This window comes from Schistocerca gregaria, chromosome 2 (assembly GCF_023897955.1).
Source record: "Schistocerca gregaria isolate iqSchGreg1 chromosome 2, iqSchGreg1.2, whole genome shotgun sequence".
Lineage (NCBI taxonomy): Eukaryota > Metazoa > Arthropoda > Insecta > Orthoptera > Acrididae > Schistocerca > Schistocerca gregaria.
In genome coordinates, this window is record NC_064921.1 from 434387911 (window position 1) to 435541343 (window position 1153433).

Genomic DNA, 1153433 nt, shown 5'->3' on the forward strand with positions numbered 1-1153433 from the left:
CTACGTTTGCATATATTCTCCGCAAGCCACCGTACGGTGCAAACCGAAAGGTACCATGTTCCACAGCTACTCATTCCCTTTGCTGTTCCACTCGCAAATGCAGCGAGGGAAAAACGACCGTCTATATGCTCCCATTTTGAACCCTGATTCCTATTCTCTTGCCTCGCGGTCGTTGCGCGAAATGTATGAGGGCATGCTGAAAAGTAATGCCTCAGAATGTTTATGTAATATCTCTTAAACCTTTTTTAATAAAACAAGCGTTATTAACATTCCGTATGTTTATTCTTCGTGTGTACATTCCTATTCCACAACATAGTGACCCTAGCGAAAAACACACCCAACGAGAGACCAATTTGTTGATACTGTCGCTGTAGAATATTTGACTTTTTTGACGTAGCTACAACCCCGCATCTGCTTGCACCGCTTCTTCTCTGTCAAAGCCAAGACCTCGAAGACGTTCTTTGAGTTTCGGAAACAGATGAAAATCCGGATTGCACGGAGGGTGATCGATGATAATGAACTGAAGACGTTGGCTTGTTACAGATGTCACAGCGCTCCTGTGTGGTCTAGCGTTCTACATCTACATCTACATGACTACTCTGCAATTCACATTTAAGTGCTTGGCAGAGGGTTCATCGAACCACAATCATACTATCTCTCTACTATTCCACTCCCGAACAGCGAGCGGGAAAAACGAACACCTAAACCTTTCTGTTCGAGCTCTGATTTCTCTTATTTTATTTTGATGATCATTCCTACCTATGTAGGTTGGGCTCAACAAAATATTTTCGCATTCGGAAGAGAAAGTTGGTGACTGAAATTTCGTAAAAAGGTCTCGCCGCGACGAAAAACGTCTATGCTGTAATGACTTTCATCCCAACTCGTGTATCATATCTGCCACACTCTCTCCCCTATAACGTGATAATACAAAACGAGCTGCCCTTTTTTGCACCCTTTCGATGTCCTCCGTCAATCCCACCTGGTAAGGATCCCACACCGCGCAGCAATATTCTAACAGAGGACGAACGAGTGTAGTGTAAGCTGTCTCTTTAGTGGACTTGTTGCATCTTCTAAGTGTCCTGCCAATGAAACGCAACCTTTGGCTCGCCTTCCCGACAATATTATCTATGTGGTCCTTCCAACTGAAGTTGTTCGTAATTTTAACACCCAGGTACTTAGTTGAATTGACAGCCTTGAGAATTGTACTATTTATCGAGTAATCGAAATCCAACGGATTTCTTTTGGCACTCATGTGGATCATCTCACACTTTTCGTTATTTAGCGTCAACTGCCACCTGATACACCATACAGCAATCTTTTCTAAATCGCTTTGCAACTGATACTTGCTGAAGGAGAGCTTCGAATTCGTGCTTTGAGAAACTCGATTGTACCACGCTGTTTCTCACGCACCGGCATAGTTACGTTACAAACCGCCATGCAAATGGTACATTTCGGAGCCCTCTAGCAAAGGGGTGTAAATTGCGTCAGCGAAACAGGAAAGTCGCCCTAGTAATATGCATGACATGTAATACATCAACCGATACTGAGAACAAAATAAAAAATTCTGAGGCATTACTTTTCAGTACACCTTTAAATATTGGTGGTAGTAGATTCGTTCCGCAATCTGTCGCAAATGCTCGTTCTCTACATTTTATAATATAGCAAGTATCAGTGCTGACCGAGAAGTGAGCAACTATCACACGATCGGTAAGAAAAGTACCATAAAATTCTGTGTATGTAAACGTACGATAAACAATATTTTAAATTTGAAACTCTTGCCACACGATGCTGTTCTCTCAGTGGACCGCACCGTTCGTAAGACGCCGCTCGTGCTAACTTTTAAACCCCACAGTCTCGTTCTTGTAATCGGCCAATCCGTCATGCGTGCTGGTCTCTCACCTTGCAACTGCGAAACTGGACAGCCATAGACGTGTAATGAAATTAATTTATGGAAATACAAGGATTTGTATGTCTGTACAGTTGTGACACGGAATCTTTTTATCGTACTTCTGATCACTAAAAATTGGTAAAACATAGAAATATTCATGCAGATTGCAGTTACTGTAGATATTTGGTAACTGTAATTCTGTTATAAAACATGTTTAATGCGATATCATATCCATTGCCACAAATAAGGAGCATATTTGAACATGAACGTCTCGATAGTGGGGTGTCACGAAATCGTTTTACTATCATGTGCAATTCTACTATAGGTTGTGATCGGTACAAATCGCAATGCGGTAGTTCATGCAACACGTGATGCAGACGCTGCTTCCCTCGTCCTTCGCCGCTACGCAGCGGCCATCGCGCTCATTCTCGTCACAGCCACCCACAATAAAGTTCGTTATATCGTGATTGTACTGTACTGTCTGGTTGCAAAAATTTGATCCGTGTCTCATGTCAGCAGGTTGCCATAAAATTTTCCTACAGAATGCATAGAGTTGTGGTCTGATCCACTTAAAAGAAACCAGGAAACAACCAAGTGAAGTTTTCGGATACCGAAGTTTTATCTACAACGTTAAATTACTATCCACGCCTATACAGAGAACCTATTGAAATTTATAAACATCACGATAATTTTAATAGGGAAGAGGAGGCTAAGAAACTCAGCGATATATGGACAGTGGCTCTACAAAATTGCTAACAATTTTTATCTTGACAAGGTGGTAATCGATAGTCAACCTTATCTTTGCTATGGATTATCACTGCTCATCACGTGTCACCTGAACCACGCCCCCCTTTCTCACAATATATAAGTCGCTCTCAGACACCCGACCAGTCAGTCGGCAAGACTCAGCGGAGCAGCGCCTCTGAGGAAGTCCAGCGCAGTCCTGGACGAAACGTAAGGAGCAGAAAAGTTCTTGGACCACGAACTCACATCCAGGAAAGTATATCAACAGCCATGCTAAAGATGAATTTCCTCCGTGAAGAGCACAGACAGTTTCCTTTCTCATCATTATCCAGATTGGAGATGCGCTCTGTCTGTAATGCTCTTGTCGTTGGAGAGTCGTTAAAGTCGAAGCATCCTCTAATTTCATAATTCAGAACTACACAGATGCACACACGACAGTATACAGCGGAGAGGCGAGCGGGGCATTGTATTTTAGTACATCTCACGAACAGCCACGTAAATGCCTGAACTTGAAAGGTTAAGCCGTCATCTGAATGTGAGTCCATGATTGTCCCAACCACAGCGCCACCTCGCTCGGTGCCTGACATGATGGTGGTAGCGATGATGACGGTCAGGAGGAGGAGGGTGAGAGTGATGGCCATCAGCCCCTCAGCGCCTGACTGTGGGTCACAGCATTCGTGCTTCAACAATTCATTAGGCAGGAAGAAGTTGAATCTAAAGTTCCTATATCAGGAGACAGCATCCTATAACGTGGCCTCAGAGTATATTTAGTATTTACGCAATCGTGGGATTTGTTGAAATTATATCTTTGATTTCGGAAATACACCTGTTTAAGACGATTTGGTACTAGTTTAGTTATGAACTGTTTATTTAATTTCTGATAGCTGTGTTGAACTGTAACTTACCAGTGCGGCCAGCGGCTCGATATCTTCCTGTCTTGAAGGGAGTGAACAACTGTGAACTTCACAGCCTGGAAGAAGCCGAGCACTGCTTGCAGGCTTAATGCCTGCGACGTGCGAGTAGTAGTGGCCTGCTGGGCCGTACTTGATGCGGAGCGTGTCCGCCACGCACGACTAAACGTCTCCTGTAGGCGTCGAGTTTATTAGCTTCCTGTTAGAGTCTGCCGTACAGGTTATAATCAGACTTCATTAGAAAGTCTGCTCAACTCACTTTAGACTAAATGGCTGCAGCAAGTGCTCTATAAGCTTGATAAGCGCAATGACTGCTTGCTGTGCATTCGAAACTCCGATTTAGCGTTGTAGATGAAGAAATAATTGACCATTTTCTCCGCAGCATGAAAAAAGAGGAATCATACGTCAACCACATATTTCGTCATTCTAGCTACATTATTGGAACGTTAAAAATGAGTCGTCGTCGTCTCCCCCCCCCCCCCCTTTTTCCACTCAAGCAATAATCTTCCGAAACGAGTAGTATTCAATTATTGCAAAGACTGTAGACTGTGAGAATAATTACAAAGCCGTATACCCATGAACAGATCGACTTCGACAATATTAGTATGTTACATATACTATGTGATCAAAAGTATCCGAACACCCCCTCCCCCCCCCCCCAAAAAAAACAAACGTTTCTCGTGTTAGGTGCATTGTCCTGCCACCTACCGCCAGCTACTCCATATCAGCCTCAGTAGTCATTAGACATCGTGAGAGAGCAGAATGGGGCGCTCCGCGGAACTCACCGACTTCGAACGTGGTCAGGTGATTGGGTGTCACTTGCGCTATACGCCTGTACGCGAGATTCTCACACTCGTAAACATCCCTAGGACCATAGTTTCCGATATGATAGTGGAGTGGACACGTGAAGGGACACGTACAGCACAAAAGAGTGCTTACCGACCTCTAATTTTAAACTGCATCAGGATCCAGTGCAACTACGATGACAGGTAGGCGGGAGGTGAGGAAACTTGGGTTTAATGATCGAGCGGCTGCTCATAAGCCACACATCACTCTAGTAAATGTGAAACGACGCCTCGCTTGGTGTATGGAGCGTAAACATTGGACGTTTGAAGAGTGGAAAAACGTGTGTCGAGTGACGAATAACGGTACATAATGCAGCGATCCCATGGCATGGTGTGGGTATGGCGAATGCCCGATGAACGTCACCTGCCAGCGTGTGTAGTGCCAACAGTAAAATTCGGAGGCGGTGGTGTTCATGGTGTGGTCGTGTTTTTCATGGAGGGGGCTTGCACCCATTGTTGTTTTGCGTGGCACAGGCCGACATTGATGTTTTAAGCGCCTTTTTGCTTCCCACTGTTAAAGAGCAATTCGTGAATGGCGATTGCATCTTCCAACCCGATCGAGCACCTGTTCATAATGCACGGCCTGTGGCGGCGTGGTTACACGACAGTAACATACCTGTAATGGACTGGCCTGCGCAGAGTCCTGGCCTGAATCCTATAGAACACCTTTGGTATGTTTTGGAACGTCGACTTCGTGCCAGGCCCCACCGACCGACATCGATACCTCTCCTCAGAACTCCGTGAAGAATGGGCTGCCATTCCCCAAGAATCCTTCCAGTACCTGATTGAACATATGCCTGCGAGAGTGGAAGCTGTCATCAAAGCTAAGGGTAGGCCAACACCATATGGAATTCCAGCATTACCGGTGGACGGCGCCACCAACTTGTAAGACATTTTCAGCCAGGTGTCCGGATACTTTTGATCACAGAATGTATTTTCTACTGTCTTCTTTTCTACTGTCTTCGGTTTAGTTCTGCTATCGTGCGTGGAGGAAATAACGGATGATGTTCCTAGTAATTCATACCACTCTAGAAGCTACCTCGAATTTCATAAAACCTGTTCAGTCTGTGGTAGTCTGAGATTAAGTAATGTTCATTTGACAAATACTTTACTACTCATGAATATACATATGTAAATTCCCAGATCCACAGCTTTCGTGGAGGCCATTAACTTTAGGCTTTGCCGTGACTTTTATAAATATCGAATGAAAAGTTTCCTGTTTATTTATTTCCACAACGCGTTTCGAAAGTGTAAACCTCCGTCGTCAGGTCGATATATGTGGCATGTATGTGTCGTGTTACGACTTCAGAATAACCTGTGGCACTGTCTCCAGAGCTCACAGGCTCTTTTCTCAGTTAAGTGATTCTTATCTGTAGATCAGAAGAGTAATATTAAAAAAGGAAGAGCACGATATTGTCGTTATACATCACATATAAACCACCACATTTTAAAAATATCGGGTGAAGAAGAATATGTGATGTATTACAACAGAGAACAGAGCCTGTGAGCTCTGGAAACAGTGCCACAGGTTACCCCGAAGTCGTGACACAAGATATGCAGGCCATATTAATTCACACAAATCCACCTGGCGATGGAGGTTTCAACCTGCGGAACGTGTTGTTGCGGAAATAAAAAAAAAAAGGCTCTGAACACTATGGGACTTAACATCTGAGGTCAGCAGTCCCCTAGACTTAGAACTACTTAATCCAACCTAACCTAAGGACATCACACACATCCATGCTTGACTAACCTAAGGACATCACACACATCCATGCCTGAGGCAGGATTCTAACCAGCGACCGTAGTAGCAGGGCAATTCCGAACTGAAGCACCTAGAACCGCTCGGCCACAATGGCCGTCTTCCGGAAGTGAATGAATAGTGACTGGTAGCAGTAGACTTGTTTCATTCATTATTATTATTATTATTATTATTATTTTACTTCGCTTGTTTATTTGGAGGGTAAGGTCCACAGTTTCTTTTGATGGTCTAAGGCTATTTCGAAGATATGTTACCAATAAGTAAATACAAAAAAAAAAAAATCCGCTTGAAAAAGAAAAAAAGAAAAAGAACGAGTTTAAGCACTACTTAAAAACTTTTAAGGTGAGTGAATCTGTGAGTCTGTTGTTGCTACCACGAAATTATTTCAAATGATTCCACTAACACAACACAGGGAGTATCGACGTCCCCACAACGCTGACTATGACACCCTGCCCCCTTCAGCTACGGCAGCTTCTTTTGACATTGTTAACTCGTCGCCTCACAGATACAGCGTTACCAACCTGTTCGATGAGTCTCATAATTCGATTTAAATTTCACATATCGTTATTTTAGACTGAAGCCTCATATTTTGTGTTGACGAGCGGGTGGTAAACTGGGAGTCCCTCAGAGTACCAGTTCTCTATGCACGCAGAAATACGTTTATGATTTGTAGATTGGACTGGGTTCAAATGAGGTCAGATATTTAACTCAAAATTACCGTAATAAAAATAGAAATAATGTACGTGGAGGTATGTGCCGTGTTTGCAACTAAATGTTCCGCTTCTTTTATTTATGAAGCATCATCAGTGGCCTGTATTACTGTATAATAAATTCATTGTGTGGTTTTCTCATGTTATAGTCTCATTTATCAGGCTAGAAACACGCCGGAAATCGGCTATCTGGAGTATGGGCATCGAGTAAACACATCTCCAGGACCCACATGGGCTAGAAACATTGGAAATTCTAAAATGATAATTTAACCTCACGAAATTCGTGCTGCAACAGTTGTTTCAAACTTGAAAAACAAGAGATAACTTGAGAAAACGTAACGTAGTAACACAGTTGTAAGCACTAGATAATGCAATTTTATGTATCCAATACAAAAAAAAACGTATTACAGACCACTAAAGATGCTTCTTAAATAAAAGAAGCGAAGGCATGTGGCAAAAAACTGCCGTTCATTTAGTTTCAAAGACGAAACACACTTCCATGAATGTTGAAGCAACTAAATAACCACGAAAAACGGAAAAAATTGACAATGAAAGAATGTTATTGATATACGTGTCAAAAAAATGGCTTAGATTTCGGGAGAATGGAATCAGATTTTGTTATGGAAATACATTCATGTTTCAATTATTTCATAGTAATTCAAATATCGTCTTTCATGAAAAATTACATGGCCGAATAGAATTATTTTGACTCCCTGTTTCGACTGGGATAGCTCAGTTGCTGCCAAGAGTTTAAAAAAAAGTCAAAAACAAATGGAGTGGTACTTTCCTACTTTCCTCAGACTTGAAAGAATTAGGTTGTGGAAGATATTTCTCGTAAAACATGTTGCCTCACTCCCATCAAAAGGTGGCTCTGAGATTTCAATACATTGTAGGTTAGACATAATTTTGAAAGACTAAAGTAAAAGCGAACACTTGAATCACATGATGACAACTCTAGGTGTAAATATGAATAAAATTACATGTATGAAAAGGGCAGTTTTGTGTTACAGTCGATAGTAAATGATATGTCGCATCAGATCTAACGTTTAATATATGAAAATTTGGCTTAAAGGATGAAAGAGTTTTCAGAAAATAGCAATCGATGACAACCTAAGTGCTTGCTACTTTATTAAATTTATTTATTTGGCTTTTATGTATTGAACCATACTGCGCAACTCATTACAAATATAAGATCACATATAGAGAGGAATACAGCTTGAACAACTGTTTGAAATTATTTTGCAATTTTCACAAAAGATCAGTACTTATAGCTAAGTAATACTGACATATCAACTATAGGCAAAATCAGATATGTAAAAAAGAACACTCAATAGAGTTTGGTAAGCATACACCTGCCGTATAAAATAAAAAAGACTGTATACTTGAGGATCTTCATGATACAATAAAACAGGATCCCTCGTTGGAAGAGATACCTTCAGTTCTGTAGCAAACGGTTTTTCTGTGCTTTTAAGGGACTAACAGTCGCAGTCCTTTTTGACTATCCGATATAAGTGTGGAGGAGCTGAGCTGTGGTCGGTTCGCGATTTAGAGTTGTTGTTGTTGTTGTTGTCATCAGTCCTGAGACTGGTTTGATGCAGCTCTCCATGCTACTCTATCCTGTGCAAGCTGCTTCATCTCCCAGTACCTACTGCAACCTACATCCTTCTGAATCTGCTTAGTGTACTCATCTCTCGGTCTCCCTCTACGATTTTTACCCTCCACGCTGCCCTCCAATGCTAAATTTGTGATCCCTTGATGCCTCAAAACATGTCCTACCAACCGATCCCTTCTTCTAGTCAAGTTGTGCCACAAACTTCTCTTCTCCCCAATCCTATTCAATACCTCCTCATTAGTTACGTGATCTATCCACCTTATCTTCAGTATTCTTCTGTAGCACCACATTTCGAAAGCTTCTATTCTCTTCTTGTCCAAACTAGTTATCGTCCATGTTTCACTTCCATACATAGCTACACTCCAAACAAATACTTTCAGAAACGACTTCCTGATACATAAATCTATATTCGATGTTAACAAATTTCTCTTCTTCAGAAACGCTTTCCTTGCCATTGCCAGTCTACATTTTATATCCTCTCTACTTCGACCATCATCAGTTATTTTACTTCCTAAATAGCAAAACTCCTTTACTACTTTAAGTGTCTCATTTCCTAATCTAATTCCCTCAGCATCACCCGATTTAATTTGACTACATTCCATTATCCTCGTTTTGCTTTTGTTAATGTTCATCTTATATCCTCCTTTCAAGACACTGTCCATTCCGTTCAACTGCTCTTCCAAGTCCTTTGCCGTCTCTGACAGAATTACAATGTCATCGGCGAACCTCAAAGTTTTTACTTCGTCTCCATGAATTTTAATACCTGCTCCAAATTTTTCTTTTGTTTCCTTTACTGCTTGCTCAATATACAGATTGAATAACATCGGGGAGAGGCTACAACCATGTCTCACTCCTTTCCCAACCACTGCTTCCCTTTCATGCCCCTCGACTCTTATTACTGCCATCTGGTTTCTGTACAAATTATAAATAGCCTTTCGCTCCCTGTATTTTACACCTGCCACCTTTAGAATTTGAAAAAGAGTATTCCAGTCAACATTGTCAAAAGCTTTCTCTAAGTCTACAAATGCTAGAAACGTAGGTTTGCCTTTTCTTAATCTTTCTTCTAAGATAAGTCGTAAGGTCAGTAATGCCTCACGTGTTCCAACATTTCGACGGAATCCAAACTGATCCTCCCCGAGGTCTGCATCTACCAGTTTTTCCATTCGTCTATAAAGAATTCGCGTTAGTATTTTGCAGCCGTGGCTTATTAAACTGATAGTTCGGTAATTTTCACATCTGTCAGCACCTGCTTTCTTTGGGATTGGAATTATTATATTCTTCTTGAAGTCTGAGGGTATTTCGCCTGTCTCATACATCTTGCTCACCAGCTGGTAGAGTTTTGTCATGACTGGCTCTCCCAAGGCCGTCAGTAGTTCTAATGGAATGTTGTCTACTCCGGGGGCCTTGTTTCGACTCAGGTCTTTCAGTGCTCTGTCAAACTCTTCACGCAGTATCGTATCTCCCATTTCGTCTTCATCTACATCCTCTTCTATTTCCATAATATTGTCCTCAAGTACATCGCCCTTGTATAAACCTTCTATATACTCCTTCCACCTTTCTGCCTTCCCTTCTTTGCTTAGAACTGGGCTGCCATCTGAGCTCTTGATATTCATACACGTGGTTCTCTTCTCTCCAAAGGTCTCTTTAATTTTCCTGTAGGCAGTATATATCTTACCCCTAGTGAGATAAGCTTCTACATCCTTACATTTGTCCTCTAGCCATCCCTGTTTAGCCACTTTGCACTTCCTGTCGATCGCATTTTTGAGACGTTTGTATTCCTTTTTGCCTGCTTCATTTACTGCATTTTTATATTTTCTCCTTTCATCAATTAAATTCAATATTTCTTCTGTTACCCAAGGATTTCTAGCAGCCCTCGTCTTTGTACCTACTTTATCCTCTGCTGCCTTCACTACTACATCCCTCAGAGCTACCCATTCTTCTTCTACTGTACTTCTTTCCCCTATTCCAGTCAATTGTTCCCTTATGCTCTCTCTGAAACTCTGTACAACCTCTGGTTCTTTCAGTTTATCCAGGTCCCATCTCCTTAATTTCCCACATTTTTGCAGTTTCTTCAGTTTTAATCTACAGGTCATAACCAATAGATTGTGGTCAGAGTCCACATCTGCCCCTGGAAATGTCTTACAACTTAAAACCTGGTTCCTAAATCTCTGTCTTACCATTATATAATCTATCTGATACCTTTTAGTATCTCCAGGGTTCTTCCACGTATACAACCTTCTTTCATGATTCTTAAACCAAGTGTTAGCTATGATTAAGTTGTGCTCCGTGCAAAATTCTACTAGGCGGCTTCCTCTTTCATTTCTTAGCCCCAATCCATATTCACCTACTATGTTTCCTTCTCTCCCTTTTCCTACACTCGAATTCCAGTCACCCATTACTAAATTTTCGTCTCCCTTCACTATCTGAATAATTTCTTTTATTTCATCGTACATTTCTTCAATTTCTTCATCATCTGCAGAGCTAGTTGGCATATAAACTTGTACTACTGTAGTAGGTGTGGGCTTCGTATCTATCTTGGCCACAATAATGCGTTCACTATGCTGTTTGTAGTAGCTTACCCGCATTCCTATTTTCCTATTCATTATTAAACCTACTCCTGCATTACCCCTATTTGATTTTGTGTTTATAACCCTGTAGTCACCTGACCAGAAGTCTTGTTCCTCCTGCCACCGAACTTCACTAATTCCCACTATATCTAACTTCAACCTATTCATTTCCCTTTTTAAATTTTCTAACCTACCTGCTCGATTAAGGGATCTGACATTCCACGCTCCGATCCGTAGAACGCCAGTTTTCTTTCTCCTGATAACGACATCCTCCTGAGTAGTCCCCGCCCGGAGATCCGAATGGGGGACTATTTTACCTCCGGAATATTTTACCCAAGAGGATGCCATCATCATTTAATCATACAGTAAAGCTGCATGTCCTCGGGAAAAATTACGGCTGTAGTTTCCCCTTGCTTTCAGCCGTTCGCAGTACCAGCACAGCAAGGCCGTTTTGGTTAATGTTGCAAGGCCAGATCAGTCAATCATCCAGACTGTTGCCCCTGCAACTACTGAAAAGGCTGCTGCCCCTCTTCAGGAACCACACGTTTGTCTGGCCTGTCAACAGATACCCCTCCGTTGTGGTTGCACCTACGGTACGGCCACTTGTATCGCTGAGGCACGCAAGCCTCCCCACCAACGGCAAGGTCCATGGTTCATGGGGGGGGGGGGGATTTAGAGTTATGAATACGAAAACTGGCTGAGGAAGAATTGGTAGAGGATTAATGCCTTTCAGTCTACCATAAAGGACAATACTACACTGCGATCTAAGTAGAAATTGGACGCTCTCCCTGCTATCGAATCAGGTAATTAAGTGATTACGAATGCGTGCCAGCCAAGGCGATTGAACGTATAGCAAAAATGAACGCATTATTGTGGCCAAGATAGACACTAAGCCCACACCTACTCCAGTAGTACAAGTTTATATGCCAACTAGCTCTGCAGATGACGAAGAAATTGATGAACTGTATGATGAGATAAAAGAAATTATTCAGGTAGTGAAGGGAGACGAAAATTTAATAGTCATGGGTGACTGGAATTCGAGAGTAGGAAAAGAGAGAGAAGGAAACATAGCAGGTGAACAAAACTTAATCATAGCTAATACTTGGTTCAAGAATCATGAAAGAAGGTTGTATACATGGAAGAACCCTGGAGATACTAAAAGGTATCAGATAGATTATATAATGGTAAGACAGAGATTGAGGAACCAGATTTTAAATTGTAAGACATTTCCAGGAGCAGATGTGGACTCTGACCGCAATCTATTGGTTATGAACTGTAAATTACAACGGAAGAAACTTCAAAAAGGTGGGAATTTAAGGAGATGGGACCTGGATAAACTGAAAGAACCAAAGGTGGTACAGTGTTTCAGGAAGAACATAAGGGAAGAATTGACAGGAATGGGGGAAAGAAATACAGTAGAAGAAGAATGGGTAGCTTTGAGGGATGAAATAGTGAAGGCAGCAGAGGATCATATAGGTAAAAAGACGAGGGCTAGTAGAAACCCTTGGGTAACGGAAGAAATATTGAATTTAATTGATGAAAGGAGAAAATATAAAAATGCAGTAAATGAAGCAGGCAAAAAGAAATACAAACGTCTCAAAAATGAGATCGACAGGACGTGCAAAATGGCTAAGCAGGGATGACTAGAGGACAAATGTAAGGGTGTAGAGGCTTATCTCACTAGGCGTGAGATAGATACTGTCTACAGGAAAATTAAAGAGACCTTTGGAGAAAAGAGAACTACTTCCATGAATATCAAGAGCTCAGATGGAAAACCAGTTCCAAGCAAAGAAGGGAAGCAGAAAGGTGGAAGGAGTATATAGAGGGTCTATACAAGGGCGATGTACTTGAGGCCAATATTATGGAAATGGAAGAGGATGTAGATGATGAAATGGGAGATATGATACTGCGTGAAGACTCTGACAGAGCACTGAAAGACCTAAGCCGAAACAAGGTCCCCGGAGTAGACAACATTCCATTAGAACTACTGACAGCCTTGGGAGAGCCAGTCGTGACAAAACTCTACCATCTGGTGAGCAAGATGCATGAGACAGGAGAAATACCCTCAGACTTCAAGAAGAATATAATAATTCCAACTCCAAAGAAAGCAGGTGTTGACTAATGTGAAAATTACCGAACTATCAGTTTAATAAGTCACAGCTGAAAATACTAACGCGAATTCTTTACAAACGAATGGAAAAACTGATAGAATCCGACCTCACGGAAGATCTGTTTGGATTCCGTGGAAATGTTGGAACACGTGAGGCAGTACTGACCTACGACTTATCTTAGAAGCTAGATTAAGGAAGGGCAAACCTACGTTTCTAGCATTTGTAGACTTAGAAAAAGCTTTTGACAGTGTTGACTCAAATACACTCTTTCAAATTCTGAAGGTGGCAGGGGTAAAATACAGGGAGCGAAAGGCTATTTACAATTTGTACAGAAACCAGATGGCAGTTATAAGAGTCGAGAGATATTAAAGGGAAGCAGTGGTTGAGAAGGGAGTGAGACAGGGTTGTAGCCTCTCCCCGACGTTATTCAATCTATATATTGAGCAAGCAGTGAAGGAAACAAAAGAAAAGTTCGGAGTAGGTATTAAAATCCATGGAGAAGAAATAAAAACTTATTCTGTCAGAGACAGCAAGGGACTTGGAGAAGCAGTTGAACGGAATGGACAGTGTCTTGAAAGGAGAGTATAAGATGAACATCAACAAAACCAAAACGAGGATAATGGAATGTAGTCGAATTAAGTCGGGTGATGCTGAGGGAATTAGATTAGGAAATGAGACACTTAAAGTAGTAAAGGAGTTCTGCTATTTGGGGAGCAAAATAACTGATGATGTTCGAAGTAGAGAGGATATAAAATGGAAGAATAATTTGTTAACATCGAGTATTGATTTAAATGTCGGGAAGTCGTTCCTGAAAGTATTTGTATGGAGTGTAGCCATGTATGGAAGTGAAACGTGGACGGTAAATAGTTTAGACAAGAAGAGAATAGAAGCTTTCGAAATGTGGTGCTACAGAAGAATGCTGAAGATTAGATGGGTAGATCACATAACTAAAGATGAAGTATTGACTAGGATTGGGGAGAAGAGAAGTTTGTGGCACAACTTGACCAGAAGAAGGGATCGGTTGGTAGGACATGTTCTGAGACATCGAGGGATCACAAATTTAGCATTGGAGAGCAGCGTGGAGGGTAAAAATCGTAGAGGGAGACCAAGAGATGAATACACTAAGTAGATTCAGAAGGATGTAGGCTGCAATAGGTACTGGGAGATGAAGAAGCTTGCACTGGATTGAGTTGCATGGAGAGCTGCATCAAACCAGTCTCAGGACTGAAGACCACAACAACAACAACAATAGGAGAAGTGAGTGTTTTGCCCTATTGAATAAGCAAAGGTCCCTGATGCGGTAGGAACAGCAACACAGTGGGCAGGATTTTGTTCTGGAGGTAGGGGAGACCGGGGCACATCTACACAGAGACTTTTCTCGGGAACCGTTCTTGCCAGAGTGCTACCGACAATGGAGGATAAGTACAGTCATTAACTGAGGGCCCCCACAAACTTCACATCAGTTGAATAAACGTTTTATTGCGAAGAACATACTCGCGTTTTCGTGCAAGGTGAGTCAGTTTTGTTATTCAAACATCGAAGCTCCTGGGGATCATACCTTTTAAAATTGAGAATACGTACATTAATACATATTCGTTTACAGAAGAGAATTCTACTTTACAAGGTACAGGGCGACAATTATTGAATAATATGAAATAAAATCGTCATAACTTCTGAAAGGTTTGCGTTAGGGCGTTCAAACTGCATGGTAGACCGCCGTGCATGATGGGAATTAGTACGGTTTGGTTTGGCGACGAAGTTAAGAATCCGCGTCTCGCAATCGAGAAGTCTCTTCACCCTCAATTACCGAAAAGTACGTGAAGGGTTTGGAAGACGATTTCATCCCCATTATCCAAAGTGACCCTGAATTCGAAAAATTGTGATTCATGCAAGACGGAGCTCGACCCCATCGAAACAGGAGATAGTTTGAGATCCTGGAGGAGCACTTTGGGGACTTCTTGTGGGGTATATTAAAGACAAGGTGCACAGCAATAACCCCAAAGCCATTGCTGAGCTAAAAACAACCATTCACGAGGTCCATCGTCAGCATCAATGTTCCGACGTTTAAGCGGGCCACGCAGAATTTCGCTATTCGTCAGCGCCCCATCCTCGCCAATGATGGCAGGAATATTGAATATGTCATAACCTAAATCCGAATATCTGTAGTGACGTGTACACGTTGAATAAAGTGTGTGCACATCGTTGTTTGTAACTAATTTAGGTTTTTTCCATATAGTTCAATAATTGTCCTGTACATTTGTCTAATTTGGAAGCCTGAATGTTACTACTGTAGTTTCGAAACTAATTCATACCTGGCGATGGAGCTCGTTTGTGCAGTTGTCTCCTCCTTAACCGCTGGAGTCATTTATCCCAAACTTGATAGAACTATCCTTCATTGTCTAGCAACAATCGCTGTTGGGGTACGACCTGCCTAACATAGGTTAAGCGGTGACGTCATAAACAATTGTATGCGTGAAAAACTGCCGCACCTTTCATAGAGTTTAAAAGTATTACAGCTGTACTATTAACTGTATTCGTAATAAATTTCCCAGGCGGCATCCACAAATACCGCCAAACGGACCTACAAAATTATATCATGGTACTAGAGAAAGTTCTGGAGATATAACGTCATAAGCTCCGAGGTGATTAAAATATTGCCACATTGTGCACGACGTTTAAATTTATTACTTGTTTACAAACTAATGCTATTCGCAGCACATTTTGCAGATAGTATCCACATATTCCGTTAAATGTACCTACAAAATGTATATCATTGTATAATACGTAGATGAGGAGATATGATGCCATAAACGCTGAGATCCGTGAAGAGCAGCCGCATCATGAACGACATTTGAATTGATTACTTCTTTGCTACTAACTTTATTGGTAACATATTTCGCAGACAGTATCCACATATGCCGCTGAATGTAAAATTGTATAGCACACAGTTCAAGAGGTATGAAGTCGTAAACACTGAGATGCGTAAAAAAAAAAAATGCTGCACCATGCGTGAAATTTTAATATATTTATTCTTTACTGCTCGTACCTTCGTTAACAGCCTGCAATGGTGCACCATGTCAAATGCTTTCCGGAAATCTACAAATATGGAATCTGCCTGTTGCCGATCATCCGTGGTTAGCAGTATATCAAGTGAGAAAAAGGCAAACTGAGTTTCACATGCGTGATTCTTTCTAAAACAATGCTGATTTGTGGGCATAGGGTCCTCAGTCTCAAGAAAATTTGTTGTATTGGAACTGAGAATATGCTCAAGGATTCTGCAGCAAATCGAAGTTAGTCATATTGAGCTGAGCATTTTATAAAATTATTTAAATTGCTATATTGGTCTGTAATTTTCGGCCCCGTTCGTTTACCCTTCTTATACACAGTAGTCCCCTGGGCTTTATTGCAGTCGCTGGGACTTTGTTCTGGGCGAGAAATTCACGATAAATGCAAGCTAGGTAAGTGGCAAATGCCGTTGAGTATTCTTCGTAAAACCGAATCGGGATTCCTTTTGATCTGGTGACTTATTTGCTTTCAAATCTTTCAGTTGTTTATCTACGCCAGGGGAGCTTGTTACTACTCCGGCCGACGGTCAGATAACGGTATGTTTACACGATTCTCCTGCACGGACGATTTCTTGAATGCGGAATTTAAAACTTAGGCTTTCGTTTGGTATTATCAACTGCCACACCAGACTTGTGAACAAAGATAGTGAATGGGAGCGTTGGACCTCCTTAGCGATTTTACATAGGACCAGAATTTTCTCGGATTCTTCGTGCTAGATCTTTTGCTTATGTATTACGGTGGTAGTTGTTGTATGCCACATAGATCTTTTCACAGACGCACGAATCTCTACTGAACTTTGCTTGTCGTCATTTGTGTGTTCTCTTTTAAACCGAGTGCAACAGCCTCTGCTTCCTTAGCATCTTCCGAATTTCGTTATTAAAGCACAGTGGGCCGTTTCTGTACTTTATTCACTTACAAGGCACATAACACCCCAGGCTACGATTTAAAATCTCCCTGACGTCAGTTCACTCTCTAACAACTGCTTATCTGCTGATTCTAGCAGAAGCATTCTCCTAGCCTTCTCGACTGATTTATTAACTTTCGTAACCATAGTTGCTATAATGACACCATGATAGCTAATTCTCGTTTTTATACAGACATTGTCGATAAGATCTGGTCTATTTGTAGCTACAAGGTCTAAGATATTTCCATTACGCGAGGGCTGCCAAACCAGCTGCTCAACACAGTTTTCAGAAAAATCTTCAAAAGTATTTCAAACGACTGTCTGTCTGTACCCCCCGCAACGAATCCATAGACATGACAGTCTATATTTGTATGTCGTCTCCAACTAATATTGCATGATCTGGGTATTTACGCGCTACTGATTGTGGACTTTTTGAATGATTCTGGACATACTGCAGAATCGGATGGCGGTAAAATCATTCAACAATTAATCTGGTTCAGCTACAGCTGTTACACGCGACCACTTTCGCACTCCACTTCGACCTCAATAAAGACGATATTTTTCTCAACCGCACTGAACACCCCACCTACTATGAGTCTCAACTTTACCTACGATAATGATGTTCCCCTTCTTCAGTCGTGGGTACTGCCGAGGCTTTCCGGTATTGGAATAGCGCACCAGCTTTTCTACATAATGGGGGAATCCTGCCTGTACCTCAGGCGTGGGCGATGTGTTGAGCTGACCATCTATCATTAAAGGCTTGTCTTCGAATTAGCAGTACTTAGAAAGCGGTACAAGAGACTTATGCTGTAATCAAAAGCAATAAGTGGCGTTCATTGACATCCATTGCTTTTATGTTGAATGTGTGAATTAAAGTCACAAGTTGATATCTATGTAAACTTTATCCGCAAACGACATGCACTATAAGGTTGCAGTAATTGTAAGAAATGTAATGTTTCGTATTCAGTTGCCCACGTTATTCGCTTCATGTGTTATAAGAAATGTAAGATTAATTTCATTGTCATTTCTCATCAATGTAACTATCTTAGAAAATAAAATTGCCACGAAAGGCGTTAATTAGCTACCGTGAGACGATACATCCCTATCACTTCTGTTTTAATTCAGTTAGTACAAAACTTACAATATTGGAATATTCATCTCATTCGGTTTGCATCGATTTACATTTTTTTTTTTTTTTCCTAAGCGTGCGTCAGACGATGCGCGCTGGCGAGACGATTGAGTTGATTCTTGAGGCGCTGAAGAAGATGCGGTGAGCGGTGGCATCATATTGTTGGGCAGGCAGCGGCTGTCAGTTGAGATTTAAAAAACGGCCAGCCTAAAACGGCTAAAGCGCGCCGTGGACGTGCAGTGAGCAGTGAGACCGGCATGTGGCAGCTACAGCAGCAGCGGGACGACCGCGAAGGGGACGCAGATCTGCACGAGCGCCTGCTGCAGCTCATGGCCACTTCGGGATACCCTATCGTACAGGTGATGCACGCTCTGCGATACGCTGCCCTTAAATCGAAGTTAAGAGCAGTGCGTTCCGGTTCATTTGGCGCACTGCGTTCGCGCTAGGGCGTATTCGGCAAATAGTCAGAGACTCGTCCTTCAGCCGTAGAAACTTCACATTCGGTCTGAGTTTGCGTATGAGTCGCGGCACTGGGAAAAATAATTAGTCGCATTTCTTTCACTGCTGTTTCATAAGATGATCATCTCGCTCGTTCAACCTTGGCAACAATTTTTTTAAATAAAACGTGTTTTGCCTAATCGCTGTACGCAACATCAGTGGTCCACACTAGAAACATTTAGTTTCTTGCTGTAATTATTTTATTTTATTTTGAGTCAATTTCGATAACTAGCGTTTCGTAACGTCGCTAAAGTACGTAGTTTACTCGCTTATTTCTGTATCTCCTATCTGCCAAACATGTCCATTGGCTATTTTGTTTGGCATGCTGGAACCAAAGCTGTGACTATTCTGGAACAAGAATAAGAAGGTTCTTTCTATGTACGGATGAACTCCAATGCGTTACAACACTCTTTTAAGTTCCGTGAAGTGTGGTGAAATGTGTAAACCGTAAAACGTAGTTCTGTGGTTTTGGGTCCGTAATTGAGGTCTAGCAGATACGAAAAATAAACTCATCGTATAATGTTTTCCTTTCAACGATCCAATTAAATTTATTTTTTCTGCCAAGTAATACTAAATAGTTAATTAGACAACTCGAAACAAAGTAATTATAGCAATAAAATAATTGTACTAATATTTCTGTAGCAAATAACAGATGACAGAGCATGTTTTTTTTAGAAACTGATAAGAATGGCCGGAAGCATTAATAATAGAGAAAGGTTTTTTGTTGTTGCTCTTTCTGTAATATTGTTCTTATTTTTCGTTTTCTCCCCTCGAAAACGTTTGCCATCACGATTAAAGGTAGCCACTTCATGGAGAGGTCATTGATTCTGAGAATAGTTCTCCACCGACTTTTCCAGTTTTGAAATTCTCTTTCATCATATACATTTCACTTGAAAGGCATGCATGCTGCACGTAAAACAACTGGAGAGAAATAATTATGTACAACAGTGATATCGTTCGTTAGAATATTTTCACAAAATGCTTAAAATATGTATTAGTAGCTGAGAATTACACGACAGATTATAAATTCTAATTGAATTGACCATAGATTGAGAAATAAATTTGTCTCCAATTGCCTATATGTTAATGAGTGATACACACGGTTCTTAGTTATCGCTGAACTTAAAAAGGAAAAACATAGTAATGAATTCTGTTCTCACTCCCTGGAAGAACAATATCACTAGTATTAAAATTATTGCCTTTAAAACTAAAATACATAATGCGCATGTATATCGTAAGTTACAGTAATATAGGTTTTGTTCTCGCACACTTTCTCTACAAACTAACTTATTCGTTCGTCCTCTTTCATGTATTTAATACAGGGCGTAAAGCTGGCGTTACGTATCTATGTAATTGCTATAGCTCCACTGTCAAAGATGAAATAAAAAGTCATTTTTATACTGAAACGTAACTGCAAGCGACTACTAATGATACGATGCATCCACCCTCGTACACTATAGAAAACAACTAGGTACACTTTGCAATTTGTTTTCCGCATAGCATTCGATTGCAGTATCTGTTTTTCTAAAGTGCGTTTAATTGAATGTGTTGGTCTTTGGCGACTGTAGCTAGTCGTATGATATCGAAAACCGAATACTGCGTAGCAAAGCATACGAGAGCAAAACTGAAACTTCTAAGAATATCAAACAAGGACTTGTTTTTTTTTTTTTTAAATAAATGATCTTGTTGTTTTTCAAAATATTTCCCTTTAACATCAATACCTTTTTGCATTATATTTAACTACTTCTTCACTCTTCCTGAGGCACTTGAGAAACCAGGTTTTTATTATGTCCTATTGCTTCATGTGATGAAAAAGTGATTCCACGTATTTTATCTTTAATTTTTGGAAATAGAAAGAAATCACAAGGTGCTGGGACTGGACTGCTGGAAGGACCATGGTTTTAACTTTTAGGGCAACCCAATTCTCAATTGGTAGTTTTACTTAACGCAAGACTGTATCATTGTTCGCAAAATTATTTTCCTATTTCAACGTTTTTCGTGGCCTTTTTAAAATTTTGCGGTAAACGGATATTTGTGTACCAATCGGCAGTAACGACACGTCTACTCTCTAATGCTGTATTAGCAATATTTTATACATATATTTAGTAAAAAAACGCAACCACATTCTCACTAGCACTGCGAATTCGCCGGTCTTTTGTAGTCATGGTTTCTGATCTTTATTTTCAGGACCATAACAATAAATTCTAGATTCATCACCAGTAATGATATTCCAAACTAAATCTGATGTAACGCCCTGGAATTTTTTCAGTGTTTTTCCGCGTTAATCAGACGTTGTTATTCTTGATTGGGATTCAGCTTATGTGGAATCCATCGACAACAATCTGTTAACGTAAGATATAAACAGAAGTAAACTGCTTCTAAAGAATTTCTCTACGAATTCAGCGTTCCTTCTAGATATTTTGGATTATAGAATTCCGTATTTCTTGTGTTGGATAAATCTTTTTCTATAGAAAAAAGTATACCAAAACACGTGAAGTGTGGTCTATTTTGAGGCCTTGTCTTATACTCGTAAGAGCTGAGAGATGAAGAATTTCATGTGTTCATCCACTTTAATCAAAGATAATTACGGTTCTGGTTATTGTTGCAGCAAATTTACAATAAGATGTTACTTTTTCGTTATTGTACTCGTTATCTAATACTGTCTGAGATTAAGTCTCTTTGTTTCGTTTTAACCATGACATCACTGTCGTGGCCGGGTAACGCCTTTTATCATATTCTATACCTGTCGTCATGTACTAGCGTTTCAGTTGTATTCTTCGCAAATTGCAATGCTGCTAACGTTTTTGATCTGCCGTGTTCATGAATTCAGATAAGACAGAATACTATGCTGAAATATCTAGAGGTATAGCCGACACGTAGCACTTCTTGTTGAAGCACTATTATTATTATTACTATATGTATGTTAAGGGAAGCGTTCCTATTTTACACCCGGCTTAGACTGTTATAAGCATAGTTGAATTTCAGAATGTTTTGATCCCCATTCATGGTGTTCTTCCGTTAGAAAAAGGCTTGTAGCATCGATTTCAGGTCGCGTCTTGTCATGCTGGGGAATTTTTTCCGTGCATTCTTCAGCATGATGAAGAAAGTATCTGAAACAACAAGTACCTGCAAACAGCAGTGTCAAAGAGCCATGAAACTAACTGTATGTTGTCTTATACTGGAAAGTAAAAGAAACAAAGCAGTTGAAACAAATCATATAGGTAGTGTGTTTCAATTCTAGGATATAGTTCGTCTGCAAATAAAATAGCCGGAGATTTAGTAGCGGCCAAGCTGTGAGAAGTGCGCATGCATGAGCTTCAGTTATTCATTGTAGAAGAAATGAAGATATTCTCCAGAAAAATGAGTTTTATGATATCAGTTTCATTACTTTTAATATTCTTCGCTATAAGTAAAATGGAAAAGTGTAGACGACGAGTAATCTGGCGATAAAACTTGTATTTCTGATATGGAAGCACATTATAACAAAGAGAAAATAAATTAAAAGTTGTTGCCACTTTTGTTGATTATGAGAACTATATATTCATCCATTAACGTATCATTTTAATGTTGTTATTAACGTCCGTCTCATCACACTTCACATCGATTTTAAAGTATCAGGCTGGAGTTATTGTTATTTTGTTAATAATTAACCAAGGTTTTTTCACATACATCTTTCTTTTCTTGCAATCTATTTACAGTACTGCCAAACCAGTACATAAAAAAGGGCGTTGTACTATTCATAACTGGTGCAAACTTACGTAGTTATTGACGCTGGAGAGAATATCTCCCATACTCACTTGTTCGAATTTTTTGGGCAAGTGTGTTTCAATTGGGCGTGGCAATACCGTAAGTGAGAGAAATTATATGATTGTGTCTCCATTTACAAACTGTCGTAGGATTTCCAGAAGCCACTAGGGTGGTTTCACACCCTGCTTGAAGCTATTCATAGTCAAAAATAATAGTTACGCGCTCTGAATCGGTACTACGATATAGTAGTAACTTCTGAAATCATTGGCACAGAAACTAAATGTTTAATGCCGTCAATTTGAAAATCATCTCAGATAGAAAATTTTTACTACCGCCTCCAAACAGAAATTATTCTATGTCCTGAGTTTTACAGCGGTACTTTTAAGTGTTTTATGCAACAACCAGAACTTTCACCAGAAACCTAACATCCGAAAGGTAAGTTGCCATTATTTGCATAAAACAGTTTTCGTTTAGGAATGTACGGATGACACAAATATTGCTCAGTATTTGTCTCTCCTCTTCCCTTCCGGGTGTAAGTCACAACTACGGACAACTGTGTGTCTGGGAGCCGCAGGGCTTCCGTTCCGCACAAAATTCTCTCCTACGGCAGTGACTAAAGCACAACTGTTCTAGTAATTAACTTTCCGTACGACAGAGAAAATACATATTGAAAGTTGATTCGCATATCAGTTTAAGCAGAGTTGATATCAGGTTGAAGGGGTCCTATAATGACTGTGAATTATTACAATTTGAATTTAAGAATTTATAGCTCACGCCATCAACAAGGAGCAGAATAAAATAAACACCATTTTTTTCAACGAGAGTAAATTTAGTGACTATGCCCCAGGGCCAGTGTTCAGTTTGATCTGCCACGGCAACCGAAATTAATCGAAGCGAGAGAAGTCTTTTGCGATTAGAAGAATTTTAGTAATGAGTTTTACCTGGAAGTAGGAAAAAGATCCAAAGCCTTATAAAGAATCTACGACAGTTTATTTGAAATTAAAAGAAAATGCGAAATGTGCCGTTTTCACGAAGACTGGTCCAATTACACTGCGATCGTTCCCCAAAACTTAAATAGAAGTCGCGTTGCAAGTAGTAGGGCCTAAATGCTTTCTCTGAAAAAAATTAAAAAAAAACGAACGAAGGGAGAGGAAGATTAGTGTTTAACACCCTGTCGAGGTTCATGATAAACCTCAGTGTATTTCTAGGGCTCTTGGTTTCTTTAAAAACAACAAGTGGCTAATTTTAAAAAAGAAATGCAAATAAAAACATAGTTCCTTCAGTATTCTGGAAGGAGAAGTCAATGTTTGAAGATAATTCTTTTGGTGGCACATCATGTTCATAAATTCTTCTTCTTTCTCCTTCATCTCGTGATAAGCATACTGTGGTGTCTATTTATTATTTATGGCGTTTATTTTCTTCTTCTTTTTCTGTCTTTTTTCTTTCTCCGTTCCCTTGAATGAGGTGTAGAACTTTGACTATTGTCTTTTGTACACAAGTCAGTCACCAGTTTTGTTCTGGAGTACCGTACTCAATTTTTTATACTTTGTGCTTGAATTTCTGTCCTGATTTCTACATTTTTTCCCGTAACTTATCGTGTAACCTGCCATTTATTCAGATCTCTAGTTTTTGCTATCTGTTATCCTTGTTTCTCTCGTTTTAGTATCATTACACTCGATTGTTTGGTACACGTTCCTCATACTCCCCCCCCCCCCCCCCCCCCCCCCCACACACACCTCTATCTTCTTATTTTATACTGCTTAAGTCCTGTGAGATATGAGACTAGTTTAATTCAAGTTTTTTTTCGTTCCTGTGATGAATTCTTCTTGAAATGATAATACCTATCCTAGAAAGTTGAATGAATTTACCCTTTCCATTTGTCGATTTATGTTTACCTTTCTTCACACATAACAAAACATTATTGTTTCCTGAATGTCACGGTAGTACGAGAATAAAGATTGTGGTCTGCTGATATCAAGTGGAGTGGCAACTGTTACCTGTTCGTCATAAACGAATGTAGTAAAAATACAATACATTTATATCACATAAGTTGCACCGAAACGGCCGACACATTACATGCCCACATAACGCCTTTAAAAAAGAGAAAGAGAAGAGAAGAGTTAGAAGAAACCTCTAGTGGGACTGGTCATAAGCATATACTTTTTTATTTTCATATAAATTAAGAAAGATGGAAACAAGGAGATATGTTGAACAGTTTGTAACAATTACTGGATAGGGAACAGGAAATTGGTTAGCATGGATGTACAAATTTTTTTGTAAGCGTACGTTAGACGACGCGCGCTGGCGAGGCGACAGACTTGATTCTTGAGGCGCTAAAGAAGATGCAGCGAGCTGTGGCATTATATTGTTGGGCAGGCAGCGGCCGCCAGTTGAGATTTAAAAAGCGGCCAGCCTAAAACGGCCAAAGCGCGCCGTAGCCGTGCAGTGGGCAGCGAGACGGCGGCATGTGGCAGCCACGGCAACAGCGGGACGAAGGCGAGGGCGGCGCGGATCCGCACGAGCGCCTTGTGGCGCTCATTGCCGCCTCGGGGTACCCCATCGTACAGGTGACGCACGCTTTTTTGGTTTAATCTTTTTGAAAAAAGTAAAGATCGGAGAGTGTCTACTCCCACACTAGCATGGTAACCGTCCAAAAAATTTCTGCTGTTACCTCTGCGAAACAGTATTTCAATCGACGAGTCACAGTTTATGGGTATGTGATGTTGTCCGTACACCTGGGTGAGATCTCCCACTAATACGGGCCCACAGGGAGACACTAGACGGAAACATTTGAAGAAATAGCGGATTTAAGGGCAGAGGGATAAAAGTGTCATGGGAAAAAAACCTCTGCAGCAGTCACGACGGGTAGCAAGGGCATTTGGCGGCCTTGCTTGCCATCTGCGACAGATCATTCAAGGGTGGGGTTATATCAGTGACTGGTATCATGCAGCTGCTCGATACCATTGTCATTACTCAGGGTCGGCATAAATATTTCAGTTGCGTTGCATAGCCTTTATATTGCCGACATTCTCATTCTGGTTTAATCACTGTACTTGTAGTCGCGAGCAACGCTTTCCAGTTCATTTGACGCAGAGCGGTCGCGTTCTGAAATGTTCCGGTAGTAGTCAAAGGCTCATCCACCGGTAGTAACTGCTTCAAATTAGGCCTATTTGAGCCTTTGACTCGCAATTCTGTGACAGGGACCCGGAGTCCCGCTTATCGCGAGCGGTCGCCTTACTTTTCTTTCTTTTTTTTCGATATAGTTCGTTGCGTTTGGTCTGGGCGGGCGTTACAAGACATCAGTTGATCGTTGATTTCTTGACTTTTTTTTACAGAGAGCACGCAGCCCTCCGACCGAACACGCTGAGCTACCGTGCCGGCTGACCGGCTGACTATTTGGCTATCCTACCACGACTCGCGGCCACACGACACATCGAAGTTTGTGTGTCTGGCTGTGAGTCGTGGTCGGATAGCCAATTGTAAGGCAATCACTCGCGATAAGTGGGACTCTGGATTGGAGTCCGGTCCGGCACAAATTTTCACTGTCGTCAGTCCATTATACCGCTGATAGTAGTCCATATTCGCAACTGCGAGTAAATTTCATGTATTTAATGACAGCTGTAGTCACTGTAGTACCTGTTCCTTCGCACATGAATGCACTTGTTCATGGCGGTGCTCATCGTGTGAAATGTACAGGTTTCTTGCTTCACTCACTTCCATTACAATTTATGGCAATTTGGCAATAAAATAACAAAACTGGAAGTAGTAATTAATAAATACAAGTCCCCAATTTGTGTGCTTTACACTCTGCAAATGATATTTCTCTGTCACAAAACGACATCAGGAGCTATTAATCCAATAGCTATTTCAGTTTTGATACAAAACAAATGTCTGAAAATTTGACAGTTAAAAAAAAATCGTGTTGAAACGAATGAAAAAGTTGCTTTGCTAGATTTTTCGTGAGTGCCGTCTTCATAAATAAAAATCCACTTCAGGGGTAATAGATTTTTCCCACTCTGTGATAGAACAATTTAATATCAATGGTGAAAAGCACACGGATCGCAATGGTTCCACTACTATTTGTTTAATGGGAATCGCTTTGCAGCTTCTTATGCCTTTTCATAATAACAACTTACGTTAACTATAGGACTAGCCACGTTACAACTAAACTTTGACACTTGTAGATAAAAGCTTTCTATGTGAAATTTTCCGCTTACTGTTGTGGGCCGAAATATATTACACTTGTACAGCTGTGTCTTCTTGAGGACTAGTCTTTTTTGCGTGAAGAAGGTCTCGTAAACAGCCAACCAGTAGATATAAATCATTCCGAACATCACAAACTCAGTATGTTTATGGTACATTATTAAAAAAGACTGGCGTATATGTAGTTGTCAGCTATCTATCAGAGGCTCATGTCGGTAATTTGCAGTATTTAATGGTGCGACTGCTACGGTCGCAGGTTCGAATCCTGCCTCGGGAATGGATGTGTGTGATGTCCTTAGGTTAGTTAGGTTTAAGTAGTTCTAAGTTCTAGGGGACTGATGACCACAGCTGTTAAGTCCCATAGTGCTCAGAGCCATTTGAACCATTTTGCAGTATTTAATGGATCTGTGTGTATAAGTCGTGTGTGACATCCGGAGTTTCTTAATCTCCATTTGGCTAATTTTTTATACTTTTTAGTGTATTTAAACGTTGGTCATCTTGTGGTAATTTTTGTAACTGAGTTGCCGAATTGAACAGAAATAGACTCAACGAACATTAAGCTTCCTCACAGTGTGAGGGCCATATCAAACAGTCGATGGCAAGACGGGAAAGAAGTCAAGGAAAACTTCGTAACATTAGGCGGAGTTTACAATTAGAGATCATTCATCTGTTATCTTGCGATTTTAACTATTGCTGACAACTTGCGCCACTTATTGCTGTTTTACACATCAGTCCATTATTGCTATTAATCGAACTGGCAGAACAGGGATTTTTTAATTTGCTGGTAGCAATTAATGTTTTCATTAATCGATTCCTTTCCTTCTTGTGAACCGTCTACAGCGTGCCATATAAAGACATGCAACTAACTGTTTAGTCCTTTTCAAAAAATTCCTTTATGGCGTAGACGGAATTATTAAGGAAAAACAACTTTACATTTGAAAACCCGTCTGTTTCATTTCTGTTAGCAGAGTGTCAAAGATTTTATATAGCTGTGTATTCCAGTTATCCCCCCTAAAATTCACTAGCGGGAAGTGCAGCTCAATTTTCCTTCTAATATTGTGTTTACGAATGTATCTAGTACTCTAAAACTGCAATGGGTTGTCTCAAACAATTTTCATCAGAGAATAAATGTACTGGGATGCTGTGGGTAATATTCCCAGTTGCTTAAGCAAATGCCTGCGAGATGTGTGCATATATGTATGTAAACCACACATTTAATCCAATTACTTTCTATTGTGCAATGAATATTTTTTGCCTAAGTGAGGAGGTACCCTACATTATCATGCTGCAGGACGTCGGTGAAAGCAAATATGCACAGTAATTTTAACATACTCGTTTCTGTGTTCTCCATCTTTTCCATTATACTTACGCCGAAAGATAAGTAGCCGAACGGTAACGCTTCAGCAGGCCTATGACATAACTTTTCCAGTTTTTCCGCCAATATATACACCCGAGAGCTTACAACTTCCTACTATGTTAAAGATTTCTTGTTGATTTTATACACTAATGGGAAGTTGGGTATTTTTGAAGTTACAGAACTGGAAGGCCAACATTTTTTTAATATATAATAAATCCATTTGTGCAAAACCTGTTACTAACTTCAACAAAAAATATAATTTGCTATTTTCACTGAAGATGGTTGTTGACTTGAGAATAATGCTAGTATCACACGCAAACAATACCATTTATGTCTCCTAAATCAAATAAAATGGTAGACGATTAACGCAGAGCAAGAACATTACTGTAATGAGCTCATGATCAAACTCTGCTGACACCTGAGTTATCGGAGTTAATGTGCAACTCTATAATCGTTTCATTCGTGTGCTATCAGGTACTAACTTAATGGTGCAAAGATTGTTTCATTCGTTCGTGTTCTTATTAGTTTGTATTTTTCGCAAATGTTCGTGTATTTAACAAAAATGTGGAACACGTACTTTTCAAATTCTTCAAGGAGTGGCGCTGGCTCAGAATAGAATGTTCTAAATACTCTTGACGTCAAGAGAAGTTCGATACTGCCAATTTTTTTTCGTTATATGCATTAGAGGCAGAGAACTACTTACCACTTAGTTAAAGACTTTACAATGATCTATCATCAAAATCATTATTTGAAAAAATTCAATTCATTCCTGAAACGGATAGAAGATGTCTTACGGAGTCAGTTACGGGCAAAAGCTCAAAATTCAAATGGCTCTAAGCACTATGGACTTAACATCTGAGGCCGTCAGTCCCCTAGACTTATAACTACTTAAACCTAACTAACCTAAGGACATCACAAACATCCATGCCCGAGGCAGGGTCCGAACCTGCGACCGTAGCAGCAGCGCTGTTCCGGACTGAAGTTCCTAGAACCGCGAGGCCACATGTCACCGGCTGGTAAAAGCTCAAACGATAATAATGTTAGAAAATCTGGAACAGGGTCCCTTCACAATTCATGACCTCATAATAGATTGACCTAACGACCTTAGAGCTATTTAATAACGATTCAGTGCCGTACTATACCCGGTAACCCGTAGTTTGGTACCTGACAAAACACGAATCCACAACAAATAACATAGCATTATAATGGCGTCCAGGACTTCATGATGCCTATGCAATTCTCCTTGGTTTCCTTTCTGTGACTCCATGCTTTTGAATTTATCTGTCGTGAGGTGGCATTTGGGTTTCATATTTTATTCATAAGCACTGAGGCCAATGATTATTAAACTTTATGCACGCTAATAGTTCGTTAAATCGATATGTCAGATCCTGCGATTAAAGTTAACACAACGGTCTTTTACACAATAGTCCATGTCTGCAACGTTTCTGCTGTGGCAACAGATGCGCGGTTACCTTTTTTTACGAATCCTAGAAAACGGCCAGTTTTTGGTCACCAATTGGATGTATCCGAGACAGAAAGACCCATTAAATTCTGTGCTAAATTAAAAAAGAAAAGAAATTCCTTGTAAACCCAAGGGATGTACAGCAGCTACCGACAAGGACGCACTCATTCTTATCATAAAGAAGATCATGATAACTCATTTGTTTTGCAGTTACTTCTGCGCTCCTCTCTCACTCTCACTAGTTGTAATTAAACCTGGTGCAATTTTACGACAATTATTTCTTTTAGAAACAGTTGAAATTATCTTCTTCTGCCTAAGATTTTCACATATTCTTCCTACATCGAGGACAGACTCAGTGGTTCACGGCCTTGTAGTAAAAGATCAGAAAGTGCTCTTCTTCTTCTTCTCTTTTTTTTTTTTTCCTTAATAGCTCCGCGTTCGTATAATGTACCTCGTTCAGTGCTTTTCCAGTCAGAACATTAGAACAAACATATCCGATTCTGGAAGGCGTGAAAAATATTATTTGCGATGACTTTGTTATTGACTCAGGGCAAAGACAGACATTTCAAACAACGCCGCAGCCAGTGAGTCATGGTATCACCCGGCACCGAGTCTTTCTGTACTTTCCATGAAGTCGTCACCTGCTAGCGATCGCACGGTACCCAAGGCCATTGAGTCAGTGCCATTACATCGGCTTGGACTGTGTGTCTTATTTGTCATGATCCGTCCATCACGAGACAGACTAACAGTAGTGTTATGAAGGGTTACTGTTATAATTTTTTTGAACGCCGCAGTATTGTTACTGCTTCCTACCAGCGCATACTGTAAGTGTTTGACGCGATCGCAAGTTGGATAAGCAGCAGTTGAAATGAAAACGCGCATAAGGAAAAAAGTAAGTAAATTATTTGTTATTTCAGAAGTAATCGACGTAACTGTTAATACATGTATCCCACTTTGAGACAAGACGGTCAGTGCCGTCATGGAAAAAGTTTGCTGTCGTATACAGTACCATGGTTCCACCCATGCGTGCATCTCTTCTTCCAAAGCTAATGGAGAGCAATGAATGTCTGTCTTCAGGGCTCGAAAACATGGAAATCGCTTGGGGATATATAAGATGTGTAAGGGCTTCCCAGGGAAACTTATGCACTGTACCCAAAACAACCTTGGCAACATGTAGATCCGCCCGTACTCATCTTCCATACTGTCCTGATTTCTCTCCAAGCGATTTCCATATTTTTAAAGCATTGAAGAAAGACTTTCGTGGCCATTGATTTGCATCGACGAACAGATGCACGCCTCGGTATATTCATGGTTCCGTAGGCAACCGCAAACATTTTTCAATGAGGGCATAGACCGTTTTGTCACACAGTGGGATAAATGTTTCAACAAATATGGCTAACGTTTTTTCCATGAGGGCATTGACCATTTTGTCATACAGTGGGATAAATGTATTAATAAATATGGCGATTACTTTCGAAGTAATAAATAGTTTATTTACTTATTTTCCATCTGTCTCTTTTTCATTTGACTGTCTCGTATACAGGGTGATCAGAAGCAGTGTGAAGAGCTTGTAAGGATGTTACAGAGTAGGGTGTACTGAAAAACAATTGTTAAGAAAAAAATTCCATACGTTGTGCCGTTTCCGAGTTAATTACATTGAAGTCAGTCAATCAAGCTGTTGCGCCGCGACTCCAACAGCTCCCAGATACCATTAGTGTCAGTTGTTCTCATATCACAGATGATAGCGTACGAGATTGCTCAGTCTTTGACTCGGTTTTGATGCTTACTACCGCCCTATGACCAATTTTTGTATCGGTCTCTTGTTTGGTTTTAGGAAACTAAACGAAGGACATGTCTGTGGCGCGCCGCTTGAATTTGCGCGCGCAACGGCCTGACTGGCTCAGTTTATTGCTAATTAACTCGGAAACGGCGCAGCGTATCGAATTTTTTTATGTTAGCGCTTATTTCTCAGCACACCTTACCATACAACACCCTTACGAGCTTTTCAGTCTGTCTCTGACCACCCTGTATATGCTAATGTAACTAATCTACCCGACTTTGTGACTTGAACAAGGATACGTCTCTTCTTTCATGTGTGGCTTTGGTGGCTAGTACTGTCCTTAAGTTTAAATTATGTATCTGGAAGCATGACAGATGCTAGTAGATGTGTTCCGACGCCACAGCCATTAAAGATCCATGGCCTTAATTTTCATTAGGCACAGAACATTTTATTAAAAAGATACAGGTCCAGAATGACCATGAATATTAAAAGTGGTGCACACTCTTAGAATGAAGAATATCGTAAATCACAAGCATTGCATTACGAAACATGCGGCTGACATTGGACGGAAATCGTTTGTCGCTGCTGTCGTCTCCAGTCTGGAGCCTGGTTTGCTGCAGCTCTCCACGCTATCATACCTCTTCATCACTGCATAACTACAGCAGCCCACTCGTACATTCACATGAAAGTGCTTATTGTGTTCAAGCCTTTGTCTCCTTCAGCAGTATTCCCCTACCCGTACTTTCCTCCACTACTAGTCTGACGATCCTTAATGCCTCAGGATGTGTTTAGTCAGCCGCTCCCCTCTTTTACTCGTATTATCCACTTTTGCCTCAGTACCTCATCATTAGTTATCGAATGTACACTTGTTTAGTTAGCATTCTTCAGTAGTACCACTGAAGCTTATATTCCATCTTATTCCTTTTTTTCAGAACTGCTTTTTTTGCTGTTGGTAGTCTACATTTTTTATCCGCCATGCTTTGGTCATCAATTATTTTCCTGTCCAAATAGCAAAACTTTTAATGTTCTATTTCCAACTCTAACTCTCTCAGCACTGCCTGATGTAATTCTACTACAGTCCAATACCCTTGTTTTATTTTTGTTGATGGTCATCTTATAACCTCGTTTGAAGACACACCTCGTCCTACTGCTGCTTCAGGCGCTTTGTAGTCTGTGATGGAAATTCCATGTCATCGGCAAACCTAGAAGACTTTATTTCTTCTTCGTGAACTTTCTCTTTCAAACTGTCTTGCTAGCTTCCTTCACTTATTGCGCAGTGTGCGTATTGAGTAACAATGCCTCTCGCCTCTTAATTACTGCTTCCCTTTCTCCACGACGTGGGCGTTGTTATATGAGTGTTGCCAATCAGTGTTCGTGACAGTCGGTTGCCGGATGCCACTCCCAACGGAATCTGTGTAGGCCATCCGTCTCCGCCTAGAGTAAATCTCCTGTTCAAGAGCGAGAGTGTTTTCTAAATGTCTGCGTAGCGTGTATCTGAGGCGGGCGTAGATCCCAGAACGGTATTTATGTAGGTGGATGTGGGAAACCGACTAAAAACCACATCCAGGCGGGCCGGCTCACTATCCTCGCTTGTCGTTCATCCGCGAGCGGACTCGATCCGGGACAGTCTCTCCTCTCCGAATCCCGGAAGAGGCGCATTAACGCGCTTGGCAATCCGGGCGAGCCAGAGTTTTGATGAGTGTGTTCTGTCAGAAACTTTCTGCCAATCTCCATGTGCTATAATTGTAGGTTTGCCTTTTTTCCGTCTATCTTGTAAGATGAGTCGTAGGGTCAGTACTGCTTCGCGTGTTCGTACATTCCTCCAGAATTCAAACTGATCTTCCCCGATGACAGCGTCTACCAATTTTATATTCTTATGTAAATAATTCAGGTCGCTATTTTGTGACCGTGACTGATGGCTCGGTGTTATTCATGCCGTCAGCAACTGCTTTCTTTGGAATAGGACTGTTAAAGTGACTGTTCCGGTGGTTTACAGTAAAATATTTTATACATTGTAAATGAAAAACACACATTTGTGTAAGAGTCTACAATATTCATTATTTAACTATTCGGTGTTCAGCTGTTAGGCCATCATCAGGTTAGTTTTATTAAACTGTGTAACAGCGTAATATCTGATCAGACACCAACATTCTCATCAACATGAATCCTATAGCTTCCAGCCTCTGTGATCTACTTAAACTCCATAAATACTACATCCCAGTCAGTCCTGTACTAATTTCACTCTTGTCCTCGTGTTACAAATTAGCCAGAGACTTATATCAGTGGATCAAAATTAAAACCAATAAAAGCTGCGCCTTGTGGCTTAATGTCACTGGTAAAAGGAAATTTCGGTTAGTTTTCCTGACCAGTAGAATACGTGGACAGCCTGTGCCTATTTTTGGCTGTAGAGCTTTATTGTAATTAAGGATTTTATGCATCTGACTTAAGAAAACTGTCTCTGTAAAAGCTCATAGATTTATAGTTCTAACTCTCATTACAGTCTATTCAAAGAAAAGACAACCAACTTTCACCACGTGAAGTGGATGTTTTACTCGTGACTAATAGTAACGCACGACGTTTCCCTTATTCAGAAAAGTATTGGACATGAGTGCTAGCGGTTCCGTAAGTGCGTTGGTCGAAACTAAAGTGAGTCAGTTAACTTAGCCCTAGCAAAGGAGAACGTGAGATTCGTCGTACTACCATTTGAAAACGGACCTTGTTGATTTCTTTGATTACCACGAAAAACATATACTGGGGTCTTGAAGGCAATTTGGTATCATATAAACACGTAATTATCTCGGTACTCAAGTCTGTTTTGAAACAATTTAACACGTTTGAGGGGAGTAACAATTGTCTTAGTAGCGTGGCGTCTCCGCAATGGCGAAGGAAACGTAACAGGAAAGGGATCATGGAATCCGATCATTTGTGACTAAATAGTAACGCTATTAATCAACAAGAGAAAGAAGTTACCATTATGGAATCATCATTAATAAAGAATAAACAGAGGAAAACAGCGGTCAAGACTAGTTAAATGGCAAAGTGACCTCCCAATCGTAAATTATGGAAGTCTCAATAAAATCCATCACATGGTTCTTCGTTTGAGAAATAAAGATTACACCACTGCAAGTGCAAGCAATAGGTACGAGATTAATTTAACATAAGGCAACCACTCGCCACGTGGCCGCGTGCTGTAACACAAAGAAGCACGGGCCTATGTCACAAAAACTATCTTTCATATAATATTAATTTCACACGCATATTAGATAAAATTCATAGAAAAATGACGCTGCAGGCGATATAGTAACCTTAAGAGCGCATAGTTTTTCTCAGACGTGAACAACGACTGGTTTCGCTCATTCGAATTACTTACCGGGCAAATGTCTAGGCAAGTCAAGAACAACTTTAAAATCCCTGAATTTACGATGAAGAGTTGCAAAGAAAACAAAAAATACTAATGCTTGCTCACTAACGAACTCCATAATACTCTAAATGCATCACAACTAAACGAATTTGGTGTTCAACGAGAACACGCATGCTTACCACTCTAAGGTGTGCAGCATCTCACTTCAACAGTCTGGTGAAGTTTGCACCCGACTATCTAGAAATATACATTTTTTCAGAGTTCTTGGTAGATTGCTATAGTTTTAGAATCCTCTGTACAAAATTTGAATAGTTTCTCTGTCTCCATCCATGCGGGGACTCATTTCACTTACGCAATAAAAAGAAACACCAGCAGTCGTTTTGATGTTATTTTATTATATTGCAACCAGTTTCGGTGACTCAGTAGATCTTCAGGCCTTAACTGACGCTGGGGGATTAACTCCAATCGTATCACGATCCATAAGCGGCCAACATCTCTGAACTGGCTTCCGCAGAATACTGTAAAAGCGATATTGTGTCTGCAATCATCAACTAGTTGGTGTTTACACGTTAAGTGTAATTTCAGGGTATCCCCACATTTAGTATTAAATGAGCCAAATCAGTTCAATTTTTCATCCTTTTAGACAATATTATAACCTCTACTTAGGAGGAGAACTTTGCTGCCTTAATTCGTAAATAGATAATGATATAAATACCCGTTCGTTTACAAAAAAAACTCTACTCCAATGTAAAAAAAGGCGCCACGGCGCGAAGGGATTATCACAATAGGACAGAAATAGGTAGATTTGATTTATATTTACAGACAAACAAACGATTACAATTCCAGAAAAATTTGGTGGTTTATTCAAGAGTAATAGCTTCACAAATTGACAAATCAATAACGGATTGGTCCACCTCTTAACGTTACGCTAACAGTCCCCGATACGCCTTCGATCTGGAATCTCATTGACTGGAGTAGAATTGTCTTCAGTGATGAGTCCCGATTCGAAATGAGCCTCGACGACCATCGAAGGCATGTCTGGAGATGCGACGGACAGCGGTCGGATCAACTTGATTCTCGCCCACCATACGGACCGAAAACCAGGGTCTGGAGTGCGATTTCTTTTCATAGAAGGGCCGCTTTGGTTGTCATCCGCGGCACCCTTATAGCACAGCTGTACATCGAAGATATTCTAACCCTGTTTTGTTGCCCTTCATAGTATGCCATCCTGGGGTAACATTTCAACAAGATAATTTTGATTAAAACAAGAGTTGAGATTGCAATAACATTTGTTTATTATGACCGGTTTCGGCTATCCTCAGGTTTTTTGGGCCCCCTATGGCTAGTGGTGGCGGCCCCTCGGTCCTTCACGTGATACCACGATCGTACGCTGGCATTAAATGAAGAACATAGGAGCCCCCACCACTAGCCACAGGGGGCCCAAAGAAACCTGAGGTTAGCCGAAACCGGTCATAATAAACAAATGTTATTGCAATCTCAACTCTTGTTTTAATCAAAGTTAGCACCAGATCGCTGCGCCTCATAGACAATATTGTGTAATCCACAGAATTTCGGGCGTGCAGCCGCGTGAATTCAGCTTCCTCTTCTAATATTTTGGATGAATACCGTCAGCCATCTTCAGAGTGAGCCGAAATGACTAACGCTCCAGCACTTGCTCCGTCCTTTTACACCCGAGGACCACAGCGTATGCGGCCAAAAGATACACAAGGCGCCAGAGACGTTGATGGGCGGAAAAGAAGTGTAACATATGCAAGGAAATTAAATCTATGGCTGCGCAGTCGTTGCACGCCCGAAATTTTATGTAACTGTCTTAACGCCGTGAAAACATGAAGATGCTCAATGTTGTCCAAATTTATCAAAAGATAACGCGTTCGCACACGGCAAGAGTTTCAACTGCTTCTCTTCGTGGTTGTCAAACCCCATCTCGGCCAGCAAGGTCGCCGAACCTCTCCCCTATTGAGAACGTTTGGATCATTATGGTCAACGCCCTCTAACCAGCTCGGGATTTTGACTATTTAACGCATCAATTGGACCGCATGTGGCACGATATCCCTCAGGAGCACATCCAACGACTCTGCCAATCAGTGCCAAGCCGAGTATCTACTTGCATAAGGGCCAGAATTGTACCAACGCGTTATTGACTGGTTCAGTTTCTGAAACTCTTTCTCTTGAATAAAACATCCAGTGTCATCAATTTGTTTGTCTGTACATATAAATCGTCCTAATGAGTGTGGCAGGATACAGATGTAACTGAGCAAAATTGTCCACAAAGATTTTAAGTCAAGAATTGATAGATTAAGAAATTGACATGTATTTATCTCTACTTGGTCGCCGTGTTTGAACTAGTTGTGTACTACAAAATATGCTTATAACCCCGAAATCTATGTCGTACATTAATGATAAAGTTTCGCGAAATAAGGCAAAAAAATGTTTCGTTTCACTGACATGAAATTAAAACATTTGGCTATTTGCCCAAACGTGAATAATCAGACACAGTTCCCTTACTCAGCACTTCAAACTGCAGACACTGCCAAATAATACCATGCAGACAGCTTGATGAATTACCCGTTCTACTTATATGCCCCATATTTTACTTTATTTCAGTTACTGGTGTTCCACCTGCCCTACTGTATACTACGCATAATTTCAGTTGTTTCAGTTACCATTTAAGTTTCATCATGCGTTTAACTAGTAACATGATACTTTCTTTTCTCAGAAAAGTTCTTGTAATGAATGATGTTCTTCATTGGCTCAGTGTGACAATCAATTTATCAGAGCTAAATAGCTTTTACTTAACATTTTTATAATTCTCGATTTAGACTTCAGTTCAACAACTTCCGGGCTGAGAGGCCGTGGTCAATGTATAAAATTTCCACCCAATTTTCCTCTCCATCTGCGAGAGACATCTTCTGAGGTCGTTCGGCTACTGGAGTAGCAAACTAGTAGACGTTGTGTTTCATAACACTCCATTTGCAACAGCACTGTTTTTGAATGTGAGACTTGTCATCGATGTTAATGAAGTTAAAATTCGAATTTACGACTGTTATTTAGTGCTTACGAGAACCTTACGTCACAAATACGTATTGCTTATTATTTCTCCTCTGCTTTTTGTTTAACTAGAGAGAGCATACCTACTGACAGCTGTTGTCTGACTGCATTTGAAAATTAAGAAAAAAGTAAGTATATGAAGAAAAGACCTTGTTAAAAGGTTTACGACAACTGTTGTTTTTCGTCGTTCTTCGACCTATTACACGAAGAATTAGTGAAGGAAGAGAATGGAAATTTGATAAATGGAAGAAAAGAATAGGGGAATAGACACCAGTTCTGGCAGGCGACATGGCCCTCATGCCTGAAAGTAAGACTTAGACGATTTCTGTAATGGAAAGAACAAGCGGCTAAGCACGTAATTTGAGTTGAGGATAAACATAGCGAAAACGAAAGAGATATAGCGCAGCAGAAGACGAATATCAGCATTAAAAGAGGAAAATAGTTGATTAACTCTGCTAGAGAAATGTGATGAGTGGACTAATAAATGAGAGGTACTAAGTGTCTGCAAAACGGTCACTGGAAGAAGGAATAGTTTCTTTGGGTACGTGTTAAAACAATACAGAATAGACAGACAACTACTGAAAGGAGAAATACAGCAGCAAACCTGTAAAGATAGTCAAAGAACATAATATTCAAAACAGATCATCGATGCTTTCAGTTGCAGTTGATATGAACTGTCAAAAGATTAATGTATGGTAGGAAGAGATAATTTCTAAACCAATGGATGACTCATGACTAAAAAAAGCCAACTGCAACATGCCATCGTTGGTAGATCACATAAAGTTCGTGTGTAGGTTTATATTACTCTCGTTAGCAATTTACAAGCGTAAGATGTGAAACTTTTCTTTTATACTCCTCACAGTTATGCCTCCCGTGTTCTCTGTGGTCTCCATCGGCTGTTACTCGTATTCGAGTGTTCATATTTTCCATGTCTCTCAAATTGTCTTCTGTACATGTTTCATATGGTTACAAAGGTCGACTTAGATATGTAACCTGTAGTCACATAAGGCGCGCTCTCGATTTAGTGTCAGTTTATTTTCTACAAACTATGAACTTATGTCATGAACTGCACTATTTGAAACAGAGCCATTGTTGCGCACAACATCCTTTACTACCTAACTAATGTCATCAGCAAACAGAAATATGTTAGAATTACCCGTAATACTAGAGTGCGTATCATTTATATAAATAAGGAACAAGAGTGGCCCCAGAACTGATCCCTGCCCCCCCCCCCCCCCCCATTTGATGGCTCAAATGGCTGTGAGCACTATGGGACTTAACTACTGTGGTCATCAGTCCCCTAGAACTTAGAACTACTTAAACCTAACTAACCTAAGGACATCACACACATCCATGCCGGAGGCAGGATTCGAACCTGCGACCGTAGCAGTCGCGCGCCTGGAACCGCTAGACCACCGCGGCCGCCCCCCCCCCCCCCCCCCCATTTGACTGTGCCCCAGTCAGATCCCACAACACAGCCATTCTCAACACTGAATTGTGACTTTTTGCTGTCTGTTGCTGAAATAAGAGGTGAACCAGTTGTGAGCTACTCCCCGTATTTCATAACAGTCTAACTCCTGGAGCAATAATTTCTGATCAACACAATCAAACGCCTTAAATAAATAAAAAAAAGATGCCAAGCGTTCGAAACGTTTTGTTTGATCCACCCACTGCTTCACAGAGAAAAGAGAGTACAGCATTTTCAGTTGTTATACCACTACTAAAGCCAAACTGTATATTTGATTGCAAATTATGTGATATAAAATGATCAATTATCCTCACATACACAGTCTTTTCAATAACTCTTAGCAAACATAGAGACAGGTCTAAAATTGTCTACATTACCTCTTTTTCCCTTTTTATAAAGCGGCTTTGCTACTGAGAACTTGAATGGTTCAGGAATTTGACCATTCTTAAAAGAGAAATTACAAATATTGCTAAGTACAGGGCTTGCATGTGCAGCACAGTACTTTAATATTCTGCTAGGCACTCCAGCGCATCCATGAGAATCCGTGGTCTTTACTGATTTAATTATTGACTCAGTATCAATCTCGGAAAGGTATTGTCCAAGAGAATGATATAATGTTCTGTAGAAACTAAGTTTTTTATTTTTGCGTACAGCAGTGCCCAGAAAATGATTGTTGAATACTGTACATATAGCTAACTTACCAGTAACACAGATATTTTTACTATGAACTGACTTTCTATCGTCGGCCTTGTGCTGCTGATAATATATATTCTTTGCCTTCCTAATGAGATTTTTAAGCACTTTACAATACTGTTTGTAATGGGCTACTGTAGCTTGGTTGTGACCACTTTTAGCATTTTGATATAATTCCCACTTTGTTCTACATGATATCCTTATCCCACTAGTCAACCACCCAGGCTGCCTTTTATTGCTAGTGCCCTGTTTAGAAAGTTGTAATGGAAAGCAACTTTCAAAGTGCATGAGAAATGTGTTAAGGAAAGCGTTTGCCATCTATGTTATCGGCACTATGATCATCCTGTCACTCTTGTTCCTTAACGAGGTTTAAAAAATTCTCTTTTGCCGTTCGATTAGCTTTTCTACATACACTCCTGGAAATGGAAAAAAGAACACATTGACACCGTTGTGTCAGACCCACCATACTTGCTCCGGACACTGCGAGAGGGCTGTACAAGCAATGATCACACGCACGGCACAGCGGACACACCAGGAACCGCGGTGTTGGCCGTCGAATGGCGCTAGCTGCCCAGCGTTTGTGCACCGCCGCCGTCAGTGTCAGCCAGTTTGCCGTGGCATACGGAGCTCCATCGCAGTCTTTAACACTGGTAGCATGCCGCGACAGCGTGGACGTGAACCGTATGTGCAGTTGACGGACTTTGAGCGAGGGCGTATAGTGGGCATGCGGGAGGCCTGGTGAACGTACCGCCGAATTGCTCAACACGTGGGGCGTGAGGTCTCCACAGTACATCGATGTTGTCGCCAGTGGTCGGCGGAAGGTGCACGTGCCCGTCGACCTGGGACCGGACCGCAGCGACGCACTGATGCACGGCAAGACCGTAGGATCCTACGCAGTGCCGTAGGGGACCGCACCGCCACTTCCCAGCAAATTAGGGACACTGTTGCTCCTGGGGTATCGGCGAGGACCATTCGCAACCGTCTCCATGAAGCTGGGCTACGGTCCCGCACACCGTTAGGCCGTCTTCCGCTCACGCCCCAACATCGTGCAGCCCACTTCCAGTGGTGTCGCGACAGGCGTGAATGGAGGGACGAATGGAGACGTGTCGTCTTCAGCGATGAGAGTCGCTTCTGCCTTGGTGCCAATGATGGTCGTATGCGTGTTTGGCGCCGTGCAGGTGAGCGCCACAATCAGGACTGCATACGACCGAGGCACACAGGGCCAACACCCGGCATCATGGTGTGGGGAGCGATCTCCTACACTGGCCGTACACCTCTGGTGATCGTCGAGGGGACACTGAATAGTGCACGGTACATCCAAACCGTCATCGAACCCATCGTTCTACCATTCCTAGACCGGCAAGGGAACTTGCTGTTCCAACAGGACAATGCACGTCCGCATGTATCCCGTGCCATCCAACGTGCTCTAGAAGGTGTAAGTCAACTACCCTAGCCAGCAAGATCTCCGGATCTGTCCCCCATTGAGCATGTTTGGGACTGGATGAAGCGTCGTCTCACGCGGTCTGCACGTCCAGCACGAACGCTGGTCCAACTGAGGCGCCAGGTGGAAATGGCATGGCAAGCCGTTCCACAGGACTACATCCAGCATCTCTACGATCGTCTCCATGGGAGAATAGCAGCCTGCATTGCTGCGAAAGGTGGATATACACTGTACTAGTGCCGACATTGTGCATGCTCTGTTGCCTGTGTCTACGTGCCTGTGGTTCTGTCAGTGTGATCGTGTGATGTATCTGACCCCAGGAATGTGTCAATAAAGTTTCCCCTTCCTGGGACAATGAATTCACGGTGTTCTTATTTCAATTTCCAGGAGTGTAGTTTGTAATTATTTATAACATTTGCTGGAGTACTAAAGCCCTTTACTGTTAAAATTTGTGCGTCGTGTCTGAAAGGACATTTACCCCTTTACTAACAGAATGCTCATATAGTAATGAAGAATGAATAAAAATATTGTCTATGGCTGTGCTACTGATCCCCTGCACTCTGGGTGGAAAAAACACAAGCTGTATCAGATCATATGAGTTTAGGAGGTCTTCCAAGATCCTTTTTCCTGCACGATCACATACAAAATTAATATTGAAGTCACCACATACAGCTAATTTTTGGCACTTCCTATAAAGTGAACTAAGAACCCTCTCTTGATTGAGCAGAAATGATCTGAAGTCAGATTTAGGGGACCTATAAACAACAACAATCAGAAATTTAGTTTCACAAATTCAGCTGCCCTTGCGCAGCATTCAAATGCCCGTTCAGTGGAGTGCAATGATACGTCTATGTACTCAAATGGAATACTGTTTTTTTTCACGTACATGACTACTCCCCCCAATCTGCAAAGAACTCCTTGAAAAACAGCCAGCTAATTTGTATCCTGATAAATTATTTAGGTGGTGCTCCGATATACCAATAATGTCAGAGTCAACATCTGTAAGCAATTCACTAACTTTATCTTTGATGCCTCTTATATACTGATGAAATATGCTAATTCCTTCTCTACTTGGATACCTGATCTCTGAAGCTGATTCCTTTGTTGGAGGGACTTCCTTTAAGCAGGTATACGTATCAGCTTACTTCACTCTAAAAATGGTGCAGCTCTAACACCAACTACTACAGGAATTTGTCCATGAGTGTTCCCACCACGACCTACTACACTGTCACCTATGAGCTTTGCCAGCATCCCCTTCCCATACGTATTGAGGTGCAGGCCATGCCAAATGAAACCCTATCTATTGACAGACTCAGCTGGCAACACTGCAATGTGAACCATGCCCTCCGCCATCAGTGCCTTCTCCAGCCCCATTAGCTATCTTCACCAGGTCATCACATACATCATATTCCCGTCCCTATCAAGACAGTTCCATGCTCCACCCACAATCTTTATCTGATCCTCTTTCATGTAATTCCTACATAACTCCCCTATGCTGTCAGTCACCTGAGCCAACCCTGCTCTAGCGTCACAGTGCTGGTGTCTTGGTACTCACTCCCCAAAACTGCTGACCCTCGCCTCTGCCGTGCGTACTGCCTCGCAGCAGAACCTCCTCCTTTCCGTTAGAATTTGCAGCTGACTTAGGCTTCATAACTGCTGAGGACTGCTGTGTGTTTCCTACAACTGCAGTGACAAGAGGCTTCTCTCCACTCAACTCTGACAGTTCGTCAAACCTATTGCTTATACGCAAAGCGCTACTGCGTGAATATCTCCTCCCCCTAGCTGCTTTCTTACGAACTGCCAGTTCCCATTTCCCAGCACCCTTCACCCTCCTCAACCTGTCTAGTTCCTCCTTCGCGTCTTGTAACTGTATCTGAAACGCACAGATCTTACGCAGCTGCTCCTCTGTCAGCTTGTTTCTTCTACAAATTCTGCATTTCCAGAAGAGGATCTCGCTAGAACTTTCACTGGCTTCATCACTGCATTCCACCCCCCCCCCCCCCCCCCCCACGAAAATACTCACCTACGACGAAGCACACACTTCTCACTCATGGTAAAGTTATAATAGTTACTGAGAAACTAAACGTCTAGGTTAACTAAGTTCAGTTACAACTTTAGAATTATTTAAAGAACTAACAACAGTGGTCTCGAAACTCTCTCTTTACTAAGAAAGCAACTAATTTTATTAACACCAGTAAACCACAACTAATACCAGTACCACCAAAACTCCACACAATTTCTAAGCTATAACAAAAAATTCAAGCGGGCACTGGAACACTCAACGAAATTAATACAGTTAATGAAAATTTTACTGATACATTTCACTAGAAATAATAAGGTACGTCAGCCGAAAACTACCGCACGAAATTTACTAAACGACTTCGACGCACAAACAACTCTAGAACACACAGTGGCCGAAAGTTTATTAAACCGTTCTTTCGCCAGAAACAGCAGGAGGCACCGTTGAAAACTACTGAATTTAGTAACTGAAAAATAGTGCACAAACAACTTTGTCAGAACTTAACTTGGGAACCGCTACAACAGCAGCCGCATGTCGCGAAATGAAAACACACTGCTGAAGCCTGAAACTTGGGTGATGACGTAAGCACACCACTCGAATCAACAGCACTGAAAGAAAGAGTGATATGAATGAAAATCCACTGGTAAGTTACTTTTACAGCAAATATTAACACAAATAAATTTTAAAATAAGTATCTGAAGTCGAAAACTTTATAAAGTATTGGCGAGCAATTCGAACAGCAGTCAAGCAGACGTGACGTCACACCAAAGATCTCTTAATGCTTTATACGTACCAACAATACGGGCTTCCTACGTCATTGTAGCTGCGCTCGCATAGTAACACATATTTTCTCGCGCTCTTAGCAAGTCCTGAAACGAACCTATTTCTAACAGTCGCGAGAAAATATTGCGAATGTTGTTTTGAAAAGCGTTACTTTGAGAGTAAATTTCCTTTTACGCAAGATGAATTATGTTACATGTGAGAATGTGCGATGACTTTCTTAAGCCACAGAGCGTTTGACTCTCATTTAAAATTTAACGCTTGGGAGACTAGCCGCTTAGTAGAATTTCGAGCGTAGAAGATCAGTCATTTATGTCATTATTTAAAATGTTATTGGCACATTTGCGTGATGTATGTTAAAGTGTAACACACGCAAAAAGACCAATATTACATGTGAAATCTTAGCTTTTCTTGTAGGTGCACTGTGTATATTAATTTAAACGATTAACTTTTTCCGTTTGTGTGTTCGCACCTTTTAACAGTGGTGTTACTGTTGGATGCCTACATCACGTGTCCTATGCTGTGAATATGTGGTGTCATCGGCTGGCGAGATTACGTGACAGCCATGATTGGCTTACAGAACGCATGCAATCTCGATTTCAATGCTTCGGAAACTAACGTGTTCTGTTTGGTGTAATTCGAATCTATAATAACGTAATACGAAGATACGCAGCGTATCATAATACGAAAACATGTTTCTGGATATCAAAGATCTTACCAAAACGCGTTCTTATTTTCTCTGAAGTGTCGCGACGTTTTACGTCGGTGTATAAAACTTTAATCTTTCAAAGAACTGGTAAGTTTACGGTTCCGAGAGAAAGCACACTGTCGCTTAACCGGGGAAAGAATATATTTATGAACTGGAAAATCCCGGAAAAGTAAATTTTTTTCTTGGCCGCGTATACACCCTGTTAATTCCTCATAACTGCGGAATTAACATCTCATTTTTGCCGGGAGTGTAGTGTTCATTTCAAGTTATTAAATCAGTGCCCTTGTTCGAAGTGGTCACCATTAATGTCCACGCAGACAGGCGATAATGCAGAACTGCTGCACGAACTAACCAAACTGCAAAGTGTCGAGTTGCGTATCTGCACAGGAATGTTTGACGCATTTTTGAAGTTAATCCAGTGTGCGGCGTAGTTTTTGATAAACGACGTCCTTTAGTGTTCCCAATGAGTAAAAGTATAGAGGCTTTTTTTTATTTTTTTAGTGCCATCGAAGAAGAATGGCCCATTGAAATTCTGATGGGAAAACCTACAATCACACATTCACTAGCGGTAAATTCACACCTTTGTCCATGGACGTGGGAATTTGCGGCGACCAAGTAAGACGCCATTGTGGCGATTTGTTATAGCATTGAGTTTTAAATTGTGTGGTATGAGATCACGCAATCATCTCTCCAAACTTTTCATTATTGTGCACGATTCCATTAACCACTCGCAGTACTTGATACTACGATCTGGGTCATCCTCGGTCATTACGTGTAGCAATCTTAGGATTAACACTTAAACTTCTCTGTCTTCAAAATTCGCTGAAGACTTGAGTGACTAACCTTGGTTTCATAGCCGCACTCTTTTAAGACTTCTGTTTGGTTACGATTTAACATTGATCTTCAAACAAGCAAGTGTTTCTCATTTTTTAGTGTAAACGAGGTATTCCGTCAGAGTAGCAGTATTCTCAGAGCGTTGCGTCAGAGGAAAAGTTTCGGAGCACCTGCCCTAGTGCAGAGAGTGGTGGCTTATCGGTGCTGAGCGGCCCCTGGAACCGTTCGCAGGAGAACGGGCAGCGGCGGTACGGGCCGCCGCCAGGCTGGAGGGGCCCGGCGCCGGGCACGGAGTGCGAGGTGTTCGTGGGGCGGCTGCCGCGCAGCTGCTACGAGGACGTGCTGGTGCCGCTGCTCAGCGCCGCGGGCCGCCTCTACCAGCTGCGCCTCATGATGGACTTCAGCGGCCGCAACCGCGGCTACGCCTTCGCCATGTACACCAGTCCCGAGGTACGTGCTCCCTGCTCGCGCCACCGCTGCTTCTCTTGCTGGATATAGCGGCAGCGGAGGTACGGGCCAACTGTTTTGCCGCTGCTGGAAAGGACCGGATTATTAACTGACTTACTGCGGCAACGGAGACAGAGTACTCCAAATTATATTTGTAAATTGACTGTCTATAACATCTTGTGAGCACCGCTACTGTGTACCACCAGACAATGACGCGTCAAAATAGTGGGACAACAATGGCTTTGTAACATATAATTCTTGGCCGCGCCTTGGGCTCGTTCTTGCAGCTATTGTGGACGACGCCAAAGCTGTCTTCCGGTATGAGCTTTGTCCATCTGGGACGTGACGCCGGCCGGAGTGGCCGAGCGGTTCTAGGCGCTACAGTCTCGAACCGCGCGACCGCGACCGCTACGGGCGCAAGTTCGAATCCTGCCTCGGGCATGGATGTGTGTGATGTCTTTAGGTTAGTTAGAACTACTTGTTCTAAGTTCTAGGGGACTGATGACCTCAGAAGTTAAGTCGCATAGTGCTCAGAGCCATTTTTTTGGGACGTGACGGGTCACACTTTCCTTAATCTTAGTGGTTTGTGATGGAAGCCTCATACGCTGGCGTAAGAGCGACAGACGTCCTCGTGAAACTACGTATTTACCAGTAAGTGCTGGAAATAAACCTGTGAGAACTCCCAGAATAACAATTATAAGACCGGATCCAATTCTATTAACATTCCTCCCGGTAGCATATTGCCGTTTTGAGTACGGATTTCTTCTCCTGTGAGAGTTCACTCGTGCTGTTTTTGTGTCATATGACTATCACTACATGGCACAGTTTACCTTCTTTGCGTACTTCATGTGGACGGGGACTTGTTCTCTTACAGATGACGACACCCATAAAGCACGAAATGCTTACAGTCCGATTAAAATTACTTGACAGTTGACGTCTATTACTTGCTCCTACAGTGTTTCCACGTAGGCTACCGCTTGGTTAAAGGCGACATGCAAACACGACGGCTCCGTTGCCAAAGCGCTGAAGTGCTGCTTTTTTAACTCGGAGCAATATTGGAAACGGTTACCGTCAGGTTTGGTGGGAATGCGAGATTCTATGTTTACAGCCGACTTTTACCAATGACTGAACTGCGACAAATGACGCCTTTAGTAGCGCTGAATTTACACTAGTGTCCTAACCAAACCACAACCTCTTGAATTGCAATGTATTCGAGAAAACGGCACTCAGGAACATGGGACAAAGCTATCTACCATATTCGATTTGTTCACGGCAATTGAAGCCGACATCTACAAGCAAACTCAAGACAGAAAAATTGTTTCAGCTTTTAAAGCGATTTGTAACTTATCGTTTTCATCGTTTATCCGCCACTCGGTTACAGTTAAAGGCGACACAGGACAGATTTCAAACGGAACAAGAATGCTAGGAAAAAATAAGATCAAATAAAAAAGTCAAAATGATGTTGAAAATGATGAGATTAAAAATAAAAATTGCATTCAAACCAATTAATTGAAAGTAAAAATAGTCGTTTTGATTTATTTTAAAAGAAACTGTCATTTGACTAGATTCGAACCCAGGACCTTCAGGGCGGCAGATTATAACTTGACCACTGCGCTAAATATGGACAATATAACCTCAGGTGTCAAGTAATTTTAATCAGACTATAGTAAAGTTATTTTCTCTGGTTCATACAATGTTAATGGAAGAAATCGATCTTCAAACTGGGTTTAATAAACCACTCTGACCATATGCTAATTTCAAGCACGAATAACAAATGTATTTTTGTGTGGCGCAAATTCTAATAACATCAAATTGACAACATTATTTAAGAAATTTACAGTATAAATTTTTGTGGAAGTTGCAGTAATTAGTCATTTGCTCTATTGCTCCATATTTTGTAAGTCCCTGATGGTATGTGCGTCAGTACGTGCTTAATTGCTTACAAATTATATTTCAGGCGTCAAAGACAGTTTCCACGTGACGTACTCTTATGACAGTCATAACATGATAATATCTGAATAATGCAAGTCGCTTTTAGATACAATGCCATTAAAAGAAAGTTCTCCACTTACTTTAGTGAGTGCTCATTGGTGCAAAGATGAAATCGAAATTTTGTAAACATGACTTCTAGTACAGTCACGCTTGTATTCCTGCAATTCTAAACAATTTATGGGTTTCTCAATATCCTGGGACGTATGTGGCTCCAACCCCTGGGTAAATACTGACCTGTGGCCTCACCAAATGTTACAATTCAGCGTTTCTGCTGGTCGCAAATGGCTGTGTTGCTAATAGGCGAATTGTGAATGCCATTGCCATTGGTTGGCAATCGGCGAAAATGCAGTAGGGCCATAAAACAAGAATTCTAAGAGGCAGTTAAAAAGTTTGAGGGCGTAGCTGCAGTGCTCCGCGCTTAGTGACTGCACGGTTTGAGCGCCGTGTCACAGACTGCGCGTTCCCTCACGCCGGAGGTTCGAGTCTTCCCTCGGGCATGTGTGTGTGTGTGTGTGTGTGTGTGTGTGTGTGTGTGTGTGTGTGTTGTTCTTCACATAAGTTGGTTTAAGTAGTGTGTAACCTCAGGAGTTTAGTCCCTTAGGAACTCACACACGTTTGAATATTTTTGACGTATTGCAACTCCGGTGCGGCTATATAAGCACCGTCGTGTAGGTAAGGGATTAACGTGCCATTCGTGTCTTTCCGACGTGCGTGCGGTAAGTGCGAGACCTTGAACCATGGTGATGCTATTACCAAATGCTTCTAAAATCGACCGACGTGCTAGTATTCTTTTCTTGCGTGCCGAAGGACAAATACCGGTAGACAAGGATCGGAGACTGAAGAAAGTATGGGGGGCAGCATGTCTGTCGAAAACCCTCGATGTGGAATGGCGCAGCAAGGAATGCTGCTACTTTACGATGACGCACTTTCTCACATCTCAAATGTCCTAGTACTGAAATCACTCCAACTTGAGTGGGAGAAACTACGGCATCTGCTTATAGTCTGCCTTGTGCTATTATCACGCATTCTATCCCTTAAAAAAACCCGTGATGGGTCGACGATTCCAGTCGGACAAGGATGTGTAGGAGACATTTTCAGACTTCTTCGTGCTGCAGGACACGGTATGTTACCAAACGTATATCAGGAACCAGTGCGTCTGTAGGATGAATGCCTCAATGGCTCTGAGCACTATGGGACTTAACATCTGAGGTCATCAGTCCCCTAGACGTGGAACTACTTAAACCTAACTAACCTAAGGACATCACACACATCCATGCCCGAGGCAGGATTCGAACCTGCGACCGTAGCGGTCGCGCGGTTCCAGACTGAAGCGCCTAGAACGCTCGGCCACCAACGTCCGACGAATGCCTCAATGCTCACGGCGATTTTCTGTGATTAGCATTCCGATTCTGGACTGTACGGCGTTCAAACGGAATCTTTTTGATCGCCACTTATAGATGCATAGTGCCAAACACCGTTTAAAGTTTTGTTTGAGTGTCTCCTACTCATAGTGTAGTGACAAAACATCTGTTTTACTCCTCACAGCTGTTGTAATTGTGTAACTTTTAAGTTATTCTGTTCTGTGGCTCGTTTTGTTATATTTTCAAAATATGTTTTGTGCTCCTATTCGTTTCTTAAATTCTTGGTTACTTTAGTATTCTTGCTGTTCTTTTTATTTCCAGTTTTTATAACTACTAATATGTTATTTATTACGATCATTATGTCTGCCTCCTGCGCTTACACAACATCAGCAAAAACATCAACAACGAATGGAGACCAGCTAACTGTTATCAGACTGGGTGCACATGAGCGACACGTGCTAGTTGTCCAGTTCCAGTCTCACGCAATAAATCTACGCTGTTTTAGTTTCGCAACATCTTCATTAATGCCGGCCGCGGTGGCCGAGCGGTTCTAGCAGTCCGGAACCATGCAGTTGCTACTGTCGCAGGTTCGATGCTGCCTCGGGCATGGATGTCTGTCATGTCCTTAGGTTAGTTATGTTTACTTAGTTCTAAGTCTAGGGGTCTGATGACCTCAGATGTTAAGTCCCATAGTGCTTAGAGCCCCCATCTTCATTACTGCTAAAGTTGTTGGAAAAATTATCAGTGTGTTAACCGGATGGTCACTCGTTCTCTGCAATACTGACACAAACGGAGGACTGTTTTACGTTGAGGGCGGTACACGCAGACTGCAGCAATTGGCTGTCCACTGCAGGAGGCGGAGCGCGCAACGCGGCTGCTACACGGGCGGGAGGTGCGGCCCGGCCGGCGCGTCGCCGTGCTGCCCGCCGCCGACAACAGCCGCCTGGTGGTGACGTCGCAGCCAGCGCCGGGCACCACCAGCGTGCCGCAGCTCTCGCGCGATCTCCTCGCAGAGGTCAGTGCAGTACCTCTGCATTAGCATCTTGCTTGTGCCAACAGTTTGAATTTTCTCATTTTGAGAGAACTGAAGGATCTGTTTAATGGTTTAAAACCATTCCACAGCCAATATGGCAGAAATTATTTCTTTAAGATAACCGCTTTCAACAGACTATGCTGTCATCTTCAGGCCTTAAGTCTTTTCGTTGTAAAACATGTTCGTTTTACACTGACGTCAGGCACAAGATGTATAGTGGATAAAAATCCACTTCGGGCGGTGCGCTTGTGCACCTATCGCGTTTGCGGCCACAAGCACACCGCCGAGGGCGGGAGGGAGGCACCGCGAAATAATGTGCTATTTCCATCCACTTAACATCTTGTGAATGAGGTCAGCGGAAAATCAACATATATTGCAACAAAAAAGATTTTAAGACCTGAAGATGACAGCATACTCTGTTGAAACCAGCTGTCTTAAAGAAATATTTTGTGCGATCTTGGCTGTTGGATGGTTTTTAAGAACAGTTCATGTACAGCTGAAAATACAGACGGATTACAATTAGTAGTATAGAACTTTTTTTCTGTCTCGACTTCAAAGTGACCGGTTTCACTACCTCTTGTGCAGAGAACAAATCTAAAATAATATAGTTTAGTCTGTCAGCTTATGTTACAAATAAATCTAGTAACACTCGTATGTTGTGAACATCTGTGCAATTGGATATCTGACGATGGAAATAAACCCGAAACGCATCAGTTGAGCAGTTTGAATAATTAAGCCATTTTCATTCACTATATGACATTTTTGAAGCAGCCTCTTCAGCTCCGATATGGTACGACGTTATACTGTTGTTGTGTAAGTTTTTTTACACAACAGTAAAGAGAGGTGGGCTACAGAGTGATCCGATAACTGTCGTCGTAGGAAAGCTGGACAGGACCTAAAACGATTAGCGAACAAGTTAACACAGTAAACTGAATGTTTTCTTAACTTCTATTTCTCCAAGTGTGTGAACACACATTACAAATAATGCAGCAAGAAATGGGGTCCAGCTCTCCATGTCAACAACGGCAATACTCTCTGAATTAAGCACGAATAACGACGTCGTAGCGAAGCGGCTCCAAGTGCAAGTGGGGCTGGCTGCTACCGCCAGCCATCCTGTATCGCGGCGGCAGAGGGCGCCCGTAGTCTGCATCCGCTGGAGGCGTGGCTCAACGGGCGTGGGCCAGTTCCACTGCCAATCTGAAGATTCCGGTAGGGAGGTATCGATACAAGATACTACAAATGTCAGATATAAAATGCTTGGCTACAAATAGCATATCAATGTGATTCAGCCATAAGCAACAGAAAAATTACCTGACCGATTTTATAATGCTTTATTTTCACCAAAACTGAATATAAATACATGCCAGTCATTTTTTAGAGATATCACAGTTTCTTCTTTAACTCCTCTACGTACAAGTGCTTCAGGCTACATACACCACCAGTGGGTTTTTTTCATTGGCTTAAATGTAAAAGATAACTCAGTATACACAAGTTTTGCTTGCAAGGAACAGAACAATCATTTTAGTTACAGTAGAGAACTGAGCATTGTAATTAACGTACAGAACACACCCACAAGTCGTGTGTTATCTGATTTATTACGGCTTTTTACGCTTGTCAAATACGAGCGTCCTCAGACATTCACTTCCATACTGGCAATACGTTATAAGAAATCTGAGAAACCTCATGTCTGACAACTGAAACTGGTCACAATAAATAAGATAATACGCATCATGTGGCCATGTTGTCTATATTAATGCTAAAGATCATATCACAGAAAAACAATATTTACAGGTCAGGTTGTAGTCATTAGTTTCACCAATACTCTCTAAATACCCTAACTCATCATCATCATTTAAGACTGATTATGCCTTTCAGCGTTCAGTCTGGAGCATAGCCCCCCTTATAAAATTCCTGCATGATCCCCTATTCAGTGCTAACATTGGTGCCTCTTCTGATGTTAAACCTATTACTCCAAAATCATTCTTAACCGAATCCAGGTACCTTCTCCTTGGTCTGCCCCGACTCCTCCTACCCTCTGCTGCTGAACCCATGAGTCTCTTGGGTAACCTTGCTTCTCCCATGCGTGTAACATGACCCCACCATCTAAGCCTGTTCGCCCTGACTGCTACATCTATAAAGTTCATTCCCAGATTTTCTTTGATTTCCTCATTGTGGACACCCTGCTGCCATTGTTCCCATCTACTAGTACCTGCAATCATCCTAGCTACCTTCATATCCGTAACCTTAACCTTGTTGATAAGGTAACCTGAATTCACCCAGCTTTCGCTCCCATACAACAAAGTTGGTCGAAAGATTGAACGGTGCACAGATAACTTAGTCTTGGCACTGACTTCCTTCTTGCAGAAGAGAGTAGATCGTAGCTGAGCACTCACTGCATTGGCTTTGCTACACCTTGCTTCCAGTTCTTTCACTATGTTTCCATCCTGTGAGAATATGCATCCTAAGTACTTGAAACCGTCCACCTGTTCTAACTTTGTTCCTCCTATTTGACACTCAATCCGTTTATATCTCTTTCCCACTGACATTACTTTCGTTTTGGAAATGCTAATCTTCATACCATAGTCCTTACATTTCTGATCTAGCTCTGAAATATTACTTTGCAAACTTTCAATCGAACCTGCCATCACAACTAAATCATCTGCATATACAAGACTGCTTATTTTGCGTTCACATATCTTAATCTCACCCAGCCAGTCTATTGTTTTCAACATATGATCCATAAATAATGCGAACAACAGTGGAGACAGGTTGCAGACTTGTCTTACCCCTGAAACTACTCTGAACCATGAACTCAATTTACCGTCAAATCTAACTACTGCCTGACTATCCATGTAAAGACCTTTAATTGCTTGCAAAAGTTTGCCTCCTATTCCATAATCTCGTAGAACTTTAGAGATCGGCCTCCCGGCTCGTGATCTGCAGCTGGCGTTGCGCCATAAGGTGCTTGGGATGTGGCATGACGAGTGGCGTAGCCTGACTTCTCCGAATAAACTGCGGACTGTTAAGGAGACGACCGATGTGTGGCGGTCCTCCCTGCGGGCTTCTCGCAGGGACTCTGTCATCCTGTGTCGGCTCCGCACCTGACGCACGGACATCTTTTGCGTCAGGAGGATCCCCCCCTGTGTCAGTGTGGGTCCCGGTTGACGGTCGCCCACATTTTGTTGGAGTGTCCCCGACTGCGCACCCTCCGGCAGTCTTTTAATCTCCCGGGCACGTTGCCTTTGGTTTTAAGCGACGATGTCTCCATGGCTGACGACGTTTTAAATTTTATCCGTGGTAGTCCTTTTTATGGTTCCATTTAGGGGAGTCCTGCCCCTTTCTCTTTCTGTGTCTCTCGTCCTCGAGTCTCTCATTGGTTGCAGATTTTAGTGTGTATTCGGATGGTTGACTCTTTCCCTTTTTTTGTTCTCATGGTCAGTCAACCAGTCTCCGGCCCTCTTCTTTTCTTCCGTTTCTTTCTGTCCGGTGTTCGTCTGTACTCTTCTTGTCTCTAGTGTTCTCTGCCACATTGGTGTTCTTTCAGTGACTGGGAGGAGGGGCGTCTCCTCCCCCCTTGGGGTTTTACCTGCTCCGTAAATTTTCGTCTCGCCTGTTTTTGGAATGGGGGACTGATGACCTTAGCTGTTTAGTCCCCCTTAAACATCCCAACAACCACCACCATCTCGTAGAAGAGACAATAACTTCCTCCTAGGAACCCGGTCATATGCCTTTTCTAGATCTATAAAGCATAAATACAGTTCCCTGTTCCACTCATAACACTTCTCCATTATTTGCCGTAAGCTAAAGATCTGGTCCTGACAACCTCCAAGAGGCTTAAACCCACACTGATTTTCATCCAATTGGTCCTCAACGAATACTCGCACTTTCCTTTCAACAATGCCTGAGAAGATTTTACCCACAACGCTGATTAAAGAGATACCTCTGTAGTTGCTACAATCTTTTCTGTTTCCATGTTTAAAGATTGATGTGATTACTGCTTTTGTCCAGGCTGATGGAACTTGTCCCGACTCCCATGTCATTTCAGTTATCCTGTGTAGCCATTTGAGATCTGACATTCCACTGTATTTGATGAGTTCCGACTTAATTTCATCCACTCCAGCTGCTTTATTGCACTGTAATCTATTGACCATTTTCTCCACTTCCTATTTCCATCATCATTCCTATCCCATTCTACCTCGAAATCTGAAATATTACTGATCGTATTTTCACCTACATTGAGCAACTCTTCAAAATATTCCCTCCATCTGCCCAAGGCATCCACAGGATTCACCAGCAGTTTTCTTGACCTGTCCAAAATACTTGTCATTTCCTTCTTACATCCCTTTCGAATACTGCTAATTACACCCCATAATGGTTTTCCTGCAGCTTGACCCATAGTCTCCAACCTGTTTCCGAAGTCTACCCTCACTGACAAAAAAAAAAAAAAAAAAAAAAAAAAAAAATGAATGGCCCAAATGAGCAGGAGGAAGTCAAATGAAACTTCGCAGATTGAGAGCGTGTGTGACATTATTGCAGTGATTAAAAAGTCGAGTCAAATTAACGAAGAAAATGGCAGTAAGAACCCCTGGCCCGGATACATGCACTGATTCCGTTGGACACTTTGCCATTAAGTCAGTGTAACTGGTCATTGATAACCGGGATACTGGGATTTTGAAGGAGTTGATGTTCGGGCTCGTCCCACTCATGTTCAAACGGGGACATGTCGGGGGATCTTGCTGGCCAAGGAAGTTCTTCAACGGCACGAAGACAGTTCAGAAAGACACATGCCGTGTGTGAGTTAGCTTTGTCCCGTTGAAAATGGCACCAACATACTGTGATGCCCCAGTCGCCGTCATACTCACTGACAGTGGTCATCTTGTGTAGGGCAGAACCGGGATCAATCGTTGAAACACAAGGCGACGCCCTTCATCAGCAGTCCCTACTTGCTGGTCACAGCACCACTTCAAGCGCAGCGGTTTCTGTTGTGGTGTTAAGGGCAGTCTACACGTGGGACGGTGATTTCCTAGTCCAGCTGGTGCTAGTCTCCGACCAATGACGCGGGGTTACTCAAAATGTTGCTTGGAGTCCATTATTTGTTCTCAGATGGCACTCGTATATGCGAAGAGGCTAAAACGTGCTGGGTGATAAGACGTAGTCGCCCGAAACCTTGATGTGCATGCTTGCTGTCATGTTTTCATGCCACCCAACATAAGGCCATTGTCACATCCTAAAGCCCCACAAACCAGAATATTGCACGATCCGATGAGCCAGTCAAATGGAGACTCATAATGAGGATCCTTTGAAACTCTGTCCAGTGTCTCATGTGAGTACGCGGCTTCTCCGTGTCCATCACAGTGATCACTCAACATCTGGTATACTCTAGCAAGACTGGTAACAACATTAAACACGGGCAACAATAACGTACTCTTGTCGAACATGTCTTGTAAGTGCTTCACCGTTTTTGGCCAGGCAGTGTATTTGCAGTTAACAGTTAAGTATGTGGCTTTCGAAAGCAGCGAATAATGGCTGAACATCTTTTACGGAAATGATCTCTACTCCTGAACGGCATTAACCTAACAATTCTGTGGTTAAATTATCACAGTTTCACGTACGTTAATGAACAGATATAGTAAACACATATAAATCAATGAGTAAATTCACGTTTCGCCGCTAAATTTCAACTGGAGTTATGTATCAGTGGTTCAGTTGTTATTCATTGTACTTCATATCATAAAAGACTGTTAGAAAAATGGTTGCATTCTGAACTAAAGAATCAAAGGACTGGGGTTCGATTCCATGTCAGTCCTAATTTTTTTTTTCACTTTTCATTTCCTTCGCATCTGGCAGTGGCAATATTTGTAGATGGGCAAAATACCAAGCTACATCGTAGTTCGGAGTCCGCGTTAAACTGAAGGTGCCGGTATATGAAGGGCTTATTTCAATAGTGGTACAACTCCAGAACTTCCACTTTTCTGTCTATAATGCTTCTGAAAGTAATGATCCAAAGAAACATTAAGAAATGTTCATCTCTACGAAGAAGCCATATGCTTGAATATATCTGGTATATCAACTGCAGATTTTTCAGCGCTCATTCAATTTTAGGACGGTACCCCAAAGTGAAAAAAATGGACTTGTACCACTACTGAAATAAGCCCTTCCTACCTGAATGAGTAAGCCTGTTCAAACATCTGAAGAAGGAAGGGTACACCACCTCCAAAAGGACCCACCCCAGTAAACCGCTGTGGTGGTCAAACCAACCTTTGGCTTGATAACAACTCTATGTAAGCAGACGGTGCAAGTTTATATCTCTGCAACTGTCTGAGTGTTTATACATATACCCGTTTCACAAACTCTAACTTCCACTACGTTGTATCACACGTTAATGCTAGTATTTCAAAACAAACATATACAGATACTACATTCTTACGAAACAATGGTAACAGGGACAATATTTTAAAAATAATTTAGTTTCGTGACTGAAACACAGTTCCTCGGGCATTGATGTGTGTGATGTCCTTAGGTTACTTAGGTTTAAGTAGTTCTGAGTTCTAGGGGACTGATGACCATAGATGTTAAGTTCCATAGTACTCAGAGCCATTTGAACCATTTTGCTACAAACGCGAAATTTAACCGACAGGAAGAGGCTGCTTCGGTATGTAAATGACTAGCTTTTTAGAACATTCACACAAAGATGGCGCCGGTGGCGATACCTACAACGTGCTGACATGAGGAAAGGTTCCAGCCGATTCTCATACAGAAACAGCAGTTGACCGGCGTTGCCTGGTGAAACGTTGTTGTGATGCCTCGTGTAAGGAGGAGAAATGCGTACCATCACGTCTCCGACTTTGATAAAGGTCGCATTGTAGCCTATCGCGATTGCGGTTTATCGTATCGCCACATTGCTGCTCGCGTTGGTCGAGATCCAATGACTGTTAGCAGAATATGGAATCGGTGGGTTCACGAGGGTAACACGGAGCGCCGTGCTGGATCCCAACGGCCTCGTATCACTAATAGTCGAGATGACAGGCATCTTATCCGCATGGCTGTAACGGATCGTGCAGCCACGTCTCGATCCCTGAGTCAACAGATGGGGACGTTTGCAAGACAACAACCATCAGCACGAACAGTTCGACGACGTTTGCAGCAGCATGGACTATCAGCTCGGAGACCATGGCTGCGGTTCTCCTTGATGCTGCATGATAGACAGGAGCGCCTGCGGTGGTGTACTCGACGACGAACCTGGGTGCACGAATGGCAACACGTTATTTTTTCGGGTGAATCCAGGTTCTGTTTACAGCATCATGATGGTCACATCCGTGTTTGGCGACATCCCGGTGAACGCACGTTGGAAGCGTGTATTCGTCATCGCCATATTGGCGTATCACCCGGCGTGATGGTATGTGGTGCCATTGGTTACACGTCTCGGTCACCTCTTGTTCCCATTGACGGCACTTTGAACAGTAGACGTTACATTTCAGATGTGTTACGACCTGTGGCTCTACCCTTCATTCCATACTTGCGAAACCCTACATTTTAGCAGGATAGTGCACGACCGCATGTTGCAGGTCCTGTACGGGCCTGTGTGCATACAGAAAATGTTTGACTGGTGCCCTGACCAGCACATTCTCCAGATCTCTCTACAATTGAAAACGTCTGGTCAATGGTGGCCGAGCAACTGGCTCGTCACAGTACGCTATATCACTACTCTTGATGAAGTGTGGTATCGTGTTGAAGCTGAATGGGCAGCTGTACCTGTACACGCCATCCAAACTCTGTTTGACTCAATGCCCAGGCGTATGAAGGCCATTATTACGGCCAGAGGTGGTTGTTCTGGGTACTGATTTCTCAGGATCTATGCACCCAAATAGCGTGAAAATGTAATCGCACGTCAGTTCGAGTATAATATATTTGTCCAATGAATACCCGTTTATCATCTGCATTTCTTCGTGGTGTAGCAATTTTAATGGCCAGTCGTGTAGAATACCACCTCACAAAAAGATACGTAACGATCTGACCGATACCGTTTGGCGAAAGAATGAAAAGATTCGATCCCCAACTAAACGGAATCCAACAGTGAGGCGATATGTACGGCAGATGGCAGGGTCTGAACAGTGTTCCTGGTGGCAGGAGCTGCAGCAGATGACGGACGGCGTGGTGGGCGTGGAGCCGCGCGGCGCGTCGCTGGTGGTGCAGTACGACAGCCACCGGAGAGCGGCGCTGGCGCGGCGCCGGCTCGCCGCCTGCGTGGGGCTGCGCGTCGACTGGCTGCCCGCGGGGCCCGCCGCCGCCGCCGCCGCCGGACACAGCCACGACGCCTCGCCGCCGGGGGACGCACAGTGAGTAGCGCTGCCTCCTTCTTCTTTCCTCTCTTTCTGCCTTGTACTCTCCCCCTACGGGGTCTGCATTGTTGTATGGGCCGAGGCAGTGTTAAAGTGCGCTTCATATATGACGGCGGCCGAGTTTAGGTTCGTTCTGCGCATCTGACGTCACAAAATACGTCAGTCAATGAACAGAGAACGAGGTTGCCAGAGATCGACTGCAGTGCAGAGCACGGACGAGTGTCTTAAGCCGGCCGCGGTGGTCTAGCGGTTCTAGGCGCTCAGTCCGGAACCGCGCTACTGCTACGGTCGCAGGTTCGAATTCTGCCTCGTGCATGTGATGTCCTTAGGTTAGTTAGGTTTAAGTAGTTCTAAGTTCTAGGGGACTGATGACCTCAGCAGTTAAGTCCCATAGTGCTCAGAGCCAGCCAGTGTCTTCAGTTTTAGAAACGTTCTTTCGTAAATAAAGTAACTGAACAAAAGCTATGTCTTGATAGCACACTTTCTTTTATAGAAAGATTGGAAAAAGCATTCTTTATACGAATTGCTTCATATTCTATTAATTAATTAAACCAGACAAGCAGTAAACCTCCTAATTCACGCGATAGCAAGGAAAGGTGTTTCTATCATTCTCACTAACCGCTTTTTCGCAATAAAGAACAGCGGTAATTGTTTATTTCCTATTGTACTTCGACGAAACGTGAGTAATTCATAATCATATCAACAGTGTTTGGTATTTTGCGTGCTATTTTAAATTCCTCTGGGAGACATATTGAACGACGATCTCGGTCAGAAGGGTTGCGTATCCTCTGTAATAAAAAAAAACTCAGTTAGTCGATCATCAACTAACTTAATCGGGTGTCTTACGAGTTCCGCCCCAAGCAGATACAACGAAGAAGAGCGAACAAAATGAGATTTAAAAAAAAGGCTGCGTTAGCGTAATGGTTAAAGTGTATGGCTGCTAAGGAAAAGGTTCTGGGTTCAAACCTTGATCGGTGCTTAATATTTTCTTTATTTGAAAACAATATCGAAACGCCTTACTTCAAGAATTTTATTCGTTTGAATGTAATTTTTTGAAATTTCTAGTGGCAACTAAAATCGACCATACAGAAAGTATACGCTATGGACTTTTACCTCTGCAAACTCTTCAAAATTTCGTGCAATGGCTTACTACATCTAATGCTGTACAATAACTGCGTTGAACATCGAAACAAAATTAAGTCGTTTATGGGGCGAAGGTGGGTATCAGTCAAGAAGGTGTGTAAAAATCAAATTTTTGGGCCAAATAATTTTTGTGAAATCGAATGATGAAGTGTGTCAAAGCATGTGTCTGCACACGCGAGCAGTGCAGTGATGACAAAATCGCGCACATCGCGGAATGCGGGGAGCACGTCTCTGTAGCAACGAAAGGGTTAACGCGGCAGTGGTGGCGTTACTTCATAAAGAAAATAAAAAAAAAAAAAACTGCTGTCGCCTCTGCTTTTTATCTTGTATGCTAGTATCTAAAAAGAATTGCACTGAAAAAGCAACAAAAGCAGCGATTTATTTTCGCTGGCTTTTTAACCGCTTGTAACTTTCGGAGAAACCCCATGAATGGCAAATCTTGAGTAAATAAATAAATACCGTGTGTCCAGGGGCTCCCATCGGGTAGACCATTCGCCTGGTGCAAGTCTTTCGAGTTGATGCCACTTCCGCGACTTGCTTGTCGATGGGGATGAAATGATGATGATTAGGACAACACAACACCCAGTCCCTGAGCGGAGAGCCGGCCGCGGTGACCGAGCGGTTCTAGGCGCTTCAGTCCGGAACCGCCCGACTGCTACGGTCGCAGGTGTGAATCCTGCCTCGGGCATGGATTGTGTGGTGTCCTTAGGTTAGTTAGGTTTCAGTAGTTCTAAGTTCTAGGGGACTGATGACCTCAGATGTTAAGTGCCATAGCGCTCAGAGCCATTTGAACCCTGAGCGGAGAAAATCTCCGACCCAGCCGGGAATCGAACCCGGGCCGTTAGGTATGACGTTCCTTCGCGCTGACAACTCAGCTACCAGGAGCGAACAAATTTTGAGTAAAAGTACATCTTTCTTATTGCTGTGTTAAAATTTGCTTCTTTTATCAAAACATAACAGAGTTTACCCAATGTCACCTCAACAACATCTTGTGCAGATGCAGTTGCGAGAGAATTCTGAAACAGTGATTTATTAAGTTTATTATGTGAAGGATTGAGGAAAAATAAGGTCAATAGCTAATGAAGAAGCACATCCTCAGTACAAAAATATATGTATAATGTTTTCCCTTGTGTTGTTCCAAAACCCCCACCATTTCTCGTTTCACCAGCTATGGAATGGTCTTAAAAATTAAAAATTCGTAGTTTGCTGAATAACACGGCAGATAATAAAGTGTAACAGAAATATGAAGAATGCTGTGGATATTTCCTTCTCGTTTATCGCTGGCGCGCGCCATTGCAAATGAGTGTGCTACATCAGATCAGTTGTCTCGAGATTGGTGACAGAGGCCTCCATCCAAGTCTAATGAAAAATTCAGTATCTTAGCTAAATTACATACACAGCAATATATTATACAATATGCACCAAATGCAAAATCATAGCGACCTCTATTTCTCATTGCAATCTTTTTTAAATTTCGAGCAGTGTCTTACTTAAATGGAAAATTCACAATAACTTTTAACCATTAACGAAATAAAGGGCATGTCGTCATAAATATGACGTAAAAGCTGTACGTGAACCAAAAATGAATTTTTTTACCGAATAGTTCCTGTAAAATCCTTTCAGAAAGATTTCAGGGCGTCCGCCTCAATTCTGTCATCGCTTGCTCGACACTACACTGAGCGCGCTGCTGTGTTGAGAGAGGAGGCATTGTCTTCAGGAGTGCCTTCTATTGGTTGCTGCAGATTGCAGCGAGCCCTCGCTAATGTCTGTGGTAGCAATTCGCGTTGCCGATTTTGTTATGACATCGCATCTCTTTACGACAGCCATCTTCAAACAATTACAAAAAACATTAAAGGCCGCCCAGGAAAACAGTTATTTTCCTTTAAACATGTAGAATGCGAACATTAAATTAAATACAATTCCTTTGTGGAACCCAACGACTCGTACCAGCTAAAAAATAATGCCCAATCCGGCCTGCTAGATGGCAGTAGACGTTCCCAAACTGGTTAATTGCAATACATAGTGAATCACACTCTTCAGTAGTGTAAAACACTTGTAAAAAGACAAAAAAATGGCTCTGAGCACTATGGGACTTAACATCTATGGTCATCAGTCCCCTAGAACTTAGAACTACTTAAACCTAAGTAACCTAAGGACAGCACACAACACCCAGCCATCACGAGGCAGAGAAAATCCCTGACCCCGCCGGGAATCGAACCTGGAAACCCGGGCGTGGGAAGCGAGAACGCTACCGCACGACCACGAGATGCGGGCTGTAAAAAGACACTTACAACAGATGTCTTATAATGAAATAGGCCACTATGTGCTTTACATTCCAAAGGAACGAGAAACTTCGTTGCGTAATGTGATCTGAAAACTAAGTAACGGGACTAAAGCAAATCTTAAAATCTGGGGCTCCATTGACTAAAATACAACTCTTAACTATGAATTAAATAACAAGTTTTACCAATGCTTAAAAGAAATATCAGACATTAAAAGATTAAAATAACTTTACTAGAACCTGATTTCAAAAGGACCTTGTTTGCCATGAATTGCAGTGTAGCTAAAATCGCTCTCTCTCTCTCTCTCTCTCTCTCTCTCTCTCTCTCTCTCTCTCTATCAGAGTCATACACTGAAGCGCCAAAGTAACTGGTATAGACATGCGTATTCAAATAGACATATGTAAACAGGCAGAATATGGCACTGCGGTCGGCTGCGCCTATATAAGAAAACAAGTGTCTGGCGCAGATCGCTTACTGCTGCTACAGTGGCAGGTTATCAAGGTTTAAGTGAGTTTGAACGTGGTGTTATAGTGGCGCACGAGCGATGGGACAGCATCTCTGAGCTAGCGATGAAATGGTGGTTTTTTTTGTACGTTCGGTTCAAGAGTGTACCGTGAATATCAGGAATACGGTAAAATATCAAATCTTCGACATCGCTGCGGGCGTAGAAAAATCCTACAAGAATGGGACCAACGACGACTGAAGAGAATCGTTCAACGTGACAGAAATGCAACCCTTGCGCAAATTTCAGCAGATTTCAGTGATGGGCAATCAGCAAGTGTCAGCGTGCGAACCATTCAACGAAACAGTATAGAGATCGACTTTCGGAGCCGAAGACTCACTCGTGTACCTTTGATGACTGCACGACAGAAAGCTTTACGCCTCGCTTGGGTCCGTCAATACCGACATTGGACTGTTGATGACTTGGAACATGTTGCCTGGTCTGACGATTCTCGTGTCAAATTGTATACAGCTGATGGACTCGTACGGGTATGGAGAGAACCTCATCAATCCATGAACATATTCAGGAGTCCACTACACGCAACAAGCGGCTACACGGGTAGCAGGGGTTGTGTGGCGTGGGCTGGGCGGTTTTTTAGGTTAGATGGCCTCGGGCAAGTACAGAAAGGGCAACAGCCTCAAAGGGTGCGGGGCAAAGTCAGGACATGCTGGGACCAAGCAGCAATCGGTATTGTAATTGTAAACTGTCGAAGCTGCCTTGATAAAGTAACGGAACTTCAAGCGCTGATAGCACCGAAGCTGAAATCGTTATAGGTACAGAAAGCTACCGAAATTTTGACAAAGGTACAGACGGTGTTTAGAAAGGATAGATTGCATGCAACCAGTGGTGGAGTGTTCGTCGCTGTTAGCAGTAGTTTATCCTGTAGTGAAGTAGAAGTGGATAGTTCCTGTGAATTATTATGGGTGGAGGTTACACGCAACAACCGAGCTAGGTTAATAATTGGCTCCTTTTACCGACCTCCCGACTCAGCAGCATTAGTGACAGAACAACTGAGAGAAAATTTGGAATACATTTCACATAAATTTTCTCAGCATGTTATAGTCTTAGGTGGAGATTTCAATTTACCAGATATAGACTGGGACACTCAGATGTTTAGGACGGGTGGTAGGGACAGAGCATCGAGTGACATTATACTGAGTGCACTATCCGAAAATTACCTTGAGCAATTAGAGAACCGACTCATGGAGATAACATCTTGGACCTACTGATAACAAACAAACCCGAACTTTCCGACTCTGTATGTGCAGAACAGGGAATCAGTGATCATAAGGCCGTTGCAGCACCCTGAATATGGAAGTTAATAAAAATATAAAAAAAGGGATGAAGGTTTATCTGTTTAGCAAGAGTAATAGAAGGCAGATTTCAGACTACCTAACAGATCAAAACGAAAATTTCTGTTCCGACAGTGACAATGTTGAGTGTTTATGGAAAAAGTTCAAGGCAATCGTAAAATGCGTTTTAGGCAGGTACGTGCCGAGTAAAACTGTGAAGGACGGGAAAAACCGACCGTGGTACAACAACAAAGTTAGGGCTATGCTTGAAGCGTTCAGTGAATTCGAAAGTAAAATTCTATGTACCGACTTGACAGAAAATCCGAGGAAGTTCTGGTCTTACGTTAAATCAGTAAGTGGCTCGAAACAGCATATCCAGACACTCCGGGATGATGATGATATTGAAACAGAGGATGACAAGCGTAAAGCTGAAATACTAAACACCTTTTTCCAAAGCCGTTTCACAGAGGAAGACCGCACTGCAGTTCCTTCTCTAAATCCTCGCCCAACGAAAAAATGGCTGACATCGAAATAAGTGTCCAAGGAATAGAAAAGCAACTGGAATCACTCAACAGAGGAAAGTCCACTGAACCGGACGTGATACCAATTCGATTCTACATAGAGTACGCGAAAGAACTTGCCCCCCTCTAACAGCCGTGTACCGCAAGTCTCTAGAGGAACGGAAGGTTCCAAATGATTGGAAAAGAGCACAGGTAGTCCCAGTCTTCAAGAAGGGTCGTCGAGCAGATGCGCAAAACTATAGACCTATATCTCTGACATCGATCTGTTGTAGAATTTTAGATCATGTTTTTTGCTCGAGTATCATGTCGTTTTTGGAAACCCAGAATCTACTCTGTAGGAATCAACATGGATTCCGTAAACAGCGATCGTGTGAGACCCAACTCGCTTTATTTGTTCATGAGATCCAGAAAATATTAGATACAGGCTCCCAGGTAGATGCTATTTTTCTTGACTTCGGAAGGCGTTCGATGCAGTTCCGCACTGTCGCCTGATAAACAAAGTATGAGCCTACGGAATATCAGACCAGCTGTGTGGCTCGATTGAAGAGTTTTTAGCAAACAGAACACAGCATGTTGTTATCAATGGAGAGACGTCTACAGACGTTAAAGTAACTTCTGGCGTGCCACATGGGAGTGTTATGATACAATTGCTTTTCACAATATATATAAATGACCTAGTAGATAGTGTCGGAAGTTCCGTGCGGCTTTTCGCGGATGATGCTTTATTATAGTTGCAGCATTAGAAAACTGCGGCGAATAGCAGGAAGATCTGCAGCGGATAGGCACTTGGTGCAGGGAGTGGCAACTGACCATTAACATAGACAAATGTAATGTATTGCGAATACATAGAAAGAAGGATCCTTTATTGTATGATTATATGATAGCGGAACAAATACTGGTAGCAGTTACTTCTGTAAAATATCTGGGAGTATGCGTGCGGAACGATTTGAAGTGGAATGATCATATAAAATTAATTGTTGGTAAGGCGGGTACGAGGTTGAGATTCATTGGGAGAGTTCTTAGAAAATGTAGTCCATCAACAAAGGAGGTGGCTTACAAAACACTCGTTCGACCTATACTTGAGTATTGCTCATCAGTGTGGGATCCGTACCAGATCAGGAGATAGAGAAGATCCAAAGAAGAGCGGCGCGTTTCGTCACAGGGTTATTTGGTAACCGTGATAGCGTTACGGAGATGTTTAACAAATTCAAGTGGCAGGCTCTGCAAAAGAGGCGCTCTGCATCGCGGTGTAACTTGTTCGCCAGGTTTCGAGAGGGTGCGTTTCTGGATGAGGTATCGAATATACGAGTATTGCTTCCCCCTACTTATACCTCCCGAGGAGATCACGAATGTAAAATTAGAGAGATTAGAGCGCGCACGGAGGCTTTCAGACAGTCGTTCTTCCCGCGAACCATACGCGACTGGAACAGGAAAGGAAGGTAATTACAGTGGCACGTAAAGTGCCCAACGCCACACACCGTTGGGTGGCTTGCGGAGTATAAATGTAGATGTGGATGTAGAACCCTGCTTGTTAGCAGGGGATTGTTCAAAGTGCTGGAGGCTCTGTAATGGTGTGGGGCGTGTGCAGTTGTATGGAACCCCTGATACTTCTAGATACGACTCTGAAAGTGACACGTACGTCAGCATCGTGTCTGATCGCTTGCATCCATTCGTGCCCTTTATGCATTCCGACGGATTTGGGCAGTTCCAGCAAGACAACCGAGCGAGGTGGCGCAGTGGTTAGCACACTGGACTCGCATTCCGGAGGACGATGGTTCAATCCCGTCTCCGGCCATCCTGATTTAGGTTTTCGTGATTTCCCTAAATCGTTTCAGGCAAATGCCGGGATGGTTCCTTTGAAAGGGCACGACCGATTTCCTTCCAAATCCTTCCCTAACCCGAGCTTGCACTCCGTCTCTAATGACCTCGTTGTCGACGGGACGTTAAACACTAACCACCACCACCAGCAGCAAGACAATGCCGACACCCCACACGCCCAGAATTGCTACAGAGTGATTCCAGGAACGCTGTTCTGAGTTTAAACACTTCTGTTGGCCCCAAACTCCTCAGAAACGAGCATTATTGAGCATACCTGGAATGTTTTGCAACGTGCTGTTCAGAAGAGATCTCCACCCCTCGTACTCTTACGGATTTATGGAAAACCCTGCAGGATTAATGGTGTCAGTTCCCTTCAGCAATGCTTCAGACATTAGTCGAGTCTATGCCTCGTGTTACGGCACTTCTGTGTGGTTCGGGGGCCCTACACGATATTAGACAGGTGTACCAGTTTCTTTGGCTCTTCAGTGTATATGTTTATTTTTTTACAATGTCTGGACCAATAAACATCAACATTAGTACACAAAACAATGTCTAGACCATTAAACATCAACATTAGTACACAAAACTTAACAGCGCGATGCCAAAATCGTGGAATCGTCTAAGCTTAGAGTGTATATTCAAAGCACAGACTTGAACAGCGTGTTATCAAACACCGTGAAACCGTTAAACAAGATTAATCTATTAATGTACACCATTAATAGCAAAGCTGATTAGTGTTTGCGTATCAACTGTAATGCTCACCACTTATTCGTTTGCTATGTTCTTCCCTTGCCACGATAAAAATTCGTAAGCAGTTCGGTGACATTCGGCCAAATTACCAGATGAAACGAGCTGTACACATTGCGCCTGTTGACGTTTAACAAAGGGGAGCCCATTCAAGAGCGCGCACACTTGTAATCTCGACTGTGAATTAGCCAGGCGGCAAGCGTAACACATTCCTGTCAGTGCCCAGTTGTAACTCCAGGTATAACTCCAACTCCACTTCACACGCACATGGCGTGAACGTCTACTATAAATGCTGCTGCCGAACTTCCGTCCAAGGTAACACTGTGCCAGTCCCGCGTCGTCAACTCCCCTACGGTTCCACAAGACTCAGTCGCTCTCACATTCGCCAGAGGCGACACCAAGTGCCGATGGGCGTACAGTGCTTTAAAGCCCCATCGGATTCCATGCCCGTATCCTGGAAGCGGCACGTTAATGCGCTGCGCTATCCCGTCGATTTACCGTCGGTATAACTACATTTACTGCTCTATTCTGCATACGGAAGGTACTTCGTTTGTCACCGTCACCTGTCCGTAAGCCTCCCTGTGAGTTCACCTCTTTTATTTTCACTGTCATCGTCTTTTGGTGAGAGATGCGCAGGGTAAGCCAAAAGTTCGTCGACTTCTAGAAACGTTCGCTCGAGGAATCTCAACAGTAAACCACATTGTAATGCACAACGCCATGAACCCGTATAAAACCGGAAACGGCTTTTTGTATTTGAGTATCTTCATGGTACGATAAAAGAGGAGCAAAAGGGGAAATTTTACAAGGTTTTGCACTATACGGTTTTGCTGTGCTTTGAAGAACGTGCAGGAAACCGGTGTCCGCGTGTGGCTGTGCCTTCCATTAGAACTGCCGTCTCCGCTTGTAGTGGTCCACATTAGTCAGCCGAGGTCTTCCAACAATGCGAGGAAACCTGTCGAGCAACATGCGCTCCTTGCGCCCGTTATTTCAGCGTTGCTTTTGCGGAAAAAGTGATGTTCAAAACTACATGGAGGAGTTAATCTGATACAGGGTTACATTTATTAAATAACTAACTCTAGTAACGGATAACGCATACTTTTATTTAAATAAATGTGTTGCTACAGTATCGGGAAAAAACTATCCAGAGCGCAGGGCAGTTCGCTATCCTGCTAATATTTCGTCTTGTTTTTGTCCAAATTTTTAAGTAATCCTCGTAAGAATGAAAGTTTTATAAGTTACTTTCTTTGTCGGTGGACTGACGTCTTGTGAATTCTTCCCTTTAATATGGTATATGTCTCGTATCCCCCTCTCCTACATTTACCTTTATGCGATCGTTCCACATGCAATCGCTACGTTCAAATTTTCCGAGATATTTAACTGATGCAACAGTCTCCACTGAAAGTGAAATCGCCGGCCGGAGTGGCCGTGCACGTTCTAGGCGCTTCAGTCTGGAGCCGAGCGACCGCTACGATCGTAGGTTCGAATCCTGCCTCGGGCATGGGTGTGTGTGATATCCTTAGGTTAGTTAGGTTTAATTAGTTCTAAGTTCTAGGCGACTGACGATCTCAGAAGTTAAGTCGCATAGTGCACAGAGCCATTTGAACCATTTGAAAGTGAAATCAGATAGTAACTGATGTTTCCGCCTATTTATGAGTAATACTTTACTTTTATGTATGTCGAGGGTCAACTGGCGATTTCTGCAACTAGCATCGATCCTTTGCGAGTCTTCCTGCTTTCTTTACAATTTCCTAGCGATGCCATTTCACTGTATACAAAAAAATGGCACTGAGCACTGTGGGACTTAACTTCTCAGGTCATCAGTCCCCTAGAACTTAGAACTAGTTAAACATAACTAACCTAAGGACATCACACACATCCATGCCCGAGGCAGGATTCGAACCTGTGACCATAGCGGTCACGCGGTTCCAGACTGTAGCGCCTAGAACCGCTCGGCCACTCTGGCCGGCTCACTGTATACAACAGCATCGTTCGCGAAGAGCGTCATTGAGCTTCGACATTTATCACTGCTTCATTTAATCAGAGTATCTGATTCATGTTCACCAACCCAGATAACTTTTTGTCCAGAAGTAAAATAAATGTATCAAGAAAATGTTGTTTAATCCTCAGGGGGATAATAAGCCACATGGTTGACATTCTTGTAACTTTTTTCGTTGCGTTAAATCGCTCCCTATATATTTTCTTCGGTAATCGACTTCCTCTCTTCAGAACTGTTCAAAAACAAGTACTGTGTACCATTCACATAATCATGACGTTTATAAAAATGTAACTCAAAATTGAGTTTGGCTCATTATCGCAGGCCAAGTAACTTTTATTGAATATTGCACTATACTTTAAGGGACACAGATACTTGACAATATATAACAAAGTAGTCACCAAGTGCCTGTAAACAGCAATCAAATCATTGTACTAATGATTCGCCGGCCGAGGTGGTCTAGCGGTTCAGGCGCTCAGTCCGGAATCGCGGGACTGCTACGGTCGCAGGTTCGAATCCTGCCTCGGGCATGGATGTGTGTGATGTCCTTAGGTTAGTTAGGTTTAAGTAGTTCTAAGTTCTAGGGGACTGATGACCACAGATGTTAAGACCCATAGTGCTCAGAACCATTTGAACTAATGATTCAGTTCCTCGACAATAGATATCCTCTCGCTGTTCACGAAGCCATTCGAGAACCGCTCTATGAACGTCCTGATGGCAAGAAAATCTCTTTGGCCCCAGATGTTATTTCAACTTGGAGAAAAAAATGGAAATCACGTGGTCCAAGATCAGCATCACGTACGTCTTTGCGACCTTGTTTAATTGTTGGCATAATTTTACTACGACTGGATGCAATATTGCATTTGGTCCAAATACCTCCAGAATTTCACGGTGAATCTGTGTGCAATTTAGACGTTTTACCCAAAAGAATCGTAGTGTCCTGCGTACTTCAAAGTTGGAGTGCATTTCCATTGGTTGCGCCATTTCAGTTGCATAGTGTGATGCACCCTGCTGACCGTACCCCAACAGAACAATATCCACAGGAAAAACAGGTCATGTAGTCTCATTTGACAATGCACCACTCCTTTTGCACAATGTCTTAGCCTGGGACGAGATGTTCGACTAAACCTTTTGAAGTCCCTACCTACCTGAATCCCGCTCCGTTCAGCATCGTGTGCCACCATCCGTGATTTGCGCAGCACTAGCTGACTAGCTTGAACATTTTGCTAGCACGGTCCGTTACCTTTTTGTATCAGCACTATGACTCATTTTTACCTTTCGTCGTCAGTAATTTCAATCACGTTATCGCCTTCAGTGGCAGCACAGCGAGGTAACAACGTGCGCTGTTCTGTATTTACGCCGTCGGCGCGCGGACCGTGCATTCGATCGTTGAGCGTGCCGAGTTTCCGACGCCATAGCGTGGAACAGCACGTTGGGAAGTCTTTCAGAACGTGCAGAGCAATATCTAGTATTTCAGATATTCTGAACGTGAGGTTGAACGTTGACCAGCGAGAAGGCACCGAGCGAGGTGGCGCTGTGGTTAGCACACTGGACTCGCATTCGGAAGGATGACGGTTCAATCCCGCGTGCGGCCATCCTGATTTAGGCTTTCCGTGATTTCCCTACATCACTTCAGGCAAATGCCGGGATGGTTCCTTTGAAAGCGCACGGCCGAGTTCCTTCCCCGTCCTTCCCTAATCCGAGCTTGTGCTCCGTCTTTAATGACCTCGTTGTCGACGGGACGTTAAACACTAATCTCCTCCTCCTCCTCCTCCGAGTGAGAAGGCAGAACCCAACCTATGTCACATGCATGCCATCTCCCTTCGGTGGAGAGTTGTGCGGCGCCCCATATTGGCTTCCAGTTGAAACCCATATTTACATATGCCGTTCCTGAGTGCCAGAAGACTGAGGAGCTATCGAAAACCCTTCGTTAATTGTATGATTCGTTGTAATAAAATGACGAGAAACGTCATATTCGTGGGAAAAGAGATACTATAACGTGTGTATTATGAGAGTATACCATTTGAAATCAATGGCATTTAGAGGATCCATTAAAGACGCATTGTTATTGGTACAATTTGTTATAATTAAATTTCAGTTAGTAATACAGCTCCAATTAATACTTTCAGGACATGGTAACAAGCCATATACGCTCTTACAACGGTGGCGGTGGTCATGGTGGCGTAAGTGGTAGTGTCACAATCTTGCAGCGAAATTTTGAAGTGTTGGTGGTTCACGTCCCCCCGCACCCCAAAATTATTTTTTATAAACTTCGCTTTTTTAGTAGCTTCTGATACCTTCTTATAAGTTTAAAATAAATATGTACTGTAGTATTCGATGATATGTAAATATAAGGACACTGTTTTGGAAGGGTGAGTTTGTTCGATTGGTTTAATCTACAGGACAGCTTGCAGTACATGTAGTAAGATACTTTGCCCTTTTTTAATTTTAAGTTTTGTGATTCACATGTGGAGATTTTACTTCTGAGTAGGAACAGTGATCAAGTAAGAATTACCTTAGGGTTTTATTAAAAAGTGAGAATGATGAAATCATTTTTATCTTACGTGGAGAACTATTGTAAATTTGTATTGCACTATTTGTAATGGAATTCTTATAAGTCGGTGTCCTTACTGACTGGACATGTTACATTCCTTTTTGCCTTACAATATTTTCAGGGATACTGAAGTGTGTATTTATGTGTACTACAAGCAGAACAACCTGACTAGCATATGGGCGAGGGAGAAAAGTACGTCTTAATAGAGATAATATGGAAGTTTTACGCCCGTCCATTTCGCAAACAGGGTGATTTACAAGTCAGGTGCAATCGACAACTGCCGATGGAGCGCAGTGCGATCGCATATACGAGGTTGGGGCCTACGTACCGTAAGCATAAGCAGCATCGTTTCTGAGCGTTCAGCACGCCGAACTCGGCACGCTCAACGTTGGAGTTCGATAGCACGGTCCGCGCGCCGACGGCTTTAGTCACGTGACTGGGTTACTTCCAATTTTGATTGCACAAGGAACTGTTGCGCACAGTGACCGTACACTATAAGATAGAAAAGGCACACAGCAATCAGTCTGAATACCGTTAGTTTTTATTACTCAGTTTCCTTCTGCGTCTGAATATACACCAGTAAGATCTTGTGGTGACATGTAATGGCGCGAGTTCGTTGTTTTGTAACTCAAATCCGCTGAAGACGGTTGTTTGTAGTCGAAATCTAGATAGACAAGAGTAATAAAAACTAATAGCAGGGTCTCCAAACTTTTTAGGTCGCGGGCCACATTGACTGCCCCACGAAGTCATAAGGGCCAAGATCTACCTAGTGGGATTAAAGCACCCTAGCACTCCATGATCACCGTAATGTAAGGCTAAAGGAAAGATGAAAGCGCGAAAATCTAAGGATGTGGGAATAGCTAGTACTGAAACGAACTATGATTTTCATTTAATTACATAATTTTGATTGGTGGACGTACCTGACCGAAATTCTGGTGTATTTTATTCTGGCAAATTTCACCGACAAAAAAGTATGTCAGTGCACATTCTTCACGAAAGCGTCCTGCAAAGTTAACGGAATCTCAAAATCATTGTTAGCAACGCTATTGCAAGACGTAACAGAGGTAGAGTATGTCAATGCATTGTTATTTCAAGCGGCGGAACAATAAGTATAGTTACGTAGTCTTGTAGCGAGCAGCAGAGCCAATGTAGCGGTGTATTGGTCGCTATAGGCCTCGAAACTTAGTTGTTGGCAGTGTAGGTACCACCTCAAATATTGGGCGGGCCGGATACCACGGATGTCCGGCCAGCTAACGCGGGCCGGTTTGCTGGCCCTCGCCGACCGGTTCCGGCCCGCGTGCCGTAGTTTGGAGACCCCTGACTAATAGGATTGCGACTGATTGCTGTGTGCCTCTGCTTGCGAGTTACTTATGGGTACGATCTGGTCTGCGGTTCGCTTTGTCGAATATTAAAGATCGCTGACAGTGGTGTGTGCGTTGCGGTTGCAGGCCGGAGGCGCCCAAGGGAGGCCGGCGCACGCTGAGAGCGGTGACGGGCGCCGGCGCCGGCGGCAGGCTCCCCAAAGCGCAGCCGCCACTGCCCTCGGCAACTTCTGCAGGCCGCCGCGCCGCTCCACCGCCTCCGCTGCAGGTACATACTCAGTGTATAACGCTCCAGGCTGCGGCACTAGCTTCGCTTTGCTTAAATTCCTTTGTTTCTTGTACTAGGAACGTTCAGTAAGTAATGAAACACTTTTTTCTGAAAGCAGGATTGGTTTTTTTAGAATTCCGGTACACCGTGTTTTTCCCGGCTCTTTTGCAACAGAACCCCATTTTTCAACATAATCTCCGTCCAATGCGATGGCTTTGCACCACCTTACTGGGAGGGCTTATATGCCCGTATGTTACCACTCTACTGGTCGACGACGGATCCGACGTCTTGCTGCGTAAGTAACCTCGGCATCCTCCATTTATTGCTTCCCACACTCGGAAGGTGCAAAATCCGGTCTGCAGAGTGGATGAGGAAGAATGTTTTGTGAGCTCCTCTGGATTGCGCAGATGTGTGTGACGCCAAGTCACAGTCAGCCTTGTAACGCGCAAGCTATTCCACACGTATGATGCTTCGTTGCTTTTTGCGTGGTCTTCGGTTAGGTGACGAGGAACTCGGCAGGCACACACCTCTGAGTACCCCAGCTGGTGCCCGAGTGTGTCAGCACTACCAGCAGAGACGTCCAATTGAGCAGCGAAGTATTTGTGATCCGTCGAAGATTTCGAATAAGAGTGTCCGCCGGCCGGTGTGGCCGAGCGGTTCTAGGCGCTTCAGTCTGGAACCGCGCGACCGCTACGGTCGCAGGCATGGATGTGTGTGATGTCCTTAGGTTAGTTAGGTTTAAGTAGTTCTAAGTTATAGGGGACTGATGACCTCAGATGTTAAGTCCCATGGTGCTCAGAGCCTTTTGAACAATTTGAGAGTGTCCGCACGTTCCATCCTAGCAGGGGTCACAGCAGTGTGCGGCCGGCCGACACGCGGGTGGTCGGACAGGTTTGCGCGGCCTCGATGCGATGATGACAAACGCCTGGCCCAACGACTCACCATGCGATTGTTCAGTGCCAGGTCTCTGTAGACATTGCGCAAGCTCCTCTGAAACTCAGTGACGGCTCTCTGCCATTCTGAAGGCTACGTATAGCGCAGCCACGTATCGGAATTTCATGTAACTAAAGAGGCTGAAGCGGGAATATTGCATGGTGTCCCACAACACATTCCGCATTTTTCCAACTGAAACTGAAGGAGGAAAAAAGTTTTGCATTATTTATTGAAGTCCCCCGTAGCTAGTATCGAAAAGATAAGTGCTCTGCTGAGACTTAAACTGAAATACCATGCCTCTGGCGTTTATCATGGAATGAAGCTCATGTTTGCAGCGTGCGTATATAAAAAATAAATAAATAAAATAAACTTGATGAGAAAAATGTGTTTGTAATTGTTAGTAGTTTCGGTTTTAACGAATACATCGTGACAAATGAAAGTTTCTTCTGCACGAGCATTCGAGCCCTGATCTCTTACTTATCGTCAGCAATTACCTTACTTGCCCAGTGAAGTAGTAGATATGTCTAGTGAAAGGTGGAGGTAAAAGAATTTTTCTTTTTTAACTCGTTCGTATGGTTGGAAATGTTGTGGTTGGCAGGAGAGCCAATCGTGTTAGTAAAGGAGGTTGAAATGCACGCGTTTTAGTTCACGCAGGCTGGCGTGAGGTCTGGAACATGACAAGGGAATTAGCTGGTGGAATACTTAACTTTAATCCATTAACGGAGAGCGTCGCTCTTTATGGTACATGATTCACAATATCAATAGTACGGATACTGGCGCCTTGCTAGGTCGTAGCAAATAACGTAGCTGAAGGCTATGCTAACTATCGTCTCGGCAAATGAGAGCGTAGGAGTCAGTGAACCGTCGCCAGCAAAGTCGGCTGTACAACTGGGACGAGTGCTAGGAAGTCTCTCTAGACCTGCCGTGTGGCGGCGCTCGGTCTGCAATCATTGATAGTGGCGACACGCGGGTCCGACGTATACTACCGGATCGTGGCCGATTTAAAGGCTACCACCTAGCAAGCGTGGTGTCTGGCGGTGACACCACAGGAAAGATTGGAAAACTAAGTTTTGACAAAAAAATGTATAATGGTTAAACTTGCTATAGTCAGAAACTTCGAAAATTTCAGGCTTCTCTCATTTTTTTAAAAAAAAATCAGTTCTAGCCCTTTGATATCCGCTTTACTTTTCAAGCACCACGAAATTCTTTACAAATTTGATTACTAAAGGCTTTTTTTGTACTCTGTGCAAAAAAAAATTAAATTTTCAGCAAAATGGCAAAATACCTAGATTTTGAGCGATTTTATTTCAGTTTCTGTTCATATAGTAGAAATATGTTTGTTTTGTGTAATATATTGGAATTGGACTTCTCACTTTGCGCTTGTCGAAGTTAAGATCCTGGGCATATCAGCCCTGACTCACGCACTTTTTACTCATTATGTTATGCACTGAGATGATGAAAGTCGTGTGATAGTGAAGTGCACATATACAGATTGCGGTAGTATCGCGTACACAAGGTATAAAAAGTCAGTTCATTGATGGAACTGTCAATTGTACTCAGGAGATCCATTTGAAAATGTTTCCTACGTGAGTATGGGCGGACGATTGGAATTAGCAGACTTTGAATGCGGATTGGCAGTTGGAGCTAGACGCATGGGACATTCCATTTCGGAAAGCGTTAGGGAAGTAAACATTCCTAGACCACAGTGTCAAGAGTGTGCCGAAAATACCAAATTTCAGGCGTTACCTGTCACCACGAACAACGCAGTGGCTGACGCCCCTCACTTAACCACCGACAGCAGCGGCTTTTCGGTAGGGTTGTCAGGGCTAACAGACAAGCAACACAGCGTGGTATAACCCCTGAAATCAATGTGGGACGTGGTCGTTAGGGCAGTGCGGCGAAATTTGGCGTTAATGGACTATGGTAGCGGACGGCAGACGCGAGTGCCTTTGCTAACAGCACGACATCGCCTAGAACGCTTCTCCTGGGCTCGTGCCCATGTCGGTTGGACGCTACACGACTGGAAAACCGTGGCCTCTTCAGATGACTCCCGATTTCAGTTGGTAAGAGCTGATGGGCTGATGGCAGGGTTGAAGTGTGGTGCAGACCCCACGAAGCCAAGTTGTCAACAAGGCACTGTGCAAGCTAGTGGTGGCTCTATAATGGTGTGGGCTGTGTTTACATGAAATCGACTGGATCCTTTGCTCCGACAGAACCGATCCTTGACTGAAAATGGTCATGTTTGGCTACTTTGAGAACATTTGCAGTTATTCGTGGACTTCATGTTCTCAAACAGCGATGGAATTTTTATTGGTGCCAATGAGCCATGTCACCTGGCCGCAATTGTTCGCCGTTGGTTTGAAGAACATTATTATGAGCTGAAATAGTCAGACCAAAATAGGTAGCTAATTATACTTATGTAAAGAAACCATGTAATACAAATGAAACATAGGTGTCTTTATTATAATTGAAAAGGCATTAACCTATACTAACAGTTATTAATATCACTTCTGGATGTGTAACACTTATGACAGTGTATGTCACCCACTGGTGCACTTGAGGTTTCTCGGTATCAGCAGAAATTCCTTGAGGAGAATAAGAATAAGTAAATCAAGCAAGTGTCCTAGATGGACGTGCTCTTCCAACAATAAGTCAGCCTCAAAGGTTCGTTGATTTCGATGCCTATTTCCTCAATAACTTCCGTAAAATCTAATTCTTGTTCACTTTCTTCCTATAAAAATCTGGCACGTTTTCACAGTTGACTACACTGCAGATGTTTCAAATGAAAGAAATTTTAAACCTACTTTTCTGCAGAGCACTTCCCGTCCCATGTCAAGTTAGCACGAAACGAGGTAAAGAACTGACTGAGGGGTCGGATCTCGCCTCATTACAACAGGCCTCGTACCGTGGTTGCTTTGTCCAGCCTCGTTCTTCAGGACGTTTCCAATTTCCCATAAAACTTTGGTAACTCCGTAACAAAGGATGTTGCGCGGCATCTTTTGTGGGTGGCGATCTTGCAAAATTGTTTGCTTTTGTGGAAAACTTGGCGAATATCTGGTACCACAAATCGTCTGTAGTCTTGAAACGACTTACATCTCAACTATACAATGCGATAATACACTGTCCTCCAGCTATTATTATTTCTTCACGGATAGCGTCTGGTTTCTTGAACGTGCCAAGTGCTGAGATTGTATGTTCATTATATTAATTATATTTCCTTGACCAATTGACCAAAAAAAAAGCGGTTGTCGTACCACATCCACTAACTGAGTGAGTGCACAGAATGATACAGTCGAACTTGTAGCATGCAGTGCAAAACCACTTGTATTCCGCTCTTCCTCCTCCTGGCTTAAAAAAAAATGAGGGTTCATTGCCTTGTCCTGAAATATTCATGAGCACATGAAGGTCAATATCTTCTCCCACTGTGACTAATCTTTCAAAATCGTCGGTTCTTGTAATGGCAGATGTTACAATCATACCGTCAAGCATCTTCTTGTGTCTGGTCCTCTTCCATACTACACTTGCGAAATTCTTTTTCGAGAAGTGTGATCAAGCGATTCTTGTTTCGTTCATCGTACAAAACCTTGTCCAGAGACACTTGGTTTAGCCTCTTTGATTCATCTATAACTTCAACCGAAGAACGTTTTCCAGATCCACGAGTTCTCTCAGCACTCTTTGTTTCACATTTCTCTCCCTCGCATGGGTACCCATCAAATACAGCAGCAAATTTCATCACTCATCACGTTTTTGTTCCTACAAATGAAATACAAATTCATATTAGATGCACTCATTTTCAGCATCACAATATCACGAAAACATTCTGCATGGATACTGACCTTGTTCTGTGGTAATAGCTGTGAGCGCGTTGTGGGAAGTCACCAAAGAAAATATCGCTCCGCCGCCTTGGAATACAAGCTGTGTAATCCACTTTAGTAACAATTTCTACACACTTTTTCTCATAACTGATCATTAACGTCTTCCAACAATAAAACATGTACGGCATACAAGCTTCACATAATCTGACCTGACACTGTTAGTAGCTAGTAAATGTAATGTAAGCACATTGTGTATGTGCTAGCCATACTGTAAAGTGAGATGTTCAGTTGCAGTGTATAACATAATATATTTCCGCTATGTAAATAGAAACTTGGTATTTTCCCATTTAGCAAAAAGTTTTAAAAAATAGTTATTTTTTGACGAACTTTGTACAATAAAAAGTGGTATAATCAGATTTGTAGAGAATTTTGTGCTCTTTTAAAAGGGAAATAGACGCCACAGCCCTAAGAGCACAAGAAACTGAGATTGTTTGAAAAACTAAAGACAGAATGAAATTTTCAAACGTTTTTCACTACAGAAATTTCTGTTGTCATAAATTTTGTTGGCAAAACTTGGTTTCCGATATTTCACAACCGTATGAACGATTTAAAAAGCTTAAATATTCTGCCGCATCTTTATCATTGTGCTTTTTGGTCACGTCGTCACACCTAACTCAGATTTTCACTGACACCGATGTTTCCTCCTGTTATTACCGAACGCCACGATCAAGGGTTCTCCCATAAGCTTTGTGGTAATAATACCACTACCTTAGGTTCATACATCAATTGTTTGGAAGTAATGGTACCGAAACAACAGTGCAAATTAAAGGTTAAGTCAGAATTGGAGGCATCTTCACATAGTTTGATGGTAAATGTGACTCGAAGTATCAGATTCAGGATCGGATCCATGTCTAACACGAATTTTCATTCGTCCCCGATATTCATTACCCTGCAGGTTCTGCACTTCTAAGAGGAAGATTATTTCATGTTGTTATACTTATTGATTTGATACCATTAATTTCATTTCAGCTAATTCAGTTCAGTTAGTACATGCTTTCTTTTTATACACTCCTGGAAATTGAAATAAGAACACTTTGAATTCATTGTCCCAGGAAGGGGAAACTTTATTGACACATTCCTGGGGTCAGATACATCACATGATCACACTGACAGAACCACAGGCACATAGACACAGGCAACAGAGCATGCACAATGTCGGCACTAGTACAGTGTATATCCACCTTTCGCAGCAATGCAGGCTGCTATTCTCCCATGGAGACGATCGTAGAGATGCTGGATGTAGTCCTGTGGAACGGCTTGCCATGCCATTTCCACCTGGCGCCTCAGTTGGACCAGCGTTCGTGCTGGACGTGCAGACCGCGTGAGACGACGCTTCATCCAGTCCCAAACATGCTCAATGGGGGACAGATCCGGAGATCTTGCTGGCCAGGGTAGTTGACTTACACCTTCTAGAGCACGTTGGGTGGCACGGGATACATGCGGACGTGCATTGTCCTGTTGGAACAGAAAGTTCCCTTGCCGGTCTAGGAATGGTAGAACGATGGGTTCGATGACGGTTTGGATGTACCGTGCACTATTCAGTGTCCCCTCGACGATCACCAGAGGTGTACGGCCAGTGTAGGAGATCGCTCCCCACACCATGATGCCGGGTGTTGGCCCTGTGTGCCTCGGTCGTATGCAGTCCTGATTGTGGCGCTCACCTGCACGGCGCCAAACACGCATACGACCATCATTGGCACCAAGGCAGAAGCGGCTCTCATCGCTGAAGACGACACATCTCCATTCGTCCCTCCATTCACGCCTGTCACGACACCACTGGTGGCGGGCTGCACGATGTTGGGGCGTGAGCGGAAGACGGCCTAACGGTGTGCGGGACCGTAGCCCAGCTTCATGTAGACGGTTGCGAATGGTCCTCGCCGATACCCCAGGAGCAACAGTGTCCCTAATTTGCTGGGAAGTGGCGGTGCGGTCCCCTACGGCACTGCGTAGGATCCTACGGTCTTGGTGTGCATCCGTGCGTCGCTGCGGTCCGGTCCCAGGTCGACGGGTACGTGCACCTTCCGCCGACCACTGGCGACAACATCGATGTACTGTGGAGACCTCACGCCCCACGTGTTGAGCAATTCGGCGGTACGTCCACCCGGCCTCCCGCATGCCCACTATACGCCCTCGCTCAAAGTCCGTCAAATGCACATACGGTTCACGTCCACGCTGTCGCGACATGCTACCAGTGTTAAAGACTGCGATGGAGCTCCGTATGCCACGGCAAACTGTCTGACACTTGACGGCGGCGGTGCACAAATGCTGCGCAGCTAGCGCCATTCGACGGCCAACACCGCGGTTCCTGGTGTGTCCGCTGTGCCGTGCGTGTGATCATTGCTTGTAGAGCCCTCTCGCAGTGTCCGGAGCAAATATGGTGGGTCTGACACACCGGTGTCAATGTGTTCTTTTTTCCATTTCCAGGAGTGTATTATGTTCACCGACACGAGAGGTTTAATTATAGTGTTAGCAAATGGCGTTTCCACAAGAAAACATTCCTTACCACTGTTAAATATCTACTTAGAAAGGATACTTACTTTAATACTTACTTTACGTTTCCCCAACACCCACGACTTATACAAACTGTCAGCAAACGTCTGCGACAAATCAGAGTAATAACACGAGACCTAATGCACTGTGATTTTGGCTTGTAGAATAGTTGGAATGTATCCCAGTCACAAGTCTCAATCAAATCCCGAGCAGCTTCCGGCTGTGTTACATTCTGCTCGTGTATATGTCGGTATGAAATTTGGCATGTCTCTCATGCTTACCCAGATCTTCGCGAATAATCGTGTTAACACAGCCCCTGTTTATCCGCCAATTCCCGGATATCAGTTTTAGAGATAGTCGCTGATCTTGTGCTAGCATCTGTCTCACTAGCTTAATGGTGTGTAGTATAACGCGTGATCACGGTCGAATTTTAACACTTTCTTTCCTGTCCCGTGAGAACGTGAACCGGTTGCTAACACATTTTCTGCTCACGGCTTTAGTGCCATACCAGTGAATCCCCAAACACTCATTCTTTAAAAAGTCGAACTCCCATGTATGAATTGTTACCTCTCCCGAGCTGTGTGTAGTACAATGATATAATTTTGCAGGTAGATTCAGTGGTATATACAGTTACTATCTGCAAAACGCATTGCAACTCGAGTTAGTACTGAAAAAATAATCAATTATAATGTCATACCCGATGCTGCACTTCAGGTGCATGAAGAGCGAAAATGTAGTAAGTGATAAACTTTCTTCCTTTCATCATTTTGTGTGGAATGACGGCGAGGAAAGGGTTCTTAAAGGTTTGAAATTATGGGTAAAAATTGTTGAAAGTTGCTAAGAGCTCTCATTCTCAAATACGCGATAAATATTGCCTGGTTAACGTGCACACTGTGAGTTACGCTGCCTCAAAAGGTGCACAGAGTTTCTAACTGTAGTACTTGTTTTACTGTATTCTTGCTCCAACTAAAGGTTATAATTTCTAGTGAGCAGATTATTACAGCGTATTAAATTGTTATATTCTGTCAGTAAGTATATCAAAAATTGAAATTCAAACATGCAAACGAGCTTGAATTGTGTTGTACGGGAGTCGGATGTCAGTTTGTGGGATGGGGTTCCATGCCTGTTCCACTCGGTCGGTCAATGCAGGAACAGTTAATGATGTTTGTGGATGACGTTGGAGTTGTCGTTCCGTAATATCCAATATGTGCTCGATTGGAGACAGATCTGGTGATCGATGAAGCCAAGGCAACATATCGGTACCTTGTAGAGCATGGTTGGTTGTAACAGCGGTTATTGGGTGAGCGTAATCCTGTTGAAAAACTTCACCTGGAATGTTGTTCATGAATGGCAGCACAACAAATAGAAATCGTACCGCAGACCATAAATCCAGGTGTAGGTCCCGTGTGTCCAGCACGCAGACAGGGTGGTCGCAGGCCCTCAACTGGTCTCCTTCGTACCAACACACAGCCACCGCTGACACAGAGGCAGGGCCAGCTTTCTCAGAAGGCATAACAACCCTCTGCCCTGCTCTTCAATGAGCTCTCGCTTGACACCACTGATGTCGCAAATGGCGGTGCTGTTTCTGTGCAATGCGCGCTACAGGCATCTGGCTGGGAGCTGTCCTCGAACTTACCGATTTGTACAGTTCGTTGCGTCGTTGTGGTGTCACCCGCTCCTCACATTACTACTGTAGAGCCAGTACGATGCGTCACAGCGATATGCCCAATACAATGGTCTTCCCCCACGGTAGTGCCACGTGGTCGTACGGAGCCCGATCTTCTTGCGGCTGCACATTCTCGTTACCACCGTTGCCAGCAGTCAAGTAAAATGGCTACTTTCCTGCTAAGTCTTTCTGCAATATCACAGATGGATCAGGCACCTTCTCGTAGCCATATTACACAACCTTGTTCAAACTCAGTGAGGTGGGCGCCGAGCGGTCTAAGGCTCTGCAGTCGTAGACTGTGCGGCTGGTCCCGCCGGAGGTTCGAGTCCTCCCTCGGGCATGGGTGTGTGTGTTTGTCCTTAGGATAATTTAGGTTAAGTAGTGTGTAAGCTTAGGGACTGATAACCTTAGCAGTTAAGTCCCATAAGATTTCACACGCATTTTTTCACTGAGGTGTTGACAATACATCTTTGTTGACGTAAAGGCATTCTTGACTAACGTCAACTCATCATGTGTGAAGTCTCAGAGGTAACTAGCGCTCATGACCGTCACACTCGTTGTTTAAAGCAAACGTGATTTGCATCCTCATTGTGGCACTACTGGGGCCACTCTTCTGCGACTGAGCCTACCAGCTATGCCGCACAACCCCTCCTGCGAATGCGATTTTTTCCATCAGTGTATGGAACACGTTGTCATAATAACGTCGTGAGTAAACTAATAGATATGTAACCTTAGATGAAATCCAGTTTGTAAATTAGTTATGTGAGAAACTCGTAGCAGTTTTCAAGTGGTGACTAAGCCATTGTCTGGGGTGTTTTTCAGAAGTGACTGTGTTCCTTCGCTCATCAAATCACGTCATGATTTTCTTACCTTCTCTGCCATTTTCGTGCCATCACTACCGCCTTTCCTCTCAAGTTATGAACCTCCACACGGAAACTGTCAAACTACTACTGTCGTTCCAGCGCGGTCCTCCTCTGCAAACACGCTTGCCGCTGCCCTCTGTGTCCAAGTGCTCATCTTACGTGTCCTCTTTATATAACTCTCATGTTCGCCAATATCAAGCAAGCTCTGCGTCCTTGTTGCCTTTCGAATTTCACTTCACCCACCTGTCCTTCCCCCAAGACTTATTTCGCTTCCAAACAACACTACTCCGGCTTCGAGCATTCATACAACATTTTTGGAGCTTATTATGCAGTTTGGGATGAGCACCTTCATTTACACCGATGGACGAAGGATGTCCATGGTACAGGATGCGCCTCTGACGTCGGCAAAGACGTTTACAGATATCGCCTTTTAGCACAGTTCTCAAATTCTCTTTTATGAGGCCACCATGTACTTACGGTGACAAGGCTTCTCTAAATCTGTTGTACGCTCTTATTCCCTCACTCGTCGTCAGAGCTTCTGTGCACCGTGTATGTAGCACCGTTTACCACAACAGATCTAAAAGTGATTTCACTCGTCCACTGACGCTGGCTCCAGCGTGTCATTCGTTTGGGTTCTTCGACATGTCGACGTCTCGGAGAATGAGGCACCCCTACTACCCTATATAGAGGGTTTATACAAGGGCGATGTACTTGAGGACAATATTATGGAAATGGAAGAGGATGTAGATGAAGATGAAATGGGAGATACGATACTGCGTGAAGAGTTTGACAGAGCACTGAAAGACCTCAGTCGAAACAAGGACCCCGGAGTAGACAACATTCCATTGGAAATACTGACGGACTTGGGAGAGCCAGTCCTGACAAAACTCTACCATCTGGTGAGCAAGATGTATGAAACAGGCGAAATACCCTCAGACTTCAAGAAGGATATAATAATTCCAATCCCAAAGAAAGCAGGTGTTGACAGATGTGAAAATTACCGAACTATCAGTTTAATAAGTCACAGCTGCAAAATTCTTTACAGACGAATGGAAAAACTAGTAGAATCCGACCTCACGGAAGATCAGTTTGGATTCCGTGGAAATGTTGGAACACGTGAGGCAATACTGACCTACGACTTACCTTAGAAGCTAGATTAAGGAAGGGCAAACCTACGTTTCTAGCATTTGTAGACTTAGAGAAAGCTTTTGACAGTGTTGACTCAAATACACTCTTTCAAATTCTGAAGGTGGCAGGGGTAAAATACAGGGAGCGAAAGGCTATTTACAATTTGTACAGAAACCAGATGGCAGTTATAAGAGTCGAGAGATATTAAAGGGAAGCAGTGGTTGAGAAGGGAGTGAGACGCGGTTGTAGCCTCTCCCCGACGTTATTCAATCTGTATATTGAGCAAGCAGTGAAGGAAACAAAAGAAAAGTTCGGAGTAAGTATTAAAATCCATGGAGATTTTGTAGGTGTAACTTGCTCAGTGGCGGCGTAAATTCTTGCTCTAAGTTCAGGTACAGAAGCCGGCACAGGAGTTACAAACATGATATCCTTGATGAATCCCCATTTTAAAAAACCGAGTGCTGTCAGGTCTAGGGACGTGGGGGCCATGTAATTGGCGCATCACGTCATATCCATTGATCTGAAAAGTGGTCACAGAGAAAAACAGGGATGTTAGCCAGATAGTGGGGTGGTCTTCCATCTTGTATGAAGTAAAAAGTTTCGTTCTTGGTCATTCTCATCGAACTGTGGTATCAAAAATTGTTTTAACATATCCAGGTATACTATCCCGTTGATGGTTCTCTCTTGGGGAAATAGGGGTCGTACTCTTTGTTCTTGCTCAATGCACAAAAAATGTTCCGTTTAGGGCTATCACGAAATTTTGCTATGTTTGATGTCGATTTTCAATGCCCCAAATCCTTCTGTTATTTGTGTTATAACCTTGCCAGTTAAGTGAAAAGTCGAGTCGCCAGATGAGATGATTTTGTCCGAGAAATCTTCAACTTCATGTAATCGATTTAACATATCCGCACAGAAGTTCTTGCGACCAATTTTATCAGTGTTATATTGCTTGCACGATCGGCGGTCTGTACGGTTTCAAATGCAAACGGTTTCTCAACACACGCCAAACAGTCGTATGTGCGATTTGCAATTCGCGACATGCACGCTGGGTCGATTTCGTAGGGCTGTTGACAGAACGTTATGCCACTCGCGCGACGACGTCGTCAGATGTGCTTGGACGCCCTCATGACTTCCCACATCGTACGGAGTACACTGTCTGCCCCGATAGCTGAGTGGCCAGCGTGACGGATTGGCGTCCTACGGGCCCGGCTTCGATTCCCGGCTGGGTCGGGGATTTTCTCCGGTCAGGGACTGGGTGTTGTGCTGTCTTCGTCATTATTTCATCCTCATCTGGCCCGCAGGTCGCCCAATGTGGCGTCGAATGTAACAAGACCTGCACCAAGGCGGCCGGACCTGTCCCGTAAGGGGCCTCCCGGCTAATGACGCCAAACGCTCATTTCAATTTTACCGAGCACCCTGTTTCTACGAAACATTTATGCCACTCATAAATTGTAGGCCTACTAGGAGGGTCTCTAGCGTTCTTTGTACGGAAATTAAGCTGAACTGTTGTCTCCGACTTTGATGCTTCAAACCAAAACACACAGCTAGCACATTAGGGTCCAGTGAAGACAGTCATCTTTAATGCAACTGCCATTAGCGCTCCTTACCACGTGAGACAAAATTTGATGTATTTCCCTACAAATTGACACTACAATTACCTCTGTTGGTACTACGAATTAATTTGTATGATTTTTCAAAGTTTTAAAATCCTTTTTGAAACACCCTGTATTTTGAACCAACACACGACAGTCACTGGCACCGAGGTAGATCCAGCTTTCATTAAAAAGTACAACAGATCTCCACCCTGCCCTCCAGTGAGCTTGACATCACTAAAGTCGAAAATGGCGGTGGTTTAGTGTCATGCGGGGCCAAGGAGATATACGGACCCTGCAACGAACTTGTGGCGTCACACTGGTTGGCTTGTCCACCAGATTTCTTGAACATTCGGCTCCGTGCAGGGCTCACGGGACATCAATATTTAAGTGAAAGGGTACCCACTAAATGTCTTAATTTTGTCGTGTGTTATCAAAACGTGCATGCATTTAAACACGTAGTTGAGAATTGTTAAACTCTTCTGAAATAGTTGCTCGCTGCTCGTCAGAGACGGTTGCTAGCTCTCGTAAGACCTGTTGTGTCACGTGCTGTGACGTACGCGCCACAGACTGTTATTCTCGCAGGCCACGCGTGTCTCTGTAATGCACGTTGCAGGGCGTCTGGCTCGGAGCTGTCCTTGAAGTATCCGAGTTGTGTTACTGTTACTGTGTTACTGTTACTGTGGCGCCAACAATTGCACAAATTGCTGCTGCAGATTCAGTACGATGCGTCAGAGGCACACGCCGAGAACGATGGTCTTCCCCCTCAGTACTACCACGTGGCCTTCCAGAGCCCGGCCTTGTTGTGAACGAAGATTTTCGTAACAACGTTGCCAGCACTCATGTCCAGTGGCTGAATTCCTGCCAAGACCTTCTGCAATGTCGCGGAAGGAGCATTCAGCTTTTAGTAGCTCTATTTACACGACCCCGTTCACACTCAGTGAGGTGTTGTAAGACATCTTTGTCGACTTAAGGAATTCTTTACAAACCTTTATCTCACGAGGTGTGGTCTCTTAGTGCGCGCCAGAATTTTCTAAGTCGCTCTCTCATGTCAGTTATGGTCGAAGAGTTTTATACATTACCTGCCCTCTTTTAATCACCAGCCCTACAAATTGCGTTATCGCCTTATTTGAGTATTGCTGACATGTGTTGTTGAAATGTGATGGGGTCTCCTAGACTGCACCTAGTGAACTACGCGCCTGTTTTCGTCAGCTCAGTACAAAATGTGTTTGCAAGAATGTGACAATTTCGATAAAATTTTTAGTCAGTGGTTGGAGAATGATGTCAGTGACATAGAACAAGAAGTAGACAAAGAATGTAACGATTTTTCGATAGCCAGTGATCAGAATTGTGCTAGCGAACAAGAGGACCATTCAGAGAAATAACTTGAGGACAGTGGTGATGAGCACTTTTCTGTTTCTCCAAAAAGATTCCTTAAAGTGTTGATTAAGATTAAATGCGTTCTGAGTGGTGGTAAAGAAAAATGTAGATCTGAGCACTGAATGTTAATTTTGCAGCCTTTCTTTTCCTGGCTATTGAGTTCATTTTTCTTACGCAAGTTTCAACACGGTAAATTAGTTTTATGTGAAAATTTGCTTTCTACAGAGATACTATAATTTTTCAATACATAAAATTCAGTCCTCTAACAGTTTGTATATGTGTACTTTTGAAAAATCTTCACAGAAGTATGTGATTTTTGTGTGATACTAAAATGAAATACTGTTGGCTTTATTTAGTGCAATAAAATCGACAAGGAGTATTTTAACAACACTTATATAGTTGCAACCATAAATGTTATACAACATAGACTAAATTTTCAAATGATTTACAGCTTGAAATTTGGTTTAAAGATAGGGGGTTCAGAGACCACATCTTGTAGTATACTTTACAGAAAAGTCACCACGTGAATGAAGGGCCAACATAAACTCACCACGTTCTATCTCAAAGATCAGTAACGCTCACGACGGCTACAGGACGGCTACAGTCGTTATTTAAAGCAAAAGTGATTTGCATTCTCATACTGGTGCTGCGAGAGCCACTCTTATGCTATTGGAGCGAAATCTGAATAGATGTCATCTTTCATATGTAGAAACACGCCTGTCATCTTTCGTTCATGTCAGACAACTCCTTTTTGATGTTGAGATTCTTTTCCGTCAGTGTATATTCGCTAATGAAATTCGTTGATTGGAGAAAAACAGTGGTGTCCATACCTACAACACTACAGGAAAAAATGAGCCTTATTATCCATTGTTAAAGCTATCAGTGGCTTAGAAAGGAGTTCAATATGCAGCAACAAAACTTTTTTGTGATTTACCAAATAACATAAAATCTCTGACAAGTAGCAAAGCAAGTTTTAAATCCAATTTAAAATCATTTCTCTTGAACAACTCCTTATATTCCATTGACGAATTTCTATTTAGAAACTGCTATGGAGTAAAAAATAATAGTGTAGTTGCAGAAGTATGACTAAAATAATAATATGTTCGTTCATGTTGACCATTAAACTGATTCGTTGCGAATCATTTCGATAAAAGAATCGTTCAGATGATCAATGGAACATGTAGCGAAGTTGCGACCTTACCCCACTTTTTTTTCAAGCAACGAACCATTGGCGGTGCGCTACTTTCTAATAGTGTCAATTTCTTAACCGCTGTCCCTTTAATGTGTGTTCGCCATCTGAGTTATCCGAAGTTTTAGCAGATACAGCGTGCAGTGAAATGTGCACTGCCCTTTACTCGCCGTATCAACATGACAAAGGAGATTTTTTTTCGTGGACGTAAGATCTCCTACAACTCTCATCGAACGGCCCCTTAAGGTAGGGAGGTTGTTGTAATGGTTCATTTTATCCTTCAGCATTTTAACTATCGTCCCAGGCTCACTATCACTATTCATTGTAGTTTTACCCACTAATCAAGTCATATAGGCTCCTATGTGTCGACTAAATTCAAAAACCACGAAGTGCTTACTCTAGAAAACGGTCCGTTTCAGGTCAAAATGTGGGTGCTTATGACCTCAGCTGTTTTGTGTCCCAAAGCCTCAACAAACAAGCAAACCGCCCTTCCTTTACAACTTCCCTTCCGTTATACTGGTTGCTGTCAAATGCCGTTCTTCCTCGTGTTGTTTGTTTTTTTCCACTGGAGTACTCTGCAGCGAAAGGGCGTTTGAAAAATCAAACTCGTCAAAGCATTGTGTACCGTCCCGGAAAGGCACAAGGCTGTCTTTCTAGTGATACCGCGTTATCAGAAGAGCGCAGCGGCGTAGCAATAGACGAGAAATCACACGCTGCCGCAACACAGTAACGGCTGTTTAACGCGATCTTGTTGCATAACAATAAAACAACATGCCTGAAAGCAGACTGCTCTGTAAAATATCCCACATACACTGTTCCCCTTCAGGGAAAGATAAGTACACCAGATGCTTTTGAACAGAGAGTTGGTATCCCTTTGAGAATTTAGTTAAAGTAACCACAGATCTTACTCTTTTGCTCATATTATTCTTGCGTTTCAGCAGTACAAGTACAATTTTTTTACTTCACATTATAATTACCGACGCGCTGCATTCAGGGATGATTCGCTGTCGAATAAGTCAATTGGAAAAAATAATGTCCGTATAAGACAAAGGGGCGAACAGCTGCTGGTGATGTAAAGAAAACTTATATCGAGAAACTGTCTAGTATTCTCTCCAGTCCCACAATTTTGTTCGTAACTGCAGAATACGAAAAACAATATAAATATAGCTTTTTGTGAACATTCTAGGTTGTATGGTCGTGGTACATGGATCTTTTTGGTACCATACGTTTCGACCAGAGCTGGGTTGGACATCTTCAGAGTGCTCATGGTACCACGAGTCTTACAAGACCAACATAAATACTTTGAAAAAGGGACGTGGTAGAAGTTTATGCGTGATAAGCAGAGATAATCCTTGTTAGAGATGCGCTTTTACTGTCGAACTAGAATCAAAGATAAAAACTTACGATTGTGAAAAATTGCCTGTCCATATATAACTGAGTTTGATGGCTTCTTCTTTTCTGTTAAAATTACTCCCGTCTCTTTATATTTCGATGACTGCTCTGTACTGCTGTAAATAATCATTCACCACTGGAGATGAATTTTTGGTTTCTGTTATTGGCAAGAATCTTTGGCACGTGCTGAGAAATCAAGGCATAAGGGAAGATAAATTATAGGAAAAAGCAGCAGTCACAATAGGTAATACGAAACACTATACAAGTATTTTGAAACACATGACGTGTTTTCAATTATTGCAACCTGCAGAGCACCACTTGTTCGAGACGTTATGTCGTATGTCTTAGTCATTCTTGTACTATGTTTACAAAACTAGCTGGATAATTTTTAGACTTCCATCGTTCGCTGCTCAGCGAACTTCTTGCTAGTAAAGACACAACAGGAAGAAGTCTCATATACCTAAGAGTGAAAAGCGAGCAATATGATGGCCGCTGCGTAACCTACAGTCCTTTCTACGGTGACGGGTATCACGCTTCACCGTTGCAAAATTAGCTGATGGTGTACACGTGTGTGAACAGCACCTCTTACGCTGCATTCATCTACTGTTGCAGCGAGCTTCAGCGCACTAAGCATTGCCACTGATAACGTCCGTAGCCTCATGAGGTTGGCTGCAGGCGATGCACTTGTTTACAGAAATTTGTTACAGAATGCATAGAGACATACAGATGATCAGTGCCTTGTGCAACGACGCAAATATAGGCAATGTACTCTGGACATAATTGAATGTGAGGTAATATGCGTAAATGGACGAAAAGGTTGCTACGATTCGACTACGCGATCGGAGACCAGTGACTGGAATTGGTCGTACGTAGCCACCAGGTATTTGATAATATCTGTCTGAAACGATGTAAGATGGTACAACCACATACGATGCGAGGGCGTGCTGAAAAAAAAAATGCCTCTGAATATTTTACGTGAAAACTCGTAACGCTTTTTAAATAAAACAATCGTATTAACATTCTATACCATTACTCGTGATACACTATGCGATCAAAAGTATCCGGACACCTGGCTGAAAATGACTTACAAGTACTTGACGCCCTAAATCGGTAATGATGTAATTCAGTATGGTGTTGGCACACCCTTGGCGTTGATGACAGCTTCCATTCTCGCAAGCATACGTTCAGTCAGATGCTGGAAGGTTTCTTGTGGAATGGCAGCCCTTTCTTCACGGAGTGCTGCACTGAGGAGAGGAACTGATGTCGGTCGGTGAGGCCAGGCACGAAGCTGGCGTTCCAAAACATCCCAAAGGTGTTCTATAGGATCCAGGTCAGGACTCTGTGCAGGCCAGTCCATTACAGGGATGTAATTGTCGTGTAACCACTCCGCCACAGTCCATCCAATATGCACAGGTGCTTGATCCTGTTGAAAGATGCAATCGCCATCCCCGAATTGCCCTTCAACAGTGGGAAGCAAGAAGGTGCTTAAAACATCAATGTAGGCCTGTGTTGTGGTAGTGCCACGCAAAACAACAAAGGATGCAAGCCCCCTCCATGAAAAACACGACCACACCATAACACCGCTGCCTCCGAATTTTACTGTTGGCACTACACACGCTGGCAGATACCGTCAACCGGGCATTCGCCATACCGACACCCTGCCATCGGATCGCCACATTATGTACCGTGATTCGTCACTCCACACAACGTTTTTCCACTGTTCAATCGTCCAATGTTTACACTCCTTACTCCAAGCGAGGCGTCGTTTGGCATTTACCGGAGTGATGTATGACTTATGAGCAGCCGCTCGACCATGAAATCCAAGTTTTCTCACCTCCCGCCTAACTGTCATAGTACTTGCAGTGGATCGTGATGCTGTTTGGAATTCCTGTGTGATGGTCTGGATAGATATCTGCCTTTTACACATTACTACCCTTTTCAACTGTCGGTGGTCTCTGTCAGTCAACAGACGTGGCCGACCTTTACAATTTTGCGCTGTACGTGTCCCCTCACGTTTCCACTTCACTATCATGGAAACAGTGGACCTAAGTTTGCTTAGGAGTGTGGAAATCTCGCGTACAGACGTAAGACACAAGTGACACACGCCTGACCACGTTCGAAGTCCGTGAGTTTCGCGGAACGTCCCATTCTGCTCTCTTACGATGTCTAATGACTACTGAGGTCGCTGATATGGCAGTAGGTGGCAGCACAATGCATCTACTGTCAAAAACGTATGTTTTTGGGGTGTCCGGATACTTTTGATAACATAGTGTATTTATATATTTATTTCTCAACATGGTGACCCTGGCGAAGAACAAATTTCTCCCAGCGAGTGACCAGTTTGTTGATACGGGTACCATCACTGTAGAACGTCTGTCACCTCTGCTTGCACCGCCTCATCGCTGTCAAAGTGAAGTTCTCGAAGGCGTTCTCTAAGTTTTTTATTTTTTTTATTTTATTTTATTTATCTTTGCGCTCGTTTGTGGTCCGGCATTGTCATGCTGAAAGTCAGTGCGCTATATATGTGGACGAACCCTTCGCGTTCGAAACTCGATTACAGCACTATGTCTCTCACGCACTGACGTAACCCACCACCAAGTTACACGCTACAATTCGGAGTCCTCTAGAGGCAAGGGCAGAGGTCAGACTCGGCTTTGGTCAGAAGAATTTGAAGGAAGGATGATTGTCACACGAAAGAAATTGGATACAAAATCGTCGTTCTACCAATTCCAGACCATTCTTCGTCAATCTGTGATTCTTGCAAAGCTGGATAAACGGAAGAAACAGAATATATCCAGAGGTGTTCGAATCGTCACGCATTTGATTTGTCAGAGTAAGATTGTCTCAGAAATACTCAAACTGCCATTACAGTATATACGCCTTTGCATGTCTTCGAATCAGTTCTACATCTACATCCATACTCCGCAAGCCATCTGACGGTGTGTAGCGGGGGGTTCTGGAAACATGTTTCCAATATGTTGTCGGTATCTCGGAAGCACTCGGCAGCTTCTCGATGTGTTGGAAACCGCTATCCACGCACTTCTGTTCTACATAAATGAACAAAAAATGTCTTAGCGATAAAGTGAATATGGTCTGTGAGTTTTTCTCCGTCAAATAATCAACTGTTTGATGTCCTGTAGGACAGCTGGCATTGTCATGATGAAAACTGATGCACCGTTTTCTGTTTTTTGCATGCTGATTTTATTGATGACTAGTGTCAAACAAAATATTGTATATGATCTTCATTAACTGTTCTTTTATCCTGTCATGCAGTGATCGCGAGGTGTCCAGTGTAACCAAAGAACAACATTTCCCTGGAATTGCTTCACCAATGAACCACTTTTGTTACTTTCGGCTCATTTTGTAACACCGAAACAGCTAATTGCTTGATTGGTGCCTGATTTCAGGCTCGTACGAATCATCGTTAACACTCCATCTTTCATAGTTGAAAGTTGGTGACCCATCACATCACACGATCCTTGTAACAATCTGTCTCCTGCATATCGGAGTACCTCGCCGAATGTTCGGTCTGTCTTTTCCTTTGTCTACTCCGTCCATCGTCTCGGCGATCTTCCCTGCAATATTTTTGCCTTGGATGATCATAATTCCAAGTAATCCTCCTGTCTTCGAACTATGCACGATTTGTTAGAAACAAATACTGGACAACCTCTTCTCTTGAAGGATTGATTTGTTGGGTCATTTGTCTGTCCATGATATACGCAGCAACCTTCCACATGTCCACATCTCAAAAGCATCGATTCTTTTGCGATCCCCTTTAGTTATTGTCAAAGTTTCACCCCCATAAAGAACAACTGGAAACAGTACCGATTTCAGCACCCCCAGTTTAGTAAGTCCGGTTATGGCTCGGTCTTTCCATAGCAAAGTCAGCTTCGATGCAGCATCCCTGCACAGAACAATTCTACCGTATGGTCTGTGTAGAACCACTCTCCTTATGAACCACTGAGTCCAGGTGAACAAAGTCATCAACTTCATCTTCTGATAGTACATCAGTTGTTGGTAGTGACGACTCACCTCTGTCAATTATCAAGGTCTAAGGCATTTTCTTATTCACGCACAGCACACGTTTCTATCTTAACTTTTATCTGGTAGTTTCTTGATCATGAGCACTCATTTCTACTAACTAGCACATCCCACAGATCTTTCCATCAAACGCAGTCGAAAGCCTTGCTGTAGTCCAAGAATAGTTTATCAGAAACGTCCATTTCTGTAAGCACATTCCACAATTCTTTCCCTCTAACACACTCGAAATGCTTGCTGAAGGCCAAGAAATAAAGAATTAAAGGGGTATTGAGTTGTCTGCATTTCTCGATTAGTTGTCTGACATTGGAAATCTGCTCTCGTGTTCCTTTATTATGCACAAATCCTTGGTGGTTATTCTTCATCTAAGTGTGCTATGAAGTGTTCATGGATGACATTTAGCAAAATTTTACTGGCATGTGAAATCAATGAATTAGTTCCGTAGTTCACATAATGCTATGCGTTCTATTTCTTGTGAAAAGAAATCATTACCGACATGGTCTTGTCTTCTGCCCATGATACGTTATGTATCTACCTCTATACTCGTATTACTAAAAGGGCTAAAACGGTGCGAGGTCTCAGTTGCATGATGTCTTCCCAAGTATTCCAGAGGCAACAACGAGTTGCTTTTCAATATTTCACATAATTATTGAACGAATTTATAATGCTGTCATAATCTAATTATTGAGACATATAACCCTATATTAAAGATTTAAAACAAAGTATTGAAGTTGGAAACTGTGCACATGTCTTGAGACAGCGTAACTCAAGGCTCGCAAATTACCCAGACTATATTCGTCCAGTGATTGAGGGTGAGAGCGCTTAGCGGCTTCGACACACTTTTCAAATAATTACAAACCGTTTCAAAACTTTTTTCTCGCTGGCAGCCTCCACAAAATAATGAAAGGAAACAAATTTTATAGCTTACTACAGTTTCGCTACTTATGGAGTAAAATTTCAGTCTCGATCATGACGTTTTAATTTATTACATCTTTACTGCCAACTCCATTCGCAACATATTTGCAGACAGTATCAACATATACCACTGACGTTACGTGCAAAATTATTTCATTGTGCCATGTAGAGTTCAGGTAACGTCATACACGTTACGTCATAAACATTGAGGTGCATAAAAAAATTAGCGTTTCTTAACACGGAGTGCGATTCTGTAAACAAACGGTGGTGGCGGTGGCGTATTTTGCATTTCCTCGCTCAAATTTCTTAAGCATTTCCATATTCTAGTCGATGCAAACCTGTTTATGAACTACAGTCAAATTGTGCGGAATCCCTGGGGAACAAATTTTATAAAACATGTAAGAGTCACTCTAATATAAAATTACACTTTTTTTCCCAGTTTCACTCACAGTCACATGCGCAATCAAACTATCTCACATTCTTTAATGTAGCGTTAGTATGCTCAGATGTTATAAAACTTTCTATTACGTCACAAATAATACAAGAGGAAAGCTAGACGAATTACAAAGTGATATGTGCCAGGTTGACCACTTACAAAGAAACAAAGACAAAACCAGCCATCCTGATTTAAAAAAAAATAAAAAAAGTGGTTCAAATGGCTCAGAGCGCTATGGGACTTAACTTCTGAGGTCATCAGGCCCCTAGAACTTCCAACTACTTAAACCTAACTAACCTAAGGACATCACACATATCCATGCCCAAGGCAGGATTCGAACCTGCGACCGTAGTGGTCGCGCGGTTCCAGACTGTAGCACCGAAAACCGCTCGGCCACCCCGGCCAGCCATCCTGATAACACATTAAAAGCTTCTTCTTAAAATTTTAGAGAACAAGTCGGACGTTTTACAGCACCCTAAAAGTCGTACCACAATGGTGTTACTGTCAGTTAAACAGAGGGCAAATCTGTCGGTACATTAGCTGCTGCCCACTTGTCTGATTATAAAACACAGTCAACTAAAATGTGGTGCACTGTGAACCGTACGCCACAAGTACCACACATTGGAGGGTTCTCTCGCTCGAGCAAGAAACCTTGCGTTATACGCCGTGTCTTGGGCGAAGACTTTACTAGCTGCGGCCTATTATTTGTCGCTTCCAGCCAGTTTTCTTCCCATGTACCTCAACAGCATGTAGGGTGATGGTGCGCTGGCCGATCTCATAATCGCGACACGCCTCCTTGGCTACTATGTCCTCCATTTTGTTTTGTTAATATCCCTGTGTTCAGCATAAATCAGTTCCACATTAACGAATTAACATATCTACAAAGTTTCACTGCCATACGATGATTTCATCCCTCACTGAACTTCCACGAGCAGCTGCAGAAAGCCACCTTCTCCCCAGCCTTTGAAAGTGGAGAAGGGCGTCGTGGATACTGTGTACTTCTTTATCTGCTGGATATAAGTGTTGTAAAGAGTTAAGGTCACTCAGTTGAGAGTTGGAACCGAGGAGGAATTTAGTAGGCGCAGAATCCCTCATCTGCTCTAGTGTTCCCAGAATCGCGTACAATCCTGCATGGAACACATTGAATTCTCGAGGTAACCGGGTCTTGAGGACACGATCGGGAAAAACAGAACAACGAAAGGAGTACCCCTGTTTAGAACCATCCGTGAATACGGCTAAATACCAGATCGTTGTAATTAAAGTGGAGCCACTCACAGAGATCTACCGTAAAGTAGGCTGTAATTATTGTTTGGCAGGTAAACTTGGTAGATACTCTAACGCGTTAATGCGGAACTGATTTATTCTGGAAAAAAATTAGTTGCCAATTTGGCTGCCAAGTGCAAATTTAGCGCTATGAATGCAAGAAAGATGTATAGAAATATTTCCATGTACAGGGCGAACATTATCAAGCCGACAAACTGGCGGGGACAGATTTCTTGACTGGAAGTGGAGAAAAGAAGATACCGTGAACATGTGTCCGGATATGGACGGCGTGCATGCAACGACAAAAATGGTCTCGGAACACATTACGGTGCTGCATCGCATTCACGTCACAGCAGATCTTCTAAGTGGCCTCCATGGGATTACGTGTGATGGGTACAGTAGCGGTTGTCGTGCAGGATACACATAATCGTACTTTGGCATGCATCATGTTGGCGGGCCCTTGGCTGGTGTTCGTAACAGGATTCTTCTCGATACCCTGTAGAACCTTGTCCTTCAATTTTTGTGTACGCACGCAGTCCGCCGCCTCCCTGCGCGTTCGTCTGTCTCAAAGGGCCCAAGGTCACACACACACACGCTCACAAAGGGCTTGAAATGTTGTGTGACGTGGTTGGTGTCTGTGAGGGTACTTGTTTTGATATAGCCATGCTGCCTCTCGACCGTTTCCATCTGCCTGACCGTACACGCACACCATTTCGCCTGTTTCCCGACATGAATTCCGGTCGATACTGCTGCTTACACTATGTTGCGTCTATCACACAGCCTGCAACACACTAGCAAAACGCAGCACGCATTAGAGGAAGTCATACGCATACGCAATCGCCATCTACCGTAGCAATGATGCTTTTCTGGACACATGTTCATAGGACCTTTTTCCGTCCATTTCCACTCAGGAATCAGTTCCAGCAGTTTGTCGGTGTTATTATTTTCACCCTGTCCCTGTATAATGAATTAAGGACGGGACGTGGGCAAAAAAACGTCAAACAAGTGAGAACTGCGTCGTGGGGCCATAATCACGTCGGGCCAAATCCAGAATAACTTGCGGACCCCGTGAAGGTACGGGATAAGGCCGTGAAAAATAAGACAGTTTATTCACAGTTACGCAGCGTGGTTTCTTATGAAATGGATATCTCTGGGACTTGCAAAGAACTACGATTTAATGAAGTGATTTAACATTAACAAATATTATCGAATTATAGAGATAATTTTAACTATAAAATAACACAAAACGGTACTTTTAATAATCTATATGAATATCACTCTTCAAAGGTGTAGAAGGAATTGTCCGTCAAGAGCTTTTCCACCACGTTTCACATAGTACGATATTTAGTAGTCTCTGGCAAGTTGTTGACTGTATGTTCAGTACTTAACCATCTATTGGATTCCTTTCTGTACTAATGTTATGCCTCTAGGTCTTCGTAGAGATTGTTTTTGGCCTTAGTATTATATTTATGCATATGCATTTTTTGAGAAAGGATAAAAATTGATAACGACGAAGGAAGTTAATGAACACAAGTATTGTAAAGCAGATGTCAAAATAACAGGAGCATATAATAACAGGAAGCAACAAATAATCTTTATATGCCAGAAAAAGGCATTGGCGCAAACAGGCATCGGATCTTGCGCTAGACGACTCTTCAGCCAGGAAGATCCCCACAGGTTGTAAAGAAATATTTGTATTGAGGAGAAATCAACCACTCTAATATTCATAATTTTTTTCTGTTTCGTTTTGTTCTTTGTGATACCTTCATTGCCGATTGATCCATAGTATTTAATTTGTAGTTTTGGATATTACATAGATTACAAGTTCCGATTTCATAATTCGTTGCCTTGAGTTTTATAGCAACTTATCACTTGACATTTGAACCGGGACCCCCTCCGTGAATTATGTAACTTAGTATTGATACCAAATGTTGTAAGCTTCTGTTAAGTCTAGAGGTGGGAACAGACCTTCAGTTGCTTAGTAACTTTGACAGAAATTGCGGATTAAGAACTGTGCATCTTCTCGCGCTCGGTTTTGAAATTTCGTAATTGTCGTCTGCTGTGGGTGTCGTCTTGGCAACACGGTCGCTCAGCAACATTGGTTACGGCGCGCGTCGTTAGTCAGTTGTTAATGCCCGCACGTGTTTGAGCTTAGTGCGCGAAAGTTATTCGTCTTGATTCTGTGAGTTAAGTTTTGTCACCGAAATGGATGAAGGGTACAAGGAAAACAGCGAGTTCTGCAACTATCGGTCTCCGCTGTCTACTCGGTATGCCTCGAAAGAAATGCAGTATAACTTCAGTGACATGAAGAAATTTTCTACCTGGAGGAAACTGTGGATATACCTCGCCAAGGCGGAGAAGGTATGTAACACTGCATTTGGTACATTCACTGTGAGTTCTTATTTGCCGTTCAGCATTGCCAGACATTGGATATGCACCGGTAATTTTAGGTTAGGTGTTACCGATGTGAATAATGGATTTTGCGCAGTGCGTGTGAGTTGGATAAGCTTTTGTTTCTGAGAACTTAACATTTATATGTATCTCTGCAAGGCTCAGATACAGGGAGTATTTACTAGTAGGCTACTGCTACTGCTATTGGTACATGTCATAATTCTAGTGTTTCACTTAGCTCCATCATTTGTCATGTATTTATTGTTGAAACTGAAAAAAACACTGGTATCATAAAATTTGTGTTGTAGTTTCTTACAGTTACTCGCTAGTTGCTACATAATATCAGTCTGTCAAGAACAAGGAATAAGTTGCGGAAATGATTCATTTTATTTTAAACGTTTGAAGCAGTAGCGAGTTTTGTACACATACACATACACATTTGTATACAGTTCACTCACTTCCCTTCTTCATTTGCATGGTATATTTTAGCAGCTTGCTGCACATTTGGATTCATAAAAACAATGAGAGAGAAAAATAGCGGCAGAAATATTTCTAATGTCAAAGCACATAATGTACTGTATATTCATTTGCCTATGTATATTCTGTGATACAAGAGTATATTGTTTGGAAGGAATGGTTGCCACTTTATAAATTTGCTTCTTCTTGTAGATGAAGAGAACAATAAGCTTAAGTACATACTCTTTCTTATTAAGTATAGTTTTCTTTCACATATATGAAGAGTCAGCATAGGACCTATTTAGTTCTCTGAATCTCTCTCCACAGGAATGCTCTGGGGCCAAGTATATAATGCACCTGGTTTCTCCTGCCTGTAATTTCTCTAACTTCAGTGTGTTTAGAGGGCCTGTGTATCCCATTATTATTTATTTGTACTTTATTGATCTCCTGTCTTCAGTTTTGTGGAAGGTACAATTTGATATAGGACTGTGATCTACATTCCATAGCATATGTGGTGGAAGATACATGCTGTAGCTAATGGAATTGTTTTTCAGCTTTTGTATTGGTTACTGTTGTTAGTACAGGTCTGTGTGTATCTGGACATCTCTAATTTTGCACACATTCAAATGTGAGTTCATTGAGTTTGGAGAGTGCGAAGCTCTATGCAATGCATATGATCTTTCTTGAACTTTAAAGCTAAGTGATTTCTTCTGGATTTCTGTGACGCCCTTGCATTGACTTGCAGAACAAGGTGGCACTGTTGTTAAGCCACTGTACTTGAATTTGGGAGGAATAAGTTTTTAGTATTCATATGGCCATCATGGGTTAGATTTTCTGTGGATTCCTTGTACTGGTGTATGGAAAGGACTTTGAAAAAACTCTTCCCCATCTTTACCCTATCCAGTCTTGTGGCCTTGAAGAAAAATGTACGGAGTTCTTTTACTCGAAAAATATGTAGTCCCTTGCATACCTTATTATTTGCATCTTCTTCCAAACATATTTGTTGTGGAATTATATGGTCTGTTAATGGAAATGCATTATTTTGTTGCCCCTCTCAAATGTCTAGTTACAAGAGTACTAGTAATTTTCTGGCACTTGTCACATTGTTTAATTATGTTTGAGTGGCACTAAGATGCAGTATGGAATGGGATGACCACGTGTATGCAGTTGCAAGGAAAGTAAATGCAAGCATTAATTAAACTGCATTAATACAGTTTGTCAGCAATGGATGCAATATACGTGTGTGACAAATTCTACAGTATTTGTTTGCCATTTGAAGACCTGATCTAGTAGGCATGTCACTAGACATCAAATAAATTCAAACACATCCTTCTAAGCTTTAGTTGGTTGCTTTAGGCCCTCCAAAAGAGTATTGAAAGTACTCAGCAAACATAAATGAGAATCTTTAGCATAAAGAATAAATAAACATATTGTCATGAAAATTTAGAGAACTAGGATTCAAGGAATACTGTGTGACAGTTGTACTGCATCTATCATTCGTCTTATTTACATGTCATGAGAGTAAGGTAAGAGATATATGGAGGCATACCAAGAAATGTAAATAGCAAAGTTCATCCTCCTCTCATAAATGAATGAAATTTGACAGAAGATCTCCGGTATTGATACGAAGTACCCTACGGTAAATAATTTTGAACAGTTTTGCTTATTGACAAAGCTGTGTAATGTGCTTGGAAGCTCAGTTGCTATGTATTCCTAAATTTTAATTTCATTGGACTCCATATAATCCTGTTGTGGTTACCAATTGTTGAATACAAACAGTGGAGGAAAGGATTAGTTGCAAAATCTGTCATTTTATTACAGCAGATCTAGATTTCAACTATTAGGCCTACTTGCTCATCTTCAGTGCATATAGCAGGTGATGTTAGTCCAAAGTGTTACATTGTAAACAATATTGTTTATGTTTACTACTTGATAGTTTGTACAAATGTCACCTGTTGTTATATACACTGAAGGTGACTATGTAATAGCTGAAATCCAGATCTGCTATAATAAAACAATGGATTTCACGACTGATTGCTGTCCTTTTCTCCACTGTCTATTCCTAAATTTGGCTGTATTCATTCTGTGTATTCTGTAGATCTTACCACGAAGTAGAATGTTCAGGTACTTGAAATAAGTCATGTTGTGCACTAGCAATAGATAGAAGCTTTATGAGGTTTGATCCCAATGAGAAGCAGGTTTGTCCAGTGACTCTACTTTACTTTATTTCATGTAGTAATGTTGCTGCTTGAAGTAGAAGGAACTGTTTGAAACTAATTGTCAACACTGTACTTTCAGAATATTGAGATTCAAACTGCACAAGAAGTTGTTGCTTCACCAGCTGTATTGAATAGTTGCTGCTTATTTCCTAGAGCTAACCAGAATTTACAAGACTACATTGATAGTTATCAAGGAATAACATTTATCTAGATAATGTAAGAATAAGGGCCTACTTACAGAGTAGGTAACATGTATCGTGACTCCTTGACTGTAGATAACCAGATAATTTCCAGGAATGCCTAATGAGGTGTGTTTTTAATTTTATTTTAAATTTATATGGCTGATTACAGATTGTTCCTAGTAGGATTCCTTCTGACAATTAGATTGCTATCACCTCAGATAGCGTTTGAGAAGTCCTGCATCATACCATAATCCAGATTTCATATTAAGTTACATTTATCATCATATCTAGTTGAGTGATAGCCAGCAACTTGAAATGCAAAGAAAAAATTGGTTTAATTTATAATTAATCCTTCATTGGGTTTCAAAATTTATGTATTATTCGGTTTCTAGGAACTCTGATGAAATTAAAGTGTGTGATAGGACTGTCCCTGTGTACATATAGTGAAATGTTGGTGTTGAAGATTAATGAAAGGGAGAAAACTTTGTCTGGTCAACTTATTGTAGGCAACGCTCTAACATTATCAGCTTGACCTTTTATGTCATTCATCTTCAGTCTGTATTGAAGTATCATCAGTTTAATCGCACCCTCTTACAAGTTTTTTAGATGTTATCTCCCTAAATTTCAATTTCCAATTTTCTGCTTTCTGCCATCATGAAAATGTATGCACACAGAAGTTGGCTTCTCTTCACAAAATTTTCTTTACTGCTAGGTCTACTGCCCAGACACTTTTGTTCAGCTTTTGGATACTGTGAGAAAAGTGCCCAAAATTAACTCATTACTTACTGTATTTTTATTGCTGCCCATGTACAATTACAGGTGATGTAACAAAGTGTTTACTTTTGTAGAGAGTTCACTATTGTTACAAAATTTCTGTAACTGTCAAAGACTGAGGAATTCGTAAATTTGACAGAGTTCAGAGCCTGTAGAAACAACCAGGAGATGGTCACACTAACAGCATTAAAACATTATTAAAACAGAGGTTGACATACAAGTAGGATCTCCATAAGAATAGGATGTTTTTGTTGGGGATGTTCTTATTATTGATACATATGAATGTGTTAAAAACTTGAAAATACCTGACTACAGTGTGAGTGTGTGAATTTCATGGGGGCATAAATGTCTTTAGGGAGCACGCAACATACAGAAACTGACAACCAATCCTGCCCTTTTCCAACTTAACAAAACCTCAAGATACACTGCAGATTAATCTGGCAGAAGTACAGACACCCATGACATCCACTAGATCTATGTAGGTTCAGTACAGAACATGATCAAAGCTATTGTTACTCAGTGGGTTGTAATCTCCACTAGACAGTGTATTTGCTTAGCAAAAACATGAGCCAAATGACTACCCACAAGAAGTAAATGGCATACTTTTAACGAAATACACAAATGACATCCACAGCTGAAATGTACAAATAAAAATATTGGTGATACCATTTATGTAGTATTGTACACTTCAAAGAATATACCCATGGCTTGCATTGTTCAGTAGATTTTATATGTGTTGCAAGAACTCTTAATGTGCCTTCAACTTTGAGATACGTCCTCCATTCTTTTCAATCGCATACTATGCTCAGTATTCTTACATACCTACTGAGCCAAGTCCTCATATTACACAGGGGAGGAGTGGGATTCAAATTCCTGTCCAGCCATCCAGGTTAAGGTCTCCCTAGATTATTTTAGGTGAATGCTACAATTGTTTCTTTTAATTGTTCTATAGCTAAATCCTCATTGCATTCTCCTCAAATAGTCCTGCTGTTTATGAGATGTAAAAAGTTACTTCTTTCATATTACAGTGTGTAGTGTTTGTCTTCAACTGCTACTTACTGTTAGTACTATCTGATGCACTGTATATAAGACACAGAAGGACATGAAATATAATTATTTTCTTCCTGAAGGTTCTATGAAGTTCTGTGTATTCCTGAAAACTTCGTAAGCTGGGTCTTTTTTTTTTATTATTAGAGTGAACTTTAATTCAGATATAATGGGCATTGTTAGCAAACAGTGTAACAACCCAAAATTATGTTTTTTAAAAAGTACTTGTGGTGCATGTAACAATACCAAATAATCAATGACATTGTATTTAAATTATCAGTTTGTTGTTCATGAATTCTCCCTACCCAGTAGTACCATTTCAATATCAGATTAATGTTTAGCTCCTATTTCAGTTGACCTGTAATGTTGTCTTTAATCCATTGTAGCTTTTCATTCCCATGTAGTGGGGAGGCTGGACATATATGGTAATTCTAATCAATGAACCAATATCATAAAATTATCATCATTCATTGTAGGTTCCAGCTTTTTAAATAATTAATAGAATGATTCCTAAGGAACTGATGATGTACAAAAGTTTCTACTGACTTGTTTCTGAACTGTTGGTATATGTAAAACGTTATTAGCTCTTCCTCATAAAATTGCCATACCTTATTATGATTTAGAATAAATGTGGTATGCACATTTTCTTGTGTCCATGTCACTGGCACTAAATGTAACACCTACAAGCAGAACTAATGAGAGTTGACATTGATGGACAAATTACAAAGCCCCGAGGGAAACGGTGTGTCACTGTTCTTTATTTTCAACCATAATTTGCTGCATTGGAGAAGATAATAACTCTCCATTTTTGTGTTACATAAATATGCAGTAACCCACTGTAAATGTGCTGCCCCTAATGCAATTCTTACCAAGTTTTTTAATTACAAGGTGTGATTTATTAAGTTAAAGACTCTGGAGTGTCACAGAAGATTCCTACCATTTTATTATTCTTGTTTAATCAGCTGCTAGTCTTCTCAACAAAGTTATTTGTACACATATAGCATATTCTTCTTGTTGGAAACCAAACTAGTTGTTCACAATAAACTCCTGTTTTTCAGTAACATTTCTTACATATTTTTGACAAGGTAGAAAGCTAAATATAGGCTGTTAATTACCTGTATCTTCCTTTGACCCTTTATTGAAGAATGATACTATTTTTGCTGTTTTAGTCTCTCTCTCTCTCTCTCTCTCTCTCTCTCTCTCTCTCTCTCTCTCTCTCTCTCTCTCTCTCCCCACCCCCCCCCCTCTTCCTCCCCCTCCCCCTTTCATAATTCAAACCTGGATTGTTTTATGTAATTTTGCATGCTAAATAATATTTTTCACCACCAATTGTGTCTTTCACATTGTTCGTTTGTGTCTTGGTTGTGTTTATTTCTGACGTCCCTTAGTATCGTTGGTTTTTATTTGCTTGATCTTAAGTTAGCTACTTGAATGGTACAGTATCTAGATTCTGCTGCTTATTAGTTATTAGTTTTCCATGGTTTTACCAGAAGAAACAATAACATTGACAAAGTTCGGTATTTTTATAGACTACGTACATTCTTTTGTATTTCTTTCTTACTTTAATCAGGACCTCCCTATTCTCATGCTATTCCTTTTCCCCTCCATTGTGGAACATTTCTGGAATAGTTTTGGGAATGTGTTCTTAATTTTCCGTAGCCTGACATCAGAATGTGTCTTAATTTTCAGTAGGCTGACATCAGAACAATCCCTCCACTGCTTTTTCTTTTTTTCTTCGTTCTATATCTCCTATTCTTCCTCCACTGCTGCATTTGAGGTTCCTCTTTGTTCCTGTGCGCTCCTGAAGGCTGGCCCACATGTTTGCGGCATAAAAGGTGACTGGATAATGCGTAATTTCTAGCCCTTTGCTGACAAGTGGGGTTCTCACGTATTCCCTGGTACAGGTCAGGCCCTGGGAGGGGTGATTGCCTGAGCTGTTACATTCCCAAATTGTCAGTTGGTCCATCTGTTAGGAGTTTGGGCGGAGTGATCAGAGGTGTGAAAAGTCACCTAAGGTGGGTGATGAACCCACCTCTGAGGGAGATGCTGCCAATCATGGGGGATTTTCTCACCAGGAGCCAATCACCACCTACTTAGTCTACATCTGCTAATTGCAAGCAGAACAAGGCTAAAGACTCCAGTACTCTTCAAACTGCATCTCGATTCCTCGTGGTATCATGTACTGAAGGAGGTCAGTCCTTTGCTATGTTTAATCCATTTATTATTCATAAAGATCTTCATGCAATTGCTGGCCCTATGAAATGCTGCTCTTGTTTATGCAATGGCACTTTGCTTTTGGACACTATTGTGATTCTCAGGTGCAACAATTGCTTGCAACTTCACTCTTCCACAGCTATCTTGTTCATGTCAAGGCCCATCAAATGCTGAATTCTTCGCTTGGTGCTATTTTCACTAGGCTGTTCAATGGTCTGACAGAGGGAGAAATCCAAACTTGCCTCTCTGAACAGGGCGGTACTGCAGTCCATCGGGTGACGAAAAAAATTGATGCATTCTTCGTGCTTATGCGCACTCTTTTTCTCGTTTTCGATAAAGTAGTGCTTCTGTCAAAGATCAGAGCCATCCTTGAAGTCACCATGGTCAAACCATACGTTCTAAATGCAATGTGCTGCTACCTATGTCAACATTACAGCAACTCTCAAAACCCAGCCAAATGGATTACTTGTGATAGGGATGCTCATGAGGGCGATTGCTCACCTCCACCCGTCCATTGTATCAGTTGGAATGTGACCATGCAGCCTCATCCCGAGAATGTCCCATGTATCTTGATGAGCAGGCCATCCAGGAGATATGGGGGAAGGAAAGCAAAGGTGGTGAAGGGTTCACTCCCATCGGGAAAGTGGCAGGTAGCATGAAGTAAGTTGCTGGAGCAATAGCCAAAAGTGAGCTCCAGGAGGTAAGGACACTACTCCAGTTTCTATCTATCAGTGTAAGTTTATCGACCTTAGCGTGGAACTTAGCAATAGTACCTTTCTGTACACTGATGGCTCTTGAACTGACCGTAGTGTTGGGTTTGCCTTCATCATTGGCACTGACCATTTTGGTATCGCCTTCCGGAACACTGCTCAGTTTTTACAGCAGGGCTCTGCACCCTGTATCAGGCGACACAGTACATCCAGCGATACAGGCTTTTCAATTGTGTCATCTGCTCAGATTCTGTTAGTGCCCTTCAGAGCCTCTGTGTGTTGTACACAGTCCATCCCTTAGTGCAATGGGTCCAAGAAAGCTTCCATGTGTTCACTCGTGAGGGAGCCACTGTGATGTTTATGTGAGTCCTTGATCACATCTGTCTGATTGGAAACAAGGCTGCAGTAGTCCTACTTCGACCTTCTAGTTCTTCCATTTCTTCTGATGATTTCCGAGTTGCCATCTGTCAGCAGATGATGTCACTTCGGCATCATTTTAACTAGGTTGCGTATTGGGCACTATCTTCTTAGCCCATTTTATAGCCATTTGCATTTTCCTGTATGTTTGCAGTGTTCGTTTAGTGTCAGTAGAAGCATTACCTATTAGAAAGGATGGTATGCAGAATTGAGATGTTTAGTTACTATATATACATTTTATATTTATTGAACTTTGTTTGTAGATTGAAGAAATACTGTTACTAGTGAACAAACTATTTTTCATAACTGGACAAACAGGGAAATAGATCTGTTAGGAGTCAATCTATCATGATACTTGGAAACCACTCTAATATTCAGTACCTTGCACCACAAATCACAGTAAGAGATGTCTTCCGTGTGAAGCATAGGAGAACTTCAGGGAAATTCATTATTCTGTCATTCAACAACTGATTATTAAGCACAGTTCATTAACAATTTGAACATCAAGAAATAATGTGACCTTTCTCAGTGAGTATTCCTTAACCACACTGCGCACAGAAGTTTCATTCTGGGTCATTGGTAGTATCCATATGTTGTATACTTTCTTTGGGGCCATCATGAACTGTTTGTGTTAACACTAAGAAGGTGAGTGCAGTTTACGTATGTCACGTGCATCACGTTCACATTGTAAACCTGAGACATTTCCACAATGTAGAAAACACACGGGGAGAGGCCTCAGTGACCGTATAGACCAGTCCCTTAAAAATGAAGCATACTTAATTGCTTAATAAGAGGTTATAATCATAGATTAATACAGAGGACTAGATTACAAATCCAGTGGTGCTAATCTCAGGCCAATTGCGTGATTAATCAACAAGTTGGAAAACCTAATTAGCACATTTGTATTACCAGTTTTCCTTAGTGTTTTTGACCTACTGATGTGTTGCCTAAGTACAGGACTATCAGGTGATAGCGCAGATTAAGATTATCAGCTGGTAGTTAATTTAAGAAAACCACAAAATGGTGTAAGTCAGCAAAAGACAGGACTGTTACACTATAATACTGGCCCCAGACATGGCAATGTGGAAAGAGACTTTTTTCTCACAGAAGTGCTCTTTTGTTGCCATCACATGGTGACCAATCTAATTGCCAGTGTGTCTCTCATCCTCCCCCCTCCCCCTCAAAAAGAGCCGCAGTAGCAACCAATGCTGCACCACCTCCCTGCTAAGGTTGGCTACAGGAACTACTATTCCTCAGAATAGGGACCCTGTTGTGTTTTCTTGGAGGCCAAAAAACCACAGGGTGATGCTCCCCAGCTCTCATTTGATTGCAGATCTTGTACGGTGCTCATTCGTGTGCAGATTCACAGAGGTATTGCTGAATAGATGGTGTGGAAGTTACTGTCATGTTACTTAACATGATTTGGTTTCTATTAGTTTAGAACCAGTTGTGTCTAAAGTCTCGCCAATAGCATTTCTGTCAAGCTGCATGAGTACACACTTACCTACTTTGTCCAGAATAATTTTGCGAGAGCACAGCATGCATCACGAGCTGCCTGCTCAATGTAATTAGTGATGCTGATTGGCTAAGAATTGTTATGCTTTATACCCTTTGGGTTTGCATCTCATATTCCTCACACCAAGCATGGACTCACTTGTGTGTTACTTCTGATAGTTTGTCACATCTACCTACATAAGGCTCTATATGGACTAGACTACTAATTATTTCATGTTCAGTTGTTTTTTTATGATAGTTGTATTTCTTGACAGACAGTCTTGCCAATGAGCAGTGTGCCCCTACCCCCACCCTGCCATACTCACTGCATTCATTTACTGCCTGTCTGTAGCCTCCCCCTTTCTCTCAATTATTCCTCCCCGTGGTCCAGAGACAGACGGTTTGCAAACAAGACTTACTTTCACTGCTACTTAGGAAGCAGTAGTGGACTGGACAGTTCATTCGCTCATTAACCCATTTAAAAATAATTCAAGGTGACGAAGTCGTAGCCCAGGACCTAAATGACAGGTGATCAATCTCTGTGTGAAAGCAGCTCCACCTCCTGCAGTACCCTGCATGATATTGTACCATTTAAGGCTAAATATATTAAAAGTTGCAGGTTGCCTAAAAATTATTCTATGAGAGAATAGGAAGTGTGTTAGAAACAACAACCTATTTTTGGAATGTGTCGTAAATCCACATCAGTTACACAGACTAGGTCCTAATTCATCTTTGTCTTTGTGGTTCTTGGCACAAAATGTACATTGATGGCAGTAGAATCGTTCTGTGGTCAGCTTCAAATGCTGGTTCTCAGAGTTTTCTCCATAATTTTTCATGAAAAGAACATTATCTTCCCTCCAGGGATTCCCATTTGAGTTCACATAGCAGTCTCCATAATACTGCTGCAACAAATCTCAGCATACCTCTGAATTACTTCAGTATCTTCCTTTAATTTGACTCAGTAGGGATCACAGACATTTGCGCAGTACTCAAAAATGGGTTACACAAATGTTCTGTATGCAGTCTGTTTTTAGCTATACTTTCCTAAAATTCCTTCAGAATACCAAAGACTACCATTTACCTGTGCTACTACTTGTCTTACATGCTCATTCCATTTCATATTGCTTTGCAATGTTACATCTAGATATTTCCTGAATGTGTCAAACAGAACACCACCAGTCTGTATTTAAATATTAGAGGGTTATTTCTTGTTCTCATCTGCATTTAATTGCACTTCTACATTTATAGCAAGTTGCCATTAATCACATCAAATAGAAATTCTGTATAACCGTATTATGGAAAAGGATGGTTGCTACTCACCATATAGCGAAGATGCTGAGTCGTAGGTTGGCACAACAAAAAGACTGTCAGAAAGTGAACTTCCAGCTAACAAGGTGTGTGCATGCGCGCGCGCGCACACACACACACACACACACACACACACACACACACACACACACACACGTGTGTGTGTGTGTGTGTGTGTGTGTGTGTGTGTGTGTGTGTGTGTGTGTGTGTGTGTGTGTGTGTGAGTGCGCGTGCGCGCATGCACACACCTTGTTAGCTGCAAGTTCACTTTCTGACAGTCTTTTTGTTAGGCCTATCTGCGACTCAACATCTTTGCTGTATGGTGAGTAGCAACAATTTTTTTTTAATATTGTTAAACTCCATCCTGGATTTTCCATTGCAGAAATTCTATCAAAATAATTTTGTATCCTGCTACAGTCATGTAATGATGACACTTGAAGCACGAGTCTTAAGTAGCACTTTGTGGATGAGAATGAGTCGTTTTAGTCCCTAATTTCTCAGCTCGCTGCAATCTGTTTTTTGTGTTGATTATAGCTGCTATAAAGAATTGAGTAAAATTCTTCGTAGGTGCATGATCTTTCCTGTTTATGTGGTATTGAAATAAACTGCAGATTAATCCAAGCTGCTTTGTTTCATTCTTATATCTCTTGTAAACCATAACTAGAGCTGTGCTTGGTGTTCGTCTTCATTGATTGCACAAAATAAACTGAAATCAAAAAGATATCGTTCTGTAAGTGACCTACATTTTTTTACCTGCTGATGATAATTTGTAGGTTAGCATCAATACTGGAGCATTAGGAATTATTGTACACTTTCTCTATCAGTCCATCATCATAAGTTACATGCTAGTTTGCCACAAAGAACCAGTGGTAATAGTATGTAACAGTATTTTACATGTCAACGAAGTTCTGAAAGGTTCAAGCAGTTGTGTTTAGAGATGAATGTCATTTATAGGCAAGATCAGATTGAATTAGTTTCAGTTTTCGTTGCATGGGCCCAAAAAAATGAGATGATCCTTGTGGATGTGGAACATGTTAGAAAGTATAATATAAAAACATAAAACATTTGAATATAATACTTACTAACCTGATAGTTTATCAGGAGATTGTGGAAACAGGTGAATGCAATGCGGTAAACTGGAACTGCTAATATTTACAGAATTAACATGCTGTCAGAATCAAACACTGTTATGGACTATTAATAAATTTATCATTAAAAAATTTTAATCTTGACTGTTGTGACCAAGTGCTGTCAGAACTGAAACCTAACAGATATTTTTACTTAAGCTGGCTTAACAGTCTGTTACGATATTCATCTATGGAGTAGAAGGAGTTGCCTGTCAAAAAATCTTTCAAACTCTGTTGAAACTGTGCTTTATCTGAAACCAAGTTTTTGATGGTTGTTGGCAATTTATTGAAAATGTGTGTTCCTCAATATTAGACCCCTTTTTGGACCAAGATAAGTTATTTTAGGCCTGTATGTAGATTGTTCTTATTCCTAATACTGACACTATGTATTGAGCTATTGGTTGGAAATAGTTGTATTACTTGCAACAAATTTCATTAAGGAATAAATATACTGAGAAGCAGTGGTTACAGCACAAAGTTCCTTGAACAGGTTTCTACATGATGTTCTTGAATTTACACCACAAATGATTTTTATCACATGCTTTTTCACCCTAAAAACTTTTGCTCAGTTTGGTGAGTTGCCTCAGAATATAATCCCATATGGCATAATAGATGAAAGTATGCAAGTTTTCTTTATGTTTATATCTCCTGCATCTGACATAATTCTCACGGCAAATACAGACTTGTTTAGCCGCTTAAGCAAATTCTGTAGTATGCTCTTCCCAATTGACTATATTATCAGGTTGTATCCTAGAAATTTAGCACTGTGGACCTATTCGATCTGGGTGTCTTCGTATGCTATACTAATGCTGGAAGAAAATCTCTTACAGGTTCTGAACTGCATATAGTGGGTCTTCTCAAAGTATAATGACAGTGAATTAGCTTTAAACCACTTATTAATGTCTGTGAAAATTTGATTAGCAGCTGTTTCTAAATCTGTACTTGACTTGCTACTTATTGCAATGTTTGTATCATCTGCAAACTAAACAAACTTAGCATCTGGCAATGTAAAATGATACATCATTAATGTACACAAGAAAGGGCAGTGGACCCAAAATGAAACCTTGAGGAACACCACATGTCATTAATTCCCAGTCAGATGAAGACTGAATGCTTACTGCACAGGTATTTCGCAATAACTGATCAATAGTTTGATTCTACCTCTTTATCCCCCTTCTTGCAAAGAGGCTTAACTTCAACATACTTTAGTCAGTCTGGAAATGTTCTGTTCATAAGAGATTGATTACACAAATAACTTACGATAGAGCTCAGCTCACATGAGCACTCATTGATTAACTTCGTTGATATGTTATCATACCCACTGGAATGCTTAGATTTTAAGGATTTTGTGATGGATGCTACTTCTTTGGGAGACATGTCATATCCATTTTACTGAGGTTATTTTTAAAGACGGGTCTCAGATACTCCGTTGCACTGTTCACTGAAGGTGATAATCCCAAGCTGTCAGTAACAGAAATGAAGTACTTGTTTAAGAGGTTTGCAACATTACATTTACTTTTTATTACCAAAGTCTCATTTATTTTTAGACCTATCTGTTCCTCTTCCTTTCTGGCCCCACATGTCTGTGTTTTCACTATATCCCATACAGTTTTTATTTTGTTGCTTGATGTCATAATCTTTTCTTATAATAAAGCTGATTCATTTTATGGGTTACTTGCTTCAATATTTTACTGTATTATTTGTAATCCGTTACAATTATAACATCAGAGCTGTTCCTAGATAGTAGACAATGTCTCCCTTTTGTCCCACATGATACCTTTATTCCTTGTGTAATCCACAGTTTATTTTTTGACTAGTGTGTGGTTCTAGTTACCTATAGGGGAAAACAATTTTCAAAAGTGGAGGTAACTTTATTAATGAATGCTTTGTATTTTCCATTTGAGTCAGAAGTATTGTAAACGGCTATCAAGTTCATGCCTTTAAGCAGTTTCCTGAATTTCTCAATTGTTGACTTATTTATTACCCTCCTGTACTCAGATTTAATAGATTTTTTATCCTGACAAGTTTCAACATTTAACACAAGATGCTGCTTGTCATGATCAGATAGCTTGTTCACTAATGCTTTTGCGATGTGTCTTTTTTCCCTCGATTTGTGTACAAAGATATTATCAATGCCAGTCTCTGAGCATTTACATATCCTAGTAGCAAAGTTCACAGTAGGAACTAAGTTGAATGATAGTGCTACTGACTGCAATAATTGTTCACTGACATAGCTTTTCAATAATTTCACATTAAAATCACCAGCAACCACTGTTTTCTTGTTTTTTACCATGAGATAGGACAGCAGAGTGTCCAGATTTTTTATGAAGAGGTTAAAATTTCCTGAAGGTGATCTGTGTATACCTACTATTATAAAGGACTTCTTATGAAATACTATTTCTGGTGCACAAGCTTCCAAGTGCTGCTCCGAGCAAAATTTATTAATATCAACATTCTTCGAATCAAAACAGTTTCTGATAAATATGACAGCTTCTCCTTTCTCCACATTTTCTCTACAGAAATAAGAAGCTAACTTGAATCTTGTAACATTTAACATAAGTTTACCAGAGGTCACATGATGTTCAGAGAGGCAGATTATATCAACTGGTTTGCTCAACTCAATTCTTCAACACAAATAAGCAACTCATCAAGCTTACCCCACAGTTCTCAGAAATTCGGATGCAATAACGATAACTGATTTTGTGCACTGGTTGAATTACAACATGATGAACCTAATTTTCCTGCCAATTTTTGAGTATCTCAACTTTCAATCAGAGGCCGTCTGCATGAATTGTGTACATTAAAATTTGCTTTCTGGCTGCCTGTTTTATCAATGTGAATGTCATTTTCAGCCTGTCTCTGAATATCTTTTGTTTCTGACCTCCCTCCTTTAAAAAAACTGTTGATCTGTCACTTGTAACCACTGATACTTTACCACTTGCGACAGTGCCCCCCCCCCCCCCCCCCCCTTAAATTATTTGCTATTAGACCAGACAGTTTTCTCTTCACTTTCCTGTTGAGGTGAAGGTCATGCCTAGTATAGTTCCAGAGTCAACAGGAACCACACTGATATGAGTCAACAGGAACCACACTGATATGAGTCAACAGGAACCACACTGATATGAGACCCCATATCTGATCCAAGCAGCCGTTCCACTTCTAAATTAACTTTCCTAACAGAAGAGTTTAAATGAGGCCGTTCATGGCGCCTCAGAACAGACGCAAGCCCAACACCAGTATGTCTCATTGCTGAAGCTGTTGTTACCAGGTCACTTTCAATTGAATAATCAGGATTCCTATCTATGCACTTGCTTACCCCACTCACTGTTACCATGGTGTCTTCCTTTGTGAACCTACAATCTCTATCACATGACCCAGACTTACAATAGGTTTTAAAAAGTGTGATCTGGTAACCTGGCTCTAGTTCATCTTGTAATAGTTGGCCAACACCTCTATCATGTGAACTAACTAACAACAAAACTTTCTTCTACAGCTTTTTCTGACTTTGTACTTTTCAAACACTTTTTGAAGGTTTGTTGTGTCCTCTCTACTCATACATCTATTTGTGGCTCATCAGTTTCCAGCTGTGACAACAGATCAAACCCTTTTTCCACATTCACAACCACACTGTCTGGGAAAGTCCTATTCCTACTTCTTCTATAACCTGTTGTCACTTCGCACCTCTCTTTTCCCCTCTCCCCCCTTAACTTTTCCAGATCTTGTTTCATTGTATCTAGTTTCGCCTGAAGGGCAATAATCTTCTCCTCGTGTTCCTCTATCTTCCTATCCCTACAGCAAATCCTACACAACCAATGAGCCTTATTTATTTCCCCAATTCCCACACCGCTACAGTCACCCACATTAAAGAAACTGCAACAATCCTCACACCACACCCCAGAACTAACAATCCTACGGCAAGTCATACACTTCTCACTCATGGCAAACAGATTTTAGCTTTAGTCTTAGTTAAAACATGAATAACTTTGTACATTACTGAATTAATATATTAAATTTCTTAGAAAGTTTAGGCCTAAAGTTAGGATACTAATTCAAAACAAAAACTATATAACCTGTATTCCTTATGTGACGAAACAAAATGTAAACAAAGAACTGAGCCTATGCTATATATACTTTCCACTTATTTCGGAACTTTTCACTTCGGTTACTTACTAGAGAATCAAATGGATAGCATATGAGAGTACTTTAACAACACAAACTTTACTTTATTGAAATAATCACATAACTTACAGTATATCACAGCATAAACAAATTGTAGTCCAAATTCGCACCTATGAAATGTTTTCTTATTTTAGAAAATGTGCAAAAAAATGTGAAACCTTCAATTGCTAGTTTACAATATGTATTAATTTACTTAATTATGATGTAATATTACCTCAATTAATTGTTATTATTCAATTAAACACTTATCTTAATGAGAGCTGTGAATGAATGTGCATGACTCACCATATCTCATCTTCAGATCATTTCGTTTGCTTAACAGGGTAACTAGTCATAACAGAACTTTTAGTTTCACTGTTGTGACCAGTTTTGATAGAGGTGATAGCCTGTATAAACTAAAGTTGCCTACCATTGAGAACCTTACAACTTTTGTCACTGTATGTCAGCTACACAACAGTGCATATAAATTAGAAGTAGTAGTCATTTTTCCACAAATATAGCTTACTAAGGAACTACTTGCATCACTAATAATACAAGCAGGTCTTTTGTAACCACAGTACTCAGAAAAATCAAGATTTTTTTTTCCAGCTTATATCGTGCACTGCACACATGAAAAACAAAGTAGTTATATACTTAGGAAATTGAGTGCAGGGGAACAGATGTGGGGCTCGTGCATCATTACTTGTGGCAAGGTCATAGTGGAGTTGGTATCCATTGCCTTCCTCCTACCTGTTACAGAGTGTCAAGTGTGTAAAAATATCATGTGGTGTTGGATTTTGTGTTGTTACGGGTGAAGAGAGGAGGGATGGTGAAACCTGGTGTGACAGTTGGACTACCCAAATGCTGAGCATGCTGCACAGTGTGATTTTTTTTTTTTTTCTCCATACTCGCAAGCCACCTGATGGTGTGTGGCGGAGGGTACCCTGAGTACCTCTATCGGTTCTCCCTTCTATTCCAGTCTCGTATTGTACGTGGAAAGAAGGATTGTCGGTATGCTTCTGTGTGGGCTCTAATCTCTCTGATTTTATCCTCATGGTCTCTTCGCGAGATATACGTAGGAGGGAGCAATATACTGCTTGACTCTTCGGTGAAGGTATGTTCTCGAAACTTTAACAAAAGCCCGTACCGAGCTACTGAGCGTCTCTCCTGCAGAGTCTTCCACTGGAGTTTATCTATCATCTCCGTAACGCTTTCGCAATTACTAAATGATCCTGTAACGAAGCGTGCTGCTCTCCGTTGGATCTTTTCTATCTCTTCTATCAACCCTACCTGGTGCGGATCCCACACTGCTGAGCAGTATTCAAGCATTGGGCGAACAAGCGTACTGTAACCTACTTCCTTTGTTGTCGGATTGCATTTCCTTCTTCCAATGAATCTCAGTCTGGCATCTGCTTTACCGACGATCAACTTTATATGATCATTCCATTTTGAATCACTCCTAATGAGTACTCCCAGATAATTTATGGAATTAACTGCTTCCAGTTGCTGACCTGCTATTTTGTAGCTAAATGAAAAGGGACCTATCTTTCTATGTATTCGCATCACATTACACTTGTCTACATTGAGATTCAATTGCCATTCCGTGCACCATGCGTCAATTCGCTGCAGATCCTCCTGCATTTCAGTACAATTTTCCATTGTTGCAACCTCTTGATACACCACAGCATCATCTGCAAAAAGCCTCAGTGAGCTTCCGATGTCATCCACCAGGTCATTTATGTATATTGTGAATAGCAACGGTCCTATGACACTACCCTGCGGCACACCTGAAATCACTCTTACTTCGGAAGACTTCTCTCCATTGAGAATGACATGCTGCGTTCTGTTATCTAGGAACTCCTGCTTGACTTAAATGTCTACTTCGCAGCCTGTGCCATCTCAGTTCTCCCCATCAGTAGATTTTTCTGAATTGCATAGGTGGGAGCTCTCCTCTGTTCTCACAATCCCTCTGGCATCAACTTTCACTAGTCCCTTCTTCCATCTGACTAACCTCTCCTAGCTTCCAGTCTAGCCCCGTACATGCCTTTTATTCTGCCAGTGTGCCTGTATAGCCCTTGCCAGCATCCACTAGCAGTACTAGCATCTTTCCCCACCTGTACCTCACAGAATCCCACCCCACTATAACTCTTCCGTACACCCACTACCCACTCCAGCTAGGTTGTTGTCACTTCAGTTGCAGTCAGGCCTTAGTGCGCAGAGATGATGGTCTGCAACACAGCATCTCTTCTATGTGGTAAGTAGCTATCAATCCTTATATATAAAACTTTTTTCAGTGAAACTTAGATGTTGTGCTAAAGTTGAACTGTTACGGTTTATGGAATGTCGTCAAGAATACTGCTTAGCATACCCCGCGCAGTTTGATTAAAAGACCTTTTCTATAAGAAAAACTGCCACTGGGCTTGGGATTTAGGTGTGTGTGTGTGTGTGTGTGTGTGTGTGTGTGTGTGTGTGTGTGTGTGTGTGTGTGTGTGTAGATGAAATAAGAGTAATAGCTAAAAGAAATGCTGAAACAATGACAACAGCAGATTAATGAGGTTTCAGTTGTGTGCAGGTATCCAGAGTTTGGATTCTTGTCATTAATTGCTGGAGGTAAATGCTGGGATGGTTTCTTAAACAAGATTGTTGTTGATTTCTTTCCTTCATCATTATCAAAATGAACATCTCAATCTCTAAATATTCTGTTGGAGTCTGTTGTTTTAAATAATAGAGAACTTGAAATGAACACAGTGTTCAAGATTAGCTTCGTCATACCATCAGGAAAAGTATTGACTGAGCTGTGGAAGAACTGAGATGGGGGCAGTTGTAGAGTTATACCCATAAAAATTCTATGAGGTTGTGTATCATGGAGATAGTAAATCATGATATAATCTTCTGGCAAGTTAATAACATTGCTCTTTACATGACAAGTCTAAATACACACTGAAACCAAGCATTGTATGTCAAACCTTTAGAATTGCGCGCACACTTGTTTGTTTGTGTGTGTGTGTGTGTGTGTGTGTGTGTGTGAGAGAGAGAGAGAGAGAGAGAGAGAGAGAGAGAGAGAATATTTATTGCTATCATGCATGTGCAGAATTCATTTGAGTTGAGGTTATTGTCCGACTTTGTCGAAACCTAATTCTCAAAATTTTAATAGGTAGATGTTCATTCTGCACATTATTGGCCATACTATGTTCTCTTCAGGTATGAAGTACTTTTTCTCATTACTTAAAAATGATAAATTCTTGAGTGTAAGTTCTGTGATATACTTGACAGTACTTTAATCACATTTTGTGAGTTGACCATTTCATGTCAAATCAATTTTAAATATCTAACCTACTGTTACTACATGCCTAAGCAGCATGATTGACTTTACTGCCCTTTCTGACTTCAACTAGTGATACCATTCGATTAGTACTTTTTTTTTTTTTTTTTTTTCACTACATTTTTAAGAGTTCTTTGTGTTGTTGCTGTATACCTGTATTTTTGTCATTCATATACATTTATATGGCTACTCTGCAATTCACAATTAAGTGCCTATTGTTGCTATTCATTTGTTCATTTTTATTGGACCCTGCTATCATGAAACATGTTCAAAATGTGGGCTACTCCATGGTGACAATACTAGCTGGCTTAAACAGTTGTGCAGAATGTTGAATGGTAGCTTTCTTACCATGTTTATTAATCTACATCAGTGATATTTAACAAATTAAATTACATTTCTTTGGAATGGTATTGTGTCAATACTGAAGAAAAATGTCATCTCAATTCCATTTTATTAATATTCATGTGTGTTTATTATATACTAAAATTGTATTTTTGCTATTGTCATGGTTAGTTTTATGCACGAAATACAGGTAAATCTCATTATACATGGTAGTTATGTATGCAAAATTGTTGTACATACAAAATTTGCGAAAATTGTGATTTCTTTTATATGTAAAATATTTGCTTAGGTTCTCTGTTACTCAGGTATTAGTTTAAAATGGCCAAGTTTCTTACATCATTGTCAATGTATTTCAGTGGAAATTCTATACACTTACAATTTAACACTGAGAGACACAATAATGCACTAAAAATATTTTCCTCAAGTCTCTCTGTATCATAAATAGCCTCAGGATAATCTACTTAAGAAGAATCTGATGATGCTATTGTCAGTTCACTTTCCATGACAAATATCCTCACATGGAAATGCTTTGCAGCTGAAGTGCTCGCTAGGTACCTGTCATTTATTAGAAGTTCCCACTGCTCTGCAAAGAAATGTTTAATTGTCAACAATTTTGAAAGATTTTTTATAACAGTAGGTCTTCGGATTTCTATTCATTTCATTAACAAAATAGTCACTGAAAATAGCAGAAGTCATCCAACCATTTTTTATCATATGCAGTGAAGTCCCAGCCTGTTCTCACCACAAAGCTTTAATTCACTAAGATCTTCAGAGTGATAGATGGTTTTAATTTGCAATCACTGCAGCATTTACTCTGCAAAGAAGGGTGCATTATTCCTTGCCAGCCTTAAATCTTGATGCTGTTCCTTCTTCAACAAAAATGGGTGTGTGTTAGGCATCCATTTCTAAAATAAGCCTTCTTTGCAGTATAGTCTTTTTCTGCCACAGTTAATTTATACCTCTTTTGAAAATTCATCTGTTCCAACTTCATTTACTGCAGCTGCCTCTCCTGTCGTTATAATATTGTGAAAGCCAAAACAGTGCTTGATGGGATCAGACCAACCTGACATTGCTGAGAAAGGTGTTGGATCATACTCTTCTTTTGTTTAATCTGCATACAAGATTTTGGCTTTAGCTTAAACAACAGCTCCAGAGGGAGGCACAGGCTGTTGGTTGTGGTATTCAGTCTAACGGCTTAGCATTTTTTCCATTGTTTCCATTGGCTCTGAGCAAGGTTTTTTTCAACCTAGTCACACTTAACTCAGTTGAAGATTGATTCCTCATCATCGTGCCTAGTTCTCACAATAGGTCCCAAAGTACACTGAATGTCAACAAAACGCCCATCTTTCTTACAATGATCCAGAACTTCTAACTTTGTTTCTAATGAATACTGTCTTGGTACATACTCCTTTCCCTCAACAATCACACATTCGTTCCTTGTACACAACATTTGAAATACAGACCCTCTCCAGTCCAAATTCACAGCTCTGCTGATCTGAACTGATGATTCATGTATCGACAACCACAACAGAAAATTTGTTGAGCTGTAGTAATACATTACTGCTTCTGCTTACCCATTGACAGGTGCTAGCACTGGACTTAAAAATAAAATCGTGTATATGAGAAAATGTGGATAGCAAATCTACATATTGTCACGTAGAGGAAGGTGTAACTAGATGAATGACAAACATTAACTTCACTTAACGAAGGTTTATTCAGCACTTGCACATACAAGAGTGCAGAGCGAACTGCGTCTGGCCAGAACACATTTGATATATATACAGCTACAGAACATTCCAGTACAATGCTTCTTGCCATTTGTGGATACTTCTAGAATGTACTCAGACCGAATACAGAAATCAAAATTTTTCAGTTGAGGTGAGTTTCGAACTCACAACCCTCCGTGCAGCGACTGCGCTACTCAGCTTTTTCTGCAACAATATAATGGGATCTACCTGTATGTCTTTTGTGCTAGATGTTTACCTAGAAACATTTTAACAGCATGCAACTGTTGGAAACTCAGCTGTCTTCCATCCTGGTGTTGCTGAAGTGACGCAGCTGCCATTTCAGCCAACCATGATTGCTGCGAGGCCTGTACGGGGCCAAGGAACCAGTTTGTCAGCACATGCTTTGGAACCTTGGCATCACACTGGCAATGGTGGAAGCAGTTCCTTCAGTTCAGACACATCGGATCACAAGTCTTCTTCTTCTTCTTCTTTAGTGGCGTTTACACCCTTAACAAACATTCCAATGCCTTGTTTTGTTTTGATGCTTCCTCAGCAGTCACAGTAATACTTTGCATACCCATTCTGCGTAAAGCATTGTAGGCCTATTGAAACAATGTTTCTCTGTCACTGTTATCCATTCTGTTTCTTCTATTACTAAATTTACCTCATTTCAGCTGTCTAGTCAAATAACTATCGGCCCTGATTCTCATTCAGGTAGCTGTTTATGTGAACAGTCTTGTTTGCATGTTTTTTTTTTTGTGTGTATTGTGTTCAATGAATGTCCATTTGTTCTGTGTGTGTACTGTAATTAGAAGGTAGTTGATTTTTGTTTTGTACTCACTACGGAACTACAAGTTGTACATGTACAGGTTTTAATGTTTCACTATGGAATCAATGAAGAATGTTGCACAATAATTTTTTTGCAAAAATGTGACAAATGATTACAAGAATTTGACTTCTTATAGTATGATACGAATTCAAAAATTGTGAAAATATTGAAGTAAAACATTAATCAGACCTCTCAACATCATGAGTATAGTTTTTCACAGTATTTTTCTGCTGGGAAATTCTCTTCACATAGTCCGGATGATGAAAGAATGTGTGTGTGTGTGTGTGTGTGTGTGTGTGTGTGTGTGTGTAGGTAAAGTATGTGCAAATGGTTGTATGTACCTTTTGTCAGGTAGCAAAGCTCAGCAGTGTATAATAGCACTGTATGCTTTTAATGAGATATATGTGATCTGCAAGAGATCATTACATTATTAGTTCTTCAGTATACATGTAACTGAAACTCTGCAGGACCTGGAATCAAAATAGTTTAATTGATTGCAGTATTTTGTTCAGTAATCACATCTGCTTGAAGCGTTATGCATTTCCTTGTAGTAAGATGCAAAGTAGTGCAATCTCTGACAAAACAAATGTACAGTTTTATTAGTTTTCCTGTAGTTATGGGTACTTTGTAGGCATAAATGTTGGGCATTGTTTTATCCTCCATGACTTTGTTTGCTCTATAAATGTCAGTCAGTGGTTGAATCAGTTAGTGTGCTCATGTAGAGGGTGACGGCAGTCATGTGAGTTCACCATTAGAAAATAATATTAACCTTGGAAAGTTTTAGCGTTTTATTATCATTTGTTGGTAGTTGGGTTTTTATTGTTGTGAGGCATGAATAACTAAAAATTAGTGCATCATAAGAATAAGAGAAGTCTTACATATTAACACTGAAGAAGATGGTTAAGGCTCTGTCAAAAGTTCTGATCATCTTAATGACCTGATAATTGAATGATGATAAACAGCAGAAGACGGTGATAAATGAGTGATACGTGCTGAAAAACATTGTGAGAAGTTTCTTGACCCTTCTTTTTATCATTTTAAAATCCATTATCACCACTCTTGTACCGAAAATAATCATATAAGAAGATCCTGAACTTTAGTTTCCTGTTGATTACAAACTAGTGAACTGAATTAATCATTGCATACACTATCATGCATTCCAGTAGTACCAGTTATTTCTTATACTAAGTATATATGCCCAATGACAGACAAAGAATTGTTGTGAAAGAATTGTTATTCAGTCACATTAATCTGTTTATTATTATGTTCAGTAAGATTTAATTTGTAGTTTAAGAAATCCTTGTAATTTCTCTTTGTTAGTAAATAATTTAGAGAAGTGCTTTAGCTCATATTTATTGTGCATGGTATCTTAAGTAACAACTTAAAAAAGGAAAGTAGTTATTTATGATTAAATATTTGTACTTTTGAGTAAAACATATGTTTCTGGATTTTTTGTAGTGGGGTGTCTCCATTTTTACACTTTTCAGAATTGGTAAAGACATACATTTAGAGAGCTTATTTCACAATGCTTCTCTGTGATAAACCTACTAAGAATTTTCACACAATCATAAATTATTTTCCTTGTTAGTGAAGAATGAATTATCATGTTCTGAGGAATTGTAATGATCCCAGACAATTTTTGATTCCATACCATTGTGAATTAAGATGGCTCTCATGCAGTGCAGAAAAGTGAAATATAGAGTTTAGTGTTTGTAACATATAGGGCTTCATTTTAATGGCATTTGATCTGAGTTTAAGTGTGGCAACTAAACAGATTTTTAAAAAATAAGCTGTTCTTTTGATATTGTAGTCGTTATTTGATTAAAACTTAACATGTTTTATATTTTATTCCTTTGTAGCATTCTAATCACTATTATTCTGAATAAAAGTTTCTTTAACATGTAATATCTGATGCTATAAATCTTCTTTTCTGAGACTTAAATAAAGAATGAAGATTGAACATGGTTATCAAAAAGTAATTGTTGTTGCTCATCAAGAATGTATCTTCAGTCATTTTGAGTGTAGTGTGAGTTGGTGCATTTATCATCATCTTGTGTTATAATGACTGATTTAGATATACACTTCGGTTCTCATGAAAAAAGTGTTCCATTGGCTAAAACATGTCTTCATTCTATAATGCAATTTTAAAATAAAGAATTCTTGATTTATTATTTAAGTGTGAACACAGTATTGTTGCTGATTTCTGTAGTGTGTGTCTCAACCACAAATGTTGTTAAGTGGAATGTATTTTACATTGGAAAGAAAGATAAATTTATTCTGAATAAATCTGCATTGTCATATTATTTTATTTTATTAAAAAACATTATAAGATGTGATGAAACAAGAATAAAATTGTTGAGATATCACAACTAAAAAAAGTTGTATGAAAATATTGTCACACACACAATAATCAGTGTACATTCTTATGAAATAACTAGATTGTTAGTACTGCGGGTAAGGTGCAATGTCCTTATAGACAATAATAGCATCAGCAAGGAAAACAAAGGAGTTAATCACTGCAGTAGCACCACATGCCATTGTTACTTGCAGGTGATCATCAACCCTATTTTCAGCTATCAGAATTCCACCAGATGCCCAGTTCAGGACCACTCCCACCAGAGAGAATGATACATCCTGCAACAAATTTCACTAGTTACGCGTATGCTATCATAGTATAGTTGTGTCGTATTGTGCTATTCATGCTGTTCATAAAAAAAAAATGAAATTATATGTGTACACTCAATTACATTTTAATGAAGACGTAAACACGAAGAAGGAAATTGAGTATAATGAGAAGTAGCCAACTCTGACTTTAAATAACGTGTACAAGAATGTGAAAAGCAGATTGTACAATGGACACCTATATTTTGTATCATATGCAGTTACTATGTCACAAACACAGGCTACACAAAGGTTCTTTTAACAACTGAGATTCCTGTCACAAATATTAAGTCGTCATCAACATACTGATTTCCTTCTGTGACATCATGAGAACTGCAGCATGTTGCTTCCAGACATTCATGAATCTGTCAGTAAACTGGAATGCAACTCGGAGAGCACAACATAGTAATTTTGGTTTAAGGTCATGTGAACCTATACAGATCCATCACTTTGCAGGGTTGAGTGGGATACTCAGTCATTTGGGGTAAAGACAAGTTGGACAAGTTGTTTCTTTCTGTTGGAAAAACTGCTTGTTTGAATTTTGTGGGCCCAAATGCTGTCTAAAGTGATACTGTCGAGAACTAGCCTTGCTGATGTGTTATTAGGTGAAAGTGGATATACGTGGTTTCTTTAAAACCTGGATATGAGATACCGCTGTGCTCGAATGACTTTTTGTCATTGTTAAGCCCATTTTAAATTGTCTCATATACTGTCTTAACACAGGAGGACCAAATTGTGTTCTTGTAGTGTGTCATGTTATGTAGCAGATGCACTTGACAAGAAGTATTACGGGCTTTATCAGTTCTGTACGCCCTGTATGAGAATAAAATCTTCAGAAGTATACGTATGAGTGCCAAATATCACAGTCAAAATGGGAATGGTTCCACCTCTTACTGTCAAGATTCCCTCATTACTTCTGTCCTAAGGCATCTCTTGGTTTACGTTGACTAATAATTTGTCCACTTAATATGAGTCAGTTTAAAATTTGTTTTAGTTTCCCTGACAAATAACTGGGAATCCAGAATCCTCATGGTTGTCTAATTATTTCATTTCTGTCATGTGCACTGCAACAGTGGCTAGTATATCTATAGTAATATACACAATTTTTTGCACTAAGGCATAACAAAGAAAGGAATACTATCAGTTGAGAAATGAATTATTGCCTGTTATAAAAACTTAAGAAAACATATGCCCCAAGGAAAAGGGGGTGAGTTGATTGTTTCCATTCTGCAGAGTCTTCAGTGCAATAAACTATTGTGCTGGTAAAACATTTGGTGGGGTGTAGAACAGACAGTGGACATTAATTAGGAGACGTGGCAACCAATGAGTGAGACTTGCGTGACGATACTGCTGCACAGTGTGCAGTCTTACTGCATGTGGTGAAGTGACTGCTGCGGTATGGGTTGATACATCAGTAGGAGGATGAGTAGATGCACGCAATCTTTTAAAATTAATTGAATGGAAATTCAAGAACTGGAGATGATTATAAATTTTGTTTGATATCGAGTACTTTAGTCCAGTCATTGATCTTTTGAGGATGGAAATGTAATGATAAATGCTTGCTTAAAAGTAAATGCAGAGGCTAGCCAAGCCTGCAGGTGACGTCATTGTATTTGATCGCAAACAGCACTAGCAATGCCCTCAAGATGTTGCAAGTGTCAGTTGTGGTCAGAAGAGTGTTCTCTGTGGCTGTGAGTGAATTTCACAATGCGCCCACAGCCACAGAGTAACTGAATTTTTTGTCAGGGAAACCGCAACAAGTTATAAACTGACTCATATTAAGTGGACAAATTATTAGTCAAATGTCAACCAAGAGATACCTTACTCACTCCTGGTCAAACGTAATGAGGGAATCTTGGCAGTAAGAGCAGGAACCATTCCCATTTTGACTGTGGTACTTAGCACTCATACGTATACTTCTGAAGATTTTATTGTCATACAGGGTGTACAGAACTGATAAAGTCCATAATGTGGGCAAATTGTTGGTGCTCATATGGTGGGTGCTTCTGTAACAATGTAGCCAAAGTGTTTGGTGTTTCGTTAGGTACTGTATATCAGAGAGTTATACCACAGACAGGGAAAGTGGAGAAACATCATTTACTAATTCACAATGCTGACAAAATTGTGTGCTGAGTGGCCATGATGGCTGTTGTTGGAGGGAATCAAGACGACAAATAAGAGAATGATAGCTGCAAAAGTCACTGCATAACTGACTGCTGCACTCACGAACCCTGTCAGCACCAAACCGACATAAAGGGAGCTTCATTAACTGGGAATTGCAGGGCGAACTGGAATTCCAAAACCACATATCAGTGATGGAAATGGCCGTAACAAAAAACCATGTAGCCAATGCCATAAAACCTGTATTATGGAACTATGGAAGAAAGTTTTTTGCAGAGCTGAGTCTTGTTTCATGCTGTCCACAACTGCAGGCTGAGTTTGTCGGGCATATACAATCCCAAGCCTACAATGCAGATTGCTTGCTGCCAAGAGTGAAACATAATGATGATTTTGGTAATGATATAGACAGCCATATCGTGGCATTCCAAGGTCCCCATGGTGACTACAAGGTAGCATTACTGCCAAGTACAGTGTGACGGTTTTGGCTGATCATGATTATCCAGTGGTACAACATTTGTTCCCCAATGCTGATGCTGTGTCCCAAACCAAAAGCCCTGTTTACATGCCTCATATTGTCCAGGACTGGTTTTGTGATCATGAGGATGAATTGTTACATCTCCCCTGACAACCACAATCACCAGATCACACATCTTTCTCTCCAAAGTAGGCCACAAAGGCTTGATAGTATTGGGATTGTTATCCACCTCCATCATCATCGCCTGAGCTTGCCACTATTTTTCAAGAAAAATGGTATAAGATTCCCTGAAAACCACAAGACACCTGTATTTGTCCATTCTGAGAACTTGAAGCTGCTTAGAATATCAATGGTTTTTCTACACTGTATTAAGCATTGTAATGCATTGTGTTTGTGGTGTTTCCATATTTTTGTTCACCCCATGTATACACTGTTATGTGTGAAAGCACTGCAAAGATGTGTAAATGGGTAAGATTTCAGATGGATCAGTAGGTACAGAAGGTTGAATTCTCAGTTCATCCTTGGATTTTTTTGGAGTTACTTATTATTTCTTTCATCTCTGCCAACAATTTGTATAAGGGAAAAATGGCCGTTCGCAATGTGGTTTGAAGTTAATGTGAAACTGTTGGTCCTGCTATAACTGACTAATATGCCCATTCAGAAGTCAAAGCAAGACAAGGAAGGAAGATCAGGGTTTAATGTCATGTCGACAATGAGGTGATTCACAGAAAGATAAGGGCACGCCACTTCCAACAGGGCCATTCCTAACAATTCACCATGGTGTTACACTTTATCCTCTTGTTGATGAGAATTTTAGTCATAAAATAGAAAATTTCTGCATCTGGCAATAAAGGTGAAAAATTATTTTCTATTTTCCCCTTTTTGGTCAATTAATTTTGTCTGAAGTATTTCAAATGATTGAATTCCATCCATGATGTAAGATTCAGGAAGATCTGTAAAGCACCCATCGACAATTGCCTTAACCACTTCATTGTGATGGAAACTTTTTCCTTGCACAAACTTCTTTATATGTTAGAGTAATTCACACGTAAGATCCCATAGCTTTCCTGTTGCATGCACCCAGACTTGCACAGTATAGTTTGTAGCAGGGCATGGTGGACTTTCAGTTTCATCCACAGTACCAAATCAGCACAAAATAATTTCATTGGATTCTTTGTAAAACAGTCCAAATTTTTGCTAGTAAATTTGTATTTGTATTTTCCTTTGGGACACCCTTAGCGAATGCAGCATCTGTATCAAGTGAAGACTTTTTTATAGTCAGTGGTGTGTTTCTTGTTATTCTGCTAAGCTGGTATTTCCATTTTGTGCACAATATGTGGAAGAACGACCCAGTCATCTTATTCAAGTGTTGTTGTTGTTGTTGTTGTTGTTGTTGTTGTTGTGGTTGTCTTCAGTCCTGAGACTGGTTTGATGCAGCTCTCCATGCTACTCTATCCTGTGCAAGCTTCTTCATCTCCCAGTAACTACTGCAACCTACATCCTTCTGAATCTGCTTAGTGTATTGATCTCTTGGTCTCCCTCTACGATTTTTACCCACCATGCTGCCCTGCAATAGTAAATTGATGCCTCAGAACATGTCCTACCAACCGATTCCTTCTTCCAGTCAAGTTGTGCCACAAACTCCTCTTCTCCCCAGTCCTATTCAATACCTCCTCATTAGTTATGTGATCTACCCATCTAATCTACAGCATTCTTCTGTAGCACCACATTTCATATCTTCTACTCTCTTCTTGTCCAAACGGTTTATTGTCCATGTTTCACTTCCATACATGGCTGCACGCCACACAAATGACTTCCTGACACTTAAATCTATACTCGATATTAACAAATTTCTCTTCTTCAGAAACGCTTTCCTTGCCATTGCCAGTCTACATTTTATATCCTCTCTACTTCGACCATCATCAGTTATTTTGCTCCCCAAATAGCAAAACTCCTTTACTACTTTAAGTGTCTCATTTCCTAATCTAATACCATCAGCATCAACCGACTTAATTCGACTTCATTCCATTATCCTCATTTTGCTTTTGTTGATCATTTTATATCCTCCTTTCAAGACACTATCCATTCCTTTGAACTGCTCTTCCAAGTCCTTTGCTGTCTCTGACAGAATTACAATGTCATCAGCAAACCTCAAAGTTTTTATTTCTTCTCCATGGATTTTAATACCTATTCCGAATTTTTCTTTTGTTTCCTTCACTGCTTGCTCAATATATATACTGAATAACATTGGGGAGAGGCTACAACCCTGTCTCACTCCCTTCCCAACCGCTGCTTCCCTTTCGTGTCCCTCAACCCTTATAACTGCCATCTGCTTTCTGTACAAATCGTAAATAGCCTTTCGCTCCCTGTATTTTACCCCAGCCACCTTCAGAATTTGAAAGAGAGTATTCTAGTCAACATTGTCAAAAGCTTTCTCTAAGTCTATAAATGCTAGAAACATAGGTTTGCCTTTCCTTAATATAGCTTCTAACATAAGTCGTAGGGTGAGTATTGCCTCACATGTTCCAATATTTCTACGGAATCCGAACTGATCTTCCCCGAGGTCGGCTTCTACTAGTTTCTCCATTTGTCTGTAAAGAATTCGTGCTAGTACTTTGCAGCCGTGTCTTATTAAACTGATAGTTCGGTAATTTTCACATCTGTCAACACCTGCTTTCTTTGGGATTGGAATTATTATATTCTTCTTGAAGTCTGAGGGTATTTCGCCTGTCTCATATATCTTGCTCACCAGATGGTAGAGTTTTGTCAGGACTGGCTCTCCCAAGGCTGTCAGTAGTTCTAATGGAATATTGTCTACTACTGGGGCCTTGTTTCGACTCAGGTCTTTTAGTGCTCTGTCAAATTCTTCACGCAGTATCATATCTCCCATTTCATCCTCATCTACATCCTCTTCCATTTCCATATTATTGTCCTCAAGTGCATTGCCCTTGTATAGACCCTCTATATACTCCTCCCACCTTTCTGCTTTCCCTTCTTTGCTTAGAACTGGATTTCCATCTGAGCTCTTGATGTTCATACAAGTGGTTCTCTTACCTCCAAAGGTCTCTTTAATTTTCCTGTAGGCTGTATCTATCTGACCCCTAGTGAGATAAGCCTCTACATCATTACATTTGTCCTCAGCCATGCCTGCTTAGCCATTTTTCATTTAGGTGCTAAGAGTATTTTTTATTATTTGTACTTCCTAATCATTATGTTGGGTGGCTATGGGAGGACCTGTAAAGTCTTGTTCCTGGTTACGAAATGGCACCTTGTTGTTAGAAACAGATAGTGCCCTCCAGGCACAAAAATTGCTTCAAACTACAGTTACGCATCTTCCCTGGTCAGGTGGAAGTGCACCGTACTTAAAACTCGTCACGCGGTATGGTTTATACAAGATCACTTGACGGATTTCCAATGAAGACATTCAAAATTAGCTGTCTGATCAGGGAGTAACAGCTGTACATCGAGTAATAAAAAGGTTTGAAAAGGAATTGGTACTGACTCACAGTCTCTTCTTGATGTTTGACAGAATGCAACTTCCATCAAACATTAAAGCGGCATATGAGATCATTTCAGTTCGCCCTTACATCCCCAACCCAACGCATTACTATCGGTGTCAGAGGTTTAATCGTACCAGCCAGTCGTGTTCCAGTATGCCAAATGCGCTAACTGTGGCAGGGATGCCTATGAGGATGATGGTCCACCACCATCCTCTCGTTGCATCAAGTATAAGGGCAACCATGCTGCTTCCTTTAGCAGTTGACCAGTTTTTAAAGATGAAAAAGTTATTCAGGAAATCCAAGTGAAAGAAAAGGTGTCTTCACCCACTCACGAAGGAGAACTTCCCTGAAGTTTGGAAAGTGACATAGAGGGACTGATAGAAAATCATTGCTATAAAAACGGAGCATGAGTTGTGCCTGGATACCTCAGGCGATATGGGTATTACTTCTTAAACTCGAGTTTCCAGGTTAGAGTCTGGGTCCAGCACATAGTATTAATTTCCTTCTGGGAGAAAGATTGTGACAACATGGCTACTTTGAAAAGCCTCATGGAGGAAAATGTAACACACATCAAATGAATATTTGATTATGTTACTGTGCTACATGTGCCAACATATTCTGAGTAATTTTGGCCCTGCTGTAAAATATCCTTTCCAGTTTAGTCAGGAAATACCAGCAGTGCATCAAATACTTACACATATTTTTGGCATTAATGCTCGCCGTACAACGCCAACGATGGAGACTGCACAGATGATGATGTAGCCACCAAAAGTGGTGAAGAACAGAGCAGGTTCTGCCGGCTGCTGTGGCGACAGCACCATTCCCACAAAGCAGCCCAATGACAGCATCTGCGGCATTGCGAACCACACAACTAATGTGTTACAGACCCGTTACAAATCTCATTTTACTGAGTGTATTAATTATGAATATTAAGTGAGATAGTTATAAGGTTACATCTTCCTTCAGTAACTTTCGTAAATTGTGCGCAGCTGTTATCTGTGCAAGATAACGGGTCAATGTTAGAAGCACCTGTGAAAAGCTAATAATCATTCGTACTAATGTTGTTATTATTTATCTTCCGCAAGTGTCGATTCATTCAAATTGGAAAAAAGTTACGTAAACAGGAACTGAATAATGTAAACCACTTGTGTTATTTTTAGTGGCAACTTTCTCCAGTTCCACGTTCATGTTAAGCACTTTGTGACTTAGAGAACAAAGCACCCGAGGGGCTATGGTTCAATCTTAAATTGCTCCTTGGAATTTATCGGTTACTTACCACTTCTTTCACTTCTGGTGACGATTTGTTAAAGTAAAAAATTTCAAATTATATCATTGTTTGGGATTCACGTTGACATGGAACACCCACCCCCTTCCTCTGAACAACTGACAGGGTAAGTCAATTCAGTCAGAGGAAGTGAAGAGCATACCACCTCCAGTAGGACCATTCATACCAAAGTACTATGGGTGTTCAGATCAACCTATAGGTTGAGGTCTGAGGACAGCTTTAGTTTGTAACGAAGCAACCATTGTGTTATTGGAGCCGACATGATCGTAGTTACGGTAACACACAGAACCAGTTAATGATACTTGCCACACACTGTTATTCTAATTATCAGATGGTTCGATGTCAACATGTGAAGTAGCTACTCAGATGTTGTAATAAATCTATGTTGTGTTTTTTTTTTTTTTTTTTTTTTTTTTTAAGTCTATACAACTGAGCACATGGTACTGGACAAAGTGTGTTCGCAAAATTGAAAGGAGCCCCAATGTTCTCCAAGGAAGCATAATGGGGCTGTCAATGTTGTTGTTATACACTAACAGAAAGAAATGTGATACTAAGGGGGACTTGTGCAACATAAACAAAAGTTGATAGGCATGTTTCTTCATCTGAAAGATGATGTCTATTCAAATTTCGCGTAAGAGTGGCGCTTGTAGCGCCAACATGATGATGCAAATCAGGTTTGCTTTAAATACATGGTGTAACAGTTGTGAGTGTTAGTTACGTATGAGATCGGACGTAGAGAATTGAGGTTCGTCAAGAATGCCTTTAAGGCGACGAAGATGTTATCAGCATGTCACTCAGTTTCAAGGGCTACGAGAAGCTGAAGGTTCCTCCTGTGATATTGCACAATGGCTTGGCAGGAATGTAGCCACAGTACACGATTGTTGGCAGCGGTGGTCACGAGAATGTGCGGTTGCAAGATGACTGGGCTCTGGTTGGCCACGTGGCACTAGTGAGAGGGAAGATCATAGTGTTTGGCATGTGGATGTGGCACATCGTACTACATCTGCTGCAGCAATGTGAGCAGCAGTTGGCACCTGTCTGCATGCTAGACACACTGGACCTACACCTGGAGCTACGGTGTGGGGTGCAATTTCTTATGGCAGCAGGAGCACTTCCGTGGCTATTCCACATACCCCGACTGAAAACTTGTATGTCAGTCTGGTGATTTGGCCTGGTGTGCTGTCATTCATGAAGAGCATTCCAGGGGTCTTTTCTAACAGGATATAACTTGACCACGTACTGCTTTTGTAACCCAATATGCTCTACAGGTTCCCAATATGTTGCCTGGCCTGCTCGATCAGGACATCATCGGACGACAATTGCCTTATCATCCACAACCAGCATTAACTGTCATATATTGACCAACTAAGTGCAACAAGCTTGGAACTCAATCCCACAAACTGACACCCTGCACCTGTATGACACAATGCATGCACTTTCGCATGGTTGCTTTCAATATTTTCGTGGTTACACCAGTTATTAATGTTTCAGCATTTCACATTTGCATTGGCTTACCTTGCACTTAAGTTAACGTGTCATCTTTCAATGTTAATCACTTAAATATGTTACCTAGACAAATGTATTCCGATTGCTTGTAAATTGACATGTGATAGTGGTTCCAAATAAAGTGGTCTTCCGCGCAAATACCGCAACATTGAATATAGACCCTGATAGTGGGGTGTGTATTAATAGCCCAAAAGTGCAGGTGCATGTTGCCAGTGGTGTAAGCTCGTAATAAAATCATTATTCTCACCCAATTCAGAAAGTGATTCAGCTAAGGAACATGGTATGAAGTCGATAGTTCCAACCCTCTCATGCCACTGCTAGATATTCCCACATTAACAAACAGTATTTGTATCACATTCTATCTTGATACCATGTATTCTATGTAATAGAGGTTAAGCGTTATATCCATGGGGCTATAGGTGAGGGAGTAGAGTTGATTGAGAATGACTACATACAGTAGATGGTATGCTATGTAAGGAATCATTTAAAAAATGCAATGCTAGATTGAAGTCTTAAGAAATGTACAAAATACTATAACGAATACATTGGCTTTCCAGAGCTACAGTGTTACGCTTTTTGGTATAAATTCTAACCACACTCTTGCATTGAATCCTATAGAGATCTGTTTTAATGATTACAGCCACTGGTGAAACATATTTCTGGCACTCTCACATCTCATAACGAGTCACCATAATTAAACCTGTGTGCTGAGAACACCATACAGCAAAACTCCAATGTGGTTTTAGACAGTCCTTCTGCATCTTGTAATTATTCTTCAGTCATGCCTCACCCTTCTTGCAGCTTTGTCTGTGTGATTGCTCCAGTTTTTCGGAACTGAGCCACTATATCTATCACCCTCTACATCCCATGGAAAAACAGGACAAGCTGACTTAATGCAACAGGGACGTCTTTTGACCTCTCTGTGGAAATGGGAACATGTTTTGGCTCTGCCAACCAATTTCAGTATGTAGAGCCAGTGGCAAAAAGAGCTTTCTACTGCAATACTAGGTAGTACAAAACACAATATGAGCAGCTATTCTGCTGTTTAATGGGAAAATTAGCAAGCCTTCACATCATACGGGTACTGGAAAGAGGAAGAGGATTTTGCTACTGCATTGTGGTGCATTTCCAAACTACATACAGGTACAGTTTATAAATAAATAGTATATGCTTTGCAGTGTAATTGACATTGATTTGAATTTCGTCATGAGATCCTTCCTCTCCAGCACAGACTGAGTCCTTTTCCTGCGAGTTTCCAGATGGGGAATGAGAGAGGGATCTGTGGCATTTCCCAGAGGGGTGGAATTTAATTAATTAGATACCAAAAGTGTGCTTGTATTGGCGAGGGACTTTCCCAGCGGGCTGGAGGAGGGTGAGGTGGGTTTCTCAGGACAGGATTATCCCTAGGGAATCATAAATAAATTAATAGATCAGTAGGTTAAAGGGGTCATAAATCAATCAAGTTTGCCCCTGAATGTACGCTTGCCCCTGAATGTATGCAAGCGACACTAACAAAATGTGCTGACACCCGTGATGCCCTACTACTTACATGACTTTTAAAATGGTTTAAATGGTTCTGAGTACTATGGGACTTAACTTCTGAGGTCATCAGTCCCCTAGAACTTAGAACTACTTAAACCTAACTATCCTAAGGACATCACACACACATCTATGCCCGAGGCAGGATTCGAACTTGCGACTGTAGCGGTCGTGCGGTTCCAGACTGTAGCGCCTAGAACCGCTCGGCCACCTGTGGCCGGCTTACGTGACTTTTGTTATAAAAGTAATTTATAATAAATCATTCCAAGAATGATTTGTTTTTATAAATATCCGATATGTGTGAATGACGTCTTGTGAGAGGCCTGTATCAAACACTAACGAAAATCTATAGGAGTTGCTACCGACCTCGCTATTGTGCGTGACGTCCGTGGCCTAAGATAAATACATGCCTAAGTGCACGCTGTGTGACGTCAGCAATGGAGCATTCGTGGGCAACGATTAATACTTATCAAAGCCCATTGGTTAAATCTTTGACAGTGTAGTAGGGAAGCTTTTAGCCAGAATCTTTGATAAAAGCGAAAGCCAGGGCCTAACCCAATTTGCCGTCGTACACATGTAACTTTGCTTCCTTTAGTTCATTTAAGCTATAAAATGATGAAGTATATTTGGTGCATGGCTACCACCAGGGTGATGATTGGAAAGTATGAAGAATGCGAAATTCGCCATAACACAAAGCACACTAACTGCAGAAACCATAATAAGCGGTTGGAATAGCTGTTGGCGACACTGTGGATGATAAGCTTACATTAACAAAAAAGTAAGAAACGATGTGGAAGGAAATGGAGTGTTTTCAGAGCGTACATAAGCTAAATAAATGTTTTTATTTGTACTCTAAATAATCTATCGTAACCTTAATAAATTCCTCTTTAGCTGATTTACATATTGATTCACATGTTTCTGGAATAATACGTAAAATGGTAACTGTGGGATTCGACTGCTACGAGCATATTGCAAACAGAAATAACATTCATTATCTAAATAATGAAATACAGCACCAGACGTACTTTTTCACAATGGTTTGCGACAATTTATTCTCATGATCTCAAATACAAGTACTGACATACATATTGTTTTTGATGGTTCTAAAAATCTGACAAAATAAATCTTTCCGACTGCAGTGAACCATAAAAAGGGAACTGTAGGGCAAGAGAGGCAAAACAACACGCAATAAAACACCTCATAAAATATCATGTGAAATAACCACGTAAATATATCCTCTCTATAATGAAAATAAATTCTCGAAACGAGTTCATTGAGCATGAAAAAAGACCTTACTAGTGTAATGTTTCATTATTTAAATCGTGAATATCAGTTGCAGGCTTTCAAAAAACATCGATTACGATTAACTGAAAGTAAGAAATGGCATGTCGGGAATGAGTACCATGTATGTGGATATGAGAGGCCACCTTCGTGAGGGCAAACTGAAGTGTCTCTTCGCCCATAATAACTAAATTTAGTTGTTTTTGCCCTCGCACTGTAGTCACAAAGCAAATTCTGGTGAACACTTCGAGGTTCTCTTCTCGCTATCCACGGTTTCACACGCCATCATTTCCATCCCTTTTCGTTTTCAAGCAATACTGCCGCTACCAATATATGCTGTTGTATAGGCGATTAATTGTTGGGTGTCCATTCCCAAAGAATTACGACGAAATATATGATCTTGTAATAACTCCATTGAAGTAGTCTGGTCGAAGAGGTTTAACGAAAGCTTTGAGAAAGATCACTATCAAAGGTCGTTTACAGTGTAATACGGCCCTCAGGCTTTTGTACGTCGGTCGACAGTAACACAAAATTGCTGACGCCAAACTGGCGTGTGCTTAGGCCTGTACCTTAGACCTCAGTGACGTCAAATTGACTTCGTACCCCGTGGCAAGGCCCCCCACCTCCACTGCTCGCAGAGAAAAAAAAATAGTGTAGTGAGGTGATTTTCTTTCAAGAAAACGATATAAAACCCGGTATTAGGATGGGTATTAACGGGATCGGACCTGGAACTTTATCATGGCTTCATGCAATTCGCCATTCGTCTTCCAAAATTAAAAATACTCTGTAGCCTTATGTGTAGTTCCCGCCCGCCCCTTTCCCCTCCCCTCCTTTACAAACTTACATATGGGCGCCGATGTTTGTACATATTCTGAATTTTTAAACCCTTCAATTGTATAGACTCAAAGGTCGCAATGTGACAAATTAAACACCTATTTTACTTCTAATTTGAACGTTAAACCTTGTAGAATGTATCGAAAAATTATCATTAAATCGAGCGTTAGCGTTTAAATATAAAAGTGTTACATCCTCGTGGGTTGTATTGACTCGAAGACAACAGCGGGGTCAAATGATAATGCCAGAAATGGACTAGAACCAACTAAGAATCTAACCCGTAGTGACCGCGAAGACAGACATTACAGCGCGCAGTCGTTTTTTACACGCTCATCTATGAACTTTCACCTACCCTTGATGAATTTCCGTTGGCGATTTTTTTGGCTGCTCTGCATCCAAGTTAATTCATTAATTTACGAAACACGAACAACACCCCTACTTATAAAACCATGTCACAGAGTAGAGCAAAACTCAGCTGAAATTCTTGTACCAAAATTTAGTAAGCATGCACGAAGTCTGCCGCATTGAAACCAAGTAAACAGATGTGACGAAGCCATAGGCGAACGTACCTACAAGTAAACGGTTGTTAGGTCTACTGTAAAAGGGATATATAATGAGCAATAGTAAGAGAAAAGGCCACACAGGAAAGTAACTGAGCGATTCTCATGAAGCGACTGATAGCATTACACGAGAAAAATGAGTTTTCCGATTTTCTTGCTGTAAACAGTAAAAGCTCGTTGTTGTTGTTGTTGTTGTTGTTGTTGTGGTCTTCAGTCCTGAGACTGGTTTGATGCAGCTCTCCATGCTACTCTATCCTGTGCAAGCTTCTTCATCTCCCAGTACCTACTGCAACCTACATCCTTCTGAATCTGCTTAGTGTAGTCATATCTTGGTCTCCCTCTACGATTTTTACCCTCCACGCTGCCCTCCAATACGAAATTGGTGATCCTTTGATGCCTCAGAACATGTCCTACCAATCGATCCCTTCTTCTGGTCAAGTTGTGCCACAAACTTCTCCCCAATCCGATTCAATACTTCCTCATTAGTTATGTGATCTACTCATCTAATCTTCAGCATTCTTCTGTAGCACCACATTTCGAAAGTTTCAAATCTGTAGATAATGTTGTATGTTAATGAAACAAAGCTACGTCAACTCCTGTGGTTGGTTTTTCGGAAGAGGTTCTCCCTTTCCTTTAAAAAAATTAAAAATACTTGTTTCCCATTCGCGCGGTGTGTTCACTGCTAAATGTATCACCCCTCATTCGATCCCGAGAAAAAGACTTGGCATGTAAAATTGATTTGTTTCGCCTCTTACATTTTATACCACTGCCTGTTGATGAACTGTTCAGTTTTTCGTTGTGGGTCATAGTTACTGTGACACTTAATTTCCAAGTAATGTGTTTCACAAAATTTGGAAGGTTTGCTGTGAAAAATGTGTTCGCTGCCTCATTGACATTCGATTCATTTTTAGTTCACGTTGCTGTATACTGAATGTAGCTAACATGTAATTGTTTCTAAAGTTGGAAGAAAAACCAATCTCAATCAGTATGGAGAAAATAGAAGTTGAAATATTTTATCTGAGTGTTCCACGCACAAGTAGACTGCGGCTCACAAGGAGAGTGCGCTTACTCATCATCACCGATTTCGTCGGGGTTTGTGATGTATGCAGGGCTTGGTCAGAAATAAACGGGACACAAGTGGGAACGGCAGGTGGCCAAGGGTTTAAAAGGAAATAGTGTTCTTGGCGCGGCTCAGGTGAGGGATGCATGGGATAGTGGAAGGAGTGTGGGACGGTAAGCTGAGTGTTGATGGTTCGAGTCCGTCTGTGGAAACTATTGTACCTTTTCTATTCACAATTTTTACGTTACTTACACTGCAAAATAAACAGAAACAATGTTTAATATATTGTATTTATCAATACTTTCATAAAAAGCATGAAAGAGAAAGGCCAAAAAGATTGAATTACATATAATTTTCCAGGAAGCAAGTTTAAGCTGGACACTAGAACTTCGTATATAAAATTAGAAGCTTTCGTTATTTTATAGCTGATGATTTACACTTGCTCGGGCCATACTCATTGTGAAAACACTAGTGAACAGCTCGTGGAAGTAAACGCACGTTTCTCAAACTAGTGAGAGATCTATTGTAGTACGTATTACTGGAACAACATGATGAAAAAGAAGACTCTACACCAACAGTTAGTAGCTGAACACATATTTAGAACAATGTTGGAGACAAAAATTTTCTTACGACAGCTATCAATCGTCATTTATTAAAGGAATATGATTCATATTACGCAGTATGTTAGTGAATTCAAAACGTGTGTAAATTAAATGTAAATCAATCTATTGGCTTCGTTTAAACTAATGCCTATGCGTTACTTTCCGGTTGAAAACACAAATGAAAATTCCAGCACTGATGCATACCCTGAAATTCTTGCAGAATGTTCAATAACAGCTATTTCTGTTGGAAGTGAAGCTAGTTCATAGTCCCAGAAAAGAAAAGAAAAATTAAGGTATAAAATAAAATTACTGCAAGGAAAGAACCGATATTTACAAAACTAAGTAGCTTCATTGTCGTCTGAAGCTAAAAGCAGTGGCAGCTCACAGAGTGTACAAGTGAACAGTTGTTAATTTAGGTCATGTGCTAAGTTTTTAATAGGAGTTTATCACACTATGTTTCGTTAGCGTTTCCTTTCGAAAGAGTTTTTATTTAGTCGGTTAGATTAGTTCTGTTTCGTAATAATGTCCATTTTGTGCCTTAGTAGTCAGAAGCAGCTGTCGTTTCATGTTTACTATGTTTCAATATGGCGACGAGCGCAACGCTTCTTACAAATCGAAGGAGCCGTCCTCAGCTCTGTGTCCATGTAATCGAAAGTTTTTTTCACGCCCCTCTCTGCCACGTGACTAGCAGTAGTATACCAATCTCATAAGCACAAAATTACATTTACATCAACACCGAGATTCTTTAACTTCTCATAAACAAGTTGGCAAACCAAAGTAGAATGTAGCGAAGAGTAGCACAGAACAGCGATATGGTGGAACTTATGTGGGGGCTGGATTTGTAAGTTTGTTGCTCACCAGTTGGCAGGTCTTCAGGCCAAGTTTAATGTTGCGTGAGGCCAGCTCACGGCAAACGCTGGTGTGCTGCATCATGGTGTGCCGGGCCAGACTGCGGGAGGCCCGGATACTGGCCGTCGGCGGGCGGGAAGTGGCGGTTGGCCGATACCTGGAAGGGAAGTGAGCTCGCGCCCGATTTCCGGTTGCGTCCGCATTTAGAAGATCAACATACGGTGGGTCCTCCTTTATGAAAATGCGACGAAAATAATTTCTCTTTAGACACTAAACTGTTAAAAATAACATGGAGTTTTCCCAGTGAGATGGCGCTAGTATCGTAAGCTAAAGGTCGGATATTCAGTACTTACAGGAACTCCGTCCGAACAGCCCTTGGAAGGCCAAACGGTACCGACCGGCCGCCGTGTCATCCCCAACCTCAGGTATCACTCCATGCGGATATGGAGGGGCGAGAGGTCAGCACACCGCTCTCCCGGCCGTATGTCAGTTTACGAGACCGGAGCAACTTCTTCTCAATCAAGCAGCTCCTCAGTTTGCCTCACAAGGGCTGAGAACACCCCGCTTGCCAACAGCGCTCGGCAGACTGGATGGTCACCCATCTAAGTGCTAGCCCAGCTCAACAGCCCTTAAGTTCGGTGATCTGACGGGAACCGGTGTTACCACTGCGGCAAGGCCACTGGCCACACTTACAGGGAGGTACTTTTTAAAATCCGTACAAAACGATTGTGGTCTTCATTTATTCGTTAAATTCGGTTTTAAATGTAATCATTTTTTAAATTTATGATCCTTGAAGATCTCATTTCAATCAAATTATTAACTTTATTATTTTGCACAAATTTAATGAAGTGATGTAGCAGTCAGGGCGAACAGGCTCAGATGGTGGGGTCATGTTACATGCATGGGAGAAGCAAGGTTACCCAAGAGACTCATGGGTTCAGCAGTAGAGGGTAGGAGGAGTCGGGGCAGACCAAGGAGAAGGTACCTGGATTCGGTTAAGAATGATTTTGAAGTAACAGGTTTAACATCAGAAGAGGCATCAATGTTAGCACTGAATAGGGTTTTATGGAGGAATTTTATAGGGGGGGGGGGGGGGGGCGTTTATGCTCCAGACTGAACGCCTCAGTCTTAGATGATGATTAATGAAGTGAATTATGTAAAAATGTGATTGCAGTAAGGTAGCGTTTATAGTTTCTAGTGATGCGAAAAGGATGTGCTTTAAATGTTTGCATGACAATAATCAAACAAGAAAATTAACATAGCGGTTTGGCACTAATGCAGGGCAAATATACAGTCTCTAAAACTTTTAGTGAGCCTGGCCGTCCTAGTTCCGTTCGGTAAATGTCGGAAGAATTCTATAGACTGCTGTCACTTCTCACTGTTACCAGTCCTTATGTTGTTGAATTGTACACATGTTCGAATTTATTTCATATTAATCATTAGAAATAAGTACCACATGTGAAAGTGAGCCTGTTGATAATGGAGTCCCACGAAAGTTTTATGTGGCATTTCCATCACCGCAGATGATCATCACAAAATACGTTGCCTGCCTCACCCATTACCCCACAGAAGTGTATGCACATCTCCTCTCCCTACATACCCCTCCAGGCAAGGCTTCGTAAAACTTTTACAGACTGTAAATAGAATTATTCGCCCGCGAAGTATAATCGATATGTCATGGTATTCGTAATACTAAAAATACCGCATTTATAATGACGCAAGCGAAGATTTCAAAAGAAAAATGAATAAAAAGAAGAAAAAGGCAAAATAAAATAAATTACTTGGCCAAGGATTCGAAATTTAAAAAAATGAAATCCAAATTACACGGATAAAAATAAAGATGACAGAAATTTCGATTAAGATAATTAAAAATACAAGCACGCAACTGGAACAGTACCCATAACCTGCTGTTTGCGATCCTAGAGCTTTCGTCACTTTTTAATGTGAAACTTTTTGGTGCATGTGTAATATTTCATGGTCATGACTTTTGCCCCACACGCGTTACAGACGAGGTGACATAGCTATGTACTCCTATACTGTCACGGACTGTCATGTAGATGACAATTCAATATATAATTTAGTGCCTTGGGGAGTACAGCAAATAAGCTGTGTCGATGTAAGGGAATGAATTAGGAGAAAATTTTCCCGCGTGTTTAGTATTTTACTATATGCTGGCTAAACCTTAGCCAATAACATCAAAATGTCATACTCAAATGTAGATCGCAAAAATATGGCTGTAAAATACCGCCGTAGCACATGTTCATCTCATACGGTTACCGTTAGTTTAAATACATAGCTATTTGGCTTTTAGAGAGGATTGTGAACTTTGTTGTATCCAGAATGAGATTTTCACTCTGCATCGGAGTGTTCGCTGATATGAATCTTTCTGGCAGATTAAAACTGTGTGCCGGACCGAGACTCGAACTCGGGACCTTTGCCTTTCGCGGGCAAGTGCTCAACTATCTGAGCTACCGAAGCACGACTCACGCCCGGTACTCACAGCTTTACTTCTGCCAGTTTCAACTTTGTTGTAGCTATCCTCAAAAGTCATAGTTTTGACTTAAGTCCCTTTGACACTGCACCAAAGATATGTGCTTGTACGTTACATCAACGCCACGCATATGAGCATTGTATTCTGCAATGAGATGTGGCATTATAATTGATAATTCTTTTTTCTTTGCCTCCTGGGTATCTGTTAGCACAGCTCAAAGGAGTAATGGTACTGTAATTTGTGGAGACACATTGCTTCCTAATATGATGTGTCAACACTGCTGAAAAAGTTGTCAAAGAAAAGCTCGTGCTTCGGATACTGTGATTGTGAAATCATGCAGATTAGTTCATTTATTACCGATGCACGTAAAGGCTCGTATTTGTTGTCTGTCTCTTATCACAGTAAACTATTAAGAAAACCATTGGAACGCGTAAGAAATCAAATTTTATATCCAAATCTGCTTTCCCCTCAGAAACTTTATTACTGAATGCATAATAACGGACCATCAGTTCACCAATTGAGAGTTCTGAATGGAATACACCAAATTCCTTCAGTGTTTCAAAATACAACCTCAATTTGTGTTATTCTGTTAACACAATTTGTGAACTGTGGCTGTAATACTATAAGACTTATCGGCTGATGGTTGTAACTGGTTTCGTTATTTTCTAGCTGGCTCCTCATTTTGTGTCCATTATTAGTTTGCTGCACTAGGATAGACAACGTTTTGGTCGCTATTTGGTAAAGTTCGTGAGGGACTTAGTTCTTATGACCTGTATAGCAGCATTTATGAAAACGTTTTCAAGTTATTAATATGTGAAATGTGGTGAACATTTTCGTGCTGTGTGAAGAAATCGCTCGTGTTTATGTTGTGAATTTTAGAATTACGTACGCACAGAAGCGCAGTAGGAGCAGAAACCTGTTGTACGTGGCAGTGTCACTGCACGCGCTATCTGCAGGCAAGTTTCCTGTGTTTTTTGGGCGGCCTAGTGGATTGGAATCCGATGGCCAGCAGATACTGCTTGAAGGCAGACGCGGTCACACGAATGACGGCACACAATAAGACTACGCGGAAAGAAAGGGTGAAATCTGTTTTGTAAATTTTTTGGGAGAGAAATTTTATAGTTCAAAACTTTATAGTTTCAGTGTTCGTTAAAATATGCTTTTACATTTTCACCGTGCACTTGATGACCAATATTTTCTACTCTTTGAAAGTGTTATTTTTAAAAATTGAATACTATGTATCGATTGGTCTGAATGTCTGTTTTTCAGTTTCTTAGTATAATCCTCAATTCACATGAAGGAAGTATGAATCTAATGTGGTATTGGAATCATATTTCACTCTATAACCTCAGTGCAATTCCACCGACAAAATTATTTTCATGTCTGAGTCCAGTCATCTGTCATACTGGTGTTCATGACTAATTGTGTTTTAATTATAATATGGCTTATCAATTTTCTGTATTTGTTTTGAGTGAACGTGAGTGAATTATAATACTTAATAAATCATTGTGATACTTTAGTGTCTCAACTTTTTTATCGTTATTCATCACCTTGTAGACTAGATAACTCCCAATAATCGTTCTGTCAGTTGTTACAACACATACAATAAAATATAGTTCATGGAACAAAAGTTCATTTATTAAGCATGAATCACGGTTTTTATGTACTGCAGTGTACATCTTTTACTTTTGCTTATACAAAACACACAATACGAAATGAGCTTGATAAAGCAGCAAATTCACTGCCGGAAAGGGGTGTTTGTAAAGTATTGTTAGGCCTCTGCATTACAGAGCATGTTCAGTGTCTCACGATATGGGTATCAATCCTGAAACATTGGACATGTGCTTTCATATTAGACTTGTATCTCTACACGTTTATTGTTATAAAACAGGAACTGCTGTTTCAGACAGTGATACGATATAGTTTAATGAAATTACTCGTGACTAAGCTGTGTAACAGCTTACCTCCCATGAGGATGGGAACAAGCAAGTTCTGATTCGTCTACCTTTTGTCCAGCTGGAACACTGAAAAATTATATGATCCATAGTCTATTGTGTCACGATGTGTAATAAGCCTTGGATGATGACCTGCCTCCAACTTCAAAATAATTCGAGATAGAAATGGCTGCCCACTCACGTATCATTGAGCCATGAACATTAACAAAGTTAAGAGGAATGGGTTTCGCACGTGAATATTTACATATTTATGTCCATCCAGAGCTTCAGAGGCTCAACTTTTGTTATACGTTTGAAGAGGCCCATGTCTTCACCACCTTACAGGCGCTCTAACTGGGAATGTAATACCAATTGATTCAAAATGCTTTGAATGATGAATGAGATACTGGATAAAAATGAAAAGGGTGTAGGTTTTGTTTTTGAACCCCACATTTTTAGCCTGTAGATCCAGAATCGTTGTTGTGACATAATGATGCAGGGAAGAAACTACTTCATTTAAATCTTTCTTCCCAATGGTTTCAGGATAAACATGAAATACTGCATTACTGTCTGAGAGCGGATCTATGTGAAATAGATATAGAGAAAGCTGGCGCTAATAATAGACAATATTAGCGGTGATGTTTGAGCATGAAAAATGGAAATCCACACACGTCGATTCAGTGTTTCACGCTGGAAGAATACATAAGCTTTTCGGAAGTGTAGTTCATAACACAGGGTGCCTGTGAAGTAAAGTATCCATTTTCATTTTCCAGATGTGCTGCAACAAAGTAAACATTATATTTAGAGAGAGTAGCTAATACTGTTCAACATGTCCACCTTCATTTACAACACACTGTTCCCATCGCCTTGTGGTTGCGCGGAACGCGCGCTGCAACATTTGAGGGGTTATTAGCAAGCATGCCTCCCGTATTGCCCGTTTCAGTTCATTCAGATGTGGATCCCTTGTAGCATAAACTCGGCTCTTGATGAAATCCCACCCAAGAAAGTCGAGGGGAGTGAGGTCGGAGGAGCGAGCAGACCACATGTGACCTGCAGCTCTTCATATCCACCTGTGAGGAAAGGTCCCGTTCAGGTAGTCGCGGACAATGTTTGCATAGTGGGGTGGCGCCCCATCTCGTTGATACATAACAGGAGCAAGGATACCATCTTGCTGCAACTGTGGCTCCAAGAACAACTGCAGCATGTCCAGGTAGGTTGCTACGGTAGTTGTCTTTTCAGCAAATATAAACGGCCATAGATCCTATCTTTCATGAGACCAAGCCACACATTGACCTTGGGAGAGTCCCTTTGCCACTCAGTGCATTCATGGGGTTGCTCCTCTTCCCAGGTCCGGCAATTGTGTTTGGTGACGACGCCGCAGACATGAAATGTCGACTCGTCGCTGAACATAACTTGATTCATCAGGTCCTCCTCGGCTACAGCCTCCAACACATCATGACAGATGGCTGCTCGTGCTGCATTGTCTTCGTCATCTAACTGGTGAAGCACCTGGGTATGATATGTCTTCATTTTAAGGTTGTAGTGAAGGACTTTCCACACTGTGGATTTCGGCATGGATAGTTCACTACTCAGCCAGCGGGTAGATGCTGTTGGACTTCTTTCGATAGGCTCCCTCACACGCTATACAGATTGTGGGCTGACCGGTGGTCGCCCAGCACGTCTCTCATCAGGTACTGTACGCCGGAATTTGTTACCGACTTCCGAATGGCAAGTCCTGCAGGGGCATCCTTCCGATACTTTCTCTCAAACAGCTTCTGGACCTCAGCACACGTAAACGAAGTTCCAGAATTGTGATTCTTCCGCAGTTGTTAGCATTGTGATGTCCCTTCACGGTACCTGTAACAGAAATAATCCACACATACGTTTTCCGCAAGATGGATACTTACTTTATCGGCACCCTATATAATATTCTCTCTCTCGGTATTACGATGGTTATTCGGAAAGTAAGGAACGATCTGTCGCGAAATGGAAACCACAGTGAAAATCCGATGAAGTTTTGCACAGGTGTGTTGGGCATTGTCTCCAGTATACCCGTCGATCGCGTTACGCCGTTCTTTTTAGTTGTGAGCACACAGGGAGCACATAAAGATATCTAGAACAATATTGTCTCCGCCAAGTAAGAGGGCCTGGTGAGAAATTTCGCCTGAAGCTACGCAGCCAACACTATATAACTGTTGTGCGTTTTCTTCTTCAAGACAATTCTGGCCGCATTCTGCAGGGGTAATGAAGATGCTCCTGCATCGTTTGCAATTGGAAATGTTTGATTACCCACAATACAGTCCCTAATTGTCTCCCTCTGAGTTTAACCTCTGCTCACATGAACCGCTGGATTTGAAGACAAAATTTTGGCCCAGACAACGAGCTGTAGGCCAGCGTAGAAAATTGGCGGAAAGCATTGGTTGCTGCCTTCTATAACGGGGGTATTGGAAAGCTGGTGCAACGCTACGACAAACGTGTTAAGTCGGAACGGCGACTATGGAGATAAGTAGCTGGAAGTTGTATCTAACTGTTGCAAATAAAACAGTTTTGATTTTTACTGTGGTTTCGCAACCTATCGTTCCTTACTTTCCGAATAGCCCCCGTATTTTGAACGTCTAATCTTCGGTGTTCATCTGTTGCATGTACGAGTTGCGCCTCTAAAACTTTGAAATGTCCAGAAAACTACTCTGCGAGTACTGCATGTATCACTTCGAGGGAAACCGGGCAAGATACTAATTTGTTTTAATTATTTTACTACAGATTTCGTATGAAGCTGAATAGGTAGAATGTGTCTCTTGAAACACATCTTATTGATGGTTAGTTCTTCAGGCAGATACTCTTTCTGTGTTTTACTTATGCTATATTGGCTGGAACTACCTTTAAGTCACATTACGTGAATGAACATATTTTGCCCTGTTTCTACTGAAGGTTTATGAGCTTGGTTTCCGTGCTTCACTCGTTAGTCAACTGGAGACAGGCTTTCATTTTATAAAGAATTCCAAATAGTTTCTAATCTTTTCTTTGAAATCCCATGCTGTGATATAAAGGCCTTTTGATAAACAGTTAATTCTGTTATAGTATTATCTCTCATTATTCTTACCTTGCATGGAAAATTATAATCACACAAAGCACCTGCTGTCTCGTACTTTCGAGGCTTTACATGTGACAAATTTACTCATTCCAGTCCTTTATTAGACTGAAGTTAGATTGTAGTTCAGGGTTTTATGCATGTGACATTGTTCTTAGTTTTTTAGGTACTTCAGATTGTCTGCCATAACTTTAATTTTTTTTCTAGACTTAACACTGCTGCTTGATTCTGGATATTCCATTTCTCAAAAAACAGACCGCAGTTGGATGTCACACGAAATTCAATTCCACAATAACACAAAGTAAAGAATCGAATCTCGAGTCTGCTCTGAGTTAGCAGAAATCGCGAACTTCTACAATACAAGGAAACCAATAATGACATGACATTTAACAATATAAACAATAAAACTCTCATAAAACCAGACCAAAAATCAATACAGATCAGCAATCCACACCTGCAGGACTTCACTGTATCCGTTCGTGTTTAGGATGGACTTGACCCGTATTCTTGGTGTATACCATGTTTTTATCTGAATGTAACTCTGAGAATAAACGCATTACTTTCAGCTAAGGAGACCCATCTGAATGATGAACTACATAATGATGCCAATAAATCATTTTTGTCAAAATTGTCCTCAACCCCTTTTGGTCTTCAATTTTTCTGTTGAGCGGGACGGTTAGAAGAGCAGTCGGAATCATTATTTAAATAAAATGTTTGGAAACCGCACATTGAATCCTTTCCAGCAATGGCAACTGACAGAGTCACTGGGGATCACAGTAATGTTAGAACACAGAATGCAAATGTCGCAAGTCCTCTTCAGACGTAAACTTCGCTGTGGCTTCATGGGGCTCACCAACACTCCTTCTCGTTGCTTGCCTGTAAATCATGATAACGTCTGCTATTATTGTAATATGCTGTAAAATTCTTGCTTCCCAATTGTTGAAGAGCAATTCGGAGGTGGCGATTGCATCTTCCAACACGATCGAGCACTTGCTCATAATGCGCGGCTTATGGCGGGGTAATTATACGACAATAACATCCCTGTAATGGACTGGTCAGCACAGACTCCTGATCTGAATCCGATAGAACACCTTTGGGATGTTTTTGAACGCCGACTTCGTGCCAGGCCTCACCGATCGACATCTATACCTTCCCTCAGTGCAGCACTCCGTGAAGAATGGGCTACCACTCCCCAAGAAACCTTCCAGCACCTGACTGACCGTATGCCTGCGAGAGTGGAAGCTCTCGTCAAGGCTAAGGGTGGGTCAACGCCATATTGAATTGCAGCATTACCGAAGGAGGGCGCCACGAACTTGTAAGTCATTTTCAGTCATGTGTCCGGATACTTTTTATCACATAGTGTATGCTTCTAGGTCCTTACATTTGTCCTCAGCCATTCCCATTAAATTCAATATCTCTTCTGTTACCCAAGAATTTTTACTAGTCCCCGTCTTTTTACCTACTTGATCCTCTGCTGCCTTCAATGTTTCGTCTCTCAAAACCATCCGTTCTTCGTGTGCTGTATTCCCTTCCCCTTTTATTGTCAATCGTTTCTGCAGTTTTAATCTAGAGTTCATAACCAATAAATTGTGGTCAGATTCCACATCTGCCCATGGAAATCTCTTTAAAATTTAAAACCTGTTTCCTAAATCTCTGTCTTGTCATTATATAATCTATTTGAAACATTCCAGTGTCTCCAGGCCTCTTTCACGTATACAACCTTCTTTCATGATTCTTAAACCAAATGCTAGTTATGGTTAAATTATGCTCTGTGGAAAATTTTACCAGGCGGCTTCCTTTTTCACTCCTTACCACCAGTCCATATTCACCTACTACTTTTCCTTCTCTTCCGCTTCCTACTATCGAATTCCAATCCTCCATGGCTATTGACACAATTACTAACTACAATAATGCGTTCACTATGCTGTTCTGAGTAGTTTATCTGCGTTCCTCTTTTTTTATTCATTACTAAACCTACTCCTGCATCACCCCTATTTGATTTTGTATTTATAATCCGGTATTCACCTGACCAGAAGTCCTGTTCCTCTTGCTCCGAACTTCACTAGTTCCCACTATATCCAACTTTAACCTATCCATTTCCCTTATTAAATTTTCTAAGCGCTCTGACATTTCACGCTCGCATCTGTAGAATTCCAGTTCCATTTGTCCTGATAACGAAGTCCTTCTGAGTAGTCCCCACCCGGAGATCCGAATTGGGATCTATTTTACCTCCATAATATTTTACCCAAGAGGACGCTATCATTTAACCATACAGTAATGGTGGATGCCCGCGGGGATAATTACTGTTGTAGTTTCCCCTAACTTTCAGTCGTTCGCAGTACCAGCACAACAATACGGTTTTGGTTGATGTTACAAGGCGAATTTAATAAATCATCCAGACTGTAGCTCCTGCAACTACAAAAAGGCTCCAGTCCCTCTTCAGGAACCACACGTTTGTCTTGTTCTCTCAACAGATACCCCTCCATTGTCGTTCCACCTACAGCTTTACACGGAGTGCCTTCACTAAATTCAGAGAAAAGTAATCTTATAAAAGAATGAGGTACAGCGAAAAACATTTCTATAAACCATGGGTACACAGCCAACAGTATGTGATAAATCATATCAACAAATACACAGAAACAACAGAACAAGAATACAAATTGTAGTATAGGAAACGGGGAGAAAATATGTGATAGCATCGCATTTCTAGTTCGTATTTCATAAGAAAATTGGTAACTTGATTATAAAAATATCACAAGCGTATTGTCCACCAATTATAGGATGCGATATAATTATTAATTTTATTACTCCACAACGTAAAATCAACCAAAAAATGAGCAACAGTGGCGTATATAAAACATCGTAATTAAGAGGGTCATTCAATAATTAGAGATAAGTTGATCTGGAGAAAAAAGGGTTTACTTTTATAAAACGATACGTTTTCTCCTTTTTAAAATAATCCCCTTGAACATTTCTGAACTTGTTCCAAAGGGCTACAAGCTTTTGTATTCTGGCTGAAAAGAACACTTTATCGCAATGTTTGAACCAATTTCCTACAAACTTTTTCACGTCCTCGTTGCCCCACGTAATGACTCCTTCAGTGCACTAAACAAATGGAAATCAGTAGGTGCTAAATCGGGACTGTAAGGGGGATGAGGCAGTACTTCTCAGCCCATTTTTGTCGATGGTTTCACGAGTTAATTGAGCAATATGAGGACGTGTGCTGTCTAGCTGGAGAATCACACCTCTCCTCTGAGATCCACGACGTCTCTCTCTCATGGCTGGCTTCACCTTGTTTAAAAGCAAAGCCGAGTAGTATTGGTTGTTCATTGTACGCTGCTCTAATCACAAAAAAGTGGACCTTCAACATCCCAAAACACCGTTAAAATGACTTTCCCTGCTGATGCTTGGGTTTGAATTCACATGAGCTGGTGTGCTTCCACTCCATGCTTTGTTTTTCAGATTCTGAGTCATAAGAGTGAACCCAAGTTTCATCACAAGTTAAAATTTTGTTGAGGAAATGCTTACCTTCTCTTGAATAACGTTTCTGTAGCTCTGTGCACATTCTCAACCTTGTTCCCTTGTGTAGCCGCGTCAATTCCTTTGGCTTGCACATGTTTTGCGGTACTTCAACTTCTTACAGTTAGTGTTATGAACTGTACCGGTACGAACTTGAACCTTACCAACTACAACGTCCACTCCTACACGGCGGTCGGCACGAATAGTGTCATCAGTTCGTCTTTCGACTGAGGTAGTTGAAACTGCAACTAGTCAGCTGGCACGGTGTTTGTCAATCACGGAGAGGCGAGCATTTTTGAACTACTCTACCCACTCGTAAAAATTTGAAGGATTCATACAACCTTCACCAAAAACTTTAGACATTCTACAGTATATGTTCACAGGTTTCTCGCTTTCAGCAAGTAAACAACGAGTAACAGAACGTTGTTCAACTAATGTGGACGTTTCGAGTGGACTCGCCATCTTGAAATGTATTTTTAAGGCTATAAACAAAACAATGTTGATACACCAGGTGATCAGGGCTCATCCCAGTGATGAGAAAGTAAAGCCGTGAAAGTACCAAATTTGCCCTATTAACAGGTTTTTTTTCCAGACCAGTTTGTGTCCCTACTTATTGAATGACACTTGTAGCTTGTCTAGGGAGAAACTTAAAAACCCGATGCCAACAGCGTATGACTGTCTTCAGCTTGAATGACTTCAAAACATCAGACATTGCACATCACTTGCTCGACAATGGTCAAATTAACTAAGTTTGTGACCGTGGACCAGTTTTTCTTTCATTTGGGGTCAGACTGACTCAACCATACCAAGTATTCTACTGACGAAGTATTTTCTGGTGTAGTAGACTGAATGAAGTTTCTTTTTCGTAATATAATGTCAGTAAGCGATCTTAACCACGATGAATGGGTGCGGTCAGTCCTTGATGAAGTAGCGATTGAATTGAACCGCAACAATTACCGACATCTTGATGCCCACTATAAAAGTAAACATGAAACCGATTCAGAATTAGGAGAGGGAGAGGAAAATGAAAATGAGGTTTGAACTGTAGAGGTTTTAGAGGCAACTAGATTAAAATCGAGAAAACAAAATGGTTGCTGTATTAATTGTAGGTCACCAATACCAAGTAACTGTGCATAAAGTGTTTGTTGAGGGCTGTGCGTGAAACTCGTATGATTTGGTTTGAAGTACTGGTTGAAGTACTGTTGCAGTCCGTTAATAATTTTTGAATGTCAACAACTTTGAAATGGTAAAACACACCAATCCTGTGTACACTGTACTTTTGTTACTTGATAATATTTATTTAACAAGAAAATAATTACAACCATTATATTTTTACGTTGTAAACATGTTCACCTTAAAATATTCATTAGAGTCGGTTTTATTTTCATTCCCCTAATTCTGAAATGAAAAACTGTCTAATTACCCCACGACATTAGCAGTGCTAGAAAAATTTCACCGTATTAGTTACGGGTTAAACAACATTGAATGTTCTCCCGCTTTCTGGTACGTTAGTAAGTTTCTTGTCTAAGCCTCATTTTCTTTAGTTTTTTGTGATTCGCAATTTTCAGTGTTCAGCACCTAAACTTTTTGGGCAGACACGTGCATTTCTATGAGCTCGCCAGACCATGAGATGTGATGTAAGACTCAAATTTCATCAGCTGATTGACTCACAGGGACCGAAATGCACTGTCCAACGTTTTTTTAAACTACAAAAATTTTGACAGGAGGGGTCGGTTTGATGCTCCTCACGTATTCGGTAAAACCACGTTCGCAGCTCTGATTTAAGAATAAAATTAGAGTACGTAGTAACTGTGTTGCTTCTGCATAGTTAATTTGCGTTGTGTATGCTTCGGGTGTTGATGGGCAGGAATAAGCGACACCTTAACTCGCTGTCTGTCGCGCTGGTGTCCAAAACAGTCCATCCACAGCGGGCCTGAAGCCTACGATGCGACGGCCCTCCTCACACAGTTGCCCTTTTCCTCCAGCAGTGCCTTGTTTTGCTCCTGCTGGACCGACTCTGCGGCTGCTTTTTCTTCCTCACAGGTAGTCTCTCCCGGGGGCGGCTCGAGCATCCATTCGGGGATGGGGTGGTTGAGGAAGAAGACTGTCTGGTCGAAGAGGAAGATGAACGCGGCGATGAAGCCGAGGCCAGCTCGGTCTAGGTCCTCCTTGCACTCCACCACTTGCACCCAGCCGCTCACCGTGTACAGCACCATGCCCGTGCGCGTCCACACCAGGTCCTGCGAGCGACACACACTATTAGCAGTCTACTACTCGTGTACACACACACACACACACACACACACACACACACACACACACACACACTTTCTCCTTCTTGATTGACCTTCGGCTCTGTCGTCATTGTAAACTGCTCGGAAACCATTTAGGCGGGTGAGTAGTTACAACTGAAAAAATATACTTTATGAAACTGAAACAGTAAGTTAATTACCCGACAAAGCGAACTGAAGACCTGGCTGGGTGGTAGCACCCGACAAACTGGAAGGTGAGACAGCTGTGGCATACATTACGGTAGCACTGTCACAACGGGACCAAGTCTTCACGCGCCACTGAATGAAATGCCCATTTAGAACAAGAACAAGAACAAGAACAGGACGCACAATAGAGCTTGCCCATGACCGCTTATTGCGCTCAACCGGCAATTATGGAACCATTGCTTTTCACAATATATATAAATGACCTAGCAGATAGTGTCGGAAGTTCCATGCGGCTTTTCGCGGATGGTGCTTTATTATACGGAGAAGTTGCAGCATTAGAGAATTGCAGCGAAATGCAGGAAGATCTGCAGCGGATAGACACTTGGTGCAGGGAGTGGCAACTGAACCTTAACATAGACAAATGTAATGTATTGCGAATACAGAGAAAGAAGGATCCTTTATTGTATGATTATATGATAGCGGAACAAACACTGGTAGCAGTTACTTCTGTAAAATATCTGGGAGTGTGCGTACAGAACGATCTGAAGTGGAATTATCATATAAAATTAATTGTTGGTAAGGCGGGTACCAGGTTGAGATTCGTTGGGAGAGTCCTTAGAAAATGTAGTCCATCAACAAAGGAGGTGGCTTACAAAACACTCGTTCGATCTATACTTGAGTATTGCTCATCAGTGTGGGATCCATATATGGTCGGGTTGATGGAGGAGATAGAGAAGATCCAAAGAAGAGCGGCGCGTTTCGTCACAGGGTTATTTGGTAAGCGTGATAGCGTTACGGAGATGTTTAGCAAACTCAAGTGGCAGACTCTGCAAGAGAGGCGCTCTGCATCGCGGTGTAGCTTGCTGTCCAGGTTTCTAGGGGGTGCGTTTCTGGATCAGGTATCGAATATATTGCTTCCCCCTACTTATACCTCCCGAGGAGATCACGAATGTAAAATTAGAGAGATTCGAGCGCGCACGGAGGCTTTCCATCAGTCGTTCTCCCCGCGAACCATACGCGACTGCAACAGGAAAGGGAGGTAATGACAGTGGCACGTAAAGTGCCCTCCGCCACACACCGTTGGGTGGCTTGCGGAGTATAAATGCAGATGTATGCGTAAAACTGACTTTCTTCTGATGTAGCTGCTTTCCTCAGCTGTGTCTCATGATTCATGGTCTGCTGGCGCAGTCGCAGACAACAATGCCGATTCTCTGTTCGAATCGATGCCGGCTGCTTTTATAATTCAGGCTAACTATAACTGATTCAGTCGTTTTCAGATATCTGTATTTCTTGAGGCATTATATCTACAAATATGACTCCTGCATAATAGAACTGCAAACTCAGCAAGTTTGCGTTTTGCAGTCTGCAGTTGTTCAAGGAGTGCCTCTCGTTGTGTAGCAGCGGTCTTGTCATTAGTCATCACAGCAACGCTGATGCGGTCTCTGAGCTGTTCCAGTATTCTTGGCAGTGGGGGTACATAAAGACGGTCCTTAATGTATCCCCACTGGAGAAAGTCACAAATTGGAACGGAAGAAACTGACCGATTAAAACCGATATCGGTATTTTCGTTCTCAATGACCGGTATTGTTTGGTCTAGGTTTTTAACATGAGTTTTTTTATTTTTATTAATAACCGGTTAAAAAACCGAAATAGCTTTTAGTCATAGCAACAGTGCTAAACATTATGTAAACCTTTTGAAAAACGAGTAATTTTTGTTCTTAAAATTTCCATTGTTTTGTAATTTTTCGTTACTAATGAAAGTGGCTGAAGCGATCAGTACTGTTTTAATAAAAATGTCGACAGAAACGAGCAAGAAGCACAGTGCATAAAGATTGGTACAGCATTGCTGATACAGTAATGTACCTACTGTCATACGGTGTGTCGTGAGACGGCACGTGTGCGAGACTTGCCCCATCTGGTCTATAATACAGCGTTATTCTAAGTGATGGACCCATTTTCAAAAGTTCGTATGTATTGATGTACAAGCTTTATACCAATGAAAAGAGGAAGATTCAAAGTTTTTGGCGGGCGGGCGGTGATGGTTTCAGAAGCGGCTGGCAGAGTTCACGCGGCAATAGGGCCGTCATTCCGTATCACTGTGGGTTGAGTGAGAGAGATGGCGACTGTGGAACACAAGGCTCTCTGCGTTATTGAGCTCGCGAAAAGTGAGTCGCAAATTGCAGTGCAGCGAACATTTCGTACCAAATTCGGTATTCAACCACAAACTCGCCAAAGCATTAGCAGTTGGTTTAAGCTATCTAAACAGACTGGGAATGCGTGCAAAGCAAGCAAACAGGCCAACCGTGTGTGTCAGAGAATGATGTCCTACGGATTCAAATTGATACCAAACATTATGAAAAAACTTTGAAACTTCCTCTTTTTATTGGTATAAAGTTTGTTCACTTTGGATTTGTACTTTAATAAAGACGAGGTTTTGAAAACGGGTCCATCACTTAGAATAATCCTTTATATGATAGTTTCACGCTCTCGTCGTTGGACATCAGTTGTATTACAGAATGACGCCGCCCGTAGTCTGGAAGTATTTTACGAAACGTGGTATCAATGAAGTGTAATGCTCCATTTGCAATAAATGGTTAAAAACTAGAAAAGGCACAATAAATTTGCGACATCATTTAAAACTTAAAAAATAATTCATAATTGACAATAAAAGTACAAAGTAGCTCATCTGCTGCCTGTGTCTACATAATGTCTGTATCTGCTTGTCAGCCGTGCGGTTCTAGGCACTTCAGTCCGGAATCGCGTGACTGCTACGGTCGCAGGTTCGAATCCTGCCTCGGTCATGGATGTGTGTGATGTCCTTAGGTTAGTTAGGTTTAAGTAGTTCTAAGTTATAGGGGACTGATGACCTGAGCAGTTAAGTCCCATAGTGCTCAGAGCCATTTGAATCATTTTATCTGCTTGTCGCCTGGAAAATGGACAAATTAACACGAAAAAATGGGATTCTTCAACTTCAGTTTTTAGTTATTTGTAATGTGCAAACAGTGATATGATCTTTAGCAGAGTTTCAAATAGTTCGGATAAATAGGAGAATACTGGTGATTTTTTTGTAGTAGTCAAGCGTTTACCACTTTTCGAGAAAAGCAGCGAACGGCGGACGAACTTAGTTTTCTCTTATTTGCCTATAAGGAAAGCGTTTCTGAAGAAGAGAGAGTTGTTAACATTGAATATAGATTTATGTATCAGGAAGTCGTTTCTGATAGTATTTGTTTGGAGTGTAGCCATGTATGGAAGTGAAACATGGACAATAAATACTTTAGACAAGAAGAGAATAGAAGCTTTCGAAATGTGGTGCTACAGAAGAATGCTGAAGATAAGGTGGATAGATCACGTAACTAATGAGGAGGTATTGAATAGGATTCGGGAGAAGAGAAGTTTGTGGCACAACTTGACTAGAAGAAGGGATCAGTTGGTAGGACAAGTTTTGAGGCATCAAGGAATCACAAATTTGGCATTGGAGGGCAGCGTGGAAGGTAAAAATCGTAGAGGGAGACCAAGAGATGAATACACTAAGCAGATTCAGAAGGATGTAGGTTGCAGTAGGTACTGGGAGATGAAGAAGCTTGCACAGGATAGAGTAGCATGGAGAGCTGCATCAAACCAGTCTCAGGACTGAAGACAACAACAACAACATGTAATGTTGTAATTATATGTATTTTGAAAATGAGAAAGCCAAAATTTTTGATCATTGTACGATTTCTAAGTTTATTACAACAAATAATGGTAATAAAAACGGAAAATCAGTTATTTCTGAAACCGATTACCTTGAGCGGTTTTAACACACCGGTTGAACTGATGTGAAAAAAATGTAAATAACCGCCATCCCTAGCCACAAAGCGTTAGGTCAGGTGGCCAGTGGAGACATTTCATCTTCACCACTGTGCCCAATCCAGTGATGCGGAAGTTCGTCGTTTAGATAGCGACGAACATCAATGCTCCAATGAGGGGTTGCCCCCACTTGTTTGGAGATAAAATCCTCGGGATAAGCTGTCAGTTGTGGAAACAACAGCAACTACAACAAATGGTTCAAATGGCTCTGAGCACTATGCGACTTGACTTCTGAGGTCATCAGTCGCCTAGAACTTAGAACTACTTAAACCTAACTAACCTAAGGACATCACACACATCCATGCCCGAGGCAGGATTCGAACCTGCGTCCGTAGCGGTCGTTCGGTTCTAGACTGTAGCGCCCAGAACCGCACGGTCACTCAGGCAACTACAACATATCAAGTTAACAGATGCTCTCCCAGTCTTCTCACAGAAGAAAAACGACCCATACAGCTCCTTCTTTCACGATGCACATGGAACATTAACTTTCGGCAAATCTCCTTCATCCGCCAAGAATTCATGAGGATGTTCAGTGATTCACACTATCACATTGTAGCGATTAACCTTTCCAGATAAATGGAAGGTTGCTTCGTCGCTTCTTAATGTAATACTGGCCGTGTTCGCCGTATGCTACCTATAATCAGCACTACAGTGACTGAGTACCTTCGCCAAACCTAAACTAACGTGAAAATCAACACTAAATGTTGTACGCGCACCTCGAAGCTCGCGCTAGAGGGTAACCTACGGTTCACAAGACTCCGTGCTAACGTGACGTCATTTTGACGTTACGGTACGGAGATCGCAGTAACTGCTATCGACATTCGTTAGTGTTCGATACTTGATGCTTAGGAGATACCATATTGGATTCCGAAGTTGGTTTTCGTATCGTACCTTGCGCATCATGAGAGTATGCCGTTTCAAGACAACGGCACGTTGGAGATTTATAAAAACACGTCGTTTTTGGTGCGATTTGTTATAATTAAACGTCACATAATGACATACCGGCGGTTAAAACTTACATGAGATTAATTTACATTACATAAGTCGGCCTTCGAAAATGCTGCGTGGTGTAGTGGTAATAAGCATGGAGTTATAAAGTAGCGAACTGACAGGTTCGCATCTTGCCATGGGTAAATATTAGTATTATTGTTATTGTCTTCGCGTTTCTAAAACGTAAACCACCATGACGGCCAAGGCTTACCGTACATTGGTGGTAGACTGCATACACTCTTTCATTACGGTCAAGTTTCCCGACGGCAGAGGCATTTTTCAACAAGATGATGCGTCATGTCACAAGGCCAGGGGTTTGATTAGGGGGGGGGGGGGGGGATCTGCATCCTATAGAACATATCTGGAATGTGATCGAACATGGCGTCAGATCTCATCGCCCCTCGTCCCCGACTTTACGGGAGTTAGGTGACTTGTGTGTGTGCAGATGTGGTGCCTGCTCCCTCCAGTGATTTACCAAGGTCTCATTGCTTCCATGCCACGAAGTGTCGCCGTGTTATCCGTGCCAAAGGTGGACATACCGGCTATTAGGTAGGTGGTCATGATGTTCTGGCTGATCAGTGTAAGCACGTTCTGTAAATTTCGACGTTACTTACAAATGAGTGCTATTGTCAATAGTTTATAAATTAAGCATGAAATCGCAAATATGAATGAATATTCAAAAGACGTTGATCATCTGGTAAAGAAAAACTACCACACATAATAAAAAGCATAGCAAAAGTTTTGAAAGTTAACTTAACCTCAGCCATCTACAAGCACGAGTATAAAGGAAAATTTACGAGCTAGTTCTTTCAGGAAACTTTTTTTCCAAAGAAAGATCTTCAATTACAGCACATGTTTTATCACGAGTATTACGTTTTTTGTCATTTAATTACAACAAATTATACGATACCGACGCGTTTTCGAGAGACAGGTATTTACTCATAGGACATTAGATAAATTAACTGCTGCTTCAATTCGTCTGGTCCAATTGAAGCAGCCCAACCTTTCAAATTAAAGATTAACTCCTGAAACTAGGTTTCAGACTTAACGTTATTCATACACCTTAATGAACACTGTTCAAAGTATACATTATTACTGGCTGGCTTCAGATTATTGTTTGTCAGTAAACTAGCAAGGTGTCCCACTTTTGGGGGTGGAAAAATAGTTAGTTCAATGTTTTCAGCAAGTATCGGACTTAGTTCTTGCAGACACTTTTATCCCTCCCTTATCTGCTGCCAGTCCATATGATTGCAAAACTTTACAGATTTTATAAACAACGTAACTTCGAAACTAACGTACCCTGCAGTAAAGAAAAAGCATAACCGCCGGTTCTCTGTATTTGAAGTGAATGTTGTTGTTTCGAAAGTCATGTTCGCCCCACGTGTTGTGAACGAACGATCATGAAAGTCGATAGATAGCTCTTTTTCGTCTTCAATACAGCGTGTGACGTCAAAATGACGTCAACGTTTGCACAAAGTCTTGTGAACTATAGGTTACCACACGCTGCAGTCAATCACGGCGGAAAGACGGCATTGGCTGGAGCGTCACGGGGTACACTGCTCCTTCCAACTGCTACTACGCACGTTCTTAATTATTCGTACATGGGGGAGGGTCAGATACAAATAATGTAAAATGGTGTTCACTTCTGGAAAAGAAATGTTATACACAACTGTGACACGAAAATGATGAGCACTGTCCACAATCTGGACGATTACAGCACGTGCATACTTTTAAGTTTTTGGGAGATATAGAGCAACATTTTCTAGTTTCCAGCGTATTTCTACCCGATACTGTTTGTTCCTCTTTTTTTTATGAAGAATCTTCCTGATTGATGATCTCATTTTCTGGCGAATATGAATATTATGTAATCTCCTCTCTATCTCATCAGTAACTAGTTGTTTCGCAAGCTTTTTCGTTAACTGAGGCCTAGCTTCTTGAGATTTTTCAGGTGCAGCCTGAGAAGAATAAATGCATTGACTGCACTGATGTCCAGAATGCGAAATATGATGCCATGGGCCATCTTCTTGTCCTACGACTAGTACTGTGTATCACACATTTTTCACCGCCAACGTCAGCTCCAGATTTTGTACGCTTGTAGAAACTAACAATTTCTGGAGTTTTCACTTCTTTATCTTGACCTTGAGAAGCATGTATAGATTATATAAGTTGTAGAGCTCTGCCCCTCTTTTGTACATCTGATAGCATGTTATATCCTTTGAGGAACCGTTCTGATCTATATTAATGACATAGGAGACAAAATCAGTAGCCGTCTTAGATTGTTTGCAGATGATGCTGTCATTTACCGTCTTGTAAAGTCATCAGATGACTGAAACGATGAAGTTACTCACATGAGTACTAAAATAAATCCGCTAAATTTCGGTTACGCGATAAGTCACACAAATCTGAAGGCTGTAAATTCAACTAAATACTTAGTGATTACAGTTACAACTACCCTGTCACGTAGATAATGTTGTGGGTAGAGACAACCAGAGACTACGATTCATTGGCAGAACACTTAGAAGTGCAACATGTCTACTAAAGATACTGCTTACACCACTCTTGTCCGCCCTATTTTGGAATATTGTTGTTCGGTGTGGGATCCGCATCAGGTAGGACTGATGGATGACATCGAAACAAAGAAGGGCGGCTCGTTTTATATTGTCTTGAAATAGGGGAGATAGTGCCACAGACATGATACGTGAATTGTAGTGGCAATCATTAAAACGAAGGCGTTTTTCGTTGCGAGAGGATCTTCTCATGACATTTCAATCACCAGTTTTCTCCTCCGATTTGCGAAAACATTCTGTTGGCACCCAACTACATAGGGAGAAATGATAATCACGATAAAATAAGAGAAATCAGGGCTCGCACAGAAAAATTTATGTGCTCATTTTTCCCGCGTGCCGTTCGAGAGTGGAACGGTAGAGAGACAGCTTGAAGGTGGTTCATTGAACCCTCTGCGAGGCACTTTATTGTGTGAATAGCAGAGTAATCACTTAAATGTAGATGTAGCAGTCAAAATGGCGTCTGTAATGGAGCTGCGTTCCGATCAGACTGCTGTCATTGAGTTTCTTTTCGCGGAAAACCAGAGCATTGCATTCATAGGCGCTTGCAGAATGTGGACGTAGACCTGGCTGTAAACAAAAGCACTTAACTCGTTGGGTGACGCGTCGTCTGTCATCATCGCAACGAGGTCAAATGGGGGGGGGGGGGGGGGGCGGATGGTCTAGCGGTTCCAGGCGCGCAGTCCGGAACCGCGCGACTACTACGGTCGCAAATTCGAATCCTGCCTCGGTCATGGATGTGTGAGATGTCCTTAGGTTAGTTAGGTTTAAGTAGTTCTAAGTCTAGGGGACTGATGACCTCTGAAGTTAAGTCCCATAGTGCCCAGAGCCATTTCTCTCTCTCTCGAGTTTTTATTGACAATAATTCATAAATTAAGCCTGAAATACGCAAATATGAATGAATATTCAAAAGACGTTGATCATCTGGTAAAAAAAGAAACTACCACAGATAATAAAAAGCATAGCAAAATTTTTGAAGGTTAACTTAACCTCAGCGACAGTGTGAAATCGCTGAGCATTATTAGTGTGGTGTGGTGTCAACTTGACTCCAGTCTGTAGTGAAGGGTTAATTCCATCGCTTCCAAAGGTGCTACTCTTAGTATCGTCACTTGAAATGACTAGCCCAGTCTTGCGTCCACTCCCTGTGTGCTACAGCCCATTGTGTACGTTTCTTGCTCCGCATTTTGTTCACATAAGGGTTCTCTCTTGGAGTCCTTTCTCGCAAAACACTTTCACAAAGTTCTTGTCTGGCCATTCGGTAAGAAACTTCAAATGCAGAAATTTCCAAGATGACATTTACATACGCCGACATTCTTGCAGAGGTAGACGGGAGATTCTGTGACAGTCTTGATCAGTCAGTATTTGTTTTCTGTCACTCCTTGGAAGTTGTGGTTGACCCAGTTTCTTCAGACCGCCTGCAGGCAGACTTTCCTAACACGCAAATCTGTAGCTTCTGCAACCAACGTTTTTGCTATTTGTGCGTAAATATAACCTCCATCATGGAACTTTATACTCCTAGTCCTCTCGCGCGATGACCAGTCAGAAACTTTCGATACAGAAGACGTTGTTTTCAATACTGTCTTCCGGCTCAACTCAGCTCGCCTTAAGTCAGTCTCACGTAAACAACAGCAACTGTGTGTTGCTGACTACTGCAGTTACAACATTGCTCGGAATGTTTTTTTCTCTGTGCTTAAAGCAGTAATAATAGTCTACGCATTTATTATTTGGTTTGTCCGAACAAACAAATGAGAAAGTGCACAGCCGGCCGCGGTGGTCTAGTGGTTCTAGGCGCTCAGTCTGGAACCGCGCGACTGCTACGGTCGCAGGTTCGAATCCTGCCTCGGGCATGGATGTGTGTGTAGTCCTTAGGTTAGTTAGGTTTAATTAGTTCTAAGTTCTAGGCGACTGATGACCTCAGAAGTTAAGTCGCATAGTGCTCAGAGCCATTTGAACCATTTAGAAAGTGCACTATCTTGTAAAATATTGAACTTATCAGTTAAGTCTATTTATTTTTAATAAAAGTATAATTTAAGTTAATTGATTGATTTAGCATAACACAACCGACATACATCTCGTGGTGTTAACAAGAATGAACTTTTCAATAAAGGATCTAGAATAAACGTCACAACTGTAGTTCAAATTTTCCGCTATGTGTATTCGCTGGTTCTTTTTACATCTTTCCTACACGTTCGTAACATGGATGTCGGTAATGAGAACAAACGATTGATACGAACAAGGAGGACTGTATGTTGTAAATAATGTTTTGCTCTTTTTGTTTCATAACGTATGTTGTCCAATACTTATCTGTAAGGCTATTCGCAAATTACCATTAATTATACCTTACTAGTGACCTACTCTTTGTAACACACAACTTGAACAGATGTTATATACTCATTTGTTTCTTGTCATGTTGCGAGGTTTTTATTGCCTGCCTGGAAAATGTTTTGTCCCGTTATTCTCATGTTCTGTTAGTTATACGGAATGTTATATAGTCGGGTCTAAGGACATCGAGTTGGATCGCCACAAAATAAAAAAATGAGAAAAAGGAAGATTATCATACGAGTGTTAAAGCTATCACGGTTGTCACAGTGTGAGTTGGCACTTACGATGTCATCTGGCACAAATTCTAGGAAGAAAGCGCAGATGAGCCTGGCGGCCTGGATGATAGTGAAGCTGCCGTACGTGACGACCTCTGTGACGCCGAAGTACTGGTACTTGCGTTGGAAGCCCGCCTCCATGCAGAGCAGAACGATGCCGAAAACCTGGAACAGTCATTGGCCGTCAGCTGTCACTCTAGAAGGAGCAGGAGCGCTCATTAACGCTGCACATGTTCACAGGCTCGCTCTCCGGATCATGTCCATGACATCATAAGTGTAAGAAGTTACAGGAACGTCGATTTTCTCGATAAAATGTCTGATATACCTTCCAGACCCTCGATCAGTCATTTTTTTTTTTTTTTTAATGATCTGTAATCTTGCCGTTCTGTGTCGCCGCTTGCAAATTAACTAACATGCTATACAACATTACGTCCCTGTTATGAAAGGGTAATTTTATGAAGAACTAACTATACGGTTAGAGAATAAAAGAAAAGTGGATAAGAGTACGAATTTAATTTCAGTAGAATTGGCAGTACTTGTGTTGCTTAAGAAAGAAACCACCTGCTGCTTTTGACCAAACGCGCACAATGCCGAATGTCGCGAATTCGCTTCATACCAATGCTGTGGTAATAAATGGAAGATTACCTGGTTTTCAGTGCCAGTGCTGGTAGATGCTGTCTCTACACGAAGCTACCAACGCTTCTGACGTGTGCTGCATTCTCCTCAGTGTTTCGGGTTCCTTTAAAACGTCACGATTTTAATTTTTGCCCTTCATCTAGAAATTTACTTTGGTGTTACAGGGCTAACAGAATACGCACCAATCATGGCTGAAGCATGACTCTTCTCATAGCTGGGGCAAGGCTCCAACTCCAAATTGCGATTGTGGCGCAGCCACGCAAACAATTCGTCACATAGTTACAGAATATCCCAAAAGGGCATATCGTGGTGCTTTCGATGATTTCCTGATGGAAACGAATAACGCAGCTGATTGTATTAAAAATTTAGAGGTCTGTTTGTAAATTACATGTATTATTGTTTCTATTGTATTTAATGTTCTATTTAAAAACCGTACCATAAATAAATACAGTAGAATTGAACATCTACGGCCCACTTCTCACTTTGGCTTTTATCTCAAATGAGACAACGAAATACGGTCGTGGTATGGCTCAACACACAGACACCAGTCTTTGTAGACGGTATTGGAATGCTGGAACACAGCTAAAAGTTTCGCAACCGACGTGCTGATGATTATACAGGCCGGTCCATTGATCGTGACCGGGCCAAATATCTCACGAAATAAGCATCAAACGAAAAAATTACAAAGAACGAAACTCGTCTAGCTTGAAGGGGGAAACCAGATGGCGCTGCCATAGGTCAAACGGATATTAAATGTGGTTTTTTTTTAAACAGGAACACCCATTTTTATTACATATTCGTGTAGAACGTAAAGAAATACGAATGTTTTTGTTGGACCACTTTTTTCGCTTTGTGATAGATGGCGCTGTAATGGTCACCAACATATGGCTCACAATTTTACACGAACAGTTGATAACAGGTAGGTTTTTTAAATTAAAATACAGAACGTAGGTACGTTTGAACGTTTTTTTTTCGGTTGTACCAATGTCATACATGTACCTTTGTGAACTTATCATTTCTGAGAACGCATGCTGTTACAGCGTGATTACCTGTGAATACCACATTAATGCAATAAATGCTCAAAATGATGCCCGTCAACCTCAATGCATTTGGCAATACGTGTAACGACATATCTCTCAACAGCGAGTATTTCGCCTTCGATAATTATCGTACATGCATTGACAATGCGCTGACACATGTTGTCAGGCGTTGTCGGTGGATCACGATGGTAAATATCCTTCAAATTTCCCCACAGAAAGAAATGCGGGGACGTCAGATCCGGTGAACGTGCTTCGACGACCAATCCACCTGTCATGAAATATGCTATTCAATACCGCTTCAACCGCACGCGAGCTGTGTGCCGGACATCCATCTTGTTGGAAGTACATCGCCATTCTGTCATGCAGTGAAACATCTTGTAGTAACATCGGTAGAACATTATGCAGGAAATCAGCATACATTGCACCATTTAGATTGCCATCGATAAAATGGGGGTCAATTACCCTTCCCCCCCCCCCCATAATGCCGCACCATACATTAACCCGCCAAGGTCGCTAATGTTCCACTTGTCGCAGCCATCGTGGATTTTCCGTTGCCCAGTAGTGCATATTGTGCCGGTTTACGTTTATCGCTGTTGGTGAATGACGCTTCGTCGCTAAATAGAACGGGTGTAAAAAATCTGTCATCGTCCCGTAATTTCTCTTCTGCCCAGTGGCAGAACTGTACGAGACGTTCGAAGTCGTCGCCATGCGGTTCCTGGTGCATAGAAATTTGGTACGGGTGCAGTCGATGTTGATGTAGAATTCTCAACACCGATGTTTTTGAGAGTCCCGATTCTCGCGCAATTTGTCTGCTACTGATGTGCGGATTAGCCGCGACAGCAGCTAAAACACCTACTTGGGCATCATGATTTGTTGCAGGTCGTGGTTGACGTTTCACATATCGCTGAACACTTCCTGTTTCCTTAAATAACGTATCTATCCGGCGAACGGTCCGCACACTTCGATGATGTCGTCCAGGATACCGAGCAGCATACATAGCACACACCCATTGGGCACTTTGATCACAATAGTTATACATCAACACGATATCGACCTTTTCCGCAGTGATACCACGTACTTCTACGTTTGTTTCTATTACAGCGCCGTCTATCACAAAGCGAAAAAAGTGGTGTAACTAAAAGATTCATATTTCTTTACGTACTACACGAATATGTAATAAAAAAAATGGGGATTCCTATTTTTAAAAAAACGCAGTTGATATCCGTTTGACCTATGGCAGTTCCATCTAGCGGGCCAACCATAGCGCGATCTGGTTTCCCCCTTCGTTCTTTGTAGTTTTTTTTCGTTTGATGCTTATTTCGTGAGATATTTGGCCCTGTCACTATCAATGGACCATCCTGTATAAAGAAAGCAGTACATATATACATACATACACGTTACGAATACAACCCAGAGAAACACCTGTATTTTTGATGGCGGATAAACGGGGAATGATTCTGCGTCAATTACACCACACTGAAAAGCAATTCCATTTATTTTAAATCATTTCGTTTATATTGTGCCTTAATATTGCGATATTTACTAATATATTCAACCAGACTGTATGACAGTCTACGCTTTTGTAGAACGCTCGGGATGCAATAAATATTGCAACTGGGAAAACTGTCAGTCTCTGTGTAGCGTGATCAATTGGTTGAACTCCGCTTCGCTGAATATTTTGTTGACGATGCATTGCTGCGATTTAATCACTTTTTTCCATGCGTCAAGGATTTTTGGAATAAGTTTGATTGCCCCGCCAGACTACGTGAACGGAAAAGCTGTGCCAGTGCATAAATTTCTCAGTGTTAAGGTAGCAACTACCACTCGAACCGTGCACGTCTGTGCTGGGGCGTGAGTGGAAGAGAGGCCAGCGATGTGCATGCCCATATCCCACTCCTGATAACCGATTCGCAAAAGTTCATCGTGTGGGCTCTGTACTGCGGTAGGTGAACCACCTACCATTGGTGCCCTCACTATACGACGATCCTGCAGGGCGTCCTTGCTGCATGGACGTCTAGAACTTCGTCTTCGGGTGTGAGAATACTCCCGTGACCACTGATATCAGCATCGTTGCACGACTAACGCAGCGCGTCCAACTTGTGTGGCAGTTCTCCGAAAGGGCAATTCCGCCAGTCTGAAGGCCATGATTTGACCCCATTCAAACTCGCCCATTCCGTTGTAGAAAGTACGAGTGCATCTCAGTGGCATGGTTACCTGCTTGTTTTGTATGTTTGCACCACACCGAGCCTTCTGGCTATGAGCATTCCCTATTATGCAGACACAGATGGCGCTCTGGTAGCTATGCCACTACGCTGCTCTCTCTTGGCAGACGTTCCATTTGATAATGGTACAACTGCTATCCCCCTTGTGGCATACGCCGTCATCGGAACGAAATCCACGTCGTCTTTCGAGGTGTACATTTTTTTTTTTCGACAGTGTATTTATTACTGTTTCCGAGGTGGCATCATCATGGGTAAAATAGTATTCCCGAGGTAACATAGTCGCCGATTCGGATCTCTGGGCAGAGACTAGTGAGGAGGGTGTCATGATGATGATGAACAAAACTGGCGTTGCCCAGGTCGGAGCGTGGAGTGTTATATACCTTAAAAGGACAGATAGATTAGAAAATTTAAAAAGATAAATGGAAAGGTTGAAGTTGGATACTGTAGTAATTAGTTCGGCAACAGGAGGAACAGGACTGCTGGTCAGTTAAATACTAGATTATAAATACAAAATCAGACGCACCTTTAATACTCAATAAGAAAATAGGAATGCGGGTAAGCTATTATGAACAGCGTAGTGAACGCAATATCGTAGCCAAAAATAGATACTAAGCCCACAACCGCTACAATAATACAATTTTATATGCCAACTAACTCCGCAAATGAAGAAGAGATCGAGGAAATGTGCGATAAGTTAACATAAATTATTCGTATACTTAAGACAGACAAAAATTTAATTGTGGTGTGGGACTGGAATTCGATGATACTGAAACGAAGAGAAGAAAAAATACTAAATGATTATAGACTCGTAAAGGAATGGAAGAGGAACCGTCCTGTTAGAATTTTGCACAGAGCATAATTGAATAATCAGTAACTCTTGGTTTAAGGATCAGGAAAGGCGGTTGTATACTTGAAAAAGACCTGGATACAGTGTTAAGTTCGAGATTGATTACATAATGATAAGACAGAGCTTTCGGAATCAGATTATAGTTCGTAAGACATGTCCAATGTCGGTTGTGGACTCTGATCACAATTTATTGGTTGTGAACTGTGGATTATAACTGACGAAATTGCAGAAAGCTAGGAAAGTAAGGATATGGGACCAGAATTAGTTGAAAGAACAGGAAATTAATGAGAGTTTCAGAGGGAGCCTTAGCAACAACTGGTTAGGACGCGGGAAAGGAATATAACAGAAGACGAATGGGTAGGTTTAAGAGATTAAATAGTGAAAGCAGAAGAGCATCAAATACGCAAAGAAATCCTTGGATAGTAGAAATAGTTGGATATTTCAGAAGATATAGAATGTAATTAATAAAAGGAGAAAATACAAAAATGCAGTAAATGAAGCAGGCGAAAGGGAATACAAACGTCTCAAAAATGAGATCGATAGGAAGTGCAAAATGGCTAAACAGGAAGAGTAAAAGGACAAATGTAAGGATGTAGAAATATATATCACTAGGGGAAAGATAGAGGTCGACTACAGGAAAATTAGAGACCTTTGGAGAAAAGAGAACCACATGTATGAATATCAAGAGCTCAGCTGTAAAACCAGTTCTAAGTAAAGAAGGGAAAACAAAGGTGGAAGGAGTATGTTGAGTGTCTATGCAACGGAAATGAATTTGAAGGCAGTGTAATAGTATGAGTAGAGCACGTCGATGAAGATGAGGTGGGAGATAAGATACTCTGAGAAAGATTTGGTAGAGCACTGAAAGACCTAACTGGAAACAAGACATCTGGAGTAGACGACATTCCCTCAGAACTACTGATAGTCTTGGGACAACCAGCCACAACAAAATTATTTCATCTGGTGTGCACGATATATGAGCTAGGCGAAAAACCTTAAGACTTCAAGAAGAATATAAAAATTACAATTTCTAAGAAAGCAAGTGCTGACAGGTATAGTTGTTACCGAATTGTTGGTTTAATGAGTTATGGTTGCAAAATAATAAAACTGACTATTTTTTTAAAGAAGAGTGGAAATCAGGTAGAAGCCAACCTCGAGGAAGTCAGTATTGGTTTCGAAGAACTGTAGCAACACGTGAGGCAATACTGACACTACGACTTACCTTAGAAGATAGGCTAATTAAAGGTAAACCAGCATTTGTAGACTTACAGAAAGCTTTTGACAAAGTTGACTGGAATAATCTTTGTGAAATTCTGAGGCTACCAGGTGTAAAATACAGAGAGCGAGAGACCATGTACAACTTGTATAGAAACTTGATGGCAGTGGTAAGAGTCAATGGGCATGAAAGGCAAGCAATGGTTGAGTAGGGAGTGAGGCATGGTTATAGCGTACCCCGATGTTATTCAATCAGCACACTGAACAAGCAGGAAAGGGAACCAACGAAAATTTGGTATGGGAGTTAAATATAAGGGAGAAAAAATTAAAACTTTGAGGTTTGCCGATGACATTGTAATTCCGTCAGGGACAGCAAAGGACTTATAAGACCAGTTGAATGGAATGGACAACGTCTTAAAAGGAAGATATTAGATGAACACTAACAAAAGCAAAACAAAGATACTGGAATGAAGTCGAATTGAGTCACATGATACTGAGGGAATTAGATGAGGACACGAGACAAAGTAGTAGATTTGCTTTGCTGATTGGGTAGCCAAATAACTGATGATGGTCGAATTAGAGAGGATATAAAATGTAGAGAGGCAATGGCAAGAAAAGCATTTCTGAGAAGAGAAATTTGTTAACATGGAATATAGACTTACGTGTTAGGAAGCCATTTCTGAAGGTATTTGCCTGGAGTGTAGCCATGTATGGAAGTGAAACATAGGCGATGAACAGTTCAGACAAGAAGAGAATAGAAGGTCTTGAAATGTGGTGCTAGAGAATAATGATCGAGATTGGATGGGTAGATTATGTAATTAATTAGGAGGTACTGAATAGAATCGGGGAGAAGAGAAATTTGTGGCACAACTTGACTAGAAGAAGGGATCGATTGGTAGGACATATTCTGAGGCATCAAGGGATCACCAATTTAGTATTAAGGGAAATGTGAGGGTTAAAAATAGTGGAGGGAGACCAAGAGATGAATACAGTAAGCAGATTCAGAAGAATGTAGGCTGCAGTAGTTATTCAGAGATGAAGAGGCTTGTACAGGATAAAGTAGCTTGGAGAGCTGCATCAAATCATGCCTCCGACTGAAAACAGCTGCATCTATACTCCACAGACTGCCTTCTTGTTTCTGATTCGAAATGGTGAAATCTATTTTCACGATTGGGCCAAGAAATGTATTTGTACTAAGGTGATACTGTACCAATAATTGTAAACATTGAGCGATTCAATTTTTTGCGGGCATTAATGAGACCTCTAGAAATCTTCAGACGCTTCCTTCTGCGACACCTAGTTCAATTTTTTTCCATCTCACATATTCCACCAAAATGACATTGTGATCTTATTGACATTCCAGGCTTAAACTCTCAGCCTACTGTCAAGTGCGTGCTTTATTCTTGGCAGAGAATAAATATATTTATTTATTTATTTATTTACACCTTAAGTTCCTTAGGACCAAATTGAGGAGCAAATCTATAAGGTCATGGAACATGTCAGTACATGATATTAAAACATAAAAGTAATAACAGAAATGTTTATGAACCCGAAAATAGTGAGGCCATAAGATTAAGTACACGCAGTCAACAATACAACAAGGATCAGCTTTCTTTTTCAAAGAACTCCTCAACAGAATATAAGGAGTGATCCATTAGGGAACTTTTCATTTTCGATTTGAAAGCGCTTGAACTACTGCTAAGATTTTTGAGTTCTAGTGGTAACTTACTGAAAATGGATGCAGCAATGTACTGCACACCTTTTTGCACAAGTGTTCAGGAATTCCGATCCAAATGCAGATTTTATTTCTGCCGATTATTAACTGAGTGAAAGCTGCTGATTCTTGGGAATAAACTAATATTGTTAACAAGAAATCACAGTAAGGAATAAGAGGTTCGTGAACTTACACCACTTATTGCCCGAACAGCCCGTTTCTGAGCCAAAAAGAGTTACCCCAAAATATAATACCATACGAAATAAGCGAATTAAATTAAGCAAAGTAGGCTAATTTTCGTGTCGAATGAACACTAACTTTAGATACCGTTCGAATCGTAAAAATGGTAGCATTAAATCTTTGAACAAGATCCTGAACGTGGGCTTTCCACTACTGTTTACTATACTATTTGACCCCCCAGAAATCTGAACTGTGCAGTTTCATTAACCATATACCCATTCAGTGAAATTAAAACGTCAGTTTTTGTTGAATTGTGTATTAGAAACTGTAAAAACTGAGTCTTACTGTGGTTTAGCGTTAGTTCATTTTTTTAGAAGCCATGAACTTAGGTCATGAACTGCACTATTTGAAAGCGAGCCAATGTTGCACACAAAATCCTTTACTATCAAGCTAGTGTCATCAGCAAACAGAAATATTTTAGTTACCCATAATACTAGAGGGCATATCATTTATATACATGATAACAGAAGTGACCCCAACACTGATCCCTGGCGTACCCCCCCTCCCCTCCCCCCACTTGACCGTACTCCACTCAGACCCCACATCACAGCCATACTCAACACTGTGAATAATAACCTCTTGTTGTCTGTTGCTAAAGTAAGAGGTGAACCAATTGTGAGCTATTCCCTGTATACTGTAATGGTCCAACTACTGGAGCAATATTTTGGGATCAACACAATCAAACGCCTTAGTTAAATAAAAAAAAATATGCCTAGTGTTTGAAACTTTTTGTTTAACCCATCCAGTATCTCACAGAGAAAAGAGAATAAAGCATTTTCAGTTGTTAAACGATTCCTAAAGCCGAACTGTTCATTTGATAGCAAATCGTGTGATATAAAATGATCAATTATCCTTACACACACACAGCCTTTTCAATAACTTTAGCAAACACTGATGTCACAGAAATAGGTCTACATTATCCCTTTCTTCCTTTTTATAAAGCGGTTTTACTATTGAGTACTTTAATCGTTCAGGAAACTGACCATTCCTAAAGGAAAACTTAAAAATATGGCTAAATACAGGGCTGACAAGTGCAGCACAGTACTTTAATATTCTGCTAGGCACTTCATCGTATCCATTAGAGTCCTTAGTCTGCAGTGATTTAATTATTGACTAAATTTCCCTCTTGTCTGTGTCACAGAAGAATATTTCTGACATCAATCTCGGAAATGCATTTGCCATAATAGCTCTTTATAGCAGGGTGTTTTCCCTGATAGACTGAAATATGCCATTGTAAAACCATTGCATAAAAAGGGGGATACGTCGGATGTCAACAACTACCGCCCAATCTCTCTTCTGACAGCTCTATCAAAAGTTTTTGAGAAAGTAATGTATTCAAGAGTAGCCTCCCATATTTGTAAAAATAAAGTACTAACAAAATGTCAGTTTGGTTTTCAGAAAGGCTTTTCAACAGAAAATGCTATATATGCTTTCACTGATCAAATATTAAATGCTCTGAATAACCGGACATCACCCATTGGTATTTTTTGTGATCTCTCAAAGGCCTTTGATTGTGTAAATCATGGAATTCTTTTAGATAAGCTAAATCATTATGGTTTGAGTGGGGCAGTGCACAAATGGTTTAATTCCTACTTAACTGGAAGAATGCAGAAAGTTGAAATAAGTGGTTCGTGTAATGTTAAAACAACAGCTGATTCCTCAAACTGGGGTGCTATCAAGCACGGGGTCCCAGAGGGTTCGGTCTTAGGTCCTTTACTGTTCTTGATATACATTAATGACTTGCAATTCCACATTGATGAAGATGCAAAGTTAGTTCTTTTTGCTGATGATACAAGTATAGTAATAACATCCAAAAACCAAGAACTAAGTGATGTAATGGTAAATGATGTTTTTCACAAAATTATTAAGTGGTTCTCAGCAAACGGACTCTCTTTAAATTTTGATAAAACACAGTATATACAGTTCCGTACAGTAAATGGCACAACTCCAGTAATAAATATAGAATTTGAACAGAAGTCTGTAGCTAAGGTAGAATTTTCAAAATTTTTAGGTGTGTCCATTGATGAGAGGTTAAACTGGAAGCAACACATTGATGGTCTGCTGAAACGTCTGAGTTCAGCTACGTATGCTATTAGGGTTATTGCAAATTTTGGTGATAAGAATCTCAGTAAATTAGCTTACTATGCCTACTTTCATTCACTGCTTTCGTATGGCATCATATTCTGGGGTAATTCATCGTTGAGTAGAAAAGTATTCATTGCACAAAAACGTGTAATCAGAATAATTGCTGGAGCCCACCCACGGTCATCCTGCAGACATCTATTTAAGGATCTAGGGATCCTCACAGTAACCTCACAGTATATATATTCCCTTATGAAATTTGTTGATAATAATCCAACCCAATTCAAAAGTAATAGCAGTGTACATACCTATAACACCAGGAGAAAGGATGATCTTCACTATGCAGGGTTAAATCTGACTTTGGCACAGAAAGGGGTAAATTATGCTGCCACAAAAGTCTTTGGGCACCTACCAAACAGCTTCAAAAGCCTGACAGATAGCCAACTAACATTTAAAAATAAATTAAAAGAATTTCTAGATGACAACTCCTTCTAATCATTGGCTGAATTTTTAGATATAAACTAAGTATATAAAAAAAAACTTAATCGTTAGTGTCATGCAATATTTTGTGTAATGTAATTTCTTGTACAGACATCTTTTATTAACCTGACACGTTCCACATCATTACGAAGTGTCGTATTCATGATCTATGGAACAAGTATTAATCTAATCTAATCTAATCCAAGAGAGTTATATGATTCCCTGTAGAAACTAAATTTTTATTTAATTCACCATCAATGCTCAGAAAATGATTGTTAAATACTGGAAATATATCTGATTTATGAGTAACAGAAATATTTTTACTACGAACTGACTTTATATCGTCGATATTGTAGTGCTGAGCAGACACTTCCTTCACAACTGACCATATGGTTTTATTTTTATCCTGTGAAGTAGCTATCCTATTTGTGTACCACATCCTCTTTACCTTCCTAATAACACTCTCAAGCACCTTATACTACTGTTTGTAATGGGCTACTGCAGCTTGATTGTGACTACTTCAAAAATTTTGATATAATTCCAGTTTTGTTCTACAAGATATCTTTATCCCACTAGTCATCCACCCAGGCTGGCTATTACTGCTAGTACCCCATTCAGAACGTTCTAATGGAAAGCAACTCTCAAAGAGCATGAGAAGTGTGTTAAGGAAAGCATTATATTCGTCATCTATGTTATAGGCACCATAAACATTCTGCCACTCTTGTTCCTTGATGAGGTTTAAAAAACACTCTGTTGCTGTTGGATTAACTTTCCTACATAGTTTGTACTTATATGTGACATTTGAGTACAAGAGCCTTTTAGTGTTAAAATTTGTGCATTATGGTCTGAAAGGCCATCCACCCTTGTACTAACAGAATGCCCATCTAGTAATTAAGAATGATTAAAAACATTTTGTATGGCTGTGCTACTGTTCCCCCGCAACCTAGTTGGAGAAGACGCAGTCAGCATCAGATCATATGCCCATCTAGTAATTAAGAATGAATAAAAACATTTTGAATGGCTGTGCTACTGTTCCCCTGCAACCTAGTTGGAGAAAACGCAGTCAGCCTCAGATCATATGAATCTAAATCTACCAACATCCTTTTTCTTGCACCAGCATACACAAAATTAATACTGAAGTCACCACATATAACTACTTTCTGGTACTTCCTATAAAGTGAATCAAGAACCCTCTCCAGCTTGAGTGGGTGGTGGAGGTTTCAGCTTGTGAAAGGAATGAATGATCCTCATCTTCACACATCCACCCACTATGCAGACACTTTGCACTTTTTACAGTGCCTCCATAAAAGTAAAGGTGAGACACACGTCTAACGCATATGCTTAAATATGTCATGAAAATGAATTTTCCGAGTCGTAGGTAGTTCCTACAATGCTTTATTATTCACATCGCAACACATAAACTTACTAATTGACAGCGCAGCACAACAGTAACTATGTAATGGCTACTAAACTGCTGTTATTATTATTATTATTATTGTTATTGTTATTATTATTAGTAGTAGTAGTAGTGGTGGTGGTGGTGGTGGTGGTGGTGGTGGTGGTGGTGGTGTTGCAGCAGCAATGGCCTGAAAAAAAACCACTGGCAGGCTGTCTTACAATTTCTGCCAGATCAGAAGTAAGGAGTCCAGCAGTCAAGTGATTTACAAACAGTTAAGTATAGTGCACACAATTTAACTTGGTTAATTTTAAATGAGTACAGTGTGTGGCCGAAGCAAGTGTCTCTAGGGAGAGGAATTTTGCGGAGGAAGCACGTTTTGCAACAAGTGTCTTCCCTAGTGTGGGTAGTCAGCTTTCATTTCTTAAAGGAGTTGCAGGTAGCACTCGTGATGCACTAAGAAATTAATCATCATGCTATAAAAAAGTTTGTTAGAAACAAGCAGTACCATATGTCTCACAGACTCATTAGTTCATGGTTTAACAAAACATCCACAAAAACAAAGTATCATTTATGTTTCGCGGTTTAAAAAATAAATATGTTTAAAGAAAATTCTTTCTCATTATAAAATTTACTTGGGGGTGATGTTGATGTGGTGGGCGCCGAGGGGAGTGGGGCGGGGCGAGAATAAGTGGGTACTGGCTAATTACTGATCACACTCGGGGGTAATGGTTTCAGAACGACTGTAAACCACTGCTTTAGGGCATGTAGTAGTTCCGCAGCGTAAAAACGAGTAAAATTGCTTGCGCTTTCTTTATCCACGTTGCAAGATTCGAGTAATATTGCGACAGAAGTGAAATGAACGGCCATCTTTAAATTATTGGGAAGAATTTTTCATGAATGTAGTAGCAGTGCAATCGAAACTGAGGCTTAAATGTCAGCGCGCGTTGATAATAAATCACCTGGACACATGTCAAAAATTAGACATTCTCAGTCTTTTGTACAAACAGTAACGTATATAAATTTCAAACACTGCTCTACGGGAAGACAGATTCTCAAACTTTAACAGCATTTAAACAGAAACATCTTCGGATCTATGAGAGACCGCGAAACTCGTGAGTAGGAAACAGGCACACTTTGAAACAGATCGTACAGTACTGACACTGTGAATAAAATGAAAGTGAAAGCTCAGCTGCCCAGGTCTCACAATGTGGATGCAAGAAGGCATAATGTAAAAGAGTAGTCTGTGATAGCGTTAGGCGAGAAATGCCGTGCATAATGTGAGTAGACAATTACACTGAAGAGATTGGACTGAGGAAAACTGAAGGATAGTAGCGTCAACCGACCGACATACGTAGAAGTTCACAGCAAGCATGTGTCTAGGCCGAAGCGACCAACGAAGGACGATGGCTTAAGTAGGATAAGCCACTGATTTGGGGAGAGGGTAGGTGAGAGGTGGTCTCAGTTGGCACGTACCAGTTCGATGGCGCAGAGCCCCAGCCTAAACTTGACGAGTTTCTTCATGGCGGCGATGGCTGCTGCTACGTTACAATGCACACTGGCTGTAGGCGGCAAAGTGAACTGTTACCGAGCAGTGCTACACTAGGATGTGTGCGGTCGCCAAACCGCCAGTAACATCCTACTTCCTTAACCTCTCGCAAATCGCCCACATCGCCACTGGCACTTCTCTGACGCTGTGAAACTCTGATAACAGAGCAAAATACTTGGGCAACTACGCCCGAGCGCGGTAATACGTCTAGCAGCACCGGCGTCTACATGTGACACTGATATTAAACTGTTGCGTCCAAACAGCAGCGTAGAGCGTGTGTCGCATCTAGTGTCTTTATGCTTCCATCTCTGATGCCTTTCTTGTCCTTGTGTCGTGACCTCCTCCTTTCCTTCGTTACATCATTTTTGCCTCTGTCATGTTGGGAAATTGGCTTCAATAACTGTTTGCTCCTTGCGGCGATACTTTTCAGTGTAGTGTATTCTTTCTTCAGTCTTCTCAACACTCCTGTGCTAGTTACTGCCGTGTCCCCTCTGTCTTCACCATTCCTTGCAGTTGCATCTTTAAAGCCATTTTTTCTGTAGTTCTAACGCCCAATTTACTGAACCTTAGGTGTCTACTTTGCATGTGACTGCTGAGGTAACGCTGATATTCAGGGAAATTCTCTTATATATAGTCATTGTTCGGTTCTTTACAATTCATTATTTCGCCTGGTTTATGTCTATTTACCCTGCTGTAACACAGTCCGTAGTGAAAGTATAGTGCGTAGGTGGATGATCCTTGGTATACGCAAATCAACCTCCAATGGTCTCTAATTACTGATTGCAGTTCTTGTCACTTCAAGATTCTGGATGGACATTAAGTTAAAATATTCCTGAAAGTTCATCAAACGAACACCGGAAATTCTTCGCCATAAGGAAGTTCAGTATGCTGCTGGCAGAACCAATCGAGTTCCGTGGGAAGTGAATAAATGCTCTGTAAAAAAAAAAACTGCTAATACGAGGGATGCCCAGAAAGTAATGAATCGCATTTGTTTTCTCAGCGGAAAACAATGCTACGAATGCGAAACGTTACGTGATTACTTGAAGTCTCCCGAGTGAGCGCGGCATGTTCCCTTCACTTTCGACAGATAGCGTAGCTGCGGGACAATTTCAAAATGGCGTCTGTAAGTGATATAAGTTACAAGCAACGTGCCGTCATTGAGTATCTCACTGCAGAGAAAGAAACTGTAGGGAACGTTCGCAAACACTTGTGCATGGTTTATGGAACGCCTGCTGTCGACGGAAGTCCAATTAGTCGCTGGGCACTGAGCGTCAGGTCATCAGAAGGCGATTCGGCGGAGTTCCACGATTTGCAGCGGTCGGGGAGACCATCCATGGCTGTCACACCTGACATGTTGCATGGAGCTGCTGATGTCATTCGCGATGATAGGAAATATTCAAATGTTTGTGAAATCTTATGTCAATCAGCAAAGGAAGTGTGGATGCAATTACCCGCACACTTGGATATCCAAAAGTGTGTGCAAGATGAGTCCCGCGGTGTCTTATAGTGGATCGCAAATCGCACAGAAAAAACATCTGTCTCGATTTTGATGCAACGTTTTGAAACTGAAGGGAAGGCCTTCTTGTCCCAGATTGTAACAGTTGATGAAACCTGGATCCACCATCTTGAAGTCGAAACAAAACGACAGTTGATGAAACGGCGCCATTCCTTCTCCTCACAGAAGAAAAATTCAAAGCAACTGCTTCCGCCAGTAAGGTCATGAACATCGTGTTCTGGGACTGAAGTTGTGATTCTCATTGATTCGATGCCAAGAGGCGGTACCAAAACTCAAAACGCGCTTCCGGCGATTTCGGCGCCACAGCAACCCAGGTGAACACGATAACGCTCGGCTCCACACAAGTCTGAGGACTGCTGAACACATCGCAGAACAGGGTTGGACACTGTTAACTCCATCCACCCTACAGCCCTGGCCTAGCCCTCTCGGACTTCCACTTGTTCAGCCCATTGAAGGATGCCACTCGTGGAAGACATTTTGAGGACGATGAAGAGGTGATTAACACAGTGAAGCACTTGCTCCGCCACCAGGACACGGATTGGTACCGACAGGGCATACACGCCCTTGTTTCGCGCTGGAGGAAGGCATAGAACGGGATGGAGATCACGTGGAAAAATAGTGTGTGTAGATAAAACACCATTCTTTCGTGTGTGTATTTCTCATTATTTCAATAAAGAGTTGTCGAAAAAAAATATGCGTCGCATTACTTCTGGGCAATCCTCGTAATATGGCGTTTTTTCTTTCGTCATTTTTACGATACTAATTATTTTTTAAAATTTTATTATGTTGTCTGTGTTATTAGTTATGATTGAAAAAGTGAAGTAAGCGCTGAATTATACAAGATTTTCTCGTCTTTCAAAATTTTGCTTATCTTCCGAATAAACAAAGTGTTCCATCAAAGTACGAGGATTCTCAAAGTGTTCTGTCAGAGGAAAAGTTGTGGTCTACGGGGTACATTATTGTCCAGAATTGTCTTTGGCATAATGGCCGTAACTAAATGACGTCTTAGTAAGTTCAGCGCCGCCAATGCATGCCATGAAACAACCACTGCAGACGTGTATATAACCTCTACCGGAGTGACCGAGTGATGTGTCGCAATGGACTCGAATTTGGGAGGATGGCGGTTCAAATTGCAGTCTGGTCATCCAGATTGATTTTTTCCTTGATTTCCCTAAATGAGCCTACACAAATGCGGAGACGGTTCCTTTGAAAAGAGACAGCCGATTTCCTTCCCCGTCCTTCCATAATCGGAGCTTGAGCGCAGCCTCTAGTGACCTCTCTATTGTTGAGACATTAAATTCTAACCTTGTTTCCTTCCTACCACCGGAGCGCACACGGACTTGATCACAACAGGGTTTCCATGCATCTTAGCCGAATGTAAAAATCAACTAACAATTAACTGTTTCCTAATTTACTCGAAAAAGTCAATGTTAAATTATAGTGTCACGTTACTAAAAGCATTGGTAGCATGTTTGGCTCATTTGGAAACCAGTGCTTAGCTTGCTTACCACTGCTTCAGTCCTTGTTGCCATGTGCTGCATAGCTAGTTTCTACAGGAAGGGAGCAAGTAACGGACAAGAATATGTGCTTCCGCACATCGGTGACTCGGCACATGTCTTATGTTTCCGCTGTGGACACCCATCTCATTTCTCTTGCCAGTGCAGACCATTGTAAACCTGGTTTTTCACGGATCTTCTTTCATCACCGTATTGGTAAGACTGTCATTTTGCATCGATTGCTTCACTGGAAAAAATCAAGATTAAAAAGTAGAGGTCTGGCACCGTAGTCCACGCTGGAAATTTCCACTCACAAGGACAAGGGCAAGTCATAGTAGAAACCATAAATTACACACAGAGCTTAGTAGAGAGTAACAGCAATAGACTTGGATCATAATTAGATCAAAATGCCCAGCCTTTTCAGGTACTTTGAACATCGTGGACATTAACCTGCAGTTACTTGTGTAATTTTGTTAACCGACGTTCATTTCCATCCTGAGGTCGGTTCATTAAAATCGAAGAATTCTTGCTCTGGGCGAACAGTTTACTACAGGTGCGTTCCTGTGCTCCACTTGTCAATGTCATGTACTATGACCTATTCAAGATAAATGGGACTGATGCAGAGAATTTGTGTACTTACCAAATATGTTCAGTTGGTGGTTGTGGTGATGGCCTTCAGACTAGGGTTCATTTGAGTCCATATAAGTTAGTATTCGTTCCTTAAATTACTCAACATTTGTGGGTATTGTGGCGACTCTTTCCATCGCCTCCACCTGCAGCAGCAGACGACAAGCTGCGCAGACTGGAAATCAGCCCCCAGCACCCTCGCTGGTCACTTCCACCGGAGGGAGAGCTTAGCTACGCTTTCCAGATGCCACGCACGCCACACCGTCGCTCGGCCAGTCTCTTGTTCCGCTCCGACGAGGTAACATGTCATGGCTGTGTTTTCGGTAGCTCGCCCACGCAACGCCTCGTGGCTCACTTCGTCGTCTGCCATACTTCGCTGGCGTGTGAGCGAACAGCAGTATCTTCAGCCCGCTGTAAGTGTCAGTCTTGCGTCACAATTCGTTTAACAAGAGGAGTGCTACCGCTTTTTTTCCGCACCAACTTCCCCTAGGTGCTTCTAGTGACTACGGCTGTACAAAACCTGATGCCGAACGCTTGTTTCGTTCTTCCAGTATCAGCACTTGGAATACGGCGGGGGCAGAGTGGTTTAAGTAGTGCAGTGAAGTGCAATTTGCGCCAGCAGTACCAGGCGGGTTTATTACCATTCTATCCCCGTCCGTTTTGGCACCTTCTTTGCTACAAGTGCGCCACTGAAGCAGGTTTTCCCGCATCGCCAGACTTGACCGAACAAGGGCTGTAAGGCATTCATTGTCCATCCTGTTTAGAGAGACTCCACCCCGAGCGAGGGTGCTCCTTGATTAAGAGGTATTAACTCGTCGCATTTTACTGTAGTCGTTATCTCTTAGAAATAATGTCTCAGAACCAACTCGTAGGGCTCTTCCCATCAACATTTACGCGAAATATTTTCCCGCCGTCAGAAAGCTGGAATGGTCATCAACATGGCCAAATGCGTTTCTGGGGCGAGCTAGTTCGAACTCTTGGACACTTAGTCCCTGATGCCAGCTCCTACCCCATCCCTGAGACAATACAGGCAGTAGCGAACATTCTACGTCCTTCAAAGGTCTTCTCTGTTTCATTGGCTTGGTCATCTTTTTCCGTCGCCATTTTAAGGTCACCGCTGCCAACCGAGAGCAAAAGCAAAAAGCTGTTCTTTTCGAGTCAGGCCATGATCGAGAGCTTCGAAAAAACAAAACAGGACCTCGCCTTATTGGCCCACCACCGCCCTAGCGCCCCCTCGCTATAGTGACGGTCGTGAGCCAGACGGCTATCAGGGCCATGCTACAACAATAGGGTGATAACGGCTGGCATTCGCTCTCCTTCTTTTCGTCCAAGTTCTCTGTTGCACAACGCCCCTGGAGTGCATATGATTGCAAGTTGCTTGCAGTCCACGAAGTCACCTGCTGTTCCGATCTTCAGTCTAGGGATGCGTTTTTACGATCCTCACAGACCACCGCCTCCTCACTTGTGGTTTTTTCAGGAAATACATAGGCCAGATCTCATCTCGAAAGTTTAGCCTGCAGGAATATATTGAACAATTCATGTTGCTAGCATCGATAACATTGTGGCAGATTGCCTTATCTGCTCCTGTGCCATCACTCAAGCCTTAGGACTACAGGGTCCTAGCCACTGCTCAAGAGGGGTCCAGGACCTACCCACGCCTTTCAGAATGCGATCTCTGGCCTCAACCTCCAGCTGAAATCCATACTTGGCTCCAGCCATAAGATCTGGTGTGACACCACTGCGCCCGGATCCTTCACAACTTGACAGTCCCAAAGGTAGCCTCTGCCCCTTCCTCTCTCCCATCTTTCGAAAACCGGCATTTGACCGCGCCCACGTCCTCACACACCCAGGCATCCACGCTTTCGCCACCCTCATGAAACAATGCTTTGTGTGGCCGGGCATCCAAGGTGACTGCAGCAAACGGGCCCAGTCCTGCGTTCTGTGCCAGTGGGCCTAGGTCAGATGGCATGTTCAAAGCTCTGCAATCACCTTTGCCCCCACACAACACCAGTTCACTCATGTTCACCTCCACAATGTCAGCCCATTACCCTCCTCCAATGGATGTCGATATCTGTTGACAGTTATTGACAGATTTACTCGCTGCCGAGAAGCCACCCCTGTCCCTGACATTAGACCCAAAACTGTGGCTACAGTCTTTGTTCGGACCTTGGTGTCCCACTTTGGGTGCCCACTCAACATCACTACAGATCGTGGGCACCAGTTCACCTAGGCCCTCTTCCGATCTCTGACAGCCATGTGCAGCTAAAAATTTGCAGCATACCACCAGGTACCACCCTGCAGCTAGTGCCTTGGTGGTGCGGTTCCTCTGCACACTTTAGATCGTCGACATATGTTACTCTTATGAATGATCTGCTGACCTATCGCTAGTACTTTTAAGCCAGTGGATTGTACACAAAACCGATCTGGAAACTCCTGATGCCAAGCTGGTATATGTACAGCCACTCGCCATTCCTAGCGATTTTTTGGGAGCGACCTTGCTGCCTTCTGACAACACCATTCTAGGTTTCAAGCAGTAGCTCCAGGCCTTCATGATTGAGCTGCGACCAACACATCCGCAACATAATGGTGAGCATCGTACTTCGTTCACCATGACCTCACAGTATGCACACGTCATGCTTTGAGTGGATGCATACCGTAGGGTGCTGTTCTGCCCCCAGTATTCGGGCCCATATGTGGTGTTGTGACACGAGGACAAGAAGTTCTCCATTTGTCTCAACGACGTCACAACAGCTGTCTCCACAGAAAGGCTCAAATTGGCCTACGTTTTACAGCCCCCTCCAGCTAATGAGCACAGCGCAGTCAAAGTGAAGCTGCCCCCACGTGCCACCAGTAGTAGCACCACTAGCGCTGCGCCCGATACGATGCAGGCCAACACCGTCCCCTCCACTGTCCCTGACGTGCCATCGGCCGACATGGCATCCGACACACCACCAAACGACGCTGCTTCTAATCCACCATCAACCGACTACAAGACTGCCCTGCCCCCCCCTCCCCCCTCCCTTCTCAGTGCCTGCGACCCTTACGTCGCCACCGCACTACGCTTTTTGCAGCCTCTGTCTGATGCATACTGATCCGCGCCCCCACAGACGCCCGGCACTCCCTAGAAAGTGTCGTCACCGCTGCCGCTAGCACCATTGGAGAAACGGCAATGTTTCACACGCTCCCAACGCTGCGCACAGGAGCTGTCCACGCGCCTCCTTTCAACAGAAACTACAGCACGAGCACAGCAGCGACAACACTTGCTCGGCACCCAGCAAGTATCCTCAGTCAGCTTCAGAGATCCCTGTGCTTAGTGGCGCCAGCATTTTCCTCTCGAAACGGGGCAGCAATGTGGCGACTCCTTTTATCACCTCCACCGGTAGCAACAGACGACGGCTGTGCAGAACGGAAACCAGCCCCCCCCACACACACACACACATGCTGATCATTTCCGCCAGAGGGTGAATTTAGACGGCCACGCTTTCTGGACGCTACACACGCCATGCCGTCATTCAGTCAGTCTCTTCTCTTGTCCCACTCCAATGAGGCAACACCTTTTAGCCATACTTTCGGCAGCTCACCTGTACGACGCCACGTACACTATGTGACCAAAAGTATCCGGACACCCCCAAAAACTTAGGTTTTTCATATTAGCTTTCATTGTGCTGCCATCCACTGCCAGGTACTCCATACCAGCGACCTCAGTAGTCATTAGACGTTGTGAAAGAGCAGGATGGGACGCTCTGAGGAACTCAGGGACTTCAAACGTGTTCAGGTGATTGGCTGTCACTTGTGTCATACGTCTGTACGCGAGATTTCCACACTCCTAAACATCCATAGGTCCATTGTTTCTGATGTGGCAGTGCAGTGGAAACGTGCAGGGATACGTACAGCACAAAAGTGTACAGGCCGACCTCGTCTGTTGACTGACAGACTGCCGACAGTTGAAGAGGGTGGTAATGTGCAATAGGCAGACATCTATCCAGACCATCACACAGGAATTCCAAACTGCTTCAGGATCCACTGCAAGTACTATGACAAGCGGAAGGTGAGAATACTTGGATTTCATGGTCGAGCGGCTGCTCGTAAGCCACACATCACACCAGTAAATGCCAAACGACGCCTCGCTTTGTGTAAGGAGCTTAAACATTGGACGATTGAACAGTGGAAAAACGTTGTATGGACTGACGAATTACAGTACACATTGTGGCGATCCGATCGTGGGTGTGGGTATGGCGAACGGCGAGTGAAAGTCATCTGTCACTGGGTGTAGGTCCAACAGTGAAATTCGGAGGCGGTGGTCTTATGGTGTGGTCGTGTTTTTCATGGAGTGGTCTTGCACCCCTTGTTCTTCTGCGTGGCACTATCACAGCACAGACCTACAATGATGTTTTAAGCACCTTCTTGTTTCTCACTGTTTAAGAGCAATTCGGGGATGGCGATTGCATCTTTCAACACGATCGAGCACCTGTTCATTATGCACTGCCTGTAGCCGAGTGGTTACACGTCAATATCATCCCTATAATGGACTGGTCTGCACAGAGTCCTGACCTGAATCGTATAGAACACGTTCGGGGTGTTTTGGAACGCCGCATTCCTGCCAGGCCTCACCGACCAATGTCGATCCCCGTCCTCAGTGCAGCAGTTCGTGAAGAATGGGCTGCCCTTCCCCAAGAAACCTTCCAGCACCTGATTGAACGTATGCCTCCGAGACTGGAAGCTGTCATCAAGGTTAAAGGTGGGCCAACATCATTTTGGATTCCAGCCTTACCTATGGAGGGCTCACGAACTCGTAGGTCATTTTCAACCAGGTGTCCGGATACTTTTGACCACATAGTCTGGCGCTCTTCGCTGAGGTTTGCGCTAACAGCATAATTCTTACCCCGCGTTCAGTGTTAGTGTTGTGTCGTGGTTCGTTTAATAAGAGGAGTGCTACCGGTTTTTTCCGCGCTGCCTTCCCGAGCTGCGTCTCTGCTTCTAGTGACTACGGGTGTACAAAGCCTGAAGCCGGACGCCTGGTTCGTTCTTCTCGTATCAGCACGTGGATTACAGCGTGCAGCGTGGTGTAAATAGTGAAATGGAGTGCAGTTCACGCCAGGAGTACCATGCAGGTTTTATTACCATTCTATCCCTGTCCGTTTTGGCTCACACTTTGTCGCCAAGCGCGCCACTGAAGCGGGTTTTCCCGCTCCGCCAGAGGAAGCCGGACGAAGACTGTAAGCCACTCAATCCGCCCTGTCCAGAGACTACATCCCGAGCGAGAGTTCTCCTTGATTAAGATATATAAACTCATTGAGTTTTACTGTGGCCGGTAACTGTTAGGAATAATATCTCAGAAGCAACTCGCGCGGCTCTTCTATCACGCCACGTTATTTTGTTGTCATCTTTCTTAATTAGCGCCTCTGTTAGGCATTCATGCCCCTTAGGAGTACAGAAGAGAATCTGAATCGTTTCTGCAATTTTTTTGCACTTGAGGGCAATTTTTGTCTAGCAGTGGAGCGGAAACACTTCTTTAATGTGTTACCTATTCACAGTAATACTCCAATGCGTACGATCAATGATTTATAATATATTTAGGTGGTTGAAATTGAAATTACTATTCCTTCATTTAACTTTTCCTTCATTTAACTTTTCCTTCATTTAACTTTTCCTTCATTTAACTTTTCCTTCATTTAACTTTTCCTTCATTTAACTTTTCCTTCATTTAACTTTTCCTTCATTTAACTTTTCCTTCATTTAACTTTTCCTATAAAACAAGTATTTAGAACACAGCTATTCAGGCTCTCTAACCTCATCCTCATGTTTTACCCTCCGGGAGAGAACTACGAAGCACTACTGTAGTGTTTTATCCATGAAACAGAATGCTTTAGCCTGAGCAGTAATTATTGGCGTCAGTTCAGTTGGCACACACTACCAGTGGACCTGCCGGTATTGTGGAAAGGGGCGAATTTGGCGGTGCCGATGTTCTTCTCCGGGGCTGCATCAAGTTAGGACCATACAGATCACAGGCTCGTACTAGAACAGCTGCGGTGTATGAGCTTGACATCCTACACGGCTAGAATGGTGAGTCCGTTCCGATTGAACAAGCACAGAGAGCACTAAGGTGGGGTGCTGCCTTAATTTGCTGTTTGATAGCTACAGACGATAACGTACTTCTTCTAACCATGATGCGTACGCGTGAAACTGGTGCAGTATTTACATCTACGTCTACATCTGTACTCTGCAAAAATGGTTCAAATGGCTCTGAGCACTATGGGACTTAACATCTGAGGTCATCAGTCCACTAGAACTTAGAACTAGTTAAACCTAACTAGTCTAAGGACATCACACACATCCATAGCCGAGGCAGGATTCGAACCTGCGACCGTAGCGGTCGCGCGGTTCCAGACTGAAGCGCCTAGAACCGCTCGGTCACCACTGCCGGCTTATGTACCACCTGAAGCATTTATTCCATCAAATGTATTCGACACCTCAAAACACCACCTCCAAATCCTTTGACATTTATTCTGTAATAATGTTGTTAGGACGTATATTCTTTGTACTTTGTGATGTTTTCTCTTCTGCTATACGATCCGTGCTCCTAGTCGTTTCCGACGCCATATTTGTTTACAAAATATGACACTATAGATGTGATGAGTTCCGACAGTGAAAGGAACCTGTGACCACTGTGCGTACTTAGTTTACTTATTTTATGGTTACCGTTAGATAAACGTTCAATTTTTTTCAAAATAAACCCAAAACCATACTCTGAAATAGTGTTTTGTTTCTCCACTAGACAGTGCCACAAGTTCCTCCAAAAACTCGTAACACAACACACAAATTTCATACTAACAAATGTAAATCCACCTGATCATGGAGGTTTAAACCTTTGAAACGCGTCGTAGAGATAAATAAACAGTGACTGGTAACAGTAAACTTGTTGTTTCATTTAATTTGGAATTTAATCCACTACATTGATGCAAAGGCTGCTGATTAGAAACTTTCCGTCACAACCTCTCCCGCCCTTGGCAGCGTAATCTTGTCAGTGAAAATTTGCCGTCGCGAGGATTCGAAGCGGCTTACCTCTCGAGTAGAGCACCACTACACAGGCGTGCGTCAGCGACCTCGGCTACGGAAGCGGACACTGATTAGCCATGACTTGCAATTTGATGTTCCGTGCTATGTTTCCTTCGAGCCCACCTCACAAAATGATCTTGCCTTATTTACTTAGGCATTTATCTTCCTCTTCGACACGCTTTCTTCACTGTGCTTAGCGGAAAGGGGATAGTGTTTCTGTACTCCGTAGGCGAACACTTCCTTTAATGGCATGCATTATAGTGTTGTGATTTGTGCTTGCACTGTCGCACTGAAAGGCATAGTCGTAAATTCGGGAGCCGTTTCCACGCGTAGATAAATCATTGGACGCGCATCCGTGATGAAACACTATTGCACAAAGCCGACAGTTTCTCCAGTGCGCCCAGGGTGAATGAAGACAACTTGTCATGGGGAACGCGTCTTCAGACACACTAGCTCTGCTCTCCTGGGTCAATGTTGCATGTCACTGAGGACGTAGTGGGAGACATTCTTGGAAGCAGTTTCAGGAAGAAGATTCCTGTTAACGTATTCTCGACTACGATCGGGATAGCTCTTTGCACCGCATAAGGTGTCACGAATTTGACACTATCAATGTCGCACTCCACAGCGATATCGTGGTAGCAGCATCTGACGCGTTCTCTTTGTGCTGGAAAGGCAGTTTTATCAAGCGTCACACTTCCCCATCCGGTGAACTCATGTGTCGATAAGACAAATGATGATACAGCACTGTTCTTGCTGCAGGGACGTAGGGTCTGGAGGTATGTAGATTCTGAAGTGGGAGCCTAGTAGCTGCACCAACATTCGAATCCAAACGTTCAGTATATCGCCACTGCAACACACAGTTCTGAGCTCGATATCTTCTCCTTCTTTTCGTCATGGATTAGGGTTGGAGCCGTGTCTGTCTTCACATTTTATCTTTATTTCACTTTCTGGTCTTTCTACACTATCTGACACTTTAGCGGACGTTTATACGGGGCGTGCCCACCCCTCGCCTTTATGACGGCTTCAACTCTGCTGGGGACGCTTCCACTGAGGTGTCTCAATGTCTGCGAAGCAACGGCAGCCGATTCTTCCCAAAGAGCCGAAACCAGACAAAATAGTAAAGTTGACTTTTAGCTCATCCCAGAGGTATTCCGTTGACCTAATGTTTGCGACTCTGGGTAGCCAAGTCAGTCCATTTCAGGAAAGTAAATGCCCACAAACCATTGCCTCCAAGATGCTACTTTATGACATGGTGCTTTGTGATGCTCATACGAACAGGGATGGTCATAGAACTATTCCTCTAGTGTGCGCAGGACCCAGTGTTGTAAAATATGTTCGTATCCTTCTGCATTTAGCGTTTCCGTAACCGCAATAACAGGGCCACCCGCTAACCACGAAAAACACCCCCACACCGTAACACAAGGACTTCAAAGACCAGCTGAATGGAATGGACACTGCCTTGAAAATAGAATATAAGATGACCATCAACAAAAGCAAAACGAGGATAATGGAATGCAGTCGAACTAAATCGGGCGATGCTGAGGGAATTAGATTAGGAAATGAGACATTTAAAGTGATAGATGAGTTTTGCTATTTGTGCAGCAGAGTAACTGATGATGGCTGACGTAGAGACGATATAAAATGTAAACTGGCAATGGCAAGAAAAGCATTACTGAAGAAGATAAACTTATTAATATAGAGTATAGATTTAAGTTTTTAAAAGTCTTTTCTGATAGTATTTTTTACGGAGTGTAACCGTGTATCGAAGTGAAAAATGGGCCATAAACAGCTTAGATAAGAAGAGAATAGAAGTTTTTGGAACGTGGTGCTATAGAAGAATGATGAAGATTAGATGGCTAGATCACGTTTAGGACACATCCTGAGACAACAACTGGTCACCAGTCTAGTGCCGAAGGCAGGGGAGATAAAAATCGTAGAGGGAGATCAAGAGATAAATGCAGTAAGCAGATTCAGAAGGATGTAGGCTGCAGTAGTTACTCGGAGATGAAGAGGCTTGCACAGGATAGAGTAACTTGGAGTGCTGCATCAAACCGTTCTTCGGACTGAAGACCACAACAATCGTAACACAACCTTCTTCATACTTCGCTGTCGGCAGTACACATGGTGGCAGGTAACGTTCTTAATGCATTTGCCAAACCCAAAATCTTCCTTTGGATTGCCATAGGATATAGGATGGTTCGTCCGCTGCCCATCGCTCTTTACACCACCTCAAGCGTCGCTTATCATTGATGATAAAAATGTTTGGCTTTTGAGCATCTCTTCGACCATTCTGTACCAATCTTTTTAACGCACTACGCAGTGTTATTTTGCTAGCTGGGCTGGTGATAGTACTTTGAAACACTGCAACTGATTTCTTCCGCTGATTTCACGCATTTTTTTACAACCACCCTCCGCAATGTTTGACAGTTCCTGTCCGACACTACATGAGTTCTGCCAGTCTTGGTGTAGCTGAGTTCGTTCCTTCGCGTTTACACTTCAGTGTCGCATCACCAACAGCCGACTTGGACTGCTTCAGAAGGAATGAAATGTCCGTGATGTTGTTTTTACTTAGTTGATATTTAATGACTAGTCCACGTTCGAAGTTACTGATCCCTCCTCACCGACCCATTCTGCTGTTACTGGTTCTCTACTGCCAACACAGTACTCACCGCCTCCTTTTATTCTGACGGGTCCACTTCTTGTGACATCTAGTAGTCCGCACTACATAGGGGTTTTGATCAGATAGTGTAGCTTTCTTCTTCCAATTGATTTATAATTTAACGTCTGTTTCGGGAACCTTTTATGGGTCTACGTTCAATTTTTTCCACTTTGAATATTTGACGCACAGAAGCGTTTCTTATGTGATTTGCTTTAGAGAAACGTCTTTTTCTTCTCGAGAATTTCGTTTCGGGGCTCTTTTTGTTTGATCTGTACGCAGGCTACTATGCTAGATTCCTGGGAGAGCTGTAATTGCATGAATTCTCTTCTTGTGCCCTACCTGGTCATACAGTTTAACTTAACAATGGATATAAAAAATAGTTACTCATATTTTTCCCAACTTTGCTAGTTTCGAGTCATTATATTATTTGAAGAAAAGAAGAAGAAAGAAGACTGGAGATACTGACAGGTTTCAGATAGATTATGTAATGGTAAGACAGAGATTTGGGAACCAGGTTTTAAATTGGCTAATGTGGACTCTGACCACAATCTATTGGTTATTAACTATAGATTAAAACTGAAGAAACTGCAAAAAAATGGGAATTTAAGGAGATATGGGACCTGGATAATCTGACAGAACCAGAAGTTGTAGAGAGTTTCAGGGAGAGCACTAGGAAACTATTGACAAGAATGGGGGAAAAAAATACAGTAGAAGAAGAATGGATAGCTTTGAGAGATGAAATAGTGAAGGCAGCAGAGGATCAAGTAGGTAAAAAGACGAGGGCTAATAGAAATCCTGTGGTAACAGTAGAGATATTGAATTTGTTTGACGAAAGGAGAACATACAAAAATGCAGAAGCACGCAAAAAGGAATACAAACGTCTAAAAAATGAGATCGACAGGAAGTGCAAAATGGCTAAGCAGGAATGGCTAGAGGACAAATGTAAGAATGTAGAGGCTTATCACACACACAATGGCTTAATTTGTGGAAATCTTGAAAAAATCTTCTAATGGAAGACCGTGGCCCGCAGCAGACACTTCGACCTCTCGTGAAACTAGATTTCCAGTACACACTTCATTAACCGATGTTGTGGAAAGCCGTGCTGAAAGAGCTAGCTGTTTAGTTTAAATCGTGGACAGCTTGTTTAATTGTTTCTGCGACTTAAGGCAGAAGCTATTCCGCTCACCACTTGACCCTGAATGTTCTTTGAAAGCCGAAAGCAATACATTCATACCCTCCCAACTGTCGATTAGAGCGTGTAGCAGTGTTCCTAACAGACATTTTTACGAACTTTGGAGGACGGCTTCTTGTGTTAGAAGATCCATTTTACTTTGTGAAATGATTAAAACATCTTAGTAATGAAGTCTAGTTACATCGTGTATCAATTACATTCTCAAAGCATCTGCATAAGTTCTGAGTAATTGTCTGCACTACGAGGCATGGAGTACCATGTGTTTCCGCGACTGTGTGAACGGAACTCTCAAAATCGTAACTTATTCGCTTTAATATGTCCTTGGTGACTCGAGAAAAATTGTTGCACCAAACTACTGGAGATGCCTCTTTGCGAAATTTCTTTATGCTAACTGCTTAACACCGGGTGCAAAAATGGTAGGAGCTACCTCAGGTCTTAACCACACTGCAATTTCTGAACGTCTACACGTATATAGAAACGAATTGTCAGTTATCCACTGACACACTAAACAGTTTCGTATAAAAAAAAAAAAAAACAGTACGTCAAGAACTGATAGTGGGGTTTGAAAGAAAAATAATTACTAATCACAAAAAGCATGTTAAAAACAAGGTTTCGAATTTGATGTGACATTATAAAAAAATGAAGAGACATAGGAAGGCCAAAAAGGAAATGAAAATCTATTTTATAGTGAAGGAACAAACTCAAAGGCTAATCCCTGCAGAGTAGAAGAAAGGAATAAGTTGGTCATACTACACTCGTTAGCCATAAACACGAGAATTCCTGCTATATTTAGCACTAAACGGGACAAAAAAGAATTTCTGTCCCTCGGTGAATAGTCTATGAGTAATATTGGACTAACAGAAAATTGGAGCAGCACTCACAGCTACAAAAATATAAAAAGCTCGTCCAGAAAAAATCCGTATTGTTGATTACAGCGATGTTGCCCTGCATGGCATATTACTATTCTAGTAAGATTTTTACTTCCGTTTTTACAGTTTTTAGTAGTTGGCTGTTCGTAGGAATATCTACAGATACATATAATAAATAAAAATTATCAAATCAGAAAATAAAACTGCAGGTACGCCCATTTTAACAATAATCAGTGCAAACTATTTGCCAGTAAATAAATTATAAGGGTGTTGATTACGAACTGAGGTTTTATTAAAATAGTATACTCCAGATACCGAAATGTCACAAAAATAACTTAGCATTCAGCTTGCCATCACTGTCGAAACTGAGCTACAAAAGCCAAATGTGATTGTTGTTAGAAAACAAACTAGATTCGGCGAAGATGGGTAGTAAGAACAACGTAGAACTAGATTTAAATGGGAGATGCTTTGTGTAGTCATTTGATCATGTAAAAAAAATACTATCAGGCGTAGAATTCTCCAAGTAACAGTGTGTCGCCGACTCCTGTGCATTTCGTCCGCTCTGGTGATAATTGTTTTTGTGTTATGGTGCAAGGTGGGGGTGGGCCTATATGAAATAATTGATGGAACACCGAAGAGTGTTTAAAAACCATCCACTTGGAATTTTTATTTCTGAAAGCTTACTTTGGCGCCGCTGCACTACGCAATGTCGACGCTTAATTTGTCTACAATTAAAGATAATATTTAAAAAATCTACGCTAGTCTATTTCAGCTGTACTACTTAATTCGATACGATAAAAAACCAAGGGCTTGTGTACTTGTTGGGATATACGTTGCTGGCTTCGCATTTTAGAATGACGTAAAACTTATCACGGCTAATTTAATGACATCAGCTGCCACCCGAAAACTCAGTAGCTCGCGAGCTCGTTTAGTGTGTTGTACCAAACAGGTGACTTTGATTCCGTCCTGACAAAATGAGTGCGTCAAGTATCAGCGGCAGTAACTACATATACACACATAGAAACAGCGCGAAACTCTTGTTCATTAGTTCAACAATTATACATACAATGTCAGATTTCTCAGTCGTACCAAGTTTTGTCATAAAATAATATTAATGTTTGAGAGTGACTATTTATGTTTCGTTGTGTAGACTTGTGTTGAACCTTTGCTGCTAGTCCCACCAGATGGCAGCAGCCACCTTCTGTACCTCGCGTAATCTCCAACCGCGGCCAGCAGATGTCTCCTCTTACGCTACGCTCACACCGATATTCTCGCATTAACACAAAGACCTCATACATTTTTTAAACACTTAACCTTTAGAACAGACAGAGTTAACACGCCATTGTGATCGACTTTTTGTGTGCTGTAAATGGTTGCACAAAATAACTACTTAGACCCTACTATCAAAACCGTGTCGCCAAAACTTCACGCGTACCTCCGGAAGAGAAGTTGATGACCCATCAACTTCTCTGTATTTTTCTTTTTTCTTCTCTAGTGTTGATTTGATGTGGCGAACTTCAGTTTTTGTGGCACACACACACACACACACACACACACACACACACACTTTCTGTAGCTTGACAAATCCTACGAACGTGTCTTTACTGCTCTTAAGTCTTCCTTGCATTATCAAGCTCAGTGTCATAACTGCCTCTCTGATGGATGTACCTATGAAATGTTAACCCTTCTGCGCGATAGCAGTCGCACACGGCCGTTCATGCTAGCTTTGGGATTCATTGAATGATATTTTTCCAAAAGTCTGCTGGCACTTCTTCAGATGAATAGATTCTAAAAACCAACTTGAATAGTCGTTTGGTTGCCACAACCCCCGATGATTTTACGAATTTCGAAGGGAAGTTTTCTGTGCCTTCCGCCTTGTTGGCCGCAATTCTTCTTTGCCTTGCTTAACTCTAACACTGGATCCTTCACGTCTTCCATATCGACTCCCATTTTTTCTTCTATGTTTTTGTCGGACAGTTGCCCTTTCTCTTAGATGTCTTCAGTCCTCTCTTTCTACCTGTCCCCTCTCTTTTCAGCATAAACAGCGGCATTCCTCTTGCACTCATAATATATGTGTATATGCCCATATGTCTTTATTAGCAAATCAACTAACCTGCACGACAGTGCTAGAAACGTTAACGATTTCCATTAGAGTTCGCATCCTGCCTTTATTTCTTGTCTAATGAAAATTGTTACTGGGTACTGACTCAAAACGTGGGCCACAGCAACAAATTATAAAGATACCCCTTTTTTTGTTTTACCAGTTAAGGGACTGCTGTTATGTATGAAGTTTTGTGGTAATCTTTTCCTCGGCTTCAGATAACCACAATACTTTTTCTGGCCTACTGGAATCTCCAATTTCTTAATGTTCTGCTAGAAGTCGCTTTTGTGTTTGTGTTATAGTTGTATGAATGTCTGCGTTGGTTCATGCTGGTTGGCATATAATTTCTGTCGTCGTAGACCACTTTTTCTAAAGCTTCGATCATAGTTACCGTGCAATCTTCGCTTCTTATTGAGGTGGATGTGGGAGGTTATCCATGTCTATATTATGTCGATTCACATTTAGAATTTTACTAGAAGTTATACACACTGAATCTATGTATAAATGCGCTTAATTGTGAGGTCGTCGATAGTAGTGTAAACACTTGCTAAAAGTCCTGGTCGCGTACGATGCTCACAATTCCGCTTTCGGAACAATAGAAATTAATATAGAGTGTGACAATGAAAACTTAGGTGAGATGTTCAGTTGTCAGCTACAAACCTGTGTCCTTAACTGTCTCCAATGGTACCACTACCTGAGGATACATTGAATGAAGCGCATTTAATTTGTCTTACAGTCGCTGAAAATTGTACGAGATTTCACCTTCTGTCTGTTCAGTTTATTGTATACTGTAAAGCAAATAACCTGTTCATAAGCTGTGTCATAAAAACCTGCACTTTTTTGTTTTAGGTATGTGATTCACGTCTGTTCACTTGTTCGGAATTGCAGCATATGCGTAAGTAGTTCACATTTTAGATTTTTCTTGTTCAAGATATTAAAAGAAATATACTACGTCGTGTAATTGTCTTTCATACGATCTCAAACAAAGTACAGAGTTAAAATTCTGTCGAGTTATGTTAAAATATCAGTAACATAATGAGCAGCTGTTTAAACCGTAACAATGCTGAGTATGTACTCCAAATAATCATAATTATCATCATCATCATCATCATCATCATCATCAATAGAGTTAGTAACCACGTCAGGCAGGGATATTGTCTTGCCTTTATTTGTCATAGAATATGCACCAAGTGCTGATGACTGCGTGTGCGATAGACTTTCGTCTCTTACAGAATCGTGTACTTTTTTCATTTCCGTTCACGACCCTTGGAATGGGCTTTCATGTGTGCGCTGTCGTAGTCAAGTTAGATTGCAGCTCGTCTTGTTTGCAAATGTTCCCACTTTCGGCTTTTACGCGTCATTTGGATTATTTACGTCTATGACTTTTTATTACCTTAATTTGTTAGAACGTAGAGTTTATTCATTTACAGAAACTGATATACCAGTAGCGTGTTTCGAAAGGCCCTTGTGTTTCATAAGCAACGTTTGAAGGAGTAATTCATGAAGTGTCAGATATCGTCTCTAACTTAACCATGTCGCTGTGACAGAACAGCAGCATCAGTTGGAAAGAAAATAGCTATTTCATGGCATTTCCTGCGTTCGTGAATTTATTACAGCTGTGCTGAGGAGTCTGGGCGATTTGCGTTGCGTATTTATGTCATAAATAAGTCACCAGCGAGAAAGTATTGTAACACATCTCTTCCAAACCGGGAAGGTCCTCTTGTCGGAAAAGTAAGTATACGATCAATATTTCAATTGAGAGAGTAGTTTTACGGGCGTTACTTGCAGTGCGAGATACCGTCGAAGAGCGAGAGCTAGCTTGCTGATAGTTTTAGGGGCATGTAGGGGATTTCCATCGAATCCGGCGGTTGTGTGATACTTGGGAGGATTTCGATGAACAGTGAAAATTATGCTAAAATTTTGGGGGTTCATGGTCGGCCTTTTATTGAGAGTGTTTCTTGTGGTGTCTCAAAAACTATTATGATTACCAATTTGCAAAATAAGGCAAAGAGAATTTCTACCAGGTGGCAACACCATGCGGAGAGTAGATTTTACCAGTAGATGAGCGAAATCATTGTGCAGCCACAGCTCGCAAGTGGTCAGCAGTTTTTAGAGTTATCCTGAACTCGCAAACTCATGGATGTGGTCTTCGACCTTAGTGGAATGAAGAAGCATCAGCAAAAGTTTCGCGTTATCTCGATGTGGTGTGCAGGTGTGTTGTTATTGTGGCTGTACCTGTACAATCGTAAGGCTACCCGTGACGTTTACTAGCATACGCACAGTCACCATGGGCCCTGCCAACGTGCAGAATGCCACACGCGAATGGATTGCAGCATTGCAGTTTAATGTACAGCACCAGTAGTGACGCATTAGACACGTCTGCGGAATAGTAGAGTGAACATCAGTCATGCCACTGAGTGATCGGGTCCACATCACCACCTTGGGCACAGAAGGCCTGTCAACAAGGAAAGTCAACAAGGAGAGTTGCTCGGCGTGTGCACCACGGTCAACGTGATGCGGTGCGGACATGGAATCAGCTCCAAATGATTGGTAGTGTTGAGGACTTACACCGTACGTGGTGTACGCATATGATATTTGAACAGGATATCTACGACTTTTTAGTCAATGGGACCGTCGGCTAAGTGTTCCAGAACTGAATTCTGCGTTCTAAGAGGCTACAGGAAGTCATGTATTGCGGCAAACAGTTAAGAGACGATTCATGATGAAATGTTCATTGCCGAGGACCATGGAGAGCACCACGCCGGACATCACTCGAGCGAGATACCTTGTGGGATGGACGCTCCAGGGCTGGGGTGATGTTTTCGGACGGAACTCGGATCTGTTTATACCCTGACAGTGGCAGAAAGCGTCTACGGAGACAACGTGGCAATACTGAACACCTCCAACAGTGTGTCGTACATGTGCAGCAAGGTGGTGATAGAGTGATTTTTTGCAGTGGCATTACATGGGGCCACCGTACACCTCTCGTGGTTGTTGAGGGCAGTCGCACTGAATCTACTGTACAGCAACGAAATTCTACAACCAATAATGGGTCTGTACCACTATCATTTTGGTAATGATTTCATCTTCATATCTGGATAATTCGCGTGCTCATCCTGCTGTTTTCATGCTGCGTTCCCTCAACATGCTAGGATCATCAGAACAGAGTGGCCTTCCTTTTCGCCCGACATGAACGCAATCGAACATGTGTGGGATCGATTGAAACGATCTCTTTTTGGACGTCGACAACGATTCGTACACCGCGCGATTTACATTTTAAGTGCGGGACAATTTGGACCAGTGGGAATCATGATTTCATTGGTGCTATGTCACGACGGATTCGAGGCTGCATCCGGGCAAGGGGACATTCCACCACTCATTGACGTTGCTCAGGAGCGCTGTGAGAAACCCCCCGTTGGAACCAGACGATTTTATCGTTACACAAATGTTTGTTCGTTTGGTTTGGTGAACCTTGGCACATAACAAATGAATATATGCGGATAGTTTGATAAGTCTGGTAAAAAAGCAATAAAACTCTTTGTTTCGCAAACAACTTACCTTACTTATCGACGTAGAATTGTTTGAGGTATATACAAATGGTGCAGAGATCCTCCAGCTATTTCATCGCATCAGAAAAATAGGTTCTCTCTGACTCTGCAAAATACTCATTGACTGCAACTATCACTTACTAACCGGCCGCGGTGGTCTCGCGGTTCTAGGCGCGCAGTCCGGAACCGTGCGACTGCTACAGTAGCAGGTTCGAATCCTGCCTCGGGCATGGATGTGTGTGATGTCCTTAGGTTAGTTAGGTTTAAGTAATTCTAAGTTCTAGGGGCTGATGACCACAGCAGTTGAGTCCCATCGTACTCAGAGCCATCACTTGCTCATTTGCTGAAAATTTCTTCTGAGCAAGCCACAATTTCAAGTTAAGGAACAGGGAGGAAGCGCTTGGTGCTATATCTGGTAAATAAAGTGGATGAGGAACCATTTCAAAGCGCAATTCATGCACTTTCGTCATTGTTATCACTGATGCGTGGGATGTGGCATTGTCCTGGTGAAAGAACACTTTTTGTGTGCCAACTTTGGTCTTTCTTCAGCAACCGCGTTTCAAGCTATCCAAAAGTAGGATCCAGTTATGATGCTGCCTTTCTGCAAGTAATCTATGAGAATTATTCTTTCGTAGTTTGGAAAAACAGTAGCCATCAACTTAGCAATTGATAAAATGGTGTTGCTTTCCTCAGTGCGCTTTCTGCAGCCTTTGTCCATTATTTTGACTGCCGTTTTGATTATGTTGTGTAACGATGGATCCAGGTTTCATCAAAAGTCACAGATCTTCGGAAAAAGTCGTGCGGATTGCGATTAAACATCACCAGACGGTGTGCCGGGTGTTTTTTGGTCGCCTGTGAGCAATCTCAGCACCCACATCGCCCACAGCTTCTTCAAAGCCAATTCTCCATGCAGGATATTGTGCACATGCTCAGTTGAGATGCCTACCGTCTCAGCAATCGGATGAATATTAGTTCGGAGGTCTTGCTTTACCATATCATGGATTCTGTCAACGGTTTCTTTGTGATGACCGTAATTGCACGGTCGGAGAGCTCTTCGACTCCCGTGCTTGTCCGCCCACGTTTAAATTCATTAATCCAAAAGTGACTTGTCTTCACTGATTGTGCAGAGCCCGCGTGAATTTCATCCAGTTCTGCTTTGATTTGAGCGGCAGTCCAAACCTACAAATGAAAATGTTTAATAACAGCTCGGAACTTGCTTTTTGCCATTTTCAGTGACATCTATACAAGGACCAATTCAGATGGCTGTCAACTATGAAGTGTACACTGTACATTGTTGAACTTCTTTATACGATCGTTGGAACAATCAAGCATTACCAACCATGAAGGCTCAACAAAAATGTCCCGTTCTTTCCTGGAAATTTACCAGACTCATCAAACGACTCTCGTACACGCATCACTCGGAGGCAATTTTGTGTTTTCTGTGCCACGAATTTCGAAATAATGGGGTGATTCAAAGCTTTTGTTACACACTCCATGTTTAGGCAGGCAGGACCTGTTCAAGGAATGCTACCTGCAGTTACCGCCCTTGGAAGCCGTACGCCGTCCTCCCGGCTCCGGCAAAAGCACACGTGATTTCATGTCTGCAGCTTTTGTGGAGCGGTAGTATTAAAGAAGAAAGTTGAGAGTATAGTGATTTAGCTGAAGCGAGTGTTACTGTTTGACAGCAGTCTTTTATTGTGTCCAGGTACTAGTAGCCCCTCACTTCTACTATGGGGATGTTGCTTATCACCTGTAGTTGACACACCACCTCACCTACAGTGATAAGCCCGGTCGTACTAAAAGTTCGCGTTATCTATATTCTGAAGGAAAAAGTGGTGCACTGATGGCAGAACAAGAGAATACGACTGACAAATTACGAACTACTATACCGTGAAAGGGAGCAATTTTTTGACTAAGGTATTACTTTGCGACAACAGCACATCCTAGCTTTTTATTTTCAGATGTTGTACCTCTTGTTATCATGCAACGGGTAGCTCTGTGGCAGTGTGCTGTTGCATGGTATTGCCGTTAGTGATGGAAATAAACAGTTACGTGAGTTAGTCACAAAGCTGTATTGCTTTTAGGTGGAAAAACGTGTTTGTGGATTTCTTGAAAACTTTCTTGTACTGCCTATAACATTGAAGAGCTGACTAACCTAAGGTGCATCGATATGAGTAAGTTACATGTGCTGACCATTCTGTAAAAGAGTTAAATATTAGTAAAATTTTCTTCAGCCGTTGGAATGTGAAAAAAGTTATGTCTGTAGATTGTAAACGTAACTTTGTGACGACGCATACCTGCAGAAACAAATGCAACATTTGAAACTGTAGAAAAAACAAGTCTTATTAATGAAATTAGAGACATTTACGAATGGTTTACTGAAAAAGTCTATGTTTTTATTTCCCACTACAGCTCTGTTCGTAAATAAAGCATACATTTGCTCAAGATATTATATGAAATGTATCATGGTTTTGTTTTATCTCACACCACTAAGCTTCAAAGTAACTGTCTGACAATTTGTTCTAATTATCTTTCTTAGAAGATGATGTGTTAAATATAAGTGACGTGACATCCCTTGTTTCTCAAACATTTGAGCTGAACAGATGCGTAAATATTGTGTAACAGTTTTGTTAAACTATCTTCCTTAACTCAGGTCAGTTATTTTTTCAATCTTATCTTGTTTCAATGAGTGCGGGCCTACAATCAATTGCATTGTAATAAAAATTAGAAAAATAAATCTCACCAAGTTGACAAACTTTGTGACAAATGTTTTTCTGTATGTGGGTAAAACAGAACTTACGAAACTGAGCAAATTCCTAACCAAGTTATCACTGTGTGTCGTAAAGAAACACTAGGTCAGCTCAGCTGTGTGACAGGTTAATTTAACTTTATTTTACCTGCCTTAGGCTTCTTGCGAACGCGTTGCCCTAAGCTGTTGGAGAAATTAATTAATATTAAAATTCCATTTTCCGAGTAACTCTCTGCACAGAAAACCTTATTACTATCAAAGTTAAAGGATAATATCTAAAATTAAATGCATGTGGTAATTAAACGTCAGTGCAGTTTTACAAGGGTACGTTACAAAAACGGTTCAAAGTGTCACAAAGTTGTCAACTTTTACAGTAAGTGAAATGGAGTCAGGCTCTGACACACCATCTTGCAGCCTCACATGTAACGTAACACGTTTCTCACTATGCTGCGTACAATGTCGCTTATCACATGGATATCTGTTACGCCATGATAATGAACCGCAGCGCAGAACGACAAGAGTGTGACGCATAGTATAGTGTATCGAAACATTCTGCGGTGCAACTGTAGAATTAAGGCAGCCCTGAGTTTGGTTGGTACTCAAAAAATTCGGTTGTGGGGCACGATTGAACGAGTGTTAAGGGAGCATAATATTCTGCATAATGGCAATACTCCTCTGCGTTAACGGGAGGAAACATTGATGGGCCATCCAACGTGCCATACCTAAATCAGCCAGAATTAATTGAGGTTTTTTTCCCTCTCTAGTCTGTTCATTATGTGTACCTAAACATCCATACGACGATTATATGTATAGTTTATTTGAGAGACTCAGCAGGCAGATTTTTAAAATGGTTGTCTTTCCAGTTTCTAAAAATAAATCATTGTATATTACACTTAACAAGGAAGTGTGATTCTGCCTTGAAGAACCACAATTTTTCTTGTTTTACTGCCCACACGTGTTTTGGAGAAGCTGCTTCATCTTCAGCGGGTTTTTGTCCGAAACATGTATGAGAAGTAAAACAAGAAAAATTATTGTTGCTCAAGGAAGAACCACATTTGCTTATTACGTATTAGGTAGCAAACGCGGCGAAGGAAAGTGCTTTGACCACTGCATATTATCTTTCGTAGACAACTAAAAATTGAAGTATTGGAGGTCCGATTCATATTATTACTGCGCTGATGGTTTAATATATTAAACAATTTTAGATACCATGTGAATGTTGCCAGTGTCCAAACATTTAAAGTTTATTCTTTGTACATTTTAATGTAAATAACAGAACAATTTGTAAACTGTGTATTTGTTTTCGTATGTTGTAAATCAAAACATGTGGTGTACATTGAAAATTCGTTTAGTAGCCGAACGAAAGTGGTTTACAATGTAGTGCAACCTTCGTGATTGTGAAAATACAAACATCCTTGAGAATGTACTTCATTGCAAGAAATCGACAGATGGACATTGCACGGCAACCTACACGAAAATAATGTCTAATTTTTTTTGATGAAAGCATGAAAGTGTGATGCTGAAATGTGAAAAACTCGAAACCGATAACGGTACTTTTTAAATAAAGTAACATAAAACCAATTTGTGGCTGGTTGCTATACAACATCAACAATTTATTTCATACAACAACCACGGTCTCCAACCATGTTTTTATTTGACAAAATCGCATAAAATAACAGCATGTTCTTCTTTATGTGTGGGTTTTGAATGTAAGAGTACAAAATCGAAAAGTTTCTTGAGAATCAGCTTGTGCACTAGTCATAAAATTTTGTATGGAGTATTGGAGAGTAAATCAGGGGACAGTAATTTTGCGGTACATTGCAAGAGATTATCATTTCTTTATTGTATATTTGCAACAACATAGATGGAGGTTTGTAACATAGTCACTAGTTAAGAAGGGGTGAGGAGGAGAGGGGTTTGGGGGGGGGGGGGGGGGGAGAGGAAGCTCGCGCGCTCAGTGTGGGCTATACTCGTTGACATCGCGGAACCAAGCGAGCGCGTCTGCGGCGAAGAAGAAGCCGTTGACGATGGCAAGGGCGCCGCAGGTGTTGGACAGGCTCTCGGGCTTGTAGTAGTCAGGCTTGAAGGTGGTGCCGTGGACGCGCAGGCTGCCCGAAACCACGAACAGCACGCCGCCCACGGCCGTTAGCAGCAGGTCCTGAGGCACACAGCAGCCGCTCACAACCGCACTAGCGCAGTAGTCAACACTGGCACAGTGCTGACCAAAAAAAATGCACTATCAAACAAGTCACGGTAAAACAGGTGAAGCGCCAGCGGATCTCAAAACGACAAAAAATTGAAAAAAAACAGTAATTCGTAAAGTTTGCCAGAAGCGAGACGAGGATTCCACAGACGGACTAAGAAGGATTTTCGTTGATTAAAAAAGCAAAAAAAAAAAGTTTTCCGCATATCCGCAAGAGGTGGCGATTCATAAACCCATCGTTTGTACAGTGAGGTTATAATTTTTGTACACATGTTGTTTACACTTCCATCGACCGAAACATGCCCGTTATCCATTAACATGACATTTAACAGCGAATCCGCATTATTTTCTGTTCGTGCCGCTCATCTGCATCTAATATGATTGTTGAGAGTGATGATACGCTATTGCAGGCTTGCCAGGTCTATCATGGATCTTGACATCCATAGTGACGATGCCACAACGTGGGTGCACGCTCTCGTAAGTTGGCACTACGAGAGAAGACTAACTGCGCTGACCAGAGCGCCCTCTGGCCGACGCTGTGGAGCTTAGGGAATGCCGTCTCTATTTCGCCACATTTTCATCAAGAGCAGACGGCCTGGAAATATCGCTTCTACTACCGAGTGGGCTAGCTTGCTGTTGAGACTTGGTATTAGTTACGTTCAGTTAAAAGTTTGGACAGCAACGAGTATGTGTTAGTTTTGAGATTATACAGAACAGTCATCCTAACAGCACGCTCTCCTCACTTCTAACGGTCCCACTTCAGCATAGCAGAAGCACGTGGCCAGTCCTACCGTTGCTGATGTTCAGGAACAAAAATCCCGTTTATATTTGATCCCCCCTCATAACTGAATCACCAAAGCCAATCCGTGACTCACAGCGAAAATATCCATGTTAATCAACTGCCCATAGTTTGCCTGAAATGTCTCGTAACGTATCAAACAAGCAATTTGGTTTCATCTGAACTGTAAATACGGTTCTGAAAATGTCACTCAGGAGAATTCCGCACTGCAGCTAACGATGGATTCATATACATCTACATGGCTACTTGAAAATCACTCTTAAGTGGCTGACGGAGGATTCATCGAACCACCTTCACAATAATTCTCTCTTATTCTACTCTCGAAAAGAGCCCGGAAAAGAAGAAACCCCTATATCTTACCGTGCGAGCTTTGATTTCCCATATTTTATTATGATAATCGTTTCTTCCTATATAGCTCGGCGTCAACAAAATATTTTCACATTCGGAGGAGAAAGTTGGTGATAGAGATTTCATGAGAAGATCCCACCGCAACGAAAAACGCCTTTACTTAAATGAGTTCCATCCCAAATCCTGTATCATGTTCGTGATACTTTCTCCCTTATTTCTCGGTAGTACAAAAGATACTGTTCTTCTTTGAATTTTCTCGATGTTCTCTGTTAATCGTATCTGGTAAGGATCCAACACGGCGCAGCAACACTCCAAAAGAGGATGGACAAGCATAGTGTAGGCAATTTCTTTAGTAATTATTCTGCGAATAAAATGCAGTCTTTGGTTTGCCTTCCCCACAACATTTTCAGTGCGTCCTTTCCAGTTTGAGATGTTCGTAATTGTAGTTCCTGTATATTCAGTTGAATTTACGGCCTTTAGATTTGGCTGATTTATCATATAACCGAAGTTTAACAGATTCCTTGCAGCATCATATGGATGACGTCACAGTTTTCCATTACGTACGGTCAGTTGAAAATTTTTACACCATCTTATCTAAATCGTTTTGCAGTTGGTTTTGATCTTCTGACAATTTTACTAGACGATAAACGATAGCATCACGTGCAAACAACCTAAGACGGCTGCTCAGATTGTCTCGTAAATCATGTACATAGATACGGAACAGCAGAGGGCCTATAATACGCATCGTTACGGAGAGACGTAATTCGAAATCGTTCTAATTCCCATTCAAAAAGACTGCTAAATACGAGGTGCATTCAAGTTCTAAGGCCTCCGATTTTTTTTCTAATTAACTACTCATCCGAAATCGATGAAACTGGCGTTACTTCTCGACATAATCGCCCTGCAGGCGTACACATTTTTCACAACGCTTACGCCATGATTCCATGGCAGCGGCGAAGGCTTCTTTAGGAGTCTGTTTTGACCACTGGAAAATCGCTGAGGCAATAGCAGCACGGCTGGTGAATGTGCGGCCACTGAGAGTGTATTTCATTGTTGGAAAAGCCAAAAGTCACTAGGAGCCAGGTCAGGTGAGTAGGGAGCATGAGGAATCACTTCAAAGTTTTTATCACGAAGGAACTGTTGCGTAACGTTAGCTCGATGTGCGGGTGCGTTGTCTTGGTGAAACAGCACACGCGCAGCCCTTCCCGGACGTTTTTGTTGCAGTGCAGGAAGGAATTTGTTCTTCAAAACATTTTCGTAGGATGCACCTGTTACCGTAGTGCCCTTCGGAACGCAATGGGTAAGGATTACGCCCTCGCTGTTCCAGAACATGGATACCATCATTTTTTCAGCACTGGCGGTTACCCGAAATTTTTTTGGTGGCGGTGAATCTCCGTGCTTCCACTGAGCTGACTGGCGCTTTGTTTCTGGATTGAAAAATGGCATCCACGTCTCATTCATTGTCACAACTGACGAAAAGAAAGTCCCATTCATGCTGTCGTTGCGCGTCAACATTGCTTGGCAACATGCCACACGGGCAGCCATGTGGTCGTCCGTCAGCATTCGTAGCACCCACCTGGATGACACTTTTCGCATTTTCAGGTCGTCATGCAGGATTGTGTGCACAGAACCCACAGAAATGCCAACTCTGGAGGCGATCTGTTCAACAGTCATTCGGCGATCCCCCAAAACAATTCTCTCCACTTTCTCGATCATGTCGTCAGACCGACTTGTGCGAGCCCGAGGTTGTTTCGGTTTGTTGCCACACGATGTTCTGCCTTCATTAAACTGTCGCACCAACGAACACACTTTCGACACATCCATAACTCCATCACCACATGTCTCCTTCAACTGTCGATGTATTTCAATTGGTTTCACACCACGCAAATTCAGAAAACGAATGATTGCACGCTGTTCAAGTAAAGAAAACGTCGCCATTTTAAGTATTTAAAACAGTTCTCATTCTCGCCTCTGGCGGTAAAATTCCATCTGCCGTACGGTGCTTCCATCTCTGGGACGTATTGACAATGAACGCGGCCTCATTTCAAAACAATGCGCATGTTTCTATCTCTTTCCAGTCCGGAGAAAAAAAATTGGAGGCCTTAGAACTTGAATGCACCTCGTAGGTCACGGAGCAGCGATTGCTCGCTGCGACAGCTCTTCTCCACACCCCAGCAAATTCTCTTTCAAACTTATACTGCTTCACTTCTTCATGGATAGAGCGACAAAACTTGATGGGGGTACATTGACCAACCTCCAGACTGCTTGGCGTAGCAGCAGCACTAGGACACAGAGCGACCAACCATGTGGCGTCACGCTTGGAGACGCGCGGCCGCTTCTGGTGGCACGGAGTCGCGCCGACTTGACGCCACCGGAAAAGGCTTCGAAAATAATGTTCAGCCACCTGACGAGGATGCTACCGCAAAGCTAAACCGAGAGCCTCCACCTGAGTTTGACGAGTTGCGTACAATTGTTATTACGATCACATTCATTCCAAGTGAACAAGCATCCATGCTTGGGACAAGTGGTAAAACGCCCATGTTGTTCTGGCTGTCAGTTGTAATTGGCCCTAGAGCTTTAAGGAGGGAAAATACTACACTGCCATTAAAGCACCGCAAATCTGACTATTCCAACTTTTATACGAAAGAACTCACAAGCCGGCCGCGGTGGCCGAGCGGTTCTAGGCCCTTCAGTCCGGAACCGCGCGACTGCTGCGGTCGCAGGTTCGAATCCTGCCTCGGGCATGGATGTGTGTGATGTCTTTGGGTTCGTTCGGTTTAACTAGGGGACTGATGACTTCAGATGTTAAGTCCCATAGTGCTCAGAGCCATTTGAATTTGGAACTCACAATTTATAAGTCATGAACTAGTTATTATTATTATATTATTATTATCTCCAGTGGTATGTTAGGTACAAAATAAGTACATAATATCCATGCGTTTACTTTATTGCTTAGAATGTTATCGGTAAAGAAGTCATTATTTATGTCATGCACTATTTACAAATAATTATAACTCCAAAAGTACTTTGTGCACAAAGTGACAGAGTCTTTTCTGCTTTAGACACTATCTGATCGCGACCTAGCTCGGTCATCCCGGTCACCCAAGTTTGCTTTTTCAGATTCCTCGTTTTCGTCATTGCTGCTTCAGGGTCTGGCTCTGCGTCACTGTCGTCTGTACACTCAACATTACCTTCTTCTTCACTAAATTATCCATTGTCTGTAGTTATATCAGCTTCTTCAAGCAAATCATGCATTATGTTAGTGTCTAAATCAAAACCAGCACCATTCGTATTGTGCTGATTTCAGTAGCAAAACACGAGATTAACACTGCAGAGGGACGATGTGATACAAACTAACTCGCTTCTATGTGACTGATTGATATTTCACCAAAAATGTCACACAAAGATAAAATCTAAGGGATAAAAGGAACATGCCGACTATTAGAAAACAGGCACACCATTAGTAGACATTCGTAGTATTTATGACGAGAACACAGCTGCCAGCAAACCACTGTAACCTGGCAATAAATAGTTCAGTCACTGTTAACAACAATGTTTGCCATGAAGATACTCAAGAACACGTGGCGCTCATGTGTACAGATACCAACTACTATCGTAAATTTTACTAGGATTTAGTAATCCAATGTTAATGTGAGAATAAAGACACAGAAATTCAGGTTCCCAGCGCCATTTTCGTCCCTGGCATGGAAAATATGAGGATGAAAAATACTAGCTAATGCAGGCGGACGAAAAGATACTCTTCCGAAATTGAGAAGGCAAACCCACCAAAATTATATGGGTGACGGATTGACTGATGCCTTTAAGTACTTCAGATTCATTGCTTAAATATTCTCTTCAATCAATATGAAATGAAAGTTTTTGGTATGTTTCAGAATATGCATCACAAGCTGGGACGAAAGGTGTACGCTTGTGTAAAGCAATTTTGTACATGAATTATTAGGATGAACAACCTTTTCAAGTTGTTGAAAAAGAAGGCTTTTTAGGTTTGCTGAAAGTCATTGTACGTTCGTCCAAAGTGCCGTCAAGACATTCTTGCAAGAGGATGCTGGAAAACAAGTTTGAAGTTAATTGGAACTATTTCTAAAATAAAATTCAGGACGTGGACAATTTAACACTCTTCACAGATATTTTGATAGACACAACAGAACGTAGAAATGTTCTGGGCATTGGTGTTGTTGTTGTGGTCTTAAGTCCTGAGACTGGTTTGATGCAGCTCTCCATGCTACTCTATCCTGTGCAAGCTCCTTCATCTCCCAGTACTTACTGCAACCTACATCCTTCTGCATCTGCTTAGTGTATTCATCTCTTGGTCTCCCTCTACGATTTTTACCCTCCACCCTGCTCTCCAGTACTAAATTAGTGATCCCTTGATGCCTCAGAACATGTCCTACCAACCGATCCCTTCTTTTAGTCAAGTTGTACCACAAACTCCTCTTCTCCCCAATTCTGTTCAATACCTCCTCATTAGTTATGTGATCTACCCATCTAATCTTCAGCATTCTTCTGTTGCGCCGCATTTCGAAAGCTTCTACTCTCTTCTTGTCTAAACTATTTATCGTCCATGTTTCACTTCCATACATGGCACACTCCATACAAATACTTTCAGAAAGGCCTTCCAGACACTTAAATCTATACTTGATGTTAACAAACTTCTCTTCTTCAGAAACGCTTTTCTTGCCATTGCCAGTCTACATTTTATATCCTCTCTACTTCGACCATCATTAGTTATTTTGCTCCCCAAATAGCAAAACTCCTTTACTACTTTAAGTGTCTCATTTCCTAATCTAATTCCCTCAGCATCACCCGACTTAATTCGACTACATTCCATTATTCTCGTTTTGCTTTTGTTGATGTTCATCTTATATCCTCCTTTCAAGACACTGTTTATTCCATTCAACTGATCTTCCAAGTCCTTTGCTGTCTCTGACAGAATTACAATGTCATCGGCGAACCTCAAAATTTTTATTTCTTCTCCATGGATTTTAATACCTTCTCCGATTTTTTCTCTTGTTTCCTTTACAGCTTACTCAATGTATAGATTGAATAACATCGGGGAGAGGCTACAACCCTGTCTCACTCTCTTCCCAACCAGTGCTTCCCTTTCATACCCCTCTACTCTTATTACTGCCATCTGGTTTCTGTACAAATTGTAAATAGCCTTTCGCTCCCAGTATTTTACCCCTGCCACCTTCAGAATTTGAAAGAGAGTATTCCAGTCAAATTTGGCAAAAGGTTTCTCTAAGTCTACAAATGCTAGAAATGTAGGTTTGCCTTTCCTCAACCTTTCTTCTAAGATTAGTCGTGGGATCTGTATTGCCTCACGTGTTCCAACATTTCTCCGGAATCCCAAATGATCTTCCCCGAGGTCGACTTCTGGGCATTACCGTTCATTATTTTGAAAGCAATAAAAGGGAAACGACTACTCTTGATATCTAAGAATTAACAGAGTGACAGATTATGTTTTGAATATGTGATTACAGATTTGTAATGAAGGGGGTGGGGCTTCAGTAGCAGGAAATATGGGTAGTGGTTAGTGATTCAGGAGCAGTTATGGTTAAACGAGTAGAATCAGCGTTTGAAAGAAGTCGAATATCATGTTTTGCGGGTAGGAAAAGCTTGACCAACTGTCTGTATTGATTATTGCTGTAAAAATGATTGTAGTGTGATGTGATGAAAGAGTAGTGAGCTGTGAAGAGACTCAGACTTCACACTAACTCAACTACTATCGATTAGATCAGGCGTGGCCAACATTTGAGCTCCAGGACCGCGTTCCCACTCCTCCAGAGCAGTCGGGTCTTGCTGAGCGGTCCGGCTGCCCTCACCACTGTGTTGTTCTGGGCAGCTGTGAGTGGGACAGCCGTGTGTTGAAGCCTACACACGTGGGCTGCTTAAGACGACGTGTCTGCAACACAATGCAGCTACTTCTAACAGACGAATATTGCATCGTAATAAGCAAGCATTTGCCAGCTGTTTCTATCTTCAACTTTTTTGTTTCTGCCAAAGCTATTACTTTCATTATTCGATAAATAAATGTATTAATAGCGCTAATGTGGTGAGCAGAACTACAGAAATTTAACGGGGCGTTGTGATGTTTTCTAAATTACTACACATTTTGATTTTAGAATATGTGATAATTGTGGAACTATGGTTCTTGATGCAGTCGAACACATTGAGTTACGCGGATTGCAAATGTTCACCCCGAATGATAGAAGCGGGGCTTCGTCAGTTTCATAAGAGAAGAAAAAACGTTCACACTCATAGTTGAACCAAACACTGATATAACTGTAGTGGCTTCTCTGTGCAATCGAGGATGTTGCTCTTGGGGTAACATTTTATAAGAGTCCTGTAAATTCCCGGCTTGGACAAAGTGGTTGTTAAGCTGGGCACTCCACCGCACATCTATCACACCGTGTCAGAAATAACGTGGAGGCCGAGCGGATGCTACGGTCACAGGTCCGAATCCAGCCTCAGGCACGGATGTGTGTGATGTCCTTAGGTTAGTTAGGTTTAAGAAGTTCTAGGGAACAGATGACTTCAGAAGTAAAGTCCCATAGTGCTTAGAGCCATTTGAACCATTTGAAAAAGCTAGGTACATCAGTATCGAAAAGCGAAAGTGGTCTGACAAATAAATCGAAATCCACCTTCAATCGTGCAATGTCTTGCAGTTTCTTTGAGAACTTGTCATGAGATGTTCCAATTACTGAAACTTGTTCAGTCATATCTGGTCCACAAATGACTGCCTTGAGTTATGGAAAATGATTCATGTTTGAATTTCAAGATGAGTTTTCCACAGGATTAATTTTTGTTTGTGGCATCAGTCTTGTCCGGCACATCTGTTATCAAATGATTCTACCTTTGCATTAAGACACTTAACGAATTCAAATAATTTGTTATGTCAGAAATAAAAGATTTTATCCCCTCTCTCCTTACGCTTAATTCAGTTTTATTCCCTTCAGTTCAGCCAGCGTTCAATCTTCGTCAGGGTAAAAATCTGCATTGTATCGTCTTTGTGGCTGATGTGTAATGACGTTCCAGTAGATGTTTTTCCAGCTCATAACAGTGGGATGGCATATCAAGCCCTTTGCTTACCCTCTAAACAATACGAAAAGTAAGGTAATTCCCATTCGGCACTGAACGAGTGGCTTCTCTACTTTTTTTGGACAGGTGCGTGGACGCCATAGTTCTAATGCAGAACATAAATCTAATTTAACGTGTGTAGTGTGTGTGTGTGTGTGTGTGTGTGTGTGTGTGTGTGTGTGTGTGTGTATGTGTTGAACCGGGAACCTAAAAACGACGGAGAGGCTTCGTCCCCGCCATAGCCGTCAGTGGTTCACAACCCAACAATAGGCTACAGCAGTCCACTCTCCCCACCGCCGCCCCACACCGAATTCCATTGATCTCAAAACCTTTACCAGCAACTTTTTTTTTTTTGGGGGGGGGGGGGAGGGGGAGAGGTGGAAGTCAGTAGACGCCAAATCTGGCGAGTGATGTCAATTTTCCAGCATCTCGTATTTCACATGACACTGTTTTCCAACTACTGACTCGCTTTTGATGTGCAGCTGTGTTGTCATGATGAAATAAGAGCCTTTTCCTTTTGCAATTCTCGCCTCTTATCACTATTTTTTCATCCAGTTGCTCCAAATAATTAGCGCAGTAAGTTACTGTTGTACCCTTTGCTACGTGATCTGCGTATTATAAGTATCCTTTGTGCATCCCGGAAGATGAAATCGACTGATGGTGAGGACTATCGGTTTCAACATACTGCAATATTGTTTCTTGCGTTTAGCGTTTGTTAGCTCCACTACTCATACACAGCAGTTCCACCCTAGGAAAATTGCGCATACGTTGTCTCCGTTATTCTGCTGCCGATCACTTAACTGTTAAAAATACAGGAGCAGTCTCACTGCAGGCGAATCTCAACACTGAGAAACATTGCGTTGGGTCTAAACTGGCCAAATAAAATCATTTTTAAGACGGTAAGATATTGTAGTTCGATTTGCGTGTGACGTACACAAAACGATATATCTAAAAGTCGCGCAACGAGAAGTACTCCGCAAATCAAGTTGAAATTTGACTTGCGTTATTGTGCTGCATGTAACAACATAACAGAAACGAAATTCCATTAATATCAAAACTACTGTTGCACCAGGTTGACAAAATTTCACCTTGTCCGAGTATTATCGCAGTAACTTTTAAGCTAGTGAAATATTAATGCATCTAATTCTTAAATCAATATTTCTTCCTCGTTTAAGCAAAATCGCCGTAGCCACGAGAAAGTCTTATTCAGTTCCGCAGGACATACTGATAAGTGATCACAGCTTTCTCGTTATCAGACAGTTCATGATAACGGCAAATGAAAAACTTCGCGGTTACAAGGCCATTTCCGTTGTGATACTGGCTACCACAGTTGGTGGCTGTTTCTGTTGCTTGATAGCGAGTGATAAACCACTGTGAGACCAGAAAGAGATCCTCACAATTCTTACACATCGACGCTTTTCTATGCTGTCCCAATATAGGAGAGGTCGCTCTGTAACATCGGCCGACAACTTGGTCGCAGTGCGTTCGTTCATCTTCGTCAGTTTTTAAGGGGGAATTAGAGGTTACGAATCTGTCTCGAAAAGAACTTGGCGAGTACTGTATACTCATTCCTCAATTATTAGAATAACCAGACAAACAAACAAGAGGTGATTCGTTGTGACACGGGAAAGCAAGATTACAAACTTTCTGCTGTTTCAGATAAACTCGCCAAAACAGACATACGTAATTTAACTTTCATTGGCTGTAATTTAGGATATGTGCGAGAAACAAATATAAATTTTAGAATAAAATTTTCTGAATACACAAAGCACTGAAAAGGGGAAAAACAAAAACACACACCGTCACAGTAGTAGAATCTCTACCTAATGATCTAAAAACGCAACTAAGCAGTAATAACAACTCGTAGACAGTTAATGCCCACTTGCCATAACCGAAATAAGATCCTCTGTGAGATTATAATCTAGGCCTAAAATTTCCGATACTAGCTTTGCCTGCATGGCATGCCTCGTTTTAAGTACAGACATGTGGCTGAAATGGATAAACAGCCACAGAACGTGCACTATGTAATATAAGGTAACGTTAAATAAATTATTAAATTTTTAAGTTGTTCCAAACGTGTGGTTTCCAATAAAGCAGCGATTTCAGAGCATAGGTTCCGAGATAAGTCGCTGTTAATTCCATCTCCCATCCTCAGGATCCCACAAACTCATCATTTCTTGTAACAAATTTAAAATATCTGATAGTCCATGTTTTGCGTGTGGGAACGTCAGCCGATTTGATCGGAGACAACATATTTGAATTTCACCGACCGTCGTTCCAAGTGTGTGTGATCGGGCGATGACAAGGGCTGCAGTGTGACCAGACACGTACCGCTGTACACGTCTTTATTTTCAAACACATTACACGGCACTGTCGCTGTCATCCTTTCAAAGATGTACTCTGGCTGCGCTCCTTTCAAAGATGTAGTCTAGCTGAAACACCTGCGGGAGACTATACTGGATTTCGTCAAGCTTGTATTTGAAGTGTTTCATATTATAACCATATTATAACTTACGTTTTACAAATGAATGCTGTTTCAAAACACTAGCATATTGAGGATCTCTCGTATAAGGTACAATTTATTGATATGAAATGTTTTATAATGAGTTATTGGCGTTCGAAGTTTTCAAGAGACGATTGGCACAGAACTAAATAGTAAGTTGGATATCATCACTCTGGTGTAGTGTGTAAACTCTCCGGTTTGGGGGAAAGAGGTGGTATTGGAAAAGGAAAGCTAAGATTTGCGCCCTGCCATCGGTAAAGATTTTATCAATCAGATTCACGTTTCTGAGAGCTTTGGGGGGACTTGTTACTCTCAAATATTTACAAATTAAGTATAAGAGACGGAAATGTGAGTGAATATTCAAAAAACGTTCATCATCCGTTAAAAAGAAACTACTATTTAAAAAAAAGCACATAGACAAGACTGACACAAGGGAGAAAGAATTAAAAGGTGACTTAGTCTCACGATAAGCCACCGATAAGTATAAAAGAAAATTTCCGAGATAACTATTTTAGGAAACTTATTGTCAAACAAAAACATCAAATAAAGCATGTATGCAGACGAAATATATTCTGGTGTTGGCACTGGCATATTTCTGGTGGTGTTTTCCCTCGTTGATTTCAGTTACTTTAAACAACAAAGCAAGAAGTTCACTTTTATGGCAGTGAACTATAATTTTTCGCACAAATTAGAACATACGTCACACATCCAGCACATTTATTTTTAACAGCGGGGCAGCTTCTCCTTATGTGCTTTCCGTAACACATGCCGCTGTGTAAATAACGAGTATGAAGTGGACAGGTTTTCACTTCCGAAGAAGAAAAGACATATTTGCAGTGAATAAATCAACCGAATATATTACGAGTTGCTACTTTAATTCGTCTGCTAGAATGGCTGCCGGAGTCACGACGCTAGATTGTGACGATACCTTGACAGCAGAAACATCTATCGGTGCCTTCGAGAAAACCAAAGTATATCTTTGACAGGAACAGAGCTACAGTACCACTCGTAACGTATATATAAATGAAGGCACGTACTGGTGTACTAATTTAGAAGACTGGCCGTCTTCGGCCGATGTCGATCGGCGGCGGAATCTGTCGATGTACGTGCCACTGTGACCGCAGACTAAGGTGACTGAAGCTGTCCGACGGAAAGGGTCCTGAACGTACGGTAAAATGCTAGTAACTTAGCTTACTTATCAGTTTCAGTAAACCTTGCCTCGTGTATACTGAACAATTTTTGAAATATCAAGACGCCCCCGTTGCGTTGACATCCCCGCATGAGGACTCACCATCTTGGGAGGTATGCGCTCGCCGGTCATGTAGCCGATGAGGAAGCCGCTCATGATGATGACGTAGCCGCTGTAGGTGGTGATCTCCAGTATGTACACGTCCAGCACCGTGTGTAGCTGAGTTTCGGTGAATGTGCCAATGCACGCGCACGCCAGCGCCTGCAACATGCAGCACACGAAACCTGTACATCGATAATAGAAACAAATATAGCGGTACCTTCCGAGAGTGTCAGAAAATCCTCGTGAAACAGTATGCGGGTATCATCTTCAGAACAGCGAGGGATGCCTATCTTTCAGCTTTGCAGTTGAGTATAGCAACTACACTACATCTTACTCAACCAGATGTTACGTCAGCATGAACTATAAACAGTGACAGATTATAATGGTTTGTAGTAAAGCGAAAGGCAGTACACTGGGCGGTTATAATTAAAGTGCAGCTACTCACAGAGCTCCACTGTGGGCTATAATTACCGTATGGCAGCGAATTTCGTCAGATATTCCAATGCATTAATGTGGAACCGATTTACGCTGGAAGAAAGCGAGTTCCAGTTTTTGGCCACCAGGTGCATATCTGACGTCGTGAATGCAAGAAAGGCGTACAGAAATGTTCCCATATATAATTTTTGAGGGAATTTCTCTTGGAGTACAACGGTCTGGCAAAAAAATACTTTAGAAATGAACACAAACAGTGTCGACCGCAAAAAAAACTTTATTTCATGGTTACCGGTTTCGATGAGTTTTTTACCATCTTTAGATTATCATATGTGAGACCTGAAGATGATCAGAAACTGACCGAAACCGGTTACCAAAAAATATAGGTTTTTTGTGGCCGAGACTGTTAGTCTTCATTTTTAAATTTTCCATATGTAATGGCTTAGAAACTGGGCTTTGGCAGAAAAGATCAGGCAAGTGAGAAAGGCATAATGTTGATTTTATTATTTATCTCCGCTTACACATTTAGTTCAATATGAACACCGAAGAAGCCGACGAGATGCTGTACAGCCCAAGATTTGCACCCGATGGCCCAAATTAGAACAAACTTTTTCCGCGTAAATAGGTTCTACATTAATGCATCAGCATATCTATCAAGTGTCGCTGCCATATGATAATTACAGCACATTGGACCTCCGTCAGTAGCTTCCGTACAATTTAATTACAACCACCCGGTACTTACTGCTGCAGGAAAATTCACACATTTAGAGATAGCTTTCGTGCAAACCCTCTCTCAGAATGCAGTCATTTATAAAATGTAAGTTAATTATTCGTCGATCTGTTCTGCGACTGTCTTCAATCATTTGTGTACAAACATTCCTGTGTCTCAGAATGCTCTAAGATCATTGTAATATTTTTTTTAAAGAATCATACATTTTCAAGAAATTAGACAATCAAACATCTAGGGAATTAGTAAAGATAACCTGACATACCTTGGCGCGAATGTCGAGTTCGGCGCGGATGGGATCACAGTATTACTACAGGAGGGATTAGGCCTTTAATCTTCACAGCCATGCGAATACACGTAGTGCAGTGTCTCTCTGCAACGTGATTTACTCCACTTTTAAAAATCGTAAACTATTCCAAAAAAAAAAAATAATAATAATTTCGTCCACTTGCGAACTCCGTTCCAGTCTTCCTACCAAGGGAAAACTATTAATAGTAGCGGATTGTAACCCGGATGTTAAAAACTGACCTCTTGGTATTGGAGGCGTACATCACATTCTAATAAACCTGAGTGATGTGATTGTTACCAATGCCGTATTGCCACATAGTAAAGACATTTCCCGAAGGTTAACAGCCAAGAACTCCAGGGAGCATTGTTGCCCCTCACACTCACATAACGCAGTCTTGCAAATACATTTAGATCATCTATGACGGTCCTGTGTTTCACAGGTATGTGTGATGTGTTTGCCAACAACAACCGACATTTCAGGACGACGTTTCGAAAGACGTGCGCCAAGAAAAAGGCAGAGCTGAAACAGGAAGGAAGGCGCGGTTTCCTGCCATATGCCCTCCCCCCCCCCCCCTCTCCTGCTCCCTCCCATGAATAGAAGCAAGTTCTTTATTTTGCACCACTGGGCTGGACATTTCTAGCTCTGCAAAGGAATATGTAGTCCTCTTGTCCAACACGCCAGATCACATCACAACCAGAATTATTTATGTTGATTTTTGCTGTTCAGCAGAAGTAATGATAATGTGAAAGATTATTTTCTATTGTTCAGATAGTTGAAATTGTAGTATGAATAACTAATAATGAAACATACATAAATACTCGGACATGTGTATTTTATATACCCCAGGTTTGAGAAATTAGACAGTTGGAGATTTCTCATTATTTATAGAGAGCAACTTGTTGCCATTATTGGTGCTAAAGAACACGGTGATGTCATATTTTTGTGAACAAATTAGCTATACTATATGAAATGTAACCTAGAAATGGTATTGTAGCATATTTTTTAACAGCAAGGTCGTTTTAATTGACTGTAGAGGAATTTTCTGGTTTTATTTTTGTAAAATATTTACATGAGTCTTGCTTGATTTCCGTTTTTGATCGCTACACGCATAAAATTACTAACTTCTGTAGCAATGTTGGAACGAATAAGGGTCACCTCAATAATATGGTCGATCATAGCGTGAAAAAACGCCAATTTGTGCTTAAAGGGGTAACAATAATAGCCATGTATGAAATTCTCTGTTGTGTTCGGTTACCTGTAAAAGTCAAGGTTAATTTTATCATGTACTAAACGTAGTCTCAGGTCCAGAAATTCATTATGTTATTTTCTGTTTCATATATAAATTTAATTTTAGCAGTTTCACGTACTCCACACCTGTCGTTAATACAATAATGGTGTTATCGACATATCATCTGTAGAAATAAATGTTATTTGCTAAAGTGGTGTTGGAATTTAAAAAATGCTTTTCAGAGACGTTAATGGAAATGTCAGCTAGAAATCCAGCAGGGCAGTTCCCCATAGAAAGGCTGTCCACTTGTTGATATAGCTGCCCGTTGAAACTGAAGTAGTTGTACTTTCAACGATTCTCAAAAAAATCATATAAATTCTTTAATTTGATTTGAATTTAGTTTCTTTTACTTAGTGAAATTGTCTTCAGTAATAATATAGTTTCATCTATACGGATGTTAGTGCAGAGATTTTAATATGAAAAGGTGCGAATATATGGCTTGTAGCAAAAGGGAAATTTTTTAGGTTAATAATCCCTTTTCTTCACAGAGAATGATGATGTGTATGTATAGTATTTCTCGAAAAGAACCAGTAATTTCTTGGACATGAAGTATCCAGGGCTAACAATTCCGTTAACGACTAGACAAACAGGCCAGTTTTTTATGAATCTTAACTTGTGACCATAAGGGTTGTGTTTTAGGACTGATGCTTAGTAATTAGCAGGGTCTTTGGGAGAGCTGAGGGAATTACTGGAATCAAAGGCCTCTTTAGTAATGGTACGAATGTTATCAGTTGCTTAAGATTACAGCTATGAATAAAATATCTTATTTATATTCTACATCTTTATTCTTGATGTCTACATATTTATTTCTCAACATAGTCATTCTGGTTATGAACACATTTCTTCCGACGAAACAGCAGGTTATTGATACCGTCAGTGTAGGAAGTTTGACTTTGTTGACGGAGCCACAACCCCACCTCTGCTTGCACTTATTTGTCACTATCAAAGTGAAGCCCTTGTAGATGAAAATCGGATAGGGCCAAGTCGAGGCTGTAAGGAGGATGATGAATGACTGAACCCAAGGTGTAGTATTGTTGCAGACGTCGCAGCGCTTGGATGTGGTCTGACACTGCCTTGCTGAAGGAGTGGGTACTCCATGTGTGGACGAACTCTTTGATTTCGAAACTCGATTACAGCACGCTGTTTCTCACGCACCTACATAGTTACATTACACACCGCCATGTTACACGCTACAACTCACAGCCCTCTAGCGGCAGAGGGCTCTAAACATGTAGACATGAAAAATAAAGATGTGGAATGTTAATATTGTTTGTTTACACTTAAAAAGCTATAAGAGTTTTCACATAAAAATTCGGGAACATTAGTTTTCAGCACACCCGTGTAAATTTTCCATTTTTTTCTACTATAACAGTACTAAAATTATTACGCCAAATACTGTTAAACTACCAGGTTCGTAATTTTCCCCTACGATGAGTTAGGCTTCACTATCATGTATGCTTTTTTGTTGCAGACACGAGCCAGGCATTTCTAACGTACAGCTACGTTCCATTATCAGTTACAATCTTCGGTCCTCACCCTACAACTTCTGCTGTTTGAACAAGAAATACCGCACTTTTCATTATAATCGCGTCTGCTGTGTAGCACATATCACCACAAATAGATGCGCTTGTAATGCAACGTGCTTGTATAGCTGAACGCGCAATATGTTTGCATGTGACACAGTGAGGTGAGCCGGTCCCGGTTCGAATCAGCGCGGCGGTTTAGTGACCGTTGGTCCTGCGCACCGGTTTCAGCCTCACAGTGTTTTTAGGCGGTTTTCCACGTTCGTCGAAGAAAATGCTGGGATAGTTTTCGGTCCCCCCCTCTGTTACAATACAATGACGCACAGAAAAAAAATTACATGTTCCAAAGACATATGCGATTCCAGTTCATTAGGTTAACTGATGACATGAATGATTTTTTTTTCAATGTCAATTAACTTCAGCAACAGCCGTATATTTTAAGATATTTTATTTTATTCTGAAAGCAACCAGTTACGGCCATTCATTTTGCCATCTTCAGGCCCCAAACACTTTTATCCAAATAAACGAACATACACTTTTATCAAAATAAACGAACCTATCATATGGGCCATAAAACACTGGATATCGTGAGTTCCAGTCGTTAGACACATGCTTCATACGAAGACGTGACAGCTCCATTTTCAAGGTGTGGCGCCAACGACGTCACACCAGGAAACTTAGCTGACGACACAATGGTCATTTCCCGCTCGCAAGGGGAAGGCTTCAGGCACAGTCAACCGATTCAGTTCGTATTTGGCAGGTCGCCTGTGTACAACGGAAAATGAGCGACCAAGATATTTTGACCCAACACCTCACCCTTTTCGACAAAACTGCCTCTAAAGTTAATGACGCGTAATCTACACCAAACTGACAGGATTGATGGATAATTGAAAACAGAGCATTTTTCAAAAACATGAATGTATCCGCAAATCGAAGAAGGAAAGACAGTCGACTGCCGCTTATGTACCCTTAAGGCAAGAATTTTTCAACGATAGCGCCATTGGTGTACCGATCAACGTATGTGGCTGCGGAGCGGAGACTATGTTCGAATTTCAATTGCATTCTACAGGTTTTTTATTTATATTTTTTCTGTTTCGGGATTGCTAGGCGTTGGAGAGTTGGTAAGGTGAGTAAATCAATACGGAGCAATAAAAAGGCTGGCAAATAAATTTCCCAGGCGACTTGGACTATGGAAAAATTAAAAAATTTATTCCTTGCCGCTTTACAATGACTCTTTCATCACTCTGTTACATGTCCTCAGTTTCCTTCAAACAACTAGACAGATCGTATTTGTAATGTAAATACTCGAAGCAAATTTACTCGTGGCACCAAGAACATCAAATAACGGACACAATCTTCGCGTAACTACGTTGTTCCTTCCCAAGGTTCGGAGGAAAACAAACTTGTCTTACAGTTTAAAATATTTCTTTTCGGGAATTAATTTTGATACATACCACGCATACGATAACATTGTCTAAAAAATCGGTGTTGAAAGTTGTCAATGAAATATGCTGTGAATCGTTATTGCTTCTGCTGGGTGGCCAGAAGCTTACTGTATTTTGAAACCTCGAAGTGAAGTTTTTAACTTGGTCATAAAAATGAAAAGTGTGACTAATACTGGTTCCATTCCATCATTGGCTGTGTGGTGTAGCAACTGGCTGTAATATGGCTAGCATACAGGTATGCAGTTTGACAGTATTATTCCTACCGTACAGGTAGCTTGACACTCGCCTTTTATAAACATGCTATCATATGATGGCGTTCGTATGTTCACCTCAGGACTCCAATATCAGACAAAACTTGTTACCAGAAACATTTGGTTTTAAAATGTTCTCAAGATACGTTTCATAAATTCAAGTAAAGTCAATTCTCCAATTTCCCGGATTTGGAGCAATTGAAGTTAGCATTTTTTAACGAGTCGTTTGAACGGTTGACGTCTTCTATATGGCGAGGACCAAATTAATCATTAGTTCCTTTATAGGCACGGAAGACTTTAGCAGTAGCTTTCCAGAAACTATGGCGGAATATTGCACCGTCTACAACTGCGACAAGGATTCGTGTTCTCCCTTTTGCCATAACGTGCGTCGAATACTTGTTTTCGCAGCAGTCGTACTCTAAATTGTTTTCATACGACGAGGCTTAATATTTTAATTCATTGCTAATCCTAGTCACTTGTGAAATTTACTTGCCTGTGCTGTTATTATTGCTTGTGGCTTTACCTACGTTAACCCTCTATTCCTACCAGTTTCGACGCGGAAAAAATACAAGGAAAAAAACTGCAGAATGCATCTGGTAATCAGACACAGGTTCAAAAAAAATTTTTTTCATCGGCTTGTTGGAAAATGTGCGTTTGCAGACCCATATATGTCGATGAGAAATGCACAGTTTTCAATAATCTACCAATACCATCAACTCTCAGTCGACTGTGCATCCTAAACTTTAGGGGTAGTTTTCTCAGAAAGGGGGAGGCGTTGAGCCAAAATAACGCAGTCTGTAATGTTAGGTTGTACACTTAGTAAATATGAGCCGAATCGATTGGCCTATTACCGTTGTCAGAGATAGTAAACAGCTTCATGTGCGAGGCTTCCAATGGACGGGACATGTTAACACGGAATGGTGTACGTGAATAGTAGTCTCTTTATAGCAATGCAGTGGGTAGATGTAAAGGAGTTGTTAGAATTTGGTTGTTTTTAGTTAATTAAGTATAGGCATTGAGGACCAGATGACGAGTTACATCTGGAATTACAGATTGTAATTGCTACATAATACGGCTCGTAGAGGACTAGAGCTGTGGGTTCTTAAACCGTTGGCACACGGGACGAGTTAACTGACGTCGACGTAGCGCTCTACGATTTTTATGACGTCATGACGTTGAGGGGCCGTCTCGTCACGTGAAGCGTGAAATACACTCCTGGAAATGGAAAAAAGAACACATTGACACCGGTGTGTCAGACCCACCATACTTGCTCCGGACACTGCGAGAGGGCTGTACAAGCAATGATCACACGCAGGGCACAGCGGACACACCAGGAACCGCGGTGTTGGCCGTCGAATGGCGCTAGCTGCGCAGCATTTGTGCACCGCCGCCGTCAGTGTCAGCCAGTTTGCCGTGGCATACGGAGCTCCATCGCAGTCTTTAACACTGGTAGCATGCCGCGACAGCGTGGACGTGAACCGTATGTGCAGTTGACGGACTTTGAGCGAGGGCGTATAGTGGGCATGCGGGAGGCCGGGTGGACGTACCGCCGAATTGCTCAACACGTGGGGCGTGAGGTCTCCACAGTACATCGATGTTGTCGCCAGTGGTCGGCGGAAGGTGCACGTACCCGTCGACCTGGGACCGACCGCAGCGACGCACGGATGCACGCCAGTACCGTAGGATCCTACGCAGTGCCGTAGGGGACCGCACCGCCACTTCCCAGCAAATTAGGGACACTGTTGCTCCTGGGGTATCGGCGAGGACCATTCGCAACCGTCTCCATGAAGCTGGGCTACGGTCCCGCACACCGTTAAGCCGTCTTCCGCTCACGCCCCAACATCGTGCAGCCCACTTCCAGTGGTGTCGCGACAGGCGTGAATGGAGGGACGAATGGAGACGTGTCGTCTTCAGCGATGAGAGTCGCTTCTGCCTTGGTGCCAATGATGGTCGTATGCGTGTTTGGCGCCGTGCAGGTGAGCGCCACAATCAGGACTGCATACGACCGAGGCACACAGGACCAACACCCGGCATCATGGTGTGGGGAGCGATCTCCTACACTGACCGTACACCTCTGGTGATCGTCGAGGGGACACTGAATAGTGCTCGGTACATCCAAACCGTCATCGAACCCATCGTTCTACCATTCCTAGACCGGCAAGGGAACTTGCTGTTCGAACAGGACAATGCACGTCCGCATGTACCCGTGCCACCCAGCGTGCTCTAGAAGGTGTAAGTCAACTACCCTGGCCAGCAAGATCTCCGGATCTGTCCCCCATTGAGCATGTTTGCGACTGGATGAAGCGTCGTCTCACGCGGTCTGCACGTCCAGCACGAACGCTGGTCCAACTGAGGCGCCAGGTGGAAATGGCATGGCAAGCCGTTATATACACTGTACTAGTGCCGACATTGTGCCTGCTCTGTTGCCTGTGTCTATGTGCCTGTGGTTCTGTCAGTGTGATCATGTGATGTATCTGACCCCAGGAATGTGTCAATAAAGTTTCCCCTTCCTGGGACAATGAATTCACGGTGTTCTTATTTCAATTTCCAGGAGTGTAGGTTCTGCGATATTTCGGCGGCGTGTCGCGTGAAGTATAATAAACAGGAAGGGAGAACGCTCCCTACGTCACAAGCAGGAAGCTTGTGATGCGCAGAAAGCGAGACACCATATTGTCCTTGTCTCGTTCAATAGAAGCCCATCTTTGGTACGTTTTATGTGATACATTACACCCCATGAAGGCGGCCGTTGAGGCCGAGAGGTTCTAGGTGCTTCAGTCCGGAACCGCGCTGCTGCTCCGGTCGCAGATTCGAATCCTGCCTCGAGCATGTATGTGTGTGATACCCTTAGGTCAGTTAGGTTTAAGTAGTTCTAAGTTCTAGGAGACTGATGACCTCAGATGGTAAGTCCCATAGTGCTCAGAGCCATTTCAAACATTTGAGCACCCCCTGAATGTACGCTATTTCTAAGCACCAGGATACTGAATGTCTGAAAAAAGTCGTTATTGGTAAGATTTGTTGTAATAAAAGTATTTAGTTTTTTTTAGTTCTGCTCATTACATTCCTGCTCCATAAGACTGAGTTAAGCATCCCAATGACCCTCCGTCCTCTAGTAATTGTTTTATTGATTTCTGACTGATTTTCCCTCGATTTCTAAAATGGATCCCAAATAACAGAAAGTGTGTATCTTTTTGATTTTCCTTCCTTGAATGTATAGCTCATCTGAATCATTAGTCAAGTATTCTCTTTTTTGGTAATTACAAGTATTCTCTTTTTTGGTAATTAATCTTCAAACCCCAAGTTTTATATGCTACTGCTAGCTGATCGCACATACAGTTAGCATCTTCCCCATCTTGTGCTACGACTACTTGATCATCAGCAAATAATAAATGGTGTAGGTAAACTCCATCTCTTATTTCTAATGCCATAGTATTACATTTCCAAGACCATGTTCTAAGGCTAATATGTATATAGATATTAAATGATGGTGGTGACATGGGACAGCCCTAGAACTAGAACTAAAGAAATAAAAAATTAATATACAAATCCATATTAGAGAGAGTGGTTCTGTATGGAACGGAGACCTGGACAATTAACATGAAGCACATTAAAAAATTACAAGCTCTAGACATGGACTTCTGGAGAAGATCGGCAAGAATCTCCAGGAAAGAAAAGATAAGGAACACCGAAATAATAAGGAGAATGGAAATAAAAGAAAGAATGTATGACGTAATGGATAGGAAGAAATTACAGCAGAATACCAAAATTGATACTGGAGTGGGAACCGGAGGGGAGAAGACCTATGACCATCTGGCTCCAAAATGTACAGCACACAATGATGAGAATGGGCGTAGAGGAAGAGGACACACAAGATCGAAACACATGGAGGAATATTTTGAAAATATAGTTTAAGAACGTTTATTTTTTGTAACTTAATTTCCAAGTAAATTATGTTGGAGATAAGGCTCTGTAATGAGGAAAAGCTCAAAATAATAATACTATAATAGAAGTATTGAGTAAATGTTGCGCTGTAAGTCGCTTGTTATCAGACTAAGCCGTTTTAAGGCGACGGCACGTTAAAGATTCATGAGAAATGTGTCGTTCTTGTTAGGATTTGTTATATTTAAATGTAAATTAATAACATATCGGCGATTAAAGCTTGTAGGAGACTATATGATAAAACCCAAAGCGTCTTGTAATGTAGCTACAACCATGGATAGTGTTTAGACACGCCATCTTACATTTCAGAGATTAGGTCCGTATAAGGTTGGAGTCCTGTTGTATGTAATTTTTTTCTTCATCTTCATGTTTTCCAAAAAGTTGTGGAACTTTCTTCCGAAATTCATAGGAATAGCATCTGCAATTTTTAATGTTATATAAATATATGTGCGTTCTCTGTCAGGAGGGGGTTTGTTCGATTTGTTGAGCTTTTACAAGCTGATGTCCTCACTGAAGCGGACACAAGGGAGGAAATGTACTTTTTAATAGAGCCAAATTCGGAATTTTACGCGCGTCCATTTTCTTGGCCGGCCGGTGTGGCCGAGTGGTTGTAGGCGCTTCGGTCTGGAACCGCGCGACCTCTACGGTTGCAGGTTCGAATCCTGCCTCGGGCATGTATGTTTGTGATGTCCTTAGGTTAGTTAGGTTTAAGTAGTTCTAAGTTGTAAGGGACTGATGACCTCAGAAGTTAAGTCACATAGTGCCCAGAGCCATGTGAACCATTTTCTTGAGCAAACTATATTGTTAGCGAGCCAAATAAGGCTGACAACTCCGCTGCAGAGCGCTGAGCGCACAAAATCACGTGAACCAGCTTGTGCCGTGTGCCGACGGCGCCGCGTCTCGGGACGTTAGACATCTCGTCTGCGCGCAGGTAAACGTTACAGCTGCCTCGTCCCGTGTGCCGACGATTTTAAGACAGATTATTTTCGCTGTAACCTGTATATTCAACACTGTGTTATTATTTTATGAACGCGTCGTTTTCAGTGCTTGCGACAATCAGAGATTGTGTTATACAATCTGCATTAGCTAACAAGATTGCGGGTTTAATTTCTAACAGCGAGTAATAAATTCCCATTCTGATTCAGTTATTGCGCTAAATTTCTTCAGGAAAATTCTGGCATGGTTCCTTGAACTTTGCAACGGTGAATTCCTTCCCCCAAACTTACCCGACTGACCTCGTAGCCCTGTTAATGACGACACCGGGATGTCGCGCTCTACATTGCCCTCGTTTCTACCTAGAAACGTTTTAGGTGACAATCTGTTCCTATCGAGCACCATCCACATTTAAATTTAACGCTTTCAGACTATGCCAGAAGAAGGATGTTTGCTTTTTTTTCGGTTGCCCCTGACGGCAGCAGTTGTCGTTGATAGAATGGCCCGGATGTTGGTTTCCTGTTGTCACCTCGCGTGGCTGCGATGTTGCGCCAAATCAAATGTGATGTCGAAACGTATCTTCCTTTTGCTGTCACTGTCTTCGCAGAAAAGAACGCGCTCTAGAACGGGAACCGCAGTGATTCATTACAAGGCATTATACCGTGCGCGTCATACAGAACCACGTAGTGGGTGGGAACGGGAAGACCATAGTTCCTTTTCCGAAGACACTGTGAGAATCAACAAATCTGATGACGTACAAGTACTATCAGCGTGACATGTAAACTGTTTGCAGAAAAATTGTTCCTACTCACAATACGCATTAAGCAGCCAGATACAAATAGCCGCGTGCAGCTCTCGAAACAGGCTAATTTCATTACGAGAGATACGACTGCATATAGAAAATTAAGGTAATACATAATTGCATTCCAGCTCGAGGTATGACGTGACATAATGAAATGAAAATAATCCTTTCTCCGGTGTTCCTTTCATGTAGTTGATTAACAATCTATTTCCTTTCAGAGACTTGAATGTTGCTGGTATGCTTATAGTAATTAGTTGTTTATTGTGCAGTAGGAGTTCTAAAGGATTTTAATGATAGGCTGATTGCTTCGATTGGAAAATAGATCTTAGAAAGTATAAGATTTTTCTGTTTAATATGAAATTATACCGTCAGGTAGGTTTGTTTGTTGGTTGGTTTGGGGGAAGGGTCCAAACAGCAATGTCGTCGGTCCCATCAAATTAGGGAAGGATGAGGAAGGAAGTCGGCCGTGCCCTGTCAAAGGGCCATAAATTAGCCATCATCCGTCGTCTCGCTACCTGCACGCTACTTGTCCAGAGTAAGCATCCGTCCTCTCCCTCCCCGAAACAAACACACACACACACACACACACACACCCACACACACACACACACACAAGCGCGCATCCATTGCTGTTCTTCAGTACATCGTATAATTCTGAACTACCTCACCTTTATTGACATGGAGTATGAAGTCAGCTCCTTAGTTAAAGTGCAAGCCGTTCCACGTAACGTCGATACTAGCCACACTTTGATTATACCTACGTTTCACAAAAGCGAAACAATGTTTCAGCCAACTCACAGCATCTCAAGCGGTGAATATTTCGCTGTAAAATAATGCTCTCCAGTTTTCACCTGCTGAGATATGAAGACCATAATAAAGTGCATTTAACACCCCTGGGAAGGGCGCTAAAATTACACTCCTGGAAATTGAAATAAGAACACCGTGAATCCATTGTCCCAGGAAGGGGAAACTTTATTGACACATTCCTGGGGTCAGATACATCACATGATCACACTGACAGAACCACAGGCACATAGACACAGGCAACAGAGCATGCACAATGTCGGCACTAGTACAGTGTATATCCACCTTTCGCAGCAATGCAGGCTGCTATTCTCCCATGGAGACGATCGTAGAGATGCTGGATGTAGTCCTGTGGAACGGCTTGCCATGCCATTTCCACCTGGCGCCTCAGTTGGACCAGCGTTCGTGCTGAACGTGCAGACCGCGTGAGACGACGCTTCATCCAGTCCCAAACATGCTCAATGGGGGACAGATCCGGAGATCTTGCTGGCCAGGGTAGTTGACTTACACCTTCTAGAGCACGTTGGGTGGCACGGGATACATGCGGACGTGCATTGTCCTGTTGGAACATCAAGTTCCCTTGCCGGTCTAGGAATGGTAGAACGATGGGTTCGATGACGTTTTGGATGTACCGTGCACTATTCAGTGTCCCCTCGACGATCACCAGAGGTGTCCGGCCAGTGCAGGAGATCGCTCCCCACACCATGATGCCGGGTGTTGGCCCTGTGTGCCTCGGTCGTATGCAGTCCTGATTGTGGCGCTCAAATGCACGGCGCCAAACACGCATACGACCATCATTGGCACCAAGGCAGAAGCGACTCTCATCGCTGAAGACGACACGTCTCCATTCGTCCCTCCATTCACGCCTGTCGCGACACCACTGGAAGTGGGCTGCACGATGTTGGGGCGTGAGCGGAAGACGGCTTAAGGGTGTGCGGGACCGTAGCCCAGCTTCATGGAGACGGTTGCGAATGGTCCTCGCCCATACCCCAGGAGCAACAGTGTCCCTAATTTGCTGGGAAGTGGCGGTGCGGTCCCCTACGGCACTGCGTAGGATCCTACGGTCTTGGCGTGCATCCGTGCGTCGCTGCGGTCCGGTCCCAGGTCGACGGGCACGTGCACCTTCCGCCGACCACTGGCGACAACATCGATGTACTGTGGAGACCTCACGCCCCACGTGTTGAGCAATTCGGCGGTACGTCCACCCGGCCTCCCGCATGCTCACTATACGCCCTCGCTCAAAGCCCGTCAACTGCACATACGGTTCACGTCCACGCTGTCGCGGCATGCTACCAGTGTTAAAGACTGCGATGGAGCTCCGTATGCCACGGCAAACTGGCTGCCACTGACGGCGGCGGTGCACAAATGCTGCGCAGCTAGCGCCATTCGACGGCCAACACCGCGGTTCCTGGTGTGTCCGCTGTACCGTGCGTGTGATCATTGCTTGTACAGCCCTCTCGCAGTGTCCGGAGCAAGTATGGTGGGTCTGACACACCGGTGTCAATGTGTTCTTTTTTCCATTTCCAGGAGTGTATTTATACAGGGTGTAACGGGTATAAGTGCACATATTTCTACTAGCGACTGAGGACAGTGTGCTGAACAACATGACAACTAGAGCTATTAAAAGTCCTTTACATTTAGGTTGGGTAGTACGTCCAAGTACATGTGGCAAGAGCAAGTCGATAATGCTTATTTTCCCTTGGGCTCCAGGTAAGGTGTGCAGTGTGGATGGGTGGGCGCGAAACGGTTAGTCTATACGGACAGGCGTAGTCCACTTAGTGGTGTAGTTACGACCGTGCAGAGAACATCAGGCCGTAAAGCTTGTGACGTGTTTGCGGGAAAACTGCTCGATACATAGAAGAAACAAGCAACACCCTGATGTGTGTGCATATTAAGGTGTACCACACATAAAATTATCTGCCTCAGTGCCTGCAGTGAAACGTGGGCGAGAAGTGTGGTGAATTATAAAATCAAAGTAGCCCGCTCAGTGCGATTTTCGCCCATTTTTCAATTTTTACGTCACAGTTAAAGCGAAACTGCTCTCTCCTCTTTTGGTTGACTCCCCTCTTCTCATCGTCACAGCTATTTTTCTGCCCGAAGGTTATCAGTGTCATTAAAATTACAAACTTGGTTCAGCATCTTTCCAGAAATTAAGCTTGTCGTCTATTCCCTGACTAATTAGTCAGCGTGTCATGCTAGCTATTGTCTTACAATAGCATTCTTCCAAAACAAAGTTGGTTGTCAACCGTCAGTTGCATACCACACACAACAAACATATTTATACATTTTATTATTGGCAGAAAAGTAGTTTACACCACACAATGGCGAAGGCTGATGTTCGAAGCAAAAAAAATCTTTGATCATTTAACCAGTAATCCGAATGGTTTTAACAGGTTAATAAAAATAATTTTAAAAAACAAATTAAACTAGTATGCACCTAATAACTAATTTGATTGTGGACAAACTGATACTATTGCTCTTAAAGCGCAACACGCAGCGCCCTTCCACATGAGGTATCGAGATGCGCCGAACCAGGACCGAATCCTGGCGGTTTATTAACCACCGCTGCTAATGCACTGACGAGGCTAAATCTGGTTTTCAGGTGGTTTCTCCCGGCCTTTTAAGCAAATTCTGGGCTCTTCCTCAACATCCTTCTCAAAAAATAGTATACACGGATCAATGCACACGACTTCCTTCCCGTAGGTAGCTGACGGCTGCAGCGATAGAACTAGCAACCGGCCGCAAAATGTAGATGCAACTGAACATCGAAGTCTTGAATACTGCGGACCTCGTACGAGAAGGGAGGAGGAGGCAGAAGAAGAAGAAGAAGAAGAAGAAGTAGCAGCATCCTATACTATATTTGGGAGAGCCCGAACTTCACCGAATATACACACATCAAAAAACGTTTTGCATCATTCCGGTTCCCAGAACTCCTCAAGATAGACGTTGACCGTGGATACTGTATCATGGACACAGTTGTTTTGGCTGTTCAGAGATGTCACTAAACCCGCCCAAAGATCTAAACAACCATGCACGGGCAGCGCCTATTAGACGGAGGGGGTCCGACAGCCGATCAGTTCCAGACATTCCACCAGGAAGAACGTACACGGCTCGTGTTGTCTCTAATTCAGCCATGCCTAGACGGTCAATAAAGCGGCTCGATCGCGTCCGCATTGTTACTTTGTGCCAGGAAGGGCTCTCAACAAGGGAAGTGTCCAGGCATCTCGAAGTGAACCAAAGCGATGTTGTTCGGACATGGAGGAGATAGAGAGAGACAGTTACTGTCGATGACATGCCTCGCTCAGGCCGCCCTTGGGCTACTATGGATTATGGCTCCGAGGAACACTGACAGCAACGACACCATGTTGAATAATGCTTTTCGTACAGCCACAGGACGTCGTCTTACGACTCAAACAGTGAGCAATAGGCTGCATGATGCGCAACTTCACTCCCTATGTCCACGGCGAGGTCCATCTTTGCAACCACGACACCGTGCAGCGCAGTACAGATCGGCCCAACAGTATGTCGAATGGACCGCTTAGGATTGGCATCACGTTCTCTTCAGCGACGTGTGTCGCATATGCCTTCAACCACACAATCGTCGGAGACGTGTTTCGAGGCAACCCGGTCAGGCTGAACGCATTAGACAGACTGTCCAGCGATTGCAGCAAGGTGGAGGTTCCCTGCTGTTTTGGGGTGGCATTATGTGGGGCCGACGTAAGTCGCTCGTGGTCATGGAAGCCGCCGTAACGGCTGTATGATACGTGAATGCATCCTCCGACCGATAGTGCAACTATATCGGCAGCATAGTGGCGAGGCATTCGTCTTCATGGACGACAATTCGCGCCCCCGTCGTGCACATATTTGAATGACTTCCTTGAGGGTTATGACATCGCTCGACTAGAGTGACCAGCATGTTCTACAGACATGAACCCTATCGAACATGCATGGAACAAATTTAAAAGGGTTGTTTACGGACAACGTGACCCACGAACCACTCTGAAGGATCTACACCGATTCGCTGTTGAGGAGTGGGACAATCTGGATTAACACCGCCTTGATAAACTTGTGGATAGTATGACACGACGAATACAGGCATGCATCAATGCAAGAGGACGTGCTGCTGGGTATTAGAGGTACCGGTGTGTACAGCAATCTGGACCCACCACCTCTGAAGGTCTCGCTGTCTGGTGGTACAGTATGCAATGTGTGGTTTTCATGAGCAATAAAAAGGGCGGAAATGATGTTTATGTTGATCTCTATTCCACTTTTCTGTACAGGTTCCGGAACTCTCGGAACCGAGGTGATGCAAAACTTTTTTTGATGTGTCTACTTCCACACATTGTTCAGGGGTAGTTTCACAGTATTTTGTTATAAGGGCCCGTAATCGGCTGTGGCTGGTTCCAGAACAATTGTATTTCGTTTGATTTTTTACTCACATTTTTCGTTGTATTTGTATTGGATCGTAAGTATCTGCAGAACAGAGTAAATACCGATAGCATGCGTTGTGTGTCTTGTTGGGATACTATCTGATTCCATTCACTCACGGTACTTACTAGTGACAGCAATGAGACCTACTCTACCCTTTCCCGTCAAGGTCGCATTCACTACTACTTGTTACTGACTCGCATTTGTTTTCCGTGGAGCATCCAGAATGAATTTTCACTCTACAGCCTGGAAACTTCGTGGCCAATTGAAACTGTATGCCGGATAGGGAGGGAAGAACCGACCGGTTAAAACCGATACCAGTGTTTTAGTTTTGAATAGCCGGTATTTTTCGATATTTGGTCTCGGTTATAACACTTTTTTTAATTTTTCTAATAACCGGGTAAAAACCTAAATATCAATCAGCCATAGAAGTGCTATAATATTTGGTTTTTGAGTAAACCTTCTTTTAAAATAAACGAGTTATTTTTAATCATAAAATTTCCTCTGCTTTAAAATATTGCGTTTTTATAGAAAATAGGAAAAGTGATAAGTGTTATTTTAATAGCAATGCCGACAGAGACGTACAACAGACACATGATATAAGAATTGGTAGAGCATTGCTGAGACAGTAATGTACCTATTACTGCGTGGCGTGGCATGGCCTGCTACTGGATGGTATGCGTATACAAGTAGTTTGCGGGACTTTCCCTGTCTGGTCTATGTGATACCTCCAAGCTATCGTCGTCGGGTATTAGTTGTAACACAAAACAGCACCAGCTCTATACTCTATTGATCATAAGAATAAACTTCATGTAAACATTACACTATGTATTCTTCCGCGTTTGCTTGAATCTCATTGGATTTTGTTTCACGTGGGGTGAAAGCCAAGCCGTGTCCAGCACAGTCTAGTACGATCATAAGGATACGTTTTATGCTGTGTTACACGCACGTACACTGAGCTATAATGCGGGATAAAAAGTTTTAGCAGCGCGTTAAACTTGGACAGTACTGGCCAACTATCCTGCAATGATGTGAGCAGATGCAATTCAGGCGTAATAAGAGAAGAGCAGAGAAGCAATATAGCTTCGAAATGTCATTTAATTTTTAAAGAGAATGAAATAATATTCGGCAAAACTCCAGTACTACCGCACGCTTCTTAGCTGACCAGACGGAAAGCATAACATGTTATCTTTCTCACCTTACATAGTACTCTAATTACAAACAAGAGTGATGCAAATTGCTAACTTAAACGCAGAATAATTTATCTGAGAGAGCTATGTGTGATGCAAAAGCGTACTGCAGGGGTTTCGCCGTATTGTTGAATACTGAAGCCTGCGAAGGTATGAAATTACAGTCAGTCGTCTGGTAATCTCTTAGCCTCTTCCCTATCCGAAAACGAGAAATACATTTCAGTTTTGGAACTGCCGTATACTACGTTGATAAAGAATCGATCAACAACAGAATCCACGAAGCCACCCAGGCACCGCATTTTCTCCTCTTTTGTTATGACTAGCCGTTCTATACCCCGCCAGCGTCCTGCAGTGACATGTGAAAAATCTGCGTCTTGTTATTTCTCGGGCCAGATTCCTTAACTTGGCTGCAAATCAGTTCTGTTGAGTTCATATTGTAATGTTACAGTAGCAAAAGTAAAAATGCAGCATTGGTGTGGTTTGCTCGATGCTGTGAAAAAGAATGTTTTTCATGTTTCTGCGACGCTTATCACTCTGGTTCATGTGACACTACGTCTGCAGTACACAATAATGGACCTAGTCCAAATAAAGAGTATTTGGTTTTTTATTTTTGTCCAAAAAATTGAACTGTTATGTTTTCTTAATTTAAGCAATCTTTGTTAACAATCTTTCATAAGATGTCGATAATTAAGGATTTATATTTGAAATTAAAACATTAATTTCGCGTGCAATAAGTAATTAGAAACTAGAGGGCGTGCATTAATTATAAAAAATAATGATGAATCTTACAATTACGAGAAGTAGGTATTACAAATGGAAAGAAACAAAAGACCAAGGTGAGACTCGATCCAGCGATTTATGAACTGCATCCGATTATGAATCTACTACGCTGCCAATTCCGGTATATATCCAACGTGCATTTGTGTCTCAACTGTACTAACTAAAGTGCGTAAAAAAACTTCAGAGACTTTTTTTCCCGTAAATTTATGAAAAACATAAAGAACAACCTATTTCTCAGCATCTTTTAACCGTGTTCCACACGCGTGTGTCACTACGAAGCAGGAAGCAGCCTTAGCCGTTTTCATACTGCGTATTATCAGCGCGATAATCAGAGCACAACGGTACAGAGACAGTGACTGCACACGATTTTTTAAATAACAACTCAGTAGCTAAAGCGTGATTAAGAGAAACTTTGATGGATGTTAATATATTAGAATATCTCAAAGTTTCATTTAACACAACTAATTTATAGGTATCTAATACGTAAGTAGGACCTACTCCCAAGAGCGTAGCAACACCAGTATGCGTGTTCTACGGCTTCTGACCAACCATCGGGTTTGTTTTGGTTTACGTCAGGTTTATTCTTCTGATGAACAGAGTATAGTCTGGAAATATCAAGGAAATACAGCGCTCGATTTCCTTTAAGGGGGGTAGGACGTCAAACGGGCAGTTTTGGAGCAGGAGAGGCATCACAGGACAATTAAATTTTCCACTGTCTACACCTTTACACATAAATTCATAAAACTCCGTCAGCGTGACCAGGAAGGATTCAGGATTCACACTTATAGCAGTGGAAGTTCAAAAACATAACAAAATAAATGTTTTGTACATGTGAAATTTCATCATTGTTTACTTACTATTGGCTGCATTAATTGCTAAATTTTGTATTTATTTAACTTATGAAAAAATGAATGAGCTGTTATATTTTAAACTTCAAGTTTATAAAAATCTCAAATTTTATAGATAATTATCTTAATTTTTACCACAGATTTTAATAGATATGCGGAGCCAATAGTAAGTGAAAAAAGTGATATTTCACGTGTGAAAAAATTAATTTTGTTGTGTTTTTGAACTTCCACTGCTATGTTTTTGAATCCTGAAGCCTTCCTGGTCATGCTGACAAAGTTTTATGAATTTATTTATAAAGGTATAGACAGTGGAAATTGAAATGTCCTGTGGTGCCTCTCCTGCTCCAAGTGGGCCCGTTTGACGTTCTACCCCCACCCCTCTTTAAGAGATTAAGAACAGGAGGAGCCTTGCAGAACTAGCACTCCTGAAAGAAAGTTTCCGCAATATCCTTTCTTTCAGGAGTGCTACTTCTGCAAGGTTCGCAGGAGAGCTTCTGTTAAGTTTGGAAGGTAGGAGACGAGGTAATGGCAGAAGTAAAGCTGTGAGGACGGGGCGTGAGTCGTGCTTGCTAGCTCTCAATTGGCTGAGCACTTTCCCGCGAAAGTCAAAGGTCCCGAGTTCGAGTCTCGGTCCAGCACACAGTTCTAATCTGCCAGGAAATTTTACATCAGCGCACACTCCGCTGCAGAGTGAAAATCTCGTTCTAAAAATTTGTTGTTTTAGCGATAAACGCCATCCCTAGTGTCGGACTGGGAGTCGATCCTTGGACCTTTGCCTTTCACGAGCGTATGCTTTGCCGTCTGAGCTCTCCAAGCAAGATGGCGGCTCGCCCTAACAGTTTTACTTCAACCAGTACCACATATCCTAGCCATATTCACGTAAGGACTATAATGTAAATGACCAGCATGTAGCCGTATCTAAATTAACTTACTGACACGTACTACTCAATAGCATCTGGTTCGTGTAGCAAGTAGCTACAACAGCAACAACAACTAAAGTAACCACTGTGTCAAGTGGACACGCCAGATCGGGCAGCCAGCGACGTGTACTTACTAGCTCGAAGAGCTTGAGGCCGATCCTCAGCTTGGAGACCAGACCCATGGCGAGATGTGAGTTGTGTGTGAGTTGCGTACGGCAGCTGTGCGAGTGTGCGAGTGGCAGCGCCTGTACCCAAGCTGTAGCTGAGACTGACTGGTGACTGGTCGCCGTACGCGTGCAGGCGGCGATAGCCGGACCGCTTCCGCCATGTCGCCAGCCCAGCGTCAACCAGGATGCGGCGTAGCCGGCACCGCGCCATTCGTCCAATCGCGATTCCTGTCCAGCTCCAGGTACCACCTGAGGAGGTCGCGCACTCTCGAAACACTGGACTCGTATTCGGGAGGACATCTATTCAAAAACACGCTCGGCCATGCAAATTTAGATTTCTCGTGGTTTCCGTAAATCCTTATCGCATATCCCATTCACCTACCTCTTCCTTATTTTTCTATTCCGAAGATGCCCTCTGGCAGCGTAGCTTGCCGATCCACGTAGCTGACAGTGCTGCTGGGAAAGTTGCTTCTGCTGTACGATTGTGCCTTCTTCGGATTCCTTTTGGCTGTGCTTCGGAGCTTCCGTTACGTCGCTGGAAGTTTCGCTTGTTGCGATTGCCAGAAGTGCCGCACTTTTATTCGCACTGATAAACCAAACATAATGACCGCCTGCTTAATGCCTGTTTGGCGAACGCTGACGCATCCTATCATACGTCACTGGTCCACTAAATCATCCAATTCATGCGACATTGCAGCCCCCGTGTTGTTAAGAAGTACGATCAGTGTTCTTTGCCTGTCCAAAGGAACATTTCATCGTACTTCTTAACAACGCGGGCACTGCAATATCGTATTTATCCGACGGTACCAGGCAGATGGTTCAAATGGCTCTAAGCACTATGGGAACATCTGAGTTCATCAGTCCTCTAAACTTAGAACTACTTAAACCTAACCAACCTATGGACATCACACACATCCATGCCCGAGGCAGGATTCGAACCTGCGACCGTAACAGCACCGCGGTTCAGGCCTGAAGCGCCTAGAACCGCTCGGCCACATCGGACGGCTACCAGGCCGAGACTTAAAATTAAAATGCCTTCCCCCTGTACGGAATCACAAAATGTATGCGAGGGCAGGTTCCCACGCATGAACAAGGACATAGAAAGTTTGGTTGTGGCTATGAGTCGCGTACGGATAGCCAAAGCGCGTAAGGCGACCGCTCGCCGTAAAGCGAGAAATACAGGTTCGAGCCCCTTTCCGGCACCAATTTTGACTGCGCTCATTCAGTTATACAGCACATGGATTTCATGTCATCCAATTCAGTCCCAAAGAAAATGTCTAGGAGTATTTGAAACAACAGGTGAAACGCAGCACTTAACAACTCCGCAACTTGGTGGGTCTGTGGCATCTAATAATCAATCAGCGGCTTCAGCTGGATATGGTATACCTGCAGAAACTTGTTGAGTCCTTTCTTCATCCAGCTGAGGCTAGAGGCGGAGTTACAAAATGTTAGCGCGACTTCCATAGAGAGGAATTAATTTTTTTCCATTTGCGCACTACGAAATGCCTTAATTACTCCGCCGTACGCAGTTTCGGCTGAGGCCTTCATCGTAGCTGAGAGCATACTCTTTCGGACGCAACCTGCTAAATTATCTATACGTATTGACAAAACGACTCAAATGCATGATGAAGTGATGAACGTATTATTGAGAAAGTTAATTTTCCTTCTGGTCTCCATACCACCCCCCCCCCCCCCCTCCGCATCTCACCGTGACGTCATGTTTCTCAGTACCTTCACAGAAAAAAAGCGCTGCTCCATCCACCTCTTCACAAACAAGTGATTAAGTGCAAACTGCATCCTTTAAAATCTCAGATGTCAGAAGCACAGAAGCAGTCTTCTTGCGGTGTATGTGGAACGCGTACATCTTTGTGTCACACAGTGAGTGAGTGTGTTTTACATTAATTAGAAATTGAATCACATACGCGTATCTAATAGCGTGTAGCTTCCCCTTTCAGCCCTGTTGCCTGTAGCAACTCCTAGTTGTATGGACTTTATCAGACAACGAAAGCGTTGCAGAGTCATCTTTATCGATCAGAGTTAAAACGCCAGCCTCAACTCACGGGCATTTATGAGAACTTTGTGCAACAACTAACATGTAACTCACGTCAGTGGTGCCCCAAATTCTCTCAACTTCTTAATATTTGGGTGACTTCTCTCAGGTAGCTGGAGGACAATAGAATACTGGGGTCCAAGGAGACGTCGTCTGGCCATTCAGATACAGTTCGAAAGCTGTCTGGCGGAGCTTTGCCATGTTGGAGGTACATGTCGCCAGGGGATGGTGTCTGAGGAGAGGCGCATTGTTCCTGTTCCGTTCGACCTTATGTTGGGCTGTATTTTATATTACGTAGATGCACGGGAATACCTTCATTACCTGAATGAACTGAATACTCCGTTGGCAAGAGAAATGCATCACTTCATATTCTTTCCATATGACTGCAGTTGCTGCTACAAGGATCAGACCTTTTTTGATCAGTCTTTTCGTAGAGGCATATACATTCTAAGTTGATTAATGCGCATTGAGGCTAGAATTTTTAGGATAATTAATTCCTATAGAATTAGTTCATGCTTAACGGGTTCACTTAATTCAATTACCTGAACGCTAGGCAAGTTGTTATAAGCCAATTAAAAGGCGCTATGGTGTGCATAGAACCCGGAACAGGATGCTAGCAGGAAAGTAAATGGAATTGTATTTGACAGCGAATCATTTACGCTCACAAGCACTATTGCAAATAAAAGTAAACAGCACGGCAAAATCTTCTACACTGAGGGAGTCGCTGAGAGGAAATACACTACTGGCCATTAAAATTGTTCCACCACGAAGATGACATGCTACAGACGCAAAAAATAACCGACAGGAAGAAGATGCTGTGATATGCAAATGATTAGCTGTTCAGAGCATTCACAGAAGTTAGGCCCTGGTGGCGAGACCTACAACGTGCTGACACGAGGAAAGTTTCCAAACGATTTCTCATATACAAATAGCAGTTGACCGGCGTTGCCTGTTGTAATGTTGTTGTGATGCCTCGTTAAGGAGGAGAAATGCGTACCATCACGTTAACGACTTTGATAAAGGTCGGGTTGTAGCCTATCGCGATTGCCGTCTATCGTATCGCGACATTGCTGTTGGCGTTGGTCGAGATCCAATGACTGTTGGCAGAATATGGAATTGGTGGGTTCAGAGGGTGATACGGAACGCCGTGCTGGATCCAGACGGCCTCGTATCACTAGCAATCTAGATGACAGGAATCTTATACGCATGTCTGTAACGGATCGTGCAGCCACGTCTCGATCCCTGAGTCAACAGATGGGAACGTTTGCAAGACAACAACCATCTGCACGAACAGTTCGACGACGTTTGCAGCAGCATGGACTATCAGCTCGGAATCATGGCTGCGGTTACTCTTGACGCTACATCACAGACAGGAGCGCCTGCGATGGTGTACTCAACGACGAACCTGGGTGCACGAATGGCAAAACGTCATTTTCCGGATGAATCCAGGTTCTGTTTACAGCATCATGATGGTCGCATCTGTGTTTGGCGACATCGTGGTGAACGCATATTGGAAGCGTGTATCCGTCATAACCATACTAGGGTATCACCCGGCGTGATGGTATGGGGTGCCATTGGTTACACGTCTCGGTCACCTCTTGTTCTCATTGACGGCACTTTGAACAGTGGACATTACATTTCAGATGTGTTACGACCCGTGGCTCTACCCTTCATTCGATCCCTGCGAAACCGTGCATTTCAGCAGGACAATGCACGGCCGCATGTTGCAGGTCCTGTACGGGCCTTTCTGGATACAGAAAATGTCCAATTGCTGCCCTGGCCAGCACATTCTCCAAATCTCTCACCAGTTGAAAACTTTTGGTCAGTGGTGGCCGAGCAACTGGCTCGTCACAGTACTCCAGTCACTTCCCTTGGCGTACTGTGGTATCGTGTTGAAACTGCATGGGCAGCTGTTTCGGTACACGCCATGCAAGCTCTGTTTGACTCAATGCCCAGGCGTATCAAGGCCGTTATTACGGCCAGAGGTGGTTGTTCTGGGTACTGATGTCTCAGGATCTATGCATCCAAATTGCGTGAAAATGTAATCACATGTCAGTTCTAGTTTAATATATTTGCCCAATGAATACCCATTAATCATCTGCATTTCTTCTTGGTGTAGCAATTTTAATGGCCAGTAGTGTATATATTGACCGATTCCTCGGATAGTTCTCCTAGAGCAGTTGGTCCGAACCTGGGGTTGTATGAAGTTTATCTTTTTTGCACCAGGTTCACCTTTGCGAAGGCAAAGTCTGGAGTCAGACTGTAGCCTGTATGGCAGACATTTTGTTAAAAATCAATAGGTTACATTTATTACTTCAGGGACCAAACAGAAACCTGTGTAATGTGCAGACAGTATCGAACCCTTTATTAAGAATCGTAGAGTCCGCGATATCTGTTTAAATTCCAGTCAGATTGTGCTTCAGTACCCTTCACGATTTCCTAGCAGAAATTCATCTCACTTCGGACGAAAATGTCACGAACATAATTAAGGGACGTTTGGAGGCATTGGAAAAGTTTTCAAAGACTGTTTCACTGTTCTGTCTGGTAAGAACAATTGGATTCGCAATCGCTTGGAAAAGACAATTATATTGGAATCCACATGAAGTGTAAATTTTACGAGCAGCTACTCGAAACTTCCAGTGACTTTAAATTACAGAAAATAAATCTTTGTCACCGGTAACTTTCTGGTTAAGCTTAAAGACAGAGTTTCCGATGGTGTCAAATAAAGCGGTAAAAATTTATTATCTGTCTTGTCCATGTATTTGTGCGAAAAGACTTTTCATTCTTACACGCATATGCAAAATAACAAACTTCTCGCCGAAAGTAATCAGACACTGTCGTCAACTTCCGAGGTTTCTGACTTCAAAGTTATGTGCCATGCTAAGCAAGCGGGTTCACTTCACTGAATTCCAAAGAAGGCTTGAGTCAGTTAATTCCACAATCAAAACCTGTAGGTTAACAGAAAAGTGTAAAATAATTCAATATTGCATACCACAGCCATCCAAAGTGAAAAAGCCTTCATCAGCCCTTTTAATATGGTACGTTTGAAACGCAAAACATTACAAAAGCTTTACGGCTGTTAAATCATTTGCTTGGAATTCAGTTACTTCTTTGGTACAGTAAGTACCTTTTTCTTTTGTAAGGCGAGAGTTCAACATATCAGATTTTTATGAAATGAAGTCAACATGTCGAAAAAGTTTAGAAAGCACTATTCTCTGATGTATGCAAAAATATCTACATGACACCACACTCGTACGACACGGCAACAATTTTGTCTGTTGGGTACAAATATATTTGTTGAAATTAAAAGCAAAATAATGAAGGAACACAAACTGCGGACAAGAAGTCATCTCGTAACGCTGTAACGACCTCTTGCATCTGTTTATACCTCCAACAAGCAGTTGTGGTGCTAGAGCTTTATGATAACGAAAAGAGGATATTGTGCAAATGTATTTGAACCTTACAATGGTATTGCAATGGTCGTCGGGACACACTGAGATGAGAGTGTAGAAATGACTTAAAATTTATTTAATATTATTACTTTTTATTTACAACACTATTACATGCAATCTGTTGCGGCAGAAGTAGTTGGTACATCATATTTTTTGTATGATTTCACCTTTTTCAACAAGTATTTATTTGCTTTTTACATATTTATGAAATTCCTTGCAATCAGCTCACAATTAAACTGGCACTGTAACGTTGATTCACAGTCCCTGGCAGCAATCAATTTCTTTCATCAAAACACTGTGCCAATGTCAGCGAAAGTACTGTTTCCACCGTGGCGTTGGGTGCGGGAATTTCAATAAATACTCACATAATTTTAGCAGTTGGCTTTTGCGTTCAACATTTTCGGCTTCCTTAAGAAAGTAAATCCACCTTTCTTCCAAGGAGTGTTTAGACTTCCATTCTTCCGAGTCACGCTTATTTTCTTAAAAGTTCTTCAGATACATACATTCCTGAAAACAATTGCCGCCTGCAATCTTCACACAATTTTTAGTTGTGTATATAATAGTATTTTCAATCATCACCGAATCTGTGGTTTCAGATAGCGTCATCCAGTCATATACTCCATATTAAAAGAAATAGCCGATTTCTCTAAGTAATCAAATACTATGGTATAGAACGCCGTTCTCTCTTCCTCAAATTTCTAAATCAAATTAATTATTTCTGGCTTAGTGTTTTCATTCTTTAATTTGTTCAGATTCATCCTTGGATTGCATGCAAATAACATTGGCCGTCTTCCTTTGCTTCAGACGTCTTTGAGTGTCGATTACTATATTTATTATTTCAAGTCGCGAAACTTTATTCTTCTCCATGCATGGTATATTTTTTTCAACAGAGATTGACTGAAGAAACATGAAGTAAATTTCAGTGATTAGACTATTGAAAATATCTTACATTGTTTTAGGTGACCTTTCTTCGACGTCAAAAAATTGTCTTAATGGAATCCAAAGCTTAAGATGTGTCTCAACAGAGGGCATTAATGACAGCCATCTTGTTTTTGAGTGAGGTAGAAGAGTGTGATGATTGACGTCAACGTTTAAGCAGAACTCTTTCAGCTTCTCTGCCCTTACCCTGTATTGAAAAATAATTAAATTTTTTTCGTCACGAGTATTTCAATGCCGACAGTTAAGACTCGACCAGCGCTTGATAAAGTATAATGGAGAATATGAGTAGGGCATCCAATTCCTTTTACATTTTTTCCTAGTTCTTCTATGATTTGGTGAAACACATTCCGTTGGCCGCGTCGATGAAGGCCTCCGAAGTTGGTATTAGTATTGTCTCCACAAAACGCAATTAATTTATCTAATGGAATTTGTAGATGTCTTAAAGTGTCCAGACAAAATTTTGTAGTTGTCTCCTACGTTTCGTTATTCAGCGAATCAAACTTCAACAGCTTCTGTTGGATTCTGTCAGTTTCATTAAAGTAATGAAAAGCTAAAGGAAACATCTTTTCAGTCTTTGTAGTTCGTAGCGTCGTTGCCTATGCCTTTGAAAACAGAGTGTGGTGCGAGAATATTTTAAAAATCGCTGTAGCTTTGGTCCTCGCTGTGGACTAATTTACGGCGACTTTGGAGACAGGAAACATTGCAGTATTCAGGTTAACGGTACAGCCGAGAGAACTGAAGGACTGATAATGCTTGACAACTTAACAAGGTTGGTTGGTTGTTTTGGGGGCAGGGAACCAAACAACGAGGTCATTGGTCCCATCGGATTCACTTAATATGTCGTTGTTAGTTCTACAACATCAAAAAGTAATTTTTCCTGGGTATCTTCTTTAATTATGAATGTAGAAATAGGCTTTGATGTCTATGCTACCGCCAATCATTTTGTTTGATTATTCGCAGAAATGTGATGCCTCACATCTACCTTACTTCCGTGAGTTACTGAGATAAAACATTTACAAATCTCTTACAGCACTTCCTCATCCGTACGTCCTTTCTTGACAAAAGACCACTCTTAAGTGTAATCATCCGAAAAGTGACACTCCTTTTTCCATCGTTAGGCATTTTCATAAGCTGTGATAAATTAATTAGGCGGTCAACGATCGACAATAACACTTCAGTCAGCGACGTACTGGTCATTACATACTTCAGGCCCTATATAACCGCAGTAAACACTTCAAACATTACTAACTAGCAATTGTTGTTCGTATTACGTTTACAAGGAATCGTATTACTAGATCGCTATTCAAATGGAAACTGCCATATTCTTCCACGTGAGGCTGCTTCAATAGTTCCAGCTCCATTCTACTGGAGACGTCTAGTATTTTCTCGAGTGATGTCGCTGGATCTACAAGGTGCTTGCACATCGATACAGGATACGCAACACGCAACGCCATCTGTGAGACGACCTTGTCAACGTAAGCTTGTTGATATAAATAAAAACAACTGAGACCGCGTTTACTTGTTGCGTTAACAGAGGGTGTTACGTCAGTACTTGAACCAAGTTCGTAACAGTGTTTTGCAAAATCGTGACAAAATTGGGCCTTGTTGGTATGCCGGGACAAGAAGATCCATATAACGGTGACGGTTCCAATAGATCGGAACGGATGGCAATCCTGCTGCCGCCTTTTCAGAAGTGACTGTCGCTCATCTGGTTTTCATTCGACATTGAGTACGTCAGGGCGTTTATTTCTCATACCTGCATAACATCGCATTTACCTTGACGTGGAGCGCATCTGAAACAAGTTGCGGCATAAACAAACTGTCTCACTGTTATCGAGAATTGCTTTAGATGCCGTATCTGTGGTTTAGGACTAATGAAGGCAAATGCACTGCCTTTATTTCCGTTTTTCTGTTAAGAGATTTCGAGCGCTTATTTCCAGCAGTGTTGTTTCCCTCAAATACTTGACAATATTGAGGCACGCCGTCTCCTTTAAGTACAATCTGTTATTCAGTTCTGGGTGTTTAAAATATTTAACCAAAATATAAATTTTATTTGCTTATAGAAGCGCCGTTTTACATATATGGAAGTTCTTACCGTCACGCCCACCGCATTCTCAACACGGTGTTCCTGTAGCTGGTACGCCAGTGGCACAACTGCGGCACTGGACTGCCGTCAACTTCCATAGCGCCCGTGGCCTGTTGAAATGATTCGAGAAACTGGATTAATTTGTCAGCTACCGCGTAATACCAGTTACGAAAGAAGTGTACTTTTGGCGAATTCACGTGAAACTACTGCAATTTGTTTCAGCATACACACAAAAGGTAGGGTTAAAGTCGGCGTTTAACGTCCCGTCGACATAGAGATCATTAGAGACGGAGCACAAGCTCGAATTGTGTCAAGGATAGGGAAGGAAATCGGCCGTACCCTGTCGAAGGAACCATCCCGACATTTGCCTGGAGCGATTTAGGGAAATGACGGAAATCCTAAATTGGATGGCCAGACGTGGGGTTGAACCGTCGTCCTCCCGAATGCGAGTCCAGTGTGCTAACCACTGCACCACCTCTCTCGGTAACATGACCCACAAAGTATTCCACCGAGTCTCGACGTGCTGCTTTACAGTAAACTACAACCTTGAGTTTTTCGCATGATTACTCCCTTTTAGATAACTTACGGCATTTTGGGTGTGGCGTAGAACAGTGCTGAAGGAGTGGTTGTTGTACGGCAGGCGACAATGGCTCTCTGCTGCTTTTTCCACATTTGCTCCCTGATCGTTAACGAACGTAACCCTCAGCTCAGGTCAATTTCAGTTTCGTCCCGTATATTTCTAGCACTTTTCTCCACATCAGATGGGAACTCTACAAAAAACTGTTTTTGTGTTGCAACTCTCGCGAGATTTGAATGCGTAGTAAGAATCAAATATTGCTTTTAGAGTACGTGTGTGTCCACATGTCAGATGCACATGCGCACGCACGCACCATCCTCCATATCGTGTAACATTTGGGGGTCACATCCACACGGTATTCAACTGCTTTTTCTTTTTAATTGTGAGAAATTGTTGACAGGTAGGGAAGCACGTTTCTTGCACTTGCAGTGGATACTGTACTCCAATTTCTGGCAGTGTCTGTGCAAGATGTACAAAGCCTTCTCCTGCTACTTCGCTGGGCGGCCGCAGATCTCTTCCGCGCATTGTTACGCTCTTCTCCGGGACAGTGGATTTTCCTGGCGCCGGAAGGGAGCCACTACTATTAATCTGACTATTAGGAGAAGCCTTGCTGGTATTCTGGTGTCGCAACAGGGTGCTGGTACTGTCGTCACGGAAAACTGATAACCTTCGACTCCCACTACACACTGCAAAACCTACAGATTATCTAGAGTCTGTGTAAAATTATGCCATGCCATGCTATCTCCTGAATGCGTCAGGCGAGTGTAGTTTCCCTCCTCCAGTATCAGGGAAATTTCTTGTTATATCCCCCCTAGTCGTCCAATATGGGGTGTCTAGGAAACCTGCTTTCTCAGATCGCTAGACAACATTCATACAAACAAAAGTGGTTCAAAGGGCTCTGAGCACTATGGGACTTAACGTCTGAGGTCATCAGTCCCCTAGAACTTAGAAGTACTTAAACCTAACTAACCTAAGGACATCACACACATCCATGCCTGAGGCAGGATTCGAACCAGCGACCGTAGCGGTCGCGCGATTCCAGACTGTAGCGCCTAGAACCGCTCGGACACTCCAGCCGGGTTCATGCAATCGCATTAATGAATTTTATTACAAAATGAAACGATTACAATACTTAACTCTGATTTACACAGATGTGTCGCAAACAAAGAGCGACCTACAAAATAAACAAGCTTCTTCAGTGTATACGGTTCCTAACAAGCTGCTATACAAGTGAAGTAATAGATTTGACTCTTCTATTCAGTTCCGTAGTCTTAACCGGCCGATGTGGCCGCGCGGTTCTAGGCGCTTCAGTCCGGAACCGCGCTGCTGCTACGGTCGCAGGTTCGAATCCTGCCTCGGGCATGGATGTGTGTGATGTCCTTAGGTTGGTTAGTTTTAAGTAGTTCTAAGTCTAGGGGACTGATGACCTCACATGCTAAGTCCCATAGTGCTTAGAGCAATTTGTACCATTTTTTTCGCTAGTCTTGAATGTTCTCTTCGACGCGGCCCGACCAATCCGGCGCGGCGCATGTCCTGTTCACATAGAGGCCGCTGCTGTCGCGTTGTCGTCCTAGAGAGGGGTCGGTCAGCGTGCAGTTGGCCGACATTTTGTCACTCCCTCTCTGCTCAGTAGTTCTCTACCGACGTGCCGGCGCTTGACTTAGCGCCGTAACATTAATTTTTTTTCTGTTCTACACATTTTCCGATGCTTGGACGTTGGAATGGTCTTTGCTGTTCGGTATGTACTTCTGACGTAATAATATAAATAGGGCAACGGAAAAGGGGCTGGTCATAGCGTCTTGCGCTAAACTGTGTGCCTAGCGCTTCTTTAGCCGGTCGAACACTAGGGGATATTAAGGACGGGCCACGGATATTTTCGACTGATTCTTGAACACTTGCAATCTTCGTCTGTGCGTTAGTGGGGACACGACCTTGACGCCGTCGACTGCAGTTCACGGAACAGTCGATCGGGCCTCATTAGCTGAGCGCACACGTGCGGGTCTCTGCAGCAACGGGCCACGTTAAGGAAGGCCACGAGTTTTTCAGCGGCTTTCGCGTGACAGCAAGTTCTAGTTTCTTGCAGTGTGGCGAAGGAGTGGACCACTGACCACATCGAAAAACTTATAAAACTATACTACAAAAGATCTTATTTGTAAATACTTACCTTGTAACTAAAACTGCCTTTTCCTGCTGCTAGTTACTTTATTTGTAAATACTTACCTTGCAACTAAAACTGCCTTTTCCTGCTGCTAGTTACTTTATTTATCCCATACGCGTTTCGCCTTCTCCTGTTCTGAGGCATCGTCAGTGGGATCTAAAACGATACAGGTTTGTTAGTTTTAGATTACTAAACTGTTCACTCCGCAATTTTTTCGTAAAAAAAGTAATTACTTGCGATTTGTTGATCTGCGTTTCCTCACATCTGCTCCGGAGGTAGCACTACCGCTTTCATCACTGCCGTATAATCACATCTTTGTGCTCTCGCTTTCCGCACACTGTTCACCATGTTTGTCACTCTTTTTTGTGGTGGACTCTTGTTCTTCTGTCATTCGACACAACTATTTCATAGTAAACTGTTTTGCACAACGTAAATATTGCGACTCCATTACGTGTTTTATCTTCTTTGGTATGTTTACCTATTTGTTGCCAAACTTACGAATTATATGTTCAAGACTAACTTCTATTCGTGTTGTTCATACCGTGTGCGTATATGAGTGAGAGAGAGGGGGGAACCTTACTTGTGTACGAAGAGATTGTGGAAACATTTTTAAACGATACTCCAGTTGTGGACCGAAGAGCAATAAAAACGTAGATACAGAATTTGAGATAAAGTTTCATAAGAGAGGGTCAGAAATTTGGAGGCTTTAGAAAGAAGCGGAAAAATGAAACGAGGAATTGTTTAAAACAGTAAGAAGTTGCTTGTACAATGTTCATTATTGTATTGCGTATTACCGTGTTACACCCATTATTTTCCATTGCGAGTTATTTTTCTTTACAAAGGATCAAACCTTCACGATTCTCAGTTCCCGAAGGAGTGCAGAGAGTTCAGAGATCAATTCCGCTAGTGTGCAGCTTGCCCCCGCTGTCTGTTCCCCCACGGCGCATCGCGCACTCTGCCCCCGGTACGGCTGAGCTCGGCTGCCCGCTGTGCGAGCAACAAGCAGAACGGATCTGTCGGTCGCGTCGCGGAAGGGCTCGGGCGGTTAAATGTGGCGCGACGCACGGCTTTGCTGAAGAGTCTACAAAGACGTGTCCCAGTTGATCGCAAAAAGCCAACCATGAACGATTCCACGTGGAAAGTATAACTGTAGTCAATTTACTTTTTGCTGCTGTTTTAGCGCAGTGAATGACTCATATGGTGGAACCCAAAGAAAACTGGAAGAAAATATTATGGTGGATTGGGGAGTCGATTCTAGAAGGGGTAGGAGATCAGTACCATTCGTTAACATGGTTCATACTCCTAGAAAACTTGGCTCACGTTATAACGTCACGCCCGCTACGAATGCGTCTTAACACTAGATATACAGCACGTACAAGATTAAAAGTTTTGGCCTATAGAGAGGCAAGGATTACGAAAAAGTTGAGACGACGTGGTGAGCAGAGGGGCAGACAGTGGAAAGCTCTGGTACAGAAGTATATCAAAACTACAGAGTTATACCGTCGGCAGGGACGTCAGAATCATGTTTCACTTGATGTGACAGACCACATATTTATTTTGAATATTTTGATGTTTTGCATTATGACTTGCAGAATGCAGTTTCAAGGAAACTAGGTATTGATGATGATCCCAAACGCGCCACTCTTATAATTAAATGTCATTTAATGACGCATCAACTACCCATCATAAAATACAACCATAACCCATACGAAAGACGAAAATTACATGTTTCCGGCGTAGCGTAATGGATAAAGATGTGAATTAGAGAGTAGAAGCAAGTAGGTTCACGTCCCACTAGATGCTAATTTTCTTTATCTTACCATTTTTAACACTTTCTGGGACTCCCTTATATATATATATATATATATATATATATATATATATATATATATATATATATATATATATATATATACTCCTGGAAATTGAAATAAGAGCACCGTGAATTCATTGTCCCAGGAAGGGGAAACTTTATTGACACATTCCTGGGGTCAGATACATCACATGATCACACTGACAGAACCACAGGCACATAGACACAGGCAACAGAGCAGGCACAATGTCGGCACTAGTACAGTGTATATCCACCTTTCGCAGCAATGCAGGCTGCTGTTCTCCCATGGAGACGGTCGTAGAGATGCTGGATGTAGTCCTGTGGAACGGCTTGCCATGCCATTTCCACCTGGCGCCTCAGTTGGACCAGCGTTCGTGCTGGACGTGCAGACCGCGTGAGACGACGCTTCATCCAGTCGCAGACATGCTCAATGGGGGACAGATTCGGAGATCTTGCTGGCCAGGGTAGTTGACTTACACCTTCTAGAGCACGTTGGGTGGCACAGGATACATGCGGACGTGCATTGTCCTGTTGGAACAGCAAGTTCCCTTGCCGGTCTAGGAATGGTAGAACGATGGGTTCGATGACGGTTTGGGTGTACCATGCACTATTCAGTGTCCCCTCGACGATCACCAGAGGTGTACGGCCAGTGTAGGAGATCGCTCCCCACACCATGATGCCGGGTGTTGGCCCTGTGTGCCTCGGTCGTATGCAGTCCTGATTGTGGCGCTCACCTGCGCGGCGCCAAACACGCATACGACCATCATTGGCACCAAGGCAGAAGCGACTCTCCTCGCTGAAGACGACACGTCTCCATTCGTCCCTCCATTCACGCCTGTCGCGACACCACTGGAGGCGGGCTGCACGATGTTGGGGCGTGAACGGAAGACGGCCTAACGGTGTGCGGGACCGTAGCCCAGCTTCATGGAGACGGTTGCGAATGGTCCTCGCCGATACCCCAGGAGCAACAGTGTCCCTAATTTGCTGGGAAGTGCCGGTGCGGTCCCCTACGGCACTGCGTAGGATCCTACGGTCTTGGCGTGCATCCGTGCGTCGCTGCGGTCCGGTCCCAGGTCGACGGGCACGTGCACCTTCCGCCGACCACTGGCGACAACATCGATGTACTGTGGAGACCTCACGCCCCACGTGTTGAGCAATTCGGCGGTACGTCCACCCGGCCTCCCGCATGCCCACTATACGCCCTCGCTCAAAGTCCGTCAGCTGCACATACGGTTCACGTCCACGCTGTCGCGGCATGCTACCAGTGCTAAAGACTGCGATGGAGCTCCGTATGCCACGGCAAACTGGCTGACACTGACGGCGGGGTGCACAAATGCTGCGCAGCTAGCGCCATTCGACGGCCAACACCGCGGTTCCTGGTGTGTCCGCTGTGCCGTGCGTGTGATCATTGTTTGTACAGCCCTCTCGCAGTGTCCGGAGCAAGTATGGTGGGTCTGACGCACGGGGTCAATGTGTTCTTTTTTCCATTTCCAGGAGTGTATGTGTGTGTGTGTGTGTGTGTGTGTGTGTGTGTGTGATAAGAAAACTAAGGATGAAATAAATTTGAAGTGCGATCAAAAAGTAACTTTTTTTTATTTCGCGGGGTTTGTTCAACCGATTTTCAAATATTTTATATGTTGTTGGTATACATTTTTCCCGACTATGTTCCATTTTCAGCTGTTTAGACTAGTTTATTGTTGACAGTCGAAAAGGTTATATGTGTTTTCGCGTGCTCGGCGAGTTTTTACTTTCGAAAAAGACGAGTCACAGGATTTGCATTAAATTTTACTTGAAAAATGGAATAAAGTGCAGCACAGCATTAAAAATGTTGACTCTGGTTTTTGATGAACTACTATGCACAGGAGTGTACGAGTGGTATAAACGTTTGAAGACGGCGACCGTCCTAGGCACCCTGACGGGATATTCTTTGGTTCAGGCTGAGCCATCTTCGGAGCATGAAATGTGAAACAGAAAAGTTTGTTCGGAATTTCGACCAGAAATGACGACACTTAGCCTTCGCTCAGGAATTTCTGAATGACGTCTACAGGTGACGAAACACGGATATACGGTTGTGACGAAACCGAGGCCTAACCGTCCTAATGGAAACTGCCTGAAGAGCCAAAACCGGGAAAAATTCGACAAGTTCGATCACATTTGAGGGTTGTTCTTACTGTTTTCTTCGGTTACAGTGAGATAGTGCATAACGAGTTCCTCCCTAATGGCCGTACGGTCAATAAGGAACACCACCTCTAAGCTATGCGCCGTGAAACAATGCGAGGAAAACGACCAGAATTGTGACAAAACCACCTCAAGCTCGTGATTTCTTGCAAAAAAATAAAACCGTTACGTTGCCTCGGCCATCATATCCGCCAGACTTGGTCCTCTCCGACTTCTTTTGTTCCCGAGGCTGAAGAGAACGATGAAAGTACGTCGTTTCGCTACTATCTATGAGATAAGAACAGAACCGCTTAAGCACCTGAACGCCATAACGAAAAGTGAGTTCCTGAAAAAGTTCCATGATTGAAAAAAGCTCTGGCACAAGTGTATTATGTATCGGTATTACCTTGAAGGGGACAAAGTTGATGTTGATGAATAACTAAAGGTTCTTTAATAAAAACAATTTCCATTACTTCTTGATCACACCTCGTATTTGGTTGTATATTTCAGATATGTGGTGATTTCAGAGTGTGTGGTTAGGCAGGAACCTAAGAATTGTTGGCTGTGAAAGAAGCAGCAATGAAATTCATTATTTTCCTTGTCACAAATATTTGGCTGTTTATTTCCTAGCGTACGCGAAGATCATAAAGGGACAGATACGTCATATGTTAACAACGAATGGCACTCGCGGCTAGCCTAATCCCCACAAGCAATTTGCCATCGAAAATTTCCATTCATACAATGTAGGCTTTCACGGCCGGTGTTGTCTTCAGTTGAAACTTCCGGGCTGAGAGGCCGTGGTCGATGTATAAAATTTCCGGCTGCTGGAGCCTCAGTGGCAGTAGCCGGATGACCTTAGAAGATGTCTCCCGCAGATGGAGACGAAACGTTAGGTGGAAATTTTATACATCGACCACGGCCTCTCAGCCCAGGAGTTTCAACTCAAGAAAATTTCCAAGTTTATTGGTCGTGTTCATCTGTTCTTGGAAGAGTTCCTGCTTTGACTGCCAGGTTGCCTTCGACTCGCTGTTCTCTAATGCCATCTTTGGTATATTACACACACACACACACACACACACACACACACACACACACACACAGATGTGTCCTATCGACCGATCCCGTATGATATTCAAGTTGTGTCATTTCTTTTCCCCAATTCAAATCAGTACATCCTCATTTCCATGTTGATTTTTGCGAAGAAGAAAACGGCAGTCAGCCACTACTGTCGATTCTATTTATTTATAAAAAGCGCCGTTACTGGTTACGAACCAACAGGTTCATTTTCATACGCTGTATGCGTCTTGATACACAGTGGTTTTATTATTAAATCAGTTTACTGTTCTTTATTCCCTCTTGTGATGAAAGTTCCTTGGGGTACAATATTGTTTGCTTGTGTTGACGAAATACTGAGGAGTACATGAAGCACTTGTTTGATATTTATACGTCACCATCCGCCATCCATGAACCGTGAACCTAGCCGATGGTGGGATTGCTTGTGTGACTCGGCGACACAGATAGCCGTACCGCAAGTGCAACCACAATGTGTTGTGAGGCCAGACAAACGTGCGCTTCCTGAAGAGGGGCTGCAGCCTTTTCAGAAGTGGCAGAGGCAACAGTCTGGGTGATTTACTAATCTGGCCTTCTGACATCAACGAAAACGTCCTTACTGCGCTGGTACTGCGAACAGCTGAGAACAAAGGGAAACTACCGCTGCAATTTACCCGAGCACATGTAGCTGTGCTGTATAGTTGAATGATGGTGGCATCCTCTTGGTCAAAATATTGCTGTTCAGATCTCCGCACGGGGACTGCTCAGGAGGATGTCGTCATCAGGAGAAACAAAACTGCCGTTCTAAGGATCGGTGCGTGGGTTGTCAGATCCCCTAATCGCGCAGGAAGGTCAGAAAATTATTAGAAAGAGAAATAGATAAGTTGAAGTTAGATACAGTGGGAATTAGCGAAGTTCAGTGGCGGCAGGAACGTCGGCCGGTGTGGCAGAGATGTTCTACTAGGCGCTTCGGTCTGGAACTGCGTGACCGCTACGGTTGCAGGTTCGAATCCTGCCTCGGGCATGGGTGTGTGTGATGTCCTTAGGTTAGTTAGGTTTCAGTAGTTCTAAGTTGTAGGGGACTGATGACCTCAGATGTTAAGTCCCACAGTGCTCAGAGCCATTTGAACCATTTTGGGCTGCAGGAACAAGACTTACGGTCAGGTGAGGGCTAGAGGACAAATGTAAGAATTTAGAAGCATATTTCATTAGGGGAAAGATACATATCCCCTATAGGTAAATTAAAGAGATCAGACGGAAAACCAGTCCCAAGTAAAGAAGGGAAAGCTGAAAGGAGTATACAGAGGTGTATACAAGGGAGATGAAGTTGAAGAAAAAAAAAAAAGGTTCAAATGGCTCTGAGCACTATGGGAATTAACATCTGTGGTCATCAGTCCGCTAGAACTTAGAACTACTTAAACCTAACTAACCTAAGGACATCACACACATTCATGCCCGAGGCAGGATTCGAGCCTGCGACCGCAGCAGCAGCGGACTGAAGCGCCTAGAACCGCTAGACCACCGCGGCCGGCAAGTTGGAGACAGTATCGCGGAGGACGTAAATGATTATGATATGGGAGATACTATACTGGAGAAGAATTTAACTGAGCACTGATAGACCTAAGTCGAAACAGTCAACTGGGTTTTGGAAACATCGTTGTTGTGTAACACAACTGCCTCTTCATTCGCATGAAGTGTTGAGTGCTATTGACAAGGAATCTGAGATCGATTCCGTATTTCTGGATTTTGGGAAGGCTTTGGACACAGAACCACACAAGCGGCTTGTAATGAAATTGCGTGCTCGTGGAATATCGTCTCAGTTACGTGATTGGATTTGCGATTTCCTGTCAGAGAGGTCACAGTTCGTAGTAATTGACCGAAAGTCATAGAGTAAAACGGAAGTGATTTCTGGCGTTCCCCAAGGTAGTGTTATAGGCCCTTCGCTCTTCCTTGCCTATATAAATGATGTGGGAGACAATCTGAGCAGCCGTCTTAGGTTATTTGCAGATGATGCTGTCATTTATCGACTAATAAAGTCATCAGAAGATAAAAAGAATTCCAATACGATTTAGAAAAGATAACTGAATGTTGCGAAAAGTGGCAGTTGACCCTATACAACGAAAAGGGTGAGGTCATCCACATGAGTGCTAAAAGGAACTCGTTAAACTTCGGTTACACGATAAATCAGCCTAATCTAAAGACCATAAATTCAACTAAATACGTAGGAATTTGCAGTTACGAACAACTTAAATTGGAAGGAAGACATAGAAAAAGGCGTGGGGAAGGCTAACCAAAGACTGCGTTTCATTGGCAGGACACTTAGAAAAGACAACAGATCTACTAAGGGAGCTGCCTACGCTACGCTTGTCCGTCCTCTTTTAGAATACTGGTGCGCAGTGTGGGATCCTTACCAGATAGGACTGACGGAGCACATCGAAAAAGTTCAAAGAAGGGCAGCAGGTTTTGTATTATCGCAAAATATGGGAAAGAGTGTCATTGAAATGATACAGGATTTGGGCTGGAGATCATTAAATGAAAGGCGTTTTACGTTGTGACGGAATCTTCTGACCAAAATCCAATCACCAACTTTCTCCTCCGAATGCGAAAACATTTAGTTGACACCGACCTACATAGGGAGAAACCATCACCATGATAAAATAAGGGAAATCAAAGCTCGTACGGATAGATATAAGTGTTCGTTCTTTCCGCGCTCTCTACGAGATTGTAATAATAGAGAATTGTGAAGGTGGTTCGATGAACCGTCTGCCAGGCACTTAAATGTGATTTGCAGAGTGTCCGTGTAGATGTAGATGGAATGGCCCATGGGTCTTGCTCATACGACCATTCCGTGTTCGAAGTCTTTTAATTCGCGTCGTGCGGCCACAATCACGTGGGAACATTTTCACATGAATCACCTGAGTACAAATGACAGCTCCGCCAATGCACTGTCCTTTTATGCCTTGTTTACCTGATACTACCGCCATCTGTGTATGTACATACCACTTTGCATGACTTTTGTCAACTCATTGTATCTTTACGCCTTGCATGTGCCAATCATATGAATGAAGAGGCTTTGCCATGTTACATCAGTGGCTTGAATTCCAAGGTAAGTGAACTAATAAGCTGATGTAGCAGGATTCAGGGAGTGGCAGTACCCTAACGTGTTTGGAGAGCCTTTTGTAGTAGTACGTGCAAAAATCCTGGAAAAGTTAGTTATGGGTTGTTTTAGAAACTTCGGACGTAACTGGCGTAATCACCTTGACCTACGCCCGGAACATGCACTTCATTACTTTGCCAGCGGACCTGCGCGAGTAACCGGTCGAACAACTTGCCTGACACGAGACACGGTCGCTCCCCGCCAAACCGGCCGTCGTGACTCATCGACAGGCCGGGCACAAGGCGTCCAACAGACGAAAACGGTCGTTGGTTCTTCTTGGGGAACCTCCTGCTGGGTAGCCACTGACTGGTCTCATGTACAAAATAACTGACAGCTCTCCGGCTGTACAGAAGAGTCGCCTGTGCAAGTGACCAGGGCCTGATTCAGTGTGTGTGTGTGTGGGGGGGGGGGGGGGGGGGGGGTTATAGGCTAGAGGAAAAAATGTTGTCTCCCTCAGTTTCAAGATACTTAATATAAAAATGCTAAACCAAATTGAAAACTTAATCCATCAACCATACTACCAAAGTTCACCAGTGTTCACTAATTGATTCTAATTTTTTTGTAACTCTGCTCGAGAAAGGTTTCGTAATTGTTAATTTGTCCGTTTTAAGGGCTTCCAAGCAGAAACATTACATGGAACACAAGCGACAGATCAGCTATTTTCTCTTTTTATTGTAAACTATGAATGAACTGTTAAATTACAAGTTTTCTCCATGTTTGATGTCGCAAGTTCTTTGTGGTTCTCCCGTTCTTAATCTCTTAAAGGAACTGGAGCATAGTATTTCACTGGTACCGCACTTACTTCCAGACTAGGAATGTTGCCATTCTGTCTAAACAACTAATGTCCAACGACGAGAGCGTGAAAGTATCAGAGACACCAGATGGGCCAAGTCTCACACGCTCCGTATACACGCCTACCATCGTCCAATAGGCTGCGCTGTACCAATTCTTATGCCATGTATTTGTCGCTCGTATCTGTTGGCATTACTATTAAAAGAGCACTAACCGCTTTTCCCATTTTCTTAAATCACGCAGTACTTCAAAGTAATGGAAATTTAACGATTAAAAATTACTCATATTTTTTAAAAGGTTTATTTAAAAACAAAAAATTTTAGCCCTGCTGCTGTGGCTAATTGACATTTTGGTTTTCTACCCAGCTATTAGTAAAAAAAAAGCACTTGTTGTAACCGAGATAAAACTAATATCGAAAAATACCGGTTATTCAGAACTAATATATCGGTATCGGTTTTAACCAGCCGGTTTTCCCCATCCGCGCTGTTAGACGCGGTGGCCTCCTGGTGGACGGAGGGGGGCTTCCATTCTAATCAAAATGTTAAATGACTGTTAAAAAATTCGCAGTCCTACGACAGTGGAACTAACATCACTGGTAATAATAGGGATTTAAGTGCAAAGATTAAAGACTAACCTCGAGGCCCGGAACAGTGCATAAGAATCCTTAGTCAGCTGATTTGTTCAAGTTTTGCAAGAGCTAAATGGCTTTTTTTGTAGCTTCTACCCGTCGATGGCACATTCTTGTGAAGAATAATTGACGACTCAAGACATGGTCCGATACCAGATGTTCGTGACGTGAGGAAGCAGTATCAGCTGTTCAAGATAATTTCGGTGGCGTTTACGTGTCACTTGAAGGCCTGCAACAAAGAAGTAAAACGGCAGAGGCAGGAAATGAGGCAGAATCGCTTCGTAACAAGTTAAAAAAAATTGAGAAAGCTATATTACTTGTTTTATGGAGTGGCCTGTTTTCTGATATGGACAGAACTAACAAATATTTGCAACAGCCTGGACTGGACTGAATTAACGGGTGTCAAGAGTGGCAATCATTGACTCTGTTTTTGAGCAACGTTGGAGAAAATTTTGAAGGATTTGAAATCTCAGCTAGGAGTTTTAAGTGAGCATGCGTATCAAGAATCGAGCGACGTGTGGAAACGCAAAACAAGAAAAAAATTCCCTGACGGAGAAAAATTAGGAGCTGGGTGAGCGTCATAAATTTCGTGTGATAGGTATTATTGTTGTTGACGAACTAAAAGCACAACCAAAAAAGCGAGAAAAACGTATTGCGGAGAAGTCGATCTTTTCCGACTTTTAACTAACAGATTAAACAGGAAACTACAGAAATCTTCATGGAAACGTGAATCATTTGTGAAAAATACCAAGGTGATACCGATGCAGAAAGTTTGCGTTCTGAAGTTATTCAATTTAGTGAATATTCGAAGTGTTCTCTTAACGAAAAGGTTGCCAACATTTCACCAGTCAAATTATGTGAATTAATGTTTCAAAATGACATTGGTGATGTTTTTCCACATGTAATGATTGCTTCCCAGATTTTCCGCTCGATACCAATCGCGAATTGTAGAGCTGAGAAAGGGTCCTCCCAACTAACCCATATCGAGAACGAATTACGTGATACACTGCGGAACGGATTTACCCTCTCGCTACCAGCTGAACATGAAGTGCTCAGTTCTCTTGACATTCCGGACGTAATAGAGAACTTTGTTATCACCAAAGGTAGGAAAAGAAATTTGTTAGGTACTAGTTTTTCTTATTTATTACATTTGTATAATAGGGTAACTTTGTGTGTGTTTCTGTGTATTTATAAAGTTCCATTGTATTTATCATCTAATGCACGGCCTAGTTGATGTCGTAGAAATATTTGTTCTCCCATAACTTTCGTACTGCAATTTGACAGAAATGTATTGGGCCTACATGAAGTCAGCAGAGCCCACACATTTTCTCCGTCCTCGGGCCTCCACACGAGTTAAACCGGCCCTGTGTACGACTGACCATTTCTCTCTTTATGTGGCGCCTGGTCGCCATTCCATTTAATTTATATGTTGGAAACCAGTTGAATAAATACTGGCCACTGGTTGAGGTCGTTAACTCTAGAGTGGGGGGACAACATCATACTTGCTGAGTAAGGCCGTGTCCTACGTGAGTGACAGAAGCGAGCGACAGCTTCAGGCGACAAGACACAACCGCAGGTGTAGTTAACGGAAGTGTTCTGCGTGACCGACATCTGTGTCGCTGCCTGTCCCCCGCTGCAACTGGCGACGTTTGAATTCAAACGTGTTCGAATCTTGTCGCAGCAGCACGTGTGACACAGAGTGATAACCGCGTGTCTTCTTGGCAAAGCAGTGGAGCGGACGCGACGGCAGCTATGAATTACTTAACATCCAATTTTAAGAAAACTATTCGGTGAAAAAATTTGATTCTTTCGATACCTATACCTTGATATCTTAAAACGATAAAGTCCTGCTTTTATTTTCGTTATTCGTCATAGTTAGTGTGCTGCACGAAATTTTTAATAATTTGCAGAGGTAAAATCACACTGTGTACACTTTTCGTAAAGTTCATTCAAGGCCATACATTATTGGGTATTAAATGTAACTAATATATCTAAATTGTATTTAAAGTTGTGGCCGGAATGACATATCTTTTCATTCTTGAGATATTGGTTGTTATATCCGCGTCGTATCTCGTAAAAGGTTCAAGATATCGAAATGACGAATTTTGGTAATGACAGCACGCAGGAAGGATTACACTACTGGCCATTATAATTCCTACACCAAGAAGAAATGCAGATGGTAACGGGTATTCTACATCTACATCTACATCTACATGACTACTCTGCAATTCACATTTAAGTGCTTGGCAGAGGGTTCATCGAACCACAATCATACTATCTCTCTACTATTCCACTCCCGAACAGCGAGCGGGAAAAACGAACACCTAAACCTTTCTGTTCGAGCTCTGATTTCTCTTATTTTATTTTGATGATCATTCCTACCTATGTAGGTTGGGCTCAACAAAATATTTTCGCATTCGGAAGAGAAAGTTGGTGACTGAAATTTCGTAAAAAGGTCTCGCCGCGACGAAAAACGTCTATGCTGTAATGACTTCCATCCCAACTCGTGTATCATATCTGCCACACTCTCTCCCCTATAACGTGATAATACAAAACGAGCTGCCCTTTTTTGCACTCTTTCGATGTCCTCCGTCAATCCCACCTGGTAAGGATCCCACACCGCGCAGCAATATTCTAACAGAGGACGAACGAGTGTAGTGTAAGCTGTCTCTTTAGTGGACTTGTTGCATCTTCTAAGTGTCCTGCCAATGAAACGCAACGTAATTTTAACACCCAGGTACTTAGTTGAATTGACAGCCTTGAGAATTGTACTATTTATCGAGTAATCGAATTCCAACGGATTTCTTTTGGAACTCATGTGGATCATCTCACACTTTTCGTTATTTAGCGTCAACTGCCACCTGACACAGCATACAGCAATCTTTTCTAAATCGCTTTGCAACTGATACTGGTCTTCGGATGACCTTACTAGACGGTAAATTACAGCATCATCTGCGAACAATCTAAGAGAACTGCTCAGATTGTCACCCAGGTCATTTATATAGATCAGGAACAGTAGAGGTCCCAGGACACTTCCCTGGGGAACACCGGATATCACTTCAGTTTTACTCGATGATTTGCCGTCTATTACTACGAACTGCGACCTTCCTGACAGGAAATCACGAATCCAGTCGCACAACTGAGACGATACCCCATAGCTCCGCAGCTTCATTAGAAGTCGCTTGTGAGGAACGGTGTCAAAAGCTTTCCGGAAATCTAGAAATACGGAATCAACTTGAGATCCCCTGTCGATAGCGGCCATTACTTCGTGCGAATAAAGAGCTAGCTGCGTTGCACAAGAGCGATGTTTTCTGAAGCCATGCTGATTACGTGTCAATAGATCGTTCCCTTCGAGGTGATTCATAATGTTTGAATACAGTATATGCTCCAAAACCCTACTGCAAACCGACGTCAATGATATAGGTCTGTAGTTAAATGGATTACTCCTACTACCCTTCTTGAACACTGGTGCGACCTGCGCAATTTTCCAATTTGTAGGTACAGATCTATCGGTGAGCGAGCGGTTGTATATGAGTGCTAAGTAGGGAGCTATAGTATCAGCGTAATCTGAAAGGAACCTAATCGGTATACAATCTGGACCTGAATACTTGCCCGTATCTAGCAATTTGAATTGCTTCGCAACCCCTAAGGTATCTACTTCTAAGAAACTCATGCTAGCAGATGTTCGTGTTTCAAATTCTGGAATATTCCATTCGTCTTCCCTGGTGAAGGAATTTCGGAAAACTGCGTTCAATAACTCTGCTTTAGCGGCACAGTCGTCGATAACAGTACCATCGGCACTGCGCAGCGAAGGTATTGACTGCATCTTGCCGCTTGTGTACTTTATTTACATACGACCAGAATTTCTTCGGATTTTCTACCAAATTTCGAGACAATGTTTCGTTGTGGAACCTATTAAAGGCATCTCGCATCGAAGTACGTGCCAAATTTCGCGCGTCTGTAGATTTTAGCACATCTTCGGGATTTCGCGTTCTTCTGAACTTCGCATGCTTTTTCCGTTGCCTCTGCAACAGCGTTCGGACCTTTTTTTGTGTACCACGGGGGATCCGTTCCATCTCTTACCAATTTATGAGGTATGAATATCTCAATTGCTGCTGCTACTATATCTTTGAATTTGAGCCACATCTCGTCTACATTCGCATAGTCAGTTCGGAAGGAATGGAAGTTGTCTTTTAGGAAGGCTTCTAGTGGCACTTTATCTGCTTTTTTAAATAAAATTATTTTGCGTTTGTTTCTGATGGATTTGGAAGAAATGGTATTGAGCCTAGCTACAATGACCTTGTGATCACTAATCCCTGTATCAGTCATGATGCTCTCTATCAGCTCTGGATTGTTTGTGGCTAAGAGGTCAAGTGTGTTTTCGCAACCATTTACAATTCGCGTGGGTTCGTGGACTAACTGCTCGAAATAATTTTCGGAGAAAGCATTTAGGACAATCTCGGAAGACGTTTTCTGCCTACCACCGGTTTTGAACAAGTATTTTTGCCAACATACCGAGGGTAGGTTGAAGTCCCCACCAACTATAACCGTATGAGTGGGGTATTTATTTGTTACGAGACTCAAACTTTCTCTGAACTGTTCCGCAACTGTATCATCGGAGTCTGGGGGTCGGTAGAAGGAGCCAATTATTAACTTAATTCGGCTGTTAAGTATAACCTCCACCCATACCAATTCGCACGGAGTATTTACTTCGACTTCACTACAAGATAAACCACTACTGACAGACACAAACACTCCACCACCAATTCTGCCTAATCTATCTTTCCTGAACACCGCCTGAGACTTCGTAAAAATTTCTGCAGAACTTATTTCAGGCTTTAGCCAGCTTTCTGTACCTATAACGATATCAGCTTCTGTGCCTTCTATTAGCGTTGAAGCTCAGGGACTTTTCCAGCGCAACTACAACAATTTACAACTATAATTCCGACTGTTCCTTGATCCAAGCACGTCCTGTAATTGCCAAGCACCCTTTGACATTGCAGCCCATCCCGCACTTTCCCGAGGCCTTCTAACCTAAAAAACCGCCCAGTCCACGCCACACAGCCTCCGCTACCCGTGTAGCCGCCAGCTGAGTGTAGTGAACTCCTGACTTATTCAGCGGAACCCGAAACCCCACCACCCTATGGCGCAAGTCAAGGAATCTGCAGCCAATACGGTCGCAAAACCGTCTGAGCCTCTGATTCAGACCCTCCACCCGGCTCTGCACCAAAGGTCCGCAGTCGGTTCTGTCAACGATGCTGCAGATGGTGAGCTCTGCCTTCATCTCGTAAGCAAGACCGGCAGCCTTCACCAAATCAGATAGCCGCTGGAATCCAGAGAGAATTTCCTCAGATCCAAAGCGACACACGTCATTAATGCCGACATGTGCCACCACCTGCAGCTGGCTGCACCCTGTGCTCTTCATGGCATCCGGAAGGACCCTTTCCACATCAGGAATGACTCCTCCCGGAATGCACACGGAGTGCACACTGGATTTCTTCCCCTCCTTAGCCGCCGTATCCCTAAGGGGCCCCATTACGCGCCTAACATTGGAGCTCCCAACTATATTAAACTAGAACTGGCATATGATTACATTTTCACGCAATTTGGGTGCATACACCCTGAGAAATCAGTATCCAGAACAACCACCTCTGGCCGTAATAATGGCCTTCATACACCTCGGCATTGAGTCAAACAGACCTTGGATGGCGTGTACAGGTACAGCTGTCCATGCAGCTTCAACACGATACCACAGTTCATCAAGAGTAGTGACTGGCGTATTGTGACGAGCCAGTTGCTCGGTCACCATTGACCAGACGTTTTCAATTGGTGAGAGATCTGGAGAATGTGCTGGCCAGGGCAGCAGTCGAACATTTTCTGTATCAAGAAAGGCCCGTACAGGACCTGCAACATGCGGTCAGGCATTATCCTGCTGAAATGTAGGGTTTCGCAGGGATCGAATGAAGGGTAGAGCCAAGAGTCGTCACACATCTGAAATGTTACGTCCACTGTTCAAAGTGCCGTCAATGCGAACAAGAGGTGACCGAGACGTGTAACCAATGGCACCGCATACCATCAAGCTGGGTGACACGCCAGTATGGCGATGAAGAATACACGCTTCCAATGGGCATTCACCGCGATGTCGCCAAACACGGAAGCGACCATCATGATGCTGTAAACAGAACCTGGATTCATCCGAAAAATGACGTTTTGCCATTCGTGCACCCAGGTTCGTCGTTGAGTACACCATCGCAGGCGCTCCTGTCTGTGATGCAGCGTCAAGGGTAACCGCAGCCATGATTCCAAGCTGATAGTCCATGCTGCTGCAAACGTCGTCGAACTGTTCGTGCAGATGGTTGTTGTCTTGCAAACGTTCCCATCTGTTGACTCAGGGATCGAGACGTAGCTGCACGATCCGTTACAGCCATGCGGATAAGATGTCTGTCTTCTCGACTGCTAGTGATAGGAGGCCGTTTTGATCCAGCACGGCGTTCCGTACTACCCTCCTGAACGCACCAATTCCATATTCTGCTAACAGTCATTGGATCTCTACCAGCCGGCCAGAGTGGCCGGGCGGTTCTAGGCGCTACAGTCTGGAACCGAGCGACCGCTACGGTCGCAGGTTCGAATCCTGCTTCGGGCATGGATGTGTGTGATGTCCTTAGATTAGTTAGGTTTAATTAGTTCTAAGTTCTAGGCGACTGGTGACCTCATAAATTAAATCCCACAGAGCTCAGAGCCATTTTGATCTCGACCAATGCCAACAGCAATGTCGCGATACGATAAACCGCAATCGCGAAAGGCTACAATCCGACCTTTATCAAAGTCGGAAACGTGATGATACGCATTTCTCCTCCTTACACGAGGCATCACAACAACGTTTCACCAGGCAACGCCGCTCAGCTGCTGTTCGTGTATGAGAAATCGGTTGGAAACTTTCCTCGTGCCAGCATGTTGTAGGTTTCGCTACCCGTGCCAACCTTGAGTGAATGCTCTGAGAAGCTAATCATTTGCATATCACAGCATCTTCTTCCTGTCGGTTAAATTTCGTGTCTGTAGCACGTCATCTTCGTGGTGTAGCAATTTTAATGGCCAGTAGTGGTTTTTATTATATGATTAACACTCGGTACGTTTTTGTAAACGGGTGAGCAGAGCGAAACCAAGACTCCCTATAACTTACGCGATGAGGTTTTGTCCAAATTTTCATAGCCAAACAAAGGGAGAGGAACAGGTAAACGGGGTATCAAAGTGACCTTCATGAGGTCTGGTTCGGCATGATAATATTTAACTGCTTGAAAGTAATCAGGGTAATTAAAGAAAACTTAATTAATAAGCTGAGGAAAAATTGTAATATTTCACGAAAAGTGAAGTGTCAAAAATTTAATCTGTTCAAGACCTAGTTGTTTTGCACAAAAAAAGATACATTGGTGCGGTATTGAAATGTCAAAAAGCCTTCCTTCGAATCAAGTGCGTTAGGAGGGCAAACGAGGAGTCAGTAAGATCATGCTTTCTGAATAAAACTTGAAATTAAAAAATGAAAGAAATCAGTTAAATATTTTATGAAATAAGTTGTGTAAAAGAAATAAGTAGATCAGAGACACGTTCTGTGTGCCTCTGAATGATGCTCGAAATCATGAACAGGAAATGAGGTGCATCAAACGTTTCCCTAATATTTTTTATTTCATACGTTTAGACAAAGCATTACACAAAACTTTAGAGTTTCTTTTCAAAAATTTTGTAAGCCTTACCTTTACAGACTATTTAGAATAATTGAAACGCTTGGCCTTAACACAGACTGCTGATGAATTACATTCGCAACATCAAATATATGTAAAATTTCGTGGTTCATTGTAATTTATTAGGAATTAAATGTGTGTGATATACTGGGATAGATGTGAAGATTAGGTTCTTTGGAAAGACCTTAAAAATATACTTAGCGATGCAGTGTAAACATTATACAGAAGACTTAGTATATAGAATTGTAACTGAGTCAGTAAAAATATAAGAACGATCCAGATTCGAACTTAGGACCTTCTCCTCACAGGTAATCACGGACTGTGTACACTACCCCTGCCACACACCTAGCTCTTGTTCAGTACGATCAATATGTGTACTTATTTCCAGAATGAGATTTTCACTCTACAGCGGAGTGTGCGCTGATAATGAAACTTCCTGGCAGATTAAATTTGTGTGCCGGACCGAGACTCGAACTCGGGACCTTTGCCTTTCGCGAGCAAGTGCTCTACCATCTGAGCTACCGAAGCACGACTCACGCCCCGTCCTCACAGTATTATTCTGCCAGTATCTCGTCTCCGGCCGGTCGGAGTGGCCGAGCGGTTCTAGGCGCTACAGTCTCACAGGCTCGAATCCTACCTCGGGCATGGATGTGTGTGATGTCCTTAGGTTAGTAAAGTTTAAGTAGTTCTAGGGGACTGATGACCTCAGATGTTAAGTCCCATAGTGCTCAGAGCCATTTGAACCAATCTCGTCTCCGACCTTCCAAACTTTACAGAAGCTGTCCTGTGAACCTTACAGAACTAGCACTCCTGAAAGAAAGGATATTGCGGAAACATGGCTTAGCCGCAGCCTGGGGGATGTTTCCAGAATGAGTTTTCACTCTGCAAGGTTCGCAGGAGAGCTTCTGTGAAGTTTGGAAGCTGGGAGACGAGATTCTGGCAGAAGTAATGCTCCGAGGACGGGGAGTGAGTCGTGCTTGTGTAGCTCAGGTGGTAGAGCACTTGCCCACGAAAGGCAAAGGTCCCGTGTTCAAGTCTCGGTCCGGCACACAGTTTAATGTTTGTATTTAGCGTAGTTAGTCATGTAGTAGTCATTCCTCCGCATTTATTGGCCATTAAAAGTTCTTGATCACGGAAAAAAAATTCGTATTTCATTCATTGATGAGATAGTCAAATGCTCCTCTGCTCATTCACGTGTATTCGAAGAATTTGTCTAGTGATCTTCTTAGTCGATGATTTTTATGAAATTCTCCATGGAGATTCCTCCCTTTGTAAATTTCATGTTCAGCATTCCTTTTAGCTTTATTTTCTTAAGTAAACGTAATTCTACAGGTTAGGAATGCCGTTTTATAGAAACAGCTGGTTGGCTCTAAGCAGCCATCTTGTAGCGCGACATGGTCGCTCGCACGCAGGAGACCCAAGATTTTCGCCCGATGGTGCTGCTTGTCGCCGGAGTGTCGCGCATCCACAAGTCGCTCGCTTCTGTCGCTCACGTAAGACACGGCCTAAGGCGATTAGGTATATTGGATGTACTTAATGTTTTACTTTTTTTGTTCACATTTTCACTGCTGTGCTGCCATTTGTCACTTAATCTGTTACGCCACACGCACAATGACCGATTGACTGATATTATTCAAGCTGGTCAAGAGTGAGTTCTTCGCGTCGATTCTGCCTTATGGACATTGGCTGGCTCGCGAACACGATAAAGTCATCGCAGCGTTTGAAATTATTCTGCGTCCGTTATCTGTGACTTTTGCTCTCAGACGCTGTTACTTGTTCACCGACATGTCTCGCAGTCGTGTGCATCGTGTCTCGTTGGCGTCCAACTGTTTACAAGACTTTTATTGATGTGGAGACTGATTATAATATGAATATATAGATGTTCTGCATGGCCTGGTTGTTGTTCTTGGTGGCGGCGTTGATTTTGTAGTGACTGATGTTGATATTCAAGCTCATCCACCGAACTGGAAAAAGGTATCATTTGTTTGATTACCGCAAAGCCAGTAAATATCGTGTCCTACTCTTGTTTGTGTACGGTAAAGAAAGGAAGTTTAATGTTTAGCGTCTCAACATAAGAAAATACTTAAGACTGACCATTAACTTATTTTGACTTGGAAGAGGGGGACAGGCAGTTGATATTCGCCTAAAGTGATGTAGAGAAACCACGCAAAACTTAATCTGAGTCACTGGACTGCTATTTGTACATCGCTCCTTGCGAACATGAGTGCAGTGTCTTAACCACTGTTCGTCACTGCCCAATTTTATATCTGCGATGTTTGTGTCCACACCGTAGAAAATAGGATGGACTTCAGAACCTACTAAATTACTTGACTTACCATTGCCAAGTATAAGGCCGCTCACACACTGACGATTTCATCGCACAATTTGCCCGCGTGGCAGAGAAGCGTTCTTCATTTAACAGGCAGTTGTCATAAGACATTTCGACTAACCGAAAAGCCATTAGCAGACAGACAATGTGTGGTACTCGTTAACGGGGCACTACCCATCCCCTTCTCCCCCCCCCCCACCCCACCCCATCCCCCGCCGCGCCCCGCCCAAGCATGTGTGGCGAAGGGAGGAATAGTCTCTTCACTTCTGTATTCACTATGTAGCACAGACGTCCCCGAGGCAACCCAATGCAAAGAAAACGTACAACTGTACACATACGATACCGCCTACTGGTGCTCGGGAGTAACTACTACTACCAAATCGAGACACAGAATGGATGGAGAAGTGGAGAATCGAACCAAATACTGACAAAACACTCAGACACAAAAAGTAAAAACAAAAACAAAACCTGGCTGACATCAGATTATGCCTGTAGGATAAACAACTCATCCTGTCTGAAGAAATTAAATACCTCGGTGTTCATATTGATAAGTACCTAAATTTCAATTCCCGTGTAACCCAATTAATAGACAAAACCAGAAAAAGAAAAAAAAAAAAACATTATCAGGTGAGTCCAGGAAAAGTTCCGTCGATGTAATAACAAGACAGGAAATACACACATAGATAATATTCATCTACCCTATAGTGGAATAAGCCCCTGCCCTCCTCGCAGGAACGCACAAGCCGAATATAGGAACACTGACTATATAGGACTGAACGACGACGGATGAGAAGTATACTAAAACTATACTACTGAGGCAGCCAACATAACACCAGTACAGACTAGGCTCGTCAAACTAAGAGCAAACTACAGCAGACAAATAGTAATAGACAGAGCAGACATGGCACACCTATTATCAACACAACCCCAATACAACAGAATACGAAGAACTTATCAACAAAGAACACAACAAAGGTGACGTACTCACAATGATATGTAACACCTACCCCTCCAAGTCCTATCGATAAAAACCTTCACCCAAATACCTGACAATAACAAAGACACAAACAATAAAGCCTAAACAAACAAAAAGAGAAAAAGAAGTACCGCCAAACCACCATACTACAAGAAAATGTATTATATTGTATATTACAGACGTAACAACGTAATAATGTAGAATTAACAAAAATGTATTATTTATCGTAGACATAACAACACATCAACGTAAAAATCAGAGAAATGTAAAATAGACATAATAGTAGATGTAAGTTAGTTCTGTAAACATATAGGTCAAGAAACAAAACAAATTCTAATTAGCTGCAGTTAACAAAAGTAGGAAAACTGTAAACAAAAGAAAAAGACAAGACAGATTGTAGTTAAGTGTCATTAGAAGTGAGCTAGAAGTAAGTTGGAATAAGAACCTGATCAAATTAAGGAAATAAATAAAAGAAAATGTAAGCACTGGCCCAACAGAGCCCAAATCTCTCAGCGGTCCGCCCAATCCCTTCAAGGCTGAGAGTGAAAATGGTAAAAAAAGATAAGCCTTACGCACTGGCGATTTGACGGCTCAACCCGCGACGTTTGAGCCTTTCACACGTGGCTGCAGAGGGCGGGAGTAAACACTTGCTGCCTCGCCTCGTTGTGCTATATTTGTCGTTCGTTAGCCGTGCCCTCTTCACGGATTTTCTTTTCTGCCGCAAAAATGACTTCAGACCTGGAACTTTTTATCACCGAATTACAATGTCGTCTTATAATTTGGGATTTAGGGAAGAAGTACCACAGCAATAAGATGGAAAAACGCAACGCTTGGAAAGAAATATGTAAAAGGTTTGTTCCTGGCTTCGAAAATAAAACTGTATTGGAGAAAAACGAATGTAGTATGTGTTATTTTGTTTTTTACTAATTAGAATACGTTTCACATCTTGTTAATTTTGCCAAGGAACAGGATGTTCATTGTTAACAGAAAAAAATGGTTCAAATGGCTCTGAGCACTATGGGACTAAACTGCTGTGGTCATCAGCCCCCTAGAACTTAGAACTACTTAAACCTAACTAACCTAAGGACATCACACACATCCATGCCCGAGGCAGGATTCGAACATGCGACCGTAGCAGTCGCACGGTTCCGGACTGAGCGCCTAGAACCGCGAGACCACCGCGGCCGGCTGTTAACAGAATAATCTGCGATCTTGTCTCGTACATTCGCAGCATAGCGGGCGGCTTCTTACAGGCGTGGCGCTCTTTACGTCTTCTAAACCAGTTATTTTAAAGTTTCATCCAGCTTGAGTCCATCTCATTTGCGAACATAGCTGTTCAGAAGCCAAGGTGCTCGAATTATTACTGTACGCAAGATCTCTTTCACATATAAAGGGGCTGAAGTATCGGCCATTTGTTGGATTACCCCAAACGTACCCTCTCTTTAGCGCGGGGCCCTAGATAACATGTAATTATAAACTTTCCTATTCTCTGTCAAATATTTTTCACTGTACGGACGTTGCATGTTGGCTAAAAGAGCAAATGCTTCATCTCCGACAAAGCAAAATGGCTTACCTGAATTAGACAAAGGTCGAGGCTTTGGCAGATTTAAATTATTATTTTTCATTCTTTTGTGAAAGTCACAATTTTGATAAATTTATGAGTCTCCCCTTTTGCCATATGAATCTACATCTACATCTACGTTTATACTCCGCAAGCCACCCAACAGTGTGTGGCGGAGGGCACTTTACGTGCCACTGAATTACCTCCCTTTTCTGTTCCAGTCGCCTATGGTTCTCGGGAAGAACGACTGTCTGAAAGCCTCCGTGCGCGCTCGAATCTCTACAATTTTACATCTTGATCTCCTCGGGAGGTATAAGTAGGGGGAAGCAATATATTCGATATCTCATCCAGAAACGCACTCTCTCGAAACCTGGCGAGCAAGCTACACCGCGATGCAGAGCGCCTCTCTTGCAGAGCCTGCCACTTGAGTTTGCTAAACATATCCGTAACGCTATCACGGTTACCAAATAACCCTGTGACGAAACGCGCCGCTCTTCTTTGGATCTTCTCTATCTCCTCCGTCAACCCGATCTGGTACGGATCCCACACTCATGAGCAATACTCAAGTATAGGTCGAACGAGTGTTTTGTACGCCACCTCCTATGTTGATGGACTACATTTTCTAAGGACTCTCCCAATGAATCTCAAACTGGTACCCGCCTTACCAACAATTAATTATATATGATCACTCCACTTCAAATCGTTCCGCACGCATACTCCCAGATATTTTACAGAAGTAACTGCTACCAGTGTTTGTTCCGCTATCATATAATCATACAATAAAGGATCCTTCTTTCTATGTATTCGCAATACATTACATTTGTCTATGTTAAGGGTCAGTTGCCACTCCCTGCACCAAGTGCCTATCCGCTGCAGATCTTCCTGCATTTCGCTACAATTTTCTAATGCTGCAAGTTCTCTGTATACTACAGCATCATCCGCTAAAAGCCGCATGGAACTTCCGACACTATCTACTAGGTCATTTATATATATTGTGAAAAGCAGTGGACCCATAACACTCCCCTGTGGCACACCAGAGGTTACTTTAACGTCTGTAGACGTCTCTTCATTGAGAAGAACATGCTGTGTTCTGTTTGATAAAAACTCTTCAATCCAGCCACGCAGCTGGTCTGATACTCCGTAGGCTCTTACTTTGTTTATCAGGAGACGGTGCGGAATTGTCTCTAACGCCTTCCGAAAGTCAAGGAAAATAGCATCTACCTGGGAGCCTGTATCTAATATTTTCTGGGTCTCATGAACAAATAAAGCGAGTTGGGTCTGGTTCAAATGGCTCTGAGCACTATGGGACTCAACTGCTGTGGTTATTAGTCCCCTAGAACTTATAACTACTTAAACCTAACTAACCTAAGGACATCACACACATCCATGCCCAAGGCAGGATTTGAACCTGCGACCGTAGCAGTCGCACGGTTCCGGACTGCGCGCCTAGAACCGCGAGACCACCGCGGCCTGCCGCGAGTTGGGTCTCACACGATCGCTGCTTCCGGAATCCATGTTGATTCCTACAGAGTGGATTCTGGGTTTCCAAAAACGGCATGATACTCGAGCAGAAAACATGATCTAAAATTCTACAACAGATCGACGTCAGAGATATAGGTCTATAGTTTTGCGCATCTGCTCGACGACCCTTCTTGAAGACTGGGACTACCTGTGCTCTTTTCCAATCATTTGGAACCTTCCGTTCCTCTGGAGACTTGCGGTACACGGCTGTTAGAAAGGGGGCAAGTTCCTTCACGTACTCTGTGTAGAATCGAATTGGTATCTACGTCTCTGAATGGAAAGTAATAGCGTCACAAGCTACTAGATACACCATTGAAAAAAATGTTTGTACCTGTGTTATAAAGACTCACTGTGTACAGTTTTAACACCTCTTAAATGCCTCCCGTTAATTGCACCAAGGCAGTTCATAAAATCAACGTGCTTCTTAAACTTTCCTGCTATGTTACTCCAGCCTTTTAGCTATGCAGGTGACATGCATATGGTTTGTAGCTCTTTCCACATTTCCTAAGAAGTGCCTCACACGATCGTGGATATCGTGGAAGTACCACATTTGATGGAATATTGCAGCTCTGTAAATTTACAGCCTATAGCTGGGTACCTGAAATGCAAGACTTTTGTGTTATTATAGTCACACAGTTACACAACAAGTGGAAGAATACTCGTTACTGTTACACAACAGAACTCAACAAAAGGAAAGCCTCAAAAACTGGTTTTGCTGCAGAATCAAACAAAAATAAAGTGTATTTTGATATGCTGATTTTCCTATCAGCTGTAATTGCCATTAAACCAGGAGAATCGGAAGAAGGTGTTACTCATACTGGTGCAGCGAATGATCCGATGTCCAGGATGGAGTTGCCTCCAAACCTCGTAAGAGACAAAGGATGAAACAAGAGGAGACACTATTTCAGGTACTTGCAGCAAAGATGAAGAAAATAAATTCATGAAAGACTGAAGCAGATGACACTGATAAGCATTTTCTGCCACTATTATTAGATAATTCGAAATCTGTGCCACAGCGTTTGAAGAGGGGCGCTAAATTGGAAATAATTTCAGTTTTGAGGTAGTGCAGCAAGTCTTACAGTTCACGAGAAAACTGTGATTTTTCAGATCACTTTATACATACCAGTACCTGTATATACTGTATGCAGTCTATGTCCAAGCTCGTCAAATCGCGATGCCACACTTCCACCTAGATCATCTGTTCATTAGTGATCAATGATTTATTCTCTGGATAGCGTAAATATTAAAAAGTGGGTTTATTGTATTTCATTATTATATATTGCAACAAATTACTTTAAAGCTACCTTAAAAAATAAGTGTATATGTAAAATAAGCATTTCATTTACCTTAAAGTAATCATTCGTCTTTCTTCTAGAGATAAACTGTACCTTATTTGCTTACATTCCTTTGTTAGATCAGCCCTCAGCACACCACAGGACTCCTCAAAAGGTCACAGGCGTTCTGAACTCATTACAGAATTTTGCAAGTGTGGTCTCTCATTTCCTTATAAATTGAAAAAGAAATGTTCGTGTTTCCGTAGAGTAGTTAACATATGACCAGTATAGTACTTTCCTCGACGTCGGTGGCGGCTATATATCGTCACAGAGCTTCTGCCGCACGGTTCAGTCGCGATCTTCAGACACGCGATAGGCGCACATTGCAGTGATTGAACCGCGCAGCTGACTCGCCACAGTGTGAGAGCAGCCTCACCTCAGCAGAGGCGCAGGGTAGGCACCTGGCACTTTCCGAGCAGCACAGTGTTCCTATGCTCCAGTCGCACTTGTCGTAGGCGGCCAGCAGTTTCGTCAGACTGCGCTTTGCACGTACTGAGCCTACAGCAGCGAGGTGCGCGTCTGCGGCCACTGTTTACGTAAGGTGATCAGATACAAAATAAAGTCCAGGAACACTTTCAATTATTTATTGTACAAGAACTAAACATCGTACAGATGTCATAAATATTGCATTTTGAAGAGAAACTCTGAAAGTTTTTTTTGCAAAAAATCGATATGCGAACTATGAGTGACCCGGCAGACGTAAATACGGTAATTGAATTCTTGCCATACCCGTCCCAGAATGGCATCGTCGACTGTGGCAGCCGCTTCCCGTATTCTCTCCCTGAGCTCTGCTACATCACTTGGTAGAGGCAGTACATGCACCAGATCTTTAATGTGTCCCTCACAGAAAAGAGTCACACGGAGTGAGATCTTGGTGATCGGGGAGGCCATTTCATGAAACAGCTGTCCCCTACTGTAGCGCGGCCGATCCATCGAAGCGGCAGCTCCGTATTTTCAAGATGAAAATGGGGTGAAGCCCCATCCTGCTGAAAGATGAACGGAGAGTCCGATTCCATTTTGGCACGTTCAGACTCACTTAAATCTCGATAACCTGCCACAATGCAGCACTAAGCGATCTAAAAACTGAACCAGACACTTGTCTTGTATAGGCGTTGGCTGCATGTTTATATATCTCTGTATTTGAATTCGCATGGCTATACCAGTTTCTTTGGCGCGTCAGTGTTTTTTCACATTCAGAGGAGAAAGCTGGCGATTGAAATTTCATGAGAAGATCCCGCCAGAACGAAAAACGCCTTTGTTCTGATGATTGCCATCCCAAATCATGTATCCTCGCACCCCTATTCCGTGTTAATACAAAATGAGCTGCCTTTTTGGAAATTTCCTATGTCCTCTGTCAAGCCTACCTGTCCGGTAAGGAACGCATGCCGCACAGCTATAGTCTAGCAGACGACGAACATGTGTAGTGCTGGCAGTCTCTTTAGCAGACCTGTTGCATTTTCCAGGTGTTGTGCCAATAAATCGCCATTCTGGTTTACCTTCCCGCGCAACCTCTTGTATGTCATCGTTCCAGTTTAAATTGCTCGTTATTGTAATTCCTAGGTACTGACTTGAACGACGTCCTTTAATGTTGTGGGATTTATCGTGCGCCCAGAATTAACTCTTTTTTTTTTTTCGTACTCACGTGGTGACCTCAAAGTTTCCTTATTCAGAGACAGTTGCCACTTTATCGCACCATACAGATACCCTGTGTAAATAATTTCGCAATTCGTTTTGCTCTTTTACTAGACGATAAATGACAGAAACATCTGCGAACAAACTAACGGGCTGCTGAGATTGAGGGCCTATAACACTACTTGAGGAATGTCAGGTATCACTTATGCTCAACTCGAAGATTTTCCGTCGATTATTATATACTATGACTTTTCTGACAGCAAATAACGAATCCAGTTGCAGGACTGAGACAATACTTCCGAGAGACAGCAATTTGATTAAACGTCTCTTTTGATGAACCGTGTCAAAAGCCTTCTGTAAAACGAGAAATATGGATTTAATTTGAGAGCCCTCGTCGATAGCACTCGTTACCTCCTGTGAATAAAGAGCTACTTATGTTTGACAAGAACTATATTTTCTGAAGCCGTGCTGACTGTGTCTATAGACCATTACCTTCAATGTACTTCATAGCCCTCGCACAAAATTCTTTTGCAAATCGATGTCATTGGCACGGATCTGTAATTCAGCGGTTTACTCCTATTGCCCTTCTCGACTATTTGCGTGACCTGTGCAACTTTCCAGTCTTTTGGTACGGATCTTCCATCGAACGAGCGGTTGTATACGATTGCCAAGTATGGGGCTATTCTATCAGTGTTCTGTGAAAGAAGCTATAGGGGTATGCGTTGTGTACCGTAAGACTTGGTTCTGTTAAGTGCTTTAAGCTGCTTCGCTACAACGAGGATATCTAATTCTAAGTTAGTCATGTTCGCAGGTGGTGTTGATTCGAATTCTCGAATAATATAAGTATTAGTTATTGTAACCTCAGTGCGCCCATGGATACCAAAACCAGGTGGCATTTTTGATACAAAAAATGACAGACAGCAACGAATACGATGGTAGATGATTATAGTACAATGATCATTACAAATGATGACATGAGAACGCAATCGCGAGAGCAGAATGTAATGAAATACTGGAGGAACCGGAGAAGACGTTACCGCAGAAGAATGAAAAAGGCAGACGTCAGCAACACAGCATAAATAGTTTTCTAGAGAGAGCTAATAATAAAGACATTTTACGTGCAAATGCAATTCACCAACAAAAAACGCTTTGCATCCGTTCTTTATGTATCTTTCAATCAAGATAGTTCCAGAAACAGAAGAGAAAACATTATGTGAATTAATCATACCACATCAGTCATAATTATGATCATCATAATCATCATCATCTGACGAATCGCGTGTTCAGGGATCATTCTATTCTGCGTATCCATCTACATCTATCACATCTGCATATACTCGGAATGTTATTGTAGTGATATGAATTTGGACAACCTGCACAACATCTGTGGTTAGTCAGCTGTATACGATTGCTGTGAATCCTTGAATAATACTGACTAAATTTGATTTGATCACATACCTTAAATGTGTTTTGCTAAATTTCTTTAGTAATTTTGGGTCTCGCAAGTTTCTTTCCCATTTCAGTCTTCCTGTATCAGTGTGTGAATCTCTTCGAACTGTCATCTCTTTACTCGGAATCTTTGCTTTACTGATTGATAAGGAGCTTCCATAGACAATACAGTTCGGCATGTGTCATTTGCTTTTGCTGGTTACTGCTCGTGTAGGCACTGTACAATCAGACTCAGAATCGAGCTCTTAACTGCACCGAGAAGTTTACAGTGGAGACTGAGGCACGTGCTATGCGCAGTGTGCGGAACTGCACATGTCTTGCTGTTCTACTGTGCCTCTGCTCTCTCTCTGCCGTGTGCGGCGAGTCTTACAGTGAGACGACCTACACAGGCACCACGAGTAAATGCGAACAGTGAATCGGACGAACCCAAACGTTTGGACCAGCTGCTTAATGAAGTGTTGGTCTACATGTGGAACGCAGTACAGCAACCGTTCTGCGTGCCACGGATTCGACAAGTACCTCCCGAGCGAGGTGGCGCACCGGCTAGCAGCTTGAGGTCGCATTCGGGAGGACAACGGTTGAGATCCTCATTCTGCCATCTAGAGTTAGATTTTCCGTGCTTTTCCCAATTCATTCCAGCTAAATGCTGGGGTGGTTCCTTTGAAAAAGGCACGGCCACATTTCCTTTCCCATCATTTGATAATTAGAACTTCTGTTGCATCTCTAATGACGGCGTTGTCGACGGGACTTAAAACTCTCATCTTCCTTTCTGCCTTTTCGGCAAGTGATTGATAGGTTTTCGGAGGTGTGGGTCAGGAGATGTCTTCGCCCATGTCGCGCAGTTCCCGTAAATAGCTGGCCAGTGACATGTGGGTACAGAGCTGGCGTGCAGTAGTTTCAGATGTGTTCCGTCGAGTCCACATCAGGCGAATTTAGGGGGCGAAGACATCAACGTGAGTCCACTATCACGTCTCTGAAACCACGATTATGGCCATTTGACACGGACAGTTATCTTGCTGGAAGGCAGGAATGAATATGGGTAGTATCTCACAATTGATTGCCCTCTTATTTTAACAACAGACAACAAAAGGTCATTATTTACAGTGCTGGAAATGGCTGTGATGTGGGGTCTGAGTGGGGCACAGTCAAAAGTGGGGTTGCCCCAGGGGTCAGTGCTGGGGCCACTCTTGTTCCTTATTTATTTAAATGATATGTCCTCCAGTATTATAGGTGACTCTAAAGTATTTCTGTTGGCTGATGACACTGACTGGGTAATAAAGGATATTTTATGCAACATTGGCTCGGTTTCGAATACTGCAGTTCGTGATATAAGTTCATGGCTTTTAGAAAATAAACTAACGCTAAATCACAGCAAGACTGTTTTTACAGTTTCTCACAAACAGTTCAACAAAACCCTACGTTTTAATTTCACAGGATGGAAATATAAGTAGTGAAACGGAACAGTTCAAATTTCTAGTCGTTCAGATAGATAGTAAACTGTCGTGGAAAGCCGACATTGAGGATCATGTTCAAAGACTTAATGCTGCCATTTTTACTATACGAACGGTATCTGAAGAAAGTGATCGGTCGACACGAAAATTAGTCAACTTTGCGTATTTTCATTCGCTTATGTCGAATGGTATTATATTTTGGCGTAACTCTTCCCATTTTAAAAGGATATTTTTGGCTCAAAAACTGGCAGTTCGGTCAGTAAGTGGTGTAACCTTGCGGACCTCTTGTCGACCCCTGTTCGCTAGTCTGGTTATTCTGACTTTGACCTCTCAATATGTATATTGCTTACTATCGTTTTTTTGCTAATAATGTCAGCTTATTCCCCACAATTAGCAGCTTTCACTCAGTTAATTCTAGACATAAATCCAATCTGTATTTGGATCGCACTTCCTTGACTCTTGTGCAAAATGGTGTGCAGTATACTGCTGCATCCATTTTCAGAAAGCTGCCACAAGAATTAAAAAATCTTAGTAGTAATCCACGAGCTTTCTAATATAAATTGAAGAGTTTCCTCCTGGGTCACTCCTTCTGTTCTGTCGAGGAGTTCCTTGAAAAATTAAGCTGATTCCTGTGTTATATTGTTGATTGCATTAACATATACTTATGGCTTGCCTTTTTCTGTGTTCATAAACATTTTATTTTATATGTTATTACTATTATGTTGTAATTTCATGTACTGACCTGTTCCATGACCTTCGAGATGTGCTCCTCAATTTGGTCCTACGGCACTAAACGTGTAAAATAAATAAATAAATAAAAAATCAAGCGTGAACAGATGTAGGTGGACCACAACAACGTTCACGTAGTCTATGGCCTTCCGTTGTTATCAGAGGTCCCGTAGAAGCCCAAGAAAATGTCCTCCATAGCATAATACTGCCCCCACCGGCCTGCTCGCGTGACACGGTGCGTATTTCAACAGTCGCTCGCCTGGACGGCGGCGTACACCTTATCCGGACGCGACAGGCAATCTGGTGTGACAATAACCGTGATTCATCGGACCAGGTGACACTTTTACATTGGTCCACGGTCCAGCGTCGATGATCCCGTGGCCTCTGTCGCTGTCCCAACGTGAGAATATACAGCCGAGTCCCGTGTTTAACAACGTGCGCTGAACGGTGTGTCCCGCAACACTGAAGCCTGTACCAGCACTGTACTCTGTCGCCATATTTGCCACAGATCGCGCCTATCCTGCTGTACAGAGCGGACAAGGCTCTCCACGTTCTCTCACCTTGTCGCCTACACTCGGCTTCACTGTCGTACAACTTACCACAGATGCTCACGACAGAACACGCAAACAGCGGACTAGGTTCATAGTTTCGAAGATGTATGTTCTCAGACGACATGCGCAACAGTCTGTTTCGTTGGTGCATTTCGCCGTTCGCGGTCCATAAAGTTGCTATAATATCGCCCATTCTTCTTTGCTCTGCGCAGATATTTCATTTGTCGCGCCACATACCCACAGCGCGTGCTGGCGACATTCAGTGTCGCTGCGGTTCGTCACTGTGTGTTGTTTCGCAGTTCAAAACAGAACGCGCAAATGACGTCAGGAAGAATTTAATAGAAATTCGTGCACCTGTAAAAAGATCGATGCGCAAAACGTATCATAACTGCCACCTTCATACCTTAGTAAAAGATCTGGCTGAGAACCCGAGAAAATTCTTGTCTTATGTAAAATTCCTAAACGGGTCTAAGGCGTCAGTCCACTCCCTACTTGACCAGTCTCATGTGCAGTTGAACACAACAAAACGAAAACCAAAGTTTTAAATTCTGCGTATAGGAAATCGTTCACACAGGAAAATCGTACAACCCTACCGTCGTTTGACCAGCATATAGACTCCCGTGTGGATGACAAATAGGCATCGCTGGTTTAGAGAAACAACCGAAAGAGTTGAAAGCAGATAATTCACCAGGTCCTGACGGAATCCCAGTTCGGTTTTACAAAGACTACTCTACAGCATTAGTTTCTTACTTAGCTTGCATTTATCCAGTTCCAAGCGACTGGAACAAAGGTAAGTGACTTCTGTATATAAGAAGGGTAAAAGTACGGACCCGCAAAACTGCAGACCAATATCTCTGACATCGCTTTGCTGCGGAATTCTCGAACATATCCTCAGTTCGAATATAATAAATTTCCACCGAGAGGGAAAAGATTGCCGCGCGGATTGGCTTCGCTGTTTGAGGCGCCGTGTCACGGACTGCGCGGCCCTTCCCTCGGGTATGGGTCCGTGTACTGTCCTTAGCGTAAGTTGGGTTAAGTTAGTTTAAGTAATGGTAAGTGTAGGGATCGATGAGCTCAACAGCTTGGTCCCTTAGGAATTCACACACGTTTGAACATTTGGAAAAGCTTCTGTCCACAGATCAGCAGGTTTTTACAAATCATCGCTGGTGCGAAACTCAGCTTGCTTTTTTCTCTCATGAGACCCTGCGAAGGGCAACAGGTGGATTCCATATTACAAAATCTCCGTAAACCATTGGGCACGGTGCCACACTGCTGACTTTAACGAAGGTACTAGCATACGGAATAGGTTTCCAGGTATGTGAGTTGCTCAGAGACAAGGGTACCGTCAGCGAAGTGTGATAGGACTGCTGTACTCAAATGATCTAGCAGAGAGGGGAAGCACGAGTCGGCAGCTGTGCACTGATGATGTTGAGGTGAATGTAGTGTACGGTAACGTGTTGAAGCTGAGTGACTAAAAGAATACGAGATGAATTGGACAAAATTTATAGCTTGTGTCACGAATCCCAGCTAGCTCTAAATATAGAAAAATAGAAGTAAATGCAGGTGAGCAGGAATAACAAACCCATAATGTTCGAATACACTGTTAGTTGTGTACTACTTGACTCAGTCACGTGTATTAAACATCTAGGTGTAACGTTGCAAAGCTATAAGAAATGGAATGAGCACGTAAGGACTGTACTACAGGAAACGAATGGTCAGTTTCGATTAATTGGTAGATTTTTAGGAAGGTATGGTTCATTTGTAAAGTAGACCGTGTATAGGGCACTAGTACGGCTTATTGTTGAGTACCGGCCCAGCTTTTGGCATCCGCACCGTATCGAATAAAAGGAAGACCCCGAAGCAATTCAGAGGCGTGCTTCTAGGTCTGTTCCTGGCAGGCTCGAGCAGTACGCAGTTATTACAGAGATGCCTCGGGAACTCCAATTGGCCGGCCGCGGTGGTCTAGCGGCTCTAGGCGCTCAGTCCGGAACCGCGCGACTGCTACGGTCGCAGGTTCGAATCCTGCCTCGGGCATGGATGTGTGTGATGTCCTTAGGTTAGTTAGGTTTAAGTAGTTCTAAGTTTTAGGGGACTGGTGTCCACAGATGTTAAGTTCCATAGTGCTCAGAGCCATTTGAACCATTTTTTTAAACTCAAATTGGAAATACTGGAGTTAAGGCGACGTTCTTTTCGAGGAGCACTATTGAAAAAATTTAGAGCGGAATTTGAGGCAGACTGCAGAACAATTTTCTGCCGCCATCGTACGTTTAACGTAGGGACCATGAAGAAAAGATTGAGAGACATTAGGGCATATAGATAGTAGTTTTTGCGTCACTATATTTGCTAGTGGTAGTGGTACAAGGTGGCATCAGCGACGCTCCATACGGTGGCTTGCGAAGTCTGTATGTAGATGTACATGAACGTAGCAGTCTTAAGCAATGGACTAGTATTACAGATATTAGGGATTCAATTCACCGTTCTGCCATCCGGATTGTAATTAGCATCTTGATTCCCCCTATCATTTCAAGATAAGACCAGGAGTTTTTTTTATCTTACGTAGAGCCAATCACTCGTGTCATCGGTCTTACCCGTAATCAGCTGAATATAGCTATGATGAACGCTGTTCGCGGAAGAGCTTGCTTGCGATTGCCGCTGTTGAGCTGGCGTATCCGGCTGAAGGAAAGATCTGCGCCTGTTTAGAATACATGACACTCTTGGAAACTGCAATAACTGAAGCCATTGGTCTATGTTTATGACGCTTAAGAGCTTCCTTTTTTTTATCGCAGTGCGTCAGAGACCCTTCTTCAGTATGCTGTCTACCTGTAAGGGATCACTGCAGCTTTACACAATGAAAAGACGGAGGCTGAGAATTATTTTGCCTTTCGCAGAAAAAGCACTGAAGATCTACATAGCGAAAAATACAGAAGTAAGGTAATTTGTGTCCCCCTACATGGTGAAAGATTAGTAGGTGGCATGCATAGAATAGTTGGTAGTGCAAACATACTCGTATGCAAGCTATGTTAATGGAAATAGTAACACTGTTGCAAAAAAGACTCAGCCTTTATAACAACACTACCAGAACCTGTCTTGAAGCTGAACTTCCGTTATTGAGACTCAGTAATTGTGATAACATTGCAGAACGATGACAGAAAGAGAATTGCAATAGCTAAACGTTTGAATGTAAAGATGTCAATCACATGAATCAATAAGTAAGGAATGGAAGAAACAGTCTTTCATTTGGAGAGTGCCATTTTACGAGTCACGAACCTTCAGACTGGTTTGATGCCGCCAGCCATGAATTCCTCTCCTGTGCCAACTTCGTCATTTCAGAACAGCAATTACAGCCTACTTCCTCAGTTATTTGCTGGATGTATTCCAACCTCCGTCTTCCTCCACAGTTTTTACTCCGAACAGCCCCGTAGAAGTTATTCCCTGATGTTTTAACAAATGTCCTATCATTCTGTACCTTCTTCTTGTCAATATTTTCCATATAACCATTTCCTCACCGATTCTGCAGAGTGCCTCAGATCTTTCTATTCTCTATTTCCTCACTCCATGTTTCACTACCATATAATGCTGTGCACCATACATCTCAGAAATTTCTTCCTCAAATTCAGTCCTGTGTTTGGTGCTAGTAGACTTTTGTTGGCCAGGAATGCCCTCCTTTCCAGCGCTAGTGTGCTTTTTATGTTGTCCTTATTCCGTGCGTCATCGGTTATTTTGCTGCCTGGATAGCAGAATTCCTTGACTTTGTCTACTACGTGATCCTCAATTTTGCTGTTAAGTTTGTCGCTGTTCTCATTTCTGCTACTTCTCATTACTTTCGTCTCTCTGCGATTTACTCTCAATCCAAATTCTCTACTCATTAGATTGTTCATTTCATTCAATAGATCCTGTGATTCTTCGTCACTTTCACTGAGGATAAGCAGTGTCATCAACGAATATTACAATTGGTATTCTTTTACTGAGAATTTTATTCCCGCTCTTGAACATTTCTTTTATCTCCGTCGTTGCTTCTTCGATGTATAAATTGAACAGTAGGAGAGAAATACCGCGTCCTTGTCTTACACCGTTCTCGGTCCGAGCACTTCGTTCTTCTAAAAGGAAATCTACTACAACACACGGAAGTTTGCATTGAAAACTTATGTACAACACGAACAATTACGGCAGTGGGCAATGGGCGAGATCAAAGACGAAATTAAGATACGTACCGCAAGGGCTCAAATAATGTTATCAGCTGACCCTGGTATTTATATGCGCCTACAGAACATCTCAACTGCGAAAGAAGCTTGGGATAAATTAAAACAAATTTATGAAGACTCAGGACTTTATCGAAGAATAGCTTTCTTGAGAACACTTAACTATAGTAGTGAAGAAACGTTTGTCTGTGAAAGAGTATGAATGGAGAAAAATTACAACGTCAACCAAATCAAATGGTCTTAACTTTGAAGTTCAAGACAAAATGGTAGGATGTTTACCGCTAGTTAGGCTGCCTAACTCGTACAAATCAATGACAGTGGGTTTAGAGAATTCCAGTAGCCGATAACGGGTGATGCCATTAAAAACAAATTACTTCAGGAAGTGAAGGATGACAAGTGCGGCAATTCAGATTTTAATGACGCAGCTCTTCAAGCAAATAAAAAGGACAACCGCAACCCACATTACAGTCCGAGATGTTGCAATTGCAACAAATATGGGCACACAGCGAAGAACTGTTGCAATGAAAACAAGGCAAGCGTAAAATCTGCGGTGAAAGCTACTGATGCTTAGAAATTCTTAACAATGTCAGCGTCTGCTAAAGCTATACAAAGAAACTGGTACGTGGATTCTGCTGAATTAGCACATGTGTCAAAACACCCATGTGAATTTGACTTTTAACAGCGTCAGCGCCCAATTCAGAAGTGGTCGTGGTTAACGACGAAAATTTACCCGTTAAAGGAACAGGATGCACGCATATTGAAGCACAAGCGTGCAGAGAGACGACAAACATAGGGGGACAGATGTGCTCTATGTTCCTCAACTGAGTTCAAATTTTCTTTCCGACAGCAAAATAACAAAGCAGTACCGCCCGATCATTTTTGATGATACAACCTGTCGAATTCGTGTTACGTAGAAGAAATTGAGATCACAACCTCGTTAATCAGCGGAATGTATAAGACTATATCAACCAAGTGATCACAATGTTGAAGCAAAGTGCGCTTCCTTGTCTAGTGATGCAGGTCTATGGCACAGAGGATTAGGACATCTACACTCAGACGCGATGGAAGAATTACGAAAAGGTTTGCTTAATGGCATCGCATAGAAAGGAGCCATCGACACTCCGTATACTATGTGCCTAGAAGGTTGGCAAACTAGAGTTTCCTTCCCTAGAGCTAAAAGGATTTTGGAGTTGGCTCATTCAGATTTGTTTGATCCAATGCAAACTACGTCAAATGGGGGAGCTAAATGTTTTCTAACTCTGATTGATGATTTTTCGAGAAAGAGTTTTTGCACACTGTCCGTAATAAACGCCACGTATCTGATATTACTCACAATTTTAAGAAATTTGTAGAAAATCAGAGGTGCAATACTATGTATATTACGAACTGATTACGGAAAGGAATATGTAAACGAAAGACTGACGAAATTCTTAAGGGATGTGGGATTTAGACATCAAACAACAATTCCTCATAATCCAGAAAAAAATTTGTGTAGCAGAAAGAATCAACAGAACTATGGTGGAGAAGGCAAGATGTATGCTATTTGACGCGGAATTATGTACGAAATTTTGGGGAGAAGCAGTCTCCACCGCGGTTTATCTTATTAACAGATAATCAACAAAAGCTTCGAACAATATAACGACAGAGGAAGCTTTCTCACGGAAGAAACCTGACCTCCGACATCTGAAATTAATCGGGGATAATGCTTATGTCCACATACCGAAAACCAACAGGTACAAATGGGAAAAGAAATGTGTTCAGTGCATACTTACCGGATACAGCGAAGACAGTAAAGCATACCGCTTTTTCAGTCCTGTTCCTCAAAGAATTATAGAAGCAAGAGGTGTAGTTTTTAATGAACAAACAGATTAGAAGAGTAGTGACAAGACAAAAATATCTGATCATGATCATTTGAGGAACCAAACAAGATATTTATTCCCTTCACAAATGAGGCGCAAGACTATTGAAGGGACGCCACAGGAGAAAATGTCGTTTCAGGAGACCCACGCTCAGTCGAAATAAAGGAAGACTCTGAACCACCTCAACAGATACTCGGAAGATCTTCCCGAACAGACTGAAGAAGATGCGTGAATATACGTCCTATCATACTAAAGACGCACAAGGATCAGAACCATCAACTCTGTAACAAGCACTGCAATCTGGGGAATCGCAGGAATTGATTGAAGCAATTCAGGAAGAATTGAAGTCACAAGCAGAAAATCAAATTCGGGAATCGGCAATTCTGCCTCAAGGCAAAAAAGCTATCGATGTCAAGTGGGTCTTTAAGATAAAGAGATACTTACAAATAATCCTTCGCAAAGCTCATCCGGTAGTTCGGGGCTGTGCACAAATCAGAGGTTTGTTCTATGAAGGAATTTACGTGCCAGTGATACGACACAGTTCACAAAGATATTTTTTTATTTTTTATTCCAGCTGCGAAATAGGACTTGGACATTGCTCATTCTGATACAGTGACTTTTTCTTTTTGTAGGCCACTTAAAAGAAGGGATTTGTGTCAAAATGTCAAAATTCCCACAGTTAAGTACATGAAAAATACAATTAATGACGAAGGCATCAACAGGCCTTGAGAAATCAGTCTAAGGACTTAAACAGGGAAGTCGCTGTTGGAACATTTAACTTTAAAGCTCTACTAAGCCTGAGTGTCAGTAGATCCACAGCTGACACTTGTGTTTACGACAAAAATGAAGGAAGATATATAATCATTGTAGCATTTTCTGTAGATGACATGCTAATTTTTTACAACAATCTGCAAGAAAAAGATGGCATTAAAGGAACACTTAAAGCTGAAAAAACCTCCGAGATGTATCTCATTGTCTACGAATCCGAGTAACAAGATATCGCAAGCATGATCTTTAATAGTTGGACCAGACCTATTATATAAATCGGTTTTTACGAAAATATGACATGGAAGATTGCCATCCGCCATCCACACCACTGAATGACAGTCAAGTATTAGCTCGTGAAATGAGCCCAGAGAGAGAGAGAGAGAGAGAGAGAGAGAGAGAGAGAGAGAGAGAGAGAGAGAGAGAAAAGCCATGAAAAATGTCCCTTGCAGTGAAAGAACTTTCAGCATTGCAGTGAAGCTATAGGTAGCCTAACGCATTCTGAACTAGGTACTAGAACAGATGTATTTATTATGCAACTGGAGTGGTGAGTCGGTTTAATACTAACCCAGGAGTACCCCACTGGCAATCAGTAAAAAGAATCCTACAATTTCAAACAATAATTTTCTAAAGGTGAGGACCATGGCGTCATAGGATTCAGAATGTGCTGGCAGGGATGGGGACACTGCAGATAAAAAAATCGACCACCGCTTTCTTGTTTGTCACGATGTGGAGCAGTTTCATGGAACAGCAAAAAACAACTAACACTAGCTCTCTCGACGAAGAAAGCAGAGTACAGGGTATTAGCTTCTGTATGTCAGGAATCACTTTGGCTGCAACGGCTGCAAAGAGAAATATCCCCTTACCCAAAAGAAGGCCCGATTAAATTGTTTTGTGGCAACAAAGGTGTAGTTGATCTGTCAAAGCCAAGAGAATACAAAGACCGCACTAAACACATTGACACCAGACATCATATCATGAGGGAAAATAAATGATTCTGGAGAAATCACAGTGGACCAGATTTCAACGAGAGAAATGCCCGCAGACACTACGACGAAGCCACTGCCAAGAACTAGACATCATCAACTAATCTAAGGATTTGGACTTCGAAGCTGAAGTACTAAGAGGCATCGCTTCTAATGGGGGTGTTGGAAATTTCACTTACAATCAGTGCGTCTGCTAGAACATTCATCTTTGGCGGCGTCGCTATGGACGCTTTTGTGTATGTGCTGTTTTGCGTTTTTTTTCAATTTGAATCTAACCGTGTTGCTTTCGTTCAGTGAACTAATAAAAGTTCATATTTAGTTTCAGACCGAACGGCATTTTCATTTCAAGCTGAAATGACAACATTCAAGATGATTCAATTGGAAGAACGCGGCCACTCAGCAACAGGGATATTCGAGGCCGTGACTAAAGTCAAGCTTCAGTTTTGACCTAACAGACAGCTCTATATATGAGCATAGTACATTTGATTTTGTATACTCCTAAATTACTATATCATTGGTTCTTGTTTCCTCTGCTGGGTTTATGCCGTAATCTGTGTGCAGTCAGCTCTTCATTCTGACATGCTGTGCGGGTAAACTAGAAAAAAATTGTCAATTCTTTGACACTCGTTCTTTGTATGCTACAGAGACATTTCTTTCTACCTATTTCTACGAGTACCTTTCTAATTACTATCTTAGTTATTTAGTTTTTGAAACATACGCGTGACATCTGGTGCCCTCAATCCATTTGCTGTTCCAGCTTGTTTAATAACTCCAAATTCTCTTTACAGTTCGTGTTCCTGAGTGACAGTCGTAGCGCTCTGTTGCACAACGCATAAAAGTTTGCTTTCTTATGAGGGACTGGGTGGCACGAGGTCTCCTCTATAATATTGTCAGATTGTGAGCAAGTGTCTTTTCTGAAGATGCTGTAGGTATGCTTCTCTCTTCTCCCCCCCCCCCCCCCCCCCTGTTTTTGTTGTCAAATCTAAAAAGCTATTTCATTTTTCCTCCATTTAAAACAGAAAACACCTAATCATCAACATACCACTTGTAATAAGTCATTTCCCCCGAATTTTCTTTGTTCGCTGTCTTCTTTCTTCTCAATACATTTTGTTGTTGTTGTAATTTCACAGCTATAAACAACCTTCCTTCGTATTTTGCTTTTTTCTGGGTTTTGTTCTTTTCTAAGTTCTAAAAAGCAAAGCCTCAAAGCCTTCGCGTTCTGATAAACTTTCTTGTTCTATTATTGACGCTTTCAGGGTTGCCCTCACGCAGCTGAAGATTTTTCTGCAGCCATTTATTTTTGCTGCGGGTAATTCTGTAAGTGGCAGCACTGTGAGAGTCACCAGCAGTCACTTCCCTTCACCACTATGGCAGCTGGTCGAACTGATGATTGGAAAAAAAAATGTTTGACTTTTAAAATGATAAGGAGCAGTAGTCAGTCGTTGTTTCCGTTCTAGCTTTATTCAAGTAGATCCAGATTTAGGCTAGTAACCAGCAATTATCAGTGCTAAAAATACAAGAAATACGTAGACGGAGCATAGTGTAAAAAAATTACAATTCATACTACATATGTTATTTAATAAGTTATGTACTCTTTGCATTTTTTTAGCACTGATAATGGCTAGTTACTAGCAGAAATTTGGATCCGACATAATGAGGCTGGAACGGAAACGACGACTGATTGTCGCTCGCTATCATTTTGAAAATCATAACACAGTCGTTGAGCACATTTCACTTTCCTGATGGAAGGTTATTTGATGTTGTTGGAGAAATCATTGATCTTATTAGTCATGGCTTTTACACCACTCAAAGCATGGTGCTCCCTGTATACATTACTAACAGCAGCATATTGCGTGGTATCTTAACACGCCGTGGAAGCCGACCTTTGGTGTCTCTAGAATGAAGTACGATGGGTTTTCAGTGTGATAGTTCCATATAGACTCTCTAGTGCAGCTTTTAACGTCTTACACGATGGCAGTACATCAAGCAGTCTAATGCAGAAATTGTGTATCAATATTAACTTTCATTCATAATATTGAGTGAATATAGCAAAGATATAAAGTAAATATTAGTGCAGAGTTTATAGAATGGTACAGACAGTACGACGCCCTAGCCATACCGAAAACAAAGTATGTTTACAACGCTGATCATAGAAACGCGAAAGGAGGACTTACACTGTATTTGTTAGCTGGTCGTAATTCATCGATCAAGTACTGTAACCTAGGCTGGGTGGTGGTGATGTAAATTGAAGTGTCTTCCAGAGTTCACAGATTATATAGTCTACGTTTACTTAAGAGTTCCACTGTGGCCTTCAGATCAGAGAACTGTGCACGTGGTCTTCTGAGATATGGGTTGTGTTAGTGAACGAAAAGTGAGTAAAGGGGAAAATAATTGAACACAATCAAAGCTGCAGAAAACAAGTTTCAGGCTCTGCATGCCATAAAGTAACAAAAAAACTTTTTTGAGTGGATTAATATATATCCTGTTTTCATTAATCAAATAAAAAGGACTACCACCTTGCTACAGTGTTCATGAATTTAGTTAATCCATGTTCCTACCAAATTCATTGAAAGTAGTGCGTCAAACATTAATAATGACATTTTTATTTTTGTAAATGACATTGATAACAGGTACAAATAAGTTAATTATTTACTACAATCAGTCAGCAAAGTACAGGAACACATTAAGTACTCACTGATCAAAATCACAGAAAAGGGATTTCATCACAGGACGGTTTCGACAATTCCTTAACCTGAGGGATCATATGCCTTGTACAGTGTTGCCAAACACAAGCATATTTGTGTTTCTCAAATACTAAAAGCTGCTTACACAGTCTACACGTCATCAAATACGTAGAAATCACTGCACTGCTATCATCTTCACATCCTCAGCAAGGCGGGAACAACTTCACCTACACACTCTTCTGCAATAAAATGCTACGCCTGCCGAAAACGGCTTTTGGTATCTTGATGTTCCTGCTCAGCTTTGGAGAGGATTTTTTTTTCTGAATTTAAGTTAAGCTAAATACTGTGTTACACACTGTAATGTGTCTCATTTCCAGAATAACTGCCTGATACAGCGAGATGCTGCACGTACTGGGCTGGTGTTCTTTCTCATACTGATCCTTTTTCTGATTTCCAGTTCACAAGCACGTGTCACTGCGTCGTGTAAAGACGTCCTTCGAGGCGTCGTATACAGCTCAGTTTCTTTTTTATCGTCCTGTATAGGTAACTTAGGTTCCACTTAGTCCTCAACACATTCACCACCGGTCAGTATTGGTTCTCGGTCACGTCTTACCACTTGAGAAGTCCATTGCGTTTGCCACTGACCGTGCTTTCGAGTGTTACGCGCGTCACATCGGAAGGCGGCCCTGTTTTGAATTGTCCTCACAGCTTTACTTCCGCCAGTACCTCGTCTCCTACTTTCCAAACTTCATAGAAGCTCTCCTCCGAACCTCGCAGAACTAGCACTCCTGAAAGAATAAGGGGCGTGGGTCGTGCTTTGATAGCTCAGTTGGTAGAGTACTTGCCAGCGAAAGGCAAAGGTCCCGAGTTCGAGTCTCGGTCCGGCACACAGTGTTAATCTGCCAGGACGTTTTACCTCCATATGGCTCGCCCTGAACAACGACGGCGATAATGCGTTCCATAGTGTACTGGTGATATAGTTTTATCTCTGGTGTCCCCAACAACAGTTGCTCAAGCTTAGTTGGCTACATGGAAGGCTTTTGTCCTCCCTTTGGCTCGTGAGCTAATGACACTCTCCCCACCTTCTGCGCTGCCTGCGCCTTCCGACGTGATGTGGGCTATGAAGTCATTGTGAATGTGTTCCTGTGTAAACATCCGCAATAGCAGTGTTCTCTCTGTTGTGATTGACTCAGCGATGAGAATTTAGGGCACTAAGACATCTCAAATTTAAGCGTTTTCGACACAGATTGTGAGGAAATGTCACTGGACGCAAAATCAGTGCTTTCGTAACACAGACAGGTACATGTCACGTAACTCTGTACACAGCAGTCTCTCGTTTGGCAGTAGAACGCTGCGCAGCGTAAGCTCCGGAGATCCGGCAGCCGTAGCGTTGCGCGCAGCGTAATTGTTGAGGAGGAGAAGAAGCAGCGGAGGCTGTGACGTCGGCCTGCGGTCATCGCGTCGCGGGTGGGCAGCCGGGGCGGCTGGCGACGGCGACCGCGTAGGGGGGCGGCGGCGCGTCGTCGGCGGCTTCGGCGTCGGCGTCGTCGGCGGAGGCGGCGGAGCGCACGGAGCAGTACGGCGGGCCGGCGGCCGGCGGGTCGCGGTCGAGCGCGCGCGCGCCGCCGTAGGAGGCGGCCACGTCGGCCATGAGCAGCAGCGCCGCCAGCAGCGCCAGCACGGCCGCCGCCAGCTCGCGGTCCTCCCAGCGGCCGCCGCGCCACGCGCCGTCCACGCCCAGCGCGCCCGACACCGAGAACAGCGCCACGCCGGCCATCACGTGCAGCCGCTCCTGCGACAACAACGCAACAGCTCGAAAAAAGTATAAGAAACAAAACAGATTACACAATCGTGTGCAGTAGCTGAGATGCTCATGCATAAGTGACGTAAGAACGTCACTGAGTAAATTTCATCAGACATGCTCTAGTACCCTTTAAAATTCTGAGATTCTATGTTGCTTCACATTTGCTAAGGCAGGACTTCCCAACCTTTTCAGCTGGCGGACCCCTTCTTCAGTCGAAAATCCATGACGGACCCCTAGTCAGTCAAGAGCACAGTAACTTCAAATTTCAGAGCGAAACCCGTCTGAACTGAAACCTTCTTAATGCAGGTGCCATGTTTCCAATGACGATCTCTCCCTCCCCTCCTCCCCCCCCCCCAAAGTATCAATAGTCTTTGGTTTAGAGATGAATGAAAACCACTTGAAATTAATGATCCAATTTGAATTCCCATTGTATCCAGACACTTACTAGTGGATTTACTCCCTTTGTTCAACCTCTCGTTCGCATTGACGGCACTTTGAACGATGGACGTTACATTTCAGATGTGTTACGACCCGTGGCTCTACCCTCCGTTCGATCCCTGCGAAACCCTACATTTCAGCAGGATAATGCACGACCGCATGTTGCAGGTCCTGTACGGGCTTTTCTGGATACAGAAAATGTTCGACTGCTGTCCTGGCCAGCACATTCTCCGGATCTCTCACCAACTGAAAACGTCTGGTCAATGGTGGCCGAGCAACTGGCTCGTCCCAATACGCCAGTCACTACTCTTGATGAACTGTGGTATCGTGTTGAAGCTGCATGGACAGCTGTACCTGTACACCCCATCCAAGCTCTGTTTGACTCAATGCTCAGGCTTATCAAGGCCGTTATGAAGGCCAGAGGTGGTTGTTCTGGGTATTCATTTCTCAGGATCTATGCACCCAAACTGTGTGAAAATGTAATCACATGTCAATTCTAGTATAATATATTTGTCCAATGAATACCCGTTTATCGTCTGTATTTCATCTTGGTGTAGCAATTTTAATGGCCAGTAGTGTATTTGTAACGAAAAATGGTGCGTTCTGTGGTGGACTGAGATACCACACAAGAAGAGTTTGCGACAGTTGGTACCAGAAGTACCATGGACGTCCTTTTGCAGCAGCAGCAGGAACATCGACGCGCGCAAACTAATCACGCTGTCCTCTGGAGCGGCAGCGCCATCAGGAACAAAGAGGAACGGTTGAGTAACCGTGCACGAGCAAAAGGTTTGAATAGCAAGTTGTAACTCAGTCTGAGTCTTGTTAGTGAGTGGCTGCAGAACGTTCTTCGAGTGAGACAGAAACAATCGCCGGTAGATAGACAGTGATTAGACTTAAGTAGAAACAGAACAGTGAGTAGAATGATCGTGTATGGACAGAGACCGCCTGCCTAAGTGTTTAACTGATTATTGTTAGTTTGGAACTGTTCTTCCATGAAGACAGAAGATTAGTTTTCTTTCGACTTTAGTTCAGAGGATATCATCTAGTTTGTGTTCATGGGACTGCAGTCAACGCAGGACAGATAGGCTAAACCTGCATTCCGCAGTTACTGTAACGAGCGTTGGCAAAGATGAGTAATATATTTTACTATCCACTATTCTCTGTTACTTGCATTGTGTTTGTGTGTCCTAGAAGCCACGCATCCGTCCTACCAGAACAGCTGTATTAATCATTTTCAGCAGCAGCAGCGAGATTTTTATCGAAGTGGACGCCCACAGTCCACAACACACTCGTGTTCGACTGAGGTCAAACTTCCAACGTAAACGTCGATATCGGATTACCAATAAGGTATATTCCCCTCTTGAACACTAACACACATGTTGTTCCTTTATTCATGCTGGTGGGTACCAAACTGTTGAGGAGTCCTTTGTGGTTATTGTATCCGTCCCCGAACCGTGCAGGACCTGAAAACACCGCAAATGTCGTAAGGCAGAAGTTAGCTCTGTGAGGTGGTGTACAGTGTGTAAAAAAACCTATTGCCACACTTGGGCCCGGGAACGTTTTATTTCCATTTCAGGACTCGTTTTCTACGACTCATCATAGTACGTTAATCTTGGGAAATACACAGGGACATAATGTTTAGTACCAGCAACCGATATGAAACTATTTTTGACATGAAGTGTTCAAAGAGCCCATTGTTAACACAGACAGGGGTTGTATTCAAACGGGGATGTTCCGATGCATCGCTGAGTATTTTGCTTGTTTTTGCTGCTTTACCAATGTGGGCATGTACCGGGGCTTGCGGGACGAAATTTTCAAACTATAGAGGGGTTGTCGGTGCATTCTGTTCCAATAGCTTTCCCATAGTTAAAGTACTTTGAAGAGTGTTGGTAATGCTTTCCAGCGTGAACATTGCTTCCGAACGCATACCTATGTAACATATTTTCGTCTTTTGTAGGCGCCAAATTTTATGTACGTTAGGGGATGCCTTATTGTTATACCTAGTATACTTAGTCATTCATCATGCGTCGCGAGTACACAGCCAGTTGCATTTGCTTTCCTCCAAAATGTGACGTGCCACGCTGCAGCTCTACTGGACAGACACATAGTCAAGGCACAAAAGATGTGGCTTCTTGTAAGCGCTTCACACTATAAGGACCTCAGCTCCAACAACTAAAACCGAATAAAAATTATTTCATAGACCGGTGACGTTGTGTTCTATCACCCTTCAAGGTCCTTTATTTATAATATTTTCCACTTGTGTACAGCAGTGATCATCAGATCCACAATAGCCATCCGTGAGGTATTACATGGAAAAGTCTAAACATTTCTTTTTTTTTTTTTTTTTTCTTCAACATAGCACACACAGTCCCTCCAAAAAGTTCAGGTAGTAATTTTATTCCTGGCATATGAACATCTTAACTACGTTGGCAACTTGAACTAACTACTGTAAACAATAGATGTGCATACGATGAGTCAGTTGTGGACAGGCAGTGTTATGTAATGGACGTGTGTGGCCTTAGTGCGTCAACGGTGTTGTGACACGAGTCACAGTGGAGCAATATATTTACATCACATATTCAGGACATTCTCCGGAGTGTTTTGAAGAAGAGAAAAGTGAATGCAAAGTATATACCGTACAATATGACCCAGGACAAAAAAGGAGTCGTGCTAATCGATTAAAATGCAAAACGCAGGCAATTCTGTTCTGGAAAAAATCATCACGGGCGACGAGATTCGGAGTTATCAATATGAAGCTAACACAAATCGACGAAGTGCAGAAAACCATAAGAAGGGTCAACGAATTGGACATAACCGATATTTAAGCTAATTTGACGCGCTAGTTGAACAACATCCCAAAAAAGGCTTTTCTGACGGTTTCACTTGGTTTTATGAACATGTTGTGGGAGATACGAAGCACTCCTGAATTATTGAAATCACGGGCTGTACGTTTCTCTGTTTTGTGTTAATCCAGTCTCCATACTTCTTGGACTTACGTGATACGTTAAGATGCGCAGCGCTTACAGAATAATAGTTCCCAACACAGAAGTTTCTGGGTTGTACGTTCTCCCATTATTCGTCAACGCAGTCCAGTATGGAGTTTCACTGAAGTTATTTAAACACATCGGGATGGAACGTATTTATACTTCCGTGGATCTGGTGCATAATTTTCTGTCCATCCGCATTGCGGCAGTCGAATATTACGCAGATAGTTGCTACGACTGCCATATTCCGCTATGTTTTTATCACTTCAATGAAACTCACTACATATATTGGTACATCGATTATGAATAAAGGACAACTTAAAACACAGCTCTTCTGTTTTTGGAAAAATGACTGTGTACTGTTTGTGTTAACATAGTTTCAAGCAAATATTTAGCTTCTTGCCAAATAGTACCCTCTGCTGCTCCTAACGAGTATAAACAAATTAAAAGACAATCTGAGCAGCTACTGAGATTGTTTGCTGCTGTCGCTTATCGCCTGTTAAAATTCCCGGAAAATCAAAACCAACTGAAAAATAATTTAGACATTGTATATGTAGGGCGCCAAAAGTGACAGGTAACTCTAAACAATAAAAATGTTGCCATTCGAGAGTGGAACGGTAGAGAAATAGTCTGAAGGCGGTTATGAAGACTTTGCCAAGCACTGAAGAGTGAATTACAGAGTAGTCATGTACTGCTAATTCAGCCTGTAGAGTCTAGATTCGATAACGTTCAAATGTCGATTTGCAGTTCCACACGCAAATGACCTTGATGAGTGGGAGAAAACACACACACACACACACACACACACACACACACACACACACACACACACACACACACACACCTATCTATCTCCATATTTTCAAACCATTTTATTCGGTTGTATCCTTTCTAGCCGTGGTGCTTGGCTTGTTAGTCATATTGTGCCCGTTGCGGAGAAAGGTAACGACGAAGGCAACAACTAGTGTAAAAATAACGTGGTGCTCATTACTGCGGAACTGTGTGGAAACTGGAGGCTCTACAGCTCCGTGGAAATGTTTAAGAATTGAGGTGTGCGTAGGATTTGTCCCGAGTCGGCAGTGCGATAAGGAAGCGGAAGTGGTGACTCGTGGCAGGCAGTGTGTGTACTCACAATCTTGGGCGGCATGAAATCGCGGTTGAGGTAGGAGATAAGGCGCGTCACGGCCGTGAAGGAGTACCAGCTGAACGCCGTCATCTGCACGACGCTCGTGCGCATGCGCCAGCACTCGTCCAGCATCGGCAGCAGCACCACTGCGCACGCGCACGATAGCACCTGCAACAGAAGTCAGCAACTAATCAACCTCTATCACCTGGAAGATTTCCCGGCTTCGTATTTCATGACCAGTCTAAATCCAGTATCTAGATTTCTGAGTCTGCTAGGAAGTGATAAGAAGCGAGACTATTTTCAACGAAAGGTTCTTCGTAGGTATCGTTCATTGCTAAGGTGCGTGAGAAGCAGTCACGTATCGTAAACAGGACTTGTTATTCGCAGACGTAGGTCACTATTCTCTTTGAAAAAAATACTCATGTTACCTAGTATATACGAGGGCATGCAGAAAAGTAATGCCTCCGATTTTTTTATTTGAAAACTATTACGCTTTTCAAATCAAACAAATGTTATTAACATTCTACACCTTCATTCATCGTGTTTACATACTTCTTCCTCAACTTAGACACCCTGGCGACGAACGCATGTCACCCAACGAGAGACCAGTTTGTTGATATGATCACTATTGAAAGTTTGACTTTGTTGAAGGAGCGACAACTTTACCTCTGCTTGCACCACTTTATCGCTCTCAAAGTGAAGTCCTCGAAGGTGTCCTTTAAGTTTTGGAAACAGATGAAAATCGGATGGGGCCACCTTGGAGCTGTATGTAGAACGATTGATGATAGTGAACGTAAGACGTCGAACTGTTTCAGATATCGCCGCGCTCGTGTGTTGTGCCTGGCATCGTCATGATGAAGGAGAGGTTGCTCCCTGTGTGTACGAAGCCTTCGAATACAAAACTCGATTACAGCACGCTGTTTCTCACACATCGACGTAGTTACGTTACACACCACCATATTACGCGCTACAATTCAGAGCTCTCTAGCGGCAGAGGGCTGCAGATATATACACACAAAAAATAAAGGTTTAGAATGTTAATAACATTCGTTTCATTTAAAAAATCTTTCAAGAGATTAACTTAAATTCGGAAACATTCCTTGTCAGCACGCCCTCGCATTAAGCCAAAACAACGGCTATTTTATATAACTCTGAAAGCAGCGACTTCCCATTCGAATATATTTTCTTATATTTCGCTGACAAACCCATTGTGTAGTATTACTGAGCGTAGTGATTGTTTGATATTAATAAAGTATACAGATGGTTTCTACTATTTGCTTGTCTTCTGTTAATGTACTCGTTGGGTATTTGCACACTCTTGAAGATAGTCCGCCGGCCGCGGTGGTCTCGCGGTTCTAGGCGCGCAGTCCGGAACCGTGCGACTGCTACGGTCGCAGGTTCGAATCCTGCCTAGGGCATGGATGTGTGTGATGTCCTTACGTTAGTTAGGTTTAAGTAGTTCTAAGTTCTAGGGGACTAATGACCACAGCAGTTGAGTCCCATAGTGCTCAGAGCCATTTGAACCATTTTTGAACCTCCATCTTCAACTGTCGGCAGCCTCTGTCAGTCAACAGACAAGGTCAGCCTGAAAGCGTTTGTGCTGCACGAGTCCCTTCACGTTCCCACTGTATTATCACATCGGAAACAGTGAACCTAGGGATGTTTAAGAGTGTCAATCTCACGCACAGACATATGACGCAAGTGACACCCAATCACCTGACCACGTTCGAAGTCCGTGAGTTCCGCAGTGCGCCCCATTCTGCTCTCTCACGATATGTAATGACTGCAGATGTCGCTGATATGGAATACCTGTCAGCGGGTGGAAGTACAATGCACCTAGTATGAAAGACGTATGTTTTCCGGATACTTTTGTTCACATAGGTTCAAAATGGCTCGGAGCACTATGGGACATCTGAGGTCATCAGTCCCCTAGAACTTAAAACTACTTAAACCTAACTAACCTAAGGACATCACACACATCCATGCCCGATGCAGGATTCGAACCTGCGACCGTAGCGATCGTTCTGTTCCACGCTAAAGTGCCTAGAACCGCTCGGCCACTCCGGCCGGCTGATCACATAGTGTAGGTAGATGTGATGTACATATACAAACAAACAAATTATAACATTTTTAAAAAAGGCTGATTTGTTATAGGAAGTAGCCAAGCCAACCTGTGCTTCAGCAAGATAATGCCCGCCTGAACACGGCGAAAGTTACTACTGCTTGCCTTCTTACTTGGGAAACCCTGCCTTAGCCAGCAAGTTTGCTGGATCTCTCCCCAGAGTACTCCAACCAACCAGCTCGGGACGGTGTGATGCGCCAGTTGGACAGAACGTGGCACGATATGCCTCAGGCAGACACCAGCTACTTTTATCAGTCAGTGCCAAGCCAAGTAACTGCTTGCCTAAGGGCCAGGCGTGGTCCAACGCGTCACTGTCTTGCTTATTGCGAAGCTCTTTCTCTTGAATAAATCACTCAATTTTTCTGACACTGTAAGCGTTTGTTTAACTGTACATGTACGTCACATCTACCGATTTTCTTCCCATTCGGATAATTTCTTAACTGTGCGTAGTTTTTCTTTGTCTTACAATGTATACCCGCCTATACTACAGCACTTTTTGGAATGGATACGGCAGTGTGTACATGCAATTCTAGAATACGCTTCCACAAGGCACCTGACAGCTCTCGTATTACCTGTCTAAAAGCAATTTTTTGGCCGAAGACAAGTTGTTAATATCGGAGTCCAGAATACTAAATGAGTGTTTTTTTTTGCCATTTAGACAGAAAACAAACAAAAAAAAATATTTTAGACTTAGCATAGTATGTCCAAACGTGAAAAGTGGTTGACAAAGGTTATAATGGTCTTTCGTTTTCAAACGTTGGATCGTTGGTGTCAGATTGAGGGCAAAACTTACAACATTCCCGAAACCGAAGCTTGACGCTCCACAGGAGTACATGGGTATTTTGGTGGAATGCACTTTCAATGTCTGTGTGCTCTTCTTGAATTACATCTCTATCATCCATGGCTGTTACTGTCCCCTGTCCTTGCTCAGTCGAAATAATACTTCACTACAAGTGATGTCTACGTTGGCAGCACGTTTAACTCTACTTCTCAAGTAAAAGCTTTTAAAACACTGAAAATATTATTTATTGATGTACCCTGAAATAGCTTCAGTCTTTTAACATATAATAGAATGAATTGTTCAAGGGAACTTCTCTTTGCCGGCCTTTTACTTTTAATTTAAATCAAGGTTGCTACGAAATACGTTCCCTAAATAACGGTATGCGTTTTTGAAAAATTTTAGGTCTTTTTGCTGCAGTACTTATGTGGCAGAGGGCCGACATTTGCAGATATACACCTAATTAAGTCTCCCTAGCAAAAGTTACTGACACTGCAGCTCAGTTTTACTTGTTTCATTATGGTGTTTGCAATAAACATACTGAAAATCAAGCACCTAAGAAATCATTTATATGACATGGGATTAATACAATTTAGTGATTAATACAATTTTGAAGCTCTTCCCGTGTGTTACATAAATCTGAAAGTACGTAACAGGTCTCAGGTTTTCTGTGTAAACTTCGTTTAGTATTTGTTTTTCATAACTAATATACTGTTTTTAGTTTACAAACAGCTACCGTAATATTCGAAGACTTTGTGCGTAAGCGCACATTCAGGTATTTTTTTTTTTTTTTTTTTTTTTTTTTTTTTTTTTTTTTTTTTTTTTTTTTTTTTTTTTTGAAATGCCTGTGCATGTATTTCCTTCGACGTATATCACCAGCCAAGTATCGAAAGACAGAGACGTATATACAAGGTGTTATAAAAGGGTTCCATATTTTGAGACGTGATAGTGTGGACCAAAACAAGAAAAAGGTCGAGTAAGCATGGGTTCTAAAATGCCTTCCTTAAGAGCTATGAACACTTTCTTTATCTTCGCTACTGTGAAATACATTCGTTATACTGCAAACTCCTTGCTATGGAACGACCTGCAGAATGTTGTAAACGAATGAGGTCACGTGCCTGTTATTGTCCATGGATAGAGCACGCTGTAAACAGTTATTAGTTTTGGTACTGTAAACCGTGTTCGCAGTTCTGAGTAAGTGCAGGGTATACATTAGCGATAATAGAACCAGTTTGTGTTTTGCTAAGTTTGTGAAATGCTTTTACAGGCAGTTTTATATTTACACTTACCAAAACTTGTCGTAGCACATATTGGTTCCATTAGGACTAATGTATGCGCTGCACTTATTTAAAAACTGTGAATACGATTGACAATAACAGCAGTAACAGGTTTTCACTGCATGCTGTATCCATGGACAGTAATAGAGGAATGTGTTATTCATTTACTGCGTCCTGTAAGTCGTTCGTAACGCAAAGAAGCTTGCAGTTGAAGAGATGTGTTCACAGTAGCGAAGATGAAGCAATGCTTAAAGGTCTCAAGGTATGCATCTTAGAGCCTAAGTTTACTGAACATTTTCGCCTTGTTTTGTTTGGTCCATACTTACCTTTCAAAATATGAAATACTTTTTTGAACACCTGTTGAACACTACTTACAATTTGTAAACACGAAAATTGCGGTGGCTAACCATTGTAGTAGAGATTTGGCTTGCGGAATTGCATTGCTGAGATGCGCAGTGCCAAGTTCTGTGCACCTGAGTCCCGGCAAACTAAATGTGAGCTGCTTCCTTCGTTTGCACACCTGGAGAATGGGAATCACGACGATGGATAAGCAGGAGAAGAAAGGGCTGCGCGCAGTGCCCGAGGTCTTTTCGCGTCGCTTAGGCCGACGCTCTGGGCTCGGCTTATATTCATCGTTCAGCCATCCCGATTTAGATTGTCCAGAATTAGCGGCGGCAAATGCTGCGAACGTTCTTCAAACTCTGCTCCGTTTTCCCTTGCAGTTTCTTTGTGCGAGAAAGCACTTAAAGGAGGAAGGAAGAGTTTGCGGTGTACGTCGTGCCCATCATCGTGTCGCTCCAAGTACACTTTACATTTCGATCAAGTCTCTGACTGTACACTGTATACTCACGAACAACTACACTTTCAAATGTACTAGACTTTCATTTTTTTCCGAGTCATTCGTCCCAGAATTAAATTATAAACAGCTTCCATCCTCCGGCTCTGAGCAATACTCCCGGGAGGTTTCCCTTGGTTGTAAGACAAGCGCCGTAACTGGAAATTCCATCCAAAATATTTCCTATTCAGATTCCTTCTGCTCCACTACGAGTCAGGTTGGTATTTGGCTGACCCACTCTACCTTTAGGGATAGAGGATGAAAAGTAATGAAAGGATCTTGTGTACATATGAGCCGAGTTGCCTTCGTGCCATGTTGCTCCAAAGCAGATTCTTCTGTGTGAAATACTTGTCATACCGTCCAGATTTAGCCTTAAAGTAACACTGGTAAACAGAGCGAGGTGGCGCAGTGGTTAGCACACAGGCTCTCATTCGGGAGGACGACGGTTCGAACCCGCGTCCGGCCATTCTGATTTAAGTAAGTTCTTTGAATCGCTTCAGGCAAATGCTGGGGTGGTTCCTTTGAATCGGCACAGCCGAGTTCCTTCTCCTCATTCCCTAATCCGATGGGACCGATGACAACGCTGTTTGGTCCTCTCCCCCCAACCAACCAACTAACATTGGTAAATAATTATATACGGCTGGTAAAAAAACTGGATTTCTCAAGTACATAATCGTTTTTCTTGTGATTGACTGGTATGGCCGGCCGCGATGGCCGAGCAGTTCTAGGCGCATCAGCCCGAAACCGCGCGACTGCTGCAGTCGCAGGTTCGAATCCTGCCTCGGGCATGGATGTGTGTGCTGTCCTTAGGTTAATTATGTTTAAGTAGTTCTAAGTTCTAGAGTACTGATGACCTCAGATGTTAAGTCCCATAGTGCTCAGAGCCATTTGAACCATTGATTGGTATGAATATTTACAACTCCATATCTCAAGGTAGAGTTAAAAACACGTAGTAGGTTTGGCGGTTTTATTCACTGCTGTTGTCTGTCGCAGTAGCTGATGTTCAGCGCGGCTGACTGACATGCGGAGGAACCGGGTTCGTTTCCAAGCACTGCCAGGGATTTTTATTTTTTGGTGGAAGGAGTGGTACAGGATACACACAGCCTCGTGAGACCAATTGAGGAGCTGTTCTACCGATTAGTAGCGGTTCGAAGGTCAAGAAGGGCGACAACGACTGAGAGGGCGATGTGCTGACCCATGTGCCTCCATACCGCATACAAATGACGGCATGTGCATAAGATGGCATGAAGGTCATTCGGGCCCGACTGGCTCGTCTAGGGCCAGAACGCGGAACTTTATATTATCTTACCTGTTGATTGTTGTTCCCCAGAGACTACATACTGACATGTGTTTAGTGTTACGTTGGGAAAAAAAGTCACTCAAATGGTTAATTACATCGTTAGCCTGAATCATTTCATACTGAGGCCAGGATGGTTTCGCTGGGCGAGGTGGGTCATTAGTTAAGACGTTGGAGTCGTATCCGGGGTGAACGAGGTTGAAATCCCCACCTGAGCATTGTTATTTCCTTCATAATACGAGCTCGTGGGCAGTCTCTAATGAGCAACGACCTCGACATAGACGGTATGATAAACGCCAAAGTCCTTCTGTTACATCCGGAACAACATTTATTAAAAATACCCATTTTCTGATATAAGCGTAACAGGTAAAAATAGCCGCACCTGACTGAAATACTATCGGTTCGCACTACGTGCAAGGTTTTTGCACTTGTTCGGTTTCAGCCACGTCAGACACAGAGAAAACGTAGTTTTATCTCAACAGGATTTGATAACATATAACTGCGGCTTAAAATAAAATTCCTGGAATTCGTCGATTGGCGCAGAAGTACCACACCGAAGGTGCAGGATAAGGTAGACAACAATCTGCTGTGCGCTAATGGACGCACAGATAAACTATCCGACAGGCAGGCATTATTCAGAGCGATAATGATGATCTCTGTTGTCATAATACTTTTGAAACCACCAAATCATAATAATAATAATAATAATAATAATAATAATAATAATAAAAGGTCTCCAATTGTTACTAACTACTGTAAATAGACGCATTTTTCCGTCGATCAAGAAGGTACTGTTATCTAATGTTACAAGGGAATTAGACGATAGCTGATCTGATGTAAGTGGGCACTTTCAGCAAAATTCAACGAATAAGTAGATTATAAATCATGCGGCAGAGAAATATTCGCTGTCGTAGATTCAACGGGTAACGACAATCCTCCAGTCCAGACACAAAAAAATCAACAAGGATCCCCTCAAGTGAGCGTACAGCGCCTCCTAAAACGGGTAACGCCCGACCGTGTGGAGAGAGTGACTGGCCGGAAGCCCAGTCATAGCCACGCGGCAAGACACGAGCGACTCAGCGAGTTCCCCAGCATGACCAGGTACGGCTGCGGTGGGCCGTGCGTCATCAGTGCGAAGAAAAAGCGTATTAGCTGTTCCTAACGTTCGACGTTTATATGCTGGTTGTCACATCCTAAACAATAGGTGTACTCGACCGGAAAGCAGTTGATACGAACATCTACAACCTGTTACCACGCTTATACGACTGTCACTCCTCTTCCCGGGCGCTATATTAGCAGCTTAGTACAAATATTGGGAAATAAATATCAGCTGGACCGTAATACGACTATTCTTGCGAGAAACGCAGTATTCTTTATTTTTTTAATCCTGCATCAGGTATCATCAGTTTGTGATGAACTCAAGCATTTTAATTAAAATAAGTCGTTTCAGATGTGACAGGAACCCAACTTTGAAAAAAGGCAACACCGTGCATAAAGTTAAGAAACTGGACTTCCGTTCGGGAGAACGGAAGTTCCAGTTAGGGTTGCCAGGTCCAAAAATAGAGAAGCCGCGCTCGACGCTGTATTTAGCAGGACGTTTTCTCCTAAAAACCGGACTATATATTTTGAATAGCAATTGTCAGTTAGGTATTTTCAGTCTTTTATTAATCCTCCTAATATTCATTCATCGTGCTTACGTCATTAGCTGGTCTTCATTGCTGAAAACCCTAACAAAAGCCGGACAGGTTTGCCTTTTATATATTTCATCGGACACGACTGTATAAAGCCGGACATGTCCTGCTAAAGCAAAACAAATGTGTGTGAAATCTTATGAGACTCAACTGCTAAGGTCATCAGTCCCTAAGCTTACACATTACTTAACCTAAATTATCCTAAGGACAAACAAACACCCATTCCTGAGGGAGGACTCGAACCTCCGCCGGGACCAGCCGCACAGTCCATGACTTCAGCGCCTGAGACCGCTCGGCTATTCACGCGCGGCTGTCCTGCTAAGTCGGACGCCTGGCAATCCTAACACAATCAATTTACTGTCGCATGCAGAGCCCCGGGAATGCCCACTTACCGGCTCTTGCTATTATTGACTGTACGAAAGATACCCGTTTCGATTTTAGCCTTCTCGCTTTTACTGTTACGAAACTGTCGGCTACAACAGAAAACGTTCTCGATGGACGTCTACTTCCCGGTGCACTATTCTTGGAATGAGAGACTGATGTCCTCGTTGTTTGATCCTTTCCCACATTCAACCAACCAACCAACGAACCAACCTTCCTTCTCTCATTCTCCATCAAGCCGAGCTTGCGTCCCGTCTCTAATGACATCGTCGATGAGGAGCAGAAAAATAACCTTCCTTCCTTCCTTCCTTCCTTCGGCAAATCTCCCGTGGTGGTCCTTCAGCAATCACTGCTCACGCTATTGCGTCGAACTGGGGAGAAAAGAGCTTTATGGCAATACGTGACTAAATGAAGGGACGGGTTGTATGGACACATCTTCAGACATGAATGAATGGTTAATGTACTAATGGAGGGAAGAGTGACTGTGTATGTGGCGGAGGGGGGTAGGTAAAAACTATACAGGGAGGCTAAGATTTGCCAAGCAGGTTCAAGTGGATATAGGTTGCGGTAGTTACGCAGAGATGAAAGGAGATGTAAGTGCAGGATACGATAGTAAGAAGAGCTGCACCAAACCACTCTTCAGACAGAAAACCAACAGTTATTTATGTATTGTCATGTCTGTCTGTTGTATAAATTTCCATTTAGTCATGTGCAACTTCGATAAGCTTAGTTTAAATAGTTGTCATAAGCTGTCAATGTTTGCTGTTGTTGCCATACGATAAATAAAATAAATAAGTGTTACTCACTGAGGCGTAGTTATACTTTACACATTCATCTCTTGCTCTTCTTCTACGATTATTACCACCCCCACCCCACGCCCCAAACACACGTCTCTCTCTCTCTCTCTCTCTCTCTCTCTCTCTCTCTCTCTCTCTCTCTCTCTCTCCCCCTCCCTCCCTCCCTCTCTCTCCCTCCCCCTCCCCCTCCCCTCCGGTGCCACATTGGTGATCCCTTAGTGCTTCAGAATGTGTCCTACCAACGGATCCCTTCTTCGAGTCAGGCAGTGCCACAAATTTCTTTTTTCCCCGTTTCTATTCAGTTCCTCCTCATTAGTCACTTTACCTACCCACCTGACCTTCAACAATCTTCTGTAGCACAACATTTCATAACGTTCTATTCTCTTCTTATCTAAGCTGTTTACCGACGACGTTTCACTTCCACACATAGCTAAACTCCATACAAATACTTTAAGAAAAGGTTTCCTTCCACTGAAATCTATACTCGATGTTAACAAATTTTTGTTCTTCAGAAAAGCTTTTCTTGCCGTTGCCAATCTACATTTTATATCATCTCTACCTCGTGCATCATCAGTTATTTTGCTGCTCAGATAGCAAAACTCATCTACAACTCTGTCTCATTTCGTGATCTAATGGTATTTGCATCACCTGATTCCATTCTACTACAGGCTTTTGTTGTGTTCATCTTACAGCCTCCTTTGAAGCCACTGTCCACTTCGTTCAAATGTTCTTCCAAGTCCTTTGCCGTCTCTGACAAAATTACAATGTCATCGGCGAACCTCAAGGTTTTCATTTCTTTTCTCTCAACCTTAACTCCTACTCAAAATTTTTCTTTGGTTTTCTTTACTGCTTGTTCGATGTGCATATAGAATAACATCGAGTATAGGCTACAACCATGTCTCACTCTCTTCTCAACCACTGCTTCCCTTTCGCGCCCCCCTCGACTCTTATAACTGCCATATGATTTCTGTACAAGTTGTAAATAGTCTTTCGCTCCCTGTATTTTACTCCTGCTACCCTCATATTTCAAAGATATCATTCCAGCCAACATTGTCAAAAGCTTTCTCTACGTTTACAAATGCTATAGCCGAATGTTTGACTTTCCTTCACCTATCTTTTAAGGTAACTCGTAGTGTTAGTATTGCCTCGCGTGTTCCTACATTTCTCCGCAATCCAAACTGAGCTTCCCCGAGGTCGGCTTCTACCAGTTTTCCATCCTTCTGTACAGAATTCGGTGTAGTATTTTGCAACAAAGGCTTGCTAAACTGATAGGTAAGTAAGTATTAGCCGCTATATGGAATCCGAGAATGGGTAACGCAAGAATTAGGAATAAAAAAATGTGAAAAATCTTTCTAAAGACGTAAGCAAATTCCCACCATGGCTTTACAGTTTACTCAAGGCTGGTTTTAAAAAGATTTCAATGTGACTGACTTCATTCAACATGCTTCCTATGTACATTTTATTGTATTTCAAATGAAAGCAGCAATCTTCGGTAATGTACCTTGATTACGAAAGACAGGAAAGTTTTCTTATCCGTTCAGACGTGTTTATAGGATTTGCTGTTTGATTTCCACGCTGTCCCGAATGCTCAATCACACGAGAAACAACTGTGATTCAATTCCTTCGTATTCCTCCAGTTCCGTCAATACATTTATTTCCGTTGAACACAAGTGTATGACACTACAGTAAGTCTCTTCAACATTTGCAGATAAGGGAAAGTATTGTTGTGCTTAATGGCCGAAACCACGATCACGTGCTAAACGATGTGTAAGCCGAGGAAGCCTGCAGCGACAAGTAAGGACATACGCTGCCACACCTCGCTTTTGATTGTGCAGCAGATGGTCCTGTGATAGAGTGAGGTTAAATGGGTGCAAGTGAAGAAGGGCAATCTGTTATGGTTTGTAGAGAAACAGGCGGGCCCTATCACACCTTGTAGAGCACTGGTGGTCAAACTTTTTTGCTAAAGAAACCAGTACTGACACTGCCGGGGCGGCAGCTCGGGCAGTATATGTTCCGGTCCTGTTATTCAACTGGTAGCCTATGTAAATTAGTATGTTATGAACCCCCGATACTCTAGCCGCAGTAAGGGCGCGATAGTTGGTCGCCAGCCCCCAAGTACTGATCGTTAGAAGTCGGCACCATTTGGAACACATTTCGTCTACTGTTCCAGGTTCCTGCCACCCTCAGCGACCCAGAAGTAGTGACACTGTAATTGCTAACGAAGTGGTGTTGTGGTGTCTGTGTGAGCGGATGATTAATTGATTCATAGCAATAATTGTACTTATATTTAAATGCATTATGCAATGTGAGACACGATTACAAATGTTTACTAGATGTTTTGAATTCTGTTTTTCTTCTACTAATTTTACTGTACCACAACAGCCTTAATTTAATTTCATGTTCCTTTTCATAAATCCGTACCGCATTCGAAGATGAGCGTCTCTGTAATGCGTCTACTCGCATCCATGTTATATTTGTGTCAAAATTTATAGTCCTACCAAAGAAGCTCACTGGTACAGATCGTGCACGCCCATGAGTTGTCAGTACCGGAAAACGAACAGTAAAACATCCCCCTCCTGCAGTGGTGGCGCTACTTAACCTCTCTGCCGTTAATATAAGCGACCAACTTAGCTCACAGCCGAATTCACCAACATCAATTGACATTGAGCACATGATAAAATATTACTATCTCTGTAAGTATTTTTGTTTGTTACTGAGTAGGTAAACAACCCCCTTAAGAAATCTTCAACGTTAGTTGATGTTTTTAGATTCAGTTATTAGTTGCTAGATGCATATCAACAACAAAATATGTCTCAGAAGAACGGGACGCACGAATCCGTTAATAGGATCTTGTTACTTCGCCCAGACGAAGTATTTCTGGTGCACTTCAATAAAGGTGATAGTCTCATGTTCCGTCACTTCAAACTCCATCGAAACTACGAAGTGCGTATGAAACACTGGTCTCAAATTGTCGCATTACGGCCGAATAATGTTTATATCTTGAAAATAGGGCAGTTACAGGATTATCTGGTGGTAAACCTGCCGTCGAGAGAAGTATTCTGACAACTGACCGAAAGCAGTGGTCACCCCCAATTGCTACAGCAATGTTGCATTGCCAGGGAAATGTAAACAAAATCACGTTGCCGTATTGGTCATGACAAACGCATGAAGCAGACGTCCTAAGCTCTCTCAAGCCGTCACTGAGCTTCTCTGCATGACAGTTAATCTGCCAACGAGACATATATGGTACACAGTATATACATTCGGTACGCTGTCAAGCCTGCTCTTCAAAGCGCTATCTGGCCTGTAGAGTGGTACGCTTATCTATGTGTAAAGCTAGAGGCAGCCGCTTAGCGCTCTCTCTCTCTCTCTCTCTCTCTCTCTCTCTGTGTGTGAGTGTGTGTGTGTGTGTGTGTGTGTGTGTGTGTGTGTGTGTGTGTGTGTGTGTAGGAGAGCGATCTTTTTAAGATCGATTTATCATAAAGTTATAACAAAGGTCATTCTATTTCCATACAGCTCCCAGCAGTGGAGTTTTTAGCTATGCGTATCTACGCTGCTACTGAATGTTTACTAATGTCAAATAGGTTGCGTCTATGTCTTATGTTCTGGAATTCAGCAAACGGTTTTCTTAATTCATCAAGAATTTATGAATGCATTCGACCCCCCCTCCCCCCCTCCCCCTCCGTCGGAGGTTCGAGTGCTCTCTCGGGTAAGCTTAAGCTTAGGAACTGATGACTTCAGCACTTTGGTCCTAAAAGACCTTACTACAAATTTCCAAATTTTTCCAAGGGATGATTTGGCCTTGAGGAGTTCTGGATCTTGAATATCACACGCTATCTCCTGAATATTGTTAATCAGCAGTGCCTTTGGTCGCAACTCAATAACCACGAAACAAATTTTGCTGCCACCTCTTTAAACATGAGGCAAATGAAATGGCAGCAACCACTTTGATAATGGTTCGGCGATTACCAATGATCCTATTTACATTTTTGATGATGTCGTAGGTTAGTGGTAAGATTATTGATCTTTCGACGCCCTCACGGCCATCTTGGACGTTTATGTCGCTTGCACATGTTTTGTTTTTGTACATACAGGATGATTCACGAAGATATGCAAACATTTTAATATGTTATTCTACAACTAAAACTAAAGAAAAAACTTTACATAAATATACATCCGCAAATGTTTAGTTAGGGAGTTACGGCTAATAAAAGATTTTGCCTAAAATTTAGCAACTTCGCTAATATGAAGCCATCGCAGAACTGTACGACGTCAGAGTAAAGCATGATTTCAATTTATTTTTTTGTTATTGGTGTGGTGAGTCTAATAAAACATGTCCCAGGCGTGTATCTGCAGTAGTTTTCTAGAACATCCAGAGAAGCAAAGAAATAATTTCGTAACTTTTTAATTTATTAACTACTTAGCCCAATTTGTTTTTTTTTAAATTCCAGACAATTGCACGAAGTTTTCAACAGAAGTTGTAGAGAATTTAATTTTGGAAAAATGATGGTAATAACGTTAAACTGAAAGTGTATGAATGCGTCACATATTATGCTTTTATTAAAACCATAGCACACGTGAAAACTAAAGCAGACAGACGTCTGGGACATATTTTATTAGATTCACCAGACCAACAATATCAAATTAAATGGAAATCGAGCTTTACTTTAACCTCATACAGTTTTGCGATGACTTCATATTAACGAAGTTGCTAAGTTTCATTCAAATTCTTATTAGCCGTAACTCCGTAACCAAACTTATGCGGGCCTATGTTTATATGAACTTTTTTTAGTTTTACTTGCAGTATGACATATTAAAATATTTGCATATCTTCGTGAATCACGCTATAGAGGATATACCAAAAGCAGCGTTCAGCCTTCCCAACAGACTGTTGCAATTCATTCCCTTGTTAAACCAAATTTAATTCAAATCTTCGTACCAGACGTTAAAAAGTCGGATCACACTAAAAGAAAGTGTATTCTTCTACACAGTTAACAATACAGTAAGCATCTAGTACTGCTCGCAATTTCAAAATAAACCAACGGAAAAAAATGCAAGCCCTTCAAGGAGTGTGTTCAGTGACACTAGTGCAGAATACGTGCACTCTGAGGGGTTGCAGTACTAGTCATTCATTTCTCACTGTCAACGGCGAACCGATGGCGCTCAGGAGCCTGTCTCTGCACCCTCTGTTTTGGCTCTACAGGCAGTACCTGTACAGATTTTAGAGGTGAACAGTGTTGCAACATTCATTTTAAGGTACAACCATGTCCCTCTGACGGGTACATACTCCTGTTGAACAGCTTCAGCCGTTTGAACAAGGTCACTTTGTGGGCCTGTGGGAAGCTGGATGGATGTATTGACGTATTGCTGCAGATTTTGGGCACAGTGTGTCGGTGGAGTGTTGCTGCTTTCAACAGTGATCTGTGTAACACACACTCCAGCTGCAGACCAGGTTCTGGACGTAGTACAGACGCGCACCAAGATCGACGTATTGTGCCAGCAACGGTGGCCAACCGATCATCATGCAGGGGCGAAATCAAGGCACATGTTCCAGCTGCTGTGTCGTCTGTGGGCCATTGGTAACCGTCTGCATGCAGCATGCTTAAGATCACGTGTGGCTCTGGCGAGGCCGCCCTGACACCACGACACCGCCAAGCCTGGGTACTCTGGTGTGAAAGAGTTGACTGGAGAGGTGGAATGGCGATCTGTTGTCTTCAGTGACGAGAGTATCTTCTGTAGTATGCGAGTGAAGGTGTATGGCTTAGGTCTGGTGAGCCGCCTATTCCAGAGTGCAGTCGCCCACGTCATCCAAGCCCTATCCCAGGCTTCATCGTGTGGAGCGCCATCAGTTACAACTCGCAGTCACATTCGGTGTTCCTGCAGGATCAAGTAATCAGTGCCCACTACACTGCACAGGCTGTTACGCCGTTTCTTCGACAGGAAGGTGATGTGCTTTTTCAGCAAGACAATCCACGTCCACATATGGCTGCATCGACGCAACGTGTTCCTCGCGTTGTAAAACAACTGGCCATGGCCAGCAAGATCACCAGATCTCCCACCAATTGAACACGTGTGTGGCGTTAAGAAGCGGGAACTTAGTTGTTCTCCAAGGCGTGCAAGAACCGTTGCCGAATTGCAACGAAAGGAGCAATTTTGTTGGGAGAATCTGTCACAGAATGTCATTCGGCTCCTTTACGATCGTTTGCCATCCGAATACACACGTGCATTGCCACCAGAGGGCGGTTCCGTATGTACTAATGCCACTGTTCGTGCAACCATTACTGTGACATGTTCACTTGTTACTACCTGTCACTTGTCAATAAAAGGACCATGTCCTTAAGGGCGTTGCTTTTTCTCCTGGCAGTGTATGCCAGGGCCAGGTACCCTGCTACCACAATTACGACAGCACTCGTGTACAGCACACGAAGTTGAACAGTTGTGCATATCCTATTGGTCAAACCTTGTGTATACTGAGCCCTGTGCGATAGAAGCGCAGGATGCTCAGACGTCATAAGACACATCCGTGGTAACAGAAGTAACTCATCCGTTGTACATCGACAGTTACATTGCAAAAAGATGTGAGTTTCAGTGGACAATCGATCGTCATATAGTTAGGATTTATAGAGTTTTTCCCTTGAATTGTGGACTAATAAGTTTCTGTGGAGGATTTGATATTTAAAAAGTGAAGGAGAACAAAGTGTTCCAAGATATCTGGTGTGTGTTATTGCATATCATCCGACTTTTCCTCCAAATATTGTGTTTGCCGACACTGATAACGCGAAATATGAAGCGTAGAATTACTGCGTAGATAGAAAGTTACATAACGAGGTATCTTTATGGCCAGCTGCTAATCTTCTTTACGCGTTGTTTTAGGGATAACCTGCAGCCGAGGAGCGAAACGCAGGGCTATCCTTAGCCAGCAACTTTTGCTAACTCTTGTACTCCACCCATTCATGGAATTCGAGAGTGTTACCTTTCTACAGTGTTTTAGAAGTGAAACAATCAGAGTCAGCTTTACTCAGTAACTCTTCCAAAAGTCTCGGCAGTTACTTTGACCGAAAATTGACTCGCGCATTTTGTTTTCAGCAATTTTTCCACTCGCAACATCAGGGGGTGGGAGGGGGTATTTTGTGCGCACGTTGTGAAAATATCGTACTCGATGCATGAAAATTAGAGAGACTACAAAATGAACGTAGTTGTATCCTTCTACAATAAAATGTTTTTGTGCTTAGTCTAACAGAACCAGAAAAGTCAAACTAGGAAATGAGAAGAGATTTCGGCATAAACGGTAATTATTGATTATAGCCAGTCACCTAGTAGCTGTAGTCAACTAGAAATTTTCATCACGGAAGTAAATACATGTTAGTAACAACATGGCAGTATAAAATCTAGTTTATTCAAAATAGCAAAATACCATGAGAATAGAAAATAATGCTTCATACATTTCAGAATGTCGATTATCTACCTCATCCCCCCAATTATTTCTTTTTCTTTTGAAGGCAAGACCTGTAGATTTTCTTCAAACATTGTGCACAAACATGCTCTTCCCCTCCGACACATTTATTAACTGTCTTCCTGCGCTGGAGGCAAAGATGACTTTTCTCCAGCGTATCATACATTGGAATGGTTGAGGCACAAATCTAGATCTTTATTATTTTACGTTTCCAAGATTTGACATCGTTATTCACTGCAGGGTTTGCTAGCCTTGCTCTCATGTGTGGTTCCACGAGCTGAGTCCCGAGGGTTTCGATAAAATTGAACCTTCGTGCTATAGGGTTCGCAACAAAAATTTTGTGAACAGTGTAGCTGTTTGCCATAACAATGTTTAGTATTCCGCTAAATACACAAAGAGACCGTCTCTCATCCTTCCGTTGTGTTGAGTAGACAGCGCATTTGTGATCCAATGTGTCAACGCATACGTTGGTAGCATTGTAAAAAAGGTTAATTCCAGATTTACCATTTTCATCCGTTCCTTCCCAGTGTTTCACAGAGAGTACAATATTCATAACCTCGTGCTTTTCACCCATGAAGAGAATAAGGTACTTTTATCAGCTATGGAGAATCCACAGAGTGAATCATTGAGGCGTTTTCGGTGGTGGGGAACTAAGGGTACAATCCCTTTGCCGGCCGCGGTGGTCTCGCGGTTCTAGGCGCTCAGTCCGGAACCGCGCGACTGCTACGGTCGTACGTTCGAATCCTGCCTCGGGCATGGATATGTGTGATGTCCTTAGGTTAGTTAGCTTTAAGTAGTTCTAAGCTCTAGGGGACTGATGACCACAGCTGTTAAGTCCCATAGTTCTCAGAGCCATTTGAACCATTTTTACAATCCTTTTAATTTCTCCACATGGTGCCTACATAGGTCAAGCCTCTTTTACCAAGGTCATTCACAGCCTCCGTTGAGCTAAAGCAGTTGTCAGCTGTCACATTTCGGTTGCTGCCCTGAAATGGGGCTGTTACCGTGAGCAATGCTTGAGTTGGGACCCGTAATTTTTTCAGCTTTTGTAACAGTTTTGCATCCGATCCTTTTCCATTGTACGTATAGGAACTGAACATGTAGCTGGTATGAGCATCAGCTAAGTTCATCAACTTTATGCCGTACTTTCCTGGCTTGTTTGGCTTACGTACACGGAATCTGCATAACCTCTTGAAGGAAGTAGAATTTCATCCACATCGTCTGGCAGTGTGCCAGAAACTTCGAGTAAGATTCCGAAATTGGAGCAACAGGGTTGCTTTTACGTGTCTACTTTCTTGTAGCAGCGTCATCAAACCCAAGTGCTTCTTTCATGGCCACAACGCGGCGAAAACACATGGCATCTCGAAAAATAGGATGCCCTTTACAACCGTGGGAAAAGAGAGACTGACTGTTTTCATGGTTGGATTTGTTTATTGAGGTCACTACCAATAGCCGAATGAACGCGTCCAATTCATCATTTGTTATATCCTAGTGGTTCCTTATGATGGACAAACTGACGCGTGACTTCCATTATCTCACCATCAGTGAAGTTTCCACGCATCCGACGCAGAAGTTTCATCGCCCAAGCTTTGCGCTGCATACCTACTGAGACCTGGTAAGTTACATCTCAAAATATTGTGAGCAGGAGGTTTCCCTCTCCTTTCTGGATCTGTGGCTTTCCATTCTATTCCAATTTTAGCTACACAGATTTTGTGGCGAAACACATTACCATAAGTAGCTGATTCATTATCCGATTCCTTTTCGTTTGTGATATAATCGGGATCCTCATCTGCCTGTCTATGTCCGAATCTAAAAATGCCGTTGCAGCAGGAGGCCATTGACTTTCGTTGTCCTTTTTATAAAACATACTTGTATCATTTTCTGTCACCCAGGGGTGTACTGGGCATTGCCAAAATGCGTTCGCCAGTCACGCAGGGGTGTACTGAGCATTGTCAAAATGAGTTGGCCAGAATCTGGTTCATTAACTACCGTGTTTTCCGCGTTGGACAGGTTTTAGATGTACTGTGTTGATCCACCTGCACAAAATACAATAACTCAAGGTGACAACATGTGTAAATTTATTTGGTGACACGTAGGTCAGATTAACCGAGATGACAAGTGGGTAGCAATGTCCCATAGCATTACTTTGAAATAGCTGAGGAAACATCCACTACACCAGCCTCTCAACAACTAACTGAAACGTTTTTGCATTGGCGCTCCGGGCCCTCGTGACCTCCAGTGTTGACAACAACCCCTGTAACTTCCTACGTGGCCCACAAAGGGATGCGTGTCATGGAAACGGTTAATGATTTCTTAATTCACATTCCGTAACTGTTTTAATTTTTCCAGCCACGCTTAACCCAAACATTTAAGTCTTAACAGTGAATGTAACTTTTCGCAACAAATGTCGTGTCTTAAGATTCAGGACCCGTCTTACACATCTAAGTAACTTTAAAAGTATGTTGTGAATGAAAATCAAAGACAGGTAACGAAATATGTATTTTGTTTAAATATTTTGTGGAGGTCATAAAGTACCGGTTTACTCGGTGTAAACATCACGAAAAATGCTTTTGTGTTGCTAAGGTTTTGCAAGATGTTTTCCGGTTCTGTACCCTACTTATACATCAGTGCGAAGTATCTTGTTAATAAAAGTTAAAGACATTTAACGTAGGTTTTTTTTGTTGTGACCACAATTAACCCCCCACCCCTCCCTCTTGGTATTAAGAGTTATGAAAAATGCATTAATATTGCTAGGGTCAAGTCACTGTGATGGCAGCAGCTCAGTTCTCACGAACGTAAAAGAACGCCCGTCCTTTATCACTGACGCATGTAGTGGTACGTGTCTGTTCGACCTGCCATACATAAAAAACGTTTCGAAGTACCAGAGTGCTTGTTTTTGTTGGAGAGTTGCCATGTGGATATTTCTCTAATTACAATTTCAGTTACGCTGTTCATTCTCTAGAAGGCAGCAGAAACCGGTGAAGTAAAGTATGTACTGACAACGTAATTTGGTACATTAGTTACAAATGTATATTAAATCACTATAAATGCAGTGAATGGTTTATTAAGAACAGCTAGCCTCGTCTTTGTGTTAAAGCCTCTCACTGCGTCGTAGCTTCTGTTCACCAGTTCATGAATTGATGTAACGCTACAAGTGTAATAATTAAAACAGTTCAGTTCCGAAACTTTATCGTTAATACGTCTTTCGGACGCAGATGCCTGGTAAAAAGCGTTGACCACTGGAAGGGGAAATACTGATAATGTATGCGTCGTGGGAGGCCGTAATCTGTGTTAGTAAACAAAGGAATGCCTGTTTACTCCTGCCGAAAGGTGAATCTCCACTGTTTACTGCGCAGTGAAGGCGTCAAGCTGAGCGGTAAACATGATAACAAGACGAACTGTTGACTCGAAACTAATTCGCAAACCGTTAACTACCTTCTTTATTGGTTTGCCAGAGGCCCTCGTGTCACCTCCAGATGATGTCTACGGAATGGATTAAAGCGTTGTTTCCTTTCATCTGAAATTTTACGAAATATTTCTTTTACGTGATTTAACGTCCAGAAGTACAGCGACCAATGTTTTATACTCTGTTACCAATTTTATTAAAGTAAAAAAAGAGGTACTATAAGATAGCTAAATCGTTGGATCAGTTCACGCAGAAAGCTCTTGGTCACAACCAAAACTTCGTTTGAGCTAATAAGAGCAATGGTTAAAGACTGAGGACTTCCGTTCAGGAGGAGAAACGATCGAATCCCCGTGAGGGCAATCGGGTTTAAGATTTCTGTGGTTCTTCTAATTATCTCTGGCAAATGCCAGAATGGTTCGTAATATAAGCCCACAGACAATTCCTGCTCCTAGTTCTCTCTTACCAAGATTGTTCCCGTCTCCGATGACTTTCATGTAGGACCTTACTGTACCGCTTTTGTTTCAAAATCCTTTTCAGTTGTGATTCAGTTATATTCAGTGTAATTACGCAGCAGGGCTTATGCAGCAACTACTTCTACACGTGATGCTTCCTTACATTTTCCCATCTCAAATTTCAGTTTACTTTTCCGGAACTTGTTCCGCGGGTATCACTAGATCGGAGACGAAGAACCCTCGCCTCCCCAGTCAGCTTCAGTCAAGTGCAGCGTATAATAGATGAGGGTCTTATCCCTGGGTGTTTGACAGTTCCTCGAGAGGAACGCGTACTTTGTGGCGCATCACCAACGGCAAAAGATAGGGAACGGATGTGTTCACCGTTCAGATGACTAAGATTAGTAAGTATTTCCAAGATAGTTGTGGGTACAGTACCGAAGCACAAGTAGATACAGACATGTGTCAGACTTTCAGCAGGCATACAAGTTGTCATATGAAGCCTTAAACGTATGAATCTGGTGTCTATGTAAAACAAGAGCGAAGTTTCAAGTCTTCCGTCTGCTTTATATAAGCATTTCAAACTCATCATTACAGATGCTGAGTGTGCCGACATATTTCTTTACGCCTTTTCCAGTGGAATTGCTTTAGCTGCTTGTGAAGTATGCCGTTGATTGTTTCCTTAACAGCATGATACAAAATTCCACAAAGCTCACTCATTTTCAAGACAATTCCTGAAACTACTGCGCTTTCCAATACCCATAACTTCACGAGGAAGTTACTGAACTCGGATTTGGAGAAACTGAATTCAAATCCCCCTTCAAGCATACAATTTCGGTTTTCGTAAATAGCTTAGGGGTCTTTCCTTTGAAAAGGCTACGGTCGATTTCCTCCTGTCTGTCCCTATCAGCCCGTACTCCGTCTTTAACGACCTTTACGTCAACGGGATTTTGAACACCAATATTCCTTCCTTCATTAATGTGCAATTGAAAAATTATGAGCCCAGTACAAGCAAAACGTCACGTTATCGTCTGACAGCCGCATGAAAAATTTCAACACGGACATAATCTACGACATAGCTTGCAAATGTCTCGTCTACATGGCTTGTATCCTTTTCATCACCAGCCGGGCATGCACCGAATTCGAATTGCTTATCGCGGAATAATTTCATTCACATTCCTTTAGTTATTTATTTTTACGACGCAGTCACGTGAGCATTTCACGATGCCGTAATTGCTTTCGACCAACCAGTGGTCAATTTCAGACTAACGGCACATACTGTAAGCTATTTCCGCCGCTTTGTCAATAGTATACAATAAAATTACGAGAAAATTATGAGAAAGGACAAGTTTACCACCGTCAAACGTAATAGTATTGTTGACAATACAATGGAAACTGCTTACAGCAAGCGCCTTTTGTCTGAAGATTATCACAGGTCAGTCGAAATCGGTTACGGCGTAGTGAAATGCTCATGTGATCTTGTTGTAAAAAGTACATAAAATAAAAGCACATAATTATTTAATCTCCAGGGGCAGTACGTAATTTTTCCAAAATTTTATTCGTATTAATCACCGATGGAGCTACGCTATATGGTATCAACAACATCCGTAACTTATCGCGTAACGGAACTCCATTTCCGTGGAGACACATTTCCAGCATAACTTCATTCAAACGTGTGCTGTGGCGTGGAACCATCAACAGTTGGTAACTGCACATAATGTTGTTGACAGAGATTCCTTTTGTTTACAAGATAACATTTTCCTTCTCTCTTCAAAACGACGGAGGCCCCCTGCACATTCTACGCCTCAGATAAAGCCAAGACATCGCCTCTACCGAGCAATGTGGCGCAGTGGACTCGCATTCGGGAGGGCGACGATTCAATCCCGCGTCCGGCCATCATGATTTAGATTTTCCGTGATATCCCTAAAATCGATCCAGCCAAATGCTGGGATGACTCTTTTGTAAGGGCACGGCCGACTTCCTTCCTCGTCCTTCCCTAATTGGATAAGACCAATGACCTCGCTATTTGGTCTCTTTCCCCAAAACAACCCAACACAACATCGCGTCCGACGAATCGATCGCTCTGGTAGAGTTCATTGACAAAGACCTTACTCAGCTGTAATTTTGTCTGTCCTGTTGGATGACAAGTCGGTAGAGAAAAATCAAACGTAAATAGAGTCAAATACTCGGTTTACAAACTATGCTGCCTCGTTTAAGTAGCCGGCTGGTGTGACCGAGCGGTTCTTAGTAGGCGCTTTAGTCTGGAACCGCGCGACCGCTGCGGTCGCAGGTTCGAATCCTACCTCGGGCATGGATGTTTGCGATGTCCTTAGGTTAGTTAGGTTTAAGTAATTCTAAGTACTAGTGGACTGATGACCTCAGAAGTTAAGTCCCATAGTGCTCAGAGCCAATTGAACCACCGTTTGAGTAAATGCTGGAATCCTCTACAGAACTACTCGTTATGTCGTTAAGTAATCAAGAAAGTTGAAAAAATTGTGTTACAGACACTGCCGGTATAGTTGAAAATTTAAGGTGCTGTAGAATATTAGTAAGTAAATTATTGATGTGGAAAGCCACTAAATATCTCTCTGCTTTTTATAATTTAATAAAATTGCATACATATATACAATGAGATGAGGTGACAAACGTTGTGAGATCTCCACCCCCCCCCCCCCCCAAAAAAAAGAAGAAAGAAAACATGTCGGACCTCCTTTTGCTCGGCATATTGTAGCAACTAGATGTGGCATGGACTCAACAAGTCGTTGGAACTACTCTGCAAAATTATTGAGCCATGCTGCCTCCATAGCCGTCCATAATTGTGAAAGTGCTGCGCATGCAGTCTTTTTTGCACAAAATGACGTCTCGATTATGGCCCACAAATGTTCGATGGGATTCATGCCGGGCGATCTGGGTAGTCAAATTATTCTCTCTAATCGTCCAGAATGTTCATCAAAGCGATCGCAAACAATTGTGACATGGCGCATTGTCATCCATGAAAAAATCCATCGTTGTTTCGCTGCAAGTGGTCTCCAAGTAGCCGAACACAACCATTTCCAGTCAATGATCGGTTCATCGGACGAGAGGCCCCAGTCCATTCCATGTAAACACAGCCCACATCACTTGCACAGTGCCTTGTTAACAGTTTGGGTACATGGCTTCGTGGAGCCTGTGCCACACTTGAACCCTGTCATCAGCTTTTACCAACTGAAAACGGGACTCATCTCACGAGGCCACGGTTTTTCAATCGCCTTGGGTCCGATTGATATGGTCACGAGCCCAGGAGAGGCGCTGCAGGCGATGTCGCCTAATTTCGCTCCACGGCGGTTATTTCACACATTGTATCTTGTCTATTAGCACTGACAACTTTGCGCAAACACTGTTGCTCTTGGTCGTTAAGTGAAAGCCGCCGGGCAAATGCGTTGCCCATGGTGAGAGGTAATGATTGAAACCTGGTATTCTTGGCACTCTCTTTTTCGCTGTCGATCTCGGCATACTGAATTCCCAAACGATTTCCGACACTGAATGTCCCGTGCCTCCAGCTCCAAGAACAATTCCGCGTTCAAAATCTATTAATTCCCGACGCGCGACCATAATCAACGTCGGAATCCTTTTCACATGGTTCACCTGTGTAGAAATGATAGCTCGGCCAATGCACAGCCCTTTTATACCTTGTTTACGCGATACCAATGCATATCGTTCTCCCATGACTTTTGTCACCTCAGTGTAACTGCCATACTTCTAACCCCCACTTTCACTGAAAAGAGGGCATTGTTAATGCGAACATTTTGATTTGAAGCAGTCTGTAGTTTGACTTTGGGGATGCTTTTCCCATTCGTCCTGAAACCTCTTGATTATATACGAGACAACAACGGAGCATTACTCTTGCACTTACTATTAGCGCTCTTTCTAACTGGGTAGAGATTCTGTTGACAGTCGAAGTACAGAGCTAAGGGAAATAGCAAAGAATGAGAATATTAAACCTGCACACGGACTTTGTCCGTAGAAAATACAAAGTAAATAAATAACCAAAGGAACAGTGCTTGAAGGTAGGAAGTAGCAAAATACATTAAATTTAGGTGTGAACGTAAATTATTGAAGCGGACACACAATCAGAACCAATGTCAAAAAGAGAGTTATTAGGAAGGAACGATAGTATTTCGGATAATGTTTGGAGAGGGTTTTGCAGAGAAGCAGAGGTCTACTACATCGGAATATGCCCACAGGATGTTTCCAAATCACTCATCAGATTACATTTAACAGGTAAACAGTTGCAATGAGAGCACCGCTGACAGCAAACTAAACGGTATGTTCACTGGCGCTAGCCACTCCCGACCATTTGCCACCGCTCATTCACCTTCATACACTGTGCAATACTGTCTTAACTGCCTATTTTGAAACATATGTACAAATGTCGGTCTAAAATTAATGCACAAGTAGTTCAATAATGTTGAGAGGTGCTAAATGAAACTTAGTAAGTAGAAACATTTATCTTCTATTGCACAAGTGGTACATAACTTTCGTTTCCTATTATTTCAGGTAAGCTAACACGGACGATCAACGTTTTGCCGTTCTACGCCAACGATTACTGGTTATATTCCTGCACAGAAGTGAAAATATCTCAGGAACATCCATTCATAGTAAGCTGTTATCGGATCAACTCAGTAAATTAGAGAAATGTGCTTCAGAGACTTCATCATAGTGAAACCAACCATATTCAGTTATGCCAAAAACCATCACGAATTTGAACGATGTTACTCTTCGACTCGGGCAATGATGCACGATGTGTTAAGATCAAAGAAATCACACAGACAATGAGCGCTGGACCACCGTAAGGCAATACCGCACGCTGCACACACGTCGGTTAAGGAGGCTGGCCAATTGGGATGAACCGATATCCCACAAATGTGGCATCATCGTCTTGATTCTATCTCTTGAATGCGTGCTATAGAGCATTAATTTTTGCCTAACTTTAGTAAACAGTAAAGACGTTTCTATGTCAAGCAGGGTTCCACAGACAATCCCGTAAGATGGTACTCAAAAAACAAAAGAATAGATTAGTCACAGCAGTACGATGTAGGTTTTCTGCACTGCTGCCGTCACATTTTTGTATGCGACCAGTGGCTAGAAAGTGGGTTTTTTTTATACTTTGCCCACATTTCACTGTATGCATACGGCATTATTTTCTGTGTTGCGTTATTCTTTCTTGATTTACAGAAGAGTTAAAGGTTTGAAACGAAAAACTGAAAGCAGAATAAAACAGCAATGCTCAACAGTTGATATTTACGATGTTAAGAATCATAAAGGTATGACAAAAAGATTTAATTCAACAGATATGAAACATGTTTTTCTTTTTGTGATACTGCAGGTGTGTGTGTGGTATTAGATGTTTCAGATTTACAGAAGTATATGATAAATGAGAGTAGTCGTGATGAGTAGAAGCAAACTTCCTCACTTTTGTAGTCAAAAATGGGAGATATTAATTTTTTCTGATGTTCTATTCCTTGCGTTATCTGTGAAAGCTTTGCTTCAGTACAGCTATGTGAATTACTGCGGTTTCGCTATGTAATCAGTCACGCGTGGTTGCTGATGGCCTCGTTTTTCTGTAGAAAATACAGCGATCAGTCATTTAGGAATAGCAAGGCGATTCACATTGGGAACAAACAAACTCCTTGTCCCCTTCGAAGGCCCAAGGGATGTCGACCGACCGTCGTGACATCCTCTCCCTTGAGGTGTCCCGCAGACGCGGTATGAGGGGAGGCAGGGCTGTGGCTGTCGTCAACACGCCACTGTCCCGACCATTTTGCGGACTTTCCAGCCGTGGAGCCGCTGGTTCTCATTCTAGTAGCTCCAGGGTTGGCATCACGAGTGCATTCCGTACCAGTCCTCCCAGCGAGGACAAATCCTTGGCGGTACCGGGAATTGAAGGCCGGTACCCCGCATGGTTGTCATCCAAACTGGCCACTCAGCTACGAAGGCGGACACTGAGAATGTTAGGTCCGCCTTTTATGAACGTCAAGAGCCGAGGTAGAACGCTGTGATGTGGTGGAGCTCGGTCACGGAGATTAGCGATTCGAATTGTCGCGATAAAAGGAATTTAACCGCAACAGTTCATTGGCAGATGGAGGCGACGTAGCGGTGCTCGGTTCCTGATCATCTGGTGTTCTATGGTGGTAAGTGGTCTGACTGACTAAAGGCGTAAGAAGCTAGTGGTGATCAGTCCATTGACTGGGTGCAAGAGGCTCGGCAGTTTTCTCTACGCTTTTCCAGCTGTACTGGGCTTCACTGCCTGTTAATCTTTGGTCCAATATCGGGAGAAACAACAAGGTAAAGACTAACCACAGCCGTATGTACGCTTCAGCTGCGCATCGGCTGCATTTTCTACATAATGGAAATGGCAATACTAGAGCACATGCACTACGACATTAGTAATAAACCAATCCTTGATCCGTGTTGCCCTATTAGTTGGCGATTTACCTTGGAGTAGTAGTAGTAGTAGTAGTAGTAGTAGTAGTAGTTGTTGTTGTTGTTGTCTTCAGTCCTAAGACTGGTTTGATGAAGCTCTCCATGCTGCTCTATCCTGTGCAAGCTTCTTCATCTCCCAGTACCTACTGCAGCCTACATCCTTCTGAATCTGCTTAGTGTATTCATCTCTTGGTCTCCCTCTACGATTTTTACCCTCCACGTTGCCCTCCAATACTAAATTGGCGATCCCTTGATGCCTCAGATCATGTCCTACCAATCGGCCCCTTCTTCTAGTCAAGATGAGCCACAAACTTCTCTTCTCCCCAATTCTATTCAATACCTCCTAATTAGTTACGTGATCTACCCATCTAACTTCAGCATTCTTCTGTAGCACCACATTTCGAAAGCTTCTAGCCTCTTCTTGTCTAAACTATTTATCGTCCACGTTTCACTTCCATACATGGTTACACTCCATACAAATACTTTCAGAAACGACTTCCTGACATTTAAATCTATACTCTATGTTAATTTTTTCTTTTTCAGAAACGCTTTCCTTGCCATTGCCATCATCAGTTATTTTGCTCCCCAAATAGCAAAACTCCTTTACTACGTTAAGTGTATCATTTCCTAATCTAATTCCTCTTAGCATCACCCGACTTAATTCGACTACATTCCATTATCCTCGTTTTGCTTTTGTTGATGTTCATCTTATACCCTCCTTTCAAGACACTACCGTAGAGTAAGCGCCCAAAAGAAACAAAGATAATCTCTACCACAAATTTAAAAAAAAATAACGTAAGAAATGTCTAATAATTAATGGGAGTCTAGTGACTGTACCATCACTTCTAATAGTGAAAGACTTGTGGAGAAGACCAGTGGGCAGTTTTTAAAGAGACTACATAATGCACGGTCTAGCCCAAGACCTGGTGCCGGACAACTGCACCACAAGGAAGCGCTGCTTCTCTTGGTGCAATTAAGAGGAGAATTTAATCGAAGAACGGAAGCCGTAAGCACAGGAAAAGTGGTCAGCATACCGCCAAGCCTGCAACGCCATTTCCGCCAGCAATTACAATTGACGGTAATGACATGAAATCATCGTATGGCATTATTGGTCGGTTGACCCTCGTCTGAGGTAATCCGACCGCCTTGTGCAAGTCTGGCCAACGCCTACGTTCCATGCCGTCGTGCAACACACGGTCACAGATGACAGGTGGCAACACTAGCGGTGGAGAGTATGTAAAGCTTGTCAGGAGAGGGGTGGGCGCAGAGGGGGGGGTGGGGGGGGGAGGAGATTGTTCGGATTATGTAATGCGGAAACGGAGCGATATATCTGACGTCCAAAAGGGTATGATCATTGGCTTTGAGGTCAAGGGTGGAAGCATACCTGAAACCTCTAGGCACGTAAACTGATCGCGTCCAACTGTGGCTGAGTATAGCTACATGGAAAAAATGGCCAGGAAACAACCCGGGGACCCTGCGATCCAGAGGTCGCTACACTAACCCCTAGACCACGAGCTGCGGACCTTGCAAGTTATAGTGTACCTATTTACATTACCTGTCTCAAAGTGCATGTAGAAGTTTTCCTAAAAGTGCATCAATGGGTGATTCCCTGGGTGAGAGACCCTGTAAAAGCAGGTGGAGAAACATCCCCCATACAAAAATCCCAGCACGACAACTAGCCCAGAGACGCGGAACGCACATAAGACAGTATGCGAGAAAAATAAGGTAATTGAGAATACTGGAAAGTCATCTCACGAATATACTCTGTAATTTCTTGCGTCTGTTTTACAGTAAAAACATTAACATCTGGAAGCTACAGAATGAATGAGTGGTGAATCTGTGAGAAATGTACTGTCGAGGACAATCGTGTTTTTTGTGGACCAGGACAGAAAGATTGCGTGCAGTCATACCTTCTGGGAGACAGTATTAGCGAACATCTTACAGCTCGCACTGGGCGAATTACCACCAGAGAGTAATGTTATTCTTATACACTGATCAGCCAGAGCATTGTGACCTTAGACTTACTATCGATGTAATCCCTTTGGGGCGATAGCAGCGTCATGTGACAAAAAATGACTGCTAGTCATCCACACGCACGGTTCATGTATTGTCTGTGAACGTGCTGTCCGCGTGTAGAATGGGAAAGGCGCGCGATGTATCTCAGTCTGACGGGGAGCAGATTGCGATGGACAGGAGGATCGGGACGAGAGTTACGGAGACTGCACGACTTATCGTGTGTTCGAGGACTGCTGTGGTGAGTTTCTTCAACACGTGGCGACCCAAAGTGAAACCACGTCCAGATGTTAGGGTTTGTGAGGCCATCCCTCATGACAGGTGTGGGCAGTCTGGTAAAACAGGACATGCGGCGAACTGTGGCGGAACTAACTTCAGACTTTAGAAATGGGCAGGGTACAGGTTTGTCTGAACACACAGTGTACCGAACACTCCTAACGATGGACCTCCGCAACCGACGACCCATGCATGTGCCAAAATTAACACCACGACATGGGCAACTACGACAGAAATGGGCGCATGACCATCGGCACGGGGCGTTGGCGCAGTGGCAGAGCGTTGTTTGGTCTGATTAATCTCGATACTTTCTCCATCACGCCGATGGGAGGGCGCAAAACCGTTGTCTTCCAGGGGAACAGCTGCTTGACACCAGTACTGCAGGACGGAGACAAGCCTGTGGGGGCTCCATTATGCTCTGGGCAACATTCACGTGGCTATCCATGGGTCCAATGGAGCTCGGTGCAAGGCAACATGACGGCCAAGGGGTATCGTACACTGGTTGCAGACCACATACACTGCTTCATGACGATCATTTTTCACGAAGGCAGCGGCATTTTTCAAAAAGATAATGCGCCATGTCACAAGGCCATGAATGTGATGTAGCTGGTAAGGAACTCAATGGCGAGATCCAATTGATGTACCGGCTCCTCAGTTCGCCATATCTGGATCCGATGGAACACATCTGGGATGTGATCGAATATGGCGTCAGAGCCCATCGCTCCCCTCCCCAGAATTTACGGGAATTACGTGACTTGAGTGTACAGAAATGGTGCCAACTTCCAGCGACCTACCAAGGCCTTATTGCTTCCACGCCACGACGCGTTGCCGCTGTTATCCGTGCCAAAGGTGGGCATAAAGGCTGTTACGTAGATGGTCATAATGTTCTGACTGATCAGTGTACATCTGTCTGTGGTCTACTTCTTGAAACAATATTTCCAGAATGTCATTTACAAATTGATGTTGACTTGAGCCGGCCGGTGTGACCGAGCCGTTCTAGGCGCTTCATTCTGGAACCGCGCAACCACTACGGTCACAGGTTCGAATCCTGCCTCGGGCATGGATGTGTGTGATGTCCTTAGGTTAGGTACGTTTAAGTAGTTCTAAGTTCTATGGGACTGATGACCACCGATGCTACGTCCCATAGTGCTCAGAGCCATTTGAACCAATTTTTTGTTGTTGTTGACTTGACTAATGCACACATTATTACAGCGTGCGACGGACTGCTCGTTAAACCACTGCGCTTGGGCCTTACATTTCCACTGTCAGACCTTCAGCCTTCGTTAATAATCTGGGGCTCAACCTCGGTAGAAAGCTAACTTGTTCGACCTAAATAAACAAAGCACTCAAAGCCTGATAGTGCCATAAATACAATGTACATTCACCGCATTTTTCACCATCAGCCTACTAGCTTACGTAACTCCAGCTTTGACCTTAAGTACAGCTGGGTGTCCATTAAGGCAGTGAAGCTGCATTTGGTAGGAGAGGAGTTCAAATCAGGTTGCGTCAAAAACTGATTTACGTTTCTCTTAATTGCTTGAAGTGAATGATGGGATGGGTTCTTGAAAGAGCAGTGCTGATTTGCTTCCGTTGTTGGCTAATCCGAGCTAGTGCTCCACCTGTAACGAGGTCGCCGACGACGGAACTATATAGACTCGCTCTTTCTTTGTAAAATTTTTAGCAAGCTATTTTTGTGATTCCCTAGGACTGATAGTAATAACTGAAACACAGTAAGAAAAATAAGAACAAGTGCTAAGACTTCAGAGCACAGATTTTCATGTATATAGGTACGAAACGAAACTGTCATGCGGCAAACAAATTACATAAAATTTAGCAAAGGTACAGCTCATATTTTAAAGTACGGGATATCTTGATAACCCGATATAAACTGGACGTGAGTATATTCCATTGGAGGTGAATTTCCGAGTACTGGATCTTGCTATGCAAGTCTTCGACGTCGTATTTGTTTTTCTGGATGTTCCCCACAAAATCTTGTGGTGTGGTTTAGCTTTTTCTGTCCTTGAGCCCCTAACAACATACGTTAATTTAACGCAAAAACTTTTGAGTACGTAAAGTGCAACTGGTTGACTGATTCTTCTATTACTCAGATTAACAGGCCATATCCATGTCGGTGCCTTTGAGTAGCTCATTTGCATTCTTTACATCGTAAAAGCGCTTTGCACTTTAAAAAAAATTACAAGTAGTACCCAAAGCCGATCAAGTTAATAGTTTAATGTATATTTGTCAGACAGAGATAAGTGTCCTTCCCAAGAAGAGTCTGAGTTGAAGGCAAAGTTTCGCGGAACACAGTTATTGGGTTCGTGCTGAAATTTTGAGCTGTTATAAATCTGAGATACCCGCGATATGAAAATAAATCAATAACACATTTTCTCTTATTATGCCACGACTGTCTCGATGTTTGGGTATTTCCCTAGACCACGTCCAAACAAATCTGCTTCTTTAAAGTGCAACATGTAATGAAGCCGCGTTTGAGAAAACGTCCTCCATGTATAAGAAGTTACACTGGAAGATTTGTGAATACGGAACAAAGTGCGCCAGTTAGGCTGAGTGTGGGGAGGTGGGTGTGGAATCCCGTCTCGCGCAGCTCTTGTGCACTGGCGTTGCAGCACGACGTGAGGCAGTATTGTCGGTACTTTTGCGGAGCTTTACGGTCGCAGAGCGTCATTGTTGTCGGCGATAAATCTCAGAATTTATGGTTACGTTCCTGGGAAGCAATCCTTTGTACATGTCGCCTCCTTTATGACACAAGACCGTAACATCTAAAAACTATTGTTGGAGCTTCGTCAATCCTTTCTTTTCTTGAGATGTACCACTTTTCATCTCCGACGAAAACTCCGAACGAATACATGCGATGGATGTTACTCACGAGGTAGCGGATGACACGCAAGCAGATGCACGCTACTGATCATGTCTTCATTATTTATACATGTAATACTTGCTATACATAACTAGGATGTTAATCGCGCGGGAAGAATAACAGTTAAAACGCCTGTGTTAGGAAGATTTGCTTTTTAAATGTCTGTGTTCGCGCTGTAATTAATCTAATCTCGTCCTTCTGATCCCAGCAGGAACGACCACAGAAGATTGTAATATATGCCTAGATTTATTTAAAGCTACTTCTTGAAACTTTACAAGTAGGCTTTTTAGTGATGGTTTGCATCTGTCTTCAAGTGTGTGCCAGTTCAGTCTTTTCAGCATGTACGCGCCATTCTCTAGTGGATTAAACAAATCTGTGACCAGTCATGCCAGCCAGGGGAGTCATTTACTATGTGGCTATTAATTTTAGGATGGCACTCCTCTCGCAGAAGTTAAGAAGGTGAACAAAGGCGTATGCAGAAGATTTAGTTGAAGTCATGGACATAATTGATGAAATTACTCCGTCATTATTTAGTTCTAACTCAGATGACAATTTACCAGCGGAGTCTGCAAGTGAAAGAAATTCATGAACATGATCTTCCACCATTGGTGAAGACAGGAAGAAAAGTTCTATATAGACATTCAGCTAATGAGGCAGGCTACACAGGTGTAAAAACCAGTCAACAATGCACCTCCAGCCCTGTTATTGCAATAACTGACACAGATGTTTGATACTGCAGTGAAATACGTGTAACACCAGGAATCTCCGAAGATGAAAACCCTACAAAAAATGTTAATGATATTGTTTGGGGGTGGGGCTTTCAGTTGTGGGAAAAGACATGGAACATTATACTTTATACACACCAATTTTTGTGTAAAAACTTTTGTTATACTAAATCTCCAAGACTAGACATCCTTCCATTGCTTCAGATATTTTGTACTAACGATTTTTTAAAGTATGAGACGCAGCAATCTAACTTACACGTCAAACACGTCCTAGAAAATCATTCAGTCAGTGTCAATTCACCACTGAGAAAATGGACTGTTTTCACCAAAATTGAAGTTGGACGATATTTAGGAGGTGTGTATGTCACTGAATGTGAAGCCAAAGATTCCAAATTATTGGTCGAAAAATTTCCTACATCAAAACCCAATGTCACGAAATCATTTTGAATTGCTGTTATGTGAGTAGCATTTTCTCGATGACATAAAGTGCCCTCGAGGAGACAGTTTGTTACAACTTCAACCACTTATTGAGAAATTACTGAAAAATTTCAAAGTGCTGTGGTGCCAGGCAAAGAAGTTTGCATTGATGAAATATTTGTGCCGTTTCGAGGAGGAATAAGTTGTATTCAGTACGTAAAGAAGAAGCGCCATAATTTCGGAATAAAGTTATTAATTTCGAAATAAAGTTATTTAAACTCTGTCGCAAGGCTGTCTACACCTAGAATCAGAAAGAGTGCTGTTGTTATGAGCTTTATGAATAATTTACTGAAGGAAAGATTTCATGCACAGAATTTTTACACAAGTGTCCATCTAGCTCACCAACTTCTTGAACGATCAAAATATTTAGTTGGCATTCTTAGATCAAATAGAAAACTCAACCATCAAATGTTGTACAGGTGAATCTGAGGAAGCACGAACACGTAGCAAAAGAAAGTAGCATAGATGTAGCAGGGACATGGAAAGATAAGCGGGATGTGTTATGTCAAGTCTGTTCATGGCGCAGGAGAATAAGAGATCCAAATCAAAAGATACATAAAGAAAAAAAACAGCAATGATAATTGACTATGATCAGTCAAAGTCGTTTATAGATCTCTCTGACCAGATAAAGTCTACTCTGACTAAGTCGGGTTGCGAAATGGTACAGGAAACTACCAGTTGAATTGATGACAGGGTCAGCGCCGACAAACGCTGACGTCGTTTACCGATACACCAACAATAAGAACGTCTCAGTGACTGGATTCAAAGTGGAGACGACTTTGAAACTGCTGCGCACAGAAGATGCAGATGAGCTTGAGACATCTTTCATTAAAGCCATCGCATTGCCTTCAGATTTCGCACTTGAGAACGTGGGGACAGGCAGACGGTGTATATTGTGCTGTGTGCAGACGGTGTATATTGTGCTGTGTGAATGAGAGCCAAATATCAAGAAATGCAAACAAACTACACGGAAATGTATGAATTGTGACTCATTTTTTTGTGCAGAATGTATTTTCGTAAACCAAAGTGCAAATAAGTGCTACAGGTACAAAAGGGCCACTACACAAATATTATCAACTTAATTGTGGTCACAATTCCGGTTGGAGAATGTAAATAAAAACCGTGTGTAACTTATATTCTACGGTGTAAGATGTATGTAAAAGTAAATAATGAACAAATTATACAAAGAAAGTCCAAGATGACAAAGTCCATAAATTGTATGTAACTCACAGTTACAGGTGCCTATAACATTTCTTCATCTCTTGAAAACTGTAGGCCACGAACATGATTTGTGAGTTACCACGGAATTTTAAACGAAAATATGCCATTGAGTTGCATTTACTTCATGAGGCAGTCAGTGTGTAAAGCACCTTGTTATATTTAATGCACCGCAACGTTCGGCGTCAGAGGCGGAATGTTTGGGGAGCACCTGTCTGTGGCGAGTGACTGCCACGCCTGGGTGGTCTCAAGCTGGTTTCCACCAATGCGCTGTCACGCGTTTTTGAAGTTACGTGTATACAATTTGTCTAAGTAAGAGGTTAAGATAACTGACGCTCTGGTACGTACAGTTTTCATTTTCTCATCCCGTTTTAGTACTGCTGACTAATGACACTTCTTGGTATACCCTTCAGGGTCTACAGTTTTTAGTTGGTTTGGTTTTACCTCTTTTACCTATCTGACGTATGCTACTGTCACGCAGATTTTCAACCACAACAAAGTCACAGACCCTGAAGCTGAAAACTCTCCTTTTCTCGTTCCACATAGTTTACGTGAATTTGCATGGGAACGAGGGACTGATGACTCTTTAAAGTCATAAAAATCTTCTTCATATCTGGACCCAAAAATAAAAAATCACCATCCTAATTTTCACAAATCTAGAGTGAAACGGTGAAGTTAAATTTTATGCAGAAAAAGGGGCCGTTTTTCTGTGGATCTTCCATTCTTACTCAGTAAAAACATTACGTGATTTTCGAGAGTAACAACAGCTGCACATGATAGGAATATTATGTATAAAATTAGCATCCCTGTGCATATATAAGGGGGGGAGGGGGAGGGAGAGGGAGGGAGGGAGAGAGAGAGAGAGAGAGAGAGAGAGAGAGAGAGAGAGAGAGAGAGAGAGAGAGAGAGGAGAGAGAGAGGGGGGGGAGGGGGTGAAACTCTGCATCGATCGGTCAAGGACAAGAGAAGAAGGATATTAGTTAACCATTGTAAAATTTGAGATTGCAGTAGAGTATAAAAGTGGACAGTTCGTACTAAATTTGGTATGTAACTGACCATTAGGGAACTAATAAAAATAATCAACTAACACATAACATATAAATTATGACTTCTTCAGAATAAATTTTGGCGTAGTAAATTTGCCATGGTTTAGTAGCAGCACAAGATTCAAGGTTTTCCCCTATTTAGTGCTAGAGTGTTAACGAACCATTTCGATATTTGCTTACAATGGCATAGGATCGGAATTCCCAAAGGTTTCCTGCAACGGAACACTTTGAGAATCCTGGTGCTTTGATGGAACAATTTGTTTATTTTGAAGGTTAAAAGATTTTTAAAAAATTAGAAAAATTGGTTTTCTGTGATTATCTCTATTGTAAATCATAACTAGTAACGTAGAAAGCATAATAAAATTTTCACACAATAACTATTATCGTCAGAATGTCGGAAACACGCTATTTCATTAGCAGTTCTTGATGGAGCAGTTATTCACTTCTTGCGGAACACAGTCTGGGAAACCCTGATTTAGGAACACCATGGAAAAGGTCGATCAGAATGACTGTACGGAGCCATGCAACCCTTGAATACGCCCCCCTGTACAAGTGTTTCCGTGTTTCGTTGGTAAAAGGCCACAGTACGGATCCAAAGATCTTGAGTTTGATCTGCGGTCAGTTCTGGGATTTTTATCTCACTCTTCTTTCACGTCAGGCAATGTAAGTTAACGTGAAAAATGACGAGCTGCACCGTCGTTCGGTGCCCATGGTGAACTGTAAGTCGTCTGATAACTAACTGGCTGGGTAAGGTCTGAGGAAGGTGTCCGGATATAAACTGCATTACGGCCGTTCCAAGTGAAGTACTGAGGTGTTACAAAGAACTTTGAGGTGGATGAGAGCTATAACACGCAAGCACGCACGCTCAATCTCTCTCTCTCTCTCTCTCTCTCTCTCTCTCTCTCTCTCTCTCTCTCACCCACCCAATGCGCTGTGTCGAACACTCTCTTAAAAAGGCAAGAGAAAAAAAATACTATACGTAAAGACCACTGTCACCATTTAGTTACAGTCCACAACACATCACTGACCCAATGTCTTTGTTGGGCGTCGAAAAAAGAGTAGTGTGGAACACTGGACGGCAGAGCAGTGGCCGCACGCGCTGTCAGGACAAGCTCACCAGCTCGACGGCGATCATGACGATCCTGACGGACTGCAGGTGTCTGGTGGTGGTGGCGGGCCGCATCTCTACAGCAGCGACGCCAGTGGAGGGGAGCGATGCGTAGACGGCGCGTCCTGTCGGGCGACTGGCTGTTGAGGCACGGCCGCGGCCAGAGCCAGGAGCTGTGGCGGCGGCGGCGGCGGGCGGCGCGCGCATCGCTGCGAGGTGTTCCGCGAACTGGGTCAGCGCTCGCCGGCTCCTCCCGTCTGCGAGGCCGCGGGCCGCGCCAGCGCCAGCGCAGATTTTCCCGCGGATTGGTGTGCACACGGCGGGCGCTGAGTCACCTTGACCCGGCCCGCGCGCGCGCTCACGCAACGTCCGCGAAGAGCGACACCCGCGCACGTATGCCGTCTGCCTGTCGGAAGCAAATGCGAACCATGCGGCTCTGAACGCTAACGCAGCCGTACCCTACCACTACTACTGTAGAGCGGCGCCTCGTCAACGCTGCCGGCGTGTTCACAACTTGTGCTGATTTCCACTGAAGCGCCAAAGAAACTGGTATAGGCAAACATATTCAAACACAGAGACATGTAAACAGGCAGAATACGGCGCTGGGGTCGGCAACGTCTGTATAAGACAAGTGTCTGTCGTAGTTGCTAGATCGCTTACTCCTGCTACAATGACAGGTTATCAAGATTTAAGGTGGGAAACCACATTACGAGGCTGTTTGACACTGACTTTTTGGGATATGTTTTGGGGGGAAGAGTTAATTACAATTTAATCAAATTTGGACAGCGTTTCATTCATACATCGAACAGCTTTTGTGATTTTTTTAAAAACAATTTCAGCCAAAAATAACAAAGTTAACCTTTGGCGTCTGCTAAATGTTGAGAGTATAGTTCTCCAACTGCGTGCAGTGTAGCCATTCCGATTTTAATCTGAAATCAAAAAGATTTTCATTTTACATTAATAACTTATTTTCTAAGAATATGAACCTCGATGCAGGTGAAAATAATGAAAATTAAAAATATTGCTGGCTTTAAAACAATATACACTACTGACCATTAAAATTGCTACCCCAAGAAGAAATGCAGACGATAAACGGGTATTCATTGGATAAATATATTATACTAGAACTGACATTTGATTACATTTTCACGCAATTTCGGGGCATAGATCCTGAGAACTCAGTAGCCAGAGCAACCACCTCTGTTAACGGCCATGATACGCCTGGCAATTGAGTCAAACAGAGCTTGGATGGCGTGTACAGGTACAACTGCCCATGCAGCTTCAACGCGATACCACAGTTCATCAAGAGTAGTGACTGGCGTATTGTGAAGAGCCAGTTGCTCGGTCAACATTGACCAGACGTTTTCAATTGGTGAGAGATCTGGAGAATGTGCTGGCCAGGGCAGCAGTCGAACATCATCTGTATCAAGAAAGGTCCGTACAGGACAGGCAACATGCGGTCGTGCATTATCCTGCTGAAATGTAGGGTTTCGCAGGGATCGAATCAAGGGTAGAGCCACGGGTCGTAACACATCTGAAATGTAACGTCCACTGTTCAAAGTGCCGTCAATGCGAACAAGAGGTGACCAAGACGTGTAACCAATGGCACTCCATACCATCACGCCAGGTGATACGCCAGTATGGTGATGAAGAAAACACGCTTCCAATGTGCGTTCACCGCGATGCCGCCAAACACGGATGCGACGATCATGATACTGTAAACAGAACCTGGATTCATCCGACAAAATGACCTTAGCGGCCGTGCGGTTCCAGACTGTAGCGCCTAGAACCGCTCGGCCACTCCGGCCGGTGGCACGCATTTCTCAAGTTATTGTGATATAATTAAAAATGTTTGCCGTGCAAGATGTACAATTCATATTATTGTTCATGGCTCGATATTAATGTTTATCTGAGACGTGACGATTTTCGATCTCGTGTGTCATGTTGGGACGGTTACTGGAAGACAACGTGGACTGGATTGACTCTGATTGCAAGTTTCAAGTGAAAGAAAAATGTGTGGTTAACTGTGTGAATATCAGGAGCATAGTTACTTTCTAGTTTCGGATGTCGCACTTAGACCTTTCTAAACGTAAACGCCGATATTCGGTTACGCTGACGCTCGTGTAATGAATGAAGGAACTGCTTGTACCAGCTGGAAGGACTGTGGTGTTTGTCGACTTGTGCAGCACTTTTTGAATAGTGAACTTTATGTGTGTTGTGTCATGCACTTATCTGATTTGGATAATATTACTTCGACAATAACCTTAGTACGTCACAACGGATTGCGCGATCGTAAGGCAAGTAACTGACTACATCAGCTGTGGAGTGATGGTATTTGTGAACAGTGCAGTCCAACACTGTATGTGTGTTTAACAGAATGTACTGAATTCTACATTAAGTTGGTATTGTTTGTGTAAGTGCCTCCGCCCCCCTTTTAGATAGTAATTATTATAGGATACGTCGAAGCAGCCAGTGCAAAGAGAGAAGAGCAACGGCTGCGCGAAAATCAGGTAGGCGGGGTTGAGGCACGCGGTCGTTAAATATCCAACTGTGCAGATCAAATATACCGCATTTTCGCCGGACGCGTTACGTTATCTTGCGGACCACAATTCTCGTCCGCAGGTGACGTAACCCGCAGTTGAGGCAGCAGAGCTATAACTTACAGGGTCCGTACAAAAACACGAAAACACCGCGAGAAGCGCATCCGTGAACAAAAATACAAATGGTAGCCAAGCATGCAGGTTGCGCTGCTGTATTTGACGTGAGCGGCACCTGTGGACTGCCCTCAACACGTTGCTATTGTCACTCGTGGTCAGAACAGTGTTCTGTGTAGTTTTGAGGGCGTATGTCGGAGCTAAGTGAATTCGAACGTAAGCAAATTGTTGGTGCTTTCATAAATCACGTAGCCAATGTGTCTCGTGTTTCAAAAGGTACTTATCGTGGGTTTATACTGCCTACAGGGAAAACTGAAAAACATCACCCGCTAAATCACAGTGCGGACGAAGGCGTGTGTTGAGCGACCGTGACTGTCATTGACGATGATCGTCATGAAAAATAAAAGGACAGCTGCAGAAGACACTGCAGGACTGAATGTTACACTCGCGAACCTTGTCTGCTCCAAAACAACACGAAGGGAGTTCTACAACCAGTGAACTGCAGAAACAGCCATTCATCAGGGCTGCAAATACCCGCCGGCCGGTGTGGCCTAGCGGTTCTAGGCGCTACAGTCTGGAACCGCGCCACCGCTACGGTCGCAGTTTCGAATCCTGCCTCGGGCATGGATGTGTGTGATGTTCTTAGGTTAGCTAGGTTTAAGTAGTTCTAAGTTCTAGGGGACTGAAGACCTCTGCTGTTAAGTCCCATAGTGCTCAGAGGCATTTGAACTTTTTTTTTTTTTTTTTTGCAAGTACCCGTGGCAGGAAAAAGTGGTGCCGAAGCTGTAAAACCTGGGCAGTGAAGCAACGGAAGTGTCATTAGGTCGAATGAGTCTTGTTTCACACTCTGTTCGACTTGCGGCCCAATTTACTTCCTAAGAATGGAACATGGCGTTGGTTGGTTGGTTGGTTGATGATTTGGGTAGCCGTATCGTGGTATTCCATGGACTCCAGGGTTACTTCGCAAGGTCGCAACTACCAAGAATTATGTGATCATTTTCGTTCATCAGGCCCAATCGTCGGGACAATTTTTATTTTCCAGTGGTTATATGTTCGAATACGACAGGGTGCGTGTTCACATAGCTCGCATCTACAAGGACTGGTTTTGTCAGCAGGAAGGTGAATTTTCACGTCTCCCCTAACCGCTGCACACACACCAGATCTCAGTATTATTGAACTTTTGTGGTATATTTTGGGGAAAAGGGTGCATGATACTTATCCACCTACATCATCGTTTCCAGAACTTGCCACTATTTCGCAGCAACAGCGGTATAACATTATCTTGAAAACCTTACAGCCCCTGTATTTATCTATTCCGAGACGGCTGGAAGCAGTTTTCAATGCCAGCGGTTTCCATACACCGTACTTGGCATAATATCGTGTTGTGTTTTTGGTCTTTCATTTTTGTCCAATTCATGTATAACAACTGTGCACATGACAGAAGGTGCGTCCAAACTCTTGCTCTGATTGGTTAATGCTGTGCTAGCGGTGCTGTACAGAACTCGCTGTTAGTCACTTTTTTTATTTTGATCCACGTACAAAGAAGCAATTATGTTTAGTATACAAAAATGGACCAAGCACAAATTCTCACCACCTTTGTTCAGGTGGAGACCCACATCTACTATGTATTTTTTTTAAAATCCCCTTTCAGAACCACTAAGAGCTCGTAATAAATAAACTAATTACCAGTTTCAGTTATCTGATTATCCTGAGGTGTCATAATTATTTACAACGATGTGTGTGGCGAAGTTTTACTTTGGTGTCACAGACGTCACTAATAAAATTCTTCATAACACAGTCAACAAGAAAATGCATAGATGTCGTTTATTAATCTTCGTACACTGTCATAACGATGTTCTATCCTTCAGTGTGAAGTGCAACATTGCATTCTGCGCAAGTGTTTGGGACCCGGATCAAATAAGACTAACGCAGTACACTGAACGTTTGCGGAGAAGGGCATCACGAGTGGTCTTAGTTTTCTTTGGCCCATGGGGAAACGCCACAGAGATGCTGAAGAAAATTATTTGGCAGACGCTTGAAGATAGACGCAAACTATGCGCAGAAGGCCTACTTGCAAAGCTTCAAGAACCAGTTTTAAGTGATGAAACTAGGAATATACACATCCCCTATCGATCGTTCGTGTAGATGTCATGAGGTCAATGTTAGAGGCAATTAAGCAATTATTTTTCCCGCGGCCCATACATGAGTGAAATGACAAGAAGCCCTAAAAAATAACTGGTACAATTGGAAGTGCCGTCTGACATGCATTTCACAGTCGTTTGCAGATTGTGAGTATAGACTTAGATCACCAAAGTGTGCAGAGTGCACTCCCCACAGGGGGTCGCAACCTGATTATGGCAGTGTACGAAGATTGATAAGTTATGTCAGTGCGTTTCACTGTCGACTGTCTATACAGCATTTCATTGTTAAAGGTAGTGATCTTTTTTGTCGCACTCGACGTCACAAGAATGTTGAAAATTAGATGCACTGGTAAGGTAAGGAATGAGGAGGTACTCCGCAGAATCGGCGAGGAAAGGAATATGTAGCGAACACTGAAAAGAAGAAGGATCAGGATGGTAGGACGTCTGATAAGGCATCAGGGAACAACTTCCATGGTACTAGATGGAGCTGCACAAGAGAAAAATTGCGGAGGAAGATGGAGATTGGAATACATCCAGCAAATAACTGAGGACGTAGGTCGCAAGTGATATGGAGACATTGGCACAGGAGAGGAATTCGTAGCGGGCCGCATCAAACCAGTCAGAAGACTGACGACTCGAGAGAAAAATATGCAATGAGGGGACCACAACCTAACCAAAAGACCCTCATAACGTAAAATCACCTTCTCTGTTGGCACTGTAAGTAGGCTGTTAAGGTTTTTTTGTTGGTAACGCCACGTAGCGCTCTGTAGGAAAATCACTGGCTGTGCTGTGTGCAGTCTGTGGCTGGTTTTTATTGTTGTCTGCCATTGTTGGGCAGCGGCAGCTGGATGTGAACAGCGCGCAGCGTTGCGCAGTTGGAGGTGAGCCGCCAGCAGTGGTGGATGTGGGGAGAGAGATGGCGGAGTTTTGAAATTTGTAAGACTGGATGTCATGAACTGCTATATACATTATGACTTTGTTCCACTAGTAAGGTAAATACATTGATTGTTCTCTATTAAAATCTTTCATTTGCTAACTATGCCTATCAGTACTTAGTGCCTTCCGTAGTTCGAATCTTTTATTTAGCTGGCAGTAGTGGAACTCGCTGTATTGCAGTAGTTGGAGTAACCAAGATTTTTGTGAGGTAAGTGATTTGTGAAACGTATAGGTTAATGTTAGTCAGGGCCATTCTTTTGTAGGGATTTTTGAAAGTCAGAATTAGTTGCGCTAAAAATATTGTGTGTCAGTTGAAGCACAGTCTTGTATAATTTTTCTAAGGGGACGTTTCAGCACTGTACTTGATGACAGGCAGGTATCATTCTCCATGAATTCGCCAAAACCAAACCATTCCGTCGGATCGTTACCGGCCATAGCGTATTTGTAGGAATGTGCGTTTGGAGCACAACATAGTACGGGAGTGAAACATGGACTGTGGGAAACCCGGAACAGAAGAGAATTGAAGCATTTGAGATGTGGTGCTACAGAATAATGGTGACAGTTAAGCGTGCCGATAAAGATATGCAATGAGGAGGTTCTCTGCAGAATCTGCGAGGAAAGGAATATATGGAATACACTGGCAAGAAGAAGGGACAGGATTGTAGGACACGCGCTAAGACATCACGGAATAACTTCCATGGTACTAGAGGGAACTGTAGAAGGTAAAAGCTATAGAGGAAGACAGAGACTGGAATAAAAAAATGGCTCTGAGCACTATGGGACTTAACTTCTGAGGTCATCTGTCCCCTAGAACTTAGAACTACTTAAACTTAACTAACCTAAGGACATCACACAACACCCAGCCACCACGAGGAAGAGAAAATCCCTGACCCCGCCGGGAATCGAACTCGGGCGTGGGAAGCGAGAACGCTACCGCACGACCACGAGATGCGGGCGAGACTGGAATACACCCAGCATATAATTGAGAACGTAGGTCGGAAGTGCTAATCTGAGATGAAGCGGTTGGCACAGCAGATGAATTTGTGGCAGACCACATCCAACCAGTCAGTTAATTTGCATGATCGTAAAGGTTGCTTCCCTTCTCTGTAGGTCGCCAGAGATAGGAGTATAGAACCTAGGGTTTTGCCGAACAGCACAACCGACACCGCATACGGCATAATAGCACTTTGCCCGCAAGTAGCAGACATAAATACCTGATGCATCAAATACTGACCTTTGTAAATTTATACATATGTAAAATAACTTTATATATGACTTCTAAAGTAATTTTGTCGATTGTTTCCGTGTTACTTCCGTAATTGTATTAATTTCGTAAGAAAAGAAGCCATCAGTCACAAATTGTGACGTCTTTCAGTACATAATGAGTGTCGAGGCTTAGGGGCTCATATTCAGGTGCTAAACGAAATTTACTTAAATCTTTCCAGCAGCAGTTACATAATTTTTAGGCAAAATATAAGTAGATATATGGATGTAGGTCTACATGTAAGTATTTTCACTTTCATAGAAAATTTCGCAAACAAATTTCAGACAAGTTAAAGAAAATCTAAATGTAAAGATGTTACAATTCCACATGTATAGACGTTGCTGTTTAGAAGATGATAAAAGCTGTTGCATTATTATATATACACAGATGTCATTCGCGAAAAAGTTTTTCTTCTGCAAATACCAGATGCGGCTGAGTGTTGTAAAATGCTTAAAATTATTAAATTCTGGCTTCTTCAGCAAAAAGTAAACGTTTCACGTTGCTGAAAAAGCTGTGGCCTGATGGGGTGGCTGGATGCCCTTCCTGGTGCCATTCCGTTACCCCTCGAACGGAATATGTGTACCCCAATTACTTGCGTGTAGTGTCACTCGTATGAAAGTGACCGAAAGGTTTCTAAATGTTTGTGAATCGTGTAACTGAGGCAGAACTTAGGTAACAGCCCGGTATTCACGTAGTGGGATGTGGGAAACCACCTAAAAAGCAGATCCAGGATGGCCGCCACACCGACCCCCGTCGTTGTTTGCCGGGCGGATTGGATCCGAGGCCGGCACGTGTCCTCGTCCCGGAAGCGGCGCTCTAAGTCACACGGGCGGGTCCAGAAACTTCTTCGCTGTGTAAGATCATTTCTATTTGTTCTAGAAGATCAAGTTTTCTACCGTTACTTTGTATATGGAGTCCAGTTAGGCGGTAGTGCTTGACATTTACTGTATGTCTATTCTAGTTCATATGGTTAGCTACTGAATATCTGTCGTAGTAGTTGATTCTGAAGGCATCAGTGTGTTCTTTGTAGCGTGTATGAACAGTTCGTGCTGCTTTGGTTACATAAAATGCACGGCAACTGTTAAACAGCAACATTTACACGACCACCACCATAGAAAAAGTTTCATACTAAATTAAGGCGAAACGGAAATGGCAAAACATAAATTGCATCTTTATTCGCTTATTAACTTCAGAATGAATAATACGGTAGCCTGTAACTATTCGCGCTGCACTATACTGTATGCCATAGACGTCCCTTTGTAACCTGTTATAGAATACGGACAGTTGAGTAGTATTTGGGTATAAGCTTACAAATGCTCTGTAGTTACAGTCTTTCGCTGAAAAAATGCATTTATGGATTAATTTAAAATATTTTCTGTTGGTTGTGGTGTGCAGCTGTGATACTTTGGGAATAACTTCATGTAACACCGTAAGCTGGTGTTAAAAGTATTCTTCAGTCGAAGACAATTTTCTAGCACCTGTAGTACAAATGCCATTGATGTAAATTGGCACTGCACACATAATGCCGGATACGACCGAGCCCATACGGGGAGTACGATGTGACACTCCCCGTAAACTTCCCAACAGCACTGCACACTACAGCCGTGCAGCAATGTGACTGCCAAAGCTCATGTTGTTGTTGTTGTTGTTGTTGTTGTTGTTGTTGTTGTGGTCTTCAGTCTTGAGACTGGTTTGATGCAGCTCTCCATGCTACTCTATCCTGTGCTAGCTTCTTCATCTCCCAGTACCTACTGCAACCTACATCCTTCTGAATCTGCCTAGTGTATTCATCTCTTGGTCTCCCTCAACGATTTTTACCCTCCACGCTGCCCTCCAATACTAAATTGGTGATCCCTTGATGCCTCAGAACATGTCCTACCAACCGATCCCTACTTCTGGTCAAGTTGTGCCGCAAACTTCTCTTCTCCCCAATCCTATTCAATACCTCCTCATTAGTTATGTGATCTACCCATATAATCTTCAGCATTCTTCCGTAGCACCATAAGCAACTTAAAATCCCAAAGATACATCAACGTCGACCATGCAGCAGTAGCCGCATGGCTGAACTTGTTGTATCTGTTTATCCGCTCGACCATGTTTGGTATGTATGGAGCGGCAGTCTGAACGTACAAGCCTCTAAAAACCGAGCGAGGTGGCGCTGTTGTTAGCACACTGGAATCGCATTTGCAAGGCAGACGGTTCAATCCCGCATCCGGCCATCCTGATTTAGGTTTTCCGTGATTTCCCTAAATCGCCGGCAAATGCCGGGATGGTTCCTTTGAAAGGGCACGGCCGACTTCCTTCCCCATCTCTCCCTAACCCGAGAGAACGATGACCTCGTTGTGTGGTCTGTTCAATCAAATCAATCGTAAGTCTCTAAAACGCGGGAATCGTTCATTTATGTTATCATTTGCCTATGCTGTACCATAAGCATTTGTATTCCCTTATAGGTAATGTGAAATGGTTAATTATTCCACATTTCATATTTGTATGTACAATGTTGTGGCTGCTTGTTTTTGTTTCCTGTCTATCTTCCAGATCTGTTTCTGACCTTGTGTTCCTTTTGCAACTCTTGGCGTTAACGGAAGCTATAAGTATTTCTTGTATTTCTGCTACAATATTGAATAACACTTTTCAGCTACATTCTCCGTGTTCATGAGGTTAGTACTAAAGATGCCGTAAAATGGTCTTCGACCGGAAGCGGTGGCATATTAAGGAACGAATGTAACAAGAGCTTTCGATGTTACAGAATACAATTTTTAAAGTATGTTTTTATAAAAATCAGGAGCTCTGCATTCAGGCTGACTGGGTCGCAATGGTAGAAGTCAATCATGAGGCAAGGAATCACTTTATTGCTCATGTGCTACGTTTCGGAATTTACCCATCATCAGGTATCCAGGAGAGATTTCTGCACATAGTTATAACGCTTCCAGTTGTATGTGAAACGAGCTAGACTAATTTGCGAATGTTTGTTTCACATCCAACGCTACACCTACGTGCAGCAATCGCTCCTGGATATCTGATGATGAATACATTCCAAAACGCATCACATGAACAATAAAGGCATTCCTTTCCCGATGCCTGACTTTTACCATTAGACCCAGTCGGCCTGAATGCAGAACTATTGATCATCATTATAATGGGCACCTGCCTCCTGCTTCACTTCGTGTCACATCTATATTTATTTTAGCAGTAAACTGAAGCTTGCCCGTTAGTTTATTTAGAAATGACCCTATGTGTTGGTTCCATTTCTAATCCCCACATTTTGTTTTGCCTTGGCATCCGTACGATAGAAGGTTTTGCAGTTGTGCTTCGTTAATCGTGAGAGACTAGTACTTAAGAGTTAGGCTAGGTTTTAGTTTATGGACTCTGAAGTAGACGTCACGGGTGTCAGAGGTGACGAGGCAGCCTGTGTGGCGGTATCTCGCACGCGGTGGCCCTGTGGGCGGCGGAGGCGCTGGCGTGTAGCGTGCCGTCCTTACGGCTCGGCAGGGCTGCGCTGCGAGGCTCCAGAAGCGGACCAAGGCCAACCAGGTCGGCGGCCGCGAGCGCCACAGCCTTGTGCAGCCGCGCGCTCACGACCGCCACGGGTTCGACTCCCGCTGCGGTCACTTCCAGCTAGTCTTCCTTACATGACACTACGGGGCTGCTTCCTACAGTCGGGCCAATAGTTAATCCTCCTCCGATATTGGTCCTACTGTGTTGTTTCTCCATTCCAACTGGAAGTCAACATTTGTTCTTTCTTTCTCGCTTGTACCAAGCGAGGTGGACTCACATTCGGGAGGACGACGGTTCAAATTTGCGGTCGGCCATCCAGATTGAGTTTTCCGTGGTTTCCCTTTGGTACATACCGTGCTTGTGCTCGCCTCTGATGACCTGTGTGTCGACGGGACGTAAACCCTAATCTTCCTCCCTTCTCCCTTACTTCTCTTTGAGCGTGGGATGCGTAGCGGCTTGCAGAGCACTCCCGTTTCGCAAATCTTCTTTCAGCCATCCTGACGGATTCTTCCTGGTTCCTGTGTGTCGCAGGAGACGAATGCTGGAGTGACCCGTTAAGCAGGTGACGGCGAAATCCAACCAAATCCTTCTCCCACTAATTTGGTGCGCCGAGTCTCATCGTCCCGATGTCTAACCTGCCACACTCCTCGGACACCGTCCTTACTGAGATCGTTTGTCTGCACACTCTGAGCAACTTTGGGCGTCAAGGGAGTCACCATTGTCTGAAAGTTTAATACAGTACTTAAGCACGCAAATGTTGCTTCCATTAGATACTTTCGTTCTGCTGCGGTTCAGTCTCTGTAAGGGTTTTCAGCGATGACTAGTGAAGTTAACTCTAATTTTGACAATATCTTTCCAGAACGAGCTCTTTTTATTAGGCACGGATGTTTATCATGCGACAAATGCACTAGAACGAAACAATTGTTTTTACACTATCATTTGACACTAGTGCTTCTAAATAAAATAGCTCGACCATCTTCCGTAACGCCTGAGACGACATTCTTACGTTCTATTCTTGTCAGCATGTTGCTGTGTGCTACTCTTGCGACAGGGCGATAAACTTCGATTTATAACGGAAATGTCCGAATAAGCCAATAACTTCCGGCGTTCGTTACATTTCAGTCCGAAACCACAACGGTTAATGGATTTGCAACTTATTTTCCATTCTGTGTGGTATTAAATGGTTTTATCAGAGTTTAAATAATTTTTGCAGTTGACTCACACTATTTATTGCAGTGCCTGTGTTTGTAAATGTATTCAGGGATGCATGCATGTCTGAAGGAACAGGCAGCTGGCTGACAATCTTTAGTCCAGTAATGGAAAAAGCATTTCGAGCGGACACATTTTAATACACAGCTGAATAATGTTCGCGAAGGATATTGGATTTTAGATCTTTCATCATCGTTTTGTAACTCCACAGGAGAGGTTGAAAACATGTTCCCGTAAAGGAAGCCGCTTACAGAATTTGTGTAAAAGTGTTCTAAAGCTCACGTTTGCAAGATGAAATACGTTATCAACCCTTCGGAAACTAATAGCTTTACGCAGAGCACACTTTCTAAAATACATAAAAGATAGTGATGGAGTTATACAGCGTTTAGCGGTGTGCACTATCAGGACTCTACACTGAGGTGACGGAAGCCTTAAGATATCTCCTAGTATCGCGTCCGACCGTAGTGCACCAACTCGACGTACCATGGACTCAACAAGTCGTTGGAAGTCCCTCGTAGAAATACTGAGCCACGCAGTCTCTATAACCGTCCGTAACTGCGAAAGTGTTGCCGGTGCAGGATTTTGTTTACGAACTGACCTCTCGATTATGTCTCACAAATGTTCGATGGGATCCATGTCAGACGATCTGGGTGGCCAGATCATTCGGTCGAATTGTCCAGAATGTTTTTCAAACCAATTGCGAACACAATTGTGACCTGGTGACATGACGCATTGTTATTCATAAAAATTACGCCGTTGTTTTGGAACATGAATCCCATGAGTGGCTGAAAATGGTATCCAAGTAGTCGAACGTGACCATTTCCAGTCAATCATTGTTCATGTGGGACCGGTAAACAGCCCACACCAGTATGGAGCCACCACCTCCTCGCACACTGCCTTGTTGACAACTTTCGTCCACGGCTTTGTGGGGTCTGCGCCACACTCGAACCCAATCATCAGTTCTTCTTACCAACTGAAATCGGTTCTCATCTGACAAGGCCACCGTTTTCCAGTCGTGTAGCGTCCAACGGATATGGTCACGAGTTCAGGAGAGGCGCTGCAGGCGATGTCGTGCTGTTAGCAAAGGCAGTCGCATCGGTCGTCTGCTGCCGTAGCAGATTGACCCCAAATTTCGCCGCGCTGCCCTAACGCATACGTACCTCTTATGTCCCACATTGATTTCTGCGGTTACTTCACACTGTGTTCGTAGTCTGTTAATGCTGTCAACTCAACGGAAATGCCGCTGCCATCTATCGTTAAATGAAGGCCGTCGGTCACTGCGTTGTCCGTGGTGAGAGACAATGCCTGAATTTGGTATTCTTGGCACACTTTTGACACTGTGGATCTCGAAGTATTGAATTCCGTAAGGATTGACGAAATCTAACATCCCATGCGTCTAGCTCCAACAACCATTCCGCGTTCACAATCTGTTAATTCTCGTCGTGCGGCCATAATCACGTGGGAAACCTTTCACTTGAATTACCTGAGTGCAAATGACAGCTCCGCCATTGCACTGTCTTTTTATACCCTGCGTGAGCGATACTACCGCTATCAATATATATGTGCATACCGCTATCCCATCACCCTTTTTAACGTCAGTATGATGTCACCTTTACCAACAAATATTAAAACTCTTTTAGCAACAAAAGACATAGAAGTATAGCACCTCCTATACTATTTTATAACAGAGCGTCAAATAAGAATGCAAATAAAATTATTTACGGTCAGTATAAATGGTTGTGATAGATAATTGTTTTTTATGGTTCTAGGGGGGGGGGGCTGTATGCGTGATACCCAAAAGCCATTAATAACTTTTTTAAAAAAAAACTCGCCTGCCGAATCCTAGGTGCTAATCTAAGGCCAGCAACTGCCAGCTGTTTGTATACAGTACGTCGTTGACGTGAACGACTAGCGAAGGGACTGGCAGCTGATACTCGAAAGTAAATACAAGCAACGTATTGCGCATAAGGGGGCACAGAGAGAGAGAGAGAGAGAGAGAGAGAGAGAGAGACCTGTTGCTGTCCCGTTACACTACTGGGCGATAGATCACTGGAAACACTAACAACAGTAAAATGCCAAGGAGTAACCATCCGGGACGACGTAGAATGGAACGACCGCAAAGAGATTGTTGTAGGAAAAGCAGATTCTCGGTTAAGGTTCATTGGAGGAATACTAAAGAAATTTGATTCATCCACGAAAGAAATGGCTTTTGGAACGTTCTTTCGGCCGATTATTGAGTAGTGCTTGCAGTCTGTCGCTTCCCGGGTTAGATGAACACTATGCCGTCCAGCGACACCACAGTGGGGTCGTGCGTGAAATAGCGGTCAATGGCCAGCGACACCACAGTGGTGTCGTCTCCATAGTATCGCGCAGTAGCCGGCGACAACACGTTAGTATCTTTTGCATTCTGTTGGCGTTCTGTTTAGGTACAATACGTTACACACGTCAACACGTGTTTTGTTTTTATAAGTACTTGTGCCCTTTCATCATGGCGGACGAAAGAGACAATACGATTATTTACGATGAATGCGCGGACGTCTTGTCTGACGTTCCGGACGACTTGGCCGATTGGGAAGAAGACATTCGATATCAAAGATATGAAAGTGAAGCAAAATCGTAGGCAGATAGTCAAATTCCAAGAAGAATTCGGCGAACACTACGGTTGCCAACTGATTCGGCTGAATCAGACGAAGAAGACAGCGCATAGTGGTCAGACTTTGATTTACCGAGGACCAATAATAAATCTGAAGGATCCCCAGGTCCAAACATATTTCCCTAAGATACACAGAGCGTCGAGGATATCGTACAATTGTGTATTGGGAACGATCTATTTGAATATATTAGCAACTAAACCAAAAAGTACTACAGTCAAAATTGCAACAGAAGAAAACTGGATTAAAAAAAATGCCAAGTTTGTCGACATTACGGGACCCGAACTTAGAAAATGGTTTGGGCTTGCTATCCTTATGAGAGTTATAAGAAAAGCAAGAATCAACGAATCCGTTGATAGACACACATATATTTCGCAAAATGATGTCCCCCAACCGATTCAGACAAATATTATCATTTTTACATTTTTCCGACAGCAACAATAAACTGGACAATGCCGACCGGCTTGTCAAAGTGCAATTCGTAATTGATTATTTTTCAAAAAGTTTAAAGAAACGTTTAATCTAAGTCAAAACATGTCGATTGATAAAGGAATGATACCATGGCCTGGACGGTTAAATTTTAAAGTTTACAATACGTCGAAAATTACGAAATACGGCATACTCATTCGGATGCTGTGAGATTCGAGTACGGCATACATTTCCTCATTCAAGATATATTCCGGCGCCGGACAGCCTTTAGCAAAAACAGTTATGGAACTACTGACACCTTCTGATGGAAAGTGGCATAACCTCTGCATGGATAATTATTATAACAGTGTAGAACTTGTAGAGAAGTTACTTGAAAAGAAAATTCGAGTTTGTGGAACGATACGGCAAAAAAAGAGGATTTCCGGAAAATTAAAGCGCGCAAAAGTCAGTGTGTTTGAAGCTTGTCATCAACGGAAAGGTGACAAGCGGCCGTCGACAAGCCAAGTAATCCGAATTAGCGCTGCCGGCGCCAAGCGAATAAATTTGTTCGAGACGTGCGGACGGCAAAGTGTTAATGTAAGTTTCCGCAAGGAGCGAATCGTTGCGTTACGAGTTCATTTAAGAAGAGCGGGAGCTTTTAATAAGAGCTCATCAAATTACAGTGACAGATGCCACAGAGGAGGCGTTGTGCATCACGGAGAGGTTTGGTGCTGAAATTCCATGAGAGTGCGTGTCAAATAGAATCGGCCATGGACGTCTAGCGAAATGACATTGAAGAGAAAATTAGAGAAGTTAAAGAGCAGTCAGAGGCTTACCAACAGTCATTCTTCACTCGCACCATTCGCGAATGCAACAGGAAAGGGGAAGTGGTGGGGAGAGGGATTAGTAGTGGTACCAGAATTAATCGCTCAACACATCGTACGGTGGATTGCAGAGTACACAAAGTGATTTAAAATTCGTGACCCATAAACAAATGGAGTGAATCAGAACTCCATCGAAAAACTTTCGGAAGTCGTAGTATGGACCAAAACAATAATAAAAACAAAAAAGTCTAGTGGGCTCTAAAATGCCTACCTGAAGAGCTATGAGCACACGTTCATTCTCGTCACTGTGAAACATCTCGTCTACTGAACAAATGCTCGTACCTCTTGTTGTCACTTTATAGACCTTTGTTTAATGGACATTTTTGTCTTGTTTTGGTCCATACTACCACCTCTGAAAGATTGTCGGTGGAGTTCTGGCCCACCCTGTTTGTATGACCTTTGAGTCACCTTGCATATGTAGATTCAGATGTAGACGGGTCTTCTCCTCATTTGTAACTGTAACTTCTCTCAAATGTAGAGTGAATGTACAAACAGCTTTCAGTATAAACTTAACTGTTACTTCATTTACGTTATTTTCGCCGCAATGCCATTATTTTCGAAGGGGGTCCATATCATCGAGGCCGAAAACTGCAGTCATTTTGCTGTCTTCAAAGCGGTGCAGATAGCTGCTACCGAAAACTGCAGTCATTTCACTTTTGCTCCGTTCGCCGAAGTGTGATAAAAACGGCGCGATAGTAGCAGACCAACCAAGTGCGTTGGCCAGCGCTTTGTGCCGTACTACTGTGATAGTTCGTCATTGAAGAACTGGTCCCGTTTAAGGCTCGACCGCCTTGTGTTGCCAGCATTTCCTTGTACAACGAGCCAGACGTCCAGAGAATGGTAAATGCAGACGCCCTTCCGCAACTACGTGCGTGAGTTGAACCTGCGAGACGATAAATCACTGTAACACGTTTTTCCTTCTTGTGTGAATACTTCGCTGCCAGTTTCGTCATTTACTACGCTCTCGTTGCTTCCCCATGTTACTGATGGCAAAAATAGAAACGGTTTCTTACACGCGTTCATTGTTATTTCTTGTTCGATTCTTGAGTTTTGAGTCGGTGCCCCTTTGCTAAGATTCACTGCTGATGAGATGATGCACCAGAATCTCAGTAAATTTGCTTACTATGCCTACTTTCATTCACTGCTTTCGTATGGCATCATATTCTGGGGGTAATTCATCGTTGAGTAGAAAAGTATTCATTGCACAAAAACGTGTAATCAGAATAATTGCTGGAGCCGACCCACGGTCATCCTGCAGACATCTATTTAAGGATCTAGGGATCCTCACAGTAACCTCACAGTATATATATGCCCTTATGAAATTTGTTGATAATAATCCAACCCAATTCAAAAGTAATAGCAGTGTGCATACCTATAACACCAGGAGAAAGGATGATCTTCACGATGCAGGGTTAAATCTGACTTTGGCACAGAAAGGGGTAAATTATGCTGCCACAAAAGTCTTTGGGCACCTACCAAACAGCATCAAAAGCCTGACCGATAGCCAACTAACATTTAAAAATAAATTAAAAGAATTTCTAGATGACAACTCCTTCTACTCATTGGCTGAATTTTTAGATATAAACTAAGTAAAACTAAGTAAAAACTAAGTAAAAAAAAAACTTAATCATTAGTGTCATGCAATATTTTGTGTAATGTAATTTCTTGTACATACATCTTTTATTAACCTGACACGTTCCACATCATTACGAAGTGTCGTATTCATGATCTATGAAACAAGTATTAATCTAATCTAATCTAATCTAGTCTGTCTTGAACTATGAACAACTGTTAAGTTGCTAGGAATGTTAATTAATTCCATCGTCTTTAGTTTTACCGAATATCCTAATGGGATTCTTTATACAAATATGGGACCGTCTGAGACACTTATATGTTGTTATCGACCGAATAAGTACATGCATATTTCGCATGGTGCTGATTAACAAACAAAAAATTTCAAATTATATATGCAAATACAGTGAGACGTTACGAACTATTGCGAAAATGACATTAAAGAACTCAAGGAATGTGTCGTTACGACATTTTACAACATAAATTTGAAGTATCTCAGATTACCATCCATATTTTTTACTGTTCCATTCATCAATCGGTAAAAAACGAAACCCTTACAAAGGGTCACTGTGTTGTCCGTTCATCCGTCTGTCTATCCAGCTGTGAGAAACTCATTTTCTCATGAACGGTAAACGATATTTTCCAAAGAGCTATGAAGTGATTCTCTGAAGATACTCTCCCTAAATTTTGAATAAGCACATTACATTCAGTTCTGTACAACAAATAGTCATACCAACACCTGATGTAGCACATGATCATGGGTCAGTAAATAGGGCGAATTCTCCAAATTTTTGGGTTTACATGCTGATGAAAATTTTAACAGGAGGGAGCGTATTACTGAGCTTCTCAAACAATTAAGTTCAGCTACTTTTGCTCTACGCATTAGTGCTAGTCTTGGAAACAAACGAATCAGTCTTCTGACATATTTTCCATATTCCCAGAAGGAACTGTCGTACGAAATAATTTTCTGAGGTAACTCATCACTTAGAAGGAAAGTATTTATTGCACAAAAGCGAGCAGTAAAAATAATGTGCGTTATTCACACACGGACGTCACGCATGTACCTCTTCAAGGAGCTGGGAATTTGAACTGCGCCGTTACACTACTTATAATCGCTAACGAAATTCGTCATTAATAATCCATAACAATTTGAGAAGAAGAGTGATATCCACACGTACAACACTAAGAGGGAAAAAATGACCGTTAACATCTATCAAAGTGTCAGTGGCTCAGAAAGGAGTTCAATATGCAGCAACAAAAATCTTTGATCATTTGCCCAATAACATAAAATGTCTGACAAATAGCGAAGCCAGTTTTAAATCTAATTTAAAATCATTTCTCCAGGACAACTCCTTCTATTCCACTGAAGAATTTTCACTTAAAAACTGGCAGCCAGTTTATATACAGGGTGTTACAAAAAGGTACGGCCAAACTTCCACTAAGCATTCCTCACACACAAAGAAAGAAAATATGTTATGTGGACACGTATCCGAAAACGGTTACTTTCCATGTTAGAGCTCATTTTATTACTTCTCTGCTACGGTCGCAGGTTCGAATCCTGACTCGGGCATGGATGTGTGTGATGTCCTTAGGTTAGTTAGGTTTAAGTAGTTCTAAGTTCTAGGGGACTGATGACCGCAGCAGTTGAGTCCCATAGTGCTCAGAGCCATTATTACTTATCTTCAAATCACATTAATCACGGAATGGAAACACACAGCAACAGAACGTACCAGCGTGCCTTCAAACACTTTCTTACAGGAAATGTTCAAAATGTCCTCCGTTGGCGAGGATACATGCATCCACCCTCCGTCGCATGGAATCCCTGATGCGCTGGTGCAGCCCTGGAGAATGGCGTATTGTATCACAGCCGTCCAAATATGAGCACGAAGAGTCTCTACATTTGGTACCGGGGTTGCGTAGACAAGAGCTTTCAAATGCCCCCATAAATGAAAGTCAAGAGGGTTGAGGTCAGGAGAGCGTGGAGCCCATGGAATTGGTCCGCCTCTACCAATCCATCACTCACCGAATCTGTTGTTGAGAAGCATACGAACACTTCGACTGAAATATGCAGGAGCTCCATCGTGCATGAACCACATGTTATGTCGTACTTCTAAAGGCACATGTTCTTGCAGCACAGGTAGAGTATCCCGTATGAAATCATGATAACGTGCTCCATTGAGCGTAGGTGGAAGAACATGGGGCCCAATCAAGACATCACCAACAATGCCTGCCCAAACGTTCACAGAAAATCTGTGTTGTTGACGTGATTGCACAATTGCGTGCGGATTCTTGTCAGCCCACTCATGTTGATTGTGAAAATTTACAATTTGATCATGTTGGAATGAAGCCTCATTCGTAAAGAGAACATTTGCACTGAAATGAGGATTGACACATTGTTGGATGAACCATTCGCAGAAGTGTACGCGTGGAGGCCAATCACCTGCTGATAGTGCCTGCACACGCTGTACATTGTACGGAAACAACTGGTTCTACATTTTACGGAAACACCTGGTTCTCCCGTAGCACTCTCCATACAGTGACGTGGTCAACGTTACCTTGTACAGCAGCAACTTCTCTGACGCTGACATTAGGGTTATCGTCAACTGCACGAAGAATTGCCTCGTCCATTGCAGGTGTCCTCGTCGTTCTTGGTCTTCCCCAGTCGCAAGTCATAGGCTGGAATGTTCCGTGCTCCCTAAGACGCCGATCAATTGCTTCGAACGTCTTCCTATCGGGACACCTTCGTTCTGGAAATCTGTCTCGATACAAACGTACCGCGCCACGGCTATTGCTCCGTGCTAATCCATACATCAAATGGGCATCTGCCAACTCCGCATTTGTAAACATTGCACTGACTGCAAAACCACGTTCATGATGAACACTAACCTGTTGATGCTACGTACTGATGTGCTTGATGCTAGTACGGTAGAGCAATGAGTCGCATGTCAACACAAGCACCGAAGTCAACATTATCTTCCTTCAATTGGGCCAACTGGCGGTGAATCGAGGAAGTACAGTACATACTGACGAAACTAAAATGAGCTCTAACATGAAAATTAAGCGTTTCCGGACACATGTCCACATAACATCTTTTCTTTATTTGTGTGTGAGGAATGTTTCCTGAAAGTTTGGCTTTACATTTTTGTAATACCCTGTATATATATTCATACCCGTGCAACTATGCTTTATATAGAAAGTTTAGTTGCATGGGTAGGACTAAAAATAATGTCGTCAGTAATGTTAACAGCAATTATGTATACACATCCTATAAACTGACACTTTCTACATGATTTTGTTAAAACAATCGTTCAAATGATTTGTGGAACATGTAACTAACTGGTATACGTATCAAGTTGAAATTTATGTCATATACCAAGGTCAACAGTTCCTTCGCGTCGTCGTATTTTGAGCCTTTAAATCAGTGCAACCAAAAGATACCGCCATTTGATTGACATTTTTGAGACTCGCAAACTCACTCATCAAAACTTATAGGGTACTTCTGGTTGATCCAGAAGCATGAAATTTGGCAAGAAGCAAGATTTCACAGTACAACTAAAGAAAAAAATAGGAGAAATGTTAATTTGTAATTATATCATACGAAAAAACTTCTTTTGTCATTTCTTATCCAAGTGTCTGCATATCTCACCATCTTTTAAGCACCTCTTTTGCTCGGGAACGGGTATATGTATCAAGTTCGAAATTTATGTCACATACTGGGTCTATAGATCCTTGGCGGTCTCATAAATATAAGCTTCTAAATCAATGCAATGTAAAGATACGGCCTTTTATGTCACATATTTTGAAACTCTCCCGTTCTCATCAAAACGTGTAGAACGAAGTCTTTCGCGAGGGCACTGTAAAATAGAACTTACTCGGACTTCCTGCCACGTCAGTTGAAGATGAAACCTCGAGCGTTAGACAGTTACATCCATCATCTTCGTCAGGAGCAACGGACTGTGGAAACTGCTGCTGTGGTGTCAACATCTGCGCTGGTAGTGCATCCGCTCCCACCGAAGAGTAATCATTGCGACGAATATCTGTGGCTCTTCTTTGGATCGAGAGTTCGCTTCCATGCACCGTAAGACTACAGTAATGGAAATAAGTATTCATACATCAGAGCGTGGAAAAGTAAACTGGCTTTATTGACAATACGAAACCAAAAACACTAATTAGATATGCACTATACACGTTGGCCAGTCGCCAGTGCAGCTGTGCTGGTATATAGAACGAGAATGAACAAGCCTTTACAAAACAAAATAGTCTGCCAAGTTCTCTACTGCGCTGGGAATTAAGTATTCATACACCAACAGAAAATGACACTTCTAACAAAGCCAAAACAAGTTTAATATTTCGTATGCATATCCTTCCAATGTATTACTTCTCGCAACCTCCGTGGCATGGAATGGACCAATTTTCCTGTAGTTTCCGACGTGATGCCTTCCCATTCTCGAAGGAAGGCTTCTTTCAAAGAGGCCGTACTACGGATGTCGTGTTTTCTCACTCGTGTTTGAGCTCACTCCACAAGTGTTCGATGGGATTCAGGTCCGGACTCTGAGCTGGTGTTTTAAGAGTGTGTGGAGTGTTGTACAGTAACCACAGCCGGAAAAATAGCGCCATATGTTTGGGATCATTGTCCTGCTGGAAGTAATAATTTCTAGGATGACCCAAGGCGTCAACACTCTGTTGTAAGTTCTGTTTGAGAATGTTCATATACACAAATCTGTCCATGGTACCTTCCACAAACACTAATTTTCCGACACCGGAGGCTGACATACAGCCCCATACCATCACTCCACCACCACCGTGCTTCACCGTGGGTTGAATGTTGTTTCGGTCGAGGTCTGTATTCGGTCTTCTCCAGACCAAGATCCTACCATAATTGTGCACGATATTAAATTTGCTTTCATCACTAATCAATACAGTATCCCAGAAGTTTGCTGTCTTGGATACATGCTGTTTCGCGAATTTCATCCACCACTTCCTGTTCTTTTTGCTGATGTAGGGCTTTCGTCTCGGGACCCTGGCTCTGTAACCCGAGCGATTGAGAATGGTACGAACTGCCCTTGGAGTGACGTCCTTTCGTAAGTGGTCATGTACATATGCGGATAGTGCCGACGCTGTCGTTTTCGGGTTTTTATTGATGGTTCTTAGTAGCATTCTGGCTTCTATTGTTATAAGGTTCTGTGGACGACCGAGTCGTTCACTGTTTATTACTACATGTCTGTCCTTATATCGCTTAATGATAGATTGCACAGTCGCTCGGCTTCGTCCTGTGATGTTCACAATTTCGGCATACGACTTGTGTTGGAGATACTGGGCGACAACGATGTTTCGTTCCTCTATGGTCGTTTCCTTCCCCTTGCGGCCCATTCTGCTGTTCCACGGTACCCACGTCGGACGTGCAGCTGCTTCACGGCCGCCACGCGACTACACAAGTGTGGCATGCAGTCCGGGGCTGCGACAGCCGATTGTTTGGTTGAAAGTAGTCCTCTGTACGAATACATTTTGTCCTGTCCTAGACCGTGCGGAGTGTAACATATTTTCCCAGAATAGATTTATGGGAAGCTTCATTACCAAGAACATGGTTATCCGACGCTACATCATCGTACTTATTCGTATCGGCGCTGTGGTTGATTTACTATCCCAACACACCATCGTAGCTTGTCACCACCCACTGTATGAATACTTATTTCCATGACTGTATATCCGCTGTCACGGTTGAAGATTTTCCCACAGTTCTGATTTCTAGAGCCTCTTTTATTACGCAGTCCCAGTACGTGGGAGCCTGGGAAAAAACTTTAGTTTCATCGAATAGTATTTTATATTTGTAAATCTGTGTCCTGCATTGAAGATTTCTCCAGCTGACAATTTTTAAGATGCCATTCTGCACAGCAGCCGGTCTATAGGATACTTGCTGTTGGCCGACAACCACGAAGTTTGACAAGAAGCGAGGTGTAACAGACAAGTATTATATATCAAGAAAAAATATTTGTCATTTGTTATCCGTCTTCAGACTTAATTTAAAACTAAAACTTTCTCAAAATTCTTGGAATTTCCGAGACCGATGTCTTGCCAGGCAAAAATCGTAGAGATTCTAGATTCCTGGAATTGATGAACTGTATATACATACACACGCACTATCTGTATAATCAAGTTTCTACGGAAGCGTGACAGCCCGAGTCCTACTCGCACCTCGCCAGTTTTTCACGTTTCTGTTGGAAGTCGCAGGCCGGTATGGCCGAGCGGTTCTAGGCGCTTCTGTCTGGAACCGCGCGACCGCTACGATCGCATGTGGGAATCCTGCCTCGGGCATGGATGTGCGTGGTGTCCTTAGGTTAGTCAGGTTTAAGTAGTTCTAAGTTCGAGGGGACTGATGACCTCAGCTGTTAAGTTCCATAGTGCTCAGAGCCATTTGAGCCATTTTTTGTTGGAAGTCTATTGACTCTCTCTCTTGAAACGCAGGGCTTAAACATTGGAATACCTCAGGAGCGAGCTCTAGTTCTTCCGTAACGTCTGTCACTGGAGTTCGATGAGAACCTCTTTAGAGATGAAGATATTGTTCTCAGCCTGTTACGTTTTGAAACCGTCACCCGGACTTGCTGCTGTGACAGAAAATCCGTGTCAAAACGCGTTATCCGCGGAATCAGACTTGCGCGTGCTGATTACGTGTTTCCCTACATGACGAGGCCGCCATTCCACTATCGCTTCGTAGTGCTTGGCTTCCAGTAACGTGCTAGTCACAGCCTGCTTCCGTTCCCCGTCCGTAATGGGGACATCGCTGACCGCACTCTTCCTGAGCCGCGCCGCTGCCCACCTGGTGCGACGTACATAGCCCAGTAGCCTCTGCTGCGTCACCCTTGAGTCCGGCCTGTAGACACTTGTTCTCTGTATCTGACCGCATTCTAGACGTATTACTCGTCATCAACAAAATGTGACGCGAATGTTTTCTGATTCGTGAATCAGCTGCTTTACTCTCAGCTAATATCACAGGTCTTCCCACTATTATTAGTCCCAGTGCAGAATTATTGCTTTTGCATGAAAGTTCAAAGGTACTTAATAAACCTCTGAAGCGTAGAAATTGTTAGTGCCAAGTGCTTAGAGTCATGATACGTTCGAGGCACATTCAAACCACTACTTCGCGAAGGAAATGTTCAAATGAATGAGAAGAAAGTAATACTTTCCATTCTGCGATGAACCTACGCTTCGATATCTGCTAATCCAGTACAGGGATTAGACCAAAGTATGGAAACACTGCGAGAAATGCATGCACGAACATAAATACAGAAGCTCAGCAAGCCTGCGAGTTGCTCTGCTGTATTTGACAAAGAACGGCACGTGTGCAGTGACCTCAGTATCTGGGGCAAGGTATAGTTGCACGTATGGCGACGAGGTCCACGAGAAAGACACGCCGTGGCGCTGACGTCGCATCACGTGACACCACAGGTCTTGCGAGTGCCACTAGCCGCCTCCGGCGAGGAGCGAGTAACTATTTCAGACGAGTTCAGTGATTCTTAGCTGCGTGTTTAAATGCATACAAACTCTCGATAGTACATGACAAAAGAGTGATGACCTACAGTGAGTACCTTTTCACCCCGTGGGCTCTGCCCGGAGCTGAGCGTTCGGGAAGTATGGCGGGCAAGGCGACTTAAGTCCGATCCGCGAACGGTGGCGTTTAGCGCAAATCGAAACAAGGACAGGGATTGCATTGCTGCCGTTTCCAAGTGACAGTTGCGGTACGTGCTTTGCGCTTGATCAAAGCATGTATCTTGTAAATTATGTCTCGGGCTCGCTTGTGTAGAATTTGTCGCGTACCACCACCATCAACCCTGACATCTCACAACAAGTACAATAAAAATTCACCAAATAACTCTCTGCGATCACATATAATGCTCACCTTTCATAGAACACTCGCAGCAGTGCCCTCAGAGCACTACTGGCCGCTCACAGGCTGTCGAAGAACGCGTGACGTAGGTGCGCAGAGCAAGTCTGAGCTCGACCGCCACCGTTCGTGACTCCAATTTTAATGTGACGTCACAAGTTCGTTGCAAACCCTGTATTTCTTGTAAGCCCCGTGTAGTTGGTGCTTACGTAACCAAACGGGGCAAAGTGTTTAGTGTTTAAAGACGCACTGTATCGAAGCTTTGTACCGCACACAAGAAAGCTGAAAAATGTCATCCGCTACCTCACAGTGCGGACGAAAGTGGGTGTCGCGTGATCGTGACCGACGATAAATGAAGAGGATTGTGACGAAAAATTAAGAGGACAGCAGCTGCAAAAGTCATTGCAGAAGTGAGTGACGCATTAAGCCTGTCAGTGCCAGAACAACACGAAGGGGAGCTCCATAAGCAGGGAATTGTTGGGCTAACTGGAACTCCAAAACCACTCACCAGTGATTCAAATACCCGTAACTGTAAAATGTGATGCCGAAGCCATAAAACCTGGACTGTGGAGGAATGGAAGAGTGTCATTTGGTCGAATGAGTCTTGTTTCACACTGTTTCCAGCTTCTGGCCGAGTTTACGTCCCAACATTGCAACACTGCGGAGGTTCGGTGATGATTTGGGCAGCCATATCTTGGTATTCCATGGGCACCATAGGTACTCTGCGAGATCGTATTACTGGCTATGATAAATGTTTCTCCCCAACGGTGATGCTGTGTTTCAAGACGTCACAGCCCCTGTTCAGACGGCTTGCATCGTCCAGGACTGGCTTTGTGACCACCAGGATGAACTGTTGCTTCTTTCCTGGCCACTAAAGTCAACAGATCTGAATGTTATTGAACCTTTGCGGTCTGCTTTGGGGAGAAACGCTCGTGATCGCTATCCACCTCTACCATCCTTACCTTAACTTACTTTCCCTATTTACCGTTTCCTAAACGATTCGAAGCTGTTTTGAATGCCAACGATTTTCCTACGACGTTTTTGGTGTTCCCATATTTTTACCCACCCCCTGCATGTCGTGTGTGACGTAACCTTTTTTTTTTTTACAATGAAACTTTCTATTAATATCAATTTCAGTTGTAAGTAGGCTGTTTAGGTTTTTATATTGGTAACGCCATGTAGCGCTCTGTATGAAAATCACTGGCTGTGCTGTGTGCAGTCTGTGGCTGGGTGGCATTGTTGTAATGTTCGCTATTGTAGTGTTGGGCTGCTGGCTGTTAACAGCACGTAGCGTTCCGCAGTTGGAGGTTTCCCGCAAGCAGTGGTGGATGTGGGGAAGTGAGATAGCGGATTTTTGAGAGCGGATGATCTGGCCGTGTGTCCATCAGAAACAGTACATTTGTAAGAATGGATGTCATGAACTGCTATACATGGTTGGTTGGTTGTTTGGGGGAAGAGGCCAAACTGCGAGGTCATCGGTCTCGTCGGATTAGGGAAGGATGGGGAAGGAAGTCAGCCGCGCCCTTTCAAAGGAACCATCCCGGCAATTGCCTGGAGCGATTTAGGGAAATCACGGAAAACCTAAATCAGGATGGCCGGACGCGGGATTGAACCGTCGTTCTGCCGAATGCGAGTCCAGTGTGCTAACCACTGCGCCACCTCGCTCGGTCTCTGCTATAATATACACTCCTGGAAATTGAAATAAGAACACCGTGAATTCATTGTCCCAGGAAGGGGAAACTTTATTGACACATTCCTGGGGTCAGATACGTCACATGATCACACTGACAGAACCACAGGCACATAGACACAGGCAACAGAGCATGCACAATGTCGGCACTAGTACAGTGTATATCCACCTTTCGCAGCAATGCAGGCTGCTATTATCCCATGGAGACGATTAGAGATGCTGGATGTAGTCCTGTGGAACGGCTTGCCATGCCATTTCCACCTGGCGCCTCAGTTGGACCAGCGTTCGTGCTGGACGTGCAGACCGCGTGAGACGACGCTTCATCCAGTCCCAAACATGCTCAATGGGGGACAGATCCGGAGATCTTGCTGGCCAGGGTAGTTGACTTACAGCTTCTAGACCACGTTGGGTGGCACGGGATACATGCGGACGTGCATTGTCCTGTTGGAACAGCAAGTTCCCTTGCCGGTCTAGGAATGGTAGAACGATGGTTTCGATGACGGTTTGGATGTACCGTGCACTATTCAGTGTCCCCTCAACGATCACCAGAGGTGTACGACCAGTGTAGGAGATCGCTCCCCACACCATGATGCCGGGTGTTGGCCCTGTGTGCCTCGGTCGTATGCAGTCCTGATTGTGGCGCTCACCTGCACGGCGCCAAACACGCATACGACCATCATTGGCACCAAGGCAGAAGCGACTCTCATCGCTGAAGACGACACGTCTCCATTCGTCCCTCCATTCACGCCTGTAGCGACACCACTGGAGGCGGGCTGCACGATGTTGGGGCGTGAGCGGAAGACGGCCTAACGGTGTGCAGGACCGTAGCCCAGCTTCATGGAGACGGTTGCGAATGGTCCTTGCCGATACCCCAGGACCAACAGTGTCCCTAATATGCTGGGAAGTGGCGGTGCGGTCCCCTACGGCACTGCGTAGGATCCTACGGTCTTGGCGTGCATCCGTGCGTCGTTGCGGTCCGGTCCCAGGTCGACGGATACGTGCACCTTCCGCCGACCACTGGCGACAACATCGATGTACTGTGGAGACCTCACGCCCCACGTGTTAAGCAATTCGGCGGTACGTCCACCCGGCCTCCCGCATGCCCACTATACGCCCTCGCTCAAAGTCGGTCAACTGCACATACGGTTCACGTCCACGCTGTCGCGGCATGCTACCAGTGTTAAAGACTGCGATGGAGCTCCGTATGCCACGGCAAACTGGCTGACACTGACGGCGGCGGTGCACAAATGCTGCGCAGCTAGCGCCATTCGACGGCCAACACGGCGGTTCCTGGTGTGTCCGCTGTGCCGTGCGTGTGATCATTGCTTGTACAGCCCTCTCGCAGTGTCCGGAGCAAGTATGGTGGGTCCGACACACCGGTGTCAATGTGTTCTTTTTTCCATTTCCAGGAGTGTATTATGACTTTTGAACACTATTAAGGTAACTACATTGTTTGTTCTCTACAAAATCTTTCATTTGCTAACTAAGCCTATCAGTAGTTAGTGCCTTCAGTAGTTTGTATATTTTATTTAGCTGGCAGTAGTGGCGCTCGCTGTATTGCAGTAGTTCGAGTAACGAAGATTTTTGTGAGGTAAGTGATTTGTGAAAGGTATAGGGTTAATGTTAGTCAGGGCCATTCTTTTGTAGGAATTATTGAAAGTCATATTGCGTTGCGCTAAAAAATATTGTTTGTTAGTTTAGTGTTGATCAGAATAGGTAAAGAGCGAAATGTCTGAGTACGTTCAGTTTTGCAAAGGTGTTTGAAAATCAAATAATGTGAGAGATTTATCAGCACAGTAATTCACTAATTTTTCTAAGGGGACGTTTCATACAGTGAACATTAAAACACGCCAACAGCTCGTTACAAAACGTTTTAATCCCTCATCTTAGCTAAGATCATAACCGTAGCTGTTACAGAGGTTGGACTAAAAATAGCCCAGCATAGGAAAAATGGAAAATGGGTGCAACGGCACTCTGCTGTTACTGAAACGTAAAAAAGAATTTCTGAGTAAGCGTAGCCACGAGAAAGACAGGCCGTGAAGCTTACGTCACAGCGCGTGCCACTACAGGTCTTTACGAGTGCCAGCAGCCGTCCGCGAAGCGGAGCAGGTAACTATTTCAACTAATTTAGAAATTCTTGACAGCGCGTTTAAATGCTTCTAAGTTCTCGTGTTGTTGTTCTTGTGGTCTTCAGTCCAGAGACTGGTTTGATGCAGGGCTCCATGCTACTCCATCCTGTGCAAGACTCATTTCCCAGTACCTACTGCAACCTACATCCTTCTGAATCTGTTTAGTGTATTCATCTCTTGGTCTCCCTCTACGATTTTTACCCTCCACGCTGCCCTCCAATACTAAATTGGTGATCCCTTGATGCCTCAGAATATGTCCTATCAAACGATCCTTTCTTCTAGTCAAGTTGTGCCACAAATTTCTCTTCTCCCCAATTCTATTCAATACCTCCTCATTAGTTACGTGACCTACCCATCTGATCTTCAGCATTCTTCTGTAGCATCACACTTCGAAAGCTTCTATTCTCTTCTTGTCTGCACTACTTATCGTCCATGTTTCACTTCCATACATGGCTACACTCCATACAAATACTTTCAGAAATGTCTTCCTGACACTTAAATCTATACTCGATGTTAACAAATTTCTCTTCTTCAGAAACGCTTTCCTTGCCATCGCCAGTCTACATTTTATATCCTCTCTACTTCGACCATCATCAGTTATTTTGCTCCCCAAATAGCAAAACTCCTTTACAACTTTGAGTGTCTCATTTCCCAATCTAATACCCTCAACATCACCCGACTTAATTCTACTAGATTGCATTATCCTCGTTTTGCTTTTGTTGATGTTCATCTTATGTCCTCCTTTCAAGACACTATCCATTCCGTTCAACCGGTCTTCCAAGTCCTTTGCTGTCTCTGACAGAATTACAATGTCATCGGCGAACCTCAAAGTTGTTATTTCTTCTCCATGGACTTTAATACCTACACCAAATTTTTCTTTTGTTTCCTTCACTGCTTGAGCATATATACAGATTGAATAACATCGGGGAGAGACTACAGCCCTGTCTCACTCCCTTCCCAACCACTGCTTCCCTTTCATGTCCCTCGGCTCTTATAACTACCATCTGGTTACTGTACAAATTGTAAATAGCCTTTCGCTCCCTGTATTTTACCCCTTGCACCTTCAGAATTTGAAAGAGAGTACTCCAGGCAACATTGTCAAAAGCTTTCTCTAAGTCTACAAATGCTAGAAACGTAGGTTTGCCTTTCCTTAATCTATCTTCTAAGATTAGTCTTAGGGTCAGTATTGCCTCACGTGTTCCAACATTTCGACGGAATCCAAACTGATCTTCCCCGAGGTCCGCATCTACCAGTTTTTCCATTCGTCTGTAAAGAATTCGCGTTAGTATTTTGCAGCTGTGGCTTATTAAACTGATAGTTCGGTAATTTTCACATCTGTCAGCACCTGCTTTCTTTGGGATTGGAATTATGATATTCTTCTTGAAGTCTGAGGGTATTTCGCCTGTCTCATACATCTTGCTCGCCTGATGGTAGAGTTTTGTCAGGACAGGCTCTCCCAAGGCTGTCAGTAGTTCCAATGGAATGTCGTCTACTCCCCGGGCCTTGTGTCGACTCGGGTCTTCCAGTGCTCTGTCAAACTCTTCACGCCAGTAGAAGGTGCCGATCGGCCAGCCGATGCCAGTCGGCCCCACCTCGCCACGCTCGCGGTCTGCCCTTAACCGCGTTGTGTTGTGGCTCGCAAGTGCCTAATGAAGATTTTTTTCGGGATTATCGACACTGGCAGAATATTTCTTTTTCATAAACGCTCAATGGACAAAGGAACACGATTACGTGCAAACCGACGCAGTTACAAAAGTGCTGTTGTATAATGTAAAATTATACTGGCGAGAGTTTCGCGACGTGATTTCCAAGAAAAATAACTTTCTTCATAAAGTGGGTTCAAACCAGAAATACTGATATTTAAGTACAGATTATTAATTTCTTTATAAGTCTAATTGAAATCACCAAAGTTGTTGTCTAGCTTTCAATATTCCCTTTCAGAAGAGTAGATAATTCTTATTGTGATTAATGAAGGACTCTTACTTGAGTTTGATACAAGATTATTTTGCGAAGAAGACAGCAATTAAGAAGGGAGAGCAACTAGTCACTGTAGAAGTTTCCAAACTATAAAGCTGTTTGCAGTTGTTATAAGCACTCTTAAGGTTGAGCACGCAAAAATCCGACAGTAACGGATTATTAATAAACAACTAAAAATACCCAACTGATTCTATTTTAGGGCAAAAATTCGTCTAAATATAGCGCTGAGTCCGGCTTTTCTATGTCGTAGCCCTGTCAATCCTAGCACCAGATGCAGACAGTAGTTTCATTTACGTAGACGTCCGATAGTTTTATTTTAAACACAGCTCCTGTCAGTACGTCTGTATCCAGAACAGGCATCCACAACCATGCGAAGCTGCCAGAAAACGACTGATTTCATAAATAAAATTTACTGCATCTCTACATAAATTCACGGACCTACTGCGACGAAGCATCTCCTTACGTCCATTTGTAACCTACTGGTATCGATTGTATCGGCCTGTTATGAAATTGGTACCGTGACTCAGTTCTTTACATCCGAGCTTCGGGGTTCTCAAAAATGTGAGAATAGTTTCTACGAATCTTGTGCGTGGTCTTCTTTTCTGACTTTCTACGCATTCCCGTAATTCGCTCAACATGCAGAAGTCTTACGTTTTCTGTGCCTAGTATGTTTATAGTCTTATCAGCCACGACATGTTTGTGAGTTGTTTCACCAGTGGTGATGTTCTCATTCTTAGAACTCAGAACAAACACTTTTGTCTCTGATGCGCACAAACAGTACTTGGCCTATTCAAGACTGAAGTTTGAGTGGGACAGATAAGCATGAAGAGAACTGCAGTCTAAGGCTCTTACGGGACGATAATTACAACATACGCTGAAATATATGTAAATACACATTTGGTGACTAACGAAAGTGTTCCGCGATAAAAAGCAACCCTTGGAAACGGAATCAGTGGTTTCATGAAGTGAAACTGCGCTGGTATCGTGGAAATGGCAGTTTCAAGCTATATCGGGTCACGGTAGAATCAATGGTTTCATGAAGTGAAATAGCGGTGGTATCGTGTAAATGCCAGTTTCAAGCTATATCGGGTCACGGTAGAAAAGAGCTACATTCAGCTATCCGTAAATCGAGTAATAAACAACTAAAATGATCCGTGTCTCTCGGCACTGCAGAAAAATCATGCCACCACTTAAATATTTGTGAACCAGTTCGAGCTATTGCAACATAAGAAACCAATGATCGGTTCATCGAACTGACGTAGCAGTCATAGTGATGTGGGGTGACGCATACGGCAAACGGGAACGTCGCAGATCAGTCGCATAATGAACACCTGGTCCTAAAAGCAACACCAGACGTAGAGAAGACTGGCCTATTCATCGGCGTTCGGCAGCAGACAAAGACAACATACCGAGAGAAAGCGTGCAGGTGTTACAGCTCTCGTACATGTTTCTGAATGACAGTAAGGAAGGTCAGGGTTCAACGACTCGCCGAACAGTGCGATCATACTGACGGGACACTAGCTCAGGCAGAGTAGGATGGAGAAAGACATCGGCCGTGAACTAGTTGAAGAAGTCATTTAGTCATTATCGCTGATTAATTTATGACGATTAGTGTTTTAGGATAATGGGTGTTAAATTATCAGCACTTAAGAGGGGAGGCCACGGTATTGATATCACAGATTTACCTCAAACCGTTTACACCTTCAGCAGGGCACCAAAACAACGTAATAGGCCAGTAGTGATGTACACTACTCTAACAATTCTGAGAAAATCATAAGTTTAACGCGTTTATTACGTAACTGACGTATCGGTGCGTAGGTGCTTGGATGTTAATGGTGGTCAAGTGGTCAGCGTTCTAACTACGGAAGACGATCGTATAAGAGGCAATGGCCCGACTCCCCCGAAAACTTAATTTTTAATCTATTTTTCATCCCTGGTCATATTTAATTTATATTACATCTGGTAGGAAATATAATTTAGAAAATCACATGTACACTACTGGCCATTAAAATTGGTGCACCAAGAAGAAAGGCAGGTGATAAACGGGTATTCATTGGACAAATATATTATACTAGAAATTACATGTGATTACATTTTCACATAATTTGGGTGCATAGATCCTGAGAAATCAGTACCCAGAACAACCACTTATAGCCGTAATAACGGCCTTGATACGCCTGGGCATTGAGTCAAACAGAGTATGGATGGCGTGTACAGGTACAGCTGCCCATACAGCTTCAACATGATACCACAGTTCATCAAGAGTAGTGACTGGCATGTTTTGACGAGCCAGTTGCTCGGCCACCACTGACCAGACGTTTTCAATTGGTGAGAGATCTGGAGAATGTGCTGGCCAGGGCAGCAGTCGAACATTTACTGTATCCAGAAAGGCCCGTACAGGATCTGCAACATGCGGTCGTGCATTATCCTGCTGAAATGTAGGGTTCCACAGGGATCGAATGAAGGGTAGAGCCACGGGTCGTAACACATCTGAAATGTAACGTCCACTGTTCAAAACGCCGTCAATGCGAACAAGAGGTGACCGATTCTTGTAACCAATGGCACCCCATACCCTCAGGCCGGGTGATACGCCAGTATGGCGATGACGAATACACGCTTCCAATGTGCGTTCACCGCAATGTCGCCAAACACGGATGCGACCATCATAATACTGTAAACAGAACCTGGATTCATCCAAAAAAATGACGTTTTTTCATTCGTGCACCTAGGTTTGTCGTTGAGTACACCATCGCAGGCGCTCCTGTCTGTGATGCAGCGTCAAGGGTAGCCGCAGCCATGGCCTCCAAGCTGATAGTCCATGCTGCTGCAAACGCCGTCGACCTGTTCGTGCAGATGGTTGTTGTCTTGCAAACGTCCCCATCTCGATCTCTGAGACGTGCCTGCACTATCCGTTACATCCATGCGGAAAAGATGCCTATCATCTCGACTGCTAGTGATACGAGGCCTTCGGGATTCAGCACGGCGTTCCGTATTACCCTCTTGAACCCACCGATTCCATATTCTGCTAACAGTCATTGGATCTCGAGCAACGCGAGCAGCTGTGTCGCGATACGATAAACCGCAATCGCGATAGGCTACAATCCGACCTTTATCATTGTCGGAAACCTGATGGTACGCATTTCTCCTCCTTACACGAGGCATCACAATAAGGTTCACCAGGCAACGCCGGTCAACTGCTGTTTGCGTATCAGAAATCGGTTGGAAACTTTCCTCGTGTCAGCACGTTGTAGGTGTCACCACCGACGCCAACCTTCTGTGAATGCTCTGAAAAGCTAATGATTTGCATATCACAGCATCTTCTTCCTGTCGGTTAAATTTCGCGTCTGTAGCACGTCACTTCGTGGTAAAGCAATTTTAATGGCCAGTAGTGTATTTGCATGAAGTGGATTTCATGTTATTTGGTTACTTACTATTTTTAATTAAATTTAGTTATTGGAACAAACATATTTATTGCTATCGACAATAAAATAAAAAAAACCGTTTGGAGTCTTCCTGAAAATGTATGCCTGTCGTGATTTACGAAATACGTAGCACATGCAATCTGGTAAGGTACGCAGAAATACTTTGCATCTCGACGCTTGGAGCTGTAGACATAGAGGCAGACCCCATTTGGCAGTTAACCTGCATAGCCGTGAGACGTTGATCATGTAGTAAGAACTAATAGTGTAGGGGCTATTTTTTTTTAATATCACAGAATTTACCCTTGTAGTACAAAAATGAAGGTTCGATGGGCAGTCTTACGAAGCTCCAACGCGAACCACTTGACCACCGTGAACTCTTAACTTCTGGTTTCTACGCACTCACAAATATAAATCATCACCATTCGAAGATCAGGGAAATAAGAGCTCGTACTGAGGCGTTCAGACAGTCGATTTTCCCTCGCGCGATCCGCGAGTGGAGCGGAGGGTAGGGTGGGAGGGGGGGGGGAGGAGAATATGACTTTGTCGCGAATTGTGCCCTCCGCCACACACACAGCGCTTGGTGGCTATCGGAGTATATATGTAGCTGTAGATATAGAAATACATCAATTACGTAATAGCCGCGTAAAACTTCCCTTGCGATTTTCTCGGAATTGCCAGAGTAGTGTACTTTACTACTTGCACATTATGTGGTTTCAATGGCCTACTAAAGGTGTACTAAGTTTGAAGTAAATCCGTGATCCGAACGTTGCGGCCTCCCCTTGTTCGTCAATTAGTTTAAGAAAAACAAGAAAATTGTATATGAGAACGACTTTTGAGTAAGTGTTCACTGTCTTCAACAACTCGTTCGAGGCCTCTGAATGTGGCCGGTCTACGCATAGGACGTTCTCGCACTTTTTTCGCATTTGTACCCAAGTGGGCTGCTTCCGGCTTTTCTCTCTGCAGTTGTGTAACTTGGAGAGAGTGAGTAAGTCAGACTGTACAATTATGGCCTTTAAATCAGTTGTGCAACGTTTGCCAGGAGCCACGAAAGCATTAGCGTGGAGTGGAACGATTCAGAGATTACACCGTGACCTTTAAGGATGTAATGGAACATCCATGAAACTTCACAGCACGGAATGCATTACATTATTGTACATCTTCGCCAACATACTGTTAGGTAGTTGCCTGAGAATGAAGGTCTTTTTCTTTCTTTCATTGTGGCACTTCCGTGGATTATATAACCCGGATCGATCCTGTTGTCGTTTCGCCACGACTGAGGAAATTTCTTCCTTCTCATCATCAGCCAATGATAGCGAGATAAAGGATGAATAATTCGTAAATGTAGAAGTATTTTCTTATCCTCTCTTGGCTGTTCTCCCTTGGCCGACCGGTTTTCGGCGCTTCAATCCGGAACCGTGCTGCTGCTATGGTCTCAGGTTCGAATCCTGTCTCGGGCATGGGTGTGTGTGATATCCTTAAGTTGCTTAGTTTTAAATAGTTCCAAGTTTAGGGGACTGATGACCTCAGACGTCAAGTCCCATAGTGCTAGGAGCCGTTTGAACCATTTTCGGCTGTTATCCGACTGAGTTTTCCGTTACGTCATTTGTAGTGGACACACACAGTTGATGCACACTGGATGAAGAGGGTTGCAACAGGTGCTCACGTTCTGTGCGGCTATTTCAAGCAAAGAGAGTGCTCCCGGCTGCGGAGCCGACAACGAGCGCAGAGCCTTTGTGGAAAGTGAGGAGCAGCAAATTGCACGTGCTGTTCCGTTGCTTTGTTCTGCGTCAGGGTAGCGGGCTCGTAGTGGAGCAGTAACTGTTTCTGGGAGGACGCGCCGCGTTGCACGCACAAGTGGAGACAGTGGGAGACAGCGGGGCTGCAAACGCCACGGTCGCCGATGGCTAAAAAGCCAGGGAGAAAAGAAGATTCCTAGCAGTGACCCTTTGTCTTTCTGAATTGCAGGCAGGTCACCATTGCAGGTACCGGAACACCTAAACGGTTGTGGCGTAATAAACGTACCTGAAATACAGCTGTGGTGGTTTTAATTGGCGTTTACATTATTCAGCTATGGAGCACGAAGTGATGCAGATTTTTATTCTCTGAAAGAATTACAATGCCATCGGCAAGCCGTTAAAGTTCGTATTTCGTCTCCTTGCACTATTTAATTGATTTAGGAGACAATGCGAACAGTCCTATTAGATTAGTTACAGATGTTGCTGTCGTTTACCTCTAGTAATGTCATCAGTAAATCAATACGAATTACAATACCTTTTAGGTAAGAGATCTGTGTGGTGCGAAAAGCGGCAATTGATTCTGGGCAATAAAAAAAGGCGAGGTCTTCCTCATGAGTATTAAAAAGAAACATTTAAATTTGTTACACGATAAATCACACAAATTTAAATGTCTCGAATCAACTTAAATTGGAAGCGACACATAGAACATGTTGTGGAATAGGTGAACCAAAGACTGAGTTTTATTGGCAGTACCCTTAGAAGATGCAACAAATCTTTTAAGGAGACTGCCTAAACTACGCTTGACCGTCCTCTTTAATTGTGCTGCGCGGTATGACACCGTTAACGCATAAGGTTGACGGAGAACAAAGTTCGAAAGGAGGGCACCTAATTTCGTATTATCGCGAAATAGTGAAGAGAGTGTTACGGATATGATACCTGGGATGGCGGTTATCGCTGAAAAAACTGATTTTCGGTTACACGGGGTAAACTGAGTGCCACAATTGCTCAAAATAACCGGGTTTCGGTTTATTGTTATGTTTCAGTAATAAACATAGACTTCAAACACATTGAAAAATTCTTTTGGATGTGATGGAGAAAGAGGTCACGATCGATGTGGGCTGAGGCTGCAGCAGAAATCAGTTGCCATTGTCTCCAGCAAAAATAGTGAAAGTGAAGGAGACGGGCGCCGCGGCAGCGAGAACGAAAGGCCCCGAAAGTTGATGGTTTCCCTTCATCGTCACTTTTGAATGTTATCAGTTTTTCATCCTGAAGTAACCAAAAAGATTAGAGAGTTCAGTTATTATCCCACGTTTATAGCACATTCTACTCGTCTTTTGGATTTGCAGCTCTTGTATTTTTCCGTGTTTGCAGTTAAAATTATTGGATGTAGGGTCCGCCTTTTATGCAAAATACTGTTTTTTCTTGTTACCAAAACATGTTTCGGCACTTCTGTGCCATCATCGGTGGGTTTTGTTTCTTAAAAAAACTGTAAAAATTAAATACATTTTAGGTTGTAGCTGATCTAACTAAATGAGGCCTAAAGACAGTTTCTGTTCATTTTTGTCCTTATGTCGATTTTGCATTATACGGTTTTGTCGGACCGTCTGTATGATGTCCTGCACTGGCAGCTTGTCCTCCGCAAACCAGATGTGATCTATGTCTCCCAGTTGACACTTCCCTTGATTTTTAAAAGCTTGATTTTGGCGTGACAAAATGTTTTGCGTGTATGTTTATAATTACTGACGTGTCGTGACAGAGCCCCCCTTCGTTCGCGTTTTGAGATGACTGAACATACACATATTGAATGTACTTAGCATATTTTTCGCTTAACAAACGCCTTTTCACTTCGCAAAATGCGATGTAAACGATGTTGATGTGTGTTGTAATTACGTCCGCGTTCATTTGTTCCCGGCGCTGACGGAGTTAGGACACAACATCGTTGACACTGCGTTTTGCGAAGTGAAAAGGCGTTTGTTAAACCAAACTTACACGAAGTACATTCAATATGTGTGTGTCAGTCCTCTCAGAACTCGAAAGGAGGAGGATCTGTCACGACAAAACGTGAGTATTTACAAATATACACGCAAAACAGTTTGCCACACCAAAATCACGTTTTTAAAAATCAAGGTAGATGTTAACTGGCTGATAAAGTTCACATTTACGTCGTTTGGTTTGCAAATGACAAGCTGTAAGTGCAGGGCACGCTGCAGATGGTCCTGCAAAACCGTATAACGTAAAATCAAGGTAAGAACTCAAACCAACAAACAAAAACTGTCTTTAGGCCTCATTTGTTAGCTCAGTTACAACATAAAATACGTTCACTTTTTTCACGTTTTCAATATACAACCCACTGGTAATGGCACAGAGGTGCCGAAACATGTAAGTAGCCTGTTTGTATGTTGGCAACGCTATAGATTCTGTTAATATAGCTGACAGCGTTCTGCGCCCTCGGCAAGAGATTCTATGGTTGGACGGACTAGAAATCAGCGAGTGCATAGGGAAGTGCATGGACACGATATTCTTGTAGCACATGCATTGTAAAGTGAGATCAAATGATGTTTTGCTAAGAAAATACGCAAGCAAATATACGATGATGGATGTTTGGTTGGTAATGTTTGTGCAGTGGAATTGTTGACAACTATAAAATTTTTGGAAGTGGATGTCTCATGAAAAAGGTAAAATTTTCTAAATGCATTGTTTGCTCTTTAACAAAATCTTTCTTTCGTTAACCATATGCCTCCTAGTAGTTAGAATCTTTTCATTTAGCTGGTTGTAGTTGCTACTTGCCGTAATTGCTGCAGTTCGTGTTATGAAGATTTTCTGTGAGGTAAGTGACTTATGAAAAAGAATGGGGTTTGCACTGTTGGGATTATTGATTGAAATGAGTTTCGGCAATTAACAGAGTTGGGTGTAGTTTCATATTTCTTTAATATAATATATTTTTTTGATTTGTATTTATGTTAGGATTTCTTGGCCATTCTTTTGTGTTGATTATTGGAAGTCATGTTGTCAATGTATACCAGTCAGATTGCGTTGGGTTTCTATGTTGTGGGTAATAAATGAATAGGTTAAGTTTGAGTTGTCTTCGTCAGCGAAAAGTCTGTAGGCCAGTGTTCAATAAAAATAATTTAAGAGTTAGTTTCATTGTCTGGGCAACAAGAAAAAAGTTTTGCACAAAAGGCGGGACCTATATCCAACAATTTTAGAACACGTCTTTGAAATTATGGGTATATCAACCAAATTTGTCTTCTCCTCCAAGGAAATTGGGGATGTTTTCTCCTGATAATTATGATACCTCCAGATTTTGTGCCTCCTCCCGCTTTTAATCTTTTAAAGTAAATGAAACATTGTATTTCACTGCTGCCGCACTTCGCAAAATACTTCCGAACTAGGGATGGTGTAATTCTGCAACACTACTGATTCCCGATGACGATAGGGAAAAACTACCGTGTAGACCGGGTGGGGGGAGAGCGGCAAATCCTGCAGACTGCACGTACACACATGCCGTAGAGCAGGCGACGCCACACGGCAGCGGTTACATTATTTTCTCTGCTATCTGAAGCAATTCTTATGTCATGTATTTGTTGCTAGTGTCAAACTGCAGGCGTTTTTTATGAAAATAATAGTGATCGCTTTTCCCAGTTTCTATAATAATCCAATATTTCAAAACAATGGAAATTTTACGGATAAATATTACTAATTTTTTTAAAAAAGTGTTGTTTAGTAACCAAACATTTTGGCAGTTCTGCGATGTCAGATTGGTATTTCGGTTCTGTTTCCGGTAATTAGTAAAAATAAAAGAAACTTGTTACAACCGAGAGCTGATACCGAAAAATATCGGTTGTTCAGAACGAAAATACCGGCATCGCTTATAAACGTTCTGTTTTCCCCCTTCCTATATGATACCCGAGTTGGACGGCAGTGATAAAAAGAAAGACACTTTCCATTGCGACGGGACCTGTCCATGAAATTTCAGTCGCCTACTTTCTCCGCCGAATGCGAAAACAATTTGTTGATCTCACGTAATAAAATAAGGAAAATCAGAGCTCGTTTTTCCCACGAGCTACTCGAAAGTGGATCGGTCGAGAAATAGCCTAAAATGTACTGTGAATCCTTTGCCAAGCACTTAATTACGAATTGCAGATTATTGACGTAGATGTAGATGATGTAGATATTTTCCCTTTCCAAATTCCTACAGTATAATACCTATTGTGGGAAATCGTAATGACATGCAGCACGCTAGTATGTCAAATTAGGAAGTGCTGTCCAAGTGTTTGGAGTCCTTATCAACTAGGCTTTGCAACAGACGTCGAAGGAATTCAGAGGTCCATATCTAGGGTCCTGACTGGTCGGAAAAATGTAATAGAAACCCTTGTGGAACTTACATAGTACTGCTCAGGAAAAAATGGCCCGGTTCTAACGAAGAGCTGTCGGCTAAATTTCTTGAACCTGTATTCGAAGAGGACTGCGACCGTATTGCTGCCACTACGGTATGTCTGGCATAAAGACCATGAGAACAAAATAACAGACACTAACGCGCGTACACAGGCTCAGTACGCGAATGGAACAGGAAAGAGAATCCGGTGATATTGGTATGACTTACCCTCCGCCATGCATTGTTGAGTGGATTACAGTGTGTATATGTAGAGGCATAAATGTATAGGACAGGGAGAAAGGCTGTGCGTGATGCTCTCAGCAAGACCAGGGAGAAGATCGACTAATGGTGTGCCGCGTGGACGGCCGATGTGGTTGTCAGTTGGCGATCGTGCTTTGTGAGGTACCTTGCGTCCTTGGAGCCAGTAGTGGGCTCTTCTGCGGAGAGAGTGTTCCGTTAATGATGGACCCAGGGGAGGACGACTCGTGGGCGAGAAAACCTCTAGCAGGGCCGGCGGAGGGAGCCCTGGGCGGAAAAGTACCCCAAGGACAGTCGGCTGCCGCCCCAGGACTCCCCTCCACGTCAGCGCCCCCATCACCTCTTGCCGCCGGCTTCAGACCCTTTTACGACTACTCCTGGTAAGTTAAGTTTACAGCAGCGTCCCTGGCGTTTCATTCTTGTACTGGTTGTCGCTAGTCACGAGTGACCATTTTCATTTACACATCAGCGACAATATAGCGTGCGAGCTTTCTGCTGTCCAGTTTGACACCTGAACGGCGAAAGTGAGTTTGCGAGAGGCCGTGCTCTCTACAGAAGTTGGGAATATAGTTACTGAGTGTAGGGACAAGCAATGACAATGATCAAAGTGAGATTCATAATAGATGCTCTTGCCATATTTCGTATGGTAAACTGAAAACCAAGCCGCGTGGGATTAGCCGAGCGGTCTAGGGCGCTGCAGTCACGGACTGTACGGCTGGTCCCGGCGGAGGTTCGAGTCCTCCATCGGGCATGGGTGTGTGTGTTTGTCCTTAGGATAATTTAGGTTAAGTAGTGTGTAAGCTTAGAGACTGATGACCTTGGAAGTTAAGTCACATAGGATTTCACACACACTGAAAACAAAAAACAAAAAATAAAAAATAATAGGGGAAGTGTCTTCCAAACATTTCACAACATCCTCACTTATTTGCTCGTGAGAATATATACGTAGAGATGCATCAAAAACTGCGTAGAAGGCAGTAAGTAATGTCTCTTTACTTTATTCTCTGTACCTTCTTTTCTAAGTGCTAGTCCGCCTGCTTAGCTGAGTCGTAACGTGTTTGCCTACCATGCGGAGGGTCCGGGTTCGATTCCCGGTGGGCTGCGTGTTGTGTTGTCCTCATCATCATTCATCATCACCGACACACAAGTCGTCCAGTGTGGAGTCGCCTGAAAAAAGACTTGCCACTCGGCGGCCGAACTTACCCTGATGGGGCCTCCCGGCCAAACAATACCACACGATCGTGTCATTGTTTCTAAGCGCTACAAAAACATAGCTATTATTTTTCTTGTTAAATAGTTGGGACTTCCTTACTGTTGACAGTTTTCATTAACAATCGTCTGTTTTTCTCTCCTATTTACGCATCGTGTAGTGTTTTTCTGTGTCTCGAGCATATCTACAGAAACAATTGATAATCAGAGAGAACATGGCCGAAGCAACTGAAAACATCTGAAAAGCAGTGCTTCGAAAATGAAATGGACAGCAAATATATGAAACGAGGAGTTGCTTAAAAACAACGGACGAGAGGGAAAAATCTATGGAGAACATTTACTTTAAGGGGAGACGGGATTGCTTGTCGGCTATATTGTCAGGCCCGCAGCTGTAGTGAAATTAGTACTTGGAAGTAGGTTTGGGAAAAACCGACTCGTTAAAACCCATACCGGAATTTCAGTTCTGAATAATCGATTTTTTCTGTATTTATTTGGTCTTGATTATAACAAGTTTTTTTTATTTTTTAATTAAAACCGAGTATCAACCAGCCATAGCAGAAATGCTAAATTTTTCGTTTTTAAATAAAACTTAAAATAACCAGTAATTTTATACGTAAAATTTACATTGTTATGAAACATTGCGTTTTTACACAATATGGGAAAAGCGATTGGTCCTGTTTTAATAACAATGCCGAGAGATACACATAACAATCATATGGCATAAAAACTGGTACAGCATTGTTGAGACTATAATGTCCCTGTCGCCATGAGCCGTGGCTAAAGGTACGCGTGTGCGTGCAGTGTGCAAGACTTGCCCCCACCTGGTCTACATGGTAGTTCCTCACTGTCGTCGCTGGATATCCGTTGTATTGCAGAATGGCACCAACCCTAGTCTGAAAACATGCTTATGAAGTGATGTAACAGCGAAGTACAATGCTTCATCTGCTTTAAAAGTTTAAAAACGTGTCGTGCCACTCGTATGAAATAATAAAAGCGGAAGGAAATTGTGGTAACATGAATAAATGAAAAACTTAAAAATTCATTCTTAGTTTACAATAAAAATAGATAGTACGTGATCTGCTGCCTGTGTCTACATGATATGCCTTTATCTGCTTGTTGCCATTAACACGAAAAATTCAGTTCTTTTAACCTCAGTGTGAATCCTTTAGCACTGACTATTCGTAACGCCCAAATAGTGGTTTGATACAGGATTACTACATGATCTTTGAGGAGAGTTTCAAAAAAATTAGATATTTTAGGAGAATACTGGTGATATTTTGTAGTATGCAGTTACTTATCTCATTTCGAGGAAAGCAGCGAAAGGTGGACGGACTGCGTTCTCTTTTATTTGCTTAATTTAATATTTTGATTCTATGTATCTTGAAACTGATTTTTCCATCTTTCTACGTTTATTACATGAAATAATAGGAATAAAAAACGGAAAATCACTTATTTTAGAAACCGATTATTTTAACCGGCTTTTAATAGTCATGTTAAAGTGGCCTGGAAAGCACTGACACAACATAAAGTAGGTTGTTTCAGCGACATCCACCGTCCCTATTTGGAAGTAGCAGTCGATGAGGGAATGGAATAAGAATTTGAAGTCGAGATTTTCAGAGATTTTGCCGTAATGCTGTAACATACTGAGCTGAAAGGACTGTTACAGAACAACAAAAGGTGACGGCCGCATCAAACATTTTTAAGTCTGAAGATGGTCTTGCGGAATATAAGAAAATACCTAATATTTTATTAACGACTCGAGCTCTTGAAACAATATTTACCGCAAATGATAGTAAGCGAAAGAACAAAATATTTTCGTCTATGGTTATGAATACCTGCAATTTTTTAATATATGTCGATTAAAAAAAAAACTATATTTTTCAAGAAATGTGAAACGCAGTTAACAGATTACAGTGTCAAATCAGTAATTAATGTTTACAAACGTACTTTCACCAAAAGTAGTAAAGCACTGTGCTCAGCGAGAATGCTAAACTGACGGCACAGCACCGTTACAAATGCTTGGCAATGGAGTCTGGCACAGGAGTAGGAGGGACCACTAGATAACACCACAGGCGCTCCGCAACATGCAGCCCTACATTCCTCCCGTGTGCACTCGTCACGGGAGCATTACCAAGTACAAAATGAATTTTTGCATTTCTCGTGCAATATATGACAAGTTAGCGCGTAACGGTGATTGAGGTGGACAGTGATCACGCATTTACTCTCCAAAACAGACCACAAAGGCTCAATAAGATTGAGATATGTTGACTGGCGGCCGAGGGAAGACGCAACAGTGCGTCCTCGTGCTCACAGAATCGGTGTTGGACAACACTAGGTGTGTGAGAAGGGGCTCTGTCGTCTCGGAACGCAGCATCACCATTGGGGAGAGACCTGTCAAGTCAAAATGGTCACACAATCCTTGGCAGTAATGCGACCTTGCAGAGTCTCGGAGCGGACTTCAGTGCGAGATGCCTATCTATAAAAGTTTCCACAACAAAACTTTGTCTCGAAACCTGACAGAAAATCTGAAGAGATTCTGGTAGTGTGTGAAGTATGTTAGCGGCAAGAAACAATCAATGCCTTCTCTGCACGTTAGCAATGGAGATACTATCGAAGACAGGGCTGCCAAAGCAGATTTACTAAACACAGCCTTCCGAAATGCCTTCACAAAAGAAGACGAAGTAGATATTCCAGAATTCGAATCGAGAACAGCTGTCAACATGAGTAACGTAGAAGTAAATATCCTCGGAATAGTGAAGCAACTCAAATCACTTAATAAAGGCAAGTCTTCTGGCCCAGAGTTTATACCAATTAGGTTCCTTTCGGAGTACGCTGATGCATTAGCTCCATACTTAACAATCATATACAACCGTTCGCTCGACGAAAGATCCGTATCCAAAGACGGGAAAGTTGCACAGGTCACACCAATATTCAAGGAAGGTAATAGGAGTAACCCACTAAATTACAGGCCCATATCGTTAACGTCGATATGCAGCAGGATTTTAAAACATATATTGTGTTCGAACGTTGTGAATTACCTCGAAGGAAGCGGTCTATTGACACACACTCAACATGGGTTTAGAAAACATCGTTTCTGTGAAACACAACTCGCTCTTTATTGACATGAAGTGCTCAGTGCTATTGACAAGGGATTTTCAGATCGATTCCGTATTCCTGGATTTCCGGAAGGCTTTACACACTGTACCACACAAGCGGCTCGTAGTAAAATTGCGTGCTTATGGAATATCGTCTCAGTTATGTGACTGGATTTGCGATTTTCAGTCAGAGAGGTCACAGTTCGTAGTAATTCACGGAAAGTCATCGAGTAAAACAGAAGGTACTGTTATAGGTCCTTTGCTGTTCCTTCTCTATATAAACGATTTTGGAGACAATCTGAGCAGCTTTAGTATGTGTGCCGTCGTGTTTGTGCCTCAGTGTTTTTCGCCACCCACGCTCCATCGTTCACGTGTCGTCTCCGTCATCAGTGTCCGTGTGCAAAGCCGACAGTTTATCTAGGTGTCTTCGCATGTGAACGGCTGCGTATTATTTGTTTCTGTGTCTACTGTTTTTTGCCCTCCACTTTGTTCTGTATATTCTGTTTCTCCATTGTATTTTCTCTGTAAAACTTGTGGCTGAAGAGCAGCGTAGTGTGCTGCTGCCAGCCCACCTTATTGTAAGGTGTCAAATAACAATAAAGGAAAAACAATCTGAGCAGTCGTCTTCGGTTGTTTGCAGATGACACTGCCGTTTATCGACTAATAAAGTTATCAGAAGATCAAAACAAACTGCAAAACGATGTAGAAGAAATATCTGACTGGTGCGGAAACTAGCAGTTCACACTAAATAACGAATAGTGTGAGGCCATCCACATGAGTGCTAAAAGGAATTCTTTAAACTTCGGTTACACGCTAAATCCGTCTAATCTAAAAGCCGTAAATTCAACTACATACCTAGGTATTACAATTACGAACAACTTAAACTGGAAGGGACACACAGAAAATGTTGTGGGGAAGGCTAACCAAAGACTGCGTTTTATTGGCAGGGCATTTAGAAAATGTAACAAACCTACTATGGAGACTGCCTACACTACGCTTGTCCGCCCTCTTTTAGAATACTACTGCGCGGTGTGGCATCCTTAACAGATAAGACTGACGGAGTACACCGAAAAAGTTCAAAGAAAGGCGGCGCGTTTCGTATTATCGCGAAATATGGGAGAGTGTGTCACAGAAATTATACAGGATTTGTGCTGGATATCATTAAAAGAAAGGCGTTTTTCGTTGTGACGGAATCTAAATTCCAATCACCAACTTTCTCCTCCGAATGCGAAAATATTTTGTTGACACCGACCTACATAGGGCGGAACCATCACCACGATAAAATAAGGAAATCAGAGCTCGTACGGAAAGATACAGGTGTTCATTCTTTCCGCGCGCTATACGAGATTGGAATAATAGAGAATTGTGAAGGTGGTTCAATGACCCCTCTGCCAGGCACTTAAATGTGATTTGCAGAGTATCCATTTAGATGTACACTCCTGGAAATGGAAAAAAGAACACATTGACACCGGTGTGTCAGACCCACCATATTTGCTCCGGACACTGCGAGAGGGCTGTACAAGCAATGATCACACGCACGGCACAGCGGACACACCAGGAACCGCGGTGTTGGCCGTCGAATGGCGCTAGCTGCGCAGCATTTGTGCACCGCCGCCGTCAGTGTCAGCCAGTTTGCCGTGGCATACGGAGCTCCATCGCAGTCTTTAACACTGGTAGCATGCCGCGATAGCGTGGACGTGAACCGTATGTGCAGTTGACGGACTTTGAGCGAGGGCGTATAGTGGGCATGCGGGAGGCCGGGTGGACGTACCGCCGAATTGCTCAACACGTGGGGCGTGAGGTCTCCACAGTACATCGATGTTGTCGCCAGTGGTCGGCGGAAGGTGCACGTGCCCGTCGACCTGGAACCGGACCGCAGCGACACACGGATGCACGCCAAGACCGTAGGATCCTACGCAGTGCCGTACGGGACCGCACCGCCACTTCCCAGCAAATTAGGGACACTGTTGCTCCTGTGGTATCGGCGAGGACCATTCGCAACCGTCTCCATGAAGCTGGGCTACGGTCCCGCACCCCGTTAGGCCGTCTTCCGCTCACGTCCCAACATCGTGCAGCCCGCCCCCAGTGGTGTCGCGACAGGCGTGAATGGAGGGACGAATGGAGACGTGTCGTCTTCAGCGATGAGAGTCGCTTCTGCCTTGGTGCCAATGATGGTCGTATGCGTGTTTGGCGCCGTGCATTTGAGCGCCACAATCAGGACTGCATACGACCGAGGCACACAGGGCCAACACCCGGCATCATGGTGTGGGGAGCGATCTCCTACACTGGCCGTACACCTCTGGTGATCGTCGAGGGGACACTGAATAGTGCACGGTACATCCAAACCGTCATCGAACCCATCGTTCTACCATTCCTAGACCGGCAAGGGAACTTGCTGTTCCAACAGGACAATGCACGTCCGCATGTATCCCGTGCCACCCAACGTGCTCTAGAAGGTGTAAGTCAACTACCCTGGCCAGCAAGATCTCCGGATCTGTCCCCCATTGAGCATGTTTGGGACTGGATGAAGCGTCGTCTCACGCGGTCTGCACGTCCAGCACGAACGCTGGTCCAACTGAGGCGCCAGGTGGAAATGGCATGGCAAGCCGTTCCACAGGACTACATCCAGCATCTCTACGATCGTCTCCATGGGAGAATAGCAGCCTGCATTGCTGCGAAAGGTGGATATACACTGTACTAGTGCCGACATTGTGCTCTGTTGCCTGTGTCTATGTGCCTGTGGTTCTGTCAGTGTGATCATGTGATGTATCTGACCCCAGGAATGTGTCAATAAAGTTTCCCCTTCCTGGGACAATGAATTCACGGTGTTCTTATTTCAATTTCCAGGAGTGTAGTTTCCATGGGGCCCATGAAATATCACGAAACTGCTGTCCCTTGGGACGTAAACTCAGGCATAAGTTGGAAACAGTGTATAATAAGATTCTTCCGACAAACGACATTCTTCGATTGCTCCATGGCTACAGCACCACGTGTTCCTGTCACGGTCATTCACGTCACTGGTCTTGAGGAAGAGTGGGCTACGATGCAGACAGACACCTCGCCAGAAGTTTTCACAGCAGAGTTCAACCCTTCATAATGATGAAGGATAAACACACCCCATATTAATGTCCACCAACAGGTGTTCGGATACTTTTGATCTGATAGTGTATACTACTCGCTTTCACGTTTTTATTCACTTATCACGGCTTTGTGTTTGGCGTTCTGCTGGAACAGTAACAGTGACGGGAATTTAAGTAAGTTCGGGTGGGCATCATAAGTACTTAAAAGCATCTGCTTGATTTGTCGGTAGTACGATGAATGTCGTGGTAACGAGAGTATACAGCGACTCTGTGCCCTGCCTTTTTTTTTTTTTTTTTTTTTTTTTTTTTTTTTTACAAACGACATTCTTCGATTGCTCCATGGCTACAGCACCACGTGTTCCTGTCACGGTCATTCACGTCACTGGTCTTGAGGAAGAGTGGGCTACGATGCAGACAGACACCTCGCCAGAAGTTTTCACAGCAGAGTTCAACCCTTCATAATGATGAAGGATAAACACACCCCATATTAATGTCCACCAACAGGTGTTCGGATACTTTTGATCTGATAGTGTATACTACTCGCTTTCACGTTTTTATTCACTTATCACGGCTTTGTGTTTGGCGTTCTGCTGGAACAGTAACAGTGACGGGAATTTAAGTAAGTTCGGGTGGGCATCATAAGTACTTAAAAGCATCTGCTTGATTTGTCGGTAGTACGATGAATGTCGTGATAACGAGAGTATACAGCGACTCTGTGCCCTGCCTTTTTTTTTTTTTTTTTTTTTTTTTTTTTTAGTGCCTGGTGGACCTTCCTGCCATTCCGCCTAAGGTTAATTTCCCACAACCTATTCGTGTGCGCCGGAATAATTCGTTTTCTGAATCAAATACCCATCCAGTACACAGAGCAGAGCGCTGAGGCAAACCGAGGACGTGCGGCCGGGAGAGCGATGTGCTGACCACATGTCCCTCGATATCCGCATCCAGTGACGCCTGTAGTCAGAGGATGACACGGCGGCCGGTCAGAACCGTTGGGCCTTAATGGCCCTTTCGGGCGGAGTTTAGTATGAATCAAATAACAGAACACACAACAGGGCGGGAAACAACTTGCATGAACATTACTATTGCTTCTCCAGGTTTATGGTCATATACGTCACTAACAGCACAAAGTCGCGTTAACTAACAGATCGTTACGCTCTACCAAAACTACGGTTCAGTAGGTCTGATAGTAGGGAAAGAAACATTAATGAATGTGTAGGGGAGAAAATGGGAGACGACGACTTTCCTTTGTTGTTTGTTTGTTTGGTTGGTTGGTTGTTTTGCACATCATTAGAACCTCATATCATTCGATGTTAGTTCATTGCGTATTTTATATCCTAACAGAATATAAACTGCGTTTTATAAGAAATAAAAATTACTTGATCGTGTAACTTTTGCGATTTTATGTAACCAAAGGAATTACTTTTAATGCAAGTACAATTTAGATGTATAAACATAAATATGTACAACTGTTGTTTCGTAGTCAGTAGAACGTTCTTCACCATGACCAAAGGCAAGAGTATGCTATTCTTATTATTTAAGTTCGATGAAGGATTGAAACGATGTTTGATATTTTTTGTTTGTTTTTAAATGTTCTTGTTGGGGACATTGCGCCTTCTAGCGTCGTATGATAAATCTTGGTTGTTTTCCTTATTTTTACTACAACATCCCTCTGTTTCACTTTGCAAATCAATAATTTTCAAACAAAACCTGAATTAAACATTGACATTTTCACTTTAGCTATAAACACTGTTTATTCTTAAGTTACAGACAGAAGGATAACTATGTAGAACAAAAATGTTACGTACGTTACCTGTCCCTTTATATATCCTCATTCAGTTTCTAGATGCTCCACCTCTTCCGGTTTCCTGATCGCGTGTGGAAAGAAAGCGATTGCTGTGAGCTAACGCCCGATAGGTATGCAACATACCCAACGTACAGGTAACGCGGGTACGGCCATAACCGATCAAAGCTACTAGAAAAACCACCGTAGTCCTCGGTTGCTTACGGTAGCTTACGGAAGCCTACGGTAGTTTCACAACTCCAGTCACAGAAGATAAGCGAGCAGAGGCGGTTTCCCTGCGACGCCGCCTGGGGTGAGCAGCGAGCAGGCGTGCGCCGGCCTCTGCTCCGGCTATCAGGAGGCGCCCAGAGATAAGAAAGCACCAGCCGCGCGGGCCTTCCCTCTTTCCTGTGTACGGCTAGCACGACAGCAGCCGCGCTATCGCCAAACTACGGTCTCCTCCGCGATTCTTCCTCGTACATATTACGTAGTTTTATCAAACGGGGAATGTGTGATTAGCTATGAACGTTCTCTCTGAAGAATTACGACCGTGGAAATCCCGATTGGCAGCAGAAACAGCTTTTAGTCTTGGGGCTTCACTTTCCTCCAACTATTTCCTGGTCCTCGTCTTATGTTCCTACCAATATAGAAGCGATTTGAAATATACTATATCGCGTCTGTTGGATGGGGACGTTAAGCTCAGCAATAACCTTGGTCGATAAGTAGCAAGGTATGTGGCAGCACATGGTTTCCTCCTCTCCCTTCCCTCACCATCATCATCATCATCATTAAAACAAAGCAAATACGACACTACACTTACTCTCATTGAAGCTTTGGAGGTACACATCTGACATCTCAGACATGTTAGCAGCTGAAACACAGCCCAGTGGAAAGATTTCATCCGGAAAGAAGCCACTACCAGTATTAAAAGTGCATTGGAGAGATTGACAGTAGGTGTACCTGAAGGATTCCGTGTGTTTAAATCACAAATGTTCCGCTTACTTGCACAGTACTTTTTATTTTCATGCAGACGACCTCCAGATTCACTGAGGTCCTAATACCTGGAAACTCAATTGAATAAACTATCTGTGGTTTCAAAGGTACATACATCATGTGTCATCGTCAGAGGCGTGTTTTATATTAAAGTCAGTCAAAAGAGATAATGAGTGGTCTGAAAAGGAACATGACTGTCGGGAATTGTAAGTTTAGTTGGAGTGATGGCATGTGACCACTTTAATGTCACTGTGAGTGGAAGCATTGTGGAAAACGCTAAACGCAATTATCGTTCTTACAGGCCTAATAAATTAACTGATAGGGACTGCTGAACTATAAAAGGTACCATACGAGCCATCATCAAATGGCATTGTCGACTGTTGCGCATATTTCATCTGCAGCTACGTTAAACAGTACAGTGATAGTCATCTTTGCCGAATGTCGATTGATGCTGTGCAAACAAACGTCGTTTTTTGCTGTGAAGCAGAGGAAAATTTCATGAAGTGGTAAAGCCATTATATTTGATCTGGTACTCACATATCATGGTTATGGCATACGTCAAGTCAAAGACTTTCGCTCGTTTCTGACTTTGTTGGGCAGTAGATAAATCCAGAGTAACTGGCGCTATGGTGCGACACTATTCTCCCTGTTTTGGGCTCGGTCCACTGGTTTCGAACGATGCAAACCAAACACATATTTAAGAAATCGTTTGTCATTGCTATGCTTTCAACATTGTATCAGCAGTTTGCAGTTGGTTTTTGTCCACGTCAGTATTAATATGTTCTTGTCTACAAAGGCCGAGCGATCTGAGGCAGTGATACACTTTGCACCCTCATCCAGGAGAATAGCGGTTCAAATCCCCGTCCGCCATCCAAATTTATTATTTTTCTAAATAGCTTAAAGCAAATGCTAGGGTAGTTCGTTAAAAAGGCACACGGTTGGTCTTCTTCCCCAACGTATTCAGAATGAGAACTTGTGCTCCATCTTTAACGGTCTGGGTATCAACGGGACGCTCAACCCTGAGTGTGCCAATCTCATCCAGAGGTCACAGATACGTTACTTCAACTAAAAGTCTTCAGGAACGGAAGAGTACGATTGTCAGTTTAATTTCAAGAGAATGGGGCGAGCTGCTTATGTGAGCGACGTTGACAATGGGGTAAATGTCACGCAAAGGCTCACACACGTCGCGTATTCAAGTGTTACAGTTATTATCTACCCAAAAGTGGAACCGACACATTGTAGCCGAAAACGCATAAAACGAACGTGTTGCAAAAGCTCAATGTACTTTGGATATCGTTTACAAAAGAGATGAGGCAACAGAAAAGCATACTCTATGCCCCTGTAGACGCAAGCCTTTTAGCGGAGGCATGGACGTCTTGACTGGGGCAACCAACAGTAGAGTCGAGTTATCCAGTAAGATGTTCACAATGTGTATTACATCGCAACTAAGTTGCCTCTGAATGCGCTGTTCACTTGTCCCCCACATACACTTTGTGGTCACGTGCCAATACCGAAGAGATGGCACAAAAGTTAAGACTGGATATGCATTCGGTATGAGGGGGATTGATGGCTGTACGGCTGTTTTGATTTAGGTCTACCGTTGCTTCCCTGAATCACTTTCACCAAACGCCACGACAGATGCTTCCAAAAGCTCTTTATCTGTAAAAACAAATCATTGTGGTACGCGGAAGCCATTGCGTAGAGGAGATATGTCACATTGTGCACAACTTGTGCACGGAGTAGTATGATGGTCGTACCGTTTCCCGAATGATATTGACGGCCATATGTATTGTTTTTCGTTTTCGTGCTACGAGAAATTAATCCTTTGTTTCTGTTTACATCTTTTGCTAACTGAAGTTAAGGAAACATAAACCAAAAACTATAATAGTGCCAAAACGATACTGTCCAAGTGTGATTAATGGCTGTATGTCCATGACCAAATATTGAAAAGAAAGATAGTGATCGATGTATTTTAAAGCCCTGCTTTTGTTCAAGGTAAATTGGTACAATGAGCTTCTTCAGTTATATTTTGGATTAACAGTGGTACACGTGTCTACTAGTTAGGTGCTCTCGTCAATGTTTTAGACAGTTTCAGCGGGACGTCGGTGTTGGTTACAGTGTGTACAAAGGGAATCTTCACTCCACCGATAAAATTTCGAGGTTTTTTTCAGGGATATTTTCAAAGTATTTGGCTTTTTCACTGTATTTGGCTTTTTCACTGTTGTTAAGTCATTACAGAAACGAAGGAATTGTGCTAACAAATGGAACTGAACATAAACGAGCCACCAAATACCAAATACTCAGAAAATATCACTGAGTAACTTCCGAAATTTTGTCCGTGGAGTCCGGATTATGATGCTCCGCACTGTCTTCCGGGACACATACAGTATGCACAATGGCGGCCTCATCACCAAATAGTCGCAACAACGTGTCAGCGTCTAGTAAATACTGAAAAATAAATAAGAAAACCTAACACTTTTCAGTCGATCGGTAGCCAGATGCTAGGTCTCCTGACCCATATACACTACATGCCAAAATACAGCTTTGCATAAGCTTTTATTGTTACGCAGTATTGCGCCGTTAACTTACGATGCAGCTCGTTGACAGTTCTAGGCGAGGCTGCTGACTGGTCGTTACGTGCGAAGCCTCACGTAAGACAGCCAAGCGCGACGATATGATGCGACGCTCGGCGCGAAGCGAAACCTACGTGCTGCAGCACCGGGCCAGTTCCGTGTACCGGGCAGGCAGCCACAGCTGGAAGACGGCGCTACGTCACTGGAGGCAGGGCGACCAGCGCGCAACAGGCGGCGGCTTAGGGTGGGGGGAAAGCAACAGCTGCGGCCCTAACCCGGGCCCAGGTAGCCGTGTTGTCTAAGGCTAGCGTGGGCGCCTGTGGAACGCGGCCGCCAGCTGCCTCATTCCCAGCACCTGACGGCTCAGCTGTGCTTCTGTTTTGTTTGGGTCGAGCGTTGCAGGAAGCGCCGTAACGGGCGAAATGGGAACACAGCGGTGTCGCACAGCACGTGTCTGCCACAGCGTTGTTAGCCCAGTGCCCTTGCTGCCATCCAAGTGTCAAACCTGCCTATTATTGTAAAGCGATGTGTCATAACACACTGTCTAAAAAAAAAAGTGTTATCAGGTAAAGAGAAAAACCGGAAAGATGAAAGAGCAATCACGGTAAAGGTTTGAGGTGCCTTGTCACGATTCACGGGGCTCTCCCCGTCGGAGGTTCGAGTCCTTCCTCGGGCATTGGTGTGTCTGTTGTTCTTAGCGTAAATTAGTTCAAGTTAGACTAAGTAGTGTGTAAGCTTAGGGACCGATGACGTCAGCAACTTGTCGTATCGAACTTACCACAAATTTCCAAAGATTTCAAAGGTTAAATAAAAGCTTTGGATTGGTCCTGTGATGTCCCAGTCGTGTTTACAATTCCTTGTGAGCAGGGTGTAGTCTCTTGGTAAAGGTTGCAACATGATTCCACAAAGGCGCCGTTGGATTTTCTATCGTTGTTCTTGTTGTCTTCAGTATAAAGACTGGTTTGTTACATGTATGCACGCTAGGCTGTTCTGTGAAAGCCTCTATTAATATTTGCGTAACTACTGCAACCTACATCCATTTGAACTTGCTTGCTGCATTCAAGCCTCTTGTCGTTATCAAAATGGCAGTTCCTTGATGCCGTAGAATTTTTCTTATCAACTGCTTCCTTCCTTTTGTCAAGTTGTCCCATAAATGTTTTTTCTCCCCAATTAGATTCAGTGCCTCCTCATTAGTTATTCATCTACACATCTCATTTTTACCATTCTTCTGCAGCATCACATTTCAGAAGCTTCGAGTTTGTAACGCAACCTCCGTCTACTATCTTACAGTGTTTATTACTTTTCCGTATTTATCACTCAGCATAAATAAGCACGAATATGTTCACATGCCAAAATGGTCGGAAAATTTTTTAAAGGTGGTGAGGAAGGAATAATGAGACAGCTGGTATCCCGCTTTTCAGATTCTTTTAAATAAATGGGAACATAGAAGCATTTCTTGTACTCCAATAGGAGCACATTTCTCTGCTGCAGTAGGCCATGTTACTCATATGAAAATAAATGTATTGTTCAGCATAATTTAGGAAGTTTATTTACGTAAAACTGAAATAACGCAAAAGTAATTTTACACCTCAGACCGGAAATTACGTACAGAAAACTGTACATGTGCTACAGTGCAATATGGGGTTCCCAGATGTTAACGGAGACGCTTTACAACATATTCCTCCTTGCTATGCCACTTTATAAATTACGTTTTTGCCTTACATAGGATTTTACGTGAGCATTTTATGTGTACAAGTCGGGTAATTTTGAACCTCTATATCTCGCAAACGGATAAACATACGGAGAAAATGTTCAAGTTTGTTCGAGATCGGGATCTTAAGAGTATGTCGTAAAAGTTGCAGCCATTTGGTGTGCACAGCGTCTTGGAATCATCGGCTGGGTTTTGGTTCGCTGGAACGTTGAAAATATAGTACAAAATCGTTTTGTGTTTTTTTTTTCAAGGAAACACTCATTGAAATAGGGTTCCTCCCGTAAGTCCCATCAAGCCCAGCGTAGACCACATCAAATGGACAAAGAACCAACGGATTTCCTCCATTTCCCTAAACAGGAAGAACTGGGTGTACAAATGGTCCCTAGCCCAAGGGATATCCAAAACACTTGACGCAAACTTTTACCACCACTAGAACCCGAGTAATGGGCATCAGAGAATTACGTTTATATGCGCGGCGATTTGGAACATAGAGTGATGGGGAAAAAAATTACAACACCAAAAATGGATTGTGATAAACGAAAGTTGGTAGGCGTGTTTCTATAAATGAATGTTGATGTCTTTTCTAATTTCGCGCCAGCCGCGTAAGAGTGGCGGTGGTAGCACTATGGGGATGCAAATCAGGTACGCTGTAACTGTAGTGAGCCATAGTTGCCCTTGAGATTGGACGTCGTGAGCTGATGTTGGGCAAGAACGCGCTTAAGGCGACAAAGACGCCATTATCACCACCTCTGAGGTTGTACGAAACCGTGTAATAGAGCTACGAGAAGCTGGATGTTCCTTCTGCAATTCTGCAGAACGACTTGGCAGGAATGTAGCATCTGTGCACGATTGCTGGCAGCGGTAGTCACGAGAATGTACGGTCGCAAGAAGACCGGGCTCCCGACGATCACGTAGCACTGCCGAGAGGGAAGACCGTTGTTTTCTGCGTACGGCTCTTTCGCATCGTACTGCATCTGCAGCAGAAACAATAGTTTGTACCACATTGATGCAAGGAATTGTCACATTTCGTTAACTTCAAGGATAGGTCCGAGTCGGACGCCCTGTGGCGTGCGTTGCACTGAACCCAAATCACCGCCAGTTGCGACGTCATTGGTGTCAAGCGAGAGGAGGGCAAGGTGGAGGTCTGTTGTGTTTTCCGATGAAAGCTGGTTCTTGCTCGGTGCCTGTGATGGCCGTGTGTTGGTTACGAGGAGGCCAGTTCAGGGCCTGTAAACAACCTGTCTGCGTGCTAGACAAACTGGTGTTATGGTCGTGGGTACGATTCCTTATGACAGTATGGGCACTCTCGCTGTTATCCCGCTCACCCTGCTGCAAATTTGTAAGTCGTTGTGGTGTTTCGACTTGTGCTGCCACTCATGAACAGTATTCCAGGGGGTGTTTCCCAACAGGATAAAGCTAGCCCACTTACCGCTGTTGTAATCCAACGTGTTCTACAGAGTGTTGACATGTTGCCTTGGCAAGGTCGCTCGCCAGATTTGAACCAAAAGCAGCACCTATGAGCACCCCCGGACAACTCGAGCGTCGTCCACAAACAGCATTAACCGTTCCTGTATTGCCCGGCCAAATGCAACAGACGTGGAACTCCGTCCTACTAACTGAATCCTGTACAACATAATGCAAGCAAGTTTGCATGCTTGGATTGAACATTATGGTGGTTACATCGGTTATTAATGTACCTACATTTCACATTTGCAATGGCTTATCTCTCGCTTACATTAAACTGTAAAGTTGCAATGCTATCACTTAAATGTGTTTCCTAGATAAACGTATTCCGGAAATTTCATTAACCATATTAATTATTTTTTGTTACCATTTCTTCCGTCAGTGTATTAGGCCCGCATGCGATAACATGCATACCGATATTTTCGCTACTCTTGCGAGGCGTTGGAAGTGTTGGCGGTAGGTGTGTGCAACATTGACCAGTAGTAACAACTCTACAATAGGGCCAATACCTAGCCTTAACAGCACGACGAATTCCAATAATGTCAGTAAGATAAGCTGCCTGAAGAGTTTGTTTCTCGACAAATGTTGTTGTGAATCTAAAAAGTACATTTATAATTTATGTCTGCTTCTGACTTCAGCTCCTGCCTTAACAAGAAATGGGCTGCAAGCTTTAGATTTTGTGATATTGTTTTTCCATTCTAGTGTGGAATAAACTTCAAATCTTATACGTTCGGTAAAAAAAATAGAAATTGCAACTGCTGTCTGTCTGTCATATGTCACGAGTATTCAGAGTCTCAGCAGAAACTACTGATATTTTAAAGAACTTATACTAAATTAAACGCCTTCCGAACAGGCGAAGAAGGCCCAACGATACCGGCCGGCCCTTGTGTGATCCTCAGCCCATAGGCGTCACTGGATGCTGGTATGGAGGGGGCATGTGGTCAGCACACCGCTCTCCCGGCCGTATGTCAGTTTCCGAGACCGGAGCCGCTACTTCTCAATCAAGTGTGCCTTACAGGAGCTGAGTGCACCCCGCTTGCCAACAGCGCCCGACAGACCGGATGGTCACCCATCCAAGTGCTAGCCCAGTCCGATAGCGCTCAACGATGGTGATCTGACGGGAACCGGTGTTCACTACTGCGGCAAGGTCGTTGGCTTAAAGAACATATAGTAAAACTTATTTCTACATTAAATAAAATGTACTCATATACCCATGAGGAAGTGCAAATCTTACACGAAGAATTACAGAAGCTGATAAATAACAGCAATTCCACAACAAGATGATGATAATGACTGATTTTCATGTGAAAATAGGATGAAAAGTAAACACTGACTTTCGCTAGGAATCTCCGGTTACAATACCACAAAAGATCATTCGTCGATACTAGTTGCCCAGAACACCATACGTCCTGAGCACATTCTACGCGAGAAAAAGAAAACAAGTAGAAAATAGACACGACAAGAACAAAAACGAACTTAGTACTTTTAATGAAACAATAAGCAATTGTACAGGTTGTGGCGGCTCATGAAGTCATAAGATGTAGAATACAGGTACAAAGCTTGAAAGAATCGATCTTATCAGGCAGGAAATCAACAAAGTGTATTATAACAATTTATTTAAGAGAGAGTGTAATAAATTAAATTAACCATAAGATTCAGCGTCTTAAAATACACTCCTGGAAATTGAAATTAGAACACCGTGAATTCATTGTCCCAGGAAGGGGAAACTTTATTGACACATTCCTGGGGTCAGATACATCACATGATCACACTGGCAGAACCACAGGTACATAGACACAAGCAACAGAGCATGCACAATGTCGGCACTAGTACAGTGTATATCCACCTTTCGCAACAATGCGGGCTGCTATTCTCCCATGGAGACGATCGTAGAGATGCTGGATGTAGTCCTGTGGAACGGCTTGCCATGCCATTTCCACCTGGCGCCTCAGTTGGACCAGCGTTCGTGCTGGACGTGCAGACCGCGTGAGACGACCCTTCATCCAGTCCCAAACATGCTCAATGGGGGACAGATCCGGAGATCTTGCTGGCAAGGGTATTTGACTTACACCTTCTAGAGCACGTTGGGTGGCACGGTATACATGCGGACGTGCATTGTCCTGTTGGAACAGCAAGTTCCCTTGCCGGTCTAGGAATGGTAGAACGATGGGTTCGATGACGGTTTGGATGTACCGTGCACTATTCAGTGTCCCCTCGACGATCACCAGAGGTGTACGGCCAGTGTAGGAGATCGCTCCCCACACCATGATGCCGGGTGTTGGCCCTGTGTGCCTCGGTCGTATGCAGTCCTGATTGTGGCGCTCACCTGCACGGCGCCAAACACACATACGACCATCATTGGCACCAAGGCAGAAGCGACTCTCATCGCTGAAGACGACACGTCTCCATTCGTCCCTCCATTCACGCCTGTCGCGACACCACTGGAGGCGGGCTGCACGATGTTGGGGCGTGAGCGGAAGACGGCCTAACGGTGTGCGGGACCGTAGCCCAGCTTCATGGAGACGGTTGCGAATGGTCCTCGCCGATACCCCAGGAGCAACAGTGTCCTAATTTGCTGGGAAGTGGCGGTGCGGTCCCCTAGGGCACTGCGTAGGATCCTACGGTCTTGGCGTGCATCCGTGCGTCGCTGCGGTCCGGTCCCAGGTCGACGGGCACGTGCACCTTCCGCCGACCACTGGCGACAACATCGATGTACTGTGGAGACCTCACGCCCCACGTGTTGAGCAATTCGGCGGTACGTCCACCCGGCCTCCCGCATGCCCACTATACGCCCTCGCTCAAAGTCCGTCAACTGCACATACGGTTCACGTCCACGCTGTCGCGGCATGCTACCAGTGTTAAAGACTGCGATGGAGCTCCGTATGCCACGGCAAACTGGCTGACACTGACGGCGGCGGTGGACAAATGCTGCGCAGCTAGCCCCATTCGACGGCCAACACCGCGGTTCCTGGTGTGTCCGCTGTGCCGTGCGTGTGATCATTGCTTTACAGCCCTCTCGCAGTGTCCGGAGCAAGTATGGTGGGTCTGACACACCGGTGTCAACGTGTTCTTTTTTCCATTTCCAGGAGTGTAGATTATGCGGGCACAGATGAAAGGGACTGTCATTTGATAAAAGTATTGACGGTAAAGGAGGAAGATGTTAAAGATAGAAAATAAATCAGTAGTAAAGATAATCTAACGCTGGAACCAGGGGCGATTCTAGAAGTCGGTCAAAGGGGGAGGGGGTATGGAATATGGCTTAACAAAAGGTGATGGTGTCCTCTACCGACAAACTGGTAAAATTTAGTGTTGCTTGAAGTAGTTTTTGGTAATTGTTTTGGCATTCAAGGTAAAAAATGTGTATTAATAAATAATAAGACGCCTATTCCCAGTTAAATGATGTTTATTGGTTTAGGTAGTAAGCTATTTGCCGCTCTTATTCTTTTGTTAAAATGTGTTTGGGATACGTTGCTACCTATGTTGCTACATAATTATATATAAAAAAAGATTGAATCTGTTGGACTAATATATTCGCTTATTTCTGAAATCATTTTATCCAGTGTAATATGATGCTCCATGGGGGGGCTATAGCCCCCCCCCCTTTGCCACCACGCCTGATTGGAGCTATTAACGTGAAGGTGATCGATTCGAACAAACGTTTAAGTGAACGTTTAGAAAATACTGACTTAATATTGTTGGGAAATTTGATCGACAGGACGGCCGAAGATGAAACAAATGAAGATAATAAGAATTTGGAGGAAAATGAAACAAAATTGCGTGCAATAGACACAATTTTTTCATCAGACTGTTGACACATTAAATATACGGAGGAAATCATACAAGCATTTGACAACGTTCAAATGGTTAAAATGGCTCTGAGCACTACGGGAGTTAACATCTATGGTCATCAGTCCCCTAGAACATAGAACTATTTAAACCTAACTAACCTAAGGACATCACACAACACCCAGCCATCACGAGGCAGAGAAAATCCCTGACCCCGCCGGGAATCGAACCCGGGAACCCGGGCGTGGGAAGCGAGAACGCTACCGCACTTTGACAACGTCTTTAAATGTCTATGTAGTTCAAAAAGCTAGATAGTTAGCTAAAATAACTGTCAGAAATAATGCCAGGTGAGGTGCATGAAGCAATTCTAGTTGGGAAGGGAGGAAAGGCACCTGGAGCAAAAAAATCAAAAGAATCTTGCAAAATTATTAATAGAATGTCTGTGCACAAAGACTCTTCCCCAAGAATAGAGCAATTTTGTAACTAATGTATTTCACAAGAAAGACAGGTAAGACGTTAAAAACCTTTAAAATCTGTTAGCCCCATAATAATGGTACTAATATTGGCACCAACAGCGTAGAAAAAAGTAGATTTCAAATGGGCAAACTAACAAGCCAGTAGATCACTTGCAAGTTGTGAACAAAATAATAAAACGTAACAATGCATGTGAATTATCGTTTTGTCTGGGAACAATGTTTTGAGAAAGCTTTTAACGTGGTTTCAACGGCATCTTTGCAGCGGTACTCAAACAAGGATTGCTTCAACCTATGTGATCGTACTGAAGAATGTATACGTTGTTGTTACAGCTTGATGCGTTATTCCCCTATCTCTCTGTATAAGTTAATTATAGCTTTCTTTGAGCGTAAGGTTATCAAGAGCGGAGATCAGTTTAATTTAATGGAAACTGACAGTACTGGAATTTTTTAGCAAAAAGTCAACCATCGCCAGAGACAGTAACATCAGTTAGATGGCGGGAATATGGCCTTAATATCGCACCGCTCAGTAAAATTACAGATATATTACTAACAAATACTTGAGGTAGTTTTCGTCAATCATCAGTCAGTATTATTTAGTGAGGCATGTATCTGACGGGATCGAATCCCACCAGCATCGTTCATCAGAGACGAATGATGAATTTATTCGCAATAATTTCTTCCACGTATTAAGCTCAAGACACATTAAAATGTTCGGCATCTAATCTCAGAACCGCGATTTGCAATGAGCAGTGACAAATTAAGGACTGAACAGAATGCGCGTTCCGCCATTACTTCTTTTCACAATGATCTTCCGACTTCCCTGTCTCAGCCAAAGCGATCAGAAACAGTTTATTTCTTCATGAGACCTAGAAAATATTATATACAGGCTCCCAGGTAGATGCCATTTTACTTGACTTCCGCCGGCCGCGGTGGTCTCGCGGTTCTAGGCGCGCAGTCCGGAACCGTGTGACTGCTACGGTCGCAGGTTCGAATCCTGCCTCGGGCATGGATGTGTGTGATGTCCTTAGGTTAGTTAGGTTTAAGTAGTTCTAAGTTCTAGGGGACTAATGACCACAGCAGTTGAGTCACATAGTGCTCAGAGCTATTTGAACCAACTTGACTTCCGGAAGGTGTTCGATACAGTTCCGCACTGTCGCCTGATAAACAAAGTAAGAGCCTACGGAATTTCAGACGAGCTGTGTGGCTGGATTGAAGAGTTTTTAGCAAACAGAACACAGCATGTTCTTCTCAATGGAGAGACGTCTACAGATGTTAAAGTAACCTCTGGCGTGCCAAAGGGGAGTGTTATGGGACCATTGCTTTTCACAATATATATAAATGATCTAGTGGATAGTGTCGGAAGTTCCATGCGGCTTTTCGCGGTGATGCTGTAGTATACAGAGAAGTTGCAGCATTAGAAAATTGCAGCAAAATGCAGGAAGATCTGCAGGGGATAGGCAGTTGGTGCAGGGAGTGGCAACTTACCCTTAACATAGACAAATGTAATGTATTGCCAATACACAGAAAGAAGGATCCTTTATTGTATGGTTATATGATAGCGGAACAGACACTGGTAGCAGTTACATCTGTAAAATATCTGGGAGTGTGAATGCGGAACAATTTGAAGTGGAATGATCATATAAAATTAATTGTTGGTAAGGCGGGTGCCAGGTTGAGATTCATTGGGAGAGTTCTTAGAGAAAGTAGTCCATCAACAAAGGAGGTGGCTTACAAAACACTCATTCGACCTATACTTGAGTATTGCTCATCAATGTGGGATCCGTACCAGGTCGGGTTGACAAAGGAGATAGAGAAGATCCAAAGAAGAACGGCGCGTTTCGTCACAGGCTTATTTGGTAAGCGTGATAGCGTTACGGAGATATTTAGAAAACTCAAGTGGACTCTGCAAGAGAGGCGCTTTGCATCGCGGTGTAGCTTGCTGTCCAGGTTTCGAGAGGGTGCGTTTCTGGATGAGGTATCGAACATATTACTTCCCCTTACTTATACCTCCCGAGGAGATCACGAATGTAAAATTAGAGAGATTCTAGCGCGCACGGAGGCTTTCTGGCAGTCGTTCTTCCCCTGAACCATAAGAGACTGGAACAGGAAAGGGAGGTAATGACAGTGGCACGTAAAGTTCCCTCCGCCACACACCGTTGGGTGGCTTGCGGAGTATAAATGTAGGTGGACCTTGCCATTGGTGGGGTGGCTTGCGTGCCTCAGCGATACAGATAGCCGTACCGTAGATACAACCACAACGGAGGGGTATCTGCTGAGAGGCCAGACAAACGTGTGGTTCCTGAAGAGGGGCAGCAACCTTTTCAGTAGTTGCAAGGGCAACAGTCGGGATGATTGACTGATCTGGCCTTGTAACAATAACCAAAACGGCCTTGCTGTGCTGGTACTGCGAACGGCTGAAAGCAAGGGGAAACTACGGCCGTAATTTTTCCCAAGGGCATGCAGCTTTACTGTATGATTAAATGATGATGGCATCCTCTTGGGTAAAATATTCCGGAGGTAAAATAGTCCCCCCATTCGGATCTCCGGGCGGGGACTACTCAAGAGGATGTCGTTATCAGGAGAAAGAAAACTGGCATTCTATGGATCGGAGCGTGGAATGTCAGATCCCTTAATCGGGCAAGTAGGTTAGAAAATTTAAAAAGGGAAATGGATAGGTTAAAGTTAGATATAGTGGGAATTAGTGAAATCCGGTGGCAGGAGGAACAAGACCTCTGGTCAGGTGACTACAGGGTTATAAACACAAAATCAAATAGGGGTAATGCAGGTGTAGGTTTAATAATGAATAGGAAAATAGGAATGCGGGTAAGCTACTACAAACAGCATAGTGAACGCATTACTGTGGCCAAGATAGATACGAAGCCCACACCTACTACAGTAGTACAAGTTTATATGCCAACTAGCTCTGCAGATGACGAAGAAATTGAAGAAATGTATGATGAAATAAAAGAAATTATTCAGATAGTGAAGGAAGATGAAAATTTAATAGTCATGGGTGACTGGAATTCGAGTGTAGGAAAAGGGAGAGAAGGAAACGTAGTAGATGGATATGGATTGGGGATAAGAAATGAAAGAGGAAGCCGCCTTGTAGAATTTTGCACAGAGCACAACTTAGTCATAGCTAACACTTGGTTTAAGAATCATGAAAGAAGGTTGTATACATGGAAGAACCCTGGAGATACTAAAAGGTATCAGATAGATTATATAATGGTAAGACAGTTAGGAACCAGGTTTTAAATTGTAAGACATTTCCAGGGGCAGATGTGGACTCTGACCACAATCTATTGGTTATGACCTGTAGATTAAAACTGAAGAAACTCCAAAAAGGTGGGAATTTAAGGAGATGGAACCTGGATAAACTGAAAGAACCAGAGGTTGTACATAGTTTCAGGGAGAGCATAAGGGAACTATTGTTAGGAACGGGGGAAATAAATACAGTAGAAGAAGAATGGGTAGTTTTGAGGGACGAGGTAGTGAAGGCAGCAGAGGATCAAGTAGGTAAAAAGACGAGGGCTGCTAGAAATCCTTGGGTAACAGAAGAAATATTGAATTTAATTGATGAAAGGAGAAAATATAAAAATGCAATAAATGAAGCAGGCAAAAAGGAATACTAACGTCTCAAAAATGAAATCGACTGGAAGTGCAAAATGGCTAAGGAGGGATGGCTAGAGGACAAATGTAAGGCTGTAGAGGCTTATCTCTCTAGGGGTAAGATAGATACTGCCTACAGGAAAATTAAAGAGACCTTTGGAGAAAAGAGAGACACTTGTATGAATATCAAGAGCTCAGATGGAAACCCAGTTGTAAGCAAAGAAGGGAAAGCAGAAAGGTGGAAGGAGTATATAGAGGGTCTATACAAGGGCGATGTACTTGTGGACAATATTATGGAAATGGAAGAGAATGTAGATGAAGATGAAATGGGAGATATGATACTGCGTGAAGAGTTTGACAGAAGACTGAAAGAACTGAGTCGAAACGAGGCCCCCGGAGTAGACAACATTCCATTGGAAATACTGACGGCTTTGGGAGAGCCAGTCCTGACAAAACTCTACCACCTGGTGAACAAGATGTATGAAACAGGCGAAATACCCTCAGACTTCGAGAAGAAAATAATAATTCCAATCCCAAAGAAACCAGGTGTAGACAGATGTGAAAATTATCGAACAATCTTTTTAATAAGCCATAGCTGCAAAATACTAACACGGATTCTTTACAGACGAATGGAAAAACTAGTAGAAGCCGATCTCGGGGAAGATCAGTTTGGATTCCATAGAAATACTGGAACACGTGAGGCAATACTGACCTTACGACTTATCTTAGAAGAAAGATTAAGGAAAGGCAAACCTATGTTTCTAGCATTTGTAGACTTAGAGAAAGCTTTTGACAATGTTGACTGGAATACTCTCTTTCAAATTCTAAAGGTGGCGGGGGTAAAATACAGGGAGCGAAAGGCTATTTACAATTTGTACAGAAACCAGATGACAATTATAAGAGTCGAGGGGCACGGAAGGGAAGCAGTAGTTGGGAAGGGAGTAAGACAGGGTTGTAACCTCTCCCCGATGTTATTCAATCTGTATATTGAGGAAGCAGTAAAGGAAACAAAAGAAAAATTCGGAGTAGTTATTAAAATCCATGGAGAAGAAATAAAAACTTTGAGGTTCGCCGATGACATTGTAATTCTGTCAGAGACAGCAAGGGACTTGAAAGAGCAGTTGAATGGAATGGACAGTGTCTTGAGAGGAGGATATAAGATGAACATCAATAAAAGCAAAACGAGGATAATGGAATGTAGTCGAATTGCCATTTGAGGAGCAAAATAACTGATGATGGTCGAAGTAGAGAGGATATAAAATGCATACTGGCAATGGCAAGGAAAGCGTTTCTGAAGAAGAGAAATTTGTTAACATCGAGTATAGATTTAAGTGTGAGGAAGTCTTTTCTGAAAGTATTTGTATGGAGTGTAGCCATGTATGGAAGTGAAACATGGACGATAAATAGTTTGGACAAAAAGAGAATAGAAGCTTTTGAAATGTGGTGCTACAGAAGAATGCTGAAGATTAGATGGGTAGGTCACATAACTAATGAGGAAGTATTGAATAGGATTGGGGAGGAGAGAAGATTGTGGCAAAACTTGACAAGAAGAAGGGATCGGTTGGTAGGACATGTTCTGAGGTATCAAGGGATCACCAATTTAAGGGCAGCGTGGAGGGTAAAAGTCGTAGAGGGAGACCAAGAGATGAATACACTAAACAGATTGAGAAGGATGTAGGTTGCAGTAGGTACTGGGAGATGAAGCAACTTGCACAGGATAGAGTAGCATGGAGAGCTGCATCAAACGAGTCTCAGGACTGAAGACCACAACAACAACAGATGTAATTAATGCACAAAAATGTAAATATGCAAACTATAAGAACTTATGATAAGAATAATTACAAGAGCATTTTTAGAGTTGTTTCCTATTTAATTCTAAGAACAAAACTAGCAAACATCTATACACTTATAATATGCAACTGCTCACTAAGGTAGACCGAGTAAGACGACATATGAAAAAATATACAGAGATATGCTCTTACAAAAGACTAGAGAAAACCAGCCTGATATATGTGCTTTGTTTCAGCCACATGCTGATTTTATATCGCTGATTTCCTAGGATATACTACTGCTATTATATTTACATTGGGTGGTTCTTGACTTAAAAAGATTTACGTAAAACTTTCATGTATTCAAAGAAAACACGTTCGTGAAACAGGTCCATACGGGAAGTTAAACTAAAGATAAACCTATTACAGAAGCTAATACTTCAAGCTTCCATTTTATTTCATCAAAACAGTGAGAAATTCTCCAGGCAAGGAGAATCCATGTAACAAAAAAAAATTCTCAGCCTTTTCAAGGAGTACGCGTTATTGTGATGTACCTGAACAACCACCTTTTCGATGAGGACCTTGTATCTTTCTTTTAGTGCAGATAAGATTAAACAATGAATGAAGGAACTGAACAGAGCGAGTTTGAAAGTAGATTCGAATATCAGTTGCAATAAGACTAACATTACTCGTATGTTCAATGAATACATCAAAAATAAAACTGTACAATGTAATCGTAGAACTTGTTGACGAGTATTTGGTTTTAGGGCGTTTGAAGACAACGATTGGATAGATAGGAAAATAAATATGCATAAAAAAGTGGGTGGGACGATATTATAACTAAGCTATCGATGAATCTAAAAAGTTCTGGCTTGTACCAGTGACTGTGGGCCATCAAAAAGTAGGTGATCCACAGTGAGCAGTAAACAGATAACAATTGGGAAATAATAGGAGAGATAGAAAGCAAAGTAAAAGACATAATGACTGAAATGAAAAATAATGGATGTGAAAAGGGGGGAGGAGACTAGGTGAATGTGCGATAGACAGACTAGGAAGTTCTCTGGTGGAATCTACATCTACATCGATACTCCGCAAGCCACCGTACGATTCGTGGCGGAAGGTACCCTGTTCCACTACTTGTCATTTTCTTTGCTATTCCACTCGCAAAAAGAGCGGGACCAAAACGACCGTCTGTCTGACTTCGTATGAGCCGTAATTTCTCGTATCTGGTCTTTGTGGTCCTTACGGGCAGTCTATGTTGGCGGCAGTAGAATCTTTTCTAAATTTTCTCAGTAGTGTTCCTTGAACAGAACGTCGCCTTCCCTCCAGGGATTCCCATTTGAGTTCCCAAAGCATCGCCGGCCGGTGTAGCTGAGCGGTTCCAGGCGCTTCAGTCTGGAACAGCGCGACCGCTACGGTCGCAGGTTCGAATCCTGCCTCGGGCGTGGATGTGTGTGATGTCCTTAGGTTAGTTAGGTTTAAGTAGTTCTAAGTTCTAGGGGACTGATGACCTAAGAAGTTAGTTCCCATAGTGCTCAGAATCATTTGAACCCAAAGCATCTCCGTAATATTTACGTTTTGTTCGAACCTACCGGTAACAAATCTAGAAGTCCTCCTTTGAACTGCTTCGATGTCTTCCTTCAATGCGACCTGGTACGGATCCCAAACACTCGAGCAATAATCAAGAATAAATCGCACCAGCGTCCAAAAAAATGTGTGTGAAATCTTATGGGACTTAACTGCTAAATTCATCAGTCCCTAAGCTTACACACTACTTAACCTAAATCATCCTAAGGACAAACACACACACACCCATGCCCAAGGGAGGACTCGAACCACCAGCGTCCAATATGCGATGTTCTTTACAGGGCATCTAATCTTCCCTAAAATTCTCCCAATAAACCGGACCACTCGCCTTCCTATAGCACAGTTCTCACATGCTCGTTCCACCTCGTATCGCTTTGCAATGCTACATCCAGATATTTAAACGACTTGATTGTGTCAAGTAGGACATTAGTAATACTTTAACCGAACATTACAGGTTTGACCTTCCTATTCATCCGCATTTACTTACATTTTTCCACATTTAGGGATAGCTGGCGTTCATCACACCAACTGGAAATCTCGTCTATGTCGTTTTGTATTTTCCTGCAATCACTCATCGTCGACACATTACCGTATATCACGGCATCATTAGCCAACAACCGCAGTTTGCTGCCCACCTTGTCACCCAAATCAATTTTGTATACAGAGAACAATAGCATTCCTATCACACTTCCCTGGGGCACTCTTTTCGATACCGTTGTCTCTGATGAACAGTCGCTGTCGAGGACAACATTCTGACTTCTATTATTCAATAAGTCTTCGAACAATTCACAAATCTGAGAACTTATTCCATGTGTTAGTACCCTTGTTAACAATCTGTAATGGGGCACCGTGTCAAATGCTTTCTGGAAATCTAGAAATATACGAGGGTCACTCGAAAAGAAATGCACACTATTTTTTTAAAATCCTTCTTTTATTCTACATGTTTGAAAGTGTTATAGTGTGTAGATATATCCTTTAGGAACAGTATTTTCATTTCTCCACATAATTTCATCCCTCTCAACTGCCTTACGCCATCTTGGAACCAGCGCCTGTATACCCGCACGGTAAAATTCTGGACCAACCTGTTGGAGCCACTGTTTGGCAGCGTGCACAAGGGAGTCATCATCTTCAAACCTTCTTCCACGAAGAGAGTCTTTCGTTTGACGAAGAGATGATAATCACATGGAGCCTGGTCAGGACTGTAAGGCGGGTGTTCCAGTGTTATCCATGCGAGTTTTGTGATCGCGTCCATCGTTGATCGCGTCCATGGTTTTTTGACTGACTTGTGGCCGTGCATTGTCGTGCAACAGCAAAACATTGTGCTTTTGCCGATGTGGTCGAACACGACTCAGGACTTAACATCTGAGGTCATCAGTCAGTTTCTTCAGTGTCGTCACATATACATCAGAATTTATGGTGGTTCCACTTGGGATGATGTCCACAAGCAAGAGTCCTTCGGACTCGAAAAACACCGTAGCCATAACTTTTCCAGCAGAAGGTGGTGTTTTGATTTTTTTTTTTTTTTTTTGTGGGTTTGCATGATGTCACTCTATTGATTGCTTCTTCGTCTCTGGTGAAAAATGATGGAGCCATGTTTCGTCACCTGTCACAATACTTCCAAGAAATTCATCTCCACCATTCTCGTACTGTTCCAAAAGTTCGCTGCATACCGTTTTTCTTGTTTCATTGTGAGCCACTGTCAACATCCTGGGAACCCACCTGGCACAAACCTTTTTTAACGCCAACACTTTCAGTATTCTGCAAATACTTCCTTCCCCTATCCCAACGTAATGTGACAGTTCGTTCAGTGTGATGCGTCTGTCAGTAGTCACCAGTTCGTTAACTCTCTGCACATTGTCTGGAGTGTGTGCAGTACGAGGCCTGCCGCTGCGAGGACAATCCTCAATACTGCCGTGCCCACTTTCACGACGTAACCTGCTTGTCCACCGACTAACTGTACTGCGATCGACAGCAGCATCTCCATACACCTTTTTCAACCTCTTGTGGATGTTTCCCACTGTCTCGTTTTCACAGCCCAGGAATTCTATAGTAGCACGCTGCTTCTGATGAACGTAAAGTGTAGCAGCCATCTTGAAGGCATGTTGTGGCGGCGCCACTCACGGGAACAAGTTAAACTAAGTTTGAAAACAAGCCGGAAGGATGTATCTACACACTGTAAAACTTTCACACATGCAGAATGAAACTGCATTTTTACAAAAATAGTGTGCATTTCTTTTGGAGTGACCCTCGTAGAATTTGCTTATTACCCTACATCCATAGTTCTCAGTATATCATGTGAGAAAAGGGGAAGCCGAGTTTCGCACGAGCGATGCTTACTAAAACCATGCTGATTCGTGCACATAAGCTCCTCAGTCTCAAGAAAGTTTATTATTTTTGAACTGAGAATATGTTCAAGGATTCTGCAGCAGACAGAAGTTAGGGACATTGAGCTGTATTTCTGCGGGTCCGCTCTTTTACCTTTCTTGTATACTGTAGTTACCTGCGCTTCTTTCCAGTCACTTAGGACTTCGCGCTGGGCGAGAGATTCACGATAAATACAAGCTAGGTAAGGAGCCAATGCTGTAGAGTACTCTTTGTAAAATCGAACTGGGATTCCATCCGGACCTGGTGATTTATTTGCTTTCATATCTTTCAGTTATTTCTCTACGCCAGGTACAGTTATTACTATGTCGTCCACACGGTAGTCTGTCCGATGGCCAAATGACGGTATGTTTGTACGATTCTCCTGTGTGAGCGAATTCTTGAACGTTAAGGTTAAAACTTCAGCTTTCGTTTTGCCATCTTAAACTGACTGAAGATAACGACCTCATGGAAAGGGAAAATTAAATCAGAAAATCCACAGGAGCTACATGAATGCGTGGAGCTGAGGATCGAAATGCATGGAAAGGTCTAGACAAGGCCTTGATCCATCAGTGTATGTTAGATGGATGATGATTATGATGGCTCGAGTACCCAAGTATTTTGGCTTTTAATGGTTACTGTTCACTTTGAGAGATTACTTTTAGCCTGTTTATTGTTATTCTTCTAATCAACTAGCTAATAAGATAACAAGTCGAATGCTTACCAGAGTTCTTATTGCCTAACTAGGCGCGGATCATCACTGGAAGATTTAATGAGCAATGTGATATGTGAATATCATTCCTAACTTTGGGTCCGGAACCACAATAATGTATTTTCTTTATACGCACTGAAAGAGACAGAATGGAATCTTTTTTTAATGTTGGTTCGTGGATTACCGAAAACCGTCATATGTTGTATAGGTTTCCACGATATATGTCTGAAGTTTGTTGTTGTTGTTGAGAATATTATTGACAAATCTTTTCTTTCACATTTACGAGACTGAGCACCTGTCGTTTTGGGCTAAATTCATCAAAGACTATCGTTGTTACAGATATTGGTATAAATGGCATATGGAAACTCTAAAACACAACGTCAGCACATCTGAACGGTATTCTACTAATGTAAGAGTCAATTGCTAGAAACGCGATGCAATCTCTCCCTGTCACAACGTTTTCAGTGAGATACATTAGCATCAGTAAATTTTAATTCATCATGCTCCAGAGACAAGGTAACACCTTTGATCACAGTATATGTAATGGCTACATCTTTCAACGTCTTAAGTGTATCTGATTGCAAATGTTCTTAAATAAAACGGCGGTGTAATTTGGGTTTCTAGGCAAGATAGGTGGCTTTACTGGTTTACCTAAACTTCGGGACTGATGCTAACAGCTGGAAAGAGATTCCTGTATGTGTTCTACCGACTGTTGCCATTTTCCTTATTGACGTTTTGCCAAGTCGAGCTATCTCTTCGTTGCGTAGGTATGAGTAAGTGGCACGTTTTTCCTTAAGGATACCATTCAGCTTCAGCATGGAAATAAATGACAAGGAAGACGTGCACTAAATTTTTGCCTGTGCGACAAATAGGAAAATATGAAGTTTCAAGAAAAATTTATAGACATAGACATCAGCTTGCCAAGCTTCTTCTCTGCGATTAAGAGAGAACTTCAACCGTGAGCAACCGGTACTGAACCATGTGAGCTGCCCTTATTCTGTGATTCGAGTTGCACCTGTCTTGCTCTGATGTTGAGAAATGTATCCCGTTTTTGTCGTGAGAATGAAAGTACATAGGTAACAGCGAAGTATAAAACATAAGAGAGCTGATGGAGAGCGAAGTCTGGATATTTCCAAACTTCATTGAAGCCATTCCGATGCTTATTTGGCACTGGAGATGGATGATGTAACAAATGTATCTTGCAAAAAAATACCCTTCAGTATTGCTCAAATAAATATCAGACTGTTTGACGTACTTTGTTAATTAAGAAGCACGGCAGTCGACGCTCTCAGGTTCAGCATCCTTGAACTTCATAATTGACGCGAATATGAAGGTAAGCCATGCATGCAGATACTGCACTCGTGTCTTACATTTCCTGAAGAGCGGTTTAGAACGGGGAGTGAAAATCGGCTTAGCATGAATCTGTATCGAGGAGATGCATTTTCTGTAAATGTATTTTTTTTGTATTGTTTGAAATAATTGCCGCTCGAGTGCGCTTACCTAGTGACCTTCATACCATCGACTCTTATCTACTCAGATTATTCATATTTGTTCTTAGGTATCGCTAACAATTGCGTTCAAAATAATGTTACGTATGCGAAGTTTGCTGGCAGAAACATTAAGACACGTTAAATGTACGAATCATGCGGCCGTGGCAGAGTCATGTTGTAACATGAATAGGAATTATGCGTTCTTCGATTCTGCTTCTTCATAATCTCTATCGGATTACTGTGTGATGTTTTTGTACAAGCCTTGTTCGCCCAATTTCATTTAATTAGTTTTTTCCTGTATTCGTTCGTAACGCTGAAATACCTCACCCTTGATTCTTGCATTGTTTTTACTTCTTTACCTAACTGTAGACATTTTTTATCCTTGACTTCTACTTTTTTAGTGGGCAAGTTTTTGTGGGTACAACGTATTTCGTAGTAGGGTTTGCCTCTTACTCTTGTGCATTTCATTCATCGGATGCATTAGGCTGAATCAGGGCTACACTTGATTAGCGCTACTACAGGGAATTAGTGTATACTCTCATGTGCATGGTTACAAGGTATGGGGTCATGTTTCGTTACTCGGTCCCATACCTTTCTTGGACACACGAAGAAACTAATCCGCCACGAAAACATTTATTTGTATGCACTGCACAGTTGTCACTGTACCCTTTCATGAGAAAGTGTTGGTTTGCTGCAACATACAGTTATAATGTATACCTTTTTGCTTTGATTTGCGGCGTACGGCATATTATCTATGAGTGTCTTTTGCTTGTCTACCTGGATTCAGTTGTGTTCTGTTGTGCATTGTGAGCCGCTGGTCTGTGTAGTTCGGATTTTAATTTATTTACAGCCACACATGTGGGAAAACCTCAGCTAACCCTCCCCCATTCCAAATAAATCGTCAGGTGTCTTAACTACTTCGTTAAGTTAAATAGCAGTTTCTTACTTTGCTTGTCGAGAGAGATGGCTCCCGCCGTACCGTCTGATTCATAACTTAGCCCTTGGCACTAATTCCCAATTATTAAACGACGCATTATAGTTCGTGACAGAATATGGTAAACACGTTGGGTAAAGTGTTTGGCCGACAACAGTGATCGAAGCTGTTCATTAAGAAGCCAATAGATAACTCTCGTGTATACATTGGGATTGAAGGCGACATTAGCACTTACGGTGATGCAACTGTTTTCGCGTGTGTCGTATCCTGCGCTCTCGTCACTACCACAGGTAACGGGAGACAGCGAACGAGCGACTGCCACCTAAATGAAGTATCCAGTTGCATCAGCCTGATCTAGTTTTGCGGAAAGGCACTGGGTGTATCTTTCCTGCACGCATGGAGAAAGAATTCATGTACTTATATACTGATGTTATTCTTCTATTTGCCACTCGGGACGAAAAAATGAAATGTAAGAGCTTGCGTATGTAATAAGGCTTCGTTCTTATCAAAATCGTACTAACTCCAAAGATCTCACGACTGTTTCAGTCGATGACCATTTTCAAAATGACAGGATCGCGGCGCTGAAACTCCTACCTAAGTTGCTTTCGGGCTGGATTTGACTTAATTATTAAATCAAAATTTCATTTGATTCAATGTAATTACATTCATTGCTATCGTTTTATGCATTTATTCCTGGGACGTCACTTTTCTCCATTATAGGCCGGCAATTCACGGAGCTCTCATATCATGCCCGCTCAGGAATTTGTTCTCACGAGCTTCACTAAGATCTCTGTCTCATGTTGAATATACTCGTTGTCCCTTAGCGTCGTTCTCCACATGCAAATAAAACAATAAATTCGTGCAGTAGTTAAGCTCTCCTATGTAGTAACTCGAATTGTAGTTTCTCGTTCGCAAGTGTCATTCGTCGATAAGAAAAATGCGTAGGGATATACAATACTTTTCCCGTGTAGTATGCAACACCACGCCTGTTAGGTTACACACAGACAAAATAATATATCCACTGCTGATTCTCTAAAGTTACTCAGTAGAATGCTGTCAGTATATTTTTTTCCAAACTGAAGCATCCTACGCCTATATACATCACTCTTATCCTTGTGATGCTATCATACACCGCTGTTGTGTCTGAATTCATTCGAATTCTGCTTTGGGTTGAGACACTGAGTATCACAGTAGCACAAGCAATAACAAAGAGTTACTTGCATGAGAATCGCGTGTGCGCCATCGTTTGCACATAGACTGCATTCTCTCGGAAAGTTTACGGTAAGTTTGCCTTCCCTTCACCCTCTCTACAACCTAATAGACGTGGTATCTCCACTTCATACCGATTCGTAATGAAAACCTAGACCTTTCATGGTTTCCCAGCGAAACTTAAGTAGCGTAATCGAAAATAACAGACACGCCAGCCCCGGGAAAGTGTTGGAGACCTTTTTCTTTGATTGCAAGGGTCCGTCGCTCATTGACTTTCTGGAACACGGCGCCACAATTAACGCACAGCGGTACGTGGACACTTCGCAAAAATTGAAGCGCGCGCCATCAAGTTCAAACGCCCATAATGTTGACGGATGCCATAGTTCTGTTGCCAGATAGTGCGCTCTCACATGTTGCCAAGGTTGTTTCTACTGCACTGCAGAAGTTTCACTGGGAAGCCCTTACACATCCTCCACACAGTCCACATCTCTTCCCATGAGACTTTCGTACGTTTGGAGCCATGTAGGAAGACATTAGTTGTCGTCGATTTGTTTCGAACGTAGAGGCGCACTTCTCGGCACAATCAACATTCCGTAAGCAACCGCAAACATTGACCATCTAGTCTCACATTTAGATAAATGTATTAACAGTTATGGCGATTGTTTTTGAAGTAATACCTTTTTCCCATCTGCAACTGATATTATAGGTCAATTCGCCGGATAACAGCCAGAGTTGCGTGTTTAAATTTTATTTACTTGATGGCTAGTTACGGGTCAGCAGGACCCACTTTCAAATCATCCTACAGGACAGAAAACCAAAATTACAGTCATGTACAATACAGCTGTTACCAAATTATTAAGCGCACTTCGAACATACGGAACGTGTCGTTTCAAGATGTACGTACCAGCAAAATGGTTTTCCCAAAACATAAGAACTGTACCAAGATAACAAGCATATACGTATAAAAAAGTGCAAATGAACAGTTACAGAACATACAGATGCCTCTGTCTCCTTCTCCCGCTGCCGTAAGGAAACCCCGGGAAGAGAGCGCCTGTAATATTTCTGGCTTGGCAGCCACCATATTCTCGGTACAAGCTCTTCTTAGAGCAGTTGAGTAGGCAGAAGTGGCAAGATGACTAATGTGGTGCAAGGTACCAATGACAGGTGGTGTGTTCGGTCGGGTATCATGAGAAAAACCGCCTAAATTGTGATACTGCAATTGTGTGTACGGCAATTTGGACCACGACCTCTGAAGGTCTCGTTGTATGATGGTACAACATGCAATGTTTGGTTTTCATGAGCAGTGAAAAGGGCGGAAATGATGTTAATGTTGATCTCTATTCCAATTTTCTGTACAGGTTCCGAAACTCTCGGAACCGAGGTGATGCAAAACTTTTTTTATGTGTGACTGTGGCATGGTGATCTTGCGATCCAAGATGGTGCACACGCTGTAAGTGGTACGGATGAAGTTACTACCCGAGTAGGCTGTATCATGCAAGTATGATGTTTATGCATTCAGCTCCTATAATCCTTGCACACCTGTTTCAGGATCATCTCCTCCTCGTCACAACACACCCGTATAGATCCAACACGCGAACTCTGCGATGTCTACCACAATCCCTTATCACTGTTGCGAAAGACTTCGTGTGTGTAAGCATATGGAAAAAAACTGCTGTGTTAGGGATGTTCGGTGTACGTGACATATGCTTGTCGAATCCGCATTTAGTTGAACCATAGTAGAATAATATGTCTGCCATTTTCCGCAGCAAACAATACGACTCCATTTCACACCAAACGGAATCAGCTAGTTCTGATAACGACACAACCTCAAAACGATGAATTCGGATGGTTGATTTAGGAGATATTATTAAGTTGTACATCTGACAGAAGCTTCACGAAGCACAGAGAGAACCACAAGACTGAGAAACGAGCAATGAACGTCTAAAGCAAGATGGCGTACACCACTGGATTCTGATCTTTCTCGACAAAAATAAAATAGTTCATAGCTCAACAAGTGTTAGTTTCTGGCGATAATTTATAGGATTTTTTTTTCTGTTTATGACTAAAACTCTCTCCTGTAAGAATATGGAGCACCTTTTTCCTACCCCAGTATAATGTTAACCAGATAAAATTCATTTGGTTGTACTATATGTTTATTTCCGAATGTTGTGGTTGGAGAGTTACTAATGTGGTATGTTCATTGTTTACTGAGGGATGAGGACTTCTCCCGAAGCCACATCGCCGGTGAACAACGCCGTGGTGCAGCCGTGGTAAATCACTACTGGTGAGTAGTGATTTACCACCGGAAGGAGGCTCTTGCTCATTGGTCTGAAGATGACCACAGCTGTGGTAGAAACCGATCTCCAGAATAAATAATTTGTGATCAAGACTGTTTTTGATAGTAAATATTAGTAATAACTCTGATCACTGGTTGCTTCCACAATGTATTCAAAAGTAATTGAGATGACTGTGTTTCAAACATTCGCCGAGACTGAGAATGTCTGAAAAATTCCAGAATGGAGTAATTTTTATAGACATTACAGCAACAAAGCTTGTTAAACACTGAAAAGTAATCCTGAGGCTACTCGAAAATTTCGTACCGAAGGCAACAATGGGAGATAGCAGCAGGGTAAGGCATACGACACAAACAACCAAGATTTTTCTTCTCAGCTTCAGTCCCCGAGGCAGATTTGTATATGCTTACAGGATTACTTAAAGAAACACACATGCGCCGTGCTACGCTGAAAGCATAGTCGAACCCACTACCCACTCTGCTGTTGGTGTTTCGCAAGATGGCCACTGCGGTTCGCTTCTCATTTGTTCCATTATTGTCTAGAGTGACAGACACGGTTCGTGTCTTGGTTTGACAAACAGGAAAATTAAGATAAGCATAGTCATTGTTCTATCCTGGAATCAACTCGTACGCTCTCTTTACACCACCATATACTGCTATTTTATTTTTTTAGGGATGCTTGTTAATTCAGCAGTGTGTGCTCCAAGCCTTCTTTGGAGTGAAAACGTTGACTGCGAAAGACATACTGTAGGTCCGGGTGCGACGGTCCGTTTAAGTGTGTTTGTAGAAAGCTCACCTTCAGTTAATGCCAACTGCTGATTCAGCGTGCAGTGTTCCGCCATGTCTCCGTCTTTACGTAAGTTTATCACTCATGGAAATATTTACTCATTGAGTTCTCAGAGATTTTGTGGATACGTGAGTGGAACTGGTGGCTTCGTGCAATGAACTTCTGCGAGAAGAAATCTGCAATTCGTTATGAATGTCCAGGGAGAACAGAGATCTTTCCTTATGCTGACTCAAAGAACGTCTTATTGCTGCGCTCTCCTTTCCTGTGATGTTTTTGATGTTTGTAACAAAAGAACACTTATCAGCGTTCAGTAAAACGTTCACGACTTTTATCGAGACATTGTCTTCAGTGTACAAGGTAAATAATGGACGCAGGCATGGGGCAATTAAACCACGTAAGGACCTTAGAAGCAAGACTATCGGTTCCAAGTACTACCGAAGCGAAATGTGGAAACATTTACAGCCCTACTACCGAGAATGACAGTAAAAACTCATCCAACTAGGTCAGTGTTTTTGATGTGGAATTGTTAATGAGTAAAAAGATTAGTTGGTAATAATTCTCAGCACTGGGGGAATAATTTAGGTGACTGAAATGAACTTCGATAATTTTCAGATAATACGGTCGCCAATTCAGCTGCAAAACCATTTGATTGTGGCAGTGGCGCACGGTATTTACAACTGTGTGTCAAACTCGATTATTTAATTTTGTATCGCGCCTACTGATGCAAATGTCGTTGACATTACGAATTTAGACTGCCCGCTCTTAACAGGACTCAGGCAGACGTTTGCGCTGCCTGATACCCTCCCTGCCCTTTTATGTGATGACGTTGGTATGGCGGACCTCGTGTTGAGTTTTATTCGGGCAGGGGTTTTTTATCGTATGATTTGAGTGTTTGTCCTTTTATTTCCTGTATTGACTTGGGCCTTTGGCCTGTGGTTTTAAACTGTGGGTTTTAATGTCATTTGGTGGTTGGCTTTTCCTTATTTTCATGGTCGGCCAACCACCTTCACACTCGGTGTGATTTTAGTTCCGTTTGTCTGGTGTTTGTCTGTCTTTCTTGTATTGTGTCGTCCCTTGTCTCAGTTCTCCGTTTTTAACGACTGACAGTTTTTATTTCGTGTGATTTTATCGTGGAACAAGGGGCCGATGACCTTAGCAGTCTGGTCCCTTCAATCCCACACCCAACCAACCAACCAACCAACGAATTTAGAATGCCTGACTCACTCTGATCAATAATTTTGACGGAATATTCTTTGTGTTATTTATTTTATTATACTATTATTGGCATTTGGTTCCATAATCATACAGCCGAACATACTTTTCAAATACCAGTAACAACTGTCAATTTTGGCTGTTATGTATGTACACATTTAAATCCATTTATAGCCTAGATGTTTAATTTTTATAGAACTGGTATGTATACGCAACGATTCTCTATGAACAAAAATTAAATTAAAGTCGATTGCGACAGTTGGTGTATTATTTGTAACTTAAAAAATGGTTCAAATGCACTTCACTTTGTGTCCGATTTGTTGTCTCATGTGTATGGTAATTGGGGTCCGTTCTCCAGGGAATGCGTCGTAACCGCAGGGTCTAGGTTTTGACGTGGCTGATTGATTATACAAGGTGATTTTTTTCCACTGTGTTCAAACTCTTGGAGTTGGTCGGTTACAGGATACGGAACGAAAAAGGTCTAATGAGCTTATGTCCGGAAATGCATGGTTCCCATGCTAGAGACCATTTACTCAATCATACTTTGTTACAGAGTCTGGGTCTTATACGTGCACTACCATGCAGCCACAGTTACAGTCTGCACTGTTTCCTCCCAGACTCAAGAGGGTGGTACTGTTCCTCATACGTCATACTGTAGCGCCCTCTCGTGCCATAGTAATTGGCAATGTTCTGTTCGATTCACTTTTCTTGCTGACTGAGCATGTACTGATGTGCTACAGCGTTGTGCACTATGGTTCTGCTGTATTCGAATGTGAGAGCTTGCCGACATCGTGTTTACTTACGGAAAGGCAAATGGCGGCGGGCGCGCGTAGTTCAATGTTTTCAACAGTGTTTCGCCGTTTGTCTGAGACAGCGTCGTTTCAGGAAGCAGAACATCATGAAGGACATACCCGAAATGTTCGGACGCAAGACTTACAGGAAGAAGTTATTGACACTGTGGAAAGAGACCGCCATGTCAGTACCAGGCAGGTGGCCTGCCAGTACAGGGAAAAACAGGCGACCGTTTGCAACATTCTCCATGACAACTGTTACAACCCTTGTCTGTGCAGGGCTTACTAGCGACAGACTTTTCGCATCGGGAGCGGTTTTGTCACTGGTTTCTTCACCAGGCAGCCACTATTCCCGAATTTGTGTCGTCTGTCCTATTCACAGATGAGGCTGCCTTTGCGCGTATTGATATCTTCATCTTTTATAATAACAGTCACCTGTGGGATAGTATGCAGAACACCTCATGGCATGGTAAGATGACAGCAAATCAGCAGCATCGGTGCAGCCGGAATGTGTGGGCCGGGGTAATTGATGACTGTATTTTGGGACCAGTCTCCCTTCTACGTCGCCTAACGGGCCGGAACTATCGGCTTTTCTTGCGGCTGACTTTGCCACCGTTGCGGTAACAGGTGCCATTGATGATTCGGAGTGTTATGTGGCTGCAACATAATGGTGGTCCAGCCCACTTCGCCGTTAACCTCCCCTTCCCTGGTCGGTGGATCGGACGAGGAGGGTCCAGTTACATGGCCTGCTCGTCCACCGGATCTCAACCCGTGCGAATTCTGGTTATGGGGCCGTCTCAAACGTATCCGGTATGCAAAGCCCATTCCAGATAGGGAACACTGGAGCAGCGTATTTGACACTGTTCGGATGCAGCCTGGCCGATGTGAACGTGTGAGACAGAATATGCTACGGCGCGTACACAGATGCGTCGAACTGTTAACTGTGGTTGCGTGTTACAGCGCGTATTAGATCGCAGTCTCTGTAACATTGTATGGTTGATTACATGGTTCCTAGCATGGAAACCATGCATTTCCAGACATAAGTTCATTAGACCTTTTTTGTTCCGTATTCTCTCATCGAACAATCCTTAGAGTTTGTACAAGATGGAAAAAGTCATTCTATATAGTCACTCGTAATTCCTTGGAGTACTCTTGATAACTGTAACACTGAAATGTCCTTGAACATGACAAGACATACACTCAGAGCAGACTAACATTTAACGTCTCGAATTTATTTCTAGTTGAATTAAACAAAAGAGAAAAATAAAACTTCGAAACCACTGTAAATCTCTGTGAAATATAAACTGTTGAAATAACGGTGAAATACTGCACAGCTGGCGACGAACACAAAATTTGGAAGCAAAATAAAATTTCTTTTAGTATTTAACTTAGTTTAGTGCTTGTTTCATATTCAGTTAAATTACTGGCTTCAAATGAAAGATTACTAGCTTGAAGGCTTAATTTAGATTTACTCGCGAATCTTTCAAAGGAACAGAGTTTGGTGTAATTGTATTAAATTGCGTTACAAATTTATGATAATCGGTCATGTAAATAAGAATGTTGGAATCAGGAACCTATCCCAAGTAATAATGATCTAGATCAATAATGTTGTCAGGGGCGATCAGTTAGTTACGCAACACCGTTTCTGTCTGAAAGTAGTTTGGTTTTATCGAAGATTATAAATAAAACTATGTTATTCCCTACTCTGTTTCCGTTAATTGAGACGGCCTTAAGCCACCTTACTGGGAGGGCCTGTACCCCCGCATGGTACCACTCCACTGGTCGACGTTGTAGCCAACGTCCTGCTGCATAAGTAACATCCTCATCATCCATGTACTACTTGCCGTGGAGTGTGTCCTTCATTGGACCAAACAGATGGAAGTCCAAATGTGCGAGATCTGGGCTGTAGGGTGAATTAGAAAGAACAGTCCAATGAAGTTTTTGTTAGCACTACCAACAGAGACGTCCAGTTGATTAGCGAGGCGCTTGATTGTGACCCATCCCCTCGAATGAGAGTGTCCGCACGTTCCGACATTGTAGGAGTGACAGCTGTGTGCGGCCGCCCAGCACGCAGGAGATCGGACAGGTTTGCGCGACCTTGTTGCGATGATGAAGGACTCCTCGCCAAAAGACTCACCGTGCTTTTGTTCAGTGCCAGGTCTCCATAGAAGTTCAGCGAGAGCCTATGAATATTTGCGACGCTCTGATTTCTACCAAAAGAAATTCAGTAACAGCTCTCTGCTTGGAACGGACGTCCGTTGCAGACGCCATTTTGGAAGATACGTATAGCGCCGCCATCTGTCCGTACTACATGAAACTACATTCCACCATATTACACAGAATGGGCATTTTTTCAACCGAAATTAGCCGAAAAAAATCTGTGTTGCATTACATATTGAACGCCCCTCATACATTGATACCAAGATGTGTATTATAGGAAAAATACTGTTTTCAAAAGAGTCGCAGGGATTTACAATTTAAATCGTTGATCATTCAAAGCGGCAATCTTACAGTCTCGTGGTGCTGGCGTCGTCGAATGTCGTAATCTTGTGGTGAGGTTAGTCGGCAGCGACAGTAGCGCAGAACTGCTTCATAGCGACGGCTGCGACAGTCCATTTATGTCGTGCATTGACATAAACCATTGTTAGGTTTTCTTCCCTGCCCATTGCTAGCCGCCAGTGGCACGTTTGCAAGAAACTAGGCATGTTGTTAAGTCGCACGTTACAACAGGACGTGAGCGCAGTCGGCCCTTTACGAGCTGCTCCTGCCAACGACGCGCACAGCGTCCGAACGCTTCTTCACTCACCAGCATGCAGTCGCGCACGCCAAGTTTAAAATCATTGTTACGAAGACGTACCAGTCCTAAACTTCACAACTCCCTCTCCGCTATAGTGTCCCACTGATTACAGCTTATGCGTTATATGCATTGAATTTTTTAATTAAAGTGCGCTTATCCTACAAGTCACAGGAAACGAGAAAATGACCACGATATTTTATATTTGGGACAAAAAAATATAACTAACGCTGTGTTGGAGGGCGTTACAGCCGCTGTGCTATTTAGCCTTACAGGACTGCCTCAAATCCTTGGGATAAAAATTACACTCAAGATATAGGGTCCTAAAACTCAGTATTTTTAAATAGTGAAATGTTTTGAGTAGTGAAAGACCAAATTGTCGGGAAGTTACACACATCAAAAAAGGTTTTGCATCACCTCGGTTCCTGTACAGATAATTGGAATAGAGATCAACATAAAAATCATATCCGCCCTTTTTATTGCTCATGAAAACCACATATGCGTGCTGTACCACTTTACAGCGAGACCTTCAGAGGTCGTGGTCCAGATTGCTGTACACATCGGTACCTCTAATACCCAGTAGCACGTCCTCTTGCATTGATGCATGCCTGTATTCGTCGTGGCATACTATCCAAAAGTTCATCAAGGCATTTTTGGTCCAGATTGTCCCACTCCTCAACGGCGATTCGGCATAGATCCCTCTGAGTGGTTGGTGGGTTACGCCGTCCATAAGAAGCACATTTCAATCCATCCCAGGCATTTTCGATAGGGTTCATGTCTGGAGAACATGCTGGTCACTCTCGTCGAGTGATGTCGTTATCCTGAAGGAAGTCATTCACAAGATGTGCACGATGGGGGCGCGAATTTTCGCCCATGCAGACGAATGCCTCGCCAATATGTTGCCGATATGAATACTCTATCGGTCGGAGGATGGCATTTATGTATCGTACAGCCGTTATGGCGCCTTCCATGACCACCAGCCGCGTACGCGCGTACATCAGCCCCACATAATGCCACCACAAAACAGCAGGGAACCTCCAGCTAACACTCGCTGGACAGTGTGTGTAAGGCCTTCATCCCGAGCGGGTTGCCTCCAAACAAGTCTCCGACGATTGTCTGGTTGAAGGCGTATGCGACACTCGTCGGTGAAGACAACGTGATGCCAATCCTGAGCGGAGCATTCAGCATGTTGCTGGGCCCAGCTGTACCGCGCTGCATGGTGTCCTGGTTGCAAAGATGGACCTCGCCATGGACGTCGGGAGTGAAGTTGCGCATTATGCAGGTTATTGCGCACAGTTTGAGTCGTAACACGACGTCCTGCGACTGCACGAAAAGCATTATTCAACATGATGGCGTTGCTGAAAGGGTTTCTCCTAACCATAATCCGTATATAGCGGTCATCCACTGCACAGTAGCCCTTAGGCGGCCTGAACGAGGCATGTAATCGACAGCTCCTGTCTCTCTGTATCTCCTCCATGTCCGAACAACATCGCTGTGGTTCACTCCGAGACGCCTGGACACTTCCTTTATTGAGAGCCCTTCCTGGCACAAAGTAACAATGCGGACGCGATCGAACCCCCGTATTGACCGTCTAGGCATGGTTGAACTACAGACAACACGACCCGTGTACCTCCTTCATGGTTGAATGAATGGGACTGATCGGCTGTCGGACGCCCTCCGTCTAATAGGCGCTACTGATGCATTGTTGTTTACATCTTTGGATGGGTTTAGTGACATATCTGAACAGTGAAAGGGACATTGTCTGTGATACAATATCCACAGTCAATGTTTGTCTTCAGGAGTTCTGGGCACCGAAGTAATGCAAAAGGGAACCGAAGTGATGCAAAACTTTTTTTTGATGTGTGTATATTTCAGGCGATACAAGGTCTTGAATGAGCTGCGAGTGTGATGGAAATATTTGTAAACTGCTTATGTTTGATAATTAATGTCGTCCTCTCGGCTACGTATTAGTAAAACTATCTTATACATCACTAAAAAAAAATAGTCTGTGGTGTTTCCACGTTGGCTCGTTATAGGATTTTCCAGACGCTCATTTAATTCTTGATACAAGCCACAGAGATCTTAGCAAGGTTCTCGGCGATGAAATTGAGGAGGTGGTGATAAGGAGAAGACTGATCAATAAGCAGCGCTCAACTTACCTGTGAAATGCGCATTTCGAAAATTACGGTGTGAACTACTGGCGGAGTAGCAATACGTTCCCATCATAGATAATACGTGCATCGATTAAGAATTCACATTGTGGTGAAATTTTTTGCGCCGATGCACTGAGTTTGCCGATTGTGAAATTGAACCGTTCTTTCCATAAGGTGTAAAACTTTCTCTGTCGATCAATATTAAATACTAATTTCCGCTCCCTTTGTCCCTTACCTCAAAGTAGTGAGTTTATGGTCATCTGACATCTGCGATGAGTAACTCCTAATATCCTGTCGGGCCTCCTTTTACCGGGCGTTGCGCAGCAGCTCGAAATAGAATGGAGTCCCCTGAGAAAAACTGAGCCAAGCTGCCTCAGTAGCGGCACAAAGTTGCGAAAGTGTTGCCGGTGCATGATTTTGCGCACGAACTGACTTCTCGGTTATGTCCCATAAATTTCCGGTGGCATTCATGTCGGGCAATCTGTGTGCCCAACCACTCGTTCGAATTGTGCAGAATTCCATCGTTGTTTGGGAACATGGCGTCCATGAATGGCTGCTAGTGGTCTCCAAACGGCCGAACATAACAGTTCCGTCAATCATCAGCACAGTTGGACGAGAAGACGCAGTCCATTCCATTTAAATATAGCCCCCGTAATTATGGTGCCATTACCAACTTGAACAATGCCTTGTTTACAACTGAGGCCCATGGCTTCGTGGGGTCTGCCCCACACTCAATCCCTACTATCAGGTTTTGCCAACTGAAATCTGGACTCATCTGACCAGGGCACAGTTTTACAGTAGTCCAGTATTCCGCCTCACCCACTCACGTCGTACCTCCCACGTTGATTTCAAAGGCAGTTTCATGCCGTGTTGCTTGTCTGTTAGCACAGACAACTCTACGCAAACGTCGCTGCTCTCGGTCGTTAAGCGAAGCCCGTCGGTCACTGCGTTGTCCGTGGCGAGAGGTAATGCCTGAAGTTTGGTATTCTCGGCACACTGTTAACACTGTGGATCTCGGAATATCGAATTTCCTAACGATTTCCGAATGTGCCACACGTCTAGCTCCAACTACCATTCCGCGTTCGTGCGGCCGTAAATACGTCGGAAACCTTTCCACATAGTTGGTTGGTTTGGGGTATAAAGGAACCAAACTACAGGATCACCAGTCCCTTTTCCACATGAATCACTGAGCACAACTAACAGCTCCGCCAATGCACCGCTATTTCATACCTTGTATGCGCGATACTACCGCTATCTGTATACGTGCATATTGCTATCTCGTGACTTTTGTCGCCTCGTTGTATGTTGTTTTCACCCTAAAGGTTTGGGACAAATTGCATATTACCTTGTGTCGCTATTTTTGTTTAGCAGTGACCCACATCCATTTGTCATAAGATTATGTTCTTATGACAAACAGATGTGGTGGGTTTGTTGTCTTTTAACGAAGCTTTTATTTTTACAGGTATGTTCCAGGTTGCTGCTTTTCTGGACTCGATTTCAGTATGTTGGTAAGTGTGGTAGTATTTGTAGTAATACTTTGAAAAACTGTGCGTAGCTGATTGCAGTCTTCAGTATCTGTAGATCGTTCTGCAATAATATAATTAGTGTAGTTGAACAGGGTAGTGCTTCTGTATATAGATTACAGTGCAATACAATATCTCACCCCAAAGTAGTAAAAACAAATTGAGCAGTTTGTTTTCGCCAACATACCAGTAGCAAATTTGGAACAGGAAGCGTAAGTTTAAGCCACGTAATATGCGCATATCATGCAGCAACAGTAATAGAACGTTGTAACCAACTCGCAGATGCTGGCAGGAAAACTGAGCTACCAAGCAGCCGTGAAGTGCTGCCACGTGCGTCCAGCAGTGTCAAAAAAACGATAAAAGTATCGGACAAACACAGCCACAACATTGACACAAGATATGCATTTTGTGGATCCGCACCAACTCTGATAAGAGCGGTTGTACGTACTACTATCACATCACAGAGAGATCATAAGTGCTACTGGCATAATGGCACCAAGCAGCAGCATCTGTCACTAATCCTCACACCCGGAAGGGGCTGGCTGGCGGATCGCTGGGGGCAAGTACAGTGCAACCTTGCATAGCGACCGTAATTTGGTACAGAATCTTACACGTAATGCGGAACACTCGTTAAGCGGAACAGTTTATCCTATATAAATTAATGCAAAATACAATAATGGGGTTCATGTAGAAAAAGTACTAAAAGTTTTATCTCATTCGTGCCATTTATTCAAATAAAATTATACATACAGTGTTATGTAGTTTATTATTCACGGTACATAACTAATTCTTTTTTACTAGAAAGCTATCTATAGTTATTTATTTCTGCTGACGCTTCAACACTTGGCGAAAATACGACACACCATTATTGTCAAATAAATTTGTACCGCACGTAGCCTTGCATAATTGGGGTGATGATTTTCAATGTACGTTGCAACCATTCCCATGCTTTCAGCACTTCTCCTATTGCGCCAGAAGATTCTTGCTTTGCTGTTGCTACCTCCTCCTCCTTTGAACAACTCCATTCCACAACTTCCTGCTGTGAAACACACTGCAACTCCTTGAGCTCTTCAGTGGTGATTTCTTGGCTGCTGTCTTCCACAAGCTTACCGATATTATTGGTATCCACTTCTAGTCCCATTCTCTTGGCCAAAGACACAGTCTCGCTGACTTCAGGTTCCACAAGTACTGACTCAAATGCCTCTAGAGTCACATTCGACAACGCATTGCGGCCATAACTTCTTCCAAGCAGAGGTGAGAGTTCTCTTGGTAACGCTTCCCACGCCTTCTCGATCATCTTGACGCAGGCAACGATGTTGAAGTGGTATTTCCAAAACTCTTGGAGAGTGAGACTGGTACCTTCAGTCAAATCGAAGCAATGCTCCAAGAATGGTTTAGTGTAGAGCTTCTTAAAGCTAGAAATAATGTACTGTCCATAGGCTGAAGTGGTGTCGGGAGGCAGCAAATTGCATCTTGATGAATTCAGATTCTTCAAGGGAGTATGTGATAGTTAAGTATGGAGCCATTGCATCAGCATACTCTGACAGGAATGTAACTGGTGCACATCTGGACCGGAAGATTTGCTTTTATTAAGAGATTAAAGTTGCCTCACTACTCTGAGGATATCTGGTACTGAGGTGCTCATGTTGGCAGCTGTTTTTGATTCTAATTCTGGAATATTTACTTCGTCTTGGAGGCTGTGTTTAGTAACTTTTCTTTAGCAGCGCTGTCTTCGATAGTGTTTCCATTGCTATCGCGCAGAGAAGGCATTTATTGTCTTGCCGCTAGCATACTTTGCTTACGATCATAATATCTTTGGATTTTCTGCTAGGTTCCGAGACAAAGTTTTGCTGTGGAAACTGTTATAAGCATCTCGCATTGAAGTCCGCGCTAAATTTCGGGATTCTGTAAAATGTAGCCAGTCGTCAGGATTTGGGTTCGTTTTAATTTGGCATGATTTTTTCTTTGTTGAAGGAAAGTTGCTACTCACCATATAGCGGAGTTGCTGAGTCACAGAGAGGCACAACTGGTTTCAGTTGACAGTGACTGCAGTCGTGTGTGTGTGTGTGTGTGTGTGTGTGTGTGTGTGTGTGTTGACAAAGGCCATAATGGCCGAAAGTTATAATTGTAAGAATCTTTTTGTTGTGCCTATCTGCAGCGTATATTGTGTGAGGTGTGCATGTCATTTTGATTTTTGTGAGTTTTCGATGTGCACGTCAGAGAGAAAGCACGTTATGTTGCTGTTAAACAATCTTTGGTCTTGTTGTGGTACAGTCTTCCGCTCTGCGTTGTCTGATTCATTCTTTGTTGAAGTGGAAGTGGTGCCTTGACTTCTGATTATGTCTGTTAGATGAAAACAGATTTATTTTAAAGGACAGCGTGGATTAATGTGGTATATGTACTGCAAGGCGAGAAGAATGTAAGTAAAATAGAAGTAGTTTAAGGTAAGACTGCAGCACTGCGCAGCTAGTTTGTCGGAGTGATTATTGTCAGCTAGTTAACTTCGTTCACTTGCTCAGAGCTGAGAGAAAGACCACCCCAGTGGCCCCACCTTCCCGAGTCATGCATTAACATATCAATTGATTAAGCGTTTTGGTTTTTATAGAATTTTTCTGTTAAGTCTGTACCCTTTTAAAATAATTGTTCACTTTGTTACGCATAGTAATGTTCAGACCAATGTTATGTTCGAAGATCACGTGAACGTTTACTCTTAGTGAATACATACTTCATTCTAAAATTGTTGTTGTGGAATATCATGTCATAGGAATAGATACACTCCCCATGCCACTGTTTTAATACACTGCACCATGTGGTATGCAACAGTTTGAACAGTATTAGGAAATTTTACGAGGGCTGCTATATATATTTCTGGCCTAATAATGAAAATACGAATATTTATCAACGAAAATGGTTTATTGTTTTTCAAAATATTCTCCATCAAGATTTATACACTTTTGCATGCGCTCAAACCAATTTTCGAAGCACTTTTTCCACTCCGATTGAGACACCTCCAAAACATGGTTTTTGAATGCTGCAACAGCATCTTCTGGCGACGAAAATCGTTGACCACGCATTTTTTTCTTGATGTGTGGGAATAAAAAGAAGTCATTGGGTGCCAAGTCAGGGCTGTACGGCGGATGACCCATCACTTCGACGTTTTGGCCGGTCAAAAAGGCGCTGGTTTGAGCCGATGTGTGACAGCTCGCATTGTCATGGTGCACAATGATTCGTCTTCTCTTGTTCATTTTTCGAATTTCTCCGAAGACTTCAGGCAAACAAATGGTGGTGTACCACTCAGAATTGACCGTCCTACGTTGCTCAAGCGGAACAGTCGCCACATGACCAGTTTTGCCGAAGAAACAGGCGACCATTTGCTTCGAAGTGCTTCTTCCACGAACAACTTTCGTTGGATTTGGCTCGTCTTGGAAGACCCACACGGTCGATTGCTGTTTTGTTTCGGGCTCATACGCATAGATCCATGATTCGTCACCTGTGACGATCTTATTAACGTCTTTTGAAGCACCGCGATCGTATTTTTTCAGCATTTCTTTACACCAATCCACACGAGCGTTCTTTTGAGCGATTGTCAAATTGTGCGGGATCCAACGAGAACAAACCTTTTTTACGGCCAGGTGTTCATGCAATATCGAATGTATGCTGGTGGGAGAAATGCCTAGGCATGCCTCTATCTCACGGTATGTCACATGACGGTCTTGCATTATCAGTTCACGTACGGCATCGATGTTTTCTGGCACAACGGCTGTTTTTGGACGACCTTCACGGAATTCGTCTTTGAGCGAGCGTCGGCCACGATTGAATTCGTTGTACCAGTTTTTCACAGTGCTATAGGATGGTGCTTCGTCGCCATACAAAGATTTAAGTTCATCGATGCACTCTTGTCGTGATAATCCACGTCGAAAGTTGTGAAAAATGATCGCACGAAAATGTTCACGAGTTAATTCCATTTTTGTGCCAAATTGATTTCTTCAAGTCCCTGTAAAAGAAAAAAAAATTGTCGTAAGTCAAAAAGTTCTCAGTACATTTATGCTAAAAAATGTCAAACTTTCCAATGGAAATGTCAGATTGCACCTGGCAACACTTAGTGTTGCCTAGGCCAGAAATATATATAGCAGCCCTCGTATTTGAAAGAAGAAACCTAACTTAGCCGCTGCGTGCTTGCTGTTTGCTGATGTGCTTTCGAGGAATCTGCAACAATGTTGTCAAGACGCTAGGTTTATGTAAATTTTGACTAGGACCAGATAATTTTTTTACTTCAGTTCCGCATTACATGTAAAGACAAGTTATATTCAGATTAGTAACAGTTCGATTAAGATTAGATTATGTTTAGTTAAAGGTTAGCAACGAGTGTAAGTTGGATAACAGTTTGTGGGTACATAGTTACTTTTTGTAGAGTGGGACGTAAATTTGGGCTAATTTTTATACAGAAACACATAGTGTGGAACTTACAATTGTGAAGTTGGAATGAGGGGAGATTGTGTTTGAGGAAGGCATCAAGCGAATTTGTATCTGCTTTTTTTAAATAGATGTATTTTTTTGTTTATTTTGGTTGGTTTGGTAGTTACAGTGTTGTCACTGTGACAACCCTGTATTCACTAATCCCTGAATCAGTTTTGATTCTCATCATTGACTCAGGATTCAGCAGCTTGTGGCGCAGTTGGTCGTCAGCCTCTCCCGTTGCTAAATCGTTGGCTACACATTGCTCTTCCCTTTGTTGTTTACTTCCTGTCACATTTTTTTCCAGCAATATCCAACTCCTGGTCGCCATAGTTGTAATCTACAATGAAGCAGTATTCATAGTCATGTTGCGTTGACACACTGAACTTTATGAAAAAAAGTTCAGGTCAGTGGAATTAACGCCAAAGAAGAAATCTGCTGCACTTGCTTAAGCGGGAGTTGTACTGGAAGGTTGTAAACAGTGTAAAAATGAAATGAAATGATCGTGTGGCATTGTTGGCCGGGAGGCCCCATGCGGGGAAGTTCGGCCTCCGTATTGCAAGTCCTTTTTAGCTGACGCCACTTCGGCGACTTGCGAGTCAATGATGATGATGAACTCACAACACCTAGTCATCAGGAGGCAGAGAAAATCCCTGACCCCGCCGGGAATCGGACCCGGGACCTCGTGCGCGGGAAGCGAGAACGCTACCGCAAGACGACAGTGTACAATTTCGAAGTTACTCAAAAATTATACAGAGAAAGGGAATGGTGGTCGTGAGAAAAGATTATGTCAAAAAAGGGCGTCTACTGTAAGACGAGGTGGGGTGTTGGAGAGAGTTTATCTATGGAGCGTCGCCTGTCATCAGACGAACCAAAGCGGGACTGGGAAGAAAATTCTGACGCCTCAGTAACCATAAGAAATGTTAGAAACAGACTTCTGGAAGCTGGACTCGCTGCCCGGCGACCTAGATAAAAGCCTTTACTGACAATAACGATGCGACAGCGGTGGCTAAAATTGGCAAAAGCACATGTGACATGGACGCCGGCGATGTGGAACAGGGTAATCTTTTCAGATAAGCCAAAATGTAATCTACAAGGCTCCGATGGTAACGTGTTCGCGCGTCGTAGAGTAGATGAAGAATTTTGTCTCGGTATATAACACAAACAGTCAAACATGCATCAGGACAGACGGTATGTGGATGTATTTCTACCCACAGAGTAAGTCGTTTGGACTTCACATCAACTCTCTCGAAAGGAAGCTTATAACCACAATACGAGACTAGTTTGGAGATATTTCTAGTTGTACTTCCCAGGATGATTCTGCTCCTTGCCACAGAGCTTGGAGAAAATGGAGTTCAAACATTAGAATGGCCGGGAAATAACACCGATCTCAGCCCTACTGAGGGCTGTTGGAAGGTTGTGGGAAATGTAAAATAAATAAATAAATGATCGACAAGAACTGTTGGAGAGCCTCGTGTGCTTGTGGTTTCATGAACTGAGCGAGTAATACATTAAAAGGTTAATCCTCTCAATGTATACCCGATGCAAAGCGGTGGTTAAGGCATCTAGAGGACCGACCAAATATTAATTGGCAACAGTGGATTCAGATGAGTTACCTGCGTGTTTACAAACACTAAAAATTATCAATTTTATGTCGCAAAATTAACATTGAGAGTTTCTTCTGTGAGGAACCCTGATAGCCCAGAAGAAGAAGGATACTCTGCAGCAGTATAAGAAAAAGCAGATCATATAACATATAAACAAATCACAACTCATTTTTACATAAATAAATCAAGAGTATAAAATTGATAAGCATTACAGTGTATATTTGCTTTGTATAGAAATAGAGGGTAATCAAGCCAGTTTACCGTAAGATATTCAACGATCATAACAAAAGTATTCAATTATAGGAGGGGAGGTAATAAATAATTCCACTGATGTAGTGTGGCATTCTAGTCTTTCCAAAGTGCGTGCGGTAAATGCAGCAGTGTGAACTATAGCGACTGTATTACGAAATGTGTGTAAACAGGGCCTACGTCCTGTTATTTTCTTGTCTGCTGAAGGACAAGGGCTGGAGAATGAAGAATGTGTGTGGGGCGGCATATCTGTCGAAAACCACCATTGTGGATGGTGCACCAAGTTCCGTGCTGGTCGTGGTTTGACACTAATGTCGGTCGATGTGGAAGGACAAGTGGGAGACACTCCAGCACTCGCCCTATAGTCCTAATCTCTCCCCATGCGATTATCGCATTTTCGTTTCCTTAAAAAGATTTTGAAGGGTCGATGATTCCAGTCGGACGGGGACGTGCAGCAAGCAGTTACGGATTTCTTCCCGCAGCAGGCCACGGTGTTTTACCGAATGGGTATCTTGAACCAGGTGCGTTAGTGGAATGATTAACTCAGTGCTCAGGGTGATTTTGCCTGTTTGGCATACCGGTTTTGGACTGTACGGTCTTTGAATAATAAAAAAATCAAATGTGTGTGAAATCTTATGGGACTTAACTGCTAAGGTCATCAGTCCCTAAGCTTGGACACTACTTAACCTAAAGTATCCTACGGACAAACTCACACACCCATGCCCGAGGGAGCACTCGAACCTCCGCCGGGACCAGCCGCACGGTCTTTGAATAGAAACTTTTTGATCGCCCCTTCTACAGTGAAATAATTTTTCATGCTCGTGCGGGTGTGTGTATTGTGGGGGAGGGGGGTATCCTTAACTGATTTGCTAAGAAAACATCTTCGCTAATTTTGGATACTGGCGATCTAAGCATATTGGACAAAAAGTTCTTCAGTTATGCCATACCCAGCTCGAGCCATTTATTAACGATTCGATGCGTAGAACTGCCGTCCTGCTGGGATGTAGATTTCTGCGTTTGATCTGCTGTCTCAAATAGCCCCAGACTGTTTCTGTGGGGTTAAGACTGTGTGGTTAAGCGGCGAAAGGGTATTTTGATTATTCATATCCTTGTAGACTTGTGTTCACGGCTGTTGTCTTCTTTGAAGACGGAAGTGTTCACAGCACATACTCTGTGAAAATGTAGAAGGAAGCGCTAGACATGGCCACCGATAATGTTGAAATACACATCCTTGTTAATGTTCACGGTAACGCCAAAGAGTGGGCGCAAGTCACGGTACGAAAAACACCCCGAAAACATCACAGAACCACCTCCGGTCGGAGAATTCTGTTCTCCACACATTCCGGGCTTAACTCCTCATTGCTGGTCAGTGCAATAAATGCCTTATGTCATTTGGAAGAAGGAAAAACTACGACTCGTCGTGCCACATTAAACGCTACGAGGCCGCTGCTGCCCAGTTTTTGTATAGCTCGGCCCACTGAAGACGTGCCGCTGTGAGCAAGACCATTTAGTAGAGTATCAGACTCCAGATACCCATTACACGCAGTTCCCTTCGGAAGAATGCTTCGAAACTGGTTCAGATGGACCTACATTCATTAATAGGAGCAATTCCTGTCGGGTGTGTAACCTATTGTCATTGGCAACGTGCTGTACTCGTCTCCAGTCTTGGTCGGGATCGTTTTTACGATCACTGTTTTTACATGGTTGCCAGTGGTATATTATTACCTGTATAGGCGCTGAACAATCCGTGTTGATACGCCAACTAATCGCGAAAATTGCTACACGAAGTGGTCAAGGAGATGTCCGACACAATAGTTTATTTCTGCCATTGCATCACGTCTCCACGTCGCCCCATCGTACTGCACTGATTCCGTACAACGGACAGACATACACATCACAACATTGCCGTGACATGCACCAGCTGTGGAGGGTCATATGGCCGGCCGCCTGGTGGCACTTCCACAGCAGTGGTCGTCAAAATGTTTGGCTGAAGAGCCAATACTGAGATTGTAGAATGACACTACGGGCCGCGTATGTATCGATCTTGTTACTAATTGATAACTTACATAAATTAGTATTTTATGAGCCCTCGATGGACCAGCTGCAGTTAAGGGTGCGGTCAGTTGGCCGCCAGCCCCTTAGTGCTGATCGTTAAAAATTGGCACCATTCCGAACACTTACAGTCGTCTGTTACCTGCTACGTGCCTGTATTAGTGCCACCATCGAGAAACCCGAAAGTTGTGACACTGACGAAGTGTTGTGCTGTCTGTGTGAGCGTACGATTAATTGATCAAGAACGCTAACTGTTCTATGTTTAAATGCCATATGCAATATGAAACACGACCGCAAATGTTTGCTAAACATTTTAAATGGCATTTTTCGTGAACTCAGTGCATTGTGTTGTAACAGCCCTAATTTAATTTCATTTGCCGTGCTACAAATATGAACCGCATTTGAAGGTGATCGTCTCTGTAATGTGTATTCATGAATCTATGTTGCTTCCATGTCAAAATTTATATCGTAGCAGCTGCGTGATACGTTCGTGCACGCCCATTAGTTGTATGTTCTGGAAGAGGAAACAACAAAACATTTCCTCTCTCTCACCCTCTATCTCTGTAAGAGCTGTGGTTCTCATCCCGCTACTCCGAGCTAAGCAGCCAACTTTACTCAGTTCACGGCCGAATGAAGCAAAGTTAATTAAAATTGTGCACATCTTGAAACATTACTGCTTCTGTAAGTATATTTGTCTGTTCTCTGTTACTGAGCATGAAAACTACGCTCTTAAGTACTTCTCAACGTTAGTTGACGTTTTTCGATTCGGCTGTTATTTGCTAGATGCATGCTGTTATAAAATACGGCTGAGAGTCGCGGGCCGCACGAATAACTCGATTCCGACCGTAGTTTGATGACAACAATCTACATCTCTCAAAGCGACAATGTTGATGCTGCGTAAGTGTGTAAGGAAACCAAACAGCGGAGGTCATCAGTCTGCTATTCACCAACCCCCCAGTCTCCAACTATGTTTGGTTTTCGCATTGAAGTTAACATCTACTGTTTTGTTCATTTTAAATCGGTCGCAAGAATTCTAAATATTTTGCGCAAACTACCTTCCTCTCGGTGATGAATAAAGTCTATCTACATGGCGATGTGTGCAAACGTGAGAACAGTGCTCTAAATGTTTTTATATCGTGTATGTGAGGCGGATGTTGGAAACCACCTCAAAAGTACAACTGAGCTGGCTCTCACACCAACCCCTCATATTTGACCCCCAGGGCGGATTCGATCCGGGGCTGGCATACGTCCCTGTCGGTCCCGTTAACCCGCGCGGCTACCCGTGCGGGGCTCAAATAAAGGAGTGTGCACTTGTAACCTCTTCAGTTCTCATGTACCGTACACGTTAAAACCAGTTGTTATTTTTCCTAAACTCAGCTACTAAGCTAAACTCACCGTGCCTGATTGTAGCGTATACTTCGTGCTATGTACCTTATGTGCATCACTTGTCTGCTTGAAGAAAGTTGTTTATCGCAGTGTCAGTATGTTTTCAAGAAATAAAGCAAATTTCTGATTCTTTTTTTTTCATTTAGGACTAGAATGTGTTTATAACGTGGTGTTACATGCTAATATACTCTACTTTATCGAAAATGTGATTGTTTATTTCATCACAACAATACAGCCGTATATTTCTTTTGATGTAGCACGTAGTCTGATTTCAGCAACGACCTATTCTTTCGCATTTCAGTGGTACTGTTTTCATAATCTTCTGGCATTTCGCGTTGAGTTTTCTAACTAATGCACAAAGGTTAGTTATTTTCTAACATAGTTTCGACTTTGAAAATGTCTTAAAATTTTCGAGAATAACACTTTTTTTTTATTTAGTATCTTAGTCTTATTTTTGGCGCAGAATGATACATTGACCACCAATATAAACTTTTCATTCATAAAATCTAAGGCCAGGACTGAGGAGGTTAAGGAGATGAGTAACATTTTATTGGCTAAGCTCATTTTCGTTCCATCTGTCTTCGTCAGTTGACTCACAGTGTGACATTTAATGTTCATCAGTGGTCTGCACCCATCATTCTGAGGAACATCCAGAAATAGTGTTAAAATTAATTGTTCTTATTTTGACAATTGAAATGAAAATAGTAAATTAAACTGTCAGTTTTGCGCCATCAGTATAGGTGAAACAGTTGTATTAAATTTTGCGTGTCATGCAAGCAGCTTAGGCAGTCTCCAACTATTTTTGGTTCTCGCATTGAAGTTAACATCCACTGTTTCGTTCATTTTAAATCGACCGCGAGGATTCTAAATATTTTGCGCAAACTACCTTCCTCTCGGTGATGAATCCGATTATTGCAATATATTTTGTCATTATGGAGACTATTCCGCATTAAATTTGTTAACATAACAAACTAGCTTAATTTTAAAGTTAAACTATGAAAACTGACCGTATCACTTTTTTTCTTTGATAGGTCTTAACTTGTAGGGGTAAATTTATGATTGTCATCAACTAGTTACGAATTGAATTCTTGAGTGTAAAACTCAGTAGGTTTATTTGAGGGCAAATTACGAGCCAGTCTGTCGTTTTTTCTACGTTAATGGAGTTCCTCAAGATCTGATCCCAGTACCATCGTTATTAGGGACATTATTTAGGGGTCGGGAAGGGGGAGGCACGTGCTCCCGTGTAGTCGTTTTTAACGGTGTGTGGACATTTGCCACGCCGGACATTTGCCACCCCTCTCTCTGTCTTCGTGTTTCACTGTTCAGACATGGGCGCCTATGACCCTAGTTGTTTTTGCGTCCTAAAGAAAAGGAAACAAAACGTGCTCCCGTGCCCTCCACTGAATCCGCCCTTGAATATTTGTTTATGACTTATCAGTTGTGATTGGAATACTGCTACGGAATCTGAATAGTTCGAAAACTTTGTAATCTTACCGATTCACAGACTAAAACTATGAAAGTACTGTCATTGAAAATATTATCCTTACAGATCGAGCAGTTGAAGGTATCTGTTGTACCTCTATACCAATGGTCCCAATTAATTTAATCATTCATTTTAAGCGATTTCCATTCCCAGTCAAGGTTTCGTTCACAATAACAATAATCAAGGCTCGTGGTCAGAGAGGGGATAAGAGATGATGGATAGAGAGGGGACAGGAAATGAACATAGAAGGGGGAAGGAGTCAGATAAAGGAGGGAGAAAGAGGTGGACAGAGAGAGAGGGGAGGAGTCGATGCAGAGAGAGAGAGAGAGAGAGAGAGAGAGAGAGAGAGAGAGAGAGAGAGTGCGTGCGAAAGGGAGGGGGGAGGAGGAGGCGGAGGAGGAGGAGGAGGAGATGGGCGGAGAGAGTTGGAGGAGATGGACAGAGAGAGGGGGGAAGGCGTTTAGGATGTATATGCGATTCCTATACAAATTTAACAGTTGTGGAGCATTGCGTGCATTGCCGGGTTCGCTAGGATGCGTATAGAAACAGATTAGCTGCTAGCTTCTCCTCGAGAAAGATGTCCGCAGCGACATCAGGTGTCAGAACGAAGAACTGCTGACCGTAAGAGATGTAGGCGGGGGCCATGAGATGGCTCTAGCGTCAGCGCCGTAGCATTGTGTTATCGTAACTGCCATGTAGTTAGCGGTTGTCAGTTGGAAATCGTATTGATATATTTTTACTGTTTTTCTAAAACAGTAAAAATATATCAATACGTAGCAATATATCAATACGTAGCAAATATATCAAGACGTAGCAAAGTAAGATGCGAAAGCTTTAATCAAATCTTACCGAGAATTGGCATGAAGCAGTTCCGTCTCTGCTAATTACCCAAAGAAAAATGCTATTGGAGGGAAGCTTAATCGTCTAGTAGTTAACTTACGTGATTACGAGGGAAGTCTGAGTTTGCGTCATGCAAGAAACGCGTAATTCTTTGCAGTGATGTGTAGGCTAAAGTATGATCGGGGGATCCTGCGTTACCAAATATCTTCGTAGTACACAACGACATCATTGCGACATAGCGACAATAATACAAAAAAGAATTTTTTTAAAAAAAGACAGGAATTGAACCACAGTCGTCTTAGATTATCAAAAATTCGGTAATCGTAAATTTGATTTAGTGCGCGTGCAAGTTTTTCAACGTATCATTGGATTAGATTCTTTTACGTTCTACGAAATAATCCATTCTATTGATTGAATCCCTGATCTCAGATCAACGCGAAAGTTCCAGGGAATAGTGTCTACACAATTCCAGACATGAAAATGCCTGTCCATATCCCCTTTTTTTTTTTTAAAAAAAATTACTAATTGCGACGCATGTTTTGAGAAAAAGTTTTGTTCACATTTTTGTGAAGGATACTAGTTTATTTGATGATATACACATTGCATGAACAATCTAGCGCACATTTGCAGATTGTGTGATCTTCAGTTACGAAGAGCTTTTTATTAAAATGCTGTGTGACGAGCTGGCGTATCCTACTGGAACATCCTTCAAGGTCTTTAGGCTACTTCTGTGGCGACGTTTGAGCTTACGAAGTCACAAATAAATTGTGTCAAAACCAATACAGAGAGCACATTAATGTAATGAGTCGGAATCTATGCAGCTGTCGAATTCGTCAAATGAAAATTTTCAATAACCGGCCGAAACTCTTTTTTTTTCTCCACCTTCAGTTCCACGTGTCACCGTAACATTATCAAGTGGCTGCCAGTTAAGAAAGGCGCATCGTAATCATTTGAACATATGGAGGCAAGCTTTAGCAGAGTAGTGATTTACAGCACTAACATGGTTTGACGACCTTTTATGACCTTGCATATAAGTTTATGTGGTTTTTACGGACAGCGAGTAGCCGAAAATGTCTTAAGCAATGCTGCAGTTTTCTTACGTGAGGGCCTCTCTTTCGTAACGCTGCTGAAGATCAAATCCTGGAAACGCGTTAGTCAAAATGAGAGCAGCATTTAATTGTGAAGTGGAGCATCTATGTTATGTATATTATCAATGATTATGTATACTGCCCAGCTCACTGTGAAACGCATGGTGGAGAGTAATTCTGATTTTGCCATACGTCATATTAAATGGTCTTCGTGTTGCATTTACAGATGAAATACGCAAGTAATTACAGCAGAGTTCCTTGCTAGCTGTAGTTTAAGTATAGTTCCTGCGGGATCATTGGTGTGTAGTCGCGTGATACGTGCGGATTTGTACTATCGAAATAATAGTAGCAGATTTTCCTGAAGTATCAGCATGAATGTCTATCGAAACAGGGTCCAGTGGACATACTTTCCAAATCAAATGATTCCTTCTTCGTACGCGTTTGATATCCATGTGAGCCAAATATAAAAGAGAGGACTTTTTGGATTAATACTTCTTTGATGGTCTCATTGATCTCTTATAGCTAGTCCATTCTTAGACGATGTCAAGTAGCCCTATACCCTACAAGTCGTCCACTTAGGTTGTCACTAGTCAAGCTTTTAGCGAAATCCATTGCTTTACATGTATCTACATTTAAAATAAGTTTCTTGGTGCTACACTAGGCTTTCTGCATATATGTGCAGTTTTCTTCTGATTTGTTTCCTGTTCACTTTGACCTAAAGCCATATTTTTCTATGTTATATCTTCGTAGTCAACCTGATGACAGTGGGTTTTATATTACAGTTTTCATCTTACCACGAATCTAAATAGGTGTGTCGACATTGTTTTATTCCCAGTTGTATTGAAGTCATTACATTACAATACTGACATTGATTATTAATCCGTGTAAGGCTACCGTAAATCTTGGAGTATGTTTTTAGCCCAGCAGTCCGAGTAAAAGAACTTAAATGGGCCTATAAAGGACCTCACGAAATTCGCTATTTGCAGTGAATAGTTCGCTTGCTTCTTCATGCATGAGCGTTTACGAGTGACATGGAGTTTCAATTATCGCCTGGAAAGACAAAATTACCTAATTAATTTTTAGGTTGCTTAGTGGTACATGTCTGTTGTCCTGATAAACTTTCATACCCCGCGCGCCACATTGCTGTAGCACGCCGCGAGAGGGCCCAAAACAAAATGGCGCTAAAGTGCAATATCGAGCCGTAATTCGTTTTCTGCATTTGAAAGGAAGAACGCGGCAGCAAATATGCTGAGTTGGCGGAAGTGTATCACAACAAGCACTGTCAAGTGAGGACAACGGTGACTCATTATTCACTTTCGTTTATTAGTATGGTTTTTAGAAATTAATTCCACGATCACCTCTTCGGATATTTTGCATCATCACTTAACAGTTCGCCAGTGGAACCAAGCTACTTTCGCACTTTAATGTCAAACGATATCCTCTGCTGTAAATCAGTTAGACTTCTTACATAAATTATACTATACTCCTGGATAATGCTAACCACATCGTATCAGTATCATTATCCAGAGCCAAAAGCCGCATATCATTAACGGTCTTTTTTCTATTGGCTCTATAGGTAACAGTGATTCAGTATTTTTTTTTTCAGCATTTGCTCACGTAGACTGTCCATTTTGACCAACGTAGTCACAGTTGTCGCGCTGTGCAGTTTTCGCTTGTTACTGATAAGATTACAACCATAGGTAATAATAAGATCCGGTGGCATATATGATTACGTGGATAGTGATCCAGATCCTTGTATCTGTGTCTAGAGACAAAAACAGGTATTTCTAAGCAGCTAATAAATTGATTAGAGATTCAAAAGGTTGCTGTTATAGTATTTTCGACTACTCCTTTTGCATTAAAGAATCAAAAGCCTGCTTACGCCATTAGAGACGCAAAATTGGTATATTTACATTCATACCTCGTGGGACTGATGATTAGTCCGTAGACTGAGAGAATGACATCAGCATATACTAATGACTTAGTGACGCGAATGACTCTTAGGAGTGTATTAGACGCCAGAGTGAACATTCACACGTCTCCGTTTTCATTTTTACAGTATCCATAGTTATAGTCGTGTAACTGAACGAAGGGATCAACAAGGAACTTCAACGGATGTCATGCGACGTCCGTTACGACCAATTACAACGAACGATAACGGAAAAAAAAGCGCAACGGACATGGTAACTTGCTGGGAAGCGGATAATCTGTAGAGCACTTGCTGGCGAAAGGCAAAGGTCCCGAGTTCGAGTCTCGGTCCAGCACACAGTTTTAATCTGCCAGGAAGTTTCATAACAGCGCACACTCTTCCGCAGAGCGAAAATTTCATTCGTGTGTTAGCCTATTATAATTTCTTTGAACTGCCTTAGCGGATATGACGTAATAATGATGTCACGAGTTTTAGGATTTTACTTGATAATGGCGTAAAAGCCGAAACCGAGATAGAACAGAAGGTAAATACAGTAACACACGGTCAGATGGCGGTTTACTCCTTTTTTTTAATTGAGTAACTAGATATCTCTTGCAATAAGCGGTAATCTAAGAAAGCTTCATAAAATATAATAAAATTGAGTATTACGGACTACATTAAGTAAGAAACGGTGTTAAACTAAAGGTTACACGATGAGAACCGTTACTACTGACAAGGGAACCTCCCCCTCGCACCCCCCTCATAGTTCCACACAACTTTTTCCTGTTTTCTCGATTGATCAGTGTTCAGTTTTTCAAGGCGTATCCACTGTGCCACCTTATAACTAAATCTGAGGGGAGTGCGATGGGGAGGTTCCCTTGTCAGAGAAAGTAGATGCTTGTCGAGAGTGGTGTTAGTATTAGAGATAAAAACAAACTCCACACCATATAAAAGCTCTGCTTTACACCGCCACAAAAGTTGTTTGCACTGCCTGGTCCCGCCACACGCGGCTCCGGCATGTAAACGCCTGGAGGCGACACTCTGTTCGGTGGTCATCACATCAACCTGCACGCCCACGCCAGTTGTGAGCCTGCACGTAGACTGAGAATGGTCTTCTTACTGATAAACAGAGTGAACGGAGTCAAAGGACGTAAAAATCCGCGCGCGCGGTATAGAAGACGGCTCATACGAAGGACGTTTGAAAAGTCCGTGCAAAGTCCGAGAGATGGCAAAACTGGCGCGTATCGAGGTCATGTTTAGTTAGTAGCATCTTTGGAAAGAACGCACACCAAGTGTCAGCCATATTGGTCTATTTGTATTTGGCATTCATGTGGGTTAAGGAAGTCGAGTGTGCCGGCCGGTGTGGCCGTGCGGTTCTAGGCGCTACAGTCCGGAACCGGGCTACCGCTACGGTCGAGGTTTCGAATCCTGCCTCGGGCATGGATGTGTGTGATGTCCTTAGGTTAGTTAGGTTTAATTAATTCTAAGTTCTAGGCGACTGATGACCTCAGAAGATAAGTCGCATAGTGCTCAGAGCCATTTTGAAGTCGAGTGATTGTCAAAAAATGGACGACAATTAATTCCGTGTGGTGATTAAACATTACTTTATGAAAGGCAAAATCGCCTCAGGAGATGAAAGAGGTGCTTGATAAACATTACGGTGACTCTGCACCTTCGATTGGAACAGTTTATAAGTGGTTTAAAAAATTTCGGAGTGGTCATACGGGCACAAGTGATGCTGAACGTTCTGGACGCCCTGTGGAGGTTACGACTCCAGAAATCATTGATAAAATCTATGGTATGGTGATGGATGACAGAAGAGTTAAGGTGTGTGAGATTGCTAGTGCTGTGGGCATCTCGAATGAACGGGTACATAACATTTTGCATAAACATTTGGACATGAGAAAGCCATCCGCAAGATGGGTTCCGCGATTGCTCACGCTTTACCAAAAACGGAATCGTGTGAAGTGTTGCAAGGATTGTTTGCATGCGGATTCAGGAAGAAACGTCACTGTGGATGAAACATGGATACATTACTATACTCCTGAGACCAAACAACAATCTAAACAATGGGTTACCAAGGGAGAATCTGCACCAAAACAGGCGGAGACCATTCCTTCGGCCAGAAAAGTTATGGCGACTGTGTTTTGGGATTCGCAAGGGATAATCCTCATCGACTATCTGGAAAAGGGTAAAACTATTACAGGTGCATATTAATCATCGTTATTGGACCGTTTGAAAACCGAGCTGCAAGAAAAACGCTGGCGATTGGGCCGCAAAAAAGTTCTTTTCCATCACGACAATGCACCAGCACACACCTCAGGAGTTGTCGTCGCAAAATTAATGGAAATAGAATTCCAACTCGTTTTACTTCCCCCCTATTCTCGAGACTTGGCTTCCTCGGGCTACTGTTTGTTCCCCAATTTGAAGAAATGGCTGGCAGGACAAAGATTTTATTCAAACGAGAAGGTGATTGCATCAACTAATAGCAGTTTTGCAGACTTGGACAATTCCTACTATTCGCAAGGAATCAACAAAGTAGAACAGCGTTGGACGAAGTGTATAAGTCTAACAGGAGCCTATGTCGAAAAATAAGAAAGGTTTACCTCAAACAGTAAGTAGTTTTTATTCTTGCACGGACTTTTCAAACGCCCCTCGTATTGAATCAGCAGGCTTACAACGCGCCCTGAGAGTGTATAACCCCCGATCGAACGCGCTGGTCCTCTAAAACAGCTCATCACGTGGCCTCGGTGAAAAAAAGTCTCAAGTTTGAAATCAAGTTCAGAAAAGACCAGGAAAACATAATGTACATAACTCTGTGGAATCATCATGTCTAGATAGTTTGGTATATATTCACCGCTGTATCGTCACCGTTCTGTGGCGTCGAAACAATAGCCAAAAGAAATTTGCAACACAGTTGCACTGGGCACGATTCCAAAGTGTTATCAATTCGTAGACCCATTCAGCCAGAGCGTTTAGATTCCATTTAAGGCTGACACTCCCAGTTTCTTTCAGTTCCCTACACGTAGTAATGGTACTGGAACGGAGAGCGTGTTTGCCAAACTTCTTGTCGTGAAAGTTCTTATCAAGTATCTTCTGGTCTTGGATAACACTAATCCTGCGTATCAAGCTGCGTGCGTGGCTCAGCTAAATATGGGAATAGTTCGTCGAATTGAATCAACTGACTACGTCGTATTACTTCAGGAGTAATCAATGTTGCAATGCGCTGTCAAACAACAGCTGTTGAAGGCACTCTGGAGTTCAAAGTCTCATCGATGCAGAGGTCATTAAAAAACGGTAACTGCCTCAAGCTGATAAGGATCAGTCAAGAAATAGATTATGACTTTGTTGAAGGATCTATCGTGCCTTTTTTACGACGGAATTTAGGGAAACCATGGAGCCCAGAATTTTGATGGCCACTCCAAGGTTTGAACGTTCGTTTTTCGCGAACATGGTTTCAGTGTCTTTACCACTGACCCATCAATGCGGTTTTCTCTTTCGAATTATGTTGTAGCGACACCACAGCAGCCGTACCCAATGCCATCGTAGAACTCTCCCAAGTAGTTCCTTGCATAATGCACTTCTCATATTTGGCGTCAAACAATACATATAATATAATAACTATTATCTTTCATTTGAAAACTGATATGATAGAATAGCAACGTCACCCACCGAATTTGTTTCTTCAAACGCTGAGTCTAAACGTTCTCCATGCTAGAGGAAAATGTCTAGTAGCAGGAAGCAGGTGGTCCGGGTGTCATGTAAGACAACAGTTTTTAACAATTTTTCCCCGTCCTTCGGTTTTAGTTTTTAAGAATTTCGTCTACAGCATTTTTAATCTTTTTCTCTTGCACGGATGTTATGGGTAGCTGCAAAGATAATGTGTCCAATGTGAAGATGATGCTGTACCTTGAAATACTGTTTTCATGTAACATAGCGAGGAGAGAGAGCAATCCTGATTACTGTAAATTACCCCGCATAAATGATGGTTTCCTATACAAAACAATGTCTCCTCTACCCTTTTGCAGCCGGCCGAGTGGCCGTGCGGTTCTAGGCGCTACAGTCTGGAACCGAGCGTCCGCTACGGTCGCAGGTTCGAATCCTGCCTCGGCCATGGATGTGTGTGGTGTCCTTAGGTTAGTTAGGTTTAATTAGTTCTAAGTTCTAGGCGACTGATGACCTCAGAAGTTAAGTCGCATAGTGCTCAGAGCCATTTGAACCTACTCTTTTGTAAGAGTGTGCGCTGTATGCCTGTTGACACCTCATGGCAGTGTGATGTTGAATCTCTTATTCCTTCTGTGCTGTTTCCTACTTCTCCAGATTTCATTGTTTTCTCTGTAGGGTAGACTTAGGACAGTATGCGTTGATTTCTTAATACTGTCTCTCGTATCCCCGCCAGACGCTACAATTGATACCGGTAACGTCTGCGAGCTACAGCAGTCTAGATGTTACATCGACTCGACTGTTCGCCTGGTTTTTCTTTCTGTTCATATCAGTGATATGTGTGCGGCATGCGAATTCTTGAGAATGGTGCTCCGTACGGTGCTTTGGCCACTGACGCAGTCCGCCTAAGAGTCCGGTGTTTACGTTTGGTATGTTCTTAACTCCTACTGCCCATTTTCTCCAAAAATATCGATATTTGTAGACGTTAAAATTATTCTCGATATGGCAATACCTAGTGCCGTTATTTTATTTCATATTTTTTCGTAGTTTTCTGTAAATATTTGAAATTGTACTAGAACATACCTTTGCTTTAACCGGGTGAAGGAGTTTCACTACCTCTTCAGCTTGAAGTCCATTGTTTCTCTTTGACTGTGTGAAGCAAGTATAGGCGGCACAAACAGTGCACTGGGGAGCGGCGGTGTGAATGGAATAGCAAGATTTCCGATGTGAAGAAATCGCAAATCAGGTGCGTTAAAAAAAAAAAAAAACGCAAGTCCTGTGCTGTTTTTTGACGTGGGCAATCTTGAAGCTGAAAATCTTGAACAAAAATCTAAATGGTAAGATTCGTCTTTGCGGTGGGCGGAGACATGCGAAGGGAAATGTTGACGTAATTGGCGCTTGGCAACGTTTAACTTCACCACGCTATTTTGACACTACACTGCTAGGTGGCTGACGTTTGCAGAAATAAATTAAAAAAAAAACAAAGAAAACGAGAAATCGACATGAAGCATTCCGGACAAATCCGTTTTCTGACGAAGCCGGACGACAAACCATCGGACACCTTTTATTGTCCCACTTCCAAGCATTTACCATTGTTAGCAAAGTGGTTATCGCTAAGCGTGACCGTGCATTGTTTTTCTTTAATTTTTGTTCTAAGGGGGGATAGGCAGGCTGGTATCTTATTCATATAAAGAACATCTAATAATAAATCAATACTTAACATACACAGCTTTAAGACCGGCAGTATATTTACAATGCGCAGCGGATATATTTATAGGTCGGTATATCGATATTATGTACGGCGGTGTATCGATGCTCTTTTAGATATACCGAGAGCCGATAACGATATTTTTTAAATATCGATGTATCGGATTCCCGATATTTTAAAAACATCAACAGTCCTAGGCGTGAGCAGATGAATTTGTAGGAGTTATGGTCGTCTGCGGTTAAAATAGATAAAGTAGCGTTGAACAGTAACAGTCGTTGTGAGAAAGGATAACGGAGTTGTCTTACCACGCAGACTTGACAAAGAAACGTGCCTATCTGGAAAGGACTGCTTTATAGAATTTTTTGCTAGATAAGTCTGTTCGGAAACCAGAAAATACATCTGTTGCACGAGCAGTGGTATTCAGTAAACTGATATACTGACAGTAACAGTAAAGGTAACTTGCTATTAAGCATTGAAAATAATCGTGCATTTTTCAGAAATTTTTACTTGCTGTCAACGATTTTTTTTGGAGATTCTCCATTCCTTAGTCTGAACTGTCCATTAAACAACTCTATATCTTTGTTTTAAGATGATATTCCTAACAGTTTCAAGGTTTATGCAGTAATTTCACAGAAAATTACCTTATCCCATTCTGCTCTGTGGGTGGGGTAAAACGGGAAATGTGCACGCATTTCTTTGAAAAACTATAAAAAAATAGTATTTCACTGAAAAAATACAGCAACCAGCCACTTTTTAATGCGTTTTTTATTTTTATTTACGCGTAAATAAAAAACGCATTAAAAAGTGGCTGGTTGCTGTATTTTTTCAGTGAAATACTATTATCCACGGCCACGGAGCTCAACAGTCCAAATAAAATGGACAAATTGTTATAAAAAAATACATACAGTTCTAAGTAATTTTCAAGTAAATTACATTACTTTATACTACAAGGTGGTTTCTTGTGTTCCCTTATTTTACAAAAATTGTTAAACATTAAGTATCCTATCCCGCCCCGGGTTCTTCTATTCGTGCTTTAATAGTGTAGGAAAGGGGAGGGAGTCGAAGTAAGAAACTTGCACAAACCTGTAGTGTACATTTTGAAGCAGTAACATAGAGGAACAGAGAATAGCAACTAAAGCTGTCGTTGACTTTAGAAATAATAAATACTGTCTTTTGAGCTCGACAATTATGAGGAAAGACTAATTATCAGTCAAAAGAAATGTGCCCCCTGAAAGCGGCCAGAGTAAACTGGCGCCGATCACAAGAATTCAGCCTCAATTTAACCAGTGTAGGCATTACCTGTGCTTTGAAAATCTTAAAACAGATTGCATTTGGTGAACTCCAGTAGATTTCTCGCAGAAGCTGGACGTATGGATAACATGTTTGTTTCAGAGAAAACTTATCTCTTGTGTGCTTTAGACTCAGGATACAAAATAAATTCCGCAGCCGTGTTCTGAGTTGTCCACACTGTTGTTTCACACATGGTAGGCTGCCTGTCGAGGTCAATCAATGTAGTACACTTACAATATCGCCCTCGGACGGCGGCGACAGCCAGTTTCAATGTGTTGTTATGGACCAGTTTCCGTAAACAACACCAGTTAAATGTTTTATCAAACGTAAGCCCTTTTTCCTTGAGAGTGTCACTGCTAAGTGCTAGGAGCAAACTCGTAACAGAATTTGAAGTGCACAGAGGATGCCGCACCGGAGGGTGCAGCGCATCCGCCCGCTAAGGCTGAGCGCTCCATCCATCAGCAAGCTAGTTATTAATTTTTACTCAAAGCTGCTGTATTGCTAGTTTATAAAAAGGTAAATTCAGGCAACAGATGCGTCTTATATGAGAGACAGGATTCTAAATTACGCTTGTGATTCACCTGTTTGATAGGACTCTCCTATCGGGTGAATTGAAATTAATGACATTGCATAATAAATTAAGATTCTACACTGAGTGGCCTTGTGTAAAAAAAAAACATAATAAATATACCAATACAGTGTTAAATGCTACGGCTGAATTATAGTAAAATAGTAAATCAACTAGTGTCGTCAAGGTAGTGTTCACACCCCAGCGACGGATAGGCTACAGTAAAATAACCATGAAAGTTAGTCTCGTAAATGAAGATGTTGGGTGGGTGCCTTTGCTGTCAGACATGGTCCCTCAGTCCTTGAGGATCTCTTCCTACAACGCAGCAAGTACCCTCCGTAGCTAGGTGCCCCGTTGAGACAGGAAGGGGAAAAAGAGACTTACCCTCGGGCCTCGAGACCTAATACCGATGGGCTCGGAAAAAAAGCAAGACTTGGCAAAGGGAAGCCGATAGGAAAGATTCTCCAACATTTCAAGGTAGCTGAAGATGACAGTTTATAAAACCAGTTGTTGTGTATGGCTTCTGAACGTGCACTATAGCAGAGCAGGTTAGACATGCGTTGGACGAATGGTTCAAATGGCTCTGAGCACTATGGGACTTAACATCTGAGTCCCCTAGAACATAGAACTACTTAAACCTAACTAACCGAAGGAGATCACACACATCCATGCCCGAGGCAGGATTCAAGCCTGCGACCGTAGCAGTCGCGCGTTTCCGGGTACTTCGGACGCTTGCGAACGCATAGTACTGGGCAAGATATTTGGGGCACTCTGTGAAAATGGTGCTCGGAGAATTGTATGAACTCTATAAAAATCAGCCAATCGCCATGGGTGCAAAGGCAGAAAGATTACAGTGGTTGGGGCATGTGCAGAGATTGGAAGAACAGCGAGTGCCAAGGAGGGTACTAATTGCGAAGCAGTGGGGAGTCAGAAATTGCGATGCTGGATGATGCTTAGGAGTACAGAACTGGAAAAGGGTGGCGAAGTCAAGAGAGGATTCGAGGAGACAGGTAGTTGACAAGGCCCGAGCTCTTCCTGGGCTGTAGTGCCGGAAAAGAAGAAGAAGAAATCAATAAAGATCTATACATAATTTATATCAATAAGTAATCATCTTACTTTCAGCAGTGCTAACGTGTTTTATCTCACAAGGGAACCTCCCCATCGCACCTCCCTCAGATTTAGTTATAAGTTGGCGCAGTGGATAGGCCTTGAAAAACTGAACAAAGATCAATCGAGAAAACAGGAAGAAGTTGTGTGGAACTATGAAAAAATAAGCAAAATATACAGACTGTGTAGTCCATGTGCAACATATGCAACATCAAGGAGAGCGTATAAAGCAGTATCGCCGTGGTTAGCGTGAGCAGCTACGGAGCGAGAGGTCCTTGGTTCAAGTCTTCCCTCGAGTGAAAAGTTTACTTTCTTTATTTTCGCAAAGTTATGATCTGTCCGTTCGTTTGTTGACGTCACTGTTCACCGTAATAAGTTTAGTGTCTGTGTTTTACGACCGCACCGCAAAACCGTGCGATTAGTAGACGAAAGGACGCGCCTCTCCGATGGGAACCGAAAACATTTGATCACAAGGTCATAGGTCAACCGATTCCTCCACATAAAAACACGTCTGATATATTCTGTACGACACTGGTGACGGCATGTGCGTCACATGACAGGAATTTGTCGACCCACCTAACTTGGACACTTGGCGAATGGGTAAAAAGATCCTTCTACCTTGCCCGATTTAGGTTTTCTTGTGGATGTGATAATCACTCCCAAAAAACTGGTGAAAACGTAATAGTTTGTCACATAAACTGAAAATAAAAAATCAAACTTTTCACTCGAGGGAAGACTTGAACCAAGGACTTCTTGTTCCGCAGCTGCTCACGCTAACCACGGGACCACGACGCTCTGGTGCTTATATTATCCTTGATGTGGCCTATCTTGCGCATGGACTACTCAGTGTGTATATTTTGCTCATTTTTTCATAGTTCCACACAACTTCTTCCTGTTTTCTCGATTGATGTGTATTCAGTTTTTCAAGGCCTATCCACTGTGCTAACTACACTCCTGGAAATTGAAATAAGAACACTGTGAATTCATTGTCCCAGGAAGGGGAAACTTTATTGACACATTCCTGGGGTCAGATACATCACATGATCACACTGACAGAACCACAGGCACATAGACACAGGCAACAGAGCATGCACAATGTCGGCACTAGTACAGTGTATATCCACCTTTCGCAGCAATGCAGGCTGCTATTCTCCCATGGAGACGATCGTAGAGATGCTGGATGTAGTCCTGTGGAACGGCTTGCCATGCCATTTCCACCTGGCGCCTCAGTTGGACCAGCGTTCGTGCTGGACGTGCAGACCGCGTGAGACGACGCTTCATCCAGTCCCAAACATGCTCAATGGGGGCAGATCCGGAGATCTTGCTGGCCAGGGTAGTTGACTTACACCTTCTAGAGCACGTTGGGTGGCACGGGATACATGCGGACATGCATTGTCCTGTTGGAACAGCAAGTTCCCTTGCCGGTCTAGGAATGGTAGAACGATGGCTTCGATGACGGTTTGGATGTACAGTGCAGTATTCAGTGTCCCCTCGACGATCACCAGAGGTGTACGGCCAGTGTAGGAGATCGCTCCCCACACCATGATGCCGGGTGTTGGCCCTGTGTGCCTCGGTCGTACGCAGTCCTGATTGTGGCGCTCACCTGCACGGCGCCAAACACGCATACGACCACCATTGGCACCAAGGCAGAAGCGACTCTCATCGCTGAAGACGACACGTCTCCATTCGTCCCTCCATTCACGCCTGTCGCGACACCACTGGAGGCGGGCTGCACGATGTTGGGGCGTGAGTGGAAGACTGCCTAACGGTGTGCGGGACAGTAGCCCAGCTTCATGGAGACGGTTGCGAATGGTCCTCGCCGATACCCCAGGAGCAACAGTGTCCTAATTTGCTGGGAAGTGGCGGTGCGGTCCCCTACGGCACTGCGTAGGATCCTACGGTCTTGGCGTGCATCCGTGCGTCGCTGCGGTCCGGTCCCAGGTCGACGGGCACGTGCACCTTCCGCCGACCACTGGCGACAACATCGATGTACTGTGGAGACCTCACGCCCCACGTGTTGAGCAATTCGGCGCTACGTCCACCCGGCCTCCCGCATGCCCACTATACGCCCTCGCTCAAAGTCCGTCAACTGCAGATACGGTTCACGTCCACGCTGTCGCGGCATGCTACCAGTGTTAAAGACTGCGATGGAGCTCCGTATGCCACGGCAAACTGGCTGACACTGACGGCGGCGGTGCACAAATGCTGCGCAGCTAGCGCCATTCGACGGCCAACACCGCGGTTCCTGGTGTGTCCGCTGTGCCGCGCGTGTGATCATTGCTTGTACAGCCCTCTCGCAGTGTCCGGAGCAAGTATGGTGGGTCTGACACACCGGTGTCAATGTGTTCTTTTTTCCATTTCCAGGAGTGTATTAACTAAATCTGGGGGGGTGCGCTGGGGAGGTTTCCTTGTCAGTAGTTTATAATTTTAAAAACGTAAGTACAAGGGTTGGAACTTAAATAGTGGCAACTACTTATTCACAATCGATACAAATGAGATACATGTTTGCACCTGTTACTGTTCATCAAAGTAGTCACCAGCGTTGTGTAGAACAAGTTGCCAGCGATGTTGAAGGCGTAGTATACCGTTAGCAGAGTCTGTTCTCCTGATGGTGCAAATGGAACGGTCTAGAGTTATGGCGACTCTCGTGTACCTCTGTGATGGTGTTACCCTAACGCATTACATTCCTCCACGGTAGACCGTCAATGCAAAGTATTACTGGTCGTTTTTGGAGCATCATTTGCGACCAGCTTTGCGAAAGAAGCGGCGACAGTTTCTGCGCAACCCAACCATCATTATGCACAATGAGCGGGCGCATCAGCGCAAGCTGTGGCTGCTCTGTTCTGTCGATGGGACTGGGAAGTACTGTACCATCCACCATACTCCCCGGACTTAATTCCTTATGACTTTGATTTGATTCGGAAGATGAAGGAACCACTTCGTGGCATTCGCTTCAGAACTATTCCATTGATTCGACAGGCAGTAGACCGATCCATTCGCACCATCAACAGAGCAGGCTCTGCTAACGATATACTACGCCTTCCACATCGCTGGAAACGGGTTCTACACAACGCTGGTGACTACTTTGAAGGACAGTAACAGGTGCAACATGTAATTCTTTTGTATCGGTTGTGAATAAATAGTTGCCACTATGTAAGTTCCAACCCTCGTATTTGTTTTCCTTCTTACCTTCTTCCAAAAAGCTTCCTCTCTTCGTCCTTACGGAAACAGTAATTTGTTGTTGTGGAATATTAGGTGCTGCAGGTGAGAAAGCAAAAATTGTTCATACTTCTAAGTTATGGACTTTTTTACAAAATTTGTGTAGTCGCGGGTGTTCACATGAAACTCGAGAAAATGAAATACGAAACTTTACAAGTGAAAAGAAAAATGTGTAAAAATACTCACGAAATTGATGGAATCAACCTTGATAAATATTGTACGGTGGTAAATGTGTGACTGTTGTACTGTACGATGCTAAAATTACCGTCTGTGTTGTACAAAATTCTGAAGTTGTGTTTCGAAGTTAGTATATTCTTGAATATTTTTAGGGAGATGCGTAGGAACATTAACAGAATAGATGAGCCATCTCATTTAAATACCACTGCGGCTGCTTGTCGCGTAACCATAGTTCACAGTTACGTGTACCGAGGCTGGAAGGCGCTGCCGTATTCTCAACGAGTGGAAGCGCGTGCGCGTTGAATACAAGAAACAAGAGTTAGATGTCTGCAATAGTGCTAAATACGCGACGTGTGTTCTGTAGTGTGTCCCTGAGTAAAACCACAAGCTGTAACTAACTGCGCCATACGGAGTGTTTCTCCTAAGAGTCGTGAGGCGCATTTTCTCTGGTGTTTCGTCAGGTATTTACAATTTCGGTTTTGCATCATGTAGCTGGAGTCAGCCCACGTGTTACATGCGATGCCCAGTGTTGATGGAAAGCGACAGTTTCCTTCCCATTACAGACAAAATTATCGTTAAAGTGACTTTTACGTGTCCGTTCGATAGAGCGGTCACATATTAGTCTAGTGCGATATTTGTTTTATCGACATGTATTGACAGGGACAATAAAAGACGAAGAAAAAGCACAAATCCAGCAGCGACTCGATAGCACCGCATGCTTGGCGGTAGCTGTCGGCATTGGCCAGGGCAGTGCTGTCGCTGCCGGAGTACTGGTCTTTCTTCGTATTTTACTGTCCCTGTCAATACATGTCGATAAAACAAATACCGCACTAGACTAATATGTGACCGCTCTGTCGAACGGACACGTAAAATTCCGCTATGAAAATTATTTTGCTTCTAACGGGAAACAGACACTAGATTGTTGTATAAAAACACGGGAGATCTGCCGGATGTCAGTAACGTCCTGCCACGATATTTCGGCGCAGAGTCTTCTGGCCATCTTCAAGGGAGTATCACTGTAGTAGAACTGGCGCGTACCCGTTGAGCTCTGCTATTTAAAGCCGTACCGAGGTGACATTGCGCATGCGCTGCTCAGCGTGCGCGTTCAAAACAACTTCGTGGGCTGCGCCTCGCGCCCTCCACGGTGAAAGCTTGGCGTATCGATATCAGGTCGATTTTCATCTTTATGCAGATAACTACGTCGACTACGAAGTTTCTCTACAACAGGATTCCAAGCAGAGTTTAGCTGATAACCGCTATCTCGATTGATGAGAGTCTCGTTGTCAGACAATCTTATTTCCACAGATTTATTGATGATCGAGCTCCAAAAGTTTGATGTTTGGGCCAGAACTTTTGTGTCGTTGTAATTCATGGAATGATCTGAGGAAATACAATTTTCGGCGATTGCGGACTTGGTGGATTGGAGAAGGCGAATATGCCGTTGGTGTTCCACAGTGCATTCCTGCACTGCTCGTGTTGTTTCCCCTACGTATGATTTGCCGCATTCACACGGAATTTTGTAAACACCTGATCTACGCAGGCCCAGGTCGTCCTTAACGGATCCCACCAGCGATGAAATTTTGGAAGGAGGGTGAAAGATTCTCTTGATACTTTCTCAATATTCTGCCTATCTGTGAAGAAATATTCCCAATAAATGGTAGATAAGCAGTCGACCTGAAGGCCTCTTCCTCTTGCTTGTTCCGTCGTTTGTAGGTCTGCATCACTCTGTTCACTTGCCTAGTTGATAAGCCATTCTTCAGAAATACTTTTTGCAGGTTTCCACTTCACCCGGTGTACAGAAAGCCCACTCATACAGACCTGTACCTACAAGCTACTAGTTGTCACCATCCAGCACAAACAATGTGCGTTCTCAAAACGTTGATCCACCGTGCCCATACCATCTCTGACGCAGACAGTCTTCAAGCGGGACTGAAATTATAGAGTAACATATACTTAATTTCATGTGTTGAAAACCGCACCAATGACGAACAGGAGGCAGAAATAGAATCACTGTAGGGAGCTCTGTGTTTTGTTCCTAGAAGGTGCGACAAAATTCTGGAAGTTTTAGGCGGGGTGGCAAACAAGTAGTGAATAGACACACCTCTGTTTTGCATAAATGACTACAGACTGAGTTGGAATTCTGAAATATTCGCGTGATCTAAAACTGTTGGTACAGGATTCTGAGCTTAACAACTGAGCACCGTTTTCACAATACTCAACAACTGCAGAGTTTGCAAAAAGAGTTACACTGGTACTCATGTACTTATAAATGAGACACTTGCATCGCAGTACACAGATTTTTATGAAAACTTACTATTTGCATGTTCAGTCCTGCACACAAAACTGTGAAATTTTTCTAGACTCTACATCTACAAAAGATGTGAATATGTACTGCTTGTTAGTTTTCGATAAAGCAGCCACCTACTTACCAGTTAGCGGCCACAGGTTCTGCCCCTCTGATAGGGTATTTGATAGCATTAAAAAGAAATTGAGAAAGCGTCAAACCATAATCTTACCACCATTCTATCATGAGGTTCTCAGTCACCACGTTACCTATATGGTTCTTGGCATGGACTGGCACGTGTACGTTTTTCAGACTATTGCTGAAAGAGCAATAAAAGAGAAGCTACCATTCAAAATGTATCAAATCTTTAAAAAAAAGGTAGTGCCATCTGCAAAGTCGAAACAGCATACTTATCTGCTGGGGATACTGGCAAAACGATCAGGCTTGGAACTGTGGCGGAACTAACATCAGACTTCAGTGCTGTTCAGAGTACAAGTGTACCTGAAGACACAACAGTGCACCGAAAACTCCTAACCATGGGGATTCTCTGTTGACGACACATGCATGTCACAGTGTTAACACTACGACAGCGGCAATTACGACTGAAGAGAGAACGTGACTATCGGCACTGAATGTTGGCCCAGTGACAGAGCGTTGCATGGGTGTGATGAATCGCGATACCTTCTTCAACATGCCGACGGGAGGGCGCGAATCGGTCGTATTGACAGGAGCAGCTGGCTGACACCTGTACTGCGGGACGGAGACAAGCTGGTGGTTCCAGTGAAGCTCGTGCAGGGCACCATGACGTCCGAGGGGTATCGTACACTGGTTATAGACCGCACACACCCCTTCATGACGAAGACGTTTGCCGACGGCTTTGACATTTTGCAATAAGATAATGCGCCATGTCGCTGGGCCAAGAGTGTGAAGGAGTGGTTTGAGGAACACAATGGCGAGTTTCAGTTGATGTGCTGGTCCCCCAAATCGCTAGGTCTGAACCCGATCGAACATACCTGGGATGTGACTGAACGTGGCGTCAGGTCTCGTCCCCTTCCAGGAATTTGCGGGAATTCGACGGCTTGTGTGTACAGATGAGGTGCCAGCTCCCTCCAGCGATCTAGTAGGGCATCATTGCTTCCTTGTCACGACGCATCGCCGTTGTTATCCGTGCCATAGGTGGACATGCCGGCTATTAGCTGGGTGGTCATAATGTTCTGGCCGGTAGTGCATATTTGCAATTGAAAGGTGATGGAAATGTTTTTCTAATATCGTATTATGTATCTAGAGTTTATTTGTGAAATAAAATTTTGTAAGGCATCAGCTGTACGCTGCATACTGCTAAAGTAATTCAGCAAAAGATTCCTGAAAATCTGGTTTTTTGTAGATGCTGATATTTGTGAAACCGATCCTCAATTTAGGACACGAATAAATAAACAAATCTAAAAAAAAAGTGGTGACTAAGATATTTCATTTCCATATTCTGTTTGGCAAGTGGTGTCATTTGTCGTTAGAACATGAAATAGTGTCTGACCAACAGTTGTGAGACACACAAAGAATGAGGTGCTACGTTTCTAGGCGCTGAAGAACAGTGAGTGACGCTCTGTTTGAAATAAGCCGCCATCTCGGAGAATCCGCGAGGAGTTTCTGGCTGGCCGGAAGTGCACAGCAGACAGTGGCACCGGCTCAGTCGTCCTCGTCGTCGTAGTCGTTGAGGCTGCAGAAGCCGATGACGAAGTCGAGCAGGAAGAAGAAGGCGCTGAAGATGGCGAGGGAGCCGCAGGCGAGTCCGCACTGGCGGCCGTTGTAGAAGGCGGCGGGCCACACCCCTCGCAGCCGCGTCGAGTTGATGAGCGCGCTGCCCGCGGCCAGCTGCAGCACGGCGCCCATCCCGCAGAACAGCATATCCTACGGCACGCCCACTCTGTAAGGGGCCCGCGCTTCGGTCCAGCAACAAGCAACAAGGCGGGTGCGTCATCCACTGTGCACGAGAGGTGCGGGCACCTGCAATTTGCTCTCTCCTTCTTCCCTCACACTGTTAGTTGACTACAGTGATAATTGGCAATTTTGGGGTAAACACCACATTTAGACCTTGTTTCTGCGGAGGACGACGGTTCAAATCCCCGTACCATCGTTTCCCTAAGGGGGTAGGGGGTTGGACGTCAAACGGGCCGACTTGGAGCAGGAGAGGCACCACAGGACATTTTAATTTCCACTGTCCATACTTTTACAAATAAATTATGAAACTTTGTCAGTATAACTAGGAAGGATTCAGGATTCACACTCATAGCAGTGGAAGTTAAAAAACATTACAAAATAAATGTTTATACGTATGAAATTTCATCATTTTTTTCACTTACTATTGGCTGCATTTGTTGCTGTAGATACACTTTTCTTCATAAGTAAGAGAGATTCTTCGATGAATTTTACACAGCATACAAACCATACTTCCACGTGTTTGAAACAACGCCATATTGGCCTTCAAGAGACACCTAAGCTACAGCGCTTGCGTGCCGTGATTCTGAATATCTTCTCTCGCTATTAACCAGCTTACTCGGCCAGACTTTAAAATTTGTATTTCGTTAACACTGGCGATTTAAGCTTTTGTGAAGTTGGTAAAATTGTGCTGTCACGGATCGATACCACACTCCTGCGTCTTACAACTGGCAACGGAAACGAACGTTTCCGATAGACGACGACAGCGGGCGCGTGGGGACCCGCCGCATCCAGTGATGCGCGCCCGCTGAGCCACACCTTCACCAGCTCCACCTACAAGTGCGCCTTCTGTCCGCCGCCATGTACTTACATGACGGCCAGCCAGTGTTTTGCAGTCTTCAGTCTTGGTTAGCCTTCGACAGTTGGCTTGCGTACTAGTAGTACCGGAGCCTAATGCTGCACGATACATTTACTTTTCTTCCTGTAATAGCTGTATTGCATTACTGTTCGTTCTTCTGTAAAATTTCTTCGAAACCTTCGGAGGAAGCTGTAAGTTAAGTTATACTGTTGTATACACAGCTGGCCGTAGTGGCCATGCGGTTCTAGGCGCTCAGTCCGGAACCGCGTGACTGCTACGGTCGCAGGTTCGAATCCTTCCTCGGACATGGATGTGTGTGATGTCCTTAGGTTAGTTAGGTTTAAGTAGCTCTAAGTACAGGGAACTAATGACCACAGATGTTAAGTCCCATAGTGCTCAGAGCCATTTGAACCTGTTGTTTACAAAACAGTACACAGCAAGAAGGAAACAGACTTACGTAATCGTTATGCATAAATTACCTCTACAATTGGATCTAAACGCTGACAAGCTAAGTAGGCTCATAGCAAGAAGGCACTGTTAATTTTACGCCGCTAATGTTCACAAAATTTTGTGGTAAAGTTTACAGAAACGTCAATTTCATAATTTGTAACTGCAACAATAAGCTGTGTTTAAAATTCAAGTACTATTTTAGTTGGTCGGGACTGACTAAGCGTGTGGCTTAAGAACGCCGATAGGATACTGAAAATAAAGTGCGGCTCGCATGCGCTGTATCGTTGGGGGCGTTTGCAGGCCAGTTTGAGGTTATTTCCCTGGCTGACAGACCATATGTGTTCTGTATCAAATTGTTCGTCTTGACTTACCCCACGCTACGTAGTACATTGTAAACAGTTATAGGTGATGCCTTGTAGGATTTCAATATGGTTATTGCGTCTGCACGCAGCACAGACCACATCAATGCCCAGGCATTAACTGCACGAACAGTACGTTGTTTCTGCACGGCTGTCTTAAACAAGGTCCTATTAGAATCATTTGCTGTTGCGGTCTGTCCTGTAATGTGATAATGTGAACTAATGCAGAACAGTGTTCGTATTCTTATGCATGCACATTTTTTCGAATGGTTCAAATGGCTCTGAGCACTATGGGACTTATCATCTGAGGTCATCAGTCCCCCAGAAATTAGAACTACTTAAACCTAACTAACCTAAGGACATCACACACATCCATGCCTGAGACAGGATTCGAACCTGCTACCGTAGTGGTCGCGCGGTTCCTGACTGAAGCGCCTAGAACCGCTCGACCTCTCCGGCCGGCCATTTTTTTCCGCTTCGTGTTTCTGCACCTACACCGCTAGACTTTTTTCCCTTTTTAAGAAGAATTTTAAGACTATTTTGTTGAGATTGAAGACTGGAACTCATGCCGCAGTGGCCCAGAAGTTGCGCCGTGTCATTGCTTCTTCTGTATTACTGCTTATGGGTGTGTTTGATTGCCATCATACTACAGAATGAAATTTTCACTGTGCAGCAGTGTGTGCGCTGATATGAATCTTCCAAGCAGATTAAAACTGTATGGCGGACCGAGAGTCAAACTCGCGACCTTTGCCTTTAGAAAGCAAGTGCTCTAGCGACTGAGCTACCCAAGCACGACATAGCCTCACAACTTTACTTCCGCCAGTACCTCATCTGCTACCTTCCACACTTTACGAAAGCTCTGCTGTGAAACTTGCTAGACTAGCACTCCTGGAAGAAAGGATACTGCCAGACATGGCTTAGTCACAAGCAAAGGGATAAGATTTTCACTCTGCAGCGGATTGGCGAGTTCACTTCAGTCAGGAGTTAAGTATAGATTTAGATTTCTTAAACAAGATTTCTTTTTCTTTGGATTCAAACACTTTGCGCTTTACTACCAAAGAGGTTAAGAAAAATCTTCAGGTGGCAGACTGTTCGACGGAACGTGGAGTTACTGTAAGAATTCAGTGGAGTATTACAGCCAAAAGCAGTCAAATGCGCATGTAAGGTATAGTAAACAACACCTAGTGACATGACGCAGCTTCCCCCCTGCTGCGACATGGCTTCCTCGTCTTCAGTTTCAACAAAATAGTTCTTAACACTCTTCTTAAAACAAAAGAAAGTAATTGGGGGTATGCGTTAAGAAACGCGAAATTCGAAAAACTGCGGACCACCCTGATGAACATAGCATGAAAGGACTGAAGAGATTAAAATGTAACGGCGTCACATAGCCTGATAGTCTGGAATAGCACGATAGACAACGCTGGCCTTACCGCCCCATGTGATGGACGGATCTTCATAAGAAATTACAGAGATATTTGGAATTTAGACCAGCATTGGACCAGCAAGGTCTAGCGATTACGAACTTTAAGCTGCCTCTTTCCTTCTCCATGAAAGCCAAATAGGGCGCGTTGAAGAAGAACGTTTGCCACGTCGTCGGTATTCGTATTGGCTTACTCAGGCTCGAGTGCCACTACACAAGTTTACATTAGCGACCTCAACAATGGAGACAGGGGTTCAGTGGTTCATACTCTGACAGCTGGCTTTCGTTGCTGATGACGCGAACGAGTGTTAGTCGCGGGTTCTCGACACGAATGTTGCTAGTTCGCATCCTGATCACGGAATACATTTTAAGTACCATTGCTCGGCCAGCAAAGTATGGAGAAGTGATAATGTCCAGTCCTTGACCAGCAGATTATCTTCCACTGCCTGTGGTTACGTTGCATGCATCTGCAGTGTCTTATGGAGTAAAAACATGTTCAGTACATGGCCAGGAATGTAGGGGAAGTGCTGACTTACATTTCTTCATCAGACTGTGTGCAAGCCTCTTGATTTAAATCCCAGGCATAATATGTAGTGTCTGATGGAGTGAGGGCATGTGACCTGCCCGTCAGTCAGATGACTAAGCTTGGCCCCGGTCAGAGTCAGAGAGTAAATTCAGAATAGAAATTACATTAAAAACTAGTATAGAAATTTGAAGAGACCTCCCTAATGAATTTTGTTTCATATTTTTGGCGGTTCCGACTAGCCTTTTAAGACAAGTACCCATTCCACTCGCTTAGTTTCTGTTTTCTTGGAGAAGTCTTGGAAAAATTTATGATGTATGTCATTCGTTCCCTGTAAACAGCAACGTACATGTCTCAAGCCAAACCTTGTGCTGCTCCGCCACAGAAAATACCTCTTCACTACGAATTACGCGAACAGATTCCTAATGCCAGAGAAGGAAAGCAGTGTGTCAGCAGACAGCTTCCTAGTCATAAGCCACCTAACGATACCTCGCTCGGCTCATAGAATGCAATAAGTGTCGTCATTTCTGAGTAGTGGCACCTACAGCAGTTGTCCATCACTCCCAGCCCCCTGTCCCCCCTCCGACACGTGACCATGTGCCACAACTGGGAGAGAACGTCTGCAGCTACATCATTAAACTTACAGCCCTTTTTGACCTCTGCCAGTTCGGTGCCCCGCAATTCCAACGTTCGCCGCTACTCAAAAAAACACCTCTTTCCCTAGTTTTTATAGAGGAGAAGGGAGTTCTAGATGGTCTGGACTTTTTTAGCCTCTCGGCACTTGCTACGGCTGGACTGAAGTGTACTCAGATTATCGAAGACACTACTGTGCAATAACACAAATACAAGGGACAATCAAAACGTTTGCGTTCGAAGGCCACACAAACTCCTTGACTAAAGTTTGGTGTGTACATACCGCATCGGGGTCGCGCTTGGTTGCATATAAGTTGCCTCAGCATCCTCAGACGGAAACTTTTTCATCGCTTCTTAAATAATAATGTACTGCACAAGAACTTATCACATAACAAGTATACACATGTGACGTACTTTGTTTAGAAAATGAGAGGAAGTTCCTGCGTTAGTCCAGTTTATTCCAAAAAGAGCTAATAAAATGGACCACATCATTCTTTCACATTAACAGCTAGGCTCTTGTGGTTATAGTGGCATTTTATTCTATGACAGTACTATGTTTACGTTCAACATAATTATGAAACGGTACGTAACGCCTGAAAACTTTCCGCAGGGAGGTATAACGAGGCTCCAAAGACTTCTGCTCTTCCTCCTCTTCCTTACGTTGATCAGTAATTAAACTTACACAGTTTCAGTTCTGCTTCTGTCTGGCCCACCATCAGTTTAATCTGACATAATTTCTGATTTCTCCTAGTTGGTAACTGAGTATTCCTTGAAATAGTCTTTATTTTGATGCCCTTTATACTTGGTTTCTGTACTCTACAGTAATTTCTTATAAGCTCTGGATGTTCGATACTTTACAACAAATCCTACTCCCACGTTTAGACAAAAATGCTTATATAACGACTATTAATTAGTACTAATACGATACTACAGTGTACATTTGCTAGGACGTCGTGTTTTGTTACTTTCTGCATCAGCCTCGTAATAATAAAGGAAGTGATTGGGCCTTGGTGTTAAAGGGATCAAGTAGCTGCACATGAAATTCCAGATTGTTTCGTATCGCCTCAACCGGTTATTGTTGAATGATCTGGATGAAGTCGGGAAAAACAAAAACATATACGGATAATTTATCGCTGAAGCAGAGTGGCATGGCTTGTGCTATGAGACTCGTTTACACGCTGCATGTATCTCGTCAACCAATCATGTTTTTGAAGCATGTAGCTAAAACTTTTAATCAGAAAATGGATGACAATTGATGCCTATCAAGAATACGTATGAGTAGTTTCTTCATTCCGTAAAGATGTAGAAACTGTATTAAGCCTCTGGCGTCATATAGTGCATGTACACTGTAACAAAAAATTACTACTGCTTACTTGCCGTTATCAGGTAAACGACTTTCAAATCCTATAACATGAGATTTTGAATGCAAAAGAACTGACTTCTCGAAGCTGTGGGGCCAAATCAGTTGTGTTACAGTGAGAACGACGGAAAACGAGTTCTCTTTTCCCTTACAATGGCTTCGAGCTGGAACAAAAACATAGGCAGCGGGGTGTTTGGAAATGTCTTTGTTATGGCAGTATTATGAAAAAAATGTTAATTTAAAAGTGAATACACTAAAAGAAGAGCTATCAATTTAGTAGAAGTGTGTAGCATATCGGAAGTACACAATGGAAAAGTAAAGAATACATAAGTCTGAAGTTGAGGTTCAAGCTGATGGTTTTCTGTAACAGACGTGCTTTAATGAAGAATAGCGGAGTTTCTTTACCATGGAAGGAAGGAATCTAAAACCTTTCATTTTCTGGCTTGTGAGTGGGCAGCGTAGGAACACTGTGGTCAACAGAATCACTGAAAGAGTACGCAACTGCTAAACCACATGTTTGTCAAAGTGAATAATCGTGTGGCAGTGAAATGGTAATTTGTTGTGCTTTGTAGCGAATACAAGTGGCGATTTCAAGAAGCATTCGATGTCAGCCACTTGTACATTTTGGCGTGTACCACCATGAAGAGGACCGCAGGAAGTCGATTGAAACGACGACAATTTAGCTGTTTAAATAGTTACGATGACGTGGCCCAAAACCCGAAATTATTTTATCCAAAATGACACCGGCCGTGGAAGCCTTTGAACTTCTATCAGTTGCACATTTGCTTGTACTTCGATGAAAGTAAGGGTAGCAACATGCTCACCGATTAACGTATTCATGTTTTACCTCACCCACACAAAATTGCCTTCCTTCAGCTACATCGGGCCTAATTTCAGTTACTTAATGTAGAACAAACAAGCAATTTCTAGCGCATGGTATCATTGTGGAACACCTGTTATATTACTACACTTTCTGTACATCTATAAAAACTTCCTTGTAACTATCAGATATTTTCTTTCCTATGTGTCGTCTGCAACGTGTTGTGTTAGGTTGCAGCGTTAGTGGCTTCCCTGATTCGGCATCATCCTATCTTATATAACTACAGTTACATTTTTCTGGTGTGGAAGATCTACCTTACTGTGAGACTTCTACAATTTTAAATAAACTAAAATCATTATTAGAAAATCGTAACTTAAGTTTCTACTAACGATATATGAAGCGGTATGGCTTAATTTTATAATTTACTGGCTTGAGTACCTGGCATTGCCTAAGTGTGTATTTATCACATTCTTCCATTCATCTATTAGACCATCTCTCTCTCTCTCTCTCTCTCTCTCTCTCTCTCTCTCTCTCTCTCTCTGACTTTCACTCCCACTCTCACTCACCATCACCTTCTCTCTATTCATCTTGTCTGTCATCCTCTCTTTGTCCATCTCCTTCTCTCTGCCCATCTCCTCCTCTCCCGCTATCTCTTCAATCTGCTCCTACCCCTCTGTCCATTTGCTCCTTCCCGTGTTCATCTCCTCCGGCCCCCTCTAATTCCACTTCCTTATCTCCTCTCTTTGTCAGTCTCCCACTCCTTCTCTCCCTCTGTCTATCTCCTCCTCCCCCTCTCTCTGTCTACCTTGTTCTCCTCCTCTGCCTGTTCATCTTCACTCCTTTCCTCTCTGTTCCTATCTCCTCTTCTACCGTCTTTCAGTCCATGTCCTCGTCTTTCCTTTTTCTGTTCATTTCCTCCTGTGCCTCTGTCTGTTGATCACCTTCTCTCCTTGTCCCTGTTCATCTCCTCTTCTTTCCTTTCTCCAGCCAACTCCTCTCTCTCTCTCTCTCTCTCTCTCTCTCTCTCTCTCTCTCCCTCCCCCCTCCCCCTCCCTCCCTCCACATCCATTTCTCGCTTACCTTATTCTGCCCATTTCCCCTTCCCCTATTTCTGTCCATCTCCTTCTCATCCTATCTGTGCCTATTGCCTCCTTCCCCCACACTGTCTGTCCATCTCCTCCTCCCCTTGTCGTTCCACTGTAACACGTTCCAATCAACAGGAGGCTGTTGGCTCTTACCCCTACAGTGTTTCTTTCCAGAATGTAATTAATATGTGCACCAAATTTGACTGAAATCGTGTGCTTTTTAGCCATGGCTTTGGCCACATAAGTACATTGTTCCTAACTTAACTAATCACAAACAGCAAACTCATAATGCGATAGTCGGTACATATTTATCGATGTTTAACGAAACCTTACCGATGGCCACAAGTGTTACTAACAACATGAGTGATAAAATGTAGGACAAAGTAGAAGTAACAAACAGGGTGGTAGGTACAGTCAGGAGTCGACTTGGCCCATCAGAATAAGTACTTATTACAATATTTCCAGTTACCGCAGGATTTGACTGTGCATACCCATCAGTTAAAAGATTACTTGTAAGTGAAGCGTTTCTGCAAGTGACTTACATCAACACTACATTTACGCTGGTGTTTTAGCAAGAGTGGACAGCATTCTGAAAGTAAGTATACTTCAGATCTCCAGCGCGCGCAGTCAGTTGAGTTATACCCACGTTCACTACATTTACTTCATGAGAGACAAATGGTGCCTCAGTTGTCCAGGTGTTGTCACTTAGAATACGGAGAAAAATTAGCTTTACATTCTTATCAAGTTTGCATGAGTAATGGTTTTCTCAACTGGGAAAGTTAACAGTGTTGATATTGAAGTGTGGAATTCTTTGGCTAAAAAATGATGTCTACCAAAGCACAGTCGCCGCGGAAGATGTTGGAGGCGCTGGTATTTAAAGCGATAGTATGACTGAGGGCGAACAGCTGCAGCAGACACCGCTACACCTCCGATTACAAAGCAAGGCATTCGCATGTTTGCATCAGGGGACGTAGCAAGGTGAACTGCTACCACTGTCATCTCCCATGTTATTAAAATATCTCAAACAGGGGTGTGGACTACTTGTGCAATATTTTACTTCATAATTTTACTGTAACCCAATCATTTTTCGAACATAAAATATAATTTGGGTGCAGAAATTAATGCTCGCCTTCAAAGTTTACACTGCACGTTTTGATGCGGAATGAAAAAAATTTAGGAATGTATGTAAATAAACCACCGACGTGTTGCCTCGTTTCTGGAGTAGGAATACACTTCATGGGGAGGTGATGTAGATGTGTGACCTGAGAAACTAAAATTATTGGTGCAAATCTTTTAGGCAACTACATTAAGGTTTTTCACCTGAGAAAATTGTGTGTTTACTCCTTAGGTACCAGAAAGTTTACGCCCGAATGAGGAGCAAGGAGGTGATGGTAGGGAATTGACGGACGATAACTTATTTGGATTTAATCAAATGACGTGCTTTTTGTAGAGATGGTTTGAACGGCCTACAAACTACACTGAAGTGACAAAAGTCATGGGACACCTCCTAATATCGTACCGGACCTCCTTTTTCGCGGCGTAGTGCGGCAGATCGATGTGGCATGGACCGAACAAGTGTTTTGAGGCCCCCTGCAGACACATTCAGTCACGCTGCCTCTATAGCCGACAGTAATTGTAAAAATGTTGCCGGTGCAGATGTTGAGCACGAACTGACCTCTCCATTATGTCCCATAAGTGTTCCATGGGATGTATGTCGGGTGATCTGGGTGGCCAAATCATTCGCTCGAATTGTCGAGAACGTTTTTGAAACCTATCGCGAACAATTGTAGCTTGGTGACATGGTGCATTGTAGTGGATAAAAATTCCATCGTTTTTGGAATATCAAGTCCATGAAAGGCTACAAATTGTCTCCAGGTAGTCGAACATAACGGGAGGACTCAGTCCATTTCACGTAAACACAGCCCACGACATTATGGAGCAACCACCAGTTTTCACAGTGCCTTGTTGACAACTTGGGTCCACGACTTCGTGGGGTGAGCGCCACACTCGAACTTTGCCATCAAGCTCTTACCAGCTGAAATCGTGACTCACCTGACCAGGCCACAGTTTTCCAGTCGCCTAGGGTCCACCGATATGGTGCAGGAAAGGCAGGCGATGTCGTGCTGTTAACAAAGGCACTCGCGTCGGTCGTCTGCTGCCATAGTGCATTAACTGTAAATTTCGCTGCTCTGGCCTAACGGATACGTTCGCCGTACGCCCCACATTGATTTCTGCGGTTAATTCCCGCAGTGTTGTTTGTTAGCACTGACAACTATGCGCAAACGCCGCTGTTCTCGGTCGTTGAATGAAGGCCATCGGCCACTGCGCTGCCCGTCTGTACAGGTACTGCCTGAAATTTGGTGTTCTCGGCACTCTCTTCACACTCTGTATTTCAGAATACTGAATTCCCTAACGATTTTCGGAATGGAATTTTTCATGCGTATAGCTCCAACGACCATTCCGCGTTCAGAGTATGTTAATTCCCATCGTGCGGCGCCAACCACATCGAAAACTTTTTCACACCAATCACCTGAATACAAATGACAAGTCCGCCACTGCACTGCCGTTTTATACCTTGTCTACGCGATACTACCGCCATCTTTATATGTACATATAACTATCCCATGTCTTTTTCACCTCAGTGTATTTGACAATCGTGACTGGATCGTGAGTTTCACGAGATCTTACCTTAGGAATGTCCCTTCTGTGGAATATTTTCAGCAAAAAATAGGGATTTACTTGTACAGTTTTACACATCGAGGTTTATTTTATAGTACAACAAAATTTAATTTATTTTAAAAATGAAGTATAATACTGTTGTTAGTAGCTGATAAGGAATGACAATACACTAGTAACTATTTGGTAGGAAATGACGTGTACAAGCGAACACATAATTTTAGTGACCAGTAACATGAAACTTTTACTGAATCAAAACGTCGTATAACAACGATTTTTATTTTCACATTAATACTGAGCAGTATTCAGTGAGGTAGCTTCAGCACCTTGAAATTTCTTCTGTTGCTGGCACAATATATTCTACACGAGATCGGAAATCGAAGCAAGATCTGTCGAAGTAAATACGACGTCGCGAAAGTGCCACGATGAGAACTCGGCTTTGTCGCGAACAATAAATTTCCTCGCATTCGATTTCCGGTCCAGTTCACAACTGTGATACAGAGTACTTGTACGCCTGGTCTTCAAGGAACACGCAAATGTCTGATGCAGTCATTTCCACGGGAAAGAAGAGACAAAGAGACAAGAAGCCGCCTGGCTTCGTAAGACAGAGTAGTGAAGCAAGTGCCGGAGTGCGGCGGAGGCGGACCGGCCTAGCCGCGCTGCGAGGCGACGCGGTACTCCTCGTCCTCGAAGACGGCGAGCACGGCGTCCAGCAGGAAGAAGCCGGCGTTGATGATGGCGAGCGAGCCGCACGCGTAGCTGACGTCGCGCCCGTTGGAGTAGTGCGCCGGCCACGAGGAGCGGCGGCGCGCGTGGTGGATGCAGCAGCTGCCCGCCGCCACTTGCAGCACCACCGCCGTCAGCAGGAACACCAGCTCCTGCGGCCGCCACACCACAGCACACCGTAATACAATACACAAGGCGGCCACCACATGGCAAAAGCATCACCTGCTCTCCGTTCAGCATATTCTTCCCGAGGGGTGTATACTTGTGACGGTTTTACGTCTCGTACCTACTTACAACTAAGTACTGATGAAGCTATCCGACAATACGATGTGACACAGCGTCGGGGAGGTCAGGTTTTCATTTGAAAGAAATTTTCGTCGATTTGCTTGCGCATCATTTAGTGCTACATCTCTTGTGAGGAGGTGTAGGATGGGGGATGAGAAAAGAGAGAGGGTAAAGGGTGAAGCATTAGAATGGAATGTGATGAACACCAGGAGCTACAGAGAAAGATGACCAGAGAGAAAAGCTGATTTAGAAAGAGATTGGGAACAATGTTTAGAAGCAAAAGGAAGTCAAGAAAGAGAAAGACAAAGTGAGGGAAATTAAGAATGATGGGTAGGGAGGTTGTGGGAGAGGGAGAGAGGGACACGGACAGGGAAGTTTGAGGAGAGTAAGAGAGAACAGGGTAGGAGAAGTTGAGGGAGAGGAAGTGACAGGGATAGGAAGGTTGAGGGAGAGGGAGAGAGAGATGGAGAGGTTAAGGGAGAGGAAGAGGGGAGGACTGGGAGGTTGTCAGAGAAGAAGATAAAGTGATGAAGAGGTTGAGGTAGAGTGGGGTGAGGGTTTAAGAGGGAGGAATGGAGCTGGAGGCTGAAGCAAAAGGGAAAGCAAGGTTGAGGAAGAGAATAGTAAGTATTCTTATTGGAGGTGGTATACCCTCTTCTTCCTCTGAAATTTGAACTGATTAACCTGGCTAATTCTAGGGGGACCTACGGTTTCATGTGTATTCTGGATTGCAGTTTGGCAGTTTTCACTTATTTAGATCATTCCTAGGTGTGAAGCATACATTAAGTGACAATATAAATCGTAGAACGAGGGAAAATTGTTTCCCAAACATTTCAATCTGTAGTTCGTCCCTAGTCACTTAATCATGCTGGTAAATATGTGTTGAGCTAAATGGGCATAGAAAAAGTGAACTGTCGGGAAACATGTCCTCTAGTTCTACCTGGACAAAATATATTTTACTTCGTGACAAACGAATCAATACAGGTCACGCTCCTCGATATCACGCCCCATGCAATAGGAAACAGTTCTGCTGATTTCAGTGTCGAATGTCAAAAGGCCTTGAAAGATTGTATCGTGGTAACTAGCACTTGAAAACAAATGTCTGAGAAGTGCGTTTAGGATATATTAACGTATTGTTACTGACCAAACCATTCAATATGCTTCTCTTTTACTTCACCTACAACTAATGCATCTATGGTAGAAGTTAGTGACAATGTGCTTGATGCTTCTTTGGAACCCACTAGCTGTGCAATCAGTGTTGTCACAATTTTGTTCCGACTGAGAATGTGCAGTTTTGTGACCAATACCTTACATGCTGGGCACTGTTAATTGCTGTGTTATTACGTTTTAAGGGCTCTATTTTCGTTTGTCTTATCCGCGTCACACTCCGTACTAGTCGGCTGGGTCGTAAATGCTGGAATTGTAATCCAGAGATGCCAGATTCAAGCCCCGATCCAGCTATTCCGATTTCAGTTCGTGGGTAATTTATTGAGATCATAGGTGGCAGTTTTGTTAGCGCTGTCAGAAGCGATCTTGTTTCCACCTTCGTCAAAACTGAGCCAGTGTTGGCAAGAAGAAAAGCTGCAAAGAAAAAGCTACCAAGGAGCGTCGTGCTGCTGTGACTGCTGGAATACAGTCAGCAGTCAAACGATCCTCGCCTTTATTCATTAATGTTATTCTTTAGCTTTGATGGTACAGTTTTGGTAGGAAGATCCCAACAAATTGTGCTATTGACCAAGAAAAAGTCTTGTTACTCAAGTAATGGATTCTCTGCAGAACAGTACAGTGCCATAAACGAGCATTTTGCGTAACCACAACGACCTGCACGGAAAACTTTCGTACTGCGGCACAGAATTACATAAACAAGCGCCTGTTCCCGATATAAAAACTGCAATGGACGTCTCATTTCTTTTGTATTCTATTCTGGCGTTCACGTAAGGGTTACCGGCTGCCCCTTATGTGAGATGTTTTCATCCGAGGACGTCTTTGGCATACGAAAAAGCCAAGAATAGGGCTTTATCTACCAGTGCTACGGACATGACTTACGCCATCTTTAGCAACATGTGAGTGCACTGCCTCGTTGTGGATCACGCAACCAGAATATACCGCAGGAAGTGTGAAATTTAAGCTTGTAAACCTTTCCCCAGGTAGCGAATAGTGTTGGTAACATCCCCAGTTTTTAACAGCTGTGGTCGCCGACGGTAACCAATGAGAACTAGTATCATCGTCCCTGGCGTGTTAGTCTTTGTGTCCAAAACACGTTCTGGAACGTGATGCTGTCTGCATACAACATGGCGCCAACCACGCTCCACTCTCTACAGGATGCCGAAAAACATGTTTTACAAACTATGATACAGTTCACGAACACAAACGACTTATATAAAATGCGTCGATCGGGAACGCTTAGTTATTTCTGTGGGCGTCATACATGTTGGAAATTAGTACCATCGAAAGCACCTGGTTCCTCAACAAAGATCTATTTTTTCTGGGTTCAGGTGTAGAACTAGGAGTATTCCAAACGTGTGGAGACAGCTAAAGATGCCGTAGATAGCACATCATATGTTTCCAGTATCATCAGCTAAATAGCAGGAGTAGTCAATGTGAAACTTCCTTCCCAACAGGTACCCTTTCCGTTTGGGAAGTCGTGCTATTACTGTTGTAACAGCGTGTCAGCTTTGAAAAGTGTTAAAAATTTAACAGGTATTGTTACTGTTAACTTTTGCTACCACCTTGACATTTCGGTCACTACATAAAAAAGTTGCAGTATACAACTCTTACCATTTTTTGTGAAAGTGGTTTGTTTACATGTGCTCCACAGTGTTTTTTAAAAGTAGTTTCTGCAGACCATATGCATTCATATGCTGGTTACAGCTTTAAGAATGGACGGTCCGTCGTCATTTTCCAACATAGGATTTTCAGGATTTTACTGGGCTGATTCAGGGTATGCGAGTAAAGCGCGAAATAATTGTATCACGGAAGATTTATGCTATGAAGAATTGCGGTCACAGCTGACATCAGTCCCTTCCTCAGTATATCGGTAGACGCGCATGTAGCGGTCTTTCTTAGGTGCATTGTTAAAAAAAAAGTAAGTGCTTCATTGCTACACAACAACCGTATGCTGCAGATACCACATGGTACTAGTAGATATCAGGTCCTCCCTGCCGTCACCATTCGCAAGGTATGCGTCTGTTCGAAAAATAAACTCATAGTGTCCTATAGCAACGAACCTCCGCGATGTGTAGACTTCCATCGAATCTGTGTGCTGAACGATATCCCACACCATATTCAGCACCTCCCATGCTTCAATATCATGACGTTTAGAAATTTCTATAGGTCGTGATACTCGGAAAGTTGATGCTAATTTTGCTTTAATAATTTGAGTTTACCAGCATGGAACTTCTTTATTTTACATAAATAATTTCCCGCGCTATTCTGATACTGTATTATTATTATTATTATTATTATTGGTAATGAGCAGTATAGTACTCATAACAGCGCGGCAGCACTGTTCGTAACGTAATATTCTTAATTAGTAGAATCACACAAGCCTGCAATCAAGTGTTGCAGTTTATTACTCGATTGTTCGATGTTTATCTGCAGACATGTTCTTCAAACCACTGAAAAGTGCACGGCGGAGGGGTACATTGTATGAATGTTAGCTAAAGTTTGTCTTATTCCATTATCGTAAGAAGGTAGAAAAACATGGCTGCATGTATGTTTCAGTACGAGTTCTAATCTTTCTCACGTTATCTTCGTAATCCCTTCGCGACATGTATGATTGAGGCTGTAGGCATGTAGTATAAGGAGTGTTCAAATGATAAGATAAGAAACTTCGTAACAACGAGACCGGTTGAAATTTGCATATGCCGCTTTGGGATAACGAATTGATGCAGCTAGGGACGCGAATGTAGTGTCGGTCACCTTCCCCTAAAAAAAAATTCGAAGCTGTGCCCTCAGCAGGCAAGGTGATGTTCAGCGTATTTTTCGGCGTACGATGTCCGATAACCATCGAATTCTTCGAGCGTGAAAACCAATAACATTGACGTGTACTGTGAGACACTCCGAAGCCCGAGCTGGTCCACCGAGACCAAACAGTCTGGGCTGCTCACGGTGGGACTGATTCTGCTCCACGGTAACTTGCGTGCGCTCTTGGCTGTAGTCAGACGAGGTGTAATGGCCGCGTCCAGAAGGGACCAGCTAGAGCGTCCGCCCTGCAACGCGGACACGTCGCTCTGCGACTTCCATGTTTTTCAAAAAAAAAAAGTCTCAAAGGGAAGCGCGTCCACTCGGATGACGAACTGAAGGACGTAGTGGAGGACTGGCTCCTGTCACAGCTTCAGCAATTCTGGCAACAAGGAATCCTTCGGCTCGTGGAACAGTTGGATAAACGTGCTCAGGTCTCTGGTGATTGCGTTTGAATAAAGACTTTTTGAATAAATACCTACACTTTCGTGCCTTTTCTTTTGAACACCTCTCCTATTTTCTCTCGGACACGGATTCTATAAATTTACCCAACAGCGTTTCAGGAGTCCAACGTAGTCTTTCTTTGAAGGATCCTAGTTAGAGTCCCTTGAACGTGTCTGTTGCTGCTATGTCGCCCGAACAAGACACAAGGGCAAAAGCGCCACTGGCGCAAACAGTTGAGCTGCTGGCACTGTTATGGAGACTCGCCACTTACGCAGGATCCACCAGCCTCACGGGCAGCGCTGACGATGAAGATATCGACTTCGCCTCGGCCAATTGCCACCTGTGTACACTCCGCGAATGACCAGACGACAACGGATAGAAGCCTACTCGGAAGACAGAAGAGCAGCTCTCGCCCACTTCGTTGTACAGCATCGTCCAGGGCTGACTTAGAGAGGGAACGTCGTTTAGTGAACTCTCAGAAGTGAACAGACAGCTACTGTAAAATGTATTTGGTAGCTACTGTGAAGTTTACCTACGATTATTTGCACTTAACCGTTGAGAGCCTTTTTGTGTTATATTGCAAGCAGTGCTGTAGTCTTCATTATTCGACAAGTCACAAAGATAAGTAAACCTGTTAAACTCATTTTTGTGACTTTGTTACTATTTAGTTGGAGTGTCGTAGAACCTTCGTTATCCTATCCTGTTACCTGGCACTGAGGAATAGCTGTGTAATAGTGGCAGGGAGAAATTGTCTTGCCGGTGTACCGCACCAGAAACCGTTTCACGAACTCACAGAGTCGACCTACCGTAAAAACAGCGGCAACTCGGCCTCCACAGCAGTAGCGAAGAGGCCATTACAAAACTGGTGACGAGAGTTTACAAAAGTTACACTTCTGCATAAGATGTACCAGCCTGTTAAGAGCATGGCTTAGAATTCCGTCAACATAATCGTTAGTGCTACCTACTTTGGACCCGAATAAACTGAGACAGTACTTCTACAATGCGGAACCCGTTTGCAGCAGTGTACGTGGCATCCACTGTTGTTTGCAAACATTACCTGGACAGTTCAGGAAGTCGCCGTGACGTTCATTGGAGAATTATCAGCTGCTTCTGCAAGGAAGTTAAGAAATTTTTGGTTTCAGATGCTGTATTTAAATACTGGAGAGCCCACAACATTCTGTAGCTGAATTTGTGTGCATGCTCTTTGCCGTGTCGTGACCGCCAACATTGATAGACACAAAGAACATCATTTTACTTTGCAGTAATTGTTGCTGCATTATTCATTTGAACAGATGTATAAAGTTTCGCACCAGTCAGATGCGATTTTTATTCACCGTGGTAAAACATGTGCAAAGTAATAAAGGTTTTCAACAACATGCAGTTTAATAAATGTTTTGTTAGTCATGCTTTCATGCAATAGCTTGTGCATTACAGTTGTGAACAATTCCTTGAGTGTCTCAAATTAATTTCTTACAGTTTCGGTGTTACATGCGTATATGATGCGCAGAGTATAATGCTTTTGCTGGAAGCGTAATACAAAGCAAGCGGTCATTCAGGCGTCCTCTTGCTGACTGGGTAAACTCCCCATCGCAACCGCTCAGATTTAGTGGTAAGAGGGCCCAGTGGACAGCACGTTAAAAATGAACACAGATGAAGCACGAAAACAGGAAGAAGGGGTACTGAACTGTGGAAGAAAAAAGCGAAATAGAAGCAGTGAACGGTACAATCACAAGAAGTGCAACATAGGGCATGTACAAGAGCCACATCGTCGTGGTTCAGTGGTTGCGGTGTTGGACACAAAGCAGGAGAGCTGCGTTCAAAGCTCCCTTGTACCAATGTTTTTTTTTTTTTTTTCTCGCTGTATTCAGTTTTGTGCCTGTGTCATGGTGTAACTTACGTTTACAACAGCGAGGTGTAATGGAGCCGGCTGGAGTGGCCGTGCGGTTCTAGGCGCTACAGTTTGGAACCGGGCTACTGCTACGGTCGCAGGTTCGATCCTGCCTCGGGCAGGGATGTGTGTGATGTCCTTAGGTTAGTTAGGTTTAATTAGTTCTAAGTTCTAGGGGATTTATGATCACAGAAGTTAAGTAACACAGTGCTCGGAGCCGTTTGAACCTTTTTTTTTTTTGTAATCAAGGGACCTGTAATGAAATTTGATTCCTCACAACAACTCTATTAGCAGCCGGAAGTAAGTGGCTTTTGAATGAGAACGGCAAACATTTGATGACTTGGCGACAATTCAACCGAGTCCCCCACCGGAAAACACGTCAATTGTGTCAGCCGCGGCATTAGTTCAAAAATGTTCAAATGGCTCTGAGCACTATGGGATTTAACATTTCAGGTCATCAGTCCCCTAGAACTTAGAACTACTTAAATCTAACTAGCCTAAGGACATCACACACATCCATGCCCGAGGCAGAATTCGAACCTGCGATCTTAGAACCGCGTGGTTCCGGACTGAAGCGCCTAGAACCGCTCGCCACAGCGGCTGGCCATATGATAGGAATCTCTTATGGAAACACGTAACTTGTACGCCTGGTAAGTGAATGGGATATGCCTTCTTGCCCTATTCGTGTGACTGTGAATGTGATCACTTTCGAAGAAATAGTGAAAACGTAGTAGTTTGTCACATACGCTACAAAAAATGAATGCAACAGTCTCACAATCACATGGTTTTCCATGTGCTCCATCAAAATATATGCTTAACGTTTTTAACTTTGCGTTGCGTTTTGGAAGTTTTGACTCTTGAATTCCTTTATTGTAACATAGTTCACACCCATTTATTTGTTGTTTTCATTGCTGTGGGACATCTACGTGGTATCTCGCCTTTTCTCACTATTCATGAAGTTTCCTTGCAGTGGTAATGAATTCGTACCACGTGACTCACATTCTATAATCAGTGATAGTATGTCAACTGCCAAGACTCCCGGAAGACAACAAGCATTTCAGTGAGCGGATAGACAGTTCATAATTTTGTGAAAAATAAAACAAAGGTCACGAGGGAGTGTTGAACACGGCTCGTCCGCTTTGCCGTCCAACACCGTGACCACTTATCCTCTACGCTGTGGCTCTGCCGCTTCACTCAACCTTACATTTGTTAATCTTCCTATTTTCTACTTTGCTTTTTTTAACAGTCCAGTACAACATCTTCCTGTTTTAATGGTTGATATGTGTTCTGTTTTTGATGGAGTTTCCACTGGGCCACCCTACCATTAAATCTGAGGGGTATATGAGGGGAAGATTCCTTTGTGAGCATCGTTGTCAGGAATTCGACGGGCAATACTTAAAAATGGAGCTGTACGTGTTTGAATTTGGATGAAAGAGGTAATGTGTCATTACTGGACTTCAGACGTTGAACGGCGACCGTCAGGTACATGCATCTCAAAGGAAAAAGCTTAATTAAGGACTATTGTGGAATGCAAGGTAAGAGGCAACACGTGGTTCAGAAGTAAGTGGTACTTACTTCTTTATTTGCTATACACGTATTTAGAAGAAAAAATTGTCGTGTCTTCGTCGTTTACTGAGAACTCGGCGGGTGTCGAATAACGTGGGCAATGGTACGATCTGAGAAGGCAGTTAGCTCAGACGGATATATGAAGTGACAAGAGAATCAGCTAAGAACTACTTCTGGAAAACTCTGAGGACTGAGGTTCGGCGTAACTGGGCGAGTGTCGTTAATTGACCGAACGATAGTTTAGTTGTGACTTCTGAAATTTTCCCGGCGTATTTGTTCTTCTAATAATTTCCGGGTATGCAGCCGGATCCCGTCGACATTCTGCCACGATATTTCGGCCCAGAGACGTCCGGCCATCATCAGGTGAGTACACAACTACTGAAGAGCCCAGGTGCAGTCGCGGTATTTATACCGATTCTCGCGCACGTGTTGACATGCGCGGCATAGCCGAGTTGTACGTGCTGCCCTCGGTAGTGAAAGTAAAAGATCATCTAGTCATTGAGTATCGAATGACGCTGTCTATTCCGCTGTGAATGTATAATTTTAATGACAGGATTCCAAGTTTTATCCAGTTGAAAGCCGTTGTCACGATTTATAAGATTATCGGCAAGACGTATTTCCACTGATTCCTTGATTACGGAATCCCAAAATCCGGAAACCGGAGCTAAAATTTTTGTTCCATTGTATTCCATTGAATGTCCCAATGAAATACAGTGCTCTGCTACTGCCGATTTTGACGGTTGCCGCAGACGGGTGTATCTTTCATGTTCTGTACATCGTTCATGGACAGTTCTTGTCGTCTGGCCAATATATGCAGAGCCACATTCACAGGGAATTTTGTAGACGCCTGCTTTCTTCAGTTGTAAATCGTCTTTAACGGATCCAACCAGGGCCCGGTTCTTTGCTGGTGGACGGAAGATAACCTTGATTTTATTCTTCTTTAGTAATCGGCCTATTTTCGACGACACATTCCCGGCGTATGGAAGAAACGCAGTTGATTTAAAGTCGTCATCAGCGTCCCCAGTGCGCTGCTTCTTGTTATGACAGTTGCGCATGGCCTTTCTTATTTGGCGTGAAGTGTAGCCATTCTCTTTAAAAACCTTCTCCAAGTTTTCTAATTCTGCGTGGAGGTTTTCATCGTCCGATATTATATGCGCTCGATGTATTAAGGTACTGAGAACACCGGCTGTTTGTGCTGGGTGGTGGCAGCTTGACGCCTGGAGATACAGATCTGTGTGAGTCGGTTTCCTGTACACAGAACGTCCTAATGACCCATCATTTTTACGGCATACTAGCACGTCTAGAAATGGTAAAGTGCCATCTTTTTCAATCTCCATCGTGAATTTGATGTTCTCATGTAAAGAGTTTAAATGATGAAGGAATTTCTCCAGTTCCTGTCTGCCATGAGGCCATACAACAAAAGTATCATCTACGTACCGCCAGAAGACCGTAGGCTTTAAGACAGCAGACTCAAGTGCTTTCTCCTCAAAGTCCTCCATAAAGAGATTAGCTACCACAGGGGACAAAGGGCTCCCCATGGCGACGCCGTCTGTTTGTTCAAAGAATTCGTCATTGAATAGAAAGTACGTTGAGGAGAGTATATGTTCAAACAAGGCCGTCATTTCTGCACTGAATAAGTTACCAATAAGATGTAACGATTCCATTAAAGGCACTTTGGTAAATAGTGAGACCACATCAAAGCTGACTAATAAATCCGAGCTGTTAAGCTTAACTTCCTTCAAGCGACTGACAAAATCCTCGGAATTACGTATATGGTGGCAACACTTACCCACATACGGCTTTAGTAGTGAGGCCAGATATTTTGCTGTAGAATAGGTGGCAGCACCAATATTACTCACTATTAATCGTAGTGGGGCACCATCCTTGTGTATCTTGGGAAGACCGTAGAGTCTTGGTGGTACTGCATTGTGTGGTCTCAATCTCTTGATAATTTGTTCAGGTAGAGAACAGTCGTTCAGAAGGGTAGCAGTTTTCCTTGATATTCGGCTTGTTGGGTCCTTTTCAATTCTGCGGTACGTGGAATCATTTAGCTGACAATATATCTTCTCGTTGTAGGCTTCCCTTGTCAGAAGAACTGTGGCGTTACCCTTGTCCGCAGGCAGTACGACTGTGCTAGTATCTTCTCTGAGGCTGCGGAGAGCAGCTCTTTCAGCTGGCGAGATGTTACTCCGTTGTGGCGCACATTTCAACAATGTTCGGCAAGATTCACGTCGAATTTCGTCTGCATTATCCGCAGGGAGACGTCTAATAGCTTCCTCAATGGAACTGATGAAATCCGTTAAAGGCAGTGAAACAGGAGTAGGGGCGAAGTTTAAACCTTTCGCAAGCACTGATATCGTCGCATCGTCAAACGATTTCTCCGTTAGGTTCACCACGGATCGTCCAGAGATAGCTTCTTGCGGCTTTCGTGTTACGAGTTAGCCAACTCGCCCCTACTCCTGTTTCACTGCCTTTAACGGATTTCATCAGTTCGACGTGAATCTTGCCGAACATTGTTGAAATGTGCGCCACAACGGAGTAACATCTCGCCAGCTGAAAGAGCTGCTCTCCGCAGCCTCAGAGAAGATACTAGCACAGTCGTACTGCCTGCGGACAAGGGTAACGCCACAGTTCTTCTGACAAGGGAAGCCTACAACGAGAAGATATATTGTCAGCTAAATGATTCCACGTACCGCAGAATTGAAAAGGACCCAACAAGCCGAATATCAAGGAAAACTGCTACCCTTCTGAACGACTGTTCTCTACCTGAACAAATTATCAAGAGATTGAGACCACACAATGCAGTACCACCAAGACTCTACGGTCTTCCCAAGATACACAAGGATGGTGCCCCACTACGATTAATAGTGAGTAATATTGGTGCTGCCACCTATTCTACAGCAAAATATCTGGCCTCACTACTAAAGCCGTATGTGGGTAAGTGTTGCCACCATATACGTAATTCCGAGGATTTTGTCAGTCGCTTGAAGGAAGTTAAGCTTAACAGCTCGGATTTATTAGTCAGCTTTGATGTGGTCTCACTATTTACCAAAGTGCCTTTAATGGAATCGTTACATCTTATTGGTAACTTATTCAGTGCAGAAATGACGGCCTTGTTTGAACATATACTCTCCTCAACGTACTTTCTATTCAATGACGAATTCTTTGAACAAACAGACGGCGTCGCCATGGGGAGCCCTTTGTCCCCTGTGGTAGCTAATCTCTTTATGGAGGACTTTGAGGAGAAAGCACTTGAGTCTGCTGTCTTAAAGCCTACGGTCTTCTGGCGGTACGTAGATGATACTTTTGTTGTATGGCCTCATGGCAGACAGGAACTGGAGAAATTCCTTCATCATTTAAACTCTTTACATGAGAACATCAAATTCACGATGGAGATTGAAAAAGATGGCACTTTACCATTTCTAGACGTGCTAGTATGCCGTAAAAATGATGGGTCATTAGGACGTTCTGTGTACAGGAAACCGACTCACACAGATCTGTATCTCCAGGCGTCAAGCTGCCACCACCCAGCACAAACAGCCGGTGTTCTCAGTACCTTAATACATCGAGCGAATATAATATCGGACGATGAAAACCTCCACGCAGAATTAGAAAACTTGGAGAAGGTTTTTAAAGAGAATGGCTACACTTCACGCCAAATAAGAAAGGCCATGCGCAACTGTCATAACAAGAAGCAGCGCACTGAGGACGCTGATGACGACTTTAAATCAACTGCGTTTCTTCCATACGCCGGGAATGTGTCGTCGAAAATAGGCCGATTACTAAAGAAGAATAAAATCAAGGTTATCTTCCGTCCACCAGCAAAGAACCGGGCCCTGGTTGGATCCGTTAAAGACGATTTACAACTGAAGAAAGCAGGCGTCTACAAAATTCCCTGTGAATGTGGCTCTGCATATATTGGCCAGACGACAAGAACTGTCCATGAACGATGTACAGAACATGAAAGATACACCCGTCTGCGGCAACCGTCAAAATCGGCAGTAGCAGAGCACTGTATTTCATTGGGACATTCAATGGAATACAATGGAACAAAAATTTTAGCTCCGGTTTCCGGATTTTGGGATTCCGTAATCAAGGAATCAGTGGAAATACGTCTTGCCGATAATCTTATAAATCGTGACAACGGCTTTCAACTGGATAAAACTTGGAATCCTGTTATTAAAATTATACATTCACAGCGGAATAGACAGCGTCATTCGATACTCAATGACTAGATGATCTTTTACTTTCACTACCGAGGGCAGCACGTACAACTCGGCTATGCCGCGCATGTCAACACGTGCGCGAGAATCGGTATAAATACCGCGACTGCACCTGGGCTCTTCAGTAGTTGTGTACTCACCTGATGATGGCCGGACGTCTCTGGGCCGAAATATCGTGGCAGAATGTCGACGGGATCCGGCTGCATACCCGGAAATTATTAGAAGATAGTTTAGTTATTTATAGAATGACATAAAATGTGTTACTAATGCTGCAGCGGTTCATTGGAATCAGGCGTCTTCACTCACCTCAGTTATTATTCACGCACGCATATTTCAGTCACGTATAATTATCCTATGAAGCATAATGTACTCATCCTTTAAATAATCGTATCTTCAACATCAGTTTTGCTTAGGTATTTTGAAAGAATGGCGTTTAGGGCGAATGAATTGTTTGTCAAGTGTAAGATGTGTGTGTAACACAGATGTGAACAGCAGGGAAACATGGAACGCGAGAGAAACTTCACAACCGAGCAGAGATCTGGGTATTTCGTCGGAGTCTTTCGCGGCTTGTCTGAATAAACTCTTCTCGGTTTTCAAGTCGCGTCAATTCGAAAATACACCGCAACACTTCGCCGATCACATGAGCGGTGCCCATGGCAACATTAAATGTACCATCGAGATGGAGAAGGATGGCGAGCTACCGTTCTTGGACGCTTTAGTTGAGCACGCATATTGACCGATACTTTAACGCTGATAGGTTTCACCACCTGTCCACAAGACAGCGGTCCTGAATACGTTAATACACAGAGCAGACGTTATTTCTGACGACTCCAACCTACAGTCTGATTGCCGCTGTCGAGACAGGTGCTCAGAGAGAATGGCTATAGCAAGTTAGGACTTGTACTGCAGAGACATAGACTGAAATCAGTGTTTAGGCCTGCCCTCAAGATACGAGATACGCTGCGTCCTGTTAAAGACGACGCAGTTCTTCGTGTGCCCTGTGTGTATGGTGTCCCTTGCGAGTGCGGCATCATCTATAGATGTCAGACAATTCGCACAATTGCAGAGCGTTGTGCGGAGCACAAGGGACACATTAAACAAAGGATCGTTGACAAGTCGGCCATAGTTGAGCATTGCCTGGAAACAGGACACAAAGTACAGTTTCAAAACACGAGAGTCTTGCCTCATGCATTAATAGATTGGGATTCCTTTATAAAGGAGTCGGCTGTGGTTAGAATGAGCTACAGCAATTTTAACAGAGGCCAGGGGTACACACTGAGTAGGTCGTGGGGGCTACCTTTTGATGTCGAAAGGAAGCAACGACAGATGCTTAAGCCTCTTAGTTAGGCGGGAGCGGCAGTTTCATACGTGGCGCCGGCAACTCGCGTCACCTGACGTCACCCGGTCCTGCGGTGGAGCGGAGCTGCCCAGCTCACCTTCTGCGCACGCGTCGTTTCGACCCTCTCTGATTGATAAAAGCGGCCTTAATCGTGGCTATTTGAGCGGAAAATCGTGTCATCCCCTGCATACGACCACCAGTATCAGTACCTATGTAGTTGTGGTACCTGTAGCCTGCTACCTTGAACTTACACCATCGGAGGGTGGTTTGGGACTTCAAGCCCCACAGCCACACCTTCAACGTGCACTCCAGTGATGTCATTGGAATGACATCATGGTAGGATAGAACGAATCTACCGACATCCATCGGTGACGCTGTACTTCAACATTTACTCCTGACAACGAAGACGGAGATAGCCGTCGAAAGCTCGAATTTTATTGGAATTGGCGCGACTTGAAAACCGAGAAATTTTTATTCATATCTGTTTCTTGCTAGCTATCCAACATGCATGACGCAGTTCTTTTCGTAAATTATAGTACCGTTGATTATTAGTGGGACTTATAATTTACTTGTGACACCGCCTGGAATGTGTACAACTATAAAAATAGCACAGCTAACGTGTGTGTATTGTTTGTTCTCTCCGACTGATAAATATGTGCTATTTACGCTTAGTTTTTACGCCACTACAGGTAGAGCAGTTTCAGATACACTGTTTTTAATCTATAACATTCACGTCTAACTCAAAGCTCTCTATACGGGAAAGTAATGGCAATTATATTTTACCATAATATAAATTTCCTTTGGTTCAAATGGCTCTGAGCACTATGGGACTCAACTGCTGTGGTCATTAGTCCCCTAGAACTTAGAACTACTTAAACCTAACTAACCTAAGGACATCACACACATCCATGCCCGAGGCAGGATTCGAACCTGCGACCGTAGCAGTCGCACGGTTCCGGACTGCGCGCCTAGAACCGCGAGACCACCGCAGCCGGATTTTTCCTTTGGTTACATTACTCTCAAATGTAATGTAAGAGAAAAATGAGGATGATGGCGCCACATACGTATTCCGTACTCTCGTGGCGGGACTGGATGCAGAGGGTGTCCAGCGAAGGAGTTCTTCATTTCAAGGTAAAATATGTCGAAAACTAGGATGGATACACGAGTACAAAGGACGGTATGTTTGTCATGAAAGTTGTAAGAATTTTATACAGAAGTTTCGAAATAATTCGAAAAGCGGTTAACAGACGCGCTGTAATCGCAATACGTGGTACCTATAAACAGTGCGCTACAGCTTAGAGCGATCAGCTCCACCGTTGAAACGTGAAAGGAGGTCACCGAACCGAAGGAAGAGGTTGAAATCATGTATTTCACTGAACAACATGTTTTTCTGGTACTGGAACACTCACAGTCCTACGGCAACAAGGCGCGGATCTAAAACACGATTTATTGTTCCAAAAGGACCCGATGCGAAAATCATTTACGAGCTCTACGCCAAATTCCAACGGACAGGCAGCGTGGCTGATGATCTAGCGGTGAATGTGAGCTCCAGGAAAACTATAATTAACCCTGAAAATGTCGCCACGTTTTATAGGAATTTTAAAGCGAAATTCAAGGTAATAAGTCCAAGGAATTACAGCATAGACTGGTTTGAAGCGTTACAGCACGCAAAATATACTGAGAAAGAGCCTACACTTCAAAATCCAGAGCTGTGCAAGTGTGGGCAGACTTTGGGGACCAGATTCTCACCGTGAAGGATTTGATGTTGGTTGCATTTGGTTCACGGATGAAGCACACCTCCATCTGAATGGAGTCGTTAATAAACAAAACTGGCGATTCTGGCGTTCCGGTAAAATCCCCATTTGTGTGAAGCACACTCACTGTGTTCTCCTTAAATTACTGTTTGGGCTGCGGTATGCAATAGAGGTATTATTGGCCCTTTGACATGCGAGAAATGATCACCAGTAATTATTACGTTGCAATTTTGGAACAGCTTATCGCTACAGAGTGAGCATTGGATGATAGACCAGGCACCGACTGGTTCGTGCAAGATGGGTCAACACCACACCGAACAGGTGTTTCGCTTTCTTGATGAATACTTCGGGAACAGAGTCACTGTATTGAATTGTAGCAAATTTAATGGCGCAGGGATGGATTGGCCTCCATATTCGCCCGATCTAATTTGTTTTTACCAACTTTGGTGGGGCACATGGAAAGATCCTGCCTACGGGAACCATGTCACCACCCTGGACGAGCTTTAATCGGCGGTCTGTGTAGCATCTGAACCCATTTACATTGAGACGCTAATGGCAAATTTCATTGTTCATTAGCGCCATGAGGTACTGTGAGTGGTGGACATTAAGAAAAGACTGTGATGTGACTGCAGCGGCATCTCTTAGCAGCTTTTCGAACAATTTCGAAACTTCTGTGTGGTATATGTATAAAATTCTCACAGATTTCACAATAAACACACCTTTTGTTGCACTCGTCTGTAGGTCATACGTTTCGAGACACTTAGTCTTGAAATCAGGGACTCCTTCATTCGACGGACATACCGTGTGAGATGGTGAGGGTTCAGAGGAGTTCTGCTGTTCGCGTCTAAGCTTCCACTGTAACTGCCATTGTAACTATGTCAGACACATCAATAAGAGAAACGATATAGTTCTTCTCATTGCCGCTCCCGAGCACGTATCGTTGACTAAATAAATTCAAATTTACAATGCCTCCTCTCTCTTGATGCTGCAGGTAAGGCGAATACTAGGCTGCACCCATTAAGCCGAACTATACAATGGAAGCACTGAAAATAAATTAGTGTGCTGTTATTCTTCGATTAGATACGTGATGCGTGGTTCAGTGAAACGGAAAGGCTCGCAGCTTGAAATTACCATGAGTCATAGTCCATTATTCACCTGTTATGACAAACCAAACTCAAGTTGTCCCCCTTTGTAGGACATTATTATAAGTATAAAAATCAACAGAGGGTTGTAGCGCACTCCTCTAATCAGTGCAGTGTTAGTTTGCTAGTAAGGTAACCGTAAAGAAATATCTTACTGTGTGGTGCGTGTGAAATGTCACATACGAATTTGCAGTGAGTGTCGAGACTGTCCCTACCCTCAGGCTATCGAATCGTGCGATAATAATGAGAGAAATGTAATTCCTTGTTAGTCGGGAGAAAACATTCCCTAAGAACAGTTGCCGGTAATTGCGGTTAATGATTACCGAAAAATGAAGGATTAATTACTTAAAAATTATTTCAAGTGCTCCATGCATTTGTTAGACCACCAGCAAAAATGTTACCAGCTGGACCTTCATTGGTGTTAAAGTACACGAAATATTTCATGCAGACATGCCAGCTAAGAGTATCTAGTAACAAAAGCCTTATCCAGTACCTTAAGTTAACCCCTTCCCTACCCCTCCCCCTTCCCCCCCCCCCCTCCCCGCCTCTCAAAGAATACAGCAGAGTGAGCGCTGCAGGGAGGTACGGCATTGCTCAGACACTTGGCGTCGGGTGGCAGCACTCACCACTTTCTTTGGTATGGGGTCCCTGGTGGCGAGGCCGACGATGGCACCGATGACGATGATGATGTAGCCGCCGTACGTGATGTATTGCAGCACCGACTCTGAGAAGTTGCCCGGGATCGTGTAGACCACCAGCGCGATGCAGACGCAGCACAGCATCTAGAACAGCGGAGCAGGGCTAACTTTGAGGCGTAGGAGGATTTCTGTGACGTGTGAAAAAATCAGGAAAAAGGAGGATGTATTTTGGATCAGCTGCTGTTCTCACGTAAAGTGACTTTCAGTACCACTACTGTTATCCAGTATGTTCGTGATAAAACGCATCTTTCTACATAGTTGCCGCGGGGGAGGGGGGACGGTGGGGGGTCGAAAAGCAAGCTAATTGTTGTCGTGGAACTGGTATTTTGTCATAAATACATTGACGGAAAATAAAATCGGAACACTAAGAAATAATTAATGTAGATTAATGAAATTAGGGGAACATATTTGTCTTGGTAACATTTTTAAGTGATTAACATTGCAAGATCAAAGGTTAATAGTGTAAGCGCAAGATAAGCCATTGCATATGTGAAATGGTGACAAATTAATAACCGGTGTAACCGCCAGAGTGCTGAACGCTAGCAGGCAAAAGTGCATGCACTGTGTTGAACAGGTGCCTGATGTCACTTTGTGGGATGGAACACCATGCCTGTTGCACTTGGTCAGTTAATGCTGGTTGTGGATGACGCTGCAGTTGTCTTCCTATGATGTGCCATATGTGCTTGATTCGAGACAGATCTGGTGATGGAGCGGGCCAAGGCAACATGCCGACGCTCTGTAGAGCATGTTGGGCTACAACAGCGGGATGTGAGCGTTCGTTATCCTGTTGGAAAACACCCCCTGGAATGCTGTTCGTGAATGGAAGCACAATAGGTCGAATAACCAGACTGACGTACAAATTTGCGATTAGGGTGCGTGGGATAACCATGAGAGTGCGCCTGCTGTCACACAAAATCGCACCCCAGACCATAACTCCAGGTATAGGTCCAGTGCGTCCGGCACGCAGACAGCTTTTTTGCAAGCTGTCAGCTGGTCTCTTTCTAACCAACACACTGATTTCCGCAGGAGTTTATGTCTGGGAGTGTTTCGGCTAAAGCTCCAGCAAAGTCTCCGTTGTAAAACTTAGTAGCAGAAAAGGCGCGAAACGGATTCCGTTGCCAGGAAAAACCATAACCATCCGAAAATAGTTCGAACGCCAGTAAACATTAATCGAGTGTAGGAAACCTTGGAATAGAGTGCGACGAAATGTCTACGCCGTTCACCTATGCAAATAAGAATTAAAGAGATCGTCCCTTCGACAACGCGATAATTGGAGCACAGGCTCGGATTACGAAAGGATGGGGAAGGAAATCCGCCGTTTATTTTCGGAGGAAACATCCCGGCATTTGCCTCGAGGGATTTAGGGAAGTCTCGGCAAACCGAAAACTGGATGAACGCGAGCCCAGTTTGCTAACAACGTCATCTGGCTAGGTTTAGCGAGGAGGAAGGACATAATTACACTAGGTGTTAGTACTCCACCGTTGGTTGTAGCTGTCTGAGTTGCGTATTTCGAGTACTCAGTAGGAAAATTTGTGCAGTTTCTACATGGGTTAACCTCATTCAGAGAACTGTAAGATTAACTTTTTTCGTCTGCGTTCGTGTAAAAACCCACAATAAATTACGAAGATCCTTTTCATGAATCGGTAGTTATTTGTCTGCGTTGTTTTACGAGTCTGCACTAAAATATACCAGACTTTTGATTGCACATTCTACACTTGTACGAAATGGATAAATGTTGAAAAACAGCGGTAGAAATTTTCGATTTTGATGAAATGGCTCTGAGCGCTATGGGACTTAACATCTATGGTCATCAGTCCCCTAGAACTTAGAACTACTTAAACCTAACTAACCTAAGGACATCACACAACTCCCAGTCATCACGAGGCAGAGAAAATCCCTGACCCCGCCTGGAATCGAACCCGGGAACCCGGGCGCGGGAAGCGAGAACGCTACCGCACGACCACGAGCTGCGGACATTTTGATGAAAACCGAAGGGCAGTTGCAACAGTAATCCTCTTAGTCAAACCGTAATTACAACTTCATTTAGTTTTTTGGCGCAAGTGTGAAAGTGACTGCTAGACATCGTACAAACATTTACAATAGTTTGGTTGCACATTCACTTAACCGAATTGTTAACGCGCCTCCATAGCCGAAGTCGCACATTCACTTAACCGAATTGTTAACGCGCCTCCATAGCCGAAGTCGCGAACGCATGCCTGCGTGGAGGCACTAGACTCTGAGGTAAGCCGATTCGAATGCTCGTGGTGTAAGAAATTTTCGTCGTCAGTGTTTGGCCAGCAAGAGGAAGGAGAGAAGGCAGTATAAAATTTCATCACCGGTCTTTGCACCTTTTCCATGGATTAAATTCCAAATCTCCCCATACTGACTTATGACTGAGGACACGTGACCTTTTGATGGTGATCCGTTCGTAGCATGGGGACGTGAAAACTCTGCGGTTCCTCTGAGTCCTGTCCGAGAGGAGTAGGATACGTGCCGGCACCGGAGCTCACCCTCTCCTTTCTCTCATCTTAATCATGCAACACTGACATAGCACTAAACTATATAAGCATCCATTACACTTAACTAAAGTCTGAAATACACATGCCACACAACTTCCACATATCCGCAACGAAAAGGGCTGATACGCGCGGCGGAAGAATACTCTTTCCAACAGGCGCTGAACCCACCACGTGGGATATCCCACGCAACAGTGCCACACAACATTTAGCTTTTTCTCGAATTGTTTCATTCTTAAACTTACTTGAAGCAAGTGTATGATTAAAAACAAATAAATATGGCTGTTGATGAACGAGAATGGCATACTCAGTATATTTCTTGGGAAAATGGAAGTGCCCAAGGACGTTGTTGTTAGCTGTCAGGGGTGTACTCGTTATATATTCGTTTGAGTGAATTCTTTTACCGTAGCAGTACGACGTGCTGTTTATATCTGCAAAAAGGAGGTGGAAGAACATCTGTCAACAGGTCGCCTGTGCTGGAAAACGACTCGGGAGATAACAGTATCAACAGCCTTTTTTTTTACCGTTTTGGGCAAGGGCGATATTCCGGTATGGACTCTGTCAAAACACATTGTGTTTCTCGACAGCTGTCACCGGAAATGGTAGCAAAAACGGCGACTGGGCTGGGTTTGTGTTATTAAAGAGGCGGCGACTAGAAGTCACATATGGCGAGCGTAACGCACGTAATCCTTGTGACGCACTCGCGTGGTTGTCCGAATGAGTAGGCGCGCTTTTAGTTTCTATAAACTTACACACTGTTTACCAGACTGTCTGTTTTGTCCCGAGTTTTGTTGTATCCACATTTCTACTTAGCATTTGAGCCATGCTGGCTTCACAGACGCCACGACTGCTTCTGCAAGATGCCCGTGCTAAAAGCGACGTTGTTTCTGGGAGTCAGTACGATAACTTGTCATTTTACTTTGTCACGATGAATGTATCTCGAGGAGCAGCCAAACGACAGTCAGAGATTCTCTAGATGCCGTCAATATGAGACTAGGTGATGATTAGTATAAGTTTTCGAGTACATTAATGTAAAGGCTGTGACGTAACAACACCGACAAACTTGCAGACGTTCTAGAGGGCAGAAACCAATCGACGTAGAGCGGCAAAAATTTGGGGGCACACCCTTTCGGCAGCAAACTTATATTTGTACACCGACGGACCGCAAGAGCAACTTTTCGCCGTGGGCCTGACAGTGCTGGGAATATTAGATGACGTCGGTTGCGTCCACCATTTTCACAACAACAATGTAGAGAACGCTAAACGCGCTGGAGGCAGGGGAGGAAACGGACCAAGTCGTGTTGTCTGCTGGAGGGGTTTTCTAATGGTGACAGACCTCAGTCCCTCTAACTCCAAGGGCTTTATGTGTGGTCGATAGTACGCCTCAAGAGACTTCTGCAGGCGTCATTAGTTCCTGGGCGGTTCTTGAGAAAAATCGAAAAATGGTTTTTGCGTACAAAAAGCCACTCACGAATTCCAAGATGCTTCTGTACAGCAAATAGCTGAAATTTTTACTGTATATTTATAAGATTCCGACTTCGAACAGCCTTGAAAATTTTCTTGATACCTTTCCTCGTTTACGAAATGCAGAGATTCAAAGGTACCCTACTTGTTCACTTAATCTGGTGAAAGGCGAAATCTACATAATACACACATAAAAAAAAGTGTTGCTTCACCCAGGTTCCCAGAATTCCAGAAGGTAGACGTTGACTGTGGATATTGTATCACAGACACAGTCCTTGTGACTGTTCAGAGTTGTCACTAAACCCGCCCAAAGATGTAAACAATGTCTGTTAGACGGAGGTGGTCCGGCAGCCGATCAGTTCCAGTCACTCCACCAGGAAGGAGGTACACGGCTCGTTCTATCTGTAGTTCAACCATGCGTAGACGGCCAACACCGCGGTTCGACCACGTCCGCGTTGTTACTTTGTGCGAGTAAGGGCTCTCAACAAGGAAGTGTCCAGACGTCTCGGAGTGAACCAAAGCGATGTTGTTCGGACAGGGAGGAGATACAGAGAGATAGGAACTGTCGGTGACATGCCTCACCAAGGCTGCCTAAGGGCTACTACTGCAGTGGATGACCGCTACCTACGGATTATGTCTCAGAGGAACCCTGACAGCAACACCACCATGTTGAATAATGCTTTTCGTGCAGCCACAGGACGTCGTGTTACTACTCAAACTGTGCGCAAGCGCAACTTCACTTCCGACGTCCATGGCAAGGTCTATCTTTGCAACCACGACACCATGCAGCGCAGTACAGCTGGGCCCAATAACATGTCGAATGGATCGCTCAGGATTGGCATCACGGTCTCTTCACCGATGAGTGTCGCATATGCCTTCAACCAGACGATCTTCGGAGACATGTTTGGAGGCAACCCAGTCAGTCTGAACGTCTTAGACACATTGTCGAGCGAGTGCAGCAAGGCGGAGGTTCCCTGCTGTTTCGGGGTGGCATTATGTGGGGCCGACTTACGCCGCTGGTGGTCATGTAAGACGCGGTAACGGTTGTCCGACCGATAGTGCAACCACATCGGCAGCATAGTGGCGAGGCATTCGTCTTCATAGACGACAGTTCCCACCCCCATCGTGCACATATTGTGAATGACTTCCTTCAGGATAACGACATCGCTCGGCTAGAGTAGTCAGCATGTTCTCCAGACATGAACCCTATCGAACATGCCTGGGATAGACTGAAAAGGGCTATTTATGGACGACGTGAGTCAACAACCCTCTGAGGGATCTACGCTGAATCGCCACTGACGAGTGGAACAATCTGGACCAACAGTTCCTCGATGGACTTATGGATAGTGTCACGACAAATACAGGCATGCATCAATGCAAGAGGACGTACTACTGGGTATTAGAGGTACCGGTGTGTACAGCAATATGGACCACGACCTCTGAAGGTCTCGCTGTATGGTGGTACAACATGCAATGTGTGGTTTTCATGAGAAATAAAAAGGGCGAACATCATGTTTGTGTTGATCTCTATTCCAATTTTCTGTACAGGTTCCGGAACTCTTGGAACCGAGGTGATGCATAACTTTTTTTTTGATGCGTGTATATAACTGGAGCAAACTGCTCAAATTTTAACTGTATATTCTCTAGGCTTTTATCTAGAAGTTCCATCTTCACGTTTCCAAAAATATTTATTCGTTATCGAGAAACACCCATAGTTTTTGGGTACCAAAACCGAACCACTGTTTCAATGACTGCCATGCACAACAAATGGCTGTAATTTTTTCAAGATATTCCTAAGATCTAGATGTTGGACAATCTTGAACATTTTCTTGATGTCTTTTTCTGTTTTCGGAATACCGTGTTTCAAATTTAACCTACTTGTACACTTAAAATATGCACGTAGTAACTGGTGTGAGGCGAAAACAAAGTTTATAAAGTGACGTAGCACCGAAAAATATGCTGCAAATTGTTTCCGTTATAAGAAGGTTTCTGGAAACCCCATTTTGTAGCACTGAAGCATATATTAAATTTTTGTGCACGTCAAATCCGGTCTGCAGTGTAAAACTAGTTTTGCAATGTTTCAGTTGCAGATAAATAAACTATCAAACTTTTAGTGACCCATAAAGTTATTTTCCTACGAGTGAAATGCCTTGCTGTAGCAGGGAGACGAAGGGAATCAGCAGGAAATTACACGTATCTGAGTACAAAAGGAAAGGATTGCACCAGCTTTAAAAGATTACGAAATCTGAGGTACCAGATGTCTCATTGTATCTTCCTCAAAACCTTTAAAATTTTTCTCAAAAATTTTGATTGCGAACATATTCGTGCTTTTCTATGCTGAGAGAGAAAAAGATAAAGGCAGTGGGAAAGAGACGGAGAAGTAATAAATACTGGAAGGTAGTAGACAGTATTTGTGGTAGAGAGAGAGAGAGAGAGAGAGAGAGAGAGGGGGGGGGGGGGGGGGGGAAGGGACAAAGTGACAGTGGAACATAGTTCAAAATGACAGAATAGTGACTGAAAGACTGAATGAGGTAGTGCTAGTAGGAGAGGAATAAAGAGAAGAAGAATGGAATTGGGTGAATACCAGTCATAATGACAGACAATCTATGAAATTGACAACGATAAAGAGAGATGTAATGACAGTGAGAAGAATCAACAGCAGTGTGAAGGAATGAGTGAGATATTAGCAATAAGAGAGAGCAAGCGTGAGACAGGGACAGTAACAGTGATAGCGAGAGGAGACACTAGAAGTGTCACAGAACGAAGGAGAGTGTGGCTGTGAGATAAGAGACAGTGACAGTTATAGAGACACAAAGATGTGATGACAATGAATGAGTGAGTGAGAATGGGCAACTGGGAGTACTTTAGACACATTTTCAAACCTATTGTAACTTTTTTGTCGTTTGCATGTTTAACGTCAAAATTTAACACATTAATTAGTTTGCAAGTTTATCTCGGTTATTATTTCTCCTGTAGATACTCATAAGTTTTTGAAAGAAATAACAAATTTTAAGGGGACTGATGACCTCAGAAGTTAAGTCCCATAGTGCTCAGAGCCATTTGAACCGTTTTGAACAAATTTTAATTAACTTTCATTAAGCACCGTAAAAATATAGTTTTTCTTATTTCATATCGAGTACCGTGCGCCCAACGGTGGTTGCCTCCAAATAGACTGGATGGCATCGTAGACATTGGTATGAAACGTTACTACACACGTCGGTTTACATAATTAGGATGTAGTAGGACGTGTATCTCCGAGAAAGCGTAATTGAATATAGAAAACGGTGTGTGATATGTCAAAGCTATCTTCAAATGTTATGTTCAAAAACTGTCTGTAGTATTTCGTGTTTTTCATGGTCAGAAGTATAAATGTGTTTTGGTACTGATTTGTTATACTTTTTTCCATAATTTGCCATCATAATGAAATCGGACTGAAATTAAAAAATAACTCTGAAAATCATTCATGTGAAAACTTGACTAGTTAGGTTCGTGAGACACATGTGTACTACTTCACTGGTTTTGAAAATCGACCAGTTTAAAAGTTTATTGGAGCTGAAAGTGTGTTATTTATCAGAAAACGAGACAGTGTCTGACGTTTTACTTTCCAAATCTAAGTAAAAGAAATTCTCGCCATGAAAGGGTTAAAATAATAACCTTCTACGGTGTTCCTTTTCAGATCAACTCAAAGCTGGAATACGGGTGGGAGAGGGAGGGGTGGGGGGAGACAGAGCCGCGCTGTTCGTTTCCCTCGTGGTGGTCGTAAGCGCAGGCCAGGCTATAAACGGCCCGCGAGGACATCATGATGTCGGCTTCTGAGTGAAGTCCGTTGTGACGGCGTTTGGGCGTTGGATGTGACATCAGTTATATTGCGGAATCAGGAAATGGCACGCGTTACGACAGCGCCTACACACCGCCGCCGCTCTGGAATTCTCGGTTGGCTAGTGCGCCTTAAGGAGGGCACTCACCAACAACAGCTGGGACCAAGCAGCGACGGTCTCTCTGTTCTTCTAAGCATGTGCCTAAGCAGATGCAGACGCCTAAGCCAAACTTTGAGGACAAGTGAATGGAAAGATATTTTTACTTCTAAAATCGCTCTAGCAAGGCATTCTAATACTTCTAGTGTAAACGGGGCCGTAGTAAGGAAAAAAGACAGGAGTGTCCCTTCGACGACGAGGTCATTGGAGACGGATTAGGAGGTCAGAACGGGCAAGGATATAAAAAGAGATCGGTTTTATCCTTTCCACAAGAACATCCTGGCATTGGTCAAAAATGACTACGGTAAACGTAACCCGAAATGGCAGATAGCGGTTTGAACGCTGCTGTTTCCGATTGCGATCTCAGTGCCTTAATCCAATAACCTGCAACCATGTGTGAGACTCGTGGTCCGTTATTCGGCCCAAACGTGATTATCACGAGCGCGGCCTGTGGTAAGTTGGTCGGGCGAAATGTAAACGTCGCGGGAGTGGGTCGTGGTACATCGGTCGCGACTTGGGATGCGTCCACCACGCACACCGCAGACTAGGCTCGTGATATATTCTTCTCTCTTTGTATCACACTCAGTTACACGTCATTCTTGGCCACGTTCGCACGTCGAAATGTATGTTCTTATATATTAGGGGCGTTTCCCCACAAAATGTTTCAAAACGCAAATGAAGTGGTTACATTGAGCGCTATGTTGATATTTCTGCTGCCGACAGTGACAATAATGACATCATACGTCCTGCACGACAAAAATGCAAGCGATTAGTTATTGACAATGATGCAGCTGACGGAGATCAGCTACGTAGAGCCTGGATGTGGAAAGAAATAAGTAGTAGTCAAAAGATTTGGAACTGTGCAGTGATTACTGACGTGAAAGGGGCAACCGTGCGTCAAGCAGGAGTAAATAAAAGACAACTAGATATATTTAACATAGGATTTGATAACATGTTCGGGGAGAATATTGTAAACGAGACTAACCGGTACGCAGAACAAATACGAACCAATGCAAACAGAATATGAAGAATCGACAATAGGTTTCCTGTGGATTGTAATGAAATTAAAAGATACTTAGCATTATCGATAATAATGCCGCAGGTGAAAAAACCAAAATTCAACTAAATTGGTCGAAGGGAGTTATTAAAGAAACGCCCATATTTAGCAAAACAATGGCGCTAAAAATATATCTACAAATTACAAGATATTTGCACTTAGACGTCATTGGCACCCTGCCAATCTGGTTGCCAATACAGACAAACTGAGCAAAATAAGACCTGTGACCAGGTTCTATATTTGAATTAGAAAGTCAAAGAAATGTATACAATGAAACTGGACATTACTATCGATGAATAGCTCATGAAATAGAAGGAATGCATATCTTACAAACAGTTCAATCCACCAAAAAAAGGCACGATTCGGTATTACATACATTTTACAAATTGTGAGAGTCAGATTCAGGTCATTGCTGTGTCGTCACAACATATACAGCCATGATAAGATAAAGTGTGGTGACACCAAAAGACTATCACACTCGGTGTTGTGCTCAGGACAAACATTATACCTAGGTAATTAGCAATCTAGGCCAAAATTATCTATGACACTTTCACACAATTGTAAAACAAATGCTATTCGATTAGAAACAATACACCAAAAGAGTTCTGTAAAATAAAGTTACGGAAGAGGGAGTACAGAATGAGGAGCTGCAATCGAATACTCGCTTATAATGGAAAAATAGCGTGATGCTCATAGAAATGGTTACACAAGGATCTAATCGTACTTCTAAAACAAGTTGTGTCATTGGGTCCAATAAGAGAATGACTGTTATTGATCGACAAGACCAAGTACCAGTATGCTTCCCAAACATGAGAAAATATATGAAAGGATGTCGAAAAATTTTATCTGTTCGATGTCGATCTTCTCAATTTGTACACATATTGCAGTAAAATAAAAAAAAAAAACGGGAAAAACAGAGTTACATTGATTATAGGATTGAAATAGTCGTAACATTACTGAAGAATACAACAAAACCAGATTATATATAAAGGACGGGGACGAGTATCGTGCGGAGATTTATCAGAGAGACTACATGCGGAGCATTGGCTCTGTTTTCCTGTGCATATTGACCCAAGAGCATCAGAATCAAGATCATGAAAACTGTAAAGTTTGCACCAGAAATAAAAAAAAATATTGAAACAATGTGAGAGTGCAAAGTTCCATTAGATTTACCCACATGTTTCGAACGATACCACTCCCTTGAAGATCGCTGATTTGTGTTTTACTTTTTGTAAAAGTGTTAATTACTTGAACTACGAATGTATTCAGAAACTTAAGATAAATGGTATTGGTTTATATTGTACTGTACTGATTGATATTAAATTCTTTGTTGTATCTCTTGCACAGTTATTATTTGAGGCTGTAATCACTTATCAAATATGAAACTTCCTGGCAGATTAAAACTGTGTGCCGGACCGAGACTCGAACTCGGGACCTTTGCCTTTCGCGGGCAAGCGCTCTACCGACTGAGCTACCCAAACACGACTCACGCCCCGTCCTCACTGCTTTACTTCTGCCAGTACCTCGTCTCCTACCTTCCAAACTTTACAGAAGCTCTCCTGCGAACCATGCAGAACTAGCACTCCTGAAAGAAAGGATATTGCGGAGACATGGCTTAGCCACAGCCTGGGGGTTGTTTCTAGAATGAGATTTACACTCTACTGCGGAGTGTACGCTGATATGAAACTTCCTGGCAGATTAAAACTGTGTGCCGGACCGAGACTCGAACTCGGGACCTTTGCCTTTCGCGGGCAAGCGCTCTACCGACTGAGCTACCCAAACACGACTCACGCCCCGTCCTCACTGCTTTACTTCTGCCAGTACCTCGTCTCCTACCTTCCAAACTTTACAGAAGCTCTCCTGCGAACCATGCAGAACTAGCACTCCTGAAAGAAAGGATATTGCGGAGACATGGCTTAGCCACAGCCTGGGGGTTGTTTCTAGAATGAGATTTACACTCTACTGCGGAGTGTACGCTGATATGAAACTTCCTGGCAGATTAAAACTGTGTGCCGGACCGAGACTCGAACTCGGGACAATTAAACCAGTTGGATATTACACATGTACTTATTCCGTAAGTCGTGCTCGATTGGTGCAACATCGGACCGATTTGCTGTACCGTGGGATGGCTCGGAGGTTGGGCAGTCGTGTGAAAATTTTTTGTCAAGGCCGTTGGAACTTAAATCGTAGATTATGGGGTTAACCACTGTGCCACGAAGGTCTGTTTGGTAAGAGAGGAAATAGTAGCACGAACTCATAGGGCGGATGAACACGACTCCTGTTGGATTCGCTGTGGTCCTGTCTGCGTCCGATCAAAGACCAGCTCACTCGGGCTCTTACAAGCTGTACGATTTTACGTGAAATGTTGTAAACATTGGAACCTGACATAGTTCACGTCCACAAAGCTCGACACCATTGTCTCCAACACGCACAGTCTTAAGCGAGAGAAATGGAAGGTAAAATTTTGTAAATAGCAGTAAACGTGAACAGGATGAACCTCATTGATTCTATTTTTCAGCAGCAAAACTATTAAAGATGAAAGAACTAAATTCAAATAACACTCAGTAAAATACAAGAATAAGGGAAGCATCTCACCAGCTTCGGATCATTTACCTTGGAATGAGTAATATTTTTTAGAATTGCCTGCTCACAATACAGTATCGCGTAGAGCGACATTTCTGTATGACAGAGTGTCTTTTTGTACTTACAAGTGCGCATGTTGACGCTGCCCGACATCCTAAGCTATCCTCTTGCCACTGACGGATCGTCACCAAGTATTTCATATGCAGACTTACTGGGGTGATGTTTATCCAGCAACATTATGGAATAGTCTGATATTCTGGAACTGTACACCACCTACTGGACACCACTGCCAACGAAGTATTGTTTACCATAACGTGTTCTATCACGGCTACGCAGTAGGGTATTTAGAAGACGAGATTTTAAATATGTTCCGTATTAGTTTCCTTTACACGCTGTACGATATTTATCTGCAAATTTCGTGCCCCTGTAGGTGTTCCTTACGAATGAGGCAATACGAAATGTTGCCATCTGTCTGAACATGATTTGTTCGGCGCTTATTTACCGTAGATCATAGTGTTCTGATCTTGTAGAAGAACTCAAATAATATACGAAGCGAAAGTTTGGGGGACTAATAAATACAAGGAACAAAATCTCTCGTATTTGGCATGAGTAGCTGCATTCGCAACTGTTCCGTTGCTTTTGAAAATACGACTTGTTGGCATATTTAAAACCAGTTGGAGTCTTGGAATTAATGGAATTACACGGGGCATATACACTGAGAGCGAAACAAACCGGTACACCTGTTTAATATCGTGTAGGGCTCCCGCGAGCACGACGTGGCATGGACTCCACTAATGTCTGAAGTAGTGATGGAGAGAACTGGCTCCCTGAATCCTCAGGGCTGTCCATAAATCCGTAAGAGTACGAGGGCGTGGAGATCTCTTCTGAACAGAGTGTTGCAAGGCATCCCAAATAAGCTCAATAATGTTCATGTCTGGGGAGTTTGGTGGCCAGCGGAAGTGTTTAAACTCAGAAGAGTATTTCTGAAGCCACACTGTAGCAGTTCTGGACGTGTAGGGTGTCGCATTGTCCTGTTGCAATTGCCCAAGTCCGTCGGAATGTACAAAGCACTTGAATGGATTCAGGTGATCAGACAGGATGCTGAAGTGGGTGTCACCTGCCAGAGCCATATCTAGACCTATCAGGGATCCCACACCATACACAGCATCCACCACATTGAAGAGTCCCCTGCTGACATGCAGGCTCCATGGATTCATGAGATTGTCTCCATACCCATAAACGTCTATCCGCTCGATACAATTTGAAACGAGACTCGTCCGGCCAGGCAGCATGTTTCGAGTCATGAACAGTCCAGTGTCGGTATTGACGGGTCCAGGCTAGGCGTAAAGTTTTTTATCGTGCAGTCATCAAGGGTACACGAGTGGGCCTTCGGTTCCGAAAGCCCATATCGATGATGTTTCTTTGAATGGTTCGCACGCTGACACTTGTTGAAGGCCCAGCATTGAAATGTACAGCAATTTGCAGAAGAGTTGAACTTTTGTCACGTTGAACGATTCTCTTCAGTCGTCGTTGGACCCGTTCTCGCAGGATCATTTTCCGGCCGCAGCTATGTCGGAGATTTGATGTTTTACCGGATTCCTGATCTTCACTCGTGAAATGGTCGTACGGGAAAATACCCAGTTCATCGCTACCTCAGAGATGCTGTGTCCCATCGCTCGCGCCCCAACTGCACCACGTTCAAACTCATTTAAATGTTGATAACCTGCAATTGTAGCAGCAGTAACCGATCTAACATCTGCGCGAGACACTTGTCTTACATACGCAATGCCGACCACAACGCCGTATTCTGCCTGTTTTCATATATCGGTATTTGAATACGCATGCCTATACCAGTTTCTTTGGCGCGAATATGACACCTAGCGGAATGCTGGAAATTACGCGGTACAAGACAGGAGCAAATGAAATAATCACATTATCGGTGAGAAATGCAGGCATACATCGGCTCTGGGAAGAAGGAAAGGGGAGGGGATAGATTCGAAAGGGGATTGGAATTTGAAGACGATTCGTGAGATATCAGGGACCGTCTAAAAGCTTTGTCGTTGCTGGAGAAGCACTGCAAATAGCTGCTGAGTCGACCGGAACATGTGCCATTAGATGCGAGCACGCGAGGAATAGAAATATGAGTGCGTCATCGGTGGAGTGGCGTTGGCTGGCGCGGTGTTATACAGGTGATTCAACATGGCGGGAACCGTGCTGGGGCGGGCACTGCTCCACCGCCGACGCTTTGTGCAACCTGTTTTGTCCCTTCGCTAATTGCTCTAACTGAAAACAAGGCCCTGCTCACTTAGCTCGTTGTTCCACAACAGCCTCACATGCTCCGCTTTCTTGACGTTTTCAGGTGACTCTCTCCTGCAGCCTCTGACGCGGTAAACTAATAACGATTCGGTACGGTGCTTACGTCATCAGCAATTGTAGTCATGCTGGTGACATTTTATTGTACAGAAAGATGGTGCACGGGAGACGAATGTTAATACGCGTTACAAGCTTCCTCTTACTGCAACCTCAGCCTTGCAAGCATGGTGTGCCAAGAGGAATGGTCAGTTTTCAGAGGTGTCACAGACATGATGCTTCGAAGCAAAAAAGTCCAGTAAGCATGGACTATAAAATGCATACCTTAAGAGATATGAGCTCATTGTTCAATGGAGGAGATGTGTTTCACAGTAGCGAAGATGAGCAAGTGCTCACAGTGCTGAAGGTATGCCTTTTAGTACCCGTGTTTACTGGACGTTTTCCTGTTTCCACACCGCTACCTCTCAAAATGTGGAAAGCAAAGAACTTCCAGCAGAAGAGTTCTAATCTGCAGTATCGAAGACGAAAAGATTGCTGACAGATGTTAAGGTATGCACTGTAGAATCCACATTGACCAGACTACTTTGCTTTGAATCTTCGTTCCTGTCATGTCCCTGAGTATTGACCATTCCTCATGCGATTACCTGTATATTAATGCTAACTGAGTAAGTCGAGTACTGGAACTATATGATCCGGCTATATTTACCTGCTAAGCAAAAGAAACGTACTTAGTATGACTGCTATGTATTTTCAATTGATCTTCTTCTCTAAATACCGACTATCGTTGTTTAAGAGCAGTTATACGATATTATCACCTTACATCGTTATTGACCACATGCTGTGCTGGCTTTTGTTCGACTTACTATGCTCTGCAGATTTCTAAATGTCACCTTTATGTCGAGTCCTGTGCTGATTCAAGTTTAACTCTCATGTCAGATTGATGTGGCTGCGAATCCACTCATATTAGAAAAATTGATGTACGTATGTGCCAGACTTGGCACTCACATCTCCTAACGGCAGGTAACAATCGCTGTAAGCGTAAAAGCCACCTACCTATCGTAGTTCAGGAGATATAACGTTATAAATAAATGAGATGACCGAAAAAATGAATCATGCATGAAGTTCTAATACCAGAATGAGATTTTCACTCTGCAGCGGAGTGTGCGCTGATATGATATGTTTCCTTTCTTTCAGGAGTCCTAGTTGTGCTAGGTTCGCAGGAGACCTTCTGTAAAGTTTGGAAGGTAGGAGACGAGATACTGGCAGAAGTACAGCTGTGAGATCCGGGCGTGAGTCGTGCTTGGGTAGCTCAGTCGGTAGAGCACTTTCCCGCGAAAGGCAAAGGTCCCCTAGTTCGAGTCTCGGTCGAGCACACAGTTTTAATCTGTCAGGAAGTTTCAATTTCAAATACATTTATTCTTTGCAACTAAGACACTCCTACAATAGAGTCAACTTCAGGAAATCCATAATGCCTTGCAGGGCTTTTTGACAGCTTTCAACCGCGAAGCGTAAACGGATGTAGGCTGAAACAATACCCCTCTATAGAGCTTTGATGAGGCGCTGCCGTAGAGACGTTTACAAAATCAAATGGTTAAAATGGCTCTCAGTACTATGGGACTTAACATCTGAGGTCATCAGTCCCCTAGAACTTAGAACTACTTAAACATAACTAACCTAAAGACTTCACACACTTCCATGCCAGAGGCAGGATTCGAACCAGCGACCGTAGCAGCCGCGTGGTTTCGAATTGAAGCGCCTAGAACCGCTCGATCACAGCGGCCGGCCGAAGAGGTGCGTCGTGATGGGAACCAACGCTGAGGCAGTTCGGCACTGAGGCAATCACGAATGTCTGACAGTAAATGTGGTCGAGCGCCATCTTGTTGCAAAACGAAATTTCTACTGTCTGCTGTAATTTTGGCATAAAAGATTGCTAAAATATGTCCAGCTACACGAAATCAGTCGCAGATTTATGGGTAAAGAAAATTGGTCCGTACTTTTGAAGAGCATTGGCGCAGAAGATGTTAACTTTAGCTGAACCACGAATGCGTTTGACAATCTGGTGTGCGTGTTCTATGTCCCAAAGACGCAGATTATGACAATTCATCTTTCCGGACACGTGATACATGGCTTCACAACTAAAAACCAGCTTTTGTGAAGAGCCGTCTTCTCGCAGTAACTGCCGCGGGTCATTGCAAAAACTCATGATAGTGTCCCAAGTAGTCAGCACATCTAACAACGTCAGCCGGTATGGTTTACATGCAGACGTCTGTGTACAATGCACCTACGTTTGACTGCGGTATCTAGAGTTTCTGTTCGCAAGTGTGTAACGTAGCAAGTTATTACGAAATAACATTCGATGCAGTAAGGCACGTAGCCGTGTAGCAGGGTGGTTTCAGGATGGCTTCGTTTTTTCTTCGCTCTGACTCACAGCGCAGCTGACGCTACCAGCCGTGAGAACGGTCTTAAGTAACATTGTCGGTATGCAAATTCATACCCCCTACGAATCTAAATAAACCATAGTAAACATCATCCGATCTTGTTCAAACTTGGTACACAATCTTTTGTTATTAAGGAAAGGAACCTGTCAGAATCTCAGATTTTATCTATCATAGTTACAGAGATAGGGAAAATCACTTAAATATCCTAAAAGCGATTCTTATGTTTCAAAACTCAGTTAGGAACAATAACCAAATGTCTTTTATTATCATCTGAAGTCATAACAAATCTCACAGTATCTAAAATATCTAAATTGGAATTTTCTTTTCAAAACTTTAATCACTCTACGTTACGTAGTATAAAAATCATTATTTGTTTATAATTTTTTGTTGTGTGAGTACGTGGAAATGAATCAGAGAATGTATGTGGGAAATACGTTAAAACTTGATGTCATTTTGTGTAAAACCTTATAAAATTGAACCGTGGGAAAATTGTGTTGCAACCGTGATGCTGTTGACGTATGTCGATGTGTGCTTGCTTTTGTAAGAGAGTAGCCAGAATAAAAGTCTGAAGCGGAAAAGGTTTCTATATTAATTTAAAGAATATTTTGCATTTCGTTCTATTTTATTAAACAGTATATTAGAAATTGAAATTTTAATGACGTAAATGACTATTTGATTAGTGATTGGCTAAGGAAAGTTTTGTCGCGAGAATGATCTTGGAGAATCATTATGCTAGTCATTCAGATCAATCAATAGCCAATCAGAATTAGGCAGTTCCCGCACGCAGAGAGGTGGATGGGCAGAGAGGAGAGGAGTATCGATGAGAGTTGCTCGCTAGCCTGCTTCGGGGTGACACCATGCTAGGTATCTCCGTGAAAATAATATGTAAAATGAACTAGTGAGTTAACTGCGTTTAAAACGTGTCTTGACTAAGGCGGCGTAATTTACGAAAATTTTGAGGAAAGTTTGATGTTTCTGAAAAAAATAGTTGAAGTTTTATAAGCGTGTGATCTTTTGGTCGTAGAGACAATTTCGCGTGGCATATTCCGTGTTCATTATGGAATACTTTGGTGAGCACTTCTGATATAGAAGGCCACTGAAACCACCGGATGATCAACTCGCTAATAGTGATGGGTCAGTGACTATTAGGTTAGGTTAGGGTAGGTTGTTGGGGGAGGAGACCAGACAGCGAGGACCATCGGTCTCATCGGATTAGGGAATTAGGGAAGGACGGGGAAGGAAGTCGGCCGTGCCCTGTCAAAGGAACCATCCCGGCATTTGCCTGGAGCGATTTAGGGAAATCACGGAGCACACAAATCAGGATGGCCGGACGCGGGACTGGACCGTCGTCCTCCCGAATCCGAGTCCAGTGTGCTATCCACTGCGCCACCTCGCTCGGTTTCGGCTAATTAAATGACACAAAATGCAAGCATCGCTCCATTATATACCATGATCTAACACTTGTGTGCGATGCCACGGCGCATAGTACGAATTGAAACTGGAGACATGCTCTGACCACTGGTATGTGTGTCTACTTGTTTTATGTCGTCCTGTTTTAGTGCAGTTGTCTTCTGAAACCGCAGAGGTATTTGAGAATAACCTTGCATTATTATTATTATTATTATTATTATTATTACTATTATTGTAGCACTAATTCTGCCGTTCAGTGAGTCTTAGATAAATAAAGATTTTCGTGAATTGTGGCATAAAACAATCTTTAGAAGAACTGCATTAAGTATCCCAAAATAATTTACAGTAATTTGCCGAGCCGCGGCACGTAAGTGCTTTTGTTCGATTCCCCTTCATGTCCAGGCGTCCGTAGAGCGTGTGGCTTGAGTGTTCTGTCACGGTCAGACCCGACCCAGTTTCTCGGGTGGTCCATTCAGTCGCTAGCGTGAGCAGCGTTTTACGGCGTGTTAGGCCGCTGCTGCAAAATAACACCCACTTCCTGTACGCCACCACCGTGGCCCACAGCCCGGGCCAGACGCGTACATTGTTTTTCTTTCTGCGTACTTGTGTCCGTATGTCGAAAAATTAAGACGAGGACACGGATGATGAACCGAACATTTAAGAAAGTGGAGGCTACAACTAGGGGCCGGGACGTTAAAAAAGAGGACTCCTTAACCGTGCAAGTTCATTTAGCGCGAACACTATTTGAGCTGACATTAGGGAGAACCGTTTTCCTTTTCTTTAGGGGAGCTGTTGAAGACAAACAGCTTCTGAATCCCTCGCTTGCCGACTAAACTCCTCCGCAGCCTGACATCCTAAGAAACGTCGGCACCAGACCTAGATGGAGTCATGTCGAATCCGGATGAAGGAAGAAATTTTCTCTACCAGCATTTTGGTGTGCAAGAGTTAAAGAGCTGCTATTGTACTGTTCCTGATTTTCAGATTGTGCAGAATCGTCCAAATTAAAACCCAAACCTTTCCCCAAAGTAATGTCGAGTGAGAGTATTTGACACTGCTGTCCATTTACCGGGACTGAGCAACGCGGCAGGACAGTAAAGATACTGAGTTCGAATTCGGCAGTGTGGGCATTCTAATCCTCGTTCAGCCGTCCACATTTCGGACTTAACCAACTGACTGAAGCCAATCACTGTATATTTTCAGACCAGAACAGATTTCGTGTCTGATCCTTACGCATTGCGTATTTTCGCTTCAACTGTCTTAGTTGTCGACGGAACGTTAGGCACCAATCTTTCCGCTTTCCGTTAGTTCGAAATGTAGATTTAACTCAGGTGTCCCTTCCCAGAAATTAGGCAGGAGGGGTCGTGCGCAGTGACTGGGCTCCACCCTCTCGTCGTCGTTTCAGTTCCACCATTATCCATAACAAGAAAACCGTATGAGGTGGTTAATATGTTTGACTCGAATTCGGCGGGACCTGGGTTAAAAATCCCAGTCCAGACCCCCTGATTTAGGCTTTTCGTGATATTTACTTAAAGAAAATACTGAGTCTGTTGTTTTTAAAAGGCCACTACTGACTTCCTTTCCCAGCCTTGCCCTTTCAGTGCTTGTCCTCCAATGACATAATCGTCGACGGGACCGTAAAACCTAGACTTTCATAACAACGAAAACAAAGCAAGGACTGTAATTCCCGAGAAGCCACCATGTGGTGCAAACGAGATAGGCACATGTTTAGCACACTACACCGAGGGAAGTGTGGTCGTGATGGTATAGTGGGTAGGAGCAGTAGAACCCGGCTCTGGAAGCGCAAGTTAAGTTTCGAATACGAGCGTGGATTTTTTCCTCTTTTAAACCGTTCCAGACGGACCTAGGTTCACTCTGTGTATTAAATGACACTGGTGTTGTTTCCCCGGTGTAAAAGGCGGCTGGGGGTACGAGACCACCACCCTCGCTCTCCTAGTCCTACGGCAGAGAAAGGCTGCACTCTACCTGCCAGATGACATTCTAAGCTATAGTGACTAAGTAAAAGAGAACTCCCCATTTGTTGCTATTGTAGAAAATAAATAAGGCGAGAAACAAGGTAGTGAAATCTTGGTACTTTTCGAGTCCTCGTGCTTCTAAGATACATAAATTTCTACTAAGAAATGGATATTTCCATCGTTGTTTCTGAACAAAGTTTTGTCGGTTATTTTCCGAACGCGTTTAACTAAAAAGGAACAGCAGCAAAATGAGCTGCAGTTTCTATGTGGTCTGGAACAAGTTTCAGTTGGGTCTGAGATGTGTATAACCGGATGAGTTCATTCTAGGTTAGAAATCAGAGCCGTTCGACTTAGAAGCTGAATACAACGGTTATGGTTGGAGCTACGTCGCCTGTAGCCTGCCGTGCATCACGAACTGCGGAGTGAGCTGGAGTCGCGGTGATCAAGAAATTCCAGAAGAACGCACAGCAGCTGTTGCTCCGGCGGCAGTCTGACTCATACTCGTAAAACTGTGAAAACAAACGCTCTTGCTCTCGAGCTCATGTCCCGCCGCGAGGCCAGTAGAGGAGATGTACACGTTCACTCCTCAAGGCAGTGTTGTGATGGACTCTGAAGCCTAAGTTGTTAGCCTAAGTTAGGCTCTTGCCAACATAGGGGTACTCATACATGTGAGCAGTTGCGAAATAGAAAACTGTTTCAAGAGATACCTGAGAAGTGCGCGAAGATGTGTCACAAAGCTTACATGACCGCTTTTTAACTAACGGGAAAACAGTATGGCCAACGGCAAACAGCAAGTCAAGGGACAAGTATTGCGTTCAGGAGGACCAAGGTTCAAATCTACTAGTGGCTGACCATCAGTTCAATGAATAGCAGGATGATTCATTTTATGAGGCCAAGGGGAGTTTCTTTCCGCACCCTTGTGCAAGTGAACTAGTACAATCATCTCAAATGCAACACGTGTTAACACTAATACTGCGTTGATACGGCGAGTAGTTGTTTACCAGTGGCCAAATTTTTTGAAGGCGAAGATCAAAGAAACTTAAATGCACTGTAGCTTTACACGAGTTGTTAAATACCTCACATTGGGTGTCGCGGCAAGCTTGTCGTCATTAGAATAAAATATAAGTATAGAGACGACAAGCGTTCGACCGCTTTAATTTTATAAAGGGGCATTTATTCACTAAGAGACATAGTGAATTTTGGCCGGCTAAAAGTAATAAAGACAAAATAACTCTACTCCAATGACAAAATTAAATTTAACGAAAAATTTGTTTCAACAGTAATCTTTAAGCACGGAAATTTGAGAGGTGATACTTTTCTTCCAGGAGAAGGCATGAAAAGAGAAAAATCGTAGAGAGACAAGTAGATACCACATCCTGAGACACAAAAAAATCTTAATCATCTACCAAATGCTACAAAATATGTTTCTGAGACGGATTCAGGGGTTCAAATTCGTGGCAAATAAAATCCCTCTCGGTGTTGTAGCCACTTCAGCATTTTTCGTAAGCTATAAATTTTGCTGGGTATAACTTGCAAAACGCGGTTAGAAACGAGTGCGGCAATAAGGAAGAAAATAAATTCCATCATTTTTTCCCAGTGACGTACAGTGCAAATACCCAAAATATCGTTCCTAGACATAATGGAAGCCCTAGAGATTGTTGATGTGACACTCAGTGACAACTGATGGAGGAAATTATTATAAATGCTGCTGACTTCAGCAGTAAAAATGGGTTATAGAAATATCGGCAATATTTGGAACATTCGCTGTAATTTTGAATATGTTTTGTAACTAAAATACATATTTAGAAACACAAGACTGAGTCAGTGCACTACAGCGGCCAGACCAGGATGTCCATATACCAGCGAGTACTTTACACTGTACAGTATATAGTCGTAGTGTATCCAGAACTTGAAACATCAGAAAGAAGCGCTGCAAGAGACGTAATGGGTGCAATAGAGACGGAAGACGGCGGGGGAAGTATAAGTAATCAGAAAATTTAGTTAAGCATACAGAAAAATAGGACATAATGAAGATGGACAATTTTTCGCTATCGTTGTAGACTGTGCGAGGAGACAGCAACGAAACAAGTAGTTGACTGTATTTATAAAAAATGAAATAGTATCTTGGTTAAGAGCAGAAAGAAAGAAGTAACCGAATTGAAAAGATATTCTAAAATCGAAATTGAGAAATAATGTTTCAAGAATCAAGTATTAGATGACAACAAAAAATGGTTCAAATGGCTCTGAGCACTATGGGACTCAACTGCTGTGGTCATCAGTCCCCTAGAACTTAGAACTACTTAAACCTAACTAACCTAAGGACATCACACACATCCATGCCCGAGGCAGGATTCGAACCTGCGACCGTAGCAGTCGCACGGCTCCGGACTGCGCGCCTAGAACCGCGAGACCACCGCGGCCGGCAGATGACAACAGAAAGAAAACGGTAAAGCTAGAAGAAGGTGAAATAATAGTGGGAAAGCAGAAAACAGGAAGATGGGGTAATGAAATTAGGTTATGATTGTTGTCGGTTAGTGCGAAACGAATAAATAAATACACATCCTATACCTAGCAAGAGGCTGTCAGGACATGGGAATGAGGACGTGTGACACTTCCTCGGTGACGGCTCGCTCTTTGCACAGTGGTTAACAGATCCAGTGCGCCACACACGGATGCAGCAACGCCCTTCTCAGCAGGCGGCGATGGATTCGGGGAGAATGAACTCGTCGCGTACTCACCAGCTGCATCACCTTGATGGAGACGCGGAAGGCGGTGTTGAGAGACATGGTCGCCGCGGTGCCGTCGCCACAGAGCCCAGAGCCGAACTGCGGCAGGGGCGTGCGTCGGCGGCCATAAAAGAGCGCTCGGCGGCGCGTCCTTGCCGCCGCCGGCGCGTCCCGCCAGGGGGGCGTCGCTTACTCACCGCGGCCGCCAGAGGCGCGGCGTGCTTTTCCAGCGCTTTTTGGCAGAAATCCGCTAAACGCCACCCAAAGACCCCTCATAGCTACTCGCCACAATTGGACGACTGTCAGGAGCAGCGAACTTTCCGTAAACGCAGTCACTGTTTGGGGTCGCCGTCGCACTCCCGCACCGTACTCGACACTTGGCGGGCTCAATTTGTCTTTTATCGTCACATGCTAGGGTAGAATCCAAGTCCACCGACAAATTTTCCTGCGCTTTGAAACTTCTAGGCAGATTGATAGTGTGTGCCTGGCCGGGGACTCGAACCTGGGGTCTTTACTTTTCGCAGGCTGACGTAGGCAAGCACCACTCACTACGCTATTGTTGTGGTCTTTAGTACGAAGAGCACTTTGATACACCTCTCCACCCCTGTATAACCTGTGCAAGCCTCTTCATCTTCGAATAACTTGGTCTTTCTCTAGATTTTTTATCCCATCTTTTCCCCCTCTTATAATGCATGTCGGTAACAGTTATGTTCTTATGAGCCAAAAGTTACGTCCTCGCTGATAATGATAAATACATCGAAGACGAATGAATGAATGCAGAATGTGTGTGAAATCTTATAGGACTTAACTGCTTAGGTCGTCAGTCCCTAAGCTTACACACTACTTAACCGAAATTATCCTAAGGACAAACACACACACCCATGCCCAAGGGAGGGCTCGAACCTCCGCCGGGACCAGCCGCCCAGTATACGACTGCAGCGCCTAAGACCGCTCGGCTAATCCCGCGTGGCATCGAAGACGAGAAAAGGGATTTGTTGCCTTAGGAATTTGGCCAGGTAAGAGAAGGATTAACTGATACAAGTACAGTCGGTTGGGGTGGCCGAGCGGTTCTAGGCGCTACAGTGTGGAACCGCGCGACCGCTACAGTCGCAGGTTCGAATCCTGCCTCGGGCATGGCTGTATGTGATGTCCTTAGGTTAGTTAGGTTTAAGTAGTTCTAAGTTCTAGGGGACTAATGACCTCAGATGTTGAGTCCCATAGTGCTCAGAGTCATTTGAATTTTCGTTTCCCTTTCCAAATTTCACTTTGGTTTCCTTAGCATCTTGCTCAATACACAGACTGACTGCGGATGGGCAATAACCCGGTCTTACTACCTTCTCAAATACTGCTTCCCTTTCATGTTATCCACTGTTAGAATTGCTGGACTCGCATTCAAGAGGACGACGGTTCAAACCCGTGTCCGGTCATCCTGTTTTAGGTTTTCCGTGATTTCCCTAAATCGCTTCAGGTAAATGCCGCGATGGTTCCTCTGACAGGGCACGGCCGACTTCCTTCCCCATCCTTCCTCAATCCGAGTTTTTGCTCCGTCTCTAATGACCTCGATGTCGACGGAACGTTACACACAAATCTCCTCCTACCCCTCCACTGTTAGAATTGCTGACTGATTTCTGTAAATGTTGTAAATAAAGTTTTGCTCCGTATATTTTATTCCAGAATTTCAAAGTGTGTGTCAACATCGTCAAATATCTTTCTCTAAATCCCTACTTGCTATAAACATAGGTTTGGGTTTCTTCGACATTACTTCGAAGGTAAGACGCGTGTCATCGAGGGACTTCCACTGAAATACATATTATGGTATGTAAATTCATCTTCAGAAGTATCCATTTGCTTTTGTCTATCACCCCTTTTTAAATTTCTTTTATTAAGACATCAGTAGTTCTACTAGTGCAGTGCTGCTCAGCGTTTCCTTAGATCTTGCACCGAAATTTTTGCTTTTACGTATCTTGTAAACTTACCAGTTTCGACAACCTGTATTATGTATGAAGACCACATAGGAAAAAACAATAGTGCGTTTTGTCATTCATTGTTTGTCTGATTGTATACCTTTCGCTACGTGTATTTCAGTGCTCAAATGCATTATTGATCAAAGATGTTACAAAAATATTGACTGTGTTAATATAATTGAACAGGAGAGAAAGGAGGGGGTCCAGCTCTCTCTAGGGGGAGAACAGGCACGTCCGTAAACTACGCTCTGCATAGTACTAACAGTTTTTTTTTTAAATTTTAGTTGGCCGACGTGCTCTTATTTGTTATACAGACACCTGTTTTGTTTTTTCCTCTTGCGTCGTATCCTTAACCAGACGTTCAGTTTCATTTGTTTATTATTTTGCGAACCGTCCTGATCCGTGCAGACGACCATGAATAACTTCCCAAATGCCAACAAAACAGGAAAGAAGGTTTGCAGATGAAGAGGACAAAACACACCAAGAATAATAATTTCGGATCTGCGCTGTAACTTTAGAAAGTAATGCGGAAAGCAGAATGAAAGCCTAACAGTTTAAGCGCCATTACCGTATCAGTAATTTATTCTCTTCACTACCACATAGTGCTTCCTGTATTAAGAGGTAGAAAATACAGGGTATATCAAGAAGAATCATCAGATTTTACATGTCTGTATATCTGAAACTAATGAACATATACAGTGAATTTTGTTTTTGATGAACAAGAAACACAAAAAGTTTTTTTTCATACGTTTTCATAGGCGTTTAGTATGCCCCCTTTCAGATGCACGGCATATGTCAATGCGGTATTCAGATTGTTCCCACACTGCAGCGAGCATGTCTTGAGTTACAGCTTCCACAGCTGCTGTTACGCGATGCCTCAGTTCACTCATTGTTGTTGGCAACGGAGGCACATAAACAAGAGTCTTTTTTTTTTATTATTAAGCCCCACGAGAAAGAATCACATACAGATAGGTGCAGCGACCTTGGAGGCCAGTAATGTAAAGGTGAATCAGTGCGACCGATCCATCGTTCAGTAATCCTTGGATTTAAAAATTTCCTCACTTCCAGATGCCAGTGTGGCGCTGCCCCATCCTTTTGGTAAATGAAATCGTTCGAATCAGTCTCCAAATGTGGGAAAAGAAATTTCTCAAGCATATCGAGATACGTGCTTCCTGTAACAATGTTCTCGCAAAGGAAGATTGACCGTACACCTTTCCCCGTGAAACTGCACAAAACACATTAAATTTTGGAGAGTCCCTCTAATGTTGTACAACTTCATGTGGTTGTCCCGTACTTCATATTATCATATTATGACGGTTCACCTTCCCATTTAAATGGAATGTTGCCTCGCCACTAAACACTAAACGTGGAAGAAAACTGTCATCCTGTCTCGCCAAGAACGAAATTACAGAACTCCGCACGTTGTTGTTTGTCACCTTCACGAAGAGCTTGCAGTAGCTGAATTTCTTGTGTAAACGTGGACGCAACAAAGGCTATACGGACATCGGGGGCATGCTGAGCTGTCGAGCTGCACGACGAACGGATTTTTGCGGAGTCCTTGTGAAACTATGGCGGATGCGTTCGACGTCTGTGTCAGACTCTCGGGGACGGCCCGGCGATTTGCCTTTACGCAGACAATACGCTTGTCGGAATTGATCGACATCGTCTAATGCTCTGTGCTGTAGGAGGATCGACAACATACGTAGTACGAAAGCCACGCCGAGCAGTTATTTCTGACCCGCACTGCGCTTTCTGTTGTCCCGACATCATTTTGTACTAGAACTGAAGTGGTCGCACATTGCTGCTACCGAGCAGGAACCATGTAAAACTCGAGAGTTTGCTCTTTCCAACAGTACGTTGTTCACGCACGTATCTCAAATAACATAATAGTTACGATTTTTTAAAAATAGGATGATTCTTTTCAATACACCATGTATAATGTTGAGTGAATTTCCAATAAGCAAGGAAGTGAATTCTATGCATATTTTTGCAAATATATAAAAACCTAGAACGAACTGAGTGTGTTTTTGTACATATGATTTGGTATTACCTCGTTCTCCCGTGAGCAGAATAATGTTACAATGTGTTTTATATTTATTATAAAAAGTGCTCGTATAACTAATAGAAGGTGTCCTATTACCTCCCCCCCCCCTCCAGATATATACTACTAAGAATTAAATATAGTTCGAGGGTCTGAATTTGAATAATGTTTGAAGTATTACTGTTTCATTTTTCCACATTGCTCTCTGAACAATTTACTCGCGTGGACTTACCTCCAGTTTCCCCTGTAGTCTTCAGAATCTGATGCACGTTTTTTGTTCTCCGCTCCTCATTACAATATGAGTATGGCTGAACGTCCGCTGCATGTGGATAAATCTCCGTCAGTATATGAATTTCATTAGTTGCAATGAAATGAAATGAATTGATTGGTGGGGGTGGAATCAATGACTATGCAATGACATAAAATGACAGCAGGGAAAACCATTAGGGTATGCTGAACGTGCAGTGTAATGAATATATTATGAAAAGTGAAATTTTGTGCGAACTTGGAACTCGAACCCGGATTTGCTGCTTATCTTAATCACTCGCCTTAATCAATATATAATCTGCGTACGCCTCCAGGTCTGGCTCAAACTTTCGTTTCACTGACGGTTTCAATTCCACCTATAATTTCCAGACAGCACTAGCAGCTTCATCCGTTACATTTCAGTACATTTAATTAATCTCATATATATGATGCAGTGTAAGTCGCTGAATCCAGGTTCAAGTCCCGGTGCAAATTCAGTTGTCACTACATATTCGCCACCGTAAACTGTGTGATGTATGGTGCATGATGTAACAATACTATTTCCTTCTCCTGTTCCATTCGCGAGCGTTGCAGGGAAATAACGGTCGTTGGCACTTCTCTTAGTGAGCCGTATATTCTCTAATTTTGCTATCACGGTTATAATGTGAATTGTGTGGGGATAGTAGACTGTTTCTTGACACTCCTTGGAACATATGCTTTCAGAATTCGAAATATAAGCTTTTTTGTAACAGGTAACACCTTGTTATTAGGTCGCATTTTTCGCGCCTTTTTATGACACACTCACGCTATCAGCAAGAACCAACCGCGTGTTGCGCAGCTCCTTTTGAATCTTCTCCCTCCCTCCCTCCCTCTCCCCCTCCCCCTCCCCCTCCCTCCTTCCCTCTGTGTGTGTAATCCATTTGGTCTGATACTAACGAACAATACTGTAGAGGGTCTTTTTCCTGTACGCATTACACTTATTTAGTATACCTCCACAGAAACCAAGTCTGACATCTACTTTCCTCACAAACGAGCCGTAACTTCAAGAATGCCTTGGGGAAGTTTGTTGGGATTGTTGCTATTTTTGTTGCATATTAATGCCCGGACACACAATACAGGGTGTTTCAAAATGAATATACGGGCCTTAAGGCTTCGTAGCATTTATTACATTCAACTTACAATCATAAATAATACATCAAATCAAAGAGTACCTCAAACAGTTTTGTTTGTGTGCACCTGTGCGCAAAGGGGAGAGTATGGAACGACCAAGAGTGACTGAATAATGTGTTGAACGAATGAGAGTCTTTCATGCGCAGCCCCAAGAAATAAATTCAGTAGACTAGTCTTTAACAGTTCCAGAACAAACACCACGCATATCCAGCAGCTGTGAAACACTATACGTAAATTGAAGGGGAATCACTGCTATCAACTGCAGCGGGACATTAAGCGGTATCAGCGGCGACGAGCCAAAATTTGTGCCGGACCAGGATTCGAGCCCGGGATCTCCTGCTTACTAGGCACTTTTTTTAAAAAAATCTCATTTTGTTCGCTTTTGTTCGTTGCATCTGCTCGGGGCGGACGTCGTAAGACATCCATTGAAGTTCGTTGTTGATCGATGAGCTCAGTTTTTTTTGTATTTCAGAGGGCACGTAACCCTCTGACCGAACACGCTGAGCTACCGTGCCGGCATACGTCCGTTGACCACTGCGCCACGCGGGACACAGCGTTATCGCAACTGCACAGACTGTTCTCGGTACGCCTCACGGCCGATCCACACTGTCATCGAGCGCCATCTATCCGCAGTCCTTGTCCATTACAGTCCTGTTTGCTACTTACAGACTGCCACAGCCGGTCGGACGCTTTTGTGCATTCGCAGCCGGCCGCGGTGGTCTAGCGGTTCTAGGCGCTCAGTCCGGAACCGCGCGGCTGCTACGGTCGCAGTTTCGAATCCTGCCTCGGGCATGGATGCGTGTGGTGTCCTTAGGTTCGTTAGGTTTAAGTAGTTCTAAGTTCTAGGGGACTGATGACCACAGATGTTAAGACCCATAGTGCTCAGAGCCATTTGAACCTTTTTTTTTTTTTTTTTTTTTGCATTCGCACGTCCTTATCGTGTACAGTTGTTACAAGCTTTAAAATCTACAAATTACGGGTTACGTGCCGAAGTTGCAAACGAAATGTTGCAGCATGACGATGAAGATTTTCTGGGCCTCGTCGTCTTCAGTGATGAATCGACATTTCAACTAAGTGGGAAGGCGATCACACATGATGTGCTCATATGGGTGCCAGGAAATCGCTGCGAGATGGTTCAGGTGCAACGAGGCTCGACAAAACTGAATGTCTTTTTTCTTGTGCCATACCCCGGCGGAAAATATGTGGGCTTTTGTTTGTCGCTGAAGCAACTGTAACTAGTGTTTCTTACCGTGATGCGCTACACGATGGGCCCTTTCTAAGTTGGTGAAACCTGAACCGCAGAACAGGACTGTATATGGCAGCAAGATGATGCGCCCCCTCACTGGCACGACTCAGTACGCGATTGCGAAAACGACGTTGTACCCGACAGCTGGACTGGTTGTTTTGCGTGACCTCCATGTTCACACACGATCTGAAGCCATACAATTTTTATCTTCGGGAGTATACAAGGGGTAATGATTTATATGTGCCCCCGCTACCGGCTGGTCTACTCAGTTTTAGAAGCAGCATTGTTGCAACGATTACTCCTGACAAACTGACCAAAGTTTTGAAGAAATCGATGCCTGACGGTGATGATGACATTGGACACTTCTTCGAAAAACTGTTTGAGTTGCTCTTTCATTTGATGGAGTATTTGTAATAGTAATTTGAATCTGGTAATTGCCAAAAAGCCATAAAACCAGTATATTCAATTTTAAACAATCTGTATATGACGTCCGCAGTTCGTGGTCTTGGGGTAGCGTTCTCGCTTCTCGCGCACGGGGTCCTGGGTTCGATTCTCGGCGGGGTGTTGTTGTGTCGTCTTCATCATTATTTATTACCATTACGGTCGGAGGAAGGCAATGGCGTTGCCTAGTACAGCGGTGCGGGTCTCCGATCGTTCCCTACGCTACTCCGAGTATGGTTCAAGTGGCTCTGAGCACTATGGTACTTAACTTCTAAAGTCATCAGTCCCCTAGAACTTAGAATTACTTAAACCTAACTAACCTAAGGACATCACACACATCCATGCCCGAGGCAGGATTCGAACCTGCGGCCGTAGCGCTCGCGCGGTTCCAGACTGTAGCGCCTAGAACTGCTCGGTCAGCACGGCCGGCTAGGTGCTTGAAGACAGACGCAAACTATTCCTTGAAAACGTACTCATAGAGTTTCAGGAGCTAGCTTTAAGAGAGGGAGCTAGGAATATACTACAGCTCCCTACTTTTCGCTCTCGTAAGCGTCGCAAAGACACAGATAGCAAAGAGGCATTTTTGCGAAAATTCTTCCCGCGCTCCATATGCAAATAGAATGGGGAAAAAATCCTTATAAGTGGTGTAATGGAAAGTACTGTCTGCCAGACACTTCACAGTGGTATGAAGGCTGTAGATGTAGATGTAGCTTTGTACCATCGTTAGACACTATATAATTGCGAATGGATTACAGCGGCAATCACTTGCAGTAATAACATCTCGTTCGTGTCACTTTTCCGAACATCTTCGAGTAAGCGGTCTATATGTTTCATCGACAATATATAGGAGTAGAAATAGATTTTCTGCATATTCTATTTTTGTTTTTATGCGTGTCGCTGTACAGTCAGTCAATTTTCCTACTTAGATGATTGTAAGGGACTTCGCTGGGTGTCTGCGATCGTAGAATTGAATCTTACCTTCGGTGTGATTATCTTGTTTTGATGGTATATGCACGTGATTTTAATTTCGTTTTCCGACCTGACCTTCGAAACAGATTTGGATCTCAATGTTGATCAGAAACAATCAGTATGTGTCTTTAAAAAGATGACTGTCGGTGATCAGCTGTTGGGAGATCCATGTGTAGGATGGCGAAAGTAGCTGCATCGCAGTAGAATAGCCTCTGTGTTAATTTTTTTTTCGAAACTGAGAATCCAACACAAACATAACCTTACGAAATTCACAAATGGTGCTGTCTGCGTCGCTACCGAACAGAAATGCGTAGAACTGCTTCTTAATTTTTCCCTTTTAGGAAGTGTACATTTATTGTTTTCGCGTAATCGGTGGTAATGGTTTCTTCTTTGCAGTTTTCTTTGGAGTACTTTATTTCTTGTTCAATGTTTTTTTTTCATCATCATCATCATTTAAGACTGATTATGCCTTTCAGCTTTCAGTCTGGAGCATATACCACTTATAAAATTCCTCCATGATCCCCTATTCCGTGCTAACATAGGTGCCTCTTCTGATGTTAAGCCTATTACTTCAAAACCATTCTTAACCGAGTCCAGGTACCTTCTCCTTGGTCTGCCCCGACTCCTCCTACCCTGTACTGCTGAACCCATGAGTCTCTTGGGTAATCTTGCTTCTCCCACGCATGTAACATGACCCCACCATCTAAGCCTATTCGCTCTGACTGCTATATCTATAGAGTTCATTCTCAGTTTTCCTTTGATTTCCTCATTGTAGACACCCTCCTGCCATTGTTCCCATCTACTAGTACCTGCAATCATCCTAGCTACTTTCATATCCGTAACTTCAACCTTGTTGATAAGGTACCCTGAATCCACCCAGCTTTCGCTCCCATACAACAAAGTTGATCGAAAGGTTGAACGGTGCACAGATAACTTAGTCTTGGTACTGACTTCCTTCTTGCAGAAGCGAGTAGATCGTAGCTTAGCACTCACTACATTAGCTTTGCTACACCTCGTTTCCAGTTCTTTCGCTATGTTTCCATCCTGTGAGAATATGCATCCTAAGTACTTGGAACTTTCCACCTGTTCTAACTTTGTTCCCCCTATTTGGCACTCAATCCCTTTATATCTCTTTCCCACTGACATTACTTTCGTTTTGGAGATGCTAATCTTCATACCATAGTCCTTACAATGTTTTTTTAAAAATATTTTTTTTTACAGTTTAGCGAGTCTTATCAAAACATGAATTAACTGCTGGTGCAAATGAAATCATACGTCGATGCACTGTTGCTGCCAATGGCGCCACTCGTGTAAAGTACCTATTTGGAAGACAGTCGTACTGTGAAGCGGAAAATTGTTCGTGGAAATGTTAGTTTTCATCTTTTTTCCTTGTAGGCTTGAATTCTTTGCGGTACCAACACAAACTGAGAAGAGAGCGCCGTTGTCAGTTCGTGTTGTAATTATGACGTCACATGCTTTTTTCGTCCGATTACAACGGCTACGAGAAGCTGGTACGTTCGCAATTACTATGAGGGTTGACGGCGGTGCTCCACGGACGCACCTCATTCTCGTCTTTGAAGAGGGTGACCTTCGTCACGACGATTGTTCCAAACACTGCCCATGCCAAGGGATATTGTAGAGAACACAGGTCAGAGCTCTTTGTTTCCTCTGTGTGCTTATCCTGAAGCGCGAGATTTAAAAGTGATCCCATCTTCAGACTAGTTTTACATCCAAACGGTACGTATTCGCAGATGCGTTCCTCATCAATACTTTATCACCTAAGTCCCTTCTACACGACCAAGAACCATGTAACAGAAATTGTGAAACATCGGGTATAAGAGGAGCAGAAACGATTAGGCAATCATAGAATTTTGGACAACATGGTTGTGGAGATGAAGCAGCGATTCGTATTAATCAATTATTCAAAATCAGTCTTAATCGCATTTATTATTATTGTTATACCGCCAACCGGTTTCAACCCGACGTAGGGGTTATCTTCTGGGCGTTTAAACCATTGGCCGACTGATGGTGGTGTCACTCATGTCTACATAGTATCCTGCCGTTATGTAGACAGGAGTGACACCGCCAGCAGTCGATCAACGGTGTAAACGGCCAGAAGATGACCCCTACGTCGGGCTGAAACCGGTTGGTTGTATAATAATAATAATAATAATAATAATAATTGCGATTAAGACTGTTTTTGAATAATAGGTTTGGCATTTGTTCTGGTGGCGAGCAAGTGGCATAAGCGGCTCTGACAAAGAGCAGATATTCATTGCCAGACGCTCGGGACAGAGAAAGTCGGGAATGGCGAAGCTGGTTGGCTTTTCGCGTCGTCGTGAGAATCTATGGAAAGTTGTTGGAGGCTGGTGAAACTACGAGTAGATGACAAAGTGTTCGATATCCACGACTCTTCACAAAACGTGGTCGGAGGCCTGCTCGTTGTCAGTAGCAGGATAGCCCGCGGTCTGTGGCAGATGTCACGACAGAGAACAATGCTGGTTCAGGCTCAGGTGTTCTGCACCTCAAAGTTGAAGTTCCCATTGTTAAAGACGGTGCTCCGCAGTGGGCGACCCCTACGTGTTCCCGTGTTGACCCAGCGATAACGGCAATTACCATTGCTGTGTGCACTGAATCATCGAGACTGGACCGTGGATCAGTGGACACGTGCGCCCTGGTCGGATGAATCACGTTTCTTGTTGACACGTGTTCAGTAGCTGTGCCCGGATATGCCGCCATCCATCTGAACAGCTGCTCGAACATGGAACACGCCACGGAAGCAAGCCGGAGGTGACGGTATTATACTTGAGATTTCATCTTGGTTTCCGTGAGAAATGAGCCGTTAATCGAAGGTACCACGACAGCTGTGGACTACGTGAATGTTATTGCGGGCCACGGTCGCGTCCCTTCATCCTTAATGTCTTTCCTCAACGGCGATGGCATCTTTCAGCAGGACAATTATCCATGTCACAAGACTGGAATCGTACTATAGTGCTTTGAGAAGTACGATGCTGACGTCTTGACGTCTTTCCCGTCAAATTCAACTCACCACAAAACACGCTACGTGACCTTTACTTCACGGTAATTCCATTACCTGTGCGTAGACATCTGGTGCCACGCATGTCCTGAACTCTACCAAGGAATTCATACCACGCAGAATAGGTGGTGTATTACTATCCGAGTTGGACCAACACGCTGTTAAGAGGTGGTCACAATGTTTTGCCTGATTAGTCTACATAATTATGCTGTCGAATATAGGTGTTGTGCTAAATGCATATGTTTCTATCCTGCTTCCTGTGTCATTCCTCAAGTCACTCCCTTTGAAATTATCTGACATTCGATTATGTTAGACATTTGATTCTCCATCATCAGTCTCTTTCCCGTAGTCACACATGTAATTACTGTTTTTCTTTTTAAATTTTATTTCATTTTTTTATGAATAACTCATGATCATATCGTACCTGCATGGGAAGCATGGACTACAGTCATAGGTATAGGTTATGAGAAAAGGCAAAGGTCCCGAGTTCGAGTCTCGGTGCAGCACGTAGTCTTCATCTGCCAGGAAGTTTCAGGTTCGTTCTGATTCGCTGTTTATTCATAATAATGACAAGGTGGTGTTAAACTTTAACCTTCCATACTTTATAAGAAGGAATAGTTTGATGATGCTCTTTTCCTTCTTTCGTCACACATTTTCGAAAGTGACGAACTAACTGCTGATGCTCAAATTAGCGTGTGTGACGATGCCACTTAACGAGAAGAGAGGCCCGTTTGCGTCAGCAAAGTTAATTACATTACCAGAGGAAACGGGCATGGAAGATGTAGGCGAGTCGTCCTTTAGTCAGATCTGCGTCCACTCGCGTTATTAATGCAAACTTCACACTTCTGCCAGAGCCAGCTATATAGATTCACAGCATTTTGTGATCGTCCTACAGCATTCATATTAGTGCACGTCACCATCGTCCTAAAATCTCTTCACGTCTTTTTAATGTGAGGTGTGAGACACTATCGCTTCACACCTCGAGAAATAGTGCAATGTTATCTGACAGTATAGTATCCAATTAAAGTGTGTCCTACAGTGGCGTCGAAAAAACTATGTAGAAGCTTTCGCGACTTCGGCAAAGCATGTTGTCCAGCTCCGTTTAACAATGTTCTACGTATGCGGTCTAGGCACGACAGATGCTAAACTATTTTGCGTTTCCTACAGGTGTTCGCTATTTACGCCACTCACCCAGTGCAATGCTTTTAAAGTCGCCGTTGGTTGGTTTGTTTGGTGGGAGGGGACCAAACAGCGAGGTCATCAGCTCCATGTGATCACGGAAGAATGGGGAATGAAGTCGGCCGTGTCCTTTAAAAGGAACCATCCCGGCAATTGCCTGAAGCAAAGCGTGAAGCGTTACGCAGATGTTTAGCAAACTCAAGTGACAGACTCTGCAAGAGAGGCGCTCTGCATCGCGGTGTACCTTGCTGTCCAGGTTTCGAGAGGATTCGTTTCTGGATGAGGTATCGAATATATTGCTTCACCCTACTTACACCTCCAGAGGAAATCACGAATGTAAAATTAGAGAGATTCGAGCGCGCACGGAGGGTTTCCGGCAGTCGTTCTTCCCGCGAACCATACGCGATTGGAACAGGAAAAGCAGGTAATGACAGTGGCCACCATTGGGCGGCTTGCGGAGTATAAATGTAAATGTAGATGTAGAAGCTATTTAGGGAAATCACAGGAAACGTAAATCAGGATGGCCGGACGCGGTTTTGATACTCCCGAATGAGAGTCCAGTGTGTTGAACACTGCGCCACCTCGCTCGGTTTGAAGTCGTGCGCATAGCTAAAACGCTACGGAGCGAGATGGTGCGGCGGCAATACACTGGATTCGTATTACAGAAGACTGTGGTTCAAAATCTCCGTCCGGCCATTGCCCTAAATCGGGTAAGGTGACTGCCAAATTGGATCTTTCGAAAGACATGGCTGATTTGCTCGCCCAATCCGAATTTATGCTGTCTCTATTGTCTTCGGCGTCGATGGGACGTTAACCACTGATCTTTCTTCTTTTCTGAACATCACCTCCGCGTTATAAAATAATAAACTGGCTAGCGGTCGCTTTCGTGGGCCCCTCTCGTCGCTGCGTGAGTCGTCGCACGTTTTCGTATGTGTTAGTTCGCCGATTTTGTCGGACAGTATGCATTTCGAAGTACAGTGATGGTCTCCGATACGATTGCAGTTAAGGAAACATAAACGAACAAGTGAAACTTGACATGTGAGACTAAGGAGGATATTATTTTACTACAATCAGAGAATGTACCGTTGACCATCTCCGAAAGATTAAAACACGGGTGTTTAATTTTCCACAGTATCCATGACGATTGAAAGACTACGTAACTAGTTCGCGATAAAGACCATTGTTCCTTGAGGTTAAGGAAATGCCTGCAAGTAACTGGAGTGTATGCTGTTTTCAAACTTCCTGATAGATTAAAACTGCGTTCTGGACTCGAATCGAACGCAGGCGGAAATGGTCTTACCGTCTGAGCTGTGCAGCTATGACTCGTGGTCCCTATTTTAACGGATCAAATTCTGCCAGTATCTCAGTGCTACTTTCGAAACTTCACATAGGCTGCCCTAACGGTCGAGCACAAATTGAAGAAATGGATTCGCCAAGAAATGACGTGGGCCGGCTAGGTCAGAATAACACAGTGACTGACAGCTTGTTATTTACAGAATAGCTACCATAGAAACAACCAATCACAGCACAAGTTGGGTCACACCTTCTGCCCTGTGCACCGTTCTCGTGTCTTTCTTCTGCCTCAGCTGCAGGTTACCAGACAGCATTGGACGACAGTTGCCCTCCGTGACATAATTGTTCTGACTTGTATGCTTTGTTTCTCTTTGCAGTACGGTTATTTGATAGAATGTGTGAAACTGCTTATGAAAGTGATACGACAACAAGCGACCCGTCCCAGCTTTGCACGCGTAGCACCAACTACACTGACTGTAAAAAAATTGCAGTGTTTCTACATCAGAAAGATGACGTCTATTCCCATTTTCTCGCCAGTCCCTTAAGAGTTGCCCCAGTAGCGCCACTATGAGGATGCAAATCAGGTTTGTTTTAAACACACGCTGTAATGATCGTCAATGTTAGTTACCTGTGAGATAGGACATAGTGAGTTGGTGTTAGTCACGGAGGCATTTAAGGCGGCAGACACGCCATTATCGACACACCACTGAGTTTGAACGTTAACGATGATATTTTGTTTATGGGGGCTCCAACTGCTTGGTTATCAGCGCCCGTACCAAGTCCCTATCTTTTCACTCTCCAATCGCACCACTTTCCCTAATGATGATGAAATGATGAGGACAACACAAACACCCAGTCCCCGGGCGGAGAAAATCTCCGACCCTGCCGGGAATCGAACCTACGACCCCGTGATCCAGAGGCAGCAACGACAACCACTGTACCACGAGATGTACATGACTGCTGGCAGCGCTGGTGACGAAAATGTACGGTCGCAAGAATACCGTGTCTGGATGGTTACATGGCACTACCGAAAGGGAAGACCATCGTGTTCGACTTGGGGATCTGGAGCATCGTACAGTATCTCCAGCAGCAACTTGAGCAGCGGTTGGCACCACGGTGACACAACGAACTGTTGCAAATACGTTACTGTAGTACAGCTCCGATCCAGGTGTCCTATAGCTTCCACTTACATCACACCACCGCCATTTGCAACTTCGGTGGTGTCAGGCGAGAAATCATTGGAGGGCGGGATGGAGGTCTGTTGGTGCCAGTGATGGCCGTATGTTTGTTAGGAGGAGGCAGGTTGAGATGTGCAACCAACATGTAGGCATGCTAAACGCACTAGACCTACACATGCAGTTATGGTGTGGGGTCGGTGTCGTACGACAATACGAGCACGGTGTCGTGGTTATTCCATGCACCCTGACTGCAAATTTACATCAGTCTCGTTTCGACATGTTGTGCTGTCTTTCCTGAACAGCATTCCAGGGGGTATTTTCCAAGAGGATAACGCTTACCGACATGCCGCTGTTGGAACGCAACAGGCCTTAAAGAGTGTCGACATGTTGCCTTGGCTTGCTCGATCACCACATCTGTCTCCAATCGAGCACATATGTGACATCATCAGACGACAACTCAAGCGTCATGCACAACCAGCATTAACTGTCCCTGTATTGACCGACCAAGTGCAGCAGGCATGGAATTCCATCCCACAAACGAACATCCGGCACCTGTACAACAGAATGCATGAACGTTTTCACCTTTGCATTCAAGGTTCTGCCGATTTTTCTGCTTATTAATGTACCAGCATTTCGCAATTCCAGTTGCTTATCTCACTCTTACAGTAACCTGTGATCTTGCAGTGTTAATCATTTAAAAATTTCCTAGATAAATGTATTCGCGAAATTTCGTCACTCTACATTAATTTTTTTTTTTGGTGTTGCGTTTTTTTTTTCACAGTGTATTTGCGGCCGGACGACGTGTCTGGCATAGCTGTAGTTTTGTTTACGCACTGCTATGTAGGGCTGTGATTAAAATTCAGAGAACAGTTTATGTAACTGAAATTAACTCCAAACTTTAGTATAAGTTAAAAGATTTATGTAGTGCACGCCAAGAAAGTTGTCAGGTGGCACAAATTAATCAGAAAAAAATCTTCAGCTTTCAGCGAATATTCACGAAATATTTACAAATTATATAAATAAACTCCTCTCGTGAATGAGTCCGTTAATGTCTTTTTGTATTAGTGAAAACCGTAACACAATCGCTAGTATAGTTCCTGAGATTAGCCTTCACATACAGACAGAGAAAAGCAAAGGGGACTTTATAATACGTACAGGTTAGGATCTTACAAAGCGAACTCTACATTGTACGTTAACGGGGAAGGTATGAACGTACTCTGTGCTTATGTGCGCAGCCGCTGCTGCTGTTGTTGGAAGTATATAGTGATTGCATGTGACGGCGAACCGCCAACGTGCCTTCTTTTGCATACTCATCTACCAATCACTTGGTTATTCTGATCAAGGTACAGGTAATAACATTAAGGCTTATCCATCCCAAAATAATTAAAATAATTCTGCAGTACGTTTTCCGTAACGTCTACTCTGTTATGTTGCCCATTTATTCTATTTTCGATCTTCCTAGGCAAGTTACATTGCTAAGTATCGACCTTTATCTACTGTACTGAAACTCTGTCTCCCTCCGAAAACGCCTCGGAAGGCCCAACGGTACCGAGCGACCGTCATGTCATTCTCAGTCATTGGATGCGGATATGCAGGGGCATCGCCCCTTGACAACAGCACTTGACAGACCAGGACGGTCACCCATCCAAGTGCTAGCCAAGCCCGACAGCGTTCAACTTACGGGATCTGACGGGAACCGTTGGCTATTGTACCTAGATCTTTTCCACTACAGACTATCTATTGTTGCCAGGCTGCAATTTACTCTCTACTACAAACACGGGAGCTACTTGCCTCGCCTGTTTGTACCAGCCTCTACATGCTGTGATATGTTATCTCGGCTTTTCTTCATTTTGATACCAGTGTCTACGATAACTAATGATTATTATTTTAAGAATACTTAGGTGCTATTCACAAGCGGAAAAACAAGTCTGCGTTCCCTCCTAGTAAACTGTTGTGTGACGGGCTACCCAGGAACTGAATGACTCCGTTTGCTAAACCGAGAACTTTTCAACCTCGCGTTTTCTGTTTTATTTCAGTATATAGATGCCCCGTTTCGGATTTCATAGGACTTTTGGACGTGAACAATTCTAATGCTCTCATGTACGAAAGCGCTATGTTTGAACATTTGTAGATATAAAAAGTACACATGCTCAGTAAGGCAGTGTAGATATCGCCGTTAACTTACGTGATTTGGTCATTATACTTGCAAAGCTGCAGCCGATTTTTGTTATTAAGCAGTATCCATTATACGAGAATGTGGTAATATACGGTAGTATGTCGGTAACTCTTACAACTTTTGGAAGACTTTGCACATATTCTGAGTACGTTGAGTTGTAACGAATAGAAGCAGTAATACACAATAATTTGTTGATAATACTTTTTACTCACATTACGTCCATGTAAATCAAGTACATTTACCGTTTCACATGGTAAGCAGGGATGGCTAGAGGACAAATGTAAGGATGTAGAGGCGCATATCACTAGGGGTAAGACAGATTCTGACTACAGGAAGATTAAAGAGACCTTTGGAGGAAAGAGAACCACTTCCATGAATATCAAGATTTCAGATGGAAACCCAGTTATAAGCAAAGAAGGGAAAGCAGAAAGATGGAAGGAGTAGGCCCATATAGAGGGGTCTATACAAAGCCGATGTACTTGAGGACAATATAATGGATATGGAAGAGAAGGTAGATGAAGATGAAATAGGAGATAATGATACTGCCTGCAGAATTTGACAGAGCACTGAAAGACGTAAGTCGAAACAAGGCCCCGGGAGTGGACAACATTCCATTAGAACTACTAATAGCCTTGGGAGAGGCATCCCTGACAAAACTCTACCATCTTGAGCAAGCAGTAAAGGGAACAAAAGAAAAATTCGGAGTAGGAATTAAAATCCATGGAGAAGAAATAAAAACTTTGAGGTTCGCAAGAAGAGCAGCTGAACGAAATGAAGGAGGATATAAGATGAACATTGACAGAAGCAGGACGAGCATAATGGAATGGAGTCGAATTAAATCGGGTGATGCTGCGGGAATTAGATTAGGAAGTGAGACGCTTAAAGTAGTAAATGAATTTTGCTATTTGGGGAGCAAAATTACTGATGATGGTCGAAGTAGAGAGGATATAAAATAAAGACTGGCAATGGTAAGGAAAGTGTTTCTGAAGAAGAGGAATTTGTTAACATGGAGTGTATTGATTTAAGTGTCAGGAAGCCGTCTCTGAAAGTATTTGTATGGAGCGTAGTCATGTATGGAAGCGAAACGTGGACGATAAGTAGTTTAGACAAGAAGAGAATAGAAGCTTTCGAAATGTGGTGCTGCAGAAGACTGCTGAAGATTAGATGGGTAGATCACGTAACTAATGAGGAGGTACTGAATAGAATTGGGGAGAAGAGGAGTTTGTGGCACAACTTGACCAGAAGAAGGGATCGGTTGGTAGGACATATTTTGAGGCATCAAGGAATCACCAATTTAGTATTGGAGGGCAGCGTGGAGGGTAAAAATCGTAGAGGGAGACCGAGAGGTGAATAAACTAAACAGATTCAGAAGGCTGTAGGTTGCACTAGGTGCTGGGAGATGAAGAAGCTTGGCAGGCTAGAGTAGCATGGAGAGCTGCATCAAACCAGTCTCTGGACTGAAGACAACAACATGGTAAGCTTATGTAGTTTATTGTGCGAACTCCTTTTCGCTAGCAGTACTTCGTGATCTTCTTGAGGTAATCCAGTATACATTACTTTTACTGGCTACGGGTGTGTTTACAATTCGTAATACAGCATGCAGCGTTTACAGTCTGACCAATCGCATTGCGTGCGTTGAACACTGGTGCGTTTAGGAACAATTTAAGATTCACTATGTCTAGGACGTCTTCGGTTCTTGTTGTGTTATTGTAGACTGGGTTGTTTCAGCCCTCTAGGTTAGTCTATCGTGTGTACGTCCTTTCTTCACTGCATAACTACTGCAACCAGCATGTGTCTGACCCTGTTTGCTGTCTAAGTTTGGTGCCCTATCATCTTAGTCATTCTTTAAACGCTGTTGTGCGTCGGAGCTGGTATGTTATCCTGATCGTCATCTTTCTATTAATCAAGCTGTGCCACACTATGTGGATCTCGCTATTTTATATTCCATCCTCTAGATGAAGAACAATGAGGAATATAAAATGCTGTATTCAATACTGCGGATTTTATTGGGCTGAGTAGATGAACAGCTCGCCTTGTTATTCTTCGAAGCAATACATGCGACGCAGCTGATTTCATTCTCAGGCACAAACATTGTGCGGTCAGGGTGCGAGGTTATACTGTGCAAATACCAACAATGAAAGAAAATACGTAGTGCTGACTTCTTGTTCTCGCGGCAATTGGGCAGGCAGTCAGAACAGTGAAAGACGCTGCTGTTTTATCGGGCTGTGTGTTCCCCTCAATTGATTTAAACTTGACCTTATTTGGTGGGTATCCGTGTTACGGCGCGGATTCGGCCGGATTCGCCTCTTGGGCAGAACGACATATCACGACGAATGACAGTTACGGTGCTTGAGGAATGCGACACAGTTGTAAGCAGGGGCAAGGCTTGGGCATTTGGCGCTGTTCTCTAGTATCACGGGATGTTGAGCGGAGCAGGAAATTCGAGATGATTTAGTAAAGGGTCATACCAACGGTAACCCTCCTTCATATACCTTAAGTGCCCTTTATGAAGTCTGCGGTTACAAAAGTGTGATACAAAAAGGCTCAAGATACAAGGAGAATTTCATCGCTCGACGGCTGTTGTAACTGAGGCCAGGTGACAGAGATCCGAAAGCGGATTAGTTGCTCTCCTAGTTACCAGCAGTGGACCGGTCTTTGTGGTGCAACTATAGCCCGAAATTCGGTTCTAAACAGGCAGGCAGGGTCACAACAGTGTTGAAAATATTTTTTTTGATAAATGTAAGAATTAGTTAACGAAAAAGAAAAATTAAGAACTATTTAGACGAGTCTTCCACCACCCAGTTTAATATTTTTCTTCTGTTGTGAATGAAATTGGTACACTGAAGCTCAAATCTCAGTGTAAATACACTAGCTGGAAAGTGCAATTTGCTGTGCAGTGAGTGACTTTTTTATTTCAAAATCTCAGTACAAATTATAGCAACAGGTGGACATTGTAAAAAAAAACCATGCCCAATGTTTGTTACCCCTTTTGTATTTCATTAGCAACTTAGTTATGAGTATTCCATCGTGTTGGAGAGACCTTTTGTGTTGTACTTTATATGAACAACATTTAATTGTTCTTAAATTAAAGAATAGACATGTACGTTTAGTCTATGGTTAACCGTTCACGCTTCTCAATACATTTTGCAGGTGAAGAGGGGAAACTTTTGAACGGTCAACGAATATACTCAGCCTGAATCGTGTCATGCATTGCTTCGAGCTTTCAGACAAGTGAGACAGTGGACTTTTTGGGGCTGTAACGATATTTCGGACAGACATCTCGTATTAAGGCTGTTGTTCTTGTTTATTCTACTGTCAGTTGTCAAGACGATTCCTTTTTATCTGTGGCGGCACCTCCTACCTCTATTGGGTGAGATGGTCCAGTTACTGAGTGATACATGTTGCTGGGATGCCAGGTTTCTCCGTATCTAGCGTTGTTTCAGGGAACCTTGGAAACAAAATACGAGCTGGCATAATAACAGCACTGATACAGGATAATATTGAAGGCTACTTAGCAAAAAGAGCAACTTACAAGTTTCTCAATGGGGAAACACCGTCGGTCGCGAAGTTAGAGTGCGGCTTACCCCAGTGCTGTGTGACAGTAGCCGGTAGACAACATACGTAGCACTGTGTCCGCGGATTGCGCATTTATGCACGGGGAAAGAGCGTCATCACAAACGGATTGCGAAATGCAGGTATGAAGATGATCAGTGTGTGGTGGAAAAGCTGTCCGCTGGCCTTCGGCGAAACAGAACATAATTTAATGCGCGAACACACCGGATCATGTTTAACTACAACATCGCAAATCGATTAATGCATGCAGTTACAATCCTAAAATATGTAGGAATATCCAGCCCAGCAGATTAAAAGTGGAGCTCTCTCACATATCGTTAATGTTGAGGGAAGGCAGATCACAAATTGTGATTTATTAAAAGAATCCAAAGGAAATGTATTTCGACCTTGAAGGTTGAAAAAACGATTTTTTTTTAATTCAGAAAGAAAGAACGACAAAATTACTGATGTCAAAACATGCAGCTATGGGATAGAAAAGCAGGCGAAATTGCTCAACAGAAGGAAGGCCACTGGACATCATGGGATGCTAGTTCGAGTGTACATAGAGTATGGGAAACAGCTTTCTCGCCTTCTAGCAGCTCTGCACAGTGCAGAGGAGAGCACAGGTCATCCCGTTTTCAATAGCAGTCGTCGAAAAGACGCATAAAACTATAGGGCTATATCTGAGACTTCCGTCAGTTGTAGAATTTTTGAACATGTTTTATGGTCCCATATTACATATTTCTGGAGACCGGAAATCTCCTGAGTAGGATGGGTTCCGGAAACAGCGATCGTGTGGAAATTAGCTTGCTCTGTTCGTCCACGAGATAAAGAATGCAACTTGTACAAGCACTCATGTAAATCCCGCATTCCTCGACTTCCGTAAGTCATTCGATGCAATTCTGCACTGACACACAAGGAAGGTACGAGCGCAAGTATTATAATACCAACTGTGTGATGGATTGTAGAGTTTCTAGCAGCCGGCCGCAGTGGTCGTGCGGTTCTAGGCGCTTCGGTTCTTAACCACGCGGCTGCTACGGTCGCAGGTTCGAATCCTGCGTGGGGCACGGATGTGTGTGATATTCTTAGGTTAGTTAGGTTTAAATATTTCTAAGTCTAGGGAACTGATGACCTCAGATGTTAAATCCCGTAGTGCTTAGAGCCATTTGAACCACTTTAAGTTTCTAGCAAACCGAACACAGCATGTGATTGCCAGTGGACGTAAAAGTGACATCGGGCGTATCCCGAGGGAGTGTACTTTCCGCAATATATAAAAATGAGATTGTAGGCAGCGTCGGAAGTTGAACGAGGATTTTAACGGATGATGCTGTTGTATACGAAGGAGCCCAAATGCTAGAAGACTGTAGAGAATTCTCAGGAAGAGGTGCAGAGGATCGACGCTTGGTGCTGGGAGTGGCAATTGACCCTCCACAAAAGCAAGGGTAACATAATGCATGTAGACAGACAGAAAGACACTTTATTGTGCGATTAGACGATTGCAGAACAGTTACTGAAAGCAGTTAGTTCCATAGAATATCTAGGAGCAAGCGTACGAAGGTATTTGAAGGGGAACGGCCACATAAAATTAATCGTTGGGAAGGAAGGTCCAGGACTGAGATTCATTGGAAGAATCCTCAGGAAATGTTGTCGACCAACAAAGGAGGTAGCATACAAAACAGTCGTTTGGCCAATACTTGAATATTGCTCGTCAGTATGGTATCCGTTCCAGGTAGGATTGATATAGGAAAAAGAGAAGATCCAAAGAAAGCAACTCGCTTGGTTACAGATTTATTTAGTAAGCAGCACAAAAGTGTCACAGAGATGCTCAGCCATCTCCAATGGCAGACGCTGCAAGAGAGGAATCATGTATTGTGGTGTGGCTTACTGTTAAAATTCCGAGAGCTTACGTTTCTAGAAGAGTGAACCAACGTACACTACTAGCCATTAAAATTGATACACCACGAAGATGACATGCTACAGACGCGAAATTTAACCGACAGGAAGAAGATTCTGTGATATGCAAATGATTAGCTTTTCAGAGCATTCACACAAGGTTGGCGCCAGTGGCGACACCTACAACGTGCTGACATGAGAAAAGTTTCCAACCGATTTCTCATACACAACCAAAGTTGACCGGCGTTGCATCGTGAAACGTTGTTGTGATGCCTCGGGTGAGGAGGAGAAATGCGTACCATCACGTTTCCGACTTTGATAAAGGTCGGATTGTAGCCTATCGCGATTGCGGTTTATCGTATCGCGACACTGCTGCTCGCGTTGGTCGAGATCCAATGACTGTTAGAAGAATATGGAATCGGTGGGTTCAGGAGGGTAATACGGAACGCCGTGCTGGATCCCAACGGCCTCGTATCACTAGCAGTCGAGATGACAGGCATCTTATCCGCATGGCTGTAACGGATCGTGCAGCCACGGCTCGATCCCAGAGTCAACAGATGGGGACATTTGCAAGACAACAACCATCTGCACGAACAGTTCGACGACGTTTGCAGCAGCATGGACTATCAGCTCGGAGACCGTGGCTGCGGTTGCCTTTGACGCTGCATCACAGACAGGAGCGCCTGCGATGGTGTGCTCAACGAAGAACCTGGGTGCACGAATGGCAAAACGTCATTTTTTCGGATGAATCCAGGTTCTGTTTACAGCATCATGATGGTCGCATCCGTGTTTGGCGACATCGCGGAGAACGCACATTGGAGACGTGTATTCGTCATCGCCATACTGGCGTATCACCTGTCGTGATGGTATGGGGTGCCATTGGTTACACGTCTCGGTCACCTCTTGTTCGCATTGACGGCACTTTGAACAGTGGATGTTACATATGTGTTTTGACCCGTGGCTCCACCCTTCGTACGGGCCTTAATGGATACAGAAAATGTTCGGCTGTTGCCCTGGCCAGCACATTCTCCAGATCTCTCACCAACTGAAAACGTCTGGTCAATGGTGGCCGAGCAACTGGCTCGTCACGGTACGCCAGTCACTACTCTTGATGAACTGTGGTATCGCGTTGAAGCTGCATGGGCAGCTGTACCTGTACACGCCATCCAAGCTCTGTTTGACTCAATGCTCAGGCGTATCAAGGCCGTTATTAAGGCCAGAGGTGGTTGTTCTGGGTATTGATTTCTCAGGATCTGTGCACCCAAATTGCGTGAAAATGTAATCAGATGTCAGTTCTAGTATAATATATATGTCCAATAAATACCCGTTTTCATCTGCATTTCTTCTTGGTGTAGCAATTTTAATGGCCAGTAGTGTATTTCTGCCTCTAGGGAAAACGCAATGTAGATAAAATCAGAGAGAGGTTAGAGTTCACTCGGAGTCTTACCGGCAGGCGTCCTGCCCGCGAACCGTTCGCGACTGGAAAAGGTACGAGGGGAACTGACAGTGGTACACAAAGTACTCTGCGCCACACACTGCAAGGTGGCTTGCTGAGTCTAGATGGAGATGTAGATGATAACGTCACTTTCTCCGTTCAGCCGTGAGCTACGCGACCTGACGCTGTAGTGACGTTGCGCCTGGTGTGTACACACCTTCATTTGACGGTGACGTTCCTTTCCCTTGCGTCTAGTGTAAATCGACCTTAACGTGACGCCGCTAGTGCGCGCGGACCGCTGCCGTGAGGTGTGGCGTGAGATTTGCTCTGTCCGCACGGGACGGAAAGGGCCGGGACGTCATCTCCTCGGTTGGGGCGGTGAGCGCAGAGCAGTAAAGCAGGCGGCTGAAAACAGCGGCGTGGGAGCTCACAAGCGCGCCGGCCACTCGACGCGACGCGACAGGCCTCGCCTAGCCGCGGGATGGGATGGGGCAGCGGCAGCGTGTTTGCTGACTGTGTGGCGCCGCCGCCCTCGTCGTTAGCTGCCCGCTAACTGCTCTCTCTCTCTCTCTCTAGGACAATAATGTCTGGCTGGTCTGCTCTCCTCACGCATACCAAACCCCCTCACTGTTGGACACGAAAACAACACCACGAAGGCGGCTCGCACCCACCCAGATCGCCGAGTTCCTTAACGCGCCGCTTCTGGGAGTCAAGGAGGAGACCCTGTCCCAGATGGTGTATACAGACACCATTCCCGGTGAAGTCGTGGCGTCACGTAGGGCATCCGGCCGTCCACGAGCGCTATCATTGGCAAAACCCTTACAACAATGTCGACACCATAGAATACGAGAAAAGGTAAGGAAGAAGGAAAAGAAGAAGAGAAGACGGCTCGTAAGAAACGTCAAATAGACATGATGTGTACTGCGTGATTCGATAAGCCATTGAATAGCATTTCAGCGCATTCTGTATACAACGAAAGATTATGCAGCGGGTTTGTAATTTAGAAAACGCATGTGAAAACTTCGTTCTTTATGAGAAGATCGTGTCTGTGTGGTGTGTAACAACGAGAAAGGTCGATTAACCTGTGTCGAAATTCAATAGTGGTGGCCTACTGACACTGCTGTTTATCTTTGTCCGCTGTTGCTGGCCCCATTGATCATGACTGTCATATGGAACTGACTGGTTCAGGAGGGCTATGCTGAAGGATATCCAGAGTCTTAGAAACCCCATGCGACTAGCGCCCTATAGGACAGAGACATTGCTCAGTTGTGCAGGATGGTACAGCCACATCACGTACAGGAGTCGGGAAATAGTTTTGTTCGATGGAAGAAAAGTATCCAGGCAGAAAATGCGACGAAATTTGGAGCACCACAAACTGTCGGACCAGTGTTACGACTTCGCTTGATGTGGAAACAGAGTGAGCCACACAGACAGCGGTCAGCGGAATGACGTCACTGGACTCAGGAATGGAAGATGAGTTTCATTTCTACATACAGCATTGTGATGGAAGTATCTGTGTGTGGAGGCTCTGAAGAGAACGAGCAGTGCCAGTTTACATGTGTCATTGTCATCTGAGCACCTGGTGTGATGGTGTGGGGAGCCTTTCGGTGCACAACGCAATCACATCTGGTTCTTGCGGTCTGGAATGTGGACAGCAGGCGTCACATTTTCGTCATGTTAACACCAGTGGCTGCTGTACCCTATTTTCTATAACTATATAACGGAAAACCACATAATGCTAGTGCTGACCTGTCCTACCTAAATACAGAGGGTGTTCGACTGTTGTCCTGGCCAGCATGTTCTCCAGATCTTTCACCCATTGGAAACATCTAATCATGGGTCCCACACTAATACTCGCCAGCCCCTACTATTGATGAAGTATGGCAAAGAGTTGAACCAGCATGGAAAGACCTGCCGGTACCTATCATCGAAGTTCATTTCGCCTCCATACCTACAGCTTTATCCATTCAGTTATCTTCAGTCGCAACTGTTGTATGCCCATCATGACTTTCCCTGCCAATCGCCTACAGTGCCAGCCAAGCAGACAGTAGTTCACTGTCTTACAAATTATTTCTGACACTCGAGGCGTGAGTGTTCAGGGAAGCAATTAATCGATTCTCATTGTAACTGAGCTGTAGTTTTATCTTTATCAAAGTCTCTTCTAATACTGATCGACTCGCTATACAGAGTGACTCAGCTGCCCCCGCCGACACAGATTTTTGTAACCTGCTCTGTGTCTGTATCAGTAACGGTATCCATATAGGCGACAGCCGCCTAATCGATGTAACTTTTCTCTCAGAGCTTTGGTCAGCTGTTAGCAAACGCAATCATACTGTAAAAAATAAAAGTGGGGATTGGCCAAGAGCTACACGGATCTTTTGGACCAAGATATGACTTATTTCTTTCATACTTATCCAAATGTCTCCAGTCTTGTTTTATGTAATTAACGGTGTAGTCATACACTTTTTGGATGTCTGTGTCAGTTAATTCCGTTAATAGTGCCTAATTTTCGTAAATGTTTCAGAAACTTTGTGTGTTACGTAGTTGTGTGTTTATAGTGTTTATCACCATCGGAAACAACGAAATGAACAGGAGATATCAAAACAGGAAGTGTGGAAGTAAGGACTTTTCTGTATATAACCCAGTGAAAATATTAATATAGAGCGTGGCTCAGTTGCTCCTAGCCACGTTTTTTATGCAACCCAGATACATATGAGGGGGCGAGCGTCACGCGCGCCAGCTCCCACTTGCGGGGCCGCCCGCATTGCCAATTTGGAAATTTGTGGTAAGATCGTATGGGACCAAACTGCTGAGGTCATCGCTCCCTAAGCTTACACACTACTTAAACTAACTTGCGCTAAGGACAATACACACACTCATGCCCGAAGGAGCACTCGAACTTCCGATGGGGGGGGGGGGGGGGGGGGGGGGGAGCCGCGCGAACCGTGACAAGACGCCGTAGGCCCGTTGCACACTTACGCGGATAGACCGCGCCCCGCGCGCGGTCGAATAGGGCACCACACGGTTACGTTGACGGTCCGCAAGCGGCGGAGCCGTCCGCGCAGCCCTTGCGCGCCTTGGACCGTCCGCGTCAGTTGAATGCGCAGAAACAAGTTGGTGCGTGCACAGCCCTGCGGGTACCGCGCGCACAGTACAAGCAGAGTACCTCATTTCAGCCGTAGCACTCGACTAGTGTGGTAAATACGGGTGTGATTTAAGAAGTTTCCAGAAAGTCTTGTGAAATCGATACAGACATGTTAATTGCCGAAGTTGAAGGAAGGCCTCACATATGGGATCCATCGCATGGGGACTACAAGAACCGTGAAATGCGATTGAACGCGTGGCTACACGTCTCTGCAAATATAATACTTGGCTTTGAAGGTCTGAACGAGGCAGACCAGAAAAAGTGTGTTAAGTAGACGCATATTTTCCTTGTGTTCTTATTGTAGTTCTATACAAAGTACAATGATTTACAATTATAGACATTCACAGGTTCAGTTTATGCACAATACAAACATTGATTATGTAGAAAAAATGTACACAAGCGCAAATGTCTGTCATTGAGATAAGTGGCCTGTGTTCAGTGAATTTTTGATTCCTGCCAGGACACAGCTCCTCTACCGACAAAATATTCCGCAAATTTATCTCTTACAGTATTACCCGATTTACTGACAGGTGTAGTTTCTGCCACATCTTCGAAGCCGGTAACAGACAGGGTATCTTCAAAGTTGTATCCGACTCTTACTCGAACAAAATTATGCAAAATGCAGTACGTTTTGACAATAGACACTGCTAGATCAAGATTGACATTCAGGGGGCGGTGAAAAACCCTCCACTTGCGGCTTAATATTCCAAAAGTACATTCAATAAACCTTCGGGCTCGGGTAAGTCGGTAATTGAAAATCTTCTTTTTGTGAGTCATGTTTTTTCGCGCATACGGCCTTAACACATGTCGTGTTAATGCGAAGCCTTCGTCTGCCACAAGAACATATGGCACTGGAGAGTCGTGTGTACCTGCCAGTGGCTTTGGTGGTGGTAACGCTAATTTTCCTTTTTCCATTTTCCTCCAAAAGACGCTGTTTTTAAAAATATTTGAATCACATTTCCTTCCGTATCCTCCTAAATCAATGAACGTGAAACAATAGTTAGTGTCACAGATGGCCATAAGAATAATGGATAAATAATTCTTGTAATTGAAGAAAAGTGATCCACTTTTGATAGGTTTTACTAGACGAATATGTTTTCCATCCAGGGCTCCGATGCAATGAGGAAAATTAGCGACATTTTGGAAACCATGGCTAATTTCGTTCCATTTCTCTGTTGAGGGCTCAGGCATGCATTCTTCTCTTAACGTAGTCCAAATAGTGGCGCTCGCCTGCCTTGTAATCCGTCGAATTGTTGATGCACTCATTAAATAAGAGTAATGCAGATCTGTAAATGTGTTTCCGCTTCCAAGATACCTGTAACGTGTAAAGCATATATTTGATACTTATGTACATTCACAGAGGAAAGTAGAATTAATTCTAGGTATTACGTCGGCTACGCTGACATAAAACCTTAGATGTATTCCTTCTTAAAATAATATATGTACGCGTCCTCAGTAATAAAAGACTTATCGGCCTTGTTATTTCAGTTGACAAGGTCCAGACGAGACGGAAAACTGCACGGGATGCCTATTTTAAAAGCCTCACTAGAATAAAGCAAACTAGGTCCGGATCAGCAGCAACTAAGAGACCAAAAATCATCTACCATGAGCAGTTACACTTTCTTCACCGTCTCCGAGTTGCACCAACAGAGAGTAACTTTGACTCAGTATCAGTCGTGCAAGATAATCTGTATAACAACAATGCACTCGCAGGAAACAGTCGAGACGAACCCTCTAAAGAACAAACCGATGATATCCGACTGAATGTCAACACCGAAAAACAATCCTTCAAGAGGAAGAGGCCTATCAAGAACACAACATTTGAAGATAATTTACGTACATTATTAAAAGATGGTTAGGAAAAAGAGGAAGACGACGACCGAGCATTCTTTGTTTCGCTGTTGCCCTCTGCGAAGACATTAAATGTTGACCAGAAGCTATTATTTCGTACTCAGGTACTTCACTGCTTATGTCGATTAAGCACACAAATCAGGCTAAATTAAACATACACCCCCCAGCTCCCATCAGCTCTTTCCACTATCCACCGATCTCTTTTACCTACGCCCCACCTTCAATATCCCAACAGCATCCTAACCAATCAATGCAGTACCGCGAGGATCCGTCCGTACAGACACAAGTTGCGACTCTCCATCCCTCTCCAGCCCAATCAACGTCATCATCATCTTGGGAGATGTTATAAAAATAATTGGAATTCAGTAGTAATACAATACAAATGTAAAATTGTCTATTGCCAAACGAATGTAATACATAGCTGTAGCAAAGCTTTGAATGATTAAATATATTATTAAAGTAATCGTCATCCGTATACATATTCATATTCTTAACTCAAGGTTACTGCTACTCGTTTTGTCGGAGTAATAGGTATCCTTCTGAGACTTTCAAGTGTCAGGTTGTCTTGTATTTTGCCGACAAGCTCGTCAAAGCAACGAATAGACATACGAAAATATGTATTAAATTTGTCTTCGTCTTTGCGCAATTGTGAATGCAATGTGACGAACGCTCCTTTCGTACATCTTTGTTCCACCATAGGATGCACCCAAAACCGTCTCTCGCGCGTGGAATTTCTCTTTTTGTGTATCATATAGGCTGAAATGACTTTTATTTGCAGCGAGCTCACCTCTATACATCCGGTCAAACAGAACGACGTGTTACACCACAGATGGGATCCAGCACAGTGCAGGTAAGACCGCGTTCACTCGACTGCACACAACCGCGCGTTCCGCTCGACTGTGTGGACCATGACACGGATCCGCCAACCGCGCACGGAACGCGGAGCGCGGACCATCCGCGTAAGTGTGCAGCGGGCCTTAGACCGCATTGCCACCCGGGCCGCCAGGCACATAGAATTCATTTAGGGAAAAGAACCGCAAGTCTAAATAAAAATTTCTTAAAATGTGCTTGTGACTTGATTATTTTTTATTACGGTAAAAGTAAAGGTAGCTCAAGATGTGTTCAGCGTCTCCTCCTTGAGGTTTGTCTGTATCCTTCCCTGATGCAACCCCACGTGACAAAATAATGTTGCTGCCCAGTTCGCTCTTTGGGTGTGAGCCACATTGTCAAAATGTCGCGGAATAATTGCTAAAGTATACAAATACATCTTCGACCTGTTGTAAAAATTTTGCTTATGAAGCTACGAGTACTTGAGCACACTAAGGCAGCGAATCATACACCAATCTTTTCGTAGGGTTATATATTGGAGAGTTGTTACTTCCACACTTTCCATTTTGATATCTCGTGTTAATTTCAATGTTTCCGATGTTGAAATTCACTTTATAAGGCAACGTTTCTGAACCATTTATGGGAGATTAAGTGCTATAAATGGAGTATGACTACACTGCTAGTTACTCAAAGAAAAACTGAAGACACTTAGATAAGGAGGGCAGAAGTACGGGATATTGTGGTCCATAAATACCTTGTAACTCATGACCAATCCTCGCTCGTATTTTTTATAGTACGATGCCGTTTGCTAAAACAGTCGCTCAAAACTCTGAGGGAGATCGATTACGTGCCCGTCGCCTGTCTGGATACCGTTGTTTATACATACTTTGTGCGGGTTACATAAACCGACATCGCTAGGGGCGACTGAGTTACCCGTTATGTTCTCTGGTGTCAGCGAAGAAAGAAATGGCATCCGATGCTATGAGAGGCGTTTCCAGACGTTACTGGTTCCCTTTTGTCAGCTGAATGTGCTTTAGGGGGCAAACACAGTACAAGCTTGATGTTGAGGTTGAAGCCTAATACACGTGTTAGGGTTGGGGTCGTTCTATTGGCTTTCTGATGTCAGGTATTTTGCCAGTATCATTAACTGGAGAGCAATGCTGCGAGAGGCCCTGGGAGGAACTAAACCTTGCAGAACTGTGTTACTTACCGTCATCTTCTCGCCTTCATTACCTCGAAAACGTTAACATTGACTCATGATTTCATACAATCTATAGTTGTTACTTCTTCTCCAAGCATTCGTATTTCCTCATCAAAATTTTTCGCACAAACGTAACGATACATCGTCCTCTGTCTTTTTGGTAGTCAAGGTATCACCACCATGTAGTGTCACTGGAATTGTTATCGCGCATTTATTTTAATTTTGATATAGTGCGTGTGGTTATAACCTCATTAGGCCTATATTGAAGGACGTTCTGGACGATGTATCGTTGTCTGATTTCCAGTTTTAAATCCTTTTGTTCATTGAAGGGGGTGCCCATATACCTAAAGTTCTGTATTCCTCAAGTGCCTACATATAACTTGCAATGGGGCACTCATCTGGATACCGCCACCGTTTCTGTTTTCTCAGTACTTGTTATCAAGCGTAATTTGCAATTTTTGGACTTCACTGTCTCTGCCACCTCACCTTCCGAATCTGTTTACGGCTTTGATGTAATTTTTATCACTGACGTGTGAATTTTCCCATTTAGGTCCTTACTTCTTCCCATTTCTGTTCACGAGTCGGGCACTATCTTAGTACCGTTGAACTAGCATTGTCTTAAACTTCTACGAAGGAAATATTGCCGTATGGAATAAGTATTGTTACTTCGAAGTATGGGTTGAAGTTTCGTCGTGAACTGGCGTATTGAAGCTGAGCTGTGTACTGCAGAAAGCAAGACAGGTCTTCTGTATTGGTAGTTCAGTATTTGGCTATTGCACGGTTGTTTTTGTTAATGTACGTTATTTGAAGATTACATTGATTACAAGAAGGGGTTCTTTGACATTTAGTTTGGACATAGATTGTGTGACTCTAGTGCATTTGAGTTTCATAGTTTACTTGTTGAGAAGGTTATAATTTCTGTAGATGATATTATTAGCGCGCGCCTTTCACATTTCGCTACTATTGCTTATTTGAAACATAAAATTCTCGAATTTGCAGTAGTCGTCTAATTGAAGACACAGGAAAGACTACAAAATTTACACATCATAACGGAAATATAAGTGAGTTTCAGATAACTCATCGTGACCTTATGTTGCGCACCATGAAAGTATTCGAGATCCCCTTTGAAATTTGACGTAAGTCAGTATTTGAGTGAATAGGGACGAGTAATTTCTATTTAGGCTGATTTCCCTTGCCTGTTCTCTATGGAATTAGTCAAGTTAAGATTGATTTATTGAAACACGTTCCGTCATTCATAAATGTATCGGGTTACCGTGCGTTAGTTATCTACGACGGACTCTCGAGGATGCGTGCAACAACTCCACTTACACCCAAAGCTCCACCTGTCAGACAGTCCGACCAGTACCAATCGCTGTACGTCGACAGAATATCAACCAAAACTCTGATATAGTTTGTGGTATGTACTGTCCTCTAGGAGAGCGTGCATAAACAAAACACGGCGGACGGAGTACAGGAAAAGCATAACTGCGATCGTATTTCGTGTAGAGCTCACGTGGGGAAGTCGTTAGATTGTTAGTTTGTTGTACCAAGGGACTCGGGTTCGAGCCATAGTCATGCCGGTTTCTGTACTGTAGTACGGTTGAAACTGTTATATGAGAAAGCTTGTTCCTGGCAAGTAAGAGGACGGTTCGGGTTTATAGCATTGTTCTATTGGCAGTCCGCTTTGTCTATTTATGTTTATATTCCGAAAAAAACACTCGGGTCAGAAGAATAAAGAAACAACTACATCACTCATGCGGAAGAATTAATAGTAATATAGAGGTTGGATGCACAAATATAGGATTCATCAAATGTGCTTGGTTTACGACAGTGATTTGCTTCACACACTTCCTTGTACGCAACTACTTTGGAACCTTCGTTCCTGAAGGAATGACACTGTGCGTTTATGGTGTTGTTTGTATTGACTCCTGAACATTATGTGCTTCCTATTACTCTTATTATGTTTATTATTATTGTTACTATTGCTATTAATATTTCGCCACAGGTGATGCAATTGTTTCTTTACTGTTCCGCACCGATTGTTTATGATTATTCTGTGAAAATATGAATGTGCTCTATAGGTTTATTACTTTCAAATTATCGGAGCGAAAGTGGACTGGCTGTAGAACATTGCTATAAACCCGTTTTAGATGTCAGGAACATGTTGTCCCATATAGCAGTTCCTCACGTACTAAAGTATAAAAAGTGACATGAGCAGGGCTCGAACTCTGGGCCGTTTGTACAACAAAATAATGCTCTATCGACTTCCCCACCGGAGCTTTACACGACAGACGCTCACAGGTACGCTTTTTCCGTGCTGCGTAGGTGTTACTTTAGGCACGTTCTCCAGGACGACGGCGCGTAAGCACAAATTATATTGGAGATTTGGTGAATTCTCCGTCGATATGCAACGTTTGGCACAGATGTGACTGGCTGACACCTGGAGGTTTGTGTGCGAGCGTATGAGATGGCGGCGCGTGGCCCAGCTTCCGCCCAGGGACGCGGTCGACCGCCCGGCGCTGTCATCATGCCGCTGACGTACGCGGGCGCGGCCGGCGAGGCAACGCAGCCACGCCTGTGACGACAGACAATATGCCGGAAACGGAAGGCGACAACGTCTCACAGAGTGTAAACATAGAAATGAGCACTGAGTCAGGACATGAAGGGAAAAAAAAGAAAAATAAAAGAAAGTTCAAATATGTGTGAAATCTTATGGGACTTAACTGCTAAGGCCATCAGTCCCTAAGCTTACACACTACTTAACCTAAATTATCCTAAGGACAAACACACACACCCACGCCCGAGGGAGGACTCGAACCTCCGCCGGGACATGGACATACCGATTATAGCCGACGGAAAGTGGAACCCACAGAAACCACATAAAACTGCGTTGTTCTCGTACCAAAATCCTTACCAGATGACATTAATAACGTGGATATGTGAAGTAATGCAGTTTTAGATAATGTAGAAACAACATTTCAGAATAAGAAAAGAACAATGGCTCATACAGCAGTCGAAACTGATGCTTCAAAAACAAGTGACATACCACGTCAAATCAAGTTGAAGGACAGAAAACAAACTCTCGACTTATCAGGGGAAAAAAAAAACATCTTCGATAATTCCAAAACCAGCGAGGACGAGGAAGACAACGGAAGCCACCCTTCTCCCAGCCCAGGAAAAAGAGCAAACATGGGAGAAGGCCCGGCAACCAACGATATCACTCCAAATAGGACATCTGAAGGAAGAAATAAGGATAAAATGATAGGTACAGTGCGATGGATCACTGATATGGAAGCCGAGAAGGAATATCGGGCATCGACAACTAACGGATCACTTCAAATGTTGTTTGATGCAGGAAGTGCTGAAAGCTTCATGCAATAAATTCTTGGTCATTGCAGTAAACAGTGGAAATCAGTGGTATTGCTGTATTACTGGACGAAATGATCCCAGTTTTTTTTTTTAGGTGCTATGATTTAATGAAATTTTAAATATGGCTGTCGGTAACATTGACAGCTATGTAATCAACAAAATAGGACTGAAATTATTGCGGAATACAAAAATAATTAATATTATAATGGATTTTAATTTTATGAAGATCATAAGAAAAAAATTGCCAATACGTTAAAAATAATATTGATAGGCAATGAATAGGTTAATAATGTAATAAAACTGAAACACGACATGAAATCTGCCACTGAAAATATTGAACGAAGCTGAATATTAAGTACTAACTACTTTATTGTTTGTCATCTGTATAAATAATGTCACCAAAATTCATGAACTGTTTAAATTACTTTAAGTAGGTGAATTGACACTTACGTAATTCATGTCTGTTCAACAGCATATATAAAGGCTATCAAAGGCAGAATTTATTTCTGTATATTTTCTTTATTTTTTTGTCCCAGAGTCATAATGGTATAATTAAAAATCCAGTATGTTATTCTTTACTGTCTGAGTGCCTGGGTTTGTGTTCCAATCCTGTTAGTCCATTTCCTCCTGCCTCCTCTGTCCATCTTCTCATCCCACCTCTCTTTGTCCATCTCTTCCTCCTTACACTCTCCGTCCATCTTCTCCTCCACTCTTCTCGTACTCTTTCGCTTTTCTGTCCATTTACTCTTCCTCCTCCCTTTGTGCATCTCCTCCTGGGTCCGCCCCCTTTTCGATACTGCTGAGAAATTCGTTGCGAATTAAGTTAGCAATAAAGACGTAAAAATTAAAAGGTCATGCATGCTGCGGTATTTTTTAACACATCTCAGTGTTCATGACGTCATACCTCTTGAACTATGTGTCTTACAGCTATAATCTCCAGGTGTATGTGGGTACTGTAGGCAAAATATGTTGTGAACAGAGTTACTAGCAGAGAAGCAATAAATTTAAACGTTATGCATGTTGCGACAGTTTTTTGCACATCTCATTGTTTATCACGTCGTTCCTCTTTAACTATGATAGGCAAGTGGTCCTTACCCTCACAGAAATTGTTGCCTGACCGTCTGGGATATGTATTCCAAGTTTGGTTGAAATTTCTCCGGCGGTTTAGGATCACACACCCATTCACACACACATACAAACATGCATTTCATAATATCTATGGATTTTATTGTCTTTTTAAAGAACACAATCTAATTATTTTATAGAGAATAATTTAATCATGTCATTTATTTAATTAAAGAAACAATTGTTTTGTTTATCAAGAAGCATTTACATTGTTATGAAGAAGCAAAAATTCATTTTTATTGTATTCCACAGGTGCGTAAGTTCGTAGCGTTTTTCCATAAATTTAATAAACACAACAAATACACATAACAGATACTTTAATTATAAATAATACATAATTTTTCACTATTTACAACTGTCTGCGAACGCTGGGTTAACTTTTTGATTCCGTCAATATGGAAATCACGTAGTTTTGAGGTGAAGAAGTTGTCAAGCCACGTTCGCTGCGCATTTTCACGCGGAAAGGAAGTTACTCGAAGGTCGTCCTATAGAGTGGTAGAGGTGAAAATCTGAGAGCTCAAGACCAGATGAACAAGGTGGTTGTGGACGACTTGCCAGTCCAACTCCTGTATATGTGTTTTTTTATCAGTCTAGCACAATGCAGGCGGGCGTTGTGAAGTAGCGTCACCTCACGCAGTCTTCTTGGTCGTTATTCTTGGACTGCGCCTGCAAGACATATCAGTTATTGACAATAAATGACAGGAGAAGTGATGGTTACACCTCGGGGAAGCAAAACAAAGTACACCAAACCGTCGCTGTTCCGCCAGATGCGTAACATTTAAAAAAAAAAAAAAAGGTTCAAATGGCTCTGAGCACTATGGGACTCAACTGCTGTGATCATCAGTCCCCTAGAACTTAGAACTACTTAAACCGAACTAACCTAAGGACATCACACACATCCATGCCCGAGGCAGGATTTGAACCTGCGACCGTAGCAGCCGCACGGTTCTGGACTGCGCGCCTAGAACCGCGAAACCACCGCGTAACATTATATTTTGTGAATGTGCACATGTTTTTGTACGGAGAATTGCTGCCTTTTTTGGGCTCAGCCATTCCTTTCTTTTCCTCATGTTAGCTTAAAGACATTATTCCCCGCTACCAGTGACGATACGGGATTGGAATGTGTTAACGAGCCAATTGATGACGAGCAAGCAAAGATGCACAAACGGAAACAAGCTGATTTTTGTGATTTTGGCTTAGAGCATGCATTATTAGGACACCCGATTTTTGAATTTTCACCATTGCACGCAAATGCCGCACGATGGTGGAATGATCACAGTTCATCTTATTTGCCAGTTCTCGAGTACACGGGTGTGGATTATTGTGGATTAATGCATTTAAATGATTTCCATCAAACTCAAAAAGTTTTCATGAACGTGGAGGGTTGCCAATGTCAGAACGATTCTCCTTAAAACAAATAAACGATTTTCTTACAGCGTTCTGTCCAGTGGATTTTTCCCCGTTTATGCCGCAAATGTTTCTGGTTGCCTCCGCTGCTGTCACGCCTCTATTGAACTCAAACAGAAGAATATGTCGGAAATTTTCCAGTTCTTCTTGTTGGCATTCAAATTTGTAGCGTCCACAGCTTCACTCGCTGTCTCCAGACATCAAAATAACAACATAGAAACTCAAACTGCAACAGTGAACCACAAATAAAAAATGACAATCGACAAGTAAACCCATGAACACCAGCATGGAAAACGAAAACGATGTGAACTTAATCATCAACCCTATAATCTCCTTGCTTGATAACCAAGAAGAAACCAATCTATGTTCTTCTGGAAGAGAAAATTTTGTTTAATGGTGCGTGAAGCCATGCCGAGGCGGCAAACAAAGCCATGCCGAGGCGGCAAACATTAGTGAGGGTAAGGAAGGGCCGAAGTGCACGAAGGAGGCTCAATAAAAAAAAAGGGAAAAAGGGGGGTTTGGGGTGGGTTCTAACATGGAAAAGTGTCAGTCGAGAAATGAACAGAAATAGAGAAAGCTGCCAACCTCAGTAGTATTCCCGGTGAACAACTCAGATTTTTATGTGACTATAAGATCTGGAACGTGCTCCAGTCGAATCGAAAGGTTTTTCTTATTTTATCTGAAGACAGGTATCGAGGGGGGGGGGGGGCAAAGGAAATATTCCTTTTATTTATTGACCGAGTTTCTTATCATGGGAATATTAGGGTCGTATGACCATATCCTAGATCTCTTTCGTATTTTATCATTATACTCTGACGCACTAATTCCAGCAGGTCTTACATTTGTAATGTCACAGTTAGAAATAGTGTTGACGGAAATAATAAAAATACTATAAATGTAACAGGAAAACAACTTTTATTTGTTTTTGAAGAGTAGTATAATGGAAGCAATGTACAAGCGGGTAGATTTAAGACTGTGGCTGGAATGGCTCTGAGAAAAGAGAGAGAGAGAGAGAGAGGGGGGGGGGGGGAGACAGGGGGGTGGAAGGGAGAAATAAAGATAGGTAACAAGCAATGAAGAGTTATATATAAATAATTTTGTGTGAATGATTGATGATTGACGAACGAAAAGGCGAAGGGGCATAACTGGAAGAAGTAGTTACAGTTTTCTTCTCCCTGGAGAGAGAAATGGCCACACTTGTTAATTGTTAGGGAAGAATTATTAGGCTAACATAGGGATGTGCTTCCTTACGTGAAGAGAACAGAAAACATACTAGTGCGTGCTGCAATGTCGAAATTTACTGTCGCAGGTGCGTTTAGCCCTTCATGCGAAAGACATCGTTAGTAGGTATTACCAGATATTACCCAGCATTCTGATCTATTCTGCAGTTTGTGGTTTCATTCTTATTAATTATAATTTAAAACTGCACTTGCACTTAATTTTAAATGCCGTGTCAATTTCCGTGTTTTCTGTCTGTGCGGTAGAGGTTGGAAGACGTACCTGCATTTCGGTTGCAAGTCTTTTCGGCATATTCGTTTCGAAACTGTTCGTTTGTATATTGTCCTGTTCATTTCTGTATGCACCCTGTGATCTAAGCACTTAACTCATGATCTGGCTACCAGCCAGTACTCTTAACACGATAAGTGCTACAATTTTGAATGCTGTTTGTTTGCCAGGCTTCCGTAGTCTTCTTTGTGTGTGGAAGTGTTGCCTAATCTTTGTCATCAGTAGTTCCTGCAAAGCAGTCTTCGGGAAAAACAAATAGGATCATGAAAACGGTAGTTTCAACGGGAATATGGTGAAAGTGTTCGCAACTTAAGTGAAAGTGCGATTTTTGACCTGTGACCACATGCAGGAAAAACGCAGAAATCGTCTCAACAAGTAAAATTAACTGTTAGTACCATTTTAATTGTGTATAAAAAGCGGGTTGTGATCTGTTTTAAATCTATAACTAAGGTGAGTGAAACAAGAACTGCTGGGTATTTCGGGAAACTCATTGAAGATGCCTTTACATGAAAGGCGTAATACTTTTGAAGTTCTAATTTTAATATTACACGCCATGTTAGGCGTTTTCTTTATTTAAATGAACGTTTATATAATTGTTGCGGGTAGTGGGTAGGTCAGCAAAAATTACCGCGTGCATTCGCCTCAGGGTCGGCTACGCAGGAACAGGGTTGTACGAAATACTGACAGGTTACCTTCAAGGCTTTAGCGGTGTTCTACATGTACATCTACATGGATACTCTGCAAATCACATTTAAGTGCCTGGCAGAGAGTTCATCGAATCACCTTCACAATTCTCTATTATTCCAATCGCCTATAGCGCGCGTAAAGACTGAATACCTATATATTTCCTTACGAGCTCTGATTTCCCTTATGTTATCGTGGTGATCGTTCCTCCCTATATAGGTCGGTGTCAACAAAATATTTTCGCATTCGGAGGAGGAAGTTGGTGATTGGAATTTCGTGAGAAGATTCCATCGCAACGAAAAACGCCTTTCTTTTAATGATGTCCAGCCCAAATCCTGTATCATTTCAGTGACAGTCTCTCCCATATTTTGTGATATTACAAAACCTGCTGCCTTTCTTTGAACTTTTTCGATGTACTCCGTCAATCCTGTCTGGTAAGGATCCCACACCACGCAGCAATAATCTAAAAGAGGACGGACAAGCGTAGTGTAGGCGGTCTTCTTAGGAGAGTGTTGAGTGAGTGATCCGTAATTTCACCTTCATATATGAGAACGCCAGCCTGTACACAACCACCCGTGTGATTGAGAAATCAGAGGTGAGGAACGTGCGTAATCGCAGGACCCGACTCTCATAGAGAGAGATGGCCGCCCTGCGGAGACGTGTCGCGAATTGTGCACTAGGACATTGAACTGGTGCAAGTTGTACTGAGGAAGGAACGGGTTAACGTAAATAAATGAATTATTTGTAGTCTCGTGTATAGTATTCCAAAGAGCCGGAGACCGAAAACAGCCATCCCAGTCCGGCATCTTCGATACTGATCAGTTCGCGTAATAGACCCACTGTTAGCTATTTAACCATTAATGTCAGGAAGCAAGCATCCCCCTAGCCATACCACCAGTTTGAACTTGTGAGAACGTCAAGTGATACAAACCGTCCGGTGCTTGGCTTAGAATCATTTTACAATGGCCTTTTCCTGCAGGCAGATATTTGTCAGCAGATGGGAAACACTGAAGCGCAATAACCTTATAGAGTATTATACATAATTTTTAATCTTTTTCCAGCGTAGACGGATGAATAGACTCGCTAAAATCTGTACGTGATGTTACTGATGAACGAAATATAGCGGGCTGGCCGGTGTGGCTTAGCTGTTCTAGGCGCTTCAGTCTGGAACCGCGCGACCGCTACGGTCGCAGGTTCGCATCCTGCGACGGGCATGGATGTGTGTGATGCCCTTAGTTAGGTTTAAGTAGTTCTAAGATCTAGGGGACTGATGACCTCAGACGTTAAGTCCCATAGTGCTCAGAGACATTTTTTGAATATAGCGGGCAGAAGAACTGTACGCTCAGTGGTACCTAGTGAATTCTCCTTCGGCAAAATTCGGTTGACGCTTCGTCGCTTAAAACTGTGCTGTGCTAGCTATAGGAAGATTCTTCTATTTGTTCTGGACCATTTGATTATTAAGGCAGTTGTTTCGTATTAATTATTAGGCACACCCAACGAATATAGATACTCGAGCAGGATACTGACAATGTGGGAATGAAATTTCGCTCTTACAGCGAAATGCAAGTGGAGATGGCTTGCTGTCCATATACAATGGGCAGCTGTTACCGTGCGAGCGAATGTGACGAGCACTTGCACTTTGCATAAATTGTTACGCTCGTCCGTGTTCCAGTGGCTAGCGTTGCTAACTTCTGGGTCAGAGATTTTTCCATTTGAAGAAGAACACTATTAAGTTCCAAGAAGTACTTGCTCCTGTAATCTTTGACGGCCCAGCTGGCTACAAACACTGGTTGAAATTAAGTATAAACTTCCTATGAATTTACATTTTTGCAGTGCCATACATGAATTGCAAGCCTTCTTGTTTATAAACCATCTATTTTTCAGCATAAGGGTGTTACAAAGAAGATTTATCAAAAATTGTGATACTCTGCTGTATTGTGAAAGTGACGTATACTTTGATACTGTACTTGCCTTGAACCATATTTGAAGGTTACAACGACGAAAAAATGTTCACTTCCTTGGCTCTGCGCACTATGCGACTTAACACCTGAGGTCATCAGTCCTTAGTTTTTGTACGGTGGAAACGTCTCAAAAGGGGGTCCACTCGGCATTACGATGTCAAATGAGAAACTGCTTGATAAATGAAGCAACGAAACTCACATAGGAGCCGGTGGAATGACGTTAAATCGAAGGCTTTATACTTGACTGGGGGCCATATGTTTTTTTATGATAGTTAATGTGAGAAGGAGAGCAAAAGCCAGATTTGGCACTTAGCCTGCTCCTCTCGAATAGAATAGAAATTTGTTAACATCGAATATAGATTTATGTATCAGGAAGTCGTTTCTGAAAGTATTTGTTTGGAGTGTAGCCATGTATGGAAGTGAAACATGGACGATAACTAGTTTGGACAAGAAGAGAATAGAAGCTTTCGAAATGTGGTGCTACAGAAGAATACTGAAGATAAGGTGGATAGAGCACGTAACTAATGAGGAGGTATTGAATAGGATTGGGGAGAAGAGAAGTTTGTGGCACAACTTGACTAGAAGAAGGGATCGGTTGGTAGGACATGTTTTGAGGCATCAAGGGATCACAAATTTAGCATTGGAGGGCAGCGTGGAGGGTAAAAATCGTAGAGGGAGACCGAGAGATGAGTACACTAAGCAGATTCAGAAGGATGTAGGTTGCAGTAGGTACTGGGAGATGAAGCAGCTTGCACAGGATAGAGTAGCATGGAGAGCTGCATCAAACCAGTCTCAGGACTGAAGACAACAACAACACTCGAATAGTATAACTGGACCAGTACCAGAATCGTCAGCTGCCCCAACTCCAGGAGGCACTGCTGCGACGTGGAATACTGTCGTGCAAGGCCAGTTAATCGTAAACCACACACAACTACCTCTCCTCCCTCCCCCTAAAAGACAAAGTCTTATGTTGGTTTCTTTTTACAACTAGGATTCGAACAGGCTACCTCCAGGTCAGACGACACTTCGTTGCCTCACTTAACAGAGCGTCGCTGGTGAAGCAGGTTACTGTTTTTTCATGGGCTTCGAACCGTGTGAACCGAAACCAGGCCGGTGAACAGTACTGAATTCTTCAGCACTCACTTAGCAGAGTCCTGTGAAATGTGGAGACGGCCGCTTAAACGAGAAAAATGTCGCAGCGCCATACTTGACTGGACAACAGTGGTCTTTCGTGCATACGCTGCAAGACATCAACAACCGCTCTCTACTCCAACTGAAAATGTAGCCACATTACTTTTATGTATGGGAATCGACGTTGAAAGGCTACATTTCGTCGTCAAAATGCGTGACAGTCGCGAAGAAATTAACAGTGCGATCGTTGTGTCACAAATCCGTGACATGTCGTAGTCATTCCACATACTCCGTAACTTCGGCACGGTACGATGCGCCATGGTCACGCACCTTAGTGTAAGAGTTTAAACAGTAGAATCTATTTTCTCGTTGCGCTTGCTCTTAATCGGTTCGTTAAACGTAACACTACTAGCATAGCTGTCAGCTGCGCGAGGTGACGTGCTGTTACGTACATCCGGTTTTATTCTAATTTTACGTTAATTCCGAAACAGACATCCTGGACATCTACGCTGGTCAACATATTCAAGTGTCACCAAAGTTACAAAAGAAAGCATAGCATAACATACTAATCAGCATTGTAAGGAAACGCCATTCCTCTTGTGTAACACGTTGTTTGTACAGTGCAATTTGTAGTGCCGAAACATTACGGAGCGAAGGGATCTCGCAATGTGTCATATGTGTTACTTGTTGGGAACTTTCGTGTGTCGATCCATCAACATATATACTCCACAAATACAGTGGGAAACGGAGAGTGCTTCGTACCAGTACCATAGATTTTCTGCCCTATTCCATTCACATATTGAGGGAGGGAAACACAACTGTCTATATACCTGAGCACGCGCGCTTATCTCTCTTATCTTATTCTTATAATCCCTGCGGAAGATACATGCCGATGCCAGTAAATCTGTCGTGCAATACCAGATCACAAAATTTATCCAGCGATTCGTGAGAAAAATGTAGTCAGGAGGTTTGAAATATTTCTTTCGAAGATAATCTGTCAGACTAGTTGTTTGAGGTAGTTTTCACTGTTTCTCATTACCATCGATAACGCATAATTATCAACTTCAGTTTTAATTTTGTTGAATTTTCTTCGGTTTGTCCACAATTCTTTGCCTTCTATGCATATAGAAACTTACAAGCAACGCATGTATGTAGTACTAAGAGAGATAAACACATAGATAGGTAGATACAGAGAGAGAGAGAGAGAGAGAGAGAGAGAGAGAGAGAGAGAGAGAGATCCCGTGATTTAGAAGGATTCTGGCATACAGATTTTTTGTTCAGTATTATGCACCGTAATATTTATATTGAAATAAAAACGACTTATCATGAGAATTAAAAATTATTGTAGAGTTAATAAAAAATTACTGTCTTTATAATGCATTTACAGTCATCATATGTACAACTAAAATACAGCAATGCAGAAATAACTTGTTGTATATATTTGTTTACAGAAAACTATCCTGCATTTGTTCTGTCAGATCGTAATGAATCATGTTAGTGCCGTGGCCGGCCGAGGTGACCGAGCGGTTCTAGGCGCTACATTCTGGAACCGCGCGACCTCTACGCTCGCAGGCTCGAATCCTGTCTCGGGCATGGATGTGTGTGATGTCCTTAGGTTAGTTAGGTTTAAGTAGTTCTAAGTTAGGGGACTGATGACAGCCTTTACATATTGTTGTGCAGCGCAAGTCAGCCTTCACACATTTGCATTCTCTCCCGTAACTTTGTGTGTAGCTGCATGAACTCATAAGTCATGTCTTGCATGGAGCTGGTGGTTGTTTCATATGAATTGGAGAGAGTGATGAGTCGGATTCTCTCCAGCCCCATTTCTGGACTCCACGCTGTTCGCCAACTGTAGCTGAACTTGTAGACATACTCGGGAGGAGTGGAGGCATACTGCGTAAAAAGTGGGTGGCAAACAAGAGTATTACAAAAATTTTTTCCTAACCCAGAAATATATTGAAATTTTAAAAGCTGTTATCATTTAAAGCGTCATCACCAGGCCTATTTCCTATTTTTGAAAGTAGAGAGAGAGAGAGAGAGAGAGAGAGAGAGAGAGAGAGAGAGAGAGAGAGAGAGAGAGGACATATGAATTTTTCTCCTGCTTTTTCAATGGCCTCGGGAGACGAAGCTGACGTGTTGAATATTCGTGGAATTTTATGAAGTGGCGGGGATCGGTCGAATAAATGGAAAGCCTGTAACAGGCTTTACCAAACAGGGCTGAAGTGCTGTCGCAACCACTCATTGGCTGAAGATATTGGTTGACTCCTTGCTGTCGTGGATGAGTGAGGAGCCACGTATATCTTTAGAGCTGCAACACCTCGTTCTGACACTGCCTTTTTCTTCCTTCATCATGATAATGCCTTTGCCGTCTGGAGCAAGAGCTAGAACTAGCACGAGAAGATCAACATCCTGACCGATAATAATAAGTACTTGCTGACACTTATCAAAGTTTCCAACCCCTCTGTAACTTTTGATGTATCTCCTTCCGAAACAGATTTGCCGCAAATTAAACAGGTCGAAGCGGTCTAACCATTGGTCTTCTCACAGCCCACAGAAAGGAAAACAGAGTAAGAAGAAACACTGCGTAGCACAACAAACTGAACTGTCCCGCATACCTTTAATATCTTCGCAACATGAAGTCCATTAAACTGGGATGTGTGTGTCAGCGAAAGTGGTAGGGGAATGGTGAGTGTACGGGAAGAGAAACTTCCCGGTTTTATTGTTAGGCATCTAATTCCAATTTCAAAAATTTTGAACACACAAAAAATTCCATCATGTTGAAAATATACAAAATATTTCCATATACTTAATTACCCTTTTCAGTTACATAACTGACTAAGCAACAAAAATGTGCGACAATAATGCGCAACAGAATCCTGTTCCAATTCTTATATCAGTAAAACTATTCGTCCGATCGTTTTTGTGCAGAATTCTTAGAGGAATATGTTTTTTAATTACAGTGCTATTCTAAAACTGAACAATTTTGAGCATAACTTCAAGAAATGGAAGAAATTGAAATTTGGTGGAAAGGGAGGAGGAGGGAACTTTTCTGTTTCTTACTACTGCGCCCAGTATGAGTATATTCACTACTGCACCCCGTACGAGTATTTTTCCGAAGTTTCAAAACATTATAAATTATTTACCCCCTTTACAGTTTTTGACTAATTTCCGTGGGACAATTATGGTTTCCCAAGTCGATACTGGGAACGTTAGTCATAACCTGTTGCACGTTTGGAGTATTTCCGTGTTATCGAGTGATCTTTGAGTGATTCGACGACCGATGTGTGTGGAGCTGGTAGCCAATGAGAACATCTGATTATTGATATAATTTTGGATCTCGCTCACCCTAATGTTAAAACCTGTGCTATAAACACTGTTCCTCCTGGGAAGTCTGATGTTGTCCAGCGTCGCCGTCAACTTTGTGGAGATGTTATCTGTGTATATGAACTATGGTTTGTATCGCGTTCGTCCCAAGACACCGATGTACTTCAGACGTTAGCCGGTGGCAAACAGTGGACGAGACGACAATAAATTGAAGAATTTTTATTTTTAGACGAATCGTGATTCTGGGTCGGACCACTCGTTTGAACATTTTCGTTTGCAGGGGGCACAAGGAAACGATTCTGTATTTTTAAACCTGATCATATTGTGGTTTCGGACTGATTGCATGAACAGAATCAGCACTGGATGATGTCGGGAGTCCCTGTCGGATGTAACGGCTCTCTGAAACGTAAAGCGGCAGTGCAGAAGTTATCCTCATGCTTATCTTTCCTCTGTGAGAATTCTTTATTTTTAAGCTCTACAATATGTATCAACGCAAAGATCGTTGCGGAATTGTGAATTGCCGTGGCCAATTTCCGCTGAGTGTGAATCCAAATTGCTTGCACTCACTTTGCAGCCGAGAGCAGAGATTTCATCACTAAGTGCGATTTTTGACTCGTATGCTGATAACTGATTTAATTTAGAGTGACATAAGGAGTTCGGTATATTGTCTGCATTAGACGTTTTACCCAAAAAAGTGTCAGTGGCGAAAAAAATATAAATGAAAATAAAGCAAGTCATATCCGCTGTATGTAGGAATCTCCCGTACTTTGATAACTTTTCCTTAATATTTGGCCCCCCAGAGGCTCTCACCTATTCTGTGAGAACGTGCTTGGCCATCACGGGGCCCAACCTTTGCAACATTACTTTCCTCTCTGTGCTCTGAGCCCATTCCTCTACTGTTCTTGTTCTCTGTCTTTCCATTAGACGGACTTCTTGGCGCCGAACGCGATTTTGGACATTCCATTTTTTTCTCTTCTGACATTTTACACACCTAGATTTGTCAGAAATGCGCATCGTGAAGGGAAGGTCGCCCAATGCAATGTATATCCCATCTTTGCGCATTTCTCTCTTTGCATCCGTGTATCTGGCAAGCCCAAAATCCAGCACGGTAGCCATTCCGTTGTGAGCTGGGGCGGGGTCGCAATATTCCTGCTTGATCTGGAAACTCGGCACATGCGCCAAGGAGTATATACCCATCGTGGTGAAGTAGCTGTTGCTGTGGCTGGGTGGCGGCCGTGGGGAGAGTCCCTATTCAGAGTCGGTGGCACCATGGCAGATGACTCGCTTGTGAAACAGATTAATCTTTTGTCGACTGGTGGCCACACGGCCTCGACAATTTCTTTTGAAGCAGAAGGTTGTTACAGTGCAGAGACATATGACCCCAAAATGTTCCCTTCTGTGTCTTCGCCATGGGAGAAACGTAAGGCTAAGGGACAAGGGGAGGTGTATTCCACCCAGTACTTCGTTTGTTCTCGGACCGATGGGGATTCCTTTTTGGCCACAAAGCCATTATTCTTTGTTGAACACCTTGAGAACAGGTAGGGAGAATGGCAGCAATCTCGAAAATGAAGAGTGATTCGATTGTGATTCAAACTGCATCCCCTACCCCGTCACGAGTGCCGCTGGGTTACATTTTTGTAACTATACCCCTTGTAAAGTCTCAGTATGTTACAGGGAATCATCTTCCACTGCAACCTTCTTTTATGTACTGTTTAACGAGTTACATGCCATTGTGGAGCAGTGGGGTGTGCATTTGTCCATTGTGTCCAGTGGGGACTAAAGGACTGTTGGGTTTCTGCTGGAGCCTTCATCTTGGACTCTGAAGACTTACTGTTGCTTGAAAAGGTCAAGGCGATGGTATATCGATGTTATGTGGAGCCATATGTACCCTTTCACATGTTGTGCTTCAAATGCATGGGATTTGGGCACATTTCTTTGTGTTGTAAAGATAGCTCCAACTGTAGGAGTTATGGATGTCAGCTCCACGCAAATGTTTCTTAAGCCCCTCCCCTTGTCTGTGTCAGCTTTGGAGAGCACTATTCCTCCTGTTCCCAAGACTGCACCATCTTCCAACGGAAAAAGAAAAACCAGCCAAGTGACTTATCTAGAGGCCAAGAAGAGGTATTATGATTTGCGCCTACAGTTATGGCGACAATGTATGGTATGGCTATGACAGTGTCATACTGCCTATCTGCAATCCCCTTACCATTTGTGCTTTGTAAGTCTGACCCTTGGGGCTGCTCAACTACACCTGCTCCCTTGTTGGTCGGAGGTCCTCCTCCTATTGCATGCACCACACCCTACCTGTTGGGGATGTCGATCCTCAACCGTCATCTGGAGAAGCATCTCTGTCCTCCATCGTATCTCACCAGGAAGGGGTCCCTTAGGATGCTCCCATGTCTTTGCTGTCCCACAACTGAATGCCAGCGTGTGGGTGAAGGATGCTGGTTGTAGGACTTCACATTCCTCCTCTGTCCCTGAAACTAAGGCAGACAAGTCCTTGCAGACATAGAATTCATCTAAGGGAAGAAAGACAAGGAACAGTCCTCCAAGAAGACAGCGATGTTACGGCCTCTATGCTACTGGACCTGGAATGTTCCACCTCTGTATCTGGGGCAGATTTTCTGGTGCCCCCTGTGGCTCCAGACAATACCCATCCCCACCTCTTCTGCACAACCTGATTTAGAAAATATGTGTACTGGTGCAATATTCTTGCAGAAAGTGGCAGCAGGTGATCCTGGGGCACGACCTGATTCCTTGGTCCCTTAACACTTGCACAGGATACCAATATTGTGATTCTCCTGTGGAACTGTAGCGTTTTTCCCTGAGCTGTGATGTTTCTTATGCATTTCCTCTACTTTCTGCATTGTTCTCCAGAAAGCTTGCTTCATAGAAATGGGTATCCCAACTCTTTGTGGCTGTTGGGTCCATTTTAAGAATAATGTTGACGGAGAAAGAGTGCCAGAGAGTGTGTGCATGTATGCTCTGAACTCGGTCTACAGTGAACACGGCCTCACATGATACATTTTAGGAGACTGTGATTGTAAATGTGAGGATATCTCCATATTTTATCGTTGGTAATGTGTGTCTTCTTTCCTATGGTAGTCACAGAATGCGTTGTTTGCACTGTGTTCTCTGCTCCCCCCACCCTTCCTGATTCTGAGTGACTTCAGTGACCATAACCATTGCAGTAGGGAATGATGATCACTGGCCACAGGAAAGTTATTGTAAAATTTGTTTGCATAGTTTGATCTCTTTCTATTAATGGTGCATCCCCCCCGCCCCTCACACACACACTTCAGCATGGCATTGGCTCTTATTCGGTTGTTGGTCTTTCCATTCGCAGCCCTGCTCTTCTCTCCACCGTTCACTGGAGAGTCCATGATGACCTGTGTGATAGTGATTACTTCACAATCATCCTGTCGCTCTCTCAGCATCACTCACCTGGACATCCACCTAGATGGGCTCTCAACAGTGCTGTCTGGGACACCTTCACCTCTGCCATCATCTTTAGCATGTTGCAGGTATCGATGTGGCTGTCCAAAGCACAGTTGCAGCCTTTCTATCAGCAGCCAACTTCGTGATCCCCTATTCCTCAGGATCCTACTGTCAGTAGTCAGTACCGTGGTGGATCTCTGAAACTGCAGTGGCCATCAGGGATTGCAGATGAGCTCTCAAATACCATAAGCGATATCCATTGATGGAGCACCTCATTTTGTTTAAGTGGCTCTGTGCTCTGGTCTACCACCTAAAAAACAATACAAACAAGAATACTGGGAACTGTGTGGTATTACCATTGGACTTCACACCCTTCCTTCTCAGGGATGGGCAAAGATCTGCTACCACTATGGACACTAGTCCCCCACAAGTGTACCTGGTACCTAGCTGAATGATGTTGTCTCTACTGGTCCAGACACTTTCACTGAACATTTTGGTCTGCATTATCCCTGAGCCTGTGCATCTGAGAATTATCAGTCTTCATTTCGTATCCTCAAACAACAGGTGGAGCAAATTCACTTGTCTTTCATTACATGTCACCTGGAGCTGTACAATTCTCCCTGCAGTGAGTGGGAACTCCTCAGTGCTCTAGCCCTCTGCCCTGACATGGCTCCATGGTCAGACAGCATCCATAGCCGAATGCTCAAACACCTGGTGGTGGTGGATTGCCAAAATCAAGTCCGAGTCATTTTCAACTCTGCTTGGAGTGAGGTTGATTTCCCATCTCAATGACGAGAAAATGTGATCGTCCCAGTACTGAAACTGGGTAAACACACACTTGAAACGGACAGCTATTGCCCAGTAGTCTAACTAACGTTCTCTGCAAGTTGCTCAAACATGTGGTGGGCCAGCAGTTGTGTGGGTACCTTTAGTCACAGGGCTCTTTTAACCAAGTGATGTGGCACATTGGTTAGCACATTTTGGAGAATGACAGTTCAAACATCCAGATTAAGGTTTCAATTATTTCTCTAAATCGCTTAAGGCGTGTAATGGGATAGTTCCTTTGAAAGGGCTCGACCAATTTCCTTCACACAATCCGAGCTTGTACTCCGTCTCTACTGACCTCGAGGTCGACAGGACGCTATATAGTCTTCCTTGCTTTCAGTCAGGCCCTTCTGGCTCTGTCCAAGAGCGGTTTTCGCCAAGGCTGTTCCATCCCTGATAATTTGGTCTGCCTGGAATCTGCTATCTGGATGGCTTTTGCGCGCCAACAACACATTATTGGTGACTTCTGCGTCTGGTCCTGGCGGAGGCGAGTCCTCCCTTGGGCATGGGTGTGTGTGTTTGTCATTAGGATAATTTAGGTTAAGTAGTGTGTAAGCTTAGGGACTGGTGACCTTTGCAGTTAAGTCTCATAAGATTTCACACATTTGAACATTTGATGACTTCTGTGGCTTTAAATGGTCTTATGACACTACATGTCGTCAACACATCTTCGTTGCCTTAGATGAAGGGAGTTTCTGGGGCCCGTCCTGATTTTTGTCTGGAACTGCTTATCACACCGTACTTCAAGGGTTCAAGTTGGTCCTTCCTGCAGTACCCTCATATGCACGAAAATGTGGTCCCATTGGGTTTTGTATTGAGTGTGCCCCTTTTTCGAGTGGTTATCAGTGGTCTAGCTACAACTGTGGCGTTTACAATGTTACTTTCCTTCTGTGTTGACGATTTTTGCTTTTAATACTGCTGCTCAACTGTGGGTGTCGCTGAATGTCGACTGCAACGTGACTTATGAAAGGTACAGTCCTGGGCTCTCACCCATGGCTTTGGATTTTGGATGCCAAGAGGCGTGTCATGCACTCCTGTCGTCGTTGTACTGCCCACATACAACCAGAACTCTACCTTGAGGATCAGTTGCTGCATATGGTGGAATCTTATCTTTTTTTGGTACTGCTCTTTGATGTCCAGTTGATGTGTTTTCCTCATCTTCACCAGCTTAAGCCAAAAGTGCTGGTCACTTCTTAATACTCATCGCTGCCTCCGTAACTTCACCGAGGGTACAGATCGCTCGGTGATTCTGTGGCTTTACAAAGCTCTGATCCTGTCCCATTTTGATTATGTGAGGTGGTATATGGCTCGGCATTGCCTTCAGCATTGCTGATGCTAAACGTGACACGCTATTGAGGGGCCCAACTTGCGATGGGTGCCTTTTGGTCTATCCCTATGACAATACAACGTGTGGAGTCTGGGGTACACACCGCAGATCTGGCACCAACAATTACTGCTCAGTTCTGCAATATGCATTTCCTGCTTTCCTGAGCATGCGAACTACCATGTCGTCGTCCCCCCCCCCCCCATCCCCTCCCCCCCCCCCCCCTGGTGGAGAGTTCCACTACCTGTCAGCGTTAATTGTGGTCCCAGCGATTCAGCTCCGACGACGAGATGAAGGATGAGGTTCATAACTTTCTGAGCAGCATGGCGGCAGGCCGGTATGACATGGGCATACCAAAAGTGCCACAGCAGAAATGGTGATTATGTCGAAAAATAGCTAAATGTTCAAGCTGTAAACAGAAGTAAACCATTGTGAAAATAAGAAGGTCTTTGTAATTATAAAAAAGTAGGAGACCTTACTTTTGGGAATACCCTCATAATCACGTGAATAATAAACATCTAATAGCAGAAAAACGGTAGCTATGACGATGAATGTGTGGAGGTAGCAACTCTTCTAAAGTAGCAGCATTTTTGCTAATCTAAACTTAGGTGGCATAACCACGAATAGTGACAACTTACGGTTAATACAGTATGCAGATTATACCAAATTATTCATTTGTTTGCGTCGCTGGTATTTTAGTTACTGGAAAAAGAGAGAGCCATTCTATTTTTTAGGTCTTCCGCAACAATTTATAGTATTGCCAAGTATCTCAGAAGTTAAGTCGTATAGTGCTCAGAGCCATTTGAACCATTTGAAGTGTCTCGGGAAGAATTGGACTGCAGCTATGACATGCAGCAAATTAGCGACGTATGAAACATTGAAGTTATTTCGGGGCTGAAATTTTTCCGTTTTTACTTTCTGGTTTATTATGTTTAGTATTCGTTCATCTGTAGGGGAGCAGAAATACGAGGGTGTGCTGAAAAGTAATGCCTCCGAATTTTCTAAGTGAAAACCTTTGAAACTTTTTAAATAAAACAAACGTTATTAACATTCCACATCTTTATTCTTCTTGTCTACGTGTTTATTTCTCAACGTGTTCATCCTTCCGGCAAACACTTCTCTCCCAAGTGGAGAACAGGTTTTTGATGCCGTCACTGTAGAGTGTCTGACTTCGTTGATGAGGCCACAACCCCGTCTCTGCGTGCACCACTTCATTACTATCAAACTGAAGTCCTCGAGGGTGTTGGGGCCAAGTTGGTATTGTATGAAGGATGACCGACGAGAATGAACCCTAGGCGTCAGATTGTTACATCTGTCGCAGCGCTCGTGTGGGGTCTGACATTGACATGCCGAAGAGAGGGTGCTCCGCGTGTGGATCACTTCGAATTCGAAACTCTGTTACAACACTCTGTTTCTCACGCACCGACAAAGTTGCGTTACGCACCGCCATGTTACACGCTAGAATCCGGAGCTATGTAGCGGCAGGAAACTGCTAATATCTAGATACGGGGAATAAAGATATAGATTTTTAATATACGAGGGTGAGTCAAATGAAAACCTTAAATTTTTTAAAAATTATTTATTGTGCAGAAGTGGTACAAAGCTGTATCACTTTTCAACATAATCTCCCCCACGCTCAATCCAAGTTGGTTGGTTGGTTGGTTTGGGGAAGGAGACAAGACAGTGAGGTCATCGGTCTCATCGGATTGGGGAAGGACGGGGAAGGAAGACGGCCGTGCCCTTTTAAAGGAACCATCCCGGCATTTGCCTGTAGCGATTTAGGGAAATCACGGAAAACCTAAATCAGGAGGGCCGGACGCGGGATTGAACCGTCGTCCTCCCAAATGCGAGTCCAGTCTCAATCCAAGTCCTCCAGCGCTTACAAAGTGCATAAATTCCTTTAGAAAAAATTCTTTTGGTAGTCCGCGCAACCACTCATGCACCGCGTGGCGTACCTCTTCATCAGAACGGAACTTTTTTCTTCTTATTGCGTCTTTGAGTGGTTCAAACATATGGAAATCACTTGGGGCAAGGTCTGGTGAGTATGGTGGATGAGGAAGACACTCAAGATGCAGGTTTTTGATTGTTGCAACTGTTGTACGGTCAGTGTGAGGGCTTGCATAGTCATGTTGCAAAAGGACACCTGCTGACAGCAATACACGTCGCTTTTGATTTCATTGCAGGCCGCAGATGATTTTTTAGATCTGTGTACGATGCACTGTTGAAAGTGGTCCCGCTAGGCATGTAATGCTCCAAAATGACGCCTTTTTCGTCCCAGAAGAGACTCAGCATAATCTTCCCTGCTGAAGGTTCTGTTCGAAACTTCTTTGATTTTGGTGCTGAGGAATGGCGCCATTCCTTGCTCGCTCTCTTCGTTTCCGGTTGGTGGAAGTGATCCCAGGTTTCGCCCCAGTAACGATTCTTGCAAGGAAGTCCACACCTTATCGTTCAAAGCGCCGAAGAAGTTCTTCACAAGCAGGAACACGTCGACTCTCATTTCAGGAGTCAGCTGCCGTGGCACCCATCTTGCAGACACTTTGTGAAACTGGAGCACACCATGCACAATGTGGTGTGCTGACCCATGACTAATCTGTAAACATGCTGCAATGTCATTCAATGTAACTCGGCGGTTTTCCTTCACTATGGCTTCACCTGCTGCAGTGTTCCGTGGAGTCACAACTCGTTGGGCCTGACTTGGACGAGGAGCATCTTCCACTGAAGTCACACCATTTCACCTCCAATCATAGACTTGCTGCTGCGACAAACATGCATCGCTGTACTTAACTTTCATTCGTCGATGAATATCAATAGGTTCCACACCTCCACTACGCAAAAACCGAATAACATAACGCTGTTTTTCCCTGGTGCAAGTCGCAAGTGGGGCGGCCGTATTTATACTGATACTGCGATAGTACGTGTGCATCTGCTCTATGCTGCCACCTACAGGCCATTCTGCGCGCTGTTTGTAGCACGCTTACCAACTTACAGTATAACGACGCGAAATTTCGATTTGTTATTACAAATTTAAGGTTTTCATTTGACTCACCCTCATAAATTTTATTTAAAAAAATTTAAGAGTTTCAAATAGAAAATTCGGAAGCATTACTTTTAAGCAAGTCCAAGTATTAAACACATACTCATTCTCCTTGTCGTAGTGCAGTTTCGCAGTATGTCTACTTTAAAATAAGCATGGTGGCTTGTATAATTCGGAGGTAATGACTCAGAATTTCATGTATAAATTTTAATTACAGCTGAACAACGCTCGAAATGTGTTTGTACAGTCAACGGACTGACTAGCTCCACACTCCCACTGTACGGAATTTATCTATCACGTGTCTCATAAATATATGGCCATACAGTCACAAAAATTGCACCTGCAGTACTACCACTTTATTACGTTGTATCTTGACGCTTTTCAATACATAAAGCGTTTCTTACTAGTGTGATAATTATAATTAGACTGCTATGGTGCGTATCTATCGGAAGTAACTGCACCTCCTTTTGACATATTTCAATTTGCATCCATAGCAGCAACAGCATTCGTGGTTGTTGTTGCTTATATGTAAATGTGTAGGTTCAGAGCAGATAAGTTCAGTATTAAATGTCAGTCTTACAGTTAACGCTAAGTGTAAACAAACTGCGTTATGCTCAAGTCATCTGACAGTTACGGTTTGATGTTGGTGACTCGCGCAGTACGCTATGCTTACTCCATAGGCATTCCTGCTTTGTGTTGGGTGCAATAACTGGAGCTAAAGATGAATTTTAGCTAGTGTAACGTAATACTTATGGCTGAATGAAGTGTTAACTTACCTGTGAAAAGGTGTTCCATGTAAAGTGACACTTTGATTAATTCTTTACTGTTCTCCATTTCTGCGTTTCAGGGAATAATGACGTATCTTAGTATTTCGTAAAAGTTTACCTTTTGGAATTAGAACTCAAAGAATTGTGTTTGTTACTCGTTAGCATGATATGCTGTTGCCATCTGATATCACCTTCTACGTACTCTGTGCAAACTTACACACGTTTCTTTCTTCATTAGACGTTCCACATTTATTTAATGTTGGTCTGGCCACAAGTTACTTACACCGAATGCCAATGGAATTGAAATAAAAAGAGTAAATCTTTCCAGAACGACTATCAAGTGGGATAGCCCGGTAAACTGTATTAGTCAGAGGTACTGATGAGCTCAACGAAATCGAAACTGGCTTTACAAGAAGGGCGTTGAGGAACGTTGGGTTAAATGTTATTTTAATCCGAAGTTATTGCTTGGACCTAGTCAAAGACTATACAATTACTCACCACATTCATGTACGTATCTGATAAACTTAGAGGGGAAAGATGCATTTGGCCGCCTACAGCACTCGCTTTATCCACATCTCCAACCATGAGTGGAAAGGGAACGAGGCAGATACGAGAGGTAACAGGTCTCCTCTACCCAAACCGTATTGTAGTCTCCTGATTAAGAACGTATATGTAATCAGAATGCTGGTTTCTTGATTCTATGACATGAAAAGATAAACCTATTTTAAGACCAGGAGGAGCTACCACGTTATTGTCTCAAAGCTGAAAGCCTATATTTATTAGTAACAGTGCACCTACGAGTGAATATAATGTTGCTGTGATCTGTAAGAATGCGGCGTACATGTTACTTTTTGTGAGAGAGGAACAGATGGTAATGAAAATGTATGCGTTTTCAGAAAACCTCCACCAGTGACGTTTTTCGGAATAAAAAAAGCGTAAGTGCATGCTACAGATAAACATCGAAAATTTCGGGATATAAACACTGTGAATTATTAAATCTTAACATTATTCAGAAGGACTGTTGTTGGGTTTCAAGGTTGGTCATCTCCTGAATTTCCCTGTACCTGTGCCTAGTGCGTTCTCGGCCGTGTATTCTACTATCAGAACATTTCAGCAAAATTAGCTGTTAGATTCGCGCTTTTCTTAATATTTCTGTCAAGTAGTGGGCGGTAGTTTGGGTTCTCCGCCCCGATAAAATACAGTACAACTACAATGTTACGTTCACAGACAGACATCCGTACGACTCTACAAGAAAGTACGTCATACTGTTTGCTATGCCCGTGGTGAGTGCTGGTCATAAAAGTTCTATAAAGTGTAAAGTCGTTTATTCTATCTATAATTTTTCAATATAAGTGGATAGATCTTCTGTAAACTGAAATCACCACTAAAATGAAGCTACAATCGAGGTCAGTGAATTACTGCTGCTTAATTTATATTTTTTAATTGAATTTACAGAACCAACAATAACGTTCAGATAACAATGCAAATTTCTTAGTCAAATATTATCAGTTCATTAACACATTCGAAACAGATCACTTTTGACTTATAATGAAATGTGTGTAAAAAGGCCTGCGAGAAGAGAAAAAAAACAGTTTTTTAAAGTTATTATGACGGGAGTGTTGAGTAGCACGGTAGACCGTCGAATTCGACACGTAAAGACTTCCGGAATTTAGTACGAGAATTTTTTTTTACTCTTCTGCTAAATGATAATCATATTTGATGGGCTATTGTTGCGCTTTTTTGTAAAACGAGTGGCGTTATTTTATGTTATGCTTGAAAGACCGACGAGAAGTAAAAAAACTATTTTTCTTGCCAGAACAGTGATTCGCAGCCTGTGTTTTGAAACAGCACCCTCACGTAAATGGAACCGTTCAGAGAAGACGGAAGGTGGTCTAACATCAACGCGCATATGAAATTTGTCGTTGGACTGAAACGCGCTTTAGTCAGCATTGTTTGAGCCTAGAAACTCATTCGTGAAACTGCTTTCCTGCGAGTGTGTCCGTCTACAACGAGAAGGATGCGCCTACGCCATCATGTTTGGAGCTGTCTCTGCGTTAATTTTTTATCAACAATGATAGCTGTGTTAGCTACGCAAATCATGTAAGTTGTCAATTATCTTCTGCTTCCACTTCTTTTCTTTTTATCTTTAACTATAAGTAGTGTTTTGATTTTAATTTCTGCATTTAGGAATTCACCAAGCGATGCTACATGTTAACCATGTGTGATTCCAATTTTTTTGTCGAGAAAGACCTGTTTCATTCGAGGAAGTGTTCCTGCAATAGCTCTGTAAACCGACGCAGGGTAATAAAACACATTTTCGCTTGGTAATCTTTGACTGTTGTATACTTTGAGCTTAACACTAGATGTTCCAGTTGAGTTGGCAGTTTGCCACGATAACCGCACGGGCGCCGAGGCCGGAATGGCGCGCATCTGGCCGTTCACTTGAGAGCGACCAGCCGCTGCTCAGTAGTAGTAGTCGTCCTCGTCGTCATCCAGGTCGAAGAAGGGGATGATGAAGTCGATCAGGAAGAAGGCGGAGTTGATGATGGCGAGCGACCCGCAGGCGAGCCCGCAGGCGCGGCCGTTGTAGTACAGCGGCGGCCAGCTGTGGATCCTGCGCACCTTGTCGATCAGGTTGCTGCCCGCGGCCATCTGCAGCGTGGCGCCAGTCAGCGAGTAGACCATGTCCTGCAGGCAGCAGAGGGCAAGTCAGCACGTGACAGTGTCCAGCCAGCTGTCGGAAACGCTATAATGACACCAACCGTCATAAGCAGCAAGTCCCATAGTTTTGAATACACAACTGGTCAAAAGTGTGCGGACAATCATTCGTGGACATTAATATGGGGTGTCTCTATCCTTCGCCTACACAGGGTGATTCAGCTGCCCCTAGCAATGGGTTTTATGCAGTTCGCAACGCCTTCAAAAAGTACGCGAGAAGCTCATATTCTCTCGCTAGCTACGTGGAAGCTGTTAGCCTTACAGAAACAATGAACACCATCTTTTTATATGGAATTTAATGTAGTTAAATTTTGAGCTGTGATACGTTTTCTCTGGCGGCTACAGTTTTCAAATTATTGAAAAAAATTGTTCAAATGGCTCTAAGCAGTATGGGACTTAACATCTGAGGTCATCAGTTCCCTAGACTTAAAGCTACTTCAACCTAACTAACCTAAGGACATCACAGACATCCATGCCCGAGGCAGGATTCGAACCTGCGACCGCAGAAGCAGCGCTGTTCCGGACTGAAGCACTTAGAGCCGCTCGGCCACAGCGACCGGCGAGTTATTGGAGAAAAACTCTTTTGGAGGTCACTTTTGTAAGTTTTCTTGAATAACTCGAAAACTGTAGCCTCAGGTGGAAACGTGTCACTGTACAGTATTTAACTACATTAAATTACAAAACGACCCTCTTCAATTTTTATGTAGGACTAATATTCTGCACTTCACGAGCTAGAGAATATGAATGTCTCGCGTGTGGTTTCTGGAGGGGCAGCTAAATCACCCTGTGTAAAGGCTTAAAACTATGCTGGGGATTCTGTCAGTGATGTGTCTGAACGTATGGAAGGGAACAGCTGCCCAGTCTCCTTAAGTCATGGAAGGTAGTGATGTTGGAGACTGAGGTTTGGAGCGAAGTCGACTCATCCCAAAGCTGTTCCATTGGGTTCATGTCAGGACGCTGGGTAGGGCAGTCCGTTTCAGGTATGTTATTATTAACCATAAACCATTGCCACATATATGATGATGTTCACAGGGCACATTACAGTGCTGATACACTCAATCATTGTCTCCTAGTTCTTCGCTACTGTATTCAGTACACAATGCAGTAAACTGTGTTCGTGTACTTCAGCATTTGGCGCAATAATGGGATCTGTCCCTAACCACGAAAAACACCGCCGAACCGTAACAGTACCTCCTTTGCACTTCACTGTTGGCATCACACATGATAGCAGCCACGTTCGCCAGGCATTCGTTTCTCCAGACTCTTCTGTCGGATTGCCACAGGATATAGCGTGATTCATCAGCCCAAAGTACTCGTGTCCAGGCATTCACTACCAAGAGACGTCTCTCTTTACACCACCTCATGCTTCATTTAGCACTGACCACAGAAATGTTTGGCTTATGAGGAGCTGCTCGACCACGGTTCTTTTTAACTTCCTACGCAATCATCTTTCTAGCTGGACTGTTGGCAACGCTTTGGAACTCATGACTGATTCCTTCCTCTTGTCTTATGCGATTTTTTACCATCGCCCTCCGCAATGCTTTACGGTCCCTGTCCTTCAGCACATGAGGTCTGCCTGGTCTTGTTTAACTGTGGCTGTTCCTTCCCCTTTTCGCTTCACGCTCACATCACCCACTGTTGACTTGGGCAGCTCTGGAAGGTTTAAAGGTGCATGATGGGTTTGTTACTGTCGTGATCAATCCACGTTCGAAAGTCTCCTGACCGATCCTTTCTGTTCGTACTGAGTGTGTACTGACAATACATTACTTCCCGCCTCCTTTTATACTGGCGAGTGCGCCTAGAGTTGAAATCTACTGGCCAATTCCGCATTATCTAGGGGTGCCGGGATAATGTTGGACTGGTATTGTTGGTCAGATAGTGTAAGTCGCTTCTGAGATCGGAGGAATAAGGCTTGCAATATCAGTATGATCGATAAAACACTATTCTGTTGAAACGAACATTGAGGTCGAGGGCAGTTTCACTGACTTACTTAATAATCATTGTTATTACGAGGGTAGCCCTGGAAGCAACAGCCAATTGTCCGTTTTCGCTGTGCAGGTTGATATAAGGCTTCGGTAGAAGGCTAAATAGTTCCCTCGGCATCGGATCTTAAGAGTGCCAATTAAAAATGTCCATTTTTGAATTCTTGGAAGTCAGCCACCTACAGTGTATGGTGCAGCAGCTATGAACGGAAGGGTTATGAGCAAGTTTCAACAATGGATTCATTCATCACAGAAGATTGAAAAATCACGTGTAGAACTGAACACTGCAAGAAAGACGCATAAACCTAGACGAGATACACATTTTTCTAACCAAAATGTTTCTAGTTCTTCTTGTTGGTGAAACTGTTTCCGAATATTTTGGCTATATCAAAACTGGTGGTCTATGGGATCCCAGCAACTGAGTGATCAACATGTGAAACAGATATTGACTACAGCACTGGTATTTTTTACGCTCTATCACTAGATGAAAAAATGAAACAATCGTGTGGCATTATTGGCGGAATTTCTCGGTCGCCTGGTGCAGGACATTCCATTTGACGGCCTTCAGCGACATGTGCGTTGAGGTTGAATGTAGTATCTCCGAATGAAGACGATCTCCGACCCGAACAGGAACTCAGCTAGTGAAAACACTTTCCTCGATCATATTGTTGCTAGTGTTGAGCAGTAGGTGTCTCGTTTCACCCCGAGTCTAACCGCCAATCACTCAGATTTCGTGCACTCTCACCACCTAGAAAACCACTAAAATGCGAACAATCACGCTTAACACGAACAGTCGTGCCAACGTTCTTTTTGTTTTTATTTATTATCTTTTTATAGTAAGGGTTTTCTCGGGGTGGATTTCTTGCCAAAGGGCATTACTCTCAGCGCAGATCGACACTGTGACTCCCTTAGAAAACTACAACGATCGTAGGCGTGGCGTGCCTTCCCGAAGTACTGTGCACAATGCCCGTCCTTACATCACTGCTCGGTGAATGCGAAAAGAAAACTGTTGACCACTAACCCTACGGCTAGAACACTGCTTCTACAATTTTTTTCCTTCTTACGAAGATCCATGAGTGAGAGACGTTTTGGAAACGATGCGAGGTGAAGAACGCAGTGACCATCTTGCTTAATGGATAGCCGCCGACAGCTGACTATGACACTAGAATTGTAAAGCTCTTGGACATACGCGACAAATGTTTAAGTAACGGAGATGGTTACGCAGAGAAATAAATTGAGGTTCAATTTTGTATCCGATATGTTTTATATCAATAAAATAATGTATCTCTTGAATTTACTAAGAGCAAACAGTTGGTACTTCCTGTTGTATTACCGTAACTTCGTACAGAAATGGTAGTCGATGAAAAGAGCAATAATAATGGTAATTTTAACCACGAAGAAGTACAGAGGAAACTTCCAAGAATGATTTTCTGAACCTTTTCAGATCAGGACAGAAATATTACTAGGAATATATTCTCAACACTCATCTATAGTTGCATGGCGAATGATATTCAGGAGTGGCGTACGATATTGAAGATGGCTCTGGTCAGTCTGTTGAAGATTGGGCCGTAGAAGAACAAATGTAAATAGGGTGCCTAAGGGATGATATATCCTTGATGATGGGGAATCTGTAATTGCTTCAGAGGAACGTAATGTGTTCATGGAAGTGACGAAATAAACAAGCGTGTAAACACTCTTTGAAAACACAAAAGTAACTTCAACAGTCAATGGCAACACAACCTATACAAGAATCAAACTCGGAATAATAAACGGCGTGGCTAAAATTGAATGCCCTAGCGAATGGAACAAGTCACATATTCGCTCCAAACGGAAAAAGACAGTTTTCCAGTATGTTAATGTCAAGAGAGATAAATGATAAGATCCACGACACTTTCCAAGATGTCTCTCTTCTTTCAATGAAGCAGAAATTGTTCCGAATAAATGATTGCATTTAGCAACATTATTACCCCGTATTGTCACGCTTCTAAACATCTAACATTGGTTTTGATCACTAGGATGAAATAACACAACCTATTAAAATTTGTAAGGGGAAAAAATCTAGGCTCCAGCTACCTCCCTCCAGTGTGGCTCAAGGACTTTGGACAGAAATGGTATAAACTCCTGTTGACCACTATTTAAAAGTTTTGTACGTACATCTTAGGGGGATAACGCTGTTGTGAAAGGCCAAGACAGCCATACAACAAATATTTCAGGGAATGACATAGTTTTATCCTAGTCCTTTTCTGCAGGCCACGTAAGTGTGTATAATCGTTAATACGCCCATTTTAAACGATATTTTTCTTTGGCTGTTATTTAGACATCAGAAATAAAATTCTCTTTTCTTATTAGATGTTATAACTACGAATACTTTCCGGACTCTGCTTCAAATGCTTCAGATTAATCTACTGTTAGTAACTGTATTCTGATGACCGATGGGACCGTTTCTCCTTGTCCCTGTCTTAGAAAATTAGTTTGTATGGACGAGGCTGTAGTTGTATCCACGAAAGGTGATTGCAAACGTCGTAGTGTGAGGTAGGGAGCGTACTGTAGGTATTATCAGTGCAAACGGTTTTGATACAGGGAATGGTGAACTCGCCGTATAAACTAAGCAGCGCGGTCCATAGTAATAGTTTGAGAATTTTTTACCCCAAAATTTAAACACCAATAGATTTTGAAAATCGAAGTTACAACAAGCTAGACGGCAACTAATAAGGCTGGTTAGAGCATTGGTACATTCCACGTATTTTCCTTAAAGTTTTGGGGATGTCCATTGCTTAGTTCTTCATCTCACTACCTGTTTTTACTTCTTCAGGCGAAAGCTGAAGAAAAACTTTCTCTCGTCGTTGGGCAACATCTGCGACGTAAAATCGCATATTCTACAATATCTTGAGAACAATGAGAACGGCATTTCTCGAAAAAGTGATGGATGGCTTCCCAAAGCGACTGCAACAGAGTAACCGATACAATGAGTTCATTTGCAAGATCTTTTTTTTTTTTTCAACGACATAACCGACGCCGTGATTTGTAAAGGAATATGTCGGTTATATTCAAAGAAGTTACGTGCTCTAAAATTTATTTTGTTTAGAATAATTAATACGATCAACGAGAACTCTTCACACTGTTCTTAAGACTTTAAATAAAATACAAGTTAGTGTATGAGGTGACGTGCTGGTGCGTGCGCGGGCACTCACGATTTTGCGCGGTATGCGCTCGTTGGTGGAGAGTCCGATGAGGGTGACGGTGACGATGATGATGTAGCCGCCGTACGTGATGTGCTGCAGCACGCCCGTCGACATGTTCCCCGGCAGCGTGTGCACCGCCAGCGCCTGGCACACCATGCTCAGCACCTGCACACAAACACGAGAGTTGTCCAATACAAACCTGTCATTGAAGTCCAGCACCAGGCTCGGACTTTTTTTTTTTAGCTTTACCTCCAACGGTGTTCTGCTTTTGCATGGTATTACGTAACAGGCCATACAAGGACAATAAATATGGGCCCGAATACATATACTCTGTGAGGGCCTAACGTGACATCCGTCCATGGCATTGCATCCCTCTGCCTTTCGGCTTAAGAAATCACTCACTCTTTAAACTACAACTGTTGCCCATGACGTACGGCCCAGACAAAAAGGGAAGACTCGCCCCCTTTCTCTGCTTCTAATCGTCGTGCACTACTTCCAGGATCTTCCACTGATTGCAGCTCACGCACCTTCATCTCAGACGTGCGAAGTTACGTCAGTGCCGGCCGGGGCGGCCGAGCGGTTCTAGGCGCTACAGTCTGGAACCGGGCGACAGCTACGGTCGCAGGTTCGAATCCTGCCTCGGGCATGGGTGTGTGTGATGTCCTTAGGTTAGTTAGGTTTAAGTAGTTCTAAGTTCTAGGGGACTGATAACCTCAGAAGTTAAGTCCCATAGTGCTCAGAGCCATTTGAACCGTTTGAAGTAATGTCAGTAGTTGTGTTTATCTTCAGTAAACGTATTTCCACTGTAATGTTTCCGCGAGTTTCCGTGGGCCGTATGGAGGAGGCTTTCCTGAAGACCCAACAGCTGCTTCCCCTGGCCTGGTATAGGTTTATAGATGACATCTTTGTGGTCTGGACTCATGGTGAAGAAACTTTAATTTCCTCCATAACCTCAGCTCCTTTTCGAATCTGAATTTCACCTGGTCCTTCTCCAAAACCCAAGCCACCTTCCTGGATGTTGACCTTCATCTTGTTGAAGCTCACATCCACACCTCTGTCCATATCAAACCCACAAACAAACAACAGTACCTTCACTTTGATAGCTGCCATCCATTCCACATCAAACGCTCCCTTCCCTACAGTCTAGGTATTCGTGGCAAACGTATCTGCTCCAGTGACGAATCCCTCAACAATTACACCAATAACCTGACCAGTGCTTTCCTCTCCCGCAACTATCCTGCAGACCTTGTCCACAAACAAATCTCCCGAGCAATACATTCCTCCCCGTCCAACAACAATGTTCTTACCCTCAGACCACATAGAAGCATCCCCCTTGTCACCCAATATTATCCTCGCCTCGAATACATCAATAAATTACTCCGCCAGGGATATGACTTTCTCAAGTCAACGCCTGAAATGAGATCATCCCTTGACAAAATTCTCCCCACACCACCCAGAGTTGCCTTTCATCGCCCCCCTAACCTCCGTAACATCCTTGTTAAACCCTACAATATTCCCAGACTACCTTCTCTACCCAGCGGTTCCTACCCCTGTAACCGAACCCGCTGCAAAACCTGCCCCCTGCATCCCCCCCACAACCACCTACTCCAGCCCCGCTACTGGTAAAACATACACAATTCAAGGCAGGGCCACGTGTGAAACTACACATGTCATTTATCAGCTGACATGCCTGCACTGCACAGCCTTTTACATTGGTATGGCAACAACTAAACTGGCTGAGCGCATGAACGGACACAGACGAACTGTCCGCCTAGGAGATGTCCAATACCCAGTAGCGGAGCATGCCCTCCAGCATAATTCTAGGGACCTAGGAACCTGCTACACCGTATGTGCCATTTGGCTTCTCCCACCCAACACCAGTCCCTCTGAACTGCGGAGATGGGAACTTGAACTCCAGCATATTCTTTCATCCCGCCATCCCCCTGGACTGAACCTACGTTAAACAACCCCACTCCCATTTACTCTTCAGTCTTCTCCTTTTTCCCTTTCCTCTGTAGCCATTCATGCATCTTTTCATCCTACATCTTTATACTATATACCTCTTTACTTCTGTATGCATCCTCTTTGGTTTGAAGCTGGCACAGCACTTGCAGTAGAATATCTTTGGCTTCCCTCTGACAACCATGTCTCCATCCTTGCTACCCTCCCTATTTTGCTTTCCCTGTTGCTTCATAACCTGGGTTGTGAGTAACTAAATCCACTCTCCCTTCTTTCCTTTCTTTCCGCTCTCTCCTCCCTGATGAAGGAACATTTATTCCGAAAGCTAGGAACGTAAATTTTCGGTTGTTGTTTGTGTATCTATCGGCTGTACTGAGCTGAGGTAAGTACTGGCCATCCCCTCTATCTCTTTGTTAGTATTTGTTTCACATCGTTATAAGAGATTTTCCATTAATTATTTGGATGTTGTAGATAGACGGTCCAAGATCTCTGTATTACTCTTGCTGAAGTTATTGCACATGATAGGGAGTGTTGTTATTGTACGCCTCACATTGGATGGCGGCCCAGTTCTGAACTATTCTGCGCATCCGGCACTACTGGCTTCAGACAGCCAGCGACATTCAGTCTTCCTCGGAACACCTTGACGTCAGTAACGCTGGACAGCGATAAATGCTTTCCCACAGACTGCCATGTGCCCGTACAAGAAAGGCGAAGAATTCTTTGTTGTTGCAGAAACACTTTGTAAAGCTTGAAGCTTGGCGACATGGGAAATGTTTGCTACCTCTGTGCCACAATAAAGTAAGCAAACCTCAGCCACACAATACTTCCCCCGCCTCCTCCCTCCCTGCATCCCCCCCCCCCTCTCTCTCGCTCTGCACATCTGCACCGAGGCGCCATACGCGCACTATAGAAAGTGTAAACGTAATTACGATTGCGGAGGAGTGAGGGAAAGCATGGAATGAAATTAAAGTCTCTTTGGACATTGACGCAAACGTCAGCAACTTCTCCAAGTGGATAGAACTTTCTTTGTGGCTTTGGTTTAGGCGACCAATCTTGGGGATGTAGCTAATATCTTCAAACTAAGCATCGATAGCGCGAATGGCTAGACCTTTCTTTATCCCATGTTAAATAAGTATGAAGGATCATTCTTCGTGGATTCTTTGTTATTGATTAGACAACTTATAAGAGTAGTTCTAAGGCGATCGCGGGAAAACAGGCAGCTAAATAGAAGAGGCGCTCGAAGAACTGGATTTCCTGCCATAAAACGATGTAGGACGTAAGTCACGACCAGTTTAATTGGAGGTAGCATGACTGATTTTGTGTGAGGAGAGAGTAAGACACACACACACACACACACACACACACACACAGAGAGAGAGAGAGAGAGAGAGAGAGAGAGAGAGAGAGAGAGAGAGAGAGAACACCTTTCACCACGGCAAATTATGTTGTTTTAGATCCTCATGAATGTTATACAATTCACTCATAAGTGTTTGGCAGAGGGTTCATAGGAATACTTTTAGACTACCGTTCTACTCTCGATGAGCACGTTGGGAAAATGAACATGTAATTTATTCCGTGCGAGATCTGATTCATTTTATCATGATGAACATTTATTCCTATGTTGATGGAAGCACCGATATTTGATCGGGCTAGCAAAATCGATTGAGGTATAACATGCCGGTGTGGTCGAGCGGTTCTAGGCGCTTCTGTCTGGAAGCGCGCGACCGCTACGGTCGCAGGTTCGAATCCTGCCTCGTGCATTGATGTGTGTGATGTCCTTACGTTAGTTAGGTTTAAGTAGTTCTAAGTTCTAGGGAACTGATGATCGCAGCTGTTAAGTCCCATAGTGCTCAGAGCCACTTGAACCATTTTTTTGAGCGATTGTATTTTGCCACGGGCCCCAACCATTTTCGATGTTCGAAAGAAGGTGACGGGACGTGGTTTCGCCACCACCGTCTGAGCGAAAAGGGTAGTGTCACACGAGCAGCTCAGCTGCTCATAAGTGTGTATCGCACGAGGTTTTCTTCTAAACCAAACGTTTTGCACATACTTTTCTCATAAAATTATCCTCATGCGTTACGTTTCTCCTTCCAAGAGTGAAAATCTAGTTTACAGGGGGAAAATTTTGACTCTTTTTTTGGGAAATGCAAGAAGAAACATAATGAAGAAGGGCTATTGCGCTTTGAGTGGGGCGATTGGGCGTCTTCTGAAAGTAACAATGGTGAATTACAGCGAGGTAATACCAGCGGAAAAATGCTCCTAGCATGAATATGTTCCTTTGTAATACGATAATATGCTCGCATTTTTCAACATGCACCTTACCTCAAATTCCCAGAAGCTCCCGTAACTGTAACTCACTCTCACCATCTAGTCCATCGCTCATACCTGTCCACTTGCAATTGCTCTTTCTCACTCACTCATTTCGCGAAACTCACTCTTATCACCTCAGAGTGGCTCTCTATCATTGTCTACCGTGTCACAGCCACAGTTCACTTCGTTTTATCCCAGTACTACAGTGTCATCTGACTGTGACTGTCTCCCTCTTGCTCTCTCTTATAGCTAATGTCTCATCCATTCATTCCTTCCTCTCTTCTCACCGTCGCCAACTCACTCTTCCTCGTTGACATTGTCTTACACTCTGCTAAAAGAACTAAGCAGTTTGCCCAAATTTGCCAAGCAGGAGGAAGTGTGTAATTCCATAATTTGACCCTGTACTGTAGGATAGTGACACTAAAAGGATACTTCTGTTGGGTATACAGATGGTCCCTAGCTAAGGGGCTATCCAGACCCTGCTTTTTTGTCACCTGTAGAAACCGAGGTACGAGTATTAACACCTGAAAACTCTGTTTTTATGCACGGGGTTTTGTAATGTATTAAGTGCGCATGGTGTCGCATGCCTACTGATTAATACTCTTGGGGGAAGTTTTAGTCGTTACCTCGTTACTGTAGACAACGGCGCCTCACAGGGGAGTCGGGGAGGGGATGTCGCGGCCACGCCACCGTTGCCGGGCGTTGTCTGTGGCCCGCTGCCGCCGCCCTTGTTTGTGTGCCGGTAATGAGCTGAGCTGTCGCTAAACAGAGGCAAGGCCTCTACCACGCGCTGATTAGACCCTGCCTCCGACACAATCGCACCGGCGCGACTCCCTGAATGCCGTACACTTCCAGTTTTACTCAGTTTTTCCGAAAGCTGTGCGATCGGTTTGTGGCTCTAACTTCCTGTCTGACAGTCTAGTGTATCTGCAAAGAATTTTATTTCGAAGTAGTCACAACTCTTCAGACAGTTACGTGTGTTAAAGTCAGGACTTGCATCATCGAACTAAGTTTTGAGAATGCGTTAGTGAAAATTTGCAAGAGAGATTCGATACGGTATTCTGCTGTCGTTTAGGGTACTTACAAACACGTGAAAGACCAGTTCACTGTTGAGATACGTGTGAAACGAGACCAACGCTGTAGACATCGAAAATAACTGTCTTGTCGTTTCAGCTTTAACGTGCTGATGTATTTGCGGAAGACTGCGTTGGGCAAATTCCTTTGTGAGGAAATGTTGGACTACCGCAGTATAGATTCACTTGCGGACAACAAATATAGGAGTCTGTGGCTTGTTGAAAAGTATGCGAAAGAGTGCGTTATTACATGTTTTCCTGTGCAACTTCTCTTGCTTATAATCACTGGAATTTTGAACTCACTGTAGATCCTTCATGTAAGAGCACCGGTCTCTGTGGGAAGAGCGAGGTAGCAGTGTGGCGGTGCTACGGCTGGGGCGCTGAACCCTCTAATGTTCTTCCCATCCTTTCTGGGGTAAAGAATTTAATTGCTATCATTTTGACATTTTTACACACAATTCCCGCAGAGTCTGCGTTTTTTACCCAATCTAGCCGAGAAGATGCTTGTCACACGGAAGAGAGAGTTTTTAAAGACCTACTCTCGCACGTACTATACACACTGTGGTAGAAACGGTTTCGCTACGAAGTAAAACGCTTCAAATGAGAATTTCCACGCCGTTGGTAAACCATGTGATGTAAATATATACGTAAGTGTAACTTGTTCTGTTGGCGACGACCTACGGAGCTCTAAAAATAGCACAGTGTACAATTTTTCATTCGGTTATTAAATTAAGAAAGGTTCGATGTTGATCACGGAATCGACGAAGGTTTAAAATGTAATTTGGTGGACATTCGCTATAATAAATCTCCGTTTAACTTTCGCTAAAGATGTTACTGATAGACATTCGGGATGAATACCGACAAACTACTGCTTTTCTGCCTCTTACGAAGAGCAAGTCCAGTTGACAAGAAGTCACTTCATATGTTTTTCACGACAAGGAATTGTGAAGGAAGCTGCAGTCTATAACGGAAATACTGTGAAAAGGATTATTTAAATACTCCAAACACGAAATCAGGTCTTACTTGCCGATCCACAAAGAGTTACTTTGAAAATGTTCAAATGTGTGTGGAATCTTATGGGACTTAACTGCTAAGGCCATCAGTCCCTAAGCTTACACACTACTTAACCTAAATTATCCTAAGTACAAACACACACACACCCATGCCCGAGGGAGGACTCGAACCTCCGCCGGGACCAGCCACGCTGTCCATGACTGCAGAGTTAGTTTCTGCCGTAGACCTGAATAACATTTATGGTAAGCTTCTAAAGCGGTATTGAGCATTTGAGCTTGCGCTTATGTGCAGCAAAATGTTGAGATAATTGCTTGCAGTGATTTGCGAGTTTTGCTTCGGCGTCTAATTTTGACACATTTGCCGAGCTGAACTGCAGGTAGTGTGCATAGTCTCAGTAGCCACGAAATGTACGTTTCGCTGAGTTTTTAAGTGTTGTCGTCACAAGAAGCTGCTCACATCGCGTGCTGTGAGCGCACGGTACTCGACGTGAGCGGCCGCTTGTAGGCAGAGCAGCGCAGCGTGGTGCCGCGGGCGAGCACTCACCAGCTGCAGCACCTTGAGGCCGATGCGCACGGACGTGGTGAACGACATGGCCGGCAGGCGTGCGGCGACTGCTGCCGCCAGATGCGGGACCGCTGCTCCGTCACCGGAGCTGCCGGCAGGTGGCAGGGGCCACACGTGGCGGTCAGCCACTACTGTGCAAACACCGCCACACTGCCTGCACCACTGGCCACACTCGCGGAACAGTCGCCTTCCGATCCATAGTGCCCGGACACATGTTAGTGCACACTAGGCCAACGAACGACAAGACACTGGATTCTGTTGCAGTGGCGTTCGGCTTCACATACTCACCAAACGAGCGATTCAAAGCCAACGGATTCGGCCATATGGAAACGCAGTCGGCTCTGATAACTTGCCGACGTTGCCCCCGTTTTGTTATTGTTATAAAGTAACGGTTTAATTACAATTTCACGAGCCCACATTATGAGAGGAGAAGTGAATTTAGCAGCCGTCGCATGTGCAGCGTTTGTTTTACAGCAAGAATCTGAACATCGGAAAAGAACAAGAAGAAACGATGTTGGTGATGGACATCACTTCTAAAACGTAGAGGTGTGGAACAACAAAATTAGTGTCGCCTTCAAGCTGAACTGGAATACGAGCTACTTCATTACTTTTTCCCGATTGAAAGGTTCGGATTTTGAGCTGTTACTGAATTGTGTAGGTCCTAAAATTTCCGAAGATGACACCCCTTTTTCGCAGAGCTGTACCTGCAGCAGGAAGATTACTGCTCACTCCAACTTTTGTTCGTTTTTCTTTGTCGTTAATGGCGAAAAATTTAAATAAAGACTCAATTTTCTTTTTCACACCCTACACATTTCTTTCAAATGGCTCATTTATTTCTCTCAAAGCCTCTAATCTTTTCAATTTGTATTTATAATTGCAGTTCTTAGGGGCCCATTAACATAACCATTCACAATAACACTCCGTCAGCTTTTCTCTCTCCATATTCCAGTCCATACGCAGTAAATCATACCGTTAAGGAGGGCGAGCAAACAAGCAAGGGAAACACCTACTTTCAACTCAAATTCTTCAGGATAACTACAAGTCGAACTAAACACATTTTATTGGCCGGTCTCGCTCCTTAATTTAACAGTTAACCGCTGTACGTTAAAATATAAATTCCAGATTATTTGATGGTTCTCTTGTTAAATTAAGGAGCGAAACTGGTCAATCAGATATACTAACTGCGCCTTGTGGTGGTTCTAAACAAGTTAAATGCGAACTCGTTTTACAGACACAGTAAATCGCGACCGAGCGAGCGAACATTCGACCTGGTGTCCACACTAGCAGAGGGGTCCCAAGGCCAAGCAGCCGGTAACACTTCGATGTTACCAAAAATAGCTCTGAGTACTATGGGACTCAACATCTGAGGTCATCAGTCCCCTAGACTCAGAACTACTTAAACCTAACTAACCTAAGGACGTCAGACATATCCATGCCCGAGGTAGGATTCAAACCTGCAACCGTAGCAGCCGAGTGGTTTCGGACTGAAGCGCCTAGAACCACTGTCACAGCGGCCGGCCCGATGTTACCGCCAGCAGACCAAACCACAACCAAGACCAACCGCTTTGTTTGCTGCGATTTCGTCCCGTACACACCAAGCAAATATCAGCCAACGAAGCGCTTGCCTGTCGTTCGTTGGCGTAGTGTGTACGCGTTATGTCCCCTTGACTTTTATGAAGGTGTGAACTCTCCTCGAAAGACTTTCAATCAGGTGTGTGAATATCTGTGCGGGAATGGCAGCCCATTGTTCTACAAGAGCCGAAACCAGATGAGGCTGTGATGTTGGACACTTACTGCTATCTGGTGCGGAGTCGACGTTCTAACTCAACCTCAAAGTACTCCACTGCGTTCAGGTTGGGACTCTGAGCAGGCACTCTCTGTTGCAGGAATATCATTGTTCACAAACCATTGACTCGCAGATGCTGCTTTATCATGCTGATTCAAAGAAATATCGTCTGCGAACTGTTCCTCTGTTGTGCACAGTACACAATGTTGTAAAATGTGCTGATATCCTTTCACATTTGCCGTTTTCTTAAGCGTAATGACGGGAATACATCCTAACCACGAAACACATCGTCATACCGCAACACCACTTCCTCTGTACCTCACTGTTGGCGGTATACGAGTACATAATGGCAAGCAAGGTTCTCCACGCATTTGCCAAACCGAAACTATTCCATCGGATTGGCACAGGATAGAGCATGAGTCATCACTCAAATCACTCGTTTCCAGTCATCTACTGTCCAGTGGCGTCGCTGTTTACACCACCTGCGGAATCGCGTAGCAATGACTACAGAGATGTGTGGTTTATGAGAAGCTACTCGACCATTTTTACCCATTCTTTTCAATCCCTTATACATAGTCATTATGCTAGCTGGACAGAGCGTAGCGCGTTGGAATTAACGATGGATTCCTTCCGCTGATTTCATGCGATTTTTTTACAGGCGCCCTCCGGTATTTTAGATGATACCTGTCCATCAGTACATGAGGTCTACCTGATCTTGGTTAACTTGTGGTTGTTTTTCGTCTTTCCAAAAATTGTTCAAATGGCTCTGAGCACTGTGGGACTTAACATCTGAGGTCTTCAGATCCCTAGACGTAGAACTACTTAAACCTGACTAACCTAAGCACATCACATACATCCATGCCCGAGGCAGGATTCGAATCCGCGACCGTAGCAGCAGCGCGGATCCGGACGGGAGCGCCTAGAACCGCTCGGCCACAGCGGCCGGCTCACCTTTCCACTTCACAGTCATGTCACCCACTGTTGACTCGGGGAACTTTCGCAGGGTTGAAATGTCCCTGATGAGCTTGTTACCCTGGGGGTATCCAGTGACAGGTCCAAGTTCGAAAGCTCTCCTGACCGACCCATTGGGCTGTCACTGCTTCTCTACTGACAACCCAATACTTCTCGCTTTCTGTTATACTGGCAGATCCGCCTCTCGTGACATTTGGTGCTCAATTTCACATAGCGGTGTCCGGATACTTTTGATCAGAGGGACACTGGTGTCTGGAGCGAAATCGACGTTCTGACTGATTCCCAAGGTGTTCCACTGCATTGAGGTCTATCGGAATTCCTTGCTCTTCTTCATTTCATGCATTAGACTTTCAAGTGTGCTTCGTCGTCAAAAAATCCTACCATCTTTTCTTAGATCTTTCGAGGCTTCGTCTCCCATATTATTTGTAATCTGAAGCTTATTTTTGGAAGTTGTTTTATCATTCATTCTTTATGCGTGTTCATAACAGTTGTTATGGGACTTGTTCATTTTCTCCTGGAATGTCTCAGCGCCTAGTTTTTGTCTTCCTATTTCTTTCGTAATACGTAGGCACTTCAGAAAGTAAGCAACTCATGTCATCCAACGCTAAGACCATTGCACGAGAGCAGGCCGCCATGGCCGAGTGATTCTAGGCGCCTCAGTCTGGAACCGCGCTGCTACTACGGCCATATGTTCGAATCCTGCCTCGGGCATGGATGTGTGCGATGTCCTTAGGTTAGTTAGGTGTAAGTAGTTCTAAGTCTAGGGGTCTGATGACCTCAGATGTTAAGTCCCACAGTGCTTAGAGCGATTTGAACCATTGCACCAGAAAAGCGGCGCATTGTCAGGAAAGATCACATCTTCCGGGTTTCCTACAGACACATGACTTCTGCGGCACGGATAATATAGGATAACAGTGCGGTAGTGAATATCCGCGTGAACTGGAAACGCATTCCAAAGTTATACTATGCTAGATAGTACGATTCTGGTATTCAAAATGTCTACATTGTACACAGATTCACAGTGAAATTCTGATGGTAAACGATGCAAATACGAAATCGCGTCCAGACGTGGCGAATAAAGCGCTCACAATTTGACTAAGGCCGTACGGACGTGGGGTGATGTTGATGGGGAAGGAAGGCCATCGATATCGACCAGAGACGACAATGTCTAGGCAGTCTTTTAGAAAAGCTAAAATGACATTCGTGTGCGTGCGTGCGTGCGTGCTTGTGTGTGTGTGTGTGTGTGTGTGTGTGTGTGCGTGTGTGTGTGTGTGTGTGTGTGTCTGTGTGTGTGTGTGTGTGTGCGTGCGCGGAGCGGGTGGGCGGAGTTACGAGGAGAGATTTTCTTATGATGAGGATGTTCACACAGCTGTTCTCGAATGGCTCCTTGACCAAGGAGCGGATTTCTGTCGACAAAACTTGGACGACAGGTAGAATGTTCCAACCATTGTTTACAAAAGCATGGTGACTATGCTGAAGAATAGTGTAATCGACCTTTGTTTGTATACTGCGGCATTCAATAAAAGTTATTTGGCCTGCCACCATAATGTGTAACCAACTTTCTGAAGTCGCCTCTTATATTGTGTTCTAGCGTAACCTCTTGTTCTTCTTAGAAATTTTATTTCCGCACAATGTATTAGACTTACTGCTCCCTTTTTTCCCCAACGCAGCTTTCGCCCCCATATAAAAGTAGTGAAAGGGTCACAACTTCATGCAACGTTATTTTTGTATCTTGCTGCATTTTGTCCTTCAACGCGTTATAAATGATGCCACTACGACCACTGCCCATCTCGGAACCGAATGGAGGCGCTTCGGGCACGTGACACGGTAAGGAAAGTGCATAAGCGAAGCAGAAACAAAAGGGGAAGCATTGTACCGTTGCTACGGACCGCAAATTGGGTAATCCGCTGACGTAGACGAGTTTGACAAGTGGCAAATTTTTATGGCCAGCATCTATGGAAAGTGGTTGAACGCCGGTGAAACGTTGGACAGGCGAAAGCGTGTTTGACGTTCTCGCCTCATCACAAAACGTGGAGGTCGGAGGCTTGACCGCTCTGTACAGCAGGATAGACGGCGATCTGTGCAATGCTGGTGAAGCCACAGGTGTTCCAGAGCACACTGATCACTGCACATTGTTGAAGAAGAACCCCGCAGCAGACGGTCCCTTGGCGTTCCCGTGTTAACCGAAAGATATCGTCAGTTACGGCTGGTGTGGGCACAGGGTCATCTAATTTGCATTGCGGATAGGATTGCCATACGTCGCGGATTTCGCGGACAGTCCGCGATTTTATGCTCGAAGACGGGTGTCGTGGACAAAGAGCAAAATGTGCGCGAAAAAAGTGGCTAGTAAGTAAAAAAAAAAACAAAAAAAAACGCAAATTTTGCCACTGGCCACCGGTCAAGTGTTTCATAACTCCTGCAAACTTGACGATAGCCGTTGAAATCTGTGCTGATATTTCGTGACACTTCAGAATCGCTCGGCTGTTTCCAGAACAGACTGTGGAAGCAGTGCAATAATCGATTCTTTCGATTGTTTCAGTTTTCAGTTGTTGGTTTACAACGTCTCTGCTGTCGGTATCTGATATTCTTTGGTCGTGTAAAGTTAACATTCAGCTGTGCGAAGTGTACTTCTGTGTTGTTATTGCACAAAATTTGAAATTTAAGATGTCCAAACGAAAAGTATATTTTCTAGAAGAATATATTTATGCGTTTCCAAGTATTAAATGTCGAAGAAACGAACATGAGGCTATTTGCAAAGTGTGTGGGTAAGTACAATGCATTGTAGGTACGTAACAGTAAACAATGCCAATCATTTGTAGAAATCATACAAATGAGTATTATAATTGATCAGATTACACAACTGTATGTGTTTAGAAACCAAGTCTTCCGCAATTTTATTTTCTGGCGATAGTGTCCAGTTATTGAAAAAAATATTTTCACCGTGCAATCAGATTTAGTTTTCAGGGTGACCATAGAATGAAACAGCAGCCAAAAACGTGTATTTTGAGGCGTAAAAATTTAGTCGTTGTGACACTTCGAAACGTAGCGCAATAGATTGTGCACATTTACGCAATACCGGAGATAAACTAAAATGTTAATTCTCGTGCTTTTGGTTAAATGGCAAGTAATCCTAAATTATTTCATTACAGTTGCTACATTTCAATCGCCAATGGAGGGAAACGAGCTCTCAGTGACCGTATTAACAAGCAAGAAACACATAAGAGCTGTGAGTTCTGCTTCAACTTTCAAACAGTTGACTAGTTTTTTTAGCGCTAATCAGACAGAATATAAAAAGGTTGCTGCAGCAGAGGCAACATTCGCGTTTCGCACTGTGAAACGCCACCATTCATATAATTCGTCTTGTACATAAAAAATCAAGTTATTTAATGTCGATTGCAATTAATTTTCTTCATCGTTGACCACTCCTTTAAAGACACCATGAATGCTTGGATTACTTTTCCTTGTTAATTACAACTTCTTTCCTGACAAAATTACTGTTTGAATTATAGTAATTATGAAGATTTGGCTGACGTGCAGAAAGGCGAAAGGACATTGTGTGATTCCAGGTTTCAACCACATCTTCATAATTACTACTGTAAAGTAATGATGAAGATTCAACTGAAATGCAAATCAATGGTCACCTGCACAACATATCGGTTCGTGTTTCAACCACATCTTTATAATCACCGAATTTTGCCCTTGATTTTCGTCCTTGGATTATGGCAACCCTAATTGCGGATCAGCTGAAACCGGTCCCGTGGTCGAATGAGTCGTATTTCTTCATATGCCAGGTCGATGATCTAGTCGGGATACGGTGTCTTCCAGATGAACGGCTGCTCGAAACATGCTCCGCGTCACGGACACAGGCCGGTGGAGCAGTATGATGCTACGTGGGACATTCCCCTGGGCTTCAGTGATTCATGTGGTAGTAGTCGAAGGCACCATGACAGGTGTCCCCAATGGCGATGGCATCTCCCGGCAGAGTAATTGTCAGTGTCACAAAGAACAGTTACATGGTGCGGTGAGGAGCTTGATGGTCAATTCTCGATGTGCTGCCCACCACATTCGCCGGATCTGAACCCGACATAACAGATCTAGGACGCATTGGAGCATCAGGTCCTCGCCCACAATCTACCGGCCCCTAATTTCGTGACCTGCACGTAGACTTTTTTTTTGTCAAATGCCTCCAGAAACGCGTGAAGGACCTGTCGAACGCATGCTACACAGAATCGCTGCTGTACAACGTTCGAAAGGTGGACCAACAGGCTAGTAAGCACGTGGCCATTTATGTTTTGGCTCCTCAGTGGATGTTCAACTCTGACCAGCTTTGTTTTAAGATATTATTATCATGTCCAATGTAACAATCTAAATATCTGAATGATGGTACCTGCTCTAATATTATGTCATCCAAAACAATTTTTACTTGCGCCTGGATATCTGTCTTGGTTACTTAAATGATTGATTGGACGCTGTAGACCGTCTTCTGATTCTTGAAGTAGTAAGGCATAGTCTACAGGTGGTAAAATATTTTTAACATTCTGTTTTGATACTTCGATGTAATTTATTATACTAATTGAGGTACGTAGGCGATTCCGTTAATTATTACCTTTCTCGAGTGGTGCCGTTGCGTTGTAACATTGATTGACGTTCTTTGACTCAGTTCACCTTCAGCAGAGGGGAAAGGAAAGAAGCCGCCGACGAGGTCATATGAGACGGAGCACAAGTTCGACTTTGGGAAGCAAATCACTCGCCACCTTTTTAAAGGAATCATCCCGACGATTGCCTTTCGCTGTGTAGGTAACCATGCAAATACCAGTTCTAGATGACCAGACGGGGAATTAAACTTCGGTCTTCCCGAAAGTGAGACCAATGACATGACCCCTATGCTACTTGGATGTATTCGTAGAAAAACACTCCGAATAATGCAGAATGTGTTTCTTAGTTTGCTCTTCGCTGTCGTCTCACTTGATGCACGTAGGATAGATGTATCTCCATCTCACTAAATTGTCTTTGAACATATCCTGTCTTGCCTACAGCCTGTTCAAAAATTTCTATACGGCTTAGTAAGGCAACGAGGCGAGAACTGCGTGGGATGTTGGGGAAGGTTTTTTTTCTCACGATTCACCTCTTTCCGTTTCAAATGACCTGGTTATTTTCCGTGATGTTTACATGAAGTGTTTACTGTATAGGAGTCTCTGGCTTGCGTGTTTTGCAACAGAACGTTGGAGTGGATCGATGTTCGTGTACAGATCGTCCGTTGTTGAGTCCTCCACTGCGATCTAGCTACTTTCCTCCAAAAGGTGGTTTGTGCGGAGCCCCAGTATTGCAATTTATGCAGTGCTTCTTAAAAGAAAGCTGAATGGCAAATATTACTCCCATATATCCTGCTATGCCACAGGTCTGTACTTGGGTATTAGGTAGCTTCTGCTGTTCCCATGTACCTCGTAGGAGAACCTCTTGATAAAATGTACAGAAGTAATTGGAGGAAACACCAGTGGCAGTGAACCTATGAATCAGGCCTGGGGTTGTGTTGAGACAGCCAAATGGCGATCAAGAGGCGACGCAGGTTCGAGTCCCATTGTGATACAAATCTTTATTTTTTGTGACAAATTCATAACATTTTAGGTTCCATACCTCTGAACGGTTTTCACTGATATAATTTCACGTAATGCTATCTTCACAGAGTCTAGCCCTACTGACTCCATTTTATTTAGCGAATTTAAGTCAAAGACGTGCGACGGGTTTCATGTCGGATCTTTGAGCGGATAATTCTGTGACCCGAATTTAAGAGAAATGTAACATGTATCCCCCACATTAGTTGACAGGTTAGTCTGATGATAGCTCGTTATATGAGTTTTAAAATTCGGCGGCGTATATCCTTAACTTCTTATGCATGTTACAGAGATGTTGAACTAATTAGATATCACGCTATTCTTTCTGTCATTTCGTGTTGAGAGGAAATTTCTCTGCCGTACTGACTCGTTTTGTCTGCATTCTCTGATGTCACATAGGATGTGGGGCATTCTGAGTCTTATTTATTATCTGCGATGAATTATCCTGAAATATTGAGACTAATTTTTTCCATAGATGTTCATTATTCTGCTTGTACAGAGTGGACAAAATAAGACCGGCCTGGAAAACATTTCATGTACCCTAGGATAGACCGCGTACATCTTCCCCTCTCACGGCTGATGTAAGCTGGGTTGTCTCAAAGCGCATTAAATATTTTCATGCTCAGTTTTATTTTGTCCACTCTATGTGTAAAATATTATCTTTTTCAAAGCAGGCCATACGTCTACTCTTTGCTTTTCGCTGAAAATGCTTTTACGGGCCCGCATGTGATTCAGTGCCCATTGTGATTCACCCAGTTTCCTCATCAAGTTTGTTAAACTTTGTTTGTTAAAACTTAGTTCCAGAACTCCTTCCTAATCGAGCAATGCTCAAAGTTTTCAAATCCCATTACACTTTGCCCTATCTTTGGTTAAGGAGACAGAAAAAAGGTTTACAGGGCATGAGAAAAGGTCTGTTAAAGCGTATATCATCCTAAAGATCCCATAACCAGAGCAAAATTTGCAGAGTATTCTGCTTTTTGTGTGCTGTTCTCTGTCGACAATTTCTTTTGTTTTACTTTTATTTATTTACTTTTTTTGATTCATCAGTCTTCTGTCAGGTTATATGCAGCCCATCATGAGTTCCTCTCCCGTGCCAACCTCCTCACCTCAGAGTAGCACTTGCAACATTAATCTTCAATTATTTTCTGGGTGTATACCAGCCCCCGTCTTCCTGTACAGTTTTTAATCTCTACAGCACCTTCTAGTATCATTGAAGTTGTTCCTTGATGCCTAACACATATTCTACTTGTACCCTCTATAGCACCCTCTAATACTACGTAAGTTATTCCCTTTGTCTTAACATATATTCTATCATTCTGTCTCTCCTTCTTGTCAGTATTTTCCATTATGTCTCTTTCTTCATGGATTCTTAGGAGGACCACCTCATTCCTTACCTTATCATGTTATTTCAGTTTCTCGTGCTGTCAGTTTGTGTGTGATAGCGAGAGACTGCGCGTCAAGAATATATCATATTTTCTCTTGTTGTAAATATGCTGTGAATCTGCCTTGCAAATTTTACTTGCGTCAGTCTGATTTCAAGCAGGCAGAAATGCGAATTGAAGTTTTCGTTGTTCTTATTGAACAGTTGATATAGTTCATGTTCATTATGAGAAAGAAACAATGAATGCTTTAGAAAGAGGTGAAAACGCCCAAGAATGATGCTCCTTTGTTCACTTAGTTTCAGTTACCATTGTATGGTTTATTTTGCATTTATCTTTAGTCATGTAGACAGTAATTTCCAAGTATCCTGGAAGTACCCAAATTGATATGAGAGGAAGCGGAAGACATTATTCTAGATGACTGATGGCGGATTAGAAACGTTTTGTCTTATAGCTTCAGGATTTTCCTTTATGGGCTAGAGAAGAACTATTTTCTTATTTCTTCCTGGATAGCCTACGTTGTCAAAGCCGACTGTCACTAACATTGCTACTGTGTTGTTGTTCTGATAATACAGTGAGCTGTTTTCTATTACGCATCGAAGCCTTCGTATTTTGAAAATTGTAGCCTATTTGTTGCTTTTTCGATTTTAATTGCTGAAGTTTTGGAAGAAGTGAAACACTCATTTTTTAGTTACACACTAATGATTAAAACATCCTCGGTTTCTAAGAGCAACACATAATGTGCGAGATTATTCAGCATATTGAAAAAGATAGGGTTCACCGTCCTGTATTTCCTTACGTAGCTATTCAGCATGTGGTTGAACTATACTGACAAACCTGCAGAGGGGATTTAGGATTGTTTGTTAAATAATTTGATGTCAGGTGTCCTCGGTCTGCAAATGCACGTTGTCAAATGTTAATATTTCCCGATCGCTGATAATCCGTAAGCGTTCGGAGTTTTAATATTAAGGGGTTCCGTCAAATTCCGCAGGCGATGTTGAGGCCCATCTTGAAGTGCATGGCATTATGAAGTCCATGAAACATTTAAAAAAATTGGTGTAAGTAAATGGCTAAAAATAACGTAAGAAATGATGAATTATGTGAAAGATAAACTCTCACTTTTTTTGCTCCGGCAAATCTGGGAAATCGCGAACGGGGGCGGCATCGACAGTAGTTGCTGAAAATGAGGGCGAACCAGGCAGAGACAGTGTTTTGTGTGTTGGAATTTGTACATTCCGATCGGTCGTGAGTGTGCAAAGAGCTTCCCGAAACACGTTTAACAGTACCAGTTAATAACAGTATAGTCAATTGGGAAAAGAAATTCGAGGGAATGCGATGCCAACTGTCCGGGCCTACCAAGTGTGCCAGAACAAACAGTGGACCCCGTGAGGACACAAGATGTTGCCAAGTCCCGCATCGTCTACCTGTCGACCTTAGTGCGGAAGTGAACATCCCTGTGCCAGAAGTGTGGGGAAACCTTCGTAAGCCACTAAAAGGGAAGCCGTACAAATTGCAACAAACATTGCGCCTTCTGCAGTTCTGCGTTGACGTACAGAACCATCGGGAAAATGACGACTTGTAAGCAAAGTAATCTTCAGTGATGAAGCAATTTTTCATCCGTCGGGAAAAGTCAGCCGACAAAAGACAGCCATATCGAGGACAGAGATTCCATGTGCAACTGTCGAACACGTCCGTTATTCTGAGACAGTTAACGTGTTCTGTTCCATGTCCAACAAGACCGTCTGTGGAACCATCTTCTTCGCTGAAGGAAGTGTCAATGATATCACCTATCTCTACATACTGCAGTTGTGCCTCATGCCACAATTTGAAATTGATAGCAGGGATTTCATCTTTCAACAATATGGCGCCATTCCACAACAGTACACGAGATTACCTGAATGAAATGTCGCCGGATAGCCCGTGTTGCTTGGCCCGGCCAGCCATTCGAATGGCCTCCACGGACGCCGTACTGTATCATTTGTTACATTCTTCTTGGCCATTTATTTACACCGATTTCTGGAAGTATTTAATGAACTCTGTATTCCCTATACATTTTCGAGTACGGTAGTTAGTCATGATAGACGTTCTCTGTGACCAGCTCTGTCTTCAGATATGTCGCCGTTAGGCGACGCTCACTTGAACGTTTCTGCTAGGAATGTTGCAACAGCGCAACAAACTGCTGGAATGGTAAAGCATCTAATGCGTTACTGTTTAGTTCGTCGTTGTATCATGAACAACTTCTTTACAATACTACTTACGTGCCGTTTCGAAAAAGATATCCAGTAATACTGTAATGGGAATGTATGGTATTGTGTGGCTACTATTCGTGTAACACGTTTTGTAAATTTTAGTTCTCTCTTTCTGTACACATGGGATAACGCCCGCATCTCGTGGTCGCGCGGTAGCGTTCTCGCTTCCCGCGCCCGTGTTCCCGTGTTCGATTCCCGGCGGGGTCAGGGATTTTCTCTGCCTCGTGATGGCTGGGTGATGTGTGTTGTCCTTAGGTTAGTTAGGTTTAAGTAGTTCTAAGTTCTAGGAGACTGATGACCATAGATTTTAAGTCCCATAAGTGCTCAGAGCCATTTGAACCATTTGAACCATGGGATAACTGTTTTCACGGCGGAGTGAATTGTAGATTATTTGCAATGTCAAAACCTGTCTTCAGAACCACTGTCTACAATTTGAACATCAGGCTATTTCGTTATGAGCTGTTGGAGACGATTAGTTCCTTATATGAAAGCATTTAGCATACTCACCTAAGAAATCTCCCATACTTCATTGGCGAGGCTCGTATTTGCTCTATAAACGACAAAAAAAGTCGTTCACACCATATGTTTGCGTTTAACCTGATGTTCCTATCAAGTGACCCTTTCAAGTAATACAGTGGTCCATCTGTGTATGTTGTAACAATATAATCAAATAAATTTCCTTAACTTGAGGGTGATCGAAATGACACGTTGCTTGTTGCAAGCGGAATGCGAGGGTTCCATTACTAGTGAAAAAGTGTTCTGCCGACGTAAAATGGATGGTCGCTAATGAATATTGGTTCTATGAAATCTTAGTGATAACATTCATCTACTTTGTGTGTTTACCAATAACGGTTTCCACTGTGAGTTTTACGGCACTGCACTAATCAGTAAGTAGCATGCACTTATTTGGTTTATGAATACGCATAGATTTATGAAGTAACTGGTGTTCTGGGCGATGTTGGAGTACGTGCCGGCAACATGGTCATTCTCGTTTACAGTCAACATTTTTGCGACATAGTTTCGCCCCTGCCGTCGGCGTAGCTGTTACGAGGCCAAGATTTTGAAATGATCATAAAGCTGTCGTTCGGTACGCTGGACGGACGTAAGAACAGAGAAAGTGATGACCCCAAGGCATGTGCGCCGTGTGACCGTCGACAAACGTGGCATATCATCCTCAGACCGCTGGTCGCTACTACTGGTCGTGAAGTCGTACCGTCAGTTGTTTTTCGAAGGCACAGTAGACGTCCAGCGTTGGTGTTCAGCGAAGAGGTACGAAATATATAACGCGGGGCTTCGTAGCGAGTCTAATTACACCGCCCGGCCCGGATGGCCGAGCTGTTCTAGGCGCTTCAGTCTGGAACCGCGCGACCGCTACGGTCGCAGGTTCGGATCCTGCCTCGGGCATGGATGTGAGTGATGTCCTTAGGTTAGTTAGGTTTAAGTAGTTCTAAGTTCTAGGGGACTGATGACCTCAGCAGTTAAGTCCCATAGTGCTCAGAGCCATTTGAGCCATTTTCTAATTACACTGTACATTTGCCATTAGTAAATGGTCAGAAATGTCTTTGCTTAGCAGAGTCATTTGGGACATGTGTGGTAATCATACTGTCAACTATCAAGGAATTTATGTAGGTCCATCATTTTCTTGGGAAAGGCGTGCACTAGAAGTGCTTATGAAAGCAAAATTCCACTGACGTACTTGGCTAGCGTCCACACAACAAATAGTCTTACAGCAGATGTGGAGTGTTCTTATTACACTCGTGATACATACTGCAGATGAAACTGCACTGCGCAGTTCGTGTGGACGTTACCCAAATGCGAGTATGTCAGTGGAATTTTGCTTTGACAAGCACTTCCCATGCAGATCTAGTTTGAAAAAGAAGTGCTACGTTCGAAACTACTCATCAGTTAATTTATACGCGCATCAGTGACAGAAATTTAAATAAAAAATTATGAAATAATTGTCTAGATTCTTCTCTTTATGCGTTAGGATCCGTCTTGTCCATACACCGCAGTTTTTCTTATTGACTGGAACGTATGCACGTAGTTTTATCTGCCTAGCAACATGTATGAATAAAATTTTGTGTGTAAATGTACTCCAGGTAGGATAATAGTGTATGATATAAAATATAAAGTAGCATTTTTTAAGGAAAACATTGTGTAGACAACGGATGAAGAAGTCAATCGCCACTGTAGTCTATGGATTACTATTACTTGTTAGCATGAAAACTGAAAAAAAAAAAAGAAAAAGCTCTGGCCGTAAAGTGATAAAACATACTGCGCTTGTAAGCAATAAAAAATAAATTCTGCTTGTAAACAGTCAAAATGTTATTTTGAGAAGGCAGGTAAGCACTAATTACGCAACCATACTCCTAGTTCGAATAGCGGGAAAAAAAAAAAAAAAAAATCAGGCCGCTGGACGCGCTGATTCAGGCAGCGGACGGATACAACTAGTATCTGTAGCGAACGGGACGCAGCCTTTGGCTATGGTTCGATGCTTACTACAGTCACTTGTCCAATTTTTGCATCGCTCTCTTGTTCGGTTTTGGGAAACCAAACGAAGCACATGCTTGGCGATACCATATTTTGTCGGGATGCTTGAATTTTGGCGCGCAACGACCTGATTGGCTAACTTATCGTATAGAATTTTTTTGGTAACAATTATTTTTCAGCATAACCTACCGTGTAACACCCTTACAAGCTTTTCAGACTGTTTCTGACCGCCCTGTAGGTAGTTCTTCTGTAGATTTTAACCAGTGATTGGCAAGTACCAAAATACGTCACATAAATGGCCGTATCCTTTGACTGCATTGACGTAGAAGCTTAAATTTTGTACACTGCCAATGGACCGAAGACCTAGTTCTTGACATAAATTTCAAGTTGTACCTCTACCCGTATCTGAGAAAAAGGGGTCTTAAGAGACGGGCAACAGAGTGATTCCGTAAGGAGCCCTAAAAATATTTATAGTTTAAATGGTATTTTATCTATGTGAACTCCGCCGCCGTTAATGAGGTTGCTGAGTAACACGATCTGATGGCTGCGTTATTCGCCAACGTAGCTTACTCAGTTCTGTTCTTTACGTATGTTCAGAAATACTCCCTTGTGCAAGGGATGCAATAGAAATTGCCTTTAAATGCCCTGTTACAGTTGTGGGATATCTTCAAAACAGAAATGATGATCAACCTTCCTATAATTCACAGTTCACCCTGTGATGCAGGGTATTCATGAGTTAAAATTTCTCTAAAGGCTAGGCCTTGTCGCTCTAAAAAATTGTCTATGCTAAAAGCTGTCGCTTTCGTGATTTTCCATAATACCAAATGTAGGGCGTTTCAGAGCTTGTTCGACGAAAGGTCAGTCACAAAGGAAGGTCTACATTTGTTGAACGAACACATTATTTTAATTACTTCTTCTGTGCAACAGCTGAAAACGCGTATTTATTTTATCATTCCCCTAACTGAACTAGCTTACGTAATGGTTACGTTTTTACAGACACCATGGATGCAGAAATGTTTTAAGCATGTTATTTGTGAGTTATATACATATTAAAGCTTGTAAATTTCTGAGAGTGGATAATAAAAAATACACACAACCATAGCTTTCATTAAAGGCGTGTCTGGCTAGACTTTCAACAGGCTTTGAAACTTTATGGCCTGAGCGTCATTACGTGCTTCATAGCTTCGCAACAGCGATCCTTCATCTGTCAAGCATGGCAGAATGCCGTGAAAGCTGTAATTAATTCGGCCAATGACTGTATTCTCATACAGTTGGAATAATGTTTTATCTGAGGTTTTCCCGGCGTACAGAAATCTTGAAAGTTTTCAAGTTGGAACAATGTGGAATAATGTTCGCAACCTCTTGACATGCCTTCAATGAAAGAAAATCGTTAGACGTCGGACGGGTGAAAGTGTGGAACACGCAACAAGCGTCGCTGGACCTATCCATTGTCAGTGAACTGAAACGATTTGTGGCCCTTACATGATCCAGATTCTCATACCTAAACGACTGATGTGTTATAGCGAAGACTTAGAAACAGGATAATTGCATCTGATGGCCTCGAAGCACTGCGTACCGTGACCAATTTTTCTCGCATGTGTCCACAACTCAAGAACGTCAGGTCGCAAAATACCAGGTGGTTACAACTAAAGTGCGGCTGTTCACGGAGGCTCTAATTTTTGCATGGCAGCGAAACTTGGTGCGTCCACTGATGAGCCAAAACATTATGATCACCTGGGTAAGAGCTTGTTTGTCAAATGGTTCAACTGCCTCTAAGCACTATGGGACTTTACATCTGATGTCATCAGTCCCCTAGATTTAGAACTACTTAAACCTAACTAACCTAAGGAGATCACACTCATCCGTGCCCGGGGCAGGATTCGAACCTGCGACTGTAGCAGCAGCGCGGTTCCGGACTGAAGCGGCTAGAACCGCTCAGCCAAATCGGCCGGAGCTTGTTTGTCCTTCCTTGGAACGAAACACATCACTGATTCTGCGTATCAGGGATCGGACTGTTTTTGGTATATTTATGGAAGTATGTGGCATTAGATGTCTACTCACAGGTCATGTAATTCGCGTAAATGTCGGGCCGCTGATTTGGGAAGGCGGTTTTGGCGTCCGATAGAGTCTCAGATGGCTTCCATAGGATTTACATCAGGCGAATTTAGTCGCCGAGTCACCAACGGTTCACTATAATGCTTCTTATACCACTGTAACAAGGTTCGGTCTCCGAGACAATTATACTGCTGAAAGACGACATCGCTGCCGGGGAAGACATCAAGCTTGGACGGATGCAGGTGGTTCGTAGGCTCGGCGTGACTCCGTTTACTACATACAAGCGCTGGAGAATGCCTCCCTGTCTCCCATAGCATAATACTGCTTCCGGCAGGCCGCGTCCGTAGCGCGCTGCCCGTTTCGAGTCGCCATTCACCCCGATGACGGCGTTTGTAGACACGACCAGCGACCAAGCGCAGAAAAAATATGTTTCACCCGAAGAGCCGACACGTTTCTATTGATTGACGATCGAAACCTGATGATCCTATGCCCGCTGCAATTGTAACTGACGATGTCGTTGGGTCAACATGTGAACACGTAGGGGTGGTCTGCTGCGGAGCTGCATGTTCTACAATGTACGGTGAACGGCGTGCTGCGAAACATTTGTGCGTACACCAGCATTGCGCTCTTTCGGCCGAGATGCCACGGATCACGGTCTATCGTACTTTACAGAGCAGACAAGCTTCCGAACCACACGTTCTGTGAAGAGTTGTGGATGTGCAATCGTTTACCGCCTATTGGTCAGTTGTCAACTACTTCTTTTCGTAGACGCTCAAGACAACTGCACGTCAACATTCAACCAACTGCGCCGTTTTTGAGATAATCGTTTACAAACTCTGTGTGATAATTTGTCGAAGTCGCTTATCTCAATGGATTTTCTCATTTGCGGCCATATCTTCGCTAGATTCATCCTCCATATCTGCTCCGTTTACATACTTTTGTTACCGCGTCACGCGCCTGCAACGCGGTGGACAGTGATCATAATGTTTTGGCTTATCAGTGTAGATGACGCACTAATGCGGAACCGATTTACGCTGGAAAAAATAGTTCCAGTTGTGGCCACCTGGTGCAAATTTGGCACTGCACTGTTTGTGTGACAGTATGACATCGTATGCTGTCATCTGACAAGCCACAACGTGCGTGAGCAGTGTGGCTTTCGAGAAGCTGTTAGTGAAACTGTTTTATGTGAACGGCACTGAATCGCTGGAACTGCTGTGAACAAATGTTAGTCAATGTCGTTTTACGGATACAGGATCTCGTCGACGTCTCATATTGAACAAATTGTTTGAGAGGGGTTTAATAATAAAATCGACATTTTACCTTTCTCATTTATTTGACCTTTCTTTCCCACGTCTTGTTCCTAATCGGTTACGTACGGCGACATTTCTATACATCTTTCTGACATTGACAGCCCGAGATTTCTACCTGGTGGGCAAAATTGGAACTAATTTTTTCCATCACAAATCGGTTTCGCATTAACACATTAGAATATCTACCAATTTTCGCAGCAATACGATAGTTATAGCCCACTCGGTGTATGTTCCTTAATAAGAAGTACGTGTAGTTCTTTGTGTATGACAAGTCATCTCTCAAATTTGTCTGTGAACTCATTATTTCGTCTGTGTCCCAGAAATGCAGCCTTCGAAATGTCCTGAATAAAATAGTTGAATTATTTGATCTCTGAATCATCTTTGTTTTTCATTGACGTTGTGACTTGCGATTTTTCTTTTCTCCTTCTTCCCTTCCATGCAGGTGATTTTGAAAAATTGTTTCCATTCAGAAATTTCGTAGTCGTTAACTGTTTTGTTTGCAGTTTTTAAAAAAAATAGTGGATTGATGTCTGCACGGAAGTCACAGCACAAATGCAGATATCTAGGGGTCGATTGTTGATCCTGGAATTTTTCTTGGTGTTCACCTGACGTTCTCGTCTGCGAGTGCTTTGTGTTCGTGAAGAGATCTAGAAATCCCGCGTTTCATATACCACATTAAACTGTGCCACCCGTAAGAACCGGTAATGTTGTATCGATCTCACGTCAAATGTAAACAAGTTGTAATAGGTAAATAGAAGTGATTAATATTTCTGGACAACACCATACGTCATGACACGATGTGAATGTGTCGATAAATTATTTACATTCTTGTGTGTGGTTTTAAGTGTATGTCTTATCTGCCTCAGACTGCCGCAAAAAAATGGCTGTGAGCACTAAGGGACTTAACATCAATGGTCATAAGTCCCCTAGAACTTAGAACTACTTAAACCTAACTAACCTAAGGACATCACACAACACCCAGCCATCACGAGGCAGAGAAAATCCCTGACCCCGCCGGTCAGACTGCCGCATTTAAGAATATTGCAATTGTTTTGAACTTATTTGTTACACTGATACAGCTACCAGTAGTGGGCTAATGAAGGAAATGGGATGCAGAAAAGGATTTCAGCCAACATAATGCAGTCCTACGAGAAGCAACTGCAGAGTTTCGGAAAGTGTCTGTTTGGAAAAATCTATGCATGAACAATGGCGTTACGTAGAGTTGTAAGACTACCATTGGCTGCTGTAAACTACCATAAGTAAGCTTAGAGTACGATAGCTTTCCTAGTATCTTTGGCCAGTTAAGATTGTGAACTCGCATTCGGGACGACGACGGTTCAACCCCACGTCCGGCCATCCTGATTTAGGTTTTCCGTGATTTCCCTAAGATCTCCCTGTTTGGTCCCTTCCCCTAAACCAACCAACCAATTAGTTAAGATTGTTCCCACGTTACCTGTAAGTTGGATGTGTTGCATACCTGTCGGACGTTACCTCATAACGGTAGCTTTCATTACGCATGCGTTCAGTGTCTTATTAGATTTCCCTAAAAACCGGAAGAGTTGAACCGTCTAGAAACAGAGTGAGGATATAGAAGGGGCGGGGTAACGTAAGTAACATTCTTGTTCGAAATTATTATCCTCTTATCTGTTACTTGAGAATAAACAAACTGAAATTATCAATGTTTAATTCAGGTTTTCTTCGAGAATTGTTGATTTGTAATGTGAAACAAAGGTATGTTCTAGCAGAAATAAAGAAAATAATGTAGATTCGACATATAGCTCTAGAAAATGCAATTTCCTCAACAAAAAGGTAAAATAATCAAAAGAAAACAAACCAGGACAAAGATATATCAAACATTGCCTCAATACTTCATGGAATTTATATAAAACATGTTTCTAGTGTTCGTAAACAACTTCCTCATTTATTAATACTAACAGCAACTCTTGAAAAAAAAATGGTTCAAGTGACTCTGAGCACTATGGGACTTAACTTCTCAGGTCATCAGTCCCCTAGAACTTAGAACTACTTAAACGTAACTAACCTAAGGACATCACACACATCCATGCCCGACGCAGGATTCGAACCTGAGACCGTAGCGGTCGCGCGGTTCCAGACTGTAGCGCCTAGAACCGCTCGGCGGCAACTCTTGATTCTGATCATGATGACGGACGTTCTATTGAGTATAAAATAACAACGATAATTCTGTGTATTTTGTATGTTTGCGTATGTGAACTGTACGTGTATCAGAAAATAACTGCTTTGTTGCACGAAAGCACAGAAGTTAGCAATCAACTAATTTTTATTACCTTATATTCTGTAGGGATATCAAATACGCAATGGGCTAACATTGAATGATGCGTAGTTCTAATTAGGGTACAGCGGGGCCACTCTGCTCGCGAGGCTAACCCGGCTGAAATATGAAATGTGGCAACAAAAAAATGGTTCAAATGGCTCTGAGCACTATGGGACTTAACATCTGAGGGCATCAGTCTCTTAGAAATTAGAACTACTTAAACCTAACTAACCTAAGGACATCACACACATCCATGCCCGAGGCAGGATTTGAACCTGCGACCGTAGCGGTCGCGCGGTTCCAAACTGAAGCGCCTGGAACCGCTCGGTGTCAACGGCCGGCACATGTGGCAACAGTACGTTAGTTCCTCACAGGGGAAGTTTGTGCTAATATCTCCGTGTCGCCGCATGTGATTATTAAATTATTGACAGGACAGAAGAACAACTTCTTGAAGTAAACTAATTGTGATGGGTTTTTGCCACAATTAAAGGATACAACCTAACAAATTAAGGCGTACCGCCGACAGTAACGTGAAAATTTAAACTCTTATTGTTAACTTGTATAAAAACACAGGTTATGTAGTGTGTATGTGTTGGGGGGGGGGGGGGGTGTCGTGTCAGCAAATATTGGCGGCTTTTTCCACAAAGGTCTGATTTGTTGCGTCTTTCGAAATGTCTGTTCATGGGGCTATTTTGTATTTTGCCCGGTACACGGGGTGGGGGGGGGGGGGGGGTGGGGGTGTATTTCCGCTCAGTCAGATTGGTTTAAATGATGTTCTACTGTGAAATTCTACAGAACAAGTTTTCTTGGTTTATTTTCAGGTGGTCCGCGTACGCAAAGGGAAAGCTAAGAACATCATGGTCCGTGGAAGACATCAAACAAGCAGTAACAAAGGCTGCAGGCAGCTGCTCCTGGATAACGTGCCAGCAATCTGCTACATGGTTTCACGAAGTGTATGTGGGTGCAAAAGGACGAAAAATGTTTACTTGTGACAAATGTATGCGATTTTGGCACTGGAATACGCTGGGCGGAATAGCCTCGTGACGAATGGAAGTGCTCCAGCATACCGTGGTGTCTAACTTCTTTGGATGTTTGTTTAATACTTTGTCCGTGTAAGGGAATTTCGATCTTTCATATGCAGGAATATGTTCACAATTAACATGACATATTATCTAGGGCTTATAGTCGACATGAGCGGAATAGCCCCGCTGTTCCCTACATGAAAAACAAAGAGAAATCGGAGGCTCCCATTTTCTCTCTTACAGATTCATTTGTTTCTTTGCCTACCAGCTCTACCAATACTTTCGGTAGTCAAACCATTTAGTACGTCATTTTGTACTGTACCAATGCTACCGAACCTCAGTTTTGATAGAGCGCAATTCTAGCGTTAAGTAAGCAGGTGAATTCATCGAAGTGCGTACTGCGATTGATAACAGTTTGATCTGAACTGTTTCACGAATTCCAAAAACTGGATCAACATTCGTATCAACTGATTTAGGAAGGTTCTAATTAACACGTACGTAAACGTGCAGTAGTATATGCTGCTTATCACTAAACACCATTCAGACAAAAAAAGACACATATTTTGCAGCTACCGATGTCTATATTATTTGCGTAGAGGTGTTTTGTACTTAACAGTGCTCGGAAATGCTCAGTGGCGTTATTGTGAGGTTTCTTTTCCTTTTTTAACTATGAAGAAAATCGAAGAACGTAAATACAAAGCAATATCTATAAATAGGAAACGAAGAGGACAATAACGTGATGCAGTTGATGATGCAGATAACAGCGGGACAGTGTGTTTAATGTCTGACAAAATCACTTACGAGTCACTGTGCTACTCTGCCGAGGCGACCTTATGCTCTGGCAATCTTCTAGTTTTTCACACTTCTGATATTTGAAGCTCTGTTCCCAGGCACCAATTTCCTTAAGTAGTTCGACACAGTTATTACAAAACCTCCAACAAATTGCAAGATTTCCCAACGTTATTAAATATAAAATATTTCAACAGTTAATGCTGTAGTCGTCGGTGGGTGATGGAATATCCCCAAAAGTTGAAACTCATTTAACTAGGATTAAGCTGTAAATCTTAAAAGCTTACGAAGCGTTTCCAAAATTGAGATAAAAATTTTCCCCGGAATATAAGTGAAAATAGGTATTAAACTGGTAAGTACAAAATATTGAAAGATGTCGTCTCATATGACCCGTAAATATGCCTGGAATTACAGAAAATGCCAAGTCCGAGCAAATATCTCTTCGAAAGAGTTCCAAAACGAGTAAGAAGTCCAGGGGCAAGTGAATGCGAGAGCTACGTGAGCGTCGAAAAGGAAATGAAGAAAACTACGCAAAACGATTACGCAGCTGACTCATCGGGCTGTCAGCAACAATCCAGACTCGTGATTTAACTGGTCTGTAACCACTATACTAATCCACAAAGTCATTACACTAAAGAGATTGAAGCAGTTTTACGCCGCGCGGTATGTGATGCCCCCTGGTTGCTGCGTAGTTCACTCGATAACAGAGTAGTGAATGTGTTTTCCGACACAGCCTTTGCAGCAACAGCGACGATAATTGTCGAGAAACCACATTCTTCTGAATCTCAGCAACCATAAGGACCACCATCTGTTAGCCACAGCCGGCCGATGTGGCCAAGCGGTTCTAGGCGCTTCAGTCTGGAACCGCGGGACCGCAACGGCCGCAGGTTCGAATCCTGCATCGGGCATGGATGTGTGTGATGTCCTTAGGTTAGTTAGGTTTAAGTAGTTCTAACTTCTAAGAGACTGATGACCTCAGATGTTAAGTCCCATAGTGCTCAGAGCCATTTGAACCATTTTTTTGAACTTACTCAAACAATTGAATATTGTCACTCAAGCACTCGCTTTTTCACTAAATGACCTTATTGATGAGTAGTACTAATACGTCATACATTACACAGAAAGAAAACATTTTGTATAAGTTCCATGCTTTATTTGCTGTATAAAACAGACTGAAATTTATGTAAATTGTTTTGTGGTTGTATGTAGCAGACGTGTTTGTTGTGTGCTACAGACCTGTAAAACGTTTATATTTACATTGAACTTCTTCGAAACAGTAAAAATGATTCATAACAACAATACGATAACTGCTTTCGTACACTGTACGAGAGGCGTTCAGTAAGTAGTGCAACACATTTTGTTTCTCGACCAGTTTCGCTTGAAAAAATGCGATATTTGCTGTGGGACATCGTGGAATATTCCTGCTGTAGCCCTTATAGTTCAGTGAAATTCCGATACGCAACGGCGTTATAAGTAGCCTTTAAAATGGTGTCTGAAGCGAAGATGTGTTCCAAGCAGAAAGCTGTCACCGAATTTCTTTTCACGGAAAAGCGCGGCATCGCAGATATTCATAGGCGCTTGCAGTCTGTCTGTGGAGACTTGGCAGTGAACAACAGCGAGATAAGACGTTGGCGAGGCGTCTGTCATCATTGGAGTGCCCTCTCTTATCCACTCTACAGCAAGGTTCTTGCACATAACGGCTTCTATGCACTCCGCTGGTTGCAGTACGTCAATGAAGGGGAGGTTATTGACGCAACAAGGCGTTGGCTCTGACGCCGACTAGCAGAGTGCTACCACGAGAACACACAGACCCTCCCAGTAAAGTGGCGCAAGGCTGTCACACTGAACGGAGATTATGTTGAAAAATAGGTTTTTCTAGACAAAAGAGTGGGGAATAATATGGTGTATTGGGATCCTGAATACAAGCAGAAGAAAAGTGCTGCACTGCTTATTGAACGCCCATCGTACTACGCAGAGAGCACGTGTGGACTGAATAATTAATGCGTTTGCACTTTAATTTCCTCTAAGAACACAAAGGCGTTAGCCATTTAAGTTTTTGCGTCTCTACCGACGCAGAATGCCCCGTCCTGTTAGCGCTGTGCAAGATCCCTGCTCCCAGGAAAACCCGGCTTCAGCGCGTTCTTCTTTTCAGTAGTTAAGCGACTAGTGCGCGTTTGTTGCAACAGCTGTTATGAGAGGTGACTGAAAGTTCCCATCACAGCGATCGCCTCCCCAGTCTGTCTGCGATGTTGTGAGCGGCCACGAGGCGGCGGCCTGTGTTGCCCCGCGAGTGCCGGCCAGACGTCAGGTCAGAGGTCGCGCAGCGTCCTGGCGAGCGAGGCGGCGACGTCGGCGAGGTGCGTGGCGGCGAGCAGGCCGGCGACGGCGAGGTGGGCGGCGAGGAAGGCGCGCCGCGGGCCCGCGCCCTTCACCTCCTCGTCCAGCTGCTCGGGGTTGGACTGCTCGTCCTCGATGTACTCCGACCACTTGGGCCACGCCGTCACGCAGTAGCGCAGCACCGCGCCCTCCGCCGTCAGCATCATCACCGCCGCCATCGTGCCCAGCACACGCATCTGTCCGGCACGCGAAGCAGACACTCACCACACTGCGACAAGCTACCCGCTGTACCTCCCAATTACCAGCCTCAGAGTCCAGAAATCTGGCTACACTGACGACAAGAACCTCCAAGCCAAGGCTGACATTACTGAATTTCATCATTGTATCACAGTGAGGATCGTTCACAACCCAGCAGGAAACAGTGTAAATCTGTAACAGTCATATTTACAGGAAAAGAGGCGGGAAGAAAGACGTTTATCGATTCTACGGATTGTAGTGGCCAAGGAATGCGGGTAAAGTTTAGGCTCCTGGCTTGTTCCTTTGTTAGGTTGTGGCTTTCCTTGAAGAGATGAATTACTACGCACATGGAATATTTCGTTAATTGATCACTCTGTCTGTCACAAAGGGCTCCACTCTTTTCCTGGGTACCAGACCAGCGGAATAATACAGATACTGATCAAATTTATCACGAAGACATACAATTCTGCGATTTAGAACCATCTACCAGTGATCAAAAGCATTTGTAACACCAGTAAAGCCGGCCGCGGTGGTCTCGCGGTTCTAGGCGCGCAGTCCGGAACCGTGCGGCTGCTACGGTCGCAGGTTCGAATCCTGCCTCGGGCATGGATGTGTGTGATGTCCTTAGGTTAGATAGGTTTAAGTAGTTCTAAGTTCTAGGGGACTAATGACCACAGCAGTTGAGTCCCATAGTGCTCAGAGCCATTTGAACCATTTTGAACACCAGCAAAAATTAATTTTAAGAGAATGGAAAAAAAAATTGTGCAGGTGCTGCCTCAAAGCTCCTAAATTTTCGAGTATGTCATTTTTATTTGTAAAAGGAAGAGCTTCTAATGAACAGGCATTTATCTGCTTCCAATTTGTCTAGCTGACCATCATCAGCAACATGTCCGCCCGCGGTAGCTTAGTGGTCACCGCGACGGAATGTCAGTACTAAGGGCCCGGGTTCGATTCCCGGCTGGGTTGGAGATTTTCTCCGTTCAGGGACTGGGTGTTGTCGTGTCCTAATCATCATTATTGCATCCCCATCGATGTGCAAGTCGCCGAAGTGGCGTCAAATCGAAAAACTTGCACCCGGCGAACGGTCTACCCGACGGGAGGCCCTAGTCACACGACATTTACATTTATCAGCAACATAAAAATGGCAACATGGCATAATCCGCCACCTCTGTAGCTGAGTGGCCAGCGTGGTTAATTGCCGTGTGCAGGACTTGTGTGCAGTTTCCAGTACTGCTAGTGATTTTTCCTTGTTGGGAGGGCTGGACAACCATCCACTCAGCCTCGTGATGCCAGTTGAAGAGCTACTTGATTCAGAAGTATCGCTTCGAAGAGCTGGGAACGACCGGGACTCCTGACCCCCTCCCCGTCATACTGCATCCCCATGTCGCCATAGGCAGAGGATGACACGGCGGACAATCGGTGCCGATTGGCCCACGAGGTCCAGATGAAGTTACCATGTGGCATCACTACTGCTACCGGTTGGCTGGTTGATTCGTGGGAGGCGACCAAACAGCGAGGTCATCGGTCCCATTGGATTAGGGAAGGATGGGAAGGAAGTCGGCCATGCCCTTTCAAAGTAACCATTCCGGCATTTTCCTGAAGCGACTTTGGAAATTCACGGAAAACATAAAGCAGGATGGCCGGACGCGGATGTAGCATCACTACTGCAGTGAAGTCAACAATATAATTAAACTATAAAATACCATTGAGTCACTATCGTTGGAAGGATGAAATTCATTTGCATAGTCGTAAAATGGTACTACAATATAAGCTTTAATATTCTCTGCTGCTCTATGGAGTGCACTCAGCACGTAGACGGAATGGACGGCTGCTGTCCACATATTTGAAAGTGGACATCCTTTTGACGACAATGACCAATAATGGTTTCTTATGAATTTTGTTTTTATTGTTAGCACCACTACAGTAGTTATGTCACATAGGCTGCAGTTGTAATTTTTATTTTGTTGCTCATGATCAGCTAGATTGAACCAGCAGCAAATAAAGGTTTGTCTATTAGCAGCTCAAGGCAGTACATGTCTATACTAAAACTGTAAAACCGACGTGTTTGTCTGAACATGCTACTCTGTAAAATTACTAAACGCATTTCCATGGGATTTTCACTGATAAATAGTGCGTAGCTTGGAGTAACGTTTAAGCTTTATTTCATCAAAATCGGATCACGAAAAAAAATCATGATTTAATAATTTAAAGTTTTGTCTTCTGTTTAGTAGTTCACATATATAACCATCATAGCGTAATACGCTGAGTAATCAGTAAACAGCGCTGTTAGTTTTGTAGTACACCAAAGAACTAAGTACATGGCGTTGTTAGTTTTTTAACTCTGCGACATATGTATTTTTGGAAGCTTACTTCATTGACAGAATAAGCACCGTTATCTTACCTTTAGGAATACAATCTAAGAGCATATTTATTTAGTTAGGCTGTACATGTTTCACTGATTACGCTTTGTTTATTAAAAACCTAATGACATTCTTTTGCGTCTTTTAACACGCTTCGTTTATATTTTTTCCTACGAAAAACGAATTTATTTAAGATTTCTGTGTGATGTAGGTGTCTACTCATTACATTTTGATTTTGTCTTATGTACAAATAAATTTGCATTGAAAATGGTAGAGTCCTTCTGAATACATCAGCTGAAAGCGTGAGGACTATGTCATCTCAAGAATCCGATGAATATCATGAGGCAAGGTTTGGTGAAGCTCAGGGAGATGAAGCGTCTACTCGCTCTTTGGAAGCCCCTTCCGAAAGCGAGGTGCGACGTAACTCTGATCCGGGGAGTCACGAATTATCTCGCTTCTCAAAACCCTTCACCAAAGAGGCTTAAAGTTATTTCTCTCCAAAGTAACGTCATAGAAGCGGAAATTTTGACGGTAAGTGGTGGAGGCGAGCGCGTTTTCATACCTAACTGTTCACCATTTCGCTTTAAATGTTTGCAGTTCACGAGCTCTACGAGAGTCTCTCCCGTGTTAGTAACCTATTTAACCCCTTCGTTCATGACTCTAATCGTACTACTTCAAACGTTGTATACAAAGAAGTTTTGTAAGTCACAAATCAATTTCGCGCATACGAAGTCTCGGGCACAGTGATAAATATGTACTCAGGCAACGTCGAGTTAGTATATAAATAACTTACTTGAAATGTAGAACAACATCAATGCAATAGACATTTTTGCTTAGTTTAGACAGTGGGTCCTTCAGTATCAAGTAGCTCTTGTGAGTGTGCTGTCTGACAAGAGTATTGATGATTGCCTGTAATGAATTGTGAGCCCCATTTGCTTTGCGTCCGACGGCATGTCTTGTCAGGTTTACAGGCGGAGTGGGTGCGTGCTAGGCAGTACAGTAGCTTATTGCGCTAGTCTTGCATCAGCGCTACTGAATTTCAGTGTCTCCATGTATTTTAGTTGCGGTAGGTTGCAGAGCTAAAACAACTTCCTGAATGACAACAGTCTGTCGCACTGGCTGTCGTTAGTCGTAGCAACATGTAGTCTTTTTTTGGATTCTCCACTGCTGCACAGTTTCAGTTGTGTAGACATTTTCACGTGGTGCATTACTAACCCGCTAGCAGGCATTTTTGAGTTACAGTCAGTGCCTCACCTTTGGCTAGCCCCACACTGTTACAATGCTGTGAGTCGGATGGACTAAAAATTAACGACATGACACCAAATGTCTGCTGAGTTGTTACAGTCACCTGCACCCTTACCTAGGACTGGAATGTCTGATACCTGTCACGCAGGTGTAATGAACTTCCAAACCTACTACATATCAAGTGAGCAGATACATGATTTGATTAGCAGTCGCTTTGTATGTAATTATAACAGATGCGACAGTAGCACAAAAGAATTTTATTGCCTGGTATCATCGTATTAATAACGAGGCACTATTTTCTAATCGTGAACGAAGACAGGGTGAACTCACGAGCAGCTCCTGCATCTTGATGCGCAGCAGGTAGCTGGTGACGACGATCCCGCTGACGATGATGAAAGTGTTGTAGACGACGTGCGGGAAGATGAACGTGCGGAAGTTGTCCGTGATGAGCGCGTCGCCCGCCGCGTACAGGCCTTCTGCCACCAGCGTCAGCACCTGCAACACGCACGTCAGCCACTGCTCATGTGTTCATGTGGCTCAGCGTTTCGTCTACGATTGTTGACGAGAACATGTCCACAGGTTGTCAAGAATGTCGCCCGGTATAGGTTGTTTAAGATGTATTCCTACCCAGCCAGCGACGTATATCTATCTGTATCTGTCCGTGAACATCAGCCATGGTGACTTTACTCTATGCTTACTTGTTAGAGCGTCCAGTAGCCCTGTACCTATGCCCACAATGATCCCTGTAACCTATGGCATGCAGTGAGTATAGATGCACCCGTGTCGGACGTTGGCTTCTGTACCCCTTAGCGCAGTGATGGTCCTGAATAGTATGCCAGCTCTGCGGTCGTTGTTATTATCCAACGCTGAACTGGCCCGTGGCGTGTCTATTCATTTTTACAATCAGCCCCTGTCATTCACACTTCGTTGCTCGCGGTGCTTGATCCTGACGCGCGATTCTTGACCTGGCGAGCTGAACAACTATTTTATGGGTCACGGTTCAGGAAGTGGTGTCTTTCCAGTGTAATACCTAGGAATTACAATTAGAAGGAACACACAGAAAATATTGTGGGGAAGGCTAACGAAAGAATGCGTTCTATTGGAAGACGCTTAGAAAATGTAACAGATCTCCTAAGGAGACCGCCTAGACTACGCTTGTCCTTCCTCTTTTAGAATACTGCTGTGCGGTGTGCGATTCTTACCAGACAGGAACAGGATTGACGGAGTACATCGAAAAGTTCAAAGAAGGGCAGCACGTTTTGTATGATCGCGAAATAGGGGAGAGAGTGTCACTGAGATGATACAGGATTTTTGGGATGGACATAATTAAAACAAAGGCCTGTTTTGTTACGGAGGAATCTTCTGATGAAAATCCAATCACCAGCTTCCTCCTCCGAATGGTTCAGATGGTTCAGATGGCTCTGAGCACTATGGGACTTAACATCTTAGGTCATTAGTCCCCTAGAACTTAGAACTGCTTAAACCTGACTAACCTAAGGACATCATACACATCCATACCCGAGCAGGATTCGAACCCGCGACCGTAGCAGTCGCCCGGTTCCGGACTGAAGCGCGTAGAACCGCTCGGTCATCGCGGCCGGCCTCCTCCGAATACGAAAATATTTTGTTGACTCTAACCTTCATGAGGAGACACGATCACCACGTTAAAATAAGGGAAATTAGACCTCTTACCGAAAGATATAGGTGTTCGTTCTTTCCGCGTGCTATACGAGATTGGAATAATAGAGACTTGCGAAGCTGGTTCGATGAACCCTCAGCCAGGCACTTAAATGTGGTTTGCAGAGTATCCATGTAGATGTAGCAGTTACATGCAACTGATTTGCCCATTAGTCTATATCAACGCGTGATTTTCGTGTTTTGAATCAATCTCAGAACCGTAAGGTGCGGGGTGAATGTTCCCCTTGCAAGTGGGACAAGTAAACTTCGAATCTGTTTCTAAGTTCTAGGGGACTAATGATCTCAGATGTTAAATCCCGTAGCCACTTGAACCATTTGTATCAATCCACTGAGACAAAGCCCAAAAAGACAGCTAAATTGGTAAAACTATATACAACGGGAAGGAAACCATCAGCTCATCTCAGTGTCGTTTATATTCTCGTAAACCCATCTGTAGTTGCAGTGCTTCAACAGGACAAGGAAGACTGCGATAACATTCTCCACTGACCTACCCTCTCTTTTTTTGTTGCAGGTAAGACCAGCTGCTGGGTGTCTTTGCTGCTTCGTGTAACACCGCCAGGCGCGCCTTATATGAGTAAGTTACTCTCGTTTGTAGTTGTATGAACATACTCCGAGAGTGTATCCATGCCGGTCATTGGTGCTATGGGACCGGGTGCACCCGGCTACCGAAGGATATGGTACGAAGCTCGTCAGGTGCGACTGAAGACATTTCATTCCTACTATTCGTTGAGGTTTAGTAAGCATCAACAGAGAAACAGCTTGTTTCAATTAGCGCATGCTAAACCAGACCAACGACTAGGAGATAATGTAACACTACCTACAGCGCCCCTCCGCTTATTAGCGAAGCCAGGGAAACTGCTCTGCTATCGATAAGGTGAATCGAACTTTGATCTTACGTCCGGAGTTAAATAGTCTCAGTTATTAATAGAAATGACCGAATATTCACTAGCTGGTTAAGGATACAGGGTACGTATAAATCGTGGAAAAATAGAAATTTTTTTATGACTTTATTAAATTCTATAGTCTTTCCTGATTAGATTGATATATAAATTACAGGGTTTCAAATGAAAAATGACCTATATACACTCCTGGAAATTGAAATAAGAACACCGTGAATTCATTGTCCCAGGAAGGGGAAACTTTATTGACACATTCCTGGGGTCAGATACATCACATGATCACACTGACAGAACCACAGGCACATAGACACAGGCAACAAATCATGCACAATGTCGGCACTAGTACAGTGTATATCCATCTTTCGCAGCAATGCTGGCTGCTATTCTCCCATGGAGACGATCGTAGAGATGCTGGATGTAGTCCTGTGGAACGGCTTGCCATGCCATTTCCACCTGGCGCCTCAGTTGGACCAGCGTTCGTGCTGGACGTGCAGACCGCGTGAGACGACGCTTCATCCAGTCCCAAACATGCTCAATGAGGGACAGATCCGGAGATCTTGCTGGCCAGGGTAGTTGACTTACACCTTCTAGAGCACGTTGGGTGGCACGGGATACATGCGGACGTGCATTGTCCTGTTGGAACAGCAAGTTCCCTTGCCGGTCTAGGAATGGTAGAACGATGGGTTCGATGACGGTTTGGATGTACCGTGCACTATTCAGTGTCCCCTCGACGATCACCAGAGGTGTACGGCCAGTGTAGGAGATCGCTCCCCACACCATGATGCCGGGTGTTGGCCCTGTGTGCCTCGGTCATATGCAGTCCTGATTGTGGCGCTCACCTGCACGGCGCCAAACACGCATACGACCATCATTGGCACAAAAGGCAGAAGCGACTCTCATCACTGAAGACGACACGTCTCCATTCGTCCCTCCATTCACGCCTGTCGCGACACCACTGGAGGCGGGCTGCACGATGTTGGGGCGTGAGCGGAAGACGGCCTAACGGTGTGCGGGACCGTAGCCCAGCTTCATGGAGACGGTTGCGAATGGTCCTCGCCGATACCCCAGGAGCAACAGTGTCCCTAATTTACGGGGAAGTGGCGGTGCGGTCCCCTACGGCACTGCGTAAGATCCTACGGTCTTGGCGTGCATCCGTGTGTCGCTGCGGTCCGGTCCCAGGTCGACGGGCACGTGCACCTTCCGCCGACCACTGGCGACAACATCGATGTACTGTGGAGACCTCACGCCCCACGTGTTGAGCAATTCGGCGGTACGTCCACCAGGCCTCCCGCATGCCAACTATAAGCCCTCGCTCAAAGTCCGTCAACTGCACATACGGTTCACGTCCACGTTGTCGCGGCATGCTACCAGTGTTAATGACTGCGATGGAGCTCCGTATGCCACGGCAAACTGGCTGACACTGACGGCGGCGGTGCACAAATGCTGCGCAGCTAGCGCCATTCGACGGCCAACACCGCGGTTCCTGGTGTGGCAGCTGTGCCGTGCGTGTGATCATTGCTTGTACAGCCCTCTCGCAGTGTCCGGAGCAAGTATGGTGGGTCTGACACACCGGTGTCAATGTGTTCTTTTTTCCATTTCCAGGAGTGTATATCAAATTTTAAAGTTACGGTCATGTATGCCGCCACGCCCCCTTCATTTCTGTCACAGAAACCAGAATTATTTCGAAAAGAACTGTGAACTTTCTGCTTCCAGCGATTATACGTATGATACATTGTTTGTGTTGGTAACAGTGCAGGTTTCTAGTGTCTGTAAATGATTATCTTTGCTAGTATTTACTTTTGTTTCGCTGGAGCAGTTTGTTCACGTGTTATTGAATGTTTGTTACCCAAGTGCTACATGTACCGTTTAGTGTGCAGTAAAAACGAACTATGCCACGCATCAAGAACCCGAAAAAAAGGAAATTCCGTGGTAACCAGTTCACAAACAAAGCAAGTCACGCTGTTGAAAGTAACCTATGTATCAGTTCTTCAGGGAAGAAACTCCTACATGGCACACCTCCTGGTGATTCAAATTTTTGTGTTAACAATGTCGGTTTTTGTAGAGGATTTGTTGTTGTTGTTGTGGGCATCTTATCTTCTTTCATAAAGGAAGTGATAAAATGTAAAGAATGTGATGGTGTAGGCTGTCTGGAAATAACTGAACAATAAGGTAGCAGGAAGGTTGTCAAAATTAGTTGTTCTGTGTAGATCCTGCGATAAATCTACCTCAAAAATGACTTCAAACATTGTGCCTAATTCATATGACGTGAATTTGAAGTTAATGTGTACAATACGTGCAACAGTAAAAGGAAAGAAAGGCTGCTCAAACTTTTTTTGGTTTGATGGACCTTCCTCCTCCTCCCAGTAGGTTCAGCAAGTACATAAAAATACTTTTAGGTGCCTTGACGGTTGTGTCTAAAGCTTCTATGAAACTTGCAGTAGAAGAAGCCGTAAATATTAGTAGAACCAGGGACACTGCTGTTACACTTGATGGGACGCGGCAACGTCGAGGAAATCGTTTCTTGAATGTTGTTGTATGTGCTACTTCTCTGGAGAATGGAAAATCTGTTGATGTTGATTGCTTATCTAAGTACTGCTACACTTGCCATGGTAACACTGAAGGACATATGGAACGTCAGTGTTCTAAGAATTATAATGGTTACAGTGGAGGTATGGAGTGTGATGGTCCTCTAAAAATATTTCGGAGGTCGGTGCCCGTTCATAACGTTAGATGTACGAAGTACCTAGACGATGTGGACTCTAAAGCTTTCAATAAAAGTAATGAGTTCAATGTTTATGGCGATACTTTGGTAACAAAACTGAAGTGTTGTGGACATGTGAAAAAGAGGATTTGTGCTAGATTAAGGAAGCTACGAAGAGAAATGAAAGGAAATTTGCTATCTGATGGAAATTCTCTGTCTTGGGAGGATGATGGACAGAAACTAAACTAGACCTTCTTCACAGTCATTATGGACTGGCCATTAGACGAACTGCACCTCTGAATGACGTTATAGCAATGAGAAAAGCTGTATGGGCCACCCAATTTCATAAGCTGTCCACGATGGTTTTAATGAGTCTCCTAAATTTCCATGAAACAATGGAACATTTTTGTTGCGCCTCCATGGTAGGTAAGCTTGATTATTCCAAGGGTTGTGTAAAGAATTTCCACAATACACAGCGTGCAGTTTATTATAGGCAGCCGTCTGAATTGGTCAGCGTGTCCACTGCGACTGTGCTGTTGTTAAACATTTTCATATGAAGGTGTGGACAGCCGCAGAAATCAAAACAGAATTCGATGGATTTCACACGCACTCTGCACCGCTATTTGAGACCATTTATTTTTATGTTAATGGTCGGACAAGTTGAAGAAGAAGTGCGCACCGGCTGTCCAATTGAGGTCAGCACAAAGGAAACCTCTGACAAAGTCGATGATTGGGCAATGCAAGACGGCTGAATGAACATACATGAGATTGGTGAGACTGTCGGTATCAAAACTGAGCGAGAGCATAATATCCTGCACGGAGAATTGGCTATGAAGGAGTTGCATGCGATGTGGGTGCCACTATTGCTTACAGTCGTTCAAAAGCACATCTTGCACGACATTTCAGCACAATGCTTGGCGTTGTTTAATCGCAATACACAAGACCTTCTGCGGCGATTTGTGACTATTGATGAAACTTGCATCCATCATTACACACCGAGGCAAAACGGCACTCAAAACAATGGAAAAAGACCGATTAAAGTGCACCGAAGAAGCCAAAGACCATTTTGTCAGCTGGTACAGTGATGACCACTTTTTTATATACATTATATACATGGATCACTTGAAGAAAAGAAGAATCATAATGGCACCTTATTATGTTTTCATTGTTGAATCGTTTGAAACTTGAGTTGGCTGAAAAAAGACCAATGTTGGCACACAATAAAGTGCTCTTTCTGCCATCTCACACATCAGAGATAAAAGTGTCGAATGTGCGTGAATTGGGCATTGAAATCTTTCCTCGTCCACCCTCTTCACCAGACTTCTTCCTTCTTCTTTCACTTAAAACTTCCGGGCTGATAGGCCGTGGTCGAAGTATAAAACTCTTCCCCGACGTTTCGTCTCTCGCAGTCGGAGACGAAACGTCAGGGGAGAGTTTTATACTTCGACCACGACCTATCAGCCCGGGGGTTTTAAGTGAAGACAATACCGGCCGTGAAGGCTTACATTGTATGACTTCTTCCTGTTCCCCAACTTGAAAGTATAACTTGCCATTATTTTGCGGGGTTTGACACAATGTGTTGTTGCGATGGAATGAAAAAGCTGGATGTTCGCTGGAGCAAGTGTATATCCCTCAAAGGAGACTATGTCGAGAAGTGGGTTGAGCTGTGACGAAACAAATATTTTTTGTTGCAAAAATGGTTCAAATGGCTCTGAGCACCTATGGGACTTAACATCTGAGGTCATCAGTCCCCTAGAGCTTAAAACTACTTAAACCTAACTAACCTAAGAACATCACACACATCCATGCCCGAGGCAGGATTCGAACCTGCGATCGTAGCAGTCTCACGGTTCCGGACTGAAGCGCCTAGAACCGCACGGCCACCGCGGCCGGCTTTTTGTTGCATTTTACCATTCGTACCAAACCACCCTCGTACCCAGTATCTGCATGTTCTTCATTACTGTAGGTGTGTGACATTTTAGCCAGCGTATGTACAAACACAGTTAACGTATGCTTCTCTCTGATACCCTCTCAATTCGTCGCAGTACTTCACTCACAGCACACCACGAAGAACTCCACGTTCACTGGGCTGATTTAATGGCAGAAAGCCATCCCGAGCAAAGTGGCTGAAAGCTACGAGTTAGGTTGGACTGGAATAAAACGTGAAAGAGGTTGGGTGCGCAAAAGACGTGCGTGCACGGCACTAGTCCATAAATAATACACTTGAAATGTGTTCTACCTCGGATACCATTCGGAATAGCGCATAGGTGCACAAGCAGATTTTTGCTTCAAATGATTGTTCCTGTCATATTCCTGAATATTGACAGCTCCTCCAGGGACAAGCTTTATTTGCGTGCGTGTTAGTGAACTCTGCAGAGGTACCCTGAAGCAGCTGTTTCTGCCTCTTGATGTACGCCTGGGTTCGTGGATCTCTTTCACGACGGGATGTATGGGACGCGATGTGCGAGCGAGTGAGACCCACCAGCTCGAACAGCTTGGCGGCGAAGCTGAGCGAGAGCACGGGCGGCGCGGCGCCCTTGAGGTCTTCGTCGCCGGCGCCGGTGGCAGGCGGCAGGTCGACGTACACGTAGGCCGACGAGGACGAGCTGCCGCAGATGCTGGCGCGGCCGCCCTCCGCCGTCTGCCAGAAGCTCACCTTGGGGTCCATGCTGCAACACGTCCACACACAGCGCCCTCAGCACTCCAGCACCCCTGTACAGCGGCAGGCTGCTCACTATTATAATGTAGAGTTACACAGCGAAACCTTGTTACGGTTTTGACGATAAATATGGAGCTCCGAAATGCTGTAGCGTGCATTCCACTGACCTCAAACCGTTTCCGACTTCAGCAGTGTCAAGTGAGAGATCAGTGGAGGGCAGGGTGAAGATCTGTTGTGTTTACTGATGGAAACTCGGCCTACTCGGGCTCCAGTGATGGCAGTGTGTTGATTAGAAGGAGGTTAACTGAGTGCCTGCAATTAACCTCTGTGCGTGCTAGACACCGTGGACCTACATCTGGAGCTAAGGTTTGGGTGCGATTTCGTGTGGAAGCAGCAGCATTCTCGTAGTTATGCCTCACACCCTGACTGCAAATTTGTTCATCAGCCTGGTGATTCGACCTGTTGTGCTGCTACTCATGAACAGCATTCCAGGGGGTATTTTCTAACAAGACAGTGCTTGCCCACATATCGTTGTTGTAACCCATCATGCTGTACAGTGCGTCGACATGTTGCCTTGGCCTGCATCGACCATCAGGTCAGTTTCGAATCGAGCATATATGGGACATCATCGGATGACAACTGCAGCGTCATTCACAAACAGCGTTAACCGTCCCTGTATTGACCGACCAAGTACAGCAGGCATCAAACTCCATCCCACAAACTGGCATCCGACATCTGTACCACAAAATGCATGCCTGTTTGCATGCTTTGATTCAACATTCTGGCGGTTACATCGGTTATTAATGTACCAGCATTTCACATTTGCAATGGCTTATCTCGCGCTTACAGTATCCTATGATCTTGCTGTGTTAATCACTTAAATATGTTACCTAAACAAATGTATTCCAGAAGTTTCAATACTCTACATTAATTATTTTTGGGTGATGTGGTTTTATTTTCCGTCAGTGTATTTAACGTTAGCATGTCCTACCTGGAGCAGTCACATGCTCCCTGTTTTACAAATGGTTATGAAATATAAACATTGGAAAACATCGTGGACACATCGCGGACGATTGTGTATTAGTTTTCACGGTACCATTCTGAATTTTGTTTTATATTTTTTTATGTGTCGTGTAGATTATGTGAAGAAATTTGGTTTATTTTATATGCACTGTGTAAAAAAAAGTTACAGTTTAAGCATTTATTTACAATATTACTATAATGAGTTTGTAGCATAATATTGTTGTTGTTGTCTTCAGTCCTGAGACTGGTTTGATGCAGCTCTCCATGCTACTCTATCCTGTGCAAGCTGCTTCATCTCCCAGTACCTACTACAACCTTCTGAATCTGCTTAGTGTACTCATCTCTCGGTCTCCCTCTACGATTTTTACCCTCCACACTGCCCTCCAATGCTAAATTTGTGATCCCTTGATGCCTCAAAACATGTCCTACCAACCGATCCCTTCTTCTAGTCAAGTTGTGCCACAAACTTCTCTTCTCCCCAATCCTATTCAATACCTCCTCATTAGTTACGTGATCTATCCACCTTATCTTCAGTATTCTTCTGTAGCACCACATTTCGAAAGCTTCTATTCTCTTCTTGTCCAAACTAGTTATCGTCCATGTTTCACTTCCATACATGGCTACACTCCAAACAAATACTTTCAGAAACGACTTCCTGATACATAAATCTATATTCGATGTTAACAAATTTCTCTTCTTGAGAAACGCTTTCCTTGCCATTGCCAGTCTACATTTTATATCCTCTCTACTTCGACCATCATCAGTTATTTTACTTCCTAAATAGCATAACTCCTTTACTACTTTAAGTGTCTCATTTCCTAGTCTAATTCCCTCAGCATCACCCGATTTAATTTGACTACATTCCATTATCCTCGTTTTGCTTTTGTTGATTTTCATCTTATATCCTCCTTTCAAGACACTGTCCATTCCGTTCAACTGCTCTTCCAAGTCCTTTGCCGTCTCTGACAGAATTACAATGTCATCGGCGAACCTCAAAGTTTTTATTTCTTCCCCATGAATTTTAATACCTACTCCAAATTTTTCTTTTGTTTCCCTTACTGCTTGCTCAATATACAGATTGAATAACATCGGGGAGAGGCTACAACCCTGTCTCACTCCTTTCCCAACCACTGCTTCCCTTTCCTGCCCCTCGACTCTTATGACTGCCATCTGGTTTCTGTACAAATTGTAAATAGCCTTTCGCTCCCTGTATTTTACCCCTTCTACCTTTAGAATTTGAAAAAGAGTATTCCAGTCAACATTGTCAAAAGCTTTCTCTAAGTCTACAAATGCTAGAAACGTAGGTTTGCCTTTTCTTAATCTTTCTTCTAAGATAAGTCGTAAGGTCAGTATTGCCTCACGTGTTCCAACATTTCGACGGAATCCAAACTGATCCTCCCCGAGGTCCGCATCTACCAGTTTTTCCATTCGTCTGTAAAGAATTCGCGTTAGTATTTTGCAGCTGTGACTTATTAAACTGATAGTTCGGTAATTTTCACATCTGTCAGCACCTGCTTTCTTTGGGATTGGAATTATTATATTCTTCTTGAAGTCTGAGGGTATTTCGCCTGTCTCATACATCTTGCTCACCAGCTGGTAGAGTTTTGTCACGACTGGCTCTCCCAAGGCCGTCAGTAGTTCTAATGGAATGTTGTCTACTCCGGGGGCCTTGTTTCGACTCAGGTCTTTCAGTGCTCTGTCAAACTCTTCACGCAGTATCGTATCTCCCATTTCGTCTTCATCTACATCCTCTTCCATTTCCGTAATATTGTCCTCAAGTACATCGCCCTTGTATAAACCTTCTATATACTCCTTCCACCTTTCTGCCTTCCCTTCTTTGCTTAGAACTGGGTTGCCATCTGAGCTGGTTCAAATGGCTCTGAGCACTATGGGACTCAACTGCTGTGGTCATCAGTCCCCTAGAACTTAGAACTAATTAAACCTAACTAACCTAAGGACATCACACATATCCATGCCCGAGGCAGGATTCGAACCTGCGACCGCAGCAGTCTCACGGTTCCGGACTGCGCGCCTAGAACCGCGAGACCACCGCGGCCGGCCCATCTGAGCTCTTGATATTCATACACGTGGTTCTCTTTTCTCCAAAGGTCTCTTTAATTTTCCTGTAGGCAGTATCTATCTTACCCCTAGTGAGATAAGCTTCTACATCCTTACATTTGTCCTCTAGCCATCCCTGTTTAGCCATTTTGCACTTCCTGTCGATCTCATTTTTGAGACGTCTGTATTCCTTTTTTGCCTGCTTCATTTACTGCATTTTTATATTTTCTCGTTTCATCAATTAAATTCAATATTTCTTCTGTTACCCAATGATTTCTAGCAGCCCTCGTCTTTTTACCTACTTTATCCTCTGCTGCCTTCACTACTTCATCGCTCAGAGCTACCCATTCTTCTTCTACTGTATTTCTTTCCCGTATTCCTGTCAATTGTTCCCTTATGCTCTTCCTGAAACTCTCTACAACCTCTGGTTCTTTCAGTTTATCCAGGTCCCATCTCCTTAATTTCCCACATTTTTGCAGTTTCTTCAGTTTTAATCTACAGGTCATAACCAATAGATTGTGGTCAGAGTCCACATCTGCCCCTGGAAATGTCTTACAACTTAAAACCTGGTTCCTAAATCTCTGTCTTACCATTATATAATGTATCTGATACCTTTTAGTATCTCCAGGGTTCATCCACGTATACAACTTTCGTAGCATAATAATGAGTTACTTATTGTTTCACATTAACAAAAAACACATACGTGAAAGAGTACACTAAAAAGACAAGCAACATGAATTTAAAACGTAATATTTAAAACATAAAACAATAATAAGGAAAAGAAATAATTAGAATAACAATAAATGTTTAGATATTTTGATTAGGTGTGTTGAAAATACTCCGAGAGAACATTGTGTACAGCTTATTTTCCAAAATGGTGTTTCAGAAACCTGCTTTATTACACATGGCTGGATGTACCGTGAAAAAAATTCTTTAATTTGCGTTGTAACAAAAGCTTTCATTATTCAGAATTAGTTGATTGTGGTGAGGTATTTTGCAAAATTTCAGTTTGTTATAAAATTTGATTATAGAGTTTTCAAGAATGTTAATTGCATTTCAGGATTTATTTAATGCACTTTTTTTATACATCAATTTTTCGAAGTTATTTTCTCTAAACCTAATATGCCAAATAACATTTTGCCCTGTGTTTTATCCCTTAAAAATGAAATTGAGGAAAAACTAACAAATAAATATTGCGTTCTTTTGATCGCTCTACATAGCCGCCAAGTTTCATGAAAGTCGCTTAACACCTGGTAATGTTCTCTTACCAGTTACGTTGCCCAAAGTCGCTTTCAACTTATGTGTAAAAGCTTCCTCTGGTGGCTGTCTGGCATTTCAGAATGAATTTTCGCCGCAGGGGGTTGTGTGCTTACTCAGAGCTTCCAGGGAGGTTAAAACTGTGTACAGGACCGGCACTTGAACCCGGGATCTTTCGTCTTTCACAGGCAAGTGCTCTGCTGTCTGAGCTGTCAAGCATGACTCACGACCACCGCTCACGACTTTACTTCCGGCCATACCTCTTCTCCTACCTTCCATATTTCACAGCTGTTCTCCCGCATACCTCGCGGGACTGAAAGATTAGATTTGAAAGAAACCAGACTAAGCGAGTGGTCATGTGCAAACAAGAAGCCATAGTTTCTAAAAGTGATACTAAAGCTTTTGATAAATTAAAGCAAAAGAACTAAACCGCGCAATGGTTTATTCAGAAGGGATTTCGATACGCACACGTTACTCTGTGAGTAAATGTGTCCAAGGTGATAATGTTCGAGGAGTATTGTCAAAGAAAAGTGCCACCCAGTGTTTAAATGTTGTGCTATACAAGACAGTCGCATATCGACGTATAACGTATGGCAGCGCTCCATTGTGAACAGTATTGTACTCTACGCAGTTAGTAACTCCCTTCATGTCTATCTGACATAATCACGACGGTGCTGCCACTCTGGCCAGATCTTCAGTTTTCCTTGCCAGTAATACCTGCCCGGAGGAAAGTAATATAACCTTGTATGTGTAACGTCGTTAAGCGCTGCGGTTAGGGGGGGGCGCGTGTTGTGAGTGTGTGGGCGGACTGACCTGTATGAAGTTCTGCTTGGCGCCTGCGGTGGCGTGCGGGCGGTCGCCTTCACGTCCATGGCTGGCTGCTGTGCTGTGCTGAGCTGAGCTGAGCTGAGCTGCACACTGACCGCACACACTTGTCTGCCAGCCTGACACGCATACCCACGCCGCGTGCCCAGTGGCTTCCTCTTCCTGCGCTGTCCGACCACCGCATCCTCCCTCCGCGTTCTGATAAGCTGCCACTGTGTCATCTGGGACAGGGCCCACTGGTGTACGTGTCAGGAATAGAAAGCCGCTTTCCACAGTCGGTACCGTACCCATCTACAGGGTTAACCATAAAGGATGAACGGTTTTCAAATGAACAATACATCGTTAGGAGTGCTTCAAAAAATTTTAATTACAGAATAACAAGGAATTAATATTGCCATTTAACAAAATTAATGCTTGAATACAACATCTCCCAGGTGACGGCCGTTTTGAGCGATGCACTTCTCAAGGTGCTCTCGGAAGTTGGCTTCAACTCCCTGCAAGATGCCACTGTCTATTTGGACGATTTCCACACGAACAGCTTCCTTCAATTCTTCAAGTGTACGTGGTTTATGCAGATACACACGTGATTTGAGGTAACCCCACAAAAAGTTGTCACACATGGACAGGTCAGGAGAACGAGGAGGCCGATGAATGTCCCCGAACCGGGAAATAACTCTACCACGAATAAGAGTCTTAATTGCTTCCATAGTCAATTTTGCCGTGTGAGCTGTAGCTCCATCTCGCTGAAACCACACTCGCCGGATAGTAATCTGAGGTAGGAAGAATTCAGTGATCATCTCTCTATATGAAACTTCCTGGCAGATTAAAACTGTGTGCCGGACCGAGACTCGAACTCGGGACCTTTGCCTGCGAACCAGGAGAGCTTCTGCAAAGTTTGGAAGGTAGGAAACTAGGTACTGGCAGAAGTAAAGCTGTGAGGACGGGGCGTTAGTCGTGCTTGGGTAGCTCAGTTCGCAGAGCTTGCCCGCGAAAGGCAAAGGTCCCGAGTTCGAGTCTCGGTCCAGCACACAGTTTTAATCTGCCAGGAAGTTTCATATCAGCGCACACTCCGCTGCAGAGTGAAAATCTCATTCTGGATCTCTCTATATCGTTGAGAGGTCGTTCTCATCATGGAAAATTATGGACCAATAACATCTCTAACTGTCACAGCACACCAAACAAGTCACCTTCAGATTATGTAATGGTTTCTGATGCAGTAGTTTTGGGTTTTCACTGGCCCATTAACGACAGTTGTGCTGATTTACCATTCCATTAAATGGAAATGAGCTTCATCACTGACATGCAAAATAATGTTGTAATTTTGCTCATATATGGCCTCCATTTCTCGGGCAAAATTTAGCCGCTGTTCATAATCTCTTGGGTTAATTTTTCCACAATGGCCATTTTGTAGGGATGAAATTTTAGGTTAGTGTGCAAAATACGCCTTACCGAGCGATTACTGAGGCGCAGCTCAGCCGAGTGTCTTCTAGCAGATCGACCAGGACTGCGGTGTATGGCTTGCCGAACTCTTTCCACATTTCCTTCTCTGTTGGGAGGCGTCACGAGTCAGCATGAAGAGAGAGAGTGATGCGGAGGAAAAACCTTAAAAGCTTTTATCCAACTGGCCCGGCTGGTATAAAAAGAAACAGCCACTAACATCCAAAAATATAAATGTTGGGACCTAAAGATGATTGATGAAGAACGATGTTTCCTGCACAGCTGAGAGGAAGACGAAGATCAAACGATTAGAAGCGTTTGAAATGTGATGTCACGGGAGGCTGTTGAAGATAAGATAGTTCGATCGAGTATGAGCTGAAGAAGTCCTGCAACAACTAAAGGAAAAAGTATTTCTCATAATAAAGTAATGCAACAAAAAGAATAGTTGATTATATACACTGAGGTGTCAGAGGTCATTGGATAGCGATATGCACAATCACAGATGGCGGTAGTATCGTGTACACAGGGTATAAAAGGACAGTGTCATTTGTACTCAGGTGATTTATGTGGAAATGGCCGCACAACGGGAATTAACATACTTTGAACGCGGAATGGCAGTTGGAGTAAGACATGTGGGACAATCCATTTCCGAAATCGGTAGATAATTCAGTATTCCGAGTGTCAAGAGCGTGCTGAGAATACCAAACTTCAGGCATTACTTCTCTTCACGGGCATCGCAGTAGTCGACGGTCTCCAGTTTAACGACAGAGAGCAGTGGCGTTTGCGTAGAGTAGCCAGTGCCAACACATAAGTAACACTGCTTGAAATAATCGCAGAAATCGTACGGCGAACGTATTCGTTAGGACAGTGCGGCATAAGTTGTCGTTAATGGGCAATGGCAGCAAACGACGAAATCGCCTGTAGCACCTCTCCTGGGACTCGTGACCATATCGATTGGACTCTAGACGACTGGAAAACTGTGGCCCAGTTAGATGAGTTTCGTTTTCAGTTGGTAAGAGCTGATGGTAGGGTTCGCCTGTGGCTCAGACCCCACGAAGCCATGGACGTATGTTTTCAACAACTGGTGGTGGCTCCATAATGCTGTGGGCTGTTTTTACTCATCTAATGGACAGGTTCTCTGGTCTAACTGAATCGATCATTGACTGAAAATATTTATGTTGGACTACATGGAGACCACTAGCAGCCATTCTTGGACTTCATGTTCCCAAAAAAACGTTGTAATTAATGGATGACAATACCCCATGTCATAGATCCACAGTTGTTCACCATTGGTTCGAAGAATATTCTGGACTCTAGACAGTTCGAGCGAATGATTCAGCCATCCAGATCGCCCGTCATGAATCCCATCGAACATCGTCGAGTTGCTGCACTACGCTGCGCAAAAGGAGTCCTGACACAATATTAGAGGAGGTATCTCATGACTTTTGTCACTTCAGTGTATTGCGGCATTAGGCGTGCTGAAAACAGTAGTTGAAGGGAAGGTAGAGCAAGATCATATTACGTATTTGTATGTAGGGCAGATGTCGATGACGTGCAGTGTAGCTGTTACGCTGATATGAAAAGGATAGCTAGCAACCAATGGCAATAGGGAGCGAATCAAACAGATCTTGGGTTAATGACCAAAACAACAAAAATACCAATACTCCGAACATTACTTCTGGATGTTTCTGAAAAAACAAGCGTGGAAATTAAGAATTTAAAATCGATTTGATGGTGATTTCATGGGAGAGGTAGCGCTAGTTCGAAAAGGACAAGCCTGGAGCAAGAAATCATAGTCATTTTGGAATAACTGCCCTGGCTTTCGCGTTAAGGAGCCTAGGGAAACAAACGATGCCCTAGGTCTGTATGTGATTTGACGAGGCGCTCAATTCCATACTTTCCTAATATGAATGCCTTGTCCGATGCTCTGCGTGTATAATGTTACGCAGTTTCAGGTTTTTTTTTTTTTTTTGCCATAGATTTGCCTCTAAGCACTATGGGACTTAAAATCTTACGTCATTAGTCCCCTAGACTTAGAACTACTTACACCTAACTAACCTAAGGACATCACACACATTCATGTTCGAGGCAGGATTCGAAACTAAGACCGTAGCACCAGCGCGGTTCCGGACTGAAGCGCCTATAACCGCTCGTTCACATCGGCCGGCTGTCATAGATTTCCAGTACACAAATTTGTGTTATTCTCTGATACGTGCCGGCCGATGTGGCCGAGCGGTTCTAGGCGCTTCAGTCTGGAACCACGCGACCGCTACGGTCGCAGGTTCGAATCCTGCCTCGGGCATGGTTGTGTCTCATGTCCTTAGGTTAGTTAGGTTTAAGTAGTTCTAAATTCTAGGGGACTGATGACCTCAGAAGTTAAATCCCATAGTGCTCAGAGCCATTTAGAGTACTCTTGATGCGTAGAGTAAAATAACTAACGTTTCAGCGATTTGAGTCGGATGGGCCAGGTGCAAGACACTTGCAGCCCTTTCTCGAGAGCCATGTGTGCGCTGTGTTGTTTGCTTTGTACGAGGTGCACTCTGAGACTGTCAAAATGTGGATGCTTATACGATACTCACTCCCGCCCACGGTCCACTGCAGTGTGTAAATTACAAAGCCATTTACCCGATCTATAGGTGTGTCTTTGGCGTACCATCAGTTCATACCAATCGTAATCGTCCACTATAATCTACATCGATCTCGAAATATTGAGAGTTGTGTACTTAGCATTTTTAAGGTAGATCAGAGTACGCAGTTCGTAGACCATTAGTGAGAGAGGACTTGCGTTCCTGCTGCAGATAAAGATGAGGTCACTGTTCGTTTGTTGTTGGTGACCCTTCCCTCACAGCTCCGAGTGTCATTGGCTTTGGTTACGCAGCTTCAGGGTGTTCAAAATGGCTCTGAGCACTATGGGACTCAACTGCTGCGGTCATTAGTCCCCTAGAACTTAGAACTACTTAAACCTAACTAACCTAAGGACATCACACACATCCATGCCCGAGGCAGGATTCGAACCTGCGACCGTAGCAGTCGCACGGTTCCGGACTGCGCGCCTAGAACCGCGAGACCACCGCGGCCGGCTTCAGGGTGTTACCAATGGGGATCACTGTGGGGTACCAGACAGGGCGATCTGAGGGACGTCTACCATAAACCATGTGTCCGCCAATCGGTCCTCTATAGTGGCTATTCCAGGTAGTGCCCGCACTGAGGTTGATCCCCTCGAGTGGGAGGTCGTTTCAGAGTGTGGCCGGCAGCGCAAGACTTCCCAGTGGGACGATGGGAGGGCTTACTCGGTTCGTCTGACACACAAGCTTGGGCGCTATGTGTGGCTCACAAAGTCCCTGTGCCAAATGAATTCCCTCGCACTCGGTGCCATTCGCAGAGGGTGCAACTAGTAGTAGTTGGGACTTCGAACGTTAGATGCTTAGTAGGACCTCTCAGGGATATAACTGCAAAAGGGGGGGGGGGGGGGGGGGAATCCAGTGTGCACTCTGTGTGCATACTTGGAGAGTCATTCCAGATGTGGAACGGGTGCTTCCAGATGCCATGAAGTGCACAGGGTGCAGCCAGCTGCAGGTGGTGGCTGATGCTGATATCAACGATGTCTGCCGCTTTGGATCGGAAGAGATTCTCTCTGGTTCCGGGCGGGTAGCTGAAGTAGTAAAGACTGTCAGTCTTGCTTGCGAGATGAACACGAAGCTCACCTTCGGTAATGTCGACAGAACCGACTGTGGTCCTTTGGTACAGAGCCGAGTGGAGGGTCTGAATCAGAGGTTCAGACGGTTCTGCTGCCATGTAGGTTGCGGATTCCTCGACTTGAGCCATAGGGTGGTTGGTTTCCGGGTTCTGCTAAGTAGATCACCGGTCCACTACATGCAGGAAGCATCTACACAGGTAACGGGGGCGGTGTGGAGAGAACTGGGTGGGTAATAGATAATAGAGTCACTGGAACGTGCAGAAATGACTTCAGTTCCAAAGGATGCTGGGCGCACACAGGAAGAGGGTAGACATTTGAACAATAAATATTATAGTTTCAAACTGTCGTAGCTGTGTTCAAAAAAACCAGAGCTCCAAGCGCTAATAAGAGCACTGACTCTCGAATCGTTATGGGTATGGAAAGCTGGCCAAAGCTGGAAAGAAGTTAAGCAGAAATTTTTACAAAGGACCTAACCATGTTCAGAAAGGTTAGATTAAATACAGGTAGTTAGTGGTGGAGTGTTTATTGCTGTCAGAAATAGTTTACCTTGTAGTGAAATAGAAGTAGGAAGTTCCTATGAGTTAGTATTGGTAGACGTTATTACTTGACTGCCGGAATAACTGGTTCCTTTTACCGACCCCACGACTCAGATGATGCAGTTCCTACAGTTTAAAGAAAAATTTAGTCTCATTTCAATAGGTATCCCAATCATACAACTATCGTTGGTGGTGACCTCAGTCTACCCTTTTTTTTGTTGCCGCGCGTGGTGGTCTTGGCACCTTGCCACGGTTGGCGCAGCTCTCCTCGTCGGCGGTTCGAGTCCTCCCTCGGGCGTGCGTGTGTGTTGCCCTTAGCGTAAGTTGGTTTAAGTTAGATTAAGTTGTGTTAAGCCAAGGGACCGATGACCATAGCAGTTTGGTCCCATAGGAACTTACCACAAATTTTCAAAAAACTTTATTTGTTGGCGAAAACACATGTTTAAAGTCGGTGGTAGGCATAAAACGTTACCCGAAATCGTATTGAAAGCCATCTCAGAAAATTATGTTGAACAACTAGTTCAGGAGCCAAGTCAAAATGTAAATTGTTGCGAAAACATACTTGACGTCTTAGCAATAAATAATCCTGATCAAAGAAAGAGCATCATGACTAATACAGCGATTAGTGACCACAAGGTTGTTGTAGCTAGATTGAATACTGTAAAATCTAAATCCGTTAAAAGTAAACGCAAAATACGTCTATTTACAAAAGCAGATAAAAATTCGTGTGACACATTCCTAAAAGATAGTCTGCACTCCTTCCAGTCTGACTATGTAAGCGTAGATCAGATTTGGTTTAAATCCAGTGAAATACTATCGACGGCAATCGAGAGATATGTACCAAATAAATTAATGAGATGTGGTTCTGATCCCTCATTAGAGCAAAACAGGTCAGGACAATATTGCAGAAGCAACGAAAAAAGCATGCCATATTTAAAAGAATGCAGAATACCCAAGATTGGGAAAGTTTAACAGGAGCCCGAAATGTAGTGCGAACTTCAATACGAGATGCTTTTAATAGTTTCCACAACGATAATCTGTCTCAAACCGACTCAGAAAATTCACAGAGGACAAAGGACTACCCCCGACTATACAGGCAGGATTCCGACCCAATCACTCGACGAACGACCCTCTCTTCAAACTCACCAACAGCATCACCAAAGGCTTCAACAACGGTCGATGCACGCTCGCTGTCTTTTTAGACATCGAGCGTGCATTTGATAAGATGTGGCACCAGGGACTACTACTCAAACTCGGCCGCCTAGGAATCCCCACAAAATTTGTAAAACTCATCCAAGCGTACTTGAACAATAGAACGTGCAGGGTCCATGTAGAAAACCACTACTCAGAATCATTCATACCCCAAGCGGGCGTTACACAAGGAGGCATCCTATCACCGACACTGTACGCGCTGTACACGGCAGACATTCCCACCACGACGACACCAGACGAGACAGTTGCACTATATGCGGATGACACCGCATATTGGTGCACTGCAACCAACACCAGAACTATACAGCGGAAAACGACGGCTTACTTCCAGAAACTACAGGACTGGATGACTAAGTGGCGCATCCGACCCAACCCGACTAAAACACAAACCATACTCTTCCGACACAGACACAAATCCAGAAACCAAAACCAAAATATAGCAGACGTACGGCTGACCCTATGGAACACACCACTGACGCTCACTGACTCCGCAAAGTACCTAGGCGTGTTCCTAGACAAGCACTTAAACTGGCAGACATATCAACTACCTTCTCAACAGAACTCGAAAACGACAAGGACTTATACGACAGGTGCAGGGGCGCCTCCATGGCTGCCGCCTGGAGACGGCCCTGCATACCTACAAGACCTTCATCAGGCCGGTCCTGGAATATGCAGCAGCACCACTGGCCGGTCTGGCGAAGAGCCAGGCCGACAGACTCTACAGGACAGAAAGACGACTACTCCGTAGTATCACAAGACTCCCCCTTCAGACACCGAGCAATGACGTGTATGACATCACAAACATTGAACCACTACAAACACGACTGACAAAATTACGCGCCAACTATGGTAGATATATACTGACGAAACGACCAGATATGGAGGACCTTCTGACCACAACGATCCGGGTAAAGAGGCGCCCGAAATTCAAATATACGCATCCAGCGCGTACAGTGGCGCAAAACACGTCCTCCCACTTCCCTGACCTCGCTCGCACGCACGCACACACACACACACACACACACACACACACACACACACACACACAACATAGAAAACACAGACACACAAACATGTAACACATACCGCCAACACCACACCACAATCGAAGGCCCAACAGCCCATGAACCTACCTATTGCAATCTCTCGAAATCTACTCCAAAGACTATACCCTTGATGAGCCATCTGGTAATTGCAACCCAAACAGCAAAAATAACACAATAACACTGAACAACATAACACTAAACTACTAAGTATTAAACTCCTAGACTTAAACTCCCTTAGACTTTAATATATGTTTTCCTATGTGCCTGTCCCTACCAATCTCCCGATACCCTACCAAAAATAAGTCGAAAATATACCAAGGTCAAAATGTGCCAAAACTTGTAACTCAAGCGAGACTATAAATGCCACCACAAAAATAATGTATAACCCATTGGCAATTGGCAAACATAACGTAGTAATAATAACTAGCATAGTACCATCCCCCTTAGAAATAAGCCCCTTAGGTTAAATCCAACCTCTCCTAACACTATGCCCTTCCTAATCTTACACCCCCCAACACTGCTAACCACGAAATTCTATATAATGTTAAAATCAACTAAGAATTTCTATATAATGTTAAAACCAAATAATATAATATCTTATCTTATATCTTATGCCTCTCCTTATTATTAACTACTAAAATCTGTAAAATGTTAAAATCAAAATAATGTAATAAATTTTTGCATTATCAAAATGATATTGTTTAGCACTATTGCAAGCAAACTAAATAAAGAATCAAAAAAATGTAATATACCCAACTGGCCGAAAAAGAGCAGGAAGCAAGCTTTAGTAAGGCCCGCCTTCCCCCTAAGGGAAGGAATGAAAAAAAAAAAGAATCTGTCTCGAAATCTGGCAGAAAACGCAAAGAGATTCTGAGCGTATGTAAGGTACATCAGTGGCAAGACGCAATCACTACCTTTACTGCGCGATTACCGTGGTGATGTTATTGGTGACAGCGCCGCTGAAGTGCAGTTACTAAACACGGTTTTTCGAAATTTCTTCCCAAAAGAACGCTAAGAAAGTGTTCCAGAATAGAAGTAGATATCCACGGTGTAGCAAAGCAGATTAAAACACTTAAAAAGGTAAGGCTTCCGGTCCAGACTGTATACCATTAATTTCCTTTCAGAATATGCTGACACAATATCTCTTGCCACTTACAGTTGTCCCACTTGTATCTGTTTAGTCACCAGCAAATTTTTTTTTGTATTTATACAATGATTTCCAGCAATATAAACATGTACATTACTGTATAAACACCTGAGGATGGGCGTAGTCTCGAAACCGGTCGTGTGACAAATAAATAATCTTTTATTGTGATTTGTAGCGTAAATTTTTCTACACCTTATAAAGGAACAGTCACGGAGTTCAGCAGTATCCACTATGGATAAAATTCATCTCCATACTTAACAAACATACACAACCGCTCACTCGTAGAAAGATCCGTACCCAAAGAGTGGAAATTTGCGCAAGTCACACCAGTACCCAAGAAAGGAAATAGTACCCATATCACTAACGTCGATTTGCAGTAGGATTTGGAACATACGCGCTCGAACATTATCGATCACCTCGAACAAAACGATTTATTGACAAATAGGCAACACGCATTCAGAAAATGTCGTTCTTATGAAACACAACTAGCTCTTTATACTAACGAAGTAATGAGTGCTGTCGACTGGGGACGTCAAATTGATTCCACATTTTTAGATTTCCAGATGGTTTTTCAAACCGTTCCTCACAAGCGACTTTTAACTAAATTGCGTCCCCATTGAGTATCATCTCATTGTCAGTTGTGTGACTGGATTCATGATATCCTGTCAGCAAGGTCACAGTCTATAATGATTGACGGAAAGTTATCGAGTAAAACGGAAGTAATATCTGTAATGAGCCGCATATCAAAAAATTCACTTTGCTCCTTGGAGCGTAGAATGAAAAAAAAAAAACGCTGGTGAGATCACCGTAAGGAACACTGATAAATTAAAAACACAATATTTGCATGAGTCGGTGATAAGAGTGCAGTAAACACAGTACTCGAAAGAGTCGTCCTTCGGATCGAGTAACTACCACCTGCTGAACCCATAAAAACTGTTTGAGGCTTGCTGAAGAGCAGTTTCTGATTTCGTATATTTTTGTAGGATAGCAGAGATTGTACACATGACAAGTCGGTGTCGCCAAATACATTTCGTACAGTTAATTGAATTCCAGCGAGTTCGTATTCGTGGTTTCTTGGATGGATATTCATACCAAAGAATTACCGAACCCCTAACTTGAGGTTAGTTGGTGATAATATTGGTGCCGGTGGTGCAACGCAGTGCCCATATTCATCGTCCTGGTTCCGGGTGGCAGCGGCGTACAGATTCTTGCTTCGATTGTCGCATTCGGCTTGCAGTCATTGCATATCGAACGGCGGCCGCAGCAAGAATTCGGACCAATAGTGCATCTTGAGCAGCTGGCGTCTCAACGACAGAAGGCCGCTTTTATGATGAATTGATGAATACCACCAGACAACAGTGTCTGAGACATCTACTAAGATAGTATGGTGGCATTTTTACATTTGTGTATTTGCCTTGGCGTAACTAGATTGTACTCTGTTCGGGAGTGTGCTGAAAAGTAATGTCCCGAATTTTTTATGTGAAAACTCTAAAACATTTTTAAATAAAACAAACGTTATTAATATTCTATATCTTTTTCTTCGTGTCTACATATTTACTTCCCAACAAAACCACCGTGGGGACGAAGACATTTCTCGCAACGAGAAACCCGTTTGTTGACGCCGTCGCTGTAGATTGTTTGTCTTTGTCGACGGAACCACAACGCATCTCTGCTCGCACTGCTTCATCATTATCAAACCGAAGTCCTCGAAGGTGTTCTTTAAGTTTTGGAAACGGATGAAAATCTGGTGGGGCCATGTTGAGACCGTGTGGAGGATGACAGTGAACTCAAGGTGTCAGATTGTAGCAGATGTCCCAGCGTTCGTGTGTGGTCTGGAATTGTCACGCTGAAGGACAGAGTGCTCCGTGTGTGGACGAACTCTTCAAATTCATGCTTTGTGTCCTGGAAGTCAGAGGGTGCCAGATCCGATGAATGCTGTGGATGTTCCAAGAATTCGTAGTTCAAATCTCTCAGTTTTCCGGTTGTCAAATCACCTTTCTTGGGCAGTTGACGTGCCCCTTTTTTCCCTTTTGCAGTGTAGACCAGTTCTCAGGTGGTTTTTAATACAATTCCTGGCATAATGTTTGTCAAGCATTCTTTTACCACTTTACCGGGTAAAGAGAAAGAAGAATCCCTTTTACGTTGCATAATACTCACTGGCCATTAGCATCCGGCAGATGATGTTGACGTCACATTTATTTTTGCAAGGCCGCAATCTCTTACCCACTAGTGTGAATGCTTTAAGGTCACAACCTTTTATCCACTCCTGTAAATGCTTTTTCATTTATCGCGTGAATTGGTGGACCCACGTCTCGTCCACACGAACAAAATGGCACAATATCAATTCGATTGTTTCGAAAGAAGAAAGGAAGATCAAAGTCGATGATCATTACAGCAGTACCACATACTTGGATAGCACAATTATGGAAAAGGAAATTGACCGTGTTCTTCATAGTACAACCGTGTTGGCATTCGCATTAATCAATTTATGAATACTACGGAAACACTAATTCTTGATGACCTGACTGGAATTTTATGTCAGCGTCTTCCAAAAGGGAGTTCAGTATCTTAATCATTGCGTCAGCTGGCTGTGTGGACTCTTTTTGAAACTGGCCATACATTGTTCAGAATTCGAGTTCGCATTTGTGTTTGATCAGAATTCAACAAATACAGCAACGTCTTGGCAAATGCTTTGTTATAACTAACTCTTAGCGTAAAATCTACCTTATTCTTTCTTCTGATACGCCACTTGGTTCAAATGGCTCTGAGCACTATGGAACTTGACATCTGTGGTCATCAGTCCCCTAGAACTTAGAACTACTTAAATCTAACTAACCTAAGGACATCACACACATCCATGCCCGAGGCAGGATTCGAACCTGCCACCGTAGCGGTCACGTGGGTCCAGACTGAAGCGCCTAGAACCGCACGGTCACACCGGCCGGGATACGCCTCTTGCTTCAGCTTTTTGGTACACCTTTAATCACTTTCTGGCGTTTGTGGTTGCAACTCTTGGATATCTTCCACCGAGATCAGCTTCAAGAAATGTACGACGAAGTTTGAGTCCAGTCTCCTATTTATTAACTGTTGAAAATTTAAAACTAGATTGCTTGTTAAACTTCAGCTTCATTTTATTGCTTTACATTGACGACAAACCGACAAAACTAAAAGTTTTTGTGACTGGAGAGTGTTCTTATTGGTCTGTTTGACTTCACAGCAAGACTAAAACCGTTAGAATGGCGCATTCTCAGACGAGAGTACATGTTCCGGGTTTCCTGCAGACACAGTTCTGCTGCGATACGGGCAATAGGTGCATCGCAGCGTGCAGTTTACTCCAAAGCTCAAGTACTTGGGACAGGACAGTTCTACAGAACAGAACGTCTAGGGGGGCTTATGGGCGCTCAACATCGAGGTCATCAGCGAACAGAACGTCTAAACTGCGCACACATTCACCGTGAAATTCTGGCTATATGAAATGATAAGCAATGTTGCGTCCTGCCGTAGTGAAATGTTGTCGATAATTTGACCAAGGACGCTCATCTGCCACGAAGTCCAGACCTCGCACCATCTTTCGGCAATCTGCAAGAACATCTGAGAGGAAAGAGATTTTTCCAAAGATGAATACATCCACATAGCTGTTCTCGAACGACTTCTCGAACAAGAAGTGGATTTCTGTTGTCGGGAATGGAACGATTGGTAGATCGTTCCGACTGTTGTTAACAGAGACCTGGTGACTATGTTGAAAAGTAGTGTCATGTATTTGCGTAACTTCGCAATGTAGATCAGCATTAAGCAGAGGCTGCTTGCCCTGCTGAGATAATGTGTAGCTTACCCCTCGTAAGAAGCGTAATTAACAGAGGACTATTCTGCAAATCAACTGGAACTTGACTTACTTTACTGCGCAACTTCTGTCGACATAACGAAAAAAAAAAAAAAAAAAAAAAAAACAAGGAAACACTGGTATCAACGATATTTCTATGTAAGGCCGAGACTATGTATTCTTGCCCTCGTAAGGCAGGTAAAGCTCTAGGTTCCGGAGAGAAATCGTGGTATGTTTTTTATTTGGGAGACTAGTTAGCCACAGTAATGGTTACATCGATGCAGCCTCATTTAGCTGCCACAATACGCAGTACTGGATACTGGTCGTGAGGTCACCGAATTGGAGCCGTTAATACTTCTTGTAGCAGTAGAGCGTCTTAAAGCGGGATTAACGCTGTATGTGCCGATGATGTTTTGAGTGTGCGCGATACGAAAGACTGGGAGCAGGCTTAGTGCAGTGATGTCAGCGCACGCACACGCAATCTCCGCGCGTCACATCCTCTCGGCTGCACCGGCCACACACAGCCTACACAAACCACGCTAGGAAGAAGCCGCGTTGTGTTGCAGAGTAATTTGGACGGGTTGTTTGAAAGTCTTTTGACAAACATCAGGGGTTGGTAGATCACGTCACGACGAACAACTTTTGTTAAGGACAAAAATGTTAACTTGTGTTTCCCAATGGGGCTAGACGTCTTTTTATTGGATTCGCCGGCCCTAGGTCGACGTGAGTTCACCGGGTTAGCGAGGTATACTAAGCAGGTGTGCTGTATCTGCATATTACCTACCCTAATAAACTGATAGAATGACTTTCTACAAGAAAACCTTAAGAGTGAGTGTCTCTAGGGAGAGAGAGAGATATTTTAGAGGAATATCATCACCTCTGCCTGTTCTCTTTCAGGCAGACCAGGTGACTGATTATAAGCAACACACATTGCATGCTCACGCCACAGTGTGCCTACGCCCTGCCGCCTCTCAGTGGCATAAGACACCTAGTGTCGTCGAGAAGCGTCAGCGCACACTCTGCCTGTAACAAAAGTTGTTTCCCATGGCGCAGTCTACCACTACACTTTGAAACAGCCAGTATGTCGACGTCTTCATAATCGCGCCAGCTAGTACCGAAGGATATTGCTGCTTGTCTGTCCTTTGAGTGTCTTCAATTTTTGACGTGAAACGTATGTGATTTCGCACTAAGGGCTATAGACTGGAAGCTCGGTTGAGTAGAAATGCCGTCTTGGTAGACAAGGTGAAGTGGACTGGTAACTCCGTCCTCAATCCCGCCCTGTGGCAGCATGTTTCTGTATCTCGAATGATTTTAAGCACAACGAGCGACGGAATCGTAAGACAATGGGTTACAGCGTTCAAAGATGGACATGCTACTTCTCTAATTTCGCGCCACCTCTTCGGGGTGGAGGCAGCCTCGGAGAATGTCGACGAAGTGATCTTCGTGGCACATAGGGAATGGCGGCAAAGTTACCTGTGTGACAGATAGTTCTCCTTTCGGCCGCTGCCACTCCAGGGGTCGCGTCAAACATGTCTCATGCGGATGGCCAGTAGCCGGGTACTGGAAATAAATACATGACGTAGTAATCGTATTTCTTTACCGGTACTTAAGCCTTCGTTTGCCGATTGGAAATATGACTATTACATCGTCTTCGGGCGTGGCTATTGATTGTAACTGTTATAGTGTGTTGTATAAGACGATTCTTGTTTTGTTGATTGGCCTCACATTATTTACAGGCGTGACTTTCTCTGTCTGTTGCGTTTCGGTCATTAACTTAGTGTCGATCTTAGTTTCCACACGCTATAAACGTGTTTCGTGGGAGTAACCTACTTAGTTTATGCTAGATTACAAACACAGAATTAATGGTTACGATGAAGTCCGAAGTGCGCAACCATCTGTCATCACTGAAGACGAAGTGCACAAAGATGATGCAAAATTTCAGTACCACCTAAATGGAAACAACAGTCCCTGAAATAGAGGCATTGAACGTAATCAAAGACAGTGAAGTGTAAACAAACAATTTCAGTCCGAAAATTGATGTTCACTGTTTCCTAAGTTAAGCAGCGGTCCTTGTTACTAGATTTTAGCAGAATTAATTCATATTGTGAGGCCTTATGTAAGAGGAAACTGCGCCGAGCAATTCAAAGGAAAAGGCGTGGAGAGCTCAGATTTGTTCAAATGCCTCTGAGCACTATGGGACTTAACATCTGATGTCATGAGCACCATAGACTTAGAACTACCTAAACCTAACTAACCTAAGGACATCACACACATCCGTGCCCGAGGCAGGACTCGAACCTGCGACCGTAGCAGCAGAGTGGGTCTGGACTGAAGCGCCTAGAACCGCTCGTCCACCACGGCCGGCGGAGAGCTCAGTAAAATAGTTTTTGTTCCTCATGAAAAGTCCGTCCACGTACGACTGAGTGTAATCCTTGATCTAGAAAATCTGGCGGGAGAGTTTCTTGAGGCTGCAAGTTATATGTTGGCTGTACGTTATAATAAACGTCTGAATACTGCTGGGAATTATTTTAAAAAGTGGCTTAAGATGTTACTTCCAGGTAACTTTTAAAAATGAGAGGCCTTAAATAAGTGATGCAACACATCTTTTTTTTTTTGCTCGGCCCATTTAGGAATTTGCTGTGAGACATCGCGGAATATTCCCGCTTCAGCCCCTATGCTTCATGAAGTTCCAATAGGGGGCGCCGCTACACGCAGCCTTCAAAATGGCGTCTGTAACGGAGGTGCGTTCCAGACAGAGAGTTGTGTTTGAGTTTCTCTTGGCGGAAAACCAGAGCGATTGCAGAATGCCAAGGGGGCCTGGCACTGAACAAAAGCACGGTAAGCAGTTAAGCGAAGCGTGTATCATCATGGCAACAAGGTCTTGCAAACCTGTACGATCTCCCGCGAGCTGTCTGCCCGCACACAGGTGTAACTTTTTGAAATGTGGCTTGTGCGGACACTCTCATTCGAGGCGATCGACGGATCACAATCAAACCTCCGCTGGTGAACTAGACATCTCTGTTGATAGCTCTGACACACTCGTCCACTAGTTGGGCTACTCAAAGGCGTGTGCCCTTTAGGTTCCTTGACGTCTAACACAAGGCCATAAAGTGCAACGAACGACCATCTGTGTGGAATTGCTTGCGGATTTCGAGGGGTTAATCGCGATAATTTTTCGCCGAACGTCGTCACAGGCGATGAAACTAAGGTGCATCGACTGAAACCGGAAACAAACCGGGAATCCATGGAGTGGCACCACACCGCCTTTCCACTAAAAGAAAAAGTTCATCGTAGCAACCTCAGCCGATGAAGTCATGGCGAGGGACTTCTGGGAGTCTGAAGGGTTTATTCTGTTCGATGTCCTCCCTCATGGTGCAGCGATCGACACTGAAGTGTAATGTACTACCCTCAGGAAGTTGAAACAAAGACTTCAACGTGTCTGTCGCCACAAAACTGAAATCTAACTTCTCCATGACAACGGAAGGCCTCACACAGTCCTCACGCCCAATAGGATCTCACGAAGCTTCACCCTGCAACCCGAATCTTGCACATTCCGACTTTCATCTGGTTGGCCCAATGAGGGATGCGCTCCGTGGAAAGCAGTACGTAGTTGACGGGGATGTTACTTATGCAGCAAGGCGTGGGCTCCGACGTCGATCAGTGAAGTGGTAAAGTACCATTCGGCCTTACAGACTTTCTCAGTAAGGTAGCGTAAGGCCGTCGCATTCAACGCTTTCTTCGCTGACTAGGCCAGGATTTCTCTGCCCACCTGATGATCATCACAGAAGACTGTCGAGACGGCCAAACACAAATGCGTTTGAGGAATGTAGCCCCACGGCTTCAGAACAAGGGAGAGTGATCAGGTTTTGGTCGGACATCATGTATACGCGTTTTACAGGTTATTTTTTTTTTTTTTTTACAGCTGTGCGTTATTGGGACAGGATTGTCCAACCTATTGCGCAGTCCTGGTTGGTTCGTTCCAGCACACTGTCCTTAGGTACGTGCTGATATGAACCTGACTCAGTGCGCTTTAAGCCGGTTGAAAATTGAGGAGCTTCGTCACAAGTACCCTCGTCACACAATGGGTGACCTCAGTAGGGCCGCCGTTGAAACGTGGGAGACGCCTGACCAGCAACCTTGTGGCCTGCACAACGAGGTGCATACAGTTATAACGCCTATGAGGGGGCGACTCGGCACTTCCTTTTTACGTCACAGTACGGTTTTTTTAGTCTTATTCTTTCATTTGCTGCTCACCTGAATCCAAGCCCCCACACATTCGTAGCTATGCAGATATGCTTTTTTTTTTAAACTAATAATCTGTGCTATGATTACATTATCTGGATTGATAAGAATCACGGAAATGTCCCTACAAGTTTCAAAACTGAAGTACATTGACAAAAAATAATCGCAACACCAAAAATTATTAATGTAGAGTAATGAAATTTCCGGGAGACATTTTTATAGGTAACATATGAAGGGCTTATTTCAGTAGTGGTACAAGTCCATTTTTGTTCATTGTGAGGTACAGAGTCCTAAAGTTAAATGAGCGCTGAAAAATCTGCAGTTGAGATATCAGAAATACTCAAGTATATATACTTGAATACTTCTGGTATCTCAACTGGAGATTTTTCAGCGCTCACTTAACTTTAAGATTAATGAACAAAAATGGACTTGTATCACTATTGAAATAAGCCCTTCATATGTAGAGATTAACATTCCAAGATTACAGGTTAATGTAATGTAAAATACTGGTACATTAATAACCGGTATAACCGCCAGAACGTTGAATACAAACGTGAACGCATTATGTTATACGGGTGCTGGATGTCGGCCAGCCAGGTTCTATTGTAGATTTCGCCTTGCCCACATTCTTCGCGGAACACAGTATTAGAGGACTTGCGCTGTTGCCGATGATAAACGCCCAGATGCCACGATAGCGTTTGGGTGGTAGAATGCGGTCGCTGTTACATAGCCAGTTCGGCGGGCTGACAATCCTTTTTCTATAAAGTGAGAATGCATGCGCAGTCTGAATTTGATGTGACACTTGACTGCTTCCTGATTAACACTACAGTCTACAACAGCCGCTTTGTCCCGTTCACGATTGGAGACACCGCGAAGTTTATTTGAACATCCATTCGAGAGGTGGCAGTGGGTAGCGATTTCTAAGGTGGAAAGGCTACTGAGAACGCTGTTTCCAATATTTTAAGAAAATACACGCTGTAGATGTCTTGAGGCTAATTCAAAACCTTTTTGAGAAATTTATGAAGCGAAATGCATACAATACCCCGTCAGTCCATTAAGTTTTAAAAATGTATTAATAAAAAATTCAGGTTAAGATCGTGGTTTTAATGTTTACAGGAGATGTTCAACGTGGTGTCCATTCATGACAAAGCACCACTGTGCCTTCCAGCGTTCGGAATGACGAAGGCGTACCCATTGAAGTATATGCGCCGGCCGCAGTGGCCGTGCGGTCTAGGCGCTGCAGTCTGGAACCGAGCGACCGCTACGGTCGCAGATTCGAATCCTGCCTCGGGCATGGATGTGCGTGATGTCCTTAGGTTAGTTAGGTTTTATTAGTTCTAAGTTCTAGGCGACTGCTGAACTCAGAAGTTAAGTCGCATAGTGCTCAGAGCCATTTGAACCATTTTGAAGTATATGTAGTAGTTGTTGTACCTGCAAGCACGCATTGAAGAGGCGACTCTGTAGTTTCCGCACAACGTTGATTGGCATGGCGTACACCAATTCCTTCAAGTGTCCCAATACGGAAGAGTCTATGGGATTGAGGTCTGGGGAACGAGCAGACCAAGGTGCCGGGCACCCCCGACCAATGCAGTGATACTGAAATCTGCGTCAGATGATCGCGCACAGTGTGCCGAAAGTGTGCTGGTGCGCCATCATGTATGAACCACATTTTTATTCACTGCTGCAATGGCACAGCCTCCAGAAAGGCAGGCAATGCATTAATGACAAAGTCCAGATAATGCTCCCCGTTTAATATTTGTGGTAGGACGTACGGCCCTATTAATCTGTCGCCAAGTACGCCTGTTTATATGTGACTCAGAATCGGTGTAGATACCCTCTTTCTTGAATTGCTTGTGGATTAACATCTGCCCATGCATGCTATTTATGGATTTCACAGCACCGTCTCTTGTGGACCATACCTCATCGGTAATAAAATCTTGTGAACAGTGGATCTGCGACACACTTCTGCAACAGCCATTGGGAGAACCGCCGTCTGTCATGATAATCCTGTGGCCTTAGGATCTGAATGCGCTGTAGATGGTACGGGTACAACAATTTCTCATGAAATACCGCCTCCCCCCCATATACGAGAGTGAGACACGCCTTCTGCTGCTCCTAACCGTCGCACACAGCCGCTTCTTCCAGGGGTTTCTTCCACAGGACGTAGTACACGCTCTCCCGTGTCAGGCATGCGGACTGTGCGAGGCCTTCCACTGCTAGTCTTCCCAGGTGCAAGGATACCTTTCGCTGGAAAAGTCTACCGAATAGCTCATCAGAGGGCAGTCTGCGCTGTGGATATTTTTTCACCGTAGAGGGCACGGGCTCGCGGGTTTCGTCCATTTGCTAAACCATGGCAGAATAATATATCAGCCACTTCACTTGTCGAGTAGTAGGCCTCCATTGCTAAGAAGTGGTGGAAGAGAGAAACACGACGGTGGTTTGAAAAGTTCTCTGAACGGAATAGAAAAAAAAAGCGCCTCGAAAATGAGTTTCCTCCAGACCTGCAACATAGTTGTCAACTCCGGCTATCAATTCTTCGTTTGAAGCGAATCATCGTGTACCAAGAAAAATTTTCAGTTTTGGGAAGAGATGGAAGTCTGACGGAGCCATATCAGGTGAACAAGGCGGGTGTGGCAACAATTCATACCTTAATTCATGTAATTTTGTCATGGCGACGGCATGCATTTTTGATCCAGCGTCAAGAGTCGCGGCACCCGTCTTACAGATAATTTTTTCCTATCTGATTCTCAGTTACAATGTGATAGACCCTTTCAGATGACAACTGACGAGCGTGAGCAGTTTCACACACTTTCAATCGGCGATCCTCCATGACCATTTTGTGCACTTTTGCAACAATTTCTGGAGTAGTGACGCATCTTGGCCAACCACTGCGCGGATCATTATCTAAGCTCCCCCGACCAATTTGAAATTCATTTGTCCACTTGGCAACAGTGGAATATGAAGGAGCAGAGTCCCCTACTGTATTCTGGAAATCGGCATCAATATCCTTTGCTTTCATACCTTCCTTTACAAAGTACGTAATCACTGCCCGAATCTCGGTGTTTTCCATCTTCGAAAATCGCTACGCGGGAACAACAACAGAGCCACGTTACCGCTACAGCTATCTTCCAAGAGCAATGACGTGGCACATGTTCACAGGCAACATTCCGTTGAATACCACGTGAACAACTCGTTGCGCTACCGCTGACCTCTCGTGGTGATTCCGAGAACTTTTCAAACCAACCTCGTATACCATTTGCGCGTACAAACAGCGAAATAACAGTAAACACAGCCGGCAGGAGTGGCCGAGCGGTTCTAGGCACTACAGTCTGAAACCGCGCGACCGCAGAGGTCGCAGGTTCGAGTCCAGCCTCGGGCATGGATGTGTGTGATGTCCTTAGGTTAGTTAGGTTTAAGTAGTTCTAAGTTCTAGGGGACTGATGACCTAAGAAGTTAAGTCCCATAGTGCTCAGAGCCAGCCAACAGTAAACACAAAAGTAAATCCGCGTTTGGAAGCAGATAAAACGCCATGGTACATACCCAGGGTTGACAATGCTGTACAATAAGGCAGACAAACACGACGAAAGCTAACGTAGCCCACTACACGACTCGTCTGAAGACCACCTAATGGTAGGTAGAGTACTGTAACACGTCATAATACCCTGCCGACACATTTGACTGAGCGCCAGTGCGACGATTGTGCTAATATTCGCAGCCAAGCACGATGCAGCCCTTTCCTATGAACACGTGTTTATCTCGGAAATTATGCTTTCCCGGGCCCATGTATATTTGGGAGTCAAGGCCTGTGGGACAAACATTGTACACAGTTTTGCTGCCACCGTAGTTACTGCGCTGATGTCGCTTATACACCAGAAATAAAATAGCCTCAAAATTTTTTGGAAGGACGGTGTATACCTTCTTGTCAGTCAATAAATGCGCTAATTTAATTTTTTTGTGTTTTTTATAAAACAGTGGCTCTTAAACTAAGGGGGACAACAGTTATAATTATTGTCATACCTAGGTGTATTTACACTTAACGACACTCGGAATCACAAGTGAAACTGTTAAAATGTCCAAAGATAGTGTCGCTCATACACTATGCCTGCACTTCAGTCTGTTTTCGTCGGTGCGGCTTCAGAGGGAGGCGGCGCGCCGGTAGGAGAGGGTGATGGAGGTGGCGAGGTCTGCGGCCTGGACGGCAGCGGCGGCGAGCGCCATGAGCGCCTCCAGCACCCACAGCCACCTGCCCAGGTGCAGGCTCCCCTCCGACCACTGCTCCCAGTTGGGCCGCAGCTCCGCGCCTGCGCACACCGCCGCCGACACGTGCATCACGATGCCCACAGCCAGCACCAGGCGGATCTGCAACACCACACCTCTCGTTCCCCACCACGCAGCACAGCTACAAGTACATACTGTCACGCAGCAGTCGACATACATTGAGGTGGCAAAAGTCACGGGATACCGATACTAACATTTACAAATGCCAGTAATATCGCATACACATGGCATAAAAAGACAGTGCATTGCCGGAGTTGTCATTTGTACTCAACCTATTCATGTGAAAAAGTGTCCTACGTCATTATGGTCGCACTATGGGAATTAACATACTTTGAATGTCGAATGTTGGTTGGAGCAAGACACATCAGACATTCTACACTCCTGGAAATGGAAAAAAGAACACATTGACACCGGTGTGTCAGACCCACCATACTTGCTCCGGACACTGCGAGAGGGCTGTACAAGCAATGATCACACGCACGGCACAGCGGACACACCAAGAACCGCGGTGTTGGCCGTCGAATGGCGCTAGCTGCGCAGCATTTGTGCACCGCCGCCGTCAGTGTCAGCCAGTTTGCCGTGGCATACGGAGCTCCATCGCAGTCTTTAACACTGGTAGCATGCCGCGAAAGCGTGGACGTGAGCCGTATGTGCAGTTGACGGACTTTGAGCAAGAGCGTATAGTGGGCATGCGGGAGGCCGGGTGGACGTACCGCCGAATTGCTCAACACGTGGGGCGTGAGGTCTCCACAGTACATCGATGTTGTCGCCAGTGGTCGGCGGAAGGTGCACGTGCCCGTCGACCTGGGACCGGACCGCAGCGACGCACGGATGCACGCCAAGACCGTAGGATCCTACGCAGTGCCGTAGGGGACCGCACCGCCACTTCCCAGCAAATTAGGGACACTGTTGCTCCTGGGGTATCGGCGAAGACCATTCGCAACCGTCTCCATGAAGCTGGGCTACGGTCCCGCACACCGTTAGGCCGTCTTCCGCTCACGTCCCAACATCGTGCAGCCCGCCTCCAGTGGTGTCGCGACAGGCGTGAATGGAGGGACGAATGGAGACGTGTCGTCTTCAGCGATGAGAGTCGCTTCTGCCTTGGTGCCAATGATGGTCGTATGCGTGTTTGGCGCCGTGCAGGTGACCGCCACAATCAGGACTACATACGACCGAAGCACACAGGGCCAACACCCGGCATCATGGTGTGGGGAGCGATCTCCTACACTGGCCGTACACCTCTGGTGATCGTCGAGGGGACACTGAATAGTGCACGGTACATCCAAACCGTCATCGAACCCATCGTTCTACCATTCCTAGACCGGCAAGAGAACTTGCTGTTCCAACAGGACAATGCACGTCCGCATCTATCCCGTGTCACCCAACGTGCTCTAGAAGGTGTAAGTCAACTACCCTGGCCAGCAAGATCTCCGGATCTGTCCCCCATTGAGCATGTTTGGGACTGGATGAAGCGTCGTCTCACGCGGTCTGCAGGTCCAGCACGAACGCTGGTCCAACTGAGGCGCCAGGTGGAAATGGCATGGCAAGCCGTTCCACAGGACTACATCCAGCATCTCTACGATCGTCCCCATGGGAGAATAGCAGCCTGCATTGCTGCGAAAGGTGGATATAAACTGTACTAGTGCCGACATTGTGCATGCTCTGTTGCCTGTGTCTATGTGCCTGTGGTTCTGTCAGTGTGATCATGTGATGTATCTGACCCCAGGAATGTGTCAATAAAGTTATCCCTTCCTGGGACAATGAATTCACGGTGTTCTTATTTCAATTTCCAGGAGTGTATTTCGGAATCTGGTTGGGAATTCAGTATTCCGAGACCCACAGTCTCAAGAATGTGCCGAGATTGCCAAATTTCAGGTATTTCCTCTCAGCACGAACAACCCAATGTCCGACAGCCTTCACTTAACGACCGAGCGCAGCGGCATTCGTGTAGAGTTGCCAGTGCCGACAGACGGGCAACACTGCGTGAAAAAACCACAGAAATTAATGCTGGATGTACGATCAACATACCCGTTAGGACAGTGCGGAGAAATTTGGCGTTACAGAGCTATGACAGGAGGCCTTAATGCCTTTGCGAACAGCACATCATCACCTGCAGTGCCTCTTGTGGATTCGTGACCATATTTGTTCGACCCTAGACGACTGGAAAACAGTTGCCTGATCAGAGTAGTCCCGATTTTAGTTGATAAGGGCTGCTGGTAGGGTTCGAGTGTGGTGCAGACTCCACGAAGCCATGGACACAAGATGTCAACAAGGCACTATCCAAACTGGTCTTGGCTCCATGATGGTGCTGGCTGTGTTTACGTGGGCTGGACTGGGTCCTTTGGTCCATTGGAACCGATCATTAACTGGAAGTGGTCATGTTCGGCTACTTGGGGACCATTCGCAGCCATTCATGGACGTCATGCTCCCAAACAACGATGAAATTTGTATGGATGAGAATGCTCCATATCACAATTGTTCGCGATTGGCTTGCATAACATTCTGGAAAATTGGAGCGAGTGATTTGGCCATCCAAATCCTCATAACATGAATCCCATCCGTAATTTATGGGACATAATCAACAGTCATGCCACTTCGAGTTGCTGCACTACGTGGGCAAAAAGAGGTCTGACACGATATTTGGAGGTATCCCATGACTTTTGTCACCTCAGTGTATTTTGTCCTCTACAGCACTTTGTATAACTTTGGAAGTTACTCCCTGATGTGTTACCGAGCGAGGTGGCGCAGTGGTTAGCGCACTGGACACGCATTCGGGAGGACGACGGTTCAATCCCGTCTCCAGCCATCCTGATTTAGGTTTTCCGTGATTTCCCTAAATCGTTTCAGGCAAATGCCGGGATGGTTCCTTTGAAAGGGCTTGTGCTCCGTCTCTAATGGCCTCGTTGTCGACGGGACGTTAAACAACAATAGCCTAACCTGATGTGTTATCACATGTGGTATCATCCTAACTCTTCTTCTAGACAGTGTTTTCCGTATGTTCCCTTCTTTGCCGATTCCGCTGAGGGCTTCTCCGTTCTTTATCAGTCCATCTAATTTTCAGCATTCTTCTGTAGCACTGTATCTCAAACACTTCGATTCTCTTCTTTTCCGATATTCCCGGAGTCGATAATTCACAACTATACAATGCCGTGCTCCAAAAGTACATTCTCAGAAATTTCTTTGTGTGATTAAGGCCTATGTTTCGTATTAATAGACTTCCCTTGACCAGGAACGTCCCCATTGTCTGTGTCAGCCTGCTTTGTCCTCGTTGCTTCCTCCGTCATGCGTTATTTTGCTTCCAAGCCAACAGGTGTCCTTACCTTCGTCTCCTTCGTGGTCATTAATTCTGACATTAATCTTATTGCTAATGTTATTTTTGCTGCTGTTCATTGCTTTCATCTTTCTTCAGTTTCCCCTCAGTCCATATTCTGTACCTGTTACACTGTTACACTGTTTATTCCAGACAAGAGGTCTCGTGAATCTTTCTCAAATTCACTGACAACACCAGTGTCATCAGCGAATCTTATCATTGATATGCTTTTATCCTGAATTTCAGTCCAGCTCCTGAAGCTTTCTTTCAGTTACGTTAGTGTTTCATTGATGTACGTGTTGAAGAGCAGGGGAGAGAGACTGCATCCATGCCTGATATTCTTTTTAATCCAAACGTTTTTGTCTTTGTTTATCACACTCATTATTCCCTTTTGGTTTTCATACGTATTGCGTATTACCCATCTTTCCCTATAGCTTACAGTTACAACTGCGACAAGTTGCGCTCCTTTTTAAATCATGGAAGGCTTTTTCTAGATCGGCAAGGCTTGTGAAAGATTTTTCCTTAGCGGACATAATAGCTGCACATTAAGATTGTATCAAAACGTTCGAAGCATTTTCACTGCCAGGAAGATATGCGTAGCTATAGACTTGCGTCACTGACGTGAATTTATTGTATAATAAAAGAAAATTTTGATGGTCCTTGTGTAAACAGCGATACAGTGTAGATCAGGTCGCTCTCTTCGCCCATGCTCTCAGAAGGCAGAAGGTATTGGCACCCATTTTAATGCTGTGTTCCTTGGATTGTGAAGACTCTCGAGACAGTTCCGTCCTGTTGGCTAGCGATAAAAATATGAGCTCAAGGAATATCTGACCATCTTTGAGACTCGATTCAGGACCAAATAGCTGGTATACACTCTAAACATACAGAAATTTAAAAAAATGCACCACGCAGAAATTATCCAAATGGGACGGAAGTAGGTAGCTATGATGTACATGTACAAACTGCATTCAGATAATTCCTTGACTCTTTTTTTTTTTTTCTTTTAGCCTAGAGCGTATTTTCATCACTGTAGAATTACTGTAGCCTACGTACTTTTTTTCTTACTGTTTTCAACCTAAGGTGTTCCTCCCTAATTTTTACCCCACACATTTCTCTCCATTACCAAAGAAGTATCCCTTGATTTGTCAGAATGAGTCCTATCTAACTGTGACATCCGTTAGTCAAGTTATTCCATGAATCTCTTTCCTCCGTATCTTGCTGCTGCACCTTTTTAGCAATTAACCAAACACAGCATGGCATCCGTAGATTAAAATGAAACCTCATCTCTACATTGGCCCCCTTTCGCCAGCGACGAACCATTCTGCTGTATCGGAACCGTCGTCAAAGCTTACACAAGTCCATTGCACATTCATTGATGCTGAAAATCAGGTCTGTCTTCGGTCTATCAGACGGCCAAGAACTGCATCCGATGAGTCTATCTGCAGAACAAGTCTGAATAGCTCCTTCGTGGCACTAAATTACCAACTTCACCAAGGGACTAGACACTTCTTTCTCATACACGCATCACAGTTTCCACAGGTGGGAAAACTTCTAATGCAGTTTACAGCGAGGCTCACATTTGATGTTTGCATTTTATTCTTTACCCGATTAAACATCAATCTTGGGCACCAGAATCTTTTCGGTTAACAGATTTCGAACTGAGCACATGTTGAAATCTAGTCAGTTACTTCATATTTTAAAATACTGAAAAATATGTATTGTTTTTAATAAGTTCCTCTACCAGAGTGCATGTATCTTTTGAAGTTAAACGTAACTCAAAAATTTAAACATCAGTTGTAAGTGTATGTTCCCCAGTGAACGTGGTTTTCAGTATTTCCAGGTTCAGGACCTTACTTAGATATCAGTATCTTCTTCAGAATTATGTTGGGAGTAAAAGTCAACAACAATGCACGAAATTTGCATTTTTAATTTTTTTGTGGTGGTCATAAAGTGGGCCGTAAACGTTATTGAAACTGCGTTGATATCACTAAGAGAGTGCTAAATGATATTTTCAGGTTCTGAATTCTACTTACACATCAGTACTTATTTAAAAATATGATACGAGGGTGAGTCAAATGAAAACCTTATTACAAAGCTGTATCACTTTCCAACATAATCTCGCCAACGCTCAATGCAAGTCCTCTAGCGTTGACAAAATGCTTACATTCCTTTAGAAAAAAGTTCTTTTGGTAGTCCGCGCAACCACTCTTGCACCGCGTGGCGTACCTCCTCATCAGAACGGAACTTCTTTCCCCGCATTGCGTCTTTGAGTGGTCCAAACATATGGAAATCATTTGGGGCAAGGTCTCGTGTAAGTATGCTGGATGAGGAAGACACTCAAAATGCAAGTCTGTGATTGTTGCAACTGTTGTAGGGGCAGTGTGTTGCCTTGCATTGTCATGTTGCAAAAGGACACCTGCTGACAGCAATCCACGTCGCTTTGATTTGATTGCAGGCCGCAGATTATTTTTTTGGGAGATCTGTGAATGATGCACTGGTGACAGTGGTCCCTTTAGGCATGTAATGCTCCAAAATGACGCCTTTTTCGTCCCAAAATAGTCAGCATAAGCTTCCCTGCTGATGGTTCTGTTAGGAAATTCTTTGGTTTTGGTGATGAAGAATGGCGCCATTGCTTGCTCGCTCTCTTTTTTCCGGTTGGTGGAAGTGAACACAGTTTCGTCCCCAGTAACGATTCTTGCAAGGAAGCCATCACCTTTTCGTTTAAAGCGCCGAAAAAGTTCTTCACAAGCATCAACACGTCGTTCTCTCATTTCAGGAGTCAGCTGCTGTGGCACCCATCTTGCATACACTCCGTGAAACTGGAGCACATCATGCACAAAGTGGTGTGCTGATCCATGACTAATTTGTAAACGTGCTGCAATGTCATTCAGTGTCAGTCGGCGGTTTTCCTTCACTATGGCTTCAAAGTGCTGCAATGTTCTGTGTGTCTGACCTGGACGAGGAGCATCTTCCACTGAAGTCACACCATTTGCGAACCTCCTCCTCCATTCGTAGACTTGCTGCTGTGACAGACATGCATCACCGTACTGAACCTTCATTCGTCGATGAATTTCAATAGGGTTGACACCTCCACTACGCAAAAAACCGAATAACAGAACGCAAGTCGCAAGCGGGGCGGCCATCTTTATACTGATACTGCCACCGTATGTGTGCATCTGCACTATGCTGCCACCTACAGGCCGTTCTGCACGCTCTTTTTAGCAGGCTTACCAACTTAAAGGATAATGGCGCGAAATTTGAATTTGTTATTACAAATTTAATGTTTTCATTTGACTCACCCTCATATTACTGTAATTCAACAACTGTTGTTGTTGTTGTTGTTGTTGTTGTTGTTGTGGTCTTCAGTTCTGAGACTGGTTTGATGCAGCTCTCCATGCTACTCTATCCTGTGCAAGTTCCTTCATCTCCCAGTACTTACTGCAACCTACGTCCTTCTGAATCTGGTTAGTGTATTCATCTCTTGGTCTCCCTCTACGATTTTCACCCTCCACGCTGCCCTCCAATGCTAGATTTGTGATCTCTTGATGCCTCAGAACATGTCCTACCAACCGGTCCCTTCTTCTTCTCAAGTTGTGTCACAAGCTCCTCTTCTCCCCAATTTTATTCAATACCTCCTCATTAGTTACGTGATCTATTCACCTTATCTTCAGCATTCTTCTGTAGCACCACATTTCGAAAGCTTCTATTCTCTTCTTGTCCAAACTAGTTATCGTCCATGTTTCACTTCCATACATGGCTACACCCCATACAAATACTTTCAGAAACGACTTCCTGATACATAAATCTATACTCGATGTTAACAAATTTCTCTTCTTCAGAAACGCTTTCCTTGCCATTGCCAGTCTACATTTTATATCCTCTCTACTTCAACCATCATCTGTTATTTTACTTCCTAAATAGCAAAACTCCTTTACTACCTTAAGTGTCTCATTTCCTAGTCTAATTCCCTCAGCATCACCCGATTTAATTTGTCTACATTCCATTATCCTCGTTTTGCTTTTGCTGATGTTCATCTTATATCCTCCTTTCAAGGCACTGTCCATTCCGATCAACTGCTCTTCCAAGTCCTTTGCTGTCTCTGACAGAATTATAGTGTCATCGGCGAACTTCAAAGTTTTTATTTCTTCTCAACAACTGTTAATGAATTAAAAAAAAAATAGCAAGGTGGGGTATTTTATGGCCACTCTAATTTTTTTTAAATTCAACAACTGTTAATGAATTTAAAAAAAATAGAGTGGGCATAAAATACACCTCCTTGCTAATGCGGGCTATGAATAATATTTTTTTAATGCTAAGCTTGGAGGAGGTGGTACAAACGTAGTCTGCTGATAAGGTGGTAGAGCTGAGACTAGCTGTTAAAGCGGGGTAGCTTTGCAGCGGCTGAGCCGTGGTACTGACCAGCATCTCGTGCATCTTCTGTCCGAGCAGGTAGCTGAGCACGATGACGCTGGGTATCACGATGTAGGCGGTGTAGGTGACGTGCGGGAAGATGAGCTTGGGGCTGGCGGGCACGTGCAACAGCCCGTTGCCCTCGGCCAGCAGCGCCGCCGCCGCAGTCGTCAGCACCTGTCGCCAGAGCACACGCGTCACCTCTTCACCCCTCCACTTCCTTACCTGCTCTTCAGGCTGTTTACTGGCCTTTTAGGTAGAGCAACAAACCGCTAAAACTGTAGTTAGCAGCAGTGGGCTCTGACTTTCGGGCTCCTGTATATGCTGTCTTCAAATTATCTTTTTCATACACGTAATTGCCGGCCCTTGTGACCGACCGGTTCCAGGTGCTTCAGTCCGGAACCGCGCTGCTACTACGGTCATAGTTACGAATCCTGCCTCGGGCATGGATGTGTGTGATGTCCTTAGCTCAGTTAGGTTTAAGTAGTTCTAAGTCTAGGGGACTGATAACCTCAGATGTTAAGTCCCATTGTACTTAGAGCCATTTCAACCAGTTTTTCATACACGTAATTCATTGGGCGACAACGGATTTTAAGAATTATTCGCCGGATAATTGTCAGATACGATCAGTTTTGGCTTTAGGAAATGTAAAGACATTAGAGTAATAATTTTGACGTTGCGATTAATAATGGAGGCAAGACTAAAGAAAAATCAAGAGACATTCATAGGATCTGTCGACCTGGAAAAAGCGTTCGACGGTATCAAATGGTGTAAGATTTTCGAAATTCTGAGATAAATAGGAGTAAGCTGTAGGGAAAGATGAGTAATATACAATAGGTACAAGAACCAGGAAAGAACAATAAGAGTGGAAGACCAAGAACGAAGTGCTCTGATAAAATAGGGTGTTAGACAGGAATGTAGTCTTTCGCACCTTCTATTCAATCTATACATCGAAGAAGCGATGATGGAAATTAAAGAAAGGTTCAAGAGTCTATTTAAAATACAAGGTGGAAGGATATCAGTGATAAGATTCGCTTTTGAGATCTGCTATACCTGACCTCTTTTCAGTCAAGAGTCGTGAAATACACATTGTGATCGGTACGCAACGTTGGTAAAGCTGTTTCAAGGTTACTATTCCCCCTCTTTGGACAAATCACTATTTTAAATCCTACCGTGACCCAGACTGAGCTTTCAAACTCACTGAATTAATCTCAAACCTACACAACTTCGTTTTACAATAACAGTAACGTAACTAAGATATTATTATTCAGTAGTAAAAGTACTATCAAACCTTGAGTGCAAAGTGGTGTGTAATTCAATCCCTTGCAAGCACTTTGAAATGTATGTTTGGTCTGTTATGCAGAGCTTTGGCAATTGGATTCTCGGAACATAGGAAAAGCCGTGCGTATAAAAGACAGATTTTACCGATCCTGATGTTAAGTTTCTAGCTGTTCTCATTTCTGCTACATCTCATTACTTTCGTCTTTCTTCGATTTACCCTCAACCTAGTCTCTGTACTCATTACACTGTTCATTCCATTCAGCAGATGCGGTAATTCTCAGTTTCACTGAGGATAGTAATGTTATGAGCCGGCATCTGTGACCGAGCGGTTCAAGGCGTTACGTTCGCAGGTTCGAATCCTGCCTCAGGCATGGATGTGTGTGATGTCCTTAGGGTTGTTAGGTTTAAGTAGTTATAAGCTCTTGGGGACTGATGACCTCAGATATTAAGTCCGGTAGTGCTCAGAGCCATTTGAACCATTTTTATTTTGGGGAATATTTTTTAAGAGTAAAGCGTCCGTATTTTGTACAGTACGATGTTCTACTCTACATACTATTAAGAAAAACAGTAAGATGACACCACTGGAAGCACTTGAAATAAATAATCCTTATGACAGAATGTGCTGGGGCTTTGGGTCCACAGTCACAATAAAGCTTTTGAAGGACATAACCTTTTCGCCCTTGACTATAGTTTTTTGATATAGAATTTCGTCACTTAGGCCATTTTAAAGTGCTTTAAACAGCACGTTTACATAATTAAAAATATCTGGGCGTTATGAAAACTTCGAGATATGTGAGGCCTTTGCCACGAAAGCCAAAGTGACATCATAATTTGAACTTAAATGAAAATGCTGTCAAACAAGTTTCTCTCTCTGTCATCAGCACAGCATCAGAAAATAAAATACACAATTCGGCGGGAACAGTGCCGAAATTGCAATACTCTATTGAAAAATAAAACTTTACAGCCAACGGCCGAAAACTTATATTTTTCAAAAAATTTCATTAATGTGTATGTGATTGAACTAGGTTATTATTCATTTAAGAAATGTAACGATATTCTTTATGCTTTTTACTGTACTGCGTTCCTTTGCAAGACCTCCTGCGTTTCGCTAATTTCTCTGTAAGTCGCACATTTTGTCTTGGATTGTGACATTCAGTTGACACATGATGATTCCTCAAGAAGCTTAAAGGCGGATTGAGAGTAAATAAATAATACTTGCAGAATATCAAGAAAGTCTTTATTTTTCTTGTTACTGTGACATTCTACCAAACACCGACCGAGAATGAAGTAGTTGTTTAAAAAATATATGACCTATGTCCGTTCGACTGTTCAGCAGAATATGGTGTAAAAATTTGAAGTAAGTCGGCCGGGAACTTGTCGAAGTTTTTGCTAATAACGTTTCCTATTTATATATTAGTATAGATAATAGGGCCAAAGATTTATTTAGTGGCTGGGAAGGGGTGGTGGACTGAGATGAAATTACACGTGTCTCTTGGCAACCTCTACATATGAATATTGTGGAACTGTTGTTGTCAATTGCTGACAAGTAATTAAATGTCCATTTTCGGTATCCAGTGCCTCTCAAGGAATTTGACAGTATTTGTTGTTATAGTTAAACTTCCCCTATTTAGCACGCTATAACACGGAAACTAATTACTGTACGAATACCAAACTTGGTAGCATTAATGTCAAGGACAGCGGGAAGAGGGATGATGCAGAATCAATTCAATTCAGACACTTTCAATGCGCTGCTACGGCACATCATACCATTACGTACAGGTGCCATTGGTACTACAAAAGGGACTCAATATGGCGCCCATCAGTGTCCAGAAGAATCTGAAAGAGCACAGGATTGCATTCTGTACAGCACAACGATGCATGTCCGCAGGTATGCTGCCTACCTCTCATAATATGCTGCGCTTCAGATCAGCACATGTGTGAATGTTCCCCTGGTAAACCTTGTCCTTCAGGTAGCTCCACAACCAGAAATCACAGGGAGTAAGACCACGTGATCGTGCCGGAAAACGGTCAGCTGATTACTCGATCGTTTCCAAATGTCTTTCTGAGAAGTAGATGAACTTCACGAGCGATGTGCAGTGGGGCCCTATCTTGCATGAAAACTGCTGAGTTTAATGCGTCTCTCTCCTGTAGGGCGGGTATGACATGTTGACGAAGCATATCGCAGTAACGCTGGCCAGTCACACTGCAAGTCTTTGGTCCTTGAGCGCCAACCTGTTCAAAAAAGAATGGGTCAAGGATGAACGTAGCCGTGAAGCCACACCATACGGTGACACGTTCACCATACAGAGGAACGGTAACTGGGGTTGAAGATCCCCACACACGGCAATTCTCTGTGTTCACCTCACCCGTCAGAGAAACATGAGCTTCGTCTGTCCATAGGAGGTCCAGAGTCAGCCCTCCTTGCGAGAAAGTGGAGAGCGAAGTCAAAACGTTTCTGTGTCCTATGGAGCAGGCTGCTGTACGCTATGGATTTTGAACAGATACCATTTGAGAATGGATCGAAGCAACTTCCGTACTGTGGACCACGCTATGTTCAACTGTCGTGACACAGCACGCGCTGCCTGAGGATTGGAAATTGCACGCAGCGTTGTCTGCCATAGTAACAAAGATTTCATCAACCACTTGTGGTGCAACTGGTCGATGGCCTCTTCCCTGAGCGACGCCCAGTTCTCCAGTTGATTCGAACTTCATCATGCCCCGCACATCAGGTGGAGAAAGAAAAGCCATCCGTGATCCTTTCAGCCGGCGATATTCTTGAAGTACAGCTGCAACAGTACTGTGTTTTGATAATAGAGCTTTTTTCAAATGGCTCTGAGCACTATGGGACTTAACTTCTGAGGTCATCAGTCCCCTAGAACTTAGAACTACTTAGAACTACTTAAACTTAACTAACCTAAGGACATCACACACATTTATGCCCGAGGCAGGATTCCAACCTGCGACCGTAGTGGTCGCGTGGTACCATACTGTAGCTCGAACCGCTCGACCACCCCGGCCGGCAATAGAGCTTCACCACTAATGCCGTGCTGCTTTTGTCCAAGGTCACGGTGCACGTCACTAAGTGCACTTCGACTGGTGAGGTATCCAGATGACTGATCACGGCACGTGGTGGCGATAGTTGGAGCCGGACGGTGGCGCTGTGGCACGTGGAAATTATGTACCCCGTACTCAGGACATTAATGTTACGAAGTTTGGTACTGGTACGGTAATTAATTCCCTTGTTATAACGTGTTGAATAGGGAAAGTTTAAGCACAACCACCCGCAATTTTTATTATTTATTTCCAGCTGTGCAAGGAAACGTAAATAATTCATTAACTGCCAGCCAGATTTTATATTTGTTGAGCCGCAGGGTGATTCAGGTTGGTTTTGAAAACCAGTGTATTAGGTGAGCCTTGATACCGTTTTTATGATATCGTCCAGAGATCACAGTGCCAGAACAATGCTGGCAACGCGAAGCGAAAGTACCAGCATTAGCGAGGGCTCGCAGCAATCCGCCTGTCAGATCTTAAAGCGACCTCATGCCGAGGCCAGTGAAGTGCTGAGCATGCCAGAGCTCGCCCAGTTTGAGACCTCAGCTACAGCAGTCAGCATCATCTAGTAGGACAGTGATAGTTAAAGTTTCAGATGGCTATATACTTTTGTCAATGTTGGACATTGTACCTCAAGAAACTAGTTTGTTACTTAGTGCGTGAAGTGATGCTTTTCTATTTCGTGGTAGTTGTAAATTATGCACTACTCATGTGGCAAACAAGCGTGTCAGAGGTGAGGTAATTTTTTTTATTGATTGATGTAATAAATTGAACTAGTACTTCATGCGTTCTAATATGATGAGCGTTCTACCAGAGCAATCAAAGTCGGGGCGAGACGAAAATAGTTTCGTCTAATCGCAACTATTTTGTCGAACAACAGGCCGACAGAGACTATTGTTGCAGCGCAGTGAGCATTGTGTACGCGATATTTGTTCCATTCCATACTGGCCGCCTGGTACAGCAACCGGTTATGATTTTCTTGAAATGAAACAGTTCTCTGTCGCAGAATGTATTTTATTTGCCGGAAATACCACGTTTCACCCTTTTGGGGTATCACCAGACTGGCTTAGGGGTAAAAAAAATGTCAATAGTGAGGCAGGTGTAGATTAAAATGGGGAAATGAAAAACGTAAATAAAAAAAGTCTCCGCACCCGAGACTGTTTTATTTCAAGATTTTGTATGCGCGTTAGCTGTGCGAGGAGGTTACCAGCTGCAGCAGCTTGAGCAGGAAGGCGGCCGAGCAGAGGCTGGTGGCGTACTTGGGCGGCGGGTCTGCTCGGTGTAGGGCCGTGGAGATGGAGACGCGGCGGTAGCCGGTGGCGTACGGCGACTCGCTCGTCGGCTCGTCACTGCAACACACACGGCGCCGGTACACGCTGTAACATCGCAGCATTCATGTGTGCAAACAAACGCTGTCCTTAAATCCTGCAACCGTCCCGTCGGTTCTCTCCTATAGATATTAGATTAGATGTACTGTTCGTTCCTATTGGTCCATAGTTAGGAGATATCCGGGAGGTAGAACATGTCAGAAGAACAAGAATACATAATAAATAGACTGAAGAGCCAAAGAAATTGGTACACCTGCTTAATATCATGTAGGACCCCCGCCAGCACGCAGAAGTGCCGCAACACGACGCGACATGGACTCGAATAATGTCTGAAGTAGCGCTGGAGGGAATTGATACCATGAATCCTTCAGGGCTGTCCATAAATCCGTAAGAGTACGAGAGGGTGGAGATCCCTTCTGAACAGCACGTTGCAAGGCATCCCAGATATGGTCAATAATGTTCAAGTCTGGGGGGGGGGGGGGGGGTTCGTGGCCAGCGGAAGCGTTTAAACTCAAAAGAGTGTGCCTGAAGCCACTCTGTAGCAATTCTGGACATCTGGGGTGTCGTATTGTCCTGCTGGAATTGCCCGCGTCCGTCACAATGCACAATGGACGTGAGTGGATGCAGGTGATCAGACAGGATGCTCACGCCCTGTACCATTACAGAGCCTCCAGCAGCTTGAACAGTCTGATGCCGACATAGAGGGGCCATTGATTCATGAGTTTGTCTCCATATCCGTACACTGAAACGAGACTAGCCTGACCAGGCAACATGTTTCCAGTCATCAACAGTCCAATGTCGGTACTGACAGGTCCAGGCGAGCATAAACCTTTGTGTCGTGTAGGCATCAAGGGTACACGACTGGGTCTTTGTCTCCGAAAGCCCATATCGATGACTTTTTGTCGAATGGTTCACATGCTGACATTTGTTTATGACCCAGCACTGAAATCTACAGCAGTTTGCGGAAGGATTGCACTTTTATCACGTTGAACGATTCTCTTCAGTGGTCACTGGTCCCGTTCTTGAAGGATCTTTTTCCGGCCGCAGCGATGTCGGAGATATGATGTTTTACCGAATTCCTGATATTCACATACACTCGTGAAATGGTCGTATGCGAAAATCCACACTTCATCTCTACCTCGGAGATCCTATGTCCCATCGCTCGTGCACTGACTGTGACACCATTCAAACTCAGATAATTCTTTATAACCTGAAATGGTAGCAACAGTAACCGCTCTGACAACTGCGCCAGGCACTTGTCGTCTTATATAGGCGTTGCCGGCCACAGCACCATAATCTGCCTGTTTATGTATCTCTGTATTTCAATACGCCGGCCGCGGTGGCCGAGCGGTTCTAGGCCCTTCAGTCCGGAACCGCGCGACTGTTCACATGTTGTGAATTACCGGATTATGTTTTTCCGCTTTTCCTGTACGCGGTACAGATCTTGGATACGCTTCCCATAGAAACGCCAAACACTTCTGTTACCTTGGTTACGAAAGTACCCACCATACGAGCACCGACAATTGGTCCATGTTCGCAATTACTTAGCTCCGACTCTCACAACCACGCAGAACACTCTTCTGACCACGACTGACAGTTTCAGCATATTGAGGAAATTGCTCAGGGGCCTTCGTCGTCAAACACAACAGCGCAACCCACTAACTCGGCTAGTATCTGCATTTATGTTCGGGCATACATTTCTCGTGTATTTTCGTATTTTTGTCCAACCGCTGTGTATACCCTTGCTGATTGCTGTTTCTATGTTAATATGACCTATAACCTTCTGCTGGCAGTAATCAGACGTGCGTAAATCGTTACAATGCGGAAGCGCTGCAAAAAATGTCTGAAAAGCACGCGCGCAGAATCGCAGTTTTGGGGAGAGGGGTTTGGTGCTCGGTTCCTATTTAAGCTGGGAACACGGTGTAAAAAGTTATTGGTTTAGTCCGGCCAAGCTGCCATATACATAGAAGCGCCAAAGAAACTGGTAGAGCAAAGGTGGAAAAATGGTCCTCTGCTGGTATTATGGGCCCCCTACATATTTGGGAGTACAGGCCACGAATTCTAGTGGGGAGCACATGAACTACTAGAACTAGTTGCCAAACTTCACTGTAGAGTGCGCAGACGTAGTAGCTGTCATGGTTTGTGAGTAGTTGTGCTGTGAATTTTTTCGCTGTCATCAAAAGTTTGAAAGTTTAGTGTTTATTTGAATAAAACTCAAATTTCTAACATGTTATTACTAAAACTAAGGTAAGGCATGTGTTTGGCTTGTTGTTGGGATGCCGTTTTACGTTAATGAACGTTGGTTGCGAACCAAACTAACCGTAGGCAAAATCGTTTTTTCCAAGATGTCGAGGGTGGATATATGGGCCCCTTTTGCTGCTGGTATTACGGGCCCCATAAAATCAATCATATTTTATGGGACCATTTACAAATATTGCTATTCTTTATGTTTCAGATGCCTCGAAGACATCTTGTACCAACAAAAAAATCGAAACGGCAATCGTGGGACAAAGCAAATATGTCAAATGCTATTGTAGCTATTAAAGAGCAAAAAATGGGGTTGAAAATTCGGTTAAAGTGTACTCTGTCGCTCATTCTACGCTCCAAAGGCTTCCACGAATCGATAAATCGGTCGAAGAAATAGTTAATATTGAACTGGGCCGTCCACCGGTTTTACCACAGGGACTTGACGACGAACTGGTTAAATATTTTCTCATTATGGAATCCAAATTCTACAGCCTTACGAGAAATGACGTCTGGCGCATGGCCTACCAGCTTTTCACAAGAAATAAAATCCCTCATCCATTTGTAAAGGGCGAAGTTTCTGGTCGAACTTGGTTTGACCATTTTATGTCACGGCACAAAAATATTCTGTCTACACTCCTGGAAATTGAAACAAGAACACCGTGAATTCATTGTCCCAGGAAGGGGAAACTTTATTGACACATTCCTGGGGTCAGATACATCACATGATCACACTGACAGAACCACAGGCACATAGACACAATGTCGGCATTAGTACAGCGTATATCCACCTTTCGCAGCAAAGCAGGCTGCTATTCTCCCATGGAGACGATCGTAGAGATGCTGGATGTAGTCCTGTGGAACGGCTTGCCATGCTATTTCCACCTGGCGCCTCAGTTGGACCAGCGTTCGTGCTGGACATGCAGACCGCGTGAGACGACGCTTCATCCAGTCCCAAACATGTTCAATGGGGGACAGATCCGGAGATCTTGCTGGCCAGGGTAGTTGACTTACACCTTCTAGAGCACGTTGGGTGGCACGGGATACATGCGGACGTGCATTGTCCTGTTGGAACAGCAAGTTCCCTTGCCGGTCTAGGAATGGTAGAACGATGGGTTCGATGACGGATTGGATGTACCGTGCACTATTCAGTGCCCCCTCGACGATCACCAGAGGTGTACGGCCAGTGTAGGAGATCGCACCCCACACCATGATGCCGGGTGTTGGCCCTGTGTGCCTCGGTCGTATGCAGTCCTGATTGTGGCGCTCACCTGCACGGCGCCAAACACGCATACGACCATCATTGGCACCAAGGCAGAAGCGACTCTCATCGCTGAAGACGACACGTCTCCATTCGTCCCTCCATTCACGCCTGTCGCGACACCACTGGAGGCGGGCTGCACGATGTTGGGGCGTGAGCGGAAGACGGCCTAACGGTGTGCGGGACCGTAGCCCAGCTTCATGGAGACGGTTGCGAATGGTCCTCGCCGATACCCCAGGAGCAACAGTGTCCCTAATTTGCTGGGAAGTGGCGGTGCGGTCCCCTACGGCACTGCGTAGGATCCTACGGTCTTGGCGTGCATCCGTGCGTCGCTGCGGTCCGGTCCCAGGTCGACGGGCACGTGCACCTTCCGCCGACCACTGGCGACAACATCGATGTACTGTGGAGACCTCACGCCCCACGTGTTGAGCAATTCGGCGGTACGTCCACCCGGCCTCCCGCATGCCCACTATACGCTCTTGCTCAAAGTCCGTCAACTGCACGTACGGTTCACGTCCACGCTGTCGCGGCATGCTACCAGTGTTAAAGACTGCGATGGAGCTCCGTATGCCACGGCAAACTGGCTGACACTGACGGCGGCGGTGCACAAATGCTGCGCAGCTAGCGCCATTCGACGGCCAACACCGCGGTTCCTGGTGTGTCCGCTGTGCGGTGCGTGTGATCATTGTTTGTACAGCCCTCTTGCAGTGTCCGGAGCAAGTATGGTGAGTCTGACACACCGGTGTCAATGTGTTCTTTTTTCCATTTCCAGGAGTGTATTTTGAAGCCATCTACAACTTCGATTTCACTTGCTAATGGGTTTAATAAACAAGCTGTCGACAATTTCTTCAGTTTACTTGATGCTGCGTTCACTAACTACAAATATCCTGCGGGCAGAGTTTTTAATGTAGACGAGTCAAAAAAGGGCTCTGGGCACTATGGGACTTAACATCTGAGGTCATCAATCCCCTAGAACGTAGAACTACTTAAAGCTAACTAACCTAAGGACATCACACACATACATGCCCGAGGCAGGATTCGAACCGTAGCTGTCGTGCGGTTCCAGACTGTAGCGCCTAGAACCGCTCGACCACGGCGGCCGACAGACGAGTCAGGTCTTAGTTTCGTGTCATCGGCCTGAGGGGAAAAAAGGTAAGTTGGTGCATTATCTGCAGCTGAAAGAGGATCACTTGTAACGTGTAAAAAGATGCTTAAGTGTGTGACTATTGTGAATAGACTAGACATAGGCTGTGAAAATCAACCCACCAGTAGACTAATTAACAATGTTCAGAGTGAATCTTTCTTTCATTATACACAAAAATTAAATAAAATTATTTTTGATTTTTTTTTTTTTTTTTTTTTTTTTTGTATTTCAAACTACCTTGGGGCCCATATTACCATCACAACAAATGACTCAACAAAATGCAGACTATCAGTAAAAATAAAATTTTGTTTTAAATATTAAAAAGTTGAATCAAAACATGTCGTAGCTATTTGCAGGACATACTAGAGAAATGTTTTATGTTAATTTCAGGTGATTATACTAAAAATAAAAGGTGGTGTATAAAAAAAAACAAAATGGGGCCCCATTTATCCGTCTTTACCTCTGTAGGCATACGTATTAAAATACAGAGATATGTAAACAGGCAGAATACGGTGTTGCGGTCGGCAATGCCCATGAAGAAGTATTTGGCGTAAGTGTTAGATCGGTTACTGCTGCTACAGTGGCAAGTTATCAGTGAGTGAGTTTGAACGTGGTGTTATAGTCGGCGCACGAGCGATGGGACACCGTCTTCGAGGTAGCTATGAAGTGGGGATTTTGGCGTACGACCAGACAATTTCACGAGTGTACCATGAATATTAGGAATCCAGTAAAACATCAAACCTCCGACATCGCTCCGGCCGGAAATAGATCCTACTAGAACGGGACCAACGGTTCAATGTGACAGAAGTGTAGCCCTTCCGTAAATTGCTGCAGATTTCAATGCTGGGTCATAAACAAGTGTCAGCGTGCGAACCACTCAACGAAATATTAACGATATAGGCCTTCCGAGCTTTCTGCGGGAAGCAGTACGTGGATGATGGGAAGATTATTGGCGCAACAAGACGCTGGCTCCGACGTCGACCTGTACAGTGGTACTACCTGGGCAGACAGGCCCTTCCAGTAAGGTGGCGTAAGGCCGTCGCATTGAACTGATATTATGTCGAAAAATACCGTTTTGTAGCTTAAAGAATGGGCAATAATATGGTGTAGTGTAATCCTGAATAAAACCAATATGCGTTCAGAAAAAAATGTTTTTCATTACTTATCGAACACCCATCGCTACACGTTTGATTGAATTATTTGTTTGAAGATTGTTTTTAATGAAACTTGAAACGACTTTGGTTCTTTCAGTTTGGAAGCATCTCGGCTAAAAAACCGGTAATATCACTTAAATGCGTTAGCGACCCAGACCAATTCTACTAAATCAGTGGGAGCGTGACATGTGAGAGCCAGAAAAGTCATACTACTTCAGTAATGCAGACAGCCCACCACCATTATTTTGAGGTGAAGTTAAGTTTACTGCAGTTCTTGTCTTTCAAATTTGCGTGGCTGGACCAATAAAAGTGGGCGTTAAGTCCCGTTTGCTATCCATATGATTTCGATGGAGACGGCTAGTCATGTACATGTTTGCGATCTCTGCACAGTACATGCTACTCACAAAGGTCTGTCATGAAAAAAGAGATTGAAAATCACATACCCCATCATCACGTCTGCTATCCGCGCAGTTCCGCATGGAGATGACCTGCCTGTACCGAATCCGCCAGGGGATTTCAGACTGGAGGTAGATGTCGATGAAACCAAAACGGGAGAGCCTCTTTGATCAAATATACTTTGCTTCCACATCACAGAATCTTGATTTTGCAGCTGAACAAATAGCTGAAGGTGATTTTATTTCATTCGAGACCTAGGCCTTCCAAAAAAGAAAACTGAATTTCTTAGTTCTGCGCTAAAACAATGTTATCTCCTACGAAGGAAACCACATACTAATTTGTCATCTATAGCACGTGGGAGAAAGATTTCATTCAATTTTAAAAAAGGAGACTAACTGAAATGTATGCTGCGACGTGAATAATTTGATGACAGTTATGAATGTGGTGCGTGGACGAGATGAATGAGGTTGCTCGTAGATGCATCAGAGCTTATTTTGAAAGCTGTGTTACTACATAACAGGAATTGTAGGCCTTCAGTTCCTGTAGGTATGCTATCCATATAAAGGAACCATATGCCAATGTGAATTTTTCTTCTGGAACAAACTAGTAGAAAAGCCACAACTGACAGATATGTGGAGACGTCGGAGTGACTGCAGTATTGGGGGGCATACAGGTGGGATGCACAAAATACTGCTGTTTGCTATGTGAGTGGGAAAGTCGGAATCGATTTGCAGACTACGACGGAAAACTCTGCGACCCGGTTATAAGAACGTCCAGCACAGTCCGCTGGTAGATTGAAATAAAATTATTCTGCCGCCCTTACACGTCAAACTCGACCCCAAGAAGAACTTTGCAAAGAGAATGAACGAGGATGGAGACTCTTCTAAGTGAGTGAGAGACAAATTTCCACAGCTGAGTGAGGTGAAATGGAAGGAAGGAATCTACATTGTTCCGGAAATTTGGAAAATTCTTATGGATCAAAACATTGCCTTAGTCCCCCATGGCAATGAGAAACAAGCTTGAGAAGCCTTGAAAGTTGTTGTGCATGATGTATTGGGTAACATGTGGGCTGCAAATTATGTTAAACTGGTTAACAACTTGTGGACAAGTATCGTCGCTAACGCTGCAACATGTCACTCAAAATGCACTTTCTCCTCTGGCATTTAGACTCTTGTCGGGAAAATTACGGTGTAATGACTGGAGAGCACGATGAACGGTTCCAAGGAGACATATTAATAGTACAACGAAGGTACACTATGTGATCAGAAGTATCAGGACACCTGGCTGAAAATGACTTACAGGTTCGTGGTGCCCTTATCGGTAATGCTGGAATTCAATATGGTGTTCGCCCACCTTTAGCCATGATAATTGCTTCCACTCTCGCAGGCATACAGTCAGGCGCTCGAAGGTTTCTTGGCGAATGACAGCCCATTCTTCACGGATTGCTGCACTGAGGAGAGTTATCGATGTCAGTCCGTGAGGCCTGACAGGAAGTCGGCTTTCCAAAACATCCCAAAGGTGTTCTATAGAATTCAGGTCAGGACTCTGTGCAGGCCAGTCCATTACATGTATGTTATTGTCGTGTAACCACTCCGCCACAGGCTGTGCATTATGAACAGGTGCTCGATCGTATTCAAAGATGCAGTCGCCATCCCCAATTGCTCTTCAACAGTGAGAAGCAAGAAGGTGCTTAAAATATCGGCGTAGGCCTGTGCTGTGATAGTGCCACGCAAACCTCCCTCCACGAAAAACACAACCGCAAAATAACACCACCGCCGGTCGCTGTGGCCGAGCGGTTCTAGGTGCTTCAGTCCGGAACCGCGAGACCGCTGCGGTCGCAGGTTCGAATCCTGCCTTGGGCATGGATGTGTGTGATGTCCTTAGATTAGTTAGGTTTACGTAGTTCTAAGTTCTAGGGGATTGATGACCTCAGATGTTAAGTCCCATAGTGCTCAGAGCCATTTGAACCATAACACCACCGCCTCCGAATTTTACTGTTGGCACTACACACGCTGGCAGATGAAATTCGCCGGGCTTTCGCCAACCCACACCATGCCGTCGGATCGAGTGATTAGTCACTCCAAACAACGTTTTTCCACCGTTAAATCGTCCAGTGTTTTCGCTCCTTACACCAAGGGAGGCATCGTTTGGAATTTACCGGAGTGATGTGTGGCTTATGAGCAGCCGCTCGACCATGAAATCCAAGTTTTATCACCTCCCAGAACTATCATAGTACTTGCAGTTGATCCTGATGCAATTTGGAATTCCTGTGTGATGGTCTGGATAGATGTCTGCCTATTACACATTACGACCCTCTTCATGTGGCGGCGGTGTCTGTCAGTCAACAGACGAGTTCGGCCTGTACGCCTTTGTGCTGTACGTGTCCCTTCACGTTTCCACTTCACTATCACATCGGAAACAGTGGACCTAGGGATGTTTAGGAGTGTGGCAATCTCGCGTACAGACGTGTGCCACAAGTGACACCCAGTCATCTGACCAAGTTGGAAGTCCGTGAGTTCGGCGGAGCGCCGCATTCTGCTCTCTCACGATGTGTAATGACTACTAAGGTCGCTGATATGGAGTACCTGGCAGTAGGTGGCAGCACAGTGCACGTAATATGAAAAACGTATGTTTTTGAGGGTGTCCGGATACTTTTGATCACATAGTGTATCAATGTCGGTGGATTTGTTTTCTGATTACATGTTGCGGTTGAGTATTGTTTGGAGATGTACAAGAACAGGGTCACAGTAGACAAGCATAGACTCAGCGTCCTCTCCTACAGGAGCACACGTCTGTGTTTGATGTGTTGTTTTGTATTCATGTACAGGGTGGTTATAATTAAAGTGCAGCTATTCATGAAAGTCCATATGGGCTGTAATTAAATCGTATGGCAGCCAAACTTGGTAATATGTTAATGCGTTACTGCGGAACCGATTTACGCTAGTTTCAATTGTGGCCAACATGTGCAAATCTGTCTCTGTGAATGCAAGAACAACATACATAAATGTTCCGATATCTAACGTATTAGGAACGAGACGTCGGCAGAAAAGGTAAAGCAAGTAAGTAACGCATACTGTTAATTTTATCATTAATTGCGGCTTACAGAATTTGTTCAGTATGAGCATCGGAGACGTCGACGATATGCTGCATCCGTGGAACTACGTGATTAACTGTTTCCTGCGGAACTTCCTCTGGATCTGAGCAACGTGTTCCTGTACACTGCCCAACAGATCAGGTAGAGACCGAACGTTTCCGTAGTAAACGCGTTATTTTAGATATCCCAAAAGCCGAATGTCACATGGATTGAGATCAGGTGATTTCGTTGGACCTGTATTTGGAAACGTTCTGGAGATAAGACGTTCGTGGAAGCAGATCGTTCACTGGGCGAGCGACGTTTGGTGCTGCCTTATCTTGCGCGAAAACAGTCGCTTTCACATACGTGCGCTCTTCCAGAGCAGGAATCATACACTTATGGGAGGAAGCCTCGATAACGTGAAAACGTCACAGTACACTTGACAGGATCTCTCGATGTGTTCTCTTCAAAGAAGATCGGACAGAGAATAAAAATGTTTGTGAAGCCGCACGACACAGTCATATACGGTGAATGTAATGGCTCTTCGTGCGCAACATACGGTTTAACAGTACCGTAAATTCGGTGGTACTATGTTTTGTGTTAGCAGAAGAGCCAACACCGTGTTACGACTGGAGGCCGAAATGCAGCGTTTTATCTCACGCAGGCTGGCGTGAGGAGGGAAGAAGTATACTGGCGTGAGGTCTGGAACATGACAAGGAATGAGAATTCAGAAACTGGACGTAATTAGAGTGATACTTAACTGCAATCACTGATAGTGGCGACACGCGGGTCCGACGTATACTAACGGACCGCGGCCAATTTAAATTCTACCACCTAGCAAGTGTGGTGTCTGGCGGTGACGCCACACTATGTATTCACTACGCCCTGTACTGTAAAATATGCCTCGTCACTCCATAGGTCGCTGTCCGGCCACATGCCATCAACTTAGATCCATGGCAGGAACCGAAGAGCAAACCCAGAACGTTGCTGCGGATCTTGTGAGGGTACCAGTGTAAAATAGACGGAAAACTTTCGGTTTTGCTGCCTGTGTAATTGACAGTTCTAGCACTACTCGGGGACGTGCTGCATGGTCAGTTATATAACATCAAGCTCAACCTTGTTTTCTAATTTCATCATCATTATTTAAACCAGTTAAAACTATTTAAAGACACTGGGCGTCTTCTCAGAAATTTTAGTCGGCGATACTCTCTGCCTTCCCGATGTTTACTCACGTTATGGCTTCTCAAATGAAAGCGTCAGCGTTATACCGTCATACATATTGAGTGCAGCGCCGCATTTGCATCTGGTGGCCAGAAGTGGAACTTTTTTGTTCAGAGTAAATAGGTTCCGCAGTAATGCATTAGAATATATACGAAGTTCCGCTGCCGTATGATAATTACAGCCCACACTGGCCCTCTGTGAGCAGCAAGTTACGTTCAGACACTTTGTACTAGTTTCATATGATACTGTTAAATGTTGCGTCTCACTGACACTCTCTTATTGTGTATCCCCAAGACGGGAGCTGATAAATAGTTAGTAGAAGATTCTTATTGTACAGCTCTAAATTAGTCGAGTTCTACACCTTTCATTCAGGTAACATAAAAAACTCCGTAATTAGCAAGGAGCACAGCACAGTGAGCTCGTGTCGGACGTAAAACCGTTGGGAGTTGAGGTGAGAGGGCGCGCTGCGGGTCGGTGTGGCCGAGTACCTGATGGAGCGCATGAGCATGCGGTAGGGCGAGCGCGCCGCGGCCGCCGCCGCTGCAGAGCCGGCGCAGTCCTCCTCGGCGACCGCCGGCAGCGACATCCCGGACGCCACTGGCCGGGCAGGGCACCGGCGGCTTCCTGCAGCCGGCGCGCCGCTTCCTGCCAGCGCTCTGGGAAACTCCCGTCAGCGGCTCTGCGCGTCATACCCGTGTCGTCCTGCTCTAACGATCGTCGGAACGTCTCAAGATCTCCACCTATCATTCACTCGCTATCTTCGTGCAACAACGTGAAGCTGCTGCTATTCACCGAAACTTACGTACTGAACAGTACTGGTAGCAAAAGTGTTGGTTTGGGCATGGCTTCAAAATGTGAGATCAACCGAGTGGTAGCTATTGAAAACCCCACGATACGAGGGAGTTTGGCAACTGATGCAACACATTCTTTTTTCTGAAAGTACGTTGGTTTTACTAAGGATTCCAAAACACCGTATTGTTCCCGACTCTTTTGGTTACAAAACACAATTTTTCAAAACAATCCCTGTACAATGCAACAGCCTTACGCCTCTTTACTGAAAGGGCCTGCATGCCCGCATAGTACCACGCTACTGGTTGACGTCGGAGCCAAGGTCTTGCTGCACGAAAAACCTCCCCATCATCTTCGCACTGTTTCCGCGGAATGCGTCCATCATTGAGCCAACGAGATGGAAGACGGAATGTGCGAGTTCTGGGCTGTAAGGGGGACGCGGAATCCAGCGGGCATGCCCTTTTGTGTACAGCAACTGTTCGACGAGTTGTGTCAGCACTGCCAACAGAGACGTCCTGTTGTTTAAGGGGACCACTCCGTGGTTCATCATATTTCGATAGATTAAGATTTTATTTAAGTTATGTGCCGCGCCCACTTTTCTGCATATATTTTAGATCTTTATATCCCCTACATTGCACGTTGGGGATTTTTTTTTACTCCCGAGTGTGTTGGCTATCCTTGCAATGCAACGGTCGGTATTCTTTTGTTTCTGCTCTTTGTAAACAACACGCTTTCAAGCACGCGGTTACTTTTGCTCAAGTGTGACTGCGAGTGGTTGTTGTACTTACGTTTGCAGTGCTTGTTTACGTGTGTTTTGTTGTGTTTATTGAAGATGACAAAACGTAAAGGTATTTTCAAGAAACGACAATTTAGAGCTTACAAGTTTAGAAAGCTTTCTGTACAAGAGGTTATGTCGCCTGGCAACGCTGCAGGGAGAACATTTTGTTCAGTGATGAACTTACATCAACCACCAAATAAATTTGAAAAACTGAATGCAATATTAGAGAAAGCCGTATGTGAGGTCAGTGAGGAAAGCATGAAACTGGCTGCTAGGGAAGCAGTGGAAGGAAATGATGGATGTTCGGACATTGCAGTTGCACTTGATGGAAGTTGGCAGGAAAGAGGACATACTTCTCTGAATGGAGTAGTGACTACCACGAGTGTAGACACCAGTAAAGTGTTAGATGTGAAGGTAATGTCTAAATATTGCAAATGTTGTAAAGTCAATGAACATAAAGAACACGACTGTGTGGCTAATTTTAGAGGAACAAGTGGTGGTATGGAAGTTCATGGAGTACAACAAATATTTCATCGCTCCGTAGAAACAAGAGGCATACGGTACACCATATATTTGGGTGATGTCGACAGTAAGGCATACAACAATGTAGTGAACTCTAAGCCATATGGAGATGCCATTATTAGCAAAATAGATTGTGTAGGACATATTCAAAAACGTTTGTAAACAAGGCTGAGAAGACTAACTGTTGATATGAGAGGAAAAAAATTAGAAGATGGAAAACTGTTGACCAGACAGGGTCGGCTAACTAAAACTGAAATAGAAAACTTGCAGGTATACTATGGTCAGGCAATTAGGAGAAATAAAGAAAATCTGGAGGCAATGAAGAGAGATGTTTGGGGCATATTCTTCCACAAGTACTCTACTGATGATAAACCATGTCATGAATTGTATCCCTCAGGAGAAAATTCGTGGTGGAAATACAACAGGGCTCAGGCAACTGGAGAATCTTATTTTCACCAGCAATCTCTTCCTGCTGCTGTTATTACAGCAATTAAACTTATTTTCAGAGACTTGGCGCATCCTGATCTTCTAAGGAAATGTCTACATGGGCAGACACAGAACCCAAATGAACGTTTCAACAGCATAATTTGGAACCGCCTTCCTAAAACTGTATTTGTTGGCATGCATACAATGAAACCAGGAGTTCATGATGCTGTTATTACATTCAGTTGTGGTAATATTGGAAAGTGTTGTGTACTGAAAAAGCTGGGAATTAATCCTGGTGAAAATATGATCACTGGGCTGCAACAAAGCGATAAAATGAGGATAGCATCTAATGAGGATGCATCTAATATGGCCAAGAAAACAAGACAAACATCCAGGAAGGTGAAACAGAAGCTGGAAGACCTGCCAGAGGCCAAAGAAGGGCCATCACATGCAGCAGGACAGTTTTAATTAACTGCAAGTAACAAATTTAAAAAGTTTTCTCTAAAGTCAATTTTCTGCAAACTAAAATTTTCAGTACATATGCCCCATTATATCAGAAACTATCATAGATAAATGAATGAAATTTACAGAGACCCTGCATAAAATAAAAAGCCACCTCTGGTACTACATTCATTAATACCCCCCCCCCCCCCCCCCAATTAGGAAGTTCACAAATAAATATTTTCTGCAGAAAAAAAACTTAATATTTTTCGTTAATAAATTAAAAAAAGTATTTCTTAAAAACTATAAAATGGATAAAGTATATTTTAGTACAATTGACTCTGTTAGCATCATGAAACATATAGTAAAAATACTAAGTTCCTGGCCGGCCGCTGTGGCAGAGCGGTTCTAGGCGCTTCAGTCTGGAACCGCGCGACTGCAGTGGTCGCAGGTTCGAATCCTGCCTCGGGCATGGATGTGTGTGATGTCCTTAGGTTAGTTAGGTTTAAGTAGTTCTAAGTGCTAGGGGACTGATGACCTCAGTTGTTAAGTGCCATAGTGCTCAGAGTCATTTGAATCATTTTTGAACTAAGGTCCTGCATCAAATTTTTTTTTTTCAGAAATGGGTCAAATATTTGCCTAAATTAACATGGGTTAGATAGGCAGGGTATGGTCCCTTCAACGGGGCGGTAGATTGTGATCCGCCGATCGCCTCGAATGAGAGTGTCCGCACGTTCCAGCTTTGCAAGAGTCGCAGCTGAGTGCCTGAGTGCGGCCCGCTGGCACACAGGATACCGGACAAGTTTGCACGACCTTATTGCAATGATGGCAGATGTCTCGCCCAACGACTCATTGTGCTTTCGTTCACTGCCAGCTCTCCGTAGACATTCTGCAAGCGCCTATGAATATGTGCGATGCTCTGGTATTCCTCCAAAAAAATGACAGCTCTCTGCTTGTAACACATCTCCTTTACAGATGCCGTTTTGAAGGCTATGTATAGCGCCGCCACACAAAGGGACTTTATGAAACTAAAGGGCTGAATCGGGAATATTCCACGATGTCCCACAATAAATTACACTTTTTTTTAACCGAAATTAGCCGAGAAAAAAATGTTGCATTACTCATTCAACACCCCTAGTACTATGGTAAGAAAGTTGCGTTATCTGCCTACTGCTGGAATCGTTTACATGGTATATCGGCCGGAATCGCTGCAATGTTTATTAGTGACTTTAAATCCCCTGCAGTGTTACTGGACGAGATACAGTAAGCAGGGGTGAGTTTTCTAGAACTACGGATAATATCCGAATTAAATATACTGAAGATGCCTTTATGTAAAAGGAAAAGCAAATAAACGACTTTGCAGCAAGGAAACCCTGCCGCCGTTGGATAAGCAGCCGCTGCAGCAAGTCGTATAACCCTAGCTTACTTATTTGTTAGATAGTTTAATTAATTTCTTTGCGTGTTTTTGGGTACTTGCATTGTTTAATTCATATATTTCGGGCGTATTATAGTATTTGAGGGTTGTAGCATCGCGCCTTAGTACCTGAATAGTGCAAATTCGCGTAGTCGTCTGTCTTCTGTTTTTGTTGTGAACGGCCAGTGTCGGTTGGCCAGTCAGTGTGCTCCCTGCCGCCGTTGGATAAGCAGCCGCTGCAGCAAGTCGTATAACCCTAGCTTACTTATTTGTTAGATAGTTTAATTAATTTCTTTGCGTGTTTTTGGGTACTTGCATTGTTTAATTCATATATTTCTGGCGTATTATAGTATTTGAGGGTTGTAGCATCGCGCCTTAGTACCTGAATAGTGCAAATTCGCGTAGTCGTCTGTCTTCTGTTTTTGTTGTGAACGGCCAGTGTCGGTTGGCCATCAGTGTGCTCCCTGCCGCCGTTGGATAAGCAGCCGCTGCAGCAAGTCGTATAACCCTAGCTTACTTATTTGTTAGATAGTTTAATTAATTTCTTTGCGTGTTTTTGGGTACTTGCATTGTTTAATTCGTATATTTCGGGCGTATTATAGTATTTGACAGTTGTAGCATCGCGCTTTAGTGTTTACTTCGTAGATTCTTATTTAAATTGCGTGTGAGTTTCGTATAGGAGGTGCAATTTCGAGTTTTATTTACTGTAATCGTAAATTCAGCAGATTGTAGCGCAGTCGTTAGGCATTTGTACAGGTTAGTTGATACATTCTTGGTGTGTTCCGCTTGCGTTATCTAGGCACGGACTCGTGTTTCAGTAACTGTTGTTAAACATCAATTAGAATGGACAGGGACTGCGATTGCTGTGTTCGGATGAGGGCTGACTTGGCATCCCTTCGCTCACAGCTGCAATCGGCGCTGACTTCGGTCGCGCAGCTTGAGGCTGTTGCCAATGGGCACCACTGTGGGGAGCCGGACTCGGGTATCACGGGGATGTCAACCTCATCCCGTCTGTCCCCAGATCGGTCTGCCGCTGTGGTTGCCCCGGTTGCTGCCCGCAGTGGGGCTGAGCCCTCGCCTGTGGTTGATTGGGAGGTCGTTCCAAGGCGTGGCAGGCAGCGAAAGGCGTCCCCGGAGGCTGATCAGAAAGCCTCCCCAGTGCGTCTGACAAACCGGTTTCAGGCACTGTCTCTGGCTGAGCCAGATGCAGCCGCCTGCCCTGTTTCAGAGGATCATTCTCAGCCTTCAAGGTCCGGGCAATCGCAGAGGGTGGGCTTACTGGTAGTTGGGAGCTCCAATGTTAGGCGCGTAATGGGGCCCCTTAGGGATATGGCAGCTAAGGAGGGGAAGAAATCCAGTGTGCACTCCGTGTGCATTCCTGGAGGAGTCATTCCTGATGTGGAAAGGGTCCTTCCGGATGCCATGAAGAGCACAGGGTGCAGCCAGCTGCAGGTGGTGGCACATGTCGGCACTAATGACGTGTGTCGCTTTGGATCTGAGGAAATTCTCTCTGGATTCCAGCGGCTATCTGATTTGGTGAAGGCTGCCGGTCTTGCTTACGAGATGAAGGCAGAGCTCACCATCTGCAGCATCGTTGACAGAACCGACTACGGACCTTTGGTGCAGAGCCGGGTGGAGGGTCTGAATCAGAGGCTCAGACGGTTTTGCGACCGTATTGGCTGCAGATTCCTTGACTTGCGCCATAGGGTGGTGGGGTTTCGGGTTCCGCTGAATAGGTCAGGAGTTCACTACACTCAGCTGGCTGCTACACGGGTAGCGGAGGCTGTGTGGCATGGACTGCGCGGTTTTTTAGGTTAGAAGGCCTCGGGAAAGTGCGGGATGGGCTGCAATGTCAAAGGGTGCTTGGCAATTACAGGACGTGCTTGGATCAAGGAACAGTCGGAATTATAGTTGTAAACTGTTGTAGTTGCGCTGGAAAAGTCCCTGAGCTTCAAGCGCTAATAGAAAGCACAGAAGCTGATATCGTTATAGGTACAGAAAGCTGGCTAAAGCCTGAAATAAGTTCTGCAGAAATTTTTACGAAGTCTCAGACGGTGTTCAGGAAAGATAGATTAGGCAGAATTGGTGGTGGAGTGTTGGTGTCTGTCAGTAGTGGTTTATCTTGTAGTGAAGTCGAAGTAGATACTCCGTGCGAATTGGTGTGGGTGGAGGTTATACTTAACAGCCGAATTAAGTTAATAATTGGCTCCTTCTACCGACCCCCAGACTCCGATGATACAGATGCGGAACAGTTCAGAGAAAGTTTGAGTCTCGTAACAAATAAATACCCCACTCATACGGTTATAGTTGATGGGGACTTCAACCTACCCTCGGTATGTTGGCAAAAATACTTGTTCAAAACCGGTGGTAGGCAGAAAACGTCTTCCGAGATTGTCCTAAATGCATTCTCCGAAAATTATTTAGAGCAGTTAGTCCACGAACCCACGCGAATTGTAAATGGTTGCGGAAACACACTTGACCTCTTAGCCACAAACAATCCAGAGCTGATAGAGAGCATCATGACTGATACAGGGATTAGTGATCACAAGGTCATTGTAGCTAGGCTCAATACCATTTCTTCCAAATCCATCAGAAACAAACGCAAAATATTTTTATTTAAAAAAGCGGATAAAGTGCCACTAGAAGCCTTCCTAAAAGACAATTTCCATTCCTTCCGAACTGACTATGCGAATGTAGACGAGATGTGGCTCAAATTCAAAGATATAGTAGCAACAGCAATTGAGATATTCATACCTCATAAATTGGTTAGAGATGGAACGGATCCCCCGTGGTACACAAAAAAGGTCCGAACGCTGTTGCAGAGGCAACGGAAAAAGCATGCGAAATTCAGAAGAACGCGAAATCCTGAAGATGGGCTAAAATTTACAGACGCGCGAAATTTCTCACGTACTTCGATGCGAGATGCCTTTAATAGGTTCCACAACGAAACATTGTCTCGAAATTTGGTAGAAAATCCGAAGAAATTCTGGTCGTATGTAAAGTACACAAGCGGCAAGACGCAGTCAATACCTTCGCTGCGCAGTGCCGATGGTACTGTTATCGACGACTGCGCCGCTAAAGCGGCGTTATTGAACGCAGTTTTCCGGAATTCCTTCACCATGGAAGACGAAGGGAATATTCCAGAATTTGAAACACGAACATCTGCTAGCATGAGTTTCTTAGAAGTAGATACCTTAGGGGTTGCGAAGCAACTCAAATCGCTTGATACGGGCAAGTCTTCAGGTCCAGATTGTATACCGATTAGGTTCCTTTCAGATTACGCTGATACTATAGCTCCCTACTTAGCACTCATATACAACCGCTCGCTCACCGATAGATCTGTACCTACAGATTGGAAAATTGCGCAGGTCGCACCAGTGTTCAAGAAGGGTAGTAGGAGTAATCCATTTAACTACAGACCTATATCATTGACGTCGGTTTGCAGTAGGGTTTTGGAGCATATACTGTATTCAAACATTATGAATCACCTCGATGAGAACGATCTATTGACACGTAATCAGCATGGCTTCAGAAAACATCGCTCTTGTGCAACGCAGCTAGCTCTTTATTCGCACGAAGTAATGGCCGCTATCGACAGGGGATCTCAAGTTGATTCCGTATTTCTAGATTTCCGGAAAGCTTTTGACACCGTTCCTCACAAGCGACTTCTAATCAAGCTGCGGAGCTATGGGGTATCGTCTCAGTTGTGCGACTGGATTCGTGATTTCCTGTCAGGAAGGTCGCAGTTCGTAGTAATAGACGGCAAATCATCGAGTAAAACTGAAGTGATATCAGGTGTTCCCCAGGGAAGCGTCCTGGGACCTCTACTGTTCCTGATCTATATAAATGACCTGGGTGACAATCTGAGCAGTTCTCTTAGACTGTTCGCAGATGATGCTGTAATTTACCGTCTAGTAAGGTCATCCGAAGACCAGTATCAGCTGCAAAGCGATTTAGAAAAGATTGCTGTATGGTGTGTCAGGTGGCAGTTGACGCTAAATAACGAAAAGTGTGAGATGATCCACATGAGTTCCAAAAGAACTCCGTTGGAATTCGATTACTCGATAAATAGTACAATTCTCAAGGCTGTCAATTCAACTAAGTACCTGGGTGTTAAAATTACGAACAACTTCAGTTGGAAGGACCACATAGATAATATTGTCGGGAAGGCGAGCCAAAGGTTGCGTTTCATTGGCAGGACACTTAGAAGATGCAACAAGTCCACTAAAGAGACAGCTTACACTACACTCGTTCGTCCTCTGTTAGAATATTGCTGCGCGGTGTGGGATCCTTACCAGATGGGATTGACGGAGGACATCGAGAGGGTGCAAAGAAGGGCAGCTCGTTTTGTATTATCGCGTTATAGAGGAGAGAGTGTGGCAGATATGATACACGAGTTCGGATGGAAGTCATTACAGCATAGACGTTTTTCGTCGCGGCGAGAGCTTTTTACGAAATTTCAGTCACCAACTTTCTCTTCCGAATGCGAAAATATTTTGTTGAGCCCAACCTACATAGGTAGGAATGATCATCAAAATAAAATAAGAGAAATCAGAGCTCGAACAGAAAGGTTTAGGTGTTCGTTTTTCCCGCTCGCTGTTCGGGAGTGGAATAGTAGAGAGATAGTATGATTGTGGTTCGATGAACCCTCTGCCAAGCACTTAAATGTGAATTGCAGAGTAGTCATGTAGATGTAGAAACACGTTGAAATCAATAAAACGAACATAAACGTGGCTGTTGAGTTCCTGGTCGCACATTTGTCCCCAGTTGCCATAAGAACTCCCCATCCACCACCTCCACCTCACCGTGCCCCCGTCCCATCGTTACTGCACAGCGTAACCAAATTAGTAATTCCCGTTTCACATGTGCGAGGAAAAAAATGGTCAAGTAACTGTGATGTCTAGATGGGACTGTATCCAGTTTTGCATGACAGAGAAATTTTTGTAAACACTGCTCTTTTGTACTGTAGTTGGGCTCATCTGTGTGGACTCAAATGTAATAGTTAGAAAGAAAAAATAAATATTTTCTGCTCTAGAAAATTCATAAATTTTAGTGTCGCAGAAATAGTCTGCTTCAGAAGTAGGTATCTTCTCGAATTCTTTGGAGTGGAACACAGTGGGGTATCCTGTCATACAGTTACGAATTGTGCAACCCAGTTGCAATGGCTGCAAGGATGTGTGGCAGATTGAAGTGGCAAGAACCGTCTTGGTTCCATTCTGTTCAATTTTTAGAGTAGTTTTGGGAATTTCCTACATTCATATAGTTGAATAGCGCTGAAAATTTTATAAATGAATTAGTTTTATGTTGTTCTGACTTGTCGCGTTGAAAGTATGGGAAAGGAGCCATACCTCTCTAAATATTGGTTTGCGTGAAATATCGGAAAAAACTTTTCGTTTACTTTTACCATTATCTGAACGTCGTTTCAGTTTCTGTACACATCGAAAAGTCGCCCTGTATCATTCTGTGTGTGTGTGTGTGTGTGTGTGTGTGTGTGTGTGTGTGTGTGTGTGTGTTTTGGGACCCTTGCTGTTCATCTTGTATATTAATGATCTTGAAGACAATATTACTAGCACAGCAGGCTTTTTGCAGATGATGTAGTTGTCTGTAATGAAGTACTATCTGAAAGAAGCTGCATAAATATTCAGTCATATCATGATAATATTTCAAAGTGGTGCAAATATTGGTAACTTGCTTTAAATCTACATACATGTAAAATTTTGCACTTCACAAAACGAAGAAATGTAATGTCCTATGACTATAATATCAATGAGTCACTGCTGGATTCGGCCAGCGTGTACAAATACCTGGTGTAAAACTTTGTAGGGATATCGCTGACACACATGATCGTGAGGATAATAATGATTACTACATGCACAGAGGCATTCAAACAATCATTCTTTCCGCGCTTCATACGTGAGTGGAACGAGAAGAAACCTTAATAACTGGTTCAATGGGACGTACCCTCTGCCACGCACCTCACGCTAGTTTGCTGAGTATAGATGTAAATGTGTATGTTCTCCTAATCGCGATTCAATAAAAAGAGGTAAAGTTTTGACATAGAGAAGAGTCTTTCAGTGTCAAACCAAAAAGGTTTCATCGTATTTTCATGTTCTGCGCGTGTCACAGTGCAGTTGCCGTAAGATTAATGAATATGACCTTAACGTTTGATCACTACGATTTACTAAGATCATGACATTTGGAGAAAGAAAGATTGTAGCGGTACAAATCCCAAATTTAACCACCTTCTTTGTATATTAGAGGTACTGGCGAACAATAAAAAGTTTTAAAAACAAATTGAAATTATTTCTGCTTACTAACTTATTTTGCTCTAAAGATTACTTTCTAAATAGATAATATCTGTGTGTGACTGGGACAAAATAATTACACTTCTTTGTAGAGTAAAATTAAATTACAAATTCACTTATGTAAAAACGGGCAGTATGTAGTCATAGTGTCACTGAGAACAGTGTTTGATGTGTAACCCTACTGACAAGTTCCATATCGTAAGAAGTTATCCCGTTTATTATCTACGAATGAAGTAAACAGCTAACAGAGGTCCGCGTATCATTGCCACCGATTTGATAACTCTGTTTAGTTTACCAAAAGCCCCCAGGCCATTTTGGCTCTTCTACTTCTATTTTTATTTCCATGCTATCGAAGTTTTTGATTGGTCCAAATACAAAAATTCATGAGCTGGTTGTATCACATTCTTGTTAACTGATGCATAGGTTCTTTAGTGTGCTAACATTGACTGAATCAGTGCCTTTGTTTCTCAATTATTGTTAAAGCAGATATTGACGAAATTGCGTCAAAATTTTTTTTCTCGAAGTCTGTGAATCTATGAATTCGTTCTGTAATGTCATTTACGAGTTACAGTGGTCTAGTACGCTGTACCACTTTTAATGCAAACTTGTTACTACACTTCATTACATCTATTCTTTGTTCTGTGTGGCTACTAACGATTTAAGTGACTGTCTTGTACATTAACGAAAAGAAGCCAATGAGTCTACAGATTTTTATCCATTGTTTGTCTCCTTTCTTACTTAGGAGAACAGTTAAAACTATCGTTCCAGTTTTGGGCAAGTGACATAATTGGATAGCGTTTCGTATGTAATATTGCGGTATGGCGATTCAAAAGTAGTGCTTGGAATCAGATTTAGAAATAGATGCACACAAGAGAGTCATTCTGAGTGGTTAGTCGACCGAACGTCTCCAACACTGGCAGCCCGCTTTGCTACCATGTGTGCAAATGAAATCCTTCGCAGCAGTGGACGTCATACTATCGAACCTCGCCACATCATCGGTAGGCAGCCTCCTCTCATGCGATACACGGGATTTTTTGAAACACATCGTTTCCTCACACCTTTTAGCACCTTGGAAAGAGTTAGCGAGTGATAAACGATAGTTGACTGACAGGGCACAGCATATATGCCGAGGTAGCGATACAGCTGCACGTTGCATGAATCACAGACAACACAGTACAATGACCAGAATGAAGTAGCCTGCGTTGTAGCCGTACCAGTATCGTCGCCTGACGGCCAGTCTTGACACTGGCGCTACTAACAACGCAAATCCTGCAGCACACAGTCTTAACATCATTCCTATGAAGTTGGGTAGCCATACACTAAATAGTTTTCCGTCTACACTGGCTCATGTACAGAAAGTTTAATTATTATCATCGTGTACTTGAGGACGATGATTCTCTCTCTTAGGAGCGAAATGCACACTTTCTTACTGTGTCTCCTTCCTTGCTTCATAGTGTTTTACATAGTTACTCATCCAGGCCTACTTTTTTTTTCAGGTAAGCGGATGGGAAAGAAGATGAGAAGAAATAAACGTGATGTAGGGGGCACCTTTAACTAACACCAGCCGCTGCCTTTAAAAAGGGGTAAGAATAAGCAATCCAAGTACGACAATTTGTACGCCGTTCTTAAAACAGCCGATTTACACTTCTTTCGTATTGACGCTGCACTTCGTACCTCGGCACTGAGCACCCATAAGCTCCTTCTTCTTACGAGATTGTTAAGCTACACTATCATTTTGAAATGAACAGCTTAACAGCTGGGTTTATCTGCCCATTTTGGGTGTTTCTAGCAGCAGATTGACTTATTTTCCGGGTTCATGAGCCACACTTTCTATAGAAACGTCAGCTACACATTTTTTCAGGCGTTTTATTGGCTTTAATGAGCAGCGTGTCGGGCCTGGTAGTCTACCGGTAAAGCGGATTTCTGGAAACGGAAAGACTACGTGATCGTATCCAGGGCGGACTACGGATTTTTCAGTCCCCTCTTTAACATAGCATTTAAGTGGAGATTCGCCAAAAACGACACATGTTTCGGATGCCACCTTAGACTCTAGGTTCCCTTTCCGAGTAGGATTACTGAGCTAGGGTAGGTACATGCAAGTCGCTGACGTGGCGTCCGATTGAAAGACTTGCACAACGAAATTATTATTATTATTATTATTATTATTATTATCATTATTATTATTGTTATCACAGAATCCTCACCGATCTTCCAGATCTAAATTTAATTTATTTTTGAACCCTAGACATATGTCACGGAGAAGCCAGAAGAAGAAGGAGAAGAAAGGAAGAATAGCCTTTAAATTCCCATCGACATCGAGGTTATTAGACACGAAGCAGAACCTACAATTATTTCAAGGGTACGGAAGGAAATCGGCCGTGTCCTTTCAAAGGAACTATCCCGGCATTTCTCGGGAGCGATTTAAGGAAATCACTGAAAACCTAAATCTGGATCGTCGGACACGAATAAGAAGGAGAATAAGACGTGAAAGTGAAAACTGTTATAAGCGGTGGATAGTTTACGAAACACAAATGGCCGTTTTTAACTGTCGTTCGTCCTTGCTGGTGGTAAAAGTCGTTATGTGTCCATTTGTGAAAGTTCAGAAGTCTAACAATCCGAAGAGAACGATTGAATTGAAATATGTGATAACGTTTGAGTCTTAGCGTGACGCAGGTAACTGGAAATTGGTATGTTGCTAGAAGATATGAAAAATTGGCCAACAGCAGTTAACGACTGATGGCGATAAGCGGAAAGAACGAGCGTATTTTCCACGAACTGCCCGCTCCTAGCGTTGCTGCGGACATTCATATAATGTTGGCAACGTGTTCATTTTTGCTAGCGTTCCAAGAACTGTACGCTCTGCAGTTTACTTGTGCTGCATACATTTCTAGTTATTATCGTTGCTGATATTCCGTCCTGGCTTACGCTCGGAGCCCGACATATTGCTTTCACGACCTGTGACTGAGGTTACGTTCAGGGTCGTAACTGAGTAATAATTGTATAACAACTGTTTTACTTTAAAGATGTCAACAGTATATTCAATCAGTGCTGAATCGAATACAACAAAGCTCTCAAAAAAAAAAAAAAAAAAAAAAAAAAAAGGTGGAGGTTTTATTATATGTGCAGTTGTGGGGAAAGCAGTATCCTCGCACCGTTTTCATTCCAGATAACTTTGATAATCTTATTTGTGTGTATAACAGTTGTGTTGTAAAGTGCATTTGCACTGATTTTACGCCATGCAGGATTCTCTGATCCCACACCACCCCATAATAGACACTCGTCTCTATCAACGGCGTGGCTGATACTCCAATTATCTCTCTGCACTAAGAAGTTCCTCACCGTGAGGTCGGCACAAATGAATCGATCAAATCGTTTTAAAGGTTTGGCATAATAGCTAATACTTCTCCTGATACTGTGCTACTACCAGCCGATGAGCGAGCTATTTGCGTTTCAGTAGTGGGCGATTTATCATTGGGCACTATTTTTACTTTGGCTTCAACACATTCCATTCTTTACCTAGTGGTTTACGAGAAATTTGCTTGGAAACTTTTGTGAAGAGCGTTGAATATTTTACCTCTGCAAACTTTATACTCCTTAGCCAAAAATAACCTCAGTAGGAATGTTTCTACACAAACTAATGTCCCTGCACACGATCTGAATTGTTCTTCCACAGTGTAAAATTCTTACTATCTGATAAAAATGGGAAACTGCCATCTATCACTACAGTGTCATGTTCTCACTACACATGGCGTATGGTTTAATAAACAAATGCGCCTGATGCGGAACCTACACATAAACAAAACAGTGCACATTATCTACTGTAGTGTTTTTGGCCGGGCACAGCTGGAAGTTTATGATTCGCTAGAAAACAGTAAAATTATATTTGATGGCCTCCGCGAAGCAGGCATGGGACAGGTACTTATCGAAGGACAACCTACATCGAAATTACTGCTTACCAATTGATAAACCAGACAGAAAATGCGGAACCTACCCGGAACATGGCGTATGGTTTAATAAACAACTCTCCTGAAGTCTCGTTTGATGCACCTCCACGAGATAAGAGATTGAATGTATGATTCTGTGTATTATTAATGATAAGCCTTTTTTTGCCGAAAGTGAACTTACTATTCGACGTAGTCCAGCACATTTAGATGCATGCACTTTCCAACATTTTTGCAGTGATTAATTTGAAGAGTGACTGCAAAATACCCATTTACGGCAAAACGTAGCTGGAAGTGGAAGTGAGAAGGGCTGAATCTGATGAACAGGGTTCCAAGCACTCGTACTGCATATAGCTCAGATAAATTATAGTCAGTGGGTTTTATATGAAGATATATTTACATTGGCAAAAAAAATGTTAATCGTAACGCTTTGTCTGCTAACAGTATTTTTTTTATCTCAGTTATGTACATTTTAACGAAAGAGTTTCGGGAGTGACAGTAATTTTGATATTGTAGAATCAAATTATGTTGAGCGTAGGTGCGTGCGAATCACCCTTTTGCAAGCCAGGGCTTTTCTCAAGTATTTTTTCATTTTTTGTTTTTGTTTTTCAGTAGTTACTTTTGTACTTCGGAAAACAGTGTAAACCGCAAACATCATATTTGCTGGTGTCCGGTTTCTGCCCAAGGGCAGACCATATTCAGACCGTATTTCAAAGTTGATGTGGAAAGACGGAGCCACGGAGGAAGCAGTGCAGAAACTTCCGAATGCACTCAACTGCAGACTGTTTTTCTAAGTGAAGTTTTGAGAATCTATTGCTGGTTTTCCCAAAATGTTTTTGAAAGTACTAGTTATTTTGTTAGCATTTGCAAGATAATCTGTAAAATGAATTTTTTACATCCTTGAAAATACTGGTTCTACCCTTTCCGGCAGACAGGCCGACTACCTTTTTGCCATTGGCTTTTTCGTATTGCTCGGTTATTGTTTCATCTGACATGTAGTGGTGGATCTGTATTCGCTTACACATAAACAAAACAGTGCACATTATCTACGGTAGTGGTTTGGGCCGGACACAGACACTGCTGAGAAATTCGTTTTAGCATTTTTGCTTGCCGGCGTCATTCAACAAACGCGGCGCTCATCTTTCACAAATGTATTGTGCACTTTCTAGACGTTTTCTTCGTGGTGCGGTTTTAGGACGTCCAGTTTATTCATCTGAACGGAACACACACAGAACGACTACCTTGAAAAGCAGTATTACCAACTTTATTCCGAACGTCGATTAATACTTGACTTATGTTGTTGCACAACAAAAGTATTATCGATATTGGTGATGTCTTTGTCAGTGCTAGACATTTTCTTACTTCCTCGGGTGTTCGTTCTCTTCCCTGTACATAACTACTTCTTTTCTACGCCTGACATCTGTGCCATCTGTAAAGGTAAGCCACACGGAGTGGCCGCGCGGTTTGAGGGGGCCCCTCCCGTCGGAACTTCGAGTCCTCCCTCGAGTGTGTGTGTGTGTGTGTGTGTGTGTGTGTGTGTGTGTGTTGTTGTTGTTAGTTTAAGTGGTGTGTAAGTTTAGGGACCAATGACTCAGCAGTTTGGTCCCGTAGGAATTCACACACACACACACACACACACACTTTTTTTTTTTTGTAAAGGTGAACAAATGAATTGATGCGCTTTCGGGTTCTAGTTCGACTCTATCAGTTTTAGAGATATAGAGTGCTGTTGTCGCTAACCTAAACCTGCGGATCTTGGCGCTGAGTTTCGTCACCCTGTCTGCGGTATAATCCTCAAAATGCCCGGCCTCCCCCTTCGTGACAACTGATAACAAAGAGTGGGCCATTTCATGCATGTAAAACTTAGTGCCTGTCTAACCTCGTACTGCATCCACATCGGGGTCAGTAACTACCAACGTGAATGTTTTGTTAAGGCCCTGTACACAAGGCCTCACAGCAATAACTGGTAAGAGTCCGCGAGGACGCATTGAAACCATTACGAGAACGAAGGAAAAAATTCAGTATTAAAAGTTTTAGGCGAATATAGAGGTTGCAGGTTTGAGTCTCAATCAGAGACGATGTTTTAACTCGCTACAAAAATGTTAATCGTTGCATATATCCGGTAAGAGTTGTTATCTCAGCTGTGTATTTATTAACGCATATTAGTGAAAGAGTTACGGTAGTCGCTGTAGTATTGGTGACTTACCAAATTCAGTGGAGCTTAGATTGATGCATTATATTTTACTCTTTGTATATGGTGAAATCATTCATATTATACGCTGTAAAAGTATTGTACAAATAAATGTTTTATTATCAAAAACATACACTGGTACAGCTACACATTATAGTCTCGTATGTATCCTCAATTAGATTCTGTCTTACACCAAAAAAAAAAAAAATCGTTATATTAGCAATCAGCATATTGTTCCTTAACATATATTGTAATGGAGAAATTTATTACGAATGTCAGTAGATTTCCTAAGAAATCTGATCTATATACTGTATCTACTGGTGTGTCATGTTTTTACCACTCTGAATTGTTACAGCTTTTATTTATCTGAGTGCAGTCTGAAATATTCGAGAATACGAGCTGTTCATTTCATGTTAGTCCAGACTACGAGCTGTTCATTTGATGTTTCGTATGCTAGATCACAACAATACTTCGTACTTATTGCCAGCTCTGAGAATTAAAAAATCAATTAAGATAGTGAAGTGATTATGTGTGGATTTTCGAAACAACTAGATAAGAATTCCTTGTCTCGTTTTCATGTGAGGGCACCGTCCTAAAGTTGTAGATCGACAACAGTTTGAGGTGATACTCGGAAATATTGTTTCTCACATGTATAAATAAATGTTTTATTATCAAAAACATACACTGGTACAGCTACATGTTACACACAAAAAGTTTTTTCTTGTTATATTAGCAGTCATCATATAGTTTCTTAACATATATTGTGATGGAGAAATTTATTACGAATGTTAGTAGATTTCCTAAGAAATCTGGACCTATATACTGTATCTACTGGTGTGTCATGTTCTTACCACTCTGAATTGTTGGAAGTGTACAGTTTTTATTTATCTGAGTGCAGGCTGAAATATTCGAGACTACGAGCTGTTCATTTGATGTTTCGTATGTTAGATCACAACAATACTTCGTACATGGAGTAGTGTACTTATTGCGAGCTCTGAGAATTTAAAAATCAATTAAGATAGTGAAGTGATTATGTGTGGATTTTCGTAACAACTACATAAAAATTCCTTGCCTTGTTTACATGTGAGGGCACCGTCTTAAAGTTGGAGATCGACAACAGTTGGAGGCGATACTCGGAAATATTGTTTGTCACATGTGACAGCGCTTGTTACTCTACCAGTTTCACTGTGTTTATGAACTACGTGTTTTCTAACACGTACTACAGTAATGAATTCTATGTTAAACTGTGCAAAATCTCCAACCACTGGTATTTGTTGCATTTAGTATGTTTCTAATCTAATCTAATGCTAATGAAATGAAATGTCTGGACACACACACACACACACACACACACACACACACACACACACACACACACACACACACACACACACGTGTTAGAGAAAGCGCAACAGAGTTGCCTGCATTTGTCTGACACAGTATGCTTGTTAGCAGTCAGTAAGCAGTCGCAGTACGTATTTGTGCACAGTGGACTGTCTGTGGGAGGCTTTGGCTGGAGTCTGTGCAGCAGCTACATCTCCTTGAAGTAGACGTAGGACTCGATGCCGGTGTCGAGCAGGTAGCCGACGCCGTTGAAGACGCAGAGCGCGCCCAGCGCGATGCCCACCTTCTTCTCGGCGCTGACCTCCAGGAACTGGTACTGGTATTCGCTCTGGTAGCGCACCCAGTAGTGCAGCGCCGTCGCGCCCACCGCCACCCACAGGAACGTGCCCGCGAAGTTGAGCAGCGCGTCCTGCAACACACACACACGCACATGCGTGTCCCTAGTCTGGTTTCAATCGGCTGCGGTCTGACGTTTAAGGTCCGACGTCGTCGCCACAAATAGTCTGCAGCCAGCCACCGCATCGCGGTGCCCGCAGCGGTGACAGAAAATCGCTCTCCCGGGGCGTGAGTCGTGCTTGGGTAGCTCAGTTGGTAGAGCACTTGCCCGCGAAAGGCAAAGGTCCCGAGTTCGAGTCTCGGTCCGGCACACAGTTTTAATCTGCCAGGAAGTTTCAGTCTCTAAGTTATTTGTTTGTTCCGTACCTCAATCGGTTAAAACGGAATCTTTATAAGAATCGATTTGTTGCCCGCTTGTCCGTCCATCCGTTCGTCTGTTTAGACCTCTTTTTCTCACGTCAGGTATTAACGAGGAGAGCTCCCCATCGTACTATCGTCAAATTTGGTTGGTTGGTTGTTCGATTTGGGGAAGGGGCCAAACAGCGAGGTCATCGATGCTATCGGATAAGGGAAGGATTGGGAAGGAAGTCGGCCGTGCACTTTCAAAGGAACCATCCCGGCATTCGCCTCAAGCGATTGAGGGAAATCACGGAAAACCTAAATCAGGATGGCCGGACGCGATTTTGAACCCTCGACCTCCAGAATGCGAGTCCAATGCTCAGTGCGCTACCTGGCTCTGTTGTGGTTTAATGGTAAGCTGGCGCACTGGATAGCCTGTCAAAAACTCAACACAGATCAAGCATGAAAACAGGAAGTATGTGTACTGTGTGTGTGGAAAAAGAAGCCGTATAGAAACACTGACCGGTCCAAGTTTAAAATGTGCAGTATTGAACGACTTCGAATGGCGTCGTGGTCATGTGGTCATAGTGTTCGACTGCGAAGGGGGAGATCCATTCTTCTTTTTTTTTTCACAAAATTATGAACTGCCCTTCCCGTCATAGATGTGTCTGTTCGCTGTATTCAAATTTGTGTCTGTATCGTGGTGTAACGTCCTTTCGCAGCAGTGACGTGTAACGAAGGGAACTCCAGACGTACGTACCTCCTATTTGTTCTGCACAAGTACCGCATTTAATGTCTCTTGCGTTCCGTTTTGGAAGTTTTGACTCTTGAACTGCTTCGTTGTAACACATTTGACAACCTTTATTTGTTGTACATTCATTCTCTGTTGATCCATCATCGACAGTGAACATGAGCTGGTTAAGTAATTATCAGTATCAATGAAATTTTCCAACAACTGTGCAACTGAGATGTTATTTTATTCTATTTTGACGACAACCAGTTTCGGCATTCGACTATGCCATCTTCAGATCCCATAAGCATCTCTGAAAATAAACGATAATGCCATACAGTGCCATATATCCCCGGATTTCGTGAATTCAAACCGTTTCACAAGTGCTTCATTGCTACCAAGTCTTCGAATGAAGTACGTGTGAAACGGTTTGAATTCACGAAATCCACTTATATATGGCACTGTATGGCATTATCGTTTATTTTGAGAGATGCTTATGGCGCCTGTAGATAGCATAGGGGATTGCCGGAACTGGTTGGCATCAAAACAAAATAAAGTGACATGTTAGTTGCACAGCTGATGGAGAATTTCACTGATATTGACAATTTGTTTATTGTTTTCATTTCTGTGATAGCTCTATGGGGCACCTCGCCTGCTCTCAATATTCATCACATTTACTTGCGACCGTAATATATTCAGACCATATGGCTCATATTCTATAACTTATGTATAGTACGGCTATTATCAAAATCACAGAAGGAGAACAGACACGTCAGTGACAGGACGGACAGTTCATAAATATATGAGAAAAAAAGGGCACAGGGGAAGTTTGAACACGGGTGCCTGCTTTGCAGTCGAACGCTGTGTCCACACAACCACGACGTGGTGGTTTTTGCGAGTCGCTGTATGTTGCACATGTTGAGCTTGGAACGCTCGCTGTTTCTACTTTGCTTTTTTTTTTTTTCCACAGTTCAGTGCCACTTCTTCCTGCTTTCATGCTGATCTGTGTCCACTATTTGACGGGCTATACACTGGGCCATCTTAACACTAAAACTCGGGTGGCGAGGGGGGGGGGGGGGGGTGCGATGGGGGAGTTTCCCTTGTTAGTATTAACTGGCCGCTGTTGCGTCTGTTGCGCACGCCAAGGAGGTGGATAGGACGAACCCCATGACGCCTCAGATATCCCTATTAACGTTAGGGGTCCGTTAACTGTTCTTGTTTCTCTCGACAGTCGTTGAAACAAAGTTTAATTAGCTCTACTGAGCAGTCTGTAAATTTTATGAAAAAAATCTACTCGTGTTAATACGAACAGAGGGCTGCAGCTTCGCCGGCCGCGGTGGTCTAGCGGTTCTAGGCGCTCAGTCCGGAACCGCGCGACTACTATGGTCGCACGTTCGAATCCTGCCTCGGGCATGGATGTGTGTGATGTCCTTAGGTTGGTTAGGTTTAAGTAGTTCTAAGTTCTAGGGGACTGATGACCACAGATGTTAAGTCCCATAGTGCTCACAGCCATTTGAACCATTGGACTGTAACTTTTTACATGCGAACAAAACAAATCGAAATTGAGATCGCGTTTATATACTGATCTACGAATTAGCTGTTTTTTCTTGAAACTGATTGATGTTATGAGTAATAGTCTAAGAGGAGGAAACATTATAATAGAATTATGAGCTGTTTCGTATTTATTGCGATGAAAGCAGCGTTTTTGCAACTGTTTTTCCTGAAATAACTGCAACCAGTCGCCTTTGGTTTTGTTCTTCAATTTTTATTACACCATTGCCGGTTTCGAACCGCCTAGCGATTCATCATCAGATGGTACATATTGTACATATTTATTGGTTGTTCACAAGTGTGGGAGTTATGTACAGTTATTGGTTTCCGTTGGCTGGTTGCTGGTGCACACAGTATTCTGGAAAACATAATAAATGTTTTCCAGTGAATCTTAATTTTACTGCACTTTACACACTTAGCCACAGACAACATGTTACATATGCTTTACAAAACACTACGAATAAAAATAGCCTCCACTGTTTACAACTTAAAGTTACTTTCGGACAAGAAGGAGCAAAGAATTCAATCATAAAAATATTTGACCAGAATTCTTGTGAATTAATGGCGCTTTCAGATAAAGGAACATTGCTCTTTGTGTGAACATTTTTTTCGACGATGCAACTGTAGAAAAGGAACTGGCCACTTGGCTCCGAAGGCAGCCGAAAGATGCTGGTTATTCTCGCCTGCTCTTTCATTACTTGACAAATGTCACAATGTAAAGGAAGATTCTGTTGAGCGGTAAAAATGTTTCAGGTCAGTAAGATTATCTAAATTCTATATAGTGAAGTAACTTACTTATTCACCCGCGGTATCGTACGACTGGACAAAATAATGCAGCTCAGCGACGGATAAAATAAGAGCAGTTTCGATTGAGGGCATATGTGAATAACTGGAATACAATTAAATCACTGAAATATCAGTTCAGTCAAATCAATGTCACGAAATCAGATTCTGATGCTACCGTGACTTGGATCAACTAGGAGATCACGATTTCATCCCGAATATTCAGTATGTCTGAATGTGCATGTGTGTGTGTTTGTGTGCGTGTATATGTATGTTGCCGGCAACCACTCTGCTACGAATTAGGCTCACATTTGATTGTTACGAGTAGTGGCGAGTAGTGGAGAACAAGTCTGTTAGTCTTTCTGACTAACCACAAACTACGTATGTCCAGTTTGTGGCATTTTGGGTCAAGAACAAGAGATACCTGGTATGTGAAACCAGGTTATGACTTGGAGTTTTGGTAATTAATGGTGGCCCTGATTGTCGACTGAAACTTACTGTAAGAGCTGCTGTCGTTCATCTCGCAAGCATTGATTAAACACAGGGGGACGCGGAAATAGGACTTCGGTATGGACTACTCTCGGTGTTTAAGACAGGACTAGTGACGTGCTGCTGACGAGTTAAACATGGAAAATGGAAGAAGCAAAACTGACAGGGAAAGCATACATCCCACGGGCCAGGTCACGGATTTTTCTCATATTTCGCATGGTTGTGGTACATACTTAGATGCAACAAACGCTGCTCTAGTATCATGCTCTTTGCCAGCCTTTTCGAGAAATTATTATTCGCAGTTTTCCTAATTAGTTGAACAGTATGCGAGAGCGGTAGACGTCCAGCAGCGGCGTTAGCGCAAGCCTGATAGGACTGCAGGAAGCAAGTCTGCCCTTTCTCGTAATTTTCTTTTCTTTTTTTTTCCTAGTCTTTCACCAAACACTCGTATTGCTAGAACGTATCACGTTTCTTTCAAAACGGCCATTGTGGTAATTTCATGACAATGTATAATCGAGGTACAGTGAGGAATTATGATGAAAGGGATAGTTATTGGCACGTATCGATGGTACATTCATGCACATATCTTTGACCCGTTGAGTGTATGCTTCGCTGATAACAAAAGAAGTACATGACAAAGTTGTGGATTTTTACGTGAAGGGATACTTTTTCGACACAGACCGTGGTCCCACCTGAGGGGGAGTCTGCTAGTACTGTGTGCATTTGCTCACCGTGAGCGTCCTCCTCTGGCCGAGGCAGCTGGCGACGAGCGCGGAGAAGGTGTAGATGAAGAAGCCCACCATCACCCCAGAGGCGACCATCTCGGCGTCAGGGTCCTTCTCGTCGTTGATGTTCCAGCTGCCGCCCACGCCCAGGAAGTCGCCGTTGTTGCCCGAGCGGTACAGGATCAGCGCCACAATGTTCAGCGCCTGCAAACCACGGATGTGAGGTCAGTGCTATCCATGACTGAGTTCACTCAACTGACCTCCTGGTCCGTTAATCTAAAAATGACACTGGCAGTGTTTACGGTTCATGATAAGTGTCTGCTACGAAGAGGTGGCACTAAAATATTTGGGGCTGAAACCTGCGTTCTGTGGCCTTGGTTTTCTCGCCAACACTGAAGGCTAATGCAGATTGATGTGGCTACTCTTACACAGCTGAGCGGAAGTCAGTCTCCAGCGACCACGACGTCGACAAGCCTTCCTTTCAGTTGTTCCTACGCTTCAGGAGTCTCGTGTGAGTTTTACTCTCTTTTCATCAAAACGTATTTCATGAGCATTAGCAGAATTATACACTACTGGCCATTAAAATTCCTACACCACGAACATGACGTGCTACAGATGCGAAATTTAACCGACAGGAAGAAGATGATGTGATATGCAAATGATTAGCTTTCCAGAGCATTCACAATAGGTTGGCGCCGGTGGCGACACCTACAACGTGCTGACGTGAGGAAAGTTTCCAACCGGTTTCTCTTACACAAATAGCAGTGGACGGGCGTTGCCTGGTGAAACGTTGTTATGATTCCTCGTGTAAAGAGGAGAAATATGTACCATCGCCGCGCGGGATTAGCCGAGCGGTCTCAGGCGCTGCAGTCATGGCCTGTGCGGCTGGTCCCTGCGGAGGTTCGAGTCCTCGCTCGGGCATGGGTGTGTGTGTTTGTAGCCGGCCGCGGTGGTCCAGCGGTTCTAGGCACTCAGTCCGGAACCGTGCGACTGCTACGGTCGCAGGTTCGAATCCTGTCTCGGGCATGGATGTGCGTGATGTCCTTAGGTTGGTTAGGTTTAAGTAGTTCTAAGTTCTAGGGGACTGATGACCGCAGATGTTAAGTCCCATAATGCTCAGAGCCATTTGAACCATTTTTTGTGTTTGTTTGTCCTTAGGATAATTTAAGGTAAGTAGTGTGTAAGCTTAGGGACTGATAACATTCGCAGTTAAGTCCCATAGGATTTCACTCACATTTTTTGCGTATCATCACGTTTCCGACTTTGATAAAGGTCAGATTGTAGACTATCGCGTTTGCGGTTTATCGTTTAGCGACATTGCTGCTCGCATTGGTCGAGATCCAATGACTGTTAGCAGAATATGGAATCGGTGGGTTCAGGAGGGTAATACGGAACGCCGTGCTGGATCCCAACGGCCTCGTATCACTAGCAGTCGAGATGACAGGCATCTTATCGGCATGGCTGTCACGGATCGTGCAGCCACGTCTCGATCCATGAGTCAACATATGGGGACGTTTGCAAGACTACCACCATCTGCGCGAACAGTTCGACGAAAATGGTTGCGGTTATCCTTGACGCTGCATCACAGACAGGATGACCTGCGATGGTGTACTCTACGACCAACCTGCGTGCACGAATGGGAAAACGTCATTTTTTCGGATGAATCCAGATTCGGTTCTGTTTACAGAATCATGATGGTCGAATCCGTGTCTGACGACATCGCTGTGAACGCTCACTGGAAGCGTGTATTCGTCATCGCCCGGCGTGATGGTATGGGGTGCCATTGGTTACTCGTCTCGGTCACCTCTTGTTCGCATTGACGGCACTTTGAACAGTGGACGTTGATCCGTGGCTCTACCCGTCATTCGATCCCTGCGAAACCCTATATTTCAGCAGGATAATGGACGACCGCATGTTGCAGGTCCTGTACGGGCCTTTCTGGATACATGAAATGTTCGACTGCTGCCCTGACCAGTACAGTCTCCAGATCTCTCACCAATTGAAAACGTCTGGTCAATGGTGGCCGAGCAACTGGCTCGTCACAATACGCCAGTCACTACTCTTGATGAACTGTGGTATCGTATTGAAGCTGCATGGGCAGCTGTACCTGTACACGCCATCCAAGCTCTGTTTGACTCAACGCCCAGGCGTATCAAGGTCGTTATTACGGCCAGACGTGGTTGTTCTGGGTACTGATATCTCAGGATCTATGCACCCAAATTGCGTGAAAATGTAATCACATGTCAGTTCTAGTATAATATATTCGTTCAATGAATACCTGTTTATTATCTGCATTTCTTCTTGGTGTAGCAATTTTAATCGCCAGTAGTGTAGTTTGGGTGACTAATATATTATAATTGAATTTTTCTATTTCAGGACCCAATCACGTATGATGTGACAGCTATGTCTTAAAATATTTTGTACATCATTAAAAGCAGAGCTACGCCATGAGTACAGGTAGAGCGGTAGAAGTGAATGAATTTTGCAACTTTATACACCGAAGCTGTCTTCTCGTACGCCAATACTTTGGCCTCAGTCAGCACTATTCGTGAAGAGTTTCCTGTTAGACGACTGCGTTTGTGAATCTGTCTCCCACTAAAGACTTAATCTTAAGGAGACAAAATCAAATGAGTAGAGAGGATATTGGCTATCGATTTTTACTCAAACATTTGATTTCAGATTTTTTTATGTCATCTACACACATCTATTTTGGTGGTAGCATATTTGCACTTTTCAGCCACTATTTATTGTAATTAATGGCTAATTTTTTCCGAATCCGCATTCTTCTTGCGTTAATAACCCTAGTCCAACGGAGTCGGCGACAAACGCTCCACCTTCCCACACAACTACTTGCGCTGAATGCTGCCGTGTTACGCCTTTCTATAATACCATGTGTACTCTACGAATTTAAAATATCTCCAAAAGCGACGAAGATAACCTGTGTCAAAACAACGTAGAACTTCCCTTTCTTCTCTCTGAGAAGGACAGCGTTTAACCGTAAATTGTGAATAACAGGCCCTTAAAAATTTTCAACTACGGAAGAAAGAATTTTGTCATCTCTTCCAAATAACACTGTTTACCTCAATCAGATTTCAATGACGCAAGTATCTTTTCGTTCAAGTACACATCCACGTCTTCATATGGTTGTGAAGGAAAAAATATTTTATGCAACGGTTCCATTTTTTGGATCGTATGTACAATTGCTTCTTCTCTTGAAATTAGGAAATTTGAGAAACGTAATTATTGAGAAATGACTGACTAGAGGGCAAAAATATTAATAAAAAAGTATTTGCCATGCTTATATACCTCGGCGTGGGTGACATTCATCAACATTCAAGATACCAGTACAACAAGGAAATCAAACTAAAATTTCTTGATTTGAAAGTTCTTATGAGCTACTTCATAATAATTTCGGTATTTCGCGTAACTTCAGTAGCTTAACTAAACATACTCTCTATTTAAAATTACTGAGCGATTACGTAAGAGAGCAGAAATGCTGTAAACTGATTATCGTTCTGTGAAATAAAATTGTACGAAATTATCTGCCTCTTTTTTTCAAACACTAATTAAAAAAAATCGTTAGGGAGAGTTTCTTCTCCTTCACCGTGAAAATCTGAAACGACGCTATAGTAGAAGAAATACTGAAAAAATTTGATGCCATTACTGTGCCAGAAATTTGTCATCGTCTTCTTGGAACGTCTTTTTCAAAATTGGTGTGAAATGGTTGAGAGAAACCGTAGGCACTCGAGCTGAAGTTGTCACGTGCAACCTTCTGCGGCACGGAAATAATTTGTGTTTCGGCAGAATTTGACTGACATTCCGCGTTTCCCGGTGAACTGTGCTTATCAGCTATCGGAGACATCCAAGCAGCACAGTTTATCTAATCTGTAGTTTATTGCGCTTATCTCGTGTGGCTGTCGAAACAAAAGTGAGTCACGCGACATCGATGCACAGCCAAAGATAGTGACGCTTACACCGTATTGTACAAAACACAGTCAAAATGTGTTTCTGTGTATTTCTTTAGCTTGTTTAGTCTTTCCGTACTGAACAATCTCGAAAAAAATGTTGTTAGTGGTTCATAAGTTTCAAGTAACCAGCAGTCGTGATGATGATTCAGTTTCATGTAACTTCTCAGTGATATGTTGTTAATTTCAAAGAAGAAAGAAGGAAGGAAGATTGGCGTTTAATGTCTCGTCTGCGATGAGATCATTAGAGACGGAGGACGCGTGCGGGTAGAAGAAGGATGCGGAGGAACTATCCCGGAATTGGCATTAAGCGGTTTACGGAAGCCATGAAAACGTAAATCTAAATGGCCGGATCGAGATCTGAACAGTCGTCCTCCCAAGTGAGAGTCCAGTGCCTTACTACAGCGTCGCCTCGCTTAGGCTTTGCTGCGTGTGAAAGAGTATTATCCTTGTAATTAAACTATAAGATTAATTTAATTATAAGAGCTATACGATCACATGTAATACAGGACTTTCCCAATACGTCCAACATGGGGTGATTTTCCAGTGTCGGAGAGCCCTGGCAATGTGACGCTTTAACGCGTCTCACTATGGCAGGACAATTAGAGAAATAAAGAGTTCCCACAGACGCTCACCGGCAGTCCTTCCTGAAAACCGTTTAGGAATGGAAGAGGAAAAGGGGAGTGGGCGATAGTGATTTTCGAAATACATTACGCTCAACACCGTGAGATAGCTTGCCGAGTACGCGGTTATAGAAAACTAAAACGTCTAATGAAATGAGGCGAAAGAGCACTGAAGATGCATAGTATTAAAGGGTGAGGGAGAGAAGTCTGCCCATTTTTTTCTACGAATTATTTACAAGAGATTCGTGCCCCTCGTTTATCCCGCAGAAAGAAAGATTATTGTTAGTAATGGTTTTAAATGCTAAGGAAAGGTCGTCTGTTTCAGAGATAAAAGTGTAAAGTGCCTTTTTCACGTGTAGCCTTAACACACGACAGTCATTTCCAGGAAAGCATTTTGTTACATTGCCGACAGTAAGAGCTCCATGAAGAAATTGCAGAACTAAGCATTGGGAAAATAAAGAAGGGGTTGACCTAAAAGAGAGAGTCTAATAATGTAGGTTGTCTGAATTACAATTGATGCCACACCGTTACCGGATGTTTCACATTTACTCCTACAGTTCTACTGGTCACCCGTGAAATAAAGGCAGATAACACAGAAGCAGCAGCACTAATATTTTATCGCGGAAGGCGTGCAGACCCCCAATATTGTTGCCAATTTCAAGAACAGGCTATTCAGCGCCTTTGAGATTAGAAGGAAGACTTGCACGCGTACGTGACATCAGTTGCGGCAATACCAGAAAAGTCTGTAAAAAGGTTGTCGATGTGCAATAAATGGACGTTTAGATGGAGGTGTGAAGATCGTTGTAGACAGCGGAAACACGGATCGGATATGGATAGTGAAGGAAGTGAGCCGTGTACTTTTCGAAAGAAACATCCCGGTATTTTAGAGAATTCGCGGAAAACCCAGATCTGGACGCCAGACAGGGATGTGAAACTACGGTCCTCCCACATACGAGTCTAATACCATACCCGCTGCACTATCTCGCTCGGTACGGAATCGAGGCGAATTGGTAGTAGAAGAGACATCGACTGAGCAAAATCGCGTAGGCAGGTGTGTTGATACTTGAGTGAAAAACTGCTTGTAGCTGAAACTTTTCATATACTGGACGCTCCGTAACCAGTCGCAAAACTTATGTGTTTCAGTCACGGCGCCTTTCGAAGACTTAGCTTCATCTACAGTTAGCAATCGTGGACTTCAGGTCGTCAGCGTAGCTTCCATTCACACGTCGGCGAAAGATATCCCAATGAAAAACGTGGAATAACAATAAATTAATAATAGGCTTCTTTTGGATACTTGCTGCCGAAATATCTGAAGTTTTGTCCCATTTATGTAGTGTGTTATCGTGATGAAATTAGCAGGTATCTGTAGCAGATGAGCTCAGTTAGAAGTCAAACACTGTTACCTCAAGAGGGCGTTAAGTCTTCGAAGGGGGTCAGGTGCAATAAATGTAAATTTTACCGACTGGTTGCGAAGTGTATTTGTTACGTATAATTTTGTAAGCCGCTATACTGGCACTACATCTCGTTACTTGTTAAGACGCTCGTATACGATACTGCTTCATGTTATTGCTCAGATGAGTGTGTGAAGGTGAAAGATTTGACCCAGTGGTAGCCCAGTCTGTCATCCAAAAGAACACAAACACTATGTCAGTTGTCGGCGGGCATCTCATAATACTTGAAAATGATAATTTAACAATAAAACAAGTTACGCTTTGTGATTATGTAGACTGAGGCACCACTTATAAATTAATACTAACTTACGTAAGTAGAGAGCGGGAACAAATCAGGATTATAAGTTATAAAATCATTAGTATATTTTATAGGAGTTATAAACGGGATTACAATTAGACAAAAACAGAGCTATATTTGTGCGTAATTGTTTGCCAGAGGCATTATCATGGTGAGAAAGAAAACACTTAATCGCAAATTCTTAGCTCATTGTTCGAAGCGCGCTATTACTAACACGGTTTCGACACCACCTTCAGCTACCCAACCGTCCAAAACTAACAATGAGATCGCTAACTTGGAAAAGTAGCCCCAGACACTCGCAGAATGCCAAACAAATTTCACTGCCGCAATTTCACACTCAGGTAAAGATCGCTGTTGAAGAATCCGCCACACTCTCTCTCTCTCTCTCTCTCTCTCTCTCCATCTACATCTACAATCTACATTTATACTCCGCAATACACCCAACGGTGTGTTGCGGAGGGCACTTTACGTGCCACTGTCATTACCTCCCTTTCCTGTTCCAGTCGCGTATGGTTCGCGGGAATAACGACTGCCGAAAAGCCTCCGTGCACGCTCGAATCTCTCTAATTTTACATTCGTGATCTCCTTGGGAGGTATAAGTAGGGGCAAACAATATAATCGATACCTCATCCAGAAACGCACCCTCTCTAAACCTGGACAGCAAGCTACACCGCGATGCAGAGCGCCTCTTTTGCAGAGTCTGACACCTGAGTTTGCTAAACATCTCTGTAACGCTACCACGCTTACTAAATAACCCTGTGACGAAACGCGCCGCTCGGCTTTAGATCTTCTCTATCTCCTCTGTCAATCCGACCTGGTACGGATCCCACGCTGATGAGCAATACTCAAGTATAGGTCGAATGAGTGTTTTGTAAGCCACCTCCTTTGTTGATGGACTAAATTTTCTAAGAACTCTCCCAATGAATCTCAACCTGGCACCCGCCTTACCAACAATTAATTATATATGATCATTCCACTTCAAATCGTTCCGTACGCATACTCCCAGATATTTTACAAAAGTAACTGCTACCAGTGTTTGTTCCGCCATCATATAATCATACAATAGAGGCTCCTTCTTCCTATGTATTCGCAATACATTACATTTGCTATGTTAAGGGTCAGTTGCCACTCCCTGCGCCAAGTGCCTATACGCTGCAGATCTTCCTGCATTTCGCTGTAATTTTCTAATGCTGTAACTTCTCTGTATACTACAGGATCATCCGCGAAAAGCCGCATGGAATTTCCGACACTATCTAATAGGTCATATATATATATATTGTGAAAAGCAATGGTCCCATAACACTCCCCTGTGTCACGCCAGAGGTTACTTTAACGTCTATAGACGTCTCTCCATTGAGAACAACATGCTGTGTTCTGTTTGCTAAAAACTCTTCAATCCGGCCACACAGCTCGTCTGATATTCCGTAGGCTCTTACTTTGTTTGTCAGGCGACAGTGCGGAACTGTATCGAACGCCTTCCGGAAGTCAAGGAAAATGGTATCTACCGAGGAGCCTGTATCTAATATTTTCGTTCTCTCTCTCTCTCTCTCTCCCTCCCTCCCTCCCTCCCTCCCTCCCTCCCTCCCTCCCTCCCTCTCCCGTTGCCACATCCATCATCCCCACATACATATGACAGCTATGTCATAAATCGTCACTCATCTTTCTGTAAAATTTTCTTGCACTGCGCCATCGATCAATGACGTGTATATGGGCAGTGAGCTCTAGGGGACAACATGACTATGAAAACCGAACCATATTGAATCTCCGTGATCATTCAGTCATTGACCTATGAACTGCACGTGCAACGTAAGTCCTCGGCAGCAGCTGCCAATTTTAGCGGTCCGTGTTAACTGTTGTCTTGAGCGGTCAGCAACATATTTGAGGTTATTTTTATACTTCACAACAACTTACACCTTTGGAAAGCAATAAAGCAGCGATTCGTGAAGTCTTGGTAGGTTTCCGGAGGTATGTGGCATCAGATATCTAAGCACACGTCACACAATTCCCATAAATTATGATCGGGAGATCAGTGGGCGTGGAGATGGCGCCTAATAGCATCCGAGATAAGTTCAGTTGGTTTCATATTTGACACATTTGTTGGCCAAGACGCCAACGTGGGTCCGCTATCATGCTTCTCAAGCGACTGTATCACGATGCTGGCCTTGTGCTACGGGCAGTGCTGCTGGAAGATGCCGTTGCCGTTCGGAAGGACATCAAGCATATATGGATGCATGTAGTCCACAGTGACGTTCACGTAGTCCACAGATGTCTGGTGCCTTCTGTTACTACTGCAGATCCCGTGGAAGCCCAGGTGAATATCCTGCATAGCATGATCTGCCCCCACTGGACTGCGACCATGACACTGTGCATGATACGGGCAGCCGTTCACTTGTAGGGCGGAATATTTGTACACGAAGATCAGTCTGGTGTAACAAGAAACGTGGTTCATTCGACAGGGCGACACGTTACCACTGATTCACGGTTCGATCTCTATGATCCAGTGCTCACTGCAATCGTAGTTGACAGCTGTCGTAGTGCTTTCATTAGCGAAAACACCAGCTAGCGATAAACACGAGCACACGTGTCTTCTGTGACTGTGTCTGAAAATACGTTTATGAGAAACTATTTTGTTATATACAAATTAAGAAATCCCTGACGAATTGTGAAATATATAAAAAAGAAAAATTATTAGCCCTGTACCGCATTATGATATCCTAAGAGATACACAGTGCTGTATATGGCCTTAGAAGAAAAAAATTAAGATAATCAGGGAACTGATAGAACAAAAAACGCGTGGTACCAAAACCTAAGGAACTGGTTCGGCAAGCGTGCCAGAGTGCCGTATTGTGGGGCTTTCAACAGCGAAAGCACCAGACTGGTCACCCACGTCTATTAAGTGAATCCAGCACGAGGAGTTAATAACAAGGAAAAACAGTAATTAGAAGAAAGTGGAGGACTAAGTCTGTCTGTACTGTGTAGTAGGAGAACGTGCACTCACTTTTATAATTACTGCTGCACAGTTGCTAAAAAACAATCTTACGTCGTGTAGTGTTTCCTGTAACTTCGGCACTGGGACTTCGAAAGACCCTGTAAACACCACGAAAATATGCCAACTTGTAGCAGAAGTTCCTTTTTGTGTATAGCTGAAAGAGTCCATCAGACAGTAGCTGCTCTCGACTAATAGCATACGATGTCAAGAATTGTCTTTATCTCACCGGTAAGAGGCATACGTACCACAGATAATAATTTGTCATCAACAGGTGTTCGAGACCGTATCACTGAGGCTGTCCAGAAGATAGGCAGAGCTCAATATATCTCTCGAGAGGGTGGTTTGGAATTTTGGTTCATCGAATCTTCAGGTGTCTCCGCACCTCCCCCCCCCCCCCCCCTTCCTCCCAGCCCCCGATCTTCGCTCTTCTCTTCCTCGCTCTTGTATGTCAGTAACGCGTAAGGTTTTCCGCGGGGATAAGTTGACGCACACTACTTAATGTACTAGCCAAAAGTCAACCATATCCTTCCACCATCTCGTTGAGCACTGTTACCGTGTGAGTGTTCCTCTTCGAGATATGTGGAGTGTATTCTTGCGTTATTGAACTGCGTGCAATATAAGAACTTCGTCCTACAGGCTGCTGCTGGTCACAACATCAGAATACAACAAATCATTGCGATCTGTCACTTTGGTGGATGTAAGTCAGTGGGAGTCACAACAGCTGTCTCTGGTTATACAGTGTATCACTGTGCAGACGACGTGAGAAAGCGCGTGAAATAACACCAGAATTTGAAGCAAAATCTGCAGAATACGCTGTTATCTTTCTTTCCATTATTTAGATTATTACCTGCTTATTGTTCATCTTTCTCTGTATGCGGGTGTGCATGAAGAGCTGATCCACCAGTAACAGCGGCTAGACTCAATTGCGAGACTGCGCTTTTACCTTTGCATTCAACTTTCAACGTTTGAGACTTTTTATCAAATCAAGGTTCTTACTTAAGATTCAGCTGACGCTTTTTAGGCAGCCTACAACCTGATCAATCACCATGCGGAAGCGTATCGCTATAAAATTGTTTCCAGCAGGAAGCTGAATTGGTAATATCACGGAGCGCTGTAACTTGATGCAAACACATCAGTCCAGTGCCACGAACGAGGTGTAAATATTGTCGCTAATTTACAAAATTGTTCTCAAGTGGCTCAGTTCCCGTTAAGCCTGGTTTGCGCTGTAGCGAACTGGCAGAGAGCGCCAGCGAATTGCATTTGATCGTGTTTGGTTGATTTGGTTATCGGTTCCTTCGGATTAGGGAAGGAGGGGGAAGGAAGTAGGCCGTGCCCTTTCGAAGGAACCATCCTGCTCTGAAGTGATTTATGGAAATGACGGAAAACTAAATCAGCATGGCTGGACTCGGATTTGAACCGTTGTCCTCCCGAATGCGAGTCCAGTGCGCTAACCACGGCGCCACCTTGCTGGCTATTCGCTAGCGCCTCCTCGTATTCCGCAAGCTGGTTTTTTAACGAACCATCAGAGCAAGTTCTCGTCCTCTACGCTTGGCCGCTGGCAGCACAGAATGCTTTTGTGCGCTGTTTTGCTTGGGAACTACTTTTGTTTCATGAGCGATGGAGTGGCCTGGAGAAAATCTAATGTTTGGAAATATAAGGATATAGATGTCATAGGCTGGGATCCAAGAGATCCGCAGCACAAATTCCGAAGAACAGAAATATGCTTGGTAGAAAACTGCTGAAGCACTCAAAGTTCCAACTGAGGCGTGAGAAAGACGATAAATTCATTAGATGCTTGTATCAGGTGGGAGCGTCTTGAACAAGCACAAGCTTTGATTTATTTTTATTGAAAAAAAGCACAGTATTTTTACATGAAAATAAATAGACGCAAATATGGTTCTGTGATCCTGTTTAAAATTAAAAATATATTAAAGATGTGGTCATTGCCGTTGTTTACTTTCGTTGTAGTTACAGTTACGTGGATTATGTGTATCACTGTCACGTTAGAGATTCTTGATGATACATGAAAATCGTTCAACAGTGTTCGCCCTTTCTGCCGAATAACAAACTACGTACCAGATTTTATCAAATAGCCTGTGTGACAGGTTGCATGTATATTTAACATTTCATTAATCATACTTTTACTGACATTATCTTCCTTATACGTACTTTAATAAAATCCTCGAATTACTTGCCATATGTCACTGGAGATATCAGAAGCTGTTGGAGTTAGAGCGGCTGTTGAAATGCGAACGTAAACATCCCCAGTTGTTAATAACCGAACAGTGAATGATAGCCTTTCTTCGGATTATTTTTAGTCGTCGTTAATTAATGTTCTGCATTTAAATTTCATCTTCAATTGTACTGAGAAGCCAGCAAAAAGTGTCAACTAACACACGTGCCAAGTTTTGCAGTGATGCTAAAAAAAGCTGGAGTTGCATTTTAGTGTGAAGTGCACCATTTTCAAACATTTCGAGCTTACATAGGTTAACACCTCTTATATTGGACCCCTTCGTAAATTGAACTGATCAGTAAAAACGGAGTACGAATAGTAATGGAACCCTCTAGTGCCGTTAAACCGAAGCTTGCACTCTCTTCGTTACGAGGAGGACGTTCCGCAGTATTATACGCGTATGCTGTGCTGTTTCCTTGCTTTTCTTTTAAGTAGCTGCGGTATATAGACTTTCGTCCTTACTTCTAAGCCAACAGATGTGTATACTTCAGATTGGGTAAATTGTACTGTACGCTTTGTAAAAAGTGCGTAGTAGTGACAGCAGTGCCGTATTTCTCATTGTGACTGCTCTCTTTGTTATCCGTGCGTCCTTGATGGAAATAAAAATCGCCTGTTGTCTTATACGGGTATTTTCCTATATTTGGCTGCTTATTTGGAGTGATCCAGCTTAGGAAAATAAATTCAAACCAAACTTGGCGATTTCTAAATAGTACTGAAATCACTTATTACTATGAGTATTGGAACTATACTTCAATTTCGTAATCAATGAAGCTGCTACTAGTCATTATCTTTCTTGTTTTGTAGATAATGTCTAAACCTGGTTAATACGGGATCTGGGCGGAAAGGAATGATGGAAAGAGCCTTGGATGCCTACAGAAATGGTGTGTGGGGTAGAATTGTACAATTCGCTCTTGCATTGCTCCGAAAGCCGCTTTGAAAAGGCGTATTGACGGTGTTAATATTGACGCGGTAGAAAATAGTCTTTTGGAAGAAGTGTTGATCTTCCTGAAAAAGAAGAGAGAGACTTGGTAATTCACCTGTTAACGTTGGAAGAAAGATTTTTTTTTTTGGTCTAACGAGGCGTGATCTTCTACGCCAAGTACCTGAAACAACGGAAGTGAACAACTTACCCCATGGATTCAACCGGGAGTTGAAGATGGATGGTGGCAAGTGGTATTACGAATTTATCTCCCGTCGCCCTGGAATATCACAACGCCAGCCGGTGTTGATAGAAACCTCATAAAATATTGGCACGTAAGGGAAAACATCAAGTTGGTGGGATCACAAGTGGCGAAAGAGGAAGCAACACTACGGCAGTTTGTTGCATGAGTATTGTCTGGATGTTTGTGCCACCCATGTTTGTGTTTCAGAGGCTCCGGTTTAAATTTGAGCTATCTGCAAGAGCTCCTCCAGAAACTTAATTTACATGCTCACAAAGTGGCTAGATCTCAAGTGAAATTTTTGAGCAAGGGTTCGAACGCTTTATAACACTGTTAAACCGACCAAACACATTAAAAGTTTTGCTTTTGGATAGGCACACTTCACAGACTAACCGCAGACTTTCCGCAGCAACTTGGCAAGAGATCACTGGATCATTACGCTGTCACTTCCTGCTCATACTATCCAACGCCTGCAACGTTTGGATGTCGCCTTTTTTAAGCTCTCTGTGTATCAATCTTGTGATACTTGGATGAGAGAAAATGTCCTACGTAGTGTGTTAAGCAATTCCAGATAAATGAAATGCTCGACAATTGATATGGGTTAGCTGCAATAGTTTGCTGTAAACGGGTTCGAAAGGACAGGAGTTAAGCGTGTTAAAAGCAGTGTTTTGGATGATAACGACTTTGCAGCAGCAGCAGAAACTTCAGCCGCGGATTCAACAGAAGATTCTACAGGAATTACAGTAGCTGCGGTTTTTGATGCCACTTCTCATCAATATGGAAAGCTCTCCAAAATCTAAAACCTGCATAAAGGCGAAGCATACATCTCCGTTGTCGAGAAGCAAAGGAGTAAGCAAGAGGAATTGCGTAATGTACTGTTTTACTTCGACTCTATATGAAAACAAGGTGAATAACAAGGGGACGAAGAAGGACTTCGCTGCCTAGGTGATGTCGAAGAATGGCATAGTCACCTGGTTCTGTAAGCTATGTCGGGACGATGAACAAAGGCACACGGTTGAATGTATGAACTTTCGGGAGTGGACACATCAAGACGGTGCTAGAGTGGCACCAAAGAAGAAGAAATATTATTGTGATGAATGTAGTGATATATTTCTTCATCATGGTTCAGTGTACGAAACTGAAGGTCTGTGTAAGACAGTGTATCCAGAAATTGGACTGCTGTAGATTTAAACCAAATACTTTTTTTGAAACTTTATAAATTGTAAATTTAATTAATGTGTTCGCATTGTGTTTCACAATAAATGTGGTTCTAAGTATACATGTTTTCATAATTTGTCACTGTTCAAATTTTTCGTTTAAAATCGCATTGTCCATAGATGGTCAATATAGGCTGCTTTACGCTAGAAATTCAGACATCTAAATTCTTCTTTTCCTACGCCGTTTTGCTTACTTCGTCAAAATCAGTGGCTCACCATGAAAAATATCTGAATATAACAAAAAATGATTCAAATAGATCTGAGCTCTACGGGACTTAACATCTGAGGTCATCAGTCCCATAGCACTTAGAACTACTTAAACCTAACTAACCTAAGGACATCACACACATCCTTGCCCGAGGCAGGATTCGAAACTGCGACCGTAGCGGTCGCGCGGTTCCAGACTGAAGCGCCTAGAACCGCACGGCCACCTCGGCCGGCCTTAATATCACAATTTTGTATTATGGCGGTAACGATTATTAGCTTCAAAACAATAAAGCAACATCAACAGGGTTTCCTCCTGTTGCCTTCCGTTTGCTCCAGGATAAATGCTTGTTCCCAGGTACAAGCTAATGATTCTGAACACTGACGAATCGTCTGCGGATGCTCATTCATTTGTGTTCGTTCTCATTCGGTTCGGTGTATACGCCGCTGGCTGGTGCCTGGCACCTCAGAGTAACGCGGGTTGCCTGCCCTCCACTGTAGGACCCATTGGTCGCTGCGTCGTAACAGCGTTATGCATTACGTGCTAAATAATTTGAGAGGGGACTTTACGGGTCATGTCATCACATTCTTCCGACCTGAAGAGGCAACTTGTAGGATGCAGTATACGTCTGCAATCATTTTCCGTTATGTGCTGGCAAGCACTGCGGATGTATAAGATTTATTTGGTTGCGTAACTTGATTGGGATGAAAGTTGTGACGTATATTAGATCTGTTTACTTGCACGGGACCATTCTTTCTGTGTACGTATAACAGCTTGACTGCTGGTGGCAGTCGACCATTGTCAACTTGTTTGGAGCGTTGGAAGAGATTCTTTGAAGTGTATACACCTATTGTTGGGAATTATTTTTGTTAAATGCATTGGAATTAGAGCAGGCTCATTCTGGCCAAGGCTGTTACATTAATTTCGCTACATTTTTTCTTGCAGGGGCCGTGTTTTAATTTACTAGCTGTCTTTATTGCATGTTTTTCTCCTTCATATGCACCGAGGTGGATTTGGAATCACAGTTTGTCTTCCCTCTGCTCCATTCACTGATGTACGACAAAAATGTTATACATTTCCTCAAGAAATGACGCACTAGATTTCGTACTCGAAAATAAATTACTATAAGAGGAGATAACACATTTATAATCACTGTAACCTAAAAGAAGTATTCAACAGTTCGAATACTTTATGGAAAGTTTCGTCGGCACTTGCAGGCGTGTTTTGCACTGTACCAAATCGTCTGTTCTCATTTCATGACAACTAATCATTTTATTGTTACTAAATGTGAGTATAGTGAGCCAATGTGACTACTGGTTGTTATTTTGAAAATTAGGTAAATTAATTAGGGAAACTAAATAGGGAAGCTTACAGATAAAAGAACAAAGTAAAGCTTTTAATACTTAAAAGATGTTCTCCCTTAAAAGCGTACTCATGCGCAACTACCCTGACCGCACTGCAAATGGAAGAACTTATTCTTCAGATTCATTACACTTTATTTTCTAATCATTCTTAGCGTAGACGCTGTAAACATTTTCGAATAAAGCGAAACACCTCTGTTGAAAGTGTTTCGCAGTTTGCAGTTCGTTTAAGACGGATGAAGGTGAAGTAAAATTATTTATAACGGCTGCTGTGGAAAGTTGTTTTTAACGGCTGAACCGTTAAAAGATATTTAAGGCAGCCCACATGAAATAACGGCAGATAACAATCGCAGCAAAATGTTAGCGGTCTTGGCTAGACTTGGCTACGATGTGAAGACGAACAGATACTCAGTTACTGGTTTCATTGATTTTAGTATGTATCAGCAAAGTATGGAGCGGTGGGATGCGGGGGTACGGCATGTACTGGCCGTCTGCAGGCTACGGTTCTGTAGCAGCGTCCAGTGCTGTGATGACTTTGTTCCAGAAGTTGAATACATTATTTCACCTTGTTTCTCTGCTACTACTGAAATTTCGAGAGAGTGCTTTCCAGGAAAAGTCGGTCAACACATTACTTCGTCCCACATACGTCTCATGGGATGACCGCGACGAGAAAATTAGAGAAATTAGCGCGAATGCAGAGGCTTACGAACAATCATTCTTACCGCGCGCCATTCGCGAATGGATCAGGGAAAGGGGAGATGAGTAAATACACTCCTGGAAATGGAAAAAAGAACACATTGACACCGGTGTGTCAGACCCACCATACTTGCTCCGGACACTGCGAGAGGGCTGTACAAGCAATGATCACACGCACGGTACAGCGGACACACCAGGAACCGCGGTGTTGGACGTCGAATGGCGCTAGCTGCGCAGCATTTGTGCACCGCCGCCGTCAGTGTCAGCCAGTTTGCCGTGGCATACGGACCTCCATCGCAGTCTTTAACACTGGTAGCATGCCGCGACAGCGTGAACGTGAACCGTATGTGCAGTTGACGGACTTTGAGCGAGGACGTATAGTGGGCATGCGGGAGGCCGGGTGGACGTACCGCCGAATTGCTCAACACGTGGGGCGTGAGGTCTCCACAGTACATCGATGATGTCGCCAGTGGTCGGCGGAAGGTGCACGTGCCCGTCGACCTGGGACCGGACCGCAGCGACGCACGGATGCACGCCAAGACCGTAGGATCCTACGCAGTGCCGTAGGGGACCGCACCGCCACTTCCCAGCAAATTAGGGACACTGTTGCTCCTGGGGTATCGGCGAGGACCATTCGCAAACGTCTCCATGAAGCTGGGCTACGGTCCCGCTCACGCTCCAACATCGTTCAGCCCGCCTCCAGTGGTGTCGCGACAGGCGTGAATGGAGGGACGAATGGAGACGTGTCGTCTTCAGCGATGAGAGTCGCTTCTGCCTTGGTGCCAATGACGGTCGTATGCGTGTTTGGCGCCGTGCAGGTGAGCGCCACAATCAGGACTGCATACGACCGAGGCACACAGGGCCAACACCTGGCATCATGGTGTGTGGAGCGATCTCCTACACTGGCCGTACACCTCTGGTGATCGTCGAGGGGACACTGAATAGTGCACGGTACATCCAAACCGTCATCGAACCCATCGTTCTACCATTCCTAGACCGGCAAGGGAACTTGCTGTTCCAACATGACAATGCACGTCCGCATGTATCCCGTGCCACCCAACGTGCTCTAGAAGGTGTAAGTCAACTACCCTGGCCAGCAAGATCTCCGGATCTGTCCCCCATTGAGCATGTTTGGGACTGGATGAAGCGTCGTCTCACGCGGTCTGCACGTCCAGCACGAACGCTGGTCCAACTGAGGTGCCAGGTGGAAATGGCATGGCAAGCCGTTCCACAGGACTACATCCAGCATCTCTACGATCGTCTCCATGGGAGAATAGCAGCCTGCATTGCTGCGAAAGGTGGATATGCACTGTACTAGTGCCGACATTGTGCATGCTCTGTTGCCTGTGTCTATGTGCCTGTGGTTCTGTCAGTGTGATCATGTGATGTATCTGACCCCAGGAATGTGTCAATAAAGTTTCCCCTTCCTGGGACAATGAATTCACGGTGTTCTTATTTCAATTTCCACGAGTGTAGTACCAGTTCCGCCTTACATTGCCAGTTGGTTTCCGGAGTATTGAGTAGATGTTATCCACAAATCATGATACGCGTCAGACGTGGCAAATGGCGGTTTTTTAATTATCACTTGCGTATCCTCCGCCAGCCATGAATTTTACGATTGTCTTTCTCCTGGCGCTCTTTCAAGTTTAATCAACGAGCGATTTGGCGCTGTGTTTAAGGTAGTGCAGATGCATTCGAGATTCAGACCCCTGTCTGACCATGAACAAAATGATCAATCTAGCCAGTTGCGATTGTAAACTAGCAGTGCTGACAACAAGAGACAATAAGACCATATCATACGCTATCCTAAGCGCGGTCATGGGATACTGCGCGAGTGTTAGGGCAGACTGACTCCTACTCGTAACACCAGCACGGGTAGTCAACACGGCGCAACGAGGAATACTCCTTCGGCTGACGGAAGCTTTTGGTTCTGCGTCTGCTGAGGCGTTGGAATGTCCATTCGATCTCCAGATACAGGAAAAAAGCTGCTCTATACTGACTTAAGAAAGAGCAATATTGTGAACTGCTGAATGTAATTGGAATATGGGCTACAAGCAAGCAGTAAATTCGTGACCAGATCTTCCACCTGTGTCAAGAACGACTAGTTGATGGCCAAACAGCGAGGCGCACCCATGGTTTTCCCCTAAATATAAAACAGACTGGGAATGAGGCCCCTGAATCCATTAAGAGGTCTTCACATTTCTTGATGGGTTACGGGCATTACGCCACCAGCTGGCATCGAACTGGTCGAAGGAATACCTCCGAAAGTACCTGTGGTGAAGGCTCTCCGGAACATACTATATCGGCACGTCTGCTGTATGCCGATGTTGCAGATCGGCAGGAACTGAATCCGAACGGAAGACTGGACATCTACAAGATACCGCGATGTAATACAGAATATCAGATCCTGGACAATACTGCCGAAACTATTTCAAGGAAGGTTTGGGTAGCGTGTTACGTCGAGACGCAGCGAAGACAGCCGTAATCAACAGTTGCCAAAGGCGAACAGCCAACAGCACATGCACGGCGATAGTACCACCACCACTACCACCACCACCACCACCACCACTACCACCACAGTGTATACGCAGCTGTGGGCCGTGTCTCGCCATCTGAGGAATACAACCGCGTTGCCTGGGCCGGCATGTGGCTGCACTTTCACCTGCAGCAGCCATGCTCCCTCGGAACAGGTGAGTCGCACCCTGCAACCAGGAAGCCGATAGACAACGATAAGGGGCAGATGCAATCTCAACGTTTTCTGCAGTCCCAAGGAGCCGTCTACAAGTCGTCAGACGCGTCTTCCTTAATTTCTTCTTCAGTAAACGGAGAACCTTAAAGAAATTATTATCAATTCTGAGAAATTTTTGAATAGGATTTCAAAACCGGGTAGACTTGCTGATGAATAAGTCTTTATTAACTACCTGTTTCGTACATCTAATCCTCATCAGGTATTATAAAAGTACTTAGAGCAGTGGGTATCGCAACGTTCTTACTGTGACGTCGCCGGCCGTGGTGGTCTCGCGGTTCTAGGCGCTCAGTCCGGAACCGCGCGACTGCTACGGTCGCAGGTTCGAATCCTGCCTCGGGCATGGATGTGTGTGTTGTCCTTAGGTTAGTTAGGTTTAAGTAGTTCTAAGTTCTAGGGGACTGATGACCACAGACGTTAAGTCCCATAGTGCTCAGAGCCATTTGAACCATTTACTGTGACGTCAGATTAAGTACAGACGACCATGTCTCACTACCGACAGTAGTAAAATGCAATACACAGTGCAGAGTGCACACCACTCAGAAGTGAGAAATCTTATTATGACTGTTTTCGTTGACTAATTAAGTATACCTGTAGTACCGTAGTGCATTTTACTGTTGACTGTATAAAACATTTTGATACTGGCTGCAGTGACGCAAGGTAGGCTTTATTTTGTTTGATGCAACAGTACGAAATCTGAAATGCTGTAAATAATTTTATGATGTCTGAGTATGGTCGAAACAAGCAAGTTCATAAAGAATTATTTTATCTGCAGGCCTTGACGGGTCTGGTTCGGGAATACGACTTTCTTTGAAATGTCTACGGGCTGTGGGGCACCACCTGCACTATATATTCTCACGATGTCGGAAACCAGTCGATGTAAGGTACTTACGCAACCATTCCAGTGTCTAAGATACTCTTATGACAATTTATTAGCGACGCGCTTAGAGTCACTAGTGCTCAGCGTCAGGCATGAAGGGTCGCAAACAACTTAAATATTAGAAGTTCATAACCACTTAAATATTAGAAGTTCATAGGTTTTCGCGGCCAGTGTCAACGCCGACGTTTCGGCTGAATTTACAGGACGCTTCTTCAGAACAACTAACTGGTTGATTCTGATAAAGCTGCCGATTCACTGTTGCTTACGCACCAACTGCCAGAGTAGCATGGGCAATATCATGTAGTACAGCCTTCCCTCCTCACAAATCTTTACTTCGAACTGCCCAATCGCATCCCAGAATGTGACGTCGTTAGCCATCTGGCAACCATGTACCATCAGAGCCCAGCAGCTAGTCGCTGTGAAGAGGACCGCTGTGAAGTTAGTCGATACTCTGGCATTTTAATTATTTGAGGTTTTCATAATGACGCGGCATTTTATTCAAGGTCACTTAAACATTATTTGTACTACTTATAGCAATAACTAGACTGACGCTATTTCTTGAGTTGTTAGGGTCTTTATTATGTCCATGGCATATGCCTTCCGCATGCATGTCCGTTGGTTGCTGCCGTGGTGTATCAGGCCTCGTTTGTGTAGCCCTATTTTTTTTTAAATTTTGCGGTCGCTTTTAACTTTCCACATTGTTTTTTTTTTAAGTGAGTGTAACACAAAACATTGTGCTGATATTTAACAACGACATATATATGTTTCCCTTATATACGATTAACACGTTATATTTGCACAAGTATCACATTATGAAGAAGTGGTTCAGATGGCTCTGAGCACTATGGGACTAAACATCTGAGGTCGTCAGTCCCCTAGAACTTGGAACTACTTAAACCTAACTAACCTAAGGACATCACTCACATCCATGCCCGAGTCAGCATTCGAATCTGCGATCGTAGCAGTCGCGCGGTTCCGCACTGAAGCGCCTAGAACCGCTCGGCCGCCACGGGCGGCACATTATGAAGACAAGATGACCGCAGTGCCTGATGATGAACACTAATGGCTGGAAACGCGTAGCCGATAAATTAATTTCGTAACATTAATAATCTTAAACATTTAGACTGGTTGTGATACATGCATGTATCTTTTATTATAACTCAGACACAGAAAAGTTATTTACCAACATGGTTAATGGTTACACAAGGAACTTTCTGCAATCGGAAAACGGTTTGATCGTTAAAGAAATAAGTTCGGTCGACTAGGTGGAATAAAATAAGACTACGTGCCGGGTGCTGGAGAGACTATAAGTGTTCTCTAGAAACAGCAGAGGTGCCGGAGACGGCAAGTGAGACAGGAGGCGCGTGCGGCGTGCTCGGTGTGGCGCGAACACTCACCAGCTTGAGCACCTTGATGACCACCGACACAATGAAGAAGAGGTCCATGGCTGCGTCCGCGGCTGCCTCGGCTCACAATGGCGACACCTGGCACCTGCCGGCCGCGCCCGCTGCTCGCCTCGTCTGATAGCGCCGATAACGGACGGGCGGCCTGATAGCGGACTCCTCTAGCGCAGCCGGCCCGCGATTCGGAAGTGCGCCTCGTAAACTCACCGACGGGCGTATCAGGGGACCGTCCCTCTGCTTGTTAGCACCACATACAAGCTGAAGCCGTAGCGTGCTGCCACGTTAACGCGAGAAAGAAAAATGGTTAGGAAATTTAGCAAGTGCAGGCATCGTCTCCACAGCTGTATGGGACACAACGGCCGATCTAAACCGACGGGGAAAAAATCACAGCACCAACAATGAGTTGTGCGACATAAACGAAAGTTGGTAGGCGTGTTTCTACAGCTGAAAGATGATGCCTACTCAAATTTTGCGCCAGTCGCATAAGAGTGGTGCTAGTACTGTCGCAATGAGAATGCAAATCAGGTTTGCTTTAAATACGCGCTGTAACGGTCGTTAGCGTTGGTTACCTTTTGATTGGACATGGTGAGCTGACGTTAGTCAAGTATGCCTTTAAGGAGACAAAGACGCCATTATCAACACTTCACTGAGTTTGAACGAGGTTGCGTAGCAGAGCTACGAGAAGATGGATGTTTCTTTTTTGACATTGCAGAAAGACTTGGCAGGAATGCAGACACCGTAAATGATTGCTGACAGCTGTAGAGAGAAAATTTCACTCTAGAAACAACCCCAAGGCTGTGGCTAAGACATGTCTCCGCAATATCCTTTCTTCCAGGAGTGCTAGTTCTGCAAGGTTCGCAGGAGAGCTTCTGTGAAGTTTGGAAGGTAGTAGAGGAGATCCTGGCGGAATTAAAGTTGTGAGGACGGGGCGTGAGTCGTGCTTGGGTATCTCAGTTGGTAGAGCACTTGCCCGCGAAAGGCATAGGTCCCGAGTTCGAGACTCGGTCCGGCACACAGTTTTAATCCTCCAGGAAGCTTCAAGAGAATGTACTGTTGCAAGAAGATCAGGCTCCGGACGCCCACGTGGCACTACTGAGAGGGAAGATCACGTGGTCGGCGTAGTGCCCTGGCGTTGCGTACTGCATCTGCAGTAGCAATTCGGCACCACGGTGACACAACAAACTGTGACAAATTCGGTTACTTCAAGCAAAGTTCCGAACCATATGGCCTGTACGAGCGTTCCATTGACTGCAACCCACCGCCATTTGCGACTCGGTTGTCTCAATCGAGAGCTCTTTGGAGGGTGTCGTGCAGATCTCTTGTGGTTTCTGATAAAAGCTAGTTCCGTTCTGTGCCACTGATGGCCGTGTGTTGGTTAGATGGAGGCCAAGGAAGGGCCTGCAACCAACCTGTCTGCTTGCTAGACACACTGGACCTACACCTGGAGTTACGTCTGGGGTGCGATTTCGTATGATGGCAGGAGCTCTCTTGTGGTTATCCCACGCGCCGTAACGGCAAATTTGTACGTCAGTCTGGTGATTCGAGCTGTTGTGCTGCCATTAATAACAACATTCCAGGGGTGTTTTCCAACAGGATAACGCTCGCCCTTATACCGTTGTAATAAACCAAAATGCTCTACAGAGTGTCGACATCTTGCCTTGGCCTGCTCGAACACCGGACCTGTCTCCATTCGTGCACGTATTGAACATCGTCGGAGGACAACTGCAGCATTAACCATCTCTGTATTGGCCGACCAAGTGCAACAGGCATGGAACTCTATCCTACAAACTGACGTCCGGCACCTGTACAGCGCAGTATATGCACGTTTGCATGCTTGCATTCAACATTCTGCCGGTTATATACACTCCTGGAAATGGAAAAAAGAACACATTGACACCGGTGTGTCAGACCCACCATACTTGCTCCGGACACTGCGAGAGGGCTGTACAAGCAATGATCACACGCACTGCACAGCGGACACACCAGGAACCGCGGTGCTGGCTGTCGAATGGCCCTAGCTGCGCAGCATTTGTGCACCGCCGCCGTCAGTGTCAGCCAGTTTGCCGTGGCATACGGAGCTCCATCGCAGTCTTTAACACTGGTAGCATGCCGCGACAGCGTGAACGTGAACCGTATGTGCAGTTGACGGACTTTGAGCGAGGGCGTATAGTGGGCATGCGGAAGGCCGGGTGGACGTACCACCGAATTGCTCAACACGTGGGGCGTGAGATCTCCACAGTACATCGATGTTGTAGCCAGTGGTCGGCGGAAGGTGCACGTTCCCGTCGACCTGGGACCAGACCTCAGCGACGCACGGTTGCACGCCAAGACCGTAGGATCCTACGCAGTGCCGTAGGGGACCGCACCGCCACTTCCCAGCAAATGAGGGACACTGTTGCTCCTGGGGTATCGGCGAGGACCATTCGCAACCGTCTCCATGAAGCTGGGCTACGGTCCCGCACACCGTTAGGCCGTCTTCCGCTCACGCCCCAACATTGTGCATTCCGCCTCCAGTGGTGTCGCGACAGGCGTGAATGGAGGGACGAATGGAGACGTGTCGTCTTCAGCGATGAGAGTCGCTTCTGCCTTGGTGCCAATGATGGTCGTATGCGTGTTTGGCGCCGTGCAGGTGAGCGCCACAATCAGGACTGCATACGACCGAGGCACACAGGGCCAACACCCGGCATCAGGGTGTGGGGAGAGATCTCCTACACTGGCCGTACACCTCTGGTGATCGTCGAGGGGACACTGAATAGTGCACGGTACATCCAAACCGTCATCGAACCCATCGTTCTACCATTCCTAGACCGGCAAGGGAACTTGCTGTTCCAACAGGACAGTGCACATCCGCATGTATCCCGTGCCACCCAACGTGCTCTAGAAGGTGTAAGTCAACTACCCTGGCCAGCAAGATCTCCGGATCTGTCCCCCATTGAGCATGTTTGGGACTGGATGAAGCGTCGTCTCACGCGGTCTGCACGTCCAGCACGAACGCTGGTCCAACTGAGGCGCCAGGTGGAAATGGCATGGCAAGCCGTTCCACAGGACTACATCCAGCATCTCTACGATCGTCTCCATGGGAGAATAGCAGCCTGCATTGCTGCGAAAGGTGGATATACACTGTACTAGTTCCGACATTGAGCATGCTCTGTTCCCTGTGTCTATGTGCCTGTGGTTCTGTCAGTGTGATCATGTGATGTATCTGACCCCAGGAATGTGTCAATAAAGTTTCCCCTTCCTGGGACAATGAATTCACGGTGTTCTTATTTCAATTCCCAGGAGTGTAGTTTATTAGTGTATCAGCACCTGTGGTCTTGCGGTGTTAATCACTCAAATATCGTACCTAGACAAATGTATTCCCGAAATTTCATTAGTATACATTTGGTGTTGCGACTTCTTTCTGTCAGGGTATTTATTGTACAGATAAAGCGCCACAGGTCGCTTGTTTTATTCGAATAGTCCAGTTTGTTGGACGGGAGGGCAGTCACAGATATTCATAACCATTGTGGCTATGCAATAGCCGTATTTTTTTTTTTTTGATTCGTCATTTTTAAATTGTTTTTTTTTTTCTTCTTAAATTTATGTGTTCCGTGTCATACAGGGTGCGAGAAAGCAATTTGACCTGAAGTGTTGGGCAGAAAGACAACATCAAACTTAGGAATATGAGTATAGGAACTTTGGGTCGCAGCTCGCATTTACGACGCTGCGTCAGCATCAACTCCGGTTGTGTGACGCTCGTCCAGTCTGCAACTTCTTTTAGTTTGGCAGTCGTAAACAAACTGCACACTACTCGCTGTCGCTAGGTGGGACTCGAGGGCATTGCAGGACGTTGGTTGTAAATGCCCTTTCATAGTATTCGGTAGGTACAGTAGTCCGACTAGAGCAAGTACAAATGAGTGAGTGAGTGTTGCGAAGCAGCAACATAGAATGTGGTTTCACATGGAATACGGTCAGTGGCATGCACTTGGCCTATGGCGCTGCTGACGACAATGCAGGCCGCCTCAGAAAAAATGCGTTTGTGTCTATTGACAGACGTATGAAAGCGGCAGGATCTTTGCAGGCTAATATGCATGATATGGGAAAGAGGCACTCTGTTCGTACCGTTGATTTTGACGAAGATGTGTTACATCACATAGAGCCAGGTCCAGTGGCAGGTAGTCGCTCACGACGTCTGGAATGTCGCTCATGAGATTGGTCTACATGATTTCCAGCGGGAAAAGGTCCGGAAGGCTTCCACGCTCGTCTGGAATTTGTTGACAGGTTCCTGCAACGAGTAGGACGACAGTCGCTTTTTCCTGAACGTGTGTTGTTTACAGACGTGAAGGCATTTAAAATTCACACAGCAGACACGTTTGGGCCGTACAGAATCCACTTGCAGCGTACGCCCAAGGTCATCAAGGGCGATTAGCTGTGAACATGTGGGCGGGAGTTGTGAGTGACACGCTCAGATGTACTTCGTTTTTTTGCTGCGTGTATTGCCTGCATTCCTGGAGGATGTACCGCTTGTAGTTAGGCAGACCTTTGCTTCCAACGTGACGGCGTAGTTCTACATTTTGCACGTGCTGTCCAAGATCACCTAGACAGGATATTTGGCGACAGATGGATCGGACACGGTGGACCAACTCGGAGACTTTCAAGTTCGTCAGACTTCACATCGCTGTTTTTTTTTTTTTTCCTCTGGGGTACCATGCAAGCCAGCGTGTATGAAACAACAGTTGAGGATGAACAGAACGTTGTGGCTCGCATCATGACAGCAGCAGAAGTGATTCAGTCTACTTACTACCGGTGAATTTCAGAGAACCTCCCAATCCCTCCAATTCCTGCATCGCCGTTATGTTCTGTGATACAGTGATCAGTTTGAACATTTGCTACGACGTACTCATTTTAATTAAATGGTGGCAAGTCTGTGTATAAGAGCATAATCGTTTTTCTTTACTTCGACTTTCTTAGGAAATGCGATTGTTTTCATTTCTGACAATGTGCTGTTTGGTACGTCAGCTGAATGCGATACACTATATGTAACGCTTTGTGTTTTTCTTGTACTCTTAATGACTATTAGTTAGTCCGGAAAACTTTTTTATGTATGCATTTTCTGTGAATTACTTTTCATTTTGAGTAATGTCAGATTTAAATTACGTTCATATACCGGCGAAAATACGCAACTGCGACTTCTAGTTTCTATACTGAAATTCCTTCGTTTGATGCTGTCTTTCTGCAATATGATTTTGGTCACATTGTTTTTCCGCACCCTGTGTATCGTACCTATGCTAATGTATACACTGCCTGGCAAAGATAATGAAGCACCCGAAACGGGAGGAGGAAACACAATGGATCTTCGGTGATTAAGAGGGTATGTGGAGCTATTTCATTGATTACAGAATTCAGTCAAATTTACAAAGAACTTGGCAGTTTGAGCCCATTTACCAGAACGCCATTGCACCACTTCTATCCTGGATGAAGGCACTGATTCGGTCGGGAAGAGTGTCGTAAAGCTGTTGCATCATGTCCTGACGCAACACAAGTGCTGTAACTGGCCCTTGATACACTGCACACTGGCTCTGGGAAGGAATTGACGACGTCTGAGCTAGTTCTAAACATGTTCTGTGAGGGGCTGATCTGGGACTCTCCTTCGCCACGGGGATACCTCAGTATAACACAGACAGTTCATAGACACACGTGCCACATGTGGACAAGCTTTGTCTTACTGAAAAGAAGCCGCCATTATGTTGGTGCGTGAGAGGCAACACACGAGGACGCAGGATGTCCGTGACGTAACGTTGTGCCGTCAGAGTCCCTCCAGTCACTACCAGCCGTGACTTGAAGTCATACCTCTCGGGTCCCCAGTGGGTACCCACATCATGACGCCAGCAGTAACACTGATGTGCCTCTTCAGACGATGGAAGAATGGGACCTCTCCCCAGATTCCTCCATACTCGCAGACGACGGTCATCCAGGAAAGTGCAGAGCCGCAGTTCATTACTGAACACATTGCGATACCAGTCATCGGCAGTCCACGCTTCCCTGTCACGGCATCATGCCAAACGCAGCCGTTTGTGTTGTGCTGTTAACCCCAGCGTGCGCCTGGGACGGTGATTCCCTAGTCCGGCTGCTGTTTGTCTCCGACCAGTCGCACGGGATAACACAGAACGTTGCAGGGAGCCCGTTACAGGTTCTCGGATGGCAGGCGCAGATGTTAAGGGGTTTACTGTGTGTTTATTGCACAATAGGTACTATTCACTTACGGAAGGTCAGACTTGGTTGACCGCAACCTTCACGACTAGTATGCCTGTTTTCACGTTCCTATGCTGTCGGAACATCGGACCAGTATCACCTGCGAATTCCCCATAAATTTTTACGATTCGACTAGCGGGCCAATGGGTGTCCACATTGAAGTGCCCGCCGATTTTGTCTACATGTACGTAGTTGCAGTAGCATGTGGCCATGTCCTCTGGGTTCTTCGTATTTTATCTGTCTTTATTGTACACACAAATATTCTATTGTGTAAGTACTATGTCCAGAAAAATGAAAATGAATATAAAATCAGAGGAATGTGGAGGAGAAGATGGTTGAAAGAGAGCCGAAAAGAGAGAGTAATGGAGTTTGTCAGCCTGGTTTGTGGCAGGATGTGCAAAAGGCTCGAAAATTTATAGCAAAGGGCATCGTTAATCAACCACCGGTGTGGAATGTGGATTTAAGGGAAGGCAGGGCTTGAGTTGCAGGGTTTAGAGGTGACTGATGCAGATCGGGATTAAGGAGTGCTCCACTCATTCAGAGAAGCGTCCTTCACATAAATAATGCTCTGAAGGGGTGAATGTACGAGGTAATTTCGTGATGATGTTTTAAACTTTCAGGGATGATGGAGAAGGGAAAATGTATGAATTTGAGGTAACAGAGCCTGGTCCGGAAATGACCGAGTCGAAAACTATAAGCGAAAATCATTCTGAAACCTCTGACAGTCGTATAAACGTACCGGTACTGTTGTTACTAACGTTAAGGTAGGCAGCTTTCAGAGGTGGTAGTATGGACCAGAAGAAGAAAAAATGTCTATTAAACAAGGGCTCTAAAACAGCATACCTCACGAGCTATGAGCACTTGTTCAATAGAAGAGATGCGTTTCACAGTAGAGAAGTTGAACAAGTGCTCATAGCTCTTTACGTATGCACTTTAGAGCCTTTTTACTAGGAAATTTTTCTTGTTTAGACCATACGAGCGTACTACATCTGAAAGTTGTCTACCCGTCCCCGAACCATTATACCTGAAAATTTCTACCATCATCACGGAATCGCCCTGTATAGTGACATATTGAGGGCGTAGTACATCTACACTCCTGGAAATTGAAATAAGAACACCGTGAATTCATTGTCCCAGGAAGGGGAGACTTTATTGACACATTCCTGGGGTCAGATACATCACATGATCACACTCACAGAACCACAGGCACATAGACACAGGCAACAGAGCATGCACAATGTCGGCACTAGTACAGTGTATATCCACCTTTCGCAGCAATGCAGGCTGCTATTCTCCCATGGAGACGATCGTAGAGATGCTGGATGTAGTCCTGTGGAACGGCTTGCCATGCCATTTCCACCTGGCACCTCAGTTGGACCAGCGTTCGTGCTGGACGTGCAGACCGCGTGAGACGACGCTTCATTCAGTCCCAAACATGCTCAAAGGGGGACAGATCCGGAGATCTTGCTGGCCAGGGTAGTTGACTTACACCTTCTAGAGCACGTTGGGTGGCACGGGATACATGCGGACGTGCATTGTCCTGTTGGAACAGCAAGTGTCTTGCCGGTCTAGGAATGGTAGAACGATGGGTTCGATGACGGTTTGGATGTACCGTGCACTATTCAGTGTCCCCTCGACGATCACCAGAGGTGTACGGCCAGTGTAGGAGATCGCTCCCCACACCATGATGCCGGGTGTTGGCCCTGTGTGCCTCGGTCGTATGCAGTCCTGATTGTGGCGCTCACCTGCACGGCGCAAAACACGCATACGACCATCATTGGCACCAAGGCAGAAGCGACTCTCATCGCTGAAGACGACACGTCTCCATTCGTCCCTCCATTCACGCCTGTCGCGACACCACTGGAGGCGGGCTGCACGATGTTGGGGCGTGAGATGAAGACGGCCTAACGGTGTGCGGGACCGTAGCCCAGCTTCATGGAGACGGTTGCGAATGGTCCTCGCCGATACCCCAGGAGCAACAGTGTGTCCCTCATTTGCTGGGAAGTGGCGGTGCGGTCCCCTACGGCACTGCGTAGGATCCTACGGTCTTGGCGTGCATCCGTGTGTCGCTGCGGTCCGGTCCCAGGTCGACGGGCACGTGCACCTTCCGCCGACCACTGGTGACAACATCCATGTACTGTGGAAACCTCACGCCCCACGTGTTGAGCGATTCGGCGGTACGTCCACCCGGCCTCCCGCATGCCCACTATACGCCCTCACTCAAAGTCCGTCAACTGCACATACGGTTCACGTCCATGCTGTCGCGGCATGCTACCAGTGTTAAAGACTGCGATGGAGCTCCGTATGCCACGGCAAACTGGCTGACACTGACGGCGGCGGTGCACAAATGCTGCGCAACTAGCGCCATTCGACGTCCAACACCGCGGTTCCTGGTATGTCCGCTGTGCCGTGCGTGTGATCATTGCTTGTACAGCCCTCTCGCAGTGTCCGGAGCAAGTATGGTGGGTCTGACACACCGGTGTCAATGTGTTCTTTTTTCCATTTCCAGGAGTGTAATTCGTTTTGGTTACTAATTAGTAAGAGGCCGATAAATTTTTCAAATAAAATTTGAGGGTGCTTTCGTATATGAGTGAAAGTGGTATCTGTGAGCATTTACTTTACACCCCATCAGAACATCGCACCATAGTCTATTCCTCATATAATGGGTTTCCAGAAATGGTTATATTCCACCAATCCGCCAGTCATTTACCCACCTCAATAATACTGACGACAAATCACGTAATATTTCGAAAGAGGAGTACACCGTACTAGCTACAAATTCAGAAATTGCACCATCACTCGCTGTCTTCATGCGACATGACGTAGGCACAACTTATTGACTTACATATTTGACCACAGAAAAAAATAACATTTGAAAAGAACCGAAAATAAACTAAATCACTTTTACATTCAAAGTGTAAAAGAAAAATATTTATGTAGAAGCGTTCTCGCTGGCGAAGCAACCAGAGGACATAGCCGTGTGTCAACGTACGTGTCCATACTGTCGGCTCGTATTTGAACGATTACATTTGCAGTTCTCTGTGACAAGTGAACGCCCACCAGACAGCGTTATTACTGTTCGTGTTTAGTGCCAGGCCAGGTGGAGTATATGCGGAGCAGTAACAATATCAGATGTTACACTATCACTGTGTAGGACACGGAGATGCCGTGTACTCGTGTGAGACAGCGTTTGAAAGGAGACTCCGTTTGGCCAGCAGGTCGAGTCGTGTAGTATCCAGGTTTGTGAGGCATATGGAGAAGACAAGGGCCCGATGTTCTACCACGTGGGAACGCGAAGGCAGGCATATTTGTCGAGGCTCCGGTCGACCACGTGTAACCATCACAAGGAGGGTTCGCCGTATTGTGCACCAAGTTCATCGTAGCCCTTTCATGTCTGTCCCTCCCATCCGAGATGCAGCAATGGACTCCCTGCAACATTGTGTGTCATCCTGCGTCATTGGTCGGAGACGGGCAGCAACCGGGCTAGAAAATCATCGTCTCATACATAGGCTGCCGTTATCACAACAACACAAACGGCTGCGTCTGAAGAGTTGCTGTGTCCGAGAAGCATGTATTGCTGATAAATCACCTCGCATTCGGCTATGAATCGCGGTTTTGCTGTACCAAGAATCACCATTGATAGCGATCAGGGGGAGGGGGGAGTTCCCATTCTTCCACTGGTTGGGATAGGCACGGAAAGCCGGCCGCGGTGGTCTAGCGGTTCTAGGCGCTCAGTCCGGAACCGAGCGACTGTTAAGGTCGCAGTTTCGAATCCTGCCTCGTGCATCGATGTGTGTGATGTCCTTAGGTTAGTTAGGTTTACGTAGTTCTAAGCTCTAGGGGACTGATGACCACAGACGTTAAGTCCTATAGTGCTCAGAGCCATTTGAACCATTTGAAGGCACGGAAATGTTACTACATCGGACATGGAGTGGGGAGCCATCGGGTATGACTACAGGTCACAGTTGGTAGTTCTTGAGGGAACGAGCTCTGATGGCACACCGACACGTCAGGACTGATGCGACAGTATCGTGGCGCTATTTTTCAACACGACAATGCTCGTTCACACACGGCATGTGGCTCTATGAACTGGTTCAAATGGCTCTGAGCACTATGCGACTTAACTTCTGAGGTCATCAGTCGCCTAGAACTTAGAACTAATTAAACCTAACTAACCTAAGGACATCACACACATCCATGCCCGAGGCAGGATTCGAATCTGCGTCCGGAGCGGTCGCTCGGCTCCAGACTGTAGCGCCTAGAACCGCACGGTCACTATGGCCGGCTGGCTCTATGAACTGCGTGCGAAATGTAGAGCTACTCCCTTGGCCAGCTAGATCTACAGGTGTGTTCTCGACAGAAAACGTGAGGAATCAGCTCTGTCCCTGGCCCGTTACCCAAGATGTCAAGGACCAGTTAAAATAGGCCAGCCTGCCTCAGGAGAGGATACAATGGTTCTATGAAACCCTTACCAACCCGAATCACTTTATGTATCCTGACCACGAGTAGTGTAACGTCGTAGTGATACGTGGGCTCATACTGTTAGCGTCACTGCAAATGCGATTCAGGTTTGTAATCACTGAAATAAAATAAGCTCTCAGTCCGTAACGTTTCCTCTTTTTGCTCTTGGAGTTGACTTTTTTATCACATTTATATGAATTTTAGGTTAATATCTTTTGACTTGTTGATGTGTGATATGGCTGCCTTCGTTTTGAAGAAGAATCCTTAGGAATGGTAGCAGTCGGCAAATGGAACATGGGTAAGGCTGTTTACATTCCTCATAAGTTACCAGAAGGAAGAAGTCAAGTAAACTGAGACACGTGCTGCTGTGTAGGCAGTCTACCGGTGTAGCCCATAAGAATGTGTTACGGAATTGCACTGTGAGCTGTAAGGGAAGATATCCAAAGAAAAGCGACCGGTCTCCTACAGAAAGCTTGACGTACGGTGGCCATATTAAAAGTAATGGGCAACCGTGTTTAAAATTTTTAATTTTAATTTTTTAGACAAATGAAGCACATCATCTTAATCTACATACTTTCTGTCACTTTTTATCATAGTCTCCATGCCTTTGCACACATTTTCCCCACCGATAGTGACGCACTGCTTGTCAAACGCCCTCCATGGTCTTGTAGTCCTGGCGTCGCATCTCTTCTTTACTACTGTAATTTCGAAAGTTTGTCCGCCTGAAAATGTACTGTTGTCCCAAGCATATTGCAACAAACGGTGTATTTCTATCGCTGCTCGTTTAGTTTTTATTGCCGTTCAAATATACTGGTCATTTTTGAAACACCCTGTACTTTTTATATGTGTTTGATTAAACCAACAACTAATGGGTCAATGAGACCATTTTTACTGCTTGCTATATCAAGCGTACTTTTACACAATGATGAATCAATTTTCAGCGCAGAGAAGAAAACTACGTGCAGTGAGAGTAGACAGTTGTTACGAAACATGATTCCTTTGCAGAATTCCACTTCCTAGCGACACTTACTTCACGCACACGCTCTACTTTTGTTTAACATCAACCGAGTTAAAAAGTGCTTACTATAATTATTGTTCGTAAATCATTTGATTCCTGCTCTCCTTGCTTCTGAACTGGCAAAAACTAGAAGACTTCAGTCAGCCGGTGCTTTTCCTATGATTATTACCACCACCACCACCACCACCACCACCACCACTACTACTACTACTACTACTAATAATAATAATATAATACAGGGTATTTCAAAATGAGTATACGAGTTTTAAGACTTTGTTGCATTCAACTTACTGTTTTTCCTACGAGTGTTCAATGGGAGCACCATTCCTCACACATCGAATCGACTGACGAATTCTTCCCAAACTTTGATCAGTGTCTCTGGAGTAATTGTTGCGACAAAGCTGTTTCTAAAGTCTGGTAGTTCACCTGGTAGCGGAAGCACATACACGTGATTCTTTATAAACACCCAAACTTAAAAATCGCTTGACGTCAGAGAGTGCGTGAACGTGGAAGTCATGATAAACTAGCTCTTGACGTCCGGCCCCTTGCCCCAGTCCAGCGGTCTGGTACAACGTCCTTTGACCAATCGCTTACTGAGTTACGTCAGTGAGGCGGTGCACCATCTTGCTGACAAATGAAGTTCTGTGGTTCACCTTGTTCCAGCTGAGAAGGACCCTTAGTTCTAGCGCATGAAGATAGAAACACCACTTAAAGTTACTACACCGAAAAAGTAACGCCGGTAAGCTTTCCGCCTGAATATGAGACAAAAAACATTCAATTTAGGGGTCTCTCTTGCAAATGTGCCATCTAGTTGGTTCTTCTGCTTTCTTGAGTGAAATTAAACGAACCGACCCCCAGATGCGCACATTGTGTGTGTTCACACTTCCACTTAAGTGAAATGTCGATTCATCCCTGAAGACGACACTATCCAGAAAATCTTCGTCGTCATACAGCAACATTCGTTTGCAAAATTGACGTGTAAACCGGAGTCTGTAGGTTTTAGAACTTGTAACAGCTGTAAACAATAAGGATGTAGTTGTAAGCATCCCCTTAAAAGTATCCACACAGAAGTCACTGTAACTGCTAATTCACCACTAACCTTCCGAACTGATTTCTTGGGTTTACGCGCGAAAGACTCAGTTATTCCACATGTTCTTCAGTCACCTTTCGTCGTTCCACACTCTTGCATTTGCGAACAGGTATAGGAACAAAATTGTTCGGGTTGCTCTTTCATTTGATATATTGTTTAATATTGTAAGTTGAATGTAATAAATGCTACAGAGCCTTAAAACACGCATGTTCGTATTGAAACACCCTGTACTTTGCAGGCCCTACGGCAATGTAGTAGCGATGACATAGTTATTATTATGTTGTGCTGACGATTAGTTCGTGTATCTACTGCGAAGTGAATACGGAATAAATGTCTGGTTCTTTGTGGGGACTATCTACAACTCGGAAAAGGCATTTACATGAACTATTTACATTTACATGTCTTAGTTTCATTGTCATAGATGTATGAGGCAATGTATTAAGTATGTGTATAGTTGGTGGATTATGCGAGTAACAAGATACTCATACATTCGTTGCATAAGCTGTAATTTCCATCACAGTGGGTGTGATGTACACGTGTTGACTGTATTTGAAAAAAAAATGTTAACTTACGTAATCCATATTAAAATCTTACAAAATAATGATAATAGTAATGACCTTTAAAAAATGCTTTAGTTTAGTGACTAAAACACAGTCGAATCTTTTGTTTTTACCCCTCAGAAAATTTCATTTTGCGTCTTCGGGATTAGTTACCCATTTTGGAACCACTACCTTAGAACGATAGTATAGAGAAGAAAACAAGGCTCAAAGGTAGCATGAAACACGGTAATAAGAATAAGTCTTGACCGGCGGAAATCATGTAAAGGCTGCATTTGTAATTCTCTTAACTGTCTCCTGCAGATTGCAAAGAGACGAGAACTCGAAGTGCAACAGCTGTCGTCTTTGAACTCAGAAAAGTATTGCTGGATAAAAATTACCTGGTAACCGACCTCTTGTGCAGCGCATTAGCACTAACGATAACACAACGTTAAACTGAGACGGTTCACAAAAGCTTACTCGTTTACCTTTTGTTCGAGCCAGCCATGCACGTAGCTTCGTGTACCTTCTTGCAATGCAAGTTTCACTTTGATGAATAACTAACTTCTGTATGTGAAGCTTCAGCTATGAAGCAACGAAACCGTGCCCGTAAACTGTTGAAATATACTGGATTTTCAGGCCAGTGATTTCGTATTAAACATGAACGATCTTGTCTTCAGAAATGTTTCGTTTTTTGGACACTCGTCGTATGCTGAGTACTCGCAAAGAAATGTCAGTAGGCGTGTTGGTTTCGAGTTACCATTGCCATATTTAAGCGCCAATGACGGCGCTAAGTCAGTAACTGTCTCTAAATAACCTGACGACAGAGATGATTAGTATGTTTTAAACATGTTGTCCTGTTAAGATTAATTTTTCGATATCTGGGATTGGTGTTGTTTGTTTTTCATGATAAAACTCAATTAAATTACTTTCTGTGTTGGGCTTAGTTAAGAGCATACTATTTTTTTTTACATTTATTGAAGAAAGTAAGCTACTGTTCAACCCCAGTAGCAACAGCTACATGAGAGGCGTTCTGCATCAGGATATGGTCTACTGTTAAAATTCCTACCAGCGTCAACCAATATACTGCGTGCTTCTATAGGGTGTATCGAAAATGACCGGTATATTTGAAACGGCAATAAAAACTAAACGAGCAGCAATAGAAATACACCGTTTGTTGCAATATGCTTGGAACAACAGTACATTTTCAGGCGGACAAACTTTCGATATTACAGTAGCTCCAATTTTCAACAACAGTTGGCGCTGCAAGTGATGTGAAAGATATAGAAGACAACGCAGTCTGTGGGTGCGTCATTCTGTACGTCATCTTTCTGCTGTAAGCGTGTGCTGTTCACAACGTGCAAGTGTGCTGTGGACAACATGGTTTATTCCTTAGAACAGAGGATTTTTCTGGTGTTGGGATTCCACCGCCTAGAACACAGTGTTGTTGCAACAAGACGAAGTTTTCAACGGAGGTTTAATGTAAGCAAAGGACCGAAAAGCGATACAATAAAGGATCTGTTTGAAAAATTTCAACGGACTGGGAACGTGACGGATGAACGTGCTGGAAAGGTAGGGCGACCGCGTACGGCAACCACAGAGGGCAACGCGCACCTAGTGCAGCAGGTGATCCAACAGCGGCCTCGGGTTTCCGTTCGCCGTGTTGCAGCTGCGGTCCAAATGACGCCAACGTCCACGTATCGTCTCATGCGCCAGAGTTTACACCTCTGTCCATACAAAATTGAAACGCGGCAACCCCTCAGTGGTGCCACCATTGCTGCACGAGGGACATTCGCTAACGATATAGTGCACAGGATTGATGACGGCGATATGCATGTGGGCAGCATTTGGTTTCCTGACGAAGCTTATTTTTACCTGGACGGCTTCCTCAATAAACAGAACTGGCGCATATGGGGAACCGAAAAGCCCCATGTTGCAGTCCCATCGTCCCTGCATCCTCAAAAAGTACTGGTCTGGGACGCCATTTCTTCCAAAGGAATCATTGGCCCATTTTTCAGATCCGAAACGATTACTGCATCACGCTATCTGGACATTCTTCGTGAATTTGTGGCGGTACAAACTGCCTCAGACGACACTGCGAAAACCTCGTGGTTTATGCAAGATGGTGCCCGGCCACATCGCACGGCCGACGTCTTTAATTTCCTGAATGAATATTTCGATGATCGTGTGATTGCTTTGGGCTATCTGAAACATACAGGAGGCGGCGTGGATTGGCCTCCCTATTCGGCAGACATGAACCCCTGTGACTTCTTTCTGTGGGGACAATTGAAAGACCAGGTGTACCGCCAGAATCCATAAACAATTGAACAGATGAAGCAGTACATCTCATCTGCATGTGAAGCCATTCCGCCAGACACGTTGTCAAAAGGTTTCGGGTAATTTCATTCAGAGACTACGCCATATTATTGTTACGCATGGTGGATATGTGGAAAATATCGTACTATAGAGTTTCCCAGACCGCAGCGCCATCTGTTGTAGACAATTGTAACTACTGTTTAATTTCGAAAGTTCGTCTGCCTGAAAATGTACTGTTGTCCCAAGCATATTGCAACAAACGGTGTATTTCTATCGCTGCTCGTTTACTTTGTATTGCCGTTTCAAATATACCGGTCATTTTTGAAACACCTTATATATTCGTATATTGCGGAAAGTAATGGTCCTGTAACACTCCCTTCGTGTACGCCCGAAGCTATTTTTAAGTCTCAACTCCTCACTCCCTTGAGAACGCCATGCTTTATTGTGTTGCTAAAACTCTTCAATCTAATCACGTCGTTGGTCTGATGTTCTGCACCCTCATATTTTGTTCACTGGACAGCAGTGGGGAACTATATCGGATGCCTCCCAGAAATCAGGGAAAACGGCAACCACCTGCGCGCCTTTACTGACTACTGTCTGGGTCTCGCGTATGAACAGAGACACCTGAGTTTCATACCATCGTTGTTTTCGGAACTCGCAATGATTCCCACAAAGGAGATTTTCGGTATCCACAAATGTCATAATACGCGACTGTAAAAAATGTTCCAATATTCTACAAGAGACCAACATCAGATATAAGGGCCTGTAGTTTTGTGCGTCTGTTAGACGACCTTATGCGTGGCCATTTAGTGACATAATCAACCCCAAGATTTTATGCCTTAATTGCACTGTGCCTCGCTATGAATCACCACATAAAAGTCTCTTATTAGTGTGATTATTGACGTCAGAGCTTTGTGGGATTTGCCGAAAGTAACTTTTTCTACTTTGATGAATTACGAATTTTACTGTAGCACCAACAATTCAGCACTGTTTCTGCCAGTTATAAATAAATGTATAAAAAGAAATTGAACATGTGGAATAAAAAGTTTACGTCTTCGAGCAAAATGTAAAAACAGTTTTATACCAGCATCTTGTGACTGCTTCTGTTTTATGTTCGCGACATGAGCAGTAGCCTACGCTCACTCCTCGGTTTAGATATTCCTACTGTATAGTATGTTTTGTAAATGTTTTCAAACAACAGTTACAGATGGACATCTATCTTTTTATGAAGCTTGGCAGAAAGACTTCAAAGATGTATTTTCTTTTTTAGGATGGAGCTTGCGACAATCAGCTGCTCATATGGAATTACACATTTCCTTTTTTGTTTACCAGTCATTATGTCTTTGCGTGATGATTGCTAAAGGTTCAATGTGTATCTGCAAATTATGTTCCCTCCTGGTCTTTTCATTTCCTCGAAGTGCCGCAAGTTTACATTCTACGCTGTTAGAAAAGTTTTCGAGTGTTAAGCGCACTATAACTAGAGTGTGATCTTTTGTGTTCTTGTTTGCTGTAGTTCGTAAATAGGATTTCGTTATAACTACTCGTTTGAAATGTCTGGAAGTGCTGATTCACGGCAGTAGTGTAATGGTTTAACTGCACAAACTGATGCTACTGTTGCGTTGTATTCTCCATTTTATTTTTGGGGCCATTGGACTAGGCTATAGGGACAGCTGATGTATTAATTTCAGACGACATTAAAGCATGTCGTTAGATATAGGTAAACTATCAAGATGGAGCGTGATTACACACACACACACACACACACACACACACACACACACACACACAGTGCACAACTGCAGTTGGCTCGACTTGTCTTTTGTCTCTGCTGGGATGACTTCCATTGCTGCCAACCGGACAATGTGCCTGACATGTGTTTACCAATCCACCCGCTGTATCTTTTGTCTCTGCTCGGATGACTTCCATTGCTGCCAACCGGACAATGTGTCTGACATGTGTTTACCAATCCACCCGCTGTAGTGCTACGATTCAGACATCACCGTCGAAGTATCTGTGTCAGTTACAGCAATTAGAACAAAATAGTAATCATCTCGTACTACGGCCAAACTACTTAGTCCTCTACCAGACCTTCCCTCTGTACAACCTCCTTGCATCCACTGGTTCCGCAGAAGCATTATGTAACATTATTCCCACAGATTGTGCCTGTGCCGTCCGAGATATATTAGTCCTTACTGTCGAATTTTCATATAGACTGATGGCTGTTCACTGACTACGCTTGACTTAATCACTGACCTTGTTTTGAGCAGGGAATGGAACAGATGCAGGGTTGCTTTGACTCGAATATGCTCTACTTTGAAGGGGAACACAGGTACCAGAACAAATTTGCAGCATCAGTTTTGATTCTATTATACGAGACCTCATACCCAACGTTTTGCATCGGAGCGCAATTATACGACTGTAAGATAGTCGATTTTCATTACCCTCGTCACGTTGTAACAGTTGTAGATCAAAAAACACTCGCGCACTACTGAGCTACGGTTAATAGTCTATTAGCGAACTCGGTTACTTGGAGAATGGTGCCTTTCAGAGTTCCTTAGGTGCACCTTCAGAATGTGCCTCTCTATTGAAGACGGTGCACTCAGCACGCCGTCGCTTGTCCTGTGCGTAGAAAAACTGCCTGCCAAAGTAAAACACACACACACGAATGTTATTGCTGAACAGTTGTGTAAGCCGTAACGGAAACAGCTTGGTTAGAAAAATTCGTGGAACAAACTGGGGAGCAATGTAGACACACTACGTGAAGATGAGTCACGTTTGGTGATTATACGTGTGAGTAATTTCTTTTCCCACCCTTCACCACTCTCTGTCTAGGACGACTATGATCAACTTTTTTTTCAGATGAATCCCGAAAATCCGTATGAACAGCTCACTGCTGCTTAATTTCCTTTGTGGTGTTACGGAGTGGGAGTGTCGAGGTGGAAATAATGCCAGAGATATTTTGGGGTAGCTTTCATTGGCTACCACGGAAATGACCGATTTCTACATGGCAGCATAAAGGCTGCAAAAAATTGTGCAAACGAAAAGTAGAGTAATCTTCAGTATCTTTCGACACACCTGAAAGATCTGCTTATTGCAGATCAGGATAGCCAGCAAGTAATTAAAATTTTGAAGGTATGTCACTTTATTTATAAAATGTTCTGGTATTTTACTTTACACATACTATATCTACATAACATTTACATTTCTACATAAAGATGACACAAAGAAGCAGGTATCAGTAATGCTAAAAAAATTGAAATTGCGCTTTTGTGGAAGATGAAATGGCTTGTATAAGTTATTTCTGTCTTGAAGAGATGAGCGATTGAATTCTCTGAGTTCTTATTGTAAACCGTACTAACTGTGCTTGCCAGCCAAGATGGTAAACGAGCGTCAGTCGCGTGAGCGATGATCACAGGATATTTCTCTTTATTGTAACACCCGAGCTCGCAGAAGAAACCCGAGAGCTTATTAACTCCCACGACGAACTCAGCAGTGATGGTGCTGAGCGTGTGAGGAAGTAGACAGGCAGGCTCAGTACTTGTTCTTCGCGGCGGCGTAGGAGAGGAAGGACACGACGGTGTCGAGCAGGTAGGCGGTGCCCGAGAGCACGCAGAGCGCGCCCACCGCCAGCCCCTTCTGCTTCTCGGTGCTCATGTGGATGTACTTGTACTCGCTCTGGTAGCCCATCCAGTAGTGGATCGCGATCGCGCCCACCGCCATCCACACGAAAAGCCCGATGAAATTCATAATCACGTCCTGTCGGAACAGACACAACTGTGGCTTAGCGCCTCAACTGCTCGAGCATTGGACAGGGTGAGTCAGCTGCCTTTAACGGTCGCTTTCAGACAACCCGCAATACCTTCAAAAACTACATGTGAGTTTTTCATACTCTCTCCCACGCTATGCCGCAGATTATTTTTCCTACAGAAAAAATGTCCATGAGTTTTTTGTGGGAAATTTAATGTAGTTAAATCTTGTACTGGGATACGTTTTCGCTGGACATCATCGTGTTCAAGTTTGAAGTTCACTTTTGTACGTTTTTCTTGAATAATTCCGTAACTACAGCCTCTACTGAAAACGCACCCCAGTACAAAATTTAACTACATTAAATTTCCTAAAAAAAGAGTCCTGTTATTTTTTTCTGTAGCACTAATAGTTTGTGCACAGCAAGTGAGAGAATTGTAAATCTTGGATGTGGTATTAGCATGTGTTGCAGGTTGCATATAACCCAGGTGTGGGGGCAGGTGAATCACTTTGTATGTGTACATAGCTGAGCATTAAAACTACAATGCAAGGATAGATAGCAAATACATTTATCTATTCTGCATATAAATTACAGGTTTATTCAAAAGTATCTGTAGCGTTTCATAAGCTGACTGTACAGAAATTACAAGATAAGCAGAAAAATGGCAGGTGTTAGTCCATAGAGCGTCTCTCCAAGTTTTGATTCGTAGTAAGTGCCATGCCAACATTGGACCACGGGGGCTGGTGTGTCAGAAAACATGCTCTGTATTACAACCAAATGAGCAGATTTGCAAAGCAGACTGTTGACGTACCATCCCACACAATCCGTGTGAAAGAATTCCACATGTGTGTCGACATTTGCTGCATCTCAAACGGTTACCATACTGAGCACTTGTAATGAGAGTTAAAAACTTTGAGATATGCCCCTGTCACTGAAGTATGTGTTTTGTGTAAGTCTTGTCGTTTTTGCACTGTTCTGAAACCCGAGACGTGCGAATAGCCCTGTATAGTAGGATGAATGCTTGGTTAAATTTGTAGGCGACAATGACTGTCAGATAATCATTGACACAGACTAAACTAGGGCGACAGATGCGGCTACGTCATTCCATGCTGATTGAACTCTTTGCAAGAGTTCACCACTGAATTGGCGAGTGGTGTCGAACCAGTCTCTTGGTGAACACAGGATAAGTTGTTTTCAGTGAGTGGGAGGTCAACAGAACGTTCTGGAAAGGTAATAGTCGAATACCTCTGTATTGAGGTACGTCAGAACAGCATGGACGAAATGCGGTCTTGCATTATCTTGTTGAAATATAACATCATAGAGATTTCGAAGTCAGCGCAAGTCACTGTCGTTAAAACGTCAGAAATGTAACTCCTGTTGTCCAAATTACCAGGTATGTGAACCAGATGAATGTGTCGTCTACCCAATGGTACCTGTACCATGTCATCAGGTGCTGCATCTACATGGTGATAAAGAATACGATCTGGAGATATTTGTTCTCGATGCAGGGTTGTGTACATCATAACGCTGTATGTAGAACCAGGATTTGTCTGAAAAGCCGCTGTTCTGACAGTCCATGGTGTTTCAGACATCGTCACAATGTCATGGTATGTCACGTGCCTGTACAATCTCGGGCAGTCGAGTCAACAGTGTGTGTGTCCTATTGGGCGCTAGTCGTGTGGGACCGTGACGTTCAGTGCGGCGCATCTGAACCCATCGATTCCATTTTCGGATGACTCGTGGCATCTGGACCAACCTGAGTAGCAATGTCATGGGACAATAAACAGCTGTCTCGATAGGCCACGACACTGCCTGCAACTGTCGAATTCCAACACATACTGATAGACGTTTGTCGTCCTTACACGAGGCATAGTACGATCTTCTCATTTCCAGCCAACTATCAGACACAATTTCACAATGAGATAACTCCATGCCCATTGTACAGTTTGAACAATTTGTCGTAGTCCATTTAGTGCGCCTATGTGAATGCAAAAAGAGCTGTGCAATTATATGAAGAAACGACTCATGGATTAATGGATGCAGTAATGGCCTGGTACTTCATACAGTTGAAAATTTCAAATTTTTTTTGTACATTGTACGGCATAATCTTCATTGTTCAGAACGAGTTTCATTCTTTTCTTTTCGCTTAGCACCTATTCACATGCACATTAGTCAACTTCGTTCTTTTAAGATTTGTCCTGAGGCTATTACAGTTATGATACTTATGGTCACAGATGTTTTTGTAATATCTTAGTCTTTCCCGGCGATTCATTGCCATGTCGTTGAGATCGTGTGTTCCGCCGGTGGTCCGCGTCTCCACAACAGGATATTTCGACGCCTTAACTTGACGTCTTCATCAGGTGTTTTGTTTTGACTCGTAATTCACACAAATAAACTCCGCCGGAAGAGGCCACGAAGGTCCAACGGTACCAACCGGCCGCCGTGTCATACTCAGCCCACAGGCGTCACTGGATGCGGATAATGGAGGGGCATGTGGTCAGCACACCGCTCTCCCAGACGTATGCCAGTTTACGAGGTCGGAGCCGCAACTTCTCAATCAAGTAGCTCCTCAGTTTGCCTCACAAGGACTGAGTGCACCCCGCTTGCCAACACCGCTGCGCAGACCATATGGTCACCCATCGAAGTGCTAGCCCAGCCCGACAGTGCTTTACTTCGGTGATTTGACGGGAATCGGTGTTACCACTGCGGTAAGGCCGTAATTCAGGCTGGAGAGGCAGAAATGTCTTACCTTGGTGTGGCAGGCTGATTGACGGAATTGTGGCAGTCGTGCAAAGTATAAGTATATACTGCAGATGTAGAAATTTGTATGTATACTCTTTCAACTAGATTTGGATACTGAAAGCCACCTTACTGTGTGTAGCACGGGCTATTTCTGGTACCACCGTTATGTGCCATTTCCGAGTAATGCTCGGGACGAACGACTGTCGTAAACCTTGATATGAACTCCAGTTTCTCTGATTTTCTGCATTTCATTAGGTACATGTGGGACGAGGTAATATATTTCGATACTCTTTTTCGAACCTCGCAATTTCATCATCTTTAACGCACTACGTCTGTCCTATAGCCACTGGATTTTGACGAACATCTCCGTTATGTTCTCACGCTTACTAAAAGAACCCGTGAAAAAATTCACTGCTCTTCTTTGGAGATTCTCTATCTCCTCTATTAATATTTCTCTGTAAAGCGCTCAAATTACGGAGCAACACTTAAGAATCGGTCAGTAGTGTATTTTGTAAGTTGTGGCTTTGATGGATGAACTCTATTGCCGTACCATCCTTCCAGAGAATTTCTTTGTGGCATCTGCATTTCCTACAATATGTTTTGTTGGTTGTTCCACTCTAGGTTGTTCCAGACGTATACTCCTAAATGTCTACGATTTTTTACTGTTTGTAGTGATCTCATTATTCATGTAATCGAACAATAATTTATATGTTCGCTTTTTTGTGGCCTACATTGTATCTATATATGATGGTGGTAAACTGACAGTCCTTGGCTTGAGCGTTGATGCTCTCCAAGTCTCCCGGATTATATAAGATTGTCTTCCGTTGCGACTTTCCTACACGTAACAGCGTCATTGGCAAGCACTTCCACAATTTCTCGACGTTGTTCATCAAACCAGTTTATACGTATACATCGTTAACAGTAAAAGACCAATAACAGTCTTCTGGGTATCCCCGAAGCTACCGTTAAAGAACGACGTACGGGCATATACCCCTTAAAAAAGGTACATGCACTGACAAACAAATGATAACGATTTCAGAAAAACTGGCAAATTCATTCAAGAGGAAAAGCTTCACAAATTGAGCAAGTCAGTAACGCGCTCCTCCTCGTCTGGCCCTTATGCAAGCAGCTATTCGGCTTGGCTTTGATTGATAGAGTAGTTGGATGGCCCCCTGAGAGATATTGTGGCCTTTACAGTCCAGTTGGAGCGTTTAGATCGCAAACATCCCGTGTAGATCGCAAAAATCTCGACATGGTTGGAGAACCCTGCCCACAATACTCTCCAAACGTTCTCAATTGGGGAGAGATTCGGCGACTGTGCTGGCCAAGGCAGAGTTTGGAAAGCACGATAACAAGCAGTAGAAACTCTCACCGTGTGCGCACGGGCATTTTGTTGTTGAAGTGTAATCCCAGGATGGGTTGCCATAAAGGGCAACAAAATGAAGCGTAGAAGATGGTGCGCTTACCGCTGTTGTTTAAGGGTGCCATGGATGTCAACCAAAGGGGTCTTGCTGTGAAATGACATGGCATCCCAGACCATCACTCGTGATATGGCGGACGCCGGTCAGGTCGGTATCGCACCACCGTCCAGGGCGTCTCGAAACACGTCTGCAGCCTGTAATCTCATTGAATGGAGTAGAATTGTCTTCTGTGATCAGTCCCGCTTCTAACTGAACCCTGAGCATCAGAGAAGACTTGGTTGGAGACGTTCTGGACAGTGCTGGCATATCAGCATGACTTTGCCCACCATTTGACTCGACAACCAAGATTGATGATCTGGGGTGCCATTTGATTTTACAGTAAGATCCATTTGATTATCATCCGTGGTACAGCAGTACATCGACGATATTATAAATTTTGTTTTATTGTCCTTCGTGATAAGGCATCCTGGGTAGTCCACCCATCTCGACATTTTGGCCGTCTAACGCGCCAATTGGACACAATTAGGCACCCTCTCTCGCAGGAGGACATTATCAACGCTGTCAATCAATATAATGGAGGACCAATACGTTATTGACTTGCTTGATTTGTGAAGCTTTTTCCCTTGAATAGAGCATACAGTTTTTCTGACATTTTCATCATTTGTTTGTCTGTGCATGTACATCACACCTCTTGATTTCCGCCCTATTCAGATTATTCTTTCATGGCGCCGCCTTTTTTTTTTTTTTAGAATGTATATCAGCTATTAGGTCCTGAATCGTGTCACAAAGCTGGTCAAATATTCACTGAGCTCGTACTTTGTTCATTAGGCAACAGGCCAGAACTGTGTCGAACGTCTACGGAAGTCAATGAATACGGCATTAACATGGCTGAGTTCTAAGCTTATGGGCGAACAGAGTGAGCTGATTTTCACACTATCGCTGTTTGCGCAGTCGACATGAGCAAAAAAAATTCCATTAATCTACAATAAATTGACGTCAATGATGTAAGCCAGTAGTTACACGTCTCCTTGTCAGTGAAAAAGATTCGAACATTTTGATGCAATCTTAATGCCGTGGATCCAGTTTACAGCGCAGCTGTTGTGTCTGCTGAGGACAAATCCTTCACAGGGTATGTCGACCTAGGAAAAGCCTCCCGTGGCATAAAAGGGTGAAAAATGTTTGAATTTGTCACAAAAGTAGCTATAAGCTGTAGAGAAAGACTGATAATATGCAATATGTATGAGAACCAAAAGGGAACGTTGAGAATGATAAACCAAGGCACAAATGTTTGGATTCAAAAGGAGATCAGGCAGGGATGCAATCTTTCTCCCCTGCTCTTCCACATGTACATAAAAGAAACAATGACAAAATGAGAGAAAAGTTCAGGAGTGGGACTAAAAATTAGAATGAAAGCATATCAATGATAAGATTCGGTGATGACATTCGTGGCCTCAGTGGATTTGAGAAAGAATTAAGAGACCTCTTGAACGGAATGAACACTCTAGCAGGTACAGAATATGAATTTTGGAGAAACTGAAGGAAGATGAAAGCAATCAGCAGAAACAAAAATGAGATTAGGAAAAAACTTAACTTCAAAATTGGTGACCACGAAGTAGACGAGGTTAAGGACACCTGCTGGCTTGGAAGCAAAGTAACCGTGACGGAGGAAGCATCGAGGACAAAGCAGACTCACACAGACAATGGCGGCGTTCCTAGCCAGGAGAAGTCTACTGGCCTTAATCTGAGGAAGAAATTGCCTAGAATGTTTGTTTGTAATTCAGCATTGTGTAGTAGTAATCGTGAATTCTGGGAATGCCGCCAATGAAGAGAATCGAAGCGTTTGAGATATGATGCTATAGAAGAATGTTGAAAATGAGATGGACTGATAACGAACGAGGCGGCTCTTCGTAGAATCGACGAAGAAGGTAATGTATGGAAAACACTGTCTACAAGAAGAGTTAGGGTGTTAGTAAAATGGTTCTTAATCGAGAGGACGACGGTTCAATCGCGCGTCCGGCCATCCTGATTTAGGTTTTCCGTGATTTCCCTAAATCACTCCAGGCAAATGCCGGGATGGTTCCTTTGAAAGGTCACGGCCGACTTCCTTCCCCGTCCTTCCCTAATCCGATATGACCGATGACCTCGCTGTTTGATCTCTTCCCCCACACGCTGGCCGAAGTGGTCGTGCGGCTCTAGGCGCTACAGTCTGGAAGCGGGCGACCGCTACGGTCGCAGTTTCGAATCCTGCCTTGGGCATGGATGTGTGTGATGTCCTTAGGTTAGTTAGGTTTAAGTAGTTCTAAGTTCTAGGCGACTGATGACCTCAGAAGTTAAGTCGCATAGTGCTCAGAGCCATTTGAACCAGCCATTTCTTCCCCCAAACATTCCAATCTAAAATGGTTCTAATGGCTCTAAGCACTATGGGACTTAACATCTGAGGTCATCAGTCCCCTAGACTTAGAACTACTTAAACCTAACTAACCTCAAGACATCACACACATCCATGCCCGAGACGGGATACGGACCTGCGACCGTAGCAGCAGCGCGGTTCCGGACTGAAGTGCCTAGAACCGCTTGACCACAACGGCCAGCTAGGGTGTTAGTACATCAGGAATAAGTTCCATAGTAACAGAAAGGGGCGTAGAGGACAAAGTATGTAGGGAAGCACAGAGACTGGCATATATTCGAGAACATCGGGTGCAGTACTCTGAGAGCAAGATATTAGCAGAGGAGAGCTAATCGTTGTGCGTCGCGTCAGGATTGGTGAAGAGAGAGAGAGAGAGAGAGAGAGAGAGAGAGAGAGGTGCACAGCGAAGTTTTTGCATTTACAGCGATTAGTTAACAATGCTGTGACTTTGCGTACTGTGATGGTCTTGGGCTGGTGGAGGCACATGCCGACGAGCGAGATGCACGTGTAGACGAGGTAGCCCACCATGATGCCGGAGGCGAACACCTCGGCGCTGGGGTCTTTGTTCTCGTTGATGTTCCACGTGCCGCCGACTCCCAGGAACATGCCGTCGTAGCCCAGCCGGTACAGCAGCAGCGCGATGAAGTTCAGCACCTGCCGGCAGTCGCCAAAGCTCACCAAACAGGCACACAAAGCTACATGTTTGTAATATGTTTTACCAAACTCGTATCGCATAGTACTTGAATTTTAATATGGTATAGTGCATTTTTATTTCATTTTTTTCATCGGTAAAAAAAGACACTCTCATTAAACTGTGAGGCTTTTCCGGATCTACAAGGGATACGCTTGATCGCCTCCGCACTACGGCAGTCCAAGAAGTGACCAGTTGTGGCAAAGTTACTACAGTCGCGTCAGGAGTTGTACGCTGTTGGAGGGGCGCGCTAAGACCCGAACGCCCTGGTGCATGCTCAACAGGAGTAGGAAGTCCAGCAGCAAACGTTGGCCCTCTCGTTGTTTGGTGGTAGGTGGGCCAGTGTTGTAGCATCGGCACCAGCTGACAAGCCTACAAGAGTCTGTGACTTTTCCTAGAGCGCGTGTAGTGCCGGGTGATTCAAAAAGAAAGAAAAGATTCCACTTATTACAGACAACCTGTAAAAGACACAAACACTGCGCATGTCACTGGATAGAGAAAGGTTAAAAGTTTTGACACAGTAGCGCTCTTATTTGTTTGTAACAACACGGCAACTACACCACAATAGAAATCATTTCGTTTGTTGGAATGTGTGTCAAGTCAATCCATTGTTCAAATGCAAAGTGAATTCCGCCGTCGGTTGAGAAGCCGCCTCTGTACAAGCACATTTGTTACTAGCATACAAAATTCTTTGAAGTTGGTTGCATATGCAAAGGGAAGAGCACTAATGGGAAACGCACTTCTGATGAAAATGTTGACCGCATCCGAAATGCGTTCACATGGAGTCCTCGGAAGTCTACAAGACGGCAGACCAGGAACTTCAACTTCCTCAACAACGGTGCGGCGTGTTCTGAAACGACTCCTTCTTGTGAAGCCATACGAGTTGCAGTTACTGCAGCAACTTGGTCCCGGCGACCGTAACAGAAGATGGAAATTTTGCATTTCACTTCTCCAGGATATGGCAGAGGACACTTTTTCCGAACGACTCATCTTTTCTGGCGAATCGACGTTTCATCTATCGGGTAAAATAAACCGCCGCAATGTAACAATTTGTAGGTCACAGAATCCTAGCGTCGTCGTCGAACATGAAAGAGACTCACCGTAACTAAATCTGTTTTGTGCCATTTCTGTTAACAGAGTTTGTGGATCTTTCTTTTTTGCAGAAGAAACTGTGACAGGAATGTCATACGTGGACATGCTGCAATACTGATTGTTTCCTCAACTCCACGAAGATTCCAATGATTTCATTTTCACGTATAACGGTGCCCTTCCTCACTTTCACCCTGATGTGCGGCGTTATCTTAACACTATCCCAAAATGTTGTATTGGAGGAGGTGGGCAACAGCATCTTGATCATTGCTTTTGGTCTCTCATGTCACCAGACCACACAACTTGCGATTTCTTTCCGTGGGGGTACATAGAAGACAGAGCCATCGTGCCACCTATGGCAGCTGCTCCGGCGACTTGCGTGGCCTTGACCTATCCAACTTATTCAAACGGGACCTACGATTTAACGTGCAGCCCGAACCACGTGTTGTTTCTGGCGACGGCTCACATTCGTTGAGAGATGAACGGTACGTTACAACGGAGACTCAAAACTTTGTGGTCCCATCGAGAGTTGATTCTGCGACCTCTGGGCATCCAGTAACGTGCTTTACAGCTATCCCACCAGACTCGACATGTGTGTAAGTAGTTCATACATGGGTTTTGTTGAGTGAGTTTGCAGGTATCAAAATATATGAGATATATGGCCGCGTCTTTGCTTCCATTGACTTACAAGCTAAAATTCTTCGCAGGGGTTCGTACAGCTGAGTATATGATATAAATTTGAACTCCATACCTCGACCCTTTCCTGACAAAAAGGGTTACGAACAGTCGGACGGACAGACACAGACAGGCAGCAATGTGATCGTATAAGCGTTCCGTTTATACCGATTGAGGTACGGAAACCGTAACTGTTTATTACTTCAAAAGTAATCGCCGTAGCTCTTATACATTTATCCCACTGTGAGACCACACGGCCACCGAGTGATGTGGTGCAGTGGTTAGCATACTAGACTCGCATTCTGGAGGAAGACGGTTCCAACCCGCGTCCGACCATCCTGATTTAGGTTTTTCCTGATTTCCCTAAATCGCTTCAGGCCAATGCTTCCTTTGAAAGGGCACGGCCGACTTCCTTCCCCATCTTTCCGAAATGGGACTGATGACCTCGCTGTTAGGTCCCCATCCACCACATCAACCAAGCTACCAACCAACCAAAACGGCCAGTGCCTTCATAGAAAAATGTGGACCTGCCCACATGTTGCCAAGGTTGTTCTGACTACGCTGCAGAAGTTTAGTTGCGACTCCCTTCCATATACTCCTTACTGTCCCGATATCTCCCCATGTGATTTACATATTTTTGTATCTCTGAAGAATGAAATTCGTGGCCGTGCATTTACTTCGGATGAACAGGTGCTCTCCTGGGCGCAATGATGGTTCTCTAGGTGGTGTCAAATATTTTTTCATGAAGTCACTGAACGTTTTGTCTCGCAGTGGGATAAATGTATTAGCACTTGTGGAGATTACTTTTGAAACAATAACCAGTTTACTTATTTTTTTCCGTCTGTACCGTTTTCATTTTATTGCCCCTTATATTAGGTTGGTGAATAAGTTCGTAAGAGTTTTTGTTTTGTACGATGGTATTCCGGTTGCATGGGTTTATTTCTCAATTATTATTTTTTATTTGTAGTTCAGTGTTGCTATTTCATTAAAATTAAAAGGAAGGTCAGCGTTGGCCGTAATATAGATGTTTTATTGACAGCAAAATCGATTTTCAATCACATAGTGATCATCTTCAGTGCTGTGGTGTACAAATTAAACTCAAAGACGCTGGTACCAAGTTATCAGTAAACAAAACTGAGAAGCGATCACAATAACTGAAACTATGTAATTAAAAATCGATTTTACTATCAATAAACCATCAATATTACGGCTAACGCTGACCTTCCTTTTAACTTAACATATATGGTCGTTGTGCACACAGCACTCCATGGAGTCGCCAATCAATAAAGTTGCTATTTCAGTTCAGATTTTGTCATTTGGAGATAGTGAATCGAGCTGTGGACGCTACAAAATGGAGTGCCAAGTGGGGAAATTGGAACATTTCCGACTTATTCTGAGTTCAGTAGAGGGGGGAGAGCTGCGGAGACAGCCAGAAACATTTGTGCTGTGTATGGGGATAATGCCATCAGGCAGAGCACGGCAATAAAATTGTTTTCTCGTTTTAAAGAGGATAGTTTTGACATTGGTGACCCTCCACATTCAGGAAGATGTTCGGGGTTTGATACAGATCGTTTAAACGCGTTAATCCACAATGATCCACGTCATTGTACTCGGGAACTATCAAATGTGATGAACAGTAGTCATTCAATCATCGTACATTTTCATTCAATGGGGATGGTTCAAAAATTGAATGTATGGGTACCGCGTGCTCTAAGCCAAAATTACAAAAATCAGCGGGTGGCCAATATGTGCATCTCTGCTTGCTCGTCATCAATTGGCTCGTGAACAACACCGACTGTTCCTATTCTGCATCGTTACTGGTGATGAGAAATGCTATCGTTATGCTGACATAAGGAAAAGAAATGAATGGTTGAGCCCAATCAAAGCAGCAACTCCTCGTACAAAGACCTGTGTGAAACCACAAAAGATAACGTTAAATATCTGGTGGAACGGCGACGGCGTAGGGTACTACGAATTTCTTCCCCGAGGTGTAACCGCCACTGCTGACATTTAATGTCAAAAACTGAGGCGTCTTGCAGACGCAACCCAGGAATAACGACCAGGAGGCCAGCGTGTAGTGATGCTACTCCACGATAACGCCCACCGACATTTTGCTAGATTGGCGAATAACCCTATACAGTAGTTGGGATAGGAAGTCATTCTCCACCCACCTTACTCACGTGATCTTGCGCCGTCAGACTTTCGCATTTTCCGCTTTCTATCCAAGAACCTCCAAGGAACTTCCTTTCCAGATGAAAATACACTGCGAACATGGCTCGACGAGTTGTTAGCCTTAAAACCACGTGGCTTATACGAGTACAGTAGCGGAATCGAAAAGTGACCCCAGCGTTGGCACACTGTTGTAAATAGTGGAGGAGAATATATTATTGATGGCTAAAGTCTCTGTTGTGTGTATGCGTTGTGTTTATTAAACTTACGGTAAAAAGCTACGAACTTAATGCGCCACCCTAATACACACGTGAAGCTGATGGGACATTAATAGAACACGTTAGAGAACGTAAACACCAAACATATTTAGAATATAGTATGAAATTTGCTATAACAGAACAAAGAAATGGTTCAAATGGCTCTGAGCACTATGGGACTTAACATCTATGGTCATCAGTCCCCTAGAACTTAGAACTACTTAAACCGAGCACACAGCACCCAGTCATCACGAGGCAGAGAAAATCCCTGACCCCGCCGGGAATCGAACCCGGGAACTCGGGCGCGGGAAGCGAGAACGCTACCGCACGACCACGAGCTGCGGACTATAACAGAACATCAGGAGTATTGTCGTCAGGATATAGGTTTCAATAACATGGTAGTATTAGCTAAAGAATGTAATAGATGCAGAAAGAAAGTCCAGGAAGCAGTTGAAATCTCCAATAATGAGTGCAATTTCATTAGAGATGACGACTGTACGTTTCCCGCTTCGTACAGTCTTGCTATCGATTAGGTAAGTACGATGCCACGACTCGCAAAGAATATAAACAAATATCAGGACACATCGTGGCACCTCTGTGTGGCAGACCTTGATTAGAACCAGGAATTCTTCCTTCCACGATCACTGCTCTGTGAAAAGTAGAAGAGAGTCACTGGCCGAAGTGAAGCGGTGGTAGCGGGTCATGAGTCGTGCGTTGATGGTCCAGCAGGTAAGGGCAAGTCGCGTGAAAGGCAATGTTCCGGCATACACTTTTAATATGCCAGTAAGTTTAATAAACTTCATACTCTGCAGAGTGAATGAGTCGTCGTAGAAACAGTAACAGAAGGCTACGTCATTTCTCTGCAATATCCTGTCTTCCGGGGATACTAGTCCAGCATAGTATGCAGGAGGGCTTCTGGAAAGCTTGGGAAGTGTGAGGGGCGATACTACCCAAAGTAAAGCTGTGGGGGCGAGTAAACGGGTCGTACCTGAATAGCTGACTCGTTAAGAGCATTTCCCGTGAAGGGCGGTGTTTGCGTGTTCGAGTCCCAGTTCGCTATAGAGTTTTAATCTACCAGGAAACTGAAAAGCAGGGGAACCTTCAGCCTGAAAATTGTCGGAAAACCACGTGTGTGGCACAACAACTACAACATTTTGTTGACTTTCTACCTCTCTTTGCAATATGTTATCTTTACATTAACAGCAGCAACGAATAACCAACAAGAGCGCAGAAAAGCCTCGGGAAACATTTTGTAACTAGTTTTCGCCAATGTTAGGTCACTCGGAAACATCGGAGAACTCCAAAAGTAAAGTTTACAAAATAAATGATGGGTATACCACAAGATTCTGTTTTGGAGCCGCTCCTTTTTAATTTGTATAGATACTATCCTTCAGAAACAAAGTCCAGAAAATTTTATTTACACTAATAACATTGATTAATGGCTCAGGATCAAAGCTTTAGGGAAGCTAACGCAACGCTAATACCTGCTGGATAAATACTCAAACAGTTCTCTCTGACAGAATCCTCAGAAGTCCACTGTATCACCTTTTCCAGCCTAGAGTCCCACTGCAACATTCCTAAGGTCATCGGCTCTAACTCTTTCATATTCAGTCGCAGAATACTGCTATTTCACCTGGCTAAACAGTGTGCACACTAAAATAGTTGACACACGGCTCAATCAAGCTACGTGCCTCATCACAGAGTGCATTCGCCCCAGAAACACGCACTGGCCATTGATACTTAGTAATATCCCACAAGCATTCACAAGAAGATCACATGCATTGCTGAACGTGTGGACAAGAAGAAAAAATTCCAGCGATTAAGTTCTAGAAAATCATCGTAGAACACATCAGTCAGTTTGCAGAACAATCATTTCAACGTGGAGCATGCCTGGAACAGACAGTGACAGGAGCAAACTTCCTTGCTGCATCACCAACTAATCAAAACTCCTTGGGAGCGACCAGCAGATTTTCGATTACGCCCTACAACACATAGTGTGTACTGCGTCAGATCAGAATTGACGGGGCAATTGTAGAGCACTTCTGAACCATTGGAGCTGCAAGCCTCTCCTCAAGCGAACATACATCATATAACAGCTGAATGTTCCCTCAGAGGATTCAAAGGGACAATGAGGCACCTCCACAATTGGTTTGCAGAAGCTTATGATTGGATTTCATATCCGGACTTAGGCGATAAATTCATTATGAACTTGAGATTGTTTGCATCTGTTTAGAAATATATACTTATCTTTATGGAAATAGTTGTGTTGTATTTTTTCCTGTCGTCATACGTTAAATAAGTAAATCAGAAGACTTCTGAGGAAGATCTCACTAGAAGAATCGAAACGTCGAGGGATACTACGTGGCATAATGACGCACATGATTTTACCTTAAGTGTGGGAGTTCTTGTATTTATTTTATGTAATGAAACGAAATATATTCTTGTATTTATGGTCAATTATCCTTGTATTCTACTGAAACAGGAAGCTTCTAGGCCACTTTCTAATGTAATGCAGTCTTCTTAAAGAGAAAGTTTGGACTGTGAAGTTGCATATACGCATTGCGTCACCTGTCTTCCTCATTAATTCAGTAATGTTGCATTATGACAATTAGTAATTTAACGTATCATGTAAGTACATTTCTTCATTGTTATTCTATACCTGTGAAGGTAGATCTTCAAAATGCTATGCCAGCCTGTAAATAACAAAACGCTTGCCATGTTGAAGAAGAGCTGACGTGCTTTTCCATCGACGCGTCAGGGTCTGCTTCGTACTAAATACCGCGATAATCGGTGGACGATAACCCTTATCAGTGAGATTAGATTACACTCATCCGGCTGGAGAATATCGACTTGCGCTCGAAGACTTCCATTTTTGAGGCAGAACCAATATAGCATTATTTTTGTCTCTGTAAATGTTCCTGGTGAAACGATACGTCATTATTGGACTATGGGCACGACGCGTATCTTCGTTGACTGCTGCAAGGTCATTGTACACTCTTTCTACCCGGCAGCTTCTCTTGTAGTGAGATTACAGTTAACAGCTGGTTGTGTTCGGGCGTAATGTGCGTCTCGTTTAAGATGAACAGTCGGTGTGGTGCACTCCTACAGTTCCGCCGCTTGCGTGACGTATCCTGACTTCAGCATAACTGCTGTATCCCGCATCATCAATAGTCTGTCTTACGTACTCCAGTCCCTACCACTAAGGTTCCTTTCTTCCACCACCACTTCAGCTACAGCTTGTAGCGGTGACTGTCGCAATATATCCTCAACCATTTATTGCTACTCCCTGTCCCTCTGTAACTAAAGCCTTTGCCAACAGGAAGATTGGTGTGAAAATAGCAGTGCATTACTCTATACTAAGGTCCTAGTGAACGCGTTATGGAGTTGTCTTCTTCTCATCTTTGAAATGTCTTCTCAGCCAGTTACATGGGGACTAATAGTTTAAAGTGGAACCTGAACCACATAGCAGCAACACGTTTCTAGCATACAGCAATTACTATCAGACGTTATTGAAGCGATAAGTGACAAAATACACTGTATAATTAAAAAAAAATGAAGCACACATAAGACATGGTCGGATGCCAATATAACCTAGCACACGTACACGCGGTCGGCTGGTATGTAAATGGTTGGAGCTGAAATTTTCTATGGGAGGTAGAACGGCCACCAGAGTGTATCGGCATAGTTCATGTTTAGTTTTTTTCACCAGGCATTGTAATGTATTGTAATGCATTGTAATGGCCCGTTGTTGGACTGCATGGGGACGCGAGGGCATGCGTACTTGTCGTCTGTGTCCCAGTCGATATGTTCTGACCGCTTCTACAGAGGGAAGCCTTATTATGCACCATGCGTATCGTAAGCCTTTAACACCTGTGTCTGCCATCCGAGAGCATGTAATGGATTCCCTGCAACATTCTACGTCATCCCGCTTCATTGATCGGAGAGTAGCAGCAGGAGCCCAGGAACGGTTGCATTTGGAGTGGCACCGTCACCAGGAAGCATGTACTACCGTTCGATAGCATCGCATGATGTTCAACCATGAACTGCAATTTGCCATTATCCTGGTAAGACCATCGTTGGTTAGTATGGCGTCTATCTGGGGAGATATCCCATTATTGTAGTGTTTTGGAGCGGCATTGCGATGTTACCCGTGGCTCATGGTGTGGCAAACCATTGGCTTTGACTTCAGGTCACCGCCAGTGGTGATTGAGGGAACCGCGACGCCCAAATGTACGTCACGGATGTCCTGAGCCCACGTGTGGTACCTCTTTTGCGTCAGCGAAACTGTCGTGTTTCATTTTTCAACAGGCCATTGCTCGTCCACACATGGCACATATCTCTATGAACTGTCTACGTGAAGCTGAGGTACTCCCTCGGCCAGCAATATCCCCATATTTGGCACCGATAGAACATTGTGGGATCAGAGCGGACGTCAACTCAGTCCTGGTGCCAGTATCCAGGTCATCAAGATCCAGTTACGACAGTTGTGGGGCAGCTTCCCTCATGAGAGGATGCAACAGCTGTACGACATCCTTCCCAACCGAATCGGGGCATGCATCAAGATTACAATGGGGACAACGTCATGCTGATAAGTGGGTTCATACTGCCAAGTCGTTTGTGAATTGACTGCATTTTGTAACCATCGATACACACCCTCTCAAGGCATGAAGTTACGATTTGTTTCTTTTTCCCTTTTCGGTTGCTTCGCGTTTTTGGTCATACCGTGTAATAATAATAATAATAATAATTGGGAGAGCAGAGCTTTCGATATGTGGCCTGACACCTGCTCACGTAGTCGTTTTTTTGAAATAACTGAATGCTAGCAATGACATATGTAGAATAATAAAAAAAATCTCCACCCCTGTGGCTGAGCTGCAGGCATAGTTATCCGACTGCCACACGGAGGACATAAGTTCGATCTGCTGCTATACCTTCAGGGAGAGACGGTAAGAGGTCCACGCAGCTTTGTAGTGGCAACCGAGGAGTTACGGAAGAAGAAATAGCGAATCACGTTTCGAAAGACCGCGTTAACGGCTGGGAGCGTGTTGTGCTAACCACATAAGCATGCAGTTCTGCTGATCAGTGGCTCCATAGTCAGAACATGAAGAACAATTGGTTCGAAGATCAGTATCGTATCGGCAGCGCGAAGTAATTTTCACAAGTGCAAAAAGAAGTTATCAATAAATGGCTATTTGAACTGAAAATAGTGAACACCGAACATATAATGGGACGAAACGAGCTGATCATAGCTTCACCAACTAAAAGCGAAGATCATTAACTGAACTCTGTGTTTTATGCAGCACTTCAGGGGTTTAAGGCAGAGGAAACCACTAAATGCGGTCGGTCGAACAACAGACCATTCTTAGTGTAGCAGGGGCTTTTGTGGTGACTGCTGAGTAACGAAAGTCGTTATAAGAAGCGGTGAAATTGAGTATTTTGGGAAAGGTAAATACATTTGCAATTATTCGGGTACTTAATTTTAAAAAAATAAACCTGCACTAATGTAAATAAAATATTACTAGTTGCAACTGAGATTCTGCATATGTTAACTCACGGGTTGAAATCTCGAAAGCATTGGAATGAGTACTAGAGAGAGAGAGACCTGTGATTTAGTAAAATAAGGAGAGGTGATGAATAGTTTATGGTATGTGGATTGTTAAGCATAATTTCTGTTTGTGAGAACGATCTAAGTGTTTGTCTCAAACAGATCGGTATACAATCAGAGCTAATTTATAACTGGACTTTCATTTCCGTTTACTTGTACAATTTGACTTCTGTTTAGCGTTATCTCTATGGTAACATAAAAATATCAACATTAACTTATGGAGCATCTCTCTAGCATATGCGGAACATCTCGCAAGGAAGGAAATGAGAACAAAACAATGTTATTTCGCCCATGTTATATAGGATAACAATTTATTGTGGAAAAAAGCTGAAAATTCTGCCAGTTGGAGTGCTCGAAATCTGTGTAAATGCGTTTAAAGATGTTTAGTGTGGACTATTTTGTGACTATAAGGAGTTTGTCTTAATTGTAAACACGCTATCCATATCGAACACTTCGAAGAAGTCGCGTGTTTAGTTTACGTTACAGTGCGTTACAGTGCGTAGGGTACTTCGTGTACTACTGTGCCTTCCCCCCTTTTCTGTTCCAGTCGCGAATGGTTCACATGTCTTGGTAAGCCTCCCTATGAACTCGAATTTCTCTAATTTATCTTCATGGTGTTTTCGCGAGATACACTCAAGAGCCAAAGAAACGGGCACGCCTGCCTAATAGCGTGTAGAGCCTCTGCGAACAAGCAGAAGGGCCGCAATACGACGTGGTATGGACTCGACTAACGTCTAAAATAGTGCTGGAGGGAATTGACACCGTGAAGCCTGCAGGGTTGTCCATAAATCCATAAGAGGACGAGGGGATGGAGGTCTCTTCTGAACAGGACGTTGCAAGGGATGCCATGTGTGTTTAAACTAAGAAGAATGTTCCTGGAGCCACTCTGTAGCAATTCTGGACGTGTAGGCTGTCGCATTATCCTGCTGGAATTTCCCAAGTCCGTAGGAATGCACGATGGACTTGAGTGAATGCAGGTGATCACCTATCACCTGTCAGAGTCGTGTCTAGACGAATCACGGTCCCACATCACTCCAACTACTCACGCCCCACACTATTACAGGGTCACCACCAGCTTGAACAGTTTCCTGCTGAAATACAGGGTCCATGGGTTCATGGGGTTGTCTCCATACCCCTACACGTCCATCCGCTCGATACAATATGAAACGAGACTCGTCAGACCAGGCAACATGTTTCCATTCAGCAACCGTCCAATGTCGGTGTTTAACGACCCAGGCCAGGCATAAAGCTTTGTGTCGTGCAGTCATCAAAGGTACACGAGTGGGCTTTCGGCTCCGGAGGCCCATATCAACAATGTTTCGTTGAATAGTTCGCGCGCTGACACTTGCTGACGGCCCAGCATTGAAATCTGCAGTAATTTGCGCAAGTGGTGCACTTTTGTCGCGTTGAACTATTATCTTCAGTCGTCGTTGGTCCCTTTCTTGCAGGATCTTTTTCCGGCCGCAGCGATGTCTGAGATTTGATATTTTACCGGATTCATGATATTCACGGCACACTTGTGAAATGGTCGTACTGAAAATCCCCACTTCATTGCTACCTCGGCGATGCTGTGCCCATCGCTCGTGCGCCGACTATAACACCACGTTCAAACCCTTCTTAAATCTTGATAACCTGCCATTGTGTAGTTTCAGTAACCGATCTAGCAACCGCGCCAGACACTTGTCTTATATAGACGTTGCCAACCACAGCGCCATATTCTACCTGTATACATACCTCTGTATTTAAGTACGCATATCTATACCAGTTTCTTTGGCGCTTCAGTGTATATGTGAGAGAATGCAGTATATTGGTTGATTCTTCTAGGAGTGTGCTGTCTCAGAATTTTAAAATCAAACCACACCGTGATCCAGAACGCTCTCTCGTAGCGTCTGCCTGCAGCTGGCTGAACATCTCCGTGGCGCTTTCCTGTTGCTTACTAAATGAACCAGTAGCGAAACGCACTGCTCTTCTCTATCGGTCCTATCTGGTACGGATCGCAGACTGACGAACAATATTCAAAAGTGATCAGAAGTATCTGGACACCTGGCTGAAAATGAATTAAAATTTCGTGGCGCCCTCCATCGGTAATGCTGAAATGCAATAGTGTTCGCTGGAGTCGTCACCCTGCCTGTGCACGGTTGGTAGTTAGCAGCGCGCGACCAAATGGTGTAAATTGCCCTGAAGTTGACCCCATCGCGGGTTAAAACCGGTTGGCGGCAAAATAATGCGATTGTGACTGTCATTTTGAATAATTGATTATAAGTAAATGAATCGCTGTTATTTCCACACAACTATGTTGTCTAAAAATTTATCCCAAGGATGTGCTATAGGATTCAGGTCAGGACTCTGTGCAGGCCAGCCCATTACAGGGATATTATTGTCGTGTAACAACTCCGCCACAGGCCGTGCATTATGAACAGGTGCTCGATCGTGTTGAAAGATGCAATCGCCATCCCCGAATTGCTCTTCAACAACGGGAAACAGGGAGGTGCTTAAAACATCAATGTAGGCCTGTGCTGTGATAGTGTCACGCAAAACAACAAGCTCAGAAGTCGAAACAGCAGACACTGCTGTCCAGACAGAGGCATTCATGGTAGACAAAGGACAGCAAACTGAATTTCCCATGCCACTCATAGCTCCCTCCCCTCGAAGCCGGGGATCTGAGCCGAAAACAGACCATCCACGGCAAGGGCATCCTGTGGTAGTGGCAACCCCCAAGGAGAAAATTGAAAAACCATCCATACAGGAAAATATAGTCACAAGTTCGAGTGTGGGTTGCACCACTGATACATCAATTGTCAGGCTTCCGCCTGTCGATCCGGTGAGGGTGTACCCAAACCTCGAATTTACGATGCAGCTGGCAAGACTGGAGCAGCCGGCAACCCTGACCACTGCCTTGAGACATGTGGTCCGAATTGGACATGAGAACGGCAGAAAGGTAACCTTCTCGGTGATGGAGGCTGTAGATAGAATACAGCTAAAGTCGGTGAATCTCCCCACGGACTTCGGAGCCCTGCGTGACCTGCTAAAGAAACTGTTTGAAAGACGAGGAGAGAAATTTGACTTAGAGGATATATACGTCCAATCAGTGTTGGCAAACGGAAGAATAACTTTCGATCCGAACAAGACCTGGCCATATGACCGAGTACACACATATTATCCATGACGACTAGGACATCTGTCGGCCAACTAAATACGCACAACAGTCGACTTGTGATGCAGGAACTCCGTAGGGAAGTGGAGGAGAGGAGACTGGATGTACTCTGTTTGCAGGAGCCTTACTCTCTGGCTGGCAAAATTGCTTTTGTGGCCACCACATGGCAAGTCATCAGCTGTGGGGATGCCCCCAAAGCAGCTGTGGTAATCACCAACAAAAAACTGCAGGCAACCTTACTTTCGCAGTACTCAAACAGTCACTGCAACGTCATAGAACTGCAATCTCCAGCAGGCACTATAACACTCATTAACATGTATTTTCAATATGTAGATGATATCGACATACATTTAGACCACCTAACAAGAGTGGCTATGGCGTTGCAGGGACGAAGAGTTGTCATAACTGCGGATATAAATGCGAAGTCCCCCCTATGGTACAGTGGCACAAGGGACGAAAATGGTGGAAAGGTGGAAGAAGTGATTATGTCGTTGCAGCTTGTGGTGGCAAACAAACCGGGAAACTCTCCCACCTATGCGGCGGGAGGGGGGCAAGGCACGAACATCGACGTGACCTTGGTCACGCCAAATGCGGCAAACCTAATACAGAACTGGAAGGTGATAGACAGTGCCACCACAAGTGATCACAACCTTATCACTTTTACCTTAGGAAGCAGGGAGTGCCACTGGGCCATGGGGTGGGAGGTGCAGTTGAACTTCAGGAAAGCCAACTGGGAACGCTTAGCCAGAGAGTGTGACATTCCTCCGTTACCGGATGGTGAAAGACAAATTGACATCGACAACAGAGCTGAGGAACTGGTGTGTGCAGTGACTAGAGCGATGAAGGCGGCCGTGCCAACTAGGAGGAGGGCCATGGCGGCCTCGCCGACACCATGGTCTCCTGAGCTGCAGGAGCTGCGTCAGTCTGTCAGAAGGCTGCGGAGGCACTACCAGCGCAGTGTCGTCTGGTGGGAGAAGCAGAGATGGTTACTGCTATACCGGGAGGCAAAGGAAAGATTTCAAAAAGAATTAAAAGCGGTCCGAGTTAGAAGCTGGGAGACATTCGTGACCAATCAGCTGGCCTTGGATCCATGGGGGATTCCGTATAAACTAGTAAGAGAAAAGATCCGCTCCCCTATGATGCTGTCCACAGTCAGGCATGGGGATGGGATGACGGACTCATGGCAGGAGACTGCTGAGGTCCTACTCCGATCCCTGTTGCCTGACGACGACAGAACAGAGGATACTGAGGAACAGCGACGGTTGCGGGATTTAGATCTGGGCGACTATACAAATGATGAGGCAGTCCTCCCCTTCTCGGAGGAAGAGGTCGCTGCCCTCATAAAGACAATAAAGAGAGGGAAAGCCCCCGGGCCAGACGGCATTGTGGCGGAGGTGGTGCAGTTCTTGGCCCCACAACTGGTCGCTCCTTTGACCCAGCTGTACAACGAGTGCCTTCGGCAAGGCAAATTCCCGAGGATCTGGAAGGCAGCAAACGTTGTAATCATTAAAAAAGGCCCCGATAAAGATCCAGCTGAGGCAAAGTCTTACAGACCCATCTGCCTTCTGGATGTGCTCGGGAAAATCCTTGAAAAGCTGCTTGCTGATAGGCTGACTGCCCACCGAGTGCTGCACGGGATGAGCGACAGACAGTTTGGCTTCAGGCCTGGGCGTTCCGCATCTGATGCGATCGCCCTGGCGGCCGAGGTCTGTGGTTCGGCCCCGTGCAAGTACATCGTCGGCATCATGGTGGACATTAGTGGCGCCTTTGACAACCTGTGGTGGCCTTCGCTCTTCTCCTGCTTGCGGGAGAAAGAGTGCCCAGGGCCGCTATACGGTTGCCTTAGGAGCTATTGTGTAGATCGGGAGGTCTGGCTATCATCCCCTAGCGGGAGGATTGGAAAACCCATAACAAAGGGATGTCCCCAGGGTTCCGTCTTAGGTCCCCTATTTTGGGATATCCACATGGAGCCACTCTTAAATGCATTGCAACAAAATGAAGATGTGCTAGAGGTGATAGCCTACGCTGATGACCTCCTTCTACTGGTTGGCGGCCGAAGTCGCGAGGATATTGAACCAAAAATAGATAGAGCCATGACGCAACTACTATCATGGTGCCGTAATACCAAGATGACCATCTCACCGACTAAATCAACCTATCTATTACTAAAGGGACAGTTAATAAGAAACCCGACTGTAAGAATTGAGGGCACACCAGTACTCCGACGACGAGAGGGACGTTACTTAGGGATCATCATCGATGAAAGGTGGAACCTCGGAAAGCACATTGAAACCGTGACACAAAGAGCTCTGCAAATTCTCAATAACCTCATCACCATAGGTCATAAAAGATTTCATCTCCCCCCTCACCTTATCAAATTGTATCATAATAGCATACTAACATCAATAGTGGGTTACGGCGCGGGAGTCTGGGCACACAGGCTCACGAGGGTTGTGCCCGCCATGTCGGTGAGAAGGGTTCAAAGGAACATGATATTAAGATCTGTGGGGGCATACAGAACATCTCCGGGAGGGGCCCTATTAGTAATAATGGGGCTTTGTCCTCTGGATATCAAAATCAGGGAACAGGGTGCTTGGTATTGGGCAAAGAAAGGGGACATAGAAAAAGTAGAAGACATCTTGAGAGTTAGGGTTAGGGATAAGGGCGAGATACGGAAGAGGGGTGAAGAGCTATGGCAAGAAGTTTGGGAGGCAGAGGAATCCGGCAGAAGAACTTTCAGCTTCCTGCCGAATGTGAGGGAAAGAATGAGCATGGGTTATTTTGAACCAACTAGGGGTTTGTTCCACTTTCTCACTGGACATGGGCCTTACCCGACGTATCTATGTCGGTTTGGGAAGAGGGCAACGCCTACGTGTGACTGTGGTGCATCGGAGGGAACTCCCGACCATGTGGTCTACGAGTGCCCCCTTTTCGATGATGTAGCAACTACACTTAGACAGCAACTACCCAACTATGACACTTATATGTTATTAAGACAGGACGAGACCTTTCGACTGCTAAATCAGTTGGCAAATGAGGTATCACGAAAGGTCCTAACTCAATATCTGAGAGAGCTTTAAGACTTAAAAATTAACATACTAGGTCAATGCCCCAATCCCGTACCGCCTGTGCGTGGACTGGTCGACTGGTAAAGTTGGAATCCGCCACGTGCAGGATAGGGGGAGAGGGGCGACCATACCGGATTTGACAACGCACCGATTCTGACTTAGAATAGTTCATTAGGTTAGGAAATTAGAATAGGAATTAAAATAGAAACCTGCAGCGAATAAAAGTATTGGCCTGCCCTGTGCCAGGGCGCGTTCACCGGGGTTAGCTCGGTGAGCAAGGCACACAAGTAGGATTGTATATTTATTGGCATGTTTGTAACGCTGCAGGCAGTAGAGACTAGTGTAAGTAGTAATATTAGGAGTAGCAGATTTGTTAATTAGTAGGTCTGCCCATTCAACTAACACACTGTCTGTAGATTATAATTAGAAATGTATAAGCTGTACCTAAGTAATGTATTATATCATGACCCACTAATTAATAAGGTGGTGGGTTTTATTGTATAAAATATTTTGTAAGAAATAAAGATTTTTTTTTTAAAAAAATAAAAAAAAAAACAACAAGGGGTGGAAAATGTTCAAATGTGTGTGAAATCTTATTCGACTTAACTGCTAAGGTCATCAGTCCCTAAGCTTACACTTTACTTAACCTAAACTATCCTAAGGCCAAACACACACACCCATGCCGGAGGGAGGAATCGAACCTCCGCCGGGACCAGCCGCACAGTCCATGACTGCAGCGGCCTAGACCGCTCGGCTAATCCCGCGCGGCCAAGGGGTGGAAGCCCCCTCCATAAAAACACGACCACACCATAACACCACCGCCCCCGAATTTTACTGTTGACACTACACACGCTGGGAGATGACGTTCACCGGGGATTGCCATCGGATCGCCACATTGTGTACCGTGATTCTTCGCTTCACAAAACGTTTTTTTTACTGTTCAATCGTCCAATGTTTACGCTCCTTACACCAAGCGAGGCGTCGTTTGCATTTACCGGCGTGATGTGTGGATTATGAGCAGCCGCTTGACCATGAAATCCAAGTTTCCTCACATCCCGCTTAACTGTCATAGTACGCACAGTGGATCATGATGCAGTTTGGTATCCCTGTGTGATGGTCTGGATAGATGTCTGCCTATTACACTTTATGACCCTGTTCAACTGTCGGCGGCCTCTGTAAGTCAACAGACGAGGTCGGCCTGTGCTCTTTTGTGCTTACGTGTCCCTTCAAAAATGGTTCAAATAGCTCTGAGCACTATGCGACTTAACTTCTGAGGTCATCAGTCGCCTAGAACTTAGAACTAATTAAACCTAACTAACCTAAGGACATTACATACATCCATGCCCGAGGCAGGATTCGAACCTGCGACCGTAGCGGTCACGCTGTTCCAGACTGAAGCGCCTAGAACCGCACGGTGTCCCTTCACTTTTCCGCTTCACTGTCACATCGGAAACAGTGGCCTAGGGATGTTTAGGAGTGTGGAAATCTCTCGTACAGACACAAGTGACATCCAATCACCTGACCATGTTCAAAGTCCGTGAGTTCCGCGGAGTGCCCCATTCTGCTCTCTCACGATGTCTAATAACTACTGAGGTCGCTGATGTGGAGTATCTAGCAGTAGGTGGCAGCACAATGCGCCAAATATGAGAAACGTATTTTTTTAGAGTGTCCGATACTTTTGATCACATAGTGTACCTACTTAGTTGATGGACTACATATTCGTGTGATTCTTCTAATGAATCTCTCAGTCTGGCATCTTCATTTCCTGCTTTTAGTTCTATCTGGTCGTTCCACTTCAAACTGCAGTGTAGACATACCCTTGTGTATTTCATGGAGGTGACTGCTTCCACCGATCGTTCTGCAATCGTGAATTGGTAAAGTAATGGGTCTTTGTGCCTATTTGTACACAGTACGTTAGATTTGTTTATGTTCAGGTTCGACTGCCGATCACTGCTCCAAGCGTCGGTCCTCTGCAGGTCTTCTTGCATTTCTCTATAGTTTTCCTGTGTTCGCAGCATCATCCACGAAAGGTCTAATGGAACTTCCGAGATGATACACCAGCTTATTTTTATATATTCTGAAAATCAGTGGTCCTGTAATACTCCCTAGTGTTACGCCTGATGTTTCTACGTCTTCGTCTACGTGATTATGCTGCAGTTCAGAATTAAATGCCTGTCAGAGAGTTCATCGAACCACCTTTAAGTTACTTCTCTACCGTTCCACTCTCGAACAGCGCGCGGGAGAGGCAACACTTAACTCTTTCCGCGCGAGCTCTGATTTTTGATATTTTATTATGAAGATCGTTTCACCATATTTCCGCGGGCAACAACAAAATATTTTTACGTTCTGAGGAAAAAATAACAACTGAAATTTCATGAGAAGGTCCGGGCGCAGCGAGAAACGCTATATTTTTTAATGACTGCCACCCTAGTTCGCGTATCATACTTTTACGTCTGAAGATTTCTCTTCATTGCGAATGACGTGCTGTGTTCTGTTTGCCAGAAATTCTTCATTGTTTTCACACAGCTGTCCTGACCATCCGTACGCTCGAATTCTGTTCGGTAGACGACAGTGAGGAACACGGAAGGGACACGGCAGCTATCTGTGCGCATGTATCTGCTGACTTTGCGTTAAGTATTCTCACGCTACTCACATATCGTTTACACCGGTTAGTGTATTCTGAAACAGATCACCACTCAGGACTGACTGGTCTGTTGTTGCAGTTCTAACACATGCGTGTTGCAATCATCTTTTGAGTCATACGCACGAATGACGTATCATCCTTAGTCTGACCATTGGTGAGTCACTGGCGCGACACTCACTCGTTTTATGGCTTAGGCGCAATCGTTTTCTGTCGCAAGATGAAGATAACATCGAGGAGGCGTGGGTGCGTAGCGTTAAAGAGCAAAGGAAGGAAGACGAGAAACAAAAATGTTGTTGACAAAGTGGTAACACTACCTCGCAGACTTGATCAGCGGATCCGGTTAAACGGCGAGTATATTAGAGCTTACGGCTAGTGCTCTCCCTCCGGTTACTTACAGTGCTTTCAGAAGGAGGCTACGCGGAAACAGATGAGGCCGTCATTTGACGAAAAACGATGAGCGCACATTGACGCTGTCTGTTCTAATACATATAAGATTTTTTTAAAAAAATGTGTCATATGTTTCTACAGGAGGCAGTATTGGTCAAAGGTAGAAGTAAAGTTCCTATAATGACGTTTGTAAATCAGTGCCTGTTGAGATATAGGCCAATGTGCCCTCTCGTTCCCATCCCTCTGTTACGTACGAGTAGCGTCTGTTACGAAAGCAGTGCTGCATGTGATTACCACGCATCCTTGACATGTCCTTCGACCCTTCTTCCCGGCGAATCACGCATACTTTCAAATACATCTGGCTCCATTCGGACTGCGTCACATGAATTGGTCACACACTGCTGTGACGTTTACACATTGTCTGTAAGTTGGGCATACAGAAATGGCTTCAGATGATCTCAGAGCTAGAAATCCATCGGATTCGTGTCTGGTAACGGTGGAGACCATGCTGCTTGACGTCCTTGGCCAGTCCATCGCCCATCAAATGTTCCGATGAGGTACTGTGGCACGATCCGTAGAAAATGGGGTGATATTCCGTCATGTGTAAACCTATAGTTGTTCTCTTCCTGCAAGGGAAACCTTTCCCAGTAGCTCCGGTACTTCATCGCGCAGGAATCTGTGATACAGAGAACCTGTTAGCCTGTTCGGTGAAGTGTATGGTCCTATGTGTCTGTCACCGACAGCCCCTGCTCATACATTGATGCTGATGCGGTTGTCATGTCACATCGCCATGATTTCGTGAGATTTTCATCTGCACACATGTGCATACTGTGGTGATTTACAACACGATCTCGTGTGACAGCCTACAGCAGAGAGTACTACACATTACTCGTCACAAGTAAAACGACCCATGTCTCAACAAGTATTGGTTTCCAGGCATATCATTATAGAAACTTTTCTTCTGGTTTTCATCAATGCTATTTCCTATAGGGGCTGGCCGGCCGGAGTGGCCGAGCGGTTCTAGGCGCTTCAGTCTGGAATCGCGTGACCGCTACGGTCGCAGGTTCGAATCCTGCCTCGGGCATGGATGTGTGTGATGTCCTTAGGTTAGTTAGGTTTAAGTAGTTCTAAGTTCTAGGGGACTGATGACCTCAGATGTTAAGTCCCATAGTGCTCAGAGCCATTTTGAACCTGTAGGGGTTGGTGACACTTTTTATCACACTGTACTTAACATCTCATACAGAGGAGTAGGTACGCTTAAATTTATATAAATTCACGGATTCTACTTGCATAAGTGCATTGTATGAAAATCGGTCAGTGCACGACAGTACACGATACCAGTATGTTCCAATAAACGAGTGTGAAGATGTGATTTTTTTGGGAGGTCATATCTCGGGTTCTATTGGTCACAGAGGTAAGGAATTAAGTTTTTGGAGTAGGCCTAGCCACATTTCCATACCTGTCGGAGAAACGGGCATACTGTATGTATTCTTCTGTATAGGGTCAAAATTTAAATATTACACTCTACCTCTAACCCAGGCGAATGGACTACGTCGGTTCGTTCTATTACATTAGGTGTGGTCTAGGATGGACATTAGGAGGCTTATGAAAGCACCGTGGACGGTTCCTGAGAAAACCCTGCAAATCATAATTTTTGGGTACGAAATGTACCTCTTTTGGGGATGACCGCTTTTATAATTAATATTCATGGCAGATCGTCTAAATTTTTAGCATATGTTCTGAAGATAATGTTCTCGGGGAACTTCTAAACTTTTTTCGATATCAGTGTCGGTCACCCAGATCCATACCATAGGTATGAGCGTAAAATATGCACATAATATCCGGTCTGAGGCGTAAATTTCGGCTGACTTTGTGGACATATGGCCAGGGTTATAGAGTCGTCACAAGGGTTCTGAGCTCACCAACCTATGTTTTTAGTCAACATTTTTTCACCAATAAAACTTTATGACGCTCTCTCTCTGTGTAATGGGTGCTTCGCACCTATACAGATATGACCATAGTGGTAATGGAGTGGCAGAAAATTGGTTAAAAAGGATCTTAACTTGCCTGACTGCCAAAACAGTGGAAAACTATAAAGACTTCAAATTCAGTAAAAAATCTTTAATAACATTGTTACTCTTTTGAGATACAAATCATTAACCGAACGTTTTAGATGAAATCCGATCAATGAGCAAAGCATACAGCAAAAATTTAAAGCGAACGATTTTGAGTTAACTTTATATTTCGCGTACTTCTTTGTTATTTGTACGTGTCAGGGTGTATAAATGTGCCGAATCATATACATAAACTCTCAAAACTTTACCGACCTGTTGAATTCGTTTTATACAGTGCGATTCAGCTGCCCCTACCGATGTCGTTTTATGCAATCTGGCCTTCAAAAACTACGCATGAGATTTTCGTATTCTCTCACTCGCTACGCACAAACTATTAGTCCTACAGCAAATATGAACAGATACTTTTTCTACGAAATGTAATTAAATTTTGTACACGGATACGTTTCTGCTTGAGACCACAATTTTCGATTTACTCAAGGAAAACTTAGAGAAATGACCTGCAAAGGCACCTCCGCCCCCACAGTCATCTCTTACGGGTCAGAATTTCTAGTGTATTGTTCGTGGCACTCTTTCATACCATGGTACAAAAATTTCCGACTACACTAATGATTCCCGATATTCGATCGTTTTTAGTCTCTATGGATTGAGCTATTACACTACCGGAATAGTCGGTTATTTTTCTAATATTATTAATGTAAGTGTGCACGTGAGGACAATGAAAGAAAAACGAATTTTGGAAACGTTATACTAAAACTAATTATGTTGATAATGCGATCCAAACTTAAGCTTTACAAGCACAGTAGTTTCGTAGTTAGAAGCACAGTAGATTCTTAGTCACAAAATTGTTACGTAAAATATACACAGGCCAGTCAGTGAAGACCAGAAATGGACGAATGTGGGGAATAATTCGTGCAATCGCAAATTCTGATACAGTGGTAGGAGGAGGGAGTGCCATGAATAACATACTAGAAATCCTGAATGGTGGGGGTTGAGTGTGGGTGCGTATGAAGCTCACTTTTGTACGTTTTTCTCGAATAGCTCGAAAACTAAGGCCTCTAGCGGAAACGTATCCGAATACAAAATTTAACTACAATAAATTTTCTAGAAAAACGTCCTGTTAATTTTTTTTCTGTAGGACTAATAGTTTACGCTTAGTGTGGGAGAGAATATGAAAATCTTGCGCATGATTTTTTGGACAGACGTGACATTGCGGGTTGCAGTAAACGACATTTGTAGGGGCAGCTGAACCACCTTGCTATTGAAGGGCTGAAGGGAACGAGCGGAAAAATGCTCCTGTCATAACACAAAAAAGGCGAATACATTCCTCTTTAAAAGACTGACAGAAAAGTGGGCTACCAGTTACTTCAATCCTCAGTCAATCTTTTGCACCAAAAATTTGGCGTGCGAACATATTTACCTTTTTTGTGATGAAAGAGAGGAGCATAGAGACAGTGACAGAGGAAGAGGGAGCAGAGTGTGTGTGTGGGAAAGAGAGAGAGAGAGAGAGAGAGAGAGAGAGAGAGAGAGAGAGAGAGAGAGAGAGAGAGAGAGAAATGGTGATGGTCGGAGAGAAAAAATGGCAGTGAGAGAGATCGATTAAGACAACACCAGTGGGAGCCAAAGAGAGAGGAGATATTGATCGTCAGTGAGATACAGTGGCAGAGAAAGGGAGATGGATGGAGATAGCAGCAGTGGGAGCAAAAGAGATACGAGACAGTGGAAATGAAAAGCACAGATGAGAGGAGACCCTAAAAAGGCTTGGGAGGTCTGGACCCTCCTAAACTAGCGAATTGCAGCATGTAGGTATAGGGGAGGGCGTATCTTGGACTGAAATTTTAAACACTTGGGTACAGGGGAAAAGTAAATTGGACCTCCCCAGAAGATTTGGGCTGCTTGGGTATTGCATAGAAATGTTTGTAACATTAGGTTTTCCCTACGTTCGTATAGTGGGTTGTACTGCACCCAGAATTTTGTGCTTCTTTTGGCAATAAAACGCTCCCCCGAGACAGGAGAGACGCGGTTAATTGTGTATTGCCCTTCTGTGGATTTGATTGAAACACAGTGGAATCAAAGACTGCATAGATCAGGTGTATTGGGATGTAAAAGTTAATGTAACCTATGCTACTTGTGATGTAAGAGTGGCGTTCAATGAGTAATGCAACATATTGTTTTTATGAAAGCAGGTTGGTTTTATTGAAGATTCCAATACACCATATTATTCCCCAGTCTTTTGTCTACAAAATCCTATTTCTCAGCATAATATCTGTTCAATGCGACGGGCTTACGCCACCTTATTGGGGGAGTTTGTATGCCCGTATGGTACCACTCTTCTGTGGACGTCAGACCCAAATTTCGCTGCATCAATAACCTCTCCATCGTCCACATACTGCTTCCTGCGCCGGCCGGTGTGGCCCAGCGGTTCTAGGCGCTTCAGTCTGGAACTGCGCGACCGCTACGGTGCAGATTCGAATCCTGCCTCGGGCATGGATGTGTGTGATGTCCTGAGGTTAGTTATGTTTAAGTAGTTCTAAGTTCTGGGGAACTGATGACCACAGATGTTAAGTTCCATGGTGCTCCGAGCCATTTGAACCATTTGAACCATTTGAACTGCTTCCCGCCGAGTGCATTCTTCGTTGGGAGAAACAGATACAATTCGGAAGGTGCGGAATCTAAGCTGTGGGATGGGTGAGAAAGAATTGCGTCGTGTTTTGTGAGCTGCTCTGAGATGCGCAGACTTGTATGAGGTCTTGTGTTGTCATGGAGAAGTTCGTTTGCATCTTCGTGGCGACGAACATGCTAAAGTCTGCGATTGCAGTCTTTCTCGGCGTATTCTACTGATGAATTCTTCTCGGGTTATTAGCCGAGTGGTGGCGTCGTCTTGTCGCAACGTTTCAATGAGTTTCGTACCCATCATCTTCTGGCGACGGACACGATGCATTGACAACTACAAAGAACGCTGTTCTCGCAGTGACTGACCCTTACCACGTATTGACGACATTGCGTAGGTGGCGTTAAAAGTCAAATACAGTAGGTGAAACTTGCAGGCTTGGCTAGCATTTGCATGCAGTTCTCGCACTGTTCTCATATTTTTGTCCATCCCCTGTACGTGCTTTGCGGTAAACTAAATTGTGTTCTGTGTGATTCATGCTGAGTTATAACGGTGAAGACAGCATCGGCGAACCAGTTGTTTGGGATGAAAATTGATCTAACGACGAGTATTTTCCATCACTTTCGGAGTCATCTAGTGGTGATCAGCTTTTTTTTGTTTTCGTGTTATCTTAAAAAGAGAAAAAAACATTTTTCATCTGAGCATTGACGCAAGGAGTGGAACAGTGTGCGCAAAATACATCTTGGATACATTCCAGATTTTGTCGTAGTAGATTTACCCAGGCCATAAAGAAAGTACAACTTACAGAGCCTCCAGGTGAAGGCAAGAAAGTTCCTGATAACAAAACTCCAGAACAAGAAATACTGGTTGTTTGTGATCACATAGCATCATTCCCCTCTTGCCAATCCCACTATACAAGATCCACAATCCGAATAGAAGATATTTACTAGAAAAATCGAATGTTCTAGTGTTTTATATAAGGAACGTGGTGAAAGTAAAGGAAAAAAGCCAGTTCCAGAAATCATTTTTGGCGGAACTTTTAATGACGAGTTCAACCTGCATTTTCGCGCGCACCACAACGACTACTTGTGTGTAACGTGATTCGTTTCATACTAAACTCAACCCTTCAGCAGATGAACAAGAGACTGCACAGCTTCAACAAGTCCACGAATAGCGCTTCCGTAAGGCTGTAAAGGCTCAGGAGTTCATGAAAGTGGGCACTGAATGATCAGCTTATGGTAGGTCCTACTATGCCTTTTCTTTTGATTTGGAAAAGGCCCTAGACCGACAAGTTGCTTATTACAAATGTTAATTTACATATTTACAGTTTGGACTGCCACAAAGCCTCATGAAAATTAGGATTCATAAAACGGCTGTGATGCAGTGAATGGCTCTCGAGGTTCCCTGGAAACTGGTGCCCTTTCGGCCAAACACACTGAAGCGACAGCACTGTCCACAAAACATGATGTCATGTATAGTGTTAGTTCAACAGAACAGGACATGGACAGTAGTCCTGACGTTAATGAAACTGGTTCAGACTGACACTGAAGTCGTTCCCAAAAATTCCTGAGAAGTGGCGATTCCTATTTCCCCAATGATGGTGGTTTTGCCTCAGTAGAAAACGGCAGCAAGACACAAGAAACATTTTGTCCTATTGATTAGTACAATATGACCGCCAAGTCAGGGAAATGAAAATCTGTTTCATGTCACTGTAATGACAGACAATGACTTCTTACTGAAGTCAGTCACAAAAGAAAGGACTGACACTGGAGAACTTGCCGTGTCATGGCTGAAGATGCAGTGGATTCGATGAAATAAAAGCGATCCATTCACAGTCTCTTTCCAGGAAACACCTTCGACGGTCATGGAATTTCAAAAGCTGGCCTGGCTGACATGCATCAGGGAAAGTTTTACGCAGGACCCTAGCTTTTACAATAGAGAAGAAGAAAGGTAGGAAAGAACGTTTCCTCTTCATTTGGTCCGTTCATCACGACTTGTTCTAGCGTTTTCGTTCTTCTAACAATGCCAAAGACGTTGAGCCACTGCATGGAAATGGTAGTATTGGCGACGACTAACAAAGGTTAAATAAAGTAATATAAATACAATGTTGTTGACTTATATGTACACTTTTATGGTAAATAAAATCCTTTACCTGTTTGTATCCTTAATTTCTAGAAATTGCTAATCTGAGTTATAAATTTAAAAAAAAGCATATGATTCGAACGTAACACAAAAAGTACTGTTCAATTTTGTATAACAGTACTAGTAAAGCATTAAAAATCTCAAAACAAGAATTATGTGAAATAATCCACTTGCGCTCTAAGAGGCTCTGTGTCTTTGTCAGCTTACGCCAACGGTCGTCTCCAAGTTTAATACTAACAGTAGTTGTTGTATTAGATCTCTCCTGCTTTACCGTGTCACCTTACCGTTTCTTTTAATGCCGAATGTACGTACGTGTACCCCACCAAACTCCTCTGTTCGTTCACGAGATGCAAAGGATAGTAAATAATGGCTCAGTACGGCAAACTTTACAATACAGCTGCAGTGCTTAGGATCATCAACCTGTGACACTGAGCCGAGCGGTCTTAGGCGCTGCAGTCATGGACTGTGCGGTGGTCCCGGCGGAGGTTCGAGTCCTTCCTCGGGCATGGGCATGTGTGTTTGTCCTTAGGATAATTTAGGTTAAGTAGTGTGTAAGTCACCTTAGCAGTTAAGCCCCATAAGATTTCACACACATTTGAACATTTTTGTGACACTGACGGAAGACGTCGGCTTATTGTCAGGCTTCCTACTTTTCTGTATAGCATGTACTCAAATGTAACACAGATGCTTCAGGAGATTAAATGAGAATCTTTTGAAGAGATAAAGCGCGTGTCTAGCGAAACCCTGTTCGGAAAATTTGGAGGTCCTGTATTTGAACGAGATTACGCAACAATTCAGCTGCCCAGTGTATACCTGCATCTAGTCCAGAATCCATAAGAGAAATGGAAGAGAGATTGGGGCATGCGTAGAGGTATAAAGAACAATTATCTCTCGTATCTTATACGAATGGGGTGATTAAGACTAGCCAGTTTGTGGTGCAAAGTCCCCGCGACATACAATGTATAACATGTTGCGGATGTAGAAGTACATATAGGGGCAAGAGGGAGTATGACGCGTCCAGAGGCATACAGCCAGATATTTTCCCCCCTTCAGTCCATATTCGAATGTAGAGAGAAACGGAGCAGATGAAAATGGCGCGAAGCACTCTGCTCCGTACATTCTGCAGAATACGCAGAGCGTTCCTAATATTTTACCAATAACTAAAACTGCTGAGCTGCGCTTTCGGTCAAGAAACAGTATGCAGTGGGGCAGTATACCAAGATACTGTTGCGTTTGAGATTGTTTTTAAAAATGAACTCTGTTTCTTGTTAACATCATTCTATATCTTTTGGACAGAAGGATGCAACGATCTTCCTCTGGGTAATACTTGCAGTCCAAAGTTGGTTTACGCAGAATACGTTTTTCGCCAATAATTGTGCTGGAAAATGTTATTTGAAATGTTTCAGTCACTTCAGCTCACTTTCTCTAACTGTGTCACAATAGAAGACTCAAAATTGCTGCTCGTACATCAGTTTTTTTAAAAAAAGGAACTGATCAGGCCGTGCGAAAATCTTTTGCAGTGATATGTAGGTGTGGCAATATTGGATTACCCTGAAGAAGAAATGGTATCGATGTGATAGTTTCGGCATACAAATAAAAAACAGAGGGGAAAATGTTTTAGTAGTGGTTTGTCATTAACAAGCTGAGTAAACATTACATCAAAGATGAGATTCGACAGCTTTAGTAATAGACGTGATAACAATGTTTCAAATTCATGTGACTGTTGTGAATTGTGATACCACTAAACTATTCTGTTTCCAATAGGGAAACAATGAGCAAACTTCACAGTAACTGTGTGTACATCTGCTACTGCGAGATGTCCTCATTACTTGTCTTCTTAAAGATGCCCCTATAGTCTGCCTAGCAATAAGTTTACCATTCGTACCACTGTTACGTTGGCATCTTCCGTTTGTTGTAAATAATTGAGTATTTCAGTTGCTAATACCTTTAAAACTATGAACTAAAGTGGTGAACAAACTCACTAGCTGGGGACGATGCTCGAAGAAAATACCAAAGTGAAGGCCGAGAGAGAGAGAGAGAGAGAGAGAGAGAGAGAGAGAGAGAGAGAGAGAGAGCCGGCCGCGGTGGTCTAGCGGTTCAGGCGCTCAGTCCGGAACCGCGTGACTACTACGGTCGGAGGTTCGAATCCTGCCTCGGGCAAGGATGTGTGTGATGTCCTTATGTTAGTTAGGTTTAAGTAGTTCTAAGTTCTAGGGGACTGATGACCACAGATGTTAAGTCCCATAGTGCTCAGAGCCATTTGAACCATGTTTTAGAGAGAGAGAGAGAGATTGGATAGGTACACAACGTTGAGTCAGAAATGATGTACAAATTCCAGAAGCAGAGCTACTGGGATCACATAATGAGTCACAGATAGGCTTAACTATAAAAATTCCAGAAGTAGATAAGTTCAAGCTAATATGTGAGCATAGCGGCTGTTATTCATTCCAACGCACGATCCAGTAACAGGATATAAAAGAGGTAAAATCCAAAGTTACGATGGCTACACCTACATGTGAATGATCAAGAGAAGTAAACGAACAGAATATAACAATTAAACCCCACAAAATACCATGTTGAGATTTCATTTGGCTTCGGCTTGATTGTATACTAATTCACTTCCATACTAAACAGTCCTTTTAGTTTATCAGGCTGAGAAGATTACTTAGCTGCGACTTAAATATGTTGTTGTTTCGTATTACAGAAAGTTTAGTTCTTAGATTGATCACAGTATGCATTAACGAAACCACAGTGGTCGCTACTGGCAACTGGACACACGCACATATATGTTTTTTCTAGTTGGAGATATTAACGAGGAAGAGAGTTGTGGGTGGCGTTACCACCAGAGAAAGAGCTCTATTCTGATGGTAACATGCTGGTGGAGGTGCCGGCACTGCCGAAGCAAATGTCGTACACAGAATGCTTTCGTTGCAATCTTCCGTTAGTGTGGCATTGCCATTGGCTGCAAACCGCACCACATTTAGAAAGAACCAGTAAATCCGGATTCCTTAAAGAATCGAACTCCAGTACATAAAACAGCTTTACTCGTGTGATTACTTTACAAATGAGAAAAAGTGTCAAATATTTGACGTTGAGCATGTGAGCAAGAAAAAAGTTTATAAAAGGTTTGAAATTACATTTAAGTTTGTTGGAAGTCGCTAAGTTCTCTCATTAAGAAGCGCTAGATGAATATAGTGTGGATAATTTGCGCTATGTTTTAAGCAAGAGCAAGTTCTTCACACATCTCGATGTTAAGGACGTCATATATTCAGGATTATGCTTCGTACAATGATAATATAATTCTTCCGGTGCGTTCATCGATATATGTAGACAGAAACAATTTACAAACTGTGTCGCAAAGTGAGTTGCGAATTGAGTTAGCAGTGAAGAAGTAATAAATTAAAACTTTGTGTCTGATGCTGAAGTATTACTGCATGAGTACTAAAAACGTAGAAAGCGATAAGCTTTTTTTCCTTTCATCATTTTGTTGGGGGGGGGGGGGGGAGGGGGGGTGTCAGCACCGAAAAGTTTCGTAAAGTTTGAAGTCATGTGTAAAGTTTATTGGAAGTCGTTAGGTGCTTTAATTCTCAAATGCTGGATGAATAACGTTCGGGTATTTGCGCGCTGCCTCAAACTAACACACAATTTCGAACTATAATACTTATCTTTTTGTGTTAAACTTGTAACATAAGATTATACTTCTTAATGAGTAGATATGACAAAATTTAAAAATTTTAAGTTCGCTCAACAATAATGTGAAGCATTGAAAATGAAAATTTCGTTGCCCCTCTAACGTGTTACATTGGCACCTGCAGCTGGTATTGGATTCCGTGATACTAACGTATTAATATAGAACTCTTTTTGCGCTATACTTTTCTTGTGTTTATTCTATTAAAGCTTTAAGTAGTAGAGAACGTGTCAGTACGAATCAGTGGTTGATCTCTTGTTTTAGACTGTATTTCACAGCTTCACTCACTATTTTTGTGCTATAAATAAGACCTATCAGTTATTTGTACTATCATACTACTTAATTCTCAGTTACGTCCTATAGATATTTATTGCAGGAAGTGCAAAACGTGTGACTGTAGTCCATAATTATATCTGACTGAAACGTTTCGTGCATTATCCCTATTTTTCATTTTCTAAAAATAAATACTGAATTAAAAATGTACGCTTGGTTCAAAGGGCTCTGGGGAAATGGCTCTGAGCACTATGGGACTTAACATCTTAAGTCATCAGTCCCCTAGTACTTAGAACTACTTGAACCTAACTAACCTATGGACATCACACAACACCCAGCCATCACGAGGCAGAGAAAATCCCTGACCCCGCCGGGAATCGAACTCGGCAACCCGGGCGTGGAAAGCGAGAAAGCTACCGCACGACCACGAGATGCGGGCGGCTCTGAGGTGTATGGGACTTACAATCTGTGGTCACCATTCCCCAAGAACTAAGAACTACTTAAACCTAACTAACCTAAGGACATCATACACATCCATTCCCGAGGCAGGATTCGAACCTGCGACCGTAGTGGTCACGCGGTTCCAGACTGAAGAATGTACGCTTGTTTTGGTTAGTTATTTACGTATTCTGTCCATCTTATTCATATTAGAAAAGTAGATTTTCAGAAATACAGAAATTTTTATGCTTTTTGTTCCTAGATATCAAAGTGAGACACTGCCTGACTGATTTAGGCATCTACACTACTGGCCATTAAAATTGCTACACCACTAAGATGACATGCTGCGGACACGAAATTTAATCAACAGGAAGAAGATGCTGTGATATGCAAATAATTAGCTTTCAGAGGATTCGCACAAGGTTGGCGCCGGTGGCGACACCTACAACGTGCTGATATGAGGAAAGTTTCCAACCTATTTCTTATACACAAACTGCAGTTGACCGGCGTTGCCTGGTGAAACGTTGTTGTGACGCCCCGTATAAGGAGGCGTCACGTTTACGACTTTCATGAAGGTCGGATTGTAGCCTATCGCGATTGCGGTTTATCGTATCGCCACATTGATGCTCGCTGTGGTCGAGGTCCAATGACTGTTAGCAGAATATGGAATCGGTGGGTTCAGGAGGGAAATACGGAATGCCGTGCTGGATCCCAGCGACCTCGTATCATAAGTAATCGAGATGACAGGCATCTTATCTGCATGGCTGTAACGGATCGTGCAGCCACGTCTCGATTCCTGAGTCAACAGATGGGGACGTTTGCAAGACAACAACCGTCTGCACGAACAGTTCGACGACATTTGCAGCAGCATGGACTTTCAGCACGGAGACCATGGTTGCCCTTGACACTGCATCACAGACAGGAGCGCCTGCGATGGTGCACCCAACGACGAACATGGGTGCACGAATGGCAAAAAGTTATTTTTTCGGATTAATCCAGTTTCTGTATACAGCATCATGATGGTAGCATCCGTGTTTGGCGACATCGCGGTGAACGCACATTGGAAGCGTTTATTCGTCATCGCCATACTGGCATATGACCCGGCGTGATGGTATGGGGTGCCGTTGGTTACACGTCTGTCACCTCTTGTTCGCATTGACTGCACTTTGAACAGTGGACGCTACATTTCAGATGTGTTACGACCCGTGGCTCTACCCTTCATTCGATCCTTGCGAAACCCTACATTTCAGTAGGATAATGCACGACCGCATGTTGCAGGTCCTGTACGGGTCTTTCTGGGTACAGAAAATGTTCGACTGCTGCCCTGGCCAGCACATTCTCCAGATCTCTCACCAATTGAAAACGTCTGGTCAATGGTGGCCGAGCTACTGGCTGGTCACAATACGCCAGTGACTACTCTTGATGAACTGTGGTATCGTGTTGAAGCGGCATGGGCAGCTGTACCTGTACACGCCATCCAAGCTCTGTTTGACTCAATGCCCAGGCGTATCAAGGCCGTTATTGCGGCCCGAGGTGGTGGTTCTGGGTACTGATTTCTCAGGATCTATGCACCCAAATTGCGTGAAAATGTAATCACATGTCAGTTCTAGTGTAATATATTTGTCCAATGAATACCCGTTTATCATCTTCATTTCTTCTTGGTGTAACAATTTTAATGGCCAGTAGTGTAGAAGACGATGCGACGGTATTTCATAACTTTGTGAGGTGACGCCGACTTGAGCATAAAGTTATCTTAGTAGCATTGCAGTCTTAAGCAATCATCAACACACACTGACGGGTGATCGATATGCACGTATGCGGATGGCGCTATTTGACGTACACAGGGTATAAAAGGGCAGTGTATTGGCAGAGCAGTGATTGGTACTCAGGTGATTCATGTGAAAGGTTTCCCACGTGATAGTGGCTACACGACGAGAATTAACAGACTGTGAACGTGGAATGGTAATTTCGCGACCCACAGTGTTAAGAATGTGTCGAGAATACCACATTTTAGGCACTACCTCTTAGCACGGACCGACGGCCTTCACATAATGGGATATGGCGGCAGACGAGCGACGCGAGTGCCATCGCTAACAGCACGCTATCGCCTGCAGGCCTCTCCAGAGATTATGGCCATATCAGTTGGACCCTAGACGACTGGAAACCCGTGACCTGGTCAGATGAATCCAGAATTTAGTTGGTAAAAGCTGATGATAGGGTTGGAGTGTGGCGTAGGCCCGACGAAGCCATGGACCCAAGTTGTCCACAACACACTCTGCGAGATGGTAGTGGTTTCATAATGGTGTGAGCTGTGTTTACATGGAATGAACTGGGTGCTTTGCCCCAACTGAACCTACCATTGACTGAAAATGTTTATGTTCGGGTACTTGGAGACCATTAGCAGCCATTCACGGACTTCATATCCTCAAACAACGATGGAATTTTTATGATTGGCAATGTGTCGTGTCACTGGCCTACAGTTGTTTCCGATTGGTTTGAAGAACTTTGTGGGCAATAAAGCGAATAAATTGGCCACCAAGATCGCCCGCCATGAATCCCATTGAACATTTGTGGGACATATTCGAGGAGTCAGTTCGTGCACAAATTCGTGCGTCGACAACACTCTCGTAATTATGGACGGCTATAGGAGCAGCATGGCTCAGTATTTCTGTAGGGACTTCCAACGACTTGTTAAGTCCATTCCACGTCGAGCTACTTTCCGGCGCGCATGTCGCCCAATGTGGCGTCGAATGTAATAAGACCTGCACCAAGGCGGCCGGACCTGCCCCGTAAGGGGCCTCACGGCCAATGACGCCAAACTCTCATTTCATTTCATGTACTCTGTTACACCGGGAAAAAGGATGTCCGACGCGATATTATGACGAATCTCATGATTCTTGTCACCTCTTTGTAGGTGATTTCAAATTCCATTGTAGACATAGTGAAACAGTGAAATAAATGGACAATTTAACACATTTCGTAACATTTTTATTGCGCCTTCCACAATTCGGAGTGACAGCTTCACAATCTGCCTTTCGTTTGTTATTGCAGAACTTACATTACAATATCAACACGCCAGAAACGCGTAGCTGTGAAATTCGTTGATTTCTATTGTGTACGTCAAATTAATGAAGCAACTTGCATGTGCTCTCCGTAGAGCTTTTAATTATGATATTGGCATAATGAAAATGCTACAAAGGCAGTAGACGGAATTCATTACTAACTTTTATAAGTGTGTGTGTGTGTGTGTGTCTTTTTTTTATGTACAAAACGGAAGTACAATCATTTAGCCTATCTTCAGACACCCAAACTGTTATGAACTCCTTCACATTAATATCGTCATTTTATGGCATACACCAATTTAAAAAAAGCCCTCGGGTATAATTACAACATGTGTCTTCCATCAATATACGAGGGTTGCTCAGAAAGCAATGCACCGTTTTTTTTTCTCAGCCGAAAACAACGCTACGAATGCTAAAGATTCCGTATGTGTTATTTGAAGTCTCCTGTGTGAGCGCGCCAAGTGTTCTTCACTTCCGACGGAGGGCGTAGCTGCAGGACAGTTTCAAAATGGCGTCTGTAGGTAATGTACGTCACAAGCAACGTGCCGTCATTGAATTTCTCACTGCGGAAACAGAAACTGTGGGGAATATTCACAAACGCTTGTGCAAAGTCTGTTGAGCATCTGCTGTCGACAGAAGTACAGTTAGTCTCTGGGCACGGAGGGTGAAGTCATCAGAAGGCGGTTCGCGGAGTTCCACGATTTGCAGCGGTCGGGGAGACCGTCCATGGCTGTCACACCTGACAAGTTGCAGAGAGCTGATGTCTTCATTCTCGAGGACAGGCGCATTACGACTCGGCAGTTGGCGCTGCATCTGTTAATGAGCAAAGGAAGTGTGGATGCAATTATCCGCACTCTTGAATATTCGCCGGCCGGTGTTGCCGAGCAGTTCTAGGCGCTTCAGTCTTGAACCGCGCGACCGCTACGGTCGCAGGTTCGAATCCTGCCTCGGGAATGGATGTGTGTGATGTCCTCAGGTTGGTTAGGTTTAAGTAGTTCTAAGTTCTAGGATACTGATGACCTCAGATGTTAAGTCCCATAGTGCTCAGAGGCATTTGAACCATTTTTTTTCTTGGATACTCAAAAGTTTGTGCAAAATAGGTCCCGCGGTGTCTAACGAAGGGTCACAAATCGCACAGAAAAAACATTTGTCTTTATTTGTTGCAATGTTTTGAAGCTGATGGGAAGGCCTTCTTATCTGGAATCGTGACAGCTGATGAAGCATGGGTTCGCCGTTTTCAACCCGAAACAAAACGACAATCGACAGAATGGCGCCACTCCTCGCAGAAGGAGAAATTCAAACTAACTGCTTCCGCCGGTAAGATCATGATCACAGTGTTCTGGGACTGTGAAGGTGTGATTCTCATTAATGTGATGCCATTAGGCGGTACCATTAATTCAGAAGCATATGTCAACACATTAACGAAACTCAAGGCGCGCTTCCGGCGACTTCCGAGCCACAGCGACCCAGGAGATGTTTTGCTGCAACACGATAACTCTCGGCCCCAAACAAGTCTGTGGACTGCTGGACACGTCACAAAACAGGGTTGGACAGTGCTACCCCATCCACCGTACAGCCCTGAACTAGCCCCCTCGGATTTCCAGTTGTTTGGGCCATTGAAAGATACCGTTCGTGAAAGACATTTTGAGGACTATGAGGAAGTGATTCACACAGTGAAGCAATGGCTCCGCCACCAGGGCAAGCATTGGTACCGACAGTGGATACACGCCCATGTTTCGCGCTGGAGGAACGCCATAGAACAGAATGGAGATTACGTGAAAAAAAGTGTGTTTGTTGATAAAACACCATTCTTTCGCGTGTGTAATTCTCATTACGTTCAGTAAACAATTGTTGAAGAAAAAATTACGGTGCAATACTTTCTGGGTAATACTTGTATCTAAATCGATAACAAGGTAAAGTACACTACATTTGAATCACAAAATATTATTCTTGCTGCATCTAAGAACTATGAAAAGGTTATGATATAAAAATAATAGTTTACAAGGTGGATAAACATTTATAATTTACAGCAGAAGAGATATAATTAGTAATAAAGATACTAGAAAAGAATTAAATATCTTCAGCATGAATGAAAAATGTCAGAAGTATCGTGAAAATTGGAGACAATACGCATGAAAAGGAGTTGTCGTAGAATTTCCCAGAAGATCCTGAACTACAAGCCGAATGGGAAAAAGAGATACTGTAAGACCTCGGAAAAACATGGTTATGATTTTTTTTTGCGACTTCAGATCATGCAATGTCCTAATCCTTGAAAGGAAGACGATGACGATGACGACGACGACGACGACGACAGGTCATTTATAACAACATAAAAGAAAACAGACTGAGATTAGTCGCAGCGAAACGTTTACCAACGATCTTAGAAAAACAGGGCAGATGTATGAATGATTCGTCAAAGGCTTCCGTCGTGCGATATCGTGACGCGAATCACCTGCTGTCCTGCGGCTGTGATCGCTTCCACGACTGTGCTGGTTAATTAATGGTCTGTTACACTGAGATACCCCGGATCGCTGGAACTAGAATGGCAGACAAGAACACAATTTAACGAATATTTACCCCACCGTGTCGAAGAATAGGAACCTCGCACCTACCGAACACGAGTCTATTTCTCATCCATTCCTCTACTTCGCGTCAAGTATTTTCTTTCTGTCGTCATGGACTGGGTTGGTGCCTTAATATTGTTACCGGAAATCACTGAGAAACTAAAATTTACTAAACATATAATCTGATTTGTTTTTCGAAACCCGTTTCCAAGATTTGCGGTCCAAAACCTCCTGCAGCCATATAGGTGTAAGAGTGCAGTTTTCACGATGTTTTGGCTTTGTCACAGAGAAGTGCTTCAATTGAAAAGGGTCTGTAGCAGCCTGTAAATGTGGTAAACTAACTCCTTAGTGTAGCTCGGAAACGTCACTGGGCTTACTACAGGGTTCTGAGGCATACTCCAGGTACCTTTGTGTCTGTCTACATTTTCAGCATTTAGTTTAAGGCCTTGTGTTTTGTTTCGCATGAGCAACCAGTCCAAGCGCAAACATTGCTTAATGCTCAGGAGTAAGTGTTAAATCATTTTGCAAACAATGGCAGAGGGAATCAGATTATTTTCTGTAACACATGTGCGCTCAGATTTATCCATACGTGTAAAAAACTAATCCATGAATAGCTTCACTTTGGTCGCACTCAATAAAAACTATTGAAATCCGTCCACTACTCTGGGAAAGACCGTTCTGTATGTTTTGCTCTTGACTTTGGAATGCTGAAAGTGTCGGTTTAGTCCTCCTATAATATTGTATATTTATGTTCATTCGCAAACGTCTGACTTGTGCTGTCATGATTGTGGGCGATAATTTTTCTGAGCAAACACTTGCCTATATGTGTCTGTCAAAAATGTATTGATGAAGTCGTACTCCGGAATAAAGCAGAATAGGTGTTAATTCAGTTGACCATCCTGCTTCACATATTAGGAGTTTGAATTTCTGCGTCTTCCACTATACGCTCATACCACAGATAACTTAAATTTATCCGTATTATAATGTGAATGTTTGAGATCTGTGGGAGTAGTATGAAATTTACTATACTTCACGCGTGCTGACGCTAAGTAAATACTGTATGTAAGTTAGTTTTTGTTTGTTCGTATTAATATCTGTTATTACAAGCTGATATGAGTAATAACGTGATACGAGAAAGAACTGATTCATCCCGCTACTTTATTGAAACTTTAGGATAAACAGCGATTGGATATCACACACACACACACACACACACACACACACACACACACACACAGGCGCGCGCTCTATCCACCAAGAAAGGATTTCAACGCCTCGCTTCTCTTATTAGCACTATCGCATAAGTCATCTGCAGTAAACAGATACGTGTAAGAGTAATAAGCATAATAACCGCAGAGGTAAGTTAACGTTTTAGCGATGGGGGTTTTTGTGATTGAAGAGCTAGCCAACAATGCGCATTGCATTGTGGCCGGCTTCTTATTAGCCGTTACAGTTTTAAATGCTCATAACTGTCTGGTCGACGTCCACATAGGGAATGCGAGGGGCACCACAAATGTAACTCTTTAACCATATCCCAATTGGAAAGTGAGTTGGAATTTCTGAATTTAAAGTTAAAATATTGTTTGTTTATAATTACATTGTAAGCCCATAAGAAAGATTAAGTTGCGCGTTTCAAAAAGAAAAAAAAGTAACTCTTCACGCGTATTTAAACCGAAGTAAAGATGCAGGTAAAAGCGCCGAAGTTCCACAACGACAGCGTTTACAATGAAATAGCATGATCTCCACCAGTATCATCGGAACACTACATTGAAAATCTCTCCATTATTGGAAGATGAGAGGCCGCTGCTCGCTGCTAGACCAGAAAGTATGGCATGAAAGAACAGTTCACTCTTCCACAACCACCACATTTTTCAGCTAGCGATGTCAGTAAATGCCACGGTATGTTCATCAGTGCTCGTAAGATCCCTTTCCTTGTTCGCGGCGGACGAACTACCTGAGAGTGTGTCACGAATCCAGTGAAGCCTCCATTGAGCGCCTCGAGAAATGTGTCACTGTGTAATGAAAGTCCGCACGGTGTTAAGCCGCTGCTACAGCTGCGCGGAGGTACAGCTGCTTGTGGCGTGACGCGTGCAGAGAGCGCCGGGCGCCGTGCACTTACTCACCAGCTTGAGCAGCTTGATGAAGATGGAGGCGATGCTGAGGATCTTGGCGGACATGGTGGTGCCGCGCGCGTCACGTCTCAGCCGACAATGGCGGGTCCTGGCGTGGCTGCAGCTGTGGCCTGCCCGGCAGATAACTCGCGCCACCCGATAACGCCGACGCACCTGTCGGGAGCTCCCTCTGTGACGCCGCGGATCACAGCGCCGCCATATCTGGGCTGCCACACTGCGGCATGCCCACTGGGCTGCCAGGGACCGCGCTCGTTGACAATGACACCGCTACGCGATATCGCTCCATCTCAACAGTTTGCTGAACTTTGCTGTCTCCCACAACAATTGAAACAACACGTCACTTCTATAGTGGTGTCTTTGCAGTATTTTATTTCGATAATGAGGTCGTGACAGAGCCAAAACATCACTTCTCCCTCTTGACAGCGGACTTCTGTTGCCTACATCTACATAAATACTCCGCGATCCACCATACGGTGTGTGGCGGAGGGTACCTTGTACCACAACTAGCATCTTCTCACCCTGTTCCACTCCCAAACAGAACGAGGGAAAAATGACTGCCTATATGCTCCTGTACGAGCCCTAATCTCTCTTATCTTATCTTTGTGGACTTTCCACGAAATATAAGTTGGCGGCAGTAAAATTGTACTGCAGTCAGCCTCAAATGCTGGTTCTCTAAATTTCCTCAGTAGCGATTCACGTAAAGAACACCTCCTTTCCTCTAGAGACTCCCACCCGAGTTCCTGAAGCATTTCCGTAATACTCGCGTGATGATCAGACCTACCAGTAACAAATCTAGCAGCCCGCCTCTGAATTGCTTCTATCTCCTCCCTCAATCCAACCTGATAGGGATCGCAAACGCTCGAGCAGTACTCAAGAATAGGTCGTATTAGTGTTTTATAAGTGGTCTCCTTTACAGATGAACCAAAATTCTACCAATGAACCGAAGACGACTATCCGCCTTCCCCACAACTGCCATTACGTGCTTGTCCCACTTCATATCGCTCTGCAATGTTACGCCCAAATATTTAATCGACGTGACTGTCTCAAGCGCTACACTACTAATGGAGTATTCAAACATTAGGGGATTCTTTTTCCTATTCATCTGCATTAATTTACATCTATATTTAGAGTTAGCTGCCATTCTTTACACCAATCACAAATCCTGTCCAAGTCATCTTGTATCCTCCTACAGTCACTCAAAGACGACACCTTCCGTACACCACAGCATCATCAGCAAACAGCCGCACATTGTTGTCCACCCTATCCAAAAGATCATTTATGTAGATAGAAAACAACAGCGGACCTACCACAGCTCCCTGGGGCACTCCAGATGATACCCTCACCTCCGATGAACACTCACCATCGAGGACAACGTCTGTTGCCTTTCTGCCGTTGTATTGTATCAAACGCAAATACACTGCCTGCCAAAAAAGTGAAGCACTCAAAGGATATGGTCGCATGTCAGAACAAGTACAAACCATCGGCTGTTATGTAAATGATCAGAGTTGCAGTTCTCTGTCTCACGTAGAATGGCCAGCAGAGTACACTACTGTTGTCCTTGTTTAGAGATGTTACCAAGTGTTGTAGGGTATGTAAGAAGTCCTCAACGATGTTGAGTGATTACTTCCAAGGACACGGTGGTGCTGCGTATTCGTGTGAGACGATTATAAGGAACTGAAAGAGTTTGGGATGTGCGTCATTGTGGGTCTCGATGTGGCCAGCTGCTCAAGTCGTGCAATATCCAGACTTGTTGGGCATTCGAGTGCGATAGTGGCTCAATGTTGGATTGGGGCATTCGAATATGGCAACGGCCTGATCTTGGATTGCTTGGACGCTTGAGGGCAGACATACTCGTCGTCGAGGTTGCAGTCGACCACGTGTGCACCAAGCACGTCGTAATCCTGTAACATTTCCGACTGCCGTCTGAAAACAAGTAATGGACACCTCGCAACATTCTGTGTCATCCCCCACCTTCGATCGGAGGCTAGGAACAGGCGGACGAGGGAATTACAGTTCATCTACATCTACATATATACTCCGCTAGAACACATGCAGGACCAATATGGACGTGAACAGCTGAAAACCGTTTTAGAGGAGATATTTAAAGCGTAGTGGATTTCAAATGACAGGTGGTAGTAAAGTGCTGTTTTCTTTATGTGTGACCAAAGCGCTTAGACAGAGGAACAATATTTACAACTGGAGACAGCCTGGAACGCTACAGAGCTCCACACTATTGTGCGAAACCTGTCAGTGTCGTGTTGACGGACTCGTGGCGTTTTACGTTTAGTGTTCCTTCCGCGACTTCACTGCGTTTGATGTGGTGCGCTCGCAGTTTCCCTTCTTACCGCTCATACAGTGTAGCGTGCTACTGGAAATGTGCACTCAGGCGAGAGAGGTTTGCAAGCGTGCGAGAGCGCGCCACTACCTGAAAAAATGTTTGGAAGTCTGGACCTCTGCTAAAAAAATCTTATTAAAGAAAAGACACAAAGTTCCTGATTATGACAAAGTACATCATAAGACATAATTATGACCAAATGAAAATGAAATGGAAATGGTCGGGACATGTAACCAGGCAAAAGCGTTGGACTGAGGAAGTACTTTGCTGGGTTCCAAGGGATAAAAAAAATTCAAGATTATAACCTAATAAAAGGTGCGTACCAGTAGTTAATATTAGAACACATGCAGGGTCAATATGGACGTGTACAGCTGAAAACCGTTTTAGAGGAAGTATTTATAGCGTATTGGATTGCAAATGACAGGTAGTAGCACACTGCTGTTTTCTTTATGTGTGACCAACGCTCTTAGACAGAGGAACAGCATTTACATCTGGAGACAGCCTAGAACGCTAAAGAGCTCCACACTGTTGTGCGAAACCTGTCAGTGTCGTATTGACGTACTTGTGCAGCGAATACGATGCATATTTGGTGGTCGTGTGAACCCCTACATTATCAAAATAAAAATAGTATTTGAAATCTTGAAGATTTTCGGAACGGATCCTCTGTTTGCCTGTGGAGCCTTGCTGACACATTGGCGAGTCTCTTGTTGTTTGCTCTGTTGGTAATTCCTTTAGAAGAAGGGCTCGGCCGACTTCTTTCCCCTCCTTTCCTAATCCGATAGACCGGTGACCTCGCTGTTTGGTTTCTTCCCCCAAAATCAACCCAACCCATCGCCTTTAGAAGACTTGCTGTAAATAGGTCAGTACCTCCCTCGATTCTCCCATTGAGAGGTGTTTTTCATCTTGAGGACGGACGTGAAATGTCCCCTAGTAACTTACTATAACCTGACTGAATCCATTTTTATTACTTTCGAAGCTGTGTCTGCCGTTTACGATAACCGTGCACCCTATTAGGCACCGATAAATATTATTGTTTCTTCTGGTTATGAGGTACTGTGTTGGTGGAAAAAAACCGCTCATTTCTTAAGTCATATAGGTGAGAGTTAGAGAGCAATTATGCCATTATACAATATTTCGATATGGTATTCTCAACCTGCAAATATATTCTTCTATGTGTAACCTTTTACCAAAAACGTGGGGAATGAATTGCAGCCGTGTGTTTCACTTGGTGCTATTGGCCTTGAGTCAGTTATTTCTCATTGTCGAAGCATTATGGGTGACCAGACGTGAAGTTTGTGTTCAAATGGCTCTGAGCACTATGGGACTCAACATCTGAGGTCATCAGTCCCCTAGATCTTAGAACTACTTAAACCTAACTAACCTAAGGACAGCACACAACACCCAGTCATCACGAGGCAGAGAAAATCCCTGACCCCGCCGGGAATCGAACCCGGGAACCCGGGCGTGGGAAGCGAGAATGCTACCGCACGACCACGAGCTGTGGACTTGTGAAGTTTGTGTGTGCGCGTTGTCGAACGATGGTGTACCGCTATACTGTTAAGGGTAATATGGAGTGGAATGGATTCAGTGACGTTATAGTAAGTTACTAAGGGGAATTTCACGTCCGTCCTCAAGATGGAAAACACCTCGCAAGGGAAGAATCGATGGAGGTACTGGCCTATTTACAGCAAGTCTTCTAAAGGCAATGGATTGGGTTGATTTGGGAGGAAGAGACCAAACAGCGAGGTCATCGGTCTCGTCGGATTAGGGGAAGGAAGTCGGCAGTGCCCTTCTTCTAAAGGAATCACCAACACAGCGAAAAACAAGAGACTCGCCAATGTGTCAGCAAGGCTCCACAGACAAATAGAGGATTCGTTCCGAAAACCTTTAAGGTTTCAAATAACTATTTTTATTCAGAAAATTTAGGGGTCCACACGACCACCAAAGATGCATCATACTCGCCGCACGAACGTGAATTTTGACTTCATACTTGAGACAATGGCTGGAGGATGTTACGAAATGCTGCACAAGGCGTACGGAAAACCTTGTTTCTAAAAAGTGTGTATACATGCGCTTCCATGATGCTTTAGACAGCGTGAAAGATGTGCAACAGGTCCATGATGATGTACACCGGTGACATCATCAAGAAAATTCGTCAGCTTTGTCTGGAGGTCGTTTATGGAAGGTTCCAATGTTAGAGGAGCACGTGGGAGTGTCGTACGAGAGTGCTTATACAGCTGTAACCGCGAAGTTGCAAGAGCGAACGATGTTCACGGGCAGTACATCACGACAAGAATGCAAACAGGAACAGGGCAGGATGGAGGCTTGCGGGGATCTTACCGACATGGCGGGTAGTAATGCCACCTTTCCTGGTCTGATCGCTACGGGAGACTAGTCGTGGTTCCTTAGGTAAGATCCAGAATAGAAGAGGCGAAAAGCATGGAAATCCAAATTGGTTAGGTGCAAGAAATACCTGCATTGACGGCCGCTGTGGCCGAGTGGTTGTAGGCGCTTCCGTCTGGAACCGCGCTGCAGCTACGTTGCAGGTTCGAATCCTGCTTCGCGCATGGCTGTGTGTGATGTCCTTTGGTTAGTTAGGTTTAAGTAGTTCTAAGTTCTAGGGGACTGATGACCACAGATTTTAAGTCCATAGTGTTTAGAGCTATTTGAACCATTTGGAGAACCTGCCTTAACACGTGACATTAACTGCAGGCGCATATGTGAATGTCTCAGATTGGTACCTGGGGAGGATCCGACAAGTACGACCACGCAGTACAGCGAATGGATCCTCGTGTCCGGTGTACGGAAATACACGGCCCCTAACCACCACAACCATTCAGCAGTTCCATCATACGTAAAGAAATTTGCAGTGATGAATTCTGTTAACGACACATTGGGCGCTAATCGTTGTTGGTTATGGTTATTAATAATAAAATAATTGCAGCTGAGTTGGATTTTGCAGTTATTATCAAGTAAAAGGTTTAGGTGCACGAGCTGCAAAAATACAAATGGAATTCACCACAAAAATTTTATTTCTGCAAAATATGACTGTTTCGACCAAACGGAGACTTGATTGCAGTTACCTTTATGAAAATTTATTACTAGAAAATCAGTATCTTTCCATTACACACTTCAATTTTAAAAAATGAAAACATAGATAATATGCTCATTATATTAACGAAAATAAAAGAGTAGCTTTCCTGGGTTTTAGTGCATGTCATTACCAGGCACTGCTTGGCTATGAGATGGTATCATGAGATTCATGCAAAGAAATATGTTGGGTGAACGTGGCGATAAAGCCGAAGGCATGTGTTTGGAACTACAGGCCGATTTTACTTAATCGGGACAGATTCTAGGCAAGCAATCCCTGAGAGGGGTTCAAATGGCTCTGAGCACTATGGGACCCAACATCTGAGGTCATCAGTCCCCTAGAACTTAGAACTACTTAAATCTAACTAACCTAAGGACATCGCACACATCCATGGCCGAGGCAGGATTCGAACCTGCGACGTAGCGGTCGCGCGGTTCCAGACTGTAGCGCCTAGAACCTCTCGGCCACTCCGGCCGGCCCTGGGAGGGGAAGGAGCAAAAGACTTCATACGGCCGGAAATGCGTTCCATGGGAGGTACACCCACTTGAATGTGGAGATGGATCTTTGACAGTGTTGGTTTCAACGATGAAAGCACTTATAAAAGCGCACCAGGCAAGTGAGCATGTTTTGTGTGTACTAGTTTTCTAGCTCCGAACTCAATAGGGCAGTGAGCTGTAGTACGGCCGTGTGGCAGCAGCGCTACCCTTCGTGCCAGCAAATTCACGCCTTCTGGCAGAGGAAGCAGGGCGACCCGCAGGAAGTGCAGATATGACTCGCTTGTGAGGCGGCGTGGAAGGATGGCTGGTCACGCGAGGAGGTCGCCAGTAATCCCCGTCCGCAGGTTGAGGCCAAACCGGCTCTGGTGGTTTGCTGCCACCATACGTCATGGGGATTTTGTAAATAGGATGGATGATCAAAATCCCAGCACCGTGGTGACCTCTGGACGAACCAGCGACAAAACGACCACCACGGAGAGAAATGCATAGGTAATAAGGGCTGCACGTATTATAAGGGATAAGGATAGTGGCAGTCGCCGTGGAGAACGTTCCACGCCGTCATCTGGCTTACTCCGTGCTGGCGCGCCGCCTACCTGGTGCTGGTACCAGTGTCACTATCAAAGATCTTTGATCTCCACCTTCAAGTGTGTGTAACTTCATAGAACGCTTTTCCAGCCATACGTCTGTATGTCGTTTTTTGCTCCTTCGCCTCCCTTGGATCGTTTCGTGCAATTTGTGCCCATGTAGCAACATCACCTGTGTATGCGTAAGTAGCTGGCTATAACTTGCTGATGGTCAGTGCTTCCGCACGCCGGCGAAGACTTGCCTCAATTACCAGCAAATATTCAGATGCTTAACGTGAGTCCTGGTAGCAGCATGCTTCTTACAAAGCCTAGCAGTGAAGCTTTCCTCAATAGAAGCGTCTCCCCCCCCCCCCCTCTCTCTCTCTCCTAACAGTTATCCGGCAATATGCACTGATCAGCCAGATCACAAACGAACTATTATCGATATAAAACCGCCCAGGCGACGATAGCAGCGTCACCTGGCGAGGAATGACTTCTAGTCAGACACGCGCACCGTGCATGTAGTATCAGTGAGCGTGCTATTCGTATGTAAAATAGGGAAGGCATCCGACCTATCTGAGTTTGACCGGGGGCAGGTTGTGATGGCCTGGAGGCTCGTCACGAGCTTGTCGGAAACGCACCACTTGTCAGACGCTCAAAGAGTGAGTATCTTCAACACGTGGCGAAACCAAGGTGAACCCACATCCGGACGTCATGGGGTGGGAAGCCACCTGTCATTACAAATGTCGGACGTTGTAGGCTGAACAGACTGGTAAAATATGGCGGAACTAACATCAGACTTTAGTGCTTGACACAGTAAAAGTGTGTGTGAACACACAGTGCTCCGGAAACTCCTGACGATGGGCCTTCGCAGCCGGCGACCCATGCATGTGGCAATGTTATCACCACGACATCGGCAACTACGATTTAAATGAGCACATGACCATCGGCACAGGACGTTGGTGTAGTGGCAGAACGTTGTATGCTCTGATGAATCCTGATACCTTCTTCATTATGTTAATGGGAGGGCGCGAATCCATCGTCTTATAGGGGAACAGCTCCTTGACACCTGTACTATGGGAGGCAGACAAGCTGGCGGCGGCCCCGTTATGCTCCGGGGAACATTCACGTCGGCATCCATGGGCCCAGTGCAATTCGTACAAGTCATTTTGATAGCCAAGGAGTGTCGTACAGTGGCTGCAGACCACATGCACCTCTTCATGATGAGCATGTTTCCCCAAGACAGTGGCATGTTTCACCAAGATAATGCACCATGTCACAAGACCAGGAGTGTGATGGAGTGGTTCGAGGAACACAGATGTGTGTTCCATTTGATGTTCTAGCATTCCACCGTCCAACACATCCCATTTGATGTGCTGGCACCCTAACTCGCCGAATCTGAACCTGGTCCAAGACATCTGGGATATGAATGAACATGGTGTTAGAGCTCATCTTCCCCCCCTCTCCGTAATTCACGGGAAATAGATGACTTGAGTGTGCAGATTTTGTGCCAGCTCCCTCTGTTGACCTACCAAGGCCCCATTGATTCCATGCCACGGCGCGTCTTCGCTGTTAACAGCGCCAGAGGTGGACATACCGGCTATTACGTAGGTTATCATAGTGTTCTGGCTGATCAGTATTGGGTCCATAGCTTTTCATGATTTCACAAATTTATTTTTCATTTAATTTAGTGGCTTGATGCCCTTCTTGATGCCAAAGTCATCAAATAAACTTAGGACCTGACTCATCTGTGCTATCTGTATGTGAATCGTGTAAACAGTGTTCTGTTTGTCGTCATACTTTCACTGTTTGTAAACTTGTTTTCTGAGGCGAAGATTGGGGACCAACCTAGTATTCGCCTAATCGAGGGTGGAAAACCATAAAAAACCCAACAGGCGAACTAGAAGAATCTCCCCTCCCCCAGCGCTCTGCAAAGTTTAATATGGACTTAACCATCTGATTACCCATTTCAGGTTCTTCTTCTCTCTAATCGAATTTTTTGGTACCAAGTGTTGTTACAAATGCTTAGCACTGCCTTTTCCCATACTAAAAGGAACACACACTAACTATGAATTATCGTCTCTACAGGCATCCCTGCTTTATTTCGAGTACGTGTTCGTTTCTGCAATGTTTGGAAAACTTCTCTGGTCTGTTGAGCTCTCAGTCTGTCAGCTCCGTTTGACATTCGTCGTTACAATGTTATCTCGTACAAATAGGACAGCAACCCTTAGTTTGTGTCCCTCAAACCAGACCTGTATTGTCTCTCGAGAAGAAGCTTACAGTCCTAGTGTTTTAACTAGCTCTAAGTTCAAGACGGCCACTATCCCATGTACAATCGTAGCCTTCCCCCAGGTAATAAATAGTATGGGGAGCTGTGTGATGTTGACTAATCTCGGCGGCGCTCATCCGTGCGTGTCAAAAGCGACTGGTGTCAATGTTCGGATGTTTATCTGCTGCGGAACAACTACCAGCGCGGACCACGTCATTCATTTGATGCAACAGTGCCTTATGTATCTGCGGTTTTTACAAGTCCGACACAGACGCTTGCAAGGCGCAGCACAGGTAATGAAGAATTGATTTGTTATGGTACCCAAAAGCAAGTACGGACGTCAAAAGCTGAAAATCAAAGGAAATTTTTAAAAAATGCGTTTCACCATTTGACGATATTGCAGTTCTTGTGTTGTTCAGAAGTAAGACGCAGTGTCCCTATGCTCATGCATGCATGCATGTGCGAAGGAACAGGCAATGCGGCAACTACAGCTGTTATGAAATGCACGAAATATATGTGCAGTTGCGAGTATCGACAATAATCAGTTGTACAATGGAATGACGACATTGAAAATTCGTGCAGGACCAGGACTCGAGCCCAGATTTCCCGCCTATCGCGAGCCGTCGCCTTGTTGCGCTATCCGAGCACGCTTCAGGGCGTGACTCAAACTTCCCTGTCGTCAACTATGTGTCGACACTCTGTACTCATACGTTCGTAACGTTTATTCCCCTATCGTATTTATCCGCCGAGCCGGGCAAGCGGGTTTTAGTTAAAATGCCTCTCCTGTACGGGAAGATACAAAGGAACGTACGAGTGCACGTCCTAGACGCATGGTGAGGACATACGGAAGGTTAGTTGTGGCCATGAAGCGTGGTCGGATAGTCTAATGGCAAGGCTGCTACTCGCGATAAGCGGGAAATCCGAGTTCGAGTACCGGTCCGGCACAAATTTTCACTGTCGTCATTCCATTGTCGATATTCGCAACTGCGCAACTTCTATTACATTTAATGTATATCAGCGTTTTGTTTATGCGGTAGTAAGGTTCAATGTTTCTGGGCGTGCGGCCCGTTTGCTATAGTAACACTATTTCCACACAATGTCTTTGGCTTGGAAAATATCAAAGAAATGAAGGTAGCTATTCTGCGATTTGGTGTGCTTTGTCCCGTGATCCACGAAAGTGACGTTGCAACAGAAAACGTATTTGTGTGTATGAGCTCTGTGCCATTCTCCTTCGGTGAAAACACATGTTTTGAGTGGTGGTAGCATGGATCGAAACAAGAAACAAATGTCCAGAAAACATAGGCCACAAAATGCGGACCTTAAGAGCTATGAGCACTTCACTACTATGTAACTGCTGTCTTGTACCGAACAAAGGTTCATAGCTCGTAAAGCATTCATTTTAGAGCCTGTATTTACTCGACATTTTTGCCTTGTTTTGGTCCGTACTACAATCTCTTAAAATACGAAATACTTTTTTTAAAGTCCTGTATTCAGTCAAATGGATGTTTTCACTGTTATTTACAGCTATTGTTGAAATTTGTTTTCTTGTCTCAGCGTCATCACAACATGTCTTACTCATAAGAGAGAGGCCTGATTCGTCTAGGGGCCTTTCTTTCGGCTCGTGTTGAGTTGTGCACAGAAAGACGACGGCGCAAATCCTCCCGAGATATTTTTGACGAGTAGAGATGGTTCGAATGTAGTGATGACAGCATCGTCTGAAGTTTGGTGTCTCATCGCTCACTGCATCAGTTACATACCATCAGTGCAGACGAGACAAAAGGAACCATTTATGCACTTCTTCGATGTTCTGTCATGGATTGAGAATATTCGACTGATTGTAAGTTTCATAATGTAAACTTTTAGAAACGACGACAAGCAGTTCTCATTATCTATGGTAACAGTTTCAACCACCTATTTGCAAAGATATGGCTTGTATGTGTCTTCTACCCAATTAACTATGATGTAGTTACATAAAAGGTGCGAGAAACCACCTTCACTCCTCTCCACCCCCACCCTCCACCCCTCACCCACCCACCCACCCACCCACACACACACACACACACACACACACACACACACACACACGAAGATTTTGTCTCGACAATACTAAGCTGCCTCTTTCGCCTGTCATCCTTACAATTAAGTTACTGTGAACGGGAACGCGTTATGCAGACCTTGGTGCCTCTCGCGTCCACCTAGAAAAGATAACCTGACGAGGCCTAAATAAGGCGAAACGCGTCGTTGAAAAATAAAAAAATAAAATTGCGACCAAGACTGTTTTTAATCAATACTGTTAAGCATTGGTTTGCTGTATGATACATATGCACTCGAAGAATTTCTATAGTTATTGTTGCTTAGGCCACAAGCTCAGTTAAAAATAATTGGGACAGATGTTTTCTGAGTTAGCAAATGGAAATAAAATATAGAAATAGTACTCGTTTACTTAAATTATTACATAATTAATTAAACACCGCTGCGGTCCGGCGCTTTCAGCCCCCTGAATTGAGGAGCACGTCAGGAGTGAGCTGGCGAATAAATCTACGTAATGGTAATAGGCAGTAGTCGCAGGTGATGTGTTAGTTCACTGGATAGTCTTTTCTTTCGTGCTGCGGAAAGAAATAATGATTCAGCGAATAAAACCAAACTTCCATTTTTCCTCGATCCAGTATGTAAATAAATCACATCAGAACTTTCCATTTAGATTCCGTCCTTTCGTGCACTCAGGCTCTGACACTAAAAGTAATTGCCTAAACCTTCCCTTTGAGAGATTCGCTGAGTGTTCCACCAGATGATACAAGATGTATTTATGACCCTCCTTAGAAAGTCGTAATATGAGAAACGGACGCTAAAGACGCAGGCGTCAGCATTCGCGAAGGAAACTGCTGGTGAGGCCGGCGGAGCCAGCCAGTTATCACGCCGATGCTAAGGCTGCCCTAATTACGTCCGCGTTAACTCATCTTACCGCAGACACTTAGCGCAACTGCCAATGGCAAACCACGTGTCAGATTTCATGGCGAGCAACGCCTCAGTAACCCATTAGCTCCAAACTGATTCATTTGGTATCTCTGGACATCCATTTCCTAGTTTTTGCAGGTCATCACCATGGAAAAATATTGGTCAAATGTGTGCAACCCATACCAGATACGGCTTAAATAGGACATTAAGCGTATACAAACAAGAGCAGCTCCAATAGTCACAGCTTTGTTTGCCACGGGAGATCATTGCAGAAATATTGTCAAAGCGTGCTCACAAAGTCTCCATAGCAGTGTTAAGTGAAGAAATCTAGAAATTTGCTTGAACTCCACTACGCACCGCTCTCTCAGAAATTGCGAACACAACATCTCACTAGTTTACAGCGCACACAATGGTACTGAAGCAGTCACTCTTCTCGCTCTCTGTTGACGAATAGAAACGTCCTACAGTGCTAATGGTGACTTGATATCGTTGTATTGAGGAACATAAAGTCCATGAATGGCTGCAGATGGTCTCCAAGTACCCAAACATAACCAATTACAGTCAATAATCGGTTCAGTTGGACCGGATGATCCAGTCAATGCCGTGTAAACACAGCTCACACCGTTATCGAGACACCACCAGCTTGCGCAGTGTCTTGACGACAACTTTCGTCCATGGCTTCGTAGGGTCTGCGCCACACTCGAACCCTACCATCAGATCTTACCAACTAAAATCAGCACTCAGCAGACCAGGCCACGGTTTTGCTGTCGTCCAGGATCCAACCGATATGGTCACAAGGCCAGGAGAGGCGCCGTAGGCGATGTCGTGCTGTTAGCAAAAGGTGCTCGCGTCGGACGTCTGCTGCCATAGCCCGTTAACACCAAAATTCTCCTCACTATCCTAACGGATACGTTCATTGTACGTCCCACATTGATTTCTGCGGCTATTTCTCGCATTGTTGCCTAAAATGTGTTATTCTCGGTACACTCTTGACGCTATGGATCTCAGAATGTTAGAATTCCTTAACGATTTCCAAAATGGTATGTCCCATGCGTCTAGTTCCAACTACTGTTCTACGTTCAATGTCTGTTAATTCCCATCGTGCGGCCATAATCACGTCGAAAACTTTTTCACTTGAATCACCTGAGTACAAATGACAGCTCCGTCAATGTACAGCTCTGTTATACATTTTGTACGCCATACTACCGCCGTCTGTATATAAGCCCGACTAAGGGGGCGTGGGGCGGAATCCTCGATGCTCAGGCGTCGTGGGGGCCCGAGTTTGTCAAGGGTTCGGATCCCTCAGCTTGCTCAGTTGGCAAAAATCATACTACTTTTCCAAAGTAATTTTTGTATCAAATTATAAATGAAAGAACATTGCACCCAGCACCGGCATAACAAGCCTTAGTTTCCAGCCAGCCGCTGTGGCCGAGCGGTTCTAGGCGCTTCAGTCCGGACCGCGCTCCTGTTACGGTCGCAGGTTCGAATCCTGCCTCTGTTATGGATGTGTGCGACGTCCTTAGATTAGTTAGGTTTAACTAGTTCTAAGTCTAGGGGACTGATGACCTCAGATGTTAAGTCCCATAGAGCTTGGAGCCATTTGAACCCTTTTTGAATCTTCGTTTCCACTTCAGTTTTAAGAATCATACAGGCCAGCTGCATACAGTCCTATTTCGTGTTTAATCTTGAATGCGTAATATTTTCTTTAGACGTAGTGCACTAAAACCACCTTGTGATGGATTAGAAAATGTGCTTCCTTTAAATGTTGTAGGAAATCCTCCCAAAACATTTCCCCAGCAAATGTACTCGATAACATCTATGAAACGTAGTTTTAATGAGGTATGTTTACCAACAAGATTAAAAAACAAGGGACTTCAGATTCGGATCTTACGCGAAAAATTAATATACAGAAATTATTTTGCGTTAAAGAGTAAACACAACGTAAAACGTTTCTATTGATGTACAGTTGTCCTGGAAGAGCCATAAAAATGAAGAAATCAAATGACTTGAAATATGTACGTTGGCCAGAAGTAAAGAGTTAATCTTATTTTATTCGCCCGTAGAATACCAGCGCATATGGTACTCTTACATGATCTTTGTTTCAATTACGCTGATTTCATGTGGCGCGCCACGAATTCCTCTTCTGTGCCAACATTTTCATCTGCGCTGAATGTATTCTAATCTCTGTCTTCCTCTACGGTTTTTACCCTCTATAGCTCCACTCTAGTACCAAAGAAAATTATTCCCTGATTTCTTAACATAGGTCCTGTCAGCCTGTCCCTCCTTCTCGTTGTTTTCCTCATACTCCTTTCCTCTCTTTTCTTTGCAGAACATCCTCAGTTTTTACCTTTTAAGTCTACCGAATTTTCAGCGTTCTTCTGTAGCACCACATCTCAAATACTTCGATTTTCTTCTCTTCCACTTTTTCCATGGTCTGTGACTCACCACCAATGCTGTGATCAAAACATACATTCTCCGAAATTTCTTCCTTAAATTAAGTTCTTTGTTTGATACTTGTAGGCTGCTCTTGAAAGGAATGCCATTTTTACCTTTTTGCCAATGATACTCTCTACTTTTTATGGCCGCTTTGCTCCTTCCAGCATGGGCTATTTTGTTGTCTAGGTACAAAATTCCTTAACTTTATCTACTCCGTGACCCCCAGTTATATTGTTGTTACACGCTGTTCTCATTTCTTTTACTTCTCATTATTTTCGTCTTCCTTCGGTTTACTCTCAGTCCATATTATGTACTCATTATGCTGTTCATTCCGTTCGACAGCCCCTGTAATTCTTTTTCATTTTCACTGAGGATAGCAATAGCACGAGCGAATCGTGTCATGGATATCCTTTCACGCTGAATTTTAATTCCACTCTTGAACCTTTCTTTTATTTTCGTCACTGATTCTTCGATGAACAGATTGAACAGGAGCAGCTCTTCGTTCGTCGTGTTCCATTCTTATTATTCCCTCTCGGTTCTTATTATCCGTCTTTCCTGTAGCTTACCCCTATTTTTCTCAGAATTTCGAACATCGTGCTCCATTTGGCACTACCGAACGCTTTTACCAGGTTGACAAATCCTATTAACGTGTCTTTATATTTCTTCAGTCTTGCTCCCATTATCAACCGCAACGTCAGAACAGCCTCTCTGCTGCCCTTACTTTTCCTAAAACCAAACTGATCGCCGCCTAATTGATCCTGACTTGCATGTATGAGTTGTTAACCTGATTGTGCGGTAATTCTCGCACTGGTCGGCTCTCGGTGTCTGCGGAATTGTGTGGATGGCGTTTTTCCGAAAGTCTGATGGTATTTCACCAGTCTCGTACATTGTACACGCCAACGTGAGTAGTCGTTTTGTTGCCACTTCCCCCAATGATTTTAGAAATTCTGATGGAATGTTATCTATCTCTTCTGTCGTATTTGATCATAAGTCGTCCAAAGCTCTTTCAGATTCTGATTCTGATGCTCGATCCCCAATCTCATCCTTGCTGACTCTCGTTTCGTCCTTTATCACGACATCAGACGAGTCCTCCACCTCATAGAGGCCTTCAGTGAACTCTTTCCACATATCCGCTTTCTCCCTGCATTTAACAGTGGAATTCCCATTCCACTCTTAATGTTACCATTCCTGCTTTTAATTTCACCAAAGGTTGTTTTGTCTTTCATGTAGGCTGAGTCAGTTCTTCCGACAGTAATTTCTTTTTTCGATTTCTTCACATTTTTCATACGACCATTTCGTCTTATCTTCCCTGCATTTCCTGTTTATTTCATTCCAAAGGAACTAGTATTTCTGTATTCCAGAATTTCTCTGGCCATTTTTGTACTTCATTTTTTCGTCGATTAGCTGAAGAATTTATTCTGTTATTCATGGTTTCTTCGCAGTTGCCTTCCTTGTACCTACGTTTTTTTCTCTGCTCCTGTGATTGCCCTTTTTAGAGGCGTCTATTCCTCTTTAATTGAACTGCCTGCTGAGCTGCTCATTATCGCAGTATCCATAGCCTCAGAGAACTTCAACTTATCTCTTCATTCCTTAGAACTTCCGTATCCCAATCATTTGCACGTTGATTCTTCCCGACTAGTCTCTTTAAACATCAGCCTACTCTTCATCATTACTAAGTTGTGATCTGAGTCTATATCTGCTCTTGGGTGTGCCTTACAATCCAATATCTGATTTCGGATTCTCTGCCTGACAATGATGAAATCTAACTGGACTCTTCCTGTATCACGCAGCCCTTCCCAAGTACACCTCTTCCTCTTGTGGTTCTCGAACAAAATATTCACTATTACTAGCTGAAATTTATTGCAAAACTCAGTTAGTCTTTCTCGTCTTTCATTCCTAGTACCAAACCCATATCCTCGTGTAAACCTTTCTTGTACTCCTCCTACAACCACGTTCCAGTCCTCCATGACTGTTAGATTTTCCTCTTATTTTACGTGCTGAATTACCCGTTCAGTATTCTCATATACTGTCTCTATTTCTTCATCTTCTGCTTAGACGTCGGCATGTACACCTGAACTATTGTTTTAGTGTTGGTTTGCTGTCTATTCTGATGAGGACAACCCTATCACTGAACTGTTCACAGTAACTCACTCTCTGCCCTACCTTCCTATTCATAGCGAATCCTACTAACGTTATACAATTTTCTGCTGCTGTTGATATTACCCTATAGTCATCTGACCAGAAATCCTCATCTTCTTTCCATTTCACATCACTGGCCCCCACTACATCTGGAATCTTTTGCCAATGAAGAGACCGCCAGTACGCTTTTTTTCAGATTCGGTCCACTTGTACTGTGGATACACATTAAGTGTCTTTCTTGCAGCAGTTTCCATTGCCATTTGCATCCTCGTTTCGTTGATCATTGCTGAATATTCCGCGTTTTAGGGGTAGTTTACCATCGCAAGCATAAGAGAGTGCACTTAACCTCTGTCCGCTCCTCCGCCCTCTTTGACAAGGTCGTGGACAGAATGAGGGTGACTTCTTATGCTGGACATTTTCGGCCGCCATGACTTGTGATTTTTATTCAGAATTTAAGCAGTGTCGCTGTTCAAACCTGGCACTGAGGACGTTTCGATGACTAGTCAAAGACGCTGCCCATATACTTGATGTGACATAATGTCTTGATCAGCCAGGCTTGGTCTTAAGAGATTCAGCTCAGAAAACTGGAGATTTTTTAGGCCTGTTAAGATACCTTATAGCTCATTTTTTGTTACTTCAGTACCACTTTGCGCATATCTGTTTAAGCGTAAAGTTCCCGTTTTACAGAGACAATGCGTCATAAAGTTTTATTGGTAAAAAAATGCTGAAGAAAAAGTTTGGTGACCTCAGAACCCTTGCGGTGACACTAGAATTCTTGCCATGTGCCCACAACGTCGCCTCAGACCGGATATTAAATGCATATGTTCCTGGATAATTAAGGCAAATTTGAACCTCTGGATCTTGGTAACGGATACCGATGTCGAAAAAAGTTTCCAAACATATCATCTTAAGGAAGTATGGTAAAATTTTTAACGATTTGCTATGAATAGAAATTATAGAAGAGATCATCCCCACAACCGGTACTTTTCGTACCCAAACATCGCGGTTTTCTCAAAAATCATCCGTTAACAAATGATGATTATATAAGCTACCTAAGGTCCACCTAATGCAAAAGAGTCAACGTATTTTCTTAATTTCTCTGACTGGAGGAAGTGTGTAACGTTTAAATTTTGACCCTGTACTGGTTAGCCACAAAATGCCTATTCTTCCGATAGGCATACAAATAGTCGCTAGACCGAGGCCATCCAGAACAGTTGACCCCTTATCACTGTGACCAATAGAACCCGAGGCTTTTTGGAACATATTAGTACCGATTGCATATGTGAACATATGCTTAGTGTTTAACAAGAAATTGTGTTAATTCTATTTCGCTCTAATGAGTATTTCTATGCATTTCCAACATCCCCGAGTTACATTGTTTTCAAATCATATCAAACCTTTTTTAAAAAATAACAACAGGATTGGGCTGGTGTATTTGAAGAAGGGGCCCAACCACAGGTCTTGCCCCGGCCCCAGTCGTGGTGCTCAGCGACCCGTCTGTGCGCGTGTCGTGCGGGGGAAACTCCTTTGCTGTTGCTACTGAATACAGGAAAATTAGAGAGGCCTTTCGAGAAAAGAGAGCCACTCGTATGAATATCAAGAGGTCAGATGGAAACCCAGTTCTAAGAAAAGAAGGGAAAGCAGAAAGGTGGAAGGAGTATATAGAGGGTCTATACACGGGCGATGTTCTTGAGGGCAATATCATGGAAATGGAAAAGAATGTAGATGAAGATGGAATGGGAGATACGATACTGCGTGAAGAGTTTGACGGAGCACTGAGGGACCTGAGTCGAAGCAAGGCCCCGAGAGTAGACAACATTCCATTAGAGCTACTGACGGCCTTGGGAGAGCCAGTCATGACAAAACTCTACCATCTGGTGAGCAAGATGTATGAGACAGGCGAAATACCCTCAGACTTCAAGAAGAATATAATAATTCCAATCCCAAAGAAAGCAGGTGTAGACAGATGTGAAAATTACCGAACTATCAGTTTAATAAGTCACAGCTGCAAAATACTAACGCGAATTCTTTACAGACGAATGGAAAAACTTGTAGAAGCCGACCTCGGGGAAGATCAGTTTGGATTCCGTAGAAATGTTGGAACACGTGAGGCAATACTGACCCTACGACTTATCTTAGAATAAAGATTAAGAAAAGGCAAACCTACGTTTCTAGCATTTGTAGACTTAGAGAAAGCTTTTCACAATGTTGACTGGAATACTCTCTTTCAAATTCTGAAAGTGGCAGGGGTAAAACACAGGGAGCGAAAGGCTATTTACAATTTGTACAGAAACCAGATGGCAGTTATAAGAGTCGAGGGACATGAAAGGGAAGCAGTGGTTGGGAAGGGAGTGAGACAGGGTTGTAGCCTCTCCCCGATGTTATTCAATCTGTATATTGAGCAAGCAGTGAAGCAAACAAAAGAAAAATTCGGAGTATGTATTGAAATTCATGGAGAAGAAATAAAAACTTGGAGGTTCGCCGACGACATCGTAATTCTGTCAGAGACGGCAAAGGACTTGGAAGAGCAGTTGAACGGAATGATCAGTGTCTTGAAAGGAGGATATAAGATGAACATCAACAAAAGCAAAACGGGATAATGGAGTGTAGTCGAATTAAATCAGGTGATGCTGAGGGAATTAGATTAGAAAATGAGACACTTAAAGCAGTAAAGGAGTTTTGCTATTTGGGGAGCAAAATAACTGATGATGGTCGAAGTAGAGAGGATATAAAATGTAGACTGGCAATGGCGAGGAAAGCGTTTCTGAAGAAGAGAAATTTGTTAACATCGAATATAGATTTAAGTGTCAGGAAGTCGTTTATGAAAGTATTTGTATGGAGTGTAGCCATGTATGGAAGTGAATCATGGACGATAAATAGTTTGGACAAGAAGAGAATAGAAGCTTTCGAAATCTGGTGATACAGAAGAATGTTGAAGATTAAGTGGATAGATTACATAACTAATGAGCAGGTATTGAATAGGATTGGGGAGAAGTTTGTGGCACAACTTGACTAGAAGAAGGGACCGGTTGGTAGGAGATGTTCTGAGGCATCAAGGGATCACAAATTTAGCATTGGAGGGCAGCGTAGATGGTAAAAATCGTAGAGGGAGACCAAGAGATGACTACACTAAGCAGATTCAGAAGGATGTAGGCTGCAGTAGGTACTGGGAGATGAAGAAGCTTGCACAGGATAGAGTATCATGGAGAGCTGCATCAAACCACTCTCAGGACTGAAGATCACAACAACAACAACAACAACAATGCCATAAGAATAGTTTCGTGCATTTTGATGATCTCGAAGCACCTATTTGGAGGTGAGACAGCTTGTCCAGAAACAGACACTTGAGGAAGTGGACCAGTGGTGTGTGAGAACGTTGCATTGTTGCAGGCGCTGGGGCTGCCGGTGACGGAGGAGCAGTTGGCCGAGCTGGAGGCGCACGTGTACCAGGTGGACCTGGCGGCAGCCGCTGCCGAGGAGAAGCTGACGCGCCATGACGTCATGGCGCACGTGCACGTGCTGGCCCAGCAGTGCCCCCTGGCGGCGCCCATTATACACCTGGGCGCCACCTCCTGCTACGTGGGCGATAACACGGTCGGTCTCGTTCTCAACGCCTTTGGCTGCTGCTGACCAAGTGTCTGTACGAGGGGTAGCCATAAAGTTTTAAAAGTCACCCGCAAAAAAAGTTACGTAATTAATTTTTTGTCTGATTACATGTACATGTCTGCTGTCCTGGTACACATCGAAATCCCCGCCCTATAGCACAGAATCATGTCGCTAGAGTGGCCAAATCGGATTGACACAGCCCCTTGACAAAGAGTAGTATTATGCGGTAAATCGTTGTCGTTTGAAGTGGAATGTTGCTGTTGTCAGGCCTATCTAGATGAATTCTTAAGCTATCTGGACTAGCCTAACACAGCATCAGCATATCCGCTACAACTGTAAACTGCACGTTACTACCTCTTATCAATGGCCTGCGCCATTTTCATTTGGCTACTGTACAAACGTGGATGGTTACTATGGGGAGGGGATTTCAGTGTGTACAGTCATGTACATGACTCAAACAAAAAAATGTGTTAATTTACTTTTCTACGTTGATAATTAAAGCTTTGTCTACCCCTCGTGAAAGATGAATATTACTCCTAACTAACTATTTCTTCCATAGATAACGTCGATTTCTTACAAAGATAACGTCGATGAAAGTAATGTCATGTACGACCTCCTCTGTTAATACTACAGTCTTTGTTCGTCAGGGGTTCTAGCTTATTGGAGTTAGAAATTCTTTTCACTTGCTTGAAACACAGTAAATACTATTTCCGTGTTTTGGGGCAAACTGATGTGGCACACAGGTAATTTTCTACTTCGTACGAGAAACGTTCAGTGGGTTTGGACAATCCTTTACTGAACCACAACACAGTTTAACGGGCCTTGTGGACAATAGCACCGTCTTGCTGAAACAGAAAAGGGCCGTCTCCAAAATGTTGTATCAGTGTCTACAGTATAGTGTTGCCTAAAGTGTTTTCATTAACAAAAGTGTTCATTATTCTGCTGACCAAAACAAATAATCCCACTCAAAACCAGGAGAAAAAAAACCAGATCATTGCACAGTTTCCATTAAACTTCACTCTCGCCACAACACATTTGCATAAATACCTTTTGTCAATATAAACGCATCAAACTGAGTGACACATCATTAATAAATACCTGGCATTCCACAATCAATCCTTTCATGGCTCTACGAACAGTGTTGTTTGTTTCACTAATAGTGACATCACGTCCTTGTTCTTGTTCTTAGCGTGAATACAGCTGTGAAAATTCTGTTCTATGTAAGTATTTGCATGAATATGCCTGAAAGAAAAAGAAATTTTTCTGTGGCCTGTTGAACTGGAAACAAAAATAAAGATTGTAAATATTCAGGATGGAGTTCCTTCAAATTATTTACTTTCTATCCTGATATATTATTAAAAGAGATTTTTAAGTGCCTGGATCAACACTGTTCTTCTCCATACACTACATATTTTATTTTAGTCCAGCAAGTTTCTGGTTCCTCCTGATTTCTGTAATTGCCACAGTCATTGTTTACTTAATGCCTGCCCCGCTATGTTCAGGTCTGATGCACAAGACATTTCTCTGTTCCTTGACATTAACAATGAATATTTTAGGCACCTGAAGACAATTCCTGAGAACCTGTCTGAAAATCAGGTAGGCAACAGTGCTGGATGTCACTGGCAGTAACAATAGTAACATGAAGTACTGTCACATTCAGGGGAGTGGTACACAAACTTGGAAATAGGGTGACCTGGAAGTCCTTTGTCTGAAGTCTGTTCACTCTTGTGGGGCAAACGTGCTTTATATTTCTGTGGAGGGCAGTGCTTTTTGGAACCTGAAGTTAATCTGCTTCAATTTGAAATTAAACAATGGAAAGTCCAGGTTGGAATATCAACAATTATGAAAAGGATAGATTGCTGCTCACTATAAGACAATACGTTGAGTTGCGGACGGCTCGATGAAAAGGCTGTTACATACTGGATTTCAGCCAAAGCCTTCTTCAGAAAAGAAAAGAAAACACACGCACATTCATACAACTAGCGCGCGCGCTCACACACACACACACACACACACACACACACACACACACACACCACTATCTCCAGCCACTCTGGTCAGAATGCTTGGCAGTGTGTAACAGTCTTTTTTTCATTTTGCCTCTCTGTCACTCAACGTGTCATCTTCATGGTGAGTAGCAATCTACCTTTCCGTGATTATTTATTTCAAAATCACCATTTGTTTTACCAATTTTATTCTTCAGGTATGGTAAACAAGTTAATCTTTTGCAAGAAAGATTAGATATAAAAATTCTACAGATTTATCGTACTTCAGGACAGTGGCCCCATTTTGAGCTCTACCTTATTAAAAACACGATATAAAAAATTAAAATCTGTACACATAATTCTGATTGATGGCAGTCTAAAACGACCTTTTCCAGTCTCCTGATAACCAACTGTAACTTACATGCTGTGGTTGCAACTAGACAAATACAACAAACTTGCAGTATTACCTATGAATGGTGAACTGGAGTGAGATGGTGCATTGGTAACGATAATAGACTCCTCTCTTAGAATAGTTGGATTCAAGTTTCCACTAGATTGATTTACATTTTATGTTGTATATCTAGACCTTAAGGGTAGTGCTTGGATGGTGTGTTAACCTAGTTCCTTAGCCAAAACTTGTCTCCCTGAAGTAGATGACCGGTATATTTGAAACGGCAATACAAACTAAACGAGCAGCGATAGGAATACACCGTTTGTTGCAATATGCTTGGGACAACAGTACATTTTCAGGCAGACGAACTTTCGAAATTACAGTAGTTACAATTGTCTACAACAGATGGCGCTGCGGTCTGGGAAACTCTATAGTACGATATTTTCCACATATCCACCATGCGTAGCAATAATATGGCGTAGTCTCTGAATGAAATTACCCGAAACCTTTGACAATGTGTCTGGCGGAATGGCTTCACATGCAGATGAGATGTACTGCTTCAGCTGTTCAATTGTTTCTGGATTCTGGCGGTACACCTGGTCTTTCACGTGTCCCCACAGAAAGAAGTCACAGGGGCGAATAGGGAGGCCAATCCACGTCGCCTCCTGTATGTTTAGGATAGCCCAAAGCAATCACACGATCATCGAAATATTCATTCAGGGAATTAAAGACGTCGGCCGTGCGATGTGGCCGGGCACCATCTTGCATAAACCACGAGGTGTTCGCAGTGTCGTCTAAGGCAGTTTGTACCGCCACAAATTCACGAAGAATGTCCAGATAGCGTGACGCAGTAATCGTTTCGGATCTGAAAAATGGGCCAATGATTCCTTTGGAAGAAATGGCGGCCCAGACCAGTACTTTTTGAGGATGCAGGGCCGATGGGACTGCAACATGGGGCTTTTCGGTTCCCCATATGCGCCAGTTCTGTTTATTTACGAAGCCGTCCAGGTAAAAATAAGCTTCGTCAGTAAACCAAATGCTGCCCACATGCATATCGCCGTCATCAATCCTGTGTACTATATCGTCAGCGAATGTCTCTCGTGCAGCAATGGTAGCGGCGCTGAGGGGTTGCCGCGTTTGAATTTTGTATGGATAGAGGTGTAAACTCTGGCGCATGAGACGATACGTGGACGTTGGCGTCATTTGGACCGGAGCTGCAACACGGCGAACGGAAACCCGAGGCCGCTGTTGGATCACCTGCTGCACTAGGTGCGCGTTGCCCTCTGTGGTTGTCGTACGCGGTCGCTCTACCTATCCAGCCCGTTTATCCGTCACGTTCCCAGTCCGTTGAAATTTTTCAAACAGATCCATTATTGTATCGCCTTTCGGTCCTTTGGTTACATTAAACCTCCGTTGAAAACTTCGTCTTGTTGCAACAGCACGTTGTGAACAGCACTCGCTTACAGCAGAAAGACGACGTACAGAATGGCGCACCCACAGACTGCATTGTCTTCTGTATCTTTCACATCACTTGCAGCGCCATCTGTTGTTGAAAATTGTAATTACTGTAATTTCGAAAGTTTGTCCGCCTGAAAATGTCCCAAGCATATTGCAACAAACGGTGTATTTCTATCGCTGCTCGTTTAGTTTTTATTGCCGTTTCAAATATACCGGTCATTTTTGAAACACCCTGTAAATGTGGTGGATTGACTGCATCAAAATAGAAATGAGAACAAAGCAAACTTCTTAGAATCACTAGACTGTGGAAGCACTCTGTATAATTTACAATTTCTATTTCACCATTGCTACTGTTGTCTACAAGAACTGTTCTACAAGATCCAATCATGAGTCCACTACTCTTCTCGCTATATGTAAATAATTCTTTATTTGGAAGAGAACCAAAATTTGTTTTACTGGGGATTATACTTTTGTCAGAATAAATAAAGAAAGATCAACAGAGGTAATGAGAAATTGTGTTTTTGCAAAACTCATTAGCAACTGTAGTATGGAAACGTGGGGTAGAAAATTCTACTTGTTTGTGGTACATATTGATTGGAAATAAAGTTGACGCTACATACTATACACCTGCTAAAATGATTAAATTTGGTTTCTTTAATCTTAAGGTTAAACTGCTAACTTTTGTGGGTAAGGTTAGTTAACATATTTCAAACATTGACATTTGATGATTACCTACAGGAAAATATTGTGGTAAACATTATTCATTGCACTAAGTGAGGTAATCAGAATTACACTAAAGTGACAAGAGTCGTGGGATACTCCTAATATCATGCTGGACCTCCTTTTGCTCGCCATAGTGCAGCAAGTTGATGTACTGTGGTTTCAACAAGTGGTTGGAAGTCCCCTGCAGAAATGTTGAGCCATACTGCCTCTGTAGCTGTGCATAATTGTGAAAGTGATGCTGGTTCAGGATTTTTTGCACAAAAAGATCTCTCTATTATGTCCCATAAATATTCAGTGGGATTCATGTTGGGCAATCTGGGTGGACAAATCATTCACTGAAATTGTACACAATGTTCTGACACAGTCCATTATCATCCATAAACATTCAATCATTGTTTGGGACCATGAAGTTCAGGAATGCATGTAATCAGATATAACAATTTCCAGTCAATTATAGGTACACTTGGACCACATGACCCAATCCATTCTATGTAAACACAGCCCGCACCATTATGGAGCCACTACCAGCTTGCACAGTGCCTTTGTGAAAGCTTGGGTCCACAGCTTCATGAGTTTTGTGCCACACTCAAACCCTACCATCAGTCTTCCCAACTGAAATTGGGACTCATCTGACGAGGCCACAGTTGTATAGTCATCCATGGTCTATCTGATGTGATCATCTACATCTACATCCATACTCCGCAAGCCACCTGGTGGTGTGTGGCAGAGGGTACTTTGAGTACCTCTATCGGTTCTCCCTTCTATTCCAGTCTCGTATTGTTCGTGGAAAGAAAGATTGTCGGTATGCCTCTGTGTGGGCTCCAATATCTCTGATTTTATCCTCATGGTCTCTTCTCAAGATATATGTAGGAGGGAGCAGTATACTTCCTGACTCTTCGGTGAAGGTGTGTTCTCGAAACTTCAACAAAAGCCCATACCGAGCTACTGAGTGTCTCTCTTGCAGAGTCTTCCACTGGAGTTTATCTATCATCTCCGTAACGCTTTCAAGATTACTAAATGATCCTGTAATGAAGCGCTCTGCTCTTCGTTGGATCTTCTCTACCTCTTCTATCAACCCTATTTGGTACAGATCCCACACAGGTGAGCAATATTCAAGCAGTGGGCGAACAAGTGTACTGTAACTTACTTCCTTTGTTTTCGGATTGCATTTCCTTAGAATTCTTCCAATGAATCTCAGACTGGCATCTGCTTTACCGACGATCAACTTTATATGATCATTCCATTTTAAATCACTCCTATTGCCTACTCCCAGATAATTTATGGAATTAACTGCTTCCAGTTGCTGACCTGCTACATTGTAGCTAAATGATAAAGGATCTTCCTTTGTATGAATTCGCAGCTCATTAAACTTGACTACATTGAGATTCAATTGCCGTTCCCTGCACCATGCGTCAATTCGTTTCAGATCCTCCTGCATTTCAGTACAATTTTCCATTGTTACAACCTCTTGATATACTACATCATCATCCGAAAAAAGCCTCATTGAACTTCCGATGTTATCCACAAGGCCATTTACGTATATTGTGAATAGCAACGGTTCTGCGACACTCCCCTGCGGCACACCTGAAATCACTCTTACTTTGGAAGACTTCTCTCCATTGAGAATGACATGCTGCGTTCCGATATCTAGGAACTCTTCAATCCAATCACACAATTGGTTTGATATTCCATATGCTCTTACTTTGTTCATTAAACGACTGGGGGGGGGGGGGGGGGGGGTACTGTATCGAACACCTTGCGGAAGTCAAGAAATACGGCATCTACTTGCGAACCCGTGTCTATGGCCCTCTGAGTCTCGTGGACGAATAGTGCTAGCTGGTTTTCACACGATCGTCTTTTTCGAAACCCATGCTGATTCCTTCAGAGTAGATTTCTAGTCTCCAGAAAAATCATTATACTCCAATATAATACGTGTTCCAAAATTCTACAACTGATCGACGTTAGAGATATAGGTCTATAGTTCTGCACATCTGTTTGACATCCCTTCTTGAGCCCAGGAGCGGCACTGCAGGTACTATTGTGCTATTATCAAAGGCACTCACTTTGGTTGTATGCTGGCATAGCCCAGTAATGACAAATTTTTCCACTCTGCCCTAAATGATACATTTACTGCACATTTGACTTTAATATCTGTGATTATTTACTGCACTGTTGCTTGTCTGTTAGCATAGACAACTCCGTGCAAACGCCACTGTTCTCAATCATTAAGTGAAAGCTGTCAGCCACTGCACTGTCCATGGTGAGAGCTAATGCCTGAAAATTGATATTGGTGGCACACTCTTGACACTGTGGACTTTGGAGTATTGAATTCCCCAATGATTTCCAAAATGGAATGTCCTGTGCCTCTAACTCCTACTACCATTCTGTTCAAAGTCTGTTAATTTCCTTCGTTTGGCCATAATCATGTCGAAAATCATTTCACAAGAGTCATCTGAGTGCGAATGACAGCTACAACCTTGCCCTGCCCTTTTGTATCTTGTGTAGGTGACAATACTGCCACCTGTATATGTGCATATTGCTATGTAGCCTCACAGTTCCTGTATAGTCTTCTATATTAATTTATTTATGCCATTATTTAGTAACTTGACTATTCAGCCACTACATTTGTACAAAATGGGGAACATTTTTTTTTTAAGAAATACTGAATTTAATAACAATTGTAAATGCAAATTAACCATCATATACCATCATTTACAAATTTCAGATTAACACTATTTTAAACAAGTATAAAAAATTTCCTTGCAACAAGTATAAGATGATAACCATCTCCAACATTTTCTGAACTCTCAATTACAATGGACTCAACTTTCATAATTGTAACAATATTCATGAAAATAATATGAGAAGGAAAAAAAAATGATGTGCACTGCCCTCTCATTGACTCAGAATATTCGGGATAAGTTACCATAATACTTTGATAATCTACCTACAAAAATAAAATTTGTGACAGAATAAATATATTTAAATGTGGGAGAAAGTAGTTTCTTCTTGATCATTCCATCTGTACTGTATTCCAACTCACCATTGCTCAGGCAATGTTGAAGTTTCTGTTGATAACATTTTGTACTCATTGTAAAACACACTCTACCATGAAATCACAAAAAGTTAAGGGCTAATGATTTACATTAACTTTGCATACATATTAATCACTACAGTAAAATTGTTATAGTAGTATGCTTAAAAAAATAATGTATGCTTGATTTTACTTCTGCAGGACTTGATTATAATTCGCGATGGTTTCAACATTCTCCTGCCTAAATTGGCTAACTGCATTGATAAACTTTCCAAGTTTGCTGCCGCATACAAGGATATGCCTACACTTGGATTTACACACATGCAGTGAGTATCAAGTGAAGATAACACTGTACAGTTCTGTAGTGTTACATAGCTCAATGGTGCCTTGAAATGAATGCTTGTTTATCAAGAAATATCCTTTTTACCCCGTAATCTCCATTATTATATATATTTTTAAATCATCTGTGAAACTGTCATGTTTAATTGTCGTAAGAAAATAAATAACATTTTTCCAGATGAAATCATTTTGAGATTGTACAAGGGGTAGGTTCTAAAGGTTTATCTAACAGAACTAGAAAATAAAAATTGGTTTGTAATGAAGCTGCACATTTTTATATCAGTTAGTGTACATTCTCTGATTGCTACTTTGTGTAGTTGATAAAGATATATTTTCCTATGTTCCTACAGATAAATTTTTTTAAACCTGTGGAGCTCTTTGGCTATGAATGGATGAATGACTGTATGAAAGAATATGCTAGTAAATTGGCTAATTTTACTCGCATTTCCCTTCATTTTCAATGATAATGTGTCAACAAAAAACTTTTGCCTGCCTTTCATATATTTTTGGTGTGATTGCATAACTATTTTAATAGACTCTCTTTGTTTGCTTTTCAGTCTCTGACATATGCAATGTCCCAATAATTTTTTCTTTTATTATTTGTAACTTGGTGGCTTCAGTAATTTAAACAGAATGTTTATTGCTGAATATTGTTGTTATGAGATACTGTAGTGAGTGTCAGTTTACACATCTATTCATTGAATGGCCACTAGTTAACAAGTGATTGAAAAACTCATAAATTCTTGAAATCTTCATATCCTAAGTCCAGGAATGATTTTGTTTCATATGCATACTCACCTTTGAGTACAAAACATACAAATATTTTGAGTATAGCAGAATACCTGTTATTTTTGTGAAGCAAGGTTTTTCACAGCCTTTTTTTGTGCTTCTAGTTCATAGTGTGTCACACTCTGCACTGATGTCTTGAAATTTTATACAGAAAATGGGAAACAAATCTTTACTGCACTGAAAATTTTTGTTTTTATCACAGGGCAAAAACTGAGCATCATTAGTGTTAACTTGTGCTTGTATGTAGTACTGGAGATAGAAACTAATTTAAAAGATGTAACATATTACAAAAATTGAACAGCATTTTGGGGGGGGGGGGGGGGAGGGAAGTTATAGTACATATGACAAATGTTTTATATTAATTTTTATTGTAAATTTGTACTGTCTTGCTAGGTCTTCTTGACCTCCTGGATAAATTTATTACTTAGATGGTTAATAACACTGATTTCTTCACCCGTTCATTTCTTTTGCCAAATAAAGAGTTGTCAGTTTCAGACCCAGATTTTGTTGCATTCTGTTCTTGTTTATTGCATGCACATAAACAACGGAAGGCTGCTGTTAAATTATTTTCTTTAATAATAATAATAATTTTGGCAGACCGGCGCAGTTAACAACTGTGGGGAAGCGAGCATGCCTCTGGCTGCAGGACCTGCTAATGGATGAACGAGCTCTTTCCCGAGCCAGAGATGACCTTCGCTTTCGTGGAGTCAAAGGCACAACTGGTACACAGGCTTCCTTCTTGCAGCTGTTCAATGGTACATTATTCCATAGAAAGTGATTTTTTTCTGATCTCTTTCTTCATTGTGAGAATGCTCCTCTCCTACCCATCTGTCCTATCCTCTCACCTTCTCTCAAGTGTTCTTTTATGTTCCTTCATTTCTCCTAGATTTGCTGTTTATAAGGGCTTTGTGAGTGCATTTTGTCTTTGGTAATTGCATGTTTGCTTCTTCAACAACACAGGTTTTGTTGGACATTAATTAAGTACAAATAAATGATAGAAAATAACAGAGCCTAACTCTTCTTGAACCAAACAGAAAACAAAGGCTCTTGACAATTTAAGTACTCTACACAATGCCACACACATAATACAATACAATTGATAATTTAAAAGAAACAACAGGCTGGTTTTTAACATTAAGTTTTATGTTACAGTTGGTAAATTCTTTTACATCATACAATGGGTTGCCTACTAACCAGTCATACAGTGTTTGTTTGAATGCTTGATCTGGTAAATCGTTTACAGTTTGTGGAAGCTTATTAAATAATTTGTGCCCCATGAGTTCATAGCTGTTAAGTGATTTTGAGTTATATAAAAAATAAAAATAATTGACAATTGAATGATAACCAATTCTGTGATCATAATGTTTAGTAAGAATATAAGGGAAACTGTGTGAAGATATTTACAAATGTTTGTGTTAGTATGGGCTGGATACTGAAATAATTTGTTATATAGTGAATGATTACTCCCTCGCAGAGGTAACAAATAGTGCAGCTGCTAATCAACAAATACAAATGTGTTAAATTTACCCTGAGATAACAACATGTTAAGTGCAGTGCACATGTTGGAGGAATAGTGCCCAACAGCAGATTTTCATCATCACCATCATCATCATCATTCATGACAGTGGCTTGATTGGCCTGTGTAAAAAAATTGGACTGTGAAAAAATTGGGACTTTGCACGGGCACTGATGGCTCTGAGCACTATGCGGCTTAACTTCTGAGGTCATCAGTCTCCTAGAACTTAGAACTAATTAAACCTAACTAACCTAAGGACATCACACACATCCACCCCTGAGGCAGTATTCGAAACTGCTACCGTAGCGGTTGCTCGGTTCCAGACTGTAGTGCCTAGAACCACACGGCCACTCCGGCTGGCTGCAGTTCAGCACCCCGCCAACCAATCATCATCATCATCATCATCATCATCATCATCATCATCATCATCATCATCATCATCATCATCATCATCATCATCATCATCATCATCATCATCATCATCATCATCATCATCATCATCATCATCATCATCATCATCATCATCATCATCATCATCATCATCATCATCATCATCATCATCATCATCATCATCATCATCATCATCATCATCATCATCATCATCATCATCATCATCATCATCATCATCATCATCATCATCATCATCATCATCATCATCATCATCATCATCATCATCATCATCATCATCATCATCATCATCATCATCATCGTTAACAGAAGATTTTGATTTGTCTGGCTTTATTTTGGTTATGTTTATTCATTTATTCCTTGCTACTCTACATGTCCACTGATATGAAGATGCTGCAAAACAGTTTTTTAGTGATCAAATATGATCGAAGCAGACTAAATCAATTAAAATTTGTGCCGCGGCCGGGACTCGAACCCGGGTCTTCTTGCTTACTAGGCAGATATGCTACCACTACACCACCGAGGCAGTATAGCAGACATAGCTGCACGAACTACCTAGGTCGAGTTCCCTCCCCAACACAAACTTTAATTCATTTTCCCTTAATATCGTCACTATTGCCAGGGCTCGCCGGTATTGGCGAGCTACCCAGCATTGTACGTGGCGGGACGTCTGCTGTACCATATGATGATCTTCTCAGATCTTATAATTAAATGTGTTTTTTAGTGGTTTTGATATCTTTAGTTGTTGATAAGTAGTGGTTTACTCATACAGATAACAACCAGTAATAAGTACACAAGGAACGTAAGGTAAAGTTAAAGACCTGAATCCTGGACCTAAGGAGCCAAACAGACCTGGCTGATCAACATTTCATTCTCTGCCATTGGCATCATGGGATGTGGTATGGGGTTCTTGTGGTCAGAACGCTAGCCTCCCAGTTGTTGTCAGGTTTCTTGACCTCTGAACTGCTACTAATTGGTCAAGTAGGTCCTTAGTTGGCCTCATGAGGCTGAGTACACCCCATACCAGTTCTACCACCAAGGAAAACTCCCTGGTATTACCAGGATTCATATGCGGGTCTACCACAAGACAGTCACACTGACCACTCGGCAACAGAGGCGGACTAGCAGCTATTTTTCCAAAGTAGCAACTTTGTTAGGAAGCTAATTATTAGAAAGCTAAGCCGAGTGAGCATAAATACAAGGATGATTCAAACAAAAACCTTAAAAGTGCTATAATGTTTCTAAGTATAACAATGAACAACAAACTTACATGTCATTTTGTGATATAGTCTCCCTAATGTTGAGTGCAATATTTCTTTGTTTTAGGAGTGCGTAGATACCATGATGAAAGAATTATTTTGATCATTTGTGTAGCCAGTCATGCACTGTTGTTTTCACCTCTTTGTCATTTCTGAAATGCCTGCCTTCCATTGCTTTTTTTCAGTGCACCAGACAGATGCAAGTCACTAGGATTGAGGTCTAGTGAATGAGGCATTCAAATTTATGTTCCTGAACGGCCTCAACTGTCTCACGGGCTGTATGAGGTCGGGTGTTGTCATACTATAGCAATACTCCTGAAGTTAGAAGTCTTCATTGTTTACTCCTGATTGCAGAGCAGAATTTACTTTTCAGCATGTCTGAATAAAGCCACTATTGCCACCTACCAACTCCAACACGCAACTTTTCAAAATTTATTGGAACTTTCATTTGAATCACCCTCATAGTTTATAGTTGCATATGAATAGTTAATTATTAGTGTAATTTTAAATTACTCATCATGAAATCAATTACATGCAAATGGTTAAAGAGGAATTAATAAATAAATAAAAAGAAACAAACCTGTGCTTATCCTTACTAATGTGTGCTTTGAGTTGGGCCACATTCCTGTAGGTTTTCTTTTCCTGTAGAGTGTAAAAAACACGCAATTGAATGATTGAATTAATAAATGAACTTTATTCATAGCTGATAATTTTGCATGACTACTAAACGATCTTACCCAAAATTTCAGGTGACAGCAGAAAGGTCAAAGAACTTGACAAACTAGTAACTGAGATGGCAGGATTCTCCAGATCATTCATAATTTGTGGTCAGACATACACAAGGAAGATGGACACTGAGTGTGTAGCAACGCTGAGCAGCCTTGGTGCCTCTGTACATAAGGTGACTCATTGTAATAATATCTGTTCTTCTATGTGCTTTAAGTTTTTTTTTTTTTTTTTTTTTTTTTTTTTTTTTTTTTTTTTTATTCAGTTTGTAGGATGTTCCAATAAACCACTCTGTAAGAATATTCATCAGTGCTGTGAATTCAAACAGTTTAGTTTCGTTATTGTGAAGCAGTTAGTTGGCACTGTGAAATACTTACCTTCCAAAAAAAGTGTGAAATAATTATACATTTAGTTGACTGTAGTATTCTGGAATGTACTCATATAAATACCTCTAGTATTATTATTAAGTAATGATCTTTCCTGAAGATGAAGATGATAAGAGATGTCTTTTGATTATTTTTTGAATAATGTCACTTTTTAAAATATCTCGTTGCCTACATGATATACAGTACCCAAAAACCCATTGTAAGTACTTGGCAGAAAAACAGTTTTTTTTAAAAAAATAAAATTATCCATTATATGGTTGTCATGCACTTTTTGATAGAGCTCCACAAGAAGAAAAGTGTACTTAAATTTAATTGATACTTACATAATTTTGTTTTTTTAGATTTGCACTGACATACGCTTGTTGGCAAATATGAAAGAACTGGAAGAGCCTTTTGAGCAGACACAAATTGGTTCAAGTGCTATGCCATACAAACGCAATCCGATGCGTAGTGAACGTAGTTGCTCCATAGCTCGCCACCTTATGGCACTGTGCAATAACACTCTCCAAACTGCTGCCACCCAGTGGATGGAGAGGACACTTGATGACTCAGCTAACAGGTAAAGTAAACTGAAAAGAATTCTTATGCAATCTACTAGTCAACCACTTTCTTAGTTTTATCTCTACATTTTTCAGCTGGGTTTTGCCTTGGTGTATCTAACAAAACAAAAAAAAAAAAAAAAAAAACTTTTTCAGTGATATCATTGTGAATTTTTTTAATACATTCATTACCTTGAGGGCATCTTAGGTTAGCAAATGAAAGATTTTTAACTGTCAGGAATATGCATAATTCTGTAATTTGCATGTGCGCGCACACCTGCCTGCCTGCCAGTGTGTGTGTGTGTGTGTGTGTGTGTGTGTGTGTGTGTGTGTGTGTGTGTGTGTGTGTGTGTGTGTGTTAGAGAGAGAGAGAGAGAGAGAGAGAGAGAGAATGTGTACAAACAAAGAAACTGAATCGAGCCTTTTGCTGTTTTCAGCTAAGTTATGAAATCGGCTATTGAGTGAAAGTTGTAGCATTAATTAAAACTTTTCCGGTTCCAGGATTGCATTTTGTTATGGAAATAACAAGAGTTTGCAGAATGTGAAATGTTCACCAATATGCAGTAATCCTCTAAGAAACCTATGGTATTGAATAGTAGGATGATATTCTACTTTCTGTTGTGGTATTCAAATGATCAGTTAAATGATTGGATTTTTTTTTCTGTGTAGCGTATTTCACTTATACATTATACTGATTGTTTCATGGTGAAATGAACAATTTCTGTTTTTGCAAAGTTTAATTTCAAATTATTGTTTTTTACCCATGCCTCCACGTCCCAAAGTGTCTGCACAATACAGTGGATTGCAGATTAAGACTTCATTGGTTTTGCAGAAGACTATTGTTGCTGAATCATCTGCATAGATGATGATATCTGACTCAACCTGGCATGGCATGTCATTGATGTAATACAGAAAAAGCAGTGGCCCTAATGTTGAGCTTTGTGGGACACCTAATTGTATGTGTTTCCAGTCAGAAATGAATTTATTGCTTCTGTTATTAACAAGTACTCTTTGTTTTCTGTTTGTCAAGATTTTCCCTGAAAACCAGAGGTAGTCAGTTTTTGAAGAAGCCAGTCATGATTTACAGTGTTGAAGGGTTTGGTAGGATTGCAAAAGATGTCTGACCCATACATTTTATTATTGAGACAAGTGCTAACTTTTGTGACCAATTCAGTTATTGCATGGGGTGTGCTGGAGCCTTTCCTGAAACCATACTGATTGTATAAAATAATATTGTGGGATGAATTATAATTTTCTATCTGGTCACATGCAGCTCTTTCAAATATGTTTTGAAAGAAATTGGTAACAGTGAGATAGGCCTATAGTGTCTATTTTCATCTTGTTTGTCCCTTTTATGAATTGGCAGCACTTGAGCATATTTTAACTGATACTGATTGTACAAGGGGCATTCAAAAAGAAATGAGCTGGAGGCATAAATACCTGTATGTTACACTTGTCGCACTGTGACACAAGGTAGTGAATGGCTGGCTCATAAAATTCCAGGGGCTGCGATGTTAACCAGTTCTGCGCATACAGCTGGATGTCGTTGTCCGTGGTGAATCGTTTGTTCCTCAGAGCCTTTTGAAGGGGACCAAAAATGGCCCCCATCTGATTCAGTTCGTGCAGCATGGGACAACAATGTATGCCCAGCATTACTCGCAAACCTTGACCACCCTTTGCCAAGTGATCAAATCAAACGACCATGCAATCTCACCCATGGGGTCATTCTGCTCCACAACAATGCAAAGCGTCATTCCAGCCAACATAGTCGCGACACTCTTGCAGAAATTCAGATGGGAGGTTCTGGGCCACCCACCCTCCATATAGTCTGGATCTCTCTTCCTGTTATTACTCTATTTTTGGTCCCCTTAAAAAGGCTCTGAGGGGCAAATGATTCACCTCGGATGACGACTTCCAGCTGTACGTGCGGAACTTGTTAACATCACAGCCCTGGGAATTTTAAGAGACAGCCATTCACTGCCTTGTGTTACAGTGGGACAACTGTCTCAACAGCCAGGGTCAGTATTTCTAACATACAGCTACTGGTTTCTGTAATTATGCCTCCAGCTTGTTTCTTTTTAACGCCCCTGATATTATTCTAATGGGAAGATCACCCCAACCCACTGAGTTTAAATGTTTTAGAGATATTATGATTTTAGACATCAGATCTTGAAACATGTGAGAACTTAAAGTCTGACTGATTTCTCTCTGCCATACTGGGAACTTTACTTGGTGGTGAGGAGTAACCAATTTTGTTATGACTAATGAAGAAATTATTGAAGGATTCACATATGCCACTGGAATCTGTTTCTGTCGTACCATTTATAATTAGTTTAGAGGGACATTTTTTCACGTTTCACTGCCAGCCTCACTTCTTATAACAGACCAAACAGCTGTGGATATGTTTTTTGCATTTAAAATGAATGTATTGTTTTCAATATGATTTGCTAGTTTAATTAATTTGTCAAATGTTTTTTGAATGTGCTAACATATTTAAGAAATTCAGAATTTTGATTGGCTTTTGCCTTCATATCCAGTTTCCTCTTTGTGATGCTAGACACACTAATTTCTTTTGTTACCCATGATCTATTTTTATGAGACTCAGTCCATACTGTTACAAAAGGGAAGCATTCATTGAATATGCTTGTGAATTTGGTTGAAACCTTCTTGTAGTTTACATTTGTTGAAGTGTGTTTGCTGGCTGACCTTACAGTGAGGCTTGGTTTTTAATAAATACCTCCACATTTTCTTGGCTGAAGTCCCTACATCTATTTGTTGTGTAGCCTTAATTTAATTTTTGAAATACAATCTCCTTTAATGCTGTAATTGTAACTGCTTATAATATTATCAATAAATGTTGAAGTAGTTGCAGTAACTCTTGTGCATTGGCCAAAAATTAGATATAGCCCATTTGTGGCTATCAGATTCTTTAAATGTGAAGCAAATTTTACATCAGTTCTTACGTCTATGTTGAAGTCAGCACATATAATTAGTTTCTTATGCAGTTCTTCTGTTTTTAATTTATGTAAAAGAGTATCAAATTTCTCTAAGAATACAGAGCTTACATGGTACTCAGGGTTGTAATACACGACAATACTATTTTGTACTGTTCAAGTTCTGTGCAACAACTTTCAAAAGTAATTTCTTAATTTTTGGTTAAAATTATCTCTCATTTCATAGTATAATGAGGAATGGACTAATATGCATGAGCCTCCATACCGTTTAGTTCTACAAAAGCTGTTGGCCAGTGTGTAATTTGGAAGTTTGTTGAGTATATTGATATTTCCACTTTTAAGCCAGTGTCCATTCAGACATATATTTACTGACTGTTTCATACTTTCTAACAGAATTTGCCTATCGTAAAGCTTTCCAATCATTCCTCCAGACTGACTTCCAATGTTCAAAGTAGATGGTTAACTTTAACTGAGTGTGGATTTTACTGAGGGAGACGGAGGTACACATTGGTGATTGTTTAGCAATTGTGATAGATTCTTTGCCAAAATAACCATAAATGATACATAGGAGATGGTTTAAGGATTATCTGAGCTGATAGCTTTAAACATTCCAGCAGTTCGATTGATATATTTGGATAGCACATGTTTTCAATGGCAGATGTATCATTCTGGCATTTTATGGCTGCAGAAAGAGTGACTTTTTAACATTAAAAAGGTGCCAGATGTTATAAGAGGGGCATTTCATATGATTGCTGTGTCTGATATAGACAGTTATTTTGAAGGAATCATCAGAAAGGTGAAGATCTACACCCAGAAGGAAAACTCCTTGGTGAGTGGGTTTTGGGGCAGGTGCTGAAGTTCTGGCAAGAAGAGCAGAGGATATCCTTCCCATGGATTCAAATCACAGAGAGGTCATCAGTGAGATGTTCCATTTTATAAAATTGCTTCACTACCATTTGGACATACAATTAACCTTGTGTCCATTGCGTAGTGTGGGCAGTCAAATGTATGAATACTCAAGTAGGAAGAATATCTAAAAACTAAACTGCATTGGCATATTCAACTCTTCAGGTAAATTATACTGTTCATTGTGAATCACCGATTAATTAGTTCTTGATTAGGTAGGTCACACAAGTATTTGAAATATCCTGCACACTGTCTGTTTTATACAGCAAAGGAAAATACCAGTCAAACAAATGCAGCTTTTAAGAAACGGAAATCCTTATCATATTGCCAACTTCTGGCAGCATGTTATCATGTTAAAGCATCTAAAGTTTTGTGTAACTGTGAAGAAATAATTTTATTTTTGCAGGTAGCTTCAGCTTTTAGATTTAGAATGAGCTTAGTGTGCTCACTCTTATTTAGAGGAGGAGGTGTTCCTTTTTTTCCTTTCAGGTGCCAATGGGCTGGGATAGCAGACCCTATATAAAATAATAAAAATAATTTTCATTCTTACTTTTTGTAGTTGAGCAAATGACATGAAAGTCTTTGTTTCTTGATGTTGCACGTAAGAGTTGAATAGCAGCTTTGTTTTTTTGTGGTGATAAAAATTTGTTCACCATGAAAAGCTATTCAAAAATTTCAGTGTGGGCACTCATTTGCTAATCAAATGTCTTTCAGGAGAATTACATTGGCTGAGGCTTTCCTGTCTGCTGATAGTGTGCTGGTGACACTGCAAAATGTTTTTGAAGGCCTGGTAGTGTATCCAAAAGTTATAGAAAGGCACATTCGGCAAGAACTTCCTTTCATGTGTGCAGAAAACATCATTATGGCTATGGTAAAAGCTGGCGGTGATAGGCAGGTGAGTACCAAAGTATATCTTGATCAAGTAACATGTAAATGGGACAATGAATGTAGGATAATTGTAAGGCTAGTTGTATGAAGAATTATTGTTCAAATGATAAGATTATTGTGGAATATATTATCATGATGTCTAGCCATTTGCTGGAAAACATTTCATACATACTGGAAGAATGTGAAGAATCATGGAATCCAAGTTTCTCAGTATAGCACATAGTCATACTACATTACTTTCTGCGCAATTGATCATACTTAATCGTGAGCTAGGGACCTGTTCCAGAGACACTGTTTTGTTAAATTAACAAGTTGTTCAGCCAAAATGACAACACTGATGCTGTAACATTCATAAAATTTTTGAAATGATATAAAAGTTGATTATTTTTGTCATAAGAAGCTGCCGTAGAAATAATAAATACTTAGAAATTTTAGTACATTTGCAGCCATAGGTGTATGAGCATGTGTGTGTTTGCAGCAATTGTCACATACTGTTAATGCAAAGGGCACAAAATTAAGCATTTTGGTAATAGTAGTCAGTACTTTGTAAAGAGACATTGCAACATAAACTAATTAATTGCATTACATTATTTTAATTCACTTTTTTGTGCCCTATATACTTGTATAGCAAATGCAGATTAACCTAATCTCAGTCTCTGTTGTATTGCCAGCTAAATCACCTATGGCAAACATCAGCTTCCACTAAAGAATGTTTAGTAACCTGGTATTTTTCAGTGTGGACAAATGTGGAAACCACCACAGAGTAATGAGAAGCAGTTAACAGTGTGAAGACTCCCTGTGTTTTTACATACAAGATTCCTTGAAGCAATAAGCTGGCTTTTGACACTGTAGTAGTTGCATTTATTGTGTCACGATTATGGAAAAGTAGTTGATTCTAGGACTTGAAACTGACGTGACTGTAGCACAGGTAGAGTTAGAACATTTAGCAGCAGGAATAGTTAGCAGGGAGTTAAGAATAGTGTAAATAACTGAACTGTGGTCAGACCTAATATATCAGGCAAGAGGTTTAACAGATGCTGCGAGTCTACTTGGATTAGTCTCCTACAGGATCAGTGCTATGAAGACTATTGACAGAACTGCGCAGACATCTTCCAAGGGTTCAGGAAAACTGACAAGGCAAGGAAAATTGTGCAATCTGATGCTACATGTAGCCAAAGGGTTACAAAGACCAAGAAAGTCCTCCTGCCATGTTATGAGAGAGGAATTTATCAACTATACAGAACTCCTTCAGTAGTGAATATCAAATAACTAGCATTTTTAAGCCAGGTGCAGCTCTCACCAGTGTCATGTCAGATGTAGACTTCTTTGGAAAATTTGTAGATTAAAAGATCATGTAAATGATTGTAGGCACAGGTCATGAAGGGGGAACAGATAGTTTGGGAGACCATAAGCGTGCCTATGCAGTACATACATACATACATACATACATAAATCCTTGTTCCATAGATCATGGATATGACATTTCTTAATGATGTGGAATGTGTCACTTTAACATAAGATTTCTTTACACAAAATAAGTATTTTTTTTTTTTTAAAGTTAGTACTTCATACCTAAGAATTTGTCGATTGTGTAGGAGTCGTCATTCAGAAATTCTTTTAATTTGCTTTTAAATGTTGGTTGGATATCTGTCAACTTTTAATACTATATGGCAAATGACCAAAGATTTTTGTGGCAGCATAATTCACCCCTTTCTGTGCCAGAGTGAGATTTAATCCAGAATAGAGAATATCATCCTTTCTTCTAGTGTTGTAGCTATGCACTTCACTGTTATTTTTGAACTGGGATGGGTTATTAATGAATATATGTATTGTGAATATCCCAAGTTCCTTGCATAAATGCCTGCAAGGTGATCTTGGGTGGGCTCCAGCTATTATTCTGATTACACGCTTTTGTGCAATGAATACTTTCTCTCTTAATGGCGAATTGCCCCAAAGTATGATGCCATATGAAAGCAGTGAATGAAAATTGGCGTAGTAGACTGACTTACTGATATGTTTGTCACCAAAATTTACAATAACCGTAATAGCAGAACCATTTCAGCAGGTCATCAATGTGTTTTTCCAATTCAATTTCTCATCAATGCACACACCCAGAAATTTTGAGTATTCTGCCTTAGCAACAGACTACTGTTCATAGCTTATATTTATTAATAGTGTTATGCCATTTACTGTACAGAATTGTATAAACGGTGTTTTCTCAAAATTTAGTGAGAGTCCATTTGCAGGGAACTACTTAATAATTTTCTGAAAGACTGTATTTGCAATTTCCTCAGCTGATTCTTGGTTCTTGGGTGTGATTACTATATTTGTATCATCATCAAAAAGAACTAGCTTTGCATCTTCATGAATATAGAGTGGTACATTGTTACTATATATTAAGAACAATAAGGAACCCAAGAATGAACTCTGAGGGACACCATTCTTGATACCTCCCCAATTTGAGGACTCTGCTGGTTTTTGCAGGCTATCTGTACTATAATTTCAACCTTCTGCATTCTTCCAGTTAAGTATGAATTAACCTATTTGTGTACTGTCCCACTCATACCACAATACTTAAGCTTATCGAGAAGAATTTCATGATTCACACAATCAAAAGCCTTTGAGAGGTCACAAAATATGTTGATTGTAACATTAGACACATTGCTGGGAATGCGATGTAAAGTTTTCGCCAGTCTGTGAGCAATATGAAAAGGTCTGGATAATGCTTTCTGCCAAATATGTAAATAAAGAGCTTGCAGGGTTGATCAACATGGTGGGGCAATTACACATGGGCGTGACTGATGGATCACCCATCACAAAGGCACACCACACACAGGATGCTTCCAGGAAAAGGTTACGTGCTCAACTAATATTCAGAGCACACCTGGGTAACAAGACCAGTAATTATATGTGAATATAGGCTTTCCTGGTGTACACTGCTGCGTCGAATGTCCGCAATGTTTCGGTGAGTGTCATTCTTATCATCTTCACCAGAAGATGATGAGAATTTTTCATTTTGTTATTGTATTCATCAGCACACTTGAGCACATCATCAGGAAATTGTCATTCTCATCATCTTCGCCAGAAGATGATGAGAATGACACTCATCGAAACGTTGCGGATTTAGACGCAGCTACCCGGATGGAAGCCCGAGAAGATTTCATCAGACCAGTAATTGTCACTGAGCCTTTCCTAGGGTAATCCTGAAACATTTTGCTGCTAAATTGCCAGTTGTATTGATTAGTGGGAAGCCAAAAACTGCAGTATAAACACACACACACACACACACACACACACACACACACACACACACACACACAACAATAATTTGAGTGCCCGTACTGCTGCACCATTCACCTATCCTCTCCACACCAATATCTAACTACACTGCTACAGTATACAATTCCCATAATCTGTCAGTTCGTGTAGCAGCAACATAAAGTGCAGTGTAGAGTACGGTTGTAACAGCAAAGAAAAGTGCAGTTTTTAATCATGACAGCATCCTTCTGGATGTTACTGCTCAGAGCTGCAGGTTCATCCAGATGAAAAACTACTTGAAACATGAAATGTGCCACGGGTGCTGGCCTGTGGTGGCAGTGTTATATTATAGGGGACATTCACTTAGGCTTTCATGCGACTAGTAGTAGTAATCAAAAGATGTGGACTATGATAACATTATTGCAGATCACCTGAATCCATTCAGGCTTGATGGTTCCTGATGGTGATGACATCTTCAAACAATATAACTGTCCCTGTAACAAGTCCAGAAGCTTTCTAGAGTGGTCTGCAGAGCACTGTAATAACTCAATTTGATGTATGGGCCTCCAAATTCTCTTGATATGAATTCTGAAGAACAGATCTGGGATATTATTGGGCATCAGTTCTGTACCCATAAACCTCACGTATGTAATTTACAGGAATTGTGTGACCCGTGCAAAAACATTTGTTCCCACATACCTCCAAAAACCTACCAAGAACTTGTCAGATCCATGCCATACAGAATCACTCATGTTGTGCTCCAAAGCTGGACCAGCACGCTATTAAATAGGTAGTCATAATGTTTGGGCCCATATGTTTATATTCTCCTATACAATTATCAGCAATAAAATTATCACCACCAATCCAATGCCAATATAAACCTGTCCAGGTAATTGTAGCATCACTTGGCAAGGAATGACTGTAGAAGACACACACACACACACACACACACACACACACACACACACACACACACACACACACACACACAGAGAGAGAGAGAGAGAGAGAGAGAGAGAGAGAGAGAGAGAGAGAGAGAGAGAGAGAGCATGTAGTATCTGTGAGCATGCTGTCCCTGTGTAGAATTGGGAAGGCGTGTGACCAACCTGAGTGTGACTGAGGGCAGATTGTGATGGCGCAGAGGCTCAGCATGAACATTTCGAAAATTGCAGAACTTGTTGAAGGAGTGCTGTGGTAAGTGTCTTCAACCCATGGAAAAACCAAGGTTAAACCACATGCACGTGTCGTGGGGTTGGGCAGCCACCCCTCATTACAGATGTTAGACGATGTAGACAGGGTAGACTGATAAAACAGGACAGGCAGAGCAATCTGTGGTGAAAGTAACATCAGTATTTAATGCTGGGCCAATACAAGTGTGTCTGAACATGCAGTACACTGAACACTCCTAACGATGGGCCTCATCAGCCAACGACCCATGCGTATGCCAATGTTAACACCAATACATTGGCCACTATGACTGAAATGGTCATGCAATGTTGGCACTGGATGTTGGTGTAGTGGCAGAGCATTGCATGATATAATGAATCCTGTTACTTTCTCCATCATGCTTATGGGAAAGCACGAATCCATTGTCTTTCAGGGGAACAGCTTCTTGACAACTGTACTACAGGATGGAGACAAACTGGAGGTGGCTACATTGTGTTCTGGGGAACATTCATATGGGCATCTGTGGGTCTAGTGGAGCTCATGCAAGGCACAATGATAGCCAAGGAATATTGTACAATGGTTGAAGACCATGTACACACCTTCACGATCATGTTTCTTGATGGCAGTGGTATTTTTCAACATGATAATGCACCATGTCACAAGGCCAAGAGTTGGTGGAGTGGTTTGAGGAGCACAGTGTGGAGTTCCAATTCATGTGCTGCCCCAGAGCTCATCAGATCTGAACCCGATTGCACACATCTGGGATGTAATTGAACATGGCATCACAGCTCATTACCCCTTCCCTGGAATTTACGGGGATTAGGCGACTTGTGTGTGCAGATGTGGTGCCAGTTCCCTCTGGTGACCTACCATGGTCTCATTGCTTGCACACTGTGCCATGTCACTGCTGGTGTCTGTGCTATTAGATAAGTGGTCATGATGTTCTGGCTGATCAGTGCATGTGATTGACACATTCAGTATCACTGTGAGATATTGCAGATATCATCCCTGAAATATCAAAATAACTTAAGAAAACTAACCTGTAATAGCAGTTTATAGAATATTTTTTAATAGCTTACTAAGCTTGCCATGAGTAGGGAGTAAGGGGTGAGTTTGCTGTGTGCATGTGTTTGTTGGTTAGGATAGAGAGCATAACAAGAGTAGCTGAAATTAGGAATCCTAAATATATGTAAGATGAATGTGTATTACAAGCAGCTTTTCTCTTAAAAATACACTCTTTCAACTGACTTTCCAGTCTTCTTTCTTTCTTCCTTCCTTCCTTCTTAATATGTTTTTAAATCTGCAGTCTCTCTCTCTCTCTCTCTCTCTCTCTCTCTCTCTCTCTCTCTCTCTCTCTGTGTGTGTGTGTGTGTGTGTGTGTGTGTGTGTGTGTGTGTGTGTGTGTGTTTAGAGAAAGGGAAAGTTGCGAGTTGTGGCACTGTGTAATGTTTAAGCCATATTTCTTTCAGGTATATGTTGCTGTGAATTGAAGTCTGTGTTACATAGTCACAGCTACATAATCATCATTTAACCATGCATTTAGTAATCTGAATTTAATTTGTGGATATTTGATTTATAGGTGTGCCATGAAAAAATTCGTGTTCTCTCACATGAAGCTGGAGCACAAGTGAAACAAAAGGGTCTTGACAATGATTTGCTGGAGAGAATACGTCGTGACCCATACTTTTCTCCAATTTTGTCTCAGCTGGATGATCTCCTAAACCCATCAACTTTCATTGGAAGAGCTCCAGAACAGGTATAAAGCTTTACTTTACTGTTAGTAAACCAAACACCTTGTTTGTCTCTAATGGATTCAATTCTATATTTACTTCCACAGAAATAGTAAAAATGATTTTAGAACAATAATTTACTTGTTATTTACGGTTGCTTATAAAGAATGGCAAGTCACAGCACAGTTACGCTACTGAAGGTGATACAACTTCAGTGTATACAGATAATGAAATATCTTCTAAGAACTTCACAATGTTCTGTACATCTGTTCCAAACCCAACTTTTTATTTTGAAAATATTAATGTATTCATCAGCACACTTCAGCACATTATCAGGAAATTGTTATTGATGGAACTTTGAAGTATTGTCTTCCCTTCTTTCACAGGAAGATGACATACTTGTTTCAGAGGTTTGTTTTAGAATATGACATTCAAAGAAAAATAGTTGTATACAGTTTGTCATGTTAATGACATATCAATTAGGAAGACTGAATTTAATATCTTATATTGTGAGGTAATGGCCAATGACAAAAATGCTACGAGTTTTGGAGATAATATCAGCTGAAACAGGTATAACACTGGCAATAACAAACGGAGAGCCAGATGGCAGTTGAATAAGATGAGCATTTTGTTTTTTGAGTACACAGCTGGTTCATTTACAAATGGAAGGGGGTAATAGAGAAGCAGTGGGGTAATCAGTTACAGGCATTTGTGTACCAAGAATGAACTGCAACCAATAATCCCTTCCACCCTGGCTTGTGTGTTCATGTGGGTTTTGTTTTGAATTTGCCATCGCTCAACCACATCATTTTTCTCCAAAATGCAATGATTCTGTGAGTTCCTGGCATGCATTTGGCATCTGTTTTGTTTCATACTGTGACCACCAGAGTAGAACAGATCATTTCAAAGAATAAGAAGACAAACCCACACATATTGGAGATGCACTATACAGTATATTTTCCCCCATTTTCTTAGTTTAATTCCTGTATTATTTTAGGCTGGGAATGTATCATTCAGTGTTTATTACGTGTTTAGACAAGTTTGCAGAAGAGCTTCTGTGAAGTTTGGATTGTAGGAGACGAGGTACTGGCAGAATTGAAGCTGTGGGGATGGGTCGTTGGTCGTGCTTGGGTAGCTCAAATGGTAGAGCACATACCCGCGAAAGGCAAAGGTCTCGAGTTCAAGTCTTGGTCTGGCACAAGTAGCTTTAAGAGTGTTGTGATTATAAATTAAATTATCTCTATCAAATTTTGATACTACATTTGTTAGTACAATAATGAGGCCCATCTCTTCTATAGATTTCCTATAATTTTCTCTTTTATAATGAACCAGATGGTCAATTGTTGTTGTTGTGGTCTTCAGTCATGAGACTGGTTTGATGCAGCTCTCGATGCTAATCTATCCTGTGCAAGCTTCTTCATCTCCCAGTACCTACTGCAACCTACATCCTTCTGAATCTGCTTAGTGTATTCATCTCTTGGTCTCCCTCTACGATTTTTACCCTCCACGCTGACCTCCAATGATAAATTTGTGATCCCTTGATGCCTCAGGACATGTCCTACCAACCGTTCCCTTCTTCTAGTCAGGTTGTGCCACAAACTTCTCCCCAATCCTATTCAATACCTGCTTATTAGTTATGTAATCTATCCACTTAATCTTCAACATTCTTCTGTATCACCACATTTCAAAAGCTTCTATTCTCTTCTTGTCCAAACTATTTACCATCCATGTTTCACTTCCATACATGGCTACACTCCATACAAATACTTTCAGAAATGACTTCCTGACACTTAAATCTGTATTCGATGTTAACAAATTTCTCTTCTTCAGAAACGCTTTCCTTGCCTTTGCCAGTCTACGTTTTATATCCTCTCTACTTCGACCATCATCAGTTATTTTGCTCCCCAAATAGCAAAACTCCCTTACTACTTTAAGTTTCTCATTTCCTAATCTAATTCCCTCAGCATCACCTGACTTAATTCGACTACATTCCATTATCCTCGTTTTGCTTTTGTTGATGTTCTTCTTATATCCTCCTTTCAAGACACTGTCTATTCCGTTCAACTGCTCTTCCAAGTCCTTTGCTGTCTCTGACAGAATTACAGCGTCATCGGCGACCCTCAAAGTTTTTATTTCTTCTCCATGGATTTTAATACCTACTCCGAATTTTTTTTTTGTTTCCTTCACTGCTTGCTCAATATACAGATTGAATAACATTGGGGAGAGACTACAACCCTGTCTCACTCCCTTCCCAACCACTGCTCCCCTTTCATGTCACTCGACTCTTACAACTGCCATCTGGTTTCTGTACAAATTGTAAATAGCCTTTCGCTCCCTATATTTTACCCCTGCCACCTTCAGAATTGGAAAGAGAGTATTCCAGTCAACATTGTGAAAAGCTTTCTCTAAGCCTACAAATGCTAGGAACGTAGGTTTGCCTTTCCTTAAACTAGCTTCTAAGATAAGTCGTAAGGACAGTATTGCCTCACATGTTCCAACATTTCTACGGAATCCAAACTGAAATTCCCCGAGGTCGGCTTCTACCAGTTTTTCCATTCGTCTAAAGAATTCACGTTAGTATTTTGTAGCTGTAACTTATTAAACTAATAATTCGGTAATTTTCACATCTGTCAACACCTGCTTTCTTTGGGATTGGAATTATTAATATTCTTCTTGATGTCTGAGGGTATTTCACCTGTCTCGTACATCTTGCTCACCAGCTGGTAGAGTTTTGTCAGGACTGGCTCTCCCGAGGCCGTCAGTAGTTCTAATGGAATGTTGTCTACTCCCGGGGCCTTGTTTCGACTCAGGTCTTTCAGTGCTCTGTTAAACTCTTCACGCAGTATCGTATCTCCCATTTCATCTTCATCTATATCCTCTTCCATTTCCATAATATTGTCCTCAAGTACGTTGCCCTTGTATAAACCCTCTATGTACTCCTTCCACCTTTCTGCTTTCCCCTCTTTGCTTAGAACTGGGTTCCCATCTGAGCTCTTGATATTCATGCAAGTGGCTCTCTTTTCTCCAAAGGTCTCTTTAATTTTCCTGTAGGCTGTATCTATCTTACCCCTAGTGAGATAAACCTCTCCATCGTTACATTTGTCCTCTAGCCATGCCTGCTTAGCCATTTTGCACTTCCTGTTGATCTCATTTTTGAGACGTTTGTATTCCTTTCTGCCTGCTTCATTTACTGCATTTTTATATTTTCTCTTTTCATCAATTAAATTCAATATTTCTTCTGTTACCCAAGGATTTCTACTAGCCCTCATCTTTTTACCTACTTGATCCTCTGCTGCCTTCACTACTTCATCCCTCAGAGCTACCCATTCTTCTTCTACTGTATTTCTTCCCCCATTCCTGTCAATTGTTCCCTTATGCTCTCCCTGAAACTCTGTACAACCTCTGGTTTAGTCAGTTTATCCAGGTCCCATCTCCTTAAATTCTCACCTTTTTGCTATTTCTTCAGTTCTAATCTACAATTCATAACCAATAGATTGTGGTCAGAGTCCACATCTGCCCCTGGAAATGTCCTACAATTTAAAACCTGTTTTCTAAATCTCTGTCTTACCATTATATAATCTATCTGATACCTTTTAGTATCTCCAGGATTCTTCCATGTATACATCCTTCTGTTATGATTCTTGAACCAAGTGTTAGCTATGATTAAGTTATGCTCTGTGCAAAATTCTACCAGATGGCTTCCTCTTTCATTTCTTAGCCCAAATCCATATTCACCTACTATGTTTCCTTCTCTCCCTTTTCCTACACTCGAATTCCAGTCACCCATTACTATTAAATTTTCGTCTCCCTTCACTATCTGAACAATTTCTTTTATTTCATTGTACTTTTCTTCAATTTCTTCATCATCTGCAGAGATAGTTGGCATATAAACTTGTACTACTGTAGTAGGTGTGGGCTTCGTATCTATCTTGGCCACAATAATGCGTTCACTACGCTGTTTGTAGTAGCTTACCCGCATTGCTATTTTCCTATTCATTATTAAACCTACACCTGCATTACCCCTATTTGATTTTGTGTTTATAACCCTGTAATCACCTGTACCAGAAGTTTTGTTCCTCCTGCCACCGAACTTCACTATTTCCCACTATTTCTAACTTTAATCTATCCATTTTCCTTCTTAAATTTTCTAACCTACCTGCTTGATTAAGGGATCTGACATTCCTCGCTCCGATCCGTAGAATGCCAGTTTTCTTTCTCGTGATAATGATGTCCTCCTGAGTAGTCCCCGCCCGGAGATCTGAATGGGGGACTATTTTACCTCCGGAATATTTTACCCAAGAGGACGCCATAGTTATTTAACCATACAGTAAAGCTGCATGCCCTCGGGAAAAATTACGGCTGTTCGCAGTACCACAACTGCAAGGCTGTTTTGTCTAGTGTTACAAGGCCAGATCAGTCAATCATCCAGACTATTGCCCCTGCAACTACTGAAAAGGCTGCTGCCCCTCTTCAGGAACCATATGTTTGTCTGGACTCTCAACAGATACCCCTCCGTTGTGGTTGCACCTACGGTACGGCTGTCTGTATCGTTGAGGCACGCGAGCCTCCCCATCAACGGCAAGGTCCATGGTTCATGCTCAGTTATTACAGAGAATATCTTAGTAGCGCGACACTGCACTGTAGTATTTTGCGTGAAATACATTCAAAACCGGTTTTCATTACCAAGAAATGTATGATTCATGTGATTTTTTAAAGTTATTATTCGTGACTAACAGAATGATTCTGCAACGGCTTGCAGGTAATAAAATGCCTTTCTTGTAAAAAGTAAGCTTGCCTTGTCTCTTACCTTTAAGTAAGGTGGTTAAAAGCAAACAAGAAAGAACAACTCTCTTAGTCCCTTACTTGGATTACCACCTTTCTGATGATCTTTTCTACATGAAACAGTGGGAAATCCTGGATGGAATGTAACAATATCAGAGAGGGAAAGTTGCTACTCACCACATAGCAGAGATGCTGAGTCGCGATAAGTACAACAAAAAGATTCACACAATTAAAGCTTTTGGCCATTAAGGCCGTTGTCAGCAGTAGACACACACACAAGCGCGCGCCCACACACACACACACACACACACACACACACACACACACACACACACACACAAACGCAACTTGCACACTCGTCTGCAGTCTCAGAGAGCTGAAACCACACTGCGAACTGCAGCACAAGTGCATGTTGGGAGTGGCGACTGGGTCATGGTAAGGAGGAGGCTGGGGCGGGGAGGGGTAGGATAGTATGGTGGGAGTGGCAGACAGTAAAGTGCTGCAGTTTAGATGGAGGGCAGGAGAGAAGGTGTGAATGGGGGAGGGGTTACATAGCGGAAAGGAGAGAAATAAAAAGAAATAAAAATAAAGGACTTAAAAGACTGGGTGTGGTGGTGAAATGATGGCACACCGTTGGGTGGCTTGCAGAGTATAAATGTTCCTACTTGATAAGGACTCCAAGCAATGGAGGAGGTCACTGTGATTGATCTCATTATTGCTTTGAATGCAGTTTCATTTACAGACTCACTGTAATCTCCCAGAACCCTCCTAACAAGCCTCTGATAATCTCCCTACTACTGATTATACATATTTATCCCATTTTGTATTGTTGTTTGGTATTTAAATGATATTTAAATGATGTGATTTGCTCCAGAGTTTTATGATTAACTGTTTAATGAGATGATAATAATAATAATAATAATAATAATAATAATGTTTGTTTGTCCATGTTAACTTTACAGTCTTGGACATCATCATTTTTTGTACAATTATGTCAATGTGGGAAATTAAGCAGATGGGACCTGGATAAACTGAAAGAACCAGAGGTTGTACAGAGTTTCAGAGAGAGCATAAGGGAACAATTGACTGGAATAGGGGAAAGAAGTACAGTAGAAGAAGAATGGGTAGCTCTGAGGGATGTAGTAGTGAAGGCAGCAGAGGATAAAGTAGGTACAAAGACGAGGGCTGCTAGAAATCCATGGGTAACAGAAGAAATATTGAATTTAATTGATGAAAGGAGAAAATATAAAAATGCAGTAAATGAAGCAGGCAAAAAGGAATACAAACGTCTCAAAAATGCGATCGACAGGAAGTGCAAAGTGGCTAAACAGGGATGGCTAGAGGACAAATGTAAGGATGTAGAAGCTTATCTCACTAGGGGTAAGATAGATACTGCCTACAGGAAAATTAAAGAGACCTTTGGAGAGAAGAGAACCACGTGTATGAATATCAAGAGCTCAGATGGCAGCCCAGTTCTAAGCAAAGAAGGGAAGGCAGAAAGGTGGAAGGAGTATATAGAAGGTTTATACAAGGGCGATGTACTTGAGGACAATATTATGGAAATAGAAGAGGATGTAGATGAAGACGAAATGGGAGATACGATACTGCGTGAAGAGTTTGACAGAGCACTGAAAGACCTGAGTCGAAACAAGGCCCCCGGAGTAGACAACATTCCATTAGAACTACTGACGGCCTTGGGAGAGCCAGTCATGACAAAACTCTACCAGCTGGTGAGCAATATGTATGAGACAGGCGAAATACCCTCAGACTTCAAGAAGAATATATTAATTCCAATCCCAAAGAAAGCAGGTGCTGACAGATGTGAAAATTACCGAACTATCAGTTTAATAAGCCACGGCTGCAAAATACTAACACGAATTCTTTACAGACGAATGGAAAAACTGGTAGATGCAGACCTCGGGGAGGATCAGTTTGGATTCCGTCGAAATGTTGGAACACGTGAGGCAATACTGACCTTACGACTTATCTTACAAGAAAGATTAAGAAAAGGCAAACCTACGTTTCCAGCATTTGTAGGCTTAGAGAAAGCTTTTGACAATGTTGACTGGAATACTCTTTTTCAAATTCTAAAGGTGGCAGGGGTAAAATACAGGGAGCAAAAGGCTATTTATAATTTGTACAGAAACCAGATGGCAGTAATAAGAGTCGAGGGGCATGAAAGGGAAGCAGTGGTTGGGAAAGGAGTGAGACAGGGTTGTAGCCTCTCCCCGATGTTATTCAATCTGTATATTGAGCAAGCAGTAAAGGAAACAAAAGAAAAATTTGGAGTAGGTATTAAAATTCATGGAGACGAAGTAAAAACTTTGAGGTTCGCCGATGACATTGTAATTCTGTCAGAGACGGCAAAGGACTTGGAAGAGCAGTTGAACGGAATGGACAGTGTCTTGAAAGGAGGATATAAGATGAACATTAACAAAAGCAAAACTAGGATAATGGAATGTAGTCAAATTAAATCGGGTGATGCTGAGGGAATTAGATTAGGAAATGAGACACTTCAAGTAGTAAAGGAGTTTTGCTATTTAGGAAGTAAAATAACTGATGATGGTTGAAGTAGAGAGGATATAAAATGTAGACTGTCAATGGCAAGGAAAGCGTTTCTGAAGAAGAGAAATTTGTTAACATCGAATATAGATTTATGTATCAGGAAGTCGTTTCTGAAAGTATTTGTTTGGAGTGTAGCCATGTATGGAAGTGAAACATGGACGATAACTAGTTTGGACAAGAAGAGAATAGAAGCTTTCGAAATGTGGTGCTACAGAAGAATACTGAAGATAAGGTGGATAGATCACGTAACTAATGAGGAGGTATTGAATAGGATTGGGGAGAAGAGAAGTTTGTGGCACAACTTGACTAGAAGAAGGGATCGGTTGGTAGGACATGTTTTGAGGCATCAAGGGATCACAAATTTAGCATTGGAGGGCAGCGTGGAGGGTAAAAATCGTAGAGGGAGACCGAGAGATGAGTACACTAAGCAGATTCAGAAGGATGTAGGTTGCAGTAGGTACTGGGAGATGAAGCAGCTTGCACAGGATAGAGTAGCATGGAGAGCTGCATCAAACCAGTCTCAGGACTGATGACAACAACAACAACATGTCAATATCATGTCATTACAAGATTGAGTATATACATCAAGTAGCACATTGTACATCATTACATGCAATAATGTTATAAACACATTAGCACATTATATATCACTCCATACATATAATGATTATATACATCAATTAGCCAATTATAACAATACCACCACTAATATACAGCAGTATGTAAAAGAATAAACTAACAGTACTGCAATTCAGAATTCTTTTAATGAGTATAAACATCTTTCTATTAACAAATTTTTCGACTTGCCCTTGAAAAGATTGCGTTGGAGTTCGCTTATATTTTTTGGCAACTTATTATAGAATTGTCTCCCAGTTACATATGGACTGTGGTCTATAGCTTTCTTGTTAGTCCATATCCTATGATAGTTACTTTTGGCTCGAGTATTGTAATTATGGGTGTCACTGTTCTTTACACTGTTTTCCTCATTCTCTTTTACAAACGTTATGGCCTTAAATACATACAATGAGTACACAGCCAGTAATTTATAATTTTTGAAGTAGTTCCTACAGGACTGGCATTTGCTTTTATCACCAATTATTTCTACTGCTCTCTTTTGAAGCCTGAAAATGTGATCCATATAGACAGTGGGTGCCCAACCCCAGACCTCAATCCCATATTGCAGATGTGAGTGTTTAAGGAGAAGTGGAGCTATTATATTTGCAAGACATTTTAGTAAGTCAATATTACTAGAAATCTTATTACAGGTGGAGCCGATATCCTCTTTCCAAGTGAGATATTCATCAATCAATATGCATAAAAACTTATGTTTGTCAGATGTTTCAACTGTAGAAAGTGATTGGATATGAGTATTATTAAAATGTAGCAAGAACTTTATTACTACAGTCTTGCCCTTATTCAGTGTAAGCTTATTCACTGTTAGATATTCTGTGATCATTTCAAAGTTCTCTTTCTTGCTTTGGACTACTGCCTGCTCTGTACAGCCCCAGCTAATAAAAGCTGTATCATCAGCATGTTTGAAGTTTTGTGGCTGTGTTATATCATTAATATATACTATAAACAAGAATAGTCCAAGTATACTTCCTTGGTGAACTCCACAATTTAGAGTTCTGTATGCTGACTTTACTGATTCGATCTTACTTTCATTCTTATAAATTAGTTTTGTGCACTGTCTTCTATCATGGAGATTCTTTCTGCAGTATGCACTCACAATTTTGAAATTGTTTAACTTAAAACTACGAGCCTCTTCAGACTTGCATTCATTCACAATATATATGTGTGGTTTACGTTCTCCTAGAATTTCGTCAATTTGCTCTATTTCGTTAGTAATGTACTGGACATTCTGAAACATTATCTTATATTTTTCTTCTTTCTTGATGCAGTCAGTAAAGCTTTCATCTTTGTGTGTGAACACTGAAGGCCAATTTGCACTAAAAAAGGAATGTCAGTTTCATTCGAAAGCAAACTATTTTTATACATGCGGCTACTGAGTTCTATCTTTTCAGTGATCAATATGCTTACTTTTTCACAAAGAAAATGCTTATCCTCATAGTTCAGATGCAGTCCGTGTTTAGTATGCATGCCATTATCTATTGTGCTTATGTCTAGAACTAAACATTTTTTGTAACTTGAACACAATAATTTAATCCTGGCATTTGTTTTTATAATCTCTTTGTTTACACAAGAGTTGTGCATTAAGTCGTGTCAGTGCGGGATGGTAACAACAATAGTGTTTTTCGATTTGTTTCATTCCAGAAATTTAGACTAACTTCCCAATAGACGAATTAGCTTCATTACAAGCCACATCATTTGAACCTGCTATACATGCAACATAGTCATTGTCGTGCGACGTTTTGCTGTTTAAATATGTGTTTATTACAATGTTATTTGTTTTCGCACCTGGCTTCACCACACTGCTTACTTGGATATTTTGATTAACACTTTGTAGAATCTCAGCCAGCTTTCTTCCATGACTATCAGCAAGCAAGATACTATACAACTTCCCATCTAGTCTCTTTCTGAACGTGTGAGGAATTTTAAAATGGTGCAGGCTTCTGAATCAGCAGTATTGCCCAGTGAGGTAACTGTATGAAACAGCTCAAGCTGTTTCAAATTATTGAATGAATGAACATGTGATCTGATTTTTTTGTGTACTTTGAAATCAAATTCACTGATTGATTGTGCTTCTTTGATTTTCAGCCTGATTTAATTTGTGGGAGTAAATTGCAGTGAACTGTCATGGCCACTCTCATTCACAATAAATTTTATTTTGACAAGTTGTGAAGCTCCAGGCTTCAGTTTCCCCACTCATTGTGATAACTACTGTATAATGGATTGTCTAGTTAATCCAAGGACAGTCCTTTCTTCCATACATTCCTGTATGTGGACTCTAAGAATCTCATACACCTTTTACATCCAGTGGACTCTCCAATAAAAGAGACGTGTTTGTAAGAGGTTTGATCAAAAGTAATTTTTTTTCTCCCCTCCGAAGAATCTTTATTTGTTCAATATCATCTTTGGCCCCTTCAATGTAATCCCTGTCAGATATATTAAATATGTGCCAGCACTGTTTCCAATCTTGGAAGCACTTATGGAGCTAACTTTTCATTATGATGTTCAGCTCTTTCAGTGATTCTGTTCTTATCTCATCAGTGGTGGCAAAATGACAACCTTTCATGGGTATTTTAAGCCTCAGGAATAGAAGGAAGTCACAGGACGCCATGTACAGACAATATGGTGGCTGAGGCCATGTAACAGTTTTGTTTTTCTGCCAGAAAAACACGAGCAAACATTGAGATATGAGCAGGAGCATTATCGTGGTGCAGTTTTCACGAGTGGTTTTGCCACAATTCTGGTTATTTTCTTCAGATTGTTTCACATGAATAGTGCATAACTTTCAGATAGTATTACTTGTTGACTGTATGACCAGATGGCAAGAACTCAAGATGCACTATCCCATTGTAATTGAAGTAAACAGTGAGAAGAATGTTTAAATTTGATGAACCTGTTGAATTGTTTTTAGTTTGGCTCTTCAGGCAGTTTCCATTGGGAGATTTGGGCTTGATTTTGACATCATACTTAATACCCATATTTCATCACCTGTTGTAACCTTCTTTAGAAGTTCTGGATCGTTGTTGACTTCATTCAGCAACTCCTGAGTGATGTTTGCGAGGCTTTGTTTTTGGTCAAAATTTGACAATTTCAGAACAAACTTTGCTGCTACATGTTTCATACCCAAACCATCCAAAAAAAAGTGCTTGGTGTGAGCCAAAGGATACGCTGACATCATTGGCAATATCTCAGACGGTGATTAGGTGTCTTTCCAGAACCACTTTTCTTTACTTCATGCATGTTGTTGTCAGTCTGTTTATTCCACTTGTAAATTTCTGTCTTCCTCATAGTAGAGTCACCAAAAGTCACAGTCAATATTTTAAATGTACTACTACACTTTATTACATTTTTCAAGCAAAATTTGATGCAAATTCTTTGATCCATCTTTTTTGAAAGTAAAAATCTGCTGAATACTCAAAATCACTTGTAAGCTTTTTGACTGTAAAGAATAAACAACATATTCAGAACAGCCGAAAATGGAAACATATGTCAGGAACATGTGTACCAACAAGATAAAAGAAATTGAAAATCTGAAGTATAAAACCCACAAAATTAAAAAATTCCTGTTACTTTTTTATCACACCTCATGTGATACATCCAAATAATTGCTAGTTCCTTGTTGTGTGCAGAAGCAGTTTTTGCAAAAAAACATATAATGTTTGTGGAGAAAATAATGTTATCCTTGCTTATGTACTACAATGCCTCAGTTCCTGGAGACAGTGGCTGTGTGTGTGTGTGTGTGTGTGTGTGTGTGTGTGTGTGTGTGTGTGTGTGTTTTGTGTTGTGTGAATGTGTTTTGTAGTTGGAAGAAGGACTTTGTCCAAAAGCTTCAATATTTTAGCAGTCTTTCTCCTTGTGCCTGCCTGTGACTCAGCACATCGTCTATGTGGTGGATAGCAGTGTATCCTTTATCTGTTGGTGTTATTCCATCCTGGACTTCCAGTTGTTTGATACTGATCAGAAACACTCTGCTAGAGATATTGCATAATGCCACAGCTCATGGCTTTAACAACATATGTTTCAATTTGAACATTTACATAGTAGCTGTAGTCATGTGTCATGTTTGTCTTGCCATGTCAAATCATCTATTTAAAAACACTCTTACTACTTATGCTGTTGTTATCCATATCTTAAATGTTATTTATAATATATACTCCTTTTTCGTTTGACAATACTATCTTGTTTGTTTCAGGTTACTGAGTTTCTTGAGGAGGAAGTTCAACCAGTTCTTGAAAAATATAAAGGGAAACTAGGAAAAGCAGCAGTCCTGGAAATATAGTGAATCATGAACTGCAGATTTCTTTAAAAAAAAAAAAAAAGACTTACAAAAGTTTGCTGATATCATTTTATTTTGAAGATTCTGTAGTAATACAATTTGTAAACAAATGCATTATTGTTCACCTACAGATGTATTGAGTCTTCGACAAGTAATGCCATAATAAAGTGCTTTACTTTAAATTCATGTAAGTCAATTGAATTTGGAAGTCAAAAGCAAATTAATATTTAACAAAAACAACTCTGTTAAAAGTCTTGTTGAAGATCCAGTTGCAATATTTGTTTCGTGCTTCCAGCAGCACATCGTATTCTAATGCTGCTGCTGGTGTGTCCTGCCCTAGGAAAGGAAAGTCCACTTACGAAGGTAGCTATGTGATAATTAACTTTACTGCTGCCACCTATGTTTGATAACTATGGTACAACTGTCCACAAAAATGATTGATCACCACCAGACTGTGGCCAAGGACATGCTTAACAACACAGTTACAGAGTGTGATATCAGCAGGGTATGTTCAACATCAACAGCTGCTTGTAATATGTGTCAGCTGTATGCACATGTTTGCCAAATCCTGAATTGCACAGACTGGATCTGCATTGCCAATAAAGCTTTTGATCCCATGTCCCTCATGGTTTCAATCTAAAATAGTTCCTGTGCTCCACCTACTTCTGCCTGCTTCCCAGTTTCCTTTCTATTCTTCTTGTCCCTCCCTGTTTTTCTGTCTTTTGCTCATACCCCCTCCCTTGTCCATCAGCTCCATATTTTTCCCTGTTCCATATTCTATATTTGTAGTCTCAGTGTAGACATATGTCCTTTTTACATTCTTCTAATGTGTTTCTTCTACCCACTTCCATGCTGATGTGTCTCAAAACAGTTCCCATAGTTTCCCTAACTTATTTCCAATGAATATAATATTAATTCCTTAAAAATACCAAAGTTATTTCTTTCCCTTATCCTTGGAGATTTGATGTAGTGCTCCATCTGTAAGAATATAAATTGTTAATTTGATTTTATACCTAACTTATTTTTTAATTTTAATAGCTTGTACCTATACCCATCCCCAACTGTGTCCCAAGAGCAACATGTCATGCTCCTTCCTTTATCATTTCCATGTCTGTCTTGTCCCCTCTACCTCAGCGAATACTCACAAAAACAGTCAATTATTGACAAAATTATTTATCTGGATAGATAAAAAAATCTACTCACCAAGTGGCATCAGAACACACATATAAAAGATGGTTGCAATTGGCAAGCTTTCAGAAGCAGTGTTTCCTTCTTCAGGCAGAAGGGTTGAAGGGGAAGGAAGAGGGGTGAAGGAAAAGGACTGGAGACGCCTAGGAAAAGGGGTAGATTTTGGGACAGTGATCCAGAACTGCAGATCAGGGGAGACTTACAATATGGGATGAGAGGGAAAGAAAGCAGGGTGTATACGACCTGCGACAACTGGGAGATCTGGGAAAAACCCAGGAATTTTTTCATCTGGGAGAAAACTGGTAAAAACCCGGGAAATTTCATTGTTTTATTTTCCTGTTAAATTTTTGTAATTTTGTCTGGGAAGAACTGATACTCTGACTAAAGATATTACTATATATCACTACTGCAGAATAATACTTAAACAATAAAACATAAACGACAGAAAAAAACAAAAATAACTTGAATTGCAAGGGAAACATGCTGTATACAACAATGACACACACTGCTCATGCAAGTATCTGCCAGCAGCAAAATGTGTCAAAGGCTTTAGGAAGACTATGTAATGCTTCATAACAACAAATTGCATCTGATGAGTGTGAAATCACAACTGTTTGCATTAGATTCGTTTGAGCGGTTACAAGTGGCTCATGTGCATGCGCAGTTGAGTCACATTTGAGTAGTAGATTCTCCTGATTCTGGTTACAGGAATGTGGCTGTTAGCTGTGCATGCAGTCGCAGGAAGCAGCTAGATGCTACCGGGAAAGGGGGCACCAAATTCATATTCTTGAGGAAAAGAAACTTGTTTCACAAAGCGCCTAGCATCCAGCGCACGTTGGTCTATCAATTATTCATATGATTTTGAAAATCATCCCTGTTGGTTTTTGAACTTTTTTGAACACCTTTTAAGTTGATTTTTGAATGAATCATAAGTTGATTTTTGAATGTGCTGTCTCTGTCAGGAGAATCCTCGTTGCATCTAGAAATAAACTTTCCACAGAGAAAAGGGGACGGGGCTATACGAGCTGAGTGGAGTAAAGCTGAACGGATGAATGCCATTCGCTGTCTCATTATGTGGTTGATTGGGTTTGCAAATGATCAGTGTTGTTATAATTACTAGTAAAATACATAGAGTCAGACTACCATAATGGAAATAAACAACTAACAGGAATAACAGGTGAGTAAGATTACGTATTATCTTCTTGGTGTATTCAAGAAAATGGCATTTTGACAGTAAATTTTAGGCCAGATCACTATACTAGTAAGGACCAGTTGTACAGTCCTCAGCTAGCAGCTGCTCAATTTCTGTTCTGGAAGTAATGCGGAAAATGTGTTGTATGATCATGTAATGTTAGAACGAGACAGGAGAAGAAACGGAGACATCACACAAATTATGGAAGAGTAAGACGAATCCAAATTTATATAAAAATTTCGTAATGCTACTTTTCGATCTCGTGCTTGAGAAACTAGTGCATAAAAATGAAATGTGAAACTATTTTCTAACATAAAGCTTTTTGCTTGTAGTAGGCCTTATAGGCATTTGATATTGGTACCTCATGAATTATATTCTGTCGCGTTATAAAAATGACCATTTGTGCCTAAACAGTCTTATTTATTTCATCTACATTTACATCTACATTTATACTCTGCAAGCCACCCAACGGAGTGTGGCGGAGGGCACTTTACGTGCCACTGTCATTACCTCCCTTTCCTGTTCAACTCACGTATGATTCACGGGAAGAACGACTGCCAGTGTGTGTTACAAAACTGCTGCAATATTAGAAAGGCCTATTTTGTTTTATCTAGCAGACAGTGATGAAATGGACATAATCAGATCAAGAAATCACACCAGTCTTGGGTATTATTTGTATTAACAGCTTTTTCAGTGTTGGATAACGACATTTTGATTTTTCATGTAGCAAAACATTTGACGAACTTTGATGAGGTAATAGATTCTTTTACAGAAAGGAAAGCATGCCATGTAAAGCTGTAGCAAGATTAGAGAGAAAAAAAATGCTAGGAGCTAAGGATTGAAGAAATGTTTACTTTCTTGCTTGTTTCTTGTCTTTATTGGTTTTATGTATCCTATATTTAATTTTATGTCACACAAAACAGCAAGTTATTAGCTAATAGGAAATAAAGAGTGTAAACTTTCTGAAGAGTTCTTGTTCTCCCGATTACAAATAATCCCATCCGCTAATAATTGCGAGATATTTTTTAAGAGGGGCAGGCTGTCAAACCAGCTGACTGGGAGCAGGAGAGGCACCACAGGACATTTCAATTTCCACTGTCCTGAATATTGTTTGATTGCATCCATTACAAAATATACACATTTCAATTCCACAAAGCGAAATAGAGTGATGTGCGATAGAAGAATGCTGTATGAAGATGTGTGGCTCTGCCCTTTGGCACACTTAAGACCCCAGTTAGCAAATATTGTAGATCCGGGGCCATGTTTACATTTAGTGATTTTGCTGTTTCCTCTTCATTTACTCTCACGTCAAATGAAAGCAAAATGTATATCTGTGGCCAGAAGCTATCAAGTGAATTAAAATACATTCACATAATTATGGGGGGCTAAAATATGTTATTAGTTTCAGATTTTATTTTTATTTCCACCTTTCTGACAGTCAAGCATTCATCACCTTGCAGAACAATGAAGTTATTTTTGTCTGTTTGCTAAAGAAATTTGACATTTATTAACCTTTTCTGCAGAGGCAGTCAATGTATTTGAAACAAAATGGTTAATTCCACAGTACTGGCTAATTTCAACTGTTTGCTGCATTTCAGGTGCATATTTTCATCTTCTAGAGCGTATGGCATTATGCCATAATAAAGAACCAAACATGATGTAATACATCACTGGTGCTCCAGGAAAATTTACATCCCGAAAACCACACCGAAAAGCTTAATATCAGGTTGAGGTCTACTTCGTTGGGGATGTGCACTTTAAATGTGCACATTTTAGTACGGTTCATGAAATTCTGATGCTCTTGGAATATCATCTGATGTCTTGTCTCTTTTATGACATAATGTATGATTTTTCAATGTTTTACAAGTATGTACATACAGGCTTCCTACATCATGGTAGCTTGCGCAAGCGCAGTGTTGCCTGTTATCTGTGCTCTCTGGCAACTGCTGAAACGAACCTGTTTCTAACAAGTCGCAGGAATATATTGCGAATGGTAGTTTGAAAAGCATTACTTTCAAAGTAGATATCCTTTTACCTAAGTTGAACTATGTGTGAGTATCTACCATGTATTTCTTAAATTACAGAGTGTTTGACTCTCATTCAAAAATCAACTCTTTAATGACAAGCCATTCAGAAGAATTTTGAACCCTGAAGATCAGACATTTATGCCATTATTAAAAATTTTACTCACATATTTGTGTGATATATTATAAAGTGTAACACACGTAGAAAAGATCAACATTGTATGTGAAAGCTTAGCTTCTCTTGCAGCCTATTAACCTTAGAGTCTAAAATTATATGTGAAAGTCTTGCTTTTCTTGTAGCAACACTATATATACTAATTCAAACTATTATCTTTCCCTGTTTGTGTGTTTGTGCTACTTAACAGTGATGTTGCTTATGGATGACTACATCACGTGTCCTCTGCTCTGAATATCTGCTGTCATCAGCTGGCGAGATCACATGACATGAGCTATGACTGGCTTACAAAAGCACATCGCAATCTCGATTTCAATGTTATGTTTGGTGGAATTCCAATGTATACTTTCATAATATGCAAATAGGCAGTGTACGTGTTGCTGCACATTAAAGATATTTCCAAACATGTCTTTTTCTCTAAGTTTCGTTTTCTAAAGTGCCGGAAAATTCTATGCCTGTGTATAAAACCATAACTATTCAAAGGATTGGTAAGTTTTGCAATTTCGAGGGAAAATACACTGTCACTTGACATGGAAAAAGTGTGTTTTCACCCAGGAGAAAGTGTATTCTTAACCGGGAAATACGATAATTTTTTTTCCTTGTCCACGTATACACCCTGGAAAGGAAAGTTCTTTCTTTCTCATCCCATATGGTAAGTCTCCCCCGACCCCTGGTTCTGGGTGACTTTCCCAAAATCTACCCCTCTCCCTAGACTTCTCCAGTCCTTTTCCTTCACCCCTCTTCCTTCCCCTTCAACCCTTTTGCCTGAAGAAGGACCCACTAGTTCTGAAAGCTTGGCAATTACAACTGTCTTTTGCATGTGTGTTCGGCCACTGCTTGGTGAGTAGATTTTTTATCTATTCAATCAGGTAATACTCAGATAGTTTGTTGTGCCCTGGAATGATACTCCAGGTGACTATTAAAACTTTGTTCCCTGGCAAGACCAGAGGCAGAGCAGAATTGGTCAATGGCCATGCAGAATGGCAACTAAAGAGAAACGCTGATGGAATAGTAGCAAACGCAGAAGTTGCAAAAGCCTGGACAGGCTGAGTGCTCAAACAAGCACCGTAACAAAATGACATCTTGGTGAAAGAGGGATGTCATCCTAACAATGACTGTGCAAAGTGTCACAAAAAAAACTCAGAGCAGATGCAAGAGTAACTATTCAGTTATGGAGACAGTAGAAAAAAATGCATGAAAAGCATAGTTGTGACATCCTGAAGTGACCAAGAACACTGATGAGCTCTGGAAACTAGGGTAAATTCGGTCATCCCCACAGAAGGGTAATGTCACTAGTTTAGCCTGACAATCACATATATCCTAATTGCCACAGCTTAGATCTCAGTTGTAGCTCAGTGTTGCAGCTAAGTAGTACCAAGGTGGTCTACTGAGATGACTATGATCTAAGATGAAACTGCCAACTAGATCTGATGGACAATGCTGCTGAGAGCTGCTGCTGCCTCATCTTTGTCTGTTGATAGGGAGACCATGATGCATTCTGACACCAGGCCTCTGCAGACCATACTGATGTTCTTGGGTTGACTTATTAATCACCATTTTTCTGGGATCACTGTAATTTAAGCCCCAATTTGCAGCCACGTGCAGAGTCCAGAGTTTTGAGCCAGTGTTTCACAGAGAGACTGTGACATAATTCTCCACAACTATGGCCACCTATGGCAGAGCAGTTGGTTTTCTTTTCAGGGCACTGTCTACAATGCCAACAAGTGTCCCCAGTATTCCACTGGGCATTCTGCCAGATGCTGAGGCAGCACAGACATAATGTCATGCTGTCCATGGCTGTAACATGAGGCACCAAGTATGCACCTTCTTCACTGTGGCAGTTGACACTTTGAGATGTGCTGGTGTTGGTGCATACTGGGATGGTTAGTGCCCTTCTACTTGCTGCACTACAGATAGCCAAAAAGAAAGAGAACTCTGTACCTTTGATAAATAGATGTGTATTCTCGTAACAATGTGTAATTAGTGCCTTTGGGCATTTGACAGATCCTCACGATCACATTCTACATGATGCTATCCTGATGGTTGTAGTGGCCATGGTCCTGGCCCTCTATGCATTTCATATTAACTGCTCAAGCATTACTTTTACACCCTACCTAACATCCGTTGCAAAATCGCTTGTATCATGTACATCTTACATTGCTACGACCTTTTGCAGATGCTACATCTAATAAATTGGCGAAGCAAACATTAAGGGAAAAAACGTGAATAGGAAATAAAGTATAGAATGTAATGGACACTCTTTTTTAGCTTCAGACATTTTTAAGTACTATATAAAAAAAATTGAAATCACTGTTCTCCTGCATACGATGGAGCTCACTGCAGGATGTCTTACTCTCATACAGTACAAAACACACTTGCCCTTGAACCTTCTCTTCTGCTTTTTGTTGCTGTTTTAACTTCTTCATCATCACCTGAGAACAGTTTTCCAGATCATTATTTTTTCAGTCATGATATTTTTCCACCTACCTTGAGTAAGAAGTTTTCTGTGTGGAAATTTGTTCTTATGTTTTTAACTTCTGCTATTTCTTCATCAAAATACAATGCTGCATAAGTTGTCATCCTGTCTTTGTGGTAAAATGTTTAAATCTAAAATTAGTTAGTCATGATATAACTTGTTTTGGAGGAGACATATTATTCCTGTTTTACAAAGTTTTGTCACCACAGAGTTTAAAAAAACATATCACACTATGATTTAGTGATTGTATCACAGACTTTATAGTTGATCCCCACTCCTTGAAATGCAGAAATGCAATTGCAACTCAACGTCAATGAAGCTTGGGAGAAATGTATGACCCTACAATAAATTTGGCTCATTTCACACTATTACAATTACTTCATCAAAGTTGCCTACCAGACAAAGTATTAGTCAACACCTTGAAAGAATGCATTTATGGCTTTGGAATGCCATAGGTGGTACAGAACTAGTACCAGCTAGTCATGTGACGCACCTCAGCTGATGTTAGTCATGATAGTTAAGTGTTGTGTATGTCCAATCATTTGTATGGAATGATTGCAGTAAGATGAACTGATGTGGAAACATGGCAGAATGACAGGAGGAGTTATCTTGATTCTTGTAACCATGATCACACTGTAAGTCAGGTCAGCCATGACTTGGCAAACTTAATGAGGTTCCAGGTATGTGGGCCAAAACTTGGCCTTTCTGGGCCTGCTTGTTTCTTGCCAGAAGTATTGGTATAGTACAGCATGTCATTTACTATCACTGTGTGGCACTTTTCAGTTGGCAGAACTCTCTTCATTTCAGCAGGATTGTGGTACCAGCACTATGTATCTTTGCTATTTATTTGTGGTATGAAGGACATTCACAGGTCCTGAACTTATTATTATTTTATTTGACTACCAGATTTGGCACCATCTTTATCCACCTTTTTATAAATCAACAAACTCCATCCTACAATAGACAACAAATCTGACATACGATAGCAGTTATCATTATTTAAAATAAATTAACCATACATATACACTAGTAAAAAATATAATAAGAGAGATCAAAGATACCAAGATGTTGAACTAAAATGTGTGACATACAAAAACTGGTCACGGGACTGTCGTGTACCTACCAGCTGTATTAATAAAAACAACATACAGTACGATGTTAACATAATATTGTGAAATAAATTAAGACTTATCGTATTGTATCAGAAATGCCTTCATTAAAAGCATATGCTGAGTCATGTGAGACAAACAGTGGTATCATATACAATGGTCATACTGTAATGAAACATCCTGAAGACAGGATCTATCTCAATACATAAATACTGAAAAATAAGCAACAAAAATAATGAATACATAAACATAATTCAGGAATAAGGCAAAGGTAATCCTAGCAGTGAAAATAGAATGTGACCGAATGCAATAATCATTAAAAAGACTCGAAAACAAGAAGTGAATCCTGCATTTAGGTCAAAGTAAGAAACTAAGAGCGAAAAAGTTTTTATTTATTTTTCACTTTATGTAACAACAATTTACATATCCTGTTACACATACTTCATATTGACCAAAAAACCAAATTTTAAAAATAACAAAAGGTATAAAACACAAGAAAATACAACACCAGAAGTCATATACAAAGTAACTTTCAAGCTGTATATGTTGGTATAGAGACATGGAAAAAATAAATTCTGAAACTCAGACAAGCCTTACAGTAGCCACCATGGCATTATGTAATATGAGAATTATTGTAATGAAAACCTTTTCAGTCTTTATAAACAGTAATAGCATAGAATAAAATAGTTTATGAAGAAAGCTCATATGTTAAAATAATGAGAACAGATTTTCAATAAAATATGAGTGTATGAATAAAGGACCAACAGAGGCTGAAAAATAAAAATAAGACAGGATTTGGACGAATATCCATCAAACCGTAGAAATGCAATACATGTACTGGAGAGGAGACAATAATGAGCACATTAAATACATGTTGTTGTTGTGGTCTTCAGTCCTGAGACTGGTTTGATGCAGCTCTCCATGCTACTCTATCCTGTGCAAGCTTCTTCATCTCCCAGTACCTACTGCAACCTACATCCTTCTCAATCTGCTTAGTGTAGTCATCTCTTGGTCTCCCTCTATGATTTTTACCCTCCACGCTGCCCTCCAATACTAAATTTGTGATCCCTTGATGCCTCAGAACATGTCCTACCAATCGATCCCTTCTTCTGATCAAGTTGTGCCACAAACTTCTCTTCTCTCCAATCCTATTCAATGCTTCCTCATTAGTTATGTGATCTACCCACCTAATCTTCAGCATTCTTCTGTAGCACCACATTTCAAAAGCTTCTATTCTCTTCTTGTCCAAACTAGTTATCGTCCTAGTTTCACTTCCATACATGGCTACACTCCATACAAATACTTTCAGAAATGACTTCCAGACATTTAAATCTATACTCGATATTAACAAATTTCTCTTCTTCAGAAACGCTTTCCTTGCCATTGCCAGTCTACATTTTATATCCTCTCTACTTCGACCATCATCAGTTATTTTGCTCCCCAAATAGCAAAACTCCTTTACTTCTTTAAGTTTCTCACTTCCTAATCTAATTCCCTCAGCATCACCCGACTTAATTTGACTACATTCCATTATCCTCGTTTTGCTTTTGTTGATGGTCATCTTATATCCTCCTTTCAAGACACTATCCATTACGTTCAACTGCTCTTCCAAGTCCTTTGCTGTCTCTGACAGAATTACGATGTCATCGGCGAACCTCAACATTATTATTTCTTCTCCATGGATTTTAATACCTACTCCGAATTTTTCTTTTGTTTCCTTTACTGCTTGCTCAATATACAGATTGAATAACATTGGGGAGAGGCTGCAACCCTGTCTCACTCCCTTCCCAACCACTGGTTCCCTTTCATGCCCCTCGACTCTTATAACTGCCACCTGGTTTCTGTACAAATTGTAAATAGCCTTTCGCTCCCTGTATTTTACCCCTGCTACCTTCAGAATTTTGAAGAGAGTATTCCAATCAACATTGTCAAAAGCTTTCTCTAAGTCTACAAATGCTAGAAACATAGGTTTGCCCTTCCTTAATCTAGCTTCTAAGATAAGTCGTAGGGACAGTATTGCCTCACGTGTTCCAACATTTCTACGGAATCCAAACTGATCTTCCCCGAAGTTGGCTTCTACTAGTTTTTCCATTTGTCTGTAAAGAATTCGCGTTAGTATTTTGCAGCTGTGACTTATTAAACTGACAGTTCGGTAATTTTCACATCTGTCAACACCTGCTTTCTTTTGCATTGGAATTATTATATTCTTCTTGAAGTCTGAGGGTATTTCACCTGTCTCATACATCTTGCTCACCAGATGGTAGAGTTTTGTCAGGACTGGCTGTCCCAAGGCCGTCAGTAGTTCCAATGGAATGATGTCTACTCCGGGGGCCTTGTTTCGACTCAGGTCTTTCATTGCTCTGTCAAACTCTTCACGCAGTATCGTATCTCCCATTTCATCTTCATCTACATCCTCTTCCATTTCCATCATATTGTCCTCAAGTACATCGCCCTTGTATAGACCCTCTATATACTCCTTCCACTTTTCTGCTTTCCCTTCTTTGCTTAGGACTGGGTTTCCATCTGAGCTCTTGATGTTCACACAAGTGGTTCTCTTATCACCAAAGGTCTCTTTAATTTTCCTGTAGGCAGTATCTATCTTACTCCTAGTGAGATAAGCCTCTACATCCTTACATTTGTCCTCTAGCCATGCCTGCTTAGCTATTTTGCACTTCCTGTCGATCTCATTTTTGAGACGTTTGTATTCCTTTTTGCCTGCTTCATTTACTGCATTTTTATATTTTCTTCTTTCATCAATTAAATTCAATATTTCTTCATCAATTAAATTCAATATTTCTTCTGTTACCCAAGGATTTCTACTAGCCTTCATCTTTTTACCTACTTGATCCTCTGCTGCTTTCACTACTTCATCCCTCAAAGCTACCCATTCTTCTTCTACCGTATTTCTTTCCCCCCATTCCTGTCAATTGCTCCCCTTATGCTCTCCCTGAAACTCTGTACAACCTCTGGTTCTTTTAGTTTATCCAGGTCCAATCTCCTTAAATTCCCACCTTTTTGCAGTTTCTTTAGTTTTAATCTACAGGTCATAACCAATGGTCAGAATCCACATCTGCCCCTGGAAATGTCTTACAATTTAAAACCTGGTTCCTAAATCTTTGTCTTACCATTATATAATCTGTCTGAAACCTGTCAGTATCTCCAGGCTTCTTCCATGTATACAGCCTTCTTTTATGGTTCTTGAACCAAGTGTTAGCTATGATTAAGTTGTGCTCTGTGCAAAATTCTACCAGGCGGCTTCCTCTTTCATTTCTTTGTCCCAGTCCATATTCACCTGCTACATTTCCTTCTCTCTCTTTTTCCTACCACCGAATTCCAGTCACCCATGACTATTAAATTTTTGTCACCCTTCACCATCTGAATAATTTCTTTTATTTGATCATACATTTCTTCAATTTGTTCGTCATCTGCAGAGCTAGTTGGCATATAAACTTGTACTACTGTAGTAGGTGTGGGCTTCGTATCTATCTTGGCCACAATAATGCGTTCTCTATGCTGTTTGTAGTAGCTTAGCCACATTCCTATTTTCCTATTCATTATTAAACCTACTCCTGCATTACCCCTATTTGATTTTGTGTTTATAACCCTGTAGTCACCTGACCAAAAGTCTTGTTCCTCCTGCCACCACACTTCACTAATTCCCACTATATCTAACTTTAACCTATCCATTTCCCTTTTTAAATTTTCTAACCTACCTGCCCGATTAAGGGATCTGACATTCCACGCTCCGATCCGTAGAACGCCAGTTTTCTTTCTCCTGATAATGACATCCTCTTGAGTAGTCCCCGCCCGGAGATACGAATGGGGGACTATTTTACCTCCAGAATATTTTACCCAAGAGGACACCACCACTTTTTTATCATACAGTAAAGCTGCATGCCCTCGGGAAAGATTACGGCCGTAGTTTCCCCTTGCTTTCAGCCATTCCGCAGCACCAGCACAGCATGGCCATTTTGGTTATCGTTACAAGGCTAGATCCGTCAATCATCCAGACTGTTGGCCCTGCAACTACTGATAAGGCTGCTGCCCCTCTTCAGGAACCACACGTTTGTCTGGCCTCTCTACAGATACCCCTCTATTGTGGTTGCACCTATGGTATGGCTATCTGTATCGCTGATGCACGCAAGCCTCCCCGGCTAGAAAAATGGGTAGTGTTCGAAAGTAGTGAGTATCCTGGGAAGACAACTAAAACCATAGCAAGCAATAAGTTCAAAAAGTTACATAAATGTTAATGATGAGCATATACCTATAACACAGTGAAAAAAAGGTTGAAAAACAAAACAAATTTTTAAATATGAATTGAAGTAACACTGATGGCACACCCGAACCAAGAAATCCATTGAGAAGTTGAACAAAACTTGATGATTGACATGTCTGTTAGCAAAGGAACTTGTTGTCCTCAGGTTGCTACACTATGTAAATAAATAAATAAGAAATAAAAGTAAGGCATGATGCTTAAAAAGCTACTATCATCACATTGCAACAGTTATCACCATAACTACAAACCATAATGGCAAAAATGTCGGTATTGGAATCAAACTGTATTGCAGATGCAAAATTAGTGATCTACATTAGGCTAAAATGGAAACAATGCATCTGCTATAGTGGATAATATGTAGTATCTTAATTTTGAGTAAGCAGGACTGTATTACACAAAAAATGCCAAAATAAAACGTAGAATACAAAAAGTTGTCTTAGGGTTCCAGTGTAATGTTAAATAACATCAGTAAAATTATGGTAATATGAAGCAACGTTGTGTTGAGACTGTCTCATGTCAGTGAAGCCAAAATGCGAACCGATGAGTTCAAATTTGGAAGCTATGTTGAATGAAGGAGGGCAAGTGAAGGAGACCATCAAACAAGGAAAGGCTACAAGAAGGAATGACATATTCAATCACATACACAAATAACACCCAATCATCAACTGCCACATACAAAAAAAAAGTGTTCGGAGGTGAGAGATAGCCACCATTGGTTTTCTGACACCATAACTATGCCCATACTACATTTACTTGTTGTGTGGCAATGTGTGTAAATGCCAGAGCATAGTATATTGATAACCCAGCACCCTCAAATTAAGATAGTAGTTAATGATGAGGGAGACAATAGGAGGATCTTTAATTTGAAATGTAGTGATTATTGTTCATATATGTGAAAGCATATATGAGGACAGATCAGAAAGCTGGAAGAGGTTACCAAAAATATATAAACAAATAAAGTAACTCACAAATGGCATGCAACCAGCATCACTAGATCTGCTGAATAGCTAAATGAAACTTGAAGAAAGACGTGAGAAGGAAAGTTGCTACTCACCATATAGTGGAGGTGCTGTGTCCCAGATAGGCACAACAAAAAGATTTTCACACTTAAAGCTTCGTTGTGCCTATCTGTGACTCAGAATCTCCACTATATGGTGAGTAGCAAATTTCCTTCTCAGAATATTGTTCATTCGATCCTGGATTTTCCATTGTTTGATTTGAAGAAAGACCTGTAAGTTAAAGGCAAGGGAACTTACTGTCCTCTGACTGCTATGCTATATATATAAATAAAAGTAAGGCATTCTGTTGAAAATAAAACAAGTAAGTGTACACCAACGTGATAGGTAATGCCACAACTGCAGTACAAAGACAAATGTAGACAAGGTGGAACTTCAGAAATTTCACAGGTTCAGTGCCTATTTACACAAATAGAGGCAATCTAGTGATCTATTGTCAGACAGCTTTAAAAGTGTATGGGAATGACAGAAGAGAGGGATGAGAATTCTCAATATATATATTATGCAGACATGTAAGCGACATGTACTGCAAAATTATTATAAAACAATGTTACAATACTGTGCAGAGAGAATTTAAAGATTTAGCTCACAATGATCGAGCAAAAAATACAATGATGGACAGACAGGATCATTGTTCTGTGCATCATGCAACACATGAGGAAATTGGTGGTCAGAAAAGTAAAATTTCTGGAGTCACTTTGCATTATTAAACTGTCAGTTGCAACAGTTTTTGATGGAATCAAATGAAGAGTATAGGGACTGGATATATTACTGCAAAGTCAAATTTGGAATGATTTTTCAGTTTGAAACACATTATTGTTGAATTTATGAAGGAAGAAGGAGTGCAAGAATGAAAATTAGAACTTCTGGAATGGATTGCAGACCTTGGGATTTGACTGTGCACTGCCCACTGTAAGCCACAGCAAGATAATAGACAACTTCTTTCTGATTAGATTGAGATCCATTTAAAAAGAAAATTGTGCTATAGAAGGGACGCGTTCTGAGAAACACAGTCCAGTTCATTGTGGTCATGAAAGAATTACAGGAATAGTTTCCTAAATGTGCTGAGGACACTGTCAGTCTAGCATCAGTTTCCAAGCTGTTTTTGAGACGTGTTGCCATTTCAGTTGGTAGCACCCCTGTGTGTGTGTGTGTGTGTGTGTGTGTGTGTGTGTGTGTGTGTGTGTGTGTGTGTGCGCGCGCGCAAATGTAACTAACTGATCTGCAAGGTAATTCCTGTTTGAGTGACAAATCCTTTTATGTTAAAACTATCCATGATGTCTATGTTGCTTTCCTTATGTATAGTTTCCACATCTCCATAATGAGCTTGCAAAAGTGTTACAATATTTTGATTGACTTTTGTGTGAAAGACTTTTTTTTTTTATTATGAAACTAAATGTGTGACAATCACTTGGCAATCTGAGTGTGAGAAATCTGTGATACTGTCTGCATTTTCTGTATGCAAACAATATGTACCAGATAAAAATTATAATTTTTCTGCACCTTGTTGATAATTAAATAATACTGAAATATTGTTTTGTTTGTGATCGATGTTGTTGCTAAATGTGAAACATGAAACCAACGTGTATGCAGTGCGACGACACTGCCATTTGACTGCAGCTTGTTCGCAATTTCCCCCTCTCCTCCCTCCTCGCACTCAAACTGTGTGCCATGGTGGTGGGTAGATGTTCAGTGAGGTGGAGCACTATATCACTTGGGACAGGGCACATATTGTGAGCCAAATTCCTATCTGTGTCTATTTTAAATGAAACTGCCTGATTTATTGGTGTATCAGTGCAACTTGTTCAATGTGTCTGCTAGGACTAGTGTACCACCCACAGCCATGTAAAATGTGTCTCAGTACACACCTCATGCCACAGAGGAAGATCATGCACACAAATGCACTCATGAGCTGAGGGGGCATGGCAACTAATGTGCGCTGGGCAGAGCCAGCTGTCAGACTTCAGAGGTGAGGAAGTAGCTCACTGCTTGGGCTGCAGATGATAGGTACTTGTCATATGCCTGCCCGAAGCATTCTGCTGAAGGATGTGTTTACTGATGTAGGAGGCCACAAATTTGACTGAAAACATGCCAGTTGGTGCATGGTCCTATGTGTCTACTGTAAAACCATGTGGTCACCTAATGGAAAATTGAAGTCACAGTGGGAAATATATGAAGTGCTATAGCTGTGAAAAACTTCTACTGTACTGCTACAGAATATAATTCCATAAGACAAGAGGCAGTGAAAATATGTAAAATAATCCACCACTCTCGTCTTTAGATTAACAGAATGAAAGTTGCACTTAAGAACATAACACACCAGAGGTTCTTCATTAGTTTATGTATATGTTGACTACATTTTAATTTGTTGTCCAGCTCCATGCCAAGAAGTTTTATTGTGTCTGTTTGTTCATTGTATGGCCTTTAGTGCCTACTTCTGGTGCTGACAGGGCATTTGTTCCAAATCCCTGAAGTTTCTCCTTCTTGATTGGATCCGTGGAACACTATGAATGAGTGAATGAATTTTTGCTAACGTGAAATTACATAACACGAGTCTTTATAATGTAACTGGATAGATAAAAAACTCCTTATCAAGGGACAGCAGAACAACCGCATAAAAGAAGATTATAACAACATAGAATAAAAACTGGTTCAAAATATGTAAAGTAAGTTACAGAGCAGACTGTCTGTTCCATAAATTGTTATCACTATCATGACTGTCTTTTACATTTACTTATTTATTTCACATTAACAAGCTAGGATCAAGACACAGATCTGTTAAATGCACTAAATTGGAAAACTATCAACACATATTCACTAAATGAAAGTGTAGGACAGCAATACAGGGTTACTTTTACCACATACATCAGAAAATATCCTTTTGTTTCAGGTTCATTAATGAAGACCTCAGGTTAGTAATTTTAAAACATCATAAGATGATAAGGCTATATGCACCTGACAGTGATGGCAGCTGTTTGTGGTAATAAGTGGGGTGGTTTAGCATGGAGACTGAAGATGAGGACACACCCAAATTAGAAACAAGTTGGAGTGAACTGGTTAGCACTTTTATGAGGTGTGAAGTTGTGTTGTAGTGCTGGTTTAGTTGCATTGTAGTGCTGGTTTCTGTAGATGATGTAATGAGGCCCCACAGTGCATAATGAAATGTATTTTGTTAAACAGTAATAATGGAAATCTACTTATACATCTACATCATACTTCCTAAGCTACCTAAAACAGTGGTGGTGGTGGATACTTTAAATACGACTAATGGAGCCCTCCAACCCTGTTCCACCCATAAATGGTGTGTGGGCAGAATAATTGTTGGTAAGCCTTTGTATTGGCTCTAATTTCTAGAATTTTGTCTTTGTGGTCATTATGCAACACCTGTGTGGGTAGATCATGACACAGTAATATGTTGTTTGATTCTTTCTGGAAAGTGCCCTTTCAGAATTTCAATAGTAAATCTCTGCACGATGCACACGGCCTCTCTTGTAATGTCTGCCAATGGAATTTGTTGTTGAGAATCTCATATTGCTCTCGTGCTGGCCAACAATCTCATGATGCAACATGCCATTCTTCACTGGATCTTCTCTATCTCTTCTATCGGTCCTACCTGGTAATGATCCCAGATAGATGAACAATACTCAAGAATCGGTCAACCAATGCCTTATAAGCCACTTCCTTCACAAATGAGTTATATTTCCTTAAGATTCTTCCTATGAATCAGAGTCTAGCATATGCTTTTCACACAATTTGTTTTAAGTGGTCATTCCACTTGAGGTCACTCTGAATAGTTACTCTTAGATATTTTACAGTAGATACTGTTTTCAGTGGTTTATAATCAACAGTGTAGCTGTACAGTAGTGAATTTCTTTTCCTATGCATGTTGATGTGTTTCATATATTTATCTTCAGAGTAAACTACTAGAGCCTACACCATTCATCAGTTCTCTGGAGGTCATTCTGCAAGTCGTTACTATCTTATGGTGTTGCTACTTTGTTACAGACAACTGCATCTGTGAACAGCCCTATATACTGTAAACAGTAACGGTCCTATCACTCTTCCTTGGGGTCTCTGATTACTATTACATCTGTTGATCTTGTTCTGTTAAGAGTGGCATGTTGAGTTCTGTCTGCAAGGAAGTATTATTTTTAATAGCCACTACACAGGGGACATTGAAAGTATATTTTTAATGGATCAAAATCACAATTTATTCAATTTTTTCAGAAACTGTAAGGTTGCAGGCATGATATATATATAAGTAAAGTTTCCCAATCTTTATGGTTTTAACTGTCCAACTTGGTCCAAAACAGACACGTCAGGATCTTTGAGCTAGACTGGATTCAAAACTGGAAGTGTGTTGACGTACACATCTCCACCAGATTTCATTTTAGGGGATCTCCATGTAATGAGCAGAAACTATTGAAATTACAGCTTCTCCCTGTTATTAATTTGGACATCTTAAGTTTGTAATTGCTTTACGACAATTGAATATGTTGTACTGGAGATGAGCAATTTTGAAAACACTATGTTCCTCAACTGAGCACTTGCTTACCTGTGATTAATATCTATTGAAAAGTTGATTGTATGGTATTTAGTGTTAACTGTTACATGCCTCAAAGAAGCAATTACGTTGATTTCCATATGTATTTTAAAGTAGTTTGTGATTTTAAGTGCAGCGTGAAGTAGTCTCAAAACATTTGGAGAACAGACTTGTGTCCTATATTTATAGCCATCCCCCCCCCCCCCCCTCTCTCTCTCTCTCTCTCTCTCTCTCTCTCTCTCTCTCTCTCTCTCTCTCTCTCTCTCTCTCTCTCTCTGTACTCAAGATATTTGAATGTGAAGGACAAGTATATTAGCCTTGTAGTTGTAGGGATCTGGGGAATGAAAATAACTTTCCCTTTGGGACACATTCTTAAAATGGAGGCTTAAATGATTTTATCAACAGACTTCATCCATTAACAATGTGGTTTACTTCTAGTATCACTGGAATTCTTATTTTCAAACTGGATAGATCTAATGTTTTGATGACTAAGAGTGTGTGAAGTGTATGTGCAAACTTCCCACTTCTCTTATATGAGTTGATTTACTTAGTGTACACAGCTGATCTTCTTCTCTGGATATCCGGCTTCTGGAATCTCTATAAACTTCTTCTCTGATGAATGATGCTAGTTACAGGAACCATAAGGTGACTTGTGAAATAACTAGGTACTCGAAGAATACTTTTCAACAACTATCGGTATACTTGAGCTTCATAAAGAACAAAATTCACACTTCGTACATAAACATTAGACTTCTTGTAAGTCACTCATCTTGTCTCACATTAGAAACAGATTTAAGTACATTTAGCAAAGAGTTGGCTTAACAACCATAACTCTATTACAAACAAATGGTAAAATATGTCTTTCCTCCAGCAAGCCCTAGATAAGAGTTTTTTTTCAATTGTTCTCGTTATCTTAACAATGGTTACTGATATGACTAGTGGAGAATAGAAGTTCCACTGTTCTTCCATATAGAACTTCCATGGATCGCCTGACAAGTACTTGTTGATGCCGTTTGTTCACTGTGTCTACCTTCTGCTCGTGACTGATTTCACACCTGCATGCACAAACATGTGACACCCAGTAGGTAGGATTCTAGCGTCCCACTTACACTTCTAAAATATCATGTGGTCAAGATGGTAGAAGGCCGAGTGGTTCTAGAATTTACGCATAAATTCTCGAAACACTACGCATCCCCCCCCCCCCCCCCCCCCCCTCAGATCGAACACGCAATGTTTTTTACATAATCATTATGTAAATAATATCACCCATAACAACATTACATATCATAACCATATACTTTTCTTCTACATGTTTATATACATTTTTTTCTACTACAATTTTTTGTACTCTCTTAAACAGGCTTCTGCTTACAGTCTTTCTACTGCTTTCTTACTCTACTTTCTTTAGACATGAGCATTTATGTGAGGTTTTACTCAACTTTTCTAATATTTAGGAATTATGAGGACTCCTCCTCTCCAATTGTGAACTCAAGGTGTTTGCGACACATGAGTCATCTACTTTCTGTTCTCATCTATTGTACTACCTTTCCTTAGTATGTACTGTTTTTGCTGTTCTTCATAGTTCGGAGGAACTCCTGGCAAAATGAAAGTGTTCTCTAGACACTCATAAACTTCCATGAAACATATTAATGCTCGTTGTGCATAGAATTCAAACTTTCCAGAACAATCACTACAAAATTTTGTGACTTTTGTCATGATACTCTCCCTTTCCCCTAGGATCAGTACCTATACCTTGCTCGTGGGTTGACCTTATGAGAGCACTTCCTCTTTCCATTCTGGCAGGTATGCTCCTTTATAAAACATTCCTAGTTTTTAGGCCACAGGCCGTCCTATCTCCTCGTAGGTATGCCTGTCCTATATACGTAGCAAATGCTGGGTACGCCCCCCTTATCCTTTCTGAGTGGGCCTCATGGTTCATTACCCCTATGTATACTATAATTGAATATTTTCTGGTAAAGCTACAAATCTACTCTACACTTCGCATATACTTCTTAATACTTCATTTAATCCCTAGAGTCCTCCTCTACTTCTCAACTTCTATACTCTTAGTAGATACTATGTCTACCTATAATTCAAGTCCTACTATCCTACAATTCATCAGAGTATTTATTAAACTGATATTCCTTAATGTTTATCACAATTAATTCCTCTTTGGCTTGTGTTCTCTTTCATTACTCACGCCTCCTTCTTATTTATACTCGATGTGAAATTGTCACTGTTTTTATGCATATATACTTATGTATATGTATGGTAGTTATATATATTTATATATGCAATGTGTGTGCGTTTTATTTTCTTATGTGTACACATTCTTTCCCGTACAACACCTGGCGGTTCTCCATCTAGTCTGTAATTTCAATGTTTGTGTATAAGGGTATTCTTGTGTGTACGCAGTTGTGTGTTCATGTAATCTGATTCTTTGGCCTTCTTATCTAAAGATAAGATGTAGGTTATTAGGAACCTTGGAAATTAGGAAGGACTTCTGCAATAGACGTATGTGCATATGGAAAAAGGGAAAAATGTATAGGTCCTCGAATGAGAAGGAAAAAAAAAAAAGATATGGTTGCAAAGATCTAAGAAGAGAAAGAAGATAGCCCCAAAGACAGGAAATCCTTACCATCCCCCTTCCCCAGGATCCCTACCTCTCAAGTACTTGAGTGAGATGCCGGAGGAGGTTTGGTGTTAAATTGTCTCCTACAGAATGGACATTCATACCTTCACCCTTGAGGTCCCCAAAGGAAACCTTAGCAACCCTATGCAAATGGAAAATGATGAAGAATCAGGCACACTTGTTTGCGAGGGTTGTCTGAAAGGCGTGATGTGTGTTTTGTATTAGCCATGGTTTATTGGCTCTTGTAAACCATGCTTTTATCTACAACACCCACCCCTTTCAAACTTAATACAAACCCTTCAATTTATATCACATCTCACAAAAGGTATAAAATATTTTATACAAAATAGAAAATCTATATACTATGGTATTAGTTGTTCAACTAGTCACACAATATTATATTTTCTACAGACATAATATTCCATTCAGTTCAGTTTATCTAAATATCACTTTTTACCTGTGATTCTCTAGGATTGTTTTTTATTTGACTGTCATATCAGGTTTTCTAAGATCTAACAGGATGGTTTAAGATTTTAGGAATAGATGACAGAATAGTTTAAGATTTTGAACGGATTCGGTGCAGGAAAACCAAAAAGAACTCGGGATCTGACGGTCGTTACTCCGCCTGTTATCTCAGAATGTTAACATCTCTGGGGGATATATGACTCTGCCTGGGTCCCATGGATCTGATATTAACTTTTCTTATGCACTGGCAGACCAGTATTTCTCTTTAAACTTCTTTTGGAAGTCTCCCCACTGCAAATCAGTCACCACTTCACTAGTTAACACAACATTAGGTGAAGATACTCTTTTTTTCTACTTTGTCTTGAATAAGCTTGAATTTTTCCACAGGTCATCTGTATCCTTCTTGGTATTACTATGTTCAGAAGATAGAACAGGAGATATGTTTCTGGATGTTACTTTCTCGGAAACTTTCTGATCTATAAGTTCTTCCACCTGTCCCTCCAACCTATTTATATTTATGATATCAGAGTTCGCTAATTTCTCTTTGTAGTTCATTTCCACATTATCCACTCATGTACTTCCACCTGTAATTTGCGATTGAATCACAGGCATTAACTCGCTCTACTTATCTACACTTTCTTTTAAAGTACTCAGTCCCTGCTTTACAGCATTAAATTTAACGTTACACACATTTTCAAAAGATCCTAATTTTTCATTGATTTCTGATTCTACATGATTGTATCTGTCCTCAATCTCAAATTCTAACTTTTTTGATAACTCCTGGAAACTATCATTCTGTTTACTACTGAGGTCAGTGAACATTTTATTTACATGAATGTGCAGGGAACTAGTCAATTCATTCTTTAAATCTATTTTAAAATTCTCTACTTTAGTATTTAAAGCGTCAAATTCAGTCTTCCGATTTCCCATGCCTTCATATGATTACTAAACTCTTTACTTTATGAATCTATCTTGGCACTTAACAAACCTAAAGTTCCATTCTTAACACCCAATTTAGCATTTAAAGTTCCACTCTGAGCATCTAATTTAGCATTTAAAGTTGTACTCTGTTCATCTAATTTAGCATTTAAAGTTGTACTCTGTGCATCTAATTTAGCATTTAGCTGCAGACTCTGAGCATATAAGGATTCCTTTAATTGAGTTTTGATTACTTTTTCCAACTCAGACCAGTCTGGCCCTTCTTTACTAATTTTCATAACCATGACTGGTTCAGAAGTTTCCCCAACTTGCTGTTCGCTATCTATATTTTTACTAGCTTTAGACCTTGTGAGCATTTAAAACTTAACTTTAAGTATAATAACTACTCTAATAAAGTTCTCTGAATAGTTTGCATCACTTCTTCCTATGGTACTAAAGTTTTGTTTTGCACTCACTCGGTGTAGAATTCTTTCTCACATTGTAGGTGAGCTGATGTGATGGCAGGTTGGCACCGGTGAACAGCAGCTGGTGTTGGTGATGTGGGATGTAGGCTAGTTTCCACATCTGCATCTCCATGATGCGTGTGAGATTAGTCGTATCAGTCTAGGCGTATCTCTTCTTAGTCTAATACGTCAAGATCTTCTCTCCAGTTTTTAACATTGTGCCTTTCTTATGTCTTCTCCTTTTTTACATTCACAAATTTTCTCCATCTGATACTTTGGGCTTTATTTGATTTCTTCGAATGATTTTTTTGTCTCATTATGCTCAGATGCTATGGCAACACATGATATCTTCTTATCTCATTTTTGCCTCAAATTTCCTGTTTTCTTCTGTCCTTTCACACTGGTCGCCATGTTCTACTTTTTAATGACTAAGGGTGTGTGAAGTGTATGTGCAAATTACCCGCTTCTCTTATACGAGTCGACTTACTTGGTGTACACAGCTAGTCTCCTTCTCTGGATAATCGGCTTCTGGAATCTCAATGAACTTCTTCTCCAAAGAATGATGCTAGTTACAGGAATCTTAAAGACTTTTTCACTACTTGCGAAATAATCAGGTAATCAAAGAATACTTTTCATTAACTATTGGTATATTTGAGTTTCATAAAGAACAAAATTCACACTTTGCACATAAACGTTAGACTTCTTATAGGTCACTTGTATCGTCTCACATTAGAAACAGATTTAAGTACATTTAGCAAAGAGTTAGCTTAACAACTATAGCTCTATTACAAGCAAATCGTAGTAAAATACATCTTGCCTCCAGCAAGCCTAAGATAAACATTTTCTTTTATTTTCTTTTCTTTCTTTTTTTTTTGCTTCAGAATCTCAATTGTGCTTGTTATTTATAACAATGGTCACTGATATGATTAGTACAGAATAACCTAGAGGTTCCATGGTTCTTCCACATACTTTCACTAGAACTTCTGTGGATCACTTGACAAGTACTTGTTGGTGTCGTTTGTTCACTGCGTCTACCTTCTGCTCATGACTGATTTCACACCTGCACACACAAACATGTTACCCACAGTAGGTGGGATTCTCACATCTAAAATATCATGTGTTTGAGACAGTAGGAGGCCGAGTGGTTCTATAATTTACCCAGAAATTCTTGAAACACTACAGAGACTTTCAGATAGTTCAGATACTTTCCTGTCTGCTCCTCTTTGAAAACAACACCAGTGGACACAAAAGAGGTCTTCAGTTGTAAGTGTATTTGTGACTTTAACTTTACTGTTGTTCACAGTGTCATTTTTGGAGCAAGGATAACTCTGTTGCTCAGCCAGTCAACAGAATGGTAGTTATCTACCAAACTGTGGAAGACTTATTTGCAAAAAGCAAGCAGAAATGGAATTTTCCATTGTCTGTCTACAGTGATGAATTCCTTGGTGATTTTCAACAAATTAAATGGGAATTCACAGTTACTTCAGTAATTACAGAGATGAATTCTAATATTCTGAGTAAAATGTAAATTCTCGGCATAATTGCGCAACAGTGAGATTTTCAAACAAGTGATGTTTTTGTCAGGAGATATAACTTACCAAATGACAGGAACTGTTTCTCGGAAATCACGTGCTAATCAGACAACCAAATCTCCCCTCTAATCTTATCTTATTATGAACATGTCTAAAAGTAAGATTTAAGGTTTTAAACACACACTTGCTGGATTAGTGCTAGCATGCCATTTTATTTGCTTTAGCTCACAACTGTACTTTTACTTGTGGACCATTAGCAGAATTTAGGACTATAGTGTGATTAGTATTATCACCTAATCACACGTGGTGCATGCCGCAAACTTCAGAAATACTTTGACATGGCATTATATTCATGCCAGTTTCTTGTCCTACAGTGGTGGTACAGTTCAATATTTTATTTTGTATATAATGAAATGGCTTATATTAGGTTGGTGCATAAGTTTGTAGTGATTTTCCATAAGTTTAATAAACACAACCGATACATGTAACAGATACTTAAGTCATCAAGAATATACAGTCTCCGTCACTATTTACAACTGTCTGCCAATGCTGTGGTAACTGATTCTGCAATTGTAGAAATCATGTGATTTTGAGACAAAGAACTTCTTGAAGAGCAAAAAATTTGAAAATCTGAGGGTACAAGATCAGGCAAACAACGTGAGTGCAGAATGACTTCCCAACTGAACTCCATTGTAGTGTTTTTTGTCACCCTAGCAGAATGCAGGATGGCATTATCATGGTGTTGCATCCCTTCATGCAGTCCTCCTGGTCATTGTTCTTGGACTGCATCTGCAAGGCATATCAATTGACAGAGAGAATGAACTTTACTGTTTATCTGTAACTAAGCTGCTATACAATGAGAAAGTGTGAATGACAGTAAATAAACAGAGAAAACATAGCAAGTACATGGCAAAACATAAAGAATAAACAAGTCTGACAATGATGGCAACTACAGTGCACCTGGTGGCTGGCACAGGAACTGATTGATAACATGAAATCAAACACTTGTGGCACAACACATGCATCAAACACTCACTCACTGCACTTCACAGAACTGCACAGGTGAGGACACGGTTGCTACAACAGCTCCCTTTGTGGAAGTGAAGCCCCAGCCAGAAAGCACACCAAGAAGAGAACACGTCAACCAGATCTCATGGCCCATTTTTTTCCTGGAGCTAGGAAATCTGTACGGTCACACAATGAGCACAGCATGGGAGGTGCAGAAGGATGGACGGCCTATGCAGATGAAATTTGCAGAGGCACAAAATTGCGATTCAGTACTGAGTGACAGGGCGGAACCATGGCAGGTGCATCGTCTGAGGTGTACATGGGGTGGCTGAATGAATAGGCATATACGTGTCCTGGCGTGGTTGATGGGAGTGCCCTTTGACCAGTGCAGAGGGGGACATGGTAAATGATGGACCACTTTGAGGAGAGAGCAGCCACGTGTGTGGAGCCCGAAACTTGACAGTCACGTGATGCTTTTTGGAGTACGGTTGAAATTCGGGGTGAGGGGAATCTGGAATCTTGTGTTGGAGAAGCATCCTGTTGAGTGTATAATGCCATATATGGGACCTGGATAAACTGAAAGAACCAGAGGTTGTACAGAGTTTCAGAGAGAGCATAAGGGAACAATTGACAGGAATAGGGGAAAGAAATACAGTAGAAGAAGAATGGGTAGCTCTGAGGGATGTAGTAGTGAAGGCAGCAGAGGATAAAGTAGGTACAAAGACGATGGCTGCTAGAAATCCTTGGGTAACAGAAGAAATATTGAATTTAATTGATGAAAGGAGAAAATATAAAAATGCAGTAAATGAAGCAGGCGAAAAGGAATACAAACGTCTCAAAAATGAGATCGACAGGAACTGCAAAATGGCTAAACAGGGATGGCTAGAGGACAAATGTAAGGATGTAGAAGCTTATCTCACTAGGGGTAAGATAGATACTGCTTACAGGAAAATTAAAGAGACCTTTGGAGAGAAGCGAACCACGTGTATGAATATCAAGAGCTCAGATGGCAGCCCAGTTCTAAGCAAAGAAGGGAAGGCAGAAAGGTGGAAGGAGTATATAGAAGGCTTATACAAGGGCGATGTACTTGAGGACAATATGATGGAAATGGAAGAGGATGTAGATGAAGACGAAATGGGAGATACGATACTGCGTGAAGAGTTTGACAGAGCACTGAAAGACCTGAGTCGAAACAAGGCCCCCGGAGTAGACAACATTCCATTAGAACTACTGACGGCCTTGGGAGAGCCAGTCATGACAAAACTCTACCAGCTGGTGAGCAAGATGTATGAGACAGGCGAAATACCCTCAGACTTCAAGAAGAATATAATAATTCCAATCCCAAAGAAAGCAGGTGCTGACAGATGTGAAAATTACCGAACTATCAGTTTAATAAGCCACGGCTGCAAAATACTAACGCGAATTCTTTACAGACGAATGGAAAAACTGGTAGATGCAGACCTCGGGGAGGATCAGTTTGGATTCCGTCGAAATGTTGGAACACGTGAGGCAATACTGACCTTACGACTTATCTTAGAAGAAAGATTAAGAAAAGGCAAACCTACATTTCTAGCATTTGTAGACTTAGAGAAAGCTTTTGACAATGTTGACTGGAATACTCTTTTTCAAATTCTAAAGGTGGCAGGGGTAAAATACAGGGAGCGAAAGGCTATTTATAATTTGTACAGAAACCAGATGGCAGTAATAAGAGTCGAGGGGCATGAAAGGGAAGCAGTGGTTGGGAAAGGAGTGAGACAGGGTTGTAGCCTCTCCCCGATGTTATTCAATCTGTATATTGAGCAAGCAGTAAAGGAAACAAAAGAAAAATTTGGAGTAGGTATTAAAATTCATGGAGACGAAGTAAAAACTTTGAGGTTCGCCGATGACATTGTAATTCTGTCAGAGACGGCAAAGGACTTGGAAGAGCAGTTGAACGGAATGGACAGTGTCTTGAAAGGAGGATATAAGATGAACATTAACAAAAGCAAAACGAGGATAATGGGATGTAGTCAAATTAAATCGGGTGATGCTGAGGGAATTAGATTAGGAAATGAGACACTTAAAGTAGTAAAGGAGTTTTGCTATTTAGGAAGTAAAATAACTGATGATGGTCGAAGTAGACAGGATATAAAATGTAGACTGGTAATGGCAAGGAAAGCGTTTCTGAAGAAGAGAAATTTGTTAACATCGAATATAGATTTATGTATCAGGAAGTCATTTCTGAAAGTATTTGTTTGGAGTGTAGCCATGTATGGAAGTGAAACATGGACGATAACTAGTTTGGACAAGAAGAGAATAGAAGCTTTCGAAATGTGGTGCTACAGAAGAATACTGAAGATAAGCTGGATAGATCACGTAACTAATGAGGAGGTATTGAATAGGATTGGGGAGAAGAGAAGTTTGTGGCACAACTTGACTAGAAGAAGGGATCGGTTGGTAGGACATGTTTTGAGGCATCAAGGGATCACAAATTTAGCATTGGAGGGCAGCGTGGAGGGTAAAAATCGTAGAGGGAGACCGAGAGATGAGTACACTAAGCAGATTCAGAAGGATTTAGGTTGCAGTAGGTACTGGGAGATGAAGCAGCTTGCACAGGATAGAGTAGCATGGAGAGCTGCATCAAACCAGTCTCAGGATTGAAGACAACAACAAACAAAACAACAAGGTGTCCGCACCAATGTGTACAGCACCCAGTGTGGTGGCCTATCGAAGAAAACGATGGAGACACAAACATTCCCAGTTTATTAGTAGCACATGGGATAAAGCATTGCGATGTATGGTCGAAGGTCCATTCCTGCACTGCCAGAAAAACTGGAGGTTGTGACATTGTTTATTGGAGCAAAACTGTTGATACACAGTGAGTGAATGTAACACATTTTCACAACTCTGGATCACCTTGGTTGTGTGTTCATATCGCATCAGGGTCACAAATGTGGGTTTTCTAGATATATAGACTGGCCATGCACAGAAAACTCCAACTGATTACAATTGAGCATTGTTATTACAGCTCAGGTAATTACACCAGACACTGGAAAAAGCATTACAGACAATAACAATTTAAACAATCTACACCAGATATATCAGTATATGAAGGTGATATCTGTTCTTTCAGACATGTCCAAAAGAACAGATACCATTGGTGATCTTGCAGTACTTGAAGAATGAAAGTACAATGAAATCCAGATCTTTAGTTGCTTACAGGCATTGATACATTTTCAACTGTTCCTGTTGATATTTATCAATGCCTGTAAGCAGCTAAAGGTCTGGATTTCATTGTAATTTCATATACACCAGAGTCCTAAAGCACACACCATACAAAGACCACTGAGTCCAAAGACAGTTTATTCTGCACTTGGCAGGCAGCAGTTACTGATGGTTGATGGTCGCCACAAACCATTTGTTGAAGGACGAACTGTGACAGAGATGAAGGAGGCGATAAAAAGACTGAAAACTGGAAATGCCCCAGGAATAGACATGATATCAGCAGAGCTCATCAAAGAAGGGGGAGACAAGTCATATGAATGGTTAGCCAAACTGATAAAAGAGTTGTGGAGGAAATAAGTAAAGCTGGAGGAATGGAAAACTGCTGCTGAGTATCCCATGTACAAGAAGGGGGACAAAATGTTGACACAGAACTGTAGCGGGATATGAACAAGTATTTTTGCCAACATATCAAGGGAAGGTTGAAGTCCCCACCAACTATAACCGTATGAGTGGGGTATTTTTTTGTTACGAGACTCAAATTTTCTCTGAACTGTTCCACAACTATATCATCGGAGTCTGGGGGTCGGTAGAAGGAGCCAATTATTAACTTAGTTCGGCTGTTAGGTATAACCTCCACCCATACCAATTTGCACGGAGTATCTACTTCTACTTCACTACAAGATAAACCACTACTGACAGACACAAACACTCCACCACCAATTCTGCCTAATCTATCTTTCCTGAACACCGTCTGAGACTCCGTAAAAATTTCTGCAGAACTTATTTCAGGCTTTAGTTAGCTTTCTGTACCTATAACGATTTCAGCTTCTGTGCTTTCTACTAGTGCCTGAACCTCAGGGACTTTCCCAGCAGAACTACAACAATTTACAACTACAATTCCGACTGTTCCTTGATCCAAGCACGTCCTGTATTTACCATGCACCCTTTGAGAAAAGCAGCCCACCCCGTACTTTCCCGAGGTCTTCTAACCTAAAAAATCTGACCAGTCCACACCACACAGCCTCCGCTACCCGTGTAGCCGCCAGCTGAGTGTAGTGAACTCCTGACCTATTCAGCGGAACCCGAAACCCCACCACCCTATGGCGCAAGTCAAGGAATCTGCAGCCAACACGATTGCAAAACCGTCTGAGCCTCTGATTCAGACCCTCCACCCGGATCTGCACCAAAGGTCTGCAGTCGGTTCTGTCGACGATGCTGCAGATGGTGAGCTCTGCCTTCATCTTGTAAGCAAGACCGGCAGCCTTCACCAAATCAGATAGCCGCTGGAATCCAGAGAGATTTTCCTCAGATCCAAAGCGACACACGTCATTAGTGCCAACATGTGACACCACCTACAGCTGGCTGCACCTTATGCTCTTCATGGCATCCGGAAGGATCCTTTCCGCATCAGGAATGACTCCTCCCGGAATGCACACAGAGTGCATGCTGGATTTCTTCCCCTCCTTAGCCGCCATATCCCTAAGGGGCCCCATTACGTGCCTAACATTGGAGCTTCCAACTGCCAATAAGCCCACCCTCTGCGATTGCCCTGACCTTGAAGGCTGAGAATGATCCTCTGAAACAGGGCAGGCAGCTGCATCTGGCTCAGCCAAAGACAGTGCGTGAAACCTGTTTGTCAGACACACCGGGGAGGCTTTCTGATCAGCCTCTGGGGACTTCTAATAATTTCCGGGTATGCAGCCGGATCCCGTCGACATTCTGCCACGATATTTCGGCCCAGAGACGTCCGGCCATCATCAGGTGAGTACACAACTACTGAAGAGCCCAGGTGCAGCCGCGGTATTTATACCGATTCTCGTGCACGTGTTGACATGCGCGGCATATGGGCCAAAATATCGTGGCAGAATGTCGACGGGATCTGGCTGCATACCCGGAAATTATTAGAAGAACAAATACGCCGGGAAAATTTCAGAAGTCACATCAGCCTCTGGGGACGTCTTTCGCTGCCTGCCACGCCTTGGAATGACCTCCCAATCAACCACAGGCGAGGGCTCAGCCCCACTGCGGGCAGCAACCGGGGCAACCACAGTGGCAAACTGGTCTGGGGACAGACGGGATGAGGTTGATATCCCTGTGATACCCAAGTCTGGCTCCCCACAGTGGTGCCCATTGGCAACAGCCTCCGTCTGCGCGACCAAAGTCAGTGCTGCTTGCAGCTGTGAGCGAAGGGATGCCAACTCAGCCCTCATCCGAACACAGCAATTGCAGTCCCTGTCCATTCTAATCGATGTTGAACAACAGTTACTGAAACACGAGTCTGTGCCTAGATAACGCAAGTGAAATACGCAAAGAATGTATTAACTAACCTGTACAAATGCCTAACGACTGTGCTACAATCTGTCTGAATTTACGATTACACTAACTAAAACTCAAAATTACACCTCCTATTCGAAACTCACATGCAATTTAAGTAAGAATCTATGAAGTAAACACTAAATCGTGATGCTACAACTCTCAAATACTAAAATACGCCCGAAATTTATGAATTAAACAATGCAAGTACCAAAAACATGCAAAGAAATTAAGAATTAAACTATGTAACAAATAAGTAAGCTAAGGGTATACGACTTGCTGCTGCAGCTGCTTATCCAACGGCGGTAGGGAACACACTGGCTGTTAGAAGGGGTGGGGGGGCAAGTCCTTTTGCGTACTCTGTGTAGAATCGTATTGGTATCCCGTCAAGTCCAATAGACTTTCCTCTGTTGAGTGATTTCAGTTGCTTTTCTATACCTTGGACACTTATTTCGATGTCAGCCATTTTTTCGTTCGTGCGAGGATTTAGAGAAGGAACTGCAGTACGGTCTTCCTCTGTGAAACAGCTTTGGTAAAAGGTGTATAGTACTTCAGCTTTATGCGTGTCATCCTCTTTTTCAATGCTATCATCATCCCAGAGTGTCTGGGTTTGCTGTTTCGATCCAATTACTGATTTAATGTAAGACCAGAACTTCCTAGGATTTTCTGTCAAGTCCGTACAAAGAATTTTGCTTTCGGATTCACTGAACGCTTCACTCTAACTTTGACATTATTTAGCTTATGTTTGTGTGAGAGTTTTTTGGGTGCATTTAAAAATGCAGTGAAGCTCTCTTTGCTTTCGCAGTAGTTTCCTATCTTTGCTGTTGAACCATGGTGGGTTTTTCCCATCCCTCACAGTTTTACTCGGCACGTAGCTGTCTAAAACACATTTTACGATTGCCTTGAACTTTTTCCTTAAACACTCAACATTGTCAGTATCAGAACAGAAATTTTTGTTTTGATTTGTTAGATAGTCTGAAATCTGCCTCCTATTACTCTTGCTAAACAGATAAACCTTCCTCCCTTTTTTATATTTCTATTTACTTCCATATTCAGGGATGCTGCAACAGCCTTATTATCACTGATTCCCTGTTCTGCGCTTACAGAATCGAAAAGTTTGGGTCTATTTGTTATCAGTAGGTCCAAGATGTTATCTCCACAAATTGGTTTTCTGTTTAATTGCTTCAGGTAATTTTCAGATGGGAGACATGCAGATACTGAGTCTGGGAGATGAAGGTTCAGGAAGGTGTGGAAGGCTGGACTGAGTGAAGCCAAGAACCGGTTGCAGTTTGAGTGGCCAGTATAAATAAGTAAAGATAATAGCTATGAATAAACAGGCTTTCAACAGACTTTCATTTTCACATGGTACACATTAAGAGTATGAAATGATACAGCAGTGTAGGAATATTGTATTCGCAGTGTCAACACGTTGTTGATACCTCACTTTTTTATAACGTTTATGTTGTTACAAAAGGAACTACTAAGATGGTGGAGAATTGCAGTGATTAGTGAGTAGTAAGTATCAGCTTATGCCTGGAGTATTACAGCAACAGCAAACAGGTAATTGAAGAACATTGTGTGTTCCTTCTGTATCTCATTCAGGCCTCCAGACAAAATCTGCAGTACTGGATGCCCACTAAAACATATTCACTTTGACACTGAAGTGAAGGAAAAGTCCTTTGTAATTCTATGAGCATGCAGAAGAATGGAGCACTTTGGTGGTAGTAGGAACCATGTTCTAGTAATGAATATACAGAATTAATTCCATATTTTATTATATTTATTATAATTTCATAGAGTGTGCAATATAAATTACTTCCCCATCAGATTGTGTTGAGAGCCTTTCTGTCACTGTATTGATAACAAATACGACTATTTGAGGGACATTATTTTATTGAATGAGCAGAATTGTAAACTATTATTTGGAATTAATTTTTTTATGTTTTACTTCGGGTGGTTTTTATTAGCTTTCCATATGATGGAGTTTTTTCTACCACAACCTGTACTTGTAAATCACTGACCATGGTTGGTAGTAGAAATGTAAATATGTTTATGGAAACTGCTCCCCTCCCCCTGATAGTTACCTCACTGCAGAGAGTAAAAAAATCTTAATTGTTTCATCTTTTTTCTGCTTAGGAAAAGACACAAAGTAAGAATACACAATAAAAACAAAGATCGAAAGTAAAAAATTACTGGTGCAACTGTAGGTTTGAAGGAATGGCTTCTGCCTTGTGTTATGATTGTGAATATCACAGTTAGGTTGGAAATGATTTTTCTTGATATATAGATTATAGATATCGTCAATGAATAGATGTACTGCTTAGGAGTTGATATCCCAAGTGTCTTGAATAGGTCGCTACAGTATGTCTGGTTTGAAACACCATAAATCAACCTCACAGCTCGTTTTTATATTTTGAAAACCTTTCCACTTTTGCATCATTTCCCCAGAATATTTTACCATAAAAGATCAGAGAGAGGAAATATGCAGAATATGAGAGGAAAAAATAGCTATTCATGCAAAACATGGTGAACTTAGTTTCTTGAGCAGGTAATCAATATGTTCATTCCATCTTAATTTAGTATCCATTTGTATTCCTGTAAATGTTATATGTGGAGTTTCATTATTTTCTGACAACTGATATCTATTTCAAGGGCTTGAACCTTGTTATTTGCTCTCTAAAACTGCACTGAATTTGTTTTTGAGTGGTTTAATGATATTTACTAGAACCATTTGTATACTTGTTGCATTATTGTTTCAGTTGTAACCTGCAGTGAGCATTTCACATCATTTGTCAAGATACTGGTATCATCAGCAAACATTACTGTATTTGCAGTGCTATTTACATATGCTGATAGGTCATTAATGTACACTAAGATCAGTTGTCCATGAACCGAGCATTGGGGAACACCACATATAGCAGTTTCCCACTCTGATTTTATTGTGAATTACAGTATTGAAAAGTAAACACAGTACAGTGCCTCCAGTTTTTTAGGACATAACTAACAAAATGCAGTTTCTAACAAATGACTAAGAACCAAATTACTCACCCTTCCTACCATTCCCTGTTACCACCAACAATAATGTTACAATGTCTTACTCACTTACAGCTGTTCCTCCTTTACAGGATAAGGTATTGAATCCTTGTTTGGAAAGAGAGAGACTCAATTCCTCATCTGGTCTTCCCAGTTCTGTTTTTCCATGGTTTCTCCAAAAGCTAGTGATGAGCTAAGTAAAGAGTTAGATCTTTCTTATAGTAACTGAACAGTGAGGCCCATTTCTGTTCGAGTTTGAAAATTACTTTTCTTCGCATTTCTATAAAGCTCACTCCAGAAATCAAATTTAGTTTCTTTCTTTTCCTGAAATGTATAAATGATCTACCCATTGTCACCGACAGCCATTGCAATAGCTGTGTGCAATCACTGATAATTTTAATTGCCTCTGAATACTGTGAAGCTTCTTGGAAGTGTATGTTCTTGAATCTAGGATTGAACAATATTGGTATTAGGTCTTAAACAAGACTCATTAGAAGTATGGACTCACATTTTTGTACTTGCCTACACACAGCTAAAAAAAACAAAAAAAACTGAACTTTAGTATTTAATGTGTGAATGAGGGTTTCCCGGTGAATGAGTTAATAAAATTGTCTTGGGCTTCCAGCTGCATCAGGTGGTTAAAATACCACTTTATTTTGACCAAGATCTCCTCAGCCATTGTCAAGTGGTAAATGACTACCATGTCACCATGGCCCCACCATTATATAGCCCTGCTGCTGGCTGTGACATCACTGGTGCTCTCTTCCTCATCAAATATGGTACCGTTTTCATCCCATGTCTGTTGTGACCACTTCAACCTCATGATGGTTTGGTCCCAAGCTGTGCTGAGCTACAAACTGCCATCCTTATTGATGTTGTTTTCAGGTATTTTTATTTCTAAGCTTCTTTTATAAGCATATTAAGGAGATGCTGAGTCACAGACAGGCACAACAAAAAGATTTTCACACTTAAATATTTCAGCCAATGGTATTTGTCAACAATAGACACACATGTGAGTGTGTGTTAGTGGGTATGTGTGTGTATTGTTGACAAATGCCAGTGGCCGAAAGCTTTAGCTGCGAAAATCTTTTTGTTGTGCCTATCTGTGACTCGGCATGTCTGCTATATGGTGACTGGCAACTTTCCTTCTCATAAGATTGTTACATTCCATCCTGGATTTTCCATGGTTTGCTTCTTTTACAGCACTATCCATAAATCCCTCCATCCTCATAATGACAGGTGTTTCATCAAACAGAATTCGGTGTTCATTTTCTAAAGCATGTTGTGCCACAGCTGAATTTTCAGGACAACATAAAAACCTCTCATGTACCATCTAGCATTGCTCCTCAGTGTGTACTGTTTGGCTGACATAGCAGCAGCCACACTGACATGGTATTCTGTACAATCCAGGCATTCTATGCTCCAGATTGTCCCACACAGGCCTCATGAGCTGTCATATTTTTGCTTCGGGGTTGAACACCCACATGTGGTGCAAGGAGACTGGCCAGATATTTTGTCAGTCTATAAGTTGGTGACCAAATGGTGTTCACAGTGGGGAAAAGAGGAGAATCTGTGTTGTGGATCTTTGGTAGCCTATAAAGCACAGGTGGTCTCAGCACCTGAGGGAAGAGCTTCTTAATAATGGCCTCTTCCAGTGATGACTATTTTAGGAACTCTGGCACCTTTCTCATTGTTGTTGACATCTGGACCCGTGGCAGCTTCCAATAGGTATCTTCCTCAAGAATTATCTGATCTGTACAGCCACACTGTCAGCTTCTGAAAGACTGTTCTCAAATGCAGGATATGCACTGTCTGCTTGTGTCTGCTTGTGTCTGTGTATGTATGGTATGTATGGATGGATATGTGTGTGTGTGTGTGTGTGTGTGTGTGTGTGTGTGTGTGTGTGTGTGTGTGTGTGTGTGCGCGCGAGTATATACCTATCCTTTTTTCCCCCTAAGGTAAGTCTTTCCGCTCCCGGGATTGAAATGACTCCTTACCCTCTCCCTTAAAACCCACATCCTTTCATCTTTGCTTTTCCTTCCCTCTTTCCTGACGAAGCAGCCGCCGGTTGCGAAAGCTCAAAATTCTGTGTGTGTGTTTTATTCATTGTGCCTATCTACCAGCGCTTTCCCACTTGGTAAGTCTTGGAATATTTGTTTTTAATATAAAATCCATATTCAAATACTTATATTTTGATATGGCACTATCCCTGGAGTACTAGTTAGAGACAACAGGATTGACTGTTGTTATTGAGAGTAATTTGTCTTTCAACTTCAGGCCAGGCTGTGTGACACTAATATTTGTGAAATGGAAGAGAGATGATGTTGATTGCTCCAATTTGAAGAAAGCTTGTGCATAAAGAAAGGTTTGTACAAAGGAACTAAAAGTCACCCTTGTCATGAACCCAGGTACATTTCAAATGGAAATTCAGATCACTAAGATGAAGATGGACATAAATTTTTGCCATAGTATTTGAGACAATGTAAGTGCAATATTGAGTGGAGAGAGAAAAGTAGCCAAAATAGAGTACAAAATGGTACCAACTGATATTCAAGAAATGAAAATGTAGTGTTTATGTAAGGTAACAGACTCATTAATTAATTCATCCATTTTTTAATTAATGCACCGTGTTTCATAAATCCTATCAGAAGTAAAGCCATCAGGTATGCAGAGCAAGTCGTGTTGTATATTAAGAAAACAAGCAGCCACTGCAGACAACTTCTGTAATGTATACTAACAACAGATTATGACTAGTGCAAGTCTGTTTTCACTGATAATCATGGGAATTACATGTAGACCATTTTATAAAACTATGAAAGTAACTAGAGAAAAGAAAAGTAAGTGTGCAGTGGAGATAGTTTCACATGAATGGCCTAGGGAAGAAAATTGTAGCACAAAAAGTATTGGATGAAATAAAAAGGCACCATCAACGACAGTAACACTAACACCACAAAAATCAATAACAGCAAGTTCATCACAAGTAGCAACAAAAACAGAAGCAACAGCAACAACAAAACCATCACCATTAGCAGCAGTAAAATAACCACAAATGATCAAACCACAATCAGTAACTGCAACTAAACCTTCAGCAGAAACAACAGCAAAACCAACAGATACTACAACAACAGATCTACCATCAACAGAAATAGTGCCAATAAAAGAATCAAAGGCAGCAACAGCACGAAGAATCCTGTCAGCACCACAACCACTACCACCACCACCACCATCTCCGGCCACAGAAACAGCAGCAGCAACAACAGCAGCAGCAACAGAACCAACAACAACAGTAGCATCAGCAACAAAATCATCAACAACAGTTGCAGCAACACAACACTGCCTAAGGAGGAGTCAAAGACAAGGTACATCGACATCATTAAAAAAGGATTTTTTATGGCTTCAGACAAAGGAAAGGAAAAGGTTGTGACAAATCAGCAAGAAAATTTGCAGATAAGTCACAACTACTATGGAAAAAGCAGCACATTACCAGGTAATGATAAAAGAAAAAATAGTTGCAAAACAGTCAGGATAATGTGTCAGAATATTCAATGCCTCAGAAACAAAGTACTAGATCTAGAAGTAGCTTTAAATAATCTTGCTGATGTCTCTTGTATTTGTTTATCTGAACACTGGTGCAAGGCTAGTGAATTAAGTCTCATAAATATAAGCAAGTTTAATTTAGCATCACATTATTGCCGAAGTGTTTTTAAAAATGGTGGGGTATGCATTTACTCTAGAGTAGGACTGCAGTTCAAAGTGAAAACAGAATTGGACCATCCAAATATAGAAAAACATTTTGAATCATGTGCCATAGAGTTAAAAACTGAGGAGAAGAGTGAAAAACTGGTTGTCATTACAATATATAGATCTCCACTGGGTGCCAAAAACATATTCTTCATAAAAATAGAAGCAGCATTAAACACTTTTTACAGTAATAAAGTGAAATTATTTTTATGTGGAGATTTTAATATTAAACTGTTAATTGAAACTGATGAAAAAAGACAGCTTTTGAGTATACTCAGCAGCTTCCACATGAAACCACTCTTTACATATGCCACCAGAATAACAGAACTGTCATCTTCTCTTTTAGACAATATTTTCACAAATATGGAGAATGGTATCACTGAGCCACTAAACGTAAACTTAGGTCTTTCGGATCACAATACACTATTAACATACATAAATTACTCTATCCACAAGGCAGTAAAATATAAGTGGGGATACAAAAGGCACTTCTATACAGAAAAAGTGAATACTTTCATCCAGTTGTTAGCTAATAAAACCTGGGAAGATGTCTTTGCACGAACAACAACCGAGGAATCTTTCAATGCTTTTTCTAGTACATTCATGTCCGTATTTGAGATGTGTTTCCCAAAAAAGCTCACAACGATCAATGTCATGCCTAGGAACACAAGCCAGTGGATAACACCTGCTATTAGAGCATATAGTCAAACACTAAAACATATCAGTCAACTCAAAAAAGATAGCAGAAATGAACACTTCACAGATTATGTTAAGACATGCAAGAAAATTTACAGGAAGGTGATCAAAAAAGCCAAGACAATGTACAATGACAGTGTAATTGCTGGGTCAGCAAACAAATCGAAAGCTATATGGAATGTAGTAAAAAAAAGAAATAGGCTCAAGCAAAAATGTTAGAAATCCAGATGACTTTGTTTTAAAAGATGATCAAGGTGTACTAGTCAGAAATCTTACTTTAGCAAATTACATTAATGACTACTTCATAAATAGTCCAATCAATCTCAGTAAAAATTGTTCTAAGATTAGTAGAACATCAATCCCAGAAGAACAAAGTGTTAATTCATTATTGCTACCTCCCACGAACAAACTGGAAGTTAATCGAATAATAAAATCAATGAAGAACAAAATGTCCTCAGGGATTGACAAGATACCTTGCTCAGTCATGTTGAGATGTGCTAGTGTCATATCAGACCCACTCTCACACATCATAAACATATCATTTTCAGAAGGTGTCTTTCCACAACGATCAAAAATTGCAAAAGTAAATCATTGTATAAAAAGGGCAATATACATGAAGTAGGAAACTATAGATCAATAGCTTTATTATCGGTATTTTCAAAAGTAATAGAGACAGTCATGAAAAACAGAATTACAAATTACCTTGAGAAATTCAATCTATTGTCTGTAAACCAACATGGATTTCGCAAAGGAATGAGTACAGAGTCAGCCATCACCCAATTCCTTGAAAATATTGTAACGGGGCTAGATAAGAACAACAGTACAATAGGAATTAATTTGGACCTCTCAAAGGCATTTGATACTGTCCAACATGATATCCTGCGAGACAAATTAGAATATGTCGGTATACGAGGAGTAGCTAAAAAGTGGTTTCAGTCATATCTCCATAATAGGAAACAGGTAGTAGAAATTGCAACAACAAACAGTAAAAACCAAAGTATTGTTTACAGATCAGATATTCAGACTGTGCCAGGTGGGGTACCACAGGGGAGTGTTCTAGGACCTCTCCTATTTCTTCTTTACATAAATGATATCAAGATTCCACTAAATGGTACTCATATAACCCTGTTTGCAGATGACACAAACATTGTAGTAACTGACATAAACTGGGTATTGCCAATATCTGCAACCAGAGTTATAGAATATTTGCAAAATTGGTTTGAAGTGAACAAATTAACCATAAATATCTCTAAAACTAATTATATCCATTACAGGAAAGCAAAGTCACACTCTGATCTAGATCTCAGAATACAAAATAAAGAAATTGTGAGAGTTGCTACCACAAAATTCTTAGGTGTACATCTAGACGAAAATTTAGACTGGAAATCCCATATCCTGTATCTCTTGCATCAGTTAAGCTCTGCTTGCTGTGCTTTCGTGTTATTAGCTTTGTATTTAGTAGGGAATGTAGCAGAACTGTTTACTTTGCTTAAATACATTCTGCAATAACCTATGGCCTCGCCTTCTGGGGTCGTAGTAAGAAAAATCTCAAAACCATCTTCACTCTACAAAAACGAGGTGTTAGAATAATTACCAACAGTTCAAGGCTAACTCCTTCAAAGCAATTATTTAAACAGCTGAATAATCTACCCCTACCGTGACTCTATATTCAGAAAAGTATAATTAAGGTAAGAAGAAATATTAACAATTTCCAATCCAACTTGGATCTACATACTTACAACACAAGAAAGTGCAATGACATTCATATGAGAAGAGTTAACAAGACTTTGGTGCAGAAACAAACAAACATACAAGGAAGCAGATTGTATAACAAATTACTGGTAAAGATAAAAGAAATAAAAAAATTGTCTTCATTTAAAGAAGCAGTATTCAAATTTTTAATGACCAACTGCTATTATAGTGTAAAAGAATACCTGGAATAGCTTCATACTAAACAATTATATTTATGTACTCTGTGCCAATAGTAATTTTTATCTGACTGTTGCTGTGATCTAAATAAATAATATGTACAAAAGTGCTATAATAATATGTGTTATATCTAAATATCAACTGTGTATTCTATGTAAAAAGTCTTTCTCATATATCAATGTAAAAAATCAAAGTTGTACATGCTATTTCAATGTGGTCTGATGTTATGTAGTCTACTATGCACATCTGTATTTTGTATAGTATTGTTCACCCTATATGTGTGTATCCTCCCCCCATGAACCATGGACCTTGCCGTTGGTGGGGAGGCTTGCGTGCCTCAGCGATACAGATGGCCGTACCGTAGGTGCAACCACAACGGAGGGGTATCTGTTGAGAGGCTAGACAAACGTGTGGTTCCTGAAGAGGGGCAGCAGCCTTTTCAGTAGTTGCAGGGGCAACAGTCTGGATGATTGACTGATCTGGCCTTGCAACATTAACCAAAACGGCCTTGCTGTGCTGGTACTGCGAACGGCTGAAAGCAAGGGGAAACTACAGCCGTAATTTTTCCCGAGGACATGCAGCTTTACTGTATGATTAAATGATGATGGCATCCTCTTGGGTAAAATATTCCGGAGGTAAAATAGTCCCCCATTTGGATCTCCGGGCGGGGACTACTCAGGAGGATGTCGTTATCAGGAGAAAGAAAACTGGCATTCTACGGATCGGAGCGTGGAATGTCAGATCCCTTAATCGGGCAGGTAGGTTAGAAAATTTAAAAAGGGAAATGGATAGGTTAAAGTTAGATATAGTGGGAATTAGTGAGGTTCGGTGGCAGGAGGAACAAGACTTCTGGTCAGGTGACTACAGGGTTATAAACACAAAATCAAATAGGGGTAATGCACGAGTAGGTTTAATAATGAATAGGAAAATAGGAATGTGGGTAAGCTACTACAAACAGCATAGTGAACGCATTATTGTGGCCAAGATAGATACGAAGCCCACACCTACTACAGTAGTACAAGTTTATATGCCAACTAGCCCTGCAGATGATGAAGAAATTGAAGAAATGTACGATGAAATAAAAGAAGTTATTCAGATAGTGAAGGGAGACGAAAATTTAATAGTAATGGGTGACTGGAATTCGAGTGTAGGAAAAGGGAGAGAAGGAAACATAGTAGGTGAATATGGATTGGGGCTAAGAAATGAAAGAGGAAGCCGCCTAGTAGAATTTTGCACAGAGCACAACTTAATCATAGCTAACACTTGGTTTAAGAATCATGAAAGAAGGTTGTATACGTGGAAGAACCCTGGAGATACTAAAAGGTATCAGATAGATTATATAATGGTAAGACAGAGATTTAGGAACCAGGTTTTAAGTTGTAAGACATTTCCAGGGGCAGATGTGGACTCTGACCACAATCTATTGGTTATGACCTGTAGATTAAAACTGAAGAAACTGCAAAAATGTGATAAATTAAGGAGATGGGACCAGGATAAACTGAAAGAACCAGAGGTTGTACAGAGTTTCAGAGAGAGCATAAGGGAACAATTGACAGGAATAGGGGAAAGAAATACAGTAGAAGAAGAATGGGTAGCTCTGAGGGATGTAGTAGTGAAGGCAGCAGAGGATAAAGTAGGTACAAAGACGATGGCTGCTAGAAATCCTTGGGTAACAGAAGAAATATTGAATTTAATTGATGAAAGGAGAAAATATAAAAATGCAGTAAATGAAGCAGGCGAAAAGGAATACAAACGTCTCAAAAATGAGATCGACAGGAAGTGCAAAATGGCTAAACAGGGATGGCTAGAGGACAAATGTATGGATGTAGAAGCTTATCTCACTAGGGGTAAGATAGATACTGCTTACAGGAAAATTAAAGAGACCTTTGGAGAGAAGCGAACCACGTGTATGAATATCAAGAGCTCAGATGGCAGCCCAGTTCTAAGCAAAGAAGGGAAGGCAGAAAGGTGGAAGGAGTATATAGAAGGCTTATACAAGGGCGATGTACTTGAGGACAATATGATGGAAATGGAAGAGGATGTAGATGAAGACGAAATGGGAGATACGATACTGCGTGAAGAGTTTGACAGAGCACTGAAAGACCTGAGTCGAAACAAGGCCCCCGGAGTAGACAACATTCCATTAGAACTACTGACGGCCTTGGGAGAGCCAGTCATGACAAAACTCTACCAGCTGGTGAGCAAGATGTATGAGACAGGCGAAATACCCTCAGACTTCAAGAAGAATATAATAATTCCAATCCCAAAGAAAGCAGGTGCTGACAGATATGAAAATTACCGAACTATCAGCTTAATAAGCCACGGCTGCAAAATACTAACGCGAATTCTTTACAGACGAATGGAAAAACTGGTAGATGCAGACCTCGGGGAGGATCAGTTTGGATTCCGTCGAAATGTTGGAACACGTGACCTTACGACTTTTCTTAGAAGAAAGATTAAGAAAAGGCAAACCTATGTTTCTAGCATTTGTAGACTTAGAGAAAGCTTTTGACAATGTTGACTGGAATACTCTTTTTCAAATTCTAAAGGTGGCAGGGGTAAAATACAGGGAGCGAAAGGCTATTTATAATTTGTACAGAAACCAGATGGCAGTAATAAGAGTCGAGGGGCATGAAAGGGAAGCAGTGGTTGGGAAAGGAGTGAGACAGGGTTGTAGCCTCTCCCCGATGTTATTCAATCTGTATATTGAGCAAGCAGTAAAGGAAACAAAAGAAAAATTTGGAGTAGGTATTAAAATTCATGGAGACGAAGTAAAAACTTTGAGGTTCGCCGATGACATTGTAATTCTGTCAGAGACGGCAAAGGACTTGGAAGAGCAGTTGAACGGAATGGACAGTGTCTTGAAAGGAGGATATAAGATGAACATTAACAAAAGCAAAATGAGGATAATGGAATGTAGTCAAATTAAATCGGGTGATGCTGAGGGAATTAGATTAGGAAATGAGACACTTAAAGTAGTAAAGGAGTTTTGCTATTTGGGGAGCAAAATAACTGATGATGGTCGAAGTAGAGAGGATATAAAATGTAGACTGGCAATGGCAAGGAAAGCGTTTCTGAAGAAGAGAAATTTGTTAACATCGAATATAGATTTATGTATCAGGAAGTCATTTCTGAAAGTATTTGTTTGGAGTGTAGCCATGTATGGAAGTGAAACATGGACGATAACTAGTTTGGACAAGAAGAGAATAGAAGCTTTCGAAATGTGGTGCTACAGAAGAATACTGAAGATAAGGTGGATAGATCACGTAACTAATGAGGAGGTATTGAATAGGATTGGGGAGAAGAGAAGTTTGTGGCACAACTTGACTAGAAGAAGGGATCGGTTGATAGGACATGTTTTGAGGCATCAAGGGATCACAAATTTAGCATTGGAGGGCAGCGTGGAGGGTAAAAATCGTAGAGGGAGACCGAGAGATGAGTACACTAAGCAGATTCAGAAGGATGTAGGTTGCAGTAGGTACTGGGAGATGAAGCAGCTTGCACAGGATAGAGTAGCATGGAGAGCTGCATCAAACCAGTCTCAGGACTGAAGACAACAACAACAACATATGTGTGTATACATATACTATGTATTGTTTGACGAAATCCATGCAATGTTCTCTCTGGATGAATAAACTACTACTACTACTACTACTACTACTACTACTACTACTTGATATGATTTTAACTATTTTATATAAAATTTCACTTTTCTGGTTTTTTAGCTCCTGATGTTGACACACAGTGGCCTTACTCCGGTACAAGTGCAATATTCATGCAACTTAGTGTGAAGGTAAATATTTGTTAATAAAACGAAGTCTCAAATTTTCCTCTTCACTTTACTGCGTCTAAATAGTGAAGATGAGTATGAACTGCTGCACTGGGATAATAAGCTGAATTATGAAATAAAAGTAAACATTATTTTATTTGCACAAACAGTTAAAAATAATTCTTAAATGAAGATAAGTAAACATCATTCATGTATAAAAATATCATTGTTAAATATTTGGTTGGTATTCTTATATGCTTTCCTAGTAAGATACACTTTTTAAACATATATATTTCACTCATATTAACTTGGTGACATTGGAATAATAAGTAAAATTAAATAGAATACTTGATGGCAGTAGGTTTGATTACAAACAAATCACTCTACAATTTTCAGATTAAAACAGACAGATAGTTATAAAAAATATGTGTAATGAACCACAAAAATCCATAAAAATATACACAGAAGTGTCTCTGATACAGAGCAGAAAAAGACCTTATTGTATAAGAAAATACTGTAGCATTTGACATATTCACAATTCTATTTACTTCTTTTTAATGCAAAGTATTCTGTCATATGAAATACATACAATTTTCTTGAGCAAGAAACCTGAAATACTCTTTAAGGCACAGGGAACTGTGTATTCTGGCCCATCATACATATATTTATTTGTCATGTTCCTCAGGGTCTCAGTACCGATCTCCTGTATTCCTTTCTTTTGGCGGAGAAGGCTATGGAATCAATTACTTCCATGACAATACACAGTAACTAGCTATTATCAGAGTTACATTGGTAAAATTTCATTACCAACATCTAATGGTTATCCAAGATACTTAAACTAATATCTTTGTCTAGTGACAATTTCAAATAACAAAATGTAAAAGTAATATAGATACAAATTTAAAATTAGTATTTGAAAATATACTCTCTATTTCAATAAACATACTAAAAATTCATCTTTTAACTTAGCAAATTTTTACTGTGATTAGTTTGTACAGCTGTCTATCAATTACAAAGAAAAGTATGGCAGTGATTTAACTTAATTTTTTATTTAAGTCATAAGGAAAGTATGTTAAAGATCAGTCTTCAGCAAAGAATTAAATAAAATTCATAAATATTTTCCATTTTGTAAAAAAAACTTGGAAAACTTCATATATGTGGAAAAATCACCTGAATTTCTAAATCTGTATACATCTGGCTTAACAAAGCTATTACTTAACAAATTAAATTGTCTGTTTTAAATGTGAGGATCAAGTCAGGATTGCAGCAGTTGCCGTCAGGTAATGTAATTACCATAACCTAAATGATGTTTAGTAAATACAGTTACAGAATTTACATTATGAAAAAATCAATTTAAAAAAGTTAAAACTTTGAATGACAGAAATTTGAAAGGGTAGAAAAAGTGCAAAAACAATAGCGAACATTTGAAACAGTTAAATAAAGGTTTAAAGTTTTCAGAAAGATATGTTCTCTCTTTAGGCATAACTAATAAACAGGAGAGAGAAAAATTTTAAAAATTTTCAGAGAATAAAATGAGCTCTCTTAAGTAATTCATTATCAGATGTGTAAGTACTTAGCTTGACATTCATAGACAGGTATAATTAGCATCACAAGTTTGACATACCAGAATGTTTTTGAGAATGCTATAATGTTTGCCATGAAGCTGCCTTTCTTTTCATGAAACTGTTAGCAAAATCATTATGTATACATTTTAATTTTTCAACACTATAAAAAACTCTTTCATAATTAAAGGTTTGGCAGCTTCTGACTACTTTCTATGACTTCTCCTATCTTCTTCTGTTCCTCCCTAAAACTGTCAAAAAAGGAAATTTTATACTGAAAACTCAGGATATATATTTAACTGTTTTATGTTTCCTTCAGTGTTGCTCATACTTCCATCGCCAATGAGTGCCTATCTGGAAACAGACTATGGAATATGTCAATAGGTTTTAAGGAATGAACAAGGTCCAAAATTAATTCTCACTGATATAATCTATTGCACAACTTTTTTCATCAGTTCATCAACCAGATTATCACTGATATATCATTAGATCACTCATTAATCTAATTACTGGAATATTTGTATGTAAGAAATATGTAATATTTTACATTACTTTACAAAATGTCTAATCATTCTTGTTATTGTAGGGGATGTCTGTTAACAATTAGTAACAATTATTGATGTGCATCAGTAGCACAACAAAAATGTCCTGTGCTTACACTGTTGCATCCATTTTCTGCCAAATGCACACTGTTGACTAAATAAGAAAATATTTATAAGGAGCTCAATTCATCTCAAACCAAACATAATGTATGTGAAGTTCATGTGTAAATCTCTGTCAGCATCAGTTGTGTTACATGATGAAATTTAAAGATTAGTTTGGATGTCACTAATGCTTTTTGTGACTCAAGAGAATGATGGAGGGAATTGTCTGCTTGTATTATTTCACTGTATTAAACTACCAGGCAGTTTTGGACAAGATCTAGTGAAAAGATTGGATTAGCGATATTTTTCCAACACTCTGCAATTACTTTAAGATAACCTTTCTGAAGGAGAGTTTTGTTTCAAGATGTTCAATAACAATCCAGAATCGATACTGAATATAAAAAAATATGATAAAACATAAGCAAAACCTATTCAGATTGTAATTCACTAAGAAAGAAAATTATTCAATTTGATGGATAAAAAATCTACTCACCAAGTGGTGGGAGAACACAAACAGATTAGATTAGAGATTAGATTAATACTTGTTCGATAGATCATGAATACGACACTTTGTAATGATGTGGAACGTGTCAGGTTAATGAAAGATGTCTATACAAGATATTACATTACACAAAATATTGCATGACACTAATGCTTAAGTTAGTTTTTTTCCCTCCCTTAATTTATATCTAAAAATTCAGCCAATGAGTAGAAGGAGTTGTCATCTAGAAATCCTTTTAATTTATTTTTAAATGTTGGTTGACTATCTGTCAGGCTTTTGATGCTGTTTGGTAGGTGACCAAAGACTTTTGTGGCAGCATAATTTACCCCCTTCTGTGCCAAAGTCAGATTTAACCCTGCATAGTGAAGATCATCCTTTCTCCTGGTATTATAGCTATGCACACTGCTATTACTTTTGAACTGGGCTGGATTATTAACAACAAATTTCATAAGTGAATATATATACTGTGAGGATCCCTAGATCCTTAAATAGATGTCTGCAAGATGACAGTCGGTGGGCTCCAGCAATTATTCTGATTACACGTTTTTGAGCAATGAATACTTTTCTACTCAACGATGAATTACCCCAGAATATGATACCATACGAAAGCAGTGAATGAAAGTAGGCATAGTAAGCTAATTTACTGAGATTCTTATCACCAAAATTTGCAATAACCCTAATAGCATACGTAGCCGAACTCAGACGTTTCAGCAGACCATCAATGTGTTGCTTCCAGTTTAACCTCTCATCAATGGACACACCAAAAAATTTTGAAAATTCTACCTTAGCTACAGACTTCTGTTCAAAGTCTATATTTATTACTGGAGTTGTGCCATTTACTGTACGGAACTGTATATACTGTGTTTCATCAAAATTTAAAGAGAGTCCGTTTGCTGAGAACCACTTAATAATTTTGTGAAAAACATCATTTACCATTACATCACTTAGTTCTTGGTTTTGGATGTTATTACTATACTTGTATCATCAGCAAAAAGAACTAACTGTGCATCCTCATCAATATGGAATGGTAAGTCATTAATGTATATCAAGAACAGTAAAGGACCTAAGACCAAACCCTGTGGGACCCCGTGCTTGATAGCCCCCCCAGTTTGAGGAATCAGCTGTTGTATTAACATTACATGAACCACTTATTTCAACTTTCTGCATTCTTCCAGTTAAGTATGAATTAAACCATTTGTGCACTGCCCCCCTCAAACCATAATGATTTAGCTTATCTAAAAGAATTCCATGATTTACACAGTCAAAGGCCTTTGAGAGATCACAAAAAATACCAATGGGTGATGTCCAGTTATTCAGAGCATTTAATATTTGATCAGTGAAAGCATATATAGCATTTTCTGTTGAAAAGCCTTTCTGAAAACCAAACTTACATTTTGTTAGTACTTTATTTTTACATATATGGGAGGCTACTCTTGAATACATTACTTTCTCAAAAATTTTTGATAGAGCTGTCAGAAGAGAGATTGGGCAATAGTTGTTGACATCCGACGTATCCCCCTTTTTATGCAATGGTTTTACAATGGCATATTTCAGTCTATCGGGGAAAACACCCTGCTCCAAAGAGGTATTACATATGTGGCTGAGAATCCTACTTATCTTTGGGGAACAAGCTTTAAGTATCTTGCTGGAAATGCCACTGTTGTGATTGGCAAGCTTTTGGAGCCAGTGGCTCCTTCTTCAGGCAGAATGGTTGAAGGGGAAGGAAGAGGGGTGAAAAAAGGGAGTGGAGAAATCTAGGAAAAGGGGTGGATTTCGGGAAAGACTTATTGTATGGGATGAGAATGAAAGACTGGTTGCTGGGGACTGCATTGGATCAGATTTGAAATCCTGAGAACTTAAAGGAGGAAGACAGGGTAATTTGCAAGACAGAGATTACTACTAAAACATCGTGCATGAGATGATAAGAGTGAAAAGATAAGTGTATTGTACAGAACAGAGGTGGGAGGAGAGTGGTGAAAAATAGACAGGAAAGACAATGAAAGATGTAGAAAACTAAAATGGAGTGAAGCAAAGAGTAGTTACAGTGAAGAAAAGCCATTGTTAATCTAGTCCTCACTGATTGCTAGATATACAGCTTTGGCCACATTAAAGCTACCAACAAACAACAGTATTTACATTTTGTCAGTTGCCATCCTTTCCATGTCAAACATTCCCTCCCATACAGCCTTGGCATCCAAGGCAAACGTATTTGTTTGGATGCAGACTCTTTACAGCAATATACTACTGTTCTCACCTCAGCCTTCACTCACATATTTACCCCACCATCCTAGTTAAAAAGCAAATTTACTGGGTCATCACATCCAATCCTGGTACTGCTGATCCTTCCACAAAACAGCTTCAGAGCATTCCATTGGTGACTCAGTATTATTCTGGTCTGGAATGTGTTAATCAGCTACTTCAACAGGCCCGTGTCTTCCTAAAATCATGACCTGAAACGAGATCCATTCTGTCTGAAATTATTCCCACCACACCTAGAATAGCTTTCCATTGCCCTTCCAGTCTCTGCAGTATTCTTTCAGACCCTACGCTCCTTCTGCATCCATCTCCCTACCCTAAGGCCCCCACCCCTGTGATCATCCCCACCGCACCTGCAAAATGACACATGTCATATACCAGCTATTATGTAAACACTGTTGAGCCTTCTACATCAGCATGACTAGCACCAAATTATTTATTAGGATGAATGGGCATAGGCAGAGGGTTTATACTGGCCACTTGCAATATCCTGTTGCAGAGCATGCTCTACAACATGACATTCGTGACCTCAATGCCTGTTTCACCACACATGCCATCTGGATTCTTCATCCAGACACCAGTTTCTCAGAACTCCAAAGGTGTGAACTAGCACTACAACATGTCCTTGGTTCTTGCCACCCACCTGGCCTTAATTTATGTTAATTTTGTGCGTCTCGGCTTTTCTTCACTGTACTACTCTTTGTTTCACTCCGCTTTAGTTTTCTACATCTTTCATTGTCTTTCCCATCTCTTTTTCAATGACCCCTCCCACCTCTTTTACATACAATGCACTTAGCTTTTCGCTCTTATTAACTCATCCACAATGTTTTAGTAGTAATCTCTGTCTTGCATATTACCCTGTCTTCCACCTTTAAGCTCTTTGGATTTTAAATCTCATATGGCTCAGTCTCCAACAAACAGTCTTTCCTTCTCATCCTGTGCAGTAAGTCTCCCCTAATGCAAGGTTCTGCATGACTTTCCTGAAATCTATCCGTTTTCATAGACTTCTCCAGTCCTTTTCCTTCACCCTTCTTCCTTCCCCTTCAACCATTCTGTCTGAAGAAGGAGCTGCTGGCTTCAAAAGCTTGCCAGTGTCAACAGTCTTTCATGTGTATGTCCTGCCGTGACTTGGTGAGTTGATTTTTTATCTGTCCAATCAAATAATTTTATCAACAAAGAAAGAAACATCTTATGCAGTAATGAACAAAAGAGAGATTAAAGCTATTATCTATCTCTCACACATAACTGTTTTAAATTTATTTTTTACTTCATAAATAGTCACAGTTTCCTAACAACCATCCAAAATTAATGAAACAAGCTTATGTTTAATGTAAAAATCAGATCCACCCAGAAAATTTTATGAAAATTGTAGGTAGCAGGTATAATCATCAGATATTATCAACCTCAATAGAAAGTGTAATAATCACTTTGACAGAGGACTTATGGCCAGTTGTGAATGAAAGCCAAACAACATGCATGCACAGAGTGATTGGAAGAAACTGTGGAAAACCTGCCTTTATGGCTGAAAGGGATTTAAATTCCATAATTTCTCAGTAATTAATGATAGTGCTCACATCAAAGAGGTAACTAAATATTACAAAATGCATTGCTTTCTTTGTTGATTGTTGTTCATGATAGGTGTACACCCATAATATTTCATTATAACAGAAGAAAATGTTTAAACATCATATGGACGTGTGTACCTGAGGGAAAGATAACGAAAGGTTTTTTCTTTAAGGGGATCGTGAAACCTGCTTGTATGCCTTCTTTATCATGAAGACATACCATATACAGAACAAAGCTTATATACAACTGTATTCACACTGTTCCACCTAATTAGTGAATCATACTGTATTGTGACTATCATAAGTCTTGTGTACTTTGGGCCATCATTGCTACAACCATCAGCTGTAGCATTCAGTCAGTCAAAACACAAATGCAAGTGAGAGCATATTGAGCTGATTGGAATTAAATGCTTGAAACATGTAAACTTGGGATGAATTTTATCAATGGTAAAGGAAAAAATGAAAGGGCATGTTTCCAGAGAACTTTTCAATTTTCAAATATCTGTGATGTATGTATGCAGACGGAAGTCATGAATGAAAATTTTTTACTGACATCGGTATTCAAACCTGGGTTTTCTGTTCACTAGGCAGATGTGGTAACCACTATGTCATCCTGGCACAACCGCAAAGACTACCCTAGCACACCTCCCTCATGAATCCAAATTCCCATTCATGCCTCAACCCACTTGGTATTCTCGCTGAACTCAAACAGCAATTCAGAGGCTCTCCATCTGTACTGCTCAGCATCACATGAAAGGGGAGATTCTCTCTGAAACCCAGAAATAGATACTTTAATAAAATGGAACTGTATGCTTTCAGAGACTGTTTCAAGTCTCAAACATCAATGTCTTCCATCTGCATATGTGCACCAAAGTTGTCTGAGATTAAAGCACTTATACCTGGATTTCAGGCAGGATCCCCTGTTACATTTGATGGTGAGGTGCTATTCCAATATAGCTGGATAGCCTTTGCAAAGATTTGAGATTAGGGTGAATATCAAATGGTGTGAGGTTTGAATGGGAATTTGGATTGGGGAGACAGGCACGTTAGGGCAGTCTGTGCAGTTAAACAAAGCCACTGTGCCAGGGTGGCATAGCAGTTAACTTATTTACCAAGTGAGCAAGAGACCAGGCTCAAATCCTGGCCTTCATAAGATGTTCATTTGTTACTTCAATCTGCGTACATGGATTGTAAATGAAGAAGTAACTAAACAATTATGAACTGAAGTGTAACTGCACTTATTACATTTTAAACTGTCTGGACTTCTCCTGAAATTATTTACCCTATTTCTCATTTCAACACCTTTTCTTGTTAATCAGGTAGATCCTTCAACTGACACATCAAATATAATCAAGAATTCCACAGTGGATACAAAATCAACATATTAAAGCAGCATTTTATAATCTGAAGTAATGTTACTTCAAGTGTAGAACTCGAAAGGAGAACACAACAAAAAAATTACTTGGAGATTTAAATTTATGTCTGATAATTTCTAAAAATGATGAATGGTATGTAGGTGTCGATGTAGTAATTCAGTACTGAATTGAGCTCCCATATTTAGTGCTTGGTTTCATTTTCTTTCTTTTTATCTGAATATATCACAATATCAGTTTCTATAAAACATTCAAAGAGAGAGAGATAGGTATAAAAATTGAAGAAAAGTGAAAAAGAAGAAATTTGAGGGTATATAGACATATTCCATGAACTTTTAACTGAAATATGTAATTTAGTACAACACGGTTTGTTTTTTGTTCTTTTCCAGAGGACAAAGCCTTTTGTTGTCTTTTTTGCTGAGTTTGTTATTAAGCCCTCAGATGTTCTTCTTCACTATCTTAAAATAAAATCATCTTTTCTCATTGGTGATTATGACAAAAATCAGTGCACATGTTATGTAAACTGTGATCTTAATTATAAGAACTTTATCATTGTTTGTTTAACTCATAGAAATTTACCCACTGAAACCTGTTGCCAGTGAATCCAGAAAAACAGCCTTGATTGGAAAGGAATTACTAGTTACCAAAATGGTTCAAATGGCTCTGGGCACTATGCAACTTAACTTCTGAGGTCATCAGTCCTCTAGAACTTAGAACTATGTAAACCTAACTAACCTAAGGACACCACACACATCCATGCCCGAGACAGGATTCGAACCTGCCACCATAGCGGTCGTGTGATTCCAGACTGTAGTGTCTAGAACCGCTCGGCCACTCTGACCAGCACTAGTTACCAAATATTGCATGCATTTTTATAATTGCGCTATTCAGGCAAACATGTGAAAAATGTTTAGATGCAAATATGATGTATCCATCTACATCTATGGCATCTAAATAGTTGGCAACTTGGAATAAAAATATGCAAGTGCTTCTGTTGTGGAATATTTGTAAGGATAAACATAGCATGCTGCAGATTGACACACATAGTCCAAAATAGATGTTTTAGTAGTACACCATAACTTCCAAGAAAAGGACTGATAGGAAACTACAAACTCAAGAACTTTAGGTTGTAAAATCATTTTGAAGCAGCTGCAGTCCACTTAAAGGCATGCATCTTGTATATGGAATGCTTGTATATAATTCTACAAAAGTTTTTATTCCTGTCACTGTGAGGGTGATTTTTAAAGAACATTATTTACTAGTTTGTCAGTCCCACTGCTTATCACATTGGTTGTTTTAAATTCTTGGCCTGGAGAGCTGATGAGGTCCTCTATTATGGAGAAGTACATAATCAGGTTATGAATTCCTCGATGCCATTGAGAACTCAAGATTGGTGACATGTGATATGATTCCAACATGTTCATATAAAAACCAATAATGTTTTTCTGAAGGTACCCACATGAAGAACACAAGTTTCAAAAAATAAACGCTACTACTTGTGTGCAAATATGAACTATCATTTTCATGCATGTAACTTGAATCAAGATCTTTCATGGAAACTATAACTAATATTCTTTGGTAAATCTGAGAAATAAAGGCTCATGTTGTAACATGATGCAGGACTGAAATCTATCCTCCATGTGTCAATCTAATGCCTTAACATAGGTTCAGAGCAGCTTTATTGAAAAGCCCTAATACATTTGTGGTTTTTGTTAGAAAACAGGGCCTGTTCATTCACAATGTCTCTGGGACTGGCAAACACACTAGAAGCTTCATTTATAGCCTAAACAAGGGCAGCAGGCAATTGTTTTGCTGGAGGCATAACTGCTTGCAAAAGAAGGCTTAAAAAATTTGCCAGTTGCAGTTTTTTCATTCAAGCAATAACCCACAGGCACTTGAAAATGAGGAACTGTCTAATTTCTTCTATATTCAAGCACAAGGCAATTTCAAACATAATATGTAAGCTCAGCATCCAAAGACAATTCTGCAGAATTTTATCATTTGTAGAGAATTTATGCATATTGATTTAATAGCAAAATAACCCACAGACTCAAACAAGAAACAATGACACTGCCATCTTTATTTGTCAGCAATAATGTGCTACATTTAAAATATATAAAAATGTTTGAAGTATCTGAAGATATGTAATGGAATACGGAACAAAGGAAGGAAAAACAAATTGTTTTCACATGCTTTATTTATGATTGTTTAAAATTTTTAAGCAATATTGTGTTCCATCATGCTCTAACAACAGCTAAAACTCTTTTCAAACTAATGATGGGAAATGAAGCATATTTTGAAGAGAGAGGCAATTTAAATCAAAGGTTATATTGTAAATGATACTGAGTAATGTACAAAACAGTTCTTTCTCTACATGAATTTGTTTCATATCAGTATTTCTAGGGCCACATGCACTTGATAACCTTCTGATTAATCAAGAGATGAAAAAAATATTACAAGCACATAAAATGAATATAAAAGACAGTCTTCTTTTCTTTCTCTTATTGTTTCACAGAATTACTGAACAAACTGAGCATTGATGTAAGTATTACAGCTTAGTACAAATTCACATAATAATTTTTGCACTGTCATTGGTTTTATAGCATTGGTTTCATAGTACTCTGGAACTACAATATTTGATATGAAGAAGGAAACAATGAAAATCTGTTATCACTAGGAAAATTGTATGTAAGTTAATGAAGTGAAACAAAGGAAAGTCATCTGTGGTGAATATCCATGTAAAAATAGACATTCAAATTTGTGCAAATGAGCAAAAAGAGATAATAAGTTAACTGTTTAAACTTGATACAGAAGTGGAAGAAAAAATATAAAAAATCTGAAAAACCTAAAGTTCATTGAGGGGAAAAAGCCTGCACAAGTGAAAAAATGGCATACCTAATGACAATCATCCATTTTGTCCATATAAGGAGACAGATGGGTTGTTCATCATAATATTGCAGTCCCTCATAAAACAGAATTAAGACCTCTTCTCAACACCCAAAAGCGCATCAGTAATGTACAGCATAGTATCAGTATAAGTACATCACAGATGAAACTGGTCACTGTAAAACTAAAACAAGTGATTGTCATCAAGTATAATAAAAAGGAAAAGAAAGGGCTGTTTTTCAGTCATGGTCATCATCAAGTCAACAGTTACACCATTTTTTACAAAGCAGTGAGAAATCACAATAATGTGCAGAGAGGTGAAACAGAAGTAGATGACAGTGAATAGTGTCTTACAAACATGGGTAGGGTTTAGTTAAGATAAATGAGAAATTGTCAGGATATTGCAACTGTGTAAATAAGTGGCAGGAGTAGAAAGCAAATTGAGAAAGGGAGACGTTTTTCATGGGAAACAAACACGTGAGCATGTATAGAGACAATCATACATCTTCAGTGAAAAGGAGGTGGTAAGAAACAAGAGGGTTTGCTTTACGATTTAAAAGAAAAAAATCATCTCTGTGAATCAATAAAAGATCTGTCATAAAAGATGTTAAAAATGATTGAAAAGCAACTTTTTGCATTATATGACAAGCTTTGAATATTAAATGAAAGCAATGGTACAGAAATTAGTATTGCAAGATAGGAAACATTGATCCAGACCTCTCGCTTGGTACTATGATACACTTGTGTGTAATGGTGTATGATTTAGGCTGACCAAGATCACTACCATCATCATTTTGATGTATTTGGAAATTCGCAGTGCACATGTACCTGTAATAACCTAATTTCTAAATTTAACACAGTTTGTTCTTGAAATTCTTGTGGTAGACATTCTAATATTTCAGGAGACATAACTGATCCTTGCAACTGATTGCATAAATTTTCCACATTGACTAGAACATTTGTTAGAAACTCCAGAAATTTTATTCAGATTCCCTCTTCATATACAGTCTATACTCATAAATATTTGAGAAAAACAACATAAGTAGAAACTAAGACTGCTATAATATATGAGGCTTAGAGAAAGAAGCAGAAAAGTCAGGACACAAGATAATAGTATATAGTATATAGCTGTATATATTATTTCATGTTAGTGGGTAAAAGAGAAATGGAAACAAAGTAAACTTAATATGGAGATCCTGTGGTATGAAGAATATAGAACCTACTATCAAATTTACCAGGCAGCCAATTTTCATGTTAATAAAATAATAATAGTTATGACAGTAAGGAAGCCAGCAACCTGGCAAAACGGTGTGTACAAAATCATATACAAAGAAACTTGATATTGCAATAAAAATGTTGAATAACAGATTAAGCCAGAATACAGATGAACAAAAAACCAGTGCATTGAATAAGATTATAGTAGCAAAGCAGAAAAACAGTTGTAGAGGATAATGTGTGGAAGAACAACACTATGAATTTGATTAATACAGAACAGTGAGCTATATAGAACTGATTGTATCAAAGTAAAGGTTCACTAGAGAAAACTTTGTGTGTGTTTGTCACCAGTACTAAAAATTTCACTTTCTGAAAATTGCAATCAGTTCTGTCTCATAAACTAATATATAATTCATTATGACCTAGTTCTGACAAAAATAGTATATAATAAAAGTTATGAAGAATAAAATAAGAAGGTAATATCTGTTCAACTTCCAGATTTGTTCAGATTTGTTTCCTTAACATGTACACATTAAAGATTAACAGTAGAATAGAATGTAACAGACTGAAATAAAATAGCTCTGTCTTCTCAAAAGCTTTGTTAAAGAATAGTTTTAAATGTTTACTTCAGCTCAGTTTCTCAATTTTTCTGTAAAGGAGGGGGAAAAAGTTCACTGTCAAAATACAGTGACTATTTTTGCTCTCTTTCTATAATTCATAACTTCAAATGGAACTGCTATTTATCACAACAGTTTTGACTTTTGTTTGAGTGACAGTAGTTAAATGTCTTGAATTCAAAGTATAGATCTCATTTTTAACTTTCACAATTATTATTTAATAATCATTAACAGAAATGAACCTGGAGTGACAGTTATGAAAATTAAAATGAAATTTTTTGAACATTATTCTGGTGCTACATGAGATCCTGAAGTTTCGTGAAGGCACAGTGAATCAGACAAAGAAAAGAATTGTAACAACAAATAAAAGTATGGTAGAAGTGTCAAGTGAGGACAAGTGAGGAAAGGATAATAGTGTAAATGGAAAACGTTCTCATACAGACAGAAAGAATGAAGTATGCAAATAAGACTACAGTGAGAAAATGAAATGAGCTAAATAAAGAAGGTAAGCAATGTGTAAAACAACTGACAGAAACAACATGACAGAAGAAAAGTTGGGAAAAAGTATGCAAGACTGCAAAGATGTGTAGGATATGGAGGAATATTGTAAAAAAGAGAAAATATTGAATATGTGAAGAAATTCTGTAGCACTAGAATAAACAGAAGAAAAATGGAAAGAAGGAGGAAAAAAACAACAGACTAGATAAAAAAGAAAAGAAAACAATGAGGGGCACAAAAAGTGAACCGCAGAACTATCACCAGAAAGAATGATTAAAAACTAAGAAAGTTCAGAAATGTGGCCAGAGATGCAGTCCAATCTAGCTGGCACTGCATAACTCTGCTGACACTATTACAAAAACATCAGAGACAGACTGACAGAGAGAGAGAGAGAGAGAGAGAGAGAGAGAGAGAGAGAGAGAGAGAGAGAGAGAGAGAGAATAAAAACAGTAGCAGGTGAGGGCGAAGGATGTTAGAAAGTATAAAGGAATAAGTGTCAAGATAAATGATAAGTATTTACAGTGACATTAAGAAAGGAGAATATCAAATGGAAAGACCGGAGTAATGGAAGGAGCTGATGTAATACCCTAAATACACTTTAAATGATTGGACATATAGAACTAATTAAGATGAGAACAAAGATATATGGAGAATATAGAGAGAAAAATCAACATAAACATAGGAAAGACAATAATAAAAGAAAGACTAAAGGCTTTGGAAAGATCTTATGCTGGAAGATGGAAAGGAATAATTGTAACAGAACAGGAAATTAAAGGGGCATGGAGAGTACAAACTAATACCATAGGACATTCCAGAAAATGAAAACCAATAAATGTGGAAATTATAAAGGGATGTAACATTGGAGACAAGAGGAGCAGGTAAGGAAAATTGATAGGAGAAAATAAAGATGACATGTCTAATGAAGATTTGTAAATAAGGTAATATTGGATGTGAAAGATATGTCTAAAAGAAGGGTAAAGTGTGTATAAAGCACAATAGTGTGAATTATTTATAAATTAGCCCATTTAGTGAGATGCTGCACAGGTAACACACATGCTTTCAGATAGTAAGTCAAATGACGTATTTGACAAGAGAAAAATGAGTAAAAATTAAAAATAAATCTGTCAAAATAGGGACACTATGAAACAAGCAAAGTAATAGCTAAACAACAGAAAATCCAGTACAGAATAACAACAGTATGGAAAGGACAGATTGCTACTCACCACACAGAGGAGGCATTGAGCTACAGGTAGGCACAATAAAGAATAAAGCAGTTGGACCTCAGCACCCAGAGATGGCAGTGGCCATGTGTGTATGTGAGTTGTGTTTGTGTGACTGCATGTGTTTTTTCTAGATCCGATGAAGGATTTAGTCTGATAGCTGAATATCTAGCCTTCTGTTACATTGAGGCTGTCAGCAACTCATTGGCTCTATGTGGTGAGTTAAGTTATAAATAAACAAAGTAAGAAAAAAAGGAGTAGTTTGAAATAGACAATAGTAGAGTACATAAACCAAAGCTGAAAAGCTAAAGAAGCAATATAAAAAGTAACATTTGAGAATACAGAAAAATATTTGTACAGAGAAATGAGATATAATGAAAAAATTGAATAATAGTGAAAGCAAAGTGATCTGTAGGACAACAGGAGTGGCGTATTTATTAAATGTGGAACGGCGCAACAAGTGTTGATTAAACTTACTGTCAGCTGACACTTCACACCTTGGAAGTTCCTCAAAACAGGTCTTTCAGCATCATATAAGAACTGTCCGATTTTGGTAGTGTGCCGTGATGGAAAGTCAGTTCACTTTCTGTTTTTGAGTAGTGCAATATACATACATAACCCACCAAGAGGAACAGCCAGCAGCCCATTGAACTGTCTTCAGCCACAGTGGAAAAACCACATTCTGTCTGTGTTAGCAGTTCTTTCACCATTTCCTGAACCTTAACCTTAACAAAGTTGCAGCTGATGACTGAGAAGGCAAGTCTGTAGTGTCACACAACATATGGCAAACAACAAGTAGTTTCAACAGATACTTGTGAAGAGCCCCATTGAAATATTTTAAAGCAAAGAATTTGTAAAAAAAAAAATGGATTAAAACCAAACAAATATAAATAAAGAAAGGGGGAAAGAACACTTTATGTGTGATTAATAAAGAGAGATTAGTGATCAAGCTTAAAACAGAGTAAAAACATCAGGAAAATGATACTTGGATTATGGAATAAAATTGAAAGTATATCTGTAGAAAATAAAACTGATACCAGAGATAAGGACACAAGATTTGAGATGAATGTGGAAACTTGTGATGCTTTTGTATGAGAGATATACAGAAAGGAGCTAAAGAGAATGGCAATACTAAGAAGCTAAGTTAATGTCTCAAAAATAAATAGCAGACACATAAAGCTGTAGATACAAGCAGTAGACTCCTCATTCTTTCATTCAGACATTTAAATCATTCGAAGAATACAGTTATGTATGGGGAATGAGAGTTAATGAAACTTAAGAGAAAAGGGAACAGCAGAGTTTTAGCAACTAAAATTGATTAAAATGTTATAATATGTAACATTTAATTTAAATTCTAATAGCAAATTCAGAAGAAAATGCTGCTAAAATGATGGTTTTGTTTATTTGTATCATTATATCAATATTTCATTGATAAATGATAAACATAATTTGTGAGTGGAATGCAGAGAAAACCTCGCTTATACAAATATTTTGAAAAGGTAATATATGAAAAAAAAAAGAAAAGGGGGAATAAAGTATGAAGATAACATATGTGAAATTAATAGAGTTCTTTATAGTATGATATTATACGTGGGAAGAAGGAGATAGAATTATGGATATGAGAGCATATACACAATGAAAAATGATTAAAAGTAAAATATTTGAGAAAAGCAAACAATAGTTTAGCACTTATCACTAAAAACAAATAAAAAGGAAAAATTTAGTAGCATAAATAAAGAAAAATACAGTAAAAATAGAACATGTAGAATCAGAGAAATTATTAAATGACAGTGACAGAAATAATGGACAATTAACAGAAAATAGGACCTCAGATAAATAATGGAGCTAAATCTGAAAGGGTAGCAGAAGAGGAAAAGGGGAAAAAGAAACTGAAATGCATAGAAAAGGAGAAATAAAATATTTTGGGAAAGAGAAATAATGATTTCTTACAGGGGCAAATAAAATACAATTGGCATGTAATTGGGAACAAAGAGATCATTTCCTCATAGTCTATTTTTAAATGGAAAGTAATGATACATGCATTTCTGTTATATTCCTCATTTCATCTTGTAGAGTAAAGAGTTAGGAAACAATATGCACCTTCAAGCAATTGTATTGTCGTAATATGCCAATCTATTAGAGAATGACTTTAATATTCCTTGAGAAATTGCAATTTACAGCAAATAATACTTACTTTTCTTGTAATGAAAAGAGCTAGGTAAGGATAGAAGGTAGAAGAAGTTTCTTAAAAGGAGTACAGAATAAAAATGCAATATGATACAAAGAAAACTGATAAAAACAATGAAGAATGGACAAGAAATAACACTATGTTTCATAGAGACATATGTGCCAAAACTATTAAATTGAATGAAACAGAAGAGAGTATGTCATGGATTATTAAATGAAAGAGAGAGAAAAATGTAACTAGAAAAGAAAACTGCAAATATGGAAACTTGATTGATATATATGAAGTTGAAACATATTTGAAGAACAGTCTCAGAGAAAAGAGTGAGTTATACTGTGGATGGCAGCAGACGAGACAAAACACTTGAAAATTTTAAAATTTTTCCAAATCTGTGCAGAACTTGAGAAATCATAATGGTGGAAAAAAGTAAAGGAGATATAGAATGAAAAATATAACAGATACATAAAAATAATTGCAGATAACTTGAAGTTAGTAAGAGATGAAAGAAATACTTAAAAAATGAAAGAGAGACTGCGGTAATTAAGACAACTTGATTGTATAAAGGAAGATAGAATTACAAGGGGACAGCATGCTTAACAAGGGAAGAAGATAAGACAGTAAAATTTGAGTACCTGATGCTAGCAATTAAATGATTGCAAGCATGAATGGAAGAGTTGGGAAGGTGTGACAAGAATGTAGCAATTATCATCAAATGGAAAATAAGAGGAAAAATAAAAATAGAATAAATAATATTTTTATATTAAAGAAAAATCAGTATGATCTGCTTTTTGCAACATGCTTAGAGAATTATAAATATAAGACTGGTAGAAAAATTCTAAATTATAAAAGAATGTTGAATACAAGAGCAATAAACAATGGAAGACAAAATTTTACATTTAATGATGACAAAGTGTCCTGTGCATGATTTTCAAAGAGTATTTTGCAGATGGGTGTACATTCACTTTAGAAGTTGTATGCATTTTCTAGTAAATCAAGATGAAACATAGAATAACATTTGTTCAAAACCAGTAAAAAAAGAAAGAAGAAACATACCACAGAGACATGGTCTGCCAGACAATATGAAATAAAAAGAAATGATAGTGTCTGCAAACTTTGCTTTTCTTCTTTGCATTAGAACACAGTAATTCAACAGTAGTACCCTAAAATAATTTATCTGCATCAGTAAAGTCAGTATTTGTACTTGCCGTTATTTGGACCTGTGTAATAAGGCACATTTCCAATCTATTGCTCTTGAATACTTCCTACCCTCAAAGGATGCACTTTGTTGATTGTACTTATGAACTAAAATACAAATCTGTGATGCTGTGTGTCATTGTTCATAAACATGAGAAAAAAAAAAAAAAATAAACAGAATTTCAATTGAGATAGTGAGTGGACAGCACAATAGTTATACAAGTATATGATCATCAAGATTGACAGCCAAATACACCAAGTTACAGAAATCATGATACACAGTTAGAAAAGAAAATCATAGTGTGTAGAGAAAGTAAAGTGTGAAGTCAGCAATCTAGCAAGCTGCAGAATATGCAGTAAGATGTAAATAACTGCACTATGACATGCAGACCAGATGTGATCTGTACAGAATACAAATTAAAAAACAACAGATGTGGCACATGAAAAGAGGCTTAAATACTTTGCTCTACAATATGGGAAAAACATAACAAGCTACAGGTAACACAATTTTAATGTGTAAAAGAATAATGCTTGTAACTGGAGCAGAAGGAAAGTTGCTATCAGGAAAAAAAAGATGTAGACACATATCTACTGAGCAAAATCATAGCACAAGAAGGCACTATATGGACAAAACCAAGTAAAGGACACTGAAAACAGTAGGAACAGTAAATATAAGAACAACAACTGTTCAAGCATATCCTGTGCATGAAGAAAGGGGAGAGAAAGGACCAAAAATAAGAGAATACTGACGTGATGAAAGCACCACTAGTAGTGGAGAATCCAGAAGAAGGGAAGGAGAACAGAAAAATTAGAAATAATGTGTAGCACCTAACCACAAAATGGTAAATACAACAAACATAAGCAACTATTAAAATAAGGAACCCAGTAACACACAAAAGTGAGAAAATGAAGACGAGATGAAGTCGGGAAGGATTAAGGGTCATTTCAGTTAAGAATAAATAATAAAAATGAGCAGAAAAAGTTGAAACTATGAAAAAGAATATAAATAGAATAAAACTGTGACCTATCTCAAAGAAAAAAGTTTATTGACTAATAATCGACTAATAACCAACTTGGAGTCAGAAAGTATCGTTCTTGTGAAACACAACTAGTTTTTTATTCTGACAAAGTGATGAGTGCTATTGAAAGGGGACCTGCAATTGATTCCATGTTTCTAGATCTCCAGAAGGTTTTTGGCACTGTTCTTCACAAGTGACTTCTAATCAGATTGTGAGACTGGATTTGAGGTTTTCTGTCAGAAAGATCACAGTTAGTAGTAATTGACTGCAAGTCATCAAATGGAACAGAAGTAACATCTGGCATTCTTCACAAGTGACTTCTAATCAGATTGTGTGACTGGATTTGAGGTTTTCTGTCAGAAAGATCACAGTTAGTAGTAATTGACTGCAAGTCATCAAATGGAACAGAAGTAACATCTGGCATTCTTCACAAGTGACTTCTAATCAGATTGTGTGACTGGATTTGAGGTTTTCTGTCAGAAAGATCACAGTTAGTAGTAATTGACTGCAAGTCATCAAATGGAACAGAAGTAACATCTGGCATTCCCTAAGGAAGTGTTCCAGGCCTTCTGTTATTCCTGATCTTCATAAATGATTCAGGAGACAATATCAGCAGCCCTTTTAGATTGTTTACAGGTGATGCTGTCATTGAGCATATTGTAGAGTCATCAGATGATAAAAACCAATTGCAAAATGGTTTAGACAGTTTACCTGTATGGTGCAAACAAAGACAATTGACTCTAAATTGTGAAAAGTGTGAAGTTGTCCACATGAAAAGAAATCTGCTAAATTTTGGATACAATAATAAATCAACATATCTAAAGGCTGTAAATCCAACCAACTCCTTAGAGATTACAGTTGTGAATAAATTAAACTGGAGTGACATAAGTAATGTTGTGGGAAAAAGAAAACCAAACACTGTGATTTATTGGCATGACACTTAGGAGACGCAACAGGTCTACTAGAGTGCTTACACTATGCTTATCTGCTTTTTTTTCTGGAGAATTTTGCAATGTAGGATTCACTTGAGGTAGGATTGACAGGGGACACTGAAAAAGTTCTAAGAAGGTGTCTCATTTTGTATCATCATGAAGTAGAGGAGGGAGTGCAACAGACATGATGCATGATTTTGGTTGGGAATCATTAAAGCAAAGGTATCTTCATTGTGGCAGGGTCTTCTCATGAAAGATCAGTCCCAACTTCCTCCTCAGAGGATGAAAATATTTTTTGGTGCCCACCTACATAGTGAGAAATGTTCATCATAATGAAATAAGAGAAATCAGAGATTGCACAGAAAGCTTAAATTGTTCATTTTTTCTTTGCACTGTTCAAGAGTGGAACACTATAGAAATAGCTCAAAGGTGGTTCGATGAACACACTGCCAGGCACTTAATTGGGAATTGCAGAGTAATCATGTAGATGTAGACAAGATGAAGTGGGTGAATGTTGAAGCAAGAAACAAGCAATTATGAAGGAATGCATATTTTCTATTGCACAGAAGAAGTTAAGCAGTAGACAGCAGAATAGGAACACGTAAAAAACAAGAGTGAACTCATGTGAGAGTCTTGTGAAATAGAAAGGGGAAGATAAATTTTGAAAAGAAAAAGAAAAGCAACAATGTAACCAAAGATTAAGCAATAAACTAATTGTATTAGTGAAATTGAACATGGATTATGAGATAAAAAGAGATGTTCAATTCAGAGACAGAGTTTTGGAAAAAAAGTAAAAAAAGGATCATCCATGACTGTATTTTGTTGAGTACAAAGAAAAAAAATGTGAGTTTTATAGCCAGATATAAAATCATATGGATCAAAGAGAAAAACTAAAAGAAAAAAAAGAGAAGAGAGAATAAAATATTTGTAAAACAGACCACTACAGGAGACAGAATTGTAACCAGAAAGGCAGTAAGAAAATGCACGAAGGCACTGTTATTGCATAATAAAGTTTAAGGTGAAGAACCAAGAAGTACAGGAGACAGAGTACAGATAGTGATTAAATTGTACACTATGAGTGATAGTAAGTAGTTGTTGCAATTTTTTTAGTTTATGATTAGGACTACTTGCAGTTAAAACCATCATTATATTTATTGCTATCAATACAATGTTAACAAAAACATGTTTGAATAAATTACATGACATGCTTCAAACGTCAGTCTCGTTTCACGTATGGACATGAACTATGTAATTGGCAGGAATATGAGGATAAAATGCATGGAAAAAATAAAACAACACAGAAAGTAGAAAAGAAATTAGAAACTTCCTGAAAAAAGAGAGAGAACACAGAACAATTCAAACCACTTGAAAGAATAAAGACATATCGCACAATAAAATTTGAGTAACTATAGTTCATGGGAAAGAAGAGATCAGCGGCCATGGTGTAGCTTCTATTTTATAAGAGAGAACAGAGATTAGAAAAAAAATACATTAGAAGCTAGACAGCAGACTGAAGAGTAAAGAACAACATACAAAATAAAGTTAAAAATAATATAGTAAGTGATCGGAACAGTGAGGAATAGAGGGAATTATACATTTCTGAGATCTGAAAGGCACAAAATGAGTGTGAGAGATGAATAGCAGATAAGAAAGGATGGGATAGAACACGGAAGAGAGGGAAATAAGAACCATAAAATTTTCAAATGTGTGTGAAATCTTATGGGACTTAACTGCTAAGGTCATCGGTCCCTAAGCTTACACACTACTTAACCTAAATTATCCTAAGGACAAACACACACATCCATGCCTGAGGGGGGACTCAAACCTCCAGCGGGACCATCCACACAGTCCATGACTGCAGCGCCTTAGACCGCTCGGAAGAACCATCAGTGAAGAGAAATCAATGAATAAGTTTCTCAGGTAGCAGATACTCACTGGTGGTAGAAAATAGAAAAGTAAATAAAACTAATTTTATGATTGGTAAACAGAACGTTATTGATGAGTATAATACCACAAAAAGAACACAAGACATATTGGTAAATGAAATAATGCACAAGAGGTGGAAAGGTAAGGAAATGAAGAGAAGGGGAAGAATAGAAAAGGACTATTATAAGTTGAAATGGTAGGAAATTGAAAGGGTGTAAGAAAATATGGAGTTCATCATAAAATAAAATAAATGAAATAAATAAAAGTAATGTAGACTAATAGACAGTAAGAAAAAGGGAGGTGAAAAGACTAAAGCATGAAAGAGGGTGTTTCGTGAGAAGAATGATTCAAAGAAAAATGTTTGAAAATGAAAGAAATAAACAAGTCAGTGGTGAATAGATTATAGAATCAAGAAATAATGATGCAATAAATTGTAACAAATCTAGAAAGCAGAGACAAAGATACATGGAAAGGGAATTATAGAGATGAGAGACAATAATACAGATACAAGCACTATAGAAGAGAAACTTATATTGAGCAGATGAAATTATGAAACACTGTAGAAAAAATAATTGTAAAAATAAAGAATTATGCAGAGTAGGAAGAGCAGAAAAGGCAAGAAACTACACGAAACCTTAAAGAGCACAAATCCCTATCTGCAAAAGATGAAGCAAACAGGTGAGATGACAGATCTAGGAAAATTTGTGTACTGTAGAGATTGTGACAGGCAGCATATTTGAGAGTAAAATAAAGATCACACAGGAAAATAATGAGAGAGAGTAGACAAGAAAGCAAATGTGTGCTAAATTAATTGGTGAAGATAGTGTGGAAATAAAACATACCACTTCTATAAGTTGCAATTAGGGTCGGGAGATAAAGCTCAGTGAACTGGAAAAACAGTTTGGTAACAGAAAACAGAAAGTTTAGAAGATAATAAATACTGCAAGGGTGGCAGAAGTACAGGAAATACAATACACAGTCAACATTAAAGTAATAAATGTACATAGATATGGAGTGGTTAGTGTATAATGTACCAAAGGAAAGAAGATGTGCAGGATAAAAGATGTCAAAACATGAAGACATGTGCCACATCATAACTTACAAACCACACATGCATTTGTGAATATGTAGAATGCAAAAAAATCAAAGAGCAAATAAGGTTAATGTTGTCTCAATATGAGAACAGAATCAGCATAATAGTTCAAACGACAGAAACATTAAGAATGGACAGGTAAGTGTAGAGTATAAAGTGCTACCTGACAGAAAGCTGAGTAGAAAGCACAAAGAAAATAAATCATAGCAATAAAGGAGAAAGGTTTGGACAGAAGAGGAAGTGTAGAAAAACCAATACTATAAACTGTATAAATAACTGTAGAGGATTGACAATAGGCTAAAGAATGGGGAGTCCAGGAGTTGATATCACCTAAAAGACAAGGAAAATAGCAGATTAGTACCCATATTTGACACATGAATGGAAAGAATGAAAGGAATGGAAGAAAATAACACAAAAATTAACAAAGGAATGGAATGCAAGTCAGTTCTAGTCTAAAACAAATGCAACAATTATGACAAAGAATAAATAAAATGAGACTGAAATTTATCTAGTAGGAATGATGCAAAAATAAAAGCACATCATGGAAAAAATTTTTTAAAGTACAGAAAAAGTAGAAATTATTCAGAACAATTGAATATAGGAAGTCTCTTGTGAAGAAGAGCTGAGGGAGTGTGTTTCACCTCTTAGACAAGGAATATTACTAGGACAATCTGTTTGCCAATTACAGAGCAAGCAGCACTTGTGATGGGGATGAGACCTTTCCAGGAGGAATGCTAAAACTGCCATGCATAGCAACTAAGAATCAATTTCCTACCAACTAGCATGGTGAAGCATTCAGTGACTTATGTAGATTACTTTTATGTGCCTTTCTTATGTTAATTATCAATTTCTATACTTAGTCCACTGTAGTGGAAAATAAATACTTCTTGTCCATGTCTGTGCACTGCAGTGTCACTGATTTAAGAGGCACACTATGGAATGATGAGTACTTCCTTGTGAAGTAGCCTATAGACACTCCTTGTGTTGCAGTAGATAAGATGGATAGGGCTCACCTGATCACCCTTCAGTTTGCAGACAAATTATATGTAGAAAAGTGTAAAATTTTTGAAAGAAAGAAGAAAGGTTCACATTGCAGACTGCAGGCAGACAAATGAACAAATAGCAGTACTGAGTAAAATAAAAATGGTATAAACTTGGCTGTACCCATAGCACTACAACAGACAAAATTCAGCCATATATGCAGTTTCTAGATAGGCTGAGAAACTAAAATAGGTCAGCAGATAGAGAAGTTACTGAACATTTTACAGGCACTTATGGAACAAGGAGGACTGTATCATGAATATGAGAGGTTAAGAAGACAACAGTCTCTTGCAGCTGAAGCCACATCAAGAGCAACAGCAGCAGTAGTGCTTGATGGTAGTGTCAGTTGGGTAGGGGTAAGAAGGAGGCTGGGGCAGGGAGGAGCAGGGATAGCAGGATAGGGATGGGGGACACTGAAGTGCTGCTGGGGAGTGTTCAGGTACGAGGTGGAGAGAGTGTAGGGCAGCTAGGTGAAGTTGGGAAGTTAGACGGTGGACAGGGGAGAGGTTTTGGTGGTGGTGGGGGGGGGGGGGGGGATAGTGGTAAAGAAGAGAAGTAAAAGGATGGAGTGCTTTGGTGGAATGAGGGCTGTATAGTGCTGGAATGGGAACAGGGAAGGTGCTGGGTGGGTGAGGACAATAACTAACAAAGGTTGAGGCCAGGAGGGTTACGGGAACATCAGACATATTGCAGGGAGAGTCCCCACCTTTGTAATTCAGAAAAAGTGATGTTGGTGGGAGGGATCTATATGGCACAGGCTGTGAACTGTCACTGAAATGAAGGATGTTGTGTTGGGCACCATGCCCAGCAACAGGGTGGTCCACTTGTTTCTTGGCCACAGTTTGCCGGTGGCCATTCATGCGGACAAACAGCTTGTTGGTTGTCATGCCCCACATACAATGCAGGACAGTGGTTACAACTTAGCTTGTAAATCACATGAATGATTTCACATGTAGCCCTGCCTTTGATGGGGAAGGTGATACTTGTGACTGGGATGGAGTAGGTGGTGGTAGGAGGATGTATGGGACAGGTCTTGCATCTAAGTCTATTACAAGGATACGAGCCATGAGGTAAGGGGTTGGGAGCAGGGGTTGTGAAGCGATGGACAATTATATTGTGTGGGTTGAGTGGATGGCAGAATACTACTGTGGAAGGATAGTGGACAGGACAGTTCCCATTTCAGGGCATGATGAGAGGCGGTCAAAACCCTGATGGAGACTGTAATTCAGAGATTGAGGAAAATGACTATTGCTCAGAAGAGAGAAAATCATGGATAAAAGAACAACAGACACACTAATTTAGGTAGCAAACAAACTGGTTAGGATACCACGTGAAAGACAACAGAACAGTATACAGTAATGAATGAATAGAATGAAAATGATGTTTACATGAACTGTATATAAAATAATGTGATTAGATCAGTGAAGCTCAGAATGCTAGAAATAGAAGGAAGAATGTGCATCAGTAATTAAGTGTGGGCAATGTATGGCTCAGACAGAAGTAACTGGTAGTGTTACGATCCAAGATGAAAAAGAGAATAGAAAATACCTTGAAATCATAAGGCCAGATGAGAAAGAAAAAAAGAAGGTGAAAAAGATGAAATGGAAAGATAACAATAAATGTGAAGAACACATAAAATTATAGAATTATGGCAGAAGACTAAATAGTGCTTAAGTTGTAAGAAAAGAGGAAAGTATAGAGCTGAAAAGAGGAGGAAGGTAAGACCAAAGGTAAAAGGACAAGAAGAAGCCAAAGTTGCTATACTAGGTAACAGTACATTAAAAGATGATTCAGTACAGCACATAGAAGCAAATAGAAAGGCTGTAAAAGTGCAAAAGAAAAACAAGTGCTCAGAAGAAATGAAAGGGTGAAGGGTAATATTGTCTAAAGAAGGGAGAATATTGCAGATTGGTAAAGGCCAAGAGGGAAGTTAACATAATTTAGCATGAAAGGGAAAAACAAAAACTATGCTTAAGATACATATGAATCCAGGCTACTTGTAGTCAGTTAATGGTATTAAAACACAAAGTTTATGCAAAACTACACAATACACCAAGAAACACTTATCAGCAAAAACATAAAGAGGTAATACAGTTATACATGGACTGATCCTTGTTCAAAAAGTGTTGTAATGTGGATAGCATCTAGAATCACAAGTGAAGTATATGGAGGATTAAAAATGTAAAAAAACTTTGAAAAACAGTAAAACACAAGAATTAAATAGACAGGAAGAAATGAAGGGAAAAAATGTAACACTGAGAAAGTCAGGAGGAGGTAATAAGTATCATAACCCACTTGGAGAATAAAGACAAAAGAGAAAAAGTTAAATACCTTTAAGTCTATGAGAATCAATAGCAGATGAGAGAGGTGAGGGCAGGTGAAAGAACCTGTGGAGAAACAGATGTGTCTAAAAGAATAATTGTGGATAATACATAAACTGATATGGAAAGACAGTGCACTGTGCTACACTTGCAGTTATAGATTAAGCATGACTTTCAGGGTTAAGTCAAACTAGTGTTCTTCTTTTACTTCTCAGTACTAAGTCAGGGAGACATTCAAGTGTACATTGGGACTTAATATACACAGTCAGTTTCCTGTTGGGGTTCCCAGCAAGTTCTTGGAGGCTCAATCAAGTGCTAAGTACATGGAGAATACTTAAATGAAATATTATTGCTTGTGTAGAGTATGCTGTCTGTCGCTGTGAGATATTTTATCCATTTTTGCTTTGCAAAAGACAGGCTCAATTTTTTTTGACAGAAGCACCGTTAGTTTGAAACTGAACATGAGCTCAGGGTGAAAGTGAAGGAATGTGATGCACCCAATCTTAATCTAAACATTAATCAGTCATCAGAATAGTGCAATTTCAGTGGAGTAATGTAGGGTACCATGTTTATTTACTTATATCTCATTTCCTGACACTTTATCACAACAAAATGTACAAATAGTAACATTATTTGGAGGTCAATGTGGTGCATCACTTGCACTACATATAGGCAAGTGTAAAAATGAAAACCAGCAAATACAGCATTTGGAAATGCACAGAGCCTATGACATCATGGAGCATCACTGTTTCATCATCTGAGTTCATAAATGTCTTGCACTGAAGAACATTAAATATCTCAAGTTGAAAACTGAAAACATGAAGAACATTGAGCATGCAGTCAAGTTAATATAAGACAAACATCGTTTCAGTACTGTTTGTGGAGATAAAGTGTAGGGAAATGTGATGTTGGTCGCTAAATGTACTACCTATAGATTTTAGCTTGGAGTTAGCTTTTGATGTTACTTAGTAGTTGTTTATGACAAGGAAAGAAGATAAAGTGGGCAAGATTTTTAAAGAGCTTTGGCACCATAGTTCTGATTGGTAAATGTCATAGTCTTACCCAATATGAAAACCCTGAGTGAATGTGATATAGGCCATATAGTTTATCAGAACATAATCATTTGAAGTCAGAGACAAACTTTGGGCATGCAGGAGAAACAAAGATTGCCGATAGAAACTAAAGGTAAAATAGCAGTAACAAAGATATGCTAATTATATAAGATGGTAAGTGAGGATTAAAATAAGTTCACAAGCACAAGAAATCAGAAAGAAAGCAAGATGGGACACAGAAACAAATGTTTTATAGAAGAGAGCACAGGTATTGTGAAAGGAAAGGTTGGATTAGAGTGAATTTTGGAAAATGAAACAGACACGAATCAAGGTGCATCAAATGAGTCAGAATTATAGAGAAAAGTAAAAAGGGCAGTTAAGGGTTATGAAAAAAGAGTAAAAAAATGAGTGTGCCTGTGGAGAACATGCAAGGTAATGGGAAATACAAAATAGAGGGATTGCATGGAAACATACATATGATAAACACAGTAATAATTGTCAAAGAACTTAAGGTACAGAAAATCAGGTGGAAGATAACATGTGCCATTGCTTCACTTATGAAATAACAAGTAAATCTGATGATAGGGAAATCAAGAAAAAGTACAAGGCAATTAATATTTGACAGTGAAGTCAAAACGATAGGAAAATAAATAAAAAAACAAGATAATAGTTCTAGGAAGAATATTTACCAATTGCTTCACAGATAATGCATCATGTGCATTGTTAGGAAATAAAGACAGCACATAGAGAAAACAGAAGCAGAAGAATTAAATAATATGAGAATTATGAAAGAAATTGATAATGAACTGTGATGGCTATTAAAGAAAATAAAAAAAGTGACAACATAAAGATCATATTGTAGGAGGGATATGGCAAATTACAGTAAGTTACCAAATGAAACAAGACACATGAAGAGACACACATTAGATTGTACTAAACTGATAGTCTATATTGAGAGGAATGAATGACTGAATGAAAAATAATAACATACTGTTTGTTGAAATTTATCAGGGAGTACAAAACATGCAAGAGAGATTGAACATAATAGAACAGAAAACAAAAGGTCATTCATTACTTTTTAAAATTAAGTACCAGACCAGGACTCAAACTCAGAATGCTGACTTTCATGGCCTGTATCCTTTCAGTTTAGCCAGTTGAATATGCCTCAAAAGTTGTGTCACACTTTCAGTAGGTGAGTAACTCTTTTCTGTGAATAAAATGTTGCAATAAAAAGTGGTGCACAATAGCACAGGTAAAGCAGAACGTACAATATTTCTGGGAGCATAATTTTTGAAGGTGATGTTCTCTTCAATAAAATTTTCTCAATTGAAGTATAGATTTATGTTTGACAATTCAGAAACTAGTTCCATACTTTGACCTACCATTATTCAATCATTTAGGAAATTGCTGTAAACAGGATGTGTACCATCCACTTTTATTGGAGCAGCAGCATTCTTAGCATGCATGGAAGTGGACGCTCAGTGTTGAGGGCCCATGGAGAGAGGCACTCAGCAGCTTAGTTTTCAAAAGAGTACAGTACAACTGACATTTGGCTGAAATCAGTCAATTTGGTTGATGTAACATAGTGATGTGTAACATATCCCACAGTCTAAGTTAGGTTGTAAGGTGATGAACTGGTTTTGAGTTGTCAAAGCAAATGAATATGAATGCCAAATAAAGGTTGTGGCAACACCATATTTAATTAATCAGTTTCAGCTAAACACCAGTTGTCCATACTCATTTGGTTGCTCATCAAAAGAGAAGGAAGTGCTGTTAATTTGTAACTTTTGGAAACATTATCATCATCACTGGTAGGTTATGCAAAATCCTTGACTTCTCCCTGAGGTCGTCCTGATGGAATACTATATAAATAAATAAATAAATAAATAACCCATTCAGTATCAATAAAGATTCACCTGCTGTTGTTGTTGTTGATGATGATGATGATGATGATGATGATGAATATGACTGAAAGCTTAATTTCTTACTGAAACCTGATACAGCAAGAAAACTAATAAAACTTTTTCCACAAAGTGTTGCTGTTCACAGTGGAGCAGCCAAAAACGTTAACCAGTACAGTACCCAGAGTCTGAGAAACCCAAACAGTATATAAGCAGTAAAAAAACTAGTGATACACTGTTATGGTAACGAAATAGGCCACTGAAGAAGTGGTGCAAAAATAAATAATCAAAGGAAGAAAACAAAATATGAAGTTTGCTGCTCAATCATGAGAGAACAAAGAAAGATACATGAATGTGAAGGTGTGGAGAAGATTCATAACATGAGGAAAAGATGTATTGCTGGAAATAAATAGAATGAGAGAGTGTGTGTTATAAAGCACATAAGGTAGAAATAAAAGAAATGATATCAGTGACACAAAGGAGACTAGAAAAAGAAGAGATACTGATAACTGAAGTAGATGGTAAACAAGGCACAAAATAACAGTAAAGGCTGTAGCATGAAATATGACAGTTGAATGCTGTTGCTACTGTTGAGACTGTTGAAGGGTACACTGGAAAGAGAATAATGATAATGGAAAAGATCATAGTGCACACAAATTAGAAAAAAGAGAATGGATATTATGCAGATGCAAAGGAGAGATGTAAGACAAAATAAAAAAATAAAAATAAATGAGACAGACAAACATAGGAGGAGGGTGGATGTAGAAGAGATAAAAAGAGGTGTGTGTGTGTGTGTGTGTGTGTGTGTGTGTGTGTGTGTGTGTGAGAGAGAGAGAGAGAGAGAGAGAGAGAGAGAGAGAGAGAGCGAGAGAGAGAGAGAGTGTGAGCAAGTGAGTGGAGACATAATGACAAAGAGATAAAAAATGTTGCAAACCAAATAGGAGAACGAGAGAGAGAGAGAGAAAGAGAGAGAGAGAGAGAGAGAGAGAGAGAGAGAGAGAGAGAGAGAGATAGAGAGAGTGTGTGAGTGAGTGAGTGAGTGGAGACATAATGACAAAGAGGTAAAAAACATGGCAAACCAAATAGGAGAACAAGGAACAGCAGAAAGCAAATAAGAACACACACACACACACACACACACACACACACACACACACACACACACACACACACACATATCATTTTAAGACTGATACATCATGCCAAACAGAAAAAAAAAACATAGTGCCAGAATAACAGATCACACAAATCCATGGGCAAATTCCCAAAATTGAATTATTTATTTAACTGAAACAATTAAAAGAAATCATAGCTAAATGAGAAGCTACAGGGAACAATAAAATACAATTGGTATACAGCAACAGAACATACAATGGTAGGGAAGTACTGTGTAAAGAGTAGCCAAGAGCATAACATGTAGATACATAGGAGAGGATACAACAGAAAGAAATTTATAGTTACATGTGAGGGTGGTAGATAATATAAAGGCACACAGTAAGTGATTACAGAAGATTAGACATTTAATTATATGCAATGAAACGAACTATAAATGAGGAAATGGCACTCCAGAAAATAAACACTAACTTATGTGACAGAACCAGCAGTGATATATTAGGCAAGGAGAAAATAACTAAAACAACTCAGAGTTCACAACATTCAGGGCAATATGAATAAAAAAATTAGATAACTCAGAACTGAAATCAAGGAACAAGGTAGAAAATTGGAAAAGGACAATCTAGAAAGTGTAGAAGGTTGAAGAAGGAAGTGACGATTAAAGGGAGAAGTCTACAGCAGATAACAGCAGGTAGTATCACTCATTGACAGTGGAAATCACAAAAATGTGGGACAGTTGAACTGTAGTTAGAATTAGAATTTGTAGCACAGGGAGAGAAGTCAACAAATTAAGACAACAACATGAAATAGGTTTCAGTTAGTACTGGACTGAATGTACACAAGTAAAGTAGAAGATAAGGCAAAGGCACAGGAAAAAAAAATTGGAGCAGAAATGGGAATTTATATAAACAAGATAGTTGTTATAATTTAGATAATGTGTGAGAAGATATAAAATAGTGGATTGATAAAAATAAATGTTCATTTGTATCTCAACAACATAGTCCAATGTTAAGAAAAAAAGATAGAATACATATGAGAACCAGTGATTTATTTGATTCCAGAGCACTAAAAAGCATGACAACATGAAAAATAAGGGAGAGTGTTCATAAACATGGAATAAACATAACTGGAGCTGGAGATAGTGCTTTTGTCTGGTAAGTGGAAGTACAGTTCAGTGCATTTTAGCTAGTGAAAAGTCAAGTAACGGAAAGTTCATTGTAGATCAAAAGATGAAAGCCACACACACACACACACACACACACACACACACACACACACACACACACACACACACAGCTGCACAGGTAGGTGTGTGCATTATGCATATGTTCGCACAATCTAGATTATTAATGGTTTTGTCCTTAAGTTAGAAAAGTTTGCTCTCTATTTTCTGTTCCTGTCAATTACTCCAGACTTCCACTATTCACTAAACTCATAAACTATTTACATTCTGCTAAAATGTTATTTATCACATTTAAATTTAAAGATGGAAGTGCAGGTCATTCAGTGAAAGAGAAAACTTTCTGTTTTTGAATGCAGTAAGTAAGAATTTTCAGGCAAGGAAAGCAATGTAGACCTCTGTATTTTTATAATATAGATCCTGTTAAATAACATCAACTGGGCAGAAGAATAAAATGAACAGATGAAAGAATAGAATACCAAGAGTACAAACCAAGGTAGACAGCATTGGACATACAGTAAATGGGAAACTATGGAAGACACAGTAATGGATGGTAAGAGACCAATAAGAAATTACTGGTGGCTCCTGGGAAAGTATAGGAAGTATGAAAGAAATGGTAGAATGTACAGCTGTGGAATTAAAAACAGGAGTTTTAAACAAGTAGAAATATGTAGTGAATACTGACTTCAACAGATAATGCAAGTAAACACAGCAGTTTCTAACAGATATATAAAGAATATTTAATTCTATTAAACATAAGCAAACGATCTGGCAATGCAAGACTGATAAGCTAATCAAACAGAAGAATAAGATGCAAGACAATAATAGGTACAGGAGAAAGTATATAAAGAGTGACACACAGATAGGGAACTAAGAAAACATCAAAGTAATGGATGTTATGCAAATATAGGATAGAAGATATATATGAAAAATGAGCCATAAAAGGAGGAAAAGATAATGCATAATGCATGGTATTATGAAGTTCACATAAATGGTAACCAGCATATGAGACAAGGTGATGGAGAGAAAACTCAAAAGTTAGTTAATTAGCAACTAGCAGAATACAAAACACAGCATGACAGAAAGCATAACAGATATGTATACATCAGTTATACTGAACACAGTGTGACATAATTCAGAATGTGTACTGTATTAAAGTTTACTGAAGGCAAAAGGCAAAAACTATTAGTGATGACCTACACTAAATATGTAGCTGAAGAAGTTGGCGAGAAAAGAAGTGGAGTGGGGAAGAAGAGGTAGTGTGCATAGGAAGAAAAAGAGAAAGAGAAACAGGAAACACAAGAATAAATGTGTATAATGAGCAAAAGTAAAAATAAGAAAGAAAAGAAAAGTGGTAGTAGTAGTAGTAGTAGTAGTACAAGTAGATAAAGAAGAAGAAGAAAAGAAATAGAAAGAATGAGACAAAGAAAAGAATGAACATAAGAATGCTTGAAAAAGAAAGGAAGAATGCAGGAAGACTACACAAAACTTGAAAGAAATAATGCACAAAGGAAGACAAAAAGAAGAAATTAAAAGGAAGAGAGAGAAAAGGAGAAAGGAAGGAAAGAATTGAGAAAGAACAAACAAGTTAGAAGGATAGAGAAAAACAAAGAAAGTAGTAGGTACAATGAAAGAAATAAAGTAAATTCTAAGCATGAAGAAAAGAAGACAGAAAAAAGGCTCATAGCAAAAGAGGATGGAACCAAGCAGCTCCAAAAAAAGCAAAATGGAAAGACAAAAAGAAGAAGCAGTAGAAGAATATGAATTAGTCATGGGTATGTAAGAGAAGACAAGATAAATTGAGAGTTTGCAAGCAAAAAAGAAAAGTAAGAAATCAAGTGACATATGTAACTAAGGTGATAAAGATAAGAACAGAAATTAAAAGACAGAAAAAAGGACGTGGGGAAGAATGCAAAGTGTTCACAAGTATGAAACAGTGGACAAAAACAAAGAAAAGGGGGTGGTCAAAGATGTGAGAATTAGAGATGAAACAGATATTGGGAGAAAAAGAAGACTGAAGAGGAAGGTAAAAAAGGAAAAAAAGAATGAATAAAACATGAAAGAAATTTAGAGGGAACTAGAGAACCAATGAAAATAAAAGAGATTAAAACGAAGAAACTGTCATAAAGAACAAATACTGAAAACATTAGGAATATGTTGTAGGTGCTCATAAGATTGTTTTTTTGAATGAAATCTCAGTTATACAATAGTTTGGATGGACCAATAAATAAAGATGGGGAAAAATCGCGGTCTGGAATGAGTTAGGTGCACAAAAATTTGAAGGTCAACAGAGTATGCAATCTTGAAAGAAGAGAGATTCACATCTGTAGATATCATGAAAGGTAAATGTACATGAGTATATAAGATTTTACTTGCAAATACAACACAAGATAAATAAATGCAGAACAAATTATAGAACATGGAAGGATTAAGAGAATACAACATCCAGAGCATATCATGATAGAAAAAGTTTAACATGCCAAGGAATGCAATGGTATTGAGGAAATGTTTTAATATTTTCCACATAGTAAAGAACAGTCTTGGAAAGTACACCATATACAGTGCAGGACATGCAGTAGATGGGTCAGTGTACAATGTTAATTGAGAAATCAGAATCTCAGGGGCTGAAGTAAGTAAGTTGGCAGAAGATAAGCAGAAATTGAATGAGGTATAGTAATCCAAGAAATGTTTGCTGTTAGGTCTTCAATCAGATAATGGGAAGATGATAGAAGTGATTAGAATGTTGCGAGGAATGCAACAAGTACAAAAAGTTCAACAATTAACAAGAGAAAGTAAAACAAAATAAATAAATAAATGATGATGGAAAGTAAATGTTAGTAAAAGAAAGTACGACAAAGTGGAAAGAGTATCAAATCAACTTGGCACAAAAAGGGGTAAAAGAGACAGTGAAATGGACAATAGTGTAATAACTCTAAAATATAACATAATAATAATAATAATAATAATAATAATAATTTCATTTAGCTCATTGGCTGTGTGAAAGTCTTTCAACTGGACATCACTTCAGCGATTTGTGTGACCCTAAATCTACTCCAGATATCTAGCTGGTGAAAGAGGACCTGCTGTTTAACATTGGATCTAAACTATGTGTCGTTTCTGGTGACTCCTGATATCATTTAGAGGTGAAGGTTAGGCTAAAAAGTAGACTGAATAATTCAAGTTCCAACTGGAACTCCATCCCATGACCTCTTGGTTTTCAGTAACACTTTACCACTATACCACCAGACTGACTAGAAATCTAGGCAGCAGATAGTGAGAAAAACTGATATATTAAGTAACACGCTGAAGTCAGTGTAGTTGGAGATAGATAAGACAGAACAGGATACAGCTGAGAACAAATCACTTGTCATAGAGAAATATATAACTTTTCAGCTATTCAGATTATATTGCTAGCAGAAACTGAGAATGCTCATTTTACAGAAAAGACAAAATGACAGAAGGTACAGTTATGTCAAATAAAGATAAGCAAGGACAGTACCACACATAGACTGTGGGATAATTGAGAAGAAAGCAATCAGAATAATGGCAAGACCAGAGAGCAGAACTCATTGCAAATCTTTGATCTCTAAGTATAAGATTTTTACCATAATTAATTTATGTATTCTATAGACTGTTAATTAAGTACACAATGAACTACCAAATTTAAGTATAACAAATCAAAGACATGATTAAAATACAAGAATTAGTACTAATCTGCTCCTACCACAAAATAGACTAGCAAACATAAATAATAGTCATACCTACATGGCAATCAAAATATATGACAAATCATGTGAACAAATCACAAGCATGGAAATCAAATCATGTAAGGAAAAACTGCACAGCTAATTGCTACCTAACCCATTTCATTCTTTATAAGAATTTTTATAAATGCCAAATAAAATACTGCAAATAATGTAAAAATGTATTTTGTAACATTAATAAGTAAATGTACTGATGAAGGCTATTGCATGTACAAATGCTGAATGACTATGAAAGAATCTGAATCTGAATAGCAACAGACAAGAAATACAAAGTGACCAATGGATAACTGAACAGAACATTCATTACAGAGGGGAGATATCACAACTAAAACTTTAGAACAAGTTTTTGCCTGTAAAAAAGTAAGGTGTACATAGGATAACAGAACATTAAGAGCAGAAATACAAATACTTAGCAAGTGAAGAAGTGAGAAATTAAGAAAAGCACAGAACACATAATAATATACAGAAAAGTGCTTGCCAATGTATTTTGCACAAGTACTATTAATCTTCTAAAATATCAGAAGTTGTGTGATAGAATAGAGTCATAAAAATAGGGAAAAAGGATGTGATAAAATATTTTTAAAATGCATGATATTATCCAATACATAACTCCTTACTTTGCTCACAGGTAATAATGCACATGCAAGAGTAAATAAGAGTATTACTAACACTTGTGAGAGCTTTTAGGTAAAGGATCATACTATTGGAGTGAGTAGAAGAGAGCAAAACAGCCATACACAATTTTTGTAGAGCACAAAAGATAGAGAGAGCATGTAAAGGTAGAATATCAGCTTTATAAATAAGAAAAAGGAAGAAGAACAGAATACAGAACCAACACAAATATGTATGCAACTGAACTGTCACAGATGCTTTACAAGTGTTATTAATGCAGAAAGACACTGGCTGTTACAAGTACATAGGTGTTACAGGACAAATTAAACAGCATGTGACAAAAATAGAGAGAAAGAGTTGAGGAACATAATGCTAATCACTACTGGAGGCAAATAGAAGATAAACACGGAAGAAAGTAATAAAAAAGTTAAAATACAATTATGAAGTTGAAAAACTAGTAAACAGGTAGAAGATGGAAAGAACAGCTGTTTATATGGTGAAAAGACAGGGAGAAGAATACAATAAGCTATGGTAATAGTAGAGGTTGGAGATAGAAACAGAATAAAGGTGTGAAGGAAAAGATGCTAACTTGGGAGAAGAGATGAGAAGACGTAAGAAGATTCTGTCAGAAGATGAGCATTCTCAAGGAACTAAAACAATGAGTATGTTGAAAACAAGAGCACTGAGTAACACAGAAAAATTGTTGTCTTGACATGGAGACAGACAGTGTAGTGAAAAGGAAGAGAAGAGGAAACAAGAAAAAATAAGTCTGCTGAGAGACAAGGATATGATCAAAGGAATGTTAAAAATGAAGATTATACATGTCAAACAAGAACACAGAAATTGCTGGTAATGATGCAATGGAATCATGATATATACACAGACGTTAGTTAAGGGAAAAAATAAGGAGAGGCAATACAGGAAGAGGAGAATCTATTACAATATAGAGACATGCTGCAAGGGAAGGTGCACAACTTTATTATATAACAGGAGATATGTATCAGTCAAGAATGTAGAGATTATGGTAAATAATACATAAGGACCTAGATATTGGCACACAGATAGAGGAGAAGCAGAAACAAAAAGAAGAGGAGAAAAGGAGAAAACAACTTGTTAAAATACAATTGAATTCCCAGGAGCAACAATATATGATAATATAATACAAGGCACATGTAAAACAAGTACATAAAGATTAGAGGCATTAATAAACAAGAAAATTGCATAGAGGTAAAAAAATGGGCAATAATCAATAAGGAAAATATGTTAAAAGATCAAGATATGCTCAAGGAAAAGAAGGAAAATGAGTGATGACAAAGAAGAACAAATAAATCATAACATAAAGATTACATTTCACTATACATGATGATATAAGTGCTAATACATGAATAATCAAATGGGGAAATCAAAAGGGAACTATAGTCAAGGGAGAAGAATCTATCAAAAGATCAGAATCAGTTGACAGGAATGCAACAAAAATTTGTTAACAATAAAGCAGAAGCACAACAATAAGGATGATGCTCTAGGTTTCAGCACAGAGACAGATAGAAGGCTGACAGAAATAAGAACTGGGAAGCAGAGAAAATTGTGTCAGATAAAAAGCTCATGCTCCAGAGTAACAACACACAACAGTAGAATAGAAGGCACATATTGAGCAAGAATGTAGAACTTGAATCACGGTACATAGGAAAATTCACATTAAAACTGCAGATAAAAGGGTGAAAGAGGAAAGAAAATGTGAAAGAGAAGAGAGAAATCTACAAAAAGAGAAAAGAAGAAAAAAATGGGGTGGGGGCAGGCTTGGTAGAAAGAGGAGAAATATTTTGAGAATGAAAAAGTCAAATGAGAACATAAGGATGACTCACAATAATGCAAATATCTTGATATTGAGATAGACGGGTAAAATAAAATGGAATTACAGATAAGAAGATAATAGTCTGCCAAAGAAAAGCGTATGCCACAGGGGAAACAATTTCTGACAACATAAAATGAGGCATATGTAAAAAACATAATTCACAATTTATATGCCACATAGAGTTTGATACAAATAGTAGCAGAGAAGTAAAAGAGATTTGAAAGAGGACTAGAGACATGAAAAAGAAGTAGCTGCCAATAGAAGTATATGAAAACACAGCAGAAGGTATACATTCAAAAAGCCAAAAGGACAACACGTAAGTAATATAACATACTGTTGGTGGGGTGATGTATTAATATACATATGGGAAAGAAAAACGAGGAACTGAGCGGAGGAGAATTGTATTAAAAGACAAGGATATGCTGAAAAGGACACAGAAACAATTTGACAGCAAAGGAGAAGCTATATGTCATATCAGAACAAGGAGATTGCATCACACATTTCAGGGATAAATAGATCTTGATATAGAGATAGATGCCTGAAATGGGTGACATGAGAAGAGAAGAGAACAGAACAGAACAGAACAGAATAGAACAAAGAACAGAAACAGAGAACAGAACAGAGACAGAGAACAGAACAGAACAGAAAACAACACAACACATAGGCAGAATAAATAGTGACAGAGAAAAGAGAATGAAATAAGGAGAGAGAAATCTTTCAAAAGACAAGGGCATGCTCAAGGGAAGGGGAGAAAACATTTGATAATACAGTTCACATGCTCTAATACATGGTGAGTTAGATCTTGGCACAGAATAGTCATATGACTGAAAGGAAAAAGAATAGAAGATAAGAAGAAAACTATAAGAGCAAAGCAAGAACATACTCAAGAGTAACAACATATTACAGCAGAACTAAAGGCATATATATCAAACCAGAATGTAGGGATTAGATAATCCTGTACAGACAGATTGAAGTGTCTACACTGATGTCAACAGAAACTAGAATGTAGATGTCTGATTATGGGAGAATCTTGGTGATATGGGGATAGTAAGAGGTAGAGAAAGGAGTAAAATAAAAGAAAAACAAAGAAGAGAAGGGACAGATCTGGCAAATAAGAGTGCATGCTCAAGTAACAGATACAACCATTTGACATTAAAAAGAAGGTATGTATCAAACAGTGCCCTAGATATCATATGCCATAATGCAGGATGATCTATGTTTTGAGAAGGAAATAGGTGCATGAGTGGAACAGATGAAAAAGGGAGACAAGAAGAAAACAGTTTGTGAAGGACAGCTGTATATTCAAGAGTAACAGCATGTATAAATGGAAAAAATGATACAAACAAAGCAAGAACACAAAGATTTAATGCCATAGTATAGAATGCTCTATGTGCAGGAATGTAGTGATTATGACACTGATCATAACACATTATGATCCAGATGAAAGCAACCAAAGAGAAAGACAAAAGAGTGGAAGGAGAGAATGCAAATAGTACAAATAGAGACAAAGGAAAGAAAGAATAAAGAAGGATATATGAGGAGAGAATAATTTATTAATACATAATAACATTATCAAAGGAACATGGAACATCAATGTGACAAAAACAAGGTATATGTCAAACCAAAACATAAACATTACATAAGGATAATCTATTTATAGAGAGACAGAAAAATGACTGAAAAGGAAGAGATAAGAAGAGAAGGATCAATCCAGGGACAAGTGCGTATTCACAGTAACAATGTATAATTATAAAAGAGAAGCACGCAACAAGCAAGTACAGAAAGATCTTATAGCTTGTTTCAGGACAGAGAGAGATGCATGCATGCAAGAGAAGAGTAGCCAAGAATGAAGGGGCCGCCAACTGGTGAGAGCATGCTCAAGACCAATAATAAATGATATTACAGCAGAAGACATACATCAAACAAGGAAGTAAAGATTAGACATCTATATTTTGGAGATAGCCTGGGGTTAGTAAGACATAGATAAAGGGATAACAGAGAAAAAACATAAAGAGGAGAAGAGAGAAACAAGTACACATCACATGCAATAATATAGGCTCATATGGATCTCATAATGGAAACAGGCAGATGGATGAAACAGAACAGAATAGATGACTGGAAGAGAAAAATCTGTTCAAGAGTAATTACAACGGAAAAGAAAATATTTATCAAACAAGATGCCGTAATAAAAAACAAATCAGATGTTAGTAAAGAGGTAGAAACCAGGGTAAAGCAAATAGAAGCTTAGATGGGAAGAGGCAAGCCTGTCAAATATCAGTACACAAAGGAAAGGGCAGTGACAAATTGACAACAAAGAACAAAGTATATATCAACCAGGATATATAGAGGGCTTGGGAACATTAAGTAACTGTATCTGTCTAAAGGCAATGGCATGCTTAGGAGTATATGAAAAGAGACGAACATATGTTCTACGTCTATATCATGATGTGCATTTCTGCAAAATGTATGATTCAGAGGATCAAAATAAATAAATAAATAAATAAATCTAACAAAAATGTAAAGATTAGTTATAAGAATTTAGGAGATCATCACTATAAGTGACAGTCTTCAGCCAGTATGTGTTTTTATGTATCATCGGCTTGAAAGAAAACCAAGGAGTCTTCAGCATGAGGTAAGATATACACAATCACAATACCCATAACAAGAGGAGCATTGAAATACCCAGGTGTCGACTGACAGGAATGCAAGACAACTTTCCAGTGGTTGCCCTAAAGATGTTCAACTCACTGTCTCAAGAAGTGCAATCCCTGCCACTATGAACATTCAGAAGGAGAGTAGTGCAGGACCTGAAAGAATGCCCATTGTACTCCGTTTGTGAATTCTTTAATAATGACCAAAGTGAATGGACAAACAAATATTGTTTCTATTAAGTATAAATGTCTTAATTTTTGTGAATATTTTTTAAATGTATATATGTAATTAATCTTGATGCAGTCTGTCTACTCATGACTGGTAAACAAAACAGATCTGGTAATAAAGTAAAGTAATAATATAGTCAAAGGCATGTAAAAAATAGTAGATTGGAAGAGTGACATTTATTAGAAGATCATGCCATTCTCAAAGTAGAGGAGGGATATAAATTTGTGACAAAGAAGGCATGTGTGAAACCAGAACACAGGGAATATGTGCCACAAAGCAGAGAGCAATACGAATTTGGTAACAATGAAGGTATATATCGAATTAGAACATAAGGAATATGTACCACAATTAATGATGATATAGGTCTGTTCACAGACAGACATGTTACTGAAAGGGACTAGTCAAGGGCATCCTCAAGGGTAGCTGTGCATGTGATAATGAAACAGAAGGATACCTACACAAAAAAGAAAAAACAAATATAAAAGGTAGATGCCACTACATAAGATAATACAGGTTTTCAGACAGAAAGAAAGATAAGTGGGTGAAGGAGTAAAGAAGAGAAGGTAGGAGTGAAGTATCTGTTAAATAGTAATGGCATTCTCAATAAGTGGCATTGTAGCAGAAGGCATACATTACAAGAAAGAAGAGATTAGATATCTGTAAATGGGATAATCATAGGATTAGCAGAAAATAGATAGAGGGGTAAAAGAGGAAAAAAACAGAGAAACAAAGAGAGAACTCTTTCATAAGACAAGTGCATGCTCAAGGAAATGGGAGTAATCAGTAGATATAAAAAGAGTTATTTATTGTGCAATACTGTAGAGATCAGATGTCAAAATGTTGGGTAATATAGATTTGGACATGGAAGCATGCAGGTGTATATTTAAGAGCAACAATATACAAAAATGGAAAGAAAACATATAACAAATATGACAAAAAGATTTCACGCCATAGTAAAGATGGGACCAGGTGCAAAAATGCTGATTATGGTACATATCAGGAAAGAGGATGAACCAGGTTTTTGCCACAAGGAGAATAAGAAGTGAAAAGCTAGAAGATTGGAAACATAAACAGAAATATTGGTCTAAAGACAAGGGTATATTGAAGAGTAAGAACATATAGAAGTTGAACCGAAAGTATATACTGTATCTAACTAGGATGTAAACTTTTTTTAGAAATATGTAGGAGTACAGCATGTTGACATACATATAGACAAAGGTAAGAGCAGAATAAGAGAGAAGATCAAATGAGTGGAATTTGTTAAAGATAAGGAAATTTTAAAAGGAAAAAAGAATATAAATGTAGTAACAAAGAAGGTATATGTCAAGGAGCAAAAAGATTTATGTGGTATAACTGACAATTATACAGGTTTAGACACAGAGGCAGACAATATCCAAAAAGGAAAGAATCTGGAGACAATGAGGGAAGAATCAATAGATGACAAGGGCATGCTCAAGAGTAGTAATATTGGCAATAAAAGAGAAGGAATACTGGTATATAAAATACCAACATAGAGTCTATATTGACATATGTAGGATGACCCAGATTTAAGGACATAAAGAGAATGAGTGAGTAAGTGAGAGAGGGAGAGGGAGAGGGAGAGGGAGAGGGAGAGAGAGAGAGAGAGAGAGAGAGAGAGAGAGAGAGAGAGAGAGAGAGAGAGAGAGAGAGAGAGAGAGAGAGGTGAAACAGTATAGGAAATAGAAATAGAGTATCAGTCAAATGGTAAGTGCATTCTCAGGAGGAAGAATAAATGATGTGGTAGATGAAGGTATGCATCACAAAAGAAGGGATTAGATGTTTATATGTTGGAGAATACTAGGGTTAGCAATATATAGATATAGTGGTAAAAGAGAAGAAATACAAAGAGAAGAAGAGAAAATTCTGTCAAAAGACAATTGCATGCTGAAGGAAATGGCAATAACTCTTTTACATAAAAAGAAATTGTGTATTGTGAAAGAACAAAGAAATGACTTGCCATGATGCTGGATGATTAATATTTGGACATGGAAATAGACAGAAGGGTGAAATGGGAAGAGCAGGATACAAGAAAAAAAGAATCTTTGAAGGATAAAGGCATGCTCAAGAGTACATCATATAACAGCAGAGAAGTTGGCATGCATTAGACAAGATCACAAAGATATAAAGAAATGTTAGAGGTGTTAGGAAAAAGCCAGAAAAAGAGAGAAAAGAGGAAGAGAAAAAAGTGATTCTCTTAAAAGATCTGGATAGCCTCAGGTTGAAAGGGGTGTAACAGTTTGACATCAATCAAGATAAATTGCATTAAACAAAAATATAGAGATTATATGTCATAATATGAAATGTTACCAAAGAGGCAGAGAAGTTGGTGAATGGGAAGAGGATTGGAAATATGAAGAACAGTAGTAGTCTAAAGATAAAGAGACAGCAAAGAGTAACAATACATGAAAGGAATATAGAAAGTATATACTGTACTGCTATCGAACAAGAATGCATTTATTAGCAATAAGAATTAGGAGGAAGAGGTGTCAGCACAAAGATACACTAAGGAGAGAAAGATCAAAGAAGAAGATAAGTAGAGGAGAATTTGCTTTATGATAAGAAAATTATGAAAAGAAAGGGGTCAACAATTTGACAAAAAACAAGGTATGTGTAAAAAAAAGTTTAGATATTATATACCATAATTTAGGATGATCTAGGTATAGACACATACACAGATAATGGAAAAAGGTGAGAACCATAGATCAGAAGTGAAGGATCAGTCAGGGACTAGAGCAAGTTAAAGTAGTCCATAGCAATATCCGATAATAGAACAGAAGGTGTGCACTAAAGGGAAACAAGAGAATTAGATGCCATAAGATATGTGGTGTCTAGGTTTCAAGATTGAAGAAACACAAGTGTAAGGAAAGGTAAGAGGAGACAATAATTATCAATCCATCAAATGATCATGGCATCATCGGTAATAAAAAATGAAATTTTAGTAGAAGACATACATCAAATAAGAAATTACAGAGTAGATGTCTATACATGGGAGAATCCTGGGGTTATTGGGAGAGGGACGAAAGAGTAAAAGAGAAGAGGAGGAAAGCAAAGGGCATAAAAGATACTTCAACAAAAGACAAGTGCATGCTCAAGAGAGTGGCATCAATCATTTGACACAAAATGAGGTATGTATCTTGCAAGAAGGTAGAGATCACATGTCCTAATGCTTGATGATTTAGATTTGAATGTGTGCATATTATAAGTAGTACCATACAAAAATGGGAAAGGAGGTCATATAACAAACAAGAAAAAAAAAGGTATCACGCACTAGTAAAGAACGTACCAGGTACAAGAACACAGGGATTTGGCACATGTCATAAAACAGGATGATCCAGATTTTAGGCGTGAGAGAAATAAAGAGAGAAAAGGGAGAGAACTGTAAACTTAGAGAGAGGAGGGGGGGAGAGAGAGAGAGAGAGAGAGAGAGAGAGAGAGAGAGAGAGAGAGAGACAGTCAGAGAGAGAGAGAGAGAGAGAGAGAGAGAGAGAGAGAGAGAGAGGGGGGGGGGAAGTAGAGCTGAAGCTATATGGTGTATCTAACAAGAATGTAATCTTTTTAGAAATATGTAGGAGAACATACATATATACAAAGACAAGAAAGTAATAAAACAGTAGGTCAGATGAGTGGAAATTGTCAAAAAATAAGGAAACTTTCAAAGGAAAGAGGACTATCAGTTAGGTGGGAAAGAAAGTACAACTCAGGTCTGAACGTAAAGATATAGGTGGAATAATTAATAATTATCTGGCCTTAGACATATAGACAGAAAGTGTACAGTCTGGAAGGAAACTGGAGACAATATGGTAAGAATCAAGGGCATGTACAAGAGTAGGAATATACAGCAGTAAACAAGAAGGAATACTGGTACAGAGAAAAGGACATAGAGTCTATAAAAAGAATGTATATGTCATGCAAGAACATAGACTAAGTATCATAATGCTAGATGATCTAGGTTTAAACATAGAAGTAGACAGTAGGATGGAAAAGAAGAGAATAGGAGATTACAGGTAATGGAATGAAGAGCAGTGTTTAACATTCTGTTAACAGTGGAGTAAATAGAGACAGAAGACAAAATGAAAAGTATCTGTCAAGTATAGGGGTATGCTTAAGAGTACATTGTACAGGTAATTTAAATATGAGTGTGCAAAAATGTAACAGGACATAGAGAATGCTCCATTGAACAATTTGAGGTAGGAAACCTGGGGTTGGGGAAGCCAGCTTAAGGAGATATGGAAATGAACTTGTCTACTGCTTTGTCTAGTTTTACTGTTTTTCAGCTTCTTTGAAACTACTATGTGTAAAAGTTTACATGTACTGTGCTGTTTATTTACATGTACATTACCTATTTCCTGCAAGGAAAACAAGGAATTGCCATTGATGTAGGTGCCTACTATATTTTTCAGGGTGCATCTGAATCTTGCTTGCATTGAGGTTGATGGCAGTCAGTTTCACCACATTTTGTAAGATGGTTCATTCATTGTGTCAGTAATGGCATTTCCAGTTAACTGGAACTAATGTAAATAAAAAAGTTCACATTAATGTGATTTTATTCCTGTTATCTTCTTGAGCTGCATTCTCCAATCCCAGGTTCCCTACTTAAGATTGTTCAGAGGAGCATTCTCAATGTCCTGTTAAATTTTTTGCACACTCTGATGGAAACACCTTTTATAAGAGTGGGGAAATGGAAATGTATCAAACAAGAGCCCTCTTGTAGTATAGAATGTTTGAAGATGTCGTAGTACAAGATAACCCATGTGTTATAAATTGGGAGCGACATTAGCAAAAGGGATAGGGCTTGGTTTTGTGAAGCAAAGTATCAGTTTAAAGCTGAACTGAAGCAGAAGGGTAAAAATACATGAATTTAAGGAAGAAGACATATACTGTAGTGGTATATAACAAGAATATAATTATTAAAACCAAAAATTAAGAGAAAGAAGTGTCAGCAGAGAGGTACATGAAAGGGATTAAGGCGAAAGAAATAGAAATAAGTAGAGGATAATTTTATGCAGGTTAAAAGTATTTTCAAAGAAAAAGAGTCAACAATTTGATTAAAAATAAGACAGATTTAAAAACAAATGCATTAATTGAGGTTGGTTTAGGGATAGGCCCATAGATATACAGATAACTGAAACAGAGGAGAACTGTAGACAAGAAGGGAAAGATCAATCTGGGAATAGAATAAATTCAAGTACAACAATGTCTGATAATAAAACAGAAGGCATCCATTGAAGAAGTAAATGAAGATAATGTACAGGGTGGTAGTGGAAGTGGGGGGGGGGGGGGGGGAGGAGAATTCTAAGACTTTCATAAATAACTTAAAGCATTTATTAATGACTCTTTCAATAGTTGCAGTACTTATATTAGGTGACTAATTTCAAATCTTAAGGTTCATTTTCAAGCGTAGCATATTGAGGCTCCAAAGACAGTGCCTGATCTTAATAATATACATCAAAGTGGCAACATATGCTTTATGAATGTTAGCAGAATGAGTCTCACAATCACACTTACCTCTTACCAAGTCAAAAGTGACTTGGTAGGAGTCATTTTGCTGATTACCCATCAACAAAATGCTGAAACTGAAAAACTGCATAAATGAGTTTCATGTTTTGAGACCTGTCATGCTATAAGAAATAAATTTTATTGATGGCACTAAAAAATTTATCTCAGTAAATCATTGTTTATGTGCCAAATTTAAGAATAAAAATTCTGGACTTCATATTGCAACAAAGGTGAAATACCTATGGCCATATTGCAGGTGGGTCAAGGTTTCAGAACTGAAAAACCACATGCATGAAAAAAATGATAAGAGCAAACAGGAATCAAGAATCTGTCAAATGATTAAGTCATGCCCAATGGTAATAAATAAGTAATATTACAGCAGAAGACACACATTAAACAAGAAATTGTAGATTATATATGTGTGTATGGAAGAATCCTGAGGGAGAGAAAGTGATACAATAAAGGACTAAAAGATAAGAAATGTGGAGAGGAGAGAAATTTGGTTGAATGAGATTAGACCATTTTGACCCATAGAAGAAGAAACTTGTCGAACAAAAACATTATTGTCACATGCCATAATGACGTATGATCTAGATAAAAGATTAGACAGAAAGTTGGAAGCCAGTAGGAAACAAGAATAAAATAGTGTATCTAAGGACACATACATGTTCAAGTTCAACACCATTCAAAAATGGACAAATAACATAGTAAACATGAACCCTGTTTATTTGCAATCCTCTGCCAATGCAGCTGCTCATTTTTCCCTACTCCTCTCCTTTTTTGTTCCCTTTTCCCCAACCTCCCTGTCCTAAGACCTCCTGACACTGTGCCTGTCAGCCATCTAGTCCCTTCCTTCCCCACCCCTTCCAGATGGCTGCTTGCATCCCACGTGAAGATGTATTCTGGTCCAAGGTGCTGGAGTTCGCAGTTGTGTGAATTGTGGTTGTTTGTATGTGTGTGTGAGTGTGTGTGGGTGTGTGTGTGTGTGTGTGTGGTGTGTGTGTGTGTGTGTGTATGTATGTGTGTGTGTGTGTGTGTGTGTGTGTGAGAATGGTGTGCCTGTGTCCTTCTTACTGACAAAGACTGTAGCTGAAGGCTATAAGTGATTGTCTTTTAATTGTGCCTGTCTGCAACTTGAAGTTTCATTTTTACAGTAAGTAGCAATGTATCTTTTCCTACATTGTTGATGTTACGACCTGGAGTTTCCACTGTTTCATTTTAGCTGAATACATACTTCATACAAGAAATTAGAGATCATATGTCTGTATATGGGAGAATCATAATGTTAGCAGGATAAAAATAGAGGAATAAACGAGAAGAGAATATTCTTTCAAAGGACAAGTGAATGCACAAGGAAATGGCAGTAAACATTTTACATAAAAATAAATTATGTATCATGCAGGAATATAAAGATCACATGCCAGAATACCAGATGATCAAGATCTGTATATGGGAACAGACAGAATGGTGGAAAAGACGTGAATAGAAGACAAGAGAAGAAGAATCTGTTAAGGATAAGAGCATGCTCAAGAGTAATAACAAATGGCAATAAATGAGGAGAGATATTAGTACACACAAAGAAAACACAAAGACTGGATAACTTACGCAAGATTATCAAGATTTTAGGACAGATAGAGTGAGTGAATGAGTGAGGAGTGTGTGTGTGTGTGTGTGTGTGTGTGTGTGTGTGTGTGTGTGTGTGTGTGTGTGTGAGTGTGTGTGTGAGAGAGAGAGAGAGAGAGAAAGAGAGAGAGAGAGAGAGAGAGAGAGAGAGAGAGAGAGAGAGAGAGAGAGAGAGACGAGAGAGAGAGTGTGAGGGGGGGAGGGGAGGGGGAGAGTGTAAAGTAGGCGCTAGGAATGGAATATCTGTCAAATGACAAGTGCATTCTCAAATGTAAGAATCAAAGGTATTACAGCTGAAGACATGAGTATATGTCTGTATATGGGAGATTCCTAGTGTTAGCAAGATAGACAGAGGGATAACAGAGAAGATAAAAAAAGAAAATATTCTTTCAAAAGACAAATGCATGCTCAAAGAAATAGCAGAACCATTTTACATAGAGGTCACATGCCATAAAGCAAGAGGATCAAGATTTGCGCACAGAAATAGACAGAAAGGTGAAAAGGCCCACTTGGTTAGCTGTGGGGTCTAACGCATTGCTTTCCAGGCAGGAAGGCTTCCAATATCTGGGAAGAATCCGCCTGGTGGATTAGTGTCAAGGTCAGGTTGTGCCAACCAATCAGTGCATAGTTTTTAAGATGGTTTTCCATTTGCCTCAGCGAATGTAGGCTGGTTCCCCTTAATCCGCCCCAGTTACACTATGTCGGTGATTAGTGCACAAACACTTTCTCCATGTACGCATACACCATAATTACTCCCACAAGCAAACTTTGGGGTTACACTCATCTGGTGTGACACCTTCCTGGGGCAGGGGGGTAGCAGGGTGGAGGGTCACTGGGGGCCGAATAGCACAATAACCCTGTGTTCGGTGTGGGGCGGTGGTCGGGTGAGGGGTGAGTGGACTGCTGAAGCCTGTTGTGGGGTGTTGTACACCACTGCGGGCTACAGCAGGAATGAAAACTCTCCATCATTTCTAAGTCCCCAGTTCCATACAATAAACTACAAGGTGAAAGAGCAGATAACAGTGACAAGAGAAGTAGAATCTGTGAAGGATAAGGGTAGGTTCAAAAGTAAACCATGTAGCAACAGAGAATCTGAATGCATCAAACAAGGTCACAAAGATTACATAATGTAGTAAAGGAAGGTTAAAAGTATAAGGAAAATGGTAGACAGGCATCTTATCAAAAGTGGAGGAAATAGGAGCCAATAAAGGAAGATTCAGTAGGGGACAAGAACATGCTCAAAGTAGAAATATATGGCAATCAAAGAGAAGGGGTACTGGTATATAGAAGGACTAAAGGCATATGTAATTTTAGGTCAGACAGAAAAGGAATAGAGAGACAGAAGAGAGAGAAGAGAGAGAGAGAGAGAGAGAGAGAGAGAGAGAGAGAGAGAGAGAGAGTTAGGGAGGGGGGTGAAAGAGAAAGATAGAGAACGGGGGACTGTTGAAAATGCAAAGAAGAAGGAACAGATATGAAGTATTTGTCAAATGGAGTGGATTCTCAATGGTAAGAATAACTTGCTTCACAGTTGTAGGCATGAATCATACACGAAAGTTGGGAGAAACCTAGGGTTAGCAAGATAGAGATAGAGATAGGTGTAAAAGGGAAGAGAGAAGAAAGAAAATTCTGTCAAGAGCTAAGTGCATGCTCAAGGAAATGGCAGAAACCATTTTACATGAAAATAAATTAATTACCATGCAAGAATGTAGATCACATGCAATAATACTAGGTGATCAAGATCTGTACATGTAAATAGACAGAATGGTGGAAAAGACATGAATAGAAGACTAGAGAAGAAGAATCAGTGAAGGATAAGGGCATGCGCAAGAGTAATAACAAATGGCAATAAAGGAAAGAGATATTAGTGCACAGAAAGAGAACTCAAAGACTGGATGACTTACACAAGATTATCAAGATTTTAGAACAGATAGAGAGAGTAAATGAGAGAGATGTATGGTATGGGTGTGTGTGTGTGTGTGTGTGTGTGTGTGTGTGTGTGTGTGTGTGTGTGTGTGTGTGTATGTGTGAGGGAGAGATGGAAGAGAGAGAGAGAGAGAGAGAGAGAGAGAGAGAGAGAGAGAGAGAGAGAGAGAGTGAGAGAGAGAGTGTGAGAGGGAGGGACAGAAAGCAAGGAGGAGAGTGAGTGAGAGAGAGAGAGAGAGTGCATACGAGCTATGAATGGTGTGTCTGTCAAAAGATAAGTGCATTCTCAAGGGTAATAATAAAAGGTATTACGGCTGAAGACATACTTTGTACGTACAAGACAGTAGGGATTAAATGTCTGTATAAGATAGAAACCTAGTGTTAACAAGGTCAAGAGAGAGGGAGAACAGAGAAGGTAGAAAAAGAAAATATTCTTTCAAAAGACAAATGCATGTTCAAGGAAATGGCAGAACCATTTTACATAAAAAGAAATTATGTATCATGCAAGAAGGTGGAGATCACATGCCATAATGCAAGAGGATCTAGATCTGCATACAGAAATAGACAAAAATGTGAAAGAGCCCACCTGGTTAGCCGTGGGGCCTAACACATTGCTTTCTGGGCAGAAAGTGATGCCAGTCTGTGCCAGCCAGTCTGTGGATGGTTTTTAAGGTGGTTTTCCATCTGCCTCAGCGAATGTGGACTGGTTCCCCTTATTCCGCCTCAGTTGCACTATGTCAATGATTATTGCACTAGCAGTTTCTGCATTGTATGCATATACCATAATTACTCCACCATGCATACACTGGAGTTACACTCATCTGATGTGAGACCTTCCTGGGGCAGGGGGTGGGGGGGAGGGGCGTCACTGGGGGCCGAACAGCACAATAACGCAGTGTTCTGAGTGGAGTGGCAGTGGGGTGTGGGCCGAGAGACTGCTGAAGCCTGCTGTGAGGTGGTGTACACCACTGCAGGCTACAGCAGGGATGAAACCTCTCCATCATTTCTAGGTCCCCAGTTCCATACAATAAACTACAAGGTAAAAGAGCAGATAATGGTGACAAGAGAAGTAGAATCTGTGAAGGATAAGGGTAGGTGGGTAGGTTCAAGGGTAAACTATTTAGCAGCAGAGAAGTTATCATGCATCAAACAAGATCACTAAGATTACATAGTGTAGAAGAGGAAAGTTAAAAGCATTAAGAAAATTGTAGACAGGCAGTTTACCAGAAGGGGAGGAAATAGGAGCCAATAAGGAAAAACCAGTAGGGGACAAGAGCATTCTCAAAGTAGCAATATATGGCAATCATAGAGAAGGGGTACTGGTATATAGAAGGACTAGAATGCATAGGTAGATTTTAGGTCAGTCAGAAAATAAAGAGAGAGAGAGAGAGTGAGTTATGTGTGTGTGTGAGTGTGTGTGTGTGTGTGTGTGTGTGTGTGTGTGTGTGTGTGAGAGAGAGAGAGAGAGAGAGAGAGAGAGAGAGAGAGAGAGAGTTAGGGGGGTGGGGAGGGGCTGAGAGAGGAAGATAGAGAGAGAACGGGGGAGGGTTGGAAATGCAAAGAAGAGAGAACAGATATGAAGTATTTGTCATATGGTAAGTGGATTATGGAAAGTTGGGAGAAACTTAGGGTTAGCTGGGTATAGATAGAAGTGTAAAAGGGAAGAGAGAAGAAACAAAATTCTGTCAAAAGAGAAGTGCATGCTCAAGGAAATGGCAGTAACCATTATACATGAAAAGAAATTAAATACCATGCAAGAATGTAGAGATCACATGCCATAATACTAGGTGTTCAAGATCTGTACATGGAAATAGATAGAATGGTGGAAAAGACATGAATAGAAGACAAGAGAAGGAAAATCTGTGAAGGATTAGGGCATGCTCAAAAGTAATAGCAAATGGCTATAAAAGATATCAGATATTAGTGCACAGAAAGAGAACTCAAAGACTGGATGACTTGTGCAATATTATCAAGATTTTAGGACAAGTAGAGAGACTGAATGAGTGAGGTGTGTGTGTGTGCGTGTGTGTGTGTGTGTGTGTGTGTGTGTTGGAGGGGGAGAGGGAGAGAGAGAGAGAGAGAGAGAGAGAGAGAGAGAGAGAGAGAGAGAGAGAGAGAGAGAGAGAGAGAGAGAGAAAGAGGAAAAGAGAGAGAAGGAGAGAGAGAGGAGAGAGAGAATGTATACGAGCTAGGAATGGTGTATCTATCAAATGATAAGTGCATTCTCAAGGGTAAAACTGAATGGTGTTACAGCTGAAGACATAGTTTGTACAAGAAAGTAGAGATTATATGTCTGTATATGATAGAATCCTAGCAAGGTAATGACAGAGGGATAATAGGGAAGATAGAAAAAGGCAAATGTATGCTCAAGGAAATGGCAGAACCATTTTACATGACAGGAAATAATGTATCATGCAAGAACATAGAGATCACATGCCATAATGCTAGAGGATCAAGATCTGCATACAGAAATACACAGAAACGTGAAAGAGCTGCCCTGGTTAGCCATGGGGGGAGGAAGAAATGCTGGTCCCTGTGAAAAATCCGCCCGGTGGATTAGTGTCAAGGTCAGGTGTCCCAGCCAGCCTGTGGATGGTTTTTAAGGTGGTTTTCCATCTACTTCTGCAAATCCGTTCTGGTTTCCCTTATTCTACCTCAGTCTCACTATGTTGGTGATTACCGCGCAAACACTTTTTCCATGTATGCATACACCATAATTACTCCACAACGCAAACACTGGGGTTACACTCCTATGATGTGAGACGTTTCAGGGGGGTCCACAGGGTACTGTACTGCACAATAAACCTGGGTTCAGGGTGGGGCGATGGTGAGGTGAGGGGTGAATGGACTGCTGTAGCCTGTTGTGGGTTTTTGTACCACTGCAGGATACCATGGGGATGAATCCTCTCCATTGTTTCTATGTCCCCAATTCCATACAATACAACACAAGGTGAAAGAGCAGATAATGGTGACAAGAGAAGTAGAATCTGTGAAGTATAAGGGTTGGTTCAAGAGTAAACCAAGTAGCAGCAGAGAAGTTGAAATGCATCAAACAAGAAGAGAGAGAGAGAGAGAGAGAGAGAGAGAGAGAGAGAGAGAGAGAGAGAGAGACAGAGAGTGTGAGAGTGTTTTGTTGAGGGGTGTGTAAGAGAAACATAGAGAGAGAAGGAGGGAGGGGTGAAAATGCAAAGAAGACAGAACATATATGAAGTACTTGTGAAATGATAAGTGGATTCTCAATGGTAACAATAACTTGCTTCACAGCTGTAGGCATAAATCATACACGAAAGTTGGGAGAAACTAAGGGTTAACTAGATAGAGATAGAGGTGTAAAAGGGAAGGGAGAAGAAAGAAAATTCTGTCCAAAGAGAAGTGCATGCTCAAGGAAATGGAAGTAATCATTTTACTTAAAAATAAATTAATTACCATGCAAGAATGTAGATCACATGCCATAATACTAGGCAATCAAGATCTGTACATGTAAATAGACAGAATGGTGGAAAAGACATGAATAGAATACTAGAGAAGAAGAATCTGTGAAGCATAAGGGCATGCACAAGAGTAATAACAAATGGCAATAAAGGAAAGAATTATTAGTGCACAGAAAGAGAACTCAAAGACTGGATGACTTACACAAGATTACCAAGATTTTAGGACAGATAGATTGAGTGAATGAGTGAGGGGGGGGGGGGGGGGGAGAGAAAGAGAGAGAGAGAGAGACAGAGTGAGAGAGATAGAGAGAGAGAGAGAGAGAGAGAGAGAGAGAGAGAGAGAGAGTGTATACGAGCTAGGAATGTTGTGTGAGGAATGGTGAACGAGTGTGTGTGTGTGTGTGTGTGTGTGTGTGTGTGTGTGTGAGTGTGTGTGTAAGGGAGAGACAGAAAGAGAGGGAGAGAGAGAGAGAGAGAGTGAGTGAGTGAAAGAGAGAGAGACAGAGAGAGAGAGAGAGAGAGAGAGAGAGAGAAAGAAAGAGAGTGTATACAACCTATGAATGGTGTATCTGTCTAATGATAAGTGCATTCTCAAGGGTGATAATAAAAGGTATTACGGATGAAGACATACTTTGTACATACAAGAAAGGAGAGATTATATGTCTGCATATGATAGAATCCTAGTGTTAGCAAGGTAAAGAGAGGTGGATAACAGAGAAGGTAGAAAAAGAAAATATTCTTTCAAAAGACAAATGCATGTTCAAGGAAATGGCAGAACCATTTTACATAAAAAGAAATTATGTATCATGCAAGAAGGTGGAGATCACATGCCATAATGCAAGAGGATCAAGATCTGCATACAGAAATAGACAAAAATGTGAAAGAGCCCAACTGGTTAGCTGTGGGGCCTAACACATTGCTTTCTGGGCAGGAAGTGATGCCAGTCTGTGCCAGCCAGTCTGTGGATGGTTTTTAAGATGGTTTTCCATCTGCCTCAGCGAATGTGGACTGGTTCCCCTTATTCCACCTCAGTTGCACTATGTCAATGATTATTGCACTAGCAGTTTCTACATTGTATGCATATACCATAATTACTCCACCATGCATACACTGGGGTTACACTCATCTGATGTGAGACCTTCCTGGGGCAGGGGGGGGGGGGGGGAGGGGGGGTCACTGGGGGCCGAACAGCACAATAACGCAGTGTTCTGAGTGGAGCGGAGGTGGGGTGTGGGCCGAGAGACTGCTGAAGCCTGTTGTGAGGTGGTGTACACCATTGCGGGCTACAGCAGGGATGAAACCTCTCCATCTTTTCTAGGTCCCCAGTTCCATACAATAAACAACAAGGTGAAAGAGCAGATAACAGTGACAAGAGAAGTAGAATCTGTGAAGGATAAGGGTAGGTTCAAAAGTAAACCATGTAGCAACAGAGAATTTGAATGCATCAAACAAGGTCACAAAGATTACATAGTGTAGTAAAGGAAGGTTAAAAGTATAAGGAAAATGGTAGACAGGCATCTTATCAAAAGATCAAAAGTGGAGGAAATGGGAGCCAATAAAAGAAGATTCAGTAGGGGACAAGAACATGCTCAAAGTAGAAATATATGGCAATCAAAGAGAAGGGGTACTGGTATATAGAAGGACTAAAGGCATATGTAATTTTAGGTCAGACAGAAAAGGAATAGAGAGACAGAAGAGAGAGAAGAGAGAGAGAAAGAGAAGAGAGAGAGAGAGAGAGAGAGAGAGAGAGAGTTAGGGAGGGGGGTGAAAGAGAAAGATAGAGAACGGGGGACTGGTGAATATGCAAAGAAGAAGGAACAGATATGAAGTATTTGTCAAATGGAGTGGATTCTCAATGGTAAGAATAACTTGCTTCACAGCTGTAGGCATGAATCATACACGAAAGTTGGGAGAAACCTAGGGTTAGCAAGATAGAGATAGAGATAGGTGTAAAAGGGAAGAGAGAAGAAAGAAAATTCTGTCAAGAGCTAAGTGCATGCTCAAGGAAATGGCAGAAACCATTTTACATGAAAATAAATTAATTACCATGCAAGAATGTAGATCACATGCAATAATACTAGGTGATCAAGATCTGTACATGTAAATAGACAGAATGGTGGAAAAGACATGAATAGAAGACTAGAGAAGAAGAATCAGTGAAGGATAAGGGCATGCGCAAGAGTAATAACAAATGGCAATAAAGGAAAGAGATATTAGTGCACAGAAAGAGAACTCAAAGACTGGATGACTTACACAAGATTATCAAGATTTTAGAACAGATAGAGAGAGTAAATGAGAGAGATGTATGGTATGGGTGTGTGTGTGTGTCTGTGTGTGTGTGTGTGTGTGTGTGTGTGTGTTTGTATGTGTGAGGGAGAGATGGAAAGAGAGAGAGAGAGAGAGAGAGAGAGAGAGAGAGAGAGAGAGAGAGAGAGAGAGAGTATACGAGCTAGGAATGGTGTATCTGTCAAATGATAAGTGCATTGTCAAGGGTAATAATGAAGGGTGTTGGAGGGAGGGAGGGGGAGGGTGGGAGGTAGTGGGAGAGAGAGAAAGGGAGAGAGAGAGAGAGAGAGAGAGAGAGAGAGAGAGAGAGAGAGAGAGAGAGAGAGAGAGAGAGAGAGGAGAGAGAGTGTATATGAGCTAGGAATGGTGTATCTGTCAAATGATAAGTGCATTCTCAAGGGTAATAATGAATAGTGTTACAGCTGAAGATATAGTTTGTACAAGAATGTAGAGACTATATGTCTGTATATGATAGAATCCTAGTGTTAGCAAGGTAAAGACAGAGGGATAACAGAGAAGATAGAAAAAGACAATTGTATGCTCAAGGAAATGGCAGAACCATTTTTCATAAAAGGAAATAATGTATCATGCAAGAACATAGAGATCACATGCCATAATGCTAGAGGTTCAAGATCAGCATACAGAAATACACAGAAAGGTGAAACAGCCCCCCTGGTTAGCCATGGATTAGTGTCAAGGTCAGGCGTGCCAGCCAGTCTGTGGATGGTTTTTAAGGTGGTTTTCCATCTGCTTCAGCGAATGTGTTCTGGTACCCCTTATTCTATCTCAGTTACACTATGTTGGTGATTACTGCACAAACACTATGTCCATGTATGCATACACCATAATTACTCCACCACGCAAACACTGGGGTTACATGCGTATGGTGTGAGACGTTTCAGGGGGGGTCCACTGGGTGCTGTACTGCACAATAACCCTGGGATCGGGGTGGGACGGTGGTGGGGTGAGGGGTGAGTGAACTGCTGTAGCTTGTTGTGGATTTGTGTACCAATGCAGGATACCGTGGGATGAATCCTCTCCATTGTTTCTATGTCCCCAGTTCCATACAATACAACACAAGGTGAAAGAGCAGATAATGGTGACAAGAGAAATAGAATCTGTGAAGTATAAGGGTAGGTTCAAGAGTAAACCACGTAGCAGCAGAGAAGTTGAAATGCATCAAACAAGAAGAGAGAGAGAGAGAGAGAGAGAGAGAGAGAGAGAGAGAGAGAGAGAGAGAGAGAGAGAGAGTGTTTTGTGTAGGGGGTGAAAGAGAAACATAGAGAGAGAGTGAGGGAGGGGTGAAAATGCAAAGAAGAGTGAAATGATGAGTGGATTCTCAATGGTAAGAATATCTTGCTTCACAGCTGTAGGCTTAAATCATACACGAAAGTTGGGAGAAACCTAGGGTTAGCAAGATAGAGATAGAGGTGTAAAAGGGAAGAGAGAAGAAACAAAATTCTGTCAAGAGGGAAGGGCATGCTCAAGGAAATGGCAGAAACCATTTTACATAAAAATAAATTAATTACCATGCAAGAATGTAGATCACATGCCATAATACTAGGTGATCAAGACATGTACATGTAAATAGACTGAATGGTGGAAAAGACATGAATAGAAGACTAGAGAAGAAGAATCTGAAGGATAAGGGCACGCTCAAGAGTAATAACAAATGGCAATAAAAGATAAGAGATATTAGTGCATAGAAAGAGAACTCAAAGACTGGGTGACATACGCAAGATCATCAAGATTTTAGAACAGATAGAGAGAGTAAATGAGAGAGATGTGTGGTATGGGTGTATGTGTGTGTGTGTGTGTGTGTGTGTGTGTGTGAGAGAGAGAGAGAGAGAGAGAGAGAGAGATTGGTGTGTGTGTGTGTGTGTGTGTGTGTGTGTGTGAGAGAGAGAGAGAGAGAGAGAGAGAGAGAGAGAGAGAGAGAGAGAGAGAGAGAGAGAGAGAGAGAGAGAGGGAGAATGAGAGATTGGGTATACAAGTTAAGAATGGTGTATCTGTCAAATGACAAGTGCATTCTCAAGGGTAATAATAAAAAGTATTACAACTGAAGACATAGTTTGTACAAGAAAGTACAGATTATATGTCTGTATATGATAGAATCCTAGTGTTAGCAAGGAAAATACAGAGGGATAACAGAGAAGATAGAAAAAGAAAATGTTCTTTCAAAAGACAAATGCTTGCTCAAGGAAACGGCAGAACCATTTTACAAAAAAAGAAATTATGCATCATGCCATAATGCTATAGGATCGAGATCTGCATATGAAAATACACAGAAATGTGAAAGTTCCTGCCTGGTATGCCATGCTGTCTAAAACATTGCTTTCCAGGCAGGAAGTAATGCTGGTCCCTGGCACAAAAATGTGCCTGGTGTATTAGTGTCAAGGTTAGGTATGCCAGCCAGTCTGTGGATGGTTTTTAAGGTGGTTTTCCATCAGCCTCAGCGAATACGGGCTTTTTCCTCTTTTTCTGCCTCAGTTACACTATGTTGGTGATCAATGCGCAAACACTTTCTCATGTACGCATACACCATAATTACTCCACCACGCAAACATAGGGTTTACACTTGTATGGTGTAAAACATTCCAGAGGGGGTCAACTGGGTGCTGAACTGCACAATAACGCTGGATTTGGTGTGGGGCGGCAGCAGGGTGAGGGGTGAGTGGACTGCTGAAGCCTGTTGTGGGTTTGTGTATGACTGTGGGCTACAGCGGGGATGAATCCTTGCCATTTTTTCTATGTCCCCAATTCCATACTTTACAATACAAGGTGAAAGAGCAGATAATGGTGACAAGAGAAGTAGAATCTGTGAAGGATAAGAGTAGGTTCAAGAGTAATCCAAGTAGCAGCAGAGAAGTTGAAATGCATCAAACAAGATTCCAAAGATTACATAGTGTAGTAAAGGAAGGTTAAAAGTGTAAGGAAAATGGTAGACAGGCACCTTATCAAAAGGGGAGGAAATGGGAGCCAATAAGAGAAGATTCAGTAGGGGACTAGGGAAAGCTCAAAGTAGCAATATGTGACATTCAAAGAGAAGGGGTACTGGTATATAGAAGGACTAGAGGGCATATGCAGATTTTAGGTCAGATATTAAAAGGATAGAGAGAGAGAGAGAGAGAGAGAGAGAGAGAGAGAGAGAGAGAGAGAGAGAGAGAGAGAGAACACATGAGTTAGGAATGGAGTATATGGGTATAGGAGCTAGGAATGGTGTATTTACCAGTTGATAATTGCATTATCAGGGGTAAGAATAAAAGGTATTACAGCTGAAGACACATGTCATACAGGACGGTAGAGATTATATGTCTGTATATGGGAGAGTCCTAGAGTTAGCAAGGTAAAGAGATAACAGAGAAGTGAGAAAAAGAGAATATTCTTTCAAAAGTTAAATGCATGCTTAAGGAAATGGCAGAACCATTTTACATAAAAAGAAATTATGTGTCATGCCAGAACATAGAGATCTCATTCCATAGTGCTAGACCATCAAGATCTGTACACGGAAATGGACAGAATGGTGGAAGAGCAGATAATAGGTGAACAGGGTAGTAGAATGTGTGGAGGATAAGGGTAGGTTCAATAGGTAACCGTGTAGCAACAGAGAAGATGACATGCATCAAACAAGATCCCAAAGTCTAGGTGATGTACGAAAGAAAAGTTAAAGGTGTCAGGAAAAAGGTAGGCAGACCATTTGCCAAAAGGGGAGGAAATGGGAGACAGTTAGAGAAGAATCAGTAAAGGACTAGTGGATGCTCAAAGTAGCAATATATGGAAATGAAGGAGAACTAGATAGCATATGTAGATTTTAGGTGAGACAGAAAGAGAGAGACAGTGGGAGGAGGAGAGGGGTATAGAGTGAGAGCAGATAGAGAGAGAGAGTCAGAGAGAAAGAGAGAGAGAGAGAGAGAGAGAGAGAGAGAGAGAGAGAGAGAGAGAGAGGGAAAATGTAGAGAATACAGAACAGGAATGAATTATTTGTCAAATGATTCTCAATGGTAAGAATAACTGACTTAACAGCTAAAAGCAGAAATCATACAAGAAAGCAGAGACTTGATGTCTGTATATGGGTTATCTAGATATAGATGGAGGTGTAAGTGGGAAGAGAGAATAAGATAAAATTTTTCCAAAGGCAAGTGGATGCTCAAGATAATGGCAGCAACCATTTTCCATGAAAAGAAATTATGTATTGTGCAAGAACATAAAGATCACGCGCCATAATGCTTGATGGCCAGAGCTATACATGGAATTAGACATAGAGATGGAAAAGAGGAGAATAGGGCCCAAGAGAAGAAGAATCTGTGAAGGATAAGGGCATGCTCAAGACTAGATCATATGTCACTGGAGAAGCTGACATGCATCAAACAAGATCAGAAAGATTACATGGTGTAATAAAGAAAAGTTAAATGTGTTAGGAAGTGGTATACAAAACTGTGAAAAGAAGAGGAGAATGTAGTTAATCTCTTAAAATGTAAGAACACTCTCATGTTGAAATAGTTGTAACAGTTTGACATCAATAAACAACAATTACATTAACTGAAAGTATGAAGGTTATATGTCATAATACAAAATGACCCAGGTTTTAATGAAGATGAGAGAGGTTGACAAAAGGCAAGAGGACTCGAAAAATGATAAATAATATCAGTTTAAAGATAACTAGAAGCTAAAGAGTAACAATATGTGGAAGGAATGTATATGGCATACATTGTACTGGTATCTAACAAGATTGCATTTTTGAATATTAAGAATAAGGGGGAAGAGGTGTCAGCCCAGAGTTACGCAAAGGGAATAAAAGTTGAAGAAGGGGAGATAGCTAGAGTAGAATCTGAATCAAAATAAGAACATTTTCAAAAGAAAGAGGGCAATAATTTTACAGAAAAACAAGGTAGATATAAAAACAAAATATAGATATTATATGCCATAGCTGAGGATGATCTAGGTATAGACACACAGAGAGATAATTGAAAGTGAAGAGAACTGTAGACGAGAAGGACTAGAACAATTAGGTTCTAGGGAAGATTAATGTATTCCATACCAGTATCTGATTATAAAACATAAGGTATGCTTTAAAGAAGAACATGAGATTTAGGTACCATAAGATAGGTGGGGTCCAGGTTTGAAGACTGAAGAAACATGACTATGAAAGGAAACATAAGAGGAGACAAGAATGAAGGATCTGTCAAATGCTAAGATAATTCTCTAAGGTAATAATGAATGACATTATAGCTGAATGCACATATCAACCAATAAATTATGAAGTACATGTCTGTAATGGGAGAATTTAACAGTTAGCAGGAGACACACAAAGGGGTAAAAGAGAAGAGAAGTAATGCACAGGACAAACGAGAATAACCTGATAAAAGACAAGTGCATTCTCAAGGGAATGGCAGCAACTGTTGACACAAAAAAGAAGACATCTATCATGGAACAACATAGAGATCACATGCCATAATGCTTGATGATCTAGATTTGGATGTGGCAGCAGACAGGTGCATATTAAGATTAGAAACATACAATGAGAAAGAAGGTCATACAAGAAACAAGGAAAAGTATTTCATGTAGTAGTAAAGAATGTACCAGCTGCAGGAACGTAGGGAGTATGGCATGTGTCACAAAACAGGGTGATCCAGATCTTAGACATGAAAGGAAATCAAGAGTTAAAGAAAGAGGAATGGAAACTTAACAGAAGCATCTGTCTAAAGACAAGAGGCAATAAGAGCAGACAAAAAGTAAGAATGTGTCAAATCATGCCAAATAACAATAAAAAATAACATTATAGAAGGAGGCACACATCAAACAAGCAATTAGCAATTAGATATGTGTATATGGGAAAATACTGGGGTTAGCAAAAGGTAGATAAAAGAGTAAAAGAAAAAGCAGAGGGCAGGGGAGTGAAATAGGGAAGGACATCTATATGCTCAAGGAGATGGTAATGATAGTCTGACACAAAGAAGAAGGCATGTGTCAAACAAAAACATGGATATCGCTTGCCATACTGAAGTATGATCTAGCTTTGGGTATAGGATTAGACAGAAGGTTGGAAAAGTAGAGAATATGAAACAAGGAGAAAACCATGAGTCAAAGTACTAGTTTATGCTTAACATACTAAAATGGAAAAGAAACATACTAAACAAGAACACAAATATTTGACTGTTTGTTAAAGGATGGTCCAAATACAACAACTTAGGCATAATACCATCTGCCATAATACAGGGTAATCCAGGTTTTAGTCAATAGTGAGACAAGGAGTAAAAGCCAAGAGTACTGGAAACAAAAGCAGAAGTATATGACTAAAGACAAGGATATGCTCAAGAATAACAACACAGATGTATAGAAGTAGAGCTGAAGGTATATACTGGACCTAATAAGAATTTAATCAATAGTTAAAAATATGTAGATCAATATGTTCCTGCATGTACAGGTAAAGCTACAAAAGAAATAAAAAAAGGTACATTAAAAGAGTGGAATTTGTTAAAGGAAAGAGGAACATCAATATGGTAAAAATGAAGGTAGATGTGAAACATAACATAGAAAATATATGACATAATTCATAAGTTCTAGGTTTAGACACACAAACAGACAGTTTACTAAAAGGGAAAGGAATGGGAGACAATGAGAAAAGAAGCATTAGAAGTCAAGTGCATGTTTAAGAATAGCAATGTATGGCAATAAAAGAAAAGTGATACTGGTACATAACAAAAAAACTAGATAGTATATATAGATTTTACATGAGACAGAAAGAGAGAGAGAGGAGGGAGGGGGGGAGGGGAGAGGGATGGGAGCCAAGGGAGAGAGAGATACGTAGAGAGAGGGAGAGATGAAAATGTAGAGAAGGTGGAACAGAAATGAAGTATTTGTCAGATGATAAGTGGGTTCTTAACAGTACAAATAACAGGCTTTGTAGTTGAAGGCATAAATCTTTCAATAAAGTCAAGATTAAATGTCTGTATATGGAAGAAACCTAGGTTTAGCAGATACAGATAGAGGTGTAAAAGGGAAGAGAGAAGAAGAGAAAATACTATCAATAGGCAAGTGCATGCTCAAGGAAAGGGCAGTAACCATTTTAAATGAAAAGAAATTACGTATCATGCAGGAACATAGATATCACATGCCATGATGCTAGGTGGTCAAGAACTGTACATGGAAATAGACAGAAGGGTAGAAAAGAGGTGAATAAGACCAAGATAAGAAGAATCTGTGAAGGATAAAGGCATGTTCAAGGATACATCATACAACAGTGGAAAAGGTGTCATGCATCAAACAATATCACAAAGACTAAATGGTGTTGTAAAGAAAGGTTAAAGGTTTTGGGCAAAAGGTAGGCAAAAAAAGTAAAATGAAGAAAAGAAAGAAGTGAATTTCTTAGAAGATCTGCATAGCCTCAGAAACAGTTTGACATCATTCAAGACAAATTATATTAATCATCAATATAGAGACTGCATGTCACATTACAAAATTATCCAGCTGTTACCAAAAGGGGAGAGATGGTGGTTAAAGGGAAGAGGGTTGGGAACATGCATAAAAGTATCAATCAAAAGATAAATAGAAGTTGAAGAGTATGAATGTATGAAAGGAAGATAGAAGGCATACAGTGTATTGATATTTAACAAGAACACACTTACCAGAAATAAGAATTAGAAGGAAGATGTGTCAGCACAAAGGTACACAAGGGGTATAAATAACAAAGAACAGGAGATAAGTAGGGTAGAATTTCTTGCAAGATAAGAACATTTTCAAAAGACAGGGACTACAATCTGACAAAAAACAAGGTAGCCTTTGTGGAAAAACAAAATATTTATATAACATTTCATAAGGTATGGTCTGGGTGTAGACACATGGACAGATAACTGAAAAATGGAAAGAATTGTAGACAAGAAGTGGAGGATCAATCAGGGACTAGAGCTAGTTAAAGTAACCCATAACAATATCTGATAATAAAATGGAAGGTATGGATTAAAGAACAACATGGAGATTATATGACATAACATAATTGGGCTCCACATTTCAAGACTAAAGGAACAGAGGTGTGAAAGAGAATTAAAAGGAGACAAGAATTAGGATTCGGTCAAATGATGTAGGCATACTCAGTGGTATTAATAAATAACATTATAACAGAAGGCACACATCAATCTAGAAATTATATATTAGATGTATATATTTGGGTGTATACTGGGATTATCAGGAGGCAGATAAAGGGGTAACAGAAAAGAAAAGGAAAAAAGGGAAAAACTGAAATGCAGGCTCAAGGGGGTGGGTGCAACTATTTGACACAAGAAAGAAGGCAAGTAGGAAGTGAAAGATATTATGCACATGCCATAATGAACCATGATATCACCCTCAACATGGGATTTGATTGATGGTTGGAAAAAGGGAAAATGGGAAACAAGAAGAAACATATCTATCAAGACCACGTGCATATTCAAAAGCAATACCATACAGCAAGGTAAAAGAAGACATAAGTCAAACAAGAAAACAAAGATCTGATGGTACATTAAAGAATGAAGCAGGTGCAAGAACTTAGGAATTTTGGCACTTTTCAGAATGCAAGATGATCCAGGTTTTAGCCAAATGGCACACAAAGGAGAGAAAAGCAAGAGGATTGGAAACATAAGCAGAAGTATGTGTCCTCATATAAGGGCTTTCTCACTCACTCACTTACTCACTCGTTGGTCATACTGGACTTGAGAGTCCACTACTGCTGCAAAGTATTTTCGCCATCTGTCCCTGTCTTGGGCCATTTCCTTCAATTCACCTTCAATACCTAGGCTCCTCAAATCAGCCTTCACATTGCCCTCCCATCTATGCCTCGATCTCGCCACAGAACATTTTCCCTCTAAGTGCCCTACCAGTACTCTGTGCGCTTACCTGCCCTCATCCATTCGAGCTACGTGACCTGCCCATTGCAGCCTACATGATTTAATAATACTGATTATGTCAGGGCTTGAATAGAGTTTGTGAACCTCTTCATTATAAAGTTTTCACTACTCTCTGCTAATGTCATCCCTTTTTGCTCCAAAAGTTTTCCTCAAAATTTTGTTTTCAAACACTGAAATGGCTTTTCTGCACAGTGAGAGACAAAGTTTCACAACCATACAGCGTAACTGGTAGAATAATAGTTTTATATATTCTAATCTTTAAATCCCTACACAATATCCGTGATGAAGGTAATCTATTCAGTGAGAAGTAGCACACATTTCCTGCCCAGAATCTCTTCTTCAGTTCAGATTCAATCTCATATCTCAAAGTGATACTTAAATGTGTTCACTTTTTTGAACAGCATGTCTCCAACTCCTAACATTTCCTGATCTACTGCTGTTGGCTTTCTAGTAGTAACCAGTATTTAGTTTTGTCTTCACTTATCCTTAGACCTACATCTTCACTAGCCTCGATTAATGCATTTGCATTTGCTGTTACAGATTCTTTCCTAGCACTTAAGATTTTTAGATCAGCTCAGGGCAACAATATATGAATTTAGACCTAAATATAGTTACTGTATCTAACAAGAATGTAATCATTTTAGAAGTGTGTAGGAGAACAGCTTGTTAGCACAGATATAGATGAAGGCAAGGGTGAAATATGAAGAATAGATTGGAGGGGTGAAATTTCTTAATAAACAGAAATGTTCTCAAAGGAATGAGACATTACAAGTTTCATAACAATACAGTGTATGTCAAAATAAAACATTGGCATTACATGCATATTTGTTGCTGATCTAGCATTATACACAGAGATATATAACTGCAGAAGAAGAGAACAGAAGACAAGAAGAGACAGATTCTAATAAGGACAGGAGCATGCTCAAGAATAAGAATATATGATAATAAAACAGAGTACTCCATCAAATAAGTACATACAAATCACACCCTGTAATGTAGGGTGTTTCCAGGTTTCAGGACAGAGATAGAGAGAGAGAGAAATAGAGAGAGAGAGAGAGAGAGAGAGAGAGAGAGAGAGAGAGAGAGACAGACAGAGAGAGAGAGAGAGGAGACAATAATTAATAATGACAGATCCTTCAAATGATGAAGGCATGCTCAAAGGAAATAATATATAATATTTGATATTTTTGTAGAAGTGATTTATCAAACAAAAAAGAGATATGAGCTGACTGTATATGGGAGAATCCTGGATTAGTTAGAAGTGGATAAAGGAATGACAGGGGAAGAAGAGAGAACAGGTACATAGACATCACATGTAGTACACTAGATGATACTAGTCCCGATGTGGAAAAAGTTTGACAGATGTGAGAGAACAGAATAGGAGACAAGAAGAGAAGGATTGGCTAAGGGCAAGTGCATGTTCAAGAGGAGCATGAATATAACAATGGATATAAAACATTTATCTAACATGAACACAAAGATTTGTTGCTGTGATAAATAATGGCCCAGATGTTAGTAAAGGGGTAGACTGAAGGTCAAAACAAAGAAAGAGAGCATTAGATGAGAAAAAACGAATCTACTTGGATCAGAACATACTCAAATTTAAGGGGCAGCAGCAGCCTTGCAACCAGGAACCAGGTATGTAAGATTCATGCACAGAACAGGATGATCTAGGTGTTATTAAGGAGAAAAGCAGTGTATACAAGGTACAAGAACTAGAGACAATAAAATATGGATCTACCAAAAGAGGACATACTCAAGAGTATCAAAATATGCAAGTAGAACAGAAGGTATATATTTAACTGTATATTAGATGCTAAGTAGCTTAATTCAGCTGGTATAAGGAATCAACACAGAGATAGGCAAAGAGGTGAAAGAAGAATAGGAAATTTTAGTAAAAATTAAGGATATTCTTGAAGAGAATGGGGGCAAGAATGTGACAATATAGAAGAAAGTAAATACCAATAAAAAGCAGACATTGGTTGCCTTAATACAAGGGCATTCAGGGGTTTGCAATGAGGGGTCAGAGAAGAGAAGAAGAGAGGATAAAAAACATGAGCATAGGCTATTTCATTCTCAAGCATGATAATTGAGTAGGAAGCATACATAAAATGCATATAGATATGAAGGGTAATGTCATGCTACTACTATGATATAGTGTTATTTAAATAAAAGGAAACTATTAATGAAATATAACTGGAATTGGTACGAAACATAAAATTGAGAGCAAAAGGGTGACAATAAGAAACAGGGAAGAGAGCAATGAAATTAATGAATAATAGCTAATAACAAATGGGAGACACAATAAAGTAAACAGAATGCAACTAAAAAAGATGCTTGTCAGTTAAAATTAAAGAAAGCTGTAGGATGGTGATAACTTGTCAGAATAAATATTCAGCATGCAAGGAAAGGAAGGATGACTGGATTTTAACACTAGGGAACGTCAAAGAATGTAACTCATAGTATAGTGGACAATAAATACATATGTCTCTAATGAAAAAGGTGGAACATGGAGCAGAGAGGCTGTGTGAAATTACCCACAAAACAAACTGTGAACTAAGATTTAACTGGACTGTGAAAAAAATATGAAACATAAAAAAACAGTAATGTTGAACTCTACATTGTGGTCAAAATGGTATGGCATAAAAAAGACATTTAGCCAATGGAGTATGTTATTTAGCATTCCGGAAGATTAAGCTGCGGTACTAAATACAGGGAAATAGTGAGTATGGAACTCACAGGGGATAGCAGAAATGAGAGAGTGGCAAATGAAGCATAATCCATCCACAATAGCGTATTGAGAACAGGCATAAAAAAGTATAGAATAAATTTCTGGGTCTGAAGTTGGAATAGCGTTTGAACAGACAAAATATAAAGTTTTGGATGAAGGATTTTCGGAAAGGAAGTAGGTAAATAATGTAGGTAATGCAAATTTTTGCAGAAATTTGTGGAACAATTACAAAGGGAAGTGATGTATGTTTTATGCTGGATCTCATATTCAATAGGAGAAAATAACTTTTACAATATAGCTTTCAGCACAATAGAAAAAGAAAGCAAAGAAGATAGTTATGACAAGTGGGCATACAGGAAGCAAAACAATGTGATGGACATCATAAAAAATGCAAAACAAAAAAGTATCAACAAGGAGGTAAAATAAGTCACATGCAAGAAATTAAATAATGAAATAAATTATGAACATCATGGACAATAATTAAAACTCATTACATTGTGGCCAAGAAAGCAAACATAGTAGTTACAGAAGAGGAAGAAATAATCTAAAAAACACAGGAAAAGTCTTGGAACAGAGAGGTCTAGAGTTTTGACTATATTCAGAAAATAAGATTTGAAAAAATCTGCAAGGGGCACATTCTGTCAGCAGAGGAAATGAGAAATGAGCTATATAACAGGTATCAGTGAAGATTAGTGAAAAATCCTTTGAAATAAGTGATCATATGAGATACTGGAGATTTAAAAACCAGCAGCAGTTTGAGGATGTGTGTTGCTTTGTACACTACTTTCACAGAGAATAGTGTATTCAAAGTACGTGTTAAATTCTGAACATTGAACTAAATACAATTACTAATGGATTTTTAGCATTTAAGTTATGTAGGGGACATATTTCAAAATGCACAAGATGACACTTGTGTAAGGCAATTTGCAAACAAGTGACTTGTTTTATTAATGGATATACCTACTTTATTATTGTATCATTTGACCATTCATCATGCCTATAGGTTCTCCTTTGCAGTGGTATCTCAAAATACTAAGCTTTCATGTGTAAAAGTAAGACATATATACGTTTTTTATGCTCAAATTTATAATCCTCTAGGGCTATTAACCAGGGGCAAACCACGTAACTTTGCACATTAAGGTGAAAAATGTTGTATCAGAAGCCTGACAGCAAATTGGTGTCATTAATTGTTATGCTGTGGTTTTAACTATAAGTTTATACATAGTGAGTCTCAGTGAGCTAGTGGGTAGGCAAGGCCAAATTGCAGCATTTCAGTGACATGTTAGTATTCAATGTGACAACAAATGTGGCTATTCTTTCTTTTTTTCTGTAGGGTTAGCTATAGTAGCCTGCAGTACATCTTGCTTCCCTGCAAAATAGCTGCTACAGAATACATGTACAGACAGTTTGCATGCATGCTTTCGTCATCAGAGGCATAAAAGTGTAAGGAAGTAGAAAAGAAAATGCAGACAAGAGAGAGATGGGTATATTGCAGAGATATGAAAAATAAATGAGTGAGAATCATTGTGTGACTTGTAAGATAGCTTTTCAGTGTAAGATAATCTAGAACACAGAAGAAATAAGATGATGGTGTGGAAGCCAAAACACAGGGTGAACAGAAAAAACAGAGAAGAAGGACTAGAAAATGGAGAACAAGCAGTGTAGGAAATGAACTAGTAAAAATAAGAGGTACTCTTGGGAAACATTGAGGAGTAATCATATTATAACAAACATCAGAGAAGAAATGGAAAACGAACTACCATACAGATAAAGTTTGGGGATGAATAAAAGAGAGAAATGAACAAAATGAAAATATGATAATGAAGGAAAGACAAAAGAATTAGATATGAGCGTGCCTAAAAGAAATAGACATTGTAATATGGAAGAATGAAAGTTGATTCTAGATGAGCAGTAAAAGGGAAATTAAATGAGAACAGTTTTGGTTTCATTCTACATTGAAATAGAACGATAACCACAAAATTACACATAGCAAAAAAGTATGTATTGTGTCACTGTTCACTAATTAATAGAAAGCTATTCTTGTGGAAGATCATATGTGAAAAATAAGGGCCTCAGGGAGGAGGAACTAAAAATTTAAAACAACTTAAAGCTCACTGTATTATTTTGGGGAGAAATCATATTAATCATGGTAGGAAATGATGATTACTAATCCTGATCAAGGTACTGAAGAAGGTACTGATATACATTAATAAAACAACTGACAACTGCACTCAATTTACTTTCACTGCACAATCTGAATCTCTGCCATATGCACATAATACCAAAAATGTATAAGAGGGTAGTAGCAGAATGATTAACAACTTAGTATCACAGACATTTGTCACAATGAAGGGTGAAAGAAAAGAAAGTGGGTTATTAGTTGTGAGAATGGTGATAATCATAACACAGGGAGGTATCAACATAACTAATAAGGTTGTTGTATCACAGAAGATATTTGCAAGGATCTAAAGAAACAGTTAAAGTAACACGCATTAAACCTAATACAAATTAGAAAGACCAATGGTAATGACAATACAGCTTGTTGCTCCATGATAATACCATAAAATCATAAGGTAGCTAACATTAAGCAGCAAATATTGATTATGTGGCTAGTAATCTCATATTAAAAAAAGCAGGTACGATCATTGACAATATAAAGAAAAAAAAACATATCAGTCAGACAGAAGAACTGTAAAACATAACTAGGTCTATTAAAATATGTAAGCTGCAATGATGGAACACATTTTATACCTTTTGTTAACAGATACAGACTGAAATTAGAACAAAAAGATTCCATACACCATATGCAGTGCCCAGTTTTGCTGGCTGTTGAATAACAGCAACAACAAGAGCAAATAGGACAAGAGGACAAGAGCAATACATCAGATTTACATTAAACAAGAAACAGGAACACTGAATGTAATATTAATGATGTAGTGTATAAAGAAGACGAAGGTGATTTCAGAATATAAAGAATCTAGTCTAACTTTCATTTTCATCAGTAAACAGGAACAGAAATTGTGCAGATGCATTATTGTTGCATACAGAAATTTAGCAGTAACCGATATATACCATTTCCAAATTATAGCATTCCTCAAAACTTTCTGTTATCTTATCCTATATAAATTCTGTCCAAATAAATTTACTTTTAATGATATGTATAAAATGTAATAATTTTTGGGTAACAGAGGTTCTGTTAAGACCACTTCCATGGAAATTTGCCTGTTGCTCTAACATGTTTGGAAATGAATGAACATAGCAGACGTGCCAGCATATGAGTGCTTACACAAGGGAAAACCGATCATGTCCAATTTTCATTTCATTTGTTTGTGTTACTGTTCCTTGATACAGAAATATAAATTAAACTACAGTGTCAGAGTTGGTAACAAATTCATATCACAGAAAGTAGTGCTTGTAACAAACTGAAAGTAAACAGTGACATAGAACTGGAACCCCAGCAAATTTTCATTTTTCTGAAAATGTTTCTGTTATACTGAATCACTTAAACCTTTACTTGCTTTCTTAGACTTTCTTGGAATAGCTGATTGATGCTACATTTTCAGGTTTCCAGTTGAGTTAGAAGTTCCAATTTTACACATAATATTTCAACAATTAAATTTATTGTCTTCTTTGAGTACTGTGAAGGATGATCTCATGTAAGTATCATGGAATAAAAGCTTGTATGCAGAAAAAATTCTTATGAAAGAGAATTTTGGATACAGTCTCAAATGTGGCAGAAAACAGAGGTGCAACAGCAACAATACCTCATGGTCTGCTTGGAAAACAGGTTATAAGTGCATGTAAGATCACTGCTAGCAGCACCTAAAGAAGACAATGAAATTGTAGCAAAAACTGATTTAATATCTTCCCAACAAAACTCAAAAATATATTATCAAAACTTGTTATTTTCTCCTTGAAAAACGCAGAGTTCAGAACTTAGATGTCATGTGAAACTGAAAGTAATGGACTATGTGGACTATAGACACACTGTTTCTTCTTCACACACCTACTAGCTTTAAATATAAACATTTTCTGTTCAAGCAGATTTTGTGTTATTCAATTGTCACTAAAAATAATTTGATTCTGATACCCTACTACTAATAACTACCTATTACTATAAAAATAAATCATTTATATTGAACAATAAGGAACTTTCTCTGAGTATTATAAAGGTCACTTGACTGCAAAAGGATATGAGTAGGCCTAATTGATGGAAGTATCATTTCAGTCACTGAACTCACTTAATTACTTTTATATCTGCACACTACTGATTATTTAAAAACTTATGAAAAATTATTCAGATAGTACAGTACAGAAAATATAGGAACTTAAGCAGAGAGATAGAAACTATGCTAATATATTTGTGTAAAAGAAAATTATGCTACTACATACTGCAAACTGTAGTGGAAAATCTTTTTGGAGCTACAGAGCTAAAGAAAGGAGCAACAATTGAACAGTCTATTGTAAATGTAACATATTGTCATGCAACCTATAAACACAGCAAGGAAATTTCTAATTGTTTCATGAAACGTGTTCCACTGTCACATTTTTTCTGTCTATTCACACAGGTTGAAAAAGCTTGAAACATAAATGACTGAAGTACAAACTAATGACTCTATGATAACTGACAAAACCATTCTAAAAAGTATACTTGTATGCTACTTCTTGAAGCAGTGTAACAGAAAAAAGGTTATCCATATGCAGTGAACATTAGTACAAGTATTTTGGTTAAAACACAAATAATAACAAATTTGTGTTAGATACAGAAACAAAAAGAAGTTAAATTAGTAGTTGAGTGTTGTCTGGACTGATGAAATCCACTCGTGACACAATGAAACAAGACAACATTAAGAAAAAATTTTTGAACACTTACAACACCACAATACCCTGGTTTCCCATTGGAAAAAAAGTAACAAGGAATTGAAAGATAAGGAACAGAAAGAATACACATACAGTACAGCATTACAACTTACCATCTAAAGTATGCTCCAATCACAAGAAGGAAGAAAGAAGGGTGCACAAGCTTCTTCCTCTACATAATGTTAAAAAAAAGGAAAACTTTATCTACAGAAGCTATAAGAACAGAACCCAGGAAAATAATATCTACAAATCAGTTATGTTAGTGATAGAATTATGTACAATGAAAAAGATAATGATATGGTAATTTGAATTTGAAATAAAAAAATTTATACAACTCATAGAACCAAGAGCTTTATTTGTACTTGAAGGTAAAAAAAAGAAAAAATCAAAATACAGGAGACAGAAGAAAGAAATTACACCAGAAGGTAAATGTTAACAAAACACAACACATTCATGTGATAGTACATCCCGTGTTGCCAAAACAGTGTCCTTTTGACGATACGTGTAGTCCACCACAGAGCCGACAGTGAAAGTAGTATTAGCAGGGACATGCGTAGTGTGAGGTTGTGATAAGTTGAAGTGCATTCCATGCAGTCAGCTGAAGGCCCAGGAGGTGGAGACCCGACTAGAATTTTGTAGTCTATTGAATTCTCTCTCTCTTTCTCTTAGTACAACGTATTTGACACTATCACAGATTAGGAACAATATTTGATCTCATCAGAGGGTTTCCAGCTAAGTATTTAGTACAAAATATTTTAATGACATTTAGCTTTCACTTACAGTTGAAATGAGTGGATTCACCCTTTAAACTGTGAGTGAGAGTTTTAGAAGCCTCTAGTTTTGTGCAGTAAGCACAGGACAGATTGATGTGGCAGTGATAATGTACAATATTTCTGCCAAACAGGAAACGGAATGTGGCACAGGATGGGAAGAAACGTATGACAGTTCTGTTCATAAAAGCATTGAGCAGATTGGGCAGATATAATAATCTGTGCAACTGCTGTATTAAATTTGCCTAGTCAACATTCCCTCAATAGTTGCTTGGGATCAATTTTTAACAATAACAATGACAGAGATTTAACTGACGCCAATATATTGTGACCTTGTTTAACTGGCTGGCACAAAAATAAGCAAGAATAAAATGGAATATGGTAACTAGGGCCTGAGATTTTTATCCTGTGTGTGTAGTTAGTAGATTATATCACATGTCAAATAAGAAGAATGGACAGAGATGTAGATTTTTATAAAAGAATTTAGCGCATTCTTCGAAGGATTGCCTTTGCCAGAAGTTTTCAATCATTCGATTTTATCTGATAAATATACTAAAGCACACAAAGAAGTAGTGACGTGAGTGAAGTGAAATGTGGGCTTGCCGACCAGTGCCACTTTCCGTTTCCCTAGAACGGCCACTTGCCGTTCCTATTTCTTGGCAAGCCTGAAGGCAGAGAAACTGACGGTGTTGGGCAGCAGTTCCCCAGAGTCCCGCCAGAGAGAAGCGCAGTCACCAACGTTCATCTCGAGCAGCAGTGTGTGTGCACCGCCGCCAGGGCCTGTATGGACCACGTCATCCCAGGATCCGCCCCCAGACTGACGCCTCTTCAGCGACAACCTGGACAGCCAGACAGAAAACCAGCCACTCAGCAGGGCCGTAGTACCACCAGCAAGCTTAACCAACGTCTGAACCCTTACTGATTAAGTAATACGAAAGTTTCCAATACTACTGAAGACCATAGTGAACTTCTGTAGCTCTTGACATGAAACTTCATTCATAGCATGCGAAAACTTCACTTGAGGAGGCTTCACTAAAGTGTTCGCTAAACCGATGAAAAGATCTCTCAGATGCTAGATGAGATCCAACAGAAAACGTGAAGGACACTATCTGATCAAAAGTATCTGGACAGCTGTTCGTGGTGCGTCCACCTTTCGCCTTAATGATGGTTGGAACTCTGCTGGAGACTCTTTCAGTGTGTCTGAATGTTTGTGGACGAGTAGCAGCTCATTCTTCCTCTAGATACGAAGCCAGAAAGTAGTGATACTGTGTTCTGCTGCAAAGTCAACAGTTAACTGATCCCATACTGATTCATCGGCTTCAGATTGGGCCCCTGGGCAGACAGTCCCTTTCAGGAATGTTATCGTTGACAAACCATTGTCTCATAGATGCTGCTGTATGACAGGGTGGATACAAACAGCCATAGTCTGGGATCTGATCCTCTACTGTATTAAGCACAGTACGAGAAACACCCTCATACAGTAACAACAGCTTCACTGTAATTCACTGTTGGTGTCACACGTGATCCCATGTAAAATTCCACAGGCGCTCGTCAAACCCAAAGCCTGATATTGGAAGGCCACAGAGTGTAACGTGATTCAGCACTCCAGATCACTTGTTTCCTGTCATCCACTGTCCACTGGCGTCGCTTTTACATCACCTCAAGGGACGCTTGGAATGGACTACAGAAACGTGTGGCTTATGAGGAGCCGCTCGACTATTCTACACCATTCTTTTTAACTTCACAAGCACAGTCATTGTGCAAGCTGAATTGCAGTTACCACTTTGGAACTCACAAGTGATTCCTTCCTCAGAACTAATGCAATTCATTACAGCCACCCTCCTCACTCCCTGTCCGTCAGTATATGAGGTCTACCTGATCTTGGTTTAACTGCTGTTGCTCTTTCACCTCGCTTCACAGTTACATCACCGGCGATCGACATGGGCAGCTGTGGAAGGGCTGAAACGTCCCTGATGTTTTTTTTTTTCTTTAGTCGGGTGCATCCAGTGACTAGTTCACGTTCGAATCAACTGAGTTATCCTAACCGAACAATTCTGATGACTACGCAATGCTCCCTGCATCCTTTTATACTGGTTCGTCTGCCTCTTGGACAATCTAGTGTTCAATGCTGCAGTACATAAAGTGTCTGGACACTTTTGATCAGACAGTATACAGCACGAAGAGGATTCATAAACATTCGTACATGATTCATAAACTTTGCTACACATTGTTTTAATATATGTCTCCATTTCTTATAAATTTAATGGAAATCGTTTGCCTAAAATTCCTCCATTCCTTGTAATCACAACCAGTTAAAGAACGTTAGAGTTTTATAGGATGTAGCAGGAGTGAAGCGTCAGGTGCACTCGTTAAAGTGTGGTTCATCAGTGACGTCTTAAAATTGAGAAGTATACCATGGTCCTCCATTAACGTACTCTGATGGTCACTTGATGTTGATCTGAGGCTCGATATTTATAGCGACAAGTTAAAAATAGAAATTAAGGGCAAGTCGCATAAATCAATGGAAATTTCCGGTTTGGTCATGGCAATATAAGACCCTGATTTTTTTCATACAGGCACACACGTTATCTGTTACTTAGCATGGCAGATCTACCCGTTTCCGTGGTTTATCGTAAGCGCGCGTGTTGTTGTGTGTATGTGTGTGATTTAGTGAGTAGATGGGTGGGTGGGTGAGGTGATGGCGCTGACGAATTACCGTTCCTCTGACCACATGCCGTGTGTTCCATGTGCGTTGCAGCACGGCTACACCAAAACAAGTGCCCTCATAGACACCAGTCACATCACACAACATTTGAAGCCCTTTTTGGGCGTTTAGGTGAACATGGATTGTTTCGGACAGATGAACGTGAAGAGAGACGGCGGACTAGGCATACACCAGATTTGGAGGACTGAGTTCTACAGAATGTTGAGACGAACACTGGTACAAGCTCCAGGCAAGCGGCCCGCTAACATCTTGTAAACCAAAGTAAGGTTATGTGGAAGCTCCAGGCAAGTGGTCTGCTGACAGGGTGTAAGCCAAAGTAGGATTATGGTATCCTGCATGAAAACCGCTACTATCCCTATCACCTGGAGTGAGTGCAAGCAGTGGGTTTCTCTTCAGGAGAAGGATTTTGTCTCGATGGTTTTTCCACCAGGCCATCACAAATATGGGATTACAATCATCGGTCCTCTTTACCGACGAAGCAAATTTATCAGAACTGGCATCATCAGTCTGCATAATCACCACCTGCGGGCTACAGACAATCCTCAGGGAATGGGTGAGGGGTCTTATCGACATCGGCTCAGCATCAATGTGTGGGCAGGGATTCTTGGCGGCCATATGCTTGGATCAGTTACTACTGCACAATGCCTCGATGGAGGAACGTACCTGGAATTCCCGCAAAATGCTCTGCACGGACTGGTTGAGAATGTGCCTCTGGCAGCATGACAGATTATGTGGTTTCTGCATGATGGAGCACCACTCAACTTTGATACACAGATCGCTGATTCAAATGGTTCAAATGGCTCTGATCACTATGGGACTTAACATCTTAGGTCATCAGTCCCCTATAACTTAGAACTACTTAAACCTAACCAACCTAAGGACATCACGCAACACCCAGCCATCACGAGGCAGAAAAAATCCCTGACCCCGCCGGGAATCGAACTCGGGAACCCGGGCGTGGGAAGCGAGAACGCTACCGCACGACCACGAGATGCGGGCACAGATCGCTGACACCTCAACAACATCTTCCCCAGATGTAGGATGCGGAGGCCCTGTGGCATGGCCTGCTATACCTCTGGACTTGAACCCCCTGGATTTTTCCCTCTGGGAGCATTTGAAAAGCGTTGTATACGCTAAACCAGTTTCTGATGTGCGGACCCTCCAACAGCATGTTCACAACGTCTGTGATGCTGTAGTAAGAGAGTCTGGAACATGCGAAAGAGTGTGGCAATCCTTGACGCTAGGTGTGAACGCGTGCATTGCATCCCAGTGAAGCCATTTTGAACATCTTTTGTGACATGGATGCTTTGTAGTTCTATACAGTGTCCAGGACGCACACTGTTCATTTTCGGAAACATGTTCATAAGATCCTTTTTCCTCCATATCCAGTCAGGAATACGTCCCTGCAGTTTGTTGGTTTCATTAATGTTCGCACTGTAAGTTTTTTTCTAGAGAGCATGAGAAGGAGAAACGGTGACCAAATCACTACGTTATCATGGGACACAACTTACAGAAGGCAAAACTGAATTTCGTTAACAAGTTTTTCGCTGTCGTGTTTACAAATTAAGGCACGAATGGGGCTTTCTAAACCTGTCAAACATCGGTTTTCCAATCGCCAGCTGTTTTACGCAAATGCCATCTCGAAAACAGTTGTTCTAGTTTCTCATTTAGTCGGCACAATGGGTGTTTCTCTTCAGTTAAATATTAGAAGTAGATGGCTCCATGTTCAATCTAATGTTTCTTCTTCTCCTCCACTGCACAAAAGGCACTCCATGCAGATAAGTAGAAAAATTTGAAAATTTGTGGAAACAAGATGTAAGCGAACAACTCAAGCATGCTTCAGGAACGGCTGTGCGTTTATACAGGAGCGATAATTTACTGTTGTAGTGGAAATCGGGCATCCTGAATCAGGTTTTCAGAATCGATTTCGGAGTGTTTACATGACCAACGAACCAGAAACGAATTTGGAAGTCTGGTCTATGAAATTCGGTTTTGGGAGCCCCATGTAAACACGGTAAATGTGGTGTTATCCCCAAAGTTACCAGTGTCTGTGCAGGCAATAACTGGAGCGAGTGGTGTGTCACAGAGGGAGGGAGAGTACAGTGGCACACCACAGAGTACACAGCACCACAAGGGAATTACCCGAAGGGACCGGAATCTGTCATGTGATGTACATGCATAGAGAGAGAGAAAAGAAAACACGATTACAGTTTCTAAAAAAAAAAAAAAAAAAAAATTATTCTCTTGAGAAATGGAGCAAGTCGATAATGCCTTGTTCCACCTCTGGTCCTTATGGAGACAGTTATTCTTCTTAGCCTTGATTGACAGAATTGTTGGATGTCTTCCTAAGGAACAATGTGCCAAACTCTGTCCAATTGGTGCTTTAGACCATCAAAATTCCAAGCTGGTTAGAGAGCCCTAATGCTCAAAACGTTCTCAATTGGGGAAAGATATGGCCACGTTGGTGGTCAAGGCAGAGTTTGGCAAACACGAAGGCAAATAGTAGAAACGTTCGCTGCGTGCGGGCGGACGTTATCTTGTTGAAATGTAAGCCAAGGATGGCTCTTAGGAAGGGCATCAAAAAGGAGCGTACAACATCGTCGGCATACCGCTATGGTGTAATTGTGCCTCGGATGACAACCAATGGGTTCTGCTGTTACAAGAAATGGCACCCCAGAACACCATCACTCCTGGTCGTCAGGCCGTATGGCGGGCAACAGTCGGGTTGGTGTCCAACTGCTATCTGGGGAATCTCCAGACGAGTCTTTGCCAGTCATCGGGGTTCAGTTCGATGCACGACTCATCACTGAAGATAATTCTACTCCAGTCAGTGACATTCCCAGGCCAGAACGTGCCTCGAGACGCCCGAGACAGTCGTGGGTTACCAACCGGCCTTTGCTTCGCGCCCGGCTCAACAATCAGGAGCGATGGTCTGGGCCGCAATTTGTTTTCATATCAGGGCCCCTTTGGGTGTCATCTGCGGCACCCTTACAACACAGCGATACGTCGACGATTTTGTGCACCCTGTTTTGTTGTCCTTCGTGGCAAACCATCCAGGGCTTACATTTCAGCAATATAATGCCCTCCTGCACACGGATAGAGTTTCTAACGCTTGCCTTCTTGCTTGACAAACTCTACCTTGGCCAGTAAGGTTGCCAGACCTCTCACCAATTGAGAACGTTTGGAGCATTATGGGCAGGTCCTGCAACCAGTTCCGAGTTTTGACGATTTAACGCCCCATATAGATGGAGTTTGGCAGGATATCCTTCAAGAGGACATCCAACAACTCTGTCGATCAATACTAAGTCGAATAACTGCTTGCATGAGGGCTAGAAGTGGACCAAGGCATTATTGACTTGCTCAATTTGTGAAGCTTTTTCTCTTGAATTAATCAGCCAATTTTTCTGAAATTGTAATCATTTGCTTGTCTGTACATGTACAACAGATCTACCGATTTTCGTCCAATTCGGGTTATTCCTTTGTGGTGCGACGTTTCTTTTTGTCTTACATTGTATTATCCACGTGTCTGTGCACAGAACCCACCACACACCAGTTTCTCACTGGCACGCGTAGCAGTATAAGAGGCGAACTCACTGAGCACCGGCGCCGGAGAAGGCTATCTGGTAGACGCCGGGGCAGAAGCAGGTGAACTCGCCAGTGTGGCGGCTCCAGCCCAAGCCGCGCCGGTCGGAGAGGTCCGCCTGGAAGGTGAGTGGCCCGCTGGAGCTGGAGTTGGCGAGGTGGCCGACGCTGGAGAAGCCCAGCACGCCGGAGCAGTCTAGCGCCGCGGCCAGGTTGCGGGCGCCCACCAGGCCGGGCGAGGGCGGCTCGCCGGACACGGCCGCCGCCGCCGCCCACGCCGCCCACAGCGACGCCCACACGACGCACGCGCGCACCGCTCTGCAAAGGCACGCGCCGCCTGCTGTCCAGTACGTCTCTCTGCTGACGCGCGCTCCTCACTCGCCTACCACTAACGAGGAGGGAAGCTCACACATAACGGGTGTGATAATCTTTCGTACGACTGAAGCAACGGAAGATGGGATAAAGTGGCCATGACGGGAAACCTGGCAGTTACATATTTTTTGCCCTGTACGGAGCTGCTGCCCGCTGAACAGTGGTCAAACTAGTGCTAAAATTAAATTTCTGTCACTCCATTGCGCCATCCGTTACAGCAGCTGTATGTAGAATATTTGAATTCAGAACAGTTTTGGTTGCAACTTATTTCTTTATTAACAAGGAAGTACGCCTTCGATGGGAGTCTTCGCATTATCTTAAAAACTTCCTTTTACAACATTTTAAAACCGTAAAACGGCTCTGTGCTAGACTGAAGCACGCATTGAATCAGATGAACCCACGGAGAAAAAAGAAAAGGTCTCTGCGGGTTCATGTGATTCGACGCGCGCTTCAGTCTAGCACAGAGTCCTTTGATGTATTTTCAAACACTGTAAAAGGAAAATTTTAAGACAGCCTGAAGATTCCCCACGAAGGCCAAACTCGTTGTTAGTAAAAGAATAAACTGTAAACAAGACTATTTTTAATTCAAATTGTGCTAATGTACATTGTTGTCAGTGAGTTTGGCAGAGGAACCTTGTCCCCTTATTTTCTGATAAAATCTTTTCAGAGTTTCAGCCGTCTGGTATAAAGTAAATTATTTAACTATTATTGTTGTTGCCGCACTTATTCGTAGAGTAATACCTCTTTAAAATATCAATGTTTAACCCCCGCACTACCAAGAAGGAGGTAAGGGGGGTACTTTATGCCCATTTTTTAAAAAAATATTGCAACATAGTTTTTTTTTATATTTTAAAAATTTGAAAAAAACTATTTATTGCTTTTAATGATTTCTGCTACCAGGTTCCATACATGTTTTAAAATTTTCCGTTAAACCTAACCGAAAAACTCAGATCTTTGTAGTAGATGCCACTTTTCCCAATTAATGTCATTCTCAATATTTTCATGTTCAGGACTTACTTATACATCAGTATTTCTGTAAAATGTATGTTTTGAATTAAAGTCAATAACAATTAAAGGAATTTGAAATTAAAAGAAGATTTGTGGTGGTCATAGTACAGTTGGTAGTACACATCATCGAATGTGTCTTGATATTGTTATCAGTGTGCAAAAGATATTTTCAGTTTGTGGATGCTACCTGCACATCAAAAAATGGTTCAAATGACTCTAAGCACTATGGAACGTAACATTTGAGGTCACCAGTCCCCTAGACTTAGAACTACTTAAACCTAACTAACCTAATGACATCACACACCTCCATGCCCGAGACAGGATTAGAATCTGGGGCCGTAGCAGCAGCGCGGTTCCGGACTGAAGCGCCTGGAACCGCTCGGCCACCGCTGCCGGCCCTGCACATCAGCACTTTTTTTTTTTAAGTATGTTGTTAACGTAAAGTAATGCGTGTTATGGAAAATGCGTTGATATTCGTTGTGTCAAACAATATGCTTTGGCCTAAAAATGTGGTTCCTTGTTGTTTCTGTGGTTTGATAGTATCATGTGCGAACCACTAATGCACACATGTCGCCTGATCGGGAGATATAACCACGCTACTCATCGGGAAATGTAGCCATAGTGTTTACTCAATAAGATTTAGTTACTTTCAGATTCATGTGTAATACTATATATTAGACTGACTGCTAGACAGTTTTGCGTGTACACAGCTATTGTGTATTATTATATTCTTTTATTAAGATTTTATTTAATTCCGATTCCATTCTGTTATAGTTTGCCCAACAAAAAAGTCCGACTGAACAGGGTCCGCTGCAGCCACCTAGTATAGTTTCAGATACTAAAGCATCAAGGTGCCTAGAACACGCGTCCGAAAGTCAAAAGAACGAAGGTGAGTTCCTGTTACAATGACACTGACTGCGTCACGCCCTTTGATAGCGAAAAGTGATCACCCTATGTAAGCTTTCAGAAAAATGCATATAGTTTATATAAATTACCATCTTTTTCACTTAAAATATGTAGTGTGATACCTTATAATACTGTATGTAGATTGAAAATTTGTACACGAAAAACTTCCGTCAATAACCACGGTTTGATGAAAATTCAGTTTCCTTTAAAGTGGTACTTCACACCATCTTCCCGTACATACCTAGATCTAACCAATGCCAGTCTAGTAAAGTGTACGTTTCAAGCGTTTTCCAGAAGCTGAGTTTAAAAGCTTTACACGCCTGTACAGTAACGCGACAGCCTTCGAGGAGCGGTGCTGGCGCAACCGCACAAAGGCGCACACCAGGAGTCTCGCCGTATTGCATTCTAGCCTCGTTCTTTTTTTTTCCTAGCCTTTCACAAAACATCTATATCTGTATCGCTACGAGGGGCCCTATTTCTTCTGGAAGGAACAGTAATTATTATTGTAGTCATAGTAGCACAATTGTGGAGAGGCGCAGAGAATATCCTTTTAATAATATTCGAGGGCGTGCTGTGAAGTAATGCCTCCGAATCTCTTATTCTGTTTTCATTACAGGTTGAAGGATCACACTTAGTGTGTGTTACTCGGCCGACTTTCCCGCTTCGCTGATGCAGACTGCAACCCCTGCCGCTAGAGGGCTCTGAATTGTAGTGTGTTACGTGGCGGTGTGTAACTTAACTATGCCGTAGCGTGAGAGACCTTCGGAAAACTGAAAGCACGAATTTGAAGAGTTCGTACCCACATGGAGCACCCACTCCTCCAGCGTGAAAGCGCCAGACCACACAAGACCGCTGCGGCATCTGCAACGATCCGGCGTTTTGGGTTAACTGTCATCGATCATCCTCTACTCAGTATCGACTTGACCACATCCGATTTTCATTATTTCCAGAACATATTGGTGTTTGCAGTGTGTTGTTTAAGAAAACCATCCAGGATTTCACTTTGGTAGTGAGGAAGCGGTGCAGGCAGAGGTGAGGTTGTGGCTCCGCCAGTAAGTCGAACTTTCTACAGTGATGGTATCAACAAACTGGTCTCTCGTTGGGACAATTGTGTTCGCCACCAGGGTAAGTATGTTGAGAAATAAATATGTAAACATGAAGAATATAAATGTAGAATGTTAGCAAAGTTTGTTTTATTTCAAAATCTTTTAGAGTTTTTACATGAAAAATCGGAGACATTACTTTTCAGCACGCCATTGTACATTGTATTTCTATTGCTTTTGGAGCATCAATAGAACGGAACTGCAGCCAATATTCGTGAAATGGGCCGGGATTGCCTACAACCTTACCTGCTGTCTGCAGGCAGCGTCATTTCGATACCAGAAACCATAGCGCTCTCAGTCAACAGTTTCTAATCGCTAAGGAAGCTCGTTCGCTGCTGTTACCAGGGTTTTCAACGGTGGTTGTACGATGAACATACGAGTGTCTGGTGAAAGATTAGAAAAAAAAGTTGTGAGACCCGGACTCAACACGGGCAGCCTTGTAGTGAGCTGCATTAGCCAATTACGTTAATTACACTCATCGGTAGCTGACCCTCTCATACGGTATTCAACAGGCTCGTCAAAGCCTGTGACTCGGTTTCCAGAAAACACTTTACAACTTCATCCTGTTGGAGTAGACTTAGTTACATGTAAGTATGTGCTGTAACCGTGCGAGAAATGGGCACAATCGGTACTCGTTGTATGTATGGATCCTTTGTAAGTCGAGTTATGACGTTTTAAGACGGACATAGATAAAAGTAAAACAAGCGTAATTGATAGAAGTCGAATTGGAGTTGGCATTTTAATAGTGACAGAATCAAATGTAGCGCACTGCGTATAAGCAAGCGGAAAGACCATTATTGTTCGATTGTTCAAGTACAAAGCAAACACTGCTCGCAGTCATATTCATTAAAAATCTGGGAGCGCGTATGGAACGATTTAAGGGGGAACGACCAGTTAAAACTAATTGTAGGAGAGGCTAAGGCCAGACTGTCATGCTTCTTAAGAATCCTCAAACACAATAATCCGTGCGTGAAGTAGGTAACTTACAAAACACTGGCTTGACCGATACTTGATTATTGCTCCTTACTCTGATATCTTTAACTAGTAGGTTTTACAGGGAAAACACAGGCGATCCAAATGAGACTGGTGCGTTTTTATAAGAACGAAATATTCACAGAGATGCTCAATTATTTCCAGCGGCACTACAACAGAGACAATTTTTTATTGTCTGTCTTGGTTGCATCTATTAGCGCTTTTGGTTCAACACGAACGACCTTCAGGTCTGTATCATTTACGAGGATAACCCATCTAACAGCAAAATTTACGTACTACGAAAGTGGTACTTTTATAAAATTAATGAAATCAGGACGGACAACGGAAAATAGTGGATTTCCTCTAGGACATTATGTCACCTTTTACAACAAAGGTGTCATAGAAGAGGAGATTAGTGTTTAAGGTCCCGTCGACAAGGTGGTCATTAGAGACGGAGCTAAGCTCGGATTAGGGAAGGAAGGGGAAGGAAGTCGCCGTGCCCTTCCAAAGGAACCATTCCAGTATTTGCCTGAAGCCATCTAGGGAAATCAGGGAAAGCCTAAATCCGGATGACTAGAGGCGGGTTTGATCCGTCGTCCTCCCGAATACGAAGGTCAGTTCACAAGAAGTAACGAGGAAAATGCTCGGCTGCACACTGCAGCTGCAAAAAAGACGCTACTGCAGTTTTTCCGATAGGAAGTGTCTGCTCACCCACTGCCTTGGTTCCCTTTGAGTTTCAACTCCCTGCTCACATGAACTATGAGGACAGCATTTTGGTAAAGACAACGACCTGCAGACCAGCATAGAGAATTAGCGGAAATCAAAGGCGGCTGCCTTCTAGGACGAGGGTATTGGAAAGTTGGTACAAAAAGCTACGAGAAAAGTGTAAGTCGGAGAGGCAACTGTGTAGAGCAGTAGCTGGAAGGTGTAGCAAACTGTTGCAAATAAAACATTTGTTTGAGAAAATGTGAACTTCTTAGCCAAGATTGCTTATGAGAAATCTTTATTATCGTTTACTAGTCCCGGTAAGCGTGGTTGGTATCTTCAGATCTCCGTAAAAGGTTATTACATGTCTCTTATACCAGCTGTACAGGAACTCTTTCTAAAACATTACCAGGTATCTGAGGGACAAGAAAAACGCTGTATCGGGAAGTCAAGGTTAAAAGCGCAATATACAGTGTACTTCGCCAAGACAGGTAGACAGCGGTGCCCTGGCTGCAATAAAGTACGCTGTAGTGTGTGATATAGGACACATTTGGCGAATTACTCTGTATATTGTGTGTTCCAACCTTGAGTTGCCACTGCATCTATTTTCTCAAATAGCTGGCAATATTTTAGGAAGAGTTCTGTGTAGCTGATATAGGAGTCATGTAATAACATTTTATCGAGAGATGAAGATGGTTGCCACGCTTACCAAAACCAGCAATCGACAATAAAGATTGCTAACAAGCGATCGTCATTATTACAGGTCGCCCATTACCACTCAAGATGAGTAAACTAATGAAAAACATTTGTGTTTTTTGACTGTGGTTTCTATTTCGCTACCGATTGGGCATCAGAAAAAGAGTCCTTATTTTTGTCTGAAGCGTAGCCTGATGCGGGACTGAAGCGTCGACAGTAAACAGTAAAGACGAGAAGAGCACAGAAGATTTTGAAATGTAGTCATACAGAAGAATGCCGAAAACTAGGTAGATATATCGGCTAACTAGTAGAGAGGTACTGAATCGAACGGGAGGGAAAAGACCTTTAAGGCACAACCTGACTAAAAGAAAGGGTGGAGGTAAGCACTGAGGAATGCCGGGGGAGGGGGGCTGGGGGAGATATATGTTCAAATAGTTGGGTTAGCTAGGTAGATATAAGAAAATATGCAAGAACAGACTTGTGTGGAGTGTTACATCAAACGAGATTGATGACTACAACATCAATAAGCCGGTCTTCTCGTAGGTTAGTTGGATTTTTTTTTTCTGGGGGGGGGGGGGGGGGGGGACCAAACAGCGAGGTCATCAATCAATCCCATCGGATTAGGCAACAATGGGGAAGGAAATCGGCAGTGCCCTTTCAAAGCAACCATCCCGGCATTTGCCTGAAGCAATTTAGGGAAATCACGGTAAACCTGAATCAGGATGGCGGGAAGCGGATTTGAACCGTCTCATAGGAGACTAAAATATAAGCTTCCGTGTCGATTTTTACATCACCACCTCGCAAGGCAAGCTTACGTACGGCATGTGGCTGTGTTACCAGTACGTCTCGCCCCTCCCCAGTCGCTCCATTCACGAATGACGTGCGGGAAGAACTATCGCTGGTAGGCCGCTGTACAAGCTCGTTTCTTTCGTTTTGTAGACTCAATCAGTTCTTGAGTTATATGAGTGTGTGGAGGGAGGGGCGGGGGGGGGGGGAGAAACAATCTGCTGTTTAAGTCTTCTTGTTGTACGACTGCTCGCAACTTTGTCTCCGTTATCTGCCTGCCTCTCTGGTAGTGTCTGGAGCAGCCTGACCAAGCCATTCCCTCACGCTGTCTAAACACATCCATTCCGGAACTCGCAGCTCGTATCACAATTTTTTCTACCTGTTCTGTTACCGAATCCAGTACGAGGATCAGAACTCGAAAACTGGTTGAATGACGGAATTCCAATTCCTTAGGATTTCTATAAAAATATTTGTTTGGGAACCACTTTCCTTGTAGTTCTTGATCGGCCCACAAGAAATCCCTCCCAACACACACTTCTGTTCACATTAGGATCTAGACTGTTTCTACTGATTAATACCGGTATTTTCCTACGGTTTTATTACGTTTTCCTCTCTTCCGGTTTTCCCACAGTTCATGACTCAGTTACATACAGTGCTTCCACATTTGACGATTGCTCCCTGTTGAGTTACGTTTGCTGAGATGTATTCAGCCTAATCGCACAAGTAGTCCGATATTAGGTAAGCTCGTATTTGGTCACTAGCGGGCAGCGTGGAATCTTACGCAATGCCTTACGGAAATAGAGCAACACGGAGTCACCCTGGGCCCTGCAATGTATAATTTTGTGGATCTCAAGGACGAACAGATAGCTTTTTGTGGATTGCATTGATACCTGCACAGCAGCATTTAGGTTGCAAAGAAGTGTGATCCATACATCAGTAATAGACCGATGTCTATGCCTGAGCCACAAGTAAGGCGTTTCATACAGACGACAGTTGTTGAAAATGGGAACACTTCTGACATTTTTCCAGACGCTTGGAACGTTTAGTTCGTTCAGCGACTTACTAAAACTGTTTAAGGAAGGGCATCTTCTACGATGCACCTCACAGCGGTCTGCAAAGTACGGTTCTAGATATCCATCTTAACAATCGATCGCCAGTTGCACGTCCGCAGCAGAGTAAAATAAAAGTTGGTGCAAAACGATTCAGATTGCCTAAAAAGTCCTTTATTACAAACTTCATTTATACTTGTGATGATGAAGACATGGGCGGGAAAGTGTTACCAATATGTTACCAAGTTAGCCGAAGGCTTTGGTGTTTCAAAAAGCACCATATCGAAGATTTATACCGCATACACTGGAAGCGGAAGAACGTCATCCGCTAAGTCACAACGGAGACGAAAGTGGTGGTGACGAGCGGTCGTTAAAAAGGATTGTGATAAAAAATATGAGGACAGAAGATGCAAAATTCGCTACAGGAGTGAATGTCGCTATCGCGAACCCTGTTACCACGAAAACAATACAGGTGGAGTGACAAAAGCAGGGAACTGCATGGCGAGTTGGAATTCCGAAACCATTCATCAGCGATGCAAATTCCCGTAAGAGGAAGACGTGCAATAAAACGTCGACTGTGGAGCAGTGGGAGAATGTCATTTAGTCGGATGAGGTTTGTTTCACACTGTTTACAGTGTTTACGTCCCAAGAATAACAAAAAGGCGGTTATATCGTGGTATTCCATGCATCCGATGGTTACTCTCTAAGGTGACATTACTATCTAGGATTACGCGAGGGATTTGGCTGATGAGGTCCATCCCACGATACAATGTTTGCACCCCACTGGTGACGCTGTGTTGCAACACGGCAGACCCCCTGTTCACACAGCTCTCATCGTCAAGGACTGGTTTTGTGAGCACGAAGAGGAATTATCGAATCTCCACTGGTCAGCGCAGTTACCAGAGCTGAAAGTTATTTAGCATAAATGACGTACTTTGGAGAGCAAGGTGCGTGATTGCTGTCCAACCACATCACCGTTACTCGAACGTACCACTATTTTGCTGGTAGAATAGTATAAGATTGCCTTAAAAGCTTACAGGACGATAGGAAGTTGTTTTGAATGCTAACAGTTTTCGTCCACCACGTTAAGCATGCTGATGTTTTGTGTTTGTCGTGTTTCCATATTTTTGTCCACCCCCGAGAGCAAACCTTGCGACTTGGCACCATTCAGTTGACTTCAGTATCGGTGTGCAGCTCATTTGTCGAAGTACCTTCCGTGTAATCTGAATGAACCTCGCTCCCCACCTTCCTATGAGAGAAAAATTTGTTTGGTCACGGAGAGGACAGATCCCGGAACGTTCTCGTCAGGGGCCACCATCAACTCATAGCCCAGGTGACTTGCAGAAAGCGATTAGAGTTACTTCACACAGGCAGCTGGTCTACAATGCGTCCTAGTTTACTATGCAACTGACCGAACGCGGAGACCAAGGACCATATGGGGAGTCAGCCAGCCTTTCCTTGTTGCGGTGCAGAGCGTAAGGCTCGGCGCCACGCCTGCGGTAGTGAAAGCACCGCGAGGAGTCCATAAATTCAGCGCGCGTGCGGCACCGCCTCCTATCTCGACCGCCGCTTAACGGAAAGTGAAAGGAACGTGTCGTGCTGCCCTTCTCGGCGTAGCCTAGTGCAGCCGTTCTTCCAGAACCAAACACACTGCGCCGCAGCAACTACGTCAGGAGCAACTTCCTGGTAGTGAAGCAAACGTTAGTTACCGGGTGTCATCAACAGAGATGCAGACATTGCTTTCTGTGCACCTATTATACGTGTGACAGCTGTATTACGTTTTCAAAACTTAAGAAAAATGAAATTTTTAAGTGCAGCTGTCGTTATTTCTTTCTTCTTTTTCTTGTGCCTCTGTCCTGCCTCTAAGCGGGATCGGCATGTTTACTACTGTACTTAGCATGGTTAATTTAAGTGGTGGACGGATGCTACACCGTTAACCCCCCCCCCCCCCCCCCCCCCCGCACCCCTCCCCGGGACGGATTATGTATATCCCAACTGTCCGCATGTGAATGAGTGCGAGCAACTTCTAAAGGTTTGCGAATCTTGTAACTGAGGCGGGTCTCGGGTACCAGCCCAATATTCGCCTTGTCGGCTGTGGGAAACAGCCTAAAAGCCACATGCAGGCTAACCAGCAGGCGGACTCTCGTCGTTAATCCACAGGGCGCACTGGATCCAGAGACGTTATTTGCATAGCGCAGGAAAGCGTTCTAGGGTAGTCCGCGCAGCTGTGCAAAGCCATTGTGCCGAAGTGGCGTAGTCGTTAGCTTATCTGCCTACTGAGCAAGAGACCCGGAACCGAATCCTGGCCTTGGTACAAATAGTCACCCGTCTTGTCAGTCTGCATATATGCAATTAAGGATTAATTTTAGAAAAATATACATTCGAAACACAGTTTCATCAACAGTGGCTCAGTTTCTTGTCTGTTGTTCACATAATAATCTCCTAACAGTACGTCGGCCTAGACACATTACTGTTTATAAGTTGACATATATTCGGGACCAATAAAATGGGATCTACAATATGAAGCAACAAGATTTATGAACTAAGAAGGTGACTCGACCAATTTGTTGTACTTGAGGTAATTATACGGAAACAGTCCGCTTCCTTAGATAAGTGATCAGCGCGTCAGACTGCCGTGCAGTAGGCCCGGGTTCAAAAATGGTTCAAATGACTCTGAACACTATGGGACTTAACATATGAGGTCATCAGTGCCCTAGAACTTAGAACTACTTAAACCTAACTAACCTAAGGACATCACACAATCCATACCAGAGGCAGGATTCGAACCTGCGACCGTAGCAGTCGCGCGGTTTCGGAATGAAGCGCCTAGAACCGGGTCGGAGAGTTTCTCTGCTTGGAACTGTGTGTTGTGTTGCCCTCATCATCCTTTCATCATCATCGACACGCAAGTCGCGCAATGTTGCGTAAGCTGAAAAGACTTACAACTCGGCGGCCAAACTATCCCAAGAGGGGTCTCCCTGCCATCAATATCATACGACAATTTCATTCCATTTTATGTTTGCAGAAACGAGGTTCCCTGGAGAAATCACAGATGGGTAACATGTCTGCCCCTACAGTGTGTGTTATCCCCCGGTTTGTGGCATACCGAACGCCAGTGAAGGAGGCGATGGTTCCGCACGGCAATACGCAGTACACATCACCTCCTTACACTCTCCATCATTCCATCCACAATGACATGCGGAAGTGCCCTCTGGAAGGCAGTAACATTCCGTAATAGCGGAATTTGGGGTCAAATCTTTCGACTGATAGACTTCCTGAGTGGATCTGTGGAATGGACGTGCACGGCCAAGAACCTAAGTGTCTTTCGTCACAGGCGTCTAACTTGGTGCCACGCCTCGAAGAAATGAGGGAAAAAACGGTGGTGACCGGAAGGTTGCCAGTTCTACACGCTGCTGAACCCGAGTCTACTCTCCTGCGGGAGGTCGGAGTTACTCTGTACAAGACACTACTGGATGTGGTTCTCCTGTGCGTAGCTGTTGGTTGGGGAAATGCGACACCTATATATGGGTTCAGAGGGTGCAAAATCGAACTCTGAAACTCGCTTTGTACCTACGTCTGTATTTGCTGACGGCGGTACTCCACTAGGCAGTCGGAATACGTTACTTTCTAGTGAGGTTTAGGCGAATGGCCAGTGATTTCTACTAGAAATGTAGAACATCTTAGAACCGACAGATCCGCAACCTGGGGAGAGTGAGTAGCGCGAGCATGCCACCAGGTAGCCACGCATGCTGCCGAAATACCATGTTCTAATGGTGCAGCTTTTTCCGTGTGTTTGAGTCCGACTATAGCAAGGACAGCCAAGAAGAAAAGAAACTAGCTGTGGTACAACGACCGTCTGGAAGAACAAGCTTCACTGAAGGTCGGAAGAAGACGATTTCCCGTTAAAACGATCAATAAAGCACTTGGGCGTAGGGTACTTATGCTTGCTCAGTCAAAGCGAACATGCTGACCCTCCCGTTACAGGCATATACACTACTGGCCATTAAAATTACTACAGAACGAAGTTGACGTGCTACAGATGCGAAATTTAACCGACAGGAAGAAGATGCTGTGATATGCAAATGATTAGCTTTTCAGAGCATTCACCCAAGGTTGGCGCCGGTGACGACATCTACAACGTGCTGACACGAGGAAGGTTTCCAACCGATTTCTCATACACAAACAGCAGTTGACCAGCGTTGCGTGGTGAAACATTGTTGTGATGCCTCGTGTAAGGAGGAGAAATGCGTACCATCACGTTTCCGACTTTGATAAAGGTCGGATTGTAGCCTATCGCGATTGCGGTTTATCGTATCGGGACATTGTTGCTCGCGTTGGTCGATATCCAATGACTGTTAGCAGAATACGGAATCGGTCTGTTCAGGAGGGTAATACGGAACGCCGTGCTGGATCCCAACGGCCACATATCACTAGCAGTCAAGGTGACAGGCATCTTCTGTAACCAATCGTGCAGCCACGTCTCGATCCCTGAGTCAACAGTTGGGGACGTTTGCAAGACAACAATCATCTGCACGAACAGTTCGACGAGGTTTGCAGCAGCATGGACTATCAGCTTGGAGACCATGGCTGCGGTTACCCTTGATGCTGCATCACAGACAGGAGCGCCTGCGATGGTGTACTCATCGACGAACCTGGGTGCACGAATGGCAAAACGTCATTTTTTCGGATGAATCCAGGTTTTGTTTACAGCATCATGATGGTGGCATCAGTGTTTGGCGACATCGCGATGAACGCACATTGGAAGCGTGTATTCGTCATCGCCATATTGGCGTATCACCCGGCTTGATGGTATGGGGTGCCATTGGTTACACGTCACGGTCACCTCTTGTTCGCATTGACGGCACTTTGAACAGTGGACGTTACATTTCAGTTGTGTTACAACCCGTGGCTCTACCCTTCATTTGATCCCTGCGAAACCCTACATTTCAGCAGGATAATACACTATTGCATGTTACAGGTCCTGTACGGGCCTTTCTGGATACAGAAAATGTTCGACTGCTGCCCCGGCCAGCACATTCTTCAGATCTCTCACCAATTGAAAACGTCTGGTCAATGGTGGCCGAGCAACTGGCTCGTCACAATACGCCAGTCACTACTCTTGATGAACAGTGGTGTCGTGTTGAAGCTCCATGGGCAGCTGTACCTGTACACGCCATTCAAGCTCTGTTTGACTCAATGCCCAGGCGTATCAAGGCCGTTATTAAGGCCAGAGGTGGTTGTTCTGGGTACTGATTTCTCAGGATGTATGCACCCAAACTGCTTGAAAATGTAATCACATGTCAGTTCTAGCATAATATATTTGTCGAGTGAATACCCGTTTATCATCTGCATTTCGTCTTGGTGTAGCAATTTTAATGACCAGTAGTGTATATTCGTGGCCTGTCTTGCGTGTTACGAAGTTATCAGTCATCAGATGTAAGACAGGTCAGTGTGGACCAAGAAAAAGGCGTACACGCTGTTGCAGAGCGTTATGCACATAGGGTGCAGCAGTGAGAGTACCTAAAGGAAACGCAAGTAGTGGCATCCGTGTTCCTAACACGACACAGTCTCAGGCGAGAACAGCAACGCCACCTGAACGGTCTCTTCCTACCATATTGGCAGAGTTGTAAGGCGTCCCAGAAAGAGGACGTATGGAAAGCCTAACACAAGTACATTGCGTATTTTTCTGCAACATCCGTGAACGGGACACTACCTCACTGTTACTGTGTCTAATCACAGTTGCTCACACAACATTTTGCGAGACACGTGGTACCTTTGTGCGGAGGAATGCATGTGACAGACTGACAAGGATACGTAACACAGTTTCGAAGCCGATGACACAGAGTCTGACGGGAAATATATAACCCTGAGACAGGCGCGAATTCTCTTTTCAGGGAAAGCGATGTGTTCGTTGAAGTATTCGGGTACATAAGGCAAGATAACGATCCTGGCGCTGGATTACAGCGCGTGGACGACCTCTCTCGTACTGCTGTCTGATATTTTTCTGCCATATGGAATCTTCTCCAGAACAGTTCTTTATGACTATAATTACCACGGTTCCATAGCAATGGTGAATAAATACTTGTAGCTGTATTGCACTTCATACGGTTTCCTTGCATTTTCCGCTTAGCTTTATTTCAGGAGGAGGGAGCTCTTACAGAATGTGTCGTGAAGTATGAAAACTGAGTATCACTCCATGGCATACAGTACGAACGTACAGAAATCTATGCTTGTTACGATATCGTGTGGAGTCGATACCAAACAGAACTAAAGGGGATATTGAACGGATTCAAACCATCACGAATGGTCACAGGTTCGTTCGACCCACGGGAAAGCGTCAAAAAGGTGCTGAGAGATCTGAGGTGGCGGACGCTCGAATATAGACGCTAACTATACCGTGAAACTTAGTGATGAATCTAGGGACATGTTACACACCCCTGCATATTGCTCCAATACGAATCGGAGAATAGGGTTAGATTAATTACGGCACACACAGCATTAAAGCAATCATTCTTCTCGCGATCCGTACGTGAATGGAACGGGAGGAACCCCTAAGTATTGATACAATGGGACGTACCCTCTGCCATGCACGTCACAGTTGTTTGCAGAATACAGATGTTGATGTAGATGCAGATCGTACTCCTCTTGTCACGAAGGGTTACGCAGCTCAGGGCAAGTATGGTACGGAGTTCCTGCAGTGGGTGTTCATCTATAGAACAAGTGGCAAATTGTAAAGCTTACGTAATGTCAGGCAGAAGCCGCTATCGATTATATAAGATTACTATGAACAACACGTTAGAGTCCAGTAAGGTGGTACAAAACAAACATTGAATTAAATCAGAACAGCAAATCTCCATTCGCATATAGTTTTGAAGATACAATACGGCCAACTTGCTAGAAAAAGTTAGCGGTAACGAGAGAATCGTAGATGGTGACTCCGCAATTTTTTGGTGAATAAAATCACTTGTACTTTTCTTGTGGAGGAAATAGTCTGATGCTTCTTATAAACGAGAGACACACTAACTGCATTATATTTGGAGCCGGTATTTACAGGTTGCTTTCATCTTTTGCGAAGCGTTCAATCTAGAGTCTTCAAGAAAATACGAATGCGCGTGAGATCTGGGTTACGGAACTGAGGACCATACCGTGCCACTTTGTCATTCTCTGCCATAAGGCATCATTCAGGTGTGGTACAGAGTGTGTGGCGTCGGGATCAACGCTCTGTCGGTCATTGTCAGTTTTCTAGAGTGTGGGGACGATAATTCGTATTCAAATATCTCCTCATTTGTGGTCCGATGGTTGTGAGCAATCCGTTCCAGTCCTTCCGTAGAGGGAAAATCTCTGGAAGTACGAGAAATTAAAGCTGAATGCTCACGATGAGAATAGGGCATGTTGACCACTCACATACAGAAGCTGACACTTTTTTTCCAGAAGAGGGAGATGTTTTTTTGGGACTCTACCTGGACGCAAAGCTACTTCCTTAAAAGCTATGATTATTGCCTGACACGTAATTATTACATGGCAGGCACTGAATGTGTTGCACATATCGACTGTTAAGCAACTGACGTATCCAATGGCACCACGGACGACCAGGTTCTCTTGAGGATCATTCTTTGGTGGGAGGACCGGTATGGAGCTCAGTCAACCTTTTGGGGACAGCTAAGGAGTTATCTGCAGGAGAAGTGGCGCCTCCGGTGGAAGTTGACACTAACAATCGGAAGAGCAATGTGCTAAGCACACGCTCCTTCAGTGCGAGCGTTCAGTGACATCTTTGTCCATGGATCTCGCTGTGGAGCTAAGGAACCGAATGTGTCAGCCGTCTTTAAGGTACGGTGGTTATAGTGTTCGCTTTTCAGTTTTTTCAGTTACAAGCATGAAGAGTGTTCAGCAAGTAGAGAAACACTAGGTGCGCAATGAACAAAAAATATGCAATACGTGTAATCTGTGTTTTTATCTCTACTTTGTTCTTATTATAGTTTCTTCACGTTCATGTGTGCTTACTCTACTTGGATTTTTTGCAGTTGCATGGACCTGGAGATTGGTTCGGCCATCTGCAGAACTGCCGAACAGTTCTCTAGTCAATGAGGCGTGAGCTAACGGTTCTATTGGAGTGTCAATGGAAGCTATTATGCCTACTTAAGATCTCATCAGATAACGTTTGACAATAAAGCATGTTCTGTTAACTCAGTTTCAGCAGAATGTTTTCGTTCTGCGCATATATCTGTGTTTTCTGAGCGCCCCTCCGTTTGTCAGGAAGCCAGACTGGGCAAGTTTTTTTGTCTCTGATGTGGAAAGAAAGCGCACGAGGAAGCAGTGAGGCGTGAGGCCGAATCTGGAACGACAGTCACGCAGTATGGGGCAGGGCGAGGGGAGAAAGCGGCCGATCTTTTTACTCTCTGTCCACAGAACATACCGCCTTGTTTTCTGGCCGGTTCACTGTCCCCCCTCCCTCCCCCCCCCCCCTCCTCCCCGACCCCCGTCATCTGAGACTGGCACCAGTAGCTTACAGAAAGTGAAAACGCAACGGGCTATAACTCACGTATTACGCCGCATGTGATCTATTTATGAAGAGCCTATATGAGTCCGTGAATGAGTTAATATGTGTGGGTCTCGGTAAATGGAAGACAGAGGGGTGGCAAAGTCGTTGAAGCCCTGAACTCGAACCTAGAGAATCAAGGGATCGTATCCTAGTCTGGCTTTCCTTGACTAAATTTCTTGTTTTTCCCTAAGTCATTTGAGTTCGAGTCTCATGCTTCGATGATTCATCGACAAGGACTGCGGATAATTTGTGGCAACGTTCTTGTCTGGTAGTCTATCGGAGCCTCAACAGCAATGGGCCTTTAATCTCGAAGCTTGCTGCAGACGGTAACATTATTTGATTCGTGAGGAAAGATGTTGGACACTTTTAAAAGTCTTATTGCATTTCGACCCTCAGTATTGTTTTTTTCTTTCTAATCCTTGTGTCGGCTCGTTGTCATACTACCTGTCGCGAAGCTGTTTTCCTCCTTATTTTAATTTTCACGGAGGACTGGCTTGGCTAAATGTTGTATTTATGTTGTTGCTTCACCAGTCGCTAAGATAAATTTTGATGTTGGTAACTTCACTGGTATACAAAAAACACAAATTAGGCGCCGACGTATGAGTCAAGCACATGCGGCTGCATCAACAATGAAGTTTACAGATGGAACGGAATCAGTGAAGAAAGGAAAAGATATGGCACTGGAAAAACGAGACATTGACCTTGACACGTTACCTGTGAGGAAGTTCAGTAAATGAAGGGACTGATATGTGTCTGATATGAATCGAATATTCTTTTATTTAGTCACGCAGATGGGAACTGCAGAGAAAGGAAATCACAAACGACCAAAGTACATCACTATTTTATTTTCATTCTTAATGCACAACCGATGTTGATAGGCTCTCTGGTTATGTGGAAATGGTTTATCAGGAACTGATAATATGAAATTGGACAAAAATATTGCTTTCTGAGGTAGTAAACGATTTTTTGATATCAGTAATTCAAGACAATTTATTTGAAACCTAAAATTTTACTTAGTTAATTGAAGTATAACGATATTTTGTCTTTGGTAATAGAATACTATAAGAGGGAGCATTTAGGATAAAAGCAACGGTTATGTTTGCTAAATTGCGGGTATTTTTTTCAGCCATGTGGGTACCAGTAGTGGCCGCATGCATAAGCAAATACTTGCGAGCAGAATTAGTATATGTCTGACGACCAATAGCTTTAGGACAGGAAAGAGAATTGAAACTTCCTGGCAGATTAAAACTGTGTGCCAGGAAGTTTCATATCAGCGCACACTCCGCTGCAGAGTGAAAATCTCATTCTGGAAACATCCCCCAGGCTGTGGCTAAGCCATGTCTCCGCAATATCCTTTCTTTCAGGAGTGCTAGTTCTGCTAGTTTCGCAGAAGAGCTTCTGTGAAGTTTGGAAGGTAGGAGACGAGGTACTGGCAGAAGTAAAGCTGTGAGTACCGGACGTGAGTCGTGCTTCGGTAGCTCTGTTGGTAGAGCACTTGCCCGCGAAAGGCAAAGGTCCTGAGTTCGAGTCTCGGTCGGGCACACAGTTTTAATCTGCCAGGAAGTTTCATATCAGGGCACACTCCGCTGCAGAGTGAAAATCTCATTCAGGAAAGAGAATTACAAACCTGACACGACCATCGGGACGGTGCAGTGGCAAGGACGTGTTGTACCAGGGTTGGAACTTAAATAGTGGCAACTGTTTACTCACAAACGATACAACTGATACAAAAGAGTTGCATGTTTGCACCTATTAGTGTCCTTCGAAGTAGTCGCCAGCGTTGTGTAGAACCAGTCGCCTGTGATGTCGAAGGCGTAGTACACCGTTAGCAGAGCCTGTTCTGTTGATGGTGCGAATGGAGCGGTCTCTTACTGCCTGTCGAATCTCTGGAAGGGTTCTAAAGCGACTGCCACGAAATGGTTCCTTCATCTTCGGACTCATACAGCGCTAGCTGTGGCTGCTCTGTTCGGTCGATGATGGGTCTGTGACGTACTGTACCAACCACTATACTACCCGGAGTGAAGTCCTTGTGACATTGATTTGACTCGGAAGATGAAGGAACCACTTCGTGTTATTCACTTCAGAACTGTCCCAGAGATTCGACAGGCAGTAGACCGCTCCATTCGCACCATCAACAGAACAGGCTCTGCTCACGGAATACTACGCCTTCAACATCGCTGGCAACGGGTTCTGCAAAACGCTGGTCACTACTTTGAAGGACAGTAACAGGTGCAAACTGTAACTCTTTTGTATCGGTTGTGAATAAATAGTTGCTATTTACGTTCTAACCCTCCTATATCCCTATGCGGATTTAGATTTTGCGTTATTTCCCTAAATCGTTCGAGGCGCCTTCATGGATGGTTGATAAACAAAAAGTAAGGCCTGTTTCCTTCCACAACTTTGCCCATTCCAATGCCATAATTCGGGGTCTCGTTGTTGACGGGATGTCAAACTCTAACCTCGCCGCCTAGCGTGACATTGAAATACGTGCTCAAAGTCTACAAAGATACTATTTTCGACGACCTAATTATGTTGAAAGACTTCTTGCAATATACCTTCCACTATTTCCTGGCGGCCCAATAAATTATTTCTTTAATAGACGGACGACAAGTTCTTGCTAATCTTCAGCTCACACGTTGTGAGACTGATTTTACTGTAACAGTGAATTATGGGGTCTGCAGTTGTTAAGACCAATAGGGACATGCGCTATCTTGTAGTGAAGGACCAAACTGAAAGCGAGGTGGTGCAGTCGCAAGGTATCACACTCAATCAAGAGGCCGACGGTCGAAACCTCCGTCAGCCCATCCATATTTAGGTTTAGTCTGGTGTCCTTAAACCATTTAAGGCAAATGATAGTGTGGTTCCTATGTAAAAGACACAGCGGACACTCTTCTGATCCAAACATGCGGCCGCGCGGGGTAGCAAAAAAATGGTTCAAATGGCTCTGAGCACTATGTGACTCAACTGCTGTGGTCATCAGTCCCCTAGAACTACTTAAACCTAACTAACCTAAGGACATCACACACATCCATGCCCGAGGCAGGATTCGAACCTGCGACCGTAGCAGTCGCACGGTTCCAGACTGCGCGCCTAGAACCGCGAGACCACCGCGGCCGGCTAAGCGCGCGAGGTAACCGTGCGGTCTTGGGCGTCTTGCCACGGTTCACGCGACTCCTCCCGTCGGAGGTTCGAGTCTTCCCTTGGGCATGGGTGTGTGTGTTGTCCTTAGTGTAAGTTAATTTCAGTTAGATTAAGTAGTGTGTAAGCCTAGGGACCGTGACCTCAGCAGTTTGGTCCCATAGAACTTACCACAGATTTCCATATTTCCAAACTTACAACCGGCCGGTGTGGCCGAGCGGTTCGAGGTACTTCAGTCTAGAACCGCGCGACCGTTACGGTCGCAGGTTCGAATCCTGCCTTGGGCATGGATGTGTGTGATGTCCTTCGGTTAGTTAAGTTTAAGTGGTTCTAAGTTATAGGGGATTGATGACCTCAGATGTTAGGTCCCATAGTGCTCAGAGCCATTTGAAACCGAACTTGCACGCCATCTTCACTTGGTTGCTGATTGAGTGTTAAGCACTAATTTTCCTTCCTTTCCTTATCTGAAGGAAAAAAGAGGAAGGTTGAAACGTCCCCTTAGAAAAATTCATACAAGACTGTGCTTAAACTGACACACAATATTTTTAGCGCAAAGCAGTCTGACTTTCAATAATCCCTACAAAAGAATGGCCCTGACTAACATTAACCTATACCTTTCACAAAACACTTACCTCACCAAAAATCTTCGTTACTCGAACTACTGCAATACAGCGAGCGCCAATACTGCCAGCTGAATAAAAGATTCAAACTACGGAAGTCACTTACTACTGATAGGCACAGTTAGCAAATGAAAGATTTTAATAGAGAACAAACAATGTATTTACCTTAATAGTTATATATATCAGTTCATGACATCCATTCTCACAAATTTCAAAACTCCGCCATCTCTCTCCCCACGTCCACCACTGCTGGCGGCTCACCTCCAACTGCGCAACGCTACGCGCTGTTCCAGCTGCGGCTGCCCAACACTACAATGGCGAGTATTACAACAATGCCAACCAGCCACAGACTGCGCACAGCACAGCCAGTGATTTTTCATACAGAGCGCTACGTGGCGTTACCAATAAAAAACCTAAACAGCCTACTTACAAGGTTCTGAGGAAGAAGAGAGGAAAGAGTAACTGGTTCGCTGTCGTAATATCGAGATGAATTTCGTAATCGGAAGGAAGGAACGAAAGTATGAGGTCGTATGATTTCAAATCAGAGAAACGCAGACATAAAAAGTCAGCCATGGATGTATCAAAGAAACCTGGGTAAGATGTTCAGTGAAAGCATCTGGAAAGTAAATCAGGATACCGATGCTGAAAGGGCCTCAACGAGTACGCCGGTTCGCTCGGTGACTGGTCGGAGCAGCGCCCAACCACAGCTTGGACAGTACACCTGTTTGTGTTTCCTCTCAGTCACTGGACAGTTGTCGCTGGTTTCCTACTTCCTATTCTCAAAACAGACCACCCCGTGTTAGTCGTTACCGCTGGAGCGCGTTGTGGTAGCGAAAATTGTGCTCCTAGTCTCATCTGGAGCGTGACTGTGGACTTCACTCTGTTACGTTCTTTTTGTAGCTGATCACCTGTGTTGTCTTCCGGCAGCGGCTATGAGCAATGCCGACCTTGTAACACCAAAGGGAAGCTTGATGTCGCGCGACAACTCGTGTTCTGCGGAGATTCTCAAGTACCTAGCGGGGAAAGGTGAAACCCTGTGAAATCTAAGCTATGTTATACGATGGATATTCGGAAAGTAGGGAACTATCCGTCGCGAAATGGAAGCCACAGTGAAAATCAAAACTGTTTTATTTGCAACAGTTATCTACACCTTCCAGCTACTTCGCTGCATAGTCGCCTCTCTGACTTAGGCATCTGTGTTACCGTTGTAACAGCTTTCCAGTAACCTCGTGATAGACGGCAGCCTCCCGTGCCTTCGGAAAAATTTCTCCGCTGGACTGCAACTTAATGCCGGCCGCTGTGGCCGAGCGGTTCTAGGCGCTTCAGTCCGGAACCGTGCGACTCCTACGGTCGCAGGTTTGAATCCTGCCTCGGGCATGGATGTGTGTGATACTCTTACGTTAGTTAGGTCTAAGTAATTCTAGTTTCTAGCGGACTGATGACCTGAGATGTTAAATCCTACAGTGCTCAGAATCATTTGAACCATTTTTGGAAGTTAATGTTGTCTTTATAGCCAGCACTTCATTTGAGCACAGATGAAAATCGTAGGGAGCCAACTGTGGGCTGTATGGTGGGTGATCAAACACTTAACACCGAAAACGCTGCAGGAATGTCCTCATTGCACTTGCAGTGTGCGGCTGAAAACTGTGATAAAGAAGGACATGCTTAACATTTACATTATGTGGAGTTCCGTGCAATCAGGCGAAATCTCTTGTCAGGCACTCAATCTTAGCGGGAGACGCTATTTTCTAGGTATCTTTAAGCACTGACTGTGCTCCCAGAACTAAGAAGAGTTAGGTGACTCTGTCTATCAGCATATTAGACTGCCCAACACATCTGTGCAAAGCTTCATCGGATTTTCACTGTGGCTTCCATTTCGCGACCGATCGTTCCTTACTTTCCGGATAGCCATCGTACAAAAAGCTTCGTATCGTCTTTTAAAAGCACTCATGTGGCTAAATAATAATTAAAAGGACTGTAAAACAGCAGTTAAAAGTGGGCAGGTAAACTTGGCGTGGCAGCTATATGTCGAGAACAAATATAATACTTCTAATATTAATTCAGGAAAATTCTTCAGAGAATTCATCGCGGTGGACAGTTCCATTCTTCCTCGACTGAGCTCTTTATCCTCCTCTGTTGCTGCGAGTGATGGTCTTAGATGAATTTGCTTGCTAGATACTAACTAGTTTATGGCCAGAGACCATGTAACAGCACTTACCGAAGATGAGCATGTCAGTCGTTGAAAAATGGAAAGTAAAACAATGAAAAGCTACTCGATTCCAAAGGGATGTAGTATCAGCTTCATTTGACGAGTGTCACACTGATTTCACAGAACAAGCCCAGCAAAATTTGCACAGTTTGGATGGGAAACAAAGCTAGATGCACCAGACAGGATAAGCTGTGTGAGAGCAAAGCGTACTTACCCGGGTAGGCGCATGCCCGCGGTCCCAGGAACAGTCTGGCCGGAGCGCCGCGCCAGACTGCGGGGTCCAGGGCTGCAGCCCGGAGAGGTCGTGTGGCGCCGCCGGGAGGGGAGGGGACGGAGGGGAGGGGAGGGGAGGTCCCACCCCCCACCAGCAGGGGGCCGCCGAGACGCGCCGTGGCGAAATCTCTGCGGCCCGCGAGACCTGCGTAACGCCCGCTACCGCTCACCTCTCACCGCTTGCCGCGGCGGCTTTATCGACTACGCTCACTGCCGCAGATCGCAGCTGGCGCGTGCCTCCGATAGCACGTGACGAGAATGAGCGGCTCGCTTCCTCATCTCGCGGTGTCGAGGAAATCAATAGACTAGAGACCGACACACTGAGAAACGGATGAGGTCGTTGGAAGGTGATGCGTCCTGAGAGGGTTATGTGACATATCCGAAAGAACAGATACCGTTTCGATCCAGCAGCCACTATGAATTACGAAGGAATTACAGACATTGCCTGCGAGTGGACATTGATAGAAAATGAGATTTTCACTCTGCAGCGAAGTGTGCGCTGATATGAAACTTCCTGGCAGATTAAAACTGTGTGCCGGACAGAAACTCCACCTCGAGACCTTTGGCCTTCACGGGCAAGTGCTCTACCATCTGAGCTACCCAAGCACGACTGACGTCCTGTCCTCACAGCTTTACTTCTGCCAGTACCTCGTTCCTACCTTCCAAACTTGCCCGCAAGGCAAAGGTTCCGAGTCCGAGTCTCGGTGCAGCACACAGTTTTAATCTGCCAGGAAGTTTCATTGATGGGGAAGTTTGAAAATTTATGCTGGACCCAGATTGGAATCCTGGTCTCCTGCTTACTATGCAGATTCGCTGAATAATGCGCCATCCGGACACAGTGGTCATCGCAACAGCGCAGACTATCCCAGAACGTCTCCCGTCAGACCCAAATTCTCAACCATATACTACGGCTGAGGTGCACTTCTCCGATTCCGGTAAGAGTTGGAGCCTCGTCTATAGAGATCGTTGGCCGTTCTCGCCTTCCACCAATTGCACCATATCGTCCTACACCGTCGCCGTTTCATAATTATTCGACACACAGTTAACCTTTAACGATTCAGTCAATAACATTCTTCTAGGTATTTAACCGCATTTCCAATGTGAAAAATCCTCCGACGTCTGAGCCACTGTTGCAAATAGCCTTCCTCACGTGCTTTTTCTCAGTAGCAAAAACAACCTGAGGAAGGCCATTTGCAACAGAGGCTAAGATGTTGGAGAATCTTACACACTGAAAGTGCGGTCACATAGCCAAAAGAACTGTATTGACTGTGACAACGGCCACGGAAGACTACGCTTACATTCAGCGATATTTTTATTGGCAGCTTGCTCTAGCGACAGTCCTTTGGAGAATTCGAGCCATATTTAGCCTGAAGTTTCTCTACTATCCTCTACGAGAAGGTCGTATCAGCAAAGGACTTGAACAAAATTATATACGTACCTTGGTATAAACTATTCCTTTGTGAAGCTTGTTTCCCCCCATTTTGTACTATATCATCTCTAAGTATTCTGAACATGTGGTACGTCTGTGACCGTTGCGGATTTGTTTTGATTCGTTTCTCATGTCGGATCTAGCACGCTTCCAAGGAAGGTAAGAAATCTACTAGAGGTCCCTAGACTTACTGTGTCCAGATTTGATGGAAAAACTTCATCTGCTAAGTGCATTACTTGCGATGAATTAAAATTACTGACAGACATAGGGCAGCTACAGCAATTACTTTCGTTGCAGTGATCTTCTTAACAAAAGACCATTACATAAAAAGAAACTACTGAGATTAAAATACCGCTAAATAACATAGGCCTTTTGTGATAGAGCTTCCATTACTCAAACCTTTCGAAAATAAGCTAAACAGAAAAATCAGGAAGTTCTTTTATGCAAGAACCAAAGAAGCGGTTTGAATCGACGGGTCTCGTTTTACACTGGCCCCTCTCACGATCCAGATTGGCTTCTACCAATTACTACAATGTTGGAGATGTACAAAATGGTTCAAAAATGGTTCAAATGGCTCTGAGCACTATGGGACTTAACATCTGAGGTCATCAGACCCCTAGACTTAGAACTACTTAAACCTAACTAACCTAAGGAAATCATACACATCCATGCCCGAGGCGGGATTCGATCCTGCGACCGTAGCAGGCGCGCGGTTCCGGACTGAAGCGCCTAGAACCTCTCGGCCAGACGGCCGGCAGCGTTCTAAGGAAATAACGGAAAACCTATACCTGCATGGAGAGATGTGGTATTGTATACCGATCCTCTTGAATCCGTGTCTATTATTACCACTGAACAGCTCTATCTAGAGGTCTCACACTGGGGACTGCAGAGCATCTACGGTACGCTCTTCCACTGTCTGAACAGATCCACCACGAAATGTGCAGCTCTGAATTGTCTCACTACCTTTCAATAATCCTGAATTGACGATCGTTTCATAAACCGAGCCTTTGGTCCGTCTTTAATGAACTTGCTGCCGACGGGACGTTAAACTCTGATCTTCCTTCCTAAACTGATGACCAGTACTCTATCGGCACCGCGTTACTTCATACATTATCACAGGAAATATCTGAATTTCAGGCAGCAATATAGTCTCAGTAAGGTTTCCGACATATGCGTGTGCTGGTCGGCGAAACGGAATAACCCTTTCAACGAGAAACTTGGTCATAATATTTATTTTGACTTCCACTTGTGCAAATTCGAATGTTGTTGACGTATTATACACATCCTTCTACTTTTGGCACAATCAGAGAAAATCATTGTTATCACTGCTGATCTCGGCTTCGCATTTACCATCTTCAGAATTCAGAATATGGTTACAATCATTACCTGTTTCAGCCAAGAATCCATGTTGTGAAGTTAAACGATGTACTGTCGAAACCGACACTGTGATAATTTTCCCTGATTGTGTCTACACAGCTGGCCGTAGGCGGCATGAGTTGTACTACATGCTTGGTTCTGAAAATGACAGGAATTTCAGTGCAGCCACACAGAGTAGCTAGGAAAAACAGAATGTTTATGTATGTGAGGAAAGATTACGCAACGAGTTTGTATTCAGACATCGGATTTGGACGTTGCTTGTTAGTAGAACACATTGTTATATCTCGAGTGAAAGGGAGAACCGTCTATAATTTCGTGTTGCAATTTGACAGAGTATAGGCCGAAGCATATCGGGACTGCGGTTTATTGTTCTACATCTACATTTATACTCCGCAAGCCACCCGACGGTGTGTGGAGGAGGGCACTTTACGTGCCACTGTTATTACCTCCCTTTCCTCTTCCAGTCGCGTATGGTTCGCGGGAAGAACGATTGCCGAAAGCCTCCGTGCGCCCTCGAATCTCTCTAATTTTACATTCGTGATATCTTCGGGAGGTATAAGTAGAGGGACGCAATATATTCGATACCTCATCCAGAAACGCACCCTCTCGAAACCTGGACAGCAAGCTACACCGCGATGTATAGTGCCTCTCTTGCAGAGTCTTCCACTTGAGTTTGCTAAAAATCTCTGTAACGCTATCACGCTTAACAAATAACCCTGTGACGAAACTCGCCGATCTTCTTTGGATCTTCACTATCTCCTCTGCCAACCCGACCTGGTACGGATCGCATACTGATGTGCAATACTCAATAATAGGTCGAACGAGTGTTTTGTAAGCCACCTCCTTCGTTGATGGGCTACATTTCCTAAGGACTCTCCCAATGATTCTCAACTTGGCACCCGCCTTACCAAGAATTAATTTTTTTTGATCATCCCACTTGAAATCGTTCCGTACGCATACTCCCAGATATTTTACAAAAGTAACTGCTACCAGTGTTCCGCTATCGTATAACCATACAATAAAGGATCTTTCTTTATATGTATTCGCAATACATTACATTTGTCTATGTGAAGGATCAGTTGCCACTCCCTGCACCAAGTGCCTATCCGCTGCAGATCTTCCTGCATTTCGCTGCAATTTTCTAATGCTGCAACTTCTCTGTATACTACAGCATCATCAGCGCAAAGCCGCATGGAACTTCCGACACTATCTACTAGGTCATTTATATATATTGTGAAAAGCAATGGTCCCATAACACTTCCCTGTGGCACGGCAGAGGTTACTTTAACGGCTGTAGATGTCTCTCCACTGAGAACAACATGCTGTGTTCTGTTTGCTAAAAACTCTTCAATCCAGCCACACATCTGGTCTGATATTCCGTAGGCTCTTACTTTGTTTATCAGGCGATATGGCTGCCCGCGATAGTCAGGGTCCCACTACTGTGATGCGACTATCGATTGGATGGGTCCGGAAGGGCCATACTCAACGAAATGCGGAACCTCGGCGAGCGCACGTAACTTATGGTCGAGAGGACGCGCTTGTTTTCTGCTCATTCGCACAGTATCGTACGAAGGACGTTCAATAAGTAATGCTACACATGTCATTCTCGACAAATTGCGCTTGAAAAAATGTATTTGTTGTGGGACTTGGCGGAATATTTCCGCTTTAACCACTATAGTCTCATGAAGTTCCACTAGGTGGAGGCGCTGTATGTAGCTTTCAAAAAGGCGACTGTAACGTGGTTGCGTTCCAAGCAGAGAGCTTTCTCTGAGTTTCTTTTGGCGAAAAATAAGTGCATCGCAGATATTCATAGGCTCTTACAGAATGTCTACGGAGACTTGGCAGCGAACAACAATGAGTCGTTGGGCGCCGCGTGTGCCACCATCGGAACAAGGTCGCGGAAACCTGTCTGATCTCCCTCTTGCCGGCTGGCCACACACAGCTGTAACTCCCGCAGTGTTGGGACGTGCGGACACTCTCGTTCGAGGTGACAGACGGATTACAGTCGAACACCTCACTGCACAGCTGGACGTCTCTGTTGGCAGTGCTGACACACTCTGACACCAGTGTGGGTACGCAAAGGTGTGTGGCCGTTGGATTCCTCGCCACCTAACAGAAGACCATAAAGACTTCCAGCTGTTTGGCCCAATGAAGATGCAGTCCGCGCGAAGGTTACAGATTCAGCAAGACGTTGGCTCCGACGTCGACCAGTAGAGTGGTACCCTTCGGGCATACGGTCCCTCCCTGTAAGGTGGCGAAAGGCCGTCGCATTGAACGAAGGTTTGTTGTTAAATGCGGTTTTGTAGCCATAAGAATGTACAATAATATGATGTATTCTGTATAAAACCAACCTGAGTTCAGAAAAAAAGAGTTGTTGCATTAGTTATTGAACGACCCTCGTACAGCCGCGGTATGTATGTTGAGTCAGAAAATAGGCTTGTTTGCAACAAGTGTCTACACTGGTAATGCGATGACTTCCGGAGCTTTAAGGAGTGTCAGTATGACGAGCATTGTTATGTTATGCCACGGTGGGACTGAAGAGAGAGGCCCACAAAGGGTGGTGCGCCAACGACTACACTGGACGCAGGAGTCGCACCCCATAGTCTATTCAGACGAGTCTCGGTTCGGCGTACATCATGATTACGGAAGTATCCTTGTGTGAACGCTCGATGATAGATTGCATCCGTCATTGTTATACAGGTCGAGCACCTGGAACGACGGCACGGGTCGCCATTGGGCACACAATGCGCTCACCTCTGGTTGACATGGGAGGTAACTTGGACTAGAGGTGTTACATCTATGACGTGTTCAGGCCAGTGGCTCTGCCCCACATTTGATGTCTCTTGTATCAATAAGATCATGCAAGATAGCACGCTGCCCGTACATTCCTGACCAATCTGGATACGAAGGGTGCTGGTCTGCTGTCGTGGCCGGCATGTTCTTCCAGATCACTCACGCAATAAGGACATCCGTCACCACTCGCCAGCCTGTGTGATTGAAGAAATTGCACATGCAGCTGAAGATGTGTGAAACGACGTATCCGTAACTGTCGTCCAAAATCAGTTCACCTCCTTGAGCACTTGGGCAAGAGCCACTGTTGCTACCAGGCGAGGCAGTAAACATTTTAATAATGTATTGTTGCTACTATGCTAAATACAGGGAGTGAGACAGGGTTGCAGTCTCTCCCCGATGCTATTCAATCTGTATATTGAACAAGCAGTAAAGGAAACAAAAGAAAAGTTAGGAGTAGGTATTAAAATCCATGGAGAAGAAATAAACACTTTGAGATTTGGCGATGAAATTGTAATTCTGTCCGAGACAGCAAAGGACTTGGAAGAGCAGTTGAACGGAATGGATAGTGTCTTGAAGGGAGGGTATAAGATGAACATCAACAAAAGCAAAACTTGGAGAATGGAATGCAATCGAATTAAATCGGGTGATGCTGAGGGAATTAGATTAGGAAATGAGACACTTAAAAAAGTAAAGGAGTTTTGCTATTTGGGGAACAAAATAACTGATGATGGTCGAAGTAGAGAGGATATAAAATGTAGAGTGGCAATGGCAAAGAAAGCGTTTCTGAAGAAGAGAAATTTGTTAACATCGAGTATAGATTTAAGTGTCAGGAAGTCGTTTCTGAAAGTATTTGTATGGAGTGTAGCCATGTATAGAAGTGAAAGGTGGACGATAAATAGTTTAGACAAGAAGAGAATAGAAGCTTTCGAAATGTGGTGCTACAGAAGAATGCTGAAGATTAGATGGGTAGATCACATAAAATATGAGGAAGTATTGAGAAGAGGAGTTTGTAGCTCAACTTGACTAGAGGAAGGGATCGGTTGGTAGGACATGTTCTGAGTTATCAAGGGATCACCAATTTAGTACTGGAGGGCAGCGTGGAGGGTAAAAATCGTAGAGAGAGACCAAGAGATGAATACACTAAGGAGATTCAGAAGTACTGGGGGATGAAGTAGTTTGCACAGGACAGAGTAGCATGGAGAGCTGCATCAAGCCAGTCTCAGCACTGAAGACCACAACAACAACAACAAGTAAAATTTCGTTATTTGCTGTCCTTAGTGATGACGTTAATTGAATGGCCAACAGAGTAAAATAGAAAAAAGGGTGTGAGAAGTGGGGTGATTGGTGGATACAGCAGTGTGTGCTCTGGCCAGTGTCCGGGGCTGGAAGCAGATGCTGCGGCAGTCGGCAGCCGGCAGCCCACGACGCGTCTTGCGCGGATCAATGCTGGCCTGCGGGAACGCAGCCCCGCGCTCTGCTGCATCGCGCTGCGCTGCGCTGCGGGCTGCCGCACTGCGGGCGCTCACACACACACACACACACACACACACACACACACAGAGAGAGAGAGAGAGAGAGAGAGAGAGAGAGAGAGAAGGAGGGAGAGAGAAGAGAGGGAGGGTGGGAGAGAGAGAGATGGAGGGGAGAGGCAGGGAGGGAGAGAGAGAGACAGAATTTGGAAACAACGTCATGAGTGGAACAGAGACGGAAACTGTCATAGAAGAGGAAGAGGTTAACGAAGAGTAGAAAACCGATACGTGTGTAATCAGGGCAAAAGGAGATGAACTACAGGCTAACGACTGGCCTTTTACTAACTATTAGAATACTCTACACCGAAACATTCTGCCAGGCTGTGGCTAAGACATGTCTCCGCATTATCCTCCCTTCCTGGAGTGCTAATCGTGCAGTTTGGCAGGAGAACTTAACTGAAGTTTGTCAGGTAGGAAAAGATTTACTGGCGGTCGTAGGCCTGTGAGTACGGGTTGTGAGTCGTGCTTGGATATCTCAGTCGGTAGAGCACTTGCCCGTGAAAGTCAAAGATCCCGAGTTCGAGTCTCGGTCCAGCACACAGTTTTGATTTTCCAGGATATTAGAGAAGACTATCGTCGGAATTCTGAAGTTATCTATCATCTGTACTAAAATGAGTCGGATGTTCTGACGGACTACACAGATACAGACATAGATATATACACAGCAATAAGAGACGAACAACAATGGGCACAATTAAACGCACTGACAAACAGTATTTCAAAAATCAACACACTAAGAGTACATGCGGACACGACATTACAGATATGCCTATGTGCATCGTAACAACACTCTCTAGAGGTTCGAAAAAAATGGTTCAAATGGCTCTGAGCACTATGGGACTTAACATCTGAGGTCATCAGTCCCCTAGAACTAACTAACTAACTAACTAACCTAAGGACATCACACACATCCATGCCCGAGGCAGGATTCGAACCTGCGACCGTAGCTGTCGCGCGGTTCCGGACTGAAGCGCCTAGAACTGCTCGGCTACCGCGGCCGGCTCCAGAGGGTGGACAGCGATACCTATAGTGACAGCGAAAATGGTGACAATGAGGTACAGGAAGAGGAAGCTGAGATGTAACAATAAATAAGCATAAGGTGCTGGCGATCTAGTCAAGAAATCACCAAATGCTGTACATGGATGGGCACCTAAAGTAGTTAATACATGGGATTAGTAATAAATAGGATTAGGAATATTATTTCTCTACTAATAACCATTTATGTGTGTGTGTGTGTGTGTGTGTGTGTGTGTGTGTGTGTGTGTGTGTGTGTTTGTGTGACTGACGGTCAAAGGCTCGAAGAAACCCTTCCGAGGTATTCACCGTCAGTCACATTCGGTGATGGTACTAACAAATCTCTCCTCTGTCCTATCATTTTTTTATATTCTTCTTACAAAAATATCAAAATTTTATTTACATCTCAACCTTAAATTATTGTTATTTTGAAAAGTATCATTCTTTGTAAATGTTGTAGATAAAACAAAAGAAAAGAAAACTGTAAAAACATGAAAAACGAAAATTGTGAGATGTACGACCTGTTTTAAACATCAGGTGACAGGGCTATAAGTTGGCAATAAATAAATAATAAATGTTCTAAGAGGCGATGGACGAGCGCAGGAGACCGTAATTGATGTAGTAAAAAGTGAAACGCTGTTGTTGCATCGCCGCGCGGGATTAGCCGAGCGATCTAGGGCGCTGTCGTCATGTCCTGTGCGGCTGGTAACGGCGGAGGTTCGAGTCCTCCCTCGGGCATGGCTGTGTGTGTTTGTCCTTAGGATAATTTAGGTTAAGTAGTGTGTAAGCTTAGGGACTGATGACCTTAGCAGTTAAGTCCCATAAGATTTCACACACATTTGAATTTGATGTTGCATCTCCCCCACGTTATTCAACGTGTACATTCAGGAAGCATTAAAGGAAACAAAGGGAAGAAATAACAAAATTTGAGGTTTTCTGTTGACGTTATAGTTCTCTCAGGGACGACGAAGGAATTGCAAAATGATTTGAATGGGTAGCTGGGCCATAAGAGGCTACAACATGGTCACCAATAAAGGTAGAACAATAGTACGAGTAATGGAATGTAGTCGGATTGAAACAGGTGATGCTGAGAGATTTAGATCAAGTAATGAGGCACTTAAAGTAGTACATGGGTTTTGACATTGGGGCAGCAAAAAACTGACAATATCACAAGCAAAGAGAATACAATGTGGAGACTGGTAAAAAAAAGCCTTCTCAACAGAATTAAAAGAGCATTTTTTCGTGACCTGGTAATTGCCTGCCATTAAGACGCATAACTTTGAAATTTGGCTCAATGGTCGGATGTCCTCTGTATTGGTACAAAAGCGTGACTCCCTGGTATATCAGCCTCCGCCCCAACAACGCTTCAAACAGCAAGGTGTCGACACATATGGAAAAAAAGTGGAGCTCAGAACACGTACGGTGTAAGATGGGTTAATGATGACACATTGGCGCTAAAGTTCAGCACAATTCTGCCCAACGCCCGTTGACGAGTCACAGCTGCGTAGGTAGTTACAGCCCCTTTTACCCACATTCCACCCCTTGTTTTGACGCCTCCGCGATGGAGGTCAGAACCGCATCACGCAGCGTTGAAATCACGAGGCTTTCTTATGAGTGGCCGACGAAAGCATTTCAGACACACCGCCGCTCAGAACTGACACTGAAAGGCCTCACAGGGTGGCATGAAGGGCGTCCATGAAACCAGCCATTTCCTTAGCTCGTTGATTCTGTAAGTAGGCTGTTTAGGTTTTTATGTTGGTAACGTCACGTAGCGCTCTGTACGAAAATCACTGGCTGTGCTGTGTGCAGTCTGTGGATGGTTGGCATTGTTTGAATATTGTAGTGTTGGGCAGTTGGATGTGAACAGCGCGTAGCGTTGCGCAGTTGGAGGTGAGCCGCCAGCAGTGGTGGATGTGGGAAGAGAGATGGTACAATTTTGAGAGCGGACGATCTGGACGTGTGTCCATCAGAAAGAGTAAATTTGTAATACTGGATTTTATGAACTGATATATATATGGTGATTTGAGAACTTTATTAAGGTAAATACATTGTTTGTTCTCTATCAAAATCTTTCATTTGATAACTATGCCCATCAGTAGTTAGTGCCTTCAGTAGTTAGAATCCTTTATTTAGGTGGCAGTATTGGCGCTCGCTGTATTACAGTAGTTTGAGTAACGAAGATTTTTGTGAGGTAAGTGATTGCTGAAAGGTATAGGTTAATGTTAGTCACGGCCATTCTTTTGTAGGGATTGTTGAAAGTCAGATTGCGTTGTCCTAAAAATATTGTGATGATCAGAATAAGTAAAGAGAGAAATGTCTGAGTACGTTCAGTTTTGCTCAGCTGTTTGAAAATCAAATAATGTAAGGCGTTTACCAGCACAGTAATTCATAAGTTTTTCTAAGGGGTGGTATCAATTCCCACACATTTCGCGATCGAAAACGACAGTTTGGAGTGCCGTGGGCAACAGGAAAATATAGTAGGCAATTTTTGATACTTCTGACATCTCCCTGACGGCGGAGGTGTGTCACATGTTTACCTACCTGCACGCGTCTATGGTTACTTCACAGGTTTTCTGTGTAATTCTCGACAAATGTGGGCGAGTGCCACCGAGATAGTGTCGAAATAGGGTCTTAGAGGGATCCTTTGCCGTTGTATTCACGCATGTCTCAATGTCACACCCATCTGTGATCAGGCCACAGGAAGGTGTGAAAGAGTAGCATTAAAAAGGTTTAAGGACGCCTTATTGCTTCGAATGACGTTCATATTTCGAAGAATGATTTTGAACGGACCCTAGTGGTTCCACATTGTACACCAGAGAACAAATCGAGGTCGCACTACTCTCCAAAGGGGAGAGATCACGTTTACGGTGGTTACCAGGTCACAATGTTCTTAGAGAAGGGTAGAAGCGTCGCGGAGGTGTCATCACTACTAAAGATCGTTAAAAATGTCTTCTTATTGCTCATCGCACTGCAAACTACCGTTTTAAATCGCGAAATGTGTGGCAAATAACGCCCCAAGGAAAGGGCTGGTTTCATTGACACGCTATATGCAACCCGGTAAGACCTTTTCGTGTCTATTCTGAGCGTCCGTGTCTCTGAAATGTTTTCCTCGACCACTCATAAGAAAATTGCAGGCTTTCAACGCTTGAAGTCGTGGTTATGACCTCCATCGTAGAGGCGACAAAACATGGGAGGAAATGTGGGTAAAAGGGGCTGTGATGAAGTGCCCATGGTGTGACACGTTCACGGCTGCTTTGGGCAGAGTCGTCAAGCTTTTGTACCTTTACAGAGGAAGGCTGTAGGCACCTATGAGCTACAATTCAAATTTATCCGTCTCACTGGGAGATAATTACGGGGTTTCGAAAAAGTGATCCTTTAATTCTGTTGTGCAGTCTATTTCTCTATGAATATAACTATGTTCAAATATGGCTCTGAGCACTATGGGACTTCACATCGGAGGCCATCTGTCCCCCTAGAACTTAGAACTAATTAAACCTAACTAACTTAAGAACATCACCCACATCCATGCCTGAGACAGGATGCGAACCTGTGACAGTAGAAGCCGTGCGGTTCCGGACTGAAGCGCCTAGAACCGCTCGGCCACCGAGGCCGGCTATGACTAAGTATTAGAAAGTCTTCCCTAAAGGTATTTGTAGAGTTCTTACGTGTGGAAGTGGAACGTAGGCAATAAACAATACAGAAAAACGAGCATACATTTGTACATACAGAAGAATGCTGAACAGCAGATGGGTAATCAACTAACTACTAAAGAGGTAATGATTGAAATCCCGAAGATAAGAAGTTTATGTGTCAACCTTAGTAAAAGAAGGAGTAAGTTAATAGTACACAGGCTGAGGCACCAAGGAATTGTTGATTTGGTAATGGAGGGAAGCGCGGGGAGGGGTGGGGTAAAAGTTGTAGAGGGAGAGGCCGCGCTTGGTAGCCGCGTGGTCTAAGGCGTCTTGTCACGGTCCGTGCGGAATCCTCCGTGGGAGGTTCGAGTCCTCCCTCGGGCATGAGTGTGTGTGTCGTCCATAGCGTAAGTTAATTTAAGTTAGATCAAGTAGTTTGTTAGCTTAGGGACCGATGACCTCAGCAGTTTGGTCCCATAAGACCTTACCACAAATTTCCAATTATAGAGGAAGACCAAGACCTAAAGCTGTACCCACGTGCGAAAGTATGCAGCGAGCAGTACTCATGTGGCTGTGGAAAGACTAGCGGCTATAACATCAACAGTGTAATCAGTTACATACCCGTCCTTTTCTTTCATATTAATAGAAACTAATTACTTGCTCCGTTACGGAGTCAATTGCAGAACTACACTCCTGGAAATTGAAATAAGAACACCGTGAATTCATTGTCCCAGGAAGGGGAAACTTTATTGACACATTCCTGGGGTCAGATACATCACATGATCACACTGACAGAAACACAGGCACATAGACACAGGCAACAGAGCATGCACAATGTCGGCACTAGTACAGTGTATATCCACCTTTCGCAGCAATGCAGGCTGCTATTCTCCCATGGAGACGATCGTAGAGATGCTGGATGTAGTCCTGTGGAACGACTTGCCATGCCATTTCCACCTGGCACCTCAGTTGGACCAGCGTTCGTGCTGGACGTGCAGACCGCGTGAGACGACGCTTCATTCAATCCCAAACATGCTCAATGGGGGACAGATCCGGAGATCTTGCTGGCCAGGGTAGTTGACTTACACCTTCTAGAGCACGTTGGGTGGCACAGGATACATGCGGACGTGCATTGTCCTGTTGGAACAGCATGTTCCCTTGCCGGTCTAGGAATGGTAGAACGATGGGTTCGATGACGGTTTGGATGTACCGCGCACTATTCAGTGTCTCCTCGACGATCACCAGAGGTGTACGGCCAGTGTAGGAGATCGCTCCCCACACCATGATACCGGGTGCTGGTCCTGTGTGCCTCGGTCGTATGCAGTCCTGATTGTGGCGCTCACCTGCACGGCGCCAAACACGCATACGACCATCATTGGTACCAAGGCAGAAGCGACTCTCATCGCTGAAGACGACACGTCTCCATTCGTCCCTCCATTCACGCCTGTCGCGACACCACTGGAGGCGGGCTGCACGATGTTGGTCCTCGCCGATACCCCAGGAGCAACAGTGTCCCTAATTTGCTGGGAAGTGGCGGTGCGGTCCCCTACGGCACTGCGTAGGATCCTACGGTCTTGGCGTGCATCCGTGCGTCGCTGCGGTCCGGTCCCAGGTCGACGGGCACGTGCACCTTCCGCCGACCAATGGCGACAACATCGATGTACTGTGGAGACCTCACGCCCCACGTGTTGAGCAATTCGGCGGTACGTCCACCCGGCCTCCCGCATGCCCACTATACGCCCTCGCTGAGTGTCCGTCAACTGCACATACGGTTCACGTCCACGCTGACGCGGCATGCTACCAGTTTTAAAGACTGCGATGGAGCTCCGTATGCCGCGGCAAACTGGCTGACACTGACGGCGGCGGTGCACAAACGCTGCGCAGCTAGCGCCATTCGACGGCCAACACCGTGGTTCCTGGTGTGACCGCTGTGCCGTGCGTGTGATCATTGCTTGTACAGCCCTCTCGCAGTGTCCGGAACAAGTATGGTGGGTCTGACACACCGGTGTCAATGTGTTCTTTTTTCCATTTTCAGGAGTGTATAATCGCCTCTACTACATATAAAAAACGAACATAGGAGTGAAATTAATGATGTACAAGGTGATGCGACTGAAGTAATATAGACCTTGGCATAGTGTTCTTGAATGTGCCAGTTGATAGAGTGTATCCAAGATGAACAACACTGCTTTTGTTTAGTGTTACAACAATACACCCAGAAGCAACTACAACGAAATTAAGTAGTTTTGCACCCATAACCAGCCCTTTCAGTAGTTGCATGGGCAACGGTCTGGATGATTGACTGATCTGGCCTTGTAACAATAATCAAAACGGCCTTGCTGTGCTGGTACTGCGAACGGCTGAAAGCAAGGGGAAACTACAGCCGTAATTTTTCCCGAGGTCATGCAGCTTTACTGTGTGATTAAATGATGAAGGCTTCCTCTTGGGTAAAATATTTCGGAGGTAAAATAGTCCTCCATTCGGATCTCCGGACGGGGGCTACTCACGAGGATGTCATTAATAGGAGAAAGAAAACTGGAGTTCTAAGGATCGGAGCGTGGAATGTCAAATCCGTTAATCGGGCAGGTAGGTTAGAAAATTTAAAAAGGGAAATGGATGGTTTAAAGTTAGATATAGTGGGAATTAGTGAAGTTCGGTGGCAGGAGGAACAAGACTTCTCGTCAGGTGACTACAGGGCTATAAACACAAAATCAAATGGGGGTAATGCAGGAGTAGGTTTAATTATTAATAAAAAAAATAGGCGTGCGGGTAAGCTACTACAAACAGCATAGTGAACGCATTATTGTTGCCAAGATAGACACGAAGCCCACGCCTACTACAGTAGTACAAGTTTATATGCCAACTAGCTCTGCAGATGATGAAGAAATTGATGAAATGTATGATGAGATAGAAGAAATTATTCAGATAGTGAAGGGAGACGAAAATTTAATAGTCATGGGTGACTGGAATTCGAGTGTAGGAAAAGGGAGAGAAGGTGAATATGGATTGCGGGAAAGAAATGAAAGAGGAAGCCGACTGGTAGAATTTTGCACAGAGCACAACTTAATCATAGCTAACACTTGGTTCAAGAATCATAAAAGATGGTTGTATACATGGAAGAATCCCAGAGATACTAAAAGGTATCAGATAGATTATATAATAGTAAGACAGATTTAGGAACCAGGTCTTAAATTGTAAGACATTTCCAGGGGCAGATGTGGACTCTTACCACAATCTATTGGTTATGAACTGCAGATTAAAATTGAAGATACTGCAAAAAGTTGGGAATTTAAGGAGATGGGACCTGGATAAACTGACTAAACCAGAGGTTGTACAGAGTTTCAGGGAGAGCATAAAGGAACAATTCACAGGAATGGGGGAAAGAAGTACAGTAGAAGAACAATGGGTAGCTCTGAGGGATGAAGTAGTGAAGGCAGCACAGGATCAAGTAGGTAAAATGACGAGGGCAAGTAGAAATCCTTGGGTAACAGAAGAAATTTTGAATTTAATTGATGAAAGGAGAAAATATAAAAATGCAATAAATGAAACAGGCAAAAAGGAATACAAACGTCTCAAAAATGAGATCTACAGGAAATGCAAAATGGCTAAGCAGGAATGACTAGAGGACAAATGTAAGGATGTAGAGGCTTATCTCACTAGGGGTAAGATAGATACTGCCTACAGGAAAATTAAATAGACCTTTGGAGAAAAGAGAACCACTTATATGAATATCAAGAGTTCAGATGGAAACCCAGTTCTAACCAAAGAGGGGAAAGCAGAAAGATGGAAGGAATATAGAGGGTCTATACAGGGGCGATGTATTATTATAGAAATGGAAGACAATGTAGATGAAGATGAAATGGGAGATACTATACTGCGTGAAGAGTTTGACAGAGCACTGAAAGACCTGAGTCGAAACAAGGACCCGGAGTAGACAACATTCCATTAGAACTACTGACGGCCTTGGGAGAGCCAGTCATGACAAAACTCTACCATCTGGTAAGCAAGATGTATGAGACAGGCGAAGTACCCTCAGACTTCAAGAAGTATAATAGTTCCAATCCCAAAGAAAGCAGGTGTTGACAGATGTGAAAATTACCGAACAATCAGTTTAATAAGCCACAGCTGCAAAATACTAACTCGAATTCTTTACAGACGAATGGAGAAACTGGTAGAAGCCGACCTCGGGGAAGATCAGTTTGGATTACGTAGAAATATTGGAACACGTGAGGCAATACTGACCTTACGACTTATCTTAGAAGAAAGATGAAGGAAAGGCAAACGTACGTTTCTAGCATTTGTAGACTTTGAGAAAGCTTTTGATAATGTTGACTGGAATACTCTTTGCCAAATTCTAAATGAGGTAAGGGTAAAATACAGGGAGCGAAAGGCTATTTACAATTTGTACAGAAACCAGATGGCAGTTATAAGAATCGAGGGGCATGAAAGGGAAGCAGTGGTTGTGAAGGGAGCGAGACAGGGTTGTAGCCTATCCCCAATGTTATTCAGCATAGAAACAAAAGAAAAATTCGGAGTAGGTATTAAAATCCATGGAGAAGAAATAAAAACTTTGAGGTTCGCCGATGACGTTGTAATTCTGTCAGAGACAGCAAAGGACTTGGAAGGGCAGTTAAATGGAATGAATAGTGTCTTGAAAGGAGGATATAAGTTGAACATCAACAAAAGCAAAATGAGGATCATGGAATGTAGTCGAATTAAATCGGGTGATGCTGAGGGAATTTAGATTAGGAAATGAGACACTTAAAGTAGTAAAGGAGTTTTGCTATTTGGGGAGCAAAAAATCTGCCAGGAAGTTTCATTTCAGCGCACACTCCGCTGCAGAGTGAAAATCTCATTCTGGAAGCATCCCCCAGGCTGTGGCTAAGCCATGTCTCCACAGTATCCTTTCTTTCAGGAGTGTTAGTTCTGCATGTTACGCAGAAGAGCTTCTGTAAAGTTTGGAAGGTAGGAGACGGATACTGGCAGAAGTAAAGCTGTGAGTACCGGTCGTGAGTCGTGCTTCGGTAGCTCAGTTGGTAGAGCACTTGCCCGCGAAAGGCAAAGGTCCCGAGTTCGAGTCTCGGTCGGGCACACAGTTTTAATCTGCCAGGAAGTTTCAAAATAACTGATGATGGTCGAAGTAGAGAAGATATAAGATGTAGACTGGCAATGGCAAGGAAAGCGTTTCCGAAGAAGAGAAATTTGTTAACGTCGAGTATAGATTTAAGTGTCAGGAACTCGTTTCTGAAAGTATTTGTACGGAGTGTAGCCATGTATGGAAGTGAAACATGGACGATAAATAGTTTGGACAAGAAGAGAATTTAAGCTTTCGAAATGTGGTGCTACAGAAGAATGCTGAAGATTAGATGGGTAGATCACATAACTAATGAGGAGGTATTGAATAGAATTGGGGAGAAGAGGAATTTGTGGCACAAATTGACTAGAAGAAGGGACCGGTTGGTAGGACATGTTCTGAGGCATCAAGGGATCACAAACTTAGCATTGGAGGGCAGCGTGGAGGGTAAAAATCGTAGAGGGGGACCAAGAGGTGAATACACTAAGCAGATTCAGAAGGATGTAGGTTGCAGTAGTTCCTGGGAGATGAAGAAACTTGTACAGGATAGGGTGGCATGGAGAGCTGCATCAAACCAGTCTGAGGACAGAAGACCACAATAACAACAACTAGTTCCAGAATTGAACCCATCTATTGACGGTGGGAAATATTCCTCTCGTGTGACTTACACATTTTTTTCTCCTATATTACGTACAAATTACAATGATTTAACACACTTGTCTGTGGCTTCATAACTTGTTCAAAAAAAGGCAGAAACAACCCATAATCTTAAATAGTAATGAGTACCCAATTCATTCCTCTGGTGGGACTGTACTTCGCTGGAATATTTTTATCCTCATTACACGTGAACCACATTTGCGTGTACTTTACCGTTCTGTAGAAATCAAGCTGACGAAGCGACTGTACACGAGCGCCCAAGGTGAGATCAACCAATTGCCAGTATTTTTGTGGAAAGTGTCTTCGTAGTATTCTTCTAGAATGGTTTAAGAAAGCGACAAGAATCCTGAACTACTGTAGCCAAGTGGAGATTTAAACTTTACGTTTCCGTACTTGAGTAGTCCATTATCTGGGCTATGAAGAGTTTTCTTCGGATATGGCTTCCTCTTTACTCGCCTCTGGATCACGTGCTCCCAGGTTCGATTCTCATCCGGTCGGGGATTTTCTCCACCCTTGGACTGCGAGTTCGTGTTGTCGTCATCATTTCATCATCATTCGGGAAAGTGGCGGGACTGGACATTTCAAAGACTGGGAATTTGCAGGGCGCTGGTAGCAGCGCAGAGTAGTGTCCCATAAACCAAATATCATCATCGTCATCTTCACTCGCTTGTGTTGTTCATGCTTATCTGCTCATTGACTGGGTGTGTTTTTTTAAGTCCATAGCTCGATTTTTTTTACTGAAATTTATTGTGTCTTTCACCTGATCTTCGGAGGGTTTCCACGATCAACTGAGACAAGTACTTACTGAGCACCGTCAAGCAAGATAATTTTTTATTGCTTGATTTTTCATTATTGTTTCCCTAGTAAGACTGATACCATATAGGCTGCTTAACAATTTTGTGTTGCCTCATGATGTCCATTTCGATCGAAACTGATAGCAGCTAAAGATTGACACAGAGCTGGCGTAGGCCTGAGGGAGACACAGGAACCATCTTGAAAACTATTTTTCCTTTCCGTTTGTATTAGCGGATCACATCTGTAGGTAGACATCATTTAACTTGATTCTAGTATCACATGGTGATGACTTGTTAAGAAGTCAGAGACTCAGAAAACTATAAAAGAAAACTTAAAAAGGATTTGTTTTATGAGCACCTCTTGGTGGTAGATAGATATGATTTTCTTTAAGACACCACTGTAATAAAACATCTTTGTTTGAAGCTATTATTCCTCAGATATTGTTTCAATACTGTTTGATTTGCAGATAAGAACAACTACTATTCTTCTGATGCAGCAGAGTGTTAATTATCCTTATCCACAAGATAAACAGCACTAAAATAAATAGTCTCAATTATGAGCCAACATTTATTTCCTTTTTTGTGATAATGTTGCAGTTGTAGCAGCAAACAGATTTTTGAATGTATTAGCCATTGCACTACATACTCTCCATGAGATTCTTATAAGTCGTCCGTTTTGATGTTTGTTGATACGGTTTCTGTAATGGCTCGATTGATTTTGGGTGTTATGAGATCGGGAGACTCAGGCTGGGAAACGTACAGCGCATAAAAGTACGCACCTAACTAAACCGACTTTGTTATTTGTTGGAACGAGATGTACTGTGTACGCTGCATTGCCAGATATGCATTGGGATGACTAACAGAAACTCTGAGAGAAGATACGAAGATCGTTTGAGACCACTTGAATACAAATCTGGGGACTCGAAACTCGTGGAACACCTCGAAGAAAACCATCAACACGGTTCTGAAAATACTCTGCACCGACAACAACGAACATTATAACAAAGTTGATGAATGCCGAGGGTACAAAAAATAATAGGTAAGATCACGAACAAAAAACAAATGTTAATAATCGAAACATATTTTTAATGTAGTCAAATGAAAACGAGACGGATGGAAATAAGTACGTAAAACACTCATTACTCAAAGAGAGAGAGAGAAAGAGAGAGAGAGAGAGAGAGAGAGAGAGAGAGAGAGAGAGAGAGATGGATAGATAGATAGATAGATAGATAGATAGAGAGAGAGAGAGAGAGAGAGCGCCGTAACTCAGAAATTCATGTGACGTGATTGACGTGCTAATGACGTCACGCTGGCACCAAATTTCGTCACAATTCTTCCCAACGCCACCGTGGACGTGTCATACGATGGGGAAGTCGTCGCAGCCCGTCTTACTCACGTCCTTCTTTTGATGCCTCTGCAATGGAAATCAGAACCACCTTGGGGTGTTCATTCCCACGAATTTAGCGGTCGAAAGCCACAGTTCGCAGTAGGATGGGCAACAGAACGGCGTTGCTGACAACATTAGACACTGCTGTCAAACCCCGACGATTCAACCCTTTTCTAAGGGCGTAGTGGGACTGCCACTGTACGTGATCTGACTCCTTTGGAGTGTAGCGCGACCACAGTCTTTGCTCTACCAGAGCAAAGGTGAAATCTCTAGGGACCATTAGAAACGATTCAACGAAATCTGAAAGTAATCTGAGGTAGCAAATGGTTCTAATGTTTATCCAGCCCTCCTGATTCGTGTCCTTCCGTCGTGTCATCACGGGTGGGTGTGACACTGGCAAATGCGAGAATAAAACGGCAAGAATGCTCTAAGGCCACCTCCTCCCCTCTCCCTCCTCTCCTCCTCTCCCCAGCTAAACCCTCGTGTCATCCGCCTATCTTTACTGAGAATTTTATAAATGAACGTGCATAGAGAGGCAATCTGTAAAGTAGTCCGAAGAACTTTCAGGTAGGCAACTCCGTACACAGGGAAGTCAAGGGGTTGCCTACGTGCAGGCGCCACAGAATACATCAGAGGCTGTCTCTGTATACCTTCTTGCTTAAGGCAACCACACCCTGCCTATCTAACCGATGTTAATTTAGTCAAGTATTTGATCAATTTCTGAAAAAAACTATTTGATGCAGGACCTTAATATTTTTTACTATATGTTAAATTATGCTAATAGAGTCAACTGTACTAAAATCTACTTTATCCATTTTCTAGTTTTTAAGAAATACTTTTATAAATTTATTAACAAAAAGTAATAAGTTTTTTCAGCAGTAAATATTTTTTTGTGAATTTCCTAATGAGGGAATATTAATGAATTTAGTTCCAGAGGTGGCTTTTTATGTTATGCAGAGTCTGTGAAAATTTCATTCATTTATCTATGATAGTTTCTGATGTAAATGGGCATATGTACTGAAAATTTTAGTATGTGGGAAATTGACTTCAGAGAAAAAAACTTTTGAAATTTGTTACTTACAGTTAATTAAAACTGTCCTGCTACATATGATGGCCCTTCTTTGTCCTCTAGCAGGTCTTCCAGCTACTTTTTCACCTTCTGGAGGTTTGTCTTGCTTTATTGGCCATATTAGATGCAGCCCTGTCTGCATCGGCTATCGTCATTTTATCGCAATATTGAGCCCAGGGATCATATTTTAATCATGGTTAATTCCTAGCTTTTTCAGTACCCAACACTTTCCAGTATTACCACAACTGAATGTAACAGCAGCATCATGAACTCCTAGTTTCATTGTATGCATGCCTACAAATACAGTTTTAGGAAGGCGGTTCCAAATTATGCTGTTGAAACATTCATTTGGGTTCTGTGTCTGCCCATGCAGACATTTCCTTAGAAGGTCAGGATGAGCCAACTCCCTGAAACTAGGTTTAATTGCTGTAATAACAGCAGCAGGAAGAGAATGCTGCTGAGAATAAGATTCTCGAGTTGCCTGAGCCCTATTGTATTTGCACCAGGAATTTCCTCCTGATGGTCACAATCCATGACATTGCTTATCATGAGTAGAGGACTTATGGAAGATTATGGCCCAAACATCTCTCTTCATTGCCTTCCTTGCATCTCTATATTGCCTGGAGTAGGCAGTGGGTGGGTTGACAGTGGGTGACAGAAAAGTGGGCGTGGCACTTGACACACGTGGTAGGAAAATGCCCTTTAAAGTACTTAAATAAAACCTTAATCTATCGAAATATGATGAAAATCGAAAATAGATTTTTTCGACCTGAACCACGGTGTGGTCACCTTAAAATTCTTATAAAGGTTTGCGGGTGCCACGGAAAGTTATGCCGAAATGGTGGTACTTAGACGGACCCTTTGCTATTTTATCCATGTATGGCTGAATGTCACATCTCCCCCTCATCATGCCGCAGGAGGATGCGAAATAAGAGGGCTGATAAAGCATAAACACCATTTTCTGCTTCCGATCGCGGTTTATTTCATCGATCTGTTTTGAACATTCACTCCAAAAGGGTGCATCGCGTTCAGTGCCCCACAGTATTAGCAGAGAAGGTTTGAAACGTCCGAGGGTGCCAGCGGCGTCAAATGTAGTGAAGTATGTCTTCCCGTTGCTCATCGCATTGCGAAGAGTCGTTTCTGACCGCGAAATCTGTGGAAATCAACGACTCATGGAAAAGGGTGGTGTAGATGATACGCTTTATGCTACCCTCTGCGCCCTTTTCGCATCGATTATGAGCGGTGATGCGTCTGAAGTGTTTTCATCGGCCCCTCATGATGAAACCGAATGATTTTAACACTGGGCGTCGCAGTTTTGACCGCCATTGGAGAGGTGTCGAGAAAAAGGTAAAATGTGGGTAAAAGGGGCTGTGACTACCTTCCCACCGTATGAAACGTCCACAGTGGCGTTGTGTAGATTTGTGGTGGAATTTGGTGCCAACCTGTCGCCATTAATTCACCTCACATGGCACATAAACTTCTGAGTTGAGGCCTTTTTTCACGTGCGTCAACACTTTGTTCGGTTGAAGCGTGATCGATACCGACGGTGATGTCTCAGTGAACTATGCTTTTGCACCGTTGCACAGAAAGGTTTGAGGCACAATTTGGCCGAATTTCCAAATTATGCGGTACAATGGGACGCAATTACGAGGTTTCCGAAAAAGTGATGCTTCAATTCTGCTGCACAGTGTACATTTGTCCCATTTGCAAGAGAAGACGATCAACGACTTCATTTGGTTACGGAGCCATGATTCTAAGAAGGCGTGCACCCCTTCATTCGAAGCAAACTGACGCCCACAAATGTCTTTCTTCAGGGCACCAAAAATATAGCAATGCTATGGGGAGAGATCGGGGCTGTATGAAGGGCGTGTAAGAGCTTATCAACGAAACTTCTGCAGCTTAGTTGAAAGGCCCACGTGTTGGCGTAACTGTTTCGACTACGCTGCGCATGTTCCGTATGGAAGCTCTTACACATCCTCCACTCAATATCCATCTTTCCCCACGCGATTTCTCTAATTTTGGAGCCTGAAGACAGACATTCGCGGTCGTCAATTTGCTTCGGATAAAGAGGCCCAAACCTGGCTACAGTCATGGCCCCACAGGCAACCGCAAATACACTACTGGCCGTTAAAATTGCTACGCCACAAAGAAGACGTGCTACAGATGCGAAATTTAACTGACAGGAAGAAGATGCTGTGATATGCAAATGATTAGATTTTCAGAGCATTCACACAAGGATGGCACCGGTGGCGACACCTACAACGTGCTGACATGAGGAAAGTTTCCAAACGGTTTCTCATACACAAACAGCAGTTGACCGGCGTTGCCTGGGAAACGTTGTTGTGACGCCTCATGTAAGAAGGAGAAATATGTACCATCACGTTTCCGACTTTGATAAATGTCGGAATGTAGCCTGTCGCGATTGCGGTTTATCGTATAGCGACAATGCTGCTCGCGTTGGTCGAGATCCAATGACTGTTAGCAGAATATGGAATCGGCGGGTTCATGAGGGTAATACGGAACGCCGTGCTGGATCCCAACGGCCTCGTATCATTAGCAGTCGAGATGACAGGCATCTTATCCGCATGACTGTAACGGATCGTGCAGCCACGTCTCGATCCCTGAGTCAACAGATGGGGACGTAAGCAAGAGAGCAACCATCTTCACGAACAGTTCGACGACGTTTGCAGCAGCACGGACTGTCAGCTCGGAGACCATGGCTGCGGTTACCCTTGACGCTGCATCACAGACAGGAGCGCCTGCCATGGTCTACTCAACGACGAACCTGGGTGCACGAACGGCAAAACGTTATTTTTTGGATGAATCCACGTTCTGTTTACAGCATCATGATGGTCGCATCCGCGTTTGGCGACATCGCGGTGAACGCACATTGGAAGCGTGAATTCGTCATCGCCATACTTGCGTATCACCCTGCGTGATGATATGGGGTGCCATTGGTTACGCGTCTCGGTCACCTCTTGCTCGCACTGACGACACTTTGAACGGTGGACGTTACATTTTAGGTGTGTTACGACCCGTGGCTCTACCCTTCATTCGATCCCTGCGAAACTCTACATTTCAGCAGGATAATGCACGATTGCATGTTGCAGGTCCTGTACGGGCCTTTCTGGATACAGAAAATGTTCGACTACTGCCCCGGCCAGCACATTCTTCAGATCTCTCACCAATTGAAAAAATCTGGTCGATGGTGGCTGAGCAACTGGCTCGTCACAATACGCCAGTCACTACTCTTGATGAACTGTGGTATCGTGTTGAAGCTGCATGGGCAGCTGTACCTGTACACGCCATCCAAGCTCTGTTTGACTCAATGGCCAGGCGTATCAAGGCCGTTATTACGGCCAGAGGTGGTTGTTCTGGGTACTAATTTCTCAGGATCTATGCACCCAAATTGCGTGAAAATGTAATCACATGTCAGTTCTAGTATAATATATTTGTCGAGTGAATACCCGTTTATCATCTGCATTTCTTCTTGGTGTAGCTATTTTAGTGGTGAGTAGTCTATTTTCCACGAAGGCGTTGACCACCTTGTCTCACAGTGATTACAAAATATTAACAGTTTTGGCGATTACTTGTGAAATAATATGTAGCTTACTTATTTTTTCCCATTTGTTTCGTTTTTATTTGTCAGCCCCTTAAACGTTTACTACGCTAGTTAACATTTGAACTTTGTAATGGGTAAAACTTAAAAACATTTGTTCATAATTTAGGATAAGTACTTCTGCTGACTGTACAGGCCCTTTCTTTTCCTCATTTTATTTCGACTTCTCGTCCCAAGGCGGAGAGGATAGGTCGGCAGCCGAACAATACTCCGCTCTTCAGGCAGAAGAGTTTAAAACATCCAAAGATGAAACAGAATTCTTAATAGGGCTAATTATATACAAATGTATTTATAGATGTTGTAGGAAGATCAGCGGAGAAATCACTATGCATCTGATGGAGAAGTTGAGAGAACTGTGAGAGGCTGGTTACGATTTCTACCACTGGTGCTTCAGAAGACTTGGAATATGTCCAGTCTTTTGGTGATTATATGCTTAAGTTAACAGCAGTAATTAAGAGCATTTTCTAAGGATTACCTTTTAAAATATCAGACTTGTTAGAGAGACGGAGAAACTTGAAGTCTGGAAGCAGAAGTGTGTCAGTAAGGAAGACGCGCGAGGAGCAGAGCAGAGCAGAGGCTGCCAATTACCCGTCCTCGACTTTCTCCTAACAACCCGCGCGGCGCCCACGGCTCAACGGCGCGCTGTGCCAAGCACGAAAGTGCAAGGTGAGGCGCGGAGGCCCCCTCGCCGCCCCTACTCGCCTGCCGGATAGGCTGCACGTAATGCGTCGCTACTTTTCAAGTTTCCGCAGAGTAAGTCCAGCACTTTTACAGCAGAGCCGTCACTTCGGAACAAGAGGGTGACCTTGCGCGGAAATGTTACGCGAGTATTCAGGAAGTCAGGTTTGAGGATCCAACACGTTCCTTTTCCTCTGCCACGGCTTTACGCCTTGTGACGGTGTAATTAGTTCAGGGCAATGGTGTATGTAAATTACATAAAAGCTTTGTCCTATTGTGGCTGGTTCTCTGAGCTCAACAAGGAGTGCCTGTGCGCATTTCATCGGAAAAAAGAGGAACGGTAGTATGGAGAAGCCTTGAGTCGGCCGGAAAGACGACTTTGGATGACCATTTACTGTTCCAGTCCATTGATCCCACAACTCCAAGAATAACGTATCTTTGCATAATGATACTGACTACCAACTACACTAACCGATGCCCGCCCGGCTATCCGCGCGGTATAACACGCTGCTTCCCGAGCGTTAAGGCATTCCAGTCCCCGGCACGAATCCGCCCGGCGGATTAGTGTCTAAGTCCGGTGTGCCGGCCTGCCTTTGGATAGTTTTTAAGGCAGTTTTCCATCTGCCTCGGCGAATGCGGGCTGCTTCCCCTTATTCCACCTCAGTTACACTATTTAGAATGACATTAATACCTTCAGCTGCTAACAGGCGTTGATATATATCAACGGGGACAGGTAAGAATGTGTGCCCCGACCGGAACTCGAACCCGGGATCTCCAACTTACATGGCAGACGCTCTATTCATCTGAGCCACCGAGGGCACAGAGGATAGTGCAACTGCAGGGACTATCTCGCGCACGCCTCCCGCAAGACCCACATTCTCACCTTGTATGTCCACACCGTAGGTACAACCACAACATAGGGGTATCTGTTGAGAGGCCAGACAAACGTTTGGTTCCTGAAGAGGGGCAGCAGCCTTTTCAGTAGTTGCAAGGGCAACAGTCTGGATGATTGACTGATCTGGCCTTGTAACAATAACCAAAATGGCCTTGCTGTGCTGATACTACGGCCGTAATTTTTCCTGAGGGCATGCAGCTTTACTGTATGATTAAATGATGATGACATCCTCTTGGGTAAAATATTCCGGAGGTAAAATGGTCCCCCATTCGGATTTCCGGGCGGGGACTACTCAAGAGGATGTCGTTATCAGTAGAAAGAAAACTGGTGTTCTACGGATCGGAGCGTGGAATGTCAGATCCCTTACTCGGGCAGGTAGGTTAGAAAATTTAAAAATGGAAATGGATGGGTAAAAGTTAGATATAGTGGGAATTAGTGAAGTTCGGTGGCAGGAGGAACAAGACTTCTGGTCAGGTGCCTACAGGGTTATAAACACAAAATCAAATAGGGGTAATGCAGGAGTAGGTTTAATAATAGGAATGCGGGTAAGCTACTACAAACAGCATGGTGAACGCATTATTGTGGCCAATATAGATACGAGGCCTACACCTACTCCAGTAGTACAAGTTTATATGCCAACTAGCTCTGCAGATGCCGAAGAAATTGAAGAAATGTATGATGAAATAAAAGAAATTATTCAGATAGTGAATGGAGATGAAAATTTAATAGTCAGGGGTGACTGGAATTCGAGTGTAGGAAAAGGGAGAGAAGGAAACGTAGTAGGTGGATATGGATTGGGGCTAAGAAATGAAAGAGGATGCCGCTTGGTAGAATTTTGCACAGAGCACAACTTAATCATAGCTAACACTTGGTTTAAGAATCATGAAAGAAGGTTGTATACATGGAAGAACCCTGGAGATACTAAAAGGTATCAGGTAGATTATATAATGGTGAGACAGAGATTTAGAAACCAGGTTTTAAATTGTAAGATATTTCCAGGGGCAGATGTGGACTCTGACCACAATCTATTGGTTATGAACTGTAGATTAAACTGAAGAAACTACAAAAAGGTGAGAATTTAAGGAGATGGGACCTGGATAAACTGAAAGATCCAGAGGTTGTACAGAGTTTCAGGGAGAGCATAAGGGAACAGTTGACAGGAATGGGGGAAAGAAATACAGTAGAAGGACAATGGGTAGCTTTGAGGGATGAAGTAGTGAAGGCAGCAGAGGATCAAGTAGATAAAAAGACGAGGGCTAGTAGAAATCCTTGGGTAACAGAAGAAATACTGAATTTAATTGATGAAAGGAGAAATATAAAAATGCAATAAATGAAACAGGCAAAAAGGAATACAAACGTCTCAAAGACGAGATCGACAGGAAGTGCAAAATGGCTAAGTAGGGATGGATAGAGGACACATGTAAGGATGTAGAGGCTTATCTCTCTACGGGTAAGATAGATACTGCCTACAGGAAAATTAAAGAGACCTTTGGAGATAAGAGAACCACTTGTGTGAACATCAAGAGCTCAGATGGAAACCCAGTTCTAAGCAAAGAAGGGAAAGCAGAAAAGTGGAAGGAGTATATAGAGGGTCTACACAAGGGCGATGTACTTGAGAACAATATTATGGAAATGGAAGAGGATGTAGATGAAGATGAAATGGGAGATATGATACTGCGTGAAGAGTTTGACACAGCACTGAAAGACCTGAGTCGAAATAAGGCCCTCGGTGTAGACAACATTCCATTGGAACTATTGACGGCCTTGGGAGAGCCAGTCCTGACAAAACATTACCATCTGGTGAGCAAGATGTATGAATCAGGCGAAATACCCTCAGACTTCAAGGAGAATATCATAATTCCAATCCCAAAGAAGGCAGGAGTTGACAGATGTGAAAATTACCTAACAATCAGTTTAATAAGCCACAGCTACAAAATACTAACACGAATTCTTTACAGACGAATGGAAAAACTAGTAGAAGCCTACCTCGGGGAAGATCAGTTTGGATTAAGTAGAAATACTGGAACACGTGAGGCAATACTGACCTTACGACTTATCTTAGAAGAAAGATTAAGGAAAGGCAAACGTACGTTTCTAGCATTTGTAGACTTAGAGAAATCTTTTGACAATGTTGACTGGAATACTCTCTTTCAAATTCTAAAGGTGGCAGGGGTAAAATACAGGGAGCGAAAGGCTATTTACAATTTGTACAGAAACCAGATGGCAGTTATAAGAGTCGAGGGACATGAAAGGGAAGCAGTGGTTGGGAAGGGAGTAAGACAGGTTTGTAGCCTCTCCCCGATGTTATTCAATCTGTATATTGAGCAAGCAGTAAAGGAAACAAAAGAAAAATTCGGAGTAGGTATTAAAATCCATGGAGAAGAAATAAAAACTTTGAGGTTGGCTGATGACATTGTAATTCTGTCAGAGACAGCAAAGGACTTGGAAGAGAAGTTGAATGGAATGGACAGTGTCTTGAGAGGAGTATATAAGATGAGCATCAACAAAAGCAAAACGAGGATAATGGAATGTAGTAGAATCAAGTCGGGTAATGCTGAGTGAATTAGATTAGGAAATGAGACACTTGAAGTAGTAAAGGAGTTTTACTATTTGGGGAGCAAAATAACTGATGATGTTCGAAGTAGAGAGGATATAAAATGGAAGAATAATTTGTTAACATCGAGTATTGATTTAAATGTCGGGAAGTCGTTCCTGAAAGTATTTGTATGGAGTGTAGCCATGTATAGAAGTGAAACGTGGACGGTAAATAGTTTAGACAAGAAGAGAATAGAAGCTTTCGAAATGTGGTGCTACAGAAGTATGCTGAAGATTAGGTGGGTAGATCACATAACTAATGAGGAGGTATTGAATATGATTGGAGAGAAGACTAGAGGGAGGGGTCGGTTGGTAGGACATATTCTGAGGCATCAAGGGATCACCAATTTAGTATTGGAGGGCAGCGTGGAGGGTAAAAATCGTAGAGGGGTACCAAGAGATGAATACATCAAGCAGATTCAGAAGGATGTAGGTTGCAGTAGGTACTGGGAGATGCAGAAGCTTGCACAGGATAGAGTAGCATGGAGAGCTGCATCAAACCAGTCTCAGGACTGAAGACCACAACAGTAACAACAAAAATGTCCACACACTACATTCGTAGTGTCCCACCCCAACACACTCCTTACTCATGGAAGGCAGTTTTACCAAGTCCGGTAAGAGTTCAGGTAGTATGTGTGCATCCGCACAGAAGAAGAGGGTCATGGCTGGTGTTGCCTGAACTATATACTTATATGGATATTGTGTCTGTTCTGTCGGACATGTCCGAAAGAACAGATACCATATCCATATATCAGTTACAATATGTCGGCGTCTGCTGCGCAGACACTGTCTCCACGTATGGGACATCATAATTACTCTACCAAGCAAACATCTGGGACTACACTCGTCTGGTATGAGACGTTCTGTGGGGTCGGTGAGGGGAGGGGGGGAGGGTTCCACTGAAGGCCGAACCCCACAATAACCCTGGATTCGGTGTGGGGCAACGGTGGGGTGGGTGTACTGCTGTGGCCTGTTGTGGGGTTGTGAACCACTGAGGGCTACGGCGGGACGAAGCCTCTCCGTCGTTTCTAGGTCCCCCGTTCAATACACAGTACAATATGCAATACACACTAACTGATGAAAAATATCGAGATACCTCTGCATAGTGTGGTGTTGGTCACTAGATGTCACAAGAGGCGGATCTATCACAATAAAAAATGGATGGGTTTGGCGAATGCGTAACATTATTTGCAGTGCCAGTATTTAAGTACTGAGATGGTGGTATTACGGTATGAGGTCTTTTCAGTAGTTAGAGCGTGCTCCTTCAATGCGCTCAAGAAAATACAGACGGTTATAAACACATTGTTTTGGATTGTGAACTGTTAGGAAACGATGACTGTAGGTATCAGCATGACAACGGACATTGCCATAAAGCAACATCTTTGAGATAATGGTTTGTCGACAAGAGTGTTCCTGAAATGCACTGGCATGTCCAGACTACCGAGCTGAACCTAGTGGAAAATGTCAGGGATCAGTTAGAACTTAGCTCAAGATTCCAGTGTCCAGCCTCACTACGTTATCTGGTTTCGGCTCCTGAGGGAGAATGGGCTGCCAGTCTTTCACAGACATTCGGACACCTCATTGAAATTGTCACCAGCAGAATTTAAGCCATCATAAAGTCGACGCGTGTACACTAGTATGTCTCGGCAAACTTTTGGTCAGGTAGTGTACTTTGCAGGAGGAAAATGTGAGGGTGCACGTATATAGGTAGTGTATCACGGAAATCCTTTATCTATTTCTATCCATCAACACTTTCGTGGCAATGAATTTCAAAATGCAGTTTTCTGAATAGTGTCTACGGAAACGACAAACTGAGGTGGCGGTTTTATGCAATGTTTTGTTCGTGGTAGAAGCATCATTTACAAAGCATGTGCCAGCAGACATCAGCAGTATTCACTAATAGTCCGAGGAAAATCCACGCCCGGGTTCCCGGGTACGATTGCCGGCGGGGTCAGGGATTTTCTCTGCCTCGTGATGGCTGGGTGTTGTATAATGTAGTTAGGTTTAAGTAGTTCTAAGTTCTAGGGGACTGATGACCATAGATGTTAAGTCCCATAGTGCTCAGAGCCATTTGAACCATTTTTTTTTTTTAAGTCCACGGTGGCTGAGAGAAGTGCATAAACAACGACCTCGGTCCGACTACGTGAAGAGTGGGAGTTTCAAGAATCTCGCAATTGTTTTATTGATGGGGCTCTAAGTAGCCACAAGTAATTATACTTCCTTACAGACGTACTGCCGCCGTTATTGCAAGACATAGGAGATCCTCTTAGCGTAACATTTACAGTCATTGGATTTGTCGTTTGGAAACCATAAAACGGACTGCAGGCTCACCAAACTTAACGCCTCTGAACATTTTGTGCCTCGGGAAATCATAAACAAGAATTCTATAAGGAAAACACCGACGACTGCTCTATGCATGAAATGCCGTGTAGTAAGGCTAGCTGCTATGTCCAGATGAAGTGCAACGTGCAGTTCTGTCTGTGCGGAATTGCTTTATAGCATTTATCAACATTAAATTTCAACATTCTGAGCACTTGATATGACAGTTATAATAACACACACACGAACCCCACCTCGGCTTGTGTTAGCTTGCATTTGGACTTGAGGAGGACTTTCTGGGACCTCTTCTCCTGACGTTGGGACAACGGTTTGCGGCAATGTTGTCTTGTTACACGCTGGTTAGTGTTCTTCGAAGGCTCATTCCAATATCAAAGAAAATATCATATAGTTTCTTTAGAAGAAAAACTCTGGATTAGTTCCAGTAGGACTCTGGTACCTAGGATTCAGCGCAAAGTATAGAGGTAGTACACCTGTCCAAGGAGAATAGTGAATTTCGACGATTTTAGCTTGTTATCGATAACGATACTGGTAAACACCAGTGACCCAAATGACCGTATCTTTTGAATGCATTAACGTAGAAGCATAAATATTTTACACAGACAAGGGACCGTGGACTTTAGAATGCGACATAAATTTTAACTTGATAAGTCTACTCGTTCCTGAGGAAAAGGAGTCTTGACAGACAGACAGGCAGTCGGATAGCAAACGATCAACACAAAAAATAATTTTTTCGTGTGATGTAATTAAAATTGACAATGTTTTGATTTTTTTCCTTTACTTTTACTGTGGATCCTTGCTTCGTGCCAAATTTCATGATTCAAGCTCAGTCGGATGTACGCTAAAAATTTTGATCAGTGAGTTTACGAGTTTCAAAATATGTGACATAAATGACCACATCTTTTGATCGCTTTGACGTAGAAGCTTAAATGTTTTGCACCACCAAGAGACGCATAATTTAGTATGTGATATAAATTTCAGCTTCATACGTCTCCTGTTTCCTGAGAAAAAGGGTTGTTAACAATCGGACTGAGAGACAGACATGCGGACAATCCTGTAAGGATTACATTCTTCCGTTTGGGGTACGGAACCCTAAAAACATTCAGCGTTATAATTATGTAGCAGTAAACTTTAAAAATTGCTGCTTAAGTCAGAAAGTTAGCCATATTGCCCGGTATAACTCAGTGATTGGATATATTTACTCGTTATGGATATACGAGGGATATTCGGAAAGTAAGTTCCGATCGGTCAAGAAATGGAAACCACCGTGAAAGTCTAATAAAGCGTAGCACATATGTTTTCGACAGTGTCTCTAGTATCCCTGTCGGTTGCATTACTTCGATCGTTTCAGTTCTGAGCGCTTAGTGAGCACATAAAAATGCGTATAAAATAGAGTCTCCCGCCAAGTGTGAGGTCCTGGTGAGAGATTTCGCCTGATGTTTGCAGTCCACTTTACAGAACTGTCATAAGGTTCCTATTTCGTGACAATTCTCGGTCGCAATCTGCAGGGGCAATGCAAATGCTGACAGTAAATACTGGGTATGAAGACAACATTTTCGCGCAAACAACAAGCTATAGATAAGCGCAGAGAGTTGGTGGGAAGCACAGGCGGCTGCCTTCTATGACGGGGTTTTTGGAAAGTTGGTATAACGATGCGAAAGATGACGTAGCTGTAGCGGCGACTATGTAGAGAAGCAGCTAGAGAGTGGGGACAACTGTCCCAAATAAAACGTTTCTGATTTTCAATGCTCGGTGTGCCGGCCGGTCTGGATGTGGTTTAAAAGTGGTTTCCCACCCCCCAGTAGGTGAATACCAGGGAATACCTACGCCACGCCTCAGTTACACGATTCGCAAACAGTCAGAAATTGTTCGCATATTTTCACATGTGACATGTGTTAACTCTAGACGCGGACAGATGAGGTACACAAATTCCCTTCGGGGGAGGAAGGGCTGGTGACGAGGAGGGAATCCTCCCACCCTCTACCACTAACATTGGCAAATACAATAATTAACATGCCCACCCCGTGTAGATATGGGATGGAAGGCAGGAAAAATTTAGAAGATGGATGTATTTGAAGTGGCCTATCTTGGATGAAAAGGGACTCCCTCTCCACTAATTTTATCTTTACCGCATTCTCTATCCACGTTGTGAAGTACAGTGTGCAATCCCGTTTATCGAAGTGGTACAAATGCCAAGAAAAATCCTGCGAGTACAAGACGAAAACGGTGCCTTCGAACTGCCAACCCTTACGCAAGGTAAGACCATAAGGGGATTCTGCGAGAATCTACTCGCAGAAGCCGACCAGCTGAGTGAGAGACAGGGGTGACGCGGTGGTAACACACAGGACGCTTATTCTGGAGGAAGGAGCCTGAAACCCCTGTCCGGATACCCGGATATTACCGGATATACCCGGATATTACCGTGTTTCTCTAAACGGCTGAACATAAATGATTCATTTAAAGGGCACAGCCGATATAGTTCCCCATCCTTTACAGCCACGAGAGCTAGCGAGCTGTCCAGTTTTCAAGAACCTCCCCTGTCATAGACCACCGTCACACCGTAGTGTTCATACCGCTCGCCACCCGGTAATGTCACACAGTCCGCGAGCTGAGTAAACGGCCATTGATTGCGACGCAAATATTCAGTCGACAGGCACAAACGGAAGCGGCTTCAGTACACACTGGAAGCGCTAATATACAAACACACACGGTACTATACCAATAAAGTGGCTGTTTGCACGCTGCTGAGTCTGGCAGCATTTCCATCAACAATGTTAGTAAGGATTTGTCCTAAGTGCACGATAATGAATAATAACATGAGCTTGCTTATCTGTTTCTTTGCCAAAATTATGGGGTGGAGCGAGAAGGACGTGTTTTTCGTTAAAGTAAGCTGTTCTGGGTTAAAAGGCCTCCTCATGCAGGGCAACTGTATAAATATCTTGTCAGCTACTAATCGCAGTCTCTCAGTATCAGGTTCTGTCTCACTGTCTGTCTGTCTGTCTCCCTCTTCCTCTCTTTCTCTCTGTCTAGCACTCTCAGGGGAAATCTCTCGTCCGTTATCTACTTTTACAACTATCAAGACAATTTTTGCGTGGAAGAATATGAGTTATATCTGTGACTGACTCAGTGGCCAGATTTCCCACAGCTGACGTATTGAGACTTCTTTGTAACGTCTTCCACATCCAAGTTCTCTTTCCGTATTTGTACTGACTGCGCTAAAAGAAATTCTGTTACTGCTTGATCTTTCGTCGTCTCTGCAACTTGGCTGGGAATAATCCCTGACTGAAAGTGCATTAGCAACCTTTCCAAGTTCATCCTACAACAAAAATAGGTATGCAGAGGAAGAGAAATTTAAAAAAAGTGGCCTTATGATTTTATGATACTGTTTTACTCTTTCGTGGGATGATATACGCAACAAATCAATCTCACAGCGATGGGTGACCATGTGTAAGGGTTATACAAGAATGTTTGTGGACTACGTATGACCTACTACGCTTGCATAACACTGTACGTCGATACATCAATTTCTTGCTGTGCGCGACTTCGTTGTGAGTGTAGTGCTCGCCAAATGCTGCTGCATGTGCTGAGAGACGGCCAATATGAAACACTTTTCATCCGATTGTGAGAAAACTGTTCGCTGAATAAAATTCATTTTTGCTCATCCTACAGTCTGATATCTTCACTCTACAAATGACTGAATTTTTATTCATTATTCGTTACAGTTGTTTCGCTGTATGAAATTAAGTAAAACATCGCGCGCTATTTTAAACAGTTTGTAGAGGTAAAAACGCACTGCTTAAAGTTTGTGTATAGTTGAGTTTAGCTCATACATTTCGGTATATTAAATGAGATAAGATATCGGAATGTTATTTAAAATAAAGAGCCGAATGATATCTCAGTTCGTTCTTGAATTATTAAGTTTTGTGCCCGATAGGCTTTCGCATGCAGCGCGACAATTTCCGTTCCGGCTTATCGGGAATTATGTGCTCATAACAACTGTCAGATTTCATAAATGGATCAAAACATCGAAGCGAGGTTTTTTGCAAATGATTGCATGCAAAGAGGTACATATGTTGGATGATAAATACTCAAATCTTTTTTGCTCAACGGGATATGCAGGTAATTCATCAACAGCAAAAACCCAAGTCCTCAGTACCTGGAGAACGACGGAGCAGGACTTGTATACATGTCTACAGCAGTGAAAGGGTTGACACTAAGTAATATTAGCGTGCATGAATTTGCATACAATATGCCTCTTTAAAGGTTGAGTCTATGTAAATAATTTGATTCCCTTTTCATACCCGGGTCTGATGATTCGCGTTTGTCTTTCCTGTGCAACGTAATATTTCCATCCTGTTAACACAATCGTTCAGTTAAAATGTGGATTATGTCAGGGTGGAGTGCGGTTCGCGTGAAGGCGTCTGACATTCACAGTCTTTGCTGTTGCAATAATCTTCCGATCTCGCCTCTTGGGCCCACCCAGTAATTCAACTTGATGCTATTTCCCCCTTTGCCTGTCGTTCTGCAAAAAGAGTGTCGTCGCTGTCCCACAGTACCACTCATGTCAGAAAATTTTGCTGTAGTTCATGGGCATTACCAGACTTTTGAACTACGGAAGGGGAAGAAAATAGCTGTAGCCTTCAAGCCTACTTCTTGTAATTAGTGTGACTGTAGAAAACATCGGAAATGAGACCGATTTTGTAACCTGAGACAATAATCGTAACAGGAACTAGAGTGGGAGGGAGAATGTGAGCAGCATAGGGGAATGGGTTTTGTATAAAGTCTTTCGTGTGGCTGGAGGCATTCGTGGTCGCTGCCGATGTATACAGTTCCTTTATGCGTTATAAACTTGTATTGTTGATTAATTGCAGATTCATCAGAATTCACGCCCTCACTCCCTGAAGGCAATTTTGTTGCCCACTCCATTCTGTTCGACGCCAACTACAGACACGCCAGAGTGGGCAGGATGCAGATAACTGAGTACTGGTATATACTGGTATCTTTCAATGCTTTGTTCATAATTATTTGATTTTATAGCAGATGTATGACATCTTAGTGTTAGAAACTTTGATGGGAGTTAAATGTGACGCGCAACTGACATGCGCGTGTTTTAAGCACTGATCAAAGCTCCTTCGCCGTGCTCTAGTGAGAGCCCGTGGGAAGCGCTTCAGGTCTGCGCCTGCTGTTGCGCCACACAGTGTCAACACTAGTGACGTGCCACGGCGTGCAACACACGCCATTCGTTGATGTTGCAGACTTGTGTGAACAATATTATGCTGGTACCTAAGTTGCATTCCAGGGTGTAGCTTCGGGTATTTTCCAGCAGAACAATGTACTGATGTACACAACAAGTGTATCACGAAATTCCACCGTAACACCGACGCCTATCTGGGGTTAGCCGATCTTCAGTACACCTTCTCAATAGTGCAGATGTGGGTCATTTTAGAAACATTGTAGTCTACACGTTATACTGATCCAGTAGTAGGGAAAAACACTGTTTCCACGTCCTGGCGTTTTTTGTGGTATTGTAATGGCTTGGTTATGCACACCGTGAACGATATCAGTTTATCAAAATATCCACGGGTGTACTGCCGGTCTATAGTGTCCAACGGGCACAATATTTCGGCGATCAAACATGTCGCCATCATCAGGTGAACTGACGGACTGAGCTCCTGTGAACGCGCCGGCACGGAGATCCGTACGCTATGGCTGCTCAGGGGGAACTGGGTTCGGTCGCGGCGGCGGCCGATTTAAATACCCTCCGCCCGCGGCGCGCTCCCTCTGCCGTCCGCGCCCCGCGCCACGGTAGCGCGGTGGAACAGATTGCGACGGCGTCTGAGATGACGTCGGTGTGATGGCTCTGTCCGCCGTGGTCGTCACAACTATGCGTTTGCTCGATTTACTCTTGATTAACCCAATCGCTGGTTCCCAAGCCTTGCTAAGATTATAGCCACAGTCACGGTTTATGAGGTCGTCATTGGTGCGAATTTCGATAGCCTCTCTAACAACGCAGTCCCAGTTTGTTTCAATTTTTGTGTCTGATGTGTGTGTGTGTGTGTATGTGTGTGTGTGTGTGTGTGTGTGTGTGTGTGTGTGTGAAACGGTAAGGGGTGACACGTTATACGAGGGGCGACAGTTAAATAATGAGACTGATGTGAAAAAAATGTTGCTTACCGTTTTAGTCAAGTTTAGTGTTGTCTCCTTCAAAGTAGTTCCCTTCTGATTGCACGCACTTTATCCAGCGCTTCTGCCATTGATGGTAACATTTATGGAACTCATCTTCTGTAATATCCTCCAAGACCATCATCACAGCTTTTTGGACATTTTGTGTGGTGTCCCTTGACCGCCGTTTTGACTCTTGGAAGCAGAAAAAAGTCGCACGGAGCGATATCTGGTAAATAAGGTGGCTGTGGTAGTACTGAAATCTGTTTTGAGGTTAAGAATTGCTTTACTGACAGAGCAGTATGGGATGGCGCATTATCGTGACGCAGAATCCAATTATCACCAATGTTGGCACGGACACGAAGAACTCTTTTACGAAGTCTTTCTAAAATTTCTTTGTAGTGATATTGGTTAGCTATTTGTCCAGGAGGCACCCACTCTTTATGAACAATTCCATTGGAATCAAAGAAGCACACAAGCATGCATTTCACGATTGACTTCGACATGCGAGCTTTTTTTGGTCTGGGTGATCTCTTTGAGCACCACTGCGTACTTTGGCGTTTAGTCTGGATCGTACTGAAAAAACCAACTCTTATCACCAGTGACAACACAGCTCAACAATTCTGGATTGATTTCCGTTTGCTCTAACAGATCGGGTGCCACATTTTTCCGTGTTTCTCGCTGTTGTGGTGTGAGATTTTTGGGAACTATTTTTGCACAAATCTTTATAATTCCAAGATCTTCAGTTATTATATTATGAAACGTTTCTCGACTGATGTTTAGTTCTTCTGCAATCATCAACATTCGTTCTGTCTTCACTATACATTTTATGCCAACGAAAAACTTGAGCTCTTGACGTAACCTCCTCTCCAAAAGTCTTCTGAAGCTTACTGCAAGTTGTCGCGTTTCCACCCAATTTAACGCAAAAAGAACTGACATACCGTTGCGCAATATTATGCTGTTCCATTTCCGTGATGAGAGACACAAACACGTGTTAACTTATTACAGCACAACTCACGACAGAGCAGTTGCATCGATGTGCAGCTTGGACTAGAAGCAGCTTATAGACCAAGGTCAAAGATATTGTGCCCACGCAAGCCTGCAGGGTTGCCACATCTTGCAAAGAAAATCAGCCTCGTTACTTTATTATCGCACCTCGTATGCGCGCGTGGCTAGAGTGCTTAACAACATGCCCAGTGTTGAAACAATCCTTCCCTTGGATAATTTTAAAGACGACAATAACTTTTGTGATGTAAGTGACCATGTGTCGCTTTAGCATTACCTCTTGCCTGATTGTTCTACTGCTTTAAACTTCTTTGTTACGAAGTTAAATGTGAGGAGGAAGAACCAAAAATAAATCATACGTTCACGTCCTTGCTGACTACATAACGGAATGAGTCAAGATGGAACGCAAACTCGATTTTAAGAGTATAGGTGACAGAAATGGAAATGTAAACTAATAAATATTTCACTCAAGAATGTCTCCTAAGGCTGTAATGTGGTTCTATTACATCGTATGCATTGTGGAGACACATTTAGACAAAGCACTGGTATGGATTAAGGTGGCGTTTAGCTGTCTGCATTCTTCAGAGACTGTCTTTAGTGTTTGATTCCTGCCAGATTCACTCTGTTTCAAGAACCGGATAGGTGTAAATTAGTTCACCGGCCAAATATTGGCAACCCGACACAGGAGAACAGAGGTCGCTTCAGAACGTTGCAGTTGATGTAAAACTGTACCAGGTGATTATATGATCATCCACAGCTAACGTAATCCTTGGGAGTGAAGTGGTGCGCACTTGATACACCGTTGTGTGGAACACAAGCGAATGCAGTAAGATCGGCCGACGTGGAGAAGTGATAGAAAGCAACTACTGTGTTTGGAAAACCCTTGATAACCCCTTTAAAACGAAGTAGCCCAATCTGTTGGTGTAAGACTTCCAAACGGATTTACTAGGAATAGCTCACTATACAGGTGTGCAACACTTCAGAAGGAAACTAACTTGTGCATGTTGTCTCGCTGCCAAGTAACATATCTCGATGAAACTTGAGCCATACATAGAAGGAACTGCCAAACTATAGTAGAGATGTTAACTGAAAGAAATACACAACGAGACGAAGAGAGGTGACATTTTTATAGAAGTCAGCGAGATCTATGATTGTCCCCTGAACATTACAAACGGCGGTACATAGTTATTAATAGGGTGTGTGATCACCGCAGAAGGCTGTTTCTACGCTGACCACAAGGTCGGTTAGGCGTTGTTGAGATAGAAAAAAACGGCTCTGAGCACTATGGGACTTAACATCTATGGTCATCAGTCCCCTAGAACTTAGAACTACTTAAACCTAACTAACCTAAGGACACCACACAACACCCAGCCATCACGAGGCAGAGAAATGTTGAAGTAGAGCTTTCCATTCCTCCACCTGCTCGGTTGACAATTCCATGATGGTCGTTGGTGAATGTGACGTTCTACAAAGCGTCTTCCCAACGCTTTCCATATTGCACGATGGGGCTTAAGTTGGGGGAACTGGCAGGTCAGTACATTCGCCGAATTTCCTCTCGTTGAAACATCTCCTTCACACGCACTTTGTAATCAATAGAAATGAAATCAAGGAGCCTGCCGCTGTGGCCGAGCGGCTCTAGGCACTTCAGTTCGGAACCGCGCTGCTGCTACGGTCGCAAGTTCGAATCCTGCCTCGGGCATGGATGTGTGTGATGTCCTTAGGTTAGTTAGGTTTAAGTAGTTCTAAGTCTAGGGGACTGATGTCATCATATGTTAAGTCCCATAGTGCTTAGAGCCATTTGAACCATTTGAAGTCAGGGCCGACTGCACAACTGAAAGACGCACATGGGAATGAAATACGGAGTCACAATTACGTTCACCGGCGAATGTACCGCGTTCAAAGATTTGCGATGGTGCCAAACCCATCGAGACTGGACCAACAAGCAGTGGGATCATGTGCTGTTCTCGGACGAGAGCAGACTCAGTCTGCGCAGTGATTCTCGACGTACCCTCATATAGCGAGAGATGGGAGCACGTAATGTACTCAGGATGATTATGGAACATTATCGTTTTGGTCGTACAGGCATGAAGTTGCATCTGCGTACTGACTTACAAATCTTTGGACACTATAAACTCACCGGCCTGGGTCATTGTGAGACTATACTGCTTCCGCATGTGCGTCTTTTCAGGGTGGCATTCATCCCCGATTTCATTTTTATGGAGACAATTTGCGACCGCATTGAACAGCGCAGGTGGAGGAACTCTTGGAACGACAGGATGTTCGACGAACAGACTGTCCTGTCCCTTCACCCAGTTTAAATCCCGTCGCGAACGTGTACGTTGCATTAGGGGGACGTATTGCAGCACGACCACGTGTACCAACGACCATCCTGCAATTGTCAACTGCTTTCGTTGGTGGAATAGGACGACCTACCACAAGAACTCCTTAGCAACCTTATCGCCAGCACTGGGGAAAGTTGAAGAGTATGCAGGGCCTTCCGTGGTGATAACACACCCTATTAAGAACCATGTCCCGTCTTTTGTAATGTCCAGAAGGCCATCCTAAATCTCGGTGACTTTATTATAATTTTTGTCTTCAAATTTCTGTTCGTCCAATAGCGTGTCTCTTTTACTTACAGTTTGTTCTATAATATAGTAATTTTTTCTACATGTAATCCAAGTTTCAGGGAGGTATGTCACTTGGCAGTGTGAACGTTGCTTTCGTCCTGATGTTTTGCACAGCAGTGTAGTAGTATCCATGTCAGACCGTGTAGGAACTGTGGTCCTAAAATGATTGTGAGTGACAGGGACTGGAGACTAATGTAACGGCTAAGTAATGATAAACGGCTTTCTACTCGACATGAATTGCTGCTTTCGTGAATGCAAGTCCACATCACTCAGTTTCGCCGGCCGCTGTAGCCGAGCGGCTCTAGGCGCTTCAGTGTGGAATCGCGCGACCGCTACGGTCGCAGGTTCGAATCCTGTTTCGGGCGTGGATGTGTGTGATGTCCGTAGTTTAATTAGGTTTAAGTAGTTCTAAGCTCTAGGGGATTGAGGACCTCAGATGTTACGTCCCATAGTGCTCAGAGCCACCTGAGCCACTCAGTTTAAGAGATTTATAATCAAGATTCTCATAAAAGGAAATTACTCAGTGATGCACACAAAACTGTGCGTCTTCAGTGGGGCAAATAATACAAAGAACTGGACAGTAGTTAAGTGGAGGGGTGTAATGCAGTCCGACGATTCGCGATTTTGCCTCTTTGAAATGTTGGAAAGCGTCGAGTGTACCGACTGCCCAAAGAGGCGTTAAACCCTCAGTCTGTGGTCGCTGAAGATCAGTCCGCAGTTGATTCTGCGACGTTTTTAGGGTGTATTTCGTTTGGTGACTTGGGCCCACTCTTTTGGGTTACCGTCAACGTGAACTAGAATATTTATTTCCACATTATCGGTGACCAAGATTTGCCTCATGAGTGCTCTGTGGACACCCCCGAATTCCAAGATGACAATGGACTGTTCACAGGGTAGCACGCACATGTGGCTGATGCGTCTTATCGTTACTTGAAAGTACTCTGAATCATTCGACCTCAATCCCATATGACATCCTGGAACTATGTGGAAAAGCGGGTGAAGCACTGCAAACGAAATCCCGGCAATTTGGTGTCATTACGGGATATAGTCATCAATGAGTGGCTTCAAGTGGCTGTGGCATACTTGAAGAAACCTGGCAACTCTCTTCGTCACCGAAATCTCGCCGTTTACAGGGCTAGTGGCGGTGTTAAGCGTCATCAGTGCGATGTCTCCAAGGGTGACTAATTTTTAGCATGGTGTGATGACAAGTTTATTTGAGAGTTGGTAAACTTAAGACAAAGGTCAGAGTATAGCATTGATACCTCCTTACGCAAGACGGCTAAGAGGAAGTTGGATATCAGTGAATGCGGACATAAAGGAGTTCCATTGCACCGTTACCTGATAACATCGAATGGATAGTAAAATGTTGACAAAATAAAACTTCTTTCGGCATTTCGTGACAACGCTGTCGCATCTACGAAGGAATCATTAGAAAGTGCAACAGGTACAACTGGTCCGTTAGCTAGTGTAACTTATCTGTAGTAGGTTTATGAGAGCTTTGTATTCATCACCCTGTTTTAGTTGCTCACATAAATACGTAAGTACAAATGTTCTGCTTTCTGATTATAATTGCCTGGGAACGATCTGATTAGGAGGCAAAGGAAGACGGAAACAAAAAAGGTTCGATTTACTTCCCCATCGACGGCGAAATGATTGGAGGACGCTGGTGGGAGGTAGGGTGAATGACCGTGCACCAGTCGTTGATTCTTTGAAAGAATTGTCTTAATACGCTCTGTGAGCAAAAGAATCAAAGTTCCACTATTCCTTGTACTTCGAATTTTCAATGAGACGAAAATCAGAAAATTTAGTTGTGCACTTTATTTTAGCAGAACTGTTATACTGGGAAAGAATAAGAAAATAACAAACAGTTAGACGTCGAGCAATAGACGACTGCCCACTATAACTTCAAAAATTTATTTCGGTTTTTAAGTTCAGCTCAAAACAATCAAGAATTGCTACTCCTTTATAGGTCGATGGTAAACTACAGGAAAGACAGAGAGCGAGAGAAAGAGAAAGAGAGAGAGAGAGAGAGAGAGAGAGAGAGAGAGAGAGAGAGAGAGAGAGAGGGGGAGAGAGAGAAGGAGAGGTAGGAAGCGAGAGAGATAGAGAGAGATTGAGATAGGGAGGAAAATCTGACATAGATATTTGGACCACTATAAGTAAATCAGATTATGAGCCCGAGCGGTTATCCGCGCGGTCTAACGCGCTGCTTCCCGAACGGGAAAGCATGCTGGTCCCGGGCACGAATTCGCCTGGTGGATCAGTGTCGAGGTCCGGTGTGACGGCCAGCCTGTGGATGTTTTTAAGGCGGTTTTCCATCTACCTCGGCGAATGCGGGCTGGTTCCCCTTATTCCACCTCAGTTACATTGTGTCGCCGACTGCTGCACGAACACGATTTCCACGTACGTCAACACCATAAATATTCTACCATGCATGGGATTACACTCATCTAGGGGGGTTCACTCGCGGGTAGCCGAACCGCACAATAACCCTGGGTTCGGTGTGGGGCGGCGGCGGGGCGAGTGGACTGCTGTGGCGTGTTGTGGGATTGTGAACTACTGAGGGCTACGGCGGAATGAAGCCTCTCCGTCGTTCCGAGGTCGCCGGTTTAATAAAATACAATACAGATCAGATTTTACTTTTGGACCTAAAAAAGGCTACAACCTCATTATGGAACTAAATGGCGATGCTCATTATATCAGTCAAATATTTAGAAATGGTGAAACAGGATATAGCATTGCTTTCTACATAAATATAGTAAGACAGATATTCCTAATGAGCTACGATACACGTAATTTAACATGGATCCCAAGTCTGGGAAGGAGTTAATGTTGCATTACTGACAGTCGAATAATTTTTTAATGTTTTTTAATTTGTCAGACTGGCTCGTGTCACGACGCCCAACGTCAGCAGTTTCTCAATTCTCTTGTTATGTGGAAATATGTAACAACAATATGTAGCGCTATCCTCGCGTCAAAATGACATCGAAACGTCACAGGCGTTCGACATTCCGTACCGCTACCATGCGTTTTCAACTACAATGCAAAAGTAGCGCGGTTAGCTACAAACGGTTGGTGTCGCCTCTGAAGACGGTTTGGCTCTCTGTAGTTACCTGTAAGTTGGTGTCCACGTTGCTTTATCTAATCTAGAGGCAGTAGAAAAGTTCTATGACCAGTTACGGACAACAGAAAGAGCTAGGAAGAAGCGTCTCACTTAACTACGTGAGACGAAGCACCGCTGGTCCCTGGCAGCTCGGTACGCCCCTTCACGCTAGACTGCCCCGCAAGGCAGTACACGCAGTGCAAGGTCGCTAGCGCCGGCTCTCGGCCTGCGGTACTCACCGTGTGCTGGCGGCACGGCTGCAGTGCGGAGGTGCGGGCGCGCCGGTCGCCGGGAGCCGAGTGGCGGATGGCTGCTGGCGGGTGGCGGCTGGCGGTTGGCAAATCGATGGGGCGGCCTGGACGGCAACAGCTGGCGACGGCGCCAGACGCTGCGCCCGCTGTGCCCTACCGTGCCTGTCGCCTCCGCATACCTCCCGTTACCGACGTGGACCCTTTTACAACAATGTTCCGCTTCACCCGCGTTCCACGGCGTACTTTGGTAACGCGGTGATGGGGGAGGGAGGAAGTTCCGCTGTGCTAGAGAGTTTAATCCATACACAGCGAGAACAGACAAGGCCAATGCATTGCACAAGCAGTCGGGATTCATTTGCCTACTTGCAGGAGAGGTCTGCGTCCCGCGCTTTTGATTACAATGTGCAAGTGACAGTGTCTAGCTTCCTTCCACAGTTAGTCAACGCAGAGAAGTCTTTTTCACAAGAGAAAAAAGAAAACGAGTTTATTGAAGCACTTAGCATTGAGATTACAGTAGAAATAGGCCTTCTAGCACTGTGTTCATTGCATTGTCTGCGCCTGTTAAGGAGTCTGCAAATTCAGATACTGGCCTCTAAACATACAAGTAGAGGCGTTCCACATAAAATGCAACACATTCTTTTCCCGGCCAGTTTCGCTTGAAAAAATGATGAATTTTTTGTGGGGCATGAGACAATATCCCCTGTTGTTTCGTGAAAGTCTGATAGGTGGCGGCGCTAAACGCAGCCTTCAAAATGTCTGTAACGGAAGTTGTTCCAAGCAGAGAGCTGTCATTGAGTTTATTTTGATGGAACATCAGAACATTGGAGATATTCAGAGGCACTTGAAGAAAGACTAGGGAGACCCGGCAGTTAACAAAAGCACGGTGAGTCGTTGGGTGAGCCCTTTGTCATCATCGCAACAAGGCCGCGCAAACCAGTCCGATCTACGCGTGCTGGCCGGCCGCATACAGCTGACTCCTGCCTTCCGACTACCGAATGTTAGACCCAATGAAGAATGCTTTCGACGAGAAGCAATATGTGGTTGATGGGCAGGTTATCGATACGACAAGACGTTGGCTCCGACGTCGACCAGTAGTGTGGTACTATGCGGGCATACAGGGCCTTCCAGTAAGGTGGTATAACACCGTTGAATTGATTATGTTGAAAAATAGGGTTTTGTAACAAAATAATTAAGAACAATATGGTGCATTGGAATCCTGAATAAAACCAACCTGCTTTGGGAAAAAAAAGTGTTACAGCACTAACAGGGGTTGCCAAGATTTCGGCTCGCGGGTCCTACTCAGGTACGAATGCCAAAGCATTCAGCTACGTTGCACATTTCCCCCATCGCCACGCAACGCTGTCTGTGTACGAGGAAAAAACTGCGGATGTGTCGCATTTAAATAGCAGTGGTTTATGTTTCACATTTTTAGACGGCGTAGATCACAAACATGACAAAAGCTCACTATTGTTTTGACACGCTGAAGACATAATTTTTCTCTGGTACAAACTGTCAGCAGACAGACAGACGCACATAGTGTAGGGTTCAAGTTGCCACGTAATCGTGACTTATTTTGTAATGTTTCACACAAATAAGCTGATCTAAATATTGTAGCACTCCATTGTGCAGACATGGAAACTCCACCTGAGGAAAGCAATGTAGACGTTCCGGACAGTTTTAACGCAAAAACATTTGTCATTATAACTGGAATCACCTTGCAGATCAATCAGTTACATCTGTACGTACACAGGGGCACCTGAAACTTAAACAATGAGAGAAAGCGCTGTCGAAACCTTTATAACACTATCCTTGTAATTTTTTGAAGGTCACAGCGAGTTCTTCAGGCCTCACGTTTTCTTTAAAGCCAGCGAGCTTAGGGAACTGGACTGTTTTTGACAGAAAATGTTTCTTCGACGACGGGATTTTCTATTAAAATGGATTCCCATCAAATCAACAAGAAGTTACCTTGCAGTGTCTTACTTTGGGCGGTGTGAACTCAAGTCCACTCAACATACGAAGGCTGCATCTATTCCAGATGTTCTAATTTTCTTTCCAGAATTTCTTTTTCCTTCATCAATTCAACAATATAGAGTTTTAAATTGAAAACTCGTTCCAGGCATGACGCTTGACTCAATCAATGTACTTTGCAGTAATACACTATGTAATCGAAAGTATCCGGATACCTGGCTGAAAATGATTTACAAGTTAGTGGCGCCCTCCATCGATAATACTGGAATACAGTACGGTGTTGGCCCGCCCGTAGCCTTGATGACAGCTTCCACTCTCGCGGGAATACGTTCAATCAGGTGCTAGAAGATTTCTTGGGGAATAGAAGCCAATTCTCCACGGAGTGTGCACTGAGGAGAGGGATCGATGTCGGTTGGTGAGGCCTGGCACCAACTCGGCGTTCCAAAACATCCCAAAGGTGTTCTACAGGATTCAGGTCAAGACTCTGTGCAGGTCAGTCCATTAAAGTGATGGTATTGTCGTGTAACCACTCCGACATAGGCCGTGCATTATGAACAGGTGCTCGATCGTGTTGAAAGATGCAAGAGCCATCCCCGAGTTGCTCTTCAACAGTGAGAAACAAGAAGGTGCTTAAAACATCAATGTAGGCCTGTGCTGTGATAGTGCTACGCAAAACAACAAGGGGTGCAAGCCCGCTCCATGAAAAACGCGACCACACCACAACACCACAGCCTCCGAATTTTACTGTTGGCACTACATACGCGGGCATATGACGTTCACCGGGCACTCGCCATACCCACACCCTGCCATCGGATCGCCACATCGTGCACCGTGATTCAATCGTCCAATGTTTACGCCCCTTACACCAAGCGACGCGTCGTTTGCCATCTAATGGCGTGGTGTGTGGCTTATCAGCAGAAGCTCGATCATGAAATCCAAATTTTCTCACTTCTCGCCTAACTGTGATAGTACTTGCAGCGGATCCTGATGCAGTTTGGAATTCCTGCCGGTGGATGTTCGAGTCCTCCCTCAGGCATGGGTGTGTGTGTTTGTCCTTAGGTTAATTTAGGTTAAGTAGTGTGTAAGCTTAGGGACTGATGACCTTGGAAGTGAAGTCCCATAAGAGTTCACACACATTTGAACCTTTTTTTTTGGAATTCCTGTGTGATGGTCTCGATAGATGACTGCGTATTACACATTAGGACTCTCTTCACCAGTCGGCGGTCTGTGTCAGTCAACAGACGAGGTCGTCCAGTAGGCTTTTGTGCTGTACGAGTCCCTTCACGTTTCCACTTCACTATCACATCGGAAACGGTGGACCTAGGGACGTTTAGGTGTGTGGAAATCTTGCCTAGAGGCGTATGACATAAGTGACACCTAATCACCTGACCACTTTCGAGTCCCGCGGAGCGCCCCATTCTGCTCTCTCACGATGTCTAGTGACTACTGAGGTCGCTGATACGGAGTACCTGGCAGCAGGTGGCAGCACAATGTACTTAATAAGGAATACGTATGTTTTTGGGGGTGTCCGGATATTTTTGATCACATAGTGTATATGAAGTCTCCATACGCTTCGATAAGTTCCACTGAAAACTACTGCAGCCGACAATGGAAGAACGCGTGCAACTTCATGAATTTTACTATTCGCACCATCAATTTTTTCACGTGCTCCATGCCTGTAAATTTTAGCAAAAAGTGTTTCTTGATGTATAGATGGATGAATCGTTTTTGCTCTTTCATTGTAACTAAATCTTTAAATTCTTTCTGCATGGTATTGTAACGTCTCATAGCAAATACATCTACATCTACATCTACATCTACATGACTACTCTGCAATTCACATTTAAGTGCTTGGCAGAGGGTTCATCGAACCACAATCATACTATCTCTCTACTATTCCACTCCCGAACAGCGAGCGGGAAAAACGAACACCTAAACCTTTCTGTTCGAGCTCTGATTTCTCTTATTTTATTTTGATGATCATTCCTACCTATGTAGGTTGGGCTCAATAAAATATTTTCGCATTCGGAAGAGAAAGTTGGTGACTGAAATTTCGTAAAAAGCTCTCGCCGCGACGAAAAACGTCTATGCTGTAATGACTTCCATCCCAACTCGTGTATCATATCTGCCACACTCTCTCCTCTATAACGCGATAATACAAAACGAGCTGCCCTTCTTTGCACCCTCTCGATGTCCTCCGTCAATCCCACCTGGTAAGGATCCCACACCGCGCAGCAATATTCTAACAGAGGACGAACGAGTGTAGTGTAAGCTGTCTCTTTAGTGGACTTGTTGCATCTTCTAAGTGTCCTGCCAATGAAACGCAACCTTTGGCTCGCCTTCCCGACAATATTATCTATGTGGTCCTTCCAACTGAAGTTGTTCGTAATTTTAACACCCAGGTACTTAGTTGAATTGACAGCCTTGAGAATTGTACTATTTATCGAGTAATCGAATTCCAACGGAGTTCTTTTGGAACTCATGTGGATCATCTCACACTTTTCGTTATTTAGCGTCAACTGCCACCTGCCACATCATACAGCAATCTTTTCTAAATCGCTTTGCAGCTGATACTGGTCTTCGGATGACCTTACTAGACGGTAAATTACAGCATCATCTGCGAACAGTCTAAGAGAACTGCTCAGATTGTCACCCAGGTCATTTATATAGATCAGGAACAGTAGAGGTCCCAGGACGCTTCCCTGGGGAACACCTGATATCACTTCAGTTTTACTCGATGATTTGCTGTCTATTACTACGAACTGCGACCTTCCTGACAGGAAATCACGAATCCAGTCGCACAACTGAGACGATACCCCATAGCTCCGCAGCTTGATTAGAAGTCGCTTGTGAGGAACGGTGTCAAAAGCTTTCCGGAAATCTAGAAATACGGAATCAACTTGAGATCCCCTGTCGATAGCGGCCATTACTTCGTGCGAATAAAGAGCTAGCTGCGTTGCACAAGAGCGATGTTTTCTGAAGCCATGCTGATTACGTGTCAATAGATCTCTTCGAGGTGATTCATAATGTTTGAATACAGTATATGCTCCAAAACCCTACTGCAAACCGACGTCAATGATATAGGTCTGTAGTTAAATGGATTACTCCTACTACCCTTCTTGAACACTGGTGCGACCTGCGCAATTTTCCAATCTGTAGGTACAGATCTATCGGTGAGCGAGCGGTTGTATATGAGTGCTAAGTAGGGAGCTATAGTATCAGCGTAATCTGAAAGGAACCTAATCGGTATACAATCTGGACCTGAAGACTTGCCCGTATCAAGCGACTTGAGTTGCTTCGCAACCCCTAAGGTATCTACTTCTGAGAAACTCATGCTAGCAGATGTTTGTGTTTCAAATTCTGGAATATTCCATTCGTCTTCCCTGGTGAAGGAATTTCGGAAAACTGCGTTCAATAACTCCGCTTTAGCGGCACAGTCGTCGATAACGGTACCATCGGCACTGCGCAGCGAAGGTATTGACTGCGTCTTGCCGCTTGTGTACTTTACATACGACCAGAATTTCTTCGGATATTCTACCAAATTTCGAGACAATGTTTCGTTGTGGAACCTATTAAAGGCATCTCGCATCGAAGTACGTGCCAAATTTCGCGCGTCTGTAAATTTTAGCCCATCTTCAGGATTTCGCGTTCTTCTGAACTTCGCATGCTTTTTCCGTTGCCTCTGCAACAGCGTTCGGACCTTTTTTGTGTACCACGGGGGATCCGTTCCATCTCTTACCAATTTATGAGGTATGAATATCTCAATTGCTGTTGCTACTATATCTTTGAATTTGAGCCACATCTCGTCTACATTCGCATAGTCAGTTCGGAAGGAATGGAAATTGTCTTTTAGGAAGGCTTCTAGTGGCACTTTATCCGCTTTTTTAAATAAAATTATTTTGCGTTTGTTTCTGATGGATTTGGAAGAAATGGTATTGAGCCTAGCTACAATGACCTTGTGATCACTAATCCCTGTATCAGTCATGATGCTCTCTATCAGCTCTGGATTGTTTGTGGCCAAGAGGTCAAGTGTGTTTTCGCAACCATTTACAATTCGCGTGGGTTCGTGGACTAACTGCTCGAAATAATTTTCGGAGAATGCATTTAGGACAATCTCGGAAGACGTTTTCTGCCTACCACCGGTTTTGAACAAGTATTTTTGCCAACATACCGAGGGTAGGTTGAAGTCCCCACCAACTATAACCGTATGAGTGGGGTATTTATTTGTTACGAGACTCAAACTTTCTCTGAACTGTTCCGCAACTGTATCATCGGAGTCTGGGGGTCGGTAGAAGGAGCCAATTATTAACTTAATTCGGCTGTTAAGTATAACTTCCACCCACACCAATTCGCACGGAGTATCTACTTCGACTTCACTACAAGATAAACCACTACTGACAGACACCAACACTCCACCACCAATTCTGCCTAATCTATCTTTCCTGAACACCGTCTGAGACTTCGTAAAAATTTCTGCAGAACTTATTTCAGGCTTTAGCCAGCTTTCTGTACCTATAACGATATCAGCTTCTGTGCTTTCTATTAGCGCTTGAAGCTCAGGGACTTTTCCAGCGCAACTACAACAGTTTACAACTATAATTCCGACTGTTCCTTGATCCAAGCACGTCCTGTAATTGCCAAGCACCCTTTGACATTGCAGCCCATCCCGCACTTTCCCGAGGCCTTCTAACCTAAAAAACCGCCCAGTCCACGCCACACAGCCTCCGCTACCCGTGTAGCCGCCAGCTGAGTGTAGTGAACTCCTGACCTATTCAGCGGAACCCGAAACCCCACCACCCTATGGCGCAAGTCAAGGAATCTGCAGCCAATACGGTCGCAAAACCGTCTGAGCCTCTGATTCAGACCCTCCACCCGGCTCTGCACCAAAGGTCCGCAGTCGGTTCTGTCAACGATGCTGCAGATGGTGAGCTCTGCCTTCATCTCGTAAGCAAGACCGGCAGCCTTCACCAAATCAGATAGCCGCTGGAATCCAGAGAGAATTTCCTCAGATCCAAAGCGACACACGTCATTAGTGCCGACATGTGCCACCACCTGCAGCTGGCTGCACCCTGTGCTCTTCATGGCATCCGGAAGGACCCTTTCCACATCAGGAATGACTCCTCCCTGAATGCACACGGAGTGCACACTGGATTTCTTCCCCTCCTTAGCCGCCATATCCCTAAGGGGCCCCATTACGCGCCTAACATTGGAGCTCCCAACTACCAGTAAGCCCACCCTCTGCGATTGCCCGGACCTTGAAGGCTGAGAATGATCCTCTGAAACAGGGCAGGCGGCTGCATCTGGCTCAGCCAGAGACAGTGCCTGAAACCGGTTTGTCAGACGCACCGGGGAGGCTTTCTGATCAGCCTCCGGGGACGCCTTTCGCTGCCTGCCACGCCTTGGAACGACCTCCCAATCAACCACAGGCGAGGGCTCAGCCCCACTGCGGGCAGCAACCGGGGCAACCACAGCGGCAGACCGATCTGGGGACAGACGGGATGAGGTTGACATCCCCGTGATACCCGAGTCCGGCTCCCCACAGTGGTGCCCATTGGCAACAGCCTCAAGCTGCGCGACCGAAGTCAGCGCCGATTGCAGCTGTGAGCGAAGGGATGCCAAGTCAGCCCTCATCCGAACACAGCAATCGCAGTCCCTGTCCATTCTAATTGATGTTTAACAACAGTTACTGAAACACGAGTCCGTGCCTAGATAACGCAAGCGGAACACACAAAGAATGTATCAACTAACCTGTACAAATGCCTAACGACTGCGCTACAATCTGCTGAATTTACGATTACAGTAACTAAAACTCGAAATTGCACCTCCTATACGAAACTCACACGCAATTTAAATAAGAATCTACGAAGTAAACACTAAAGCGCGATGCTACAACTGTCAAATACTATAATACGCCCGAAATATATGAATTAAACAATGCAAGTACCCAAAAACACGCAAAGAAATTAATTAAACGATCTAACAAATAAGTAAGCTAGGGTTATACGACTTGCTGCAGCGGCTGCTTATCCAACGGCGGCAGGGAGCATACTGACTGGCCAACCGACACTGGCCGTTCACAACAAAAACAGAAGACAGACGACTACGCGAATTTGCACTATTCAGGTACTAAGGCGCGATGCTACAACCCTCAAATACTATAATACGCCCGAAATATATGAATTAAACAATGCAAGTACCCAAAAACACACAAAGAAATTAATTAAACTATCTAACAAATAAGTAAGCTAGGGTTATACGACTTGCTGCAGCGGCTGCTTATCCGCTTATGCGAATTAACGATTCTCATCCCACTGTTCTGTCTTTACCATTCATTTTATAGGATTCGATAGATCGTTAGATTGCCTCTTTTCGAGCGAACAGACAGATCTGGCAAAGTCCTTCATACCAGTAACAATTAGCTAAAGTAACCAGCGCTGACACAACGATTCTGCCGAACTCTGAGTGTTGTGCCGACCGAAAAATGCCGCACTTGAATGCTAAATGACATGTCGCGCTGTTCCGAGTACTTCCGAAAAGGACCGAGAATAGTCGAGGGACAAGCCGGGGCTTGGCCTGCACACACCACTCGCGTTGCACGTGTGAAGTTTGGCACGTTGTTGCCAGCCATGCATTATTTATTGATATGAGTTTATTCCCTAGAATTAGCGGCTTTCACTCAGTTAATATTAGACCGAGACCCAGTCTGCATTTAGATCGTACCTCATTGACTCATGTGCATAAAGGCATGCAATTTTCAGCTGCATCCATTTTCAATGAGCTACCGCAAGAATTACAAAACTTTAGCAGTAATTCTTGCAATAAACTGAAGAATTTCCTTATTGGTCGTTTCTATTATATCGGGAAGTTCCTGAAAATACATTAACCTAATTCCGTGTTATAGTGTTAATTGTGGTAGTATACACTCGCAGCTTGTCATCCGCATAAGATTGTTTACTTTTATTTCATCTATGTTGCTTACATGTAGTGACTCGTTCCATGACCAAGGAGATTTTCTCCTCAGTTTGTTCTTACAAAACTTCGGAGAATGTGGTTGATCTCTCCGATCATTGCTTCCGAGGACTCCGCCGGGATAATTTTTGAGAGTGCTGATAGTAGTGAAACTTGCTTCTACTTTCTATACTTTCTGCAACTTCTTACTTTACTAAGGGTACAACTTCATGTACTCTCGAAAAACATCCGAACAAAAGGACTAATTTGTTTTGTCCGTTAATGAGGCTTATAAGGGTCTGTGCAAGCGTTCGGAACAGATTGGAACTTAGTATATATCTGCTGACTACGTATTTTTTAATTTCTGTGTTGTCTTCCTGACTTCCAGTTCTGTTGTGGAAACAGTATGCTTGAAAGATAATTCATTGTGGGTGCTACATATGTTTTAGTAAGTTTTGTTGTAACTTCTCCACATGTCAAAGAAAGAGTCTTTTATAAGATTTGTCAGTTCCTGGAAATTCTGTATCTTTAATTTTTCTGCACTATATATTATTTTGTGCCTGAACGGTTTCTTGCAGCAAGCAGTACTGTCTGGTATATCTTTTAGTAGCAAATTCGGTACTGCGGGTTGGTGTAGTGCCTTAGCAAAGAACAAAGAAGTTTGTGTGTCTGGGAGGCTCTGTGGTACTCGTAGTTATACGTTTATTTTCCTTAGCTGCTGCTGTTGATGTGGCTACTTTTGGAAATACTTTCTCAAAAATGGCCAAAATTTGTAAACATTCGTGCTTACATTGTTTTCAGTACACTCTATACCCCAGGTTTATTTTGTAATACCGTAGAAAAGGTATGTAATTAACCTTCCGAGACGATCAAGGTGTGTTGTTTTTTCCTTGTTCATATCTGTAAGTACATGGTCTAAGACTGATGCTAAAGTTTCTGATACCCTGTGACTGTGACTACATCTACATCCACACAGATACTTCGCAAGCCACCGCACGGTGCGTGGCGGAGGGTATCCTCTACCACTACTAGTCTTTTCCTTTCCTGTTCCACTAGTAAATAGAATGAGGGGAAGACGACTGTCTGTATGACTCCGCATGAGTCCGCATGAGACCTAATTTCACGCGTCTTATCCTAGTTGTCCCTACGCGTAATGTATGTTTGTTGCCGGTAGGATCGTTCGGCAGTCAGCTTCAAACGCCGGTTTTCTAAATTTTCACAACAGTGTTTCACGAAAAGAACGTCGCCTTCCCTCCAGGGGTTCCCATTTGAGTTACCGAATCATTTTCACAACACTTAAGTGTTCTTCGATCTTACCGGTAACAAATCTAGCAACCCACCTCGATGTCTTCCGTCAATTTGACCTAGTATGGATCCCAAACACTCGAACAGCACTCCAGAATTTGTCGCAACGGTGTCCTATATATTGTCTCCTTTACAGGTGAACCACTCTTTTTTTTTAAATTCTCCCAATAAACTGAAGACAACCATTTACAGTTCTCGCATGTTCGTTCCACTTCATATCGCTCTGCAACATTATGCCCAGATATTTAAACGTCTTGACTGTGTCAAGTATGACACTAGTAATACTGTATCCGAACACTACAGAATTCATCTTCTTACTCATAGGCATTAACTTACATTTTTCCTCGTTAGAGCTAACTGTCATTCATCGCAACAACTGAAAATTTTGCCTAAGCCGTCCTGTATCTTCCTACAGTCACTCAACTTCGACACCTTACCGTACACCACGGCATCATCAGCAAACAACCGCTGACTGCTGCCCACCCTGCTAGCCAAATCATTTATGTATAAAGAGAACAACAGCGGTCATATCACACTTCCCTAACGATACCCTTGTCCATGATGAACATCCGACGCCGAGGACAACATACTGGGTTCTATTATTTAAGAAGTCTTCGAGCTACTCACATATCTGTAAACTTATTCCATACGCTCGTATGTAAGTTAACAGCGTGCAATGAGGCACCATTTCAAATGCTTCCCAGAAATCTAAAAATATGGATTCCGCCTGTTGCCCTTCATCCATAGTTCTCAGTACTCATATGAGAAAAGGGTAAGCTGAGTTTCGCACGAGCGGTGCTTTCTAAAACCATGCTGATTCGTGCACATAAGCTTCTCAGTGTCAAGAAAGTTTATTATATTTGAACTGAGAATATGTTCAAGGATCCTACGGCAAACAGAAGTTAGGGATATTGGTCTGTAATTTTGTCGATCCGTTCCTTTACCTTTCGTACATACAGGAGTCATCTGCGTTCTTTTCCAGTCGCTTGGGACTTCATGCTGGACGAGAGAGTCGCGATAAATGCAAGCTATGTAAGAGGAAAACGCCATAGAGTACCCTTTGAAGAATCGAACTGGTGATTTGGTTGCTCTCAAATTTTTCACTTATTTCTCTACACATGGTAAGCTTATTATTACGTCGTACATACCGGAATCTGTCCTATTTTCAAATGACGGTATGTTTGTACGATTCTCCTGTGTGGATTTCTTGAACGTGAAATTTAAAATTTCAGCTTTTGTTTTACTGTCTTCAACTGCCACACCAGGCTCTTTCTGTGACTACAGTTGATTCGTTCAAGAAAGCGTTTATATGACCACTGAGACCTACACGTACACAATGCTTAATTTTTAATGCTTGTTGAGCTTTTCTTGTTCATCAGCAGCTAATTCAAATTTTTTACGTCCACTCGTTGGGTTCGGAGCTTCTCTAGCTTTAAAATATGTGACACCTCTGATACAAAAGCATGATTCTACACCTTTTAAGGTAGTCCTACGATAGCAAATTGCACATTTACATGATACAGGGTGTTTCAAAAATGACCGGTATATTTGAAACGGCAATACAAACTAAACGAGCAGCGATAGAAATACACCGTTTGTTGCAATATGCTTGGGACAACAGTACATGTTCAGGCGGACAAACTTTCGAAATTACAGTAGTTACAATTGTCAACAACAGATGGCGCTGCGGTCTGGGAAACTCTATAGTACGATATTTTCCACATATCCACCATGCGTAGAAATAATATGGCGTAATCTCTGAATGAAATTACGCGAAACCTTTGACAACGTGTCTTGCGGAATGGCTTCACATGCAGATGAGATGTACTGCTTCAGCTGTTCAATTGTTTCTGGATTCTGGCGGTAAACCTGGTCTTTCAAGTGTCCCCACAGAAAGAAGTCACAGGGGTTCATGTCTGACCAATAGGGAGGCCAATCCACGCCGCCTCCTGTATCTTTCGGATAGCCCAAAGAAATCACACGATCATCGAAATATTCATTCAGGATATTAAAGACGTCGGCCGTGCGATGTGGCCGGGCACCATCTTGCATAAACCACGAGGTGTTCGCAGTGTCGTCTAAGGCAGTTTGTACCGCCACAAATTCACGAAGAATGTCCAGATAGCGTGATGCAGTAATCGTTTCGGATCTGAAAAATAGGCCAATGATTCCTTTGGAAGAAATGGCGGCCCAGACCAGTACTTTTTGAGGATGCAGGGCCGATGGGATTGCAACATGGGGCTTTTCGGTTCCCCATATGCGCCAGTTCTGTTTATTGACGAAGTCGTCCAGATAAAAATAAGCTTCGTCAGTAAACCAAATGCTGCCCACATGCATATCGCCGTCATCAATCCTGTGCACTATATCGTTAGCGAATGTCTCTCGTGCAGCAATGGTAGCGGCGCTGAGGGGTTGCCGCGTTTGAATATTGTATGGATAGAGGTGTAAACTCTGGCGCATGAGACGATACGTGGACGTTGGCGTCATTTGGACCGCAGCTGCAACACGGCGAACGGAAACCCGAGGCCGGTGTTGGATCACCTGCTGCACTAGCTGCGCGTTGCCCTCTGTGGTTGCCGTACGCGGTCGCCCTACCTTTCCAGCACGTTCATCCGTCACGTTCCCAGTCCGTTGAAATTTTTCAAACAGATCCTTTATTGTATCGCTTTTCGGTCCTTTGGTTACATTAAACCTCCGTTGAAAACTTCGTCTTGTTGCAACAACACTGTGTTCTAGGCGGTGGAATTCCAACACCAGAAAAATCATCTGTTCTAAGGAATAAACCATGTTGTCCACAGCACACTTGCACGTTGTGAACAGCACACGCTTACAGCAGAAAGACGACGTACAGAATGGCGCACCCACAGACTGCGTTGTCTTCTGTATCTTTCACATCACTTGCAGCGCCATCTGTTGTTGAAAATTGTAACTAGTGTAATTTCGAAAGTTTGTCCGCCTGAAAATGTACTGATGTCCCAAGCATATTGCAACAAACGGTGTATTTCTATCGCTGCTCGTTTAGTTTTTATTTCCGTTTCAAATATACCGGTTATTTTTGAAACACCCTGTAATAGCACTACAAGCTGTATTTCTGCCACTCTGTATAAGTGCTTTGTAAATTCATAGAACTGTGCTTTTCAAAGATTGATTCAATTTCAAGCTGATGTACTTCATTTTATAGACTGAATATTTTGATGAAGAATAAATAATTGTATTGCTTTTCCTCAGTGGTGACTGGTGAGCATGAACTCCGGCGTGGTACGTTCAGTATTCCGTTTATAATTTGTAAGTTGGCCTGTCGTCACTTCTTATCCTAAAAAGACACTGCTAAGGTGTAGACCGTTCCTAGTGTAGAACTATCTCCCGATAGTGCTCACTCTACTAGTCTACTGTGTGTCCAGTCAGCAGTCATCAGCACCAACGTCGCACTTATTCTGAATAGGCCTCCCTGTTTATGGTTAAGAGTGGAATTACGTATTCTGATGGGAAGATATTCAACAAGCTCCTGTCCAACATAATGCAATGTATTGAGATTCCGCACCATTTCAAAAGAAAATCAAAAACGTACCTCATTAGCCAATAATTTTACGGATTTCTGAATATCTGCATCCAAGGACTGAAAAGTTCTTTTAACGGTATGACAAACAGTAGTGTTTGTTTTGGAGCTACAGGACAGAGAATAGTGTATTGTTAAACAGCTCTCGATACTTAACATCCGTAAGCTCATATCGTCTCACCACTACCTACACAAATCTACGTGCGTAACTTGCGGCCATGTGAGCCACAAACCTGCTTCCCACAGTCCGCTGCAGAAACTGGGGTTCCGACTTTGACGTGACGAAAGCCTGCGTTCTGGCACTGAAGAGAGCTCGATTACCACACGCTGGGCCCTCCCATTTGCTGCCAGGATAAATGCCACATCTTGACAGAGGGCACAGTCAACTCGTCCGCGTTGATAAGTCCCTTCCTTCCTGAATGAAAGACATAGAGTTAATTGCACCTTCGATTGATGTGTACTGTAGCGGTTAACCGACTATCCGCATGATAACACGGTTAACCATAGAGGGGCCTAAATATGGTACATTGTAGTGTCCAAATCGAGAATAAATAAAGCAAGACTCTGAGATACGGCTGAAAGATTTATTCATACTGAAATTTTAAAAAAATGGTCGGATGCTAGTAGTGCTCACGCACTGAGGGTTATGTACAAACTTAATTATGTATACAGACAGTTCATCCATTCCGGGAATGAGAATACTCTCAACTTTTGCCTGTTGTCGGCACTCATACCGGCGAGATATCGGTCCCAGGGATTTCAAGACTATCGACACTGTTTTAACTTCAAGTTTAAAGTCGGATGCAAAATGAGAAAAGAAACATTTTTTTTTCGTGCAATATAAGTACAAATTAAATGTGAACCCTAAGGTTCTGAGTAGTGGGTTGTAGAGTGTCAAAATATGTGACATAAATGGCCGTATATTTTGATTGAATTGACTTAGACGCTTAAAATTGTGTCAGCGCCAATAGACTATTGACCTTATTGTGTGACATAAATTTAAACTTGATACGCCGAACTTTTCCAGAGAAAATGGATCGTAACAGACGGACACACAAGCAGGCAGATAAAAAAATGAAAAAGTTTTCGTCTTATACGATTACAAATTAGCAATTTTCGGATTTATTCTTTATTAGTATTGTGAAATCTAGCTTCTCTCCAAATTTCATGATTCTAGGTCAACGGGAAGCACGCTATAGCTTTTGATCAGTGAGTTTTCGGGTGTCAAAATATGTAATATAAATATCGATCTTTGATTAAATTGACTTAGAAGCTTAAAAGCTTTACGCCGCCAGGGGACTATAGACGTTAGTATGTGACATAAATTTGAAACTGATACATATACTCGCTCCTGAGAAAAAGGATTCTTAACAGTCGGACAGACAGACACACAGACAGACACACAGACATTCATTTGGGAACCTCGTGTGTGTCAGGACATGTTTGCAAATTTGAGCAGCAGTTTTGTCACTCCGTAAATATTTTGAAAAAGGACGAAGTGCAGACATGTGTGTGGAAATGTGTACTGAGGACTTGGGGCCATTTAGTAGTAAAGGGGGTTTCTAAATTTTGGGTGAACGCTGACTGCAAGAGGGAAAAAATATGGCTCAGTGGATATTAAAAACCACATTCTGGTGGTATGCAACGTTGTGTGAAGAAAGTTTAATTTGAAAGAAAAGCTTCTCCTTCCAGTCATGTAGTCTTTAGGTTAACATAACACGAACAATGAACTTCGTGTTTGATAAAATGCATTTTATGAACAGATTCTGAGATGCAAAGGATCTCGACTTTTAGAGATGGGTCTTCTTGCTACAGAAAGCATGCATTAGAGCTGACCTGATGATTGTTCGCATTGCGAATAGTCGAAAGAGGGCAAAGTTGCCGAGAAAACCACTCCTAGCAAAATAAATAAGCCCGAAATACAACGAAAAGGAAAAAAAAAATTAAAATCCACCCTTTTTTGGTCAAGAATGATCCATAATTAATACATATTTCATTCAGTCTTGCCTTGTGATACTCTGGCTAAAAGTGATTTCTCATCAATTTCCTAACCTTACTCATATCACTACAGTGAAAGCGTACAGAATAAACCGATACATATCATAGTACAGCGGGAAGACAGGCAGTCAGGCAAGATTCCTTTAGGCTGCTTGTATTGGGCATAGCTTGGCTTGGATGGTTCTAAACAGCCTGCTCGTTCTACTGGAAACGTGCGGCAGGTTGCCTGCCTGGATAACAGGCAAACATGGGTAAGTTAAAAGCGGAATGTCTACACTTCTGGGAGTCGCCCACCTGATATTCTTCCGCCTAACAGCCACATTTGGTGATCTTTTTCTCGTACCCAGACTTTCCAATCAGCTTTCACACATTTATCTGATACACTATTGTTAACTTAAGTAAATGTGCCACTGCTGTAGCAATTAACGGGACGAAAGAAGTATTGAGCTTCATTTTACAATTATTTTGTTTAAGTGGCAGACTAAAGTATGCTAATCGGAATATAAACTCGTTTTAGTTAATTATTTCACTTGAAGCGATTTGTCGTAAGTTATCTATTCATTCCTGCTAATGGCAATGTTTTATTACTTCGTACATATACGTCATCTCTTTTTAAACAGAGGTGGGCAGCAGCTGTAGTCTGTCACCCGCTTTGAAAACGAAGTGCTACATACTTACTCAGTTTTATTCTGCAGCTAGGAGTTGTCGTTATTTGTAGGGCTAGGATAAGGTCAACTCAGCATCATGAGAAAAATGACGAGGTATTTGTAGGTTAGGCAGTTGGTGAGGCATCGAAAGTGGACCTTAGTGACTGGTTGAGTGGTGGACCTCGACTGCTATCCACTGTTTGGTTGCTGTCAGACGATGAATTTGAAATGCGATAACAGGACAGGGGGATCCGGGTGTGAAGGCCACCGTTTAGCAGCCTTTATTTGTCACTACATGCAGTCTGTACACGAAAGTGGTAAGTACACATAGCAATACCCACAAATAGTATGTACATATATAATAAGTCAGTAAAAATCTGTTGTTTTAGAGTTCCCTCTTTTAAAAAGAATACAATTTTAGGTAAAATTCAAAACCTTGAAAATTCTAAGACCTCTTTTTAAATAAAACACGATTTCCAGAGTTCTGAAACTTAAAAAAACAAGAACCACGCCCTTAAAAATATTCAAGAAAATTTCAAAAGGCAAAGACTTTTGTGAAATTCTTTGAAACAAATGCATCTTTAAGAAGGTTCTAAACTCTTAAAAAATTTTAAGAACCCTTTTACAAAAACACCAAAATCACAAAACATTACACGAGAAGAAACGGCATCGTCGCTGAATGAATGAATATTTCTTGGGCAAGGGAGTTTCAAAGAAAGTGAATCCAATTAAATAATTTCAGAAAAAGTAGTACTGGACATTCATCAGCCCGCCAACGGGCACACACAACCGGGATCCAGATGGCGTCACCTCACGCTAACACGAGTTCACTGTACTCGTACAAAGGGGCCGTAGTGCCTCAGGGCAAGACATGTAACGAGAGCAAAATACTAACTTTCTAAAACAGGGAAAAATCAATCAGTTTTAAGCTCATGGCAGGCTGAGAAAGCACAATATACAAGGAAGTACACTTTATAAAAGCGCCTTACCAAACAAACTTAGCTCACAGTTATTCAGTTCGTGGGTAAGTTGCTGCACAATTAAACTTGCTACGAGCAAAGCGCTGATCAACGGACGTCGGAACGGCAACAGCCTTTTTGGAGCCGCAGCAACAGCTTAGCACTGGTGTCTACTAGCGTTTGCCCATTACAGTCTTTACTTGACGCAGAGGCGGCAGACGTAGTATTCATATGACGGATCACAAACGTAAGTAATCGGTCACCACATGTTACAGTGTCCAAGAAACCCAAACAAAAAAATGGAACTTGGAGACTCGCCATTTTAAAACGGTTATAGCCGGGCAGTCGACGAGCACCAGGAAACAGACCTGGCGCCTCAATAACACTGGCTTACTCGCGCTACAGGAGGAAACACACTGTGCGATATCCTTCATCCCATTTGCTATCACGTGTTGCCAGCATACGGGCAGTGACAAGCTCTTCCGCCTGTCCTTCTGCCCATCCCTCGGCGCTTCCCTTGAGGAACTGTCTACCTCGGTCACGTTCGTCGCAGCTCTCTCTCTCTCTCTCTCTATCTCTCTCTCTCTCTCCACACTCACGCGGCAGCCTTTAAAGCCGTCGGAACACGGACCGTGCTGTCGAACGTCAACGTTGAGCGTGCCGAGTTCAACGCGCTGCTGAACGCTCAGGAACGATGCGACTTGTGCATACGGTACGTGGGCCCCAACGTGGTATACGCGATCGCAACGCACTCCAGCGGCAGTTGAGGGATGTTTCCAGTTCGTAAATCACACTGTTTACTCAACGGGCGCGCGTAAATTTCCCACGTTAGCTGTATTCAAATGCACATTTCCTTCATCGTCCACGAAAAGGAAAGTGCCATGTCCAGTCAATAAGGATACAGGCTTATAAAAGTTCCATTACAAACAGTGCGGTACAAACTTGGAATACTTCTCCGCATAAGAAAAACATTATTTCATCATTCCCACATTTTAGTAAAGCCCCAATGTCAGTCTTACTTGATCACTGTTCCTGCTCACTAGCAGAATGTTTGCAACATGTGAATTACGAAGCGAAAAAAAGGAGCAAAATATCTTTATACAAGTAGCACAAACTGTCCTGTGGATTAAGCCAATCGAACAAAGTCACCCCTCAAAAAAAAGGTGAGCTTATATTTACATAACATCAAATATTATAACATGTATTAAATTAATAATAAAGTATCAGAACCTAATAAAAACGCGAGTGTTGCGAAAACAAAAATTGGAAGTGTTAAGGCGTGAACCACCGCCCCAACAAAAACTCACTACTTAACAGAGACGCTACTCACTACTGTAAGCCACCAACACGCTCCTTCTTCTTAGCCATATTGTGTTACCGGTTGATAAAAAAGTTAACCGTAGATAATTATGTTACTAACTGAAATTTTATTATAACAAATTGTACCAAGAACAATGCGTTTTGGGTGGATCTTCAGTGTGCCGCTGCCTTCAAATAGCATACTCTCATAATACGCAAGTTACAATAATTCTTTTGCCACGAATGTGATGTTTATCATTATTTTATTGGAACGAATAACACAATTAACAACGGGTTTTCCAGTGATTCTCAATTTTCTGGTGCTCGGAAACGGCATATATACATATAAACTTGAAATGAATGCCAATATGGCGCCTCACAACTCTGTACTGAAGGAAGACGGCGTGCGTGTGACGTAGGTGGCGTTGTGCCATCACATTGGTCAACGGTCAGACGCACGGTCAGAATATCTGACATGCCAGATATTGCTCTGCACGTTCGGAAAGACTCCCGAACGTGCTATTCCACACTATGACGTCAGAAACTCGGCAAGCCCAACGCTCAACGTTCGGATGCACGGTCCGTGTGCCGACGGTTTTACCTCTCAAGAACGCCAGAGCTGGACTCTTGTTCCGAAAACAGGAACTCAGCACGGACGTTTCAGAACTTGTGCAGATATTTGACTTTATCCATAAAAAAAAATGCCAAAAGCAGTAACAGTGAAGGAGATATGGAGATGTGCCATGAGATGACGAGATATATGTCTGATTTTTCTGAATTTTGTTTTGCACTATAATACGAAATTTTCGCTGTGATCGACATGAAAGTCACTAATGAGTGAAACTGTAATAGTAGATTTTATAAATAAAAAAAATTTAATAGGGGAAAATCATGTCTTATTCAAAGTTTCATAAGACTACGACCCAAACCTACGGGCAGAAACACGTGTTTAACGACTTAATTTATATCTGTGTCAGGAAGTCAGAGGGTCTGACTCCCAGTTGTGAACATTTCCCCCAGCGCCTGTAATTCTCTGTTTGCGCTCGTGGGCAGTGCGTAGCGGCGCGGCGAAAGCCTTTGACAGTGAGGCGGGAACGTACGGCTGACCTTAGTCGATGCCAAAACTGGCGGTCGTCAACACGAGTGGGTAGCGGCAGACAGTGTGTGCACAGGCAGCGGCGAGCGTCGAGCCAGTGAAAGGACACTGAAAGTTGCCAGGCGCCACTTCACACTCCGCTCTCAACAGTCGCTTTCCTTATCCGTTTCGGTGAAGGTCTGGCTCACTCTCCTACACACGCCATGGAAATATTTGTTTTCCTATGCGCTGCGCAGCGATGTTTTGCTTTTTGTCATCTTTAAACTGCTTCCATCACGGAAATTACGTACCTACGGCAAACAAATAAGTGACTGGGTGTGTAAGTGGGAGAGGAGGCGGATGTGACAACATATCATTTTTATGGTTTTGCAATTCATAATCTGCTACAGAGTATCCTCCGCCATGCACTAAGGACTTGCCAAGAATACAAATCGAGTTCGAGTCTCAGTCTGGCACGCAGTTTTAATTGCCAGGAAGTGGCAAGGCAGCGAACACTTTGCTGCAGAGTGAAAATTTCGTTCTGGAAACATTACCCACGCTGTGGCTAAGCGATGTCCCCGCAATATCTTTTCTTCCAGGAGTGCTGGTTCTGCAAGGTTCGCAGAAGAGGTTCTGTAAAATTTGGAAGGTAGGAGACGAGGTACTGCCAAAATTGAAGCTGTGACGTGGGGCAGTGAGTCATGCTTGAGTAGCTCAGTCGGTAGAGCACTTGCCCGCGAAAAGCAAAGGTCCTGATTTCGAGTCTCGTTCCGGCACTCAGTTTTAAACTGCCAGGAAGTTTCATGTCAGCGCACACTCCACTGCAGAGTGGAAATCTCATTCTCAGAACAGTGATCTTGATTTCTGTTTGCTGTCGCTCTCATCTTCAAAAATGTTTTCTTGCCTATCATTGGACTGCCAAGTGGGCACCCATGTTTCACACGGCCTTCGTCACTGTATTCGGCAGTCGGCATTCGTATTTTTACAATTGCATGTTTCTCTTGGTGATATCGGTACACAAACGCTAGTTTCCAACAAATACATTAAGATCTGACAAAATCCTTAGTTTCACAGTTTTGTTTTGAGCACCTGTCATTCTCCTCTCTCCGGCGTTATTGCTGGATGCTGAGGATAGAGACTCACACTGAGAGCGAAAGAGGTGATGGAGTTGTCTTTAGAAAATCAAAATTTATACCTAATAGTCTCAGGGCAAAGAGAACTCATTGAAGAAAAATCATTGCCTGTAGCCTCTAAAACTAAAACATAACATTTGGAAACTGACTTAAAAATGCACGATAATGATCATAAAACAAAAAATTGTCAGTGTCACACAGTTATAGCAACTTCGTTATAAGTAAATCAAGATAAACGGTTGTTTTGCTTTTGCGATGAAGGAGAGCCTTGAGTTATCAGGCCGTCTTACGAAACCAAACGCCACTTCATGCGTTTCAGTTTGTAGAATTACAATCTGCGACTTTTAAGCATCCTGTGAAGTCTCCTTCAGAGCTTCAAGTGCTATCTGCAAGTTATAGTACACACATCAACAAAATTTTCGCAGCAACCATGTTCGGAAATTCATGGTGTACAAAACAGAAACTGGCTCTCAGGAATGGGTATGTATTCATCGGCTCATCTGCAGTGATCCAGGTCAAAAAAAGAAAAAAAACAAAACAAAAAAACACCAATGCGATGCTTCCCGCGAGTGTTTTTTCACAACACTACTGAGCAACATCAGTACGTTGTGTAGCGTTCCCTTGCTCGGAGTCAACCTTGAGTCCGTCGTCACACATCACTGATGAGATCGGCAAGCCAACCCTGGTCCAAATTGTCCCACTCTGTAATAGCGATTCGTCGCAAGTCGCGCCGAGTACGTAGCGGTTGTCGATGTCCAAAAGCAGCTCATTTCAGTCGGTCCATATATGTTCGATTGGGTTCTTGTTCAAGGGACTGGCAGACACTCCATTCCGGTGATCGTAGTGCGCTGAAAGGACGTGTTCACGGTAGCAGCACTATGGGCACTTGATTTGTCATTCATCAAGACGTAATTGTCCAAATTGTTTTTTTCAATACAAATGTACTACTGTTTGCAGAATCTCGTCCCTGCACATATCGACAGTGAGACTGTCCTCAGAAGCCACGAGACGTGCTCGGCGACCCCACGTAATGCCAGCCCAGAACATCACCACCGCCTTATTGCTTATGTGTGACACAGTCTTGGAGGAGTTCGATGTTACCAGAGTGTCTCCATACACGTTGTCTCCCATTATAAGAGTACAAACGGATTCCAGTTTCAACTGTGAATAGCACCCGACATCAATCCTGGGGCGTCCTTTCTGATTGACATCGTGTCCATCTATAACGCAGTCCATGGCGTTGTGATATCCGACGTGGTGATCGGATTTAGTTGTCGGAACTGGAGGTTCGTATCATGCAATCGTCTCCTAACAATTTTCTGCAATACGTGACGTCCTGTAGCCTCTTCGAACGCCGAATTCAATTCTGGAGCACTCAGTCCAGGTTTCCTTTGGCTCAGAAACAATAGGTATTAATCATCCTGACCACTTGTTGAACGCTGGCCGCGTGTGCAGTTTAAGTTCTCAACCCTACCTGTCAATAGAAACCGAGTCAGTGCCCGCACCACCTCAGTGTGACTACGATGCATACGACAAGGAACTTTCCTGGTTGACAAGCCTTCTACACGTAATGTGATCATGTGGACCTCTTCATTGATCGCTATTGTCCTTCGTGGCACGATGACTGTTCCACAGGCGTCCTACCCACAGGTGGCGTTTTTGGGAGCTGTCTGTATGCTTGCAAACGACGTCAGGGGCGACCTTCCGATTTATACGGAAACAGCCACTATAACAACACACTTGCGCGAATGTAGGAGGGATGCAGCATTGTTTATGTGTGTAGTTATGTGAAAGTAGAGTTAATTATTTAAGGCGCTGCAGTCATGGACTGTGCGGCAGATCCAGGCGGAGGTTCTAGTCCTCCTTCGGGCATGGGTGTGTGTGTTTGTCCTTAGGATAATTTAGGCTAAATAGTGTGTATGCTTAGGGACTGATGACCTTAGCAGTTAAGTCCCATAAGATTTCACACTTTTTTTTATTAATTATTCTTTAGGTGCCCCTCAATGTGCTTTTGGTGGGTAAATTTGGAAATGTACGGGTTCCAGTTCAAATGACGTCCTGGAAGAACACACGCACTGATCGGTGGAAACAGAAATACCACCTGAATAACCTGTTGAATGACATTGGTAGATACATTGTAAGACAGAAAAAAGAAGGAAGAAAAGAGACAATGTACCGCGAAGAAATTATCCGAATGGGATGGAAATCGGTAGATGTAAATATACAGGCAAACAAATGATTACCATTTCAGAAAAATTTGATGAAAAGAGAAAAAGATTCCCAAATTGAGCAATGTCCATAATGCATTGTTCTACCTCTGGCCCAAATGCAAGCAGTTATTCTGTTTGGCATTGGCTGATGGACTTACTGGAAGTCCTCCTGAGAGATATAATGTCAAATTCTGTCAAATTAGCGCGTCAGATCATCAAAAACCCGAGCTGGTTGGAGGGCACTGTCCAGAATGCTCCGAAGATTCTCCAACTTGGGAGACATCCGGCGACGTTGCTGGTCAAGGTCAGGTTTGGCAAGGAGAAGAAAAGCGATACAAACTCTCACAGTGCGCGGGCGGTCATTAGCTTGGTGAAATGTAAGCCCAAGATGGCTTACCACGAAGGGTAACAAAACGGGTCGTAGAGTATCATCGACGTGCCGATGTGTTGTAAGGGTGCCACGGATAACAACCAAAGGGGGTCTTGGTATAAAATGAAATGGCGCCCCAGACCATCATTCCTGGTTGTTGAGCCGTATGGCGAGCGACAGTCAGGTTGGTGCCCCACCGCTGTCCAGTGCTTCTCCAGGCACGTCTTCGGTCTGGAATCTCAATGTCTGGAGTAGAATTGCTTTCAGTGATGAGTCCCGTTTCGAGTGGAGTCCAGATCTTGAGCGAAGATTTGTCTGAAGCGTGCCCGGGCAGCGGTGGGGTACCAACTTGACTATCGCTCGCCATACGGCCCAATGATCAGGAATGATGTTCTGAGTTACCATTTATTTTCATAGCAAGACCCCTTTGGTTGTCATCCGCGGAACTCTTACAGCAACGCTTTACGTCGACGATACTCTCCGTCCCGTTTTGTTACCCTTCATGGCAAGCCATCCTGGGATTACATTTCAGCATGATAATGCCCAACTACGTACGGCTAGAGTTTTTACTACTTGCCAAACCATATTTTGGCAGCAAGGTCGCCGGATCTCCCCCCAATTGAGAAAGTTTGGAGCATTGTGGGCATCGTCCTTCAATCAGCGGTGGATTTTGACGATCTAACGTGTCAGTTGTACAGAGTTTGGACGATATCATTCAGGAGGACATCCAACAAGTGTATCAATCTATGCCAAACCTAGTAACTGCTTGCATAATGGCCAGAGGTGCACCAACGCGTTACAGACTTGCTCAGTTTGTGAAGTTCTATCTCTTGAATAAATCATCTAATTTTTCTGAATTTGTAACCATTTCTTTGTCAGTATATTTACATCACATATTCTGATTTCAGTCCCATTCCGATAATTCCCTCGTGGTGCGTCGAATTTTTTTGTCTTAATATTTAAGTCCCCCGTCGCCTGTTTCTATCTGTAAGTGAAGGATAATCTCACGATTTACTGTTGGGATTTTGATTGTGTTTTCATTAACAGATAGACTGATTCAAGAAAAGCCAGCCGGTGTGACCGAGCGGTTCTAGGGGCTTCAGTCCGCAACCGCGCGACCGCTACGGTCGCGTGTTCTAATCCTGCCTCGGGCATAGATGTGTGTGATGTCTTTAGTTAGTTACGATTAAGTAGCTCTAAGTTATAGGGGCTGATGACCTCAGATGTTGAGTCCCATAGTGCTCAGAGCTATTTGAACCGTTTGATTCAAGAGAACAGGTGTGATTATACAACATATAAAACTTCCGTTCAAATTGGCTGTACAATAATGTATTTAAATCCCCGGCCGCATTTTTCTGTGCGTAAAAGGCAATCTCAGGAACTACTTTTCGTTTTTCGCCACGACATTCGTCAACATATAGAATGATTCACGTTGAAAGTTTGTGTGTATAATTTATTATCGGCTCTCTACACAAGTTGTTCGGCCGTAGATCCGCAGTCCCACCCGTGCGAAGCCGAGGTAGGGGTGAAAGTACAACCGAGGTTGCATGACGGTGCCCTTGACCATGGTCAACTCTCGCTCAGTCTGCTGTTGCCATCCATAAGATCGAGGCAAACGGTCTATTTGTCACGCCCCCAATTTTTATTTCTGTGTTCTGTAGGCCCCATTTTGTGTTTTGTCCACTCCAGCTTTTGTCAAAATCGAAATGAGAATGTGTAAAGCTTAAGTAATGTTTATATGATTTTTTTTAATTATTTCGCTACTTTGTGTTAAATAAGAGCCCATACCGAAGTGCATGTGAAATAACATCTCTGGATCCGCACAGAACACTGAAAGTGAGCAGCTGGAAAGGATAAATTATTGCCGACCATTGTGGCCGAGTGGTTCTAGGCGCTTCAGTCCGGAACCGCGCTGCTGCTACGGTCGCAGATTCGAATCCTTCCTCGGGCATGGATGCGTGTGATGTCCTTAGGTTAGTTAGGTTTAAGTAGTTCTAAGTTCTAGGGAACTGAAGACCTCAGATGTTAAGTCCCATAGTGCTCGAAGACATTTGAACCATTTGATAAATTATTTTTCCATGAAGACACATTACAATTGACTATCAAAAGACAGTTGTGTATGAAATAATGGCTGACATTATTGTAAGAGAAAAAGATCGTAGTTCCTTTGCTTATTTATTGAAACGAGGAGTCTTATTTTATCTATAGTTCACAACGCATGCATATCCAGAGGAGAGTAGCATATTGTCTAGCATATAGTCCGTGAAAGGGGAGCAGTGGTTGGGAAAGGAGTGAGACAGGGTTGTAGCCTCTCCCCGATGTTATTCAATCTGTATATTGTGCAAGCAGTAAAGGAAACAAAAGAAAAATACAGAGTAGGTATTAAAATCAATGGAGAAGAAATAAAAACTTTGAGGTACGCCGATGACATTGTAATTCTGTCAGAGTCAGCAAAAGAACGTGGAAGAGCAGTTGAACGGAATGGATAATGTCTTGAAAGGAGGATACAAGATGAACATCAACAAAAGCAAAACGAGGATAATGGTATGTAGTCGAATTAAATCGGGTGATGCTGCCGGGATTAGATTAGTAAATGAGACACTTAAAGTAGTAAAGGAGTTTTGCTACTTGAAGAGCAAAATAACTGATGATGGTCGAAGTAGAGAGGATATAAAATGTAGACTGGCAGTGGCAAGGAAAGCGTTTCTGAAGAAGAGAAATTTGTTAACATCGAGTTTAGATTTAAGTGTCAGGATGTTGTTTCTGAAAGTATTTGTATGGAGTGTAGCCATGTATGGAAGTGAAACGTGGACGATAAATAGTTGAGACAAGAAGAGAATAGAAGCTATCGAAATCTGGCGTTACAGTAGAATGCTGAAGATTAGATGGGTAGATCATATAACTAATGAGGAGGTATTGAATAGAATTGGAGAGAAGAGAAATTTGTGTCGCAACTTGCTTAGGAGAAGGGATCAATTGGTAGGGCATATTCTGAGGCATCAAGGGATCACCAATTTAGTATTGGAGGGCAGCGTGGAGGGTAAAAATTGTAGAGGGAGAGCAAGGGATGAGTACACTAAACAGGTTCAGAAGGATGTAGGTTGCAGTAGGTACTGGGAGATGAAGAAACTCGCACAGGATAGAGTAGCATGGAGAGCTGCATCAACCAGTCTCAGGACTGAAGACCACAACAACAACATAGTCATGAAGTCATGTTCACAGGAAAATAACATTTCGCCGGTATTGAGGTAATGTAAAACGATCAACAACGCTTCTTCTTCTCTCAGCTGTGTGGATAACTTCTGAATTATTTGATCATATAGTCCTGGGATGAGAACAAAGTAGCCAGCTCGCACGTGGAGTGAATCAGATTTCATTTTGTTTGTTAGGAAGGAAGGACACCTTCGAACATAAAATATTTTTTATTACTCTTTTGTAAAGAATCGTGGAGGATAACGTTGCAGAAAAGTAATGGGGTGTTACTTTTTGCTAGTAGGGAGCGCAGTGCGCTAATGCTATAGCGGTAAGCAACAATCGGCAGTAAATATTTTGTTTTAAAAGAAAACTAGTGAGCTGCCGTCGTAGTTTCACTCCCTTATAACCTGAATTGTGTGCGCTATTTAAGTAATACGTAAAAAATAAGTAATAAGGTAAAAAAAATCATTTAAGTTTTTCTTGAGAGATTTAAATATGAAGCAAAATAGTGACTGAAGTGTAATTTAACGTCACCTACAAATTGTTTGGAAAGAAAGAAAGTAACAAGAGAGTGTATCTTAAATATCCGTCATAGTATAATAAGTAAATGTTTATTTAATAATATAAAGTAATGTAATTCGCGTGAATTTCGCAACCAGACTAACTTCTAGGTGAGAAATCTCCTGTTAGGGGTCCTAACGGCAAAAGCATTTTCTATATTAATACAAGTTTAATCTTTCTTTATTTTAGTCGGAGGAATTATTTCCAGGTTCTGCGAGGTTCGCGTACTTTCTTTTTCAGGGATAGTTTGTTTACGGTTACGAGAATACTGAGTTTCTGAAACTCAGTGTTCTCGTTACACTTTCGTAGTTACTACCAGTTTTGCAGCAAATGTGTGCTACATTAGCCACAACAAATACCAGCAAAAATTAAATACTGACTAGCACTGAGATCCTTGAGTCTTTCCCTGGTAATTTTCAAAGCAATATTGGTGCGGTAGCGGTTTCTTGCCTTAACCTTATACGCACGTGTTTAGCGTTGTAAAACCACAATTCTTAGCCGCCATCCGAAAGTGGGAGGAACCCGACGTATCCCAGTGACATTTATTAACGTTGTCAATGAAAAGCAGTGTATAATCAGACTGCTCATTGCATCAATTTCGTTTTGTAATGAGTCTTGTATGCCGAACATGAGGAGGAGAGAGAGTTGTTATCTGACAGGACGAAGGCACGTTGAGCGCAATAGTGCACCTTTGTAAAGGGGAAAACAGATGGTGTGAGGTGACTGCCATGACGAATTGGGGGCAGGTCGACCCGGCAGGTAAAATGGACGCCTCTGCAGGACGATGGTCGTAATGTTAAGGACTCCAGTGGGTCTGGCCCCGGGCGCGAATAGTAAACTCCGACGCTAACCAGAAAAACGTCTACATCTACATGGTTACTCTGCAATTCACACTCAAGTTCCTGGCAGAGGGTTCATCGAACCATTTTCGTACTACTTCTCTAACACTCCACTCTTGAATGGTGCGTGGGGAAAAGGAATCTTTCCGTTCGAGCTCTGATTTCTCTTATTTTATTATGATGATCATTTATCTCAGCGTATGTGGGTGTCAACAAAATATTTTCGCATTCGGAAGAGAAAATTGGTGATTGAAATTTAGCAAACAGATCTCGCCGCAAAGAAAGCCGCCTTTGTTTCAGTGACTGCCATCCCAACACGCGTATCATATCAGTGACACTCTCACCCCTATTGCACGATGACTCGAAACTAGCTGGCCTTCTTCGCACTTTTCGATGGCTTCCGTCAATTTTACCTGGTAAGGATCCCACACCGCGCAGCAATATTCCAGCAGAGAACGGACAAGTTAATGTAGGCTGTCTCTTTAGTGGGTTTGTCGCATCTTCTAAGTATTCCGCCAACAAATCGCAGTCTTTGTTTCGCCTTCCCCACAATATCATCTATGTGGTCTTTCCAATTTAATTTGCTCGTAATTGTTGTTCCAAGGTATTTAGTCGAAATGACAGTCCTTAGATCTGTGCGATTTATCGTATATCCAAAATTTATCGGATTTCTTTTAGTACCCTTGTGGATGACCTCTCACTTTTCTTCGTTTAGTGCCAACTACCACTTTTCTCACCACACAGAAATTCTCTCTAGATCATTAGATCATTTTGTAATTGGAATTGATGAAAAAGGCTCTAAGCACTATGGTACTTAACATCTGAGGCCTTCGAACTACTTAAACCTAACTAACCTAAAGAAACCACACACATCCATCCTCGAGGCAGGATTCTAACCTGCGACCGTAGGAGCAGCGCGGTTCCGGACTGAAGCGCCTAGAACCGCTTTTTTATTATTATTATTAAATCTCATTTTGTTCGCTTTTATTCGTTGTGTCTGCTCGGGGCGGACGTCGTAAGACATCCGTTTAAGTTCGTTGATGATCGATTAACTCAGTTTTTTTTGATACAGAGGGCACATGACCCTCTGACCGAACAAAAATAGTTATCATTCTTACCCAGAATGGCCAGCACAAACGGCCAGCTGGAATTGATCGTCTGGTGATTTTACTAGACAGTAAATTACAGCGTCATCTGCAAGCAATCTAAGGGGGTGCTCAGATTATCACCTAGATCATTTATGTAAATCAACGAGCAGAAGAGGCCTATGATATTACCTTACGGAACATCAGATATCACTTCTGTTCTACTCGGTGATTTACTGTCTATCACTACGAACTCTGAGAGGAAATCACGAATCCAGTGACACAACTGAGATGATAAGCACGCAATTTGATTAATAGTCGCCTGTGAGGAAAGGTATCAAAAGCCTTCTGGAAATCTAGGAATATGGAATCGATCTGAGATCATTTGTCGACAGCACTCATTACTTCATGGGAATAAAGAGCTAGCTGTGTTGCACAAGATTGATATTTTCTGAATCCGTGTTGGTCATGTATCAATAAGTCATTTTCTTCAAGATGATTCGTACTGTTCGACTACAGTATATGCTCCAAAATCCCACTGCAAATTGAGGTTAGTGATTCAATGGTTACTCCTAATTCCTTTCTTGAATACTGGTGTGACCTGCGCTACTTTCCAGTCTTTAGGAACAGACCTTCCGTCAAGTGAGCGGTTGTATATGATTGCTAAGAAAGGCGCTATTGTGTCTGCATACTCTGAATGGAAACTGATTGGTATACCATCTGGGCCGGAAGACTTGCCTTTCGTAAGTGATTTGAGTTGTTTCGCAACACCTAAGATATCTACTGTTATGTCACTCATGCTAACAGCTGTTCTGGTTTCGAATTCTGTAATATTTACTTCGTCTTCTTTCGTGAAGGAATTACGGAAAACTGTATTTAGTAACTCCGCTTTAGTGGCACCATCATCGGAAACTTTTCCATCGCTATAGCGCAGTGACGGTATTGACTGTTTTTTGCCACTGGTGTACTTTACATACGAACAGAATCACTTTGGGTTTTCTACCATATTTTGAGAGAATGCTTTATTGTGGAAACTATTAAAAGCATCTCGCATTGACGTCCGCACTCAATTTCGAGCTTCCGTGATACTTAGCCAGTCTTGGAGATTTTGCGTCTTCTGAATTTGGCATGCTTTTTCGTTGCTTCTTCAACAGTGTTCTGACGCGTTTTGTGTACATCTACATCTACATCTACATCCGTACTCCGCAAGCCACCTGACGGTGTGTGGCGGAGGGTACCCTGAGTACCTCTATCGGTTCTCCCTTCTATTCCAGTCTCGTATTGTACGTGGAAAGAAGGATTGTCGGTATGCTTCTGTGTGGGCTCTAATCTCTCTGATTTTATCCTCATGGTCTCTTCGCGAGATATACGTAGGAGGGAGCAATATACTGCTTGACTCTTCGGTGAAGGTATGTTCTCGAAACTTCAACAAAAGCCCGTACCGAGCTACTGAGCGTCTCTCCTGCAGAGTCTTCCACTGGAGTTTATCTATCATCTCCGTAACGCTTTCGCAATTACTAAATGATCCTGTAACGAAGCGCGCTGCTCTCCGTTGGATCTTCTCTATCTCTTCTATCAACCCTACCTGGTGCGGATCCCACACTGCTGAGCAGTATTCAAGCATTGGGCGAACAAGCGTACTGTAACCTACTTCCTTTGTTGTGGATCAGTCCCGTCTCTTATTAACTTATACGGTATGAAACTATCTATTGCTTTCGATACTGTATCTTTGAATTTGAGCAACATCTAGTCTATACTTACATAATTAGCTTGTAAGGAATGGAGATTCTCTCTTAGGAAGGCATCAAGCAAATTTTTATCTGTTGTTTTAAATAGATATACTTTGCGTTTATTTTTAGTGGTTTTGGTTCATATGGTTTTGAGTATGGCTTGTGTTCACTATCCCTGTATCCGTCATGGCACTCTCTATTATATCAGGATTATTTGAGGCTAAGAGGTCATTTTCAATTCGTGTGGGCTCATGAACTAATTGTTCAAAGTAATTCTCAGAGAAAGCATTTAGTACAATTTCAGAAGATGTTTTCTGCCTACCACCGGCTTTGAACATGTATTTTCGCCAACGAATCGAGGGTAGATTGAAGTCTCCACCAATTATAACTATACGAGTGGGGTACTTATTTGTAATGAGATTCAAGTTTTCTTTGAATCGTTCAGCTATTATATAATCTGAGTCGGGGGTTCGGTATAAGGAGCCAATTATTATTTTGGTACAGCTGTTGAGTATATCCTCTGCCCATAGTGTATCAACTTCACTACAAGATAAACTACTACCAACAGCCACATACACACCACCACCTACTTTATTTCATCTACCATTTCTGAACACGGTTTGCACCTCTAAAATTTTCGGCATAATTTATCTCCGGCTTTAGCAAGCTTTCAGTTCCTATAACGATTTCAGCATCAGCGCTTTCTATCAGCGCTTGAAGCTCTGGTACTTTCCCAACACAGCTACGACAATTTACAGTTACAATACCGACTGTTGCTTGGTCGATTCTCGTTGTTTCTTTGCCCTGTACCCTCTGAGACTGGGGTCCTTTTTGATCTTTCGCGAGACTGTCCACCCTAAAAAACCACCCAGTCCACCCCACACAGCCCCTGCTACCCGTGTAGTCTCCTCCTGTGTGTAGTGGACACCTGACCTATTTAGCGGAACCCGAAATCCCACCACCCTTTGGCGCAAGTTGAGGATTCTGCAGCTTACACCGCCGCAGAACCGTCTGAGCCTCTGATTCAGACCCTAGGTCCGCAATCGGTCTTTTCGACGATGCTGCAGATGGTGAACTCTACCTTCATCTCGCTTTCAAGACTAGCAGTCTTCACCAACTCAGATAGCCGCCGGAAACCAGAGAGAATCTCTCCCGATCCATAGCGACACACGTCATTAATGCCGACATGAGCCACCACCTGCAGTTGGCTGCACCCTGTACCTTTCATGGCATCCGGAAGGTCCCTTTCCACATCTTGGATGTCTCCCCCCCCCCCCCCCCCCCCCGATATGCACACGGAATGCGCATTGGCTTTCTCCCCGTCCTCAGCTGCCATATTCGTAAGGGGCTCCGTCACCCACCTAACAGTGGAGCTCCCAATAACAAGTAATCCCACCCTCTGCGCTTGTCCAGACCTCTGAGGAAGACCGGCCGCTGCCGCAACAGGCGATGCCGTCCTTGCTGGCTCAGAATTACTTTCAGCAGTTGGCAGTATCTCAAACCTGTTACGGAGACGTAAGGGTACAGCCTTGCGGCCAGCACCAACTTTCGCCTTCCGCCCAGAGATTCGCGACCCCGCCACAGTTCACCAGTCACAGTCAGGCAAGTGTCGACCGGCAGGGACGCCCGAATCCGAGGGCGCAGTGGCATCAGAGATCCCAGGCGATGCTACGGGTTCCAGAGGCGCCAAAGCGCTCACCTCGGGTGTCCCAATGTACCGTGGCCCTGGGCAACAGCCTGGAGCCTGTCGACCACGGCCAACACAGTTCCCAGCTGTTTATGGACGGTGGTGGCCAATTCCCCCGGAATCCGTACACAACAGGCGCAGTCCCTATCCAATCCCTAATAATTTTTTTCCTCTCTTTTATCTCACATGCCGTTCAAAACAAACAGATGACTGACGACTACGCGAATTTACACTATACGTGTACTAAAACGGGATGCTACAACTCTCAAATACTACAGGGTGTTACAAAAAGGTACGGCCAAACTTTCAGGAAACATTCCTCACACACAAAGAAAGAAAATATGTTACGTGGACGTGTGTCCGGAAACGCTTACTTTCCAAGTTAGAGCTCATTTTATTACTTCTCTTCAAATCGCATTAATCACGGAATGGAAACACACAGCAACAGAACGTACCAGTGTGACTTCAAACACTTTGTTACAGGAAATGTTCAAAATGTCCTCCGTTAGCGAGGATACATGCATCCACCCTCCGTCGCATGGAATCCCTGATGCGCTGATGCAGCCCTGGAGAATAGCGTATTGTATCGCAGCCGTTCACAATACGAGCACGAAGCGTCTCTACATTTGGTAGGTACCGGGGTTGCGTAGACAAGAGCTTTCAAATGCCCCCATAAGAGAATTGAGATCAGGAGAGCGTGGAGGCCTTGGAATTGGTCCGCCTCTACCAATCCATCGGTCACCGAATCTGTTGTTGAAAAACATACGAACACTTCGACTGAAATGTGCAGGAGCTCCATCGTGCATGAACCACATGTTGTGTCGTACTTGTAAAGGCACATGTTCCAGAAGCACAGGTAGAGTATCCCGTATGAAATCATGATAACGTGCTCCATTGAGAGTAGATGGACGAAACTAAAATGAGCTCTAACATGGAAATTAAGCGTTTCCGGACACATGTCCACATAACATCTTTTCTTTATTTGTGTGTGAAGAATGTTTCCTGAAAGTTTGGCCGTACCTTTTTGTAACACCCTGTATAATACGCCCAAAAGTTGTGAATTTACTATGCAAGTACCCAAAACACGCAAAGAAATTAAGAATTAAATTATGAAACAAGTAAGTGAGCTAACAGTACGACTTGCTGCTGGCTGCTGCTTATCCAACGGCGGCAGGGAGCTCACGTATTCAGTCTAACGGTATGTCGCCGAATGAAAAGTTTGAAGAATTATTATAATCAATAATTTGTGTTGTCTGCTGCGCGGAGAGTTACAAAACTGCTATTTACACTCGCAGAACTCTTTACTGGAAGACGGTGAAAATGAGGAAAAAGCAGTTGTTTCATAGTTGTCTTCACATTTCCAGCCGCGCAATCGATTCAGTTTTGCGTAAAATATTTCGATAACAGATGTAGTTCCCCACATCGGATGTTACGAACTGCTGTCTTACATAGGCACAGGGTGCGGGCCGGCACCAGCCTTTTCTTCATGAAACATAAAGGAATTTGTTCCTTATGGGGATTGATTCTCTGATTATCTGGGTAGACTTGGAACATTCACGTTAATTTTTTACTACCTAATACATAGCTAGGCGGGAGAGTGGATAAACATCAAACTGCCAACCCAAAAGTCCAGGGTATGATCCCCAGCCGGTCATAGGATTTATTTTTGTCACATATCTGTTCTTTCACCTCTGAGAATGGTTTGTTGATGTGCAAAACGCCGAGTTGTGCGGTGGTTTTGACTCCACGTTGCACTGTAGTTCCCCCTGTGACTGCCTGGCTAAGCTCAGAGGGCTAAGGAAGGTAACGGCATACCACCTCCAGCACAGCCATTTCTGTTAACAATAGTGTGGTGTTCAAACCAGGCCTCATATTAGTGACAAATTTAGCTTATTTAAATATATGAAAATGATAAAGTTCGCCAATTGGAGGAACGGAAGCCGATACATTGCAATTAATTTTACATCCCACAAATCATTGACTTCACCCTCCAACTATTTTATTTTTAAATTATGGTTACATATTTTAGAATACCACCGTCGTACAAACACGTCTTTTACAACTATTAGAGCCCATAACGTTCTCATTGCAGTTCAGCACTTAGTAAAATCATTGGTAATTTTCTATTCATCTCATGGCTGATTTTCCAATGAATTAAATCTTTATGGCTTTGGGAAAACAGGTGACCATACGCCTTTACAGGTGCGCAGCGCATTTCATTACCAGGTGGTTACTGCAGCGCACTGGTATACGGGCGTCTCGCACAAGGCAGTCTCAGGCAGCCAACGGCAGCAGGCAGCTGGTGTGCGTCTGCTGGCGACCTGGACAACACTCAGCGGGTCCCATACAGTTCTGTCAGCAACGGGTGGTAGCTGTCAATGTTTTGAGCTAAGTCTCAAGCAGAAGAACTGAACCGAAAGTGTGAAACAGACGTGATTTAAAACTCCAGCAAACCTTGCTTGCACTGTTCGTCCAAAAACTTCCGCGACTAATTTTATTTCTGGGGTACATACATCAGCCGGTGGTGTCTTGAACTAATAATTGTAAGCAACAGAGGTGCATTTGACCAGGCAGTTGTGAGCAGGTAGTGTTAACGTAGTGGACGTGCCACCGAGTGTGTCTTCGTTGTTGTGTCACAAAACGCACTGGAGGAACATCTCTAAATATAGCGTTCAAGAGATTCCACAGAATGTTTTGAAGAAGAGGAAAGTGTACAGAAATTCACATGAAGCATCAAAGTTTTCTCGAAATAGGCGACGTTTAAGCTAATACGACGCTCGAGTTGAACAACATTCCAAAGACAGAACTTTTCTGGCAGGTTCACATGATTGCATTAAACGTTCTCTGCGTTTTATTGTAGCCTTTGTTTTTGTGTGGGTGTGGGGGGGGGGGGGGGTGAAGGGGGTTGTGGAGACTGGGGAGGGGGGGGGGAGACTATGCCTAAACCATTAAAACCACCATGTCAACGTTCCTCTGGTTTTTATGAACCCAGTTTCGAAATTGTTTGGGCTGAAGGGGTAGGATGTATCTCACATTCGAGTTTGCAACCTGAGTTTGTCGGCTCTTCCAAAGAAATTATTTTTCAAGGGCATAGATCACACAGGCAAAGCACATCTTTTCACTCTGTATTTGTTCATGAAACGTTCTCTTCTAAAGTTCTCCTGTGAGTGAAATTCGATGTCACCAATATCACTTCGCAAGCTGAAGACATTTTATCAACTCAGGAGTAGGTTTCGGAAACTTAGAATTATCAGCCTAAGCCGTTATGCTTTTTATCGCCTACAGTACTCGGTTTCCTACTGTAAGGTTCTCTATCTGGCATCCTGAGGCTCCTAAATGACGGAGACAGTTATTGCGAGGCGAGATGTTGCTCCCAAAGTTCCAAGCCTCGCCTCCTGTGTGTTGTAGTCCTTAAAGTAATCAATTACTAATGATGAGACCCGCATTGATTCCCAGAGGGAATTTTCTGTGTTCATAGGGTCTGGAACGAGATGAACTCTTCCAAATGGAAAAGAATGTCACTAAGTCACCAAAGTGGCATCAAATCTGTCCTGCATAGAGAATGAATGAGACTCCTCACACGAAAACATTATAGTTAAAATGAGTGGAGATGTGAAATGAAACCAATACATTTGTGTCACGAATGTAACACATGTCACGTTGTTGCGGATTAATAAGCTAATGTGTAACTGGCCGGTAAATACGGCAGAGTGTGGCTATTTGTGCTGTGCACTGCTGTCTTCGCAGTGAACGAAGCGAACCACGTCCATCACTTTCTCATGAAGGAAAATTGGTTTTCAGTTTTCTAAAGGCAATGCAGAAATAATAACAGAACAGTTTAACACTCAGAGGCAATAACATTACAAAAAATTCAACATGCTTGGGAACATTTTAAAATGGATACTTCGTCAACCTAGATCATAGCAATGGCACCCACCTTTGGGAAAAAATGAAGGCGGGTATGTGCAGGAGGACCAACACAACCATCATAGATTTCACTGAAACTTCCTCTAAGATTGTTTCTTTTATTACATTTTGACATTCTATTTTCTAACATCATCTAACGATACTGGTACGACATGTAGCACACCGTATAATTTTGGTATTAAGAAACTTAGAATTGTGGTCAACAAGGTTAGATTGATAACGATAGGAAACTTACAAATGAATTCTCTTTGTTAGGAAGACAACGACTAAGGCTATTACAGTGCTTTTCTAATACCTTCAATTGCCGGCCACAACTTCGTGTAACTTTGTGCAGCTCAAAAGCGCTTACAAAACTTTATTTAGGCGAATCCAGGTGGCCGACTGTTGTGGCCCAGCGGTTTCTAGGCCCTTCACTCAATTTAATCAAAGACCGCCACTTATATTACATGTTTTGACACCCGAAATCCGGCTGGTGTGGCCGAGCGGTTCAAGGCGCTTTCGTCTGGAACCGCGCTGCTGCTACGCAGGTTCGAATCCCGCCTCGGGCATGGATGTGTGTGCTGTTCTTAGGTTAGTTAGGTTTAACTAGTTCTAAGTTCTAGGGGACTGATGACCACGGATGTAAAGTTCCATAGTGCTAGAGCCATTTGAACCATTTGAATCCAGATGATTTCTTTAACTGGGTAATCAACATGGACGAGTGATGAGTGTATCACATCTTTGAGACAAAGGAGCAAAGCGAGTAGTGAGAACATGTTGACTGGCCAGCATCTTCAGGTAAGATGGTACTGAATGTCTTTTTTTTTTGGGACTCCTATGGTGTGGCGCTAACAGATTTTTCTCAAAAGTGGCGAATCGTTCCAAAAACGTACAACCGAAATCTCCTGACGAGCTGACAAGAGGCTGTTAATACGATTTGTCGCAGGAAGCTCTCGATGGCACTCCGGCTCATTCTACACAGGATGCAGTTATAATGCTGTTTCTTTGGGCTGTCATGTTTTGTTTAACACCTATATTGCCTTGGCACGGCGCCAGGACATCTTTCTCGTTCCTCGGATGACAAGCATCTCCAGAATGAGAAGAAGATGATTTTCGCAGTGAAACGTTTTATGAAGAGCTAAAATAGAGACTTCGACAACCTGGATCACCGAAAAGTCTGGAGACTAGAAATCTACTCTGTAAGAATCAGCATGGGTTTCGAAAAAGACGATCGTGTGAAACCCAGCTCGCGCTATTCGTGCACGAAACTCAGAGGGCCATAGACACGGGTTCCCAGGTAGGTGCCGTGTTTCTTGACTTCCGCAAGGCGTTCGTTACAGTTTCCCACAGTCATTTAATGAACAAAGTAAGAGCATATGGACTATCAGACCAATTGTGCGATTGCATTGAAGAGTTCCTAGATAACAGAACGCAGCGTGTCATTCTCAATGGAAAGAAGTCCTCCGAAGTAATAATGATTTCAGGTGTGCCGCAGGGGAGTGTCATAGGACTGTTGTTATTCACAATATACATAAATGACCTTGAGGATGACGTCGGAAGTTCACCGAGGCTTTTTGCGGATGATGCTGTGGTATATCGAGAGGTTGTAACAATGGAAAATTGTACTGAAATGCAGGAGGATGTGCAGCGAATTGACGCACGGTGCAGGGAATGGCTATTGAATCTCAATGTAGATAAGTGTAATGTTCGCCGGCCGGTGTGGCCGTGTGGTTCTAAGGGCTTGAGTCTGGAACAGCGTCACGGCTACGGTCGCAGGTTTTAATCGTGTCTCGGGCATGGATGTGTGCGATGTCCTTAGGTTAGTTAGGTTTAAGTAGCTTTAAGTTCTAGGGGACTGATGACCACAGATGTTAAGTCCCATAGTGTTCAGAGCCATTTGAACCATTTTTAGTGTAATGTGCTACCAATACATAGAAAGAAAGATCCATTATCATTTAGCTACAATATAGCAGGTCAGAAACCGGAAGCAGTTAATTCGATAAATTATCTGGGAGTACGCAGTAGGAGTGATTTAAAATGGAATGATCATATAAAGTTGATCGTCGGTAAAGCAGATGCCAGACTGAGATTCATTGGAGGAATCCTAAGGAAATGCAATCCGAAAACAAAGGAAGTAGGATACAGTACAGGAAATGCAATCCGAAAACAAAGGAAGTAGGATACAGTACGCTTGTTCGCCCACTGCTTGAATACTGCTCAGCAGTGTGGGATCCGCACCAGATAGTGTTGATAGAAGAGATAGAGAAGATACAACGGAGAGCAGCGCGCTTCGTTACAGGATCATTTAGTAATCGCGAAAGCGTTACGGAGAGGATAGATAAACTACAGTCGAAGACTCTGCAGAAGAGACGCTCAGTATCTCGGTACGGGCTTTTGTTGAAATTTCGAGAGGAGTCAAGCAGTATATTGCTCCCTCCTACGTATATCTCGCTAAGAGACCGAGCGATAAAATCAGAGAGGTTAGAACCCACACAATGGCATACCGACAATCTTTCTTTCCACGAACAATACGAGACTGGAACGGAAGGGAGAACCGATAGAGGTACTAAAAGTACCCTCCGCCACACACCGTCAGGTGGCTTGCGGAGTATGGATGTAGATGTAGATGTAGAATGGCACCCACTGCTGGGAAAAATGTGTCCCACTGGAAGGCGAGTATGTGCAGAAGGAACAACACAACCACCACCAAGTTTCACGGTCGCAGAGTTAGTTTTCGACCAGATAATTAAGTACTCTCTGTACTTACTGGTTTTCAGAAAACAGATTTACGTGTAGGTTGGCCTGCCAACTCTAGGCTGCTGCTCGTTTACAGAAAGGAGAGATTTCTTCCGTCGGCGCGCCACGGCCCACGAAGAGTCATCTCGGCAATGCGACCGTACAGGGGCGAGCTGAGCGGCCGAACGGCGCACACGTTGCCCCATCTGCGCGGAGGCGTCGCCGTTGGAGGCCGGCCGGCTTGTGGAGGCGACCCCGTATAAGGCCGCGGCCGCCGCGCTGGCCGCCCGCCCTCGTGACCTTGGCGGCTCACTCACACTCACCCGCCGCTCAAAGGCGGTGCTCGGCCGTTGACATGTTGATGTCCAGCAGCACCTGTCGTCCCCAGTCGTCACCATTCGTTTCTTCTTTCTTTTGTTCTAGGTTCTCGCTGGACGATTTATGTCTTCACGCTGCACTTTATTCCTTATGACACGTTGTCTGTTTTGCAAAAAAACAGACACAATGTCTGGTGGGATACTGCAATCACTGGTTATACAGTGTTACCTATAATCCGCCTTGATTGCAAAAAGTCCGCATCTCGTGGTCGTGCGGTAGCGTTCTCGTTTCCCACGCCCGGGTTCGATTCCTGGCGGGGCCAGGGATTTTCTCTGCCTCGTGATGACTAGGTGTTGTGTGGTGTCTTTAGGTTAGTCAGGTTTAAGTAGTGCTAAGTTCTAGGGGACTGATGACCATAGATGTTAAGTCCCATAGTGCTCAGAGCCATTTGAACCATTTGATTTCAAAAATGTTTATTCACATGACCGGTTTCGGTTCCTCTAGAACCATCTTCAGATGTGAAATGACAATGATACTAATTTACTATTTCACAAATGCACACCTATTTCATCCTATCCGATCAACATCAAAAATGGCTCTGAGCACTATGGGGCCCGCATCTCACGGTCGTGCGGTAGCGTTCTCGCTTCCCACGCCTGGGTTCCCGGGTTCGATTCCCGGCGGGGTCAGGGATTTTCTCTGCCTCGTGATGGCTGGGTGTTGTGTGATGTCCTTAGGTTAGTTAGGTTTAAGTAGTTCTAAGTTCTACAGGACTGATGACCATAGATGTTAAGTCTCATAGTGCTCAGAGCCATTTGAACCATTTTTGAGCACTATGGGACTCAACTTCTTAGGTCATCAGTCCCCTAGAACGTAGAACTAGTTAAACCTAACTAACCTAAGGACATCACACACATCCATGCCCGAGGCAGGATTCGAACCTGCGACCGTAGCGGTCCGATCAACATCAAATGTACCAGAACGACCTGCAATTTCGGTTACAGGAGTAACCCGTCCACACACATCAACCTTCACATGCTGCATCACATTAAACTGTTTTTTACTTTTTTTTCCTTTATTGGATTTAGATTTCCCCCCTGAGCGGGGCGGACTGGCAGCAGCTTAGTACGCTGCTCTTCAGCCTACAGAATTTTCAAAAACATGCGAAGATCTAAACAATAAAAGCATGCGATAAAACGGTGACGTAAATTGTAAAACGGCAAAAATTGCGGAAAGTTAAAACATAAACAAATGGTGGGCCATGATAATAAAATACACAGGAAGCAGACAGGGAAAACAGCAGACAGAAAATTAAAAAAATACGACGACAGTCTGGTTTCTGTTCGCAAAAGATATAAAAAATACACCTAGCGACAGTATGATGTCCGTTCGCAACACTTCAAATGGTTTAAATGGCTCTGAGCACTTTGGGACTTATCTTCTAAGGTCATTAATCCCCTAGAACTTAGAACTACTTAAACCTAACTAACCTAAGGACATGACACACATCCATGCCCAAGGCAGGATTCGAACCTGCGGTCGTAGCGGTGTCGCGGTTCCAGACTGTAGCGCAACACTTCGGAAAAGTTTAAATTGGTTGGCAGTCTGCACGTCATTTATATTAATTATAAACTCTTACCGACAAGTGGCGTCTTGTACATTTGTTACATTACATATGCACATACTCTATGAAGTAGATTTTTCTAATTTGCTTTTATCTATAAAAATACTTACGAGGGGACCTTCTTCGAGGTGCATCGAGTTATGAGGTCCCACTTCGCCTGGTTTATAGTGTGCGTAGGGACCTATCACGTCGTAAAATTGTACGTGCCAATACGAACACGTTTTTGAAATATTACCTGTTAAAGTTTGGGCAGTTCTTTATATACAGAAAAGTTTCACTATTGGGCAAGTGAGCGAGTAACCGAGTCACCTTATTTATGTCATTTCATTGTAGCCATTTTAGTTACTGCTTTTGTGGAATAAAAAAAGTGGTTAGCACGCGGGATTGCTACACGTAAAAAACAAAAAAAGAAAGTGGCAAGCGATCTAGACTCCCGTCCGGGAGACCGTGGTTCGAGACCCGTCTATGCTACTTTTGTTTCCTTCTTTTTAAAATGCCTGTTTTAATTTACAATTAATCAAGAACATTCCGCAAGGAATTGATTAAAAAGAATTACAAGCCTCTATAAATCAGAATTACAAATTGAATGTCGCATTTTGTTGCAATCTTTTGCGTTTTTTTAAATTTTAACAGGAAATTAACCGTAATGTAATTTCTGGAAATATTTTATTATTGTTCAATTTGTTTTCGTTGTATTTTTAATTTTGTTCCGTTGAGGTAAGGAATATTAAAAAAAAGAATGAGGGATTAAAATATGTCCCATTTAATGGAAAGTTAATCGATATTTCCTTTATTTTGAAGAGTGCATTCCGACGGATGATACTTGTTACAAAAACAATCAAAACATTTGTTCTTTCGAAGCCACGAACATTGTACGAATTTCACATTCATTTTCGTCGCAGTCGCATCTGTATTTTCTCAAGTCCGCAGGAAACGCCACTGCATTGACGTTATGGAATACTTCTTTTTGCAATGGATCTAGCGTCGCGAAAACAAAAGTTGCATTGACGGGTCTCGAACGAGGGTCGCCTAGACGGGAGTCTAGCTCGCTTTCCACTCGGCTATTCGCTCACTTGCACACTAATGAAACTTTTCTGTATATAAAGGTCTGCCCAAACTTTAACAGGAAATACTTGCAATATTTCAAAAATGAGGTCGCATTGGCACCTACAATTTTAGGGTGTAATAGGTGTCTACCCACTCTATAAGCAGACGAAGTGGGAGCTCATAATTCGACGCACCTCCCAGAAGGTTCCTCGTTAGTCAAAATCTATAGTTGTCAAGGTTAAAACCTGTACTTATCAAAATTAAAATACACTACAAAATTATCTTTTTTGTACGATCGAAAACAAAGGGCGATTTCTATATCCATGGCGGTAGTTTAGACTTGTTTTCCTCCATGGTCTGATTCCGTGGTTCCCGCTATTTCGGTGTTGTGCCGCGATCCGTTCAGTCGTCTCATGTCCATCGCCGTGGGTAAGAGGGCCGTGCAAGAGGGCCCCGACAACGACGATAAGCGCTGCACGCGTCTTCCAGCTGTTTCACCGTGCACCATCTCACATCCTCAGGCTTGGACGTCCGTACGCAACAGTGATCATTTCAGTAAGTCGTCATAAATACTATAATAGGCCTTATGATTGAACTCGCTTTGCTTGTTGAGGACTAAATCCGGGTATTTCTTTTTGTGGGTGCATATTTCAACTTCAGATTTTAACTAAGTATTTCTAGAGATAAAAGCAAATTAGAAAAATCTACTTAATACGAAATGTGCACATCTGATGTAACAAATATACCAGACGCCACCTGTCGGAAAGTGTTTTATAATTAATATAAATGATGTGCATTCTGCCAACCAATTTAATGTGAATTAGGTTGCTGTGTGTGGATGGGTAACCGAAATAACAGGGTCATTTGATGTTGATCGGGTAGGATGAAATAGGTTGGCATTTGTGACATAGTTAATTAGTATCATTGTCATTTCAAGTCTGAAGATGGTTCTATAGGAACCGAAACCGCTCTTGTGAATAAACATTTTTGCAATAAAGACAGATTATAAGTAACATTACACGTTGCGTGTGTCAAGAAACTTTTAAAACTACAACTGATAATTCACAAAGGTGCTATAACCACTCCGTTAATAAGACTCATCCAATAGTTGCTTTCTTTACGGTTTGGTATGGACGAAAATGTTTTCATTTCTTCTGAAGTTAACAGAGATTCGCGTGTCGAAGCTAACTATGTGTTCCAGGTGATTCCGGTACACTTGGCCTCCTCTGGCAGTTATCGGAAACACATGATGCGTACAGTAAACAAGCACAGTGGTGGCTAAAGAAAGCGCATCGCACTTTGAATGATTTCAAGACAGTTGTGCATATACTGTGAAGTGGTTCGTTGTGTCCTCGCGAAATATACCATAAAAACTCTCAATAAGCCAACTGAAATATTATTGTGGTCGGGTAATAGAGCGCGTAGTCGAACGTGTCTGTATTTGATTAAGGTGATGATGCTCATGATGATGATGGGGAACAATAACAGGGAGAAGAGAGAACGAGGCAAGAGAGAGTGAATCCAACTTCGTAGCATAACCTCTCGTACTCAGTATCATCAGCCACTAAAGGTATCGCTTTGTTGGTATGGCCATTCCTTGCTGTTTCTAACCAACTGTAGCACTATATTGTAAGAGCTCCATTCATTCAACTGATTACACATAGCGCTGCGGATCCTCTGGGCCTGCCTCTTGAATTTCTTGGTTAGATTGTAGTTTTAATACCAATCAATTAGCTTCTCTTTCCTCTATGATATTACCTACAACCGCTCTTCTTTTGGTACATGATCATTTCCCTACAATCTATAATATTTTTGTGACTCTCTTCCATACCTACATTTTTGCCGCCTCTGTTGTTTTCTTTTCGTGCTTCTCAACAACTGAAGCTTAAAACTTTATTGATGTCGTCCCTCCATACGCACAATCGAGTCCAGATGCCAAAGCAGAGTAGTCAGTGAAGAATAACACTTAGTTCTGAAGCATCCTCTCTCTGTCCAGTTCCTCTTCAACCCTCTGACCATCTCCTCGTCCCCTTCTCTCGAACCATTCTCTCTGCTCCTCTCTGTATGCACCTCCTCCTCTACCTCTGTGCATCTGCTCCTCCACCATCTGTCAACCTTGCCCTGCACCTATCTCTGGCCATTTCATCCTCCTCCTTTCTTTCTCTATGACTGTCTCATCCTCCACCATTTCTCTGCCCCTCCATTTCCTCCTCCTCGTCTCTCTGTGTCCATCTCCCCTGTCTCTCTCCTCTCTCCACCACCTCCTCCCCCTATCTTACTCTCACCATTCTCTCCATCTCCTTCTGCCGCCTCTCTCCTTATCCATCTCATTCTGCTGCCTCTCCTTATCCATCTCCTTCTCCCCTTTTCTGTTCCTCCTGTCTTTCCACTCTCCTCTGTCCACCTTCTGCTGCCTTCCTCGGACATTTTATCCCATCCTGCACTCCTCTCTCCCTATCCATAACTTCCTGTCCCCTCTCCCTGTCCGTCTGTGTCTCTGTCTTCCTCCAGCTGTGCCCATATACAACCAGGTTGATAAAGCAGGCTGACACTACTCACAACGTCCTATAGTGCAGGACAGCCTATACACCAGGGGTCTGAAAACCGTTTTATGCCCCAGACATATAGGCTGTTATGTAAAAGAGGTTGATAAGGCACACTGGTACTACTTCTATGCAACTCGACTTTCTTGTATGACAGCCTATACATCAAGAAGTGAAAAAAATACGGTTTCTATCCATGTCTCCACGCCTATGGGCCTAGGACATTCTAACCCCCTAGTGCTGATACATGAAGTGTGCTGTTTGTGTTCCAGATTTGGTGCAAATCGATCCAGGGATCTGGGAGGGTATCCTGGACATACATTCATACATACATACATATAGTCTACTTTCTTTATATACAGACAGATAAAGTGATTATTTTACAATAAATTAATTGTATTTCTGGAGGTTTCTTGGGTTTTTCTCTGAATGTCCATCTTTTCAGAGATGGTTGCCGGACTCGGATGTTGAGTACAGAATGTCAAATCAAACACCTTTTATCCATCTAATTTCCATTTTATTGGGCTATCAGTTTCGGAGAGCTATTACGCCATCTTCAGTCGGCAGATGATGCTTGAAGTAATCGCTGTATCAAGCAAAAATGTACAGATACCAGTCTTTGAATGCTGGCCCCTATTTTGACCAGAACCTAAGTTGGACTCATTCTACACGTTGGTCAGGGGGGCCTGAAGATGGGGTAATAAGTCATCGAAACTGGTAGTCCTCTAAAATAACAGCTTGGAAATTAAACGACTGAATTATGTTTGATTTGACATTCTGTCTTTGGTTATTGGATTCTTCTTTTAAGATTCATGAGGGTTCTGTTATCACCAGCCCTGAACTAGTCAAAAAGTGTAACCTGTGTACTCACTTTTTCTGTCTTAATCGCTCTTCCCTATCTCTCATCTTGTCATATAGGATCCACTGTTTTTACTATTTATTGCTGCAGTGAGCAATTGACTTAAGGGAAGTGAAGTAGTCCTTGAATTATTGCTTGTTGACTCTTTTCTTTTAGAAAGGAAGGTTAGAGTTAAACATCTTGTCAACGACAAATCAGTACATAGCTTGTTTTAAGTGATTTACGGAAATAATGACAACTTAAATCTGTAAGGCCAGATGAGGTTTGAACAACCATCCTGCTGAATGGAAAGACAGTGTCTTATTGCTATGCCAGGTTGCTCGGTTAGTCTTTCAATATGGTTAACTTGGTGTTGCTAGTTTTATAGATAACCTCAGCTGAGTTCAATGCTCATATTTCACTTCTGGAAAGATTAAAATACATCCGTTATAAATAATGTGTATAAAATTTCTCAAGTTCTTCATTGTCATGCTTCAGTCAAGATTAAATTAAACTCAACAATATTTCAATGTGGTGGCTGATTTGTTTAGCATAATCCTAAGATGCTACAAACCAGGTTTTAAATTGTAAGACATTTCCGGGAGCAGATGTCGACTCTGACCACAATCTGTTGGTTATGAACTATAGATTAAAACTGAAGAAACTGCAAAAAGGTGGGAATTTAAGGAGATGGGACCTGGATAAACTGACTAAACCAGAGGTTGTACAGAGTTTCAGGGAGAGCATAAGGGAACAATTTACAAGAATGGGGGCAAGAAATAAAGTAGAAGAAGAATGGGTAGCTTTGAGGGATGAAGTAGTGAAGGCAGCAGAGGATCAAGTAGGTAAAAAGACGAGGGCTAGTGGAAATCCTTGAGTGACAGAAGAAATATTAAATTTAATTGACGAAAGGAGAAAATATAAAAATGAAGTAAACGAAGGAGGCAAAAAGGAATACAAACGTCTAAAAAATGAGATCGACAGGAAGTGCAAAATAGCTAAACAGGCATCGCTAGAGGTCAAATGTAAGGATGTAGAGGCTTATCTCACTTGGGGTAAGATAGATACTGCCTACAGGAAAATTAAAGAGACCTTTGGAGAAAAGAGAACCACTTGCATGAATATCATGAAAAGAGCTCAGATGGAAACTCAGTTCTAAGCAAAGAAGGGAAAGCCGAAAGGAGAAAAGAATATATAGAGGGTCTATACAGGGGCGATGTTCATGAGGACAATATTATGGAAATGGAAGAGGATGTAGATGAAGATGAAATGGGAGATATGATAACTGCGTGAAGAGTGACAGAGCACTGAAACACCTAAGTCGAAACAATGCCCCAAGGGTAGAGAATATTCCATTAGAACTACTGACAGCCTTGGGAGAACCAGTCCTGACAAAACTCTACCATCTGGTGAGCAAAATGTATGAGACAGGCGAAATACCCTCAGACTGCAAGAAAAATATAATAATTCCAATCCCAAAGAAAGAAGGCGTTGACAGATGTGAAAATTACCGAACTATCAGTTTAATAAGTCAGGGCTGCAAAATACTAACGCAAATTCTTTACAGACGAATGTAAAAACTGGAAGAAGCCGCCCTTGGGGAAGATCAGTTTGGATTCCGTAGAAATGTTGGAACACGTGAGGCAATACTGACCCTACGACTTATTTTAGAAGCTAGATTAAGAAATGGCAAACCTACGTTTCTAGCATTTGTAGACTTAGAGAAAGCTTTTGACAAAGTTGGCTGGAATACTCTCTTTCAAATTCTGAAGGTGGCAGGGGTAAAATACAGGGAGCGAAAGGTTATTTACAATTTGTACAGAAGCCAGATGGCAGTTAAAGGAATCGAGGGGCATGAAAGGGAAGCAGAGGTTGGGAAGGGAGTGAGACAGGGTTGTAGTCTCTCCCCGATGTTGTTCAATCTGTATATTGAGCAAGCAACAAAGGAAACAAAAGAAAAATTTGGAGTAGGTACGAAAATTCATGGAGAAGAAATAAAAACTTTGAGGTTCGCCGATGACATTGTAATTCTGTCAGAGACAGCAAAGGACTTGGAAGAGCAGTTGAACGGAGTGGACAGTGTCTTGAAAGGAGGATATGAGATGAACATCAACAAAAGCAAAGCGAGGTTAATGGAATGTAGTAGTATAATTCGGGTGTTGCTCAGGGAATTGGATTAGGAAATGAGACGAAGTAGTAAAGGAGTTTTGCTATTTGGGGAGCAAAATAACTGATGATGGTCGAAGTAGAGAGGATATAAAATGTAGACTGGCAATGCTAAGGAAAGCGTTTCTGAAGAAGAGAAATTTGTTAACATCGAATATAGACTTAAATGTCAGGAAGTCGTTTCTGAAAGTATTTGTATGGAGTGTAGTCATGTATGGAAGTGAAACGTGGACGATAAATAGTTTAGACAATAAGAGAATGGAAGTTTCCGAAATGTGGTGCTACAGAAGGACGCTGAAGATTAGGTGGGTAGATTACATAACTAATGAGGTGGTACTGAATAAGACTAGGGAGAAGAGTGTGTGGCACAAACTGACTAGAAGAAGGGATCGGTTGGTAGGACATGTTCTGAGGCATCAAGGGATCACAAATTTATTATTGGAGGGCAGCGTGGAGGGTATAAATCGTAGAGGGAGACCAAGAGATGAATACACTAAGCAGGCTCAGAGGGATGTAGGCTGCAGTAGTTACTGGGAGATGAAGAAGCTTGCACAGGATAGAGTAGCGTGGAGAGGTGCCTCAAACCAGTCTCAGGACTGAAGACCACAACAACAAGAACAACAACAACAACAACGATTGTTAAATGAAAATCACTAGGGATGGCTCCAAGTAAAAAAAATGGTTCAAATGGCTCTGAGCACTATGAGATTTAACATCTGAGGTCATCAGCCCCCTAGAACGTAGAGCTAATTAAACCTAACTAACCTAAGGATATCAGACACATCCATGCCCGAGGCAGGATTCGAACGTGCGACCGTAGCGGTCGCGCGGTTCCGGACTGAAGCGCCTAGAACTGCTCTGCCACGTGGCTCCAAGTAAACATGGAAGTATGGATAAAAGTGTGGGTACCATATCTCATACGGACAGTTAATGAAGGGAAAGGTCCGACTATGAAACAAAACAAGCGGTTACTACAACAACCGGTTTATTGCCAAAAGACATCTAAAACATGATTTACCCATTGAATCAAGAACGATTTAGTAGGTGGATAAGGGATTACAACCTTCACGTGGATCAGTGGATACATAAAACTACAACATGAAACTGTCACAAACACAGCCAACAACTGAGGAAAAGGTTAGTGATTTAAATTAAGTAAAGTGTTAGTTAGGTTTAATTAGTTCTAATTTCTAGGCGACTGATGACTTCAGAAGTTATGTCGTACAGTGCTCAGAGCCATTTGAACCATTTAATTAAGTAAACATCCGAAACTAGGAACATATTTTTAGAAAAGGGCGATTTCGAAGTCTAAAGTGTCATCTTCAGGTGCCACCAAGAGGAGAAGCTGCTAGCGTACAAAAACTAAGGGACTGACACACCAAAGTGAAAGATAAAACTGTGAAAAGTGGTGTACTCACATATTGTGGAAACATAAGTGTGTGGAGGTTTGGGAGTCAGCTCTGAGGGGTCACACCCACGTCAAACAAACATACTGGCCTCGCACAAACACACTAACATAGTGGGAGGGAGCTGGATCTGGACAAAAATGATTCCATAATAAATGAATAAATAAGTAACTGCATTCCTGTGTAGGACCAGCAGCCGTGGCTCCCACCATGACAGCACGACACGAAGGTGACCAGCGTAGCCCAGCCAGGAAGTCAGCTGACCATAGGGGCGGAAGCGAGGGAGGTGGGGAACCGAAACAGATAGCCAAAAAAAGTACGGGAAACAAGGGCTTACTGGGTCATCCGCTTACATGTGTGTAGCTCATAAGACAGATACAAAATAGGACTACAAATAGAAGAATAAATATAATTGCATGTAAATATGAATGTTCGCCATGAATGCCTAAAAGATACAGAGAAACAGGATAAAAAGTAAAAATACAACAGAGGGTTTGGATTGTGTACAAAAGCAAATAAAAAAACTGAGGAGTGAGAGAATGACAGGTAGCTGTAGTTCTCTTTTGTGTCGATATTGTGAACCACACTTAAAGTATATGAACCAGTCAGTACCTGTTCCACAGGCTCCTAAATCAGTCACTTATGCCTCTGCGACCAGCTGCATTTCTGACAGAGTCGCATTAGTTACTTCCACGTCATGCTGTGAAGGCGAGTGCCATGGTTGCTGGTCCTGTGCATGAAAACAGTTATTTATTATCAAGTTAATTTTAGTCCAGATCGCTCCATTTACGTTAGAGTCTTTGTTACAGTCCTATGGATTTGTTTGATGTGGGTGTGGACCCTTAGGACTACAGCACATTTATGTTTCTGTAATTATGTGAGTACTCCACTTTTCATGGCCTTTTCTTTCATTTTGGTATGTCAGCTCCTTAGTACCTGTATGCTAGTAGGTGCTTCCCCGGTTCACAATTGATTGCGTCTGAAGATGAAGATTTGGGCTTCAAAACCAGCCGTGCAGTAAATAAGAAATTACTGGATTTTTTATTGTATAAAGATTTAAAGAAGGGTGCCGGAAAAGCATGAGCGAACACCAATGGTCTTGCCTAAATGCATGATAGGTAAGACATGCTGACTGTGAAAATCAGCTTCACAAATTAAAACTCTGATGCAAGTTAACTGACTTCACACACACTTCGTCTCTGCGGCTCAATGACGCTGCGTGTTTGCCACTGTTAAGCTGTCTGAATGTAGAAGGCAGTTGCAATAGTGGTTGAATATTCTAAGTTTAGCTCGACCTCTATTAACTGCTTTCAGCCAGCTCTCTGAAATGACATGAAGCAACTGTCAGCCTTAATCTCTTTGCAGTAAGCATGTTCTACGGGCGACTTACGGCAAAGCGCTCTGTTCGATCTCCTTGCAGCGAGCGTGTTCTTGATCTCAACCTAAGGCGAAGTGCCCTCTAACTTTATTCTACGAAACTTAGCTGGTTCTGCCAGCATTGGGTCTGCTGAGCAAGTGCAGCAGATCTTGCAAATTCTGATCAATGATAATTTTATAAAAAAGTTTAATAATTCCTTACTCTTGCAGATTTTGTCCTGTTTATGGTAACCAATAAGGCAGAAAATCTCCCCTACTACGTGACAGATTTTCAGTCTCAGCCAGCTAAAAGATCTCCATGTATGCAGTCATGGGAACTTGCCCCTACTATCGAAATAATTACTGTAAGCCGAAGTGTGAACCCCTTACTACGATGTGAACAAACATTCGAACAGACCAGACCAGGGTTTGGTGGCTGCTCTTATGCTATGAGTATTGTTTTCTCGTGGCCTTGAGATTCGTATGTTAGCTACAGAACGATTCCTTTTCACTTCTCACACAAAGCAGTTTTTATAGCGTGCCACAAGGCAACCTCGATGCTCCTGCTGGGCAGACATTTACTTTATTCTGCTGCCTTTTACTTGTACAGAGAATAACTGTCACTACCAAACATCTTTATGACCTTTACATTCCCCTAGGTTAACTTCCGTTTTGTGTGCCAGCCAAAAGTCACCAAGGCTGCCAAAATAACAAGGATTCCTTGCCCTATCGAGAGGAAAGGAGATGTAGAAGTAAATTATCAATGCAGTCATGGACAGTAATAATTTTGCTTGCAGTTTTCATGCAGTCTTAGTGATTTAATTGGCTCACTATTGGCATTGTCATACTAAATTACATAACACGTTACAGGACAGTTTGGGTATAAACTACCATGTAACATTATGTAGATTAGTTCTTAATTTTTCCATTGCTGTGATTTAGACAAGGTTAAATGAAATGTTGGGTTAAAAATATACTTAGTTAGGTGTGTTTTATTTATTATTTTTCGAATATGTGATCTTGTCACCTGATTCAGTGTAATTAATGGTGGATGTAAGAACAAAATTTAGTACTGGGATTATGTAATCATTGAACTGTCTTTTATAGTTACAAGTGTATTAGTAATTTCTGTGAATAATTTTTTGCCAGTTCCTCGATTATTTCGTTCAAATGGTTCAAATGGCTCTGAGCACTATGCGACTTAACATCCGTGGTCAACAGTCGCCTAGAACTTAGAACTACTTAAACCTAACTAACCTAAGGACATCACACACATCCATGCCCGAGGCAGGATTCGAACCTGCGACCGTAGCAGTCGCACGGTTCCGGACTGAGCGCCTAGAACCGCGAGACCACCGCGGCCGGCGATTATTTCGTCACACATTTCCTCTGAAGTTTCAAGAAAAAATTTTTCGGCCTTAGAAGTCTAGACTCTACACACTGCTAATATCACATGGTATGTGTCCTAGCTGCTATAATACCTTTACTTTGTAAACTCACTTGTTTTAGCATTCATGCTTGGATTAGGTTGCTAGCGAGTATCAGAACATTTATTACGCTTTAATTTTGTCCATTGCTCTCAGTGTTGCTGGCATATGTGTATTATTTTCTTAAAAATGAAAACAAACAAATTTTTATTCCAAACGTAATGCATTTTGAACCCTGGCGGCTCATCTACAGGTCCTTCAGTTTAGGCTGCTATTAGCGTTGTTATGAGTATGTAGTTATATTACAATATGACATTGTAACTACATCCTTTATAGAAAGAAGACAAAACCAAAAAAATTACTTAATGCCCCAGCAGTGGTTACGTGATTTTTAACATAAGTTCAAAAATGTTTCAAATGGCTCTGAGCACTACGCGACTTAACATCTGTGGTCATCAGTCGCCTAGAACCTAGAACTAATTAAACCTAACTAACCTAAGGACATCACACACATCCATGCCCGAGGTAGGATTCGAACCTGCGACCGTAGCAGTCGCGCGGTTCCGGACTGAGCGCCTAGAACCGCGAGACCACCGCGGCCGGCTTTTAACATAAGTAGACATATTTATGTACATCTACACGTTTTTAGTCGAACACTGCATTTGTGAATAACATTAGAACAAGTAAAAGAATGTCCAAATGCAAATGTGTTGCATTTCCACACATAAGGGGGTGTTGCTATTTCTCAGATGATGCAGAGATGTTACCAAAACTTACGGACGAAAGTAACCTTTGTGTGATGTCACTGCCAAGTAAAATAGCTCAAAGAAACTTGAACGATAAGTAGAAGAAACCACTACAATGTAGCACAGAATGCAAGTGAGAGAAAAACAGCCCACAATTGCAGTAAATTCTGTTTATTTTAATCCTTGACCATGGTTTCTGCTATAAAAATACAGCCTTCTTCAGAAGTCCTAAAAAAATGATCGAAATAACATCTAGATCAGTGATACAATCTACACATAAACTTCAAACTTAGGTAAGTGATAACATATTACTTACAAACACACTAGTAAATGAAAAATGTCTTAGCCCAGCGACTGCGTCCAGACCAATAAAATAACTTCAATAGACATAAGCCTGTTTGGAACATGAGTAAACTTACATATGGAAACGTATGTCCCCCGCCACTATCTCTGTTATACTGGGCGCACTGTCGTCGAATGTGGTGCATCCCGCGCACCATTGATGGCGCTCACCACAGTGAGCTACGTTGCACCGTTTATCTGGCAACTAGTCAGTATGTATGACAATAAATTAATAACAAGCCTACGTGTGCAAATGAGGAACCATACACTATTAATACGAATGTCGAACAGATAAAATATTGTTGCATACGATCATAAGAGTGGTAGAACGTTAACAATTTGATATAACAAAGTTTGTTGTATGACTATTTGATGCGTAATTCAGAAACGAGACTATCACATGCAAATATAACTTCACCTTACATTATACGCTCTAATGCCTTATAGGGCTAATTATACCAGCCCACCGTAGTCGTACTTAAACACAAAATGTCGCTGCCATGGTGAAAATAATGAAATACACGAGGAGACGAAAGGAAATGACACATTTAGTCAAAGACAATAATTACACTGAAGTCATTGCGATTCATAATAGTCCCCTGGACATTGCAGAAGCGGGACATGGTCCTTAATAGTGTGCCATCACAACGGGCGCCAGTGCATGCTCTGTGATGTGCTCCCCTACTGGTTAGAAAGTTGGTAACGAGTTCTTGAGGTAGGTCGTTTCATTTCTCCACCTGCGTCACTGACAACTTCTGGTTTATCGCTGGTGCATGTGGTTCCGTTGCAGCGCGTCTCCCGGACATATCGGAAATGACCTCGATGGGACTTACGTCAGGCGAACGGACAGGCCAGTCTGTTCACCGAATATCCTCTCGTCCCAAGAGCTTCTCTGCCCATGCTACACGTTGTGATCGCGCATTGTCATCAGTAAAAATAAAGTTAGAGCCGAATGCATCCCAAAAAAGCACACGTGGGGAGGAGTACAGCGTCACAGTACCGTTGGCCAGTGACTGTACGGTGTTCAAAGATTTGCAGCTCAGTAGGACGATGCAACATTATGCCTCTGCGTTCCATAAATCCTGGACTGCCAAAACTATCATGTTAGACAATATTCATCGGTTCATTACGTTTTCCCACCTCTCACCATACGATGATTATGGAGCATATACTGTACTCGAGCATTATGAATCACCTTGAAGAAAATGACTTAATGGTACATAACCAACACGGTTTCAGAAAATATAGTTCTTGTGCAACACAGCTAGCTCTTTATTCCCATGAGTGCTGTCGACAAGGGATCTCAGGTCGATTCCATTTTCCTAGAATTCCAGAAGGCTTTTGATACCGTTCCTCGCAAGCCACTATTAATCAAATTGCGTGCATATGGAGTATCGTCTCAGTTGTGTGACTGGATTCGTGATTTCCTCTCGGAGAGCTCACAGTTCGTAGTGATAGACGGTAAATCGTCGAGTAGAACAGAAGTGATATTTGGCGTTCCGAAAGGTAGTGTCATAGGCCCTCTGCTGTTCCTATTTATAGAAATGATCTAGGTGGTAATTTGAGCAGCCCCCTTAGATTGTTTGCAGATGACGCTGTAATTTACCGTCTAGTAAAATCATCAGACAGTCAATTTCAATTACAAAATGATCTAGAGAGAATTTCTTTATGGTGCCAAAAGTGGAAATTGGAACTAGAGGTCATCCACTTGGGTACTAAAAGAAGTCCGATGAATGTTGGGCATACTATAAATCCCGCAAATATAACGGCTGTCAATTCGACTAAATGCCTAGAAACTACAATTACGAGCAACTTAAAGTGGAAAGACCACATAGATAATATTGTGGGGAAGGCGAAACAAAGACTGCGCTTTGTTGGCATAACACTTAGATGATGCGCCAAACCCACTAAAGAGACAGCCTAAATTACAACTGTCCGTCCTCTGCAGGAATATTGCTGCCCGGTGTGGAATCCTTACCAGGTAGGATTGACGGAGGACAAAGAAAAATTGAAGAGAAGGGCAGCTCGTTTCGTGTTATCGCGCAACAGGGGTAAGAGTGTCACTGATACGATACGCGAGCTGGGGTAGCAGTGACTAAAAGAAAGGCGGTATTGTTTGCGGTGAGATCTGTTTACGAAATTTCAATCACCAACTTTCTCTTCCGAATGCGAAAATATTTTGTTGCCACCCACCTACGCAGGGAGAAATGATCATCATAATAAAATAAGAGAAATCAGAGCTCTAACGGAAAGATTTAGGTGTTGCTTTTCCCCACGCGAAAGTGGTTCGATGAACCCTCTGCCAGGCACTTAAGTGTGAATTTCAGGGTAATCATGTAGATGTAGAGGGTACGTCCAGCAACGCCAAAAAATGGTGGTTTTATTCGTCCAAGTGTTATGGTGCGGGGAGCCATAATGTTGCACCGGCCTACTGACCTTCACATCTTCGAACACGGTTCAGTCATCGGTCAACGTTATTGTGACACTTCTACACGCGTGTCTTTTCAGGGGTGCGTTCGGCCCTGACTTCATTTTTGTGGATGACAATGCGCGACCGCATCGAACAACGCAGGTGGAGCAGCTCTTTGAACGAGAGGATATTCGGTTAATGACTGGCCTGCCCGTTCTCCCGTTGGGAGCACGTTGCAGAAGTTGCAGTGCCGATCCTAGTGACTACACACCCTATCAAGAACCATGTCCCGCCGTTTGTAATGTCCATGGAACATCATGAATCGCCGCGTTCTCAGTGGTATTATTGTCTTTGAATATAAATGTCAAGTCTGTTCGTCTCATTGCGTATTTCATTCACTTACTTTCTGTAACACATTGTAGCAGTTCTTTTTATGTGTGGACGAAGTTTCATCCACTCGTGGTGGTTGGTAGCGATACATCATCCGAATGTTAATTTCGTCTTTAAGTTTTGCCTACCAATATATTATTTATACATAGACTTCATTGCAAAACGATTTTTTGTGCCTATATCAGATTTCACCTTACGTTATAAAATGGTTGCAACAATTAAATTATTTTTTTAGTACTTATTGAAACTTCTGAAAAAATTTGTGGCTGTTAGACGCTTTTCATTTATCTTGTTTTCAGATAATTTTTCTCTGTGTAACTGTATTTCTAAAATACGGTTGCCATGTGAGGTTTTATCGAGGTCTTTGAGCCTAAACGCACCAGTGTGCTCTTTGTAGCGTGTGTGGAACTTCTTCCTGCTTTGCCTATGTAGAACGCATGGCAACTGTTCTCTGTAGTTGGTATATTTCACTGTGTTCTCTTATGGTGGTGTTGATGTTTGTTGAGTGTGTCAAGTGCTGGACACATTTTACGCTTCTGGAGAAAGGCACAAGTTAGTAATTTTTTGTGATGACAAGTCTAAACATGGAATGTTTGGGAAAATTCAGATTGTATCAGTTATTTTTCGTGTAGCTTTTCTGTTTTCTATATTTTGTTGGACAAGTTGTCAACTGATTTTACTGAGTACCAATTTTTCGTTACAATTGATCTGATAGCATTTATTTCTTGTGTTATTGCATTCGGTTTTAAAGATAATGTCTGTGCTCTGTTTAACATTGACATAAAGGAGCATACAGTATTTACATTATGTCTACTACGATAAAAGGTGCTGTCCAGGTTTTACTGCGAAGTTTACGTCTTCATCGCCGTGTGTGTTGTAAGTAATATAGTCACATTTCGTTGCTAATCATCTCTAATAGTCAGTAAGGTAAGCCGCGTGTTATTTAACATAAAGACGTCTAATTTCACCACTGAGAGTCAGAGCCTTCCAAGTACATTCACTATCATAAATAAAATACACACATAAAAAAATTGCATAACCCCCGTTCCCAGAACTCCTGAAGATAGACGTCGACTGTGGATATTGTATCACAGACCGTCTCTTTGACTATTCAGAGTTGTCACTAAACCCGTCCAAAGAGGTAAACAACCATGCATGAGCAGCGCCTGTTTAGACGGAGGGGGTCCGAAAGCCGATCAATTCCAGTCATTCCATCAGGAAGGAGGTACACGGCTCGTGTTGTCTGTAGTTCAACCATGCCTAGACGGTCAGTGCCGAGGTTCGATGGCGTCTGCATTGTTGCTTTGTGCCAGGAAGGGCTCTCAACAAGGGAAGTATCCAGGCGTCTCAGAGTGAACCAAAGCGATGTTGTTCGGACATGGACGAGATATAGAGAGACAGGAACTGTCGATGACATCTCTCGCTCAGCCCACCCAAGGGCTACTACTGCAGAGGATGACCGCTACCTACGGATTATGTCTCGGGGAAATCCTGACAGCAACGTCACCATGTTGAATAATGCTTTTCGTGCAGCCACAGGACGACGCGTTACGACCCAAACTGAGCGTAATAGACTGCATGATGCGCAACGCCACTCCCGACGTCCATGGCGAGGTCCATATTTACAACCACGACACCATGCAGCGCGGTACAGATGGACCCAACAACATGCCGAATGGATCACTCAGGATTTGCATCACGTTCTCTTCACCGATGTGTGTTGTGTATGCCTTCAACCAGACAATCGTCGGAGACGTGTTTGGAGGCAACCATGTCAGTTTGAACGCCTTAGACGCACTGTAGAGCGAGTGCAGCAATGTGAAGGTTCCTTGCTGTTTTGGGGTGGCATTATGTCGCTGTTGGTCATGGATGGCGCCGTATCGGCTGTACGATACGTGAATGCCATGCTCCGACCGATTGTGCAACCACATCGGCAGCGTATTGACGAACCATTAGTCTTCATGGACGACATTTCGCGCCCCCATCGTGCACATATTGTAAATGGCCTCCTTCAGGATAACGATATCGCTCGATTAGAGTGCCCAGCATGTTCTCCAGACAAGAACCCTATCGCACACGAATGGGATGGATTGTAAAGGGCTGTTTATGGACGACGTGACCCACCAACCACTCAGAGGGATCTACGTCGAATTGCCGTTGAGGAGTGGGACAATCTGGACCAACAGTACCTTGATGAATCTGTGGATAATATGCCACGACGAATACAGGCATGCATCAATGCAAGAAGACGTGCTACTAGATATTAGAGGTACCGGTGTGTACAGCAATGTGGACCACCACCTCTGAAGGTCTCGCCGTATGGTGGTACAACATAAAATGTGTGGTTCTCATGAGCAATAAAAAGGGCGGAAATGATGTTTATGTTGATCTCTATTCCAATTTTCTGTACAGGTTCCGGGACTCTCGGGACCGAAGTGATGCAAAACTTTTTTGATCTTTGTATAAGAGGGAACTGAAGACTTGTTTCTTAATCCAGATGTTTAGAAAGAGTTTCGCTGTTTTGTTCCAGAAAATGTGGGGAGCATCTAGAAAGTAAAGGTACGAATTGCAGGGAATCTTTCTGGCATTATCTGTTTTTGTAATGTCCCAGTGTATGTTTAGGGCCAACCTACACTTCTGCCCATAATCACCATTGATTTCTATAGTTCTGTGAGCCTTTGTAGAAGCTTCTGTATACGGAAATTGCAGAAATTTCAAGCCCTTACTCTGAAATTATTTATTGACTTGGAAACCCAATGTTGAATGCGAAAGACTTTTTTTGAAAGTATTGTAGCGACCTAGGTGCCACGCTCTAACTAGAGTTAGGCGTCCAGGTGCGCCATTCATATTATGGGTATGAAAATCACCTTGCATTAAAAACCTTTTAGTTCAAGTGGCTCTGAGCACTAAGGGGCTTAACTTCTGAGGTCATCAGTCCGCTAGAACTTAAAACTACTTAAACCTAATTAACCTAAGGACATCACACACATCCATGCCCGAGGCAGGATTCGAACCTGCGACCGTAGCGGTCGCGCGGTTCCAGACTGAAGCGCCTAGAACCGCTCGGCCACACCTGCCGGCGAACGGGAAAGCGTCGTCACTGACTGTAGGAAGATCCAAGATAAAATTAGACTATTTGATGAGATGAATGGCAATTTGCTATAAATTTAGAGGGCAAATGAATTGTCAGCTTCAATTTATAGAGAGAATTCAAGGAAAATGTTGATCATCTGTGAAGGACTCCGCATGTGCAACACTAGTGTAGCTCATTCTAGAGTAATATTGGACTGCTTGGGGTCCCCATCAGGTCAGATTAAAGAAAGAAGGCATTTAAAACCGGGCTGCTAGACTTCTAACCGGTAGGTTTGTCAGTACACGAGTATTACAAGGTGCTTTGCGATGACAGACACGTGAAATTAGAACTCAAACGAGTAGGAGAGGAATATGTATGGCCAGCAGCCGTACAAGGTATCTACCACTATAAACTGTGTGATGGCTTCCAAAATATTTGTGCAAATGTAGATGTATGTCATCTGATGCGGAGATGTTGGCAGATGGCTTAAGGCGTGCTTTGTAAACAATACCGAAAATGTTTTGACGCAGATGTGTAATAAGGAACGGCAGACTATAGTGGGACAAAACATGTAAATAAAACTCCTGTGGCAATTTTTTAATACTTGAAATGTAATTTAATGAAGTAGAACTGCGACGACTGTGTTCTTGAAAAGTCGAAAAATACTCGATAATTTATCTCGATGGCTTACTACTACAAGCGCTTTAAAAAATTATACAGACATGCACACGTAATGCTAAACATTGTTATTATTATTATTATTATTGCATCCATTTCAAGTTTCCTGGGAAAAACTGGGCACTGTACCTGTGGAGCTCGTAGAACGTGTTACATGTGGTAGATCGACAAACCGCTTCTGACTCTCTCTTCGACGGAAAATCTGTCCTACATGTGGGCCTTTTACAGAAAAAATTGCTTGACATAGTTGGTCGACATGAAACTGTAGTTCATTTTCTCTTGACTGTACGTATGCATGTCGCCTTTAAAGTATTCTCAGGTGTATAATGAGCAGTCTTACGTTCAATCATTCCACCACTCGTCGCAGTTCAGTTGAGAAATTCGTTCAATTTTTGCAGCGCAGCAACGATCGTCGAAGACGGAGGAATCTGGATTGCATTAAAATGCTGAACGGCTGTTGATGCAATAATGAACTGCAGAGAATTGGCGCGAAAAAAAAAAAAAGATTTCCAGTGTCGACCAGTGCGATATAAGAATGCCCCCCTTTTTTTATTAGGCCTGTCTTTGTTTCCCTAAAGATACTATCATATAATGATTTTTTGTCTGTGCACTATTGCTGTGTGACACCATGACTGATCGTCAGGTGTAACGTTAAGTTCATTTCAGTGACGCGTGGCGGATTGGATAAAATCACGCAGACAATATAATCGGTGTCCTGTTTCCGCCTTGCAGGTCAAGGATGTATGGAGGAGTTGGTGTGTATGACGAATCCTGCAGCACGACGCTGCATCTGCGGTCAATAAAAAGTTCACTGTGTGAGCGTTATTGAGCCGTAATTCGTGTCGAGATTTCGCGATACTTAAATAACTGTGCTTATGTTACGAGTGGAAAAAAAGAATAAAGAGGAAAGATATGCTGCTTGCAGAGCGACTACTTTCACCAACGACAGTGTGGTCCGGTTTTGCGCAACTCTACAGCGGTGGTGGGGGAGGCTGCCCCGGCGGCCTTGAGCTAACGGAAACGAACCGCATTTGCTTTGGCAGCAGAGGTGCGCTGTTTACGTTTCGTCGTGCCCCGTAACTGCCTGCTTCCACGCGAGTTACGGTTAGAGATGTCCATAGCGGAGCTGACTAACGGCCACGGCATTCGGTAAGCGGTTTGCCCCCGTGCCTTCTTTTCTGCTCGTGGCCTTGTTTAGAAATTCGGCTGGCGCGCGCACGCGTGTCTGGAATAATTACAAGTTGTAGTAAGTAATGGAAATTTTCCCGTTGCTGGATGAATGGCAAATGCCTGAAAAAAAAAAAAAGCCAGATTTCCAATTTGTAGCTTCAGACAAAATAAGCTGTGAGTTAATGTAGATCGTCAGTTAGATTCCTATCACACTACCGTGTGACCCTTTTATTGACATACAGGTTTTCTGTGTGTATAGCCACAACATCGAGTAAAATTACTGCCATTCTATGAATAAAACCAATGTTTCGGCCAGAGTTGCAGGGGTGTGCTGAGGAAGGCCACCGCCCCTGGAAAACGTTGGTTTTATTGATAGCGTGACGCCGGCCGGTGTGGCCGAGCGGTTCTAAGCGCTTCAGTCTGGTACCGCGTGACCGCTACGGTCGGAGGTTCGAATCCTGCCTCGGGCATGGATGTGTGTGTTGTCCTTAGGTTAGTTAGGTTTAAGTAGTTCTATGTTCTAGGGGATTGATGACCTCAGATGTTAAGTCCCATAGTGCTCAGAGCCATTTGAACCATTTCATAGTGTGATGTTATTTTACAATATAATGTGATTCTACACACAGAAAATTTTTATGCTCATTGACCCAGTTTAGTTCACTCTTTTAGTGCTATGTGTTACGTCGTATGTAATAAGAAAAAGTGTGCTGATATATAATAACAGTAACTGATCATAAAATGAAGATATGGTAAGTGATCCAGCACGAACGAGGCCGTATTTAAACAGTATTATTGATCACTGCGGCGTTGCCCTGCTATTAAAAGGTTTTCTATTTATAAAGTCGCTACTTACACGAGCCTTCTAAACACAGTATATGGTCAACAGTATCGGGATACCCCTACGTAATGCGGAATTGACCACTAGATGGCACGAGAGGCAGACCCGCCGGTGTAAAATCGGAGGGGGGGGGGGGGGGGGGCTGAGTTGTTGGTAAAGACGCAGTATGAGCAGGATCGACCGGTTAGGAGAGCTCGTACTTGTCACTGAGTGTCAACTGAGTATCAGATTCATCAGGGATACTTCAGTCTTTCTGAAGTTGCGAGGTCAACTGTTGTTGATGTGATTGTGAAGTGGGAACGCGAATGAACCGCCACAGCTAAAGCGAGACCAGGCGGATGACCGACAGGGATCGATCAGTGCGGGAGCTGGTTGGATCTGAAGGAACGAGTCGTGAGTTTCAAAGGGCTGCCAGCAGTCCAGCTAGCACAATGACTGTGTAGGACGTTGAGTAGCATGAGATACAATAGTCTAGTAGTTCCTCATAAGTCACACGTTCTATTGTCAATGCTTTGTGACGCTTGAGATGATGTAATCTGTGACGTCACTGGACAGTGGATGATTAAACCAGTAATTTGCAGTGATGAATCACACTGCACCCTGTGACAATCCTTCGGAAGGGTTTGATTTTGGCGAATTTATGGAGAATGATAACGTCAGCATATGTAGTGCCAACAGAGAAGGTGATTTTAGGAGAGAAGGGTGATTTTCGTAGTTAGATTGTGATCCCCTTATTGCACATTTATTTTTATTTAGTTATTTTTGAGTCATCAGTCTTCTGACTGGTTGTCACTCTTTAGAGCTCTCATGTGCTCTTTGTTCATTGTTCGGAAATTTCTGTTTGTTTGTTTCTGCTTGACAACACAGTTCAACAGTGGATAAGAGCAGACACAAGAACCTCAGACAAATTCAGCAATAATGGAATATATCAAGTCACTTGTGACTCCTGTCAGGCCCAGTACACTGGAGAAACAAGCACAAAAGGTACACAGAGCACATGAGAGCTCTAAAGAGTTATAGCACACACTCACTTTCGCAGAACACCTCATGGACAAAAACCACGAACCCACTAATACCGAAAGTGATCTAGACATCCTGAAACACAGCAACAGTTTATACCAAAAACTAACAGGAGAAAATTATTACGTACAAAAGGCTATAGTGGAAGGGCAAACATAACAAAGGAACACAGAACACTTTGTAACAATACACTCTTTACCTGCTCTGAGAGAACTGACACAGGACACAGAACAGGGATGGACACACACACACACACACACACACACACACACACACAAGTAATCTTCTCGCAATATGCGATGCATTACTCGGAACACACGCGAACAGCAAGATGGCGTAATGTTTTGGATTACAAACAAGTGTCGAAAATTATGTTTTTCTGTGTATAAAAATAGCTGCAAACCGTCCAACAAGGTGAGTACGTGATAAACTACGTAACAAACTAGTACACACCGAAAATGTATCCACCACACTACCACAGTCCCAATTTTATAGCGAAGACATACAGAAGTTCATGTTTTTATATTTGTTTACTAACAGCCAATCATACAGCTGCAGATGACATGATGTTTGCCCAGAAGAACAGCAACAAAAAAACCCAGAAAATATCCTGCAAACAGCGGCAACAATCGTAAAACCGTCCTGTGACGATTTGGCCAGTAATGGGACACTTAATGCTTGCAAAAAACTACGTAGAAGATTTTGTCTTTTCATCTTGTGCGTACAGTTGAGAATAAGTTGACTCCAAGTTTTCGACCTTCAAAACCTTCGGGACAACATTTTATGTCCAAAAACCCAAGAAATTTAGGCACTTTTTTCAGATTTTCACCATTTACTGGGAAACAATGCATCCTATTGAAAAGTTTTTTAGCTACCAAAACGAAAGGGCATTAAATTTTTTGGTGAATGACCTACCTAAATGTCAAAATCGGTGCAGCCCTTTGGCTGCAATCAGTTGTAAAAGTTCTTTCATTTTTACGAACATGGCTAAAAAGTCGTCTCCAGCAACTCAAAATCGGCTACTTCAAATGAAAAATGTCAAGTTGTCCAAGTTTTAGAGCATAAAAATTCGTGTTAGAAGATCATCTAGTTTTTCAGTTTTAAGCACTATTAAGCGTTGTTATACTAGAAAGCCAAAGTAATTCCATGTTATTGTGTTTTTGTAAGTCAAAGTTATTAAATTAAATCGAATTTTCATATGGAAGAGTGTTCTCTAAGGAGCACATATGTGTTTTCTATGTGTATTTGTTCAACTTTCTTCATTCATGTGTGTTTGTTTTATCCACACCTTAACTGGTAAGAGTTGGTTACTAAAATGAAAACCAAGTACGTAGCAGTGACCAATGGGCATTTGTTTATGAGGAACATAAAAATTTGTACAAATGAATAAGTAAAAGAGCATGACAGTCTCAAAAAACACAATCTGAATATCAGAGGTTCACATTTTATCAATTTTCAATCCCATCGAGGTCGTTTCAGAGACCGTAGTAGGTCCCGGCCCAGCATCCGATTTTTCAGTGTCCATTGGGGCGCCTTCAATAACTCCCTCGCCCTGAACATCTCCAATCTCTCCCTCACCCTCTCGGAGCTCAGTTTCTGGGACATTCTCGCAAGATAAACCGGAACAGTTTCTGCACGTCGAGGAGCAGTTCTCTCCAGATTTGCGACATCAACATGCTAGTGTGCATCCTGTTTTGCATGCGCAGAAAACCATCCATAGTAGCCTGTGTGAAGCCGCATCTTTCGTCATCCCAATGGGATGATAAGTTTTTCTTCCAGCATAACTGGCAATGATCAATGGTCTTCCCCAGCCAAGATGGAGCTTGTTGGTAATATGACAATGAGCGCCACCTTGCTGCGTCCGATGTTGGCGGTATCCTTTCAAGTTGGAAAGAGTTTCTCGCAGCAGACTTTATAGAAAACCCGTATCTGAGCTGGTCCAAAGTCTCCTGCCTGTACTATTACGTCTTGAGGACCGACTGTTTAATAAATTCAACAGTTGGCACTTTGAGATGCGACTGTTGCTCCATATGGTTTAGCAACTTCCTTTTTGCTTGGCCAAAAAAAAGAGGATGTGGTATCACATTCCGTGAAGGCATGGTTGAAAGAAAAAATGCGGGATCGAAACTGAAAGAATTACTGGAGTACCACACTTCTGTGCCCTCCTAACTAGCCGCGCGGTCTAACGCGCTGTTTCCCTAGCGGGAAGGCGAGCCGGTCTCCGGCACGAATCCTCCCGGTGGATTAGTGTCGGGGACCGGTGTGCCGGCCAGCCTGTGGATCCACCTCGGCGAATGCGAACTGGTTCCTCTCAGTCCGCCTCAGTTACACTATGTCGGCGATTGCTGCACAAACGCTGTCTCCACGTGTGCGTACAGCATCATACATTTGGGGTTACATTTGTCTGGTATGAGACGTTCCCAGAAGAAGAGGGGGGGGGGGGGGGGGGGTCCACTGGGGGCTGAACTGGACAATAACCCTGGGTTCGATGTGGCGCGGATAGGCAAGTAAAGTTCCTCTCACGAAACCTATGATATTGAGCATCTTCAGAAAAATGGCCCTCATCATGGATACGTCCAATACTTCACGAGCCCAGTCATTAGGTTGCATCTCAGCTACCCCAATAACAATATCTCCTAATTCAAGTTTCATCACTTTATGAACAATATTTCACTTTGTAGAGGGAGGTCTGCTAAGTTTCTCTCAATTAGTACGAATTTCCAGTTATACGATGTGCTGAGATTTTCCTATCTTTACTGGATTGTAGTAGCGTTTCCAGACTTTTCTCTTTCGCTTTAACCACGTCACCATCTGCTACATTGCGGTCGCGTATAAAGCACACCTCCGTACAATCTGGAGCACTCATTTTAAATGCACTGACCGTAAAATGGAAGTAAACTCAAACAGAGCAACAAGACATTTGCAAGACACAAGGAGTTTTGAACGCTTCCTCGCACAACACTAGAAGACTGGGCGCGGTTACCAACAGAAAAAATGATAAAGGAACGGAGGGTATGGCAGCCTCGGATGTGCGACAGACTTATGTCTTCCCGTTGGAAGTTTCGTTTCACTGAATAACATTGACTTAAATCAGTGACTCCTTTGGGGCTGAGTGTATCAGTCTGGAGGTTTCTGTATGCGCCAGGTCCGCCTGCTTAGCTGAGTGGTAAAGTGTTTGCCTGCCACGCAGCGGGCCGGGTTTGATTTCCGGCCGGGTTGGAGATTTCTGCGCTTGTGGCCTGGGTGTTGTGTTGTCCTCATCATCATTTCATCACCGACACACAAGTCGTCCAATGTGGCGTCACCTGACATAAGACTTGTAACACGGCGGTCGAACTTCCCCGCATGGCGCCTCCAGGCCAACAATGCCACGTCATCATTTCGTTTATTTTCTTGTGAGCTAAGCTAGTGTTTTGCAATGCTAATCTTGTACTTCAAATCATGGTTTGCTCTTATTTCGTATTTGTGCTACTGATTATAATGTCTGTTTGTTGTAGACCTCATGGTCCTTCCTGAGGCGAGTTATTGGATTTTCCCTGTAACCAATGTTGTCTACCCTCAGCCTAAAGGCACTCACGTGTGGGTCATGTGTGAGTTCATGATTGTATTTGCACACTCTTTTACCCTGTGTTGAGGTGTCCTTCGGGTTATAGGGTACAGTTTAACCGGCCATCTGCCATTTGATGCGTATCTCAAATACAGTGTCCATTAGCTCCTAAGGGCCCCAAGTAAAGGTATGATGATTAAAAATCATGTTTGAACTATTACGTAATTGTTCTTTTAAATGAATTTGTACATGGGTTCTTGTTGTTGCTGTTATGAGCGAGCCGCACCAATTGTGACGTTTAATAACTTAATTTTTAATTGCCCAATTAAGTATTATTGTGTATGATAATTTTTATCAAACTTGTTTGCTGTTTGTTATTTGGCATATGTAGACAGCCTGGCAGCGGCTGGCGCGTTGCTGTTCTACTGGTGAGGGGCAGAGGCGGGTTCACTTTCTGCTTCGGCGGCTTTCCCCTCATTTCACGAGACCTAAGTATTGGTAGGTCACAGGCGATTCTGTGGATCTCGCGTTCTAGCCTCAAGATGAGTAGATTATTGTTATTGTTTTGGTATCATGCCATGGCGGGGGTGTCGCCGGATGGGGATGTAATTGACTCAGTATTTCTGTTATTATAAGGCTCTCGTAGACGTGTGATGAAAGCATTTGGGCAAAATGAGCACTGAATTTCTTGATTTCTTTAAAAACTTATGGGTTTAACTGCCATTATAATTTTAATTGTGTTTTAGGGGCCCGGTAGTTTATTTAAGTACTTAGCGTGATTTATGTGGAACAGGCTTGGGCCTTTCAGTGAAGTACTGCTGTTGCTTTAGTTTTACATGTGGGCAGCTTCGCCTTATCTTGGCTGCATGAGAGCAGAATAACCAGTGGACATGTATGCATTTTAGCATTTTATTTAATGTTTGTTGAAGTTATATTTAAGTCCTGATGTGGGGGCAGACCTAGTTGCGGTGAGAGAGTGAGATCGCGGGTTTATTTATTTAATTAATTAATTAACTGTTTGTAGTCGAGCCACCATTATGTTGCACAGTTGAGGTTTTTTTAATACTATTGATAATTTTATTTCTAATACAATCTCTTTATACATTTGAATGTAATTTAAAAATCTAAACTATTTTTATGTATTTCGCAAGAATCTTGGTAACTGTAAGTTGACTCAGATTGAATTGTTATTAAATAAAAATATTTACTTGGGCATGATAAATGACGCATTAAGTTGGGCCACCCGTCCACGTGTTTCCCTTAAATTAATCCTGATCCTTGTTCTTGGTGTCACAACCCATAGTCAATTATTGACATGTCTAGCGGACAAGCAGGTCAGCGAAGAAGCATAACTGTAAGTAATGTATTTTCTTTCCTTCTCCCCTCCTTCCTTAACCTGCAGACATGGGAACCCTTCGTAATACTACAACTCGGAGATATACATGTGTACATGGTGACTCCAAGCCACTGTTCATGGACGTCAACATACCGGGTTGTTATAATTAAAGTGCAGCTACTGATGGAGGTCCAGTGTGGAATGTAATCATCGCACGACAGCAAAACTTGGTAGGTGAGGTAATACGGAACCGATTTATGCTGGAAAAAAATTAGGTTCGAATCTGGCGCTGTACACTATTTCTACGACGGTATGACATCCACGCTGTCATTTGACAAGCCAAAACGTCAGTAAAGAGTATGGGTGTCGAGAAGAGAGGCCGTGAGCTGTCAGTGCAACTGTTTTACGTGAGAGCATCGCCAGCTTAAAGGTTTGAGGAGAGGCTCGATATCGTTTAATGGTCTGAAGAAGATGACAATGAAATTCTAAAACACGGCTGAGCTTGGTGTGGCTCCTGGAAGAGCAACGCGTCCTATCCCGGTGAGGCTTGTTGACGAGGTTGCTGTTGCTGTAACTGACCATGCAGCCCGTACACCAGGGTACTGCCAGTGCTCGTACCATGGTAAAAAAATACGGAAATTTTACGACCTATTTTACATTGGTTCCCATACAAGATCAAAACGCAAGATCTGCAGCAACGTTCTGAATTTGCTCTTCGGTTTCCGGCACGGATAAACATTGATGATATGTAACCGGGAAATATCCTGTGGAGTGACAAGGAACATTTTACACCACGCGAAACTGCCGGATTTGGGGAATTGTTCAACCGCTTATTGTGTACGAAGAGCCATTGCCGTCATGGTGTGGTGTGGATTCACAAGCACCTTTACTCTCGACCCGCTCGTCTTTGAAGAGAAAACACCCAGGGGGCCGTCAAGTGTAGCTCGACGTCTGCACTTTATCGAAAGCACTTTGTACAGCTTGTAATTGACGATTTGGAAGAGCACAACTGTGTGGATACCACTGTTTTCATGCAAGATGGATCAACTCCTCATGACGCTCGCGCAGTGGAAGATCTGCTTAACGCAACCTTCCATGAACGTACCATCTCCAGTGGGTCTGCACGGCACTTTCGACTCTGGGGATATCTAAAAGAACGTGTTTACCAGGGACACATTCGGCCACTACCAGATCTGAAGGCCAGTGTACAGGAACACATTGGTCAGATTCCACTGGAACTGCTGCGATCAACTGTTGATCATCTCATTTACGGGGGAATCATCTCGTCGAAGTCTCCGGTGCGTATACTGAACAAACTGTGTAAGCGGCGGTTAATAGTAAAATCAACATAATGCTTTCCTCACTTGTGTGAACTTTTCTGCCTACGTCTTGCTCTAAATCCATTAAATATGGAAACATTGACGACCTGCAGCTGTCTAGAACGAAATTAGAATTATATTAATACCTTTCTGCTGCTAACGGGTGTTGATATATATCAACGGGGACAGCTGAAAATATGTGCTCCGACCAGGACTCGAACGCGAGATCTCCTGCTTACATGGCAGACGCTCTATCCATCTAAGCCACCGAGGACACAGAGGATAGCGCGACTGCAGGGACTATCTCGCGCACGCCTCCCGCGAAACGCACATTCTCACCTACTACACTCGTAATGTTCCACTCCAACACACTCATTACTCGTGGAAGACATTCTTACCAAGTCCCGTAAGAATTTGGGGAATATGTGTGCATCTGCACAGAAGAAGGTCATGGCAGTTGTTTCCAGAACTATATACTTATATGGATATGGTGTCTGTTCTTTCGGAGATGTCCAAAAGAACAGACACCATATCAATATAAGTATATCTGTATGTGTTTCTTGCAACCACATTGCTAGATTTGCACTTGGTGGCCACAACTGGAACTTTTTTTTCCGTTGTATATTGGTTCCGCATTAACGCATTAGAATATCTACGAAATTTTTGCTGCCATACGATAATTACAGCCCACACTGGACGCCTGTGAGTAGCTGCACGTTAATTATAAGCACCTGGTACTTAACAGCTCATGTAAGGAAAGATTTCATTATTGTTGTACACTTACTGTATAATAATAATAATAATAATAATAATAATAATAATAATAATAATGAACTTGGATTACTCTTTCTTTCGTGAGATGATGTTTCTTCTCGTTTAAATGATAGTTTTCCATTATTCCCAGAGTTCAAGTCCACAAGCAAACACACAATAGAACATTTAGTAGCGTTGCCAACAGCGAGTACCATTTCTCAACGAAAATATTTTGTTCACATTACATTTTCTTATCCAGTGCCAGAATTTCTCCCACTTTCTCCCACTTCTCTAAACGTCCTTTCCCTCCAACCCATAACTGTATGACCGTGCTGAAGCACTCGTACTTTATTCTTTCTACCACCGCCATATCCCACATCTTATTACCATTTTCCGTAATTCAAGTACCATGTCTATTTGCTCCACTTTTCAGTCAGCTTATTGGCGTCATTCGTATTACTTCTGATCCATACAAATAATCCTTAGTGACAAAAGTATGCTTCACCAGCCCGATGCCTCTAAGTGTAATGAGATAAGTGGGTCTTTGGCCTGAGCGTTCGCATGTGTTAGGTACTCTGGTCGAGTGTCGCCAAGTTCCGTCTGGGCTGCGGGTTTCACAAGCCACAGGACCAGCCGCCTGTGTGAGTGCGGCCGCTAGAAAGCCGCTGCTCCCAGCAGGCTTACCGACCTCTTCTGGCCACGGAGTGCCACTGACACCATCTTCTCAGCTCAGCTGTTACTCAATACCCAGCCAGGCTGTCAGCTGCAAGCTCTCTGCTGTGTCACAGCTGGAAGTCAGCTGCACTCAATATTAAAGTAGAGCAATAACGTATCTGTTGTCGACGGTCTTTTCGGGTTCGTTCACAGGATTCGAGGTTTGATCACAGATTGATTTGGACTTTGTTCTTCACGTTGGAGCCTTACAAACAACAAAATTTGCATTCTTGGTTTCATACAGTGGATCGTAAAATTCTAAGGAGGATTATTCCATATTTACGAGAATCTCACGTAGTACAAGCGAGCGGAGATCTGGAATTGTACAGCTTACAGAGTATAAACGTAACAGCACTTCGTCCTGGACGTAGCGCAAGGAAAGACTGTGCAGTATATTTGATCTCTGGAAATCAGTACATACTGCAATGTCACATTTAATTTTTTTTTTAAAGCCAGGAGTTACTTTATTCTATAGCTTGCTTACTGGTTACCGGTTTCGGTAACTACTACCTTCAGCAGGCCATCTTTCGCTCAAATAATAACAATACATAGTTAAAATAATTCCTTAAGAAAGATACACAAAATATCTTTTCTCTGTGACAGATAATGCATTTTGGTATAAAGTTCTACCTTAAAATACAAGCAGCGCCGGACCCTAGAACTCGTCGAACTCGCTTCCCAAGTGGCTGTGCCAGGTTTTTTTTTTGGTCGTCAGTCTACTGACTGGTTTGATGCGGCCCGCCACGAATTCCTTTCCTGTGCTAACCTTTTCATCTCAGAGTAGCACTTGCAACCTACGTCCTCAATTATTTGCTTGACGTATTCCAATCTCTGTCTTCCTCTACAGTTTTTGCCCTCTACAGCTCCCTCTAGTACCATGGAAGTCATTCCCTCATGTCTTAGCAGATGTCCTATCATCCTGTTCCTTCTCCTTATCAGTGTTCTCCACATATTCCTTTCCTCTACGATTCTGCGAAGAACCTCCTCATTCCTTACCTTATCAGTCTACCTAATTTTCAACATTCGTCTATAGCACCACATCTCAAATCCTTCGATTCTCTTCTGTTCCGGTTTTCCCACAGTCCATGTTTCACTACCATACAATACTGTACTCCAGACGTACACCCTCAGAAATTTCTTCCTCAAATTAAGGCCGGTATTTGATATTAGTAGACTTCTCTTGGCCAGAAGTGCCTTTTTTTTGCCATAGCGAGTCTGCTTTTGATGTCCTCCTTGCTCCGTCCGTCATTGGTAATTTTACTGCCTAGGTAGCAAAATTCCTTAACTTCATTGACTTCGTGACCATCAATCCTGATGTTAAGTTTCTCGCTGTTCTCATTTCTACTACTTCTCATTACCTTCATCTTTCTCCGTTTTACTCGCAAACCATACTGTGTACTCATTAGACTGTTCATTCCGTTCAGCAGATCATTTAATTCTTCTTCACTTTCACTCAGGATAGCAATGTCATCAGCGAATCGTATCATTGATATCCTTTCACCTTGTATTTTAATTCCACTCCTGAACCTTTCTTTTACTTCCATCATTGCTTCCTCGATGCACAGATTGAAGAGTAGGGGCGAAAGGCTACAGCCTTGTCTTACTCCCTTTTTAATACGAGCACTTTGTTCTTGATTGTCCACTCTTAATATTCCCTCTTGGTTGTTGTACATACTGTATATGACCCGTCTCTCCCTATAGCTTACCCCTACCTTTTTCAGAATCTTGAACAGCTTGCACCGTTTTATATTGTCGAACGCTTTTTCCAGGTCGACAAATCCTATGAACGTGTCTTGGTTTTTCTTTAGCCTTGTTTCCATTATTAGCTGTAACGTCAGAATTGCCTCTCTCGTGCCTTTACTTTTCCTAAAGCCAAACTGATCATCACCTAGCACATTCTCAATTTTCTTTTCCATTCTTCTGTATATTATTCTTGTAAGCAGTTTCGGTACATGAGCTGTTAAGCTGATTGTGCGATAATTCTCGCACTTGTCAGCTCTTGCCGTCTTCGGAATTGTATGGATGATGCTTTTCCGAAAATCAGATGGTATGTCGCCAGACTCATAGATACTATACACCAATGTGAATAGTTGTTTTGTTGCCACTTCCCTTAATGATTTTAGAAATTCTGATGGAATGTTATCTATCCCTTCTGCCTTATTTGACCGTAAGTCCTCCAAAGCTCTTTTAAATTCCGATTCTAATACTGGATCCCCTATCTCTTCTAAATCGATTACTGTTTCTTCTTCTATCACATCAGACAAATCTTCACCCTCATAGAGGCTTTCCATGTATTCTTTCCACCTATCTGCTCTCTCCTCTGCATTTAACAGTGGAATTCCCGTTGCACTCTTAATGTTACCACCGTTGCTTTTAATGTTACCAAATGTTGTTTTGACTTTCCTGTATGCTGCGTCTGTCCTTCCGACAATCATATCTTTTTCGATGTCTTCACATTTTTCCTGCAGCCATTTCGTCTTAGCTTCCCTGCGCTTCCTATTTATTTCATTCCTCAGCGACTTGTATTTCTGTATTGCTGATTTTCCCGGAACATGTTTGTACTTCCTCCTTTCATCAATCAACTGAAGTATTTCTTCTGTCACCTATGGTTCCTTCGCAGCTACCTTCTTTGTACCTGTGTTTTCCTTCCCAACTTCTGTGATGGCCCTTTTTAGAGACGTCCATTCCTCTTCAACTGTGTTGCCTACTGCGCTATTCCTTATTGCTGCATCTATAGCGTTAGAGAACTTCAAACGTATCTCGTCATTCCTTAGAACTTCCGTATCCCACTTATTAGCGCATTGATTGTTCCTGACTAATGTCTTGAACTTCAGCCTACTCTTCATCACTACTATATTGTGATCTGAGTCTATATCTGCTCCTGGGTACGCCTTACAATCCAGTATATGATTTCGGAATCTCTGTCTGACCATGATGTAATCTAATTGAAATCTTCCCGTATCTCCCGGCCTTTTCCAAGTATACCTCCTCCTCTTGTGATTCTTGAACAGGGTATTCGCTATTACTAGCTGAAACTTGTTACAGAACTCAATTAGTCTTTCTCCTCTTTCATTCATTGTCCCCAGCCCATATTCTCCTGTACCTTTTCTTCTACTCCTTCCCCTACAACTGCATTCCAGTCGCCCATGACTATTAGATTTTCGTCCCCCTTTACATACTGCATTACCCTTTCAATATCCTCATACACTTTCTCTATCTGTTCACCTTCAGCTTGCGACTTCGGCATGTATACCTGAACTATCGTTGTCAGTGTTGGTCTGCTGTCGATTCTGATTAGAACAACCCGGTCACTGAACTGTTCACAGTAACACACCCTCTGCCCTACCTTCCTATTCATAACGAATCCTACACCTGTTATACCATTTTCTGCTGCTGTTGATATTACCCGATACTCATCTGACCAGAAATCCTTGTCTTCCTTCCACTTCACTTCACCGACCACTACTATATCTAGATTGAGCCTTTGCATTTCCCTTTTCAGATTTTCTAGTTTCCCTATCACGTTCAAGCTTCTGACATTCCACGCCCCGGCTCGTAGAACATTGTCCTTTCGATGATTATTCAATCTTTTTCTCACGGTAACCTCCCCCTTGGCAGTCCCCTCCCGGAGATCCGAATGGAAGACTATTCCGGAATCTTTTGCCAATGGAGAGATCATCATTACACTTCAAATTCAGACCACATGTCCTGTGGATACACGTTACGTGTCTTTAATGCAGTAGTTTCCATTGCCTTCTGCATCCTCATGCCGTTGATCATTGCTGATTCTTCCGCCTTCAGGGGCAATTTCCCACCCCTAGGACAAGAGCGTGCCCTGAACCTCTGTCCGCTCCTCCGCCCTCTTTGACAAGGCCGTTGGCAGAATGAGGCTGACTTCTTATGCCGGAAGTCTTCGGCCGCCAATGCTGAATATTTACCAAAATTTAGGCAGTGGCGGGGATCGAACCCGGGACCGAAGACGTTTCGATTATGAATCAAAGACGCTACCGCTTTTCTTTCCCTAGACCAGGTACTAAAAGTAAAGATTGGGCCAAGGTCCAAATAGACGTAAATTGTGGCCGTAAGTGCTAAGAGTGCCCCCTATATACAGAGTTTCTTTATTCTTCTAAAAAGGTTTGTGTGAAAGATACTACAAATTAAAAATACCATAAACACGAAATATAAGAAGATAAATAACGAAACAAAACTAACAATGTGCTATTAGGATGGCGTAACTACAGAAATGTTAAAAATGAGAAATGTTAAAAATGGAAAACTGAAACCATACCAAAGAACTGAAATGCGAATGCAAGTGATAGAGCAGACACCAAGAACTGCAGAGGCCAATTTCTCCTGTCAGTTATTTAAAAGGTCCTATTCAGAGCTCTATTAAACGGAGTTGAACAGTAAACAGATCATTGGATTGGTGAACGTCAAGTAAGTTTTAGGAAAGGCGTATCGCGTGCTGAGCAGATATGGTCTCTGAAGACAGTGTTAACGACACGTCGAACAATCAGTACATAGATCATCTTTGTGGAATTTAAGAAGATATATGACTCTGTTGACAGACAAGAAAAACCGTTTGGGACACTTTAGAAGAGTTCAGAGTAGACGGGACGAACAGAGAAGTAATCTGCCAGACACAAGTGAAGTTTCTTGGTGAAATAGCCCATCCTTTTGAAGCACATGCGGAAGTTCGACAAGGAAATAGCATCTGTCCGCTTCTGTTTAACATTATGTTAGACAAAGTCAGAGAATGGAGGAAATAAATCGAGGGTATAAATCAATCTGAACTGAAGATGAAGGTCTAGCTGTCTTCACTAAGATTAGTGAGAAGAGCAAGTACGCCACAGAGAAGTTAAACAAGAGAGCGTCAGAGAGAGACCTCAAAATACAACATGAGAATACTCATATGATGGAAAATTTACATAAAAAATCAGAAGATCGTCACTACAAAAGAAATATTGGACAATTTGATATGTTACTCTTTTAAATATCACTGAGGAGAAATTATAGGGCCATCTAGACTAAATAGTAGACTAAATAGTAAATCGTGTTTAGAAAGAGCCACCAAACTCCAGAAATCTTAGAGAATAATATGGAATCGCTACAATACATTAGTGAGATCGTGTAATGGGTAACTGCGCCATTACAAGACAATTGTCTTATCTGAAGCAATGTATGCCTCAGAAGCTACGATTTTTGCACGTGATTCAAAAACTGATGAAACTGAGAAGGAAGAGCGAAAAATTCTAAGACGCGTTTAAGCTTCTCACTAATATAAGTGACATATGACTTAAAAGAAAAACTACATATAGACACCAATATACAAGTACACTGATGCAAAACGTAGAAGACACTTGAAGTCTTATGGTCACATCTGCAGAATGGCTTACACTAGATTAACAAAATACAAACTTTCTTAACATAAAAAATTTACGGAAGGTGAAAGCATTTGGAATCCTAGTGCAAATCACGCAACCGCAGAAAATAATAAATAAAATAAACCCACCAGAAAACAGTGGACAGTGGAGTGCAAGAAATAACATAGCACATTCACGATGACTTTGGGAAGATATGAAGCAGAAACTGCCAGACCAAGCTGGCAAGTTCAAACGCGCTCTTTGACTGAGCTCAACGAAAATAGGAGAAGAAAACTGAGAATAAAACATTCCCCAAAGTAATAGAACATTAAAAGGAAATTAACAAATCTAGATTGCTAAGTTTCCATTCGCTATCTGCGTACGATGTGTAGCTACCATTGTAAAAGTTTGATCTGACAATGAATCTTTTAATGATGTGTGTGTCCAGAATAATAGCATTATGCTGTGTATTACAAAGAAAAATTATTTATATTGAAACAATGCCCACTGTCCAGAGGGAATGGTGCCACAATGCGGCTATGTATTACCCCTTAACAGTCAGCTGACGATCTTTGGCCGCCTTTCCAGAGGGGTGTTTATCGCAGCAGAGTGCGCATTTTTACACGGGGGCTCTCGGCGGCGCTGCATCGCGCTTCCTCCACGCCGTGTTGCCGCTGATCACCCTAACTGTAAGCAATCGACCTTCCCAGTTTATAGTCAGGTCCACATTTCCATTTTTAAATCTACGATGCGCTTGCCATTTATGACTTTTAATCGCCACTGTTAATAGCAGTACAAAGTTATCTATGAATGTGAGGTATTGCCAGGATTTTCTACCAACAGAGACCATATTTCAACAAGCAGTACACATCAGGAGAAATTTTTGACTGCTGGTTTCATTTTGAGTGACAGATATAGACAAATTAGCTACAACAGAACATCCCTCTACAAATAGGTGTGCAGTGTACGTGGGTACGGAAATAATGTCGCTACAGCTCTAATTATGGAGGTACTTTCCAGATAGTCTTCGCAAATAATTGTTACATTTGGTAAGTCATTGCACGATTTTGTACAAATCAAAAATTACGAAACGCAACAAAAACCGCCATACTTTGTTAGTCAACAGATGTTGTCGCATTAAACATAATAACCAACCATAAGAGTTTCCAGTAACTGGACAACTGAAGCTTTTAGCACTACACTATTTTCAAACTGCTGAGAATCAAGAAAAAACCGGTCAGTGGGTATGAGATGAAGTGTGTAAAATGGAGGATTAGGAAAGTTCCTAGAAGAGATTCCAGATCATATTGACTATGTCACAGCGTTTATTCTTGTAAATCAATCAGCCGGCCGCGTTGGCCGAGCGGTTCTATGCACTTCAGTCCGGAACCGAGCGACTGCTACGGTCGCAGGTTCGAATCCTGCCTCGGGCATGGATGTGTGTGATGTCCTCAGGTTAGTTAGGTTTAAGGAATTCTAAGTTCTAGGGGACTGATGACCTCAGATGTTAAGTCCGGTAGTGCTCAGAGCCATTTGAACCATTTTGTAAATCAATTTAAATACAGCTCGTAACAATTTGAATGACACGTTTTATTTTATTTTCTTCATTTCTTGAACTAGAAGCGCCACTAGGGACTTATTGTTCTGTTATGAACATGCAGCACCGCGTGAACTGAACAAAACAGAGGAAGCAAATGAGTGTTTAACGCCCGGTTGGTAACGAGATCTTTAGATATGGAGCACAAGCTTTAGCTGGACAAGAAAAGAAAGAGAATAAATAGTGTCCTTTCCGAAGGCACAATCCTGATGTTTGGTACTGCGGAAAATCTGTATCTTGACAGCCGGTCGAAGATTTGAACCACTCTTCTCGCTAATGCGAGTCTATTGCCTTAACCACGACTGAACAGATATCTATCGGGGAAGCGTCGATAAATGGTGAAGGACACAGACACAACAGTGCGGTGGTGAAATTGTGGGTCGGTTCAAGCGAGTGAGAAACTGCAGTAAATTCTAATAAAGCACATGTACTGAAAATAACTTGTAATAAACAAAAACATCTCATAATTAACGATAGAAAAGACTTCAAATGCATTGCTGGGAAAGCTCGTTTTTAATCAAAAAACTAATTACAATATGATATTCATTGAAAAATAAATTAAAATTTTTGTAGAATAAGTTGGTGATACCACGAAAAAACACTCACCACCAGTCACTGATATTTGTGTCCGCTATTACCCTTGTTTTCGCCATTGAGCAGTATAGTGGCGGTAGTTGTATCAGTAACGTGAGTTTTTCAAGCGGTCGCCCTCTCTTAGCAGTGATCCCCAGGAAATATTCTGTCTTCCGCATCAATATGTTTTTCAAGGGAAAAAATTCGAGTGTGTTCTATAATATTCTCGAGCTTCTACAAATATTCTCAGATGTATCGAAAGTTTTCGAATGTTCTAGAATGTTCTCGAATGTTTTAAAATACAACTTGGGAATGGCAGATATGTACATTGATCCGCACTCCGACAAAGTCGCCTTTTCTGTGGCTTGCGCTGCTTGGTAAAGACAGAGGAACAATAATTATCAAAAAAAAGTTTATCTGCTTGTACAGAGAAAATATTTAAACAAAGACTGGTTTTGTGAGCTAACAAGTTCAACATCTAAAACAAACAAATCAGCGAATACAGTGTATGATACTATATGGAGAGATAAAAAAAGATTTAAATCTGTTGATAGATGATAGCATACAACTTCCAAACAGAACTCCTACATCCATCATCAGTGCACACTTTTATCTTGCACAGTCTAGATTTTGAAAGAATGTACACCTTGAATGGATATCTTCCACTGAAAGTATAAAGGTGCTTATCAACTTCAGTGTAAAGCCCCGGGACATAAGACGTAATGCATGCATCAATGAACATCTCAGACACAGTCACTATAGATTTAGCTTTTGATCCAGGATATGTTTTCTTTGTTCTCTTGTAAGTGTATCATAGAATTGGATGCACATCTGAATATTATAAAATCTTGATAAGCTCCTTGTGGCTCAAAAATGGATAAGTCACACTGATGTGATCGACATTCACTCAAAAGTTTCCAATGTGCCTTGTGCTATCAGGCTATTATTAGTAAACCAAAAAATGCCTGTAGTTCTGTATAGTCAAGTTCAATCCAGCGTTAGAGATATGAGAGTAGAATTTTACTGTCTTCTGTACGATTATTGGTATGCATTACTGTTACACTCTGCCTGCGATTGGTGATAAAACGTCTGAGGCAATATGCCCTTGTCTGTATTTATGGTCTACAGTGACATGTAATATGTGCTGTTTCATACATTGTACTCCTGGAATCCAGCTTGCACACATCGGGTGATTTTGTAGATTTTGAAGAAATGTACACCTTGAATGGACACCTTCCCCTGAAAGCATACAGGTGCTTATCAACTTTAATGTAAAGCCTAGGGATATAAGACGTAATGCAAGGTCATTTGTACACTTCTAGATACAAGAAAAGGTGTGCTAGTTCACTGAATAGCATTATTATTATTATTATGTAATATCTCTTTACATTCTACTAATTATCCCTGCACAATTCTGTGAGTGAATTACGTTTCCTACTTGACCATCTACACTCCTGGAAATTGAAATAAGAACACCGTGAATTCATTGTCCCAGGAAGGGGAAACTTTATTGACACATTTCTGGGGTCAGATACATCACATGATCACACTGACAGAACCACAGGCACATAGACACAGGCAACAGAGCATGCACAATGTCGGCACTAGTACAGTGTATATCCACATTTCGCAGCAATGCAGGCTGCTATTCTCCCATGGAGACGATCGTAGAGATGCTGGATGTAGTCCTGTGGAACGGCTTGCCATGCCATTTCCACCTGGCGCCTTAGTTGAACCAGCGTTCGTGCTGGACGTGCAGACCGCGTGAGACGACGCTTCATCCAGTCCCAAACATGCTCAATGGGGGACAGATCCGGAGATCTTGCTGGCCAGGGTAGTTGACTTACACCTTCTAGAGCACGTTGGGTGGTACGGGATACATGCGGACGTGCAATGTCCTGTTGGAACAGCAAGTTCCCTTGCCGGTCTAGGAATGGTAGAACGATGGGTTCGATGACGGTTTGAATGTACCGTGCACTCTTCAGTGTCCCCTCGACGATCACCAGAGGTGTACGGCCAGTGTAGGAGATCGCTCCCCACACCATGATGCCGGGTGTTGGCCCTGTGTGCCTCGGTCGTATGCAGTCCTGATTGAGGCGCTCACCTGCACGACGCCAAACACGCATACGACCATCATTGGCACCGAGGCAGAAGCGCCTCTCATCGCTGAAGACGACACGTCTCCATTCGTCTCTCCATTCACGCCTGTCGCGACACCACTGGAGGCGGGCTGCACGATGTTGGGGCGTGAGCGGATGACGGCCTAACGGTGTGCGGGACCGTAGCCCAGCTTCATGGAGACGGTTGCGAATGGTCCTCGCCGATACCCCAGGAGCAAGTGTCCCTAATTTGCTGGGAAGTGGCGGTGCGATCCCCTACGGCACTGCGTAGGATCCGACGGTCTTGGCGTGCATCCGTGCGTCGCTGCGGTCCGGTCCCAGGTCGACGGGCACGTGCACCTTCCGCCGACCACTGGCGACAACATCGATGTACTGTGGAGACCTCACGCCCCACGTGCTGAGCAATTCGGCGGTACGTCCACCCGGCCTCCCGCATGCCCACTATACGCCCTCGCTCAAAGTCCGTCAACTGCACATACGGTTCACGTCCACGCTGTCGCGGCATGCTACCAGTGTTAAAGACTGCGATGGAGCTCCGTATGCCACGGCAAACTGGCTGACACTGACGGCGGCGGTGCACAAATGCTGCGCAGCTAGCGCCATTCGACGGCCAACACCGCGGTTCCTGGTGTGTCCGCTGTGCCATGCATGTGATCATTGCTTGTACAGCCCTCTCGCAGTGTCCGGAGCAAGTATGGTGGGTCTGACACACCGGTGTCAATGTATTCTTTTTTCCATTTCCAGGAGTGTATATACTCGCAGAATCGATGCCCAAAGTAGTACAGTACTATTACTATTCCATGAGCGATAATTACTCTTTGTAATATTCTCTCTGGTTTGTTGAGAGGACTTCTAGGATCTTCTCGGTGCCGAATAGCTGCATTGGATAATTGTAATTTTGCTATCGAGATTACTGGAAAAAAGAGATTGTATGCTACTCAATAAAATATATACTGAGCATTTACATCGAAGGTGTGTAAGGAGTTTCATTATATATGTATTCTCTAATTGGAAATTTTGCACGGAGGTGTCGTTTCGTTGGTAATCAGAAGGGAATTTCCGATGAATTGGAAACGAACCTGCAATTATTAGATCCAAGAGCTCCATTATTTCATCGGATAATTAAACTCTATCAAAGCAAACTATCCGCTTGATCTGAGGTTTCCCGATTGACTACGCAACGCAAGAAAACCAAGACATTTTATTTACACAAGATTGCCGATCGCTCCTAATCATCGAGACTGCGCACAAGGAGAGTCATCGTCAGATACTGATTAAACAAGTAAAGCTTAATTATAACTTTGTTTAGCGACTGTGATGACTGTGATATGGCTGCTCAGGAATAAGATCATTAATGAAATACTAGCAACTAAATTTCCTCCTCACCAGCATCCAGTATAAACACAATATTGATTAAAATTATAATTATCGTATGCATAAATTACAGTAATACACATTTAGCAAAACAAATATATATATATATATATATATATATATATATATATATATATATATATATATATATATTCTTCACATTTAATTAAATCCACCTCATCTTCGACCGGTATATCTTTCTGTCACATCTATATTATCATCACTGTCATACCCATTTCCAAAAACTGATTCGTTATAACTATCACTGTAATGTATATCTGATAAATCCTGGTCAAGTCTGTAGCCTTTATCAAAGTATATATTACGATCCATTATGAATAAAGTATAATACCACACCTTAGTTCAGCAAAATGAAGTTCATAACTGTGAATTTATTCCAACCATGCACGTGTATGTATTGTTTTTATAAATGGTTAAAGCAAGGTACATACCATTGTCGCTTGAGACGGTGCATTCTTTTACTTTCGTATTAAAGTTGAAACATAACATTGAAAATAACATTATTATATACGTGGGGAATTTTCTAACCTCAATGGAAAAAATTCATATTATTGTTCTATGAATTGTGATATAACCATAAATATTTTACCCAATTATAATGACAAGTCTATAAAAAGCATATCTGGAGAATGAGAACCTTAATTCCATATTAAAACTCTTTCTTTGTAATTGAAAGAGACTTGACGGTTAAAAGGACTCCAGACACCAAGCAAGGGTTAAACTAAATGTGCTCCGAGCCGTGCATTGCGGACTGCATACATCGCAGTACGCTGAAACATCGTAGGTATGCGGTGCACTAGCGGAGTATGCTGAAAACTAGTAGTTCCACTTGCTGCCACCAGGTGAAAATATGACTCTGTAAGTTGTCAGAAGGTGAAAGATTTCTTGTTTTGACGTTAGTATGCTGTTTGTCGCTTGGCGACGCATGTTGGTTTCTTTTGGGAAATGAGTGTCGACGTAAAGCATTAATTAGGATGAAGTTTTCCGAACAAAACGAAATAGCGATTGAGAGGAAAGACCTTGTACTGTTGGTAAAGTTGTTTTATTAGAACGGCTCTGCATTTTGGGAATATTGCCGACAGTAAGTAGTCTAAAGAATATGATCGAAAGATTTGAAGAAACAGTTGAATTAGCCGGCGCAGCAGATAGAGAGGGGCGGCCATTCCCATGGCAGTTGTTGATGAAGTTGCTGTAGCCGACGGTGACGGATTGCCTCAAATTCTGCAGTTAGTGCCAGAGCTGTGTCACCGGAACTGTCTGTCCCTCGTCAACAGTGCAAAATATTTTGCGGCCGATTTTATACTGCCCTTAGTTTCTTGGGACAGATAGAAGTGGATGACATGTAGCCAGGGAATATTCTTTCGATGGACGAGGCACATTTTTTTTTCACAGTGCCATGAATGCACAGAACTGTCCCCACATGTGGTGCAGGAACATCCATTGCACTCAGCTTACCTGAGTGTGTGGTGTAGTTTCACAAGCTCCTACAGTCATGGCTACTATGATGTTGCATAGCCGCCGCAAGCGGAATAGTTGTTTTGTCAGTGCTCCACAATTTTTGCAATTCCGGCTGTGAGAAGCTGACGCTGCAGTTGTTATCTTCAGTACGCCAGTGCAGAAATTTTCCTTTGTGTGTGGCCACGTTTGTCAGATAGATCCTATCGAAATTAGAGATCATAACACTACTGGTGTCGTTTTTACCTAATAATTCATCGATTGTGTCAGTGCTCGTGTGTATCGTGATAAATTGCGTAATTTCGAACATTGCAATGGAAGTGCCGCATAAAATTCGCACCATATCGTCTACTGCAAACTTAACTGATGCAATTTAGAAGCTTTTGGTTGCAGTATACTCGTTAAAAACCAATCTCTCTTCTTTTTTGCCCATGGTGCACCACAGTCGCGACCGCTACGGTCGCAGGTTCGAATCCTGCCTCTGGCATGGATGTGTGCGATGTCCTTAGGTTAGTTAGGTTTAAGTAGTTATAAGTTCTAGGGGACTGATGACCTCAGCAGTGAAGTCCCATAGTGCTCTGAGCCATTTGAACCATGTGATAACTCTTATATTGTGCCACAATAGTTTATAACTTCTTGTACATTATGTATTAGTTTTGTAGTAAACTAATTACTTCGCAACTGTAATAGTCTTCATTCTGCTTTTTATTTGTCTAACAACAAAGTAAATGGTAACGAAACGGAATGCGACTTCAGTTGAAAGCGCACCGTCAATATGGATGTTACCTGGGTGCGACGGCAGGAACACGAAACAGATATTGCGACAGGCTTTGCATACGTCAATTGCGTCGTCGCCCTGGGACTTCCTGATGTCAGCTGGCGCTGATAGCATTTCCGTGTTCTGTTCACGAGCACTCAGTACTAGAAGCGACAGTACTTCGTGAATCGATCGTAACACCGTGACCAGCAGTAGCAGCTCACAAGCCTACGCAACGGCACTCCCATCAATTATTCACGGTCGACCCTAAAAGCCCCAGAGCTAATGCTCGCAGGAAATTCGTACGCGAGTTTAGTCGTCGCAGGTCGATTAATAAATTTGCCACCCTTACAATTCATCTGTCTAAATTTATTTACACAGAGCGTTCAATAAGTGATGCAACACCTTTTTTCTGAAAGCGGGTTGGTTGTATTCAGGATCCCAGTACACGATATTATTCCCAACTGTTTTGGCTAAAAAAACTCTATTTTTCATTGTAATCTCCGTTCAGTGCGACTACCTTACGCCGCCTTACTTGGAGGGCCTGTATACCCACATGGTACCACTGTACCGGCCGATGATGGAGCAAAAGCTGCATCAATAACGTACCCGTCATCCACGTACTGCTCCTCGCCGAGTGCATCCTTCATCGGGACGAACAGATGCAAGATGGCAGGTGCGAGATGCGGGCTGTAGGGCGTATGAGGAAGAAGAGTCCAAAGAAGTTTTTGGAGCTCCTATTGCGAGACGTTTGCATTTTTGTGGTGACGAAGACAATGTAGCTGTGTGTGGCCAGCCGGCAAGCGGCATGTCGGACAGGTCTACACGACTTTGTTGCGGTTACGACCAACACCTCGGTCAACCACTCACTATGCTTTTGTTTACTGTCAGTTGTCCGTGGGCATACTGCAAGCGCCTGTGAATGTCTGCGATGCCGCCACCTATTGAGACTTCGTGAAGCTATCGGGGCTGATGCGGTAATATTCTATGATGTCCCACAACAAATTCCGAATTTTTTCCAAATGAAATTCACCGAGAAAAATGTGTTGTATCACTTTTTGACCGCTCATCATAGTAACTGGGAGCCATAGAGAATATTCAGAGCATGCTTTGTTACGTAGAAAGTGTATGAGGCGACTAATAAAACGCAGCTCATGAGACAACAAACACAACAAAGAAACGTAAATAATAAACAACCAAAACACAACCACCAATTTTATCCACGTTTGATGAATCTCACAGACACACAACTAAACGATGAAGAAAAAGAGCTCCTAGAAAAGGGACTGAAATATAATGTGAATACAAAAGTAGATAAAGAATACATAGAAAACCCTACATTACAATCAGAAGCCATTCTAAAGCGAAAGGAGAAAAGTGAAAACAGCAATGTGTACACTGGGCTAACAAGAGAATTGATAAAAAAAGAAATACATGAAATTGTTACAGATACAAAAAAGCAGACTGACAGTAATAGTAGAAACACAGAATCCGAAACACTCAGAAAACACAGAAAGAAACTCCAAAATGAAAACATCATTATTACTAAAGTAGAAAAAGGAAATACAGTAGTTCTTATGCCTAAACAGCAATACATTGACAAAAGACAAGAATTTATTTCACAAGATAATATTAAAAAATTGAAATCCGACCCAAGAAACAGATTTCAGGCCAAGGTAAAGAATATGATAAAAATCTAGACTACACACTGGATGACAGAGAAATCGGTAAATTAACACACAACAATCCTACAGCACCCACCCTCCGATGCTAACCAAAAATCCATAAACCAAATATCACAGTAAGACCCATTGTAAACTTCAAAAAAGCTCCCACTTACAAACTTGCAGGACCCATGTTGAAATTACTAACAGAAACTTATAAAACAGAAGAAGACGGAACTATAAGGAAGACCTTACAGTTATTACAACTTATAAAAGATATAAAAATCCCAGACACAGCTACTCATCTCTCTTTTGACATAGAAAACATGTACTCTGCCATTCCAAAAGCAGAAACAATAAATATCATAGAACAAAACCTGAAGGACAACAGTCAGCTACCAGACGAACACATGAAAGAAATACACAAGTTGCTGGAACTGATAACTGAACAGAACTACTTTCATTTCAATAATGAATACTATTTACAGAAAGATGGGCTATACTTTTTTGTGTCAGGTACATGGATGACATCCTTTGTTTAATAGATGAACCTCATCAAAAATTGACAAGTTGCATACAGATATAAACACAATACACGAAAAGATAAGATTCACAATGGAAAAAGAACAGAAGAACCAATTAAACTTATTAGATATAATAATTAAAAAAAGAAGACAGTCAGCATAGCTTTGAAATCTACCGTAAATCTATAACAACAGACACAATCTTACATCAGACTTCTAATCACCCACAGTCACAGAAACAATCATCAATCATTTACATGCTTCGTAGACTCAACACAGTACCACTCAGCACAGAAAATTATCAGAACGAACTAGACATCATCATACAAAGAGCAACAAACAATGGGTACAATAGGGATCTAGTCACCAAATTAAATAAAAAATTAAAAAAACTAATAGTGAACACAGTACATAAATACCCACAAAGAACAGTACAACAAAACACTACACAAACAGGCACAAAAAGTGACAGAACAATAACTACACAAGGAATACAGGACAACAAGAAAGAAGATTCAAGATGGTATACAATGACATACAAGCACAAACTCTCACATAAAACAACAAACATTTTCAAAAGACAAGGGATAAACATAGCATTCAAAACAAACTATTCAATCGAAAGGCACATTCCAAAAATAACAAAAAACAGATATCTACCAAAAAGCAGGAATATACCAACTACAGTGCAACACATGTGATGGAAAGTATATAGGACAACAGCAGAACATTTGACAGCCGGTACAAAGAACATATCAGAGCATGAAAATATTGAACGAGCCACTCAACTTTTGCAGAACATTTGAGAGAAAATATCCGCAAACCTACCACAACAGAAAATATCAAAATAATTAGAATAAATAATGAAAGACATCTCCTAATATTACAGGAAATTATCATATATACAAAACAAAGTCTGAAAAGAAAAAACTACTAAATTACCAAGTAAGTATGACTAAAAACTCACTGTTTACAGTGACTGATCATATAATAGACAGAAATCCCAACAAATGATAACACATCTGATTCCTCTCATACGTATATACAGGAAAATGTAATAATAATTATTATTTTTTTTGAAAGTAAATAAATGAATAAAAATAGTAATAAAAATAAAATAAGTAATTTTTATTTTATCAAAAAAGTAAGAAATCTCTCCCCTTCTCAGAAAAACAAATGCGACTCTGTATTAAAAAGATGTACACCTGGTTGCCAGATGAAAAAAAAGCAGTTTGCTTCGATGCAATGAATTAGAAGTTACCTGTAAATACCTTTCCATTTCATAAAAAAACATTAACGAACTGTTTTTAAATCTATAACTTAGATGTGAAACCATTACCTACGTGTAAAAATGGACAAATCATGTAATATTTCAGGACACCCACTGAAGATGCCTTGTAAAAAAGGCGAAACGCGTCTGGGTGCATAAATAAAAATAAAAATTTCGATGTGCAGCATGCAAAAAAGGCATTTTCTTTGAAAAACTGCAATTTATATACAGCTGCTGCGAAAATTGCCACTACAAGAAACGTGTAATAAAATTACTTGCAAGGTTTCATAGGAGGTTGCTATAAAAGTAAAAATGAAAAGCTACATAGTTAACGTATAACAAAACATTAGCTATGAAATAAGTTTTCTTCACGAGTTCTAATGGTTTCAGCAGTATAATTCTGAGATTATTATTTTTTTTTTTGTGTATTAGTCTCTCACAGTTACGTTGTGTCAGAGGAAGGAACGCCGGCCGCGGTGACCGTGCGGTTCTGGCGCTGCAGTCCGGAGCCGCGGGGCTGCTACGGTCGCAGGTTCGAATCCTGCCTCAGGCATGGGTGTGTGTGATGTCCCTAGCTTAGTTAGGTTTAAGTAGTTCTAAGTTCTAGGGGACTTATGACCTAAGATGTTGAGTCCCATAGTGCTCAGAGCCATTTGAACCATTTTTTTTAGAGGAAGGAACTTCTTGTAAGAGGCGGATTACGTGGTTCATCTGCGAATATCGTGAGTGTGAGTCGAGTTACACTCACATGGCAGTTAAGACGAAAATGCGATGTGCTTGCTGACTTTGACCTAATATTGTCAAGATCGAGGTCGCTTATGCAAAAAGTTTAACTGCCAACCTTAAAAATCTTTGTAACCGCACTCACATTTCGGGCATTTCGGGGAGGACTCGAAAGCAGTTACAAAAGTACACCACTCCATTACAAACATTATTCTTTAAGACATCAGAAATAAAAAATACTGTCATTAACCTACATTAAAATACTTGCCTTTTAAAGTACTGTGACTTGCACGATACATTGCTTACATGTTTACGAAAAAACAAGACCGTTGATGTTACAACGGACACTTGTGTATTACCCTGATAGATTGTGCATAGAGGTACATATTTTTTCAGTTAATGTCGTAAATTTCGATTCTATCTTACTATTACTGATTTACTACATCCATCACTAAACATGCACACAACGATATACGTAAATTAATTAAATGCGTTTTTGGAAATCGTCGGAAGGTCAGTTTGTAAAAAAGTAGTTTAAAATGTTTTTTTAAAAATCATTAGACTTTTCCTACGTTGTTGAACGTATATCAGAATTTATTTTGTAGGTATGCATCTGGACCAAAGGATGAAGACACTTATTGCCCCAGACGCCTTAATTCTAAGACATTACCATTTGAAGATCTGCTACATATCATTTAGATTAATGACTAAAAATCTCGTCAAGAAGCGTGTTTTCTGTTACCAAACTAAGAAATTATGGCTATTTTGGACAGTGACGTCAATATGCGCAATTTGAGCATTACTGTTGTACTAACCTTGATGCCGAATGAACCATATAAAGCACAATCAATGGGAATATTTTTTTGCCTCATGAGAAAAGGGGTTGGGGAAGGAGACCAGACAGCGAGGTCATCGGTCTCATCGGATTAGGGAAGGAAGTTGGCAGTGCTCTTTTAAAGGAACCATCCCGGCATTTGCCTGGAGCGATTTAGGGAAATCACAGAAAACCTAAATCAGGATGGCCGGACGCGGGATTCAACCGTCGTTCTCCCGAATGCGAGTCCAGTCATGATAAGAGCTAATACGTATAGTCTGATCGTAAAAGTAGTACGAAGGACATGGCATGGTGAAGTTTATGAATTTACGCAATGCTCGATGTAAGTTAAGTGATGTTTGTGCTGAACAGGTGCTTTAAAACGCTAGGGTGAAATTAAACGTGGAAAGAACACGTTTCAGAAACATAAGTTGTCCTTAAAAGTTTAGATAATGGCCAGTAGCGTACTTCGTGCAGTAGATTTGTCAACGTTCGCCGTAATCCACGGGGTTTTTGTAATTAAAGTGCTGCTACTCATAGAGGTCCAGTGAGGGCTGTAATTATCGTATGCCAGAGAAAGTATGTAGATATTGTAATGCATTAATGCGGAACGGACTTACTCTGGACAAGAATTAGCAACATATTTTGGTCACCCGGTGCAAATCTAGCCCTGTGAATGTAAGAAAGTATTAGTTGATATTTCCATACGTAATGATTTAGGAACGTGACGTTGGTAGCAAGGATCAACAATCGAGATAGGCCTAATAGTGACGATATTACTGGCCGCAGCTTGTACAGTTTGTTCAATATGAGCACCAGAGGAGTCGAGGAGGTGCTGTGCAGTGTCACATTTGCACCTGGCGGCCGCAACTGGAACTAATATTTGCAGCGTAAAGCGGTTCCGCGTTAACACATTAGAATATCTACCAAGTTTCGGTGCCATACGATAATTACTGCCCACACTTGGCCCCTCAGTTTAATTGTAACCAACCGGAAACGATGGGAACGGAAGGGGTGTGTCAGCTGCTGGTTCGACGCAGCCAAGGAGAGTGCAGGTGGCAGACAACGTGCTTGAAAGCAAGAGAAGACGGAATGTTGTCACTTTTTGACGTCAGTGTAGATGCGAAGCTCAATGTGCAGTTGGAAAAAAATCAGCCTTGTTTTCACGTCCAACCCTAACCACTACCTCGGTAATCACATCGTATTCAGAAGAAACAAACACTCATTTGTGACAGTAGAGATTGTAAGTTTCGTTCCTGCTCCTCTCATTCGCAGCAGTTTAAGCTATGCTAATACGTCCTACCCTAACCACACCCTCGTAAATCACGATGTATTCCAAAGAAACAGCGGAGAATCGGTGGCAGACATTATAAATTTAGCTACTGCTCGACAAAAGACGTTGCTTCTTTCCTCGCCTCTCTTTGGTTAGGTGAAACTATCGTCCCATTGGTTGCGCCAACTGCCACATTGCCAACCTGTGAGCGTTTCAAGAATTCAGCTCAAGTTATTTTACCTCGAAATAAAGTATGAGTTATGTTTTTGTGCAGATTTCACTAATTTTCTTGGTTTTGTGCAGTCTCTCCTGTCTTTTGTGTCGTTATTTATCTCAAACGCTATACGTAAAAACAGCAATAAGAATTACATAAACCATCGCTGAGTTCATTCATTGGGTTTCTCCCCGCTAAGAAACAATCATATTTCCATTGACCGAATTATTCAGCACAACATTATGCGACATTTTTGTCAAATGCGACAGGAACTATTAATTTCATCTCCGCGTTCCTGGAGGCAGGAGACTAGAGACCGAGCTGCAGAAACTCATTCAGCTTCTTTGACAGACTGAGTCGCTGCCAGACAGCTGGAAGACAGCAGTCGTTTATTCAGTACACAAGAAAGGAAGCATGATGAGTTGCTCTAACTGCCGAGGAATCATTTTACTTCACGTGCATACAATGGCCTACTACAATTATTTTAGAAAAGCTAAAACTATGTACAGAAAATCTCATGGAAGAATATCAGACTGGATTCCGTCTAATCCGATCAGTTATTGACAATGTGTTTGCTCTTAGTCAATTTCTAAGAAATATTGGGAAAGAGTTAGAACAGTCCAGGTGTTCTTCATAGATTTCGAAGAACTTATGATAGCATTCACCAAGAAAACATCTATAAAATCCAGAAGGAATTTTGAAACCCAAAAAGCTCGCTGAAATGGTTATAGGATGTACGAGGGGATATCCAAAAGAAACCGAACTAATTCTCTGATGGGCAGAGCTTCTTTAGTACCGCGTTTTGCCGCTGGGAAAATATAACACGAACATTCCAGTCAGTAAGCCGAGTGCCGTCGCTGAAGAAGGTTAGGAGTGGCGCCGGCGGAGTTCATAGTGACAACTGTTTTGCGTGACTGTCGTTTTTGCAATGACCGATTTTCGTTAACAGCATGCGATGGTAAAACTATGCTTTTTATTCGTAAAAAGTGGAAAATAAACTTCTCGGATGTTACAAATGGCGTACAAGGTCGATGCTATGAAAAAAATGACGATAAACCTCGCTCTAGTCGTTCTTCCTCCCACGGTCCGAACTAAATGTTGAAAACATGCGTGCAGTCACCAACGAAGATCGACGGCGGGCCGGCTGCGGTAGTCTCGCGGTTCTAGGCGCGCAGTCCGGAGCCGTGCGACTGCTACGGTCGCAGGTTCGAACCCTGCCTCGGGCATGGATGTGTGGGATGTCCTTAGGTTAGTTAGGTTTAAGTAGTTCTAAGTTCTAGGGGAATGATGACCACAGCAGTTGAGTCCCATAGTGCTCAGAGCCATGACTGCGGACCACCGAAGAAATTGGAAGTTTGTGGTACGGTCTATGGGACCAAACTGCTGAGGTCACCGCTCCCTAGGCTTACACTCTACTTACACTATACACCGCGTGAATCGTGGCAAGGCGCCCTAGAGACTTGCAGAACCTGACCACCATTTTGCAGGGCAGTGCTCAAGCATGTACAGTGCAAGCTGTTACTGATTTGTTTGACTGATGGGGCTGCTAAGTGCTATGCCACCTACTGCTCACCCCTGACTTAATCCCTCTTCAGTTCAACTCGATTTTTAAACTGAAGGAAACACTTCACGGCATTCGCTTCAGAACTGATACAAATTCGTCGGGCAATAGACCGCTCCGCTCGAACTGTCAACACAAATGGCACTGCTAAGAGTATCCTACGACTTCCACATCGATGGCAACGAGTCATACACAGTGCTGAGGAGGTCAGTAAAACTTTGAAACATGTATCTATTTTGTACAAACTGTAAATAAATAGTTGCTACTATTAAAGTTCCAACCCTCGTATACAAATATGACCTTAAAATGACAAGACAATGTAGAGTCTCTGACCTTTCAGTTCCATGTTTACACTACATCTCACGTATGTCAAATGTTATCCAGATTTGTCACTGCCTAAGATTTAACGACAGTAACATACATGACAACCTGTATACTATGTCACAGGACAGATTTCAGATCTTGTTGTACCGCATAACCCGCATGTCACGGCTGTAGAGATACAAAATGTTAGTAGATTTATGTTACTGCTACAATCTATACATTCATCATTTTGTAGAAAACTATGTAAGTACTGGTGTTTGCTCCTCTGTATCAGACCCCACTGATGATGCTTTATAATCCTGAAAACTGGTATTGGCAAAAAAAAACATTTCCAGCGCAGCTCATGGTGTACGGAAGATGTCCTTTAATAAATCTGAAAGTAAGACAATGACTACAATCTCGGGACCGGTGAGAGACGGAGCTGCTTGGGGAGCCAGAAGGAATAAAGAAGCATATGAGGTCATGAACCAGACCAACGTTTAAAATATCATAAGAGCAGGTAACGCCAATGGGCAAGTCACGTAATCCGTATTCCGGAGACCCAATATCTTAAACAAGCTTTCATTGCCTACATTGCAACAAATGGGCGCCGTGGTAGGCCAAGAAACAGATTGGACGACGTAAAGGAAGATGCGGAAGCTTTTAATGTATTCAACTGGGAGAAAACAGTAACAGGTAGAATGCAGTGGAGACTGAATGTTGATGCAACGTATCATAGTGCCAGTAGTGTCAGTGTCGCCGTCGTAACTGCCGTCTGCTTCACGTCTGCTGTGCAGCGAGCTGCCTTAATTTAAGTTAACTGTATTTTTCTTACTTGTCACTTCTTCTTCCGTGTGTTTTTGTTTTTAGGAAGTTTTAATTGTCGAGTGCAAGTAATAGTGTTCCATAGATTTCGTGTTTGTTTTGAATACAGTCAGAGAGTCCCTTTAGTCAGCCATAGAGCCAGTAGTGCTAGTGTTTGTTTTGAATACAGTCCAGAGTCAGGTAGTGCTATTTTCATTGTTTTCTACAAGAAGTGGCTAGCAATCACAGTTTAGTCAATACTCAGCCGTCTTTAGTGAATTAGCAGTCTAGTTAAAAGTTGATTAAGTCTCTTCAGTAAATTGATTCCTTAGGATGGATAGGATGCGTGACTGCTGTGTACGGACGCAGGAGCAGCTGGCCACTGTTCGCGAACAGCTGAACGTGTTGATGGCCGCGGTCAGCCGTCTTCAGGGTGCAGCCTCGGAGTGTAGCGGCAGTGGCCACCTTCTCCCCAAGGGGAGTGGCGGGTTCAGCGGCGTTCGTGGCGCACGAGGCGGAGGGTCAATGTGGAGGCTGGCCGTGTGGCATCGCCCGCTCTGCCTGTGAGTGGACATGTGGCTGCTCCTTCAGCAACGTCCAAGCAGGCACACGGGGGGAGGGGTTTATTAGTTATTGGGAGCTCCAACTTTAGGCGGGTGATGGAGCCCCTTAGGGAAACAGCGGGAAGGTCGGGGAAGAAGGCCAGTGTTCACTCTGTCTGCTTGACGGCGGGTCTCATCCCAGATGTGGAGGAGGCCCTGCCGGCGGCGATAGAGAGTACTGGGTGCACCCGACTGCAAATTGTTGCTCATGTCGGCACCAATGACTCCTGCCGTCTGGGTTCAGAGGTCATCCTCAGTTCGTGCAGGCGGTTGGCGGAATTGGTGAAGGCGGAAAGCCTCGCACGCGGGGTGGAATCAGAGCTAACTATTTGTAGTATCGTTCCCAGAACCGATCGCGGTCTTCTGATTTGGAGCCGAGTGGAAGGCTTAAACCAGAGGCTCAGACGTTTCTGCGGAGATCTGGGGTGCAAATTTCTCGACCTCCGCTATCGGGTGGAGAAATGTAGGGTCCCCCTGAATAGGTCAGGCGTGCACTACACGCCGGAAGCGGCTACAAGGGTAACGGAGTACGTGTGGAGTGCACATGAGTGTTTTTTTAGGTTAGAGAATTCCCTCCCTAGGCCCGACAAGACGCCTCCTGAGACGTGGCAAGGTAGGAGTAGGCAAAATGCAACAGGGAATAACAATATTAATGTGCTAATAGTAAACTGCAGGAGCGTCTATAGAAAGGTTCCAGAACTGCTCTCATTAATAAACGACCACAACGCCCATATAGTACTAGAGCCAGAAAGTTGGCTGAAACCAGACGTAAACAGTAATAAAATCCTAAACTCAGATTGGAATGTATACCGCAGAGACAGGCTGGACAGTGAAGGGGGAGGCTTGTTTATAGCGATAAGAAGTGCAATAGTATCGAAGGAAATAGACGGAGATTCGAAATATGAAATAATTTGGGTGAAGGTCACGGTTAAAGCAGGCTGAGACATGGTAATTGGATGTCTCTATAGGCCTCCTGGCTCAGCAGCAGTTGTGGCTGAGCACCTGAAAGATAATTTGGAAAATATTTCGAGTAGATTTCCCCACCATGTTATAGTTATGGGTGCAGATTTTAAATTGCCAGATATAGACTGGGAGACTCAAACGTTCATAACGGGTGGCAGGGACAAAAGAATCCAGTGAAATTTTTTTAAGTGCTTTATCTGGAAACTACCTTGAGTAGTTAAACAGAGAACCGACTCGTGGCGATAACATATTAGACCTTTTGGTGACAAACAGACCCGAACTATTTGAATCAGTTAATGCAGAACAGGGAATCAGCGATCATAAAGCGGTTACTGCATCGATGATTTCAGCCGTAAATAGAAATATTAAAAAAAGGTAGGAAGATTTTTCTGTTTAGCAAAAGTGACGAAAAGCAGATTACAGATTACCTGACGGTTCAACACAAAAGTTTTGTCTCAAGTACAGATAGTGTTGAGGATCAGTGGACAAAGTTCAAAACCATCGTACAATATGCGTTAGATGAATGTATGCCAAGCAAGATCGTAAGAGATTGAAAAAAGCCACCAAGGTACAACAACCGAGTTAGAAAACTGCTGCGGAAGCAAAGGGAATTTCACAGCAACCATAAACATAGCCAAAGCCTCGCTGACAAACAAAACTACGCGAAGTGAAATGTAGTGTGAGGAGGGCTATGCGAGGGACGTTCAATGAATTCGAAAGTAAAGTTCTATGTACTGACTTGGCAGATAATGCTAAGAAATTTTGGTCTTATGTCAAAGCGGTAGGTGGATCAAAACAAAATGTGCAAACACTCTGTGACCAAATTGTACTGAAACAGTGGATGACAGACTAAAGGCCGAAATACTAAATGTCTTTTTCCAAAGCTGTTTCACAGAGGAAGACTGCACTGTAGTTCCTACTCTAGATTGACGCACAGATGACAAAATTGTAGATATCGAAATAGACGACACAGGGATAGAGAAACAATTAAAATCGTTCAAAAGAGGAAAGGCCGCTGGACCTGATGGGATGCGAGTTCAATTTTACACAGAGTGCGCGAAGGAACTTGCCCCCTTCTTGCAGCGGTGTACCGTAGGTCTCTAGAAGAGCGTAGCGTTCCAAAGGATTGGAAAAGGGCACAGGTCATCCCCGTTTTCAAGAAGGGACGTCGAACAGATGTGCAGAACTATAGACCTATATCTCATAACGTCGACCAGTTGTAGAATTTTTGGAACACGTATTATGTTCGAGTATAATGACTTTTCTGGAGACTAGAAATCTATGTAGGGATCAGCATGGGTTTCGAAAAAGACGATCGTGTGAAACTCAGCTCGTGCTATTCGTCCACAAGACTCAGAGGGCCATAGACACGGGTTCACAGGTAGATGCCGTGTTTCTTGACTTCCGCAAGGCGTTCGATACAGTTCCCCACAGTCGTTTAATGAACAAAGTAAGAGCATATGGACTATCAGATCAATTGTGGTGTCGGATTGAAGAGTTCCTAGATAACAGAACGCAGCATGTCATTCTCAATGGAGAGAAGTCTTCCGAAGTAAGAGTGATTTCAGGTGTGCCGCAGCTGAGTGTCATAGGACCGTTGCTATTCACAGTATACATAAATGACCTTGTGGATGACATCGGAAGTTCACTGAGGCTTTTTGCAGATGATGCTGTGGTGTATCGAGAGGTTGTAACAATGGAAAATTGTACTGAAATGCAGGAGGATCTGCAGCGAATTGACGCATGGTGCAGGGAATGGCAATTGAATCTCAATGTAGATAAGTGTAATGTGCTTAGCCACAAAATAGCAGGTCAGCAACTGGAAGCAGTTAATTCCATAAATTATCTGGGAGTAGGCATAAGGAGAGATTTAAAATGGAATGATCATATAAAGTTGATCATCGGTAAAGCAGATGCCAGACTGAGATTCATTGGAAGAATCCTAAGGAAATGCAATCCGAAAACAAAGGAAGTAGGTTACAGTACGCTTGTTCGCCCACTGCTTGAATACTGCTCAGCAGTGTGGGGTCCGTACCAGATAGGGTTGGTAGAAGAGATAGAGAAGATCCAACGGAGAGCAGCGCGATTCGTTACAGGATCATTTAGTAATCGCGAAAGCGCTACGGAGATGATAGATCAACTCCAGTGGAAGACTCTGCAGGAGAGATGCTCAGTAGCTCGGTACGGGCTTTTGTTGAAGTTTCGAGAACATACCTTCACCGAGGAGTCAAGCAGTATATTGCTCCTTCCTACGTATATCTCGCGAAGAGACCACGAGGATAAAATCAGAGAGATTAGAGCCCACACAGAAGCATACCGACAATCCTTCTTTCCACGAAGAATACGAGACTGGAATAGAAGGGAGAACCGATAGAGGTACTCAGGGTACCCTCCGCCACACACCGTCAGGTGGCTTGCGGAGTATGGATGTAGATGTAGATGTAGATGGTCGATAGCGCTGGTGACAGCTTGATAACTAACAAGGGAATTGTCCACTCTACATGTCGAAATATAACCTGAAATTTTTCATATAGAAAGAAGTCACCGAAAGAAACGCACTGTCAATTAGCTTTTAAGGCACACTGCAGTTTTTTTTTTTTAAAGTTAAGGTTATTCGTTCTTATCGTACAAAGAATCACTTATAACAGCAGTTTGTACAGGCCTTCGTGCCTGACGCGTGACTTGGTGAATAAGCAGACGCAGCAGTGAGAAGAGACCGTTTCGGGTGTTATACTGAAAATTATTCTCTTCCATTTTTCCAGATTTTGGTACGTCGATTACAAGATTTTTACAAATAAACTGCCCCTTTTTAAAATTTTTGGTTTTAATTTGTCTTGAGGTTTCTAAAAGGGAGGTGTAAATCCTCAGAAACAGTAATTCACTGATACTTGACAATGGACTCTTTTATACGAAAGTTCATACCGTTGTAAGAGCACACTTGCGACCTCGTCTTTCTTTAGGAATGATAAAGTGCGGTTTGCATGTGATTACTGCACGAAAAACAAGGCTGGTGGACATTATACGCTGCATTTTAGGGGATAGGTTCGTCCTTACATCAATTACGAATTTGTCTGTAGTATTAGCTGTTAATTACATCTCATCTAAGCGTTTAAATAAAGCAGAATTCGTAATTTTCGGACTTACTTTTCCGTATAATTCCATGTATGTATTTACCCAGGCGGCAGAAACATGGAAATCAGTAATGTTAGTCTCACTTTTAATTCTGAGGACCCAGTCAGGCAGATCTCCATCGGTAACGGTGCATTGCCTCTTACGTGCAGTTCTAAACCTATCGAATATTTTTTCTTTCACGATTTTTTCAAATTTAATTTGGTATGTACTTTGTATATATCTTTGTTCCATTTATGCAATTCAAGTTCAGATTTTACGGAACGAAACTGGCTGCTAAGAGTTTTCTCCCCCCTTCGCTTAATGAAAAAATTTACAGCCTTTCCTTTGACACTGATAGCTATTACAGAACGTGTTTTCTTTGGGCTAGGAAGGTATTGTGTGTTTATTCTGGACTTTAATTACGACAGAAATCATAGTTCTAACCACAAATGCCGGCCGCTGTGACCGAGCGGTTCCAGGCCCTTTAGCCTGGAATCTCGCTGCTGGTATGGTCGCACTGACAGAACCACAGGCACGTAGACACAGGCAACAGATCATGCACAATGTCGGCACTAGTACAGTGTATATCCACCTTTCTCGCATGGAGACGATCGTAGAGATGCTGGATGTAGTCCTGTGGAACGGCTTGCCATGCCATTTCCACCTGGCGCCTCAGTTGGACCAGCGTTCGTGCTGGACGTGCAGACCGCGTGAGACGACGCTTCATCCAGTCCCAAACATGCTCAATGGGGGACAGATCCGGAGATCTTGCTGGCCAGGGTAGTTGACTTACACCTTCTAGAGCACGTTGGGTGGCACGGGATACATACGGACGTGCATTGTCCTGTTGGAACAGCAAGTTCCCTTGCCGGTCTAGGAATGGTAGAACGATGGGTTCGATGACGGTTTGGATGTACCGTGCACTATTCAGTGTCCCCTCGACGATCACCAGAGGTGTACGGCCAGTGTAGGAGATCGCTCCCCACACCATGATGCCGGCTGTTGGCCCTGTGTGCCTCGGTCGTATGCAGTCCTGATTGTGGCGCTCACCTGCACGGCGCCAAACACGCATACGACCATCATTGGCACCAAGGCAGAAGCGACTCTCATCGCTGAAGACGACACGTCTCCATTCGTCCCTCCATTCACGCCTGTCGCGACACAACTGGAGGCGGGCTGCACGATGTTGGGGCGTGAGCGGAAGACGGCCTAACGGTGTGCGGGACCGTAGCCCAGCTTCATGGAGACGGTTGTGAATGGTCCTCGCCGATACCCCAGGAGCAACAGTGTCCCTAATTTGCTGGGAAGTGGCGGTGCGGTCCCCTACGGCACTGCGTAGGATCCTACGGTCTTGGCGTGAATCCGTGCGTCGCTGCGGTCCGGTCCCAGGTCGACGGGCACGTGCACCTTCCGCCGACCACTGGCGACAACATCGATGTAGTGTGGAGACCTCACGCCCCACGTGTTGAGCAATTCGGCGGTACGTCCACCCGGCCTCCCGCATGCCCACTATACGTCCTCGCTCAAAGTCCGTCAACTGCACAAACGGTTCACGTCTACGCTGTCGCGGCATGCTACCAGTGTTAAAGACTGCGATGGAGCTCCGTATGCCACGGCAAACTGGCTGACACTGACGGCGGCGGTGCACAAATGCTGCGCAGCTAGCGCCATTCGACGGCCAACACCGCGGTTCCTGGTGTGTCCGCTGTGCCGTGCGTGTGATCATTGCTTGTACAGCCCTCTCGCAGTGTCCGGAGGAAGTATGGTGGGTCTGACACACCGGTGTCAATGTGTTCTTTTTTCCATTTCCAGGAGTGTAGTTTCAACATAATATTAAACAGCCAGCCGGTTGCACATAAACGGTTGGTACGTTAACCTAGGTTTCGACACCTACTAGGTGTGTCTTCATTAGAATGAAATGTTTCCAAATCGTAAAATTACGCTGCTAAAAAAGCAATAGTCAGAATTTGGAGCAGCTAAGCTCAATTAGAAAGTAAAATGAAACGTGTGTGGCCAGCGGTGCATTTTTAGCAATATAATTTTAAGATTTAGCAACATTTCAAAAAATGTTAAAATGTGTGTGAAATCTTATGGGTTTTAACTGTAAAAGTTATCAGTCTCTAAGCTTACACACTACTTACCCTAAATTGTTCTAAGGACAAACACACAGACCCATGTCCGAGGGAGGACTCGAACCTCGGCCAGGACCAGCCGCTCAGTCCATGACTGCAGCGCCCCAGACCGCTCGGCTGATCCCGCGCAGCAGCAACATTTTATTTTGATGAAGACATCTTAGTAGGCGCCGAGACCTATGTCAGTGTACCTACCGTTTATGTGCAACCGTTTGGCTGTTTAATCCTATGTTGAAAAGATTGTAATTCCTAAAATTACATAGCAGAAAGTTGTGGATAGGTCGCAGACACTATTCGGCACTATTTTATTTTGCTCTGTTGAACTGGCTTTGGTATCACGGGCGACACTGAAAGTTTAGGGGTGGCGTGTGGAACGGGGCCATCTCTGGTACGAGGTCCGGAGACAGTAGGGAGGCAGGACAAGGCCAGGGAGGGCATGGCAGGAAGCACGGTGCAGAACTGCCCTTTGGGCAGGCAGCCGGCCCGTCCTTGCGCTGCTCTCGCGTGACTGGCCGCCACTTTCGCCATACGGCGTGGGCGGGCCTCCCCCCCCCCCCACCACTCCCCGCCTCCACGACAAACTGTTCCGTTATACCTGGCTGCGGTCTGGCTGCCTAGCCGGCCTGCTCTAGCCCGCTCTGGTCAAGGCGACGCGACGTCTCGTAACGCCCTGCTGTGTTACCACATCTCTGTAGCGGGCCCGCTGTTCCAAGTAGCAACACTGCGCTTCGCTCGAGACTGGGCTCTGAGCGTTCACTGCAACGAGTAGTCGGAGAGAGGGGGGGGGGGGGGGGGGGCGCCAGTGTGTGGGTGCAGTAATCAGTGGCACGCCGTTCTTTGTAATATTACTGCACGTGAAACTATTTTTAAACCGCTTCGCTTACATTGGAGGTAATATGAGAGGATGAGGATCGCTGATTCTTGGTAGCTTAATCGCGACTGCGCGACTTCTATACGAATAGATATCCATTAGGTTTACGAAAGTTGCGACTAGAAGATACGGGGTACGGAAATGACTGCCTTCTATGCCAGTTTATGGTAAGGTATCGTATTAGGTACCCTGATGGCCAGAAGTGCACGGCCACTGTTAATAAATGCTTATCTCATGCTTACAAATCAGTTGTTCCAGTGGCACATATATTAATTCTTTATGAAGCCATTTTGACTGTTTTCAGCCGTGACTGTCTCAAGAAATATGTAACGTTTTTTTTCTTTTTCTTTTTTTTTTTAATTACCGGTACCAGTCACAAACTTTGTGAACTACTGTATTCCTTATTTATTTAGCGACGTGTTTCGAGAGTTAAAACTCATCTTCAGGCTAAATGGCATTACAAAAACAACTTTACAATAAAGTCATGCTAATATTACATAGTCTTTTCGTAAATACTGTGGTCATGCTGTGGAAGAAGAGAAAACTTAGTCTATTAATCCAACTACCTCAGCTGTGGACATAGTCTGTCCTTTTAATAAATTATTTTTCATTATACCTATGGATTCTTTGATGGGTATGCTGCTATATTTTAAAACCCACTTTAAGGAATACATTGACTGTTTCAGGCTTGGCAAACTGAATAAATCAGCTACAGCGAAACATATAAATGAAACAGGACATAGTGTTACAATAGACAACGATCTCAAAGTACTACATAATTTAGAAAAGAGCTCCAAAATGGACATCTTGGAAGAAATCGAAATATTCATCCATGGCCACATGGGGAATAACAAGATCCTGAATGAAATGACAGGCTTCAAAAATTCACATTTCTTTTCTAATTTCCCTACAGTACTCCTAAAATAAAAGATACATAACATGAGAGACGTTTGACTCTAGCCCCAGCAATAGCTTAGAAATATGTAAAAATAAAGTTTATATCATGATGTGTTCAATAATATTGTAACAGGTGCCAGTTTGTAATGTATTTCGTCGACCTACACCTGCAATACGATAACAACACGTCCAGAAAAGATGTAAACGTCTGACACCACATAGATCGACAAATCGATAGTCAAATCGTAACCAGCTGTATATCGACCGCCATCTTGTCCACTGCACTGCAGAACTGTTTGTGATCGTGTTTCCAAGTTACTGCTATATTTGTGACAATTTGTGAACAGTGACCAAGAGAGACGCGGAAATGGATACACCGCAACACATCACAACGAGACTGCGACGCCAGAAGAACAAAGTGAGTGACCGTTCCACAACATTTTGGTCCAAACATCAGTCCAGCTTCCAAAGTGACATCGCCTCTTACTAAGTTTTCTCTTCTTTCACAGGATGACCACAGCATTTACGAAAAGACTATGTAATATCAGTATGACCTTATTGTAAAGTTGTTTTTGTAATGCCATTTAGCCTGAAGCAGAGGTTTAACCCTCGAAACATGTCGCTAAATAAATAAGTAATACAGTAGGCCTAATTGACAAAGTTTGTGACTGGTAGCGGTATATTTTTTTTAAACCTTTACATATTAATTCTAACTGCTTGTTGCTTGTTGCTTGATGTTTCTGTTACTGCCTTCTTTGGAAACCTATTCGGTATTGTGCTTTTTTTCGCAACCTGATCCAAGATATCCGGACATTCATTATAGACATTAATATAGGAGGTGTCGGTCCTTCGCCTTTATGAGGCTAGAACTCCTCTGGTGACACTTTCAAGGAGGTTTTTGAATGTCTTTGGAAGAATGGCGGCCCACTCCTTCATAAGAGCCGAAACCAGAGAAGTTGGTGATGTTAGATGCTCGTGTGAAGCGATGTCGACGTTCTAACTCAAGCCAAAAGTATTTGATTGGTTTCAGTTCGAAATTCTGGGCAGGCCAGTCCATTTCAGGGACGCTATTGTCCACATATCATTGCCGCGCAGATGGTGCTTTATAACACGGTGCAGTCTCATTCTGATACAATCCATTATCGTCTCCGAACTGTCCTTCTACTGCAGACAGTGCTGAATGCTGTAATGTATGTCCATGCACTTTCACGGTTAGTGTTTTGGTAAGTACAGTAAAGGAACCACATCTTAACTCCGAGAAACATCTCCATTCAGCAACAACACCGAGTCCGTACTTCAGTGTTGGTACTATACATGATGGAAAGTAACGGCCTCCATGCCTTCGCCAAGTCAGACCTTTCTATTGGATTACCACAGGGTACAGCGTGATTCATCAGTACAAATCACTAGTTTCCACTCGCATACCGTCCTGTGGCGTTGGTCTTTACACTACCTCAAGCGTCGCTTAACTGAAACGTGCCGCATCACCATATTGCCTATTTCTTTTGAACTCCGTACGCGCAGTCATTGTGCTGACAGGACTACTGGTAGCACTCTGCAACTCATGAGTGATCCTTCCCGCTCTTTAATGCGATTTTGTACCAGCACCCTCCGCGTTGTTCGTCAGTCCCTTTTCGTACGTACAGGAGGCCTATCTGTGGAGCTGTTACTCAGGTGACATCCAACGACTAGTACACATTCGAAGTCTCTGATCTCTTCTGATCGACTGATTCTACTGTCACTGCTTCCCTACTGACAACACAATACTGCCCGCTTCCTTTTATATTGTTGGGTCTGCCAGTCGTGACATCCAGTGCTCAATTTCACGTCTCATAGGGGCGTCCGGGTAATTTTGACTAAATAGTGCATGCTGTCGTTTGTCAGTGGTTCCTCTAGGAAAACTCATCGCGCTGTGTCACTAATTGCTCTTGGGATTCCCTTCAGCTTCCTACTTTTACGCTGTTGTTGCCTGAAAATTTTTTCGATTAAGACGGTGGAATCTCACTTGTAAGAAGCGTCTGGCGCGCAAATTATCAATTTCCATGGTTTCTCTAAACGTTTTTCGGCTAGTGCCTGGATGTAAAAGGCACACGGATGATTGCCTTCTCCGTTCTTTGTCAATATGGGTCCTCCGTCTCTACTGACCTCCACAATGACGAGGAGGCAATGTAAATTATACTCAAGCTCATAAATTAAGGATAATGCTGATACATGGTGAAACAACGCTCTGGTGGGCGATTTACGGGTTTAAATCACCCCATTGTATGACCATGCGGTGCATTTGACCTGCGAACGTCGCACGGTGGCGCTGGCAGCAGTCCACATACGCAGAAATGTGCTGGTGCATGTGAGATTAAGGTGCAGCGAGTAAGTGTTCAGACGTTTCAAGACGTGCTAATGGTGACTGTTTGTTGAGAATGGCTCAAAGAACACATATTGATGACGTTATGAGGGGTGGAATACTGGGGCGACTGGAGGCTGGTCAAACACAGCAGGTCGTAGCAGGGGCCCCCCGAGTGCCATAAAGTGTGATGTCAAGATTATGACAACAATTGCAGCAGACAGGAAACGTGTACTGACGCTATAGTACGGGACGTCCACAGTGTACAACACCACAAGAAGACCGATATCTCACCTTCAGTGCCCACAGACGGCCACGGAGAACTGCAGGTAGTCTTGCTCGGGACGTTACCGCAGCAACCGGAACAGTCGTCTCCAGAGACACAGTCTACAGACGACTGAACAGACATGGTTTATTCACCTGAAGACCTGTAGGTGTATTTCACTGACCCCTGGTTACAGGAGAGACTGTAAAGCCTGGTGTCAAGAAGACATTACATGGTCAGTGGAACAGTGGTCCCACGTTATGTTCACGGACGAGTCCAGGTATAGTCTGAACAGTGAATCTCGCCGGGTTTTCATCTGGCGTGAACCAGGACCCAGATACCAACCCCTGTATGGAGGTGGAGATTTGATGGTGTGGTGTGGGACTATGATTGGTGCACGTACACCCCTGCATGTCTTTGACAAAGGAACTGTAACAGGACAGGCTGTAACAGGTCAGGTGTATCGGGACGTTGATGGATGATAACGCACGGCCCCACCGAGCTGCCGTTGTAGAGGAGTACCTTGTAACAGAAGATATCAGGCGAATAGAGTGGCATGCCTGTTCTCCAGACCTCAACCTCATCGAGCACGTCTGGGATGCCCTCGGTCGACGTATCGCTGCACATCTTCAAACCCCTACGACACTTCAGGAGCTCCAACAGGTACTGGTGCAAGAATGGGAGGCTATACCCCAGCAGCTGCTCGACCACCTGATCCATGCCAACCCGTTGTGCGGCCTGTGTACAAGTGCATGGCGATCATATCCCATATTGATGTCGGGGTACATGAGAAGGAAACAGTGGCATTTTGTAGCACATGTGTTTCGGGGCGGTTTTCTCAACTTATCACCAATACCGTGGACTTATAGATCTGTGTCGTTTGTGTTCCCTATGTGGCTATGCTATTAGCGCCAGTTTTGTGTAGTCCCCCGTTGTGTGGCACCACATTTTGCAATTATCATTTATTTATGAGCATGAGTGTAGTTCTTATTCGTACTTTTGTGCTCCTGTTTGTTAAACAAAGGAAGAGTAACCACTACAGCTACTACAGATCAAAGAATACAGAACCTGCAGACATCGCAGCTGTTATTTCCAACCCACTGCCTGAGATATGCTAATTCGACGTCACAGCTTTCAGTGGACTCTACCGTGTCTTGTGTATGTCTACTGTAAACAGTGTTTCAACGGTAGTCTACTTCGTTAGCTACCCTTTCCTGACTAACCACAGACATCAAAGAAAGATACGCACACTGACGGAAATACAGAGGGTTACACCATGAACACCTTAACCGAACACCATGAACACCTTAACTGAATGCTACCAAATTTATGCTCCAGTATTTACGTGCCTGTGGGGTAGAATTTCATCCTTTTGTGAACATATTTTCAGTACAACCAACAGCCATTCCTTCGGATGAAGAATGGTGAGAGTACGTGATACCTGATGGGCGCCTCTAACGTTAATGTAACTTTTCAGGCGGAAATCGCGAAACAACATGCCCAGAGGACATGCACGTGAGTGACCCAATCACTGACATGAGACACACAGGTCCGTCACAGTGACAGATCGCACAGACAGTTGGCTTGAACGCAGTGAGGAGGTATTACGAGGTATTACGAGGTGCACTCACGACAAGGAGAGCACACACGAGTCTTTACGAAAAGACTACACCACGACAGGATCGTAGATTGCTCCACTGACTCTGAAAACCCGAAATCCATTCAGAGGTTACAAGCAGAGTGTCACCACGAACCGTCGGGAACTGATTACTGGAAGCTGCACGGAGATCTAGAGCTGACATGTGTCGTTTACGGCTGACACCGTTCAGTAGAAAACAGAGACTTTCATGGTGCAGTGCCAGGGTGAAATGGGACGCCGAGTTGCATTCTGTAGCATTCAACGATGAGCCTCGCTTCCTTCTGTGGCGGTCACATCGACGTCAAAGTATCCGTAAACGACCTGGGGAGAGGACACAGGAAGCAGCGATTATCGAGATCCAAACCACGCCCATCATGGTGTGGGAAGCTATTTGATTTGTCACAACCTTTATCACAAGGGTACCAAATGGCATATTCCAATGGGATAATACACTGGTGTCCAAAGCTAAAGCAACAAAAGGAAAATTTGCAAGGTTGCGTTTATTATGCCACCAAACAGTACAAACAGATGAGACTAAAGTATAAACAATGTAAAAGCTACAGAACAAAAAGAACTGCAACGGCAGACAAAAATGTTCTTAATTTTTTCCAACTCAGAGGATTTGCACACACATTCCGACAACTGGATAAAGTGCTCAGTATGGGGTGTGACTACTTCTGGCAGCAATACAAACAGACATCACAACGGCGGCGCATGCCGTGAATGATGTCATACGTCTCATTCTTCCCGCAGACCTGCTCGTGGTCTTGGACAGTGGTGCAACCCGTGTCCCTAGTGCATCCCAGACGTCCCTATGGGATTCAAACCGGGAGATCGAGCAGGCCACGCCGTGAGTGCAATATCCAGTAAAACATCAACCACCCGTGCACTACGAGGTTGAACATTATCGCCCAACAATACGACGTGTGGGCCCACAGCACTTCGCAAGAATGAGGTCCCAAGGTCTCGTCACGGTACCTGATGGCGGTTAAATCTTGCCGATTCACCCGTACAATTTCATTTAGAGGGTTTCGAGTGATAAACACAATCCCTGCCCACACCATTAGGGAGCGTCCTCGATCTCAGTCTCTTTCTGCAATGTTTGGGCCCCGAAATCGTGTTCCACGTTCCTTCCAGATGTGAATCCATAGTGAATCACTTTCCAGAATACATCGGGACTCATCTGTGAAAACAACATTGGCTCACTGTTCGACTGTCCAGGTGGCATGTTGATGACTCCACTCTATACGTTCCCTTCTATGAAGACGCGTCAGAGGTAGACATACAGCATGTGTGCGGCAACAAAGATCACTATGCCGAAGCCTTCTGCATACTGTTTGACTCAATACAACAAACGTTTGAAATAACACGTGGTCGTCCCTACACGGATCTTCGGGATACAGTCTCTATAAACTACCGCCACATCCGAGAAACAACAGAACGATTCACATTAACCCATCGGGGCAAATGAGTTTGCTACTGTACTGCTTATTTTCTTTCTATGGCCCTCAACCGCAGTGTGTCTGGTGGACATCTTCTCTATGCCACACTGCAGCGTCTATGAGTGTGTATGCAGCGTTTGTGGATGTGGGGCTACCCAGCAAACACTACCTCGTTTCGTAGGTGTTTTGACGTCATCGTTGGCACGGTTGTCCGTTGACCGGAGTGCCTTCTTCCGTGGAGAACACGATCGTACGGGCATCTGGTTGACAGTTTGAATGATTATATCGTGAATTAGACACAGGATGGGGAAACTGCGGTTTGTTGCTTTAATTTTGGAGACCAGTGTACAAGATCCCGCACAACAGTTCACACCACAGACGTCTTGATGAATGTACGCATCCTTGCCTGGTCCTCCCGGTACCGTGATTTGGAAGACGTATTTGACGCTAGCCTCCAATGAGCAATCTTCATGAAGTGGCAAAACACTTGTTTCAGCCATCAGGAGGATGCTGCTTCTATGTCCCAACAAACACAAGAATAGTTTGGTGCACGTTGGAGTCACGCCTGTTACTGACGTTGAAGACGGGCATAAGTTCCCAATGGAATGGAAATGTGATCGATTAATATCCGTTATGCGATTAACGGACAAAGTCTAATAAATATAGGAATGGCGTTTCACAGTATAAAACGTAACAGTTTCGACAGGGTGTTTGTAATATTTAGATATTCACAGAACGATTTCCAAGTGCTTAGAATGTTTACTCGAAAACAAAATTTAATCACTTGACAACGTTCCTATTGCCATAACTACATAACAGAATTGTAATACACCAGTGCCACAAGACATTAATATTGCAGATGCTTGGCCAGTAAATACATAATACTAGCAAAATAAAAACGAAAATTAACACCTCAATATGCAGGACCATTACAGTACTGGCAAATTTTAAAGCGGTGCAAGCTACATTTTTCCCAAGCTGCATTATGTATGCCGTTTTTCGTGTTGCCATGGATAATTTATTTTGCTTGCCCTACGCACCACTTGCCTTGTTTTCCAATATTGCTCTTGTATGAGCTGATATCACAACTCACAGATCGTCAGCATACGCAACGATCCCATCTGAAAGTTCATCTCCCTTGATTAAATTCAAGAGCGGTTCAATTCTGGTATGCCAGAAGATGCCCTGTGGACATCCTTTGGTAATCCTTTTTCAAGCTTTGCGGTTGTCATCTTGTCATTCAGCCACTCTCGAAGACTATTGTACAGGGATCCGAGTACCTGTAGTTCTCGAAATCGTCCGAAATTTCTGATCACGAAAGATTATCAAATGCGCCAGCAATATGAATAACAATCGCAACTACGTATTTCTGTAACGTCTGTTCTACAATTTGGAAAGCTCGATTAATTGCTTCTTCTTTAGATTTTCTCGGTCTAAAGCCGAAATGGTGCTAAGGCAATGGAGTTCCCTGTGAACTTGGAGGCGGTTGCATAGAAGCCTCTCATGGACCTTAGCCAATGTATTTAACAAACAAATTGTTCGGCACGATTTTCCTCCTGATGTATCACTATTTGCGTTTTTTAAAATGATTACTGTGTTGGCTTTTTCCAGACTAGAGACACCCATCCCAGCCTTAGGACATAATTTATGAAATATGTTAATTACTGGGTTATCTGTGGTGAGACCGGGACCAGTGTTTCGAATGGATATGGTCTCGTCCTGATGCTTTCTTGTTTTTCAAGCCAACAATTGCTAACGCGTTCTCCTCTCGCGCAAACAGCAGGTTGCGGTTTCTGTAGTGTGATACTCACGCATTGTCTCCCTAAGGTATGCGCGTGCTTGTTTATGTGTTTTTGGATTGTTATCGGGGACGAGATACGTTTGAAGTTCTCTAACGCTATAGATACAGCAATAAGGAAAAGCGCAGTAGGCAACGCAGTTGAAGAGGAATGGACGTCTCTAAAAAGGGCCATCACAGAAGTTGGGAAGGAAAACATAGGTACAAAGAAGGTAGCTGCGAAGAAACCGTGGGTAACAGAAGAAATACTTCAGTTCATTGATGAAAGGAGAAAGTACAAACATGTTCTGGGAAAATCAGGAATACAGAAATACAAGTCGCTGAGGAATGAAATAAATAGGAAGTGCAGGGAAGCTAAGGCGAAATGCCTGCAGGAAAAATGTGAAGACATCGGAAAAGATATTATTGTAGGAAGGACAGACTCAGCATACAGGAAAGTCAAAACAACCTTTGGTGACATTAAAAGCAATGGTGGTAACATTAAGAGTGCAACGGGAATTCCACTGTTAAATGCAGAGGAGAGAGCAGATAGGTGGAAAGAATACATTGAAAGCCTCTATGATGGAGAAGATTTGTCTGATGTGATAGAAGAAGAAACAGGAGTCGATTTAGAAGAAATAGGGGATCCAGTATTAGAATCGGAATTTAAAAGAGCTTTGGAGGTCTTACGGTCAAATAAGGCAGAAGGGATAGATAACATTCCATCAGAATTTCTAAAATCATTAGGGGAAGTGGCAACAAAACGACTATTCACTTTGGTGTGTAGAATATATGAGTCTGGCGACATACCATCTGACTTTCGGAAAAGCATCATCCACACAATTCCGAAGACGGCAAGAGCTGACAAGTGCGAGAATTATCGCACAATCAGCTTAACAGCTCATGCATCGAAGCTGCTTACAAGAATAATATACAGAAGAGTGGAAAAGAAAATTGAGAATGCGCCAGGTGACGATCAATTTGGCTTTAGGAAAAGTAAAGGCACGAGAGGGGCAATTCTGACGTTACGGCTAATAATGGAAGCAAGGCTAAAGAAAAATCAAGACACGTTCATAGGATTTGTCGACCTGGAAAAAGCGTTCGACAATATAAAATGGTGCAAGCTGTTCAAGATTCTGAAAAAGGTAGGGGTAAGCTATAGGGAGAGACGGGTCATACACAATATGTACAACAACCAAGAGGGAATAATAAGAGTGGACGATCAAGAACGAAGTGCTCGTATTAAGAAGGGAGTAAGACAAGGCTGTAGCCTTTCACCCCTGCTCTTGAATCTGTACATCGAGGAAGCAATGATGGAAGTAAAAGAAAGGTTCAGGAGTGGAATTAAAATACAAGGTGAAAGGATATCAATGATACGATTCGCTGATGACATTGCTATCCTGAGTGAAAGTGAAGAAGAATTAAATGATCTGCTGAACGGAATGAACAGTCTAATGAGTACACAGTATGGTTTGCGAGTAAATCGGAGAATGACGAAGGTAATGAGAAGTAGTAGAAATGAGAACAGCGAGAAACTTATCAGGGTTGATGGTCACGAAGTCAATGAAGTTATGGAATTCTGCTACCTAGGCAGTACAATAACCAATGACGGACGGAGCAAGGAGGACATCAAAAGCAGACTCGCTATGGCAAAAAAGGCATTTCTGGCCAAGAGAAGTCTACTAATATCAAATACCGGCCTTAATTTGAGGAAGAAATTTCTGAGGGTGTACGTCTGGAGTACAGCATTGTATGGCAGTGAAACATGGACTGTGGGAAAACCGGAAGAGAAGAGAATCGAAGCATTTGAGATGTGGTGCTATAGACGAATGTTGAAAATTAGGTAGACTGATAAGGTAAGGAATGAGGAGGTTCTACGCAGAATCGGAGAGGAAAGGAATATGTGGAGAACACTGATAAGGAGAAGGAGAGGATGATGGGACATCTGCTAAGACATGAGGGAATGACTTCCATGGTACTAGAGGGAGCTGTAGAGGGCAAAAACTGTAGAGGAACACATAGATTGGAATACGTCAAGCAAATAATTGAGGACGTAGGTTGCAAGTGCTACTCTGAGATGAAGAGGTTAGCACAGGAAAGGAATTCGTGGCGGGCCGCATCAAATCAGTCAGTAGAATGATGACAAAAAAAAAAAAAAAAACGGTGAAGAGTTTGTCGAGCACATATAGTGCTCTTTGTCTCCATCCCCGTGTCATAGTTCCGTCATCCTGTCTTAGCGTAGCCAGGACAAGAGGGGACTTAACTTTCTCAGTTATAAGTTTTATGGTATTCCCCGTGTTTTCTGCTGTGTATGTAATGTTCCTAGTGTTCTTGTCTAGTAGTGATTAGTACGGTTTTGAATGTAGTTTTTGCACCCCTGTATTCTTCTAGTCCAATCTGTCTGTTCAGATTGGAAATTGCCTTCTGGCAGAACTTTTTCTTGCATCTCATATCCTGTCTTAGTCTAGATAGCTCGGAGTTCCAGGGAGCATCTGTCTTACCCTGGTTGGTCAAAGTCGGTATGTCTTTCCGTTGGGCAGTTTGTAACATTTGCTATTCTACATGACCTTAGGTCCACAGTTTCATCTACGTTTCTCACAAGTTTATCTCTTACTTTGTTTTGAATCCCCTCTCAATTTGCGTGCTTGACATATATTTGTTTGATTATGGGGTATGATGTCGTGTAGTCTTTGTGTCAGTGATGACATCATTATGATCATTTGTCGTTACATTCAGATACACACGCCAATATATTTCTATATTTACGGCTACATGATTAACAACAGTTATGTCTATACTCTTACTGCTACCAGCGTGTCCTATATATGTAGGTGGTTGTGCTTCTTTATCGATAACGTACTAGTTGTTCGCACTTAGGATATCGTTGACGATCAGACCTCGGTCATCAGTGCGATCACAGTGCCGCATGGTGGATCTGGTGTTGGTGTCGGCTTCAACGATCCTCTTCTTGTCTAATGTGCTATCTGTTGAATCATGTCTGTGAATGGTTGAATTGTATGGAAGTACTGGGCATATAATGACACCAACGGGTATGTGTTGTACTCTTGGTGACCTCAACTGTTACAACATGTCTATTGCAGAACTGCGTGTTTTTTTTTTTTAATTTGGCTCTTGGTGTCCATATCACTATAGCAGCCATAGCCACTCTATCTCCTGTTTTCCAGTTCTACATTACGAACCTTGAATGCACATGACATCTTCTTTAAACTCTTAGACCAGCCTGGGGAATTCGGTACTAACACCTCTACTCCTTATAGCATTGGGCTGCAATATCTTCACGGCTGCCTTTTATAGACCCTTCTGCTCTGCGTCAAAGTACACTCTCCCGTGAGCCCTGACAAGGTCTTTGTACATTTTCTTAAAACTGCGATCTTCTGAAAGGCGTCTGCACACCCGTCTCAGGAGGTCAGCAAGCTCATTCACATCAGTGTAAAAGTTTTCCGTCCGAAGGATTATCGTACCGCTCTGTTCGGTTGCAGGTTATATAAATAATCTTTGTGTAGTTTGCAGGATATTTCTTTGCTCGAGTCTACTGTGTTTTAAGTTCAATTCAAACGCACTGTAGTTTGCTGGTTCTTGATTATGATTATGTACTTGTTCATCCTGTATTTTTTACAGTTCAGAGTTGATGTCATTAATTACTTCCTGCTTGTCATTACATGCTTGTGCGTCCTTAATGTGTTCACTGCTTGTTAATGCACCTCTACGTGTGTATCTCTTCGCATTCACTATTATGAGAGTTAACATTGTTTCTCCACTTCGTTTTTATGGCTTTATATTTTGTCATTAACTTGTGTGCCTTGCTGATCTTGACACTGCCTACAGAGGCTTTGCTTTTTTTCTCCTGATTTATGTTTGATGCGGTTGTCACTACTTCATCAGTGGGGGTTATTGGGATTGTCCTTACTTCATCATACGGCACATCTTTGCGAATTGGTGGTGGTGTCTCTACTTCATCATTTGCCACATTTCGCGGAAGGTGGAGGTTTCCCTCCTTCTTCACACGACACATCATTTAGGATTATTAGTGGTATCCCTACAGAATCACTCGCTGCATCATATTTACTTTTTTTTACGCGATACACTGTTGGTATTTCTCTGTTTTGTGGGTATTATTTTGGGTGAATGCGATGAGTTCTCATTGCTGGTAGAAGTGGTGTGAACTGTGTTGTAGTATCCTCCTGAGATAAACTTAACAGGTCTTGTGTGCTGTTTACATTTATTGTGTCATATATATCTGAATGTTTGAGATTTGTCTGATGTATAATTGATCGTTGTATGTTTTGTTGCTTTTAGTAGATTTTGTTGCGAGGTGCAATTTGACACACTGTATTCTGTGAGTGAACTGCTTGTGTATGTGTGATTGTTCGAGTCTCTCTTTCTCTCTCTCTCTCTATCAATTAGGTCATGTTTTACTTCTGCCACCCTTAAAATTAATGCAGTCAGAAACGTAGTCCTCGGCATGATTTAGAGTACGTGCAACTATCGGATCTACCTTACCTACATTCTACATTTGGTCCAGATAATCTGCTTCACCAAGACGTGTATCCTGGATGGCCTGCGTATATATTAATAATATTATTTAATTTTTACTGTATAATGTGTCCAGCTGCAATAAACCATGTTGCCATCGCCATTCTAAAGCGCTGAACCAGCTTCTACTTCTTGTACGTGAGATCGGTTTTTCATCCTAGGTGTAAAAATGTCCGATTCTGGATTTAGAAGGCACTGCGTGTAGAGCTGGAATTCGTATTACAGTTAGAGGCTATAGTCAGTCTTCTCAGATTGTCTGTTGTACAAAAGTCTATAAGTAAGACACTCAGTCATTCCATCTTTGGTGCACGTTTACCTCGTTTCTTACAGGGGACTCATCCTATTCTATGCTCCGGTCGTGGACATTCCGCTTTCTTATGTCCTTCCTCACCCAATGTTTCACAAATAATTTGATGCGCTCTGCAAGCCTTGACAGTGTATCTCATAATGCAGCACTTAAAACACTTTTACGATTACATTGCAATCTTTGACTCCTAGAGATTGGAAACCTACAAATTCTCTGTTTTGGCTCAATAATTTGTTTCCTACTCTGAAACTTACCTCTGCAATGTTATTTGCAAAACCTTTACCTCATGGCCGGTTTTAAATCTCAGTTTCACTTCATTTTCCGCTAAATTTAACTCGCATGGTTCATCCAGGAACTCATCATCGTTATAAATTGTTGCAGCTTATTGACATCGACTAGTGGTCTTCTCTGTTTTGATCTCACATTCAATTTCTGAAATGTTACTACTTTTCTCCAAAAATCTTTTACAGTCCTTTTGCGTCTGTGGTTCCACTTTGACAACGGATTGTGTTTTCCTGATTGATCTTATCCTCAACTTTTCTCGTTTTGGATCAATGCATGTAGTCAGGTTTTTTTTTAATAATTCTGACGATTTAATGAAGAGGTGGTATTCTGCTTCGCCTTGGCCTGTTCTACTTTAGTGTTAAAACTTGCCTTCCGTATTGGAACGGCCGCTACTGCAGCATAGATTAAAGGTGATTGTTTATTCTCTATCTTTTTGAGGCGTTCGTTTTCTAATCTCAACCTAATGTTCTCCTCTAGCAACTTCTCTATCTGTTCCCTCACGTTGGGAATATCATGAACCTCTAGGACTGTGATCTGGTACTTGAGTTTGTCGTTCTCTCTTTTTAGGATGTCAATCTGTCCCTCTTCTCGTGCTCGTCTTAGTGCATCCAAGAATTCAACCTCCTGTTGTGCTGTGGCCCCAATCTATACTATACCTCTGAATTTGCATGCCGTCAGACGTCCTCATTATTTAGTGCCCGAGTCCCCTTCCAGTTGTGATTGGGAGAGAGTGAATATGATACTGAGCACTTTTCTGCGATGTACATCTTGCTACAGTCGCAAGTGGTTGTGCCGATGACATTTCCGCCACCGGCGAAGTGCTGCTCGATCTGTCCCTAAGTGGAGCAGAAGACACAGCCACTGCCGGCCGGGACTGCGTTTGTTGCCACAAGTCTCACACGTAGGCGCGAGAGTGGGGCAGTACCCAGCCAAAGGTCATGCACCTGCGTCCCAGTTACTTTGTTATCGGAAGCAACGGGAGCCCAAGCAGACGGTAAGGCCTTACGGCGGCTACGCTAGTCCACAAGTTGTTTCTTGACGGAAGCTACAATATTATGACACGATCTTAGTCTGTTCCTTGTAACACAATTAAAATTCGCTGTTTATACCATGAACAACCTTCTATCAGTGTACCATTAAAGGTTAAGTCGCGATCCTTGTTCGTTCTCTGTACCACGACCGAAGTTCGTTCTATGAACCATTTTTTGGTGCGAACACAATCACAGCAAATTGTAGCCTGTATCTCAAAGAACTTGCGATAACTATGAATTACAGCTGCCTGCTTTAGCGCAACCCTGGCAACACTTTTGTGCAGAAAAGTCATCCAGCACAGAAGAAGAAGCAGAGATTGCAGGTTGTGGCGAACATTACACTCGCGAGAGATCGAAAGTGCAATCGACACACAATGTGTTTTCTAAGATGTGTCGATTAAACCATTACAAGATACACTAGTTCAAAATATCATTCAAGGTATCACTGTCAAAATCCCACACAACACTCGACTAAAGACAGAGCTGACACAACGACCGGCTGCCAGCGCCGCCATCTATTGAGTCAAAGTGTGGTGCGGCAGAACAGAAACATTTATGCGCTTAATTCTCAGAAACCGACACGACTTGCGGCCAGTGACAGTCTCGTCCCAAAAACCACATTGTCGCATTTCACATAAATGGTGTTCACTGAAGACGTTCGAACATGTGATGGTATATCGTAATACTGAATCAGATACAACTACTGGGCACACCAACTTGTACATTGTTTATCATCATCAGCGCACAGCTGAAATGTGAAGAGCGACGTAAATATGCCTTAAGCAAAGACAGCAGCAAGTAAGACAAAAATGGTTCCTACCGAGTGTAATACCAGCTCTTACGTTAGTGAATGTATCTGTTCAAAGAGATATATTCACACTAAGATAAGGGCCGTTTTGTGCTTCAATAATGTTCGGTATCTATATACTGCTTGTTATTCAAACTGCAAGCAATATTTCACCGTTTTAGTGTTTAAAAATGCATATTAAGCCAACAAAAATCACATAGTAATTGTAACTATATTACCTGTTACAGTTATCACGGCAAAAATCTTCGTATCATGTGATACCATATCATATCACTCACTGATTACTACCACGTGCTTAATAGCGCGTTAACTCGTGTTTGGAGGGCAATAAAACAGCAGTCATGTGTGACACAGTTTCAACAAATCCTTGGTAGCATTTTGGATGTATGTAGAACCAGATGTCTATGCACAGATCACACCCTTCCTGTAAACTGCGGACGGCTGGTTTGTGCAGTATCATAGACATGTTCAGCGGGTTCAGTTCAGATGAATTTGGAGGCCAAGGCGTCAACGTGAGTTCACTGTCATGCTCTTCAAAACACTGTAGAACGATTCTGGCCTTGTGACAAGGACAGTTATCCGACTGGAAGATGAATTATCGACGGCGAAGACATCAAGCATGAAGGGATACACATGGTTCTCAGTAATGTTCACGTATTCCGACCCGCTACGACCCGCGTAGCATAATACTGCCCTCCCCCCCCCCCCCTCACCCCCACACCCTGGCCTGCGCCAGTGGCTCAGAAGAAGTGTCGAGCAGTCGTTCGCCTGGATAATAGCGTATCCGGACTGTCGACTTGGTGCTGCAAGAAACGTGTTCCACCCGACCAGACGACACAGCTGGTATTTTTCATTGATCCACGGTTCAATCTGTATGATCGCGAGCATACTGAAATCGTAACCTGGCGACACACAGGAGTCCTCTGTTGGGTAGCTCAGTGTTCGCTTAACGGTGAGCTCCGAAAACTTGTGCCTTCACCATGATTGAACTCTGTCGTCAGAACTACCATTTATATTCCTGCCATTCTGCTTTACAGAATGAGGCGGCTTCAGATTTCCCCTTTCTTTGATGGGGTGTGGACGTCCAACACCTTGTTGCCTACTCGTGTTTTTACTGTTCGTCAACAACTTTCCATAGACGCTCACAGCAGCACACTATCAACCGACCAGCTTTATCATTTCCGAGATGCTATTTCCCAGGTGCTTAGCTTTAACAGTCGGCCTTTTATCATAGTCGCTTATGTCTACGGATACCCCTTTTCGGCTTGTATCATCGCTAGAATGATTATTCCAGTCGTCTCTGCTGTACATGTATACTTGCCTTACTGACTGACGTGCACGAATTGCCACCATACGGCAAGCAGTATATCTAAGTCTGCGCTAAGCAAATCGCTATAGAAATCATGATGGAAGGTTCTACAATGAGGGGACAAAAGTCATGGATAGCGATATACAGTTACACAGGTGGCTGTAGTATCGCGTACACACGTATTAAGTGGCAGTGTATTTGCGGAGCAGTCACTTGTACAGATATGATTCATGTGAAAAGGTTTCCGAAGTGATTATGGCTGCTAGACGGAATTTAACAGACTTTGAACACGAATTTGTCTTTGGTGCTGACGCATGCGACGTTCCATTTCGAAAATCGTTATCGGATTCAATATTCCGAGATCCAAGTGTCGAGAATACCAAATTTCAGGCATTATCTCTCAGAGCAGACAACGCAGCGGCTGACGCTGACGGCCTTCATTTAGTGACCGAGAGCAGCGGCGTTCCTATAGTTGTTAGTGCTAACAGACAACCAACTGCAGAAATCAATGTGCCACGTACGACGCACATATCCGTTATGACATGAAAGCAAAATTTGACGTTACTGGGCTACGGCAGCAGACGAACTACGCGAGTGCCTTTGCTAACAGCACCCAGTCGCCTGCTATGCCTCTCCTGAGCTCGTGACCATAAACGACTGGAAAACGGTGACCTGATAAGTTGAGTCCCGATTTCAGTTGATAAAGAGATGATGGTAGGGTTCGACTGTGGCGCAGATCGCACGAAGCCATGGTCCCAAGCTGTTAACAAGGAACTGTGCACCCTGGTGGTGATTCCATAATGAAGTGGGCTGTGTTTACATGAAATGGACTGGGTCATCTGGTTCAACGGAACAGACCATTGACTGGATATGGCTTATTTTCGGCTATTTGGAGATTATTAGCAACCAACAACGATCTAATTTTTATGGATGACTGTGCGCCATGTCGCCGGGCCACAATGGTTCGTGATTGGTTTGAAGAACATTCTAGACAATTCGAGCGAGTGATTTGGCCACCGAGATCGCCTGACATGAATCCCACCGAACATTTAATCTAGAGGTCAGTTCATGCACAATATCTTGCACCAGTAACACTTTCGAAATTATGCACGTCTATAAAGACAGCGTGGCTCAATATTTCTGCAAACGACTTGTTGAGTCCATGCCACGTCGAGTTGCTGCATGACGTGTGGCAAAAGGACCTCCTACACGATGCGCAGAACTGCTCGCGCGCTTGCTCTCTCTCTCTCTCTCTCTCTCTCTCTCTCTCTCTCTCTCTCACACACACACACACACACACACACACACACACACACACACACACAGACAGAGAGAGAGAGAGAGAGAGAGAGAGAGAGAGAGAGAGAGAGAGAGAGAGAGAGAGAGTGAGTGAGAGAGAGTGGGGATGGGGGAGAAGATAAGTAGAAGAAGTACATTCACTCAGTAAGGTTCACCCATTCGGAAATCAGCGAAATGCACATTTGGAATCCAGAAAACATGACTCATTGCACAGTCCCTCATCTCTGTACGACAGGAATCACAGGGGCAGCACTGTTATGGTTCCCGTCCTTCTTTTCGGTATCTTCAATCTTATTTTGCCTTATGAAGCTGAAGGGACCGGAAAAGAACGTTTGCCCTGGTCTGAGGATGACGTTCCTCAGCTTCCGCGTGACTCATCTGCCCGCAGCTTCCTGAAGAAAGTCGTGACTGGGTGTCGTGCCGTTACTCTTGCTGTCATGATGTACAGATCCAACCCTCTTATTTATTCGTCGGATTGTCGAGTTATTGAATTTTATATGGTGACAGTTTGTGTGTTCCACTTGTGCCACAGATAAATATTCTCTGAAGACGATTTTTTTTATCACAGACACTTATTTCCGATTCCGACATTTGTTTATTGACAACGTCCAGACTTTGCAGTTGCATACACGAATGTAACGAGAGAACAATGACTGTCAAACAGAGCGAGGGAGAAACGACGTCCTATAGGTTTCTCTATGGAGCGTGATTTCTTTCATATCTTTGTCTAGGTTTCCGCAGTTCTTATGCGAGATGTATGTTGGTGGGATTTGGATCGTTTTACTGTCTGTCGCTAGTATCACATTTCTAAAGTTCCTCAACAGCGTTTCGCGTAAAGAGCGTCTTCTTCCCTCTTGGGATTCCCTTTGAGTTCGCGTAACATTTGCGTAATACTCGAGTGCTGATCGAACCTACCGGTAACAAATGTAGCAGCATGCATCTGAACTGCTCCGATGACTTCCCTTGATTGGACCTGGTGGGTTCCTAAACATTCGAGCAGTACTCAAGAAAGGGCACGAGCAGGTTTTCGCTCGTGGTCTGCTTTACAAATGAAATATATTGACCATGTTGAGCACATAACTGACATTAACATTAATGATTAACGAAAATCACCTCAACTGTATGTTTGCACGTTTGTTGTGTTACGAGCGATTTCGTCTCTTTAAACATCGTCAGACTGCCGAGTTGTGCTGAAGTCAAGACGTGGATGATATGGTTGTCTTATGTAATCTGAAAGACAACATCCAACCACCTGGCAAAAGTGTCGCGTGCCGAAACGGCATATTGCACACAGTGAACTCCGTCCTCTTGCACGAACTTAAACACGATACTGTCCTGTACGCTACAACGTCATCAGAAGTCAGAGGCAGACTGTTGCTCACTCTATTCGTCAAATTATTTATGTACACATGGAACAGAAGCTATACTATCGCACTTCCCTGGGCTGTCGTCACGGTACCTTTGTCTCCAATAAACACTCCCCACCCAGGGCAACGTACAGAGTTCAGTTACTTAAAAAGTGTTATTCACTAAAGCATGTAATAACATATTCCATATGGTCGGTACCTTGTTAACAGTGTGAAATGGGAAACTGTGTCAGCCGCTTTCTGGAACTCTGTGAATTCGCATTGTGCCTGTTGCTCTTCAACCATGGTTCGCAGGATATCGGGCGAGTAAAGGAAATAAGAGTTTCGGATGAGAGATTCATCTTAAATCCTTATTGATTTGCGGGTAGACGCATTTCTCTCTCAAGGAAAACTGTTATATTCGAACTTAGAAAAACATTCTCAAGAATCTTAATAGGATGAAGATTCGTCAATTCCGCTCACAAAAATTGTTCTAGGCAATCAGTAATTTTCCACAAGATATTAGATGTTTATTAACGTCAATTTACTTTCGAACTTTCACCATTTTTGTGACCATATGAGCCTATTACCGTTCGAGATGTTTTTCTTTGTGTAAAGCGTCTATTCCCTGATAGTCCAAGTTCATATGGACCCAACGCTGTTGAGTAAAATTTCAGCCAGAGGAAAAATGCTCCATCAGAGCACAGACTTTGACTGAAAAGTGAGGTACCAGCTGCCTCATTGTATCTTCACCTTTAAAAATTTTCTCAAAAGTTTTGGCGTCCGAGCTAATTCCTGTTATTTTAACATGCAACTCACTTCAAACATTCACAAGCTCTGCTAACTGCAACTCAATTACATCCACTAGTCCATCGCTGTAAGTTGCTCATACCCATTCACTCCCAGTTGCTCTTCCTCACTCACTCATACAGCCCACCTCATTGTCGTTACCTCTTCGTGCCTCTGTAACTCTCACTGTTGCCTGTGTCACAGCCACAGTCCACTTCGTTATGTCCTCTTACTGCAGTCGCGTCTCCCTCTTGCTGTCTCTCACTGCTAACATCTCATCCCTTTCGTCCTACTTCTGCTGTCTGTTCTCATTCTCACCATGTCTTTCTTCCTCGTTGTTATTGTCCTATACTCAGTCTCTCATTATCACTGGGCCTCAGCCACTCCACTTTCTTTTCTTTTTATTTCTCCTCCCCCCTGGCATTGTCTACATCACTCTCTTTCTAGCACCGTTCTGTCACTGTCAACTAAGTTCCACTGGCACTCCACTGCCCCTCTCTTTCTCTCACAGTGCCATTGTCTCATTCGCTCTTTCTATATCACAACAGCTGTCTATTATCTTCCAATATTTATTTCCATCTCTTTGTCACTGCCACTGTCTTCTCTCTCAGCATCTTCACGTGCTAAAATGATTCGAAATTTTTTAAAAAGTTAATAAGGAAGAATACAGCAGCTCGTACCCCACTCTTTAGTCAGAATCTTTTTATAAAACAGGAGTATATTATCATTTTTCACTTTTCCACTGGTTTCCTTCTTTTCGCTGCTGTTACTAACTTCACACCTCACACCGGATTTTATGTGCAGAAACATTTTGCATTTCCTTTGCTACTACAGCCGGCCGGAGTGGCCGAGCGGTTCTAGGCGCTACAGTCTGGAACCGCGCAACCGCTACGGTCGTAGGTTTGAATTCTGCCTCGGGCATGTATGTGTGTGATGTCCTTAGGTTGGTTAGGTTTAAGTAGTTCTAAGTTCTAGGGGACTTATGACCTCAGAAGTTAAGTCCCATAGTGCTCAGAGCCATTTGAACAATTTGCTACTACAATACACGGTTCCCAGACGAGTACGGAGACACTTTACAGTACACTTCTCCGTCCTAGGTCACTCTATAAACTACGTTTTCGCGTAACACCGGATTTTACTTGCATATTTTACGGGTACAAGAAGGGTAACTATGAACATGTGTACCTCTAAAACGGATAAAGATATCAAGAAAACTTTAAAGCTTATTCGAGATCGGGACCTTAGAAATAAATCGTAAAAATTTCAACTATTTTCTGTGCACAGCCGGCTTGAAATCCTTGGCTCGATTTTGGTCCGCTATTGACGGCGAAAATATAGTAAAAATACCCTTTTGTGGTGGTTTTCCAAGGAAACGCCCATGAAGTAATGGAGCCAGTATAGGTCCTATCTACCCCACCGTGGATCAAATTAAATGCAAAAAGAACCAACAGATTTGCTCCATTTGCCTAAACAGGAGGAAGAGTGTAATATTCGCACTTTGACCCTGCATTGTAGGATGGTGATACTAAGACTATCCTTCTGTTGCTTATATAAATGGTCCCTAGCCCAAGGGGTATCTGAAATATTTCAGTCTGCCCTTTTATCCCCAACAGAAGCCGAGGTATGAGCTCCGGAAGTAGTCCGTTTTATACGTGACGATCTGGAGCATATTAGGTAGCGCATGCTGTACCATGCATACTGACGGATCAGAGCGAATTGGAACGATGCTGAAGAGTTTATTAGAGCCGCCCGCTGGCTGATGGAGGCTTTCGCTTCCGCGCCCGCTGCGGTAATGGATGCGGCGGCGGCGCGCGCCTGCCGTGTGGAGTTTCCCGTCCCGGTTCTCGTGCAGCCTCCTCTGCTCGCAGCCGTGCGAGGCGGCTGACCTTAAAACGTCGCGAAGACGCGCTCCTCCACTCTGCTCCATTCCACTGCGAAACTGTGGCGCAATCCGTGAGGGCCGGCGGCCGGGCAGCGAGCTTTACTCCGACTAGAAATGCTACACTCTCAACGTGTGTTCCATCACCAAACTGTTACGTCTTCCAGCAGGCTGGTCACTGGCGTAACGAAATAAATCGGTATCTTCCTCCAACCTGTGACTCAGTTGTCCACACTAATAAAAATCACACGTAGCGTATTCAGCGCAGTTTTATTTGCGTTTTGCCCTACCAAGATTATTTCCGGTTTTTCTGGATCTCTTTTAGACCTTTTGCGACAGTTCTCATTTCAGAGATCGTCAGCTTCTCAGATATATCACGAAATGTATTCGCAAAACGCGACTACGGTACCGCCACGGATATAAATTTTAGTGGAAACAAATGGAAATATAAGGCGAACCGATACTCGGACTCCGATTTCCAGTTCTACGAGAGCGGTCGCCTTAACCTTTGGACTATCCGAGCGTGTTTCACTGACAGATCCAAACTTTCATTTTTCCCAGTGTCTGCTAACCATACTGCACAATATTTGTTTCCCGCAAAGGGAAAGACTGGCTTTGGTTTTGCCGTCACATCTCCTTGCCTTTGGCATGAAATACTTTAGTACAGTGTCCGTATTTGACATTGTCTGTAACGAGGCCCACGAGAAATACGGGACCTACATAGAATTTGTGACGTCACTCTAGTCGGCTTGTCCACCACATTTCGCGAACGCTCCGCTTCTTGCCGGGCCCACGCGAAACTCTTATGTTATTGAAAAAGTACCCACTAAACGTCTTCGTGTGCGATCGAGAGACTGCATGAATTTAAACGCACAGTCAAATATCATTAAACTCGTCTCAAACAGTTACTCGCTCCACTCCAGAGACGGCTGCTGGCACTCGTAAAACCTGCAGTGTGACGTGACATGACGTATGCGCCACAGCCTGTCTTTCTCGTGGGCTTCGGTTGGGTTTTGGCCCGATGCAATGCTCCTTTGGACATGCATTATGTCCCTGAAGAGCTCTATGGGTAGCAGAAATTGGGACAAATGGAAGTTCTGGTTATTTATTTACACCTCACCTTCCGTGGGATCAAATTGAGGAGCAAATATCCAAGGTCATGGAACGTGTCAGTACATGAAATTACAACATAGAAGTATAACAGATAAAAATAGATATGTATGAACCAGAAAAAGTCAGTCCATTAGTTTAAGTAAACGCAATCAACAATACAATAAGAATCAGCTTAATTTTTCAAGGAACTCCTCGACAGAATAGGACTGACCCATGAGGAAACTCTTCAGTTTAGATTTGAAAGTGCGTGGATTAATGTTAAGATTTTTGAATTCGAGTGGTAGCTTATTCAAAATTGATACAGCAGTATATTGCACAACTTTTTGCACAAGAGTTAAGGAAGTCCGATCCAAATGCAGGTTTGATTTCTGCAGAGTATTAACCGAGTGAAAGCTGCTTATTTTTGGGAATAAGCTAATATTGTTAAGAAGAATTTACAGTAAGGAATATATACATTGAGAGGACAATGTCACAATACCCAGACTCGTGAACAGGGGTCAACAAGAGGTTCGTGAACTTACACCACTTATTGCCCGAAACGCCCGTTTCTAAGCCAAAAATATCCTTTTAGAATGGGAAGAGTTACCCCAAAATATAATACCATACGGCATAAGCGAATGAAAATAAGCAAAGCAGACTAATTTTAGTGTCGAACGATCACTCACTTCTGATACCGTTCGAATAGTAAATATAGCAGTATTTAGTCTTTGAAGAAGATTCTGAACGTGGGCTTTCCATGGCAGCTTACTATGTACCTCAACACCTAGAAATTTGAACTGTTCAGTTTCACTAATCATATGCCCATTCTGTAAAATTAAAACGTCTGGTTTTGTTGAATTGTGTGTTAGAAACTGAGTCTTACTGTGATTCAGCATTGGTTTATTTTCTACAAGCCATGAACTTAGGTCATGTACTGCACTATTTGAAACCGAGCCAGGGTTGAACTCAACATCCTTTACTACCAAGCTACTGTCATCAGCAGACAGAAATATTTTAGGGTAGCATATCATGTATATAAATGAGTCGCGCTTGGACGGCCAAAGCGGTTAAGGCGACTGCTGACATACAGCTGGATATCCATATTCGAGTCCCGGTCTGGCACAGATTTTCATTCTTTCCAGTAAACTGTATGTTTGTGATGATACCGTGTTTGCAGTTTGCGAATACATGTATGCATGTCCAAAGGACACTGTCAAATGTAAGCACTGCGCTAATGTATTCTCAGATATAACATGTGGTTGTTACTCCCTGCTATTACTAACAATATGGTTTAGCGTGAAATAAATTTTGCCGCTTTATGGTATGATAACTGTGAACATTCATTAGTATTGAGACATTACAATGAGCCGTGATGATAAACTGTAAGCGAAATGCAGCGTCCACTTAAGCCCTCTCCAGTGTCGCTTATGCTAACCTGTACCAACAAACTAATACCGTCTTTTCTTTTGGTATTTTGATGCGTTATTTCAGTAGAATGTAGGCTGCTGTAATACTTTCCGAAAGATCCTCCACTCGTAGAAACTTTTAGATATTCGTGAACGTCTCAGCTGTCTCTCCAAGTGATCTGTGTCAGTGGAAATCTGCATTTCACTTTGTAGAGAAAAATTGGTGTACTGTTAGAAACGTTTCGTCCGTTTCTCAGTTAAAATGCTTTGTGATAATGTTGCCTCTAATATTCCGTCCCGTGTGAACTTCCGGAGAAGAAATAATTACTTTCTTGGCCCGATTTGATAGCAGTGTAATTTTTCTAAGAGAGCTGTAAAAGAATTCATACTGTAAAATAAGGACAGAGTAGATAGCACACTTCAGGAGATAGTTATCGTATCCAACAAGATCAGGCAACTAGCCGCAGTAAAACGCAGATATGTTAACTGGTTTGTTGATTTATTTTAATTACGTCGCTAAAGGAAGCGTCTCCTTCAAATTACTGAAGTATGAGGTCTCTGAAACTATGGGCTAGTGCATTCTGCTAATAATTAAAGTTTAATCTTTCATTCAGCGGCTGGATTTAATAATAGGTAACTTTCCATTGAAAATGAATCTGAAAGTCAGCTCTATCTACAACTACAAGTAGGCTACACAGACAAAGCTTGATAGGAATCAGGGCACGTCGTCTACAGGTCAGGAGCAATGCTTCAAAATCGTAACGCACGCTTCTGTTCCTAATATGCAGGGTGGTCCATTGATCGTGACCGGGCCAAATATCTCACGAAACAAGCGTCAAACGAAAAAAACTACAAAGAATCAAACTTGTCTAACTTGAAGGGGGAAACCAGATGGCGCTATGGTTGGCCCGCTAGATGGCGCTGCCATAGGTCAAACGGATATTAACCGCGTTTTTTAAAATAGGAACCCCCATTTATTTATTACATATTCGTGTAGTAAAGAAATATGGATGTTTTAGTTGGACCACATTTTTCGCTTTGTTATAGATGGCGCTGTAATAGTCGCAAACATATGGCTCACAATTTTAGACGAACAGTAGGTAAGAGGTAGATTTTGTAAATTAAAATACAGAACGTAGGTACGTTTGAACATTTTATTTCGGTTGTTCCAATGTGATACATGTACCTTTGTGAACTTATCATTTCTGAGAAAGCATGCTGTTACAGCGTGATTACCTGTAAAAACCACGTTAATGCAATAAATGCTCAAAATGATGTCCGTAAACCTCAGTGCATTTGGCAATAAGCGTAGCGACATTCCTCTCAACAGATAGTATTTAGCCTTCCGTAATGTTCGCACATGCTTTGACAATGCTCTGACGCAAGTTTTCAGGCGTTGTCGGTTGATCACGATAGCAAATATCTTTCAACTTTCCCCACAGAAAGAAATCCGGGGACGTCAGATCCGGTGAACGTGCGGACCATGGTAGGGTGCTTTGACGACCAATCCACCTGTCATGAAAAATGCTATTCAATACCGCTTCAACCGCACGCGAGCTATGTGCCGGACATTCATCATGTTGGAAGTACATTGCCATTCTGTCATGCACTGAAACATCTTGTAGTACCATCGGTAGGAGATTAGGTAGGAAATCAGCATACATTGCACCATTTGGGTTGCCATCGATTAAATGGGAGCCAATTATCCTTCCTCCCATAATGCCGCACCATACATTAACCCGCCAACGTCGCTGATGTTCCACTTGTCGCAGCCATCGTGGATTTTCCTTGCCCAGTAGTGCATATAACGCCGGTTTACATAACCGCTGTTGGTGAATGAAGCTTCTTCGCTAAATAGAACGAGTGCAAAAAATCTGTCGTCGTCCCGTAATTACTCTTATGCCGAATGGCAGAACTGTGCACCACGTTCAAAGTCGTCGTCATGCAATTCCTGGTGCATATAAATATGGTACGGGTGCATTTTTTCTGCTACTGATGTGCGGATTAGCCGCGACAGTAGCTAAAACACCTACTTTTGCATCATCATTTGTTGCACGTTGTGGTCGACGTTTCACATGTGGCTGAACACTTCCTGTTTCCTTAAATAACGTAACTATCCGGCGAAAGGTCCGGACACTTGGATGATGTCGTCCAGGATACCGAGCAGCATACATAGCACACGCCCGTTGGGCATTTTGATCACAGTAGTCATACATCAACACGATATCGAGCTTTTCCGCAATTGGTAAACGGTCCATTTTAACACGGGTAATGTATGACGAAGCAAATACCGTCCGCACTGGCGGATTGTTACGTGGTACCACGTACTTATACGTTTGTGACTATTACAGTGCCATCTATCACAAAGCGAAAAAAGTGGTCCAACTAAATCATTCATCTTTACGTACTACATGAATATGTAATAAATAATGTGGGTTCCCATTAAAAAAAAAAAATGCAGTTGATATCGGTTTAACCTATGGCAGCGCCATCTAGCGGGCCAACCATAGAGCCATCTGGTTTCCCCCTACAAGCTAGACGAGTTTCGTTCATTGTAGTTTTTTCCTTTGATGCTTATTTCGTGTTACTGCCAATGGACCACTATGTATATAAATGATTTAAGAGATAATCTGAGCAACTCTCTTAGATTGTTTGCTTTCATTTGCCGTCTGGTAAAGTCATCACACGATCAGGACGAATCACCAAATAATTTGAAAAAAAAATAGCTATTGACCTTAAACAATAAAAAGTCAGGTTCTCCAAATGAGTACTAAAGTAATCTTCTGGCTTTCCCTGACAGGATGGATCATACGTATTTCACAGTTATTATTTCAACCAAATACATACGGATTGCAGGTATGAATAACTGACACTTGATCCACCACACACGAAATGTGGGGAATGGGAACCAGAGACCAGAGACAGCGTTTATTTGCGGAACACTTATAACATGGAACAGATCTAGTAAAGAGACTACACCTGTCCGTCCTCCTGTGCAGTATTGCTGAGCGCTATGGGATCCGTATGAGACAGGACTGACGGAGGACACCGAAAAGGTTCAAATAAGTGCAACTCTTTTTGTATTATCGCGAAACAGGAGAGAGAGAGAGAGTGACGTGTGTGATACATGAGTTGGGGTGGCAGTCATTAAAACGAAGTCGCTTTTCTTTACAGTGAAATCTTCTCACGAAGGTTCAATCAACTTTCTCCTCCTGATGCGAAAATACTCGTATGTTGTTGACACTCACCTACATAGTGTGATGTGACTACTGCAATACAATAAATAAGAAATCGATGGGAAAGGTTTATACTTTCGTTCTTTTATCATGCTATTCGAGAGTGGAATGGCCGACAAGAAGTTAGAAAGTGGTTGTGTGAACCAACTACTATACACTGATGTGTGAATTGCTGAGTAGTCATGCAGATGCAGATATAGGCATGTTCCTGTGAGCGTGACATGATGGGGAGAACTGGATGAGTAAGAGCGATGCATATTGTTGTGAGGGCCAAACAGTCGAGGCACTCTGTCCGCCACATCTCATCTCACGGGAGTTGCATGTGCCAAGGCTTGCTGCTAGCGATGTCATCCTACCCGCCTCCTTAGTCGAGGTCGATAAGTAACGATCGTTTGTGCGGTGTCGCTCGGCTTGGATACGGACGGATAAATACCTGTTTGTGGAGGAATCTACACAGCCAGTTTATGACATGCAAGGAGAGGAGAGGTGGTGGATTAAATTTCCTGACCGCCAACCTCTGATGTACTGGAAGAAATTAAAATACCTTTAATGGTGTGGGGGGCATTTTACAGAGTTGTTGGCGATTTGTCCTTCGGATGGGGGAGTTAAACTCTGCGCCCCACTTGATGCTGTTCCAGAGTAGGCTTCACCCTCTATCTCCTATCTGTCATCGTCATCAGGAACGACGCTAAAGATTCTCATATCGTCATCACATTCACCGACACACAAAACACGCACATCAAAAAAATTACCCGTTCCCAGAACTCCTGAAGATAGACGTCGACTGTGGATATTGTATCACAGACACAGTCTCTTTGACTGTTCATAGATGTCACCAAACCTGCCCAAAAATTTAAACAACCATGCATGAGCAGCGCCTATTAGACGGAGGGATCCGACAGCCGATCAAATGGTTCAAATGGCTCTGAGCACTATGGGACTTAACATATGAGGTCATCAGTCCCCTAGAACTTAGAACTACTTAAACCTAGCTAACCTAAGGACATCACGCACATCCATGGCCGAGGCAGGATTCGAACCTGCGACCGTAGCGGTCGCGCGGTTCCAGACTGAAGCGACTAGACACAGCCGATTAATTCCACTCATTCCATCAGGCAGGAGTTACACGGCTCGCGTTGCCTGCTCGATCGCGTCCGCATTGTTACTTGGTGCCAAGAACGGCTCTCAACAAGAGAAGTATCCAGGCGACTCGGAGTGAACCAAAGCGATGTTGTTCGGACATGGATGAGATACAAAGAGACAGGCACTTTCGATGACATGCCTCGATGAGGCCGCCCAAGGGCTGCTACTGCAGTGGATGACCGCTACCTACAGATTATGGCTCGGAGGAAACCCGGACAGCGAAGTGACCATGTTGAATAATGCTTTTAGTGCAGTCACAGAACGTCGTGTTACAACTCAAACTATGCACAACAGGCTGCATGATGCCCAACTTCACGTCCATGACGAGGTCCATCTTTTCAACCACGACACCATGCAGCACGGTACAGATGGGCCCAACAAAATGCCGAATGGACCGCTCAGAATTGGCATCACATTCTCTTCGCCGATGAGTGTCACATATGCCTTCAACCAGACAATTAGCCGGCCGTGGTGGTCTCGCGGTTCTAGGCGCGCAGTCCGGAACCGTGCGACTGCTACGGTCGCAGGTTCGAATTCTGCCTCGGGCATGGATGTGTGTGATGTCCTTAGGTTAGTTAGGTTTAAGTAGTTCTAAGTTCTAGGGGACTGATGACCTCAGCAGTTAAGTCCCATAGTGCTCAGAGCCTTTTTTTTATCAGCAGGGAACTGTTCAAGCTGGTGGAGGCTCTGTAATGATGTGGGGCGTGTGCAGTTGGAGTGATATTGGACCCATGATACGTCAAGATAGATCAATGACAGGTGACACGTACGTAAGCATCCCGTCTGATCATCTGCATCCATTCATGTCCATTGTGCATTCTGACGGGCAATTCGAGCAGGACAGTGCGACATCCCGAACTTCCAGAACTGCTACAGAGTTGCTCCAAGAATACTCTTCTACTCTTCTGAGTTTAAACACATCCTCTGGCCACCAAACTCCGCAGGCATGAATGTCGTTGAGCATATCTGGGATGCCTTGCAACGGGCTGTTCAGAAGAGATATACATCCCCTCGCACTCTTACGGATTTATAGACAGCCCTGTAGGATTCATGGCGTCAATTCTCTTCACAACTACTTCAGACATTAGTCGAGTCCATGCTACGTCGAGTTGCTGCACTTCTGCGTGCTCACGGGGGACCTGCACGATATTGCGCCGGTCTACCAGTTTCTTTGGCTCTTCAGCGTAGAATGACTACATTTGACCAGGCAGTGCACTGCAAATCAGTTCTGCCGTGTTCCGCTTATGGTAGGCGTTAATTATAATTTTACTGTTATTGATATCGCTTTCATAAATGTGAAAAGTGATTTTGTAGCCGTTATAATTGCAGACCAGAAGATGCATTTCGGCAGTTTGCGGTAGCTGCTGGCAGGCGTTTCCCAGAGCGCAGCTGGAGCGCCATTGGCGGTGTGGGCCGCCACTGCGCGAGCGACCCCTGACTTTCTGCTCCGCCGTCGCAGCCAGCTGCTCCTCTGAGGGTCAGGGGGGCAGCCGGACTTTCTAATGCAGCGGCCTGCACTCTGTTACGTAACGCGACACGCTGCAGTCTGAGAGCAAACTATTACCGACCGCTATTACCTCGGCCTCCAGTAACAACTGTAGTCCCTTCTAGACTCCGACCGGACAGCGGTTAGCGTTTCCACTCATCGCTTCCGCCTGATTCAGTCTCAGCCTCTCTGCTTGGACGTGGCGAACTGTTTGGTAGAGGCCCTTGTTGTGACTCTGGAAAGGGATGAAGCTTGTCCAGGATTATGATGAGGCGGTTGCTTCTTTATGCGAAAACTGTACACTTAACGTGTTTTTTAAAGAGGGAAATTCAAAAAGTAAAGGGATTCTCGTAATTCCTTGCCGTAGGGCTTGGTAACACTGCCATTATCCAGGGCAGACGTACAGGGTGTGATTTAAAGAAATCGTAACTATTATGTTATTTGAGATATGTGGGTGAACAGCGTACTGTTGGAAAGAGCAAACTCTCGAGTTTTACATGGTCCCTGATAGGTAACAGCAGTATGCGCCCACTTCAATTCGAGTAAAAATTGTGTCGGGGCAACAGAAAGCATTTTGTGTTCTGCGTTTCGCGCAGTGCGAGTCAGTAATAACCGTTCAGCGTGAGTTCCGTAGTAGGCATGGTGTGGGTCCTCTTCAGCTCAGAGCTTAGATGACGACATGTACAATTCCGAGAAACAAGCTGCTTGTGTAAAGGCAGATCGCCGGACCGTTCGCTAGTGTCTGACACAGACGTCGAATGTGTCCGTCGTAGTTTCACAAGAAGTCCGAAGAAATCCGTTCGCCGTGCAACTAGACAGCTCAACATGCCCCTGATGTCCGTCTAGCATGTGTTGCATCGACGTTTACACGAGAAACGATACAAAATTGAGGTACTGCATGCTCTTCGTGAAGGTGACAAACAACAAGGTTTGAAGTTCTGTAACTTCGTCCTTGGCAAGATGGAAGATGACAGTTTTCTCCCACTCTTAGTGTTTAGTGACGAGGCAACATTCCATTTAAATGGAAAGATGAACTGTCATAATGTGAGAACATGGGGTAAGGAGCAATCACATGAAGTTGTGCAGCATGAGAGGGACTCTCCAAAATTTAAAGTGTTTTGTGCAGTTTCACAGGAGAAAGTACACGAAAAAGAACTTTTTGAGTTCCTCGCTCATCAAAATACAAAATTGATTGTAGTTATTTATTAGTTTCAGAAATATAGACGTGCCAAATCGGATGATTTATTTCGATACACTCTGTATTGTTGTCAAAAATGGTTCAAATGGCTCTGAGCGCTATGGGACTTAGCATCTGAGGTCATCAGTCCCCTAGACTTAGAACTAGTTAAACCTAACTAATCTAAGGACATCATACACATCAATGCCCGAGGCACGATTCGAACCTGCGACCGTAGCAGCAGCGCGGTTCCGGACTGAAGCGCGTAAACCGCTCGGCACCAGCGGCCGGCCACGGTAACCCATTGCAGGCTGTTAACGAACGTACGAACAGTTGGAATAAGTTCACAGATATGAGAGTGGCTGGAAGAATTCTTAAATAATAGAACCCAGTATGTTGTCCTCGACGGCGAGTTTTCATCAGAGACGAGGGTATCGTCAGCGGCTCCTCAGGGAAGTGTGATGGGATGGCTGTTGTTCTCTAGATAAGGCGGACAGGGTGGGCAGCAGTCTGCGGTTGTTTGCTGACGAAGCCGTGGTGTATGGTGAGGTATCGAAGTTGACTGACTGTAGGAAGACAGAAGACGACAAGAGACAAAATTCCCAGTAGATGTGATGATTGGCAGGTATCCCTAAATGTGGAAAAATGGAAGTTAATGTGGATGAGTAGGAAGAACAAACCTGTAACGTTTGGATACAGTATTACTAGTGTCCATTTTGACACAGACAAGTCATTCAAATAGCTGGGCGTAGCGTTGCAAAGCGATATGAGGTGAAACGAGCATGTGAAAACTGGTAGGAAAGGCAATTGGTCGTCTTCGATTTATTGGCAGAATTTTAGGAAAGAGTGGTTCACCTGTGAAGGAGACAGCACATAGGACGCTGGTGCGACCTATTCTTGAGTACTGCTCGAGTGTTTGAGATCTGTAGGATGTCAGATTGAATGCACACATCGAAGCAATTCAGCGGAGGGCTGCTAGATTTGTTACCGGTAGGTTCGAACAAAACTTAAGTGTTACGGAGATGCTTCGTGAACTCAAGTAGGAATCCCTGTAGGGAAAGCGGCGTTCTTTTCGGGGAACCCTTTTAAGAACATTTAGAGAATTGACATTTGCAGCTGACGGCCGAATGATTCTTCTCCCGCCAACATACATCGCGCGTAAGGACGACGAAGATAGATACGAGAAATAAGGGCTCATACAGAGGCGTACAGACAGTCGTTTATCCCTCGCTCTACATGGGAGTGGAACAGGACGAGAAATGAAAAATAATGGTACAGGTTACCCTCCGCCACGCATCTTACGGTGGCTTCCGGAGTATCTATGCAGATGTAGATTTAGATATATATGTAAAGATCCAAAAATCTTGGGTTCGATACCAGGTCATCCATAGAACTTTTTATGCAATAATTTGTTGATGAAGAAAACGCTGAGTTTCGCCATACTGAGAAGTCTACTGCAGATCCCTTCATAAAATTTCTCAGTCTCTAATGACGTCGATGTCAACGGAACATTAAACCTTAACCTTCCTTCCTTTTTTTTTAAATTTCTGGAGACCGAACATCTTCTCTGTAGCAGTCGAAATAGATTCCGGAAATAGTGATCGTGTGAAATTCAGCTAGCTCTGATCGTCCACGGGACCCAGAATAGATACTGGCCCCCAAGTTGAGGCCATCATCCATGTCTCCAGGAAGGCTACCGATACAGTTCAACATTGTTATCTAATGAACAAAATAAGAGCGCACGGAATATCAGACCAGCTTGGTGAGTGAACCGAAGAATAGCTAACAAGCAGAACACATCAAGTCATTCTCAACGAAGAGAAATCGTCAGAGTTAAAAATAACTATCTGTGTGCCACAGTGGAGTGTTATCGGACCAAAACACTCAGAATATGTGTAAATGACTTTGTGGATAACTTCTAAGGTTACATGAGGCTTTTCGCGGATTATACTGTTAGATAAAGAAAAGTCGGAATGCTAGGAAAATGTAGCGAAGTACAGGAGCAGGTGCTGAAGGTCGACGCTTGGTGCAGAGACTGTCAGTTGAGTCTCTGCATAAAAAAATGTACGATGTTGCCTATAAACTGGCGGAAGATTACATACTGCAGGGGACTACGAGCATTCACATCTACTAATTCCCCCACCCTCCCCAACTACCACTCGGCTAGCCACTTGTGTTAATGCGTCCACTTCCAAGACAGGTATGTTATGGCGGCCTGGGATGAATCCCTCTGGCGGATTAACAGCGGGGGGTTGGCGTGTCTGCCAACCTGAATGTGACTTTTAAGTGGTTTCCCTCATCACCCTAGGTGAATACCGGGCTGGTTCCCTTGTCCCAGGTCAGATACATTCTTTGCAAACATGTAGAATGCAGAATTTACACTATACGCAGACAGATTGGATAGACTGCTTCTTTCAAGGAGGGCGAGTAGGCGACGGATGACCGTCAGTGTTCTGTCTCCCTTAATACTTACTCAGCATCGGCATCTATAAATCTAAGAATATATGTTTGGAGCGATGAGTAGTGAACCGACCGCGTAAAACTAATCGCAAGTAAGGCGTACGCCAGATAGATTCATTGGAAGAATACTGCGGAAGTATAGCTCACCCAAAAATGAGGTGGTTTACAAAATCCTCGTTCGATCAGTACTTGAGTATTGGTTATCAGTTTGGCATCGATACCAGTTAGTATTGATGGGGGAGGGGAGGGGGACAGAAGGTCCAAAGAAGAGCAGTGTGTTTCATGACAGTTTCATTTAGTAAGCGTACAAGCGTCACGGAAATGCTCAGCCAACTGCAGTGTCAGACGCTGCAACAAAGGAGTTCTCCTTCACTTTGTGATTTGCTGTTGAAATTTCGAGGGCATGCGTTTCTGGAAAAGTTAGCCAATATATTGCTTGCTGCTAAAACACCATGTAGATAAAATCGGAGAGACCAAAGCTCACATGGATACTTACCACTAATCGTTCTTCTCATGGCCCATTCACGACTGGAACCCTAAGGGGAGCAGTGACACTGATACACAAAGTAAAAATGCTCCTATTGGCGCCAAAAAGGCGAATATAATGTATAAGAGACTGTCCGAAAATTGCGGTACCAGCTGACTCCTTCTACCGTCTTCAGCAGCATTAAATGTGTCCCAAAAATGTTGGCTTGCGAACATATTCGTGCTTTTTTTTAACATGTAACTCACCTCACTCCCAAGGAGCTCTCCTAGCTGTAACTCGTTCACACCCACTAATCCATCTCTTGAAGTCGCTCCTACCCATCCACTCCCACTTACCCATTCTCACTCACTCATTCCACCCAGTTATTGTTTCTTCGTGTCTCTTTAACTTCTAGTGTCTCCTACCTCACAGCCAGAGTCTCTTCGTTCTATCTTACTACTACTACTACTACTACTACTACTACTGTCTCTTTTCACTGTCACAGTCTGGATCTTGTTCTCTCCTATTGCTTATATCTCGCTCATTCTTTCACATTGCTGCTATCTTTTCTGACAGTCACTATTCTATCTTTCTCTTTGCCATAAACTCACTCTCAGATTATCACTGACTCTCACCGAGTTCCACTGTCTCCTTCTCTTTCTTCTTGTCTCCTTCATTCTTTTCCTAGAATTGTTCTATGTCATCTATGTCACAGACTCTGTCTTTCATTATCACTGGTTCTCAAACTCTCTTTTGCTCTCACTTCCATTGCTCTTTCTATACTACAATCACTGTCTACTACCTCCCAGTATCTATTACTTCTACGTCTCTTTCCCATTGTTATTTCTCCTTCTCTCTCAGCACAGAAAAAGCGCGAATATGTTCGCAAGACAAAATTTAGAGGCACTAAGAAAGGTAGAATGAGGCGGCTGGTACAGCACTTTTTATTCAGAGCGTTTTAAACAGGAGCATATACATCTATTTTATGCTCCAACATGAACATCCCCCCCCCCCCCTCCCCTCCCGCTACAGCAAGACATGTCACTCACATGAAAAGAACTTTATGGATCAGTGTAATTCTGATAGTTTACTCACGTGAAACTGAAACAAAAATTTTGCGTATGCTTCATTACTGTAAGTACCAACGGCCTGGCCGCAGTGTTAACACTAGTTCCCGTCAGATCGCCGAAGTTAAGCGCTGTCGGGCTGGGCTAACAATTGGACGGGTGACCATCCCGTCTGCTGAGCGCTGTTGGCAACCGTGGCGCACTCAGCCCTTGTGAGGCAAACTGAGGAGCTACTTGATTGAGAAGAAGCGGAAACTGACATACGGCCGGGAGAGCGGTGTGCTGACCACGTGCCCCTCCATATCCGCATCCAGTGATGCCTGTGGGCTGAGGATGACACGGCGGCCAGTCAGAACCTTTAGGCCTTCATGACCTCTGCTGTAAGAGTTCATTACTATAACATGAAGTTCCCCAAACCCTTCTCTTGCTAACGGAGACACTTTACAGAATATTACTCTGCGGTGTGTCACTTTATAATCTACGACCGTTGACAGACAATTAATGCCTCCACCTTCATGACTCTTCAATAGTTGGCAGTATTGGTATGAGGCAGGTACTGGCTTGTTCAGTAGCCTCTTCTCTACAGCTCCAGTTGGCGGGAAGCCTTAGCATTGAACGGTTGTGTTGTTAACAGTGTCAAGTATGGAACCCTGCCCAGACGATCGGTCACTGCGATTTAAGCAACGTGCTGTCATTGAATTCTTGTGCCACCCCGAAGGAGATTCATCAGAGAATGAATGCAGTTTATGGTGATTGTGTTGACGTGAGTACTGGGCGTCGTTGGCCGAGTACGTTTAAAGATGTTTAGGAGGGAACATCTGGCCTGCATGACAAAGAAAGAGCTGGACATCGAGTGACAACAACCACCGAGTTCACAAGCAAAATGTTGGCAGATTGATTCAGGACGATCGTCGTATAACCCAGAGAGAAACTGCAAGCACAATCAGCATTTCACAAGAACGTGTGGGTCACATCATTGCTTTGCTTGGCTATCGGAAGATCTGTGAACGATGGGTGCCCCGGATGCTGACTCTTGAAATGAAAGCGCACAGACTTGAAATTTTCCAGGAACTCCTCTCGTCTTACGAGGATGAAAGTCACGCCTTTCCCCTTTCAATTGTCACAGGAGACGAAACGTGGGTATATCATTACGACTCCGAGATGAAACGTCAGTATATGGAGTATCGACACAAAGATTCGCCCCCAGAAAAAGAAATTTAAGACGCAGACCTCAGATCAAAAAATCATGGCCGCAGTGTTCTGGGAGGCAGATGGTCTTATCCATGTTGATTTCGTTGATCATGGATGAATAATAAATTCAGAGCGTTACAGCACAATGCTGCGAACTCTGAAACGATGGCTAACAAGAGTCCGAAAGGAAAAAGGTCCAAATGGTTCAAATGGCTCTGAGCACTATGGGACTTAACATCTGAGGTCATCAGTCCCCTAGAACTTAGAACTACTTAAACATAACTAACCTAAGGACATCACGCACATCCATGCCCGAGGCAGGATTGGAACCTGCGACCTTAGCAGTCGTGCGGTTCCAGACTGAAGCGCCTAAAACCGCTCGACCATCGCGGCCGGCAAAGGAAAAAGGAAATGTTTTCCTGCAACATGAGAATGCCAAACCACACACTTCACATGCCACCACAGCAGAACTTCAGAGACTGAATGTCACCAACGTACAGCATCCTCCAAACAGTCCTGATTTAGCACCGTCTGACTTTCATCTGTTCCTAATAATGAAAGACGATATGCGTGGACGTCGTTATGCTTCTGATGAAGACGTTGAGAGAACTGTGAGACTGTGGTTGCGGAAACAGTGTCGACTTCTGCCGTGTGTGTGTGTGTGTGTGTGTGTGTGTGTGTGTGTGTGTGTGTGTGTGTGTGTGTGTGCGTGTGTGGTTTTCGGGCGAATGGGTTCATAAAACGTGTTCATCGTTGGCAGAAATGTATCTAGTTGCCTGACGATTATGTGGAAAACTAAATATGGGTAATTAAAGATCACATTCTAAGGATTATTTCTGCGTTTGATTTATTGAAATATTACCGTCGAAACCCATTTAACGAAGGTGGAGGCATTACTTTGCATTCAACCCTCGTACGTTTTCACCTCACGGCGGTTTTTACATGCATATTTCACCTGTACAAGTGAACCTCTGTACCTCGAAAACGGATAAAGATGTCAAGAAAATTTTCAGTATTGTTCGAGACCGGGATCTTAGGAATATATCTTAAAATGTACATCCATTCGCTATGCGTAACCCTCTAGAATCCGTGCCTCGGTTGTGGAATCCAGAACCATGTTGGAGAGTTTCTCGACAACGGTTAAATATTTTTGAAAACGGGAAGATTGCACTTCTAGATAAATGCCTAGAGAATATACTGTTACAATTTGAACAATTTTTTGCTGTTAGTTATTTAGATATACGCCGCTGAGAGCGAAAAATGGTGAAAGACGCTTTTTTTACGTTTTCTCAGAAACCGCCCACTACTTGCTGTATATGGTGCCTCCATAGCCCCCATAAGGCACACCATAGACCATATCAAACGTAAAAATAACCTCCTGATTTGTTGCATTTCCCTCAGCTGGAGGGAGTATGTAATATTCATACTTTGACCCTATACTGTACGATAGTTACAGTAAGACGATCCTTCTCTTGGGTATACAAATGGTCCCAGGACAAGGGCTATCCAAAACACTTGACCCTACCTTTCAACCGGCCGCTGTGACCGAGCGGTTCTAGACACTTCAGACCGGTACCGCGCTGCTGCAACGGTCGCAGATTCGAATCCTGCCTCAGGCATGGATGTGTGTGATATCCTTAGGTTAGTTCTAAGTCATAGGGGACTGATGACCTCAGATGTTAACCCATAGTGCTTAGAGCCATTTGAACCTACCTTTCATCGGCAATAGAACGCTGTCGCATGCGTGCCAATTGGAAGAAGGCCATGCGTACCACTTCCAATAGAGCAGGCCTAGTAAAGCAATGGTGTTCAGAACAACCGTCGGGACGATGACAGCTGTATCCAAGCAGTACATCACGCACCCGGCCTCGTCTTCCAGCAGCTGGCGGCGAGAAAGCTGTGATGGATGACGGCTGCCCGCCCGGCGCCCGCTGGCCTGGAAAGGTCGCCGCCGGTGCCTGGCGCCTCTCGCCTCATATCGGAAAGCTCGCCTCCGGCCTGAGTCAGCGCCTCCACTTCCACTTTCACGTCGGAACTCTACAGACGGAGCGTCCGCTCTCCGCTCGCCGAATGTCGTCGGCAAACACCGCTCCGTGCAATCCGCTCATGAGATTATTCGTCATTAAACAGAGTACGACGCCGTAATCTGCAATGCGGATCGGACGAAGTTCGGCCGTAATCGCGCAGTGAGGCGGGCACTCCAGGGGGAATTATGCAGATCACTCTCGCGCTGCGGCGAGCTTACGCAACGGCAGAAGGCGGCCTCGTTCCGAACGCTGCCTCGGTCGACGCTTCAAACCGCTACTAACGGGCTGAAGTTTGTTACATTTCTCTCTCCTTCATGTGCATATCTTCTAACTGAAAGACGTCGCTTGCAACTGAAATTTAGTGCTTTACTTTTCCAAAAGTGTTTACCTTAGGTCGTATCGAGTAAACTCCTTCGGTGTTACAGTGAACAGAAACAACCGTTCTAAAATTATGAACTAATACTTTCATACAAAATTGTTAAGACTTTCGTGGCCACTTGTTGATAAACTGCTTATTTGCTTCTGTCTCGGGTTCTTCGGCCGACGTTCGTGTGATGATTTTGCTGACGTTTCGCCAGCACGAGTGGCTGGCATTGTCAAAGCTTCACCCTCCATTGCCGGAGGTGAACTGGAGACGGGCTCGCGGCCGCAGACTATATGTACCTTGCGCGCCAACGTCCGAGGGCTTCTCCGCGGTCATTTCCGCGGTCATTTCCGGTGCGTTTCTCCTCTTGCTACCTGCTACGGTCGTTCTCTGCAGTACGGGAAGCCAGGAGCCGTTTACCTTAAGGCTTTCTTCTTTCTTGTTGAAGCTGTTCCCGTGTTTGTGTATTTCTACAGCTTCTCTGTACAAGCGGGTGTGATAGCGCTTCTCTACAGCCAGAACTTCCGTGTCGGTGAATTCACCGACACGGAAGTTCTGGCTGTAGAGAAGCGCTATCACACCCGCTTGTACAGAGAAGCTGTAGAAATACACAAACACGGGAACAGCTTCAACAAGAAAGAAGAAAGCCTTAAGGTAAACGGCTCCTGGCTTCCCGTACTGCAGAGAACGACCGTAGCAGGTAGCAAGAGGAGAAACGCACCGGAAATGACCGCGGAAATGACCGCGGAAATGACCGCGGAAATGACCGCGGAGAAGCCCTCGGACGTTGGCGCGCAAGGTACATATAGTCTGCGGCCGCGAGCCCGTCTCCAGTTCACCTCCGGCAATGGAGGGTGAAGCTTTGACAATGCCAGCCACTCGTGCTGGCGAAACGTCAGCAAAATCATCACACGAACGTCGGCCGAAGAACCCGAGACAGAAGCAAATAAGCAGTTTGTAATACTTTCATGCTGTTATTAAGGCTGTGATGTTCTAGAGTAGCAAACTATTTAGACATGACGTTTAGCTCCTATCATCTTCATCAATGTACGTTTGCAGTGACTTAATGCGTCAACTAACGAATGTTCTGGCTCATGGATGTTCCTGCTTCATTATACCATACCGAACGAGATATCGCAGTGGTTAACATACTTGGTCAGACATTCCAGAGGACGACGCTTTAAATTCATGTCCGGCCATCGAGATCAATTTTTTCCGTGATTTCCATAAATCACTCCAGGAAAATGCCAGGATGGTTCATTTGGAAGGATACGGCCGGTTTCCACAGTTCGAACTGCAGCTCAGTCTATACTGACATGCACGTTAAACGTAAATCTTTTTTCCTTTCTTCCTTCTTTTACCGGATACTCTCCACTGCCCTGTTTCAACTACGAGTGTTTTGGTGTTTCCGGGAACCCTCCGGTGAGAAATATAGTGCATAGGGTGTTATTTCCAAAGTGAAATTGAACTGTGGATCTGAAGGCTATGGACTGTGTAAAGCAAATAGACTGAAGAGCCAAAGAAACTGGTACACCTTTCTAATATCACGTACGGCCCTCGCAAGCACGCACAAGTGCTGCAACACGACCTGGCAAGGACTTCACTAATGTCTGAAGTAGTGCTGGGGGGAACTGACACCATTAATCCTAAAGGGCTGTCCATAAACCGTAAGAGAACGAGAGGGTGAAGATCTCTTCTGAACATCACTTTGCAAGGCATCCCATATGCGCTCAATAATGTTTATTTCTGGGGAGTTTGGTGTCCAGAGAAAGTGTTTAAACTCAGAAGAGTGTTTCTGAAACCACTCTGTAGCAACTCTGGACGTGTGAGATGTCACACTGTCCTTCTGGACTTACCCAAGTCCGTCAGAATCCACAATGGACGTGAATGATTGCAGGTGATCAGACAAGATGCTTACGCACGTGTCACCTGTCAGAGTCGTATCTAGACGCATCAGGGGTCCCATATCACACCATTACAGAGCCTCCACGAGCTTGAGTAGTACCCTGTTGACATGCAGAGTCCATGGATTCATGGGATTGACTCCATACCCGGTCACGTACATCCGCTCGATACAATTTGCAACGAGACTCCTCCGACCAGGCAGCATGTTTCCAGTCATCAAGAGTCTAATGTCTTTCTTGACGGGCCCAGGCGAGGCATAAATCTTTGTGTCGTGCAGTCATCAGGGGTACACAAGTGGACCTTCGGCTCCGAAACCACATATCGATGATGTTTCGTTGAATGGTTCGCACCCTGACACTTGCTAATGGCCCAACATTAAATGTGCACCAATTTGCGGTAGGATTGCATTTCCGTCACGTTGAACGATTCGCCGGCCGCGGTGGCTGAGATGTTCTAGGCGCTTCAGTCCGGAACTGCGCGACTGCTACGGTCGCAGGTTCGAATCCTGCCTCGGACATGGATGTGTTTGACGTCCTTAGGTTACTTAGGTTTAAGTAGTTCTAACTTCTAGGGGACTGATGACCTCAGATGTTAAGTCCCATAGTGACCAGAGGCATTTGAACCAATTTGAACGATTCTCTTCAGTTGTCGTTGGTCCGGTTCTTGCAGGATCTTTTTCCGAGCGCACCGATGTCGGAGATTTGATGTTTTACCGTATTCCTAACATTGACGTTACACTCGTGAAATGGTCGTATGGGAAAATCCCAACTTCATCGGTACTTCGGAGATGCTGTGTGTCATCCCTCGTGGACCGACTATAACACCACGTTCAGACTCACTTAAATCTTGATAACATGCCATTGTAGCAGCAGTAACCGATCTAACAACTGCGCAGACGCTTGTTGTGTTATATAGTGGTTACCGACTACAGATGCGTATTCTGCCTGTTTACGTGTCTCTGTATTTGAATACGCATGGCTATGTCAGTTTCCATGGCGCTTCAGTGTTGTATTGACATCACCCTATTATAACTTCAACATTAGCTGAAAGCGGTTGCCTTAAATAAAGAAATAGTTTATGCGATCCTGGCTAGAGAATTGTTTTTAAGAATCAAAACAGACTGCCCTTCAGTACGCTCAAAATGAGAAAATTCAAACATCAAAATATGTTATATAAATGAACAACAAATGAATAAGATCTATGGCTCTATGTATCTGATCTCGGACATTAGTGGGGAAATAGAGCAACTAGTGTCGTCTGCCAATCACATGGAAACTTTCGTCTCTCGCGTGATTTAGGATGAACTGCTGCTAGAAGAGATGGCAGTTTTTTCGGATAATCCATACACAACTTACACAAGATGGGTCTTCAACTTTAGTGAATGAAACTGATATTGAAATAAAACATATGCACTCACGGGGAAAAATCCCAACACCAAGAAATAATTAACGTAGGGTAATGAAATTTCTGGAATACGTTTGTCTAGGTAACATATTTAAGTGATTAACGTTACAAATCAATTTCAGACGTAAAAGGCTGATACATTAATAGGAAGTCTACCGCCAGAATGTTGGGTGCAAGTATGCAAGTCTATGCATTGCGTCGTATATGTGTCGGATGTCAGTTTGTGAGAAGGAGTTCCATGTCTGTTGCACGTCGTCTGGAGTTGTCGTCCGACAATATCCCATACATACTTGACTTGAGACAGATCTCGTGATCGAGCCACCCAAGACAACATGTCGACACACTACTGCGGTGTGTGGGCGAGCATTATCCTGTTGGAAAAAACACCTTCGAATTTTGTTTATGAGTGGCAGCACAAAAGGTCGAATCACCTGACTGACCTACAAAGTTGTAGTCAGAGTGTGTAGGATAATCAAGAGGATGATTCTGCTGTCATACGAAATCACACCCAAGACCATAACTCCGGGTGTAGGTGCAGTTTGTGTATGTTGCAGTCAGACTGGTTGCAGGCGCTCATCTGGCCTCCTTTTAATCAAAACACGGAGATCATTAGCACCCAGGCAGAATCGACTTTCGCCAGAAAGCACAGCAGACCTCCACTCCGCCCTTCCCTCACCTCTCGCTGGACACCACTGAAGTCGCAAATGGCGGTGGTTTGGTGTCAGTGGATTGCACGCTACGGGGCTTCTGGCACGGAGCTGCCCTCGAAGTAACCGACTGTGACAGTTCGTTGTGTCATTTTAGTGTCAACCGCCCCTCAAACTGCTGCTGCAGACGCATTTCGATGCGCCATAGCCATACGCTGAACACGGTAGTCTTCCCTCTCGGTAGCGCCACGTGGCCAACCAGAGCCCGGTCTTCTTGCGACCTTACTTTCTCGAGACCACTGCTGCCGCAGCAATAATGTACAGTAGCTACATTTCTGCAAGTCTTTCTGCACTATCACAGAAGGAACATCCAGCTTCTCGTAGCCCTGTTATACGACCTCATTCAAATACGCTGGACTGTTGATAATAAGGTCTTCGTCGTGTTAAAGGCAGTCTTGACTGACATCAACTCACAACGTCCAACCTCAAAGATAACTAACGCCCACTACCATTACAGCGCGTACCTAAAGCAAACCTGATATGCATCATATAGTGGCGCTACAAGAGCCATTCTTATGTGACTGGTGCGAAATTTGAACGATCATCATCCTTCGGATGTAGAAACACGCCTACCAACTTTCGTTTATGTCGCACATCTCCTTCTTGGTGCTGCAATTTTCTGCGACACTATGTATCCCATAGCAATCACCCGTCCTGAGAAAATAAGATTTCACATAACTAGCAAGGTCTGCTAACTAGACTTGCAGCGTACAGAACGGATAGCGATTTTCAACAAGAAAACCATAAGGTTGAGTGTTTATAAACTGTGAAACATTTTAGAAGCGTGTCTGGAACTTTAATTGTTCTAGGCCTTTAATGTGAATGATACATAACACACATTGCAAACAAAATCGCAAAAAAGTGGA

At 42.6% G+C, this 1153433-nt stretch overlaps 9 protein-coding genes and 2 non-coding genes across 13 annotated transcripts; 3 read left to right on the forward strand and 8 right to left on the reverse strand.

Moving 5' to 3' along the window:
- The first annotated feature begins 18503 nt into the window (after nt 1-18503).
- Nucleotides 18504-79077, forward strand: LOC126335821 (probable RNA-binding protein 46). The gene is made up of 5 exons (XM_049999286.1): nt 18504-18605; nt 45900-46118; nt 58596-58732; nt 73141-73282; nt 79060-79077. The coding sequence occupies exons 1-5, from the start codon at nt 18504-18506 to the stop codon at nt 79075-79077; spliced, it is 618 nt and encodes a 205-aa protein (XP_049855243.1).
- Nucleotides 66303-66375, forward strand: Trnaa-cgc (transfer RNA alanine (anticodon CGC)). Its single transcript has one exon. It is a non-coding gene; the product is annotated as a tRNA-Ala (tRNA).
- Nucleotides 79078-98346: 19269 nt separating the features above from the next.
- On the forward strand, nt 98347-820464 carry LOC126324953 (adenylosuccinate lyase). The gene is made up of 9 exons (XM_049995132.1): nt 98347-98803; nt 783354-783557; nt 791362-791486; nt 792886-793043; nt 796221-796372; nt 796925-797142; nt 801697-801877; nt 807875-808051; nt 820195-820464. Exons 1-9 carry the CDS (start codon nt 98648-98650, stop codon nt 820279-820281), a joined length of 1458 nt encoding a protein of 485 aa, XP_049851089.1. The 5' UTR covers nt 98347-98647; the 3' UTR covers nt 820282-820464.
- On the reverse strand, nt 120908-176396 carry LOC126324985 (uncharacterized). 3 transcript variants are annotated; one of them, XM_049995134.1, is made up of 4 exons: nt 176245-176364; nt 162909-163064; nt 130612-130764; nt 123442-123793 (listed from the first exon to the last, which is right to left on the reverse strand). In XM_049995134.1, exons 1-4 carry the CDS (start codon nt 176290-176292, stop codon nt 123602-123604), a joined length of 549 nt encoding a protein of 182 aa, XP_049851091.1. In that variant the 5' UTR covers nt 176293-176364; the 3' UTR covers nt 123442-123601. The 3 variants fall into 3 exon arrangements, with proteins under 3 accessions (XP_049851095.1, XP_049851091.1, XP_049851092.1); XM_049995138.1 differs by lacking the exons at nt 162909-163064; nt 176245-176364 and adding an exon at nt 139442-139533 and having other exon boundaries at nt 120908-123793; XM_049995135.1 differs by lacking the exons at nt 123442-123793; nt 130612-130764 and adding an exon at nt 152083-152704 and having other exon boundaries at nt 176245-176396.
- LOC126325053 (uncharacterized) lies at nt 201712-235260 on the reverse strand. Its single transcript, XM_049995141.1, has 3 exons — nt 235103-235260; nt 214373-214531; nt 201712-202288 (listed from the first exon to the last, which is right to left on the reverse strand). Exons 1-3 carry the CDS (start codon nt 235148-235150, stop codon nt 202085-202087), a joined length of 411 nt encoding a protein of 136 aa, XP_049851098.1. The 5' UTR covers nt 235151-235260; the 3' UTR covers nt 201712-202084.
- Nucleotides 287674-384396, reverse strand: LOC126324969 (uncharacterized). The gene is made up of 4 exons (XM_049995133.1): nt 384248-384396; nt 330828-331224; nt 294136-294297; nt 287674-289569 (listed from the first exon to the last, which is right to left on the reverse strand). The coding sequence occupies exons 2-4, from the start codon at nt 331023-331025 to the stop codon at nt 289231-289233; spliced, it is 699 nt and encodes a 232-aa protein (XP_049851090.1). The 5' UTR covers nt 331026-331224; nt 384248-384396; the 3' UTR covers nt 287674-289230.
- Nucleotides 554311-566176, reverse strand: LOC126325069 (uncharacterized). Its single transcript, XM_049995142.1, has 3 exons — nt 566091-566176; nt 561205-561360; nt 554311-556001 (listed from the first exon to the last, which is right to left on the reverse strand). The coding sequence occupies exons 2-3, from the start codon at nt 561349-561351 to the stop codon at nt 555777-555779; spliced, it is 372 nt and encodes a 123-aa protein (XP_049851099.1). The 5' UTR covers nt 561352-561360; nt 566091-566176; the 3' UTR covers nt 554311-555776.
- LOC126325037 (protein snakeskin-like) lies at nt 671564-699182 on the reverse strand. The gene is made up of 3 exons (XM_049995140.1): nt 698985-699182; nt 677770-677967; nt 671564-673219 (listed from the first exon to the last, which is right to left on the reverse strand). The coding sequence occupies exons 1-3, from the start codon at nt 699030-699032 to the stop codon at nt 672998-673000; spliced, it is 468 nt and encodes a 155-aa protein (XP_049851097.1). The 5' UTR covers nt 699033-699182; the 3' UTR covers nt 671564-672997.
- Nucleotides 717768-763792, reverse strand: LOC126325021 (protein snakeskin). The gene is made up of 3 exons (XM_049995139.1): nt 763670-763792; nt 725414-725611; nt 717768-718398 (listed from the first exon to the last, which is right to left on the reverse strand). The coding sequence occupies exons 1-3, from the start codon at nt 763721-763723 to the stop codon at nt 718174-718176; spliced, it is 477 nt and encodes a 158-aa protein (XP_049851096.1). The 5' UTR covers nt 763724-763792; the 3' UTR covers nt 717768-718173.
- On the reverse strand, nt 794667-794738 carry Trnat-agu (transfer RNA threonine (anticodon AGU)). Its single transcript has one exon. It is a non-coding gene; the product is annotated as a tRNA-Thr (tRNA).
- A 115505-nt stretch (nt 820465-935969) lies between the features above and the next one.
- Nucleotides 935970-965110, reverse strand: LOC126325085 (uncharacterized). The gene is made up of 3 exons (XM_049995143.1): nt 965029-965110; nt 942724-943029; nt 935970-937243 (listed from the first exon to the last, which is right to left on the reverse strand). Exons 1-3 carry the CDS (start codon nt 965040-965042, stop codon nt 937054-937056), a joined length of 510 nt encoding a protein of 169 aa, XP_049851100.1. The 5' UTR covers nt 965043-965110; the 3' UTR covers nt 935970-937053.
- Nucleotides 965111-1153433: the final 188323 nt, after the last annotated feature.

What these genes read in the sequence shown, in the direction of transcription:
- LOC126335821 (XM_049999286.1), top strand. Translation starts at nt 18,504, where the DNA reads ATGTGGCAGCTACAGCAGCAGCGGGACGACCGCGAAGGGGACGCAGAT. An exon ending in CGGGATACCCTATCGTACAG is followed by an intron (nt 18,606 to 45,899) that starts GTGATGCACGCT and finishes AACCGTTCGCAG; the next exon opens with GAGAACGGGCAGCGGCGGTA. An exon ending in GCGGCGCTGGCGCGGCGCCG is followed by an intron (nt 58,733 to 73,140) that starts GCTCGCCGCCTG and finishes TTGCGGTTGCAG; the next exon opens with GCCGGAGGCGCCCAAGGGAG.
- LOC126324953 (XM_049995132.1), top strand. Translation starts at nt 98,648, where the DNA reads ATGGATGAAGGGTACAAGGAAAACAGCGAGTTCTGCAACTATCGGTCT. An exon ending in CTTGATGACTCAGCTAACAG is followed by an intron (nt 797,143 to 801,696) that starts GTAAAGTAAACT and finishes AATGTCTTTCAG; the next exon opens with GAGAATTACATTGGCTGAGG. An exon ending in AAGCTGGCGGTGATAGGCAG is followed by an intron (nt 801,878 to 807,874) that starts GTGAGTACCAAA and finishes TTTGATTTATAG; the next exon opens with GTGTGCCATGAAAAAATTCG.
- LOC126324985 (XM_049995134.1), bottom strand. Translation starts at nt 176,292, where the DNA reads ATGAAGAAACTCGTCAAGTTTAGGCTGGGGCTCTGCGCCATCGAACTG. An exon ending in AATTTGTGCCAGATGACATC is followed by an intron (nt 130,765 to 162,908) that starts GTAAGTGCCAAC and finishes GCAATGCCGCAG; the next exon opens with ATGCTGTCATTGGGCTGCTT. An exon ending in CATTAATGCCAAAAATATGT is followed by an intron (nt 123,794 to 130,611) that starts GTAAGTATTTGA and finishes AATTTGTTGCAG; the next exon opens with GATGTATCATTCTCTCTGGT.
- LOC126325053 (XM_049995141.1), bottom strand. Translation starts at nt 235,150, where the DNA reads ATGGGTCTGGTCTCCAAGCTGAGGATCGGCCTCAAGCTCTTCGAGCTA. An exon ending in GCCTCAAGCTCTTCGAGCTA is followed by an intron (nt 214,532 to 235,102) that starts GTAAGTACACGT and finishes TGCATGTTGCAG; the next exon opens with GCGCTGGCGTGCGCGTGCAT. An exon ending in AGCGCATACCTCCCAAGATG is followed by an intron (nt 202,289 to 214,372) that starts GTGAGTCCTCAT and finishes TGTGTGCCTCAG; the next exon opens with GACCTGCTGCTAACGGCCGT.
- LOC126324969 (XM_049995133.1), bottom strand. Translation starts at nt 331,025, where the DNA reads ATGCGCGCGCCGCCCGCCGCCGCCGCCGCCACAGCTCCTGGCTCTGGC. An exon ending in TCATGATCGCCGTCGAGCTG is followed by an intron (nt 294,298 to 330,827) that starts GTGAGCTTGTCC and finishes CTTCTGTTGCAG; the next exon opens with GTGCTATCGTGCGCGTGCGC. An exon ending in ATTTCATGCCGCCCAAGATT is followed by an intron (nt 289,570 to 294,135) that starts GTGAGTACACAC and finishes TTGTTGTCGCAG; the next exon opens with GAGCGGCTGCACGTGATGGC.
- LOC126325069 (XM_049995142.1), bottom strand. Translation starts at nt 561,351, where the DNA reads ATGGTGTGCCAGGCGCTGGCGGTGCACACGCTGCCGGGGAACATGTCG. An exon ending in AGCGCATACCGCGCAAAATC is followed by an intron (nt 556,002 to 561,204) that starts GTGAGTGCCCGC and finishes TGCTGCCTGCAG; the next exon opens with GACATGGTCTACTCGCTGAC.
- LOC126325037 (XM_049995140.1), bottom strand. Translation starts at nt 699,032, where the DNA reads ATGGACCTCTTCTTCATTGTGTCGGTGGTCATCAAGGTGCTCAAGCTG. An exon ending in TCATCAAGGTGCTCAAGCTG is followed by an intron (nt 677,968 to 698,984) that starts GTGAGTGTTCGC and finishes CGTGGTTTGCAG; the next exon opens with GCGCTGAACATTGTGGCGCT. An exon ending in GCCAGAGGAGGACGCTCACG is followed by an intron (nt 673,220 to 677,769) that starts GTGAGCAAATGC and finishes TGTGTGTTGCAG; the next exon opens with GACGCGCTGCTCAACTTCGC.
- LOC126325021 (XM_049995139.1), bottom strand. Translation starts at nt 763,723, where the DNA reads ATGTCCGCCAAGATCCTCAGCATCGCCTCCATCTTCATCAAGCTGCTC. An exon ending in TCATCAAGCTGCTCAAGCTG is followed by an intron (nt 725,612 to 763,669) that starts GTGAGTAAGTGC and finishes GACTGCCGGCAG; the next exon opens with GTGCTGAACTTCATCGCGCT. An exon ending in ACCAGCCCAAGACCATCACA is followed by an intron (nt 718,399 to 725,413) that starts GTACGCAAAGTC and finishes CTGTTCCGACAG; the next exon opens with GACGTGATTATGAATTTCAT.
- LOC126325085 (XM_049995143.1), bottom strand. An exon ending in TTCTCCGGCGCCGGTGCTCA is followed by an intron (nt 937,244 to 942,723) that starts GTGAGTTCGCCT and finishes CTGGCTGTCCAG; the next exon opens with GTTGTCGCTGAAGAGGCGTC.